This window comes from Tyto alba, unplaced genomic scaffold, assembly GCF_018691265.1.
Source record: "Tyto alba isolate M040663 unplaced genomic scaffold, T.alba_DEE_v4.0 Super-Scaffold_5, whole genome shotgun sequence".
NCBI classification, from domain to species: Eukaryota; Metazoa; Chordata; class Aves; order Strigiformes; family Tytonidae; genus Tyto; species Tyto alba.
In genome coordinates, this window is record NW_024881326.1 from 6,485,531 (window position 1) to 7,611,713 (window position 1,126,183).

Here is a 1,126,183-nt window from a genome sequence, read left to right on the forward strand (position 1 = left end):
TAATATACCTGGTATCTGGTGTACGGAACCCAAACAAGGGTGTGGACCACGTTGATAAGAGTTTGACCTATCAAATTCAGGTTTGACCTTCAAACTTCCATATTCTCTCACTGCACTAATACCCTTACCTCTCACAATAAACCAGCACAAGGTACCTATGGTGTTCAAACTTTTTTTTCCACATATGCTATTGGGTACGTGCCTGTGAACTTCAGTAACAGCCACGCCAATCAGCTCTGGCAAGCTGCAGTTACTGCCTACCCACCGATAAGTGGCGACTGTTGTTTGCAAACTTTGGCTTCCTTCCTGCATCACCAGCACCCAGCCAACCCTCTGCAGATGCTCCAGTCATCTGGAGCTTGTCTGGACACATCCCAGAGGAGAGGGCAGAAGCAAAAACTCTAAGCACACGTTGCAGATCTGCTCGGACAGCAGCAAGGGCTGCCCGGCTCTCCCGCCACTGGAGAGCCACTGCTATGCCAGACTCCATCTGCGTGACTGCCGGCTAATTATGGGCTGAAGTTAGCAATGTGATTTTGTCAGCAGAGTGCAGTAAATCAAATACCATTTTCTGTGGGATGTATGTAATCCAAGAGGTGTAATGATACAGGCCCATCCTGAAGAATATTCAACTATTAGACAAACGAGTGAGTGATGAGCTGTGAGTTCAGGAATACCTGCTTTACAAGTTGTACTCTGCCTTTCTGCATTAGTGGACTCAGGTAATGCTGCAAGACTCTAAATTGCATTGACAGTGATACTGTCACGGCTCCGCTTACAAAACATGCAAAATTCCTAGTTTTGTCCATATTCTCACTCTTTACATACTATTATCCTGAGATTCCAATAATTGACCTTGATATGGTACTTGCTAGGAAGGTGTATGTACTGGAAGACAAAATGTTTCTTAATTCGTTTATTAGTTTTAAGTTGTGCCTTCATTCTTCAGAGCAGGCAAACAGGTGTCATCCATGCAATGTTTCCATAATAGGCTGGGAGCAAAGCCCCTTAGAACAGCTCATCTCCATCCTTCAAACAAATCCCAGCAGTAATTGACTTGCCAATCCCCACTACTGCACTAACATTTTGCCATTTGCTGGGACTGTGATTGAAGAAACAATTATCTTTTTTCCTGTATTTGTGTATTTCTCCATTGTTCAAAGCCATTACTGACCCAGAGGTTTTGGGGGGTCTTTTTGGCTGTGTTCATGCTAGTCAGAAAAAAACAAACAGCACTCTTCCGAGCTATACGCTCTGATCAGAAAGAAATAGACACTGAAGTAGAGTGAAATATATTGTCAAGCAAATAACCGGTCTGCTGCCTACCAAACTCAGTTCCAATTGCATTGCTCCAGGCATTGCTCCCAGCACCATTTTCAACAAACAAAGCTTCTTCTTCACAGACATTATGTGGAGGAGCTTAATTAGTCTTTCTGCCTTACATTCTTCATCAGCAGGTGCATGAACATTCACAGAACCAACAAGTTCCAACACCTCGACCAGAAGACTTCCGAGCTAACAGGGTTTGGAAACCTACAGTTGGCTCTTGCCTGTGTTGGATAGTGGGTAAGAAACGCAAACAACAAACAAGTCTTGCTGAAACAACTCTGCTTTCTGTGAGCTGAAAACAAGCAAACCTTTCCCAAACAATGTATTCCTCCACATCCACTGATCTTAATTAAATCGGGTACATTTTATAGCTCAAGATGATGAAGTGACACTGAGTTTAGTTACAAAAAAAAACCCCAAAGGTGTAAGATCTGTTTGATGATCACTATTTGTGAATATTTTTCCTTTCAGTTGCCCAGCTGAATAGAAACAGCCGATACTAGCTAAAGTTTGGGAATCTTACTTGCCTAAACAGCATTTACCAAGTGGAAATCATTTGGAAAATGTGGGAACATGCATTCTTCATACATTTTTCTTCTGCATGAGAATTTAGGAAATGTCCCCAGAAAAAGAACAGGAACAATCTCCAAACAGTGACTGATTAAAAAAAAAAAAAATCAGGAATTTAGAGCAATTAATTCTTATATGGACATGATATAAAAGCCAAGTAATAAATGACATTTTAGTCCAAACAGTCATTCTTAAATGTCTATGCAAGGAAAGTAAAGCACTCAGTTTTCTACCCCTCAGAGCAGATAATAAAGTTGTGCCTTCTCACACAAATTCCTGGAGTGGGTTAATACAGAGGAAATGAACTGTTGGATGTTTTATTTCTTTTGCTTTTGTATATTTCCAGATCTCCTAACTGGTGTCTGTGGTATTTATTTAGAAAACCAAGTATAAATACATTTTTATAAGATTAAATTAACACTGACATTTTTTTCTAGCTATGGATTTGCTTGATAATATACTTCACTCTTGAAAACCTTGTATTTGCTGTTAAGCTAAGTAACTTCCTGCTGCTATCCAGCTGTTACCATAGTGCCCAACACAGGCATCTTCTTGAATGTAGTTGGGAGAAAACATTCAGATTGCTACTTCATTCAGGAAGGAAGCACAGTAGGTGACTTAAGACTGCAGTGTGACATATCATGCCTTTGTAGTCATCATCATTTTTCCTTTTCAAAATTTTATTTTATCCCAATATTTATAAAGGTAAATGCCAACCTCTAGAAATAACAGAAAGAAATAGAAAGCCATCCTAGCTTTTAACAAGGGTCTCTGACTCATTTATAGGAATCTTAGGATGCCCATGACACTTTTTCTAGCACACAAAAGCCTCATGAAAAGACGGAGAATAAAACCTTTATAGAACTAAACTATAGATCTTATTTTTTAAGATAGGAATTCCTCATGATTCAGCTATCATCAGGTAGTACTAAGAAAGATGTCCATCACATAAGCAAGGATAAGACAAAATTAAATATGATTTTATAGCCTAGAATTGAAGACTACTCTGTGTCAATAATATATTAGTCTGAAAAGGAACTAGTAGATACTTATTTTCAAAATATTTTGCTTTGCCTGCATTCACTTATTAAAATGTACAAGTTTCTATGTTTTAGAGGTTATATATCATGCAACTTTATTAAGTAGAGTGTATTTTATATAAATCCTATCACAAAATGCTTTCTAGAGTGCTATAGAAATACTGTGGAATCAGACTCTTCTGAGAGTAGACACAGGTTGCAGCAAGGAAAATTCCAGTCTGACTCAAGGAAAAAATGCTTTGGTGCTCCAACAGTGGGACAGTGAAATCACCTCCTTAAAAGTATTCACAGCTCTGTGAAATAAGGCACTGAGCAACCGGACTGAACGTTTTAGGCCCTGCTTCAGGCAGGGCTTTGGAGCACATGGCCACCAGAAGTCCCTTACAGCCTAGAAGTATTTTATGATTCCGTGACTGTAAAAGCCATTAAAAAATCTAAATGGCTGATATAAATATTTTTATATATAATAGCTAGTAGGAAATGTGTAATAGCTAAACTATGTGCAAGAAAACATGAAAGAAAGTAACTTGGAACAGAGAATTGTGATGTGTTGATAAAGCATAAATAATTCTGGGATACCAATCAATACATTTATATATGAAAAAAATGTAATGTATTAGGCCATGGCTTTGCAAATCTTTATATAAGGTGAAAAATTTACTCACATCTAGTCCATGCAAGTCTTGGCTGGTAAAATTACTCACCAGCATAAATGTTCATAAGAATAGGCTCTAAATGGATTGTAAAAAACTTTACAGAATATCTACTACAGAAAAGAATTGCAGCATATCAGTGCCCACAGCTAATGCATTTCATTTACTGTAAAACTTGTACCATTCACCACAATTTCACTATATCCTTTAGTTAGTATAAATTAAATGTATAGACAATGTAGAAAATGTAGTAATGCTGACTTAGTGAAATTGTTTGACAATAATTGCCTGTATTTTAATCCCAAACCTAATTATTCCATAATTATTTAAGTATATAATAAACTATTTAATTAATAACCCAACCCTTAAAATAACAAAATACTCTTTTATTGAGTCACTGTTGAATGGTGGATCTACAACACTCACAGGTTTTCTGAAATTCCTTTCAGTGACATTCACTTTGTGAAGCTTTAGAAACCATGAAACCACTGAAAACTCTCATCCTTTAAAAGCTCTATCACACTTTAATGATATTTTGAGTGTGCATATTCTAAGATTCAGATATCCAAATATATTTGTAGGTTTAAAGTTGCAGGCGAGTGCCTATGAGATAACATACTGCAACAGGGTAGATCTGAGACAGTTGCTGAAAGCCATGGGAACCAGGCACCTGACCTACTTTTGCAAAACCTTTTTACGGTCCCAACTGCATCTTTAACACTTTTGAAAATCTGCTCTTTTGTCATTAATTGTTGTGGTTGCTAACTAAAATGTGAATGTTGTAAAATACTACTTCTTTATTAGGGCTGTATGGTGCTCTACGTCACAGACCCTAGACCACAGGCATTTGCTACAAAAACCCACAGACTTCAAAACAATAAAAATTGTCATTGCACTGTATTGGCACAGTATGAAGTCAACATTTTAAAAAACCATACAAGATATTTAAAAAGAAGTTTGTAGCTCTGGCCAAGAGAGAAGGAAGACGGTATTTTTAGTGAAATAGCTCTAAACGATAGTTGAGGCATCTAAATATTTCCAGAAGCAGTCAATATTTTCCAGAAAGGTAAAACACTAAACATTTGTCTCTTTTCTACAACTAACTTGTCCACTTTAAAATAAAATTCAATTATGTAAACCCATATTTCAGTTTACAATACTTTGTCTTTTCTAGGTTGTTCCATTGTTGAATTATAAAATCCAAGTACAAGGGAAGTTGGAGTTTTGCAATTTACAGTTATGGCAACTGTCGTTGTGTTGTTCTCATTAGCATATGAGGATACAAACATCCCTGTGTTATAATGAAAAGAAACATGAAGTTGCTGTATTGGCCTGAAATTACTTTTCCCTGCCGTGCACTGGTTTGCTTAATGCTTTAATTTGCTTAATTAAAATATGCAGAACTTGAGTAACACATGAAATACCTTGAAGGACTAGCTGAGGGCCACATGAACTTCAAGTTCACGATGCCCTGGAAATCACACCATCTTCTTTATTTCTCTTAAATTCTTTTCTTTAATTTCTAATTTGGTGCGTTGGCTCTCCGTTGGCCTAACGCTGGCTCTGCCGCTTGCACGGCAGTCGCTCGCACATCCGTAGGAAGCTGCGCCGCCCTTGCATTTGGGTCACTGTGAATGAGAGGAAGAAGTTGCGTATGTGGGAAGGCGACATCCAACAAATTTACGTATTTTCAGCTTTGCTTTATTAGAGGGGTGGTGAGCCAACATGGGGTACGCACGTGCTGTCAGCTTGTGCTGTTAATTCTCACCCTTAGACAGAGTCACGGCTGCCAGCTTCACACCATGTTGTGGGGAACAGGGATCCAAAGCACCACATGGTTTTGGGAAGAAGCAGAGCTTTATTCCCATTACTGTTTTATTTTAGGAAAACCCCTCTTTTCAAATGGTGATGCTGCAACCTGAATTGTGAGCCCAAGATTTGAGAAGTAACGGGATGGCTACCAACTGTTCAGAACTGTCAATATTCTTCTATAGGATTGAAATATAATTCATCTTTCATTTGGCATGTGCCTTAACACATCTAACGTGAGCCTGAGATTCAAAAAGTAACAGTTACCAACTATTCATTAACTGTCAATATTCTTCTAATGGATTGAAATATAATTCACATTTCACATGTGCCTTAAACACATCTAACACGCTCAAGCTACCTCAGAGTGCCTCCTGAAGTATGACTTATATATATTTATAAAACCCTGGCTTGCAGCATTTTTGTAACTTTGGCGGAGCAAGCTGCGCGCCGACACCGCACCCAGCTCTACGCTCCATCCCCCGCGACGAGCTACGAGGAGGTTCCCCCCGCCCCCCGGGATCGTTAACCGCGGGCTGGGCTGACCCAACTCGGGGTGCGGCAGCCGGGGGTGGCGAGGGCCCGGCCGCGGGGGCCCGCGGAAGTTCCGCGGGGTGCGGAGGCTGCGGCCGCCGAGAGGAGGGCGGCGCCCCCGCGCAGGCGCGTTAGGAGCCGCGCGCGCCGTCTCCCAGGGCACGGCGCGCTCGCGTCCCGTCGTTCCTCGCGGGCCGTTGCGTCCCCTCTGACCCGGGCTCGTCGCTCCATCATCCGGGCTCTCGGCGCCACACGGGGAAGATGGCGGCGCTGCTCCCTGCCGAGTGGATAAAGAACTGGGAGAAAGGGGGCAAGAGCGAGTTGTGAGTGGGGGGCTGCGGCGTGTGAAGGCAATGTGGCGCTACAGGCCGCCGGCCTGCGAGAGGGAGGGGGGGGGGGGGGCGCCTGGATCTCGCCAGCCGAGGGAGGCTGGGGGGGGTGTGGGGGGGGCGGCGGAGAGGTGGGAGCGGGCGGGGAGGACGTCGCTCGGGGCCGCGTCCTTGCAGCTGGGGCTTAGGGGCGAAACGCCGGTCGGGCGGAAGGCCCCGGCCGCCTCCCGATGCGGCTCGGCCTCCTTTGTCGGTTGCTAACGCCCTCCGCCGAAACTCGCCCCCCGTGGCTGGGCCTGGCGCCGCTGCCCGCGCCCCGAGCGCCCCCTTTCTGCCTCCGGGTCAGGTTTATGGGGTGTCGGGCTCCTCTTCAGCCGGTCCCCCGGGGTACTCCGGAGCCTGAAGCGTTCTTGTTTCTCTGGTTCCACGATGTTGACCTTTCTGGTAGAGATCTCGGCCCCCGTTCCCACCTTTCTGTTTATTCTGAGGGGACTAGCGCTATATACGTTGATTCGGGCAAAGCAGGATCAGCTAGTCATTCCTATTTATCCTACAAGCCAATTTTTATGAGCTGAGGGCTCTGGTTGCAATTTACCGAATCAACCCAGGTGTGCTAGAAGCTCTTCTTTTCAGGGCCTTCTGTGTATCTGTTTTAAGTAATCTTAACTGGGCAGGTTCACTAACTGTGCTGTGTTACAAGAGTATATATGCACAGGGGGTTATTTACCAGTTTGTTGATTCCATGTTACAGTGTTAGCTTGGGCAAGGGTGTCCTCTGTACAAACTAGATGTTTTTAAATGCCTTTATTTTAATTCTCCCATGCACTGTTTTTTATTGTAACTAAACCCCCCTACAGTTTTAAATATGGGTGTTTGGGGAATCACTTTGAGAAGGGCTTCTTGATATTCACTCTTTTTGTTATTTTCTTTTATCTTTTTTGAAAGGTTGTGCAACTATGGTAATGATCTTCACTGTGCATGAAGAAAAAGGTAGTGGGGTAGAGAATAGAGGACATAGAGACTCCCTCCACAAAACACTGTTCTCCCCAGACCCTCCATTTTGTAGAGAAGGGGCCCCCTTTATAGCCATGTCATTTTTGACTTTGAGTTGTGCTAGAAGCGTTATCATGTTAGCATGTATCATTCACATCAAAACATGTTAAACTTAAAAGGCCAGTGAAAATCTGTTCTGTACCTGCATTTCCAGTAATAATAAAAGTCTTCATGAGACCCCAAACAATGCTGAGGTTTGCATTGCTTTTTTAATCTCCTGCTTAATATTTTATGGCAATAGCTGAATTTGCATCCAGCATGGCAATATTTATACAATAAGCCCAGAGACCTTTTTATTGAACTTCAGTGTTGAGAAACTTATGTATGAATAACAAAGAATAAAATGTATATACTGGTACCTTTCAAAAATACACAAATGGCTATAATAAAGCAGATTCCCTTTTTATACATAATATTATATATGTGTAGATGCACTTGCTAGCTCTTCTGTAATTGTCATTAAGTCATTTTTGCCTGATGTAGTCACATATGAGTGTGGGTTTTGTAACTTAACCTGTTAGGATCACTGAGATTGAAATTTCTGTCCTTGTACAAACTTGATACATAGTTGATCATATAATACCTTCTGCATTGTTTGCATTGAATTCTCAGAACTTTTGTCTAAGCGGCAAATTACCTTAGCGTTTGACCATGATAAAACCTTTTATGAATCTTCCCTCCTGCTAGAGCAGTACTTCTTAACCATGATGGGAAGGAAGTGTCAATTTGCTGTGGGACCAATGAAACAAAATGATAGGCTAAATTCCTGTATTTGTGGCATTTACCCTTCATTTGGAATACTGTTTAAATGGAGGTCTAGGCATGATTTAAACAGTAGTTTGCAAAAGATTCCATACATTTTAAAACAAATGTGATTTGTGTCTGGATAATGGTCAGTTTTTGCAGTGATAGTTTTATAAGCTTGTGGAATATGTATGAACTTACTTTCTAGAAGCAAAAGAATGTATCTGTAGCCCATATCTACAGAACTTTTTAGGAAGCTAACATTTTTTGGGGGAATCTTCAGAGTGTAACTTTGCGTTTCTTTTTCCAAAACTTCCTATTTCCTGTCTTACTGGATGAAAATAAAATTACAATGCTTTCCTTCCAAAATGAAACATACGAAATATTTTTAAACATTATTTAAAGTAAAGGGGAAATAAATGTAACGAAGCTTCTTACTTTTATTATCTAATACAAATATGCTCAGAAATATAAATTAGGTCTAGGCCTAAGTCAAGGCCACAGTTCTGGTCTTAGGTTTTGTAGTTCAAAATTAAGACAATGCATTATATCAAATTAGAAAAGTGGGAGGGGAAGGATACTGCAAAATGACAAACTGGACATTTCTAGCAAATACAAGATTTGCAGAAATTTTAGAAATTTTCTTTTTTAGTGTTCTGGTTTGGTTTGGGTTGATTTTTTGTTTGTTTGTTTGTTTACTCTATGAAAGCCTGGTCTAATAAAGCCCATGTATGAAGTCAGAGAACATTCACTCTTGTATGGAGGTGTTTGTTTTGTTTTTAAATGAACTGATGGGTTTATTCACAGGGAGACAAATACTAACTTTTCAACAAAGTGAGGATTATAGGTAAAAAACCCCTTATAATTAGCAGAAATAAAAGATGGCAAAAAATATTTGCTGGAGCATGAAATTACATGCATGATCTGACAATATCAGCCCGAGGTAGTATTTTGGCAGTTACTGTTTGCCTAAATGAAAACACAGAATTATGTTTTGGGGGAATATGAAACTGTATTGAGAGAAGTAAATTATTTGCTTTTATTTGTCATTTCAACTTCTAGTTTGATTAATAATGGATGCTTAAGATGATTGCTGTATGTTTTCTGTGTTTTCTTCCTGAGTAGTATGGTGGTGGTCTGCCTATGCTTGAAAATGTTCAGTATTTGTAATAATGCTGTAGTCTGTGGGAGATGCTGTTACTGGAGCAGAGGGGAAAAGGGGGGGGAAGAAAAAAAATTTTGATTGTTTTGTAAAGAAGTCAAAATATAGGGATGTTTAAAAGTAATCTAGTAATAAAATCAGTTTTAAACTGATCTTTTGCTGTGAAAAATAATGAACTTTATTTTTGCTGTTGAGATCAGTTTGTCATGTTGTAACAGTAATATCCAAAAATCAGAAGGTAAGGATTTTGTATGTGTCTTGGAGTGTCATAGTGTTAATTAGTAAGGCAGTATTGTAGAGCTAAGCTCTACAGTGACCGTTCACTTCCTAGAAATTGTTCAGAGACCTTGTTCAAAATGGTACATGCTTTGAATTCAATTAATCCAGCTACTGATGTTTAATAATATCTAATACAAATACATAAACGTATATCATGTGGTAGTTTCAGGTGTTCTTAGCTTCCAAAACTATAAATATGTGGTCAGGATGTGGTCATCTTATCTGTCATTTTCAATTTTGTTCAGACCCTTCTTTATCTAAATACTGTTTATTAAATTATGTGCATTTGTTTTGCTACTGCCAGATATTGTGTAGAGATTGAGTTGGAATCTATGACTGCTTATCATGCTGATCAGTCTAGACTCCTAGTAGACTTGTTTATGTGTACATACACTGTCCTTCATAGTGAAAGTGTTTTGTTTGGTATAGTGTCATCCACAATAAGATGCTGATTTATGACTGTAGTCCATATGGATGTTTATAATACACATACAGTGACAAGTATTTACTGTTAGACTGTTAGCTTACCTTGTTCTGTAATAGATTAAATACATTGGGGGATCTTTATTGGGGAAGTAGGGCTTTAATAATGTACTTGGGTGGCCGTTTATGCAATACGTTAAGTCTCAGGATAAACTGAAGAAGCTTAACATTCTGTGAATGTGAAATTTTGGGACTCAATCTTTCAAACTCTCCCAAAATGTTTGTTACTTTACTTACATGAGGAATGCAGTGGTGTTGAGTTAAAGGGCTGGGAATCAGGAAAACAGACTTCAGTTGTAGTTTTTCCATCCTGACTGCAAATGCAATTGATTGTACTTTATTTCAACTAGAGAACTACCCACTCCAGTTAATTTATGCATATACTTAAATGTTTGCGGGCATGTGCACTTTTTGATAATTACTGCCACGTACTCTGTGGGAGTGGACTCGAGCGTATAGGGTGTTGTGTATGAATTGGGAGGCTTAGGTTCAGTTGCTAGTTCTGCCATGCAAACTTGTTCAATAAGTGCTCAACACTGCTTCAGAATTTGTTGTTTAAGCAAATCTATCCCATTTTAGTCCAAAACAGATTTAATTTTAAACTTTAATTTTCAGAAGTGATTCTGTGATTTTTTTTTTTTTTTAATTATTTTTACTTTCTAGATTATCCTGTTTTTTAAATTGTATTTTAAATGTATTGCACAGTTTTGTCTTTGGGTGAAGGGATGTAGGTTTTAGTAGAGTAGGGAAGTTCTCCATCCTAAGATTGCAGCAATGACCTACAAGATTTGAGTAATAAAAGCTTCAGACAAACTCTTAACAGACAACAGACATTTTTGGTCAGTTGAACTGAAAAGTGGACCTGATCAACAATGCCCAGGTCAGTGGAAATTTAGATGGGGAAGTATTGTGGCTTTTTTCAGAGTTGATTAATTGTACTAATATTGACGTTTTTATTCTTGTGAACATGCAAGAATTTTGATTTTTAATTTATGCTGCACTCAGATGAGGCTGGATGAACTAATCTCACAGCTTGTTGGTACTGGAAGGGAGGGCTTCTGCTTTGTCTTTCTTTACCAGGGCTCTCAACTCTGGTGCTTATCTGACCTCCTGATAAGCTGCTTCAACTTGCAAAGTTGGCAGAACACTGTTTTTCTGACCAGTTTCTGCCAGGTTTGTCAGTTTATTTAACTGTTTTAACTGACGTGAGGGCTAGACTTGTATGGCCCAGAAGGGAAGAAGTATCAGTCAATGTGTCCATTTCTGTAGCAACAAGCCATTGAATCAGCTCAGCTGTAGTTCCTGACAGCACCTTCAGAAAAGGTCATCCTTTTGACATAGAGTACCTGTATGAAAGAAAATAAGCACAATTGTTAATTTAGATCCAAAGAGTAACACCAACATCTTTTATACTACCTTTTTCATGTAGAATACACAAAAATAGAATTTTTACCTTTTTTTTTTTCTTCCCGGTTTAATAATTGAGGAGTTTTTAATTACAAATACAAAACAAGTTGTTTTACAGACTGATCTTAAATAGGGCTTCTTGTTATACTGATGAAACAGATTTGTGTCTTAAAGTAATGTGAAGTTGATAGTACTATTTTGGTATTGCTGGAAGGGGATTGGAAGAGGTTAAAACTCTTATTTTGTGTTAAGATGTACTTAAGTGAACTCTTCAGTCCAAGCAAACAGGGCTGTTGCTCATGTAACCTGGTTGATGATACCACCTTATGACACAGGGGTCAAAGTGTACATCTCAGTAGGTAATTTTTTTGAATCAGATATTTTACTTCACTGTTACTTGTATACAGAGCTTAGAAATGAGCGCTTTAGGGTTACTTTTTTATGGAGGAGTAGTAAGTAAAATTTAAGAAAATCTGACATAGATCAAATTGAGACACTCTTTAGGGACAGCTGTGAAAAAAATCTATTGCCGCTTTAAGTAAAAGTGCACTTACCATTCATGAAAAATAAAATACATTACCTATTCTCCTATTTTGCTGTTTCTGTTCTGGTTATTTCCAAATATATTGCATTCTCTTCACTAGCATTTAGAACATCGCTTTTTACTGAGCTTGCGTGTTTCTGCTGATTACATTGTATGTGAAACCACCAGTTTTCAAGTTATCTTTAAAGGGTGCATATACCTTGTATTTACTAATTATACTTTGATTGCTGGAACAGCAATCCCACTAGAGAGGTAATAATCTGTATAGGATGCAAATAGAATGAGTAATGGATTGCTACAGAATCCTTTTTTACAGTTTATTTTTCATTATAAGTTTCTACAGTAAATGTACATACCTGCCTTTTTTGAGAGCATGCTTAAAAATCACTCCTGCAGGAAGTTGTAATCTTGTCATCATAGGTAGGAATATGATGTAGCTCTGATACTATTTTCAGTTTCTGCACATGGTAGACTTTTTGATGAAAAATATGTGAAACTTACAGTTGAAAATTTGCAAGTGTGAAGAAAACTCTTAAGATATTAATTGATGTCTGTTATAGGTAAATTACTATATATTTAAAAAATACTGTTGCTTTTAAATGGGAAACTGCTTTTGAAGCCTTGTGCTGGGGTGACAGTAGTGGTAGAGAGGGAGAATCCTTGTAGCTTGGAAGCATGTCCATTTCTAAGCTGTCAGTGTAGATGAGAAGCAATTATTTTACAACACAGAGAACTATTATTTCATGGTAGAGTCTGTACAGTATTTACTGTACGTTGTACATATGGCTAATTTGGTTAAGGGAGCATCAGGAGTGACTAAAGACAATGTAACATGACAGGTCTTCGTATCCCATAGTGGATTCTCTTAGTGACTAAAATAGGTAAAATTCTGTCTTACCATTGATAAAACACTGCACCAGGAAACCATGCACATAGTTTAATGTTAAAGAATTTTTACAGGCCCGAGTTTGAAAATGGCCATTGGTTAGCAACAGTAGGCTAATGCTAGCACTTCCACACTTCCTTTCACATACAAAAATTGTCTAGTCTTCTTGGTTTTCTGTGTGTAAGCATGTGTAATGTTAGGAAGAATATTTTTTTAAGTATATGGTATATTTATGAGGTCTTTTGGGAGTCTTGTATTTCTTTGCTGTGTAACTTCTGTGAATTAGTGTTTGCTTCATGAAAAGTAAGATGTAGTCAGCTATTTAAACTGCAAAAATTTAAAGTTACTTTAGCCAGAACAACAACAAAAGAGCTCCAAAACATTTGAGTGTGTAGGCTAATAATTATTTTTACGTTTTGATTTTTTTTTTGTACTTTTTATTTCAGCGTGCAACTATGTCGCACTCTCAGTGAAAACAAAAGCCATGATAATATGGGTTTCAGAGGTAAGTTGTGTGGGTTTTTTGGTTATTTTTAATTAAATAAAAAAAAAAGCCTGGAAACAGTTGATCACGGTACCTCTGCATGTATTTGCTTGGAATATTTATACATGGTGACTGTTAATGCATGCTAAAGGCGAATACTACAAACAGTAAAGCAATACAAACAGCCACATCTAAGTTTGTCTTCAGATGTCCAGGTGAGTGGTTTGTTAAAGTGGAGGCAGAGTGGTCCAATATTTGGTCTGTGCTGTAGAAAATGGAATTCCATTTTGCAAACTCAACGTAGAAGTAGATTTTATTCTAAAAGTTAAATATATGATCACTAGTGTATGCAATTGTAATCGGTGCTTTTTACAACAGTACGAGTTACAGACTTTTTCTCCTTTGTTAGTGAAGGACACTGCTGTGTAAGTTTTAAATTCGCACTTTAAGAAATCTTTGGTGATGAAAGAAAAATTAAATTTTTGTTTGTCTTGCAGAATCTGCTGGAAGAAAAGCTTCCATATTACTGAGAGTATGAATGTGTTACGCTGTTTAGATGATGTTCTAGGTTCTTGCTAAAATAGTTATAATGGGCAATTGTAACAGCAAAAAAGATAAACCAGAACATTTCATTTTAAGGTATAAGTAATATTATTAAGTAAGAATAATTTATTATTCAGCAGAGCAAAATCACTGTTTACAAAGTTCTGGAAGAAAGGCCACCAGATGTTCTCTGTTGTAGACAGTGGTTGGCAATTTCTTTGTGCTGTTTTCTTTTTTTTTCAGTCCTCCCTGTCAGAACCTAAAAGATCCAGTGGGATTGACTAGATAGATATATATGCAGTGACTATATTGGAGGAATTAATAGGCAGTAGAAATAGTTGAAGTCCTTCTGGTGATAGAAAAAATCCTGAAACTGTAGATAATCTGGAGTGAGGTGCAAAGATACTGACTGCTAAGAATTTGTTTGAGTCCATGTGACCTGGATCCAGTTCTGAAAACTCCACTGGCACTTGCATTTCTGCCTTTTAGTTCCAGAAAAACATTTATTGAAGTCCAATGTACCACAAGCTTATGGAGACAGGTCAGATTTGGTGGTGTATCTGTGTAACAAACTCTCCACAGTGTGGGAAGTCACTTGCAGAGGCATGTCTGAGGCTGTGCCTATGGCTGGCTTGGGTTCATTATAAATTATTAAACTGGGCACTACCCCAAACTGTCCTCTTGAATTGGCCTTCAGAGTAGTAGAGTTATGATATTAAAGGTATCTTTGTTAAACAAACCGCCAGTACTCGAATTACGTGCAGGACTGTAGTTTTTCATCCCATTTTACTGTTATTCCATAAACTCTCTAGGGAAAGTGGATCATCTCTTGCTATCTGCTTGTGTGAAGTCTTAAATATTGATGCTAAAATTTAATCTATCAGCAGTAATAAAGTAATCCCTGTCATTGGTAAGAGAAGCATATCCTCTTTACTTGCAGGGTATCTGAAGTCTACAGCATTATTGTAAACATTGCTTTAAAAGTTAGACCAAGGATTACCTAATATATTCCTTAATCTGTTTTCTTTCAACAGATATCCAACAGGCTTTGTATGAGCTTGCATACCATGTTGTCAGAGGAAACTTAAAGCATGATCAAGCTTCTAATGTTCTTGGTGATGTCATAGTAAGTATATATTTGTAATAATTGCACAGTTACTAAATTTTTAGCTTGTTATAAAAATCCAAATGAAAATCAAGCAGGTTAATATTCAACAGATTTGTTTTTCCATGTCTAAAAATTGTTCTTGTCAAATCATTTTTTTCATTTGTATGCACTTGAAATATATGCAGTCTGTCAGGTTTTTTTTTTTCCCCCTACTTTTTGTGGTGACAAAGAGATATATTCATTTTAGCATTAATTAAAATTGAAATACTAAAATTAAATTTAAAAATAATAAAATTTAAATAAATTTTAAAAGGACATATGAAAACTGAAATTTTTAATAAAAGCTAGAAATATATTTCAGTTGCTTATGCAACATGTCTAATGCCACCTACTGGTTTTTATAATTTCCATCTTTCTTACAGTGTAATAATGTGCGTGTCTGCAATTTTATTGTTGAGATATGAATCCCATGACTACCTTTAAAATAATTCAACAGACTTATTTTTTGTTTGGAAAACGTTTTTCTTAAAGTGCTTTGAATAAACAGAGAAGATAAGGAAAAGAGTATATTCCTCTAAACTTCTAAGGTTACCAGATGTTAGTGTTCCTGAAAAAATAATAAAAAATAAAAAATAACCCTTTAAAAATTATTTCTTATTCTTTATAATTTCTTAGATTGCTGTTTTGACATATATAGAGCATTAAGAAAAAATACATTTTGCAGTAATCTTCCAGGATAACCTTTTTAGGTTTTTAAACTTCTGTATTGGGTTTGAGAGATGTCAAGGCTGAGGTGCACCTTGCTGTTGGGATAGCATGTGATAATGTTTGATCTTCACTTATTGTAGGAAATTTCAATTTGTTTGGTGCCTGAGAAAGTATAGTTCACTGTACAGGCTTGTGCTGCTCTTCAGACAGGGAGTTCTATTGTGCTAAAGAAATGGAGGTAGTGACCAGAAGGTTTTGTCCCTGGCTGCTAGATGCTCTTTTCAATTATATTGAAATGCTATGTTTTTTCATTACATATCAATAATTAGGGCAGCACTTATGTTAGGTATCAGTCAATAATTGAGCCTCTTCATTATTAATATGAATTATTATTAATCTAATTAGTAATAACAATCTGCATTATTAATTAACACTTCATATAAAGTAAGTTCAGATTGTTTTATATAATGGAATAAAATTTTTCTAAGTGTACATATTGGAGTTTCTGTATTGACTAAGTGTGATCTTTTTCCTTTTTAGGAATTTCGGGAAGACATGCCTTCCATCCTAGCTGATGTATTCTGCATTTTAGGTAAGTTGGGTTGCCTTCTTTTCATCATTGCAACAGATTTGGAGAAACAAATGCCTTGTGTGTTTGCTTGTTGACTTCTTCAGGAAATTTCATTAAATCTGTAAAGCATGACTTCTCTTTACAAAATAAGTCTTGATTCTTCCTCAGTATATCTGTATCTTGGTTGTTAAAGTCTTTTCAATTCTGCTTTGTTCTGTTTTAATTTCCAGAAGTTTACCTATTAAAAGAAGTAGAAATTGATCTGCCAAGAATAGTTAGAGCTAGCTGTAAGAATGTTGGGTATTAGCTAATGGAATCAGTGACTTAGTGTTGTTATCATTCTTAAGTCTTTTAAGTAAAAATTGACTTATTGGTGGGTAGATCCTCTGTTCTCAGAATGTGTTCTGTAAATATTTTTATCTGTGCAGTCACTCGTAGTGAAATAGAGCTTGCATTAATTATCCAGAAGTCTGAAGGCAAACGACATCATTTGCCAAGTTACTATCTGCCAACTGAGCAGGCTTTAAAGACATGTACATCTTATTCTGGTAATAACGTCTGGATTAATGTTGATCCAAAGCTGTTTCTCTCCTGTTTTTAGAATTTTAATCCTGTATACTTTTCTCCAGATCATAGTTTTAACTGCATGCAGTTTCTATCTTGTTCTATGTTTCTCTGTTTTTTTCAACAAATTCCAGCAAATGCTTTTGACAGTCTGCTCATCACAGATCCCGATTTGTTCCGTATCCTTACGGAGCGTAGTGTCTTCTGTGCTGTGGCTGCCTGTGCAGAGAGACACCTAATTAAGTTTGCATATGCAGCCATGGTTCTGTAACATCCAAATGGTGAATTTTGACCTTGTTTTATTCATAAAGTTTCATTCTGTGTACTTGCATCATATTTTTGTAATAATTAGTTCTTATAATGCAGTATGACACTGATACCCTTTTGTTTTCTAAGCTGGGTTATAAAATTTAGTTAGTTGCTTCTTGAACTACTTGGATAACTGAAACTAGTGTGTCTGCCTTTTCTGATGTGTTTTTGCTTTTTATTTCTTCTTCCCTTCAACTCAGTATGTAGCCAAATGCTGCACCTCCACTAGTAGCAGAGAAATAGTATGGCTAAGGAGCTAGGTTTCAAACTGTGAGACAAAGGATATTTGACAATTTCTTGCTTGTTTTTAATGAGTTTCCTCTAACACTTTTTCCCTCTAACTAGTATTTGCTACTATCAGGATAATTTTTTTTTTCCTAATGTCATCATCTTACAATTAATGTGTTTCAGTATTGGAGAATTTTGATTTATCCAGTCATCCACATTCCCTAGACTAATTTTTTTCTGCAGATTGTTCTTTGGCTGAGAGGCTTGCCTGCTAGGGTCCAGACTGATCTGGCAAGTCTGTTGCCTCTACTGCCACGCTGCTACATCATCACTGTTTTTCAGTCTGTTTGGGGGCTTTTTTCTCAGATTTTTGTTGTTGATATTTTCTCTATGGGTCTAGTTTTCCTGTGGGTAAGTGTGGGGTCTTTTTTGGTGTGGATTTGTTTGGGGTTTTTTTGATAATGGTTACCTTGCATTTTTTTTATTGTTTTCCATTCCTTTTGCAGTTCCTAGCTTCCTGTAATGATGTGCTTTTTTTAAACTACTTTAGACAGATGTGTTTCCTTGGCCTTTGTTTTATGGCCTGTCTTCCCACAGGAGTGAATTTATGAATTGCACTTGTAGTTGATAATGCAAAAGAAAAGAATGGAAATACAGAATCGTACCTAGTGAAAGACTGCAGACCAAGCAGTAAATGGTAGTTAGACTGAAGACACAGGGAAAGATATGAGAACATTGCATTAAGGCTAGGATCATGCAGTTCTTTTCAGCAATTCGTATTTCTCTTTTTTTTTTGTGCTTATTATTGATTCTTAATGCTAGCCATAAACATTGCAAGAAAGAAGGGTAAGAAAAACTATTATGGCATTCCTCTGGTTTCTGTTTTACCTTTACATGAGATTTGTGGATGTGTGAGAATTGTTATGAAAATATTATGTGGATGAGGTAGATAAGTGACTGAAAAGTGGCAAGAAGCTAGCATGTTATAAACAAGTTGCTCTGCATTGTGTTATCATTAGCATTTATTGGAATATTTATAAAAAGAATACTGAAATTCCACAATAATGATTTCTTTTTTCCCCTTTTTTTTTTTTTTTTTCCATCTTCCTTTATATTAGATATTGAAACAAGCTGTTTGGAAGAAAAAAGTAAGAGGGATCATTTTACCCAACTGGTATTAGCCTGTTTGGTAAGTTGCACTTACAGAGTCTTTTGGTAAAAGTATATGCCAAAATCTGACAAGAAAAATCAGGCAGTTTTGAAGCTGCTTTTTTTTTTTTTTTTTTTTTTTTTCCCTGTTAATGAGGAAAAGACTATTAGAATGTTTTAACAAATCCCCAAGTAATTTAAAAACGCATCTTCGAAGTGTTATGGTAGAATAATATAATATAGTTGTCCCTTGAATTCTTTAAAGAGTTTTAAGAGAACTTAAGCTTTTCCCCTGTCAGTTCAATGGAAGTTTTGCTTATAAAGTGTGTTTTGAGTGGGACTGCTTCTTTGTACAACCTCCTCTGTCTTTAGAAGTGGCATGGAATAGCCAGTAGTGCTTTAGAAGAAGCATGGAATAAGCCTGATTTGTAAGAAAATTCAGGATATGAAAATAAGGCTTTTCTCCCAGAATATGAGAGGACAGGTATAAGCTTTGTAAATATGCAATTATTGGTAATAACATCCCTAGATATTATGCAGTGTATACTTTATAATGAGCAATTAGGATCTAGGGCTTGTTTCTTCAAGGTGTTCTTGTATATAAAATCTACCACTGTACAATTCAATTTCAGTTAAATATTGTCTCAGTTTTGTCTACTTCTGTGTTTGAAGAAGAATGCATTTAGTATCATAGTATATCATGATATTTGAACTTTTTTTTTGGAGTCAGAACTCATACCTAACCTGAAATAATAATCAGATGGTTTCTAGGTCTTTGTAATTAACAAATCTGATGTATGGTTTTGGTGTTTTTCAGTATCTTGTATCTGACACTGTCCTAAAGGAGCGCTTAGATCCAGAGACACTGGAGTCATTAGGACTTATCAAGCAGTCTCAACAGTTCAATCAGAAATCTGTTAAAATAAAGACAAAACTATTGTAAGTTTTGGGTCAAGAGTTGTTTGAGGAGTGGGTGGGGAGGGGTAGTGATAATTATTCAGTTTTCTAAGATCGTGACTAATGTTCTAAAAACATAAGTCATGGTGTTTTCTACCAATGTTCAATGTTTCTTTTAAGAAAATACTCCGTTTTCTTTAGGAAATGTGTTTTGTTGCACTTTAACTTATTGACAGAAGAACTTCTTTAGCCCTCTTAGTTTTCAAACTCTTGAGAAATGTATATTTCTTAACGTCACCTATTGCTATGGCTTTTGTTAGTGATTCCATACATGCAGATCAAATACTTAAGATTTAATTTTACTTGTGACAAATGTGAACTTACAGAGTAAAAGACAATTAATAATGGTTGTTGCATCATTTGAGCATAGGCATTTTTTTTCATAAATAAGCAAATATGTTAGTTTTAGCAACACAGGATATATTTCTGTGGGTGTATGTTTGGTTTTTGTCTCTGTATCCAATGTTTCAGTCTCAATCTCAAAGAACACCACTTGAAACTAGAAAAGCACAGACTGTTACAGAGCAGTTCTCCAGCATAGTGTTTAAGAGCAAGCTTTACTGTTAAGTATAAGCATAATCTTGTGTCGAGATGGTCTGCATTTGAAATAAAAGTAGAGCTGGATTTGTTTGGAGAATGCTCGCTACCTTGCAAGTATTCATTGTAATGCATAATATAATTTTTGCAATAGCTCAGGTAAATTACAAGTTCTTATAAATGTGTTCAAAATGATCATTTTGTATAACAAATTTAATACTGATAAGAGCAGAAATAAACTTCACTGTGGGCATGTGTTACACAATAGTATTTAATTTCTGTTTATTTGCAGTTATAAGCAACAGAAGTTTAATTTGTTAAGAGAGGAGAATGAAGGTTATGCAAAGCTCATTGCAGAACTGGGGCAAGACTTATCCGGAAATATCACTAGTGATTTAATCCTTGAAAATATCAAATCTTTAATAGGTAAGGAATTTGCTGAAGGAGTATGGGCACTGTTTTTCCAACATGGTCTTTATAACTACAGAAAGTGACTGCAGACTACAGTTTGAGATGATCTGTGGATCAAATAATACATCATACAGGCATGTAGTGTGATAGTAACACGTATTGGTAGATCATCTTGGATAGAATTACGACATTTGGAAGTTCCTGTTTCTGTGGCAAAATTAATTTGGGGAGTGTTGTGTAGTTAGGCTTAATTTAGATACTGAATTTATGGACATAATTTAGATACTGAATTTATGGTACAGCCTCAAATATGCATGCTGTGATTTTGATTTATTTCAGCAGTAATTTTTGAGGATGCACTTGTCATCTCTTAGGCAGATTGGAGCGTAGCAGAGTAATGGGTTTTGCTATTTTAAGGTACTCAGTTCAATACATGAATATTCTTTTAGTCCTAAAGAAGTTGAACAAGTGATACCTTATGAAGAGAAATGAGAAGGATTAAATGTTCTTTTATCTAGTTCTGATTAAGATTTGTTCATATTTCGAAGTTGAGTCTTGGCAAGAGCATCACAGTCAAAGTGCAAAATAGATTAAAATCAGGAAATATCTGTAATTCCCCATGCTTTACACTTCCTTTTTGAATAAAGTTTTATACAAAATATTAATGTTTGCACCAGTACCTGTTTCATATGGTGCCAGTGCAGTAATGGTGAAAAGGCTATGCTACTATTTTATAGAAGGTAATTTTTCATCTGTCATAGAATTTTGCCTGAGATTGTCAAATCCCTGTAATGATACTACTTGTTTTGAAAGAATGCTAGAGAAGAGGATGGTTTTGCTAGTTACTACAGTAAAAAAATACTCATTTTGAGGAATTTTGTAACAAAACTTTTTTCTGTCTTCTGGAATTTTAGGAATTATTTAGGCATTAGGAATTACCAATTGTCAATTCTTTTAAAATACTGACTTGCAGTAGGTCGTGGTATAATGGAAATGGCTTTTGGGAAGGAAAGACATGCAATTAGATATCTCCATAGTGGATGTGCCAGCATAAAACTTCTCATGGCACAATGAAGAAAATAGTCTAGGTGTGGATTCTTTTGATATAAGTAATATTTCTGTCTCGAGTGTGTCTCCTGGAGTTTTGGTGGAAGAGTTTATATAGTGAAATACAAGTATAATTACAACATTGGCTTAAACTGATCTATATCCTTGCTCTTGCTCCCCTCAAAATAAACAAACAGTTCTCCCTAATGCTAGCAATAATACTGAACTGGCACGACGGTACAACCAGGTGGATCAGGGTCTAGCTCAAACCAGAACCATTTTGGGGGTATGAAATAATTTCTAGCTGGCTGGTTAGTGTTACTGAATGAATATGTGTGCCAGCACAAGGGGAGAGGAAGCAGGCAATGCCTTCTGCTGGCACTGTGGTATTGGTGAGGTTGGGTTTTTACTTACTAAATATTCTCCTTGAGATGGTAATTTCTAGTTCTGTAATCTGAATTGGAAGTACTGTTTAGTATCTTTGCCTAGCTCAGTATTCAACGTAAGTCAAAATGATCAATCCTGTATTTACAGATGATACAGATTATTTTGCTGTAGATAAATTCAGGCTCAATTTTTAAGAGAATTAACTTTAAAAACAAATGCATTTGTGGTTTAGTAACAGAATGAAGATGAAAGATAGCGTTGCTAAGCTTTTCTACTCCGTTCTTCTCCACTAGGGTGTTTTAACCTTGATCCTAACAGAGTTTTGGATATTATTCTGGAAGTCTATGAGTGCAGACCTGAGTATGATGACTTCTTTGTACCACTGATAGAGTCTTACATGTATATGTGTGAACCTCAAACTCTATGCCATATCCTTGGGTTCAAATTCAAATTCTACCAGGTAGTGTATTTCCACTCTTAATTTTTGATTTTGGTGGTTGATTGTATTCAGTGTTAAACTGCAGTCAGTGATAACAGATTTTTACTGCAGACTTTTTTTATTTTCTTACATTGAAATTAATTTTGAAGTTGTAAAATTCCAGTATTAAAAGCAATTATTTAATGATTTGAATGTAAGAATGTATCTTAGAGGAAAATGGTTGGCTTTCTCCAAAACAGACAGACAAAAACAATGTTGATACCTTCCATTTGAACTTGTACAGTTATGTAAGGACTGGCATTAACAAAGAGGTTGTACTTCATAAATGAAAGCCTTGTCTTCAGGAGTGAAGCGCATGTTTGCAAGAGAGTTGTTGGTATTTTATCAAATATTGAAGTGGTTTTTTTAAATGTATGGTTAGGAATTTCATGCAGGCAACATAAGGAGTGAAGATAAATTAATGTTTTTGTTTCTGAAAGTTCTGAATTGTGTTTCGCAGTTAAGTCTAGTGGTTCCGGAGTAGTAGTTAAATAACATAACAAGGAGAACTGAGGGATTAATGTGCTTCATCTGAAGTTAGAGTAGTTTCTATTTCATGACCTTCAGTGAGCTGTTTGGTTTTTTTTTCTTAAATTTACAATCTTTTCCTTTTTAGGATCCAAGTGGTGAGACACCTTCCTCCTTATACAGAGTTGCTGCTGTCCTTTTGCAACATAATCTCATAGATTTGGAAGATCTTTATGTTCATGTAAGTGACAGTGCTACTCTGTCAAATGACAAAACTTAAAAAAAAATTTTAAAAGGAAGCCAGGTATTTTACTGTATTCCTAAAGCTTCAGATTCAGGACATACAGTGTAATACATTGTACATTTGTACATTGTACATATGTACATTTTTAATGTCTTTTAAAATTTCCAGCACTTTCTAATGCCACACATTCAAATAAATACACACTGAAATGTGAATGCTGATAGACTTTATTTGAATTATCTGTGTAGCATCCCTCAGATTGTTTAACTCCTGTCTGAATAGAAAGTAGGAGATAGATGCCTGAGTAACCTTCCTTAAGAACTAGACCCTTTGAGTGTTTTGCTTTACAAGATCAATTTTTGAAAAAAGTGACAGGACAATCAGATGTTCACATTCTCTGTTTCTCTTAGTAGTAGGATTTTTTGCCTGAACTCTTACATATTCCTGATTTAGGGCTCTCACTCCATCTACAAGAATTATGACCATTTGTTATACTGAAAGATGAAAATGGAGTTACATGTTCAGATTTAATTAGAGATACTTACTCTCTCCAGTCTGACAGTCTTATCAACCAACCAACATACCAGTTTGGCAGATGGTAGACAGAAAGTTCAGTTATCAAAATAATTTTACATTATACACCAATTTTTAATTTCAGAATATCCATAGATATTGTAAGACTCTTAACTCTATCACTGAAATCAAGTCAATGAGCTCTAATTACATCTATGGAAATTTTGGAATGTAGTCCTGCCATTAATTTGTGTGGTAGTTAATAGCATTAGTCACAATCTGACTTGTCAGTAACTGTCTCTGGCTTCATAGGAGTATTTTGGCTAAAAATGTGTTGGGTGGAGCAAGAGTAGGTGTGCATGTCTTGGATAATTGGTGTGGAGGGAGGAATGCATGATAATGCTAATTTGTTAAGGAATGTTTGTAAGCTTTCAAAACAAATGCTCGGATTCAGAATTACAGTGGCCTGTGCAATCTCAACTCAGACCTGTATAGGTATGGGCATGTTTTCTGACATTCTCACAGCTAAAATGGTCTCTGGATTCATTTATACTGTTCACCTTTGTCATGTTGATTCTCAGTCTCATTTTTAATCTACTTTAATTCCAGAATCTCTGTGCCAGTCTCTCTGTCTGAGTGTTTGGGAGGGTATTTTTTTCCTCTTTTCAGTTCAGGCTTAATTTAACTTGCTATGGGAGTTTCAAGAAAATAATTAGTGTGTAGGTGTTGAGTCTTAAGTTGTATGTATTGTGCAACTCCTATACAATAGCAGCTGTCAGATTTATCGTTCATATCAAGAATGTTCTCCCCACCTCTGCCCTCCCTTCCCCTTCCAAGACTGTAAGAACTGTTTTCTGTTTGTGTATATATACACACAGCTATATATAGTTGTCGTGGTTTGAGCTCGGAGGGCAACTGAACACCACACAGCCTCTCACTCTCCTTTTGTCCCCCAGCACTGAGAAGGAGAAAATAATCTCTTGGGATTAGAGATAGGGCAGGGAGGGATGAATCACCCATTACAGTCATGGGCACAATATGGACTCTTTAGGGGAAGGAAAAAATAACATGAATTTATTACAGACACTAACACCACCAACAGCACTCAACGGAGTAGGACAGTGAGAATCATTACCACATTTGAAAACAGCTCTTCCCATCCCTCCCTTCTTCCCAGGCTCAGCTTTGCTCCCAATATCTCTATTTCTTCCCCACCAGTGGTGCAGGAGGCAGGGAATGTCAGGTGCAGTCAGTGCTGCTGCTTCTTCCATATTTGCAGGGATGGAGGAAGTTTTGGAACTTCTTCCCCCTGTTCCAGTGTGGTCCTCCTCTCACAGGAGACAGTCCTCCACAACTTTTCTCCAACTTGAGTCCCTCTCACGGGCCACAGAATGTCTCTAGCTGCTCCAGCATGGGACACCCCCACATGCTGCAACCCTCCCAGCGCCGATCTACAACAGTGGCGGCTGCTTCTTCACACAGGATCCCGGCTGCCTTTGGGCTCAGTCACCTTAAATGGCTGTGGGGCCCACCACAGGCCATATATCAGTGTCTACTGACCATAGACCTTCATGGGTGGCGGGGGGGCACCCTGCCATCTCATCACAGGGTACAGGGGGGTCTCTGCTCTGGCACACCTCCCCCCCAGTTTCTTCCTCTGTTCCTCCACTGACCTTGGTGTTCGTGTAGATGTCGCAACTCCTCCTCCCAGGTCCCTGTTATCACAGAGGCGCAGCTGATTGGCTCGGCCGTAGTGCAGAGGTGGGTCTGACCTGGAGCTGGGAGAGCTTTGAGAAGCTTCTCACATTGGGCCACCACTGTAGCCCCCCTCCCCTGCTACCCAAAAATCCTACCACTCACTCAAATCCAGGACACGTATTGCATCCTAAAGATACAATTTACCCCTTGAAATTCCGCACTTAGGTATTTCTTGGTGAATTTTAGTAGATTACCTGTGTTTTCAAATGAGAAAAGTGTAGCTCTTTAAACCTTTTACATTTTCAAGTGGGTTTCTTTCTTCCTTAGATTTCAGTGAAATTGAGGACTTCTACTATATTTTCTCTGAAGGAGGTGATGTTTAGTCTTTCCTCCTTAAACTGTCAGTTTGGGAAGAGAAAAAACAGTGAAAATCTTCCCTTGTTAAAAACAATAGAAGAAAGGATTACTGTATCAGAGAGGTCATGACTCTGTAGTAAGTTTTGATTACATATTTGCAGTTAAAATTTGAGCATGATTTTAGGAATCAAATTGAAGTTTGACTTTGTCAAAAAAAGAGCTTGCTTTCTGTCTCGCAACTGGAACTTTTAATTTTTGAGTGTACGCTTACATTCCTCACCCTGATCATTCTCAAATACAAGACTAGGCTGAGGTTTTATCATACTCTGTATCTCTTAATGTAAGATGTTTTTTAAGGAACCCGTTACATGTGTTTAAGCCACACTGCTGATAAATAGGAAATTTGGTAAGCTTTAAATGGTATTCCTTTAAAATAAAGTACAATCAGAACGTGTTTAAGTAGGTTACCTCGTTTTCCTTGATGATGAAATTTTTTTTCCCTTTAGATGAGCAAGTGAAAATTTATGCTTCTGAATATTCACTTTGTTCTAAGGCACTGAATTTTGTAAATGTGATTGTCAAATATGTGCATAACTGTCCCCATATAGCTACAGCTGAATAGTAAATTGGAGAAGAGAGGGAGTTTATACAACTAATGGTTGTGAGGAAGTAGAACAGTAGTATTTCTCATGAGTCCTTGATTTCAGAATAGTCTATTAATAGTATACTTCCATGTTAGGATGATGGTAGCAAGGAAAAGAATCTCTGAAGGAGTAAGTTTACAGATTAGTAACAGAGAAGGACAAATTTCTGATTCAAGCTCAAGTGATCGAAAGTAGCAGTAGGTCACTTGAATTTTCATATATAATGCTTGTTCTCTGTTGGTTTTTTTTTTTTTGGTTTTTTTTTTTTTTTTTAGCTTCTTCCAGGGGATAATGCCATCATTGAGGAACACAAGCGAGAGATAGTGGAAGCTAAGCAAATTGTCAGAAAACTTACTATGGTTGTCTTATCCTCTGAAAAGACTGAAGAAAAGGAGAAGGAAAAAGAGAAAGAGGAGGAGAAAACTGAAAAGGTGTGTGTCTGTGAATAGTTTCCTTTACAAAAAGATAATTTTAAACTAAACATAAAAACGTTTTCATAACAATTATATTTATTTGAAACATACAGGTATGTACTTCTTGGAAGACTTGTGTCTGTCTTCTGATTGCACTTCCATTATATTGAATGTGCAAAAATGCATGGTTTGGGGTTTGTTCTGGATTTCTGTGCATTTAGTGTTCTTGGTTCAGTGTCTAATTTCTTCCCTCCCTTTTTACTTTATCAACTCCACTAAGTATGTCATTATATACAGCATTAATATACTTCACAGTCTTTAACAACTGTGTTTTCTAGGACCCATGACAGTATAAACCTAGTTGATTTCTTAAAGACATTTAGTAAGAGTTTATTCCTTATTTATCTCAATGAAGAATTGGGATGTAAAGAATTGCCAGACTTATTAATGCTAGTATAATTATCCTGCATTGTAGAAAAAGATTTTAACTGAACATTTTTAATTGTAACAGTTCACTGTGCTTTCCATTAGATCTGTACCTTTGTATGTGTAAATGTATTCTATTTATTTAAGGTGCTACTATATCATGTATTGTTCGTGTTGCCCTAGGTCTGATTTGTTTCAGTGTGTCCAAGCTTTACTTTAAAAACAAAATTATTTAATCTGTTAGCTGCCTTTCTGTTGTCATCTTCATTTGAGTGTCTAAGTACTGCTCAAACATCTTATTTAAAACAAAAAAAAGAAAAAACAAAAACCTTAATATTTGCCTTTTTTAAGTGGTGTACTGTAGAGGGGGGAAAGGTCCAGCAGTTTTGACAGTTTCTGTTCTTAATTTCCTGTATTTTCCTAGACTAATTATATCAATCTGTTTTGCCTACTTATTCGTATTTGTTCTGCCACACCTTGATTCTGTACATCTCTGACCTTCCTTCTTCCTTCCGTTTTTCTTGCTTAGCTTGAAAAATGTAATTCAGTTTTCTTCCCTCAGGCAGCTTGTATAGTCACTGCTCTGTGGCTCTCCACTGCAGTCACATTTGCTGCTTAACCTGATTCCTCTCACTAGCTTTACGTTTCTGACCTCCCTCCCACTCATTATTTCAATATTCCTTTTGATTATCGCACATTGCTTTGGTCCACCTCCTCTACAGTCTCATGAGGCTTCCTGGTATACTCGGAAGCATGCATGTCACCATGTTCTGTTGGAAAGCTAAACTCTTGATGGGACATGGGGAGTGTATATATTGCAAGTCATGTCAAAACAGTTAAGATGGTTTTCATCGCTAAGCTTTAGAAAAGAACTAGGGAATTCTAAGCTCAAGCAGAAACTGCAACATTTTTCTGAAGAATGACAATGACAAATAACAAAGCCTGAGCCTGTGTGATGGGAAAATGGAGACCTGTACGTAAAAACAATTTCTTTTACTCTACACAGTTATGCAATGCATGCTGTTTCTTGAAAAGCTTGTTGCCGAGTTAGTATTTTTGTATGTGATTAGCTGTGCAGTTCATAGCAATTAGTAACTACATGTGAAAGCTGTTGACAGTCTGAATTTAAGAACTTTGTATCCAGTATGCAGTTCTAATGTACAATTTTTGATACATCACCATGGAATAAATTCCTGGATAAGGAAAACTGTGTTTAACAATTACTGACTCCTTTTAAGTCCAGTAAGTGCTTATTTTATGTGGTTAAAATTTATTGTCTCATGACTCTAATGTGAATAATTTAGTATCAGCAAATGCATTATTTACTTTTGCCTCTTATGATGCATGACATAAACAAATAATAGGGAGATACTGGAGAGGCCACAGAACTCAGCAGTAAGACTGGATTTGACAGCAATTCCAGACTGCCTCTTCTCTGTGCCATGCATGCTTTCACTTTTGGAGATCGTGTTACAGAAGAGCTTGCTTACTTAAAGAGAGACCCAGTCAAACAGCGTGTGTGTGTGTGAGCAGTGATTTCTTTGGAAATGAGATAGCATACTAACACAGAAAGCCTAGAAAGACTGTGTGAGTAGAAACACAGATTCTAATATAGTTAGTAATCACTCAAAAAAACAAGTCACCAAAAATTTGATGTTTAGTATCGACCTTTAACTGGTATGTTCATACCAATTAAATAACTGTTTTATGATTTTTTTTGTAATAATATGACTTCTAATTTAAAAAGCCTATTGTATTGAACATGGATTTCAGCCTTCATATACAGCACAAGAAAAGTTTTTAAACACATCAGTAATATATTAGCATACCCTTTCATTAACATAGTATATATTGACGTTTAAAAGACAATCCTTGGCATCTAAGGAACTTGAAGTAGTTACTTGGTAAATAACAATTGTGTGTACATTTCTGATGGTACACGTTTTTAATCTTTCAGAGGCTCATCTTGTTCTGGTGTACAGATACTTTTTTTTTTCCCCAAAGGAAAGGCAAAAATTTCATTACTACATAAATTCAACGTGAATATAGAATAGATCTGTGCACTTCGTTTTGTTCTGAAACTTCCCTCTGCGTGTTACTGTGTGCTAGAGTGTTTGCTATTTTCAAAACTATCAGAAAAATAGTTGCCAGTGTTTATAAAGAAGCTTTAAAAGGGAAAAAAAATTAAAAATCCTTGCAAACTACAGAACCATAGAAGCACGTGCTTTGTAATTCACTTTTGTTCTTGTTAGTCTGTCTTGTCTGTGTAATTTAAATAAAACCAGTGTTTTGCCTTAAAATGCTTAAACATTTTGTCCTAGACTTGTAACCTTCCCTCCCTCGGTATAAACATCATTTTAGGCTTACATGCAGCTAGTTTGCAGTTACTATTCCTTACCATTAGTTGTTTACTGATAGACTTTTACCTTGGGGACTGGGGAAAACCAGTTTATAATAATAAAATATATCAATACCATGCCCATGTAAAAATGCTTAAAGGCATGATCTTAACTGTAAACTCCTATTTGCTCTTATGCCTATACTGCAAAATGCGGTATTTGGAAAACTTCCTGTAGACTTACACTTCAAACTAGACTCTCCTAGAGTAGATGCTAATGTGAAACTTAGGATACAAGTAAAATAAGAGACATGTAAAGATTTTGGTATTGATTTGGTGGTGGTTTTGGGGTTTAGATTTTTTTGGGGGGTTGTTGTTTTGTTTTTTTTTTTTTTTTCTTAATAATATGACTTTTTGGAAGAGAAATTCATGCTTTTAAATCCTGAACACAATGCAGAGGATTCTTAAATGCTTGCATTATTCTTAAAATGTCATGTAAAGAAATAAGCTGCAATAGATTGTGACATTTTGAAAAGTATATGATCACACATATGTTAGACAACTTTATAAACATCTGTTTTTAACTTTTTTTAAAAAATATCTATATATATGATTTTTATGTTATGTTCTTTGATCCAGATGTTAGATTCTATGTGGACTGGTTTATTACTGCTTTTGAAGTGTGCTTATTGTCTAAATGAGTAGCTGAATTTTACTTTACTTTTTTATTACATAGTTGAAATACTGGGCATTTTTTCTAGCTATGCATTTCAGGTGCATACAGCTTATGGAGAAATGTTAATTGACTATGAATACACTTTTTCATTAATTGTTTGTTATCTTGCAGCCTCCTGATAATCAAAAACTTGGTTTATTGGAAGCTTTATTAAAAATTGGGGATTGGCAGCATGCGCAAAGTATTATGGACCAGATGCCTCCATTTTATGCTACTTCACACAAGTCTATTGCAGTTGCTCTTTGCCAGCTTGTACACGTGACAATTGAACCTCTGTATCGCAGGTAAAGTGGAAAATAGAATTCTCTTGCTATCTAGGGGACAACTTAGAAGTGTGAATTCACTAAGAAGCCTAACTGTATTGCTACATTTCTGAAACTTCTGTTTCATGTGAAATACTACACATCTTATTTTTCAGAGTTGGTGTACCAAAGGGAGCTAAAGGGTCACCAATTTCTTCTTTGCCAAACAAGAGAGCACCAAAACAAGCAGACAACTTCGAGGACTTGAGAAAGGAAGTGTTTAACATGCTTTGTTACCTTGGTCCTCATCTCTCCCACGATCCCATTTTATTTGCGAAGGTGGTGCGCCTTGGAAAAGCATTTATGAAAGAGGTTGGTAGGACAGAACAACTTTTCAAAACCCTAAAAATACCAATTCCTCTTATGTCAAAAAATGCTCAAGTCTTACTAATTGTGTATATATTCAAATACTGAAACATGAAAAATTTCTTTGACTGAGGACAAATTTGGAGAATCAAATTTAATCCTTGATCATTTTTATGATCAGTAAACATAACAAACATTTTATTGAACAACTTAAGGTACTTCAGGTTTATAACCAGGAATATTTAGTGGTAACTAATTTCTCCATATGGTTTTCATCTTTTAAAACATTATCTGTGTATGGATATTTTTTTAAAAAAAGGACATGTGATATTAATTGAATTGAAACTTTTACCTTATTAGAGCAACAGTGTAGACAATGAGGAACAATAACCTAATACACGTTCAGTACTTAAAATAGTACTTTCTATTCCACCTCTTGGGTTACTTGGGAAGTAGGGAATGTTGCATCTTTTTAATTTTTAAATGTAATTAAAATTATAATTTTTAAAGTTATTGTTAAACACAAACACATACCCACCAACTTAACAAATCACTCTTTGTGTTACCTAGGTTTTTATTTTAACTTACAACTTAAAGTTGTAAAGGTTGGCTGATCTAAATGGTACTAGAGGGGAGATTTTCAGTTTTATAACCTTTTTTCTTAAAAGTATTTTTTCATTTCAACTACAACTACAACTAAAAATTTATGTACCACCTAAGGGGAAGCTTTCATGTTCAGCTCTACTTGGTGATGCAGATCTAAGAACACAGATAATTCTTGGGATTCAAGATCTTTTTGTCTAATTTAACATATTTTGGCCAGAGAGTTTGCTCTCATCAGGTTCCAAGAGGCTATGATAGGGTGGCAGAAGCTACACTAAGTTTGGATTCCAAGTAGTCTTTTTAATAAAATCACGGTAATGTCAAGCATTTCCATCTTCCCCTACTTCCATATCTTTGTAGGAGGTATAATTTCTCAGCATCTTCTCATCCAGAACGATAAGGTATCCCAATGGTTAATACTTTTGCTTTATAGCATGCTTATTTCTTGCTAGCCCATGAGAAGATTGATATTTGAGTGATATGCTATGTTGCACTGACAATGCAGTTAATTTGGAAATTATAATTTCAAGGGAGTAATTAATTTTACCACTGTCAGCTGACTATTAGGACTACTTTGTAATTAAGTTCAAGTGTTGAAGGTTTGTCAGAAAGCCCTTGTTTCTTTATGACTACGTACAGTAGAATGGAGATTACTTGGTTTATAGGAATCTCTCATGCACTTTTACTGTAAATATATAAATATAATAGTTTAATGTGTTTCTGACAAGAATGAGCAACATTTTAGCTATTTGCTCTAGGTTGGAACTATGAAGAAATTCGTCAGTGACAGAGTGGTTAAGGTAACATAGGGAAAGTTATTTTTAATGCACTATTGCCATCAGCATGTTCTAGTTATGAAATTACATTTAACACGTAGTAGAAATATGTATAACTGAAGGTGATCTGACTGTAAGTTAACCCCTACAGTAGTTTAAAAGTTAGACTACTAACATTGCACTGCAGCTTTCATGCTTAAGTGTACCTTTAAAATCATTGTGCACTTACTGGTGTGATAGCTTAATATGCTTTTCATGGCGAGTGGAACAAGAAGAGAGAAAAGAATGTAATTTAATAATAAAGACTAAAAGCTTAAGAGGGTATTATTGTAAGAGAAAGATGGGGAAAATAATCTGTGGCTGTTGATAATTGGGTTGAAAGTCATGGGGTTTTCGTAGATAGAAGGTCAATGTCTAGGGCATTTTTTTTCCTTTCTCCAGTAAGAAAATATATATAATACATATTATTTTATATATAATAGAAAGTTACCTTGATATTAGAGTTATTACCTTTTTTTGAACTAAAGTGTACAAAGCCCCTATATATGTAAGCAATACATTTCATCTAGGAATTTGAATTTCTTTTGAAAAATATTTTAACGCTGACAGGTCTGGAAAACTAAATATCTACTAGACATGTGGCCCTTCAGGTTTATGCTTTTGCTGAAGTAGCCTTGATCTGGAACGCTTAACTGTTGTGTTAATTATGCTACAATTAACATGATTGTCTTTGTTATAGTTTCAGTCTGATGGAGGCAAACAAGAAGATAAAGAGAAAATGGTGAGTTTAAAAGGTGCTTTTAGGTGAGATTGTAGTTGAGAACAAATGTTTGATAACTGTATAACTCTTCTTTCTCTGTAGAGTTTTATGTTTTAACAAATGTACGTTACAGACTTAAAGAATTTACTAGGGAAAAGCATAGAGAAAAAGAGAAATTAAGGTAGGGATGGTGTTTAATAGTACAATGGCTAATTTTTCTTTATTGGATAATTTATTTCTTTCTAAATTTTCAGGATTGGTCATGATGAAGCCCAAGTATCCAGTTGAGATACAACTTACAAAAACAAGTTGTTTTTGTTTGGTTGTTTGGGGTTTTTTTAAGTCAACAAGCAAGTTTTCATTATGAAGTTTGCAGTTTTCATTATTATTTTCATTATTACTTATTACTCCTGTTTGCCACTTGTCATGATTTCCTGACTGCCTGAATCACTGCAGGGAAAATTACTCATGTTTTTGTGGGGTTTTGTTTGTTTTGCTGCTGTGGTTATTCTAACATAGCTCAGTGGGAAAGAAATTTTTAAGAAGGGGGGAGGACAGGATACTGAAAACATGGAAATTGGTAGTGTGCTTTGGGAACGTGTATAATCACTTCAGGTTTTAATCTGGAAATTTGAAAATGGAAGTAGTGGCAAGGAATACCTTTAATACATTGAAAGCGGTGTTGAAAAACTATTTTTTCCTGTTTCACTTTGTGCAAGTGCACAGTATATCCATTTAAAAATTATTTGATTTGAAAATGAGTGATGCTTGCTGAAAACTTCGGCAGCTTTGCTCAAATATCTTATATAGGCAAATAAAATATTGACAGTATATATGGTCTATAAATTACCTGATAAAAGATTTATGATGAGAGATATTTTTAAGTCCATTTTAGATTTTTTTGGTTTCGTTTAGGATGTCTTAATGTTGTGCCAAACTTGTATCTTACCAGTCTACTAAGATGTGCAATTCATGCATATCTGCATAGCATGCATATCATTGCTTCCGATGTACCTTATTGATAATTACCTCAAGTTTTTTGTCTTTATCTCAGGACATACTATTTAGCTGTTTGTTGAGTATTACCGATCAAGTCTTACTGCCATCTCTTTCTTTAATGGACTGCAATGCATGCATGTCTGAAGAATTATGGGGAATGTTCAAAACTTTTCCATACCAGTACCGGTGAGTAGAATAATTTGGTTTAATTCTTTGGAAGTGCTCTCTTGAATTGTCAGTACTGAAAATAGTTTTCCTTTATAATCTTTCAAGGTACCGTCTTTATGGGCAATGGAAGAATGAAACATACAATAGTCACCCTCTTCTAGTGAAAGTTAAAGCTCAAACTATAGACCGAGCCAAATATATCATGAAGTAAGTTGTCTAATTCCATAAATAATTATCAACGGTGATTACAATGTATTGCATGTCAGCAACTGAAGAAAAAACCCCCAACTTGACAAATACATTCACTTTCTAATGAATCACTAATTTCACTGATACTCCTTGTTCATGAAGTATTTAATGTACTGCAATTAAAGACTGTCAAATAAGTAAGGATACAGACAAATCTATCACCAACAAGGGTATTTCATCTGTGAAAAATGTCCCATTATTTAAAACCTTTTCCATGGATATGCTGTTGTTTGATAAATTGCTTTGCTTATGGAAATGTCAGAGTGCAGCGTAATTTCTCCAGGTGTGGATACTCTTTAATCTGAAGAGTCTCAAAAACCTTGTCACGGTTCCTGTACATTTGAAAGCAGGGCAGTAAGTTGAATTGAATGGAATGATTCATTGTCACCTTCATGCAGGCTTACAACAATTTCAAATTTAACCTCAAATTTAACATCTCTGACATCACTGTCAGGGATTTGTGTTCTCCATCTGTTGTTGCCAAAAGCAAATGTTATGGTTTTATAGTGTGGATAATTAGAACCTTCTACACAGGCAAGACAGAATAATTGTCACTGGGTGAAATACTTCGGGCTTGCAGCTGTGAAAGCTAGAAACAATGGTTTTGATTCTATGCTGACCTGCTGCGTAGCTGGCACAGACAGTAAAACTTTACATCCCTTCTCTTGTACAGTGGATTTCAGTTGTGCAGATGAGCCACAGTGCTGTCAGTTTTTGAGGTTGCTATGTATACAATTTAGTTTTGTGTACCAACTTGAAGTTTCATGTTAAGCTCATATCTTCAGGTGGGAATGCTGTGGAAGTGTAACAATGAAATTAATATTGTTTTTCAATGAACAGTATGTAACAAATGCCTAATTACTGAGCTGTGGCTAAATTAAATTTGCAGGAGAGATTAACAGCATCACATGCATTTTTATATGTGGTGTAGGTCAACTGACAACTTCCAGATGCAAAGTGCTCTAAGTTGAGACTAGAATACAGTCTGTAGTAATATAGGGGCAACTGGTTGGTTTGTATCTCTGCATGTTACAGGATTATAAATCTCAGATTCTGCAAGGAGTAATATTTCTATGACTAAGACTTCTTAAAAATGCATCTACTAATGAGAATTTAATCTCTGTAACTAATAAAGATGTTTATTCACTGGAACTAACCTGTTGGTTTAGTATTCTTTTAGCTTGTCTGTTGCAATAAATGTTATCTTTTACAGGCGCCTAACTAAGGAAAATGTGAAACCCTCTGGAAGACAAATTGGGAAGCTCAGCCACAGCAATCCTACAATTTTATTTGATTATGTATGTAGTTACATATATTAGAATACTATTTAATCCTAAGAATATATATTAAAGTATAGGAAGGACCTGCTGTCTTGATGAGAGGGCAGTTCTAATTTCATTTTTTTACTTTTGATGCAAATTTTAAAATATAGTAATTTGCTAGTAGTGCACAGGTCTGAGATAGTAAATATGACAATAGCTCTTGAATAACCACAACTGCACAGAAAATTACATCCACTTATTTATAGGACTAAAGTATTTAATAGCTGAGGTAGGTCTCAGAGGTACAGGGATGTGCTGATCAGGTTATGCAGAATGCAAATTCAAGTTAGGTTCCTCTGGGCAGTTGTATATGTATGTGATGGAAGATACATCGTATAGTTTAGAAGAAAACATAAAGTTTTGAAGTCTGAAATATACCTACCAAGTTGGGAAGGATTTTTAAGATTACTTGGTGCTACAAAATACTTGAGAAGCGTAAAAGTATATTGATGGACCTTATTCACAAATGTGACTTATGATTTTTTGATATACCAGTTTTTAGATTTTTACTTGAAGAAATTAATACTGCATGTGTGTCATGTACCAGGGAGAACATTGTAAAATTTGGTTAATACAGTTTGCTTGTACTCTTTCATGACCGAGCTTAGGTTGTTTGTTTTTTTTTTTTTTTTAATAGTCTTTTATAAGTAGCAACAAAAAATCTTACGGCTAAGGCTTAGGATTCTTAAGAAATCCTTGAAAAAAATGAGTGAAATGTTTTTCACAATTCCATTTTCTGATAATTGAGAAGGAAAATAATTATACAGGATTGTTTTTACCTGTTAGAGACATATTTCACTGATATCTCTAAGGTACTAGATAAATCAATGAGATTACCTTTTACTTTGAAAGTGGTTTAGGACCTTCTGAAAAATTAATTTCAAAGCATGTTTTATGTAGGTTTTGAAGACAAGCATTGTTAAATGGTTTCGATATATTATGTGAAAGATAAGTAATACTGTTCCTGTTCAGCTGAATGTCTTTTGTAACTTTCAGATTTTATCACAAATACAAAAATATGATAACTTAATAACACCAGTGGTTGATTCACTGAAATACCTCACTTCACTGAACTACGATGTCTTGGCATGTATCCTTTTATTTAAATCAATACATCTAGTTACTGATAAAGTTGCAGTTGTAGCCAGATTAAATTTGTTGCCTGTGAGTAAACATTATCTTCTACTGTTTTCTCTTCTTGCTGCTTTTTCCTGGAAATTTTAATGAAGTTTGTAAATACCTTTGCACTCTTATTGGGTTACAGAATCCTCTCTATAGTTCTTTCCCACTATGAAAAGTATACTTTATTTTTAAGGGTTTTTTACTGCTTGGTCTCTGTTCTTGAAGGTGTAGTGATCCTGTTAATAGTGAGGTAGATACTGCTTTTTAAGTTACCATTTCTTTAATGATTTTTTTTTTTATACCATAGCTATGTTAGTAGATCCCCTATGTCATGCTTGATATATTTGCATATCATGTTCATATATTACAAATTGTGGAGCTTGAAAAACAGGTTAGTGTAACTTCTTTTTACAAATTGAGGAAAAATATTATCTTTAACTCCACTAAAGACTGTATCATTGAAGCTCTGGCAAACCCTGAGAAGGAGAGAATGAAGCATGATGACACTACAATCTCGAGCTGGTTGCAAAGTTAGTATTCTTGTTCTATTTATTACATTACTGTTTAAAATACTGTACTTTCCCTATGATCTACCGTACTGTTGATCATTATGATCAGTATTTCACTTTAGTTCTACCAACTAATTTTTTAAACAGAGATCTGAGAAGTTTAATGAATAGGAAAATACTTTTTCCTTCCTATTACAAAAATACATATATTTCTAACATTCCACATGTACTTTGTTAGTGCTTATTTAATGATTAGTATCTCATGAGGTGCAGTCACAGCTGTTTCTCCTTGCTTTAGGTCTGGCTAGCTTTTGCGGTGCAGTTTTCCGAAAATACCCAATTGAACTTGCTGGTCTACTTCAATATGTAGCCAACCAACTGAAGGCTGGGAAAAGGCAAGTCTTGCACAGCTGATCTTTATAAGCTCAATTTTTAAAGTGTATTATTTGGGTGTTTGCTGATACATGGGCACTCAATGTAGTAATTACTCTAGTAGTGGTGAAACTCCATTCATAATACCAGGAAGGTTAAGAAATTTAAATAGCAGAAAGAATAATATCCTCTTTAGTACATTATTTTTCCTCTAATTGTGTAGCTGTGACACGTTATTTTGAAATACCGATTTTTCATCTATAACTTATTTTAATACAGTTTTCTTACCAACTAACCAGACAGGGAAAAAACCCTGCTGGTCTGTAATGTTGTTATCATAGAAATTATTGTATGCTATTTAAAAAATAAATTACTGTGTTATAAAAGGGTGTGACTGTTACAGTTTTAGTTTTTTCTTTCTCATAATGTCTTCTCTGCAGGGATGGCTCTTTAACATTTTAATATTATTTTAAAATACTTTGCCCAATTTATTTAACGGCAGTTGAATTGCTTCTCGATACATCAGTGTTAATCATAACTCAAAAACATTTTTTTAAGCAAGGTTTGCAATTTGATTCTTCCTTTTCCCTTTGTCCTTCCATTGCCATCACTTAGTAGTATTATTTCATTTATTTATTTAATTTTAATGTGTTGTTTTTATCACACAGGTGAGTATCAACTTTTTTCCATTATGAATCCCCATACACTTACTGAAAGTTTACCAGTGGAGATAACTCAGCATGTTATTTTAGGGTATTTATGTTAAGAAATCTAGTTTTTTCCCTTCCTTGCAATGTAGACACTCAGTCTTATGTGCTCCCTTATCCCCAATTTGTTTTGTAATCTGATGATGGTACAATCACATTGAGCTACAGAGGAAGGGTAAGTAATATTTCTTGTATTTCCCCAGAATTAAGACCTAAAGTATTTTGGAGAAAAAAAAAATCAAATTATTTAGTAATTGAGATTGCAGAAATAAAATGGGTTTACTGCGATGACCATTCCATAGAACTGGAGTATTCAAGTACTTTATTTGGAATATATGTTGGTGTTGCATATTTCCTAGAGAGATAACACACTTATGGTTGGAAAAGCAAACAAAAATGTAAACAATGTAAATTATTTAAATATAAAACTTTGTTTTGGATGGCATGGGTCAACACTTTTTATAAGTAGGTCACAAATTCCGGAAGTTACTAGAAAATAGTGCTGATTTGAATGATAATGATACAATTTACTACAGTGCTGTTGAGGAAAAGTCATTACTCTTATAGAATTCAGAGCAGGAAGTAAAGTCTAGTCTTTGGACGGGATGATTATTGGCGTGTTTTGCATATTCTAAGTAAAAAATGTTTTCCTTGTTCCAAATAACCTCTCCAGACTAATTTTTCCAGTAAATCTCTAAAGCCATATACTATTCTAGAAATTTTTAATAAAATTTAAAATATTCCATGTTCATTTAGTAACTGTATAGATACAGTATGAAACATGTAAAATAACAAAAGGAGTGATAAACTTTGATTAATTTGTTAATACTTAAAAGTTAATAGCACCACACGCACTATTACTTTCAAAAACAATGAAATTGTTCTGAAGGGTTTCTGAAATCCAGCTGTTGAATGCCTGCATTGCTTTTAAGTACTGACTTTTTACTTGCAATAAAGAAATCCTTGTGTGCTCAGCACACTGGTTTCTTCTTCAAAAAAGAATGTTATTTTTTTTAATGTGCCTCATAATGTTGCTTTCTACTGTGTATTGAATGTCATAGCTTCCACTTCTTAAACAAATTTTCTTGTTTTTATTCCACTTTTTCTGTTTTCTGTGCAGCTTTGATTTGCTTATTTTAAAAGAGGTAGTACAGAAAATGGCAGGGATAGAAATTACAGAAGAAATGACAATGGAACAATTGGAAGCCATGACTGGTGGAGAACAACTGAAAGCTGAGGTGTGTTTGTGTTAAATTTAATTAATAATAGCAATTGCTTCTTAATGGTGTTTTTAAAGACTCTGATTCATGAACTCCAGTGACATAGCTGAAGAGGGTGTTCCTGTTTTCATCAGTGAGCTTCCCACTCCATTGAGCTTACAAGCCTTGCAGACAGGCAGCCCAGACAATGTATACATGACCCTTAATTGTACTTCACAGCATCTCATAGTAATGAAAGCAACCTTCCTTATCTGTTGTTCTATGACAGACCTGTGAATTACAGCAGCCAGTGAGCTTGTATGTGGTGCAGTCCTGCTGGTTTAGCCCTGCTCTGGGGGTAGCAGCTCCCTGTTGATTGGAGTAACACCTGAAACCACTTTTAACTGCTAAAACTTTTGCAGCCTTGGCATCAAATATCTAGTTGAGTCTAGTCTGACCTAGACTCAACTCTCTAGGGAGTTGAATAGATGTAATCAGAACAAAAATCTGAAATTCATGTACTGAACAGAGAAGAGACCTAGGTCTAAAATGCAATGTTGTGATAGCCGAGCTGAAATGTCACTCTTTATTTACTGTGTAAAAGACTAATTAATAGCATACAAGACTAGTTTCTGATTCTTACATACATACATTGCAGTACAGGCTTCAGAGAAAGAGTTTTCTTGATGGACAGGAAACTGTATTGATGTTAATTCATCAGTGTTTTTGCAGTCAGAAGCACACATGGTTTTCATTTGTGATGCACTATTTCCAGACTTGGGTTGCTTTTTCTGTATTACACAGGGTGGATATTTTGGCCAAATCAGGAATACAAAAAAATCTTCTCAGAGATTGAAAGATGCATTATTGGACCATGATCTTGCCCTTCCACTGTGCCTGCTTATGGCTCAACAGAGAAATGGTGTGATCTTTCAAGAAGGAGGGGAAAAACATCTGAAACTGGTGGGAAAACTGTATGATCAGGCAAGTAAAACCACTTGAATTTATAAGAACCTTCCTTTTATTTGTTACCTTCTAATGTCTCAACACAATATAGAATAATTCATCACATAAATACGAATATATAAGAATTTTCAAAATCAGTTGCAGTGATCCCATTATTAAAATATATGGATGTATTAAATATATATTGTATTGGCAAGTGACTTCTGAGTGAAAGATGAAAACATCCTTTGTCTGAAAAAAATATATTCTTATTTCTGAAGTTGGCTATGATGTTTTTCTGATCTTCTTTTGTTAGAGGAACTTTCTTATTAAAAAAAAAAAAAAGCAGCCGGAATTCTTTTGCTGCCTTAGGCAGTAGGAATTAGTTTTGTTTCATTCACGTAGAACAGAATGCTCTTACAGTTCTGCTGGCTTTGTATCGGTGTTTTTGGGTTTGTTTTTTTGGGGGGCTGGCTGAGGAGAAGGTGCTGATAGGATTGAGTCAGCATTGAGTGATAGAAGTATGTAGCATGGAAAATTTAGTGTCTCATCCCCCTTGAGAAAATTCTTGCTGTACTGTGTGGTGTTAACTTTTTAAAAAGAAGGTTGGAAAAAAAAAAAAAAGGCAAGCTTTCAAGCTCTCCCTAACTTCACTTTTGAAGAAAATCATACTGTTTGCTAACTTTTTGTATCTTTTACATTTAGTGTCATGACACCCTGGTACAGTTTGGTGGGTTTTTAGCATCCAATTTAAGCACAGAGGATTACATTAAGCGAGTGCCTTCTATTGATGTTCTCTGTAATGAGTTTCACACACCTCACGATGCTGCATTTTTCCTCTCAAGACCCATGTATGCACACCATATTTCAGTAAGTAGAACTCTTCTGTTTGCCTGCTGTTAGTGCTGCTACATTACTTGTTAACTGGAGTATGTGTTAGGTTCCTGCTAAGGCTTAAGTTTGCTAAATAAAACTTGCAGAAGCTTTATGAGTAGAGGTAGAAAGAGAAGCTGTGGGCTGGAACGGGTTATCATAGAAAATATGGTCAATGTGTCAGCTTTCACACAACTGACAAAAGTTGTAGCTTATGAAGCCATCTCTTCTGATAATTAGTGTGGTCAGTGGGACTTCTCCTCTGTTCCCCCAAATGTGTAAGTTCTTCCGCAGACCTTTCAGATGGATTTTTGCTGTGGAGGAAATGTTGCAGCTGCCAAAAGGTGTGGTATGTCAGGAAGTGTCAGAAATAAATTTGTCCCTGCATCTAAAATGTTAAATCAAGATCAATTTTTACTTGGTGTAGTATAGTGTATTACTAAAACAACAGGTAGCAGCATCAGTGAATAAACTTAATCCAAAATGAATGAATACTAAAAGTTCTGTGTGCTGTTCTTCAGTACTTTATGTACATAAATGACATTTCATATTCGTTATGTAGAAAGATTTTGGAGAAAAGTTAAATTATATTGTAAAAGTGAAATTATATTGATTGTGTACAGAGATTACTAATTTTTTTTCTTTTTTTTTTTTTTTTTTTTTTTTATCCACAGTCAAAGTATGATGAACTAAAAAAGGCTGAGAAGGGAAATAAACAGCAGCACAAAGTTCACAAATACATTACATCATGTGAGCTGGTGATGGCTCCTGTTCATGATGCTGTGATTTCTCTGCACCTTCCCAAGGTTTGGGATGACATCAGTCCTCAGTTTTATGCTACGTTCTGGTCTTTGACAATGTATGACCTTGCCGTCCCACATAGTAGCTATGACAGAGAAGTCAATAAACTTAAAGTCCAGATGAAAGCCATAGATGACAATCAGGAAATGGTATGTTTATATAATTTTATGGTCCAGTTTAAACTTTCTAACCTTGAAAGACTTTTTTGTGAGATCTTATATTAAGGTTATTTAAATCTAGGAAGTTTTTATTACCTGATTCATCTATTCTGTCACATTCACGTAATTTGGATTGACTCTTCATTATAATTCCTGCATTAAAAGCATCAGTGACTTCACTAAGTGAAAATTACTGGAAAATCTGTGTTTCAGAAAGCAATCTTTGACACCTGTATATGTGGTTTAGCTGTTCACTTTTGTTTTAACTCTAGTCAGCCAGCATTCATAAAATCAGTTGGTTACTAGAGCAGAAAGTTATTTAGTGAAATAGAAAACTTTTCAAGTATTCTTTAGCATTATTAGGAATCTAATTGCTCTATCTATAGCAAGTGTTAGTGTAATACTAAGTGAGTTGCATTGACATTTTGTAGCCTCCAAATAAAAAGAAAAAAGAAAAAGAACGTTGCACAGCTCTTCAGGACAAGCTCCTTGAAGAGGAGAAGAAGCAGTTGGAGCATGTGCAGAGGGTTCTACAGAGATTGAAACTAGAGAAGGATAACTGGCTTCTGGCAAGTAAGTGTGTATAGGGGGAAGTACTCTGGAAGTTTTTGTAATCATCGGTGTCTTCAGAACTGAAAATTCATCTTGCACTAATACTCTTAATGTTGATTTTAAAATTTGATCTCGTTACATTTTGAGGTAGATTAGCAAGGTAAACTTTTAATGAGAATGTAATGTGTCAGCTGCAAATGCCAAGTAGTTGGTTTTCAGGGAGATGTTTTGTTTCTTGCAATGTCAAGACCTTTTAAATATTGCACTAATTTAGAAAATAAATAAGAGATTGACCAATTCAGCGGGAAGTTGTATTTGCAAGATGGCTTGTGCTTATTTACTGCAGTTAGAATGCTGCTAAGTTAGGATAATTGCTACGTTGCAAGAACTAGGCATGTAAACACTCAGTGAGTGGTTTGAGTTAACTTACTTTGAGTCCTGTGATTAGGAGCAATGTGCCAGTATTTGGGCAGTAACATAAACCCTGTTCCAATGACAACATAAGTATTGTGCAAGCCTAACAGCACCACAAAATGAAACAGCATGCAAATAGTTCATATGGCAGATATGCAGGAGGCAGAACAAACTTTTTTTCTGACAAAGCCTCTGTAATGTTTCATACTGATTGTGAACTCTACTAGTATGGTTAATCTGAAATGTTTTTCTCTGGTCAGTTTTCTTCTCTGGAAGAACTTTCAGTTTGTAACTGGAAGTAGTTGTTCGTCTGTCCCAAGGAGCCTAGCATAATCCAGTGGAAAAGCGTTTTGTTGTCCGACTCATGTAAGATACACCCAACTGGAAGAAACGTTGACAGTTAAATCAAGACAGGTTATTCCCTATAAATATTTAATGTACTGGTACGGACAGCTAATTAGCCACATGAAATTACTGGTTGAAAAATTGCTACCTGACTGAAGCTTGGCCTAGAGCTGACTGATAAATTTGTCTGCTTAAGAATGGACCCAAAAGCATGTCAAAGTTCATGTAGATACGATCTGTATATAAACATGTACTCTTGATAATATGGGCATTTGTGGGGTACAGGGAATAGCTTACTGTTGGCTATTGAGAGCTCAGGCTTCAGCCTCAAGAAGTTTCCCATCATTGCATCCAGAAACAAACTTTTTCAGCAGTTTCCCCATTAAAATAAATTATCTGTAATTATGCTATATAAGGAAATTGAATAGCACACCCACTGTATTATTATTATTATTATTATTTTTTTTTTAAAGACCGTAGTCTTGTATAGATACTTAAAGTGGTTATTAAGAATAGGTAATTTTTGGCAGAATACATAGACTAGTAGTTTTAACAATTGGAAACTAGCTATTCTGACTGGCTGCTTACTTTACTTTTACATTTTTGAAGTAAAACTTACACTCTTGATACTCTTGATTGTTCTGTGAGCTGTGATTCTTTGTTTTGGTTGTGGGTTTTTTTTGGTTGTTTAATTAAAGTGTCAAAGGGTTGTTATAACCTTTGAGGGGTAGATAGTAAAATAAAATTAACACAAAATTTTTAGTTAAGTAAAAGCTGACTCCTTTCTTGAACAAGCTTTATTCCATGAGCATCACATAATCAAAACAAGTAAATCTTGGATCTTAGGACTTGTGCCCTGTAGCCTGTGCAAGAATCCAAGTGCAAAAACACCAGTTGCCCTTATGAGGGTCATAACTGTTCGTCCTCTGAAGGCATTTACTTGCGGTCTCCATTTCTGTTTTTTCATCCATGTGTTTATTTTCTTTCTACCTTTTCTGCTGTATATCCCCTCCCCAGCTTGTTTTTATGTTCCTTGTTAACTGGGCAAGAGCTGCCATGGGACTGGTTTGGGTTTGTGTTTGACACTTTTGTTGGCCAAGCAGTGGTTGGTCAAATGGAACAGGTAACTGTTAAACATACAGTGCAGTCTTTTACTCAGCGATAGAACGAAACTTTCACAAAATGTGTGTATTCTTGGGTGGTGGTTTGCTGAAGACTGTTCCTCTATTTAAACTCTTGAAATTGTTTGGTTGATTGGAAAAATGACTGTTAAGGGATTGTATATAGACATCATGCTCTTCTATTTCTAAGGAAACCAAGCTGAAAGTCAGACCCGTCTAGAAAGGAGAAAGCAGGTGTTCTAGAGAAATAGCAGATGGTGTTCCTTTCACTAATGTGCAGAATTTGAGCAGTTGGAGTTTACCAAAGTTTCTTCTGAGCCTGTTTTTTCCCCATTATGTAATAGAATAATTTTCCCAATAAGAAGTAAATATTTGCTACAACTACCCTCCTACCCTTTCCCCCCGCCCCATCCTCAAACAGTTAAGCTTATTTTTACTTTTTCTGAGCAGTGCCACAGATATGTCTGGAATACATGCGGCCTAATGTACAAACTCGAGAATATGGATGTGTGATACTGAACTTCTTGGGAAGAGTGTTGAGTGTTAACCAGTTAATTTACTTTCTTTTTTCCTTTTTTTTTTTTTTTTTTTTTCTTCTCTCAACTTGTTTGTTTTTGAAGAGTCTACCAAAAATGAGACGATCACAAAATTTTTGCAGTTATGTATATTTCCTCGATGCATTTTTTCGGCAATCGATGCAGTTTATTGTGCTCACTTTGTGGAACTGGTGCATCAGCAGAAAACACCCAACTTCTCCACGCTTCTCTGCTATGACAGAGTAAGTAGCTAGAACTGTGTGCGTATGTAGTTGGTTTTCATGCTCATAATAGTAATTTAGTATCCTCCCTGCCTCCCAAAAGAGGTAAACAAAATCATTACCTGTGTTTAATTCTAGAATCTGTGGCAATCTAAAGTTCCCTTTTGTACTTCAGATTCTACAAACCAAGTTTTCCTAGAGCTTCAGGGGTTTAATTTCAAGAAATTTTGATTTATGAGACTAGATTTTCAGAGCAAAGCCATTAACAGTGATAGAAGTTGCATTCTGGTTTTGCAGCTTTCCAGTGGTCTGCATTTCTATGGCCTCATCTAACTCTCCCATCTTAGCTGTTTATGCCCTACTGCTGTAGTATCAGCTTTCTTACACTTGCCACCCACAGGCGACGTCCTTAGGACCCTTCTGACCCTGGCGAATCATAGTACAGACAGTGGACTAATTTGTGTCAGTGCTGAGACATGGGTAAGGTCTCCCATGGTGACATGGGGAGTACTTTTAGATAGCAGTAGCAGCCTGACTTTCTGGGTTAGACAGGGCAGTTGGAGAAGGCGTTTGTTCAGGCTGTTCTCGCTGTGCATATAGCCATCTCTCTTCTCCTGTGGAGGAAGAAGGTGGAGAATGTAGATGGCAGAATCTTGCAGGATGCATTCAGCTCCACCAGTGCCAGCTGACTGTACTGTTCTGGAGTATCAGAACCATTCTGGCACTTACTTCTATATGAAGTCAAACTATTAAATCAGTGCATCATTTGCACAGTTATAACAGATTTGACTCTGAGCTTCGATTAAAAAGATATGTATGGGGCTGCACTTGAAATGAGACATTTGAAGTAGGCATATGCTTTGATTTCATGGGTCTGAAAGAGCATTCTTACTCAAATATTCAGTCCATGTTCTAGGTGACAGAAGTAGGCAACTGCATGAGCTCTATCTGATGAACCTGCACAGGCCAGGAAAAAAATCCTTTTGCATCAGCTTGACTAGATGTTTACTTCTACCTGCTCAAATAAATTATTAATTTGAAAACAAATCACTTACTTGATAATGAAGACACACTTTAACTATGGAAAACTGTGGGTCAGCAGTATCTATACACAGTGCTTAAATTTTGGGCTAAGTGTGAAGGACCAGCAGCTGGGTAATAAAGTCTTGAAAAGAAACTGAGAATATTTTCTGGGAGCTTCTTTATATTTAGAAACCAGCTTAACAGTGGTTTAGATGAGAAAAATTTGAAATTCTTGTTGGTTCTTGTTCCTTTTGTAATTCAATAAAGTAATTGTAACTTTTTATTACCACTATTCACAGGTTTTCTCTGATATTATATATACAGTTGCAAGTTGCACTGAAAATGAAGCTAGTAGGTATGGCAGGTTTTTATGCTGTATGCTGGAGACTGTGACCAGATGGCACAGTGACAGAGTCATATATGAAAAGGTATGTGAAGTTATAAAACAAGTTTGTTCATGAGAATATATAAAGGCCATTTGTGTAATTCAGCCCAATAAAAGTGGATTTAGTGAAATAAATTTAAAAACACTGTATGATTTGAATTTTTCTGGTGGCATCATCTTAGAACTGAGTTTCTGTAATTCATGTAGTTTTAATAGAAGTAATTTTTGTATAGTGTCAAAAAAATACAGTGGCTAAAAAAAAATCTTACATTTCTGATTTTCTCATAGCTTGTCTTTGAAGATAATCTAGGGAGCATTTGTAAACTCATAATGCTCCTTGCAAAAGCCAGTTAAATTATAAATAATCTGTTCTCACCCACAACTAAGATTTCAACATAAATAAGCTTTTAAAAAAAAGTATGTGTGTAAGTCTTGTAAAGTTTGTGTTTTACTCTTCAGCAGAATCAGTGAAAAAAATGCTTCCATTATCATACTAACTTCTGCAGAACAATTTTTTCATGCTTCCTGAAAAATATTTGTTTCCCTCTTTTTTTTTCATGTGCATGTAGGAATGTGGCAACTATCCAGGCTTCCTAACTATATTACGGGCAACTGGATTTGATGGCGGAAATAAAGCTGATCAATTGGATTATGAGAATTTTAGACATGTGGTACACAAATGGCACTATAAATTAACTAAGGTAAATAAAGATGCCAAAAAAATTCAGTTTTTGGAAGCTTTAATAAAAAAACCCAACTCATTAAGTTTAATTTGTGTTCTAGGCTTCTGTGCACTGCCTTGAAACGGGTGAATATACACATATCAGAAATATCCTGATTGTGCTGACCAAAATCCTTCCATGGTATCCAAAAGTGCTGAACCTGGGCCAAGCCTTGGAAAGAAGAGTACATAAGATATGTCAGGAAGAAAAAGAGAAGAGACCTGATCTATATGCATTGGCTATGGGGTAACAACACCTTACTTTAAGAAAGTGGTTAAAAGTGGATCATGAAAAGCTTCTAAAGACTTGGAACTGTTACAGTCCTAACATTTGATTTTTACCTTTATCACAGAAGATTTCTCTATCCTGCATCTCAGGGCTGGCAGTGTGAATGAAAACTTTTCATTTTGTGCTGGATGATCACTAATTTCCTTTACAAGACTCTAGTAAAACACTTTAAATAGTAAAGATTTCCACTCACGACAGCATAGCTTAATTTTAGAGAAGTAGTATAGCAGCAAGTAGATAGGAGGGAGAGTAATATGAAGAAAGCCAAGGGCTATTGATGCAAGACCACTTAGATTTTTGGAAGTTTATATGATTCTAAAATGCTTAGTTACGTTTTACATTTTTTGGATGAATGCAGAATCATCCGTGTATGCTTGCAGGGCAATTCTGGTTGCCCTAACAATTTTAAGTTTTGTAAGTAGACTGTTTCTTCTCTGTGTTTGGCTGGCGTGTGTGTGTGGTGTGGTGAAGAGGGTGTGGAGGTAGGGCTGCTTCTGTGTCTAGTGTTTTTTTTTTACTTTGGTTGTTTTTTTGTTTTGTTTTGTTTTTGTTTTGTTTGTTTCTTTGTTTTTTGTTTTTGCTTTTTTCCTTTTGAGCTTATCAATAAAGGGGAAAGAAACTGCATATCAGTTGGGAAAAGCTGTGAAATAAATAACAGATGAACTGTTAGATTAGATCCTCACTTAAAATTCAACCCATGTTTTGCTTTATTTTGTGCATATTTAACAATCTGTGCGACTTGCAGCTATTCTGGGCAGTTGAAAAGTAGGAAGCCTTTCATGATACCTGAAAATGAATTCCACCACAAAGACCCACCTGCCAGGAATGCTGTAGCTGCAACAGTTCAAAATGGGCCAGGTGGTGCTGGGATGCCTACATCTCTCACAATAAATACAGTTAGACTGGAAGAAGGCACTACTGAGGAGACTGGTAAACAAACTTATGTTTATTATTTATTTATATTTTTAGTAGAGTTCTGACATTACAGGCTACTCTCTCTATTTGGCTTATTAAACTGAAAAGAAAAAATTGAATGCAAGGCTAAATAGGGTCAGTGTGTGTTCTTTATTTGTAGTTGGTTTTGGGAGAGGGTGTTCTGCATTTAATTACTTTAATTGTTAGCTACACAAGATCTTACATGAATGTGCTTAGGTACTTGCTTTGTTTTAGCCTGTAGGATGTTTGTTAACTTGTTGAGACAAAGCTGTTCTCTTTCTTTTTAAACAGATAAACTAAAGGAGAAGTCTCAGGGTGTGGTGAAAGTTATTAATAAAGCTGTCAACGCTACACCGAAGGTGACAACAAGCAATGGAAACAGTGCTTCTAATAGGTGAGAAAAAGTACCCTTTGACATTCAGTATTTTCTTCCTTCCAAACCATAGAATTCTACTTAGAACTGACCTGCCTTTTCTTTTTGAATTTCATGTTCCATGTAAATTAGTTTCTTTGAAGCTTAATAAATTAGATTATTTCTTCCAAAATATACAGCTGTACTGATGTGACACTTGTTAAATACATTCCGTTTTAGCTAAATAAAGATAAAACAAATGAGACCATTTGCTTGTTGCTGTTGTGATAGAGACAGCAAATTTGAAATCTGACAGTGACTGCTTCAGGAGGTTCTATCAAACCATCAGAAATAAAAATTTTGTGATAAAACTAGAGCTGGTTCTGTACACATGCTAATTGGCCTTTTTATTTTTGGTGCAGCAAAATTATTAAAGAGAAAGATGATAAAGAAAAAAGTGGGAAGGAAAAAGATAAAGAAAAAAAAGACAAGACTCCAGCTGCCACTCCAGAGATGAAGGCACTTGGGAAGGATGGGAAAGATAAACCAAAGGAAGAACGGGCAAACAAAGATGATAAAGCAAGAGAGATCAAGGAGAAAACACCAAAATCTGACAAAGAGAAGGAAAAAGTGAAGAAAGAAGAAAAAGCTTCAAAAGAAGAAAAATCCAAGACAGTTGTTACCATCGTTGAGTCAAAGTCAACTGCAGAAAAGGAGAGAGAAAAGGAGCCATCCAGAGAAAGAGATGTAGCGAAGGAAATTAAATCCAAGGAAAATGCTAAAGGAGGAGAAAAGGTGCCAGTAGCTGGGTCCTTGAAGTCACCTGTTCCCCGATCAGAAACATCAGAATCTGAAAGGGGTAAGTCTGCATATTTAATTTCTTCAAACTTTCATAAAGAGGGTCAAGTCATGCTGGTAACTCTGGATATCTTAAGATAAACAAAATATACATAGTGGTAAAACTTGAATTCTATCTTAAATTATTTTGGTACTTCAGAAAGCCATATTATTAGATTATCCTTTTTTTTAAGTGTCTTTTAATAATGAGATGTTCTTTTCTTTCCTCAGAACAAAAACGCCGCAAAGTTGATACACATTCTTCTCCATCACATTCCTCAACAGTAAAGGTTAGTATAGCCTGAGGAAGGCAGCACCCATGTTAGGCTCACAAGTTTGGGATGCCAATGTTCGACTTCCTTCAAGTTTTGTGCCAAGTATACACTGGAACCACTGGAGGTTTTATGTTGCATTAGAAAATGCATTCCTTTTCTTTATTGGCGGACTGTCTTTTTTTTCTATAAAAATATTTTTAATTAACCAAAATAATGCTTCAAGGACCTAGCACAAATTTTGTAAATAGTATTTGGAAATTGCAAGAGAATTTTTACACAGAAGTGCCTCATTGTTTTAAGCAGTCAGTTTTTTTGGAGTGCAATGGTAGCTACAAGCAAATGAGTCTTTGCAGCAGAGTGGAGCATATTTTTCTGCACTTCTATTGAAGATTCTATAGCACTGAAGATTCCTGGATGATACGGGATGTACGATACCTCTGAATTCATCAGGCTTCTTGATGAGCATCATACCGATATGTGCCTTCTAAGGAGGAGTCTTGAAAGGAGTTCCATTTTAAAGTCTCCTTGGTGATCAGTTCTCCTGTAGTTGTGTATATTCAGTGCGCATGCAGCTTCTGTTGTACCTTCCCTTCGAGGTTTGTTTATTTCCAATGGGTTCCCACCATGTTGAGCCCTGCGTTACGATAAAACCAGATGTGGCAACCAAGCCTACTACCCAGCAAAGAGAAACCCCAGGCATTCAAGCGCAGCACAAAACCATGGGCGTAGCCTACTTGAAGACTCAGGGTAGCCATTCCTTGCTCCATATTTATTTTATTTCTAAACCATCTATGTTCATGGAATCTTTGAATTTGCAGTACGTTGAACATTTAAAACTGTAAGTTACTAATACTTCAAGAGCACTGTGATGGATTATGTGGGCCTTTAAACTTCACCATCTTACCAACTCTAGAACAAGCTTTTCTTTTTTTCTGTTTTTTCAAAGAGTACATCTTTTTCTACGTAAAATTTACTTGAAAGATTTAGGCTAATTTTGGAGAACTCAAATAGCTATTACTAGTATTGAGGAAGCAGGTGACAGTGATAACTACTCAAAATTACAAAGTTTTTCTTGCCTTTTTTTTGTAAATGGCATTGTAAAGTCATTCTAGAGTGACTTCTTCCACATTTAACTAAAAGTGGAGAAGATAGAGATTTAAAAACATTTTAAACCTTTCACCTGTGGTTCAGCCATATTTAGAGTTAAGACTATTTTTTTTTCTTTATATTTTGTCTTGGTGGGAGATTGTTTTTTCACTGTTGAAGAATTAGATATAAACAGATTTTGTAGCTTACTTAATAATTGGGTCTAGAGAATAGATATGACTGTCCCTTCTTTTTTGTTTTGTTTTTTTTCCTTCCTTCTTTCTTTTTAAAAAATACTTAAAATATTTCAGTTCCTAGATTTATTCAGTGTACAGTATTAACATAAGATTTATTCCAGAAGGAGTAGCTGTTCTTTGTTTCAAGGGTACGGCCATGCTTCCCAAAGTTCCTCTGGTTTCTGAAAACTATTCCAGCTTACGTGTCATCTCCATTCATTTTCTACAGGACAACCTCAACGAACTCAAGGACTCTTCAGCAAAGGTTTGAATCTTTTAGACACCACCAAATTTTACTTTCATGTTTTGTTGCAGAGAGAACTTAACTTTTGGTCTTGTTGCAAACACCATCAGAAAATTCAAATTACATTCCTTTAAATTCTAATGTAGTAACAGGAATTTCTTTGCTATATAGAATCTCTGTACAGGGTGGAGGGTTAGTTATGTGAAAGCAACATAATGAAAAATCCCCTGAAATTACCATTCTGTCAATATTTCTAAGAGATTTTATGGGTCGGTATCTTTTCCTTTCTGAAACTTGTACATTTATAGAAATGTCTTCATGATTAAGCACTTTGACTGAGGAAGTAATAGAATAGTTAAAATAGTTCTTACAATAGTTTGTTCTTTTTTTGATACGAATTAAAAAACAGTAGTTACTTAAAACCAAAAATATTTGAGACATATCAGTACTCTTTCCTCTTATATTGTTGTATTCATGTTTTAGTGCTATAGTACTATTTCTGAACATCACAGACAACATACTAAATTATCATCTTTGTGTGTTCGCTTCCTGTAAATGCACTTCAAATTCAGTATCTTATGTGACTGTATGTTAAAGAATGCTTTCAAGAGTTCATAGAATCATAGAATACCAAGTTGGAAGGGACCTCAAGGATCATCTGATCCAACCTTTCTTAACAAAAGCACAGTCTAGACAAGATGGCCCAGCCCCCTGTCCATCTGAATATTTAAAGTGTCCAACATTGGGGAATCCACTGCTTCCCTGGGGAGATTATTCCAATGCCTGATCATTATTGTGAACAGTTTTCCTCTTGTGTCCAGTCAGAATCTCCTCAGGAATAACTACAAGTTTGAGCTGTGACTTCCATGTGACTCCTTGTAAAAAGGGAGTCTCCATCTGCTCTCTAGCCACCCTTTAAATACTGGAACATGGTGGTAAGGTCTCCCCTAAGCCTTCTCTTCTCAAGGCTGAACAAACCCAGTTCTCTCAGCCTTTCCTCACATGCCAGGCTTCCCAGTCCCTTGATCATCTTTGTGGCCCTTCTCGGGATCCTCTCCAGCCTGGCTACAGCTTTTTAGTACAGTGGAGACCAAAACTGAACACAGTATTCCAGGTGTGGCCTGACAAGAACCAGGTAGACTGGGATATGAGTTGAATGGCACTTTGGAATATTGTATTTTAGACAGATACTGCAACTATTCAATTGCTTTTTTTAAATTCAACCACTTGCATAGTAACAGCCACTGTAAACTTGTTAATATGTTAGGGTGTGTGGCTAATAGGAAATGGATCAAATCTTCTAAAGTTGCTTTTAAGATTTTGATTATGCAGTCAGTAGCAATGTGTAACTAAGTAGCACAAATGTTTATCACTTGTAAAATGCTGACCATTTGGACTTTCTGGATAACTTATGGGTTTCTCTAGGATTACTTATATTTGCTTAATTTAAAAATGCATAATGGATTATAATTTCTTAGTCTATATTTAGACTTCTCTTTTACTTAGCTCTCTTTGAATAAACACATTTTTCAGAACACTTTATATGTTTTAATTCAGAATAGCTCCAATTTTATAATGGACGCTTGCCGGTGGGTTTGTTTTTCAACTGAATCTTTCACCAACCGTGCCTATTTATAGGGAGAGTGTATATAGGAAGCATCCTTTGATTCTTACAGCTGATGAAATTATAGTGTCTACAGATTGAATCCATATACTTCCAAAAAATCATTTATAAATCATTGTCATGTCTTGTATATTTAAGTTTTTTGAAGTTAGGAAACTACATTTGTCTTGAGCTCACATCTATCTGAAGTGTGATATATGGTAGTCTATATAATCTTGCTTTTCTCTCCCGTACTGTATTAGTCAGGGTTCAACTGCTTAATTGAAACTTCACTGATATTTTAGTTAAGCTAATTTTTTATTTAAAACTACTTGTTTTACTTATTAACGTATTGATGTGGTAATCAAGCAGCTAGTGGAGTTATTTGTAATTAAATGATCAACAGCTTTATTTTTCTAGGCAATTTGAAAAGTTAAAGTTTAGAATTAACTATAATGTGTTTGTACAGACTTAGCTGGAAGTGTTCTGCAGTTGTGTGACTTTTTAATTAATCTATTGTTTAAGTGCTTGGGGGGTGAGGGGGTGTCTGACCCTCTCCTTCCTCTTCTAAATGTTGTTTTCTATTCTTTTCTCACTTAATGAACTAATTTTCATTCTTCAGTGCCATTCTGAGGGACTTAAGGCACTTGACAGTGTTCCCTATACATGGTGTAAAACATGTTAAATGCTCTTCTTTACTGCCATGTACTTGTTTGGAGAAAGGCTGGGATATTCAGAAGCCTGTAAGTTTTATGAGTTCAGCTTCCACTGAAAGTTAGTGAAAGTCTAGTGCTGTTGTATGCTTACAGGCTTTCTATATTCCTGACTTTGCCCGATTTCTGGGGTCAGACCATTGAAATGTTGGTTTACATTGCAGGTTTTAAAATAAACAGTGCCAGACTTGAGTTAGGTTTGTGTTTATTCTTGCTTTGGCCTTTGCCCAATTTACACAACATACAACAGTGCCCAAAATCTGATGTGGTTTCAGTTAGCAGCATTTCTAGGAGCAAGTTGATAAAACCTGAAGAGCTAAATCCAGCCTTTTGTAGTAAAAGTGGGTGGGAGGGATGCAGTTATCCAAAACTCTCCACTGGGAGAAAGGCAGTGGAATCTGTTGTGGACAACCATGTGAACTTGAAATAGGAGAAAGCAGAGCTACGTTTGCTTTCTGACGTGAAGAGCATCTCTGGGAGACAACTGAATGGGGCTGTGTAGAAAAAAACATGTTTGCAAGTCACTGTTAAAAGTCGACATCAAAAAAGGGAGCAAGGATAAATTTACTTGTAGAAAAGCAACATAGGAAACGGAACAAGAAAAGAGGAGGGGGGGAAAAGAGCAGAAAGAAAAGTATCGAGTGAAAGGAGTACTGAAGGGTTCAGTCTCTGGCGTAGGAGGATAATAAAATTCCAGTTAAGTAATGACAGGAAGAGACCTAACTCTGTCAGTGTGACATTTAACATAGGACCAGTAACATCAAGTTTTGGTAAGTTAAACATTTACTGGAACTAGAGAAGGACAGGATTAATTTAATTAGAACAATAAAATTATTTGAAACAATATTTGGTTTGGTTCAAGTGATTTCTAGATTGTTCTAAAGTAATCTTCCACTTACCTCTTTGGTATATTACTTCTAAGTAAGGTGTCTCTATAAAAAGAAATACAGAGAACATTTTGATTAAGCATTTTTTTTTTTCCCCTCAAATAAAATTGGTACCTTATGGAACTGGGGAAGGATTAAAGTTTACTAATTTAAATCTGTGTGGTGCTGTAACTTAAGTATATAAAATACTGAGGAAAGGTGTATTTAATTTAAAATGTCCTCTTATGAAAAATAGTTCTTAGAAAGATCTATATATAATTGTATTTTAAAAGACAGAATTAGTTACTGTAATGCATCGATATTTATATAATGCATGTGCTACCTTATACACAGTAGCATTTAAACTTTGTCAAGTGTTACACTTGACATTACTGTGACTTATTTTCTATTCTCCTCCCTTGTGGCCCCACTATATATGAAAAATGTTCAGCTTTGTGAAAAAAGTAGTGTTTTACAGAGCTTATCAAAATTGGTTAGAAAAGAGAGTAGAATAACAATCTGGAACACATTACAGAGCAAAACAAATTCTGTGTTTGGTTGTTTTGGTCATTTGAAGTTTAGGCGTAAGTTGGAGTTATGTTTAGATGAAAAAACACATCATTCAGAGTATTGGTTTAAATACTTTGTGGATCGAAATTATTCTTTAAAAATTAAATTGAACCTGTTTAAGCAGCTAATTACATTAATGCTAGGCAAAATTGCAAGTGTTAAGTCAGTCCAAGAATCTGCTTATCCTGTTTCCATAGTACTGCTGTCTGATTTGTTTTGATGTATGAAACAATACTAGTGAACAACGTTTGTGTTTAATGTAAGTGTTTCAGTTAAGAGAAAGCATTCTTGAATTTCTTGTGTTGAGAAAACAAAGCTCTAGGTTAAATTATAATGACAAGTTTGAAATTGTCTTTTTTTGTTAGTAAACTATTAATGTTTTATTTTGCTCTTTGAATTAGGTCTGTTACGTTAGAGTAAGACTTTTTATTTACACATCTAAGAATACATACTAATATTTGGTGATATTGCCTTAATTTAACAGCACTACATTAACCACACCACTCCAACACTGTCCAAGAGTAAGGAGAGAGAAGTGGACAAGAAAGATTTGGACAAGTCAAGGGAAAGATCCAGAGAGAGAGAGAAGAAAGATGAAAAGGACAGGAAAGATCGAAAAAGGGTTGGTGAAATTTTTATGAACTAGTTTAGAAAGTTGGTATGTACTTGGAAAGCTTTATGTTCAGAATCTCTGCAGTAATACTGGTTGTACAGCCTATCCAAGAAGAAGTGATCCATATCAGGCTTTTTCTTTTGTTCTGTTACTTTTTCAAAGGTCGGTTTACAGTAATGTATTCAAAACCGATATCAAGAAATTTTACACACAATGTAATAACGCAGTTTATATTTTAAATATTCAAAAATTAGTTCTCCAAAATAACATTATAACCAAGTGCTACTTCAGGAGTATGTTTTAATCTGCTAACATCTGCGTAATTGTATTTGGTGCCAGGATCATTCAAACAGTGACCGAGAGGTACCACAGGATTCAACTAAACGACGCAAAGAGGAAAATGGGACAAGTATGTATTTTACTTTGTGTGTGTGTATTAGGCTTTTACTTGTTGTGAATTACAACTTTCTGTTGTGTTTTTAGCTGGTTCTTCAAAACATAGTAAAAGCGAAAGTCCTTCTGATTCCCCTCGCTTGAATGAAAAGGAGAAGGAGAAGAACAAATCAAAATCTTCAGGAAAAGAGAAAGGTGATTCAATTAAAGCAGAAAAGATGGAGAAGAGCTCCTCTGGTAGCAAAAAGGTAAAATAAATTATTCTTCTTTTGTTGGTTTTATTTTTATTTTTTGGTGGTTGTTGACAGAACAAGCTGATTCTTTTTTCTCAAATTTTATTGCTGCTTTATGGCCTAAATTAAAAAGATACACTGTGAATGTGTAGGAAAACACTTCTGGAAATTGTGGTAACTTGTGGCTCTAAATATTTCAGCAGTCACTCCTGGCAGGGTAAATTCCTCCAATAGCCAGGGAAATTCAGAACTTAAACTTTAGGTTTTGAATAATCTAGAATATTTGCAGACTGGTGTGGTGAGCAGGTATGTGAAAGCAGGGTTAATTTTACATATAAATTAGTCTGTATTCAAATTTTCAGTTGCTTGTGTCAGCACAGTGTTTTTGTTGTGAAAACAGGTTAAGTATGTTTGTAGTCATATTTGTAGAACACCAAATAATAGTTCCCAGTTGTAACTCTTTAGCGGTAACCGTTATCATTGAACTGTAAACCAAAGTTAGAATAATGTCAGAAATTGTAGAAGCTCCTTGCTGTCACTCTCAGTGGTGATTTTTTTAGCTGTGGCCAGTTATAACTTTAATTATGTATAATCTTTCTAATCAGACTGCACAATGTATACTATAAAAAACTATTTCCCATATGTGTATTTTTTAAAGGAATCAAGACATGATAAAGAAAAAACAGAAAAGAAAGAAAAACGAGACAGTACTGGAGGGAAAGAAGAAAAGAAACAATATCCTTTTACACATTAATCTTTCAGAAAAAAACAAAAAATGAGATTCCTTAATTATATATAGTAAAATATACCTTTTTTCCTTAACACTGATTCTACTCATAAATCTTCAGACAAGCACAGATAATGAAGATTGTTCCAGTTAAGGTAAAATTTTTTTTATCATTTACTCTGTTTGACTTGGTATCTCCTGTGACTCCTTTTGCCTGATAAAGGATACACAGACAAAACAGCCTGAGTGTGAAAGGGCTGAAATTACCCCGGGCAGGTTTTTGGGTGGGTTTTTTTGTTGTTTTGGGGGGTGGTTGGTTTTTTGTTTGTTTTGGTTGGTTGGTTTTGTTTTTATTTTGCTTCATTCTGTTTTTTTGTTTTGTTGTGTTGTTGTCGTTAATGTTGATTGGTTTTTGTTTGTTTCTTTGGTTTGCTTTTGGTTTGTGTGTTTTTTTAATTCTGTCCCAGGGGAAAGAACTTTCCCCATCATCAGCTTATTGTATAGGTGCTTAAATTTTTTTGGCCAAAAAAAATAAAATAAATAAAAGCATAGGTTGGGGATCTCAGCAGTGTTTGATGTAGTTGCATGTTTGGCACTTTTTCCAATAAAAGTTGCCATACAAAATCAGAGGTGAATCCATGTGATCCTGATAGTCATCAGTCTTGATAATCTGCCTGTTAATTAAGAACATCTTGCCTAGTATGTTGGAAACTCAAGTTTTGTCTTATTTTATCTTTAACAAAAACACTAGCTTTTAAACCGAATTGCTATATAGTGTAGTAAGTCAGTTCATTATCATTGCTTAATCTTTTATCTGATCAGATTTGAGGAGGAAGAAGCCAAAGGAAAACTTTCGCATGGAGGCATTGACTATTTGCAGAAAGAAAAGAAACTTCAGAATATATTGAGTAACCCATATTAAGACTGGAGCTTTTAGAAAAATAAATTATTCTTTGAAGCGTACAGTGTTCTGAATTTTTTTTTTCAGACCTATGCAAATATGTGGAGACTTAAATGTAATTTTAGGGGTACGGGGGTGGGTTTTTTCTCTTCTTTGCAGCTAGCCATTTTAAGAGTCTTGGAATGTTTAATTTTCAGTTATTTGGGAAGGAAAGGAAAGTGCCGTGGTGAACTTAAAATTAGTTCACCTGACCTATTGAACTTGAGTCACATCGCTACCAGTCTTTCTACAAAAAACAGTGGACAATTTTACATTTTTAAAAAATGTGTACGTATTGGCTGAACTTGAAAATAGCTGGTGGTATTCAACAAATATCAAAGAATACAGCTTCACTCTCTCTGTTCACAAATTGTCCAAGTGCTTTATAATTTTTATGTTTGTTCTCTATTTAGAATTGGTGAATTGTTTCTGTTAAAACTTTGTAGATTCTGTGAGCACTCAAAGTGAACACAAGCAGAAATGAAATAGAAACATTTTTTTTTATTCAGTCACACATTTTTCACTGATCTTACTTGCTTTCATAGAGCGATATTGTTCTGACTACTGAACAACATATAAAGCAGACGGTTTTCCTTTTTATCAGATAAACTGATACTGTTGCAGAGGGTGGGAACACCACATTTTTTTAAATGCACAAGTTCTTCATCTCAGATTTTGAAGAAGGATTAATGAGGCTGAAAATCTGTTTTCATGACTGTCTTGGCTGATCTAGAAAGTGATGCTGCCTTTCACAAACATGATTTGTTGTGAACTCCATTTAAAGATAGAAGGAGGGGGGAAATACCTTTTTACTGTCAAGGTGGACAAAAACTGTAAGTTTGCCTAGAGAGGTGGTGGAACTGCCATCCTTGGGGTATTCAGAACTTCACTTGTCAGGCCACAGCCCTGAGCAACCTGCTCTAGTTAATTCTGTTTTTTGAGCAAGAGAGTTGGACTGGACAATCTTCAGAGGTCCCCTCTAACCTCACTGTTTTTGAAATTCAATTATATCATGTTTGAGAATAGTTAAGGTGATATGATGTGGCAAAACTTACTGGCAAGATCTACCGGCTGTGGATACTCAAATTAACATCGCTCCTTGTAGTGGCTGTACTTGCTTTAGGTGTCAGAGAAAGACTGTAACATAGTTCCTAGTTCTCCTATTTGTCTCTAACTAAAACATCAGAGACAAAATCTGAAAGGTGTAAATGCCTTGCTGTTGGGAATTTTTTTCCAAGAGGCCTAAGGATTATAGGATGGCTTATATAACACTTAGACGAGTGTTTTAATGAGGGTCCAACAAAACAAACAAAAACCAAAAATTATTTCTGAAATCTTTGTATCATCTGGAAATTTTTTCTGAAAAAAGTCTCCACATGTGGATTACGTCCTCAAAGAGCAAAGGGGGCATTACTGGAAAACAGGTCTCGAGTTTCGTTTGGTAACGTTGCTTGTTTGGCCACTGAAGCTGAGAGCAAATGTGTGAAAGGGTTTTGGGTAACACAGCTAATGTTGATACCGTGTGCTCTTTAGGGGTGTTGGTAGAAAAAAGGATAGGAGTTCAGGTTATTGCTGATTTGTACTATTTCTTTTTGGTATATCTTCTTTAAATAATAGCTGCTATTCAAAGAAGCATTTCTAAACTGAAAATTATGAGCACTGCTTGGAAAGAATTTAATGGAATTTTTTGACTTTTTGTCCTTCATAGCCATTATTGTGTAATCACTGAGGATGGATTTCAGGGGTTTTTTTCCACATTTCTTTAAACGTTACTTTGGAAAAAAAAGGCAACCTTGGTAGATGAAGTTTACTACTGAGGACTTGCAGCTTCTTTAATAATAAAATGTGAAGTTTTATCTTGACCAGCAATTCAATGTAAAATGAGGATTGTCATCAATGAAATGAGCAGAACTGTGGTTTTATGGCTACATCATGATTTATGCAACAAGTGCTTAGGTAAATGTCAGTTGCACAGTAAAATCCACTTCCAGCTATGTAATGGGTTAAACTGGAGCATCTGGCCTAGAAAGAATACTCGCAGCATACCTCATCATTTGCATAGTGAAGTATGGAAAAACACTTTTTATAGCAACACTGTTGTGGTATCTAATCCTGTGCTCCTGTTTGTTAAATCTTTTATAACATTCTTCCTAATGTACAAAGTCTGATTGACTGCATTTATTTCTTGCCTAATATAGAGAGAGTAACATTTTTGAGGGGATTGTACTTCTAAAAGTTTTTACCTTCACAAGTGACTGCTTGTCTCTTATTTGTATCTTCAAATTAGTGTTTCGCTACTCACATTGCAGTGCTCGCATTAATATAGTTCTTGCTGCAGATTAAACTAGAGTTAGGGGATGAATGACTGATGAAAATAGCTTTATTTTCCCTCTCGTCCTTTGAATTGTGAATGGAATAAAATACTAAGTTGCAAGATCAGTATTCATTTGAACAACATCTAATTCCAATTATATATGCCTTTGTTGCAGGTGAGATTGAAATGGGAAGATACCCAGCTGTGACCAGAAATGTATTTTCCAGAGTATAGATTGCACAAAAATTTGTGAATGAAGAGGACCCATCTGCATCTCCTTAAATTATTCAGTTCTCTGCTTTATTTCCCCATGCTGAGGATTTAATTGTTGAGTTGTACATTACTGTATTTTAACTTGTTGCTTAGTTTCTTACACATTTATTTTCAGTACCTGGCTGAAAGTGTTACCTATTCCATATTTTAGCACAATGTGCTGCAAACAAACAGTTGCCATAGTGCAAATGAGGTTTCATGTGTACAGAGTTCCACTTTAGGTTGTCGAAAATACTGCCTGAGTTTAGTAATTCTTTCAATCTGAAATGCATTCTTTTAGATGTTTGAAAACCACGAATAAACAGTTATTGAACCTTTTTGGATTTACCTCATTTAAACTCAGTTTTTATTTATTACTTGGCCTGTTTTTAATATCAGTGACTAAAAAAAAAAAAAGTCAAGTGGGAGCACTGTTTTCATGCAATGCTTAGGGATTATTTGTATATTGTGTACAACGTTGACTTGTTGAAAGAAACAAAGAATGAACCCCGTCCCTTTTATCCCAACCTAAACCTGTGCTCAGCTGTCCCTTGCCACACCTTTTGTTTGTCATGTTGTTTTTAGATTGATTGGAAATGCTCTCTTCAAAACTGAAATAAATTAAGTTTCAATTACAGCTACAGGAGCTTTGTATTGCTGAACTTTAGTCTGAAAAGTTTCACAATGACATTTTTAAAAAAAAAAAAAAAAAGAATTTTTTTATCTGCTGAATTCTACCAGTGTAACCTTTTTTCTAAATAAACAATAGTTTTCTCAATGGGTCGTAAATCATTCTCTGTGTGGTCACTTTATTGCTTTATGTATTGTTATGAAAAATCGATATTAGTTGGAATTGTGGGGAGGGTGGGTGTTTTCTGTCTGCTGCTGAGCCCTCCATGCCTGCCTGCAGATCAGCTGCACAGGGTTACTTATGTAGTGCAGTGCCTACTGCAAAGTGGCAGATGGGTTAAGTGTCTCCAGTGGTTTTGAGAAGCTCAGGGTTTGCTTTCTGCATTCAGTCAAGTTTACATCTTGAGATGTTTGTCCTTCATCTGAACCTCCTTAAAATCTATGACAAACCCCCCCACACACCTCCCCCACCCCCATTTCCTAATTTAATCAAATTAAACTGATTTAGGGTGTCTTGAAAACGTCTTGTTTTAGTTTAATGCCTGACAAAAAAGAGACTGCCTTGGCTGCTGACATGGCATGGTAGATCACTTTGAAGCTGCCATCTTTGATGTTCATGAGTAAGAAATCTTCAGGTCTGGAAGTCCTGAAAGTCACATTCATGACTAATTTCTACTCCTGCTCCATCACAAGGTGTGCATTTTCTTCAGTAAAAATGATCACTAGTCTGTTTAAACTCGAAAATGTGCACTGTGAAAGAATACCTGTTTGTGTTTGAAGAAAAGGGGAGATTCCAATGTCTTATCTAGAGACTTTGTTCACTATTCAGTGATGGAAACTGTCTAAATGGAAGTTGAGCTTTTTTGACCTGGGTACAGCAGTTTAAATACCCAATGAATATGTATTCACTAAAAACCAGGAGCCGCTGTTACAGCTAGATTCTTGTTAAGTTTTGGAGATGGTGCATCTCTCATCCTCTTTCTCTACAGCTAATTCTCACTCCAGGGACTGCAGGACTGATTGAAACTTTGAGTATATTTGCTCCTTTGTCTGCCCAGAGCCCTGTGGGACAAACAGCTTTCTGCAGACCCCAGCTGAGTCCTCCTTTGTGTCTGTAGGTATGACAGAAGCAGCCACCTGGAGGGGGAGAGAAAACTTCCCCTTTTGGTGCCATTGATGTATCAGATCAGTTGCTGCAGTCTGATATTACAGTTCAAGTAGTTCCTCTTCAGCCTTTGTGTTTATTGTATCTTCTGTCTCCTTTTTAAATTGAAATTCTGCTCCTCATCCATTTGGTAAGGATCTGCTTGCTTTTCAAAATCAATGCAATAAAGCAGTGTGGAGGAGGAGATCTGATGCCGGTGGGAGGCATTTCACAATATTAAGACTGAAATACTAGCAGAACTGTAAAACCTTACAGCCTTGGTCCTCACGCAGCTTCAGAAGATCACAAGCAGAAGTAGTGAGAGCTGTCACAGCTGCTGCCCAAAGGCTGGCCGGAAGTTTTCCTCTATTTTTAAAAGGCACAGGAAATACAAAGCTAATCATAGTCCCTTTAACTTGAATAATTATTTTAAAAGATGAAGTCATGCATGTTAAGGACCATTTTATTGGAGGAGGTTTGGGATCTAAGTAGCTTGAAAGATTTAAGAGCTATAAAGTGATCCTGATAACCAAAACTGAGATCTTGTATGTACAACTTCTCCCAGGACTGTAATGTTTTCCATTCCCTATAATATTGGAATTATTACGTAATGGAGTGTGTTCTCATTTTTTACTACCATCGGTGCCATACTGGTCTCTCTTCCATGATTCTGCTTACTTCCACCCAGCACTGCAGCAACGATTCCCATAAATGTTTCCTGTTGGCTGTGTCTTCCCAGAAGGAGGTTCATTGATGATTATTAGTGAAAGTGGTACAAATCAACTTAAGTTTACGCAGGGGCATCAGTCTTTATCGAACAGGCTTGGGAAACAGGGTTTGCTCACAGTTGAAGTGTATAAAGTACAACTCTGTCAGAGCAAACTAATTTTTAATGATTTTTCTGAGAAACTTGCTTAATGGATTTAAATAGTCAATATTCTGTTTATGTGAATTTTTAAAGGCACACAAGGAAATAAGGGTGATATTAAAAACTTAAATCCTATTTTAAATGGTAAGTGAATTGCTGTATGCTGTGTTTAAACAACACTGGTTTGCTCTACCTAGAGTGTCACACCTGTATTGCTTTTTCCTGTCCTGCTATCCACCCTTGTCCAAAAAAAATTGTATGAGGAGCTTGAGTTTCTGAGGGTCATTTCTTTGTTGAGGAACTATCTTTGGTGACAGATCGGAGTCTGCTGGTACAACAGTAGCAGATCCAGCTGAGGCAGGCTGCGGTTTGGCTCGAGAGTTGGTGTTTCTGTGAAGCTTGATTGGTGTTTGTTCAGAATTTACCTATAATGACTATTTTAAAATAGTAAAATGTGTAAGGTACATTCTGTGCTGAACTGATAGTGTGTTTAAACAGTATTGAGCCTAATAAAACTTCATCATGAATTAGTCATTTTAACTGATGGTTCACAAAATTTGTGACAAACAGTGGGGAAACCATAATGCTGACAACATAAAGACCTTTTAAATAACTGCAATATAGTAATTTTTTTCTCCCTCGAGAATTTTTTCTGTTTACAAAAACGTTTAATGTGCCTTTGTCTGTGTCTGAAGAGATGAGCCTGCGTGTTTTCAGAGGTGATTGGGATCTCAGCTATTGCCATGCCTGAGTGTGTGTTACTGTTGACACTGAAGTAGGTGATGGGACTGAGAGGAGATGGAGCATGTGCCCACATAAAATTACGGCCTTGTAAGAAGTTGTAACTGGACAGATTTTTAATTGCAGAAGATGATCTTGGCCTACAGGTACTGTCCACAAAGTAAATTAATTTGTTTTATTCCCAGGAGTGTTTAGAAATTGCTTTCTTGCATGGGTTCAATATTAACAAAAACAAACCTATATATAATAGAATATTTGCTGACTACAATGATAAAAAACTAACCTTTTTCTATCAAGTATTAAGCTTGATACAAAAGGCTTGTCTTTTAAATACTGTGGGGTTTGGTTTCGTTTTTGTTTTGGTTTGTTTTGTTTTGTTTTTTAATATAATCCAGAGAAAGGAACTTGAAACAAAAAATTGAGCATCCCTGGTATTCTGTGAAGGTCAATTTGTGTCTTCAGTAATCTGGAATTTGGGACAGAGGAGCATTGTCTTGGTGGCTGTGTTTGAAAGTACTGAATATTAAGAAATTGTAGTGATTATAGACTCAATCAGTAAAACTCTTCTGATTAGCTTTGTCCTTATTAATTAGAGGTTATTTCTGAATGAATTGGAGAAGATTACAAACCCTTGTCCTGCAGTGTAAAACAGACAAAGACAAATTGAGAAGGGAATCAGGTAAGAGTTTACCCATCTAATTGGAAGTGAGGAAGAATTACTAAAAAGGAGAGTAACCAAGCTAAATACTCAGGCGCTTTTAATTAACTCATTAGGGCAGTCTAAAATGAAATACTTCCATCAAAGTCACTCTAGTCCTTGGGCTTTACTGGAGTGCAAATGAGCTTTGGCTGGTTGGCCGTGGGCATGGCAGCCAGCCGGGGCTGCAGCAGCCTCCCCGGCTGTCACACCGAGAGGCGCTTCATCTGGGCAAAGAAAAAGGTCACCCTGGGGTGCCTGAATATAGCATAATCTCCACACAAAACAGGAGAATATCTGTCAGCCCCAGACACTTCGAGGCGAGTAGAAACAATCATTTAAAATTCAGCTTTGAGGAGCTGCGCGCGTGCCCTGCCCGGAGGGTTCGGCCCTCGGCCGCGATGCCCGCTGACGGGGCAGAAGCATCCCTGCCAGGGGGGAGGGCACGTGGGCTGCTCACGCTGACCCTGTCGCTGGCGTGGCAAGCGCAGAGATACACCAGCAGCCAACTGCAGCAGCCCGAAGGGGATTACTGAACTTGGTGAGGGCGCATGCTGTAGCTCAGGTGTGCTCTGCAACGGCCTGGTTCCTGAGGGGGCCATAGGAACCGTCTCTCACCACGTTCACGCTTATGGGAGGGTTTTCTCCCCCAGGAGAACTTTCCAGATGAAAGCTGGTCCTTCTTCCCCGTGTCAGTCTCTGCAGGGACTCAGACGTGTGTGTGGGGACATCGGTGAGGGCTTAGGGGTGTTTGGCAGTGGGAGTTGTATGCAGAGTATAGATCATGCGGGGGGGGAGGCCAGAGACCCTGAGTGGAAATAGGGGGCTCGGTGAGGCCTGGGGAAAACATGGAAAGAAGGGGACTGTGTTTCCAGAGCTGGCCAGGTTGTGTGGCTGTGAGAGACGCTGGCACACTCATCAACTCTGTTGACTAAATTTGAGAGGGTTGTGTGGAAGGACAGACAGGGCTGGGTGGGCAAGCAGCCCCAGCAGTGCACCCTGCCTCTGTCCTGGCCCAGGGCCCTGGGGAAAACCTGGCACAAACTACCCATTAATTAAAATACCCATTAATTAAGCCCTATTTCTGGGGTGGCCTGTCTCATGTGATATTCTAATTGCTCTGTGTAATCTGAAGCATCTGTGATGGGTCACAGCTTCAGCTATTTTATAATCAGCTATTTTGCTAGAATATGGCAAACTTCCCTTGTTTAAAGGGCAGGGGAATATTAAATAAATACCATTTATATTTATTTGCCTCAGATCAAACTGTGGCTCTTACATTAATTTTGTAGGTTTTTGGTAATTAGCCTGCTCAGCCCATATTTGGAATTCAAATTCAATATTTGTTGAAAAGCTTCAAATGATATTAAAACCTGCTCCCTGAGCACACAGCAAACACCTCTCCCTCTCAGAAAATGTTGTCACAGCAGCATGGGTGGGAAAGAGTTGGTCGAATGGAGATGGGCTTAAACGGGTGCCAAACCAGGGTGCTGTTGAGCTAGAAGGGGGTGGGCTTGCCCCGACCACCTTTCCTCTGGGATCCTGCTGGGCTTGGGGCTCTTCTCGTGGGGGATGTGTGCTGGGGTCCAGCTGGGTGAGGTTGAGGGGCACTGGGCTGGCTGGGGAGAGCCCTCAGCTCCTCGCAGGACCCACACACGGGGTTAGGATGGGTGTTGGAAAGCGGCGCTTTCCCGCCTGGCCGACCGCTGCATGTCAGTGTTGCTCCGAACAACGGCAGCACGCAGAGGACCGCTTCCTGCAGCTAGAGCCTCCGAGCTTTACCGCAGCTTTTCTTGTGCTCTAAGCAGCTGGACAGCATTAAAACTGATTGCCACAGCCTCATGGATAAACGCGAACATGCTGCTGGGCTCTTAAGGGCCAAAAGGGTGGATTTTTACACCAGGGAAATGGGCTCCCAGATCCCTCCAGCCGCCTTGGCTTTCTGGCACGATCCCCTTCCCCTCACCCTCGTTGGCCACTGTGCCCCGCTCTGTCTCCGCAGTGGGGACCAAACCCTGGTCCCCCTCCTGCACTTGGGGCCTTGACCCACAACCCGCCGAGTGCAGGACACAAGCACACCTCCTGCTCTCCCTCACAGGCTGCAGCTCTGCTTTTATACTCCTTCAATCAGTTTCTTGCGTTATATCATACATTTCCCTACTCGTTACAGCATATCAAGCATCTGCCATGTGCTCATTAATTGGTCAATTACTTTATTTATATGCTAAACATTATCTAAAGCACCAGTCATTACCAGCGTCATGGCTGTGGTTGGGTTTGTGCATTTTTTTTATAGGCTTTATGTTCCTTACCTTCTCTTGCCAGCAAGGCCGGGGGTGCTTGTGTGGACCCCTGTTAACCCTTTGTGGCCCATTCATCAGCTCAGCCCTGTTCCTCTGCCCTGTAGTGTCTGGGCAGGTCCCTGCTCTTAGATAGCCATGCTGGAATCACCTGCCCTGTTTCCAGCCCTTCCTCAAAGCCATCTCCCTTTGGCTTTAGCTCATTTTCTGCTGCTCCCTTCAGCTCCTCACTATATCTTTCACACCACCTAAAACTAGAGTAAAGTAAGAAAGATCTGAAACTGCAAGAAAATAGATGAATCTATCTGATGAAAATAGAGAATCTCCTGTAACAGTCTGCTGGGGCAGGCCAAGTGCCACCGCTCATCCTGGTTTCGATCCTTGTCTGCTACAAATTGGCTCCGAGTTCACCTTTAGGTGTCAGTTCTGCCTGCTTTCTTGGAGATGTCAACAGCCTCTTCACCAGCTGGAAATGATGCGCTGCTGGAAAGCCTCTGCTCTTCCTCGGCTCGGCTCTCCCCCACCCCGTGCTCCATCACTCTCACGGTGGCTTCCTGCTCCTCCTGCTGCCTCCTGCTCTTCTGATTACAAGCTGCTGCAGAGTGGGATCTTGTCCTCTTGCTCTTCTGTAAGAAGTCCTGTCATCCTAAAATGCCATCGCCTTTATAAATAATTTAGAGATAACGCTGCGATGTTAGAAACTGCAATAAATAAATACTTGGTGTGTGCATGAAGGTTTCATTATCCTGCCCTTTGTGTCAGCCCGTGGAGGCATCAGCACCCAGCACATCAGTCTGGCAGTGCCACGGTGCCCAGCAAACTGGGTGATGCAGGTGCTGCCAGTGAGCTTTATTGGCTATGTTAGGCAGCAGCCAGGAGGGAAAAGCCTGGTAGCTGGGAAGGGGCAGAGGTTTTGCTGTTACTCTGGCTGTTAGGTGTATACAGCAGCTCCTTTGCTCTGACTCCTCACTGGGTACCGGCACGGTGCCTGGCTGCCCCTCGCCTGGAGGGGTGGATGCTGCCGAAGCCTGTGCCTGTACCCGGGGGAAGCTGGAAAGCATTTTTTCTTGATGTTGTTGCAGCGATGTTGCCACGTTGCATACCAGCCTCAGCAATTTCTCTATTGATGATGGATGAAATAAAGGCAAGAAAGCCAGAGCCAGAGCAGGACTGGGGTGTTGTTGGGCTGGGGTAGGGGCTTTAGCTAAGCCTGCCTCCCCATAGGGCACCACACAGGAGGGGGGTTCCACCGGGGCTGGGGGGCTCCTGGGCTGGGCTGCCCAGACCCTGCCAGTGTTGGCCCATGGCGTAATGCTGGGCCTTTCCTGCACCCCGGTGCCACAGGGGCACCGAGCGCAGCTCAGCAGCGTGTCAGGGTGTGGGCGATGCTGCTGCTGTGGGCACTGTCCTCCCTGATACCAATTTTAGATGTAGTGTATTCGAGTTAATATTACTTTGAAATTTATAATATCCATGGAAATATTATCTCTGTACTTAAATACTTTAGTTTAATTGAATAGAGCTATCATTATCCAGAGCTGTTTATGTATTGCTGCCTGCAAAATAGAGTCAAGTTTCTAGGCTGAAATGATGAATATGAGCACCAAAGACATTTTATAATTTAATTTTAATAACTATGACTTATTATTATTTTAATAACCATAAATAATAATAATTTATTTTTTAAAAAAATGTTGCAGCACTTTGCACAAAACCTTGGAAGAAAAACTATGCCATAATAATACAGTGGGGGATGCATTACAGCTTATTATTTTTTATTTTATTTTGTTGTTAGATGTGCTCTTTGCCATGAGGTGGACCTGCTATGAGTCTGGGTTTGGGTTTTTTTTTTAGGTCTGAATTTGAACAGTGTTGAGGTCCTTTTGCTCCCGCTGATGGTTCTAGAAACTGGATGAACTACTCTGACTCTTTCCTTGTATTAATTTCCCCCAAAAGTCTGGAGGCAAAGTCACTTTGGGGCATGTTAGAGCACTGCGATCCAGGCCCATTGCACTGGCCCTGCCGCCTTCACTGCAGCGTATGGCACGAAGTCCAGGTTTTGGCCCAACGTGCGCCGTCCCTGCAGCCCAGGGCGGTTTTGGGGCCCCACCAGCCCCAGATTGGCCCCGGGGATGGCAGGACCCACTCCTGCACCTCACCCTCGTGGCCATGGCCCCGTATGGGGCTGTCCCCCACCATGTCTTCATCCCGCCTGGCCAGGCTTTCCCAGCTCCCTGGGTACAGCTGCGCTGCTTCGCCCCAGCTCTAATTGCCTTGTTCAGCCTGATGAACATTTATTAGCAAAAGTTAACACCTGTTTTGCTAGGCTCTGGTGCTCAGTGTGACCTCGGCGGGGCGGCTGCTCATGCAGGGCCAGGCTTGGCTATCAGCCTGGCACTGATGTTTTGCTCACACCCTCCCAGCTCGGCACTGCGGCTCGGCAGGCAAATTAATCCCTGCTCACAGCTGCACATTTTGGCAGGTACGTGGGGAAGGGAGCATCACTCACCCCCATGATCGGCACAGGGCTGTGGGTCAAGACCGCTCTCTAGGAAAATGCAACCCTGCCCATGCTGGCCTGGATGTTGCATGTGAAATGACAGCTTAAGGACAGAACAATATTTTTTTTTTCATGCCTCCCTGCATTCATTGTGTGGGCGCTTTACATATAAATAGTCTAATTTCAGTGTGGGCCTCCCCAAGGCCAAGGTGAAGGAGGCGTGTGTCCCTGCTGCTCTGGCAGTGCTCCTCTCACCCCCAAAACAACCTGAAACCTTCAGCCTTGCAGGATGATTTGGGGCAAAATTTATTGCTCTTACTTAGCTCTTGCTTATTCCTGAGCTTATTTGGCTGTTGCTGAAGGCTTGGCTGAAGACACCCAGGTGGGTTCGGGCCCTGTGTCCCGTGGGGAGCAGGGCCCAGCACAGCAGGAGACGATGGTTACACCCCTGCCAGCTGAGTGAAGTCTTGTGCTGCTCCAGCTCAGCCCCCAGCCCACGCTGGGTGCTCCCAGGGGAGCGTCACCCATGGGTGCCCCAGAAGGAGCCTGGTGGGAGCTGGTTTCCGATGGGGACCAGAAGGCTGGTTGGGCCAGGGGTACCCCCAGAGGGGCTGACCCTGCTGGGGTGTCATTTGGGAGCGCACCGGCTGTTTAATACCAGGATTACTTCCTATGGTTCATAGTTTGTGGTGACTTGGAAAAAACAAACTGTCGATGAGGTAAACTCAGAAAATTAAGAGCCGGGATTAGCTGCAATATTGGGTGAAGGTTTTGTTTGTTTGTTTGTTTTAAAAAGCATTGCTGAAAATGTTGGAACTGCAGGAAAATACATCCGTATAGTCAACATTTGAGGAATTTATTTACCTACATCGCTGCCCACTCCAGGGGCAGGGCACAGCATCTCCCGCCTGGCCACAGCCCCAGGGACTCTCCCCACTCCTTCCCCGCCTCCCTCCAGGGCGCCCGTCAGATCTCACCAAAATCAACCAGCTTCACTCATCAAGAAAAAAAATAGTTTGTTTGCAGGGTACCAAACCAGAAACACACGTTTCCTCACAGCATCCTCACTTCAGTGTTGTGAGCGAAGCACCTGTGGCACCTCTGGGGCCTGAGGCACTGCTCAGCCCCAAACTAGATACCTGTGGGGCATCCCAAATAGAGGGAGACAGGCTTGCCCCAGGTAGTCCCCAGATAGGAACATTCTCTCCCATCAGTGAAAAGATCAGCAGGCTCTTTAATTTTTTTTTTTTCTTTACAGTTTTATTTACAAAATGTATTAAAACTCTTTGTACAACACCTCATTAAAATGAGGCTCAGTAATTGATGCCCACACATGCAGTTTATGCTTTTACAGCCATTAGTTTGCTTGGCAATTTTTCTGCTCACTGAAGTGCAGTTTCAACGACCAAAAATAGGAAATTAAATTACAAAAAGAAAAAAAAAAAAAAAAAAAAAAAAAAAGAAAAAGGAGGAAAGAAAAAAAAAGAAAAAGGAAGGAACCCCAAAATCCCCCAAAGCAAAACAAATAAAAAAAATATACCGAAACAAATTATTGTGAGACTACTGCCGAACTTCTGATAGCTTGAAGTTGGTAGCCGGAATTGGTAAGCACTCAACACGTTTTGTTTTAGCTTTACATGCAAGTTTAAAAAATATCGAACCATTTACCAAACTCCCTTCACTGGTGTGAAGCCTCCACTCTTAAAAATTGATCTCATAAACATACATCTTTTATACAGCTTTTAAGAAAAATGTTTGTTTTAAATACAACTCATAACCGCACAGCTTTAGCTTGTCCTTGCTGGGGACGTGATCGCGTTCAGAAGTTGAAAAAAAATCACAGTTTCATGAAAAGAAAATGGAAACAAAACAACGATTTTTTGTCAATATCTTGTTAAAAACTCGAACAATAAATTATTCTCCTATGAGCTTTTAAAATGATTTTATCTTACATTTTGTTGGAAATACTTATTTTTAACAAGACTTTCCCCATATAATCTTTTTCTTTTTTTTTTTTAAATCCTATTAAAAGTTCAAATCTATCATCAGCAAACTAAACGCCTAAGGGTCAGACTGGTTTAAATGAGTTTCTGTTTCATTGTATGTTACTGATGAAATAAAACTCTATAGTAAACTACAGAAAATACATATTGTCGATTAGAGGTAATTAGTATGCAGATATTCCATTGAACATTTCCCATGTGATTGACAATATGTTTAAAGGTGTTTTATTTATTTTTTTTTTGTCTTTTGCTTGTTTTTTCTTTTTTTTTTTTTTTTTTAAAGATGAAGTTAAGTAGTTTCCAGGCAGAGGTTCAAGGCTGAAACGCTGCTGCTGTCTAAGACGTTGGATGTGAGTACTACTGAGCTCCTACCTGTAGCAGCGTGGGCTGGAGCGCGGTGTCCTCTTTACAGAGAGGGCAAGGACAGGAGCATCCTCTCCCCAGTAGCCATGAAACAAGAGTTGGCAGGAGCTGATATAATATAACAGTACTAGCAGGAGTCATGTTAGATCGCTTAATATTACTCTGGAACTGGAGCTCTAATTTGAGTTACTATCCTCTTTCCTTCTGTTTTAAAATGACCATTACCAAGAAGCATTAGCTGAGCACAGTGCTAGTTGTGAGAGAACTGGGTTGAAGCGGCAACAGGCCTGGGAAAAACTAACCTGCACTTCTCTTGCTTCATTGCTTGATATTAAACACTGAATTAAAATGCAAATGCACAGCAAGAAAAGAGATATATGGTCTGAACCTAATCAGCAGGTAGCTTTTTTTTTTTTTTTTTTAAAAGCCACCCAATGTCATTTTAATAAAGCACCTGTAGGTATGCCTGATGATAGAAAAAAAAAAAAAAAAAAAAAAAAAAAGAATGCAATGTTTTCTGCCCACATTTTAGCTACCTTGTCAAGAAATTAATTTACTGATCTGGAAGCAAGACATGCAGTTCCACAAATTACTTTCTTTTGGATTTACAGATTCACAGTCATTGACCTTAACTGGTTTTAATGCACAGATACATTTCTTCAGGTGTTACACCTTTTACTGCTATACAGAACTGCTCAAATTAGCTGGAGAGTTTAAAGTGGCTCGGAAAAAAAAATAAATCACACCACTGGTAAGTAAATACTGAAACATCTTGACATCAGCTCATACAAGCAGTGACAGGCCAGTCCGTGTTCACACGCAGCAGATTTCTGAGGCTTTGTGTCAGGAGGAGTTTCATAATTTGATACGATTGGGGTGGCTGATGAAACCGGCTGCGGTTTGCTTTCAGTATACAAGTTCATTTGCTGTGCAGTGGTATCAAAGAATGGCTTTTGTTGCACTGATTTTTTACAAGAATTTTTTTTTCACGTTACCAGTCCTTTCCTTTTTTCTTTTCTCTTCTTTTCTTTCTTTTCTTTTCTTTTCTTTTCTTTTCTTTTCTTTTCTTTTCTTTTCTTTTCTTTTCTTTTCTTTTCTTTTCTTTTCTTTTCTTTTCTTTTCTTTTCTTTTCTTTTCTTTTCTTTTCTTTTCTTTTCTTTTCTTTTCTTTTCTTTTCTTTTCTTTTCTTTTCTTTTCTTTTCTTTTCTTTTCTTCTTTTCTTTTCTCTTTTCTTTTCTTTTCGTTTCTTTTCTTTTCGTTTCTTTTCTTCTTTTCTTTTTTCTTTTCTTTTCTTTTTTCTTTTCTTTTCCTCTTTTCTTTTCTTTTCTTTTCTTTTCTTTTTTCTTTTCTTTTCTTTTCTTTTTTCTTTTCTTTTCTTTTCTTTTCTTTTCTTTTCTTTTCTTTTCTTTTCTTTTCTTTCTTTTCTTTTCTTTTCTTTTCTTTTCTTTTCTTTTCTTTTCTTTTCTTTTCTTTTCTTTTCTTTTCTTTTCTTTTCTTTTCTTTTCTTTTCTTTTCTTTTCTTTCTTTTCTTTTCTTTTTTTCTTTTCTTTTCTTTTTTTCTTTTCTTTTTTCTTCTTTTATCTTTTCATTATACTTTACTTTTTAAAATTTTCTTTTCTTTTTCTTTTTTCTTCTTTTCTTTTTTCTTTTTTCTTTTTTCCTTTTCTCTCTACCTTTTCTTTTCTTTTCTTTTCTTTTCTTTTCTTTTCTTTTCTTTTCTTTTCTTTTCTTTTCTTTTCTTTTCTTTTCTTTTCTTTTCTTTTCTTTTCTTTTCTTTTCTTTTCTTTTCTTTTTTCTTTTTCTTTTTCTTTTTTCTTCTTTCAAGCAAAGCAAGAATATTTCAGTGATGGTTTGCATTGTTGTGAGTCTCAGTCTTCCATAAGGCACTGAAGGAAAAAATATCAGTTTTTCCTATTAAAAGTACATTGCACCATCATCAATGCGTGTCATGCCTGACACCTCAGAGAGAGTATGACTGGCTCAGGTGGTCCGAATCCATGAAGTAGCCACATTCTCTGCTGCTTCTCCTCTTGCATGCTGTCAGGGTGAGGATCTATAATAAAACCAGAAAGATTTCATCACTGCCCAGCAGCAAGGGCCAGGGAAACTCAGCCTGGGGAGAGGCACAGTCTGTGGGTGATGGGCTAACCAGGCTTTTCCAGAGCTGTTTTTCAGCAATTCAACTCTGCTTTTCACATTTTAGAAATCATGATTTCTAGTGTAGACTTTTTTGTCCTATTGTAGATTTTTTTGGAGACATCATAAAAGCACTTACCTGGCCTAATTATAGCTTAAAAAAGAAAGGAGAAAAGGTCACCATCAAGAGAGATGCGCATTCTCATTACACTAATTTTTAAAGTAATGAACAAAATACGTTTATGTGTACTGGACTAGCGCAATGCTGGAGAGAGGAATTACTCACTTCAGCATGAAGCCAGCTATCACTGTAATACAAGACAGTACCAAGCTTACGTCTGTTCAGGGAAGAAATTTAAATCACTTATACTCTGAGACTGTCACCAGGTGATGCTTCAAAAGCCCTTTTGGAGCAGGCCGCTGATGCACACAGCAAAATATCATACACAGCTTAAAAAAAAAAAAAAAAACAAAACAAAACAAACAAAAAAAAACAGAAAGAAAACCCAGAGGGTTTTAGTTCCCGGCCCATAGCCGTACCCCTAGATTTTCACACTTTCTGTGCCGTACACGTTGTAGCCTTCTCTGTACGTAGCGTAATTCTGGGTGTTGGTGGCGGGAGCAGGTTTGAAATTCTGCGTGTTCTTGGTGAGTTTCATTCGCTTGGACTCGGCCCGAGATTTGTAGCAGAACTCGATCAGCGCCACCATCATGGCCAGCCCGAGGCCTCCGACAAGGATGTAGAAAACCCCGGCAACATTGCTCAGGCTCAGAGCGCTCGTCTTGTCCTAAGAGAAACGAGCCACGCTGTTAGTTTTGCTGCAAGGAGCGGACAGACAGACAGACAACAGGCTATTTTGTCCTTAATCCTAGCTGGAATAGCTACGCTCACGGCGTTCAGTGTCCCACTCATGACTCAGTGCTCTCCCCCCGTCCCCGGCAGCCCGGGGCTGCGCAGCAGTGGCTGCTCTGTCTCCCACCCTTTGGCAGGTGAAACCCTGGCTGACTCCAAGGCAACGAGATTATTTTTTTTGGCCACTGACTTCCCCGGGGCTTTGGCATCCCAAAGCAAACCTGTTTACGGCCGAGCATCTCTGGTGGCAAAGGCACCTTGGGAAAGCTCTGACGGGGAAAGCAGTGGCTGTGTAAAACAGCAGGTTTTACAGAAGGCCATTGTAAAACTAGAAAAAGAAAAACCCAAACCACTGCACACTTGATTTTGGTGAATGTAGATAAAATTATTGAGATGCTGCTAAACTTATCTACCTTTTTTATCAACAGTTAGGAAAAAAAAAAGATACCCTAGGAAGATGGTCAGTTACTTTAAGGTCAAGCAGCAGAGCCCTAGGCTAAACTAGCACCTTTGGTGATGGAGGGAGAGATACGGAATAAAACCAGCCGTTGTAACACAAAAAATGCTGGCCAGGGTTTGCCTTCCTTCAATACATGTCAGATCGGGGAGAAGGCTTGCATTTTTAAAAAACAGGATTCTGTAATCAGATTAGACAGAGCTGCAACCCTTTTGCTGCTGCGTGGGCCGGCTGGCTGCGTGCAGGACTTGCCGCTGGCAGGCATGGCCCCTGGCTGGGTGGCCACACTAGCCAGCCCAGCGGGACGGGCAGATGCCAGAGCAGCCTGCAGCAAGGGGCTGTGCCAGGGGAAGACGCTGACAGAGCTCGGTTTGTGAGTATCTCCAGGGGCAGCAAAGCTTGCATATAGTCAGAATAATGTATGATGTACCTTTTAAGTGTCTGTGCGTTTCACAGGCATTTGGATAGATGCAGTTCTAGCAAACAGCCTGCCATTTAAACTGAAGATATTACTCATTTATACCTCTTTTCAATTACATTTTCCTTCTGCAGCTGCTGTGCATTCAAATGTCCCATGGTCCCAAATTTATCTCACATAACAGCTACAGGGTTGTGCCCTAAGCAACTTCCAGTCCAGCTGAAATCAATGAATTTTTATTATTGGCTTCAATGGAACTTGAAATTGTCCTCCGACACTGAGAGGGCGCTTCTAAATTATAGTTTTCTGTTTCAATGATTATAGAGAGCACTTCCAAAGGCACCAGGGGAGTTAGGCACTTGACTGCAACTGCTTTCAGCTGGAGCTGGATTTCTGCTCCTCTTGGTGACTTTGAAATGTCCTTTACTCCAACAAGCCCAGCACTCCTACAGTGTTTTTCTCCTCAGTGGCTCTGTAAGCATTAAAAAAAAAAAAAAGAAAATCTTCCATGTTTTAACTGTATGGTGTAAATAAATATTTCCTGCAATTTAAGTGGGCAGCTATGGGGTCAATAGACCTGTCACCTCAGGGGTGGGATCTCCATTGGGGTCTAGTGGTCCTGCACAAGGAGCTGCTGGAGGCTGGCTGGCCCTGCAGCATGGCTGGCGTGGACAGGGCAGTGCAGCAGCAAAATGGTTCAAAGCAGAATAAAAAAAGAATATGCAATATCGATGTAATGAGTTACCAATAGTATTTATGTTTTTGTTGTTTTTGTTGTTTGGTTGGTTGGTTCGTTTTTTTGTTTGTGGTTTTGTTTTTGTTTTTTTGTTATTTGTTTGTTGGTTTTTTTTTTTTTTTTTTTTTTTTTTTTTTAATTAAACCAATTTCAAACTGAACTAGGAAATAGGGCAGGAAGGGTGATTTTCCCTTATCATGGGTCTGTCTTGAAATTGTCCACCCTTAGCAAGCACGTGATGGTTTCCCAAACTGACATGTAGAGAATCTAAGTCACAATTTTGAAAGAAAAATGTGTTTTTTCAAGAAAACTAAAAATAAGAAAAGATGCTGGCCTGAATAATACACATTGACTGTGCTGAAACTTGCACATTTAAATGAAGATACCAGCTTGGGAGGCTTTGGGGGCTTCTCTTTCCATGTTTTTCTAGCAAAATACTCAAATAGTGAAACATACTTACAACTACAGCCTGTTACTGCATAAAAGAAAAATGCTGTCACGTTCAGAGACTTAATTATTTTTTCTATTCTTTTCTTTCAACCTTCAAAATGTAAATATCAACTTTTGAAAGTCATTCTTGGTATAAACAGACAGTGGGTCAAAATGTGATTGCTAATCAGTACAAAAAGACCTTCAGCGACTGACCTTACTTCCGGAGTCCTTGGCTCCACATTCACCCTTATCGTACCACCATTTGTTTTTCAGCTTGTCTAAGATGCCTTGTTCACTGAGTTTCAATACTGCAAGGTTTACAGGAGTTCTTCACGTGGGAAATAACATAAATAACATTATATTATGTTATTTTATGTTATTCAATCTTTAAACTACTTTAAAACTATACAAAGCGATAAAGCAGGGTTCCTGGCCACAAAGTATTTACACTGCAGGCAACTGGATCATCCCCTTAAGTTAACGCTAGAGCAACGCTATATTACCAGGTCCTGCCCATATCGCTTTGAGTAATCGGCACTCACTGTTAAATGAAGGTAGAAGAAACAAAGCAAGTCCAATTTCCCGGTTTGGTACAATCACAGGCGTTCACAGTAGCTTTACGGATTACGGTGGGTTTGATCTAGCAGGACCCCTCTTTTTGCACTAACAGACAGCAAGCCCCACAAACGAGCAGTTGTGGTTTCTTACAGTAAAACAGCGCTTGGGGCTCCAGGCCCCTGGGCAGCCCCCCCGCGCCCCGAGGCTGGGGGGGGTGGGTGCGTGTGCGCGCACATCTGAAAAGCAAAAAACCCCCTGGGTGGATGTCACGGAGGGAGATTTTGCCAGCCGTCACGGCTGTTTCCCCACGGCGCAGTTGCCGCTGCAGGGGCCGTGCTCGGAGGCACCGCGCGGGCGGCTGCTCTCCCCGGAGCTGCTGCATCCCCAAGGACACCAGTCCAAGGAACTGCAGCAGAAAATAAGCAAGTGCAGATCTTTATGAAAGAATTAACAAACACGGAAACACTGGCTGAATGTGCCCAGGCTGGGAAATGTTGTCAGGATGAAGGGAGGTGCTGACTCTGCTGCTGCTACGAGCCCGCAAACCCAGGGGGACCTGAGCTCACCTGTCCCTTCCCTGTGGGAAAGCGGTGCCTGAGGAGCCCTCCGTTGTGTTTTGTCATTTCCATTTCCTCCTTGCGTGATGTGTTGGGGTTTTTCCTGCCCATTTCCATGAGATAGGCTCCCTGAGTTAGCAACATCTTCAGTTCCTGTACTTGAACAATTTTGATGCCTGCTCCATGGCTGTGCAGGGCGGGCGGTGGGGAGGAAAGGGATGGATCCTTATTTTCAGAGATGCTGTGCCACTTTGCATGGGATAACACCAGGCAGAGGCGGGCACGGCTGCCCTGCAGCATGCCCTGCTGTCGGTCCACCCCTGCCTGCCATCAGTGGAAGAGATGCAGGAGCTCAGCCCACGTCTGCCCCAGCGCCAGCCTCACTTCTTGCTTTTGCTGCTCCTTCTCTCCCAGCCCTGCCCAAAGTTCATGACTCTCTGCAGAGCTGAAGAGACTCAGGAGAAAGAGCAGCACAACCTATACAAAACTACCTTAATTACAAGCTTAATTACATGGTGGCATTTAGGCAAATGTCCACGGGCTGGGAGGGCTCACAGCCCTCGAGTGGCTGAGCCCGGCCGTGCCTGGGGCAGGCGGCTACTGGAAGAAGCAGCTGGTGAAGAAAAGCCCCGTTCCCTCATCTGCCGAGACATCTGCGAGACCTGTTGGTGACCAGTGTTGAAAAGTGCTGCCCTCGGAGGTGCTCCATGAGCTTTGGGAGGAGAGTGGGCCCAAGGTGCCACCCTGGGGGGCAGCAGCCATGGAGGGGGTAGGACAGGCTGCGCTCAGCTGAGCCCAGGCAGGTCATGGGCTACCATCTGTAAAAAGGGGAATGTTCAAGAACTCCTGTGCTGAATGCCCCGCGGGCTGCACCAGCGTGACCCAGCATGGCGTTAGCGAGGCCAGCGTGGAGGGCAAAAGCAGGGAAAAGCCATCGAGGTGGGGAGAACCGCCGGTGCCTGGTCCCAGCAGCAGCGATGCCGGCACTGCCTGCACCAGCAGAGCTTCTCGGCTGGCCAGGCAGAGGCAGCACCACTCCTCCTTGGTCTTCTGGTTTGACACCAGCCAAGATTTTATTTTTGTAAAATGGCTATTTTTAAGCAGCAGCTGTAATCTAATTAAGTATCAATCAGGGAAGGCTGTATGCACTCAGCCGGACACAGCCGACGGGCGGCGGTGACAAGCCGCAGGAGACAGAACGTGTTTGCCGGCTCGGCTCTGGCAGCAGGCACGGATCCCCTCCGACAGGAGCCGGCGGCGGCATAAAAAGCCAGCTGTATTGCAGCTACGTTTGCATCCACCTATAGGTAAGGCTGTAAAATATCAACAGGATCAAAGCACGCTCCACAGACACTGCAAACGCCCTGGGTGCTGCGGGTTATGCACCTGCCCCGTTGGTTTATGCTGATGGGGACCAGCCAGGTCCTGGCCAAGGCAGCCCCACGGACCTTCCTGGGCAGCTGTGCTGTGACAGGGGCCCTGGTGACAACCAGGCAAATACGCTACAAGAAGCTGTGAATGATTGCAACGCAAGTCAGTGAAAGCTGAGTTCCTTTACCTACCCATTACAAGCCCCAGAAGAAAGAGTGGTGTGGATTATTGCTTAGAGAACAGTGCTCTCATTTTAAATTTAATTTAAAAACTATCCAATCTGGAGAGATTTTATGCAATACATCTCTACGCTTTGAAAAGCATTGTGCAGCTGAGAATACACGAACAATAGGAAGAAGGTTATAAACACCTTTCCTCCTATCTGCATATTTTATTGTGCAAATTTTCCCCTCCCCCCAGTCCTATTCCAAACACTATTTTTAATTTGCATGCCTTTATAAACCCCATATGGAGTACAGAGAATTTGCATAACATCCAATACATTATAGATTAGCTTTCACAACATTATACAGTATTGGGAAATGAGGAGGCTTAACATGCTAATTAGGGTGCTTTATTTTTTTTCAAAGCCAAGATTGCAGTTAATTGTGCACATGCAACTACCAAAAAGAAAAAAAAAAGTAATAGTAGTAAACTAAAATTATCTTAACTAAACAGATGGGAATTTGCCTAAACTGGGGTTTTCACCATAGTTTGTCATGGCCCTATTTGTCAGGTGAGCTACTGCAATACCTCAGCCTGGGTAGGAAAACAGTGATTTGCTCCATCCATCTGTCCCGATACGAGGAGCAGGGCGGGACAGGTGGACAAGCACCGAGCAGCCACTCCATGCCTCCGGCCACTGACCCTTTGCTGGCGGAGCAGCCTCCACGCCGGGGTGCTCGGGTGCTGGGGGGCTGTATGCCATCCCGCCTGGCCTGGGGCCAGCTGCAGGCGGCTGGTATGAGATGGGCAGGTCATGTAAGGAGGGACTGGGGAAGGAAAGTCTGCCACGAAGCAGTAGCTGGTGCTTGTCCTCACAGGTCTTAGCCTGCCCCGTTCCCCCCAGCATGCGGACAACCTGGAGGTTTGCCTGAGCGAGCTCCCGGCCCCCCTTGGCTCTGCTATTCTTGCTGGTCGGGGCACTGGGATGAACAGCACGTACCTGAGCGAAGCAGCCCTCTCAGTGTGCTAGAGGAGGCACTAATTTGTGGAGCACAAAATGCAGCTTGTTTGATCAAAATTCTAAGGAACAATTTTGTCTGCTTCCAGGAAATTAATACTGAGAACTCTTAATGCATGAGCTGCTCCCCTGTGCAGCAGGAGTTGAGCAACCTGATGGTGGGAGAAGGCGTGATGCCTCTGAAGCCCCCAGTCCAGCACTTCCCCCACCGGGATGCAATGTGAGAAGGTGCAGGATGGACTCCTCAGCTCCCAAACTCCTGAGTTAAGTAAATATATTGAAAAGCGAGCCTGGCTGCTGGTACATTTTCCAATTTCTCATCTCTGAGTATCTGTCTAGCCTTGTTCAAATTAATAGTCAGTCATGCATGGCTTTGGCCGAAATCCTGATGGAGGTGCAGAAGGGCATGTCTGTATCATTGTATTTTTTTTCAGCAGAGCACATGGAATGCGAATCCTCCATACTGTGCTTTGACTTGCAACTCAGCCCATCCCCAAAAAGGCCCCCAGTCAGCACCTGTTCACACTGACAGGTTGAAGGCTACCAACTTAGAAAGTGTTTGGTTTGCCATTACAGAGGGAAGCGTAGGGGTCTTCTGGGAGTCAGGGCTGGTGGCTGTAGGAAGAGGATTTTTCATAGCTTGCCCTGGCACTGTTTGTTTGAAGGGGGATTTTTAAAAATTGCCTTAGAGACAGAGGAACAGAGAGACTAAATGATTTGCCCGGCTCCCACAGGAAGGCTATGTCCCAGCCACCCGCCTGCCTCCCCGGCCAGCTGCGCCACCCCAAAAATGGCTCAGAGAATCATTTGCTCACTTTCTGGGTCTCTCTCTCAAAAGACTTCCATTTCCTCATCTTTTTCCTGGGATAATTTTGTGCTTTCCAGCTGCTTTTTTAATTAGGTTGCTGTTGTTGGGCTGTACAGGATATCCTATGAGGTCCTCGGCCCTTTCCCAGGTGGCTTCAGTTGTTTTTCCTCTGTCTTTAATTTATGACTAGATTCTTTTTCATCTCCCTCTGTGTGGTTTCCAGCCCAGCTCTCTAGTACTTTGGTTGCTTTTATCAAAGTGAAATGTTCAGAGGTTTGAGAGCTTGTGCTCTCTTGTTGCGCCCTGCATGCCCAAGAAAATAAGCTGAGGCAATTAGGTTTGGGATGTCACTGTTTCAGATGTTGTAAGATGGTATTCCTGGGCAGAAACTTGTAGTGTTTTTCTTCCTCACCACAATGGAAGGATTTTTTTTTTTTGCTTTCTTGTTCTTTTTATCCAGATGTAGTAGGTTTGGCTGATCCAGGCTTAACCATGTGAGGCTGGATCTGCTGGGCAGCTTTATCATACCTGGCTAAGTTTTTTTGCTGACATCTACAAATGATGAGAAGACTTGAATGTAGAGAAACGGTACCAGGAGCCTCATACTGAATAGTATTACCCCCAATGGCAAATTAAGCCATTTGCTATGGTTAATTCATTTAAGAGATGCACGACTTTAAGAAGATTGGTGCCCATCTATTCTCACAGGCTTCACTTTATCAGTCTGCTGCAAACATAATTTTACACCCAGGACAGAGGTAGGTTTGATTGGTCTTTCAGCAGTTTTGTTTCTCTGCTCCCATGTTAGGAGACCCTGTTGGGTGATGGCAGCATTACCTTCCTCTCCTCAGCCATCAGTTACTGCTAGAAAACAAGCTGTGCCTAGCTTCTTCCAAACGCAACATGACACCATCTGAAAGGGAACCTCCTCTTCCCTTTGCTGCGTGGCCCTGGGGCCTCCTCCCTGCTGCATTTCAGCCCCTCTTGGCTCAGGACACAAGCCCCAAAAGTCCTACTGCGCCCCTTGTTGCTGGTGGCCCCAGGTGACAAAATGATGCTGACGGAGTGAACTGATTTTTGAAAACCAATGTGCATTCACTCATTAAAATGCCACTGCTGAACTAGATCCCCAAATCTTCGGATTCAGTTTAAAAATCCTGGCCGTCTCTTCCTCCAAATTCAGGAATCGCTACAGCACTTCTTTGTCATGAAGGTTGATCTTGCATAAAATACAGTATCACTTCCAGGCTGAGTATGTTCACCATGCTGACACATGAGATCATCCCTCAGAAGAAAGATGATATATACTCTTTGTAGAGCATCGATTATGTTTCTATTTCCTTATTACTTATTATCCATCCATGCCGTTAATATGGAAAAGAGGGAACACAATGATGCAAAGGCCATCTGCTCTCTCTTCTTACTTCGAGACACCCTCACCCTGAGGGATTTCTTGCCCTGTCTCCTCTTGCCACAGCACCAGTTTCAGATTTGTTGCAGTAATTTTTATCTCCACTGATAAAACTGGTGGCATTATAATATTTCTTTCTGGCCAGAACAAGTTTGAAGTAGAAGAAAAGCAAATTAATCATCAAATAAATAGTTCTTTATCAGTCCCAAATGTGAGAGAGCATGACTTCTGCCCCTCTCAAATTATAAATCATAACAGGTTTTTAATTTGATTAACGACCGTTTGGGTTCATTTCCATGATTTCACTTGCAACTATACAAAGCAGGTAGCCCCAAACCAGGTATTTTACTTAGTGCCATCACTCGAGCTTCTACCAGGTTAAGAAAGAGACCCGGCAGGCTGAAGTCCCACACACAATGGCAAAAGCTGGCCAGGTTGCTCTTTTGGCAATCTGATTCCAGTCACTGGCCATCATGTTTATGTGCCAGTGCTGCAAACAGGACCCTTCCCTGAACAAACTTGGACTGCTAAGGTCTGAACAGCTTCTTGGGAAAGTGCTGTTAATTTAGGCAAAGAACATCCCAATCTTGCTAGGAAAGGGCCATTTTCCAGGAACAAGCAATGCGATGTACGGCTGCTAGCAGCTTTATAGCCAGTGTTTGGGTTAGTCCTCACAGGTCGCAGCAGGTGATACAGAGAAAGAGCTGGTGACCACTACAGGTGAGATTTAGGAGCAAAAGTCAATTCAGGACTCAAAAATCTTACCCAATAATCTGTAGACTTTTGTCAGCTGCATGTAACCGGTGTTTGAGTGGCATAAAGTCTCAGCAACACCGTAGTTATGTTTATTACTTGCAATCAATAAAGATTTAAGTGGTGATTGGAACAGCTTTGGATAATTCACATCAGATTCTATGCTCTAATGATGTAATAGAAATGTTATATCCAAAAATGATCATTGCCAAGGAGAGCAAATGAACATGGCAGACAGCACACCGTTCCCTCAAACCAGACAAACCATCACTCAGAATGAATTTAGAATTTCTAGACTCAATCTTTCAGAAAAGGGAGCTGCAAAGAAAAGGTGTAACAAGTAAAGGCTCTTTGAAGCACTCTCAAAGAGCTTCCTCGGAGTAGTGCAGGACAAGGTGGGCCGTACATGGGTAGCACTGAATCTCCCAGGCAGCTGAACTGCCCGAGAGCTGCCCTGTCACCTTTAACCACCTAGGTTTTACAAACTGCAGGTGTTCCTCCACCCATCATCAGTCAGTTTCTGATGTTCCATGGAATATTTGGTCTACAAGGTACAGTGCGGCATTTTCTCAGCATTATTGCTTGCAGCATCTTGAGAGTCCAAATGTAGCTTTTTGGGGTGGTAGAGGGTGAAGAAATCACCCATGAGCTTGAAGGAATACCAGAATAACATTAGCAGTGAGATCTCCTCTCTGGTCTTGAAAATGTTCTTTCTCCACTCGTGCCAAGGGCTGAGGCTCAGGATAGCAGAGAACAAGCTGCAGAAGAGCTGACTGGCATCCCAGCCCAGGGAGGGATGTCCAGCTGCCCGGCCAGCTCAGGAGGATGCCAACTGCTGGGCAAGAGCTCCAACCACCACAGCTCCACTGCTCTGATGAGTGGTCCCCACGCAGGAGGGCTTGGTGGCTTCTGCAGTGCTACACCAGCAGGACGTCTGCGTCCCCAGTGGCACTGGGGGGTGGGGGGGGGGGGAGGTGATGTGTGCCATCTCACCCAGAGACAGAGAGTTCACTCAGTGATGAAGCGAAGAAATTCAAGGCCAGTGGCAATGGAGATCCTTCTTACAAGGCAGAGAGATGCTGGCTCCGAATGTATGGTAAACATGGCCAACAGGAGCCTTGTCCATTACTAACAGGTCTGGCTGGAAGGCCAGAGACATGACTTCCCTATGGACTTAATATTGCATCTGCCACAACACAAACCCCTGCGTGGTCACTAACGTGCCCTTTTTCATTATTTCCCAGCAGCACAACATCAGATGCCAAATAACTGTTTGGAGAAGCGCTGTGGAAATGCAGACGCACATCACTAGGGATGTGGTATTTACAGCAAAGCTGTTTGTGTTTTAATGTACCCTGGCACTGGCCATTTGGGTACATCCAGGGAGGCAAAATCACAGCGCCAAAGGCACCCCTGGGCTCCGGCTGTGCCACACCGCACGGGTGCAGAACAGCTGTAAATCTGGTCTAATATCTGGCTAGGCCAAGTTTATTGCTGATTTGTGGGATCAGAGGAACAAAAAGCCACAGGAGGTTTCTGGCAAATCCGACCCTCTGAAGACTGCAAGATTAATGAAGCGTGATGTCTTCCCTCCGAGTCGGCGTGTGGCCCTTGCTGAGCTGTGCAGTCAGGCCAAGAGCTGCAGCCCCTGCAAAGGGCTCTTCGCCCTCCCATCCAAATCCCAGTGACGTGAAGGAGAAAGTCCATGGTGGTACCAGGTCTTGCTTAGTATGTTACAAAGTGGGTTTTGACTTGTTTTATTTTGAATCCCTGTTATTTTTACCTAATCCCTTTAATTTAGGAATCTGACATATTTAGAGCACTCTCACCTCTGCAGCAGGAATTGTTTTTCTCTTGTTTCTTATGACCAAAGCTGTCCTTGCTGGCTGGAGCATCCCCGGGATTGCTGACGTCAACACAACCCAACCAACAGCGTTGTAACATCAAAGAGTTTAGACATTAAGTGCTTAGGTTTCTAAAATCCCCTTCATAATGTCAGAGGAAAGGCAAGTGGACTAAGATGCAAACAAACGAGCATTTTCTTAATTCAAAATGCTTCCTAAAACCCTTCAGGGTAAAATTACTGAAAGCACTGAATTAATTGTTGCTTTTGGTATCACTGGCAAATCTCCACTAACTTCAGAGGAAGCAGAGTGGGAAGCTTGTTGAGGACATGTGGGAAGTGTCACCTTTACCATGCTCTAAGAGGTAAATATCTGAAGGGGACAGGCAGAATGACCTCAAATGACTGCACCATTGCTTCACACCACGATTTCAGCCCCACGCGTCCAGCACTGCAGAGAAACCCCTCAAAGCCACACACCCCCGAGCCGGCCCGTGCGGGCGCACAGCAGCACCGGGCACTGATAAATGCAGAAATCAAGCCTGGGCACTCTCCTTAATTTGACAGGATACCATAAAAATCTCACTAACAACCATCTTGGTATCATTAAAATGTAAAGATAGAAACAATCCAGGAAGAGATACCAAATCCAGCATTATTCTCTAGAGGGCATCGCTTGAGGTTAAAGACCCATCTAAATCAAATAAGGCACTTTATTCCCCCAAGCTCTATAAATCCCAGCCTGATCTGTAACTACTGAATGGACTTTTTGTCAGATCTTGTTACTGAAATAACTTCTGAGCAGATACAAAACCTGCAGGTGAATGCATTGTTCAAGTGCTCTGCTCCTTCTGAGATCAGATGTATCTGCCTGTCATAATTTAGCATTTTAGCAGTATCTCCATGCCACAACTTCATGTTTTGCTACACATCCACGTGTGAGGGATGGGGAAGGTTTCAGATGGCTATGGGCTCATTATTAAAACCCACTGTGTTTGTTTAAAGACGACAATTACCTGGTACTTCAAGCAGGAGTGAACAGAATATATGATCACTCACTGTTCCTATTTGTTACCTTTTGTCTCAAAAAGCGATCTTCTGTATTTCACACTGAACATTCAATATTCATGGAGAAAGCACCAGGCATTTCTTCTTTAAGAAATGAACACTTGGTTGCTCTTTGCTATCATTTCACACCTGCACCAGTTTTACCCTGCCCTGGGTTACCAGCAGTTGCACGTCTACAAGATTTAATATTTGCGAGATTGAAATGCTTTATGGGTGGGCAGAGTGTGGGATAAAAGCAGAAGCCATCTAGTTTGAAAAGACAAAGAGCTTTCAAAATTAGATTAAAAGTTGGTGCCTCGAGCCCCATATACCCCCAGCCACCTAAGAAATACACTGCATGCTGACGGCTGGGATAGTGTTTGGAGCCATTGGGCACAGCGATAAATCCCGCAGCAGCAGGACACTGATTTTCCCCAAGAGCAGAGCCAGAAAAAGTTCCCATTGCTGAAGGTGCCAAGGCCGCGGGTGCCAGTGACTGCAGCTCCCTGGGTGCCAGCTCTGGCCCTGGGCTCATCCGTGGCCATCACCAACGGCTAGGCTGGGACCCTCCTTCAGGAGGTCACTGCTCATTTTGACTCTTTTGCGCCTTTCAGTACTGCACGGTGTCCCGGGATGACAAAAATCTTATCTGTGAAATAGCAGACAAAGGAGTTTTAAAAATGTGTTTTTGCTGTGCCGTTGCCACCAGCAGAGCCAGCAGCTGTGGGCGGTGGAGACGGGCTCTGGCTTCTCCCGCCGTACTGACAGGGTGCGTCAGCCTGCCGGGGCTGCTTCTGCTCGGGGGGCATTAGTGACCCCGGCACCCACACACCGCCTGTCAGGTCTGCTCTGACGGGAAATGCCTCTACACAGGTGGCTCTGCAAAGGGTACTGAGCACAGGTTTTGCAATGGCCATTTCAACTCTATGCAAATGTTCAATCAGGGGATGCGTTTTTTAGTCACTGCTGAGTACTGAGTAGCTGCAATAGTTCTCCATAACAGAGAGTCTTCATTACTGTATTTCTCCATAAAGAGCGTTCTTTTGGTCAGTTCAAGGTTTCTTGCTTTTTTATTTTTAGAGCAAGGTTGGAGCAGCCACTGTATCCTTGTGGAATCTGTGGGGGTTTTCCTTGCAGTTACTAAGTATGCATTTTAAATTCAGGTGCTTTAACTGATGCTGTATTTGCTGCAATGTATAAGACATACACAGATGCGCAATGTCACTGTAACACCTACACTTTGAGTATACTTGCGTGGAGCCAGATGTGTTACCAGCCGAGACTGCAAGTTCCTCCACTCTTTGCAGAGAGTTTGCAGCCTGTGTTTGGCAGCAGCAACTGGCTCTAGGAAAGTGTATTTGCATGTTCCATAAATGTAGCTCAAACAAATTAAACTCTGTACTAACAGGATCATAATTTAATAGAAGTGCCAAGTGCTAATGCAATAATACATGCCTATTGGATTAGGAAATGCAAGCCATAACAAATCACTGTAGTTCATTCACAGTGGTGCCCGAGACTTGAGGTGCAGATGTGGCAAGGGGGTGGGAAGAAGAGCTACCCGAACAGGAAGGCAGAAATAGAGAGGACAGATGCTTAACGTCACGCTCAAACCTACAACATGGATCTTTCCTGTCACTGCCTGGGTCCTTTCTAACCTGGATGGATATGAGCAAGAGACTCAACTTACCTTGTGTGCGGGCTATCCCCTCACCTTCTCTTTCTCTTGTCTCTAGACACATCCATTTTTCCCCCCGTCTTCTATGATTTATTTTCCTCTTGGGATGGCTTCTTCTGTGACTCCTGCTCTCGGGCTCCTCAGCAGGCTGCAGGTAGGTGCTGCTTAGTCCAAAGGCTACACAAGACATTCAAAGAACAGCTACGTCGCTTGTATAACGCTAGAGGTGTCCGACCCATGATTACAGTGCCGGCGAGCACAGAGAAATCCACCAGAGCAGCACAAGTGCCTGTGTCCACATGAGCTCAATGCTGAAACATTAGAATGACTTTGAAGAAGAAGAAGAAAGGCATTTACTTTTCCCTTTGTATGTTAAGTGACAGCAGTTACCATTAAAGAGGAAACAGCCAAGCCCAGACCCCCAGGGAGATGTTCAATGGAAGGGCCCTGCTCCTGCTGCTGGGAGCTCCACTTCCAGCTGCTGGTTTTCCTTTTTCCTCTTTCAGTCCCAAGGAGCTCTGCCTCAGCTTTTCCCATACTGATGCTTACAATGCAGGATAAATGACTCATGCAAGCAATTTATGGAAATTAGCTGTTAAGCACCACAGGTATTATCAGAATGAGTGCATGAGTCACAAGTCTTTAAGACTTCTTGCGGCCATAAAGGCAGGATGGGCTGTCACCGCATGAGGCCGGGTTCTGCTGCATTAACACTGCACAAGGACGTTTCCTTGCACACTCAGGTCCAGCTTCATCAAGGCAGCAAAGCCAGTCCCCACAATGTTAAAGGTTATACAGGCAAAACAAAATAGTTCCCATTTCTTCGATGTCAGCCCTGACTCCACCAGCTCCTTCTCAGCCTGGGCAACCTGCTCATCCCGTATTCTCGTTCCGCATCTCCTAGTTACATCCCCAGGAAAATACCCTCAAACAATCTGCAAAAGAGCACAGACATTTCTGCAAACCCGAGCAGGTTCCCTGCCCTTCTTGGCAATGCTCTAAGCGAGATGCTCTGATGTACTCCTAGAGCATTAAGACTTCATTATTGGCACAAAACATACACAGTATTATTTCCTAATATGCTATAAAGCAATAGCTGTCAATTAAATAAATATTCTGATGTCTTCCTTTTAAAGTATTATTTTGCTTTGTCACTAATTTGCAAAATACAATAATTTCATATTACCTTCCTAGCTCTGAGCATGAAATAGCTCTGTGCTACTATCACTGGCTCTGACCAGCCATTTTATCTTTTTCCAGCTCATAACCCAGGCCTATAGAATGGGTGGCAAGTAAATTCATGATGATGAACATAATTTCAAACAAATTGCTCAAATAAATTGTGCTGCTTCTTTTTAAGATAGCCATTTCCCCAAATATTCTCTTTAAAGCACAACATGTTTGGCAATGGTGCTCTCTAGATGTCAGGTATCATCTAAAATAATGCATAACAGATTTCTTCTAAAAATATGCCACTTAAAAAAATTATACTGCAAATGCTAACGTCTGTGCTGAAAATGTATCAAAGCAAAATAGCACAGAGAAATGGGGGAACAAATCCCATCTGCTAATGGCCACGCTCACAGCTCAGAAGGGCTTGGGAATGTGATGCTTTATGGAGCATGGCTCTGAGGGCAGAACTCAACTAGCATGCTGGAAAAGTAATCCTACAATTAAAAAGAAACAACTGAAAAATGAGGTAGTATTACATTGCATGTCATTTCACAGATGTACTCCAAAAGAGATATCAGCCTAAAAAAGAATATATTAAATAAATCAAGTCAAATAATTAGCAAGGAATCTTGGCATGTAAAGTTGGCGAGATGTTGCATTCAAACATTCTCCTTCTGTGTTGGTTGTCCTTAAATGTTACCATGAAGGTATAAGAATACAAGAAATGTATCAACAGCAGAACTAGGGAAATTTATCTTAGCAGAAAATTGTTCCTATGCAACTGAATAATTAGTTGCACTTAAGTCACTCAGCCTGCTCCTGCCGTCTGCATCCCCTTTTGTCTACTTCTTGTTAAATTCCTATTCAGCCATCACTCAGCTCTGAGATGATAGGACTGTATAATAAACAAAATAATTAGTTTCTAAACTCGTAATACACTGTAACATATTTCCTGGAATATGGGTTTTTTATAACTGCTATTTTGCATTCTCTTGATTGAGAACTCAGCTCACATGTATAAGAGAATTTGAAGACGGTATAATTTTGCCATGAATCCAACAGATGAAACTAAATTCATGCTCATTTAGGAGAGCTAAGTGAACAAATTTTGATGCACGTACCAGAATGTCTGCACCAGCCAAGTCAACCCACACGTATTGACATGCATCACAGACAAATTACGTATGGATGGAGCACGCTCTCCTTCAGACTGCTTAAATAAGGACCACTACCAAAATGGGATAACTCCCTTCGCCAGGGCAGTACCACCAGCCAAGATACTGCAGGGCAGACTGGCACCCTCTGCTCCACACCAGCACTGGCATATACTGGTGTCACTGAAAATGAGACGTATGTCAGATGAGGCCTTTAAAACAATCTTGTTAAAACAGCACAATCTCTTTACTCTTAAATTACAAGTGGACCCCAGGAGCACGGGATACTCACAGGACTAACCTTACTGTCTGTGTAACCAAATAGATTAAAAAGCTTGCAGAAAGTTTTTTTTTTTTCCTGCTGTAAGACTCAAAATCCTGCTGAAATCTGAAGTCACTGTTTAATCTTCCAATGGCGATGAAGATACAATAACAAGAGGTGAGCTCATAACTCAGAATCATTCACCACCAAGCACAGGCGAACCGCATGCTAAACCGCAGGAAGGATGAGCATGGGAGGGCATTTTCTGGGTGACTGGGTCCTTTGCGGTACGGCGATGGGCACTGGCACAAGCAAACAGGCTGCATACTTACCTCCGGCTTTCAGCGCAAGCTAGAATGTCAGATCGCACAGAGGAATTCAGCTTAAGAAACCGGCACTATCAGCCTGCAAGGACTCACAGCTACACACAACTTGTTGGCAGTAGGTAGGAAGTGGCTGATTACAGACTTGGGGCAGCGATTTCCCAAGCCTGGGTCTCTACTGGCGAAGCTAAGAGAGGTGGTCTGTCAGCTTGGCCGGTAGAGAGAGCTGCCCCGAGTGAGTAACGGTCCCCGTGCCGCCTTCTGTGGTGGGGTGCAAGGTCTGCATCTCCACCTGAGGCACATTCACCACCCCGTCCTCTCTGATTCCCCCCGCGGCTACTACCTCCTTTAAGGGGAAAAAAAAGAACAGTTTTGAAGCGACTCCTCTGAAATGCTCAGTAAATGAAGCCGTGCTCATATAAACAATTAACCGGTGAGATGGGATGAGATGACGGGGGCAACTCAGGCTTCTGGTGGGAGGATGGAGAGGAGGAGAGAGAGGCCAGTGAGACTGTTGGGGCCGTAGCACCCGGCGGGCAGCCCCGGTGCTCGCCTGCCCCAGTGGGAGGGCAGTGGGGTCCGTGGGGCTGGGGCACAGCCTGGGCTCGGCGTTAGTGGCCGGTGACAGGGGTGGGTGCTGCCGGGAAGGCACCTGCCTGTCCGCCGCAACGCCGTGGCCTCGCAGCCCGCGGCGCTCGGGGCCTGCCAAATGCTACCTCGAAAGAAAAGCCACTCCGTAACAAATAATCCCTTTGATTTACAACATCTCTAGAAACAACGACTAGCCCTTTCCCCACCTCCCCCAGCTTAGTCTCCTGCAGGAGGCCTTCTCCACCCCACGTCCTCCTCTCTGGGGACTTCTGCCAGCTGAGCCGTGCCCCCAAGAGCCGACGTCTGTAGCTCAAAAAACAAAAAGTCCTTCATCACAGTGTGTTATGACAAACTGCAGAAAGACAGCACTTTGTGATTTACGGATTAGAACAGCAAAACACATGTCATTGTGTTTGCTCCCCTTCCCTCTTCACTGGACTCCTCTCCACGGCATCACAGCACACCCGACTCCACTCCTTCAACATTGACTGACCGGGGCCAAGGGCTTGCGAATAGATGGTACTGCTCCTTGTAAAAGGTCTTTCAGCACAAGTAAAAATAGAAGAATGGCCCTGCCCTAATTATGACCATTTAAAAAATCCTTTTTAGTTTCCTTAGGGCTGTAAGCATTAGTTGGCTGGGTTTAATTCAATGAACTTGAAGCAATGAAGTTCATTGAAGCTGGTTTGTACAAAGGGTTTTATTTCATGGAGGCAGCATTAGATGATGTGGTGCTGAATCCCAGGAGAATATTAAACATTTAATATACTGGCAAGTGTAACATTATATAAAAATGTTGCGTGAAGGATGAGCAGCAGAGCTAAAAAGCATAAAAAGGCTCATGCTCGTCTCCAGGCTGCTGCTGAGCACTGCAGACCTCCAGTTATTAAACAAACCTCAATTTAAGAGCTGTTCCTTCCTTTATTCACAGTGGCTTTTGCTAACATCAGAGGTGAGTAGCCGAGTAATTTTCTACGTAGCCAACTGTAAGCAACTCTTACTAATAGAATGCAGCAGTAATTTGCAGTAATTGTCTGAAACTGCAGTTTACTGAAAATACTGTTATTATTGATTTTGGACCAAAGCTGAAGCATTTTTATAAGAGAGATTAGGAGTTATTGTTCCTTAAGGAACTGGTTTTACTAGCTGTAGGAGAGTGTCACTATGAAAATTTATCTCAGTACTTTTCAGCATAAAAATGTATTTTAAATTAATTTTCTTGTTAATTCCTGTACCCAAGGTGACCAATAGTACCCAGCCTACTCTAGCTACAGCTTCTGCTCACCAGGTTAAAGACTGCAGAAATTGCTAGTTTTACAGGGTAGGGTTGGCAATATGAAAGCACAGTAGGTAACTTTTGCAACACACAAGCTCATTAAAGCAACTTTGAGAGTCTCGCCACCGTACAGGCTGCCTGAAAGACTGGGGGAAGCCTCAGATCAGCAGAAGGCAGTGACAGCTTTGCCACCGCTGTCACTGCAGCTAGGATTTAAATCCACATCTGTTTCAAAAGCACAGCAAACAGACACAGTGCTCCTGCACAGGTGTGTGCAGAGACTGCTCAGTGGCATACAAAAAGTGACATTTGGATATTCTAGGCAAAACTACAAAACCCTCTTTCCTTAAGATTCATCTCCAGTTTAGTGCATTAGTAGGCTTCCCTGCTGCAAGCAAGCTAACCCCTTGTTTCAGCTTCGCCTATTGCAAGCTCTAACTCCTTGTACATTACTGTTATTGCTATTATTTTACCATTAATGGGTGACTCTCATCTCTGCTTACCATTAAGACTTTGCTACGATCACTGCTTGGCTCATCTTCTGACCTCATGCTGCAATTAGATGAGCAACCACCCCTTCTCTCCCTGAGCTACAGACCCACCCAAGCACTCCTCCTCCTGAGACCAGGCTGCTCTGGGGCTCTGGTGGTACCAGTTCAGGCCAGCAAAGCAGCATGTGCTGGTACTGGTTTGCTTGACCCCTCCCCAAAAAAGCAAAGGAAGAGAAGGCAGCCCTCTCGCCTCCAGGCCTGTGCTGGCACAGCTGATCCTGGAGAGGAAAGCCTCTCAAAAACCTCTCTGGATCACAGCTAAATCGTGGCAAAGGACCGAAGCCTTGTCCTCAGGGGTTAGTAAGACAGCCAGATGTGATCACTGGTTTCTTGTACAGTTACAAGAACTGATTTGCTGTGTAGGTCCCACCAACACTGGACTTTCTATCTGTTAGTTAAATAAGGTTTCCAAGCTTGACCAAGCCTGATGATGATATTAAATAAAACCATTTTTTTGAAAGAGCTACTGGGCAAGCAAATGGCTTTTTTTTTTCCCCACCACAATTATTCAGATGGTTTTAATCTGCATTTTTTTTTTTCCTTGAGAAGTAAAATAACAGCCTTGCCGATTACTCTTTGCTAAGGTACCCGATTGTGGTGACATTGAGGCTGACCTTGGAGTCACCTCCCCCGCTGCCGCACTCTCCTTTGTCGTACCACCATTTGTTTTTCAATTTGTCCAAGAGGCCTTGCTCATTCAGTTTTAATACTGCCAGGTTAACAGCATTTCTTGAAACGATAAAACATAACTTGTAAGAAAAAATGCACAAATGCTTAGGAAATCGTAACGTATAAAAAAAGGAGCACAAGAGGACAAATTGGCTAAAATTTCACAGAACGTGGAGCTATCAAAATGTCTGTACAGCAAATACAGGGTTAAATATTGGAAGGTGGCATGGAGGATAACATTTGCTCAAAACTGAAGTGTGCGGGATGGGGAAATCGTCTTTGAGAAAAAAAGTAACAAGAACACCACATCATGCAGTTAACATTCGTCACATATGGCAGGTTAACTCGGCTTTTACCATTTAAATTGAAAAAGCCATTGAACTGTAAAATTAAAACAGCAACAAACAATCAGAAAGGACAACACGAAGAGAACACTAAAAAAATGGATGCATTAAATAAACGAAACCATAATTTACCGTCTTATTTAACTCCATGGAATATTGAAGATTTTAAACTTTAAAGTTACCTCAAAATCCACAAGAAAGAAAATGACAACACAATACATCAGGGTAGGTGGAATACTATAACAACATGGATATTGTTATATTATTCCACCCACCTTAATGCTGAGCCTTTGGGGGTTGCTACACCATAGCCCTTGGAATCCAGGTTGCCGCCAACTTTCATGGTGTCGCAGGGCTTGCGCTGCTCGATGTACTCGTTCATCGTCGACTCCAGCAGGAAGGCAAACTTCCCCTTCGACTTGCGCACCCTCGCCACCCCGTCTGCCGTTGTTTTGGTGAACACCGAGGGCTCGGCTGACTTCATGTACGACCACATTTTCTCGTAGACAGCTATTTTTGACCTCTGGGAGAGACGAAAGGAGGGAAATGAAGAGCCATGTTGGCAAGGGCACAAGACTGATCTCCTTGGGATTAGTTGGCTTAGAGGTATAATTAACACCCTATAACTGATTAAGGCTAACAAATAAAAAAGTCAAGGTAGCTTGGAGAGAGACATATTGCCCCCTGAACAATGACCAAACCATAAAATGGCTGGGGAGGGGGAAACGTATCGCAGACATTTATCCTACTAATTGCCATGTAATTGGCAGCCTGGCACTCAGAATGAGAAATGGTGCATGTCCGTCCCAGCACCTCAGTTCCTGCTCTGCGGTGGGTTTGTCTGCCTGCATGCTGATCTGCTGCTGAGCCAGAGGGAGGATGTTAACTCCTAGCTCATCCGTCACGGCCAACAGATGCAAGAGAAGCCTCTCCTATTCACACAAATCCTCAGCTTCGGTTTTTGTGCTAACTCACAGCTAGGAAACACCGACATTTGCTTATTGCAAGTTCCCAGCAGGGCAGGAGTCTGCTTTTCACAGCGGCAATGGCAGGTCTATGATACAGGAGACGAGGGCAGCTCTAGTGGCTTCTAATAGTGATGCTCATACAAGGGTTATAAATAGTAACTACAAAGCCCTTTATGAATGGTCAAACTTCCAAAATTCAGTTTCATATTGTCCTAAAAGATATCAAACACAAGTATTAGCAATAAGCTGGAAAAAATTGCTGGTTAGCTGCTTGTGTGTCATATAGATTTATTTTATTTCTCCTGTTTCCCTCGTTTTGAGATTGAGCCAATCCTAACAGCCTCTAGCTCAGCATACAGGTTTTGTAAACCTGGAAAAGCAGAGAAATGTGTTACTTCCCCTTCTCCCTCTTTCCCATCAGTAACATTTAAACCACCCTCAGATCTTAAAGCCACCTCCAGACTCTTAAGCATTCGTATCCTGAACTACTGGTTAAACTTTCCTGCTTGGTTGACAGAAGGCAGTAATGCCAACTGTATTTCGCTAAAGTCTAGAAATCCAAGGATTTATATAAGTCTTTTGGTCCAAGCTGTGGGCATCTTGAATTTATGCCTCCTACTCCTTGCCAGTTTCCTGTCCACAGCTTTCCTTACAGAATGGGAACGAGGCAGGCAGTAGCTAAATCTAGTTCAAATTTAACAAACTTGTGGCAGAAGACTGTTAATGTCCATCAGCTTGATGATCGAGACATGTTTCCTCCTCACTCAGGACAATTTAATGTCTTTTGAATAATGTAAGTCTGTCCTAACAACCGGCCTCCAAACATTTCACAGGGAGGAAGCCCTGCCTTCATTGTTCTTCAGATTAACATGCTCAGCTAGTGTCACTACGATGGATGGATGGAGGGGGGGCACAGAGGGCAAGATTTTATTTTAATTATCCTTCCTGATGATCTGAAAAACAACTGAAAATGCAAACTAATTAAAATCAGCCCAATCAACAATAGGAAATCAGAGAGACAACAATACAGTGCAGCTTGGTTAGGAGCTGACTGGGTGGTGGGGTGTGAAAAACAAGCAACAGGGATTTCAACCGAGAGCATGTCTTGGCTAAAGATGGGCCGTATGGCTTCATCTGTCCAGCTTCAAGAGTGAAGAAGCAGTAGGAGGAAGGGGATAGAAATAGGGCCTGAAATAGTCCTTACACAGGTAAAAGAAGGAATCAGGGGATTTGTCTGGCTTCCCCCTGCAACAGCAAATGCTGACTAACCTGAGATGAGGCCCGTGGCTCTGAAGCCGCGGTGGGGAGCACGGCAGCCCAGCTGCTGGGTCCTGCCCAAGGAGGGACAGCTCACTGGGGCTCCCGTCCGGCACCCGGGGGTCAGCAGCTAAAACACGCTGCCAGCTGCTCATCACTGACTACCCGAGGCGCCCTCCCCAAGCGTGCTGACCCGGGTCTCCCCCTTTTCCAACAACCCCCGTGACTCACGTGGGCATTTTTACATCTTCTTCCCTGCTGGGAGCTGCCCAGGGCACAGCCCTGCGCCCCGGCACCCGCTGGGGGGGCCAGGGGGACCCCGGGGCTACCGGAGGTGGCAGCTGCCACCGTCCTCGTGCCCTGTGGGCAGCAGGGCCCACGTGGCAGCTGCGTGCACCCGCGCGAGTGGCAGCGTGGGCATAGCAGAGTGGGCAGCGTGGGCAGAGCAGGCAGCGTGGGCAGCATGGGCAGGGTGGGCAGAGCATGCCACGGCCCAAGGCTCGGCGCTGCCCACGGCCAACCTGCCTGCTCTTCTTGCACAGCTCCCTCACGCAGGAAAGGAACAGAAACTGGCTGGCCAACGCAGAGACTGCGTGAGCAATGGCAGTTGTGGCGTGTCCTAGTTTCAAAGTGCTCATCCTCACAACCTTCAACTTCTTTTAACATAAATAATACAAATGCATCTGCCCATTTATGTTTGCAAATAGGCATCTAAGGGACAAAAGGAAGGTAAAAATACAGCTTTACTCTATCTTTCAGCAAGCGAAAGTGGTTAGCCTTCAAAAATTGTGCATGCACTACGTATGCTTTTGCTTGTTTTCCTCTGCAGAGTGTGCCTTTAATTACACAGATAAATCAGAAATTCTTTTTCTTTTCATCTTCTAACTCACACTGGAATATCTGTCTTTAATAAGTTCTTTCATAGTCTTTCCAGCTGGCCTGACTACCTAAAAGCAATTGCCAATACATCTGTGCATTGTTAATAATAACAGTTATCTGATGAGTGCCAACAGCATGCTCAGGGCTGCAAATGGTCCAAACAAAGCACGTTCCCTGCTCCAAGGGCAAAGGGTGAGTGTCATCATTCATGCTTCAAAAAGCCGAATTCCACAACTCAAAACTGGATCTCTGTTCAGCTTTAACAAATAGCCTAAGCTTTATATTTTGCTTCCTGTCATTTAACACTTTTGGATGAAGTGGTTAATAAAAATCAGTACATTTCTACATGATCATTGCCCACCTCTTCTTCTGCCAAGTGGGATATTCATAATATCTTGTTATTATCAAATTGAGTCTGATCTAGTAAAAGGAGACAAAAATGCAAGCTAGAAATGAACACAATAGGTATTGACTGGGAAAGGTTAAAATAAAATGCATTGACACGTGTTGGTTTTGGAGCGGCCAGAGCCTGGCTGGGGTCTGGGTGAGGACCCACGGATGTCCCGGGAGTGGGGACCAGGGAGGTGATGGGCTCTGGCCATTGCATCCTGATCGGCTAGCGCTGCTCTTTGCAGCCATTCCCCTAAATTCATAATGAGGCCAAAACAATGATTAATGATGAGGCTTTTTAGAGAAAGGAATGGTGCCACCAGAGGAGCCGGGAAACCTGCAAACCCGCTCAGAAGTGCTTGGGGGCGTTTTCTGCCCCAGAAGCCATATTTCACATCTGCTCAATGACAGGAAACAACCAGTTGACCAAAGCTGGTCAAAGACACAACGAGATGAAATGAAAAATAGTATTTTGAGTAAATATTATCCTTTTTCCAATTGCCTCAAAAAAACCCAGAAGCCCCTACAAGACTTTCAGAAAAGGAAAATTTCTTTCCTTTCTAACTATAAAGCTGCAAATCCTGTGCTGGAAGAACATTTTCACCCAGCTGTCCTCTGCAGCCCCTGACAGCACCTGCGTGCCACCCCCCGACACCTGGAACAGGGGCCAGACAGCAAGAACAACCCTAGAAAAAGGATTTACACTCCAAAATAAGGTACGGTCTGACAGATCTGCACTGCTGCTAGAGTTCAGCAGCAGTAAAACATTCTCCCTCTCATTAAAGTGTTACTTTTAAAGAGATATTTAGAAAAAAAGCTTAAAAGCAAAGATTTAAACCAATTCACAGCCCATAACTGCAGTAACTCCCTATGCTCTGCAACTCCTATTGCATTTCTTTGATATTGCTCTCAAGAAGTCCGTCACACACATTTCCTTGGGATTTCAAGGGGATATTATTATCATTTTTTTCTTAAAAGCAACATTTTCAGTGTTTCATCTAGGCCTTGGGACACATTAAAGCGTCTTTTCATTATTGCAGCCTTACTGCAGATATAAATAGAGCTGGCCTCTGCTTTGTCAATAATGCTGGCTTTTTTCTTTATTTGGAGATGTTTATGCAGAAGTATGAGCCACATGCACCCCAGCACAAGGGTGCAGGCATCTCCCTTTCATGTCAGCAGGGACAGCAGCTCTTGTGATGAGGAGTTACTTCACCTGGCCCATTACTAACTGATACCTAAATACACGTTGCTTCTGGGTAGCAATGAGTTCATTTTAAAAGAAGGTGTCAATCCAGTCAGTCCAGAATTTGAACACCATCTCTCATTCTAATTCTCCTAGTTTTGATGTGTGGTTGGCTCCAGTACTGAAAGAAGAAATCAAGCAAAGCCACAGTTTTTGATGCAGCACACAGCATCAAAAAGCGCAGCTGGCCGGGGCTGGGCGTGCGTTACCAGCAGCAGGAAGGAGGCAGGTTTACCTCTCAGTTGTGGTTATTTCTTAATCCATTCAACAACGACAAAAGCCCAGCACCCGCAAACCTGCCTCCAGCTGAGCAGGGCCAGATGCCTTGGTTTCACTTTTGCACATCCCAAACTGCCTAGAGATACACTGCAAAACCCAGTACATCTTGGACGATTCCTTGACATTGGTTAAATTTAGCTCTAAAATATCTTTGTGACTGAAGCCTTCTCCCATTGACCGAATTACCTTTCCCCTTCTGCAGACATCTGTCTCACGCTTCTGCTAGAAGTGACATTGTGTCACCTCCTCCACTACTGAGTAGTGGTGAAGCTATTATATTTGAAAGAAACAGCATTTTTCCTCTATAGTTAAAGTATGTTACAGGGATGCCCTTTGCCTGTTTTAGAACGTTGTGCCCTCTCTGCCACCTTCTCTGCAACCTGAAGGTCTTCTTCAAAATGTCCTTATGCATCCCATTGGGTTATTTTATTAAAATGACCAAAATGGTCCTTAGTTTCTTCTGACAGGCACCAGGAAATTACTTCCCAGCAGTTAAGCTCAAAATGTTCTCTTATAGGTGATTATTGTTGATCATCCAGTCACCCAAATCAAAATTCATCCTTTTCCAATTCTCCCCTTTTCACTCTGTATGTTTAACATTTTAGACTGTACAGATATTACTTTTTTTTACCTCTGTCTTCATAACTAAAAGAGTGATAAACAAGCTTAAAAAAAAAGAGGGAGGAGAGAAAGAGACAAGGTTCTCCCAGTAATTCAGGAGCTGGGCTACAAGAAAGAGCAGGAGAATGTTTCATGTTGGGCAATATCAGTGTATGAAATGGAATGGGCATACTGGAGCGTGAGAAGACCCAGAAGGAAGTCAGGGCTGGGTCCAGGTTACCTGAACTTTAATATACTTTGGAGTAGGCCAGCATACATTGCAATGTAGTAAATTCTACAGGGAAGTGCAGCAAATGGGAGTGAGACAAGTGCAAAGCAGATGGAGCATCCTGACCACAGCACGCATGCAGAGGTAGGCAGAGACATCGATAAATGACCTAAACCAGCAGAGTTAACACACTCATCTGCTACACCAGCCCTATGACCACTTTATAGCTCTTTAACAAGGGAAATTTATAGCCCTAAGTCAGACAGATGTTGCTGATACAAAACACAAAGGCCCATACTAAAACCAGTGCAGGTATTTAATCTGAATAATACATGCTGCCTTTATATAGGTGCACACCTCACTGATATGAACTTAGGTAGTTAAGTGTGAACCTTATCTTCATTATCATCACTCACTGCTTTTCTTCCACATGTGCAATTAGCTCTTCTACAGCAGCTAATGAATCCAGTAGCTTATGAACCATTAAAAAGCAAGTTACTAAACAGGAGTGAAAAAATGCCAGAAGACTGCCATGGTACCACTGCCGTCGCCTGGCTTGGGGATCACTTTGAGATCCACCAGTTTTAGGCAGTTGCTTTCTTGGACTTTCAATATGGCAAACTGCAACAGAGTGGCTACCACTGTCTTGGTCTTTTGGATGAGGCTTTGATTTGATGCCTTTCCACTCCATGGCAAACCTGACATCCAGTCACCCCTGCCACAGCTGCCTCTGGGAGGAGCGAGGGAGCCCCCAGCCCAATGCCAGCTCTGGAGCACATGGAGGCTGGCCTAATGATGCTACATTAATAACAGGAACATGATAAATATTATTTGTAAGGTCCCTCTGCCTGAGATTTCCAAGCTCTTTACTGAGAATGTAAAAATAAGTCTTATGAAGTCCAGAGGCACCATTAGTCCCCTTTCCCAAGTGTGGACATGAAAGCAGAGATGTCATTTACTGAAGGTCATAGGGTAAAGTCTAACAGATCAATGTCACAGCTTTTAGCCACAGATAACTTGTGATGCCAGCGATTTACTTACCTATATGGACAGAAAAATCAATCCCATCATTACATGAACCTCTTTTTTTTTATTACATTCTCAGCAGAAGAAAGTAGGTCAGATGCCATGAGCATGCACAGGGCATTTCTCTTTTAGCAAGATAACCCCCAGATTTACCAGACTCTACCCACGGTTTATGAATTTGTGGGACGCCACAGGTAAGCAAGGTTCAAGCATGTGCATGCAAACTAGCCTGTATATTTGTAGGAATACACACATCTTTGTTAACATATGCATAAATGTAAAAGAAAGGGTGAACTGGTGAATAATAATAATATCCTGGAGCAGGGATGGGAGTCCAGCCAGGAGCTCGTGGAGGAGGAGGTGGCGAGGAAGGAGGGTCAATGCCAGGCACCTAGGGAAGCAGCCTGAGAAGAAAGCCTCCAGGCTTCAGCAACACTACAGGTTTTCCACACCTGACATACATAGTGTCCTGATTACAAAGGAAACTTTATCTTATAAAAATAATACAACATTGTAGGAGTTTTCTTTTGAGATGTTCTTCCTGTGTGTCATGGTCAATTTGAAAATGTGAGCTTTGGCAGCAGGCAGGTAATGTGCTGCAGCTGCTTGAACAGGCATCTTTTCTGGAGTGAGCTCCGCTCATACAAACAGACAAGCAACGAATCACTCCGGCTGTAACGAGACGTCGCTGACATGTCAGTAACAGTCTGAGTAGCAGAATGTAAATCAAGAATTTAAGACATCCTTTCCTGGCACAACATTGAACTTTAGACTACGGTTACATTCATCTCCTCGCTTTATTGCTGCCATCCATTCCTCCCCGTTGCAATACTGATCGGGAAATTAAAATGAAAGTTTTTACCATGAGACAAGCTGCCTTTGTAAATCCTCCGTGATTCATGGCCGGAGCCGGCGCTGGGCCAGCGCTCAGCCCGAGGAAGCGCTGGGAGACCACAGGGGCTGGGCGGCAGCGCTGGGGAGCAGCACGGCCGTGCCCTGCAAGCGTGTCTGTCTGTCTGTCTGTCTGTCTGTCTGTCTGCTGGCCTGCCCGGGGAGCAGGAGGCTGCGCACACCCGAGCCTGCCGGAGGGAGGGATTACGTCAGCCTTCAGGCTAAGGGGCATTTTTCCAGCCGTGACATATTTAGCAGAGTAGGCTTGTCTGGGCAACTGAGCAGCACATCAGCCCCTGTGCTGGATTTGGCCTGTAATAAATTAACAGAAAACGGCATTTCCAGCACACGATCTGAACACTGTCAGGTCTAATGAGTTTTCAGCTCCAGACAGAACTGGCCAATATACAGGCAATGATGGAGAAATCCCAGTGGACTGCAAGAGGGGATGTTTCATATTCACATCATTATTTTCTAAACCTTCATGTATTTTCTAATTATGCAACAGTAACAGTAGCAGTGCTGTGAGTAATTTATCAGTACCCATGTATTTTAAATGAATCCCTAACAAGCATGTATTAATGTGACACAGCAGCATTACGTAAAGTAGGAGAGACTTGAAAAACCAGGGTCCTTGCTGTCTTGAGCAATGTCATTATCATTATCACAGAGCTGCTCTCCAAAAAGTAGAGCATTCAAACAGCAAGTGATTTTTCCCTGAGGGGCGCTCGGCTCGGGCTCTGTGGTGCAGACACCGTTCCGGAGTTAACCCATTGCTAGCTGCTGTGCCAGGGCTGCACCCCCCGCCCTGCCTCACCCGAGGAATCGGCTCACCGCTGCAGCGCAGCCGGCAGCGCTGCTCTTACAGGGGCCAACTAGTGAGCAGCATCGACACAGAGGTGAGCTGGGAAGCCTAAACCACAAACATGAGTAGAGCTGATAGATGAATGCCCTCTGTTATTGAAGATAAAGGAGAGATTCATTCAAATATATATTATTAAGTGTTGACTGAAAGCTTCGTTAAACTGATTGCTGAAATTAGTAGAATGGTTCAGCCACCTTAACCCCTGTACCATCCAAATATTTCCTTTCCAAGGAGTGGATGATAGATGAGCTGTTAATTTTAGTTCCCGTAAGGATAAATTTTCCTCTCCAATCTATAGGCTTAAAGACATCAGATCACTTCATGGGAAACCATTTATTTTGTAATTATGTCACATTTGATTTCCTACTGTCTTTAAAAATGCCTGTTAGCCATGTGGCAGAAAGGAGGCTCAACAGATTAGGAGAAAAAAAACGCCCACAAATAGACTATCTATCATTCATACAATGGAGAGGCTGTGATCTCCCTGCACGCATACATTCACCTTTTCATATTTGTGCACTCCCCCACCTATATCAAACAGGGAAGGGAGAGAGAATATATGGGTGAATAAGTTTTTCACACTTTCTGTGTTGAAAAACAGTTAAACCACAGTACTTTCTTTGATTAATCACTGTCACGTTGCCTATTAAAGATCTATTACAGCTCATATTTGAAGCTATCACTTTTCCTGTGATGTTCTTTAAAGTCCGTAAATACAATCACACTTCAATATTTTTGTCAGGCATTTGTTATGATGACTATGTTGTTTTGCTCGATGTCAAGAACACAGAAAACTTAAAACTGCTAATCATAGTTTTATCCAAAGGCAAAAGCAAAGCACATGTATGAACGCTGTGCTAGAAACAAGTCCTTCATCTTCACTAGCAAAGTAATTTTGAAATTAAAAATCAAAGCGTTTAACTACAGATGAAACCCTTAGCGCTGCATGCACAGAGTTCGCTACGGTGTTTTTAATAGGCTCTAATGATGATCTCAATATAGTTTGATTGCACAGAATGCACAAAAATCGCATGGCAGCTATTGGTTCATAATTCAAGGCTTTCCCTTCCCTAAACTGCTTGCCGGTAGAATTCATTCCCCTTACCTCTTGTCTGCATACAACCTTATCATCAGAGGAAAGCAATGAGCTCTTTATCTTATAACTGCGTGTAACACACTAGTGCTTCAGAACACATTACGGTGATTATTTCTCCCTCCCTGCCTCCCTCCCTTCCTCCCTCCCCCCCTCCCTCCCCCCTGCCCAGGATTGGGATGGTGCTGTGCCCCTGCCTGGCTGCCCGCCCGTGGCTGCCCGCCCTCACCCGGGGCCCCGGGAGGGACCGTAATGGGGGTCCCCCCCGCACACTGGGATCCAGCCGCCGTTTGCTCGCCGGGGCCGAGAGGGACCCCTCGGTGTCACCGGTGCCACTGCAGCCCCCCCCATACAGCCCGTTAGAAAGCACTGGCTGAATAGGAGTGGAGGTTTTAACTACCCCAAGTGCTTTTAGTGGAAGGTATTTCAATATGCTTTCGTTGGGTTTAAGGAACTTTTTTTAATTTCCAAGGAATCTGGGGTCAATCTGTTCATTTGTTCTTTCAATGTTTTTTTCTGATAAATGTTTATTTTCTGCTTTCGTGCTAATCTGTCTGGTGCTTTTTTCTTTTCTTTTGAACAAATTGTTTCCTATATCAGCTTTAGTTTTACCAGTTAAGCAAACTGCACTGAAGGTTCTTTCAAGAGATACCTCACCTTACCATATTTACATGCTTTTCCTGGTACCTGTTTCCATGTCAAAGCACACTTCCTCAGCAAGGAAACTAGAGCTGCAGATTGAAACACAAAGCCTCCTTCCAGGCCACCTTGTGCTTTTCTATCTGCTCTTGCTGAACTATTCAGACTTGATGAAACCAAGAAGAGAGAAAAAGGTGGACCATCTTAGGGTCCATCCTTAACATGACTTCCCGTGCCCTAAAAAATGTAGTTTTATATCATATTTTATGTATATATGAAGTCCAGAAAGGCCTCACAACTGAATCTGGTTTGGAAGGAACCACTTTTTGAGAAAACTGACGAAGAGGAATTTCAAGTGCTGAACGTGCCCACAAAGGCGTGAACAAACAGTATCGCCTTCTCACAAAACATTAATTAAGAGCAAAATATTACTGAAGTGTCTGGGCAGGCTATCCAAGTGCAACGAGGAGTGAAGCCTTCGCTTGGGAGGCACAAGGAAAGCATGTGCAGACTCCTCAGTCAGCTATCAGCTGTCACTCCCATGTGTCCTGAAGCAATGGAGACTTTAGCCTTAGCTGTGAATTTCATACCGTATTGCAAAAAATTCCTAAAACCAGTATATATGAAGTATCTAAGTTATGCTTGAAGGCTGTCAGCCTTTTTGACTCCTCCAGGCACTGAACCTAAAGTTTTAACTGACAGCAGAAGCAATGTCAGTGTCAAACTCTCTATCCAATACACATGAACATCAGAACCAGGTAGGAGTAACCAAATGTAAGAGCAGGAACCATCACGTCCAAAGGATCTTTGGCCTTTCTACTGAAAATTATAACAGGCCTGGCAATTAATGCTATTTCCAGGAATAAAAATTAGAAACTGACTTCAGAGCAGCAAGTCATTTCATCTGAGGCACAGGGGAGCCACTGGATATCAGAATCATTTTGTCAGGGACACCCTTGAAACTATTGCTGAGAAAAATACAGTGTTCTACAATAAAATATCAGTCCTTTGAGACCTCCTTTTTCCTTAGTTTTAGTTAAGAGTGATTAACTACATTGGTAATGGTGTGATATGAGCCACCTTCAATTTCCCACAGAAGGGTAAAGGGCCTCATGCAAGATCTTGCTGCATGTTACCTGCCTCAATATTTCAACCTCTAAAGCCTTGTCACATCAGATCAATGTCGAGGACACCTTCTGAAATGTCAGGTTTTCAGTAAAATGTACTAGTGGGTCAGCTGTGTTTATCAATGATCAAACACATACTTTGCAAGTTATTTTACAGAAGCCTCTTAACACAGATATCTGCTATCAATTGAAAGAAACCACTATAAATTCAAGAGCAATTTATATTTCTAAATGTCTAGAAACACATTCTGCTTCTACTGAAGTTTAAATACAGCCAAGTGTACATCAGAAATAATAACTGGTTGTAAAGGTCATGCCTTTTGAATATGTGCATATTGAAGGTGTGAAACCTATTAGACTATGGTATTATACTTAGGCCCGGTGCTGAATTTGGATTAAATGGTGTTATATTGATTTGATGAGCTGCTCAGATATGCTGAAGCTTTAATTGAATGTATTAGAAGATGTTAGTTCTAACAAATATACCCTTAAAAGTAGTAGCTTAGCAATTTGAAATTGCTTTCTAGTACAGGTCTTTGCCAGTTTTCAAGAAAGAGAAAGAGTTATTTTGGAGTCCTTAGACTGAGACGGTATGTTAATAGATATCCAAGGAGAGGTTCTTTCTTTTCTTTTTCAATATGGATGAGTGCCCTTTTAAAGCCAGAAGGGAATTGATGTAATCTATTGATTGCCATTTAAATGCCTTTATAAGCTAATTAGTGCAAAATGTAAAATGTTTCTAAGCAGAAGCAAGCAACAACCATGAAAATACAGGAAGGCTCATTTGGTTCTTAGATATACTGGAGGGATGCAGAGAGTCACCCACAAGTGAGGAGCATGAATAGTACCTGCTGTGAAACTGTTATAAAAAATGGGCTCTTGTGTTGTGAGAGCAATGTCATGCCGACAGCAGTCATCTTGCACGCTTGAAACAGCAATGGCATATCTAGCTTTGAAATACGTAGCTGGGATAGCATCTATCTGGGAGACAGTGTGATGTTTAGGGAAGCAGCCAAGACTATAAAATAGGTCACTAGCTGGAGTCTGCCCAGGTCTGAAGTGGCTGAAAGTCATTACCATCTGTTCATATGAAATGAGGTGCTGGTATCAGTCCAGTTCTTAGCAGATAGGCATCCACACTGTAGAAGAAACCTTCAAAAGTGATCCTAGTTGGAATTGGGGTTGGCAGAAAAGAGCCATGGACTGAAGGCTCTAAAGGAGCTCCTTCTAGCACATGCAGACAAGATGCTGAGTATCTGAAGCTCATTTATGTGTCATGCCTCTAGGATGACTCAGGAGGCAATTTTTCTTTGCTGTTGTCAGTCTGGCACATTTCACTGGCCAACAGCAGCCATTAAGATCAATATCTGACTAATATCTTTCTTTGAGAAACATTCCAGCTTTACAGCAGTAGGAAGAGATACACCCATACATGCTTCTTTATGGGATCTTGGTGAGATTGCCCTGTGCCTCCTGTGTGAAGTCATGGCCCAGCTACAAAGCCAAGTTACCATTCTTGGTGCCTCTACACATGTGCTGATCTGCTCACAGCCAGGTAACTCCTCCCGTCTCTAGGGAAGATTTAGCAACCTCTCATGTGCCACAGCCAGAGTGTGTGTACACACATGTGGACAACCAGTGCAAGTAAGGATTGCACTAACTTGCTCACGTAGTCATCCCCTCACTTAGAAGCTTCCTTTCTTACTGGGTAGATGATTCTGACTGACTCAGCCAACTGCTGCTTAAATTGGTTAAATGCTGGTGGGGAATGGGGGGAGGATGATATTCCCCTCACAGAGGGAATAAGCATCACACAGTACCCAGGAGGACTCACAGATTTTTCTGACTCAGACCACTATCACTCCCACTGATGCTCTAGTAGTTATGAGAAAAGAGCTTACCGGGAGAAAAGTATCCCAAACCACAGAGCAGGCATACTCTGTGAAGCAGGCATTCAGAAACCAAATGTCCTCTAAGAGTTATTTCAAGTTTCAGCTATCGTTATCATCTTATTAAGTAGCTAATAAAGACTGTACAAGGAAGTATTTATGCAAACATATGCATTTCATAGAATCATAGCATACCACGCTGGAAAGGGACCTCAAGGATCATCTGGTCCAACTTTCTTGGCAAAAGTATGGTCTAGACAAGATGGCCCGGCCCCCTGTCCAGCTGAATCTTAACAGTGTTTAGTGTTGGAAACTTAATCTAAGGCAAACTTTTGCCCTTCTCACATCAACTGAAGAAGACTCTAATTACAATGGTTTCATGGCTGCATCACTCTATTCAAATTAATTACTCTGCAAAAGTTAATACAACTGAAATTATGTTGCATGCCTTGAGAACGCCGAGGAGAGAGAAGCACCACTTCGGGCCCATTCTCCTTCCCACTTGGCCCATCCAGATCACCCAGGGCTGCCGTCACGCCCCGCTCCACCACTGCCGGGCTCTGCTCTCCTCCCTCCCGCCCGACTCCTCTCCCTGCCTGACAGATCATCCTCATTTACAGCCCTGCTTTCTCCAGCACCAGGAGGGAGTCACAGCTCATCTCAAGACTATTAACAGTGCAACAGAGTATTCATACATTTACTAGACCTTGTATCCTTTCACACGAAACACTCATTCCTTTGATCTCTGTGTGAGAAGGGATTTCCTTGTTATGTCAAACTATTACGGAAATGAAGAAACACCCCCATACAATCCCTCTTTCTGTATTAACTGTAACAAAGATTCAAAAGAAGATTTTTTTTCCGCCTAAGAACAGTATAGTGACTGTAAACAGCACCAAGATTTCTAATCAAGTTGTGCTACCTCTTCTGACAGGTCAACTCAACTAACTTTTGCTGTGCAGATAATACTGCCTGAGGCTGATAATTAAATGGAATACATATTTTTACACACTTATGTCACCCTTACAAGGTCAGTGTTTATCTTACAGGATTTTAATACAAACAGAAGCCTTTGTAACATACCAGCTACCACAGTTAATTAAGAACTACTAAGTATCTGATTTAATATAAAGACAATACATATACGTAAGGTGGAGTATGAAAGATTCATAATATCCCTTTGCATTTACTTCCAGCTTTACATCAGATTATACACAGATGTATCTGTGTGTGTGGTCATGTATTGAAATTTTAAGCAATACAAGGAGCTCTCAGTGTTTCAACAGTCTACAGCAGCAAGGTTTTTTTGTCTCCTTCCTCCCTCATATTTGCACATGACCAGTATGCGTGACAGGCAGCACTGACCACTTTTCTATACAAAAAAAAAAAGTTGGTTTGAATGGCATCTGATTGGCACTGCTGAGAGAGAACCAAGAGCTCCCTGAAAGGGCTGAGCATTTCAGTTCACCCTTGGAAAGGCCAGAAATAAGAGCTTTTAAGGTTGCAGCATTTTTAGATACAAAAAGTGGTCATATTTAGAGTTTTTAATGACCCTCACCAAACTGTCTGCAGTGCAGCCTGCGGCTTGGCAAGTGGAAAAAGAAAGGATGAACTTAAATAAAAGTGTATATTCCTCTCTACCCCCAAATATTGCAAACCCAGCATTTCCCTTGCCCAGGTGAATACACACCAGTGTTCTGGGGTACAAAAATTTCACCCCTGACTGCTTGATACAGCCACAGCCAGACGCTGGTGAGCAATGAAGACATAGCAACAACAGTTGCAGCAATCAATGCACCAGATAGAAACGAATGGCAACACATGCCTCCCATCCCCCTTCTCATTCTGGCAAGTGCACACCGATGTCGGATGGCATTAACGGCTGCCAGCTGGGCAAACAGAGCAAGTAGGTCAAGAGCATCACTCCTCCAAGAGTTTTCTTTGCTAAATATTGTGCTAATGAGTGCATTATTGCTCATCAGAACGAGGTTCTGAAACTGGTGGTAAAGAAACCCTTCTTGTGGTAGCAGAGGTCAGGTTTTCCATCTTGAGATGTTTCAGGTTGTGCAAAACCACCAATTTTTGATAAAATGCCTTTTCATATTAAAATCTGCACTCAGGCTTGTCCTGATTGCACAAAGCAGCTTTCACCAGAACAGCTATTACAGTTGGGTAAAAACAAATGGCTTAAACCATATATTAGGCACTTACAGTTTAGAAAAGCTCTAATGGAGATTGAACAGACTTACTCTAAAGAATTCTTTGGTTGAGCCTGAATCCAAAGTGCCATAGGCTATTTCGGTTTGTTTAGCCAGGTCCTCTGCGCTCTCTATGGGAGAAACCATTCTTTCCACCGTGAGGAAGGCAGCAAGATTAGCAGTGTAGGAAGAGATAATGATGAGAGTGAAGAACCACCAGACTCCTCCAACAATTCGCCCTGAGAGAGATCTATGGAAAAATACAAATCATCAAATTGCTTTGAAGACATTTCTTGGTTGTTTTTTGTTTGTTTGTTTGTTTGGGTTTGTTTGTTTGTTTGTTTGTTTTCATTGAAGAGAAAGTCACAGGCACAACCCTTTTGTCCAGATCCTCCAGGTATCTGTGAACAGGCAGACTGTGAGCCAGTTCCTGACATCCTTTCTCAAGAGAGCTAACTCAGCGTGTACCTGGTCTTACCTAGTTAAACTCTCTCGCCAGTCTTTCAGTGAAAACAGGGACAATCAGTTAAGAAGTAATTCAACTGAGCCAACCCCATCGGAGGCTTGGAGAAGAACAAGCTTTCCTGACTTCCACAGACCCTTTGCTGGAGAAGTCTTTTGCCAGAAGACTTTTGTCTTCTCTGCTTGCCCAGTCTTTCCCTGAGGCTGGATTTTCCTGTTGTCGTATGAGATCATTGTGTCTCTTTGGGGGCTGCCCACCTTGGAGGACAGGAATGTACCTTTTACTGCATGGACTCTCAAAATGTTAAGATGTAGTAAACTGCAGAAAGGAATCTGAGTAAACATGCAAAGGAATAAAACTACAATGATCCAGTATCCTTCTCTCATCACAACCTAGCAGGAATTACAGACTGAATCTGCATACTGAAGTGAGGAGAGAGTCTGGTTTGTTTTATGTTTTATGCTAATTAAAATTTGCATGTTGCATTGTTCCAAGTCAGGCATATTCCTGCTTTATAACCACCAGAGCAACAGAGAAGGAAGCAGAAAAAAATTGTGTTCTGGTTTTGTTGTGTTTTTTTTGTTTTTATAAAAAGATACCATAAGGACTAAAAAAAAAAAGCCTATTTATAAACATATAATAACTAAATGCTTAGTGGTCAGGAGGTCTAGATCCTGCCAGTAAGAGCTCTTAATGCTTTAAAGCAGTTGAATATCAGACTCAAAATATTTGTTTGGGGCTAAAGTGCCATGTCACTCAGCTGGGTGGGGAATTTCACTGCCATGTACAGTGCTCATTCTTCAAGCACAGCATGTTGACCAGGAATCATTTCAGGAGCTGACACAAAGCTATTTCATATGTTTTGCCTTAACTCTACTGATACCAGTGGAGGAAAAATTAATCCCAGATACATTAAAACCATGGAACCTGGATGCTGTAGTCCCCAGTTTGTGTGAAGTGAAGTAATAGAAAGCAAGAAAACTCTTACCTGGTTATTTGTTTCATTTAAGCCCCTCAGTGCCATCCCCAGACAGTGGGTACAAGTTGTCCTACCAACAGATGGAGACAGGAAAAAAGCAAAGGTCTTGTGACGTGCCCCCACCCCACCCACACAGGGAGCTTAGCTGGTAAACTGCCTAGTCTTAGCCAGAGCCTGAAATTGCCTGAGCCATTAAAAAAATCCCATTAAATTATTAAGAAAAAAAGAAAGAAAGACAAAAATCCATCCAACATTAAAGAACACACCAAAGAAAAATTGCCAACACAATAAAAACAGAGAGAGCAATCTGGAATAGGTGAGAGGAATGTGGAGAAACAAACTAAGAGGTGAAGCACTGCTCTTCTCCACTCTCCTCTGCCCAAGCAACCGAAGCAGCAGCTCCCACCGAGAGGGCAGATGCAGGCTGGTTTCTATGGATTACAGCACGCACTGCTTCACAGCACAGTTAGCACCCCAGGGGCCGCTGCATCAGGGTCTGTACCAATGTGCAAGGTCGTTCAGGTGGTTACAAGGCTTAGGGAGGCTCGTGGAGTGAAGCATCACCTCTTTGTCCATCAGGAAGCAATGACTTCTGAGGTGTGAGCTCTGAGAGACATCGCCATCGTCATGGCCTGCAGGCACATATTCACTGGATCACTGAGAAGAGGAGGAGGCTTCCCTGCCTTTCTTGAGGGCCTCCCAAGAGGACAAAAGACTTCCAAGTTTCAACCTGGGCTATGCTGCAGCTGCGCTAACTAACAGAAGGCTTCTGAGTAGCTGCAAAGGTAAGTTGTGGAAATATAAATCCCGAATAATGTAGTAAGTCAAAGAATCTCTCTACCTTGCTCTACATTCCTTGTAGGTATCAAGAGATTTTACAAATGGCTAAAGTCCTTTCTGGCCAGCTCCCTTACCAGTCAGGATTTTGGCTTTAGCTACTTTGTAAAACTCGATATCCTACACAGTGAATCAGCCTCTTACATGGGCTGATGTAATTTTAGTCAACTACAAAGCAGTGCCTGCTGAACTTCTCATGCAAGGCTCCCTTGGGGGCCAGCAGAGAGAAAGAGAGGAGACAGGTACCCTCAGAAAAAGATTTATCTCACTTGCTGTAGTGGGGGCTAAGTCTGAAGATGCCCACCTATCTCATGACTTTGGGGGGGAACGGAGATGCCTAACTAAAACACAGCCTATTGCTTTTAGATGGCTACGTCAGGTGAAATTCATCTCCCTTTTGTTCATTCCTTCACTGCATATTTTCCATCTTCAGAGATGACCTGGAGTTGAATTCTTCCTCCCTGCAGCGAGGTGGGCAGTTTCAGAGCCAGGCTGAGCAGAAGTCTGGCTAGCAGGAGCAGCGGATGAAACATCCACTTGCATACAGCAGAACTAGCTTCATCCAGGGTTTCCAGGTTCCCATGGCCCTCTTGCTTTTGAGTCGGTCTTGAAATAGGACAATGAAAAGAAAACTTGTCAGGGTGTTTAGATAAATTCAGTGGAACTATTGGGAACAAAATAGTATGTGTTCATTCTACCTGTAGTTTCTCATAGGAAATGTCTTCCTTGCATTGGTAACTGCCCCTTCTGTTAGCAGGACAGATGGGTTGCTGGGATGAAGATGTGCAGAAGACAAGCATTTTCCAAACCAGTGAAACCTCAAGCTCACACTGCTGTAACAACAAAAAGTCTGTGTAGAGCTGCATGCTTGTACAGCATATTACACACAGAGAAAGGTAAAAATATCTCGCCCCGGAGATCTTGTAACCTGCACAAACCAAGTCAGACAGATACAGGACAAGGAACTGAGAACAGTCGAGAGGCAGAGGAAGGTGGGCACGACAGGATCCCTTGACAAAGAGGCACTCCCTGAGGGTCCCCCATGCAAGAGAGGGCTCTTGCTAGATGAGGACCAGAGCTATTTTCAGAAGAGTTGAGGTCACTTGAAAGAAAACTGGATGTCCCTACAGAGTTGTTTGTCCCAGAGTCTTCCAGTGAGCATGAAAAGGAAGATTAAACAGCTGCTACTACAAAGCAGTCTGGGCTGACATAGCTGTAATTGGTGGTAGCACAGGATGGGGCAAAAGAAAAACAAAACAAACCACAAAGCTGACACTGAAGGAAAGGAAGACAGACAGAGAGAGTTGAAGAACAAGAACACGGACAAGCATGGCCTTGGCCTGGCAGCCTCTTTGTCCAAAGGACCCCAGTCACCCCCAGTCCATCTGCTGATATGAAGACTCCTTATACCCACTGCAGGGGCTGGTGTAGAGGGATGCAGGAGAAAAAGGGTTAGTACATAAACACCAGGCTGGTAGTTAGAGAATACTTGTATGTTTTATACTGTGAACCACAGAAATGTTTGCCTATTCCTCAGATAATAATTATAGAAATATCAATCACAGCTTATCACAGCTTTAATACCAGCACCAGTTTTTCCAATGAAGACATACCTGTTCAGGTGTGCAGTGTTGTAACTTAAAATAAAAGCAACAAATGTTTTATCCCAACACGTCTTTTTCCAAATTACCTCAATAAATAGATGCTTTGCATGACATTATTTTAAAGTGAATTAGTGTGTTAACAAATGAGAGGAGTAACAAAGATCTGGAACAACAGAATTATAACTCAATTATCAAAACAAGGTCAGATGGTGTTTTCAAAAGGAAGTAAACAAGAAGAATGCATACCTGGAGAGGAAATTTAAAAGGAAGCATGGAGTCAAACGAGAGCAAATTAGTAACAAGAGAAAAACAAAATAAATATCCAAATTCACATTCAGTTTACAGGAGAACAATACATTCAAACAAAACCTCATTTATTTATCAAAATAGCTTGAACTTTGTTTCTACTCATGGCCATAAACTGTACTTGGTTTCCTATAGTACACAGCAATAATACGCTTCTCACGCTACTCAATTTTTAATTGGGCTCTTATGATCGATACAAGATGGCTGTTCTATGGAAAAATACAGCTTTGGTGCAAATTCTCCTTGCCTAGAGCCCCTCCATATTCTGAGGACACGTTACCTGGTACCTGCTGAGCTGTGAGCTCAGTCCCTTGCTCACACACCCGGCCAGCCCTCCTCTACCTCACCTGCCAGCCTCGTGCAGCCCGGCAGCCCTCGCCTCAGCTACTGGGACAGAACACGATAAATAATAGCATCTGAAGTGCTGACTTGAGATGCTTCCATCATAGGAACTGGCAGTGGGAGTTTCAGAAATATCTAGTTAGCCAGCTCACTGCTATTTGAAAGTCCCACAAAGTCATTCCCATGGCCTTTAATAGGAGTCTCTTGAGCCTTCTGCTGTGAAAATAGGGATCTAGAAATATACCCTCTTAAATGACCAACCTCAAGAGATTAGTTTTAATGAACTCCCTGTCTTTTTCCATCAGCAATTAATTAATCTGGCCTCTTTGTTCCACATGAATAAAGAGCAAAATGAAAATACATTCTCTCATCGAGATTTCAAAGATACTTTCGCTCAGAACAGTGTTACAAATTTGACTGTTTTGTCCTGATTCCATTTGCTGTACACATCTTACATTAAAGTAAGTTTAATAATTTACTTTTCATCCATCAAAAGTGAATTTTCAATGCTTTAGCTCACTATGCAGGAAACACAGCAGCCTTTGATAGCAGAACAAAACTGCTGGAACAAATGTTGATTCCATCAAGGGATGCACTAACCCCCATTCTTTGGCTGCTATCTGATTCCATTTAGACGACTCCTATTAAATACAGAGAGGAGAGTATAGGGATATATCCTCTGGAATATCCACACAGCATACTCACCAAGGATAGATCTAACTAGTCATTAGATGTCACAGCTGTTCCACACAAAGGCAGCTGAAAGAGCCTTTATCAGCAAGTACAAAAGTGATCTCTCCAGACTGCTTGTCGGCATCTCTCTACAAGTGCTGTACGCTCTCATATAAGAAATTTATTCAGACAAAACTCACAATGGAAGAATGAAGCCCCTTTTAATGGCAATAAAATAGTATGAAACATTCATATAGTCAATGTACTGTGAATGGCATAACCTTACAAAGATATGTATTAAGAATTAAATACTTGGGAATAGTCCCTTCTGTGGAAAAGAAATTTGACATTTAATCAACTTAAATCAACATGTCGGTCAAAGGAACAGTGTTTCTGGAATTTAAACCAAGGTATTAAATTTCTCTTTTTTTTTTTCAGCAACAATGCATGTAACTGCCTGGAATCTGTTATCATGAAAGATAACAAAATAACTGGACAACGTCTTTAAATGAGGGCAGATATTAACACTGAGCTAATAGTTTCTGATGGGCAAATCATCAGATAAATAGGATTACTGCTGTCCCTTTCTTTTTCTATGTATTTCCAAGGCACTTATCATAGTAGTATTGAAAAAAAATAGAGTATGTTCCACTCGTTATATAAGGTAAATGGCTGAACATGTCAAAGAATCACATGAGAGCTTAACAAAAAACCTATGCACTTCTATTTAACTGTCAATAAACAGAACTAGCGTAAACAGCGCAATGCCTGCAGCTTTCCATGTGATGTCCCAGTGCTTATTTCCCGGTCCTTTATATTGGGCACACACATGGTCAACAGCAATTTAAATGTTATCACTACTCATCACCTTTAACAGAAGCAGAAAGGCAAAGTTTCAATACAGAATTTTAGGCATAAAGCAGGAACACAGAGTATAAACAGGAGGAGAAGGCTGACAGCTATAACCATACAGTGAGGAAGCACACCCGAACACTGATAACTGCGAAAACTAACGCATGGTCATATCCAGGCAAAAATGTGCACGTGTTTTACATAGAGTATATACGTGCATCTGTCAGTAGAGTATGAAATTTAATTGCTGCTGTCAAGACTTTTAACACATCTACATGACTTACATCAAATAGCAACAAGCATAGGCTTAATATCTTTGAAAGTCCTGGATTTCACTGTGATCATTAGATTTGAATGTGCAATGACTGTGAACTTAAAGGATCATTATTATATTGTAACAGGTAAAATCATGATCCTTTTCATTAAACTTCACAGAAGTTCTGTCACTTGCTTCAGTGAGGCTACTCAAGATCCCTACCACTATATGGACCAGGAAAACCTGGTAACTTTGCAATGATTCAGGTATTGAAAAAAGTGCACAAATATGGGGATCAACAAGGTGTATTTCAAATATAAGTACTTAGTTGAAGAAGATCTGTCTCTCTTGCTTTAATCAGCAACCTTGTTAAAGGGACAGACTGCATCCTGATCGTACTAAGCAGGTATTTTAAATAATTAAAATAGCTGTAAACTGGTTATTAAAACATTGTCATACAAAACATAACTAGTGCTCCATCACTAAGAAACTAGATAATTTTACTGCTTATCACAGGCACATCACCAAAGTATTTTACCAGTGTAAATGTAGAAACATTATACATATTATTCAAAAAATATCTATGGTATGCATTGTTCAATTAGAGAGAAATTCACCATTCTCAGGTGGTTTTCAAAATGTTTCTTTAAAAAAGAAACATAATTCTACAATAGTTAATATCAGTGCTCTCCATTAAATTGGAACTAATATCAAACATGCTGTACTACAGCCGTATTCAGAAAGACTCTATTCATGAATAAGAAAAATCTTTATAGAAACTGGCAATGCTTATTAGACCATATTGACTATGAACACAGGGATGACAGATTAGACTGGATTGAAATATCAATACACATACAGGGTAGTACGCAATAACTGTTAGAGGGGCACATACGGAGACCTGAACACGTGAAAGACGGTGGTAAGCAAATCCGAAACAGTTGAAAGGATCATTCAAGAAGGACAAAACTATAGAAATTAGACACAAAAGAAAGTAAAAAGACTAGCAGAAGCCATGATGGGAGTGGAGGTGTTTTAAAGTGCTGTTGCATGTGACTTTTTAAAATAATCAATTCTTATTTTGCAAAGCAAAATATGTTATATGCACCAAGCAGATGACCGTAAAATGAGATATGCAGCAAAAACACGGTAGCCCTCCAAGCATTGCTGAAAACAGAAAACCCTATGCATTTTACAGCCTCAACATGGTGTGTATAAGTTTGGCAGAAATGCATAAATGGCATTATAAGGCAATGCCACTCACACTGGAGGTGAATGTTAGCAAGCATGGTGGCTTGATGGTGATGCTTAGCATTGAATGGAATGTCAAAATTAAAAATTTGGAATTAAAAAGAAACTTGAAAAAGTAACATATATGCACCATGGCATCAGAAAATGACCATAAAATGCAAAAAGGTGATGGAGTGACATGGAACAAACCTTGGAGAAATATCGCATCCTTGCTGCATAAAGGCACCCAGGGAAAACCAAAGGCTGTTAAATATTCCAAACTCATTTGGAGGGTCGGGAGGATTCTGTGGGTCACGTGGTTCTTCACTGCTGTCTTCCAAGTGCCATTCATAAGGGCTGAATCTGCTGACTAGGAAAAGAACTACGCTGACGCCAATGTAAGCAAAGACTATACACATCCAAATTTCATAAGCCAAAGGATCCAGGAAAGAGAATACGCCCGGTTTAGATTTCTGAGGCTTCTTGATCATGATGGAGATGCCCAGGCTCATAAAGGGTTTAGAAAAGTCTATGACTTCTTCTCGCACCAATGTTATGGTGAGGGGCGCAACAGCTATATCTGCTCTCTGAAAAAGGAAAACAAACCCAAGTTAGTTACAAAACAGTTGCAACATAATCACAATCTAGAGTCTCAGGCTAATGAATCAGATGATAAATTATAAGAGTGGGTAGAAAATATTTTCCGTGCAGCCTATTTTGCAGTCACTGAAGTTAAGGACTACATGATGTTGACAGAAAATTATTAACAAGAAAAATTACAATCAAATCAGTTTAAGGCCCTCATGACAGAGGCAGATATGTACCAACGTGCATTTATGTTTCTGTTAAGTTAAAATGGATGAATAAACACCAGAGGACCTGGACAATGAGATGGCAACTAAAACGATGTCATTTTCTAGTAATGGTCTGCATCCATCCAACTGTCTTGAAGACTGGGCAAATTATGTGCTTGTTATATTTTAATTTTCTCTTTTCCATTCTTTCAGCAAGTTCTCTTGTCTTACTGATTAGTCCAGGATCTTTCAAAGGAGCCTAAGAGAAGTAATCAGTCACTGAATTTCAGCTGCATTTGGGCGCTACCACTTGTATACTCCTCTGAAATCCCACAGCAATAAGGGATAGAAGATGGTAAAATAGTGGGGTGACAGGAACCAGACAGCCCACCCTTTCTGTGGTCACTGAAGAACAATAATAAGATTTGTGTGTCCCTGAGAAGTAAATAGCCTGGGTTATCAGAGAATGATGCAAAGTAGTATTTTTCAGTATAATGTATTTACTTATATATATTTATTTAATTATATATTTAATTGTATCTGTATTTCTATGCTAGAAATATTCAAGTCATGTTGTTCAGACAGCCTAGCCTTGATTCAGCCAAGTACTCAAAAAGGTGTCAGCATTTGAAGCAGAGGGGACTACAATGTTAAAAAAAAAAGCCCTTTTCATTTAAAAAATATTGAGTGTCAACATACCCACATATAAATTTTTGTAATCTTCTATTTTAAACACTCTAACTGTTCATGTTATTGACACTTTTAAGGATGGCCTTTTGTTAGTAATTAAGAATTTCAGAAGGAAAAAATGATTGTTAGGGAAAGTTTAACTTATCAATACCTAAAATGCTGTGCACCTTTTAGATCTGACTTTTGTTTCCCACCAACAAGTACATATCTCTTTCTGGTGGAAACATAAAACTTGATTAAGTAGAAGTTTGAATACAAGTTAATAGGAAATTTTAATAAGTGACTAAAATCTGTGCCATAAAATAATCGAATATGCTTTTATGTAAATCTGATGGTGATGTGCATGACTTTCATTAATAACTGATTTGCTCTTCCTCCTAGATAATTGGTTTGCATTTTTGCATTTTTTTTTTTTTTAAAGTTTAATAAGCAGAAATTGCAAAGGCTTCTCATAAGGTTAATCTCTGTGTCACACGTTCTGTGCCAGCTGGTGCCTTGGTGGCACCCTGCAGCTGTGCCCAAGGCACTTTCTCAGTGTTTTAAGGCTGAGGCTAATGGCAGATCTGTCGGACGGAGGTCCAGCCCTCTATGGCCCTTCCCACAGCAAGCCTCCCTCCGTGAAGTACCCGTCTGCACATACAACCTCTAGATTTGCTCCGGCCACTCAGGCATATCTCTCAACAGTTTGCACTGGCACGTGCAACTACAAGGTATGTGTACAAGTTCACTGCTTGGAATAATCAGATAAACCGTTCCTGTGCACGTAAGGAAGCCAGCCTTTCTGAAATCACGGCCCTTGGTGTACCCTCTCACAGCCCTCCTCAACACCTTTAGGCATTCACACATACTAGGATATTGCCTTTCCCCTTGAGTGACCACCTTTCTTGAAGAGAAAACCCTCACATGATTTGTGGTCACTTACTGCAAAAATCTAGCTTAACATGGCCTGAATATAAAAACTGAAAATGCTGTCTGCCTTTGGATGCCTGGGTGTTTACTGGCTTTGCAGATGATTGTGTTCATCGCCTAAGTAGTAGAGACACTTGGGGGGACACAGGTAGATTATGGTAAAGGGACCAAATGATGCTGGAACTTGTTCACTGATGGAGTCCCCCAAAACATATATTTGTCTTGTAGCTTATGCTTGTTGAGCTACTGTTAAATATTTGATATCTGCTGTCCGTAGGTATGAGATGCACACAGAATAACAGTTTTAAACATAGTGAGAATCCACGGCTGGCTGGAAGACTAAGCACTTTGACCATGTCTACTGTATTTTGTGTTGAACTAATGAGGTACTTACAAATTAATCCTTATTAGAGCAAGCTTAATGGATCAGGACCCCTGCAGAGGCCTAGCAATAATTCCACATGAAGTGAAGCTTAGGTGGGAGGCAGGTGCCTTGCTGCTTGGCACTTCTGCACATGGACAGCCAGCATTAGAACAGCTCATCAAAGTAGGAAAAGGCTGGTTCAGCTATAAGAACATTTAGTTTCTGTAGCATTTTCCTGGACTTGGAGAAATTTAATTCTCCCAAAGCAATATTTTAATTGCCAAAGTAGACATGGTGGAGCTCTTCCAAAGTGCTGATGCAGCGTGCAATAAAGTCTGTATCTCCTTCATGAGCAGCTGAGCTCATGCAGGATATTCCTGTGGGGTCTTTGGGGGGATGAAGCTGATGCTGTGTTGAAGCACAGACAAATCAGTTTTTAAAGGCCTGATTGTTATCATGTCCTCATTCATATCATACAGTATGGATTTCTTTGTAAATGTTTTAAAATTGCATTTTAATATTACAAGGGATACAAATATTTATTTTTCTGATACATTTCTGTCTTCCTGCTTTCCTACCGTTCTTGGTAGGCATTCAATATATTGGAAACACCAACAAACACCTTCATGCCTTAAATGAATATGGCAACAATTCTTTTCTGCAGAGGGAACAAACACAGGTTCAGACACAGGGTCTCAGGAAACCATCGACAACCAGGGCACTGAGGAGGGACCAGCTACAATGCAGCACTTGAGCCTGGTTCCCCACCACTTTCCTGAATATTAGTTGCACTAGAGAGGTTAAAAACCAGACCACTATTTGATTATTTATTTAGAGATACAGTATTTGAAATTGAGAGCTTATGGAGAGCTCTAAGCACCCTAAAGGAACATTAATAACTACAGGACAGTTGTGAATTTCCCTCCCTGTTACGGCTGCAGATAAGCAGAACCCATAAAAATGGAGCTCGATTAAGAAGAACACAACCACAACCATGCTCTTCCCTGTGCAGAACTGGAGTGGGGTTTAAGAACCTCAACAACTAAGCTTTGCTAATCACTCATGACTAACGGCATTTCAAACATCATCTTCACTGCATTTGAGCCAGGCGAGAAATGTCATGGATTCCTCTGAGGCTTGTTCTGTCTTTGCCTACTAGTGTGGGAGGGATGGATTTAGAGAGGACATGCAGCACAGAGGCGCTACCCACTCTGTTCAAAGCTGACCCCAGGGGGGCTGAAAACCTCAAGACTCTTAAGAGGAGGGAGGAAAAAATAGCAAATTGAAATATCCCTCTAGATGGAGAAAGAAAAACACTAAGATGTTCCACCTCTGTAATCCAAAAGGAGGGATAGTATTCTGCTTACAGACCTAAAGATGAGTCTTCTTAACTTCAAAGCCATGCACTAGAAACAGCAAGAGATACCAGCTATGCTCCTGCCTGTATGTGCTTCTGGTCACTCATGATTGCAGAAATGAACAATTTCTTTGCTAGTGCATTGCTTTTCAAGAAGTGGGTCTGGGCTACAGCCTCTTTGCAAGACCTCTGTGTGTTGGGAAGCCAGCCGGAATTCAGACTATGTGCAGATCAGAGCAGAGGGACACTGCCCAATTTCCAGCAGGAGCCAAACTTCCAGGCATACCAGAAGTGCTGAAGGCAGGTACACAGTGGTGTCAGAAGAGACTGCGCTGGAATGATGACTGTCTCTGAGCATATTTTAGGAATTCTCAGTGCAGCCAGGGGTTTCCAGTTATCAGAAAAGGGTGTCAGACAGAGCAACACATTATCTGCTGGCAAAAACAACCTTGTAAAGAGTACCCAAGGTATCAGGGTGTGTTGAGAGGCCAAGTCATGGGGGCAATATGTTTTTAACACATTAGCTCACATTTGTTTAAAAACAACAGTTGATAGCTGACTAGCAACATGCTGCATGGAAGTCTTAATGTGTATTAGCTGAGAAGTGTAAAAAGGTATGAAGGTGTTAAAACTGCATTTGGCCTTGTCTGCCGTAGTTTATCAATGTTAAATCTGTGCATGCTTTATGTGGGTGCCCGCAGTTCCTTCTGAGACTTTACTACTGTAGGCAGATGGAGAAATTGAGAGTGCATCTGCTTTTTGAGCTGCGGGCATACGTTTGTTTCCTCTGTCCCTGCTCGGACGCAGGTCAGCCGAAGCCTGGGGCCCCGTCAGCGTGGCTCTGTGCCAGGGCTGTGGTCCTGTCCCCCCGACACGGCACGGTGCCACCACGGCTCAGCGGCTGCCGGGGCAGGGACCCCGCGTCTGTCCGTGCGCGGACAGGACGAGGGTCTGTCTGCGCCGCGGGGCAGCAGCATCGCGTGGCTGCCTCTGGCACTTGTACCTGGGCTTCCCTCCTGCAGAAACCAGGACCGAGGGAGGAAGGGTGAGCTTCTCCTGCTCCTCCTGCTCATGGCACAGTCAGGTTCTGCCACAGACTAAGAGCACCAGGGGACGTTTTGAGCAGAATTAAGAATCGAATTAGTCTTCCTCTCCGCTATGATTCAAAGGCTGTATATACCATCTGTAGTTTTTCTTCTGCTGCTGGGAAAGCCAGAGAGGCCAGCGCCACACGAGTCTGGTTAGTCTGTTAAAGGCAGGGAGATGTGTAGGTGGTCCCACTCTGACAGACTGCGGAGGCTGCCTGCATTCAGGGAACTGTCTGTCCTTTACATCTCCGCTTCATTCCTTTACGCTGTTTTACATATTGAAAGGTTTTTATAAAGACCTTCTTTTACCTGAGGAGAGTTTTAAAGGCTGCAAGGTCTGGCTGCTCTTTCCACTCCCAAAGCATTTGTAGTTACAATTAAGATCTGTGTTAAACCTACTGTCAATTAGCCTCAGTGGTGTGAAAAGCACCAAGCCCGCGGAGGGAAGGCTTTCCCTGGCTGAACAGTAAAGGAAGAACAGCAGCCTGCTTTAAAAAGGGAAAGAAGAAATAGAAGCCTACAGAAAGAGGCTTGCCCTACAGAAGAGAAAAGACGATTGTCTAGTGCTCAGCAGCTGGTGGGGACAAAGCCCTGAGCACCGGCCTCGTGGGGTGTGCGCCGTGGGAGATGCTGCTGCTCATCAGCCTGAGCAGGGGGCATGCCGTCAGCCGGGGGCTCACCGGAGGACAGCACTTGACTTGCTGGTTTGCTTTGCTGGTTAGATTTAAGTAGTGATTCAGTCTCCCAGACTGAGAATGATTTAGCTACTTCCCTCTTCTAAAACACCCAGGGAAAAAAACTTCACCTATTTGCTATTTTTATTCTGTCAAAAGTTTCCATTATGTTTCAGAAACGTAGTTTAAAAAATAATAGTGCTTGAATTGGTAGTTTTTTTTCTGGTAGGAAGAGTCTTATCCTGACACCATTAGAGTGAAAGAGAAAAATTAAGGTTTTCTTCAACCTTAAATGATGTTTTTTTGATTCATGAAAAATCAAATAAATTTCATTTTAATGTCAAATTTTATTATTATCATCACGATTATTATTAGTACTCCTAATACCACCACCATTTGAAAGTTGCTAACAAACCACAAGGCCCTGTTAGCTCCTCTCTAACAAGACTTCTGGGTTCTCCTGTCTGGGGCAAAGGAGTTTGGGAATGCCTGCTCAGATAGAACTCCCTGCTGCCAGGGCTGCCAGAGAGCAAGCCCTTCTCTGAGACCAGGTTCATTTGTGCAGCCCATTGCAAAGCCACAAGGAAAGGTCCAAGCGGGGCAGCCAAGACTGTCCTTGACTTTGGGAGGCCCTATGGCACAGTAGACTTTAATGCCCCCCAACAAGCCCTGATGTGATATGAGACGGGGGAGGGAGAATTTCTAACGGGAAGTATTTCAGTGTGTCTATCCCCAGGTAACGTGTAATTCTCAGGACTGTTGCAGTTTGCCTGGCTAACACGGACCTCTGGCTAGTGCTACCCTGGTGTCAGGGCTGTGCCAGTCAGCCTCAGGACCCGCAGCACTGTGACACAGCACCCCGGTTGTTTTGGGTACAGCTCAGTGCACGCTGAGCCCCCTCCCCTCCCATCCCTCCCCTCTCCTCGCCATTCGGAGCCCTCCGACGCACTGGTCTGGAGGCTGCAAGGACCTGGCTGCACTTCCTCTCCTGACTACACTGCATCCCGCAGGAAGGAAGAGCGACAGTAACAATGAACTGGCACAAGCTAAACATTAATTACAGTTAATTAGGGTTTTGGCATTAAAATGACAAGCCGTTCGCTTCCTATGACTGTCCTAAGAGCAATTTTAGAAAAGAGTTGTATTCATGGGGCTATGTAAAAAAGGGCACAGTATTCAAAAAGCCTGGTAAGACTTCCCAGCAGTGCCAGGTGGTGGTGAGAAGCTTGCTGGGTCAGGAATATGCTGTGTTTGACAAATGACTAGTCACTGTTTATCACTTGAGACAAATGCAATCTAAAAGATTGTGTTTTCTGCCACAGCTCAGTTCAGCTGCTGGATAACTGGTACCAAAACCAATCAGGTCCCTTTTATCCCCCCATGCCTGTCTTCCATAGATGCTAATAAAGGCATTTAAAATCTAATCTCCCTCTTGTCTTCCCAAAATGGAATCCAGAGGAGCCAAATATGACAGTCATTTTGCAGACATGGCTCACAGGGGCATTAGGGGTAACATACAGTTTTAGTTCCCTAATAGAGTTTTAAGCCTCTGAGAGATAAAGTCCGCACGTAAATGAGGCACTTGCTCCAAATAATTAGCACTTCTAGAGCACTTTTCATCTTCAAAGGCCCTGTGCACATCCTTGTGAGTGTGGTACACAGCCCCCTCTCAACAGATGGAGAAAGAGGCCAAGGATATTTCATGATGTTTGCAAACAGGGCTGGGAAAGGGTCTGGAGGGCCGGTGAGGTTTGTACTTAGAGTTCAGGGGCTGTTTTCCCTGCCTGCAGAAAGCCAGGTGGATTTCTGCACAGCTTGCCAGCTCAGAAGTTCAGCTCGGCAGGATGGGGAGCTAGCTCAGCAGCGCTGGGCTGCAAGCATTAACCTGGGTCTACAGTCAAACCTCAAGGGACGCATCTGACCTTTGAATAATTGAGCACTGCAGTGAAGAGGCTTCAGTAACTGAGCTTTCAGTGTGAGAAGAGGAGCTGTTGGGGGTCAGTGAGGGAAACATTCCTCAATTTTTCATTAGTGAGAACGCACAGATGAAAACTGTGCCTCAGAATACAGAGGAACAGACCTTTGGCAGGGGAAAATGACAACAGCGGTGTGGGTCTGGGGTTGTTTTAAGGTATGGTCTGAGGTGCCTGCAAGGCTGTTTTTTTGCTGGTGTGGAAAGGTCACAAGTATAGTTAGGTCAAGGGGAAGTGGCTAGGGGTCAGTTTGATGTGAAGGAGGCAGAGCTCTCTGAGCTAGGCTCGTCCCAAGGAGTTGTGGAAAAAAGGCAGCTGCAGCCAACCTGTTTATCACAGAATCATAGAATATTTTGGGTTGGAAGGGACCTTTAAAGGTCATCTAGTCCAACCCCCCCTGCCACGGGCAGGGACATCTTCAACTAGATTAGGTTGCTCAGAGCCCTGTCCAACCTGACCCTGAATGTTTCCAGGGATGGGGCATCTACCACCTCCCTGGGCAACCTGTGCCAATGTTTCACCACCCTCACTGTAAAAAATTTCTTCCTTATATCTAGTCTGAATCTACCCTCTTTTAGTTGAAAACCATTACCCCTTGTCCTGTTGCAATAGGCCCTGCTAAAAAGTTTGTCCCCATCTTTCTTATAAGCCCCCTTTATATACTGAAAGGCCACAATAAGGTCTCCCTGGAGCCTTCTCTTCTCCAGGCTGAGCAGCCCCAACTCTCAGACTGTCCTCATAGGAGAGGTGTTCCAGCCCTCTGATCATTTTTGTGGCCCTTTATCCAGATGGATCCTGCATCATACAGCAGCTGTACAGGCTAATCTTACTTGGCTCAAGCTCCAAAGGCAGTGGCCCATATCACACCTTTTCTCCTCTGGTGTAGATGGTCCCTGTGCTCTGGCTGTTAGCAGTAATTTCAGGTTCTCTTTTCTCATGCTTTTTGCATATGGTATGATTATTTTTTTAAGTGAATAAACCGTTTCATTGCTTGCCACTTGCAAATATATCAAAAGGACCCAATTACAGCTAATACTCTTGATATTTCTTGAACCACACACAGGGAAACTGGGGGTTTAGGTTTCTGTTGCAATGTAATTATGCTTGGAACTAAACTAAACCTTTGCTTCAGAGGTTCTTGATGTACTTGTATTCTCTAAGACAGGTAACACCAGCTTCCCAAATCACATAACTGAGGCACAGGGAGTTCAGAAGATTTGCATAATGTCAAACCTCAGTGCAACAGAGAAGTGAAGATATAACCCAGGGGTCCAGACCTATTTACTTTCTCTAATCAGTAGATTTCCTTCCCTCCCCTTAATACAATACTACAAAAGCATTGTTGCTTATATAAAATATTTTGAAGTTGAATAGGCTACCATGTATATAAAAATGCATCAGGACTGACTGCTCCAAAATAAGAAAACTTTTGCAAATCTAGCGATTGCTTTAAAAAGACTGATTCATTTGAAAAGAATTATCTCACCAAACATTTTGCAAGAATGACGATATGTTATCCCAAGGAAATTTTGAGGTGACTTTTAGAAATCACACTCAGTCATGGAACAAAAGGAGGCTGTGGAAATATTCGCTTCTGCTCAGATATTTTTAATAAAGGAAAGCTTGTTAAAAATAAACCGTAAAGAAGATATGGGCGGAATCACAAATCATCTCATTAGCATTTGGGGAAAAAAAAGCAAAGATGAAATATCAGCTTGTAAAGTCTTTTCTGCAAAGCCAATTTTCTCCCCCTTCCATCTGGTTTATCTGTATTCCAAAATTCTCATTTTCAAAGAAGTTTCTAAAATGGCAATTCCGGACTGTTTTTGTTCTTACTAAACAAAGCAATGTACACCCAATATAGAAATATAAAGAGGAATGCAATGAATTAGAATTTTTTTTTTTTTTTTTTTTTTGTCTGACAGTTGATTTTTAAAGACAAACTCAGGGTTTAAAAAGAAAAAAGACCGGGTGATTTCACACCTGAATTTCTTCTTACCCTGAAAAACAATGGTGGGGCTAACTGAGTCTTTAAGTCTCTGGTCAAATACAAACTGACATCAGTGATCCAACAAGGGCCAGCATTATAGGATCAGATCTTTAATGGGAGGGGCACCCTCCCAGCACTTATCAAGACTGATAGAGAAAAAGGAGACATGGCAAATGCAAAAGCAGTATATTAAGAGAAAACTGGAAATTCTGCTGTAGACAAGAATTTGAAATTTTCCCAGTGTCACTTCTCAACGTTTTGTGAATTCTGATTTGGAGAACAGCAGTAAAAAAGTGAAACCTTCCTGCAATGAAACAACTAGAAAAGTAGACTATAAAAATGTCACTACAAAGAAATATCTAGAATTTTAAAAGTGGTATTCAAACAAATGATCTTTATTTTGCAGTTTATTAACTTTGAGCATAACTTTTTATAAAGAACATTAAAATGAAGGTTAAGAGAAACTTACCCCATAGACCAGTTCACCCACCATGCCATTCCATATCTTAGTCTCAGGGTCCCTAGCTCCATATTTCCCATCTCCAACAATTGACAGTTTGTATTTTATTCCAACATGTTTTGCTATTTCAGAAGCTAAGTCTACACAATATCCTTCATATCTCTCATTCCCTTCTAGTTGTTCATGGTTTTTCTTATACATTACATATGGTGATTCCTTTGAAACAAAAGTAAAGATCAAAAGTCTATGAATGTAAAATACAGCTTTAAAACATACAAAATGAGAGCTGTTATTATCCTTTATATTACTGGCAAGTATTTACAGTATTTCCTGCTTTTATACAGAAATTAGAATGACAGACTTCTGCAGTTTAAAAATCCTTGGCTGATCCTACAGCCACACATACTATTGATTTTATTTCTAGTATGGACCCATTGAAGACAACAGGACTATTCCACTTTAATAAAGTTACACTTTTGTTTGCAAGATTAGGCCTGATTAGACAGTCAAATAGCATCACTGTAGTAATAATTCAGGTTTTAGTGTTTAAAGAACTGACATATCCAACACCCATACCATCAAAATAATTTCCTAAAGCCCCAGTGGCCTAGAATGGGGCTCTGATGGAGGTATTTTCAAAGCAGCCTAAGGGAAGCTAGGCTAAAATCCTCAGCAGCAATTTTTGTCAATAAATTCCCTTAGCCTTCTTGGAAAATTCTAGTTGAAATGCTGATTATATCTTGCTAAATCCATAGGAGTATAAAATACAGTGCTTCAGGAAATAGCATAAAATTGGCTCATGCTTAGTAGAATTGTAACAGGCATAAAAGTCACAAACAATACTGTACAGAGCACATCTGCCAGAGGCATTTGGACTAACACAGGTGCTGCTGTTTATGAGACACAGGAAGAGCTTTACTCCTCTGGAATTGCATGGGTATAGGTCGCTTTTCACCCAGTGCTAGAGCAGTTCCAGTTCTCTACGGGCTTCCTTGTGCCACCCTTACTCCGTCCACAGGGGTGGAGTTTACAGGAGCTGTACCTGAGCGAGGGGTGCAAGATTTGACCCTGCGGCAGGAAGGCCAGATCCTGCAGTCATTTACATACATGCACTTATGTGAGGCATTTGATTGAGTTCAAGTGTCTGAGAAGCAGCAAAGCGCAATGTTGAGCTGAGTGAGCTCCTCCTGTGAGTAAACTTACTGATACACACAGAAGTTTGCAGGGTCAAACCCTCAGGACATCTCTGGAAGATACTGAACTTTTCAGTCACTTGAAGTCACATAGTATTCAACATCAGCCTCCTGGCAAGGTGTCTGACACACCTCAGAAGGCGTGTGCCTTGTTTCCTAAACACAAACACACTAAGAACATAAAACTTACCAAGATGGTAGTGACTACTATAGTTCTGTTCTCCACAGATGAAGTGTCATTAGAGGGCAGCTGATCTAACGCTGGCACAAATCTTTCATATTCGTTCCAATAACCAGCCTATAAAAATGGAAATTGTTACCTCATTCCATATGTTTATGAGGACTTCAGTGCATGAACTTATAACAGGTACTGTCAAAACATACGGCTTTGTAACATTTATTCATGCAACATTTTTTCCATCAAAGGACTACATTAGCTTTAATTTAACTTCCTTAAAGAAAATGTTCTCAAGCCCACGTGCAAATAAATGCAAGACAAATCTAAGTGAAAATACATATTAAATTCTCTGTATCTAAATTCACATCATCATGGTGCCTGTGAAATAAATTCCCATTTATCCACAGCATAAGAATACACTACAAACAAGAAAATAAACTGCACATCACTCTGAGTAAAAGTCTTTGATTTTGTGATTTGTATCCATATTCTGCTGCAGTTCAGACAATGAATACAGTCCCTGCAGACATGCCTGAGCTAGCTTTAGAGTACATGCACAGACATCATTAGCAATGCACGCACAGTAGCATTATCTTCAGTACGGGATGCAAAACCCTCTGTGAGCACGGGGTGACTATTTGTCAGCTGGCTTGTGCTGACCTTCATGGTGCTGTGGCTACATTTCTGTGCTATTACACTAGCTTTTGTATTTCTGCACAACACAGGAGTAACGCTTTTATCTGCGCTGTAAACCTAGCTGAATGGCTGGGTCATGTCCAGAGGTATTTTGTTATCAAATATGTGCAGAAGAGTTTATGGAGTCTCAAGGGTGACTAAACAGGTAGGGTGCCTATCTCCAGGTGAAATCAGGGGGATTTACAGGTCTTGGGCACACAGACTCTTCTCTCAATACTCCTGAGACCCTCTCTACCTAATTATTTCTGAAAATCTGCCCTAAATTTCTTTTGTAACAGGGATCTAGGCAACTATCCCACTTAGGATCTATACTTTATTTAGAAGCCAAGAGATTGAGTAGCAAATCCTAATTAAAACCAAACTTATTCTTCTGTTAATTTCAGAAGGTTTCCAAAATGCACTGGCTCCAGCTTCTCTATGGTTCTCAGGCCTGTTATGGAGAGGAATGGAAAAACAGAGAGGAATTTAGGAGATAGGGCTGAGCATAGGACCGTGACAGCAGGTCTTATGCTTGCCAGTGGAAAAGCTTCAGAAGGGTTTTAAAGGAAAAACTGGGGTCTCAAGTTGACGTGGAAACCAATGAAAATATTAAGCAGGGCGAGTAGTTTGGCCCAGGAACAGAATAGAACAAGGTTCCTGGGATAGGGAAGACAGCAAGTAGGTGAGGTTTCCTCAGGGCCCTGTTGTTACAGTACCTGAGTGGTATTTGTGAGTTACATTCATTTGTTGGAATAAATATTTGTGAAGATGTGAAATATGGATGCATATCTTGAAACTCACCCTCCGTGATCCAGCAGCTTTCATTTCATACACATCAATTGTGTAATTTGTTCTCCGCCCATAGGTGTCAAACTGGATGTTCCCTGTCATTCCTTGAACTTGCACCTTAAGGGAATAAACAGAAAAAACATTTTAATAAAAGATTCACTTTATTTTTCCCTCCATTACATTTTGCAGGAACCTACTAGCTCTAGCATAATTTTTATCTATATAAGAGACTTGCAGTGCTTTTGACACAGCCAGCTATATTCTTCATAAAAAAACCAATCCCAATTCTCTCAGTTTCAGCTGTACATATTCTTTGTTTATTAGTACTCAGCTGGTGACTCACCACCACAGTGAGCTGCATTTAAGTATAAGTGAAATTAGCCCTGCATGTACATTAAATGTAAGAAAGACTGATTCTGCCATGCTTAGTCACGCTGCGTCCACTGATACAGCGTGGAGTATCAGTGAGGCACATACAACAATTCAGTGCCATTAAACCCCTCACAATATGGTACAGTGATCTGAGATATGGACCAGAATCCCACATCATTGCTTATTCCGAGAAGTGCCTTATTTTAAGATCAGTTCCAGTGTAAGAGGGAGGAATGAATGTCTTCTCTGAATGAGCACAGAAAATCGTCTCTACTGCTTATGGAGTTTTGGTCTCAATCTGGATGGATGGATGTATAGACAGTAAGTCATTATCATTACCTATTCACATGAATCATCTTAAGGGGAAGTATAAAGTACTTTGTTTCAAAGAAAAAATCTTTCTTATTTCCCTGTATGAAAGGGTGAGATATTTCCATCTATCACTTATCAACACTGACAAGCTGTCATCTCAGGCAGAAATCTGAAACTTCAGTAGGGGTAAATTAGCTTAATATTTAGCAAAATGCTGTAGAAGTTTCAGGAAGAGGTGATGGAAGATTAGTTAAAGGGAAACTGTTCAGGGCTGGTGACTGATCTGCTATTTATGGTTTAGAGAGGGTGCAATCAAACTTGTTATGGTAGACAAGGCTACATAAACCATCCAGAATTCCTTGGACCCCAGATTATCCAGTGAGCCAAATTCAGACTGGCATATAAGGAGTGTGATTTTTTTTTTTTTTTTATCAGTAAGTAGATTTGAACATTTCTTTAAATATCTTATATCATTTCAGGGGTCTGGAACAACACGCGAGTTATTCCTGTCTCCAGAAAGCTAGAGAGTTGAATAGGACTTTGAAAGCCAAATTTGCTACTACGAGATCTTATCAATTGTGGACTGAGCAAATGTATTTGTAGGGTAGTTGACATACAACTTGCAGCCAGATGTGAGTTGCTGTGTGTCCTTTTGGCACTTGCTGGAAGCTGTCTGGCTACCTTAGCACAGCAGTGCCTGCATGTCTCAGCAGAACTTGTTAGGCTGGCTTTATCCTGATGTATACCGAGACATGCGCATTGTGCACTTGATACCGTTTGACTTCAAATTTAATTTGCTTCTATCTTTGGTGGGAAAACTCAGCACCTTCAAAATCTGGCTGCACTGAGGCAGGAAGACTCACCAGGACTCAGAACACTTCTGGTAGCAGTGTGCAGAGGCGATTGCAAATGGAGTGGCTATTTATAACTGCCCAGATCTGTTCAGGTAAACTGTCTGCCCCTGATCTAGTGTCTTAGAATCAGCTTTAGAAATACAGACACACAGTTTTCAAGGCCGCAGGGCAGCAGACTCAGGTAATGCCTATTTCCCTCTTGCCAGCAGGACGACTATAGTGTGGCATTGAAAATTCTGCTGGCACAGGATTTTTCACGGATGTCTTGGAAAAAATATTCTTATCTGAGTTGTTGCTACAGAGTGGAGAGGAAACATTGTTAAATCAAAGTTTTTTTCACAAAGCAAATATTCAAGAACATTGTCTGAATAGAGGGAGAGAGTCAGATGGACAGGATGGGGTCTGGAAGGCAGGGTGAGATGATCTTGGGTAGCACTTGTTGAACGTATATATAAACCTCACTTAGATGACTTTGAATAGCTAAAATAATACAAGGCGATCAGATGAAAGTCAAACTTCTGCATTTTTTGCTAATTGTGAGGTTGGCTTTGTATATCTTATCAATTATGTTTTTAAAATAAATTCTCCCAAATAAGGGAGTGTCCTGTAGCAGTGTTGGTTTTCTTTATTGACATGAATACCTCCTATCTATCTCAAAGGAGTTTTATGTTTTGCTTGTAATTAAGTTCAAATGGACAGTACAAATTATTTAACTATTGTAAAGGTTGAATTTAATTAACTTTTCAAAAATGTGTAATGCTACATTAGTGAATATGCAGTTAGGGCATTTGTTAGGAAATGACATAATGTCATAAAAAGAACTCTGGCAATGTGAGACTGAACCATCTCTCTCAGTCTTAAGAGTGATATAATCTGATTATGACCTTCTATAACTCATTATAGCCTTCTGATATAATCCTTCCAATTTGGTAATTGAGAAAATGCAGTAATTAATCTAAGTCTATGGAGTCTGACCTAGGATTTGTTTATACCTAACATGGCCTTAATTCTGATCTCATTCACTCCAATTCTATGCCTGCATTAATATAATCAATTCTAACAGGTTTGTTTTAGAGTTTTTTTTCAGCCAGATTAAAAGCAGACCATATTCTTGTCTCTTATATCTATAAAAATGTTATCCAATTTTTCCTGTTGTCACTTTCTTTAACACACATAGCAGTCTAAAAAGAGTTAAAAATCAACAAAATTAGAGACAAAAGTGAGGTAGGATCCCATGCAGTAACTAGTATTAGGGATAAGAAATAGGCCATGCAGAAGGTAATCAGGCTGAGTGCAAAGTTATGCCAGGAATCAGAACTGGTTTGAGGCTAAACTGTGTGAAGGTTCAGGCTGATGCTGAAATCCAGCAGTATTGCTATGACTGGCAATGTTCTTTTCCTCCGCTATAAACCAGTCTGAGTTGACTTTTTACCAGCAAATTATCACAACATGTGCTTAAGTTCACAAATAATGTATCCCTGCAAGATTTACAACACGCATGCTGAGGACCCAGTCTAGTTCTGTTAATCAGATTTGCAGCCTCAGCCTGACTTTAGAAACCCCCAGTACATGTTTGTTTGCAAAATGGCTCATACTCACTCTCATGGGAAGCTTGAGTGTTACGGGGAATTAGATTGTAGGTGCTCTGGTGTGTAGAATCAGGCAGCTGCTGCACTGGTGCCAGAGGATGTGATTTTGGCCAAAGTTTTGAGAGCTAGTTTGTTATGCCTTGCCCTCTACTGAATGTATTTTAGCCATCCTTTCAAGTTTGTCATTAAGTTTGTTTTTTCTTTCTTTCATTTTTTTCCTGAGGAGCTGCCGCTGTTTGTGTGAGCACAGGAACTCTGTGTACATGGAGTAGGACGCAAGTTTGGTCCCAGTAGAATTACTGCTGTTGTGGAATACACACATTCATTAGCTGGTATGTTTGCCCTTACCATTTTCAGCGCTCTTTCTATATCAATTCCTTGGCTCCACGGTACTGCAGGATTAGCCAGGCAGTCTCCAGCACTACCTCTCCTGGAGACATCCACACGCTGTCTTCGGAGGTAACGGAAAGCCTCTGCTATGACTAGGACTGCATCATGGGTCAGTGCAGATGTATACTAAAAATGATGCAAATAAAATATGGTGACAAACTGCAGCCTTAGAATTGCCCCAAGTTTAACAGGTCTAGTCCTTCTCTTTGTTAAAATACTCTTAGAAGAATCATGCTTGCAAGTCTTTTTGCTTGCTCTTGCCACAGATGTTTTATGTAGTTTAACAATCCCATCTATTTCAATTAACAAATTAAAAATCATTTCATTTTGTATAGCACATAGCAGCAAAATAAAAAACAATAGTTCATAGTTGCATAAAGTTTAAATTTAATTGGAAGCTTGCCCATCTAAATGAGGTCACTACAAAAGTCTGCAATACCATGCTGTCCCATACTGCTACCAATAGCAAAGAAGAACCAATATTTGGGTTTTTTTTGCTTGGAGCATTCTTTTTCTTTTTAACAATATTGCCAAGACCGGCAGTCTTGAGCTGAAGTTGACATAAATCATTTCTGTTTGGACCACAATCCTGATTAGGTAGCATCTGTGGCAAGGAATATATCAGATGACTTTTCTTAGAAGACAGCTACACAAGCACGTAATCACAAAATACACTTTAGGCATTACATCTCTTTGGTAATTGCCCATCTGCCTTCTCTTACTCCACCGTAAATCTGAGGAGGGTGGTCAGCTTTGTGTAGCGGCAATTCTTCAAAAAAACCCCCAGACTCCTTAACTACTTGTTCATGTTCCCATCAACTTCATCCATTGCTTGTCACATGTAGTTGGTGACAACCCTCAATGCTATAAATGTAGTACCACCTATGAAATATCATGGAGCTGTTTTTTTCACTTTTCTTCCACATTTATGTGTCTGTCTGAAAGATCTTCTCTCCTAGAATTGCCCAGTCTTTGCATATGACATCACTGGTTTTCACCGGCATTACAGCATACCTGTAATTTAGGGGTCTGTACACAGGAGAGCATTTCAACACATACATACTGGAAGCAACGCCCAGAATGTGCTCAGTGTGTAAGATTGGATTTCAAACACCTTGTAACTGACCCTTCGTATTTCCAGAGTGTTTGTAAAAGAATGAAGGAAAAAAAATATGCAAGGAGTATCTGCATGTACTGGTGTCCCTGCCCTTCTTTGTCTGTCTGTGTGATACCACAGAGCTCCAGGCTCCTGATGAACCTTACACTGGGGTTAGTGCCAGAAGGCACGCTGCCCATGCGTGAATTAGAAAGGTGGAAATCCACGTTTCAACTGCACATGCAGCTACTCTCTTTGTGGATAAGACTTTATTAAATTCAAAAGAATTAATTCTACCCTGTAGGGCAGGATAGCACAATTGGCGGTCTGTATTTCCTAAAAATGTGTATTATCTTATTGCGAGCTCTTCAGCTTGATACAAAGCCTTAGGAAATCTGCACAGAATGAGGCGTGTCTGCATGTGCAGATCAAGAGACTCATATCTGATAAAAAAGAGTACAAAGGCAGGATTGTGAAGAAGGTAATACTTCAGCCATTCTTACTGAGTTTTAAATGACAGCAGGTTATAAACTCTTACTGAGTGTGTGTGAGGTGGTTCCTGCTCTGACTGCATCTAGGCACAGGTGCTCTTTTGATCCCGCCCATCTTTACTTCTTCCTGTGATGCATTGCAATGATCACCCTCTCCTCTTTCAGTAAGTTAACAGAAGTTATACGTCACATTCCACACAACAATATAGAATCAGATAGTAATTTTAAAGTATTTGTTCTTGTATTAAAAAAATCTTGTAATAGCTGTCCAATCTAGCACTACATAAAACTTACACACTGATAATTTTTTCAGCAGACTGCGTCAATTGTCAGTAACCTTAATGCAGTCCCTTCCAAGTCATGCCAAGAGAGCTATCTAATTTTCTACTTTATTTGAATTCTACTTATAAATGCATGAGCATGCAAAGAGAAAAAAGAGAGAGAGAAGGGAAAGGCTGATAAAATACAGAATAAATTAAACATCAGGGCTTTAATCTCTAGGCAATTTTATTTCCTAATCAAAAATATTGTACATCAATTTTTAAGTATGCTTTTTGTCTGATTGACAAATACTGTACACATTTCTATAATGAGCTGTACATTTGTGGAAAGGTAATGTAATCTTTGTGTTTGCATCATATACTTCAGATTCTTTTTTAAGGATAGAGAATAATTTTTCCCTCAAGGTAAATTGCTTTCAAGTGGAATAAAATCTTCCCAGGTTAACTTTATATATTTCAGAGCTTTTAAGATTAGTACGATACTTATCTTCACTTCTGCATTACTGCTAGGAAGCTTTAGAAAGCAGGCCTAGCTCCTAATCAACAGGGAACAATACACTAATCCGAGTTTTGTGGGCCTATGTTTGACTTTCTCTGCCTCCTCTGAAATGACAACAAGGCTGTGGGATGGTGTGGGATTAAGATAATTTTCTTTCCCTACAGAAATCACATGATCCCAGGGATGGAAAAGTATGCCTTCAAATGGCATTGGCCTTCTGGCACCAGAACCTCAGAACTGGTTCCTATTCTGTCTGTAGCCCAACACAGTGCTTCTACCTACCCTGGCATCCCCCCATGCATTGGAGTGGCCTGTATTTTTCTTTCCTGGCTAGTATTTTATGCTTCCTTGAATTTTGTCTTACTAATATCAAGACATTAATCCAGTTTATTGGAGTTATTTTGAAATCTAGGTCGGTTCATCAGTTTGCATGAGTCCCTCTCAAATCAGGCAGGAAAGACATGAAATGTTGCATCATGGCTGTGGTTCTTAGGGAGGTCTGGCTTCCCTGATACTGTCAGTACACATGATGGGGAGGACTGGACTCCCAGGAGTGACAGAATTTAAGGTCCCCTCATCCACCACCAGTCCCAGGTTTTGCTCACCTATGTGTATTGATGAAAACGAACTGGCCTCACCAAAAGAGGAAGAGAAAGAAGGAACACAACAGGAATATTAATAATGTGCAGTGGTCATAGAAGATTTTATGACTTCCATCAGTGGACAGAATATCCTTGATGCACTCCTCAAATGGACAGTGAATAGCATCCCCCTTGTAGTAGAGGTGCTGAGGCAAAAAAATTTCTGGGGGAGATACTAACAGATTGCAAGTGTTCTGATAACAGTAGCCTTTAGCTCACCCAATCTGTGACAGTTTTGGTGAACCTGGGACTTTCATTCAAAAAAATTTGGAAAATTTTATTTTTCCAGATATAATGTTCAGAGTGTTTAAGTGAAAGACAGTGGTGCAAAATACAGGGTTCAATTATGAGGGCAATGGTCAGCAGTGACCAGGAGGAGGCAGCGGCTCCTCAGTGAATCCAGAGCAACTTTGTTTTGCACATCAAATTCTCTATTACCATTAAATTGGACTAGTAACCCACTGTTTGCACCCAAAAACTAGCCTAAATAGTGCCCACATCCACCCTAAGAAGTTCAAGTTAAAAGTGCATTGTCCACTGCACAATGACAGGATTTGCAAGACCAAGTCTTTGCCTCTAAGGAACCCCCACCATGGTGGGCACTTGTGTCCAACCAACAGCCTCTGCCTCCTTCTCTCTTCTGGAAGGGCAGTGAATGCTGCAACGTATTCTAATCAGGGATCTGTATCATACACATGCGCTCACCTGGGGTTAAAAACCCCCAAATAATTGTTAAAAGCAACACACATAATCTCCATCACTGTTAGGGTAAAATAAATACCTTTAATGGTGAGTTTTTGGCTTCAGGGAATTCCCTTTCATCAAGCCTCACCCAGCGTTGTAGAAACTGTTGAACCATTGGGTTTTCATTATTAACAATCTGGAATCCAGTAACATTGGCACCTCCATGCATTACTCTCTCCAGAACAATGTCTGTGAAACCCTGGGAAGACACATGTAGAAAACAAGAATCACTGTCATCCAAAGTCCCTTTCCTTTGGCTCAGTTTTACCTGCTACAAGTGTAGCACAAAAGAAACAGATTAATTTCCTTCTTGTTAACTGAAAATATTCTACCAAGTAGACAATTACTATCACAGCTGGAATTGTGATAGCGGCACAGAACAGAATTTAGAATGTCTTCTTGTTCAGTCCTTCATGATAGAAAACTGCCCTGTTGTGTTGTGGCAATGTGGTACAAAATATTCACTGGTCAGAAAGAAAGCAGTGGGGAGACTTGAAGTTTTATTTCCTCTTTTCTCCTCATCATGGTAAAAACTGGTCAAGGACCTCTATCCTATTGGTACACCAAAGTGTGCACAAAGGTTCAGCGCTGGGAGCAGAAAACCACTTAACATCCATATTGTTCTGTGGAGGCAAAGTGCACAGATCTTGCTAGGCAGCTCTCTGTCACAGCATTATTTAACATTTCACTTGCAAACAGAATGGTAGGATTCTCTCCCACTCTGTTGTTATTTATACCTGAGGCAGTAAATTGGTGTCTTTTTGATTAGTATGACTTGATTGCAGTCATGTTTATCTGAATGTCAATGGTTACACATGCTAAAAGGTAACTCAGAATAAGAATCCCTGTATTTCTATGCACACGCTAATCAGTGAGATCATGACTGGTTCTTATAATGCAGAATGACACGTCTTAAAGTCATACAGTACTTCCACTAAGTAAGGGTATTTTGAAATTTGTCTTTCCTACTTTAGTCACACCAAAACATGGATATAGAGAATCTTCTACTAAGTGGTTTTGATAACTTGAAAGTGTGACTTTCGAAAAAACATTTTTCCACTCACAGTAGACATAGAACCCCAAAATTAGTCTTGCTGCAGGACCAATTACAATATAACACTTTTTCTAAGGAACTCTAGCAGATGGTGTTTCAAAGGTATCATAAACATCCCTGAAAGTCAGTTTTAGAATCCAGAAGAAGCTCTGACACAGATAAAAATGTACTGTCTTGTCCTGGTAGATCAACACATACACAGGCAGCATCCTACACTCTGAAATACAAAAGAACAGCTAAACACCCTGGCTGGTTTACTTGATGGAATTGTTCTAATTTGCATCTTTTTTACCACTTATTTTATACACAAATATACTACAATTATTTTTCCTGGAACACTTAAATTTCAAATATGTTACATGGAAGATTATGGTTATCAAGCTCTTATTTATGAGGGTACAAATTAGTGGAAAACATATAATTAAATTATTATTTTAAAATTAGTAGAAGATATGAGCCTCTTAGACAAAAAGACCATAATTAAGTACAAATTACTGTAACACAGCAGTTCTAGTATTTATTGAAGTAATTTCTCAAAATCCAAGGACTCATCCATGCATTTCCTCTTTTGCTGATTAAAGTTGCCACAATCTGAACAGAATATACTACCCTCTAAACCTTAGCTACGCTTGTAATGAAGAAAAGTTCTTACCAGGTTAGCTAACATGTAGTGATAGCCTCTAGAATGTTTGCCAAGGATTACAACCTGTGTGAAGAAAAAAATAAAGACTCTTAACTGGTAGGTAACACCAGAGAATGAACATTATGGCAATCCTCTAAATCCAATCCATGGGCAGCATGAGTATTACAGACCTGTGGCTTTACAGACATGATGTAGTCATTTGTGTTTTTAAAACACATGGGCAGAGTATAAAGAAGAGTAACTCAAAGGCTGAGAAGATTCCACTTGCAGAGTTGACCTTACGTGGCAAACTCACCCTTGTGATGACTGCATCTTCCCTGCTGGCCAGGTTAATTTTAGTTATCAGTTCAAGTATTTCTGCTCTGAAATGAGGTAACACTCTATCTGTTTGTTCCTTGGTTGTGGAGTGTATATGAGGCAGGTGACACAGCCCAGCCACTCACTGTGTTTATTAAACTGTACCAGCACAGGGGAACTTGGTAGGCTCCAAGTCATACAGGGGGTTTCCTGCCATGAGTACCCTGGCTAAGCTTTGTCATGTATGAATGCTTAAATTCCTAATGCTATAACAGTGACTTTCATTGCCTTTTGACAGCTTTCAAAAGGCCTGAAAACTTGCTGCTTCCAGTGCATCTAAACGGACATATCTGACCTTATGTGTTTAGCCAAAATTTATACTAAATGTGATGTCGCACATTCCACTAAACCAACATCTCCTGCCCTCCCTGAACCCACCTGGGCACCCCTCTGTACAAATGGAGTCATTAAATGGAATCACTAAGAGACAAAAAAGCGGAAGTATGAACTGAACAGCTGGATTCTGTAAGGGTAACGGGGGGGGAGTAGAGGCAGCACAGCCTGGCAAACCTGAATTCTGCCATCCTGTGTGCTCATCCACACTCCACTAATAAGGTGCTTTTGCAGAAAGGAGGAAAAAACTCAGTTCCTGTGTCTATGAGCTGGCTGCCGGCTCACCAGCAATACCCCCTTGCACAAGGTTATGCCACTGCATTTAGCACTATTCCCTTGCCTTCAGATTATAATCTCAGTAACATCCATCCAGTCCCACAGCCATCAGGTGGAACAATGTCCAGCAGTAAGAATTTAATAATTGTGCTGATTACGTGTGTTTCAGGACAGAATCAAACTTATCCAGACTTGTTGTGTTAAACTAATGAAAGTTAAAAATAGCAAACATAATGCTGGCAACAGACCACAACTGATTATACCCTATTGGCAGCTCAAGTAAACAGATGATGCTTTTTGATGGAGAATCATCTGAAAATCTATACATACCACACTAATGTACTTCTCCATGGTCACAGATAAATGCTTCAAATGCCATACTCTAAAGGACATTTTTTCAACATGAACATTATGTCTTTGCTAAAAACAGATGACATCTGAGTCATTGACTTTAGATATACTGCTGAGCCTGTTAAAGTTCTTGATTAAATTATTAAGTTCCCAATTGCCTCTTTGGGTTGTCTTGTCCTTAATAGATGCCATTTCTTTTAAATTTACATTTAATTCTGTAGGAATTTGCATACTTCTAGCAGTCTGAAAATAAATTGCTGTTCAGGTCCTCTTGAGAACTGTATGTACACTCTGTTGGTAGAAAGCATCTGCTTTCCTACACTCACATTTGTTTTCTATGGAAATGTGCAGGCTTCCTTCAGATCATCTGGTGTGCATACTATTTGCATACTGAATTCTCTGTATGTTTTAATTTCACCTTAAAGGCAGCGATTTACTTTTAAAAGGTTAGAAACAAAGAACGTCTTTAACAAAAATATCCTTTGTCATTTTAACCTTAATAACAAATAAGAAAGATTTTACATTTCTATCCAGAAATGGGTTTATTTAAGAGAAAAATACCACGACAGATGAAGTCAGAGGCTGTAAGAAAAACATACATGGAGCTGCTACAGGCATCAGAAGCAATACTGCAAATAGAAAATGTAGGATTCATTAGCATAGATCAGATTCAACTTTGATCTCATCTGTTGTCATGTCTCTAAAATGACCAGAAATAATTCTGTTTAGTGCCTTAGAGAGGTCCAACGTACTACAGTCAACACTTAATTCATAAAGCACCTTTCAGTAGTGACCTGCCAGTATTTCTACTCACATAATCAACCATGCTAGTTCATAATTATTCAGCTGGATTTTAACAATGTGTTCAAAATTCACTACACATGCAGTCCCATATCTTAACAAGCACAACTTTCCTCCTCCCTCACTTTCCACCCTCTATCAACTGTCCAGCATCTTGAATGGAGCTGCGGGATTAGTGAGCCCAGCAGAAACAATCACAAACATCAGTGTTACTCTTAGGGGAGCAAAGGGGTGGATAAAGCTTTTTTTATGAAGAACGAAAACAGGAGTATAACAAATAAATCTCATCAACTGCTCATACATTCTGAAGCTTATATACAAAGTGGGATATTGAATAGTGGTGGTGAATAGAAAGCCAGGATTACAGGACAAGGATTTCACAGAGCTACATGTCTTCAGTAAGGTTCACTTCCGAGACTTAATATTGCTTTCACCTTGACTGAAAGAAAAGCTTATAAGATTTTATACTGAATAAAGGAGGAGGGAAAAAAATGGCTGGAAACTATCATGAATAATTCAGACTTCTGATCCCACATAATTCTTGCCTTGTAGATAAAAAGATCATAATGTCAGGTTTGATATAGAATTAAATAAAGTTTGTATTTTTAATTAACTCTTTGGATATTTCCAATTAATTAAGAGAAAATCTAGAGGGAACACAATTTAAATCTATCTGGTTTTAAAATAAAAGTCAAATCTGCTGGCCAGCACCAGGCTTACGGGAAGTATGAGACCTATATGCCAGATTTGAAAAATTAAGTCAGCAATGCCAATTTTAGTTTTTCATTTGCCTGGGGAAGTTATTTTTTGAACGAAAGCATAAAGTCAACTTGGTTTCCACTGCATCAGTCATCATGACAATGAATAAGCAACTACAATTTTTGCCTTAGCTTTTACATTTTTCTTATAGTTTTGGAAGATAGCATTATAGATATTAACTGGCTATATTAAATTGGAGTGGAGTATCATGGTCTTTTTAAGGCAATAACGATGATTCTCTCATGATGTAGTTCAAAGGCTACACAACACCTAAGTGGAAGGACAGTGAAGAACAAGCAAAAGTAACTTTAATGCTAACCTCACAATTACTCCATTACCTTTTGACTTCTTCCCTACTCAAATTACAACCACAGCTAGTTCCCGGTCTAGAGTACGGATCTGGGTTTTTTGGCCATGCAAATTAAATGTTGGAGTTAAGGGTGAAGGGAACATTATGAGGAGACAGGTTAACTCTTAGATGAAAGTCAAGGCAGAGAAGCTGTTTTAAACAGTAGTGATGGAGACAGATCTGGGAGTTTCACTGGAATATTTCTCCAAGGACTCGACGAGGAACTAGAATGGTAAGAACAGAGTGTGTAGGTGAACAGTAGTAACAGACCAGAAGCAAGGAAAGAGTGACAAGACTCTATGGGCTCAAAAGAAATCAAGCGATGGAAGAATAGTGCAAGTTCGGTAGATGGGACTAAGCAGTCATGTTTTGTCCTTTAAAATTATCAGTGGCTTGTCTCTGACTCATAGAAGCAAAAGAAAATTTTCCTTTTATACATAGAGGAAATCACAGAACAGAAGAGGTTGTCAGAGGCTTCTAGATATTGTCTATTCCAATACCCTAGGCTCAAAGCCAGGGCAGCTAGAGCAGGCTGCTCAGGACCATGTCCAGTCAGGTTTTGAATATCCCTGAAGACAGAGATTCCACAAGCTCTTGGAGCAGCCTGTTTCAGTGTCTGACCACTTGCACAGCAAAAGTCATTTTTCTTATGCATTTCCTGCATTTCAGTTTGTGCCCTTGACTCTTGTCACTGGGCACTGCTGAGACTATGAAACTCAATGAGATTCTCCGAGAAGAGTCTGGCTCCATTTTCTTCATTCCTTCCCATCAGATATCTGCAGATATTATTAATATCCCCGAGCTTTCTGTTCTCCTGGCTATGCAACCCAAGTTCTCTCAGCTTTTCCTCGTACATCAGACACTCCAGTCCCTTAAGCATCATAAGGGCCCTTCACTGGACTTGCTCCAGGATGTCCATGTCTTTCCTATACTAGTGAGCCCAGAACTGTACATGACATTCCAGATGCAGCCTCACCAGTGCTGAGTAGAGGGGAAGGATCACTTCTATTGACCTGCTGACCATGCTACTCCTATGCAGCCCAGGATGCTGTTGGCCTTCTTTGCTGTGAGAGTGCAGTGCTGGCTTGTGCTCAACTTGTCTGCCAAAATCCTGAGATCCTTCTCTGCAGAACCACTTTCCAGCCAGGAAGCCTCTACCCAGTCTGTACCAGTGCATGTGGTTATTCTTCCCCAGGTGCAGGGCTTTGCATTTGCCTTCGTTTAACTTCACGAGGTTCCCCTGTGTCCACTTCACCAGCCTGTCAAATATTGCAGCACAACCACCTGGTGTATCCAATATTCCTCCTAATTTAGTGTCATCTGCAAACTTGCTGAGAGTGCACTCCATCCCATAACCTTCAGATCATTAATACAGAGGTTAAACAGTATTAGCCTCAAGTACCTTTAGGGTACTCCAAATAGTAAGTAGCCTCCAGCTGGCCTTTGTGTTGCTGATCACAACCATCTAAACCAAGCAGTTCAGTCACTTTTAAATCCACCTTACCAACTCTGTGGGCTTTGATTTTAAAGAGTCATTGAAAAACACAAGCTAAGAGGATATATCTGCACTTTTACCTAGAAAGGTAGCTATAACAATTTTGGCAGCAGTGAACAGAAAACTACCATGTCCAATTAATACCTGTTTGGAGCTTATCTTCCCGTCATTTGAATCCATTGTCATCTGGTCAGTTTAGTCTGTTTAATCAAAGTTATTTATCATCTTTTATTTACAAATGAAAAAATAAAGAAAAAAATTGGATCACAAAAGTACAGACTACCTCATCTACAGCTCACAACCCTGATATTTTATGAGTCTATTAGATCTTCCCATAACATAAAATACTGATGCTGACAGGCAGTATTTCCACAAAGAACGTCTAAGGATTTTTACTGTGCTTTTCATACCTGACAAGTGGCAAAAATATGCCACTTAAATGGAATGACAGGCAGAGATCTGACCTGCTGTAATGTGTTTTTGCATTTTGACTATATCTGGGAACAATGAGGCAGCTTAACTGTAGAACTTTTCTTTCTTAGGTTTTAAAAAGACAGCAAGAAAAATGAGATTTCCTATAAGCTCAGAGTAAAAAAGGATTTTCTTGTCTTCGCTGAGGATATTCATGCATTAATTTCAGTTCCAATTTTTGCAAAAAGCCCACACTTAACTTTAAGCATTTCTACTGATTTTTAAGTATACATGTAAGTTCCTGAGGACAGGAGATCTTAGCTACCTCCAGTTGAGCAGTAATGTGCCTTTATACCTTGCTATAGAAATACAGTTATGACACCTTTGCCTTCAAAGAAGCGTGTAAATGCCAGAAGTGATGGCACAATTCTTCCTCTTTGGCAGCAAACAAGCAAAACATATAAATGGACTCAGGTCTAAAAAAATTTCAACAGCATTGTCAGGATCAGCTATCAGCGTTGACTGCACTTCGTGGGAACTGCACAGATATCGATAACAGCAATGACTGTCTGGCAAGCCTAAACTGTTGTGGAGCACACCGTCTTCTCTTGTGGGTATCAGGTCAGGTATTTTCTAGTTTTATCCCTATTCATAGCATTTCTGTTCTGAGGATGGATTTACTTAAAGTTTATCTCAGATCTGAGCAGCTCCCACCTGATACTGGACTGAATGATTGAAAAGTTGTGCCCTGTGATGCAGAACCCTACTGGACCAGTGGCACTGGCTAATTTAGTCTTCAGGACACACTTAAGAAAGGAAAGGAACAGAGTGTCAGGGTGACAATCCAATTAGTTCAATAAAAGCTGAAGTCAACGCCCCAAAAGTTCCTGTCAGTATGTTAGCAAGGATGTTTAGCTTATCTTGAGAGGCATCTGCAACATGCTGCTTCTCAGCTCTGTTTCTACCATTCTGGAAAAGGAGAAACCAAAGAAGCCCTTCACCTGGAAAACAAAGTCCTCTCCCTGGCCTCCCTCCCACTCCTGCAGACCCTTGCTGCAGTGGGGGACCTGCCCATGGGGCTTGCAGCCCCTGCACTTCAGTTCTCTGGGGTCAGTGCACTGTAAACAGCAATGCAGTTGCCTTCGACAGCGTTACCATGTGTGCAAAGGTGCAACAGCATCTGACAGCCATACATAATCATTCCTCTCTATGTTTACTTTGCACCGGTCACCCTTTGTCATGTAAATTTTCCAGACAGGAATAGGATAAATAGGAGGAGAACAGAAAATAAAAGCTCTCCTGAAATGCAAACAGGATTTTCCTCATCTAACCAGATGCCACAGTAAATATAAAATCCCTTGTAAACTCAGTAGATCCATCTTACTGCAAGTTCACAGAGCCCACTCCCCTGTTTTCCAATATACACACATGCTCCTACAGAAAAAGTGAGTTCCTTTGAGGACTATAAACACTATACAAGGCTCGATCTTCCCTCAGTAAATTTATAAAAAACCAGCTTTTTTGGTGTCACAATTTTGTCTCTTTCTATCACACCATCACCAATATATGAGGTTCCAAAGGAACTGCAATTTTGCGGTGGCAAAAGATACGTCACTGCAAGTGGTGGTCTGTCACAGCCAAACAAGTGATACTTGTCCTGCCCTTAATTCCATGGAAATAAAGTCATTTCCACATTCAGTAGAAGTGGCTTCCCTCATACAAAGGGTCAAAACCTCATGATTGTAATTGTAGTGAAACCCAGGGAAGGCAATTTATTTCTCCACTTAGTATTAATGGGGTGGAAATTTGGCCACCAGGGATCGTGATGCTGCAAAATATGCAGCAAACAATGGTTTCATTTACATGAAGAATGAGTATGATATTAATTTGAGTTAAATATTAAATGAAGAATGTATTAAATATTAAGATGAAAATTCCATACATGTATTATTTGTTGTGGATAAAAATAACTAGAAACATGGTTGAGATTAATTCATTCACCATTTCAGAGGCTTCATGTCCTTTAGGGAATGTCACAAATCCATACACTGTCCCAATTGCTGGATTTTGTATTTTTGTGCAGTATATGGCCTAAGAATCTTACTTCCATGCAACTGCCACCTTATACGACTATATCTCATAACCAAAATCCTACTTTCCTCTATATCACAGTATCAAGATAATTTATAAAACATTCTTCAGACAGCTTTTGGCTCTTCTGCAATGTATCTCTCATGGGAGATAATCTTCTAGAGTATAGGAATATCCTAGAAGAAGGGGACAAAAATGTGCATGGTGGAAGTAGGGATCTGAGGTGCCTCTGAAGCATTTTATTAAAAGTTTTCTCTCACTGGCCCCCTTGTGCCCTTCTCTTCCTTGCCTCTCTCCTTGATGACAGTCATGTCAAAATTTTACTTTTAGGCTATCTCCAGATAGATGATGGTTGTGCATGTTGGTCCTTGGAGGGTAATTAAATGCAACATCTGAAAGCTGTATTGTACTTTCTTCTCCCTCCATATGGCTAAACTTTATTTTCCCATAACTAATCTGACATTTGCTGACTGAAGATTATGTAGTAGAATATGCATTCAATTTGTGCATAAAAGGTTACATTAGAAATTACTTCGGAAAAAAATTACAAACTGCAACATAGGTTCTGGGTGCACGATACTTTCTTGTAATATCTTTCAGTGTGATGACAAAGTTTTCTGTGAATTTTCTGTGCCCTGAAACAATTTTCTTAAATTCATTTTCCTTGGTGTGATTTAGCAATATTGTCAGATTAACTAATCTGTTGGCACAGTTATTGTTGAAAGACATATTCTACTGCAAAACATCAGACCCTGGAGGACATGGAGATGAAGAGTTTTATGATCCCTGGTAACTGACATTCATCATCACAATTATTTACTTTTTAAGCCAAAAAAAATTCATCAAATAAACTTTTCTTTATATATCAGAATGTTTGGACAGATGAGAACAGTGTTATATCTCTCAGGACTGCATCTCTCTTCACAAGTCATGTCCTTCAATACAGAGACCTTCATGTCAAAATCAATCAAAACTTAAGCTATCTTTCATCACTTGAAGCTATTTCACAATATCAGATATGGGGGGTGTGGGGTGTGCTACAATCACAACAAAAATTCTTCGTAGTGTATGAAAGGATACTCAAAATTGCCCCTCATTTTGCCAAGATATTCTCAAAAGGAGGTATTTGTTCCCAGAGAGCTTCCTTGAAGAGATGTGTTGTAGAAATTTTTCATTAGTGGATTCTTTAGCTTCCTCAGTGAGACTAATAAAGCAAAAGATGTGTTCTTATGGTTTAACCCCAGCCGGCAACTAAACCCCACACAGCTGCTTGCTCCCTCCCTCCCCGGTGAGATGGGGGAGAGAATTGGAAGGGTAAAAGTGAGAAAACTAGTGGGTTGAGATAGACAATTATTAGGTAAATAGGTAATTTGTTAATAGTAAAACAAAAGCTGTGCACAAGCAAAGCAGAACAAGGAATTAATTCCCCACTTCCCTTGGGCAAGCAGGGGCTCAGCCATCCCCAGGGAACCTGGGCACCATCACATGTAACAGTGACTAGGGAAGACAAATGCTAACACTCCAAACATCCCCCTCTTCCTCCTGCTTCCCCCAGTTTTACTGCTGAGCATGACACCACATCATCTGGGATACTCCTTGTGTCAGTTGGGGTCAGCTGTCCCAGCTGTGTCCCCTCCCAAATTCTTGTGCACTGTTTCATCTTCTAGATCTGCTGGTTCAGTGTTCTGTCTTCCTTCCTCTTCCTTGGCTACAACCCTTCTCAGGTCAGGTACTACCAGGTCACCAATACCATGACATCAAGGGATTTGAGTTAAATTCTCTGATCTGACAAAAATTTTTGGTATGATATCAAAAAATTACTTGGGTCTGAATCTTTTTTGAGGCACTTTTGTCATCAAAGCTTGAGTAACTTTTTTGAAGACAACTGATTTGGTAGTGTATTTGGGACTCTGAAACTTCTGTTTCTCTACATTAATCTTCCAAAGAGTCCAGGGAAACTGAAATTCATATTAGCTGATAGGAAGGTACACAGAGAAAGATCCTTGCTGTATTCTGTCTTCCTACTGCTTCTGATAAATTCTGAAATATTAATCTATCTTGCATCTCACCCTGTCAAGGTCCACTCTTGTGCATCAGTCAAGGCCCTGGGGAAATACATATTCTGCTGCTTAAGCCTCAGTTCACCACCTCTGAGTGAACTCTCTGAGAAGAGACATGAGGTTTTGCTAACCTGGGAGCAAATAGGTACCACTGCTATCTCTGCTCTGATACTCTAGAGAGCCCAAAAGAATAGGAATTTATGTTAACTGCTCAGATGGGTAAGCTTCTCAGTCACCATCACATTATTTTCACTAACACACAACCACCTTTTCAAAAGACACCAGTATTTTTCACTCAATTTTTCTTATCTGAGAAACGTGCACCTGGCTGTACTGCTAGAGTTGATTGCCTTTCCCAAGCAACATTCATGGTTAAATTTAATTCAATCTACAATGCAACCAGCTCCTATCCCATGTAACATGGGCAAATCACAATAACACCCTCATTTCCAACTTCACATACGCTCTCTTTACTTATGCTACCTCCTCACTTCTTGGCAGTTGTGTATGCTCCCATTGTAGACCTAAAAGTTCACATCAGGTATATCAAAATCAGTACTATCAAAACTGACTTCCAGACTAGCATCCTTCATTAGGTTTCACAACACCTAAAATCACTTTCAAAAATACTATTAATAATAGTAATTATTAGTTTTCCAAGCCTTCTGCAGGAATCACAAATGCTTCAGCACTGTTCATACAGTTTGAAGGCATATCCACATCATTAACAAGTTCTTTAGTGACCTTTGCATTGTGTGCCTAATCCCTGTGACACAGGAGATGGTCTCTGTTTCTTTTGGCTTTCAAAACTGTGAAACTGTATGTTGAACATCCTTAAGGGTACACTCTTACAATCACAGACAAACATAAACAGTGCTCATTTATTCTTCTCATATCCCATAGGGTAAATGACACTCCTTCAGTCTCAGCTGCTCAAAATATAAAAGGATACATATCCACTGGGGGAAGAGAGGAAGAAATCAGGTAAACTGAGGTACACTGTCTTCATTTAAAAAATATATAACTTTCCCATTTTCTCCACACCTCCCATCATCATGTCAGAGTAAAATCACAGTATTATTCCCTGGAAATGAACAAGAGTCCTTGGAAACAGTATTCTGCTTATATAATCCATTACTGCATGTCAAGATCACTTCAAAATATTATTTGGGTATAACCCAGAAGTGTCGCAGCAATTCAGTCCCAATGCTCACATGAGAATCTTTTGGAAGGGGTTTTGTACTGCAGAACACTGCCTTCAAGCAGACCAAAAAATATTGAATAGTAGCCATTCTTTTTTTTTTTTTTTTTCTTTTGAGCATTTCCTTTCCTTTCTAAATGCCCTATGAAATTAAGAAAAAAAAAAAAAATCAGTGCAACCTCCTCTAGGAAAAACAAGGTTACTTTTTCTTGTATTTTTTATTATAAATGGAATTTTACTGTGACTAGAATTGCATTCAATTTGCTCTTTTCAATGCTTTGAAGGAATTTGAAAGGTTTACTCTGTTTCACTCTAAACAGCACTCTTCAATATTCCCTGTATAACTTGGCACATAAACCACGAACTGAAAGATTAGGAAGAGTTAATTTATTCTTACTGGGCTTAGTCTATGCAGCAGGGGAGGCCGTTTTACTCTTATGAGGTAATAAAAGTTACAGCAATATTTTTCTCCTCTCAGTCTTTACATGTGATCTCCCAGGACAGAAGATACTCTGGGTATTTTTAAGGGTCTATGTATATTGTTGATAATTTTATTCACTACACATTTTGGGAGAATGAGCTTCCAGCAGTACATATAGCACTATACCTACATATGCACGCCCAAGGTGTGACACAAACAAATTTAATTTAGTAACACGGGCTTTTTTTTAAGCCTGGGAACATTAATTTCCTCTAAAACTGTGATGCTGTTTTCTATCTTACTGGTTGAATACTGTGGGATGAGTTTGTATTTGAGGTTTAGTTGATGACTTGTAGGGCCTGATTCTTTATAAATTTAGCCCGGGCTGCCCTTGGTAGCTTTAATCTGCTCCACAGAGGCTAGTGGAATTTCACTGGTATGAAGGTGGGATAAGAGATAGGAATCACGTCTGAATGTATAATTACAAGTAGCGAGTGATTTGCACTGGGATAGTACTTGGCCTGATCCAAACCCATCTGTAGCCCAGTGCAAATGGCACCATAGCTCTGGATCACACCTAGGGAACTCAGATTGAGGGACTTCCCCTGCAAGGCTGCAGCTATCAGTTGCGGGTGTCTTATATACTGCACCAACAGCATCTAGGCTAAAAAAGCCCAGTGGGGTGGTCTCCATTCTGAAAATGTTGTTATTTGAACTGTAGTGTAACAGTGCTCTACGAAATGCATGTGGGAACATCTTGGTGCATGAGGGGCTCTGAAAATCACCAGTGGTTCTCTTCTTTCCCCAGATATGTGATTCATATCACACTGAAGCCATTAATCCTGGTTTAGTCAGCTGTGAAAAAAAGACATACGTTCTTGTGCAGCTTTCTTTTACTGAGTTAGGACTTCTTCCCTTGTAAATGAACTTATGAGACACCAGAACTATCATGCTGTCTCTGGTGATGTACAATGCCTGTTTGCACAGTGGTATTGTGCTATTACTATTCATTTTGATAGTGTGTTTCCTTCCTCTCCCTGCAGTTGGTTCATCTGAATTGTTGCCAAGATGGTTGCCTTGGAAACTAATTAAGGAAAGCCTTTGGTTAGAAGCAGAGTTTCAAGCATTAAACTATTTGAGAGACAGATGCAGAAATTAAGGTAATGTCTGCTAAGATGAAAGGGTTTATCCTTTATATGGAGAAGAAAGAACCACATTAAATGCTAGGACTGTAACAAAGCAACCTCTATACAACACTGATTTTTAAAACCTGGAAGAGATGTGTGAGTGAGGGATTTTAAAATCAGCCAGGAGCTTAGAAGAGGTGACAAAGACCCCAGAGCTGTTAGGGATGGGGAGACGAACAAATACAGTGGGACAAAAAACTCAGCAGATCACACATTGAGTAAATTCTAGACAGCTATCATTTTCCCTCAAATACTCTGTATCTTTAAAAGACTTCTTGTGAATGGTGCTTTTGAAAAATACCAGTACAGCTAACGAAAGTCCAAATCCTCTCCCCACAGTCCAGAGAAGAGAAGTCTGTGCAGAGAAGCATCGGTGTGTACATTTGCTTCCAAAGTACGTAGCATGCAGGAGTGAAAGACTATTGCAAATGGCCCTCAGGCTCAACTTTTCTGAGACTGTCAACAAGGATAACAATTAGAGCCAGCTGCAGAAGCAGCTCCCATGAGGTGGACAGAGGCTAAGTAATGAGTGGGACCCTCAGAGGGCTTTCTAAGGGCAAATATACATACACAAATTCTGTGACCTGAAAAGCTGCAAAGAAAGGCGAATGATGTGGCAAATGGTGCTTTTACAGCTCCCTATTAACTGAAGTTCAAAGCAAATACAAGCTCTCCATGAGCACAATGGTATCAATTTAAATGTTGTCTCCAGGATAATGGTTGACTCTATACTTGCAGCAGCATAACTGAGAAAAGATTTTGGTTCTTTACACATTTAATGGCAATGCAGAGGTTGCCATATAAATATGCCTATAACTGCATAAAAGCATACTACAAATGTTGTGGTAAAAATATGCAAAATATCCAAAGCAGATGCATGTGTGTGCATTGGTGTGTGCATTTATATCCCAGGAATTATTATAAAACATAAAATGAGTAATTGCTGCTATCACAGAAAAATAAAAACTCTAATGGTGACTTCAGGTTCATACGCCTCTGGCATAAGAAACCAGAGCTGCTTGGCAGCGGTCTTCTATATACAGCAGCTTGCACATTTATGGTGAGACATTTTGTATTAATTATTATTATTACTAATCAGATATCTTTAAAACTGTGCTTTAATGTCTTTTGAACACTTTTAAGCTTTGTGTGCCATTACCTCAGTCATTCTGCAGGATGACTAATATTTTGTTAAATTCCTGTCATTTGGAACCTGCCTTGCTTTATGAAGTCTGGATGACGGCTTTGGAGAGACATTACTATTTACAAGCTAGAAATTCTCTCCTCAGGTATAAGTGGAATGTGCTATATGTGGGGTAGATTAATCCAAGATGTTACTTCTCTCTGCTTTAGCAATCCATCTCTGGCCCTTTATTATTTTTACAGCTGATAGGAGCAGGCCCTTTAAGGTAGATACAGCGGTCACTTTTGACATATGCCCATTTTTTACTTACCTTCTGCTAGCTACAGTCCTGAGGGTGACTGACCCAAGCAATTCCCCTTTCCTCCCCACATGCCCATATGGACCTGTGAGCTGCTGAAACTCTCTGGATGTGAAGGGAAAGAAGTGACCTTTCATTCTGCTTTAGATCCTGGTTTCAACAATACTCCTGGGCACCTAATGAAGAAACGTCCTGAATTTTGAGCTTCTAGTTCATTAGAAACGTGAAAATGATCTGTACCAGTTTCTGAGTGTCATTACACAACTCTGTACATACCAGATACTCAGACCCTCAGCTGAGCCCCCTCCTCTGCCCCACACAGCTCCACACAGAGGATGAATCTGGGCTGTGACATGGCCGTGGCACCAGGCCTGGCAAAGGTGGCAGGGACACCCGGCTCTGGAGGCTGTGCTCCATGCAGTGCCGTACCTTCAGAGGACATGGCATCACTGCGGTTCAGAAGCAAAGCAGAAACTGAAGCTACCCATAGCTCTGCTCCTCCTTCAAGTGTCCCACTGTGTTTACTGGCAGTTATTATATTTTTAATTGCTACAGAAAACACAGGCAAACCCACACCAGACTATCTGTTTATAATGTAACACAGAAACCAGGAAGCTTACATGAAAGTGGTGTTGATTTTTTAACTTACATTCTTCCTTGTTGTCTTTTAAAATTACTATTTATCAACAGAATACTTCAGTTTTGTATTCATTCTTATTCTTATGTGAAAGCTGTTGTGTAGTGAGCACACTCCTCTGACATCTGAACACCTCTGCAGAGGGATGCAGCTGTGGCTGTTCTGAAAACCTCCAGACCATCTCTTCCTAATCTCAAAATTTCAGATTCAAAGGCCAAGTCATAGTCAGTGCTTGCACTGGACAGAGTTCAGTCAATCAGATTACCCTTCTTAATCCTACGGACGCTTTACTTCAAGTCTTCTTTGACAGTTTGACTGTCATTGTAAAATTTTGAGGACTGCATTCTCTACTGTAATATTGCTTCTGCTTTGTGAGATGCCTTCACTCAGTACAGACATTGCTTTGGAGCCTAACCTTTATGACTATGTTTGGAGATAGTGTCCTTTTGATAAAAGCATGCAGTCTCTGGAATAAACAGGTCTTTTGTAAAGTTTCACCGTTTTGATCCTGAATGGAGTGTCTTCCTCCTTATTTTCCCTCAGGAGATTTTCTTCTAAATGGACATAAAGCCACTCTAGTCTGAAATACAGCTTGTTATCTTGGGAATAAGAAAAACTTATTTTTTAACTCAAAAACATGTCTCTAAATACATGGTTGAACAGGCTAAAGCTTCCTGTTCGTTCTCAGAAGAAAATGTTCTGTTTATGAGAACAAAATTTTATATCTATCTGTGAAGGAATACTGGAATATTTTAGCATCAAGGGACAAGAAGTGTGGGGAGCTTATGAATTTTGCATGACGTAAGTGTTGCTATCTGTATGCTTGAGAGGCCACTAGATGATTAAATTGGATATAGTTTTGTTGTGCAAGGAGGGATATGGATCTACATACTCAGTGGTTATAGAACTATAGGGCAAGTGAACAGATGGTAACTTACAGAATTACTATTAATCTCTCTGCTTTGCCTTACTCTGCAGCTGAAGACAGAGGGATAGAGGTGATTTGTGCAGGGTATCCACCTCTAGGACACAATATGGGGGCCATCACAAGATTCTCTGGAAGGGGAAAGAAACCAGATGCACTGCAGAGTGAAACCTGGCACAAAACAGGTTACCCAGGCAGAGTAGAAGCCGAGATGTCCTCTTTCCTCTACCTTACATTTATATACCAGGGGGAGACAGCTGGGAGAGATCCTTTCCTGGGTACCAGCCAGCCCTGAGAAGAGAAATACTTAATATGACAGGTTTCAGACCTTGGAAACATAGGGACATACAGATGTGCCAGATGCTAAAGGCATATGGAATACTCAAGGTCACTGACTCACATGTCTGTATGTTGCCGGAGGGAAGTACAGAACATTGCAGCAGAACATGAAGTCTATGAAGAAAATACTCAGATGCATGACTGTCTTTAGATAAGCCTACACTTTTGGAAGAGAGGTATATCCTGGTTTGAACTGGTTGAAAAAAGCATCAAGGGAAGAGAACAGCACACACTGACCAACCTGACACAGAAGAATAGGTCACTCTTATTTAATCCAAGCACTAAGACAAAGCCATGATACGTGGTTTCTGGAGCAGAGAACTGACAAGCTTGCTGAATGGCATGGCCAAGAGCCCAAAAGTCTGATAGCAAGCTCAGCACGTGTCTAGATTGTTTAGTGCTTTACAGTCTGTTTATTTCTGCAATGACTTTTGTTCTTGAATAAGTCCTTTTTAAGCTTCTGAAATCCAGGGTCACTAGCAAATGCTGCTGTTGTCCCTGAGAAAATGAAATGGCAGGTGCCACACATCCCCACAGTGACCACAGTAAACCCGCTCTCTGGAGGGAGGCACCTCTCCCAGAAGGTGATGAAAAGGTTGACCTTTGAAGATGTGCTCCCAAGGAGGCCAAAAAAGGGAGAGGGATGGAAAGGCAGCTGGGCTGAGACAGCCTATGCCAACCCGCTGTGGAACAGTTTGTCCATCCACTCTGCTGCAACAGGTAGAGTCTTGGTTTCCCTTTGCTGTCAGTGGGAAAAAGTTCTTTCAGAGCCACCTGCAGTTGTCCAGTCAGCATGCTGCTGACATGCTCTTAGCTGAACGGACTTTCTGGACTCCACATAAAGCACCAATTTGACTTTCTAAACTGCAATAAACCCCTAGATTTGAAATTTGCAAATACAGAGTTATGTTTCCCCTCAATGGTGTGCTACCAGCAAACACAGCTGGCTGAGAAGATAACTCACCACTCACTTGAACAAACTGGCTGGCTGGATTTAAGTACCACACCTATTGCCTAAAACCAATAATTGTTCAGCTATCAACCTGGGGTCCACCATTGCTGACTTTCTCTGAAGAAATTTAAGTCATTGCTTTTGAGTATCAGATAAAAAAACCTCTGTAAATTGTTGCCAGAATATACTTTTAGCATCAGACGCACCAGCTTGGGATCTGCCTGGGCAATTCTTTGTCAAGTGAATGGTCCTGGTAAAATAAGTGGGACGATACTCATAAAAAAGTGTTGTATAACCAGAGTTCTCTTGTTAGACTGCTAAAAAGACATGATCACTATTAGAGTATTTATCTCAGAAGGTATGTATAGTTTTGCTTTACTATCTAGCTTGGTTTCCTAAACAAAAAGTTCTACATCCATTTTTGATACTGCAAATTCAAACAATTTTGCTCATGAGTAGCTTCAATGAAATTAAGTAGAAATAGTGATATTACACCAATACGAAGATATATATGTCACAGTATTTCTGTGTGAAAATATCTGCAGGATTTGGTTGCAAAACAGTGGACTGATAGTGTTCAACTGGTTGGCTATAACTAGTTGATACAGTCCTAAAATCCAACTGCAAGAAAATGTTAAGAACTTTCAGAAATATTTGAAATAATTTAGGATAAAGATTTCATGGAGATGTCACAATTTTGTGTAAATAAAGTGCGAAAGATGGACAGTGGGCATAATACAGTAAAAGAGTCATTTAACAGTGCAGAGATAGGCTATAAACAATACAATAACAACAGAAAGGCTCTAATTATGCAAAAGCGTGAGTACTGTACAGTGTACTGTAGAGTTTAGGGAAATCTGGAGGCCTCAGTAGAAAATCTTTAGTTACACTGGTGCTAATCACATTGACGGAAAGCTGAATCAGACATTTAATAAAATTACAACTTCTCTAGGTTTGAATTTAGAATGCTTGCGGAAGAAAAGAGTTTGCCTGTTTTTTGCTATATGGTTTGCTTGGTATACAGCTTTCATTTTAGGCACTGGAATGGTTTGATTATTTTTCTTCTCTCACTTGCACAATATAAGAAAAAGTGGGAATGAAATGCAAATGGAGTTAGAAAGATCAAACAAAAGGCCTGTTCCCCAGCTGAGAGTGGGCCCAAAGAGCTATTCAAGCTTGGCTCAGGAGAGCTCTCCTGCATCATTTTCAGAAGAGTAGGATGTGGGTGTGGTGTTTTGCATATTTTGCAAGAACATGAGCAAATGAAAGGAAGAAAAAAGAAAAAAAAAGACATTTCTTACACTTTGGTGTTTGAATTTCTCTAAAGAGAGCACTCATATTGACTAAAAATACAGTGTAAAATGCAATGCTACGTATTAGTATCACAACCATAGTAGCTGTCAGAGGTATGGACCAGCATTGGCTTGTGCTATGTTTTGTTGAGCACCTTTCCTTCCTGCTGCCCTCTGTAACCAGCAGCTATGGACCTGGCTGTGACTACAGCAGTTCAGTCCCCACAGACTGGCCTTCAGTGATACACCTCAAGGCTTGACAGGAACTGAATATCTTGAGAAGGAACATAGTGAATATAGCTTTTGCATTTCCCAGAGTTTATGGCAGTGAGGTCAGTTTGCTACTAGTTTACAACACAACATTTCTAAGAGATATGCTAATGCTTCATGAAATTTAAATGTTACTTTTGATCTATTCCATACTGTAAACCCACAGTTAAAATTTATGAAGTGGCAATAATCAGAGAGTTTTTCAGTCTTAATGTAAGTGAATTCCCACATGCCTATGAACAAACAAGCAGCACGGATTTGGTTCTGTATCAACACCAGCTTTGCTGTGAGCCACGGCAGCAGGGAACTGTCCTGCTCCCACTCCCTGCAATGTGTACCTGTTACTACACCTCTTCAAGCACATTGCACAGCACAACTACTGGCACAGGCATTCTGGTAGCAGCCCGGGATGGCCAGAGGGTACAGACATTCCTCTGGGGCAAAGCAAACACTGAGAAGTCAAGCAACAGCAAAACAGTCAGCCCAAAAGTGCATCTTCCCCAGTGAAAGTGTTTAGACTCTATCACCTGCAATTTAAGCTCGTCAACAGAATCGGCTGTGCAGAGGGAAGGGTTTTATGTACCAAAACCTGCTAATGAGCCATGTGGGCTACCAGTTGAATTTTTCATTAGCAATATTTCCATGTGGGAATTCTTTAAAATGATTCAAAACTACTTCACTGGCTTTTTATTTAGTTTCATGTTCCACTTAATAAACTGTACCTGTCTTGCAATCCCTGCAAGTAGTCCTAATGCCAGTAATGTTACTGTGGCAGCTGAGGTTTTAGGTTCTATAACCTACTTAAAAATAATTCATTATTAACACTTGAGAAAAAATATCACGAAGACATTTCCTGGTAGGTTACATGTAAATGCTGCCACCAACTATGAGCATCACTGAGAGAGACATTTTAATTTTACTAGGTAGCTGGCCGGTTGTTGGGGCTCACATCTCCATGGATATTTAATTCATTTCTAGAAACGGACAGTTCCAGAAACATTAATGATGTCTGTCACAGAGAGATCACAATTTTTGAAAAGCATATACCTGTTCCAAAATGGTGTTGATTCTGTCTACTTCACAGTCAATTAAGTATCTTTTTTCTTGCCGCCTGTCCATCTCCTCTATAATTCTTCTGAACTCTTGAACATCTTTTATGTTTCCTACAGATCTGGCTGTCACTTGCCAGTTATTCTGTACTGCTGCTTCCATAATCGCCTGAAGAATGGAAAATCCTGTAGGGGGAAGAGACAATGCAACCATTTAAAAAAGAATAAAAAGTATTTTGAATGCTTGGCAAAGGGTTCACAAAAACTTGCATCATCTAGAGGGACACAGACTAGCTAACAGCCTGCAAAAGCTTCATCACTTGAGAAAGCAACAGTGTAGTGACCAGTTTCTTCTTTTAGCTATGCCACTGCTAAAGTCACTGACATCAGCAGAATTGCTTGGCAGTATATTACCATGAGGCGTATCAGAATCTGTGCAATATATCATATTATGATCCTCTGAGGGATGTTTATGGTCGTGCTGGGGTCCGTGCCAGCTGAGAATAGGAGCCTGCAGCCATTACTTGGGCAAAAGTCCATCAGCTTGAAGAGCCGGACAGAAGGGGTAATTTGCCTGTGCAGACTGCAGCAATGGGTCATTAACTGGCAAAGATCCAAGCACTGCACAAGAATGCCAATTAAGTCATTGTACTGGTTATTGGAGCCACGAACCACAGGAGAATATTTTACTGATACTCACTTTGATTTCAAAAAATGTTTTTAAATACGGAGTCTAGCAGCATTAACCACACTTTCAATGCTTTCATTAGGGTAATATCAACTCATTTGGCAGCCTCAGCAGAGGAGAGAAGCAGCAGAGAATGACCAAAGACTGCACAGTGGGAAATTATACTAGCAAACAACATTTAATTTCTTGTGAACAGCCGGGCCTCAGCAGCAGACAGAACTCAAGTCCCTAAGTGAAAGGTGGTGGAAATGGGAATGGTAATCTTCTTCAAGTCATGCTATGTAGGAGTCATCAGACATTGATTTGAATCCCTTTATTATAGTATGTATCTGGGGATTTGGTGAATTACATGTTTTGATTCGGGAAATTAGAATTTTTGCATAGTTCTAATTGTTTCAAATCTGGGCAGATGCCAATCAAAGACAGAGGTCATCCACTTCAAGCACACACAGTGGTTTCCAGTAGAGTTTCTTTGCACAGAAGCATCCATGTGAGTTGTGTTTCTGTCTAGATAATTTATTTGCAAAACTTTCAGTCCAATCATTTAGTTATACTTGCATTTCTTATCCACAGACAGAGTTGAGAAGCTGAAAATGTCTTCACACGCATAAATGTATAGGATCAACAATCAATTAATTGTGCTCTGTGATAACCAGTCCTCTATGCTTCTGAAACTGAAAGGAGTTTGAGCTATGGAGGAACAACATATTCACTGCTTCAAATTATACCAACGACTATTCTGAAGTCAGACATCATTGTAGAGTATACCGATAACAAAGAACTTGTGCTGCAGTCTGATCTTCCATAGCCAGCTGTAAATCTGTAGTGGCTGTCTGAACCCAGAGTAGCTGCATCATTACCTCATTACAGACACAAACAAGGAGAGAGTGTGATTTTCTAGATTGCAGTTAGATTATTATAATTTACCATGTGACTTCCTTAAGTCTCACTCAAATGCCCTCACTTTCTCTGTGCAGCCTCCTTGATTCTTAATGCTTTTCTTTGTATGAATGCACTTTACTATCCCATGAAAGGTAGTGACAATTAATATGTACGCTGGTTGGGAATTCTTTCTGGCATCTTCTTTCCCCTGAGACTACTGAAAGAGAGGCATTTACATATGTATAGTACAATGAACTCAGTCTTCCTTAACATCATATTTTACAAAAATGGCTGTGATGTCTGTGACAGCATTGTGATTCCATTACATGTAGGAGGAAGATCTAAGCCTAAGATACCTGGCTGGCTGCAAACGAGGCATTTTGATGTGGGAACATAAATGCCACTAATGGGAATTTACAAATGCTTTGTGTACAAAGATATGCTTTTTAAAAAATATGATTCCACTAAGTAATGAATATTTACAACTTTGTTTTATCATTCATATAATGTCTAAGTATGAACCTTGAGCTTGCTGTAAACAACAGAAAACAGTCCATAAGTCTATTTTTTTACTCCAAATTGAACAAAACGGTTCAACATACTATAAAAAAAAATGAGACTTTAAAAAAACCTGTAGCTCTACTTTTTGCTAGTAACACATACAAAACTTATGTATTGTTTCAAGAAAATGAAGTGAAAATGAAACATGCTGGAGAGCAGATGCCATTGGTTGACTGCCACGCACCCGGATTCAGTTAACACTGAGTCAGAGCTCGCTTTGTCAAAACTTGATTATCTCAGAAGCTGGGCAATTTTCCTAATTTTGTGCAATTGCATGTTTGTGTGTGTGTGTGTTTCTTCATACATCCATATTAGTCAGTGGTTAATATTTCAAGAAAGAGAAGAGCAAGGTTACCAGGCCTTTCTGCCATGCATGAAAATACAATTACAGTAATCTTTGTGCGAAAAAGTTCCAAAGCTTCATCATTTCTGTTTTCTCTACCTCTTGTTTCTCCTTGTCACACCAAGTCTTTATGGTCACAGTCCCCTCTACCCTTACCAGTTCTTGAAATCCTCCCTATGGCCACTGTCTGTGCTGTGCCAGCTCACCTCTCTTGGGCTGTCTCCCTCTCCTGTCCTCACTTTGAGACGTACCATTTTCCCTTCTTGCCATGGCTGGTTAGCCCAGTCCTCTGACAACCTTTACAAAAGCATGGTTCAAACCTCCTGCTTTCAGGAAGGCAGCAGACTTGCATCTTCACAAACATGTGTTTCTGTTCCCAACCTCCAATCTTTCTCCATGCCTATTGCCTTCAGCGCCATTTACTACATTTTACATTGTTATCCATTACGTGATATTTCTGTAAACAACATGTTCCAGGCTCCAGCTGTACTTTACCATTAAGAGAGCTGTTACATAAGCAGTGTGATTGTTTAAATAAAAGGACTATTTTATCTTCAAATGTGAACTTTTCTTTCTCCTTAGCATAACAATGCAAGCTGTGACAGTTTGGGGGTGCTGCCTAGGTAATGAATGGGGAAATTATTTTCCCTGTTCTATGTGTGTCAGCAACCAGACCTGTACAACAAGCTTTTCCATTCCATACCCTCCAGTAAACATGCTGTGTGAATGCTTCACAAGAGATGCTTGCCCCTGGGCACCCTAGAGGTGCTGAACTCTCATGAGAGTGCCTCACATCTCATTCACCCTAAGGGAAACCAGCCAGACACAGCAACTACCTCTACTTTGTAGTTTTTCTATGGTCTGCACCAGATCTATCCCAAAAAACTAAAGGACTGATAATTCACCACAGGTTTGTGAAGATGCCATGCAGGAAAGGCTTTCATTAATACTGTTGCTAGATCATACTACTTCAATCAATAAAGGCAAGAAGTATTAGATAAGACAAGAAAAACTGACATCCTCCTAGAAGATGACACCAATGAGATCATCTCAAAATAGGTTCATAATGCCATTACTAAAATTCAGAGGTTGTTCATTCTGTAGTCATTAATACAAATGCAGAAAACGAGAAAAATTAATTCAGACCCCAATCTGATCTTTCAACCTCTTTTTTCTTAGTCATACTTTGGATGTGAAAAAGCAGAAAGATGGAAGGCACACATTTTTCTGGAAACACTGCTTCTGAGGCTATCTCATCTGCCGGCACCACATCCCTTCACTGCACTACATTATTAACATGCTGGCATTACTAATTTACAAACATGTCTGGTCACACGATGGTGATGTCCACACTTGTCAGGCGTGTTGGATTTGTGTTTGGTGGGGGTTGCTGGTAGCAGGGGAGGGGGCTACAGAGGTGGCTTCTGTGAGAAATTTCTCCAGCTCCCCCAGCTCCAGGTCTGACCCATCTCTGGCCAAGGTTGAGCCAATTAGCAAGTGGCTGTGCCTCTGTGATAACATATTTAAGAAGGGAAACCTGAGAGGAGGAGGAGTTGTGAGGGAAATACCTCTGCAAACACTGAGGTCAGTTGAAGAAAGGAGGAGGAGGAGGAGGAGGGTGAGGTGTGCCAGAGCAGAGACTCCCTTCAGCCTGTGGTGAGAGGGTGGGCTGTCCCCCTGCAGCCCATGGAGCTCCACAGTGGAGCAGATGCCCACCTGCAGCCCGTGGAGGACCCCACGTTGGAGCAGGTGGCTGTGCTCAAAGATGGCCAGGACACTGAGGGAAGCCTGCACTGGATCAGTGTGTTCCTGAAGGACTGCAGCCCCCAGGAGTGACCCACGCTGGAGCAGTTCATGAAGAGCTGCAGCCTGTGGGAAGGACTCATGTTGGAGAAGCTTGTGGAGGACTCTCTCCCATGGGAGGGACCCCACGCTGAAGCAGGGGAAGAGTGTGAAGAGTTCTCCCCCTGAAAAGGAAGGAGCGGCAGAAACAATCACTGATAAACTGAATGCAACCCCCCATCCCCTGCGCCCTGTGGGAGAGGAGGGGGAGAAACCAGGAGCAAAGCTGAGCCCTGGAAGAAGGGAGGGGTGGGGGGGAGGTGCTTTTGAGATGTGATTGTAATTCTCACTATCCTACTCTGATTTGATTGGTAAATTAGCGGTGGTCGTGTTCGAATTTAAATTGATGTTCCTTCTTTTTCTGAAATTGAGTATGTCTTTTGTCTGTGACTGTAAGTGGTAAGTCATCCCTCCCTGTCCTTGTCTCAATCCCTGAGTCTTTTGTTATATTTTCTTTTCCCCATCCTCCTGGGGGGGAAGAGTGAGCGAGTGGCCACAAGGAGCTCAGTTGCCCACTGGGCTTAAACTACGACACCAGGTCATGTAACAGACCCATATTAGGTTTTGGTCCCTTTTAGCCAAGTATTGGTGAGGGGATGCTCCTGTAATCTTTGAATGCAACCTCAGAAATCAACCTGACCTGCACCTATTAAAAGCTTAGACAGTCCTGGCCTTAATATTCAAATGTGTAATTGCCTGGCTTATTCTTAAAATATTGATGATTTAAAAGAGCTAACCCTCATCTAAGCAGTCTGCAAAATTATTGGACTGGAGGTAGTTATAGTAATAAAACTAGAAGAAAACAAGTGCCCAGCTTACCTCTCAGTGAGATGAAACAAGTATTTTGAGTTTTGCTGAATGAAGCTTGCAAAGAGGGGAAAATATTCAATATAAATCTCCCTCAAAGCAGGGAAAATATTACTTGTTGCAATGCTATCTCTGTACTTTAAATAACCCAGACAGAATTACATTCTAGGTAGTCCTCCCTGCAGCTGAACTAAGACACAAATTCACCCAGTATGTTCATACTTCTGCCAGGGAAGCAAAGTCTGCACCTCAGTCTTTCAGATCACCCCTTTGATACAAGCATCTCTCAACAGACCCTACTAACACAGGTGAAGGGGACAGTCCACTCTCTTACATCTATGAAAGTTCATTAAACTTTTCCCACATCCACATATGCAAAATTCATCTGAGCAGTTTGTTCAGCCATAAGAAATTCTATATACTACATCACTGAACTTGCTCTTGTTTAAATAACAGCAATCATTAATGTGTCATGAGTAAACGACCACATTGGAACATCTGTAGCATCATGTGAGACCTTGCAGTTGGCACCAAAGTACTTACTGAGGAAAAATTACCACTTATGTAAATCACTCTTTTCCTGAATGTTCCTGATAATCTTGGATGTTAGCCTCCTATTAGAAATGAAAGAGCATTTGCTTGCAGTCCCTCTTTCTTTTGCCTTGCTGAATACCAAAAATCTTTGAGGGGTATATTTTCCTGGCATGCAGCATGCTTGTGCCAGCTGAATGAACACCAGCTCTGATCTGAATAGTTGTGTTTTGAACTATGTATTTGGGACATGATACAAAGAACTAAGCTTCTGGCCTATGAGTGAACTTCAAGGATTTAAATGTGGAGCTGTGTTTGACAAGGGCAACAATGAACTCGCCAAAAGGAGGCCATCAAGGCAAGTGCTTCCCCATGACAAATACAAATTCTGTGGTGCTAGCTTACATTTCAAGCGTACCAGAGGTCTGTAAATTGAGAAATACTTGGATATTCTGTGTGTTTAGCACTGAGCCTAGCACTAATTTAAAAGCAAACAGATCAACATGGTAGGCATGAGTAAAAAACAACTAGCCAACCCAAAACACTCCCCATCATTTAAAATCCTAACACGTCAGTTAGGCAATTATGCTTTGCATAACCCATGTCTGCTTAACAATTTTATAATAGGGGAAGAAGCTACTAAATTAGTCACCAGTAAGAGATGAAGCAAATGACTAGCACACTGGAGTGCCCTTTCAGTCTAACACATGTAAGTTCAAATTATTAAATAAAAGTAGAATAACTACATTCCATCTGTTTTTGACCTGATCACTTCTATCTGGAAACCAGCACATAAAGTGTTACACTCTGCTATTATGGTAGCAGACAACCTTCTAGACGAAGTAGCAAACACATTCTAACCTTATTTTTTTCTTCTGCTTTTTCTATTCAGTAAACCTCTAGTTTCCCCTGTACACATATTACATTATTGCAACCTGTCATCCATAAACAGAGAAATCTACACAAATAGATATGTCAGCTTGGTTGAGAGAATGTGAACTTGCCTGGCTCTAAAGGAGAATTTACAGGAACCATCTGGTCCACATTTGCTCGGGACGGGATACAGCTAAACATGCAGGAATTCAGATCTGCTGAATGGAAGACTTTTTTTTTTTTTTTTTTTTTTAATGGATTTTTCTGAATGCATTTCACCTTGATCTGTTCTTTCATAACATAACAGCCTTGCATCTAACTCACCCCTCATTTTACTCAAGTTTTAGGTCGGTGCAACTCCAGTGTTTTTGAATGAAGCTGTGCCAGTGTAAAATGAGAGTAATGTAGTAAGGGATAAAAGAGTACAATAACTAAGGGCAGACATAAAAATGCCATAAAAGCACTGATGTCACTTCCGTAAGGGGACTTATTCATATGACTCTCACAATGATGTGGGCAAGTTTCCTGGTGTAGGACAGATAAGTATACCTCAATACAACAATATGATCCAAAATTTCTCAAAAGAGCTGTGTTCTAGTTTTAGCTTTGCTACGCAAATCTTTATTTAAAGAATTTGCAAGGGAATAATAATTGAGTGATTATAGCTTCTGGATGCAGATGGGTAGCAAAACAGATGAGATGGGAACACTTTAAAAACAGGGTATGTTCTGCTTGAGGAAAATATAACAGGTAAACAATTGTACAAAGAAGGCAGAACTAGCACAGAAAACCAGAGAAAGGAATAACGTATTTTGAGAAGTGACAGAAGGTGAAGAGCATTGTGTTGTCCAGTGGGCATGGTCTGTAGGATATCCTCTATGTATTTATTACTAAGAACTCTTGATACTGATGCTATCAGAAAGCTGACAGAGGTAGTAGTGAGGGCATTCTGTCACCAGAGGATGTTGGGATCTGGGAGACATGGGCCTAGGATTAGTGGAGGACTCTCTCAAAGGGAAAACTTTTTACATGTAAATGACAAAACTGTAAAACTAAATTACCATTAAAAATAAGTAACCTCCAAGCTAAACAAGATCTGAATAAAAAAAAAAAAATCATTCAACTTAAGTACACTGCTTAAGTACAGAGAGATTTCATGTGCGAATCTCAACACTGAGTCCAGGGCTCTGTCTGTCTAGCAGAGCCCAAAACCTAAAACTATGCAGTAAGCACAGTACAGTTACGCATACAGCTGGATGCAAATCTAGTGAGTTTAATTCCAGGGAGATTCCTGTCCAACACCGATTTCCCTTAGTGCCCTGAATTCTCCACCAAGGACACACTCCAAGTGACATCAGCAAATTCAAAATAAACCATTTGCTGAGTACAGTCCTGCATTATAATGGTAATTGGGAAGCTAACACCATAACCTGAGTACAATATCATAGCCTTGCCTAGATGCAGCCTTATGTAGTGGCTTCTTTCCCTTCTGTTTTCCTTTGAGCACTTCTACCCCATGACCACACTGTTTTGCAGCCTCACTTACTGCCTCTTGTATGGAGTAAACTCGAATGAGTCCACACCAAGCCTTGCTGCTTGCAACAGGCCAGTCTTCAGCTGAAAAGCTTTGGAATGGTACAATCAGAACAGAAGTTTCTTTGGGTAAAAAAAGAAGAAACCAAGATACATGGATACTACCAATCACTTCCTTCAGATCACCAGAACTGGGTTTTTTCATTACTCTTGTGCATTGGTTACTGAAGAAAACAGATCTAGCCACCACGGATATAAAAAAATCTCATCCACAATCCTCCTGATGTCAGATGCCATAAAGTTGACCACAGTGAGGCCTAAGTGAGAACCTTTGGCCTTAGTCTGTCCTTAACTTCAGGCACATTTGGATGACAGTCTCTTAGGTTCTCATTATAGTCAAAAGAGGTGCTATGCAATTTTTCTGTGTTTGTAACGTGTGAAAATTGGTGGAAGAAAATACATAAAAGAATGAAGTTGTGTAAGGCATCATCATGTAAGTATCACTCAAAACCTTTACCTGCAATTGAGAAACTAAAAGAGAACAAAAATTCCAATATGTTGACTAGAACTCAACTGATGAGACTAATTACTGCACGTTAAAAATACATATCTAATTGTGTTTATATATTTATCTTAGCAAAAGATTCTAATTAGGAATCACAGAGTTAGCAATTATCAAGCTGGAAAAGAAAACTTGTCTGCAAAACAACTGTAGCACATTCCATGTGAAGCCAGTTCTCAAAAGGAAAGCTTAGAGCATGTGCAGATGTTGCAAGATGTGGAGAATTTAACTCATCTTTTGGTGACAATACTGACTTGGAGGAGATATATTTGGCCTATCATATGATTTGGAGAAAAATAGAAAATGAAAAGCCACCCAATAAATAATGGAACAGTGTGCTGCTTCTCAGTGATGAGCCAAGCTGTTGAACTACCTTTCTCAAGGCTTGACTGTGGCTGCTCTGAGCGAGGTGGTGCAATGAACACAGTCTTTATTTCAGAAACAAAAGGTCTGCTCCTGTACACAAAGCTAATGCTGGCCTTCCCACCAGCATTGATACGGCTATATGGATTTCCTTCTCTCTTCAATCAGCCTGTAAAACTCCTGATGTATCTCTGCCTTAGTGACACATTCTAGCCCAGCTTCATCGTTTCAGAAGTACATCATATGTGGGCCTGGATCTCCCACAGATTGGTCTACACTGAACACAAAGCAGTGCACTTCACACAAGATGGCTTTGCATCATTCAGCTTTCAGAAAATTCTTACAAAAACATTTATACTATTAGCAACAATGCTAAATAATGCTCAAAGCACTGCAAATTAACAGATTTTCTGTCAACATTCCCATATGTAATAAGGAAATAAAGAATCTGACACAGAATAAAAAAATTATTTCGCCTATCCCATACAGAGAATTAGAGCCAATTTTCAAATCTCCTGATTTATATCTAGATTTATTTTTATTTCAAGCTGTAACATAGTTGAACATATACTTTTAAGGATTCCTTACCGCCTACAAGCATGCTAGCCACTGAAATTATATATTAAAAACATCAGTATGGTATCTCAGAATACATTTTCCTTGTACCTTATTTTCTAGAGAAAATGAGTGGCTGCCTAACCCCCAGTGAACAGAGATACTGATGGAAAGTGATATTTATTATGCCAAATGTAGTCGCACAACTGTGATACAATTACAAATAGAGTTAAAAAGGAAGGTATTGCGTGGCATTATTAGCTGAGAAAGGAAATAAAAATTAATTATTTTTTAAGCTTAAATAACATTTTTGGCCAAAAGAGAATATTAGTGCATTTTTCTGTTATAGGCAACAAATGTTCTGGAAAAAGGAAACTTATCCACTTATCAACAGCAGAGGATTTTGAAAATAGCTAAAACTTGACCTCACATATCACTGCATTCATCTGAAGAGCTAAAAATGTAATTTCAATGTATGCTGCAAACTTAAAATTATTGATAACACAAGTTAATTCTTTGCCATGATATGCATAGGGTTTTTAGCATGAGCATGCAAGAGTATTGCTGACTGCCTTCTCTTAAAAACATGTCAGGAACTGCTGAGTATAAAAAATGATAAATATTATTCCTTTGAAGAAACAACTATAGGAGTTTATGGTAATCAGACTATGAAATGAAATACATATTCATCACCAAAAAAACCCACCTGGATTTACCTCAGATAAATGTCTTGGAAAAAAATTATGCTAGTTGAATTGTCCTCAAACATAGTAAAATTATTCTTTCTATCTGACCTTCAGTCAATCATGTTAGAAAAATATTTATTCCTCTCCCTAACCTTTATCTGCACTTTCTGTTTCTCAAACTACCTGAGCAAACAAATCTTTTGCCTCTGAGAATTTTCATTAACAGATGCTATCAGCCTTTCAAAGTCTCTCTTCATCATCATCTCACCCTTTGGTATCCAGCATTTTAATTGCCCTTGCAGCTGGAATGTGTCTCATGTCTCAACCCGTAAGTTAATTTCCTTTTATTTATTCTGAACACTAAAAAAAAAATAGAGCAATCAAAGGGTGAGTACCGATTTTAAAAATATTCTGAAATTTAAATGAGTTTTTATGATAATATAAATGATAATTTATGGATCCATAGTCACTGTCTGTACGTGTGTTTCCTTTTAGTCATTCAGCTATTTCTGTTCTTTTTTTAGCCAATGGTTAGTAACAAGGAGCTTTTATATAGCACTATTACCTATATTTTTTTTTCAGTAGAAGCATTTATCTTCATAACATCGATGTATTCATTAATTACAAGGCCTCATATTAATTCAAATCAGGTCTGTATACCTCCTAGGCTACTTGGCAATACAGATTTGGTCCAAATTGGGTATGACCATACAAGTGTAGTTTTACTGAATTGACCAGAGCACAGAATATATCATCTAACCTGCTTTATACTGATACTTCCTGTAGTGAGGCCACAGGACAACAATTTACAAAGTTAGCAGAGAATTAGCTTGACATCAATAGACACCACCTGACCCAGCATAAAGCTTCGGGGTAAGAAGCTACATTTCAAAGCATTTCACAAAGATGAGGTGGTAGAATGAGAATGTACTGGTTCAGTGCTCTGGATCAGTGGCCTAACACCATTACTTCTTGCAGTATTATGTTCTGTATATAGAAAAGACCTGGTTTATTCTGAAGAGTGGTGACACACAGCAGGCTCACAACCTACAGAATAGAGACTACCCATTGCCAGCCAGGGAATTCCTGGTTTTTACCTGCTATTGAAGAAAGAGACTAATGGGGAAACAACGTCTTGCTTTTATTACTCAACCTTATAATCCTATTTGAATATTAGAGGTATCTTTCATTGTATCAAAAACAGTTAAGAATTTTCTCATTAGCTATTCCTTCTCTGCTAACACACAGACTATTTTTTGGCTGTTGTTTTGTATTTTGCAACTTCTAAATACAGGGGTTGGAGCCAGTAACCTTAAAGGCATGAAAAAAAAAACAGATTTAAGCATCTGTGGTCAGTTACTAAATATGCTATTCCCAATTTAGCTCAGGAAGGCAGCTCAGATGAAATGTTAGGCTGGATTATATAGAAATGTGTGAACATTTCAGCATAAATATTTTCTAAGTAGAGACAGAAAAGTAATCCAAAAGTTTAGCTCTGGCTTCATCTCTCTAAGTTTTGATGTGCTCAGTTGGAGAAGGAAGGAGAGGGAGAACATTCTTAGAGTTGGCTCCACACTCAAAGGGTTGGGCTTCAGATTCAGACTTTTCTACAGCATCTAAGATCGTTTGTGACTACAGCATGCCCCCTTCCAGGACATTTTTCCCATAGATTGGATTTCCTGTCTTGCCCATGGTGCCATCCCATTCATTTTTATGGTCCACAAATGGAATTTGCACAGGAAGGCATAATGCAATTTTATCCTATCAAAAAAAAAAAAAAAAAAAAAAAAAAAGAGGTAGCATTACCTAAGCATGAGAAGAGTTTGTCTAATTTACTGCTCTGATAATTGATGGTTTAGAAATACCAGTATGAAGGGGTCCACAGAGAAACCAGACTCAGGAAATAATGTACATGACTTCAAAGGCAATTTCAGCAGAGGCTCAACCTTACCACACTTAACCACCTTGGACAAAACCTGGTACTGTATATAACAGACCTGCTGATAGGCAGGCACATACCCTCAAAATTTGTCCCCAAATTAGCATAATGGAAGTGTACACTGCTGGATCACCATGAACATGGAACAGTATCAATAAAAGGTTACACGTCTTTCAAGAACTAATGGCCACTAGATGTTCATTAACTGCTGCTGGACTATACACCCATACAATATCCATGATTATACAGCAAAAACACTGCACATGTGAAGCTATGTTTCTTAGTTTTATACTTGTTCTTGCATGTGCACATGGTAAATGGTAAAGACTCTGTTAAATGATCTAGAAATGGTCATAATCGGACTATTTGAAATAACTAATACTTTTGCCTGTGATCCTCTCAGAAACAGGCTCACTTCTCAGGGCAGCACAGGTAAAATTTTCACAAGTATCTGTCTTTCAGAAGTGACTTGGGTAGGATGGTGGGAGTAGGTTTTCAGAGGCAATTAAGATGCAGATGCTGAAGAATCTCAGCAGGTGGGGTACCTGCACTCCGCTGACTTAAATGGCAGCCAGGCACAGGTCTCATTGAAGTGCTTTTCACAATATGATTATGTGTATGTTGAAACCCTAACTACCTCTGAAAGACCTGTTCTGTGTGCCTTTGGGAATCACTTCTGAAAATAGGGTATGTACTTCTCAATATGTACTCTGTGGCCTGCTTAAAAAGTGGCACAGAATTCTCTACAGAATACATTGTTAATTAGTTATTTTACTGCAACATGTTCAACAAGTGCACAGATAAGGACTGCCCGACTAAACGGAATGTACACATATCTGAGATAGACTATCAATTATTAGCTTGAAGAAGAAAAGGGAGATAGAAAATTCCCCTCCAAGGTTGCAGAGTGGTAGAGTATCTATTACAAAAGAAAAGGGTTGTATGTAAGCTGCAAGCTCCCTGTTTTCATAGTTTCAAACCAAATTGTTCTTAATGTTTTCTCAGAGTTGTTTTGCAAAATTAGGAAGCTGTAACAAACACATCCTTGGGAGCAGCCAGCCTCAGTACTCCAATTATGTTGGGCTCTGCACCCAATTATGCTGCCTAGTGTTTACTATTATTTAAAATGTTTATATGCTATTTGAATATTCAATGTGATATTCAGTGAAACAAAAGAACTCTTCTATTCCATTTGTTTTGATATTATACTGATGCATGACTACCCTTCCATGACACCAAAGCATCAAAAATCTGATTGCATGGTTAGCAAACTACAATGATAAAATATGCAAAAAGCTCAGTATTATCTAATCCGAAGGAGAAAGTATACAGTGGATGGTGCACACTGCTAGAAGCACAAGCACTGATAGTTCTGATCATTCAGTTTACTGTTAGTGTAGTCATTCAGATAGGAAAAGATTTCACAGAACAAGGGAGGTCCCTGGTATGTAGTGCAGAAAGGTTGTAAGTGTTCTGTGCAAATCAATACTTTAAAACAAAAGGTTCTCATTCTACCACTGCTCTCCTTCAGTAGGATGGCACTTATTATTTAGTCTTATTTTTTCCCTCCAAGTAAATTAAATAAGATTTCTTTATTTTAACACTTTCTGCCACTGTCATAATCTTGTGCAGGTATGAAAAGCAAGGGAAAACCAGGTCAGTCGTGCCTGTGAGCAACTGGAGTTGACTTCAATAAAAAATTTCCATCTAACTTTACTAATTATTAATGTACAGATGTTCTAGGCTCAAAATATAATGCCTGTGATTACTCCAGGGAGCAGGTCCCCTCTGATTGTACTCAATACTAACTAACCCTCCCTGTGCAGTGAAATACCAAGACAACATCTTTCTTTTTACAGCAAAAAGTTCTATTATTTTTGCTTCTGGGAAAAAAAAAAAAAAAAAGCAAACATTTAAAAAAACACATATTATTTTAACACTGGATTATTATGACTGTGCTATATACCACAGCATATCAAAAGGTCATGAATCACATCCTAAAGGTACTGCTACACTTAACAGCTCTCACTGATGTCTTCCCTCTCAATGCCAGATTTTCTTGCTCACTGTTTGGAGCATGTCCCATCACTTTGCTGATTCCTAATTTTGTTTTTATGCAGTAAAAGTTTTGTCCCTGTTTTAAAAGGTCTACACTGTGCATCTCTGTTCTCATTCTTTGGATAGCCCTTTTGCCTCCACCTGTAATGAAAGTCCTGGTGTCTTCATTCCTATCTTTCAGAAATAGCACTGTTGTCTCCCCTGCCACACTTCACAGCTTCTACTCATTTACTTCCCACACTGTGATTCACCTCTGTCACTCTGGATGATGTGGAACTGAGGGAGGATTAAAAATAAAAGCATGCTGAAAGACACAGGGCTGAGACCATGGTCCTGCTACCACGTCTCATCTATACCTCCCCTATAGTTCCTCCTGGAACTATAACACCTTGGTAGTGAAGAAGGAAGAGAGCTAAATTAACTACGTATGTTCTGGATCAGCTCTTTTCCATTCCCTGCAAAGAGTTTTAAAACATCGGTCATCAACATTAGCCTAAATCTGCTTCACCTAAAGCCATGTGGAATTTTTGTGGGAATTCAGAGATCACTTGTGACTATTACAGCCACATTCCTGAAGAGGTTAGTATGTGTTATTCCTAAAGGAGTTCACAGAAAGACTGTGTTTAGACCTCAGAATATAAATCTGAATGACAGGAGGGACCCCAAGCCATTCAGAATTTAAAAGCCAACAATTTCTAATATTTTTCATAAAATTATTTGGCTCAGAAATCAGTCCATGGCCACAGAGCCTGTCAACACCTATAAGAAATTTTATTTACAGTCTAGACCTGCAAATGCTTCTTTTGAAGCCACATAATCATAAAAGTAGTTCACGTAATCCAAACCACTGCACACTTCTGCAACACCACAGAGTTGCAGGGAGTTTTGCAATTCACTGTGAAGGGAACAGCATCAGGTGCTGTATGAAACTGCTTACATGGTTAAACACATATCAGCAAGGTGATTCTGTGATTTTGCACTGCAAGCACTATAGTTTTTCCACTGCACTGGTGGCTTATTTCTGGTTGAGCATAGTAATATGGCTCATCTCTTAAAGTTAAAAATTAACTTGCACTGGCCAGCTGTAGTAAACTGTTAAAGATAAAGCAAAACAGTATTTTAGTTTGCTATACATAAAAAATTGGAAACCACATCTCTTCAGCTCTATTTGTCAGCTTTACACACTTCGATTTATCTTTCTTAGCTTTCTTCTGATGAATGTCTTCAACCACCAGGACTCTAATTCTTACCAGTAGCACTTACCAAAGTGGAAACCTACGTCTGTTGACAAGAAATGAATATGTAGCTCTCACAGCGTATCAGGAGTAACTTGAATCTTTTAAAAGAGCTGATTTTATAATGGCCAAAGAAGAGAGAAAGGGTAAATTTGAATCAAAATTATTATCTTTTAGGAAGTCACAGAGACCAATTCATGATCAAGAGACATGAGATTCAAGCAGTATAGAAAAGTTTAATATCCCAGACATACCTCCCATTGACTTCTCTAGGAATTCTGCATGAAGCTGAACACTTGGTGTGGCACAGGAAAGATCTTCCTTGCTATCAGACATTTTCTTGCTTGATTTTTCTCTTAAATAAGCATTCATTATTGACAGAGAGAAAAAGGTTTCACTCCCTACAGAAGCTGCAGCTCCTGTACCCTTCACATAGTTCCTCAGAACAACAATACTAAACACGACCTTCAAACACACACTGGATCTACCTTTAACACTCCAGTGCCATGGGATTGCCTTGCAATACTCAGTGAGCTTCTGCACCAGCAGCTGTCTGTCAAAGAATGAGTTAAATTTTCTTCTTGGCATCTGAAGGCCAAAATTGTGGCTTCTCTCACAAGTGTTGCAGAATGCCATTACTAGCACAAAGGCAGGTGGGAGATGAAGCCTCTGATGTGGCAGCACTCAGACTGCATTAAAGCAGTTGTTCCATACTCAGGTGGAATGTGGTGGAAGCCAGCTTTTCCTTACTTTGCTGGATATATAGACTGCATCCCTCTACAATGCATAGTAAATAAAACTGCAGCACCTGTATCTGACATACATATACTGACCTCAGTGAAGTATTGCTAAAAGGCTATTTCAAATATTCTTTCTCCCAAAAGTCATATGGATAATACACTTCATCTCTTTGGAAAGAATCCAAAGGAAAAAAAATGGAGAGATCTGAAGAGACAAAATATTGCTATGGTGCCCTTTTTTTTTTTTTTTTTTTTGGCCAGAAGCCATATAATTCTTTTCTGTCTGGCTTGTTCTGTCACAAACAGAATGACCTTTATTGAATGGTCAGCAAACATGATGGTTTTAACAGAGCTACTTTTGCTGTGAAACTGATGCACCATGATTGTACCCTTGCCCACAGAAGGTAGAGGCTCCACTGGGCATTGTCAAAGCAACTCAGAGCAGCTGAATGCAAGAATCCTATTACTGAAACAAGCACAGCTCATGCATGAAGTCACTTCCAGGCACCATTAGAAAACAAGACCCCAATGTATAAAGGCTTGCCTTTTAAACTACATGTTTCTATTAACTGCAGAAAAAAAAAGTTGGTATTACCTTGCAATCTGACTTTGTCTAGAAAGACCAGAGGTCTGGAAGGGGCCACTTATAACACTGTGGCAGAGCTGGTTGCTAGAATACAGTAGTATGCAGTGGTCCCTTATGATCAGAGCCACAGCTGATGGAAGAGACACCGACTTCTCGGTCTTCCACAAGGAGTACAAAAATCTTTCTTTCTTGGCGAGGTAATTTTCTGCTACCTTGCTTAATGGATTTTGGAGTCTTTATCCTGTTTCTTAGGTTTTTTTGCTTTGAAAACTGCATAGGGCAAAGGGAAAGCTCTCATCAGCTTTAATGGGATTTTTATCATGGTATTTGTAAGGACTAGTGTGAGAATGAATGACACATGCCACCAAGGCTGATAAGACAGTCTCAACATTAGATTTTGTCTAGGTTCATCTACTGCATCTGCAAAAATACTCTCTCCATGAGAAGATGGAACTATCTACCATGGCTTCATTTGGCTCCTGTGGTGCCACAGCACTTTTTGTCTTTGCATGAGATGACACAGAAATAACAGAGATTAGGCTGACTGTCTGGAAAGTACCATGAAAGAAATATGACAGCAAGCAAACCTGACTGCTTCTTGTCTGATGGTTCTTGTGTCTCAGTATAACCTACCCTCAATAGCCCTAGCTCTTAAATAGCTGCTTACAATATGCACGATTTAGACATCTGTTTCTGATAATCATTCCTAATGTAAATACAACTTAACATCTGGGGCAAAATGAAAACATCTCTCATTTACATGAATAAAATAGTATGTTATTATTCACTTTGCTAACTTGCTGGTTAAGTGAACAACATTTTAGAAGTCTACAAAGATTATGCATGATCAACACTATACAACATCATGCAAAAGTCAGGGACAAGACTACACTGAGCAGAAAATAAAACAAACATGAAGAACTTTACTCTGGACCTGAACAATTTTAATCAAAACCTGTTATATTTGTCTTCGCAAAATGTGTTAATATTTTCATACTTTTTTTTTAGGACATGTTTATAAATATCTATAAATGATAAATGAATGACAAATAATTTTATATAATGAGGCAGAAGGGCAATAAATCCATAGTTTAACGATTTAAAAATCCTCGCTAAATATCTGTTTTGCTTTTGACCAGATTTAACACAGAAACATATTTATAATATGTTTACAGTATCTTAACTGTGATTTATTATTTTTTAAATAGCTATTAATAGAATAAAATGAAGTGTGGAAGATAACAGTTGAAGGCAGGCATGCAAATAATTCTAGTCTCAGTAAAATTATATCCTCCTACAGAATAATATAATATTTAACTGACATGTGAAGACTGCTAGAATAATGTCCTGATACGTTTCTTTTTGGCAAAAAGCAGTGTGTTTATTGCTGGCTGGTTTTCTTCTGTAAAGTGTAGCCATTGGCCACCCCCAAATAAATTAAAAATGTTCTTTGATGCCCTGCATGAGTCACATATGGGCATGTAACTTCACCTACCATTTAGGGAAGTGTCCCATTAGCACTTACAGCTGAGTTAATTCAGTAATAGAGCTGGTGAATATTTTCAATTAATATTACATTTACTGGAAGAATAGACCTTTAGGAGAAGAGGGGACCACAGCTACAGGTTAATTTGGGTCAAGTTGAATTTATAACTCTGGCTGAAAAAAAAGAAGGAAAATATTTTTCAAAATGAAATTTAATGACTTTAAAAATCTGAACAAAAGTTAAAATAAAGGTTAGTCTTGAAATAATATAACTAGATTTTTTGCAGATAAATTAATATTTTTCAGCTTGGTCCAGAATTAATTTTGTAATTTCTGTTTCACTCGACATTTCCTTCTCAGGTTCCAATTGACTTTAACAAAATTTTCTTTCTAAGCTCTAATTCTGTCAAGGGGGAGAGAAAATATACGTTTGTTACTTATGTTGAAGAAACTAGTGCTATATTATCACAGAATAAAGTAGAAAGCCCTGGAAGGTAAATGAGAAGAGACTGTGAACAGTAACTTGAGAAGGTGGCACCACACCAAGAAATATTCTGTAAAGGACAGTCATTAAAAAAGACTAAAACTAGGGGAATACAACAGTTTCCATCTTTTCTTTAACAAGTATGTTCCTAAAAATCCCTGAAGGATCACACAGAAATCATTAGAACATCATTTTTATTAGTTTACAGAAACTAGTTTCCCTTGTGACACAGTGATTTCCTTTTTTATTGCTTCTAGACTCTGGTCTCTGTATGACAATTGAGGCTTCTGTTCATCATACTGTAACTCATATAAATATACTTCAAGTAATAAAACCGAAGCTAATTCTCAATTTTCTAGCAAAATGTCCACTGAAGCCTCTCCATTTCCCTTCATTCTAGTGTAATAATCAGCAATTATTTGTTTAAAGTAGTTCTCAAGAACCCCCATTGTGGTAAATGCTGTAGAAACAGAAGGCAAAAATGTATTCCCTCCCCACCTTCAGTAATGATTGAAGGTAAATACAACAATTAAGTGAATTTCTACCATCTGACCTCAAGAGTGGTATAAAACATGACAGTTAAAATACTACAAAGCAGTCCACAATAGAACTTCTCATTACTGACACAATGAACTCATTGTTCTTAAGCAAACATTTTCAGTAACATCCATTATTCACATGAAGTCCTAAAAATTGCTTATGTGGGATTTAGAACAAAGAACACATTTGAGTATCAAAATATGGGAGAATTTTCATCTTCTTTTATAATAATGATTTTGTACAAGCTTTTATCTCTGTCTTACAATTTTGTTGTTTCAGATGGACTCATCAAGAACTTATTTTTAAACACATAAGGTCAAATCTTCACCTGTGCAAATCTGTATTGCCTCACTTCAAAGAAATTCAATGAATGGCTTTTGCTATGTTCTAAGGCATATTCTGTTTTTTACATAAATGAATCAACTTGGTTACATTCAGTAGCAGTCTGAATTTGCTGCAGTAAACATTTTAATGTTAAAAACATTTTGACAAAATCCAGCTTTATAGTCAGAGGGAGGTCACTAAAGTCACAAAAACACTATCTGCAGAAAAATGCAAATGGATATCCCATAAACCAAGACCATATCTATGCAAAATGAATAGCACTTAAAACTTAAGAACAAATAACATCATTGCTCCCATTATCTTTTTATCCATAATTTTCATAGGAGACCCAATAAAGTGTTATGAGGATGCAGCTGGCATCTAAAATTCCCTACAAGACAGATGATGTTGTGTTTATATTGCCTGCTGTGGCCAGTTTTTGAAGGTCAATCCAGAGATTACTTAAATTAAACCTAAATTGTAATGGTCTACAGCTGCTTGCACTTAATATGTTTGGCTTCATATATATTATTAATGAAAACTCAGTGTAATGCTATAGACTTCAAACTTTTGAAGCCACTGTTCTTATTTATGCATTTCACAATAATTTTTAAACTAGGGGAAATCACTGCCATGAAATGGGAATTCATAATCAAACAGCCAAGCTGAATACTTCCTTGTAAGGAAATGGCGCTTTAATGCATAAATACTATTATGTGGCTCATGTCAAAAGGGAAGCATTGTTTGGTCTTACATGTTATGGATGCTGTGTGCAGCTAGACTTTCCTCTGATTTGTAGCATAAAGGAAACATGCAAACCAAAATGGTCATTATTAAATGTACGCCATTCACATCCATTTTGTTTCTTTCTTTGAGAAGTGTAGCTAAATGGTTCCAGAGAGGACAACTACAGTAATAACTACACTAACACAGTACAGTACAATGCATCACTTAAAGCCACAATTTTCACTTTCATCAACATACCTAAAAACAGAAAAATAAGCAATGAAACAACCCTGAAAAATCCCCCAGGGCACCCAAATTCATGTTAAAATGTGGAAAATAACTATTCTTTTTATATTACTCTTTTTTTTTTTTTTTTTTTTTTTCTTACTGAAACAGGACCAACTACCACACTGTGATGAAACACATGATGACGAAATGATGAAACACATCTGTTTCAAATGTTTGTGTTCAAACTGTCTCCATGATGTGGAATATCTCTAAACCCAACACATACACTACTGTAACAGAGGCAGTTACTTGGTACAGCTTTTTTAAAATAGCATAGCATGAAACTCAAACTGTCAGTGCATAAATTATGGCTGCCTTGAGGCTGCAATAACTTATGCATCCTTGTATTCACCCCCTCATATACTTCTCCCTTTCAAAGAAAAGCTCAGATCTCCCCTCCCACCCCCATCTCCCCACCTCTTTGTGGCACCCGTTACAATGTCATTAAAAATATGTAGGCTTGCCTATTGTCTGTGTAGGTGAGGGAAGGAGAGAACTGCGTAACAAAAGACAGAAAAAACAAACAGGAAGGTTTGGGGGGATATTTTCAAGAAATCTCTGCAAAAAATGTTGCTGTAACATGTGTACTCATGTAACTCATTACTATTTGTCTACAGCTAGGCATAATTTGATTTTATTTCTTTAATAAAAATTTGATCTAATTTGAGGTTATCATTATCAGTTCATGGACAAAACCAACTGATCGATAATGCTAGTACTATGAAGCAATAGGCAATTCTATCTACAGAGCAATTACTGACATGGGAGTAGCCAGCTGAAAGGTTTGATCTTGCTGAGCCAAACAATGTCAGAAGACTGGCTTCTTTATTTTTCATTTTCCTCTTTTATGCACTTTTTTTCCTACCCCCCCCTTAAAGTATAAAGCCTTATCTTGCTAATAAAAGATGTGCTAAACTACACAAACTGAAGACTAATATTTGCTCCTAAAATCATAACTTCCCCTTTTTTAAGCGGGGGGAAGGGGGGGAAAGCCAGTAAGAAACAGATTGCAGCAAATAGTACTGTTAGATATAGAAACACATTTACACCATCTTCAGTCTTAGGAGCAGATCGTGACACAATCCAGTCTAGACTGCAATGGTGTTATACGTATATAATGCTGGCAAAATAATTAAACTGCACTGAAAGGATTTTATACTGCAGTCCTGACTTAAACTCATCAAATTGAATTCTTCATGAATTAATGCACATAGATTGAGGTCAATGAAGTATAAGACTTTGACATTTCATAAAGATGAGTGACAATTACGGATTCTTTCATACATTTTAGATGGCTCAGCAGGACACAACGGCAACTGCAAATTATGTCCAATAGAGGAAGTACATTGTTTATACCATAACTTTATACAACATTTTATAGTTTACTTGATGTATTCACCCATTAGAACCACCCATACTTTGGTATTAACTAGACCACTTGTACTGAATTGAAAGGGACACAAGAGTTGTAATAAATGTTTTCTCATGTTAATTCTGAGACTACATCATTATTTTTATATCACCAAGAGGATCACAGTATAAATTCACAAGGCCATATATAGTCTTTGTTACAAAAACTACAATATGAGGCCCTAAGAGTGATCAGCATAAAACACTTTGCTAAGGAAGACACCTGAAAGTGTCTGCATTATTTTCAATATTTATCTGATGGCTTTAGAGTGTTTAAAATATTCTGAAGTACCCTGAGAAAATCTTTAATGACCACTGTCATACATCTTCTCTGGAAGAGTCTTCTTAACTATGACTGACATCTAGACAGCTTAAGAAAAGCTCAGGGACATTGTCTTTGAGACTGCTTTGTACACCATGCCATAAGGAGAACATGAAAGGAGTGAAAAGGCTTTCCACTGATCAGTGGCCACTTCATTAGCCTAAGTAGAATAGCCAGAAATGGCTTTTACTTAACAAAGAGGAAAGGAGCCTCAGTTAAATGCCCACAACATGTAAGTGCTGATTAAAAAAAGGCCACAACTGAGCAAAGCTATTTGGATCTGTTTTTGTCATTGGGCAGTATGGTTCAGTGCAGTGTATGGATTGGCCGCACTCTTTTATAAACCCATTCTCGAGTACAGTTAGGCAGACTATCAAAGTTTGAGTTATCAAAAATGAATTAGTGCTCTCCTGAACATGAATAGAGAGCAAAGAAATAACTTGTAACTTCATAAAAAGCAGAAGAAATGATGTAAAAATATTAGCACTTTATGCAAATAACAGTAGTCCTCTTATATCTGGTATGTGAAATTCACTGCATATTATTATTATCAGCATTGACAAACATATCTCCAAAGGAAACAATACCTCAGGAGCTCCTCAGAAACCTTAACAACCACTGCTTGGTATCTGTTACCTTTCCAGACTGATGCAGTTTTATCACGCCAGCATGGAACTGCGACGCTCATAGCTTACCAAGCATTCACAGCTCTAGCGCAGATCACTGCACTGTGCTGGGGCAGAGAGCAGAACTGGAGTTGTGTTTCCAGTAGTCACAGTTGTGGCTTCGGAAATTCTTCAGTTTCAGATATGATGCATTAGCTCACAATGCTCACTAAACTACTACTACCTTGGTAAAAGCATCTCACCTTACTCAGGCCCCAGTCTATTCACCTGGATGGAGTACAGATGTACTTCACATGCAAATCCAGATTCCGTGGCACACTCGCTTCGCAGAGTGGTGCCTGAGGAATCTGGCTCTAACAACTGACAGAGAAACACTTCAGCAATAAAGGGGATACTTCGCTGTTGTAAGAGATGACAAACCTGTGCTTAATCACTTCAAGAAACTTTAGAAGGGCCCTAACTAAATGCTGCTATGCGCTGTGCAAATCACTGACTGATGATTTGTTCCTTTGGATTGTTGACAACCAAGGTAAGTCAGAAATACTTTAAGTGCAAAGCAACAGGCTATGAACATGATGAGCTCAGGATCATGAGGAATAAAAGCTTAGGTCACCTTTCTCTCCCAGTGATTCTTTGCATCATGAATCAAAGCAAAAGAGATGGCCAGAAAAAGCTATGCATCTAGAGCTGAAGAAGTGAATAATTACTTGTTACTGAATATAAAATTCATGTCAGGAACTTTTCGCTTTTTTCTTCTTTAAAGATTAATACTTAATCACTTTATGGAGCTATTTTTTATTCCACTGTACTACAGTAGTACACTGTCATATACTTTCTGAAATGCATGCTTACAGTGCTGTCCTACTGTGAATTGCAAGAAGGAGAGTTTAAAAAAAGAAAAAAAAAAAAGAAAAAGGTGTGATTTTAAATGCCTCATGAGAAACCAGAGAAAAATCTATCTCCATAAGAGAAAGATCCTTTAAAAACTCCTTAACCTAAATACAATATGAGGTCATTTTACCTGCCAGCTGAGTGGGTTTGTCATAAATGCAGTCACATTTATTTTTCTTCTACAAAGCATTTGAGTCATCTTTATTCTTACTGAGATAGCTGTTATTTTCTGGGAAGAAAAAGGCACATGGTCAAACTAGATTGGTAAAGTCTCTGAAGCCTGAAAAAAGAAACTGCATCTAAAAGGGCCAAGTATCATAGATGAAGGAGGGTACTGAAGGTATAAACAGTGGATTCCCTCATATAAACTCCATGCCAAACACCATTTAATTAACTACCTTAAATGCAAAGCTTCTTTTATAGAGTAATCCATTATGAGTTTCTTCAAAGGCTCAAGTTTTCTTTCTAGCTGAGAAGGGAAACTCATGGTAAAATTCAAGAGAATTCTTGTGCAGGAATATGAAAAACTGTTTTTCATTAGTAACCATAGCCATTGACTTCCAGTATGACATTTTGCTCATCTCAAGTCAAAGCTCACTGTGCTTTCAAGTCAACAAAGGTCTTTCCCTATACATAAGTAGAAGAAGATCAGGTTGTTAACCTGCTGATCAGTACATCAAATCTTCGATCTGAAAAACAGGACTGAAAACCCTTGCATGCCCCATACAGATATTGTTGATCTTCATTCATTGTTGTTGAGACCATCAAATGAAAATCACATCAAAAGCACAAAGCCTTTAACAAAGCTAAATTCTTACACACCATTCACCCAGCATGCCATATATTCCTGTATCAAAAGAAATTCAAACTGCATGTGAAGCCACTCTTTTGGTAGTGAGAAAAGAACATACCATTGCTGAACTGAGAACCTGCTTTGGAGTATCTGAGGTCACTCTATGAAAGCAGCTTTGATTAACTAACCTGTTGAGATACTCCATTTTACTCACATATTCCTAAAGCATCGGAGAAATCTCCTTTGTGTTTGGTGGTTTTCATTACAGCCATTTCACAACAGCCTGTGCCTATTTCACAGAATTTCTTCACCTGGTAAACAGTTGTCTGGGCTGAAGATCATCATCTCACTATCCCATCATGCTCACAAAAGTGTGAGTTCTCTCGTAGCATATGTAGAGAATCTCCTCCCTCATTGTGAATAAGAAACAGCCATTGTTCCACAAAAAACCCCATGTGCCTCCAATAATAGCTGTCACTCAGGTTAAGAATGAATTATTTCTAGGTGAAGAAAGATGCACAGAAAGAACATACAGTCGAGATCCAGTGAAGAGTCATAAAACTTGCAAACTTATAAGAATACTAACATGCTAACTACTGCCATCTTAACCGCATTAAGGTATAGGCTGTCAAAATGTTCTTCCTTTGGAAAACACATGGTAACCAGAACCTGCTACTCCACTGAAATATGTAGTAAAGTTCACATACCAATGCAATGTTATAAATCTATCTTTGATACATACTTGAAAATTGCTTCACCTTGATTTCATTACTACACAGTTCTGCTTTCTTCAGTCCTGCTCAAAGTATCAACTCGCTTACACAGACTTTAAGTCAGTAAGACAGTTCACTTCCATGAACAGAATCAGCACAACTCCCCAGGCAAAGCTAGCCTGCCTTGCTCTGAGCATCCACATGACAAATTCACTAGAGGCTTCCACAGTCTTTAAAGCTATGCTTCATATACAGATGCAAAATAATAAACTCAAAGTACCTTTAAGTAAACAATTAGATCTGTTGTGCGAGATGGTTAAATAAATAGGTTTGATAAAAATTTACTCGCAGACCTTTGCATATAGGTATTCTTTTCTACAGCCTTTATTTCTAGTCTAAAATGTCCCATCTTTGTGCTGAGATCAACAAATTCCACCTTGTCTCCTCTAGTTCCAAGCAAAGCCTTTCCATCTCCTCTAAGGCTTGGCTTTGTGTCAAGTCCTTGCCCTTGTCTCAGAGCAAAAGGGCCAACAGCACCTCTCATGTATCTTTTCAGCCCTTCCCCGCCTCCACCTGCACTTGGAAACTGTCTTGAACTTTAGCTTTGTTTCAAGAGATCTGGAAAAGTGAGATTGTGACCATTTAAGCCTTGCTGATACACACAAAATCAACTGACAACAAAAGCTTCTGCTTCTTAATTTACTTGTGCTTACTATAAAAAAATTAAATGTTATGGCTATACCAAAAGTTGATAAACCATGCATATTTATGAAAAGCTAAATATTTAAATGCATGCATTTACACAAGTCAGTTTATAAATACAGTCGTTTGCAGACTTCACCTCCAAGGCATGGGTGAGTGGCAATGTTGCTAGTTCTCCTGTTTACTACTTAAGATATTCAGCACCTCAGCTTATGTTCCTGAGAGTTCCTTTTGCTTTCATTAGGACCACGAGTGTAGCACACACCCTGCTTTAGGCTTCCAGAAATTATTTATTGACCACTTTCCCATTCATACTCTGTACCCTGAATGTTCTGACTTGTTTTTACAATCTGATTTCACATAAAGCGAGGTCAGATTCTGATGCTCTCAGCCAAAACTGGATTCACACTCAGTGGGAGTGAGACTACAATAATATCCTATCACAACACCATTATGTGGTGATGGAAGAATGGATGATATCACATCATCTCTGCATGAGCAGTATTGAGGCTCTCTCATACCATGCTCTTGTTCTGGTGTTCCTGCTTTTCTTCATGAATGGGCTGACACACTTCCTTGTTCTCAGGGGCTCCATGAAACAAGACATGAATTTGTTGCACATATGCAGTTACTACACTTGTTATTGGAAAATACTGCTGACAGTAGTGTGTGTTTCAACAGCTTCAAGGGATGTTCAGGCATTTTGCCTGGGCATCTCGACACCAAACTGAACACACTGTGTATACACAAAACTTGTAAAGAAGCACAAAGCTGCAGTACAGAATACCACCATGAACTCTATGCTGTTGGTCTTCAGCTGCATCTTAGTCTTGCCAGTATGACACATCTCATGCTGGATGACTTTCAAAGTTGATTCACTCTTCTTGTTCATAAGCTAGAAAAACGGTTTAAGTGATTACCAGGGGCAAGCTAAACAAATAGCAACTAATGGGAAAGATCAGGATTAAAATACTTAAGGCTCCCAAGTTCACCCAAAAAACAGCCAAAATCCATTCTCTCAGACAGGGTCTCAGTGTTTGTTTGGGGAAGGATCAGTAAAAGGGCCGCCTTCTGTATCTGTGCACCACAGAGACCAAGATAAAAGGAGTCTGTATGAGACTTTAGAGACTTCAGGGGAAATAAATGGAGAGTGATTATCAAAAGCTAGATTTAACTGTTCAGGCTCAGATTATTCCCAAACACATTTAGGCAGTAAAATCAAACAGTAAAGCAATCCTGGAATATTTCAGTTAAGGTTCTGGCATGTTTCCTGAATAGTGCCTTAGTTCATACATTATACTGCTGAAAGCAACAAAGCAACGTGCCCTAAATAAGAATGCCAAGATTTGTCTCTTTGTCAGGGTAAATTACTTATATTTCATACAAACATTGCTAAGAAGTATCTGTGACTTTCCATTCTATATAAATACAAATTCTAAGCATTATAAAATGGTAAAATCCCTCATTTCCGAAAGGCTGATAGTGAAACAAACAGATCATTTTCTTATTGCACATAACTATATGAATTATGATTGTTCTTTACATCTAAGGAATGGATTTTCTAACATAAGGGGCTTTACACTGTGTGTGTTCTCTATTGTACCAGAGCTTGAAAACCTGAACCTACATCACATCCTTTCAAGCAAAGCCGTACAAAAGATGCCATATTTTGTGGCCATGCTGCAAGCTGCCTTTTGCTGACATCATGACCTAGAAGAAAATTTCTGGATGGCAGTTACTGGGCACATGATTCTTCAAATATACAGACCTGTGATATGGAGGCCGAGCCTCAGCTTGGGAAGTCTTGCCAAGATTTTATTCCCTGCCGTGCATTTCCCAGTATATAAAGAAGTGGGAAATGAGAATGAGACAGCTCATCTACATAGCTACCTAAATGCTAGCAATTGATATTGTCTACATGTCATCCCCATGATCCTGGGCTGCTGTCCAAAACACTCCTGCAAAAGAGCCAAAAAACTTGGAAGAATCAAGGTTTGCAGTCATTCTTCTCTGTTTTGCCACTTTTGGTATTTTATAGGCTTCCAATCATGCTCTGTATGTTCCATTATTCTTTACCACAGACTGATATTTAAAGAAGATAATGTCAAGATTTTAAATCCTTTCATACTTTTGAAAGTGTAAGCAAAATACATCTCATTAACCTTATAGGTGCAACTGAGAAGAATTAAACAGGTATAAACATAATTGCAAACAAGAATTATAATTTTAAAATGGAATAAGCTAGTGTTTAATTTTGAGAAAACTGTAAGCCAGCTTTAAATCCTTTTCCCTTTATGCAATGGATTCAGACCAGTTCTTCAGCTAGTGAAATTCTTCAGCCCCTGCTCTGAGAATAAACATGTTAATGAACAGCTCACCTATTGATTCTTTTGACATTTGACTGTTCAGCAGGTGTTGAATTCAGGTTTTACTAATGCTGGTGTAGCTGCTACCATCAGTTTCATTTTCCCCCCTTATTGAATAATGATCTTTATAAATGAAGATAAAAGTTCCTGACATGTAGAAAGACAACACAGAATTTAACAAATGAGCTATGTGGAAGGAAGATCTCCTTTGCACCTATCTGCTAATGGAAGGTGCTTATAAACAGGAGTCAGTCATTTTGTGTTGGATTATATTTTTCATCGTTGTTTTCAGCAGAGGCCTAGTCAAACCAAAACCTGACATTCCAAAATCCCTAGGAAACTACCAGGTACTAGAGCAGAGTCTTTTTGGATTCTACAAAAATTAATCTTACCCTAGATGTTTTGCAAAATCTGTTATGTTCTACATATCAGTAATTTTCAGTGGGAAAAAAAAAAAATCCATCAATTTAATTTTGTGGAAGATATAATGAGCCTGGTTCTACATACCACTTCTTTTATCAGCTCCAATCTCACATTCTCCAGGGAAAGCAGTACAGAAGTGTCTTGTCCTTTGATAGCAATAGATAACTAACCTCATTTTGTAAAAGCAGAACTAAACAGAAGAGTTATTCTTTGTCTTCAGCCGAAGCAGTGAATCAGACCTCATTGCCTTGTACTGAACCCAATTTAAGGCAATTCAATGTCTTATGCATAATCATCAAGAAGCTTACACTTGTACCTCTTTTTTTTTTTTTTTTTTTTTGGCTCTTTACCTGACATTTCTTTATGCAACAGGATAACAGAAGGTTTTATATTTAAAAGGAATAGGACAGGTCATATTTTCTGAGGCTGTATTTTCATGCTTTCTGCATCCTTACCCATCCGTTAAGTTCAGGTCAAATTTTTGTGTCTCTGTGACAGTAAGGATTAAAGATGTAATTGCTTTTAAAGCAGATATTTTCAACTCTTCTTAGTCACATAACCTGGGGCTTTAGACAAACACTTCCATGCCTCAGTCTTCATCTTGCCAGTGTTAACCAATGAAACAAAAACATAAAATGAGTCAACAATAACCCTATTTACCAAAGCTTTTTTTTTTTGCCCTCCTTGATTTTAGGTATCACTAGATACCTGCTGACAGACTACATCAAAACCAAATGACAGTAGAATTTCAGATTTAGAGAGGTATTTGCTTACTGACTGTGATCTATCTGCACCTCTGTTTAGAGTGAGTTCCCATTGTGTAGGTAGGCACTACACAAACAAAGCCACTTTCCTGTCCTGTGATGACTACTATGACCTGAAATAAGAGGAAGAAGACTTGATGCACAACACAGAAATCACTTGGTGTGATTCTGTTTAAATGATCTACATGACAGAAATCAATGTCTTTGTGCACAGTAGGTATGACAAATCAAAGTAACTCAGGACAAAATGCCTGTGTTGTACTGACAGATGGAAGGTGAACAACCTGTACAAAACAGTGTTTCTTAGGCAAAAATAAACTGAAATATTACTTAAGAAACATTATGGAAATTTGAATAAACAAAAGCTTCAGTATTACAATCTACCATACCATTTTTATAATTAAATGAGAAGTACTTCACACTTTCACACAACATTAAGATGATTATGAAAATCACAATCTTACCTCTCCACACATTCATACTCATGTTACCCCAGTCCACTGATTACAGTGGAATAACAGCCGATTTACAGTAAAAGTAAAGCAAGACGAGAAACAGACCTGAAGACTGGAAATAAACCTGAGGGTTTTGATGAAACATAATCCTCAGCATGAGATGCAAAAGATGACTTTCCTGAAAAGTGCTACCCAAACTCTTAATAGCTTTCTGTATGTAACCTCATCTCATTTCATCCTGACATAATCTTAATTAGTCTTAGTTCTACTGCAGAGAAGCCTACTGAGGCAGTTAGTACCATATAATTAATCAGATATTTTGCACGCATCACAGCAACCAACAGTGTCAACTTACTGATGTGAGTTAATACAAACAGAAATCAACCCTGCCTTTCCCTTTCACATGAACTAAAAGCATGTGCAATGAACATATGACTATTTCTTCTGTACACTGCTTAATGTCCTTTCTTCTTTAACAGCCATTTCCTAATGCATCATTACTCTCTGCAAAGTATAATTTATTTTTTCTGCTGGTACTAGGAGAAGAACATGCAATTTGATATTTCTCTTAAATTTCAGTTTCTTCACAGAGAATAAGTCCAGTAACTGAAATAAGCAACGATAAGACATATTTTTTGCTGCTGGAATTCATAAATCTCACATTTTATTTTTCTTTCTGTGTGCTTTAGCAGTTTTTAAGAAACTGAATTTTGCACCTGCACATAAATATACATTTGAAAGCACAATCTGCAACATTCATTCATCTCATAGCAACAGAAAAAAATGTACTTACAAATATAAACATACACAGCGTACACACTAACTCACTGGATTAAAACCTCCACAACCTATCTATGTAATTGTAGATCTTTATTCTATGGCTTAAGATTTATCTTTTGTCTTCATTGCAGGAGCCAAACATCACAGTATTGTGCCTAATGTCACCCAGGGGGAAAACCATATGATTATATGATTTGATGGCAACAAAGAAAAAAGTCACTGCTTAAGGAAAACAGTTTTATAAAGCTGATTCTCTATTCTCCTAAGCTTAAACTGAAATAGTTCAATAAGCAGTATAAAACCACAGTTTATTCAGTTTTGTATGGCATCTATAATATGGTGTTGTATTTATTAATAGTAAATGTAATATTTAATACATGGCAGTGTTTTGCTTCAGCAGAACACAGGAAAACTACTCGCAAGAACAACTTAGTCCATAACTAATATTCAGTGTAAGGAAGAGTAGTCTAATGTTTTGCGATTTCTCAGATTCTCAGAACAAACCAGTGAGATAATAATCTTCATAGAAAGGCAGTATTTAAATGATTGTTTATTTCAGAAAATGACAGTAAAATGCTTAACACCATCTCTCTACAGTGTTTGTGCCCCAAAGCAGTTAAGTATCTAAGACAGGAATTATTAAAAATTGTGACAGCTCTAGTGTTTTAATTTCCAAAGGTATCTCAGCATAGGAACATGTACAGCCTGTTCACCACCCGACACGAGGAGTCATTCACCATTATTATTGTTCAATCTTTTAGGATGATTTTTTGTATTTGAAGGCCTATCACAAGAAATTTGTCCAGTGAAGTTCCCACTGACTGGAAAAGGGGAAATATAACTCCCATTTTTAAAAAAGGAAGAAAGGAAAACCCGAGGAACTATGGGCCAGTCAGTATCACCTCTGTGCCTGGCAATATCATGGAGCAGATCCTCCAGGAAAATATGCTAAGGAACATGGAAAATAAGGAGGTGATTGATGACAGCCAACATGGCTTCACTAAGGGCAAATCCTGAAGGCCGAAGAGATGCGCCTGGGTGAACCTCATGAAGTTCAAGGCTAAGTGCAGGGTCCTGCACATGGGTCGGGGCAATCCCAAGCAAAAATCCAGGCTGGGCAAGGAGTGAATTGTGATCATCCATGTGGAGAAGGACTTCAGGATATTAGTGGATGGAAAACTGACTATGAGCCAGCAATGTGCGCTTACAGCCCAGAAAGCCACCTGTGTCCTGGGCTACATCAAGAGAAGTGTGGCCAGCAGGTCAAAAGAGGGGATTGTCCCCCTCTACTCCACTCTCATGAGACTCCACTTGTAGTGCTGTGTCCATCTCTGGGGCCCCCAACATCAGAAGGACACAGACCTGCTTGAGCGGGCCCAGAGGAGGCCACAGAGATGATCAGGGGCTGGAGCAGCTCCCCTGTGAGGACAGGCTGAGAGAGCTGATGTTGTTCAGCCTGGAGAAGAGAAGGCTCTGGGGAGATCTTATAGTGGCCTTCCAGTACTGAAAGGGGGCTACAGGAAAGATGGAGAGGGAACTCTTTATAAGAGATTGTAGGGATAGGTTGGAGGGGTAAGAGCATAACATGCACATGAGCCACAGTAGGTTCACATGATTTTGATTAGCAATTGTAAGACTGAGAGTAGGATGTGAATGGGAAGTCAAGATAAGGGGCAGAAGGCAACAGAGGTAAAGTCAGATTCCTGGGGCTAATTTTGCCAGCAAGAGCTCTGTTTTAACCTGTGATTAAAATCTTAATACGAATGAGGCAAAATGAAGCCTAGACACAACTTAAACTGTTCTAAAGGCATTAGTCATTATAATAAGCTCATGATTAGACTGTGTCTACCTAAAGACTGTACACACTGAGAACTGTGAAAAAATACAAGCCTGAATCTGCAAGTCTTCCCTCATGACTTCTGTTACTACCTCAGTTATTCTGACAGTCATATCATCTAGACAAATTCTAGTGAAACTCCCACTGTTAGATTTTTCCAGTCTGAAGTGCCAGATTTCTTATTAGACATGATCTTAGATGACTGATACATTACCTCTTTCCAAAACACTTTAATACTCTTAATCATAAGTTTCAACTGGAACATATGACATTTTACTTTATCATATGCTGTAAGTTCACTGCATTTGGTCACATTAAACCTTTCTTAGGCAAATGGCATATTCACAGGATCTCTCATTTAAGAGTGGACTAAGCCAGAAATATGTATGTTTGGGTAGTAATTTTAAAAGATTTTAAAACTAATGACATTCTCAACTTCTATGTACATTCCTACTTGATCTCATAGTTAGCATTTTTCAACTCTAGAAGTATTTAACACCTCCCAAATCACTCAGAAAATTCTGAACTCTTGGCATTCACCTAAAATCAGGCTAAAAATTACTTTATTTCAACATACAGTATGTCCTTAGTTGGGTGATGATATTCATCTTCATTGTGGAAAGCACAGCCACTGAATACTCGATCTTTATCAACATGAAGTAGCCTAGGGTATCAGAACTTTGTCATGGGAGCCAGGAATGGAATCTAAGCTTCTTTGGCTTTGTCCAGACACTGTGATCTGAAGAAGGTCTTAGAATTGTTAATCATGAAGCTGGTGAGAAGGGTAGCGGCACATCTATCTAATGCAAAAAATGCTACCCAGGTGAAATCTGTAACCAAGCAAATTCTGTGCACAGAAATAGCAAGATTCCTCACAGAAAATGGTCTCTGATTCTTAGATCTGGTTTTGACATGATTTTCTACCTTTGGTACTTCTTAGTAGTTAACAATTGGCTGAAGCATGAAAACACTGGTTTTTATATGTTTTCATTTAGGAAAATATATCTCTGGTCTCATGTATCTAGAGCATCTTTTCTCCAGCAGAGCCCTAAAGCACCTTATGCATTATGTTCTTAGATTGTTATTGATACCTAAACATCTCCAGAGTGTATCTTAGCACAGATTGTCTTTGTCCAGTAACAGGAGAAATGCACATTTATGTAAAGTGGTGTGGGATTTGCAATGTCACGCACAGTGGAAGGTCTTGCTTAACAGCCTACTTCGTAGTGCCGACTTTATTTATTTTGCAGGGACTCAAAAACCCTGGCAAGTGTTGAGTCTGCGGTTCCATGGAAACCAGCTATTCCAAATTGAATGCTTACACTGCTAACACTATCCTCCAGACAATCTCTTTACAAATTATCAGCAACATGAAGATGACTTCTTTTCATTTATCTATTCATTTTAGTTTCTTCAGAATAAACTTGTTTTCTAGGGTCTTCAGAATGTGCTACCTGCATCCAGAATAAAATTGGGATGGACTTCACATACTGATTCTGGTGATACTTATAGCAAATTATGAAATAGAAAAATCACTTAAAATGATGGTGCTTACCCCGTTCTGTGTCATAGAGGTACACAAACTTTTCCCACTTATAATGAGTCAAGAGACTCAAGATGGCTCCTTTTAATGCTGGCCGCATCTGGATGACAAACTGCACATCTGCATCTGTTGGGAAGCTGGGTGTGACGAAGGATGTGTGAAGGGCTCCACAAAATGATGTCAGTGTGTTCATTGACATCTGGTCATAGAATCCAAAGATGGCATAAACTCCTCTGGAAAACTGTGAACAGACTAACAAAGACAGACATAGGTGTTAAAATCTGACATATAATGAATGCAAACAAACTTTCACAGTATATTTGAAGCAAGCCTTCTAAGAAATCCTTAAATTATTCTGTATGATGCAGCAGATGGAATGAATTAATGAGATAATATATACTAATTTCAGTGTAGCTGTGACTTGTACCAACTTTGTCACCATTATACTGGCCTGAGGACATTTCTGATTGCAATTTGTCCTGCTATATTGTTATAATCCACCAATCTCTCCATATTCTTTAAAAGCAAACATGGGATTACACTGCTTGTCTGTAAAATACATTTCCTCCCTTGAGTAGCACCTTGAGAGCTTTGTTAACAGCTACATAACAAATGTCAGGTCTGCCTAAAAGTCAAGATGTTAAGATGTAGTTTCCCCTGTTATCCCACATTGATTCAGATCTGATTCAAAGAAGTCTGGATGTTTTATTCCTTTATAGTCCGCAACTCTGAAATCTCTCTATGAAATCTGGGTGTGGTCTTTTATAGTGAGAAATTATGGTGGCTTCTTAACTGAGTGTTAGGATCTCTCAGAAGAAATTTGGAAAGTGTATGGCTTATTAATAACATAAATGAGGAACACATATTGACTAAAAGCCTCCAGGTTAAGGGATATCATGCATTCTGGTGTCCTGAAGAAATAACCAAAATGCAGTCAAAGGTGCTTTGTTACGTGTGTACTTATCTGGTGAAACAATTTCCCATACTTTATAGAGATTGAACAATGACCATTTTGGATAAAAATGAAAGTATTTCAGTCTATAAATGTGGTCAACTTCATGGGAGTTGCAGGGAAAAGAGTTTCTTTGTTGGTCAACTCTGCAGGAACAGAGCAAACTTCCTGCAACCCTGGGTTCTTTTCATGGAGGGAGCCTGCATCAGAGATAGGAGGGAGCCTGGTATGTGAGATTCTAGGGCTCTGGTCCGTAATAAAGATTGTACAGCTGAAATACACTACAGCATACCAGCACTTCTAAAGCAAAACATTTCTGGACTGAGATGAGCAAGTCCCATTTGTAATGAAAATAAGTTTCCCAGAAAAATGTTCGTTCAACATTAACAATTTCCCTTGTCAAGAACTGGATTTAACAACAAATTTCATCTGGCCCCATTAACCACTTTTGCCAAAACGCTGCATATTTAGCTTTGCAAAAAGCACGGGAAAGTAATTACCGGTAAAGAAGACATGAATTCTACACGGAAATATACAGCATCGTTACTTCTGAAAGTACCATCATGAAATATTTCTTACCATAAATGCTACCATTCAGAATCACTAAACCCTGTTAAAGTAATTTTAAAAAGGATTCTCCACAATATCAGCTCATTGACACAGCATCATGGATAACACCTCAAATAGGCAGTCAGGTGTGAAAATTCGATTTTCTTCCTGGAGATCCAGATGCAAAAATAGAAATGCTATTAAGGAATTTCTTTAAGTATTTAAGCCACTGTAACAGGACATGACCAGTCATGGTTACCAGCAGCAAATAACAGCTGGTATAGACAGAAAAGAGATGCACATGAGGCACAGAGAGGGAAGAAGTAGTGATTTCTGAAGGAAAAGTTTGCAGAAGTTCTCAACCACAGTAAAGAAAAGATATAAAAGCAGTCATAATACAGCAAGAATTTATTCCCAGAAGCATGACTGAGGAATTAAATACACTATTTAAAAAGGCATTTTGTTAAACTATATACCAGCAGGATATAAAGTAGAAAAGCTACCATAAAAATTATCTGCTGAAGTAACAAATAAAAGACATTAGCTTACAGGTGAAAAAAAGGGGAAAATAATGACTACATTAGGAAGTCTGGCAGTCTCCAAATAATTTCGATGGCATGTAAACCCTCTAATTCCATGGGGATAATCACTGAACTGGGGCTAGAAGAGCTGGGTGTCCTCACATACACTGAGTCAGTACCTCATAGATCAGGCTTCTTTTACATATTTATTAATGGCCTAGTTTACTAGTTTTGTCACGTAGATTTGGTACTGCCGAGAAAGCAGAGAAGAACAAGTATTCCAGGAAACATCCCTTCTTGCAATGCAAACAGAGCACATTTTCCAATGTCTCCTAACTCTAAAAACCCAAAGTATTTCAAACAATCCTGGGTTCACCCGTTATTTATTATCAGGTTTAAGGTATGAGGCTCAAGAATACTTTTGAACTGTGACTCCACTGAAATCTCTGATTTACAGGGACACGATATGTAAAGAAAGAGTCACAAGGGGGCCCAGAAAGCCTACTGTGCTAGCCAAGCATAGGACTATAATGAAGAATACAGTTTAGCTCTTACTAGGACTGCTAGTTCCTACATCCCACAGGGTCAGTAGAGAGAATAGGTGCAACGCTAAGGGTGACCGACAGTGGCTGGCTCCAGCATAGACCAGTGCCTCCACATGCAGCTGAGAATTGGTCCAGTTTGTGCTCGTTCTTGTTCTTAGACATATGACACCTAGGCACTGTAGTCAACAGTTTGACAATAGTTCAAAGTCTTTGTCCTTTGGACAAAATTCTGTCTTGCATGGCTATTTTAAAACACTGAATTAAGGTATGTATATTTTCATACCAGATTGTGCTCATTTATGCAAAGAGTTCATTCTCAATTTGTGAGTAATGTGACAAAAAAAAAAAAAATCAGAGTCTGTGAACAACCTGACTGTAAGCAGGACCTTCTCCAAACAATACCTGATAACCAACATGGAGCTGCTGCCTGCATGGAGCAGCCCAGCACAGGTAAGCTTCTGATTTGGCCTTTCAGATATCTGCAACATTTTTCCTAAAACTTCTGGAGGATTAACAACAATATCCTCTAATAAGTGCACCTCCCAGACCAGTCTTATTTCCCCTGATTCAGGTTTTTATTAAACTGCAGATCTTTAAGATTTAACACTTCTATAGACTATCTGTCTTCTATCAGTTTTGAAAAATCTTAGTCTTTTAAACTCCTCTGCTTATTTCTTATAGCTTACTCTTCTTGACTATCTTCTGCATGCACTATAGGGAGCCAATTCAATTTTACTGGCCCATTTAAAAGGCAAATAAAACTTTGGTTTTATAAGGAGGAGCTAAAGGGCCAATTATTTTGGTCTTCAATATTCATTTGAATTTTTGAACTCACAATTTTGTTACAATTTTGTAGCACTAGGTCTTTAGTTTGTGACCTAATCTCCTGTGTGATCAGATGAGCCTACTGAACATCCATGAACCCACAGCCATATTGTTACTTGTTTTCCAAAAACCAAACATGTAATTATATTTTTAAATACATTATTATTCTAATACCGCTGAGACATAAGCAAAATTTTAGAAAGGCTAACAAAACCTTAGCTTTAAGCTCTTTTTACAAACTACTTTGTATTGACAATCGGAACAATCCTCATGTTCAAGTAAGAATTTTGGTATTTTTCCTTAATTAATCACAGTTGATTTATGTTTGGTTTTCCCTAATTGAAAAATGCAGATGGTCAAACACATACTTTGGCTGTTAGAGAAGTGATTTGGACAAATCCTGATGTAACTTCATTCCTCAAAAAAAAAAAAAAAAAAAAGGCAATTTTTTTCCCTGAGCTATGCCTTTATTAAACTGCTCTTAATTACAGTCATTAGTACTGTGGTTGCACATCTGTTTCCAAGGACAGCACATAACCAAGATGGTTTATAACCTGATCTGAAAAAGTTGAAACCTCCACAAACAAGGGACAGAGGTCCTGAGCAGCAGTTATCCAACAGGGGATAATAATAAGCTGTTATTTTGGCATTAGGTGCAAGGTGAGTATTTATTAATGGAGACTTAACTCTGGGCTTGTTCTCAAAGTTATCTGTCACATGTCATCATTTTTCAGGAGAAGAAGGGGTGGTGTGACAGAAGCCTGTGAATTCTCAAGCATGTCAAGAGAAGATAAGGAACTTTCAGGTCATGACAGACTGCTGTTTCCTGCCAAGGAAGGAAAATGCTCTGAGCCAGAGTAATCACAGTAGTAAGCAAAATTTGATTTAAAAACAAACAAACAAAAAAAGGCAAACAAAAATACCAACCCAATCCCAAATAAATAAAAATATTTGTTTCTGTACTGTACAGCAGCTGAGCCATCCTAAACATCAGTGTAACCCAATGAACCCCAGCCTTCTGTTTTACTAGCAGTTCCATCCTCTCTCCAGCGAAATCGGCCCCACCATAGAAACTTGCTGAGATTAACCAGTGTTAACCAAACCAGTCACCAGCCTGAGTGATTTTTTTTTTTTTTTAACTCAGACCCCAGGAGGGCTCCAGGCCAGAATCTCAAAAGATGCCCCATTTCACACAAGGTATTAGATGTTTGGGTGTCTTTTTTTTTTTTTTTTTTTTTTTTTTTGCTTTCTAATGGTATTTACTTCTTCTGCCTTTTAGTGACTGTGAGTATGCCTGACCCAGTAAGGTTGTCTCTGTAGGCTCTGACATTTCTACTATCTATTGCCTAGAAGCTAAAGTCAAAACTTCTCTGACACCTTTTTTTTTTTTTTTTTTTTCCACTTCTTACTATAAACAGCTGAAGCGTTACTAGGAACATTCACAAGTAGGTTTGGATTTTGTTTGTTTAAAGAAAATATGTATAAAGACAACAAAAGAAATGCGCTATTGGGTGAATCTTAATATACCACTTCCAGTAGATGATATCATTAATGACTGACTTGTAAAAGTCGGCAGGACCCTCCCAAGCGCAGCGTACAGCACACTTCTGCCAGGGATGTAACAGCCCCATAGTTTTGGAGTCAGGGGTTGGAGGTTACAATACCTCAGATGCTATTCCTTCTTCATTACTGTTTGTATGGACAAGTAATTTCCTCCTTGCTCATATTGATTTCTTACAAAGTAGGTCTGACAAAATTAACCTATGCCAAAGGGGCACTGTAAGACCTGCCTTACTGATAATCATACAGCTCTTTGGGATGAAAGGCACCGTAGGAGCACAATCACAACTGACATTATTGCGTGTTGCTTGTACCAGTTCCTTGGTTTTGAGTTTTGTGTTTCCCCTAGCTGTGAAATTATTTTATTCCCTCTACTTTCTTCTGCCAATTGTCTTGGATTCCAGACAATTCTCACTGCCAGCCTCTGCCAACAGACGAATGGGACTACTTTATAATGGAATAATATGCAACATATGTCAGAGCAGTTGCTATTTTCTATCTAAGGCTCCATCCTACGACTTCCTTGCTGTAATAATGCAAGGGTTATCATTAACGTCACTTCATACAGTAAGCATACAGGCTCTTAGAAAGACTGACAAAGCCTCTACTGCTTTCTTTCCCTTTCGTTTTAACACACTGAATGAAAAGGCACACTCTCTACCTTAAGCCCTAAGGAGATCAGCACAGCACTGCCCCTGAATGCAGCATGAGCTACTTTCAGGGGGCTCCAGGGATTCAGACTTGAGATCTTTCTTTACAGACAAACTCATCATATTAAAAATTAAAAATTAAGTGAATTGCATTTACCTATGGCAAATAAAACTAGTTTTTACATTTAAATTGTTAAGACACTGAATTCTGTCAAGGAAAAAATATTCCACTGAGTTATTTAGAATTCAGCTAAGAAGCATTTCTGAAAACATTCATTTCTGAAATAGTTAATAGTGAGTGTTCCTGGGGGTTGGAGGAAACCGAGGAAGTTACAACTTGGAATTAGATACAAATCCTCCTGAGATATTAGCTGTAACATCACTTCTCATCCTACCTGATAAAGGATGTGCCATTATAAACATAAAAATATCCTTCCCAAAAAAAACAAACCAAACAACAACAACAAAAAAAAACCAAACAAAAAAAAAAAAAAAAAAAAAAAAAAAACAAAACAAACCAAAAACACCAACCCAAAACCTCACAGCAGAGTGCAAAACAAAATTATGATTTACTCTTGTTACTTCATTTATGGCAACACTTTCTCAGTGATATAACTGTGGTTTGTTTTAGCTAGTTCTTTTTATAAAGAACTAGTCAGCTTGCTTTGTTCTATCTAGTGCCTTCTTCAAACATATACACTTCATTTTGCATTTCTTTTTAGAAAAGCCGATAAAGTAAAAACAGTACATTCAGGCACTGAGAGGGGGGTATTATTAAATTGCAAATGAAAGGCATAAGGATTAATCAATTCATATCTCATAAACCATTTACTGGAAAGCAATCCAAAACAAATGTCCAGATCCAAGCATCTTGACTCTCTGGTCAAGATCCTATTCAAGATAACTTTTGTCACCCTATCACAACTCCATTACAAAGGCATCAAGTGAGTCCTTATTTCTTATCTGCTTTTTAGGATGACTTTGGAACCCTGATGACAGTTACAGCTCCTGGCTGCTGGGTGCCATACAAATACATTACCACAACCTTGGTTTCCTTCAGTATGCCCAATTATTTATTATATACATGACTCAACTCATTAAACTTTACACATTTTGGCCTTTATATATACTGCTACAGTCAAATAAAACGCTAACAATGTACATGAATTTGCTGTGTGCTGGATCTTCTCTTCATACTGAAACATTTGTGTGAATTTTATGAGTGTATGAAAAACGCCAGCTTGCAACAATAAAAATAGGCCACTTAGGCTGTAACAGTGCTAGCAGGAACACCAGCAGCACAGTCTCATGCACACCATGATGCCAACAGGTGCCTGTCAAGACCTGCAATGACTGCTCGTGATAAAGAAGTGCATTATCTGGTCAGATCCTTTTAGACAGAAGGGCTGACAAAATGCGCCGTTTCAGAAAGCACTCAGAGAAAGGTAGCTGAAGTTCATTCAGGTCTGATGTACTTTGTCCATTAACGTAACTTTACTCAGATAAAGGTAAACCAGGATCAAAATCTCTCTGCCCTCAAACTGCCTATTTGGCGTACATGCAAATAAAAGCTTTGGTATTTAAAAAAACCTAGCTAATATATTTTAAAGCTTTGGTATTTTAAAAAAACTAGCTAATATATTTAAAATGTCAGTAACAAGAACATCCTTGAGCACCAAACTCTAAGACTGAGAGGAAGACAAGCTGATCATGACCTTGATAGTCTCAAGAAAGCCGTGCTTAGCTTTCTGAAAGGTGTTCGTCTAGTCAGAGAACATACTGCAGGTGGCCTGAGTGGCTTGGAACAGGCTATGCTACTTGGGTGGCTATTATCTACTCGCTTACCATTTAGCTCACAAGCCGCTTCCAAACCTAAGATTAGATAGAGCCTGACCTACCTCTGTTTTCAGGTTACTGGCCACATGGCTTTAAAAAAAAAACCAACATTGTTTAGAACCTTGATGAAACGCAAGTACAAAATTACTATTTTGTCCTGCAAACCTACCGAATTACAATATATGTTTCACTTTTCATTAAAAAAAGAAAAAAAAAAAATCACTTGCCATTCAGAATCTCCATATTTACAACACATTTCTGATAGTGGAAGAAACCCAGGAATCTATCCACCCAGTTTCCAGGAAAAGTATCAACCTCTTATCAGTAGGTCCAAATTATAAAAAGATTTTAACTGGGATCGCTATTACACACTGATTTTTTTAAAACACCACAGATTTGGGTTCTGTGAGAACATTCCTTTTGAAAGCATATGAATCAGATTATCATGGCTCAATTTGAAGCACAATCTATTGGAGTTTGAGGGAAGCAAAATAGGGGTTTAAAGCTTAAAATGGATTAAAGATGAGAGAAGATATATACGTGCCATACAAATCAACTGATTTTTTGGGTACGATGATTTAAAAAATATGTTATGTATTTGAGGACTATACTTAAGTATATGCTTATCAGAGTACTAGATTATCTTGTTTCTATCTTTACAAAATGGAGTTCAAGCTCTCAGATCAGGCACCACAAATTATAGGCAAGTTTTCTATTTTTAAACCCATCCTGGCAATCCATGATCTTCCACTGTTAACAGACCACCTTCCATCCTGATCCCACCACCACCCATAAGCTGTTCACAGGGAAGAATTCCTTTTAGTTTTCAATGGAATACATCCAATACATACCACACAATTTAAAACAAAAAGCTCTTAGAAAGATAACTTTGTAACACTGTTGCAGAACATGGGTTTAAATGCTGTGGATTCATGTTACTTTTGAGTTCTTCCACTGACTGCGTCTGCTGGTCCTGACCCCAAAGCAGATACTTGGAGGAGGAGCAGCAAGAGGCTTCTCTTTGTAGACAGTTAAACTCACTGCTGGAGAGAAATGGAAAGGCATCAGTATCTGCCTTTTGTGTTTTAATGAGGTGTTTCTGCTCAGCTTCTCCAGGATAATCAACACCTTGCCAACAACAGCAGTGTGTGCAATGCCAACACTCCACTCTTGACGGGCAACTCCATGATCCTGGATGCTTAAGAGTTCAGGCACTGGCCTCAAGTTTAGGGAGCATTAGAGACTTAACATGTGGACATAGAGCAATTCATTGAGCTTTTGCCCTTTGAAAAAAGGCTTAGTCTATCCTATACACATAACCACACAGTCCTTTCTCCCTGAAGCGTGGAAGATGAGCTAACACTTGTGTGAGGGAGCCAGAGGACCTGGCAAAGTTTTCCGCAGGGAAGTCTAAATATATTCACAGCAATGATCACTTGTATTCTTCACATCTGAGACTCCAACTCCTGTTTCATGACTAATCTCTGCAGAAACATGGACAGTGTTCATGCAACACAAATATGTAACACACACTTGAGTTAAATAACTTGTTTCCATCTGCTGCAGCATGTGAAATGCTTTTCATTTTAATCTACTATGTTATGCCAGCATGCTGTGATCACTTTGGATTGTAACTGTATCTCTTATTTTCTGAAGCAATTTTTCTAAAAATGTTGGTCAGAACAAAAATATGAAACCCCCTATTCTTTCAAAAGTTATTCAGTTATAAAACACAAATATATTTAGCTGCCATTTACTTACAGATAGCCAATATACTATATTAATATGCATATTCTAATAAACACATAGTAGCATGTAACATAAAACCATGAACATTTCTATAATTTTATTCAAAGTAATGTAAGTTCCATCAACCATTAAGCACTCTGCCTTGGAACAAAAAGACATGTTCAAAAAAGTGTTTTTAATGTGAATTTGACAAGATGTGGCAGACCAGGAAGTATTCAAGTAGGTATTGTTACCGTCTTCAGAGATGATCTATCTCACATTTTTAAACAACAGGCTAAGAGAAAAGCAAGCACTCTGTGGTATACAGAAAACATAAATTAGTCACACCCTTCAGAAAATGGCAGCATTTCGCAGTTGAGGATGTTAGTCAGAACACAGGGCTGAGCTGAGGCGCAGCAGTAAAAAGTAAAGCTGCGCCTCAGAGCTGCACAGCAGCAGCAGCTATCTCCAGCACGCCGATATTCTGAAGCGATTTCTTATTTCATTGGAACATCCCAGTATGGAGGAAGTAAAAAGGTGGAGGCATATTATTAAATGTATGCTTGTTCAGCAGATCCTTCCCTGAGTGATTTCAGTTGACTTCATTCTGGGCCACTGTGGTGAAAGGCAATAAATCAAACCAAGGCTTTGGCAGTGTGATGAAAGATGAGCTGAGTCTGCTGAGGTGGTGCCATTTATAGGCCTCAGGGGATGTATTACAGAGGATGAGATAGAAGAGGCAAAACGGCACACACACCTGGAATCACTGAACTGGGTAAAATTCACCATGAGGTGAAGGCCAGGATTAAGGCTGTCCAGGGAGAAAGGGGATGCGATCACCAAAACAGCAGCTGTGCAAGCAGCCTCCGGCTCTGGAGGGTTTCCAGTTGGCTCTGTGTACGCAGAGCATGGTGCTAGCTGACAGACAGCCCAGTTTACCCAAAGCAACAGTCCCTAACACTTTCCTGGAGGCTCTGCAATAGAGTTCCAGCAAGCGCTGTCACTGCGAGTACATCTTGGACCAGTGGCCTGGATTTCACACTGCCGTATCTCCTCCCGTTGTTTACTCAAGGTTCATGGGGCAAAGCAATTCTCACCTACTGCTTGTGTCCCACTGCTATCAACTTATCAGTCTGAGAGACCCCAGGTCAGTTAATGCAGAAGAGGAAACAGAATAGATGTGAAAACTTGGATTCAGTGGCCATGGAAATCATCTGAAAATGCTCCTTAGGAGTCCAATAAGGTACCCACCAACATCATTGGAGACGCTCCCATGGACTTCAGTGAGCTGGACTAGAACCGAGAGGCCTATTCAGTACACTGAAATAGCAAACTACAGAACTGCAAAACCAAAACCCCAACTCCCCTTACAAAAACAAAAGCACGCCCCTATCTAGTTTTATTCTTGGTATCATTTCTATCCACTTTACAGTCCAAAGAGTCCTTCTTTCAACCAGCCTCCTGGACCTTCACAATCACATCTGATGGTAATTCATAGACCAGTACCCTCAGCTAAGCCAGTGCCTTATTTACAGGGAACAAGAAGAATATTATTCTGTATAAATTATGCATAATCACTATTTATCAAGCTGGGTTAATTGGCACATAACAAAAGAGTTGTCTGATGCACAGCTGAATAATGTGGAAGCCAAAATTGATGGAAATGGTACAGGAAAAGCCTGACTGTGAAAGAGAAGTCACACTGCTACATGTTAATTCTTAACTGACTGCTGCCCTTACAGGGGAGGAGGAGGTGGTCAAGTGAGACAGGCCTAGTTTGAAATTATTTCTTAATCTCAGAGGGTTTGGACAGATTGTTGCAGCTTTAAATACTGGTTCAAAGTATGTTCTCAGCCAGCTGTATAGTGAAATGTTAACGTGGTGCAAATCCATTGCTTTTCTGTGCTCCACGAGACCCTGATACATTCATAAGTGGAGAACAAACTTGTTCATCATCAGCAACAGCATGAGACTGTGACCTGCAGGGATATGTGTGATGGGGATAGAGAAGAGTGACTCTGCCCACATCTTCTCTTGGCAGAGAAGAGCTAAATGCCTCATACCAAAGTCAGAATAGCAGCCCTCTGGTTCTACTCAAGAGGTCCTAGAAATCCTCATCAGAAACCTAGTGTGTCATGAGACAGTGGCAGTGTGGGGCAACACTTGAATTTCTCTAGAACCACACACACCTAAAGAACCACAGCTTGGTCAGCCTTATTCTACACACATAGAATCGCATCACTGACACCAGCAAGGTTTTAGTAAATGCCCCAGATCCCAAAGCTGCATGCACAAATGTAAGCACACATTTAGGTGTTCTGATGAACAGACACAGACTGAAGTATGTGCTCAAGCCACTGAACCAGAGCTGATGGTCAAATTACCAAGAGGTTCACTGTTAGGAGGTCCCTCTTCAGTGATGCATTACAATCTAGCTGTACTAGCGGTATTCAGATGATTTAGTCTGATTTACACCTTGGCACTTCCACACTTCCCCAGCCTCTTCTCTACCAACACCTACTAAAATGTCTCCTAGCAGGTAAACACCTGCAAATCAATTACTTCAAAGAACAGCCCTTTTCCCCATCTCTCTCTCTCTTTCAAACTTGCTAGTAGAGTTAACAGAAAATGTGAAGATTCATGTAACTTCCACTGTTATGAGTCAGAAGGTCTTTAATTCACAATCACTACCCAGGCCAGAGAATACTGCTGTGATCTCATCATGTTTGTGGTCTCATCAGAATAAATACAAATGAATGTAGAACCACAGTTATTTAAAAAAAATTCTGCTATGTTACCTCCTTTACAGCTCCTCCATATTGGAAACATGGTTAACAAACAGATTTCCTCTGAAAACAGTCTGACATTTACCAAAGTTGCCAAGCCACACACATTGTTCAGACCATGGCTTATCATCAGTAGGTTACAATCCATGCTTTGCATCCACATCCTCCTATCCAAGAGGCTCCTAAACCTGAATTCTTGGTGCCCCTTGAAAAGTCTAGAGTGACTCAAGGAAGATAAGTTTTATGTGCAAAAGCATCTTCATTGTGTCTTTTTAATTTTTTTAGTGTTTACTGCAAACATCTGAAGTTGTTGGCAGTTCTTTTGACTGAAGAAGTGGAATTTGATAGGTGAGACTGTGTGTGCTGTGTATCAAATACTCACAAAGGTTAGTATCAGTGACATTTGTTGTTTTTTGTTGTGATTTTTTTTTGTTTTTTACGTACAGTTAACACTGCAAACTTCTTAGTATTTTCACATGTGTTTCTGGTACATGATTGAATTTAATAATTTGTACTGTATTTCAAACATAGGCCCTTTTTAATGTAATGTTTCTTTGCATGTAAATAAAATATATATTTAAGCAACTTTGTTGCTATTGAAATCAATACTTTTTCAACCTAACCTACTTTTTAACCAGCTGTATCAGGCCCACTTTCCAACTCATTCCTTAGCCTCTTGGTTCACAGACGTGCTCCATCATTAGAGATGCATTAGCATCCTTAATCCAAATCCCTCTGTCATAGTAGCATTTATTAGAAGTATCTAAAAAATTCTCCTCTCTGCAAGAATCACTGAATCTGCTAACTCCTTGCTCATATATACCACCAAATTCCAAGCATCCTGCAAAAACACTGTAAAAGGAAGGGAGAGGAAAACTGAAGCAGGGGAAAGTCCAAAACAACAAAGGAACCACAACACTATCCAAGTCTCTTCTGGTTTGGGGAACAAAAACCCTAATCCTTATGGCAGAAAATAAGTATGAATTTCTAAAGAGGAATGCACTGTGGATCCTTCCTTTACTAAGTCACTTCAGCGACCCTTTCACAGCTCTCAATCAGTTCTTGTCATTTTAGGGGGAATTGTTCAGCCAAGGAACAAGCAGATGAGTCTCACCAGTGTCTCAAACACAACTGTGCAATACCCAGATCAGTACAAAGTTGGAGGAAAATGGTCTTAAAATTGCAGTGTGTATCTATATGACAGTAGTCCCTATCGCAAATCTACCAGCACCAATCACCTTAACTGTATCAGTATGGATGGTAGGTGGCAATAAATTTCTGTCTTAAGGCAAGTTCTCACATGGCTGCACTGTTGCTCTAGTTCTGCAGTAAGCCAGAGGATGAGCTCTCTCCAGAAGACCATCATCACCCTGAAGGCCTGTCCCCATTGCTGGTTATCCCGTGTTTGCGGCACCACCTCTTCGGGGAGGTCAACCACTGAACAAACCTGCGCTATGGAGAGGAAGGATCTTACTGAGAGATGACAAACTGGAGGGAAACACTGCCAGTTCTGGATGACATGACTAGGCTCTGCAGGTAGGGGAGCCCTTATTCACAGCAGGCACAGACGTAACCATGGGAGGAACCATTTCATTAATTCAATTAACTTGATTAATTTTTCAGCTCTCTTTCAAATAAGCTTTTAAAAACATCGGCTTGCTATGCACAACAGAAATTGATATGTGACTCCAGTTAGAGATTGTAAATAATGCCTTACTTTAAATTAAACATACCCGTGTCTTAACAAATACAAATGTATTAAATTTCTGTTTTACAAATTTCTTATAAATTAATTCACAGTATCTTCCAGGTTTTAAACATTAATGACTGAATTTTAACTTGCAAATGTCAGCACCAATTTCACTTGAAATTTACAATAAATATTTTTCTTTTTGTTAAAACCAGTGTAACAGTAATGCCATTCAGCGAAAAGCAGCTCATCACAAACTTATGTTCCAAAATAGGAAGCATCTCTCTCTACATACACACATACGTCTTATGTAATTCTATACCGCCTATCAAAACAGCAGACAACAGAAAGAAGTAGGATAATGTGCCTTTGTATTTGTTTAAACTAATATATCGTGTGTAGCTAATGCTAGGCTATTATTACTGAGTTTTCTTGTCCGATTGATTTTCAGACTCCCTGATAGTATCAAACTTTTCAAAAAGGCCCATCAACAGATTATTTTTGGACTTGAAAATTTTGTAGGCCTTGGAATAGATTTATCTGGTGAACTCAGGTAGTAAAGCTTTTTAGATAGATTAGTGGACTAAGTGAAGTGTCTTTCCAGACTATAATAGAAGGCTTAAGAGACCTTATTTTCCAAGAAATGTCAGTTATAGGCACAGAAGACTTCTTTGTACTCTGATTTTCTCCTTATATTTTCCATTTACATGAGCCAGTCCGAGCCCTCCTTCCCACTGGCAATGTTATCAGTGAGACAATACCTTTCTATAACAAAAATAGCATAGAAACTTGCATAAGAAAAATGAGTTTGATAACAATAGAATGACTTTCTCATAATAATTTAATAAATTGAAGACATGAAGATTTAAATCCTCCAGTAGAGCTGCATAAAAAGGACTGATGAATTCATCAGCTCTTCCAAGCTTCCCAAAGAAGCCCAGACAATATTTCCTACCTCCTGTTCTACAGAGATCACCTATAAAAGAAAAACAGGCATTCAAGTTCCTCTATTATGCCCTTCTTTGACTCTGGTGCTAAACTCACTGTTGAATCTGCAGTAAGTAAATGTGAAGCATTTAAAAATATTCTGATTTGTTTCTAATCTTTCTCATTTGAGTAATAGACTTGTAATACTCTTTCTGGTTAGGAGCATGGTAGTGAACCCTGAAGTTACTGTATGGCCATATAGCAAGCTACTGACATTTATGGTTTTCCACTAAACCAAGAAAAGTCTGAAAAAACATGCCAAAAATGAAAACACAGTTAGGCTGTCACTAGCTGTAGTTAAGCACTGTCAGTCTAATATTTCAAGAAGTCCCGAGACCTAAAGAAACCACATCAAACAAACCAAATTACAAACTCCATGAGGTGAAAATTCCCAGATTATTTTGTAACCATCAAAATAATTGAAAAACAAACAAAAACAGCCCTTCCTGGCTCTCAATTTTTCCAGAGCTTAGCACAACTAGTCCTAAATTAAATCCTATTGAAGCCATCCTATTAAGGAAAGCAACCAGGATTTGAGCTACTGTATTGGAACAATTTCTTTTTCTTTGTACAAGTAGTAAATTTGTGTTACGCCAGCTTCTTTTTCCCATCCTCTTCAATGTATTTGTTCCATCCTCAGCTGGATACAAAGTCAGTTTTTAAAGATCATTTTCAAAGCAGTTTCAGGCCTCACACTCAGCCCAGCTCTCTCAAAAATGTTAATGAATTTAATAGCACACTTTTAAATACAGTTCTTCCTCTTTTTCTTGTTACTGTATAAGAAATGAAGACAGAATGTGATGAGACTAATTGACACAGGGATGTGATCCTGCAACAAATCAGAAACTGCTGAGATTTACAAAAATAAAGGAGGAAAGAAGAACTGTTTTTTCCTCTCTAGTTTATTCCACTGACAGTCATGTTAGTGCTATGAGCAAGGACAACAGGAATGACAATTTTGCACAGAATCTATGTAATCCATAAATTCACAGTGTCTCTAAGCACAAAGCCTTTGGGATTTTATTCCGTTTTAATCTATATTTGATAAAAATCTTTCATCCCATCAAAATTTTCAGGTTATACATGGATTCAGATGGTGGACAGCTGATAGAAGTCTCCTCATTACTCTGGAGTAATCAAAATACTCTGAATCTGGCCTTTTTGTTGAGTGACTACGGGAACAGAAAAAGAGATTGACAGAAGCAGGATAATTCAGTAGCTGTGAATATATGGATACACACTACACGTTAGTTCCCAAAGAAGCAAGTATGATTTAATTCCTGTTCTTCAGAAAGAAAACTCTTCCATAAAACCTACCCATGATACAGTAATTGAAAATCTTTCAAAACAGCACCAGCAAACACACCAAGGTCGTGTCCTAGAAGGGAGCACTTTCAAACAATTTCACATCTTAGAAAGAAGCGCAATTTAACTCTCTTGGCTCTGGATCCTTTCCTAAGCTGTGGCTTCCCTTCACTTGGTTCTCTCCTTCCTCCCTCCCAGCCCCCAAAACTATTCTCAAATAAAAAATATCCTGCTATCACACAATTAACTTTGAATAAAAACATAACACGGAGTATATTACTAGGGAATAAAGAGAAACCATCAAACTACCACAATAAAAATATTTTCTTTTATCAGAAGAATGGTTCAAACAAATGTAAATAAATACAGTATATAGGATTTTCATGCCTCCAGCTAATCAGAATAAATGTCCTGGGTCAACCCAATAAGTGAAACTAATCATGCTGTACAGAACTGTAGTCCTCTGACAAGACGCATTCTGAAGTTTCTTTATAAAACTCTTGTATCTACAGAGTCCATTCAGACTTCCCAAATGAGGGACAGAATCCAAGGCACAGTCAGTTAATTAGAGCCAATGATGTGGGAAATGCAAGATAATTAAATTCTTGTCCTAAAAGATTTATTTCTGAATATCAGTTTTGGGAAACCAGAGGGAGCAAGTGAGAAATTCATCTTACTTCATAAAACTTAACTCACCTTCGTGAGACCCTTCTCAGAAATCAAGCAATAGTATTGTTGTGAAGCTTATTAAGAAACATTACTGATTACAGTAATATTACACAATGATGCTGCTGTACATATAACTTTAAAATTTACGCTCTTGATATAAGCAGATATTGTCTGCACAAACAGGAGATGTGCATTTAATCCATGATGCAATTGCAATGGAAAAGAATTAAAAAAACTCCAAGTTTCATTCAAAAGAAAAAAAAAATATTAAAAATCAACATTTTTAAAAATGAGGAAAATCAACCACGAGAGAAAACATGATTTAGAAGGTAAGGGTTCTTCCTCTAAAACAGTATAATCAGGGTTTCTGTGTTTAAAAAGTTAAATTATGCCTAAAGCTAGCAAAAGCTACTTGAATAGATGACCCTGGAAAGATTGTTCAGGTGAAGAACTTGCGCTTGTGATTAACCAGATCTGAAAAATAACCAGTTAAGCTAAGCAAGCCTACATGTTCTCTCTCTCTTGAGAGACAAAAAACCACCCAGAAGCAGAGATCTGACTGACATCTAATGGAAGATCATGGTGGAGACTACACACTGGCTCTTGCAATGGATATTGCTACTAATTAAGAACAAAGTAGAGGCCTGAATTAGGACATCCACCCAGCTTTTTCTACAGATTAGCAGACTGTTGAAAGGCAAGTTTGGACATTAGAGTGTCCAATTTCAACATCTGAGTTCTCCAACAAACTGTTAATGTATTTACAGAGAAGTGCACAGAATATTGAATAATATATATAAACACTTCTAGCTACAAGCCATATACAAGCATCCTCTCCAGTGACAATATTGACCTCCCCTATTTCCTCCTCTGCCATTTTCTTAAGAGTCCTGATAACCATCACACGTAATCCTTATTATCATAATTGATCTTGTATCTTTAAAAGACAAGCAGAACAGAATCGGTCATATTGCAGCTCCACAGAAGAATAAGAAAATACCCTCTAGGGAAGGCCATCTTTCCTTAGCATTCCCAGGAAGTTTTCCTCTTTACTCTGAGGTGAACAGTACAAAATATCAATTTTTCCATAATTAAAAAAAAAAAAAATAGAAAAAGAAAAAAAAGAGATTCACCACTGTACATTTTTTCTACCTTCAAGCTGTCCCTTCTGCCAAGGAAGCCGGAAAAGCAAAGGTATTGAGTATATCAAGCAAAAATACCTGCTCTTCAATGCCCAAGTTAGCTTTTTGAGTAACTCGATACTGCAGCTGAATAGTCAAACTTGTATCTATGCTTTAATTAGAGATATGGGGAGCACCTACTGTTTGCATTTACAGTATCTCTGGTTCATGAGCAGCAGGAGCAAGTTCAGCCATCACAACTCCTCAGCTTGTGCTGCTCTGATGCATCATTTCAGCAGGGGAGGCTGTGGTAACAATTAAGGAGAGCCATTCACAGCTGAGGAGACCCCTAAATTTCACCAAGTGCGGTAGCTAGTGTTTTATCCTTGCTACTGTATCTTGTCAGCCACTGCACAAATTATCAACAGAATCCATCTCTTTACACCGATGGCACGGAGGCGGGGGTGCCTGTTCTCCCATAAACACGTAGGATATTTATTCCGCTAACTCATCCACTTACATAGAGGATGAGCATGTAAAAATCCTGTCTCATAACAGGAGATTAATTTTTTAGAGAAAGAATTTAAAAATAAACCACCATCAATTAGTGTGGTTGTATTGAAACAGCTTCATTGCAGAGACTGATACAAAGGAAAAGAAAGGAGAAGTGTTGAGCAGAAGGAAGCAGACAGATAAAAAGTGGCTTGCTAAAACCTGAAAAACAAACAACAAGAGATGCTTAAATGAAGCTTTCTCGTGGTTACAAATGTATTACTTATTGATAAAGAAATATCTCAGGCTATGAAGAAAGAAACATGATAAAATATTTTCCTACTCAGGAAATTGATAATTTATGCCATGGGAAATGGAAATTATGATAAAAAATATTCCATTTCAAAGCTAATATAGGTAACTCAAGCTGAAGAATATGATTCTTTGGCAATGGAACAACACACAAATTTGTAAAGATTTCTATATACCAACAAGAACTGTTAAATACCATTTTAAGAATCATGGTGATATTAATCTGCCTCCTTACATCAGGCATCCTAAATCAATCTACTCCAGCTGTGACCTGGACTATGTATTTTATGAAACCCTAAATGCAGTAATTTAACAAATTTGCTAAAGTTGCAAATATATGTTAAAACATACCCAAGCATTCTACAGTTACATCTGTCACCACTGTGTACCACTGAAGTTATGTTCAGCATACCAATTAGTTCAGGTAAATATGGGGAAAGGTCAGGTCTCAGGGCAGCTACTGGAGACAGTGGTGCTATTTCAGATGCAAACAAGTAAGCATTAGTAAAACTTAAAAAAAAAATGCTCTCAGCACTTTAATCTATTTTTGATCACTCGTGACTACAGAGCAAGACAATAGAAATTTTCAAGCACAGTACTTAAAAATCTATTTAATCTTTATTTAATGATCATAGTTTTTCAAAATATGAATCCTTCAAATATACAGCAATGCATCAACAAAAGATCACATCCTCTAAAATTTGAGAGGGACTTTTATTTCAACTTTTGGGGTTTATTCTAACCCATTTTGAGTTAGAACAACAGATTGTTCCAGTGAAGGGACAGAAGCTGCAGCCAAAGGGCCATCTGCTGAGCTTCCCTCCAGTGAATCCCACAGCAAGAAGAGATGTGATGGAGCAACCCAGGCAACTGGGATGCAGACCATTAAGTAAGCGACAGAATGAAGGATGGAAAACTTTTGAGGGCAAGTGTAGATGAACATGATCACTGCATTTTTTTTTTAAATAAAAAAATCAGAAAGATTAAGGTATTTGCTATGGAGCCAGAAGACTACTACTGTATGCACTGCAAACAGGGCTTGCCTTAAGGTTTTCTTTGATTTAAAAAACCCCCTGTGGTAATAGAGTAGATTTAAATGGTCTCTTTTGTATTTGCCTCTTCTAAGAAATCCTTTACTCGTTTAATAAAATAAAATTTTCTCCACCTCCACAGCAGAAGATTGTTTAGACCACTTAGCACCCATTGGGGTTTCATTGTGTCAGCTCATTTCAACATAAATTTGTTAACTGGTTGTTTCTAACAAAGTTACTATAATACTCTTCAGTCTGATACTCCATGCTGTATTCCTCCAAGTAACTTTTAGTACTTTTGCATTAGGATTAAGAGAAGTCTATGTAAACACTGCCTATAAGGACATAAAATTCAGTGTATCATTTCATAACCCAGCTGTCAACAGAGACAGCATTTTTATAATACATGTATTGTATGCGTGCCAGTCTGAGATGAATAGTCCTGTAACTATAATCAATACCGTTCATTCAAACAACTAGCAGTAGCATTTCAGACAACTGGCAATTTCATCAGTTTCACTGGGCTGCCCAAAAATAAACAGCTTGAGAGGAATGAATGATCTCGGTGGTTATCTATAAATAATACTAATCTCCCTCATTTGTTTTAGGGGGTTCAGCACCAAGAGCTACAGAAGTCTCATATCAGTGCGAAAGGCATGGCAGGATTTAAGAAACTAAAGAAATGCAGAAAAATTATGCTGTTGGTTTTTCATTTATCCAGTTACTGTATTTACATACAGACTCCACAGAAAGCACCAGGATCCCTCCAGTGTTAAAGCAGTTCCAGCTCTGGAAGGAACTCACACGATTTCAAGGATTTGTAACCAACTCAAAAATCAAATGGGATTCAGAGACAGCTCCAGTGATCTGAGCAAACCCACCCTGGGAATAACTAATGTCACTTCTGAGGAAACATGAGCAAGTTTGGGATTTTTAACTACTTCAGTGTGAAACTTGCCCACTCTCAGAAGAATTTCTGAGTTTTTCTGAGAGTGAACTCTCAAATGAGTGAAAACTCAAATGAGTGAAAACTCAAATGAGTTTTTTGAGAGTGAAACAAACCTAACAGCTCAATGTGAATGAGACTAACGCTGAGTCTGATGGGTGCGAGGTGAACCCAGGCAGACAGGGAACAGAAGGTGCCATTCACAGGCCTGTTCGCTGTCTCTGGGAAGTGAAATAGCTCTTTTTTTTTCTTTTTTTTTTTTTTTTTTAAATTCTGGTCTATCTGCTTCTATCTGTCAAATCAAGGTAAGAACAGAGAACAGAGGAAAAGGAAAAAAGACAGCTGACTAAAGGGAAAAAACACATCTCTGTGGAGTACAGATCCCAAAGAAAACTTCCAAAGCCCTGAAGTGAAAACAGATCCGATTTCTGTGGTCGAAGTGACTGTCTCTCCCTGGCAGCCTTTCTGGGCTATGGGCTAGCACAGCAACACCACTGCTTCCCAGCCTGCAAGCCTCCAGATCCGTGGGTCACTGGCCCTGAGGCTCTGAACACAGGTCCTGCAGGAAAATCTCCTCACCATTGGGAATTATTATTAGGTTTTCTACCCTGTTTTACTGGTTAGGAATCACAAGATGCCTGGCCTGTGCTTTAGGGAAAACAGAGGAATGATCAGTTCTCCCAAGGGCCTAGAGGTTGGCACTCATCTGCTTCCAGGCTGGATTTGTGCTGCCATGAGACATCACTGCAGAGAGCTCAATACACCCCCGGACTGCAACAATTTCTTTCTTGCGGATACCAAGAATGGGAGCCAAAGCCATCACCTCAGCTCCATCACACAGAGTGTAATGCTCCTGAGAAACTCCATCAGATGAACTCTGCAGAAATGCTCAAGCCCTCTGAATAGACTACTGAGCAGGAAGCAACAGTGTATGTCCATACATCCAGGTAACCAAACTGCTGCTGGACCAAGTTTAAAAAGTCAGATTGTTCCATCTATAGCCATAAACTACCACTTTTCATTCCTAAAGCCTGTTGCTCAGAAAATTTATGTCCTGGCAATTAAAATAAACTTCAAGTTGTAGCATTATCCAATTTATAAGCTCATTGCTAGTGTAACATGAAGGACAAGCAGCACACTCAGCCGCACCAAGAAAGCATTTCACTGGGATGTTTCTACCATAATGACAAATAGTCAAAAGATTAATGGACCAACTTCTTCAGAAAGAGAACACTCACTTTCCAGTGGGCACACAGGGAAAGCTCACAACCCAGTCGGTGCCTCTACACTTCCGAGAAATGAGACAGGCTGCACTGGGGAAGTTGCATTTGCAAACAGAAAGTCAGTGGCTGTTTTAAAATGAAAGCCTTGATTATATTGTTAAAGTAAAACTGTCTGCAGGTCATTCATAGAGATAAGCCAGCTTTTAAGAATGGGTGAATTTATCAAGCTGTGGATCTTTATTGCTTTGATCATCAATATTTTAAAGTTACTACTTTTTATGCTATATTGACAATCAATCTCTACACACTTGAACTATAATCATCATAGCACAACATGATACACTTTTCTCAGAGATTTAAAGTTGGACTCGGTCACAAAAAAACACCCCAAACGAACTGGGTAGGAGGATGGCTAAACGGGTAAAATAAAGTCTCTCAGTTTCAGGTAAATTATTAGGTAGCAGCATACACCACTATTAACCTAAAGTCCATAATAAGAGCTTAAATGAACAGTTCTAAGTGGACTCAGGCCTTTGTAACGGAGCTGCACTCCTGCAGTTGGCACTAATTGACCCTTTTGCTGGAAGGCTCAGCAGAGAAGGCAGGCAGCAACGTCTGAACTGCAGGCCCCTCTCTGTCATGCAGAACAAAGCCACAGACCTGATTATCCAGGAGGTTTGATCTTAATGTGTTACACTTCTATAGCATCTTTCATCCAGGAATGAGGCAGGCAGGATAACAGGGTAGAATCTTAAACTGCTGAGGCCCTTCCCACACTCATTTTGCAGAAGGTCTCCTGGTTTTGGAGCTTTCCAATACTTCGTGCAAGTGTACTCCACATACACTGAACTACACAGCTGAATTTCTGAGAAACTGAAATGATAGATTCATCTTTCACAGACTGGTTCACCCAGGCTTCTTGAAAACACAATTAATAATCGATTTTGATTAAGTTATTTCCAAGAAGATTTTAATCCCCCTACAGAGAATGCTGCAATAGATTGAATTCAACCCAGCACACACAAGAAATACATAGGGCTAATATAAGCATTTTTAGTGACCGCATAGTAGAAAGGAGGAATCATATTAACCCTGCTTGAAATTTTGTCCAGAAAGATGCCATTTTTAAATTCATGTGAAGATCCTGATTAAGGCAGACTATTCCAGAGCAGTGGATTCTGGAATCAATTAACAAAACAATTCCTATTAACGCATGGAATCTCCAGACGTTACCAAGGAAGCATAGAATCTTTTCAGAAAAGTCCACAAGGAAAATATACTTTAATATCAAATTGTGTCCTCCAGCGTATGCAGAGATTGCCTCAAATCTCAAATGCATCTTATGTGAAACAGGGGCTAGCACTGCAGAACAACACAATAAGAATTTAAGACAGGAAGTGCAGATAATTTATCTGAATAAAGCTTCCAGAAGAATAACTGATTTACGTTGATAATGATCCAAGCTGGAACCTGACCAGGATGCAGGAGTTAGCAGCATCACTACCCACAATAGGTTCACTATTCATGAAAAATAACAGTGTTTTTACAGATTAAAATAGGTTAAAATGTTAGCTTTATGCTTCAGTCAAAAGACCCTGTTTTTCCAGAGATTGTTCTTGAATTACCTCTTGAGTGACTCAGAAAAAGGTGTCATGTTTTCAAGTTAGGGCTATCACTATTTATGCAAGCACATAAGAGACACAATGAGTTAAATTTCACAGAAGAGTCTATGGTCGTTAATGTTACACAGACTCTATTCATACAAGAACTGCAAATCCATAAACTGATGCAGAGAGAGAGAAAAGTACTGAAAGCCACAGCTACAAAAATACATATATGGGGGAAAGGGGGAAAAAAAAAAAAAGAAAATCTGTAAGTAGAGATGGTGTGACACCTGCTAAAAGCAAGGTCAGCAATTTCCACTGGAGACTATTTGATTTACACTATTTTGTTTCAACTGAAAAACAAAATCTTTCCTTGGCAGATTCTGCTCTACACAGTCTATTACAGATACTTCTGAGATACCCAGCATCTTTTATAAAGGGACACTTATTACTGTGGAACGTGAACATTTTGTTAAATTTTACAAAGGTCTAACAGGAAATATGTGCAAAGCTACACAAGGGTGTATTCAGTTAGCTGTTGAAGTCAAGAGCCTGGACAACCTGGGTAGTCCTGGAGGAGAGGTGAGCTGTTGACTAAGATGCTCTGAGCCTCCCTCAAAGAATCTGTTGGCTGTCCTGGACCCACATCCCCCACTTACCCAGAGGCTTAAAGCCAGGAATACCCCATGATGGATCACGCTGGTTTTACCCTTTACTGGCTTCACTCCTTCAAACTCCCCAAATTTACCCTGGTGTAAATCAGATCAGAGGATGACTCCATTATGTATCCTGGATGCCTCTATTTATCTAATGAGGTAAAAACCACTTTTTTCTTTCTGTTAGTGTAGAACAATGAAGCACTAAAGCATTTAGGTCCCAGTGGTCATTGCAGATATGCACAACTAAGTATCACTGCTTGCAATTTCTTTTTGTGTTATATAGCACAAAACAACTGGCAGTGAAGCACAACTGATGCATATGAATGCACGTCTTCGAAACAGGACATTATGGTTGTAGAAACCATCACTACATTTACGACGTTCTGTATGTAGTAAAGCTATACTGATACATGCTCTAAACAAGGCACCTTCTGCACTTGGAGAACCAACCTGGACTAGTGGAAAATTCAGGAAGTTTAACTGGTCTCATTTTGATCAATTTTGGGCTTATCTTGCTGCCTCGCCAGGTAATAAAGTAAATTGCCTGTAGATGGTGTGGAAAGACATGCTATACATACTTTAACTGACAAAAATTGTCTATCCATAAAATCCATCACAAGCAACTTGAACTATACACCCTGAAAAAAGCAGACACTTTCTTCCAAAACACACACAATTTTTTTTTCACATCCATCATCTATATGTCATTATAAAAATTGGACAGAACAGGTGCTTTTACATTGAAAAAGGCAGATCCATGTCTGCAGAGGTATCTTGCTAACTCAGATAGGCTTCACCAAATTGTTTCAGTCAAGAAAAAAAAAAAAACGTACAAAACCCAGAAATCATTATATCCAAAACAAAACATTTGGCTTCAACTGAAACCAAGTCAATTTTTTTGATTTCTGAAACTACTTTAAAAGCTTTTAATTCTCTAGTTTTCTAGTTGACCCCAATCTAATCTTTAAAACCTTTTTGGAACTACATCTGAAATGAAAGATTAGCAAGCTACACAGCTCCCATCACTTCCAATCATATGTGTTTCTGAAGTCATGCATCATGATGTTCTGGGATATACAATCCATTTCTGGGACGCCCAGAACAGCAGTGGGATAATGGTGCCATGGAGGAACTTGGTCTGTGCTGGCTTAGGCATTCAGTATAAATATATGAAAACTACCATTAGACATGAGAACCACTCAGCTGACATGGCTTAAATAGGAAACAGACAGGTTTAGTTGGCATAAGACAACCATGTACATTTTTTTCTCTTTATTATTATTTTATATTCATCAAGAAGTGAATAGGCACAAAAAGCACTGTTTCAAAAAGGAAATTCGAAGTAGGATAGCAGATACTATGCTGACTGCTCGCTCATTCAGCATTTCCTTAGGTCCAACTCCTTTTGACATACTCCACGACAGTAGTGAAGCCACTTCAGAGATGCTACCTGACCACTTCACAAACACCTTGGAGTAAGATGGTTGAGTACATTAAACTTGCTAGACAATTTATAATCCCTCTAACTGTTTCAATTCAATGCAGGGTTACACCCTGGGTCAGTCCTTTGCAAATCAATGGACACTAATTAGCCCTCATCTAACTGCTCATTAACTGGTGACACAAGTGGTAAAGCCCAAGACTAAAACAACCCTCGTAATCAGTAAAAGCCAATGTCTTACCATGTTCTCCTGTAGAGAGGCTATGGAAAATTCATCACCTGAAAAACTTATCAAATACTATTTCTCCCCAAGCCATCTCTCCCCCTGCACCTTCCCCTCAGAATGAAACCACAAACAAAAACAACAACCACCACCAAAGAATTTTAAGGAATTTAGCATACACAGCAGGGTACAAAGACCAGTCAGGATGTGTGTCATGATGCAGCAACCCTGTGATTCAGAAGACCTGATGCATGCTCACTAAATGGGCTGCAATACCTACCTCAGACTAAGTTCTCTGAAATGGAAAACAAAATCATGGAAGGCACCAACCCCTGAAATGCACTGCCACACATCTCTTGGAAAGGCTGGTAGCTGTGAGGTACCGATTACAGCACGTTCTGCAGAGCTCACAGGGAGAAATCAACAGGCAACACTGCTTCTAGCAAAGATGGTTCTTTCTCCCATCACTCAAATAAGCAGTCTGAGTGTAGGTCAGGTAGGCAAGAATTGGGCACATGCTCTGCTGTGGAAGTATGGGCCATACTTAAAACAAAGATCCAGGGTGTATAGGAGACAAAGAACTTTCCAGTATTAAACTTTCTTTCCAACAGCTTTGTTGTTTCAGGTAAAGAGCCAAAAACTTCCCCCTTGTCAAGTGATAGACCTGCTTGCTGTACAGCTGCGATGTGCTCTCCTAGGTCCATCAGTAGGAATGTACATCTTCTGGCAACGACAGCAAATTAGTAAATGCTAATTTCAGTTCATTTTACAGAAGCATGAAGAGTAAGCTGGGTTTTGGTGGGTCTTTTTTGCTTTTTGGGTTTTGGTTTGGGTATTTTTTTTTGGTTTGTTTGTTTAGGAAGGGAAGTGAAAGAAGTGATCAATACAATGAAAGTCACTGTTAGCCAAAGCTCTCCAGGTTTTCCACTGCAAACAGCCCTGCAATATCTGTCTGAAACAGATAAATTGTATTACCCTTGTATAAGAGAGAGCAAAACTGTGCTAACAAAAGTACAAATTGACTTACTCCATATCATGCTAAGAGCCATCATAAGACCGCACAATTTTCTCAAGTTCAGTCCCTTTACCACATAGGCTGGGCCCAAATGCTTGATGTTTGCATGTGACAGAACTACTGATAGTGAAGTCAGCACCATTACACACATCACTTTAGGAAAAAGAGGTGTGAAAATAATGAAGTATACATGGAATGAAGTAAGAATGAATGGACTATATAGCAACACAGAGTGGATATACCTTTCCGAGATACCTGCATATCATATTGATTTCAAACATCACATTTGAATAAACAACAACACAAGGGCAGGACCAAGCATCCAAAGGCAATTGTATAACTTACAAGTGGTCTGAAAGTGAACATATTATAAATTGTGTTTGAAAAAAACAAAAAAACAAAACCAACAAACAAACAAACAAAAACAAACCAAAACAACCCCCCCACACCTTTCAGCATGTCTGAAATATCCAAATACTCTAGCAAAATAATTACATACAAGTGATCAGATAGGTCGCTCCATTCCAACGGAGGAGTGCTCACATGGGCTATTATCCAATTCTAGGAGAGCAATTCACCCTTTTTACAAGTGCCTGGGCAAGTTATCCGCAGTGCAGTGTCCCTGCAGGTTGATCCTCATGCATAAGGGTTCTGTGCAGTGTATGTGTGAGGGCTGCACGTTGCCACTCGCTATTTTAGAAGCAGTTAAGATGATAGAACAGATTCAGTGCCTCAGACATCATGAGGAGGATATGCAGGAATGACTGCTAGGTAGATACACTGACATAACTTGTTCCTACATTCACTCTTCCTCTTTACAGAGAAACCTTATCACCCGTTTCTCTCCTGATCTGTGTATGTATGATAGTTTTACCCCTAATAATTACATCTTGGTGAGATCAACTAAAAAGGCATGCACTGCCTTTGAATTTTTCACATATATCTATGAGCTGATAAATGAACTCTGCATTTCTGGTGCTACAGAAATATCTCCAAACTCGCCGATACAGTCAGGCCAGAGTACGTACTGCGAAGCTCTGTGATAGTTATTAATGTCCACACCGCAACAACTACAAACAGCCAAACGTGAGTATCTACTTTGGAGTCTTCATCAGATGACTGCACATGAAAAACTCCAAGATGATTTCAAGTTTGGGGCTTCTAGGGCGTTTGATATTCTGAAGATCAACAGTAATATAAAGCAGATGATATAACGGAAGGAAGCATGCCTCTGCCTCTGATGGGAAACGCAACACATACACATTTAGAAGAAAAAGAATCCCCATGGATGAAATCTGGAAATTGCTTCACTGCAGTGATCATCACACAGTTTGACAGAATCTGATCAATCATTTTTATATTACTATTTTTAGATTGCCACATTGTTCTATTTGAGGTACAAGCCCCTGTACAGCAAACCTCATGACGATAGGTACAGAGTTTTTAGGCTGCCTTATGAGCTCCCTTAGAAAAGGGGCCATGGTCTTTCAGTAATCTACACCTTACAGCAGCATAAAAAGTACAGATCTTAGGCTGTAACTTAAATGCCAAATACAAATTCAACATAAACATCTCTCTCAAAATAAAAGAACGCGAGTTTTCAATTATATGGTTTGGCTTGGTTTGAAACTGAATTATGAAACCAAACTGTTGCTACTTTAAAAATAACATATTCTAAAACATTTTAAGGATGCCTAACTAAATCAAAATTAGCACTCCAAAACTGGTAATGACAAAATATGTACTTTAAATGGAAAAATGTTAAATCACTGGATTGTGACAACAAAGAACCATTGAAGATACATCAGCTCCCTCATTTCACACCTTCTTGCATAACAGTCCTACACTTGCAGTAGGACGGCCTCCCACCTCCCAGACACTGAACACAGTGAACCCAGAGGAAAGAAACCCACTGTTTTCTGTGGCTTTTGGACAAGCTCCCAAGTCAGCTTTCAACAAAACTGTGGTTTTTTTGTTGTTCTTAAAAGCTACTGTCACATGCTTGTTTCCCATCATGGCATCTCCATTTCCTCCCAGAGATAAACTACAGCTGTTACACATTCTATTGGAATGTGTAGTTAATCAGTAGCTCTCCAACCCATGCCAACAGTCTTATGGGTCCTCCACGCCCAGTGTTATATCTCTGCATCTGCACAAAAACTTTCCGAAACTGAACAAGTAAATGGCGCTCTTCATTGTGTTTTACTCTTCATTCATTTGGTGAATTCAGAGTTTCTCAAAAAAGTGTCCATTCATATAAGATTTTTTCTACATCTCTACAGTGTGAGTTAAATGCAACCCTAGTATCGAAACAGTATGTAAATGCTACGTATGCAGCAGAGGAGAGAAAGGACGGTCATCATATTTTAAAATTAATTTAAGAAATAATAAAATATACTTGAAAGCAGTATGGTTCCTTCTGCTAACACTGAGATCATATTCAGATTAATGACAAATCATCTGCTCTGTCATGAAGTGGAAACAAACTTTAGCTGGAACACACCTTTTACCTTTCTCCCTAGTCCAATATTGCAAAAGCTCTGACCCCTAAACCAAAGCCAGTTGATTTTTTTTGTGTGTCACACAGCAGTAACACACAACACTTGAGCACGTTCCACAGCATAAAAGGCACTTTCAGGGATCTGTAATGAGTAGAGTTGTGTAGAAATCACATTTCCAGGTGTTTTACCACAGAATGCTGGGAGAAACCACAGCGCATTTCTTATGAGGAGAGTGAGGCATCTACCCTGTGGTCTCTACTCACACAAAACCACCAGTACACAGCCCACACTTGGCAAGACTTTCAGCGAGACATGCTTATGCTTTTGGCAGAAGGGAGCTGACCACTTTCAGCATCAGTGTCCTTTGCCAGCTGGCCGAAGAGTACACAGATGCAAGGGAAGCAAATTATCTGCCCACTGGCAAAAAGAAATGCTGAGCAGCACCTAAGGAAAAAGTGTGTGTGTGTGCGCGCGTGGGTACGTGTGTGAATGAGTATGCATGTGAGCATATATACACGCACCTGTGCTTTGGGAAAGGGAGTAATACAGTTAAACAGGAAAAACTGTCTGCTACTAGCCCTGTGGTCTTGTTTTCTGCAACATTCTCACAACAACAAACAGACACTTTTTCCATTAAAATCTTCCAAGCTGAATTTTAAACATTAAACACATGGACTGCAAGGATGCTAAATAAAAATTTTCTAAGAAAGTCTGAAATCAGACCCTGTCAGGAAAGTGCCCATACAATCACTTACAGGATTTTAACAACTTAACGTAAGACTGTCATTGTATCTTCCCTCTATTTTTGGTCTCTTAAAAAATGAGTGCCTGTAGAAAAAACACTACACATCAACATTTGGTAAAATACAAAAAGCCTTCGCAGTTCAGAAGATATATGAGAAATGACTCAGAAAAAATAACGGGACAAGAATTTGCAGCTGATAGGCTAGGTTTAGCTGGGAGACAGAATCTGCCTGTAGATTAATTAGATTCTGCAATCACAGCCCCTTTTCACCCATACGCACCATACCACTATCATTACATGATCAACAGATTTTAATGAAAACTAATGCTTTCTTTTGAGAAATTCCATGGGGACTACGTATGAGGTTGAGTTTACTTTTCTAAATATTTCCTGAAAATTGTGCACAACGCAAGTGCACATTTGTTGGCTGTAAAGGTGTACAACAGCAATTTTTTGCAATGACAGTGCAGAGAGGGAATATGAGATCTGTGTGCTAATGAGCTGACACTGCAGAGGCTAGAGCAGTGTTAGTATAGTGCACTACAAGTGCAGAGCAGAAAGACATACGCGGGTTATTTCTAGGGAATATGATCTACAGAACTGTACGCATAATTCAACACTAATACTAACATCCTTCATCAGAGGTTATAAGAAAAGCATAAAAGATGCTTCAGTGATGAATTTATACATTTGAGTTGCTATATTCATATTATTCTAAAAAAGCCAGCTCACTCCCTACATGAGCATTTTTTGAAGAAAATATAACATGCATGTTTTACTTGATTTTATGCATTCACAGGTCAAGTTAACTTTTTTCCCTTCTATTTTTTCTGATGGCAAAAAGCTGCATATTTTAAAAGATGTAATAAATCTCCCCAGAGCCAAATGATAAACTTCAGTTTACCTTTAAATACACTGAAATTTTCATCTGTGTTTGCATTTACTCTCTGTTAAGATATCACACAGCTAAATAAATAGGTGGGCAGAAAAATACAGAGTGGATGAATACCATATGAATATGTGTAAATTAAATATACAGAGAGGGGCTTGGTGCTGGCAGTGAAGCAGGGAATACATGTACATCAATTGGATTACGCATCATTTAACTGAAAAAGTAATGAGAGGGAGGGGCTTAGGGCAGGAATTTTCTTTTGCTTCTGAACAAGTTTGTTCCCATGTTGGGATATTGCCAAATCAGCCCTACCAGAGTTGGGCTTTTTATCTCTGGCTCATGAGGATACTTCATAAGAGATTTTTTTTCTCCTGCCTCTGGAATGCACCAGATTGCACCAAGTGGGATGTGCAGCTCTACAGTAAGAACATAAGTCTCTCCTGAGCGGAGCCCACCACCTCAATTCCTGCACACATGGACACTTACTACAGTCACTATCATATAAATCAAAGCAAAGGAGAATGAAAAGTATTATGTTATGGATACTGACTAGTACAGGCACTAGGATCAAGCTATGCATGCTACTTCCTCTGATTTCCCTTCGGTTCCTTTACCTATCCCACCACAAAGTCAGTCACAGTCTCCCTCTCCAGCGAAGACAGTCAGAGTCACTGCAGGTTTCTCTCTTATGGATCCCTGCCAATTGCAAATATTGATCAAACGGCTGTGTGACAGCACTGGAGACAATTTATGCTTATCTCCAAGAGAAGTAAAAATGTTGTGGAGAGAATTCCTGCATAGATACGGCAGCACCCTGAAATTATCTGCCACGCCACTGGGAAGTGACGATGTGATTAAGGGTACTTAGGCCAGAATGTTTTACATGTTAGCCAGGTAGTGTGAGGAGCTATTAGTTCATCCTAACGCATCGATATGTATGAGCATTCTGGCTTTCATAGATAATTGCTTCCAGATCCAAAAAGAGCAACCATTCTTCTATTTTTTTTTTTTTTTTCACTTTGAGCTCCTGAGAGTTGGACTCACTGTATTCTTTTCCTACCAACAGTATTACCAGATGCTTGACATAGCTATGGACAAGGTCACCTTTTCATTTTCTTTCTTCTGTTTCTTTTTTCACATCTTCTATTTTTAAATAGGTTACTGTAGGTTGATATTCACTGGTCTATGGTTTTTCCAGAGATTTAAGTTTTCCCAGTTTTACTACACTGGTAATATGTGTGTTGGAACATGCAGCCCTATACTACAGAAAACCATCCCATCTTACTGAAATTGCCACAGCTTTCACTAAGCAATGACAAAACCCATTAGATGTCAGAAGACGAGAAGTACATTGACTAAATAATACATTGACTGCCTCTGAATGAGCGTCTGGTTCACCTGTGTTGGTGGGATCTGTGAAGAAGTGTTGGTAGAACTTCTAAAAAACAATTAATAATTAATCACCCAAGCAGTTTATTGTATTTAGTTTAAATCCATATAATTGATATTTGGGAAATTATGTTGGAGATACAGCCTTTTGAAGGGATTACACTGATTAAGGATTAATAGTCTGATGTTTGTTGTAAGAGCTGTTGAGTCTGAGTAGAAGTAGTAAAATAAGATACAAAGTACAGACATGCTTTTATTTACCATTTTTTCCCACTTTATCAAATATTTTTATTGGATATTGTATAATTAACCTCCCTGCAAAAGTTTTAAAGGTCCTAATCCAAAGACCTTTAAAAAGTGTAATGCTGCACTAGCATGAAGCAGTCACATGGGGGATATGTCAGAATATCAATCCAAAATTTGTCCAAATATTTCCTTATTGTATATTTTCTAGCCATCAACTTTCTCAGAAAATACCTGAAATCCTAGAAGAATAAAATACTACTTGTCCACACGTCCAATTATAGAGTGTGGGACAGGAAAATAAGAACTATTCTATCCTCAACAAACAAAAAATTTAAAAAAAATTATATTCAAAACACAAAATTTTTTTAAAGTAAGAGATGCTAGTTTTCTGTACTACGTTACTTCATTATTTTAGTACAATGCTTCCTCTTTGAACATTTTATACTCGGAGTATATGAACAGGATTCCTGTTCATAATACAAAGTTAGTACTCTGCATTCAGAGATTCTTTAGATCATGTACAGACATATTTCTGTATACTGCAAAGCGCATGCAACTACCTCACAAGAAGACTCCATTAATTTTCAAATGTTTACAATAAAAACTGTTTAAAACTGAATTTGGACACCTGAGTAAAAGAAATATTCAGGAACTACTATTGGTTAAGGAATGCTTTTTAAAATGCAGAACACGCACCAGTCTTTCAGAAACAGATTTCGCATTTTAACACCACATTAACACTACTCAAAGTTCTATTTTGCTTCTTCTGCTAATAAAGGCTCAAATGATACGTATGCACTGCTTGTGCAGAGCTATTTCTCATAACGCTAAGCATTCTGATTCCATTTTCTCCTCCTGCAGCTCTAACAGTATTTGTCAGTTTATAGTCTCCTCAGCTTTTAACAGGACTTTCACTGTAAGAAAACAACCCAGTATTTCAGGGCAGAGGAGGCAAGTAAGCCCCTCTAGCTTTGTCCCCTTATGGTCACTTGTAAACAGCTGTTTCTGTTTTATTCCTACATGGTATTATTTGCACATTATGCTGTTTCACATGACCATGTTGTAGCCTCAACAGAGAAGGGATGTTACTTCAGCGGCAACTCACTGGTCACAGCTACACAGTGCTGCTATATAACATGCTTGTTTTTCTGGAAAACAAAACTAAAGGGGTAAAAAGAACTGGTGAGAGAACTTTCCCTAAGGTACCATTCAACCATATAATGCTGGAAATCTACTAAACCTCATGTCAGTACACATGTTTGTTGCACGATATTGTATGAACAAGAAATCTAGGCTACCAGGAAGAAATTGAATGTAAGGATGGATAACATAGATATTTTTTAAAAAAGTACATATTTACTTACAAGCATTTGTCACTGAAAAACTGTTGGAAGAGTCCAAATGATCTACATGATAGTTCAAATGGAAGGGCTTTTCTGTGGTATTTTGGTTTGTGTTGTATAACTGCACAGCAAATCGAAATGCACTGTGCTCCTGAACAGTGTTCCTCATGAAAAGTCCACCTAGGATGAAAAAAAAAAAAAAAAAAAAAAAAAAGAGAGAGATAAAAAGGAAAAGGGTATTCGAGGATTAATTTTGAGGAGAAACAGTGGCAGTAAGTTACATTTGCATACTGCACGTCTCAGTGAAGAATGAACAGGAGCAGGCTGTGCCTGAGCACGTAATTCTGACAGAGTGTGTACATGAAATACATACTCTAAGTCCAAAGTTAGGCTTTTAAAAGCCACACATCACACCCAGGTGCCCCCCGAGCGATCCGGAGTCACTGGGAGCTGCAGGTGCACCCTGAAAACCAGGCCACTTACACACGGATGCCCACACACAGATTTCAAAGTCTAACTTGCGGGACTCTGGCTCCAAAATTATCTCCAGACTACCCGAATAACGTGGAGTTACTTGCTAAGGACGCGGGTGGCGTGCGGCGTGGCAAACGTGCGGTTCTAAACGGGCTGGTGGAGGAGACGCACAGCTGAGCGCTGCTCCAGGGGAAAAGCAGGGAAAAAACCCAAGTTTCACTCGCACGCCCTCAGCCTTACGGCTCCTGCGGCCCCAGGTTTCGGGCGCGTCGTTACTGCTTCCCGCCGGTGCTCCCTCCCGTTATCCGCCGCACGGGATGCGCTGCCTCGGGGCGCGATTCCGCAGGAGCCCGGACCGAAATCCGCGGCCGCGCCGCCCCCCCCCCCCCCAGCTTCCCCCCCCCACCCCGGCGCTGGGGCGAAGGGGCAGCGCAGCAGCCCGGCACCCCCCAGCACCCCCCGGCAGCGCGGCGGGAAGGAGCCGGAGCGGGGCCGGAGCCGAGCGAGCCCCCCGGGGCCGCCCCCCGCACAACTTCCCCGCGGCCGGCGGGGGAAGGAGCAGGTCGCGGTGCCGCTTACCTATACTGATGGTGTTGGGGAACCCTGCCAGAGCCTCCCCCAGCAGCCCCGCCAGCAGCAGCAGGAGGGTCCGGGGCGCGCTCTGCCCCATTTTCTTCAGCCCCTGCGGTTCAGTCCCTAAAACGAAACTGGCGGCACAGGCATGGGCGCAACTGGAGACTCGGAGCGGTGTCAATGGTGGTAGCGATGCTGGCGGAGGTAGTGGGGTTGATGGTCCCTCTCTTTTCTTCCCCCCTCCTTTTTTTTTTTTTTTTTTTTCCTTCTCCAAATCCCTCTCCTCTCGTCTTCACCCCAGCCTGGGAGGGCTCATTGGCTGCGAGGTTGCCTTTCTCCCCCCGTCTCCAGCAGCCCCCCCCCCCCCCCAGCGCAGGGACTTCCCCCAAAGATGGTGGGTAGCGGAGCCGGTGAGGCTGCTCCGCCCGGGCCGGGAGGGGGTTATCGATCAAACTTGGCGTGAGGCGGGCTGGCAGCCGCTCCGCTCCGCTCGGCTCGGCCCGCCCAGCCCCGGCGCTGGCGTCTCCCGGCGGCGGCGGCGGCGCTCGGGGCTGCGGTCGGCGGGCGCTCCCCGGCCTCGCGTGGGCCGGCCCCCGGGCTGCAGCTGGCCCCTTTAAAGCCGCATCGCCTCGGCGTGTGTGTGAGTGCGTGTGTGAGCGCGGTGCCTGCGCCTGTCTGCGGGCGGGGGAAGGGCGGGCAGCCGAGCCGGAGCCGGGAGAGGAGGAGGAGAAGGAGGAGGATGATGGGGGGGGGGGCGGGATGCGGCGGGGGTCCCTGCCGGGGAAGGGCGGGTGCTGACAGGCGCCTCCGCGCCGGGGGGCGAGAGGCCCCGTGAGGGCTGGGGCAGGCGGGAGCCGCCGGGCCTGCCCCTCGGCGGGCGGAGGTCGGCGGCTGAGGGGGACGAGGGCCCGCGCAGCGCCCGCGGCCCCGCCTGAGGGGAGAGGGGAGGCCGGAGCGTGGGGGCTGCCGCGGGGAGGGTGGGAAATGGCCACGGGGCAGCCGGCGAGGAGCGCGAAGGGCCGGTGCGCTTCCCCAGAGCGGCCCGAGTTCTCCCCCAGCCCTCCTCCGGTTCTTAACGCCTGAGGGGGGAGGCTCCGGCATGCATCCGCCCACAGTGCCGTGAAGTGAAGAAAGACAAGGACGAGTTTATCCCGCACCGGGGAATATTAGGTCCTTCCCAATCTCCTCTAAAGGAAGGAAATCCAATCAAGTCTCCCTGTTTCATCCCTTCTGCTGGAAAAAGAACACCTCTGTCGGATGCTGCGTTGCCCCAGCGCAGAGCACAAAGCGTGGCCTGGCCGCAGGGGAGCCGGATGGCGGGTGTTGGACACCCTGCGCGCCCGCTGCTACCCGCCCCGTGGCTGAGCACTGGGCTCGGTGCGCCCCTGGCCTGCACATCCATGGGGACCTACCGTGCTTCTGCTGGAACCTTGGTTCTCTGGGGATGATCTTGCACCCGTCTCCTTGACACCTGGCTACATGGATCCTGCAGCTCTTTTTGCTGCTTTGAGGCTCACAAAACTGTGCAAAATGGAGACAGAAAAGAGATATCAGGTCACATAGTCCATCTCAGAGGGAAGATTGTTCTTCACTTAACTGTTCCTGTCATTTCAGCAGGTCACTTTCCCTTGGTCATCCCCTGATTTCTTTTTCTTTCTGTATCTGACTCTCCTGTTCTTTGAGTCTACGTTCAGTTGAGTTAGGGGTAATATCAGAAGCAGTTGGCTTTGCATTTGCAAAATAGTGAACTGGTGCCACTGGATGTAGCTTCATGTAAGTAGTCAAGATGTAAGACAGTGGCAAAGTACTGCACACATGCTAATGAATAACATCAGAGATTCAAACCACTACTCTTGAAGGAATCCAAAGGCACAGGTTGTGCACAGGCACAAAGAATAGGGCATCATATTAATGATGCAGGAGCCTTTAACATTATATATGTGAGTCCTACTCACTCCTAGGTGCATGCATTAGTTGCTACATGTTGTGTGTTCCTTTATGAGAATCACGCCCAGAAGATGGGAGTCCATTCCAGGGATCAGGCTGCAGGGTGGCTGGTAATGTTCCCCATTTAATTGAGATGGCAGTTGTCACACTATCTCTCTATTTAAATAAATAGTTATCTGTATGGATAGGTGGGCTATAAAGTCCATCTTTATATGTGCTGGGTTTGTGTGTAGTAGGGAAGGGAGCTACAGCGGTGGCCCCCTGTGAGAAGCTTCTCAAAAGCTCCCCTGGCTCCAAGTTGGAGCTGCCTCTGGCCAAGGCTGAGCCAATTAGTGATGGTGGCTGCACCTCTGTGATAACACATTTAAGAAGGGGAACCTTAGGTGGGGGTACTTGTGAGGAGGAGTTATGAGGAGGACACTGAGGTCAGTGGAAAGAAGGAGAAGGAAACTGGGGAGGTATGCCAGAGCAGAGACCCCCCCTGGTATCCTGTGGTGAGACAGCAGGGCTGCCCCGCCTGCCACCACGGAGGTGCGCGGCACGGAGGCCGACCTGAAGCCTGTGGAGGAGCCCACACCGGAGCAGGCGTCTGCACTTACAGGAGGCCAGGACTCTGAGGGGAGAAGGAGCCCCTGCTGTTGCAGTTCGGTGCTGGGAGGACTGCAACACGCGGGGGTGACTCACGTTGGAGCCGCTCGGAAATGGCCGCAGCCCATGGGAATGACTGGAGAAAGTTCATGGAGGACTGTCTTCTGTGAGAGAGGAGCCATGTGGAGTAGAGGAAGAATGCAAGGAGTGCTCCCTGCCTTGAGGAGGAAGAAGAGTTGGACTGGCCGTAACCACTATTCCCTTCCTCCTGCACTGCTGGCGGGGAGGAGGTAGGGAAATCAGGAACAAAACTGAACTTGAGAAAAAGGGAGTGGTGGGGGGAGGTGTTTTTAAGATGCGGTTATACTTCTCACTGTCCTACTCTGTTTTTTAAGTGTTGTTGTTAGTGTTTGAATTAAAGTGATGTTCTTTTTTTCTTTCCCTAAGGAGTCTGTCTCTTGCCCATAACTGTAATGGGTGAGTCATCCCTCCCTGTCCTTATCTCGATTCCTGAGCCTTTTAATTTATATTTTTTTTTCCCATTCCTGAAGGGGAAGGGGGAGTAAATGGCATCATGGTGCTCAGTTGCCCTCTCAGCTTAAATTACAACTCTATAGCACTCCTCAAGCTCAAAGCACTCTGAAAATATTACATATGAGTTCCTGTAAACATCCCCATGAAGCATGATTGTATTCTTCTCTTACAGATATAAAAACTTAAAAATCAAGGAAAGCAACTGGCCCAACTCACCTAGGCAGAAAGTTTCAGACCCAGAATTAAGATCATGAGCCACCTTCACTGTAGAGCAGCACTGTCCTCTCAAATGTCCTTTGGTAAACGTAGCAGATCTGAAAGCTACAGACAGGTATGTGAAGTTTAGACATTCAAGGTAGTTGTGAAAAGCATGTTTGTATAGGCAAATAATTTCTCTTTCTGGTTGCAAACTACTTCTCCTTCCCCATTTTACCAACCTCCAGCCCATTTGTGACACATTCTCCACAAAGTCCTGCTGTCCTCTTTTTTTGGTGTCCTTTCCTAGTGGCCCTACATTCTTCCTGCTCACTTGCTTTCACAAAGTTCTCTCCATCCCTGCAGCTGTGTATTCCAGGCTGACTGCCACCTGCCAGCTGATGAGGTACCGAAAAAATTAGGAAAGAAATAAAGTTTAACAGTACAGATATTAAAACAAGAGAAGAGATAAAATAGCCATGGATGAAGATGGCATGTATCAGTATCTTGTTTTCATACACAGTCGGCAGGGTGGGTACCTCATCTCAAATAAAATGGTGCTTTACAGCCTCATCTCAAAATGGAGAGTCTTGTTATAATCCAAGATATAGCTGTGCTAAGACACATATAAATTTTCATTATCACCCACATTTTTCCTCCTGAAGCCCCTAATATACATGTTGTTGTTGTTGTTATTATTATTATTAGCATTTTCAATACACACTTTGTTTTTTTGCTTAGGTAATTAGTCTCATGGTACTATTTGCAGATACAAATTGTACTGCAGCTGTTCCATACAGATTTTGGAGACACCCAAAGAGACCACATCTCAGTTCATCTTTCTTACAGCGAACCCACCGTGTCCTAGGACAAAACGATAGGAGATTAGTTGGCTTTATGTGAATATTAATGCCATGCAAATAGTTTATGTATTTTGCTAGGGATGCTCAGTGACTTGAGTTAATGAGTTCCATGGTAACTGAGGTCATACCAGATGCTTTCCCAAATCATCCCTAACTAAATACAACCAAGATTATGCAGGATAATAAGAGCTTCGTGTTTAGATGATTTATAGTGTTCTGGGACACTAGGGGATTCTGAGTACTATCTACCTGAGCAGGAGGAGGTAATGATTTATAATTAGCTAATGTGTTCTCGTTGTAATGTCTAATAGTGGATTAGAAAAATGCAATGGAATTTGGGACACAGCATTCTCAACAAGCTTTCTGATGTTACTAGGCTAAACCCATAGTGTTAGCATAGTCATGGCAAAATCTACACCAAGATTCTGTGGCTCAAGCTTCATCCTAATTGCACTAAGCTGAATTTATCACTTCTGTTACTCCTATTTCTAATTGCAAGAGAGAAGCTCATGCAGCAAGTTTCTAGAAATCATTGTGCTTCTCCCGATACCAAACAAATGAGATTATAATTGCCAATAAGTGTATTACCAATTGTGTCTTACATCCTTTTTTTTTGTTTGTTTGTTTTAAACTAGTTATTTCTTCATAAAAACAAAGGACACACAATTAACTGAACTTTATCTTAATATCATCATTTTGATTAGCTAAACTGATTAATTATACAATAGACAGTTAACAGATAGAGTGATAGTAGGGACGCAGAGAAGCAAAGATGAAAAGGGATTCAGGGAGAAGATGAAACTACAGATAGAAGGAGTCAAGGGGAAAGTACAGTGTCAAAAGAGGGAAAATGAATACAGATGTTAAAGCTTCTTGCATTTTGGAAAACAGGTCAAAAGGACACCTATCTAATATTTGATTATATTATGAGGAGGCATAGAACAAACTATAGAAGGTCTCCTGTTTACCTTTCATTGCCATGCAATAACAGAGACATAAAATGAAATTAAAAGGCAGCAGACGAGACAGTTTAACAGAAATATTCTGCTACGCAGTTTATAGCTAATCTATAAAGCTGTCTTCTCTACAGTATTGCTGGCATCTTTAATTGTTTTTAAAAGTTTCAAATTTTAGAATAAATGCATGAGGCCAACTAATAAAAAGGTGTTGAGATTAATATTCAAAATTCATTGAAAACAGTATTTCCTGGATGCCTCAAAAAAGACCTATTCTTAAGCATAGTGAGAGTTTACAGTATGTCTAACATTGCCTGAAGTTTTTGTACTGGTCAGCATTAGAGACAGGATAGGAGACTACCTGAATCATTGATTTGTTGTTACTCATTTTTTCTAAGAACAGTTACCAGGTGAAATCCTGGAACCACAGAAATGTATGGTAGGTTTATTAGCCCTATCATCAGAGCTAGGATTTTACCCAATACATCCTGGCAGAATAATATGGTCTGGCACATAGGAATATGTTCTGGTACATGGAAGGATGATCAAGATTTGTATAGGAACGGGGTCAAAGAAGAAATCTGTTGATAAATAAAAGTCCATTACTCCATTACCGAAGTCTGATTCAACTTTAGGTAGCAGAAGCAAATTCATGCAGCAACTTTTATCAGAACTGAACGTGAACTGTTGCAGTAATAACCTATATATATTACAATTGCACAACTAAGACACAAATGTGGAAACAGTCAACATGTACAAATGTCTTAATTTTTCTTGGGTTTGTGGTATCTTCAAGATACATACTTCTAATTCTTCTAAGAGCTATGGGGCTGGTGGAAATGTAGTGTTATTATAGCCCCATAATGTCAGAGACAATTTATATAACCTTCTGCTTTCTGATTAACTGTACAGTAGGCACTGCTGGCATAACACAGCCCTGAAATTCTTATTTAAACCTGTACTTTTGCTGTGCTCATCTATATTTATTATTTAGAAAACAGTAAATCAAATTTTAAAGTTAATTGTAACCTCTGTATACTGTTAATAAAGTGAATTCTCGCTCTCTTTTTGTTTTATATCTATGAATACAGTTTTCAGGCAAACTTGGGAGTTATGTCCAGTTCATAACCACTTCAACTGTGCAAGATCTGACCACAGAATATTTAATTTCTCTATGTAATTACTGAAATATATTCTTCTTAAAGACAGTCTCTTTTAGCTCTAAGTAGTGAATAATCACTTCAGATGACTGCCAATCAAAAGTCTATTTTCCTCCCAATGTGTGTTTGTATATTACCATAACTCACCTTACTCAGTTCAAATCTGCAGTAGCGTCTTTTAATGAAAATTTCTTTGGAAAACAGCACATAGATTCTTAGAAATGGATGTTTAGACAAAAAGAATTTACATTTTTCACTGAAATTTTAAGGATTTCAGATTTGGTCTGTTCCACTTGATCAGACAGGGATTCCTACCCTCCCCTAAGCCAGCAGTCTGGTAGTTTTAAGACTTATGCAGAAAACTGACATTTTGTTCTCTGCTAATTTCGGAGAACCTGTTTTACTTCTGGAGTGAGCCTTTGCAGCACTAGGGTGTGGAATCAACTCTCTTTTTTATAGAATTCATTCAATTCATATAAATAAGGTATTAGTTAATATGGGAGGGACATTAGACAAAAAAGGAGCTTCAAGCTGTGTCTCCCCTAGTCCTGGGGAATATACTGTTTGTGAACTGTTGGTCTCTCTCTTGCTTTGTCACTACTCAAGAAACGTCACCTTGAATATGAAATGATTTCCCTGTGCAAATTCCCATGAAAAGAGAGCATTTCCTTTGAAGAAAGAGGCACATATAGCACACGTGGTAAGAATGAACAGCTCTGTTACTTTAAGACCTTTTTCTTCCTCTCACTTACAGACCTACCAAACCTAGCATCCAATTCCAACAGCATCTCAAGGTTTAACAAGACAATAAATGGAAGGAAAACACCAAGGATGCTAGCAAACTGTCAATATAGGGAATTTACAGAACAGTCCAGCATCTGAGAAGGCAATATAAAAAATCATAGGAAGAGAGAGATATTGCAACATACCAGTCTAACCCACAGGCTGGAGATTTTGATCCCTGTATACTAAAAGATCTAATACACAGTCTTTAAATCATATTTTGTCATATTGTGAAGGACTTGCATTGTCCATCTGCACAGGGATGAATTTTACCTAAAATGATTTGTTTTATTGATTTCAGTGGGATTAGCTGAGAGTACAAAGATGACTACAGTTGTACACTTACACTGATGTGAATAACAGTGTGGTTCTGATAATCTGCAGTGATTGGGAGACAAGCAAATCCTTCAGAAACCCAGTGGCTTGTTTGAAAAGATCTGATATTAACAATATAGCCAACATTAACAGAAGTGTTCTCATGCTTTATGAAATTTCCATTCCTAATTAAAAGTTATTTGGCTTTATAAGTCACACCTTGTAGCAATTGTGCTGGATCTTGATTATTGCAATATAAAACTGACTGCCCATTTGCTTGCTCTTTCAGCACAATAGAAGGAATAAGAACCTAAAAGACTATTACAGAAGGGTTTTGTAATAGCAATTCTCACCTTATATCAATTTGAAGAGTTGTAAGCATTTTCCAGTAGATCTGCAGTAAATCTATTGTCAGTCAACTTCAGTTTGCTATATAAGGACATACAGCAAAATTGACTTTGTCGACTGACTGTAGATTTACTCTTCTTAATTATCTTTTGCAGACTCTTCAGAAGTAGCCCATGAGCCCCAAGGAGTCCACAGACCTGATTTGCAGGAAAAGAGGTATTTATTTATTATCATCTGTTAAATGTTATTTTAGTATCAGCTTACCTTAAAACTGCTCTTGAACTTTTAAACTGCTGTAATCCTGTTTTGAGTATTGTTGTGTCCTCATAAGCACTCAAGCACTAACATGAAGGTAAGATCACTGCTGTCACTAAATGTCTAATTTTTGGGGACTTTGTCTAACCCATGATGTTGCTAGAGCATCTTACTTTTGATGACGAAGCTCTGTGTTGTATATACAACCATGACTTTCAGTAAGTTTGAAAGCAGACTTCACAGTGTAGCTGATTCAGGCACCCATCTATCTGGTGTTTGTAGTCCCACAGTTCTTAGTGTTGCTTTTCAAAATATACTGGATCAAATCCTCACCCAGTGTAAAGCACCTTAGATCAATGAAATAGATTATACTGTGTAGCATAAATGGACTCTATTTGACTTTTCTGCAATGTAAATGCAGTTATCATATTTTGCATGGCACAAAGGTTCTGATCAATGCTTGCACACTGGTGAATGATCTATATATTTGATTTCACTCTCTTCACCCTTGCATGTGTATTGTTTAAGAACTAGGTAGAAGACCCCACAATCCTTCTGGGCATCCCTTAAGACTGAAGTTTAGGCAGAAATTTCCTTTCATTTAAAAATGATTCTATAATTTTGAATTTTAAATTTGTTTTTACTATTTAGCTTAGCTGCATATGTATCCCCTGAAGAATCATGTTTCAGGAGTGCAAAATTAACTGCAAAAAGAAACTGTGATTTTTTTCTTGCTTCAAATTATGTAAAGAAATCCTGAAAGATTTTTTTACTTTTAAATTATTATTTTATCTTTTATATTGATTCTAAATATTAGGGATATTAAATGTGGTTGCTCTCCTTTTACCAGAGGTCCCTCTGGTACAACACAGAACTGTTTAAAACATCAAACCATAACTGGACGCTCAATCTCAGATAATAATTTGTGTATCTTAGCAAATGCAAAACAATAAATGTAAATCAAGTCAAATCCTTCCTTTCCATGAGTCAGATGCCATTTCCTCAGTACTTCTGATGCAGCAGCTTAGAGTTTAATCTAGAAACCATTACATTCATTAAGCATCATTCTATTGACTTAAATGGTCTTTGAATAAAACTAATAGCCTTTTTTGTTCCTACATATCCATAGTGTTGAGGTGGAAGGGAGGCTAGGGAATAACATGAAAGGCAGGACTAGCAGGTTTTTTTTTTTTAATTTTAAATATCTCATAAGCTATTTGTTCTTCATACATCAGAAAGTATAGAATAGAAGGACATGGATTTTTAAATTTTTTTTTGAAGAAGAAGGTGGCAGAGAGGTCACCATATAGTTCTACTTTGAAACCTGCTTACATAAAAATAACTCTTCTTCAGAAACTGTAGCTCTGCCACCTGTACCTGGGTTATGACACTGATTCTGAGCAGCATCCAACTCCACAATTACTTTCACAGTGATTAACCAGTTAATTAAATTTCTAAAAGCAAGCCAGTTCAGAATTGTCCTTAACACCTTCTTGTTAATCAGCTGTACACAGTTACCAGAAAGGTTAGCTAAGAAGTAGCCAGTCTTACACAAGATTTCTGTGGGGCTGTGATACTTTAAGTGTGATGTAGTGAGTAAAAGAGGAAATGAAAACACGTAATTTTAGACTTAACTTTGAAATTTCTCACTTTTGTGTTTCAAGGCAGACCTTACACATTACTTTGACATACTATTGTTATTTGCAATGTAATCTTGTATAATAATTAACTCCAACTGATCCACTGCAGTGCTTTAGCAAAGTATTGGAGCCTATTAAATTGGAGCATGAATACACAGTTGCTTTTCTTATTTCTAACATAATTATGCCATTGGGAAAAAAAAAATCCAGCAGATTAATGGAAAGGCATTGCTAAATAGAGCTCCTTGGTGCTGTAAATTTCTGGAGTGCTAATAACAGGTTTTGGAGTATTAAGTATATATGAAAAGCAACATGCTGGACGTCTTTTGGAAAGCACTTGTTTCTGTTATTCTTTAGGGAAACTTTCTGCTGTTAAAGGTGAAATCCAGTGACAGCAGCACCAAAGGGTATTTTTTCACTGCAAGCTTATTCGTAGCTTTAGGGCCATCCCATTCCACCCAGCATCACACAATCCCTTATGCCTAGATATACATGAACTTTGAACGTGGCTTTGCCGATGGAGCTGAATTCAACTTCTAAGTAGATCAGCAGTCCTAAAGTCTTCAGTGAGGAATTTGGCTTTAAGGCACACATGGAGTCATGCGTTTGCTATATACATCTGATTGGATTATGGATTCGGTTTGGAGGATAAATACCTCTTTTATGGACTTACAAATGTGTTGAGAGTGTGAAAAGCAAATAAAATATCTGTGGTAAGCAAGGAGACAGGGCATTATTCTAATTCTGTATGAATTGGACCATAATAACCACAGTTTTTCAAGATTTGCATCTCCTGGACCCTGTAGTTTCTGAATCAGTTGTCTCCTGCTTGGCTCTTGCTAGAAGCTACTTGCCAGTTTGTGTACTTCTACTCAGCACTCGACCCTTCGTTCCACATATTCTGTCTCTTTTTGCAGAAGAATGCTGAAAGATGTCACCTCAGCAAGCTGCATTGTTGTCAGTACACCAATGGTTAGCTGTAAAACATGGCTCAGGGTGCCAGGAGCCCTCTCGGCTCCTGTTCAGTCAGCAGTCAACAGCAAATCTGTGTGCACATAAATGATAATTACCAGTCCAATGATATTTCTCTATCAGGTCAGTTCACATATGATTTTTGGAGAGAGGACCTTGCCTGACTAGGAAAAAGGGGCTTGGAGATTACACTAATTCAGAGGATGAAACTAATTCAGAAAGGGCAAAAATTCTTATAGAACAATCCCTGGATCAATATATAAAGAAACTCAAGTCAGTGACAATTAGCAACCTGAAAAGTACCCCTGCAGACCTACTGTCAAACCCAAGTAAATGTCAGGCCATGATGGACATGTCTTCACACAGGCACAGAACTATGTGAGTCTGGTCATCTACTCCAGATATATTCTGCTGTTTTAGCTCAGGCCACAGCCTCGTCGACTGCAGCATGAGCTTTGCTCAAACTAGAACAGCTCTTTCACATTGGAGATGACATTGGGAACTTAATAAGTGCTGAGATTTGTGTTTAAAACAAGACCAGAATCCAGCTGTTTTACTTGTTCTCAGTGAATGCATTTTCCATACTTTGCACAATAATGAACTAAAAGTCATACCATTTCTGCATATTTTCAGGCAATATACGTACCAGCTTTTTCATAAGATATTATTCCTGTAGTTCTCATATTTACAGAGTCATTTGGTCAAATAGCAGAGTCCCTATGACTTTACCCTCACATATGCCTTGATTATGATACATTTCAAATAAGCTGATAGTGATCTTCTAAAATAGATACATGAAAATAATTTTCTCAGAACTATAGCTGTAAGCTAAAAACGCAAAGATCAGCTGACAACACTTCTCACATCCGTCAGCAACGTTCATTTTTGATGACAAAACATAACTAAAATTTCTAAAATTGGTTCGTCAGGGAAGTTCTACCCTCTCAATTTAGTTGGTGTTCATCAAAAGGCTTTTGCTGAATTAGTGAGGTTTTGGAACATACAAGACTGCTTAGGCTACTCAAGCCAAAGGGAAGTAGAATGTCAGCTCTTAGCAGCAACAGCTTTTTTCAGAGTTCACAGGTTGCCTCAAGGTCATCAGACCATTAAGCCTAGAAATATAAAGATGTAACCTTGAGTTAAATTTCTGGCCCCAGGCCCAGTGAATAAGAAACCCTCACTGACATCAGTGGACATCAGACTGGACTCCAAGTCATTAGATCACAAGTGCAATAAGAATGAGGAAATATTATTCTGATTTTATTTCAATTAAGCCATGATCACCACATCTTAAAACCATGCAGTATGTATATGTATACGTTCCCCATATCAGGAACTGTATTTCTGATTCAGAAGGTTGAATGCTTCCAACTGACCCAGAAATTCAATACTTCACAGCAACTTTGTAAAAAGATCATTGTGGAGTCTTGATTACTTGTACCAAACATACTCCTTTAAAGATTAAAAAATGCACTTGCAAGTTCTCAGTTCTGCAAACTCATTTGGGGCCCTGAGAGTCAAGTCATATCCTCTCCCTTCCCAGTCTCGAAATCAAGTAGTTTTTATAGGCTAAACAAGGCCTTCGGTGGTTTCTGTGTGGTACCACTGCCCTCTAATTGCACCTCCAGTGACGTCCTTGCAGCCTGAAGCCTGTCAGTGGGGTTTATCAACACCAAACTAAAACTTTCAATTCTGATGAAGCTGTTCATAAGAATCCAGCTTGCATGTGCAAGCCATGTTGGCTCTTTCAGAGGCAAGAGAACAGTGAAAGCCTATATTTGGCACAAAAGCCAACATAACTGGTTCTTAAAAATGTGAGCAGGACTGCTGAGTGAGAATGTGCAATGAACAGATTCCCCAACTCTGGGCAAAACTGCTCAGGTAGGGGTTATCATATTTTCCAGCTCTATGGCTTTTCCTTCTGTTCTGTAGAGTATGTGATTTCTACTGTAGCCCAAAAAATTGTTTGGAGACAAAAGGTAGTTTGATCACAAAAGCAGCTCCATTATTCAAAGAGCAGCATGGAAAGAAAGGGTGTTTCACACAAATATGATAATGCTCCCTAACTCTGGATTTAGATCATTAGAAAACTGTCTATATTCTCCCCAACCTTCACTCCCCTCCCCCCCTTGCCTAATGTTTTCCAGTGTTTCAAAGACATCGATAGGTATTCTCTAAATAGGCTGTTTTCTAAAAAAAAAAAAAAAAAGGAGATTGAGCCAAATAACCTTGCAAATACTTCCATCTTCAGTAGATTTTTCTGCCAAAGAAAGGATTACAGACCTCAGGATCTGGCCCTACAGTTTGTATGCAGAGTACTGAAATCATAACGTAACAATTTAGGAAGCCAAAAAGAATACAGACACAAGCAAAGATTAGTTAATATTTAAATTTTTTGGTTGTTCAGCTATAAATTCAGACACTAAGCACAGATTAGCTGTTTTTGGAGCTATAGAAATGACTGCAACACAGCAAGGTCAGGGCTGAATAAAAAGACTAGAAATCGATCAAATGTGTGGAGTACTATGGGGGAACAGGGCAGTTAATCGTTTCAAAACTTTACTCTGCAAAACATACTGTACATGATCAATGACAGAGGAGATAATAAAACAAGCAGACTATACCTCTGTTCCATACATAAATATTCTGGAATTGTGTTTGGTCAGATTAATTCAGCAAAATTTGGGTTGCTAATTAATGATGCTTTAATCTGAAGGTAGAAAGGTTACCTCTGGGAGCCTGGGGAGGGACTGTACATCTTTTAGACTTCTAAACACCTATATGGATATGAAGTCCATATGCTTTGGGTGCAAGAAATGCGAACTCCTTGGCATCCACTTATTGGCAGTGGGATATGCTTTTAAAAGCTCCTTTGCCTGCTAGCACCAAGGGATTAACAATGCACCAATTCTTTGAGCCTCAGGGCCTGATTCTGTATCACTGAAGTCAATAGAAGCTTTGTCATTGACCTCAATGGGCACAGGCTCAAACCCTCAAAGAACACATTATGTGACACACATTTTTTAAAAAAGGGCTTAGCAGTTTTGTGTTTGCTGAACCAGGGATGACTGACTGACAGATACAAAGAAACTGAAACAGAGAGGTGAAAAACAAACTCTGATTCCCCAGTTAGGTGACTGACTCTACATCCAAACACAGTTTAAAAGCAGACAGAATAACTGCACTGAGTAGCTGCATTTTACATTACATTTAAACTGTGAATAATACCTTCTGAAATCAAGTCTCTAATTTAGGTACTTGAAAACAATATAAATCAGTGAAAGCAGCAGAAACCTGGTCACTCTGTGGTGAAATATAGATGCAGAGGCCTATATGTAAGCAGGTCTAGATTAGGAAATTTTGACTATGTATACTCAGAGTAGCTCTTCTCATTTCTCTGACATTCCTTCATCTGCCTCCAGGAGCCCATCTCTTAAATTATGTGGTCACATAAACGTGAGAAACTTTGCTAAGAGCAACTGTTTACCACTATATTAAGAGATGTAAGCAAGTTAATGACTGCATGTAACAAAATAGATACTTTGTAACCACATATAGTCACTGGCTGCACTTTCCCCTTCTAGCTTCAGCATTAAAAAGAAACTCTTTAGGTTTTCCAAAACTTAATCTATAAAAGGAACAGCAGGGGCTGCATATACATATTCATGTGAAAAACCCTCCAGAGGAATTAAAAGCAATAGCACTGTTCATCTTCCTTACGTATTGAATGAATGAAGTACCGGCTCTCTAGGTTTTCTAAGTGTTATTGGTCAACCTCAGTCACATACCATTGTTTCTGACCCATATGTGGATGACGTGCAAACACATCACCTCTTTCAAAACAGCCTTGTGAATACTTCCAGTAAGAATGCTTATTTGCTCAAATCCTGGTGATATTTTATTTACCCAAAATACTCTTGGGGGAAAGAGAAATTATTCTGTCACTAGCGTATGTAAAAAGGGAAAGGAAGCCTTCACTAGCACTTCCAGACAAAAGCTGAGCACATCACCAAGTACACCGTTTAGAAGGGGGGGTGGGGGACTGCTGCAGAAGTCTCCTTATACTAGTAGGGGTTAGAGCATCAACTCCCAGACACAAAGACCTTTTGTAATACCAAACCCCAAAACATTTTCTCAAAAGTCAGTACGATTATCACATCCTAGTGGTGCAGAATTTTTAATGCTGAGCAGCTAGTACATTTTATGAATTCATCACTTTGCTGTTGAACACTGGCATGCACTGATAGCTAGGCACAAAAAGCTCCAGCGCTGTACAGAAGTGGCATTCAGCCTTTGACAAGCGAAGAGCTACTTTGTCATCAGAGGCTCACAAAACCATGAAAGAATGAACCGCATTTAAAATAGAGAAATGTGTGCAGGCAGTTTATGCGAGAGTTAATACACTGCTCCAAACAAGTCAGCAAAATCTACAGTCAGAACAGAGTTTTTCAGAGCACAGCCGAAGACCTAGACTCATTGGCTATCTGTCACCAGTCTCAGAAGACTGGTTCTGTATAAGTCAATACAGTCCATATGTGTGTGGGCGCACTCGCACCTCTATTTTTTGTTTCAAATTGCCTGGGGGCAGTTGCCATATCACCTTCAAGACACCATGTGATGTCTTAATCAAATGTTAGCAGGGAGCCTGAAGCAGTTTAGAAGCCACAAATGGGATACAAAATACTGGAGTGCTGAAATATGACATCACCAAGATAGCAATCATTAGCTTCATTTTTTTCTTGCCCTTTGCATGCTTTTCTTAGGTAGAATGCTCTCTTTATTGCTTATTTCTTCTGAACCCATATGAAAGAAAGAACAAAGTAGCTGTTAAGCAAAATTGTGTTTTTAATAGGAAAGTTTTGGTCTATTTTTTGTATCTTTATGATGTCCAGCTGCCTGGATTAGAATAGCAACTGAACAGAAACATGGGATTGCTGCATTCTAATCATCTCAAAAGCTTACAGCATAAGCTTTTGCCATTTTTCAAATATGGATTTTGGTTACAACCCAACCTTGTCATCCTTTCATATGCAAACTTCCCACTGTGATCGGTGGGACTTCTGAATATTTAAGGCATAGACGGGAACTTGTTATTTTTTCTGTTCGGTTTCTAAACTGCTAGTGGAAAATTGTGTCAACCAGGGAGCAAGAGAGGGAAGGAGGAGAATATGAGGGAGTGTGAACAGAGCTAGATAATGCTGTGCGCCAAACGCTTCCCAATCAGCCCCTTGGCATGCTGCTAGAATGTTGGAACTGCAGCCAGAAGCGTTACATTTGCAAGTGCAATATCTGCAGTCCCTTGTGAATAAGTTTTCAAAGACAAATCCCATTCACAAACACCATTACAAATAACAAATACTGTTGCAATATTTGAGCGTATTCACACAAACACCCAGAGAATTTTTCTTACTCTTCCTTCAAAAAATGGAATGAAGTACGTTCAGAATTCTCTTTACTGAAATATTTATACTCAGTCTGAAGGGGTGAAGGGCACATTTTTAGTACCCACAGCCTCTATAAGATAAACATGAAACTAGCACAGCTGGTGCTTGACAGTGGATGTATTTGTCTCTTGGAATTTTGTGTTAAGGAGATTCCTTCATTAGTAAAAGAACCTTTTTAGTATTCACTCTCAGATTGCTTTTACTACTTGGTTCAAGGCACTGCTTATTACTAAATATGTTGACATAACATAGTACGTTCCACAAAATCTTAATCATTAGCAGTGAAAACTATAAATATTTGTTTTCAGAATTAGTCAGAAAGTAACAATGCATTTATTAGTGTTCCTTTTAGGCAACTGAACATAGTGATTTAATATTTACTTTTTTTTTAACCCACATTCCACATTCACACATTTTTTTCTATTTCCTTCTGATGTTTAAATTACACTGTACTTCATCTCCAAAGCAATGAGGCTTTCAAACATCATGATTTCACCTTTTGAGCCTAGAATAGAATTTGTTCTGGAAAAGGGAAAGTATATACTAAAGGACTTTTAGAACTTGACTGGAACAGACTGATTTGTCTGCCTTAACATTATCATTATAGTTTCCACAAAACAGGATTTTTTTCCTAGCTAAAAATACATGATTTTGTTCTATAAGAAAGCTGTATATGCTGCCTGATCCAATACATGCAGTCTGATCCTTCTAGCTTCATGCCAAACATTGCCAATTTATTACCGTCCAAATGACACATGACAAGACAGAAGTGGAACTTAAAATACATTACAGAGAGTTCTCTAACTAGCTTTGAGATTTATTACTGTGTTGAGTGAGATCACATTTTTAGTGACAACACTGCAAAGGACTCTGAAAGATTTGAAAGAATAGTCAGTTTATGGAGGTGAAGCATGCACTACTGTGAGCATGGGAAAGAATAACTGAACTTGTATCATCAACCCATATTTTTAGAACCATTTCACAATGAGACAGAATGTAGGCTCTTTTGGTATTGAGATAAATAATTCAAATAGTCAAAAGGTTACTGGTCTCTACTACAGCGAAAAGTCTGTCAAGTTCTTCAAGACCTTTTTGTTATTGTAGCCATTAATTCATACAGAATCAAACACCCTTCAGGGCTTAAGTGATAACAGTTTTTTGTAGTACTGAAAGAATACAATTGGTACTCTCTTAGTATAGTAAGAGTAGCAAAATTTGAATTCAAACCAAGACTTAAAAATCCTCTGTGTGCAAAACTATACAGAATACAGAGTTAGGATTAGATCGGATGCAGCAAATACCCCTTCTTTATACATAGCTTTTGTCAAAAACTGTGAGAGTTCATTCTGAAGTAAAGGACCTTTGGTCATTCAGTGGTTGTTTAACAGTTAATTTTACCTGGTACCTTCTTTTTCTTTTTTTTATAGCCTGTTCCACTTCCACAGCCCAAAGCCAAACAAAACAACACTTACAGCCTGTCTGGTTTTGCATTGTCATTGATCACTTTGTGCGTTGTGCCTTTACTTTGTTCCAATTTGTCTTGTCTACTCACATATGTATCTCTGTGTTTTCATGAGACTAGCAAAAGAGGACCTTATTTCTAGTTGGTCCTGGAGGTCCTACCATACTTAACTAACAGTAATCTGGTGAGTCTGCCTTCTGTAGTCAGTGAAGGCTCGCAAACATTTTAGGATCACATTTAGGAACCAACTGAATCTCAATAATGTAGCCTCAGGTAAGAACATAAAATATATGGTACAAAAAGCATGTGATCAAACCTTCACTTTGCTGCAAGAACAACAAGTTGCTTTTACTCTTCAGGAACAAAGGGAAAGATGAGCATGCTTTCCTTCCTCTTTCAGTCAGATAAAGCATCATGCACCAGGAGCAGGAGTTGTTCTTTTTCATCTGTCCTGGCACTGGATTGTCCACCTACTCTGGCAGTATGGCTACAAGATCCAAGCAGCCGGGTGACAGCTTGCTGAAAGTGCTTCTGCTCAGTAACAAAGTGGAATCAGTCTTCCTGTGAAAAGCTGCTACAAACACACACACACCCCGCCACCGCCCCGAGTCCAGTCTAGATACGTTTCATTTTATTATGTCAGGACATAACAAAATTTTTACTTCTGTTAATTTAAGCTGGTTTATTTGCTGAGTCCTTTGGAATGGGTTCCTTTCTGCTTTTCTGAGCAAGCTCACGTGATTTATTCCTCAGGGTTTTTTGGTGTAGTGAGGTGAAGAGTTTTCTCAATATCATTCACACAAGGTAATGCACCACACTTGCATGGCTCAGACTGGTCTTAACTGAAATGTTTCATGAGATTCAAGCATGTAGAAGCTTAGGTCAGATGCTGATGGCAAGGTTGAAGACTGTGATGATAGTCTTGATGAATGATGCTGGAAGCTGGTTCACCTTTGGTAAAACTTTCTACAGTCAAGAATCTTTTTGAACTTGCCTATTACTGAACCCACAAGGAACTTCAGCAGTCCAGAACAGTTTCTGCATCTAGCAAGATATTTATGGCTTAGCCCTGTTATAGGTTGTACACTCAGTTTGTTTTAGAGGATTTTTTATGCTGCCTCTGCAAAACAATTTCTTGCTCCAGCAGCTCCCAAACTTAAAATTTTAGCCTACAGCACTCAGTCCACAAAGCACAGGACTAGCATGCAACTCTGAAGAAGATCAAAAAACCACCAATTTGGGATTCATTCACAATTATTTTAGGCTCTTAAAGGCAAGGGGACTTAATATTGGTTAAAAACTGTAAAAAATGGCTCTTGGGAGGACCATTTTAATACATCCCAGGTGTAACAGCATTGAAGTCAACAGTTATAACATTTTTGAACTGACTCCAGTATGTTTATTCTGTAGAGAAAGTTTCCTCACACTGTAAATCATTGTAAGATTAGTATTAATCTGACTGAAATGTCCTGAGCCATCCAATTCTCTGGTTAATTCTATTAGGCAGAATTTTCCACATGCTAGTTTGAAATGTTATCATATGATGACAAATGTAAGCTTTTTTATTGGATTTATGTAAATCCTTTCTTCACTGAAGCTGTTGGAAGGGTTCGCAGTTGCTTATAGGATACACACACTGAAAAGCATCACAAACACCTTGTAGGAGACTGGTTTTTCTTCAGAAAGTCCAAGCTTTAGAACAAGTGTTTTGGGCCCACTGCAGACTTCCAACCCTTTTTCCTGTTACAGCATCACATGAGATGGCAGAAAGCTTTCTACCTGAGCACCATCTTTAGCACTGTCTACTCTTAAGAAAGAATGTATTTGCAGAGAGAAACCAAAAGTGAGAAGAACAGGTTTAAATCCCTGCTTGTCTTAGTGCTCTCATTTGGTCATTTCATCTTTAGATTATACAAGCTTTAAGAGGTTCTCATCCAAATGGCTTTCATTTGTTATAGTTTCTATTTGAGAATTGGCAGATTAAAAACCTCAGTCCTTCCAGCTATACAGGTAAGCATGAGAGACAGAAGGAACAAAAAAATTCTATCTGAATGCCACTTTCATACCTGGAGACCAGAGCAATTAGATTCTTTGATCTCAGAAAGGTCTTAACAGAGAAAAAAAATATCCAACACTAAATTTGACAGCTTTTTAGCATAGTCCATTGTTTTGGGTTTAGTTCATTACACAGCAGGGCCATGCTCCAGCTTGACAACCCAAGGCTCAACTACAATACATATAATAAATAACTAGTGCTGCTTGCCATCAAACACAGGAGTAGACCCATTGGCTGCAGTGGGGCTACTCACAGTTAAAGTCAATCATATACTAAAGTGCTTTTCTGGACTGGGGCCTCCATATCTTAGATGAATAAGCTTTTCTTCAATGAATTTGCCAAGTCTCCTTCCTAAAGGTCAAAGAAAAACCTATTCTATTTCCTGCTGAACTTGGTGGACCTTTTAAAACACATTATATTCATTTTTAGTATATGTACTATAGGTCTTGAACATTAGTTGACCTTAGTCACAGGAAACACAAGAAAATAGTCCTAAGGAAGTATAAAAGCTAAGGGTTAATTACAACACCTTAGATACAGAAAAAATTGTAAAATTTCTTTGTTCTTATATATTTAGTTGTTTTTAATGCAAAAGCAATATTCTATTTGGATGTGGAGATTCAAGTAACACTTTCCAAAGTATGAAAGGCTAAATGCCACATTTACAATTGATTCTGAAAAGGGTTGACCTTTAATAAAGTTACTGAGTAAATACAATTCCGAAGGTTTTGTTTCTCTTGTAAATTAAATGGTGTGTTTGTAGATGGAAAGGTCAATTTTCAGTAAAGCTGAGCTTCAGAAAACATCACCTTTCTCAGCTAAATCAAAGGAGTTAATTAGTTTTACAGATGGAATACATAATATATAATTCTCTTATCTTTGCTTGAAAATCAATTGTTTATGGCATAAAGAGGATACACTTGTCATCATTAGGTGTAAATGTTTGTTTGCTGCAGCAGCAAATATAGACTTTGTCTACCACACACAGCTCCATAAATGTGGGACACTGAGGTCCTCTGAGAGGTTGTGTGTAGGGGAGTGTGTATTCAAATCCTACCTGATACCAGATTTCATGAATTTAGTAAATTTATTCCATCTTATATGAAACTATCATAGTTTCTGTTAACAAAAAATGCACTAGAAAAATATTACTAGGCATCAATACTGCAGTTTAATCCCTTTCCTCCTTCACTGTCCTTAATTCAAATCAGTTTTTTTTATTTAGCAATTTTTACAACAATTTTAACATGAGACCACAAGTGCACATTTATAAACATCATCTGAACCAGTTAAACACCTGGGTATGTTGACGAGAAGGAAACTGGAAGGCCTGGATTTTCCTGCCTATACTTGTGATAGGTCTCGTACCAGCATCTGGAGCCCTGTGGGAATTACTGAGCACCACAGTGTTGTCTTAGCTATTCGTTACAGATAATATTGTTCGCTGCTTTGGACAGAAAATTGTTGGACTGAGAGGCAGCACCTCCTGACTCTGTAACAATATTCAGCCTCCTTCTTTCTGTTGCTTTTCAAAATCAAGGGAGAGAAGGGAACAATATTTTCACTGTCACTAGCATCTGTTTAAACCAGCATGTTACAGAAAGCTGAACTTTCCAGCAAGTTTCATGGGTGTCGCCAGAAGGAAGACACTCGAAGTAAGATATGTAGAAGACGCTGGAAGAATTCAGGTCTTTGTAGAGATGTACCACCACAGCAGAGTGACTGCAAGTTGGGTTTCTTCTCCTATGTCTGCTGGGGTTGTCAAGAGATTTCTTATGGACCTTACTCTCCTTGATTTGGCTTGATCTTGTAATTTTTTCATACTGTGCTCTAAGTTAAGTGCTATCTAGGGACTGTTATTATTTACAGCTAGATATTATTTACAGCCTGTTTCTATAAATCTTATCTGATAAAATTCTCTATAGAATAGGTTCTTTAGGACAAATTCCACATACCCTTGCCTTGTCTGATATAGCAGGACTAGCTTTATTTAAAAGTCATTTAAGTATCATTATACTTCTCCGTACAAGCAGAAAGTATCTAATGTTGATATTTGTTCTCACAGAAGGGTGCTATACAGGAAAAAAAGAGAGACTATGATGAATTTGTCTGAAAAGACAAGTGAAAATAAAACAGCTTATGTCAAGCACTGAGGTTTGTAATAAGTGATGTGCCGACAACAGACACCTTCAGTAAGAGAAAGAGAAACCTAAAAGATAAACATCAGAAAAATTACAAGCAGATTTTCCAAGTTGCTTCACTTTTTATTTCTTTTAATGGAAGCTAGGTGACCCAATCCGTCACGGTGCTTTTGCCACACTTAAACTTTGCAGCTGTTACATATAATCTAACCTTTAATTTTGTACTGAACAATAGTAAACTAAACGAAAGTCTTCTTACCCTAGCAGAGAGCTGGGTCAAAGTGGTTAAACTGGTAAGTGTAGACTAGGTAATTTGTACTCTGGCACAGAGGTTCAATCAAGGCTTCAACAGCAATAGCAAATCCACATTACTACCTTGCAGGAGGCTCTTAGTGTGATTGCAGTACTACCACAGGAAACAAAATTGGGTTTTGTAAGAGTCAAATGATTTATTAACCATTTTTAATGTCTGGCTCTTCTGTTTGATTTTTTGCTGTGGATCATTCTCCATATCCAAGCAGTTTTGAGGCAAATAGTCAAAACTAATTATTGAGCTAATCTAGAATGAAAATAAAATGGCATATTCCATACTCTCAACAGATGCTCTCTGTTTAAAAACATCACCAGCTGTATGGAAGGTACATGACCAGTATGGTGTGAGGGTTTAGACATCACACATGGATTTTATCGAGAACTCTATAGAGGAGATACAGAGAAGTTGTAGGGAAGCTACAGGTACTGCGAGTTGAAGCAGGAGACATTAGATCATAATTTTTCTGATATTCTCAGTACTGCTGTTCCCAGTCTGCTCTTCTAACGCACAAGCAGCTTGCTCACTGCAGATTCACAGTGAGATTCTTAACTACAGCGTGCTCTCCTTGTGCCTCTCCACCAATCTACAGAGCAGCTCTATCGCAAACCTGTGCCCTCCAGCTTATTAAATGACTCATTTAAAAAGTACAGTCCCTCAGGTGATATTACAGATGTTGAAACAGATATAAGGGTTGTAAAGGATACTAGAATTTTGGGACTGCTGTGGGCATTCAGTGGAAGCAAATAATCAGTGGGCTCAAGTAACTATACTCTGCCAGTGCAGCCAATATATCATAGCAAAACACTGAGCTGTATGAATGCTGGGATCTTCAATCAGATATTGCTCATTTAAAAATGGAGCTGTGCAACAGTGGCCCTATCTCTTGTACTCATTTTTCTTGGAGCAGAAGTCTGACATTTCAAAAGATGAGAAGTACCTTTCAGCTTGAATAAACTCAGAAATCTATCTGTAAACACATTTGGCTTCATCTTGAGAAATGTCAGATTTCTGGAATGAACAGCATGGGTACAATATTTGTGTCAGTGTTTAGACAGCCACATGTAAGAGAGCAGGCATGGTTGCAACATTCTATACTGCACTGTTTTGCAAGTACAATAGCTATAGGAAGAAATGCACATTACACCCAACTTCTTTTTCCTACTGTACCAATGAAATAGTTGCAAAAATAAAGAAATGATTGGGTCAGTAGTGGGAAGGAAAACTTATTTCACCTCCTTCTCTGCCTCATTGTAATCAAGTCTCTTGCTGGTTTCTGTGGAGGAATCCTTGCTGGTACTAGATGACAATCACTGTGTTCATTCATTATTAATTGTTGGGGTTCCAGTATTGTCACCTGAAATCAAGTCCTTACTGTGTTGAGTGTTATACACAGAAAATGGCAGTTCCTGCCCTGGAAAGCTTGCAGTCCAGAGAGACAAAACAAATGTGAAGTGAACAGCCTACAAACAACATCAGTTCCACTGCTTGAATTGTGGGGGTGTTTACAACAGTGGTTTTCAGCCTACGGCTTGTGAGCCCCAAAGGGTAGTGGTCTATAAGGGATCCAAGAAAGGTAACTAAGGAAAAAAAAAAAAAAAGCTTAACTTCACCTCACACAAATCTCTTCTTCCTCTGGGAATTGTTTAGGGCCTCTATACTGAAAAAGCCTGAAAATTGTTGTATATGGGTTGCCACAATCAAGCCTGTCATTTGTAAAACCCTGAGACACATCAGCTTACATATCTGGTTACGGCTTCAGAGGCTCACACACGACGCTTGCCCCAGCCTGTTTCCACTCCAAGCAGTGGGGCACAGAGTAGAGAAGACCCAGCAGTGTGCTGTACCTCCAGGCTTGCCACACCATGAGATCCCGTGCTCAGAGAAGACTTGCACAGATTTCAGAGCAGCACACTCACAGTACAGCCCCTCAATCTGCCATTAACACCCTCATCTCCCTTGTCCTTGTTATGTAGGCTTTACACCTAGGAAGATAAACACCTGCACATGTTGAGTCTTCAAATGGAAAAGACTTAAGGTCTCCTTAGTACTTTCTTTCCTCCTTCCTCTGATGGAGGTACGAGGCAGGGAAATACCTGCCAGGGAATAGCAGTTTACCTAACAGTAGCTACCAAGTAAACCTGCTTGAAAAATTCTCAACTGCAAAAGAACCTATCTGTCTTAAGACTCCTGGGGACCATGAACTTCGGCAACGGGTCTGACAGCGTTACCTGAGATGGCATTCCCTGGCTGCTGCTACCAAGAGAGCCACCCCCACGCAGAGGAGGAGCACTTGGCTTCTGAACTCAAGTTGTTTAAAGCCAGGGAATCTCACTGGTTGTGGATTAGCCCTCCAAACTGCACATGGCACAATGCTGTATTTTTCATAAAGCAAGTCATTCTCTTACAGCCTTTCAGAGAATAAAATTTTCACTGACCCAATAAAATATGCTAAAATTGCTTATAATGGCACTGCTTAGGATTAGGTAGGAAGGCATTATATCATAGTTTACAGAGCTAATGGCCAGTATCGAGTGTGAATATTGTAAACTACAATGAAATGGGAAAAAATTACTTTCAGATGTATTTTCACTCTATATTTTGTAATAACAACAATATATCAACCTTTCTAATATTATTTTCTCATGATTGAATGGACCTATTTAGTTTGTTATTGTACACTTGTAAATCTTACAATATCATTTGGCAACTGTTATGTTCAAGCAGGAATGCTCTTACTTCTGATCTTTTTGCTTCCTCACTTAAAATATCACCTTGTTCTAAGGCTGAGGAGCAATAAAGATGACACACAAGAAATCTGCATCTGCGCTAAGAACATGAGAACATTTCTACTTCCTCAAAACACCTGCTTTGCCTTATGTCCAGGGTCGCAGAGCTATTTATTCTGTGAATATGTCCTGATGTGGGATGGAATTCTGATTCATTTTCCATTCCTCTTTCTATAATTTCTGATCATCCCCAGAATTCCACAATTTATTTTGGACACTGCTTCTGTCTCCCTCTCTTCTTTGTTCCTTTACTTTCTGAAGTACATATAAATATATATGTATATACACTCATATATTATTTTTTCCTGTGGAGCAGGTAAGAATGGAGAGCCGGTAAGGTCTTTGTTGTTGGTACAAATTAAAACTTGGCCTTACTCAAAAATATTCAGATCTAAGGAAGATCAGATACTAAAATAAACAGTATAATCCATCTGTATGAGTATGACAACAGATCAAAGCCCTGTGTATATGTATCTATAAATTGGAAATAGCTCACAGATAAACCACGTCCAACTTTTCTAACTGGGTACTATTTTTTCTGGAAGTACAACCTGAAGTCTTGATCAAATGCTTTTCATATTTCTTCTCTCATTTCACTTAAATGGAATTACCCCAATGAGAAAAGCAAACAATATGCAGAATGACAGGATTTCTTAAGGAAGGACTCAAAATACATCCTCTAGTATCAAGACAGACAGCAATACCTCAACACAATATGCTTAAAAAGCAGAAACATTCAGAAAAGTTTATCAAATGAAACAAACCAAAATGGGAAACCACATCTGTTAAATCTTCAAACCAGAAATGTTTTCATACCATACATACACAGATAGCTCCACCCCAGGAATCTTAAAGTGAATGAGCTCTCTCACAACCAGTAACACTAATTTTAATACACTTTGGCGATCTGAGAAAATATCAAACAGCTGGTGATTGCCATCATGATCCCAATATATTAGAAGGATGATGTAGAGAATAACATATTGGTTAGTCTAATATCAGTAGTGGCTGAAATAATAAACGGTTCATTCAGGACTGTGTCAGCAAAGCATCCAAACCTAAAAACGTAATGAATGCCAGTCAGCATTCCTAGAAGGAAGATCTTCTTACTTTGGCAGGAGTGTGTGCCTGGCTGATAATAGCAACTCTCTTGAGGTGGGTTACTGAGTTCTTCAAGCCATTTGACTTAGTACCACATCAAATTTTGATTTTTAAGTGCTTATAACAGCAACATAAAATGAGACATCATAGATGGATTACTGGCCCACTGACAGATCACAGAATATAGTTGTTACTGAGGGGATATCAACTTTCTTGTTTCTATTGGTAACACTTAAGGACAAATTTGTGTTCCAACAAACTCCAGTATTTTTATTAACACTAAAGTTGGCAGTAAGGAGAGGCTGCTGTTACAGTGCGATCTGAGTCACCTGATAAAACGATCAAAAGCCAACACAGTATTTTTTAATTTTATAAAAATATGAAGAAGTCTATCCAGAACATGGATGAAAGTGATACCTAAGGATTAAGAACTTAATTTCTGTCCACCTGATGCAGAGAAGCTCTTGAGTTACCTCAAATGAACTCTCACTGCAGTTCTGTAGCAGTACTGTCTAATATGATCCTTGGATTAATAAAAGGAGGAGGAATTACCAAATGATCTTATCCTTCTCAATGGCAATGGCAAGAACAGTATAAGAGTCTGGCATCTACATTTGAGAAAAGATACAGAAATGCTAAAACCACTTAGGAAAGTGAAGGGAAGCCATGGGAGTAGGACACACCTCCCCACCCCCTCTCTTATTACAGAGTTAATTAAATACTGGAACAGATTGTAGATTCACTATCTCTGGAGCTTTCAAAACAAGATTAGCTACTTCTTTAAGAATATGATTTATTCCAATAGCCTTTCCAAAGGTGCTACACTATATGCCAGTCTGCGGCTTGTCTAGGGTATGGAAACTTCAACATGTGTATGCAGAATGTTAGACCAGATAGTGTCAGACTGTTCAAAAAGTTTTTGAGTCTTCTCCTTCCTCCCTATCTTGTGAGGAGAATTGCTCTTTGTAAAGGTGGGTAAAATTGGATATGATGTGACCTGATGGGCCCAATACATCTGAAGGGACCAGGAAGGCCACGATCACCAATGCACTTTGCCAAGTGTGTGTTTAGCTTGTTTCCTTCTTCTGAACCATTCTGTGCCCTGCACATGGCAGGTCTTGGAAGCACACAAAAAAATTGTGGGAAAATCCAGGTCAGACCGAGGGCTGCCTGAATGGGACAGGCACAGGTGGTGCTCAGAGAGGTGAAGGAACTAAGTAGTATAGAGTAGCTACAGACATAGATTCTTCAGAGATTTTAATATCCCATGTAGTCCCTGTGGAATGTGAGAAACAGTGAGAATGACAGGAAGAAATCCCCAACCTGTAGGCCATCTCCCAGGGCAAGTTTTAAAGCTAGAATTTATCTCAGCTAGTGTTAGACATCTAAAAGCCTGGCATTAGTCAAAGCTAAATTATCTGATGCTCTGCTCTATACATTGCCAGGAGATAGGTACCACCAGAAAGCAATCCATATTGCTTGGAATTAAGAGTCCAAAAAAGATGAAATTAATGACTTTGTAATACCTCTTGGCCATATGGAAGCCTAGGTGAGTTTAGACTGCATATCTAGTTTCTGGATGGATAAATATCTTCTCCAAAGCATGGAATTAGTAGTGTTTCTCAATGAAATGGTCAAAAATATGTTTACATTAGAAAACTAATGCAAACATTTTCCTCTCCTGTTATGCTTCTCTGAAACACATTCATACTCTTTTAGAGGAAAGGTCCCAAAACCCCAACAGCCTGGAGGAGATACTCTTTACAATTTGGTTTTAGTTGGGTGTTTTTTTTTAAAAAAAACTTTTTTTTACACTCAATAATTTTAAATTGTCAAACCAAAGAACAGGAAAAATCTTCCAACAGAAAATGATACATCTAATACTGTATGTTCCATACACCTGAGAGGGGAGCAGGTCTCACCGAGAACTGCACACCGCGCTGCAGCCTTACCTAAAATAAAGCACTGCTGGGTGCAGCTGAGCACTGCAAGAGGGGAGAGCACCCACATACTCGGTGTGGGCTACACAAACGTGAGTGCTGACACTTCTCATGAATTCAATTAAATTCATCTTGGCTTGGAACTAAAGCAGCCTCTTGTGCATGTGCACTGAAAACCAAACTTTGTAGAGCACAGAGGTGGCGCTTGGATTTCATTTCAGTGAAGTGAATGCATTTTGACAGTGTTTACCTACCTCTAACATAATGCAATTTTTTTTTTAGCCTTTGGATACACTTCATTTTGAATCTAAGATTTCAGTCACCCTGATTTATTGGGCTTATTGGGTAATGGAACTTCTTTGATCCTTTAAACCAAAGTGAAATGGAAGACAGATTTGGAAAGTGCTACTCCAGATGAGATTTGGCAAAGAATCAATATTTTACAGTTTAAATATGTATTAATCCATGGCAGAACTAAACCATTTTAACTTTTTATACAGACAATATTTTACCCTTGTGAAAGTGTATAAAAAGTGTATAAAAAGTGCGTATTATGGAGTTATTTTGCTGAATGTTATTTATGATACACTTATCTCACTGGGGAAAAGCAAAACCTAGTGATATCTGTCCAGGGAAGAATTATTGGGTGGTAGTTTCAAAAGAGCTTGAAAGATTTAGACAGTCAATTCCCAGTGAATTGGGAGTTATGACAGGAGTTACGGCTCTAAATCATATAAGCAGTTTTGAGAATCCAGCTCCTCCTTCCCCCTTTATCTTTAATTGAGTTCATTTATCTTTCATTTGCTTATTGTGACATTCTCAGGCAATTTGAAGCTGCTTCAGAAATAATAACAGGCAAAATATATACATACCATCTTCTGCTGTTAGAGGTACTGCCTTGTGGACTAGAGTCGGGCTGATGGCTGCCTCTCTAATTTACTCCCTTGTTGAGCCCAGAGAGGAAGCAGCACTTTCATGTTGTGGGCCGTCGGGTGCAGAAGCGGAGGTAATTGAGAATGTCACCGACAGAAGCTGGAGTGTGGCAGCAGCACTAGCAACTATGGCAAGGCTGTCCCGAGCCCCCAGCCAGACAGCCCAGTGCGGCTCTGCATCTTCCACCCACAGAGGCTGCGGGTCCCGCAGAGTGTTCTGGTGACCACCAGCGGGGCTTTGGTCTTGCTCAGCTTTAGAACAAACCAGCTCCTTCCTAAACTGAGTTCTAAGCACTTGACTGATAAAAAATGATCAAAATGACTCTTAGTCTCTGAAGGGCTTTTGTAAATGACAAAAAGCCCAACCAGAAATACTAATGCCTGAAAGGCTTTTGTAACTGAGCCAATAAAAAAAGTAACCAAAAAAATTACAGTGGTACTTTCTCTGGTACCTCTTACTTTAACACTGCTTACAGTGTTGATAAAATGATAAATAACGTGATTATATCTTGAGGATAACTGAAACCAAACACAGATCTTTTCATTTAACCATTCTGCTTTGAACCAGCCATTTCAATTCCAATTTCCTCTTAGTAAAGAGCTCTAAAATCAGAAGTTTACAAATAACTGCAGTATATCCTTTTCTTTACTTCTTTTGGACAATCCAGAACAACAATCCATAATGCACTCCTAACACAGTAGAAAAAATAAAAGTTTTTTAATGAGAAAAACCAAGACTACACAACTGTGACATGGAGAAACAGCTGATATAATTTCAAATTAAGTCCTAGTTCAAATTAGAACCTAACAAAGTTGAAAATAACTAGAAGTTTTCAAGGCAAGGTGATAAACAGGCAAACCAGACACGAGAGAAATGCATAACATATAGACATATGTATAAGTTAATTTTATACACTGATTTTTCTGCAGTGCTGAAACATAAGCCTGGTTTATTGTATTTGTTTAATCTTTAACTTAGCCTCAGAAAACAACTTTCCTTTTTAGATATATTTTTTAAGGACTCATTTGCATACTGACTCTATACAATTATCAACATCATTATTTAACATTTATATAATCGCAGTATGGTTGTAGGAAAGATCTAGGAAAATGGATCTACAGTACATCCTGAAAGAAAAATACTTCACCAAAGAAGGTATCAAGGTTAATATCTCACTGTTTATAATATATATCAGGTTTTTTAAAAAGTCAGAGTCTCTGGATATGTGAGAGATGACCAGCTGAGACAAGCAAAGGTATAATCACTGCTATCCCCATTTTACAGGTGAAAAGCTGCAACTGAAAAATGGACTTGACCAAAATAACAGAGTAGGTGACAGGCTAGAGCTGATAGCTCACCTGGCTGAATCCTAATCCAAGACAGTCCTAAAATTAGGGTGAAGTATTTCTGTAGTAAATTGTAGCATTAATATATATAAGTCTGAAAAGATCTAAAGTTAGTTAAAAAATCACATGCAACAAATAGCAACTAATACATGAACTATCTCAATGAAAATGCCCTTTTCTCTCTCTTCCTGTTAACCCTAAATTACAATTTATGTTTACCAGAAAAAAGATTCCTTCCAATTCATGTGTACCATAAACAAATGTACTCTTTTGTTCTACTTAGGCTCAGTCTTTAGTGTTGGCAAGCAAAGTTCTGAATCACTGATCCCCTATTCTCCTTTACCTGACATGGGCTGTCTTTCTACTAAATATTCTCCTGTTCCTGTCTCCTTGCTAGGGCTGTTCTTCCGACTAGGGTGCAACCTTGTCTGGGGGTGTGACACAGCATGCACACAACCTGGCTGATTTTCTCAGGAGAGAGCTGTATAATATACTACCTACAAATGCTGTATAATAGGCAACCTCATCAACCCTACTGCAGAGGGGAATATGTCTGCATCAAATTATGAAGTCTGCTTTGTGTCTAAAATATCAATACAGTGGCTTCATTAGTTCTTACTTGCCCCAGGGCAGCCGGCTGTGCTATTATATTTTCTGATAAGCCTTATTAGATCTCTTGTTCTGAAATCTTAGGATTTAAACTAGATATATTTGGTAATATATCTAGAAGCAGCGACTGTCATCTGGGTATCATCAATAAACATAACTCCACTGAAATGACATGACTTCAAGAAAATAAGTCATGTAGAAATTATCTTAACATTGTTATATAGAATACCTGCCAAAGGTACAGCAGATAGGCGGGGTTCTGCATCCATCACATATGGTGATATTTTACATTTTAAGATGCAGTGCCTGAAATCTTGATCACATTATAGTGACTGGCAAAGCTCCCACCCATTTCAATGAGGTTAGGATTTCAGTCCATATGTGCACCAGCATGTAAAGCTAGTAATATTTATAACATCCATGTTAAACTATACTAGTTGTTTGTTCATCCTGGAATATGATATATTCCTTCAAATACTTTTGAAGGTTCTTGGTACAGAGTATTGCTGCTAGAAAGGGGAAAGTGGCATGAATCACCCTCTTGGTAAGATGGAAAATTGCATGACCATTGGTTCCTAATGTGAAAGCACTAGAACCTGCATGCAATTCTCTAATACGTGCCAAACAGAAACTAAGAGCCCCCGAGGACACAGCAGTGAATTTCTGTATGCGCTGTCTTGTGGAAAGATGGGGTCCAGTGTTATCCCCTCCTGATACAGGCAAGTGTACACAGAGAGAGAGACGGAGCCAGTGTCCATTTTAATCTCAGGTGAAGGGAGACCCGGCTGTGTGTAGGAGAGGTTTTAGGGCTGCTCTAACTTGGGATCAGTTGAGGGGCAGGACTACATGTGTACCTTGGCATGTTGTGCTCCTAGGAGTATGTCTACAGAGCAGCTTAGAGCTGCAGAAGTCAAGTTTTATCTTAATAGCACAGTATGAGGTCATTTGCTGTAGACAAGAGGGTGAATCCAGGCAACGGTTTGCGTGCGAGCTGGAGCTAAAGACCCACTGGACAGCCATGAATTGAGCTTCCTTTGCCTATGTGGAAATATATTTTGTCATGTTTTGTTTATGTGGTAGGTTATATTTAATTGTTTATTGTGTTTTGGCATATTTATAGAAATGACATTCATCTATATAATTTCAATATATTTTTATATTTAAATACATTTAAGAGATATTTATATTAATATAAATCTATATCTATTTTGTTAGTAATTTCTAATTACTGCTATATTTCTTATTCATCTATTATACTTACACATTGCAATGAAGCACAATACCAGACAGAAATACCAAATGAGCATCCTGCTCCTTGCTCAGAACAGGCTCCTTATAGCCTGTATCTGTGCCTGATGGCTCCAACTCTTTCCAGTCTCTGAAAGTCTGTGCCTGATGACTCCAACTCTTTCCAGTCTCTGAAAGCTGATGCATGCTTGTCCCTAGCAAATGCTGTTGTTTTTTTTCACTCGAAAGCATACTGAAAGCAACCAAATGCAACAGTGACTGCATTGAAAATTAGAAATTTGGTATAGTCCTATTTTCTTATCAGTTATTATGCTGATCTCTAAATGCTATATATAAAGTGAGCCATATCTAAGACAACTTGCAGGCCAACATATAATACCTTGGAAGGTAACTGTTGGTATTTTTTCTTAATACTTCCATGTTCTGTAACAGCAAAACAGCAGCTGTCTGAAATTTCATAGTGATTAATGACAAGCTTTCTCCCCTCCCCCCATTTAGCACTTATTTGAGCAGTGATGACTGACAGGGAGGACTTTCCCAGCAGTTAATTACCAGATAAGCTAAGCTTTGGCACACTTAGCTGAAAAGAAACAGCCTCTCCATCATTTATTATTGCTTAAATATAGCCCAAATTGGTGCATTTTCAATTCTTGGGTAACACCTGCAGGCAATATTCCTTTAAAATGTGCATATAATACGACGTTTATATATATAGAATAGCAGGTATATTTATGTGAATACTATCCCTCTGTGAAATCAGTTGAAGGATCTTGTGTGTATTGCCAATATAGGGAGGTAGAAGAGTGAAAAGAAAAAACACATGCTGATCCATCAAGGAGTTTTCCCAGAAGCCTTTTTGTTTGATGCAGTCTGGGGAAGATTGCTGCTTTCTACAGACTGAGAAGCTAATGTGGTAATGAAACAAGTAACCATGGGATGAAGATTAAGTATCAAAAACAGGCAATGACACGAGCTCTGGCTAATTTCTTTGAATCAATTTAAGAAAGTATTTTTCACAGTAGTCCACCCATAGTATTTTGCTGACAGCTAACATCCTCATAGTAATCAGCTGATGACGCACATGTTCCAGGACAGATCTGGCCAACCCAGTCCATTTCCACTTGTGTTAAGGTTAATCTAAGACACTTGGTTAGGCACTGGCAAGGCCAAGGCCCTGGCAGAAGATCCCTCTGTATTTTTCTAAGGAAGTGGTAACTTGTAGTGATGGCACACAAAAACCAACAGTAATTTTAACTGCTACAGCAATATGTGTCAGAGTTCTTTCATTATTCAGAGTGTACTTGAGTTTTGAAGATTGCAAAGTCAAGATCATTGCTATGAGAAAGGAACTTAGTTAGTCAAATAATTCACTATGAATCCCAGCCAGTCAGGAGCTTCAGCAAATACTATCTTATATGTTTATTTTTGTCTCGAGCTGAACACTGAAAGTTGAGGCACTAATTTGAACATCTTCCTCATTTGAACATCTTCTTCATTTTATATTAACTACAGCATCAAACTTGGGTAACTCAGTTTTTACTTAGGTCTTTGTTCTTAGTGCTCCTGTTTAATAGGATTGGAATTAAAGGTTTCAATCAGAACTAGGTCAAGGAAAAATCTTATGTTTCTATTTGCCATTTTTTTTTTTTTTTAACAGTTTTGCCTGGTGTTATTTCTCCATAAACTCAGATTTAAGCAGCACTATTAGAGATACTTTACTCTAGGACTCTTATAGTACTTTTAATATTTTATGCAGCTTCAGCAGTAAACCTAGGCAGAATCTGCTAAATTTCATGGCTTCTCCTTAAATTTTCCAGTCACTCTTGTCCTTGGCATGCCTTTTTTTTTTTAAGAATGAAAATGACAGTACCTACAAAGGCATTGAAATCTACTGCTTTCCCCTCCCCAACCTGCTCCCAAGTTTCTCTTACTTTACCAGGGAAATATCTAGCACATGTCACTTCCAGGATCCTTCTCCAGACAAAAAGCACAGCCAAAGCCATTTGTAGCACACAGTGAATGCCCAGCTGTGCGTTTGGATGATAAATACCAGTGACATTAGGCATTCTATGACTGGCTACCTGTTTGAAGTAAATTGTACTATTATAACATCTAAAGAAACTAATGTGGAACAAAAACTCTGCAATGATAGGTAGCCTGGCCTCTGTTAATCATCTGACATTAATATGTACAGGCAGTTTCTAGCAGTTTTATAAGAGCAGAAAATTTTTTTGCTTTCAAGTACAACTGATCAGAGTTAATGAAGAAAATTCTCCTTTGCTTGCAATAAGAAAAAAGTGCAAAACTAAATCAAGTCTTCTTACTGCCTAGAGATATTTGTCTGTCTGAGATAACACATGCACGTTTCCTTTGGTTGTATCAGAGCTGACAAACTAAGCAAGCACTGCCTGTCCTTTGATCTTCAACCATGTGGAGACCCTGGACTCACAGTCATTGCCCACAGGAATGGCATTGAAGATTTGGTAGCTGTCCCTCGTCCCTGAGTCACTGCTGTGCTGACAGACCAGGACCATGTGAGACAGGCTGCTGATACAGGTACTGTTACAACTAGCCTGCAAAGCTGGCATCATTACTTGTGAGAATAGTGGTACACTTATGCTCTGGAGAATAACTAGATCTATTAAAGGAAATTGGCTAAAAGTCTCTTACACATTCACTGGTTAATCTCTACACCAGCAAAGTTAGGCTGAATTATTTTCCCATAGCAAAAAAGCCCTTAGTATTCCAGAATAACCTCAAGCTGCTAAGAAAAGGACTGATACTCTATTCTTTTTGCTGCTAAAAGCCTTCTGAATGTTAAGAGATGTCAATTAACTTGCGTATCAGAGAGTTGTTTGTGGGCCTTTTTGTGCCAGACATCCTTGTCACAGATTCTTAAAATTTATATACTATCTCTGCTTTACGAGTGTGTACTTTTGAAGGGATCATCTCAGAAGAGTCAAAGATTTTTGAAGGACTGTCACTATATTGTGGCAGCCCACCTCATTATTAACTGCACCTCAGTTGTTTCTTGTGATCAATCTCATGAGGAAAACTCAGTTGAATTGCTTATTTTAAATATACAGGTTATAATCCCCAGTATATAACACTGACTGTTACTTCCAAACTGGCTGATAGATGTGGGGGAAGGACTACATAGATAATGACTGGTGGTAAAAATATTTTCTCTAGGCTCTTGAAAAGGATGCATTATAGACCTCTAGCTAGACACCAGTGCTGGCTGCCTGGTATGGGAAGAATCCAGTATATAATAGCCCATTTTCACTTGTATGTATTGTTTCTATTAGAAAATAAAAATTCCAACTTGTACTTTAGGACAAAGAAAGCACCAGAGCTATTCTTAAAAGCTGGCTGTCAATGAGCTTCTGATGCAAATGAATACATATAGTTTGTCTCTTCTTATCTCACACGAATTATTAAAGCAGATTTCAATTCTGTAAATGAAATTGGCATATTTGCATATCCTTTTGCTGTATTATTAAAAGGCTGCACGTAAATTATGCATTTATGCATATTATCAGTGTCTGAAGACTTGAGTCCTGACTGGCTTTCCTCATTGTAAAAAAAAAAAAATAGCTTGATGTCAGCAAGCCTTCTGGCTAACAGCTTTTAAATCAATAATAAAGAAATCTACAAGTAATAACATCTAATGACCTCTACAAATTTTACAGCTGTACCCTGCAGTATGTGAATATTGGATTAAAATTTACAGTGATCCTACTTTGTAGTATGTGTGAGTATTGAAATTTTCATTTAAAACAATGGATTTCATAACAAACAAGTATAGACCATAATACTGGAATTTATTTATTGCATTGATTTTCAGAGTTCCTTTCAAAGTGATGTGATCAGTTAAATTCAAGCACAAAATGAATGAACATGCTGAAACAAGTACCACTGAATTGCTGTTCATTCCTGAAATGCTGGCCACTGCTGCTGATCAAAATTTGCAAATTTAATTTGCATGCAACAGATCATCTTAAATTGGCAGAAGATGAAAATGGTAGATTTACAACTAGCTAGTAGTCAGTCAATGATCCAATGGTTAGCACAAGGCACTGGGGATATGGGAGCCCGGAGGGTGTTGCTACCTGGCTGCCATCCTAATTTGTCCTAACCAGCGCTGTTTGCGGGGCCAGAGCAGCATCTTCAGCCTTCCCTCTGGAGCAGGAGTTCTACCCACTACCCACTGACCTGAAAGAGTTAAACAAGAGAGACTTCAGACCTGGGAGATGAGGATATTCATCCAGACTGTGGGGCCAAGCCCCTTTCAAGGGATTTGAATCAGATCTTCCATATTCAGCTGAAATGTTGAAACTGGTGAATTACCAGATATAAGGGACAAGTGATTGGTAACTCCCATAATGCCTCATTTCCTTTGCTTGTCTCATAATGGCTTGATAAGGAATGAAACTTTCCAGGGCAAATTTTTTCGCTGAGCTTGGTGTGGCAAATACATTTTAAAATTCAGTTCTGATCCAAAAAATAGCCCCAAGTCTTCTCAAGTATTTTGGTCCAACTGAAATACAATTAATTCACTGGCAGTTGATATAAATTAATAAACCTATTCCATGTCACATATTTCGAACTCTAGAGGACCATGCAGACAGATGAGGCTAAGCAACAGGAAGAGCAGCTCCGATGCTTGTCATGTCCTGAGAGGGATTTCTAGCACTGCTATCTCAGTGCCATAGCACTGAACCTGAAGGTCCTCTGCTCTCAGCCTTCTCTCCTGGCAGTGGTCTTTGTAATCCCCTAGGGGAAGGGCTCCCATCCCTTAAAGGAGAGAGGAGGCTCCCCTCCTCTCTTGGTAAGGCGATCAGATGACGAAACCTGAAGGATCAGGCCTTTTGACTTACAGAGTATGCCTGGGATTTTATGACCAGTTGTTCACATCTTTTAAGATGGGGCCTTTGGGTACAAATATTTATCCATGCCTTTAAATCACTTTGCAGAAATTTCTCGTTACATATGGTGTATTAACTTTCCGAGATGTATGCATCTGCAAACAAAAGAGGAAGCTTTTGCAATTGGACACCTTGTTTTATCAAATTGACATGGCTTGTTAAAATATTTAAGCTTAAAAAAAATCTTTCCATTAAAACAGAACCAAGTCAATTTACTTACATTTTGAGGGATCAGATTTCAACAGAAATTAATTGTGCTTAGGCTAGGTTAGGTTTTAATTAGTAATCACTTAATTGATATTCATTGCTCACTACAGTTAAGCAATTTCAGGCTAACTGTGCAAACACTGAATTTAGCAAGGTCTTGTAAAAGCAGAATTGATCACAAATATGTAAGGTCTTTCTAATAACATGGAAGATATTTACTCTGTTATAGTTCATACTCAGGAAAACTACTTGCAAAACCTGATCATTTGGGAAGCAATTTTGCCAGCCTCGGCGTTGATATGCTTGAAAGTGCTGTGCTGTGTGAAGTGAGATAGAATGCAAAGGTCAGAAATCATGTTAGTAATGGAACTAATCCTGATTAAAACAAATTTTATCGAGGATAACAGTATTTATGGAGATATCCAGGAAAAATGGAGCTAAACCATGATTGCAGCTATTGGAGCTGAATACAGAAATTATTGTAACCTAGTTTATTTAATTTTATGTTGTATTCCATAAAGATCTACTATCCACCGCTGCTTTTCACATTTGATCAGAGATAAATCTGACTTGGCTCCTTTTTAGTCTATCTTTTCTTCTGGTATTACATATGCTATTAACTGTTCTTTTTCAGATTCCCAGGTCTTTTTCTATAAAAACAAGGTAAATGAGCTTCCCAAATCTCCAGTTCTTGTTAGCTACAGCTGTGCTGAATCCTTTATCAAATAAAGTTTTGTACTTTCATGTTCATGATCCTAGCAAATTTCAGTATTCAGTGATAATATATATAATTCAATGCTAGCTTTATTAAATATTATTACACCCACTGTAATGTGGCATAAACAGTTTATTTAGTGTCCCAGCGATAGTCTGATGTACACTGAGTAGGAAATTAGGAATTCTGGGTCTTGGATTCTTGGAAGTAGCTTCCCTAGAGACCTTGGCCAGTCTTCTCAGAGAAGAGATGCTAAAACAAGCCTAGAAAACACAGTCTGTGAGCAAAGAGAAAAAAAGAAATACAACAGAGAATGTGGGAAGGAGACATGAAACCAAGTTCAGAAACATGAAAGGGAATTGGAAGAAGGGAGTAATCATAGGACCACAGAATAGTTTGTGTTGGAAGGGACCTTTAAAAGTCATCTAATCCAACCCCTCCTGCCATGGGCAGGGACAATCTCTTCAGCATAATGAATGGGATGAAAAAATAATTAGTTTAGATAACAAGATTCATATATAATATTTTGCATCAACATGAGGTGGGCTGAGTGGGTATTGGGACTCAGAGCAACAGGAAAGGTTGATACTGACAGAGATAAGTACTTTCTGGACAAAACCCCAAGTAAGTGTAACGGTTCTTGACTCTCCAAAATGTCTGCCTGAAGGATAAATGAGCACATCTATTCTGGTCAGCAGACCTCATTGAATATTTATATGCAAGTTTTCATTTAAGTGAAAAATTTCAAGACATTTACTAGAACTGAAGAATATGGATCTTTGAGAATAATAGTCAAGAATTTACATATTCTGCAGCTAAGAAAAGCTTGTTTAAAAACCATAGACACAAACCCAATAATAATAATAAGTTTTTGAAACAGTGTAGTCTAATGGTTACGACAGTGTTGGGTAACTGGTATCTTTTCTTCCACTTGTCTCCGATACATGTATAGCATTGGCTATCTCTATTTCCCTGCCGGCTATGAGCCTGAGAATCTTTCAGAACATTTAGTCTGAAATTCTCAGTCCTCCTGTTCTGCAGAGAGATCTGCACACCCCGAAGATGGATGACAGGAGGAAGGATGGTCTTGTGGTTACAGTTATCACACAAGACATGGATTTGTTTCTGTGTAACCTTAGAGAAGCCCTATTCAGCCTGTCTATATTTGGTGATGCCATGTCCTGCAGAAACCCTAGAGCTGCTTCTGAACTCACTGGCTCTGAAAGACTTAACATTTCAGCCCTTCTACATGCACCCGAGCCTGTGCGGCTGTACTGTACCACAAAGATCTTGCAATTTCCTTGGAGCTCACTCCAGTATCTCATCACTGGTCTGCAACTTAAAGTTGTCTTTTTTCTTCCCATGACTTAGCCCTCCAAGTCTAAACTAGGAACAACAGCACTTCAAAGTGGTCTACTATGAATGTCTGCATGCATGGAGCAGAAAAGTTCTATAGCCTGTAAACACCTTAGAGACAAGAAATGTTTTCCCAAAACAAATAAACAAACAAAAAAGAGTAACAGGTAGCAGCAGATTCTTTGCTTAATTTGTTTAACATCTGAGAAACAGGCTTAGGAAGGGACAACTAGGCATGTAATTCTCCTCCTGTACTGGTAAAAATGTAACATTTACTAGGTAAATGTTTCTTATAAAACTTGCATCTGTAGAATATTTAATTAAAAACATGCGTAGTGATTCCACCAAATGTCTTAGCACATATTTTTGTTAAAATATTGGTATCAAACTTTTGTTGGAGTTCTGAGTATTTAAGAAAAAATCACAAGGCAGTCAAGATCCATTCCACACAGTGAAAAACAAAACAAAACAAAACAAAACTACTGGAGACTTTAGTTGCAGTAACAAACTAAAGGAATAAATTCTACAGGAAAACAAAACCTTGAAACTAAATTCTAAACTAAAAGTCTGGATAGAAATTCTGGATAGAATTATGAATTAGCTCCTCTAATAACCTGTTACTAGTTTGCCAGAGCAAATGAGACTAGTGTTTGGTTTTCATTTGAGCTGGAGAAAAGTATCTAAGATTGATGTTTATGAGACTTAAGATGTCAAATTTATGAAGTCTGGCTTCTAGTTTGAGTTCTTTTGATAATGACAAGGAGAGGGTGAACTTTGAATGGAGCCACAGGAGCATGCAAAAACCAGGCAGAAGGCAAGGTTCAAATTCAATTTGGTACAGACTTTGCTGACTGCAATTCAGGTTTGGCCTGAGGCAGAACACCTAAAAGACTGACCAGAAAGAAAGTTCTAAGGACTTCCTCATGTAGATTTAATTCAGTGGATAATCAGAGTGATACTAGGGCAACAGATAGGATAAACCCCCTAAAATGGAGACTGAGAGAACATCTGGTAATGGCCTTCAGGGGAGGAGCTAAGTGACTCCCTGGGACAGTATACCTTTACAGGTATGTAGTGGGCCAGGCAGCTGTAGGGAGGATGCAAGGTTTCTTATTTATGAGCAGAAGCAAGATCTATACCTATAAATCACTGTGCAAGACATGTAGCTCTAAAGTACATTTTAACAAGTACAATTAAGAAAAACTACCAAGAAGCACAGAACTCAATGCTATGTAATTTAACACAAAGCTCTGCTATGATTTAAGAGTTTCTGCCACTGTTGCCTTAATAATCCCTAAATCACATGCTGCCATAAAAAAGTCAGCTCCCACCCCCCAGTATATCGATCTCTGTTGAACACAAAGGTTATTTAACTGTTTTGTGCCAAGTGGAGCTTGTAAAGCCAACCAAGCAGCAACAGAGACTTAACAGGACTGTGAAGGACCAGTGCAATGGGGAAACCTCATCTTCTATCTCCTACTTTGACTCGCTGATTCCACACTATGTTCTTGTCCCAGCTGACCTTCTATTCTAGCTATTGACCTCATGAAATGTTGACAGACAGGAACATTTATGGTCAGAAAACATTTAAAATTGATAAGTACACCAGAAAAATTTAATTTCTCTCTCCTTTTTTTTTTTTTTTTCCTGGCCTATAGCCAATGAGCTCCTCATCAGATTATCCAAAATAGTGTTATGACATTTGCACAGTGTTAATGAAAAATTAGCAAAGACCTGAATCCTTGAATTCAGCTATTTGCATAGGAATGACTTTCAGCCACAAGTTTAAAAGTCTACATGAAAAGGAGTTGCCAGCAAGTAACCTTTATAGGAGAATAGCTTGGAAGCAAGTTAACATTAAATGGAAGAATAGATGAAGTGTCAAGAGAGCTATTACATATTACTGTCAAAGCACTAAACTCTAGTAACTAAAATAAATACAAAATATTTTCTTCAGTCTTTGTTACACAGTGGACCAATGAGCTGCACACTGATACAGGTGATCACTACATATCATTTATTGAAATAAATTAAAAAGTATCACAAACCATAGGTCACTTAATATTATACATTAAATTTTTTAAAAATACAGTTGAAAATATGCATTCAGCCCTGAGCCTTCAGTGATCTTTTACTGATTTCAGAGTTTGGCAATTCGAAGTGCTGAAGGACTTTTCTATAGCACACAAGTGGTTTGAGGTTCTTCCCAAAACACAAGAACCAACTGAAAGATATTACATCTGAGATACTCTGACACTGCTAGATTTTTAAGATAGATTTAACATGATAATGAAACATTCTGTAAATATCATGGCAGTTTCCTCATGGCTTCTCTTCTCCCTTCCTGTGTTAGCTAATCAAGAGTGATGTTAACAGAGCAAGTAGTGAAGCTATTCCTTTAGCCCAGATATTTGAAATCCAGGACTGAGTAGGCACTAAGGACCAGTGATGAACCTTACAAAAACACCTTCCTCTATTTTTCTTAATTTCACTCTAGCAGAAAGCAAGTAATTACATTCAGAGATATTTTTTCCCCACACATCTGGAACTAGCAGTCGGAGGGTGCAGCACAGGACACAAATACATACTTGCCTACGATGGCTTTAGAAAACAAGGAAGAAAATTTGTGAGAAGCTAAGCAGAAAGACTGTTCTTTGGGCCACAGCATCTCTACAATACATATAATCATGCTTCTGGATTAAGAAAATAAGAAGTAAATGTTGCATGCTTCAAATCAATTATGTTATAAGCCTTGCCCCTTAATTGTTAACTCTGAAAACTGTGACTCCTTAGCAAGTATCTTCAGTGAGTATCTTCAGGGACTAGGACCACATCTTTGGATAGCTAAGACGTAGTAAAAAATGAACATACTGTAATGGTGATTAAAAGTGCAGTGGAACTAAATTGCTGATATGAAGTGTTACTTATCTGGGTGTGCTAGGTCACATCCTAGGATGTCCAAAGATACACAAAAAATATAACACAAACAGAAGTCCTACATATACAGTCAAGATGTACTTACAAGATAAAAGACCAACATGGAAGCACTGACTGTGAAAAAGCTGGCTGATCTTGGTAGATAACCATCACAGTGTGATGCTGAGGCCAAATGGATTAATGAGATCTTTGAATATCTAAGTAGGGAAGTACTGATTAGGAGGAAATATTATTTCTCTATTTGATATTGGTGAACCTGTACTGGAAAATTGCAATTCAAAAGGCTTTTGCTAAATTGTATTAAGAGACACAGGAATGCTTAGAAGACTGGAGAATGTACAGGCAGCAGGAACTTTGTTTGGTTTACCAATGAGGAGACAAAGGGGAAAGAAGACAACTGTATATAAGGACCAATGTGGAGAACATAACTTTGATAATGGTATCTTCAGTCTGCAAACAAAGCTTTAACAAAGGCTTAGTGGTTAGATGTGGATGCCAGACACACTCAGGCTAAAAGTAGGATTCATGGTTTTAAGAGCAGGAGTTATTAAATCTTGCAGCAATTTAATCAAGGTTGTGAAGAATTCTATCAATGGCAATTTGAAAATCAAAAGTAGATGTTTTTCTTAGAACTCCAGTTCAAACAAGAATAAGTTCATAGATGTTTGACACAACTAGATAATAATAGCACAGAGGTTTCTCTTGTTCTAGTAGTCTATGACCTTATTAACTAGATGGCACATTAGTACTCAGGTGTCTCTGGGGAGGGGTGCAGATTACAGCTGTTTTGGCTGCAATGTTAACATCTCTCTTGTGCACTCATACAGAGGGATTATCCTTTATTTACTGCTCAAAGCAGCAAGGACTGCTGAGTCAGCTTTAGAGCATTCTTTGCCTTCCTATCATCATATGGCTGCTGAATTTTAGAGCACTAAGAGGATGATGAGGTGAAGATAAGGGAGACCTTCCACCAGCCATGACTTCTGTAAAGTATTGATCCACCCAACTGCAGAAAATGTTCTTCTGTTTATTTACGACCACATCGTTATATGCAGGTTGGGCTTGGGGATGTTCAGATGAGCAGATTAATTTCCATATTATGTTTCACTAACAGATACTTTCAGTTAATTTTCCTCTTTCACTATGCTTGACTTCATTTACACATACAGAGTTAGTACATGAAATAGCAGTATTGTAGCAAGACGCTTATTTTTCAGACTCCTGTACCTGTCCCAGAACACAGAAAAATCCCAATGAATTTTCTGTTACAAAGCAAGCTTTGTATTCATCAAAATGAATAGTTTCAAATAAAAAGCTTAACAAAAGCTCCCTCCTGGCCTGGCTCCCACATAATGAACTGGGGTCATCCTAAAGAAAAGAACAGAAATTCTGGGACTAATAGAGTGGAGTGTGAAGTGTTTTTAATATCATGGCAGATGTAATTATTGTGTATCTCTTTTTATTATTATTATTAAACATTGAGGTAACTAGGAGGGAAAATCAATACAGTGCACCATCTTCAAAACAGTGTTCATATGTACCTATAATTAAGGATTCACAGACCCTGTTTTATTGTGCTGGATATATGGGAATGGAAAAGTAAAGATCTGGTGGAAGGAGATGTATCTGACTGAAAATGGTCGACTGTTTTGTGCCTTACATTGTTGAAATGACTGGTAATAGCATTAGAATAGCTGTATTTTGCATTCCAGTTTGTGTACTGGGGGGGAACCTCTCTGGCCATTCTGGATCCAACATGTTGCTTTATTTCTTTGCTTGCTCTGCTAAATAATAGTTTGATCTCTACAGAAGAACTATTACAGGTAATAGCACACTTACACTACTAAGGGCAATAATGCACTTAAACTACTGTTTGTTTTCTTCAGCCTGCTTGGCATAGCTGTAACTTGTTTTGGTTCATTACTAACCTATTTGGAATTATAGCAAAATAAGGAGGTCTTCTCTCTAATTGCAAATAAAATATTTTCATTACAATGGTAGAAGTTCGATGACTTTGTTACCCTAACTCTTTACATATCATTGTGTACTTTATTGCTTATCCCATTTAACAGTGCAGCTACAAGTTTCCTGGCCTTTGATCTTTCTTTCTTTTTAATTTCTTTATTTATTTCAGAGGAGTATTATAAGCTTATTTAGGCTAACAAGGAGATCACAGGTCTAGTAAACATGCACAGCAAATAAAACTAAATACACCTTGATAATACAGACATACTTCAAACATCACTGAAATTCCACAGTGAAGAATATTGCGGTCAAAGGAAGGAGTCCTATTGATTTAATTGATTTTGAGTCCTGGCTTCTCCTGAAATCAGCAAGATGAGTAAAACCATGTCCTGGTTCATCACTAGGTTCTCCTCACTGCATTAGTTTAGGGCAAAACCTGTAGTTCAGCAAAACTGTAATTTTTTTAAGACAATCAAGTTACGGTTTGATAATTACTACATATCATACACCACTAATGGTCATTTCTAATGCTTTGTTTACAACAGGAAAAAAGCATCTTTACAAATTGATGTGGGATACCCACAATTGTGTAAAACCTTATGGCTGGCACATAAGCGCTTTTATATCAGCTCAGCTATCCAAGATGAAAATTTGTTGATACTCTTTAATGCAAATGCACACTGAGGCTTCTTTGCTGCGCATATTCCTAATGTTGTTTATCAGGGAAAAACTGATAAACCAGGATAGTAACCTGTGGATTTTATGCAAAATCTTTACGGTATAATCAGAGACTGCAATTATATTAGGAACCATTTAACACTGTTTAGTAAGTGCTCAGCTGTGCTAGCCAACAATTTGTTATATAGCAGGTAAAGCAAGATCTGATTTTAAAAACACAATGGCAAAATAGGCCACCCTTATGATGAGCAAAACACATCTTTTCTAAGTTTGCAGATATGTTTCCTACCTATCTCAAATATACAGTGTTTGCATAGCCAGCAATAGGATAATCCATCCTCCCGTTTTCACTGAAAAAATTAAAATAACTAGTTGTTACTGTCAATTTTTTTTCTTCTGTGCTGTTACTGTGCGCTGGCCCAACAGTATTTGCAAAGGTTTGCACCAGCACTTCTACAGTTGACAAGACAGCATTAGATGTGCTATAGTGAAAGCTGAAAATTCTTTCCTTCTTCAGGCTGATTCTCCAGGTGTTTGAAAATCTGCAATTTTAGTGAGTTTGCACTCAAATCCGATGAATTTCATGGGGCACAGGGAGGTGTCTGAGCTCCGTGCTGGACCTCCCTTGAGCAAGGGAGGAGGAAACACTTTGTTCCCCTGGCTCCTTCCGTGTCACAGGCTTCTTGAAGCTGATAGTGACTGACCTTCCCTCTTCATCCTTGTGTCAGGGATGGGGGGATCAAACCAGGGCCCCAGTCGCTTCCCAGATGGTCTCAGCGTACACACCAGCTGATGCCTGGCACCCTCTCTCCTCTTGAGGAAACGACATCTGTGATCCTTCTCACAAACCCTGTTTGCTACTCGCTACTCCAGGCTTTAGGGAGAGCCATCCTACTCCCCACTTAGTGTGCATGGGAAGAAGGAAGGAAAACTCAGGGATCACACGGAGTCTTTCACTTTGTCATATTCATGCTTGCTCTCCTTTAAAAATCTTTCAAAAGTACCTTTTTGTGAAAGCTCTGCAATTTTAATCTAACAATTACTGCAAAACCATTTCAAAACAACACTTGCAGTATTGTCCAAGTGTCAACTGATCATCAGATAATGAAGTCTTGGAAGAGTAAGGCTTGATACAGACATGAGAGCTGTACATTTATATTTGAGAAAAACTCATTTAGAGGGTTGTAGTCAAACGCCTCTTTTTAAAAAAAAAAAAATTGCAAAATTTACTGAGATTATTTTTTATTTGTATGAAGGAGATCAACTATAATGCAACAGTATTGCTAATATAATTACAATGACCTGTCTCCAGAGAAGGAGATAGGATGCAACATACTCTCTGCTGTATATATTCTCAGCACAGGTACCAAAAAGTAAATGAACAAAATCATTATTTCATCTGATGGGAGTTTTGACAGATTTATTCCTACTCTAAATTTCCTCCAGAGGAACAGAAAGGTGGAGAGGTCTTCCAATTATACCTGAGAGTAGTTAGATTTGGAAAAGAGGAAGAGAACACAGGACAGAGGAAAGATTTCTCAATTGATGCGTTGGTATAAAAGAATTTTTAAAACTAGAAATAAGATGACTTCACAGATATGTAAAGCACATAATCACACTTAAACTGCAATAACGAAAGAATTAACTCCACAGATCTGAGAATCTGTCCTCTAATTGAACAAAAAAAAAGCAGAAATTTCCCTTGTCATGAAGCTGATCTAGGTTCAGCTGTTGACCTCTTTTCATTCTCTCCTTGCTAGACTACTAAATACCAGGAAGTTATAACTACACAAAAAATGAAGTATTGGATCAAAATAATTTTTCCAAAGTACTTTTTCAAAAGTACTTTTTATAGTTGAGGAGGATATTTGATCATTTTGAGGAAATGTTCTATTTCCTTAGGTATTCAGCTTTTAAGAAAGGCCAGTAAAAAAGCACAGGGGTTACACGATGTTACAATGCTGGTGCTCATTCACAGTAATTGGAGATTTCTGAAAAGGAGAGATAATTTGTCTAAATATACAGACTCGGTACCATGCCTGAAATGTCAGCTAAGACCTGAGAGAGTCTCGAGAGAACTAACTAGTGTGTGCATGAATTCATGCCCAAGTGATTTCCAGTAATTTTATTAGCTCCTGTTTAAATCCTATCCCAAAAGGAAATTTTAAGTGTGATATGTTTTTAAATAAACATTCATATTTTTTTTAATTTAAAAAGTAGATACACAGAAATAGAAAACTGAAACAAAGTTCTTGAGTACAAAGTAAACTAGTATTTCTGGCTGCAATAAAAAGAGCATACATTTAAAAAATTAATCAAGTGAAACTAGACAGCCAAATTGGGTATACAGAAATTTTTAAAATCTATATTTGTATATAATCAGGCTAAAACTTTACAGTACCTTTGGTAACAGACTGAAGCAAGCTTGGGCTGTGGGTCACAGGTACACATACCCATTTCATCTGTATTCTAACATCTCATGCACTACCCCAGATTATCATATTTCATTAAGATAAACTGGTATTTGTTCTAGAGATTTTACTATAAGACAATAAATAAAAGAACAAAGAGAACCTTGTATTATTCAGCTTACTTACAGATGAGCCCTGAGTGGCTACTTTAGAATTTCACAGCCAATAGTGTTGCTTTAAAGTTTCAAAATAACACTTCCTTGAAGATGTGTTGGCAAAAGATAATTACAGAGTCCATACTCTGCTTTGTCAAATACCTTTGTAATGTTCATCTAGATTACAGCAGTGATCTCAAGTGAGATTGTAAGAGCACTGAAATGAAAAAGGGAAGCCCATAAATCTCTCAGTGTACCTTCAATTTACCTATCTCCTTGCTAATTTCAAGGTGACAGTTAATGCCTGGTGTAGAAGTACAAAGGTGTGTCAGTTTAACATATGTGGGCTTTTTCCAAGTTTTTTAACTTTAAAAAAGTGATTTCAAGTAAAGATGAGGTTTAGGGCTATTCAGAATGTGATTTTGGCATTGTGATGACAGAGACACTGTACAAAATCAGCACCATCATTTTTAAGCTACTGACCCTTCTGGGCCTCTTTTTTCTTTACTGCTGTGATTCAGACATTGATCCAAATAACTCAGGAAATGCTTAAGAAGAAGACTGAAAAACTTTAGAGGATTTGGGAATATGCATCTTTGGCTCCAATCTCCTAAGGAGGTCTAGTCTCCTGAAACGAGGGTGAGGTGGTGACTGTGCAGCTGCTTTTCCAGAAAGAGACTGAAATGCAAGAAGAAGTGCAAAGACAGAATCATGCTGGACATTTCAATTGTGAAAAAGACTAATGAAGCAAAATCTGTGGGATGACTAGAAAATTGAAGAAGCAGAAAATGTGTTTGGTGCTAAATGCATTAAAGTTAGAAGAATCCCCAGGGGAATGTGGTTCTAAGAACCAATACACTGCATCCTAATTAACTCCCAACTGACCTTTCTGGTTATTTGGTGCCCCGAATTAAATACAATATTACATTTCAACCTGCTTTGTCACATGATGTCTTTCCATATCCTGCCCCAAACTGTATTTGTCTTTCATGCTGCCATATCAATTACAAACACAAATCTAATTTGCTGCTTGCCTTCTCCAGGAGGTCTCTGCCAACATTACTACCTCCCAGGTCCTCACTGCTGCTTAATCTATTTATTATGGATGATTTTTTCTTCTGAATTTTTTAGGTTGATGATTCACAAACATCATTCAGAAGAGAGAGCTAATACAGAGATTCAAAAATAGAGAAGTTGGAAATTAAAACAGACTCCCTTATATTCCCAACAAGTTCAGAACAATTGTCCTGAATGAAGTTGTTAATTTGTTGTCTTCAGAGCAACTTCTTCTTTCTTTCTTTTTAAAAAGAGGAGTGCTAAGAATAACTGTGCACAGAGCAGAAAAATTGAGGAAAACTTTGGCTTTCGGTGCATCTCTGCTTTCCTCTGTGGGGCTACTTCAGCACCGGCTTTAACAGGAGACCTGTTCCTACACACACGCTCTGCTTCCAGTCAGAGGATGAGCTCCGCTGCTCTGGGAGCTGGCAAGCCTTGGGCTGGATCAGGCCAGAACTACCATTCTACACCACTGCATGTAGATAAAGGACCCAAATCATTCTCTGGCCACTTGTGCTTGTAGAAGTTTCCCTGTCAAGGAACCTACTTGGTTCATGCTGAAGAGGAGGCAGAGCATGAGCTGCCACGTATGCCCCGTGCAGTAAAAGCAGGTCCTCCCCAGACATACCTGCTTCAGGCACTCTGAATAACACATTCTCTGAATTTATGTTCTACTATTGTTTGCCTTCTTTATCTCCCTCACAGACCTTGTCTCCTTCATTTTACATCTCTAGGAATTTACTACGATATGATAAGGGCTTTGGATCAGAGGAAAGGTCATTATTGATCTCACTTTGATCAGTTTAGCAAAGGGAGACACTGACCTACATAAATATTTAATAGTTCTGAGGAATAGCCAAAGACACCTTTTCAAATGTTTTCTGGTCTAACAGAAGTTTCTGAGACCACTCTACTGCCTTTGCTACTTGTTTAAATGCAGTATCGACGCCTCTATGCCCCTGTATTATTAAGTTCAATGTACTCCACAGTTAATTTGGTATAGCCAATGCTTGCACCACAGGTTTTGTTAAAACATCAAATATTAAAAATATGTACGTTCACAAAAAAAAAAAAAAAAGACAAAACAACAAACAAACAGGCTCATTTTGTAGCTAAATAAGGAAAACAGAGGTTTACCAAAGCACATACATGGCTGAGATGATTTAAAGTTTCTTGTCTGTGCATTTCCATGACAATGAGGCTGCATAAATATATTCCAAACCGAATGGTTAGCAGTGAAAGAAGTGGGCAAAATATCAATACCATCTGCTCTCTTCTAATGCTCGAAAAGAGTATAAACCTAAAATTAACCAATGAAATGAGCTGCTAAATAACCTTTCTTCCCCTCCCAAATCTTAGGGGTCTGTACATATCAGCAAAGAATTTGACCTTTAGTTCTTCATTGTTCCATATTGTAATATTTATATTCCAAATGCTTCCTTAACTTCAACTCAAACTATTGTGCTAGCACAGTTAAAAGGACTGTAACTTAATAAAATCACAGTAAAATTCTGCTACTGTTAGTAGTCTCCAGTACTGAGACTGCTGTAACTGAGGAGACTAAACAACCTCGCTGTCAATATTTTCTCAAGATTTTTAGCCTGAATTTTGCATATCCACTTTCATTTTTTTCCTGTCTAAAATTAGCTGCTCTATGCTGAAAAGATTCCCAGCAGAGGAGCAGAAACAATGTATTTGTGTTACTTTAAAAATAATGTTTTTTCAAGTCCAGACTTTAAAACAAAAATTTGTTCTGATGCTAAAACTTGAATTTTCAATTATTTTTTTTTTTGTATTTTGAATCATGGATGTTGATTCCTTACTTTCAATCACCGAAAGGAAAAACCCAACCAAACAACCCCCAAGTCTTTAAGACTTGTCCAACAAGGAGATCTATGTAGATCTCAGTGCAATTTAGTTTTTTTGTGTACATTATACATTTTATGCTGCCTGAAATTGTGCCACAAAGTGCCAATTGGCACAAGCAGGTAATGCACTGAGACTACTTTTATTCAGAAAGGAATATATTACAGTGGCTTGGTTGGATTTCACATGGAGAATCCTGATACCAATAGTCAATAACCTTCTGTCACCAGTTCCTCCAATGCTGTTGCACCTACAAGCTATGGATATAGTTTGGATTTTAGTATCACCCCAAAAGCAGCTGATAACACTGAAGAAAAACATAAAACCCAAACTTATTAGAAATATTACAGTTGCTGGTATTTTTTTTTTGATACTGGCAGGGAGTGTTATGTCTTTCTACACATCCAGAGTGAAAAAACATCCCTGATTCTGAAACAGCTCACCATGACCCCATCCACTCTCAGTAAGGTTGCTTACAAATGACAAAATCTATCAGATACCTGCTCACCCAGATTCTCAGTACTTGAGAAAGGATTGTTCTGGGAAAATCAGGTCAGGAGAGTCCAGGCAGCTTTTGTGTCTTTTCACAGCAACAAAAAATGGAGATGATGTCAAAGAGCTAACTTCCAGTTTGCTGCTACTTAGACTCAGGGGATGGAGAGGGGCAAGGTTGAACCTCAGAAATTAAAAGACACAGGGACGTGGATGTAACACTTGGATCAAAGGTCAAACCAATCAAAAGAAAATGGTAAGAGTGAAATCAGAGATTTTGGAAAAAGCAACAAAGTTAGTCTATGACCAGAAACTAGAATTTCCTCTCATTTTTGCAGACGTGCTTAGGTGATTTTACACAGGAAGAGCCTGAAAACATACAGCTATGTGTGAATTTTATTTATATCAATTATCTCACTGATGGCCATGGAATTTTTCCTATGAGGAATATATGCTTAGTTCTAGAGTGTGAGCCATCCCGCAGTGAATAAATTTCTAGTTACTGGCTGAGCTAAACACTATAGCCCCCATTGTTCAGTATGACCCTGGTAAAGATACTTGTTACTGGGAGATCTATCCCATTCTTTTTTCAGTATATAAATCTAGCGCTAATGCTACTGATGGTAATCAAGTAGTACTGCTCTTACTGTTACATTTACAAAGTAAGAACAACAGATAATTATACCCCCAAAAATACTTTTATTTGAGAATTGTTAATAAATTTAATATGGAGAGAGATTTTGAAGCCTCAGGGAAAATGAAAAGCTAATACCATTAAATGGCTGAGGGTGATTATTTTTGCAAAGAATGTGGATTATGCTAGTTCTCAGTATAAAAATAAAGAGAATAAAACCATGGTTATAATTTCATGTTGGCAATATAAATAGGATAGACAGATGCTTGATATTGTACAGTAATTATAGATGGCTGAACTGAGAATAAACCTTCTCTGTAGATAATGGTTTCTGATTTTGAAGGCCATTTTAAAATCTATGGTTAGGGTTTTGTCTTCCTGCCAAGGACATGAGTTAAATATTTAGTATAAAGTATAGTGGTGGTTTCTGAGCTTGACTTTTAATTATAATATGCAAGCAGGCTGATAAGTCATGGGTCAAACAACATGACATTCACCAAATTGAAAGAGATAGGGCTACGGGGGTGTAATGAGATTATAAATTTATCCGATAATCACAATCGTGTAATGTAACTAAAAGGAAAAATGACTATGGCATCTTTGCAAGTATTCTGTGGCACAAAAGGACAAAAATGAAGGAAAAGACCTTTGACACATTCCTGAAACTCAAAGCTGTCTAGTATGGTACCTTTGTGAAGCTGTAGGCTCTGCAACTGATATGCCATAGCTCTCTTAACAGTTGCAAGAAAAAAGGAAATGTAGTACTACAGAAAAGTGGGAGGGAAGAGACAGAGTGGTATTGATGTGATCAGCTTTAAGGGCATTTCACCTGAAAGAACACCTGAGGCAACAGAAGCAGAAGGGGCAATAAATAATTCAGCAAGAAAATTACATTTCACAACAATGAGGTTGTCTTTCTTCTTCTCCACTTCCAAAGAACTTGCTGCAGAAACAGCTGCAGAAACTTCTGCTGAGAAACTCTCTCATCCAATTATATTTGGGTAAACAATGCAATCCTCCTCATGTAAAAAGCTGCCCACTGAAAGGACAGGAGTCTAGGATAAATCTAGTTTCATGAGGGCTTAAGGGGTCAGACACAACCCAGTGTTCTCAGGCTAGACCTCAGCTGGTAGAAGTTGCCATGAGTTGTCTGACTTGAGTGGAACTCTGAGCAGTTACACCAGGGAGTGGTTGTCCCTGGAGGACTGTGGAAAGTTTTGTTAAAGTCAAGTTAATGAAAATGTAAGTTCAGCACAGTGCAAACTGACGTGCAGGAGGAGAAGCATGTTTATCAGCTTGACTTGGCTGCACCGGGAGTGAAAAGCACAGCATTTTCAATCACTGGAGAATGTATGTAGCAGATAAGTCTGTTCTGTATGGAGAGCGGGAGAAAGTGTGTGGAGGATCTTAAATAGGACACAGAAAAACTTAATTTAAAAGACAAAAAAAAATTGAAGTTAAAAGAGGAATGGCTGGTTCCTTATCTGATTTAAACAGACTTTAGGATATGTCAGGTGAACAGGACAGCATAACTTTTGATTTAAAGCATTCAAGTTAGCCCATGGTAAGGTACATCTGCCCTTAATTAAGACTGAGGGTCCTAGTCACACTGCAGGGTGACATCCCTCCTAATCAAATGTGTTAAATGGGTAAATCCACTTGTATTTACTATAGCATGGGACATACCCTAAGTGGGTCCTGTGGGACAGCTCACAGACCTAACAGAAGGTCACACCTAACTTACTCAGCTGTTAACTGTCTTTGGACCCATGCCCTTAATCATGGTATCACAACATCGGGATTTCACCGGTAGCAAAGGCCAGCATTAGAAGGGTTTGGCCTCTCTTGGCCACTGCTGCTCACCACTGTCCTTTGCTGCTCCCCTTTGCTGGGCTGACACAACTACGGGTTAAGCTCTATGCAGGACTGTTTCAGCTTTCAGGGAACAAGCTATAAACTAGATCCCTGACCCAGACTATGAAAGAAACCAAAACCCAAATCCTGCAATATTTTCTTCTTAATCCTCATTTTTAAGTCCTACAGGCAAGGCCCTACAAACAGATGAATCATCACATCTGATGGGACAGTAACCTAGAGGAGGTAGAAAAGCAAGCAGCTTTGGAATAGAGGACAGAAGAGCATGAGAATTGTTTAATGTGGCTTTGTTGCCAGAGAAAGCATAGTAAAGGCCACCACTGCAGCCTTGGTGCTCAGCCTGCATGCTTTTATATCAAGTGTGAATTTACCAGGCTTTGGAAGGCAAAGGTCACAGTGGAACTGCAGATGGCTAGAGAGAAAAATAAAATAAAAGAAGATGGAGATAATCAGAGAAAAACATCAGATTACTGTTTCTAAAGTTAAGGCATGCTGAAGATTTTCTACTTTTGCTATGCACAGTCTGTTAGGAAAGGGGCAGCTCTTAACTATTTGAAAATGTCTTAAAATTGAACTATGCTTTCAAATTAATATTATGTATTTTTCAGGCACACATTCCAGCTCATACCTAGTGTGCTGCTTTCTTATATCTCATATGAACAAAGATTCCAAAGATCCTCTGAATTTCCCTGGGTAATTTTAAAGAAGGCATAAAAGAAGAGAAAAAAAAAAAAAAAACAGTAAACTTTTCAAGAAACAAATTCATGTAACTTGTTCCTGATAAAGTCCCCAAAAGAGGCAATGCCCAGGAGGTTTCCTAATGTTTCTCCTATCTTTAAGGAATACAGTATTCTGGCTTGAAGTGGAAGAAAATTTCCTGGCAAAATTCTCCTTTCTGGGGGGTATCTACTGATTTTTACACCACCATAATCCCAAGAAACTATAATGGGCTTCTGTCATCAACTAGGTCCTATCCATTGATAGGATTCTTCTCACCCTTATCTGGGGATTCGTTATCATTATGATGTATGAGGTGAACTGTATTTAATAGAGGAGATTACAGATAACAGTATGTCCTGGGTTAAGTGAGTGGTGGAGTTTTTTGGTGGCAGGGGAGGGGGCTATCGGGGCGGTTCCCTGTGAGAAGCTTCTCGAAGCTCCCCCAGCTCCAAGTCAGCTCCACTTCTGTTTGGGAAATTGAGCCAATCGGCTGCGCCTCTGCGATAACGTATTTAAGAAGGGACGTGGTGACGGGCAGTCGGACCTGGGAGGAGGAGTTGCTGCAGCTGCATGAACACCAAGGTCAGTGGAGGAACGGAGGAAGAAAGGAGGGGGGAGGTGTGCCGGAGCAGAGACCCCCCTGTATCCTGTGGGGAGACAGCAGGGCGGCCCCCCCCGCCACCCATGAAGATCTACGGTGGAGCAGACATTGATTTGTGGCCTGTTGCTCCTGCTCGGCTGATCAAGGTGCTGTGCCGGAAGAAGGCCGGGGTCTCGTGGGAAAAGGCAGCCCCACTGCTGTAATTCAGTGCTGGGAGGATTGCAGCATGCGGGGGTGTCCCACGCCTAAGCAGCTCGGGAAGGGCTGCAGCTGTGGGAGGGAATTCAGTCAGAGGAAGTTAGTGACTCACAGTGGAGCAGTGTGGGGAGCGCTGTGGCCTGTGGGAGGAACTCATGTCGGAGAAAGTTTGTGGAGGACTGTCTCCTGTGAGAGGGGGACCACGATGGAGCAGGGGGAAGAAGTTCTAGAAGCTCCCCCCGCTGAAGATGGAGAAAGTGGCAGCACTGACTGCACCCCCCATTCCCTGCCCCTGTGCCACTGGGGGAGGAGGTAGAGATATCGGGAGCAGAGCTGAGCCCGGGAAGAAGGGAGGGGTGGGGGGAAGGTGTTCTCAAGATGTGACAATGCTTCTCACTGTCCTACTCTGTTATGTGTTGCTAGTGTCTGTAATAAATGTATGGGTTTTTTTTCCTTCCCCTAACGAGTCTGCCTTTTGCTCGTGATCATAAAAGGGGGATTTTTCCCCATCCCAGTCCTATCTTGAACCCCAAGCCTGGCTCTCTGTCCCTTCTTATTGCCGGAGGGGAAGGGAGAGAGAGCTGTTGCCTTGTGGTTGGCTGCCAATCAAGCCAAAACCACGACACAGTACAAGGAAAAAGGAAGTAAAAGAGGATGAAACTTTTAAACCCTTGTAGAATTCCTACTGATGTCAATAGGAGTCTTTCCACAGATTTAGTGGAGTGTGAGCTATGCCCTTATTTATCTGACATTTTCTCTGAGCAGCAAAAATGCCTGTAGTTACAGATATTCACTAAAAGTCTGCCTACTAAGAACAAAGAGTGAATAAAGGATTATACAGATATATTTCCAAAAGAAGATAAATACTATTTTATGCATATTATTATAGTGGGAAATAAAATGAATTATTGATACTTGAAGAGGTTTGAATACAATGATTTACTGTTGAGGATAGGTACGCATGCCGTTGCTAGAACAACAGAGCTTTCCTACACTAAGTACTCTAAGCTCCTAAAAATAAACTCCAGCTCATTACAATTAATAGTTGAGACTTCATTTTATTCCATTTAGTGGAATCAAGTCAACATTGTTCACAAGATGAACAGAAGTTACATGTGACAGAGTTAAACACTGAAATCCACTGAACTGTGTCTTTGAATATGACACAGGAACAATTCTCTTGGATGACTAAAAGCCTCCTTTCCCTAAAAGCAAAGGAGGTGAGTTGTCCTGTTAGATGCCTGTAGTGAATATCTAATAAGAGAGCAAGCCTATCTGCTAACCTCACACTAAATCGTTCTTGAGTCAGCCAGGCTGTGTTTAGACTCCATGGAAGGGGCATTTTGTGGTGCACCCAATTGCCAGTGGCTGCCCAGTATTCCAGTTTACAGACTCAGCCCAATCCCCTGCTGTTGCATGAGTAAGGTGACAGCGAATGTGACCAGCCCAAATGTCACAGCAGTACGTTCATTCATGCTCAGGCTAGGAGCTGCTTTCAGCTCTTGGAAATTCTGTTTGTGGCTGGGAGGAGAATGCTAATTCCTCAACATCCTTTGAGTAGGTTTTGCCATTCTCATGACAACTGTGCTATGAAACACCAGGTGGTATTCACCTCCCACCCCATCTCTCGGTTCTGCCCACCACAGAATTGAAAACACTTGAATGGCACAGACTCCTTATGTGAAAACTAATGCTGTATAAAGCAGCTGGGCTAGTTCTAGGCTAGTTCCAACTTCAGTGAGTGCCTGCAGGGTATTGCAAAACAAGCAAGCAATTAAATACTAATATTCTCCACATATTGGTAAGGCTATTCTTTGTAAACTGATCCCCACATTTGCTCCCACTCTCATTGTAGTATTACACTCTCAAACAGTATTACTTGTTTCCAAGTTTAGCATCTTTCTACATACCTAGTCAAGGAAGAGAGAACAGACTCTCCAGACGGCAATCCTTTCCTTTCTTAGGTAGCTAACTGGGAGCGTTAGACAAACATCTCCCACAGAGACCTTTCTCCATGCACTTGAAGATCACTTGAATACACAAAGAGGTGAGCAGGACAATTTAAGAAATACTTTTTACATAGTTGCTTTTCAGAATGCAATGTATTTTTATTATTATTTAATGTTTGTTCTTTGGATGTGTTTACAATCCGTAAGGAAGGTACTGCCCTCTTGGCTAGGTATTGTACAAATACATAATAAATTACTCTCCTTAAAGCTCTACTTGTGTGAAAACCTAAGTGTCCTAGAAACCTAGAGTATGAACGCTTGATATAATAAATTCAGGAGCCAAAGAACTGAGTTAGAGTTAAGGTAAAATAATAGGAAGTGAACAAACACTTCTCAGATGGTCTAGAGTAGGGATTAACATAGCCAGTTGTTATAAGGTGATATGCTTCTTTACCAATCATGAAAATGGAGGCTGGCTTCTTTAAGAGGTGGAAATGAGACACAAGGTTTCCATCTGTTAAAAATAATAAAATCTGTAACAACTGAACAAAAAATTCTGTTTCACAGGTGAAATGAGTTTCCATATCCTTGTCCAACTGTACGCAAGAATCAGCAGTTCTTGCAGCTTGCTTTGCCTAAATTAGTATATTCCTTGATCATCTACCTTTACAGCAACAGGAAGAAAGGAAGACCATAAATATCACATTATATATCTATCTCCATCCTTAAGGATTTTAAAAACTTGAATGGACAAAGCCCTAAGTAACTGGATCTAACTTTGAAATTAACACTACTTTGAATAGAAGGTAGAAACAAACAATTTCCAGAGGTCCCTTTCAGCTTTATTTTCATGGTTCCTGTGGTCTATGAAGACATTTCACAATGAGCTATATAATTATGCAAAGTAAGTGCCTTAAACCCACAGTACAAGATACCAACACAACCCAAAAAAATAAGCATCCCTGTGTCAGGAAATTAAGCGAGTACCTTACAACCATAGAAGGTATAGTTCAAGATGGGAATTGTAACCTATTGCCAAGATGAGAAAAGGAACCTTATACAACCACTTTCCAAGTGGCGTATGTCACTGAAACAATAAAGTTTGGACATAAGCATAAAACAGAAAGAAAGAAAATTTAGACAGCGAGGAAATTGCTGCTACTGCACAAAGTACTGTGGAATCATGGAAAACAAGTTCTTATCATTTATGCCCCCTCCCTGGAAGGGTTCAAGGCCAGATTGGATGGGGCTTTGAGCAACCTGGTCTAGTGGAAGGTGTTCCAGCCCATGGCAGGGGGGTTGGAACTGGGTGATCTTTAAGGTCCCTTTCAACCCAAACCAGTGAATGGTTCTATGGCTGCTTTGCAACTCCATGCCAAAACCAAAAACTTTTTTGATACATCCACTCTGAAACCCGAAGAGGTGATTTGTAGTTCTAGTAGTGATTGAATACTTGCTTCCTGAACCCTAGCCAAACTTTATGCTAAGCACAGCGTAACTCCGCAGTTCTCAGTGCAGCACCATTACGTTAAGCCAGGGGGTAACACAGCCCAGGGTTAACGCAGTGGTTGGTCGGTCAGGCACCTGAGCTGTTTTTCCAGTAGTGAGCATAGGATCCTGCAAAATAGCTTCCAGATAAGGTTTTAAAAGGTTAGACAGCCTCAACCCTGAAAAGTTTGTATCAGGTGTCTTAATGCAGTGCACAGAATCACCACAGTATATATGCAGTGTATATTATCAATTTAGACTGGTGCCATCTAAGCAAGACATATTGCAGACTGCCAAACAAATTGCCCGTTGGCTTCGTGCTAGGAAGCTGAAGAGAGGAGGGCTATGGAAAAGTTACTGTTAAATGTGGTTTAAATGATTTCACTCCATTCTAAATGTCAGCCTGAAATTTTCTGGAGTTTTAATCTGCCAAGTGTATGCAGGCTGGTGATTTCAGCTGAATGATTCCCAAGCTTTATTGTCTCAACCTTATTTTAAAGCATGCACCTTGTTGGAACAGGCCAAGAACACCCACATGGATAAGGTGGGCTGGTGCTTCTCTTTTGATAGCTAAAAACTGACAAATAGGTTTTATTTCCTTTGATGCTCTACTTGTATTATTGAAAGTCCCTCTCAGCTCTGAGAAAAAAAAAAAAAAAAAAAAAAAAAAGAGACATAGCACAATTATACCTTCTTCTAAAAGAGTAGGGGATTTGCTAGGGAATTTTGTACAACTGTGGGAGGCCAAATACATCAAAATATTCTCTATGAGGCTGATAGATTGCTGTACTGAAAAGGTAATGCCTGGATGAATGTATCTGTAGGTAGCCATAAAAATGCTGTGAAGACAAGGGGGAGGAAATTAAAGGAGCTGAAATGTCACCTGGCAAACAGAAATGAGTCTGGAAACAAATGCTGACACTTGGGAACACAAATCCTTTGGGAGTGAGACTTTAAACACTATGGCATTTTGCAGGAGAACATGGAAGTTAGCATGAGTACCCCATGGCTGGGTCTTGAGTGACAGGCCTTCTTGCTTCATTCATACAATGAGAGAAATATTTATTTTATATATGTCATTTTTGGCAAGTTCAGGAAGGAGGAAATTCCAACACATCCGGAAAGGAGATTTCTCTCCACAGAGGGCAGTTTGTTGTTTGCCTTGTTTTCTTCTATGTGGGAATAATCACATTAAGTAGGGTAACTTTAAATAAAAGCTCTCGAGTACTGTGAGAGGGTGAACCTTTGGGGGACCTGTAAATCTATGTGGTGACATTCTGTGGCTATGTTTCTTTCTCAGCATCACTGCCTACTGTTCAAGATTCAATTGTTCCTTGGAGGCCTCATTGCTGGCTGGAAGGTACAGATACTTTAGGGAAGAATTGCTCCCTTTCCGAACTTCACTGAATACATATATCTAAAAACATAAATTAGGCTAGAAGCTGATTTTTTTTTTTTTCCCCGACGCCACTGCAGAGATTTTCCAGAATCAAAGCACAAGGTCTTGAAAACAAAAAAGAGGCCAACAGAGAGCTGTGTGAGTCAGAGAACTGGCAGCATGATGCGAGGCTGTTCAGTTCCAGCCCACAGGGACAAACCAAACTGAGAGTCCCTGAAGGTCATCTCTATCTGCTGGCTCTCAGCTGACCTACGTGAAATGGATCTTTGGTCTCAGGACATGGCTCAAGTGAAGAGGGCTATCCAGAAACAACTAACAGTTCTTGAACCTTGAAGTTTCCTGCATAAGGTATCTTTTCTGTGTCCTTTTTTATACAGACTCAGCTTCTCAGTATTATTTGTCTGTCACCTTCTCCTCATCCAAAGCTACAGCAGAGCAACAGCAATCTTCAGGAAGGGATATTCAAGGCTGGATCCAGCCCTGCTGGCACTGGGGTATGCCAAACAGTTAAACAATTTGTAAATTACTGTCTCTAACTTGTTCAGTTACTCTTTCTCCATCACTTCCCATTCCACCTCCTTAATTTATGCTCACTATTGTTACTTGTTATAGCAGGAAGTACGACATCCTGGCACACAGCTGCTGTCTCTCTTAGCTGGAACAGAGTCCGCTGCTTCTCCCAGTTCCTTGAATGTTTTTATAGACTGTCCCAGCCTTTGATGGAGTACAGCAGGCTCCCCTTGCTAGTGCAGACACATGCTGTTGATAAGCTGTGCCAGCACTGAATAAAACATCTTCTCTTTTCTTTATATACTCCCTAGTAGCTGTTAGCAATGGCCCTAAATTCATGTTAATATGGGTACTAAATTTTGCCTTATATTTTTTATGAGACTGGATTTCTTTCTATCATCAAGGAAATTAAATAAAGGTATCTGTTAACACTTAAACTAACAACATGAAAGCTGCAATTCTCTTCGTGCATTAGCTTACACTACCCTGAAATAATCAGCCCTGATAGTGAGATACAGTATTACTTGGGATGTCCTTTTTTGAAATTTCAAAGGGCAGAAGTGAGGATCCTCTTACAGTTTCATGTGTGCTGTGAAACACTCTCCTCTGAAGGCAATTTCCTGGCATCAGTACAAGTAACAGTAGCAAAATCTGCATGATGAAGTAAGGTCTGTGTCTTCCTGTGTATCTGTACTAAACCTGGCTACATCAGGCTCCAATCTTCAGCTGAATCTTTGGGTACTACCGAAAAATGATGGCAGTTCTTACTGGCCATGATGGAATGTATATTTTTGCCTTTAATTTAGGCCATAACCACTCAGTGAACTGTGAAAGTATTTATGTGATGGAACCAATGAGCAGGGTAAATACAATTCTGAAAAAAATCCCATGGACTACCGTTCTGCAATTCCTAATATGCTTTCACCCTCTAAACATGGAGACAAAAGAATATTTCACATATACTAGTTAGCATCTATAAGAGAAAGGAATTTAATAAAATAGTATAGAAAATTTACTACTGAACCTGAAGACCTCAGTATTTCATTAAACAAAGAGGGCAAGTGTCACTAACTGGCAGTAGAGAAATGGTATAGGAAAGCTCTCAATGACAGAACAGCACACACTATCATGACTGAGAGGAGGATAGTGTTCGATGTGGACTAAACTAGTCGTTTAAAAATATTGACATGAATACAACTTTCACTGGCAAAATCAGGGTTCTTCAACTACAGAATCTAGCAAGCAGTATTTGTAGATGGTACAGAATGAACTGGTAAAGTTTTTAAGTAAGGGCTAAATTTCCTAAAATTCCTTGGTCTACATTCCCCATTCTCAAGAACAAAGAACACTGCTTTGGGAAATTCTGAGTGCTCTTACATGTCTAGGAAATGAGCTCAGTAGTTTCCCAATTGAATCCATACTGAAGAGAACATCAAAGGAAAGATTCATATTTGCTCCTGATCACAAGCCTCAAGAAAAGTTAATGTTAGAGAAATTCAGATCCAGATGCTATTGTGCTTCATAAGGCAACCTCCACACCATTTCTCACACTTGCTTCTGTGGCTTGCAGAAGCCACCCAAGAAAAGTGATTTTTCATGATGCCCAGATTCAGAGAGAGAGGGTTCTCAAATAAGAATGAGTAAGTCTCATTTAGGGCACATTTAAAATAAAAGAAAGTTAATGCTAAAACACCTCTAAGAATCTGTTGTTCTTTTAAACTCAAGATTAATATTAAGGACAAAATTAATTCATTATAGAACTGAAAAATTTGCATGATCTTTTACATTGGTAGAGTGTTCTTATGATTTATTAAGTTAAATAACAGATTCTGTGCTATGTAAAATATAAAACAAGAAAAACAGTAGAAATAACTAAGATGCATACTGATCCTAACTTCCATAGCCTTGCATCTTGAGTTACAACCTAAGCCTGTGGAAAATGAGTTCACGTGCTGCTCCTAGCCAGCATCATTTTATGCCTCCTTTGCAAAACTGACATTCACCACATCATCTGATAATGACAAATTGGACTGAACATATTTGTCATAGGAATGTTTTCCATTAGCTCATCCTCCAAGAGACAAATACAATTACACATATTGCACATCACTGCTTTGAGGTCAACGCAATTTAGCAAGAGTAAAAACAAATCATCATTTCTCTGGTAGGGAAGTGGACACCCTGTCTTGCCAACTGCATGACTGTAGAAGTAAGCAGATGTGATTTGTCCTGTTGAGGCCAACTTTATCTGACATGTTACCACACACAATTCAGTCAAGCTAGATCAGCAATTAATTTGGCAATCTGGAATAATATAGGCCTAGTTTTTTCCAGTGCGTAGTTTGATGCCTCCAGGATTGTTGACTTGGGGTTTATACGGACTCTTCACATATCACCAGGTCCTCTGTGCCCAACAGAAGTGTGTACTGTTGATTAGCTGTGCAATTTTGCACCTTTCAGGTCAGAAAGAGAACCAATATTATTATTGAAACTCTATGTGTGATTTCAGTTACCAAGAATAAGGCGGTAATTTATCCATCATGATACTTTAACAAGCATACATTTAATGGATGATATGACTTATTATACACATTATAAACTCTTAATGGTATTTCACACATCCTCTGTCTGGAATTCTGTGATAATCTACCTTATAGCTATGATTAGAAAATGCTGCATCAGGAAGAGCCCTAGAAACGCAATTTATCATAAGCAGATCATTTATTCTCTTTAAAATTTTCACAAAAATGGATTCAACTTGCATAGTTTCTCTTTTTGTTATGCATTTTGATGTGAACAAGAAACCGGCAATATACTAAAGACTGAAATTCTGTGATGACTCATAACTGCTGCAAAGATTAAAAGAGAACAGAAAATAGAATAATTCTTATAACATTCTCATAACAATCTTTTAGCTGTGATACTAACGGAGTTTGAACAAAATGCTCATGATATGAATTGTAATGAACATCTGTAGATATTACAAAATTAACCTATTTCCACATCTCTGAGTGGTTTCAGTTTTTTCTCAACAGGCAGTGACAAACTAACTTTACAAAATTCTTGCCTTTTTGAATTACCTGCATTTTCTCTGCTAACTTGGTAAATCAGCAACTGTATATGACTCGTTGACTGTGTCATTAACATTTTAGTATAATAATTGGCACGGTGATTGAAGAAAGCAGAACTGCGTGGTGTGAAACTACGCATATCAATCACAAGTGGCAATCCCAGCTTTCTCAATGCTATAAAAATCCTTCTCATTAGTGTCAGTTTCCTTATTTTTATCACATTTAAATCATTTTATTACAAGCTAGTGAAAACTGCTTTGTACTTAGAAAACTATTATTGCAGACAGCAGAGCAGATGACTAAAGATTTGAGGATAATACAAAATGGCAGCGCTGTATCTATGCTAGTGAAAACTCTATCAGGTGATCATGAAAAGTTAAAAGTTGTTGAAGAATGAAGGAAGGAGCTCAGGTGGTGTGCTGAAAAGTAACGATTTTGGATATGAATGGACAGTTCTCAGAATCATCCTATGGAATAAAATTCTACTGTACGCAATGTTTTCCCCAAACTGGTCAGAATGTATCCTTGACAAACTGGAAAGTGAGTGTAATATGGGTTTGGATTAATCGGGAACCAAGGAGATGTGAATTGAAAAAAGATTTGGGGTCAAAACCCAAATGTGAGAACAGGGAAATGATAAATAAAGGTTAACTTATCTGAGCGGGTGATCTTTTTCATTCTGTCTGCTTCAATGGGGTTTCTTTCTCCCTGCACTGAGCATTGGAAGTTCAAAAGAAGTGAGCTGCAGGTAGCCGGCACAATATCACCACCACTACCATCTTCTCTGTTTCAGCTGGTTTAAATATTATGCTCCTTTCCCTGTGTGTTTGCAGCCAGTAGGTAGTTGCTTGCAATTCAAATCACCCTTGCTTGCTGAGGGAGCTCATCATCAATCAGCTTCTTCGACCATGGGCCAGCTTAAATCCATTCAGTGATGCATGTTACAGCTAAGAGATGGAGAACTGGTACCACACATGGTATATCTCATGAGTCAAAGCTAAAATAAATAAAAAAGTACACAGAGAAGTAGCAATACTGTTGCATCAGTGAAAAGTCACTTAACCAAAGTGATGTTCAGAGTCACAAAAAGACAGTCCAAAGATGACCCCAGGATAGTTCTGTTGTTTACTAAAAGAAACTGTTCAGAAGAGAAAAACAAAAAAACACAGCTTAGTCTACTGTAGACTCTGTAGGCAACTGAAAGTATCTCAGTAGGGGTTAAACATGGAAATAGAGATGTTAGGATGGGGAGTCTGCTGAAAATGCACTCCTTAGCTGTGGATGGGGGACTTACCAAGCAAAATAGAGAATGTTTTCAGCAGAGCTTTCACCTCTGTAGTCTAGACAACAATAAAGTCGTAATTTGGAAACTTAAGTAATAAATTAATTGCAGATTTACTGGTTATAGGCAAGAAAAAATTTCTGAAGAAAACTATAATTTCACTATGCAACTATGTCATTTAAAAGGGTAATTTCCTACCACAACTTGTATTATCTTTGTGTGCCTCAGCATGTATGCAACATTAAAAGACTCAAGTTTTCATCGGTGTATGACTAAGTGGACAGATCAGCAAGTCCTGGGAAACTTAACAGAATTCACATTACTACAATTTACTCTAAATTTGATTCAAAGCTTAAAACCACATCTTCTATGTGCTATGCTCAGGAGCCAAGTGGAAGAAAATGTGTGTATTGAATCACAAAATTAATGAAAGAGCCATTTGTTTTTCTGAATTGTACATGAGTGGGTAATTATCTCCAGCAAGCAATTTTTGTCTGCTTGTATACAGAACAATACTGCAACACTACAATACTTCTCCATCTCTAGTATCAATTTATGTACATAATAAGAAGCAGGAAAACAGTCATTGTGACTGGTGTCTTTTACAACAACAATTGGCTCATTAACCTTAAGTAGATCTTTCTGACCTTAGCATGAATCAAAAGAAGGCAAACAACTAGAGTGACAAGTTACACGTAGATCCTGTGCCAGGAAACACACAGGACTCTACTACCATCTCGCCATACCTCCCGTGCTCTACAGACTGCTCTGGAACAAGGTTGAGCAGCAAAACAGTTTAGCTGACACCACATACAGTCTAACTGGATGGAAACCACACCATGCCCACGACAGTTATGTGCCAAGCGTTACAGCAAATAGGCAAAAGCAAAGTGTTTTTCTGATAAACTCTCTACTACGATATTTCTTCAGACTCACAGCTATAATAGGAAATAAGTTGCTCACAGCCATGCCCTTACGTCCAGGTTAGGTATCAATCTCAAACAGTTGTAGTTGGTCACTCTGGTGCTGCTGTTGACTACTTAAATAGTGATGGAGAGGAAAGATTACTAGAGTTTATTACTGTGCCAGGAAGACAAGAACATTACAGTAGTGCAGTAAAAGCACTTGTTTCTGGAAAAATATCACAAGGCACTGCCTATACCTAGTAAGTAGCTCTGAGAAATGAGGATGGGACCAAATTTTTAAATCTCCTGCAGGTTAGGGAGAAAAGATTCTGAAATCGTCATCTCCATGGTCCTGATTTGAGCAACTTTTCTGAAAACACAAATATTTGGGGAAAACAAACAAACAAACAAACAAAAAAACAAAACCAAACAACCCAAAACAAAACACCAAAACCAAAAGAGGACCTGAATTATTTCAAAAAAGTTTGTGAAGCAAGAAAATGCAATGGGACACAAGCAAGAATCATTTCCTCAGAAATATCATTATACTGACTGGAAACAGAAATGGTAGAAAATCCTACTGAGATACGCACATTAGGGAAATGCTTAACAGTTCTCAGAGTTAATAAGAAGTAGCTACAGTGAGCTAATGCATAAATAGAAATAATGTGTAAGATGATCACTTTTACAGATAAGATTTTTCCTATGCTATTTTTGGGTGAATTGGTAAATTGCTTTTCCCTATGAGTAATAACTGCTCATGCCATATCATATCACAGATTAATTGTAGTGCAGCTTGATTAATCTTTTTTTCCTCTTTACCAACCAAGCAGCAACTAAAGCAGATGAAACTGAAATAATGACCTGCCTGAAACCTGTCCTCAAGTATGAAATGAACTGCCCTCAACACTAGCATTGTTTCATTTAGGAACGCGTAACGTTCAGTTATATGCATCTACTTCATTACATTTTTAAACGTCATTTCTCCTGGTTGAGGGCTCATTCAACCAAAACACTGAGCTGCTACACCTGAATGGCATGCACAAATGCACTGCTCTTGCAGCATCAAGGATTCCTTGCCCCGTCTCTCCCTTACTCCTTTGACTTCAATTTCATCAGCATCAAGACCCAAGGTTACTCGATGGATGCGTTAACTGGCAATTAGACAATAAGAAACAGGTTCTATGTAATTCTATGGAAATGACCTGCCAGCTAGGCTAGGGGGGACTACTGAAGAAAGCAACATTTGAGAAAAAGCCTTGCACAGTTACTAAGAATTTTGTTGTGAACTTTCGTATCTTACTTATCATATTAGAAAGTGTAAGGTTTAGATTTTGCTATGATTTGGATGATATTTGTAGGTACAGCTAAGTCATACAAATCTTTATATAACCTTTATGTATCCATGAGGAGGAGGAACTTTACATATTGTTCATAGTGTTAACATTATAACTCTGTCAATGCAGTATATATATATACACACTCATCTGCTGAAAATACTCAGGGCACTTGGCAGTTGCTGAAAGTATATAAGAACACAAGAAAATAAGTACTATCTCTGTAGGTTAAGTTTTCACTAGTTTGTTTGTACAAGCCTGTGCATCTCCAGCCTGAATATTTACATGCTGACGCACAGGGCACTAAGAATCATCTACTGCAAAACTGAAGATAAATGGCATCATTGTGACTGAATCTTAATTCATTCTGTGATTCAAAGTCATGAGCAAAATTATGCTTGCAATTCATTAATCTGAAGGCTGGCAAGTATTATTAAACAGAAATTTGCATACAAAAGGTGTTGCTTTTTAAATACTTGTGACAGAAAAAATAATGAGTATACAAATAACAAATCTTGCATGAATATGTATATGGCTTAATGGAACCACTACTTAATCTTTTTCCCAAATTTATCTAAGCCAAGGAGGCTTACAGGTGGCTCTCAGTAGGCTGTGGTGTCACCTAAATCAGCAAATTTAAATTTTGCTTTACAAAATTTGGGAAGTTTGATAGTCCACACTGAATTACTTGTTAACCAGTTTTTCTAAGAGAGAGCTCTGGAAAGTCTGACTATAGAGGGTCTGTCAGAGCACCATCAGGATTCCTCAGAATTGTGACTGCGCAGCTGAAAGACGACCCAGAGGGTGTGGACAAAGGGGCTCAAGGGCAGCTGCAACCCGAGTGCAGGTACCCCCAACTTCACGACAGACAAGCCCAGATGGGCACCTCGCAGGCAGTCACAGGGTACACGCCTTCTCTGACTACAAATTGTTGTCTTTATGCTAGAGGTTGATGAGTTTCCAGAAAAGCTGCACACCTATAGAAGAGTATAGGCTACAGTATGAAGACCAGAGATAACTTTTGAAACTGAATACCAAAGTGAAAAAGAAACAGAATTTTTCTCTAAATCAGTCAATAAGAGTATACAATCCCCTTTAAACTTGTTCTGCTTACTTACAGGATTTCTTCAGTAACTACCATAAAAATGGACTTGATCCTGCATAAAAAAATGACTGGGTGCCTGTGCATGACATGATCTCTAAGTCACATGACACTGAAGCCAACACATCCTGGCCTTTATTTTTGTCAGCTCTGCAGCACTATGTGTGTATGGAGAACATGTTAGTTTTAGCAGCTCCTATAATGTAGTTTACATAATGTGGCTGTTGAAAGTTTGGCTTGGGTGGTCTGTCTGCCATTTCCAAGAGGCAGATCTCCCCATATCAGTAAATAGGGCAACATCATTGTCATGAGATGGCAGGAAAATCCCATGAAATTCCTCTAACAGCAGGAGAATCATCTGGAGTAGTTATCATTTAGCTTGCAGTGCTCCTACAGGCTCTCCAAAGACAAATGGAAAAATACAGTGTCTGGCCTGAAGTGTTTTCAAGACACAGCTGCATGCACTAGAGCTAAAGAGAGGCTCAGTAAGGACATTTTAATCCTGACCTTGTACATGCATACTCTAGTACATCCTTAGGGATGGCTGTATTTTGATGGCCCAGAAAACTTACATAACTACCATTTTTTGTTTCCGCAAAAGCTATATCAAGAAGATAGGTTCCAAACTCCATCTCTTTACATTTGTATATTAATTATAAAATAGGTTTATTATGGCTTCCTTTTCATCAGGCCAGAATTATAGCAACAAAACATCCATGACATATATTATGTTACTGTGTTAACAGGATTTTCACGTGATTATGAGGCACTAATTAGGTGTTGGACTGTATTGTTAAACAAAATTGCATGCCAGAGATATTGATTTGTAAATTACTGGGATGAGAGAAGTATTTAAAAGCATATAAACAAACGTATTAGTTTAATCAAGTAGAGCTGATGGAAAAAGTACTTTAATCTAAAACCTTTACATTATTTACAAGGCTGTAATACAGCATTTTAAAAAACATGAATAACCATGAATGCAGAAACTGCAGTTACAGGTCGAATCCATTATGTGACAGATGCCAATGGGCCAGCAGAGCTTTCAGCACAAACTCTACATTCTTGGACACTACTGGAGAAGAGCTAGAACAGGCAAATGGAGTAGGGATGAAGGTAAATTTATTTTCACAAATTTAGCAGAATCCAGGGCTGAACCACAACATGGGGGGTGCCAAGAATATCTGGCATTAGAATAGTTAACATAAGCAAACCTTGCAAGGAATGTAAAAATCTCACACTTTAGGGATTAAACTGATATGAAAATAGCAGAGACCAAGATGAGAGCTTCACAAGGATATATTATCTTGTGCCTACAATAGAAGTTTTAACACATCTCTGACTGATGCCAAGTTTTAACACATTTCTTCACTTCGATGCCGGGCTAACTAGGCTGATACCTTCACCTGAACCTCAGACATTTTAAATTTCCTTCTTTCTCTGATACTTGGGCCATACAATAAAAAAAATTCTCAGTAAATCTTGTTTGCTGTGCAACAGAGGAGAGCAGTGGAGCTGAGACTGTGTCTGGGAGGCAGAGAGTTTCTTCTCACACTCCTGGAGAAGATTCACAATTCAGCACAGCGTTAGCTGCCAGGCTAGCTTGGCCCAAGGCCAGGCTGACTCTTGCATTTGCTGAATTCAGTGAAAAAAGTGCTTTTATTACATGAGATCTCTGATCATTTCTTCCTTGTGGCTACCAGGAATCAGTACCCTTGTACTTTGGGCTGCATTATTGAAGCCAGGAGAGAGACAGGTAGAGTCTGACCTTTTTACTGATGTATGTTTTGCTCCCCTGTGCTTTTTCAACTATATTATGCAGAATCTTTTGTTTCTCCATTAATATTTAAACAATATTTGAGGTATTCCAGCAAGGAACAAAATGAGTTGTACAGCCACTGGTAGAGTAATGAAAAGAGCACCCACAAGTCACATAGGCTGTGGCGGAATCTCAGTGAAAGGGCAAGAACAGAAGAAAAATCTCTCCAGGTAGAGCCTTAATTTATGAAGCTGCAGGTGCTGGTTCTGCCTGCATTGGCTGCAAAGCCTCTGAACCCTTGTGAGGAGAAGGGAAACAGCTATTTTGTCATGAGGTTTCTAAACTCTTTACAAGCCAAGTTTAACACTAGCTGTCCTAAACACACCCTGAATGCTCAGCAAACCAGCTTGGGGACTTGCGCTCCTGCACTCTAGGGCTGTGGGTAGTCTACTAGCTGTGGCCTGGGTAGATCAGAAAAAGTTACACTGAGTTACAGCAAGTGAGATTGAGAACTATTACCCTCATCATTCAACTGGGGATTGCCACAACACAACGAGGTTGAGGCTTTAATCAAAACAAACCAGCACACTCAGGTAGAGACAAATTCATGCTGGTCTTGGTTCTGCAAACAGAACTGTTTGCTTCCCAAGCCCATGTAAGCATCTTTCTGTCATTCACCTTCACCATTTCTATTTTATTAATTTCTTATAAGACTACTTATCAAGGAAGAAAAATTATTCCTATGTTTTATCAGTGGCAGAAGCATTACTTCCTGAACAAACTGCACAAAATCTGCAAAACATATAAAACCTCAATTAAAATATATACACATGAATACAACTTGTCAGCTTTGAATAGGGTTAATAACCTGAGCTCAGTCTGGAAGCTGCTTCATAGGCAAACAGAGAAGACCCTGGTTGTTTATGATGTTGACTTGTGGGCATCTGACAAAATAGTAGTCACATTCTGAAGAATATTAGGCTTCCCCTGTGACACAAAAGTAGAACTTTAGATAGTAAAGTGAAAACGATGGTAAAGTGTTAACTGTGGGTTTTATTCAGCACTCTTCACTTATCCTGGGCAGCAGAGGGAATTAACAACACAGGGGTTGGCTGTGAAGGATTCAGTAGGTTTATTCATGGAGGTAAGCACCGCTTAATGGGAGAAAGGGCTGTGAGTCAGACCATAAAGCAGTACAGAAAACATTTTGTCTTTCAGTTTGTTTGATTAATCAGTGAGTGACCAGACCAGGAAAGAGTATTTCCTAACTATATTGTTTCTTGCAGCTCAATCTCCAAATCCAAATATAAACCAAGGTGTTTTGTTTTGTTTGTTTTTTCCAAGAAAAGTCAAAGAAGTCTTTATAGCTGTGTGGGACTTCTGGGACAGTTTCTAAGGAATTATCCTGTTTTCTCCCACGTTCTCTTGGCTTTTATTTCTTCAGAATATATCTCTGTTGGTACCATAGTTTGATTCAGTTCTGGTTAAATTATTATACTATATACTATTTAGCAAAATTAATGTGACTAAACAAAAAGTCACCTTCTTTCTCTAAGGAGTTGCAGGTTTGGGTATATTATGATGTTGTCAGAAAATATTGGGGAAGATTTTAGGTCTTAATAGGAAATGCAGTGATTCTGATGATCTGAGTTCTAGTGAAGTACCACCTTCTTATCAGCACCACAATAACCTTTGTGTGGTTTTGAGTGTTTCTTGGTTACAGAAATGTATTCCCAAATTCAAAAGTCCCATAAGCTTTGGTCAACTATATTGTGTTACTGAAAACCAAAACTGTGAAATGATCAATGTAGATATTATTTAATAACTGGACCTAAATACTTTGTAATCTAAGTGATACAGAAAGACAAGGTACAGTAATGTTTAAGCACTTGAAATATGTGGCCTTTAATTTGTAGCTTTTATCTAATAATTGAAACATTTCAAAGGTAAGTATTGCTAGTATCATAACTGTGTCAAAGAAGAGGGAACTGTTAAAAAGTAACACCCTTTTGGCACGACTGTCTTATGATCTAGACATATGAAGTAAATCAATATAGAAATATATGTTGTATTTTTAAAATATCATTAAATAGAGAAACACTTTCTTTATATAAAAAACCTGCTTGTAGGGATCATTGATAGCAAGATTAAAATGCTATTCAACTAACACTGATCAACCTTGTGTTTAAATGAAGAGTGCATGTTGTTAGGTACAAAAGATGACAATCTTGTGTATGTCTAAGTTCACTCAGTGAGTGCAATGGCAGAGCTCAAAAAGTCATAGCACATCATTATTTTTTAATAACACACATCTGATTCAAGATGATTTTCCACTATGGGAGAAAAGACATGAGAAAAAATAAAGTATTGACTCTGGGACATATGTTGCCCTTAGTATTTGCACATAGCTTTCATTGACGTCAATGGGAAGTCTGTAAAAACTAAAGGCGGAACGTGCCCCAAAGAGGAAATTAGAGACAGTTATTTTGAGATGCCTGAAACACTCAGATGTGGGAATAGTGGCATAAGATAGCATGTGTGCTTGCAAGGAAAGAGGAATCAGAGTTAAAGAGTAAACTCTATACTCTTTGGGGATCATTTATGGTCTCTAAAGAGGTTAATGTGTGTCCCACAATCTGTTCTCATATGTAAGTTACTTTAGTCATGCCGAGAAATAAAAAAGAGTAGAGCAGATGGCCATGACAGATGAAGACAGCAGCCAACACTTCTCTTCAGGCAGAAGGGCCATTTAAACCTAAATGAACTAGTCACTTGAGTGATGTAGAGTGCTATCAGGTAGAAGATCTGGCCTCATTAGAAAGGGAAAACTATACAGTAGGCTGTCCTTGGCATAGAGGACTCGGGTGCTGCAGAGCCCAGACCCTGTTTTAGGCAGAAAATGATCTACAAGAGCCTACAAGAGTCACCTAATGCAGACAAATAGGGAATCCAGCCTCAGCTGAGGACAGGCCATGTGTCTTAAATCTGTATAGCCTGTTCCTCACTATAGCTTTAGCATTTCAATTCCAGTAAGATCCGTGTCCTAAATCCTTCCTTGAAGACAGGAGGTAAGATCTCCTTTTAAAAAATGAGCAGGATTAAGAGTTGCTAACTGTTTCTTGCCATTGAACCTGGCCCTTCAGAACTACTCTGCTGCCAGATAGTTCATTCCTCTTTGCCTTGTTTCCTAGCAGAAGCAGACTATGGGTGACGTTTTTTTCTTGCTCTGACATTCTATGTTTATTTACTTATTTATTTTTATCTTGGCTACTCTGATAACATGCAAGAAGAGTTGCTTCAGTTAACTGTGAAAGAAGTGAGAGTCTTTATTTAACTCTCTTTTTTGCTTATGTGCTTTCAAACCTATGCCTTTGAGTTTGAAAGAAAAAACCTCTCTTACAGGTTATAGATTATTCCAGGTGAGGGAATTTTTTTGTTTTAATTGAAAAGACCAATAAGTTGATGGTTATCACAGAATGCACTTTGGTCGTATTGGAGTGCATTGATTTATCTCACAAGATGCTTCGTATTTGCATCTCAGTTAAAAACTAGGCATTACTGAACACATATTATTTCATATTTACTGACATCATCTGCTGTGCTACAAAGCCTGATCTCTAGAATTTGTTGACTGAATTTTTGTCTTTGCTGCTTGGCCAGATGTAAATAAGACTGATTTACGCACAAGGAAGGGCAAGTATTTTCTATAATGCTGTAATCCCTTGCTAACAATAATTTCGCTAGGACAGAGAATTTTGCATTTAAAAGTAGTTGAGATTTGCTTTTCTGAATAATTACTGTGATTGCCTGAGGCTCCTTTGTTGAAATATCAGAGAGGAGATGGTTTCAGCAGCTTGATGATAAACTGGACAACTTCTGGCATTTTAATTCTGTTCCCAATCAATACTGACAAAGACTGACCTTGTGCAGAACTTATAAGTACACATTTGTGATGGAATCACTTCACACATTCACTAAGATCTTATGAACATTATATGTGAATCTCTCAAACCTATTTTTACCATTCCAGGATAAAATTACATGAGCTGAATACAAATAAGAGGAAAGATGAGTTTTCTTTGTTGATGTGACTCCATGATTTGTATTACAGAAAACATTTGAGTGATCAGAAAATGCATACTGACATTTCACCATATAAAACCAAAATTTTAAAAAGCACTATGTGATATAAATACACATATAAGAAAATGCAAAACCAACATGTGTTTCCTTTCAAAATTCAGAGAAGCTGAACGGCTTGGGCTACTTTGCTGTAACCAACACAGCTTTTCAGAATGCCAAAAGTCTTCTAGCTTTGCATTTTAAAAGGTGTACCCAGCCTGACATACAAAATCAACCAATCTCATAGCTCCTACTATTGCCTGGCTCAAAGGGAAGTTTGGCTATTGATATATTACCACCCCACCCTGGTAATACATTGGCGGTGTCATGATACATTAAGAAGTGCATAAACTCTGCTTCCAGTAATCACCAGGTGCCATTGCCACCTAAATAGAGCTATAATTTAACAATGGTTGGGGCTTCCTAGAAATAGCAAGGTATTTTTTAGAGGGTATTCCTGAGTAGAAAAAACACAGCATCATAAATAAATACACCAACTCCAATCTTGTGCTTACCCGGTGCAGGACAGAATTCCCTATTCATGTGGGAGCTCAGCTCCTGCTTAGAAATGGTCCTACCCAGACTGGAGGGCTCCAGTGAGTACTGAGAAGAAAACAGACTGTGATATATCAACCTATCACACCAATGCAACTGGGAAATCAGAAGGAATATGACATGCCTGAAGTCTATGGACCACTAAAATCCTGCCTGTCTGGGCTAGCTTCAGCCTGACTTATCCACTGGGAGGAACGTGCAAACACTTAGCCACAAGCTTAGAGAGGAACAACTGGGCAAACTGGGGTGACAGCACTGCTTCTGTTAACCACTGAAAAGGCAGAGAGAAAGGCTAAAGTTTCTCAGTCACAAACCTGGATGGACCTTGCAGAGCAAAGAGCATAGGGAACTGGACTCAGGCAGAACTCAGCTGAGCATTGACGGGCATTAACAACTAGTTTTACCAGTGTCATCCAGTTTAATTGTTAGGAAAGAAGGAATTCCCCGGATTCTCACACACTAGACACAGGCTCAGCGTTTCCTGGCATGGGAAGGCTCATTAGTCACTACCAATCAGGATTTCACTGTCTGGAAAACATGTTGCCTATCATGGCCTTTGTGCAGGTCTTTTGTCTCCCAGACTCTGAGCTTTTCTGTCAACACCCTCAGGAACCAGAGGGCTCACACCCACAGGCCTACCCAGCTGGGTGAGTGTGTCACACCAGCTGTGAAGTACAAGTTTCAAATGCTGTCTTGTGTTCAGGGAAACCTAAACCTGCTGAAGGCCTGGCACTGCCTTCTGAGATCCCATTTCATGGGTCAGGGCAGCTGGTTACACTGTGCTGGGAGGGACATAGGATGCCCCAGCTCTACAGCTCATCTGAGTTTTTTTACACTCTTGAAAGAGCTGAAAATGCTTTTCCTCAACCCACCATCCATGCAATTCTGTTGGGTTCTGTGCCCAGGGTATATTTAAGAGGAGACAGCGTTTATGCGCTTTCAACCTCTAGCACAGGGGGACTGAATCATTATTTACTCTCAGGAGCAGCACAATGACATATACAGAACTTACAAAGCAGACAAAGTAAAGAAAAAATACATTAAGAAAAATACTGCAGAAGATGGGGGAACTTCACTAGTTCTTTAAAATGGCTACTACTATTTTTGCATGCTTCATATACTATTTGTATCTTCCCCTCCGCTGAATCTTTTTAACTAATGCAAGGGCTCATCTAAGAGTTGGGCAGCACTGAGAGTCCCCGTTGAAGAGTGCTTGCCTAGCCTCAAGAGATCCTTGAAATCTCCTGAAAAACACTGTCCCAAACTCCCACTAATGTTAACTTGAGTTTTACTGCATCAGAATCACGTAACACTACATCATTGTGCCTTGACAATATTTCAGACTCCTTCTAGGTATCCACTGACATTCAGCTAGACTTCTGTGATTACTCCTCTTATATCCCAGACCATCACGGCCACACCACCATTAACATGTTCTGTAACGCAAGGAAAATGTCTGGCGTACAGGTCTGGAAATCAACACAAAGACCTAAATTTGTGGTTCAATTAATTTCTGAATAAACAGGATTTTGAAATATATATATGTCAAATAATGATGGCTGTCAATATCTTTGGAGATACTTCTGATGGCTCAGAAGATGTAAAGTTATTAAACTAATTTCAAATGTTCTTATAACTTATTTCACTTGATTCACGTTCACTATGTATTTCAATTACCTTATTTTCTAGACTGATAAATGAGAAGTAAAGATTAAATGAATAACTTGCAAAATTAAATTCAATTCTAATTGGTTTCTATCAAGCATGGCACCTCTCATACAAAGGTAAAAATGACCCAATGACAAGAATAAAGTTATCTTGTGATGCTTTCCCATTCAATTAAACTTTAACTGTTTCAAGAATTAATTGCATTACAGGAAAAGTTAGCATTTCATTTTCCAGTGCCCAGGTGTCAGCTATTTTTCTTATCTGGGTTATATTCATACATTTGACTATTGCTTGATGCTCTTATCATGCCGAGAATGCATTTACTAGGAAAGGATAATAGAGAATTCATTATTTTAATGCTTCTCAAGTTATTAAATGAAAAATCGTAATAGTTATGACTTACTTTGTGGCTACTGGTGACCTTTTATCTACACACTTAACCTTCAGCCATTTTCCAGACAGTTGAAGTCAACAAGAATCCTGAATGTAAGACCACCAGGGACAGTGCCCTCTTATTTAGAGAGGGAAACCCTATCTAAAGTGTGCAGATCTCAGTGGGAGTGAAGGATTCTTGAAGCATAAGTATTTGCCTGTCATTTATTTTTGATTACCCCAATCTTTTTTTTTCACTAGAAAAACCCCAAGCCCAGAATAATCTTTTTGTATTCATGCCCACTTTATGTTCACTTTCCACAAATAAATACATTAGTTAATATATTGGCAGGAAAATAAAGCGGCCATGAAACAAGTGAATCCATAAGTAGCCATATGAAGTAAAATTTGAATTCATACGGGATGATGATCACATCAAGAGTTCTGTTCATTCAGTTAAAGGCCCATGTGACTAATCCAAATAAAATTACACAGCTCTCATATTCATGAGCAAGTACTAGATGCAAACAGCTTGCAAATGATATAAAACCCAAGAACCATTGGTAAAGCAATTTGGCAAACAATTACAAATAATACGTATACTTAGAAAAGTCCAAGTGCTTTGAACAATTTACAAAGAAAAAATGTAGGCTAAGTTCATCAGATAAATTGTTAGAGCCAAGAAAATAATCTATCACAATTAGTTCCACTAGAGCACCTCTCAGTCATTAGGAATAAATAACTTTCTCATAAACACACACCAAGTAGATATCTAAATATTGTACTGATTAAAATGTACATTTTGCATTTTATGTCATTGGAGATTTGTTCTACTTATTTATTCATACGGTAAATCATTAGGAATATACATACGGCACTGAAGTGGAACATGGTGAGTAATTACACACTGGTGCAGAAAGACACAGACTGTTGTAAGGGGGTGAGGGTGTGCTGTGAGCTCGGCTGCGGGAAGTCCGTCTGCCTCTTTCAGAGGTCTGACTCACACCTATTACTGCTACATAAGTAGGTACCTAGCAAGACATACCTGCAGCGATTAAAGAAAGATCCATTGTCCTGATTGCAATAAAGGAATAAAATATCAGCCCAGCACAGAACTGTGGCTTCTATTAAGGGGAAGTTGCTATTGATCTGTTAATTGCAGCTCACATCATTGTGGGTGATTGGTTTCCTTCCACCGCATTGTAAACAAGGAAAGGACACAATTGCTTCTCTCGAGCTGGATGAAATGAAATTGAGCTATCAAGATGGATTTCTGATTAGGATTCTTTTTTTTTTTTTTTTTTCTTTGTAATCCAAGTGTGAATTTCTACTTGAACACTAAGCAGATTTTTCTTTTGTATCACACTAAAATTGAGCTATCTGGGCACATGCAGTGTCAGGTTTTGCAGTCCTTCAGAAATCACTCCATATGATGGAGATCTGAGCCTGTGTGTTAAAATGAGTTAAGTCAGTGTCCTCACTCTGCATTTGTCCTTACCGATGTCTTCACTGTCCCTCTAAATTTACTTCAAAAGCAAAATGGGAAGGAGGCAGCACAAGAACAACACAGGAGCAGAGCAGAGGAAAATTTAGAGAAAATAATTAAAAAAAAAAAAAAAAAAGGAGGGTAGGAGCTAAATTAAACTTTTGGGAGATCATGATCAAGTCAGTGGAGTTTCATCTCTGCCTCTTCAAGAAAGGAAGGGCTTCAAGATAACCTGGAATATGCAAACAATGGGGTTTTTTTCCTAAGAAAGGAAAAAGACAGGATTTTTTTTCTAACAACCAGAGTCATTTCATTCAACACAAAATAAAATGCATCACTTTGCTTTTGTTTTCCTTCCACAGGAAGCCCTTCCACATTGTTTATTACTTCTCTAAAAATAAAGAAACCCAGAAAGTCAAAACACTCGGAGAAACCAAAAGAAGGGAAGGATGGAGGGAGAGGCATTTTACTTTTGGTAACATAAAATTCCCTTTCCTTTGGAGCAAGTCCACTGCTGGGTCTGGTCTCTCAGACAAACAGCTCCAGAGAAGACTTTTTTTCTGTCCCCTCTCCACCATTGCTCTTGGTACCACTGTGTCCATAAGAGATGATGGCTAAAAAGTTTCCCTCCCATCGTGCTCTGATGCTAACTACAAATTATCAGTGGGTGCTCATGTCAAAATACATGACCGCTTCCATAAAGACCAGATATACACCATATCATATCACATATCAAGGGTCCTCAGTATGAAACCCCAGCTACTAAATTAATAAGACATTTAAATGAAATATTGCCCTGCTGAAATGGGTCATTATTTTTTCTCTTAGAGTAGGAGTCAGGATTTTAACCTCAGCGCTGCATATGTTCAAGAGAGGCAAGCAGACACCCTAACAAACCCCCATTGATTTGGGAGGGGGACATTTGTGTACTGGAGTCAAACCCCATGGGACTGACTGCCATTATCGATGCCCTTAAAATGTTGCCAATCTCCTTGTTCAGGCATTTTGCCACACATGCATGGATGGAATCTTTAATGTTCCAGCTTTTTCCCCATGCCCATGTTACTTTTAAACACAATAAAGACTTGAGTTAGCCAAAAAAAAAAAAAAAGAAAAAAGAAAAGAAGAAGGTTCACTGAATGATGTCTGTTTACTGGAAATGGAAAGTAAAGTTTTGGCCATAAAGGAGTGAAGTTCAGAACTCAAGTCATTAGTGTTTACTATTCCCATCAGCATTTTATTTACTGTTGCTGCTACAGCGAAATAGGTACAGCTAGAGCTTCAGGAAACCCATATGTCAGGCCATATCCTCCAGGCCTTCAGGCTAATATTGACAGCTGCTGAGTCTTATGTTAGACAAGATTGTCATTTCATTCATCCAATATATATACAATTTTTTTTCCCCAAAGGTGACCTACAAGCAAGAAGGGAAAAATGGGTTTGTGCCCATATTCTCCTGTTCATCCCAACAGAAAAGAACCTAAGGGATCTGCACTGTATTTATTGCTGTTAGTTTGTTCTCAGACTGGGAAGGAAGGTTTTCTGTACCTGCAGCAGGAGAACAAGAGTCTGCAGAGACAACAAGAGAAATCTGAGAAATGAAGGAACTGCAAGTAGATTCAAGGATTTGTCATTTCACAAAATGTAAAGGGTTGTGAATTAAGAGTTTGAGGAATAATTCACTATTGAAACAACACTAAATATAGGCAAAGCCATCATGTCCCAGAAGTAGCATCTCTTTTTTGAGAAAAAAAAAATTTGCTTGCCTTATCAAGATTTCTAAATATAGCACAAATAACTAATGAAGTAATTACAATTTATAAAACCATAACAGTATAGTCAAAATTGGGGGTTTTTAGAAAGAAGATGAAACATTTTCTGATAGAACACAGAAAACTATTAAAGATTGGGAAACAAGGCTAAGAGCAAATTGAAAATATGTTTTCTATATTATTTTATTCTTCAGAAGCACATTGTTCCTGATTGAGGGCTATTTCAAATAAAAGGAAACTTCAGAGTTTCCAGAATATTTTAGTCTGCATTTCTGCAGTACCCAGAAAGACAAAGCAATGTGCAATCTGATGTCACAGCTAACTGCAGTCACATGAACTCGAGAACCTGGCAGACTCAGTCGACAGGTGCCTGTCCCACTTTTTCCTTGCACTCTGAATAATGCCCCCTTCAACCCTCCTTTCTCTCTTCTTCCTTTTTGCATAATTTCTCACCTGTTTGACCTCATGGCAGAGGTCAAAGAACAGCATGTTTGCCTGTGAGAGGGAGAGACTAGAGCTAGGTTATTCAAATGCAACTAGAGGTTACTTTGTACATGCCGGGTTTATGAAATTCTGTGACAAAAAAAAAATACTGATCTGATCGATTATATGATCTAAGAAATGTGTTTATTTATGCCAGAGGATGCAATTTTATTAAGCCTAAATATTCTACACCTGAGCACGTTCACAGAGGATAACACATAAAATATCATATAGTACTGGATGAGTTCTATTAGTACTGGATGAATATATTACTTTTTAAGAAGACACTGTTAATTACACTAATGCATCTGTTGCACGTGTGAACACTACAACCGATTCTGTAGCAGGTTATCTGCCTTGGGAGAATCCAAGACAGCTCTTTGGTACTTCAATGAATTGTAACAAATACAGCTTCTGCCACAGCAGCATGTAACATGCAGCATTGCCTTTCACCAGCTGACTTGGTCTTCCTCGCTGAATAGAAAAATTGGGGGATGTAATATACCATAAATGTAAATGCTCATTATAAGTGGAATTCAGAATGCATTTAAGAAAATATAATTACTAACCACTCCCAAGAGGGACTAAGCGGCAAGGGCTGGACCAACAAAGCTAGAGGCATCACTGGTGATGGAAGAAATGCCATTCAGATACTGATGGCAGAGAAACAGACACAGAAATTGGGACTGCAATAGTGTGAGTGCATTAGGACCTGGAGAGAGTTGTAGGTCCATGTGCAGCACTGAAGGAAATGCTGGAAATGCCAGTGCCAAAGGAGATGAAGACCATTAAGTCCTCCAGAAAGAACAGGTCAGGCCTGTCTGACACCTGGGTCAGAGCACCAGCCCTGCAGCCCTCACCTTGCTTTCCTGAGCACTGCTGGAGCTTTGCGCCTGCTCTTCCAGCAAACCACTCCTGGTTGGTGACAAAAGGCCACCTTCTCCCCTCACTCCCCAATACAGCCTGGGTTGGATTCAGTGTACGGACAGAAGGCTGATCCCGGTCCCCAGCCACTGCTTTGCACAGCCACAGCTCAGTAATCTCTGCGGTGAAGCAATTAGAAGGGATAACAACTCTACCGTTTTAGCAAGGGGAAACATAACTTGAATACTGTAACTGAGAAAGGGCAGATGCGTGGCTGGTTTATAAGCGGTTTTAAATGGTTGTCTTACTGGGTTTCTTGCTCTCAGGATAGCATTCTGTTCTCAGTTTGGACTAAAGAGATTTCACAGGCTGTGAATGATAGGACAAAGTGTCATTTGTTTTCTCTACAGACATAACTGCTTCCTACTCAGCCTTTGCCTCAGAGGTATAATCATGGAAAGAGAGAGAACTTGAACATTTCTGCAGTTGCAGATTGACAACGTTGAAACATAGTCCTGGCCCTTTCAAATGCCATCTGTCTAATGAGAGCAAGGTCTTTTCTTCCCCTCACAAGAATTCAATATATTTTGTTGTGTAAGAGAGGAGAAATATAAAAATATGCAGGACTTTATTCAGAGAGAGTGGACATGACAGAAGAAAATAGTAAGATAAATATGGGGCTCCTATCTACCTTTTACTAAAACAAGAATAAGGGAACAATCAAGTGAAGTTGAAGTGCAATCAAGTTTAAAGAGAATAAATACTTTTTTTCCACATCACTTACAATTAACCTGTCAAGTCAGTACCGCAATAAGTCACTGAGACCAAGTACTTAGTATTCACAAAAAGATTAGACAAATATGGCCCAGTTCTTTTCTCCAAGGTGAACTTAGACACTGAGGGAGACACAGTGGTAACATGCAGCTCCCTTATTGATGCCAGCCTCCAAAGCAAGTTGGAAATGTGCCTGAACAGGTATAAGTTAAATCAATAGTGTGCTGTTTCTCCACTTGCTGCCACAAACTGCTTTAGGCCAGGAATAAACTTCTGCTACTGCAAATCATTCAGTGAGTACGTGCTAGAAAGCCTTGTGAAGTGTCCTGCCAGCACTGACATGTCTCTGAAGAGCTGGATTCTCTGTCCAGTGCAGCCTCTTGGCTGCCAGGTGATGTCCTAAATGTCACTTCAACTCCCTGTCCTATGTTTTTCCCATCTCCAACTAGAGGTAAAAATACTGATCTCTCCAACAAGGTTCCCTAAGATTTACTTGTGAAATGTGGTAGGTGTTATTGCTGTATCTTCCAAGACAGGGTACTGTGCTGATCACTTTCAGAAATGATTTATGGTTGAAAATTACTCATCTCCCTGAGTACGGCAATCCCCATGTACCTATGAAAAACAAGTGTTTTAACTCGTAAGCCATAACCTTTGTAAGCCATGTGGTTTGTACTTTTAAATGCTCTTTTAATTTCCTTTTTATCTACTCAAAACTCAAAAAATTTTGTTCCATATAACCTGCCCAAGTTCAGGTATATTCACAGTCAGGGGTTCAGGATTCGGTTTCAAACTATCAGATAATAGACAGAGCTACAAACTCCTCACAGACTTAAACAATACATTAAGAAAACCCATATACAGTTGATTTGAGAGGCCAAAAATCTCATCCCACTTTAATATTACCCAAATAATTAACTGTAGTAATGTGCCAAGTCTTTTTAATGACATGTAGAAATAACTTGTGCCCTTGAAATGTGTCTCAAGCAGAACTTAAATAGATCAATTATTTCAATGATTCATCTCAGAGATTTTTTTTTTCTGGTAAGGCTAAACACATTTCTGTGTTATGGTATCAGATGATTAAAGAAGGTCTTCTGAACTAGTCTAAATTAGGCTAAGTAGAAAAAATACCAGGGAATTACTTTTTATGATCTATCTTAGATTTATCTTTTCCTTGTTAAATATTTCCTGAAACTAGACTCTGTCAATGAAGGAAGCAAGTCGCTGGTAAACTTAACATGATCATTTGCTATCTATGTTTCCACCTGGAATTTAGCATCCTTTTAAGAGGAAACACAGTTCTTCAAAGGTAAGAAGGACTTACTGCAAACCTCTACATTGGCATGGGTTTCTGAAGCAAAGTGTGACAGATGGCAGCAGGACTAGCTGCTTGCTAGTTTAGAAGGACAAAGCGGAGTGCCTCTCCATTTGACTCTATTTTCTCTATGTTTTTCAAACTACTTTCTGTTGTCCCAGTAACCAATTCAACAAGTAATACATAAAACCTCAATAAACTGAAATAATGTTCAAGTTTTGTCATGTTGTTCTGCACTATACTAATCTATTTTATTTGTCTTTCAAGGTCCATGAGTTTAATGGAACTTGTCTCAGGTCACCGTTTTTTTAATTTTTCCCCATGAAGTCAGCTGTCCTTCATTACAGTTTTCAGAGCCAGAAGCTCTCACAGCAAATAATGTTTTGTGTGAGAACACCAGGATACAGAACAAGACAGGGCGTACCTTGGGGAAAAGCCTCTAATGTGGCAGGGTGGCCAGTGACGTGCAAGAACTGTTCTCAATCAGAGTGAACGTGATAGATGCACAAGTCACTTCCCTCACCTCTGACTTTCTATAGACACTTCTATTTGTTGCACAATTCTTCTACATACCTAAACTAGAAGGCCATATGCATGAAATAATATTCTTAGATATACTATATAGAGCGTAAAATTCTGCATTTTTCTTGCTTCAATTTCAACAGGTTATTAAAAAGACCATCTCTTTACCTGCCTTGCCTACCAGCCCCTCCACCTTCCTTAAACTTTCCCCTCTTTAGAGCATGATTAGAAGAACTATAACAAGGCAGTGTGACTACTTAGCAATGCTAAAACGGGCAGTGGTGGGAGAGGACAAATAATCTGTGTTCAAAGACTTCACATTCCCAATGTAATAAATTGGACAATACCTACTGATGTTTCAGCATGAAAAACACCATTAGACTAAATCTTGCAGCCTTGAGACACACAAGTAACATTGAGCCTAATCTAAATTCAATGAAATTATTTCAGCTGACTTACTGAGCCAGTCTACTGGCCACACATGGAGTTTAGCATGAGGAACAGCTTTCAGCTTCTGTATCAGCATTCTATGACAGTAAATTATCAAAATAAAGTCGCTATTGTCTAATTATTAAGATTGGGTTTACTGTTTTAGAGAAGCACCCAAAAGCCTCCACAGGTTGATAATATTCCGTTACTTGTATCAAATAGAGAAGCAGAACTGAGCTAAACAGCAAAAACATTTGACTAAGCAATATGAAACAAAATGTCTCCAATATTAAAAGTAAGCAAAGCTATATCCTGATAAACAGTGGCCTTGACTTTTAAATACAGCATAACACATCTGAGACTTGATTTCAGAAGGCAACAAATATTGAAGATATATGAGATTTGCAAATCCAAACATTACATTCAGTACACTTCTCCATGGTTTAAAAGGAAGAGAAACTATACTTATATCAGATGCTCTTCGGTTTTACGACAAATACAACTAATGCCCTGAAGATAAAAGAGGGCATTAGAGCATGGCATAGAAATATGCTCAGCATAGAAAGCTTTAGCACAGAAAAAAAGACAAAAGATCTGTAACATTTATCACCATATAGAATAATTCAAAACAGGTTCAAGACAAAAATAAGACACAATTAAGAATTTGAAGTGAAATAATACAAAAAAAATACACACAAGTATGAAAAATTAGCATATTACAGCTTTAGAATGTCATACAAACACTATTAACCCTTCCAACACCTCTGTGCTGTTATTTCAAGTAAGAAAAGAGTGACCATTCTGTGCCTACTGGACTTTCTGCATGGTTGAACAGACAAAATACCTCATTATTGTCTCATTATTAAGTGTTTTTAGATTTGTGTTGTATGAAACAGCAAGATATTACTGTTATTTCAGATGCAGGAATGGGGACAAAAAGATAACACTGAAGACAACAAAGTGCATCTGAGTTACAGCCTCAGTAACGTCTGAGCTATCTTCTACCATTCATGTTCACTATACTCTAAGGTAACCGCATTAACAGTGACCATTAAAAGCTCACTAAAACATTAAGCAGAGGAAGCTCTAATATCCTCTAGGCTAGGCCACAGATCCTACAGCAAGTCTACTGGAAGTGGAATTTTCAGCTATTATGATAAAATGCTTGTGTGGGAAGACAGGTTTGGTAGGCAGAGATTTGTGCTGAGTATCCCCTTCGTGTTAGAGTATATTTCAATTTACTTGTACTTTCAGCAACAGGAGAACATTTTCCTTTTTACCTACATGGTAGATATCATACCATAATACCTTCCACTGCATTTTCTGTTTGTTTCGTATCGTATTTCCATTAGATAACAAACTTGCCTGGGAAGAGGATACATCTTTCAGCAACTTGTGAATTGACTGTTCTCACACTATATTCTGTAAATAACGCTGATGCCCACGCTGGACGCCAGAAGCCTGCTTCACAAAGGGGCATAGAACATCTTATTAGGTAGGAAGCAAGTTTAGGGGATTAAGTAATAATTTTCCCTGATTGGGCTAAATAACCACACCAAAAAAGTACAACATGACTTAGACATGACTCACTCTCCTAGTAGAGCCGTCATTTGACACAAACTGGTTAGCTGCTTTGCTTCTACAACTTTTCTAGGAGATAGAAATGGAGCCAGAGGAGTGCCAGGATATCACCTGGCCATGTAAAAAAATCTGGCTGTAGTTTTTAGTTTTTGAATAAATAAACATCTATTTGAGGAGTTTCACAGTTGAGATTTAAAGGAACATTATGAATTTTTCTGCTCTATTCCATTCTGCATTGAACTTTATCTCAGCGTTTTCCTTTTAAGTGATTAGTTACTGCCACACATAGCAGGTAGGCTGAAATCCTTTTTCATCCCTGCTTAACATCTCCCCACAAGGCCTACCTCCAAAATGATTGAAGGCAAAAGTTCAGAAACAACAGACACTGGCAGCCTGCCAGTCACATGCACCCACACCGATGCAAAGTTAAAAATATATCAATTCACGCCTCATACAAGTGGGTACATAGGATAGAGAGGGCTGATAGAACAGATTGAGAGGGAGAAGTGTATATTCACAAAGGGCAGTACACATGTATCTGTCAAGCAAAAGGCAATGAGGAAAGAACGGGAGCTTCTGGTACTGCTGTGCCATGGACAGGATGCCTTAGTCAAAACCTTTATTTACTGGGGTCATTTGTGCTTAGAAATTTGTATTTGGACTGGGATTCTCATCCCTCCTTCCTTCTCTCTATTAAAGTCACAGGGCTTACTACCAATGAATACTATGGGCATACTATTGAGGGTATGACATAAATGGTGCTGGTAGAAGAGACTTTGGTTTCAACTGATCCTGTAAGGTTAGATTTGACTAAGGGATTGATGTGACACACTTGTTTTCTGTGATCACTTGTGTCTCTGCTGGGCTTAAACTAATAGATTTTTGCCTCTTTCACTGTGGCTGAGCTGTGCCTCCGAAGTGGCACATTCCTCCTACAGAATTCAAACTGAATTCAAGTCCTGGACAGGCTAAAAATAGTAAACTATTTTTACCAAAACTCCAAGGACTGTACCTTAATTTCAGAGAGTTTGTTTTTTTCTCATTTGTTTGGTTTTAGTTTGATGATTAACTTTTCCTCTAAATTCTCTAAACTGAGCAAATCAAATCTTTTCAGTACTAAACGGGAGGAAAGTTCTGCGTGAGCATTTGTCTCTCGTCTGAAAGGTGCTACTTCCCAAGGAGGACTGATGGCTCAGGTTCAGTCGATATCATACAGTGAGGAAAAGATCTCCCTGTTTTCTTAAGCCTCACAACTTTTCCTGGGACTTGTTCTAAGTCTCCTTTGAAAAGACTTTTATTCTAAAGAAACAAAGGGAGCTGCCCTTCTTAACAATTTAAAGTAGTGTAATGTCAAGAATTTTATCTATTCTAATAGAAATACTTTGAATTGTGTACTGAACCCATTATCAAAGATAGGCTATGGAAATTAGTTGCATTATTAATTGTGTCAAACCAGTGGTGCTTTCCTGAATACACCCTACTAAGCAGGGGTGAATCTTCTGCAAAAAGTTATTAGGATTTGCTAAACTGGGAGCTTCTCCCCAGACTCCAGGTCACCAAAGTTGACAGTGCACAGGTTGAACGCTCTCAGGGTAGCAAAGGTACAGGCAGCCACAGAAAGTGTGGGTTCAATTTTAGGCTGTCTTAGGAACTGTTTTTGTAATGATAAATTCAAGCTCCCGGGAAAAGTGTGAGGCTTTGGAGCAAGCAACTCAGAGGACTGGGCAGGGCTAAATTTAGCAGAAGGGTATGTTTATAACGCTAATAAACTAGATTCTGATTTCTAGCATGAAGGGGATAAATTACAAACTGATAAAGCTTCTCCACAAATGTGATTTCTATTAACATTAAAGCAGCCATGAGCATATACTGAGGGGAGAATCGGTCTCTAGAGTTTGCTATTTTAACCATCAGTCATATAGCACAATTTCTGGAAGAAAATAAATGATATAGCAACTCTAAAGGCAGATAGAAGACAGGAGAAGGAAAATATTAAATAAGAACAGTCACTATGGAAACAGTTGGATTTTTAGGATTTTAATACCTGGGTGACTCAGGGCATTGGCAATAAGACACGGAACCTTTTGCACTTGAAGGAGATAGCAGTTCAGATTTTGCCCAAGCTAGGGCCAAGTCAAAGATTGTCCTAATCACAGTTTATGTAAAATGACTTCACAGTCTCAATTCATTTTCAAGAGTTAGTATCTAGCTAGGAAATATCTCCACCATGCAAATATCCTAGTTAGAAGGCCCAGAAGAGGGCCTAAAAACCTGACTGGGTAGGCAGTGTTTTCTCACTGCTTTGACAACAAAGCTGGGACTTGATGAAGTTTGTTTTGCTGCTGCTGCTGCTAATGCAAGAGTATCAAGATTTCAGTCTTCAGGCCTTGCAACCTTCATGACCACCAAATTAAAAATTAAAGAAAAGCACGCACTATGTTTGCAAAATGGAGAAAGGATTAAGTTAATTGCAGGAGAGAAACAAGATCTGAAAATAAATCTAACATATTCCTAAAATTGGGAATTTTTCTAGATTAGTTTTTTCAAGTTACAATTCTCACCTATGCCATCTGGCGTAAATCCAGTATAGTTCAGGTAACTTAAATGCACCGGTGTCTGTAAAAGACAGAGACATTGCTGTAAGAATGACTGAAATGCATTTTCATTCACTGCTTGTATAATTTTGTTAAAGAGCTAAATTGCGTGAGATTTATTTAGTTTTTAATAGTGGAGATATATGATAAAGGACTACTTGAACAATTATCTAGAAAAATGTCTCTGATGTATTTTCAGTCACACACAAGTGAAATTCTTTCTAACGTTCTTTTAAGGTGCCCTACTTGCTTGTACAGAGATGAGAGGAAATGTAACACCCCTTCCTCCGTTTCTTTCCTTTAATGCCCACACACTAGACACAATGCAAATCTGGACTGCTGCCTTGGTAGTCTCACTACCAACTGCTACTGGATCCTGGAGAACATAAAGCAGATGGAGCACATTACCAACAACTTGTTTTGCCAGCTAGTCAATCAGTTGAAAACATCCATGATCTAGCCATATATTTTAGGAGAAAGTTGCACGGGACAACATTAAAACTTAATTAGTAGATCTAGCACAGGAAAGTACAGGTGAGAAAACCAGATAACCTCACCAGATTCCTGTTTCGCACAAGTGACATTCACAGAAAGGGACTCTATGTGCTTTTAAAAAGTCATTGCTAAAAATAAGCAGAAAACCAGTTCAACTTCACTTGTCTAAATTACCAGGTGTTCTTAATGATGATATGAATATTTTCAGGGCAATAACACTGATTTCTGTATCGTATCCATGAAGTACTATTATGATGACTGAAACTAATTCAAACAAAATAATAAAAAGACAGTAGAAGCTGTATGAGACAGTATGATAACTCCAATCTGATCAATAACTTTTCTGAGAACCGTATTGCAAACAAAAGCTAAATGGGGAGACCAAGATGCACTGAGACAGAAGCTGTGAATGCAGGACAACCCATATATCTGAGTTATGTATAGGCTACCAAAGCAAGGCTCATAAAATGGGCTATGCCTCCAAGGCCCTTCACAATTAGAAAATCACAGCATTAGGAAGAAATGCCTAAATTTTCACTCACTTATGAGTCTGTAAAAGAAGTTTCATTAACAGAAATAAAGATCTGGTTTATAAGAAGAAACTAGACATGAAGACCACACACTTGTTGGAAATCTGTTCCCCAATGAACCATAGGGAGAAGCACAGTAACCATCACGCATCATTAGCTTCAAAGGCAAAAGAGAGTTCCAGCACCAAATTGACTTATGGTTACAATCTAGTACAGATAATTTAGGTTCTTGTCTAGTCTTGGTCATAAATATTTATTTTCAATAGATGGAATAGAGAATCACATTTCATGTAATGATACTGCTGGATCTGATACATAAAAGCTCTACCAGTTGTTGCAACTGTCCTCAATTTTCCAAGACACACAGCAGTACTTGCTCACAATGGGAAGGCAGCTTCACACCCTTATGCTTTGATTAAATATCAATCATGTTATTTTGCTGTTTTGCTCGCCATGTATCATACACATCTGTTATTTCAAAGAAAATTTATGACTACACAAAGGCCCAAATAGGACTTGAAGGAGAAGGGGGGTATGGATGCAAGATTTTTAATCTCATCGCATTTTAATTTCTGGAAAGACAAAATTCCCTTTTCAGTTAAATAAATTTTGTTTAAAAGCACGTGCACAAACACAAAACCCAAACAGTATTTCAGCTTTTTTAAATGCATGCAATGAACCGAAATCAGAATAATTCTGGCATTTTAAAATTTGGCTTGTAATTAAGAATAAAGATCAATCAGCAGCAAAGCAAAGGGAAAGGAAAATTAGCATCTTCAAATTGTTCATTAGACCAGACTAGTAACAAATATTTTTGTGCTTACTGCATTGGCCTCCATTTTCTTTTAGGCTCAGAGCAAGTTTTACAAATGTGTTGTGATCAACAAAATGTATCTTTTTTTTTTTTTTGTAAAACCCAGACATTATTCAGATGCCAGGTTTCTTTCTTGAGGTTCTTTTAATCTGCTCTCTAGGTCCTTATTTATGCTCTCCTTAGATGTATGTGCCTCTTAGCAAAAAGCAAAATTTCCCATCATGTCCTGCCTGGGTCAGAAAATATTAAATTCATTCCTTATCACAAACCATGCATTAACTTAGGCATTTAAAATGTTTATGAAAAAGTGATGTGAATTCCTTCTTTTTGTGCATCAGTCAAACTCCAAACCCACTGCATTTCTGTGGGTGTACAAGCAATTTAAATTTCAGCAATTTTCGGTTAGTCAGTATTACCTTTTATTTCCAAGTAGCAGGGAACTCAACTAAAAATTATGATGGGCAAACTTCAAAGGCTTTGGAGCTTGAGTTTTTGTTTGGGTGTTTATTTATGTGCTGTTAAACACTGCTGCAGAAGTAATGTTCTCCATTGCATTAGACCATTTTTTCCTAAGCTTTTGATAACTGCAGAAACGTAAAACCTGTTGCAGTGTCCCTGCCCTTGTACATGGGTTTGTAGAAGGTCTGCAGAAGCCACAGGTGGTCTCCCTGCTGCATTCCTGAAGCCCAGCCAGTCTCATGGTAGCACAGAGGATAATATCTGGCCACTGCAGAATGCTACAGAAAATTCTGCTTCTGATTTCACATTTTGATACACACTTCTCTAAATGAGGCTGAAGTGATTGAGGGGTTTCTTTTCACTCCCCTCATTTGATTCACTTGGCCAAAGTACTGACACATGTGAAAATGTGGGTTTTTTAATCTATAGAGTGACTCCCACTTTACCTGATTAAGAATACCATAGCCCAGCAGGAGATTATCACCATTGCTATCTTTCAATGAGGAATAAATGTTGTAATCAGAAAATTTAGACCACTGTAAAATCTTAAAAAACCTGAAATACACTCCAGATTTGTGGTGATGTGTGTATAGAGATCTTACCAAGTTTGCAAAAGCCCTTTTAAACATGCTGAAATTGAGCAAGGTACCTACAGCTAGCCACTAACGAAAATATAATAAAGTGCCCATATAAACTACTGGATAATGAAATTAAGTATCAAATTGAAATGACAAGAAGGCTATAGCATAAAATTAATGACTTCTGTGATATCTCTGGTGAAGCATAACTATTTGTCAGATGCTATCTGAGGTGGTCATTATAAATGAGCTGGGGTAGGTCCACCACTTACAGTTAGCCCTACTCAAAAGGAATTCCCTTTTTGTGTAGCTTAATTTTCAGCTTTAGTGCAATATCAGATCATCAGTTCCAACTCCCTAGATACAATTTCTGGAAGGGGCAGACACACTCCACACCATGCTGCCACATAATTTTCTGCAAAGAAAGAAGATCTGGAGCCACCACATACTGTACGTGAATAAGGCATTTGTTAGATATATTGGTTCACTTAATTCAGACCTTGGTTTCGTTCAAAAGATGGAAATTAAAATAAATGAGCTCAGTGACAGAGAAGGTGAGCACAAGAGCAAGTTTGCCCACTAGAAACACTGTTAAGGTTACTCTTAACTATCACAAATGGAGAGACAGTGAAACAGCCCACATAAATCCCCTGCAGCTGAACAAATCAGGAATGCATGTTAGAGAATTAAAAGCTTTTCATTCCTTTTTCTTTCAGGAAATGCTACAGCCCTTGTTGTTAAACTTCAATGGATAGGAAAATCCCCAACCATCTCAAAGTTTAGAGAAGTAAGATTATATAAAAAACATTTTCAGTGAATTCACAGATTCCCAGGCTGTGCACATGCTGCAGAATACAAGAGCTCCTTACAGCCCCGTTAGCCTGGCATGCCTCAGTTTTCTGAAGAATTTTGATTTCGTTTACAAATTATGAAAGAGGATTCTCTGAACCAAAAACCAGAACAGAGAGAATCTGAAATAGCTCTGCTCTCTTAAAATGCATTAGAGGAAGCTTTTTAAACACTTCACACACTCATATGCACAAGCATCCTTATTTAGGAAAAATGTGGTGGAACAAACTACAGGGATAGAATTATGATCATGAAGAAATCAGTTGTAAAGAGAGATAAGCAGAAGGAGCAACACTCACCTTTTGGTGATTGACAGTGACTCTTAACAGTTTGAATCTTGACACAAGCACCTCAGCTAAATGCTTGTCGCTCATGATTCTTCAAAGGAATGACCTGTCATAACCAGAATAATGACCAGAATTTGAGAGAAAGGAAGATAAAACTTGCTTTTAGAGAAGTACTCTTTATTGATATAATGTTTGTATATTATCAGCTGAAGTCTGAAAATATGCTGGAGATCTGAATGTTGTCCTGGCTGAAGTGGAAATCTGAGTACACCAAGACAGCAGTCCAGAGCTTTCCATCAGGGTGCAACACTGGGGATATTTTCAAAGCTGACTTCATGTGAGTTCCTTTATTGTGGGAAGTGTTTCAAGGAGAAAACTTACTGTTTTACATATTGTGTCAGGCTTACTATGATCGGACCACTAGGATTAGATTGAGAACTAACATAAAAATGTCAGTAGAAGTCACTGTAAGGTAGGGCCCCTTATATAAGTACTGCACTGCCTTCTGGCTAAACAAGAAGGTAGAGGAAATTGTAATATACTGGGGTTTCATTCACTGTCACTAACATCACCTCTTAAGTGGCCAAACTCTTTTATGCTTGACATCAGAGATGGGCTAGGTGGTTGCTTTGATTATTCCATGTAGCAAGCCAAAGGCAAGTGGTCTTCTGGCTGCTTCCCACAGCAGCTTTATAATTTGTTACAGTTACTTTCTTCATCTTTCTGTTTTACTCAATTACATAATTATTTTCTCATTTCTAAATTAACTATTAATTTTAATTAAGCTCATCTACACTCATTAGTTTAGCTAATCTATCTTCACTTTTAAGCACACACCATGTACACCAGTCTTCATTCTGATGTAGCATTGGTGTGGAAAGTTTAATGCAGAGAGGCAGAAAACCCCACATATGTAATGAAATAAAAGGGCTTATAACTGCAGCTGGTTGGAGATTTTTTTAATTAAGCTTTTCCTATCTAAAAAAGCCAATTAGTTGGGATTGAGAGTTTTCAGAGACCTACATCCTGTTTAATAAAATTTTAATCTGAAGTTTTCTCTGGTGAAAAGTCAAGAATAATCACTAGTTAATACAAATCAAGCTTAGAGGTCAAATCTCATCTACAACAGAGGAGGTACTGAACATGCTGCATTTGATTATAAGAACAGCTCTGAATCCACAAATGCCAGTCTCAGAAGTCTCTCGCCATGGCGCTGCTCAAGTGATCTCATTTTCATAAGATACTCTGGATTTTATTCAGCACTAGGGCACAAATTTCAAATCTCTAAATTTTTTCATGTAGCTGAAGTCTTATTCTGAATCATCCCTCCATTTTCTCCCAGTAATGTTTTTATGGAGGACTAAGTGAGAGAAGAGATAAAATGCATTACAACTATTATTAGTAGTATTATTATTACTATTATTTTCTGAGCTCTCCTGCTCACAGATTTTAAGTGATGCTTCTATGTTTGAGTAGGCCATAAAGTTTAGCAAGGAAGTTCTAACCTTGTCTGCGTCCTGTATATAAAAACAGGTATTCTTGTTTAAGTAACAATGTGATCAATACCAATTAAACACTTCACAAGTTGCTGAATCAGAGAATATTTTCCATGGATTGCATCAGTCCATTGTTTACTCTTCTACTTTGCTACTTCAGCTTCTCCCCCAAGTCACAAGAATTATTTTATGCTTCTGTCACCCCTGTCAGACTCTTCTATTTACAATATTCTGTAGAGAAACAAGGAGTTTCCAAGGTGGACCATATTCACAGTATGTTATCATCCAATATCCTAACAGTTGCTGGTACCAGATGTTTTAGAAGATGATAAAAGACCCTACAGGAAGCAGATGTGAGACAATCTGCTCTGCCTAACTCACATGCAGAACTATATCCAGTCCACAAAGTTCATCTGTATTCTCAGAGCTTAAAAAGTTGAGGCATATTTCCAGTATCAGCACTTATTCATACATAGCCTCACCAGTCATATCCTGTAACTCTTTACATTTTTTTCCCTTTTCTCCCAGCTGTTTCTAATGTCCATCCCAGGAACTCACTCTACCTGCAAACATATTTTCAGATATTCAGAAGAATATGCAAGTACCAAAACAGGTTTAAAAAGCTTTAAGCATTCTGTTTAACTATGTACATAACTTTAGCAAAGATAAGAGATTACCTAAAATGAAAGTTACTGTGTTATTTAGTAAAACAAGGTAGAGGCAAATTGGTATGATTGTTTTCATTATTATAGGGAAGTAATGTCTGTAATCTTGGACTAACAGGTCATCTTCAGGTGATACTCTTCTGTGTGAGTGTCTGCATGAAATAGACATTTTCATAAACATTACTGTTTACGATGATTCCATGATTCACTTTCTCTGGCCTCCACTTAGTGTGAACATAAATTAATTCTCTAGGAATTGTGACAATTAGAATTCAGCACCACCTATTCTCTTTGAGGAGGGAGGAAATATATGGATTGCATCTGAATACCCTGAGGACTGTAGGACTCACATATACATCTCCAGAGGGTAATAAGACAAAATAGAATTTACTTATTTTTACAGCCTGTTCTAGGTCTTCTTTACTTTCAAGTTCACCACAGACTTTTTTTTTTCCCCTAACATAATTTGGAACAGACCCAAGACTGCTTGAATGTGAGTTGCAGCACAGACATTTGGTTGAGAGAAAATTTAGATGTGTTTTGGTGATACAGAAAATGCCCTTGTATTTGTGCATCTTTAAATTACGTTACAGATGTTAGTACAATAGTATCCCCAAGCTTTAAAATAATTACCTACTTACACAGACTCACAAACACAGAAAAAGAAAAATATGGCAGTCAGCCTACTCTGGCCCCCAAATCTATCTGTTGTAGATTTACATTTATGTGCAGAGACCCTCAGAACTGTCCAAGGAGGGAGGAGTGAGCAGGGGGTACATTATGAACACGGTGAGAAATGTCAGCATTTCAACCTAAGAGTATATTCTGTTGTCATGACAACATGATGTAAAGTGTTTTCTTAAAGATTGCAATGTAAATGGAAAAAAAAAACTCTGTTAATAGAGCAAATTCAGATGATGTGTTTTATGAGATTGTGACATGGATTAAAACACAACATCAATTACCATAAACAGATTTTTTTAAAAAATCCCATACAGAACAAACACTTGCTTCACACAAATGACATTCTATAAAAATCTCATTTATCATTAGAAATGATGTTTAGAAACTGCACTTTTTTAAAAAAAAAAAAAAAAAACATTTCAAATTAATTTCACATATTTTCTACCAGATATTCAGAAAACATATGATGGCTTGCTCCCTCATTTTCTATGCAAACTACTGATTTAGAGTAGCTTGATATTTTATGCAACACCATGGATCTGTTAAGTGCTATAGAAACACTTAATGTGCCACTGGCCTCCAACCCTATAATTGCAGCGGTCAAAGGATAGAGAGAGGGAATATCATTATCCCATTTCAAAGTAGGAGCAGAGGCACAGGGCAGGTGAAGCCAGAGGCCCAAAAATCACATGAAAAGCTTCCAACCATGTTGGGAATTACATCAAGATTGCTGTAGCCCAGTTATGTAGTTCACAATGTCATTCTTATCTGCTCACGCAAAGAGAGAAATTGGTGACTATTTTACTTCAAACATTTACTGAGGTTTACAGCTATTAAAGCTTTCATCATTTAGTCCTGCCTAAAATGTTAAAATTTTTGTCATTGCTTGGAAGTGTGACCCATGCCTCGGGGCATGCACTGGAACAGAACAACAGCGACAGAAATACTGAGGTGGCCCTTGCGGCCCTTGCTCACTGGCCATTAAAATGAATAGATTGCATCTCCCACAGTAGCAAGAGAGAATGTACTTTTATGTCAGTCTAAGTGACCTTGTATCACTTAGATGGAGCTGGAGAATTTCTCCGTGCACCCCACACCTCCACAATACAGACGGATACTGAAAAAAAAGCAAAAAATCTTGAAAAATATCTCAAACTGGCTTTCTTTTCTCCTTTGCCAATACACTCCACTGTTCACAAAAATCTAAAATATTTAAGAACTAATGAATTAGAAAACTTGGACTTGAAATTTTTCTTGACAGCTCCTAAACAGGATGGTTCTACAATGATAGAGAAATATGCCCCTATCCTTCCTGCTGCTTCTGCAGAAAAAGGTTTCAGCAACCAAAGATTCATCTGGCCTACAGCTGACCACTAGAAGTGTGTGCCCTGGCATTTGGTATTACAATGGTTTATTTGGTAGTTTCTGGGAGTCAGCAGAGAATGGGGTCCTACAAGGGTAGACAGCACCCAGGCACAGAGGAGGAGATGCCATCAGCCCCTTAGCACAAAGAGAGCAAGGCAGAGGAAAGCAGCAGGACATAAAAGCAGGTCTTGGCTTGCAGATGTCATACCAGTGTCGTTGTGTTACACAGTGGGATTTTGGTGGGATTTTGTTAGAAGAGAACCTGGAGAAGCAGAAACATCAGAGAGGGAAGGGGGAAACCAAAGAGATCATGTTCATGTTGGAAAGTGCAGAAGGCAGTTTGAGAGCATTGCTGTGTGACAAGTGCCAAGTTGTGGGACACACAGAACACCACTTGTTGACAATGACTTTACACTGGGATTTGAGGGGCTCCAGCATCCTACAGGATCAAACCTCAATGCTTTAAATAAGCTGCAGTGTTTAGACCTGAAAGTCCCTAGAGAAGGAGGGCTGAACTGAATTCTGTTTAAAATGGGTGATAAAAGTAATTTACTGGAAAGGTACGTTCTGAGTAGATACTATGGCAATTCTGATATAAAAGATTACTGGTCTTGTTAAAAGCTTACAAGCTATTTGTCATCTCAATGCTCTGCTCACTACAATGTCAGGTTCTGGTAAACCTGTGAGCTCCCAGGTAATGAAACAACTCTGTGCTAAGAGAAGCATCTTGTATGCAGAATTATGGCTCTACAGCCACTTCTAGAAGGTGGTGACAACAGTCTCCTTGCCTCTTTCAAAAATATGCCTGTGAGCTCTGTATTATCTGAGATATGAAAAAAGTAGGATATTGAGACTCCTCTGAGCCACCTTTCCGTTTGCAATGAAGGGAACTGCCAGCAAAGTACAGCAGGGTTGCTGCTCACCCTGGAGTCCTGAAAAGACATCATGAGCTTAGAAAAGCCTCCCAGATGTGCAGCACAGGAAATTTGCATTGAAGATTGAAGTTGCCAGTATGTCAGATATGGCTTGTTCTAGACTTGTCAATCCAGAAACCTTCCTGAATGATACCTTCAATGAAGGGTGAGAATAACACTGCATTAGCTCTGACACTGCTAAGACTTCTCTAATAGTTTTTAGCAGGAAGATTTCTGTGCACCATGGTCATCACAGGTCATTTTTTAATCTTCTGCTGTCACCTGTATGACCTTAACCCAGTTCAAATTTTGTCCTCCAATTCTCTTCCTGAGTGAAAAGACCCATATTTACTTTCTTCTACCCTTTTGTTACCATATGTTATGAGGATTATAACCTCCATCATGTGGAAATACTACTTGGTCCATGTTTGTGCAGCACCTAGCAGAAAGGTTCTCTTGAGAGCAGGTGGTGTCTCTAAGGGTTACTGGAATATAAAAATAAACATGTGAAGTGTGTCTCCCCACACACTACTGAGACTAACAAAATGATTTTAATAAATTCCAGAAAATTCTTAGTCATAGATACATCCCTCACATGAGTTCAGAGTCTTATCTGACATCTAGGATGTTTGAAAAGGAAGTTTTAATTCTACTTCCTCTTCTGAGTCTTTCAGAGATAACATACTTCAGGGAACATTGCTGGGGCCTACCCATGTTTTTTGACCAAGAAACAAAATTGAAGAATAAGAACCTGCTCCTCCATCCGGTGCATACACTAATAATCCTCCCCAAAAGAACAATTCAGTTAAGTGAACTGATCCCCATACCATTATCGCAATAGTGGGCCTCTACAGGTCACATCACATACAGCCTGGCTCTCATATGCAAGCATGAGATTAGATCAAACTGGCAGGTAGAAGAATACATCTTTGTATTTGTAAATTCAGCCAATTTGATCAGGATTTGCTGAAAAACAACTCCATGACACCACCATTTTAGAAAGAAAAATAGAAATAAAACACAGATTCACTGTTCTATTTACTAGAGATTTGAACTTTTAAAAGCATAACTGTGAGAAAAAGAAGAGAGAACACAAAATAGACTCAAAATTATCATCTTATCTCTATGGTCACACCTGTGGCTTTGTTGACACAAGGCTACATTACAAGAGATTACCAAAGTTGGAGCTAATCTTCATATCTTTGTAGCATCAAGTGAATGTCAAAAGCAGCATCACAGGCACAGAAGGCACATGCACAGGCACACTATTTGCTCTGTTAACTGCACCAATAACATCTTTTCAACATATGTCTCTGAAATACGGCTTGTGAGAAGGAAGATTGCTCATTGGAACAACAAGTAAAGAAGCACAGAGATACTCTGCTATAAATAGAGAACTTGAGTTATGCCATTGAAATCAATGGAAATTCAGAGGAAAACTTGAATAAAAAGTCTGTGATTTGACCCTAAATCAGCTTAGAAAATGTTCAACAAATTGAGTTTTTACAATGTGGTGGAAGCTCTAATTATGCTGTCACAAAAATCTCAGCACTGTTGAAATCTTATTTCTGAGGGCTCCCAAAGAGGCATCTAAAAAGGATTTCCTTTCCCATTTTGTTCTGATAATGGACAATATATGCAGTGTCAGATTAGAGAGAGCAATTATGGGACATGCCACCTCCATCACCTCTCTGACAAGGAAGCCAATAAACAACTGGCTGGCTTTTATTGTCGCATTAAGGACCAACATCTCAAATTCTGACTCTTCATTTAGACAAAGTTCCTACAGAAAAGAACAATTAAAGGATGTATTCCATACAATGGTAAAAAGACTCCGCTCTCCAAAGATGAAACATGGTTTTAAATGCCTTAACTCATGAGATGACATAAGTACGTGTCTAAAGGCAGCTGTCACAAACATCAGACTTTCTTCCATCTCATGTACCAGAAACACACAGAACTTCAGGAAAACAGTGCAGAAAATTTGAGGGAGGCAAAAAAAAATTTTCACTGGTACACTGAGAACAGATGTTTTATAGAAATAGTTCAGCTTTAGCAAACTTCTGCCAAAGCACTGGGAATTTCCATCAGAAACCCGCCAATCTCCTGGCAGCTCACTTGATGCCTTCTGGCAGAACTGGCCTTGCCAGGCCTGCTGCTGGGCACGGCCCACGCACACAGCCCGGACCCGAGGCACAAGGTCCAACCCACGGCCCCCAGCCGCCACGCGCTGGGTGGGCGCGCTGAGGTTCGCCCGCAGGGACTCGGGGTCCTGCAAGGAGGCCCAGAGGGCGAAATGGGGGATGCCCCCAGGAGTCAGGGCAGCTGGCTGCTCCGCTTTGATTAGGAGAGGATTGAAAAAGGATAAAAGTTATGTTTCCAGTTCAAACATTTCAAAGTGCTCAACCTTCCAGTGGAATGGAAACTGCCACCTGAACAGATCTCTTCAAAGCCTGCTGGAATAAAAACTCAGGTCTCTAACATTTAAACTATCAGGAAATCTTTATTACTAGTACTACCCACCGTGGCATCAAAAAGACTGCACGTTTAGAGCAACACAACATAAAGGTAAAAAACATACAGGAGAGTTAATACCTGATAGGTGTTGCCTGACCCCCCAGAAAACTGGTATTACAGATGTTGTCTTCAGCCAGGAAATAATTCCTTTCCAAGACTTGCTTTAGTTTGTGAAAAACATTAATATTCAAATGAAATATTTTCTTTTAGGATTTTTCTCACTTTTTTTTTTTTTTTTAAAAAAAAAAAGGAAAACGTATTCCTGACCTGATCTACCCAAGATATTCCTTTAAAATTAGAACCAAACAGACTTTCATTTCAGATGTGTTTTAATGAAATGATATTACAGAAGAATTGTCTGCTGTGGAGAAGGTAATCAGTATTCATTGCCAGCTGAAAGGTGTCGGCTAGGTTGACATGTTGACAATGCTATATTTCCACACGTCTAGTTTTAATTTAAAAGCACAGATAGGTAATGTAAAACCATATATTCTAAGGCTGCACTCTCACTCAAAACTGGCCATATTTGTTCAGACTAAATTTCTCGCTTGCCCAACATCTTCAGATGCCTAACAAAAAGCACAGGAATTTAACAAACCAAAGCTTTTTTGGTACATTCTTCCACCAGTGTGGTTTTCTGACCAGAGGCAGTAGCACAGAATGCTTTGTTGCAGCAGAGCCTGGGTGCAGAGTACACCTGTAATTTGGGTTTACATTGCTATTGCAAACATGAACTCTTCACACACAGCAGGAGCGGAGCCCGGCTGTTCGCCCTGAAGCTTACAATACATAGACAGGATTTGGTGAAACAAGCTTATATAAATAAGCACAAGAAGCCATCCATTCACTTTAACATTAAACATTTGCATAGTAGTCTCTGTATTTTGGCTTTTGCACAGTGGATAATCAAAGTACCACAACAGCAAAGTGGGGAACAGGCAGTATTTGGAAGTTTTTAAGGAAAAATTAAATGTTACATTTTGCTGTTGATGAAGATCTTCTATATATACCATTTATGTATTTGTATGAATATATTTTAAAGACAAATCACTGAGAGAAATAGTACCACATAGTCAGCCAAGAACCATGCACAGGATAAGCCTTACACCTTAAGTACATGGAGGAGAGGGCTAGGGGAGGAAGAGCTTACAGAGAGGAAAAATGAACAGAGAAAGAATAAGCAAGAAGGAAATTTTGAGGTTATGTTATATTATGGGGACTGCAGTGTTAAAACACAAAAGAAATCACAGAATGCCCCAACTCATCTGTAGTAATTGGCATGGTCTGCCTCAGCACTGTCTGCTCCCAGGCAAAGGGCGAGTGTCATCCCCCCGCCCCCAGTTACTCCCCAGCTGCATTCAGAACCACGGGGGCTGGAAATGTGCGGTGCCAACCATCCTGCCAGGCAGGACTGGGGTCTTTCCAAGGGCTACAGCCTCTCCCAGAAAGGAGAAGGGCTGGGCACTAGCTTCCTTCGCTATTGGTAACTCCGCCTCATCTGCCTTCCTCCTGAATAACCAAGCAGCCACTTGGGCATGCCACGTGCGTGTACTTGCACCTGATGATGTGCTCTCTAGAACAAAAATCCTGCTCATCTTTCAAGTGCTACCATTACGCAATGTGCCAACATACTTTATTTTTGGTAATAGCCCTTCACCTAACACAATAAGACAAGTGTACTCACTCAGTCCCTAGATACTATTTAAATAGCATTCTTAGCAACAAGCATCCTTTGCCAGGAATGCAAAGAAGCGCTACCTGCTCACCACACTCTTCCCTGTTTAGCTGACAGGCTCACGAGGGTGCTGTACACTGCACCAGCACCACGACAGGATGGGAGGCAGAAGCAGGAAAACCTCCTCTGCCATCTTGGTAAGCACTGAGGAGCAAAAGGCCAGAAGTTTTGGTAGGCCATCAGTGCAGCAGGCATTTCCCCTCCTCAATTAATACATGATCGTGATGTCTATTCAGCCCCTAACCACTATTTCCAGACTTCCTCCTTTCCCCTCAGGTGGTTTCTCTTGCCCATGTACTTGCTAACACAAGGTTTTGCCCTTTTTATTACAGTTCAGTTCAAAATAAACATGAAACTCCCCAGTATGTTTGACTCATGATCAGCAATTTGTTTCATGTGACAAGACTGCTGTTTCCAGGCAGTCTTATTATCTACAGGAGAGATCAATACAATATTCTACTTACCTGTGATAAGCTGCATCTTCAGGCCATAACAAAACCTATTTTATAAGGGATTTCTTGACGTTGTCTATATATCTAGCAGTTATAGACCTCTCATAAAATTAAAGTAACCTTTATACTTCAACAATAAACCAAATATACAGTTGTATACACATAATGCCATCAAAGATTTCATATCATTTATGGATTGCTCTTTCAGCTTTTTTTATTTTAGTCATGATAACATGCTCAGTTATGTGCTGTATTTGCCCAATGTATGTAGCTTTAGCTGCACCATCAGATCTAACATGGTTCAATTTTCACATCCTGTATGGATAAAACCTTATCAACCAAACTCTCATAGAAGCCCTGTCCTTTCTAGAAAACACCCTTAACTCCCAGTAGAGAGGAACTCATTGAAATTGTGAAACACAAGTCTCAGCACCTTTAGGAAATTATATGAAAAATAAAAACACTGCCTATAGAAACACTCTATAGGAAAACAAACATCTGTTGTCTAAATCGTGACGTTTTGCTGAAGTGCTCTCAGAACAGGTTTCCACAGTTAACGTACATTCTTCAGCATTCAGGAGTGGAGGTATTCAAAAGAAGGAAATTACACATTCTCTTTCCCTCCTTTTTATAGAAGCTTCTCCACTTCAAATGTTAAATTGCTCATTTTTTCAGTGAAAATGTCAGTGGAAAACTTCACATGCACTTGCACAGGTGGTCAGAGAAGGCGGGGGCCTGAGAGTTGGCCAAGTCTCCAAACTCTGTTAATTCTGGCAGATTCTAACCCGGGAGAAACTGGACTGAAACCCACAAACAGTTAAGTAGATGAGGACATCAAAAGAAAGGCTGAAATCAGGGAAGATTTAGCGCTGGGACCTCGCAGTGCTCTGTAACAGACAAAGTGGTGTCAGCACAGCCCATCAGCCGCAGTGGCGGGAATGTAATGGCTCCTTTCCGGGTGGTGGTGGGGAAAATCCCCAAACTACTCAGAGATGAAAAATTCACCAGTTAAATAAGCTAGGGCTTATTTATACATCTATACAGCAAAGCAGCTTGGAAAACATGTTGCTTTTGTCTGGTAATTAAGAAAAGCAGTTTTTACAACTCAAGCGGATTACCAGAGGATGTAAGGCCAGACCTTTTAAATGTCAGCATTGTTCTACCACCCCCCCACATTTTAACAAAGTCACAATGTAAAAAGGACTAATTAGTATGTTATGAAAAGGCACACATCCAAAGATGATATTTGATGCATTCCTGTACTGAAACCTGAAATTAATTACTTTGTGCTGAAGTTCAGATATGTGCATTGAAAAAAAAAAGACTTGATTAACCTGCCTGCTTGCAAGTTCTTTAGGGGTCACTAGTAATATTGCTTTGTTATTTTGATTGATATTTCACTTTTTCTTAAGTGCATTGTAATTTTGCTCTAAGGAAAAATTAACTGTATAGAATGTTTTATTTAAAATCTTCAAAGTATTTTCTATTCTTTTCGCTTCACAACATATCTCTTGTTCTGCAAGACTTTTAATAACAAGGAAATTAAAAACAGTAAAGATATAAGAGCATTCATAATGCATCATTTAGGTAATATATTTAATTAATGTGAACAAATTCATCATTTTATTCTGGTTATCAAGACAGTTTAAGCAACACAAGATTTTCATCTAGCACGAAATTGGTGGGATGGCCTACAGACCTCTGTTAGAAACTTATTTCGGATGCTTTTTTGCACCACAAGTTACCTTATATATTTATTTTCATGCATGTTTTCTGGTTTATACATACACTTATTAGAAGGATAAAGTTGTAACTGGTATCACAAGAGCATCTACATACTTCTCACATTAATTATTTGGACAGAAATGATAAATTGTGCTTTAAAAAGGAAAATAGCACTGCCAGAGCTTCTAATGAGAAGAAAGTAGAGTTAAATTGAACAATTTCCTATCTCATCCTGTCCCAATAACCAGTCCTGGTACTCTGAAATATTCATGAAAGAATAATTATTGCCATTTATGGTCAAAATAAAACGCTGTTAATGGCACATGATTTTATAGCAGTTCCTAATATTTTCCCTTAGCAATTGCCCATTTATTTGACTTGCACTTGGCTCCAGCTTATTATTGACCTCAGTGTTACCAGAAGGGCACATTTAAAGAGAAAAAATATGTCATTAGGATCAAGATTAATCATAAGAACGCTGATTTTTAGAATAAACAGGGAAAAACATTTCTGGTGGAAAATGCATTATCTAACCCTATGTCTGAACAGCCTGAGATCATGTTTATCCAAATCAGCATTGGATATGGAACCACATTTATCAAACAGATTTCACAGTGAGCTTATGACTATCCTGCCCTGATCTCTCCACAGCTGGATTCCCAAGTCACTGGCCAGCAGGGAAGTATCTTTTGTAGAGATTATCTGTCAGTAGCAAAATGATGTTTAACTCACAGCAAGACATTCAGATGTTACAGTGCACTGACTGTAGCAGACACCAAAGAATGAGAACTTCCCTCAACCCTTTGCCTTATAATTTTGTTCTTTTAATTTTACCACTTTAATGGTAGCCCTTACTAGGAAGAGGGACCAGTTACCCACCAAGGCTTTGATGAGGTATCTGGGGCCATCAGCTCAGATGCAATTGTAGAAACAGGACCAAATAAAAAGGAAAGTGAGGTAAACACACAGTGATATTCTCTCTGCTTTAAGCTTTTTTGTTTGAATTAAAAGTAAACACCTTCCCCTACCCATGAAAAAGTCTTATTTGAAATTTTAAAACCTTTGAGTGTTGCTGAGCTTGTCTGTACTGCAGTTCTCAATCCTTGAAATATTTTGAAGATTTCTTGGCATTATATATGAGAAAAATATTACATTAATAGAAACTTGACCTAGCTAAACTTTTCCAGTTACTTCTTCTAAGTGTGGTCTTAGTGCAAATGGGTTTTTTTGCTATTAAAAGAACAGGGAAATGTAAACTCCATGTATTTCCTCACAATAGCTTAATTATAGCATTTGTACACTAATTCCCAGAAAAATAATCTGCAGTTAAATGTGACTGTAAAAAAAAATAATCTTGTATTTGACACATTATTATAAACCAAAATATTAACATTCTCCTTTTGACTTTTTGCTCAGTGTTTCCTTCCATTAGAAACAGACAAAATTCAGGATGATCCTGATGTTCTGCATTAAAACCAGAGAGTATCCTCAAACTCTTCCCTGGTGTAAGGTTTGTAACCTACAGCTGACACAAATGCATGAAGGTTGCAGGGACTGTCATGAAATCCCACCCTGTGTCCTATATTCTCAGAAACAATGTTTGCCTATAGTTGGGTCACCCTCAAAATATACACAATTCCTCCTGTATAGGATAAGCTTAGAAGAGAGAACCTTTCTTGTTTAAACACGCAAGTCATATAGTAACACTATCACTCTTTCTTTTACTTCTCTTATAGAATGAACAATCAGACAAGAGTGGATTTTTTTTCAGGGTAATCTCCACAGCATGACTTTGCATATATGTATTTCTAAGAGTAATAGACACCCCTCACTCATGTGAGTGATTTCAGCAAGGTTCACTTCATTGTCATTGCCTGACAACTCAGTAAAACATCGCAAGTAACAAAACCCATCAATTTTCAGTATCATGCAGGTTCATTCCAGCATCCTTATCCACTCCAGCATCCCTAATTTTTAATGCACCCTACCCTTGAGCATAGCTATTTGTTATTACAGCTGAGGCTGCACAAGCATATGGTGAGTGGAGGCCCAGTGAGCTGGAACGTCCTGTTTCAGCTGATATTCTGCAGAACTGTTTGGCTATGGGAGCTCAGCAATATATTTTGATAGGCTTGACTATGCAGCTATAGATCTAGTTTGCTTCCCGCTCGGATATTGTTCATGCTTCAGTTATCATGCACAAAATTAGCGATAAGCAATATTAAGCAGAGCACTCTGTATTGCAGTTCTGCCCTAGAGGGCTGATAACAGATCCCAGACTCTTTATGCTTTTTTCCTTTAGAGGAAGCTGAGTGACTGCTTCCCTGGGAAGCAGAAGCACATAAGCATTCTGAGCTTTATGTTAATTCAATGTCTGTCACATCCTTCTTGCACCTTCACTGGGAGCTTTCAAAGTCTTGGTGGAAATACTAAAATGGAAGACCCTTCTGCTAGTACTTTTTCAATGAGGATGCTATGATGCAGAAATAAGTAGTAGGGATATTTTAGTAGCTTTCCATGCATAAAAAATGCATGATCTTCAGAACACAACCACTGATAGCAATTAGCATGTATTTATAACATATCTATGAGTAACTGCATTCTTACCTGGTTATTGCAAGATACGTAAATAACCTTTCAACTTGATATGCTACAAGCCCACAGGTTTCTTAATTTAATGCATGCTCTGTACATTAAGAAAAGTAAGAATCACATACAGCTATGCCATCTTTCATATCACATGGCTTAGAATACCACTTGGGAGCCTATATCCTGGCTTTTCTGCCCTTGTCCCGTTCTATCAGAAGCAGATTTTCCTTTAAAAGACTTAATAAGCTATCTCCCATACTGTTTGAATGTTATTTACAAGCTTGGTGTTCTTTCCCTTTGAAACTTAATTCATGTAGCCTGATAGTTTCTTTAAAATATCTAGAGCTTATACTTGTCCTCACATGGTCCACCATATGACCATTGCTACACAAGTCCTTTGCCTGTAAACAGGCCGCCTTTTTATTCCTTCCAGATGATTCAAGATCACATTAATAAAACTCTGAATCAAAACAGCATATCCAAAGAACTGTAACAAGACACGGATCCCTTGTCCCTTTGGCAATAAAAGTATACAAAATAATTCCGAAACTCCCCAGGAGCCACAGCAGGTGCCAAAGGTTTTCTTGAGTGTTGTCCTTCCACCTTGCATCTTTGACACTCTTGCATATTTTGCCTTTAGTGCCAATATTGCAAAGCTTCGTGTATTTTTTGCTGCCATTCCTTAGTATTTTACTCTCCAATTCCAGATTCACCGGGCCTAAAACTTTTTGGTTGGAAGGATTTGTTTTCAGCTCTAAAACTACAGGGCATTTCAGAGGGGAAAAATCAAATACACGTTCAGATAGGAGACTGAAGATAAGGAACCAAAGATGAGCAACCGCAGGTGAACAACACTATATGTATCATTATGGTTTTATAAAATCAAGGAGGATATGTGATAAAGATCAATAAGGCGAAAGGATCTTTATGTTACCTACACTTCAGCCTACAGCATGACCTGGGAAACCATTTATCACAGTGCCAAAGGACCTCATTTTCCAAACCCTTACCCTCATCAAAACAATAACATCAAATGGAAGCATTTCCAATAGTTGCTTTCCATTAGAGCACATCTGCCCCGTTACAAATGAGCATGGAACACCATTTGCTTTTGTGTGCACCTCTATCTATTCAGCAAATTACAAACTGTTAAATTCATTAGGGATGTAGAACAAGAGCCTCAGCAGATGCAGGTATGCTGACTTACCATAAATGAAGATCTAGTTCCTGCTAAGAAATAAAAACTATCTAAATCATTCAAGTGTACTCTCTAAGTCTCATAAAAATATTCTGAGTCATCAGCCTGATAAACTATGCTAATTAAGCCTGATTGTTCTATTTAATCTTAACGATTGCCTGGAAACCTCAGAGGATATTTTGTTTGGCATCAAGAGAAGAGCATACTCACATGAATGCCAGTTGCCTGTGTGGTTGATTGTCCTGTCTCAGAGCCTCAGAAACCCACGGCAGCAACACTGAACAATCCTGAATTCCTTGAATTCCTGTACAAGGAAAAATGAACAAAACATTCACATGTTGGACTTCAATTTTATTTTGCTTGACAGTCTCCTTAGTATTTTAGATAAGACAGTGTACTGGGTGGGCTACTAGAATAATATACTTTAAGAACCAGTAATTTAAAAAGAACTACCACTCTCAAATCTGTCACAACAGCTTAACAAAAAAAAAAAAAAAAAAAAATTGTTGGAAGGGTGACTATTATTTGTATATTTTCTTTACACTTTGGCCACCCTGTAAGCAAGCATCCTCTAAATTTCATATGGATTAGCACCTGTCCCCCAGTGAGAGAACTGCAGAGACACTTATCTGAAACCCATGCAAGAATGATGAGAAACTCAGGAGCATCAAGCTATGAGGACATGCAGTCTATTGTCTTGTAAAGGCCTCCAGGGTTTCCTAAAAAGATTTTAATGGGATCCAACAAGGGCAACTTTGATTATCCCATGCTGTTTCAAAGACGTAACAATCAAACCACGGAGACCATGAATTTGAAAGGCAGCTGACAAATCTAGAAGAGGAAGTAGAATTTACTAAGATTCAGAAGCAAGATTTATATGTCAGATGACTAACTATATTTCAGAATCTGTCATTTCTAGGAACATCAGTTGGAGATATTATTTATTACTATCTATATAGATCCCCACACATATTACAATGCGTGTGTAGACATTAAAGTCAGCAGCAAAAAAAAAAGACAGAAAGAAGGGAAATAGGAGGGAAGGGAGAGCCGTTCCATATATATAAACAAGGTGTTTTCTTAAGACTTGAGTACATATTGCCTTTGAAAGTTAGGGTTTACTTTTCTATCTCAGCTCACAAGTTCATTAATTTTACTCATGATTTTATATATACTATTCTTGGGAATATATTTAAATTTTTTTGGATAGGAGTCATGTTATCCTGAAGCAATTACTAACTAAATTTTTAGTAAACTTGTTACAAATAAATTCTGGAGTTGTTCTTGAGGGCCTTCCAGTAATCCTGCTATCCCAAATCCCCTTCTGTCAGTACAGCCTGTTGCTCAGAGCCTCTCAACACCCAAGGTTTCTTTCTTCCTCAGAGAAACATACATTATTGAATATGCCATAGCAGAAATATTACATTATTTTCTTACCACACTGCTTAATGACATTCAAATATAATTTTATAAACACATCATAAATATCAATCTTGAAAATACATTAAAAATCCAAAGAATACTAAATTACCCTATGTAGGTGATCTAAAGTGATTATAAATTAATAATGATGAAGAAAGTTGAAATTCAAAAGTTCTGAACAGGTAATTTAAACATGTGAAGACTTCTGTAAAACACTGGGATAACAGACACAGTGTCTAATGTCAACATTTTATCTCATCTTTGCTGAGTACTGGTACATGGCTTCATCCAAAAAATATATCCAGAAGATTTCAGAGATAATTACATCTCTGCAGGCCTAGCTTTGTTTCTCTAATCATTCAGCTCTTTTGTAAGCCGCCCTAACTCTGTAAAAATCACTCCTTTCTCAGTTTATACTGGACCACTAAAAACAAGAAAATGGTTTCCTCAGGCAGAGGAAAATGAAACTATTTAGCTTCTGTTTCCTCAGCAATTCCATGTGCTGGGGTTTGCTGCAGTTTTCATACTGTCTCAAGTCTTGAATATGCCAGTTTCAAGTAATCAAGCAATCAAAAAAAGGGACTGTCCCACTGGTGCCCATTGAGAAAGTTGCAGCTCGAAAGCAGTAACGGTGTCCTTTTCATTATGGGTTTGGGGTTTTTTATGCAAGTGGGTTTGAGGATGACACCTATGGCACCAGCCCCTCTTTCCTCCTCCTCCCACCTCCACCACAGACAGATCTGGTTTTCAGCTGATGACTCCTTTTGCAATTGAGGTGAGCAGGAAATTAAGCTATAGGCAAGAGCACAAGCAAAGAGCTTTGATTTTTATGTAGTTCTACACACAGAAAGGCAAACATGCAAACTGAATACAGTGGGACCTTTATCACATATATGTTGAGAAGCAGTGAATGTTATAATAAATAAATGACACAGACTGTTGGGTCCTAATAATGACTTTCCATTCATTGTGCCCTAAGATTCAAAACACACAACAAACTCCCAAGTGTTGGTCACAGGATTGTGCCCAGTGTTCCTTAGCGAGACTAGAGATTCATATCCATTTCTTTCATGGTGACTAAGACGCGTTTTTCTTACTATAACAGCTTTCAAATTTGGATACAATTTTGGCCAGTTTCTAGCAGAATGTCCTTGGGTGAACAACGTATTCACACTCAGATTTTAAATCATTGTAATGATTTAGCAGCATGCAATCCATTGATTTCAGCAGATGACAGGGTATTTGCTATCAATAGAACATTGACATATGCATAGAGGCACACACAGGTTTAGCAGTAGCACTGTTGTAGCTATATCAGTGTAAGATACAAGCAAGGCAAGGTTCAAAGGCAGAGATAATTATTGTTATTAGCCCAGGTGATATTACTGAGGGGAGAAAAAATGAAGTATAAGCTTTCAGGTACATAAGTTATTCTTTAGGTCTCTTCTTCAGAGACACTGATTCCAAGAAGTAAAAGAAGCTATGTGCAAACCTTATACCTAGCCATTACTGTTAGAAAAGTTAAATACATGGCCTTCTCTCAACAAACCCTGATTTGCAAGTTCCTTTCAGCTTTAAAAACGTGATCTCTCTCTTCTGCTGTGCCAAAATATTTAACACAGGGACAGATTATTAGTTTGTGTGCAGCCTAATAAATTATGCTAAACTAACTGGATTAATGAATTCTGGTAATATTCATTGGCCATGATGCCTTGTTATCCTGGAGCCTGTGTGCTGAAAACAGCAACCAAAGAATTACAATGTTGTAGAGCTACTACTCAGATGCTGTAAATATCTAACCAGTGCACGGGGCAGAAAACAACTGGGCAAGTAAAGGCAATCCAATTTGTCTTTATTTGACTCTGCAGTAATAGTAGTTATGATCAATGGTGATTACGAAGTATAAATAGAATGTAGATTTCTTACAAACAAATAAAAATCTGTACCTACTAAATTAACTAGTGCACCAATTTTGTTAGTCTTTGATAGTCATCACCAAAAAAGAAATCTCATCATTCCAAAAATCTAAAATCTGTGCATTTCCAGCTACATAATCATGCTTTGAAATATTTTTAATTGAAAGTAACTGATAGAATATAATGCAGCATTTATCTTGCTGCAGGTGACACAAGGCATATAGAGGAATGTTTTAACAAATGTTTTATTTAAAGACAGACTTGAAAAGTCTGTGGGAGTAATTGCCAGTTTGTCAGCTGAATCACTTTATCCTTTGGAAGAGCTTTTTGTCATTATATTAGATGATTCCCAATGGCAACGCAGGCCAATTTATAGGATAAATGCACCTCAGTGCCACTGCACTCCATTAATGAATATTAAAATATTATTTTGGGGCTTGATTTTACAAAATATCCTTCTTGTTTTGATGGGCATGCTATTAAATGACATGTATATTGAAAACCTGTGTTTCCATGATAAAAAGAACAAAGATCTCTTTTTCTGATTCTCCCTTCTTTTCCATAGTTTTTTTTTTTTTAAAAAAAAAAAAAAAGTCTGCTCATTAACTTCTTAATATGAGAAAATATTTTTGTATAATGTAGTGAAGTCTCAATCCTGCCTGAGAAATTTTGTTTATCTTAATGGGATTGTCTGAATGGAACAGCTGGCAGAACTGGACCCTTTGGGCTCAGTGCACAGTATTTACACGACAGATATTACAACAGTACGTTGCCAAAAACCAGGCTATATGAACAGCATTTCTAATCATTGTAAACCAATCCAGGACTCTGGTATTTTAAAGTGCTTACATTCCCTTGAAAGAGAAAGACATTCTGCTTACATTTAAGAGACTGACATACTAATCCTCAAAATGTGGTACGACACCATCCATTTTTGAACATGAGAATAAAATCATCTCAAAGATGTTTTTTGAATGTTTCGGTTTAACTGAGCAGAAACGTAAAAGATTTACTAGATCAATTAAAATACTATGAACTTTATTCTTTGTCAAATTATTTTAATCTGTATATCTCTGGATTATTCACCTATCTGTCTACAGGAAGAAAACGTGTGTGAGACTGACTTGCACAGATATCTGTAGGAGATTCTGCATCTTGTATTTTCTGTGGGAGGGAAGCAGTTGGAAGATGAGCAAGAAATATGTGAATCATCTTACGACTACAATCTATATATGACTTCCTGCTCACAGGAAATAAAGTTACCTGACAATTTAACCACTAGCGTGGGTTTCTGACAACTTTGCATAAAGTTTGTTTGAAGAACCCTCATATTTTTAAACCTCTGTAAGAAGATTTTTTCTAAATATTGATCTGAATAAAATTAAAACTGGTAAATTAAAAAATACAAAAAGTAAAAATTTGTCTTTGCAATGAGAGTTCTAGTTTGCAAATCAGAATAACAGTCTGAAACAAAACTTCAGCAAAGTTGCCATCTGGTTCTGATTTACAGGTTGGTCACTGTTTCTACAATCAGCACAGATTTCACTTTTACCCCCCTTCTCACCTTCCTGCTTTTAAATTCCTGTGGATCTGATTTTAAAGAATCCCTAAATGAATCCTTTCTTTCCCATACTCTTTGGGTGGTACCCACTAAACTGACGATTGAACAGCTTTTCCCTCCTTCACATTTTCAAACAATGATTAGGGAAACGTAACAGGCATTTTGGTAGAAGCTTTGCTTGGATTCTTACCCCGGTCCTTGGATTTCCATCCCAAGAGGTGCTGCCTTCCCCTCCGTCACAAGCGGTGGTGAAGCCAGCAGTAGCAGGCGGTTCCAGGGCACACTCAAGCACGTGTTTAGATTTGAGAATTAGGACAATGCTATTCCCCTTGTGGTTTGATCTCTACCCGTTAGGCTCTAATGACTATGTCAGTGCTCCCCATTTTATACATCATTAAGAGCTATGCTAGCTCAGGATCTTTCCAGGATGAAGTGAATTGCTTTACTAGGAAGAATTTAAATTCTTGCAAGTCACTATTGTTTTCAATACTGTACATTTATTTTAACTATATTTTTATTCTTGCTACATTCATTTTATGCAGTCTTCAATACATAAAGAAAAGATAAATTTTACAGAAAGAATAACTGGGCAAGCAATCCATTTCTGGTAGCAAAATGAATCAGTAGTTTGGCTCTGGATGCTAACAATAGAGTTACAGTCAGCCTCTCCCATATAGTTTATAATAGCTTCTGTCCAATGATTTTTAGATGTTTCCTTATTATCAGTGAATTAATTTCCCATGACTCAGTGCTTACATTAGACACAGAAATATTGTTTCTATCTTATAAAGTTGAATTTTTCAATCTGAACAAAAAAACCAAATCCTGCTTACAAATGTGCTAAAATCTTCTTCCAAAGAGTATTAAGCATTTTTGAAGACAGGTCTCCTCAGTTATAAATGTGTTTGCATTTAAAAGACAACAAAGCCTGAAAAATTTGACCTGAAGACCCCCAGAATTCTGATACATTCAGAAGAAGAGCAAGTCTTGATCAAAGACAGGAACTAAAGGAGTCCCTGGTTCTCTACCTTTAGGAAGAAAAATAAAAAGACAAAAGTAAAAAAAGCAGAGCAGCACAGACTCCCACCTTCACTGACTTGGAATACTTTATTGAAGAAAACAGGGGGAAAAAAAAGTTCAAAAGAATTATTCATCATGTGTAAGGCCCTCCTTGCAACTATTATATTTCACAAATGCTTTAACAACATCATATTTAAAAAAAAAAAAAAACACTTGAATCAAGGACTATGTAACCAAAGCTTCTGAACAAAAAACATTTTGATAATATTCCAATGCCCGCTTCTTCCTTGGGTTAACAGGAGTCATACTAACAAGCTTTTTCAACCATTCCTCAGAATTTGTTTGTCAGCTCAGTTCTGGACTTATGCTGACAACAGCAAAAATCATTATATCTCTGCCTAGTGTAGGTTCCAGTTGCAAACATCAAATGAATATTGATTTTCAGTTTACAACTGAGAAAGCTTTAACAGACATAACAATAGTAATTCCTGGTAGATAAACTTGGAGTTGTGACAAAGTGCTAATGTTATCACTGTTAGTACTGCAGGAAATGAGAACTGGAAAAGAGATGAAAAGGCAAGTGATTCACAGTACTCTTTTACCTGTGCACACATGGGTTGAAATCATCTGGGTGGCAACTAAAGCAAAAGCTTTTTTGGAGAGTTCTTTCACCTCAAAAATACTCCAAAATGATGCAAGACAGGTAGGAGCAAATGAGAACTGGAAGTAGACTGCATACCAGATGAAAGTCTTTGGTTTGACTGATTATCTCTATCCTAAAATAAATGAAATTACTCAAAAGAGACCTTTAACTGAGGGTTCAGAGCTTCTACATATTTTCCATACATCTTGTTTTCACTTGTTCCTGTGTCAGAGTGAAAACAAAGCAAAAAATTACATAGGATACTTTTAAGGTTCCAAAAATTCTGGTTATATCGGAATTTCAGCTTTCATTAAAAAAAAATTTTCATACCTCATGGTTGTGAAAGATTGTCTGAGCTCTCACATAACCTTATCTCAGTCTTGTATCTAAAGAAACTCCCCAAATACTTTGATTGGTTTTCAAGATAGATTAGAAAAAAACCCTTTAAGATAGTCTTACTCACTAGTCAACACTATCTCTGTGTTTTCTACTTAGTGAGGAAAACCAATTAAACTAAAGGTAACACCTCCGAGTCATTTTTAACACGGGTCTGTAATTAACCTATCACACAATACCAGACAAAGAGCACCTGATGATTCATGAAAGAACTACACAATTATAGGAATAAGAGAGCTGTCTTCCGCAGTCTTGCTAAGAGGAAAGGTAAGGGGTTTCTCCCAAGGCCAATGCATATGACTTTATATTCCAAAACCTCCCTTCTTTAGGCCTTTCTTCAGCCTCCTTTACTCATGCTTTCAAACACAGCTATTATTACTTGATGTGAAACTTTACAATTGAGGTCATTATTCTTAGACCATGGGAGAATCAACCTCTTCTCTAAGGAATAGTTCTGCTACTTAATCAAATAAGCCACAGGTAACTAGGAAGGTGTTTAGGTGGCTCATTTATCTTAAGTGTTGTCTAGTTAATCAGGACTCTTGGGGGTCTATTTCTAACTCAACTGCTGACATCGTAGATCATTTTGAACAAGTTTAAAATTAGTAATGACTGGGTGTCTTTACAGATGTTGCAAGCCTTTGTTAATTTAAACACATAAAAAATTGTGCTTACAATTTAGCAGAACTTTTCTCTATAGTCCTATAAGTCTTGTAATTCTAATAAATTTAAAGTAATAGATTAAACATTAATTGACTTATTTTTATTTTCAATAAAGGAGAAATCAATTTTCTCTGGAATTAGAAGATGTTATATAAATTATTTGAACTGAAAACACATTATTTCTACAAACTAAGAGGTTCATCAGGTTTAATTTCTTGACTGGCCCTAGTTGACAACCCTGTTGAGCCCACCAGGACATTTGTCTGATCTCTTTAAGATGTGCACTGAGTATTCTAAAAATCAAATTAAATAAACCACCAACTAGAAGCATCCCAAAACTTGTATTACCTCCCAGCCAAAGACACTGTTTAATCCAACGGCAGGAAGAGTTATGCAAATGTTGCAGGCAGTTTAGCTCCTCTGTGTACCAGGCCTCCACAGACTTTTTATGCAACTCCTTGGAGACGCATGTTCTTTTGTACCATCTGGCCCAGGCTCAGAGAGGAACTAAACAAGAACTGTTTGGTCCTGAGACTTATCTAGCTCCTTTAGGGAGCACATAAGAAGTAAAATCAGAAAGCTTATGCTGAGATTACAGGGGAAAAAGTGAAATATAGGTGGGTGGGGGAATAAGGATACATATGCTTGAAAATATTGTAGTTCTACTGATTTAAAAAGAAATCATAATTTTTGTTAATGACATCAACATGCTAGAACAAAGTCTGTGAAATGTCCCCTGATGTCATATAACCAAATTGATGTTTAGCCACCTAAGCAGCCCTATTTTCACAGTATCTGTGCAACTTCACTTCCAACTCATATCAGATTTACAGGTACTGAGGCATCCAATTAATTAAATTAAATACATAATAAATTTTTACTTATTATAAAGCTGTAGACTGATGTCTGAAGCTGAACAAAGAAAATAAAAGCAGCATATATACAAAATTCCACAAATTAGTCTCCCAGTACTTATCTAGAGCACTTCACAAATATTTTGAGATACCAGAATGGGAGACATACTTTTATTATTAAAATATTAGGATAAATAATAGTAAAAATGTGCTATGATCACTATGATAAAGTGATATCTCCATGACTGAAGCACTGTCCAGCACTGAAACAATATGGGAATTGTGCTGCACCACTGCATCAACCAGATATGGAGCATATGGCTGGCCCTTCTGCACAGATATATTTTACATTTAAAGATTACTGTCTTCTGACTTTATGGCACAAATCCCTACACCAGTGTAACTTACTGTTGTTTTAACAGTTTAACAGATCTCAAGCTTTTGTATTAGTTTATTGTTCATAAGCACAGCTTGGGGCTACATCAGCACTAAGTGAGTTTCTTTTAACATGGATGCAGTGTACCCATCTAAACAAACAGTGTTTGTGTTTTAAAGTTTATTTTACTTTAGTATGAGAGAGTGTGGGAAATACAAGGGAGGAAGAAAAAGCAAGGAAGCTCTTTCCTTATTTGTCTATCACTGATCCATACAACATGAGTGGATCAGTACACAAAGTACTAAATTCAGCCATATATATGTTTGCATTACATTTGTTACTCTGCCCATTCAAGTAAAGAATAGAATGCTATAGAGTGCTATGATAATAACAACATACTTGTCATCAAAATATCGTGGAGATTTCAATGGCTGCAAAGAACAGCCTCTATTACTGACTTCAGCACGAGCCAAAGATCTTCAGCAGAGCCAGGATGCAAGTTAGACCAAATTATAATATTCCGAACAACACAGTAATATTTTCCTAAGCAAAGTTATTTACCCATAAATTTACTCTTCTTCCTACTCACAGGACTAACCCGTGGGTTTCACTGAATTTAGTTTTCTGAGGACGTGATGATAAGACCAAGTCTTAGTGCTTTAGCAGGTCACTGCTTTTCTCCATCAGCAGCACTGATGAGAGCCCAGACCGCCAGCTGCAGGGCCAGCAAGTGGCTGGAGGTGAATGAGAAATCTTTACTGTCTACTGTCTGTTCCCTCCATACTGGCAAACAACTCAAACCCAGATGTTCCCCCCAAAAAAACTGTGGTTTGTGATTTAGCTGTTGCTGTCCCACGAAAGAGAAAAGTGTTCTAATATTAAGTCTCTGACAGTGGCAACACCTGAACACACAGACACTACTGCAAATTAATTGGAAAAAAATAATTATCTTTCTAGTAAAAAATTAAATTGCAAGTACTAGCCATTTTAATTTAAGGAACCAACTGTTCCTACTTGCAGAAAGTCTGCATTATTGTAATTTCAAAGTTACATTGGAAGGTCAGATGTGAGAATTTGAAGCATAATCTTGCAGATGCTCTCACAGATGTCAAAACAACCCTTCACTGTTCCGATTCTCTTGAAATCTAGAAACACCATCAGCTTCAGGTTCCATCCAGAATCCCAGAAACAACTATATCTTCTTTATGTTCCCACCATAAAGAAAACATCTCCTCTTAAAAGCACCAAAACCTGGTTAAGGGAAAATGAAACAAAATATACAAATGAAACCTGTCTTATTCTTTCCCAAGGTGTCAGTTCAGTAGCTGATGATCGCAAAGGGTTGCTTCACACTGCAGCTTCAAGCAGTAGACATTGGATAGAAAAAAAAATAGTTATTATATAGAATGACCTCCAAACACCTAGCAAACACTGACCAACAGTCACTCACAAAGTCTGAGTATTTGAAAATCCCGAAGTATGTGACACTAAAGACAAATAATATCTCTATATATTCAGGCAAGTTTTAGTACCACAGGAGGTGCCAGATATAATATCTAGTATGCAGGATTTCGAACAATGAAATTTATAGTCTGCAAGGAATTTCAAGATGCTAACTTTTGAGGGGTCCAAAAAGGACATAAGCAATGAAAAAAGTTCAAAAGTACCAGTCAGTAATGCTGAAACAAGTTATACAAATTTTGGTGAAAATGCTTCATTTTGAGCTGTTGACATTCTTAATTTCAAACTACTGAGTTTGAAACTGAACTGTTCACTTAGTATGCACCTATTGAAGAAATTGAAAGGTCAACACTAGAATGCTATTTTAATAATTTTGGCATTTTGTAAAAATCTAATTTCCTACTGGGTTTTTGTTTTCATTGACACTGTTCATGTACTTCAAATGTCTACTGCATATTCTAATATTTTCAAAGTTTATCTTTTGCACCTGTAATTTTGTGCATGACAATTGCATATTTTAGTAGTTTATTCCTTAGGACCGTGAAAAGAGAAGCTTGCAGTGCGGCATCCTAGTTGTGTAAAGCAGAACTATTTTGACAGCAGAGGATTCCCTCTCATTAACCTGGGGCAGGGCAGGGGGAAATACCCTCCAAGACTTGATCTAAAACCAGAATTCCACTTCCTTAGAACAAAAAGACCAAACAAAATACATCAGCTTCCGAGTGCAGGTGTCAGTCAGTCAGTCGGTCTGTTTACTTATCTATTTACCTATTGTTTCATTAATCTTCTACAGTCTCTGACATATTCTGAAAATGCCATTGCTTCACCCCATACTAATCCAGCTAGCACAAGTGACAACATACAACCAGCACACGCTGCAGTTACTGTTTAATTATAACGTTTTGAGTATGACTGAAACTTTATTCCCACTTGATAACTTTTTCTTATCATCTGCCAATAACTATCCCAGAGCCCTGGTCTGTACCCACTCGGAGGGAACGCGATTGGTATGCCTCTGCACTCTTACCTGTGAGTCTTCTGTGAACTGCATTATCATTAGCAACATTTTAATAAAAGTCATGTTAAAAAAAAATGAGAACTGATCATTTGAAGAACTGACTTTAGACTCTGAAGGCTGATCTAAAAGATCTTAAAGTTTAGGCAACAGTGCCCAAAGCCAAGGCAGAGAGGACAGAACTAGAGCAAGGCTACACTTATCTCCTTACAGGATATTTATTCATAGCTGCATTTCTTAGTCCTATAAATCCATACGATGTTGGTCATACTCCAGTCCAAGCTTGTCACTATTTCCTTGTCTCATGAATCCTTTAATTTGGATTTACGCTAAACATTGCTGCCAGCACAGAGGATATGAATGACGTAGTTAATGTATATGCAAAATTGAATTCAGGCAAAAGGAAGTTTTACTGGTGTGTCTGTTCCCAGTTTATCATATTATCAAGCTGTTAAAGGTTGCCCTAAGCAGTAGATACTCTAGTTCTAATTTAATCGGTAGAAGCACTATTGCTTGACTACTTTAGCTCCCATCACTTATGTAATAAAAATAAGCCAAAGTAAGTACAAATAAGGGGAAAAAATGTTTAACTATGTATAGGAGGGCCAACTAGGAGTTGCAAAGAGAATGAAGAGGAAGAAATTATGTAAGGGAATATAAATTTAGTAAAGGACATACGCAGCCACAACAAATGCTGGTAGCATGCCCTGAGGAAAAAGCAGCACAGGGTTTTCTTTGGGGCAAGATTGGAGTTCAAGAGAATCACAACTGAGTGAAGTCATTATTTCTAATGACTGAAGTTTTGGTCAGTCAAAAGTTGGTCAGACATGGTCAAAAAAAAAGGAAACAATATCTCTATGACAACAGTGAATGCTCCTAGTCTCAATGCTTAGCTTAAAGCATTGTCCTGGAGAGAGGAAACACTGTGATACCCGTATCTCTAGACTAATACTCAAAATTTGGAAGAAAGTATTTTAAATGCTTTGTAAGAAGAAAGCAATAAACTGATGCCACAGTCAGTTGAATCGTATGAAAATCACTAAGATGAGGAAACTGTAATCACTATAATTAAGTGAATGCTTAATTAGTGCATTTCATGAATAACAAGACGTGTGCAATGACAGCCTAAGGCAAAAGAGAACTCTTCACATGAGGGTGGCCACTGCTCACTGATGCATGGATGGCCGTATGGTATACGGGGTAAAGCCCACAGAAATGTCTTAGGTGACCAGCAGCTGCTCTCCCAACATTATTATTTGCCAGTCAGCAGCACTTCTGCAACCCTATTGAGGAGCAAGACTGCACTGCAATATGTCATCCAAAACTCTGAACAAAATGATACCACCTTCTCCATGAGTATTCAGCCCTGCCCTCACCTATATCCATACAGGACTGCTAACGTGTAGCAACACACTGTGGTCACATGTAAATTCAAGGGCCAAAATATAGCACACAAAGTGGAATATAAGATCATATATACACAGCATGTGCATTGTCTTCTGATACAACTCTCCCTATAACCTTTATTGCACTGATAAGGCACAGCATGCTACATGTGTTTCTGCAGGTGTTAAGAGACTAATTACATCAATATGCTACATTAGTATGGTTTATGATGGAAGGAGACTAATAGATGGGAAGTAGTGACGTGCACTTTGAGGAATCAATTGATGGGAATTAGACTCTTCAGTGTAGGAGCAATTTTATTTCATTTTGAGAAGATTTGGGGATTAATGATGGAAAATCAAAGACCTTTTCCTCCTTTGGTGAAAGGCAAAGGATGTACATTCCTAACCAGCAAAGTTGAAATGAGCTAAAGCATGGCTTGCTAGCCGATCAGCTGAAACAGACATGCAAACGGTTCTGGAATTTTGGTTGCAGAACTTTGACCCCCAAAACATATTATAAATCAATGACTGATTACAATATAACCAGGTCTCTTATTTCTCAGGAACTGTCAAACTTAGAATAGGATATTACCACGCTAGAAACTTTAAACCAGTTCTATGTCTCTCACAGCAGAAGTGTTCATTTGAGTTTTCAAATGATTTTCTAAAGACACATGAAAAACAACCACCGTAACAAAATCTACAGTCACAATTAGAACAAAACTTCCATTGTTTTCCTACCAACCAGAAATCTCCTAAACTTGATATCTTCACTAGCCCTTGATAATAGCATGATAGAAGAAATGGAACACCTGTGAGTAACTAACAGAAGCATAAAATTCATAAGTCTCATCTGACTGAAAATCAGATTCAGACCTAAATTTTGACTGTTCAGAGTTGCCTTCTCTTACATATCATGGCCATGGGAAAACTTTTATGACCACCTTAAAAGAATCAGTCACTGTATCACACATTTAAGCAGTTGAGAGTACAGGAAAATGACTGAAAAAGGGTCATATTCACAAAGTTCACCTACATGCTACTGATGTCATGCCTCAAACACTGATTCAACCTCATCCAGTGAAAGATTTCACAATTCCTGCCACTCAGTGCTACTTATTACCTAGCAATGGAATAAAACCACACACACTTTGGAAATGTTATGTTTAATATTTTGGTATATGCCTAACCAGTCAGAAATCATTAACTCATTTGCTTGTGAATACTTGTCTGCTCTGAGCTTTATTTTAAACTTGTCTGCATTAGGACATATTTTTAGTTCTGTTTTATTTCTGTGGAGAGTGTAAGAAGTAGAACATTTTATCTCCTGTTCATAAAGGAGATATAAATCATCCCATTCTAAAAAGGTGGAGCAATTTTAGCTCTAGTTCTTTTACAATCAATTCGATCTAGCTTAAAAAAGAGGCCTCGTCCTCTTCTTATCTAACATAGAGTATTGTAAGCGTTCAGCAATTTGCTTGCACTAAGAGAAATAAGGGGTTTTTGCTACTCAAATTATTGCTCTGCTGTAGAAAATGGGAGCATTAATACAAAAAGGCAGGAGCAGCAGTATGCTGGAATAACCCCCTTGCAAAGAGATCAGATGTACTCACTTATGATCCAGCTTGCTGCACCAGATCATTCGGGGCCCTCTTTGCCCAAGCCCTTATGCACATGCGCTACTGCAAGCACCCAAGTAACACCAGGAAATCACTCAGGATAGAAGTGCTTGCTGAATTTGGAGCTGAAGAATTTCAGTAATTATCAACCACGGTAGTTTCGCAAGAGAGTTTCATTCGCCATTCAGTGTGACTGGAATAACTAATCCAGCCTTCAAAAATGCAGAGTGCTTTCAAAATTAGGCTAGCCGATGCTCTGACTTATTGCCATCACCAAAAGAAAATCACCTTATGGCAGCTAGTGTCTACATCATAAATACATTCTGAAATTTACATTTGTTTTTATTGTGACACTGATTGCACGTAACCATGCTAATTATCAAAACTATGATTTTTTTTTTCACATAAAAGAAGACAAAGAGTATCAAGATTTGTGGGAAGAAAATACTTTAGAAAGAGCAATAACCATTTGATAGAATGCACAATTTAAAAAAAAAAAAAATAACTGGAGTAGAGGGCTCCCTTTATATAATTATAAAATTATTGTTGGTATGACTGATTTAATTTGAATAGTATTCCCTGGGGAAATATACTGTGCTATCAACATGAAATGATTATGATTATTTGGCCTTCAGCAGTAGTGGGATAAAGTCAGCAGCAGAGCTGGATGGCAGTATGCCCACGGCTACACCTAATGAAATGAAGCACATCTGTGGCTCTGACAGGAGGAAATACCAGGGAACGAGCTAATCTCAGAGCAGCTCATTCCATGCCTGATGCCAGCAGAATCTCCAAGCACCCACAGGCTATACCCCAAGGTCCTTACTCAGCTTTTACTCAGAATGGAGGGGATTTTGATCACAGACTGAAAACCAAGAGGGGCAGATGTTTTGTTAAAAAATATTAATATATAGGGGTGGATGACTCACTGCCTTGTTTGATTTGACAAGAGGTGCTGAGAGGGGGCTTCTGTGAGCCTGGACTGCAAGAGCATGAGGTGACCCTCAGTAAGTCATTTCTCCTTACAAACAGAGATGGTCAAATATGAAAACTGATATTTTTATAAGTTAAATGGAGTGGAACTTCATCAAGCTGGCAATAACTGCTTTATTTTAAGCTGCTCTCCTTAGATCAGCAGGCTAATTTCATACCCTGCAACATTTGTGTGGGAAGCCTTAGCAGTATCTTGCTCTGACATAAAATAGGGGAACAGCCCCACAGAGCTGGTTCACGGAGGGCTTCTGCTCCAGTGAACAAACTTTCAGTGGCAATTTAGAATATGGCTTTTAAAATTTCATTGACAGGTTGCACAATGCTTCTCTGCTGCTCTTGACTAACAATCTAGCAAGCAGAAAAAAAGGCAAACCTCCGCCTTTGTCAGATTTGCTGGCACTCTACTGTGGGAGATCAAAGACGGTGCTTAGAAGGAAAGAAAGGCAGTATGTAGCCAAACGGTGGTTCAAGACAAAGGAGCAGTCTGCTTGAGGTCATAGATGGAAGGAAAAAGCCTGATGTAACAAGGGAAAAAAGAATCCCTAAACATATGCTGTGCAGGAAGAACACAATTTGCCATCCTTCTCCATGGAGACTAAGCCAGACTTTGCTTTCACAATTCATCTGGCCTCCAAGAGTAAAGAGCTGTCTGTCCAAAGGCTCTGAACCATCTCTGCCCTTGATTTTGTCAGTAGTAGCAAACTGGAGGGCAGCATGGCTTCCCTGTTGACTGCCATCTCTATAAAATGCCAATTCCTCAGAGGAAAAAGTAATAATGCCAGAAAAAGTAAATGGCTTGTTTTCTATGTAATAGCATAATAGTGTTCTGACCACAGTAAACAGCTTTTCCTCCTTCCACACAGGGCTAAAGAGGTCTGTGCAAAAATAATCTTCTCTGTCACAGGATAAAAGGTATACATAGTCTAAGAATGACTTAAGCTTTCCTGGGGACTTTATCCTGGGACATAAAATGATGCATTCAACCTGTGCTGGACCTGTGCAGCAGCCAGTTTCCCTGGGGCTCTTAGGAAGCATCCAGGCCCAACACATTAGCTGCTTATTGTTCAGCTTTTTCATTTTCAGAAATCTGGTTCCCAGTTCCCCCCCCCTTAGAATAAGGTACCGTTAAGAGACACAATGCAAAACACAAAACATAATTGGGATGGGTAGAGCAATCCGATTAAAATGAGAAATCTGCCTGAAGCAGGGACAAAAGCCAAGAAATGAAGGAAATGATAAGAAAGTTAAAAACCTAAATATTTTTCCAAAAATCATTTTGATTTTCCTGTAATCCTCTGATTCCAATGGCACCAAAACAAGAAAAGCAGCTTTTGCATTATTCTTCTGGCTGGAGAGGAGGCAAAACTGATGTAATATTAATAATCACCATTTTGCTAACTTGACAGAGTCCCATAAATGTTTCTGAGAACACACAAAAACACCAGATAAAATATACCATCTGTCCTCAAGTTCTGCAGGAGCTGGTGCCAGCAGGATAAAAACAGAGCACCAGTTCAGGCAAAGGTGGGTGTACAGAACTCATTGGCAAGGAAACTACTGCAGGGAAGACTGAAAAAAGAATGTTTTATTGGAGGTAACGAGAATTATGAAGTAGCAAGTACTTCTTTTCCAGGAGAAGGGAATCATGAAAAAAGCTCTGAAGGCAGAAGTTGGTGAAGGATTAAATAGGCAGGATCAGAATTCCTACAGGAAAGTTATTGTCTCTAACTCATATAAACATGCATAAAATATCATTAAATCTGTTAAAGTAAAAACTACAGTACTGATGAATTCACCAAAGCATGACATTTTAAACCTCTGGGCCCCAGGCTGTCCGCTGTATGGATGCAGCTTAAGCACCAGCCTAAGGTTTCTGCATGCTCAGTGCAACACAGTGATGCCGAAATTCCTTTGCAGTCTCAAGGACATAAACGTTGTTCCCAGAAGGCCACAAAGTGCACTTTACAACACAAGCACAATGGCGTAGCATGACTTAGACTACTTCTGAAACAGTAAGAATGTCTTGAAATGTGGGGAAAAAAACAATGCCACTCTTTATTCTTCAGAAAAATGTTGCTGATGTATTTTCTTAACTAGCCAAATTGGTATGTTTTAACGGTGGCTGTTTGCAAAAATTCCACAGGCTAAAAAGATATAAAATAAGCTACTGGTTGTCTAAAACCCCCCTTCTGAACAGGGTATATCAACTGCACTCCTACATACACATAATGCTGCTACCCAGGATAACAACTCAGGTGAATTTGCCTGACCCAACATTCCTCTTTGCCATATGAATCAAAACTTTGAAGGATCTTTTGAGTACCTATCCTCTGCTACAGAGGCATTCTGGAATATTTTTGTAGAAACACTAGCTGCTCTTGCTTAGAGTTAAATCAGAACCTTTAATGTAATATTATACTGATTTAGGTATCTTTAGACTGATTTATTTATCCTGATGTAGCACCATTTCTTCTAGACCTTGTTTTCAAAAATTCTTCTCAAAGGAATTCTATTTTTTTTTTTAAGTTGTAATGTTGCTATGGAGAAAAAAATGTAGCTAACTTTTTATTATGAACTGTTTTCAACTGTAAATTTAAGGACATATTTGTAAAGGTTTACACACTTAGGAAGGCAAAAGCTTCACTAAAATATAAAATCCTTTTAAGCAGCTCAGCTTTCATAGCATGCTACAAATTCATGAAGAAAGGAATACAGGAGGATTGTAAAATTTCATGCCTGACACTTGCATGTTATCTTTTGGAATCCAGCTTGAATAGAACAGGCATAAAAGGAAAATATAAGCTTGCATATCTCCATTGTGGTATTATATTTCAGAAATTCTGCAATGAAGTAAACCAAGGTCAGTAAGACAGGTCTCTCAGCATTTGACATGTGTCCATCTAAATACAAGTTAATTATTTCAGATATTGTCTTGTATCCTGAAGGGTGTAATTTGGGATTAAAAATAAATTCAATAGTACATATATGCTGATCAGTAACATACATATGCATGGCTAGATACAGACATAGCAACTTGAAAGGATAATTAAGATTTATCATCTCTATTTATAGAACAAAAGTGAAGCAGATTCATTGTCTTTAAATGTGAAGGCTGGAGTGAGCACAGGGTGATATTAGTTGCTAGTGAAAGAAAATATAACTCATTACAAAGATGTGTTATTTTTCAGTATACAGTAATATGCAAGATACGAGAAAAATGAAATGATAAAATGAGAGGACAGAAGCTACAATGTAGGAAGTGAGGAACAAAAAATATGTTCTAAGGCACTGGGACATATTTTTGCTGAAAAAGTAAATGAAAAGAACTGAAGAAATAAAAAAAAATCTATAAAGACACAAGGCAAAATAGCAGGATTTTTGATAATACAAGTGTTTTCTCTTTAGATTAACTTCTTGCAATACAAATATGAACCAATTTTTCATTTCAAAACAATCCAATAGCTACCATTATTTTACAACTGTTAAATTAAGGAAGTTTGTAATGCTCAGGGAAGTCCACTTTTTACTGCTGATAATAAAGGATATTTAAATGAACACAGTTATTGAGAGAGTAACAGCTATTCTGATAGAGAGATGTAAAGAAATTTAATTCTCAATTTTCTTAAATCCCTTATTATAATGTTAATAATAATCAGATAAAGTAAAGTTAAATGATTCAATGACTCAATTTGCATTTCAAAACATTAAAATTGTAGAGCAGAGCTTTTTGGATCTGATATTAGGATTAGCTCTTGGCAACATCCCTGGAGAAAACTTGTAGGCAGTTTTTTGTTATTGTTAGTATGGTACCTTTCTATCCAGTTTTCTACAGAACAGTCAGGAAAAGATATAGCAAAAATTTTTCAAGGTATTTTAGAAGGGATAAATTAGACTGCTTTCTAGTTTTCTTTTAATTGATTCATAAAGAGCTGTAGAATGCCACTGAAAACTCCCTATTGCAACTTGTCCATAGCATCTCAACTGCACTGCACTACTCTGAGGGTTTTTTTTTTTTCAAGAAGAGGGATGCTGCTAGGCTTACAAAAAGTGTTAAGCACTCTCTGGCAATTCACAGCTTCTGTTCAGAGACGTTTCCTTCTCTTTGTCAAATATGAGTGGTTTTTGCATAGTGCAGAATTTCCATTTAGTTTTGTTGACTCTTGCTCAAAAACTTGATATGAGTATCAATGATCAGCAAGAATTAGTTAAAGTGCTGTTGAGATACTCATGTAGGGTTTTTTTTTATGTGGAGATGCTAATAATGATGCTTTTAATATGAACTTTCAGGTGGGGAAGGAAACATGTGCAGACCAAGCTATCACTGAATGTTTAATACTCGCTAACTGAGAAAAGTAGCCTTTAGGTTAGATGTAATTCAGAGAAGACACATTTGATGTGGCTATAAAGTGATGCATCAACAGCAATTTTGTCATTTAGATGCAAAATGCAAAAAAGAATTGAAATTCACTGTTAATATTCTTTGCTTTAGTGAACTGACCTTCTGCATATTGGTGATACAGTTCATACATGGAAAAAAGATGCATGGAAATTGAATCAGTCAACGGTGCTGGAATGATGGAGGTTTTGCTGACTCCAAACTACAGACACGGACAAGGAACAGCAATAGGAAATTTGTTCCAGCCTTTCATCTAACCATGAAGCAACTGTATTTAAGAACATTATGATAAGGTGAAAACAAAATAAGAGGCACTGTATAAAATGTAAATAAAACAGAAAAACAGAGATAGAAGGGATAAAAATATGCAAAATGTGACAGAATATTTTTTGAAGACTGCTTTTGGACATATCATATTGGTAGGGTACCTTGATCGTTCACATTTCTTTGATGGTTTTCCAGGCTAGCCACCAATCTACAGCATGTGAAGTTGTATCATCATAACACACTAACGCAAATGCTGTTCCTTCCTGTACAATGAGACTGCATTGCAGAATGAATGAAAACAGATCTTTTGTTTCTCTTCTTCCCCAGAATAAATATCAGAAAAACCTACAAGGCTAAATACAACAAGGTTGTCCTCTGCTCTTTCATTGAAACAGACCTGGTTCAGAAACTTCTTTTTAGGAACAATGAGCATCTGTGGGAAATTTCCATTGGTGTTTTGTGGCTCTGCATATTTAGCTGATAGTGTGATCCAGATTTTCCAAGCCCACACTACACAGGGACACTGGATATCTGTATACTGCCTGTGCCCTCACAGACTTAAAATAATTCTGAAAGTGCTTCTTCCTCCCCATCTCCACCGTTATTATTTACAATACTTTTTAGCCATGGCTTCCTGTACCACAGTTTTATTCAGTCTGTCTCTTAGCTCTTAACATCTTAGGCATCCTATTTGTGAAAAAGGGACAAATTGCAACTTTCATATAGCTCAGCCTTCCAAAGTGCTGTGATACATAGTGCAAATGCGATTTTAAGACTTCCATGGATAGCAAATTGGCAGTCAGCTCCTTTTGCAAACACAGAATTAAATAAACAAGAGTGCAAAACAATCCATGACTAGAAGTTAAATCCTTTGAGTTCAAGTAATTTGAGATACTGAACTGCTTGGAAGGAGGTCCCTTATTTAGCTTATTTTAGCACCTAAAATAACAATAATAATCACTATTAACAAAGATAGTTGTATGTGATACTTCCCAACTTCAAGTGACTCAAAACCCCCCATTCATTACAGTGATATCTTTTTTTTCTCATCCTAGCTACTGATGGCTACCTAAATTATCATGCAACAAGATACACTGGAACTGTATGGTTGATTCAAAAAGAGGAAGGATAATTAAGTTTTTATGTTGTGGCATCTATGTTGATATTTAATGTATAACCTGGTTTATTATGTGCTGAGGGTTATGAAACAAGACACTTAAGACATTTATGTGAAAATTTTAAGATAGTAATAGACCAAAAAGTGAGAATTCTTCCTTAGTGAAAGTAGAAAAGGTAAGCAGTGAGGAAGTAGAACAACATGAAGATCACAAGTGAGGAAATAAATAAGGATGGCTCCTTCTTATATGATTGAGCCCATCCTGTGGAGTGGAGCACATCTCCCATAGCTTGCTACCAGCCACTAGCAATTAGGTAATCACAGAACCCAAAATATGGATATTTCTACAAGCAAGAGTAACAATAAAACAGTTTTCAGAGCAAAAAATGCTGATACATAATATAGTCTGAAGGGAAAACAGGTATTTCACCTAGCTCTCACTAGCCCAAATAACAGGTTTTATCCACTGATACGTAAATAACCTAGAAGTATGTTGTGGTGGGTGGATAAGGAAGCTGGTGAACAGACTCATGAGGAGAAAAATGCAAACAAACATACAGGTGGATCACAGAAAACATTAGGAACTACTGCAAGTAAGAGACATGGATTAAACCCAGATGACAGAGCCCTGAACAGGAGATGCCTCAGAGACATCACTGAGTGATGACCCTCTCAAAATATAATTGGCACAGAACTGGACTACCCATTTCTGAGTAGAGACAGTATCTCCACTGTATTATTGAATCATAAAATTGCACAAATGTTGCCTCTATATGTAAATGGAGGTAGACGGTAAATGTAAAATTCAATTTATTTGAACAATATGAAAGCCTGAGAATATGAAGGTCTGCAAAATGAAGGCAGAATTATTCACAATGGTCATCATATCACAAGAAAGGACATCACAGAAATGCACATGGTATAGCTGCAGGCAACCTGAACAGGAATTTCAGGATTTTAGTGAACCAGAAAGGTTAGAGAAACTGAGAAATCAATGCTCCCACTGGCATAGCAGGGACTTATACATTTAATTTCTATTAATGCTAATGGGATTTATGTCCATCACTACCCCATACATCAACAGAAGAATTAGCATCTAGGTCTATCTTGTTTAGCAGAGGAGGGGAGTAGCTGTATGTTTCTGCCTCCCAGTACAAGACTTACAAACCTCACAATTTGGGAAACTATCTACCGTGCAGCAGCTATAAAGTATGGAGATTACTGCTTCAGAAACAGTCCATCAGGAGTTTCAAATGGCAAATGTCAATGTTAAAGGCCTGGGATCTCCATGGGAAGAATATACATTTCTAAGACAACAGGAGGATGAAATCCTCATTTCTCAGAAGAGCGAGGCTGTAACCAGTAGCCTGGTGTGTGACTGCGAGCTGCAGGCCCCACGCCGTGAAAAGTTCCACACGCTCACCCGGCCAGGCAAGCAGAGAGGGCACCTACCAGGCCACTAGCAAGAACTCAACAGTCTGGTGAAACACAGCTGTCAGTTCTATGTCAGCAGATGTTCAAAGCCTAATTAGTTCCCCTTTGGGCTGCTACACTAGTACAAAGGGGATTTAAAATTGCTTTGAATTCCCTCAGTGTGTAGGAAGTAGACTAGCTCAAGGAATAGGGTATTTGGGTGATGCAGGAACACATTCCTATTAGCAGTCCTAGACCTCCATAGCTTGCCATAGCCTTAAGGAACACTGCACTAAAAGTGCCTTAAAACAACCTTTGCTTCACAGAAAAAGAACGCGTTCTTGTCAATGAACCAGCACAGGACTCATCCTGAATAAAATGTGCACATTTAAGCTCTTTACATTAAGGCAGACACATCATTAAATACGGGATATCTCTGCTCCTCATACTTGCAAACGCTTAGTGAAACAGTGTTTTCTTGTCCCCTGAAAAAATGTTGCCTCTTTCATGCAAAACACAATTTAAACCAGTATCTGACATTTTCCAGGAAATAGTTTTTGCACTTTAGAAAAGTTCAAGGTAGGACATCATTCCAAACCCTGTAAGAGAAACACTTGCTCTGTTTTCACTTGGGTAGGGATACTGTAACTGCCAAAATTTGCACTTTCACCTAAATCTTTGGCCCAGCACCTAACTCGGCTAGGAAATAAGATCAGATGTAGACACCTGCTTCCAGTCCCACCGACAGGAGAACAACTATATTTCAGGCCAGAAATGTTTTATTTAACATGCTCTCAAATTGCTTACTGTTTGCATCAACTAACACAACAACGTGTTTTACCCACCTTTTCAGAAGGCATTGTTTACATTCTTGTGGTTACTGCTCTGCACAAATATAATTAAACTAAATTGAAATAAGCAGGCTCCTCTCATCAGTGTTCTTTCTGTGCTTTTACATCTTAGTATACATTAAGGGAATCCATATTAAGAGCTAGAGAAGAGCTATGAATTCATATCTCTGTTTACTATATAGCCGCTTCTCTATAAGGACCAAGATGCAAAGATGTTGTGTGGCTCCATCCCACATAAATGATCTCAGTGGCTTTATCTGAATCAGTCAGGTAGAAGGTGAAACATGTGTAAGGATGGCTCAATGATATAGGAAAAAACTTTCACTGGGTATCATCAAAATACTATTATTTGGGCTAGCTAAGTTTCTCAGATTGTTCAGAAAACAGGGGGCAAAAAGGATTGGGTGGCTAGAGTTTTACCATTTCTGTCAGCCTTGAATAAGAGCCAGAAAAGTGTGCCTTGTCTGGAATGGCTTCCATACTGGGGAAGAACCTCCATTCCTGTGAAAACTAGATCAAGGCATATCTTTGAATACTTTATGCAAGAATAAAAAGATCCAAATATGGAGGCCCATTCACAACTATCTCCAACTCACATCTGTACCAAATCCTCTCTTCTCTTTACATATCCAGGCACACGTACACTGGAGTGAAGAGGATAATTCAAGATCTGCAAATACAGAAACTAATATAGTCCTGCACTAACATTTTTACAGTTGTTCTTAATCTATCTGCAAATACAATATGTGCATCTATTAATGGTAACAACACAAGAGCAAAAGAAAAAAGATGTTGTTTCCAGATCCAAATACTTTTATCCCTTTCCAGCTTTCTGATATTTATACAGAGCTCCTGCTACATTTAAATATCCATGAACAAACTGCAAGCCACCCCTTCATGTTTTCTGAGCATAGTTAAGGAATATTAAAAACTGCTCTTTGTTGGCATTAGTGCGTGAAGTATAAAGAGAATGTATTTTAATAAATGGCTATCAATAAGACATGCATGCAAACTCTGCAAGTGTTTGAAATGCAAACTTCAGGTAAGAACTGGGTTTCAGAGAGTATATTTCAAACAGCTGGAACTAAGAGTCAACATTCAAAAGGCTGCTGAGCAACGAGCTGATGAGCGTCTGTATCCCAGCTCTGTAGCACAAACCACCTTGCAGTAACAAGGCAGCTACAGGCAAGTTAAAAAAAAAAATCTATTGTGCAATTTCCTGTTATTTTAATGTACATAGGTCATATTTAGCTAAATGACTTCACTGAAATCAATGGAGTTCCTCCAGCTCTGGTCTATTAACATCAGGAGTAGTTAGTATGTATTATTTGACTGGTAGTAGGGCTGGAATGCTGCCCATCCATCTAAATTCTAGAAACAGAAGTCTTTTATGCTTTTCTGAATCTCTAGAAATTAAAAATAGGTCATAGTATTCTGCAGTACACCAACTCTACAAGACACAAACAACTGCAAGAAATAACAGTTACTGATTTATCTTCAGCTCTTAACACTCCATTGTTAGAATAATGGTTGAGAACTCTAACAAATATTTTTTAATTTCAGTTTTAAGTATTAATAGTTATAAAACTTCCCAGAAACTGACACACCTCTCAAAGCAAATACATGTGAGCAGACAGCTCGTATAAATCAGTGTAGATCCTCCACTAACTACTGTAGAAGCCCTTGGCTTAACATCACCTTCAGGCTAAAACCAAATTCATTTCTATGGGTGTTTTTGCCACTCCTCCCCTCCCCTTTTTTTTTTTTTTCTTTTTTCCATTTTTGTTCATTCAGGGCAAGTATTAGTTTTTTGTGTCCAGCTGTGGCTATAGTCAACAAAGCAGCATATCTGTGTGCTCAAAAATCAAGGAACAAACAGGGCTTCTCAGAATGAACAACTCATGATTAAATGAAATTGTGTGCTATGGTTTTGCAGAAATGCAAGCCTAGATACATTAAAAAAAGGCAGGGTAGATCTGGAGTAAAGCACAAATGGAATATTTAAGTGAGTAGCATTAGCCATGGGAGATGCGTTAGCAGAATGAGTCTCAGCAACCACAAACATGTTTCATGGTTTGAAATCTGTATTAGGATCCCAATCTAAACTTATCTTCTTGCTTTAAAAGACATTAAGATTCCCCGCCTAACCCCAACCATTCCCCTAATCTCTGGCCTGACTTCCACTCAGTGGAGGTGGTGGAAAATCGGAAGCAACTTGGATAATATCTACTGAGCCTTTTGTCTCTCCATTTTCCTATAGTTCATGATGATAAATGTTTCACTTGTTTGTCATTTCTTTCCTTTTCTTAAAATCCTGCTACCTGAAAAACTCATTCCATAACTCTTTATTTCACTTTATCAACTGATCCCAAAACCAGGAAAATTTCTCTCCTCTGTCTTTCCTTCTCAGACAAATAGTGCTCAGTAGATGAAATTATAAAGAACCCTAAAGCACTTAGGTTCCTTCAAAAATTCAAACCTTGGCTCAGGTATTTTCCTACTGAAGCTGGTGTTCATGCCCCAAGATACAGTCAGTCCTATTTCTGGATTTGAGAAATCAGAATGTACTTTGGAATGTGCAGAAGGGAATTTTACCGTACACACCATTCTCATACATATTAGCAAACCAATACTTTATTATAGCAAGTTCATTTTTTAAAAGCTATATTTATTCCACAAATTTTCAAAACTTAAATTATATAATTTGGTGGACTTATCTCAAGCTTTTAAATAGCAACCTAAGTAGTTTAGCATAGATTTGGAAATCAGAACTTCAATTAATATTCACATTTTCAGGTCCTTAATTTCTGCTAAACTAACTGCATTACTTCAGTTAATAGCTTTTCCTTCCTGCAGTATACGGTTTACCATCCCTAAACATTTCTGTATCAATTACTAAATCTAAATTAAATGTTTATTGGAGTTATTTACTTTTCAGCTTTCCCAAGCATGGCTACGGTTCATGACTCACAAGCAAAGTTTTGAAGGTTTCTTATGGTACAATGACTATTAATTACACACAAAGGTTTGAAAATGAGTGAATAGTTTAAAAATAGTTTGCATACAACTTAATTTTACCTATCAGTATCAGAACAACTCTGATGAGGAAACGTGCACTGAAGATAAATTTTACTGATGTTGCTGTCAACTGAAAATGGCTAACATGAAGAAGGAAAATTATTCTAATGAATTTTTTTTTTTTCATTGATTGGTTTAGTTCAGGAAGTACCTACATACTTGATCCTCTGAAATTCTTTTTCCCTTGATGGGTTTACATGGGGATTTAAATCAATTTCCAGTAACTAAAAAGCCTCCCTCCCCATATGAGATGGCGAAGGGTTAACAGTGAGCTTCAGTGCAGTACAAGGTAAGAGGAAGGCAGCTGAGATTTTAGTTCCATTATTACACATAATGTTTTACAGAGATGCATATGGATCACAATAACATATGGTAAAGAACAAACACTTTTTACCTCATATGGACAAGTTGCATATAAATCACACCAAGATGTTCAAGTAATTCATAGTAAGTTTTACCACATTTAATATAAATTTTTACCAGTACAACCCTTTTTACCACTAGTTTGGATCTCACCCTGATAAGTGTTAATGCCTTCTGGAGTTTGTGGACCATAGGATTCTCACATTCCTCACCAGATTTTGGTAATGGAATCATAGTTTGAAGACAACAGCACTTATTATTTCATTTTTAACATCTCCTCCTGTGCATCATGCCCTACTTAATGTGACGATTGCTGGCATGATTGACACGAGCCACCAGTACCAACAGGGTGCAATACAGTGAACATATTAGTGGAAAAATGTCATTTTGCAAAGCTATAATTTTGAAGGCTAACCTCAAATTTCAGAAAAAATCTTCCAATAACAAAGCCATTACTGCAGGTTATACTGTTTATGAGCTGAAATTTCTACATTAAATTAAAGAATTGCCCATGACTGACAGCAATGTTTAGATTCATACTGACAGCATGTACAACTTATTTCCTGTATCTCAATGCTCTAAATTTCTGAACATGCTAATACTTTAATATCATCTCATGTGAATTTTCAAGGGTTTAAACACTGCAGTATTTGTTTTCCAGATGAAATATTGGCAAACGTACTGAAATATTTTTCAACCTGTGCCATTTGAGCACAGCACCAAGTCAATATCATTGCTTCCAGGTCTAGTGTAGTTTAACTTGCGTAGTACAGACAAGATACTTCTAGAGGTCGCTTAGCAAGTGCTACACGTACACTGCTGGTTGTAACTACAGAAACTCTGACCAGTGTGTGCTCTGTGAATTTAACACTGTGCTTCATCCAATGAAATGCGTGGTGCTTGGGACTATGTCAAGGGGCACTTGGCAGAAACCAGATTCATACAAGTGAACTCAGTAAGGACCAACAACGCACTTACAGTGGGACTAGAGCAAGAAGTCACTAGTGCAAAATGGGTAAACTGCAGTACCACTGGGTATCTAGACCTAAAAGTTTACTTTAAACATCCCTTTGCCACTGTTCCCATTAGAAGTCCTTTATATCGGCCCTAGAAACATCCAGCTTCAGCCCAGAGAATCTGCTGAATAACAGGGCCTGAGCTGAACCCATTTCTCAGCTCACCCCTTCGGGCAGCCCTCACACACATTTTCTATCTCCTGCCCTCCTGCATCCCACTGATGAAGGGACACAGCTTATTTATTTGATTTGTTCCTTCAGGTGACCACTCATCCCCTATTTTGTTGCAAGAGGTTGAGTCAATCACTCAAACCTTTGCAGAGCAACAAAAAGCAGAACAAATGTTAATTAAACTTTGTTATTTTCAGTATAGAATTCAGCTTGAAGTAACCTCGTTTTTTAAAGCAACTGAAAAGTTCAAAAAGCCTCTCTTGTTGCACTGTTAAAGACTGCATTGAATTGCACACTTAATCAAGGGATTGGGCTTTGACTTCCAAAACCTGAAAATAGCCCAGATCACTGCTTTTGTACTTGCAAGCTCAGTAAAGAAACAGCATGGGAGGAAGAAAGCTTCTGGAAAGGTTTTACTGGCTATGCCAACAGCAATGGCTTGTCAATTGTAAGCACCCATGTTACAAAGCTCAATACTGCAAAGCAAAGTGTAGGGCCTGGAAACATGGTAGCAGGACAATTGTTTGTGACAGGCTTATAAAATTTTTAAGGTAAAGGTCTTCCTAGAGTTTTCTGAAAATCTCCTCCAGATTTACCACACTGTTGAAGAAAACTGTATTCTCTTTGAAGCTTCACTGTACTGGGTTAATTGTATAGCTTGAGTTGAAGAGACTGTAGGAGGATGTGAGAAAGAGACAAAATTGAAAGGAAAATGAGATAAATTCCTTTAAGTTTCAGAGAAAGCTTGCATGAAAGCTTTAGGGGAGATCAGAAAGGGAAGAACTCCTCAAAGAGCCATGCAGACGTTTCCTGCAATGCGACACAGAGGCCACTGCATGAAGAACACAGAATTAGCAGGTGTATGGTAAAGACAACAGGAAAAGTTATTCTTCAAAAGGAATGGAGATCTGAGTGGTGGAAGGTGATGAGCTACTTTTACAGATGATTATTTAGTTTTCTAAGCTTTCTTATTGTTTCAGATCAGGTTCTGTATACCTGGTTCCAGACAATGACTGCGTGACTTCCTGTAACATTTTCAAAACCAAAATGGGAAATTAAAGTAATTCTAACAGTGTCTAAAAACAACTCTCTTGAAACTATTCTAGTGCTAAGAAACATGTAAATATAAACGATTAGAAGGATACCACTACATAAACAACCAGAGACCATTAGAAAATTATTTACAGTTATTCATATAGGTCTCCTGACTGTAAAAGAAAATGAAACAATGTTGTATTTCAAGATACACCCTGAAGTGATACAACTTTGATTAAAAGGCTTCTGTGGACACTGACTGTAAATAATCTTCTCTTTCAACTGAAAACAAGTAAGGATTTGATTGAAAATGGTATATTTTTCTATGTGGCCACTGATGCCAAAAACTGATCAAGATTTTGTAAATGTGCTCTGTTATTGATCTTCAGTGGTGTGTTGGGAAATTTTCCAGTCTTCTCTCTTCAAGTATCAGAAGAGTTTTATAATTTACATGAGAAAGAATTCTACCAAACACGTAGGAACATGCCCCAGGGTGTCCAGAAGATTTTTATACATCTACCCTGCATGAAGATTTCAATCTATTAGAAGTTACTCTTGTACTGTAAGCACATTTACCAAGTTGTAATTTTCAAAAGTATAAGAATGGTAAGAAGCAGATGACAGAAAATGCTTAAACCCTGGATGGTTGAGGATTGCTTGTGCATGTTTTCAGTGTGCTACTCAGAGTGTTGAAACATTTACAGTAGTTTCTTAAAACCAGAGAAATCTAATCTTACACAGAAGACACTTCTGCCATAAGACATTCATCACAGTCTTACTTAGAATAAGGATTTGAAGAACAATTTTTTGATCAGAAATGTAATTTTTATCTAAAAGTACATTATAGTAAAACAAACAAAAAAATGTATTTCATTCAAATATTGATTCTTAAATACCTGACTTGAGCAAACAAAGTTACTGTAACCTAACTCAGCTACTTTCTGTGGAGAAAAAACTCCACAATGTTGGCCTTTCAGGAAATTATAAGGATTATTTGAAGAGCTGAAATGTCAGATATGGACTGTTATATCAGTAGTATTCTGCTCTGAAAAACTCATTAGAATATGTGAGCTTACTTCAGAGGTTTTGCACTAGAAAATGGTCTAATGCTCTTGCTTCAGACTCTAGCTTGTTTGATTCCAAAAGACTTAGCAAGTTCCTACCTTAGTTTCAGCAGTGGAAGAATACGTCCCTCAAACAGACTTCTTCATACTGCAGAAACCTAGTAAATATCAAGTGTGCTAGAGGGGAGCTTCAAAATAAAGTTAAATAATCTCTACACATATGACTGAAATAATTTAAACTCATAGATTAAAATAGCTGAATCTTAAAACTGGTGTATATTTCAGGACAGTAATGTAAACCTGAGAGAGAAATAAGCAAAAATATTAAGGGAAATAGTGTTCTAAAATTTTCCTTATGACATTGTTCTGCATTTCTCATTTTTTTTTTGCCATTCAAGTAAGACAGTTTATTCCACATTCTTTCCCATAGTCTCATATTACTATGAAAACTTCACTCATAGAGGAGGTGCACTTGAAGATTTGGGCTTTGATATTGGGAACAAAATATACGACGGATGGTGAAGAACAGACCTTATGATTCAGGCAGACACCAAAGATTAAACCCAAAAGTCACTATAGATGCAGTCACAGATGAGAGAACAGCAGCATTCAGAACTAGTGAACAGAGATACTGATGTCTGTGCAAAAGTAACAGATTGGCCTCTAAATTCAGATGAACAAGATACACTCACTCTTGTAAGTAACAGATCATATTTTTCTGTTCAGGTACTGGATATTTGAGTTTTAGAAAAGAAGATTGGTGAAGATGATCAGCACAGAACTACAGCTCATGTCAAACAGAGCCAAAAAAAATGCCAGAGAGATACCTCTGGTTTAGACTGGCAATAGGATGCAATAAAGAATGTACTATCTAAAATTAGAGATATTCCAAATCTGCCAAGTTCTGCAAAGGTCCTGTTTGCTCCATCTACACTCCTACTGTGTTTGATCTATACGCTTGATGCGTGACCAGATACTGCCGCTAGGTACAAATACCAGCAGTTCTCATTTTAGTAAAGCACAGAATGTATGCCTCCTTTTGCCATCCTGGAGTATACATGAGATGCAGAGATTTAGTACAGTTATCAAAACTTAAAGAAAACCTGACAAGCTGTTCCTGTTTTGATAAAGTACATTAGGTCATTAGGTGCCTAAAATCAGATGGAGAACAACAGGAATGAGAGGAAAGAACAAGCAGCTGAAATGCTAAGCTTAGCTGACTCAGACAGGTTCCCTGGTAACAAAAGCAGTTACATTTATAAATATGCTGCAGCCTCCACAATATGGATTATTTCCCATTGTTTTTAAAAAATGGCTGCTTTAAAAATAAAGATTAAAAAAAAAGAATGAACTTTTGCCAAGATATACTAAGAATTATTTGCTGCCCCCTTTGCTCACACTGAATTATCCTAGGAATATTGACTCGGAGAAATGAATTGCTCACTGTGAGTATAAAGGGAGCAAAATATCCCTTAGAAATGAGATGCTACCATTAAAATGAAGATATCCAGCTTCCACTCTCACCTTTAGGTTCCTTTTAAATGAAGTATTTCTAATAAAAATATTCTGCTTATTTAGTGCAGTACATAAAAAGGCAATAAAGTGCAAGATTGTAGGTGTTTTTACATAATTTTAATTTATAATATAATAAAAATATACAATATGTAAAGTACTGCTAAAAATGAACTTTCTTCCTCTCTGGATTAAGAACCCTATTCACATTTGGATAATTCTGCATTTATTTTAACTTTGTTATAAAGTAGCTATCACCCTAAGCCATATCAAAATATTATTTGTACAAAAAACAATCTAATTTTGATACCACTATTCTTCCATATCTGAGTCATATTAATCACGACAGCTGTCTGCATAAAGCTGTAACTCACTCTTAAAGCCTCAAATGTATAGAAACTTTATTACACAGTGGTTTAGATCCATAGACTGGAACCCCAGCTTATAACAGATCTACATTTTAGAGAGTATCTTTTAGAATTAACAATCCAAGTACTAGTTATCTTCCAAAGTAATGACAGAAATTAAGGGAGCTCTTTTTAAAAACATCAATGATAGGTCTAGTTTGCAGAATTGCAACAAGGATTACCAAGCCTGGTGTTGAAACAAAACAACAACAGAAATACCCAAACCCAGAAGAACCCTGTAAGTCAAATTTCTCCTCCAACTCCTATCTCTTTCTAAAATTACGAGATTGGCAACAAAACATAAGAATCACCAAGTCAGCTTCAGGCACTTCATTCCCCACCTACACCATCTTTTCCTATGGAAAAGAGATGCATCTGTTCATTGCTTTCCCTCCCCACCTCTCCCCCCGACTTCCCTCACTGCATTTCTCCCCACTCTCTTCAATTCACTGAGCAAAGCAGCTCTGGTCCCTGCTGCAACAGCTCTCACTGATTACTCAATGCTGCAGATTTTTTGGCTTTTCCCAGTACCTCCAATTCAGTTAATTCTACTCCTTCTCCCAGCTCAAGTCCGACACCTGCCCATTCCCCAGCTCACCAGTCTGTACCATAAACATCTGGTTTGTCTTCATCCTTGCATATACTTATCCTGATGCTCCATGAACTTTGCAGTCTCTACTTCTTTCCTCTCCTAGCACTGGAAGGAGCTGCTGGGCTCCCCTTCCACTGCATCTTCCCCCTTCTATTCCAGTCAGACTGGCATCAGCCTGCCTCTTCCACAAATGTTTTACTATAAAGGTCTCTAGCTTTTAAAAGTTGGGTGCTTTCTGCTTCCCTTAGTGTCTCTGATCAGACATCCTCCCTGCACAGCATGATTGTGACAGCCAGGACTGAACAGAGAGCTGGAACTGAGTGAGCCAAGGAGGCATGGCAGGGTCTTTACTGCAGATCCTACTCGTAATTACTGTGTGATCATACCTTGTTTATCGTTGTTCTTCAGTACACTGTAAAATAATAAGTGGACTAAGCAACATGTAGGACACACCAAATTGGGATTAGGTAACTCCCAGGCACCCAGAGAGGTTCGATACCAGGAAGCTCACAGGGCTTCACCCAACTGGGGCTGGAGTGGAGCACACACCTGGTGAATGTAGCTAGAGACTGATAAGAAAACCCAGAACAGCCCAGTAACTTATTTATTAAAGAGGAGACTATCACAGTACATATCTTAGTTCAAATTTAAATATTACAACTCGAATCTGGGGATTTAAAGCTCCAAAATGGTTCTAAAATTTGTTATATAAAGTTACATAGAAGGAATTTGCATGTGAAAGTTCTAATCTTGTGCTCTGGAGCAAAAGACCACATTGCAGAAGGGAAGGCAATTAAAAAAGCAGGTCCCCAGAGCATTTTAAGAGTTCCCCTCTTGTTTGTGCACCTCCATTTTGAAGCTGAGCTATTTGGCAGCAGATGAAGGACACTCAGGGCCAGCAGCCCAGGCAGAGAGGGTCTGGGCAGAGCAGAGGGGGGAGCGTGCTCGGGGGAGGACAGCCCAGTGTGATGGGGGCAGAACTGAACACCCAGACGTGGATGCAGCCGAAGGAAGCCAGAGGCTTTCCCATCTTTGTGCTCAGAAACAGGAGAATTGCTTAGGCACAGGGCAAAGTGATCACGCACCCACATGAGAGACATAGTGAAAACCCAGTGCTGGGGGCAGCGGGGGAATAACCCAGCCTGCTGTGTCAAGCCTCACACGTGCAGAACCGTTCACTGTGGGGAAGCAGCATGCCCGCATGCTGCAGACAGCCCGCTCGCGCACCAGGTTCAGGAGCAATACACAGCAGGACTCATCTGGAAGAACAGCCCCAATTTTAAGGCTGAAATGCATTAGCACAGTGAGGGGGATGCCAGTGGCTGTTCCACCCCATCAGGAGACTTGTGCATCCTCATACTGAGGAAGCAAGGGCCCTGGCTGCAAGGACAAAACACATGGCAATGGAGGGAGACTGCAAATCAGCAGGTCATAAGGGAAGCTGAAATGCATCAGTAGCATCTGCTGCCACTGCAAAGCCAAATTTTGTATTGTCTACATTCATTCAATTTTTCTTTTCCCCTCCAAACACCGAACAGTGTATAGTGAGCTAACTGGTGGTGGTAAACATAGAAAAATTGTTACTTTGCACAGTAATTTGTCATAAACAGCTTGTAATTATTGCAGGAAGAACATGAAGATTGAGTGAGAACAGATTGAGTGAGAAAACACTATAGATGGCTCAAAAGAAGTACCTGAGAAAGTGACACAGAATATGACAAGCTGGGACAAACCGTCACGATTTCTAAATTCCACCCAGCTCATTAGTGATCAGAAGGGATCACAGGAATGGTCCTGGGATGATCAGAACCTTTCCCTCGGTCTTGATTTTGGTTTATTAAATATAAGACCAATATTTTAATAAAGTGTTACTGCTGTGAGACACCCTCTAACAAAAATATTACTCTACTCCTTGGAGAAACTAGAAAATTCTTGCAAAACATTAATTAAAAGTCATATTTCTGAGAAATCTCCCATTCCCACTGAGTTACTAAAGCTCTGTTGGTACAGAGCAGCAGCAAAGTTTTGCATTCTGATGTTTTTGCACTTTATAACTTGGTGCTTTCTTCAAGATTTCTTCATCTTTCTGGTTTGTGTATGAGACTGACAGGTTTTTTTTTTTATCCGTTTCATGTACTATTGAAGAAAGTTGAAAGAACTGAAAAATTAGAAGACCTTCCCTGGTAAAGGTTTTGCTAGTCTCCCCCTTTTCAGAAATATTCTAGCAAAAATGCTCACACTGTCAGGAAACAAAACACTTCAGGTGCAGGTTGTGAGCCCTCAGTACAGTCTTGCTGCAGCCTGTCTCTACTGTGGGTGAGGGAGGCACAGGTTAGCCCTCAAAATGTGGAGTTCTGAATAACTTTCCTTTAACGCATCTAATGGCAGCTAGTCAAAATGCAACATGCTCTTGTTCATCCAACACCACATTTCTAAACTGGAGATCTGCAACCCAAAGCCCGGTACTCGCTCCACACAACCCAGAGAGGGGACAGTGGAGGGTAAGTCCTACCCGTGTTTTCAGAGACCTGTGCAAGCTGGTGAATAGCTTCGCTGGTCCCTAACAACCCAGACACATGCTGTGGCTACTGTGGGAGGGGATGTGAGCCAGACTCTTACTCATTTCTATTTGCAAGCATGGGTGCATGAGAGTCCAAAATTGCTGCACAGCGAGCTATTTAGAAGAATGAGAAGGATGTTTAAGAAAAATGACATTTGAGAAAGTCACAATCTGTTTGCCAGTTTTTCCTCTTCCTCTGTCTATCAATTAGCAGCAAATGTCTTATTCACCACCCATTCTTCGCCTTTTTTGTCTCCTATGTGAGCTTTTCTTTTCCTTTCAGTCTTTAAAGTCCTTTAAAGGAGTCATTGATTTTGCTATATAATATATTAATCTTTAAATTGCTTTAATATCCACATCACTGTCAAAAGCAGAAGCTCCTTTGCTGAAGGCTGTGGTACTGCCAGAAAAACTTTAAATTTAGCTCAGTATATATACATATATTTTCCCTACTTCCCACACACATAAAAGCTGCACATTCCAGTTGGAACTTCCTTTAAACTCTTTAATTACACAGGTTATTTAGTCTAGCTCTTTCCTTTCCGATTACTTTTTAACTAAATTAAATGTCTGCCTCTTGCTGTCCTTTCTACATTAGCAGGCCCATTATTGATTTTTATTATCTTTCCAAAGAGAAGTTTTTGCAGCTGATTGCGATTTACACTGTAAGCAGTTCACTTATGCTGAGGATTCATGCTGCCACTGAGACTGCTAAAGATGGTTCTCTCGCAGCTCAGCTATGCCCAGCACTGAACCGGGTGTTAGTGTGAACATTACACAGCTTTGCAATGGGAAACGGAGATGAATACACAAACGCTTCTGTAGCATAAAGAGCACAATGATATTGCTCATTTATGAAGCACTCTTGTAGCAAAACAGCTCCTCATGAAAGTCTATCATTTACCAGCTAGCTCCCTAAAGAGCTCCCTATTTGCTCTCCAGTCTGCAGTGATGTTTGCAGAAGCAATCATCTTGCTTCTTTTTCCTCACTCACAATCAACGCAGGGAAAAAGCAGGTAAAAGAGAAGGGAGAGAATGAAGGAAACAAAAGTAGTGAGACTCTTTAGATAAAGTTTGGCCTTTTAGACAGCCCCAGAGATGGTAAAGAAGGGGCTGAAGAAGGATGCTTCAAGTTCAGAAGCGTCAGGATGGTTGGTCACCAATGCATGGGCTAGAATTATGGGCGAACAAGGAAAGAGTCAACCCTAAATAGCTACAGACCAGGTTCTCCTTTTCTTTGTTGGTTATATCTGAACAGCAAAGCTCTACACAGCAAGTTGCTTCAGTGATAGCTACTGTTTATGATACACTCCTACCTGAGTGCTTCAGAGACCAAATTTCTCATTGATTATGCCACTTTCCACTCCTAGCAGCAGCATCAGAACAAAGAAATCAGAGGCTGAACCAAGAACAAAAAAAGCCTGAAGTAGCAACACTGATTTGTTTTACCCTTACATTTCAAACGTATGTTGTTTTTTTTTTTTCTCAGCTATAGTTCTGAATTCCCAAAGCACTGCATAAATGGTCAAAACCAGATGAAAATGAAAACATAAATTGATGATTCAGAGACAAAGATGGAGAGGAGCACATTGCAAGCAATAGATGGTTTATAGTGGATTGAGAAAATAACAATTAAAATAAATACAAAGCCTCCTGACAAGCCTACTAAAAAACAGAGAATTCAAGACAGTATAGGAGATTATAAATCTAATGACTGAGAATATACATCTGCATTTGTCCCAGATATCTATAGAATTGGATAAAAACACATATCACCAAAGAATCAAATTGTTTTGCAATTTAGGCCTTCACAAGCTGTGGGATTTACATGATGGGATACAAACTTCTTTCTCTGTAAAATTGATCAGTATCCTCAAAGGCTGCAGACAAATCTGTTTGTGACTCTAAGACTGGAACCTCACTTTAATCAGGGTTGTGGGTACCATCATGACAGCCACAGAAATAATTACAGTTGAACATGAAGGTACTTGGTGTAGTTACAAACTGACCAGCCAGATAATGATTGTAGAACAAGTGCAATGACATTTGCCAAAACTCTGCTACAACTTTCATGGTGGCACCATGCTTCCCCTTGAGCAGCCCTCAGCCTTCTGCTAGAAATGGGCAATGTTCTGCAGCCCTACCAGTGCAAGTTCTGAACAAGTGCTGCCCACAAAATATGCAAATCACACTGATCACAATATAAACAGGAAACATAATTTTGCTTTTTCTGGAATATATGTGCAATATCAGTAAAGTCACTCTCTCAAACATATGGCCTGTGAGTACTGTTCTGAATCCCAAGAAGAAAAAAAAAAAAAAAAATACAACTAATATTTCTTCTCCTTCCTGCACAATTTCTAGAGTGAAAACAAATTTCAAAGCAATTTCTTTTCCTGTTCCCCGAGTCACACAGATCACCTTGTCTCACAGTGACTTTTTGCTTCACTGGCAACTCTACCTTCAGCTACATGGTGCATGGACTGTGCAATGTCCTGCACCCGTAGCAAGGACTGAGTACCTTTGGCTGAACCCATTTGTTACAGCACAACCATTCTGGAAGTGGTAAAATTAATGGTTTTATAGCATCACCAAAACATACCAGATTAGTGAGAGAAACATCGCAGTCTATCGCCTTTCCCTCTTTATTCCCTTCCAGTCCATTATTAGTGTTTCTCTCCATCATTTCCATCATCATTTTATTGGCATGCACATTGGACCATTTTCCTCTTTTCCTAGTAGCTGCAAATTAGAGTGCATCTAACTCAGTGGAGTTTTGCCACGTAACCCCAGATGGCAATTCATATATTTAAGTAACATAATGTCAAAATGTCAAAGGCATCACTCTTCACATACCAACCTCTATGTTACAGTTAATCTTATCTGACTGGGGGACTGGGACATACCCCCAGGTGATTTTGTGGCAGACCTTCCTTAACTCTCTCACCAGCCACTGCTCCCCCTTTCGAGGCAAGCTTGATGCCTCTATTCAGACCTGCACATTTTTCCCTGAAACCCTGCAAGCCCTGTGCAATGGTCAGGCCAGAGGGATAAAACCAAAAGGAAGCTACAGGTTTCAAGCATGGCCTTCAAAATGTGGCAGATATGTTTTAAAGTAATTTCTTTCACTTGGCATTTGAAATTAATGAGAACAAATTCATCTTCAAATTCTGAATCAGAAGCATTTTAATGCCTTCTGAACTACTACAAAGAAGTCATATTCCACAAGCAAGTTTTCCTCCTCTACAAGAAGAATTTTCAGTGTTGTAGGATAAAATTGTCTTCCATCTACCCCTACTATTTCATAGAATCTGATTCATAACACTCTGTTAGTAACCTTTATTAAAATTGCATCAGTCATTTCCCTTCAAAAAAGATGATGTATGCAGTTTTTCATGCTACAACAAACACTGGAAGAACAAGATAGAGACACACATCTGAATTTACATAAAGATTGCAAGCTGTTGTTCCAAAGTAATTCTGAAGTGGTGTGCCCTGTGTGTAGGCATTTGATCTGATTGCATTTCTGCATATTGAGCGTAACATATACAAAATCTATAATTGGAGTCTGTTTTTTGAAAAGAGATAAATGGCTTCCTTCTGTTAAAAAAGAAAATTATACTTTTCTGGACAGGGTCTTCCAGGCCATTTTTTCATGTAAATTGAGTCTTTTATTTTATCCAATAGATATTTAAAATTGATAACAATTTCACAATGAAATGCTTAAATACCTTTTCTACTTTAAAAAGGTTACCTTTTGTTAAATTTTTCTTCCCCGCCTCCCAATGCGTAAATGTTGTATTTTACTGCTTACTTAAGGGGCATTTATATGTTGGGATTGATTTGTTATTGCATACCTGCCTGCATCAATTTGCCACTTCTGGAAAAACACCCCTATTTCTGGGGAGTTATAGCTAAGTTCAGTTTTTCTTAGCACTAGCTTATACTTCTGTTAGTCTATGTACTTAAAAGACATTACCACATTTCAGATGGGAACATCATAAGAAAAAAATCCCTGTACAACACGGAGCCACCCAATCGATCAATTTCCAGTGTTCCCTAGCCTCCACAAGCACTGAAATTCCAGAGGAAAAGTAAAGAAAAATTGATGGATTTTGTTTGGGTTAAGTTTTAAATTTTAGTGTCAATTTTCTCTGCCTGAACAGATCATTTTTTCTTATGAATTGCTCATGTCCCCTCAGTCCACTTTATTCTAGAGCGTGTAGTTCACAACAAACAGCCCACTCAGAGCATTTCACCATTTCTTCTACTCCCAACAGCAAGTTGAAAATTTCCCAAGTTTGTTGCCTTTTCATGAAAACTACAGATTAATGAGAATCTAAAAGTAGACCTCATCTTCCCACTCTAAAAGTTCAGTTCATAAGTGCTGTACTTTTCCAAACTCTAAACCTAACAAACCCAAAATATAAGATTAACAGCCACAGCAATGCAATAACATACAAAACTACGGAATAACAAGAGCCTAATGTGCTAACCCTCTCCTGAAGTCTCTAGCAAGAAGGAAGTTGGCAGCAGTTTCTGTGACCCTTCCACCCCCAATGCAAAAAAAAAAAAAAAATAGGGAGAAATGGGCTAGAATAAGATGATGTCTAGATGAAACTGCTGTAGATGAAAGCCTATAACATTCAAAACGTAACAATAAGTAAACAAGGAAATTAAGGTAAGCTAGGTAAAAACAAGAGGGAGAAAGAAGCCAGCCATTAACCTCTTTCACTCTGAACTGAAAAAAGTCCAGCAAGCACCAAGACAGCTTCTTGCTCTGGAAGTAACGGACTCCTGCAGGCCACTAGCCTCAGCAGTCTCTGCTTTTCCCAGCACTAACTCTAGCCATGAATCACCGCAAACCCTATCACAGCAGAGGGCCCCACTCAGTGCATCCCCACATCTAACAGTGCCGGACTCTGGTATTCTCCTCCAAAATCTGCAGACGTTTACAGGCAGCCAAACTCTGCAGCTTCTCCTTTTCCTAACTGTGACCTGACTTAAAGCAAACCTAAACCTTCAGGTTATGATTGCACATACAGAAGCAGAAAGGAACCAGAGCCTAAGAAAATGCAGACTCCTAGCAGTCAGCCTTTACAGTTTTTTCTTTACTATCCCTATGCCTAATACTGACCCTCAGCATACTTATATAAGCAAGTGTCTACCATCTTCAGAAAACTCTTACCTTCTCAAAAAAAAAACCCAACTGAGGAGGTGATCCAAGGGCTGTTAACAACTACAGTCACAAAGAGAACAGGGACCGGGATCCCAGATCTCTGATGGTGTTCCACCAAGGACAACTGCTTTGTTCCTGTAAATCACAGTGCCCACACGGCACCTGCCCGCCTGCTCTTTTACGCCAGTGCAGGCAGTGAATTCCAGAAAAGAGCCACTGTCTGTTCCTTCTAATCTCTACAAACATCATCTTCATTTCTTTGTCTGTCCTTTGAAACTGATGTGGTAAGAACAGCACCCTCTCAGAAATTCAGGGATTTTATTGCATTTATTTTTCCAAGAGTAAAAAAATTCTCACTCTAAAAGATTCAGTGATCTGGCTGCTCCCCGTTGCACGTTTGTGTCATGGCCTATCTTTCAAATGGTTTGTTCTCACACCTTTTGGAGTTACAACACTGAATGACAAGATGTATAAAAGCAAACAGATGAGAGAGATAATCAGCCAGTTTTAAAAACTAGAAACATATAGAATCATACGTATGTATGTCTGTGTATTTTTAATACAGATATACATATACACTCATACACACACACAAAATGGTAAATAAAGTAACAGAACGCAGTTTATATTTCAAAGGCTCTATTGACAATTATCTACATTTGCCCTTAAACACTTGTCTTTTTCCACATACCTTTTTAAAAACCAAAGTATATATGTTAACAAAAGAAGCTGCTGAAAACCAGCAGTCCCCCTCTTATCTCTACAAGGTAATATGATGTAAAAAAAATTTGTATTTCCAAGATTTTTCCAGTCTGACAGTTCATCTAAAATATCCCAACCTTGTGCTCTGTCTCTTGGACAAAGCGAGAAGGAATTTCTTGCTGAAATAGGTTGAGCTAGAAGGCAAGACAGGCTTTAGCTCATCAGACTCACCGGACAAACAGCATGACACTTCCATCTGTGTGATCAGCTGCAGAAGAATACCCTTAAAACAGAATAAGTCTAAGCTGGTTGGTTTGCAGGGCCCAGAGGGGAAAAAAAAATAAAAATTATTATGCCTAATACGTGATTTACAGACAACAGAATTGTAACAGATCTAAGCTACTCTAACTAAGCAATTGCACTCAGGCACATCTTCAATAAAGAAATATTAAAAATTACTGAAAAAGCAATCTTTTACTGTGCTTCTCAATTAAGCTGGTATTTGAATATTGGCCTTTATTACATTTTGTTTCCATTATTTCTAAGAGTTAAGAAGGTCTTTGTTGGCACTGGGACTGTGATATATGAATCTTAGCTACTATTCACATTTGGTATCCTGTATATGCCATTCTAACTAATGGGAAAAGCATGAAAATCAATATGTCTCAACTAAGAACTAAAACTATCTAAATTGACCTATGACATGCAGCAAAATACACATTTCTCATCATTTTCTAAAATGGATTCTGCATTTTTCAGCTCCACAGTAGTTTGCACATTGAAAATATCTAAAATTTAGCTATTACATTTGTGGGGAATGGTAGAATGAATGAACTGTGTCCACTTTAGGACATTTTAATATCAGAAATAAATTTATGTTTTCCAGGAGAACTAAGCGATACAGCTACCAGCAACTTAATTATGGTTGTTTCATATGCTTTAAAAAATTCAGACCTCTGGGATCTCACATTTCATAGCCAAAACCTATGGGCCATCACACAAAGACAGCAGGCAATTTCAAAATTATAGGCTGTTAGTTATACATTGCCAAATTATATTTTAAAATATGATTTCTTTTCCATTCATGCAGTGGGACAGAGGTCTTTCTAGTATAATAACCTAATAATAACTGATACAACTGCTTTCTGCCTATCAGTCTTTCCATGGCTAAAATTAGTCCTTGGCTGCTGACATTCAGAAGGCTTGCATTGTCATGAATTTGGGAGTGGCTGCTGGGTTCATCAATCTCATTAAAACTGAAGTATTTTGATAGTTCATAACATATAAATTTGGCAGCTAGTAGCTACATGCTATTGCCAGAGCACTGCAATCCTGATATGTAAATACTGCCTTCCACCTCCTAACCCCACTAAAATCTTTATTTCCCTGAACATCGATTAAGACCGACCTGTGGCTTCTTGATGATGAATAATACATATTTCAATCTGTTTGCCAAGTAGATTCTACAAACTTCATACCTGTTTCTATTGCTTCATCTGGAGACTATGCCACACGACGTCTACAGAATGTTTTTGAGGGCTTAATAGAGAAGAAATATTAGCCTCTCATCAGGCTTTGGTGTGCGTTCCCTTGAATTCTAGGTTAAAGATTTTGTCAGCAATTTGCACGTTCAGTCAGACAACTACATGCATGTTGACACAGATTCATGAAGTTACATTTGTGTGCAACTGATTACAAGCTAGAGGACAACATCCAGAAAACATCTTCCCAGGAACAATTCTGGATTTTTTTTTTTTTTTTTTAATCTTACAAAAATATGTGTTCAAAAAAATTAGCAGGCCAAAATTAAGAAATCTTTCCTCTCATCCATTTCTTAGAGAAAAATTTTTGGTTGTTCACTAATTTTACAGAGACAACAACAAGCCAGAAGAGGAGTAAAGATGCCCAGAAATAAAATATTGCTGTACACACATAGGTAGAAGACAGTGTCCCACGTTCTACGTTTCTGCACAAAAGAACAAATGAAAACACCAACAATTTGCATGCCAAAAATGAGAAGCCATAATTATAGGATTGTAAAGTTGCTCATATCTATTAGAAGGCAGAAGAAAAAGGTAAATCTTCAGCTTGCTTAATATACTAGTTCTTCAATAAATGCACCTATTTAAAGAACATAATTGTTCTGTGTTACTGAAGAAAAGCGGTCAACTGCTTTCTATAATTACAACTAAAGAAAAATTTTGTACCCCATTTCAAAGCCAAAGATACATGAAGAGCAGTAAAACTTTGAAAGAAAGCTTCCCTGTGAGTTCTTTCAAGGGCATGGGCTAAAGATTAACATTTATCTGAAGTTACTTACACAAACAGGTGCCTTTGTCTGAGTATTACAGGTCAAATTCGTACTCATAAACATCCACTTGACACACTGTTCATCCTGTAATATTCCTTCCTGTCTAAACTTCAGCCCTCATTTTACATTTCTGTCAATTCATATAGACTGGAAGAAAATTGAAATCCTTTGCTTCATTCTTAAAATCTTCTTATTCAATATTTCAGCCAAAATTCTTTCTGCTATACGTACTTCTTCAAAAAAATGTTGCTCTTCCACACTTTACCTCACATCTCTGCCTCCTCCATTTGAGACAATCCCATGCTGGAACTAAATTAAGAACTTGAAACATGCAAATGAAGTAGGCAGAAAGTGATTTATTGCAGCACCAAGAATTTAAACCAATAGAACAATACAGCACTTTTTGATCAATCTACAATGCCCCACAGGCAGTTTTATTTAAATCAATATGCTATCTAAAATGAGATGAAGGAAAAAGTAATTCAAAAGTATATTCTAGAAATATTTTAAATTGGCTTTGTAGAGACACAAGGGTACTCACTTTCTGCTGCATTAATACTGATGGGCTGATAAGGTATCTGTAAAAGCCATGCAATTAGAGCACTATGGGATAGTGCTTGCAGGACTCATTGAACTGTAGCATAGTTGGAAAAAAAATATAAAATAGTCTTAGATAAGAGAAGTTTAAAGAGTCAGGATACTTTTATTCAGAATTACTGCTGACATTTGTCATCAAGGTTTCTAAAGACTTAAGTAGTAATTAGATGTTTTAAGTCTAAATAATTTAATACATGCTGCCACATTATTAAATTCTATTCCTAAAATAGAGAATTTATCAGATTCAATGAAACTTTATATTACATGACCTTTGGTGATACCTACAACCTGCTTAAACATGGGGGCTCCCAATACATCATTCAAATACAGTAAGCTAAAAAATCCCCTTCTGAACCACTATCACCCAGTCTAGAACACACCTGCATCTGCACCAACAGAAAGCAAAGTTTTCAGATCTTTGAGGACAATATTCAGTAGCTTTGTAACAACAAAATTTTCTTATTTGTATGATCTCTTTCCCCTAGAAGCATTATTTATTAGAGAAAAGGAAAAAAAAAAAAAAAGGCATTTCTACTCCAACTTTACTTCATCTCTAACTCCACAGTTACTCTGCACGCAGGTAAGAGGATAGTCCTAGTTTTAAACATGAAGACTCTTAATCCCTAAAGAGCAGATCCCCAGCAGTTACCTTGTCTTATTTACTGCTTCACTGAAATAAAACTCTCCCCCACAGATATACTGCATCAAGAGATAGAATTCACAGTGATGCTCAGAGAAATGAAATGTGAAAAACTAAGTACTTATTTCTGGGTGCACCACAGCTCTAAATATACCCAGTTTTGCCCAGGGCAAACAAGTATCCTGCCTCCTAAAGTTGTCTAGATTTGGGTACATCTCCCTATTTTGCTGTATCAGCTACGCCTTAACACAGCAAGGCCAGAGCAGAGCTGAATTCCTTCTCATCTTCCTGGGGGTTCAAGGGCCCACAGAAAGCAGCTATTAGCCAGCCAGCCCCTACGTCAAACAGGGGGCTGCAGAAGAAATATACTAGTGATCACATCCCTGTCCTCTGAGAAAAAACAGCCCAATCACATCATCAGGATATACTGGGGACAGTATTACTGTGCTCCCCTCAGTTTACTACAGACTTATTTAAGCTTCTGAACTAGAGCTGAGCCTTGCATTAAGACAACTCAAGGCTTTTCTCCAGCTTGTTTCACTCCTGGACCATCAGTGAATGTTAGGATTTCTATTAAGCACAGAGAGAGACAGATGCTGCCAAAGCCACGAATGATGCACCAGATGCTACCCCATTGGGTACCATGTGTAAGCCAAGGTAGAACAGAGGCTGAGATATTCTTGGTTTCTAAACAGGCTGTCATCAGACTCAGTGAACCTGTGTAAGGTAACATCCTTAGAAACACTTGTCCAACAGAGATACACAGCCAAGGAATTATAGCTAGGTCTGTTCTGTGTGGAAAGGATGAATTACAAGAACACTAGAAGCTCCATGGTGAAGATGGTGCTCCAACTTGTTCGCTTGCAAAATAAATAGTTCCTCTACAAAATGCATGTACTAATGTGGAAGTGGTGAAGGCTTGCTTACTTTCTCAGTTGCCCCAAACAGAAGACACACTTTCCAAAACCAACCAACCCAAAAAAAAAACCACCCCAAAAAAACCCCAAACTTTTTTTAAAGTCCAAATGTATATACTGTGTATACTTTATTCAGCAATACAGCCTGCTTCTTCTGGGAAGAATGTTTTTTAAGCCTCTACTTTTTTGCCAGATGCCTTAATATTGTCCAAAAGTAGCCAGAAATCAAAAGATATTTGGTCAGTAACTGTGATATCTTATTAATGCTGAAAGATGAAGAAAATAGCAAAAGAGGCATTTGACAAACTACATTTATACATACATTATCCTATTATTAGCACATTTTAGACCTTAAAACTCCCATGAAGAAACCTTAAATCGGGGCTGTAAATTTAAACACCTGCAGATACTAGTTCTGCAGTACAAATCTGCTCTTCACCTCTTCCTTACTCTGCTGAGTCATATGCAGAGACTCCCAGGGAAGGATGTAACTAACATCTTTTTCTCTCATCATTCCAAAAAATGCTACTCAAGTACAGGAAATCATTACCTGGAGCAGGATTTCAGGGAGTTGGATATCCCTCTTCCCAGAACTTTTTCTAAAGGTTCACTAAGGTAAAACCACTCAGCTAAGGACCTCCTACATAGCATGCTTTTGAATAACTACCCACACCATAGGGGAGCTAAATTCTAATGTGACAACAAAAATTAGAGGTGATAGAATTTTGCATAAGCTTATTGCCGAAGAGCTAAGTTCATCACCTTCTCCTTCTGGGGTAGGCAGAATTTTGTAGGAGGACTGATAGGGGCTGGTTAATGCCTCCATTTTTTATATAAGGGAAGCCCCATTATCCTGCTTCTTTAAAGAACTCTCTAATTGAACTTAGTTACAGTGGAACACAAATAAGCCACCCGAATTGGACAACATGGTTAAAAACATTTATACAAGACACGTAAGATAAAATGAAACAACCCATAGTGTGGAAGGGAGGTCCTCATCTTACCTACTGTGAGGTAACAGCATTGGGTTTCATCTCTCAATGACCCACGTCTGCCTAAGGAAATGCCTAAGAGAGGATTACTCAGGCCTCTGACTTAGGAAAGTCACCCGTAAGAGGTTTTCCCATGGAAAACAGCTCCAGAGGCCCTCCTTGGCCAAATCTTCAACCTCGGGACATTCAGAGCAACTCTACCTTGGTTGTGCCTTGGTAGGTTTAACATTATCTCAGAGAGACTCAGCTTCTCCTCACCTAAACTCATTTTGTGCTTCCCTTTTCCAAGGGGCACAGTCATCAGCTATCTTAAATACAGTAGTGGTCAGATTCCTCAACTACATGACTGACTGAGAATCACCTCACATACTTAAACAAGTAAGAAATCACCTCAGAGGTAAAAATCTCTCTCCTGCCCCAAGTGCCTTATAGTCATTCTTCAGTATGAAATGCCTTTGCTGGAGCTTACACTTGAAACTGCATCCAAACCACTGCGATACAAAAACCTGAGCAGGATAGCACACAACTGGATGCTGACAGACCAGAAGTGATGGGAGAGCAATGGGTTTGGAGTGAATGATCCTCAAACTCCCTTTCCAACACCTGATTAAATTATTCTTTAATCAAACTATTCTCTGTTGGATAACAGTAATGTGTCTGCTTATCAGCTATTGCATATCAATGATGTGCTATGAAGGTACTGTTGCTGCCACTTAGATATTGTTTCCCTAGAATGCAATGTCAGTTAAATATTTATAAATTACCTTTCTTAGAAATTTTGTTTATAACTGTAAAGGTATTCTTGAAAATAATTCAGCCACTTAGGGAATACAATTAATTGTGTCCTGGGATACAAGATGAATAACATACAAAAATCTCAAATTATGCGTTAAACTTTTACTTCTAGTAATAAATTAATTAGGACCATCTTTAGGTTAGACATTTCTAAAGTGATTTGATGACTCCATTGCTCTGAAACAAAGTAGTAGCTTTCAGTATCATTCTTCATGGACAAGAGTTTATATCACAAAATTTAGCATCCCACCCAGCATCACCTATGGAGATTGATCTGTAGAGGCACAAAGCCTGAAATATCTTTACTGTCTGGTAGAAGTAATTCTTCCTAAAATGCATTGGAGATTTTAGCAAGAAAACAGGGAAGTCTGACACTTCATGATACAGTTGTTCTGGTTTTCTTCCAAAAACACCATATTCACTGAAGAAGTAATATTTTCCAGATATCTGATAACACATTCTTCATGAAATCCTAAATTGTATTAAAAAACCCTTAAAACCTATTTCCCAAAACAGAAAACTTGTACAATAATTCAAAACAATGTCTTAGAGGAAAGAATAATGCAGCTTCAGAGGAAAAACTTGGAAATTTTTCTTTTCCTCTATCATTTCTAATAAAATATTTGCCCTTAAACTCAAAGCTCAAATATTCTTATGAAAAGAAATGCAGGTGATTCTTAAAACAAACATGTTAAACAAGAACTGCTGAGGAAATTTCTCTAGTAACATACAGTAAAAATTATTTAGCAAACTAGTTGAGTAGGTAGCACAAGTGCAAGCAAGCACTGCCTAAATTTATGCACTGGCCTTTCATAATTTTTTTTTTTTTTTCCTTGAGGATGCATAGTTTGCTCTTTTAAATATCCTCTGTTTTATCAGTTGTCTTCCCATAATCATAATTCTCTCTTAGGGCTGTGATGTCAGTAAGTTACCTAGATGCTGAAAGTCCAAGAAAACTTTGACATTTAGAAGCAAACCAATTATTTTGCTTTAGTAAATGCTATGAAAGGCTGCAGAAATTAGCATATTTTAGTACAAAGAAGTCAATGGTGTGGACAAGGAAAAGAAATATAATGCACTATAAAAGAAGGCAAATGTTTTACTTAGCAATTATTTTTTTGTAAATGAGTTATTTTAATACACCAATTATTTTTTAAAAATTGTCTCCTTTCTAATGGAATGATTTATTTTCAAAAATTGCTAAAACAGGAAAAGAAATATTCTATTCTTTTATTTTTACGGAAGACTTGTGGTCTAAGCACTGTTCTGATTCTATCATACGTAAACTTTTGACTCTTCTTGGTTCACAAAGAGATCTGGAGTCATTTCCCCAGGCAATTGTTCCATCTCGTGTTTCTTGTCACTGATTTATCCAACCCTGCTGCTTCATCTGACACCTTTCTTGTGCCTGTGCTGAAAGCAGCAGAATTTGGGACCTATGAAGGTCATCTTCGCACAGAACAATGACATGGAGTCGGAACAGACTATCCATAGCACACTCTCCATTCGTACCTAAATCAGCCCTGAAAAAAAGAGGTGCAACAATCTCTTCTTTCAGCATCCTAGGTCCATCAGTAATGCCTATTCTTAGGGATACCTCTCCTTCCAGAGTTATACTGACACAGACCTGCAGAGAGAACAAAACCTCCTCCTATTCACACAGATCAGTTCTGCCACTATGCAAACTTTAAAATACTTGTACTAAACAAAAGCTGCATTTTTTCTAACATTAAAACCTTATTCACACAAACAGCATAGGAAAAAACATGTTAGTTTCTGTACAGTAGCATCACTGTCCATTACATTGTATTAAATTATAGAGTTACCAGCCCAAGCTTGGGTGTTCTTGACAAATCAATGTAACAAACTAATTCCAACAATTAATTCAGTTCCACCAGCAAAATCACTGTCCAAATTCAGTTGTTTCTACATTGTGGAACAAGCTGCAGTTCTGACAATTTAATTGCCAAGGTATTTCATTTAACTAGGTCCACCAACCTAGTTATATGTTAAGAAATACTTCAGATGCAAACCTGTTTTGTTTAAAACGGTGGTAAATTGATATATCACTACAGCACATGAAAAAATTAACTTAGCAGAAGAAAGCAACCACAAGGTTTTTTCTGGACCAAACCCTTCAAAAACCATAAAAAGTAGTTCTCGTCATTTAAAAGTTTTGTGATTGTTACTGTTGAACGGATAAGCCTCTAAGTGAATACTGCAAAGCAGATTTGTAGTCACTAATGGAGTACAATGGTTCTAGTGTCAATTTTACTGGAGCAACACATCTCTGCCATGGAACAAGTTGACAGGTGTAGCACCTGTGTTCACCTGAGATGCATATTCAAGCAAAATGATGATATGCCAGACATAAGCATGTCTATCACAAACAAAACCCAAGATTTTAGTTTTCAGGGGCTCCTTTTGATTAGTTTTTGAATGGTTATGGGTGCTGAGGTTACATTCTACTGCAGAGAATGTAATTCAGCTGAGACTGTCAGAAGTTCACCAGGAAATGGTAGATGTCAGCCATCATTTTCTGCAGGCATTTCTGTGCTTCATGAAAGGGAAAACATTTCCAATAAATCTGCAAGATACTGTTACCAATGCACAAATGGACCAAGAAAAAAGAGTGGATTAAATAAATAACAAAGGAGGAATAAAGCAGCACAAGTATTCAGGCCAAAGCCTAATAAAGTACTCTACTGCATTTCCACATAACTACTGAATATGGCCATAAAGCAAATAAAATTTTAAACATTTTTTTTTTGCAGCTTCACATAACATATAGCTTAACTATGGCTTTGATAAATCATGACATATGTCACTATGTAAAGTACTTTCTAAACATTTTACAACCAAATCATCCCGTTGGTACATGATGAAAACACCAAAGGACAGGCCAGAGATTACTCAACTATTGTAAACATTAGGCTGGACCCAAATGATATCTGAACTTTTCTATTCCATGCTACACTCAAAATCCTGTAGCTTGGGCCCACCATGAAAAGTGCAATCACTCCAGTGGTGGCATCCACTGATTGCAGCAGAGATGCTAAACTTTGGGGGGGTTGGTTTGGATTGTTTTGGGGGATTTTCTTTGTTAGTTTTTTTAATGAAGGGCCATAGGCATATAGCTAACCACCTTCACACCAAAATCAACAAGAAAACACAATATGACAACTGAGGCAGCTGTTGATGGATATAAAAGTTATACAATTCCAACCCATTTCAGAATGCTGCATCTGATTGCAATACTATTATAAAATCACATTAGAACAAACTAAACTGATTTCATACATAGCGTATTAGCATGGGATTTTAAGATGATCCTTTCTTTGATTTTTATTTTCAAGTAGAAGTATTCCAAATGTAGTGAGATTGTTTCCAGAAAAGAAAAATTTACTCTCTCCTCAGTGTTAAAATTGATTTGAATCAGTCAGATTCTAGAAGTTTACATTTTATTTTTACAGTCTTGATGCTGCAATATGCATGCAAAGTGATTGATTCAGTGGATTTCTGTGCCTTAAAAATCTTACAAATTGCCGGATTAAGTCAATATTCATGTCAGCTACAGTAAGAACAAGTAAAATAAATATGAATTCTTTGAGCTATTGCTCAAGAAATGCTGAAATATAACAGAATAAATGGAGGAGACCGATTCAAATACCTCCTCACAGGGGCAATGATTGTCAAAACCTTGAAGAAAGAAAGAAATATCCTTGACTGTGACCTTATACAACATTTGCCAGAATTTTAATTACTGTCAACCTACAACAGAGCAATTGAATCATTACGCATCTTTTGTCTAATTTCCCTTTGTGGGTCAGCAGTCATCAGCCTCTATGTTTCATCTTTCAACTCAAGAGACTACTCTAAATAGAGAAAGTGAAAGCATTCCCAAATCATAACTGTGTCACAAATGCTCCGTTTCAGGAGAGACTCCATTCTAGATGTTTAAATTAAACATTAAAGTCCATCCGTGAAGATGGGCTTATTAGTATCATTTATAAACTCATATTTGTAGGACCCTGATTTTTGATTGTCTAAGCATGACAGACATTTAATATCACACAGATACATGCAAAGCAAACTGACCAGCAACAACTCCTTGGATCTGCAGACGTAAGTCACATGAGTAGTCCTAATTCTTGGTTGAGTGATTTGTATCAGTGAAGAAAAAAATAAAAATAATAAAATCACCCACAAAATTTTACTGGTAGTTGTTAGCGTCCAACCAGCAATCACTCTTACACGCTGCTGCCAGACTAAGGAATATAGTTGCTCTGTCTTTGCTATCATCAGAATAAGCATTCAAAGTTTGGTCAATGACAGTGCAAATCTAATCTACTGAACTAGAAGTTAGGCTGGTCATCCTCAGTCAATGGAGATAACCACTCAAGATGGATGCAATGAGTTACCCTTGAGCACACAGAAAGCCTGGACAGCTGGCTAGATGCTGAAATTTTATGGGAGAAGTCAGCAAGATACCACACACAGTAAGTACTAGAGGCAACTTGTACAACACGCTTAACTAGACCTCTTCTGGAAATGAAGGCATGACTGACCTTCAAGCTCACTTTCTGCTGCTATAATATAACCAGAACTCATCAGAGCCTATACACCCACTGCAAGTGAAAGCCTGCTAAGAAGTATTCTCAATTCAAGGGGAATGCATGTGAGAACTACTTAATCTACACTTAATTTAAGAATTGGTTCTTTGTGGTGAAACACTGTTGGTTGGAAGCATTTTAGGAAGCAATAGGGGCCAAGTAAAAAGGCACTGAGAATTCTCTAACTGACCTGGTTAGAGGGAAACATCTGAAGCAGAAGTATTTTGAAATGTATTTCCTACTGACTTCCCTCTCCAAACCTGAGACTTTAATCAAGATCACAGCAATTCACATAGAAAGAATGTAGATATTGCTTGTCTAACTTTTACCTTAGAAAAAAAAAAAAAAAAAGTTAAATAAAAATAATACTCTGAGCAACTGAGCTGACTTCTGACATCTGCATCCATTCAAGGACAAAGCTGCCTTTCTAAAGTTGTAATCATTGTATAAAGGTAAGGCTAAGATTTGTTGCCTTCACAGGGTATATTAAGCGGCAGATTTTATCTGGGCTGTAACAGCAATTTCTAGCTCTCACCTCACAATGCAGAAGATTCTTCCTGAAATAAATAGCCTGCTTTCCCCAAAAATGAGACCTTAGCCAACAAAGTTCATGAAGAGAAGAATATAATCAATGATATTCTATTTCTGCTTTGCCTCTTTAAGTGTTGGAATCTTTATTACAGTGTGCTTACAGTTAACCTTACTAAAATCAAACTCCAAATTCTCAGTATAACAACAGTGTTACAAAGCTGAAAATTCAGTGTCAAGTGAAGTAAAGAAAATGTCTAGTGTATACAAACATACAAGACCCTGTCTCCAGACATCTGCATGTGACTCTGTGTGAAGCTCACATATGCAGTCATTGTACCTGTGTGTACCTGTACCATCATGCTCAGGGTAAGATTTTCACATAGCAGCTCAGACAGAAAAAGATTTGGCCTTCAATAACTCTAATTAGATAATGGAAATTAAGCATAACATTCTGATATGGAAATGTCATGAATAGAGTTAAATTAGGTGTAAAGTAGAGAATTCTATTCTAGACTAAAAATCCAGAATGTTGATTGATAATCTAGAGGAAGGTTTTAGCAGTAGATGAGCACTCAGTCACCCTGGGGCATAGTTGTCTTTTCTTGAAATCCTTTGTTCTAGAATTCCAGTGGGAGATTTTTCCTGAGATGTGGCTTTTAGGTATGACAATCAGTGCTTTCTACTTTCACTTGAGTCAGAAAAGTCAATATGCAAATAGTCAGAAATTAAATCCAAATCATTGACAAATGACTGTTTCCGAGAGACCTGAAGTGAATTTAGTCTCCAGAAAATAAGCTGCTGAGTGCTAATCTAGTCCTTTAAAGACCAGCCTACCCACACAAAGTAGGAGGATGTCATTAATAAAGCACTAGCATTTTGATTTTTCTTTTAAAAAATGTGGTCAGAGCTACATAATGTGTCTTTAAATATCCAAAACAGCGGTGGGTCACAGAGTCCCACTCACCTGGAAACAGCACAATAGTTTGTTACTTTCTTGATTCAGAGCAGAAAGAAGCTAGAGGAGGACAGCATAACAGAACTGCAGAAATATCCCCAAAGCTTAGTCAATATAAAGGTACACAAGAGTAAAATGGAAAAAAAAAAAAAAAAAAAACAAAAACAAAAACAAACAACCAAACAAAACCAAAACAAACAAAAGATGGTTTATTCCACAGATGTTTGTTTAAGGTGCACTTAAGGAAATGCATTTCTAGGTGCTCATAAAAATAAATGCATTTAGGAAAACCTTTTCTGACACATATGAGAAACAAGCTGTAGACTAGGTCCAGCATAAGTGTTATATGGACATAACACTGCATTTGGCAAACCACTAAAAGCATGGCATCCAGGGCTACAGCTGTTATTACCCTCTAACTCTGTCTTCTGGATGTGCTCCACTGTGGTGTACAGGGTCTTTGACTCAGCCTCAAAAATGAAAAAGATGAAAACATCTTATTTGTTTGTCCTTAAGTTTGTAGTGAAAATGAGGGCTGAATGAAGAGTCACATTAAGGACTTTAGGAATTCAAATGGCAAGTGAAGAAATGCAGAAAAACTAAGCAAAACACATTCAAAGTTCATGTACAGAATGAGGGCTGTGGAGTTAAACATGCTCACTCAGAAATCAGGTCTGGAGGCTAAAATGAAAAATTACATTACGCAATTATATAATATTGTGTGCCATTCTGGTCTCATCTCACTCCTCCAATACCATTTCAGAAACTATATAAAAGATCTGGAAAATGTTCAGGAAAGCATGACAAGAATGGGCAAAGTGAGGAACAGCTGCTGAACTATCAGAGTGGAAGGGGCAAATGACAGAGCTCAGAAGTCTGTAAGTTCATCAGTGGTATAGAGGATGTATTGACTGTCCATCAAAAGAAGGAGTTAAGGAACTTTGGATGAAAATCACCAGAAAAAGCCAAACACGAAGTTCAGACATGTTTTGATTCTGCAAGCCCTTATTGCAGAAGATAAAGGTGCTGGAAAAGTACCTGGGCTCAAGGGAAAATGGGACAAGTTCATGGAAGGGCAGTCTTATAGGGATATTGAGTACAAGGGCACTACCTCTTGCTTAGAAAATTTTTCCCCTGAAGAGTGTTGGAAGTTGAGAAAGTATTTATAGAGCTATCACAATATGTCTGGTCTATCAAATATTTTTCTCCTAGTCATTCACTTTGGCTACTGCCAGAAACAGGACAAAGGGCAAGACAAACACCTGATAAAACCAAGCATAATCTTTGCCTTGCTTTAAATACAGCTGGTGAAAATTGTCGTAATGACATTATTTTATGGTAAATTTGGAGCACCTGATTCATTTGGGAGCTGATCCTAGTTTTTTTCAGCTCACAGCATTTGACATAAATTCATTGACTCCTTTCAGCCAGCACATTTTTGCTGTGAACTGGATTATTCTGCTTTAACCGAACTGTCGCCTGGTTGCTAAGTCATAATGTATTAAAATGACCGAAGATTTATTTAAAAAAAAAAAAAAAAAAATAGTCCTCTCCCAGCAATCTTCTAACAAAGTTGCTTTCAACAAGAGCTTTTCATAAAATTCGGGACTCAGCTGGCACTCAGTTAAGTATTTCCAGTGACCAAAAGCAGAAGTATTACCAGCAAAAGTATTTGTCGAGTGCTTTTTTATTTGACCAGGACTGGCTGTGAGTCAGGTAGAAAGACAGATACGAATACTGAACATTTTTCCACAAATGGCAACATGAAATTGCAAATTATATATAGTCTTCCCAAGAGCAGATGCTGCTATTCACACACACCAAGTACACTGAGTAATGGGCTATGTTACCACCTCTCAAGACTTCCATAAAACAAAACAATTAGTCGTAAGCAACAATTTAGGTAAAAATAAGCTATAAACTGTGAAGATAACTTTCAAAGTGTAAATAAGCAAAACACTGAAGTCCTCATGTAAGTGTACTCTCAGAACCCTAAATTTAAGTGATATCGTATGTATCAATATAATATACATGTGTAAGAAATGAAGACTACAGAGGCTGAATACATTTCCCCTTTTTTTTCAAAGCAAAGACACTGCCGAATAGTATTTATGTGTGCTTATCAGTTTACATTTCTAATACCTGCAAGATTACAGAAATAATTTCTGTATTATGTATGCAGTGGGCTAAAGTTCAGACAGGATCTGTATAAATATTCATAAATAAATAGTCTGCAGGAAAACGGGGGAGCTCTGAGACTTCAGTAAACTTGAATAATTTTTGCTGTCAGTCACGTTTGGGCTGCCTCTAGAGTGTCTTAGCACAGTATCATCTATCACTAGTTTTAAGTTATTTGTTGTTCCAGTGTTCCTGTTACAGAATACAATACTGATAAATATGAAGCAGCTGTATTTTAAACCTGTGCTCAACATATATAGCAGAAGAGTATGGAAGAACACTAATTCAGCGTTTTTATGATAAACTGAAGGAATCAAAAGAAAAGCAAATGTTCCCAGAGTATTCTGTGCAATTCTCCAGCTTTTTTAAATAGTGTCTATCATAGGGTTAAATACAACTTTCATGAGAGGCACTGAACCAGTATTTCTGCTGTTAGCACCTGGTCCTGAGGACTTTAAGAGACCTTGGAAACTCTCAGTGATTAAAGTGGGTTCGAAATTCAACAAAGTAAGCTTGCCTACCCCTCAAGTTTAAACAAAGCAGTCTGAAAAAGCCCTGCACTTCAGCAGAAAGTGGTTTTATGTTACAATGTACAACGCCACACTATGCTTAACATCTTGGCAATGTGTAAGGCTAGAAGTCATTAAAGGCTAGAAGGATTAAATGATACTGCTATTAGAAAACTACCTTTCAACTAAAACTAAAATGTTCTGCTGCAGCAGTTTTATTCAAGTAAATAGCTGCAAAAACTTCTTCTGGTTCAAATGTTTAGGCACAAAGAAGGCAGGAATAAACTGTTCCCCTATGTCACCAGCTAGGGCCTCTCCAGTTCCAGTTTGCTCTGCCTCACATATTCTAGTTCAGTACTAGGCACAAGGCTAGTAGACGTTTTAGGTTTAGCCTCCCACAATCTCTCCTCCTGGAAATGAAGCATTTGGAAAAATAATTGATGAGAGAAGAGAATCCAATCTGAGTCTCTTCTGTATTTGAGTGCACTAGACTATTGCGGGTTGTGGTTCACTCTTTTTTTTCTGGTCAAAAACCCCTCTGTCCCACCCAGAACTGTAATTGGTAGAGTCTATTCAACAGGGTGGGTGTCAGCCTGGGAGAGAGTTGTTTTTATAGGAAGTAAAAACCTGCAAAATACATCCAATGTTAAAAACAAAATCCATGACAAACCAGTCTGACACCTACATAAAGCTGAAACCCTGGCGCACAATTACTGAATGCTCCACTTGCAACACACAGAGAATTCTAACAAGAAAAGTAAGTTTCTGTGTGGGATGCAACTTAGAAAGGATCTTTCTCTGGCAGGTAAACCCTGTCAAGGCAAGATTGCTAGCAAATTTCCTTTTGTCTTGCTTCAGAGTTTGATGTATATATGTTAGTCAGTCTTTAATTTACCTAAGCAGCACAGTCGGCTAAGTGTGGGAGGCTTTTGCATACTTAAATACTAGAAAAAAAGAAAACTTTAATACTGCTGCTGCACAACAATAATAATAATAATTTATCATTTCTCCAAGGACACTTATGGCAGATACACAACTAATGTCATTGTCAAAAGCAATAAAATAACACCATAAGTAAGAAAACAAGTTTTCCTATACTTTCCAATTAATGTCAATTTATGAATCTCCAAATAACATAGCCAAACATATTTTGTTTAATTATTTTCATTTACATTCCAAGGAAGCTAAACTCAGCTTCTAGGTGCCCTGATATAACAATAAAAATCATAACCCTAAAACCAGCAGAATAGCCAAATAAATATAAACCTAACAGCTAACAACAACTCTGACCAAACAACCTTATTCGTTTTGACAGCTGCAGAACAAACCTCACCCTACGCATTCTGGGTCCATTTCAAAAAGCTAGATTCTGTGTTTCATTCTGAAGCCCAGTCTTGACAAGCTCAATTTGAGGGGTGAAGGACATCCCAAGCTATGAAGACACTCTCTTCCAAGCAGGGAGAAATTAGTGTAAGCATTTCTGGTAACTGCAACTGTAGCCATGCAAGAGGCCGTATTTCGGCACTTGTTTCAAGAAATAAACATCTTTTTACCAACTCCTTATCTTTCTGCCATCAAATATCTCATACCACCCCTGTAACATGCTTACAGAGAATAATTCTAAAAATTGAAGGGGTCACGCTGTTGTTTTAGTGTCTGTTTGAAGTGGGATTTTTGAGACACATTTCACAACACACACCACCTCTACCCTTAGGCAACAAAAATAAGGTCAGCAGTAATTAAATACAACAGGAAATTATTGCATCCTCTTGGGTGACATTGGTATGTGTCTATGCACAACCAGAACTAGAAGTGCTGTTCATTCATAGTTTCCCATCCTAGCTTTAAACTAGGAAACTCAACTACCAGCAGCAGCATAACCCTGGCAGCAAGAGGTGGAAATTCTTCCTGGGCACCAGGAAGATCTTCAGACCATCCTTTACCTTGTTCTGTCACCACTAACTCCAATCTGCAATACAGAGACCTGCCAGCCTGTACCTATATGAAATGGTATCTTTGTTGACAATGTAGATCTACCCAAACAAGAACATGAAAGAAAAAAATACAACTAGTCATTTGTTCTGTTTAAGAGCCTACAGCAAGCTGGGAACTAGCAGACATCCCATTTGCCAGCTGTGCTATTGCAGCTATCATTGGTTACTATTCAAATTTTCTGGCAGCTTCTTCAGCCCACCAGTTTAATTAGCAAAAGATTAGACTGCTGAAATGCATATCAGCTTTCCTTAGCACAACCTGACAAAGTCAGTGAGATTAATACCCCTAGCACAGGCGGCAAGAGGCAAATTAGCATCTTATCTCTCCATCTCCTTATTTCAATCCCTTGCATGTTTGTGGGCTAAGAACAGCAACAGTACTGGGACTCCAGAGCACTCCAGTCAGAGATTTGTTCCTGGGATCCCTGAGAAGCCACTTAACCACAGAAGAACACCAAAACCCCTCCCCAAACAAGGACATCTAAACATAGTCTGGTCCAGAGAACAGTAACTGGTAGATGGCCATTGATCAATGAGTGCTATAGCTGATGACAAAAGCTAATGGAAAAAAGAAAGGAAATCAGAAGCAAACTGAGAATCACCTTACCACAATTTCCTATTCTCCAACTAAACATGGAACATTAACCTCACAATAAATCAGTGCAAAGGCTGCCAGTACTGGAGAGGACATTTTAAAGCAGGAACTAAATGTTATGTCAGCGTGCACTTTTGCTTGACAAAGAAACTGGCAATTTCCTCCTGTGAATGACTCTTGGGATTTCTCCAGCCAAACCAGATGAGGCTCTAATAAGCAAGCCATGCCTCCACAAAGTAGGAGATGGCGTCTCTTATATCTGGAAACCAAAAATTGGGTGTAAACAGTGTCTGTTCCAGAGTATAGACAGATACGATCATTGTCCTTTTCCATGACAGGGGCACACATAGGCCTTTCAAAGACTCACACTTTATACTTGCATTATATAAGGAGGAAAGAAAATCTTATTTGTGCAGCAGTTTGGATAATCCTCTCTTCTTTTTGGATAAATCTGGACACAGTATTTTGGTGAGCTTTCAAACTCTTCCAAAAGATGTGGAAAGGTTTGGGAAAATGTCAAGTTTTTTATCCAGAGACCACTTAAAGGGTTTTTGAAAAAGTCTCCAGCAATGGTATCTGCGTGTCCGCACACACTGTGCACAAAGTTGTTGACTGACCTTCTAATATAAATGCCAGGTATTTTTAATCATTAAAAAAAAGCCAAAAGTAATTTTCTGGGTTAAGAATCATTAAGTTTTATTAAAATATTATCATAGCTAGCAGAGTCTCTCTTCCAAGTACTCAAAGGAGATGTCTACTTTGCTACATGAAAAAGTATTTTCAATACTAAAAAAAGTAAATAATGTTATGTTATGCAAGAGCATAATTTGAAAATTCTCTTCAGAAACAAAACTAAAACTTAGCATATAATGTTGAAGCTACCCATGAATGCTGCATTTTGTTAATTTCAGACACTAATGTTGAATGGTTTGAAAATTTTTAATGAGAACAGCCACCTCTGTAGATTGAAGACTTTGAAAATCAGAATTAAAAGCTGATATCTTGTTTAGCATTTGAAAAAGTGACTCTGCCTTTAAACATTCAAAAATTCTGATATAAACTTAATTTCTATTAATTTGGCTGCCGTGTACTACTGCATCCCTATAAGATGTCCTGTCTAAATTCAAGAAATGCAGTGCAGGCCATAAGGATTGATTTCCTTTATGGAACAAAAGATTTGTTAGACCCTTTAGAGATAGAGGAAAATAGATAGAGAAAAATATGCCTTAAATTTCAGACTGAAGGTAAAGCCCTTGGCTGCCATCAAATGCATCTTCCCTTGTGATCAACAGAACTAGAAACACTGACTGAAAATCAAGTTCTCATTATCAATTCTCAGGTAACTGCAAGGAATGCTCCTCCTATATTACCAAAAACTGCATGATTCCTACATTCCCGCACAGAAGAAATGCGTCATTAGAGAGGTCAAAGAGGGTGGTTAAGTGATAATAAAAGAGCCTTTAAATTTTATGGCGTGTCATATTTGAGCTGATTTCTCATGGCTAATTCCACACTTCTTGTGTTGCCAACAAGTCTGTAGGACATGAGCTGAATTCTCATGCAAGCATTAGTTTCTCCCACCATTAGCAGTGAAGGTCCCCTGTGAGATTTAGTGTATCATTGCCAGACTCTGAAAGAAATGGTACATACTGACCATCAAAAAAATCACACAATAGAGAAGACAGTGTATGTTCTTAAACAGATTTCTAAAAGTAGGAGTTTGGTTTTATTTTCATGCCTCTATTCCTAACAGAATATCAATATTGTAAAGTTGTAAATTGAAATCCCAGAGAGGTCCACATCTGAATGTACTCTGGCCTGAGTTATTTTCATTTCTTTATAATACAATTTTAAAACCTTAGAGAGTCATGAAAACAAAAATGACAATTTCTAAATGCATTCATAGAAGTTATAATAAAAACACACATTTCAACAGTTTAAGTGTCAGCCTGTCTTGTTACCTATAATCACCATGATTGAAGTTTCTGTATTTCAAAGGCAAAAATAGCAGTGATATAATAAGGAAAACCTATTGCAGATCATTAGTCATGGTGCATTAGAAGAAAGAGATTCTTCGGCAATCTTATGGCCATTTTAAAAATGGTGCCTTCCCAAAAGAGAAAGTCTTAAGAGATTCATATTTCACTTATTTTTTCAGAAGCTGGGCAAGCCACATATAGAAAAACAGTGAATTCAAGCAGGTCATGCAGAGCAAAGAAAGAAGTGATTGGGAGCTGCAGATCCCATACACAGATTCAGCATCTTGTTTATTTGTAGCGTCTGACCTACATCTGAGTACCCAAACACTTAGAGGAGGGGAGAGTTCAAAAACTTGATCCGCATTTGAAAGATGTGATACAGACTTCTGTGGAGAACAGTAAACAAGTAAAATAAGGGAAGAAAGCAGCAGATTTTTTTTTTCCCCAACAAAGCAATGTTACATCCTATAGAAAGCCCCTGCAACTTACACTGAAAATTTTACACCATAATGAAAATAGGGTCTATAGCCAAATTATTATTATGAATAAAATGATGAACCCCTCATTCTTAAACAAACCAGACAGAATCTTTGTGTAGTAAAATGTGATTAACCAGACTCTTATCTTTGTGATTTTCCTCAGTGAAATCACTGTGGAAAGAAGGAGACAAAGGGAGATTGTGAGGATGAGAGAGGATACTTCTCTGATGTGGACATCACTTAAATATCATTGGATATGTATCCAGTCATCAAGAAAATATGTTGATTACAGGCAAGTATGTTTGCTTGCGTGATATTCTTCATAGGTAGATTTTAGATTCATATGAAGTGATGTATGTAGTGGGGGAGAAGGGGAAGTGAGCTCAAACCTAATTTTCCATATAAAATTATCATCACTTAGGAACAAGTCCTTAGTGTTAGAAAAGATCATTTTATGAAAAAACAGCTCAGTTTGCAAAAGTAGCTTAAAAAAGAAAGCAAGCATTAGGAATTATTAGGACAGAAGTAAAAAGCAAAGCAGAACCACAATGCAGTTTTATGAATCTACAGTGTGACCATATCCTGAATGATCCAAACATTTCCCGTTGCCCTACTTTAAAATGACTGGAGCAGAAATAGGAAACATGAAAAGAAGGAAAGAGAAAATCATCAAAAACATGTTATAGTTTCAATATTGAATACTATTTAATCATCCTGCAAAAAGAAAAGAGTGGGGATATGACACAAACCTATAAAATCATGAACATCATAAACAGGGATAGGGAATGGCCATTGAGCATTGCTTCCAACAGAAGAATTAGCTAGACTACCTTTTGCTGACTTCAAAATACAACCACGAAAAAAAACCAACAATAATTTATTACATTCAATTTAAGCATTGCAACTAAATGAAGCATTAAAATTGAAAGGCTGAATAAACTGAGCTTGAAGACCAGTGAAAGTACATGCCTAGGGAGAATAATCAGGCTTTCTTAGTTTTTTTTTTCAACTGGTTTGTGATACAAGATAAAGTAAAATAATTCTCAGTAAGTTTTAAATTATGACTGATACAGTGAATTATTAATATTAAAGGTACATTAGCATTTACTCTTACCTTCTACCACTCTTCTCTGTTTAACTATTCTTTGGTAACACAGACAGCTTTATTGAAGGTAAGAAATAGCAGGCCCTTTTTAAACTGTAATTCAAAGTACAGAGCCTACACACAGACAACTAACCTGGGAGCCACTTCAGTCTTCAGTGAGGATTGTACATGATGACCAGCACTAGAACTAATGAAGGTTTCACCCAGAGTCAATGATTTAATGCCATTGTCCAGGATCTTTATAAGCTACAGTGAATCATACTGAAAGCAAAGGGAACATACAAATTAAGTGCTTAGTCTTGCAAACATCTGGCATCTGTGCTAAAACTACTTGTGTTTGACCTAAGATTACTGTTTCTCTTGAGGCAATGAAGTGGGCATGAGTGACATATTCACAATTTTCCACCTTCTCTCACAGGTTTAAAACTTTCAGCGATGGCTCTAAAGAAAACAACACCCTCTATGGTACCCACCTCCTGCTCTGCTGCAGGAAATAGCTTTCTTTTGTGTGTAAAAGCAGTTTGTATCAGGCTTTGGATTACTTGGGATATTTTCTCATGATGAAGAAATTCCAACTGGGGAAACTGTAATCTACAAGAATCTTCAGTGGGAGGGAACAGAAGAATTGGGAAATAAAAGGAATTGGGTGCTTCTTAACTTGCACACTTACATTATCACTAGCAACCATCTCAATATGAAGCATTTAATTTTGCCTGGTATATAAGTTCTTTCTGATACCAAACAGTTATTCAGAAGTAGAGAGCTAAGAAATCATGAACCATGAAGAATCCAGCCTCTTTTCACTAAAGTTAATCAAAGCTGTGTCATTAAAGTTAATGTGATCAGAATAAAATAAAATCTAGATATTTCTATTCCTCTATTATGGAAATTAACTGTGACATGCACAGCTATTACTTATTTCAACAACAGCAGGAAACCCAGGTAAGCCAACGTATTTTTCTTTTACAATTTACACTTCAAATTATATGATCACCCACAGCATGCTGCATTGCAAAATACTGCAGGCTGACAAAACAAAAGATGAGGATTTCATTGCTCGCAACAAGCATTTCAGCACTGGCAAGTAAAAGACTGGCAATGTTTTCAAATAAAAAATACTACCATAATGGTAAATAGTCATTGGGTTTTCTTCTTGGGCAAACCCTTAAAATGTCTCCAACACTTAGTAAAACATTTTTATATACATCATTATGAACTGCAGACAATCACCTACTCTGAAAAGTTTAGAGACACATTTAAGCTTTGTAATCAAACATGGAAATTAAATCACCTTGTGGCATTTATAGTCTTGACTAAATGAGACTGCTCTTTACTAGCAGTCACTTAAAACTACATCATAACATGTTTTCAGACTGTCTGTGAAGCTCTACTACCATTGCTCAGACTTTGCAGAGAGCACAGCCCACTCTTCCTTCAGTCTTCCCCCCATAGGCAGCTCCAACCTGAATGGACAGTATCACTGCAAAAAGTGCCTTACATTTCCCAGGACTTCCTTCTCTTGTCATATGGCAGAGGGAAAACAATAGCAGGAGGCTAGAAAAGACTTAAGTACTTGCACCTTTTTAAAGCTAAATTTGCTGGAAAGCCAGCTCTCTTTCCCCAAGGTGGTATAGCTATGAGTACATCCTTTTTCAGGTGGCCTTGGAATCTACTCAAGATATTCAAAGCAATGCTGAACCTCTTCACAACTGCTGCTGAAACATCCTTAGATTTAAACAAGCTAAGACTGCAACTTAAATACACGCACAACCAATTTCCTTTGTAGAAGAGAGAAGCGCTGGGACTTTTTGACCAGATACAACAGGATAACGTAATTTTTTCCAGCAAGTGCTAGGCCAGCATAGCTACTTCCACTGAAGTTGTTGAGAAATGCATCAGAACAGGCTAAAAGACTGGACTAAGGTGATCTCAACCTATAAATAGGTATCTAAATTGCTAACACCGGCCATAAGGAAAAACAGAAATTGAAACTGAGGGCATTCATTTTCATCCTGAAATGCACATTCAGCCCCTTCCCATTGCACATGCCCCTTCTGTTTCCTGAACTCATTACAGCACAAGCATGCATAGCACCATACCTTTGAGCAAGAGGAAAAGGGATTTCCTGTGAAGAGTACTGTAACAGAAAGAATTACAGTAAAAGATTATACATCTCTTATTGGCAATGTTTCAAGGTTTTTTGGTCAAAGAAAACTCAATCAAAACTAACAATGTTTCAGTAGGAGAATCCATTAGATCTGACCTAAAATTATTTACTTCCACTGCTTTCATCTACTGCTAATCCTGTCCCATACACAATATAGCCCATTTGGTCTAGGTGAACAGAAAATTATGGAGGTTTGCAGCAGTTTCCAGATAGAGAAAGAAAAATCTTAATTCAAGCTATAAAGGAGGGGATTTGGGAAGAGAGGGTTGCTTTTTCCTGAAAACTCCCTGTACTCAGTCACTGTTGTTGATCAAATACAGTTGTTTCATTCAGATTTTGAACATTTTATACAGAGGGGTTTTTGGTTCACTGGAGCTATTGAGGAAGCTCAATCATCAAAGAATGATAACCTGTTGCCTTGAATCCACATTTCCAGGAATAATATTTAATAACACAACAAAATAAGTCACATTACAAGTGACAGCTGGAGGTTTTGTGGTTTGGCCTCCTTCCCTCTGAAATGTGAAGTAATAATTTAGGAAACTTATCCTCCAACTTAATTAAGATCTCACTTCAGCAAAATAAAGCATCCATAGACCTATTTCACAGAACAAGCAGGGTCTAACTCTGACTTTGGCCTTGGACATTTCTGACTACAGCAAAGCCCTGACACTTTGAAATGTTTATTTATTGAACCTTGTCTGCTTCAATGTGAGTTCACAGAAAGGCTTAAGGGACAACTGTGTATGTTTCACATGCAACCAACCCTCCCTAGAGGATGAATTATTTTAAAATGCATAGCCAGACAAACTACTTATACTTGTAGACTAGGATTTTCTTTATGAAAACCAGCTTTTTAGGATTTTATTTCGGTCCTCTTTTCTAACATGTTGAAAACTTATTGCTATCACTACATCACTATAACAAGATACTCCCAATTCCCACAAAAATTTCTCAAATAACAAAGAACAGATTCTGCAAAGCTACTGCCTTTCAATATTTATAGATAATTTTAATTTTTAATTACTCTTTTGTTAATTATTATAGAACGGTCTGCGTTGGAAGGGATCTTAAATATCATCCAGTTCTAGTCCTCCTGCCATGGGCAGGGACACTTTTCATTAGACCAAGTTGCTCCCAGCCCCGTCCAACCTGTCCTTGAACCCTTCCAGGGAGGGGGCAGCCACAGCTGCTCTGGGCACCCTGGGCCAGCGCCTCACCACCTGCACAGGGAAGAATTTCTAATATCTAATCTAAATCTGCCCTCTTCAGTTTAAGACTGTTACCACTCAATCCTATCCCTATGCTCCCTGATAAAGAGTCCCTCCCCACCCTTCCTGTAGCCCCCTTTCAGTACTGGAAGGCCACTATAAGATCTCCCCAGAGCCTTTTCTTCTCCAGGATGAACCTCAGCGCTCTCAGCCTGTCCTCACAGAGGAGGTGCTCCAGCCCCCTGATCATCTTCATGGCCTCCTCTGGACCCATTCCAACAGGTCCATGTCCTTCTGATCTTGGAGGCCCCAATGATGAATACAGCACTGCAGGGGGGGTCTCATAAGAGTGGAGTAGAGGGGAAGAATCCCCTCCCTCAACCTGATGGCCACACTTCTCTTGAAGCCCAGGACACAGGTGGCTTTCTGGGCTGTGAGTGCATAGTGCCGGCTCGTAGTCAGTCTTCCATCCACTAATACCCCCAAGCCCTTCTCTGCAGGGCTGCTATCAATCCACTCCTCGCTCAGCTTGTATTTGTGCTTGGGATTGCCCCGACCCATGTGCAGGACCTTGCACTTGGCCTTGTTGAACTTCATGAAGTTTGCACAGGCCCACCTTTCAAGTTTTTCCAGGTCCCTCTGGATGGCATCCCTTCCCTCCAGCATGTCACCACACAGCTTAGTATCACCGGTAAATGTGCTGAGGGTGCACTTGATCCCACTGTCCGTGTTGCCAACAAAGATGTTAAACAGCCCCGGTCCCAACTCCAACCCCTGAGGAGTGCTGCTCATCACTGGTCTCCACCTGGACATCAAGCTGTTGACAGCAACTCTTTGAGTGTGACCATTGAGCCAATTCCTTATCCACCAAGCAGTCTATCCATCAAAGCCACGTCTCTCCAATGTAGAGACAAGGATGTCATGCTGGACAGTGTCAAAAGCTTTGCACAAGTCCAGGCAGATGACATCAACCACCTGTTATAGTTATCTGACATCAGTTATCATTTATAATTACTCTTATCATTTCACAGAGTTACTAACTTTGACTATTTCTATTCAAGGTTTGCAGTGTGTGTGTCACCTCTGGGAAACAATTAATGGTCTGTTGGTAACAGTGAGTGGTCATTTCTGAAGCCAGGAACCTCCCATTATTCTGCAACACTGATAGTGTCAGGTGTTAAAAATAAAATGGACAAAATTTTTATATTAATTAGTTGCTTTGCAAATAATCAAAGGCTGTCTTATACCTTTACCAAGACTCCTCTTTACATTTACAGATTCTAGGTCATCTGAAATTTTCTAGACATCTGAAACTGTATTCTCTTCCTAGCCACCAAGTACATGTGAGTCTTCAGAAACTGGTAATTTTTGATATCCTGAGAAGATGCGGCTTCAGAGTGATGTAACAGCAGCCTCCTGATCCCTACAAGGGGGCATCAGGGAGATGGAACCAAGCTCTTCACAGAGGTGACATGGTGGGAGAACAAGAGTAGAATAAATTGGAGGAAAAAAAAAAAAAAAAGGGGGGGGGGGAGGAGAAGGTCACAAAGGATTTAAGGAAAGTCTTTTTCCCTGTGAAGACAGTCGAGCAGTGGAACAGAGCCCAGTGAGGCTGTGCTGCCTCTGTCCTTGGCAGTTTTCTAGTCCCAGCTGGATAAAGCCCTGAGTAACCCTTTCTGATCTTATGGCTGACCCTGCCTTCAGCAGGAGGTTGGACCAGAGACCAACTATGTCACAATTCATCAAAAGTTCTGGAAGCTCTTCCTCCCCCTTCCCACAGATATGAAAAAAGCAACTGAATTTTATTAAGAATGAAAGCTTGGCAAATATTCTATCCCAAATTTCCCCTTCCCGATTTGTATCAGACAAAGCATTTCCCCATTGTCCTTCATTTTCAGATGATTTTCAGATGTGTAAGGAAATGATATCTAAGTAACATCCATATTGTATGTTACATTACATATTTGACAAGCATTGAAGTCAGCTGGCTTTACAGATAAAAGAAACTAGCTGACTATATAACCTTCCAGAAGGTAAAATGCACATATAAACATAAAATACGCACGATATTGGCAGTTAGGTGGAAAAAAAATCAAAAATAGAATATACATGTTACCAGATGATGATTTTTCAAGGATTTTCCTTTTATTTTCCACTGGTTTTAAGTTTTTGTGGATATTAGCTCTCGTAAAGAAGACGACATGACTGAATATGAACATAATGCTCTGCTCTGTTCAGCTGTATGCGACACCACCAAACAAATTCATCTGCCAGGACACAGAGACAAAGGAGGAATGTGATGAATGTGTAGTGCTCCTCTTAAGCCGCATAAGTTGATTGGAGATTTTATTTATAAAATAAGTTTCTGAATGTCTCAGGAAATCTCACTCAGACACTCTGGTTGGTAAAGAAAAGGTCACTTACTGAAGATGGAAAGCAAAGCTCTAGACTACTACAGATTAGTTTTCTTAACGATGTAGCAGACATTGACCACAGAGTGACTTCTGCATCTGTGCTATTCACATTTGGAATCTATTTATATTTCTTTCACAAAGCCAGTCTTGGTTCTTTTAACCTCATTACTGCTATCCCCTGCTTCCTCACTAGACAGCAATTTGGAAAAAAAAGTCAAACAGAAGTGATTCGTATGCACTGTGAATAGAGGCAAGTGCTTAAGATTTTTTGTTTTAGAAGTGTTCTTTTATTCCTGACAATGACACCTGCAGAACTAAATTTAGGCATTTATCTGCTTCTGGATATATCAGAGTACCTCAGAAAGACTTACTCCATAGATTTCATAGTACAGGCTGCTTCAAGTCAGAAAAGGAAAAGAAGAGCTCATTTATATACCAGGATCCATTACAATGGTACACAGTATGCTTTTACATCACAGAATTGATCTATCACAAAAATAAACAAGTTATAACTTTAAATAATTGAGGACATTTTCCTTTTTCTCCAACAGGGAAATTGAGAACAGGATTTTTTCAAGCAGCCATTTTACTGAAATGAGAAAATATTGTTGAAACACTCTTATAAATGCCTAGATCATCATCAGTATTGCCTTTGAAATACCATCCATGCATAGTTCTATTTTTAATGTTGGACTGTTCTTGAAAGCTGCTAAGAAAAACATTTATTCATAACACATAAGGCTATACCCTGTCTGTGCATTTTCCTCCATTTGGAAGAGTATCCAAAACCTTGGTAAAATTTTTGGAATTATTTTTAAAATTTTAAAAGAACCTAAGTCCTATATTTTAGTTTTCTTCCAAAACTAACATTCAAGGATCAGATTCTGTAAACTTTCTCTCACAAATAATTCATCAGAATGCAAATAAATCCCTTCAATTCTGCAAAGCAGACTCAATAAGTACATATCACTCTAGTAATTAAAAGTTACCCATTCAAACACCACACATATTATTTTAGCTTACAACTTTAACAATAACGCATATGAATCAGCCCTTTTCCTTAAGAAGCCTATTGTCAGGAAGGCAGCAAAGTCCTTTCGAGAAAATCTGGGTAAGTGTATTACTTATTTACACATTTAACAAAAATTGTATTAACTCTTAGAGGCAATATTATTGAGAATTGTGAGTCATCTGTTGCAGAATGCTTGTATCTGGTAATCCACCAGTTCCAAACCAAAACACTTACTGTGCTGCATTACAAGTCATCTAAGGCTACTATATCTTTGTTTTCCCAGATTATGCACACCTTTTTGTCTATAGGATGAAACTTAATAGAATTGTTTTTCTAAAAACAAATGGTGCTACAGCCTGGCACAGCCATAAAACTCTGCAACCAGTCTTTTAAGAAGATATTTTACCTATAGCATGGATCTTAATCAACATACAGAACCGTTGCTTGGAGAGCTGTGCCTGTTAAAAACAGCCAGTTGTGTGTTTCATTTAAGCAAAAACTTTGTTTTACTTTTTTTTCTCCAGTCAGACTCATTAAACACATTTTTGATTGTCCCTTTACGTACCCTGGTCTTATGCTGATTCCTGAAAGTTTGCTATTGTTTTAGTTATTAAACTTACATGATCAAAATACTGTAATTTGGGAACTCTGTACTAAGCTATACCCAAGAACAGCACTGAAAATCTGCTTCACTAACTCTGCCCCCCAGTTTCCACAAATACTGCTATAAAACATCAGCTCTGCAGTAACTTTCACAAAAGAACATCACACAAAAAAAATGAACCAAGCTCAAGAGCTTAAGTCTTGTGTCAGAAAAAAAATTTTCTGATAACTATCAACATCTTTAAGTTTAAAGAAAATGGTACTAAATTTTTTTCTTGACTGTTCACCTCTATATCATTACAAACCTGAGGTCACTGTGTATTTACCCTGAACTCTGTAGTGACTACACACTTGCGTGATGTATTATCATGTAGTGACTATTTGTTTCAGCTCTGTTCCAACGCTGAGAGAAAAACTTGGATTGGAGCTGACATGGCACCACAGCCAAATGGTTACAAGAAGTAATTGGGCAGCAAGCCTGAATGGTCTTTTCATCACTTTTATTTAAAATTATATTGGTGAGGGATTATTTCCCTCCTGTTTTAACTTGGTACACAATTTTACATGGCGCATCTCATCAGCACATAGTAACAAAATGCTGTGTTTCCAAGGGAACCAAAAGGGAGCATTCCCACGGGGCGTGAAGCAAGGTGAGCATGCTGGGGCTGCAGTCGCTAAGGGGCTGTTATTGTTGCAATGCTCTCTCAGCTCCAGAGACACAAGAGAAGAAAAAAAAAAAAAAAAAAAAAAAAAAAAAAAAGGAGTACCCTTACTGAAACCCTTCACCTTTGAGAACGCCCCACAGCAGGCAGCAGGTTGAGGTGCCCCAGGAGAAGCAGCCGGGACCCAGATTTCAGCCCATTTGATCTCTCTATGCACCACCCTCACTCCCAGCCTGCTCCCCCCCTCAGAAAAAGCACCTCACTTCCCAAGCCTCCCACACCAGGGGGGGTTGTGCATAGTTTAAATTTTTCCCTATGAGAGGAATAAACTTTGGGAGTTTTAGATAATACCTTGAAAAATAAGAGATTTGCTGGCCTGGCCTTTCCCTCTTCCCCCATCTATACATTGAAAATTGATACTTTTATATTATGGTCATCACTGCCAGTGGCTTTAGCACAAGTTTAAGTGTACTTTATCTATTTTTTGTAAATAGACTAGTAATCACCACTGTAAAGGTGAGAGGCAGCGAGTCATTAATTAGAAAAACTTGCCACTGTGATTTAAAAAAAAAAAAAAAAGTAGGAAAAGGAAATCAGTTTGAGCTGGATTTCTGTCAACTCAAAACCTCGCAGATTTCTAACAAAGGTCTGTGCCTTCCTGCTCGAAGAACCCATTTCTCCCAAGCTTCCCGACTCTTGCCTGTTTGAAAGGTTAAGTTTCACCATCAGTTTTATGTTCAAATGTAGTTTTCTACTACACTTGAACAAATGGACTGCATTGGTCTCTTGAATCCCAAATCTTATAAAATACACAGAATCAGGATATAATGACAATCCAGCTGGTAGGAGATACTGTCACTCAATAATATATGTACAAGAAAATTTCACTTGTATGAAGTAAAATGCATTTTATCGTTATCCTACTAAAGAAAATGAATGGAAGTCAGTGGAAGCAAGCTTATCAAATAAAATTGCATTAATGAGAATAGAAATAAAGCAAAAATAGAATCTGGATGACACTTTTGGTAGGTGGATCCCTAATTAAGCAGTTGTCTATGACACTGCCGGGTAAAAAAAAAAAAAAACATATCTTTTTCCCCCACAAAAAAGATGTATCTATTCATAAAACAGTTTCTCAACCAATTTAGTTCCTGTATATCCATTTCATTACCACATAGATACAGAAATCAAGCAAGTACCATATCAGCAAAGCATAAGCTTAACTTTAAACAGGTGGGTATCCATTTTAAATTCAATGCTTGATTGGTTTCCTTTAATAGAGCTCTACTTCATTGAAATCAATAGATTTACTGCAAACATACTGAAGGCTGAAAGCAGAGATTAACCAAAATATATGCATTATTTCTGAAGACCAAGTGTATATTTTGCACTTGCATAGATCAAATTACAGAATGGAAATCCTGAGCAAATGCTCTCCACTGGAAACAGGGCAAAGGGAAAGGCTGAATCTTTCCCAATTCTTACCTGCCTGTTGTCAGGTTCTTATCTCTTATCTGCCCATCCAGTTTCAAAGCAAGCCTACCAGAGCCTTGCTCCTAATTTATTATGGCAGTTTCCTTTGAGAAGTTGTACATGAAACCAGTTCTACACCACTTTCAAAGTGTGCATAATTCCCAATCCAAACCACCCAAAGTTTTGAAATTATCCTCACTCTCTGCTTCACAATTAAAAAAAAAAAAAAAACCCAAAAACAAAAACAAACAAAAAAAACACAGGAGAAGAAAAAAAAAAAAAAAGGCAGTATTGTTTTTAATGTTGTAAAAGTCACACCTTCTCTCCTAGCTTTGGTCACTCTTAATATGGAATTTAAGACTTTTTACAAGGGATGGTATTGTACTGAGTTCCAAGCACTGCACATAGATGCAGCCTTTGGGAACAACATGTCAAATAGGAAGTACATCTCAAATCCAAGTCTCAACCAAAGATGCCAACAGAACACCATTCCTGAACCCTTGCTTTGTAATCCTACCATTCTTACCTTCTCTATTGTATTCTAATCCTCCAAACCCTTCCATGCTTGTGGAAGCAAACCACTGCAAGGAACGACATTTATTTCAGGAGGATACTGTACTGGAACAAGCAGAAATGTCCAAGGATTCAGTTTCATCCACATGTTCCTTTCACAGTCTTTTTAGAATTACCCTGTATTAAATACTAGTATACCCTGTATGTATACATTCATGGAATGTTGTCTGAATAAAATTCAGTACAAGGATGTTAAAAGATATATACATGCAGACAGCACAAGCTGCAATTCCCAGCTTTTGTAGTTAAACTCATCTTTCTTCAGATCCCCACTCAAATTTCACTGTTATCATCAGGTATTCAGGACTTAAGAATTACTGATGAGAAGATCGGGGAACATAAATCTTTAGCAGTGACATACTTCACTGGTTTTGTAGAATCAACTCATGCAAATTACTGGTCTCTGGAATAACTGTTTTTCCCCACTCTCACCTTTTGTCTATCTTGGTTTTTTGGTACAAAGACTATGTCTTCCCCGCATGCATGGAAAGGAGCCCCAGAATTGAGCTCTCAACACCAGAGAAATTATAATAAATATGATAGCATAGGTAAAACTTTTCATTTATTGTAAAAACTGAATATCATTTATTTCTTGGAAACCTTTCAAAAGGAGATTTCTATGTTATGAGACCTTATATAGTGAAAAATATCTGAAAAAAGCACTACTATATTTTAATATGAGCTAAAGTTTTCTTGACAAATCATTTTAAAAAGCTAAATGTTTGTCCAAATGTATTAGTTGTAGAAAAACTTCTTTGGAAAAGTGTTTCCAGGTAAACAACACAATTTTTACCATTCACGCTAACCTGGAATACCAGGCAGTTTGGAAAGACAAGACTTCACCTGAGACAAAGATTTTGTCTCAAATCTCTTCTGTTTCTGATTTATAGCAGAGATGAAAATGCATTAGCCACGTTCCTGGCAAGCCCTTAAACACCAATTCATAAGCATTGCCAGAAGGGCACATTCTTCTATGAGTGGTTGTTGTTTCTTTTTCTTAAAGTCTCATTCATCCTGACATAGAAAGGGAAAAGTTTTAAATTCTTAAAAATTTTCCAAGATTTTTCCATCATCATCCACTTTGAATTATATCAGATCCTTGTGATTAATATTATTATTTTGGAAGTATATAGTTTGATTTTAAAATCAGAGTTTGCTGATGCATGCTACAATGTTAATTCTTTGTATAAATCAATCTGTGCTCAATGCAACCATATTTAAGTAATTCAGCATACTCTTAGCTTTTATTTCCTTTTTATTTGAAGTAGTTAAATTTGTGCTTATGAAGAAAATGGTATTGCCCCATCATTCAGTAACCTATAGGCTTGGCATTATGATAAACTGTTCAATCTGGAACGCTGTTACATTGTCAGAAATTTACCCAAAGGTCTTCTCTGTGAGCATAACAGTGGTTCACGTGGTAGCAAAACTGATAAGCATTTAGGGCATGGAAAATTATCTGCATTCAAAAACAATATAAAGTGTCAAATTCTGGCAGTTATTATGCAGAGATGTATAAGAAATAGTTTCATTCCCGAAGTTAGCTTGACCATACTGCACAGGATGATGTAATGACAATCTCTCCATGCCTGTTTTAATAGCCCAGACAGAATTTTTGTACTATATGAACAGTTATAGGTCTGATGAGGCTCACTGATGTTCGGGATGTATGAGTACATACTAAACAATTACCTCTGAGCAATGGTCCCAGCTTACCTTATTAAGCACACAACGCAAAGTTCTCGATTCTTGTGATCAGTCCTAAAATAATTTGGATTTTTCTTAACACACAGCATTGAGAGGAGCTTTATCATTTTCTAAAAAATAAAAATTGTAGTCCCTATCACTGCAGAGAAAAATACAGACCTGCTCAAGAAACAAGGTAAGGTAGTACATATATTTTTAATCTTTTGATTTTCAAGGTCTGATTCATGTTTTGTAATGTGTAAAATTAGTCACATCTCAACTGTACCATAGGCCTGAGCTGTTTAAGGCTGAATGGGTTGTTGATGCAATTTTCAAAAACCTCCACAAAAATTGCCTTATCTGAAAAATGCCTTCTAAGTGTTCATTTAACGCAGCTGACCTTATTTTGGCCAGCCAGATGAATTTAGATGCTAACATTACATGGTGTCCTTAGGATGCATGAGTATAAACTATCTTCTTTCATCATCACCAAGAAGGAAAACATAGCCCATGTAACTTCAGCATCTGCAATTTATGTTCTCAATAAAAACTGTGTAATCCCCGTGTAACCGATAAGTTTAATGTAGCACTTTACAGTAGCCTGAAACCCATTACTGGGAGCCCTGGAAGAGAAACTATTAGGTGGACCAGGTTTTCATACCCACTGTTTACTCACTTGAGTAATACGTATTCCGAGGAAATCTTAAATGCAGCCTATTTTTTCCAGGAGTGGTACCTCAAGCAGGTAGGAAGGAAGTAGATTGGGAGGAAGATTAACATCACTTAAAATTCCTCACGCTTTTGAATTTACTGCTTCTTCCACAAAGAAGTTGCAGTGGCTTCTGAGCTCCCCAGTGGAATGCAAGAGTTGAAGTTCAGTACAGAAAGGTCACCAGGAAGATCTAACTAGTCTAACTAAATAATACTGCTCAGTGCTCAAGTGCTGTTTTGATCGGTTCTTGTGATGAAGCTAAGCTCCATAAGCACAGTACCTGGTACATATTATTTCTTCTGATCAATTATACATTTAGATAACTGCAAAGAGAGGATTACTGTAAGTTCAGAATAACCAAAGGATAAAGAAACTTTATCCCCAAACCCACCACCTACAACTCACAGACGTGATTTGCAGTACTTTTCATGTTTTAACTGCTAGAAAACGTGTCTTTAACTGAACTGTGGGTATTTGACACTATCTTAAAATACTTGTAAGTATGTTAAGTGTCTTTGCTCCTCAAAGTTTTTCTCTCTGGGCTCTTTTTCTCAGAGCACAGAAGTCTACTTTTCCTTTTCTATTCCCATTTCCTACTACATGTTGTGGCATGTGTGTGCTCCCCCCTCCCAGCCCCAATCACAAAATGACATCACAGGACAAGCACAAAAATCAGATTTTTGTGCTTAGATTTTGATTAATGTTGCTTTAAGGACAAAGACACTCCATACCCAAACAAGGCAATAGCTATACCATTGGATCTATGACCTTTGTTATGAAGCAAGTACTGCAGAATTGCATTTTATTATCTAAAGGATAATGTTTAAATATGGGAAGAACCCAGGAATTACAATAGGAACCCTAATGTTCTGTCTTACAGCCAAGCCTGCTCAGTAATCTTCTAGGACTGCCTTTCCTAGAAGGAGAAAGACAAAGAGGTGACACTGCCCATAGAAATCTACTTATGAATGACTTAGAAATTGGAGAAGCTTTAATTTCATGCTTTGGAAAAAGAAGTACTTAAAGAATATGGTATACAGAAGTCTGTTTAACCTTTGAAGTACAAATGTTATATAGTGAGGTTAGTTTTAATTAGTATCTGACTTTCAGTACTACTGTAGCAGAGCAGTATCGATGGAGATTTCCGCAATGAGATTAGCCTATTAGGGGACCACAGAATTGAATACGCATCCACTTCACATGCATTTTAATGTGTAATTTACTGCATAACAGGCAAAGAAGAAGATTCATGAGAAATTTTCAATACTGACAAATTCTGAACACATCCAGGAAGAACTGAGATGATGGTTATATACATACCTCAGACCCCCAAAAGAAACTCTGTTAAGTTATAAATTTCAATAACCTAGATAATTTCAAATGTTTCCTGATAATTATTAAAAAAAAAAAAAAAAAAGACAAAAAAAAAGAAAAACACAACAAAAAAAAAAACAGAACAAAACAACAAAAAATCCCAACCTGTTTGGGTCTTTTTATTAATCCCAGCCTGATATATATAGAATCTGCATGGCAAGCTAGAGGCAGAAATTGGGAAGAATCTCCCCAAAATAAAAAAAGACTGACTTTCTGAGAAAACCACAATTACAATTTTAGCCATAAAAAAAAAAACTTTCTTCAAAATATTTTTTTTTATTATGCTACATTGCCTAAAAAAAAGAATAAATAACTGCTCCCTTGCTGAAGCTGGTGATTACCTTCTAAATATTTTGCATTTCACATAGATTAGAAACTAAAATCTCCTTGCCCAGGATAGACGGGCTAATATGCCTGAGACAGACAATGCTTTAGCCTGCCATAAATTAGCAAAATCCAATTAACAAATAGTATCCAACAATGCTATAAAACGTACCACACTGTTTAAAATTCAGAAATGCTTAAAAATCACATTCTGAAAGGAGTTGTGCAAGCAAAAACATCACCAGGGAGTTCACGGAGAGAGCACACATTAAGGATGCAAGCATGGTCAGAGAGAACTCCATTTAGATTTTACTATATATTAAAGGGAAGTGTGGATGGTTTCTGGGGGTGAAACAGTACCGTTCACCAGAAGACTGCATAACATCAACTTAATTTGAAAGCTCTCCTGGAACACTAATTTTTTTTCTCCACAGAGAGAACTGAACACACACTTCAAATAGAGTTTTGATGATTTAAGCTCTGGAAGTAAAAGATTAAGCTCTCAGCTCAAAAGAGGTGTAGGCTTATAAATACTAGTATATTCAAAGCAGCACAGGATGTCGGTCTCCATTTTCAAATAAACATTTTCTTTTGGCAGGAAATACTGATTCACTGCCACCCAACTACTTTTCTAGAACTCTTTTTTTTTTTCCTGGAAAAATACTCATATTCACCGGCAGTATTGGGAGACATTTTTCCAGTTCCGGTAAGGATTTCTACTCAAAATTGTTGAAAAGGAAGACAACGCAAATGTCCTACGGCCAGAACAGACAATGGCCCAAAAGTTAGGGTGGATATGACGAATGGGAAAGACCCAGCCATAAATCCCTTCTCTACCAATTCAGAAGCATTGCATCATTTGTCTTCCAGTGAAGAGAGGAGTTGTGTTTTACTTCTGCAACAAAAATGTTCTCCTGGCATGTTGACAGCAGAAGGAAAGTGAAGGGAGGATCTGACCTCAAGTCCTGTCTCTGTCCCTGGGCAGATATGTGGCCTGCAGCAAGCCAGGGGACTGGATGTTCCCTTTCCCCACAAAGGAACTGGGGCTGCTGAGCTGAGCTAACTTCCATAGGCAGCTGAAGATAAATGTTTGCACCAACACTGACTGCGTTCAGCACTATTAAAGTACTAAACATGATCTCAAGTCCCTTCAAGTTGATTAAAAACCATTGAGCAATTCTGATCAAATGAGTGCTTGCACAAGCTTGCTACATGGCAAATCTGACACCAATCCAAACTGTCCTTAAGTGATCCAGCACACTTGGACAACATGGCCCAAGAATCTTTCTAAGCTGCTTTCTGACCGTATTCCCACAGAAAGTAATATCACTCATGGAGAAAGTCATAATGTATAATTTTGTGCAATTGCAGCTTATAAAAGTTAATTATAAGAGGTCCTTCTATCCCTGGCACAATACATACCTTTTAATAAACTACACTGTAATTGAGTGCAACTGTCCACCACAAACCCATTCCATATACCCAGAGGCAATTATATTAATATCGGAAACACAGAAGGAACTATTATATAAATTAAGCATTAGGACAAAAATGCTTTGACAGACTAGCACTGCTACAAAATAGCAGTAAACATGCAGATTGTTTCTTTTAGAAGCTCAGCGTAAGTGTGATGAACTACTCACATTTAGAATTTCTGTAGTGTTTGCTGCTGCAAGTTCTCACACATTAAATAAAAACACCTTATGCACCATGGATGGGTTGGAGGCCATTTTATGAACATTAAATTGTTTTCTGCTTTTTTTTCCTCCATTCTAAATGGCAAACATCTCACTATATCATCTGTTATTATGAGACCAGAGGAGCACTAGGAAATACAGGTTCTTTGAGAACCAATATAAAGATCACATTCAGACACCACCCACTGTCACCAAGACAGAATTGCTTCTTATTTAACTACCAATCAAATATTATTTACATACTACAGAATCTCCACCCCAGCATTTCTCAACAGTTTTGAATGAAAACAGACAATCTGTATTGATAGTTAGAATGGCATCAAGCCAACTCAAATGCTTCCACTCCAGACAGCACTACATGCCTTCACCTCCAGCACGGTCACCTCAGCAAGCACACATAAAACCTCAAGTCTGTGGAGGAGGAAGTATAACGAATACATATCATAAGTACCCTCCTTACATGATATACAGAATAAATAGTATACGGGCCAGCTGAAAGTGATGACATGAGATTTTCTTTTTCTTTTTTTTTTTTGTTTTTTTTCAGCCTTAAGTGAGAAGAGCTTCATTTTACTGATGTTTGATGTTTTGAAAAAACTTCACATAAACAACATAATTGTTCAATATTACAGTTACAAAAGACAGAGAAAAAAGAGCTATGTACTCTTTTGGTTTCAAGTAAAGTGACTTGGAACACTATTCACAACTTCCCACCAGAAAATGAGTGAGGCATCATACACAGCAATCAGAACAAATGTGACACATATCAAGACCTTATCTCCACTGTAACTAACTAGAGGGTAGCTCAAGGGCATACATTTACAAATGAGAGATGGTCCATAGAATTTTGTTACTACTTCACAAGAATAAAATGAAGAAAAAAAACCAAAACAAAAACCAAAAACCTAAAACAACCAAAACCCACTGTCTCATATTATAGGGCTCTGAGGTCATTACAATAACGCTATTGTGACTGGCATTATTTTAATACCCCAGACTTACTCAAGCAAGTCTATAAATATAGCAGTTAAAAAAAAACAGAAACAAACTGATTTTCAATTTAATACATCACAGGCCCCTAACTTCAAAAACTGTAATCACTTGCAAGAATGTGCATGTCAAGAGGAATTTAAAACACCCAAAACTGTTGAACGCTCTTCTAATGGAGGCCTATAGACTGCAATATATTGCAATGTCAAGATATGACACAGCTAAACTAAGAAATTTTATTAGTTAAGGTAACATGCTTTGAAGAAAATCCAGGAAATCTGCATGACAATACCTGATCTGCAGAATTACAAGTACAATGTTTCATGTTTCCCCAGCCTCCCTTCAAAGCATTAATACATTTATACTATGCTGCTTTGACCTTTGCAGTATTTTATATTTTGAGTAAACGGGCATTCCATCCCTTTCCCAGAGGCTAGTCAGACTGTAAACAGGAAGAAACGAGGAATTGCAGCCAATCTAATTACAGAATATTGAAAAGGTCAAAGAAGTGCACCAAGCCAGTGTAATTGGCAAAATGAATGTTATGAAGAGCCCTGTGATGTGGGGGGGGGGGGGAAGTGATAGAAAAGTATGCAATTGGAATTGACCCAATTGCCCCGGGGGAAAAAGGGAAACCCACAAAACTTACCTACCAGGAACTGGAAATGTAAATCCATTTCAACATTGCAGAAAAAGATAGGTTTCAAAATGCCAAGCAATAAAATCTATCTACAAGTGGTTTTGCACTAACATCTGAGTACACTTAAGTCAGAATTTAATTGTACTAATACAATTTCACCAGTATTAATAGCAAATATCTGTGGTAGAACTACTGCAACACCATCACTGTATGACCACAATATGTCTGGTCAGAGTTGTTCCCACTGGGCCCCACACACACTCTACAAAACAGATACTAACCATGCACAGATATTGTATCCATAAAGCTGCTACGTCTAAGAAAGCTAGATATTTAGCAAACTACACAGCGGAGTTATTTTGACAAGGACACCAAAACCAGAGCAATAACTTCTGGGGTTCAGACAATCATGACAACACCCATAAAAAACATGCCATCAAATCTGGAGACAAGAGACTGTCACATAACGTGTAGCCAGGGTAGCTAAATCACCCAAATAGCCTCCTCTACTCCTACAATACTAGGTAGGTGGTCCCTGTTGCAGGTGAGCAGATGCAGGTGAGCACAGGGGTCTACCCCACCCTCATGAGACCCTCAAAGAGAAACCAATGGAGAAGAGCCCTGGGTTTGGGGGCAGTGGCAAGCCTTGACCTCACACCCCCATCAGCCTTCTCTGCTAGCATTCCCCTTGTTAAGAGCCCACCCTTCTGTCATCAACTAGCTCTCACCACACCTGGAATCACAAGTAAGCATCAAACAAGAAGCAACAAATCACTTCCACTAAGATTTCTCTTTAGCTTTCTCTAGTGTAGTCCAGTCCCCATAACTTTTTATTGTGTTATCAAGGTTTCCCCTTCATGCCTAATAGTCTCTTATCTACTTCCAAAGTGGCTTCACATTTTTTCCTCACATTTCTTAATTTCAGCTTTTAATGGTTTTGCACATTGATTGTCCTTGGACTTAATCCAGCCTGTTCATTCCTATAGCATCAGCCTTCAGGACAGTGATGTTTTCCTCTTCTAAAAACTTTCTGGGTAAGGCAAGTAACCATGGTTATTAATTTAATTATTGTCAGGCCTACAGTAAATCCCAAGAATATACATCTGGTGATGATATTCTGAATTAAAGTAGCAGCTCTTATAATATTTGGAGCATTATAAATACAAACAAAAGTGATCTAATGAGTGGTATTAGCTAGAGAGGAAATAAAAAGTCGTACAAAAGTCTCTAAATATTCCAGATTCTTCTGAGGGAAAAAAGAGTGATTATTGGCACCAAGAATAGCGCAAGGCTTGTTGCAACAAGAGGACAAAACTGAATCTACCACCAGACAAAATAAAATGTATTTGTGTTTACTGGGCCTTCCTTAGGGAAATTTCTTCCATCTGAATTGAAACTCTCAGATATTTCCTCAGTCCAACTTAACAGTGATTCGAAGTTAAAGTTAACTTTCTGGTGCCCTGAATTTTTGCTTTTTGAAAATCTCCTTTAAGCTGGTTGAAAACTCTTTTTAATGCAGGTCAATAAAAGTGTGGGGCAAGGGGATACTATGATTCCTGAAAGGTTTCCTCAGACTTTATATTACATCTTGAGTAAGAATTTGAGATGCTGCTTTGCAGTTTAACAGCCTCTCTTGGCCTTCTTTTTGCCTATGGAACATGGCTGTTGGAGCTCAGTGACTCCTCGAAGTAATGTAAATGACTTTTTCATTTCCACAGTGAGCCTTCTGCATTTGTTGCACGTTTAATCAGAGCTATTCCACCCATTCACAAAGGGCTCCAGTGTATAATTTATTATGAGCTATGGACAATAGTCTCCAGAAATTTATGTTGATATCTTGGGACCAATGCAACTGCTGCTGCTTTTGTTCGGTTTTGGTTGTTGTTTTTTGTTTGACTGCTTGTTTTGTTTTTTTTTTTTTTTTTTAATATTATATACCATTTTAAAGAAAATCAGATGGAAAGAGAATAATGAAAAGAATCTTAAACAATGAGGAAATAAGTAATGTTGAAGCAGCAGCAATCTCAAATTGTAAAGCATTCACAACAGAAAAAAAATAAATTCTTCAATGACATTTCATATCATACACTGTAGTATGCAACACATGGAACAAAAAGCCCTGTACTTCAGAACTAAAGTTCCCTCCTTACATAAATCTGATGACACAACTTGTTGCTTAAGTTAATGTTTTGGGGGTGGAGACAATTTGCTCTTGTGCTCTCTGACCAGGAGAGTCCCACCTGAAATACATTAAATGCTCTGTCAGAAGCGTAGTAGCCAGCATCAATTTCCAACATGCTGTCCGCAAAGATTAACCAGCACTAACTTAATGAAGAGGAAAAAATATATTTGGATCTTCTCTCCCAAGATTTTTATTAACATTTTCTTTTTATCACATCACAGAGATCATTACTGATGTTCTTTAAGAACTCTCTGTCATAAGGAACCATAGGGAAACTATTTACTGGTCACGTATGTAAGGAAACTGTATGATAATTGTGCCAGTGAAACTGCTTCCAAATAAATTAAATTGAAAGAAAAATAGGGCCACAATCAATTAAGTGTATGTGGACAAATGAAGCTTCATTAATTAATACCAATCTATAAAATTATGGTACACAAATATGTTACACATACATTTGTGCAATGTATTTAAACTAGTGAAAATAAAAAAATACAAGATATGAAAGGATGAGGTGTGAAGAGAAAGAGAGAAAAGAAAGTAAAAAAAAAAAAAAACCTTTATGTTTATTTTCAAAGAGAAGAGGACTGTTCTAGAAAGGTTCTGGAAAGGATAGACAAACACAAAAAGGTTTGGGGCAGACAGGCATGGCCTTGAAACATGGCAAGAGTTGACTTTACTGGCTAAAATAGCATCAAAGAAGGAAAAAGTGGAAGAAGAGACACGTGCCTGGGCTAGTGCAGGCTGTGCCGTTCAGCAGTTTTGGAGAAGGCAGCAGCAATGGTCCCTGCTACAGCAGGCATGTTCGCAGTGCAAGGCATTGGGGTACACATAACCCCACTAGCATTTTGCAAAACCCTGTACAGAGTGGTACATTGTAAGAAATGATCAGGCAATGCTAGAACATAACTTGCTAAATTTCTATGAAATAAAGAGATGCCAACTTCAAGGCTGTACGTACTTCACTCATTTTCATTCCTAGAAGCAGGATAGCTATTTAACAAATCAGGCTGTATTTAAACCAGAGCATCACAAGTAGGCAAAAGGAACCTTCAAGTCTCTGGCAGCAACAGGGGAAAGGCATGATAAAGGCCATCTAGACTCCAAAGCAAAACATTACTGACTCGTATGCCTCACCTCACTTGCTCACTGAGCAAGTGTCGTCGTTCAGTATGAGCGCAACAGGTTTAAATCACAGATAATTACAAAAATGTCAGATCTCACTCTGAGTATATCCAAACAATTGCAGGTGAGCCCAGGTTATTCCTACTACAGTCAGTGATGCTTTGCTGTTACTTGCAACAGGATGAATTCTTTAGCAAATGTCTAAGATCAGGATCAATCCATGTCACATATGAAAATTTCAGTGAAAATACACAAATTGCAAGTTATCACTGACTGCAGCTCTAACTTCTGCTATTTGTCAGTTCACAAAATATTTCTCATTCAGATCCCAATAGTCATAATGAAAAGACTCATCCATCTTTATTACTTCATTAAAGTGTCACTTAATTTTCAATACAAACTATGCATTTTCTGGTGGACTATTTACATGGAAACCATATCCAGAGCACACAGAAAATATGATTAATGTCCAATCAAATATAACAGAATTTCATCCTAACAAATATTTTGTTATCACCAGTCACTATGATTTATTGTGATCTATAAAGCTCGTGCTCTCTCTCTCTCAAAAAAAAAAAAAAAAAAAAAAAAAGTGGGGTGGGAGGGAAGGGGGTTGGAGAGAGAGAGAGTATCTTTATAAAATGAATTTGTGTGTTCCCTACAGGAAATTTCCATTTTTGACCATTTTCAAAATAGATGAAAATAGCATTATGAAATGTCACAAATCATGCCTTCCTAATAGAAATCCTGGTCTGTTGTGGGCTCTGATATAGCTTATGTGCAATGGCTTACAATTATGGTTCCCAATTATCTCCACTTTGTTGTTCAGCTCACTTATAAAGGAAAATTCCCCTCCAATTATAGATCCTGGGCCAGACCCTCAGGAGGTGCAAACCAGCACAGCTTGGTTAGCCAGCAGTTTCTCTCCCATAGCATTTCCCTGGGCAACGTTAAGGACATCGCACTGGGAGCAAGTTTTCACACAGCAGCTGCTGCCTGAGGACATGCGAGAAGCCTCCAGTGTCAGGCTCCTGTCTCTCCCTTAACAACAGCATCTAACAGGGTAACCCATGGAGTAAGAGGTCCCAGAAAAAAAGGGCAACAATAATAACATTTTCTGCCATCCAAATGTGTTATACATCTGAAAATCCTACCACTCACTCCTTTGCCCACTGTTTCCCAGGCAATGTTTAAGAATGGTCCCTGCCTCAAGCTAACTCACTAGAAACAGTTTGAGTGCAGCTTCTTATTTTGGCAGCTGTGAGTTTAGTAATATGGACACTGGCCACTACATACCAGATGGCTACAGGGCCGGGAATGGTCCTGTGCACATTCAAATACACATATAAGTTCTCTACCCTGGCAGTTAATCACTGTATTTTTCAGTTTTTCCATTTGCAAGGAAAGGAGGCAGAAATTTTTTTTTCTACTTTATTAAAATGGTTTGAGACCCTTAAGTGAAAATTGTTGTACAACTGTAAGGTATTATTAATAAAAAAACCCTACGACATTGTCTCAGTACATCATCAACAAATTTTGATTTCTAAAGTGACAGCTGACTATTGAATTATTGATTCAGATTCACCAGCTGATAAACCAGCATACATCTCCTCCAAACTCAATGAGAATGCATGGACCACTGGTTCTTCTCAAAAAAGGTAAAGTCTAATTTTACCGTCTTTCAGATTTATTTAAAAATGTAGCAAAAATAAAAGAGATATAACAGCTAGTAAATAGTGTTTCAAAACTAAGCACAAAGGAAAGCACAAATTTCAGTAGTCTGTCTCAGCACAATAAAAGCATATATTTTTTCTTTCTAGAACAAAAATTACTTCCAACAGTCATATTTTTAAATAAGAAATCTACTATACAGTGCCTACAAATTGTCCAAGGTAATGCAGTGCACACAATATTACAAGAAATTGCAACCATCCCAAAAACTTTATTTCTTGGCCTTAAAAATGCACTCTCTGCAAGAATATTAATTTATAAACAAAACTTTCCATAAATAAAAGGTCTTTACATTACCTGGCAAGAAGGGCAGGAGATTAAAAGGCCAAGACTGTATAAAATTAAAATTATGGTTAAGAACAAACTAAACATTTTCCATATGGCAAACGATACCAAAAGCTACTCCCATTAAAGGGATGCCAGCAATACCAAGTGCACCATATTTCTTTACTGTAGCATTTTTTAAAGGAAATGCAAACTTCTCAGAGCAGGCTGTGACACACATTCACCTACCAAACAGCAGTGGCGGCTCCAAGCGCTGCCAGGCTCCCTTCTGCCTGCTGCCAGCTCCCCGCCAGCGCTGCCAGCCCACACCGCTCCGGGTAGGGATACACCACGGCTCTCGACACACCAAGGGCAAAGTCGGTGCTCAGCTGCCACCCCTCAGGTGATGGGTAGAAGCCACCACACCCCAGTTTCCCCGGGAGCAAGGAGTGGGCACTTACTTTTTTCCCCTCACCCATTCCAAGGTAGCTTGGGAACTTCTGGCAAAGAGGTGGCACAGAAAGTCGGGGTAGCACAAGTTGGACTAACACATTAAGCCATCACAAGATGGGTGAGGGTGTATCTAAACGTTCACTTTTTAGCTATGCCATCTTAACTACGGTGATCTCCAATTTCCTCCCCAACAACTGATTCTACTTAAAAAGTCCAATAGCTGCTGTTTTGTTACAGGATTTGATCAGAATAGCCCGACACTGACAATCTGGAGGCACAGGTTTGCAGAACTAGCGTGAAAGGAAAAGAAGCAACTCTACTCCTACTTTTTGAAGCTTTTAGATTTTTCTACACACATCCTGAAATCTAGAATTAACACTCCACCTTAGTAAGCAGTATTTTTAAGAGTGGAGTTAAAATAAACATTTACTTAGTTACACGATTCCCAGGAAAAGATCTTCTACAGTGAATATCTCTAGGAATTAAGACCAAAAAAATAAAAGCTGTCATCAGTATAACTAAGGCCAGACTGAAAACCCTTTCCTTCCCAGCTGCTGTGGTGGCTCTTCAGGGAAGCCTGTCCCTTTGGCATCAGCGGAAATAAGCACATATACCAGTTCAGTTCCATGAGGCAGCTGGTATTCAAGTGAATGGAGATGTGCACAGTGGCAGAACACTTTTGCTTCTCAGGTAATTACAATTCTCTCATTTTAAAATCAAGATTTTCTCATAATACCATTTTTTAATACAAAAAAAAAAAAAACAGGTAGGTGTGATCACAAACCATTCACATAGCCTGCAAATCAATCACTGGCAGGGTCGTTGTGCCACCTTCCCTTTAGCTTCCCAGCACTGTGCCTGACCCAGCCATGCACTTCACTGCCTTCTGCTGGCATAGCTCCACAAAAGTCAGTGAAGAGATGATGAGTTAAGTCAGTTGAGAAACCAGTCACATGTACTAACTAAACTATGTAAGAGGAAAAAAAAAAAAAAGTCTTAAAGAAGAAAGTAAGGCAAAGTCAACACATCTGGAATGCCCCCATTCATCAGTCTATTTAAATACAGGCAGAAAGCTTATTTTAACTTGGGGTACAGGAAGAAAAAGGAGTCTGTTTTACTAGTAAACAACAAGAGACTGAGCAGAGGAAGTTGCTGTGCTGATACTCCACAGCTGCAGGACTGCTGGAGCCTTGCTGTCAGCATTGCAGCTCCACAGGCAAACACGACACTACTCTATTTTCTCTGAGATTTTTAAGCTGTGGTGCAAAACAGGCGCTATCAAGTCATTCATCAACTCAGAACTTGTCTTCAAAAAAAGGTATCTCGAAAGCCAAGGCTAATGCTAACTGCCCTGAAGGCACAGATGACAGCAACAATGAGCAATGATACAAAAGACACTGTGGTGCAAAAGGGTCTTTATAAACCTGCTGGTGTATGTTACCTGCTGCCTGACTTAACTTTCACATTAACATTGGCATATTCACCTATGACATTGGTAATGCTGTACACTAATTGTCCCCGGGGTCCCCAGTTCTCAGAGTACAGGTACCTTGCTGGTACTTAATCTGGCAGTAGACTAGTTTGTGGTTCTATGTCCTATTACAAGGGACAATTCGTCCTGGGATGGTGAGATTCTGTATTGGAAATGGGTTTCACTGAGTGTGTATTGCTAAACCCTAGTGATATTTCTAACCCCAGTATCTGCACATGTTGGCTTGAGTACAAAATCTACGTGGAATTTTTTGTTTGTTATGGTCAGAGATGAGGCGAGGCAGTCAGCCCTGCCTTCCCATGTTCTCATACAGGTAAAATAGGGAAGGGAGGAGATGTTAGTAGAAGATTCACTTTTTCCCCTACTTTGTCTCTAACAGAAGAGAAATGCCCATAGATGCATGCAACTATGTAGGTCTTCAATCAAAGAGCCTATTTCTAATCAACTTAAAACCTTATTACCTTTGTAGTTTCTATTTTATGACCTAGGCTTTTCAGGAAGCAGAGGTCCCATGGATGTTATCTGCGCTACTTTTATTTGCACAGGACAGATCTTAAATTATAAATGCATTACACAAATTATGCTCAAAGTGATTCACCTTCACCATAGTCTTCCTGGTTTCCTTCACTTTCAAAAGCAGTTATTTTGTTGACATAGTGTTAAATTTTATCTTAGGTGAAGAAATCATCTTGTCTACTGTAGTGTCTAATTCCTCCAATGCAAGTACAAAATGGCTGAGGTGAGAAGATCTGTAAAGCTAGTTATTTTGTGATTTCTATTCAATCATATGAAAGTGGGTTAGGTCAGAGTACCTTGAATGCTTAGTTAATGATCCATGTATGAGCAATATCATCCCCACCAACATTTCTGGACAGAGTGTACTACTGATTTAGAAACAAGCAATTTCTATTACAGAATGGTGTTTTTCATTCCAGACTGGCCAGTTATGATAAAATACAGAGACATCTTAAAAATCCTTTTCTGATAAAGAAAAGAAAAAATAGTGTTCTAAAGCCTGTTCCTCTCTCAAGAGAAACTATTATGTTACTGTGGAAGTGCCAAATGAAGAATCCAGTTCAGGCGCAATCAATGACTTGGCCAACATGACACAGCTTCCCCACTTGTAAAACAGTTTTCCCTAGTTCCTTTTTATCACTCATGTTTCTCTCGGCTTTTTAAATTTTTACTGAGTCTGCACTGCAGCTACTTCAGAAATGCTCTGATCTGTGCTGCACCTCCAAGCGCTATTCTATCACATATAAGATCATTGTGAAACAACTCTCCTGTAATTAAAGCATCTCTCTGAAGTACTTGTAAACCTTACAGCCAGGCAGCCATTTTAATTCACTGATGCTACAGTTGTGTTTACAGCTATACATTCTACTTCATTTAAGGTCACATAACTTATACAAGCTTCCTGTGGAAAAGATCGGTCTTATTCTACATAAAATTATACTACCGGAGATATACAGATCTTTAAAGATTACTTTATACACTAGGAAGATACATTCTGGCACAGTAAGCAAGGCTGAAGTATCATGTAACTAACACCAGCTCGCAAAGGTCAGTTATGAGAAAGATGTAATAAAGTGATATAACAGGTAAATTACTGTATCTCTGGAGATTTTCTACTGAGCAGAATGACAGTCATGCTACTAGTGATAACTGGATACTAAAAAGAATCTTTTCCATATATAAAATTGATTGAAAGATAATTTTTTTTTTAAGTACACTAAATTGTCATGTGATCCAGACCATTTCTAAGCCACTCTAAAAGAACTGAGCCCTGAAAGTAAATTGGTTATATTTCTGCTAAGACTATATTAAATAAGGCCAGATTCCTTTGTGACTGGCAATGTATCTTTCATGAGGCTCTATTCTGCTGAAATACACTGCTTTCTAGGCAATGAGCCGAGGAAGGTCAGAGCCTATAAGAGGGTCTACTCCAGAAGAATGTAACCCCAATCATTTACCCAGCAGCCCTGCCACCATACATATTGGAGTCACCCAGTAAGTGAAGAGCTCATACAAATAATCTTTGCTTTTCTATTGAACAACATGCATTTCCAGTTTCTCCTTCAGTATTCACAGCTGTGCAGCAAATGCAGGGCACTTCATTTATCAGATGACAGTGCTGACAGAGGTAGTACAAGCAGGCAGCCTCTTCCATCTGTTAAATATATGCCTCTCTTCCCTGTTAACTTTCTTCTTCCTTCTGCAGGGAGGAGGAGCACAAGTAGCTTTATACTAAATATTTTGGCCATGTATACAATTTTTGCCTTATTCTTCTCCAACTGACAAGTCAAATTCCCCATGTCAGACCAGCACAGTCATTTATGCCACTCATTGTTTGCTCACAAAAGTATCTATTGAGAATATAACACGGTATTGTCAGATCAGAATGACAGCTGATGATAATGCAAGTTCCTCTGTATTCTGGTTGCCAATATTATAGTCTAACACTTGTTGAGGCTTAATGCTCAAGGGAAAAAGAAAGCGAGGCTCTTACTTCAGACTGCAGCTAGATCCAGTTTAGGAAGAGCATAGCTCAATGACAGCACATTAAATATATTCAAAAAACCAAAGTTTGGAAGAAATTCTAAAACAAAGATATGTATGATACATTCTGAAGATCAATGACTGAAAGTCTCAATACACACAACCATCTTTCAATCTGCTTTATGATTTTACTGATACTGGTTCACAAGGAGAAAAACAAATCAGCTGTCAGTGCCATTTCAGAACCCTAATTCAGCCTACAAATGTAGCTCAAATTTGTGACTGGTGTCACCATAAGGTAATAAAGAATGAGATTTATCATTCAACATACAATAGATTCAGATCAGATTATGATCTCTTTTTCAAATAGTCGGAATTTTTTGTGCTGGACTAGAACCTTCCTTAGCTCTTGAATTTACTGCCAGTTGTTTTGTAGGAAAAAAAAGAAAAGCATAATAAGTAAAACCAAACCAAGACAGTCTGCCTCCACGGTGGCCCAGATGTCCCACAAGCTCTGCTCAAAGCTTCCTCTCCCTTTCTGTTCTTCGCAGCCTGCACTTACTCCTCTGACAACCACAACATAACCCAGTTCTTTTTAAAAATGAAAACATTTAAAGGGAACAAAGTTGGGAAGAGAGTAACAAGCATATGGCCAGACTACATACAGTTTTAAAAACAAACAAGAAGTGTCAACAGTTTCTCTTCCTATTTTCCTCTCCAATCTCTGATTATAGCTTTTCCTTTTGACTATCAATGTCCAAATGGATGAGGTCAGATTTTGGAAGGATGAACTTCGGAAAACCAAATCCATAAGAACATCTTCCTGGATATTAATTCTCTTCAATCCTTTAATAGCAGACAGAAACAATGTTTTTGAGAGAGATTACCAGCTCCAGATTAAGGGATTTGGGGAATCTTTACGATGAACCACAGAGAAAGAAATGTTGGGATCTGGAACAACACTCATAAAATGTGATATTAAGAATTAAGAATAATTAAGATATTAAGAACATCATCATTACATCATTTTGGTATGCTCTAAAAACTGAGGTATTTAGAAGAGGATCCATCTGCTGGTAAGCAAAACAAAACAAAAAGAAAATCAATTTAACTTTCTTGGGCCACATTCAGTAGTGTGTTTACTTATTCTATTTTTTCCATATGACATTTACATCTTTTATCTCCTAATGACACGACAAAGAGCAAGATTTATGAAACATAAGTCAAAGGTTTAAAGCATACAAAATTTTGTATCTCTCTGTCTTCTGTGGAAGGCTACTCAGGCGAGTCAGTCCTGGACACAAAGCTATTAACTCAGGTAAAGAGTATGGTTCTAATGGAAATTTTCTGGTTGTTTTGCACAGTTGGAGGAAAAAAGCTTACTCTAGGAAAATTCTTCAGAGGCCATCCTGCTTTACTGCAATTTTATGCTAGCGTTTCTCACTATCAGAAGAGATTCAACACCCACGGGATTAGTTCCCCTTCTCCATTAGCCCATCTTTAGAGATTTGAACAATAAATAAGCAATAAACCGTGGCATACTATAAACAAGCCTCTCCATCTCCTCGGTTCATTTTGGTCTTCTTCATTTCAGCTCCTGACAATGCAGTTACTTTCTGGCTGCAGGCCCTCTCTGCTGGGAAAGCAGTGGCTAGAAACAACCCCTGAGCTGCAGGTAAAGTGGACCCTGTGGTTTCCCAGCGCTCCTTCAGTATAATGCACACCACAGGTATGATCACAAAGGGAAAATATTGAGACTCGGTTTAGTGGAGGGTATTAGAAAAGGGTTGACTTTTGTAAGCAGCTATAAATCAGGAGATACTTTCTGAATACAAATTTATGGACTCTCTCTGATGGACAGAATGGGGATTAATTTTTCTCCTGTAGGAAAAAAAGAAAACATGGTAGACAGATCTTAGGTCTAACCCAGAACAATAATTTATGTTCATCAGCACATTTTAATTACCAGGAATACCACAAGACTGCAGTCATCCCTTCCTCAAGTTAGAGCTGTCAGAGCAGTACAATGCTTATGGGCATCCATGTAAGTTGGGTGTTCATCTTTAAATAAAGGAGTATAGACCAATAAATCTTATATTATGCAATACTCTTAAATATGCACACGCAATTTCTTTTTTGAAAATTAAATACTCCTAATTACATGTACAGTTTCACAGGTTACCCCAGAAGTCTGTTAACAGCACAGCTTCACGCAATGCTTTCCAATTGCTGCAGTAAAAGTCACAGACCATCACCAGGATATGATGCTCCCTGTTACATTTGTTTAGGGGTCCCAACTCATGTTTTGCTTCTAATCAAGTGGCAGGACTTCATGGATGTGGTACACTGTTACTTATAACGGACAAAGCCAGTGATTCTATCAGCATCATATGGCTTCAGCACTCTGTGTGCCCCAGTCAACTGTTGGGAAACATACTTAATATTTACTATGAAGTCACTGCAACTTCTTCAATGTTATTAGGGGAACTAACTGAAGTAAAGCAAGTACTGCAAGTTTACCTTCCTATTTAACTATTGATATGCTCTAAGCAGCTGACTGGGCACAGATTAGAACAGGTAGCCTATATGGAAGATGCAAATAATAATGTATAACAAAGTGAGTTCGTTATTTATACTTGCTTACCTTCCTGGTAAGATTGAAGAAAAAGAGGTGTGTCATTTTCCAAGCAAATTTCCCAGAGTAAGGCTGGACATGTTTTTGCTCTGGAAATGACAGTATTAATAATGTTCTCTAATATTACTATAAGCGTGACTAACATCAGGTTTTTGATAAGTTCCAAAGCACACACGTTGCAAAATAGCTGTCTGCAGAAATTCAAGCCAGGAATGACTGTGTGGTTAATGGAAAACTGATGTGTCTCAGTGAACCTTTAGTGAGAATCTAAATATAAGGAATCCAAAAATATGTTGCAAACAGTTTAATCAATACTTTTTTTTAGCACAAATATTACTTTGCCTTACTACATAATATTATTAACTTCCAACTGTGGCTAATTCTTATGCCCTAGGCAGCCAGCTTTAAGCAGTTCTTTCTGTGAATGGCTCAGCTTGACCAACTATAAAATAGGGGAAATGTGTATATGCAGGCCCAATTTAGCATACAATTAATTTCTTTTTCACTAATAGTTCTTAATTTCCCCCTTAAGATACATATACAGCAAGGTCTAGGGGAAAAAAGCAGATTTCAGAAACTGCCTTGTTTGTTTATTTTTTAAATAATTAAAAACCTGTGAGACAAAGCTAGTCATGCCCTCTCTCATCCATGAGCCCCTTCTCATCCACAGTTCTGCCAAGCTTAATGAGAGTTCATGTACACAAATATTGTAAGGAGATAAAGTTGCAGGTAGTTTTTTTCGCTATTGGATATATTCACACTCTCCCACCCCTCATCACCACCCCCACCATTTATGTCTCAGTCCATATTTTATGCCCTCTTGTAGCATGTCCAGTGACAGTCACCTGGTTGCATCCAGTTACTGTTGGTGGCTGCACAGATGCTCTCCCAGAGGTTTTCCAGAAACACAGGGGGAAGAGGAGCACAGGCCTCAACCTCCAATCTCCCAGCACCAGCCAGGCAAAACCAGTGTCCTGACCATCATGGCCCATCGCACTCATACATCATTTACTAGAATATAAACTATTTCCAGTTAATAGCAGTTCTTACATTTTTCATTCTACCACCTTACTGTCCAAGAAGATCAACATGCTAAAAATTTCCCCAAGTAGTTTTTCAGAAAATGGAAGTATTTATTGCCAACATGAACACAAATGGCCAAATGCATAGGGGTTTTTGTTAAATAGCTTTGACTGATGAAGTTTGACATGTCTTAGCATGTCCATTTACTTCAGTTTAGGGTAACCACTTGATTCTTCTCTGTCATACCCAGGAAGCTATTTTAAAGCATAAGATTTCTAGTGTACTCTGAAACTCACACAAAATTGATTTCAGTACATACAGCACTACTGGTGTCTGATCCTGATGAATTACCCTGCTAGTGAAACACAATTTCTACTAAATCAACAAATAGTTTGCTATAAAGGCCATAAGATTCACTCAGTTCCTACAACAAAAGCTCCCATTTCCTCTTCATTAATCCTTGTAAGTGAGATTCAATAGATAAGATTCCTGCTAGCTAGCCTTATGGTGTTCTGAAGCATTTTGAAGAAAAAAAATACTGACCAAACGAACAGAAGTTCATTTAAGCTGTGAGTGACCCAGAGGAGTCTGAGGACACTACTCAAAACTCTTGTCTTTTATGATTATGGAAAATTATACATTCGCCTACTAATCTCCCAACATGGATTACTGAAAAGTAATCTTTCAAACACTGAGAATGACACAGACAGAGTCCCCAAAAAACTCCTCCAGAACAAAAGAGAAGTATCCAATTTGAAGATAACACTGACTTTTAACTGAATTTTTAATAGTTTTTATATTCTATACTATTGTCACATATTTTAAAACCTATAATAGTCCAATTTTTAAACATTATTATTCTGTTTTCATTATGTTAAAAAAAAAAAAAAAAAAAAAGAAAGAAAAAGAAAAATACTAAGAAAAATAAGATTCAGGATGAGGAAACTCTTTTTGATGCAGCCATTTTGCTTTGGAGCGAAATGCACCAGGGAAAACCATTCCTGTGGCATTTCAGGCAACAAAAAGCAGTTCTGTATTCTCTTACCATCACTGCTAAGAAAATAGTCCTTCTCCCCAAAGGACAGATGAAATATTATTGCAAGTCTTAATTTATGGCTGTAATATAAAGCACAGAGAGATACTACACAGGACTTCTCAAAATAAATTTGCCGACAAATACAGTTTGGGATATTCTGCCAATTTACTCCTCCATCAATAAGCTTAAATTCTTTATCCGGTGTCATATTATACAAGACCAAATTTGGTGTAGTAGCAGCATGCCTAACTAGCATATTCTGTCTGAGTTTTATTCAGCTTCTCTCTAGCTCCACACTCATTCCCTGACACCAGCACATAAGAATTACTTGCCCAAAATGGAACAAGTCAGCTGTAGTGCAAGGGTGAGCACAACATGCACATGTGCATTTCACCAGGCTGAGCAAGTTGCTCGAAGCTTCAGCCTCCATACCTCAGGGCACACAGGAGTTGGAAATCCTATTTCCATGGATTGAAGCCCAGCTCAATTTATCCTAAAATCCCTACACTCACTTCATTAGTAGAGAATGTACCTACTGACATTTCAAGTCAAAAATCAGATGCTGCTTTTTACCCAGTTTAGACAATACCATCTCACAATCAAAATGCTCTCAGATCCCTATTAAGAGTATTCTCCTCTTTGCTGTATTTTCACTTATTACAGATGGCTTCATTCTCAACTGAGCGTCACTCTGGACAGAGTTTATTTAGGCTATGTCATCCAGAAACTTGCATCCATTTGCTTAGAATCTTTCTGTTCCTTTTAGTGATACAGACAGCAGGATCAAGCAATCTGGAAAACTACCTTCTCCTTTCAGTTTTTAATAATCTACTCAGTGAAATATTTCTTCCTCTAAATCCACAGACTGTAGTACTCGAATTGGTAAGAGTCGGCATTTAAGTCAATATGAATACAGTAGTACAAATAATATTAGAAACCTATTCTATTATCTATAAAAAAGTCAGAAGTCCACACGTACACAGAATGCTGATCAGTAGAAGCCAGTGAACTTCATGTTCACATTTGTAAATGCTGGATTGATAAAGTAATCTTCCAAATAGTAACAAAGATTAATCTATGTCATGTGAAGCGTCAAATTCCGGTCTATCAAAAAATAAGGACCCAAGCCCAAAGAACAAAAAAAAAAACAACCCTACTTTGACTTCTGCGTCTGATCAGTGTCTCTACCCACCGGAAAAAGCAAACCACCGCTCTGATTGTACGTTATCATCCATGCCTTCTTATGCACTAGAACCCAAAAAATTCAGCACATCTACCACATGCTACAGAGATATCACTGACTTTCAGAGACAATGTCATGTGGTGCTTCCTACATCACTCTTGTTTTTTTCTGTGAAGAACAAAGGTTATGTAAGTTTACTGAGTGCCATCTTTATAAAATAAAGAATGCAGTTGTTCAGGTCATGTAACTGGACCTGATTCTAGTTTCAGCCATGTTCACAACCCATTCTAAGAGCAAGGCCACAGAGAGTTTGCCTCCACCAAAAGCCATCAGCAGTCTCCAGCACTGTTCTCTCTGCATCTCAACTCATAGTTATGTAGATAAAATCAACAAGCAGACACAAGTGCTGTAAGCAGTATTATTAGACCTAGGCTCACATGACACAAAGCAATTCTAGTTTTTTAATTAACAAAGGGGCCTTGAAGCAGTCCCACCAAGTCCCTGAATAGGGTTAAACTTCTGGTCCCATGGACCAGGTCAAAGAGCCTCCAAAGAGCAGAGACATGTAAACTCTTCTCCCATACTATATTAGGCTGAAATAATTTATTCACAGAAGCTTTTGTTGTGGCTATTAGACTTGCAGAGATTCATTATCACTAAAGGAAAATGATAGCTACTAAACAAAATAGTGCAAATATTACCTGCTCCAGAGAAACCATAACCTAAATTCTTCAGTTTTAAGGTCAATAGAACTTCCCAGCTACTGCCTCGGTTTGCTATCAGCCTTTATGTCATTTCTCTTTGATCCCTTCTGTTGCTGCTGTTTCTTCAGCTGCTGTTAAATGGCTGCAGGTTTTTTTTTCTTAGAGGAGTAATTACTACATCATCACAAAATCTGCTCCCAAACAAGTATCTTCAAGGGTCAAGGTCCATTATGCACGAATAGTCTTTGGCCCCACTCACATTTGAACACATTCTGCTTCTTCTCTCTTACATGATCAAAATTTCACACTATCCTTAAGAGGAAACAGCTTTCATACAGTTTGATGCAAGTCAGTCTCAACAAGATACTGTAGTGGCAAAACTAATTTCTCACTCCAAACAGTATGAAGACAGCTCCCATGATTAACAGGATGCCCAATACCACCAGATAGAGAGTGCAGGGCTGACACAGAGCCTGCTGAGGTACCTTGCATTGCTGACATACACACACATAGCCACGCTGGAGCTTTACACAAAAGACATCCTGCTTATGTTAATAGAAGCCACTCGTGAATTAGGCAGGAAAAAAAGGCCAAGTGTCCCTCTGACTTGTGTCTAAAGACTAGAAATTGCCAGAGAAATTAGTTACTTTCACTAATCAACTTCGAAAACCTATTTGAAGCTATTAGTTTTAATTTTGTACTCCAAAATGTGTTTATTGCTCTCTACTAATCACAGACTAGGGTGGTCTTTGTCCTGAAATATCGATAGACTAAAAGATTTTTCACTACACCCAATTAAATGAATATTAGAGAGAAAAGCCTCCCACTTATCACTGAATCATTTCAGGGAAGTGTATGGTCTGTGTTATACAGAAGGACAGGCAAGATGATCACAAGGATCATCTAGCTTTGGAATTGATTCGTTAAAAGAAACAGGTGCACATTAAAGAGAGCCTGACATGCACAGTTGAACTGGTAAAGAATACATAGGACTTCAGCTGAGTGACAGAAACTGATAACAGTAATGGAGAGGGAATTAATGCAGTAACTGCAACATTCAAGCAAGAAAGGGAAGGTAGGAGTAGGCAATTGGTAGGCACTGTGACCTACAAGATCTTTAGAGGCATCCAGTCACAAGCATGTTGTAGTCTTAGACCAAGGGTCCTTCTACAGCTACCTTCTCTACACAGGTGGGCCCTTCAATCCTTAGGGCTCCACAGAAGTTTATAAAGCAGGATGCATTTAACTACTGGAGCACCCTGAACTACAGAGATCCTCATCCATTGCCTCTAATCAACACCTCTGCCAACCAAGCTCTTTGAGGTGAAACTCCTTCCAGCTCCCCCAACACTAAGAGGGGAGTTGAGCCTTTTTGTCTCTGACAAGGTCACTGGACCATGAGACATTTTTAACCAGGTTTCCCAAGGCAAAGAGGCTTAAAAGTCCTAAAGATAATTTTTGCAGAACTTGTAAGAATTAAATCAACTGGAGGGGAGAGACATCCAGGTTAATGCCACACCACTAACTGAAACAGTGTCTGAATTAAACTGTCACACACTCTCCCCAGCTGCCAGCACAGAGCTGCTCTTGCCAGCTTGGCTCTGTACTTCCCTGTGAGCACCAGCACCGAGCACTGTCAGGACCTGCAGTTAAATTTGGGAAAGGGAGAAAGCTATGGGACAGAAAAGAAAGCTTAAACACAAGAACAAAACCACAACCCAGTCAAAAAAAAAAAAAAAACAAATCCAAAACCCCACAGCTCAATTTAATTCTTAATTGAACATGCACTGCTAAAGCAGCCTCTGTTTCAGTGTATTCACATCAGATCAGAAAATTGTTGAAGTGGCAATTTTTTGCGATACAGAATTTCAGGCTCACGATCAGGACGTTTAAGTTCCTTTTAAAAATTAGGAGTATGCATATCCCTTAGAGAAGATAACACAAAGAAATACCAGATTTCCTTTACAGGATATATTTTAATTTACTCCTATGATGATTTAGATGAGGCAGAAGTGTCTTAAAATGCTTCTGAAACTCCATTTGCCAACCTCACAGAGTTCAAACCACTTTAATAAACTGGTTAATGCTCTTCTTTAAATGTCATTATATTTAACATTTCTGCTTTGTTTCCTGTAGCATTAATCTCAGTTATTGACAGTCAGCAGCCATACTCGAGATGAAAGAAATTTTGTTGCCATGATTTAATGTGTTTCACATCCTGATAATTCTTTCCTCATTCCTGCTGTTTTAAACAAAACTAGCTAGAAGCACCATTTCTGCCTTTTACTTATAACTACTGGCTGATAAAACAAAAAATATCCCAGGGGCAGTTTATTATGTTATCTGTCCTCAGTTATTTTTAAGACGATTAATGACTGTTCACCAGAGCTATATAATAACTACAAAAGTTCTTTGATATTCCTAAACAACAACAATCCCCCATTTTCTAAAAGCCCACTGAATAGACATGACTATGCAATCTGCTGTAAAATTGCTTACAGACAAATCCTTAATAAAGGGCTACCAAAGAACCACTGATTTATATTTTATCTTACTTGCACTTGGCTATACTATTTCTTATTTGTTTAAAGGATGCATTTTTAAATTATGGCTGCAACCCCTAAAGCACTGTTTAATGAATCCTAACTTTAACACATTCAAAGGCACGCAAGTAAAGAATTTGCTACTGTAGGCTGTTTGAGCCTCCAGTTTCTTTCCTTTGTTCCTTGTATCATCTCAGATCATGGTAAATCAGTAAGACAAAGAGCAGCATTTTATGAAGTATCTTAACATTTCTTAAAATACAGCTACATTTTCATATTTATAGTGCACAAGCTTCCCATCACTCCCCACTTCATGATTTGGCAGCAGTGCAGATTATACTCAAGAGGAGGGACCAGACCTCATTTTTGCCTACAAGTTCCACAGCCTCTGATCTTCTGTATCTTTGTTCACCTCCTCAGCAGTCCCTCTGCTTCAACCTCTGATTTTAAGCAAGTTGCAAGAGTTATTAGTATAAATGGATGGTCTGAGATGCAAATTATATACAGGAAAGCATGACAGTTATTTGCATTATCATATGCTACACATATGCTGCAGCATGCAGCCTACTGTTCAAGTACCTTGTTTGGATAGAGGAGATGGTGCAGCAGCGACCAGCAGAGGGTAACTTAACCTGCAGAGAAATTGTGCACCAGACAGCACTGCACCAAGCAAAAACAGAAAAACCAGTTCCTACACCAAACAGTTTATTTTTGTAACACAAGAGGTGGATACAAACAGATGGGAAAGGAGGAGGGAATGAGAAGACACTCCGATCAGATCATCAGCACCCAAAGTGCTGTCAAGACTTTGTGAGGCAACCTGCCAAAGACAAACTTTAATGAGATTTTTAAGGGGGTGGATGCTCATAAATTTTATGACAAAACATGTAAACATTAAAGGTTTACAAATCCAGTTCAGTGCAGTGAAGAAAATGCCATTCTACTGTCTAAGAGGAAGAGGATTGCCTGTCTGAAGTGGGCACCAAGCAACGGCTGTTGTCGTAACAGTGGGGAGGGTTATCACAACTGCGCAACCTGCAAACCCAATCCCCAGATGCATGTGCTGGTCTTCTCCTACCCCGATACCTCCTCAGCCTCACATCCAAGACTCATCTGGAAGGAAAACAAATACACAGGCCAGGAGGGGATTGCAGAGCTACTCTAGTTTCCCAAGTGTATCACAGACAGCTCCCCAATCCCCGTCTTTTTATTCCTGCTGCTGTTCTGCAGGCCAGTTCAAACAGCTCCAGGGAGGAAACTGTTCTCAGTCATATCATCTGGAGAGTCAAATGTTCCAGATATATCACTGCCTTGGGCATCAACTCCCAGTTTGAAAAGTGATGCTTACAAAGCTGATTCCTTTCAAAAGCTATAGAAATTATAAGTGCCTAGATCTCTTTTAGAAAAAGAGGTGTGGACTTCCTTTATTTATTTATTTATTTATTTTAAAGGAAAGGTTTCTACTAGGTTTTCAGAAGCTCAGGACTTTCTAGAATCTGAGGTCCTTCAAAAATCTGTTGTCTTACAATATGAATAAATGTTAAGATTGTTTTTTCAACTGCAATTTTCAAATATAATTAAGAGAATTCTTATTATAAATCTAAAGCAATAGCTAATTGTTTTTTTTCTGTCCAACACAAGGTCATCACTACCCACAAAGAAGCAAGATAGATTTGGGGCACTGTTTGCTTAAGGGCTAATTCTCATTCCAAATAATGATTAACAGGAGATCAAAAAAGGGTGATGTTGAATAGAGTAAAGCAATTAAATGATAAAATACAAATGGAAAATGAAAAACATTTATAGCTAAATGAACATACACCAAGTGACCAATAGTTTCAGGGGATTAGACTCTCATGGTAATAATTACATATTAATATAATCAGTAACAGCATATATTCATTATTCAGTTGAAATGAAATAGCAGCACACACAATTCTGCATCACAATGGACATTCAGTTTAGCTAAATTGAACTACACTGAAACTTGATACCAGTGTATGATCATTTGGAAGACTGGTTTTGTTACCTTTACTAGCGTGAACAGCATTTTTGAGCGCAAATGGGATCAAGCATTATTTGACCTGAGGATTTTGCAACTTGTAAAAAACTTGGAAAAATAGCTATTTGTTAGACTTAGACACACATACTCTTTTGTCATGCAAATTCATTTTTTTTCATGCATACAGGATACGCTCCAGTTTACACAGTACAGCTCAGAGTAAGCAGCTCAGTCTCAGGTTCCTAAGGCTTTCATTTTAAGATAACAGAAGTGCCCTGGGATTTGCTTTGGAAGCCTGTTCCACAGCAATACTAATCAGAACGTAGTGCGATTGTGAAACCATGGACTAACATGGTGTACTCTGTGGCTGACACTTTCAATTCTAGATTGACCACAGAGGGCTGTTTCCTTCCTTTAAACTAAAGATATACTGCATCCTCACCGTGCTATCCATTCATCCTCTTGACAGGTATGCTCTAGAAAGAAGTGCTGCTATCAGCTCAGCTGTATAAATTTCACTGGCAACTCCTCCAGGGAAACACCCCCACACACAGATCCAAGCTTCACTGGACCCCACAACCTAAATAAATTTGGATATTATATATTCAAGGAAATCAAAAATGCTCCAGAAAGTAGTAAAATAAGTGGTTCATTAGACAAATTCACTCTTCTCCTATCAGAGAAGAACAGGGGACATGTTTGCACTTGTCTTTGAGAGATCAAACTACACTGCCATGACTATGTGAGATTACCAATGACCACCAAAAATACTCCAATTCTACTTGGACAGAAGTCTGTGTTGAATAGGGCATTATTACATCCTGCTTAGAGCAGGAACTAGAATCAATGGTGCATACTTGGGATGAGATTTGAAATACATCAACATCAGAGACAAAATTGGATAGCTCAAAAATGCCGCTCAGTGCCTGAAGTTCCCACTTCCTGCTGATAGATGCTTCTTGATACAACTCCACCTCACATGCCTCCGGGGACTTCATGGTGCATAGCAAAGAATCAAATACTGCAGAGAACCCAGCCTATGACAAAATGAAAGCATCAGGCAGGTGCAAACTACAGCTCTTCTGAGCAGAGTTTCTGAGCTGCCATCTTATTTTTTTAATATATAATTCCTGTTCCTGTATAAAAAAAAAAAAAAAAAAAAAAAAAAAAAAAAGATGTTGTTAACCTAAAAGTCAAAGCTTTCTAACCAAAATGCTGCTTTCTTAGAAAGTTTTCAGTCACGTCTAGGGTGGGAGAAGAGATTAAGAGCCTAATCACAACATTATTTGCAATGTTGTGCCCTTCAGCCTGCGGTTATTGCCCCCTCAGTCAAGGCAAGCCATTTAATTAGACTGTATTGCAGCTATGCAGGAGAGTCCACAAAGCTATTAAATACTTCTTATCTGAGTGGAAGTAACATCCAAATGCTGACGAGATCACGGACTCAATTTGTGAGCAAACACTGAGAAGCTACAGATAGCTTGAGGTACAACAGAGTATGCAACTCAAAGCCAAATTGGACCAAAACTCCTATTCATTCATTATAGTAGAAAATAGAAAAAATATATAATAGTAGAAGGTAGAAACAGATGCAAGAACCCACTGCCACTATCTGTTGTCAAAAGCAGAAAGAGGCTGAAGTGAGAGCATAGCAATGAATGCTGGAGGCAGAAGAAATGGTGGTAGGGAAAAGGAAGCAGCAACTTCACTAGCAAACAACTGTTGTACAAGCAAGGCTCTTACTCAAATCTAAAATATTTCTCTTAGTTTTCATGCAAGAGCACCACCAAATATAAAACAAAAAAATGCATAATTTTCATTCTTCTTGCGTTCTATGACATCCTGCCCTGTTCCTGGCACTCGTTTGCATATGCCTCATCAGAGCAGACTGGGGCATGACATTCTGCTGCATCAATATAAAGGACAAAGTCTACTGAGTACAAAAATGTCACCAGCACAAGACATCTTCCCTCCTCTCTCTTCTTGATCAAATGACAGCAGAACTGGAGTTTTGTTTGTTTATCAAATAGGGCTAAGAGAAGGAAAATTGTAGAGACAATCCATTATGTCAGTAAAAGTTACTTTAAAACAACATAACATAACACAGGATGTATTACAAAACAGCGCAGTTTTGGGGAAAGATTGGGAAATGTAGTAGAGGAGTATAAGACAGATGCATGTGCCAGCAATGCAGGTAAGTGACCTGTGGTGCCATTTCCTCACACAGAATCTCATATCTCTCCCCTCCAGACTGGGTAGCATATCTGTCATCTCACCTCTTAGACTGCCCCTTCTCTTTGCTCCTCCCCACTCCTGTTGAGAGGTGCAGACTCCTGACTTCTGAGGTTGCTCACAGTGCTTGCTAATCCCACTGCAACTTCTATTTTCTATCCCTTTTTTACTATTGCCTTCCAGTTCCTTTCATATGTTTTTGGCCTTTTCTAGTCTCTCCTCTTCGAACATAAGCATGACTCAGTCATTCCCATTTTAAAGCGCCTGACCTTCAGCTATACTTTGGTCTTCTATTTCAACTCCTCTCTAATATACTTATTGCTTACTATTTCTATCCCTCACTTGGCATTTCTCTGAATTTGTTCTAAGACAAATGACTTCATCTTACTCAAGTCTCAGAAACACCACTCTGTTCCCACTGCCCTGTCCAATACTTCTATCATATGTGACCACGCTGATACTCTTGAAATGTCATCTTTTCTCAATCCTTCTTCTCCTCTCACTTTTTGGGGTAATTCTTTGACATTATCTTGGGTGGATTTCCTCACAGATTCTGGCATGGCTCCATAGACGTGATGACTTTGGCCTTCATTTTTCCCTCTCATAGCACTTTACCAGCTGCAAGCTCACAGTTTGTCAGCAGAGAGAGAGGGGAGCTGAGTCAGAGATTCACTCCTCCGCTCTTTGGTTCAACAAAAGAAATTTAATATGTATTCAGAAATCTTTGCCCAACTTTGACTCTCTTGTCTAAACACTCTGGCATAATTTCTTCAAATCACCACAGGGTGATTATATTCAGAAATACAAAACAAGGCTCTCAACTATAGATAGAAGGTATACTAGTAACTTTACAAGAATTACAAAAATACCAACAAAACATTGATGGAATAGGCAGTAGTGGGAATCAACACCTGACTGATAACAAATTTTCAAAAAAGATTTTGAGTGCTGCTTCCTGCTATGAATAACAGCTAGTAGGAGGGTGCAAGGAAGGACTATTCCCAATTAGTCAACTTCTCAAATCTAGTCTTAACAGTAGACAAAACGAAACAGTGTCTCAATGTACCACTTGCTGTGCATCATAATATGAAATCATTCAAGAAAGTCTTCCTTACCTTACTTTCACTTTAATAAAACAGACTACTTCAGAAAAAAAGTCATAATTTTTGCAGAAAACAAGGCAAGTTTTAAGATTATCAAACAGAAAAAACATCTTTCAGTGGCTTTAACTGAAAGAGCATAAAATCATCAGAACAGAGTTAAAACCTGTTCAGGCTATGAAATCTCCTACAATGAGTGTCTCATCCCCATCTAGAACAGAAGTCATCAGTTCCAGGGGATGAAGCCACAAACGTCTCATCCCTATCTGACAAGTATGGAGTAATGGAAAAATAATTTAAGACACAGCTTCTCTGACTCTGTAAAGAAGAGAAAGTTCTCTTCATTAGACTTGGATGAAAATACAGATAACTGTACTTTTGTTTAGCTCTCCTGTATCAAAAATGAAAAACATTTTCTGAAGCTATCAAGATCCACAGTGACAGAAAAACCTTGTAATCCATTTGCTGATCTTATCAGAGTGAACGGATTAGTGAAACTGCATCACTAAATGTTCTAGGAAGCACCAAGAACAACTACGAAGTCTGGAAGTGTAGGGTAGTATTCCCAATAAAGCAGGTTGTAGCTAAATTCATTTACAGCAATGTACTGGCCAGCTATTACTGAGAAAGTTGTTTTTCATAGGTCCTACTAGAGTTCAGCATATAGGACTAAAATAACACCAATCTCTTTCTTTTGTACAATGAAATGAAATAGTCATCCAATTCCTCCAACAGACAGAATGCAAGATGAGCACAGCACTGCAAAACATGCACCTTCAAACTCTGATCTAAGGGCAGATACTCCTTTGCAATTTTACTCGGCAATGCACTCTGTACTTTGGGGATGACACACTGTCAGAACAAGCCTCTTCAACAGACTTACCAGTACACCTCAAGTAGCTAAACACAAGTTCAGAGGGGCTGCACTTTAGCTACTTAACTGCTCACAATAAAAACAGGGCAATGATATATAAATTTGTTGATTTTTTCTTTTAACTTGCTAGTCCTACAAATGGCAGTCATTCCAAACTTGGAAAAATTCCTCACTGGAAATTAATTACAAATTCAGACCAACTTTATCACTGACATAAGAGAGCACTGCTTGCATTTAGGCCATCAAATTTAATGGACACTTCTCAACAGTGTAACAAAGAATGAGATCAAGGTCCCTTTTACAGAAGTTGACGACACCTTTCCAGATAGATGCTCAGTGGGGGAAAGGAAAGAAGGACTGATCTTTGCTGAGGCAGGAGCCTCACACTCATATGCAACAAAGTGCAGTTTAGGACTATATGTTGAGAACACAAAATTTAGCCAGACTAAATACAGCTTTGAGTTTGCAATACTTCTTCTACCTTGATGAACTTCAAAGGAGAAACAAGCTTTTGGCTCCCTTCCCATCTAACAAAGTAAGCAAGTGTGTCTTTCTGATTAACAGCACGTCTTCATTTTCCTCCAAGATCTACCCAAAATACTACATGTTTTCATGCCAATGTGTATATTATGAAAAATAAAAAGAACTTTGGCTCAGGTTCAACAATACTCCAGATAAGATAGGAACTTATGTGAGACAACTTAAAAACCAAACCACTGATTTAGTTCAGCAACAAAATATGTTGGTATCATTTACGACGCATGTAATTGTTACTCAGATTATATGAAGCCCTAAAGATATTTAAAGAAGTCACTGATTCATTCCATTTCTTTTAGATTCAATGCCTAAGAACATAAGAGGCTCGAAAGTGATGCTACCATCAAGATTTTAGGCTTCTTTGGGAATTTGTTTTGCTGGAAAGTTAAGAACTATGTAAGCCTATACATTCAATAGAAACTCCCGCAAGGAAAACTTGGATGCAGACTCAGAACATCATAGTTTAACAAAGCCTGAATGAAGTCTGGAGCTGTCACCCAGACTCTCATGCTCCCCTGAGCTGAACTGCATTCATTATTTCATGAGTATCATAGGCATGGTCTAAGAATTCATATAAAGAAGCTGCCTAAGGAATTTGTGTCAAACATTTCTTCTTTCCATTTCCAACACTAGGACACCAAGAGAGAGGACCTCCTCAGTGAAAGGACTTGAGAAATATCTGTGACACTTTTTCTGAGAGCTCATCTTGTTCTCATTTCAAGCATAAGGTGTTTGTAGCTGTCTTCATGGAAGCTGAGTTAGATCCACTCCACTCTTATTTTCCTCTCCATCCGGGTCTGCTTGCAACTCACTTTAACCTCTCAGAAGTCTCCAGCACACACTGCAGGTACAGGGGCAATGTTGCATTTCTGAGTGCAGGTCTCTCAACACAGAACTTCAACGTAAAAACTTCAACTGTAAAAAGCTGTGAAGAAGATGCTTCCTCATGAATTCCTTAAATTTCTCACTGCTGAGCTGCATGAACCATTAGGTCAAGTAACACAGACCCCTGACATTCCTTGAGATAGCTGTAAGCCTACCAAGGGTGTAATCATTAGTACTCTGCCTTGCAAATATTCCAGAGACAATACAGGAACAGCCCAAATAAAACATCTCCACAAGATGGAAATGCATTCTAGTGAATGCAAGAGTAATGCTCCATGCAAAAAACTCTGACAGCAATACTGCAGTACTGTTGCATACCCATACATGGGCTAGACACCAAAAAGAGCATCTTAGGAGGGTCAAATGAAAGGTTTCTTCATCTGTGCCACAATTCCCATCTTACCAGGAGCTCTGGAAACCTGACTACTTGTTAATGGATCACTCTTGTCACATATCACATGTGGCATCTTAAATTTTAGAATAGACTAGAATCAGCCATTTCATTTGGAATGGACCTAAAATGATCATCTAGTCCAACTGCCTCACCAATGCATGCCTGACAAAATGTTAAAGCATGTTATTAAGGGCATTGCCCAAATGCCTCAAACACTGACAGGCTTGGAGCATCAATCACCTCTCTATGAAGCCTGTGCCAGTGCCTGAGCACCCTCTTGGTAAAGAAATGCTTCCTAATGGTTCCTAATTTTGACTGAACTGTACAAACTTGGTACTGCCACAAAGATTTAAATGTTCTGATCTGTTTACACATCTGCTAGATTTAAAATGTATTTTCAAATATACACCTAAAAAAAAAATCCAAGAGAGATAAACAGATCATAGAAAATTCAAAAAAATATGAACACTGAAATGCCATGGGGCAGAACACATCCTTAGCTGCTTGTACTGAGCTTCCTAATAGCAAGAGAAAGGCAAGTCTAATGCTTCAGCACATGAAGAACTAAAACATGCCTCTCCCTCTCTGTACATAAACACACATGCATTAAACAAAGATGAAGGACTATTTAAACACCAAAGTTGGCTCAAATGCACAATGTTCTGAAAGTGATATGAGCCCTCTAGTGATGGAGAAAATTAGTAAACTGGACACTCTGCTCCTTTGAGTAAGAAAATGTTTCTCATTACACTTAAAGATGAAGTGATGATAGCACTTTGCTGACTCCTTAAGCAAGTTACATCCTTGCATTTTTCCATATACTAAAACCTAAATTAACAATACAGCTGAGCCATACATGAATAGTGTAGACTTAATTATTTTTTTCCCCTATTTTATTTTGACCCTAGATATCATTTTCTTTCTGGGAAGTGTTATGATCCTATTAATACACTAATTGTTTAAATCCACTAATTTTTTATGAATCTCTAGCTCTTTTCTGATGATATTGTATGTCTTCTCACATGACCAAACCAAAATTTTACAAAAGGAACAAACTAACCAAAGATGGCAGCTGGCCACAGAGACTTAAAAACGCTGTTAACACATAGATTAACAAATAGATATTTTCTTCTCCCTCTGTTTTGCAGCTCATATTATTGGCCTCATGTTTGTACTGCTGACCCTAGTCAAAATAAAGTAGATCAGCTCTCTTTTAAATGTTTTTGAGCAAAACAATCCTCCCCCTCCAAGCTTCTATCATTCTGCAACAATATACATCATCTCAGATAATATCAACATATGGTAAATCCTGGTCTGTAGGAAAGACTCTATTTTTAGGCTGGTTCAGCCAGCATCCACAGGCCCAAGGCAACCTTGGGAACCCAGAAACCCAGAGGGGCAGAGCCAGGCCCCCAGCCTGGCCGCCCCCAAGCCAGTGAGCTGTGCCCGCTGCACAGAGCCATCTATGCAGCATCCCACATCCCATTTACCTTTGCCAGTCTACAGAAGGGAGCTCCAAGATGATTTTCCAACACGCGCTAAGTGGTCTAATTTATTATGGTAATCACCACACAAGGCTTCTGAGAACTGCATTTAATCATTCATGTAAAAGTTAAGGCCATGATTTTTCCAAAGATAGGAGAATTCATTGTCTTTTAATGTAGAAAGTCCAGCTCATGAATATTCCCTTTAGAAAACCTGCTTCTTGAAAACAAGCTTTCAGCTATAACACACTAGTGAAAGTCCCCTGCTTCATGCCAGGGGAAAAGCGTGCTTTGGTCTACACTCAGGGCCCCCAAAGTGCCTCCAAGGTTAGGATTAGCTGAAGGTTTTTCAGCAACTCAGTATTGGAGTTAGGCACCTACTGCTGAAGTCTCACTTAAGCATTTCCTTTAACCCATCCCAAAGTGATTAGCAGTACACATTTGAATAGAAGTCAGTGGACTCCAGCTGCAGAGACTTCTGAAAATCCCCCCAAATTCCTTTTAGGAAATCTCTAATAAAGAGCCAAGATGTAAATATTTGAGATTATAGGGAAAAAAAAAACATTTCAACTCAGCAAACATTGCTCACAACAGCTCAACTCATACAGGAATAACAATTAAGATTAAATTTAGATAGATATATAGCTTCTAGTGATGTTTTTGAGTTAACTCACAAATACAAAGAAATTTAGTGTGCCCTCCAAATTTTTAAGAATACAAGGATACTGACCCTTTCAGTTACATTGTATTATTTGAATACTAACCTATGTAAAACAGGCTTTGGTTAGATACTGGAAAATATGTCGTTTTGCATTCCTTTTAGAGCACCCAAGAGACAACTTCACGTGTGTAAACAAACACTTACTCCTGGCTAGTCCTTGGTGATACTAATAGGAGCCCCCATTAACCACTGGAAAAAGAGAATGATTACCTGTTTAGACTAGACCTCATTAATTAGCAGCACTGCTAATATAAGCAGTTAAAAAAGGCAAACAAAAAGCAAACAAAAAGTAGAAAGGTGGCCAGCATGTGAGGTGGACTGTAAGCTGTGCCTGTTTCCACAAAGAATACTGCAACAAAATAGGACGTTAAATTAGTTTCAAGAGACTGCAGTGGTGCATGAAATTATTTCTTACGGCGTGCTGCATAGATCCATTCCCTGTGGGAATGCAAACCTCGAACAGAGATAGCCGCAGAAAAAGGACTGTTCCCAGGGATTGTTGGAATCAAGATGCCTGAAGACACAGGGCATGTGAATTTCGCTAACTGCTTTATTTCTGAAACACCAGTTTAAAATATCAATAATGGTGGGTTTAAGTTTAGATCAACTTCCACAAATAATTGTCTGGATTTCATTCCTGCAGCACCGACTGCATGGCTAGATATCCAATACATATTAGAACTTTAAATCATCTTCCATATTGCTACTGCCCTGATGGGTCAAGCAAAACTGTATTTTTTTCAGAGCCCTAAAGCAGCAGCAAAATGAAAGCCCATCAAGAAGAAGAGAACGTATTAAAACTACCTCCTAGCAAGCATTACGAATGGTTTTTAACATTGTCTTATTGAAGGAAAAACCTGCATACTTGCCTTGTTCTTGATGCAAGCTGCTATGACTGTGTAGGCAATCTACTTTAGGGAGAAGTGGGCAGCTGCTTACAGGAACATTCACTGGTGAGATCCATACAATGACCACCACCAATACCTCCCCACAGCAGCCCAACCACAATTTGAAACACCAGGAAAAGCTGTGAGTCCAAGGGGTGACTGCAGTGAGAGGCGGTGCAGAACGATTCAAGCCAGGGGACGTGGTGGTTCTGCTCCCCATCCTTCCACAACCTGCAGTCTCACCCACACCAACATAAGGTCTCTTCTTCACTAGTGTTTCTTTTTCTTTTTCTTTCTCTCTACTGTTAGGACTGCAACAAGCTCTCAAACACAAAGCTGGCAAAGGAGAGGCAGGGTTTATAGTGTGGTAGCACCCCACCACCTTAAAAATAACAGATCACAGCTGCGAATATGGTGGTAGACCTGTGCTGGTATCTTTGATAGCACTGGGCTATGCTTGAGTTTATGTTCCTCTTGATACCTACATGCCAACTTCGGCTGCCTGGTACAAATAAACCTTTGTCTCTCTCTACTGCTGCTCTGAATGTTTGCTGTGCCAATACTTCTCTCAACCTCTAGTGTTGTGATTGTCAGGCAGTAACTGACACCATTTTCCTTATTAAAGCCACTTTCAGCAACACCAGGTAGTGTCGTTTTTCACTGCCATTTCCAGATACGAACAAAACTTTTTCAGCACAGGTAAATATAGCATCCCAAATAACCAGATATGAATATTACTTCTAGGAACAGTTGTCACATTTAACAACAAACATGACTCCTCAGATGAAGGAGGGAGAGAGAGCTTAAGCTTTTCTCCTCACAGATTGGACTACGCTGGCAGATAACCCAAGATACCCTCCTTTTCTCTAATTTTCTAATTCAATGGAAGGTTAAAAGTGCCTGCAGGACAGTTGTTGATCAAATTTAAATCAAAGCAGGAAATGAGAGAGATGAAGGAGGACACAGCACAGGCCCATCACAGTGGGAGCTCATCAAACTTCAAATTCTTCCCTTGAGGCCTCACATAAATTCTGGCTGGTTGTTAACTACGTGTGGAGTAATGATCTCAGCTGTCCTGATGTCACATCCCTGTGTAGAAATTGTATTTTCTCAGTGAAGCTAAGGCCACTCCAAGGGAGAAAATATCCAAATGGGATCTATACAGGTAGAATAATTTAGATTGAGGGCAGCCCTAAGGCCAAGTGTAAATAGCAGGTGCTTTGATGCCCCGTGTTCTTGCATAACCATGTAAAAGTAGGTCACAGCAATAGCCTAGAGGTTGGGGAACTGATGGGGTTCAGTCCAGATGGTCCTTTGGGCAAGCAACTTGTTTTAACAAATTGGGAAACAAGCCAGAAGAGATTCACCACCCACTCCCGGTCAGTCAGAATTGTCCAACAGCAAATAGACCCCAGGGAAAAAGAGATCAGAAGTGAAATGAAACACAGGAAGAGCAGAAAGCTCCTTGCAGACCCACAGACACATGTGGAGTGCTCTGAAAGGTAATGTACCATTTAGGAACATATATTCAGTCTGATGAAGACTCAGGATTTGGGACATACAGCACTGTCTTTCTAAATCTACAAAAACTCAGCGAAAGGGTGGAATTCAGGATTAAATCCACCTGTTAATGCCGATAAAGCTGATGACTCAAACCATAAGATCATAAAGCAGTGAAATAAAGTCTCCAGTTATGCTAATCTTTTTACATCCTCTTATCTGTTTAGAATGATGTATGAAAACACAACAATCTCCAGCATGGCTAGACCTTGGGAGGCCCTTCACCATTACATTTAATTTAAAAGTTTTATAATGCTAATTAATAAACTCATTCACTTAATTACACTATATTATTATAAACGAGATAAACCTCTTGTTTGCAAAGGAAGGTCTAGGAAGATAACAGTATTAAGTGACAAGCATGAGAGATTAATTTCTAAAATATTCCTTAATGTCTGACAAACTTTTAGACATCAAGACTGGGTAGGCAGTAACTCAAATTGTACTCAACTTGGATATTTGCCAGGTAAAGGCTCCCTATTATCCAGCAGCCTATTTTCCAAATGTGAACTAGATGTGATTGGATTCTCCTTTCAATAAGCCACAGAAAACTTTTGCTGAGCACAGTTGATTAAATAAGCTTTTCAAAATAGTTTTGTATTCTGAATACTTTCCTCATGTGCACATGGCCAATAATTTACAGAAAATTAAGAACATGCTATCCTGCCAGAGATGTGGGAAAGAGTCAAGATGCAATAGGACCCAAATCTACCTGCATTTAAACCTATTACAAACCTTCCAATTCAGTTGAAAGGTTTAGGCTAATCAACATCATATTCACCATGAACACAGATGAACACAAAGGCTACTGGCACAAAATTGTTTGTATTTTGATACTGACTCCCCCCAGGAACTCGAAGCTGTTAATGCCAGATATCCTATAGCACACACAGACACAAACTTAGGCACTATAGCATAACAAAGCACACTAAATGACTCCACTAACGTGGAGTCTCACAAATTCTTTGGAAATTCAAGCCAGCTGTTGAAGTCACCTCATATAGATGTCATTCAGTGGACCTGACTATATTCCACTTCTGCTGTTGCTAAAGAGGAAACTTCTGAGCCTCTGATTGACATTGGAATGGAAAACAGAACATTATTAGTGTTACAACAGCATTTCACAAAAACTTCCTGATGGTATTCTGTGAGAAAAAGTGGGAAAGTAATTACTAACATATTTTTAAATGAAAATTTGACCACAATTATATAGAGCATATATTATTATGCAACATCAATTATTTTTTCATTATACCAAGTTGTTCTCCAAGTGGTTCAATTTACAGCATTTTTGACAGCACTGAGAGTGGGCCTAGTCCTCACTGCAGTCCACAGAAATGGTGCTGCTTATGTTGGAAGCAAATATCAAGTGCAGAAGTTGTTTGTTTTAAAATACTTGCCTAAAAAAGCTTACAAGGCACAAGCAAATCCTCTACATCTTACATTGCTCGTTGCAAGAACGGATGGCAATATCTCTTTCCATAAATGAGTTTGTGTAAGAGCTTAATCCTGGAAGGACTGACCTCACCTTCCAGGTTTTCACCCTGGAAAAAAACTCTGCATTTATTTATTTAAAACAAACAACCAAAAACTTGGAAACCAAAACAAGAAAGCCAGCAAAATGTGGTAGAATGAAAACCAATGGAAAAATACGTGTTTATACAATTCTGTAAAGAGAAGCAACTATTACTGTTATTCAGAAATATATGTTGAGACAGAGAGATGCTGAACAAGCTCATACAACAGGTAAGCATTAGGATTTGGATAATCAATAAATATCAGGCTCCATTCAAAAACTAGCATAGCTTTAGCAAAGACCAAGCAAAGCTTTTCATAATACTGCTCCACGGGATGTGTAAAGATGCATATCTCAAGAAATCACGGATCTTTGTTCTTCATTACAAGCTCTATGCTTCCAAGATGGGGGTGATAAATTAGTTAAAAGCTCAAAGCAGCCAGAGAACTGAAAGATGTAAGATTCTTCAAGAAGCTATGTTAGAGTTTATGCCAGCAGCTCTTGCCAAACACAAGCACAATTAAACAAAGTGAATCTGCAAAACTCCGCAGGGAAAATAAAAAGGGGAAGGGACTTAAGGAGATGGGAAAAGGCTTATCAGATGTCACATCTGAACTGAGACAGCACAAAATAGGATAGTCATGTAGCAAAGAGGAAAAAGCAAGATCATTGAACAAAACAGAACATGAGAAGAGAGGATAAATGGATACAGAAACATAGTAACAAAAAACAGGTTGGCGACTGTACAGGTCTTTTCAAAACCCTGAGGATGTATCACATAGAACATAAGAAAACAAGGCATCTGTGTGATAGCATACCCAAGAGGAAAGCAATGCTAAGAGATAACTGGTGATAGGACAATAGCAGATGTTCTCCCTTAAGGATAGTGATGACAGAGTTTTTGTGTTCACAGAAAACACTGTTGGGATGGCTCTGGTTTTGGGAGGTGGGGAGGGGTGTGGCAGGTTTACTTAGACCACCTTTAGTAATCATATCACAGAGCTAAATCCATGGTATCAAGAAAGAAAGGTGGGGCAGGCGGGGGGAAGTGTGGGGAGGAAGTGGGGGGAGACAGCTATCTCCATGTCCTTGAGATATTAGTGGAGAGAAGAGTTTGCAGATCTCAGTAATAATTACCTGGAATAGAGGGGAACAGAATCAGACAGCAGTATGAAAAAAAAAGTTAAAAAAAAAAAAAAAAAAAAAAAACGGAAAACAGAAACACAACACTAAACAGCCTTCCAGCTAGCATGCATGAATAAAAACTCTTGGAACTGCTGATTTCAGAGGTGGCAACTCCCAAACATGGGCTTAGGGAAATACATTAATAGAAAGAGTACCACTAACCTTCACCAGAAAAGCACAGCACAAAGTAGGAACAGAAGAAATAGAAGAGCAAGTTAAGTCATGCTATTCATTTCACTGAAAACAAGCAATTTCACAAACATGCAACAGTGTTGTTGCACTCACGGCCCTCCCCAGGAGACTGTCTCCTTTTCCTTCTGGGGCATAGCTTCCAAGCCAACACCTTCCCCAGCTCTTCCAAATGCACAAGAAACAAACACCACAAGGCAGGAAAACCCTCAGACTGCAGTTTGCCTTACAAAAGCCATGATATTTGTGCACAGTTTATCTCTAGGCAAGGAGGAAACTCCAGGCGCTTGAGGTCCCATGCCCCAAAACCAGTGCATGGTCTGCAGGAGCCCTAGGAGGGAGCAGCCTCAAACTAGGTGGCCCTCGTGTCTCCAACTGCTCTGGGACTCTGCTGCAACCAGTGAGGACACCTGGAGTTAGCTACTCCCAGAGGCCAGCTAAGCTCAGGGGCAATGCAGCAGGTCAGAGTGAGCTACACAGCCTGTGGCTAGCCACGTTTCCCCACATTTCTCAAACAAACCTTAGTTGGCGAAAGCCTGCTCCTACACAGAAGCAAAACAGGTTTGGCTTTTAATTTAAACAGCTGTCTGTGCTAAAAGCTCTGCCTCTTTGGTAATGATGCAAACAGTGAACCAGAGTGAAAGGGTTAAATTAGAAAAGCCAAATAAATACCAACTGTTTGTTCCTTCTTTGCTAAACTCCTTCTCACTTGTCTGCAGCAAGCAAAAGGACATGGACCAGGATTTCATGCTGCAAGCACATACACAGAATAACCTCCCATGTGTCAGTGCCATGGGCCAGAAGGGCACACGTCCCACAAATGGGCTGCTGCCTTTGTTTGTGTCAGGAAAAGAGTCCCAGAGGCACAGCACCTCTCATGCTGCCCCTACTCCTGAGCCTGCAGAGCCACCACAGGTCCATGTTCCAAACGCACAAGATGCCAGCGCTGTAGCAACAGAGTATGAGATGGAGGCCAAAACGTGAAAGGCTCATATTGACAGAGCCAGGTTCATCAGTCCAGAGAAGTAAGGCCTGGAAGCTTCTGAATCTCCGAGTCAGAGTGAGACTAAGACACAACATAACATCAAAAAACATTGGAAGACCCCAAGCTCATTTGTTCTGAATTTTATATGAAACAGCAGGTCCTGTGAACTTCCCTGTGAAGGATCAGGAGTCATTTTCTGCCTGCAAGAAGCATGACCTTGCCCCTCGTACATCTTGGAAAGCCAAGAAGAATGCCAGTAGTGTCTTCAGCCCAAACCCAGCAATAACATCAGCAATAAATAATTAATCTTACATGGAGAAGCAGACGTCAGAGGGAAAGACAGGAGCATCTGTGTGGACCTCCTCCTTCCCTTGTCTCCTTCATTTACAAAGGACAGTATTTTCAAAGCAGTGGTATTTTATAAGGCAACAGAAAATCTGCATTAATTGGATCATGTCTCTCCAGAGGTTTGCCAACACTGACATAGTGTTAGCATTCCTCTTAACCTTTTAATATCATAAAGGGAGTATAACCTACAGCTCTAAAAAGAGATAAGTGAAATATCCATGAAACTACTAGTTTCATTTAGTGCACCACAATGCACTACCAATACTGCAGTAAGTTTTCTCCTTTTTGGCAAAGGAATCACAACCAAAAATCAAGGGATTTACTGAGAAGCAGAACATAAGTGAAGCAGGTAAGGATGAGAGGGAAGGAGATGGTAGAGTAAATCTTACAGAGTGCTGCTGACTCCTCTACTCAGGATAGCATGCCCCCCCTTCAGCATCCCCTCAGCCAGATGAGTGTGCTCTGCAGACGGGTCACAGCATGCCTCTATCATCTACCACACAGCTGTGTGATCTTCTGTCATCCAGAGACAAAATTTTTGTTCTAATCAGCATTGCTTATTTTACAGACATAATGAGAGAGTATGGCACAGTTCATAACTAGACATAGTTCTGCAGTAGCTTAATCGGTCAATCTTATCTTCAGAGAGATCTTGCCCTATAAATCAGAGATAGATGTATAGACTGGGAAATTTTCCACTTTCATCAAAGAAAAAAAGACAAAACAGGGACTACTCAGCACTGACTGCTCTCAGAAGCCAGAACTATAAAAATGCTACCAGCAGCACTGAAGATGATTTGAGTATACTTTGTATAGTGAGCAACTGCAGTAGAGAACACTGTTGGTGTACTAGGGCCAGCCAACTTCTCAGTAACCAATAAATTTAAATGTCCTTTCTGACAGCCACTGCACAGATTTCTCAGCAGGGAAATGTTTGTTTGCTTAAACTGAATTTATTTCCTGGGTTCACTGGGGAAGGAGAAAACTTCTAACTTTAAATGTACTATATAGCATTCTGATAAATATATACTGACTGGTAGAAACGCATTATGGCCAGTGTTCCTCCACTGTTTGTTGCAGATGTCTTCAGATCTACAAACATTTTGTCACTTCTATCCCAGTGGTTCAGAAAAGCTGAATGTTATTCTAAACCACATTGCTCCATTAGATATAAGTAAGTCTTTCTAGTGCTCAAGTTAGCTTAGGAAATCCAATACTATCTGTGCCTGTATATTTCACAGGGATTTTTTAATGTTGGACAAATATGTTTAAAAAAAAAAAAAAAAAAAATCTGCCACTTTGTAATAAAGCTATTACTCATCATTTATGTGCTAGAACACTAAACAGCAAATTTTCTGAACAATACTACAAATAGGTCTCTGATTTTTCTTGAGTTTATACTTACAGAATTATCAGAATGCCTGAAGCAAACAAAAAATAATGCAGCAGCTAAGAAAGCTTTCCTTGATTTAGAAAGGGATCATGGGCCATGCAGTCACTACAGGGTTTCTTTTTGCAGGGTTCAGCAAAGGTGCACAATGAATGAGCAGACCAAAGATCCACAGAAGTGCCATCGCCCTGAGCACTACACAGACCCTCCAGTGAACAGGAGCTCCATCATGCAAAAAGATGTATTTCTGCTCACTGAAATAGACCTACAGTGCTTTCAGTAAAATACAAACAATAATAAGTCTTAATTTATTTTTCCATTTGATATTAGGGGAATCCTGCATATCAAATGATCAAAACATAAGATTACTCCATGGAAAGTCTACCTTCAGTCTACACTCTAGCCAAACTGTCAGTCTCTTTGGGCAGGATTCACCTAATTAATATTGCCATGTGGAAATTTGTTGTCTATGTATAATCTAGTCACCTTAGACTATCTTTATAATCAAGAGAAAGAGACTTCTTCAGAGGGAAATTCACCTTAGACATACCTAAGTTAAAAATTATATACAAACCTGATCTTTAGATATACAAGATTTCATGACTATATTTTTTCCACAAACTCACAATATATTCAACTAGTCAGAAACTGGTTATGGTCAGAAGTGAAAGCAAAGAGACATAACATTAGAAGGTAACAGTTTTTAAGAAGGTGATGATTTTGAGTGGAGTATCTCCTTGAAACTCATATAGCACTTGGGACAAAATGATTTAACAGCACTGCAAGAAGCTTAACCTTCTCAAGCAAAGAGGAGATAGGGAGTGACTCATCATTTAGCATCAGTTTTAATTAGATTATTCTACCCTAAACTATTAATTCCTTGCCTTCTGGAAAATAAACATATTCATGTTTGGAGGTCACCATCATATTCTGCATCCCTGTGAAACTTCACTAATAGCAATTCTAAAACAGTTTTTCCCTACATGACTGCAAATGGCTTTCATTGCACACTTAAATGATGTGAATTTTCCTTTCATGATGGTTCCTTCAGTTCTCATTCAGAATAAGTAGCATCTGGTGTGGTACTTAGTGGGGGACTGATGTCCTTTTTTAATGAGTACCAGAAGAGACAGATACACAAAGCATGAGGAAATAGTGATTAACTTTCTGCTACCCATAGTCTCCAAGAGCTTAGTTGTATGTCTTTTAATAGTTATACACTCAAAAAAACAGAACCGTATATTGTTTATGTGATGAGTTTGCCTGCTCTTAAACAAGAGAGGAGACACTTGAAGTTACTTTCCAACATAAAATGAGAGACAGAGAACTGATTAATCACTGGAAAGAGAATATTATTCAGGAAAAAAAGAAAGTGTTCAGTGACTCACTGTCACTTGCCATGCCTCACCAGGAAAAGTTGGCTGGAATAAAATAGCTACTAAAGAAGATGTAAAGCCAGATCAGCCTGAGCAAGTGCTGAAGAGGCATAACAACCACCCTGGCTTTTCAGACTTGGCAGAGGCAGCAGAGATGCTACTGGCCCTTGTGAAACTTGGGTCTGGTGAGAAGAGCATAAACTTTCCAGGAGAATTGCCCAAGCTTCAGACTCTGTTCACGCTTCACACTTTGGTAGCAAGGGCTGCATGCCCCACCACAGCAGCTCCACATACAACTCACACTCGAAATTCACTGTATGGATAAGGCTAGACCACCTCCCACTCACTGGACTATTATCAGGGTTATCTAAAGAAATCACACACCAGAAGAGACATACTCATAGTTTCAGTCTCATTCAATAAAGCCTGAGATCTCAGCCTCCCGGGGCTGCCTCTTAATGATTTCCAAAACATTAAGCCTCTCAAAGTCTTTCTTCTCTTCTTGCAGAGAGCAAAGAGCGCCTTTGCATCTTCATCAAGAGCAGAAAATGTTTACAGGAACAAATGAGCCCAGACTCCTCACTGTTTCATACTACAAGTAGTACCATAACTTACCAGGTAAGAGAAGCAGAGTATTAACATCAAAGACATACAACATTAAAAGCCAACACTTTCTGACTCAAAGAAATGACTGTAGCAAAATAACAATACTGCAATGATACCTTTTACCAGCAGCTAAGCTAACTCAAATATTTTTATGTCACAATGCTGTTGCTGGAGAGCAAAGGAAAACATTTAGAAAGGTGAGAACTAATGAGACCAAAGTTGCACCTGCTCATACTATACCATTTTATCTCAGCCTTCTGCAATTTCATCCAGCTGTAAAGAAAGAATAACTCAAAAATCATGGCTCATTGAATCTTTACATTCCGTTACAGAGGAAGGAGAATGAATGGACCCTTCCCCATTCAATCATGACTATTTGCAGAGGAAATTGTGCTGAAATAACGGTTTATCAGATACCTCCAGCTGTGTGAGACCCTGCTGCGCCTATCCACTAAAAAAGGCACCTACCAGCATGTAGCTGATCCAGAAAATCCTTTCCCTGATTCTCCGAACAGCATCTGCTCTCTTTGCCCTTTGATTTCTAGTCTCACTCTAATCTTTCTTGTTTCTAGCTGGCTTGGCATACCCACTGGGCAGCCTCCTCTGGAAGCAGCTGTACGTGGGGACAAGCCCCGGAGCTCCTCCTCACATCCATGTTCACCAGGCTGAAGGCTCCTGGCAGTGATGCTTTCTCCCACTGCAGCTCTTGTCATCCTTCAGGATCTCCTTTCACAATCTCTATCATGGTGATTAGCACAGAATATACTCTTTTGAGTGACTATTGTTGTTCCATCCACCTTCTCTATATTTAACACATCTCCAGAGCATTAGCTATTATATGTGCAGTTCAGAATTTGTGTAACTGCTTCCTTTCTCTCCCATTGATTTATTATTTGTTGTTGTCATCTTGTGAATTTCTGCTATAAACTTTCACTTTTACCCACAATTTAATTTTGATTTTAAATTAATGCAGTGTTCAGTTTATGATAGTCCTTTTTCAGTTACTTATGGCTTATGTTTACCAGAAAAACTTTAAATGTTTGCTAGTTGAACTCTCCTTAGTCAAGACTATCAAACATTTCATCCCTGACCTATCACGCTGGTTTAATAGCTGACATAAGATCAAGTGTCATCTCTCAAGACTCTATCAGTACAGTTCACCTACTAGGCTAACTTGGTTTTTTACCTGGTCATACAACCACAACCTGTGTTGAGCATAATTACATAGTGACTAAGAAGCAGCAAAGCACAAGTGGCTTAAATGTCATGACCCCCCCCCCCAAAAAAAGCTGATATCTAAAAGCTTTAAGAATGTCAGATGGTTAGCCAAGCACAAAATTAAAAAAAAAAAAAAAATAAGGTCTTTGAGTAATTTATAGCTTCGCAACAGGATCTCTGCCTTAAAAGAGATCTTCACCAACACACATGCCTTGACTTAGGAACCTGAGCTATCCTGGGCAAGGAAGACATTACACTTTGCTCATAATATTTCATTTTGTTTTCATTGTTAAATACATGCGCATGAGAAAAATGTAGATGCAGAACTGCATTTACATTGAATGCATCACTGGTTCCATATAACACCCTGACTTCAATGCTAAAGCATTTTTACTTCTTCATAAAAATAATTATTCAAAGAGAGGATGTCCTTACAGCTAATAGAGTACATCTTCACTTGAATTTGATCTGGAAAGAGCAAAATCATATTGACTGTAGCAAAGCAACTGACAATCATTTACTGTCGTGACTTCAATACAAGCCTCAATCCACGTCTTCCATTAGGAACAGAAGCAGAATAGTTTCCATTCACCTAAACGCCACTTGTTTCATCGCAACATGCAGCAGAAAAGCCACTAGGTATTATGACACATGTAAAAAACAGACAGATAATTGATGAAAATAGTCTGTTTAATAAATATTCTACTGCCAAGTGATATGACTATTTCAGTGTTGGGGACAAAAAAAAAAAAAACACAATCTGGAACACAGAAAAGTCAGTTCATACAAGGCCTAGAAAAATCTCTTGAAGTGATCCAATTTTATACTCCATACTTGGTTTTAGTTTTTGAAGTGCCCTGCTAGAAAGAAAAATTAATCATTCATGCCACCACATTACAGCAGCACAGAGAGGACAGCACAACACTGAACACGCTGAGGAGACAAGTTTACCAGATGCCAGTTCCTTTGCTGTAGCTGACCCAATTCCACCCTTGAACTCAAGTCAACCTAAAATAAAGCAAAGTACTAACAGAAGGGGCAGCCTTTCTCCAAGTCATTAAAAGTATGATTTCTTCAAATCCAGAAATCTACATTTTTAGAATTCTAAAAAATTATATTTTGTAATTAGAAAAGTTATGTCTATCTCCAGCCTCAATTAGAGAGCCTATCTTTAAAACAGAAACGTCCTATTTCATACTGGAAAAAAAATGTTGTTTACTTTCAAAAAACCCTAGGGGAACATGTGATTCATTGGTTGTTTACTTAAGCAAATTTTTAAGCTGCTAGAGATTCATCTATTGCTAATTTAAAGGTTGGCACAATTAATGCAAAATTTGTTTCAAAGTACTAGAGATTAATGGTAGGAAAGGGGAGGATGGGGGGAGAAAAATAATCAAAGGCTCATGAAGAGGCAAATATTTTCTGATAATCTAACAAACACTCAATTGTCCTTATTTTTAAAGTGTGCTTTGTGTAACTTTTGAAAGCTAACAAATCACTACCTTCTTGTAGGTTGCTGATTTAGGCAGAGGGATGTGAACCGGGAAGATTTTAGGGCAAGAGTAGAATTATATTTTTTTAATTTAGAAACAATTTTATATGTATACAATAGATTTCTCAATAGCCTCTCAATAGCAAATAGTACCATTCCTACGAACAAGGAGATAATCATGCATGGTTTTCAGTTTCAGCCTCTGTGAAGGGTAGGGTTTCATCACTGAGTTCAAAGGACCAGGCTTTCCTATTCATAAACATTTGCAAACCTTATCACTATCTTATTTTGCCTTATGACTTCCCCCCTCATAAAGATTCAATCATCATGACCACGTCTCCACAACTCTGCTGCTATGAGATACTGCCTGTTTTGCCTACAAGCAAGAATAATTCTGCTTCTGGGAGGGTTACAGCAAGGCCACTGGAAAGAGCCCATCAAACACGCTGTCATTGGGAAGGGCCCCCATAGCCCAGATCCCACCTCCAGCCCCAGGATCAAGCTGTGGCTCATCAGACAGACATGGCCAGGGTACAGCACTGGCCAAGCCCACCACAGCCAAGGCTCTTCAGCATAACACCAGCCACCTTCCCCAGTCAGCCACTGCGAGTTACATGGCTCTGCCACTTTTACTGCAAGGAAATAAATGCCAACTGCCAAAGAAATCCTTTTTTTTGTGTGGTGATGGTTATGGTGCCATTCGAGGGAGATACAGGGGAAGAACCATTCCTCCCAGACACCAGAAGTGACTGAGGTATTCTCAAGTTCAGATCTCCTACATAGGTCAGGGAATCAACCAGCCTATGTAGTCCTTTGTAATTTTTAAGGAAGTCTTCTTAAGCTTTTATGAAGACCTGCAAGTTCCAACCAAGTTTAAAATAAACATGCCATACAAAAAAGTGAATCAAGACAACAGAGAGCAGGAAGAAAGAGTTGACAAAAAAAGACACATGAATGAGGAAAGAATCTGAAATAAATTTGGAAGAAGTATAGCTGGCAGTGTTAGATATCAAGAAGCTTTTTCTCAGAGCAATGAAGGGGACTCAGCCAAGGATGAAGAAAGATCATTTCAAAAAGAAATGAGAAATACAGCCACAGAGGATGGTAAAGCAATTCAAGCATTAAATGAATACTTACATGTTTACAACAGAGATGCCTAAAAATCTGTCAGATGACACTGGCTATATATCTGCTATCATGAAAGAGTTCAGAAGCAGTTAAGAAGAAGCATTAAGCTAACTGGAGCAGTGGAAATGAAGGACAAGACCACTGGAGAGCCTCAGCGACGTGGCAGCCCAAGCACTCTCAGATTGAACTTGCCGGTTGCATTGGTGCGTACAACACATGCCGACTCAGCCTACTGACAGCACAGTGGCACTTAGGGACAGTGCTCAGCATTGCCACCAGTCACTGCCCACTGACGTCAGAGGAAAGGGAGGCCTGATCCCTGACCCCAACAAAAGTTGGTAACAAAGCTATATCAGATACTAAAGTCAACACTACCCTTTAAAAAAAAAAAAACAAAAAAAAAACAAAAACAAAAACAAAAACAAAACAAAACAAAAAAAAAAAACAAAAAACAAAAAGCAAAACAAAAACAACAAGCAAACAAAAAAAAACCCACCCACCACCACCTTCAGTTAGTTTGATCGTGTATACAAGCACTCAGGTATACAAGATTCACATTGATCAGAATAGTACAATTTTTAAAGGGAAAATTCCACACAATTCAGTTTCTTAACAGTTGCAGGGCATTGCATGTGTGTTCATGAAGACAGTGACGCTCCTTCAGAGGCTTAACTTTAAAGAAAGTCTCTTAACAGTCTTATTGCTTCCACATTTATTTCGACACTAATGACTCAACATGACCACAGTATGGAAAAGAAGACAGAGAAAGTTTAATAAAAACCAACAAAACTGATTTACAGCTACAACAGGCTCCAAGCTCAGAAGGAAAATTGAGCTAATATGTAGTGAATCATTTACTTAATGAATTTAGCCTCCTCCTGTTTGTGAATTGTCCAAGAACACTTGGCATTTTTTAACACACTCTTTATATGGAATTATTTTCAAAATATATTTTTCAAAAATAATTTTGAGATTCCAGATTGCTCACAAGCAGTTCATTGTGATTATGCAGGATTTAAAAAAAAAAAAAAAACAAAACAAAAAAAAAAAAAAAAAAAAAACAAAAAACAAACATCAAACCAACCCACCAAACTATCTGAGTCGCCTAAGTGTTGCACAGCACATTTTTCATTTCCCAGATTGGATAGCTGTTAGTCTCAGAACTGGAGAGGTCGGTGTTCACTGGCCAAAAGTTCAGTTTTCATGCGTTTCTCTATATGTTAATTTAAAATTTATATTTTTCCCCATACACTCTCCATAAAATTACTTATTAGAGGGCTGACAAAGAATGTATATACAAAAGTATTTTTAAAAATATTGAAAGTATGATTTCAGCTGTTTATATCTGTTCACGTTTTAGGTAAATCTATCTCAGACTGAACAGTTTCTCATAGCATAGCACCTTGAAGGTTGAGTACTGAAAGTACATGTGTTTAATTTTTTTTCCCCACCCAAGCAGACCACCACCCTTGAAGCCAAGTGGGAATGCAGCCACCTTGCCTATGGCTATTGCTGTATTGAAAATTACTGTATTAATAACATGGTAGTCTTCCAGTAACAGGTACTGATTTCAGTGGAACTTTCATATACAATAAATGTTATTTATATAAGTTCAGTATCAGAACAAAGACAAGAACCCATGTAGTTCACCTCCAAATGAAAGTTTCCACCCTAGAAAGCCTGCAAACATTTCAATATACTATATAAATTGAAACTGCAGAGTCTAAGAGAAGCCCATCAGAAAACAATCTAATGATGTAGACCCTTGATTCCCTGTAAGATGAGGGCTTCATCAGTCATACTGAAAGCTGCCCCTATCAACCTAACTTTGTAAAGAAATCCTGTTGAACAGATAACTCTTCTTTCCTCTTAGTTAGGTTACTAAGAATGAGATGCAAAAAAAAAAAAAAAAAAGACAGGAAAGGGTGGCCAGGAGGAAGGAAGAGGTGCACTAGAAGAATTCATCAAGAAAAAGAATTGTTAAACCATGCAGGATTCAACCTGAAGCATCCCCATGCGTTTCACAAAATTACTCCTGAAAAGATCTCCTAGTTTTTGTAGACAAGGATAAAGGTGTTTCATGTAATCCTCAGATTCACAGGGCAACTAAATATTTGTTTTTTCATTATAATCCAGTTACGTACACTGTAGGTCTAATCACTTTTACTGCAGTCTGTGGGAAAAGATACCTCGGAATTCCAGGCATGTCTGTCTAAACAGTATCTGTGGCAGCTCACCCCAATTCATACATTATTTTTATCCCTATGGTGCCCTCTCCTTAGTGCTAAGTTACATATGTTTCTTTTATTTTCTTTTTTTTTTTTTTTTTTTTTTTTTTTTTTTTAAGAATATTCCTCATCTGTAATTTCAGCCTTATTTCCAACAGAAAGGAGTCAGAAGTGTTCTGCACTGGCTGGGAATATAAGCCTCAAATTAAGCACTATTTCTCTAAATTACAATCTGCTTTGTCAAATATCTAGGCATCCTTGGCTGATCATGTTTTAAATAGGACTGGCTCCTTTTAAACAAATCACTCGAAAGCCTGGTTCAGAGTTATTTAAAGTGGTTGGTATTTTATGGCACCACGAATGCTGCACAATGCAACTGCTGAGCTTTAAAAACACAGAAACTAGAAAGTGGGTACAAGAAACTACCATCTGTCCCTCTAAACAATTATTGTCCTGCCATCTGTCTATACACTAGATAATGTTTTTGCTGACAGTAATATTTGATTGAAAAAGCTCTCTCTATGGATACCAAGAAGAGTAAACCGTTTTAAGGAAGAAAAAAAAAAAATATTGCTGATCATTCAAGTTTCTCTTTTCCAGAAGAAAAGCCTCCCATTGCACTGTTTTCTACTGTTTGACAATATGTGAAGGGTACATTGCAATTATATTAGATCCCTTAATAATGAAAGGTTTCCTCTCTAACATTATTCTATTATTTATAAAGTCCTCCCTATGTTTAATATAAAAAGCACATGAAAAGCCTAAAACCAAATTCAAAACTGGACAAAAGATGAGGAAAAGTTTCTCTGAAATTTGCTTTGTACTTTCTTCCCCACTTTTGTTTTGCTCCATCCCAGAGCAGTTACCCAGCAGTGACCAGTTTAAGCCCTTCAGTGAACCTGGCAGCTATAGCCTTGCATTGGCCAACCTTAGCAGGGACTTAGAGGGCCAGCAAAGCCCAACACAAGAGGGACAGAAAGCAAGGATTCCCTTGCAGATCCACAGACTACTGACACTACTGCTCCCTAGCATACTTCAGCTAGTCCGGAAGGGCAGTTACACAGACATAACTAGAAAACAGACTTTCACTTTCTGGTAATGCCTTTGGGAAAGATACCCTTGAGAAGTCTCTTGAGGGCATTAGTTGCTCCCAACACTCTAGGTTTTGCCCTGCATTTTGCAATCCTGGAGATGAAAGGCTGTGTAGAAATGTACTGCCAGGTATTACATTACACAACAAAGTCTCTAATATAATCTTGAATTTGAGCACATCTGTCTGAATGAGGTATTTGATTAGGTTATTATTATCTTTGTTGTAATTATGTACGGTTACAAGGCACACACCTTCAACTTGGATCACCCAAAATCTTTCACCAAGATTCAAAAGCATAATGAAGGGCTACATTTGTTTTCAGACTGTGACAACTCCTTCATATATGACTCCTGCAGAGCCAAATGAATGTAGCAGCAGACACAATAACCGAACCAGCATCTGTTTAGAGTCTACTGATAAAGAGATTTGTAAAATCTGCTGAATGTTTTATTAAATAAATCGGCCATATTTCTTGTTGGGGAGGAAGAAATGAAACAGGATTACAGGTTTCATGAAGAGGTTAATGCACTGTTTCTTCCCCTTCTATAATAATTAAATCTTTTAAATGTGAGGGGAAAAATAGTTTCATGATCTGATTCTAATCCTTTACGACATAAACAATTAACCAAAAGATTTCAGTCAAATTCGGCAATCTCTAATCAGTAAAGATCCAGTGGCAGACCAGAGGTATTTCAAGTCAAGGATACATGAAAGGCAGGGATAGCTTCTCCAGCCCCTAACTATACTGCAAGTCTTTTGAACATTGTGGGGGGAGGGAGGTATGGGGGGTTTACTTTTTACTTAAACTTAACTTTGGGAGATTATGGTTTTGGTTGAAGGTGGTAGCGTTTGTTTTAAGTGAGCATCATGTCTCATACAACATTTTAAGAGAATTAATGATATTTTAACAGATTAGAAAAAGATTTCCAAAATACACCAAAAGGTTCCCATCTGCTGCTAGTGCACCGACTATTATGGTGCAAGAGCACAAGCAGCTTATGTGAAATGTGCTCTGTAACCTGCAGCAAGCAAGTGCAGAAAATCCCTACTTAGAAAACACATAATTATTACTGAAAATCTGAATGAGAACCATTGTATTTCTTTCTGAATGTTCTCAGGTGTATCAGATATTTCCTGGAATCTTATGACTACATCACAAAACTTGTCCTAGCCTGGAAACACAGTAAACATTAATATAGACTTAACACTGGATAGGCATGGAGAAAAAGGACAGGATGCAGCATAAAAAGGGCACATACCAGATAGATTTCATGAGGCATGTATTTTATTCATGAGTGTAAGCTGGTGAATAATTCACATGTACATAGCAGAAGCCAGTTAAAGAACCCCACAGTGGTCATTCCAGGATTGGGCTTTGCCAGTTGTTGCACTGTGTTACTCCAACTTTGTCTTTTGCAAACATTTCTACTGTGGAACTGAAAGCTGACATCTCAGCTGTTTTATTCCAGATCTGCAAAGTGATGATGCTCTTTGAAAGAGTTTTGGGGAAAGAATAACTCAGTGTATTAAAGAAAGCTCTTTGTATAGTTTTCAACCAAATGCCTTGAAATAGCACAAACTCATTTTATTAGAAAGACATTCACCAGCAGGCTCCAACTGCTTTGCATTCATGCTGCTGAAAATTGACCAAGTAAGCCAATAAAGCTGCTGAAGCCAACCCATGTGCCTAACCATATGGATCTAATTGACTGGCTTAATCTGTACCCTAATTCTGAACTGACCTGGAGAAAACCACATACTTATCTGAAGCTGAGTGAATAGACTTAATCACTAGAGTTATTCATGAATCAATGCAAGAGAACATGAGTACCTTAACCAAGCCATTGCACAACAAGCTCCCCTCACCAAAGACGTGAAGGTCTATCACCCTATCAGAGAGCTCAGGAAAAGAGATGAACTCTCAGGTAAGAGCATCTGCGGTAAAACAAGCACCAACACCTAAATTTGCCTAACACTTTCAGGGCAAAGATTGGATTATAACACACAAACCATGTTGCATTGATATACTTAGCTTGCTTTACTCGTTTGGTGTTATAGGCCCAGACTAGGTTTGTTGGAGCACATCACAGCTCTTACACAGTTCCTGAACTTGGACTTTTTTTTCTATGGAAATTACACAAAGAGGACAGCAAATTGCTAGCCTATGCTCAGGCCTTGTATTGGGATTGCATGGCAAGGTTTTGGTAGTGGTGGGGCTATAGGGATGGCTTCTGTGAGAAGCTTCCAGAAGCTTCCCCCATGTTTGATAGAGCCAATGCCAGTCGGCTCCAAGATGGACCCGCCACTGGCCAAGGCTGAGCCCATCAGTGATGGTGGTAGCACCTCTGAGGGAACATATTTAAGAAGGGAGAAAAAAACCTGTGCAACTGCAGCCAAAGAGAGGAGTGAGAATATGTGAGAGAAGCAACTCTGCAGACACCAAGGTCAGTGAAAGAGGGGGAGGAGGTGCTCCAGATGCCAGAGCAGAGATTCCCCTGCAGCCTGTGGTGAAGACCATGGTGAGGCAGGCTGTGCCCCCACAGTCCACAGAGGTCCACAGTGAAGCAGGTATCCACCTGCAGCGCATGGAGGACCCCATGCTAGGAAAGGTGGATGCCTGAAGGAGGCTGGGACCCCACTGAAAGCCCACACTGGAGCAGGCTCCTGGCAGGACGTGTGGACCAGTGGAGAGAGGAGCCCACACTGGAGCAGGTTTGTTGGCAGGACCTGTGACCCTGTGGGGGACCTAAGCTGGAGCGGTCTGTGAAGAACTGCAGCGCAGGGGAAGGACTCACGTTTGAGAACTTCATGCAGTATTGTCTCCCATGGGAAGGACCCCACACTGGAGAGTGTGAGGAGTTCTCCCCCTGAAGAGAAAGGAACAGCAGAGACAACGGGTGATAAACTGGCCACAGGCCCCATTCTCTGTCCCTCTATGCCACCAGAGGGGAGGAGGAGGAGAAAATTGGGAGTAAAGTTAAACCTGGGAAGAAGGGAGGGGTACGGGGAAGGTGTTTTAAGATTAAATTTCTATTTCTCATTATCCTACTCTGATTTGATTGGTAATAAATTAATTTTTTCCAAGCCTAGTCTGTTATGCCCATGATGGTAATTGCTGAGTGATCTCCCTTTCCTTATCTTGATCCATGAACCTTTAGATATATTTTCTCTGTCCTGTCCAGCTGAGGAGGGGGAGTGATAGAGGGCTTTGGTGGGCACCTGGAATCCAGCCAGGGTCAACACACCACACTTGTGCTTCACATAGAGCATGAAGGTTCAAGGTTCAGGGAAGGGAAAGCACTCTTCCCCATCTCTCTTATAACATCTTGTTGGAGTCAGAAATTTTGCCCCAGTCCTTGACTCCCAAATTATGATGGGGACATCTGATCAAAGAAGGATTTTCCTAACAAGCATGCTCTGGAAAAGCTCAGCTTTATTGCTTTCAAGGGCAAAGACCTTCGGTTTGGACAAGGACTCATGAAAGATCACTTCAGAGTTTGCTTTCTTTTCTCAGATGTTGGAAAACAACAGCATTTATTATTCCTGTAAGAGTAGCCAGCATCCATACTCGCTGGCAAGGTGGTACTTAAATTCAGAGACCCCACAGAAACTCAAGATAAGAAGAGTCACACCCTGAAGTCTCAGAAGCCAGGAAAATGGAGAACACAGTTTTACAAACATGTATGCACAGAGCCCATACATGGCATCACTTTCCTGGAGCTTGTTAAACAACTATTTTCTAAGCAATGCTTGGAGAGGAAGTTCAGGAAAACAACCTCACCAGTTCTTCCATCCAATACTACAACAATCTGAGGAGTCTTTGTCTTATTAGATGATTCTGGCTACTTTTACAAAAACGCTGCATAAACCGATGAAAAGTTCCAGGATCACTGAAGCAGTCAGACCTCTATCACACAAATCCTAGGTTAGAAACAACTGAGAACTGCCAAATGTCAATGACTTAAACTGGAGTGTCTTGGAGTGACATTGCCCAAAACTTACAGATCCAACTCAGTTGCAGTCCCTGCATGGCAACCAGCTACTGCCCCAGAGCACGAGCATCAAGCGCATCAGGCAGACTGAGCAACTTGTTGAGGTCCCTGAAAGCAAAGTAATAACTATATACATGTGGAACACCTTCCAGCTCTGACTGGGATACTATACAATTAAAGTGTTAAAATGAAGATAAAAACCACTTGTAGATAGCCCAGTTTAAACTTTTTTCATCAGTAAATGCAAATTAATATTGGACTTTTTTTATAAGAACAGAAGATCATATCTAAGTAGTTCAACTGAAACACTTTCCCTACACTTTGAGCATTAATTCACTAGCTGATTTCCAATATTTAGCCTCTAGGCCACAACCTATCTACTTCTTACTTCTTCACTTAAACTACAAGGCAATAAAAAAAAAAAAAAAAAGCAGCATTTATGCAAATAAACCCTGTCCAAACTCATATCACAGCACAGTCCTCCAGGATCCAAATCCAAATTCTACACACCTTCCTCACACATGGCACTTATCTCACCACACCACAAGTAATCATGCAGTTTGGTAGATAAACTTTTATAAGAAGATTAAAAAAATCTTTACATTTAGTCTTAGTGAAAGCAACAGTGAAGTTTGCTGCAAGGGCCCCGTGAGCAGAGCACTCCTCCCCATCACTCTGGGACTGATGAGGAAGAGACAGACTTCCCAATTCCTTAACCATTCTCACAGCCCTCCATTTTTCTTCATACATATGCCTCTAATTCTTCTTGAATGGAAAACTAATCAAGGGGACAATCTGTGCACATAAGGGCAGCTTGATAACAGAAAGGAATTAGATCAAGCTGATAGCACAACCAGAGAGCAAGATAAAACCAGCCTCTCTGGTATGAAAACAGGAAGAAAAGAGGGATAAAGAAATTTTTTCACCTGATACTTGTTTTTTATTTTCAAAATCTCCGGGAAAGTAAATGAAACTTAGGGATAATGCCAGCAGCTGTAGGAACGCTGGTCTGTACAGCCTGAGACACCAGACCACATACCACAGCACTCCACATGTGACAGACGAGCTTGAAAGTCCCCATGCAGCACTAACAGAAAGATCTCCAAGGCCTTTATTTTGGCTTAGCACCACCACCCACAGGTGATTCACTCTGCCTATTCAGCTTCACCATAGCTCTCCTTGGCCAAGGAAATCAGCTCCCCGAATTCATGACTGCAAGAACAAAATTTGCTCCCAAGTTCTCAGTGTGGTTTGTGAGAGGCTCCAAAGAGGCTGTTTCAAGAATCTTATTTCACTGCTCAAGTACAATTAGCCAACACAATTGCCATTAGCTAATTATGGTTAGCTTTATGCTTCTCTTCAGCGTTTCACTGAGCAATGACACCTTTATTCCATGATTGTTTCCTACCATCACCTTTAAGGAGGCACCTCTGTTCAAGCCTCAGGTAGTTAGAGGTAGCATTACTGACTGCAGTGAGGTCTGCCATGTGCTACTGCCTCCCAGCTTTTCCTGGTAGCAGAAAAGCTGTGAAAGATGCGAGTCTAAAGCAAGGGACAGATGCAGTGTCAGACTCCTGTAGAGACTGGGCATCTCCATGGCCAGTCCATACAAATACTTTGGTATACGGTCATAAGTTCATAGGAGAGGCATGCATTAGCCACCATTTTTACATTTTAACAACCAAATGGCACAATGTATTAGGAGACTGCCAGAATGAAAGTAAAGTGAGGGTTAGCTTTGAAGCTGTCTCCTAGCCATAAATCCCCAGATACAGTCCTGAAACAGGGGCTAGGCTTTTTCCTCACTGACATTTCTGCTAGAAAATGTGAAGTATTGAGGAGATACATAACGTAGTAGTGGGACTCCTGTTTCCAATCTGTCCCTGCATAGACTGTCAGCCAGCAGCTTATAGGAAGCACTTGGTTTCCCAATAAAGGTCATTCATCTCTCCTGCCCAGCAATCAGTAGGGACAACCCACTAAGGTCTCCTGTGCATTTCTCTAGGTACAGGTTTCAGCAAGGCATCTGCTACAGGGCACCTTGTATCCACTACGTACCCATCCAGACTCGCAAAAGAGTCAACCTGTAAGTGCATCTGACTCACAAATGAAAGAGGACTAGGACAAGTAGTAGAAATTTTCCCCTCCCTCTCCTTTGTCACCCCATACTAATTATGCAATTCAGATAAGCAAAGGATTTATGATGTTGTAACAGAAGGGATTTAAAGTCCTAAGTTTTAAATTCCAGTCTCTCTCAGAAGTAGAAAATGAGAAATTAAAAAGCTAAAGTTATTTTAAGAAGTCAGAAGTTATTGCACTCTACTGCCCAATACAATGAACTATTCTCAGTTCATGTCAGTTGTTAATAAGACTTTAACATAATATAGCAACTCAGCATGATTAAAAATACACCACAAAGGACATTCACCTCTAAAAATAGTTATAAAAAAAATTGGACAAAGTCAATCTGAAAATAGATAGGGGGAAAGGAAGACAAGCAAAATAGATTAAGTAGGGCAAATCATATTGGATGCCAGGAATGAGTGCATTATTTCAAGTTCATAAAACATTTTTAATAAATGTATAACTAAAGTGTGCAATAGCATATTAATCCAGTCAGACTACCCCAGCCCCAATCACTTATTTTAAACCATAAATAGCAGACATTCCTGCTCTCTTCTTTATGATCCTCAATAGGTTCAGTCATGCAAGGTACTGAGAACTCTGGCATTAACAAATAAAGGCTCTCCATGTGCATTAAAGATATGAGTAGCCTGATTTTAGCCTCTAAACTTCGCAGGGAAAAAAAAAAAAAAAAAAAAAAGAAAGAAAAAAGGAGAAAAAAAAAAAACAAACAACAACAAAAACCACACCTCCCTGCTGCTTTACCATGATAGTTCAAACCAGATCTGAACTTGCACCACAAATGTTGATTTCATTAAAAAAAAATTCAAGCCCATTTTCCCTGAAGTTAAGCAGATCTTCAAATGCTCTGCTGGTGCAGTGCCAGAGCACCCACTACTTTGGATGTTCACACATAATATAAATGCACTATTCCACCTATCAATTCTGATTGCTATCATAGTACATACAGGTAAGTGCAGCGCAAGTATTTAATGCAAAGATTGACGGAAGAATGATGATACACCATTCAAGTCTAAATTTATCTCCTGGCTGACCCAAGAAACTAACACCTTGTTTGAGAGCACCAAATGTCAAAACCCGTTTTTAAGAAATTGATTCACCTTTTCTTCAAGGCAGACGTGCTGTAGATTTTAGCTGATGAGAGGAAATGCCTGCATTAACACCACTTAGACAGGATATTACCATATTTTCTCCAAATTCTACTAGTAATTGCAAACACAAATTGTGGTATTTCAATATTCAACTTGACCAAATCTATACTGGCCAAGGAATGCAAGTCTAGGTTCACTACATTCTTAGTATTCTATGAATACTATGACAATAGAATCCTATTATTCTATAGCGGAATATAAGGCATTATTTGTTGAAAATATCATAGGGAATAAAGCCATAAGACTTCTAGTAATCAGAAAAGAGGCAAGAGAAGGAATATTAATATAAGATGTGCTGATATACGGATACTTGATGAGATATGCTATTGAAAACAGTGATGAAGACCCAAAAAAACCAACAAACCTGGAGGCACATGCTGAGGGAATACCTAGAAGCACAGTGGTGATCACTGCAGAGCGCTTGTATGATTTTTCTCCACTCAGACTGTAACAGAGGTGGGTATTCTCTGCCCTGTCCAAAAGATGGAAGGTGTTCCCAATTTAAATATGTAACTAAAATAGACAACTAAAAAATATGCAAAACTAACTGAAAGGACTCCATGTCTAACGGCCAGAAAGTGATTCTGGGTTTGTCACTATTCTGTCCTAAGACTTCAGAGGGAATGCCAGGACACACACTTCTTCAGAAAACATCTGTACAAGTCCCAAAACTATTAAGAAAATTACTTCTTTTTTTTTTTTCTTCTTTGGAATTCATGTACCAAAAGATACGCTGAGTGTCTAAATCTATCTGGACTCATCCTGTCTTTAAAAAAACCTTATTCAACTTACAGCTGTGAATATTTCCATGAAATGTACATTTCTTTTATGGTTTCCTTCCTGAAACCAAGTCACTTGAATCTCAAGTTTAGAATGAGAATTGTTTGGTTCATAGGGATTAAAACCAGCAAGAACAGTGAATGTGTTTGAATGCCAAGTCTGTGCAATTTTCTTTCAAAATCCTTAGGTGTCCAAGTAGAGGGATTTAATTTTCACGGACGCTGAACAGCCACATAAAGACTTTCTCTGTGCCCTAGCACTAGGATAGCTTAGCTCTAGGGAGTGAGAGAGGAGCTGGGAGGAGGGGAGCTAAACTTCCTCCAGTGCAGATACTTCAACTCATATTCAGTGATTTCCTCCTACAAGCAACCTTCCCAGATATTTAACGAAATAAAAAACCCTATTTTGTTCAGTGACAGTCTAACCCATGCAACACAGGTAGTGTGAGACAACATGTACTCTGAAGTGCCAAGTGAATACTACAGTAACTTGTCTATCTAGAATATTTTAAAAATTTACTCTTATGAGGTACAGGAGCACATTTAATGAAACCTACAGACATACATTGGCTGTAATGGACAAAGTATGCAACAAAAAAGCAGCCCAAACAGCACGCACTTTCACGCCCAAGTATTTTAGCATCCAAAAGAAAGATTAAGCTTTGGAAAGATCTTATTGAATCTTGTAAATACTACTTCGCCTCAATAGCATAAAACTCATTTTCTCTTCTCTACTGATATGGATCTATTGAGTCTACTGAACGCATTGAAGTCCAGCCGTATAAAACGAGCAAACAGAATTGGTGGAGGTACCGATAGGTCCATCAAGATCTTGTGGCCTTCACAGAGTAAAATAGTCTGGACTTAGGTCAGTAAGTATGTTACTATTTGAGGAACTATCTTAAAAGGGCATATGCTAGTGGAAAATTGAACCGTCTCTAGCTCAGTGTATTTCTTGAATAAAATGACCTAGCTACAGTATTTATAATTTGTGCACTAGGACTTGATCCAAAGCCCATTCAAGTCATCGGAAAGGCTCTCATTGATCTGAGCAGACATCAGATCAGGTAATAATTGCTTTTATTCGGTTTGATTTTTCTCCCAGAGCAAAAAACAGCATCTTTATCCACCAAATATGCACCTCTACCATTACTCTAATCTTTGTTTTAAAACAGAATTTAACTGCTTCAGCATCAGAGGTTGGAAACAGATTTGTTCATTTGGCAAACATTTTCATCTTTGCAATTACTAGCTCACTGAAATGTCACAAAAATGGGGAGGTTAATTAAGATATTTTCATGTCAAAATTCTTCCATTTGGATCCTTGAGAAAACTTTTTTGGTTTATATTATGCATCTCAGGGTTTAGACATTAACAAAAGGGGTAGGTGAGCTGATTAATTAATTACTAAGGGTATCACAAAAAGAATGCCTATACGCTTGCAGATTAAACAATACCATATTTCCAACCACTACTTAAAGCACTTCGTCCTTCGGAAGATCTCTGATAAGGACACAGAGTTTACTAACTCAGATGAGATCAGTCCACCTTTAAGGCAGGTTGTATAGATTTTCTGGCCAACTGATGGTTCAATCGGCACAAGAAGGAACCCAGAAACGGCTTCTCTCTTGCCTCAGAAAGTCTCTGCACCCTCATGGATTAAGGCTACCACAGTATAAAGGGAAAAGCAGTTTAGTGTAGAAAGCAGAAGAGGACACAAGGGAAAAAGGAAAGGGAGAAAAATGCTTCCTGCTGTTACCTGTAGAGCAGTAGGCTTATCTACTACCCTCACCCGCACCTCCTACATAACACCAGACTATGTCAAAAGAAACACAATGCCAGTCAGCATGGTGTCAGAAAAAATTCCTAGAAAATCTTGTTCTGTAATCATCACTAAACAGTCAATCCCAAACTGCTGTAATTACAAGTCAATGTCTTTAGCAAGAGGGTTTTTCAATAAATTACTGGAACATCTCATTGAACTTGATAACAGTCCCCCAGACTGGGCCAAAAAGCCCCAACAGATGTAGACATTCTGACATGTTTGCTTACACAGGGATACAGCCTTTGCTCACAGGAGTGGTCATATGAGAGAAAAGTTAATGCACTCTTTCAGACCAATAAAGACATTGGACTGAGTAAATTCAAGTCGCTAGTATGAAAGGCAAAACCAAATAAGGTGAAAAACATTTAATTATGTGTATATGTTCTCCCCCGCTTTTATTTCATCACTTTTTTGGTAATATGGGACATTTTAGGAACATTTCCCTCAAAAGATAATTTGCATTTTCAGAAATATAAATATATATATATGTATATGTGCAGAAATTTATTATTCTTACCTCCTAGTAAAAAATAACTGATATAACAGCTATAAGAAAAACTGAGATCTTGGTTATTAGCATTATCACTCTAATCGAGAGTTTCAGATCCATCCCCCTCTCCCAATAACACAGCAGAAAAAAGTTTGTTTTTTTAATGCAGGCTTACATACCCTCTGGCTATTGGAACCACAAAAGCAGATGCAGTGTTAATTTAATTCTGTAGCAAGTTTTCACTGGTGCAGGAGCAACATCAAAGACAGTCTAAGAATATCAAATTAAAGCCATCCATCATGCTTGTTGCACGACATTGTCCAAATGGCTTAACCAATATCAATGAGGATTTAACTGTCACCAGGAAGTGGAAGCACTGGTATTGTAGGCCTAAAATTAGAATAGATTTGAGTAAATTGAATGATTATTAGAGGGGGGGACATTAACACAAGCTTCAGTCCAGCAAATTTAAAGCCTGTAATCAATCTTCACGAGGTAATCAACACCCATTTGTCACTGAAAATATTGATGCTTTGTTAGATTACAGGAGAATACAAAAAAGCTTCTAACTTTATTAACATGAAAGTACTAAGCAGATAAAGTCTAATTAAGGATAGCAGCTACCCTGGCTACATACTTGCTTTGTCATTTAACCTGCAAGCCTCTACATCCCTTAGTGCAGAACATATGATATATCCACCCTTTATGAAAAGTTTAAAGTGTCATAACTCAGAAACCTGCAATCAGTATTTTGAGTATTTCCATTTTTATAAATACATAGACAATTTTTTTACAGAAGTTTTATAGATAAGTAGATAATAAAGAGGACTTAACATCTCAAATATTCTAACATGCTAAAATACTTGAAGTCACTTAACGAAACCAGTATTGTCCTTTCTTTCACATAGCCCAAAACCTGCACTGAATTGCACACTCGTCATTACAACACTGGTGATACTCATGTTAGAGACTTAGCCTGTTAAAACACAGCATGTCATCTCCAGCATATAAGGAGGTACCTGAGTATCTTTACAAATCTCCTGCTAGTTTCACATCCTGAGAGTGAAAAAAGTTGAGACAGGGTTTATAGCACCCTATGTGACATCTGACCTGCGGTCGCAACGTGGAGGAGGACCTGGTACCAGGGGATAGCACTGGAAACAGAAGCCAGGTGCAGATCCACAGGGGAAAACAGAAGCAGATCCACAGGGGAAAACAAGGGGAACATTTTTTAAAAGAGGGGAGGGAAAAGAAAAAGAAGGAGCATCAACTATTGTCCTGAATGTCTGTGTCCCTGTGGCGGTGGGGCTGCAGGGGCCTCTGTGAGGAGAGCTGAGGGTCTGGCCCTCACCAGACATGGCCGGTTGCAGCTGAGCAGAGGCTGGTGGCACCGCAGGCAAAGTGTATTTAAGGAAGAGCAAATGCTGCCGGGCAGTGAGGGGAAAAACATGGGAAACAGCCCACAGTAACACCGAGGGCCAGGCAAGAGGAGGGAGGAGGCACTCCAGGCCCCAAGCAGAGACTGTGGAGAGGCCCCGGGGAGCTGGTTTCCCTGACAGGAGCTGCAGCCATGGAGGGCCCGTGCTGGAGCAGGGGAGCGTGTGAGGAGGATGGAGGGACCACAGCCCCCCATTGCCACCCCCTGTGCTTCTCAGGGTCGGGGGAGGTAGAGAAGTTGGGAATGAAGGAGTAAAGTCAAACCTGAGATGAACTGTGGAGGGAAGGTGCTCTATATTTTTTTGTCTTTGTTTTTACCATCCTACTCTAGTTTTAACTGGCAACAAATTAAATTAATTTCCTCCAAGCCTGTTTTGCCTGCAGCAGTAATTGATAAGCAATCTCCCTGCCTTTATCTCAACCTCTGGGATTTTTCACTTTATTTTGTCCCTCATTCTGTTGGAGAGGGGTGGGGGGTAAGACAGAGAGCAGCTGGGTGGGTGCCTGGCAGCTGGGCAAGGTCAACCCACCACAGCTACCTTGTCAAAATCCTGACGTATATTGTTTGAGGACAGAAAATCTGAAAGCAAGAACTGGAATGAAGGGAAGCACATGTTCTGATTATTACCCTCATCTAGAGAGGGACTTCTGAAACTCTTAAAAGGTTTGATAAAATGAAACTACTATTTCAGAAACAATGCAAAACCACTCACACATATACCCAAGCAACTAGAACCTTCTGTTTTTTTTTTTAAAAAAAAAAAAAAACAAACACCCCCACAACCCACACTGTATACAGACAACAGTCTGAGATTCATACTAAATTCTTCATCCTTTTCCACTGAAAAAAAAAAAAACAAAAAAAAAACAAAAAACCTAAACAAAATAACAAAAAAAAAACCACAAAACCAACCAACCAAACAAAAATGTTATGATGCCATGTATTTACCAAGCACTAAAATATCTGGAAAGTATTATCCCAATGCACATAAACAATGCAAAGTAAACAGCAATCACAATTTAAAGTTCAATTTAAATTTCACTTATATTTGGAGTTGGCTGAGTTATACCACAGCACAAATCTTAAATGTCATAGTGACTGCAAAAGTAACATTCCATCAGATAAGTCTACCATCTTCAAAAGGAAGAGGAATTACAAAAATCAATTTTCCACTCATTATAGAAAGCATAAAGATCACTAAAGATCGCTATAACTACCACAGTGCTTTCCGTAATTTATACAGTTTCTCAATTTTTCGTGTTGGACTGTCACATATAAGACAATGTGCAAATGAAGAACATAAAAATAATACGAGCAACACTTCTAAGAACAAAACTGTTGCAAAAAAAAAAATAAAATTCTTGGAAAGAAACGTGAAAATACAGACAAAAAGACATAGGTGGTTGCTACAGAAACAGCCAGAGTGTATCACAGGATCATCCACAGTTATTCATACAGATCACTTAACTAAGACGGCAAATTAAGCAGACCCCCTCTCACCAAGAGAGCAAAAATGATACATCACAGTAAGACAAAATCTTTGTGTATTGCCAACAATACATTAGTTACTCTTATACATGAGAAAACAATTATAGACTTGGCTGAGAAATAAACTTTTTTCCCTTCTGTGGCTACTCGTACTTCAAATCCTAGAAACATTGATCTGATTTTCATAAATGCTTGTCAGTAGACAGCTGAAAAACAGTAACGCTGATTTAGATATATATGAAATATAAAAATATAGCTAAATCAAATGCTTTAAACTTTTGAAAATATCATAGTTATAAGTGATAATTCCAACATCTTTTAGAGACATCCCTCTAACTGCACATAAACAGAAAATCAGTATAAACATTTCCTTTAAACTGCTCAGTTCATATTCTTGGTGGTATAATGAATTGTGGTACATATAAATCATTAATTTGGAATATGAAAAACATTTTCAATCACTTTTCCTCATCTACAGAAAGAATTTCACAATTAGAAAACATATTTCATGAGTCTTGAATATGTAAAAAGTTGAGGCATATCCCCAAAGGATGATTTTTTCTATATCCTACTATCCTATTATTTCTAAATCCTACCATAAAAAGCATTTTTCTGAGTGATAGGAATTATTTTTGATCAAACACTGCAAAGAATGAACTATGGACAGAATTTTTCTGTGATTATTTGTATTATTACAATATAGTATATTATTACATTATAGTATTATTTTTTCCTGTGATTATTAGTGATCACTTATTTTCTTTCATAATATCATTCAGTGACCTTTTTCTAATGAAATAAGAAGTGTTGACTTTTCAGAAATTGTAAGCACTCCAGAGGAGCTGCAACCTGCAACAGTCACGGAAGGATCATTTGCTTGAGGATTATTGCACAAAGCCATGAATGCATACCTGACATCTTACATGGGAAAATGGTCCAGTGCTCTACCTTCAAATTCCAGTTCTCAGCCTTCAGACATATAGAATTTATTTTAGTCTACCTTAAGCTATGCTTTTGCATGCAGATAGAATAATCTTCTGATGGGTTGATTCTTTAAGGAAGAAATTTGATCATAGTTCATTCCAGTTGTATCTACACAGAACTCTACAAATTGATTAAAAAGGCAAAGACAAAGCCATATGAAAACATACTGAATGTTAAGTGACTCTTTAAATAGTAAGTTTAAATATATTGTGGTTGAATAAAAGGTACACATGAGAAAAATATTTGATATACTAATAGGTATCAAATTTCCCTACAACGCTCCTCAAAATATGATCTTGTCCCTTACTTCTCATATGGTTGATCCTTCCTCCACCCCACCCAAGAAAAATGGTCAACTATTTCATGATAATACATAGCATTCAGGGAAATAAGATTTAAGCCCAATATAAACACAATATTGGTCGTCTTTGTGGTCTGCATTCATAAGATCATTAGTAACAAACCCATAAAAGGTTTCAGATTTATCAATGTCACATTAGAGCAAGGTCACAATCTGACACAGGACAGGAAAGAAGCCCTAGTGACAGTCTAACATATTTAAGCAGTACTAGGCACTGAATGCCTATTCTCTCTCTTACCCTGTCTCTCTCTCCATCAGAAAATTATGGTACTCTGCAAGGCTCAGACCTGAACAGAACAGAAGCAAAACCCCTTCCGTAGAGCTCATGTACCAAAGTATAAATTTAAGTGGATAAACCCTTGCAGCAGACAGATTCAGCAAGCTCTTAGAGCTACTTTAAACATGTAAGTTTAACTGAATGTAAGGGACTTCATTTGGCCCAAACCTTGACTAGAGTCCAAACTATTAACAGCCTCCAGCTGGAGGGTCTTCTTGTCCCAAATTAGAGCAGCCCTAAGCCTTATCAGGAGCTAAGCTGTCACCACCACAATCAGAGGGATGATGCAGAGCAGATGAGAACAGGTGTACTGGCATTTCATCTTTCTGCAGCAACGTATTTTCCTCAAGGACTCTCCTGTCGCTTTTGCCTTGGCAATCAGTCTCTGTGTTCACTTTTTCAGTTTTCCAGACCATCCCACCATCCTGTTCTGCCAGGCTAACAGTGCTTTACCAGGAACAGCAAGCACATAAAACCAGTATCTGTCCCCTGATTCTCTGAGCCAGCTGATACTGAGAAGGGGCAGTGGTAAAGGATGTTCAGAGCTTTATCGTAAAGGAGATAAGAGAACAGTATATGAAGAACAAAAAACAACTCACAAGGGAACTTTTACCACATGCTAATCATCCCTCTGAGATTTAACAGAGCAGAAACTGTAGCCAAGTTCCTTTAGTGTCTTCAAAGTGTGATTATCCTTGGGAAACACCATTACCTGAAATTGCTTAAAATATTTTTTCTTTCCCAAGACTCTAAGGAAAGTAATAATAATGCATTTGTACTAATAAGAGAGGAAAAAAAAAGTTGGCAATGTGGTCTGGAGAGATATATGACCAAACAACAGCCGGCAATGAACTGTGCAGTTCTGAAAGCAAATCCTATATTGAATACAGCTTATTTATTGGCCTCACTGTGTGTGAGCATTAATTATTTTTAAAGGTGAAGTGATGTCACATTTATGCACAGCAAGACTTTTCTCCCCAGAAGTAGCTAGTAGGTGATAACTGATATAAGAACTTTAAAGATTTGCTCAGAATTATGATTTCTGGCTCTGGGGATTAGCTAGTCCTATTCATCGGTATAGATAGATAATTCTACTGTTAAGACTGTATGATGTGGATTTGTGCTGAGGATTTACATTTTCATCTGAATGGAGTTAGTGCCTGGTTTCCCTGTTCTTCTGTTTATAATATTCTTGTCAGATTTAACACCAATGATCAATAAAAAAAAAATATTACTAAATATCTCACTGAAAAAAAAGCCAGTGATGTACAGTAATTACCATGAGCAAATTAAAGTTTTAACTACAACAAAGAAAAGCAGAACACTGACTGACCCAGCATTACCCTTCCTCACAATCACTAGGCAGTGACCCAGAATAAAATCATAGAAATTATATATGTTATCTGTTCAGTGTGGAGCAGACTGCACACAGAAAATCCTCCTTGAGATAAGCACACCCTTCCAGTGAGGGAGAGATTGAGTGATGTTAACCACTTCCGAGCTTTACGGTTCCCTCGCTGAGGAGGAGACATTTCACGTGTCTTTAGCAATGTGTAACTCAGAGATCAGATGTGGTTTTGAACAGTCAAGGTGTGGAAGAACAACACACTTTGTCTAACCTCCATCTTAGGGCAAGACCTAGATGTTCAATTCCTCCACCCCACCTGCAGGACCCCCAGTTTCCATGACAAGGGAACTTGAAGAGCACAGTTTGAAAGGGAGCTCAGATATGCTCCCTTCCATGTCCCCAAACTTGATGCTACAGAAACCATGGCTCCAGCTCACAAGTGGCAGACAACAGACATGGCACACGTACTCCTGACAACCATGCACGTTCACCTCTCACCAGAATAACAGTCTGCTCCAACACCCATCTCTCAAAATATCATCTTCCTTCTACATCCTGTTCCTCCACAATAGAAGTTAGCAGGTAAACAGAGTTTATCCCATATAAGTGAGCTGTACTCTAAACTCAGACAGCTGTCCCAGATGAAATGTCAGCCGTCCAGTAAGCAACATACAAGAAATTCCTTTCCCCTCATCTTGTTGCCCAAGTGTTTGGAGGAAAACATAGCAGCAACCTCTTTTACTAATCACCTATTAAGGGGTTTCAATTACATTAAAAAAAACCCAGAGTGCTTTAAAATTGTTTAACCCATTATAATCCCAGCAGGAAAAACTCAAAATCTAATAAAAGAAGTTATTTCAAAAGGCTTATGAAGAGCTGTCCCAGTATGGTTCCTACAGAAGTCTGCTCTTTTCATAAATCTTAAAGAACACCAACAAACATTTGATAGAAAACATTGTCTTTGACAGAGACCATTTGGAGCCACCTTCTGAGTAAAAAATTTATCTGTGAAGAAGGTTCTGAAACACCACACACATATACACTTAAAACACTTTGCACCCTTTGCCTTTTGAAGGTGACTTGCATGCACTTTTGGACTCTTGGGAACCCCCCCAAAAAAAAAAGATATAAGCAGAAGGGCTGAGGGTACAGCCAGAAATTGAGCAGTTACTGAGGTTTTGAGGAGGCTGCTCAGCACCACTACATCTCAGCTCTGCTCTAGCCCTGCCACCACCTCCCCAGCTACCTCCACTGCTAAAGGAGGGTGCAGAGAGGTCCTGCTGCAGAATCATGGGAGAAAGCCTTCTTCAGTCAAGTCAAGGGTTTCTAGTTACCTACTGAAATATATCTCATTGCATTTCAGAAGACAAATTCCTACCAAGTCAACAGTACTCTAACCTTCCCTGCTGCCACTACTAGCGCAGTCATTAATTTTGTCAGTGGTGCTGTTAGTTTTGCACAACTCAAAGAGGTTTCTGATTTTGCTGTTCATGGGGCAGACAGTGACATTTTGAAATAAACAGCTCTGCTCTATTTCTTTTCTGGCCACATACCGGAAAACTGCTTCTATCAAAGAAGACTCTTTCTTACCTCTTGCAAATTTGACTGTACCAGCAATAACTAAAACTCAGCTAGGTGAAAGAGGTGTTTTGCATTTGTGGCTAGATGAGAATCCCTCAGAGTGGTGTTAAAAATCAAAGCACTACCAAAATCTCCCCATCCTGGTGAGAAAAGAGATAGCCTTTACACTACAGAGGGACTTCAGTAGCAGATAAGGGACAGCTGGACATTTTTTCTTCCTGAAGGAGAAATACTATTTAGGTAAGCTGGAAAACACCTGGCTGTGAGAATTATGGGACAAGCCTATGAAGACTGTATCTGAGTCAAAGAGGCCTCACCTCAAAATCTCTGGATAGATGCCATGATGAATGTCCCACATCTAAGAGATAAGACACGTAAGGTTGACCATCCTGCCACCAGATGCTACCTACAGAAAAATTGGCTGTGCCAGGGAGCAGGTCAGGGTAAGTAGGACCATTTAGTTTCTCTGCTGCACAAGCACTTGCACAGTAAGTGAATTTCTCCACTTCTGAATGTGTGGGTACACAGAGAGGAGACAGCCCAAAACCCTGCTCCAAATATCAGAATGTTGCTACTGTTTTCTTTTTACATTCTCCTAACAGGTACAAAGTAAATGTAAAAGCACTTGACAAAGTAGCCAGAGCACACATCACATGGCATCCAAACTACTTTCTGAAAAATGAGATTCCTTGATACTCATTTATTTTACTACAAAAAACTTCATTGTCCTCCCCTGCCAGCAGCACACAGAAGGCTGATTGTAACAGGCTTCTAATATCATACACCGAGCCCTGTAAATCTTGGCAAGATGCAGCAGCTTTGTGCAAAGCATGACAGGCGCCCCACCGTGCAGCCCACTGCAACACAGCCCATTAGGATGTGCAGTCGGGAATCGGGATGCAACAGCACACTACAACTGGCAGATTATAATGACTTTTCACTGTCTGTTATAACAGGTGCATCTGCAATGTGCAAGTTAAACTGCGTGCAATATGTCAGCAGATGGAGATGGGAAGTTTAAAGAAAGCCCTGCCCAAGTTGCTTGGCTATTACTGGTTTTGAAGAGAGGATTCCCTGCAGGATTTTTCAAAGCATATAGCTAGACAAGCACAGGAGGTCCAGCAGGTCCACCCCCAAGACAGAAACATACACATAAACTTATGGGCCAGGGCCAGCTAAACCCCTGGCTATGTACTTATGCTGCATTAGCTAACGTGGATTTAATGAAGCATGTATTAAAAAAGCTACAAGGCTTAAATCAGGTGGATTTTTTAAAGAAGAACAGCACCATTAAAGGGTTTTGTGAGCACTTTTACCTAAGCTGTGTAACTACGACATTAAAAAGTCCACATCAGCCTTTTTCTTTGAAAATCTAACCCCTAATGTTTAGCTAATCTCAATGTATTTGAATCTTCGTTTATTTCATGTGGTGGCTGTTAACACTAGAAAAGCTTGCTTCAACAAGATAGAAAACTATTTCAAAAATAAATACACAGTCCCCAGCCAAGGAAGAATCTGGCTGCCCTTGCACCAGTTCAACTTACTCTGTCATCCACTGGGCTTCATTGGTAATCACTGCAACAGAAGAATTTGGTAAGAAACACTGGAGGATCCACAAATGCAGCTCAACAGTAGCTCAGCTTTATGTATGACAGGGAGAATAGCTGATGTTTGCCAGCCTGCCTGTTCATACATTCAAGGAATCAGACTCTTTTCCAGAGCTGTAGCATACAGATTTGCTCTCTATGATAACTCATCCTAGTCAGTATTTTGCACAGGTTAGAACAAGATAGCCAAGGCAGGAGTCCCTGCTTTCAAGGACACAACATTATGAACTCCACTATGCTTCCAGACACCAGCAGATTTTTTTGTAGACAACCTACTCCTACATCCTCAGAATACATCAATTCAGCTACAAACCAAACTCGCTATACAAGTCCTCCTCTTTCTGTCTCTCTCTACCCTTTTCCAAATTTCCATCAATGTAGTCCTACACAGAAATAGATTATTAACTCAGTTTAGGAATACAGAGCTGAAGAACCTTTTGGTTTTCATCAAAACATTCATTATGAAGCCTTCTTAACTGGGTTTATACTTGATTCCAAACAATGGAGAAAAGCCACGAACAAGACTTCTGCACAAATGTAGAATCACATGGTGTTTTACAATAGCACAATCTAAAGAGACCTCTCATCACCAACTTCACTCAGCAATACTAAACAAAAATTCACCAACCTCCCCCCACAAATAACCCACAGCAAAGTAAAAGAGCAACTTGAGAGAGACAAACTGGGCATTTACACTGATGAGAAAGAATGTGCATAAACGCCCAACTTTTGTTAGCAACTGTGACAGCATGTGACATATTATATAGTTTCATATCCTTGACGCACGCAAGAGAATCCTGTCAAACTGCTGTATTACTTCAGTAATGTCCAAAATGGGACCTTACAGATGGCATTGACACTATTTTTTTTTCTCCATTATATCTTTAACAAACTTTATTTAGCAATACGTTAACAAGACTGTCAGCTGCCCTATCAGTATGCCATCTTGGAAGTCCACCTAGTCATCACCATTTATGCTAGCTGAAAACATGGCATTTGCATTGCTATGGTTGGCAATTCTGTGCATTAGTAAGATTCCTTCTAATCCCATTATAAAAGTCTGTTTTTTCTTTCCCCCTAAGGTTAGCTAGGGGTGTGGGGATGATATTTTTTAAAATACTGAACATTTTTATAATGGGTCTTGACCTCTAGTTGATGTGAAGTACATATAAACTTTTACCCAAAATAATTCAGCTGTTCTAAACAGAATAAAATAGAAAGCACACGTGGATTTTCTTCCATGACCCTCAGTCAGAGCTTTGAGATCTGCCTAGATAGCTTTCTTTAGTATGAGCTCTCCCAAAATGATCAAAAGTTATATATTTTTATTAGAAAAATAGCAAAATACTGTCTATTGCACCATCAGCTTCTTAACAGCTAGTTTCTTTCCCAAGCCCTAGAGATGCTAAACATTTGCAATTCAACAGCCATGCATAGGGAGAGATATTCCCTATATTATCCCCACAGAAGTCTATCCAAATTGGCTAGACTGAGTTTTGAAGAACTATAAATGTAACACATTCAACAAAAGTATGTTATTGTAGTCTTTAAAATACCACATAATCTCATACTCACCAAATGTGCTCCATCTTTTCCTACACATAAACATGACACATGCAGCTGTACATAGCTACAACACACGTGCCAGCATTGAAGTTCATCTGAGAGAGTAGTGAAGAGGTCCATGCTAAATTAGACCCAAGAGAATAGGAAGAGAAAGGACAGTCTCATAACCAAGGCAAGTGAATGATGCTATCTGACAGACAATGGCAGGGATACAGACATAGTTACTCAGTTTACAGAAACTAATCTTAAACAGAGTGCAATATTAGCCCTAAAGAATCGGATGCTAAAGGTCTCAAATTGAGCACCCCAAGCTGGCAGAAGACTTTTGACCTTTATGTCTTTTGCTTCAGCTTCCCTGAGTTGCTGTCACCACTTCATCTCACAGGCTTGTTGTGAAGATAAAGTCATCATTAATACTTGTGAAGCTCTCAGACACTGCAGTGGCGACTGCTGTTAAAAAGCCCATGAGGAGATTTAGATTTCCTTTTCAGAGCAGAGTTTGAATAGTGTGCCATAAATAAAGCATGGGAACACATACTAAACAGTGGGGAAAACATAATACTGAATAGCTGCTCATTTAGTGAGTGCTATTCATCCTGCTCACTGAATGAAGCAGGAGGAAAAAAAAAGTATATGATCACGTAATTAAAGGCTGTATCATAATGCATATACACAAGGGGCCTGAATCAGGGTTGTACTGACAACCTTATGTTTGATTGCTTAATTTTGCAACCTTAAAGATGTTTCTTTAATGTAGTTTAACATTACACATGAATTCTTTCTATAAAAACTGTATTAGGCAGCATTTGTCAGTAAATGCAAGTAACCCAATGCATTATGCATATTTGGTTCCCTCCATGTCTTTCAGTATTCTATGAATTGTTGTCAAATAACATATTTAACAAGAATTTCCAAGAATTTTTCTGCAAAGTATTTTCCTTTTTAAATACTTTCTATGAATTAGTTGAAATATCTCCAAAACAAAGCTTTGAAGTGAAACAGCACTTCTATCATAACTATGCAATGTAATTTTATTCAACTTTCAACTCAGAAGCTTTTGCTTTGCCTCCCTACAAAAAAAAAGAACACTTCCTCTCTATCCTTGTAGGACTAACTCTATAAAATGAGAGTGAGAATTACTGGCAGTCTTTTAACAGGACAGTGTAGCCACTACTGTCTGAGGAAGAAGAGGGCTGGTGCAAAGCTAAGTCTCTTAAATAAGTGAAAATACTTTCATTGGTAATGTGACTTACTGAAATATTTCCTACATCAGCATTCCTGTACTTTCCTGTGGGCTAAAACTTGGGCAGCAATGGTACCCTGTATGACAGAGCTGTGCCAGCTCTGTGTTGCATTTGTGCCATTTCAAATGGGCCTGAATATTATTGACATGTACATATAGCCATGGGAACTCAAACTCCTATGTAATAATATTAAGGCTCCAGCTTTGTTTTTGAAATCCTGTTGTAAAAACTTATTGGTTTTAATTAATTTTAAGTGGGAAGCTAAATCACTTCTAACTAGCCAAATTCCCTGCATTTTTATTCTAGAAATGCGAAGAATTACTACACTCAGTCAAACCCTTTAGCTCTTCATTTCACTGAACAAAAGATTGTGAGACCAAAATGAGCGAGATGGCAGGTCTCAGATACAGGTACCCCCAGAAACAAAAGCAATTATTCATCCTACCATCGACTACACAGTGTTGCAGTTACCTTAATAAAACAGTTTGAATCCTAGAATATTATTTTGATTTTAGTTTAAAAGTATGATTTTGATTTAACATGAAGCTACAGTAGCTATAAGAATATAAAGTACACTGAGGCCCTTAGGATTAAGCAACTAGTATGCTGTGTGCCCTGAACACTATAGCAATCGTTATGGACTCTGAATTAACACAATAGGTACTGGTTATGGATCTTGACTTGAAACAATAGGTACCAGAGGAAAACTGGCTTGGTTGGGAAGATCGGCCAAGGGAGAGGTGAACATTAACCAAAGATGGAGTGAGCATGCGCAAGGATGGAGTTCAATCAGCCGACAGTGATGAAGACTGTCGATGACCAGCAGAGGACCCCCGTCCAGTATAACCACGCATGCGTTAGGGACATTTGCATATGATAATAATTTCCAGGAAATAACATGAATATGCTAATCATTGCCCTCCCCCCATTCTATTTAAATCAATCAGTAAAGATGACCAGTGATTTCTGTAAAATAGGAATATAGATAAGATGAGGTAACGGAAAGCCAATCATTATTAAGGTCAACTTAAACTTTATGAATTTTGTTGATCTTATGTAACCATGACTCTGCTGAAAAAGTGTATATGTTGTGCTTTGTACCTGCCGGTGAACACGTCTTTGCCAGAGTTATCCCCCGTGTTCCCCAGCGCTGGAATAAAGAAGTGCCTGCTTATCTGCTTTGTGTAGATAAGTTCTTTCACGATTGTGACCGCTAACAACAGGATAGTAGCATGATTTGCCTCTTTTGTTTGTTTTTGGTTTGGGCTACACTCATAAGGCACCTTCCTTTTGTCAGGAGACAGTATCATTTCCTGAAGGTAGAGCACCCACAGAACATGCCGAGGGGAAGCGTATGCCATGCTCTCCCACGCAAAACACATTTTCTTCTTTCTTGCCTTTCACCCTGCCCCTTCCACTCCCCTAGAATACAAGATTCTGGTATTTACAGCAAAACTACTTCCTCCCAATGAGTGTTTACATAAGGCAATGGAATGAACAAAGTACACCACCTCTTTTTGTACACACTAACCCCTCAAGTCATCTGCAATCTGCCAGCAAGCTAGTTCATATCCAAAATGTCTTCCCAAAGAAAACAATAACGACAAGAAGCAGATGGGAGCTACAGTTCTCAGTCAGAACTGATAAACACATTTAAAATCAAAATTAAAATAAAAAAAAAAAAATAGAGCATCTCCATACTACACTGATGGATGTCTGGATACACAGTCTGTTTGTAGACCAGCACACAAACAGCATGACAACTCATGGACTTCTCTTTTGAGGGCCAGACACAAGTTGTTGACATCCCTTCCCCTTCACAGAAAGCCCCTCTTACTTTTTAGCAATTCTAGCATATCTCTTAATTGATTTTTCTCCTTTTTAAGTCACATCTTTTATTACAGAATTCACAGATCATTAATCCTTAAGAGAGAGGGATTCCCCCCTCTTCCTTCACCCCTCCCCCTTTTGGGGGGGAGGGGGCATATACAGTAGAGCAAGGAAGAACCTTACATTAGGAGACTAGATGCCAGTGAAGTCATTAGGGCAGCCTGCCAAATTATTTTGGTTGGCTGGGAAAGTGTTTTGGTTTATACCTTTTGACACAAAAACACCATTTAACCAAAAAAAAAAAAAAAAAACAAAAAAAAAAAAAAACAAAAGAACCTGGATGAACGCTAGTTAGTAGATTTTTATCAGAGGCCACTCAATAAGTGATTATAAATAAAAGTTACTGACAGCAGAAACAGGCACACATATGTACAGTCCAACCCCTTTAAAAATCCATCTGCCCTGCCTTGTGGATTTTATTGAATACCAATAACTTTTTTAGTTTATTATGTAGCACATTGCCCAAACAATATGCACAGTCACTCTCTGATAGTCCCCGAAGTCTGAGTGGCATTTAGGTGTCAGGTATATTCAGAGCAGGTTTGCCACTGCAGAGTTGGAAAATACTAACAAATTCTTGCAATGCAGAGTTGCAGGTACCTCACACGTAGGTGGCAATCTGCACATGTAAAGCAGAAGCCATTTGAGCTCCAAACACAGAGACCAGGTGCTTCTTTTCTTAGATACTGTATAGACTGAGCACATGGTTTCTAGCCAAGACAGACCGCAGTCCTTGGGAAATATCTTTGCTCAGTTTTTCCCTAGTGAGAAACAGGGTATATTAGCTTCACATAGTGCTACATAAAGCCATACCACTTCCAGTGCTCCTAGAACTGCTCACTCAAGAGATTTCATAGTACCAGGCAAATGTATCATAAGCCCAAGTAAAGCACATCGACTAAAGAGGAGAGATCAGAGAAGCAATGGGCATCACCTGCTCACTGCCATGGATCTCTATGGTGTCAGAGGTGTCATGCATTGCATGTCACACACAGCTGCTCATCAGCTCCGATCTCCCTCTGCCCTCATTCCTGCAGACTTTCCCACAACCCATCAGCAGACATGGTCTCAGCACAGCTCCTCCAGCCCAGCAGCCTCTATGCAGGGGACTGATGGAGGAGCAAAACAACTCCAAAGCAAACTGAAGAGAGCATTTCAAGCACAAGGGACAATTCAAAAGCAGCAAGGGAACACATGTATCTTCAGAACATGTGAGTGCTGATAAATGAGATGGGACAAAAATCACATCTTCTCAGGTGTTAGATAGCTAAACAGCTTACAGCTGATGTGCTGAGTAAGGTGAGAGCTAAACAAAGTGAGGTGCAGGAGAGTTAAGATTCTTATGACCAGGAGTAGATGCAGAACTTTATCCAAAATGTGAAGACATGACCACTGCACAGGTGTAGGAGCACCACAACATACAGGATCATTGGCCAGTGCTAAAGCTATGAAGAGTTAATCAAATGCATATCATTTGATGCTGCACAGTGAAGGATGTTAAAGCATCTGGGCATCTCCTTTTAAGCATTAGCAGCTTGCAGAATAGACTCCAGATCAGGGGACAAGTGAGATGACCTATATCTTGGTAATTAGATAATGGGTAAAAAATGCTGTCCTCCTCACCCTGGCACAGGAGCTGCTCACTGTGCTGACTGGCTTTGAGACAACAGTGCTGTGAAGCAGCAGTGGAGATGGAGCAAGTGCTTTCTAACACACAGTTCCAAGGTTGTTGCTGCTGTGGGCAAGCTGGTGTTTTGAGGGAACCTCTGCATGCCAGTGCAGAACAGGCACTTGAATTCCTGCTTTTCTTTGTTTGTGGCTTGAATTTTCTGTTGTCATTCAAACCTGAATCATCTTCCAATAAACTCTTGCTTACAATTACTGCTTCCAGAACGACTACATATAATGCTTTCCTGACACACTGTTAGAGAGATATATATTATTATTATTTTCAAATCAATGCTCATGAATAATTTGTATGCACCAGTAAGCCTTAGTTGAAATCTAGCAACATGTCTAAAAACAACTGTTGTGCCATTGGGTAAATTCTGGCAAGTCATGAATCAAAAGGAGTGTGACAGAGACAACTGGAAGATGGAAATAAGCTGGGTTCTTTTCCCTTTTGTCTTCTTCATGAAAAGAAAATATTTTGCCAAACAAAAATTTTAAGTATTTTGTATAAGACACCTTTGGTTTTCCTTAATAATGAGCTGATTCCAACGCCCAAATCACAAGAATAAATGCATGACTTGTATGCATTTTTGGTTCACCTCTAGCTTTTTTTTTTTTTTCAATATAGTTTTTAGAGAGCCTGAAATATAAGACAGTGTCTTGAAGTTCCCTAAGAAAATTTGCACAACAGATGGTAAGATATTGTAGTTTCAGAGGTTTGATTAGAAAAGTCGGTGATATCTAGTGGGTTGAGTGCAGGCTTGAAAGCCAGCAGCTTTCAAATTTTAATCCCCACTTTACCACTTGCTCCCTTCCTAGCCCATGGCAAATCACACGGTATTCGCATTCTGCATTACTGCAAAATGCAAACATGGGTGATTCTCATAGGATTGCTTAGAAGGATTAGTTTAAGGTTTTACTTTGCTTAGAGGATCTTAAATGCTATCCAAGTGTTAAGAATTGCTGTACCATACTCCATAAGTGAGATGCTTTGTTACACCAAATCAAAATCTGCCCAAACCTAAAATAGTGCTTCTGAAAAAGTATGGTTCTAACACCTTCACTCTAAGCAGATCATCCAGAAAATAACTGGTAACCGACTTGAACAAAACATATCGAGATAATTTCAGTGTGAATTTTTTCATGTGGTACTACTACAAGTGTGCTGTTTTAGGGATTAAGTTTATAAACAGAATTCTGAACAATTCAGTAAACAGCAAAAAAAACCACTGTAAAACTTAAAGCAGAGATATAATTGGAAATAAGTGTATCTTCACTGGAAGGACTGTGTTCTATTAAGAGCTCATAAGATGCCTTAAAAACAAGTCTCCAGTCCTGATGGGGACCTGAAATACTTAATGCTTACAGTAAGTATTTGCTTTGGCAATATCTCCTCTCATACTTTCTTTCCCCTCCTAAGTTTAGAAGTGTAATCCAGATTTAATTATTTTTAAGACAAAAGCTAAAACAGCTTAATGAAAACTAGAAAAAAGTGATAACTGATTATAATTTTAATGAAGGCTATACCTAAAAAGTTTTTATACAATTGGTCCAGCACCTTTTGTTCCACCACCAGATGTGATAACATCTTAATTCAGCACAACTGAGGATTCCTTCAACATCATGCCAAGAGGTAAATTACATACATTAAGTGGCATAGCTTCTGGAGAAGACCACAGCTAGTAATCCATTGCAAAGGCCCAAATCCACCCACTATATGAAATTCCTAAACTTCTTTCTCATGTCGCTTAGAACCTATAGATCAATTATCAGTTAAAGATAATTCCCCCTGACCTTGTCATTTCTATTTGTATTTGACCTCCAGAACCCATTTTACATGGTTGAACTAGGAGGTATTTCCTATGGCCCTGTGCCAGCAGTACAACAGAGAGAAGCATACCTATCACCAAAGGCTTGGATCTTCACTTACCAGACTCCTCAGTTTGCCCTAATTGGTTTTATGCTAATCCAAAGCACTTGATGCACATCCTCTACATTCAGTTTGCAGTTAGACTGAATGACCCACAGGAAAAGCATGAAAGAACAAGCAGAACGTAAAGCCCAGCAATAACTAAGGACCCTGATGAACCACAGCTCTCTTGCTGGACTGGTCAATACATCAACTTAGTAATAAGCATTAAACACTGAGGAAAACAGCATAAAAATAAGTTGCATAGAGTCCAGCAGTCAAATACAACAGCTTGAAGCCATTAAATACAACCAGTCAAGCCCTACAAATTGTGTTTACAAAAAAACCTCCCCAAAAATTCATACACACACCACAGTGCTTTAACATTTTGTACTGCAGGGAAGGGAGCAGAGGGAGGGGGAAAGAGAAAAAAACACCCCACAAAAAAAAGTTCAGGCACTTTTCATAGGATGAAAGGTTCCTCCCACATCCATTCAGTAGTAGCTTGTTGCAGGTCTGTTATATTCCTTGGCTCACTATCGGCTATGTCATTGCTGACACAAGCCTACGCATTCCTCCAACGCACCATGGCAGCAAAGCCAGAGAGAAATAATTATGGCCATCCACAATGCTCATCTGTCCATACTATCTAGCCCTAGTGAAGTACAACATATATCACGCAGTGCAGAAGCCCAAGATTCAGATTGATGTTAGCAAAGATTATTTATTTACTCTGCTTTAATAAAAATTAAACTAAAATGTTTGATGCAGAAAATATTCAGTGCATTCTTATAGGAAAAAGTAAACAGATGGAAAGACACTAATCAGTTCGGGACAGTAATCTGTTAATTTACATATCCAGAGATGCACAGAATTCAAAGATGCAGATATACTATGTTCCACTTAAAATTTGTCTGCTGTCCCTTTTGTTATTGATGCTGTTTCAAAATCTTTTTACTTTGGGGAATGAAAAAATAAAATAAAATGAAGCAACCTGAAGAATCAACTCCCAGTGCTGTATTTGTCGGACGTATGAAAAAGTGCAGCCTTCCCCCGAACCAAGACTGAATTTAAATGCTGCTTTGACCTTATATCTCTTATGCACAATTGCATGTAAACTACGCTATTATTTCCAAGTACCTTATCATTCGTTCTGAGCTATATCTGTGTCCACAGAGATGAGCTGCATTTTGATTTTAAGTTTTGGAGCAAAAGGTCAACCTGCATCAGCAAGAGAGAATTACAAGAGGACTGAGATTGAATGGGATGCGGTTTGTTTAGAAAGTAAATACATAGCTATACAAGAACTGCCTTTTCATTTCATTTCTGTAAAGCAATAGCATGAAATGCAAGTCTGTTTCCCCATAATGAAATCATTTTGCTGATGCATTTTCTCATGCTTAGAATAATTCTTCATACTTTTTTATTCCATCTTTCAGATTAATTCAGGGAAATCAAGGGTACCTCTCTCATCGGTTTTGTGCAGTCATGTGGTTAAGGTTTGTTTCATATTTGCTTGCTGTTTAGTTAGGATCTACATCACCTTCACTCAAGAAGAACAATGTTGTATTTGCTCACAAGCCTAAGAAGACAAGAATTCAAATAACTACAATTACTTAAATAAAGTTCCTCTAGAGGAGGAAAATTCCTTCCTTCATGAGTTTCAGGATCCCACTAGCTATTCCAGATATTCTCAACTGTAGCATCAGTTGAGACTGTTTTACTAATTTCACAGAAAAAAAAAAAAATGTAGGCTTAGATGGAGACCAACAATTTTCATAGCAGAGCTCAGATATGAAAAATTACAAGTGTTCTGGATAAATCTGGCCAGCCTTTTACACTGAAGAAAAACAGAAGCAAAGCATTTCATCAGGGCAGCTCTGGATAGTGAAACCATTGCAAGGGATTTAGTTACTTCTACAGTACTGCACAGCTACATTTGCAGTTTTGGTCACCCACAACAGTTAATCTATAGCAATAACATGTAAATCCCCCACTTTTTCTAACAGCCTATCCTATTCATGTTTTCTTCAATTATCTGTGTGCAGAAATTAATGAGGGTATGAATTAATTCTATTCACATACATACTGGATACAATATTATTATTTTTTTTCAATTACAGGAAAGAATTTTGTCTTTCCTCCTGACAGCAATAAAAGGCTTACAACCAGATATCCTCAGGTACGTGATTACCTTCAAGAATGCCTTTCATTTTCCTACAGATAACCATCCATATATGTTTTAAAGATACTTCCGTGCTAAAAAAGGTTTCTGTCAAGAAGTGTCCTGTTAGAAAGTCAATGAAAACCAGAAACCATATATACAGTCAACAAGAGCAAGGATTTACACCAGCCAATTCTTGGGAAAGATAGCTCAGTGTTCTTGATTCTCCAAGCTGCTCTTGATTCACTCAAGAAAATCTTTGGGCATTAGTTCAGTATGTCTGTTTGAAGGCAAGTAGGAATGCTGCACTACTGAGCAATCCCTCAAAAAGATGAAGTTTACTGACTTCCATGATCATGCACTGGACTACGTTTTTCTCAAGACTCAGGAATTACCTAGATTCATTAAAATCTCTCTTAAGGAAGGGCTTTGTTAGGCAGTATCCTTTAGGGTAAATTACTATGGGCTTACCATTTTCCACAAACATTACCTTAACCAACGAAGTGGTAAAATCCCTCTCTCCTGTTCACCCAGCTTTTATTCTTGTCTGGCTCGATGCCGTGACTGCAAGGCTTGGAGAATTATGCTACAATTACTGAGGAGTGGATTATTTTTAACAGTTCCGTCCCTTTCATTTCCAAGGATACATTGCTTCCTATTACTTGACAGACATTTCCTAGTATAATTTATAAGAGTAATTGGGGGTAAAAAGGAGTGTTTCTTTTCTAACCAAAATAATAACAGTAATCTAGGACACTTCCAGACAGTTTGATGTAATGGGAGGGTGGAGAATGCAATTCTGTGGCACTGGAAGCGGAGAAATCAGTTCTCTGATATAAATTCTTCAGCTGCATCTTAGACAAGCCTGAAAATGTCATATGAAAGCTAATGCAGATGATCTCAAAGACAGAAAGATCCATGAAAGTCCTATAAACTTACATTGAATCGATGAGTAAGATCAGCAGCCTTTTCTATCATTCAGCTGGAAAACCAGATGCAATGTTAGACTCTTAAGCATTGAATATTTGTAACCTGCGGGGCAGTCAGCAATACTTTGCTTGTGTTCTAATTACAAGGAATTAGTTCTGGGGCAATTTATTGCATTTCCTTATACTGCAAAGTCCAACAGAACTTTGCATCAAAGTGTAGGTGTTAATTTGCTAATGCACTCTGACTCAAAGTGAAGTCCTCTTGCTGCTTAGATCATTCGCTCATCTGCAACCTCTGTTACTACTTCACGAAGTACGCTTAAAGAAGTAACTAAACATGAGCAAAACGTCTGTTTCCTACGGCTCTGGATCTACTGGTTCTGAGCTCATTTGCTGCCCAGATCCACATGTATCTTTTCATACCCTTTGAATATTTTTTTTTTTTTCTCCCTTAAAAACCTGGATTCTAAACCATCAAAATTTGGTATAATAACCTCCACTATGAGAACATGACATTGCACCTAGGTTTTGAACCCAGTGTGTGCAGCCTTGATACTAGCAGAATTTAATCAGTCTCACTGCCAAGCACAGGTTTCAGAAATCAAACTGATTGAGCCTCTAAGGGATTGGCTTAAAAGCAAAGTATGCAGGCCTTTTTATTTTAGTACGGCCGCAGGACCATGGGCAGTAATTGCAGCAGCACAGTATCAATATCAAAGGTTTCCAGACTCTCTTACAAACTGAATTAATGGTCACTGAGAAAGGCGTCAAGTTAAATTTAACTTTGAAAGATAAGTTGCAGAGAAGCTCGTAAAAGTAGCTGAAATACTGCACAAAGAGACAGTTCTAATTATTCTACACATATGCAGAAAAAATATAGTAGATCTTCTGCACTAATATGCAAAAAGAGAGAGAGAGAGATACAGCCCATCTTTGAATTTCCTACCCCCCCCTTGTTTACCCTTTCTTTTAAAGAGAAAGTTTTCACAGATATTACATCAATAAAACTAAGCTCTATAAACATTTTTGTTTGGTTGATATTTTGTTTTTTAAGGAAAAAGACTACTGTTTTTTTTTCCCATTGTCCCCATCTGTTAGTACCTGCTGAAATTCAGCTCACTGATAACTCACTGTGGCTTGTGTCTTCTCCTGATCTTCTGGAGATAAGGTGGGAGATTACTACTAGCAAAAACAAGGCAAGAAAAGTGACAACTTCAAAAAGTCAGCAGCAGTGCAACTGTAGTGATACAACTACACAGATGTACTTTCCCCACTTCCTAATAAAGGCTGGATTTAGATCTTTAAATATTAACCTTTGACTGAAAGCCAGGAAGAATCTATGCTTAATGCAAACTCATCAGTTGTGAGTCTGCTCATAGGAGTGAGACCACCACCTATGCAAAGTCCCATTTAAGATCTCCACTTGGAGCACACAACTCCTTCATAATGACTGTGTGTTTGTTAATGTAAAGACACCTTATTTTAATTCACTGCGTTTCAAAACTCTACTTCCAAAAAAAAAAAAAAAAAAAAAAAACTACATTCCAAAAAAGCACTGAACATATTTCATCCAAAAAGCCCACCAACCCAAAACCAAAAAGGCTTTTACAAAAAGACTGTACCAGCTCAGAGGTGACTGACCCTTATATTCACAAGTATTTTGACATCTAAAAGGTATAAGCTAAAAATCTGCTTTCCTCTGACAAGCCCTAACATCTAGTCAGGCTGAAGACCCAAGTCCTACTGATGGCTAGACAGACCTAGTCATTCTGCCTTTCCTATGCTTTGATAATCCTACTTGTCACCTATATGCCTAATCCCTGAATATTTTTAAAATTTGACCTAGTAAGGCTAAGTCAGAAGATAAAAAAAATCAGTGTGGAAGTAGTAGCTTGTAGTATCAGCTGTTAACATTCATGCGGAAAGAAAGTTACATTTCTCGCATTTCTTAAATTATCTTCTTGAACTTTTACCCTCTTGCTGAGCATTTTCAAGTTGAGATCAGCTCTTACAGGCACTTCTCTAATTTCCTTGTCATTGAGCTGAACCTTTGATTGAGGATGACAATTCTTCCAAGGACAATTTAAAACTGACACTTCCGGCCAGCAATTGCCAACCACCCCTTCACATGCACTAGTCATGCATTCTGCAGAGCTGTGGGGTTTTGACTTAACCTCATTTCACTTCTGACAATCTTTACAAAGGAATTATTTGCAGTTGCTACAAAGTGTGATGGGTTTGAACTTAGGTCAGGGAGATTGAATTAAAGCAGAGGGCATCCTCATGCTGAAATCATACAAACTTCTCCAAATAAAATGACTTACCCACACACACCAAAGGACTGAATAATGTAAGACGTGTCTTTTGTGATAGGGATTTTCTTCTCATGAAAACAGGTTATGCTTTAGTGTCAAAAATATCTAAAGGTCACGGGCATCACATCCTACAGCAATTCACTTCAATCTATGAAAAATGCTTTACAGTCTCCCCCCACTAAACTAATTTGGCAGCTTAAATTCAGCTGCTGTTTTTCCAGCTCATCTACTCACTTCATAGACTCTACATGTTTTGTGCTGCATCTCATGACATCACAACACTCAACCCCAGGTTCATTTGTGTACTCTTAGGTAGTGAATGCAAAGGTTAGGTGGCTACAAAGATGTGTGTTCTAAAGGTTTGCATTTAACATGCTGCTCCACTGGTACCATGTAGACACGGGAATACATCATTAGCATTACAGTAATGCTGTTTCTTCAGAAAGGGAAGTGACTGTCATAAAAAAAAAAAAACAAAAAAAAAAAACAACAACAAAACATCAAAACAAATGGCATACTATCAGATAAATTAAGACAATAAGGTTAGATTGGTTCAATCTCAGCAGGAATGCAGGATGTCATTGTCCATATCAGTGAAGGCAACAGTGACTGAACCTATAACTAGATACTGTCATCAGCACAGTCCTGACACCAAAAGTAACGCACCGTGGAAACCTCATTTAAGAGGGGCCAAGGCTCGGCACCACTGAACTCCAGACCTCTTCACTGCTTTGAGCTGATGATCATATTTGAAAGAGCACATCTGAATAGGCAAACTCCTGCTAAGCGCTGCTGCAGCTGAGATTGCTTCTTCTGCCTCCTGGACCTGCAGAAGACCACCTCTGGCACATGGCCACACTAGCAGCGCTGTGGGGCAGCTCCTCCAGAGGTGGCTGGGTACGGCTGCTTGACTACCCGAGCACAGCCTGTGCTGGTCTCCTCTGATACCTGTTCTTGACAAAAAAGTACAAGACACAGTAGCCCTGTGCAGAGCCCCAAAGGCCATAGAAACACTTGATCCTACAGTACTTTAAACACGCCATTTTTCGCCATTACATCTCTCTATCTTGTAAGGCCAAGCCATAGGTGTTTAACACAGAGATGCCAACCTAATGTGAAGCCGAATTAACAGAAATAATTCAAGTATTTTATTAAAAACAAACAACCGACTCACCCCACCCACAAGTACCACACTTTTACAACAGGCTATGAAGAAAACAAGATACTGGCTTAAATAACGTCACTTTGTTAACAACTACTGCAAGGCACAGGGCAGGGTCTAAACAAACAAAACAACCGTTATTGGATTTCTTCTCTAAAGTCACTATGTAGATTGTTTCTTTAAAACTCTAACACAAATTCCTAGAGCAGCAGAAAAAAACAATGCTGGAATCTCAAGTGTAGCAGAGGGAGTGACTTTAAAAGCTAATAATGTGCCTTATTGGAATAAGCTGTTCCATGTTACACCAAAATTATTCATTCCATAGCACTGTCACACACGAAGTGGTGCAGATTTCCACTTCCGATCCCATACAAAACAGAGCATCTGAGTATGAATATTTTGCCTTTAATTCACAGCCTGCAAGAAAGAATGTCATTGTCAATGTGACTATGAAAAAAAAAAAACCAAACCACATGCACTGCATTACTCAGATTTGTTCTCTTCATGCATTCAAAGTTAAACAAACATTTCTGCATTTCACTCCTGTTATCTCAAAGTCACAGGAGTGAAATCTGGATTCTTCTCTGGCTCCTCCATCAGCAACAGATGCGCAGCTCTTTATTGCACTTGCTTACCAATAAGAAACTTTACTATTCCAAATAATCTGGAAACAAGAGAGGCCCCAGCACACAGTTTGCCTGCTTGACATTTTTTATTTTCCAAAATGAATATATATAAGAAAACTTAGGTACAAACATAAGACAACTGTACAATGAAAAAATAGAAATATTAAGTTACAATTTCCACCTCATCCATGGTGCAAATAAGCATTCCAAATTGTAAAGATTCTACTTAATCTAATTAAGTATTAAAAGGGATTGTTCCACTTTAACTTGCAGAAACTACTAACTCACATATCCTGTTTAGTCTGCTTTCTTGTGAATACCAGAAATACTGCCTTACAAAGAACAGTACAAGCTCGTCGTCTGTAAAAGGCACAGTTTCTTCCTGGTGTAAAAATAAATCTGACAAAGGAATCCATCTTTTAAAAAAATATGTCACTAAAGGATTTATCACTTTGGCTCATTTTTTCCTCACAACTAGCACAGATTTTTCTTTCTCAAGGTTCATTGCTAGCATCCCGTGTAATTAAAGTCTGGGCATTGGGTTGTGTGTATGGGGTTTTTAAACACAAAAGCAGTTTCTTGTAGTAAGTAACATCAGCCTTGGGTGCAGACAAGAATTAATGAATCCTCAAATACTAATTTTAATGGAAATCAAACTAGATTGGTCTCATCTTTGGTAGGACTTGTCAACATTACACACAGAATGCCCACTGTCTGTGTTGTAAGTTCTCTTCCTCTGTCCACAAGGAAAGGTGTTTCTCTATCACCTGGAGAAGGAGAGCTCTGCCTGCCCAGGAAAAAATTTGCGGACAAGCTTTCAGACTCCTCTCATCAACAGCTGAAACATTGATGAGTGTTTTACCTGTCATTATCTAAAACTGTTAACACATGTTTCCATGCTACTTTTAAATGCAGATCTACATATACAGACTAAATTAACATAGTCTATAATAAGCCTCACTAATCCACCAGCTAAGAACAGATTGACATTTAAAACTGTCATGAAAACTCAATGCCTGAAAAGGATTTATCTGCAGAAGCCCAAACCTTTTCAGTTGCACAGGATCATAATAAAAGGCTATAAAAAGGAAACAAAGACTTGGGAAACCTTACTCAACTGAAGTTAATAAGAGAACTACAAAACCCTCAGAGGAGCCAGAATTTCATCCCTGGTCCTTAGGGCTGTGCCCTGAGCTAGTGTACACAGGAAGTTCACAATCCTTTGCTCTCTCCCCCTCCTTCCTCACAGCTTATTTTCCTGTTTCACAGTAGTGCAAGCCACATGCCTACATTTAGATATATAAATAGTCTTACTGACTTCCAGGACCCATTCACTTGTTTAACTGCAGCAGGTACATAAGTGTTTTGCTCACTTGAGGACTGCTGTCCCTTCCAGGCACACATCTTACTGTATACTCATAGTGTCCCACTGACACCATGAAAAGCCCAACAGGGCCAATAACAAATCACACACATAAAAAAATACCAATCTAGTTTCCCTTCTCTGGGAAGATCTTCAGTGCAAGGACTGCCTTTGAATTGTGTGTGCATAATACCCTGACTCAGGCTCTACATGATGCTACAATATAATAATTTAAAAATCCAGGCTGAGCTAATTAGACTGCATCCTGGGGGCAGGGCTTATAATGCTGTTACTCACAGCAGTTAGAGCTAACCTTGTGTGATCCAAGAATACTCCTGACTTCCGACGCTTCTTTCACATCTGGGATTTCTCCACCCTTCTCCTGCTCACCCACCCATCCCCTATCACTTAAACCAGATTTATTCCTGAAAAGCAGTTCTCTCCATACACAGATCATACACTAGAACTGACTTATAGAAGTTTGATTTCCAGGTTAACCCCACAGCACTCAAATAAGCTTTTGCTATTGTTTTCTGAAGTATTCAGTTGAGCTCCTTGGTACTACTATGCTGCATATAGCCTTAGATTAATATCTTTTCTACTTTTTCACTGATGAAGGAGTTGTCAAATAAACGTGCCCTTTAGCTAGCTGTCAGGGAAAAATAAATCCTCCTGTGGCATTCAGGAAAAATAGCACAGAGCAGAAAGCAGGATTTTGTATCCCAAAGTGGATAAATCTATATTAGCTGAAAGCTGACTTCTATTTGAAACAAAAAAAAGCAGCTCCCCACTGAAAAACTCAAATCTTTTGCAAACACATTGTTATTCACAGAAGGTCCCACTATCCAGCAGTACAAACCTTAACTTCTCTGCTCCCTCCAGATGCTTTATCATTTCTGTACACTCCACAAAGACACCGCACAGTCTCCAACAAAAAGCAGAAGATATTTTCATGCTGAGTAAGCCCACCGAAGCTGCCACAAGAAACAACGGGCTCCATAGTCCCTTCACCACTGAGAACAAAGCAGAAATGGCAGAGAGGGCAGAGCCAGCTCCTCAGCAGCTGAACCAGTTTGACTCCTCATCAGATACAATGAGCCCCAGGTGCTCACAGACCCAAGCACACCCCAGGTGCACAAGCCCCCAGTGATGACACACTCAGGACTGAGTTGTTCTACATTTATATTTCATACCAAAGAAAAGCAGCATAACTTATCTCTTGCTGCTCAATAAAGTTTAGGAGGAACCAGGAACCACAATACAGAGCTTACAGAGGAACTGCCTAAGGAAGAATGATGAATTTTGGAAAAGGGAGTTAAGAGCACAGAGGAGCACTCCCCCATGGGCACCCTGTTTCTTGATGCCTGAGGCCAGGGCTCCAACCACTGCAGAGCCATTTCTTTGAAAATGTCTATATCCTGTACCATCCATGTATTGTTAATATCTTCTCCTTCATCTTCCTCTGAAGATGAGAACAGCGGGAAAGTTGGGGACTTTGCACTTGCTAATGTAGCCTGGCCCACCACACTAGAGATCCCTAACACTGCAGAAACAGACTGTTCCCCAGGCAAAGTACAACTGCATGGGGAAGGGGAGAACAAGTGACAGACCCTCTGGGGGCTGCCATCAGGAAGTAGACTCAGACATTTCACACGGGTTCTCACATAAATAAAATTAGTTGAATATTTTTTTACAACTGCGTCAATATGAAACAATTTTGCCATTACCCAACTTGTACCATCTAGCCCTAATTAAAAAGCAATTCAGGTAACTACAATTGAGGGAGCAACATTTTTTTGGTAGTATATATTCCACAGTAAACATAAAAATTAGAAGATGTTTTCACAATACTAGTTATTTCTTTATCTATAGCACTACTTCATTGCTGCAGGACATTCAGAATCAATCTGTGCTTTTACCAGACGTCTGCAAAGTAGTACCTACTTCTTGATCCACTTGACTTCTTTAATGCCTCAGGATAGATTCAGCATACATTCGGTAAGAGGCATTTGTATTGGTTCTATGGTTTTATGCTGATCATCCTCCTGCTTGTTGTCATAAATAATAGGGTACTCTATAAGAGACATAGTTCTGGGTAACAGGACCAAGTAACTGGAAAAAATTCTCACTAGAATAGGTTTTCAGATTTAAACAGAGATATTGGTTAGTCTGTATGTATTTGCAAATCTATTTCTTTAGGCAAAGATTAGAAAGGCAAGGAGAATCATAAAGTCAATTTTAACTGTGAATAGGCACTTTAAAAGCACATTAAATTGTATCCTTGTCTGCAGCTCATGCATTTCTCCAGTGCCCTAGAACGAGCTCAACAAGAGTGAAATCTGGATGAATTATTTTAGAATTTGAAGGAAGATTTTAACTGTTGGCAGATTTCAGTAAAGTTGTTCTCATCTGCACTTGCACCACACGTGAACAAGAAGGAGGGATGGAGAGAGGTGGGCTGAAAGGACTGTGCCTTTAACTCTGTATCTTGAGCCCTGAGCAAAAATATATCCTAAACAGATTGCACAGATGGGACACTAAAGGCTTCTCCCCTGAACTCTGCTCATTTCAAATGCAAAAAATTCTTGAGAGCCTCAGTTAAAAGCACTGCTATGATAAAACAACATGAGGAAAAAAATGCAAATGGATTGAAATCTCCCAGGTTAACTAAACAATTGTCCGAGACTGAGAGCAGTCAAGGTGTTCTTTAGAAATCTGGAGGAAAAAAAAATAAAAAGCAGTTTTTGAATAACACTGGAAAAATCAGTCAGGCCACTTCACTCCTTTCCAGACTCAGAAGTTGAATGCAACATCTGATGACAGCTGTGAAACTCTGCCACAACCAGCATCTAGCCTTGAGGTCAGGTAGTGTGCCCAAGCTAGCAACCCTGGGGTACCGTGCACAAAGGAACTGGGCACGGGCAGCAAAGCACTTTGAGTTCAAAGGTTATAAAGCATATATGGATTCATGAAAAGCTTCATTTCACTGAATGCCCTGGGAGACATTCGTCCGTTGTTTCTTAACTCCCTTAGAGAAAGGAGAGGGTAAAACATCATCACGAAACCCAGAGGAAGGAATCAAAATAGCTCCTTGTGTGTCTAACTCATACATCAGCCTTTATTTTTATTTTCCAGAGTGCTGAGGAGGCCGGGAATGGAGGTGAGTACATTGAGAGGCCATTCCTTTGTGCAGCTGCATGTTCGAATTGATGGGACAGGCCTCAAAATGACAGATGGATGCCTGTAGCTATTTGATACATTCACTGAATGAATAATAAATAAAATGGCAATGCAATGGCATTTAAAGGGCCTCGGACTCTACCACCTCCCAGACAAACAGGCTACCCAGCTACAGACATTTCACAACAGAAAGCTTTAAAATTCTCAGGGCCTTGTTTTACTGTTAGGACTGGTCAGAAATTGATGAAGCAGAATTTCAGTTTCTGCTGTTTAGAAACGATCCATTTTTTTGCAAGGATATCCTCACCAGAGCTTTCACAGGCTTTATAAGCCTACCAGGAAATGGTGACACTCTGGCTGTAATTAACCCAGAATACATGTAAACGTCAGACTTGTGCAATAACGAAAAGCAGAAAAGACAATCCACAGCAGCTTCACCAAAACTATTCCACTGCAACCAGTGGAAGAATTTAAATTAGATCCTTAATACACACATGTATTATCAGAGATGATTTTCTTCCACATGGTGTAGGAGGATGGAGCAATGACCATAAATACAGGCATTAAATGGGCTCCTCTCTATTACTAGAGGGACAAAATTATATCAGCAAGTTGGGTCTATTTAATATACATCATACTGCCTGTAATAGAGCCTGGTAAATCCTAGCCAAATATGAGCTCATTGTTCTCCTCAACTTGCCATCCCCTTAATATCAGAGCAAATATCCTCCCAAAGATGCTGCAGCTGCTGCTTCTGAGGTGGTTCATAAAAACTCATAGCAGCCTCCAATTGTAAACACAAATATGCCACTTAGTTTTGCTACAGATTTACTCCACTTCCCTACCAAAAGACATTTGCTGTGATGACAAATGCCACTGTCTGATAGCAAAGTCATGGCACCTAACAAAACACAGATGTGACTTGCCAATTTCATTTAAAAAAAAAAAAAAAACAAAAACAAAATAAACCATATTGATGCTTGATTTCTTTTGAAGATGTTTAAATTAAATTTTACAAATGAGATCTTATTTAATCTATATTACTTCAATCACTAAATTGCTGCTAGCTACGCTTGAGGTAATAGCTGTGGTACACCACGATGTCCATGATGTTCCAGTTAAATGCAAATATTTTTTATACGAATTGAGTGGCACCTTGCAAACGAGACTAATTTAGAGGCAGAACATCATTGTTTGCCTTTGCAGAAGTTGGACACTGCCCGGTCCCTACCTGCTCTTCGTTCCATGACAGAGAACAAGACATACCAGCTGCTCCTCCAATTTGGATTACTCTCCCTTTGCTATGTTTTGCACATCAGGAGAAAGCTACTCTGAAGTGTGTCCTGCTTCTCTCTCCGGGGAAGGCCTGCACTGAGCACTGCTGCAGGAGGCAGTAGGACCCACGGGTGACAGCTCTCCATATCACCAGCAGGTTGTCTGTACCTCAGGGATGTGGACAGTTCATGAAGGAATCACAGGACACATATTACAGGAAAGTGGCAGCCCCAAGCAGTGATTTACAGAAGCTAAGCCTGATCTTATTCTCAGCAAAGTCAATTAAACAATTATTTTTGCCTTCCAAGGGAAGAGTGGATACAGCAGTCTACTTTGATTACACTGTCACAGTGAATAGATGGCATATTGGCAATACATGGAAATATGTCATGTTTCCTTTGCCAAAGCTGCTCTCAACAGGCATTTCCACCATCACCAAACAAAAATGTACTGGATATAGTATGTCTTCAAGAATTTAAAGATCCCCTAAGTTTCTGCCAGAAATAAATCACATGTTTATCTGAAAAGTAAAAGGTTACTGAGGCTCTAGAGCACCTCTGATAGACTTTCTCCCAAACACAAGGTAAACACAAGTCCATTAGGTTTATGACCCTGGACAGACAGCTAGGCAGGCATCTGCAGCCAAAACCAGATCTGTGGGTAGATATTATTCAGTGCACACAACCACAGATGTCATCCTACCCTGCATGCACTACTTTTCCTACCAAAATCTTTGAGACATGCAGTCCTTAGCACGCATAGTAACATACTTGTGTCCCCAGGAAACTTCCATTCTGGAGGCCAACAGATCTATAAGGCGTAAGGTCAGACATTATAAACCTTATTTGAAAGAGCCATACTCTCAAAGGCTTCAATGTATAACTCCACATGACTCAATTTTTCTACAGGGAGAGAGGGTTTTGCCCATGTATTTCTCTCCTTAGGAGACATTGCATACAAATCACTTTGCTTTTGGCATAAGTATATCTGCAAATTCATTTATTCTTTCTTGAGGAAGTCATCTTCTCCGATACAGAGAATATCAAGAAGTCAGACTAGCAGTAGTAACTTGGAAGGCAGCTAACTGGAAATGACCTAGAATCAGAGGAAAACCTGCAGCATAGAAGAACCCTCTCTGTTCCTCCTTAGCCTTCCAGAAACTGTAATCCTAACAGCTTGGCTCAGCTCCTCTCAAAACTCTTCCATCAACTCCCTTTCTATAAAACAAATAAAACTGCCTGTCCTGGCAATATTTAGTAAAATCTTTCCTAGACATTGCATCTTGAATGAGATTATACTATACAACTGTTTAGATAACAGAGTTCTGGCAGTGACTTAATGCCTTATTGGGCCCTCTGCCACGAGTTACTGTGGTTGCAAATGGGATCAAGGATTTCTGCCATAGCTTCCAGCACCAGAAACCTGAACAAACGCCATTAAACATGAAAAAGGAAATCAACATCCCCACTAGAAATTATTAGGACTGATCCAGCACTGAAGGAGACCTCTATGTGCATTCCTGGCTTGTCTCCTCTGAAAATTTTCCCATGCTTCACCTTTAGGTCTAACCAATTATTTATTTAACATAAATAAATTAAATAACTCTTTAACTAACCAGTTTGGGGTTTTTTGTTTTTGTTTTTGTTTTTTTTTTTTTTTTAATCCAGACTAACAGATCAAATGCAGGTGACAAATGTGCAGAAATTCCATAGAAAACTCAGACATGCACACTTATCCCAGTCCTGGTGACCAGCAGGCCTGGCCAGAAGTCTCTGCACATCGTGGGTGCTTGAAGCAGGCAGTGTCCAGCAGCCTCAGTGCAGCTCGTACAGTGGGACAAGGCCAGAGGCCATGCCAGCCCTGACACAGCCCCTGGGTGACAGCCGAGACCCGTCTGGTCACGGGACCAAGATCCCTGTGCCATCCACTCGTAGAACCCATTGAGCTCTGCCAACCCCTTCAAATTCACATTCAGAGTTGATATAAATAATCACACTTGCATATAGACACACCTAAAACTGGACTGTACATATGATGCATGTTTTGCACATTAATTTAATAATTATGTTACAAGTTTTCTATGGTTTGCTTCCTTTAATACAAAATCAGCCCCTAAGGAATTAAAGCCCCTATAACAAAAAATGTGCAGCAGTATCTTGGGAAGCATTGCAAAAATTGGTACTGATGGCTTCTTTAAAGGTCACTATATATGACACCAAAAACTCTGCTTTGGTAGAGTGTTTGCTGCTCATTTCACTGCTAAATTAATAATCATGTCCTACCTTGCTTCAGGGATACACCGCCATGAAGACCACACCAGCTTTTCACTGCTGGGGGATGTAACGCAGATCATTAATAGCCCAATACGCACTTGGACCTACCTGTCCAAGCCGTATCTCCAGGATCAACTGCAGCAAATCCCTGGCTGGGAATATGGATTGGTGACAAGCAATCTCAGCAGAGAGCCCTTAAATCAAGTCACTTTGCACCATGGTCTGAGACACATCCCAAAGCTGGTTCACCTTCAGGGCACAGCACAAAGCTCATCCATCTGCTCAGACTTCTGCTGAGGGAAGGTGAAGGGACTTATATATCTGTTTACAGCAGAATGTCAGTTTGGCTGTATTTGAGTTACTCCTAAAGGCACTGAACTAAGTGTAGTATTATTTTTTGTATTTAACAGAGTTGTTTCCAAAATTTAAAAAAAGACAATCACCTTGAATATAGACTCCATACCTGGAGTCTAGCAAATTTAAGCCTATTGACAACAGGCTTAATTTTCTGCCTACTATGAAATAAATAATACACTTAAAGTTCTCATTCCTATTGATTTCACTGATTTACTTATTTGTATGGATCTAAATGCCTAAAAAGGTCTGCAAATCAGGTCCTTTCATTAAAGTTATATAGTTGAAGATTTTGGAATCAACTATCAGCTAGCAGAAGCAGAATTTTTACATGAAATCACAGAAATTATCTGAATTATAACAGTTTTAATTTAAATATTTTTAAAAATTTCTATACAATAATTTAAATGGTTAAACACTCTACAATGTAAATTTTTCAATTCAGAAGGAAGTAGAGCTATTTGGAATTTCAGGTGACCCTGGAACTTCAATGGATTGTACTGAATGGCTGCTGCTATAGCCTTGTTTTCCACAGAAGAGTAATGCTTGTGACATCTAACCTCTAGCTATTTAGCCTTTATACCTTGGAATGCACAGTCATCTTTACCTACCATATTACCCATGCCAGGAAGTTTTAGTACTATACAAATAAGTTTCTCAGTACTCTTGCTAAAAGTCACCAAATGCGCGTCACAAATACCCTGGCTTCTTCTAGCTGTCATGCAAAGCAGCCAGGACGATCAGTGTTGTCACACCATGACCCCTTGCCCAAACAGCCCATTGGTCACAGAAGAAACAAGGGTCAGAACCTCTACCTCAGTCTGCTAAAGCCTTCAGAAAAGGATTGCAGTCTTTCAGCAACAAAGTAGATGTTCATTCAGGATTGCTGGTTTTAATTCTTGGCTACCATCAAAGCTTTGCAGGTCATAGTGACCAAAATGCTGAAAATACTGCATTTCATTTCACCTTACTTAAAATGAGATCAACATCTCTCTACATTACTGTCTTTCTACAATAAGCTCATTAGCTTTCTAACTTTATTTAATTAGAATTGTCAGGATTTTAGTCTCACCGTACCAAAACTCAACACTGATTATATTCAAAATCCTATTCAAACTGAGAAGCTGAAAATTTCTTGTGGAACAAAAATGTTCTGGTAGTACAAAAATACCTAACAGTTGGGGTTTTTTTAAGCAAGCATAGTAATATAAAAAAATTAAGTGTTTATAATTTTCACATCAGAACTGTTTACTGAAATTGGCATAGCTCCATGAAATGCACAATTAAGCAGAGAAACAGTTGGATAGAAAAATTTTCAACTACATCTGTGCACAACAGTGAGATAACTGAGTATCAGTTACATTCAGACGGATCAACATTCAGATGCTACTTCAGCTGAAGCCACTCTTAAGGAAAAATAGTCGGATGGTTTGTTTTGAAGCCATTCAGTAGTAGAGTTGAAAAGAGATCAGTTTCAGATCAAAACCAACCCAAAATTAAAAATTGAAAATCTTGTCAGAGAATCTGCAACATTTAGCAGAAATTAAGCTTTTGATGGAGAAAAAAAAATGTCTACTTTTGTAGAAACAATATTTTTTGAAGAAGTAGCATTTTCTTTCAGAAGAATTTCTCAGAGGAAGGGTCCCAGCCAACACTGCTTTCCTGACATCCAGCCGACGATGCTTCTGCAGCTGCAATAAGTATTAAAACTATGACTCCCAGGGACTAGCAAAGGTACTGCATCTTCTTGCTCTCATTACAAAATCAAAATAAAGAATAAGAAAAGGTGGTTTTAAATTCATAGCCACTTTAAAGGTCACAGAAAGTATTACACTATTACAAGATTAGCTAATTATATTATTTATGGAAAGCATTTGTTCTGGGAACAGAGATTAGACATAAGTACAACTGGACATGTCTGTGACAAATCTAGAAATTAAACAAACCTTCCCTAAAGTCAAAGCCAAGATTTTTTTTTTTTTTTTTTACCATAAAACCACTCTGCACATGCTGTCCTGGCAGAAAACCTCCTTTCCATTATGTATTACCCTGTGAACTGCTACCGGTAATGTTAATAGCTCTCAGCATCATATCTATAGCTGAGCAACTAGTGAATGCTAAGATTTCAGCTGAGTTGGTGTCCAGTGACAAATTCAGGCTCCGTGTATACAGAGTAGCTGCAACAAATAAATAATATTATTCCATTTGAGCTAATTTGATGGATGAAACCTCCCCTAAGAAGGCAGAAAGAACAGAGAGAAAAGTACCAGCTTAGGTTAGAGTTAGTAAGGAATTTGTAGCTCTTGTGTCCTGGCAAAGCCTCATGTATCCATAGGTCAGAAGTGGATTACACACTTTTATTTGAGCTGGTTGGTAGGAAAAGCTGTCACCTTTTCAGGTTTCTTCAGGTTTTTAACTGAACACTTCTCATTGTTGATATTTATGAAGTGAAGAAGTGTCCAGTTATATAAGCAATATGACACAAGATTCTGATTACCTATGGTTTGGTCACCAAAGCATTTAGATCTTTGGCAGAAAATCATCTTCTGCTAGATTTCCTCTCTTTACATAATTTAACTTCAAAGCATTTTAAAGGCCAAGCTTGTCAGAAGAGGTTGATTTTAGAGGTTGAGGGGGGAGAAATTGATTTTGCAACAAAAAAAATTACAGCTATAATTAGGCATTACACTAAGCCCATTCTTGCTCATGCTGACTGATAAAAAGTCATTACTGATTGCTGGAGGACAGAGTACTCCAAAGGGATCTAATGAAGGATCAACTGCATGTAATGGGGAGATAAGATTATATTAAACAGCCCAGAAAATTAGGGACAACTCAGAAAAAATCTTCCATACAAGGTCAAATATAAGAGTAACATGATGTGTCTAAACCTAGTTAGTCACTGAGCAGTACCTTCACTTCCTTGCAGTGCGTGCAGTCATTTACACTGGGCAGAAGGGATATGTCATAGCAACTGTTGTACCTATGTTTCATACTCTTTTTCACAGGCATTATCAACAAAGTAGAAGATAATGCAGAACCATATCCAAATCCAAATCTTCAGAACTTGACAGCTTAAAATTTAAAAAAAAAAAAAAATAAAATAAAATTTAAAAATCTTATAAAAAAAGAGCAAATAAAAGTATTCTTTAGCTTAATAAGAAACTGAGGAAGTAAAGTTATTGTGACTCTGCCCCATAGCATGCTCTGCTCAGCCTGCAACACTGTCCCAAAGAGGGAACAATTACCAACAATTGCTTTTCAGATCCCATTCTACAAGAAGCAGCATTCCAAAACAGATGTCACTTCCCTCCACATGCAGCAAGGCTAGTGTCACTCTTTAACCAATCTTTAGCTCTCCCCAGTAAAATTCAAGTTTAAAAATGACCCTGGAAAATCCTGGTCACCTTAAAAAAATTCATATGCAGCCTGGGGAAAATGAATAGTTGCGATGTGTTAATCACTCTGTCATAATCTTTGCCATGTCCTACTCCCTTTGTGCCATTCTAGTGGTCCATTACCCAGAGGGAAAACTTTTTTTTGGGTGGGAGACAGATGGACTCCAGCTGTCCCACAGGTGAGAGATGCTGCTGGGACCAAAGCTGTGCTAACCTAGAATTGGATGCAGAGCCGGGCCCAAAGAAACCAGCATCCTAACGTCTCTATTTCTCCCCAAACTCAATTTCAACACATATAACTGTAAAGCAGAAAATCTGGAAAATTAGGCCTGCTTGTAATATGCTTTCTTTACATTAATGAGATCTGTGTCACCTACCGCCTTCTCCCTTACAACACACACATTTTCTTCATTGTTTCCATTCTGAGACAAATCAGTTGAAGTCTGAGCGTGTTGCTTAGCAATACAGGAATGGAATAAGGTATGCTTAAAGTCCTCCTCCCCTTCTAGATGTCCTGTAGCGGCCATTACTAGAGAAAAATTGACTTTTCTATTATCTTCTTATTGTTTCCATAGCAGTTTCTCCCCTGTTCCCATGGCATTTGCTTTAGCTTTCCCACACCCCAATATTCTCACATTAACCTTTTCTTAGACACAGCATCTACTCTCACCCCTCTCATATACCTAATATATTTCTCAGCTGTAGGCTTTTTGACAGAAATTTTCCACCTCATTCTCAGATGAACTAAATTCATTATAGATCTAAGCAAACAAATCCTGAATGTTGCAGTACAATACCTGCAGGAGAAATAACCTCTGAGTAAGTGAAATGCTTCCTTTATCTCTTTTAGCCAATGTTCAGTTGACTTTGTGGTGAAAAGCTGCCAAACAAAAAGAAAAAGAAAAGGTGCCTGAATCCCATCTTTGCAGTTCAGAAACCAAAAAAGCTCTCTTTCTGATGCAAAATCCCCAACTGTTAATTTCAAAGGTGTACAAAAATGAAAGCTGTATTGTACTATCTCTCCATTTTGGTGCCTGATATTCAAATAAGGTTCACAACAAAATTAACAGTGCATGTAGGAGTCCCTTAGACTAATCTTTCCCATCCAGCATTAGCTTCCCGAGGCCTCTCTTTGAGGATCGTGGGTGAATCTTTCAGGCCCATTTCTTGAAGAAAGCCATGCTGTATGTCTGTCAAGATCTTGCCTTGTTCTCTCCGTGATAGGCAATGAGCATTTGTAAGACTGGCATTCTGAGGTTAGTTACCAAGTGTAGGTACAGAAACAAAGCTACGCCTTAGCTGTAGGTAAATCACATAAAACATTAGTATACTACTACTCACCCCATCGTCATAAAACAGACTGGAGAGTTTTATTTGTGCATTCAAGCTGCAAGCCTTCTGAAGTTTCTGTTGTGGCGCTTATTAGATTTCTGGTGTCAATAATCATGTTAGTGCAAATGGTTAAGGGACAGTTTCCTCAAGGAAGATCACTGCTCAGGAGGGAATTATCCGTATCTAATTACAGTTCATGCTGCAGCTGGACATTCCCCTTGCTCTGCTGTCTGTCCACTGTCAGCTTGCTTTAAAACACACTGACTATACTCTAAGCACTGGATCTTATATTTGAAAATAAAGGCAGCATTTCTAAGAGTGACAGCCTATGGTCAGTCACACATGTGCTGCAGACCATCCATGGAGATAGTGGGCAGTGAACACATCAGATCCTCTATCAGAAAGTTGGGAGCTGTAAGTGTCACCGGAGGGCTCTGTAAGAGCAGTCCTGTATCGTCCCTGCTGGAACAGGGTTCACCCCTGCGTTTCCTCCTGTGGTACCTCTCCCTTTCCTGGCTCTCTGTCCTGCCTTGTCCTGCCATGAATTGCAACCTGCTGGAAAACAGCCTGCACAGAGCCAGCCTCATTCCTAACACCTCGGATCTGCACGAAGGTAAAGTCTGTAGCAGGTCTTGGGCCATGCAGTCTCTGCAGCAAGGCTTTTACTGTCTGGATGTACACATAGGCACAGTGCCTAGCACAGTGCATTCTTTGCACAACGTGGGTGCCAGTGGAGTGTTAATGACAACTAATGAGTCCGTAGAACAGTCTGGGAATGCAGCAGAGTCTGCTTCAGCAGCACAGTGAATAATATAAGAGAGACTGGCAAAAAAATGCAGGTCCCTGCAACTATAGCCCCACTGAAAATCTGAACAACACAGTGTGCTATAGCAAGATCCTTCTGTGCAGACTCCCGCAGCAGCTTTAATTGCAATTGCTTTAAATTTGTAAAGAACCTGAAGGCTTGAGGTCTCACTCATTAACATTTTGGCAAAATCTCCCAGTCCTGGGCTATTCCAGAACACTCACATCTCTCACAGAATCAGGTTCTTAGCCTGTATTCACCCTGACTCTAACCAAAAAGATAATTATATAAGATTTATTTTTTCATACTGCAAGCATGACACTTATATCTAAACATTTTGCAGCTTGAGATATGTTTTCATAAATGCATCAATCATTCAAAGATTTTTGTCCAAGGAGTTTTCAGGAAATTACAATGAGCACCAAAGATCAGACTATTCAACAGGAATAATTTTAATATTAAAGTCTCATAAATTCTTCAATAAGTAGTGCTGCCTAGATTAAAATCAAACCCAGATGAAAAAAATGTATTTACTTATTTATTCCAGAAAACAGAATGTGGAGAGCTACCTCCTCCTGAAACCACTGGTTATCCAAGAACAAGCCTGTCTGGGCTTCAAGATCGCACAAAGCTACAACAGCCTGCAGCACCAGGGCTCAGCGCACTTGAGCCATCTACCTAAATGAAACGGTATCAACAGGCTGGGATTTCCCGCCTGTTCCCTCTGTAATCCCACCAGTTTCACTGCCTGATTTCTGAAGGGCACATTTATGAGGTGAGAGTCAGATCCCCATTTTTTTCTTCGACTTATTTTAAAAAAAATCTCCTTTTTCTTATTCCTTAAGATGCTTTCTTCTCCCTACAGCTCTTCACAGCTGTTGCAAATTTTACTTATCAACTCTTGATTTGCATTTTCCTTCCATCCATGAAATAACTTATATATCTCCAAATCAACATTAAAATTGTAGGGTCAGTGTTTCCGAGCAGAAAATATCAGTCAACAGGGGAGACGGCTTCACTATCAATAATACACATTCTGGCACCAATGTCATTTGTGCATCTGCTTAACCAAACAAGACAAACTTCCACATAGATGATGGGGAAGATTATAACAAAACAGTATTTTAATTAAGCTACAAAAAGCCTGCTGTCTGATCACTTTCTGTGAGGCCAGTATTAACATCCCTACTCAGTCAGATGTGGCTGAGGGACAGCACTGCTGCCTGTGTGATTGCAACTGCAAACACTGGAAATGGCAAGAGCAGGTAACAGCTGCCCCAGGGTCTAATGCTGCATTTTGCCTCATTTTAGGACTCTTTTTGCAGCTACATTGGAGTGTCACCATAATACAAATATAGAGGTAAATGCAGGGTCACAGCAAACTCAGTCTTCTGCTACCTAGAATTAACCTTAGATTTCAGATTTTTCTTTTTACTCAGAGTTTTGGGGTTTGGTTTGTGTGTGTGTGCTTCCTTGTTTTTTTTAAGGACAACAGAGACCATCTGAAGGTGAAATGAAAAGTTGGTGCAGAACTTCATCTAGCTGCGGGAAAAATTGAAGATTCAGATGTCTTCCCTGTATGTAAAAAAGGAAATACTGCTGAAACATTGATAATATTACTAGATCCAGAATGAAATCTTAAGTGTCCCTATGGTATTTCTGAGGAATAAAAGGATAAAATGAACAGTTTGCAAGCTAATTCTCCATATGTAACAAAGTATTTGTCCAGATTTAGACTATGATCTTCAGAGAGGCTAAGGAGAGATGGGTTCCCAAATCCCACTGAAAAGCAATGAAAATTCACCTTTTAAGGGAATTCAGATTCAGATTCAATTTTTTATTTCTACATTTCATCTTTTTAGTACCTAACACTCATAAAATTAGTGAAAATATCTAAAAATTTGTTTTAGTCAAACATCTAGAATTGCAATGTTGTATTCAAAAGAATTATATTATCACAAGTAGCATCCTGGTGAAAGGGAAAAAGGAAATTGACAATACAATCCGCACTTTCTAGTGCAAAGTGAAGGAAAACTAAACTAGCTATTAACATGTTACTAATTCTAAAACATTAGTGATAGATATTGGAAGTTAAAGCAATGAGTTATGTATGGCCAATATGTCAAATACAGTACAACAGAACTTGAAAACATAAGAGGAAAAGAGAGTTCTATAAGAGGGAAAAGTCCATCACCTGGAGCAGACTTTTTTTTTTTTTTTCAATCAATGTAGAAAAGCTGAGCAGATGTTTCTGGTTTGTATTGGATGGATAACATTGTGAATGAAAGGAAATAAAGAGGCATTTTCTGGAAGACATGACAGAGCCAGCCTAAGCTACTGCTGTCTCCAAATTAACAGGCTCAGATATTGAGCAGAGAGCTGAAGATCTCTGAACCACTGAGGTCTACTTTTAGCAAGTCTCAGAGAGGAGGAAAATTTTAAAGGGAGGTAGGACTCCTAGCTTAGCTAGTGTATTTAAAAGGGCAAAGGCAATGCTGAAAGGGCATTTTACAGATTAACAGATGGTATAAACCTGATATTTACTGCCAGTTAACTGCCATAAGTAAAATACATTTTAATACAGCACTATGCCATGTAATACATTTGGAGACAAGTTACGTTGTTCAATCAAAAACAGAGGTACAGAGAAAAGCATGGGGACCATTACAGTTACTTGCCTCAAGATTATTTACCAATAGTCTGCAGTGGCAGAAAGGACTAATATCATCCCTGTTTAGAAAGAAGAAAACTGAAAAACAAAGTCAGTATCACCTCTAAGCCCAACATTGGTAAAACTGTTATTAGGCTGTTGCTCCCAGACTAATTCAAGGAAGACGTGAAAAAGTGAAGAGCAGTTTAAAGGAGAGCCAAAGATGCCATTCGCTAGCTGAGAAACATGCCTTACAATGCAGGGCTTAAGGTATTAAATATATTTAGATCTCAAGAAAAGCTTCAGCTGTAGCTTGATCACTGTATACACAGGTGAAAGACATAGCTGTGGTGGCAGCTTTTCAAGGTTGTTGACAAAGGAAAAACAAGACTCAACAGATGGGAGTTGAAGTCATACAAATTCAATCTGGAATAAGAAATAATTTACCTTCACCAAGGCTAATTAAACACTGGAATAGTTTTTCACTGAAGGTGATAGACTTTTCCCAGTGTAAGCCTTTAAAAGGCGACTAAACACTTTTAAAAAGATGTTCTTTAAACCATACATCATTTGAAGTGCTGCACAAGATTCATCCTCAATAGCCTGGAGGAATTACATTGCCCCTGCACTGTCTTCAGTTTCTGCATATCACTTGGAGCTTTGCATGAGGATATCTTACCTATTCAAATATTATATCATAAGGTCAATGCAGACTCCTGTAAAGTTCAGGAATTATTTCTCTTCTTCCCCATTATGGTCCAACAAGACATTGGTCAGATTCTGGATATTTTTTAGTTTCCAAGTACTGAAATTTCAAAAATTTTCTACAGCTAGAGCAGAGACTGCACATGAAGTTACTCAGCACTCTAACACAGTGCTGAGAAGCACCAGTATTTCTGTTTCAAGATTAAAATGCCCAGCAAATATGAAGTCAGATATTTAACCCCAACAGATAAACATTTTACCTCATTCTTTTACCTCAGCAGCTGCTTTGGGTTTTTTTGCCTACTTTGCAGCTTTGGCTGCTAGAAATATTTAGGCAAATTTCCCCTAATCAAGTCCTTACTAGTTAACAGAGTTCGTGTTCTGGGGACAGCTCTCTCTAATTTCTTCTTTCAGTACATAAACTGAAAAACAAAAATGCTCAAATTAACCAAGTCATCAAGTTCAATCCAAGAATACTTTGGTGAAATGGAAGGAAATCATTACATTAAAAAAAGAAAAAAAGGGGGGGGGAAAAGATACATTGTTCCTTTCTGCTCTGAAACTCCAAAATGAGGACGCCCATACACAGCACTGAGGGTTTATACACACATATAAAAATGCATCTTTATGAGTAATAGGAAAAAAACAAATCTTTTGACCCAGCACCTCTGTGAGCCTTCCTGGAAATGCCATGAGAATGAGCATTCCATCAGCACCACCACTGAAATGCTCTAATTATACCCTTTCAGCATGTTACTGTGTTTTGACAAAATTTAAATTGATGGCACCAAGGACATTTCTACCATTCAAAACAGTTACTAAAATAATCTTGTGTAACACAAACCACTAGGAAATACAGTTCATGAACTGGCTTCTCAAACAAGGTTAGAATGATCTTTTACCCTCTCTTTTCACCAGATGAAAAAAAAAAAAAAAAAAAGAGAAGGCAGTGCAGTAGGCCACTGAAATGTGTGCAGCATTTGACAACCTGGGCCAAAATCTACTTCCATTTGTATGGCTAAATACGTGCAGTAGTCCTTACCCCAAATCTCAGATTACTCCCCTAAAGCCACTGCAATCTTAAAAACTAACAATTGGAAATGTATTTTCTTAACTCAAGCAGAAAAAAAAAAAAAAAAAAGAGGGAAACAAGGAATGTCAGAGGCAGGAACTGTATACACTTTATACATATTCAATAAATCCTATTTGCGAAAAACACTTCAACTGCTACTCTCTTTAAATATTCCATGACTGAAGAAAGTCAATACCTCTCTGCTTATCTCATTCTTATTTATAACATCTTATTACATTTTAATTTGTCCAACTATTCTATTGGATTTTCAGGCAAAATATGCTAAAAGCACATGTAAGCAATATGTATTTTATTAATTAATTGTGATCCACCATCATGGAAGAGAACATTTTATTTCTCCATTTTTGCCACGCTGATACCACACTATCCTTAGATTCTAGATAGTAGGTTTATTTCCAGATTTTCTGTGCTCAGTCACCTTTTCTGCTTATTAATAATAAATATTCTAAACTACCTGCACACATCATTAGAAATTGTGATTTTCCCCAGCGACCTCTTCCTCCAGTGACAGCCAATGCAACTAACTACAAATGAAAATCATGAAACGTAAAGAGAGAGGGAAAGCAGAACAAGCATAAGGAAATCAGAAGCATGAGCATCTTCAGATAATATGAATGAAGGAAAACTGTGTGCAAAACTATTGTAGGATCTAAGCTGAAGTACACCAAAATCAACAGAAGTCTTTCAACCTACTTCGAGGTCAGACGCTATCACACCAGTCCTGATCCAAGTCCAAGGATCAACAAAATTCCCAATTCAAACACACCTATATTATTTATGATAGTATATGGTACCCACCTGCCAATGCCCTGTGCACCTCTCATCTTTGAAGGTTCTGTTTCTTCATGACTGGTATTTCCAATATGAAAATAACCAAGGGTTGGAAACCAAATCATATGCCATGGAGCAAGAATCTTAACTCCTTAAATTTTCATACAAAAGGGGAAGTAAATACACTTTTCTAGTAAGAACATCAATATCAGGCTACAGCAAACTAAAGGGAAAATCCCATGACTAATGCACTGATGGTTCCCAAATACCTGTCTAAATAATCCAGTATCGTATGTTTGAAATAACCTGCAGAAGAACTCATTTGCAAGCCCATAACACAATTTGTTCAGCCTGTTGTCTGTTGTAGAGTTGTGATACAGTTAAAAACTACAACTCTATTCCTGATGGATAATCTGTTTTTTCATAATGTGCTTTACTACTAGCATCAGTTTACTTTATAAAAGCCACTGCTCTTCTTTTCCACTGCTGAACTTCCAAATATCCAGGATTATATCTATGTTTAGTGACATACCCCACAAACATGTTACTTAGCTTAAGTAAGTAATGCTTGTTCTGTGCTATATGAATTCTAAGCAGTAGTGTTAAGACTGGTGTGAGAGTTTGAATTTGCTGGATAATACCAAATTTCTGCAAGAGTTGTTATATATGCAAAAGACATTCTGCTCTCTACTCTGAGATCTGTGGTTGTCACAGTGATTAAAACTCCATGTTTCCTAAACAATTAACTAACATAGTCTATTAAATCTCATTTTATTACTTTGAAAGGATTGAGATGGTACAATAATCCAACTCGGAAGCAAGACAGAATTTACATATCTCTTTTAGAAAATGGATGAGACATAAAATGAACGACATGGTGGATAAAACCAAATCCTAGCATGTTCTCAGTCTGTTTTGCATTTGCTTTTCTCTGCTGTACTATAAACAAGTTTTAGCAGTGATAGACTCAGATTATATAGGAACCAAAGAGAGAGGAAGCTCTCAAGACTACCAGAATAATTCACTTCAAACAGAATGAACACATCACGTAGTATGTTTTGACAAATTTAAATGTGCTATCAGCTCAAATGTTTGTTTTCTTTGACTAGTACTGCTGGAGATAGTACTGCATGTTGTGTGTCCCATGCTGCAACTTAAATTCAATTTTGTGATTTGGAAAGTTTTTCTGTTACCTTTTCAAATGGAATATATGACCTGCAATTCATTTATATTTCCTATGTAATTAGTAGCTGGCAAGTAAAACAAATAAGGTACCTGATAAACACACACAATTATATTTTCAAAGGAGTTCTATTTATGCATGGAAGGAAGGACAGTTTTATGAATATGTAACCAAGGATGTAAAATTGGAAAGAAAACAAAATAGAGCATAGTTAATTTGGTGGTAGCGACAAATTAACACTATGCCAAGCCCCTTACACATGCACTGCCCTGATAAACTTGTAATTGGCAAAGGTTCACTCTAAGAAGAGCTTGGTAATCCTTCTTCTGTGTTTGCTCTTCTTTATTAGTCCTTTGAGAAAATATTGTTTATAAAATAAAGATCTGCACAAGCAAAGATAACAGAGTCCCCATTTCCTGCCTAACCTGTTTAATAGCTAACAAGCTGGGAATATATAGCTCTTTCTTTCTATTTCCTTTATATATTTGGCTACAGGTGTGTGCTGCACACCAGTGATTACCAAGCATTCATGAGCAGCTGTGCCTCCAAATGAAAGATGAAACTGAACTGAAAGTTTGTTTGAAATGGAAGTAAAACCTGGCAGATGGCAGCATCCAGAAATAGCACCACTGAAACAGAATTTTTTGTACAGCTTTTTGTGGAGCCACTGCTCCAGAGAACGGGTGAGAACATGAGGGGAGGACAACCCAGCAATGATCTACAGGGGTAAAAGGGGAAAAATAAAAAGTAAAGGCAGTTTTAGGGGGAAGGAAAACCACAGAGGAGGAGAAGAAAAGAGGAAAATTAGCTTCAGATGTCAACACCTAAAAGCACCCCAGAAAGTTAAAGAAAAATCTAGTAGCAAAAGGAAAGGATTATGAGCATCTGTGAGCTGGGCTTATTCCTACAGCAAAAGAAAAACTAGTCAAAGTCTATGGAAAAAAGAATAATTTAGTGAAAGAAGATGAAAACTGACCAGCTGTCAGGATCAAACAAAGAAGAATTTAAATCTTAGTATGCTTTTGATATATTGTGGAAAGTCACACTTTCTTTGATGTATTGTGGAAAGTCATTACGCTGAAACAGACATACATCTAAGCTTTCAAAGAGATATGGCGTTAAAGGCATATGCCAAAAGGAACATTCAATAGATTAATTTTAGGTATTTTGTGAGAGAAAACTGTGACCTTAATATTTTTATTTTTATTTTTTTTTAGCAAGCTAAGATTATCACTAATATGAGAACGAGGAGAGGAGGAATCCCAAACACAACATGCAACTTTGTTGGGCAACTCTCTGTGATTCATCAACCACAACAAACCACAACATCCAGGCAAAGATCTCCAGAAGTGCGTTTCCTCCTGGCAGTGGGCTGCAGGCACGCGGGGGGGGCTCGGGGCCTGAGGCTGCGCGGCCGCTGCCCCAGACACAGAGCGCACACTCATGGCCAGCAGATCCGCAGCACTCTCCGTGTGGTTTTCGCCAAGGTGGAGCATTGGGGGCTGCAGTGCCCCTAGCAGAACCTGTATTTCCCTGAAGCAATCTTGTTTATGGCTGACTACAACTCTGTGTAATTATCTGAGCCGAAATTTTCCAGAAATGGCCTACAGCTGAATTTGAGAAGAAATGTCGCCTAAAGCGATTCAGCCTTTGGCCATTCCACACTGAACTGACACTCCAGGATGGTAATACCTCTGAATATCACAGGGGTCTTGTAAGAGTAATTCATCTTTATCAGGGATACAGGCTTTTGCCTTTGACATATTTATGCATAGCTCCACTCTGGAAGGCCTATGTAATTCTCAACATGAAGGTTTGAAAGTGTCTAAATCACTTTTCACAGTGGGATTTTGCCCACAAGAGTCACAGAAATCTTCAGAAAAAAACACATAACCGATTCCAGTTTGATTGATTTGCATTAAATTAATCCTATCACTGCTTTCTAAGTAAGGAGGCCAGAAGAAATTAGTTGCTCTACATTCACTGTGCAACACACAAGATGGAAAAATATAATGTGACAGACTAATTAGAAACTGTAAATTAAGATCACATCTGGATGTAGGAATAACCTGAAACTTGAACGTTCCACTTTAGAAACATCTTTTTCATTTAATGTTGTCTTTTGGCTGCAACTAATATCAGACCATTCAGTAGTCTGAAACCACAAAAATCATAGGGCAGATTATTCTGATGACTTTAAGAGCTCTCTAGTCACACTGCTGCTATTCTGCATCTCGTTGTTTAGGGAAAACTGACAATCTTGCCTCCCTGACAAAAACCGTTACAGATGATTCAGACGAGTTGCTCGTGACAACCATCTTCTAATATGAGTCACTTTATGATGATTCATTTACTTTTTCATCATTTTAGAACAAACTTCCCTGTGCGAAAAAGTTTAAAGACCTCATTGAAGAGAATTTGCAATTGCAAAGGTCTATTTTTTATTAGAGGCAGAATTGCTGCTTTGCCAAAACAGAGCTCTTCTGAGCAATTTTCATCTATTTCTAGCCTTGTAAACCAAGCCCAATCTGAGAGCAATGTTGAAAACAGTGACATCAGATATTCTGCAGCATGGGTGGGTTACTAGGCGACACTGCAAAGTTCTGCTATGTTATCCAAAATCCCAAGCTTTCCCAAAACTGCAATCATTATATTGTATTCACCCATCAAATAGAAGTCTGGTGCAATGAAGTAAAAAACATGTTATCAATAGGTTTTCTTTAGAAGTTAATTCTACACATCTTAAATTGCAACTGAGGTTTCCTATACAATGAATATTTGTTATGCTAAGGAACTGCAGGGAAAAAGCTTTATGAAATTGGGAACTACTGAGATCTATTGGTTAAGGATTTCTATATTGGACTTGAGGTCTAAGGTATTCTGTATATATCTTCAGAAGACCAGAATTCTGACTAGTCTTTAACAGAGAGCTACACTGGAAGTAACACACATGTATAACTTATAAAACAAAAAAAAAAATACTGTCTTAATACATTTAACGAGTTGCAGTGACTGCGTGGAAAAGTTGGCGAATTTATAACCAAGGGAATCCCTCTAATACTGGGAAATTTCACTCACATTTCAACTCCCTGAGAGCCAACATTTATGATTCCCACAAGAATAGTCATACACAGGTTAGCAGAATTTTGTAAACCAAAACCAAAGAAAGTTGTCTTTTAGCTGCTATACTGATAGACTTCTGAGTCAATAGAATAGATTAACGGGCCTCTGCTAAATACAGAGAAGCTAAATAGACAGTCCTAGGTTGAGGGAGGAAATTAAATTACTCCTTACAGTCAATTAACAATAGGAGTGTGACAGGAACACCAAAACCAAGGGAATACAAAAGTCAGATTTGAAACTATGTCCTCATCAAATGCTGCTTTCCCAAAGGACACATGATTTTATGTACAGAAGATTTTACAAATTGGGTATGCTTTGTGCTGCAGTTGTTAAGTCTCTGGAGGGAACTGAAGATATTTTTTCAGGAACCCAGATTTTGCAAATCACATTTGTAGGTTAGAATTGTGATGCCCAGGTAGAGAACCCGAGGCTTTTGAAGAGGCCAAAAGAAACTTCAGGTATGCAAACATCATTCAGAAAAATATTGTTTTCTTTTATATGTTGTTAGCGTGAAACAAATAAATAACCCAATGTTGTGCAACATGCAAATCCGTACAACCAGTCATTCCAAATGAATGATCACACATACCAGAAAGGGCAAAATATCTCTCTTCCATTATACATAAATTAGTGTTTTTCATTTATCCAGTAAAACAAGACTGAATAATGTATTATTGTAATTAACTTGTTGGGAAGATTAGAAGCTCTGGAGTAAACGCTGTCCCCTATTATATTTGTGCCATTCTAGTGGTTTCACAGTATTTTCACAGTGTCCTCATTGGATTTCAGCTCTTTTGTAATAGTTTATTAAAAAACCACAGAGTTTTCTCCACATTCCCAGAGGGGCTGAACTCTGATCTTAAGTAAAACTATCTAATTCTCTCTCTACTAAGAATTAAGTTACACTTCCTCATTGTACCTATTTAGGAAAGAAATATACAGAAAACGCAGTACTTATGAGTGATGTGAAAGAAGAACATTAGCACATGGTTCTGGAGATCTTTCTGGCAAAACTGTTCAGCTATTCCATAATAGCTATTAAAGGCAAATACTGTTTTTCTTTTACCAAAAATATTACCAACTAGAGCTTGCTTCCCACCTTCAGCAGCTTTTTTCACCTGTTGATACAAAGTGCTGTCTGTGAATATGCTATTTTTCTTGGTATCTGCAATACCCATGCTAATGGCCTGAAGCAAAAGGAAGCAAAGATGATGAAGGTGTTTCAAAAATTCTCCCCAATGGTCAGGAAAATCAAGCAATGGAAGAATATAGCACTGCCTAATAAATGGGACATGGTAAACACCCAGGAACACAATGAGACACATAGGTAGCTTTATCTGGCCCACAAGTATGTGCTTCTATGCTAGCATTACTAGCTAAGCAATGCTAGCAATAATCAAAAGCAGAATTATATACCTCTTTAAGTTCATTTCTGATTTCACCTAAACCAAAAATATAGGCATTATTGTTGTTCATGCAATGCTTCTCCAAATCTTTTAACAAATTCAACCACAATCAGTTTCCTGTCAAAACCAAAAATATTTACCTCATGATTTTTTTCTATGTCTTCTCTTCTCACTCCCTAACCCATCAGTCTCCTGCCTCCCAGATGTGGCTGATGTAATATCTATAAGCTCCAGCCCTAGGTTATAGGGTAGCCATAAATTAGGTATTGTTCAAGAGCAGTTATGCTCTCATAACTTAACCTTAATGAAAGCCTCTGCAAACACTCTCCTTTATTTTGTGTCATGCATCTATTTATCAATAAAGAGATATCTAAAAAAAAAAAAAACACAGATAAGTCAAACATTCCAATTTTCTGTTTGCTTGGACATACTTTATTGGCCAAGTACTAAAAGTTCTAGGCAGAGCCTAAAAATTGCAATGGGAATCAACTCAGTGTACATTGATTGCTAATCTAAAAATACACATCTATTTTCACCCTGTACAAAAATTCTAAAAGACAATTTCAAAATACTGTATTTTATTACTATGCCCCTCTGTTCCTCACAATTTTATTCTTTAAGCATCTTCAGAGTCACATCTGGGCTGTCGAACCACCAGCATGTAGAATTCTAGCAGTCAAATGCACATTTGTTAAGATTTTTATCAACAGCCAAGGCTCACAGATTGTAGAGTACATGCTGAAATCAGCGTATACAACTGAAATGCACTGCTAATGTGCATGACTGCAATCCAGTGTATAAGCTGCGACAAGGCATGGCACCCTCAGACTTCCGAAACTCCCAAATTTAACTGAATTTTTAATTGCCCCTTCTGAGTATTGATAAATCAGTATCAGTTACAGCATCTGCTGACCTGCTGCACTATCCCAATTACCCACAGCTACTCCACACCTGATGGTAGCATTCTTATCTGCTGCTAACACAACACAGTAGTACATTAATTCCACCTCTAGACAATTAACCCCCATCTGAATCATATTTGCCAGATTGAAATTTCTCAGGGACTACAAAATATTTTATTAAAGGCTTCACAGGCTGAATGCTAACAGCCTTAATTCTCTTTTTTCTTGAGTTCCCCCAGGGAGGAATAAAAGAGTCAATTTAGCTGAATAGCCTTTGTTTTCAGAATCTGATGATATCAAAGAGGGCTGTAGATAGTGGATATAATCCTCCAATACAAGATTTTTTTGATGTTCAGCTCTAAGTGAAGAGGATGTCTAAGTTATTAGTGTATGTAATAGTTGCCCCTTGAATTAAACTATGTAATTAATACAGAAATATGAACTCACTAAGTTAAAAGTTAAATAGCAGCAGCATAAAGCTTGATATTAATGCTGCTTTCATTAAACATCAAGAGGAAGGAAAAAGATACAGAGGCCTTTTGATTCTCTTTAACTGCTATTATTCTCTTAGTGTCTTGCAGTAGAGTATTACTAACATAGATGATCTGGGACACACTGGATTTGCTATCCTTGTATTATATACTTTAGTATATTTCAATTAATATGATAAGCATCTGATTTACTTCACAGTAGCTTTATAAATAGCAATACTGTCTGATAGATCCAAAGAAGATCTGGTAGAAATTACCTCAAACTGCATGAATTATCTTGCAATATACAGGCAAAGCTTTGCCATATATGCAAATGTCTTGCAAATCCCATCTGAAACCACTCTGAAAATGGAAACTTATATTTTATTACAATGCTTTCGTAGTGTAATAAGTTCACTTGCCTAATTAATTAAAAAATGTCTTACCCAACATCTTGAAATTAGTGCCTTAGAGAATTTGAACAATCCATCGAGAGCCACAATGAAATTTTACTTGAACACCAAACTTTGCATCTTCAGTATTGGGAAAGGAAATAGATTCATGGATGAAAGATCATTTCTCGTGAAAAATGCCCTGAAAGAAGAATGAACCTTTTCTGAACATCATTCATTATTGTCTAAAATTGGGGTTGGCAGCACTAGCAGCCTAACTAGATTCACACCAGAAGCTGAAGTCATTGAGGCCTCTTCACAGAAAACTAGAGAGAAGCCAATGAGATGGGGATCAGGATCAGACTCTGTGCATTAAATTGCAGGACACGATACTCTAAAATCCATGAAAATAAAAGACAGCTGAGGTCGTGATCTGCCTCCCTCTTGCCACCAGGTCAGTATGGTGCAATGGGAGCATCTGCAAAGCATAAATGACTCACCTGGGCATCTTAAAAGCACAGCTCCCCAGAAGGAGATCACTGAAGACTAGTCTGGCAGAGTCAAAGACATTTTTTATTTCATCGGTATTGTCAAAGGTTTGTGACCGTTTTTAACAGAATCTTTGAAAACTCTGATGATAAAGCGAACAAATCTAATAATCTAGCATCAATATAAAATATTACACAACACCTATACGTAAATCTAATCACCATCAAACACGGTATCTAAAATATTACATGTAAGCAGTCACACGGTAACAGATTACAGCATTCTGGGTGAAAGCTCCCGTGAGTCAGCTCTTGGAGGTGGGCTGGAGGACTGGAAGGTAACAGGCTGATAGATTCACTTGGAAGAAGAATAGAGGAGGAAGAATCTGCCTCTAATACACCAGTTCAATGAAATCAGTACACTGAAGTTATTGTGCTATGACAGCTAAGTATTACTAACCGCAACCCAATGAGTTATGAGGCAAGCCTGGGTAAGAAGAATGATTGCAATTGAATCTTGCAGTGCTCTAGAGAAGCTTCTTTATTACATTTCTTCCAAATATCTTGTACTAAAGCAATTTTAGAAAATTTAACACAGTAAATAAAAATATTGCAACTTTTAAATGGATTATACTAAATGTCAAGTGCAATGACTGAGTTTAAATGCACAAATGCTTAATTAGACTTACCTTATTTCCTTCTTTTAAGGTAGCATCTGCTAGTCTCCATTGGCAGGCTCTGACAGAGAACAATATTTTGTCTGCTTGCAGGGAACTCAGTAAAATCCATTTCCTTATTTTTACAATATCTTGTGACATAGCAACATTACTCTGTATGTGTGAGTGTAAACACCGGGCATCTATATGCCTTACAATGGATTCCCTTCGGATGTAATTAGTCCTTTATTAGTAATTAGCAATTAGTTTCCTTGGTTATGGAGCGCTCATGTACTAAAGGAAACTAGGACTAGACCTACTTATTATATACTTTTACAGTATAGGATAATTAAAACATTAGACATGGAGTTTTCCTTTAGCTTAATCTATTTACTAATACTGTGAATGACAGAGAACTGAGAAAGCGCTTGCTTATTTCTACTGTGTGCAGGATGTTGTCATCCTGAAGTGCTGTAGTTAACACATTTCATAATACTTATCTCATGGGATGAAGCAGTTTCCTAAGATTAAAAAGGGAGGGGTGACTGTTTTAATTAACCTGCTGCTACTAAAAATCTAAGGATATTAATTCCATATCTCTAAATGGGTGCAAGATAATATTTTTTTTCTTGTTAGCAGAAGAATTCTTCCTGATTTCAATTTATAATACATAATTTTTGCCCACACAAAAACAGCTACAATCCTCCAATATAAGCAGACAGCTTTTCACAAAAACTCAGTCTCACAAATAAAACCAATGTGGCAAAACAAACAGAAACATTTAGACTATTGCTCTCCTTCAACTAAAATATGATGACAGCTGTAGCCACTGTGTAACAGAGAGAAGCAGAGGAAGAGGTAATACTTTGTCCATCTTGATATGACCAGGGAATTGAGGGAAGAGTGAAAAATGTAACGCACTGTGTTCATGTGCTGACATCACAGAGTGGTCACAGAACCAATTTCAACGTGAAAAATATCCCTGTGAAATTATTTTAATCTATTTATCTACATACCATCTCTAGAACATTCAGAAGTGATTCTGCACATTCTCAGTTATAGAAAACTCTCAAAATTTCAAAGAACATTTAGCACAGCAAAGTCACTCCTTGAGAATGGTTAGGAAAATCTTTTTTAAATAGTCTAGGAATTTCCACTAGGCAGTCTTTTAAAAGTCAAGTCCAGAACGAGTTGTCATGCTTGCACCTGTAAGCTTGCAAAACATCAGCCAATATTACACAGCTATAACCAATGCTATTAATCTTTCATTTTCAATAACACTAATTTAACAGAAAACTGCTTCATAAAAGGGAATTTAAACGATATACAATTCACCTCTCTTTTTAGCTTTCTACAAGGAGACCTTTAACTCACTCTTTATAACTAAAGCTAATAGCTATATACTATAACACTATATACTATAAGTTACTTACAGCTATATATAAGTAAATTCTAACTTCACCCATTCCCTAGTGGCAATTACTAGTGATGAATCCCAACATGGTATAGTCAATCAGAGCAAGACAGAAAAATTCGACATGTCAGAGCTGAGGGATGGAATCAACCAATTCAGTGACAAAGTGCAGCTGAAAAAGACATGTAAAATCAGGAACTACTTCTCACTGAAGCTGAAGGGCCATGCAGAGATAGAGGTGTGTACTAAATAGCCAATTCTTTACTTTCTAGCCTATTGTTTTCCTGTCACTCTTACCTTCCTTCTTGAAGTGTATTATAATGATGTATTTTTAACCTGGTTCTTCAAGAAATGGGGCATATGTGGTTGTGTTGCCTGGCCATCTGTCAATTTGCTATTTTCCCTCAAGCACATTTTGAACCTGTTGAACAATTTCAGCCAATTTGGCAGAAGGCTAAAGGTCTCAGACATACAAATTTCTGCATATTTCATCAAAAGCTATAACTAAAACAAAAGAAAGACCCAGCACATTGTTGCCTATATGTGGCCAGCCAGGCAGCTGGCACATCACACGACGTGCTATCACCCACCCACTCAGACAAGCAGGGGTATAACAGGGAGGCTGCAGACCCAGGAGGGGAGATGGAGATGAGCTCAAGTTACATGCAACTCCATCAGAAGCTGTGCTTCCTCAGCAGTGCTTTGCATTACCCAACGTAATTTTACTACCGTGGCATCTTCAGCCAAAAATCTGGCAACATTCACAGAAGGATATTTTGTTTGTTTGGGTTTGTTCTTTTTTTCCCCCTTCCAAATAGCTTACAATCCAAGACAAAAACAGAACAATGGGGTACATTAATTGTAGGAATGGAAAGAAGACCAGAGATGTTGTTAACCATTTCATATCCATGTACTGGAAATGAACACAGGTAACCCTGATGACCAGCGTTCTAGAATTCCCAGACACCACATTTTCCATCTAGCTCATATTATCTCTGGTTTAGATCCATAAACACTGGGGATTCTGAATTATTCATGGCACATAAAAATCTTAGAACCATCTTTGGTTACTGCATGCTAGTTTTCCAGGTGAGAACACTGGAACCTCTGTACTTGGTCTGAGCAAACATTAGTTTAGTCTTGAGTACAACTGACTCCAGCTGTGACCAGGAAAGGAGGAGTATATAACAAAAAGGAGTGATACTTCCACTGACGCATATACCCATAGCTCCCAGGTATCAACAATTTAGGTTTTCCTGAGCCTAATAGTGGCTGTATCCAAGCAATCATGTTTAACTGTCATCATTGTGTCTATTCTCTAGTAAGCTACCTAATTCTTTTTTACACATATTTACAGTTTTGTACTCAAAATCTTCCAGTAATAATGGATTTTGTAACTGAGTATGTACAAAAAAATATACCTTTTCATTTGATTAAATCTTCTAACAGATTAAGGAACTTCCATTTTTCTGTCATGGGAAACTAAATATTTGTTATCTACCTGCCATCTTCACATTATTTGTGGTTTTACAGATACACAGCATATTTTCACTCAATTATCTCCCTTATCTCCTCTCTGAGAAATCTTTTAGTGCTTTTGACCATCCGTGTTACCCTCCTCCATGCATTTCCAATGCTGGGTATATCCTCATTGAGAGGGCAGAGCCAGAACTGCAAATTCAACACATGGGCAAATGGGAGATATATGGCAGTGTAACAACTTTCTCATTTTTGTTCTCATTTCATTTACTAATAATGCTTCAAATTTGATTTTATTGCTAAGAAATGGTCTAATTCTTTAGAGAAATGTCCACAATAACTCCAAGATTTCTTCTCTGAACAATAATAGAGGATTTAGAGTCCACAGTTGTGTATCTGTAGTTCAGTTTATTTTTCCCATGTGCATTAATTTTTGAAACACTAAATTTAATGATTTTTCTTTCCGTCATTCAGTATTGTGTTTCTGTTATTATTTCTATCTTTCTCCCACTCCCCTATTTTTTGTTAACATCGCCAACATACTTTCTAAATCTGTTCTGTATTTCAAATTCAAAAAGCATATAACCTTATCTCTATATATTTGTGACTTGCACCTTCAAGTTCTACCAGGGACAATAAAGTAGATTACAGTAGTGAAACTAGTTTGACATGACTAAGGAAAATGTTAAATCAGCTGTAACAAGACATTTGAAGTCCAATGTATTGTGTTAATTTTCCTGTTTAACATTACAATAACATTGTCGGTGCTTTCATCTACATCCTTCTACAGCTTCTGGTCTTAGATTTTGTGTACCTCATAATATATATAGTGTCTATGTCTTTACATAATGGATATTTTGAAAATATTTCCTGAAGTCTGTTGCTCACTATCAGCACCATGTGGCATTATCAAGATTATTTGTAATGTGATTAGGAAGTCTTAAATACTGTTTTGTGCAATGAAGATACACTATGACAATATTTGAGTGGATACGATGAGTCATCCAGATTTTGATTTCATGAAAGCAGGACTGCATAACAAAGTATGAAGCAGCAGTCTCATTAACAGTACAGGCACATCCTGCCTCCCTCATTGAAAATACAGTCACATGCCATTATGCTACTTTTTATACAATATGATATCCACCTATTCTTAGCAAGCGTCATGTTGAATGCAAGTGGAATAAAGCGTGGCATGACTGTCCCTTTTGCTATTTTAGACAAATGCAGAGTGAAAGCCAAAGTGTTTTCACAGACAGTATGTTTAGGCAGAAGAGTATTACATTAGGATTCATAAGTACTCTACTTAACCTAGACTGCATGGTTACCTAACAACTGCAATAACTAGAGGTGTGCTGCTCAGTGGTGCACATTTTTACCAACAAATGGATAGGAAAAAAAATCTGGTTTTCTTCATTTCAGCTATTTTTAGTGTGTGAGCTTTTGCTTCTATGTTTTTCAAGACAGTTGACCATACTAATATGGTTGAAAGAATTCTGCCAAGTTGCATCACGTCATAGGAAATAATTTAACTAAAGACAGTATATTTTAAAGGGATGACAACATACTGTCATCACCAGTAAAATAAAAAATTATAACAAAAATGAGCCCACTATATTTCTTAAAAGCAAATACTGATTGCCTACTTTGCTGGAGTTACAACTGGCAATATTATAAGGCATTTGGGGAGAAGAGACCTCTATTTACTTCAATCCTAATAGCAATAAATAGTTAGCATACATCAGAATTCCTATCTCCCCAGCACTTCAACAGAATATCCACTACCTTTACCTCTGAGGAACTACAATCTCCAGCTACAGGGGAAAAAAAAAAAAAAAAAAAGGTATGGATCCAGTACTTTGGTAAGATTACAGAAGTTGCATCTGTTTACCCAGCTATCAGTTTAAAAGAAATGATCAGGCTAGAAGGGATGCTTGGAGGTCATAAAGTCCAGCTCCTTGCCTCAAAGCTGGTTCAAATGCCTCTATATCACTCCTGACAGATGTTTGTCTAGTACGTCCAGAGATTAATATGGCATTAACTCTCAAGGAAATTTATTTCAGTGCTGGCACTTAAAATGGTTCTACAAGAATATTTCTGAGTCAAAAAAAAAGGCAGAGAAAGCTGATAGGAGTAGAGCATACCACATAACATTTAGAATAACAGTTCTCCCTGGAGGAAAGTTAGAACAGCTCTGTATCCTCCAACAAATCATAGGACAAAAATCAACAAAATGCAAGTAGGAAGCTCAAATAAAAGTTGCGACAAAATCCTAAATTTGAGCCTAAAAATAAGCAACCACAGCAAATACATACAGGCTGTTTACTAAAGAAAGTTCAGAATGAAATTTGATAAATAAATAAAATATATCAACAAGGAACAGAATCACTATGCACTGCAATTCCAATCCTCAGTAACAAAAGTATAGTATTAAGTTCATAGTACTGATTTATCAGAAAGGTGACAAGGACTGTGAAGAGCATCTTTAAGGACAAAAAGCATAACAATAACAGAAGATTTCAAACACGCTCACATAAACTGGGTAGGTGTTAATGTAGGTGATACTGAGACAAAATTCTTAGGTAATATAAACATTTGCTTTTGGGAAAAGCTTGTTAGGGGCCAAAAGAAAAAAAAAAAACTAATTCCTGACTTCATACTGAATGGTGCCTGTGACCTTATTCAGGATATCGCTTTCAAAGATCTAATGTTAAAGAGGGATTCCATAATGTAGCCAGATTTAACATCTCATAGGAGAAACGAAAAATACTTTGTATCTGTGCTTAGCTTTAAAAAGGAAACTATATAAGAAGCAACAGCCAAAAAACTTGTATTTTTGAAAATCACAGATTGTATAATGACATCAGCTAAAACACACAACATATGAAAAAAATCTTTAATAGCTCAAAAAGACCACTATAGTTCAATAACAGAGGTTATCAGAAGCAGGAAGACATGCTTCAAACAGTGCAAATGTCTACAAGAAGGAAAACAGGAAAGAATATAATATCTAGGAAGCTATATGTAAAAATGTAAAAATTAAATAAAATATTTTGTTGAGAAACAACTTGAAGAAGACACTAAAACTAACAGTAAATCCTTAAAGCATAGCCAAAGCATGTAGGCTATCAGTCTTTCCGGAGGACCAAACGGCAACAGAGGTACAAAGGGAACATTCGAGGATAATGCTGTAGAAGAAAAGCTAATAAATTACTGTAGCTGGAATATGTGCAGCCACTTAGACTCAACAACCTTTGGGGATATATAAGAGGATCTATCTTAAACTGATATGTTAGGAGAAGAGGGCATTAAAAAAAAAAAAAAAAACAACTGGTAAGAGGAATAGTAACACATTATAGGACACAAAGGAGCATCACAAATCTTAAATATAAAATTTCTCAACTGCTATGTGGATTATTTAAAATATCATTTGCATCAGATGGGTGGAAGATGGTAAACATAAGCCAGCAGTTGCCCAGTTTTTTAAAATGAGTTTTTAGGTGATCTAGAGAATTACAGCAAGTATATCTGCACCCAACCAAATCATAGAATAATGATCAAAAGAAACAGTAGATACAGGAACAACCCTGTTATCATAAAAAAGAGTCAACACAGTTCTCATACAGGTAAGTCATGCCACTGAAACCTGTTAGAGTTCTCTGTAGGGTACAATCAAGGCAGTTTATATGATGTACTTGAATTTTCTAAAAGTTTTCAGCAGGATTTCTTAACCAAAGGTTCATAAAATACCATGGGAATGTCTTCTTATGGATTAATAACAGATTAAAAAGATAGGAAGCTAAAGTAGGAATAAATAGTAAGGCTTCACATGAAGCCTCTGCCCTGAGGTTTGTGCTATTTAGTATTTTCAGAAATGATCTCAAACAGGGGTGGCAGGGATAGCAACATTTTCTACTATTGACAAATTATTCAGGATAGTAAAAAGGCAAGCAAGCTGCAAAGACTCGCATAGGAATTTCATGTTACAGAATGATTAGGCAATAAATTTACAGACAAAATTCTGTGTAAATAAATGTAAAGTAACACACATGGAAAAGTAACCTTAACTATACATATTCAGTGACTGAGTTTAAATTAGTTATTAACTTTCAGGAAAGCTATCTCAGAGTTACAATAGATAGTACTACGAAAACATCAGCTTGGTACTCAGAAGCACTTAAGAAGGCCAATAAAGCATTAGGAACTGTTAGAAAGGAAGATAGAATGAAGGAGAAACACCATTATGCCATTTTATAACTCTATAGTGAGTCTGCTGCTGCATGAAATCTGATTTCCCCAGCTTGGAAAACACCAAACATCAGAGAAGGTACAGAGAACTGCAGCAACAGTGATCAAAACTCTTCAGGACACAGAGACAACAACAGAGAGAAAATTATGATATTTCAGGATTCCCATAAAGTAAAAATCTTAGGGTAGAGGAGAAATTCATTTTGGAAATGCCAGCATATGTTGACTCTGAAACACAATATGCTTCTTAGAACTCTGGCAGCTGTGACTGAAATTACAGTTAAACTGCCGAAGTTTCATGGATCAAACACTCTATGGACAGCCCTGTAACTCAGTGTACCTCAGTCCCCAAGGGCACTAATTACTTTAGTGTCCTTCATTCCTGGCCTGCATGGCAGCCCCAGCCCTGGCTACCCTGAACGGATGTGATCCGTCCTGCTACGGGAGTCCAAGCCTAAAAATCCCCACTGTAGACTTGAACCAAGGGTGTGGAGAGCTCCAGCTTGTACTAGGACTCCAACAGATCTCACACTCAGGGATCTGGATAGAAAAACTTACCGAGGATCACACGTAACATGCTTGGTGCAAATAAATGTCTTTGTCCTCATCCCCATCAAGCATGCAGCCTCCACTTGAAACTCAGACGCTCATTTGTCAAACAATTGTCATAAAAGAATTAAAGCTTGAAAATTATTTTTTCTGAGAGTCTCTGCATAGTCTAAAAGAAAAGACCACACAGAAACACCATACTAGGGTAGAAGAGCTCATATATACAAATAGATATGGAAAGATATAGAAAATAAATTGAAGAAAACTTCAAATCCTTTTTTTTTTACCATCTCAAAAGCATGTTTAAAGTAGGTCATTATGCTATCTTGCTTAAGGTCTGAAAAAACACCTTCAGTATTTTCGGCCGGCCTTCCAAAGTCAATGAACATGATGATAGTCAACTTCCCATCTACCAATATTCAATTTCTCAAATGTCTCTCCAAGGCAATTCAAAAGAAACTCTTAATCAAATAGACTCAAAGAAAAATAAAACTATTCTGTTCTACAGTAAAGTTTACAGTAATGATGTGATTAAAGAGGCACCTCAGTCTGGCAGGTAAAGACAAAATGAGTTCTAATGGCTAGAGATTGAGACTAGACAAAATCAGACCAGAAGCATTTTTCACAATGAGATTAGATAAACTTGGGAGCCATTCATCAATGGATATTTAATATCTTTATATCCCCATTTCCTAGAATACGTTTGACTGCAAACGGAAATTAATACTGTAACCCATGGTACACAGAAGGTCAGTCTGGACAATCGCAGTTCTCTCTTCTGCTTTTATAATCCGTGAAGCTGCAAACATATGTCACAGAAAGCATCTAATATTTTTTAAACTAGTTCACTGAAAAAAACCTTCTCCTGTAGAAGACGGGAATTCCCATGGCTAATACACCAGAACATAGCTCTGAAGGCTTATAGTCTTTCCATGATTGGTTTCATATTTTAAAAAATATATTAAATTTGTGACTGCAACCAATAGCTTAACAAGGAAGACCACAAAGACAAAGGTAATTTAATTTCAAAAAGCTTATGATTCATGTGTTGCAATTGTGAATTTTCTCATCTTCCTCACAAACATTTACTTCATTACTAATCCTTGGACCTAAGTTAAAGAATAATATGTATTTCCTACTTTTTCTTAGGAGGAATAGAAGATACTAGCTCTTGATTTACTTACCATGTCCCATTTCTTTCTCTCAAATATACCTGCGTCATACCCACGAGTATTCATACCTTTCCAAAACAATGTCAGTCCTTATCTTCTCACCACTTCTGTTACTAAAAAGAAAGCAAAACAACAGTAAGAACTGTTAGTAACAAGCAGCCATAGAAGCAATAGAATGTGATTTACTGGACAGAGATGTATTGGCTTGAAAACTTTTAGGCAAAATTTAATTTGGTATCAGCTGACAGCTGTTCTTTGTCAGTTAGAGTTTTAATGAATCTCAGATTGGAGGAGGAAATTCAGCTGAAACCATAAGTTGGTCTCATTTTGATCAAAGCCATTATGTATCTCGTGGTTTCTGACCAAAATCCCAAACAATCTTGGCTTCCTCAAATTGGTTTAAATTCCTTCTGTTACTTCTACCCTATTTTACTGAACTGAAATAGATCAGCCTCAAATTTCACAGATTTCATGACATTTTCACACAGCTTTAATACAAATAGTGGCCAAAATTGAAGCCCAGACTAACACAATAACTCTTCAGACTGATCTGTAGCCCACAATATAGTGTGGCCCCAGTTTGAAAACCTAGTATTTGTAGCTGATAAATAACTTACTGCAGTCGAAACTCCATACCATGAAGGCAATGAGAATGATGCCATAGGCTCAGTTTGGTCCAGATTTTCTTTGTTTCACTGGAAGTTTTATATTTGTCACAATAAAAAAACATTTTCCTTTATTTATTCTTTTTTTAATCCCAGTGTATATGTATTAAAAATATCCTATTAAACATTTAATGAATGCAAACTCAAAGGAACACCTTTATCATGGATATAGTAAGCCATCCTTTTATATATCATTTGTAGCTACATTACTCTAAGGTTCAGAACCCATCAATTAGTAATTATCATTGCCATGTAACAGTCATTGGAGGAACAGAGAAGCCCCAAAAGCAAAGCTGTTCTTCCTCTCACTTCATTTGATTCAGTCAGGGGCTTTCCAATTAATTTGGTGCAGTTGGGTCAGACTCTGCTCATTCAGTTACAGGTTTATACACTATATTTAAGAACAATATGTACAGGCATACAGAACATGAATAACCTGCCCCTTATTCATGGGAATAACAGCCTTTCTCTCAAGTGAGCCTGACATATGAAATAGACCTACTCAGTTCCCTCATTATCTCTCGATTTACAGAAATAATCTAAAATTTCATGGATTAATGATTGTAGATCCATCAATGACAAACTGTGATTAGCTACCTCATTAACATTAATGCACCACCTATCTGGAATGCTGTAGTGAGAAATAGTCAAAAATTAATTTTTACCAACAGACTTTTTCCTCTCTTTAGTATTATGGTAAATGTAATGACTTCATTGTTTCTGTTGCTGTTGATGGGCAAAATTCCACTGAGTCCTTAGATATCCTAGCTATTTGTATAAGCGTAAATTTAGAGAAGTAGATATTCTTTTATATTTCTTGAAAAAGAAGATAAAGAGAATTGTAGAAGAGTCTAGACAAACATGCAAACATGCCAGAATCATATGAGATATGTCATGACTTGAGATGTCATGTGTGTATCTAAAAGTATTATGATCACAATGAGTAATTTAAAGATGCATCACCAACAAAGATTCCTTAAGTAATTGATGCAGATGGGTTTAGATGCATGGCCATGGGGGTTGACAAATTTCATTGAGCCTAAGACATGTGCCTTGCCTATCTGCTGTTGCTGTGTTTGAGTGAACTTTCTTCTATGCCAGTGGTAATCCAGGCATATAATTACAACATCTTTGAGAAAACTCATCCAAGGAACAAATAAGCTTGCTCTAAAAAAAAAAAAATCTTCATATTGCCCTGACTCATAAATCTACGGTGCACTTAATTAAATTCAATAGGCAATTTTAGGGAGAGATAAACAAATTAAAGAACCTCTACTAAATGACAGAGAAAATTCCAAATAAACATAATCCATTTTGCATTTTAATTCCAATGTTTCTTGTCCTTGTAAGGGTTGATACTTGCCTTATTCATCCTTTTACTTCTTGAAAAGCATTCTCACATAAAGATATTAAAGAAACATACTACAAAATACTTTTTTTTTTTTTTTTTTTAATTAGGTAACCTAGCCCATCCTCTGTGGACACATAGAAGAAGGCTGGAAAAGACAATCACAATTTTTTATTATGCCACGGAGCTTTTCTTTAATGATTCTTTTCCTCCTAACCCCTCTAGAGAACAGCAATTAGCATGCTGCTTGTCCAGATTCATCAGGAATGGCAACATATAAAATTGTAAATATGCCATACATGTGTTAGATTTATTATGGTATCTTCTAGCCTGACAGATTTATATATTGTCTTTTTTTCTTGAAAAGGGGAGAACTGCTGTACAAAAGAAAGAAAAAAATTTGTAAGGTTCAGTCCTCAGCTGTGTGTAAGTGCCCGTATGAATCTATTCAGATTCTCATGCTATTCCCATCACCTTGAAACCCCCATTTCCTACACTCAGCCTCTCTCTCACCACCTCTAGAGAAGAAAGACCATTTCTTGCTCTTTCTGTTGTGTCTCACCATACGTGTTTGTCATTTTCCAAAATCCTGTTTAAGGTATCATCAGAGAATAGAAACCAGTTAAGGCACAGGTTCTGAATTCTGCTCAGGAGAAATCTTTTCCATCTAGGTGTCATGGAAAGTTTCCTCTGTGCATACTAAACCATCCCCCAAGTCTCTCAAGCCTGAGAAACAGTACACACTTCTTACCTCCCCTTTCTTTTCTCATGCCCACATGCTCCTTCACAGATTGTTCTCCCAAGCACCAAGAAAGCCAAGATTTCTGTCCCTCCTGTCCCTACTCCACTGCTGAGCACTGCACAGAGCAAGCATGGTCTGGAGGCAGACGGGGGCATTTCTGTGACCAGCAGCCAGGAAGTGTTACCCAGGGCCGTGCTGATTTACTGCAGCTGCTGGGGGAAAGGCTGGAGGCAGGCAGAGAGAGCCAGCAACAAATGACAGAAAACATTTGTCTTCAACAACTGAAAAAGTAAAGGCAAAAAATCTAGAGAAGCTGACAGGTGGTAAATCATGAAATGTTTCATATGGATTTTTAAAAAGATATAGGAAACCACCATGTGGTGCTCCCACGCACAGTTTTATAATATATGCGAGTCTATCGATGAAACAGGGAGCAAAGGAGATATGCGCACTGCAGAAATGTTGTATGAATGCTTTTCAGCTCCCTGTCATTGGGCTCCTTTCATTCCACCCACTAAACCTGGAATAGCCTCCCAGTTTCTCGAAGTCTGGCATCTTTTCTCTTCTCTCTCCTTTTTTCAGCTCACAGTCAACCACTCCATTTCTCAGCTCTCTCTCCTCTTCTTCTCCCTGGGCCTCTGCCTCCTGTATAGATGTGTGGTAGTTTAAGACCCAATTAAACCCTGCACCAAGTAATTCTTTCATACCACCTTTCACCTTTTTTTTCATTATCTTCCCAGTTTGTCTAAATTCTGCACAGATTAAGACCATTTCCTTGATGCCTCTAACAGAACATATCTGAAAAGAGAAAAGTTACAAATATTTATAAATAATAATTGTGTTGAATAAGGGTAGGGCCTGAAATCTTTAAGGGAAAGGTCTATTTCTTCTTTAGAATGTTCATTTTCCAAGGCCTTTAAAACTCTTAAATGTGGGACTACAAATTCTGTTGCTGGGTTCTGTATTTTGAACCTACTGGACAGATCATTTTAGTTTCCAAATGTAAAAATGCAGCCTCCTGACATGCATTATGAACAGGAAATTTGTATGGATATGGAAAAGCCTGAGGTTTTTTTCTTATAAGATCAAAAGAGAAAGTAATTTGGGGAGGGAAACAGTTATTCAGCCTTAAAAATATGAGAAATAGTGGCGGTATTTTGAGGATATTAACGTTTTCAGCCTGACCCCTGAGCCAGACAGGCAGTTTGAAGTAAATTCCACATGCAATTTTTATTCTTCCTCCTTTTTCTATAAACATTGAGTTAAAATACAAGGAAAAGGCAATACAAGTATTGCTTGGTATATTAGTAATATATTAAGGATTTATGTATTTAGAATATAATATTAAGGATAAACAAATGATTAATGGTCATAGAAAAAAAAATACTAGCACTTTGAGAGGTGTTGGCTCAGCTAAGTTGCTAGAGCTACTATGTATATCTTGATTAATACCTTGGAATTTGATTCTTTCTACATCACAAAGAGTTAATATGAAACTGGGTTGTGTTATTCAGTAGACAAGGTGTTGCACTGTCAAGCAACTGGAGCTTTTGCATGATCGGTTGAGCTACTGAAAATTCTCCTAGCTAGGATGCTGTGGTCATTTTTAAGATACTTCACGGTGAACGGGCATTTCACATACTTAGATGTCAGCACAGTTGTTTTTTCATCTAATAGGACCTCAGGCTCTGCTATTAGAAGGATCTTAGTAACTGTGAGATGTAAGGCTTAAATGTCAGACATATAATATTTATTAGAAGCAGCAGAAGAAAAGGTTGCAGCCACCCTATATAAAATTATTTCTGATTTGAATGGAAAGCACCACAGATTTCAGTGTTAGAAGAGTCAGCAGTTACATACTGTAAAATTATTAATAAAATCCTTAAAAATATAAGAAAGCCTTCCATTTTCTCCAGCCAAAACCTGAGGCTATGGCTGAGTGAAGTTCCAAAGGTCCAAAGAGAATGAATGACTGCAGGTTGTTGTCTGAGGTTCCAGACAAACAATGCAGTGTGCAGTACAGCAAAGCATCTGTAAGTGTGCCCTGAGATGATTCCCAGTGCTTCCTGTTTCCCAAACCAGGAATGTCAGATCTACAAGCTCTTTCACTGTATTCTGCACTAAAGGAAAACTGTAAGTCAGGGGAATCACAATTGTAAGTGAAAGTTAAATGGCAGTACAGAGTACTGGTATACCAACTCCAGAAAGTTGTTTCCTAACAACCTGCTTAACTATTATGAGAGGCCTGTTGTAATAACACAACTGGATTATGGCTGTGTAAAATGACCCAATACTACACAGCTGTTACAAGTTCTCTAGGCATATTTTGAAATCTTGAATATGCCTATGAGAAAGTGTTTTCTGATTTTTCCTGAAGAAGATAAAGCAGTGTCTGAATTAATGTTCACAGAAATTTTGCAAATTTTTTATCACAAGATATCTAGACCAGTAAAATGGATCCATTCTATTGTTTCTCATCCAGAGTCAAAATCTATACATGGAGTAGTGGTGTCTGATTCAGATATCCATAAGTCCAGATTTCACCCTGAAATATCAAAGGGTTAAGATTGAAAATTCCAGCTTGGTCCACCCCTGTTAACTACCAATACCTATTGTTCAGTGGAAAACTACTTTGAATCTTGCAGCTCTTTGCCTTCTGTTCCCTAGAATAATTTCTTCCATGTGATATTTGCTGCATGTGTGAAAAACAAATTTATCACTCAAATGCATATATTTCCAATGCTCTCAAAGAACACTGATTCAAACAGTGATTCAAATTTTCAGCAGCAGTAACACCACAGAGTTTGGGGAAAAACTCTCTAGAATTCTGCTTAAAGAAGAAATATATGGAACAATAGCTAAATGCAAACAATCCTTCCCATGTGAAGCATGCAGAAAACTATTAGTGATGGAGAGAAATTTGCAGTGCATTTAGACAGCTTAATTTATGAAGCTTGCCAAAATAACTAAAATAAATCCTACAAACTTTTCAACCCAAGTGGAATCTTTTCATTTAATGAGTTAAAGGAGTAACAAATGTCTTGACGAATGTGAATTTTAAGTCCCCAGACATGATAACTTATTAAGAATCTTGCCCACACACAGTCTCTCACATGTACCAGTATTGCCTAGTCCTTGCTCAAAGCAGGGACCTTCTTCTTGTGTGTGGTATCAAATTCAAAGTATCACATTGCCATCACCATGGTAACCAATGGACCACCAAAATTTCAGAGAGCAAACAAACTGCATACTCCTACTTGCCTCATTATGCACTGAGAAAGATAATTTTTTCTTCCTACATTATGATGGTATTGTGAGAAAGCTGATGTGAAACATGGTCACTACCATGTCCAAAATGCTAAATAAATTCAAGACATCAACTGACAGCAGTTATCCCTCAAAGCAAGCGTTGCACCAGTTGACAGTGGAGGTAGTATAATGTCTGGGAACACTGTAGCTGGGGCTGAGAGACTAATAGCTTCTAAGAGTAATTTTAGATGCATTTGGAGACTCGAACCGAGAGTCCAGAACAATCAAGAATCAACCCTGACTGATGAGGCTATGGCACGGGTTACTCGCTGGAGCTGTGCTGTTCACATAAGTTCTTCCTTTGGCCCTTCATAGTTGCAGGCAGCATCTTTCAGCAGGCAGTACAACATACATGCCAGAACTGCAGCTGGCAGCTGAGGAGGAAGTGGAAGGCAAAGTTACCATATGTGTACTGCAGCAAAAGGCTTTTCCTCTAAAGAGTCAACATTTATACAAAATATGATAAAAGTTAATATAATGCTTATGAATGCTCTCGAGGCAGCTGCCACTTGTGGGCCTTTGCCATCTCTCTGTAGGGCAGGATCAGACCTTTAAATCACTTCACTCCTGAGGACTTAGAAACACATCAGGGTTCGCTATATCAACAAGCATGTACATGTTTGCCCACTGTCCACAGCTAAAAGGAGATATTTGCCAGGTAACCTGCTCTGCCAAGATAGAGCCGTATCCCTGCCTGAAGACCAGCAATGATGCCCGAGTGTAGCAAACAGGGTAAAGCTCTTATCTACAGCTCTAAATCCATTTATAGTCTCACTTGCACATGACTTATGTTGGTTTCAGTGGGTGGCAATTCTACTTCTCTGACAGTATTTTATAATAAGAGATCTATCTAAAGTAAAGAGGGAAATACATTCCGATTCCAACAGAGCACTCAGGATGGGAACAGACTTCCAACTGAAGACATTCTTGTAGATGTATTTTATTGGTTTGATAGAGTATCAGCAGTAAAAAATGAATATGTGGAATTTATCAATTAACTGACATCAGCCTAAGACAAATCTTCAGCACCTCACGACAGTCTGCAGCGGCTGCTTCCAGCTGCAGTGCTGTTGGATGCAGTCTGCTAGCTATGCACTACCTCTTTTCAAGCAATTTTGGGGTTTTTGAATATAAATATTTTTATTCTCTATTCTTACATGCAAAGGCTTTTAAGTGAGAAAGAGAAAAAACATGCCAAGATATACTTGCATCATATTTCTCTTTTTATGGCTTTTCCTTGTAATGCCAAAGTGCCATGCATTTATTTGGTTTTTAAGTGAGAAAGAGAAAAAACATGCCAAGATGTACTTGCATCATATTTCTCTTTTTATGGCTTTTCCTTGTAATGCCAAAGTGCCATGCATTTATTTGGTTTGACCCAATTAAGTAATACATGAAAACGTCCTTCACTAAAGTTCACTGATGCCAGCCACTGCTGCAAATGACAAACACAAGGACCTAGTGGGTTACTGCTGCACATTGAAATGTAATCAAAGACTGAAATGTAAAAACATAGAATGAAAAATGCAGATGTCCTCCAAAAACAACTTACTACTGGTGAAGATTTACATTACATTCGTCTAGATACACACATAATATATTTACTGGAGAAATTGTAAAAGGTAATGAGCTAAGTTACATAGGAAAGATCAGTCCTTATACAATAAGGATACAGTACTCATGTACTGTTTACAAGTCTTGGAAAAGGTAACTTAAAATATTGACAGTCTAGTAGAAATTGGCAGAAACAATGAAACATAAAATACCAGGAGCTAAACACAACATGCTTACACCCAAAGTCTGATCACCAGCATCAATGAATGTCTAACTATATCAGTGAGAAAACTTGGTGCTTTGTAGTTAGGAACTCATTCTTGAAAAACCACTCCCTTTCCCAGCTCCTTTCCACCATTTCTTGCTAGTAGACTGGCAAATGGAAAAAACATTGATATCACTTAAATATCTTTCTGCATAATTCACAGGTGCCATAAGGCTTGTGCCCAATGAACAAATGCACCCGCATTTACCTGCAGTTGTAAAACTAAAGCCTCCATACAGTAAACTGCTTGCTTTCATGAAAACTACACTTCCTCTAGGTGTCCTCTCATGTGCTAACCCACACAAAGCTCCACACTCCTCTTTAATTTAGTTCTATCCCTCTACTCTAAGCTCCAAGGACTGTGGCAGGAGTGAATATGCTTGTTGACATGAGACACAGTGACTCTGTTACCACATAACATGCTGAACAGCACTAAAAATAAAATTAAAAAAAAAAAAAAAAAAGCAAATTTAGCTTTAAATAAACCAACTACGAGACAATCAGCCCAAATAGCAGCAACATATACTTTAGCCTTAGTTAAACTTGTGCTGGAGACAAGCACAAGCATCTCTTCTTAGCAGCAACAGAAAATTTCCTGCTCTGAACAGGGCGGCAGTAAGGGGAGGATGGGATGCTGAGCTGGAGTACCACCTCTTGTACTTCATCTCTCTGCTTGGCCTGTGTAAAGAATAGAGTCAAAAGATAAGGAACATCCCAGAGCCTGGGATGCTGGAAACAATGTGCAAGAGCTGTGGTGTGCCACAAAGAACTGCATCTACCTATATAGCAGCTATAGTTCTGGATGAGCTTTCATGTTTAAACACAGATTCACAGTCAGTCGCCAAAAGCAGCAAAAAAGTTATCCCCAAAAGAAATTAGATGGATACATTGCACCATTGCAGCAGAAACATGTTATTAAGAAGTCAAGCTTGCTATTCTTTCTCTTTAAAACACTTAATAGTAAACTGTTAAAATAAAACTTGGGTTCCTATCTCCCACTTTACTTGAAATTCTTTGTAGGAGGCATGAATCACACAAGATATGACAACCACCATATCTGGAGGAGTAGCTCTTGGCTTTCAGACTCTCAGCACAGAAAGTAATGACAAGAATACTGGCAAAGGCTACAAGAAGGCTTTGGGACTGTGGCTATCTATACTGGAAAGGGGATTAGTGCCTGTCTATTCTCCTCTCCTTTGTGTATATGTGGATTCATCACTTCTGAGACTGTTTCCCTTATCCAGCTGCTCCTGTTATTGATGACAGAGTAGAAGTCAGTCGAGAGAAATGTCTCAGAAGCCCTTCACAAATAAGTGGGGCTCTCCGAGGGGATACAACAGCATTATTGTTACAAAGCATCAGGGATGTGCGCAGTGCTTTCCTTTCCCCAAAGGACTTAGTCATACAGGAGGACTGTAGATAAGGAGAGCACAGAGCCAGTTTAGGACTGCTGAGCATGCCACTTTGCTAATTGTGATTCAATGAAGATGAAATAGATGCTATCTGTTTGTCAACAGCAATGTTGTGGCCAACACACCCAAGCACATATTGTGCATATGACCCAGCAGGTCACCGTTCTTTCCAAAGAGACCTCAGACACTCATGCTGGCTGCTGTTTCTTTCACTGGTCCTGGGGTTTTGCTGCTTTTCAAAGCAGCTCTAGAGAGTGCTGAAATGAGCCACTGCTCTTGGACAGCAGCGAGAGTAACCAAAAGCCCTAGCGAAAGCTCGCCACCCAAGGTAGCCACACTCCTGGGGTCCCAAGGAAGGATCCTGCCAGGATGTGTTCGGGTTGTGTGGCCCATGCAAATGTGTGGCCTTGCAGGGGGACTGGAGGGGAAGCATCTTGGTAAAATGACTCATTGTTGGACATACAGGAGAAAATTCTGGTTAGTTCGGAAGGGTTTAAGTATTAATGTCTATGGAATTTTATTTCTGAACCAAGTGTGGTCCAACTATGTTTTCATAGCTTTTCCTTGTAACGTCAAAGTACCAGGCATTTATTTGGCTTGTCTTAATTAAGAAATATATGAAAGCCTACTCGGGTCACTCTAATTTTGAGCTAGTAAGGAACTGCAAAGAGAGATTCCTGCATCTCTGAAATCATTTAAATCTTATATTGGATGTTGTCACCGAAGCAAAATTAGAATCTCAGTATTATCCATTCTTCCATTTTTACTTCTCTTTGAACTGGCATTCACAGTAGTAAATGCGCAATGATATTATACCCCTGTCTTCAGCTGATAATGAACAATCCACTAGATAGATATATAGCTGTCACTTTGCTTCTAGGATCCATGGCATATATTGAAAGGACATTATAAGGTTTCAGAATTGTGAGTCTGATATATGTAAATGTTTTTAAAGTTTTACTGACAATGGAAATACATCCTATGAGCTATACATCACTAGACTGATGTCAGAGAACATGATACTAACTTTCAGTCATTTTGGCATGCCATTCTCCTAGTGATGAAGCAAAGAACTTGGTAAGCATTCAAGCAACTTCTAATTTAATTTACAATAGATCCTTTGACACAACCGCAAACTGAACATATCCCAGTTAAAAATAGTGTATGGAAGTTCGTTTCCCAGTTACTTTGGTGACATACAGGAATACTAAAGAGCACATTTCCTGATTCTGCTCTGGAATGATGTATCAATAAACTTCGATAGAAACAATTTCTGGGAAGCAATTCAAACTCACATATCCTTGATCTACACTAAGGTTTGTTACAAATGTGAGTCCTCCTTTTATTAACCTTTACATCATAGCATACCTTGGTATCTTGGTATTCTTCTCTGGTGTAATCCTGTCAGCTGTGCAAATTTGAATGACTTTATCTTCAAGTGACAGTTATATCAAAATTCATTAATTTCATCATCAAAAATAAAAGTCAGTAATTTCAGTCAATCTTTGCATTGTTCAAAATCACACTGACCAATTACATAGCAGTGCTTTGTCTAGTGCTGATTATAACTTTGTGCCTCCATTATGCAAAGTGGATCATACCATAGACACCAGTCACAGACCTTCCAGCTCCCTAATTCGATCCTGAAGAGTGTTAGACAATTAATCTCCTATCACCCTTGCATTGTCTGACAGTAAAGCACAACTTTCACTAGGAAAAAATGATAAAAACATCATTGCCTAGACCAGATTCACAACTCTTGATAAATCCCCATGGAGACTGAATCCCTGTAAACTAGAAGTGGAGCTGCTCTTTCCAGCTCCCACAGTGCTGCAGGACAACAGCACTCACCACTCCCCGGCTTGAGGTGGATCAGTAAGAATAGAAGCTTTTCTCTCCTCAAGTACCATCAACCTCACGGGAAGAGCTTTAGCGACTGACATGCACAATGAAAACAGATCAGTTTTACACCAAGAAAACCCTAACATAAAATTAAAAGAAGCTTTAATAAGACAGGGATGTCTTATGTGTACTTTAAAATTACTGTTCGGGAAACCAAGCCCAATGCAAAATACAGTCTGAGTTTCAGTGAGATCTTTGGCAAAAATTCAGTAAACTTGAGCTAGGACCTAAACCCATTAGTGGTCTAGTTTCACACACACTTACATTTTAGGCTGTAAATGTCATGGAGCTCATGCAGTCATTAGTCATCCCTATGCACAATACATGCATACAGAGGCAAAATGAATGTGGTAGCTGACTTATAGCAGAGTTCTTTATGAACGCCTATCTTGAACATTAATATTGATAAAAGTATCATTAATAATATTGGATAGCAGAGTAAATTGGTTTCAATATATATAGGAACCTCTCAAACTTTTTTTCCTATAGCTGGGGTAGCACCTCTGCTGGCATTTATATAAATTCAATTTTTAAAAAAAAAAAAATCTTGGTGATTTTTCTTGCCTCTGTACTTGAAGAGTCCAGATAAACAGGGACTGAATGCTGAAATACTTTGAGAAAAACAATTCACTGAAGATTTCCAGACCCGGGTTGAAGAATGAAAAGGGCTGGACCACCAGATTAGCATCCAGGGGCTAATTCCTTGCCTGCATAGATGAACACAGCTCCACTGGGCAGAGAATTTGCCCCCCAGTCCTGTGACTGCTGATCCAAACTGAATCCACAGTCTACTGCAGAAATGCCCTGACAGTACTTTGCTGTTTCTTTTGCAGGCTCACAGCTAAAAGTGAGATAAAAGACCACACCAGAAGCCTTCACATTCCAGTTTATCTTCGCAGCCAAAACTGCACTGTTAGCTACTACCTCTGCCTGCCATGTCATGTCCTCTCCCACACTCCTTGCATATTAGCTGTCCTTTAAATGACTCATCCACTTCTCCATCTGGAGGGAACATCTCCTTCTTTGTATTCTTTTGAGGAGGGCTAATAAACCGACTGAGTCATCACCATTTTTCACATGGTTTGGTCTTAATGTTTCAATACTCCAGTTTAGACAATATCCACTTGGAGGAGTTCTTTGCTCATCAGCAGGAAAGAAAATAACTTGACTCCCTAATGAAAACCTCAAAAACATCCCAACTACTAAAGGGTAATGAGACATGGCCCTGATTGATTACCTAATAACCTTTATCTAGATACTAATGAATGTAATAAATTGTGGGATTTATGAGTAGCCCCTGTTCAGAGACCATCTTTTAAAGCACTCACTCGAAGAACACTAAGTTGTGACATGACTTCCAGCTTCAGCTTCACTGGAAAAAAAAGGCCTTTGTGATGTGTAGACTTGAACCAACAATCAATCAGCTGAGATGTTAGAAGTGAAACAGTCTAGGAGAATAAATTAGCATTAAGTAAAGCTCCTCTCAATAATGTTCAAAAAAGAACCCTGTATTTAAATGTTCAGGCATACTTTGGAGGTCACATGGGCCGCCTGAATAGTAATATGATTTTATTGTTATGGTTATTTATTACAATATTTAATAATGAATTAGTATCTTAAAATCAAGTTCCAGGTAGAAAATCTTTCTATCATGATGGTAACATTTGCAAAAAACCTCAAAGCAACTTGAGATACTAAGTCCCAGATCCAAAAGTTACAATTTTTTCAATCCAGATTTCCAAAGGTATTCACATATCTCTCATGTAAATCAGTGTTCTGACTATAAGACTTTATACCTGAAGTGCTTTCAAAACCACTTAGACTTCCCAGATTCGGAAAGTAGGACTCTCAGGCTCACTAATTTTTGCTTGCAATTTAAACTCTTACCACTTATACTTTCATTCTAAAAGTAGAAAAGTTAATAAGAGATCTGGGATAAAACCAGGGTAAAATATACATGAGCTTCTATTTGGATTACTAGTTCTCATAACGGAGGGCAGAAACTGAGCCCTTACCATTTTTTGTTACTTGGCATCTCCAGGTCTATTTTGTTGCTCCACTTCTTTACAGCAGGAATCTGTAGCCAGTTTTTAAGAGGCTTTTGTAGCTAGAGGACTCCTACATACAGCCTGATCTATGCATTCCTCCAGTTCAGGTAATACAGTCAAATCTCAGTGTCAAATTGCAGCTGATCATCACACATGTGCCAGAAACATGCAATGTGTTCTGGCCCTTTCCCTTCCAACTCAAGGACACTGGCCATGCCAGAGGAGCACCTGGCAGCAACCTCAGGCAATGGGCTCTGCTCCAGTCTCATTAAGAAAGCCAGTGGGTAGGATGAATCCAGCAGGATAAAATTGGGTCTAAAATGCTTGGGAGTAGCCTGATGGTGGCAGAGCATCTCACAGTGAGACAGAACACAGCCCATAGTTCTTGTCATGATATGCCAAGAGCAAACATTACCCCATGATTGCCGTGAATAGATTCTTTGTATTTGGGGAAGAGTTTTAACATTAGTTAATGTTAAAAATTAGTTACTTCCAAAAGAAACCAAATAATACTGTCAGAATGTTCATTGCAAAAACAATTTTTCCCTACTCTTTACAAACCTGAGAGAAGTCCTAAAAGCTCCCAGGAAACTGCAACATCTCATATGAAAGCAAGAACAGTAACATCAATAAAGCCTATTTACAGCAGCACTTCATCAATGCCTCATGCTCATTTTGATAGTGCTAATACTAATAGCCTTTTGTTTCTTTTTATGCTAGCATTGTTTGCCACCCAAAATCAATGTCAGTACAAATGAACAATGTACAAGAGAAAGTTTCCGATACTGTCTCCATTTTAAGGTTCCAATGTTGCTTTTCCAACTTTCAGAAAGATTCAATGTAAATCAGTAGTATCTTTGTGGCAGTATCAATGCCCATTATTATAAATATTCATAGAAACAGTAAGAGAAAGAGCTTTACTTTTCCAAAGACGATTCTCTTGTAGAAATTACTACTCTGTACTATAGACCATCTAGTTTTTATTCTTTGAGAGAGAACATTTAACTCTTATCAGGTGACAGTCTCTGCATGACTGCCTCTTCCCTGTGTTGGGAAGAACGGTGTTTCAGATGCTTTGTGTGGTATTAACAAACAGTGCCTGCTCAAGGCTGCAGAGAAATCCGCAATTGCTCTGTAACGATGATTTATGAGCAAAGTGCAGTCATGCAGTTTCACCAGAAAGCATCTCTCAGTGTGCAGCACTTGGTCTTCCAGAAACATCTCTGCTTGCACCGTGTTTTTCTTGGTCCCTAAAGAACCTAACCTATAACAAATCCTGGGTTCAAATGCTGCCACTGCAACGTTACAGTATCTGCTGCATGAAAATAACTGATGCACCTCCAAGACATGTCTCACAGGTGTAGCTGGGACTGGCAGTATGTGAGAAACCCCAAAGCTAGCTAGGATCAGCAAAGTTACAAAGGAGACCTTGCTGAGGAAGGCAAAACTCATTTATCACTTCTTTTAGCAAGCTGTATCCAAAGGTCCAATTTTTTCCAATTTCCTTTTTCTTTTGGAACCTTGAATAACAAATAATCTTTGCAAGCCCTGTAAAGTATGAAAATGTTTCCAAGAGGGAATCTCAGATACTGGTCTGAGTGAATAACGTTGTTAATATTATGATTTTTTAATCACATATTAACAGCTACTTACAGTTTGAAACCTCAGGGTTTTGATAGGTTTCTTTTCTGAAGGCATTCATTGTGTACAAATTAAATAAATATAAAATTATAGAATTCTTTTAGAGGTAAAAATAGAGCTAAGGTTCAATTAATCGTTAAGACACAGATACTGTCCTCTCCACACTATATAATTCCAAACTGTAAAAAGGTCTTGTTTATGTTTTCCTCACTATGCAGGGGGGGGGAAGAATAAGGAACAAATTTTGCATTTTATGGCATATAAACACATGCTCCTCCTTCTAAACACAGAGCATAAACATAAATGTACCACACACTACAATTTCAATTTTATTATAGCTCTGTCAAACAACAGAGCTTTAAAATAGTGACACTAACTACCAGAATATGCTCTAACTAAATCACCACATAATCCTACTAGCATAAATACTATCTCCTTCATCTTCACTTCACCCTGTTTGTTAATCTTGTCCATTATATTCAAACTAGACTCCACAATATCACTTTCTAAGCTGAGGACTTTGCATTTTGTTACTTTCTATAAATTCACTGACCAGGAAATTAAAATTATAATAGAAAACATAAAAAGGCATCATATTAACTAATTAGCTGTCCAATCAATTTTTACTAAAGTGCACAGTAAATTTATTTTTATGTTGTTGCTAAATTTCAGGCAAACAGAACCACTAAAATTCTCTGCATTTATATTAATTAATGTGCTCCGTTAGTGAAAGATGTTAAAGGAAGCTATCCTGGTTTATATATTAAGCTGAGGTTCAGTCTTCCTGCCTCATTATATCTAAGATGATTGATTTAACCTTAACAACAACCATTAAGTATTAGGAAAGTACTACAGCAACAAGGGAGATACTGTTGCTGAACTGGTGGCACCCACATGTATGTGCCCCGTATAAATATTAGACTCAGAGGTAGATTCATCAAAGGGAGAATGGGAAGATGTCTTGAAAGGGAGAGAGGGAAAATGAATTAGATGAATCATGTAAGTGGCAGCCTACATCTTGAGGCAACAGTTCTACATACTGTAATTATGAATGTGTAACATGCAGAGTTTCATCAGGAAATGCTGAATAGGAGAAAAGAGCTTAGAAACAGCATGTTGGTGGGCAGTCCACCTGGGTGATTGCAACTCAGGGCCCATGAACACTTCCGAACCAGGCTGGGATGGACCCCAGTGGGACTGAGAGTTCCACAGCCTCTTCTGCAAAGCACCATCTGGGAGAAAGAAAGAAATACAGGACTGCAGATGTGTTTTATAAGGGTGAATATCTTGCCACAAAGCTCATGTTGATCACAGATCAAGGCTGCAGCAGCCAGTCCCTCAGCCAGGCCAGTCCTTTGTATAACTGAGGGGAACTCTTTTGTAGCTTCTTTCCTACTCAAGTGCATAGGACAGTCAAGAATTTGCATTTATAGAATAAACCCCACTGAAATAATTTAGAAAACCTATGTCACGCAATATTTGTGGAAAATATGGTACTACGCCAGTTAATACTGATGCTGGCTGGATACATGTTCATCTCTTTTTTTCGCTTTCTTTCTTTTGAGGGCAGCAGGGGGTGGAGAAGAGCCACTGCTTACCATCCATCCCACAGGACTGATTCCTTCATCACCCAGACTAACTGCCAGAACCCAGCATCTCCCTCTCTTTTTCAGCAGGCCCAGGCTTCCTTCTAGTGTAAATGCACACAGGCAGCAAGTGGGGAGCACAGTCTCTGCGCTCACAGCCAGGTCCCATCTGGAGCAAGGATATAAAATTCACTCACAGATCCCCCCAATTTCAAAATATCCTGTGTCTATTCATATTGAGAAAGATATCTGGAAGCTGAAGAGCCACTGAAAGAGAAACAGATGCAATACTACCATATCTCTGATTGTGTCATACGAACAGTAAACTACACAGAGTGAATCCTCGCTACAGCTTTCATTGCTGATAATTTATAAGCAACGCACAGACTGAGTTGTAATTACATACCGCATTCATTGAATAATTTCAAATTAATGAATGTGTTCACAAGTGCTTAAAGCCCTTTCACAGATCATTTGTACACAAAAAGGGCTTCAGAAGCTCCACAAGAACTTTTGGGAAATAGGCTTTCACTGTGAGTGGAGTTTATAAGTTGAAATTCTCATTGATGCTTTGCTAAGATAAGAGAAAGAAATTTTCTCAGCCAGATTTAGATCATACACTAGGTTAGATTATCAGAGTGTCTAAATGATGCTGATGCTATTGAAATCAATAGACAAATACAATGTTAGATATGTTTGGCATCTAGCTCACTAATGTGTCAATCCTCTTTAGGCAGAGTCACAGCTCTAGGGGGAAAAGAGTTTACAACTTCCCTCCACAAAACCCTGCTTAAGCAGCAGCAACTATTTTAGGAAACTACATTCCATTTTGCCCTAACACTTTCAGACACTATAGCTGAAAATGAGTTGGGACAAAGCTGATTACCAATGAAGTCTAAATAGTATTGTAGGAACAGCCTTTGGCCTTGCAGCCATCTTAGATTCTTTATTGTGGTAGAAAATTAAATTAATGAGATATATCACAGCATTTTGTCACTACCAAGCCATTTCGTCCTGCTACTTGGCTGGGAGGCTATGCCCCATGTGGTTAGATAAGCACTTGGTCAAAGAAATTCAATAATATGTAGTTTCTAGAATTGATTATGGTGAAGTGTTACATGGAAAGCTAAACAAGAAAAACTAAAGAAGCTGCAACTGGTGCCAAGAGAGGAAATGGAAGCTCCTTTACCCTTATACTTCCTTCTCTCCTCCAGCTACCTATGGGAAAGTAAGAACAATTTAAGGTCTTAAAAGAACTCTGAAGTACTTTCAAAGCTCTTCCAGGTGTTTCCAGAGGCGACTTCTCCTTCAAATCGTGAAGCAGAGGTGGGGAGGATTAGAAAGGATCTCCTAGGTAATTAATTTTCTGACAAAGGAACAATTAAAGTGCATGCAAATTCACAAATCATAAGACATCAGCAAGTATTTTTTTAAAGATTCACAAGACAGGAAATGGGATGACCTACATTTTTATCTATCTTCTTCATATCCACCTCAGAAAATTCCCGTGTAATGAATTTTAAGTCTCTGCCCAGTTTTTAATTGCTGATAGTTCATGCCAGCCTGCCCTGTACACTTAAAAGTTCAACAGATCATAGAAATTTTCCACAGCAGTGGCTGTTGGAACCACAAGTGTAGTAGCTTTAATTGTAAACTGTATGTTTTTTCTTTTTAACTTAAACATCCTCTTTCAGTGCAAAATCGAAGAACTGTACAATATAGCTGGCCTAGTTTTTATTAAACTTTAGTGGAATGCCTATCCAGTCTGTGATGAGTTGACATTGATTTGAACTAAACAACATGTAAATTTATAGTATCTGGATTTAAAGGTGATTGTTTATTGTCACTGCCACACAGATGCCAATGGACTGCCAGAGGGAGAATACATAATCTATTAAACAACAAAACAGAAGACAACATTTTTCAAAAAACACAGAAGACAGTACTTAGGATATATTAGGGATATTTGGTAAACCTACTGCTGAGTAAAATGGGCAAACTTAACAGAATACAATTAAAAATTAAATATTTTGTCATCGTGTGTTCAACTGTCACCTAAAACTGATTTAGCCAATAACTCTAAATGAATCATTTCGCCCTTCTTTGCTTTCAATATAGTTTATACATAAGAACACATTGCCCCCGGTTTCATAGAAATCACAAGCTGATCCATTTCTATCCTGGATGTCTACAAAAGGCAGAAACATAATTCTTGATTCACATTGGAGTATATTGCTAGATCTGGCCTAAGTTTACAGTACAAGGAGATCCATGAGAACTGCAGTACAAATCAGTAATAGGAAAAGTAAATGGCAAAAGAAATTACATTTATCACCACTTCTAAAAATAATCATGACAGAAAAGCCCTGGGAGGATAATGAGCATTTTTACTTTCTTTCCTCAACTTTTCTTTTAAGCTGTTAACCCATCCCAGACTAGATGATGATATCCAAGCCCTCCAAAAAAACACACTAGGTGTACAAGATGACAACACTGTTCCAAATGAATGGGAATTTCTCCCTACAGAAGGTAAAGCAGGTTCAGCAGCACATCAGGCAGACCCGATGATGCAGATTAGGTGGCTGTTGCCTTCTTCCTGCCACATGACAGAACAGGCACCTATCTGGGAACACTAACAAGGTAAGGGAAGAGCATCCATACTTCCTTCAGAAATATGCTCCTGAGGCTCAAATGAAATGTTTCCAAGGCCTGATGAGACATAAATGTTAGAAAGCAGTTTGGATTTTTCCATAAATAACCACTGACCTGTGGGCTGGAGCACCAGGTGCTTTTAGAATGGGGTACATTTGTGCCCAAGTAGTATAAACACATAGAGTGCTGCCCATTGGTAACCTTTCAATATCACAGAAACAACTGAGAGGAAACAAGCAATCATCTTTTACACTGAAAGTTCTTCTGCAAGCTGTAATTTTGATATGAAAAAAATATGCATTTTTGGAAGCCAGGAAGAAGGCAGAATAAAACCTATTACATGGATGCCATGATAACTACTCTCCAGTCATTTGGTAAACACATTCTCAAGAACACTTGTCATCATCTTTTTCCTTTTCATTTTACTGATCTTACTGTGTGTAGTAAAAGAAACACCTGTGAAAACAAATGCAAGAGTGATTGCACATTCAGTCAGAGAAAGTTAAATTTTGCTATCCTGCAAAATCAATGATGAAAATTTAAAGCAGGAGGTCAACGAGTGTCAGACACTGCTGTTTGATTGGCAGAGCAGCAATCTGTGTCAAATCGCAGAGACACGCTACACCTCTCTGCCAAGAGGTGACCACATCCAACAAATTTACCATGTAATTTGGCAACTTTGATTATTTTCCTGACTTCACATCCCTTGAAAAGATGCCCTGAATCCACCTTCACATATTTCTCTGTGCAAGTTTACAGATCTGTGTAGCCTCCATCCTCTTCAAATCACATCTTAGGGACAATTTGTTGGTGATAGTGACAGGATGACTTCATAACATCTCTCAACCTTTGCATATGGATGGACACGTGGGTACAGTGACCAACTAGTCTTCAGTCCACACTCTTATGGAATGTCTTAATATATCAGTAATGAAGATCTGGGGAAAGAAAACTTGATACTTTTACCTTCATGTGGCACACCTCACCTCAGGAACTGAAAGCACTGTATCATACTGACAACATCCTACCCTAGACATGCAGAAACTAATCAAATAAAGTAATTTTGCAAAGGTCATATCTAATTCTATCATGTCTCCCTGGATTAAATTACAGCATTTGTGCAAACCCTGAATTTAAATCCTACCCTGTTCTTGCAGTAAATCATGACTACATGCACGACTTCATGTGTTTTGACAGGAAGACAAAGACAAAAGTTGAGTAGCATCTAAATGTTCTTTTAAGAAAGTCTGTGCATATACATTATGTCTGATCCTTCATCCTTATTTAATTTTTTACACCTATAAAGCAAGTCTTTTCCAAGTCTCTTTTTGGTTTGCATTAGCTGAGTTTAATTGTAAGTGCTAACTGAGAAGTCTCAGAGTCTCTCAGCTCATTAGTGAAACATGCACCAAAAGAGTTAAGTAGGCAACTGACATTTTATCATTTTGTACCTTTAAGCTTATTTTAATGAGAACAGATCTATTTTTTTAGTAAATTCATAAATAACTTTCCTCATAATGAATTGCCTCTCCATGAAATTTTAAGATGGATTTGAATTTGCCAGGAGAAGGATGATTTCCTTTGTAATTAACTAATGTATCAAAAGGGATCATTTATAATATCTGTGGTCAACGTCAGTCAGAACTGTTACAGGGCAGCACAGTAGGGCATGACTAATGAGCACATGATGGAATCAAAACTGACAGACAGAGAAGTCATAAATCTTTAATCTGCATCCTGAATTTCATATTTGAAATGGGCAGTTTGTATCAAAGCAATGTGATTTGTGGACAAGATACAAGCTTGATGTCAATGTCAAATCCGAAACGTGTGGCTAGCCATTCCTCTCTTCAGAAAGCGGCTAGAGAATTGAGCACTTATTCTCGTAGTCTCCTTAGGTACCCATGTGAACAGAAAGGTACCAGGACCTATTCCACTTCCATCAGCAGATTTTCTAAAATGTTATGTTTCTCATGAGTGCCCCTGAAAATGGAGGTATTGATTACATAATATACTAAAGTGATGGGTGCTCTATAAATACGTAAGATCGATAGCATTCTTATCCTGCTTATTCTGGACAACAACAGTCTGCATCTCCACTCTAAATATTGACTCTTCTCTCATCTTAGGTTCTCTGCCTAACCCAATTTGTTCCACCCCAGCAACCTTCTTACTCAGTCTTCCATATAAGCACTCTCAAAATAAGGCTGCTCAAGCATCTGTCACTTATTCTTATGAAAGTCCTAGCAACTTTTTTCAGTGTCTCCCAAGCCTTCTGTTATGAACAGATCGTGTTATCCTTTGGAAAAGGAACACTACAGTATTCACTCAATTCTCTTACTCTAGTCTGAGGAATTTTTATTTAAATCTGTGGTCACTGCTGTAGAGGAAGTCAGCCCAAAAGACCACATCTGCCTTCATGATGTTTCAATGTCAAACGGGCTTAACCATGTCATAGTGTGGATGGGATGACTGTGCAGTCATGGAGCTTCACCTATGTCACGTGTCCAGACAATGCTCAGAGGAGAAAAAGGGGCTGTAAATCTCATACTTTTCTCAAGTATCACTGTTTTTTAAAAAAGTAATGGCTATTAGGAAATGCATATATTCATTATCAAGCAGCATGGAATAATAGCAGTTCTATTGAGCAAAAAAAATGCCAGGGTCCTGATATTCACAATATGCATATTCCAGGGTGTTTCTTCCACTTGAGACTAGTTGCAGTCTGGTCCCATAGACCAAAGAAAGCCCATTTGCACTTGGAATACTTCAGCTGCACTCCCAGACTATGTCATCTAGTTTCATTTCACCCAGAAGCAATCCACTTCATGTGTTTTGAGACTGCTCTCCAATGCTAACCAAAGTATACATAGTCTTCACCAGAAAACTATGTTCAAAACATGCTCCTGATCCAAACTAAACCCACTAATGTTAACACACCACATATGCCTGACTCTTATCCAAAGATGCCATTCAAAGATGATGGGCCCAATCTCAAATTGAAAATCTCTCATTGGAAGATGGGCCCAATCTCAAATTGATAGACATCACATCACTGAACTCAGTGAATGCCAAAAGGTCCAAGAGCTGGCTTCAGTGTTAACATGCATGCCTGAACACAGTAAGCCATGCCACGTGCAGGACAATTCCTCTGTCAGACCAACAGAGGCTAAGAGGCAGGGCACAGTGCCGTGTTCATCCAGCAGTGTGCATCTCGCCAGTTGGGCACGGAGTCATGCTGTGTCCATTCCTGGCTGCACAAAGATCTGCAGACACAGCATTAGGGGAAGCATTTCGGTCATAAGAGGTGTGGTCACACATAATGGTAGGAAAAAAGGGTGACAAATATGGCCTTATGTTGAAATCAGACCAAATAACTTTTATAGGCTCAATTACTCATGTGAGTTAGGTACACCTGAGCAAGCTCTATGGCATTGATTTTGTTTCTAACACCACAGAAAAGGATTATAAATGAATACAGATATTGTAGAAAAGTCTCCACATCAATTTTTTTTTTAGTTTTCTTCTAATACTTCTTAACCCTTATCCAACCTGCCCACTCATTCCTGGTTTTTCAGTCTTGGCAGAACGCAACCTTATTATCACAGCCAATATTACTATTAATAACAAAGCGTGATACACCATGCAGATCTGAGTAATGTCTTTCTGGCATAAAAGTTGTTTCTAGGACCACACGGTGCTAGGCCTAGCCTACATGCAGCTATAGAGGCTGGGCAGAGATGTTTGGAGCTTTACACACCATATGGAGTGAGCAAAAATTAACCAGGAAGCACACAAAGGGACCAGAAACACTGCCAGTATTTAGAGAAGGCATTCCCTCGCCTTTGGGGCATGCAGCAAATAAAGGAGAAGGGCTTTCTGGATCAAGGCCTTTTGTATTATATAGCAAGGGCTCATTTTGGCTCTGCTTGCCTTGGAGGTAAAATTTTGGTTATCAGCTGCCACTTTATGTTTAAAAAGCAATTGTTCAAACACGATTTCTACACAAGGATAGCAAAGCTCGCCCTACATGAGAGTTAAATAAGGTCTGTGATGCAAGAATTCCACTTTGTCAATGTCAAGAGACTACCCTTAATATTATAGCAAGGATTTACTCCTAATGACAGCAGCTTGTGTACATGGCAACATGTCATATTTACGAAGCTCTTTTACAAATACCCTCAATGTCTCCAAGCTGGGAGCAACCTAATAGGAATGTATTCTACAATCTACATGCTAAATCACCCTTCTGAAGGTCATGTTTTTCCACCTCGTTGTGTTTCAGTCAGTTGCTGGTAGATGGCCATATTTCCTGACACACAGTGCCACAGAGAGTGAAATAAGGGGAACGGTTTGGCCTCTACTCAGAATACTTTTGCTTTCAGGGGTTTAAATGCTTTAACAGATGCTTGGAGTCTTGCATAGGGCAAGTAATAATGAGGCTTGTAAGGAGCACTCAAAAAAAAATAAAAATACAACCAGCTATATTTGCTGCATTATTCTTCAGTAGAAGACATTTTTCTTACCTACTGTTTTTGGTAATGTGAAAACTAGTTTATCACCAAAGAACTTAGCAACATTTTTGAGAGGAAGGATGTATTTCTGCTCTTTTTTATTTCATCTTTATGACCCTGATGAGAGATAAAGAGGAAGAAATGATTTTAAATTCCTGTACTTATTACAGGACACAGTACTTTAAAACATTCTGTACTTCAAAATCAAATATATATCAGCTTGGGTTTAAGATACCAGATTTTCATTTGCAATGTCTATATTTCCCACTGTAGATCTTTATAATCTATTTACCATTGTCTCCAAAAGTATGTTTTATATCATGTGGAAGACCAAAAAGACACACTGACTTTTTTTTTTTTCCATTTTTGTCTTTTCTGTTTAAGTAAAACAATGTTACATTAAGGCCAATTCAAAACCTCTGATAGTCAATAAATACTCTATAACTTGGATCAAATAAAACTACTTTCAAAACATACTGAATTAAATTAATTGTTTCTGCCTAAAACCAGATGTTTTCTGTTTTTTAAAGTAAAAATATTATTCCTAATGTTTTCAAAAGATAGTGTTTCTTTTATTGTGTGTCAGAATTAAGTCTACATTTAATTTTAGTGGGGTTTTTCTATTAACATTTTCTGTATTTCAATCATTTTGTAAACCAAAATGTCAGTTGCTCATACAGCTTAGGGTACATCTAATTCTACATAGACCCAAAAGAAAGATGTCATATTTTCCATAAGAGATAATGTCTCCTCACAGAACCATAACTACACGAGTATGACTGTTTGTGTAATCCCTAAATCTAATACAATCTGATTTAATCAATTCAGACAGTAATTAACGCCACTCACTTCCCTCTTCACTGAACAATTCTTCAGACTGTGTGTTGGAAAACGTGCTCTCAGAATCACAGAAATAATGGTTGGATGGGACTTCTGGAGGTCCACTCATCCATGTCAGGAATACCTGATACGCTTGCTCTCTTTAAATATATTTGAAAAATACACAACTACCTGTTGAATATCATTCCACATAACATGTAAGCTGTGACCAAAACTGGGCCCTAAGTAATTGTACTAAAAGGTCTTGGGCTAAATTTACTCAGAGACTTTTGTCTACAAAGTACCTAGAACTTTATTTGCCAAATACATCTCTCAACAGATTTGTCTACATATTTTTTAAATCCCTGCAATACTTCTAATCTTTGCAGTGCAACAGATAATTGTCACTGCATTAATTAACATACTACTGCCCTTTAACCCAGCACAGGAGAGGGGTATCTGAGAAATCCACCAGCACAAACAAAATGAGGGACTAAGTGACGTGACAGGCACTGTCCATCTCTAGGTCCCATGATTAGATCCTACCCCACCAGCAAACTGTGACCTCCACTGAACAGCAGACTGATCATCACAGTGAGGTGAAACACAGAGCCCAGCTGTTCCTGGTCTAAATTAGTGACAACAGCGAGTACATTGAAGGTAGGTTGCTACAGAAAGATAATAAAGAAACATTACAGTGAATGCAAATCTCAGGAGGAGCATTTATCTCATTACAGAATAGGTATTCTGAAGGTACTTTTATTTTTCTGTCCATTTTCCAGTTGTGATTGAGGTAACACCACAATGCGATATACCCAGTTCAGCATTAACATAGCTAGTTCAGGTAGCAGTGTTAGTGAGGATGTCACTATTAATGGATTTCAGTGCCAGGGTTTGTGTGATTCACACCAAAGCAAGATCTTTCCTGTTCTGGGGAACCCATGGCACCTACAGAGTAAGCAAACACACTTTGGTTTCACGATCCATTTCCCACAGATTTGTCAAAAGTTCTCCACTCAGTCACAGTCCAGCAGAAAGTCATGCAGGACTCAGACACAGTACACCATTCTAGCTGACCACAAGCTGTTGGCAAGATGCGGGAACCTACTAGGCCATGTTGTATGTAAGACCAGACTAGGTGAACAGCAGTCTCAGCAGACCTTCAAATCCACAAATCTATTACTTCAAGTATGTGATCAGTTAATAATAAACTCATAATTCTGATGCTTTTTGTTCAGTTCCAAAAGTTATTATCCCTTTGCTGTCTATGATTCATTTTGCCTCTTAATTCAATAATCTATTTTAAAAATCCAACAAAAAGCCCTGCAATCATGAGCACCACAGGTAGACTACATTTTGAGTGAAAGACTACAAGCTGTTATTGCTCTTAAATTTCCTAATTTTTCATTTCAAAAATTATCGTAAGAATTTTAGAGAAAAATGCCTCCCAAAATCCATAAACAAATAATGAGATTTTGCACTTATCTCCAAAGTAATTTTGCAAGTGTATTGCTAAGATCTTTAATTGTAATTGATTATGTCAATTTTTCCCTGAGAATTTAATCCTAGGATTCAGCTCAGTTACTCCATTCTGACTGACCTTGACTATATGAGATGCAACACTTGTTGCTGAAATTGAACAAAACTGGTTCCCTCTTTTCAATATTTTGAAAGAATAAGTGTGAAATTACAGATTGAATATCAACCTGACTAATACCAAGGTCACACAAGTCAAATCAGTTACATCTGAGCACTCAGGATGTAATCAGGGAGCGGACACATTAAAGGCTTTTACTGTGTTTTCTTTAATCCACAAAGCACTTGACTTCTCTGAAGAAATGGAGAACAGCACAGGAAAAGCAACACCAGCTCCATGAAGCCGTTAAGGAAGCTCACTAACTGCAAACTGTCAAATACCCATGCCATAGATGAAAAACTAGTTAAAGAAAGTTGACATCTAGTATGCCCAAACTGCCAGTTTCAATTCCTAAAAAAAAAAAAAAATCACTTCGCAACAGCAAGAGCCAAAACCTGCATTCCTGAGGCAAGCTGTATCTCTCATATGCAGGTAAGGAAATTACAGTGGGGCACAAGGAAACCAGGGCATTTAAGGGATTAACACATAGGGAAAAATAACCGTCACTGCAACACAACCATACCCAAGCAGCCTGTAAATTGACTAGTTGTGCCAGAGAAGCAATCTGACCAGAGCAGCACAGAGCTGAGTGCAGGCTGCTGTTTCACTCTGCCATGTCAGACTGTAAAAGCCAAAAGGACTCAGGACAGGAGGCAGATGGACAGTACATAATATAAGGAAGTTCTTACTGTTACATACCCTCTCTTGGATTTGGCCCTTTTGTTGGTCAAGCTTTTTCATAGTACAACTGGCACCGTATTGATCTCTGTTTTCTTGCATGTTGAGTAAATCAAGGCTAAGCCTGCCTGTGAATCCCTAACCTAGGCTGTGTACATCCTAAATCCTGTCCCCACTAGTCTGAGTTACCCAGATGTCTTTCAAGTCTCAACAACAAAACACAGAGGTACAAAATGAAGAATTCTTCAAGGTGCCACCTCTTTCATTCACCTTCTCTGAACATTAATTCCTTACCGCCTGCCTCCTTTGCAGGTTTTATGAGACTGCTGTCATGCTTTGTTTAAGGAAACTTTTTGAGAAGGATCCCTGTGCAGTGGGACTGGGGAGGCTTCTCAGTAGCCATGACAAGTTTACAAGCCACAACAATAGTCAGAGGAACGTGTGTCATCTTTGGAGAGAAATCTAACCAAGCTGCACCTCACCTTTTCTTTTCCCACAAAAAGAATTAGCATCTATTCATACATGGGGGTGAGGCTCCAAGGGCAGGCAGGGTCACCCCTCTCCTGCAGCTCTTGGCAGGATGATGGCTGCTCCATGTCCCCTGAGCTTTCTCTTTGCCTCCAGTAAGGCTTAGCTGAATCCCGCTGTGTCACTCTCCAAGCTAACAAATTCAAAATGCTAAACATTCAGACAATACACATAACACAATGCAGAGATGTGCTTTGATCTCAAATAAAGCTTCTGCATTTTCTGGATCAATAAAATCAATAATAAATAGCATAACCAATTTGTGTATTTCTCTACTTTTAAGTTTTATATTTTATATGTTTTACTCAGATCAAGAATTTCATACTAGGTTTGTTCTCGCTTCTGATATTTCCTTCTATCTCTCTCCCATCAAAACTATAATGTAAAGCTCTTTGACTACTAACCCTGATGCCAAAGAACATAAAGCTGGAAAAATCCTTGCTCTGAAATTAAAAACATTTGGTAAGGAATGGTCATTCTCTTAAAAGCAATCCCAATTGAGTGCAGCACTTTCAAATACTTCAAGTTTCTGCAGTTATTTCAGCAAAGTCTTCTCACATTTAATTTCCACTACAGAACTTCTTGTACCGCACAGTTCTGACAGCATACGTTCTGTCACTGGCAAACATCATTACTTTTTTGTAAATAAATCCTTAGATTCAGCCTCATGTCCTTAAAATGCTTCAGCTGAAGCAATCTTATTCTGGAAGTACAGTGTAGGATATACTTTCAAAAATCAAAGACCACCAATATCTGCAGATGATAAAACAATAAATGCCTGGTTTTGCATATCACGCAGCTGATAACTTAATACAAAGGGCTGTAATTCCCACCTGCTGGACACTGTCACTGGTAATTACATGGCTTTTGTCACCAGAGTTCCCGAGTTGCTCACTATCTTCATGTGTCTGTCCTCACAGCATCTGTGACAGTTAGCAATGAACTCTGGAGTCCTTGGGCCCTCATTCACATCAGTGCAACCTCATCGACTTAACTGAGCACCAACAGAAGAATTCAGCGCAAAATCCAGCACATATTAAGCTCAGCTGGGCTTTCAGTGCCAGGTAAACCTGTTAAAGTAGCACCAACAGTATCACTAAGACAAAAAAATATAGTTAAGAGTTAAAAAAAATTTCTGGTACATTTATTTTGCAGACCAGGAGCTTCCACAGATGAAGAGTGTAAAATCATTTACAGGAAGCCAGCATTTTCTTGAGGTATTTGGCTAACAAACGTGCTATTTCCTCTCAACCCTGGTAAAATCCCAGCAGAAACAGGATTATGAGCAACTCTTCCATAACAAACATTGTCCATTACAGACACTTCATATGCAGAAAGTGGACCAGGCTTTTTCATACTGCTATATTTCAATTAATGAGAAGAAAAATATGTATTCTCCAGGTAGATCAATTACTTAAAATACAAATAAATTGTAATATTGAAAATGTTTATTATATAATATATCATCTATAACCTACTGTGAAATCAAAAAAGCTTTAAAAATTGGTGTAAAACTTTGGTAATTCATATTTACTTGCATATGCACCCACACTTGGTTTTGCATAATAATGCTTTTTTTTTTTAATTCTTAAAACAAAATACAACATTTTTAAAAAGCAATATTTCTTCATCTTTATAAACTCCCAGTAGCACTTTCTTTATTGGAATATTCCTATGTTAGAGTTTACGAATTACTAGTAATTTCATTCTTGATCTCTTTAATTCAGCATGAGAAATATTCAATTTCTGTAAAGACATTTTGACTCCAATTTATGTAAAGTAGTTTCTGTATACTGATTGGCGGTTTTTATTTCATATCATTTATACTTTAATTAGATTTTCCTCCCCTTTTGAATAGGGTTTATGAATTCATTACAAGGACCACGGACAGTTGTGAAAACCCCCTTAAGATAGACATGGGTTAATTACCATTATGGATGGGTGAACAAGTATCAGCTAATTTTCTACCTACATCATGCTTGCTGAGAATTTAGATCTTACCAATTTGCCTTGTACCTATGAAGTATTAAGAGAAAACAAGCAGAAAGCTGGAAAGCTAAACATGAAAGAAAGCATTCATGAAAGAATAATAAACTACACACCGTGATCTGTTCTGCTTCTGGCTTCAGTAGCTTTTTGCAAGAATAAGTTGCTGACTTTATCCATAATTGGAGAAACTGCTCATGGGTAATCCACGCAGCAAACCAACTACTTGTATTGGTAGTCTGTGGATTTATCTTTTCCGGGCCCCCACCACCACCACCACCAAATAAAGAGTAAACCACTTTTAACTCTCTTTTCCTCCCTTCAGAGCACACCAGACTTTAGAAGTGCCATTTCCTTACTATTGTGTCATTTTCTGATATTTAACAAAAGGATCAATACATGCTACATATTCTCCAGAATTTCATCCTTTTAGCTTTAAGAAAAGAATCCCCACTAAAAAGCTTATACTGACAGATCACATACTGGACTTTCCTTCTCCCTAAAGACTAGCTTTTAACTTTAGCAAAGCTTAAATTCCAGAAGGAACATAGGATCTTTCTTTCTCAGGTTGCCTTATAGCAAAGAAACAAGAAACAGTAAAACTCATTCCACTGCAACCGACTGCCTGTTTGTTCTACATCACTGTGGTGTTTTAAATAAGTGAACTTCCATTAAGCTGGCATAATACGAATGTAACAGCTGAAATCAATGATATTAATTCCTGATTTCTATCAGGTAACAGCCAGAGGGAAATTAACCTCGTAGCTGAGAACTGGAATGTAAATCTGATTTCCTAAACTTGATATTTGATGGATTGCCTCGGGGGCAAAAATTAAGTGGGTAAATCTACAGTGTTTCCATTGCAAATTCCCATTGACTTTAGCCATACTACACACAAAACATATGCATAGAAATTAATCATGAATACAGATGTCATAAATTAAACTCCTTTGGAGATTTTATTAGAAAAAACAGTGAATGATTTTCCTAGTATTCTTCAAGAAGGCTGTAATTAGGAGTATATATTCCAAAAGTTTTTCAATGAAATGCCACATAATCTTACAGTGTGAACATTAGTTGCTCAAAAACATGGGAAGTACATTTTTTTTTTTCAGTAAAATCTTTTGCTAACTCCAAAAACTTTTTACCATTCAATATATTGCAGATTGGTTGTGTTGGTATGGATGACTAAAGAGAACTAGAAGGTAAGAAATCAGCAAGATCAGTGAAATCTTCACCCTGGTTTATGATCATTTAGTGAAAGGAACTGCTGCAATTCTCTTTTACTGGTTCTCACATTCATAGATTAGTATAGTAGTTTTTCATATAAAAGAAATGTTCTTTTATGAAAGAATGAATAAAAGGACCTTTCCCTTCATAGCTGGAAAAAAGAATTTGGAGGATTTGGAATACTGGAAGAAAGCATTTTCCCTGACTGTCATTTTTTTAAGTGGCCACCTCTTAGAAGGACAGTTGTTGCATTCAGTAGTGAAACAGGCACGCCATGATGAACTGTTCTACTCAATCTGCTAGAATTGGGTTGACAACTGTAATATGCTAGTAAACCAGCGACACTACTTGTTGTCATTATCTAGGAACATAAGTATATGCTAAAATACTTGGAAGAATGAAGTTTGTTCTTAAATGCTTTGTTAACTCAAGGCTTTAAAAGTAACTTGAAAAAGTAACTTTTAAAAGTAACTTAAAGATAACTTTTTCCCCTAGTCTGTACTATGTTGGACAGTTACACTATAAGCATTACTTTCTTCACATTTGGCATTGTAAATAAGAACAAACACAGATTAATTTACTAGTGCCTACCATAGGAAACAGTGGCAACTATTTTTATACTTCAACAAAAATATGCCATGCTAAAAAAAGATTAAAGGGATTTTAAACTCTTTTTTTTTTAAATAAACAGGGGTTAAAGAATTGCATCACTGAATGGCACAGATTAACATTGTATTGGCATTCAGTGCATTTACTCTTAATGGCATTAGACAATGACACTAACGTAACTGGGCATGGCAGGTTGATCTCACTTTGAAGACTGAAAAAATTGTAATTGGGAGTATAGATTTTCAGCAATACACGCTCTCAGTGTGAGAAGCCAACTGCATGCTCCATCACACTGACCTTTAGGAAAAGCGAGATTTGGAAGGCTTATGGGAATAGTCCTGAGTCTGGTATTTAACTCCTCTAAACACATTCTTGTTAAGCCATAACGACTTCAAATAAATTCATGGTGGGACTCCCTGGTTTACAGTAGTGCTTCTTCATTTGCCTCGTTTTCATCTCTGTTATCATTCAGTGCTCTACTCATCTGAATAATGATAGACCTCTCTGCTGAGACATGAGCAGGCAGTGACAGCAGCGGGGGAAGCCCAGTGTTTGTCACCTGCCTGCATGTTCATGCTGGTACTTCACACAGTGGTGGCGAGGCAAGATCACTGCCACTTGGGTGAGCACACAGCTCCACAGCACAGTCTGTCACCTAAGTATGGGACAAAGGAAGGGTGGAGAAAAGATAACTGCCTGTGTACATCCCCTCAGTCCACTCAAGAAGCATTATACTTATGATGAACTTCATGGACATAAATACTCCCAAGGAACACCTAAAAATTCCTGAGAGCATTAAAGAGCTGGGAAAAAACTCACAGGGGCTTCATGACTGGGATTGCACCCAACAGGATTATAAAGGCTCTAGAGCTCTGCAAAGTCTCACGGGTGTGCTAAGCGTAGGCTCTTGTCTTGGTGGTTTTGTGCTTATCACCATTTGAAACATTATCTCTACTTCGTTTCTTCCCTCATTCTACACTTTGAGATAAGGCAGCAGAAGAATCATTCCCTTCATCAGGCTGTTCCTTCCTGAAGCTTAAGAGCTTCAAGAAAGGCACATAACCAAAGAGATACTGTTGCTTTGCTTTTTCCTACCAGTCTTCTCTGATTTTTTCCTTTTTATGGATTTCAATAGCATAACCTTGAAGGGTCTCTTCATCTTTAAGCTGATTAAAAATATTTTTCACACCCAGTAAGCAAGATGGGACTCCATGCTATGTGTACTTAATGGAAGAAATATGCTTGACATGCTTCATTAAGTTATTTGTGAAATTGTATTAGTGCCATTCCATTAGTATACCTCTTTCAGCTACATCTGTGGCCTGGTTTTGACAGGCAAATTACCAGTTTCATAAGTCTATTTTGAGTTAGTAATGATCTTCTAATATGTTGAAAAATATCCATCTTAATAGCAATTGGAAAATAAAATAATAATGTATTTTTCAATATAATGGGAGCAAAATTATCTGCCATGGGGCAAAATAATTATCATTTTTCTTGAAACAAGAAATTATGGGTTATTTTGGATATTTCATTAAAATTACAGCCTTATGCAATACATGAACTTTAATCTTGAAATAAGATGTCATAGTGAAGTCAATATTGATTAGAAGAAGTAAAAGGAAAGTGTTTACTGCATTAAAATCTTTTAAGACACCTGGAAAAACATTAAAACTATAAAAAAGATGATACGGTTACTATGCACTAAATGGTGAGAAAATTTTAATACCATTTTACTCAGAACAGTAAGAATTCCTTTAAGAGAAGTGAAACATTACTGAACCTTATGTGGGCGCTAATAAAAAACTGAGATTTAACATAATAGTAATTATCTTTTACTTTCTAGCCACTGTTTCATACTGAGATCTTATTTAAAATCATACCAAGATAGATGTCTAAGGTGTGAGATGCTATTTTCCAACCTTCTTATAAGATTAATGATAACATACGGTTTGTGTTCAGTTAGCTCTTCACTTAAGATCAAGGTCTCATTGTTAAGCATCATAAATGTAAACACAAGAAATTATAACCTCTGGCCTGGAGAACTTACAGTCAAACAATTTGGAGCATACTCATCTACACTGTGTTCATCTGCTTTGCTGGTGCAGAAGTAACCATGCACAATACACATTTCAGAATTGTTATTAAATAGGCTCCACGTGGCCACAACCTGCCAGAGTGAATGGGAGAAAGAGGATAAGGGCAACTGGCATATTCGTTTCATGTTTCTTTTGATAGCTCTTTATCATCTGAAAGGATAGTTTTAAATGAAGAAACAAAAAATCTACATTTATCATTTCTCCAAGCAATTGACTATTCCTGTCCTTTTTTCTGCCTGTCTGCTGACCTTAAAAATGAATCAGGGACTTTATGGCAGCTTTTAATTCAGTTACATTAGGTGTGTTAAGATACTGAGTAGAAAGTAGCTGTTTCACTAGACTAACAAAGATTACCTGAAGGGGAAAAGAAACACTGAAATTAATAATCATTGGAATCAGTAGAGCTCGTGGTTGTATAATAATTCTATATGCCAAAAACCCAGCCTAGAAGCAGAAGCACTCATGTCTCGATTTCTTGAGTTTCTTCTGATGTTAAAGGAATATATATTGAGTGGAAAACATACTAGAGGTAAAAGTATCAATGACTGAAACAACATGAAGAATTACAGCATTACCCAAAGGCAGCTGTTTCCAAGTACTTCGATTTTGCCCTGAAATGAAAGACTCTTGGCAGGATTCTGTCAATGACAAAAATACACCAAATTGGATGGTTTGTTTAAAGCACTAAATAGCAAAGTAGGGAAATTAGCCACTCTACATTTGAAATAGAATAGTAAATAGTTCAGGCTTGTTTCACAGCTTTTCTGGACACATTAGTGCTGCCCTTCAGTGTCTAGAAGTATGTGAAGTTGAGAAGTCCTTCAAGTTGATCAGCTCACAACTCTGAGTCTTCACTTATTAAATCTTGTTGTTCGTCATAGAAGAGCATAAGATGTCTCACACTGATGAAGGACTATAAATAGTCTTGTTAAGCTGAGCATACAGTGTATTTGTATTTAAAAACATCTCATTCATTTTATCTCAAAATATGACAGATAAGACATCTGTATTTGGTATCATGGGGTTTCCAAACTCTGAAGCAAATCAGGCTGATCTTCAATCTTGCACCACTACCACAAGAAATTTCATCTTTTGATTGTCTTCCTTTGAGGTATGTGGTAAACAGATTGTTTGCGCATGACCCTGTAATACAAAAGCTCCATCCTTTACAATCCTTGCCGTTACCTGACACGTATTGTTCTTCAGCCTTTGCTAGGAGCACTGTACCCCAATCATGATGAGAAAAGCCCTATAGTAATGGTAGGAGTTCTGAATTACTGCCATTCTCTAGTTTTACACCTTAAACATTTTGTAACCTTTCAATACCTTGCTTACTCTGGACCGATTATCACTTACTTTTACTCACAAAATTAAAGACAGACATCTGAAATGGCATATATAAAAAGCCTCACTTATTTATAGGCATGAACCATATCCAAAGTTTCATGCAGGTTAAGCAGCTTTAAAGGGCTGCAGCTAAAATCAAGGGCAATGCCACTGAGAATTTTTTCACTTAAAGCCATATGTCAGGTTCATTAGTATATTTGCTTCTGCCATTTACAAGCACAACTGTAAATTGCACTCTTCCTACCCTCACAGATTTTAGAGAATATTGACACAGGAGAACATCTGGCCCCAATTACAGCTCACAGAAGTCAAAGCTACAAGACTCATAAACACCTAGGACAAATGAACCACAGTGAAAGAAAAGCACAATTCAAGAAAGCCTGGAAATAAGGACTATTAATAGCTACAGATCCATGGGACTATGAGAGCAGCACACATGGGTAGACAACAGTGCCCTACATTCACGAAAAGGTTACAGAGAGCACCAGCAGGACATGAATCACACTCACAGACGGAAGGGCTGCTCCACAAATAAGTGGTTTTGGTTTTTTTAACATCTTCATTATAAAAATGTTGGTTTTGCTCTTTCTTTATTGAACCCAAACACACAAAATATTGTCTCAGTAACACAAAGGCACAGGCTGAACTTGACTGCTTTCATATAGAATGTATAAAATTCAGTATTTAAATAAGACTCTGATTTACAGACTGCATAAAACCTTCATTCTCCTCTTGAATTCTACAGACACAGCAACTCCATGAAAATTGTTCATTTTTTATACAAAATAAGATGAAGATCCTGCCAGTACTGTTTATTCTTTTTGGTGGGGTACCTGACTAAGTCTATGTCTGTCTGTACAACGGGTTTACTATATAAAAGGCCCACTACTGCTGCTAACTCTTTATTCCACTTTCTAAAGAACACACAGATTAACCAAGCGTTGCTCAGATCACATCATGCTTAGGTCATTAACAGACAAAAAAAACAGATGAAGGTGGATGAAGAGCTAAGCCTTAGCTAGGCAACATGGTGGTGGCGCTGAACGATAGTGACTCTGCTCCTCACCTCCATCTTCTGCAACCCTGAATTACTTCTGATGTAACCACCATAAACAGACTTCTAAAAAGCCTGCCTAAGGACGTTATGATCTGAAACATGTTTTTTTGACAGTACTAAACCTTAAAATAGATTGGTTTTAAATTTTGTAGATTGTTTTTCCCCTTCAAAGACTGAAGCAGATGAGTGTCAGAGGAGCAGGAATTACTTAAACCACTGATAATGTACAGTATATTTTAATGTTCCAGATCCACTCAGGTACTAGAATAATTATGTGTATTTATAGAAGCACTTTTAGGGACCAGAGATTTGGATTTTGGCATATGTGATCAAAGTAATTCTATAAAGAGGTGTTAAGGCCAGAATTTCTTGACCTTTATATTTGTCAAAGTTGTTGGTTCAATAAAGGTCAAGATGTGTGACAAAATTCAAGCCTGTCTGAGCCAATTAATGACAAGTAACCAGACCATTAAAAATCTCATTTATGCTGATCAGTCAAGTGGGTTATGTGAGGGCAGTCTGTACCTTACATAGCCTACACACACAGTTACAGCCTTGCAATAGAATAATAAAGGACAGAAGGCAGCAGAATGAGAGAAAACTTAAAGTTTCAAGAGGAATAAGACAGTATTTCCAGCTTGATCAGCAGAGACAGAAACGCGTAAATATAAAAAAAAATATTAAACAGTAATATTTCTTTATTTCACTGTAACTATTGGTATTTCACAACAGAAAATGAGAAAAATTTTAAACATTAAGAGTTCACAAATATATTGTATTGCTAAAATGCAAGGGAATAAACTCTTCAATGCAGTTATATGCAGATCGCCAAGCATCAGTGATACGCAGCAAAAAGATATTAAAAAAATAGTTTGAAAGTACCAAACTGCTCAGGGATCTCTTTCAAAACTCTGGAGAACTGAACAAATAGAAGTATGAAAGTATGACACTAATCATGAGGAAAACTGGAAAAATAGAACCTGAACTATGCTGTTAATGTCTGGTAACTTTAATCTTAGTCCCCAACAAAACTTAGGCCAACAAGTTTTAATGGGAAAATAAAATGGTGATATTATGCCTTTCTATGTTTCAGGGTTCTGAACATTTGCATTTAACTAAGGTATTTTGAAACCAACAGACAAAAGAGCCAGCAGGTTTCTTTTATTCAGACACCTTGGATTTTACAGTAACAGCAAAAAGGTTTCACAGGTTCAGATTTCAGTTCCTCCTGATAGGAGCAGCAATCTTCAGTTCATAAAAATGTAAGAAATCCTACTTTGTTAGATACGGTGTGATGCTGGCGAAAGGAGTATGTCCAAAGATAAAAGCCAGCTTGTACATATTTTATGTTAAATAGGGACATATAAATTGTGGGGTTTATTTCAACTTTCACATTATTCTCTGTTAAAACCTACACTAAATATTGCAAGGTATCAGTTATATTTCTAGTAAAATTGTGTTACCAATAGGTACAATAAAAATTACACCTGCCACCATTTCTGCAGCTAAAACCCTGCACTGGGACTAACTGTGAAGAAGGGGAATGTGTGTTGTCACACTCACAACCTTTGAACAACACTGCCCAGGGAAGAACAGACTTGCTGACTCTGATGTCCATGCTGCCTGCACAGACATAGGACATGGACTTAAAGACAGGCAGTAGACAGCATCTGCCAGGGGTCTGAGATTCAGAACTGGAAAAACAGAAAAGACGTGCCCCAGTGCTGTGGGGAGGGAGTGAGACGGGGGACAGACCAGCACGGCTTGAGGCTGCAGAAACCTCAGCTCAAGGAACTGCAGCCCTAGGTCAGCCCCAGCCTGAGTGCCATAATGATATTGTAGATAACCTCATATTCATACAAGGAATGCATCTCCCCGCAGCAGCACGGCCCTCTGGAACAGAACGCTCCGGAACAGAAATGAGATGCCAGTTCTCCCTCACCCTCAAAGATACACAAAAAGAAACACATTTGAAGCATTTTTGCTTGAAGTTGCTTAAATTATTTGACAGTGCCCTTTCTTTTAACGGCTCATCATAACTTCCCTGAAGGCATTTAGTTAGCTTGGCAAATTCCAATTTGCAGTACGTTGTTTTTAAAGCAGCCTGACAGACACCTTCACATAAGGATAAGTAGCTTTCAATTTTTATACAGCAGAGAGGTTTTACTTTTGTAATCGAACACCATGAATCACATACACAGCGCCTCGGCTACCACAGGAGGCATGGTGGACAGGGCTGTGCCCAGGCCTGGCAGCCATCTTTAGACACAAAATGGATTCCAGTGCCAGACACAGGCCACTCGCATGATCTTACGCTTTGCACCCATTTAGTTTCTACTTCTCACACACATAAACTTTAGCACATATAAGTCTCTAATAATTCCATTATATGATGCTCAGTGCACCATATAAGCACCTACCGAGACAGGGTCCTAGAAGCCATGTCACAACATCCAGCTTTGGCACTTTCTGGAAAAGCCTTTAAGCAAAGTCACCTCCAATGGAAACAGATGCTTAGCTCACACTTACTTTCTCCCTGTCACCACAGGTGTCTTCAGAGCTACTAAAGCCCTAATTCAGCAACTCTTTTCCCTTCCCAGTGTGTTCACCCCAACATAAAATTTAGATTAATTTCTCTCCCACATCCCTGCAACCTTTTCTCAGCCCAGGCCAGCTCTTTCAGCCCATCTCCTCTCCCACTGCCTCCCTCTCCCTCCTCTCCCCTTTTTCCTCACATCTCTCCAGCATCTTCCCATTAACAAAATGTCGTGGTTTCAGCCTGGTCAGCAGCCAACCACCACGCAGCCACTGTCTCTCCCTTTTCTTCTGGCAATAAGAAGGGACAGAGAGCCAGGCTTGGGGTTCAGATAGGACTTGGATGGGAAAAAATCACCCTTTATGGGCACGAGCAAAAGGCAGACTCGTTACGGGAAGAAAAAAAAGAACATGCATTTATTACAGACACTAACAACACGTAACAGAGTAGGACAGTGAGAAACATTGGCATATCTTGAGAACACCTTCCCCCCACCCCTCCCTTCTTCCCGGGCTCAACTCTGCTCCCGATATCTCTACCTCCTCCCCCAGCAGCGCAGGGGCAAGGAATGGGGGGTGCAGTCAGTGCTGCCACTTTCTCCATCTTCAGCGGGGGGAGCTTCTAGAACTTCTTCCCCCTGCTCCATCGTGGTTCCCCTCTCACAGGAGACAGTCCTCCACAAACTTTCTCCGACATGAGTTCCTCCCACAGGCCACAGCGCTCCCCACACTGCTCCACTGTGAGTCACTAACTTTCTCCGACTGGATTCCCTCCCACAGCTGCAGCCCTTTCTGAGCTGCTCCGGTGTGGGACACCCCCATGTGCTGAAATCCTCCCAGCACTGAATTACAGCAGTGGGTCTACCTTTTCCCACAAGACCCCGGCCTTCTTCGGGCACAGCACCTTGATTAATCAGGCAGAAGCCACAGGCCATAAATCAGTGTCTGCTCCACCGTCAATCTTCATGGGTGGCGGGGGGGGCCGCCCTGCCGTCTCACCACAGGATACAGGGGAGTCTCTGCTCCGGCACACCTCCCCCCTCCTTTTTTTCCTCTGTTCCTCCACTGACCTTGGCGTACATGCGGCTGCCGCAACTCCTCCTCACAAGTCCCACTGCCCATCACCACGTCCCTTCTTAAATACATTATCGCAGAGGCGCAGCTGATGGGCTCAGTTTCCAAACAGAAGTGGAGCTGACGTGGAGCTGGGGGAGCTTCGAGAAGCTTCTCACAGGGGGCCGCCCCGATAGCCCCCTCCCCTGCCACCAAAAAAACTCCACCACTCACTCATCCCAGGACACAAAATAAGGGGGACTCCTCTTTCGCACTTTGCTACATCTGAATCAGTGGAATTTAATTCCTAGGCAAAATTTGAGTCCAATATTAATGAGATTTAAGGATTTAAAATAGTGCAAAATTTTTTATTTTATGATGGATACAATAATATTTTATTCTGTATTCCATCTGTGACAGCAAATCAAGACCTCACTAAGAAAAACACTTTGATACAAAATGTAGGAATGTGAAATAAACACATTAAATACTTGGTTCCTTTACAGCTGTTATTTTTATGAGTGTTGCCAGATATGAGATACACTTAAACAGAATAACTCTAGACTTCCACTAGACTTCATCTTTCCTTCAAATAAGACCCAGACAGGGATGTACATGTAAGTATACCCAAGAATAAGATGCCACTCTGGAGTATACTATTCTACTTCAGCCTTTACCGGGAAAACTCTGAGTAAATTATCAGCCTAAACTACTTATAGTGTTTCAGGTTGTTTTTTTTCTATTAACATGGCAGAAATTGCGCCCTGGAATTAGGAGGATCTGAAAGTTACATCTACGAAATCTCACATCTGCTTTGTCCAAGGCAAGATCACCCACAATGTTCATGAACTTTATGGCAATGAATTACTACTGGAGGAGAACATCTTAGAAAAATTAAAAGAAAAATAAAATGTTTTGAACATGCTCCAAATTCCCCACACAAGTCAACAGCTTCCTACTCACAACATGCAAAAAGTCTGCATTTTTAGGAATGAGACAGGAACAAATTTATAGTGTGGAAAAGCCCCTGATAATTTCAGACTCCAGATAGCAGAAATAAAACTCCATTTGCTTGGGTTTTTTTCTGATCTAAAGCATCTTAGAGACAATACAGCTATGCAATTTTGTTATTTTGAACACTGGAGAATCTGCAACATCCAAACCAGAAACTACAGAACACCAATCTATTCATATAGACTCGAATCACACATTCTCAGCACTTAGATTCCTCTGAATGGTGTAACTAAAGAAACTGAATACTCTCTATTAGTATTTCTGTAATGCAATTTAAAACATGACTCCTCTCTGCTTTTGCAGGGATTAGATAGTACAATCGCTTTTCACACTGCATGGAGTTGAAGCTCTAGCTTTACAAATAGGTACAAGCCTGAGCATTCCAAAAATGAAAGGCAATAATGTATTTGTATTTTTTTCCAAGCCTAATTCCCTTACTCATCTAACTTCAGCATGATTGAGGAACAAACAAGCTGCAGGTAAGCTGACAGGTTTTCAATTTAGTAGTGCATTGCAGTTTTTGTATTCTTCACCTTAGCCGGCATTTTATTTTGCTGACAGTATCCTCTAAACAGAATGCAGCTTAATTATACTCAGCATTACCTGATCAGCAGGACTTTACTTCTTTGAAACTTTTTTATTTTTGCCACTAAATGTATGAATTAGATCTGTCCCATAGCTACCTTTGCAATCTGCAATGCTTAATTTAACAGCCTATATTACATTTATACTCAAAAAGAAATGTAATCTCAAAATGATTCATAGATGGTCATCTCAGATGCCTACATAATGAGCATTCAAAAGACTAACAAAAATTGTTTGTGCCTTGGGAATCAGTGTACAACATATAAAGTCTCCTTAAAGTCTGACTCAGTCTGCAAACTCCATTTTGCTGGCATGGCTGATCCTTGCCATCCCTCATTCTGAACTACAGTTCAAAAGGGTGATGGGACAAGACCAACAACACAGAGGGGACAGCCTTAGGTGACTCTGTTTTAATAGACACACACCTGGATGTCTCTCATAATATGTAAATCAGTTTTCTGGTTTTCTGTTCCAAATTTGATTTCTATGTGGGTGGCAACTAAACCAAAAACCACCTGACCAAAGAACTTATGAGAAGAGACAATAGAAGACAATGCTACATGAACAACGAAATAAAGCATTATAAATCAAGGAGCCTCTTGGAACAAAGTTAAGCTGACTTGCAGCAAAACCAGCCAGGCAAGATTCCAGGTGTCTGAAGAAACTGCAAAGAAGAAAGGGCTGTCCTTGACATTTCAAGGGACTTTGTCTCCATCCCAAGTACTCACTGTAGAATCCCTTTTCAACTAGTTCTGCTTTAAAGCAGAACAATTATTCCCATAGTATGGATTTGACCAGAGTGTCAAATAGAGGCTAGCATTTTGCTACAGGAATGGCTTGAGTTCTTATCAACTCTCCCAGAGACTGGGTGGGTACAGGCTCACAAAAGGAGGCAGGGAGGGTCAGAGCCTCACTATTGCTCTTCCCAGGAACACAGCAGCCAGAGCACTTACCTAGGACAAGGTGAATTGTGTTCAGTTCCATCATCTCCTGATGACAACTCAGACGTGCGTTCCTCCCAGAAAGGACCTTCAATTGTAAGGTAGGACTTAAAGAAGACTTGAACTGTGCAGGCCGTCTTGCCATTTTGACCTTTGTCTTATGCTTTGAATAATGTCCCCATCAGCTTTATTTTGTAAGCACACCTTCCCACTGCGAGGCCATAGCATATGATGATGACATTTGCTTTCTGTTCCTTCTCTCAAAGTTGTTCTACTTTTTAGACTAGAAATTTTCACAGAGCCAGTCAGAGAGAACAGTATGAAGCACAGCTCTACAGGTTTATAGCACTAAGCACAGAGGGCTATAGTTTCTATGCCCTGCTCCAAGGTCACTTACAAATATCATACATTAAATAATATTTGGACAAAATAAATTTTTATCATATCTTAGAAAAAAATCTACATTATTGGCTACAGAACTTTACCGAGTCCTCCAGGTCCTGCTAGAATACAAATAATAATAATAATACCAATAGTGGCTTCACAACTTTCAGTTCAGCCAAACAACATACACTGTTCTGAGGATTTCAGCTCCAGTGTTCAGCTATTCAATGCTAAGGAGGATTGTGGTAGACGCTTAATCCCAGACTCTGTATTAATTAAATCAGGGCATCCTGTTTTACTCTTCTTGGGTACATCAAACTTACTGGGAGCAGGTGCATCCTGGCTGCATTAACACTCAATTTCTTCTCAAAGGACACATATACATAATACCACTGACTTCAACATGTTCATATTAAAACAGAGTAAAGTTTAGGCATCTACTTATGGCCCTGATTCAAGAAAGCTTTCCACCATATCTTTCATGATAAACACAGAATCAAGCCCTATTTCTGGTAATGCTTAAGTGCTGTCCTAAGAATGGGAGAGCTTAACTGCATCTTAGAGTACTGCTGTGTTCAGAGAGAATTTGTTTTCAGTCACTGTGTCCAGCAGTCCATACTCAGGATGATAGTCACAGGTATAATAGAAAACAGCCAACCTTTCCACAAGTTGCCTGTCTGTTCCATGTGCAGAAACTCAAAACTACCACATCTGCCTCACTCTGAGTATAATTGCTACAAATTGAAAATAACAGCATTTCCTTTTTACATTGTTTCAGCCTCAATAGCTGCACAGACACCCAAGATTGAAATCAAGAGTTGTAGATGAGAAATTTAGATATAATTGAGCGTGAAGTATCTCATTTCAGACAAATTGTTTCGCTTTAATACATACAAGTGTACTAGTAAAAGATGTTTTGAATTGCAAAATCCAATCAATGAAAGTGTAAAAGAAATTAGTTACATTTTGCAAAACACATAGAAAAAATGTTTTCTATTGAAATAAAAAGAACATTTCCTTTCTCATGAAAAAGAAGGTTTTTTAGTAACTGTTCTATGGTACATAAATCACATTCAGCCTAAAAGTACATGTATTAAAGAAAGAATTTCAGTAGCCAGTAGAGCTCGAGAAGTTCTTACCTTTGCTGAATAGCTAATTAGAGCAGTCATTTATCATTCAAAAAGGCTCAGAAAAGATAAAAAGGGAGGAAAACAAAAGAAACAATAAATACATGTGGTGGTGAGACAACTGAATAAGCTATGCCATCAGCTGAATTTAGTAAGTCTCAAAAATTTAATGCCAACAGAAACAGTGAAAATACCATCACAGGCAGATTCTGCAGCATGGATAAGGTGGTGCAGGGAGCCTCTAGGGAGCTCATAAGCAGCCACTGTGCAAAACCACAGTCATGTTACTGAGTTTTACATCTGCCATATTAGGACTAGCATGAATTTGTGGTAAACTGATGAAATTAATGGACTGTTTTACCTAGGGCTCATTTATTCTTAGACAACTATCCATTTAAATGAAGAGCTCTATGACTCTTAGTTTGTAACGGTGGGGTTTTATAGAACTTACAGAAAGGCATCTTCCTTTCTAATATTTTACTGAAGACTTAGAGAGCTGCTATCCGTAAAGTGCAACAACAGAGAAGAAAGTGTTTACTGTTTTGAACCGTCAATGTCTTCACTCTGACTTCTACTTTCTTCTGTGTAAGAAACACTGTCCAGCTTGTCTTTTGGGGCAGCTTGTTGTGCAAGCTTCTCCAATTTTGATACATAATAAAAATCACAGTCAGTTCATAAAAACCTATCTTTGAGATGCTCTAATCTCACATCCCTGTAAAAGTCTCTGTGCAGAAGAAAGGGGTCAGAAGAGGCAGCAGGGCAGGGGTCAATATATGAAGCACTGGAAAAATTTCAGAGTTGTGGAACAAGTAAGTGAAATGGAAACAAGATGAAAAACTGAGAAAGATTAGAAGTTCAGGTAGTTCACTAAAGATAGTGCCACATTTAATTTCTAACAAGTGCCAAAATCAGCCTGTCCTCATCCCCATTTCTAATAAACAGCTCTGGTGGTGACACTGATGGAGAGCACTGATTGAATCCACATGATTTGCATGGCAGCATGGTAAATTGTTCTCTGTAATGGAATCCATCATAAAAATATGGGCATCTAATCATAAAATTCTGGCTATGTCCAACAATTTCTTATAGGAAAAAATACTAATGAGAATTTTATTAACTAAAATCAATAGTGTACACAACTGCAAGTTGTTACAGCTACAAAACCTATTATAAGAAGTTGTGTGTTATCTGAGGTCATGTAAGCATCACAAATTATAGAAGTAAACCAGCCATTTGTATGGTATCAACATATTAACTCAAGGCTGCTCTTTAAAATCCTTATTATAAAAAGACTGATTTATCTGGTGTGCAAGTAACAAATCAATAGAATGGCAAGCATGGAACTAAAAATATGTTTTGCAAAATTTGCTGTATGTATAACATGATATAGTTTTTGAAACAAGTTTACCACACTGTGGCTCCAATGTAAAAATTATACAGTGATAGTTGATTTTGTGAGTGCAAAATCTTCTATGGCCTACCAGTTTTTACGTATTTTTTTTATTTAAAAAGACCATACAACTTGTTAGCTGGTCTCATCTCATGGGGGAAAAAGGCTCTTGCTTCATAAAACTTCTACTCATAATTTGACACCATTTAGCAATTCCTGCTTATCAAAGCTGAATTAATTCACAAAGTACTTGAATTACAACACTTGTTACTTGACCAGCAAATGTGCCCTCATAATCACTATGGAGGTCAATGAAGGGACACTAACAGTGCTTATGATTTATTAGTTTGTACAGAATAGTTTCCAGCTCAGGTTCTTCAAGCCCTTGAGCATAAGTATTTGAACATGGAAATAAAAAATAAACCTGAAATAAAATTATCAAGGTAAGGCGCTCTTAGCTTTTCAGAAGTGAAGACATGGTTTTGATTGAAAATAGAATTATTTTCTAATTGTCCACCCTAAGGGTGGACAATATTATTCAATACAGAAGTCTTGTTAAATTTTGGATGCACAAATACCCATGCCTTGTGTACAGAACATGTGTTCAAGCGCATGGCTCTAAACTATGACATTCTCTTGTCACCTACAAGTGGGTTATGCTTGGTTTCACTTCTCCATTTACCATCATCTCTGCAGCAGTGCCTGAAGCCACTCTTTTCTTGATACATAAACTGGTGATCCACTAGCATTTAGTCCTGTTTTCCACTATGGTTCTGACAAATACTAGATGGACTCCATGTGTCCATTTTGTTTCATGGCTGTTGAGCACAAACCTGAACGACCAATCAATACTACACTACAGAATTATAAATTCCTCATCTGTCTGAGCATCTGAAAACCTCTCTCAGCTGATATATCTACTCCTATTATCCCCTTAATAAACATGATTCTGAATCACAATATCCACAGAAAGACCATATTTTTGATGAAGGATGCTATCCTTCTGTATAATGATGGAATATGGCAGATAACAACAGCATCCATTTAGTAAATGCCACTTGAGCACAAATTCCCCTTTTTTTGTATATATATATATTTTTTTTTCTTCTAGAAACTTAGTGCAAGTGATATAACACTGCTTTTGGTTACTTCCAAATATTGTTTAAATACAGTATGAACTAATTGTCTGAACTTAACCTTCCCTCTATCAAGAAACTGCAATTTCTCTGTAGTTTAATTTTTCTTAGTTGCAGGTAACTGCTACATCAGTGAAAAATGCCATTGTGTACTGAAAATATTTTTGTTAGTTGATATAGACAATTCTTTTGTCCATAATATATTGTCTCTACAGGTATAGATTAACACCCACAGATATCAACATGCCAGACTGAAAGGGGAATGAGGAAAGGAGAATAATGGATACAGGTATATTGTCAGCTAAGAGACAATGCCACAAGAAGAGGGAGTAGAATGCTCTCTTCCCAAGTGAGGGTTGATGAAAGATCAATCTGCTTCTTATAGTACACTAAGGCCTTCTACACAAATGAAGAAACACCAACAGCACACGTCTTGGGAAAATTCCAGATAAAACCTCCCTACAGCATGGCAATGCTTAACACATACTCAGTTGAAACAACTGCTGCACCACGTCCCTGAGGCAGCACAAAGTCAGTGAAGATAAAACAATTCTTTTGTACACTGTATAGTTTTGCCATGGGCTTGAGGATCCATCTGCCTAGAAGGTGTTTGAGAAATGAAAGCTGTTACCTTGATTTTAATTGTTATGAACGTTTTTGATCAAACAGCAAGCCCTTATTCAACAAACATGGTTATTGCTCTGCAGTCCTGACCCACTAACGACTCCGTGTTTTTTGGAAGAAATTGAAAATAAATATTTAAAGCAAAGGAGGTGCAAGTTTCTCCACTTACCGCCAACCCCCTGATTTCAAATTCAAATGCATCATTTTGGCGCACCAGGCACAAACTAACCTTTCTTTAATGACAGCCTCAGCAGCAAAAGCATGAGAAGCACGTTCGAGTGTTATAACACACAACAGCAAGCAATGTGCCTTGGGCTGGTATTGTCAGGAGAGATCATGGACTGGGAAGAATATTTTTAAAAATCAATCCTCCAGGCAAGTTCAAGAAGAGTGTAAGGGAAGTAATATAAAAGCTTGAAAGTCTCCTAGACCTATAATCTTTGTGTAGTGAAGTGATAGGGCAGGAAGGTAGATTATTAGATACAGAAGAGGAATTATAATTGGCTAAGTACCACCAAAATACTCAGTATGAAAAATATTAAGAGCCTTGACCAAGGAGAAAAAAAGCAAGCCAGGTATCACTTAATTTTCAGAGTTTCCTCACACAGCGAAAGGGAAGCAAGCCACCAGCTAACAATAAAGCACAGTCATGAAAATGAGCATTAAAGTAATGTTAGCAATTTGATGGAAACTCGAAGATGCCACAATGAGGCTTCACCACTTTGTGCCCTACTGTTACTAGGTGTAGTAGTACTGTGATTCTCATGTCTTTCAGAAAGAGCTGTGCTATCAGACACTGAGGACAAAAGCATTGGTGCTTATGCTTTCATTTCCCTCAGAGGAGTTAAATTATGCTAGACTTTTTTGGGAGCAGTCCTTTCTGTTGGGTTGCTGGATGACTGAGGGTGCTTGTATCTGGAAAGATAACCCAAAGTGTTAAAATTAATATGAACATCATTAATTTCAGTTTTGTTTTGTATAGAACACACTCCCAGGCCTTGTGTTGTGCATCTCCATCTGGTTATGTTTCTTCCCCTATTTCAAATGGTGACAAAAGAGGGCATCTTAGAGCTGCTGCAAAGGCCCAGATGAGTATGGGGTTTGGGGGTTTTTATATATATATATATATATTATATATATATATATATATATATATAAAAAATATATTTATGTATATTATAAGTATTATATATAAAATATATATTTTTTTATATGTATACATATAAAATCTTTTTTGCAAAATCTTTCTGAGACTTAAGAAAAAAATACTTGGGGAGCCTTTACTGGTCTTGATGAAATTCTTGATTCACTACTTACTTGATTTATTTAAATAGAAGAACACTTACACGGTAAATTAAATTGTTTTCAGAATTGGCCATCATAGTTAGGCCATCAGACACAAACAGTCAATAGTGAAAGGCTTCCCCTCCATCTCTGATTCATCTTTTTTTTTTTAGTATTGACATAACTTGAATCAATGCACTATATCAGCTTACCTGATGACTATAGTCTCTACAACACACACGTACAACTGAGTAACTCAAAACCAGGGGAAAGTCTTGATACACTTCCACATTATTTCTCTTTTTTTAACCTTCTTCATCCCTTTAACCCCAAACTGAGATCTCTAATTTGAACGTTAAATTCAGAAGCACGTGGTTCACCCTGACTACTTAATAAACCTCAGCAAAGCCCTGTTGCTTTTGTGCTAAAAGATCTATACAGACTTCAAAGCATGTTTTTCTGAGCTTATTTAATGTCAGTGAGCCCACAGGAATGAGTTAGCCACAACAACTAATCTGCACTTCACCATCTTTCTGTAGGTTGTGTTTTACCCTCAGTTTTGAATCTGGAAATCCCCACCACACTGGGGGAAGGGATAGGAAAGTAGAGTTCCACTTAAAATATTAGAGGCAAATTGCCTTTAGTGCAGCACACCATTAGCAAGTTTTTAAGACACAAACACATTCTCCTTCTAAGCAAAGTGAGACCTCCAGCAAGAGCAGCAAGAGATTATGATCTTCATCTACATTTTGTGCCAGCCCTAAATATTAAAAAGAAAGGATTGCTCTGAGTATTCCATTCAATTTTTACCATTATCCTTCTCTCTCCTTTCAGGAAAGGCTTTCAGTGTGTTGATTACATTTCTGTGCTGAGTTTCTAGAAATATTTAATCTAAAGTGACAATTTGACTAAATACAGTAGCTGTCATTTTATATAGCCAGCAGGAGAGGTGAAAAAGTCAGTCTGCGGCTTCACTCTTTGTGAAATGGATAATATAGATCAGAGAATAGACGTATAACATTTTCTGCCCATCAGTCTAGTGCTTTCATTTTACAGTTTTATCTCCTATCTAAAAGCTACTTGTTTACCCAGTCACTCTTATCTTCCTTCTGTATGAAACTTCTTTGCAATAAATAAAATGCCTTGTGTTTGTCGTGCCTCCAGATCATTCTGATTTCAAACATACCCCAGATTTCATTTTGATTGCCCTTCCAAAAATGATATTTCATCTTATGCCATAGCATCAAAATGGACCGATATAGGATACTATTTCTGGGGGGTTTTTTTTGTTTGTTTGTTTGATAAACAAAACCAAATATATGTATCTTTTAAAAATTTGTCAGGGCATTTTCACTGAATTAAAACAAACCAGTATTAATGGAGCTGCAGAGGGTGGTTCCAAATTAAATAGAAAGATGAGCATAAACTAAGTTGACTACCAGTAACTTCCTATAAGAAAGAGAAATTATTGTACTGATTAATCTACTAGTGAGACAGGTCTTAGCAAGATTATTTTCACTGTTCATTGAACCTCATAAAATATTTAGATGATCTCAGAACTTCAGCTGACAAACATACTGATGGCAGTAAAAGGAGTTTTAGTCTGATACAATGATGCTAGAAATAAAAATGAAGAAGTTCTTCTATCGATAGTGTTAGGAATTAACTTCTTTGCGTGAACCGAGGAATATAATTTAGCTTTTTCTATTCACATGCAAATGTGCTGTTCCAAGTGCACAGAAAATATCCCAAGGAAGAAATTAAAACATTATAGATTCTAATACTAGGGTTATTACATGCCAACCAAGTTTTGTGCTATGCTTTGTTTCAGGTTCTGTGTGATATGACAGCTGTTTTTATTCAGATGATATTTTAAAGGAAACATTTTCTGTAATTTCGGCTGACTCATTCAAACTAGCAATACTCCATTTTAAAATATCAGTGAAAAAATGCAAAGTGTTTCTTCACTGAAGACAGCACTTACTGTTCTAATCTAATGCAAATGTTAGTTAGAATCAACAAGCCTGCACAAATGCCAGTATCGCTTGTCCCCCTTAAGATGATTTCACACCTAACACAGCAACAGACACAATTTGCCAGAAAACACATTAAAAATCAGTTTAAAATGTATCACTGTGTATTATCTCTATGGTAAATAACACAGTAGGTCCCAGATGGCTGTTCTAAACAAAGGAATAACAGAAAAACAATCCTGAAACATGACAAGGTCTGTGATACAAATTCAAGTGGGACTAATATTGCAGTCCCTAATAGGGACACCACCCTGATATGAATTAAAGTTTCTTTCTAGTAAGGGACAGACAACGGGTTGTCAAGTTAATGTATTTTTTTACTTCTGAAGACAGAAATGTTAATTTAAGTAGCAAAGCCACTTTATCCAGCTACTCTTGGACAAGTCCCATCCCATTTCACTAAGCAGAAGACAGATGTATGGACTGATAAAATTGAAGGGTTATTTATGTTAAGATGAAGCATATGTAGAAGTCTCAGGGAGGGACACAATGCCAAGATCATTTTGCCTTGTCAGAAGTCGCTCAGACCATATCCCCAAGCAGTGCAAACAGCCTGTGTCGGTGAGAACCCCAAGGTAGCAAAGCTTGCTGGCTAGGCAATACCAGAACAGTGTATGAAGCACAGAGGGGTGAGCCATATGGTAATAAGAAAACAGCAGCCATTTAGGTGGCCATAGGAGAATTGTTTGTTTGGTGAACAGTGACCAAAACTAAAATGGAAAAAGCAGGAAGCCTGGGGAAAGCACCTGGTGTTGCCAACTCGAACAGCTGATGCCATAAAACAAGTTGGTGATTATGCAGATGTAATCCTTCATAATTCTGTCCCAGCATATGGTGAACAGGAAAATGAAGATGGTCAAAGTACCAATGCATACTTCCTATCAGGGGCTGCTGAAGGTATCTGAGAGCTATAAGTATGACCAGACATGACTCTAAGACCGGTGAATGTGCCCTTAAGATGAGGATGATGAAGGCCAAAACTGTTGCTGTCAGCAAGGTACTGGCTTTAAGAAAGAAAAAAAAAAAAAAAAAGAGAAGGGTAAAAAAGAAGTACCAAAGCCAAACTGAGGATCTAAATCCATGTTAAAATGGGATCCTGAGCACTGATGGGATTGTTTCCAGCACTTTCACAGCCAGGATGACTGCTCTTGATGCACTGGGGATTTCTCACCCTTTGGACATGGCTGAGACCCATGAGCTAGAGTTGCACAAAGCAAATACTGACATATCAGAGCCCTGGCACTTGCATTTACCTAAGCTTCAGTACACCTCATCTCAGCACTTCCTGAGCCCTTTATTTTAACATGTCAACTCCTCTTTGCCCTTCCATCACTCCTGCCTACTTATGAGAACATGACCCCAGCTGCTAATCCTCAGCTTGGCATTGTGCACTGCTCCAATCTCTCCCTTGATGAAATCACACATAATTTATTCATCTGGAGGCTCAGGACAGGTGCTGCAGCAAGCATGGCAAACACATCTAGGTCAGCAGCAGGGAGAGTGAGTCACCAGCATGCCTGGGAAGCCATGTCCTGGCTAGCCCCAGCGTTACCTCTTGCTCCATCTAGCAGCATGGATATTGTGTCTCACAATGTGAAATACTGATCACGTTAATTAAACCAGCACACGCTGGCACATCAGTTAGTTACCAACCAGCACTTACATGGCACTGAACTGAAGATACTCCTTGGGAAATCTTGCCTGGATGAAGTTTTGACTTCATTGGCTTCTACTTATAATGTCTACCTAATATACTGTGCATAATTGTGCTGCCTGAGAGCATCAGGCTTTGTATTCTATCCTTTCAAGAATAAACAAAAAACAGTGTACCAAACAGGAAAAAAAAAAAAATCTACTGTAAATTTGACTTACATATCCCCCAATTTTCTGCACAGAGCAGATCATCATCAGTATGCACAGCAGGTCACATCCAGCAGGACACGGAGACACTCCCAAGACTGTGTCAAATCCATCAGTGGTTTTGCTAAGTGATAAAAGAATGTTTGAGGCTGGGAGCCAGTTCAGGTTCATGTCACATGCTGCTCCTAAACGGCACTGAAATTTCATGTTGATGCTGGAAGTAGCAACAACGCAGTTCTCCTCAAAGACCTGTTGCCATCTGTTGCCAAACTGCATCAGAAGGGGATGACAAGAGTCTTCAGTCCATCACCCTCTCATGTGCTAAGTGGAGAGACAGGAGGCAGCAGACACATTCACATGCTGTCAACAATTTCAGCAACAGATTAATTGTAACTGGCAGAAAGAAATTAGTTGATATGGACTGACTAGAGTGAAATTACTCGATATTTGGCTAACTCAAGTATATGCAGTTTTTATAGAATTTGTTGTAAGAACATTTCATTCAGCTTTAATTCTCACCAAATAGGTGAGATAGGTGGGGAAAGAGAGGCAGAGAGGTAAAGCTACACACACAACACAGGTGTCATGGTTTTCTGCAGATCCTAAAAACAGAACCCAGGATGTCAGTCCTGTGTCTCTTGCTTCAGACTGGGACACACAGATCCTCCCTCAAGTGAGCTCAGCACTCTAAGACATTTGACATTTCACAGGGAAACACAAATCCACCAAGGACTGTCTTGCCTTGAGAATGCAACCAATTTATTCCATAATCTCATCATATTTGCTTTCAGGTCAGTTGAATTTTTTTGTCGTATTTTCAGCTCCTATTAGAGCATAAAAGTTATAACTTAGCTCTAGTTTGATTTCTACACTATTATAAATATTTATATCAGGCAAATGAAACAAAGTAGCAAGAATTAAAAGAGGTAGTATTAAAATATAGGATAAATCACTATGTCAAAAAACTTGCAAAAAGAATCGAGTATTAAATTACTCTAGACATCTGTTTATCCTCTCTCACAACGGAGTATCTTGAGAGTCCTGCATTTATAACAGGTGCAAATTAAAGCGAGAAACACAAAGGCAATTTCTTCAACTGTAGAGGAAGAAATGTTTATAACTTCAGATTATGTCTGGCCAAAAGCGGACACACTCACTAGACTTTCAGTCACATGGCACTGAAAACTGATTACTAGAGCCATTACTGCACCGAACGGTCCCTGTTAAATTGAAAGCAAAAGCCAAAATGTAAAATCTTTATCCCATCTTATTAAATGGCTATTAAATAATAGAAATGCACCAGTAAGTATTTCAGAATGACATTTACAAGCAATAAAGCACAGAAGACAAGGCAGACAATTTTCTCCCTAGTGTATTACTGTAACACAGAGACAGTTTTTAGAAAGGAGCCGAGGGGCAAAAGCAGGTCACTCCAAGGATTATGGTTTTCTACCATTTCTTACAGCTCTGTTCTATGCGGTTACTCTTCATACATGTTGTCACTCCAGACAAGAGCAATCCAAGCCTAGGCATGGATAAGATCACAAATTTACAGCCAGCAAGGCAAAAGGTCACCAACCAGACTGCTTCTGTCATCACTAAATGACTGTCCCCATCTCCAGGACAGTGTCCAGAGGCAGACTGGGCATGTTGGCGCTCTGTCCTGCCCTCCTGCAGAAAGTGCAAAGAGCACAAAGCCCAGGGGATACTAAAGGGTTACGCCGGGTGAGCTGCACTGGGAAGCCCATTCCAGCACACCTCTGACATCTTTTCCCACATGCAGCTATTTTGAGGTCATATTTTGAGCCATAGCCTGGCTTGCACAGCCCATGCCAAGGGTAACCTCCTCTGACCCGCTTCCCACCCCACCACCAGTACCTCCCCATGGGAAAGAAGACGTGCACCAGCCCTGTTAGAAATAAGGACGGCTAAGAAAGAAAAGCAAGGAGGCAGAGGAGGGTAAAAAGCCTTCTGCACCAAAACAAGCCTAGGAGCAGAGACAACCGGGACAGAAAATCAGCAGCTTCAGCAGTCGAAGTTTTGTTCCCAGCACCTGTGATCTGTACAGAGCTAGCCACAGCAGCAAAGCAGACCTCAGGAAGCCACTCAATGTTACGTGTCTGAGAGGCACTGAGCATTGTCCCCCATCCGTTTATTCCAGGTGGATCACACTTACTGAAAACAGGGCAAATTCTCTCAGCTGGGAAAGACTCCTCTGAGCAATGAAACATAAATGCAGAAACTCTTCTAAACACCTCGGCCATACTGCTGTGGTGTTCCCTGCTGCCATGGATGAACCTGCAGCAATGTATTTCTGTGCTCTGCAGAGTGCCTGCCAGCTGAAAGGCTTTGTCATCAAGCTTGTAGTGAATGGCTCTTGTTAAAACAATGGGATATTTTCTTTTGTATTAGTAGCAGAACTGATACAAAGGAATGCAAGAAACAATAGAACAATACCAAAGCAAGAAAGGAAGCAAGCAGATGTGCCTCAGCACCACACAGGCTTCCTGGCCATTTGCAATTATTTTCATTTACATCATGTTTCCAGCTACAGCTGAGAGCCAGGAAAGCTCAAGGGTGTCATCACATTGTAAGCTAAACCAAGGCCCCTTTTCTTTTGCCCCAGATAAAACGCCTCCCAGCTTTGTTTAATTTCTCTGGAACTGCTCCCTCACTTGACGCCTCTCTAAAGACTGCGCTTTCTAAGTGAGTAGTACGTGTTGTTTACCTGAGCATTCACACAGGGCTGAACCACTTCTTAGTCCATCTTGTCACAGACACTGTTTGCACTAACCTTGTTGACATGAGGATTATCTGCAAAGGCTCTCTATGCACTGTCTTCCACACAGCTTTATCCAGTGCAGAAAAGCATTTCAGAGTGGTAGGTTCATCACTCCACAGATCAACTTTCTGCAGTAACACAATCCATTATTCTCACTGTTTCCTACTTCACATCTGTTTTCTGATTTCCTCCTCCTCCTTCCCTCCAGTGCAGCAGCACTGTGTTTGTACCACAGAGACACCAATATGCCCACCCTCTAACCTAACACACACTACTACCACAGCAGGCCATTACCTCCACAGCGACACCAGGACCAAATGCCAAATACATTTCTCTGTAACTCTTCCCCCAGGACCTGATCAGGCCCAGCCCTGTCCTGAAGAAGCTGTAGAAATTCATAATGAGAGGTGATCATACCAGACTGCTGGGGAAATACCCTGGACCATGTCAGACCACTGGTGCTGGGACTCCACAAAATAACACCTAGCCTCTGAGAAACAGCAGTATCTGACACCCAACGGAGACTAAACAGATACACACTTAGAGTGCCATGATGCCTTTCTTGGGCAAGTTACTTCCAAGATGCTTGGCACTTGGCTGATCTGTTTTCTTCACAGCTATGCAGCTCAGTTGTTTCATTTTTCTTATTGACTCTGATTCAATAAGATGCTCAAGCACATCAGGGCAGAGCTTGAAGTTATATGTGTGCTCATGGTACATGGCTCATGAAACTATGGCTGATGGTTCTAGCCCCATCAACTCTGTCTTTGTTGCTGAGAGCTGTATGACAAACTGGATGCAATAGAGAGGTCTGTTGTTTAAACAATTTAGCAATTAACAAACCAAAAGACACTGTCAGATGTGTTCTGTATATAGATGTTTTCCATAGATTTCTGTTGCTGTCTTGTCTTGGAAGAAATGTGGCACAAGATGAGCATTATTTCCTTTTTCACTGTGGCATAGACATGATTTGATATTTGTATGAGCAAGCAATGCAAATACTTCATAAAAGCCTTTAATAGTGTAATTCAGCTAACAGTGGCAACAGTAATCAGCAGCTTGCTTCAGACACTGAGCAATTTGACAGCTTTGTCTGATTGCATCTCAATATTTTGCTAAAAGCAGAGATTGCTGTAAATTGGTGGATTAAAAAAAAAAGAGAGAGAAAGTATGATTGAACAGGTGTGTGCAGGGGACAATCATGACCACTATGAAGTATTCATACTGTGCAAGAGAAAACAAATGGGAAAGGTGAAGAAAAATGGGCATCTTCAAATTTTGTCCATATTAAATGAATATCAATTATATCCACTTCAAATGAATTATAAGTTCTGCCACTGAGCAGATTTATGTACGCTTTGAGATGGTACTGAATAATCTTCTCATTAACAAAAATAGCTCAAACATGACAGATTTAAAAGAAATTTTGATTTAGGTGCCACTAACTATATTTTGGGAGTTCAGAGAATCATGTATGTATGCTGACTCTAAGACATGGATAATTCAAAAATCAAGTCAACAAAGTCAAGAGTAGCATTATTTATCCATTCCTACTTTTAAAAGGTGAAATGCCCCAAATGAGCAGTAAGTTGTTTCTCACTTAGTTATGCCTCCTCTGTATTTAGCAAGGCATAACCCTAAAATGTTTTCACAAAATATCTCCTGTGTTTTCCTAACCTAATGCTTTACCAGTTCTGTGACACCCCTTAACTGTAATTATACTTCCTCTGGAATTGCACCCTAAATAGAAATTGAACTATTCATGCTGCAAATTGAAATTCTTCAATGCGAAGCCATACAAATAACTTGCATTAGCATTAACCTCCTCCCAAAATTTGATAAGATCACTCCTGTTTCTCAGAAAGATGATACTAATTGCTGCTATTTTATCAAGTCCAGACAGACACATTCAAACCAACAAGTAAATGCCTGAATGACCCAGGAAAATTTCCCTTTACCCTCTGAAATATGTGGATGACCTCATGTGAAGACCCACTAACCAACCGTACAGCCACAGTCAGGGCTGCTGTCTGTGGATGGGAGCTAATGGTGTGACAGCAGGCGGCATTTCACCCATTAAAATCAGCAGTGTTGGCACTATGCACTTACACAACAAAACAAAAACTCTTTTGGCATTATATAGCAACTAAGGAAGAAGTGACACAAGACCACTGTTGCAAGCTTTGTTAGACCAAGGTCCAAAGCACTCACAGACTTCAGTGGTACTGAGTAGTAATGCTGCTACCTTGCTCCAGCCCTCTCTGAGCCCCTGACAGGAGCTCCCCAGCTGCACATAGGGCAGCTCCCCAGGAAGGACTCAACCCACACCCGCCCCAGCCTCTCCTGTAGCTTGGCCTTTATTAGATTAAACAATGCAGTTAATTACTATTATATCCCCACCATTTATCTGTTCCTTTCCACAGTCTCCTGTACCCTCCCTTCCACCTCCCTGCTACCTTGTGTCTCTGTAACTCATTAAGCCACCCCTTGGGTTAGGCTCAGACCTTCATCATCATCCCAGCCTTTGGGAGAGCCAAATCAAGCTGACAAGACAAGTCCTGAGAGTACATCTACAACTGACATCAGTAATAATAACTGGAGAAATAGTATATTCCTTTGTTCACCTAAAAATATGACTGGTAAATCTTAAGCAGTTATTTTTTTTTCCCTAATCACTGACATTGACAGCAGATCTCACTGGTCAGATGATTGACTTACTGTCATGGGTGTTAGGGCAGCAGGACACACAAAGACAGGACATTGCAATTCTGCACTTACATGCCTGCTTGAATTTCCACTGGGAAGATCTGATCCCCCATCCCACTGCATCTCTAAGCCAGAGTAAGGACAATTCACAATTCTTTGCTTGTCATGCTTGACATTAGAGTTATTTATGTGCTATATGAAATTGTCACTCAATGAAATCAAAAGCTCTTATTTCAGAAGTGCCAGGTTTTAAGGCACTGTGTACAATATCCAAAGGAAAGCTCTTCTGCACTAAGAAAATATAGCGTATATTCTAGAGGAACCAAGCCTGCAAGGGAAAGGGAAAGGAACTAGACTGTAGGAATAAGCAGTTTTCACCTCTAACTTCTACAACTCGGAAGGCACATCTAGCTTCTACGTTATGGAAGACTTTGGAATATTTTACTGGAGTAAATGCATTACTTGTATGAACCAGAAGAGCTAGAATTAAATTATTTCAACAGAAAAATTGTATTAACATTTGTTCTTGAAATGCAACATTATGATAACACACTTTACACTGGGAACATTTCTACAAACAACTTTTTTCTTTTTTTCTTTTTTTAAATAATAATGCCACTTCTCCTGCTGAACAAACTATAAATATCGTCAGGTGATGAATTAGTAAGAGAGTCCAACTAATTAATTACTGCAGGTCTAGTTATACACTGTTATATTTGTTAAAGGGACACAGTCATAATAACAGTCACTGACCAAATTCACAATATTCATCTACAGAAAGTGGTAGATTTACAACAGAACCAACTTTAGCATGAAAAAGAAAATTCAAGGAGACACTGACATGGCGTTATCTCAGGGATATATTTTACTGCCTAAGCTGGGAACAGAGCCATCCTTCCATTAAATGGCTGGAAATGCCTTTCCCGGTCCAGGAAGAAGACATAGTAACCCTATAACTCCTTTTGCATAGTTCTCAACCACAGAACTAGACAACTGTAGTTTATTTACATACCAACATAATCATATTAATTGTATATGTCCATGGTGTGCCTCAAAACCCAGCAACCCTTCTTCTAGACCATTCCCGGTGTGGAGTCAGGTCTTTCTTACTTTGTAAGGGACTCACTTGCAGAGTCCACAGGGGAAGGTGACTCCTGAAATCAGCCCCAGGCAGGCAAGTGAGTGAGGCAGCCGGCAGCTCTGTTGGTTGAGGAAAGATGATTCCTTTTGTGTTGCCTTCTGAGGGGGGTATTGTTGTTTGAATTAATAAACAGGGCCCTGAGGAAGAGCCTGAAAGTAATCTGAGCATGTTGTTTCATCCTTACCGCCTGCTTCCCTAGCAGTCTATGCTAATCATGCCCAGAACCATCTGAAAACTGAAATACACAGCTGCTTAGCTGCCTTCATTATATTTATTAGCTAACACAGCCACCTGCAAAAATACAGAAAGAAAAAACTTACATCTTAACATTACTGCAGATAAACCTAGGAACGAGAAGTATGCTGTACTTCTACAGACACTTTCAGGTTAGATTTGTGCTCTTTAATCAAGCAAAACAATAAGAACAAGAACAAAAGACAGTAGAAACAAGTTCCTGTGGAGGTCAGCTCACACTACCTTTCCTGCCAGTTGCAAAGCTGAATTTTAACAGCTCACCCTGCGATTCTCCTTGCTCCACTTTCAAAATCACATTACAGGCAAATACAGTGTAAGGTTAGCATCTTTGAGAGTCCTTTGCAACTTGTTTTTCTAGAAACAGCATCTGTGAATCTGATTGTTATCTGAATCCTTGTGTTACTTTATATCAGCTGTGAAACTGCTTATGCTAACAAGGGATAACAGAATATTTCCCTGTGGATTCGTGAGCCTAAACTCCACATGACATCTGTGGACATTTCACACCTGGTCTCCTTGGTGAGACATTTCTTATAGTCATGAGAGCAACAAGAAGATCCTAAAAAGAAATAAAAGTCTGCATAAATCCCTATGCAGAAACACTGAGAAACTTTGCTCATTGAAGTGCATTATTAACATAATTTGGAGAGAGAGAAAAATATCTGAAACATCCTTAACTGGGCTGAAGTATTCATGTGCTCAGATATGGGAGGTATGAAAAGAATAATTTTTGCCTATAATTATGCTACATGACTTAAGATTGTAATGGAAGCTCTGGGAAGATAACATCTCTAATATAAAAGAAATTTACAGAGAAGAATCACTTTCAGATCTTCAGGTAATTCACTTAAAAAACAACAACAACAAAAAAAAACCACCGCATTTTTATCACCTTTCGAATGCTTTTTTTCCTGGCTGTGGGCAGCAACACTTCATATCAGCCAGTATCCACCACTGCAGTGCTACCATCCTTCAGCAGCACAAAGATTTGCCACCTATGCAATGTTCTCCATCTCATCAAGATAATACACACTATCAAGAGAAGATGCTTCAATTTGAAAAGGCTGAAAACAGAGAACAGGGGAACAATCCAAAGAGACTGGGTACAAACATATAAAAAACACCCAGATATCAATAGTTGTGTGAAGTTGTGTGACTGGTGCTAAAAAACTTTTGGGGGGGGGGGGGGTAGGAGAGCAGAAGATGAGCATCTTCCCAGAAGCTGCCTGGGTTATGTCACTCCACAGCTAGTAGCAGCTGAGATGAAACTTTAATGGGGGACAGATTGTTCCCACCTACTTACTAAGGGCAGCTCCTGGCTAAACACAGTGGACAAGCACAGGTTGCTCCGGGGGCTGGAGAGCAGTCACAGCCTCCCTGCTCCCTCCAGCCACCCCAGGGAGCGTGAGTCAGCGACCTAGTTTTTCAGACCTCTCCTCACATCATTCCCTGTCCCACTTCTGCTTCCAGCCCTCAGGCTAAGGCAGGAAAACACGGTTTTGCCTGCTTTGCTGAGAAGCCTTGAACCAGTCTGAGAAACTCTGCAGAGATTTCCCAACTTCCACTGAAATTTCTGGGCTGTTTGGAAGCGTATGGGTAAAATGCGTGAGCAATGTTTTCCATCCACTAACACCCCCAAGTCCTTCTCCACAGGGCTGCTCTCGATGACTGATCCTAAGACCCAGCGTGACCCTGAGGAGAGCCCAGCAGGTCTCCAGACTCCCATTCCTGACCTACATCTAGTCCTCACCCATCCTCTGCATACACAGGACAGAAAACAGCCAGACAAGCTAAAGAGCAGAAACCACCAGGGACAAAATTTGCCACCTCAATTCACCAAGCAATTTTCTTCACGGTAAATTGTGGTTTAATACAAAAACAGCTCTCTGCCATATAATCCTAACACACATTTCAGCCAAAGTAATGACAGCCATGTCTCAAGAATAAAAAGAACTGTTATTATTGATCATAAAAAGAGTGGTTTATAATTGGGCTATAGCACTTACTAGTGTCTTTTAATGGTGTATTATACCATCTCATTTTTAATTTTTTATTAAAAGAAATAATTTTCATTGCTTGTGGGTTTATAAAAGGATAAACAGGAATTGATTATTCAATGTTTTCAGAGGATCCCTTCATTGACAACGACATGGCCTTCCAAAGAATCAACAAGAAAGTTGCAACTAGTGAATTCAAAGTCTTTTGCCTTTTTTCTTTGCCCAGCTTTCAAGCAGACAGTATTATGGCTTTTTTCTTCTCTTGGTTAATTATCATTGCAGCTAATCTGCTGGAGAAGGGGATAGTATAGATTTTACTGAAAGTGCGATTAGACTATTTAACACATATATTCTATGACAAGTAATAATTTAAATCCACTTGAAGGTTGGTCTTTTTATTTTTCAAATAAGTTAGTTCAACTGTGACAATAACATATGTAGAAATATGTTGCCAATGAACATTAACTACATTTTATGCCTCTATTATTTTGCATTTTACCAGGTTGTCAAGAAACAGATTTACAATAGAATATAAAATACGAACATTTCTGGTGTCCAAACATGTCTAGATGGTACATTAGCTGACATTAGTAAGAATTTTTTCATAATCTGCATTTATAAGGCTCAGTTCATAGCAACCAAGCCTATATATAAATTCATATGCATCAAAAATCCATTTTAGTATTTTCTATGAGAAGCACCATTTCTCTACTAACAATTCCTTGGTTTTAATGAGTCTTGCACTCCATAAAATGCATGTTCTGAGTTTCATGGGGAAATGCACCACAGAATATAAATGTATCAACCAGAATACTTCATTGTAAATTATTCTTAAAATCAAATAGTGCAACATTTTGGCTTCAGTCAGCAACAGCAAACAGGAAGAAGGATCCCTAGCAGCATACTTCACTCAGTACCACGTGTTTGATGCCTGGAGGCTGCCTGGTCACCCTGGGCCCTCAGACCAGTCAGCTCATTGCTGGATGTGCCACGTTTCCGTGTCACTGGGAAAATGTCGCGGTTAGACTCATTTTAATTTTTGTTGTATTTGTGTTGATATGCAGTGTTTCCTGTATGTGAACTCTTTGGCTTGTGCTCTGTTTAATTCCCATGAATGGTTTGCTAGTTTGATTACAAACCCATTCTTTTAAATAATTTATATTACTTAGGAAATAAACCCATTACCGGTCCTCAAACAAATATGATGGCACATGACAAAACAGAGAAAGACAGGGTATGACTTTATGATTTCATTCACTACCTCTTACCTTCTAGGAATTTGAGTAAAGTTTTGACCAAGTCACAGGTAAGAATCCATTTTTAACAAGGATTCTACTACTTTTGTCTGTATCACAAAATTACGACGACAACAATGATATATGTGCTTAAAAAAATAGAACTGGGATCAGGAAAGGATCAGGACTGAGCCTCTGGTCAAAGTAATACTATTCCATTTTATTTTACTGCCATGTAGAATAAAGTGTTTGTAGGGCAATAATTAGATATTAGTATTTGTTTTCATGAAGCATCTGGGAACAGGACCAACATTACATCCTCTTTGAAATATCTAATGAAGGGAAATACAACACAGCAGAAAATCATTTTTTCTTTAGATTATTAAGTGTGCAAACATATTTATTGGCTTTTGAGGCAAAATTAATGTGTACAGGGAAACACCAGCAGTCTATCATTACAGGGTTCCACTGAAAGAGCTACATATGGGTATTGTTCTGAAAACCTGAGACATACTGCATTAAAATAAGATGCTTGCCTGAAGTAACACTGGAATTTACAATATAGAGCAGAAGGATGATTTTAAAGCTCTCCTCAATGACTGCATAAACAGATGATCACATAGAACACCGGTCCAACGCTTCTTTTAGAAGGCCATAAACTCAAAATGAAGAACTGAAAATTAAGCTTGAGTATCGATTGCTGAACATGCAGATGAGATACTGGGAAATACACTGCACAAATACAAGAACAGTCCAAAAGTGCTTAAAGAGCCGATTTATAAACAACCTTTGCTGGTTCTCTATTACTTCATTCCACATAATAAATCACTACTGTGCATCCTAACACCTGTGTCCAGGATTCCTCAGAGAGCTCAGAAAAGCAAACAAGCACGGCAAGGACAGGTCTACCCATACCAGTGAGAAAACATTCAGGCGTCCAAAATGAACAGCTATATTACTTAATATATCTCTTTTGTCTACTTATTTAAAGTCCTACAGGATTTCATCACTGTGAACTATTTTCTGAGTCAATTCTTTCCCAGACACTTTCTCAATGTAACAAAATGAGCTCAAGACAGCAGGTGGGTATGGGGAGAACAGTTCAGGGCATTATGACCCATAATGTGCTCTGCAAGAAAGGAAATCAAAGTGTTTCACATAACACATCACAGCAGTCTTTCTGAAGGTCTGTTCTTCCCATGTGCTAAAAAATCTCACTTCCCAAAGCCTACAGGCAGGAGAACACTAATAACTTTATGTGCAGCCTTCAGCATTTAAAGAGCTGCAGGAAGGGAAAAATAAATCCAGCTCTTCTAAACAGGGTCTAAAAGAGTGAAAGGGGGAAGAGAAGGGCCATACCTCATATCAAACCACACCACAGTGAAGCAATAAATTCAAGCATCTGGTGTCAGGTATGCTGAGTAAGTGGATCAAAGATCCAGCACAGTGAGCTCTGACCAAGACCTGGAGAGTAGGTTGTATGGGGCACAGCGCAGGTGAGCCGAAGCTGGCCCAGAGGGTCTGAGGTTTGCTTCATCTTTCAGGGAAATGGGCATGGCCATCCCCACTTCAGTGATGGAGGAAGAGAGGGAGCACATTACTGCTGCTGAAAGCAGCTAGCCCTGGCACAGAAGAAATTGCAGAAAGAAAGAATAAAGCAACAGCAAACCTCCCAGTCTGCAGCTTCAGTCAGAGGTTCCTGCTAATGGTAAGACAGTTCTGCAAGTTTTCCCTTATCCCACTGAACTGGGTTATTTGAAAAATGTTTCTCTTTAGTTCTTTGCCTAGCAAAAAACTAACTACATTTGCTCTAACACAGGGCAACAAAATATTAACAAAATGTTACTAATCACTAGAGAAAAGCATCATCCAAAATTAGCTGTGCATAAACCAAAGCAAATTCTTGCTATGCATGAATAAAGCCTGGCTCTGAAAGAAATCTCTGCTACCTAAACAAGTAAGGCCATTCCTTGTTTCTTAAGGAACTGGAACATTTTTTCTTTCTGTTTTTCCTGAAAAGCCCCTTCCCTGCAAATAAGTGCCCATGAAAACTATTTAAGAACAGCTCTGCAGTAAAACCTTGCTGCCACTCCAGTTTTTCATAACTTTGGAGTGCCGCAGCAGTGCTGCAGCACACGCAGGTACCTCTCACAGTTATGGGTCCCTCTGGAAACGACTGTGCCAGGCAAACAAAGGGAAAAGGGACCAGGATTTATTACATAAACACACTGTCTGCTTCCCTTCTTTGACCTCCCCTTCAGTACGTGCTATTTTCCTCTGAAAGCTCTGGCCTCTGCAGCATACAAAGCCCAAACGTAACAGGACTATCACCTCCTGCAACCAAAGACAAATAGAATGGAGCAAGTCTTTCCCAAACCTGGTTTCTAGCATGCCCCCCCAGTGACCCCCAACTGCTGGGCTTCAATGAGGGGGGCTGTGACCCTCTGTGGCCTGTCAGCCCTTCAGCATCCCTCTGACCCCCATGCCCCAGCGAGAGACACCAGCAGCAGCACCGAGCTCATGCCTCAGGCATGAGCCAGGAGGTTGGTGGGCTTAAAGGTGAAAAAGGACATCTGAGAAGAGAGGATGAGGAAGGTGGCTTGGGGAAAGCAAGGTGAAATTACTTAAGTCAGAAATTCAAACTGCTGATTTCAGTGTTGACTCAAATCATAGTTCACATAAAAATAAATATCAGCTGTTCTTTCCTGGTTGTACTCTCAGAACTTATTTTTCTAAAGATAGATCAGTTCTTGCCACCTAGTAACCATCAAGGCATTTGATTAATAACTAAACATTCCCTTTACGTCCTCTTTGACCCATGTTTTTAAGCTACCATGAAAGTATGCTACATACACAGTAAAGCACTTATGCAGATTGACGCATGGACTTGCCGTTTTTACATTTCATTAGACAGCAGAAAACTTGGAACTGTATCAGAGAGATTTGAATGGAAACTGGAACCCAGTTTTTTTCTAATCCTTTCTCCAACTCCTTCTGTAAGGCCAACGTACACTTTTTAATAGAAACCACATGTCATGGTTTGAGTCTGGTCGACAGCCAACTACCACGCAGCTACTCTCTCTGCCTTCTCTTCTGGCAATGAGAAGGGACAGAGAGCCAGGCTTGGGGTTCAGATAGGACTGGGATGGGAAAAAATCACCCTTTATGGGCACGAGCAAAAGGCAGACTCGTTACGGGAAGAAAAAAAAGAACATGCATTTATTACAGACACTAACAACACGTAACAGAGTAGGACAGTGAGAAACATTGGCATATCTTGAGAACACCTTCCCCCCACCCCTCCCTTCTTCCCGGGCTCAACTCTGCTCCCGATATCTCTACCTCCTCCCCCAGCAGCGCAGGGGCAAGGAATGGGGGATGCAGTCAGTGCTGCCACTTTCTCCATCTTCAGCGGGGGGAGCTTCTAGAACTTCTTCCCCCTGCTCCATCGTGGTCCCCCTCTCACAGGAGACAGTCCTCCACAAACTTTCTCCGACATGAGTTCCTCCCACAGGCCACAGCGCTCCCCACACTGCTCCACTGTGAGTCACTAACTTTCTCCGACTGGATTCCCTCCCACAGCTGCAGCCCTTTCTGAGCTGCTCCGGTGTGGGACACCCCCATGTGCTGAAATCCTCCCAGCACTGAATTACAGCAGTGGGTCTACCTTTTCCCACAAGACCCCGGCCTTCTTCGGGCACAGCACCTTGATTAATCAGGCAGAAGCCACAGGCCATAAATCAGTGTCTGCTCCACCGTCAATCTCCATGGGTGGCGGGGGGGGCCGCCCTGCCGTCTCACCACAGGATACAGGGGAGTTTCTGCTCCAGCACACCTCCCCGCTCTTTTTTTCCTCTGTTCCTCCACTGACCTTGGTGTTCACACAGCTGCAGCAACTCCTCCTCACAAGTCCCACTGCCTGTCACCACGTCCCTTCTTAAATACGTTATCGCAGAGGCGCAGCTGATGGGCTCAGTTTCCAAACAGAAGTGGAGCTGACTTGGAGCTGGGGGAGCTTCGAGAAGCTTCTCACAGGGCGCCTCCCCTACAGCCCCCTCCCCTGCCACCAAACAAAAACTCCACCACTCACTCAACCCAGGACACCACAGAACAGGAAAAGGACATGAATGAAGATGAAAGGGGACCTGGTCCACTTTGGTGGGATGTAGTAGTAGAGCTGGTGGATTTTTTTCCTACCTTTACTTAAAGCCAGACCTGGCAATGACACACTTTCCAAGCTTGTTTAATACAGAGTACTTCTCAATGACAGTCATCTATCTCCAGGAACCCACAGATGAGACGTCCCAAACTCCACATGGATATTCTGAGCTAAACCACATGCAGAAACCACAAACTCTGCCACATCTTCTTGCTGCTAAAACAGCACTTTGTATAAAGTCTTCATTAATCTTTCTGTTTGGAGATTCGTACAGTCTCCCACAAATATTGTATAAGCGCCTTATATTTCTCAAGGCTGGTTGACACCTGAAGACTGGAATTCAGCTTTCAACTATTCTGTGTACAAAATCCCCCTGACACTGTTAGGTTTACATCTGCTCCACAACTTTTCTTCACTGTAGGTTTGGGGAGAAGTAAGACACAAAGAGCTCGCAGCATTTTGCCCAGTGTGCTCCGTGTGTTTTCTTGTGACATCTCATCAACTACTGCACACATTTTATTGTCAAAGGCAGATGGTCAAGCTGGAGACATGAAAAATCTCCCAACTGCAATTGCCTTAGAGTGTCCCTGAGCCACTGGGGACAACTGAAGTGAAATCTCAGATCAGACCGGGGAAACCTCTAAATTCACCCAACTGGAAACTGTTTACACAGGCCTCTATAAAAAGAGGCCAGTAATGCTTCCCAGCTTTGTTCAAAGTCACAGTGATGCCTCCAGGCCTGTTTTATCCTCCAACTACTCTTTAATATGCTGAGAATTTTTTCAGCTGATCCACTTTGTTCGTGCCCTCATTGGGCTTCAAGAGGAAAACTGCATTTGTTTCTCCTCAGGATGTGCAGAACTTGCGGGGAGGAGAGATGGGGAGGGTGGGGGGGAGAGGTGTTAAGGAAATCAGAGGACCAGCTGTATTTCACCTCTTTTGCCTCCTTAACAGATGGGAAGCTATTCTTCTAGTCATGAATCGCCTGTCTCGGCAAGGAAATATGAGCCAAAGCCCTGAGGTAAATGGGCTTGAGGTTTTTTCATGTTTTTTGGTGAGCTCAAGTGGAGGGAAAATAAATTTCTATCCCTATGCATTCACCCTGACTGCATTTAACCACAGTGTTTGATGCAAGTGCCCTGAAGTAATTTGGAAAGTAGATGCTAAAATGAATCTTCTTACACAGGGCACCAGCACAGGATTACTCCCTGCCTGGCACTGAGATGTGGATCTCTGGGATGGATGCCCCTCTCGCAGGAAGGCCCACCAGAGTCTATGCCGACAGTTCCATCCTGCTAATCCCTTATATTTTTTGATCTATATTTCCTCCCATTTCTCAGACCTGGGTTGCAGGACAAAGCAGAGGCCTCAATGAGCATTCAGGGAGAAATAAAAAGGACTCCTCTCCCTACGGCACCCATTCCCCTTCTCCCCCTTTCTGGGACAGAGATATCTCAGAGGAGTCCCATTTCCTTCCTGCAATATCTGGGGAAAAAAAAGCTTAGAAAGTCCTTTAGGCTGTAGGAACAGTCCTACTCGCAAGTTCAGCTTTCCATCTGCCAGGCTGGCTACAGGAACAGCCAGATGGGCAAAGAAATTAATTTATCACATTAAATCCTAACCATACATGTCTCTTCCACTTACATTTTGACTGTATAAAGACAGGCGCTAGGATCCTTATGCTAAGAAATTATAAAGAACAGCACTTCAATATAAAAAAAGGTAATTTTCCAACCAGTGCTATTGCAGTAAGTCAGGAGCTGTTGTTCAGGCAAGCGCACAGTTCCTACCATCAGTGCTGCTATTAGGGCTGAAGGGAACAAATGTTACCCTTCTTTCAGTAAGGTACAGGCCAAGGTCAAAGCTTGTGTCATCACAAACGCAAAACATGAGAAGCCTACACATTGCTTTCAGCAAGAGTTCATTTCGCTGACAAGCAGTTTTCTATTCATTTAGGACATTTCCATCTAAGATTAAAAGCCAGAGGGTACACTCTGTGCTGACCTTCCTCCAACAATTAAAAAGAACACAAAATCTTCAGGCTTCAGAGGGAAAAAATTGATGCCAATTTAGTCTTAGATAACGCAGCATCAATGAGCCCAATCAATATTGCACACAAGACAGTCAGCAATTTAGGCATCTTGTTACATTTCTTTTTTGGGGGTACGCATACTAGCAAAAGAAAAAAAAATGCTATAAGGATCAAAGCATAGCAGAGAAAAGCTGATAATTGACTACAATTGCAGTTCAGTATTATATTTCTGAAAAGATACTACCAGAGCAATTTGCAGCATTCTCTGAGACTCATTTCCTCCACCAAGATCTCAAACAAGTATTCTTCATTTTTAGTTAGCTATTAATTGTACTGGAAACTTACTTATCCTGAAGGATAGCAAAGCCAGCACAAAAGGAGTTTATTGAATATTTTCATCTAAATAAAAAGCATGGTTCTCTTTGAGAGCAGAGCTATGCTGGCTGCATTACATTATTCTCAAAACCAGGTTCAACCAATCAGTTTTCCAAGACTGCAAAAAATAAAAGGGATAGAAATTGGAAGTACATTTAAGACCCTATAAATCATGATACATAAGGCAAATGCACATGATTACCCTGTATTAGAGGCATTTTATTTTATTATGTTTCAATTTCAGTAGATGTAGATTTTTTTCTTTTCCTCTCCAGAAACAGAAGTTGTGATCCATCACAATTTATGTGACTATTCTGACTGTTGCTTTGTGGCTGCCTGACCCAGCTATGTTCAGCTGGAGGGTCAGCCCATTCCTAGAATTTGGCTCTTTTTCTCTTTTATGCAGAGGGTCTCCAGTGTCAAGAAAATTACATGTCAGACCAAAGAGGGAGCATCTGAAACAACTCTCCCCTTGTACCTCTGAACAACCTTTTGTTGGAAGATCTCTGGCTGGCCAAATTTTCAAATACTGGTTTGTCGGTTCTGAAAATGCTGGCCTCCAGCAAATTTCTTTCTAACTAACTGGAAGTTATCATTCCAGGCTCTGAGCTACACTTTATTTTAAAATAAAACTTTTAAGCAGAGGCCTTTCACTGCCAGACAGATGTGACAAACCTTTCTCAAAAGGACTGTAGTAGCTCTAATGAATGGCTCAAAATGACCTGTTTAACAGGCAGGATGCAGCAGCAATCCTAGTGCCCACAGCTGGAGATTGTCAGGAGGAGATCTAATGCAGAACACAGGCATCTAAAGTCAGGTACTCCAATGTTAACCATTTAGACTCTTAGTTCCCAGGATTGAAACTCAAGCTTAGAGGTAAGCCTCTAGGCAGGTGCTAATACTAGATAGTGTTGGAAATCTAAATGACTTCACACCCTCTGGATCCAGAGAAGATGATTTCCTGAGAACAGGCACCTATAAATTGTTTTTGAAATAAATGAGGTGTCTCCAAATGTGGCCACCAGTACACAAGATATTACCTGTCTCCAATATAATAGCAAATACCTCTACCTGTCAATGATCTGCATTGTACATGTCCTAGACCAACACCTCACTGCATTTCAGCCCTCTCTGAGATACGACATTATTTAAGTGGGCATATGCAGACCATTATTACCATAAGTTTCTGTTCCTGACAGCCCAGACAGGACAAGGAGGAATGTTTTAAAATCAGAGAAGCTACATCATTTCCCCAGGAAATGAGAGGCTTCACGTCTGAGCTGCTGCTTTGGTAAAGTTAGGTGAATAACAGGAAAGTGCAATCCCCCCAGAAATTAGATGTTGGCAAAACATAATGAATAGTGGCATAACTGGTGTACGTGTTCCCTGGTTGCACACCTCTGATGTTTAATAAGAATTCTGGTTGCATTACATACACGTGCAAGAATTGTTCATTTTTCAAACAGTCACTGCCAAGGAATTAAATTAAGAAAAGTTACTGATTAGGAGACACTGAGGTTGTCTAGTAGAATAAACTGACACTTTCTTTCTAGAAAGGTAATATCACAAACAAAAGCAAGCTTTCACTGAAGTGCAGACCATGGCATATTAAGGAGCTAATTAACACTGAGCAACACAGATGACCACCATTTAAAAAAAAAAAAAAAAAAAAAACCACAACAAAACAAAACAAAGAAAACCACCAAATACAAGACAAATATTTGTGATTGCCTACTTGAGAAACAATTGAGAACTGGATTGCTAACATCAGACTCCCTCCATGCGTTTCAAGTAAACATTGATTAGAAATGTCAAAGAATCAAAATCTCATTAACAGGAATTTGCCCTGCATTGATCTGACCCTCTGTCCAGTCAGCAGAAGTGTTGGGTTGTGTTTCTGCAGTGAAGAAATACCATGAATGGATGGTGAAGCAAAAGAGCAAAACATATTAAGTAGAGAGACAAACACGTTTTTACCCTCAGGCAATCCAACTGATCTATGATTATTTCATTACTAAAAGTTTTACTATCCAAGCAGGTTTAGGGTTTTTTTTCAAGCTAGGAAGATGATTTATTAATCCTGTTACACAGCTCCCATCACAAACTGAAGAGATATTGAGCCTGAGTCGGCTCCCACTCAGACAAGTCCCTGGAGTTGCCCTGGTATAAAACTGAGGTGAATATGAAGAGAATCAGGCTGTCAAATTACACCAGTCACATACGTTCTTCCAGTAGGAATACTATATATGGTACCTCACCAACAGGCAAGTAGTTCAGGAGGTTTAGAAGCACAGAGGCAGTCTTCAAACACTTCAAAAATAAAAAGCAGCTCATGCAAATCCACGTAACTCCCAATATCACAGACCCCAAAACACATGAAACAAATAATTTGCTGATATGAAAAGGAACTGAAGCATGGAGTTTCTCAACTCTCAGTTTAAGCACAGCCCCAGTACTAGATTTTGCAACCATGTGCCATGCCCTCCTCTGCTTTAAGAAGTAATGACTCTTGTTTTCTCCCTGACCCCCCACCCCATGTTCCCCAGCCAATGGACTGGATCATCTCCCAAGAGACCCATCTGCTTCTATTGGAAAGAGGCACCTGCACAGAAACTTGCTCCAAGGCTGCCTTTCTTGCAGCTTCCCTGCATGACTCCAGGCATTGCCTTTTCCCCACTGCACCACCAGCCCTCCCCAGCCCACCCCTTTTAGCACAGTTCACACTCTTCATCCTAGACCATCTCTCAAAAGCCTGCACAACCACATTTCCTGCTGACATTTTCTTATCCATTTCTCTGCTCCAGAGTATCTTTTCTTCTAGGTTATCTTCTCCATCTTGTAAAACTATATTACACAGCTTTTAGTGCACAGTGCTTGCCAGAGATGAAGCCATTCAGCTATTCTACTGGAATGCCACCCAGGTACCCCTACCCCCAAGCAACCTGACACTCATGAACTGCAACTGCTAAAGGCAAAATCATTATTCACTGCATTAGATAAGTCCATTTTTAAAGCACTTTCAGTAAAATTTTGCTGCTCTTGTTGCTAATGTACCTCCCCCATTTACTTTGAGAAACCATTTTATAGTCTTACATTTCCTGATTTTATCCCTCATTCCATTCTGAATAATTATTTGCTGCTTGATAATCATACCCTTAAAATAGTTGCCTGATTATGTCAGTCTAAGACCCTTCACTGTCACTTAGCTAAGTCATACGGCTCAGGTTCTTCTTCCTTCCTGATATGAACTGTATCCCCAAATGGGTTTTTTCCTTAGATTGTCACTGTCTAGGAATGATTCCTACAAAAAGTTTTAATTGCAGGCTATGGTAGTGTTTTCCACCAAAAACCATCTGACAATACTCCTAGCAGTTAAAAATGAGACAAGTAAAAAGCTTGGGGTTTTGTCCTCAAAGCAATGCAGGTGTCTAGTTAACATTCTGCAACCCAAATTCACGACTTGCACAAAGAGACAAAAATATTTGCATTTTCTCTACCTGCTGCTCTCTAGAATTCCTGTTCATGCTTGTGGTCAAGCACCAACTGACTGCTTTGCTGACCATTTCCTTGAATAGTCAGTGCCTCTTAATCCAGAAAGCTTGTAAAACATTCAAATGTATGTTAATATGTCAAAAATTTTACAGCAATATATCAGAATGCACACAGGGAATGAGGAGGTAAAAACCTGCATCCTCACCCTTACAAAAAGCAGTGAGGTCCCACCTTGCAGAAGACACTACAACAACATAACAAGATGTTCAGCAACTTGCCCAGTAACTTGACAACTTTGTCACAGAGTTCTTATGCAATCACAGACAGGTCCAAGAGACTTGTTGCAAATGAGTTTTCTAGTTATAAACAAAAGATAATAGAACTTCCCTCTTTTACAAGGGTGTTGTGAATTAACTACACTGATGACTACCAGGTGCTCAAAAAACTATTGCAGTGGGCCAATATAAAGTCTGAAAATAATGATACAATAAGGGGTAATGCATAACATATTCATTCTGAAAATGTGACCTTTTGTTGTCAATCCTCCTTAAGCTAGAAAGGGCAGATGTGGATTTTTCAATTTACAAGCCTGAAAATTGCAAATTGTAAAGAATTCACTTCTGTCCTATACTGTGAGATAGCTAAGTATGAGTGACAGGTAGACAAGCTCTAAATATAACAACTTTAATTTCTTTTGGAAGCCATTTGCAAAAATTCTCGTTCTCTCCAGTTCTCCCCCATAGCGAATCATTCTGAGGTAGAAGACAAGTTCTCAATAGTGATATGAAGGTGATGAGCAGACCTGTGTTTCCATCAAACACATTCTGAGAATATGGTATTTTGTAACAAAGGAATCATTTAGAGATTTTGCAAGTCAATGAGCCAAAACAGAATAATTAATGTCAATGGTAGATGATGAACCCTTAGCAGTAGTAGGAAACTAATTGCATTAACACAGAGTACCGCATCTAATGACTCTGGTTTCAAACAGCTCCTGTAAAGGAAGTGCACGATCACATGGAATTACTTGCATTCTCTACATGGCAAGAAACAACTGCTGACAAGACCTTTGTTCCAATGTATTTGATTTGTGGCAGAATTAATGCTGTGGAATTGATGGCCAGCTGTTCAGTTCCAAATACTGCTTTGTTTGATTTTAAAACTCACAAGCATTACTGCTTTTCAGGTTATGATTGAATACAGCTATATCTGAAATCTCAGGTTTAAATACTGTAGGAAATATCAGTCACATAACATTTTGTCTTTTAAAAAGTAGGATCCTATAGAACAATTCATATTTGCTCATAAATAATTGGAAATATTGTCTTGCCTTGGACTCTACCCTAATTAGTGTGATCTAAACCTAGCTATAAATCATACTTCAGTGTATAAACTGAGCTTTATTCAAAAGACATCCTTTGAAAACACTGAAACTGAAATTAACGTGTGAAGCTACAATCTCCCCACTCTTCCCCACTCCACTGCCTATCCCACATTATGTCTTCCAAAACCAGCTCCTTTTTCAGTATTCCTACCAAGTATTCAAGGTAGAGCATGTATGCACCCACAGATGCATTATCCTGCAATGAGATTCTACCTTCCTGTGGTCTGAAATGAGATAAAATAGAAACATCCTCCATGCTGACAACTAGGTATGGAAATTCCCGTGGGTTTAGATACTGTTTGTTTGTCTGCATATATGGTAAGTCATTCTTTATTACAAGACTCTACACAGCACTGTGCAGAGATACCCAAGTGAGCTATCAAAAGCCACATTAGATCCTAGAAGACATACATCTATGTCAGCTCAACACAGTGTTGAGTCAGGTACCATAAGAACTACCAGTATCTTCTTTCTCACACCACTGTAATCACATGTGGGTGTATATTCAGTGATGTGGAGCAAACCTACAGACCAGCCATTGTCAATGCAGCGAATTTCACTCAGCAGTCAAAGACCCTATGGTGAAAAATACATGGCAAGGTGACTGCAAAAGCCAGATTTGGTGCTGCTGACATCAGAGAAAACCAGCAAAGACAGGACTCTGTTTCCAAAGCACGGGGAAGAGAGAGTTTCCCGCTCATTCTTGGAAGGTGCAGGACACATCACACATGTTTGATCAGTTACAGGCATCAGGCAGAGTAAAAGTTCACATGCACACTAAACAGTACATCATGTTACATTTAATAATTCTAAGTGCTGATGTCTTTAACGTGCATGTTTCTGAAAAAAAAAATACTGCAGCTGTTTGACTATAATTAAATGCAGGACTTTCAGTAAATTGAAGAATGAGAATTGCAAGGGCAGAGAGAACAAATCTTCTGCAGGTCATTAGTAAGATCAAACACAAAACCGTCGGCATTTGCACACTGGGGGCTTGCAGTGAAAAATAACAGATTTTGGCAAATGGCAGCATTATCATTGTTAAGGACAATTTCTTAGAAAAGGACATCCTCACACGAAGCCAGAGCATTTCCCAGGTAAGTGCCACACAGACCAGATTAATACAGTTGCAGTAAGACAGATGCTCGCTGCTCCTCCACCCCCTTTCCACTCTTCACACCCAGGCTACCGTACAGGACAGGCAGGTCGCTCAATCTTTGCTGCAGGTAATTACTAGGACACCCCAACTGATACAAGACAGCAGATCACAGCTTGCACCCCCAGGTGTCCTAGGGCCATGCAAACTGAACACAAAGCTCATGTTCTGTTTCCTTCTCTCAGTTGAGTTACATGGGACCCAACAATAGCTCACACAAGTCCACAGAGGACACAGATCCTGAATTGACACAGTGCTACCCACCAGGACTCGGACCCAGCCAAGTGGCTGCCCCTCACAGCAGGAGGTGATCCAGGAGCCAAGAGTAGGGCAGCAACCTCCTCAACAATGGCACAGTCCCACACTGCCAAGCAAGAAGAGCAGAGCAGGTCTGTGATGGCAGCCACAGTCATCACCAGAGGCAGGTCAGCAAGTCAAGCCAAGAACTCAAGTCAGAAAGACGAGGCCAGGACCAGCGAGGTACCTGGTAGGGCACAGGCATACCTATAGCATAGCTCAGGCAAGAGCCAAAGGCAAGGTGTTTGAGCTTACAAACACCTCCTGAACCAAAAAGTTCCCAATGAGATTTCTGCCAGCTCTTTTCCCCACAGATCTTCTGGACAGTCAGAGGGTCAGAGCTGGCCTTGAGCAGAAAAACGCCAAGGCAAGGAGAAGACATGCAAAATCTGTTGATGTATTTGGGGCCCTGACTGCTCTCACCATTGCAAAAGGAATTTCTCGATCATTTTTATTCAAGTAGAATGGCCAGTCTTAGTGCCTACCTTCAATTCCACTGCAGTTGGACTCAGGAACCCCCCAGCCCTACAGATTATCTTACAGAGATCCTTAGCATCCAGTGCGTCATTCAGCAGCCACCAAGGCCCATACTTCTTTATGTCTGAAAGAATTCCTACTTTCCGTTTACCAGCCTCATGAGATGGCAGGAGTCAGTAGTAATGGAGCTGTGATCTCTAGGATAGGTGCACAGTGCTGTGGAAGTGCTCAAGGCAGCAGTGCCCAAGGGGAACCTCGGGTACTCCCCTTCATCTGCTTCTAATTTTGCAGTCTCACTGATCCCCGCACACACCTTTTAATCCTGAAAGTGTCTTGACACACCTCCACCCAAAACATTCTTATTTTAAATTCTTAATCTTTCCAAAGAACAAATACCTTTCTGATGCATTCTTGTTGCATTCAACTCATTAATCTCCCTGCTTGTCAAGGGCACTCAGAATTGGGCAATAGCACCAAAAACATCCATCCTTTTGTCATGAACCTCCCCCTGGGATCTGCATAAACACCCACTCATAGCAAGAGGCCAAATCAGTGTTCACAGAGAACAGACTTGTGCACTCACAACACACCTTCTACTTCTAACCTTTCTCTCAGACATACAACAGGGAATTTGGCATAAGACATGCCCTTTGTATATTCTACGCATTTGGGGAAAAACTGGCCTATTTTCCTGTCTCCATTCATCTCCTCCTGTTCTTTGAAGCCTATAGAGGCAGTTAATCTTTCTTCAGTGGGACTTGTAGCAGTGTCTTATTTTTATGCTATCGATCACTGCAATGTCTGTGTGAAACAGCTAATGTAACATAATTCAGTCATGAAAAGTATGAAGACTGTCGGTCAGGGAAGTCTCTAAATGTTTTGAGAGGAGCCTAGCCCCACAAAAATAAAAAGAAAACAGTAAAGAAAGAAAACCAAGAACGAAATACTAAGGATTTTCAGTATTTGTCCTAACTGCTTCCTAAAGACCTTGAAAAAGGCCAGGATAGGGGAAGCAATAAATAACACACAGGAAAAGCCTTGCTAACAAAATTGGCTCTTTATGACACTACTTTCAACAGCAAACATGGTAGTGGTCTGGGATTCAGGTGACAGAAGATTTGCTATCACTACTGATCTCCCAGGTGGTCCGAAGTAAGTCCCTATATCTCAGTTACTCCTCCCATCCTTGCCTGCTCTTTCAGTTGAAAATTAAAGTTTAAAAAAAAAAAAAAATAGCTTTGGGAGCAAAAACTTGTTCACTCCTGTTCCTGTACTGCACACCCAGTGGTAGCCCCACCAAGTTAACAGGACATGTTTACATAAAACATATGATACTGGAGGAAATGAAAAACGAAGCCATTATGACCACTGACATCTCTGTTGAGCTATAAAAGGAATACCTGTTGTTGCCTTGTCTCCATAAAGAGCTCAAGAGGAGGCCTGCCTGTCAAAGGGCAGGCCACCTCTCTCCTTCCTCACCAAACTCTATTCCTCACCTCCCTTGTGTGAGGCATCACCTCAGTTCTGTTTGGGGAAGCACTCCTGGCACGGAGGCACTGCACAGGGCAGAGCTGCTGCTAACACAAAAATGAGAGCAGTGTCTATGCTACCATCAGTGCTGCAGTGACAGCACCACGTATACAACTCCTCAGGCATCTCCACTTGTAGGTACACATCCAGCCTAGGAAAGCAGCCATGGCACCATGGGAGATGGTGTAGCTTTAGTTTCAGACTAGATTCTATACATTTGTTGTCAATAAAGGAAAAAAGAAACGGACTGTAAAAGTATAGGGATTTAGGGATTCTTTGAGGATTTTTTAAATTCTTTTTTCCTGCTTCCTGGGTTCAAGAATAGCCTAAGAAATATTCTTTAAAATTGTTTCAAGACTGATTAAACCTGATGAGACTTTAAGCAAAGGAAATCCTCCTAAACTCTTGGAGTTTATCAAAGTCTGCGTACATTGCATTTGAAATCAATAATCCTGCACCATCCACAGAAAAAGTGCCTACCTCCTCTCTCACAGCAACAAAATCACATTTGGGAGAATGCTGTCTAGATCTATCGAGCATAAGCAATAATAAAAGAACCATTAGGCACTTCCAGCTTTAGCATATGCTTGCAGAAGGAGTACGTACCATAACTATTAACAACTAATACTGAAACGCCACCAGTGCTGGTTGAACTGGGTGTCCCACTTAAGGCCAAGTTAACTCCAGAAAGAGCCCATATGCCTCTAACCATGCCTACAGAGCCATTCTTCTGCTTTCTTGCACTCCTGAAAATTTGTTGTTTTCCTCAGCACTTTTGACCACGAGACACATTTGAGGATGATACAAGGAGAACTATAAGGCTTTCTTGTCAGAAGACCTCCACTGCTTCAATCAGGGTAAACATCTCCAGATGGATTACTTTTGCTCAGTCAAGATGTGAAACTCTTTTTGGTCTTTTTCCTTAAGTGATCCCACTGAATTACATAGTCCCATATGAAATAGTTGGTGTAGCACTATAGGGCACTATATTATCAGTCCCAGCAATAATTTGATAGAGGTGAATTGAGTTCATTTAACTGAGTACCTCAGTTCACGTACCAGATGTTAAAATCTTTGGAACAAATAAAGTCCCACTACATAAATATTGGATATCCAGGAATATACACCAGGAAACAACTCCCACAGGTCTTTAGTTCAGTACCAGTGGGAATTAAAAATATTTTCTTGCCTCCTAATCAAACCATTTCTAGACACCTATTTCTGCACCAAGCATTAATACAACTGTTTGCTTGGATTTCTGCTACTTCTCCAACAGCTCCTTAAGCCCCAATTCTCCTTCCTATAGACCTGAGAATCTGATTTGTCTGTCTCAATGTTCCTTTCTTTGACAAATAAATGCTTTTAGAATGACTTGCTTGTTCAACATATTTAGTAGAAAAATGGAATTAATGGAAAAAGTTCTGCTAGTTTCCATGACAGTATCACTTCTCTCACAATAAAAGTCTGAGGTATATGAAAATCCATATATTCTTGATTTATTAGTACGGTAGTAAGAAAATGTTCTTTAAATCTAAAATGATACAAATGTGACCCAAACAAAGGTAAGTTTTTTGTGAGGTTTTTACCTCTCATTTGACTTGACTCTAGTAGCTTCTGATCAAAGTTTTTATCAGTTTTCATGGAAGCAAGAAGATACAGGCTAAGAAAGTCCCATCAGCTGAAATTTGCACTCACGTGTAGGCATATTCAATTTCCAACTTCAGAAATCAATGACAACAAATACTAAAATTTACCTGATAAGGAAAATACTATTAAACTGAGTAAGGCTAGCATGTCCTAAAATATTTTTCAAGTAAACCAATTTCAAGTTGAGATCAGTTCAGAATTAAGACAGCAAGTGAAGTGGCAACACAGAGCTGGACATTAGGTCAAAGGTAATGATGCTCGCTCTTTGGCTCCAAAACCATTTGAGAATATATTTGCATTACTACCAACAAGACGGCCTACCATTTATTTGTCATTAGTTTCACCAGGTCATGAAAGAAATGATTGTATTAACTGTAACACATATTATTTAGTAGAAGCCCTCATGCATTTCTCTCACAATAATTCATGCTTAAATTTATGGGAGGCATAAAATTCCAGTGGTAGAGTGCCTCTAAGAGAACTAATATATCTTGTATGACAATTATTGACAGCAGAAAGAACTCTTAACTTGCAATATGTCCTAGTTAATTGGTACCTTTGGTCTCAAAGACGACACATTAAATAAATGTTTTTTAGTCATTTCTCTTTGTTTGAAGTACACAGTGAATTTTACAGTGACCTCATTTGGACTTTATCATCAGCTTTTTATAACAGATTCCTTCAATCCCCACTTGGTAGATTAGATTGGACCTTGAGAACAGATTAACTTACAAAGTACCATCTTCAAGCTTCAAGAAAATGGGGTCATTCCAAAATTAAATTTCAGCAGGGTTGAAGGTGGCCTCTTTTCTACATCTGCATATGGGAACACAAAGCTATAGCAAAAATAAATAGGTTGGCAATAAGAATATTGCCTTAGTAAAGGAACCTGTAAGAACAAACACTGCTATGACTCATTATACTATCAATCTGAAGGGAAAAAGAGAGAATAACACTTTTCTCCACTGTTTTTTTGCAAGTCTTTTTATTCGTCAGTGCAAAGACTCACAAATGGAGGTCCTCAATGGAGTGTTACAAAGGTTTTTGCAATCTCCTGCCTATGTGCATGTATGCATTCAACTCTGCTTCCTGCAGCCAGGGAAGACACCCATAGGCAAGCACATAAAAATGTCTTTGCAGGATCTGGATTTGGGATGCTCAGTTTCAATAAGTGCAACAATGTTTCCCATATATATCTAGCATATCCCTTAAAATTTTAAGGAAGAATTAAGACAGAGAAGATGAAAGGAGGCAGAAACCAAGTGAAGGACAATGGCTGGAAGCTGGAGGTGCAACTTTAGTTTAGAATATGCAGTTTGATATCTACAGCCACAACTTTTGTTTCTGCAGAAGTTGAGGAACAGGTTGTTCAGGCATGGAAGTCAAGAATGAAGTGGAACTTGGAACAAGATTTGGAGAAGATGAATATCTGGCCAGGGAGAAAAGGCCTGTTTCCTTGCAAGAGGGAATGGCAGGAAAAGCATTTATCTGGAGGGCAGCAAAGGCTACAAATTCAGTCCTGGAAAACGCTGCCTCTGACCCATCAAAGTACATCCACCAAAGACTCCTTTTACTTCCCTAAAATGTTAATATACCTAAAAGTCACTTAGTGTTGACTTCATCAGGAATGGCACACACCTAACAAAGTCTCAGACGCAGTGAGCGCCTCAGCACGCTACAGCAGCCACAGGGCAGGACAATTGAGCACAGAGCTGAGAGTAAAGGCAAAGGGAGCCCCGAGAGACACCCAAGACGTTATGTTCTCAGTGCTTAGCTATGAGATCTAGAAAAACCAAACCACTCCAGCCAGCAACTATTTGGACAATATAGGTATAAAGCAGTTCAAGAGCTATGAGCTATCTGAGGAGGAAGACTTTCTTCTGATATAATTGTTCCTGTGAGCATGCACAACAATGTCATTGAGAGATGGGGTGAGAGCAACAGCCCCAACTGGCAAAGATACAACAGGAAAAACTGAATTTAAAAACCCCAAGCCTTAAAAGAGGACTGTGGACTCTAGTCCTTTCTTCATCTACTTCAACACAGGAGAGAAATTAAAGTGTAAAACAGAGAAGGCCCATGTCATAAGCTCAAATCCCATCCTGGACAAGGAGCAGACTGGACAAGGACTTGTAGCCTCCTTCCCCCCAGGTAGTTCCTGGAGGATTGGTGTGTCCTTCCCTTGATGCAGGGCCCAGGGCTTCCATGCCTCAGAGGAGAGAGGGCAGGTGACATCTCAAAGGGAACATTTTAAAACTGGAAACAGATGATGAAAGAGATGTTGATCTAATAAAGCCTCTCCCTCTGAGCTCGGTATCACAGGATCTCAGGTGGATGTTAGAGACCATGCAGTGTATCTGAAAAAGGACAAAATTTAAAATAGCATAGGCTGGTATTTCCTCCAAATACCAGAAAATTATACTGTTCTGAGTACAGAAAGACCTCTTGTTGAGGAAACATACCGTTATATTACTATAATACACATTACTATATACCATGTCCCATGGAAGGGTAAACAATATTTGATTTGACATAAAATTGGGACAGTGGAGAGATACAAAACTTGAACCTCCACAAAGCCCATCACTCTCAGCTAAACCACCGAAGCAGCTTGAATATGCCTGAAGTGACAAAGCCACTGTAAGTTAATGCTCTACACCACACATCTGTGGTGCTTCTCAAAGGGTTGCAAATAGCTGCAACATCAGAGAAGCTGGATTTATTGTATTACAAACCATACTATATTAAAAGGTTATATAATACATTGGTACCCAAGGTTTGCAACTAAATGGTTAACTCTTGCAGACTTTGGATTAATCTTTAGCTGAACTGAAAGTAGTAATGCCTCCAGGCCATCTCTGTTCATAAAATGGTAGCCACATGTTATTCACACCTGTCACTTCATGACAGTCACCCATGAGTCACTTTTTCCCTTCTTTGTACCATCTATACCATGTATCAGAACTCTTCCCTTCCTTTAACTCATGAATGCTCTACAAACAGGTTGCAATTTTCAAGAGCTCACTCATTACATGTGTAACTGTTTGATAGTCCTTTGTGCAAATGCAAAGAAGAAAAGAAAAAACAAAACAAAAAAAGAGACAAAACAAAAAAAAACCCCAACTTTTCAAAAGGACTAAGTCACTTCTAGTGGGAATACCTCAGAAATCTATGCAAGTATCTATGGTGCTTTGCCTTCTGTGTTTTGTTCCTGTGAATAAGAATTAGAGCAACCAGGTGTTTGCAAATAAGTGATTAAAATGGTATGCAGTATCAGCAAGTCAAATCAGCAGGTTTTATTCACAAGAACATTCGCAAATACTTTATTGCCATATTCACTCAACTTCAATCTGATCTTCTTTGGCTCTACTATTTTCTTCCAGCAGCCTTTCCTCCTCTTGATAGGTTTTAACAGATTTGTTGAAGTTTTATTCCTGCTGCCAGTCTATGTTACTCTTAGTATTAAATCTAGTTTTGTGTTAATTGCACATTTAACCGCACAGTAACATCTAGGGGAAGTTAGTCAGGGTTTTTTCCTTTTTCTATTTAGCTTCAATGGGAAGCGCTACCAAGGAGTAGAGAGGATTCACATCCTGAAAACAGCAAATAGAAAAACAGTACGCAAATATGAAACGAGAAAGAATTTCCAATAAAATCCCTTTACGCTTTAAGATTCAAGCACTCTTGACTTTCTGTAGCAGAAGACTGAAATTTTGATCATCCAGTTTTAATTCTTCTTTTCCCCAGTATATTTTTTGCAACAAACCTAACTTCAGAAATGGAGGGGGACACAACACTGTAGAAAACATTAGCCAAGATAAAACAGTAATGCCTTCATATCTGTATGAATCATCTAACAGAAGAAAACCAAGGACAGTGATTAGGCTTTTTGGGGTGGGAAGCAGGATGAATGGTCTGCAGGTTACAGCTAATGAGAATACAATTTCACAATAGTACCATTCTGAGTAATATAGGTCAAGTGCTCAATTCAGGGAAAGGGGTGTGGGGGGGAGGCTAACTCTCAGGATAATAATTCAATGTAACCACATAGGACAGCAACTGTGTAATACTGCAGTGCAGTATAGACAATGTCCCAAAATTCACTTTCTTACTTTATGTGACAAACAGCTCTCGTTTCTGTCCCTGAGGAGAAATGACTCACTGGCTTCTTAGCTCCCTGAAGAGAAATTTGTGCTCTGCTCTCCCCACCCTCTGTTACTACTTTGTTTTCTTCAGACTTTAACTGTTGTCCAATCTAAGCCTCCAGGAGTAACACAAGGTAGTAGTTTTTTGTTACTCCTTTAGCTTTTTTACATCCCTACTGCTCAAGGCATTTTTTGTTTGTTTCTAAGGAAACAACCACAACCATCCCTTCCAAGCCACAACAGAAGCAAAAGCAAAACAACAATAACGCTTTTGTAGTGCTAGTGGATTTTAGAGTACCAGATGTGATGCATTTTCTACAAGAACATACACCAAAGAAGAGTAGAAAGATGAGAAGACACAGGAAGGTGTGAGGGAAAAAAAATTCTCAGGTTATTTTCATCATACTACAGACCCCCAAAGTATCGATGGAGTTCTTTCAACCAGAATCCTGCTTGCAGCCTATTTGTAATAACAGCGTGTTGCAAGACCACAGGAACAGGTCTTAATGAATTAGATGCTTGCAAGGTGCTGCATCTCAAATGACATAACATGTCAAGGTCTCTTAAGTACTGTTTATTCTTTAAAAGGCAATTTCATAAAGATTTTGTTTGCAGTTTAAGGTTCAGAAACACTGGAAACTGATGATTTATAACCAAAATGAAATCCATGTCTCCTATTGATTTTGGTTAGTTACTTAGAAACAATATTGATTCCCAAGAGATGCATCTAAACATCAAGTCTGAGGCCTAAAGAATTTCCATACCATTGATTAATAGATGCTATCTATCACTTTCACTTTTAATGAGACATTTTCTCTTCCATGAGGTACTGTATTCTATCGAAAGGTCAAATGTGGATTCAGTGCAAGAGAGAAATATTAGCACATACAACCAGTCGCAGCTCCAGAACAGCTGATTCCTTTGCTTCGTTATTTAAACCATGAAGAATTGTTTTCCTTCTTGTCCCCAAAAAGATATTTTATTAACACGCTTTGTTCTTTTGATAGTCAGATCTGTTAACACTTAACCTATGCTTTGGTTGGAATTTCTTTAAAACTAAGACTGGTTTTGCCCTTTTGTGGTTTTATAGGACACAATAGAAACCTGATTCATGACCAGGTCAGTGCATTACAAATAATAATGATCCTCATTAAAGAAATCCCCATTACTCTTTAAGGCATCTTTCCTCTGGGCCAAATGCCATTATCTGTGCAATGCTCTTAAACAAAACCAGCAAAACTAGAAGTGACAGTCAATACAAAGCCATTCATAACAGAAGCTGATTTGCAACGATATTTGCCAACCCACTGGGAAATACATATCACTAGGAATTCAGTAAGTGATACAAGTGCTTATTATACATTCAGCTTAGTAAATGATGAGAAAATTTCCTCCAGGCCTCAAGGAAAATAGCTTTAAATAAATCCTTATGGATTAACAATACTTCCAGTAGTACTTGGCAGCATGCAGACAGAATACAAAGTTACCACAATAGGAAGGTTGAAAAATAGGGAATTTACATCCATAGAAGTTTAGGGTGACAGGGTAGCAGAGCCCAGCATCATCAGCCAGTTGTGATCCCACAGATAGGAGCAGCAGAGCCCTAATCCAAAACCACTGAAAGGAGAACTAGGCTGAAATAATAATTCAGGCTGAAATGGCCCCTGGGAGGTCTCTACTCCAAGCATCTGCTGCCTCTTGCCCTTCCATGGAGCACCTCCAAGAAGAGCCTGTCTCAAACTCCCCTTAGCCATCCCTTTGGGTGGCTGATTTTAGATCCTCCCTCTGCCCCAGTCCCCTGGGCTGCCAATGCCTCTCGGCAGATATTGCTCTGCCTGTACCCAACCGATGGCTATTCCCAGAGCACCTCCACAAAAAGCAATGACATCAGTAAACATCAGGTCTGCTGCACAGCAGAGCACTTGGGCATCCGCTTAATTTTATATGCATAATGCCCCTGTTCAGGAGAGCAGGACAATTTGATGCTCTGGAGCTGAACAAATCATGGCAGGAATTTGTTGATTTGATGACTGGAACTTACCAATTCAAGGAATTCACCCCCACTCCAAGAATTAATAAGAGAAGCTGGTTTTATTTCAAATGCTTAAAATCCAAAATATAATTTTTTCCTTATAAATAGCAATTTCAATATACTTTGAAAATATTAATCAATGCTTAGTTACTGGGCTTCCGCTGAAACAAAGTAAATTAACAAATTAAATGGTAATATTCAAGCACAATATGCTATTGACAAAGTTTATGAAAAAAAATGGGGTAAGGGAGTCACTGTCTAAGCATCTAAGCTGGAGGCTGGTGTGCAATAAACCCAGCCTTGATATTTTAGCTCTCTCTCCAACAGATTCCATGAACATATTCTCTTTATCTTCCCCCCCACCCCCCCACCATGGTCTAGTTCAGTTTAATATATAATTCTTTCCAAGTGAAAAAGCAGCTAGGATATGAAAATTCAGAAATTTCTTTCCTTTCTGTAATCCATTAATGAAAATTGACTTCAAGAATTCAAAAACTACAGAAAGATACTTTGAGCAGAAATCATCAGTTCAATTACCAAGTGCTGATAATACTGTCTTTAATAAATCAGCATGAGATGACATGTTAGAGGAAAATGGGAAATATTTTTATTATATTTTGCTTTATTATTTAGTAAAGTTAATTTGTTTTAAAGTATCAGTTTTCTGCATAAGTTTAATTCCAGTTTCTATTCAGAACCCAGATCAAACCTTAGCTAAAATTAATGTAGTAAATAAGTTATTCAGGCCTGTGTAGCAAAACCAGTTGTAAAATTAAGAAGCCAACCTAATGCACATTCAAGCTATGCATCTGTTCACGTGATATACTAGGTACATCATTAAACTCTAAAACAAAGCGACAAATTTCAGATAATGGCTTGACTTCAAAAATCCACATTCTAATGGTTGCTGGTTAATCAGAACAAGCCTCCCTTAGGAAAAAATCATCTTTAAAAGTATAAATAGGAAACAAGAATAATACTGATGGCAATACAGCAAAGTTTTTAATTTCTGTTTCAGATCACCCATTTCCACTGATGCTTCCCAGACCTACCTGACAAGCACCAAAATGCACTAGTATAACCTCTGCAAATCTGCACTCCCCTCCCCACCAGCTGCAACAAGTTCTGGATTAAACCCTTCCTACATGATTGTGCCCAGGGAGCAGCAAGGGAATATTATCCCTTGAGCAGACATGAGGCAGAGATGGAAGAGCCATGTGAAGTCTGTACAAAGGTCCCCACACATGCACAGCCCATCACCGTTCCCAGCAAAGCCAGCACTCATGTCCTCAGGCTGTACAAAGTCTGAGCTTTCACAAAACCCAGAGCAGAACTGCAGTGAGCTTTTCTGTCTCTCCACACTCCAGGCACAACAGCAGAATCAGCCAAAGTAGTTCCACCCATCACCTATATTAAATGCATCTGTAGCAAATGGCAGCCAACAGTAATTCTCTCAATCCATCCACTGGTATTTAGGAACTAGAGGATGAAATGCTGACCATATATAGCAGGCTGCACAGGATCTGTTTTATTGCTAAAAAATTTGGCACTTCCTTATCATGTCATAAATCAGCACTGTGAGAATAAGCACATATGTTTTCCAAACAGTATATTAAATCATTTGTCACCAAGAAAATAAAAAGCATGGTAGCAACATGAACAATAGAATCCTGCCTGGAAGACAGAGAATATAAGCAGTTTGTTTAATTGTATTTTGGCAGTTCCATTCACATTGATATAATCAGGTTGCATCAGCAATTCTATCATGATCTCTCTTTAGAGATTTACATACCACCTCAAGAAAGGCTTCCTAGGGCCAAAATTTGGTGTTTGAGGTCCATATTACCAACCTGAATGTTTACAGATTGAGCAGAAACATTGCATGTTCAAAAACCCACGCTCACCCCTTGCTAAAACATGACTGCACTTTTTTTTTTTTCCTTCCTGTGTGGTTCTTTTACAACACTACAAATGCAGGGAAATAGCTGGAAAGAGAAAATCATTAACTGGAACAGCGACAGCTAATCCATCTGCAAACGCCAGCTCCCCCCGCTCCAGCAGCCACAGGGAAGCAGGGCTGCACCACGCCAGCTGAGGCCCAATTACAAGCTCCTGGTCCCAGGTGTTTGTAGGGGAGCACTTCACTAACAGCAACCCAGACAAACCCAATTACTCCCAAACTCTTAGGATAGGAATGATCGCAAATATTTTTATAATGGTTATTAGCGTTTTAGGGTAACTGTTTATCTAAATAAGGTCCCACAGATCAAAACAAATGGTTTTCCAGGCACTTGTGTTAAAAAAATAAATGCTTTAATGAAATTTTCTTTGAAAGCAGTTTACCCTTAAAAGCTCATTCTTATAGCTCTCCCTCACTTATTCCACCTGCCCAAGTATCCCTGGGTTTCTACTGCCATTTCCTACAGTCTCAAGGTCCAGATCCACAAAATACAGGGCCAGGTCCAAAAAGCAACAGTTACAAGGTACTCACAAAAGTCAGCTGGACAAATACCAGCTCCCCCAAAAAAAAGAAGTTTCCCTGTTCCATACAGACGCATAAGACAAGTTGTCCTTAAAGAACAAAATGGTAATGACAAAATGCTAATGTTGGACTCCTTGACAGATGAAATGACTGAAATTAGCCAACCAAAAACTATCATGTGCTACTAGAAAGGTAATCAGAGCTGAAGTTCCATCTCGGTATTGCAGAAACCTGCAATTAAGGAAACCACCTGGAACTTGGGAACTGATCAGGAGCATTCCAGGCACATTTATTTGGACAAAAAAACTGAATAAACAAGGTAACTTAAAAAAAAAAAAATTATATGTTCTTACATACTGTTTCAAGACACGAATACTCAAAATCTACTACCCTTTTAAAGCACATACTTCAGGAGCAAAAATGTATAGAAAAGAAAACCTGTTTCAGAGCAGCAACTACCCAGTTTTAGATGAAGGTTGCTTTCAGGGGTGCTGAAAGAACATCAATGGCATGATCTTTAATTTTCCCACAAATCGAAAAACTCAAACAAAACTATATTACTGCTGTGCCAGTGTGTAATTGTTTCCATGGATATATTAATCCAGATTTATACATGACACAAACTGGTTAGTAGAGCAAGCTTAACACACTGACATTTCAGCATTCATATTCTGTAACGTACCTAGAGCTCCTAGTAGATTTTTCCCCCTTGCACTTAAAGGGAGGAAATAGGTGGCTTTGAGACATTTTCCTATTCAGATCACTAGGTCTGCCTCAGTTGGCAGAGCTTTTCTTATTGCCAGAGGTCATCAGGATGCTAGGATATCTGAAGAAAAACATAGATACAGTCTTTCAGGTTTGGTTACATATGTGGCCCTAATTTCAGTGGTTTAAATTAAGCTAAGTGCTTAAGGTGTTACCAACCTGAGTTTCACTTCAGAGTTTCCATTGCTAACCAGCTTCAACATCTTAAAAAAAAATCAGACTAGGTATGTATAAATGCATGGCATCGTGTTCTGTTACCTACCACACAGCTTGTATTTTGGCAAAAATAGTAAGTACATAAAGGACAGGAAACATTAGGTACCTACAAAGGTCATTAATAAACAGCCCCTAGCCTTAATGTTACCTGTCATTCTCATTTGTCACTAATTACAGAGGGATTTCCGGGTAGCTCACCAACCTTGTCCTTTTGTAGTGACACAGTAAGAAGTTTCAGTCTCAACCATTTAGAACTTTGGCAGAGTGAAGGAAGAAGAACTGACACAGTTAATGTCCAGTTAGCTTCCCCATACCATAGGTGCTATTATCAAGAAGAAAAAAAAAAAAGAATGTCAAGACGACAGTTGTAATTTCCCTTTTAAAAAGGGTGAGGTATCTATGACAGTCTTTTTCCTCATGTCTGGAAAGAGTACTTCATTTGCCATCGAATGGTACAAACAGCTTTCATTCACTTAAAGAATATTTGTTGAAGATAGACCTCCTCTTCCTCTCCCCATTTGATTTATTTATTCTGTGTATAGCTGTGAATCCCACATTTTCCAAAGTAAATCCTTGTGAGGCCTTGTTTATGCTTCTGCCCTTCCTTGGAAGCTGGTCATTAACAAAACACACATAGACATTAAATGTGAAGATTATCTCTAAAGGGTCTGCCAAAGCATGCTGGCAGCGCTATCCTCCTATCAGGTTTTTGTAAAGTGCACATCATAACAAAGTAAACTTTATGCATCTTTACTAGCATTTACAGCGTATTTCTCTTAGTGTTCAATATGCGAAGCCAAACTACTGTGTCTTAAATATTCAGAAAGACATAGAAAACAGCTACGGGCCTAAAGTCAAGAATGTCTTAACGAATGTATATACAAATTAAAAGCAGTCAGGAAATTTTGAAGAGCAGGGGAGTAAAGACGGACAGTACTGGAGAGCTGTGTTACACCCAGTCGCAGACACAAGGTGTGGATAAAGATTAAGAGAGAGGGAGGAGAGAGGTGGTTAGGGCAGTCCCAGCAGCCGCCATCACCAACATGGCCACCCACCTCTGGAGAAGGCGGCAGGGGATGCCAGCCCTTGCAAACTGAAGACAGTAGTTAACCACCCTTGGAAAATGAAATGCAGAGCAGGCGAAGGAGAGGCCTTCCTCTTTAGCACATTTAATAACAAAACTTATTATATTTACAGGTTTTTTTAATGTTTGTTCCACTAGAAGAATTTTGGTTTTGCAAGCAATGTTATCGCTGTATAGCCTGCCGCTTGTTAGTGTGTCCCAGGCCACTTGGTAATCCGTCAAACCAAGGTACAGGAACCGGTTTTCAGTAACCAGCTCCCAGATTGTCCACAGCACCCAGAGATGAGAGGGTGAACTTCTTAAACTTCATGCATTCATCTGAGAGCCATAAGGCACAACCTGAGAAGCAGAATTGTAGTTTCGGGGCTGGTGCCAGGCAAGGAATCACCTACAAATTGAAAGGAAGATGGATGCTTGGGCCAGGAGGTCCCTGAAAGCTTTGCAACTGCACCGTGCAGGCTGCTCTGTTCACAGTAGTCAATGAAGTCAGATGCAGCAGAAACCACTTAACCATTCCTACCATCCAGGCATTCGGGTCCAGCTTGCTGTGAACGCACCAAGTGTGTGGGGAGTGAGCACTGAACCACCAACACCTCTCCCCACCTCCACCCAAAGCCTCTGCTGGGCATGAGTTGTGCTGTGACACTGAACTGGGCCATGTTTGCTTGTGAGTGCAGCTCCCATCTAAAGAAATAAACCTTTCCAAGGAATATGAGGATATATGTAATGCTGTTTCTCTGCTAACAGAGAAAAAAAACATTAAAGATGCTCTGAAGAAAGGTGTTCAGACACAAGCTCTTCCTTCAAGCATTCTGCAGTGCCCATAGCTCTAATGCAAGACTGAAAAAGTCAGTAGTTTCCCACTGACTTTGATGAGATTTTGGTTTGGAGTTTGATGGAAAAAAAAAAAATCATACAGCCATAAGAGTTTTTAAGAGAGCTCCAGTAAATGCAGCTCTTGCTACATTACAGGACTAGTAAACAAAATCATTACCTGTAATTCATCCATCTCCAAGGGAGCTTCTGTTTAGGAACTACAGATCTGTGACAGAAAAAGAATATTATCATCCTTTTTATCCCAGAACATGGGAGAAGGAAATATGCCAGAAAAAGACAATAAAACATTGATTTCTACTGGAAGAATGAAAGACTAACTCATCAGATGACTTCTCTGAATAAAAAGTTCACATTCACAGTAAATGGGAGAAATCTTACCCTGGACTTAGGTGTTACACAGGGAGGAAAAAAAGACTTACAGAGATTGTTAAACTGATGAGATACACCAGAGAAATATGAAGTTCTCGTCAAAGATTTAAGTGAAAACAGATCTGGGAAAGGATTTCATGTTGTTTAAGGACTTTTGTTTGACTTTTAAACGCTTTCACATCTTTTAATACCCAAAGAACCCATGACTCTTGTCAAGATAAAACCTCCAAAATTTCCTTTTGCAGCAAAGCAATGTCCTTGAGGTGCTTGGCACTGCAATGTGATTTGAACACAGCACCTGTTTCCACCTGCAGGAAGCAGAGCTCTAGACAGACACTAAACAGCAATGGATTTCATAGAAATGAAGTATGAGAAAGGAGACATGTAAATATTGCTAGAATAACATCTCATCGTTTTTGTCTTCCTAAACAGTGCTCTGACATGATGGATGTGATGCTGACACCCAGTGTTATATTGGTTGCCACTTTTAAAGATCATGTTTTAAATCTAAAGTGCAGAAACAGCTACATTGTAGACACTAATAAATAAAGGGATTTTTGACAGCTATGGAAAGGGGAAAAGTTACACACATACCACCAAGTTAAATTAAACCCAAAATTCAGAGTTTTTAACAAGCATTAGCAAAATCTAAAACAATCAAGAAGTTTCCAGGATATTGTTTCTTTTCATTTTAATGAAATCAGTGAACAAGGAATTCTCTCAACATATAACTCCTGGATCTCTTGACCACCAAGGACATCAATAAAAGAGGTGCTGCACCAACAAGTCACTAACTTTTAGATACAGCTGGTATTGAGAACAGGCTGGGTATACCATGGTGTCTACCACAAACAGAATAAACCAAAGCTTCAAGATTTCCACAGAAGCACCCCATGTTCCTATCTCAACCACTGTGTACAGACATAATAGTGTCACCGCCCTGGACCAGACTCAAAAGCATTTTGCAGGTTCTGGGTTCCAAATGCCATAAATGCACCCCAATTCACACTGCATTTCTGCACTACAGTAATTTAACATCCATGCTCAAAAGTCAATTGAATGGAGTTTATAGGTTGGGAGAGGAAGAGTAAAAGAGGAGTAAGAACACCTGTAGTACTTCCTAGGGTTATACATTTATACCTAAAATTGAAAGGCATTGGAAAACACGTTCTGTTGAGCAATATTTTGTGATAGCACACATTTGACAGGAAAAACATTCAGATACTTATCTAGCAATAGTTGTGGGTTGTTTAGATGGATGGAAAATAAAAAGAGCATGAGTCAAGGTCATAAACCTTATGATTTATAAAGAGATGTCACTGTATTAGTAAAAAGGCGATTCAGTCAATATCCAGGAAGCTTTGAAGTAAATGTGACTTATAACTAAATAAGAACATGTTGTGAAATTTTATATACTCTGCCACTGAAAAGTCATACTACAAAGCATCCATTCTTATAAGTGATCTGAAAAATCACAATAATTTCTGAATGGTTATTTCAGAGATGCATTGCAAATGTATTTTACTAAATATTAGTATCTTTGCTTATTCTTCATGCAGTGAACATACATTTAATTTTTCTTCCTCAGAAACAATAACTCTGTCAGAACTGAGGAACAACACAGAGTGCTTGGTGCACACAGCTCGGGGAGAGCAGCAGTCAGGCTCACGGGATGGGTACAACAGAAGAATACAGAGACTCATAAACAAGGAAAGTAAACACTCTTATTGTGAGCAGAAGCTTTGTAAAGCTTTACAATTCGTGAAAGCACAGGGGGACCCCAGCGCATGTAGTTAAGCTAGAACAACATGATTTCACATAATTATCTGTCGTCATTAGAACCTTCCTGAATTCCTCGCAGGATGTGAGATTTCTCGATACCTTTTGATTAACCTACCTTTTCAATCTCCCTTCACTAGAGTAAAGAAGAATTGATGACACCAACACTTGCTTCCCCTACCCTCCCCTTTTATCTCTCCACATTCCCTGCCACACACGCTGCACAAGCTGCAGCAGACACCATCAGAGTGCCTTCCCAGGGCCTAACCCTGTCTCTGCTGTAATAGTGACATGTTGGGGCTGAAAGTGTAAACAAAGGCACATCTCCTGGAGCCCAGAGGCTCCCTGCACCACACCAGTACAGTGCAGCAGCCCGGGGCTGCACCATGCTGCATCCCCTTCCATGGGACTTCAAGCCTTGAGAGGGACCTGCAGCAACTGATACTGAGCATCACCACCAAGGCACGAGCCATAGCTACAACTGGAATTAATTCTTCTGGGATCTCATAGGTAACACAGCATTAGCCACAGATATTAATGTGATTCCCGCTTTTGGGGATCTCATCCTATTCCTCTGAGTTAACATACTTCTACTTTATAGAGCACTACATCAGCTTTTTGATCCATCTCCAAAAAACAGTTTTACAAATGTGCCTGTCACTCTCTTTTAGCAGGGCCAATCCATGACTTTGCAGCAAAAGATGATGTTGAAGATCCAGACAGACATCAACAGCTATGGAGCTGCTTGTAATTTGCGTTAAACAGAAGTTGCAGCAGTATGACATGACAGACAGATCCCAGAGGCAGCATAGGAGGCGCTGGTTCGGCTCCTACATCTGCCACTGGCCTGTTAGGTGACCTTACGCTAGTCCATTCACTTGAGCATCATGTCTATAAAGCTGAACCAATACCTCTGACCTCCCTCAAGATGAGCTTTAAGCTCTACCCTGAAAAGGTCTGTGCAAGAGCACGGTGTGTCACATTATTACTGCACAGATAGGTTAGATCAGTTCTGTAGAGATCAGTTTACAACATACACAGGCAGGGAAAAGCAGCTCAGGCTAGCTATAGCGAGGGGACACTTCCAGAACAGTTATAGAAAAAAAACGTCAGATCTCTGAAATGAGGAGTTCAGAGCACTGGGCAGGGTTTGAAAGGACTCAGAGTTTTAAGAAAATTCTTGGACAAACACTCACATACGGAAGAAACTTTATTAAAACTAGTGGGTTCTTCAAGACAAAGTGTATCTGGAATGGTAAATCAATTATTATTCTTAAGAGTATATCTTTCACTGTTCTGAGCTGGGAAAACCAAGGCCTATGACCTGCACGAGAATCCATCCTCAAAGATCAGTGACCACACAGATGGGTCCCAGCAACCAACAACAAACACATCCAAGAGACGATAGTCTGCCTTTCCCCCACCTCTTTCCAGGGCTAGTATATTGAAAGAGAAGATGATTGAGGACACTTCTCAAAACAGTCTTTGCAAGCCTCTGAAGTGTGACCTCATTCTAATCCATTAGTAGACATTTGAGGGATCAAACTAAGATTCTAGGAGTAATTAAAAAACTGGAAAGTTTCCTGAAAACACAAAGGGTATATGAGACAGTTGAAAACCCAGTAATGTAAAAAGAATGGTAGTGGGGAATTAAAATAAACAGAAGGAAAGTGATTTCAGGAGAAAGGATGACTACAACCTTTTGCCTGAAACTTGTAGCACAAGAAGGATAAGAATAAAGTGGATATTAAAGAGAACAGAAATTTTACCATGTTATGGCAAAGCACATTTTTAGCATTCATGTCAGATAAAGAAAACCTGCAATCAAATTATCAGTCTTTTAAGAGAATATAAACAAACAGCCCTCCCTTTTTTTTTTTTTTCCCCCTCATTTTAAAGTAAACCCCTCTTAATTCCTTAGGATTACATACTGTCACCAAAAACACTCTGGTCAAGGACCGTACTGCTCAGTTCTCTCACAACCAAGATCCTCACATGCAACCAATGCCTACAGATATTGTAAATCCTGCAAATACAGAGAGTAACAAAACCAGCAGCCATCAACAGCCTTCAGTTTTAGGCCTTATATGTGAGTTAAGATCAGCTGTATGCAAGAAAACCTGTTATTCTCCCACTAGCCAATTACTGCCTGATTAACTTGCACATCTGTGATGCCAGCAGCTCTCCTGAGAGCACAGGACTTAAACACAACTCAGGGCTGTAAATGGAAGTACCAGTTTGTACAGAGGAAAACTTCTCTTTTTGAGCTAAGGCCAACACAGCTCCAGCTGATGGCAGGAGGACTTCGCTTCCAAGGAGCTCCAGAATCCTGCAGATAATAGCTAAGGGAGTACCAAAGGCTACTACTTTTCTGTGTGTTTGCTTTTTTCCCCACTTTCAACTGATTCTCATGGGCAGCTTCTCTTACCTGACAGCAAACTGACATAGGTGACAATCTGCCAGAAGGTGAGAGCCAAGCCACAACTTTCCAAGGGGTTTTATAACATTCAGACAATGTTGGTATCTAGTCAGATGGTTTTTGCAGCTATTTTTACAATCAGTAATGAAAGTCACATTGTTGCTGCTTTTCAAGTGCATACATCCACTCGATTCCACAAATAATTGGGACAAATGCAAACCCAAATTTTTTTTTTTTTTTTTTCAGTCGGGTCCAGTTCAGAGGAAGAAAGAGATTACATAAACTATTGTTAAAGGTTTTTCTGTCATTGTACTCACGCACCAAATAAAAATTCTTTCAACTTTGAAAAATTCAACCCGTTACTCTCAAAATTTCCAGACATCTGATACAATAGTACCTGCTCTTCCTTGTTACATGCCTGAAAACCATTACATGGGAGTCCAATTACCAGTCTCTCACCAGTCACATGAATACAGAAAGCAGCTGTACCTCCCAAAATAGCAATAATTTAAAACCTTCTCAAATCAGCGTCCTTGAAGCGATGTCTTGCTGTTTTGGTCAGCTGATTAATGAAACCAGAAGCCCCTGAAACTCTGGCATACAGAAACCTTGATGAAGTTTTACCACTATCACCAGATATAGAACTACACTGTGCTCAGTCCTATATTCTTCCTATACCCAACGGGGAAAGCAAGCATTGAGGATAGCCAACCTGACCAGGCATTTCTAAAAGGAGTCCAAGAAAGCAGCAGAGAGGCCTCTACACCCACACGAGGCTTTTGCAGGACTCGCACTGGCCCAGGCCAAGGGGTTTCATGCATGGGAGTCCATTCACCACCCACCTGAAAGCTAAATCTGCCCTTGAAACTTGAAACCAATGAGTAAAGCCCTCCTAGGAATCTTCTTCCCTTGGGGGTACAAGAAAGGCTTGAAGAAAGCTTAACTTTGCAAAACTTTGTGGATTTCTCAGGTATTGGAAATTGTAATTTTGAAAAGGTATTGCACAGGAAAAAGAAAAGGGTAGTGGGCTGCAGACAGACTCAATACAAGTATCCTAGCTTAGGTGCAAATCCTACATAACACACACACACTCCCCACCCACCGTCTTAGGGAGTCCACAAGCCACAGACCACTGGAGGCTGGCAGCCCGACACAGGACAGGACGCCTGTGCCCTCCACTGTCGAACTCTGCTGCAATTACTCACTTGTAAGCACAGGCCAAGGCAGGATACTAGATCAGACAGCGCCTTGGTCTCACCCGATACCTTTGTTCTTGCAGCTCTACACTTCCTTCAGCCATGGAAAAGGTGTTCAAAGCAAGGTTTTATAAAAGAACTTCACAACAGCACGCCGCTCTTGAATGTGCAAAGAAACTTCCTGGTATATGAAGGGCTACATCCTTGGTCCCACCTCTCGTCTCCGAGAGCAATCATTATCCAGGGCAGGAGAGAATTTTCAGGAGGAAACTCACTCATGCCAGCAACTTTTCCTCCATTTGCAGCTGGTAACGTACCTGCAGCGGCAGCCTGGAGCATCGGCCTCCCACGCAGCACTGACCGTGCCAGAGGGGCTTTGCCTGGGAGAAGGGAGCTTAAGAAGAGCACATTACTAAAGCTCCCTGGCAAATAACTGCAGCATGCTTGAAAACAGGACACCCGCATGCCACTAAATTAATTTTTGGGTTTTTTATAAAAGATAAAATAATTTTCTGTTGAGAACTTTTTGTATTAAAACCTGCTCAGCAGATACAAAATTAATTCGATGTTGTAACCAACCGTTTTTACAAACTGTAGGAAGAGACAAGTGTGAAAATTACAGTTATTTATATTCAGACAAATAGCTGACAAGACTGCACAACAGCCCAGTAGCACAATAGCAATGGCTCAGAGTGAAACAAATTAGCCTGGCATTTTTAATTAAAAATTTTCTGCTTCCTGGAATGCACCGATTGTCGTCTCTTTCTCCATGTCACAGACTAACAGAGTATCCTTTAACTGCCTTTATGTAACAAACTACTCATTATATATAGAAAAAATTAAAATGAGTTAGTTTATCTTTAAAGGCTTTTCCTTCAGAAACATGCTGTAATTGAAATGTTGAGTGATGCATCCTACAAGAAATTGGAGGGTAGGGAAGCTAGAAGCTGCCTTTGACAGCTAAATTGGAGGGAGTTTGTTTCTTTTTTATCATTTTTAGAGTTCAAATAGTCTAGCTCACTCTGGATTTCAGATAATGTTACATTATTCCCTGACCAAAGACAATTAATTGTTTTGGTGCTGCATAATGAGATGCTTGCATGTCGTACAGTGCTGCTAACTTGGGGCCTCTATGTTTCTCTTCAAGCTCAAGCTCCTGAGAGATTCTCAAGTTTCAGTTCGTTTCAAGAATCTTTTCAGCTTTTGTGGCTTTAGAGAAAAGAGTTAACCATTAAGCAGTCCAAGAACGGAAAAAAATCTAAAAAACTTTAGCATTCCCTTAAAACATAAGCCAATGTTATGATTTTCTTGGTGCCCGATGCAGGACTTTGCAGTACTTTCACAAGTCCCAAAACATATGAGGGTCCGGTGACTTCCTAAGCTTATCACAAGTGCTTACATCTCACTGAAACTCAATAGGTTTAAGTGTAAACTTCTGCACTTGCCTCAATGATAGCCAGGGCAAAGAGAAGACTTCTCCAACTTTTTCTTAGGGAAACATACTTAAGTTCCTATTTACTATTCTATCTGCAAAATGGGATCAGATGACAACTGAAAAGCCACAGCAGAGGCCAAGAAGCAGGACAGAAAAGGTCAGGTGCTCTTCTGGTCTGGGCCTGGGCTGGGGACACCCTCTGGCGTGGTGGCAGCTTCTGATGGAGGCAGCAGCACCACCTCTTAGAGGTGCCCCCGGCAGAGTACCAGGTCTGCTTCCCGACAGATTCAGAGCACATGGGAGGAGGGAAGAAGAGGGATGAGGGTAATTTCTTTCTCCTGTCCTGTCCTCTTGAATAATGCAAATAATAAATACTAGAAAGTCTCATTCTCTGCAAAATTGTAATTGTCAAGTAGTCACCATTCCCCTGCCACAAATTAGGCAATTATTTCTCAGTTTAGGGAAATGTTCACCTGCCATTTCTGTCCACTTCTGTCTAAACACAGGCCTCAGGGGACTTAATAAATGGAAGCAGTTCACAATCATTGCCAGGATGCAAAATGTGTTTATTTTTCAGCACCACATGTTGGATTGGGCATGGAGAGGGAAACAAGACAGAATTGTGCAACAGCATAGTTCTGTGCTGGGAAGGCAGATAGGTTTTCTAGATCCAAATCAGCTTGTCCTGAAAAAACATTACAAATATGCTGGTATTTCTCATACCCTGCACAAAAACCACACAATCCAGGAAAACTGTTCATTATCTTCCTTCTTCCCTATTTTAACTGGGATCTGAAATTCTTGAGAATGAGAAGTATAGCACACATGTTGGGGAAGATAGTACTTATTTGCTCTGAGACTGTACAAGTAAAACTGTTAGTTAAATTAGTTTAATTATTCCAGTTTAATTGATTTAAAGAAATTAAATGTGTTGGCCTTTTTATATCCCAAATGAACAGCAGAGATTTCTAACCTTCCACATCATCAAAATTAATTAAAATATCATGCATATTATTTCTGAGTACAGAATTATACAGGACAGGACTGGAATTGACCTCAGAGAGTCTTTCAGTCCAGGACACACCTGAAGGACTGTATGACACAAGAAGCCTTTGCAAACATTAACAGGAAGCACCTATGCCTTCCTATGCTCATAAACAAGCACACAAAACAAGGTGATGGACAGAGGAGGCAAAATTAAACACAAAAAAATTAACAATCACAAAAACTATATTTTCTTGTATTCAGAACACAAATTCCTCACAGCAGCATTGCACAAAACAGTCCCAGGTGCATTTCAGGTCCTCACAAAAGCTAGCTAGTCATTTGAATAAGAGAAGTTGATCAAGTCTATCCTCCTGCAACCTGATGAAACTCATGAGGTTGCAATCATCCACACTAGCACTGACACAGCAAATGTGTTACTGTTGACTGGCTGTTCTTTTTGGGGCCAAATGTCACTGTCTGCTAAAGGATCAGAAGCTGCTTACTAGCTGAGGAATTGGGCACTGGAAGACTTTTGGCATACAGTACTAGCAAACCCATCTATGAAATGTTTTGATGTAGCTGCACCAATTGCCTGATCCACTTACTCACCCATTAATCCATCTGATTTTGATGTTACACATCAAAAAGTCATAAACACTGTTTCTTACTGAGGCTTAATGCATGAAATAGTCATGTACAAATGAAAGAAAACAGTACAAATATGCATGTAACACACACATTGAGCACTAACTCAAACCTATCTACACATGATTTTAAATGAATCATGCTCACTGCTCATGAATGTAGCAACTTGCCTTAAATCAAGCACTTTAATCCAAGAAGAGAGAAGGGATATAAAAAGGTCTTAATGTAATTTCATACCATAAATACTAATGAATTTTATTTTTGTTACCAAGCAGCATTGTTACTGTCACTGTTACTTGGGTCTCTAATATTGTATTTCCATGTTTTGAAGTATTAAGATTTCCTTTAACAGTAAATTATTAATTTTCTGATATGTAGTACTCATTTGGGGGATAACTAATATCCCCTGTTGTGATTTTTTTTCTCTTAAATGATTACAAGCATGTCAGTCTTAACTCAACCTCACCACAGGGATTTATCTAGCACTGTGAGCGAAAACATTCAGTGAAATTTTGTATTCAGATTTTTTTCTAGCAGGATTATTTTGATGAGGGTATTTGTTATTGGGTTTTGTAACTGAATAGGGAATTTTGTTGCATTGTCAATGCTGCACTTTCCTACTATAAAACAGGGGGTGAGAGGAGGGGGTGCAAGAAAGGGAACGTTTTTTTATAGATGACTAGGAAACCAGGCATCAGCTGGAAAGGTAACACATCTACAGGTTCAGAACACTAATGAATCCCAAATGTCCTGTGATGCCACTCTGCTTGTTAGTCTTATCATTAAACAGTCTTGCTGGAAAGCCTGCATATTTGCTTCCAGTTGCCAACATCATATGAAAAATATGCTCATGCCCCTTTTATTATCTTCCAAGACACTGCTTCTCCACCAGCATTCCCCCACAAGCTGGTGGATGGGGCAGACCCAAAGCAGAATACTGCTCATTGCCCAGACCAGAGCATGAAATAAAAAACATCACACCACATCTCACCCTTTGCAAACTGAATGCTTGTAGGAAACCTGGTCCTAAATCATTTGTAGATTACCTGATTCTGCAGCCCTTGCCCTGTGAGGAGTGGCTGAGGCATCTGGGCTTGTTCAGCCTAGAAAGCGTCCTCTTCCGGGGTCCTGTCAGCCACCCCATCCTTACATTGGGGTTTTTAAAGAGATGGAGTCAGGTTCTTCCAACACAATGTGCCTTTAGCAATACCTATGACTGCATCAGTGATTAACTTTATACAAAGTAATCAACTTCATAAAATAATATCAACTGAAAGCTGTGCTTATAAAGACCACAGATAACCAGACAAGAAAAACCACACATAGGCCATGCCTAACAAGTATACAAGGGACAAAAATAAGGGACAACAGTATTTGACTGCTGGGAATTCAGAGGCAGAGAATCATGACTTCACCAGGCTCACAGCAGTGACTAACCAGACTTGGATCACCACTAAGGCTCCTGGCATCCTCCTGGCGTACAGATGAGGTCACATTACTGGGCAGAGGAGAGGGAAGAGACAATGCGTGCTGCCCTGTGTCACTTGATCTTAGTGCTAGAGAGTGGCCCTCACCTGTTTTACACACCATCACACTTGCTTTACTTAGCACCCTAGATGCAGGTTCCCCATCAGCTCATTCAGCTGTTAAGTTCTCAGTACTCTTCCTTCTCTACCTTGTTTCTGGTAACAATTTTTTTCTGCAGTGATTAGATGACGAACGATTAAAAGAGACCTATAAATAAATTCAGTGAGCACATAAGATTGTAACACATCAATATTTGGTTTCCACCTTACTATGAAGTTGTATTGCTTGCTGCTAATCTTCTGCAAACCTTGCTTCCTGTCATCCAGTTAAATGCACATGTTCGCTAACTTTTGCTTATAAAGAATTTGCATTTACAAGAACTTTGCTATCATTCATATGGTGAAGTCTACATCATGATTTGCATGCAAGACTCATAGGAACAGCATAACATAGCTCTCGATGTCATTTTATCTCATGAATCCAGCCTTCAACCTAACTCATGTTAGATGAAAACAAATCTTAAAATATTCCATCCAGCGCCAGCACAGCATCTTTAAGCAGCACCACCTTTCTATCACACTTTATTTCTCTTTGCATTTAAGGCAGCACTGTCAGTAATCATTCAGCATTTTTCTTTATTCCAGCCCTTTCCTAAAAAACACAAACCCAGCAAATTAAATAGAAATGGAGTTTCCAGGAATGAAGCAAAACAGTGAATTTTCCAAATAAACCATTACATATTTAATCAAATGAAAACCACTTAACCAATTCTGATAGAACCTCCATGTTACATATGCTGTATCACATTATAGCAAATTAAAACCTCTATACAGCAATATTAATGGAGTTACATCTATGTTAAAGATCAAAGAAGTGACAGCTATAGAAATTAGAGACTGTTAAAGTAAAAAAAAAAATTGTACAGAGCTCTCCAAAATGCATCCATAGTACCCTGGGAGCAAAATGTCTTGTTGTTTCCAGTGCTGCTTCAATCCAAATAGTCTGAAAACAGCACCAGAATTTGGTTTTACACAGAGGTGGGCCCAGATGGAAAGCTTCCAGTTTGAATGTGGGTGTATTCGAATTCATAGCTTTGGCTTACGTTAATAAGCATTTTAACACTTATGCCTCCTGTCACAGGAGAAAAAAAAAATAACAGTACGCTGAGCTATTGCATGAGAAACAGGAGCAAAGAAGAAAGAACAGCAAATCTAAACCAATCTCATAGAACTTCGGGGACAGTCTCAGTTTAGCTACAGGCAGGGATGATAATTCTCAGTACCTCATACAGACTGTCTTCCTGTAGAGCTTAATGGTGTCTTTGCTAATTTGAGAAAGACCACCACTGAACTGGCTCAGACAAAAAACAGAGGGCAGCATCTTCATGAGCAGGTTGGGAGTTACCTGGCAGAAAAACATAACCTGGAAAAATATATTTTTAAGTTCTACATTTTGCAACAATAAATTAAAGACTTGAAATACTGGGAAGCATTACACATACACAGACACAATTGTATATCAAGGTGAAGAGGGGAGAAAAAAGGAGCTTATATTAACCTCCAAAATCAGATGAGGATTGATGACACCTTTGATTCTAACGAGGATTAGGAAAGGCAGTTGTACTCTGTTAAGAATGGCCTTAAACTGACTTTCCATGCAGACAAGTGACAGCAGCACAAGCAGTCAGGAACAAAGTGTCACAGTTTGATTAATATGCAATCTTTTAGATCTTCTTTAGCTTACATCCAAGGTTTCAGTTCACTCTGGGGTGGTTTCTATTAATTTATCTCCATTTGAAGCAAAACCAAATCATTTTTCATACACTGACACAACTTTGCCTTTGAAAATGATACCTTATTCAGCAAGAGGTACAAACAGATCTAAGTACTATCTGCACATTCAAAAAGTGTATTTCTGCTCAGTTCATTTCTCTGACAGAGTCCCAGTGCTTTATGCTGCTAATTACGGACTACTAAATCACAGAAACAGATGTGCATGCACACCGGTGAGAAGGATTTTAATGTACATATAATGAAAATATTGAACCCTGTCTCAGCTTCTCAGGAAGCCATGTTCACTATCAAAGCCTCCTTATTTCTCAAAGTTTTCATTCAACTCTCAAGCAAGTTTTGTTCCAGTAGAAAATTGGAGAAATATATGTATGTCCATCTCGCTGTCTTTGGTAGTTTCTTCTAGTTCACTTCCACAGCTTTCTCCTCATCTGAAGAGCACATGACATCTTTTTCCTTAGACAATTTCTCAATTCATTGTACTGGAACCTTCTTGCTAAAGCCTCTATAACTTGCAGTTTTGCCCTTAGCCACCATCCCAACAATCCTATCCATGGTCATCAACTATACAGAAAACCATTTTATACGACAACATATAGTCCTTAAGCAACATATGATCCTGAATTTTCAGCAACAGCAAGTTTCCAACTTTTTTGGAGGTTTTATACTCAATTTGTAATTGGTGTTAAGCACCTAACACTGGTAGTACCCTTTAAAATCTCTAGATGAGCTATCTTTCCCTCTTCTCCCCCATCCTCTCCTAAAATCCTTTTACCTGCATCTAGTGGCATTAACTGTACTCATCAAACACATGACAGCAGGGGAAAAAATATTTGATGGATCAAAGCATAGACTTAAGAAATTCCACATCACTGACAATCTTCAGTGTAAGAGTTAGGTTAAGGGTTTAACAAAAGGCTACAAATGCAGTACAAGACAAATAGCCATTTCTTATAAGCCTCTTTATTGTGCAAAGTTCCCATTATCATTCTCCAACAGTAATAAATTTCTGTGGGAATTAAACATCTCTCAAACTATCCCATCGATCAGTATAACACTGTCAGATGCTGCTAAGTACTGCCTCAAGGGAGGATGCTGTATTTTCAAAGTCCTGTTATCAACAGGAACTGGAAAAACCCTACACTTCCAAGCAAGAGTGAACTTTCAGCAGAGCCACTCTGCCTCAGCGCCATATTATTTTACACTATATTAAAACCAGCAACAGTAGTTGATCTTCTTTTCTCTCAGTGCCTTTTCCCCCTCTTCCTATGCTACTCATAACCTTGTGCACTTCACCACTATATTAAACATTATTGGACAATTAATAGCCTAAGAGAGGCTACTACCACTCAAACACCAGAAAATCCAAGCACAGTCTCTCAGTATGGCAACTTCTCTCATGTTTTAGTATAATGAATTCAATAACTGACTTAGGTCAGAGACCTCAGGGTTTTTCTCATCATCACCCTAAAAATCCCATCCCTCCTCTCAAAGGTCAGAGGGCGAAGCCTAGCGTGGGAATTTCTGCCACCCAAATTGCACTTCAGATTTTGCCACTTTAGAACATGAAGAAATGCTGGCAAACCCTTTCTGAACACAACTGGATTTTCTTCTCTGTTTTTGATTTAGTTTTTGAGAACAGCTGTAGTCAGATACTCTCATTTCAAAGATTAGTGCAGATAATTAAAGAAAGGGCTCATTTACTCCTAAGTAGCTTGCAGAAAACTTTCTTCCCAATATGTGGCCTTCCTCTCCTCCCCCTCCTTTCTTCCATAATCACTATTTGTAATTTATTATGTGCGCCTAATTAAACGTGGGATGCAACTGATCTTAAGTCTCAAATTTCAACTTATCTTGGTATTTGTACAAGATGCTCTCATTTTATAAATTAATTGACCTAAAGCATGGAGAAGATACTAAATCTTCTGATGGTTAGTGCAGATGAATATAACTATTGCCATATTCACTGTTGTGTAACAGTATTTTCAGTTCATAGCCATGTTTCCAACATATGCCAGCATGGGGAAACAAAGTGGAAGAAGAGGTGCCTCCCAAGAAGCCAGGTAAGCATAAAGTTAAAAGCATTAGAATGAAAAAGAATTGCTAGCAAAATCCATTGAGATGAGAAACAGTATATCCATGACCAACTACTCTGTATGTTAAATCTTGTCTGCAGAGTGAAGACAAGGCAAGAAAAATAGTATTCCTCCTGTCATCTTTCTCTTCTATACAACTTCCCTGTATCAGTTATTACACACCAAAAAGCTTCATATATAAAGGGCTGTTTTTCCAAAATGCAACATTTGGTTGAACAGAAAGGAAAAAGACAAATAAAGATATTTAGCAATAGCTAATGATTTAAGCCAAGGCTCTCTCCAGAAAACACTGGCCTATAAAAGACAAAAAAGGCAGAGGGGCTGTTTTCCCCTCAAGCGTTCACATCTAATTTTAAAGTTATCATTTCTTCCAATTTATTACTTTTCACTAAGCATGCCGGATACACAACATGAGATTTCTTGGGTGTGGTACCTTCAATAGCCAAACCTGAGGGGAGGTCTAGGCTCTGTTCTGGTTTTAAATAAGCAGGAAGCAGGGCTCACTCCTTGCAGGTGGGCGGCAGCCTCACGCTGCCCTGCCCAGAGCTGGCAGGCTCTGCTCCCACCCACACCACAGGGGGATCTCCAGAAAACAGGAGAGCTTTCCCACTCCTCGAAGGCACAAGATGTAGGGTCCGTGTGTGGGGACAGAGCTTCACCCAGAATCCCTGCTCCTGGGGAAGTGCTGTAACCAGCCAGGGAACAAGAGCGAGCGCTTCAAACTATCCCGCCTGAGCTGCTGAGCAACTGCCGCCACGGTGCCCCGTGCTGAGCTTACAAGGCACACCACAGCACGCTGGCAAGGCCCAGGCACCCGTATCTTGTGTGCACACCCCGGAGAGACATCCCCAGTTACTGAGGCTGAGACACCTAGCCTATACCTTCACCGCTGCAGACGTGCACAGTAATACAGCGCTGGGGCTCCAAAGCCACCTCCGGCAGGCAAAAAGCAGCTGCTGAAACACTGGAGCAATTAGGTGCTATTTTGTAGGCTGCTCTGTTAGACTTTGGCACCTATAGTTGGTCCAAAGGAAAAAGACAAACCCGAGTTTGTCTTTTTTAGGATCTGGCCTCCAGTTCTGGAGGCGAAATATCAAGCCTAAGGAGTATGTGGTATCTGCAGCAATGGCCTTGAAGTGTATCTCTTGGCAAGCACGAAGAAAGCATTTGTCATCCCACCAAAATGGTCGGTCAGCCTGGTGTCATGACAGACCCTTCAGGATACAGAGGCAGGAAAAACCAAGCCAGACAAGAAAGGAAAATAAACAAGTATAACGATACTCTCTCCGACTTGATGAGCTGGCTGGTGTAGGAAGGGCAGTAATTCACTGGCTGTTCCTGAACAGATCCTCAGAGAGTACACGTGGTCTGGTGTCTGGTTAGAGAGGAGAAAAAAAAATCCTCCATCCTGCAGTGTAAATGTCAGGGCTGCATGCCACCTGCCATTTAGTCACACGCTATTGCTTTATCAGATGCAAGGTTATTTCATCAGGGCCAAAGTGTACTCCTGGCAGTAGATGCAGCAGCCCAGAGCTTTTGCTGCACGTGCTGATAAATCCGTGAGAAGACTGTACCAGAGACTGGGAGCAGGGACCAGGTATAACATCACTGGGTCATTACCTATCCAGCAACAGCCTGGACTACACAAGGACTGGGAATATTAAATAATGGAATAACAACATCTTAAATCCATTAGCCATAAAGAGTATACTGCAATGAGTCAAATCAAATTAAAAATAGGTTTTTTCCCCAAACTTCAGACAAACAAATTATAATTTGGGAACCAACACACCTAACTTCTGAGTAATATGTGAATATTTATACATTCATTTGGTTTTTGTGTTTTGGTTTGTTGTTTGGTTTTTTTTTTTAACTTGATGCTGAAGGTCTCACAGGCTGCAATAATGGGTAAAAGGCTTGCAAACGCAAACAAGTAAAAGCTGTAATTGTTTCATACTTTAATAATATATTACAACATCAAAGACTACTCAGAAGCTTTAACTAATACACAAAGTGGCTGTCTACTTACTTAGTAGAGCCACAAGAATTATTACACTAATTCCCTGAAGTTTCCCCTACCTTACAATTTTCTTCTGAGTGCTATTCAGGAAGATAATTTTTATCTTTAAAATTCTATCTGATTTGGGAAGGTTCCTGGGGAACAGGAATGAATCTAATATACCCTGCTATAAAAGAATAATGTATTTAGAAATGCTATTAATCCTGCATCTTTCTGGCTTTATTTTGTTTCTTCTTACTTATTAAGTCAGGAGGCAACACTGGGTCTGTTTAGCCCCACAAGGACCTTGAAATTTCATTCACTTTCTCCCACACTGAAATCCAGCAGCTGAAGTTTAATTAAACTATAGGCAAGCTTTGAGTCTTGGTCTAAAGAAATTAAGAAAGGGAGAAAAATGCTACTGTGCATTCCTGTTCTAACTTTGTATTATTTCCTGTGTTAGCAGAAGGGAAATGCTATTTGCACTTTGAATTTACTAGCTTTTAACGGGCAGCCACTGGTTATCAGACATTAACATGAAGTTATTTTGGAGGGGAAGTTTACATAGCAGAACTATTCAGCACAGCTGAAACTAGAAGAGGAGCTGGTGAACACTGTTGATTAAACAGAATTTCAACAGAATCTCTTCACTGTTTGTAGCTGCCAAAAGTAATTTCTGTTTTCTAGTCTGACTTATTTCTTTGGAACGTACTTGATGTGGAGACTTAAAATGACCATTTTATTCATTACCCTCATGCCCTGACAGCACAGATTGAGCTGAGCTAGGACAGCAGCAGTGTTTCATGGAAATCAGGACTCTCTAGGGGAAAAAAAAAAGTGGTCAATTTTGGTTTCATCTTTCTATCATAATCTGTGAAGAAAGACAAGATATCTTTATGACTGAAATCTATTTTTCGCCTCTGAAAGTAATGCCATCAGTTTCATCTAGCAAGAAAAAACATATGCCTGTTAACAGATCTTATAAATTCTGGATCAAAGGAAAAATTCATCTCAATCTTAAATAATTGCCCCAACATAGCTCCACTAAAATGCAACCACCAAACAGTCCACTGGCAACTACTCAAAAAAAAAAAAAAAAAACCAAAAAACTTTTTTACTAGATGCTTCACCATTTGGATACTGCTTCTGTCTATATAATTTTTCTTCTCATTGTCCCACCTACAGTCTTCAGTATAAATCTGCAGTAGCTCTAGCATGAAGCTAGATCTAATAAAGCAAGTACCGTTACAGAGGGCATCAGGATTTGCCCTAAACCTTCTCCTTTCAGGACTGCTCCAAAATTCAGTTGCTGGGCAGAATATCGATTCCCAAACAAGAAAACATACAACACTGTAGCAACAAGCTACAAGAGGAAGCGTAAATAAGATCATCATATGTCAGTCTGAAGAAATATGACCTAAAGTTCTGTCAGATCATGGTAACTGAACAGATCACATCTTCACAGCTGCATGTAGGAAATGCAGCAGAACAATGACAACAAAGAAGCACCTGAAAAGAAGAAATTACATGTGTTCTGTTTGTCACTCCTCTAGTCTTTAAATGCAATTAATTTAAGCAGCTTTATATCTTAGTGCAAGATGCTAAAATTCTTAGTAATTAAAGGGTGCATTCAGTCAACTATTCCCCTTCTGGCACAAAAAAGACAAACATATTTTGATCTTGCTTTCCCAGACGTACAGTGAACACTGATGACAAGCACTATCCTCCAGCCTTGTTGCCCCCTCCCAGGATGCTGGTGCCCAGATCTTGCAGCAGGAATCCCAAACTGGGTTATCACTGACCCCAGTCAAAATGCACAGTGGGTAATGGAAAAATCTGGCGGGGGGGGGGGGGGAAGGAAAAAAAAAAAAAAAAAAAAAACAAACAAACAACAAAAAACACCTGAGCATGGTAATATGGATTCTGGCTTCTTATAGTAGGGATACTTGTTTGGGTTTGTTTGTTTGTTTTTAAATCAAGAGGGGAATTGATGCCATCCAACTGCCAGGCAGATGTCTTTTTGGTCCTAAACACTGATTCTCACAGGCTTTCCTCTGGCTGAGAAAAACAACCAATCTGGGCAGAACCAGGATGCACAGCTGATGTAATGCCACTATTTTCCTTTGCATATTTCAGTATGTTTGTTTGAGCAAGATTTAGTTAATTATTTCAGGCCTCTAAAATACAGCAAATCAATGGGAGACAGGAGAGATTAATATTAAAAACAGAAACCCCAAGTCTATTTAAAACTAAAAAATCAACTGTACAGTCTTATTCCTTTTCCTTTACATATAAATGTGAGATCTACTGTTAAGTTTCACAAGTTTTGACAAATTCCTGTCTTCCTCATCAGTCTTTAGGCATATTCTCCCTGCTTTACTACACTGGGAAAGAGTCCAGAAGTACTTTTTGTTTGGCACATTAAAAACTGAGCTATAAAGTATTAATTCAGTATTAATTTAAATGTAACTATGCAACTTTGTGGAAAAGACATTAAAAATTGGAACTGAAAAGAAAACGTAGGGAAGGAAGATCATCTGGGTCACTTGAGTTTAAAACCATTTCCTACTTCTACAGAAGAAATTTATCATTCCAGTGATTTAATTTATTAGGGTATGTCTCTATTTGTAGGCTTTTCCAAAAAGACACCGGAAACACTCACCTTAAAAAAAACTTTTTAGATTTCAGTGGTAACAGCATTCCCATAGCCTGAATCTACAATGAGTTTATTAATTATACATTGTTCTCAATGCATAATTATGTAAAGTGCAACAAATTTCGTTCAATTTAGTTTTCCCTTATGCGGCAACAGTACATTCATAATTAATAAGGCCACTGTAGCAAAAGTAAAAGTCTAAACTCCCTGCACTGTCCACAGTTATGAAGACAGTAAATTAGAGCTTCAACGTGGGTCCTTTGAGGGAAATGCAGCAATTAAAAAACTGTATCCAGAAATTAGTTTTTGTAGTGGGGGAATAAAAAACTAAACATCACACTCCAAGAGTTTTGCTACAAAGCCAGTGATCTTTTCAAATTCACATCAATGACATTTATTATATATAAGCTTTCAGATAAAACACTAAAAACATAATATTGGTTTAGTCTGCCAGCAATAGGCCATGTATTTTTTAAAGTACTCTACCCAATGTTTCCAAGCATTCTTTCTAACGGCATTTCAGCTCCCTTCTCCCTGGCATTTTAAACCACATCCAGATTTCTCCTAAACCTCTTTATTTAAACTCTCAATTTGTCAGTTCTATAGCCTTTAGTCACTGTTCTAGCTAGAAAATCCTGAAAACAGAAAAACACAGCAGTCTACAGGCAGCACAAAAAGGGCTGATGCAGAAATAAGATTGATGATAATAAATTCAAGATTATTATTATAGATTTGCAAAAGCACTTTTCCCCTGATGTGCGAATGGTTAAAAAAAAAAAAAAAAAAAGTAACAAAGCTTCTGGTCACTCTCTTGTGACAGGCAAGAGGGGATGAAACAAGAGGAAACACTCAAAATCATCAGCCAGATTCACTGCAGGCTGCATGGCTGAAGTGCAATTTATGGAAATGACGTAGTACAGACGAGAGACGAAGAACATCATTGATAAACCAGGTTAATTTGTGACACCTTAAAGGAGACCAACCCAGAGATGACAAGGAAACTGTTGTGTAGGAAGAAAGCCCAGCAGCACAGCAAGAAGTTTACATATGAAACGTGTGCCAGGAAGTCACAGCACAGATGTGTTGGAAGGTTGTGACAAGCTTAAATCTGAGGCAGTGGGGAAAAGAGAGGACTGCAACATGACCAAAATAAAGAGGGCAAAACCACGTGATAAATTTAAAAACCAAGACTTTTTTCGTCCCTTTAATGCTCAAATAAAACAACTCAGATTTCTGTCTCCAAAACCTCCCACTGCAGCTTGGGAGAAGAATTCCTTACCCACATTAGCCTTGTCAGGCTTTCTTCTGGAGCAATGTCAATGCATAGCTCATGCATCAAAAAAGTGCCAAAAAAAAACTACAAAAAAAAAAAAAAAAAAAGACAATAACAAGGTATGCATATTGTCACAGCAGATGGCAACCTGCACAGTCAAGTAAGTTTGAAAAACTTTCAGTTCCAGCACAAAAACCTTGACTGAATTTTCCTTAGGACATTAAAAGTAATTTCAGAATCTGAAAACTTCTGTGGTTCATCCTCCAAAAGGAACTCAAAAGCCTGAAATAGTCTATCCAGTCTAATACAGCCTTATCTTTGTTTTCTTAACAACTTTGCCAGCATCTCACAAGCCAGTTCTGAGAAAGTTCCTAACATTTGATACAGTCTTCCATGATATCCAGTTTCCACAGACACCCATTTTGCAAGAGGCCCAGAAGAAAAGCGGAACAGAGGAGGACTCTGATAGCTAATTTCCACTGGGCTCACTGACATCCAGCTCTCTGAGCAAAAGCTGGGGCTAAGTTCCCATGTGTGATATCCCTGTAAGACTTTGCTTTTTCTAGATCCTTTCCATCTTCTTCATATCCAATATCTTCATGGGAACAAGTTTAGCAATACCACACTGATGATAACATAAATCTATGCATTTCATTAAAGTCAGCCTCAGTACGTCAAACCAAACTCAAAAATAACTCAGTCTGCTTCTGGTAAATGTTGCTTTGAAGCCATTCTCCACCCATGCTTTTCTCTGCCTCTTTCCAAACTAGAAGTTTCTTCCACTACTGGAGGAAAAGTAAAATCCTCTGTAGATTTTCTTCCCTTAAGATACTCCTCATTTTAAGCACTGCTGACTGCATGAAATTTGGCACATGAAATATCAGAGTGCAAAACAGTCTTCAAAGCCCTCACCATAAAAAATCAAATCTAATATTTATATCTGGAAGAAAAACAAAAAAAGCCAAAGATGATGCATAAGGAAAACTCAGAATAAACCTGGAAGCATCTAAAAAATTAAATTAAAACCATTTATCTGAAGCAGAAGATAAGTTGAAGGAGTTTACAAAAGAAGGGAAAGCCGACAGTGATGAATGTAGCAATTTGGAAACTGAGAAAGAAAGAAAAGCATGAGGAGGAGAAGTTATGGAGGAGGAGAAGGAGGACTAATAAAAGGAGAGACTTTGGAGGGAGGAGGGGAAACTCTGGGTAGCTCTATATGCATCAAATTGTTTTCCATGGCAGTAAAACAGAAATAGTCAACCTCATCCCTCTTCTGACTTCAGTGACCTCAGTAGAGTAAAAGGATAAAACAGGCTGCAAAATATTAAGCTGAAGTCTCTGCACTAAAACTCTCTCAACCCATTGCATAAATAGCTCATCTCCCTCACAGGATTTTCAGTTCCATAATCTAAAGGCAGCTGACATATTTACAGCTTTGATACTGAGGAAGGCAACAATCTGGAACATTTAGGAAAACCAGGGGCTTTCCATGGACCTCCAGGTTGTGGTGGAGTTGGGGATTCCTTTCTCCTGCTCTCTCCCACTGCAGCATTTGACATACAGTATGTGAGACTTTTTGGTCTTTGTACTAAACAACTTCATTTTTTTTAATAGACATGGGAGCCATTTAATGATCTACTTGCAATGGCTCAGGAGACACGTAAGAAGAACGGATGTTTCTGTGAAATCGTCTCAATTCAACAACTGCTATATAGATGCTTGTGTCTGCAGCAGACTGGATTCAGCAACCCATGTGTTCCCCAGCTATCCTGTAGTTTCAATCATTTCTTTTCTGCTGCAAGGTAGCAAGATACAAAAAAATGTAATCCTGAGAGGGCACAATATTAGATGCACAAAGAAAAGCAAGCTACTGAATGAGATACACACAGCACACATTAAAGAATTTCTTCATACCCCAAGGTTCATTATCACCACAGGAAGCTTCACAAAATCAGAAATTAATTGCTTAACAATGACAATCACTGATAGAACAGATGTTAATGTTCATTATCATATTGAGAAACTGGCTAGATAAACAACTCTGAAGCCACATGAACACTACCCCCCAAAAGTAATTTTAATTCAGCTAAAATTTTCTTGAGCATTTGTGTTGTGTCTTTGGATTGCTGACAGCTATGTCCAGCCTCCAGCCCAACTAATCAATACATGTTTTCCTGCCGATCTGCAGATGAGTTGGCTATTTATCCCAGGATTTCTTAGCAAATGGCAAAAGCAAGGCACTGCTGGAAGTACTTAACTTTGCAAGAGGCTGAAGGGCACAAAAGTGCTTTGCAAATTATTCTATTCAAGTTGCTAGAGCTGCAGCTCTGGTTTTTTTAATGTCTTTGAATAGCACATTGCATTTGTTTCTTCATACAACAGCTTCTCTGTACTGCTTATCCCTCACACTTCCCACAAAGGCCACCCACCTTCTTTCATGCTGGCCCATACACACTGTGTGTCCTAGCCGAGCATGAAAAAAAATCCTTTTCAAGCCACCAGACTGGCCAAGAACACCTTCAAAAAAAAAAAAAAAAAAAAAAAAAAATACGTAATCCAAACAGGCTGCAAATCCTAACCAATAATGTTCTGGACCCATTGTTTTGCCAGCCACTGAAAAATCATTCAGCCTCAGCTGGAAACACAAGAACTGAGGCATATAACTTTAAGAGAATGCCACAGTTTTCTTTAGCTCTTTATTCATAAATGAAGCAAACTTTTTCCACCTCCCTCATTAGTTTTTTGGTTGGTTTGGTTTTTGTTTTTTTGTTGGGTTTTGGTTTGGTTTTTTTTGGGGGGGGGAGGGGAAGTATGTTTTTTTTTTTAGTTCCCATACCACCTACATTGTGCTCTCTTCATTTTGAGTGGTTCAATGCTTATCTTCCAACCCTCTCTTATGCACCTATTTTTCACCATTGAGGTTTAGAGAAAAAAGGACTATCAAAACATACATGAAATACAGTAGAAGTACAACAGGAACCCCTCACACACAAAGCCCAATGATTCCTTGCTTGTTTCTTGTGTTTGAAGTAAAAGCCTTTAAACAGCACTTATAGGAAAGGACCCAGAGGCCCGTCAGGATGGTAGATCGTCACAACACCCTGCAGAACCAGGCCACGGGGATCCCCCAGGATGCCTCCAGCACAAAGAGCAGAATGCTGTGCAGCGCCAAGCGCCCTGGCCATGACAAAGCCACCGGCGACACAGGGGATGAAAGGAGACCTGCTGCACAGCCAGCAGTGCTGGGTCCTCCCAGCTGCTCCCCAGCCATTTGCACTAAGCAATGGAGGGATGGGCTTCAGTCAAGGGGACATACTGGCAACCATCCTATCCATAAAGCTCTATTTGTTTGGCTTTTTTCCCCCCCAACAATACACTTGAGGTTTTGCTACCTGGCTGCTCATTGCCACAAGCAATAAATAGCTAAGACAAGTGAATCCCTACCATCAAACCAGCTCATGTCAGCAGTAGCCAAGAGGCATTCCCAGCTGCATCTGGAAAGTGGTGCTGTGAGACGAGCAGTCTCAGTCCAGGTCTTGGCAGACAAAATGTTCCTTTGCAACTGGCATGAACGAGTATCCCTGCCAGAAACTTTAGAAGATTTTAAGACATAGCACTGAATTCAGTCAATTCGTTGATTACATTCCTACACAAAACATGAGCACAATCAGAATTTTAACCCCATCCATCTTCTCACAGCCAAGCACAGACTGGCGGCACCTCTGTGTTTGAAGAGATAAACATATGAAACCTAAGAAACATTTTCCTACCTTTTGTACCAAGGGAATCATTATAATAACTTGGACTTCAAACACTCTCCTAACACACCAGACACTTAGACCACATGCTTAGACCTCACACTGCTTCCTTCAAACACCGCTGGCACGTTCTTCCCATTCCAGCCAAGTTAGTGCTGCATTTTGAATCCTTGGTGGAGCAAAGAGTTGACACAGCATCAACATGAAGATGCCAATTAGCACATTTTGCCATGACAGCCATTACATCTTTCAAAGGAACTAGGGACGTTTTTACATCCTCTCTGGGAATTGTGCACATTCCTTTCAAGAAAAGCCAGTTATTCTTCCACACCAGAGATATAAAAGGATGGAATCAGAAATGGGTGAAAAAGCTATTTTAATGGTGAGGTGGAACAAAAGTTAGGAGTGGCAAAACAGCAAATTAAGTCCTTGTTGGGAATAAACTTCTAAATGAAGAAATATGTGTAATTTGCTGTTTTGTTTTGGTTTTTTTTTAAGTATCCACAATATTCTTCCTGCAAACTATTTGTGATTGACAGTTACCTACCTATGATTTGCATCTTTATGAGGAGGAAAAACTGCAACAATCCACTAAACAGCAGAGGTAAGGGGTTACTCTTTCCAATAGCAAATACTCTACCAGGAATGCTGCAAAGAGTAGTCTTAAAGTAGAGTGATTGTTATCAGTCCTTTGAGCAACTTCTTTTCCAGGTCTCCAAGGTTTGTAAACCTCTAGGTCTAGAATGAAAGACAAAATCTGGGAAAACATAGGCATCCGTTTACATCTTCAGGATAAAGGTACAGCATGAGGCTGAATGGCTTAAGGGAAAATAAAACAGAAATTTCTCTCTAGAGTTTTCTCCGAACGACTGAAAACCTATTCTGAATTGGGGTGTCCAAGCTGAGACAAACAAAAGGGCAAGCACCCCTCTGTCTGCTTTGAACCTGAGGCAGACCCACCAGGAGTTCCTCTGCTAACTGAAGAGATGCAGGGCCTCGGCCCAGCTCACAGGCACTTTGGCAGTCTTGTGCTTTCCTTGGAGTAGCACAAAAATGCATTCCAACACTTTGAACATACATAAAACAGGAAGCACAAGGGTATGAAGGTGTTTTCACCAAATCGATCAGCATACTGACTTTTCCATAGTGCCTCCTGTAACTCATCTTCTAGAGTTCAACAGGATGTAGAGAAACACCTCAAGAACCTTACAGGCAGTAAGAGCTATCAACTATTGTTAAGCATCTATTAAACTCTATATTATTTTCCTTAAGAGATACACTGTTTTGAGCTGAGCAGCTTAAATTTCATTTCATCAGTGAGCTTGAGGCCAGGGGAGTGCAGGAGTGATCTCTCCATTTTCTGTCTTGAAGTCATTATAACAACCTTTGCTAATGTTTGAGGCAGTTTTATTTAATGGCAGCCATCTCAGCTCTGCATCACTTCACAGGTACTATCTCAGCACAGCACTCGGGCAGGATAACTGAACCATCAGATTCCAAAGGGCAGTGGTAACTTCAGCCCTGCAGCAGTGATTAGCACCAGAAAGGTCAAGGTTTAAAATGAGGTTTTGCTATTTCACTTCATATGAGCAATTTTGGACTAATAGCTGTCCCATCTCTTATTAGTGCTGAGTAGTAAGTCATACTATCAAAGGCCTGCAAGGCACACCTGACAATGATTTCATTTTCTACTGCTAATACCTACAGGCATTCTCCTTGAGCTGGCACGGGAATATTATTTACATTGTGGTTAGAAAGTAGATAGACACTGCATTTTGATTAGTTTCGTGTACTGTATTTCTAGGATTCACAATTTGCACTCAGCCAAGTGGTTGAATACCCATGAGACTCTTATTACTAAATACAGAGTGATCTAGACAAATGTTACTGTTCTAATCATTTGTACTTCTCAAAGGCAACAGCCATGCAGCCACAGATCAACAATTTCAAGGTAGATGTAAAAGACTGTTTTCATGCTTATCAATTTGCATGTTTGAAACAGTATTATTCTTCCTCATAGTTACAAATGAGATGCTCAATTTACTGCCAATGTTTTTAGAAGTTGACATTTGCAATTCACTGCATTCAAATCAAAATGTAAAGGATGGCCTTATGACTTTTAGCAGAGGGGTTTCCCGCACTACTGGCAGGAATATCTTTCCACCCTAAACAACCACTGCCACTTGCACCAGTAGGTTCAATTCTGACTTCATCCAGATGCGTGGGAGTTTATGCATGAGCTCCTGATTATGCCTAGCAAACAGACAATGTGTGCACCTTCATACCATCAGATAGTAGCAGTCTTTGTAATTATCTTGTCTACTTCGATTTTTTTTCTGAGACTTTCCAAAGATTATTCTCCCTCTCAGAAATTATTACACCCAGGAAGATGACATTCATTAAATATAGTGAGGCAATGCTAATATCAAGGACAAAGAAGGAAAAGGGGTTGAGCTTTTATCCTTTTCATTCAGAAAGCAGAATGAAATTATTTTCATTGTAATCCTGAAATGGGAAAAGATCAGTCTGCAGTTTTAAATTCTATAAATCTCCAAAGCACTATTTTTTCCACAGACCTTTCAAGTTTATCTTTAAGATTTTAAATTTCTTCACTGAATGAAAATTTATCTGCATCTTCCAAGAAAAAACACGATTCCTGGGCTAAACAAGTACCTGTGTGATACCCACTCAATGCATTCAAATATCCAGTGAGATAATTCCTACTTCACCCCTTTGCCATTTGCATTTAAATAGTCTGGTATTTCACTGGGGAGAAAATTATGTTTAAAAGGATATAACCTGTATTAGTTATACTTTTGTGAACAGAAAATTAGAATTACTAAAATAATTACACAAAAGCTCTTGAGAAGACAAGAGACACAAACGAAGGCCAAAGCTGAACTAACGCATCAAAGTTCTTTGACTCTCTAAGATCTACTCAATATTATCTGCAACTTTGGAAGTGATGTTATTCCTCTATAAGTCCAATAGCTGCATTAAACTGATAACACATGTCTATATATCTTAGGGAAAAGTAATAAACCCTGCTGTGAAACACTATTTCCGTAGTATCTTGGAGGAAAGATAACTTTTTACACAAACTCATTTTTCATTTCCACAGCATTGTCTTCTCTCTCAAACAGGATATAAGATGATTCCACAGACAACTTCAAAAATGAGTGTTTATCCAAGCTCACCCTTTACACAAAAGCTGCCCATCTCAAGAAACGAATAAAAATAGAAATGCATTATATTCCAGCAGAAAGTGAAAGACAACACTACATATCAGCAGAACTAAACTATTTCAAGTTCTTTTCAGGGCAGAGACATCACCTCCCATCAGTTAAAAGGACAGTCTAGTTGAGAAATAACATTCTTATGAGTTACTTTTATTCTCACTTTTCCTGTAGCAAAATAAGTACTTTGAAACTTCATTAGCTACATTATAACACCCTAGGAATGGTGATTTCCCACCCTTTCCTAAACCATTTGCCTTTTACTGCCATTCAGACATCACTTTCTTACTGTATTTTCTCTACCTCCTCTAGAAGCATTTAGAGAAAACCTTGTATAAGGGTTGCAATCGTGTAAAGCTACAGGCATCTGCTTCCATGTGGCAGGGAAATCTTCAGTGCAGACTAGACCCCCTCCAGCCCTGTTCATGCTGCAAGCATTATTGAGGTCCACAAGGACAATCGTTTACTGCACTTCTACAACTTCCTTCTAATTTAATTTCCCATTGAAGATGTCTTTGAAAGATTAGCACTACTGTAATGAGATAATATGTCATTATAATCCTATTGGAACAGAACAGCTCAGAATTTATTGCTGTCAGCAGTGCAACTGCAGACTTAATGCCACCCTTCTACTGCTGGGATGGGAGAGAAGCAGAAGTGCTCATCCCCACAGCCCACCCAAACCTCTGCTCCAGCACAGTGAGAGACACAGCAGACTTGCTTTGGGTTCCAACAGAAACAATAAACAAGGTCTCCTCTCTAGCCCAGCAATAGTCATCATCATCTGCTGAGCACCTGGAGTCCTCCCCAAAATCAGGGTCTGCTGTACTGCCTGCACATGGGGCACACATGTCCTTGGCTTCACTACAGATCCTTGTTAGTCCAGGGCATGCACCATCACCACATATCTGCATGCTCCTAGCAAGACATTAATTTCTCCAACTCCAGCTACTCCCTAACCATCCTTAGCAATACTGATGCAACTTTAATGCTGGCCAACCAGCAGGTATTCTACTGATTAGAATTTTAATTGTATCTTTAGGACTCCTTCCCTTCACAGTGCTATAAGACTCTGACCCTAATTTAACAAAACCGCTTTGAGTCGTACAAGAAACAACTTCTGCCATGGGGCTACTCACAGTCTGAGCTGTAAGAACATGCTTAAGGGCAATTCAACACTCTGCTGAGTTTAAGTTACTCATTAGCCAGTCACCCACTGACACCAAGCAAGGGAGGTTCCTGGCCCCTATTCTGCTTGGCAAACTCATCTCCCACTAACTTATGGCCACTGACTTGGAATCCCAAAATCTTGTGGAATTTTTAATCACTCTAAAGACATCTTTTAGAAACAAGATATAACTTCAAAACAAGACATGACACAACCAGGAAAGATCAGACTCATTCAGCCTGCTGAACGGCAGCCTGCTTCAAATGAATACCTCAGTGACTTGGACAGGGTGCACAGCTCCCCTAGGGCAGCTGATGGTGAGTAGGTATGCCCCAAGGAGTTTTAGATGGACATGATGAAAAATCAATACCTTTCAAGCCTTTATTATCCATAAATAAAAATACTTAAATTACAATTATTTAATATTTTTTTAAGTGATTGGTAAACCTGTGGTAGGAATCTTCACAAGAATACCCAGACATAGCATTAAAAAGATACTTTAACCCTCCCCAGAACCTGAAAAGAGGAAGAAGAAACATCACAAACTAATCCTGTTTTAAGGAGGGCTTGACAAGTAAATGTGGGGGGGGGTTGGTTGTTTTTTTGGTGGTTTTGTTTTCTTTTTGTTTTTTAACTAAAACAGAAATAAGCTTGAGGGTTTGGCTTGGGTTTTAGAATATGACAAAATCAATATTCACAGACAGGATTCACACACCAAGACTGACTATGGGAAAAAAGAAAAAAAAAAAAAGAAGCACACATAAAAAAAAAACTACAAATGGGCACAAATTTGTGAAATTTTTAGGTCAGTTTAAATCTGCCTTTTCCTCTTTTATTTTAGCAGGAGTGAGGGGTGAGCAAAGATCGCTAACATTTCTACCTTAACTACAACTTTGATAACAACCCTAAGTCACTGACCTCCTCTAAGCCTTATCTCCTTGCTGTGTCAAGCCCTACCATTAATCATCACTTGCATCTAGACCACTATTATTTTACACTGTTCTTTGTGTCCAGTTGGTAAAAACAACTCAGAAGTAAACAGGACAGGGGGAATGGCGCTGCTGCACGATAAGGTTGAATGATTATTTCTCTGTCCAAGAGGATTTCAAGTCAGGGGGATTTGTTCATTTCCCCCATACCAACCCCAGTAATCATCCAGCTCAAGTGAGTGCGCTTCTTTGGCTGAAATGACAGTGGACAGATCCCAAAGGTGTCGATTAAATCGCCAGAGCTACGCAGGCTGACTGCTGCATATTGAAGCAAAACAGCAAATAACCCCACCTGAGTGACTGCTATGGACTCGAGACTGGGAAAAGACGGGATCGTGTGTGCAGCACTGCTCTGCTCCATGGGCAGTCTGCTGCCACTGGATGCTGTGTTTGATCCAGCACAGCAGGAAACCAGAAGGTGCCCAGTAAGTCTCTCACCCAGCAGAGCCCTGTCATTGCTGCCAGTTTGGAGGCAGGGGGAACTGGGGAAGGTCAGCTAGGCAGCCTGTATCTGTCAGACCATCAGTGCAATCCCATGCAGTAAGTGAGGGAAAGGGGGAAGTGGAAAGATTTAAAAGAAATCTCCAGAGTGAAGACAGCAAGGTCCCAGATTATGCACTGAAATCACTCAGTTCTAGAGAAAAAAGAGACTAGTGACTGCATAAAGCCAAGACTTGACTCAGAAACTCCTTACACCTCATAAAACCCTTGGTTAAGTTTCTGTGGTGACTGGTTCAAGCCAGAGATTTGAACACAGGTCTCACACAATCCAGTAAGTGATATAATCCCTAGTTATCACTGCCTGGCAGGGACATGACTCCTTTAGAGTTGTGCTACTTTTATAAATAAATGTTTACTGCAGGCAAGATACGAAGATAAGTTATGACAAATAGCCACTATATGACAGACTACAAGGTTCAGTATCCTTCCCACAAAGTTTTAATTTACTTACACAAAGAACAGCTCCAGCTGCAGAGGTTAAGACCAAACCCCCAGAGAGCCCTGAAGCACAGTCACGATGTCCATTTGAGGGCTCCCCACTGCTGATGCAGGGTAGAAACTTCTCTTGCTTCAAAACTCCATCATCAGCTTGAGAACAGCATCCAAACCTTATTTCATTTATTTCCCAAATAAAACTGTCCCATGCTTGTGGAAGTTTTACTTGTCAAATCAGCGCTTTTGGGAGGGAAGAACATTTGCCACAACACTTGACCCCAGCTTGAGCTCAAGTTTCATGGCAGACCTGCTAGAGGACCTCTGCTTCTTCACACAGGAGATCACTTTCAAAAACAAACTGCACTGTAACTTTTTACTTTAATAAAATCATCTATGTTCATCTTCTTATCAGGTCTTTTCACCCACTACTTTGTAAGACACTGATGTGTGTCACCGGGCAGTCAGCAGAACTTGAGCCAATGGTTTAAGTTTAAAAACTATTAGAAATCAGGTTACAGTTATAGAATAGCCAGGGCAGATTAAGATGGGTATTAAAAAAAAAAAAAGTCCATTCCACAATTTGTTACTATGTAGAATAGAACTTGTTCATAATGTATAAAAAAATTATTTTCCTCATGACTCCTGCTAGTATGAAATTCTATTTGCTGTGCATTTAGTTTCCATTACCAACAACATAGGAAGCAGGCTGCAAGAATAGTTTCTCTAAGTATCATTTAAAGGGGAAAAAATTGCTTTGGAATACATCATGCTAGCAGATACACAAACTTTCAGCTGCAGCTAAAACATAATAAAACTCTACCAAACTAAGGGTAGAAGCACAAACTTTCTTGGTTACCAAAAAATACAGATCTAGGCAACAAAAAGTATTCTTCATCTTCCTTAAGTCTGGTTGCACATCAGAGAGACTATTTGCCCATCCTACTCCCATTTCAGTAACAGCACTCACACTTTTGGTATTTGCTTGCTGTGCTTGCAGTGCTGAGCTAAATTCTCCTAGTCAACTCTTATTTTTCCACCATTGCACCAAAATGCAAATCAGGCCAAGCTTATCAAAACCCTGCCCACCTCTTCAGGAATTTTGGAACCCCTGTACAAAGTCCAGGGCCATACTTGCAACATCAGGAAGTCCAATTCAGTCGTTAAAGAAAAGAGATGGAGAGTACATCCTCTCCTGTTTTGTTTAGTTTTCATGCCATCAGACACTTTCACTCCAGGTGAAGAAAATATTAATGCTGTTTCTAATTGTTGTTTTGTGTATTAAAAATATAATACTAAGTTGCACACAATCTAGAAGGATATAATGAAATGGAAATTCATTGGGTTGCTTTGTATTTATCTCAGTAGCATAAAGAATAAGCTGTATAAGTAGTGCAGAATTTCCAGAAAAAAAAAAAAAAAAAAGTAATATCAGTTATATAAAGATTATTAAAAAATAGCAGGAGGAACCAGACATGAGAAATTTATCATAGCAGCTACATATTCCTAATCATGAAGACAACAATCTATCTTTAACTTCCTGAACAAAAGAAGCTATGTAGGCCACCTGAAGTTAGGTAGACATACCAAAAAATTCAAAGTGTTCTGTTGCCATACTTCTGTTAAAGTAGTAAGAGGCAGCCCTTTAAAAGAACAGAATACAGCACAAGTATGGGAAGCAGTATTTTTCCCCCTCAAAGAATAAAAAAACAGAATTCCTCACTATAATTACAAATAGGTTGAACAAGCAGCAGGAATATGGTGTCAGTGAAGACTACAAAGGTCCTAGCAATAAATTATTTGTTATTTTCAACACTGGTTTTAAATGTTATTTCAAAATTATGTAATGGCAATCCTGAAACAACCATCAATAAGCATAGTTAAATCAGTTATTAAACAAGTCAGTAATGTCACATCAGTAGTAGTCCTCATGTCTTCGGCACAAGACCCAACTCATAGTGGACACTTTGATGTTGTTAAACTAATATTTCTTTACTAATTTGTTTTCTTCATGTCATTATGGATAAACTAGCATGTTTCATATATATTCCCTAAAAAAAAAAAAAAATCAGAGTTTAACATGGAAGAACTGTACCACAGAGCAACAGAGAAGAGGGACATTGTCTGAACTCATTTCAGAAACACACATCAACAAGTATGCACTGATGTATTCGCTTTCTTGTCACATGTGAAACAAATGAAAAACTGGGAGCACATACTGCCAGTCTGCTTTCACAGCAGGAACGTGGAGTCCATCTACAGGCCAAAACATCTTTATTTGTTTGAAAAAGCATATAACAAAAAATATGTTATGGTTTTATTTGAACATAAGTGAGCATCAGTGTGTTATTTACCTCCCAAACACAGCAATGCAGTAGCAAATCTTGAAGGAATGGTGAACTTGTTGCCAAACGTCTTAATCAACAAGGTGTCAGAGAAAAAAAAAAAAAAAAAATCTAAAGGAAAAAATGACAAAGAGCTCACATCATTCACAAAATACAAAAAGATAGCTAGTCTGCAGAGGGACAATATAAAGAGGAAGACAGTTTCCAAAATGCCCCCAAGATTTTAGGAAGTCAGATATGTTACATTGATTATCATTCTGAAAATTATTGTTGAAGTTCTTTAATTTAGATACTGCTTTCTCTGAAGGTACTGCTGAAATAGATATTCATGAGATGACATACTATGAAAATATACACACTTGCAAGCTACTCTATGCTCAAAACCTGAGTCAATCATGTAGAAGCAATATTCCTCTTTTACAGTATGTGAAATAGTTTTATGATTGTATCAGGGAATTTTCCTTTATTGGTTTACTTTCAAGGAGACAGTGAAACCCAGCTGGTTGGTTTTCTCTTATTGAAAAGTAGCACTGAGACAAATGGGAAGAGCTCTTAATACTGGAGATAAAAATTAAATTATGTTTTTCAGCCCATTTGCTAGATCCCATATAGGTACAGCTTGGGTCAGTTTCTTTTACACAGTCCCAAAAGTCTCAGCTGAGTATTATCCTTAACCAGGCACCACTGACCACACGCACGTCCAGCCAGGATGCAGACTCACCTGGGTGTAGCCACAGGTACCAGGGTGGTGTGGCCCACCCTACACACAACTTGAACACACATGGAAGGACCCATCACGGATATAAATGGAAGAGCCCCGTTTGGACAAGACATCCCACAAATATCAACATTGAGACTGAGGTGCAAAATGGCTCTTGATGCACTTGGGGATTTTGAACCATTTTCTGCCTTGGAGGCAAAATCCTCCCCTCAAATCTCTTGCCGTGGATAGAGATATATGTGCTACAGATTTCAGATATTCACACATGTAACCTGCATCTCAGATAATTCACCCTTTTACAAATACAGCTCCTGGAACAGAAGTCCTCAGGTATCAATTATAATTGGAGAAATAGCATTAATGTATATGGAACAATCTGTGACCAAAACCCATAAGATAAAATGTATGTGCGTGTTAGGGATTCTAGAAGTCTTGAGAGATAAGGGCACTGGAAATCTGTGAAACTTCCCAGTATTCTCTCTCACTTCTAATGGCCTCACTACCCATGTTGCAGGCTGCTCTTTGTTCCTCTTCAACCAGCTACTCACCGCAGAGTCTGCGTTGTAGGTAGTACTGTGTCATTACCAAGACACGAGCCTTCCTGCTGCCCACCTGAATCCCCACGTTTACTTTACACAAGCAAAATGGACATGCAGAAAAGGTTACATCCACCTCTGGTTTAATTTATATTCTTGTTTGACAGCTGAGTTCTAAGCTTCAGTTTCTGCCAAGACCTTTCTCACGCAGTCCAGAAAGGGAAAGCAATACAGCCACAAGACAGGAAATAATGTGTGCAAATGTGACCTGATGCAGATCAGTAACTGTGCAGTTCTGGGCAATTAATTTCTAGCTCTTGCCATATCTGAGTACTAAGCCTGCCTTAGTATTACTTATTTTCATATTAGCAGGACTGGCAACCAACTGTTCCAAATAATAGCTTATCAGATATGTATCTTTTACCCTCTAGGTTGATTTTGCTTATAAATAGACCACAAGAAGTGTTGTATGAAGGTAAACCTTCTGCATAAGGATAAAGCAGTCTGTTTCATTTTAAAGCATACCTTCATCTCTACCAACTGTAAAACAAAATTTAAAATAAATATATGCTATGAAATTAAAAAGAAGAGAAGTCTACCATGAAAAAAGGAGAATTTGACATAAGAGAGAAATATATATAAATGCGAGGCAAGAGGTCACGCTAACAAACAGCTTTGAGACAAGTTTGAAGTAGTCATTACAAAGTGATGATCCAGGACACAGCTGGTTCCATAGACTTGCATGTAGACCCATCTGTGTAAAGCTTTGGCAATCCCTCACTTCCTCGGTAACAAAGAATGCACACAATGCCTGCACATAGATAAGACAGTAGTTCACAAAGACTAGCACTAGGGAAGTTAACTCCAAGAAATCATCTGTGAAAACCTGTTGTACCAGCATGACAAACCCTAACATGGCTTCCTTCCAGAGGGCTGAAGAATATGACCCCATAAACTCACCCTCCACAGCTGTGGTGCACCCAAGGCAGAAACTTTACACTTTTTCTTTTCTCTGCTCTCCATGAAACTTAGCAAAACAATCAAAACCAACCATGCCCAGGCTGTTTGATTATGTCAAATGGGTAAAATATGTCCCACTAAAAAACACATCAGAGTGTGGTGGTGATTAAAAAAACAAACAAAAAAACCAAACAAAATCTCCAATAGGCTTACAGGTAAAATACCACAGTGAAAAACGTGGCTACTAACTCAACAGCCTCTGCTGGAAATATATGATGGTCGTAACACTTAGAATGGACAGAATTACACTGAAAAGGAGTGAAAAAAGCCAGTGGCTATTTCCAGTCTGCCTGAAAAGCACACAACACAACCCCCAGCTGTTTAAATTCAGCACCACATCGCTTGTGCTGCCTGATGCAATACCTTATGTAAAAACAGCACAGCTATACAATGAACAGCCCCGGGGCAGGGCAGACAGAAGGGATAAAATGCTGCATCAAACAGCACATGCCCCTCATTAGTGCTGCTGGGACTGCAGAGAATAGCCAGTGACAGCAGCCTCAATGCCTGCAACACACTAGAGAGGCATAATTATTTGGACAAACACCTTTTCCTCTCAGAGAAAATACCAGCCTAAAGCTTTTGGGAATAGGGAGAGGTTGGAGAGAAAAAAAGAGCAACTCCCTGGGGAAAAATAGAGACACCTTAGTGCCTTCTCCCTTTCTTGGAACAAAACAAAACAAAACAAAAAAAAAAAAAACACAAAAAAAAACACCCCTATTCGTTTTATTTGATAAGTATATATTCTGTGGTAACAAGGACAGCTCACCTCCATTATGGGCAGTCAGAACTTGCAGGACCAGTGTGGTCCATCACACATGATCTTTTCAGCTTTATGAGTTTTTGGTGTCCAGGCACACAGACTGGTAGAGAAAGATGCAGTATGAGCCCAGCTAACCCCAAGACACTTGGTGTCTAGGAGAAAATTGGGCCAACACTTCTGGAAAAGCCAAAACCAGGAGACATCTCCACCCAAGAAAGCAACACACACTGCCGCTCCTTCCCCTTCAAGGTGCACAGACAAATGGAAAGAAGGTCTGATGAAGCTGTTCAGCTCAGGGCGAGGAAACCAGATGGAGAAGCAGCCTGTCGTGAGGGAGAGGCTCAGGCTGCAGCTGATCATTGGCAGTACAACACCAACCAGCCAACAGGCTCCCACTTGTGAAATCTGTTGGCCCCATACACATAGCACCAAGAGGAAACACTGGGTACCCAGCTTTCCGAAGCACACAAGGCTTCAGCCTTCCACAGTTACACCTGAAATTACAAGATGAGAGCAGCCATATGGGGTTAGGTCAACTATTCATCCTTTCTGTGTCCTAACATTGGCCATAAGCAGAAGCCGGGGGAAGTTAGAACAGGATAAAAGTGGATTATATCCCTCCAGTTCTCCCTCAACCTCTCAGATCCTGACCCAGGCATTCAGTAATCCTCAGTGGCTTTTCTGTCTTTGCAAGTAGACATGACTGTCCAGTCCAGACCTGAGGGGCTGGTAAGAGTTTGATCATACCTAATGGCTACTACCAACAGAAGTTTCGGGTACTCTTAAGCAAGAACAAACCTCTACAGAAACAGAAGAGTTGAGAAACCTCACTGTTCCTTGCCACAGACAGCCACAAGTAAAAAGAAACTTCCCCTCTGTTTTATTTGCTCAGATGGAGAATTGCCTATCCAAGGACATACAGGGCATCTCTTTCCAGGTCACCCAAATCTTCTACACATTCCAGATCAGCCCTGTGAGAACAGGTAGGGATGGGGAGAGCAAACACCATCTGCAGAGGTCTGGAAGCAGCAGCCGATGGTGACAGACTGTGTCCCTGCACTTCAATGCAGCACTCCTCTCAGCCAGGCTCTGAACAGAACACACTCAGTGATTAAAAACTGTGCTGCTGCCTGTCGTCAGAGTTATAACCGCTATACTAAGAAGAGACCTCACTGAATGCCTCACTCATTTTTTTTTTTTGTGGATTAATTTCAGCAGTTTATAAAGTACAATCCAGGGGAGAAAGCAGTTAAACTGTAAAGCTAATTTGGCTGAGAACACAATACACTTGCTTTATCCTCACAGAAGGCAGCAAATACTTGCTTTGTTCAGTTTAATTGATAGTAGGTTCTACACGCTGCAGATATAAATGACTTTCACAGACTTGGCTTAACATCTAGAACAAAGAGACATCCGAAAGTAGAAAGCTACATTATTTGTGAAACAGTGTTGCATCCTGTATTTATAAACTGTATGTTATGTCCATACATCAACAAGAAGAGTTCATCAATAAGCAGCCTTAGCTCCAAGTTTCTGCAACTTCTGTTGTTTGGGGTTTTTTTTAATTCTTTACTTATGTTCACAATGGTCTCATAAGGATATAATTCCTTAGGATAAAACGTTAGGGTTTAGGAAGAAGGCCTAAAATAATTTTGGTATGTTTGTCTAACCTATACAACAGGCCTTCACTGTAACAACTGTCATCATCAGAGATTTTGCTGTCCTGTACCACTGCAAATATAGCAGGAGAGAATTCCACTCCTGCACAGTCTTCACTTTTCTAATAAATTAAACATGAAAGGCTATCCATGTACCATGCAGAGTGTTTCACCTGCATCAGCCTCCCACTGCTTGATCTGGAAAACCTGACATCCTAACCATAAACCTCCCACCTACAGTAGAGCAAGATGTAAAGGAAATGAGTCAAGAACTTTTCTCAGACTTAAGAACTTAAAGAGGAATTCACACATAGAGAAGAAACACCACTAAATTCTGTAGGACAAAACACTTAGTTAAGAGGGGAAAAAAAAAAAAAAAAAAAAAACAACACTATGAATTTCCATCCTTTCTCATAAAATGTGAAACTGACTTCTTACTTTCTAATTATTACATAGCTATAAAATAGCAGTTGTGTCATGAGTACAGTATCACTAAATACAAGAAAAATCTCTAATGACCAGTTTAGTCATCACCCCAGAAAAAAACAAGCAGGCTTAGAACTGAAGCAGAGGAAATTCAGATTATAGACTACAGAGTGAAAAAGACACAGTGAACATTGTGCCAAATTAATGAAAAATAAAACCAAAATAGAGGCTTTGTAAATGATCAGAGCACAAGTAGATTACTGCAAGGGCTGATCCAACAACTGTGTCACCCAGTCCATCGTGAAGCAGGAAGAGACCAGATGGACCAACAGAAGATGTTCAATCAGATGGTCCCAAACAATTATATAGTCCATGGTTTAAAACATACCAGAAGTGATAGAGATCATCTTGCTTCTATTCCCATCTGTCCCTGGCTCACTCAGACAAAGAAGCTTCAGAACCTCTTTCCAAAGGGATGTACTGCTGTTCCCAGGCATTCAGAAAGGTATTAAATCCTGCAAGCTTTGAGCTCACCTCCACAAAGTACTTTGAAATATGCCAGATTTCTTGAAATAGAAACTACAGATACAACACCAAAATCTTGTACAGTTCTAACAAAATTACAGCCAAAGCCAGCTATGGCCGGAATCCACATGCTCAAGGTAAGCATGCCTCTTACAGGACACTGAAGAGACATAGAAAATAAGTCACTAAAATTGGTTGTTGACAAACACTTTTTTTCCAAACAAAATCATGGCTACAGCTTTTAGTAGCCATAATGTGCTCCATTTGCATCTTCCACTGTGTATCAGACATAGCCAGCAGTACTCTTGCTACTAACTCAGCTAACCTGCACTACCTACACTACTGAGTCCGAAACTAACACCCATAAACACATCACAGCTCTAACACATACACAACATGGCTTGTTTCTTACTGCAGACCACATAACCTGTTTCTCAGCTTCTCCTCAGCATGCAACCTCCCTTCCACAGACTTTGCTGTTGACATTCCACACAGAACATAAAAGGTTACAGTCCTCTGCTCTAGGGAGCAAGTTGAAGGAAGGGAGATGCAAAAGGAAAGAGACCAGAAAAGAAGCATCAGGATCATCACCTTGTAAAGCTGTCTGCATCAACTCAAGCTAAACAGAGCAATCAGCTTTATGCAAATGGATTGCACGTGGACAGGGTGCACAAGAGAATGGTTACCCATATGGCAACAGGTACCTGTTCTCTTACATCTCCAAAGTTCCAGACCACTAGGCATGAGGCCTGTAATCCATTCCCATGCAAGTGGGATATTTTTTTCAACGAGCACGTTGGTATCATGAACAGGAATTCTATTTTGCTATTTTAAGGGAGACCATAATCTTTAAAGACAGGCCTTGTTCATTGTACAGACACCCAACAATACATCCAGTAAGGGTTTCCCCTTTCTAAAGGACTGCTGTTTCTCTTTCCCAACTCGTGTTCTGATTTCCCTTCTCTGCAGCAGTTACTATGACCAGGCTATTTGCAATTCTACATGATCCATTCCTCCAGCTTTACCGTCCTATTTCCTTGCAGACTGAGCTCCCTGACCTGTGACTGAGCCTTCCACTATGATCAGCTTCATTAGGGTTCCCACAGCCTCTCTGTCCAATGAGCATAGAAAAATCCTGAGCACCTTGTCATGGTTTCACTTTAACAGGTTATTTTTCCCTAACTGAGATGGGCAGGAGGCAGTAGCTCCAGAGATGCCCTTCAGATGCCGAGGCTTACCTGCAGACTTCAAAAGCAAGGTTGGGGTGGTTCCCCCCTCCCCTTCCATTTTTACTGTTCCCTTCGACATTTGGAGTTCAGAGGGATGAATGCACAGGCGATAGAAATAGATTTCTCACTTGGCCATCTGAAGGCACCTAAAGAGAACAACAAATTAACAGTAATGGGTTACAAGAAGTAAACTGGGTTTTGCTCATCTGCAGCCACGCTCTGCCCCCAAGGGACAATTTTTATAAATACAGTATTGTTGTTATTCAAATGTTTTCCCTCAAATCTAGACTCTCCTCTTTATCAGTGGTAGGTACTGTTATCAAAGTAAATGTAAATGAGCCATCACAACAATCCATGGAGCAAAGAGCAGACTGAAAGGCTCAAGACGGTCAAGCTATTTGCATTTCTGTTGTAAACGGCTTGCACTGCAGCTCCAAAGCAGGCCTTATGTAATCTATAAAATTCTTATTCATCTTCATAAAATTGTAATTTTACACAGCAATAGTGTAAAGTCAGTTAAACACATGAATGATTTTATAGGTTTCCAGAGAGCTGATGTCATTTGGGAACGGCGTACTCCATTTATATGTTATGTCTGAAAAAAACACAGTCGGATACAAATCACAAAGAAACATAGTGTGTGTTTTATAAGTTCATAAATCTAAGGCTATGGATATGCAGGGACCAAAATCTGAATCTTTAAGCACCATAATTTATAGATTAAAAAATAATCCATTTTAACTTCACAGTATTTAGAATATGAGCAAAACATGCTGCAGCAGAAACAAATATATGATGCACTAAAATAGCACTAAGTAAAAATATTTTATTATTGTTGCTCCATTACACAAGTTCAAAGGCAGTGGTCTAAGCATGTAACAGTGTACATCAGTAAGAGATGCTGTGAGAACAGACACACAGCACGTGCAGTGCCTAACATATGCTCTAGTTTGGCTGATCATTACATAGGTTTCCTTTTTTCTCCACCCTTTTTTTCTCCATCAAGAAGGATCAGGAAGAACTAATGCACAAGAAATGGTCTCGATTTCCAGCTGGTGAAATGCAGTGTTATATTCTTCATAACTGTACATTCCTCTGCTGCCTATTGACACGTGCTGCTCAAATGCATAATGGCAGAAGTTTAATCAGCATTTATCAACAGCCAGGAAGCATGCAAATACACAGAGCAGAAAAGCTAACATGCTTCCAAAAAATTAAAAAAAAAAAAAAAAAGGTACAACCTGGACACAATTTTAGGGGGGTTTTTTAATCCAAATTTTATCCCTGCTCCCCAGCTACATCTGTCTGTTCTGCAGCAAAGCATCTCTCTGCACCAGCAGCTGAAAGCTACGTCAGCCATGCTTCAGTGGGACAGAAAAGTACCTTCTGTTTAAAGAAATAGGAAATAAGAGTAATCTTCACAGGTAAAATTTAACACTACATTGCCCACCAGCTTCTGGGGTAACATATATGATTATGCACTTGGAAATGCGGTGAATTATGGTAAAGGTTTGGGTATTAGAGGCACCTGAGACATGGCCACATCACACTATTACACACACACATGTACCTGCATACCCATAAACACTGACAGAAGGAACCACCAGTGGTTTAGCATCAGTTTAGAGAATCACACTATGGCCAGAATACAGGGCCACTTCTGGCACAAATATGGTAGACCCCTGGACACAGCAAAAGTCCAGAGAAGTTGTGGCGGCCCCCTCCCTGGAAGGGCTCAAGGCCAGGCTGGACGGGGCTTTCAGCAACCACGTCTAGTGGAAGATGTCCCTGCCCATGGCAGGAGGGATGGAACTGGATGATCTTTAAGGTCGTCCAACCCAAACCATTCTATCCTTCTATGTAACAGCCATCAAAAGTTCTCAGTGCATCAGGTGGACGCTTAGTTGCTCTGCTGACTTCAGTTTAAACCCTAACCCAGTTTCAAATTTGAAGACACTGAGAACACAGAAGACATGTTCAAGGCCTCACCAGATGCTAGAGCAAGCAGTCAACCCTGTACATCTCCCACCTTGGTCTTTGCCCCAAGCCTGTTTTACTCTTTACAAATGCTAGTACTGTTTCATAAGCTTACTTTGAGGAGAGGTTAAAAATAAGTAATACATAATCACAGAATCCATTGATCAGAAGCCATCCTTACTCAGCTCTGCACTGCTTGCAGTCAGGAAGACCCTCTATTCAGGTATAGCTACAGGTCTTCTGGGTACAAACTGAGCTCCACCAAAACACATGGAAACATTCTTCCTAGAGATCAACATATTCAAGCACACGGTGTTCTGGCAAGCAGGTATTATATCCATTTTATAAATAAGCAAAGTGAGACGCAGATGAATTCACATCTCTCATCTCAGTGGTATCTCAGGTAGCACTTTTGGCCCTGACTTCCAGCTGCTTGCTCTGGTCTTCCAGTGTAATGAAGTACAAGCACAAAGACCGTTTCAAGTAAATCAAAACACAGGGTAGACACAAGGGTGTCCTTACCTTGGGCCAATTAGAAAAGGCCCACTAGCTCTGTAATGATCGGGGCTGCACCACAACTGGTAATCCTCCCTTTAAATAGAACATAGTTATGACCTGGATAGTCATTTCCCTCCTATTTTCCATCCTTCCATCTTTATCCCACAGACACCCACATGGCCACTATTTTTGCTCAGTTTTAAGAGCTCATTAACATTTTCCTTACTATCACTTTCATTGCAATGCCAAATTAACAATACTCAGATAGTAATAGTAGCTTTTATAGAAGAAAGCTTTCCATCAGTAGATCACCAAGCTCCAAATGGCAGCCTGCATTGTCCCCTGTTTAGAGATGAGGAAACAGATCCAGGAAAATTGACTCATGCACCATCCAGAAAACTAATAGCAAGACTAGCCATAGAAACTTGATATTCCCAGTGCCCCATATACTATGTTCTCAGGCTGCTCTCCCAGTAAAGTAGCAGCTTGCTTTCTGTTCTCACAAATCAGACTAACATCAGGATACAATAAAGAGCTTTCTCTACAATTCAAACCTGTTCCAGTCACTGCTGTCGTATGCTCTGGCCCAGATCTCCATTAAGTTTGAAAAAGCAATTCATAATAAGAAGCTTAAGAGCTAGTTTAGAACTGAAAACAAAGATTTAATATGGAACAAATGCTAAAATAAACTACAGTTGGTATCTTAAGTCTAAAAGAAAAAAATACACGCACAAGAAAATAAGTTTAAGGTAAAAGAAAACGTACCTATATATTACAAATACCAGTACATACAGTTATAAATACAATATATTTCAGCATTTGCTCAGTGAAGTAGGGCATCAAACATTAACAACGGCCCTTAGTATTTCAAGTGCAATCTCGCTTTCAGGAGCAACATGTTACAGAAGTTTTGTGCAGCACATTCATAACTACTGTAGGTAAAATAAATTACATGTTTGGATTCAATTATCAGACCCTGATGAGTCATAGCCTCCATTTGGCATTTATTTAGGAAAAAAAAAAAAAGAAAAAAATTGGAAGCCTCTAGTGCCACGAAGAAAATTCAAAGGGAGGGTGAATTCAAGCATTTGAAAAAAATGAGAGGTGCATTAATCAGCAGGTTCAACCTCCCAACGGCAGGAAAAAAATTTATTGCTTGTCTCAGGCATCCTTCAATCTGACCTGCAAAGCAAGCAAATTTAAAGTAACATCCAGTACCTTACTGAGGCTCAGAGGCTGTGAGCCAAAACAGCCTCCATTATTTGCATTTCCCACACACATATAGACAAGTGTCTTAACCACATCAAGGTCATTCAATATCAAGACCATTAAATTAAGTTTTCCTCTAAAATGAGGCCTCATTATCAAGACTAATTAAATGATGACAAAACCTTCTAAACGGTTCCAATCCTCAGCACAGGCTTATTCATGACTAGAGCATTATTTAGAAATGAAGTTGATTAAAACTATTAAAAATTATTTTAGTTTCTGTGTTAAAGGTCTCCTGACTATCAACACTAGAACTGTATAAAATTGCCACAACACATGATTCTTCTATTTGCACTTTCACCACATGCTTTTTATTGATCTTCTGGACTCACTAGCTTCCCATGTTTGGCAAGTATCTATCAATGTTTGTAAATCACAGTATATGGAAAAAATGCATGATGTAATGCTCCATTTTACCTCAGGAACATTGGTTCCACAGGGGCAGACTGTACCACCTACAGAAGCTTATTCCTGCCATCAGCATTTTAGACTTCTGGTTCAGATATGACATCAAAAACCTTTTGGGTGGTTCTCTGTGTTACAACACAAACAAACTAATTTCTTAGCGGCTCATACAGTTAGTGTTACCTGGACAGCACCAGGCACACAAGCAATGCTTTGGGAACTCATCCAGGACCTGAATCTCCATTCCAAAGTACCTGATAAAGTTAACAGAGGAGCACAGATAATGGGAAGAATACAAAAAGGCTTGCACTCCTTTCCAGAGAAACCTCTGGGAGTCTTTGACCTCAGCAGGAAGCTTCTGATAGCCTATTTGCAGTCTCTGTGTGGAACAGAAACTGTTCCTCTTCCAGCTCTTATCCATGGCTACGCATAAAGAAATGTCCCCATGAGCTTCCCCTTCTCCTCTGAATCTCCATTTCACCCGTAACACAATGCAGAGATTTGTGTTGTGTGTTTGAAATGACACTGAGAGTCCAATAGTGTAAAATCATTTTCAATATGCAAAGGGGTAAGAAACTGCAATACTTAGGTAAGCACTCAGGGTCTTATGACTTTCTCCCTTTTCAGAGCAAGAATGGATTATGTGAGTGAGAAGTTTCTTCTGGTGTCATTGCAATTAAAAAAGAACCTACAAAATCCCATTTGTCTGAACACTGCAAACGAGGATAACCAGATCCTTCCTACCTCAGTCACCTCTCCCAGTCTTTGCCACGAGCCCCGTACCCCAGACAAGCTCTCTATCTCTACCTCCTCCCAGGGCTGTGCTCACCACTCGGAGCTTCCTCATCATTAGCTTTACCCACACAAGTAGAACTCAAACCCCAGGTTGCTGCCATCAGTCTTCTCAGTCTAATTTAATTAGCCTTGCTGTAAATGTCCCCAGGCCTGACACAGCAACTTCCTACCATTTCCACCATCACACGTAGAGTGAAATGGCCTCATCCATTCAGGTTGAAGCAGAAAAGGCTATCATGTACATCTGCTTTAACCAGGTCTTTGAGAAGTGGCTACCATTAATGTCTTCTTCCTGCAAACCATATTTGTATTGCCAGCAGAACTATTGTTTATTGTTTCTCAGCAGAAAACACAGGTGAGACAACCACATGGCTCACTAGTGTGTTTCCACACTGTGCACATAAGGAAGCTGAAAGCAGCTGAAAAACTTGCAAAACAGCCAGTAATAAAAGATTTCATGCTGCATTTCTCAGACCCATGCCAAGGGGATGGATGTGGTCTGTCTTCCATAATTAGATGCTCCCATTGCCTGATCGAGAACCCAGGGATAAATCAATTAAATACTTGGAAATTACAAGTTTTGCAAGAAATTGCATCAACGGAATAATAGTAATGGGGTTCTTCAGTACTAAACCTGCCAGTGAGCCAGGAAAATGCTGGAGAAAGGAAGCTAATCCAAAGCAGCAGGCACAGGGATATTAAAGAACAGCATGCTCAGACCTCTGTCAGACACATGTACTGTGATGACTATTTGGGAAAAGGTGCAAAGCTTCTAAAAAGAGATTTTTTCACTAGTTAACCTTGAGGGGAGGTGGTTCCCGGAATGAAAAGAAACTTAAGGCTCTGGAGAATGTGGGAAAAACCTGTCTAACTCTGGACCACCTTCTAGCCTGTTGAAATTAGATAAATTTGCCACCCAGAATACTTATCACACAATTCATGTTGCTGGAACTGGCTCCTTTATCTCCTTTACTTCTGCTCTGCTGGATCTCTCCCAAACTCCCATCAACCTTTCTCTCTTCCTGTCCCTAGGATTTAATGCTTTTGCTGAACTTCTATCTCTCTGCCTAACACTGACCTGTCTTTCCCCCTTGGAGAAAAACATCCCATAGAGGTAAAATATAACAAAAAAAGAAAAGCTAGTAATGGTTTGTCGCTGTAAAATGTATTTACTCCATTCTCCATACTCTGCATCAAAAAGGCACTCAAAATCCAAGTCATGAATCATTTCTCCATTATTGCAAAATGTATTATAATCTACTTGTATGCTTTGGCAATTTTAAGATTAAAATTACACTGTCAAGACATTTTTATAGCTTTGCTTTTTTGCCTTTTTTTTTTTTTTCACTTGTGTTTTAATACCCTCTCACTAGGCTTGGAAAGAAAATGTCTTTCCCTATTGATTCTCTTCTTTCCCTTTGGCAAACATTGATTTCCATCCATCCCCCCCCTCCCCAGTTACAAATAAATCAAAAATTAACATGTCTGTTCTGTTCCACAGCAACAGTTTCTCAGTACCAATTGTGGCCTCCCTCTCAGCTCGCCAAAAATCTTCATCATTCATGACTCAACACTACAAAGGGTGACTAAGCATCCTTCAAAAGTTACTTTTGCTACAAAGACTGAAAATATAACCATCTTGGAGGGTACCATCAAATTATTACCTAATGTGCTTCAGTTAAAAATCTGATTGCCCAAAGGACAAAGAAGTCTCTTCGAAAACCTATGTAAGCTCCCAAGAAGTATCAATGTGACCCAGGAGAGCAGTACACCATCTGGTCTGCCAAGCCTTGAGACTGTTCCATAATGTTAAACATTAAGGTTGACCTTAATCATGTTCTTACACTTAAGCATACAGAAGCATCACACTGATTGATACATGTGGAACAGTAGGAATGCATTGAACACAAGTGTGTACATATTCATATACATACATAGTTATGCCAAAGTCAAGTCCCCACCTCTAAAGTGATTGCAGCCACCTAGTGCTGTGATCATCTTAATAAACCCCAGGACATTGCATGAAAACAGTCCCAACAACGCTTGTCCGTACTGTGGTTGTCCACCAGAAACAACAGATGACTTTGGACAAGAAGAAAGGGTCAAACTTAAAACCCCTAGAGCTCCTCTTCTGTCATCCACTAGTTTACCACCATTAATCTTCTACCTTTGTTAAGCAACTTGCTTTCTGGTTACATAAGGATCTGCAATACATTGTGGAGATAATATCTAACAAGTGAGGAAAGTGATTAAATTGTCCGGGTATTTCTGAAGACTGAAAAGGCAGCAGAAATTCCCTACAAAAAAAGTAAGTAAGGTGTTTTGTCATGAATTGCATGCAAAGTTTTAGATATCTGAGGAATCCAGGCAGATAAGACTTGGAAGAAAAGGAGTAAGCAAAGAAAGCAGACATTAATGATAAGCAAGAAAGGGTCTCTTCCAAAGTATCTCAGGGTTCTCTTTACCACACAAGACAACAATGAAGTTCCCTCAAAGAGGCTGGGGCTGCAGCTCTTCAAAAGAGTAATTATACCCTGGACATCTGAAGAGATCTTCATGGAAGTCAGAGTAGGAGAGGATCACAGCCAACTCACCACAGACTCACCTTGAGCAATCACCAGAGGTGGTCTCCTTTGGAAGCAGTCATAGAAGGAGGGGGGGGAAAAAAAAGGAAAATTAAGAATAAGATAACTGTTTCTGAAGAGGGAGTTCCTCTTGTTCCAAAGCAGATAGCTTACTGCAACTTAAGGCATCAGGTAACTGCTTAAAAATAAGTTGAGTGCAGGCACAGGCCAGTTCTGATGCCAATGCCAATATGACACACTCAGAGGTGCTAAAGCTGTCCCACTTTTCATGCAATAATTAGATACTCACTGGGACAATGAGAGTGAGCAGTGCTGCACAAGGTGCTGTATTAGCAAGTGAGGGAAAGACTCAGCTTTATACACAAGCTGGGCTGGGATCGACTGTCACAGATTAAGACGCAAGTTAGGTTCATAACTGTGCAGCGGTGTCAAGACCTCAGTAATTCTGGCCCTGCTAGTGGGAAAGCAGAAACCAAGAGCCAAAGGAATTTCTTTACCTGAGGAAACACTGTTACCTCCACTGTTAGGCAGGAGTTGGGCAGGGATTTTGAAGCACTAAATTCTAGAGTTGAGTACCTAATGCAGCACTTTTACGTCCAAATCTCTTCACAGTTTTAGGTATTTAGGGTAGACCAACTCCATCTACTTCCAGGTTAAAGTTAAAACCCGACAGGTTCACTCTATCTACTGTCTCTCGAACTGTCTGTGGCTTGGTTCAATATGGGAAACAGACCATGTCCATCTGTAACTATCTGTGTGTAAAAAGTATTTTTCTCACCTGGCTAAACACAAAGCAATGATAATTGGGGGGGGGGGGGGGGGGGAAGGGGGTAGAGAATCAAAAAAGAAGAGTGTTTTCAATGGTCACTGCATGAAACAATTTCTTTGTTTTGAATAAATATGGTGCCAAACTGCCAAAGCATGTCTTCCAGGGAGCCCAGAATCCTTTCAGAAGGTATTAGACAGGTGCTACAAGATGTTTATACAACACTTTACACTGTCTTGTGTTAAGAGACTCAAATCCAGTACGCTTTTCATATGATGAACATCAAAAAAACAAAACAGACAAACAAACAAACAAAAAAAAAAAAAAAAAAAAAAAAACAAAACAACACACACAAACACCACAAGTTGCTTGAGGGAATAAATACAGTGGCAGCATCACTGGTCACTGTGTTGCCTGCTGTTAAGGAAGACACACATTTTGTCCTGCACTTACATCTCCCTGTGATTTCAGAGCATTTCACTCCCTGGGGCAGCTAGGATTTTGAGATGTTTTATATCAGTATTTTCAGATTTTATTTTTTATTTCTTAGCTGCTCTTTCACCAAAACCAATACGCTTTTCATCATCCACAGCAGCTCAGCTAGCAAGTTCTTCACATAAGTAACCACTGACAGGTATCACTGAGAAGCCAAGGAAGAAAACAAAATTATGTGGAAAATGGGCTTGAAGTATGGAGTATTAGACAAATATACTAAACCCTAATGAAAAAAAGCCAACTAAACACTAATTTGTGGCCCTCACTTTAGACATGGAGCATAACCAGTGTTCAATTAATACCCCCCAGTATTATGTCAGCAAATCAAAGATGTTCCTCATAAGACAGTATGGCAAGTATTACACAGACTGCCAATCCACATGACAAAGTTTCACTTCTTTTAGACAAAAGTCTACCGCCTTTCCAACTACCTTTCAACTTCACAACAAGCATGTCATTAACTCTGAGTGGTTATGCTGTGAGTGAAAGTGCTGAAATGAAATGACTGTACAAGGAACAAGAACACTCAAACAGAAGTTTGGAAAGATGAGCAGAGCCGCCATGGCGAAAAGTAACAGCAAAGCCTGAGATGAGCTGGGTGTCAAGGCAGACTCTGATCTCAAGTCCCCTGACACATACATTCCCCAAGAAATGCCTGCTTTGGAATTGCTCTGCATTGACTGCAAAGTCCGCATAATCTTCTAAATTATGCCAGATTGGTTTGAAGCTTTATGTGAAAGCACAATTTTTCTGCATGTGTGTCTCTGTCTCTCTGGCACAATCACATGTAAACCTTTTTGTTGATGAAAATCCACTTGGACAAATGCCTTCAAGGTTACTAAATCCCTCAAATGTCATGAAAGATAGACAATCCGGTAGAGGAAAAAAGATGTTATGGTGAATAGAGAGGGTAATACATCAGTGTGAGCTCAGCCCTTATTAATCATCAAGAAACCTTCATGGGAAAGACTTGAGTGCCCTAATTGCAGAAAAAGCATCTCTCAAACTTTGCAGTTACTGGACATGAGAAATTATACGTCTTATTCACATCTTTTTATGTTACTATGAATCCTCCAGAGCTCACTCTTAGTTATAAACTCAGTTAAAGCTCTTCCCATGACCAAAATATTCTCTCTTCCCAACTCATTCCCACTTTTTGTGAATTCTCTGATGTCTTATAAAGCTCTACCTCACTACTGTAGCTTTAGAATAATTTAGTTAAAAAGCCAATCAACCATGAGACACAAAGCCATAGGAAACGAGTTTTCATTAGTTCTGCTAGTCACAAAAGTACTTGTTTATTATTACAGAAGCAGCTGGAATATATTTGGTTTCTGCACAATGTCTCTCAAATTTTACTCTCAAAACCAAGAACAGCTGGGACATAAGACTACTGACAGTTGCCTATAACATTATTAAAAAAAGGATAGCATCACAAGATAAAGCCCCAATCTGTCAAGTAAGAGCACACTAGGGTAACGCAAGAAGTCTGCCAAAAAGCAGGCTGTATTTTTGCAATCTTTACTGGCCATCTAGAAAAAGAAATAAAGACATGTTAATGAAAGCAGGCAGGTGATGAGAGCCAGGGGCATGCTGTCAACAACAGAAAAATCCAGAGGAATCTAACAGCAGAGCAAGGCAAATGCTGTGAGAAAGTGTCCCAAGTTATCACTCACATCTTAAAAGTGAACTCCCTTTAACCTGGTTCTCTACAATGTGGATGTTAAATGGTTGAGCTTTGCATGCAAGACTACCTGTCTACATTTTGCCATCTGTATCTGAAGCAGTCTGTTCTACAGTACAACATAATACGAGATAAAGTTTTCCAATCCCTTCCCATAAGCCTGATGCATCAGCCATTTAACGTTACCAGACATTTAAAAACTGGCTCTGCAAGAACAAGCAAAGTCAATATATAAAATAGCTCATCAACGGCCAGAGACAGCCTGCATGACTGAGTAGCCTCTTTAGAGAGGAGGGATGGTCCACTGCAAAGCCACCAGTTGGGACTTGCTTAATGCCCTGCTACAACACAGGTCTCTGCAAAGCACTGAACAAATCCTCTCTGCACATAGTCTTGTATTAGATACAGACATCTAACTCCCTTTCAAGTCAACTAAAATGAAGGAGTTGAGCATTTCAGAAGTTCTAGGGTCAGGTAATAAAGACTGCAGAAAGTACCGAGACATTCAGACTGACAGCAATAGATGGCTGGGGCTCAGTGTACACCTGGGGCTCTGAGGTTTGGTGGAAGGGCTTTCCCAGCTTCTCTAGCAACATAGAAACAAACCAGTGTGAGAACCTCTGAAGCAGATAAACTAAGAAAAGCAAGAGACGCCACTTAATACTGACATATATAAGCAACCTTGCAAGGAAAAAAGTGATTGTGCCTTTTCACTAGGAAAGACGTCTGAATTGAGAAATTCATGTCTGCCACATTCTGTCTTCAGGGAGATGATGCTTCTAGCAGTAGGAGCTGGCCATGTAAGAGGGATTATTACAGCTAAGACTTTTTTCCCAGGGATCTAAAGGTATGTCACAACCTGAGGTGGCTACAAAAGGCTAACTGAGAAAAGTCAAGTCTAAAGGGAACCACTTAGGAGTGATGAAACCTGTCAGGTAATATCATTGCTGTCATGTACAGTAATAACCAACATGATCTAAATATCCTGAGGACAAACTAGCTGACTGCTACTCAGCCAAATCTGAATTTCAGCAAGGACACTGCTAGCAAGGAAATCATGGAATCATAAAATCTCTCAAGTTAGAAGGGACCCATAAGGATCATCAAGTCCAAATCCCTGCGCCTCACAGGACTACCTAAACTAAACCATATGACTAAGATCATCATCCAGATGCTCCTTGAACTCTGACAGGCTTGGTGTCATGACCACTTCCCTGGGGAGCCTGTTCCAGTGACCAACAACCCCCACAGTGAAGCGCCTTTTCATAATGTTCAATCTGAATGCCCCCAGTGCAGCTTCATTCCATTTCCTCATGTCCTATCACTTGTCACCAGAGAGGTCATCAGCACCTTCCCCTCAGCTGCCCTCCTCAAAGAAGCTGTAGACTGTAATGAGGTGGCCCCTCAGCCTCCTCTTCTCCAAGGCGAACAAACCAAGGGACCTCAGCTGCTCCTGAGAAGTCTTGCCCTCAAGGCCTTTCATCACTTTATATTACATTTTGGTAGAATTGCCTGAATTTAGAAAACAGCCTAGGAAAAACGTTTATTCTTATTACAAGTGGGAAGTATAAGCTACTACTCATCTTCATCCAACAGAAGCTAATAGCCATGATGCTTAAGTAGGGGGGCTGATCTTCATACTGTTTTCTTCACTGAACAACAGTGTCGTCATTCTCTGCCAAAAGAGTAGACTAATGAATGATTTTTATGATTTTTTTTATGCCTTGGACGATAAACACCTACAGCTCTTCTAAAAACCTGGACAGCCTTGTGTCTGTACAGTCCCAACATCTCATACCTACAAATGAACTTTCTATTCCTATATTGCATGAGACAGGGGAAGCTATTGCTTCCCTTTTACAGATGAGAAATGAAGCAGTGACTTATTCCTAGAGGGACTGGTGAGAGCTCATACCTGAAATGCATTTTGCTGCAGGGCAGTCTGGCAGGACTATGAAGAGCAGAGAAAAAATAAAGCCATCACTTTGAAAAATCCTCTGAGCTCACAACAGTGGCATGGAATAACTCAGCAAGCCTGGAGACAGCAGGCAGAATGAGGCAGACCTGAAAAGAGAAGAACTAGGAGGGACAGCAGTTGGGACCCAGAGCAGCTAAAACTTACAGATCCAGATTTTTGGACTTTTGCAGAACAGTAGCACTGGCTTCGCACAAAACTTAAGGCATCTCCTGCTCTGTTTTCCACGATCTACAGAAAAAAAGGATTGGCCAAATACTCCTAACCACTGAGTCATTCCTTCCACCACTAGTCACAGGCCTTGTCTCACCAGGAGTTCAAGCATCAGAAATTAAGACTAGAAGCTTCTCATGCATTTAGCTCACCTTAAAGACGGGAAAAGGATTCTGGACAGTAAAACAGGGTTTCCTTTTACTATCAATAAACCATATACCCTCCATTTGGGCAATAATAAATACCTACAGTTACGACTGCCTGAAGTACTTTTGTAGGTTATGACCAGACATTTATCCTTAGTGAACATAAAACATGATACCTATATAGCCCCTCTAGTACAGTTAAAGCATGATAAATACAAGGGACAGGCTTGAGAAATAGAGAGTTTGCAAGTGGTGTGAGCAGCAGGAATCATGTGGGCCAAAGCATCAGGCCTTGAAGATAACTCAAGTGGCCTAAAATCACCAAAGCCTCATGGCTGCAGGCTGTGCTGTAACTGCCAGACCAGTTTGACTTCTTTGCTGTTGGGCAAGCTGTCTCATCCACAGCCGTCTCAGCTTCCAGATCCAAGTTACACAGAGGAAAGCAAAGTTACCAAATACAAAACAGTCTGTCAAAGTGTGCTGTCTCTGGTTTGGTTCAGTGTTCTGCCTGCTCCTCCTTCCCCTGTTTCAGAGAAGACCAACAAGACTGCAGTTGAATTCTGTGTCTTTCAGACAAAGAGGAAACTTAATTGCAGTCTTCAGGAGACTGAATTTCTATTGAATGAGATAATGAAGCATAACCAATTGCATTTCAGTGCCAGGGCTCAGAAGGCAATTTGCTAAGAAGCAGAGGTATGGAGCAATCTCCTCAGTGGAGTGATTCACTGAAACACAGCAACCGGCAGATAGAAACAATCAGCCCCAGATAGAAGAGTTTCACGGATGACAGTAAGAGGAGTTTGTAAAAGGCTCCAGCTCAGGTAAACTGGAAAAGACATATCGCCACTGAATGGTTAATTAATAAAAATTATTACTAGAACTAGGAATATACATGTATAGGACCTTCCCTATGCATGCTAAAGCAAAAATATTTACTTTTAACATAAAACCAGTGAATTAGTCATGCAGTTTCTAAATACCTCTCTGCTGTCAGTGGTGCCTTGATTCAACAAACCAAGATGCTGCTCAGGACAGAAATGTCCAACCCCAGTCCTGAATAAATGGATTCTTAAAATGCTTACTAAATCATTACACAATAACTAGTGCTATATCACAGGAATCCTCATTTTTTACTGCTAGAAAAGACCAGCTGAACAGCTTTATTTTTCAATGTATTTTTGGAATGTGCTTCTATGAGCTTAAATGATGGTGTTGAGCCATAAGCTCTCGGATTCATCTATTCAGCCCATGCTCAGGTATCTGGAATGCAAAAGGCTGGGAAAGAGAGATATGAGCTTTTGCTTCTTTACCATCTCAGTATGTCCTAAATTCCACCAAGTATTTCCCTCCTCCAAAAACAACTTACAGAATAGCTTAAGCAATCTATAGAGACACCTCTTTACCTTATGTATTGCTGCATAAACACCTGACATACTGGAAAAAACAAACTGAGCTCTGCAAAAATACCTGATCTCCCACAGGAAACCATTTCTTTTATCATTGGTGAAGGAAATACAGTTCTTCATTCAACAGTCAACTCCAAGTTGTGAGAATTCAGTGGCTCTGTCACTCAGGATCACATGCCCTCTTAAATACCAGATGAGCCAAATGTTTGGGAACAGAATCAACAACAGAACCAGCACTGACAAACTTAGACAAGTTTGTAAAGAACCAGTCAACCTACCACCTAAAAAAGATGGCTGTCACTTCAAGAATACCTACCACACTTACGTTCATCTGACATCCCATCCCCTCACCCCACACACACAACCCACCCTCCCAAGATGATGTTCCTTGGCTGAAAGTAGAATGGGCTCCAGTAAAAAGAATTCACATTCTTCTATACAACTGTAAATAGCACGGGCCACATACCATTCCCTTAAAACAGCAGAGTGGGGAAAAGGAACAGAAAGGAAGATCTGACTACATTTTCTGTCCTTCTCTGTACTGATTTTTTTCAGACGCTTGCTTGTACAAGACAATTTGACAGAGCAAAATCTCAGCCACAAACTCCTCAGACTGACATGATCTGGAGAAGATTTAAATTAGGAAAGAAATTGTACAGCCTTGGTGTCAGCTGTGAGACCTCAAAACATAATGTCCATCATTCAGTAAAGGCACTTATAAAACGGAATCTCGGTTAGTGAATGTCAGGAAGAAAGGGCTTGGGCTTTGTAGCAAAAGCCAATTAAACAGTTCCCATCTCAACTCTCTGAGCATCTGAGATTGCAGCCAAAGAATGTCTAACCACATCCCCTTAAGACAAAATGCATGAAATACTCTATTACTCTAACTTTGCAGTTCTAACAGGAAAGGGGACTCAAATCAACACTCCTAGATACTGGTAACTATGGATTAAGATGTATAAAAGTTCACAGTTCATTCCTAAGCAATTAAACAGCTAAATCAAGACTTTAAACCAAGAACTGCATATCTCAACACTCCTGGGTTCTAGGGAGGTTCTGTTATAGATCTTGGCTGTTTTAGCTGTACAGATTTAGTACAGAGTAGCTACACAGAACAAAAGATGGATAAAGGCCACACAGTGCTGTCATGAGCAAGTTCCCAAGCAATTCAGTTCCTCTGCTCTTTTTAGACAGTGCTGTTTTCAAGACAGAACAGTTTCTGGACCACATTATTTTATATGTTACAAAGCATTGGGGGTTTTTAAATGAGTTAGACAAACAGAACTTAGTCAGTAATGTTTTGCACACTACAAGGTGTAACTAACATCACAGATCATGCAATGCTATGTGCTTGAAGTAACATTTGTAGAGGATAGAAACGTGCCAAATTCCAGTGTCATGGGTGAAAAATGACATTAACAAGGATTGAGGGTTTGTATCTTTGCACCCATGCCTCATCCACAAACAAATAGTGCAAATACTTAACATGCTGCTGCCTCGGCACAAACACCTACCTTTGCCCTGCAAGTGGCCATGGGCCAAAATCAGCTTTCAAAGGCCCTCCAGCACTGACATAAGCATGCTTCCACTGAAATCAATGGGAATTTCCTCACAGAGCTAATGAGAGGAGACCCTGGCCAACACCAGTCCCATCTGTACCAAGCATAATCCATCATTCTAACAAAGTAGGAAATTCATCCATACACAAAACAAATGAATATTCAGCACAGCTATGCATAATACTGAGTCCAGTAGCATTATCAGCTATATAAGAGTCATGAGCAGAGAAAACAGCATTCTTGCAGGTCTATACTGAATATGAATAGGCAAATAGCACATTATTTATTACCAGTCTCTGAGCCACCCAGTCCCTTAACAGATACTTTAAGTTTTTTTGTTTCTCAAAGATCACAGCTATTGTTTATCTGTTATCTCCATCTACTAAAACACTAGTCCGACTCCCTCGGCTTTGACTAAGAATATGGCAATTTCTAATATCACTTTCTCTGAGCCCATTTTCTAATTGGATGGCTCACTCCCCAGCATAATCATTTTACGGGGAACTAAAGCATGATTTAATCTGTCAAATTCCTTAAAATACATTAAGGAATCTGCATTCCCAGAAGGTCAAAAATCTTAAATTGTTGATTGCTGAGAGTATTTGAAATAGGCAGAAGACTGGAGTATATTTGCTTTGTTCCATGTACTCTTTCCCTAGGCATCCTCTTCTGGCCACAGTCGGAGACTGACTGCTGTGCTAAATGGAAAATAAGACCTGTATGGAAGAATTTATGTTCTGCAATGGATCTGAAATGAAAGGCAACACGTACATGTTCACTCATATTACTAGTCTCCCAAAGTGACCAGGTGCATCCTCTACTTTATCCTTTCAATCTGTTTATAGATGCTGTATTTTCAATGCAAAGTAATCGAGACAGAATTGTCACATATTAATATAAACCTAAATGACAATTTAAGATTACACAAGGCAAACATCAGAAAATAGCATTAAAGCTATAAACCTGCCCAAACCAATTACTTGTTTCTCCTTCCAGTTAAATTAATATAGCATCAACAGTATTTAAAGAAAAAAAAAAAAAAAATAGCATGATTATTCCCTTTCTCTATTTTCAAGTTTTCTTTACCTAAACAGGTAGTGAAAAGCAAAGCCAAATCTGTCCAAAGATCTCTAGGAAATCTCCTCTACATGAGATGTCATGCAATACTTGTCAACTCTCACCGTTTCATAGCCAGTAACTGCTTCAGCTAGAAATTCTCAGTCATGCAACATCATTGTTTCATCCTGGCTGACTTCCCTTCACTTTCCTTATCTCCAACTGCTGAACCTGCTTCACCTTTTCAGAATCTATTCATATCAAATACCAGCAAGGTAGCAGGGATTGTCAGCTCTCACCTGAGTGGGACACAGCTCTGCATAGACAGAGAGGACATGATTTTAACAATATGAAAGGAAAATAGCTTTCTTCCAGAAGAAATAGCAACAAGAAAGCCTTTATATTAATGGGTAAACCAAAGCAAGGAATAGTTGTTTATACAAGGGAATGATACACCCAGGGAATACTTTTGCTAACAGCGATGCAAGGAAGCCTCAAGACGGTGAGTGTGCTGCAGCAAGCTTGCATATAGGCAGCACAGGGCCAGGCCAAACCAAGCCTTTTCAGTCCTCTCATCAGGGAAAATTGATGGAAGGATGAGCAATACACAAACTCAAAGCATATAGTTAAGGAAAAAAAAAAAATCCACTAAAAGGATTGTTTCATCCCAACATACTAAATGGGAAGCTGTGTTAATACTTTCAATAACCTGAAGGCCCAGGAGACAGCAGTACTCGCACAATCTCTCCCCTCAGTTTTGTGACAGGCCAATTTAGTTTCCATCAAAGCGTGCCCTGACTCTGTTTCTTTTCTGATGCTGCCTATTTGAGGAACATCAGGAAATCCTCCAAATGGACCAGAGCTCTAGCAGCTGCAGCCTGTCTCTTGCTCTGAACAGCGTAATCCCCACTAGTGTCTCTCCCCACACTGCAGCTTTGACAAGCTACTCCCCCTCTCATCCCACACTTCCCACCTTCAGGCTCCAGACACAGATGTGAGCCATCATCCACTTGGCTTTATCCAAACACGGTCCTACCCCTTCCCTAGGTCCTCGACCTGAGTTATGCCCCTTGCTGAAGTACTCCAGAAAATCACAGCAGGACCTCTTGCTATCTACTTGCACACTCGATGGTGTTCAGCTGCTCCAGCCAGGAGCCAGGGCAAGGACTGTGCCGCAGATGTGAGTGCTGATGGGGCCCATGTGCAGAGTGACCCCAACACACGGAGCAGGCTTTCCTCCTCTCCCTTTCACACACAAGACCTTGGCAGCACTTACAGATGAAGTGTGTCCATGCTGGTCCTGGACAACATCCTAGTCATCATGGAAATTAAACCATATTGTCAAAACCCTGCCAACCCAAACCATTCTATGATTCTACAAAAAAAGGACATGTCTTGAGCATACATGTAATACTAACCAATTCCAACTGTTGCTCCAGTCAGCAGCTATGCCAGCTTTCACTGAGAATATCCTGATGCCAGCCTAGTTGCACTGTCTTCTTCACAGTCAGCGGTTGGTTAAACCTATGCATCACTACCAAAAGTATACAATCATATGGACTGGTTACAACAGCAACCCATGTGGCCACAAGCTCCTCTTAAAATGATCTTGACCTCTTTTGTACATTTTATTCTTGAGAAAGGATATTTTATCCCTTTATTGTATCACCCAAATCCACGAGTCCCTCTTTCACAAAGCTGTTTTGCTATCATGGTTTAGGCCCAGACAGCAACAAATCACCACACGGCCACTCACTCACTCTTCCCCCACATGTCCGTCTCCCCCTGCCCCAGTGGGTTGGGGAGGAGAATCAGAAGAAAAAAGGTAAAACTTCATGGGCTGAGATAAGGACAGTTTAATAGGACAGCACAAGAACAGAAGAAAACGAGTCCAAAAATAACAATAAAAGAATATATAAAGCCAGTGATGCTCACCACCCAGTACCCACACTCAGCCCCTTTCCAAGCCAAGATGTCTCCCACCACCCCCAGCCAGCCCCTCCAGTTATACACTGAGCATTACATGAGCATGGTGTCACACATCCCCTTGCCTGGCTCAGGTCACCTGTCCAGCAGATTACAGCCCCATTGCTTCAACATGACATACAGACACATGAAGCACATTGCACTGCACAACTTGTCCCAGCAGCCAGTACAATGGTAACACTTCCTTCTCAATTGTATTATCCATTTACAAAACCGTTGCTTGATAAACCAGGTTAAACAAGAACTTAAAATGTACTTGTAGTACATATTTTTGGCCTGTGGTGTGAACTGAGATGATAAAAGGCATCTATTATGCCTAGTGATGGCTCCTTAGTAATGACATTCAAAAGAAGTTAAAAAGCAGTCTTACATAAGAATGTAAATACTGAAAAAAAAAATCTAATTCTGCTTTACAACAGCTTCACCTGGACAAAACCAAGTCTCACAATTATGAAGTTGACCCCAAAGCACCAGAGAACACATGTGCTTCTTGTGGTACCTTAGGAGTGTCCTTAATGGACATTCCTGTCTGCTGGCTTATGTACAGGTTATTCCCATAGCAGGAACACTCCTATGCGAAGAGCAGCAAGTCAAACCCTCTCAGGGAATGCAACGAATCACCATGTGGAACTTTTCAAAATCAGAGCAGACAAAGAACACAACCTAACGGATGCTGTGTTAGCAAGTGAAACACCCTGTACTGGCCAGCAAGCTTGTCCTCTCTAAATCACCCATCTGCAAAGCACGCTTTGTACCACTCAAGCCACACAATGCAATTTTGAAGTGGCTCGTGGCGAATCAACCTTTGGCCAAGCAACACCCTTGGTGAAAATCCATGGAGGAGACACACCCAGACCCTGGGCAGCAAGAAGTAACAGGTAGATGTGTGGTGGACAAAACAGTGTTTTGTTAATGCAGTAGTCACTGATGAACTCTAAATCAGCAAAAGAAACTGCCTCTGACAGCTTTACTATATGGCATGGACCAGGAAAACCACTCTCCATCCGTGCATACACTCCCTCACCTTGCAGATCCGGCACTATCAGCAGCAGGAGCTCAGCTCTCTTCCAGCACACTGCAGCTCCATTACTCTACATCTGAGCTAGGTATTCAAGAATATTTAAACTGCTCTTGGATCCAGTGCAAACATGATGTCAGGAATCTCTATCAGGAAAGAGTTCTGAACTGTGGTCTGCTCAGTCATCAGGGGATTCCAAGGGGGTTTTTGCTACTTAAACCAAACAGTAGCAGTTTAATCTTCAAATTCAAAACCAAGCAGCTTTACCTCCCAAGGAGGAAGGTAGAAAAGACCTCACTAAGGACATCATTCCTTAGTGAATGATTCAAGACATGTAATAATATATTTCCTTCTCCTTCCCTACTGTCCCACATCTCTGCTGCCCAGTTTTAGTAGGAGTTATTGCTACATTGATTTTCCATTCCTTTTTGTTTGTCTTCATGGGCTGCAGTGTTAACAGTAACAAAAATAAGCAGATGATCTGCCTATTCCACCTGTATTCTACTAAAATCCATCAGAGTTTATGATTTTGTGAGCTGTAATTGGCTACAAAAACATAGGGAAAAAACAGTGATATGCAACATTAATTTTTCTTGTCCTAGAATACAGTAACCACACTGTGAGTAAGCACACAATTCTAGGGAAATATCTCCTGCATTAACAAGAAAGATTCACTACCTTATTACTAAAAATCTGAAAACATAATTCGTGTTCATGTTCACATATCTGCCAAGAACATTCAGTTATTCTTTAATAAAAAAAGTCAGTCAACTGCTCCTGCTTTTCTCCTTAATTATGAAAAATATGGTCCTTCTAATTTTGAATTATAATAAAATCACCGCCCAGGGCTGTTCAAATTCTTCTCTCTCTACACATGAATTGTCCTTGAACAAATGCAAAGTAGCTTATGCATCAATTTGTGAAAAAGCTTCACAGGTAAATACCTAGAGAACACATCTGCATGTGTCCTTGAGGCATACCATAACATCGTATTCCAATTAGAAATCTGTATTTGCAAACTTTGTTGATGAGGCAGTATAATGCATTTTAGTACATATTCTGCCCTAGTCACTCCCCCTTAATATCAACAGGAAACACTACAGATATTCTACTAATATTTCACACATTCTAAAGCATTTAACTTTTCCATACATACTGAAGTATGTTAGGGAAGCTTCCAAAGACTGTAGTCAGTCTTATCACAGCCTGCTGTTGGAAAAGCTCTCTTTATACTAAGTGACTTATAAAGCACAGACAGCTTCACATTGCTGCTGCTTTGCACTCGGCAGAGCTTCACATTTGGTGTTTATCCATACCACCACAAACCACAGCACTGGCCTGAAACATTGATGAGTTTTACATCCATGACTGAATATCATGGTCTTTTCTCCATCAAAAGCTAAAAGTACGTTTTACAGGCAATTACTTCAAGGGGACTGAAGTTTACTCTAAATTCCATCTAATTGCACTTCACAGCACTTTCATTCAGTGAATCTGAAGGCTTCTTGAAAGTCTTGGGCCTGATACTCAAGTCGTCTGCATAAAGAGCCTCTACTAGCACGGACAGTACAAAGCAGACAACACGCGCTTGAAGTGATCATCCAGCAGGTCACCCCAGCCACCAATGAAATGCAACTGTATTGGGGACAGAGGGGATGAAGAAGAGAAAGACATGCATGGCACACAATTGCCAACACAAAGGAAAAAAATTAAAAAGGAAAAAAAAAAAAGTATTTGTATTTAATTGCACAGAGAAGTAATTTCACTATACACCAAGGATAAAGTATCTGTTCTTGTAAGACCTACTGTGCCAGTTTAATAAACCACAAGTGGGCAAAACCTATTGCCACATGGCTGTTGCATCATCCTCTGCTGCCTTGCAATGGTAGGAAAACTATTCCAGGGAAACGCTCACCCCAACCCAATATGCCAGAGCCCAGGAAAATATCCAGGGGATGTCCACTTGATACAGCAAAGGTCCAAGAGATCCAAAACATATACAATCACATTCATGCATTGCTGAATCCAAGTTCTCTAGATTCTTGCCAAAAAATATTTGTTCAGCTTCTTGCCAGCATTTGTCAGTGCAGCTTCAGCACGGTACCTGCCACAGCCATATGACCTCTGTTGGCACAAAGCCCAGAGGAGCTCCCATCCACCACAGGTTTCTCCCTCACAGTACATTTATCAACACAGTTTACACATCATAAAAAAAATTTCTAAGTTCTCATTGCTTTAACTTCACCTCATATTTCAGTGACCCAGATATGCTCTGCTAAGTTGGAGAGGTGAGTCTCATCTTCCTCTGCTTCATTCCTTCCACAAAGATTTTTCCCTCTGCAAGGTGGCTGTGATATTCACCTCTTGCAGTCACAGGAAGCCTCTCACTTCACCTACAGAAAAGTCTCCAGGCAGACTGTCAAGAAGAACGTGTCATTTAGCTTCAGTGATATCATCTGAGGAAAAAGAGGTACCTGAAGATCATCCCCTTCTGCAACAAGGTACTTATTTCTACAGGGGCTCAATACAGGTCCCCACAACTGGGATAAACCTGCCTCTTTTGCCATATCACAGCCTAGGACAGTATAGCTTTAGGCACTTGGAGGGATCTGGACTTTTGCTTGTGTTTGATTTTGGGTCATTTCTGATATGGGTTCCTGCTCCCAGAAGCAGGTAATTTCAAAAGTCCTACGAGATAGTAAGTAAATACATTATGGTTCTGCATGAAGGAACTGTAATATATACTGAAAATCAATGCCTGCATAATTCTGAGGGCAAGAACTTCAGGATGTAATTTTACTTCAATATCTTACGTACTTACATGATCTCGCTGGGTACTAATAAAAGCTTAACAGCATTCAGTTTGAATACAGCTCTGCTATGGGTATGTACATTTGACAAAAAGTGTACTATTAAAGCAGCTTTGATCTATTCACTGCATGGCCTATCCCTATTTTCTATTTAGGGAACAAAGACTGAAGTCATAATCATAGAAAAATATGGTCAACAGATTTCAAAATACAACCAACTATGGGATACTGGGCAAGAAGCCTGTGGCTGGCACAGGAAAGCAGTAGCTCTGAAAAGCCACTGGATTTTCCCCTTCCTGTTTTATCTTGACAGGGTATCTAGTCCCCATGATAGTTTTGGCTTGTTGGACCACAGCAAGGACTCTTGAAAGGGGCCCCCTGAGTTAAACAGTAGAGAAGAAAAAGATCAAGTCAAGCAAATGCAGAAGGGCAGAGAAGCACAGCAGGGTCCTGAGAAATGCTTCGGTGTGACACAGGAGCACACAGACCTTGCTGCCCAGCAGCTCTACGAGATCAAAACCCAGGGACAGCACTACAGACAGCCAAGCAGCAGCCAGCTCAAACAGCCCTCTGTGCCCCTACAGACATCTCTCTGGGTGTGAGGTGTATTACAACCCACTTCGCTATTATGCAGTTTGACTGTACACGTTCCAAAACAGGGAATGCAAAGCTCAGTTTCCCTGACTAGGGTTATATGCAAGCAGCTGAGGTTAGTCATTTTTCCCAGGAAGCATTTGCTTCATATATCTTTTATTTCAAATCAGATTTAAAAGCTTTGTCTTCAGCTTCAAAGACATTAAACAAGCAGCGTAAGATTACATACACAGCTTATACAGTTTACAAGAGACTATGTACTTGTCAGCCATCATTCACAGAGGATGTTAGTTTAGATGCAGTAGTTAAAATACCTCTGTGAAGGCTGAAGGAATGAAAAGCAATCTCTGCAGTCACATATTGCACGCAAATCAATGCGTCAGTCAGACTTAGGGAGAGACACATCTCCCATAATGAAAGGTGGTCCAATTTTGATATTCACAGGCTTCGAAATTAAGCCCACCTGATGAAATATCACCAGCAGGGCTATTAACCAGGAAATCTGAGTTTTGTGTTTGTTTCTTTGGATTTGGGGGAATGTTTTTTGGTTTCTGTTTTGCTTTTAAGACTGGAAATTTCTGATGGGTTTTACTGTGATGAACTGAAGACTGATACCAAATCTCATGTTTTCACTTCAGCTGATGCAAGAACCATAGCACACTACTGGGTTACAGCCCAGTTTTGCACAAAAACATGTAATATCTAGAATGTGCTGTGAATTATCCCAGAGAATATTGCACAGATTTTGTCCATAAAACCCTGAAATAAAAGAATTTTCATTAAAAAAAAAAATTAACAAGTTGATACTTTTTAGAAGCTTTGGTTAAAAACACATCACTTCCTTTAAAATGACAAGCTGTGACCACATCTCACATTCTTCTAACAGAAAGCGACTGCTGCCACATCATAAGTTTTGCACATAAGCCTCTGAAATCTCTGTGTGGCATCCTCTGAACACCAGGCAATTTTAAATATCTCATCAACTAGGAAATACAGGTGGCAAAAGAGGGTTGATTGAGAACTGAGATTGAACTGTAACTCTGAATGGTTTTCTCCTGTGAAGGAGACAGGAGAACAAATTGCAATACAGTTCACACGAGTGAAGCTGTATAATAGCAAAACGCAATCTCTCTCCATGGATGAGAACAAACTTTCCCTATCAATATTTATAAGCTTGGTATTTCAGAATCTCATTAGAACATGTCTGATATCTCACAGGTTGTATAGAAAATAAAAAATACTGGCATATTTGCCATGGCTTCTGACAAACGCCAGCTTCTTTTTAAACAAACACCATCCTGCATCCACTATCCTGTGCTCACTGAATGCTCCATCTGATGTTCTGCTTTAGGGAGTGTTTGTTGCTGTGTGTAGCAGAGCATGTCACAGTGAAGTTTATGCTTGGAAAAAGTCAAGCCGGCCTAACATATGTTGCTCTCCAACCTAGTAGAAATAAATATTTTAGTTACTTCCCCTCTTCTACAGTCAGGCTGATGTTTTTCTTTTGCTTCTAGCCACAGCCTTTTCCTTTGGGCCTCTCTCTCATTTACACAATTGGATAAAAAGAAAAAAAAAAAAAAAAAAAAAAAGCTAGACTCTCTCAAATAATTTTGCTCTGGATGCAGTGCTTGGTTAGCAGGCATGGGCGGAAAGCACCAACATTCTTCAAGTCCATAGTAGTTTCAGCAGCAGATGACAGATAACAGATTCATGCATGAGAAGTGTACGCAAGTGTATGTATGTCTTTGCACATACAAATCAACAGTGCAGGACCAAAATACAAACACCTGCCTTACATACATGTATTAATTCAAGTGCAAATATAATGATCCAGTAACATGAACAAGCAACATTGTTGCACAAGCAATAGGTCTTTACCCTCTATTTATTCTCTTCATAACAAAACCATTTTTAAAGCTCACTATGAGCCATAAGAGTGGCACCAACAGAGACTAGGCTACAGACACTAAAAATCTGGAAATCCTGCATTATTAAGGTAGATATATCAACACAAACAGCACCCAATGATACATATCTGTATTGTATCACTCTTCCTTGACCAGATCAGAATGAAAGTGAGCATTGAACATCATTCAACATAAGGATATGGCCCAGCATGTTAAAACCTGGGCAGGAACTGTAATGAGAGTAAAAAAGTCTTTACAAAATCTTCCCTTTGAACTACTCCACTGTTAAAACATAAATCTTGATAAATCTTGACACAGCTTTACATTTTCAAGTTCATTCTAAAACCTGATCCCAGCTCTGCTAAACACCAGGAGCTGCCACTTGGATCTCCAGGATTATTCAACAGAAAACATACTCCTCTTCCAACTTTAAACAACAAATATATTATTTTGACCACTATATTATACATATTTATATTCTTCCAGTATCTCAGAGTACTCAGCAAATATGTATAAAAGGAACAACAGCCTATGTGAAGGCTGAAAATTATATATCCCCACCTCTTTGCAGCAGAAAGCAGACACATTCCCAAGCTGGGAACAGGCAGAAAATACTGAGCTTCCCACTGCCAAGAGCTCTGTTCTTGTTCCATGCCACCAAAACAAAATCGCTAAGGTAAAACTGTCTCTCCTCTTCCAAAAAAAAAAAAAAAAAAAAAAAAAAAAAAAAAAAAAAAAAAAAACCAACCAAAAACACCCCCAAAAATGAAAATTCCATTTTAATTTCAGTTTTTAGAGACAGCTTTTTTAACCTCTTGCGTTTTCAATTTTTTTTAAGTCAGTTTTAAACATTTTCTGCACCAAGTTAAAAAAATACAATACCTTTGTGTTTCTTACCCATAGGAAGTAAGACTAAACGTTAAACTGCAGGAGTTGTCAACACAACTTTAAAAGAACTTGCCATATAGGAACAAGACACTTTTGTGGAGCACACCATGTAGGTACCCTGAACTCACAGAATAGAAATGCTGCAGAGGACAACTGGCTATTGACAGCAAGAGTTCCCATGAATGTAGGAGTGCAAAAGTAAGTGCAAGCCAGATGCCTCACTGGGTAGAAGATTGTTGCTTCTCTGGGTTGCTTAAAGTTGGGTTAAGTACCCTGGTGTGAAGTTGTAACAGTGCTGGTATTTAGTGACCAAAGAAAATCTATATAGTACATAGAAATAAAGTCATACAAAGGCATGCCCATAACATCACTTCAACCTGGACAACGCTGCTGTTCATGACTCTATACAACACAGATGTTCTAATTTTCCATTTAACACTCTTTTGGGAGTGCTAAGGGCAGAGTGGACTGCAGGGAGGTAATACAAGGGGCACACAGCATCAGCCCAGAAACTATTAGCAGGAAAGGGACCTCGCTTAATTCACAGCCCTAAACCCACTCACGCTCAAGATGCCACATGATTACAAAAGCACACAAATACAGGGACTAGATGGAGATACTTAATATATTTCTGATAACATCCTGGTGCAAATTAAAGTCCCAGCTGCTGAGGATCTCTGCACAAAAACTACAATAGCCAATCACTCTGCGGTAGCCCACCTGTGATAGTTGCCAGCGCTGCCACAGGAGTAAGCAATAATACTTATCTTCCCCACAGGGGTGTTGGCAGGATTAATTACAGCTACTGTTTGTACAAAACTGTGAACATGCATAGTGCAATTTAAGTGCAAAGTACTATCATCTCTATGTCATATTGAGGGAGTTTGTATCTCCACAGATGGGCCCACTTTGAGAGCACAGTCACGGCCACACCAGCTTTGCCCACCCTGTACTTTCTGCCTTAATGCCTGTTGCTTTATGTGCATTGTCATTTCAATTGCAGATTTAATTGTTTGCGGTTAATAAGAGTTATGTACACATTTAATGCTTCCCATATTGCTCATTTTATGAGAGAATTCTTCTCCTTGGACACATTAACCCCAAAAGGGTTGTCAAGCATTGGAATGGGCTGCCCAGGGAAGTGGTTGAGTCACCATCCCTGGAGGTATTTCAAAGATGTGTAGATATGGCACCTGGGGACATGGTTTAGTGGTGGACTCGGCAGTGCTAGGTTTATGGTTAAGCTCTATGATCTTAAAGGTCTTTTCCAATCTAAATGATTCTATGATTACCCTGAAAACATATACTGGGATTCATCAGACTAATCCTTCACTGCCAGGCCTGAAAACAGAGACTGGGATCTTCAGTCCACGGCGGGAGCTCCAACTACAATCTTTCCTAAACCACATGACAAGTCTGCAAGCCTGAAAGTATTAGTCTACATTTAATCAAAAATGCCTCCGTCAGGAGGTTTCCATTTCATACCGTCTATATGACAATCTGGCAAGGGCGAGCCCATAACCTGTATCTGGAAATAACGGTTGTGCTCATGGATGCAAAACAGAGGTTATCAATACTCGTGCATTTGCATAAAAACCCGTAACGGGGACAGGATTGAGACCTTCCCAGTGCTGCCCAGCACATTTACTGAAGAAGCACGAGAATCTCTCACCTCATCGGGAACAGAGAGCTGGCTGAGGCAGCACAGAGCACTCCCCGAGCACATTCTCCATCCCCTTGGCCAAGAGGGAATACATGAGCTCCCGACCGGTGCGCAGTCGTGGGGAGCAGCGCCGCGAGGGTGCGAGGGGCTCCGCGCAGAGCCAGCACCAGGCAAACCGCTCTGCTGACCCACGCGAGAGCCAACCCACGCCAGGTCACCCGGTGTCAAAGCGAAACGCTGCCTACAGCAGGGACGCGGATGCAATCCGAGAATCGCACCGTGCCCTCTTGCAGGCTGCCAAAAGCGCCACGAAGGGACCCTGGAGCAGGTCGCAGGTTCGCTTCAGCGCATGGCCGGGAGAAAGACTACAGCAGGGAGCTGAAGAGCGGCACAAATATCTACAGCCTCTGATTAGCCTGGAACATGCCACCTGTGTCAAACGGATTAGCCCTAAATGGAGACTATGGCACTTACTCCCCACAAATATATGGCTGCTTTCAAACATACGGCTTCTATTTTTTTTTTTTTAAATCAGAAATAGTTCTTCCAAAATAAAACTTGAGCCCTCATCCTGCCAGCACCTCAGTGGACACGATGACTTCTCATGATTTGGTACAGCTAGCGGACATTAAACAAGGACTCTGCTATTTTTAACACCATAAATAATGATATAGCTATTTGGAGATCTCTGTCCCCTTGGATCTTCAGGATATTTAAGTACAGTTGATAGTCAACTACTACTGAAGAAACAAGAAGTTAAGGATGAGATCCCTCTAAGAGCAAATAGCACTACTCACCAACACGGAGCACAGAGGACCACACCAGTGTATTTGTAATGCACTGCCAGAAATATTTCACATCCCCTGATATGGGAATAACAGCATACAACAATAACATGCTCTTTTGCTCTAACACAAGTGCTTACATTTAAAAATCTGTAAAAGGCATGACAGAAATTGAAAGCAATTCAAGAACAGGAAAAATAAAAGTAAATATGAAAATAAACTGTCATTTTAGCATGATCGTTCCTAATTAGGAGTAAACAATTAAATGTTATATAAAGAGGACTATATTCTCCTTCTGTTAGTTTCACAGAAATCAAGCTACAACAGGAACATTTCCGTAACATGCCAGCTCCTCTCTGTCCTGTCTTGAGTTGCTCCAGGCAGTAATTAATGCTACCATAGGGATGTAGTCACTCTCCTTCACCAGTGAAGTCTCATCAGCCATCCTCATTTGGAGCGTCAGCAATCCACAGCAATCAGAGGTCAAAATCTCCCCACCTGAAGTGAAACATGGCTATATTCTAAGGAATAGGTGGCTTTTCTACATTCACCTCCAGAAAAAGATTAAAGCAACACTGTAATCACAGCCAAAAGCTTTCTACCACTTTTAATATCAAAATGATCACAGAATAAACCCTTTCAGAAAGAAAAAACAAATTATACATATATATATATATATATATATATATATGTTTCCCCACGATTACAGTCAGGAAATTTAAAAGACAAAGAGTTTACTCAGTCAGGAAAACAGCGTATTAAGATGTTGTTAAGCTATTACACTACTTAATATTTATTATAGACAAAAAAACATCCCTTAGAAGACACATGTGTTTTAGGAACATATGTCGACACTAAGAGACATTCACCTGTTTTACTACTTTGATTCTCTGAACCTAGATCAAATGAATCTCCATTATTAAAGAGTCAAGAAGAGTTCAGAAACATACTTACAATACCATGTTTCCTTCATAAAATAGCACTGTCTCATGTTAAGAACTATGCATTTTCAACATTCCCCGTTCCAACAGCCAACAACAGTATGTTTGCACCCTCCTGTACATCACAAAGGCCTGAGGGACAATGCAAGATAGAACAGTTCCAAAAATACACTCATAACTTGCCATCTCTCCCAACAGGAAGGAAGAGGTAGTCAAGTCCCTGAGGCTTGGAGAAGAGACTAATCAAAGAAAGCACTTTCTGAAAATTACTTAAAGATACTTTCTCTTTCAGAAATTTTCCAGACAATTACTGAGGTCAGCAGTGACCAAGGAATAATTAAACACCAGCAGTGCTGTGAAAGCTGGATTTGGAGGCACAGCAAGGAAGAAAAGATGCGCAGTTTGGGCACTAACCTACTGGAAGCCCTAGATTTAAATCCTTATTTCACCAAGGTCTGCTGGTGTCAGAGCAGACCAAGTTCCTTCATGCAGCACCAGCCTGTGCCTGGCACATCAGCAGCACCGCCCCTCACAGATAAATACATTGGACACCCTGAAGAAATTCAGTACTGTGTCAACGGGTCACAGTAACCATGCATGAGGATGGACACTGGAACAAGTCTGGAGGCAGTGTTTCGTGAGGTAGCCTTTCATCCTGAAGGCCAGACCTCAAAAGAGGGCTGAAGCCACAGTTCACTGCATTTAACCCTTTTAACCTTTTCATTAGGCACACACTGAGCCATCCCCACAGAGTCTTCTCAGCAGGCAGAGAAGAGTTTGTCCCAAAGGTTTAGCAAAGTACAGGACAACAAAAAAGCTAGTTCATTGCAAGCTGTATTTCTGCTCTAAAATAAGTATGCAGTCCTTGGGTGCTAAAAAGGGAAGTTAGCACTGGTTTTGCAGGTATGCAACAAGAGGCACAGAATGAAGCTCTTGAAGCACAGCTCTTGGAGCCAGGCTCCCCCATGGCTTCTGGGTGACCACATTTCTCAAAGCCCAGTAATAGTTGTAATTTCCAAACCAAAAGATTGCTAGGCACTGTCCACCCATCTTGAACAGTCTCTGTGAAAAGAAACTCTGTTGAGGTGGTTGTATTTGAAGAACTGACATTTTTGTCTCCAATTTTGCTTCCCAAAATTCAGATAGCACTACCATGAGCAGTGCATAGAAATCAAGGTATTGCAAACATTTTAGAGACAAAAACATTTAATGAGTGCATGTATGCAAAGCAGAACCAGCATTTATTGAACCCTCTGAAAACTTGCTGAAGTTATTTTGCATGAAACTGAATAACCCATCAATTCAAATGGGTGGGATTAAAAACAAAGATGCAATCTCGCAAGTCTTCTGATTATTTAATTTGTTTAAAGAATTAGTTTTTGACAGGTCCTAATAACATAGGTCCTAACCTATGCTGAACTTTCCCCATTTCCATTTACTATTACAAAGAAAAAAGCATGCAATTCACAGACTTAGGCCCTACATAATGTATCTCCTGCTGTACCATTCTACCTGTCAAGCTGTGCTTGTACTATTAGGCACCCCACACTATCTACCTCAATCCTTGCAGTGCCTTTTGATAAGGTGCTTCCTTTCCCACCATGCAAAATTTAATTTCACCAAGAGCCTTTGCAGTTACCTGTATAGATGACTTCCTTGAAGTGATGGAGAAATGCACAAATTGGGCACAGGAGAATACTCTACAGGTCCCTAAAACATGCAAAGATATAAAACTATGATCCCTCTGATGTCCAGTTTTAAAAAAAACAGTAGAGAAAGACTGAGGTTAAGAGCAAAGTACTGTTGAAAGGAAGAGATTTTACAGTAAGTACTTGTACAAAAAAAATGCAACCAGTGAAGCAGTAAGAGTTACACATTATTCTTTCTCAGTGTTTTTAACAGATGTATCCTCTTTAAGAGGGAAAGTAAAAATGACCAGACTGCCTATGACACCTATGACCTGAGGTCTGAGGATTGTTTCCAAGGACTAGGGATGGTGCAGAAAGTTATGTGACTTAATGATTTCTCTTTCCTGCAACTTCATGGTAAAATCCTAGATTCAAATCCCACCTGTCAGCAAGAACAAACGTGTCAAAACATTTAAACTCTTAAAAAAAAAAAATCTCAAAAACTGAAGGGACAATCCATTAGAGGGAAAGTAGTTCAGGATTTTCACTTTGGCAGGGAACAAGGCTTTCTCAACTCAGGACAGTGAAATAATTCTATGCTTCTGTTCAGCCTCCAGAACAGCAGTTATGCATAGTGCTTTTGCTAGAGACTGTGCTGCTGCAGGCTGTCTCTTTCAAGGTCACGCCTCCAAGAAACCATATTCCTCATGCTCTTCTGCCCGCCACTATACTTTGTTAAAGCCCCCCTCCCCAGAAGAGCCACTGGAAATCAAGTAGCCCAAGTTCTGGAGAAGGTGCATATTGATCTAGGTACCTCCATCTAGTCTGATACAAAAAATGTAGGAATCTATATATTTTCTTTCAAGTACTAGACATGAAGTAACACTGCAAACCTGCTTTTCAAGTTTGATTAACGAAGTTTTCCAAACAAAACTCTTCAAGAAAGGCTCTTGTGCAGCAATTTTCTATCATCTTTTTCATACATATATATTACTAGATTACATTATCAGAAATTTTGAGGAAAAATATAAAGTAGCAAACTTCTAGAGAGAATTACTGTGACAGTAACCTGGTGAGTTGATAACTGTTGCCCCTGCATACCATGTTTTTCCATCACAGTCATTGCTGCTACAGTATTATTGGCCAATGACCAGCAACAAGCTCAGAAGCATGTGAACGCATTCAAATGATTAACAGTTCAGTCATGCCTAAACTGGACTTCTCTGCATGCACATCATCCTGTGCCCTGATTATATCAGCATTTGTTCTCAGTCCACAGCAGTCATTAGAATATTAATAGTTTCTGACACATAACACATCTATTGACAGCTATAATCATAGAGAAAAACAGGTATCTTGTATCACTCTTTGGAACTCAGTGGCTGGTGAGATGACATTTGCAATGCCTGAGCAAAAAGCTTTCCTGTATAGAACTTCTCATTTTCTAGCATTCCAAATATGTCTATATAACAGAAGGTGCAAATCTCAATCTGTTTTAATTAACAGCTACAGGTTTTTATACTGGGTGTACCATATTTGGAATGACTATCCTTCAAAAAAGCACTTTAGTAGGAAAGTGCTATTGATCTCACAGAAAGACAGATGACACACCCCTAAGGATTACTGCAAGTCTAATAATATTATATCAAATATGTCCAATGTATAAAAAAAAAGTCTAAGGTAACTAGGAGCAAGCCACATGAAATTGCTAAGTTTGTCTATAGGCTCAAATCAACATATTATTTCTGTAATTAGCAGTTCTTTTTATGGAAATCAGAATCGTGTCTCTGAAGTTATCCACTAGCTTAACTTTTTGTGTCGTTCTTCCAGTTCTTTAGAAAGCTGGGAAGATTGTATGTGAATATTTCAAGAATACTGTCCAGGCTTAGCTGAGACAACAATGTTATGTGAAGTCAAGTCAACACTGCTTTGCATCATACTGTCCTGCTTACCAGAGAGTTGACCCAGCAACATAATAAGCCTGGTTAAGGCTGTATTTCAGGCCTGTCCCTATCACTTGGAAAGGACAAATTATCCTTGGGATTCAGCCAGAACAATTCCAGAAGCAAGATCATATCCCACTAGCAAGATCTGCAGGGTGAGGATAACCCAAACAAGGGCACAACTTCTTTACTGCAGATAAACAACCTGAAAACAAACATCTATTGAGGCACTCAGATGGCAGAGGGACCTGGAAGAGGATGGTTTAAACAGACGGCCTGCATGCCACTGCAGCTGTCACCTGCTCAGGATGAAGTCTTTCACTGCAGAAGCAGCTACGCTCTGGCACAATATGTGCTGAGACTTTTGAGCATACTTGTTGCAGCAGACAGTACCTGAGCACCAAAAGAAAAGAGGACGATGAGTTCAGAGGCTCTTCTGCCTGCCTTTGGGACTGATTATACTCCAGCAGATGACTGGAAAACTCAAAATGCATTTAACAAGAACTGCTTGCAGGCACTCCACTACTGTCAGTCACGGAGATTTTCATTCAGTGTGCTGCCATCCAAACTGCAAAAGGTTGAAGCCATTCTGAGGATACGTATTGTACTCCGACTGCCTTTTGCCCAAGGATCTTTTGTGGAAGAGAACCTGACAATCATTAAGCTTCCCAATGCCCCTACGAGGCAAGCCTACTGCTACCAGAGAATACAGCAGCAAAGCTATAAAGCTCTGAAAAGTTCTCAAACTAAAAACTCCCTCCTAGAAATTAACATCAGGCAACTCACTTGCAGACAGACCATCACCTTTTGCCATGTAACATGGAGCATCAAATTTAGCCCTGATTTTAAGTAGGTGAATAGCCACAAGGGAGCATGTGAAGCTTAAAAAGGGATTCTATCAGCTCTTCACAACAAATAAGCTGAAAAGACCACTACAGTTTTCCTTGATTTAATTCTTACAAAAATGTCTTATCTCCCTCTATGGCTTGTACACTGGTTACCCCTTTAAACCTTCTTCACTTTCCTAGATTGTAACGTGTCCACTGCTTCCCAGACAGGTACTCAGAGGCTTGTCTTGAACTTTCTGTAAAAGAACTAACTAGATATTAGATAGATAATAATTACACTATTCTGTGAAAGCTTTTATTTTCACTTACACTGCAGAATCATCCAGAAGTGCAAACCATGAGCAAATTCTCCCTCAACTGGAACCCACAAAACAACAGCAAATTCTCACCAGAATAGTACCCTGTGCTGACGTTGAAAGCACAAAAGGTAGGAATAGAAACAGCTCAAGGTCATGTGGATGTTCATATTAATATAAGGTCTGCAACTAGATCTTACAATTTTCACTTGGGTGGTACCCAGTAAGCTAGAGTGTTGCATTCTGCTGAGTGTCCTATTGCCATCCTTTACTACTCCTGAGGATTAGCTACGTTATTTTTACGTGCTCTGAATACTTACTTCAAACACTGAGAAACCTTTTCTAAGAAGCCCTGAAAAAGTCCCATGTGACCAAGCCTTCCACAGAGAGGTCTCAAAGTTGACATATTTAAAACAATGGAACCACAGAGCCTACTGTTCTGCAACAGCTCCCACTGCTGACTCTATATATACCCAAAGGTATGGGACTAAGCTACAGCATGAAATGAATTGCCTTGGTCTAAATACACGAGTTCATTCTGCTAGAAGTATCATATTATGCAACCTCTGTGATTCAGATCTCAGTACTACATGTAAAGGCTAATGTAAACTATTCCAGTTAATGAAAATTAGGCTGTTCTTACAAGCCTGCTGGATGCAAGTTAGGGTGTCTAAGGCTGTAGCATGATGTGAACTCAGAATCTGTCTCTTAAGCTATGTGCTATGCAGCATGAAAGCCTGTGATGTCTCAGTAATAGCCACAACAAGTAATTGAGTTTTCATATTCTGAACTAACCCTGACTGAATATTTTAATACTCTGCAATTACACAATCCCACCTCTTCTCCCCAAACCCTAGGGATTTGACATGATTTAAATCAATTTAAAGGAAATACTCTGCCCAGAATAACCCTGAGCCCCAAATAAACTGACAGGAATCACAATTCAGACCTTGCCACAAACACATGCAGTGAATCACAACATTTCCCCCTTCATACCCATTGCCAGAGTATGAGATACTATTTCATTTAACAGCACAGTGCAAAGCCTCAAATCAGTATGTCACCGATTTCTGCTGTCCCCAGGAACATTCTGCTTTGCTATAAAAAAGTAAAATGAACAAAATATCTAAACCTGGAAAGGTGGACAGTACGTTTGGGGGAAAATATTCAAGTCTGTAGGCAACATATGCAGACCTGGGCAAAGGCTTAATTTTCCCTGCAACACAACCTTGTGTCAGACAAAGGCTGACAGATACATGAGCCTTGTTCAGTGGAATCCAGAGGAATTTTGACACTAACTTCACGAGGAATGCAATCCTACCTGAAGACCTGTATGTCAGCAGAAAAGAAGCACCCGTCTACCGAGTGCTTCAGCACGATTGCATTTCCATTTCATTAGAGATGTCTGTGTCTGCCTTTCACTGAGAATCTCACCAGTTAAAGTGTCTAGCTTCCCAAGACAACTTTTTGTACTGTTTGTATTGGGACGGCTCCAATATCAGGTTAGGTTTGTTGAAGTGTTTGTTTTTCAAAGTTAGGCATTAAAGTGCTACCTTGAGTTACAGGCAGTGAAGCAGCGTAACTTATGTCAGTAGTATCAAGTTATATCCAAGTCTTAACTGTGAGTCATAGAGTTATAAAGAATGGCTGTCTACTGACAATCTTCATATATTCCATAGGATTATCTTCTTGACACTGAATGAATTCCTGGCTCAGAGAGGTTCTTTGCCATCAGCTCTGTAGGGCTCAGGTTATATGTCTCCTCTGACAAGTAGCACAGCACAGTGGGAGCAGATCTATGGAGTAAAATAGGTGGTGCTAAGAACCCAATATTTGCATTATACACATTTCTGAGAGATCCCCCTTCAGACCGAATCGAGTCAGTCCCACAGACTAATATGCCTTTGATCACTGGACCATATGAGATGCAATCCTAGATTGTATTCTGCAGTTTGGTTTCATCCAAAACAAATTCAGTTTATACACTCCAAAACAGTTCCATGACACAAAGGTACTCTAAGTGAGGACAGTTTGGAGATAAATTTCAAAAAACACACTGTTAATCCAAGCTAAAATGGTAATGTAGAGAGCCCATTTGCTCTCCCTGCTGCAAATGCTTACAAAATATGCAGCCAACCTGAACTTTGGATACCAAATCTTGGAAGAGGCAAGTACCGAGCTAATGGGGTTCCTGAGCCTCCACGTTCTCCTGGGAGGCACAGGTTTTGACTTTCCTAACAAATTTCCTCTGGGTTACAGTAACTCTCAGATCCCAGCAGCGGAGATCCTGTTTCATCTAAGTGACAGCCATGGAAATTAAGCAAATGGAGACTTGACCAGGTTTGATTGTAGGAGGTGCTGAATCACAACCATCTCTCACAGATGATTCACAAATGCAGAACAAATTCTTCAGTGCAAACAGGATGCAGTTAGTGTTTTGGGATCAAGATATATCTTCCAGCAATACAGTTATCTCAATATCTTTACAAAGCAAAAAGATCATTCCACCAAGTGCTAAAGTACACAGGACCCCCAAGCTAAGGCTAAAATTCAATCTGAATCCAACATGGAAAATTGAACACATGCTTTCTACAGGGAACAGGATCTACAGTGGTCCAAAGCTTGGGTATAAGCCAGAAAATCTTCTCAGAAGGAAGCCTTTTCTCTTTATTGTTCTCTTTGCTGTGAAGCATTTCCCCTGGGAACAGCTCTGTACAAAGCTCTAAGTCAGCTTTCAATTTAAAAGAGCTCCTAGTGACCAAACCCTAGTGCAGGCAGAGTTCAGTGTCTGTGTGCAAACAGTCCTCTCACAGGGTAAAGCCACTCCAGTTAAATTACTGGCAATTAGTAGCATGCAAAAAGAGAACAGAACAGCCACTGCACGGTGTTAAAACCACGTGTCTTCCATAGTCCATTTTGTAAGACATGAATCTCTTCTATAAATCCTTGAGCTGCCACACTTAGACAGCAAGATTGGGCCCTACAAGTTTATTCTTTCATGGCTAAGTATTTACATAAAGGTGTATAAATGATGACAAATCTCTTCTGTTAGCAGATTTAGTTATGTGTTTTATATTAATAAAGCCTTGGGCTTTTACTGATATAAGTGGCATTTCCTAGCATGCATCTGAATGTAAAAGTACAAAAAGAATATAAATTAATCTTTGAAGTTAACTAAATGTCCAGCAGAAGTTCCCGTTTCCAACAGCATTCTGTAAAGCTGCTGAAGAGTTATGACATACAGCTTTTTATGTCCAACTACTACAGTGACATTTGAACTGACTTTAAAGGACCTCAGTGACCAGCTAATCCAACAAAGCCACCGACAACTGCCTTCTCCTCCAAGTAAACACACGCAACTTTGCATGATATGGAAACAGTCTGCACCTCACATTAATGAAGATGGATGTGGTAGCCTAAGAGCCTTCAATAACCGCCTGGACTCTAGGAAAATCCAGCTGCACAGCTCCCAGAGCACACACTGTTCTCAGGTCTTGCCACTAACACACTTTCATAAGAGACCCTGGTTAGGACATCACTTTTTCCAACATAGGCTTATATATACATTTCCTAAAAAAAAAATGTTGTGACTGATTAGGAGAGAGGACAAAACAGAACTCCGCCTGGACTAAACATGCCCACCCAAAGATACGAGATGCCAAGTTAAAATTCTCAAGTGCAATTCAGGCTGACCAAGAGTTGAACTTGTAGTATGCTACATCAGTGCCTATTGTAATTTCCAGCTTCATCCCAAAGCTTTTCCATATTCCAGAAAACTCACCAAGTTTAAATTTAATTAGAAATATCAGGATGCCATGAAGCAAACCATGAAAAAAATCTTCCTGTTAAAAGGTTCTGAGCAAGTTTTAGTCTGACATCTACAGGGATAAACACTTCTGCCTGTGGCAAGCTGTGTTGAAGCCCACGAATATCAACAGAAATGCAAGTGCAGGATCAAGTCAAAAGATTCCCATTTGTCTGAGACAGAAAGGTCCTTGTGCATCATAACCAGCCTGGCCAAAGTGCTGGTCTGCTCCCTTTCCCTGAAACCTGCTCTAAGGGATCACAGAACCCTTCATTTGTTAATCTTTTGATGACTGATCACCACCTTCAACACTGTGGTTCGTCTCCCACCACTCAACAGCGGCACTAGCATCTTCACTTTCATGGCCAGCAAGAGAATAAATGTTTTATAGCCCCTTATCCTCATGCCAGCAACAGCCTTTACTAGGAACTAAGCCTTAGCTGGCCTCCAGCTGGAGCCTTCTCCCTGCCTGATATTTATCTCCTTGATATATTTATAGGCAAACATATCCCCTCTTGGCCTTCGTTATACTATGCTATGCAAGCAAGCCAACCTCTTCTAGTCTCCTCTCATAAAGTAAGCTCTCTATTTTCCTTATCACACTAGCAAGCTTTCTTTGCACCAGTTTATTTTCCTTGGACACGGGTCATCAGAACTGTACACAATACTCCAGAAGAGATCAATTCAGGTCCTTGTTAAGTAGCATTTATGCTCTCCACTGGAAGCAGCTCTCACTGATACATTCTAATTCTCTCCACTTCTAACCCTCAGTCTCCTGCAGGCTCCCCTTTCCCCTTTTCTTCACTCCTATCACCCCTGTCCCCCCAAATGCAAAGCCATCAGCCATCACTGCCATATCCAAGACACAGGTCTCTGGAGAGCAAAGAGATGTTCCCAGGGGAGGCAATACCCAGCTCACATTCCTCATCCTGCAATAGCCAGGGACATTGGACAGGGTACAGGTGGTAAAGTCTTGTCCCAGCTGGAATTTTGCAGTGTTTGAGCACAGTCTGGCCAAATCTGGGCCAATTTTCCTCAGCTAGGAATCTAGACACAAAAACAACCAGATTAATTTTTTTTTTTTTAATCTTCCCCCCACCAAGTATAGAAATACCAAGACAGCTTAAAGGACTGCCCTACCTATCCCACCTATAACATTTCTAGAGTTTCTCACCCAGAAGACAACTATCTCTTTGCTTTCACAAGAAAACTTCCCTTTATTTTTTTACTGGAATTCCTCATCTCTTTCAATTACAACTGGAACTAATGTTATCCACCTGTTTAAACTAGAATGCTGAAACAGCACTCTAAAATGAGTACATTGCAGCAAGCACTCTGCAGGCTTCTGGTACTGGACAGTCAGAGCATGTTGAATTCAAGTCTTATTTACATGTCATTCTATTAGCTGAAAGATTTCACTGGGTAGTGATACATACAGTTGTCTGAAAGCCCATTATAATATGCCATGGCTGTTATCCTGAAAACAATGCACATGCCTAATTTAGAAACAATATATACTTGTTATATTTGTTTTAACTAGTAGCCTTCACATAACACAAAATTCAATTCCACAGTTCAGCAGATGCTCCAAAATTTGGTAATTTTACCCCACCGTCATGTTCAAAAGGTATTTTGGGTTTAGCAAAACGGAATCTAATTAAAATGCTCAGTGTCCTTGAAATCAGACTTTAAAAAAATATCAGGACTTAATAATATTATACAATTAAAGATGCTAAAAAACTGCATATATTGTACAAAAATTGCCATGTTCTACAGTTATATTCTTCTGCTGTCAGTGGGAACCTTCACTATGCTTCAGTTGTTCCATTAACATATATTAATTGAACTATACAAGTTCCTGGTAAAAATAGTTGTTTACAAACTCAGGAAATACTGAAAAGCACGCAGAACTATTCTATGCTTCTCATGAATATCATTTGGCAGTACTGTATGACATCCTGTCACATAAAAAAAAAAAAAAAAAACAAACAAACCAGAGCTTCAAATCAACAGCACATATTTAAGAGTCTGTAATTCAGATTTTTTTTTTTTTTGGTGGGAAGATGCAAGGTCACAGAGAGAATTTCATTATGAATGAGGAAAAAAAAGACTTTTAAATCAAGCACTATTTCATTGAAGGAGACCGCTCTTTTCAGATACTGAGTCCCAGTTTGGAAAGCACATTTTTCCCATTGCAGTGAAAAGCCAGAATCAAATGTTGTCTTAAATTAATGCAGCAGGGCAGTCAGTAACACTGTGCTAGTTAAACACTGACATCTACAGTCGTGTCTTGGGAAAAAGATTGTCTGCAGAGTAGGATCCAACAGAGTCACCAGCACCCTTTGGAACACACTGCCCCATACTCACACTCAATAGGTGTGTCCCATTCATAACTACCTGGTGCAAAACTCACTGTGCAGATTAAGGATTAAGACATGACATCAGACCTGCCAGAATTACTATTTGTTATTAACAACTGAAGGCTAGAGACATGCCAAACAACACTGCTATCGGGAGGCAGGAAATAAACACAGGAACTCAAAATAAGGCCCATGGCTTGATTTTTCAATGCCACTTGAAGATCTGTAATTTCAATTGAAGTTTGCTCTGTGCTGGCACTGACAAGAGGAGGAAACACCTTGCAGTTTCTACTGCTCCCAATGGGTAGTGGGGTTTTTAATTATACTATTAATTAGACCACTAATTGCAACTGAAAGGAAAAAAGTTAATTTGATAACTTATATAGTAACTCAGTCACATACTGCCAACAAACAAAACTGGATGACAGCTATAAGTTTAACAACATTTCATGCTAAAAAAGAAAAAATAATAACATTTACATCCAGAGCGCATATTTAAAATAGATGATTAACACTCGCTTGGCCTTGAATTTTCTTTAGGTGGAACCAGGTGCTTGGATCTGCACAAATCCTTTCCAGCTGCATGTCTTTTGTTCTAATTGCTACAGAACAAGCTCTCAATTTTTTAAAATATCCAGGAAAAATAAAGCTCTATGAAGCCTAGGGCAACAGCTACTCAAAGGCTCTGTGTATCCATCCCATGCAGTATCTTCACTGTCAGACCACTGGCTGCTGTGCCCACAGCCCTCGCCTTGTTGCTTCAGCACACTGCTGAAAGGATCATGCATCTCCAAAATTCACTCCTGCTAAACTCCAGTAGCTGACAGTGTACCGCTGCTTATCCATGGTCCACATGCACTCAAGCCATCTCTTCATCCATGCATTGTAAGATTGATTTTATTAGTCAATGCCCACTCACATTGAAGGGACCAGCCGCAGCAAGGATAATTTTAAACCTTCAAAGATCCACTTCCTTCAAAGCGACCTGAGCTCACTTTATTATGCTCTCTTCAATGCTCCCCTGAAGAGAAATCCCAGCACACACAGCAGGGAGGAACAGTTAAGATATCCCCACTGTATACAGAGGGATACACTCACAAAATTACAGTTATTAGCTGGGAAAAGGAACAAAAACCACCCTATATATTAGAGTCTGCATTTCCTACCTGAAAGTAACAACACAAGATAGAAGAGATCATAAAATAAGCATGAAGGCCAGGAGAGAAGAAAAATGCATGGATGGATGGATGACGAGAATCATGTACGCTGTTGTTACAAGTGGCCTCTTACCATGAAGAGTTTAAGCCCTTAAATTCTGCTGAATTGGAGGGCACTCATCTATTCTCAGGTACTATCCACCTCAATTAGGGAAGGTTCTAGTAAAAATGGAGCTCTCAGAACCTCAGCTTTATTGGTTTTCTCTTGCATGCTAGTCAGAGGCAGTTTTATTGCCTTAATTTCCTCTCAGTTGGTGGACTGGATTTTCCTACCTAAAACAGTCAGGAAATCCTCTTTTACCAGCCTCTTTTCATGCATGTAATCCCAGGCTACCCTATAATGATGCTATTGCACATTGCCCTTATGATCACTGATTAGATGCAGGACAACTACTGCTCTCTTGGCAATTTGCACTCTTCTTAATAGAGCAAGTCACAGTAGGGTCAACCAGCATCAAAAATACCTAGGTGTTTCTGTTTAGAGCCAGCTATTCCCTTTCTCAGAAGTGCTTAAACTTGCAAACTCTGTCAAGGTTCACCTTCATTTATCCAGTTATCCTGCTTTTATTACCTGATGATAGATCTGGGTTCATAAACATTTTGCCTGAAAACTTGCAAGATGAAGTTAAGTGATTTTTCCACTCATAGTTTTTGCTCTTACAACCAAGGGTCTTCCCAGCTGTCACCCAAGATGATTATATCTTGTCCACCCACATACCCCAACATTGTTAATTCAGTTAGCATCCACTGTGCTCTGCACAGGGTTTTGTCCTGTATACCAGTCACTAACATCTGGGTTAGATTATGGGCAGCAGTTCTCGGATGGCAAGAAATGGATTAGCAGGCATGTCAGGAAGGCTCCCGGGTAAATGGCTGCAGAGTCCTGGGTTCACAAAGCAAGCAGAGTTAAGAAGTGATCTGCAGAAGGTTGTAAAATCACTAAAATACAAAACTGTGTATTCTCCTGTTCTGTTGTAAGTACATGAGTAACATTTCTGTGACCTTTACTACACAGCTCCTGCTGTTCAGGGGTGCAATCCTAAACCTTGCTTTGCCATTGGTCCCATCTTGTGTCCAATCCCCAGAACAAATCAGGTCCTCAGAGATCAGTAAGAGGCAGACCAGGCTGTTTGTGCCATATTTCAGGATTAATTCAAGACAGGAATGCAGAATAGAGCTCAAGTTTTAGTCTACTTTCAAGTCTTTGCCTCACAAAATAATTAACTAATTTTCTTCATGTCTTACCCAGAATATCACAGACTGGAAAGGTAAGAAGAGAGCAAAGAGAAACCAAATTTTAAAATGGCATCTCTTCATTTCTTTGGAATACATTATGGCTTCTCACCCCAACTGCCAACCTTGATCCCCTTACTACCCAGTCTCTATGCACGAATCCTCTCCCCCTAAAAGAAACCCTTAAATGGAACAGTCATTTTGCAAAGTCCTCGAGAAGCTGCAGTTCCTTAGTCTCCCAATCCTTTCACCCTCAAACAGAAGGAGCCAAGCATACCTTTGGATTACACCTGAAAATGAAGGATGATGCAAATAGTTGCTGGTAAAATCCAATGATGGTAGCATTGAAAAGGTTTTATGCAAGTAAAGCAGATGCCTGTTTTTAAACTACCAGCGTTGGAGTACTTTGGATAAAAAACAACCATCTGTTTTGTTTATTTATTTAAATTTTAAGTATTGAAATACTAGTTCTTTAAAGATTTGTGCTGGTTTCAGTTTATTAAAGAAGTTATGCAATTCACTAGAACAGTAGCTGAACAGCAAGTTTCTTTTCAGTATTAATACCAAACCATATCCTGTCGCAGAGAAAGCTATTTTTCAGAGTTTCTCCTTGAAAACAAAAACTGTCAGCTAAGGCCAGGAGATAGGGAGTGCAATCAAAGAATGAGAGGAGGAAAACTCTTAACTGCAAATCCCTGGACTACCTCTATCATCACTCAGAGAAACAAAACATGTATCTCAGTGTTTATATATCACTGTAATTTATTCAGAGGGGTGGCAGGTTTTACACTTTTATAGTCATAATTATACAATGCTGTATTGCTCTTTGGCAAAAGTACACACACAAAGTAAGTTTCAAGAGACCATTATAGAGCTCAAATCTGCTCACACCTAGTGAGCTCAAGCCTGTTATTATACCCCTTCCCATTTTTTCCAACATATCAAGTCACACATAAAAACACTTGTTCCCATTAATGGAAACAAGGAAAACATTAATGGAAACAAGGAAAACTAATACGATGCAGTGTTTTACCTTGCAAAAGAATTCTGACACTAGCCCCTATCCTCCCCAAAAAAAGCAGTTTTCCAACTTACTAGTAAAAGACATTTCAGCTTTTATTGCAAAACATTTTCAGGTAGTTTATAAAAGACAAAAGGCCGTATACTACTTGTATTTTACAATATCTCAAGTTTAACTGGCTGTTCAATCATATACAGCTTCCAAAAACTGACTGTTTCAAGATATATTAGTTTTTAATCAGAAATTAACATAAGATCATGAGAGATTTTTAGAAACTGAATTTTCCTGATATTTCCATAACTAATTGTTTAATCATCTCTAAAAGCGAGTAAATCACCTTAGGTGAAGGACTGTTATTTATATTGCCTTATTATGTTATGTTGAAGGCCTTGTTATTTAGAGAAAGTAAAATTCTCAAGCTGCCTCAGAATGCCTTGAAGCTATCACCACTCTCACTTGAATTTTGGGCAGAATTTGGGGGTCCATGAGGAAGAAAAGGGTTAATGGATTTTTTTTTTTGTGGGGACATTTGTAGTTTGACCAAAGTTATCCATACATTTGTCCTTCAAGTCTTATATCACAGCTAAATTTTCCCTCTCGATTTTTTTCTAGCTGTTTTTATTGTTTCTTAATTTCTAACACTAACAAGGTTTCCTCCTGTCTCTGAGTTTTTCATCTGCCCAGCACTGGGCACCTCCACAGGCACCCCCCATACATAGCACTTCAAAAATTAATCAAAGGAGCAGGAAACACATGTCCTTTCAGAAATCATATAAATGAGGTGCAACGTTACTGGTAAAAATCCTAACAATTCATTCCGTTCCATTTGCAAGACTTGAACTACCAAGTATCTCAGCATGTGCTGAACAAGCTATTTGCTCACAAGGTTGGGGTCTCACTCTCAGGCAGACAGAAGCAATGATGCTCAGCTAACTGGACCAGACCCAATACTGTAGCAATTCTGGAGGCAATACCTGGACCCCAGAGAAAACTGTGCTATCCTCTGAAGGGAGGAATGCTACTGAAAGCAGAAGGGTGAGGAGGGTGACAGGATGTTAAGACAGATTTTTGAAATAGCACATTGGTTAATAAAGATGACTTAGCAACAAAAAAAATGGAAGGGGGAGAAAAAAAAGACCACCACAACCCTGAGCTGGAGGGTGGAATCTAGAAAAAGGTCCCTGGGGTACTTACTGCAAGAGCACAGATTGCTCACATGTGGATAGGGCACATTTGTAAAGATTCACCCCTGCTACATATATAGCAGTTCTCATTATTTGGCCCAGATACATGTATCTTCTATGATTTGTCAGAGAATGATTGATATAGCAGCTGTACTAGTCTCCCCATATTGCTTCCACAAGCACGCTCTTGGGGGTTACATTGTCTATCAGAGCACATACAAACACAACACATAGAAAAGCTATTATCACTGGGAGTACTTTGGGGGGAAACATGTTAAAACTTAGTCCCAAAAATAAGTCCTAAGAAGGGTTACCAGGTAGGGTCTCGCTCAGGGTATCTGTCTGAGAAACCCTCTCTGCCTGCACCCAAGTTTAGAAGCACATCAGTCTAGCCCAAGGGTCTGATCAGCAGTCAGGGCACCATCCCAGAAAGCAACATCACCCATGACTGTGTAGCCAAACTTGTAACAGATGTGGCAAAAACCATCCCAGCCACCATATTAACACACCACTATGATCTGCCAGCAGATGGATAACCCTTCTATTACAACTCAACGGGATATTTCACATCCCACTGTTATTCTAATAGTGTTTATTAAATATGGAGCTCAACAGCAATGAGAAAAAAAAAAATAAAAATCCAGCTTTGCCTGCATGCTATAGGATAGTTTTTTAAATTGTTTTAAACCCAAATGTATCTGTTGCTGCTTTTCTGAAACTCTGGAAGAGACAAACGCTGACCTGACTGGAGCTCTGAAGATGCCCAATCCCTTCCTGCTCTCCCCAGGGAGCTGCTCAGCACAGCCCCCCCAGTTCTGACCAGCTGTGCCCAACAGGCACAACTGCTAAAGTTCACCTCACTAAAGGCAACAGTAATCTCCAAAATTTTGCTGATATTGGAGTCCTAACTTGGCCTAGTACAAAAAAAAAAAAAAAAAAAAAAAAAAAAAAAAAAGCAATTATTTTTTAGCAGGGCCATAAAAAGCCTATTCTTTTAATACATTCACATGGATCATTAATAGCTTCTTTATCTCAATCAAACATTTAGTTTCAGTAAACTGATGGCATGATAATGGAAACTCATCTGCTAGTTCTTATGCGTATTTAAAAGACAATGGCAGGCACATTTGGCAATAATAGTCCCTATTACTATTATCACCATGACTGCTACATATAGTCAAAAGACATCTTTGAAGCTGCATCAATTTTTAGAGTTTCCATCAACTGCAAGCATGAGAGGTTAATCCTGGAACACAGGCAATCTGCCAGGCAGGATTGTAACATCTTCCTTGGATGAAGCCACAAGCCCTTCCTCACTACCTCAGAATCCATTTTGACCTTCCATGTGTATCTCCTCTTCGCTGGCTTCCCTTTGCATACCAGAGGTTTTCGTTTTCCTCTCTCCCTGTCTGCTGAGAAAGGCCACTGCCATTTTCCCTGGTTTCTCCTCATACTAGTATTTTATATAAATAAAACCCTTTTCAGAACATGTCTCATACTAAAGCAAAAGTGATAAAGTTTTACTGTATAGATACAGCAAATCCAACCAAACTTCATACAGTGATAATATTTTACAGGGATTATTTTCTTAAGTGTGATTTTGAAATTTGTTATGAGCAATCAGATTTGCATCCCTGAATTTACCAAATGTTCCTGGAATATGTAATGATTCAGACATTCATTTTGGCATCCATTTGAAAGATGAGGTCTCCATCCCTGGTATTTGAGCATGTTCTTTAATTTACTAATGGCAATACAGAGATTTCTTAGACATTATACACTGAAGAAACCCCACCTTTCTTCAGTGCAGAGGACTGACTGTATCAAAACCCCAGACAATGACACCTGAATGCTACAGTTTATAAATTACAGGTCAGAAACATGGAGACCCCTGACTGCTCCTCAAGCCCTACCCATTAATATTTATTTTTCTCAATATATTATCTAGTCCTACTAATCTTTACTGAAAACGAAAGGACTGCGAAAGTATTACCTAATTCTATTGTTATTTGTAATTTTATGATTCTACTTAGATTTTGAGCTATAATCAGGTCATAAGTGTGTTGAGCTGTAGCCATATCATCCAAAACCTATGCAATACTGTAACCAATTTTTGAGTATTTAATATTCAATATAGCAATATAACAGGGCTCAGCAGTAAAGAGACTGTACTATGTTATTTAAAATGCCTATATTCCACAATACTACCAATTAAGTTCTACGACTTAAGTTCCATTGACTGATCTTCTCCATTTCACCACTTTGAGACCTTTAATCGATAATTTTTTTCCTTGGACAATATATTGAACAAATTGCCACAATCAGGAAACAAAACTTGAAGAGGGTCCCAATACGGAGAGTGGCCCGAGTAACGACAATCACACCGATGCAGCTACATGTCGTCCCCCTTTATTGCCCGAATCGCTTGGTTATATACTTTGCACAGCAAGCACCCACTGTTCACGCGCTCCATACCCCTTGATTATTGGTCGTAAGCAACTTATCACGCACCCAAAGTGAAACTGTGATAGGCAAGCATCTTGCGGTTTGCTGCATACTTGTGCTTAGCTTAGCCAGATACATAGCTGAGAAAATTCCTCATTAACAGATACAGTTCCTCACAACACAGCCCTTCAAGGTCATCCTCATAACACAGGTGTTGTTAGCAGTCTGATCTCAGGCCTGGATTGTCCAAACCTTGCAACAAAATATCATGGCCATTCTCTGTCAGAAATTCTACTACAAAAACTTAAGATAAAAAGAGAATTAAGAGATTAGAAATCCACTTGCAGATCTCATAAGATAAAGAAGAGGGAAGACTGAACTCTCAGCTTCAATAACCAAATAAGACACACATTCCCACTCTCCCCTAGCAGAAATACAGCTGTGTTTATAACCTGCCAAATCAATTATCTATTAAAAAAAAATGCAGAAGTTCCACTGCTTTGAGTCATAGCAACAAACTTGATAAATGCCAACTTCAGTGTCCACTGGCTACCATATCACAAGATTGGAATCACTCTTGAAAAACTTTGTCCTTTACCATTATTAATCAATTCATAAGAAGTATTTTACATGCAGAGACCATCCCCATTTTATTCATTACTCCTACAGCCCCAGTGCTAGAGTAGAGGATAGGAACATAGGGAACTCCTTATAACTCACAATCATTCGTTCTTTTGTTTGTTTTTTTTTACATAATTCAGTCTTTTGGGTCAGAAATTAACGTTCCCTCAACAATACAATGTTGGCTTCCCTCATTTTTTCTGTCGTTACATTTTATAATCATCAAGAGCCTCAAGCATCCCTTTCAAAACTGAATTTACTACATTACTCATGCTGTCCATCCATCACAAGCCATCACCTATTCCCTATGGACGTTGGCATGATATCTGTCAAGGTGCGCTGGTACACATGGGCATGGTTGGAGCCCAGGGCTGGTGGTACAAGGGCAGCCTGCGGAGAGGTGCAGCCTGAGGAGGCAGTTTCTGATCTGAAGCTCAGTGGCCAGTACTCTAAGATCAAAATGGGAAATCCTGATACACTACAAGAGAAACAACAGATTCATAAGGTGAATTGCTTGGACATTAAAGTTACTGTTCCATGGAACATGACACACACTGTTGTGCTCCCAACAGAGCATGTAAAAGAAATTAACTTTTTTTTTTTTTTTTGCAAAGGCAATATTTCCAAAGGAGAAACAAGCTTGCACGCACAAAGGAAGATGTATGGTCCACATATAGCATGATGCCAAGATCCAGAGGCTTATGAAAGCACTCGGAAAATTAGGATGGTCAACGGGCTGGAAGGAAAAAAGCAGACAGTAATTAAGCTACCATCTTAAGATGCCAAGTCTTTTTCCTTCCCATCCAAGTAAATGCATCCATGTCAGCAGTCTCACTCTACTGAAATAGTGGCTTTTCCAGGAAGTCCTAAGCATTGTAGCTTCTCCAGGTGGGCCATCCTTTTTTGCGCCCTCCTCTAGCCAGTTTCTACTGCCTCTTTCTTCTCACTTCCTTCCACTAACAGCAAAGCAGTAGCTCTGGGCTTTTCAGAGGTACATCATTCACTATTGACTGTGATCCATACACTAGAGAAGTGAGAAATGCAGAAAAAAAGCAAAACACCCTCAAAATAGATTTGAAGGGATAAGAAAAACTGCTATCATAAATAATGTAGGATCCAGGGGAGTCAGCCTTAGAAACCACTACACTCTGAGCAAGTTCCCAGATGTACAAGGAGGCCAGGCAATTATGTTCAATTCTTGACTGATTTAATTGGTATGCACAGCAAACCCACAAGACAAACTACAGGCAAAGTTATAATTGCCCTGATTACATAGCTCTACAAGCCGCTTTCAACAAAATAGCATGCAGCAGTTTTCCTTTATTTATATCTGACACTGAAGAACATCATGGACAATCCATTTTTAAAACCTCCTCTAAAGCAGCTATTATCAGAAGCAAAGAATAATAAAAACAGGAGGTGGAAAAACAGTGATCTAGTCAGTACCTTGAAGTATACCCCGTCTGCTTTAATGTCTCTATTTTGTTTCGTTTATGAAGGCTTAGGTTTAAAAAAAAATGCCCAACAGTTTTAATGACAAAAACAGCAATTTATGATGTAATTTCCTGATGCTATAATGTAGCAGTGAAGATCATCTTTGTTTTTCGGGAGATAAAAAAAAAATGTTTTCTCTCACTAAATAGGCTCGCAGAGCAGGGCTTGCAGCACAAACATTACCCTCTGACTTGAGCTGAATTTCTTCCACTACTGCTGACATAAATGTCAAGTTAATCAATAGGTTATACTCAACTGCCAAAGTCTTTCCTACACTTATATTTTATTTTGCTCTTCAATAGTTAGAGAGGAAGGAAATATGAGCTACCTAAACCAACATGAAGCCAAACACTGCAAAAACACTTTCTCCTGCAGCCTGAAAAAATGAGCCCCTCTCTCAGCTGTTCCTCATTCTGGTGTGCAAAGGACAGGTGCGCTTGCACCCCAATGCCACATGCTTCCAGCAAAGGCAGGAGACAATGTTATTCCTTGCAGTTCTGCACTAAGGAAACCCTTTCTCTACTATTGGCAAAAGCCTGTTTCATCTCTGGCTCAAGAACTCTGTCTGCATTAAATAATTCATATGTGCATATGGACCAGCACAGGTACATAGAAAGCAGCACTGACATCTTAAAACTTTCAAAACTATTACCAATCTTTACTGACATGTTCCCCATTTGCTAAGTATCCTACACCTAGAATGGAGATGTAATATGCTATCAGACTTCTCCTGCCGCTTTGGGAGGTTACCAACACAAGTGCTGACCACTCTTCTTACCGGTAACATTGAGTAGATTCCTACTTCTTTTGGAGATTTGTGATCATCATATTGAATTATGTATCTTAATTGCTAACTGCATTGTCTGGCCTATTTCATCAGTCTTCATTAAACACCACCACTTTTACCATTTCAACAAACTGACCAGTGAAATACAGCCTGGTACACGCTGATCGTTTTGAAGTAAATAAAAGTCTAAACGAGACCTGGATCAATATGCAAATTCTGACCCCATATCAGCAAAGCAGAGCTGCACAGTCTAGCCTCCAAATGGAGGAAGGCACCAGCTGGGACATGGAAATCTAGGTGAAAATTCCTGCTCCATCCCAGCTTCTGTGTGATGTGGAAAATCACATTCCGCCCATGGGTGATTTTCCCAAATGGTACGTAGGTATTTTACTGGCTCTTTCAGGCAGGCCCAAGCAGGTTGCTCATTCACAAACCCAGTGGCAAGAAAACACATAACCTCATTAGACATTTGTAAATTCACCTGGGCATTGATCTGCATAACTAAATATCTGAATATAACTAGTCCTTGGTTTCTCTCTATTTTGACTGTCTCTCATTGAAATGAAAAAAAGCTCAATATATATATTGAGAGTCACAGACTGAACCAGAAGCTCTACTGGCATAAGTCTGGCACACGTTTATTTGGCATAAATCTGGTCCAGCAGATTTGTTGCCTCAAAGCTTAAAATAAACTAAAAACAAAGCTGCAGATTCAAAGCTTCACACTTCATCCTTGGAAGCCTGGGGTAGTTCTGGAGAATAGCTGTGAAAGCTACAAATGGCAATAATACATTTTTAATAAAATTGCTGGTTTAAATCATTTGCTTTTAACATCTATTTTGCAAGTCTCACAGGAAACCAAAAGTCATTTTGTGGTAGCTTCCTCATTTTTATATATTATGAAGAATATCAAAGACGAATCCAGCTATAAATACATGTTATGAATGGAGTTTGGTATGGAGGACAACAGTTGTAAAATAATGCCTGGGGGAATGAAAAATTTACAGAGGCTTTGATATAACACTGACAGGCAGAGACTGAGTGCATTATTTCAGCATCAAGGTAACTTTTCTATCCCAAGGACAATATTTTACACACTGATTGCTTGAAAAAACAACCAATATTTCTTTTATTACACTTGTCTGTATTTTTTCCCACACCCTCATATTGAAATTGCTATAAATCCTATTTGCTTGGGGCAACATTACCCATTCCATTTATTTGGGTGACACGCTTCTGAGCACTTGCTATTTTTTCCACACTATTTCCCAATTTTCCAGAAAACTGTGCATATTAGGTTGTTTTAGATAGTTAAGGGAGAGGGGGAAGAAGTCAGGAGCTCTTGGCACAGCTGTTATGATCCTGACCCCCAAAGAAATGAAGAGCAGTACAGTACACAAAATCAATACACCCCTCAACTGCAGTCACAAATTCTGCATGTGATGTAGGTTCTCTTGCAGCAAATTGCCAGCTGCAAACAGACAGGTTGATATGCAGCACACACACAAGACATAAGCAGGAATTCCTGTCTTTCAAGAGACACTGAGGGAGGGAGAAAAAAAAAAAGGAAAAAAAAAAAAAAAAAGACACAAACAAACCACACACACTCTTTTAGCACACCACGTCATCAGTGCTGTGATTCCCCACAACGTCAGGGCATTGCACCACTAAAAGCAGTTTGCTTTGTGCCCCAGCAGGAAACACTTCAGACACATGCACAGATCTCCAGACTGGCCATCCCTGTGAAGCAGTACATGGAACAGCTGCGGCAGCAAGCGCTTTTAGACAATTTTCCAAATGCAAGAGCCATTAAGGGAAGCTTGGTCAGCAGGGCAGTACTGCCAGGAAAGCAGAGAGCACTCTGGTACACAGCTCCAACTGGACACTAGCAGCACCCTGCACACTCCAGCTGCACAGCAGGAGGCTTCTGGCCTCAACCTAATTCTCCTCTCACCCCTTCTCAGTCCAGGAGCTGCAGAAAACCTTGGAAAACTTTCCTCCTGGGGCATTTCCATACATGAAGGCTTTTCCTAGCTTTGAGCCTTTAGCCAACTATAAACCCATTTTCTCCATTTCCCTTGTGCTAATGCTGAAGCACACAGAAGGGAAGGACACATAGCAGGTCTAAGGGGCACTTTCAGAAGCTACAGGTTTCTCTGAAAAATGGCTGACAGGCTAGCTGGGAAAATATGAAGCTGCACAAGCAACGACAAGCCAATTGCTGCAGTTCAGAACCAGCTGCAGCATGTTACTGTGTTGGCAGGGAGCAGGAGCACTAGAGAGTTTGTATTTGCCAAGGTTTGCTATAATTCTGACTGTATTCCAACCAGGGAGAACAAGCTCCCTTGACTAGGTTTTGCAAAGTTGCTGCATCTTGAATTTCAGTCACTAGTTTGTTATGCTGTTAGTTTTCAGCCAGAACAATTCCTATTAGTCCTGGAGAAGTGCAGCTCCTTCAGACAACTCAGAAGAGCCCCTTTGCTTAAGAAAAGTGCTATTACTGTGGCATCTAGAGCTTGAGTCAGAGACCAGAGACTGGCATATAAAATGCCCAGAGAAGAGAAAGGGGCATAAAGAGCCTAAATGGGCAAGCCCAACAAAAAGGAGGCTGAGCCACGGTATTGTTACAGCTACCTTAGCATCCTCATGGCAACTTTGGAACAACATGTCACTTTTCCTCCTGACACACTGCAGTGTTGCATTTCTGTCATCTGTGTGTCTTTTCTGTTTTCATCACCTGCACCGTAATGCCTGTCTGCTTAGGCAGAAATGACAGCAACCCTTGTAACTGTCACCAAAACATTCCTGCTTCAATCCAGGATGAAGATCCCACACTGTGTGCTGTTGCTTGCAATGGCGCGATAGCCAATAAAACAAATTGGGCCAAAGAAGATTGATTGCTTCGTTTGATCAAATTACAAAAAACAATAGCTGAAGGGAATATGGGAGATGCAATATCTCAACTTTCATCAACGATCCACTACAGTGCCTCACAAAAATCACTAGAATGTTTGAATCAAAATGGTTTAGACAGAAGCACTGTCAGATGGTTTGAAAGTTAACTGGAAATCATAAGCAGAGAACAATGTTGGGCAGCAGTGTTTTGAACAAGAAAGGCATTTTTAAGTGTGATTCCACAGGGATTAATATTGGACTTCATTTTATAGAACACTTCTACTGAAGCATCTGGAAGAGCAAATAAGTAGCACGTTAAATGTGTGAACAGTAATTTCATAGAACAAAGAAGAACCAGTTGGAATTTAAAGTATGATCACAAAACCACTTGCAACACAACAAACCCAGAGTATTTTTAGCCAGTATGAAAATGGCAAGAAAAATAGTGGGAAAGCAGTAAAAGCAAAAGAGGTGCCTTGCCATTCGGCCAGCAGAGTAGAATCATGACTTAAGGCCATCCATTTTCCAAACAAGTTGCCATTCTCCTGAGCAGAGTAGATAAGATCACGGGGGACATGACAGCTATTTATAAAATGTACCAATATTTGCTAAGAGCTGGCCATCTAAAGAGTAGACAGATCTCAGTAAAGCCAAAAAGATTTAAAGAAAGGTCCCTATATTTATTACATCCTGGGAGGTTTCCCTTGTTAATTAGCAAGTGATTTTCTCTAGCAGCAAGGAAGATGGAATACAATAAAAGCTGACACTTCCAAATGCTATCAAGAAACAGATGGTCCTGCTCTCAGGCAGGTAGACAAGGCTATGGATCTGAGTCTCTTGATCTGTAAATATTATCCCCTTTCTTTTGCATTACATTAATCTGGAAATAAGGTTCTCATAATATAATATAGTCTAGACATCACACTCAGGCTGACTTTAACTGCTTTCTAATTCACCTTCTGTCAAGTCTGTAGATGAAATACACAAATTTTCCTTTCATTTTTGTCTGCTGTCAATGCACCTCAGGTCTTACACATATCTTAGATATCTTCATCAACAGCCTATGATCTGTTTTGCACAGCCAGTCCCACAGCTGATTAAGTTGCTATATAAAACACATTAGATTTCAGGTCCTAATTCCCTTTATCAGCTATAAGAAAACACTCCACACTATAAGGTAACACGCCTTACTGTTAATCTTCAGTAGCACCTACAAGGTATCCTATGCACAAATTAAAGAGATTCATATCTCCTGCTGTAATATAAGGTTCCAAGTGCATCAAGATGCTCTGCAACCTCTCCCTGGCAGGGTTTGGCTGCTCAAGGCTGGCTCTGACCTGGCATCCAACTGCTGGGAAGAGCCACAGCAGGGAAAGATACAGGAGAGGTCTTGGCTGGGGCCTGTCGTCCATGTTCAGGAGGTGTCTGTAAGTTCAGGGACATCACTGCTGTGCCTGGCTCAGCATTGCCCTTAGCTTCCAGCACACCTGCCCTTGCTGCTCCCTGACACCTAACTTATTTACTCACCATCAGGGTAGGGCACCTGGTATTCAAAGTTATGCTTCACATTAACAGGAGATCAGCAACCTCCACTTGTTTGTGATTAAAGTACACTATTGCTAATACAGATGATTTGCAAACCCTGCTCTATATCCAATGGTGGCCCTAGGGCCACCAGTAGTAGCTGAACTCAGGCAGGAGACAGTCAAGGCAATGTGCCAAAACAGGGAGAGCTATGGTGGGTATTACTGCCGGTATTCTGGGCATGCTTCTGCCCCACACATCTGTCCAACACTCACCCTGACCCACTGGTGCTCTACACACAAGCATCAGCCTAGTGACACTTCACTCCCAAACCCATGAAAGCTGGAAGTGCTGAGGATCTGCTGCTCCTGAAGCACAAGCCACACAACGCACAGGATGACACGTTCTCATGGGTGCTCTGCAAAAGAGGAAAAAAATGAAAAGGGCCCTTCAGGCCAATACTACTGAACTCCAGAGGCTGCTCTCTGAGATACATCAACATCAGATACGATTGTGTGGCTCATAAGTGCCACACTATTCACAACACTTTTGCTTTTCTTTTTTAAACAGGGTAGAAATGGGGGATGCTAGCCAACAAGGAAGTACATCCAGGCACGCTATGTGCAACACAGCAAAATGTATGTCATCAGCTACTATCCTAATCCTGTAAACACAGCGTGACTTAAGTGAAAAACACTAATCTTGTGATCAACAGCACCAAGTCAAACTGCTGCAACTAGTAACATCCCTCAGAGACAGATAATAGAGTCAGTGCTATTTAAAGTATTTTTTTTAAATGACCTAGACAACATTCTCAGCAAGTTTGCAGATAACACCAAAGTGAGACCAGTGCTTGAAATTATTATTATATATTTGCATGGGACTTTGGGGTGTTTTTTTTCCACCATGCAGGTGATCAAACACCAGAAGAGGGGCCAGGTAAGTGGGGAAGCTTTATCCTTGGAGATAGTTAAAAGAACTCAACAAAACTCTGAGCTGTCTGATCCAAACTGGCCCTGCTTCAAGCCAGCTGGTGGCTCTGAACAGATGACTCCCAGAGGTCCCACCCAACCCAAGTTATTTTACAACAGCGTTAGTTAATGTTTCAACAGCGGGGTCTGTGTTTTTGTATACCCTCTATGCAATATTACTACAATGGGTTATGGAAACTTGAACATCCTGAATAACACCCTATCTTCAGGTTTCTTTTTTGTTAAAGTACCTAGCTTCTGATGCAAACTAAATTAGATTTTACTCAGTACTAAGCTGCAATGAACAGACTGCTTAATGAGTACAGAACCTTCCACAAGCCACATTGCCTCTCCTTGATGGCAATTGTTACCAGTGACACATTTTGAGCTCAGTAGCCACTTTCAAGGCCAATTATGCAAACTATACAGGTTCTCCTCAGAATTAGGTACAAACCTTAGGTCAGCTATTTTACAGATTAAAAGAAAAATAATGCACAATAAAACTCCTAATGGCCAGTGTGAGTAATCATTTATCTAACTAAAAGCACATTTTCCCCCGTGTCCTGAATGCTCTAGAGATTGTCCATGGTTTTTGTAGGCAGACTAATTCCCAGCCTGCCATTCTTTGTCTACACTAGTTCATTCTGCTGTGATAAATTGTTGCCTGCACATGCACTGAATCCGCAGGAATAAAAAAAGGAACCTCTCCTTATGGTAATACTGCTAGAAAAAAAAAAAAAAAAAAAAAAAAAAAAAGTAAAACACAAAACCATTCATTTTAACCATAGTGCAATGAGTAATGAAGGAATAAATAAATTATAACTGGTTAAATTTTTGATGTCTATCATTTAGGAATCTTCTTGTTCAGCAGCTGATGTTTTCTTCCCTTAGCTATTTACAATGTGCAGGTGGAGCAGAGATAGATGATACATTTGCAGCCGTATTTGGATAGAATAGTTTTGCAAGTATTCAATATTCTATTGAGATCTAAAAGTTGTTGACCCTACCAGAAAATAGCAATCACAAGTCCAGTAGGATCTGACTGTCCTAAAGCCTTGCTTTAAGGAAGCCTTCAGCTTATTAACATGATACCAGCTTTCAAAATAAGTGCTGAAGGATCACCTGTCTTATAAAGTCTGTAGCAGCGTTAGACATATGAACAGCCCAAGACCTGCAGACCATTTTTCTGGTTAGTTGGCTTTTTTTTTTTTTTAAATATGTAATTGTGGTACGAATTACTCTATTAAAGCAAGTAAGTACTTGAAAAACATTCAGGAAATTTATTCTATGTAATGGACCATTTCTCCTTAAGGATGAGGTTCTATGGAAATATGGACCATAAACCTTTTTGATAGAAAAATACCATGCTTTTCATGATATTAAAGTTCAAGTAGTTATCAGAAAAAATAGGGCTCAACTAATTACAATCCTGTGTTCTTCTAACACAGTACTGAAGTGCACCAACTTGAAAGAAATGAAGGCTGCAGCCACAAAACGTCTCAGCAGAGTTTTGTAGCTCCCCATGTTTTAGTGTTGTTTTGCCTTGTGAAGGAGTGCGTGGCATCTGAATTTCACCCCCAGGGTCCCTGTGCACGGCACAAACAGCGCGGTGCACTGCAGAAGGGGAACCACAAAGGCCCATTCACTTGATGCACAGCCCTTTATAAGGCTTCAGCTGAAACATAACCCAAGTGTTGTAATGCACACTATCCTAGTGACACTATCCAGTGTCACTACTCATTATGGAGCCTGGTAGAAAAATACACCCACCATTCCCTCCCACGTTCTTCCCTCTGAAGTTTATTAGTTGTCCGTGGTGTTCAGGGCTCTCTATTGTTACAAGCCTGACTCCAGTGGTAATTAATAGGAATTCCCAAGAACACAACCAGAGCCTCTTCAGGTTGTCAGCAGGAAGTGCTGAGAGCACAGAAAGCCCATTTCTCCAAAGTGCTTTCTCTTTCAGCTGCAGAGATGCACCTCCCTATACAACTTGAAAAGTCTCCTGAACTTTCTGAACAAAAAAGTCTCTTTGAATAACTGCCTCTGCCTTTTTCTTTTTCCCTGCTCTGTGCTAACCAATATCTTTCTCCCAGCTATTGTTGCTATGTGCAATATGTTTTCTACTGACACACAAAAGCAGTTTACCTGGCCAGCAAACAGCAGTTACAGATTCACTGGGAACGTGCTATCTTTAAGCTCTGCTATAAAGAAGCCTATCTAACATCAGGATCAAGTACACAGAAAGTCAAAGGTTCAGATCCCTCCTCGCCAAAGGAAACCCAAGCACACTGCTCCAAGGAGGATGCTCTAGCATCAAGCTACTTTGGGACAAAGGAGAAGAAACAATGCTTGCACTCATACAAACTAAGGCAGATCTACTCGACGTTGATTAGTTACACAATCACTGACCAGAGAGGAGCATAGTACACAAGGTATACTACCAGAGGAAAACAATCTGGATTGCAGTCCTTTCCCTCTCCCCCAAATTATTACTATTTTATATAACTTCAGATTCCCAGGTCCCCTCTCTCCCCATGTCCCCACCTCCCAAAGCGAAAACTTCATGCTTACTCTTTCTTCTCTCAGCAGCCAGCTGCTCCCCTCTCCAAAGGGCATGTAGCCTAGGAGTCAGAGCACTCACCTGGAAGACAAGTCAAATCTTCCTAAATAATGGAAGGAAACAACATTACTCCTCCCATAATACCACTTTTCCCTTTTACAAGGCAACAGAGAGCCTACTCTCCTACATAGACCCTAAGAAATACCTATTAGATCAGTGACCACAATCGAGACAAGCACAGAGAAACCTCCTTTTAAGAAGCACATGGAGACTACAGCCCCAGCTAAAGACAGGGACACCCAGCACAGGTGTGATTTACCTCTCTCTGAGCCAATCAACAGAATTTAAGGCACCTGTGGCACTTCAGTAACAAAAACCAGATACACCTGAAGGCATGGGCTCCTCTGGGGTTAATACAATTGTAAGGATTTGAACTTTGGACTTGCAGGTCCTGAAAGTAGCAGCTTGCCCCAGATCTGCCTTCTTGAGGATCTAAGCCCCAGTGAATTCAGAAAGAAGGGAATAAGCCTTTGCTAGGCACCACTGGCTCCTTTCATTTTTTAAGTATTATTCATTTAGGGCTTAGTGTAAATGTGGGTGAAAGTCCAGCCCCTCAAGGAATAACCACTATCAGCCTTGTCCTATATGCAGTGACCTTGACAACTTTACACCACCAATTTTCAATCATGGATGATGGATTAATCAAGGCTGATTTGAACCAGCTGCACTCTGTCAGAGTCTTTGCTCTGATCTTCATGCTGTAATAACTTTCCATTTTAACTGATTCCGCCAGGGGTGAGGCTGTTAAGACAGCAAAGTACACTTTGCCTCCCTTCTGTGACCAAAAAAAACCAAAAAAAACAAAAAAAAAACAAAAACAAAACAAAAAAAAAAAAACACCACAGCAATTTTCACTAATACTACTAAGGTAATTTTTTACAATAGTGAAAAGACTGGCATGACCCAATTTCTGTCAAAAGCTTGCATGTGCACACATCCTCATTAGTTGAAACTTCAGGAACTGACCTAAAATTTTAGGGTCAGCAGACCAGGCAACAGGATGAGAGGCTTTTGCCACAAACTCACATCCATAGAAGATTATTCGTAATTTTCCCAGCATTTTCTGTGCAATGTAGAACTTGCTGCCTTTCAAGAAAAAAATTTAGTACTGTCCCCAGTCTTTATCACATCCTATAACAGTTGCCATATAAATGCATCTAGTTGCCATATAAATGCATCTCACTGCTTATACATCACAAAAAGAACATTTTGTGGAGGCTTGTACGTCCCCAAAGCCTAAATCAAAAGCCAGTGTTGAATTGTTTACTCTCCAGTTCCCAGCATGCACAGACACATAAGCACAGGCACATGCTTGCCTGTTAATACCATTTTTAAATGAACAGTACTGTTCCAAGTACAGTTTCATGCAAAAGCTACTGGACTTTGTGAGGAAGGGCAGTGGAGTAGTGTGCAGCCACCTGGAAACCCAAGATCCAGGATGGATGAAGTTGGCGTGGCAGCCACTGGGCCACAGGCTCTGATCACTACCTGCACTCCCATCCTGAGACAAGGAACTGCAGAGCACTACCCCAATGACCCAGACAGCTCCATTCCCCAATCTCAGCTACTTTACTATTAACTCTGACAAATGCTGCTCATTTTCCCCTTGTCTGGGTAACAGAAATCCTTCACAAAGCATCAGGAATGATCTCAGTTTCAAATTTTGGTTGCAGGGACCCTGCTGACAGCACAGGGGCCAACAGCACCAGATGAAAGAGACCATCTACTGTCACTCCTTGTCCTGCTGCAGGCCATCCAGCATTAGACACACTCCTGTTGCTGCTTGCTGACATGCTGGTTCTTTTACGCATGCTTTCATTTCTCACACCAGGCTTATCGCACAACAGATCATTCTGCATTACAATACAGCCTCTCATTCAACTGATTGCTTCTGTCCACTCAAAAATATCTGAGATCACAAGTACCTCTCTGCCGCTAGAGCCCCAAGTTACTAGGTACAGCAACACTGCCAGTGAACTGAGAGTTAACAGTAATTTCACTGGCACAGGTGCTTAAAGAATTAGATCCTGGAAGGATCACTGGAATCAGGAGTACTTACCAGCCACTAAATTAAACTGTTTATTGGCCTCCTTGCACAGGCTCTAATTTACACCATTCTCTGCAGGGTAACATATAAAGGCGTATCAGCTCTGAAGCTGGCTGGGACTCAGAACTGGTAAAGCAGCTGCAGCACCACTGATTCCAAGAGAGTGGCTTTGTTTCACCCAGTGGATGATCTCAGCAGCTTTCCTGAACTGAACATGGACCTAGCCAACAGATCCCTGTACATATTCCCATCCCCACATGACAAGGCTGCCTGACCAGATTCACTGACTGTATTTCAGTTTAAATATTAAAGTGCATGAGTATAACAAGAAAGGGCCTGGGCCATCCATAGCCAACTCTTTCCAACTTCCCTGCTTTCTCCAGAGAAGCTTAAAAATTCTGAAGAACATACAGACAAATATTACTATAATATTATAGAAGTAAAACTACAATAGCTACTAAAACAACTTCAGTAAAAAATAATCATCAGTATACAATAAAACAGAATATACTAAGGGGGCTCCTTTTAAATGCTGCAGTAGAAGCAGCTAGTCTGAAGCATGCAATCCTGACAATGCCAGAGCTATGAAGGAACATCAGAAGGCTCATCAGAAAAAAATATCACTAAATGATGGCCTCCGCGAGATGAATTTGAACGGTGGGGCACTGCTGATCAGCTCTAAGGGACAGCTCCTCCCTTTGTGACCCAGGCAAGGATCAGAGTGGAAAGAAAGGGGGATTTGCATACAACCCAACATCCCTGCCCTCTGATGCGGAAGATGCAATGTGTACAGACTCTTCTAGCACATTAATGAACCCACCCTGCTCCATTCTTGTCTCATTTGACTGGAAGAAAAATAGTTCATTGTCATCATCCGAGTCTTCATGACAAATTTGTGAACTAACTCATCACAGGAGAAATGCCTGCAGTCCATTTCTCTCTAATATTTATTATTTCAGGCTGACTGCAGGAATAAGGCATTGATTACATGCAGTTCATGTTTTGAATATTAACTTCCCAACCATAAAGAGTGGAGACGTTTTAGTTTAAATAAGAGTTTAGCTTTTAGGACACAAAATAGCAGTTTCCAGAAGAAAAAAAAAAATACCACTTTACCACACCTGTACTGTATCCCAGTTAGGCCCTTGGGTCTAGTGCTGAAATCCAACACCTGAGCAAATGCTGGAATCCCAGCAGCCATATGAATCCAGACAAGTCAATCATGCTGTGCCTCCATCTTCTCATAGGAATAATGCACAGCTACTTCACTGGGGTAATGCAAAGCTGATTTCATTAGCACGCACAAACTGCTTTCTGCCCAGCAGAGAAAAGTATTGGGGAAATGCTAAGAATCTCTACTGCTGGGCTTCTCTTCTAAACTAGCTCTTTTCATAAGTTATGTCCTACCAAGCATACAAAAATTTCTTAGAACCTTCTTAATCAAGAAAGCAAACATATCCTCATTTGCCAAACATAGGCTTGTAATTATGTGGGAATATGGCAGAAAAAGCACATATATGCATTAACATTGGCATGATCAAGAGATAACAGCATCATTAATATATCCTCTTGGAAATGACAGTTTGCAACTAGACAAACAGTTGGAAAATCACAAGGGGGGCTCATTAAACATTTTCTTTTGCAAGATGAATTTAACAAAGAGCAGCATTAAAGAATGTTGCAATAACTCAAAGGAGACAGTGGACAGTGGTGCTTAAGTGTGCTAAATATATTCTAAACTATCCATCCAAATGGACCTATGGACCTCAGGTACCCAGAGCAGACAAGTAATGGACGGCTAGACAGCTATAAATAACCAGCTGACCTTGTATGAGCACCTTCACCTGCTTCAGGCAGAAAAAATCTTGGTCAGTAAAGATAAAAAAAGCACATGCTCCTCAGTAATTGATGCTAGCACCCAGAAATGGTATAGGATCAGGAAGGTGAACAGCAGAACTGGGCAAAGGAACAGAGCAGTCCATAAAACACTTGCCATTACAACATAGGTTACCTGAAGGAAAGCACTTGGGAAACACCTGGATCTGTGTTGGAATCCAGTGTAAAGCCAGGGTAAAATCTATTTCACTGTCAACCTGTAAAATAGAAGTTGTTCTTGCTCTTACTATATCATTGACCCATAAACAACTTCATATGCTGCCATATCCTGAATTAGTTTTTTTCTTTTTTTTTTAAAGTAGAACAGGTTTATCTTTCCAGTTATCATTTTTCAGCACCACAAGTCAGCATTCTAATTCCCATTAATTTCAACTGTGTTGACACTGGGAAATAGAGAAACCATCCCATGGTTGTTTCTTTACTTCCAGACTCCATGAAAGACAGCCTGACACATCCTGACCCAGGTGCAAATGATTTTTTACTATCCATACTGTCAAATTAAATGCCTTCAAGTCATTTCAGCTGCTACAGACAGTCAAGAGATTATATTAGTATTGCTAGAGATAATAAACATTAGTTCAAGAGTTAAAGGCCCAGTTCCAGCCTCAAAAATCATGTTTTCATAGAATAATTTGAGTTGGAAGGGTCCTCATGAGGTCTTGCTCAGAGCAGGGTCAATTAGAGCAGGGACCCATCCAGCTGAGGCTTGAACACCTACAAGGACAGAGAACCCACAACCTCTCTAGGTACCACTGTATTAAAAGAAGATTTTCCTTATAATTAACCAGAATTTCCTATGTTCCAACTTGCACCCATTGCCTCTCAGTCCGTCCCTGTGCATCTATGAGAAGAGTTTGGTTCTGTCCCCTCCATGTTCTCCAATCAGGCAGTTGCAGACAGAAATAAGGTCTCCCCTGAACCTTTTCTTCCTACAGATATCTTAGCTAGTGAATAGTTATGAGACTTCCACTGCTTTTTAAACTACATGAACCTATATGAAAGAGAGGGGTCTCACCGTTGGTTTGGTTATTATTTTAAACACAAGTGACCATTCTCTTCTAAAAGCTACGTATTTGGTAGATCTTTCTCTGTGTGACATGCAAGACAGAGTCCTTTCATTTTAGCAATGGTTACGATTGGATTAGGTTAAACAAATGCAAAGCACTTGGATCTTTTTCTAAAACAAATTAAGGATCCAATATACTTTATTAGATCTGGGAAATACAAGATATTTCTCTAGACTAAAAGCTATATTGCTTCTGTTCTGTGTTACTGCTACAGCTCAGGTGCTCAGAATTTGTATCAGCACCTTCCAATATCTTTAATGTTCCAACATGTTGTAAAGTAAATCTTTAATTATCTTCTTGTCATTTTACCATTGTTGATCTGCTACCCATATTGCTGTATTAAGTCACAGTACAGAGAAGTGACATGGGCAAATACTACTGACAGGGAGTTCTGGCAAAAAAAAATCACCTTGCTTACATTAATAAGCCTTCCCCGTAAGGCAAACTCAGCTCAAGCTGCTGCAGTCCTAATTTCTAATTTGTTTGGAATCAGTTTTGATTTTCTGTCTCCTGTTAAATATAATTCTTTTCTGGGCTCTGTTTTATGCATTGATTTTTGCAATTGCATCCATATTACATTGGGACCCAAATCCACAGTTCTATAATTCAGGTTACACAGAAAAGTTTAGACAAATAATCCAGATTTTTTTTTTTTAATTAGAGAAATACTTTGCCTCTTTGAATAAGGATGGGACTCAGACTAGTTACAGCACCATTTGTTCCCACAGTCAAAGATACATAAATCAGGAAAGGATGGACTGTTGACTTTTTAAGAGTATACTAAAAAAAATTTCTCTCTGGACTATACTTTGTATTGGAGAAACTTACAGTTTAATGAAGTCATCAAACTATTACTTGAAATAGCTATGCTCCAGAGTAGCCATCAGTGCTGCATTGAGAGAGAATAGAGAGAATCTCCTAAAACTCTGTTCCACATAGGCCTCGTCTCTAATGCAGCACATGATGACTTTTTCCTCTTAAATAATCACAAGTGGGTTTGACATTTTTATTTCAAGCAGGGTAATTTTTACTGATTTTTATGGCTACTAGATTAGTTTTAGCATGTATTCATCTCAAAAATACACACAGAGCGCAGAAAGATCATTACCACTGCACAGACCTGGTTTCTATTCCTGGCAAGTCATTTAGGGCTTTCTGGAAAATGCAGGTGCAGACAGAGGCAAAGTCTCCTACCCCTGCTCTCAGCTCAGTGACTCCACTGCTGAAGGCTGTACCCACGTCAGCACAGCACCATACCCAACCTAATCCAGTTGTATCCTCTCTTACAAGAAGCTTCTTCAGCTACCCTTGTCTTCAACTGGAATGTAAGAACGCAACAACTTTGAGGAGTACAATTCAAAATTAACTGGGCTTGAGACCATCCTATTTGTAAGGAGTAAATATTATTAACTACTTTTTGGTGTTTTGCCAGCTGAAGTTACTTGGAGCTTGTAGAAGTACTTGATAAGTGGGAGATAGAGGATGATACACAAACGTTGAAAACCATTAAATTCATAGAGATTTTTTTTTTGTCTGTTTTATGTAAGTAAATAATTCTGGCTAGCTAGCAGCTTACAATTTCTGCTGCTATGGGAAATACTGTTCCAAAGGCAATTAAATCTTTGTACCTGAACACCCTTCCTTCACCCCCTTTATTCACAGGGTATGATACAATAGTTTTAATCCTCTTGCATTCAGTTCAAAAAATTATTTTCAATCACAAACTTCTTTTACATAAACAACTAGAATATTGTCAAGGACGAGAGTCTCCTTCCTGTTTCTTCTCTCCCCCACCTTTCTTCCTACAATGAGTATGCCACAAAATAGAGATGCCCATGGTGCTATTCCACCAATATTAAGAGATTTGGTTTCCATCCTCTTAGAATCTAAACCAGCCTATTAGAGCTAGATGTATGCTAGACTGCTTGCTTTCAAAATAGCCGAGAAAGAGCCCGACAGGTTTTTGGGGCTTGGTTTTGGTGTGGGTTTCTGGGGGCATAAGCAAGGGCTCCCTTCTCACTCCTCTTCAATCAGAGCATAATCTGTATCTTTTCGTTATCCACTGCTCATTGTCTAAGTTTGATCATGTTGATCAAGGAGTCTGGTGTAGTTTAAGTTACCCTCGCTGTGTTCTCGTTTTCATTTCAGAGAAAGCAGAGCAGTCACTGTGGTGTGCTACCCTCCCATTGCGCTGACCAATCACACAGGAAAAGGCACTCTGTACATTTTTGAAGAAGATGGGAGTTTTCAGTTGCTCCACCACAGTGATTATTTTTGTGTCTCATTATTTCAGACCCTTTCCGCTTCATTATAAAAAACACCATTTGCTAGAGCTAAGGTAACTAGCACAATAGCATTTCAAGGCAGCGTGAATTAATCAATACAGCCTCTACAGCTGAGAAGCATAATGTCACTCTCACTGGGAAGGTGTAGGTCTCATTTCAAGATGCTCTCCACCCTCCTAATTAAACACTTTATAACTCATCTTGTACAAAAAGCCTCAGCCCCCAGGTATAAAAGCAAACATCTCTGTTGAGAAACAGATGTGAATAGAACTGGAGTCAAAACAAAATAACCCATCTGTAGGAGAAACAAAGAGGAGGAGAGAAGGAAAGAAAGAAACTAAGTCAAACACAATGGTCCCTACTCCATCTAGAATAGTTAGGCTCAACCCATACACACCTGCTGTTTTCTGCACAGTGTTCCCAAGACTCAGGGTCACCTGTTTGGTCTGGCAAGAAGAAAGGAAAGAAGGGCCAAGAGAAGTTTCCTACCCATTCTTTTCACTGCCTAACAGCCCATCCTGTTGCCAAAGAGCACTTGTTCTGGTACTGGGGTGCTGTGAGAGCACACAGCATGCAGCCTGGCACTCACTAGAACTCAAAAAGACAGATTTTTATTTCCAGGGCCGCTATTGAACCAGGAAGCTCTTAAGGGCTAAGGCTCATTATGTTATTTCAGCTTCAGAGTGACCTGTGTGGGCTCTACATCAAACATTCAGTCCATTAGCTGTACTTATGAAAATTTTACTTTTGTTTTTAAAATAGAATACTGTGTTCCACTGTGTCTTGTGAATGGAGAAAATTTCCACACATCCCTCCCAGCCCACCCAGAGCAAACCAGACCAGTGGAAGCCAGCAGAGCCCTGGGTTAATTGCTGTAGAAGCTTCTTGACAAACTCACGTACAGCCCCACCAATACAGTCATCCTTTGTCACTCACAGCCCATCTATCCATGCAACTTGCAACTCAGCTTCTAGAGTTAAGTGTCTTACAGCAAGAAAACCAGCCATGGCCCTTTCCACTTCCAAGACATCGTTTCACGATGTAGAAGAGGCCAGGCTCAGGGACTGTAATCCAATACTAGCTCTTTCTAATTGCATGATTAGGAAGTGGGAGGAGTAACACCAGTCCTTCTGAGCAGCAGAGTTCTTCCCTTCCTGCACTAGAGCAGTATAGCCATCATCTTCCTCAGAAGGGACAGAAGCTCTAACTAGGAGTTAGCACTTACCTGTTTGTGCCTCACCATGCTGAAGGGGGGATCTGGCATTCACTTTGGCCTCTGCTGATCATACAGGGGAAATCAGACAAATGGGAAAACATATTTTCTCCTTTTACTCTCAAAGCTTTTATCTATTCTGCTGTCAAGCAGTAAACCAAAGGCTTAACACAGCCAGTGTTGTCTTTAACAAGAGGTCTCCCCCTAGTTGCTTTTGTTCAGCTACACCATGTACAGATCTGGTTTGGGGACTTTTTAAAAGTGCTGCAGAGCTGACAGAGGTAGAATGAATGCTTTGAATAGAGACATTTTGTGCATTTTTTTAAATTTGTTTTGTGTGAATCCTTCTCACAGACCAAGACTAATATTGTGCCAAGAGCCATATGCATACATCACTGTCTGTATTGTGCTGCTAGTTTTCCAGTGTAATTTAATGCATGGGATTTTATCACCAGTCTTTCAACAGCAGGTATCAAGCAGTCAGAATTAAATGGCTTACAAGATCTCTTACTGGCAAAAGTTTAGATGTGTGTTTGAAGGGCAACTGGAGTTAAAATATGACAGGCAGTATACTAACCCATACCTTAACAAAGGATGAAGCTTTCAGGCAGTTCTTTCTCTCCAAAAACAGAGTCAGCTCCTCTGGGGTCTGCTTTGCCTGTATGTTGTAAATGTTTGTAACAGTGTTAAGAATCCATCCCTTGGGGCTGGCTCAGATTAAGAGATGGTGTTGACTGTAAGCTTGTGAAAGAGCAGCATGCTTTTTACTGAGGTGAAGCTGGCTGGCTGTTATTTTATACTTTACCCCTTCAGAAAGATATTTGCTTAAAAACAAATGCAATCAAAACACCAGTCTACTGACCACTCTGTCAGATGAAAAGCAACTCAGCTTTAGCAAGAAATCTCCCAGCACATTAGCTTTTCCACTTTGATTTGAGGAAAGTTTCATTTTCTTCAGTTTCTAAACCTATATAAAAGCAGGTCCAGTAGCAAATCTTCCACATATCTACTTTATCATCCAGTGGAGAGAATCAGAAGCAAATAGCTCTCAGAATCAGCTACAGCCAATGCAGAGAACTGCCAGCCTTTGGATGAATGGTACCAAGGATGGTACATGGAATAGCCACACGAATACACTCTTTGGCCAGACTGGTTTCTACCATACTTTTCTATGTTTCAGTACTATAGTGACCACCTTCAAGACAAGGAACTTCTGTTCCTTAAGTTCTGCCAGCTGCGGTGAACACATGTAGTCTGCTTTGAGATGCTTTCCGGTAGCGATACTGCTACCTCTTCTGCAACTGTTCTGCAGCCTCATCTAGGTTTTTTCCTACCAGGATGAAGTGCAACTACCAAACGATCTGAGCTTTTACTTACTCTTATCCAGTATTCCAGCAGTAATAAACAAGGGCTGGAGCTAATCCCGAAGGAAGGATCTATTTCATCAGATTGGAAACAGTCCCCAGCTCTGTTTTCTCCAACAGCTGCCTGTTAAACAGCTGCAGTAGGCTCCAGATTTTTATACCAGGCCTTAATTTCCTAGTGCAGACACTTATGTATCCTTGCCTCTCCAGCACCCTTTTCAGAACAGATCTGCAAAACATATTGACTCCCTCCCCCTTAAAAATGGAGATTGACTAATTGTGGAAGCCACCACTTCTTTTGGCATTGCCTAGATTAGTGTTGCATTACTGCATCTGCTTATCTCAAGTATTTTTGTTGCTTCTCTCATTTTAGCACCGACAGTACTGCAACTGAGCAATAATCCCTCGTACCTGGCAGACTACTTATCAACCCAGTGTGAGCACAACATGCCAGAGCAATGTAAACAGAGGCAACAGAGCCCAGCATGCAAAGCCCCCTTGCAAGACTGCTCCACCTTTCAGCATGGACACAGCTAGACTGTCTCTGGTTAGCTGAGTCACTTCCCCAGTTACAGCTTGAGGAGGGCCAGAGACCACGGCAACATCTCCTCCCATCATGCTGGGCTGACTGTACATACACACAGCCCTGACACCTCCTAAGCAAACGTGCTTTGCCCTGCATGTGCATAAGAGTAGCTTCTTCAGCTGAGGAAAACGTGCTGGGCTTACTGCAGAGCTGAAGTAGTGCAGACAGGCGCAAATTCGGTGGCTGCCTGCCAGCACGCAGAACGGCAACTGCAAATGCACAGCACTGTCCTCCCACAGCCGAGATGGCAGTTACACAGCAAAGGCAGAGAGCAGGAGTGGGCTGGTACTGGCACAATTCATGTGGTCTGAGAACAGCCCACAGAAGGACAGTCGCAGCCACAACAGGCGTTCAAGCTGCAGTCTAAGCAAGCCTGCCCTAAAAATGGAAGGCATCTATGTAGCACATTAATACTCAAGGACACACAGGCACACACGGGCCAAGATATCTATCCTGCTAGCAACACACTTCCTGATGCTAGATGACATGAGAGCTACTAAGCTGAAATCCAATTTTAATCCCCTTGTTGAGCGAGTTCACGTGAGTTCAAAAGGGAGCTCTCTATCATTGTAATAGATCTCATCTCCTGAGACAAGGTGAGGCAAGTAAATCAACAGAAGTACCGTTACTAAACCACAGGAGAAATGGGTGTATTGGGGTTGAGTTGCTTTTCTAACTACACCTTTGATTCACCTATTTTTCTCAAGCCTGTCTCATCTGTCAAGCTTTCCGAACCGGTACCATTTCAATGCCTAGCTGAGCTATAAAGCTTCCACTATTCCTCATTCAATTTAATGTAGCACTAAAGCCTCAATGCTAAAAACTGTGGCACCACATGGAGAGAAGAGATACATTTAAGTTTAATGGTCACTATAGCTAACAGTCATTTATGTTAATAGACACTTTTGTTTCTTAGAATTAATCTTCCTCTGGGATGTTTTTGGTGGCATAAATCAGGACGGATTATTTCCCTTACAATTTAGAATACCCTTCTTTCTTAGATATTAAGAGCAGAGAAAGACAATCACAAGCAATCAAATTACCATATCCTAATGAACTACCATTTGTTAGCTGAGCCAGAGTGACTGTTTCCTTGAATGTAGCAGGTAAACATCAGAAAGGCTTGAGGAAGGTGATTAAAGCCAGTGTGTTTAATTCTGCATTTGGAGTAGGCTGAGAGAGCACCGTCAACCACTTACAGCCACGTGCCTTCAAATCTCCATCAGCTGCAATCTCCTATTCTTACTCCACATTTCCATTTCAGCCTTTTCCAACTCTCTCATCACTGGCTACTCCGGCCAGTTCCTGCTGACTTTCACACTGACCTCTGAGTGCTGGAGAGAGATTTATTCCTGAGCAATACAGGTTTCTGAACCACCAGCACAGGGAAGTGAAGAAGCTTGCCTGGTGTCCTAGGAAGCCAGAGGGCAGCTGAAGGGTCCACAGAAGGGCCACAAAGATGACCAAAGGACTGGGAAGCCTGGCATGTGAGGAAAGGCTGAGAGAACTGGGTTTGTTCAGCCTTGAGAAGAGAAGGCTTAGGGGAGACCTTATCACCATGTTCCAGTATTTAAAAGGTGGCTACAAAGAAGGTGGAGACTCCCTTTTTACAAAGAGTCACATAGAAAAGATTAAGGGTGATGGGTACAAGTTACTCCTGGGGAGATTCCAATTGGATGCAAGAGGAGAATTTTTCACAAGAACAATCAGCCATTGGAATAATTTCCCCAGGGAAGTGGTGGATTCCCCAATATTGGACACTGTCGAGATTCAGCTGGACAGGGGGCTGGGCCATCTTGTTGAGACCGTGCTTTTGCCAAGAAACATTGGACCAGATGTTCCTTGAGGTCCCTTCCAACCTGGTGTTCTATGATTCTCTATTCTCAGCTCTGTAAGAGACATTTTGACACTCCTCATGCCTCCATTTCCTCACATCTGAAGTAAGAATAACTTTGCAAAACATCCTGAGATCCTTGGTGAGAGAATAAGATATATAACACTCCAGGAGAAGGAGATGCCCAAATGTGACTTCTTGAATGACTGCAGCATATATACATTTGAAACCTCAAATGTATGTATTTGAGGTTTCTAAAAGAAAAAAAAAAAAATCCTCCTATCCAATAAAGGGTTAAGGGTTCAAAATAAATAGTTTTAGCAATTCTGGGTGCAATATTAGTTCTGATACATGAGTTGAATCCGTATGGCATATTAACAATTCCCAGCAAGGAAACAATTTCAGGAGCTATTCATTTAAGCAATAGCTTTCATTCTATCTAAATACTGGAAGCAATAAAGGCTCCTACGCACCCAGTAAAATAGATGAGGAAATGGCATAGTATGAAAATCAGAGAATAGGAGACAGATGTCAGAGTTCCATGGAATAGAAAGTTGTTTTTTTTTTTCCTATTCCAGCTTTGTGTGTATGAAGGGGCTTTGTTGAAAACCCTGCTTTGGTTTTCAACACAGTATACAAAGATAGGAGCTTGTATTACCCCCCAGGAGCATACAAGGTGAAAGAGGTGGGTGTTTCCAACAGAGGTGGTGATTCAGAGGACCAAAAGATTATGTCCCTAAAACAGGGAAGGGGTGAATAATGCACTCACTTGGAAAGCACCTGGACTTGACTCAGGACTAGCCCTTGAGATACTCTGCTACTGTTCTGAGACTCCATAACAAAAATAAGAGAAAGCCTAGTACAAGCAAACTCCCCTGTGTGCAGCATGGGAAGAGCAGTGCATGGTTAGCCCCAGTCTGTCATCACACACTGGTAATGCCTTGCACCAATGTCACATCCAGGGGTCCATGTATCCCTTGTTACAAAGGCCTGATCTCACAGGCAGCAGGGGACTACAAGGTGGATCAAGCAGCCTTTGGCTAGTCCGCACAAGAAATATGTTAGGGCTGTGTAGCATATGTCACAGAACGTATATTTCTTCAGGCATTGAATTTTTCCTAATGAATGGTGATCATCTGCTCTTGCTCTGTGAAGACAATGAACAAGTAGCACCACACACTTCAGCAACACCAAGGATCTGATCTTTATAGAAATATATAGTACAATAGGAAAGTTTGTGGGTGATTTTGCATCATATTAATTGGAACTGGATCAAATGCAGCATGAAGAACAGCATTCCCTACTGAGACAAAGGGCAACAGTGACCTGGAGCCCTTTCATCTCATTACCATCAGACCATCCCACAAGTTATATTAGCTCTGCATAGAGACTAAGGTCATCCAGCATTTCAGTAGACTTAAATACTGCAGTATTATTTCCAAAAAAGAATAGGCCGTCACAGGCAGGAATAAGCACTTCTCTCTCTCCAGGAGGATGTATGCAGATTGCTGGGTAGTCATAAAGGAAATGCATCCCAGAACTACAGCAAACTCAGTGAAATGCTTTATTTTATTCAACTTCCTGTTGAACCATTCTATTTGGCCACATATGGAGGCAGATACTATGCTACTGCTCTTTAAAGAATTTATATCTACCATCTTTCTTCAAAAGGAACAGTAAAAAACTACTATCCAAAACCTCTGAGCCATTCAAGTCTACAGTGCATCTAACACTGCTTTCTGAATGCAGCATTCCTAGTGCTCTACCATGTCCTCAACCCTTACCTATCATATATGTTGGGTGTACTCACCTGAGCTGTGCTCTGAATACCAGCTACTTCTGGAATCACCTTAGATATTTGTCTTGTTCGAAAAACTCTGCAGCAATGCTTCCCTCAACAGTATTTCAGCCTTGCTGCCACCTAATCAGACTAAAGAGATCAGCACCCAGTTTCCCTGAAGTTTGTAGAAATGGCGCTTGTTCTAAGAGAATCATCGAGTGGTTTGGGTTGGAAGGGACCTTAAAGCTCATCTAGTCCCACCCCGCCTGCCCCAGGCAGGGACACCTTCCACCAGACCAGGTTGCTCAAAGCCCCGTCCAACCTGGCCTTGAACCCTTCCAGGGAGGGGGCAGCCACAGCTTCTTTGGGCACCCTGTGCCAGCGCCTCACCACCCTCACAGGGAAGAATTTCTTCCTTATATCTAATCTAAATCTATCCTCTTTCATTTTAAAGCCATTACCCCTCATCCTGTCTCTGCACACCCTTGTAAAAATCCCCTCTCCACCTTTCTTGTAGCCCCCCTTTAAGTACTGGCAGGCCACTGTAAGGTCTCCCCAGAGCCTTCTCTTCTCCAGGCTGAACATCCCCAACTCTCTCAGCCTGTCCTCATAGGAGCTGAGGGCTTCTGATAAGAGCTAAAGCCTCCTCTGTCATCGACTTCAGGAGGGATTAAAACCACTGAGCAACTTGCAGAGAAATCTGTCTACATTCAGCCACCAAGTTCCAGGGTAGGATGAGCACATCATAAAGAAGAGTTAATAATTCACTTGCAGTGTCTTTAATGCTATCGTTGCAGGGGGGAAAGAACATTTTATCAGAGCAACAGGAGTCTCTTTTTTAGCAATGCCTGAAAACTGACAAAAAACCTTACCCACAGCCACTGAAAAGGCTTTCCTTCAGGAGCTGCAAGGGCCTTTCACTATTTTAAAGCTAAAAGAGCTTTCTGCAGTGTCACTTTCATGTCCTATTTTTCACCATCTCTACCCTGCCCACTCCTCCTTGGGGTCCTGCTTCCCTTCACCAGCTCTGGGTCCTCTTTCAACAGCCTTTCTGTTCTAGCCATTGAGAGAGGAAAAGCACACTCCTCTCTCCTTATCTTTTGCCCTTCCCCACCAGCAGTGCTTCCCTCTCTGCGCAGCAAATTGCCAGTGTGGAGCTGCCCAGTGTGTTGGGGGAAGAGCTGCTCTGTATAACACATCCTGTACCAAGGGTAGGTGGGAGAGACAGCAGGAGTACCAGCGCGCCCTTGGGCTGCTGCACACACCTACCTCTAGCACAAGGCGTGTCTCCAAGAACATGTCCTGACACCTGCAAAAGCACAGCATCGGGGGCTGGATGCAGCTAGGAGGGAAAGTCCTGACACCCTGTCTGAAAGGTTGAAAAATATCATCACTGCTAGTGAGATGGTGCTGCTTTTGTGGGAAGTTCACCTGACATTCATCACCTGTCACCATGAAGGGAATGGGTAGCTCAAATGTACACATATTTGTTGCTCTACAGGTACTGTTTGCATTTCTGCAGAGTACAAAACCCAGGAAGAATAAGCAAGCAAGGGAATTTAAGATTGACCTCCCTTGGTGACTTCATAACGGTATTGTCAACATTATGGCTCTGCTCCAGGTCTTGTAAATTTGGCTACATAAAAGGCATGCTCCATCATGCTGACATTTGACATATGGGCCTAGCAAACAGACTCTCCAAGGGAAAGGCTACCTATACTGCAGTGCTGACTTCTGTAAACTGCAATTTCCTGTCCTTAGTTGACAGTTACAGGAATGTTGTCAGTATATTCATGCCAAGAAGTCCAACCATGAAAGCAAAAAACAAAAGGAAAAGGACACTGCCAAAGAAAATCTGACCCTTCCTGAGTCTCTGCCATATCATGAGTACTGTAGACGCTGGAAGGTTCTGCTAAATACTCCTGAAGTCAGCTATTAAATATTGTACAATAAATCCAGTTTAGACTCACTGCCCCACACGGAAAGTTTTGCCTAAGCTTTAGATATCCTACAAAGGTCATAGCGGAGAGAAGTGAGGCTACGCATCCTACAGAGAAGCAGTTCTATTAATCAGAATTATGGGGCCATCATTGACAAATACAGCAAACCTCTTAGCAGAGAGTTAGGTGACCTTGAGGGGAACATCACCTTCTAAGAAACTTGTAACCATAAGACTCAAAATTAGTGGGGTTAAAAGGCCTCACAGGCGTTTGTGTCCTTGGCCGCTTACTTTGAGCCAAATCATGCATGGTGATGAAGCACTGATCACCTTAAATTCCATGTAACTCACTGTCCTGACTGTATTTCTTCCTGATCTGAGCAATTTCTTAGAATCATTATTTTTTAGTGACTATAATCTTGCAGGAACCCTGGGCATACAGCTGAAGGGACCTCATGGATCACCGAATCCAGCCTCCTCTTCTTGAAATTCTGCCGTATAATCCCATTCACAAGACTTGCAAATTCAGGCTTAAAACTAGCAAGGTAGCTTGTTCCCAGTGCTCTACAGATATAGCTTTTCAACATAGTGCCCTAATGCTTAACTGTTTCTGCTGTGTTTTAAGCAAGTTTTATATAATACTTACTCTCTTTACAGCTCTACCTGCAAAGTACTTCAAAAGATTCTCTGTTAAGACTACCACAGTAAACCTGCTGACTCCATAATACAAATTCAAAGTAATTCCAGGTCAAACCTTTAATCAGAGAGACCTCTCTAAGCTTCTTCTCACCCTTATTAAAGAGATTTACAAAACCGTGAAGGAGGTTGGAGAGTTAATGATGTGCCATTTAAAAAGGCTCCATTAAAATTTGGGTATTTTTATCTTTTAGAAAAAAAGCATTTGCAGATTATAACTCTAAGGAGACAATTATAAGAGCATTCTGAGAGTCTTTTCACTTGATCTATAAGGGGGAGAAATAGTACAGCAGTGTATAGGGAAGAAAATACACTGCCTAAGCCTTTTTCTTGAATAGGATCCTAACTAGCCACGTTGCAGCTGCAGTGAAGTATCTTATGTTCCTGTGATTTATTACCATAAGGGCCACATCATCTGCCAAAGTGTGCTTGTAAGAAATTAAATGGTTTCCAAAGGAAACATTAGAATAAGACAGATTTTAGATTTGCATTTTTACCCTGATTAGTGTCTGTGAAGCTCCTTTGAAAACTTTTGTAGCAAACACAAATACAAAATTAGTGCCAAATGCAGATTGAATTTGGGAAGGTTTCAGGAAGGAAGCCCAGTTACCCACAGAAAGGGATGAAGAAACTGTTTACAAGAGTGAGAATGCAGAACAGTACTGAAAGAGAAAAGGAAGTGGCAATCTTCCAATATGCTGCGCCTTGGACCGAATTGCTTTCTGTCTAACACGATGAACTGTTCACAGGCCTGAGTTATTCCGTTACCCTTTTAGCTTGACCTTGGACACTAAGCTTCAAATCAAATGTAAGTAACAAATTAAGGGCTTGATCCTGCACTCCAACTTCCCTTTCACTTCAAATTGAGTAGCAGAAGCAGTATTAAGACCTATATGAATGTTGATCATGGTGGTATTCCTGATGGACTTCCAACCAGAAAAATCACCAGAGAATAAAACTGCCACAATTAACCTAGATACTGCTGACAGACAATTTGGGATCATAGCGGAAAATGAAGCAGCAATATTTCCATTGATCCCAATAGCATCCGTGAACCTCAGAGCCAGCCTTTCAAGGTGTTCATTTGCATATGAGCATTTCTGCCAACTTGTATTGATTTGTCAATTTCAAAGCGAAAGAAATTCAGCCTCAAATTATTTGTTCATAGTTGCAAGACTCTGCTCTGTTGTCCTGCCATAAGTCAGGAAAACTGAGTACAACTGTAAAGAAGTCTCAATACTTCCATCAGAAAGACCTTGGGAACATACTATATGAGTCTACTACACTGTTTTATTTGTCATTAAAGCATGGAAAGAGGCAAAGCAAAATACCAATGCATGGAAAAGGAAAAATATTTAATAATCTAAACAGATTGGCAAACTGTAGCACTGGGTATTCTGTCATGAATTTCCAGAAGTTTACTACTCCTAACAGGCCAGACAGGCCTCTTGGTCAGTATCAGTTTGACTCATGTTGTATAAAACACCAAAACACTAGCAGTAAGAAAGGACTGATATGTTGCTGCCCTAAAGAGGCAACTTGATTTTCAGACGTGTCAGAAAGTTGCTCCTGGAAAATTACTGTTGTCCCAGATAAAATGCATTCTGTAGGACAATTGCTAACTTCAGTTTTCTAGGATAGGAATCAAAAAGCACAAATAGTTGCCTTGAGACACTAGGAACAAAGCAACTTTGTTAGTTAACAACACAGAGGAAAATTCTCCCCTGAGTTTATATAGTCTTCAGAGGGGATGTGAAAAATCCCAGGGAATAATCAGATGCATGAATAGCTCCAAATATGTGGCTAATCATGAAAAGAGAAGGGTTTTTTGAACTGGTTCTTCCCACCTTTAGCTGTATGCCTCCTAGAAAAGTTATGCAGAGCTTCTACAAGGAATTATTCTAATTTTGAATTTGCAGTAGCAGTTGTAACCAATAGCACCTCCCTATGTGTATGAGTATCTCCATCCACATGCAAAGAGCACGAGTTACATTACCTCAATCCATTTGCTTTAGCACCAGCCTATAAAAGGATGATCCATAACTGTTCAGTCTTCTACCTGCTTCCTTTTCTCATTTCATGGTCAAAACAAGCACTTCACCAACACTACTGCAAATTTCCTTGAGGAGACAGGATCACATTATGATGAAGTCCATCAGATTTAGTTAGAACTATAAAATGTCAGGATCAGCCCGTAAGAATCCTTCCAATTGTATGGCATAGTTCTCTTCCTATACATTGTTTCTACAATCCCATTCCAATTGCCATGTATCAAAGCCTTTTCCTCATGTAGATAAGCCAGGTAACACATGAGAACCCACAGAAAACATTTCTGACAGTTTCTTTGACAGGTGTTCAAGACATTCATTTGACAGTATATTTTTTAACTGCTTAGGATTAATAATTAAAGCTGATTCAGCACAGAGAATCTTCTAACTTTGTTCTGATCATGAAAAATCATGTTCAACTATGAGATGACTAGTATCATTAAAATTTTATTTCAGAGAACTGCTGTTAAGTGGTAATTTTGCTCTTCAAATTAGAAGAGAGGATTAATAATTGAATCCAAAGACCTCGTTATATATTTTGGTGGGTTTGTTTCCTAATAGGAAGAATGACTTGAGCAGAAATCCATTAAAATTTTTAGTATTCCCATGCTAGTCTGATTCTAAGCTTTTCCATTAAGTAGCACAGTCATAATGGCATTAAACCACTTAAGCAGCAAAAACAGCACATAATTATCACTCTTAATTCAATCTTTTAGAGTGTGAATAGATACTGTACATCACTGACGATTCACACTCCTATAGAGATTTTTCTATTCCTTCATAGCAGCTTCACAGCCTCTTGTACTGATATAACTGACCCAAACATGTAAAACTTTTTTCTCAAGAAAAATTCCTCAGAATAATGAGATAGCAAAATTAATCCCAGATGAAAGAAGGTGTTACAATCAGCTATACTGCTTTATTCTTACCTCAACGTAGATGTTTAGATATGAGTGGGAACTAAGGCACCATTATCCATGTGTCAGTATATCAACATTTGAAATGACAGAATGTACTCTCATAATTATGAGCATGTTAGATATTGCTTATATTAATTAAAAAAAAAAAAAAGTTCCACATAGAGAGTGTAAAGTACAGGGAAGCTCTGTAGAAATGAGTGGAGAACAGAGAAGATTATGCAGCACACAGCATTCCTTCCCTTGCTCCTCAACAGACCCCACTGTATTTACTGCCTAGGATCTCTTTCGCTTGGGAATTAGGAAGCATGACATCTTATCTGTACCTGCCACCCCAAGCAGCAGTGACAATGGCTTGCTCCTGGCCATGAGAGGACTGCTGGGAGGTGCAGCTGGTGCAAACAGGACCAATATTCACTGCGCACTGCTGCCATCCTCCATGCCAGCACTGCAGGGAGCCAGGAGCAACACTGAGCATTGTAGGGTCTGCAATCCCCCAGGTGCCTTTCTCCTGGTGCCCCCACCCATAAGTTTAAGCCTCTGGCACACTGCAGATACTACCACAGTGCTAAGGAGCAGTGGCACCTTGGCGTTTTTGTGTAAGTTAAAGGGATCCATAAAGGCCAATAAAAGGCCGAGCGCAGGAGCGCTGTGGTTTAGGTGTCGACAGCAGTGCCCCTGCTGAAGGCTACAGTGCAGTAGCTGCAGTAGCTGTAAGAGTCAGGAATCTAAACACAGCCCACTATGTACAAACCAAACTGAACAAAACCAGATAGCATGGCCAAGCTGAGTCCCTGTGAGACAATACAACACTGTCAACATCTGTTTGAAAGAGGCTAAAATCTGACACCACAATCAATCGCAAATGCAACAATCTCAGACCCTGTGTGCTCTCCTCTCTTGCCTGCAGTCTATGCTACTCCCTGCTCACACACACAGGCTATTAGCCCTGGTTACATCCCTGCTTCACCAGAAAGCATAAAGCTTCTACATCCGATCGCAGTGCCGGAGCAACAGCATGCCCTCCTACACAGAACAAACTCTCTCTTTCCTGGGTCGTCAGCTAGCAGGTAAAGATGAAACAGTTCTTCCCCCATCCCAGGACCAGGCATATCATGTTCATGGTACATCTCCTCCGTGCTGAATCACAGATTTACAGTTGCAGTACAGGGCTCTGATTTTCTGCTCTAACATTGTTAATAATTCCAGTTTATTGCAAACACCTATCTAGCAGACATTTTTGTTTTGCCACTGCACATACAGCTCAGGAGTCTCCTATTTCAACATCAGTGTAGGAAAGCAAACGTCTGCTTGGAGACTGATACTTCAAAACCTCAATTTCTTTGGCGAAATGAAGGGATGTCAACATTTGGTACAAGAAGGCATTTCATAGAAGCTACTGACACTCAGGCCTGTCAAATGCTCTGCTATTTCCATCCTTCCTCTTTCTCCTCTTCTATTAGTGAGTGAATGTCAACAGAACTTCACAGATCTTTCCATCTAGCAACAATAACTATTTACTCACCATAACCCCTTTTACAATAAACACCATGCCAGAAGCTTTTGTGTATCTCCAGGTTGCAGGTAACCAAGCTGAGGCAATGTTTAGAGCATAATTTCTCAGACATTGGACCAGAACTCCTGTAAACCAAAACACAAACCTAGTCCTGTGCTCAGGCTCCACAAACTGTCCGTAAATCATGGTCAAGGCCACTCCCAAAGAGCAAGGTTCCCCTTCTGGCTTCTCTGTGTGCTACAGGGTTGTCCTTGTCACTGCTGCTCGCAATAGTGCTTCCTACCTATGCAATCTGAGCCTGAAAAGCTATAATTTGAGACCATAATTTTCTGCAGAGACCTTTTTCCAAATAACCTCAGACTGACAAAAGCAAGCTCCTTAAAGATGCAGCAAAATCACTTCATCACTGTTTCATGCATTTTATTTTAAAGGACTATTAAGAACCCATTCTTTCTGATAGAACTCTATTTTCATCTCCACTTTTTTTTTTTCCTCTGGGAGCTTGAAAAATAAGATTTTTCTATCTATGCTTTTTTTTTTTTCCCCCCTGACTGTTTCTATTTGATCAATGATGATTTTTTTTTCCCCTGTGCTTCTGATAGAGCTGACATTAAAATGTCTAGTTCATATTCTCTTTCTGTTGTATTTGTGCATCAGAGCCATTCACAATGATGTCAGCTCAGCTCTGGGCATTGTCTCTGCTAGTTCAATTCCAGCTGAGTTGCTGGAGCTAGCAGGACATTAGCATTCACTTGATTGATTTAGCATACCCAGAGAATAAGATGGATTTTGCATTCAGCTACACACATTAAAAACTGAAGAAATTATAAAGCAGTCCAAAGTTGTTAAGTTCTTCTGGAGTCACACATCTTTTGCTTCTCATGTATCTTCCTGTTCTTGAGGGCACCATTTAAATAATGGCTATTTCAATGGCAAGCCCTTCCTTGACAGTGCTCATGGATGAAAGGGGAGAGAAAAGTGACTTACAACTACTGTTTAACATAATTAATCAATTTAACAGATTTCAAGGCTAAAATATCATATTATGCATTATCTCCTATAAAATGTGGGCTATACAATTTCATCCTGTAATTCCAGCATTTTGTCCAACAACTGGAGAAAAGACTTTTTCAGACGTAAATACTTTAAATTAAGATTTGAAATTAGTATTAAAAAAATATAACACTATCTCGTGTTCGCTTTAAATTTTTTCTTCCTTTGTCCAGTGCCTACCCCTGTGACAAGGTCTTGGCATCACATATGACTGTGCACTTGCTCAAGATGCACATGACCTACAAAGAGTCCATGTTTTTCCCGATTCCAGATTTTAAGTATGAAACTAAAGCCCAGAAGAGGATGCAGGGCAAAATTTTCAGAAGGGGCCAATTTTGGCTCCAGAATCCATCTTCCTCCAAACAAAAGGCTGAGCTGAGCAGCTCCCCATGAAGTGAAGAAATCTGGCTTTACATACCTGTAAACTAGAATCTCCACCTCACTATTTTATGACTTTAGAACAGGGATTCCCAAACTTTTTCCAACAATAGGATTGAGGACCTCAGCAGACATGTTTGTTCAATTATGCACTTCACAGGCTGAATAAAACAATGGAAGTACCAGGCATGTAACAGAACAGTAAGATTGACCTCTTCATAAAAGCCCTTTTCCTGCACTGTCTCTGTTGGCTTCAATGGGAGTTCAGCTATTCAAGAGGAGAGTTTGCCACCTTCAGACCATAACCACACTGGACTCCCTCTTCTGACAGTCAGATGGGCAGGTAGAACTTGTGTGTTTTCCAGTAGCTTCAGTATTATAAATATATGGGGGATGTGACAACGAAGTGAGGTGTCCTAGTTCAACCATACCTCTGCATTTCCAGTAACTGCAACAGTATCTTCTGATTGCGGGTTCTTTCTGTATGGCCTATAGCTCAACTGGTGTTTTAACTGCTCAGAAACATCTGCAGTAGCTCACCTCTACCTTCGGTTACCCATTCTGAATATTACTGCACTGCTCTAGCCCAGCCTCTCTGCTGCACACTTACATATCAGAGAGACAGATTAGTCTGTTTCCAAGAGTGGACAGTCATTTGTGATCATTAACAAGCTGTCACTGCAAAAGATGACAACTCATGTGTCAGCTGAAACATTTTGCATTAATTGGAACAAAGTTCCTATCAAATATGTTTTGATACTAGCCAATCTCTCATAGACACTTTGGACCACACAATGAGAACATAATGTTTGATGTCTTTCCTTGGAGGCAAGAAAGAGCATCAGGAGGCAAAGGCAGCTGCAGCCAGCAAGGAAAGACAAACAGAAAGCAGCAGGGGATCAGCTGTGTGTCGAGACAAGCAACAAGCTGTGGAGCTCTTCAGCTCTGTCAGCAGTTTAGATCCTGGCACAGGTCTGTAGGTTTCAAAAGCTGCTATTGTTTGCGAGTGTGGTAGAGATACTATGAAGAATCAGTAGAAATTAAGGTCTGAAGCTGCAGCTAACAAACTTCTCAATGGAGAGCAAGTCAGTATTCAAAGCTGAAATCTGGCCGATGTTCTGTGTACATACATGGCTGCATGTTTTAATACAAAACTAATGCACTACCATTTGAGGTGATCTTAGAGGAGTCAGCTCTGGTTCATTTCTACCATGTGACTGAGCATCTCCTTTGACTTTCCTCCCTTAACCTCCATCTTAGGGCTGGTCTAAATTGGCTTATGACATTGGATTGGTTGTCAGCCCATGGCACAATGACTTCAAACACTTATTTCCTGCAGTTCTTAAAAACAGTTTCTTGTAGTAATTTGAAATGGCTAGTTTACTCGAGTACATGTGTGTCTAAAATGAACTCTAATACAGCTCCAGAATACTTAAAAATAGCTGTTGTGAGGTCTTATGCATTACTACACCGTTTTAATCCTTTTAACACCAAGCAACAATTTCAAGCCAGAAGTCTCTTCAGGTTTATAACATGCTTTACATAACGCTTAAACTTTCTCTTCACTGATCTGCTGCTGGAAAAAAGCAGTGTTGAAAATATATTAAAGCAACAGTCAAGATCTGTAGCTACATTAGTCATTCTGTCAGAGCCTTGGAAAGAACCTCACTGAAGTCAAGCAGGAAAACAATTTGTTGAAGCATCAGCTGAAGCAGTCAGTTGCAACGCATTCGAATCTCTCTAAAATACATGATCAAGTAACTGCTGAAGCCCTGAAAGCCACAATTGATTCTGCAAACAGGAGATACGTAAACCAAACTTTGAACTGATCTCCAATCAGAGGTATGTGGTAACAACCCGAGTGTCCACCTATTTATACCTTAAAAACAGTCAGGTGGGAAAAGATAGGATGAATGATGCTCCCTTAGTGTAGTAACAGAACTACCCAACTGACAGTATTTTCCTATCACAGTGTGTAACTGGGGTTTAGTTCCACTGAATGGAGCCATTTTAGACATAGTGATCCAACCAAAACCATAATTTTGTATAATTTTTACCTGAACCACAAGCAATGGTTCCCCAGGCCCAGATGAGTCAAGCAATCAATGTTCTTACAGATCTTTTTGCCAGAGATAACATCGTCGTTAAGCTTTGATGTTACAGTACAGCCACGAGCCTAAAAAAAAAAAAAAATTTACCTGAATAACTGAGGCATCTGGGGAACCCAGCCAGATGCCAGAGAATGCAGGGCAGCTCAGTTGTAAATTGACTTGAATCCACTAAGTTCGTCCAACCAGGGCATACCTCACAATATAGGGAACACCTATATAGGATTTTATCCTAAATACTATTTTGGCCTAAGGGTATACTACAATCAGTTAATAAAGACTAAACATATAAAACCTTTTTTTTTTTTTTTTCTCCCCAAGAGGCCAGTGGGAAAAGGGAGCAGACTGTTGAATGATGCTCCTTCAAATCAGGTGTCAGTTCCAAGTTCTTGAGAGATGCTGTGTAGAAAGTGATTCTGACATACTTCTTTCCATCTGGAGCTCAGGAATAATTATCACTAAAGGAAAGGAAAAGTCATGTTAGTAGATAAATGTTTTGGCTTTACTCTTTGAATATTAACTAATCTTGTGTGTGTGTTGTTCTCTATGCTGAGGGAAAGAGAAAGAACTGAAATGCACTGTGCTTCCAGCACAGTTTATTGCACTGGTTTGGAAATTTAGGGCAGTATATGCAATCTGCAACAGCAGATTTTTTTTCCTAAATATGGTTTAAGTCTGGTTCTGCCTTTCCTTCTCCATTCTGTCCCCGGTCGTACACCTCCCAATTTAGAAGCAGCGAGTTTGTGCTAGAAATTTAAGCTGCTTTCCCCATTAGTCACGTAAATACATTCACAGATTCGGATGCAGACAGCACGCGAGGGGCTACCCAGCCTCTGCAGGCGTCTCTGCCTCAGCCCGGGGCGGACCCAGCCGTCCCGGGGCTTCGCCGGCGAGAAGCCGCCAGCCGCCCTTCCCCGCAAGATGGCGGGGCCGCCCCGCCACGCGGGCTCGGCAGCCGCCCGGCCGGAAAACCCATCGCGTCTCTGCCTGAAGGCGAACCGGCGTCGGGCCGCACCGCTCCCGCCAACCGCGCAAGGGCGCTGAGGCAGCCTCGGCCTTGCCGCAACCCCCGTCCTCCCCGCTCCGCGCCCGCCTGCCCTGAGGGGCCGCCCGCGCGCCCGCGGGGAGCGGCCGCGGTGAGAGGGGCGGGGGGGATGGACGCTGTGAGGGGAGGGCGGGGCGCGGGCGGCAGCATCAGGACGGCGAGATAGCATCCGCGCCGACAGGGGGCGCCTACATACCCAGCGAGCGGGCGGTGCCTAGAAGGGCCCCGTGCGCCGCTTCCGGCGGGGACAAGGAAGGGGCGGGGCGGGTGCCGGTGTCCTGCGCGCGGGCGGCCCCGGTAAGCGGCGGCGGGGGGGAGGGGGGGATGCGGATCCCGCCGTGCTCCCGGGCACGGCCCCGGCCCCGCGGCGGACGCCGCGCCGCCGGCAGTGGGGTGGCGGGCAGGGTCCCGAACGGCGGCCCCCGGGAGGGGAGGAAATGCCGCCGCGGCGGCGTCTCGGCGCTGCGGCCGTGCGGTCACGTCGGTAGAGCAGCTCCGGGGGTCGGTCGTGACCTGAACGGTAGCGAGACCCGCGGTTGGAGATCTTCCTTTTGACGCCGCTCAGCCCCGGGCTCTGTCGTGGTGCACGATGTGAGAGAACCGCAGCTGGGCTGAGCAAGCGAAGAGCGTGTTAAACCAGATGGAAACTTATTCCTGTGAGCTCTTACCGTGTGTCTCCTTTCTAGGAAAAATGATTTCTGAAACCAGCTCTTTCGTGAAGGGCGTGGTGCTAGGAGGAGCCTTCTGCATGTTGGTTACACTCCTTGGACACATTAAAGTGGGCCACGGGACTAAAGCACATCACCACGAGCATCATCACATCCAGGCTCCCAACAAAGAAGATGTCTTAAACCTTTCAGAAGGTGAACGCATGGAGCTTAGTAAAAGTATCCGTGTTTACTGTATCATCCTTGTGAAGCCCAAAGATCTGGGGCAGTGGGCTGCAGTTAAGGAGACATGGAGCAAGCACTGCGACAAGGCAGAATTCTACAGCTCTGAGAACGTCAAGGTGTTTGATTCTGTAGCCCTCAACACAAATGATCTGTGGGTGATGATGAGAAAAGCTTACAAGATAACATACGAACGCTATAAAGATGAATTCAGCTGGTTCTTCCTTGCCTATCCAACAACATTTGCTATTATTGAAAATCTTAAGTATTTTTTACTGAAAAAAGACCCCTCACAGCCTTTTTATATAGGACATACTGTGAAATCTGGTGACCTTGAGTACGTACATGGTGAGGGAGGAATAGTCTTAAGCATTGAATCACTGAGACGATTCTCCCGTGTTCTTGAAGACTCTGACAGGTGTCCGGAGCAGGGAGGTATGATTTGGAAACTCGCTGAGGATAAACAGCTAGCGATCTGCCTCAAGTATACCGGAGTGTTTGCTGAAAACGCAGAAGATTCTGAAGGAAGAGACGTCTTTAACACGAAATCGGTTGGTGCTCTCATTAAGGAAGCAATGTCTACTCACCCTCAGCAGGTGGTGGACGGCTGCTGCTCTGACACGGCCATCACCTTCAGTGGCCTGGCCCCCAACCACATGCACGTGATGATGTACGGCGTTTACCGGCTGAGACCCTACGGCCACACGTACAACGATGCGCTTGTCTTCTTGCCACCTCCAGGCTCAGACAATGACTGACTCTTCAGAGGACACCTGGAATGGTGGAGGCAGCTCTTCTCGTAACACGCATTTGTACTGACAGATTCAATTTTTGTATCGGGTGGTACTGGTGTACGATTTTTTTTTTTTTTTTGCACATTGAGGTTTGGTAAAGCTCTTCATTTTAAAAGGGGAAGGAGAACTTTTTTCTAAATATTTTATACAGAAATGCTTCTGGTTTTTGGCAGTGCTGGAATAAAATGATAAGTTGCTAATGTTTATGATAAAAGGAAATTAAGTTTATAGGGGGGGTTTGTACATGTAAATATTTATTAATGAAAACTCAAATGAACTTAATCTACTGTTACAAATATATTTTTGCAAGACTTTGATTCTTCCAATTCCCCCAGGCATTTCTAAAATGTCTTTATATCTTTCTAAGATGTACCAATAAAACTGACTACAGATTCAGTCTCAAAGACTAACTTTAAGCTATTTCCTTTACACTAAACTACACAACAGCTTTAACTATGGTGTTGATGTAGCACCTATCGCTTTATGTACAGCCTTCTAGCCCAGTAAGGAACGGGCAGGAAGCAAGCTGGCAAGAGATGTTAGAAAGTTGCATCAGAATAATCTAAGTGACCTTTGGACTGCTGTTTTTAAGCAGACAAAAGAAAGAGATAACTATATTTGAGTAAGTATTAACACTGCCAGGTAGCCCTTTAGCAAAAGAATAATTGCTCATTTAAAGTTTCTCTTTATATATACAGAATATTACAGCAAAGGTTCAGTATTATTTTTCACTCATGTTAGTGGTGCTAATAGTATTTACAAGGAAGAAATTGGTTAACTGTCACAATTGTAGCTTAGATAAATTTACAGCTATTTTTAACACCAGGAAGAACAATATGTACTTCTACTCTCAACCTTTCTTTGAATAGTCTGCAAAACCAGTTATGTGCACAACAGAGCAATACATAGAGCTCCCCAATACTGGGTTTGGGGGGTAGTCTTGTTTGGTTTTGGGGTTTTGTTTGTTTGGTTTGGATTTTTTTTTTTTTTTACTACTGAGTACACTTGAAATTCATTTTATACAAGTTACCAGGTCACATTCCCAGTGACAGCATGTGGAGTAAACAGCACTTCAATATTGACTCCATTTAGAATTCACTGACCTGACATGGATGTTTCACAACTTAAGAAAGGTACTTCATCTATTTGCTCGACCTAGGCCTATCACAGGCTTTGTTGGTAATACCTTATCTAGAAAAGACCTGAGAAAATAGTATGTTACCTTACCTTTAACAGACCATTTGTAATATCTCATCCTATGCAGAGCTGCAAGGGGGCAGGTGAGCGAAGTGAAACAGCTGCTTCAGCGCTGAGAGTATCCACATCTTTCATTTTAAGTATCAGGTCCTTCATTTTTTAGAAGAATGATAAGACAACTGCTCAGACCCCCAAGCAAGCTACCAGAGAAGGTGCACCTTGTCTCAGCTGTTGCACATTTGCCTCCACTCCAGTCAGAGCTCAGCTGACATAGCAAGACAAACACATACATGATTGGTGTCAAAACCTAGATAAAACTTAAGTTAGTGGTGTTTTGGTATTTTGCTAAACTGGTATACAAATTAATTTAAGCATGACTTAACTTTTATCTTCTTACAAAGCCATTTTTAAAATGTTAGAGTCACAGTTGGGAATACTTTGACAAAGCCAGATGATGAAAGTAAAATTTTGATTCCAGTGGTGGTTCTGATATTAAAGACAGTTCTGACCCCAGAGCAGAAACAGCAGTCACATGGCAAGTCAAGGAAAATGAATGGGAGTTAACAATTCAAACCAGAATGTATCGCATTTATCAGATGTGAGAGGTACTGTGACACAGGAGACACCAAGATGGAAGGGGAAAAAGCAAGCCATAGAACTCAAGATTAGCTCCTTTTATGCAAAAAAAAAGAACCACTGAAGCACAAACTAATTCCCCATAGCACTAACAAGGAATTAGTACATTTATAGCAGAGTCTTTAAGACACATAAAAATGTTGATTAGCATCCTGAACGGAAGGTCTGAGGTTTTACCACTTTCTTCCGTAACACTGCTGTAATCATCACCTTAATTTCTGTCTTTCTCCATTAAAAAATAGTTTCAGATTTCCCTGTCATTTTCGAAAGTATGATCCTGTAAATAATTTTACAGGAGAAATGTAAAAGTAGCACATATTGGGTAAGACATTCCATTTCCCATGTCTTAATTTGACTTGAGAATCAGATGGAGAACACCTGCCACTATCTCCTGTAAAGGTCCCAGGGTGGAGAAACCAAACATGCAGAACAGCACCAAGATGAGGCACTTGCATACAAAATTACATTCTGCCATTATAATACACAAGTGTTAGAACAGAGACTTGAAATATTAATAAATGCTTCCAGAGACAGAGTTATGAGTGGTAGACCTTAAAGTTTCCTTAGTTTATTAAATGATTCCATGGCACAGGCTGTTTTCCACAGGCATAGCTTTGGGTATGCAGCCGCTGAACAGAGAGTTGGATTATCCAGACAAATACACAGTGCTCTTTAACCCATTCTGCAGATGTACATACATGTGGCAGTGTGCACAAGCTGAGATCTCTTTTGAAGTTCCACCTGAAGAAGTTGCTCCTGGCTACACTGATAGGCACATTTTGCTATCATGCCTTTGATAAACAGTGATTTTGTTTCTGCTCCTAAAATAAGGCGGCAAATAGGGTATAGAGCATCAGGCACCAAGTTGGCACACACTCCATTTGGAGTATGCCCACCACTACTATGAACTCCACTGCAAGGAGAATGATATCAAACAGTGTTGACAGGTAGAAATTTGAACATATATATATATATTTTTTTTTTTTCTTCAGATATGAACTAGCATAAAAGAATTTCTAGTCTGCATACCAGTCTAAATTCATAAATCCTATACAAATAAATGCATCTTAAAAAGAGAAAATCCTTAAGTAAAATACTGAAGTTAATGCTGTTAATAAATTAAGTTAAAAAATAAACGTCAAAAAACCTGATTTCTGCACATTCAAGAAACAGGTAGACTAACAAGATGTTAATCAGAAGAAAAAATCTGAACTGTTTCAGAGGTTTTATAAACCATATTAATTATATTTCACATACGCTTTATATTACTTTTTTTAGAAGAGCATAAAATGTAAACATTTCTTGGCTTTTTCCTCCTTTTTTTTTTTTTTTGCAATAGTCTACTCACAGTCCATGCAGGATGCTTCCATCAGATCTCTTCGGTCACTGCAGACTTGTGTTTAAGTAAAAACAAAAGAACTATAATAAAAAGAAATCTAGAAAACTATTGTAGCCTAACAGTACTTTCGCATTCACTTGATTTATTTAGCATAGCCACAGAACAAAATAATTTGTACATTCAGTCACATTAAAAACAAGGAATTACAAAGCAGTCCACATTTAATCTAAGTGCATTCCTTTGGGGTAACACAGTTCCTTTTGTTTCACTTGTATGTCTTCATATGCCAAAGGCCATCATTTAAATAGTGGATATTTTCGATACCAATCCCTTTGTTGACCTTCTCACTGTAGAAGGAGGAAAAAGGTACAGACGTATTAGCTACATTAAATATTGGAGCAGTACAAAATACAATATTTAAAGTTGAAAATGCAACATTCATCAACTGGAAGGCGAGAAGCTATCATCCACAAAGTCATAATCTTCAACAGCAGGTGGACAAGAAAGAGTATTTGTTATTACATGTACCCACACTGCTGAATGGTAAGAGGACAATATTTGCCTTCCACATTTTGTCAACCACCTTCCACAATATTTTTAACTACTTCTGTGTGGGAAGCAGCTCTTCAGACAACACTTCTGCTACTTTTCTTAATTTTAGCACTTCTCCATCAAAGTAGCACAGCAATTGTAAGTGACTCTCCCCCCCAGCACAGGAGGTGGTATAACATGGCTGGAATGTGGAATTATACAAGTTTTGGTTCCAAGTGTGCCACTGACAATCAAATGCAGGTGAGCTGCTTCGCAGCTAGTTGCAGGACATCTACCCACATAATAAAGAATTATAAATGCTAAATTTATGTGCCAAGGACTTGCAGCATGTTACAGACATACTATCCTTCAGTATTTTTGAATCATGTCATCTTTTAAAAAGTATTGCTTTGTGTGTCTGCATTGGATTTGTATTCATCTTTTTTCCAGTACATTATTCCATGGAAAAATCTAGTTTTGTCCCAATAAACAAGATGAATCTCATTATTCAAAGACTGAGAACAAGCTTCATTCCCCTGGAGAATATAACTTACTGTATTTACACTAAGAGTTCCATTATTTATACAACTTGTCCAGAACTAATCAGGAAGGAAAATACTGCTATGTTAGTTGCATTAACACATCATGTATCATAATCACACCAAATGACTGAAATCATACTGTTTCAGTTTCCTGGTTTAAACAATATCACACGTAAAAGCATGTTAATGGACTGCACAAACCAGTATCACTTCATGTTGCTTCTCACAAGAACAGGATATTCAGCTGCAAGGCTGCTGAATTTGAAGTTAGGATTAGGAATACTGATAATCTTGGTTTGCAGTAATCACAGCCAGATGTAGGACTGGGACAAGGGTAGCTATTCTTTCCACCTACTCTTGGAGTCTTTTGAAGGCACTACAAAAAATCCTGAGGAACGTAACTCCTCAACAGCTATAGCAGGTCCAAATCCAGGTTGCTGCAGTCCCCTTTTATACCGCTTCCCCGATAACACGCTCCCACCTCTCTCCCTTGTGCTACCATTACAACTTAAAACCCAGTACAGAAGATGATCCTGCTGAGAATCATCCCCACAAGAAAGAGTGACCTTTTCTCATCAAAATCAGCTTCTTTACCCACAGAAGTGCTAGACAGGGCGGGAACCAACATAACCCAAACCTGCTGGTTGCATCTTACATCCTGTTGCAAGACATTCTAGAACTTAAAATGACAAAGCAGTTTAGCTACTTATAATTTAGCACTATCTGAATGCCAAGAACACCTAACATCCATTTTCTGTCTCTTTTCCTTCTCAAATAGTTTTCAGTTGATGTTTATCACCTGAACAGACCTCTATGTTTCAGAAGCAGATCAGTTAAGCTAGTAAACACATCAAGCAGGAATGCTGCATGTGGATACAAGGTAAAGAAAGAGAGAAGGCCACAGAGCAAAGCCCAACTGAACAACCAAGTACCAGCAGGACTTTAGTCTCCGCAGACAAAAATTACTTCAATGTTTTCAACCCCCTCAAATACAAATTACATCTCTTGCCCTGCCCAGGTAGTAAGTACTCTATACAAATATATCTTTGTTCAGCAAGATCTTTGAGAAAGTATTATCAGAGAACAAAAAATACTGATATTCAGCAGTAGCACTAATGTTGTGCATATATAATGTTGTCCATATTCACATGAAAATAACTACTGTGATTCCATGTTGTAAACTACTAAGTAGGGAAGATACTCTTTGCCTCCTCTTCCTTCCCTGACTATTCATCAACAAAATGACATCTTAAAAAAATACTGCACTTGAATGACATATGCTGCAAGAGCGATGCAGGAACCTTGACAGTGGTGCTTATATTCCAAAATAACATAGGAATAACGACATGGGACCAGTTATATTCCAAGTCTTAACACACTTACATGTCCTCAGCTGACATCTTCATTACTCCCACACATAATGCATGTTGTTTTCCCTCTGCCATTATTGCCTACAAATTACTGCTAAGGAAAACAGATTTTTTTAAAAAAAACTATTTCAGAAAAGGTAAAGCAATATGAAGAAACAACTTTCCAAAAAGTTTCAAAATCCCATGTTGAACTTTGACCCTTTCAATAATTCTATGGTTTTAGCTCTTAAAGATAAGCAAAACAATGCACTGCATTTAACAATTGAATCACAGTGTGTAGAACAAAGCATGTATTTATGAACTTTGAACAGCAATTACAGAAAAAGATCTTCCATCACTACACTCTATTTCTTCCTTTGTGCCTAACACAGAGATGGCAATCTCACCCTCTCTGGAATAAAACTGCACATGTTTGTGGGGCCATTTCAGAATCCAAGGTACAGAAGAATTGAGACACAAACCTAAAAACCTTTAAGTACTAAAATCAGACATGTCCTTTTCAAAGCTTAGCAACACATGATGCTAGCTGATCTTTTCCTACAGCATCTAACCAACAACAAAAGCAGCACAGCTTGGTATTATTAATGCTGAATTTGCTCAGGCTTCCTTTCTCAGTAATATAATGAGGAGTTAATTAGCTTACTTTCCTCATTTCACACATGCTAATTTCATCAGACACACAGACCAAGTCCTGACTACATCCTTCCAAACTCCCTAGGAACAGGAGCAAATTCTTCTGTAATTGAAGGAGATAGAAGATCGATTGAGAAGGCAGGGGACAAATTGCACTGTATCTCATCTATTTTTACAGCTCTGCATAAAATCACAAAAGACCTCCACTTATCAATTAGATTAATGAAACAGCATCCCACCCAACAGCACAGCAGGAAGAGTTATTTGATTTGGAACACCACAGTAGGTTAAAAAAAAAAGTTAAGAACAATTTTAAGCTTGTCAAATAACAGCTGAACCTCTGCAGCTCTTTTCAAATTACTAGTTACTCCATGAAATACCATGAAAACCCAAAGTAATTCAGATTAAGATCAGCTGAGAACACAAGAACAGAAATTTAACTCATCTCACAGCAAGTAGTAATTCTCAGTTAAAGAAGGATACAACAACAGTATCAACGGCAGCAGGGTAAAGTTTTGCTCCAGGAGATGTCAGGCCAGGGCACATTATATTAGCTCCACTTAGTACAAATTTAATGGCGCCTTTATCAACCTGCTGATGTGGTAGAATAAATGGGTCTAGGAGGGGAAAGAGACAGCATTACAATTAATATGATAAGATGACAACATAACTCATTACTAAGTCAGTTTTGATGGGGCAATTAGATAGAGAGTGTGCTGTGAGGGTAGGAAGTTTGAGAAACAATTACCAAAGCTCCTGCTGGGCTGTACTGTCCTGAAAGGACACAAGTACTGTTCTCCCAGACCACATCTTTTATCTGAGAACCAAAGGGTAACCCAACACTAGGCCTATGCCTCCTGCATACTCATGTACCAAGTAACAATTTTAACAAGTTCCCCCACTGAAAACAATCACACAAGTGCCCACATACTAAGAGTTCTTCAAACCAAGGCGTCTTAAATCCCTCAAATTACATGTATAACCTCTTACATGAAAAAGAAACAGTTTAATGTTAACAGGACAATAAAGGCAAAGATGTACACAATTCATGAAGACTGTCAGCACTCCAAGCCATCCTTCAAGTGCACACACCTTCTTGAAGTATTTCAAACTGAGATTTGATTGAATAACATTTTTAGGGACACATGCACCTATCCAAATCAGAGTAACACAATCAAGCAGAAGAGTGAGAACAGCAAGAAAAATAATGAGAGAGTAAAAAGCACGCAGCATAAATTCTTACAGGAGACAAGTATACATTGCATCATACAATTCATGATTAAAGAATATTTTTCTAGTAAGAACCTAGAAGTATTTGGAAAGAAGAAAATAAGGCTTTAAAGGAAGACCTGAAAGAACAAGATAGAGACTAACAACATGAAATTTAGATCTCTCTGCTAGGGAAACTTCTCTCATTATTTTTTGCAGATTTGCATAGTTTAATTCTTACAAATCAAAATTCAGATTACTTAATATATAGCATTACAATAAATATGGGAGAAGCAACTCATATAGGCATCTGAAATAGCAAAGCAATAAATTACATTTCAGAATGTACAGTGTATCTTCAAAATCTACTCTGGAATATATATACACACACACACATATATATATATATATATATATATATATGTGTGTGTGTATTAAGTTCTTCCTAATTCGGTTCCAGAGAAGTCCTAGGGAATTACATGCTCACCTCTCCCCCCACCACTACCATCCTCAGGAAACTTACATTTGTGAAGCAACCTTAGTGTTGGGTAAAAAATCCCTTCTCTTTGTCTGAAGAACAGCAACTCCCCATTCACAGTGAGGATTTCTATATGTTCATGACTGCAAGATTAAAGAAAAAATATTTCAATAGCTACTTAACCCTTTTATAGTTTAATTTAATCACTGTATTTCAGAGTCCAGTCTGTGTTGGCATCTGAGAATTAAGACAGGCAATTAGCAGGAAAATTTAAAACTAAAAATACTATCTTTTTTAATAACTTGCTATTCAACACTAGCCTCCTGCACACTTCCTTCCCCTTTAAAAATAAGAAAGAAAAAAAGAAAAAAAACTACAGATAAACATCCAGCTGTACAAAGTGTACTACTACTTTGCGGGTTTTTTAAATGCAATACAAAAGGGTAGACAAGGAGAATCGGCAAAAATATACTACCCTCTATTTTAAAAAATAAAATAAAATAATACAGATAATATATGGAAGCCCAAAAACAGTAAAATACTACTGGAAGTTTTGTGAACAAGTTTGAACTTCCCTATCTCTACAGCTGAATGCTTCCCTTCAACAACAGCCTGATCTCTGCACAGTCCCCAAATATTTTGCACATTCAGTACAAGGCAGGGCTTTTGTTTTCCTCAAACTTCCTACCAGCAAGCCTTGAAGAGCGTGGTGAGCACATGCAAACTTTCTAGTTTGGCCAAAACAGACTATTAAGAAATGACAGATGCTTTTCAAAAACACTAGGTTCAGCTACTATACAAAATAAACACACAGAGGAAGCAATCCTAGCACCTTGGAAGCAAAGTTTAAGAGAAAAAAAAAAACTTACCATCTTACTATTTTGACTGGGTCTTTCTTTGGCATAATTTGGTTTAGCCATGGTTCAATAACAGGAAACTGGTCTATCAGTTGATTCTTAATACCTTTAATAACTGAAGTCTTCAGCTGGATGCAGTTTGATACATTCTCTTTTTCATCAAATCTGTCGAGTGAGTGAAAGCGTTTCAGAAATGCACAATTTGCTGCCCAAAAGGTTATGTATCTCAGCAGCATTTTTCAGAAATGTTTATAAATTAGCTGTAAACCCTCAGCGCTACCACATCTGTCCAACTTTCAGATCTAGGATTTCATAAGACTTAAATCTGTCCCCTGGGAACACTGGGTTGAGTGAAGGCAATAGTAGGCTGTCTTGGTCCCTAAGTCTTATGTACATCCATGAAATGTGTTTTTAGGCTCACAGACGCACCTTGGCACACAAGGACGTTTCATTCAACTCGTAGAGCAGACTTTGCTGGTAACACTAACACCTATAGCCTTGTTCTGATGTACTTATAAGTCCTTCCCCTTTACCACAGAGGCATGAACCGCGCTTTGTACCACCCCAAGGTTCAGGCAAGTTAAGGACTGAGCTCCCTTTTTGGTTCTTTTTCTTTTAACCAGCAAGTGCCCAAGCCCCCCAGGCCAGCGCGACAACCGGCAGAGCTGATGGCTGCGGGCTCGGCCCCGCGCCCCAAGGAGGCCGCGGCGGCCAGCGGGGAGCGGGACCGGCGGCTCCCGCCCTGCCCCGGCCCCCGAACAGGGCCCGCCGGGCGAGCGGGGAGCCCGGGCCGGCAGGGCCGAGCCCCGGGGCGGAGGGGACGCGGGGCCCGCCCCGCTCCCCCTTCCCCCAACCCCTTCACCCCCTCGCCCCCCGGGGGCGGCGGGGCCCGGCCACACTCACTTCTTGAACATCCTGGGGGCGGTGGGTGCCGGGTGGACGGGTGGCTGCGGGCGGGCGCGGGGCCGGCGGCGCGGGCACCCACGGCCTCCGCTCTCCCTCACACGAGGCTCCCAGGGCCTCCCCTCGGCGCCAGCCGGAAGCACCGCGCGCTTTACGGCCCCGTCGCGCTGCTCCGTGACACCGGAACGCGCGGAACGTCACCGGGGGCGGGGCGGGGCCGTCCCGGGAGCCACCGCCCCCCCGGGGCCGTCCCGCCGCGTGTCGAACCCGGGCATCCCCCCATCCCCGGGGGAGCGCGTGCCCCGTTCCGCCCAGCCCGGGCCCTCCGCCGGAGCGCCGGCACCGGCCTCTCCCGCCAACCGGGCGCTCGTTACTCGCTAAAATACATCTTTTAAAAGAAAATCAAAGTACCGGTAAGTGCTGACAGCGGTTAAACACAAAGTACTTCTAACAGGAGGGAAGGAAACAAACTCAGCCGCCGTCAAATCAGCGAAGCAAGAAGCTGCACTCCCCTCCCTCCCCCCCGGTTCCAGAACAGGGCACAAAACCCTTTCGACAGCATCCGGAGATATAATAATAATAATTAAAAAATACTTTTCTTGTCAAACAGCAGATACCGGAGCGGGCCGGGGAGTGGGTTGGAGGTGCCGGATCCTTCGAGCAGCAGAAGACGCCTGGCCTGCAGCAACGACCCCAGCGGCCAGAGACGCGCGCTGGGGAAGGCAATTACGCTACATGGTGTTCGTTAGAATCAAACTAGGTTTTGCTTGGTGATGGCTGCAGTAATTGTGAATATTAATAGAAAAGCGTAGATCAAGGGAATTTACCGTACTGCTTTTTGCCTCCCTGAGGAGCAGACATGCATGTTGCTGTTCTCCAGGCAGGCAGCTGCTCTAAGCACCCGTACAGGCAGCCGCACGGTTTGTTTTTAGAGTAGTGGCAAAGTCACCACTGACATAAAGGGGAGACAGCAGAGGATATAAAAGCCCAGGTCATCACTTATGGTAACTACCAAGTTCTTTTTTCCATACCAAACAAATTATTCACCTTTCACACTATAACAACTAATTACAACCTAATACTTGGGAGTTACATCAGTCATACAAAGTCAAATCAAGTCTTTATACATGGTATCATTTATTTACATAGTGAAATACACAGTCAGGAACACATGCACAACTTTTAAAAAGAAGAGAAATGAACTATGGCATTCTATAAATAATCAGGCATTTAACTCATGAATGCCACCTCCACCTACTTTGTAGGATCACTAAAAATACTGAGCTATAATCAAGAATTCAGTTTTAACCGAAACACAGTGACATTGCTCATGCTCAGATTAGAAAGCGAGAACAGGAGTTTTTCACGCTGACAAACTATTCCATACATTTTTTTGTGCTCCTCGGAATCACTTTTATTAAATAATATTTTGTCAAATAAATAATCCTTGCAGGTGTGTTCACATTTTTTAAAAACTGTACTGAAAAATTCATCATAGTCCCACCTCAAGTGTTAGAAACGAGGTACTTTTACCCCCAATGACCCCCAATAAATAGGGCACATCTCACTGAAACCACGTGAACTGCTGGCTTCGTGCCAGCCTAAACCAACAGGATTAATTATAAATTTTCAAAAATGGCTTTTGTCAACAAGCTCTAATCGCCATTCTTCTGCTACCTTAAAGCACCTGGACCACTGGCTGAGCCAACCTTGACTGTGGTCTCAACATCTCCATCTTCTCTTCCAAATGCTTTTTGTTGGTGCAGCTGCAAGGACTTCAAGGCCAGCTCACTGCTTGTGTACAGCAGATTTTTGAAGAAGGCTCTGAGTGCCCAGACTGGAATATCATAATACAGCTCTCATTATTACTGTTCAGCCTCACCACCAAAAAGCTGGAGATGTTTGCTCTGGTTACAGTGTCACTTTTAAGCAACAGAATTTTAAATGCCTCGTGCCTGGATGAAGCTGCCAAAGCAAGAGGCAAATCCAGCAAATGGCTTTACAACCCCTCCAGCTTCGACAGAACCCTCAGGATCATAAACTAAATAGAATTAGAATCTCTCCCCCTATATGTTTCAGGGGGAAAAGGGCAAAATCCATTGCACTTGGCTTCCTCCTGGGTCCCCAGGGCTTTACCTTGCCTTCCCCCCCTCTCCCACCTATCCCAGACCATGACTGGTCAGGAGCTGTGTATTCCAACTGACAGGATAGAGCCACTGACTTCTGTATAGGAATGACTGCATGGACAGGATAACCCTGCTTCTCCAGGAAAAGGGACACTTAACTCATGCTTCCTCTTTTATAAATCCAGTCATTTTCACGAACCAAGAATCTGTAGAAATTGAAGATCTCTTACATCTCTACACCTTTTACCTAATTTGGCTTGAGTGATCACGACAGTTGCTGGGAACAGAGGAAAACTTGACAGCATAATCATGTAAGTTTTATTTATTTAGCAAACATGTTTATTTCTGTTACATCTGACTTGGAATGTAACTCATTAGTGCTTGGGAACTATACAACCTGTTCAAAAGCCAGTCAAAACCAGACTGAAGCTTTTTTTTTTTTTTTTTAATCTGGGAAAAGTACTTTTCTACACATCACCAGCATTACATTTCAGGCCTCAGGAGCTGTCTGCTGGTTACTCAGAAATCATGTTCCAGAAAAACCTCAGTAATATTACACTCACATCTATATGAACCGCAGTTTCTGTCAAGACAAGTTAGCATATCTTTTTCTATCAAACACAGAACTGCCAACAGCCTTCCCCCAAGGAGCTCTGCTGTCAGGAAGGCACGTGTAAGCTCTCGGATGAAGTCCTTGGAGAATCTTTTCTGGAACAAAACCTCGTTGCTTGTTTTCTTACTTTTTTCGCAGCTATTTCTCAACAGTGACTGAATCATAACAACACTCCTGGAGAGTTCACATTTCCTTTGGTAACAGATACAACAGCATCAAAAAAGAGCCACTAAAGGGCCATGATTTCTATTTTGAAAAACAAAAAAAAAACAAAACAACAACAACAAAACCAAAACAAAACAACAACAAAAAAAAACACAAAAAAACCCAACAACCCTAGGCTTTGGGCCAATTCAAGTCCAGATATGTTAAAATCATATCAAAAAGTTGACACTAAATGTTTAGATGTAAGAAAAACAATTTCGAAAGTAAGCTAACAGGCTGAAGCACTCAACTTGACCGCAGGCTCAGAGCAGAGGGCCCGAGCTCTACCTAAACCCAATTTGGTCCCACATTTACCTCAGCCGAAGTCCCCACGGCAAGCGAAAAGCCGGGCTTCGGCCTCCTACGCGCCCCTGCGAGGTCTGCCCCAGCGCACGGGCACCGACCTGCGCCGGCAGCCGGGGCCGGAGGGGCGGGTGAGGGTCCGGGCAGCCGCCGGCGGCTGCTGAGGGCGAGTGCGGTGGCGGAGCCGCGCCCGCCCGCGGGGGCTGAGGAGGCCGGCACGCACGCGCCGCCCCCGAGCACGGGGCACGAGGAGGAACAAACCCCGCCCCGCTCCGCGCTCCCGCCACGCGGAGGGCGGCGGCTACGCCCCCTTGCCCGCAGGGCGCGCTCGGGGAAGTGTGTGGGGGGGGGGTGTAAGGAGCGCGCCCGTTCCGAGCGGCCGGGCAGCCATGATTACTTCCGGTGGGTCAGAGGGCAGCGGAAGAGAGCGGGGGGCGCCGGCGGGAGCGGGGGTGCCGTGCCGGAGGTTGGGCCCGCCGCCTCCCCGTGCCGCCCGGCCGCGCTTCCGGGCGGCCGCGCCCCAGCATGCACGGCGACCGGATGTGCCGCCATCTTTAGGCTCCCTCTCTGCCGTGTATTGACAATAACAAGCCCCGGGCCGGGCTGTCCCCCCTCAGGAAGCGCGAGCAGGAGGCAGAGAGGGGGGCGGCGGGAGCCCCAGGAGAGCGGGCCGCGGGAGGAGAGCGGGCCTGGTGGCGGCGAGGGAGCGGGAGGCGTGTAGGGCCAGGGGCTGGAGCCGAGGCGTGAGGGAGCCGCACTCAGCCCTCCCCACTGCTGCTCGGCGGAGACGAGGCGGTCGGAGCAGGAGGGGAGCGGAAGGAGAAGCTGGGGGAGCGGGCAGCTGTGGGGAGCTACTGGTGTTGGAGAGAAGAATTGAAAGAGACTGGTGGGTGGCAAGAGGCAGGAACGGAGACACTCTCCTGAGAAAGAAGTAAAAGCAGAGACAAACTACGGCAAGAAACAAAGTAGTAAAGGAAACGGGAAAAGAGGAGAGAAAGTGATTCCTCCGAGAAAGAAGAAAGCGAAGGAGAGGGGATACGGAAGGACTCCACTGATGAGAGAGAGGAGTTGAAAGACACTCCCCCGAGAGCCACTAAAACAGAGACTGACTCTCAAACTCTCTCTCTCTCTGTCACACCACAAGGATTTGATGCCCCTCAGCCTGTTCACTTCTGTGTGTTCATGTTTCCCACAGGTTTCTCTTCCCCCAACCCCCCAGCAGCAGCCCAGGAGGTCAGACCTGCCACTGATGGTAATACCAGCAGCAGCTCCTCCTGCAAGAAGAGAAAGTTAAATAACAGCAGCAACAGCAACTCTGAAAGAGAAGAATTTGATTCCATTTCTTCCTGCGCCTCTTCTCCTTCCAAAAACACCTCTTCATCATCTTCCTCCGTCATCACTGCCTCCTCGTGCTCCTCCTCAGGGGTTGCCTCCTCTAACCATCATCTCCAGAAGAAACTGCGCTTTGAGGACTCCGTGGATTTTATTGGACTCGATGTGAAGATGGCTGAAGAGTCGTCTTCCTCCTCCTCTCCAGCTGCCTCTTCTCAACAGCAGCACCAACAACAGCTCAAAAATAAAAGCCTTTTAATTTCGTCAGTGGCTGTGGGGCACCATGCAAATGGCCTGACCAAAGCTGCCTCCTCTACTGTTTCCAGTTTTGCCAACAGTAAACCTGGCTCCGCTAAGAAATTAGTGATCAAGAACTTTAAAGGTAACAGGCCATAATTTGTCACAACCTATGGGGCGCTGGCGCTCAACTTCGTGTTTTGTTTTCAACATGAAAACCGGTTAGCTCTCAAATAGCTCCAAGTTTTACAGGAAATGCTTTTCTGTGGTGAACGTTTCTATACTTATGAAAGGGGGAATAGTGTTTTATGATGCATACTTGCCCAGTCATGTACACATCCTGAGCTACACTTTGCTGCTTGGGATTATTTTCCCGACTCCTTTCACTCTGTCTCCTTGAAAGAAGGCCGTCAGTTGTATGTTAGACAAAAGGTTTTACTACAGAAGTGTGTAAATTGCCTTTCTTCAAACTTTTAACGTTTGATACCTTTTTTCTAGTAATTCTGATTCAGGTCATAGTATATGTGCTAGCCCAGTTTATGATAAATCTATGCACAGAATGCATTTTTTTAAGTTGGGCCTGAGTCTGTATGTCTTGCCTGCATCTGCATTGTCTGTTTATAGGTTAATCTGCTTGTGCTTAGTTTTAAATGCTGAAACTAAGGTGATTATCAGGCTATTACGGCAGATTTCCTTTCTGGTTTCCCCACTTCCCTTTGAAGTAGGTAGTTCAGATTTTTGCTGAGTGATTTCTTTGCAATATCCTTACTGTAATTTTTATTATTTAACTCTTTAATGTCTTTTCTCTGTCTTAACATACTCTCACTTTACAAGCTTATATTACTTCATAAATTCTCTCAGAAGGTGTGTTTGAGATTCTCGCGTGTTGTTACTAGAGACCAACTGAAGCAGAGAAATTGCTGCTGTGATGCTGCTTAATTTTCTAGTAAGCAAAAATACAAATAGGCGTAGACAGAAAGCTTAGCTAAAATTCTGTCTGTCTTTTTTTCCCCCTATGAAGACTGGGAAATCAGCTTTTCTTACTTTGTGCCTCGTCTTCTAAAATAGTCCCATACCTTGCTTTCTTGGGTTGTTTTTCTTTTTCCCCACATGTTTGGGGGTGTGGGGAGAGGAGAAGATAGCACTGATGTTAAAGTTAATTTCTAAATACATAATTGATATAGATGTTCTGTAGAAATACCGTGGAAGGTAAGGATTAGGATTGTTTTACAGAAATTTATGATCACAGTGTAACTTTTTGCTTTAGGGTGCTCCTAATGCTTAAATATGTTCTCCGCCCATCAGGTCATCATCATTTACTTTGACATATTATTTTAAAATGTATACTTTCAGTGCATGATAGTGAGAAATAAATTCCAATCTTCTGTTGCTTGTACACTGTTATCTTTAAAGGAAGTCAACTTTTCATGTTTAAAATATTTGTTGAATGTCATGGATTGCATGGTGCTGTGATCATCATTACTTACAAATTGGTATTTGAGTCACTTGCTTAAAATGGATGTGTCTAGAATCTGTCAGCTTTGCTTTTTATTTAATCTCAGATGCTAAACTGAGAGTAAGTTTAAGATTGTCTTTCTCTTGGTATGATAACAATAACGTCCTTTACAACTTAAGTAACTTCCTAAAATCCAGAATCTTGTTATTTACTGCTGAGTAGCATACTCATTAGTTGCTAGCGAAAATAGGCAAGTCTTACTTCTAGTTAGTTGTCTCTCTAGATTCTTATGATACAGCTAATGTTGGGATATTGCCAGTATTGTAGGGAAGTGCTTGGGAGGACAAAAAAAAATTAGTTCTTTCTGTGTGTTATTTCTAGAGGAAGTGTAAAGATTCACGATTTGTTTTTTACCTTTAGGTATGTAAAAGTCAATTTTAATAGAGTATAAACTCTGGGCCAATTTCACCTGTTGGTGGCACAGATGTGCATGTGCCTTCCTCTGAATTTTCTCCTCCTTCCTTCTCTATTTGGTAATGTGTTTATTGGAACAAAAATGGTCATGTTAGTTATGAGAACACAATCTTAAAATAGTCTTGGTATTCAGAGGAATTGACTCCGGGAATCTCTTTTAGCCTGTTGTAAATGCTTTAGTCTTGTTGAAGATGCTGCACAGCAGGGGCATCTTTAGAAAAGAAGCTGAAAAAAATAATGGGAAGAGTAAAATCTGCAAAGCTTGAGCTATTTGAACATTAAAGGAGCGCTTAGCTCTAACAAATACCCACTGGCCAAACCCAAGAGAGATGTAAATGGATTACTTTAAAATAGGAAGGTTTGCCTTGTGACCATAAAGCTTGTATTATAATTATGGTATTTCCATGCATGTTTCTTGAGGCTTTCTTTCCCACTGTTAATACAGATTAGAATTAATGAGCAGTAAATTTAAAAAGTAAGCTATACACAATTCTGTATCTTTTAATCCATCATTTTTGGCTTTTAATGTTCACTTTTTCAGCTCTGCTGTCCTCGTAGTGAAAAAGAGTGTAGTGAAGGTGTAGATCATTCATGCCAGTTTTTAGCCTTTATCCCTTCTTGAGTTACTCAGACAGGGTATTGTGATTTTTATAAATTGCACATACTGTTTGGATCCTATGATGTGTATGTGAAGAGCAATGCCCAATTCTTACAATGTGTTACTATTTAAAATGTAAATAAGATACTGCTTTTACACGAATGCTTTCTTTTCATATAAGTATAAATTAAAATCTAGAGCATCAGCCCATACCTCTTTCTACTCGAAGCTACGTTTTTAATGTCTTCTTTTTCTAAATGCTTTCTCACTCTAAATAATTTCTTTTAAAGATAAACCCAAATTGCCTGAAAACTACACAGATGAAACCTGGCAAAAACTGAAAGAAGCTGTAGAAGCTATCCAGAACAGTACTTCAATTAAGTACAATTTAGAGGAGCTCTATCAGGTAAGTGCTTTAAGTAAAAGCAATGGGATAGGGCTTTTTGTTTTGTTGGGGTTTTTTGCTTAAAACACTTGATAAGGTGGTAAGAATATGACATTTTGCTTGATGGCTGCTTTTGTCATCGAAGAACTTTTCATCTAATAGTTTCTCAAATTTTAAAATCATCAGTAAAAATTTCACAAGACCTACATTAAAATCAGAAATTTTTTACTTGCCACAACATAATCCAAAGTATGGTTCCTCTTGCAGCAGCTGACAAAAATAACGCAAGAAGCTGTATTCACTTTACTGTTTTGGGGTTTATGCTGTGTGGCTGCTAAAGGAGAAATGTGAAATCCTAGAATGTTGGTGGTTAGGTGAGAAAAAGAGGATTTATATTAAAATATATTTTTTTTCTGAAGGCAGTATCTGCTTATGATTGAGGATCATAAATAATTTAAATCTGAAACTTTTTATTTGACTTCTTAAAAGTAAATAGAATACTGGTTTTCTTCATGAACTGTATTCTTTTGGTTTGATTGTAATTTTTTTATCATTCAGCATTCTGTCTATTCTAACAACTGAGAATCAAAATTTATTCCCAGCAACAGCTCTGATTGTTTTAGGAAGTGATCAGACTTGAACTGCATTTCCGAACTTTTTTTTATAAGCTCCACTTCTGCTTTTTCAGCTGAATGTGTTGGGGAGACTTCTCCCCCCTCCTCACCTTTTCCCTGCTAACACGTTGGTACGTGCAGTTTTAGCAGCCTAGCAACAGTGCTGCTTTAGCTTGGTATTAAGAAGCGCTTACACTTTTTACTCTTAAAGCCTTTTTTACCTGGTTAGTTGTTTGATTTGTTCCTCTGTGTGTATATAGCCTTCTTTCGGTCTGTTTTTAGTGTCTTTTCTTCCTCTGCCCTCCCCTTTTTAATAAAAGTTGCATTTGGATATGACTGATTCCTGTGAAAAGTTTTGGGGAAAACGTCATCTTTGCATAAGGTTTAGTAACAGATTTAAGGAAGGATTACTTGCCATTCCTCATGGAACCAAGAACTTTATGGACCAAGTTCCTCAGTCCAGTGCATTTTTAAGCTTGTTATAATCTTTTATAATGTTCAATTAATTTAAAAATTGCTTTTTTAACAGTTTATCAGGATAATACATAGTATTGTTAAAGTAGCAATAGCATTGTTACTTTTGCAAAACTTGGCAAAACTATTAACAAATTACAACTCACTGTATTGGCTGATAATTACTTACTCTAGGCTGAACAACAGAGCAAATAGCTGTTAATAAAATACTTGAAGGATATCCAAAATTGTTTAAAAATACAAAGTTCTATTGAAAGCCTTGCTTCTGCTTCACAGTTACCGCTTAAGTTTCTGCTCATTTTTACCACAGGCTTAATTTAATATTGCTTATGCTCAGAAAACAAAAAAATCCTCTTTTTTTCCTTTTAAATCTCAATTTCAACCTTGTAATAACTTAAATACTTTTCCAGTAAAGAGAGTGTGATCAAGTATGAAACTTTTCTCTTTTTTTTTACAAATTAAAAATAAATGTCTTGATTTAAAAATAGTAATAGGAGTCACTAGTGTTTTTAAATGCAAAAAAAACTAATGTCATTTCTGAACAGCTGCTTGGTAAATGGATCTGATGCCAAATATGCTTTGGCAGACACCATTATCCAAGCATAGAGGGGAATTGCAAAAGTCTGCAAAAGTTCTGATGCATACCTCAAAACAAGATGATACTTTTTTGTAATGGAGTTAAATTTTTGAGCTTGGTTTAACTCTTGTCTGTGTTGGAAAATTCCATGGAGCAAATACTTTTGAGGCTTTATTTTTTTCAGTAGGACACTAGCTTTGTACTTGCTTTGTTCCTTCTCAGCAAGAGAAATTATACACATCTTTGAGTAGCTGGTGCTACAGAATTGAAAGCTTCTTTAGTAGAATAATTTTCCTTAGATTAGTACCAGAAAATAGAGATCTGGATCTTTGGTACCAGATCCCTAGTTTGTTGGTTTTTTTTTTTTTTTTTTTTTTAATCAATCAGAGTTAAATACTTCTGCGAAGTTCTGATTTTCTCTCATCAGAGCTGTGTTCGGTTCTTTTTCCAACTTTTCCCCAGCACACAATCCCAGGTGTAGATGCTACAATTAAAAAAAAAAAAAAACAGACAAAGTCCCAAACTACAAAAACCCAACAGAGTATATGTTACACAAAGGAAATATGATGCTTTGCCTTTGGATGTTCTGACCATCTTCAGGGCACAGATTCCCTGATTAGAAAGCTTTATTCAGCTAATCCAGAACAAGATAATTTTGTGAACTAGAACCCCTGAAGTTGTTGGGAATTTTTGATACATTGTAATTATTGTTGCATATCACCAGTAGTTAGATTTGCAAAGCATAATATTGCAGTGGTGGTGTTATGCTCCGCAGAAGAAATCTTATTAAAAGGTTTTGTATTTGTATGCTTAGAAAGTTTAATCTCTTAAATTAAAAAAAAAAAGCCAGTTGAAATTAAAATATTTCTATGGATGTTATCAATGAAGATGCAAAAGTTTGCACTTGGGGGTCAAACACTCAATACTAGCAGATGTGTTTAACACTTTGGAATTTCTTATACAAAAATGTGAAAGCACAGCTTTGTGTGAGCACTACGTACAAGTGTATATACATGTTAACTTATTTCACTAAACGTTGATGGTATGCGTTTGTTCATCTACAGTGCAGAGGCTAATTCTTTTAAGGATTTGGAGCAGCAGGGTAAAATATTACATGTTTTGATAGACAGCATTTATGGAAATGTTGGTAGCTGAGATGGATGAACTGACCAGAGTATGGCAAAATGGCTGCTGGTGTCCTAGGCTGGTAGGTAGAAGTGAGACTAACTGTGGTTATGCAGGTGACTAGCAAGTTCTATCCAAAGCATACATCTTCCCAGCTCTCAGTCGGCTTCTCCAAAGTAAGTGGGAGAAAATTGCACTTGCTGAAGGTCTAATTGGGCTCTTCAAGCTTAGTGTTTTCTATCCTCTTTTTCTTCTGAAATCAAAGTAGTGGCTATTTCCTGTTCTGCTGCTGTTTCAATTAGAACCTGATCCTGTGGGTGCAATAGCAGAATAGAGTTGAGCAGTGTCCATAACCTGTTCTGAACAGTGAACTGCAGCATGTTTTTTTTGTCACATCATTGTATTTGTTTGGGCTTTCTTAAATGTTAAGAGTTGAATTTGTTGCAATTTCCAAATATTAAGGTATGTACACTTCAGTGATAATGCTGGCTTTCCTAGTAATTGTCTTTCAGACCTGTTTTAGTCCTAATTGGCACATTCACTCTCTTGCTATACCTGTTTGTTTCTGACAGAAAGCTTATGCAGGTTTGGGGTTTTTTTATTATTGTTGTGTGGGATGGTTTTGTTGTGGGGTTTTGTTTTTTGTGGAGGTTTTTTTTTTGGTTGGTTGTTTTTAACTCCTCTATGTCCTAAAGCCAGTATTAGCTGTAGTGTACTTGTTCTAGAGAGTTGTTTACTGTTGATGCTGGCAATGATTACTGTTGATATCCTAGGATAAACTGAGGAACTTCTTGTTTAGCTGTTTCAATTGTTGCTGTACTTTTAGTGGTGGCTGCTTACTGTTTGCTGGTGGCTTCTGTTTGAACTGCTGGGAAATATTCTGGGGGACTTCAGTGTAATGGAGTAGATCTGTTCCATATACTTCTGAACTATGCTGGCCCTGCATGGTTGTGTATGGTTGCTGGGGAATAAACTTGATCTTCCAGTGCTTTTTTTCCTATGAGTTGGTTGTATTGGCAACTGAAGTATTTTCCTATAAAATTAAGTGGCATTAGTTGAAAATCTTAAATACGTCTCCTCCTAGCTTCTACAGATGTTTTACAGAATAATCATATGTTTTGGCTTTCACCTATCCACAAAGAGTTAAAGTTGCTCAGTTGCTTTCCAAATCTGGGCAATTGGTATAAATTTTGGAGAAGTCTGGACTTAAGAATGCTTATTTGCTTGATCAATCTCGAAGACATGTCCCCCTTAAACTATTTGCTTTTCTCTATGAAGAACAGTGATAATTCTTCTAATACTTGATTATGATCTAGAAATCTGAGATTTGTCACTGTAATCATCTGGAATGTAGTCATACTACTAAAAATTGTTCAGGATTATAACTAAAATTATTCAGGCAAGGGGTTGATGGGTGAAGTTACATAAATAAATAAAATATGCATATGTGTGTACTTTTGGGGATGAGAGAAGCTTAATCTAGGAGAGGACTGCAAAAGTAACCCTGGCAAAGCACAGCAGTTAATAAAATTAAGACCTTAAGTGTCCTCTTTGAAGTATGAAACCCAGCAAGCTGCTAAAACGTAGTAAACTAACATCCTTGTTCTTAGAGATGCAAGTCCTGCAGTTCTTTATGAGATACTTGTACTCCAGCTGAAATTAATAAAATGTAAGCTGTTCAGGGCATGGCCTTCCTTTGTCTTTTATTACCTTTACTACCATAGTGCCATGTCTCTCTGACGTTTTGCATGCAGCTGTTAACTATGTTACAATTAAAAGCTGGTAGGTTTTTGAGTGAGAATCAAAACAATTCCATGGTTGGTTGAGTTGATTTTTTTCTCCTTTCCTTGTAAAGCCATGTATAAGAATATAGATTTCTCAGTATCTGTTTCTCTTTATTTCAGGCTGTTGAAAATCTCTGCTCCTACAAGATTTCTGCAAACTTATACAAACAATTGAGACAGATCTGTGAAGACCACATTAAAGCACAAATTCACCAATTCAGAGAATATCCTTTTTTTATCTGTTGACAAGCCAAAATGTTTTTACCTGCTAGTATGTGGTGATGGATTTCTTCGACTGGTTCATGATGCTAGGCCATGGTAATCTGAATTCCTAGTTTTTGCATAATTGGGTCTGTTTTCATATTTTGTGGAACCTCAGAGAATGCTACTAGTTCCTTTATGTCTGTAACCATATGAGAAGTTTGTGAGAAAGTTTAATTGGTATTTATGAAACACTTTAACGCCTTACAAAAGCTCATACTAGACTTACAGCAAGGCTTAAAAAGGCTGTATTGGTTGTATTGCTTCAGGCTTTTTATATGCAGAGCTTGCCATGATCAGGTAAACAAAAAAGTCTTCCAACAAGTAGTTCTTGTTTTCTTTTTGAAAAGTGCTAGTGATCTGGCAGCATACAATGTTAGTGGTTCTGAGGGTCAAAAGGGTTTATTGTCAAAAGTTTTGAGTTGCATCGGATCAAGATCCTGTTAAGTGGATATTAATTGGTACCAGAAGTACATAGTGAGCTGAATACGAGTTAAATTTCAAGGACAAAATTTATTTCTTAAGGTTATCTCTTAACACGAACTAAAAATACATTATTTGTGTAGTGGTGGGCTCTTAGGTGTATTGAGAATTGTTGGGTTTTGAGGTGTGGGGATATGTATGTTTGTTCCATTCCTCAGGGATGGGGGATTAGGCAAAACATTCAAAAGCATTTAGATACTTTTTTTAAACAGTTCAAAACATTTTGATTTCTCATTATTAACACAAAGACATTCATTAAAAATAAACATGTTGCAGGAAGTTAACTGGTTCTTTGGGGAAGCAGGTGAGTTTGTTGTGCTAAGTCTTTAGAAAAAAAAAATAATGTTGGTTCATTTAATTGCAAACACTACCTATTAATCGTAATTTTCTTAATGATTTCTTCATGGATTCATTGGATAGTGTCCTTTTTCTAAAGAAAATAGACAAATGTTGGCAAGATCACTGCAGACAAATGGTAAGCTTTTTATCTTTTTGAAGAAAACTAGTTGCCTTGTTAGCCTGTGTTTTGCTTAACTTTGTTCCTTTGCAAATATACTATGTGTCTGAAATGTATTAAATTTATATAAGGCTTCTTTGTGAAATGCAACTGTATCTAGTTTACTAGAAATTGAGCCTTGAAAATACTTGTCTGTAGTGTGTTTCTTGACACATTGGTCTGATCTTGGACACACACCACCCCAACTCTTAACTGTTGTTTCTGTGTAAACCTTTCTTTTATACAGAAAGATGCTAAATGTTGCATTGATCATCTTGCTGAGATCGGCAGAATTTTTTAAATAAATCAACAGTGTCTAAGGAAGCACTGCCTGAAACTTGTCAGTGGAGTTTTTTTGTTGTTGTTGAGTATAACTCATGTTGCTCTTCAATTTCAAGAGTAAAATGATTGTGGCTTTTTTATTCCTTCTCATAACAGATTATGATTAGAAGTATCTTTTTGTTCTTGGATCGAACTTATGTACTTCAGAATTCAATGCTGCCATCTATTTGGTAAGGGCACAAAAAAATAACATATTGAGGGGTATATTTAAATTATCACATATATCTTGCTGATTTTCAGGTGTTTTTTTTTAATACAAACTTTATAGTGACCTGTAAATTAGGTGGTGAATGCATACATGCTTGTTGCAAAGGGAGATTTCACTTTTAATCTATTTGCAATGAATTACAGGATCCTTCTAAAATAGCTGTGATAGCAAATTTCAGTTAAGTAGATATCAAGCTCCAGTTTGCACAGCTAAAGGAAAGAGCCTGTTCAATTGAAGTGTGAGGGCTTGGGTTGCCCTGTTACTGGCTTTAGCATGCATAGTGTTCAAAGTTCTGTAAGTAGTTTTGAAGGAAAAAGTTACCTAAAATAAAAGCAAGTTACTGTCTTTTGGACTTCAACCTCTGTACCCTCCCCCCTTCCCAATATTTTAATAATTATCAAATGTCGTACAGTGCCTTTGGCATTACCTGAATTACTTTGCCAGAGATGGAAGGTGCGGTGGAAGGAGGGCCTGGCTTTTTCTAAAAGTGTCCAGACCCACAGTTTCAGATTCATGGGAGGTTTTAACTGGGGTGCCCAAATCAGAGATCCTTGTCTTCCACATCATTGAGTTCTTCTAAGCTCTAAGAGTTGGAGGTTAGAAAGTAATGGACAAAAAAATAATACTGTCCAGCAGCTTAACCATGGAATTGGGACCCACGATGACATTATCCTTTTCTTACGAAGGCTGCTGTTCATTTGGTTTCCATCATCCTGCCAACGAAGTGAAAAATAAAGATGCTGCAAAGTTAGGTCATTATTTAGGAAAAAATACATTCTTTTATCTTTAAAATCTGTAGCTTACTGTTAATGCTTTGTCATGGTTTATTTTAGTGTTTGTGTTTCCTCTTTTTGAGTGATTTTGGGGCAGAGGAATGAGTAACTTGAACACTAGTATTTATTGGCCTCTATTTGATCTAGATAAAATTATTTGAGAATATTTAGGATTGATTCTTATGCAATTTATTGAACAGTATTTTCTTTTTAGGGATATGGGGCTAGAATTGTTCAGAACTCATATAATCAGTGATCAGAAGGTTCAGAACAAAACTATTGATGGCATTCTTCTGCTGATTGAGAGAGAAAGAAATGGTGAGGCTATTGATAGGAGTTTACTGCGAAGCCTTCTAAGCATGCTTTCTGACTTGCAGGTGAGTAAACTTGTTTCACCTTTAAACCAATAAACAGCTCAGATTGTTATTTAGTGCTCAGTAAGCTTTACCCTGGATTGCTATCATGTTGTTTCCCTAGATTTATCAAGACTCTTTCGAACATAGATTCTTGGAAGAGACTAACCGCCTGTATGCAGCAGAGGGACAGAGGCTTATGCAGGAACGAGAGGTATTTTGAATGTTTAACAATTACTTGTTATGACTAAGGATGAAACGTTTCTTGGGGAGAGGAATTAATCTGCTGCTTTAGCCAGCATACAGGGCAATAATGTGACCTTTATGTTTTATAGTACTCTGAAAAAGGATATTCACATGCAGTTGTCTTCAGTCACAGGGCTAATGATTTCTGCTTAAAACTAGCTGCTGCTGCTGTCAGAGCAGTACTGTCTTTCTTTTTTTAATTTCCCCCCCAGAAGTCTTAATTTTTTTAAAAATACACAAAACTACTCTGGAATTTTCAGGTTCCAGAATATCTTCATCATGTCAACAAGCGCTTAGAAGAAGAAGCAGACAGGATAATCACTTACTTGGATCAGAGCACACAGTAAGTGCAATCTCACTTTGCCTGGTATTGTTAGCTGTTTGGCTCTTCTGTTGAGTGCCTTCTAATAGCTATAACTTATCTCAGTTATTGACTGACCATCGAAGGCTGCTCGCTTCCCACAGTTCCATATTTACAGTGAAGTACTGTCTTGACTCACACAGCTAATATCCTTTTCTTCTAAGCCACCAGTTTTAACATAAACATTATTGGGCATTTGGTTGGAGAAAAATAGGCTGCTACCACCAGTCCAAATGTCTCTTTCTTGCTGAAATGCAATTAATCAGCTGCCATCCTGCCTGAAAAAGATAGCACCTGGGATAGAGAACTGTCAGGCTAAAGGCTCTGAATATTTATATAAAAATATTTGCATATTCTTTATGGAGTCTGGGAAATTATTGATTAATGTCAGTCTTCAATCTTTTCTACATAGAGGCAGGATTTCCTCTAATACCATCAAGTGGATATCATGACTGGTAGGACAGGAGAAATGTTCTCCTAACATAAAGCCACAACTGTCATGTCTGAGAGAAAATGTAGGTCACTAATACAACAAAACTCTTCGAGTAAGTGGTAGCAACTTCTTAAAGAGCAGGTACAGATGATCTCTCCAAGAGGAAGGTGTTTCATTGCTACCGTCATACATTTTTATTTCCTTCCTCCTTCAACTGTTAAAAATATTTAGCTTGTTTAGTGGCTTCCTTCTTCCACACCATTATTAGTGGCCAACTCCCTGGTTTGTTTTAATACCTCTTGACTCGTAAGGTGCGTTTTTTCTTTTCCTTGGTTTGTCTCCCAACACATGAATCTCCTCCCACAAAACAGGAGAAGATAAATTCTTTGACAAACTTTTGCCCAGTTTCTTCACTGTTAAATCATTGTCCAGCTGCCTAGAGGTCATGTACAACAGACTTATTGTATGAATTAAATCCTTAGTCAGCAAACAGGAAGAAAAGATTGCTTACTGGGGAGGAAAAAGGATAAATATGTATATAATCATTTTAGGTCCTTGGCCACAGATAATTAGCGCACTCCCAATGACAAGTGTAGGTAACAATCTCAGAGGATTGGATTTAAAACTGTCAATAATGGAAAAAGGAAATTTAATTCTAAACATTTTTTCTATAGGAAGCCACTAATTGCTACTGTAGAAAAGCAACTTCTAGGTGAACATTTAACAGCCATTCTTCAGAAAGGTAATCTTTCTTCTTTATAGAAATGTTTCTAATTACTGCTTCGGGGCTTTCAATTCCTGTGCTGAAAAAGAAAGTGACAGATTCAGGTGCTGGGGGAGGACGCACACTACATCTTTCTTTAAGGTCCTCTGCTACTCAGTTCATGAAATAGCATTGACCATTTTGCAAGAGGGCAAGTACCATTCTCCTTGTTGGAGGTAAGGAGTTTCAATGCTGTCTTCAGATACACAGCAAAGCAGAAGGAAAACTAGAGTAGGAAATTTGAGTTCAGTGTGCTAAATAGCATTTTGAAGACTCAGAGGTAAAGGAGTAGCCTTCAAGTTATGTCTGTACAAGAAAGGGGAAACATTGATTAATTGCTGCTCACAAAAAGCAGCTTGTTTTAAAAATTTAGTACAATTTGAGCAATGAAGTACATTGCTTCAGTTCTGCAATAGTCTCTGTGGAGTCAGGTGACCCTCTGTTGCTCTGAGGGATAGTCTGGAAATAGATATGGGTGCAGCAAGAGTTGAATGATAAAAAAAAATTATCAAGTCCTTACTAGCCACATTCGGGATGAAACAGGTATGTGAGCATCTTCCTGCACATCTGTAACAGACTCTTTATTGAGAGGAGTATCAAGTTTGCAATATTTACCCATCTACTTTCTTAGAACCTTGCTGTGGAGCATCAGGCCTTCTCTGCCAAAAAGTTAAAAAGTGAAAGGTGAAGATATTTCTTGAAGCTGCTTGCCTTCAAACAGCTGTAAAATTTATTTTACAGCCAGAATTATGACTGAGATCTGTCTTCCCAAGGAACCTTTCCTGCAGATCAGTAGAACATAAACTTTTCAAATCTTGAGGGAATAGTAAAGCAGAAGTAAGAAAAGGTGTTGTGATAAGTATGTTATGTAAAGTACACGTAGCCTAAGATGTTCAGTGCAATAACAAGGTTTTTAATGTTTGAGCCAGTTCAGGCAGCCATTCTGTGTTTCGCTGTTAAATTAGGTAGCAAAAAAAAAAAAATACCCCACTAATTCCTTGATAAAAAAATACTAGCTTTGAAGAGGTCCCTTTTTGTAAAAGTATGCTGTGCTTCCTTTGGATTAATCTGATTTTAATTTCTGTTGAAATCCTCTGATTTGCAGGTTTAAACCACCTTCTTGATGAAAACCGAATTCAAGACCTATCTCTTCTGTATCAGTTGTTCAGTCGTGTGAGAGGTGGAGTACAGGTTCTCTTGCAACACTGGATTGAGTACATAAAGGTACTGTTGCTAGACCTCTGGAACAGATATCACTGTTATATCACTGGGTTTTATACACAGATATTTGAGTAATCTCTATAAACTATTGCATTTTTCTGAGAAAATAAGACTGCTTGCTCATAAGCATATATTTAATAGGCAACTTTTGAAACCGTACTAGGAAAAAGTACAGTAACTGTTCTAACTCATATCAAAATATTGAATGTTCAGTTGAATTACTGAACTCCAAATAAGTTTGGAATTTTTATCTTGCTTATAGTTAGTTGTGGGGGACCTCTATATTTCTCCAATAGACATTTTGGTAATGGCAGAACATTTCTGTCTTCTCCCTGCTAAAACTTCTTGTCAGAATGAGTGGCAGCTTAAGTTACCAGCCAATGGAAGTTCAAAAAGCACTTAAATATCACTTAAGATGTTTCATTTCCTTACTCAGTGAAAATGTTGTCACAGAAAGTACGGTGGTTGTGAAGGAACGCTCTGTAATGGCATAGCAGTACTATTAAATAAAATTGAGTTTGGTGGGAGCTTTACTTGTATAAAACCTGAGCATATAGATGTTTAAAAAGGGTGTGTTAATCTTGTCATACTTTATTACTTCAGAGAAAAGTTCTGAATGTTCACTTATTCATAGATTGGTTTGAATCAACATACAGGGACTGGGAATGATTATATAGTAAATACTTCATAATGCTATTACTTCTGTTGTGTTACTGGAACTAATATGAATACCAGAAACAAGACATTTAGGAAGATAAGTTAAGCTTTTAGAAGTATTGTCACTTAAATTATTCAGGCTAATGGAAAGATATGTTTTATTTTGCAGGCATTTGGTAGCACCATAGTAATTAATCCAGAAAAAGACAAAACCATGGTTCAAGAATTACTTGATTTTAAAGACAAAGTTGACCATATTATTGATGTTTGCTTTCTCAAGAATGAGAAGTTTGTGAATGCTATGAAAGAAGCCTTTGAAACATTCATTAACAAAAGACCAAATAAGCCAGCTGAACTCATAGGTATTTTTCTTCAGTTTCTTCCCATGTGAGAGTTTGGGTGGGGGGGATAAGAGGGAGTTGCTGATGCAGCTTACAGGTGAGATACCATGGAACTGTGTGAAAAGACATTATGCACAATGCATTGCAAAACTAGGAATCTACTGTGCCTTATTATCCAAGCGAAATATTTGATAGGTTAGCATTAAACATTAAGAACAAGCTATATTCATCAGTTCACTGGCTATACTGTAGAGAAGTGAATAACATTAGAACTTAGGCATTCTAGCAATTGACTGGTGTCCAAATGTGAGAATGCTGCTAATAATTTGACTTTTTCTGAAGTTTAAATAACTCTGCCATCAACACATGTGCTCAGAGCTATTAGGAGCTCTACATAGATACCTATGTTTTAATACAGACAAGTGGAGGATGCACTGTACCTCCCGCGTTATGGCAACAACCTCTGTAGTTTGCAAAGAACGTTGTTTACAGATTTGTGCATTACAAGCCTGGCTCTCTGCACTTTTGAATAACTTAATCATTTCCCCACACAGTGAATAATACCTGCTTTGCAATCTGTTGTGCTGCTAGGCTTGTGGAGTAATGCTTTCTGCCCTCCTTTTTTAAAATTAATTCACTAACTCTAATGGCTTACCAAACCATTTGAAATTAAAACAAACAGTAATCTGTTAGAGAAATTCAGCAGTATCGTCAACACATTTAAATAACTGGTTTACATTTTTTTTCTTCTGATCTTTTTGTTTCTATTAGAGCCATGTCAGTCTGTAGCAATAGTGACTTTTTACTTCAAGATCATAATTTGGACCAGGAATTTTACATCCACAAAATCTTTCTTAACCTTATCTTTGCTAATAAGATGCAGTAATTGCTTATCTGAAAAGAGACTAGGCTATAATGGTTTTTATACCTTTTATAGCATCTATGAAAATGTCAAGCTAGCTGTGGTGAAACTGATTTGAAGGTGATTTCAGGATCCTTTACATTTCCAAAAGATTTCACAATATTAGATTATTTTAATTAAAAAAAATATTATTGTTTCATTGTGATACTAAGCATATGCTAAACTTTCTATTCCTCAACACAATTTTAGCTAAATACGTAGATTCAAAGCTTCGTGCAGGCAACAAAGAAGCTACTGACGAAGAACTTGAAAAAATGCTGGATAAAATTATGATAATATTTAGATTCATATATGGTAAGTATTGGGGTTTTTGTGGGCATACAGTTGTTTAATCAGTAACATAAAGGTACTTTGAAATAATTTTTTGCAGTCTGTCTGCATTTTCAGGTGTTCATTCTCTGTAGATGCAATTTGCTGGTGTAGTGCTGTTTAACTAGTTTGCATGTTAAAATGCTGATGACAAGCCCTGACTCAAAATCTGTGGAAATCTTAATATGAAGGTCCTTATTAGCTTTACTGACCTTTGAGTTCAACCTCTTGTAGGTAATGTTTGTTTTAAAACAATGATCTGTGATCACTGTCAAATCTCATCTCTTACAGGAAAAGATGTCTTTGAGGCCTTTTATAAAAAAGATCTAGCAAAGAGACTATTAGTTGGGAAGAGTGCATCAGTAGATGCTGAAAAATCTATGCTTTCCAAACTCAAACATGGTAAATATCTACCTGTCTATGTATCAGGATGCTTTATTTTTAAAATAGTTGTTTTAACAGGCCTTCCCAGGAGTGCTGTTGGTATTTCCCCTTTACATGAGGGCAAAAACCTGCTGTGCAGTTCTTGAATGACTAGTGCATTTTGAGGACACTCCTTTGCTTTTAGTTTTGTAATTATAGCAGCAAAAAAAAACAAAACACGGGAGCCTAAAGTGCGTGGTGTATCTTGGCCTGTGGGATAGAGTTGAGGTTCCCTGCTGAATAAATCAGTGATGTGCTTGGAGAACTTGAGGATGACTTGCACTTATTATTCACTCTGTATAAGGTCTGAAACATGAAGCTGCTGGCTAGCAGTCTTCTAGTTTGGTCCTCACTGTTTTGTAGGATAGAGTCTTTGGGTGGTAAAAGTAAGGTTTTTGTTTTTTGGTTTTTTTTTTTTTTTAAAAAAAAAATGGATCTTGTCCTATCATCAAGAGACAGTTTGGCAGGCAGCTGATAGGGATTAGAATTGTTGTCTGAGTGACAGGTAGCCAGTGGAGTCCTAGAATGAACAGTCATGTCCAAGTGGAAAAACAACTGGGTTGCAAAATAGCTGCCACATTAAAACATTTTCCCTCTTGTTTATAACCTTATTCTGTATCTTAATTAGAATCCAGGTCTTTATGTGAGAACATATGCTTAAATAGGTCATCTTGCTTCAGAATACATTCTGATATGTAGAATAACTACTCTGGTGTTGAAAATAAGAATAATTTTTAATATTTACGTTTTCTTTTTTATAGAATGTGGAGCTGCTTTTACCAGCAAACTTGAAGGAATGTTTAAAGATATGGAACTTTCAAAAGATATAATGATACAATTTAAACAGGTACTGTGGGAAAGCCTGTCATGGCTCATTCATTTACTTGCTTTTTGAATGAGTTATTCTCAGAAAGCCTAAAGAGGGTGCAGGGTGTCTTCGGTTGTGAACACTTCTATTGTAATTGAGTTAAACTCCTCTTGAATTATTCTGGTTGTCTGTGATGTTCTTTCACTACAGAGAGAAGGACTTTGTAGGTGACTACTTTCAAAAGGAGCAGACAAAAGCCCAACTGGGAAAATAGTCTCTACTGAAAATCAGTCAGAAGCTACTTCTTAATTTTGTGCTGTCTGTGCTTTTGAAATTTTTACTGAATTAATTGTTTTCTAGAACAACAAAGCAAAAAAGCTGAAACAAGAGGCTGCTTTAAAAAAAAAAATCACAAAAAAACAAACAAAAAAAACTACCACCCATAGTAACAAAAGAAGAATTGCAAGCTTATAAAACATTTTAACACCACTGTATTCTGAGAGACTGGCTTGCTAATTTTTGCCAATTAGTACTAGCTGTTCTATTATGTTTTGACTACAAGCAAGTTTTAGTAGTCTTTTCTCCATTCACACATAATTAGGTATATCTTCCCATCAGCCTGCTAGAACACTTATGTTTTCTTCCTGTATGGAAGTGCCTTTTAGAACTTGAGAAGTGCTTTTTCTTATCCTAATTTTCTTGTATGTAACTCACAGTTTATATAGTGAAGACATCATTAAGGTCACTTGTCTTCTGTGCTCTTGTAATGCCCATTCTAACTTTTCGGTGCTACCTGAAATATGTTTAATAAACACAGCTTTATTTCAGTTTATTTTGTTTCTTTCTGCAGTATATGCAAAATCAGAATGTACCTGGGAACATTGAACTAACAGTGAATATTCTGACCATGGGTTACTGGCCAACCTACGTGCCTATGGAGGTCCATTTGCCCCCAGAGGTAATTAATATAGAGGTATCATATCAAGTATCAGCCTGTCGGTAATGCATCTTGATACCAACTGCAACTTGGGTTTAAATATGTGTACAATCCTAGAAAGAAATGCAGAACTGTCTCTCTTATATCAAGTTCTCTATTCTTGCAATTCCCTTTATCTTTCCAAGCCTTTATTTAAGGGTTATTTGACTGTGGAAGAGGGAAGGATGCTTTTAACGTAGCAATTCTGTTTTAATGTTTTGGTTTCTTTCTTTTTTTTAGATGGTAAAACTGCAGGAGATTTTCAAGACCTTTTATTTAGGAAAACATAGTGGTAGGAAACTTCAGTGGCAGTCAACACTAGGACACTGTGTACTAAAAGCAGAATTTAAAGAGGTGAGTGTACTGTTTCTCTTATTTCTGTTGCTTTGCCAATTCCAAGTTTGAGATGTACCTTAGGGATATATCTGGAACCTTTCTTCTGCTGTGATGGAAAACTTAGCACTGTTTTTCGCAATTACTTTTAACCTTTGACCTCTTGCTGTCATTTCCAGATTTGATAATTTCTGAAATAGATGTATTAAGGTATAAGAAGGTGAATCGGACTTTTGCATTGGTGGGAAAAAAACAGTTGTTGGTTACTGCTTGGGGAAAATATCCAGTGGGTTTAGTTCCATATTAAAAATGGCAATAAATTTTATACTGGGGAGGAAAAATAAGGTGGCTGTGTTCCCTAGTTTACCTTATTTCATCTGACAGCATGAAGCATCTTCACTGTAAACGTTTCATTACTGAAATAAATAAAAGTTTTGGAGTGTAGAAGAGTACAACTGTTTTTAAAGGACTTACACTTACTCTCCTTCAGCATTTCTTCATGGACACAAATATATTTCAAGAAAATTTCTCTTGGAATAGGAATTCTTACTAGTTAAGTTTTTCAGAAAAATGGTAATGGTAAAACAAGTATTACCAAACTTGGTTATTTCAAAGATCCTTTGGTTCCTAATACTGTGCTTCTTAAGCTAATGTTTGTGATACACCTTGACTTAAAGGTCTTTCAAATTATAATTTTAAGCACTCAGTGCTTTGAGATTTGTCTCGAGTAAGTTGATGCATATCTTGGGTAAGTTTTGTCACTGGATATAATATTCTAACCTTCTGACCTCTAGTTTATTCTGCATTTTCCTAGTAAACACAGGGTGACCAGTAACTTTTATCCTTTCGTATTCCTATATGAATAAAATAACAATCACATCCTTTAAGTGAAATAATTGACATACAAGAGTGACTTGTTTGTCACATACACACACACAAACACACCCAACAGAAAAAACAGCCTAGTGATGTCTGTTAATTTCCCTTGTGACAGGGCAAAAAAGAACTTCAGGTCTCCTTGTTCCAGACACTGGTGCTGCTCATGTTTAATGAAGGAGAGGAGTTCAGTTTAGAGGAGATAAAGCAAGCCACTGGGATAGGTTGGTATTGAAAACAGCTGACTGCTTCCAACTGTTTTTACTAAAAAAAAAAACTAAAAAACTTTTTTCTGCTTTAGAGGACGGAGAGCTGAGAAGGACACTTCAATCTCTGGCTTGTGGCAAAGCCAGAGTACTGACTAAAAGCCCCAAAGGCAAAGATGTGGAAGATGGTGATAAATTCACATGTAATGATGATTTCAGACATAAGCTCTTCAGGATAAAGATCAACCAAATTCAGATGAAAGAAACGGTATATTCTTTTTAACGCTCTGTGATTTAGACCCTTGGGTTATGTATCTTGTTGCCTGCTAGTTGCTGGTTTACAAGCTTTTTTCCTCTCAATTGGAATGTACATACCGATACCTTTGTAAATGATAACACATACCTAACAGTGCTGATTTAAATGTGTGTTTCCGTGCTAACTATGACACCAGTGATGCTAGATGTCTCTGAATAAGGTTGTTTAAGAGAAGTTCCAATTAATTAATGTTCTTTTCACCCTTGATCATTCCCTGGAGCTTTACTGAATGGTTTGTGAACACAGGAACAAGATCACAGTAATTTTCCCTGACAGCCATCCAATGTAAAATCTGTGCAAAGATTTTAATTCCTTGTACAAGTGGGTTTTTAGTAGACTGTAAGTCTTCATATTTGTAAAGGAATGGTGTCAAATATTTGACTTTTACTGTCTTATACTGAGAATTGTCTTAGAGATACAAAGAATTGTTTTGACAGTTCTAGTATTCTCTTTAAAACTCTTCTAAATGGATCCTTCAGGTGGAGGAACAGGCAAGCACTACAGAGAGAGTATTCCAGGACCGGCAATACCAGATTGACGCTGCAATTGTACGAATCATGAAGATGCGCAAGACACTGAGTCATAACCTGCTTGTGTCAGAGGTCTACAACCAGCTTAAATTCCCAGTAAAGGTGTAGTACTGACTTTTCTTCTAAAACTTTATTATTTATTTTTATATTCCCTGGCCTGTCTTCAGTTAAACTGTACTTCTGTCTAAAACATGCATCTTTTCACTATTAGGAAGGACAAATACTCACTTTCAGAAATTTTTGAAGTGCCAACTGCATTCATTTATCTGAATATTACCTCAGGCTTTTAGTAAGTTGTTAAAACCTGTTGCCAAAGGCTTTCAGACCCAGAGTCTGTTAGCAGTAACTGTGAAGCTAGCTTTCCTTGTATGCTGCTGTTCTTGCATTTAAGTGTTCTGGCAATGCGTTCTTGGGGACGAGGAGAAAATTATTCAGATATGTAATGCAGAGTTGGTTTTAATTCTTAACTTGGTTGATACTTTTTAATAAATTAGTAACTGATAAAGGTACAGTATTTCTTCCAGACAGATTATATTGGTTAATATATACACCACACATATATATATACATATAAATATATATGGAATGAAAATTAGTTATTGGTGAATGTCTCAAAGCTAAAGAAGCCCACAGTTGCAATATAAAATGAATAACTTACTGTGTACAAATGGAAATGGATTTTCAAATAGACAGTGATGCATCTGAGTTTAAATACACAGTGCTATCAATGGAAATGTAAAATGAAAGGAACCGCTGTGTCATTCTGTTTTGTTACCATGTTAAGTTCCTGCAGGCCCGTAAGTATTGCATAAACTGTAATTGGGCTTTGCAGGGTTTTAACAGATGATTTAAATGCTTTTTTTCACTCTTTATCATGAGGCATTTTTATAAAGTCCTCCACCCAACAAAATCATAGGACACCCAAACTGTTGCAAAACTCACTCGCATCAAAATAAAATGGAACTTGTACCATCTTTTACCAGGTAAAATTCAGAAATAAAAACACTGTGGTACACAATGCATGAATTGCAGTTCTTTAGAGTTGAGTTCAGTTTAAACAGCAGCAAATATCTTCCCCTGCTGTAAAACATCTATGCTTAGCTGCAGGTGACAAGCTAATTTTAACTTTCACTTCAGTTATACATTACAGGCTTTAGAAGTTTTGATGCTTTAAGGGTGGGGTTTTTTTAAAATGTGATTTTCTGTTTCCTCAGCTATCTTAAATAGTACAGATATTTGGCTTAAGTAGAAAGAAAGAACTGAGAAACATTGACTACAACATAATAATGCTGACATCTGCTTTATTTTACAGCCTGCTGACCTTAAGAAGAGAATAGAATCCTTAATTGACAGGGACTACATGGAAAGAGATAAAGAAAACCCGAATCAGTACAACTATATTGCATAAACATATGTTGGCCTTTGTTTTACTGCACACTTGGTGTCATACACAGTTGCCAGTGGATAAACTAGCCTGTTGATCCCGTTAATTGACTTTTTATACTACCGATGATTGAATGAAAGCAGTGTAATGGAAAAGTATAGTAGAGTGGACTTCTTTCAGTGGTTAACATGCCCATTTAAAGAGTACTATTTACATTTTAAGAAGAATGCTGTTGAACTCTTTGCATGTTATTTAGTAAGATGTGCAGAAAGCTGAAAGGAAGTACCTGGTCTTTGTGATTCCATTTGTCTCTGGGTCTGAAGAGGAGTCCCTTGATACATGACAGATGTCTTTCACACCTTTAAATGGAAACAGAAGGTTAATTAATATAAGAAAATAGCCTTTAAAATGCTTAAACTGCATGCAAACTTTTAATTTACTGTACAGAATACATTTCAGTTAGTAACATACCATTGGTTTGGTTGATGCCCACACTTGGATTTTTCCCTTGAGGGAGGGAAAATAGGGAATAAGCCAAGCTATGCTTATTGCTGATCTAATGGAAAATGTTCTTGGTCACAAATAAGACGAAGTGGTACCAATATAAAATGATGTATCAAGTTTGCAGTGTGGGCATATATACTGTATATACAAGCACCATTCTTAAGTAACTGCTACAACAAAAGAAGTTCAGATTAGACTTATATGGCTTGCCTATAAGACTTAGTGTTCACCTTTGGGAATTTTAAGCATAAAACAGCCATAATGGAAAAAGTGACAGTTTTTACTAGTCATGGGTAGGAGGCCTTCACCTCTTGGCAGCAATACTCTAGAAAAGAGAATCTATTTACAGATATCTATGGAAAGCCACACTGTTCTTGTGGTAAAGCTGTAAGAACAAACATTAAAATGGATTTTAATACTTGTTTTGCTTTGCAACATTCTAAACTTGAACTAACCTCAAGGTTTAGACAGGGCAATTCTAAGACTGCCCTGCTTTGGATTGCTTTAACTTAAAGCTTTAAGAACTCAGCCCTAGATGTGGCAGGCCTCCTAGAACCCAGAAGCCTACCTCTCATATAGAAAGTTAAGTATTGCTACAAGGCATCTAAAATATATTTTCTTAGATGACCAGAGAGCATTCTTTGCATCTTTATAAGACATGGGAGAATAAGTCACTTGAATGTAGAGCTTTGTTTCAACAAAATGCATTTTTTTATTGCTATAGCAGTATGTGCCAGGAATATATGGGAAAAAAAAGTGTCAGCAGAAAGGGTAACTCCTCCACGTAACAGTTCTTCCTTACCCAGCCAGGCTTTAGACCTACGATCAGCTGTGTTGCAGAGCACAATGAAAAACCTCATTCTCTTTCAGGCACTGATAGTCCTGGGGAATACCAGATATTTCGTGAAAGCAAGATGTTACTTTTGTTTAATGACAGTGTAACTTAGCTCTCTATGATCTATAACTTTTATCACTGTGATCCTGCATTCAGGGGTGTGCGTGTGTGAGAGGGAGAGTGTGAGTATGTGTGTGTATTTTGTATCTGACACATCCCATCCCTATTGCTTTTTTGATCTACTGTTTAATTCCGTATTTTCTCCAGTTGTGTTTTCTCTCAAGCTCTTTTATATGCAGTCTTTAGCTGACAGATGAAGCAGATGGGGTTTTTTTCTTCTACTAAGTTATTTGCTGTCAACCTCTACTAACTGTCACTGTCATACAGCTCTATGTGATCTGCAGAAAATCTACCTTATGCTTTGACACTGTTGCAGTGTAACCACTGGTAGACATCCAGGACCACCCTTGCCTCTGTAAGAAAAATACTAACAGTCGAGTTATCTGGTAAGAAACTTGAAGACTGCTTCTGTAGATCTTTAAGTATTAATTTGAAAGAGAGATCCACTGGGGAGGAAAGAATGCCCCTGCAAAAATCCTTCTGTATTTTACATTCAGTGTTCCTTTTTCTTGTATGTGTTTTGTATCTTTAGCCAATAAAAGATTCCTTTGAAAAAGGTGTTTTGGAGAAGGAGCATAAAACTTAACTCTTTGGGAGATAGGAGATGGTGAATATCAGTATTGAACTGGTTCCATTCAGTCTGTTGTAGCATATAAATTGAACACCTCTATGTGTTTAAAATACTTACTCTAGTAAAATCCTCCCTCATTAAACAAGTGTGTTGCATTCAGTCAAACTAACCAGAAAGGTCTGAAAGTTTATTTAATTTTTATCCCATCCATTTCAGTAACTTAAATGCAGAAAATATTAGATAGAAAATGTCCTTAAATCTCATCAGACTTCCGTGATCTGAGGCAGACCCTAAGCGGCAATCTAGTTAAAGCAACCCAAAGAATGGACTTTGAGAACCCTGGCTAGGCCGAGAGAGGAGGTGAGAGAGGGGAGGGGAGAATGCTTTTCCATCTTGTATCTTCATGGGTTTTCCCCAAGAACTTGTTCATCTCTTCTGCTAAGGTCTTGCTTATTCCTGGTTAATGACAGAGCTGCAGCCAAGATTTATCGTCCAGCCGTACAACTCTGCAACTTCTTGCTGGGATCATGTGCCTGCCTATTGAGCCATATATATCTCTGTAAGAAAAAAATTAAAGTGGGCTTGGACCACAACTCATCTGGCTATAACACAGCTTGTCTGTTTGGCCACACATTTTTAATCTTGACTCTTGCATGCAGTTTATAGCACCTTGTTCATAAGAAATTGCAGTTTATTCTTAGAAATATATATTTTAGGTTTTTTAATCTTTATACCCATAAATGGACTATTTTTTTGTCTTGGCTGGTTTAAAAAGTGACCATTTTGTTTAAATGCTGTAATTGCAAATGTGTTGTAAACGTTGTTTTGTTCTATAGTTTACACAAAGGTGCCAAAGTAAATAGTTAATAAAATTAAAAAAAAAGAAAAAAAAAAAAAAAAACACAAAAAACAACAAAACCCTAGCAAATCGTTAAGTAAGTTGCTTTAGCTGTTTTTCATATTTTGGTCTCTGCTCTCATTTTTTTTTTTTCGGTCAGCCTTTCATTTTTCCTAGACATATCATTTGCCCTAATGCTTTCTTTTAAAAAAGTGCATCTAAAGAAATGTTCAAATACCACTTTTTTTAGTGATTTCATATAGTAGGAAGAATATTTTCTTTGAAACGTTACACTAAAATTGTAAGAGTACAGCAGCATTCAAAAATGTAATATACTTTTTGTATAACAGTTCTTCGGAGTATGTCTGGAGTGGGGGAAAAAACTAACCCTGTTAATTTTCAGAAGCTTCTTCCCTCAGCTACCAGAATATGAAATCGTGCTTTTTCACTGCATCAAAAAGTTATAGTTTATGCAGACTTGCAAACAGGGCATGTATCACCGTTGCATCCTTCGATGCAAAAAGCAGCAAAACCTTTTTTATGTTTCATAAGTCTGATATGGGTACAGAGAGTCTTTCTTAAGTTGGTAAATAATGTAAATACATGTCCTTTCAGAGAGTGAGTCTGTTATCTAGGTATTTTGTGTCATTTAATAAATATTAAACAGTTTTGTGTTGATAAACTCCTGTGTGTAAAATGCCTTCTTACTCAAAGTTCTGTATGTTGGGCTTACTAATGTTTGTGGCTTCTTCAAATTCTTTAGCTTGTGCTTTGATAGCAAAATACTTGTTTGCTACTTAAATATAATAATAAGTAGTTCCTTCTTCATTCAGTCATTAAAATCCCTTGAGTTTTCTAAGTGGCTTCCATTCCTGAATCATTTTTTTTTAAGTCTTCTACAAGGTTATTGGAGGGGAAGGAAATAAGCATCCTAGCAAACTTTGAATTGGGATTAGAATTCGTAGAAGTGCCAGAAATTAAACAAAAATACCGAGGTGGTGGCTTGTTGCTAGCAGAGGAGGCTACTCTCCTGCTGTATGATTATTCCTTGTCTTCCAGTACAGTTAGTAATTTTTCTAATGGCTTTGATACCATTATTGAAGTACAAAGGACATGGCTGGACAGGGAACTTGCCTCTGTTATTGATGATGGCTGACTGGGCCATCTTGTAATTTTTTTTCAGCCATCTGGAATCGCTAGACTAAATCTGAGCAGGGTTTGTCAGGAATATCTTCAGCCTGGCCTTTCCTGGTGCAGGCACTCAGAGGACCTAGTCATTTTACTTTTTGAGCTCTGGAGGAGGGGTGGTTTGGAAACAGACAGCTGCAGCAAAGCAAGTACTGATCCTCCACACTGATTTCTGCTGAAGGCTTGCATGTGCTGCAGGGCGGCTGACTTTGCACAGCACTGCTGTCATCACAAAATGATCCTACTGCATGGTAGTTTTAAATATGTATGGTAAAGGTCTTCCACTAATATTGCTCAGGTGCTTGTTTTCTGTGTTACAGCTTGGAGGCATCTAAATGCATGGGATGGCTTTTCCACTAACAGTTTTTCCTTAAAGAGTGTTTCCTACTTCCTGTGTTCTGCACAATCCTACAGAATTCTGTTGTAAAAAAAAACCAAAACAAAACAAAACAAAAAAAAAAAAAAAAAAAACACCACCACCCTACTACAGAAGCAGGTGGGTATTTGGAGATTAGATCTTCTCTCAGAAAAATACCAGAGAGCATTAAATACTTTTAATTTCTGTCATGGTATGAAGTGCAATATATGTTACTGTACTTTCTCCTGATTTTGAGAGAAAGTAGTGCCAAATCAAATTTAAGAGAGTAGTTTTGGATTTAGCTCCCCCCTCCCCGCTTAAAGAGACAAGGGCTTGTGGTATTTAGGAGATGAACACCTCAAAATTTAATTGAGTGTTTGAGAGATGTTGGATTTTGTGCAGAGAGTATCTTGTAAAATATGTAGTTAACTAGGAAGAGGAGCTAATGGATGTTGATCAGCCTACAGTGGAGCAGGTTTTTCTTCTGGTTTAAGTAACTGCTTCCTGATACAAAGTCATCTTTAAAATGACTCTTAAAACTTGTCTTGCTGGTGTTTATGAGAAATAAGCATTAGGATATAATCAAGAAGAAAAGTAACTTTGAAAGTTAATTTTCTAAAATCAGTAAGACATTGCAGCACTGTAGATAAACCCCTTCTCTTATGCTTAGGAAAAGTAGTTCACATCCAGCAAATACTAAATTTTTAATGATTTTTATGGATTTATGCATGCCAGCTACCATACTAGCGTCTGACCTTAGGATCCGGCTGAGAATGCCAAGTCCAAGTGAAGGTTTACAATTAGTCTTTTATTAGTCCTCTGGTTACAGGTGGAGCTGGGTGCCTCTGGAGAGGGACCCCTACCCCAATTCATGCCTCTGTTATACCTGTACCACCCATCACCCGATCCCCAAATCCAATCACTCGATGGTCTCTGTTTTCACTGTCTCTGGGCTGACTTTCTTCTGAAGTTACTTCATACTCTTGGAATTGTCTCCTTGGTCCTTATCTTCTTCATTCCACTCATATCTGCTGAATTCAGCAAGTTCTTTGTTAGCAGTGCTAGTTTTATCAAAAGTTTATGCTTGGTCAGCTCTTGCAGCCTAAGGCCTCAGCTACTTTAGCTGCTAATGCTAAGCCACTAATGCCAAATGAGACTATTCAGAGAGAATACAGTTAAATCAAATTTCTTCTATAACATTGATGATTGATAGTTCTTTAGCTTATTCCTTAAAACAGTTGTCAGCTTGAAACACCTGTATTTTAGAGCTGGAGGAAAATAGGGACGTCACTAGGTACTTCAGTGATAAAATGCCCAAGTAATCTTCACTTGCTTTTGCTGCGTAATTTTGTCTTTTCAAAAAAGTGTAAGTGTAGAGGCTTCTGCTCTATTTAATGATATTTTCAGTAATAAGGAAGTTGCAGTAGCTGCTTTTTCAGTAGATCCAACATTTAGATGCTTTATGTAATTAAGGCACTCAGGGTGTCAGGCATCAGACTCTTGATAATGCCCAGGCCATTGCAGGGCCTAAGGGTTGCAGTGCTTCTTTGCAAAGCTTAGACACTATGACTTTGCAAATACAGAGTAGCTAGTATGCAAGTAAATTGCATCTAAGATTATATGGGATGGATTTCTTTTTACCATTTGAAGTGGTAAGTAGTTTTAATACAGTATGAAATATCAGTGCTGGATTATTAGCAAGATGTTCGCTTAATACATAGCTTTTTTCCCCCTCCCAGATCAAACCTCATATGATATTGTCACAATGCATGTTCTATTTGACCCTTGTGTAGTCTCTGAAGCTTGAAGTACATCTGAGAACAGTTTGTTACTATGGTCAAAACCGGGTACCTTTTTCAAAAGCAATCCCTTAATGATATCAAGAGAACCTTTCAGCTGGTGCTAGCCTGAGGCTCAAATCAAGGCTGCTCCACTAATTTTCACTAAAGTCTGGGAAAGACACCACGCAGACTAAGTTCTGCCAGGTGTGCTCTGGGGAGGTAGAGCATTTGAGCATGAGATGGGAACAAAGATTACAAAATACAGCCTCTGCAGAGGTGAGCTGGAACCTTCTCACCATGCAGGTAAAGCTTGCTTGTAGGCTGCGGCCAGGGAGTAGGTCAGACTCACTCCTCCAGCAAACTGGTTCTGCAACTGAAGGAAGGGGTGTGCTTCTGCTGCTTGCAGAGCTGGCACCCTGTGTATCCTTTCACTGTCTTCCTGTTTATTCCTATGGCAGTAGCAGCTGCTTCAAATCCTAGCTCCAAAAGCAAGAAGCAGACTCACAACCTCAAACTGGAGAGAGATCATTCCCTAGACGAGTTTTGTTGCTCAAAACAAGGCAGTGAACAGGCATTAGCTCCAAGTTTGCCAAACCTAGTTTCCTACCTCTGTCAGAGCTGGAAACTGTAGACTAATTACATACATCGTTATTACATATATCATCTGTCCTGATGTGCTCTCTGTGAAAGGGTTTTAATGTTATTCTAGGGCCCAAGGGATCCTGTGGCAGTGAAGTCCTGCAGTTAAAATATCCAGATATGAAAATGACTATATAGTGAGTGTCCCTTCCAACCCTGTATTTTAGATACAGCTTCCCTTCCTGCTGCAATTTCCCAGGAAAAGTTACAGCCAACATCTCTTTCATAAGAGTTGGAAGTGGGAGGTGCCTCGTGGGCAGAGCCATTTCCACAAAACAATTTCTGCTCTAAAGTTGACAGATGTATTTCCAGCAAGTTAGCAACGTATGTTGATAAAAACACAAGGTTGAGAGCACTGACATTTTTCTACCTTGCTGTTACAAGCCCAAAGAATAGGCTGAGTTGTCAGTCAAACAAGTTTTTTCTCACATTAAACAGATCTAGATTTAGTAGTAGTTTGGTGTGGAACAAAATCCATAAATCTCATCTGCTGCCACATGTTAACCTGGCTGCTGAGTGCTCTAGTACACATCGTATCTAGCAGCAGCTGGAAATGCTTCTGAGCACAGCTGGGTACCCCAGTCCCCCGGGGAACCATCTCGCCCTGCATCCTGCAGCATCGAGGGTGCCCGGTTGTGAAGGAGCAGCTGTTGTACCAGCACCACGTCGCGGCCCAGCTCCTGCCACATTCTCGCCTCCCCAGGCAGTCAGCATATGATTAAACCAAGTTGCACATATGAGAGTTGTGCTTGTGTAACAGGCCTGTGATGAAACACCGCCGCCTGTGCCTTTGCTTTTTCCTGCGAAGCTGGGAATGTGTTTTTCCAGCTGTGTCTCAACATGGCAGTTCAGAGCACTTTTGCAGGAAGTTTTGCAGCTGTCTGCTGCAACCTGCTCTCTGCTTTCTTCACCTCCCCACCACGGTTTCTTTTTCTGGCATTTCACGTGATTGTCCCAGTCTTGACTCAGCAGTTTCCTGCAGCAGCATTTAATGGTTTGGTTTCCTACCACCACCTCCTCCAGAAACCCGGCAGCTCAGAAACACTGCCATCTGCTCAGAGCAATAGTGAACCGCAGCTTTCGCTGGTTCAGAGAATAAGCGATTTTCAGAGCCAGCACAGCAGAGCTAGCGGGAGTCATCTCTTTCCTACCACTGAGCAGGCTAACACACGCAGCTGAAGCACCACAGATGTCACACTGTGCTGGCCAAAGTATGGTTTTATGGTCTCTGGATAACAGCAAATCCTTATTCCACAGGCTACAAAATGGGGCTGCATGAGAAGGAAAACGTTGGTGAAAAGCTGGAACTCTCACAGTTGTTGGCACAGTCCCAAGCGGGTCCACCCCCTCTGCCAGGTGAACCTGTGATCTCTGTCCAGCATTAATCTCTTCCTCTCTCCATCCCTCCCATGTGAAATGGTACCAAATCCTTTCTCTGACTCCTGGAAAGGAAGAATTGGATCTGCCATAATCTTGTCCCTGATAAAAAAAAATACAGAAAATTCCCTGTTGTTTAAAGAGACATCTAAAAGAATGAATCAAAATACATTACAATAAAGTAGTGATTACTGCATGTCCTAGGTATTAGCTCTTTCTTCTTTTCATCGCAAGCCGTCTTCTGCACCAGAGATCAGAAACATTAAGTTTCTCAATGCTTCATTAAACACTTAACACTTTGCTTCTGACCACACACATTCATCAATTTTTGCAAGTCCCAGGGTTAAAAAAAGTTTGATTAAAGATATAATATCTAACCAGCTGAAACCGCTAGAGGATTTGCAAAGGATTAAGCATATGCTGGACATCAAGAATATGATGTGAATGAAAGTCACAGAACAGTCTATGCATTTGAAATTAGGCATTAATTTATATTCCTTGATGAACCAAAGCTTAAAAAAAAAATCGTTTTGCATATGTGTTCTCACTACATGTCAATACCTTCTTAAAGCTACTGACATGAGACTAAGTATAACATGCAGTAAAAATGTAGTGCCATACAGAAACATTAACGTCCACATTTTCACATCTAGCAACAAACATAAGGAATGTCTAAGAAAACTAGGATCAGCTTACCATCCATCAGCAGCTCCAAAAATCATGCCAAATGCAAAATCTTTTATCTCTATTAAGCAAAAGGGTAAGGCATTTTCTCTGCATTATGGTAACAATCATTTACACTTCTGTCATTAAAGGAAAACAGCTGATCATACGAGTTTGATCTTACATTACTGAAGTCCAACTATCACATAAATTTTACCATACTTTGAGACTGCCACAATCTACAAAGAAATTACTTATGACAAATATGATGCAGTGGATATTTGTTAGAGGTTGAACCCTACAAGTAGTGACTACAATAACTTTCCATGGAATTTAAGAGGAATTAGACAACATCTGACCCCAACCATTAAATCTTTTTTCTAAGGAAAGCTGGAGGATTTGTCAGATGAGGGAGGAACGGAGTTTCATTTTGCTCCTTCCAGAGCTACAAACAGGAGATAGGCTTTGGCAACTGCATCAAAATTCTCTATTTAGGGAGAATTGTGCCAAAACCAAGCTTCTGTCAGTTGGCTGGGCAAGAGGAGACCATCACTGTGCTAATGCAAGAGTACATGGTTTTTAATAACCTTTTAATGCATTCAGATGGCTGGTGCATGTGGGCTTTGCTGGGCAAACTTCATCCTGTACGTGAATGCAAGATGCCTGTACCAACTCCCTGCACGTGGAATTTCATCCTTTGGTCTCCCCACTGATGCCACGCAAGGGCTGAAACCCTTTGGGCAGCCTTTGTGGCTGCCTCATCACTTCCCGCATTGTGGCTAGACTCAGCCTTGACGTATACACACCACAGGCACGTCAGTCTATCCTGTGATATTCTGTGACAATGAAAATAAACGACCAGTTCACAGTCTCTGAATTCGTACTTCATCTTTCTATTAAGCTACTCCTATAGCCAGTTCGTCATTGTCTTAACCGAAAGCAGGATGAGCCTATACATTGTTTTTCCATAGCTCCAAGGCAGGAACTGTCCTCTCATTTATCTTGATTGATACAGCAAGCAAGAAGTAAACCTCTGAATAAAAAGCACACCTGCTAAGATTACGGTAAAATGATGTAATAGCACAGTGTGTCAGTGGAAGGCAGTTATATAGCAGGTATGAAGATACGGAGAGGGCAAAGAAACCAGGTGCAAAGAAAGAGAATAATCTGTGTTCTGACATTAATGATTATATTTCTGGTGCAAAACAATGTAATTTTTATTAGGCTAAATTATATAAACTATACTGTTCTTTTAATTCCACACCAGATGCCACTTTTATTCTGTGTTATTAAACAGAAACGGATTTGCTTGTTATGATAACTACCATTTGATTTCATTTCGAGCTTCACTAAATTGGCGTACAGGAAACAAAGTAATCACTCTTCCTTTTATGTCTGCAGAACATCTAGCCATTTTACAGCCTATTTCCTACGTGCAAGGAAGAGATCAAAATATTCAGGGTTCTTCACTCAGAACAAGGGGGTGTTTGAACATACCAATGTTTATACATAAAGCTACATATCCTGAAGTAAATGTCCAGCTGATACAAAAGGTGACATTCCACCACAAAAACTGCCTGGAACATACCAATCATTTTCTACTCCTCCAATTAATTAAAGTCTAATTCAATGGCTCTCTCCTAATAGTCAAATCCTCTTAATGTAATTGCTCCTAACTCCCTGAGAGATCACTTTTTCAAAACTGAACTTTGCAATAAAACAGTGAAGCCTGAGGAAATGTAAAAGCCCCAGCAGCAGGACTCTCCCTAGCCTCTGAAATGCCCCATTCTTTGCGGTGGAGCTGAGACAGACGAAAGACTTGCTGCTTTCAGAATTTGTGGTTTCATCTACGCTGCTGTTACTGGATGCTCCCCCACAGCCTACAGCAAGTGCTGGCTCAGTTATTAAATATAAAGTTTATTTGTTCATATAGGTTTTCAGTAAATTAAGCCCAAAGGCTAAATAAAAAATTACTCCAAGTATTTTGAAATGACATGAATTTTGATATCCACATGTGTCCTGGTTTCAGCTGGGACAGAGTTAATTTTCTTCTTAGTAGCTGGTACAGTGCTGTGTTTTGGACTTAGTGTGAGAATAATGTTGATAACACACTGATGTTTAAGTTTTACTAAGGTGCACTTATCCTAAATCAAGGACTTTTCAGTTTCTCATGCTCTGTTAGTGGGCAGGTGCACAAGGAGCTGGGAGGGAGCACAGCCAGGAGAGCTGATCCAAACTAGCCAAAGGGATATTCCAGACCATAGAACATCACGCTCAATATACAATGGGGGGGAGCTGGCTAGGGGGTGGGTTGCTGCTCAGGCATCGGTCAGCAGGCAGTAAGCAATTGGATCATACATTTTTTGTCTTTTCTTGAGTTTTATTTCTCTCTTTTTTATTATATTTTCACTATTTTAATTATTATTATTGTTGCTGTTGTTAGATTTATTTTATTTTAGTTTTTAAACCATTTTCATCTCAACTCACAAGTTTTACTTTTTTTGATTCTCTTCCCCAGGGGTAGGAGTGAGCAAGAGGCTGAGTGGTGCTTAGTTGCTGTCTGGGGTCAAACCACGACAACATGCAACAATACTGATGCAGATGCATGTGCAGGTATGTAATACTCATGATAAGCCAGTTCTAGGTTCAGTTATTAAGCACAAAAAGAAATGCAAAGAAGCAATGAATGTGTCTGACCACACAAGCATTTGTGCGTGGAATCCCCATTTGTACGGTGTGCTGGTGGCAGTGGTGATCCTGACTTGACAGGTTTGGTTTTGTGATACTCTTTGGCAAAGTACACTATTGCAAGCATACAACTGAGAGTATTTAACTGACATTTAATCAGAAATTGCATTATTTCAACTTCCTCAAGGCTTCCTGCTTTCCTGTGAGCACCATCTACGCTCCCACTGTCTCACTGTATCAGGTCAATGTGTTTTATTGTCTTCTTCAAGAGCTTTCATTTTCTTCCCCCATGACTGGACATGTCTCTCAGTGCCTGATGATTCAAAATACTATTTGCAGTTCTCCCACAGCATCAGAAACAGGAGTACGCTATTCCAGGAGGGTCCTTCCCCGCCGAGTCTAGAGCTCCCATCTCCTCAGGCAGCTGAGCATCTGCCCGCCATTTTCCTTGCTGTCTCCCAGCCTCAATCTCTTCCCCATCTCCCCTTTCTTTGCCAAGCCAGCCTTTCTTCCCTTCCCTCCCCAATCAGTATTCTCTGGGATGTAATCCAATGTCCATCACATTTTATACCTCCATCCAATCTCAACTCCACCAGGTTTTTTGTCAACTACTGTCTTTAACTCCCCTCCACCCCGCTGGCTCTTTTCTCCCCCATTTGCCCAGGCCAGATGCTTTCTCCCACCTTCTTTCTGCCCCGCGGTTTGCACTTCAGCATCCGCGAAAACGCGGCAAAGCCTCCGCGCTGGTGCCAGCCCCCTCCCCGCTTTACAGAGGCCATCACTGGGATGGCTTCTGCCCAGTCACCGCGGAGGTACAGTCCTCCAGAGAGCCAGCGTCCCTCCCTCGTTAACCCCGGGCGATGTGGGAGGATGGAAACACCGGCAGCGCACCGACAGCCGCCCCGGCCCTCAAGCAGGGCCGCTTCCCCGGGACAGGCCCGCCCGGCGCCGCTGGCCCCACATCGCAACCTGCAGCAGGCCACCGCTTCACCGGGCAGGGGCACCGGGCACAGGCCTCTGCCCGGTGCCGCTCGAGTCGGCGGGGCAGGACCCGCCCCGAGCCGCCCGCCCGCGGCGCTGCGAGCCTAGCGTCCCGTCCGCGAGCCATCGAATCGAGCCCCGGCGCGGCGATTGGCGGCGGGCGGGCGGCACCGCCCCTCCCCTCACATGACCGATGGCGAGGTTTTTATCGCGCCCGCTCGCCCCTGCCGCTCGCCCCTCGTTCTCGCCCGGTGCCCCCGCCGCCCCCGGGGCTATGGGACCGCGCTGCTCGTCCTCGCGTCTTCTCTTTCTCCTCCTCCTGCTGCTGGGCTCCTCCGGTGAGCGGGGCGGCGACCGTCTCCAGCCCCGCGGGTGGCGGGGCCTGCGGGGTTGGGGGTGGGGGGGGGAGGACAGGTGTCCCCGCGGGCGCGCCTGCTGCTCCAACGCCCCCCCTGCTGCGCCGCGCACGTGACGCGGAGTCGGGCACGCGCGCGTGGGGGGCGGGGGGCGTAGCTGCCCGCTGCGAGGCCCTGACGGGCCCGGGGCGGCCTCGGCCCAGCGGCGCCTTCCCCGGGGGCGGAGCCGGTGCCGGGCCGTGTCCCCGCCGCGCTGTCACCCGTAGAAGGGGAGTGAGGGGGGTGGGGGGGGACACCCTGTTGGTGGTGTCGCCGCCGGGATGTGGTTGCGGGGCCGGCCCGGCGCCCTCCCCCGGGCCCGGGTGCGAGCCGGGCGGCCCACGCGTGTGTTTCACCCGCGGGCCGGGGCGGACAGCCTGCCGCTGACCCACCCGAGCGGCGCGTCCGGGCGGCTGGTTGCCCGGGCGTGGGGTTCTTGTGAGCCCTCCCTGTAGGCGGGCGGCGCGGAGCGGTGGGGGCCGACGGCCACAACGGCGCACGTCAAAACTGGCGGTGCCTCTGCTGAGATTCACGGGGTGAAAAATCCGACAACTGTCAAAAGTTATCTGGAAATGCAAAGGGAATCTGAACATCCCTGTCTTTTGAGCCAGAAATTGTGGAAACACAGTGAATGCACCTTGCTCTCATCTCTTAGAGGTCAAATTGAGTCATACCCCTGATGAAACAGATAAAGGGGTAGGAAGTCCCTGGCCTACAAGCAGTATTTGGTTAAGTGCTGTGTTCATATGCTTTAGTTTACTCAGTTTGTAACCAGAAAACTCATTTAGATTATTAGTCTTTGTCAGGTAAATGGACTAGAAAACATTCTCCATTTTTATCTAACTTTGATAACATTATGGTGTGCTTCCTAGTTTTAATAATTTTTAGGACTCTAGCTGTTCTTTCAGTGTCAGGCACATCAAATCCACACCTGAAATAATTTACTGTTTTGTAATGGCCTGTCCTTTTAGGTGGTTCTAGAAATTGAAGTAAAACCAGTATCTTAATAGCTAATAATCATATCTTACAGGTATTTTCCAGTCCTATGCAGTAGAAGTAGATGTGAAGGATGCCTCTAATGCTACATGCTTGTATGCAAAATGGATGATGAGATTCTTGATAAAATACGAAACAAACAGTAGTGATTATGTAAGTATTTGCAGGTAATGTTTGTAGAGAACTATTTTGTCCTGGGTAAAAGTTTTAGGTACACCCTTTTACCTAGTGCATTTGGTTATTTGCTTTTTTTTTTTTTTTTCCTTTTACTAAGTTGGTTGTTAAGAGTATTCCTAAATATTAATTTCAAAAGAAAGCACATGTTCTCAGTTAATAATACAAATAACTGGAAGTGCCCTCTTACACTTACTTAATTGTCATAGTGGTCACACTTCTTGGTTTTTGTGTATCAGTGTTGTAATGGTCTTAGTCCAAACAGAAAATGTAAATTGCAGCTCAGCACAGTCCAGATTTACAGCCAAGTTAGACTTGTGCTTCTGTACTTGAATCTGATACGGCTCCTTTTGAAGTCAGATGTCAGGGTGCCTTTTTCATAATTTTGTAAAATAACCTAAAATAATCTCACTAATTTTGTGTACAATTTATAATGTTGTCTTGGGGAAGAACTGCTATCTGTGAAAATATTTAAAACTACCCTTTTCTTCTAGAAAAACACAACCTTGAATTTGTCACCCAGTGTGACACACAATGGAAGCATCTGTGGCGATGACACACAGGCTGCACTTCTGGCAGTGCAGTTTGGAGAAGGCCACTCTTGGAGCGTTAACTTTACAAAAAACAACGAAACTTACCAGGGGGACTTCATCACCTTTACCTACAATACCAATGATACTGCTGTATTTCCTGATGCTAAAAGAAAAGGTAATGTTTGGCACAGAATCCTACTTGCGAAACAATCCCAGCCCCAAGTATCAGATCCCATGTGCCTGACCTTGGTTGGCTATTTCAAAGTCAGAAAGACTAATAATGTATCTAATGACTTCTATGCCATATACTCCCTAACTGTTGTTCATCATACCTGCCTCCTGGATAAAAATACAGCCTGGTTAGCTTCACTGAATGTATAATTCCTTTAAGTGGAATGGAAGAGGAAGGTTAGCTGTTTGAACTGCCTTGGTGCTGCTAGTAGACAACAGGCATATGGAAGATTCATTTTAGTATGTGCTACTTGACCTTCCAACTAGCAAAGCAATTACAGTGTTAGGCTTTCCGTCTCCTAATACCTACTAATAATAGAATTTTTTTCCCTTAAATTAAAGCTTAAGACTTCACCTTTCTAATGGGTTATCTAGTTTTGGAAGCTTGATTACTTCTCTGCATTACTTAGCATTTCAGGTCAGGACACACAGGTAAATCATTCAAGAGAGGTTAGGATTGTTAAACATAATTATCTCTTACTCTTTGTCCTATGGAATTACATCAAACATAACACTATCTACGAATGTTTTTGTAGTTCATAAGGCATTAAAATACTTCTGCTTATTTGTAGGACCAATTACTATTGTTGTAAAGGATACTATGCGTCCAGTTCAACTGAATAATGTCTTCGTGTGTCAGAATACCGACTCTTTTGAAGCAGAAAATGTAACACAGATTTTCTGGAATGTTACTGTGCAGGCTTTTGTTGAGAATGGCACAATTGGTAAAAAAGGTGAGCATTTCAATTTGTGAATGAGCTTTTTTCTATCGCTCCTTAGTGCAGGGAGCAAAGTCCCATAATAAAAAATCCACCAGTTCTAAGATTTGCTGTGTTCAATAATATTAATCTAAATATTCTCTAGTACTTCTTTCCTTGTTTCTGCAAAAATAGATTAGTAGGATAGATTTAGTAGTATATAGTAAAGTAGATTGTTCCCATGCCAAGGTGGTAGTCTAATAAAGTGTTTATTCTACTAATTGGGGTATTAAAAATAAGCACTTCAGAACTACTGTTGCTGACTAGATCATTTGAGCTTCAAGGTTGTTAACTGACTGCTTTCCGTTTTCAGTAGTAGCCTCTGCTGTTTCATTTAAATAGTCCAGAGCCTGTTCTCTCATCTCATAGCTCAGCTACTCAAAAGAGTACATACAGCTTAGTAGGGTTGCTTACTTTGTCTGCAGCAGATACATATCACACTTTCATAACCACTTAACTATCTTTGTCTGTGTGTTTTACTTCCGCCTATCGGAGTTAAGTCATACTGCATATGCTACGTGGGCATTACAGAATTTCTCAGAACAAATGCTAGCTAAATTGTTTGGAATACTGTGCCACAGTGCTGAGTTTGAGTGTTCTGACTTGGTGCATATCAGACTCCCAATAAGCCTAGATTTCAATAGAAAAATCGGTGTCTGTATTGAATTGATCTCTAAGTCATAAGACTTTAATAAAACTTCAGCTCTGAAACGATGGTTGAAATTTCTTTTCAGAGTCTAGATGTCGTGCTGATACACCTACTTCTGCACCTACTGTTCCACCTACTATTGCCAATATAACTACTGCATCTACCACCACTTCATCACCTGCTCCAACCACTGCTCCCAAACCTGTGGAGAATCCAGACACAGGAAACTATTCTCTTAAAAGTGGAAATAAAACTTGTTTTCTGGCAACTGTGGGGCTGCAGCTGAATGTTTCCCAAGACAAGGTGCTTCTCTTCTATTTTAGAAGAGTAGAAAGGTTGCTGTAATTATTTGGTATGAAATGTGAGCACAGGGTATTTGCTTTGTGCACTGCTGGGTGTCCAGAACTGCTTCTGAGTACTTTATATAGCACCTCTCTGCAGAATGGTTTTGTGGCATAATTTCTAGCTTTAAAATCTTACGTGGATTCAACATAACTTGTTACTGGGAGTACCTCTGATGTTAAAAGCCTGGAACTTTCTTGGCTTTTAAGGCTCTTGGTCCCTGCAGATACTGTCTTTCCCCACAGAGGGAGCCAAAGCTAACTGGTTGTATTAAGCTGATAAAAAAGTAAGACTTCAGTGGGCAGTTTGTTTGCTTCAGTATTGCCAGCATGTAAACATAACTGAAGTAGCCTTGGTTTGATAGTAGCCAGGCTCAATCTTCCTGCTGTCATCTTCATGACAAGCTCTTCTAGCCTAAGACCACTAGTGACTGAAACAATGGATTCCTAATGGCAGCTGAATGTCTTTGGTATGTTTGTATTTCAGCCTCTTCTCATCAACGTCAATCCAAAGACAACTAGTGCAGATGGTGCATGTGGCAACACAACAGCTACTCTGAAACTGAATGATGGAAATAGCACATTGATTAGTTTCACATTTGTTGTTGTAAGTAACTTCTTTTATCTTAAACTAAGTTTCCACTTTAACAGCATTGCATGATAATCACTCGTAGTAAAATCCTTCTGTCGCTTGCTGGTGGTAGGCTGTTCCCGGGTAGGAAGTGGAACTGGCTAGCTGACTGCCTCAAGGCAAATGGAGAACTGGATTAGTTGTAGAAAATGTAAGACTGTGGTAAATGTGTTAGTCTTTGTAAAGGATGTATTCTTGAAGTTAAAAATGTTGAATTACACACTGACAGTTGGTTCTTGCTTCTTAAACAGAAAAATTCAAGCGCAAGTGTACAAAAATTTTATCTGAAAGAGGTGAATGTTACACTGCTCAACCGTCTGAATGGTTCTGGTAAGAGATAGTATCTGCCTTAAAGCAAGTGTAAGCTTTTATTCAATGTCTGTATCTATCAAATACTTCTGAAATTTTTTTCCGATGCTGTTAATGCTTATTGTTACTTCCTACTTTAAGTCTTTAAATTGTTAGGAACACAAGTAATAAACAGAAATAGCTATAAGAGTTACTTTAACAGTGTGGGATCATTCTCTTTTTTTCCTGAAACTTCTGCTAATGGGGTCTCTCTGTCATAAACATATATAAATTAAGAAGGCTTCTTTATAACTGTTTTCAGTAACAATTTTTTGAGTTGTGGCATACAGTTGTAGCAACTCTGAGGCTTTTTGGTTTTCCTAAACCAGCTGTTGTCCTCTTTGAAAATGCTGCTGTATCTTCCAACCACTTCTACTTAACTCTCACTGGGAAGAGATACCAGTCCTTCAAAAACTAAAGCATACTTTTTTCCAAATCAAAAGTACGTTTTTTTTGAAAGTTGCTTGTCACAGCTACTGCAGTTAAAAAGGCACTAAAGTTAAAATGCTTACAAGTCTGCAATGTTAGGATGAGTGGAGGTACAAGGAAAGCCTAATGCCATGTCTGTATGGAGGACAGGTTACTGCTAAGTACTGTAATAACTTCAGTGCCTGACTTCTTTTGGTTAAGGAGATCAATCACACTTCAGACTAACTTGTTTTTCAGAGTAGTCAGTGTTGAAAATTTGGCCCCTCTAGGTTCAGCTCGTTAGTCTTATGATTGTATTAGCAACTCTCTTGCATTTAAAGTGGGCATGCAAATTTCCTTTTTTTTTCCCCCCCTTTAGTCATTTCACATGCAGATAACAACAATTTCAGCAAGTGGGATGCTTTCCTTGGTAGTTCTTATATGTGCCGAAAAGAACAAACTCTTGAGATTAATGAACATCTTCAATTACATACTTTTAATCTATGGATTCAGCCATTCCTTGTGAAGGCAAATAAGTTTTCCACAGGTAAGAGTTCTTTTTTTTGTTAATTCTTGCAATGCTTGCAAAATTCTTATTTGCTAAAAAGCATCAGTGTTGGGTACAAGCACTTTATTTTTGAAGTTCTTATTCCATTGTTCAGTTTGGTTTGGGTTTTTTTACACATGAAGTGAAGTTCTGAGACTCTCATTCAAGGAAAGCTTTGTTCTCATTTTAAAAATGTCTGCTAGGTATGTTAGTTCTTCTTCATAAAACTTGAAGGAGCTAGAGACACTGAAGAGGAACTTAAGCATTGTCTTGCAGAATAGGTTAGAAGTTATCTAACATCATCATGACGTGGAGCTTTTTGTAGCTGGAATGTATAAGAAAATGGGACAGAACTTCAGCAGAAGTGAACTTTGGTAATACTATTAGGTGTTTTGTTTCTTTTTACCTGTCAGTCTAAGGAACAGGAGTGCTGAGGGATAAAAATGAACTGACGGAGCTTCTTTCAGAAGCAGTCTCAGATGCCCAGAACTAAAGAAGGATTTCAAAATGTTTGTTTGGTGCACTACTCTGGTGTTGTCTGGGGAAAACTGGAATGGCTTAAATCCCCTCTTTCTTAATCTTTAGTGTAATCTGGTCTCTGTACTTAATGATAATACTTGCAGCACAGTCTTACCAGACTAATGTATAGACAAATAGATTGGGTGCAGATTTTTGAACTTCTGTTTTTAGGCAGAGGTAAGATAACTCCCCAAATGTATGCAGCGTAAACAGTATTTGCCGTAATATGTTCTAAAGAGTTAGAGTCCCATTTCATTCTGCAGTTCAAATTGCAGACATCTTCCTTCTCCTAATCATAGTTACTTAATTTCACTGTAACATGTCTCCATTCTGGATAGGTTCTTGATACCAAATCTATATCACTTTATTCTTAATGAGTAAAAGCACCAGAGTCACCTTAAGCATGAAATAGATGAGCCTGGTTCTGTCTTAAAAGTAGAGGAATAGCTGCTCCCTCATCTAGTACAGATTTGTGCACATGAAAACTTGTACACCGTTAGCTGACTGTAGTTTATCAGGTGTTCACAGTGGTTATAATGCTTAACATATGCTAGATGTACCCGTGAGACCTCTACAGTTCTTTCTCTCTTAGTTTAAAGATGTAATAATACTTGATATATATTTAACACCTACATATTAAGGAAAATAGATTTTTATACCGAACTTGGCAAGTATTCTGTCTTTATTTATTCCTTGTTGCAACCTTTTTCTCATCTACAGCCCAGGAGTGTTCGCTGGATGATGACAGCATTCTAGTCCCAATTGTAGTTGGTGCTGCACTTGCTGGCTTGATTGCCATTATAGTGGTTGCTTACATAATTGGCAGAAGAAAAAGCTATGCTGGATATCAAACTTTATGAATCTAAATGTGATTCCTGTTCTGATTTCACTCTAAACAAAGCAAGTGCAAGTTCTGAAGTCCAAAAAAGACCCAAAATCTATGAGTAATTACTAGCCACAGCTAACTGGAGTTGAGAAACAGAGAGAACGTTTATCTCAGATGAAGCAGAACTACGTTTTTAGTTTTCCTGCTCAAAGACGACGACGTGGGTTTCATAGCTGTTTTGAAGATGTCAAATATTGGATGAATTGCTAGGCTAAGGATTTTATCTTGTGAAAACCATAAAGTGTTTAGGATTTATTTCTGCTTTTTACAAATTGTAGCCTGAAACAAGAACACATTCTAAACTGATGTACATTGGGCAACTCCCAGAATAGCATAGAATTTGTACTTGCTTCTCTCCTCTGTGTTCCTTAGTTGTTGTCACAGTTGTGGGTTAAGCTGGCAGCATTAGTCACTATGACTCGTATAGTATTTAACAAGGATTGTTTGATGCCCAGTAACAACTTTGTTTTTCATAGAATTGAACTTCAGGCTGGTGATTAAGTGATCTTTTGAAGTGGCAGCAGTAACTTACTTGTTTTTGACAGAATTTGAGTATTTACTCCTGCCTTGGTGTAGTTTCAGGAATCATTCCTATACTCTGGCTGTACAAACAAAATGGGTAACCTACACTTGCCAAGTGGTGGATATATAGGAAGACTTCAGTGCTGTTTCCAAATGCTTTCAAAAAAAAAAAAAAAAATGTTACTGTTAGGCACTGAATTCTTCATGGCTTATTATACCTTGGCAATCGTCTAAAATACTCAACTAAGGCAGAGTTCTGCTAAATTAATGCAAGCTTTTTTGCTGGCATCAGTTTAAAGGGAATAACCTTTCTAAATATTCCAGAACTTTAAAGTGCACTTAACTTTATATCATACTCCGCACAGAACTGGTCTGTCTTGTTGCTTTGAATGACCATTGTTTAAAGATGCTTCCATTTAATGAGCCAGTACCTGTTGTTACAGCTTGAGCTGTCTTTAAAGCTTCATCTTGAATGGTTCTCTGCCAATCAAAATTCACATTATAACTGCCCGCCATTGGCATTCTGAATGTTTAATGTACTTTGTGTTTGATTGCTGTGTAGCATTTATTAATGTTAAGAATGCAAAAGCCAAACAAGTCTGAGATGGACCCACAACACCTGTTTTTCCTTGCTGTATGGAAAGGATAATTAGCTTAAAAAAAATACAGTGCAACTGGACTGTTCTTAAACTGCAGCTCTGTAGACACTAACCCTTGCTGCACAACTTTCCTCTGGCCTCCTTGTGCTGTAATACATACTTTTTACTGCATGGAAAAAAAGTCTTCTAGACTTATAGGTAAGTGTGGTTTTTTTGCATATGTCATAACATGAGCTGCCTAAACTAGTTATTTAATGAACATAACATTGTCTCCCCCTTTAGAATGAGTTTAGCCTGCATCAAAGCTGGTTTAGTGTTTTATTAATGTTTTCTAGGGTTGTAGAGATGTCTGTGGCATGTCTGTATACAAATCATAACATACACTTCTTTCAGTAATTTTTTTTTTTGTTAAAAACAGTTTACTCATGACACTAGCCAAGGAAGCAAGCATGGGTGGATAATGCTTACTGTAGCTTGAATTTTGCATCAGTTACTGAAATTCATTTTAATGAAAGTGGGGAACTACTATAAATTTAATCCTGAAACAGGCTTCAAGACTTACCATTTTAATAAAAAAAAAAAGTGGATGTAATGACTTTCATATTAATATACCCTCAGATGCAGAAGTTCATATAGATTTTTAGCATTTTTGTGACTGATGTTCAGTGGCACCAGTTACACATGCATTTCTGTTAAGGAGTAGTTACCAGACTGTATTCATCTGACCATGCAAACTTTTGAGCTGTGCATGGTTTTGAAGTGACAATACAGAAGATTAGTGCAAACTGCTCCCCAAATTTAACAATACTAGAAGTATGTTTTGCAAAAACCTGTAACTCTATTTGCAAGTTGATTGGCTCAGAGATTAAAGTACTCCTAGACTGATGTGCAGATAACTGGTTCAAAAAACATTTAAGTTTCACCTGACTGCCTGTTGTTATAAAACCACTAGTTTTCCTGTATGTATTGCTCCGTAGGGAACTGTCAACCTGTTCAACATGTGCTCTAAATAATAAAGATCGTTCTATTTCTTAAGGAAACTTGTTAATATTTTTTAAGCGATTTGAAAACAGACCTCTTGTACTGTCTTTTCTTAAAATAAGTGAGTAAGGTCAACTTCAGTCAGTCCATATCTGAGGTTCTGATATCTAGCTGGTGAAGGTGCTCCTCGCAGAGTTCTAATGCTTTGTTCTGCAGCACGTTCTGAAGTGTGCTTGGGTACAATCTGCTAGCAGAAGACATCTTGGGAACTAATGAGACACAGCACACCTGCTTCATCATTAGGAATTTGCTTGTAAACTTCTTTGTCAATTGTAGCTCCATCCAGACAAGATGTTTTCATGATTGATTTTGCTAGCCATCTTAAATGGGTGTACAGCTGTGAACAGTTCAGTTTCTTCTTGCAGTCATCCTGGAAAAGGAAATCGGTCTCTGCGTTCAGAAAAAGTGGGAAGGTATTAGGGAGCCTTCTGGGAATTGGTTAGTAGCTTCATCCTCAATAGTAGAAGCTGTGTTGATTGTGGCTGTACTGCCCATTCTTCTGGTAACAGTACTACTGCATACTTTTTTCTGCATTGAGAGATATTAATCTTCCCTTTGCTGTATATCTTTCTGGCCTAGCTGAACTCTGTGATCATATGACGAGGAAAGTGTAGTCTACTGTATCCTTCCTTCTTGATTCTAGGCGGTACTGCTTATGTATTCATCATATTAAAGCTACCTTTTTATCTGCTACACAAAGTCAAAATAACATTTGCACCTTCCTGAAGTGTCAGCTGAAGCTTTTTTAGTGTGAAGAAAACCACAAATAATTTAATAGGCTTTTGTTAAGGAGCTTAACAGTGATGTTCCTAATGATCAAAGTGAATTTAAGCTACAGTGGGACTGCGAGCATCAGATTTCCATCAAATTATCCGTACCAGTCAGTCTGCAAGAGTCAATGACAAAACTTGGAACAAGCAGGTGTTACTCCTGTCCTGCAATAAGGGTAAAGACTTTTTTGATTTTTTTGGTCAAAGTATTACTGGTTTTACTGTAATTCTATCTCCAGTCATGTTGACTCTCCTGGAGACTTGCAGCGAGTATCTAGACACTGGAAAACTGGACTTTGTGGTGTATAGTAATGATAAATCTACAGTAAAATGTAAATATATGCTTTTCAGGAAAGTATTCTACAGAATTAGGAGTCTGTTTTTCATTTTTGGGAAGGAGAACTATTGCTATTGTATTTTGGGGAGGGGGAGGAGGTTAGGGTTCTCTGGATGACTGTCTGATGTCCTGTTGGCAAAAGGCATAACTGTTTTAAATAGAGGGAGATTATAGTGTTAAATACTTCTATTTAAATACATCTCTTTTCCAAACTTGCTGTTTTTCTATTTAGCTGAAGACCGCAGCCCAGAGGTAGGCAACTTTGTTGTACCCATAGCGGTAGGAGCGGTTTTGGGGGGATTGGTTGTCCTAGTACTTACCGGCTGGCTTTGTTGGTTACAAGAAACAATGTAATGCAGGGTGTGAGTAGTTTTAAAATGGGAAAGTTTAACTTCATTTAAAAAAAAAAAAAAAAAATCAAATCTGAGCTCAAAAGACCGCTTGCTTGCCAGGTCAGGCAAACGGTTTGTTAAAAACAAGCCTGGCTAAGAAATGATGCAGAATATATTGTCGTGGTTTCTGCTTGAACCTAACGACTCAGAGAGAATATGTTCTAGTTCATAACCAATTGATGAATTGATTTCAGTTCTTCTAAAATACTACACTTGTAATTTCAGAATATTACAGACATGCAGTGGCAGTATGTGAATAAAAATAGATTTGTTCTAGTCTATGGAAACACTATTTAACTTGTGTGCTTGTGGATGTTGAATATTAATGGGTATAATCTATCATAGACTATGGTTTGTTTTGATTGCTACTGACTGTGCCTTATATACAGTTTACTAAATATTAAAATTGTGCTCTAAGATACCAAGATTTCTGATCTTTTAGCTTAACAATGCCGTGCTAGTAGTCCTCAAAAGAAGCTTTTCCAGCCTATTTATGCCTTCTTTTTTTTTTTTTTTTATTTGCCACACTGTTCTCTATTGTATAGCATATACAAATAAAAACAAAATTTTGGGCTATCAGTTGCATCTCATGATTGAAATTAAAAGGCAAGATAGATTTTATCCTGGGGCTAAAAATTTTGGGAGCCAAAATTTCTGATTATTTTGAATGGAGACACATACAGCCAAATATGCCGAAAGATCTGTTCTCCTGGCCAGGATGTGGACTCTGCTTGTTGTGCTGTGCATTTACCAGGTTCTGCATTTGAAGACACTTCTCTGAAGCTTCTAAATGTTGTACAGTAACAATATGTGGATAGATGTGTGCCCACAACAGTGGCAGACTGGAGAGAGGTAAAAGATGGAATGTTCCTGGTACAAAACTTTAAACCCTTTTCATCCTGGGAATTCATTGTAACAGTGCTATAGCGGGGTGCGTATTGCAGCGATCCCCTTCTTTTAAGGAAGAGAGAAAGGGAATTTCTGTCACTGCCTGCTGGGTACCTTTCACCCTTAGCAAATTCACTCGTATTTAGTATTAATGACACATTATCCATGGTGGAGTAGCTAAATTGTGTACGCTGATCTTCAGAGAAGAAAGATGACTAAACGTCAAATGCAGTTCTCTTGTTAAGATGCTTAAATGCTTTCTCAGTTGTCAGAATGTTTTGAATTAGCTCACTCTATAAGGTACGTATTTCCTCTTTTTTCCCTTTCAAGGGGTGTTCTACTTGGCAGTAGGTACCTTCAGATTGTCCAAGTTTAGTATTTTCAGGTGCTGAACTTCCGTGTGTTGTTTTCTCTTCTCTTAGCCAAAGGCTTTGTGTAGCCTTTTGTGAAGAATCAAGACAGTAACTTGCCCATAACCAAGGCTGATTCAGTTAGAGGCTCAAATGGTTTAAATATTCACTTAAATCAATAGCTAACTGTTGATAAAGCATTGGATGTGTGCATGACACTTACTCTGCTCTAATCTAAACTCAAGCAAAAAAGTTCTATAAGGAGCTCGGCTTTATTAAAAGCGTGTAAGTCAAGCACCCTTGCTGTGTTGAGGCAGTACACAGATGCTGTGTTGTATCTTACTAAACATCCCATCTCGGCACCACGCAGATGGAGCTCGGCTCTTTGCAGATGGGAAGGATGCCAAGCCCTGCCTCCGTGTCTAAGGTGTATCCCTGAATTTGAAATCAGTTCCCAGAGCTTTTTGCTAATCCTTGAATGAGTGTTTGTATCAGCAAAGAGTTGTTCACATATTTTACAACCTGTATATTAAAAACCACTGTAGCATTACAGCTGTCTCTTCTTTTTTTTTTTTTTTCTGTGTTGATTTTGGTAAGGGCTGCATATAACCTTTTTATTGTATTTGGATTGAAAATAAATAAAGTTACCAACCCAAAGAGAGTCTTTCAGTGTTTTCCGTTCAGTGCTTTCAGCATTTGTATCTTGACTGTCTCTTACAGTTTTCAGTAAGTTTCTACTTTGCTATGTGGTTTGCTGTCTGTTAGTTCTCTTCATGTCTAGAACCTAGAGAAGTGCTGGTGACTTGAGGGTTTGGGAAGTCACTTGGACAAGGCAGTGATATACCAGTCTGTCTCTTTTTTTGTTGCTATATTGCTGTTAACTCTGAGGTGTGATCAGCTAGTGCATGCTCAGAGTGCTGTTTTGTCCTCACATTTCTAATCTGAGTCAACTGTTAGAGGAAGATGAAATCAAACATCAAATGGGAAGTAGTATGTTACCAATACAAATTATGTGTGTAGTATAGATGCTTAAAGAAGTCAATCTTTCTATCAATTCTTTACTCAATACTGATTTTACTTTAAATTGTATAATTGTATTTATAACAGTGTAAGTTCTCAAAAAGTCTGTTTGCTCCTTGCTTTCTTTGGTTTCTAATGCTTGATTTCCTTTACTAATTTATTCTCATTTGCTTTTTTTGTTTTTCTTCTTTCTGCAGCTGAAGAATGCTTTGCTGATTCTGACCTGAACTTTCTTATTCCCATCGCAGTGGGCATGGCACTTGGCTTCCTTATAATTCTTGTCTTTATATCTTATATCATTGGAAGAAGAAAAAGTCGCACTGGCTATCAATCTGTATAATCTCTTAATTCCATCTCAGTTGCCCCCTTCCTTGCTCTTTTCTTTTTCCCAGACTCCCTGATCTGCCCCTTTAAAAAGAAGAAAAACAGATGAATTCATAGCTTCTCTATTTAAAAAAATAAAAAACACACTTCACAATAGAGTAACATGCCAAGAGTCTGAAGATGAGTTGCAGACTTACTTGAAGCTACTGTGTGATTTTGGAGAAAGTGAATGTTCTGAGGACCATAGAATTGAGTAGGGTTGATGTGTCCACGTGAGAAATGCGATTATTTTGAGTAAAGGAGAAATCCACGAATCTTTATTTCTGCTGTTTAATCTTTTTATACAAGAAGATTTCTAGTTGCATACAGCATATCTTGGATGATGCTAAAGCTAAAACCATAATTAAAGGTGTGAATGCTATAATGAAAATGAATACTAAGCTCTTAACAGACTTCCATTGGGAACTTGGCATATGGCTCTCTTCTTTTTTCATTAGCAGCTTGTTCTTGTGAATCAATCTGAATTTCCTGTTCCTTATGAATGTAAAGGTAGTACTTGATCTCACTAATAAACTAACATAAGAAGAACATCAGATTCTTCTAGTAAATTAATTTGTTTAACACCAGTATGGAGAAGTTGACTGCTAATGAATGTTAAATAGCTTTGCACTAGCATGATGTCTTTAATGTCTTTATTCACTAAGATAAGGCTCAGTCCTGGAGAACTTTCACTAAGAAAAGCCAATTCCGGCTAAAGGATATGTGTCCTGTGCTATTCTGTTTGACTGTGTTTTCTCTTTTGTTCTGAGCTCAATTGTGAAACGAGGGTGGGAGGCTGGAATTTCACTGGCTGTAGTTTGTCTCAGCTTTGATTCTGTGCACATAAAAGAAACTACACAGCACTGGTCCCTGTGAGGCTTAAAAGTATTTTGAGAGCTCTCAAAGACTAAGATGACAGATTGTTCAGAGATTCCTGCAGTTCCCTGGGACAGCTTTCATGGGTTAACAGGGGATCACTGAAAAGCTGTGATCTAGGAATGCACGTGAAGATATAAAACCAGTCTGGTTTGATAGGATTAATCTGCTTTTAACCTCCTAATTATTGCTCTCTCAAACAGTTGAATAGCATAAGAGCACAAATTTCTAGTATGAGGAATGCTGATCATAAAGCAGAAACTAATATATATTTAGTGAAGAAAGTGACTTCCAGCGGAATAAGAGCATCGGACTTGTTTGAAGATGCTTTCTTTGTTGTTAATGCCATACCTTTTGCAATTCCGTTTTATATCTAAACTGTACCAAAATAGAAGCTAGTCAGCTGTGATCGTGTTCTGCTTCATTCCCGTCAGGATCATGTAGATAGGATGAAAGAAGCCTCTTGCTCTTTCAGCCTCTTTGGTCCATCTTGGTAAAAGCCTTTTGCAGCTGGTGAACTCTGATCTTCAACTGTGGGACAGCTCAAGAGCTGCCAGGTCTGCAGAGAGCTACTGACAGCACACAAGTCTGTCCTCCGCAGCAAGGGTTTGCTAAAGCTGCTGTAACATTTAATCTCTTTGTGCATTGAGTCTGCATCTATGTTGTAGGGAAAGCACCTTCAGTAATTCACATGCACAAAGGAGCTGATCAACACTGATGTTACTAAGTAACTCACAATAGCTATGTATTCAGGGAAGGGAGATTTCTAAAGATTTAATTTTGATGTTTGAGAAATACTTGTATGTTCAATTATTCTTGTCCTCACTGTGACCAAAGATAAATTTTACCTGAATCTGAAAAAAATGATTTTTGTACCACAAATGGGCTCTTGAACCAAGTTGTGTTTTTTTTTCAGAGTGTAATTTAATGCTGCTGAGTTGGACTGTGTGCTTTGGTTTTGGTTGTCTTGGTCTTTTGTGTTGTACCTTTGTTCTTGCAATACTTGATTTCCCTGCCAGAGTGGTAAATGGTGAATTATTGTGAGACTGGCAATTTCCAAGTAACACCTGCTTGTCGGAGTGTGTTGCTTCTCTGCCGCCAGCAGATGGATTCCATCCATGGTTTCATGCTCGAATTGCAGATCTAAGTATCTTGCATCACTTTTGCTAAGTTATTTTAGTAAAATGTGGCAGTTTCCTAGATGCACTTACATATATATTTTATATATACATATAAAGTATTATTTTGGGCTTCAACAGAAGTCAAAAATTGAGCCAGCACTTTAAGGTTGTTGTAGCATGAAGAGGGGTGTATATAATTCTCCAGATCTTGAAATGACTGTACAAATATGCTGAGAGCAAAATGCGTGTATGAAAAATAAAGTTAACTATGGTGTTTGTAAAGCTTCGTTTTAGTCTAAGTAGACACACATGCCATTTCTGAGAGCTTTTCCAGCGGGATTGTCAGCGTGTCTGGATCTGGATGTTGGTGGGCAAACAGAAGCTTTGACTTCTAATCTGTTCATGCATTTACATCCCAATTAGTTGCTCTTTGTTGATTTGATCAAAGCATGTGTCCAGCATCTGCTAAAGAACCAGGTGCTTCATAAAACCTTCCAATAGGCAGGTAGTGACTAGATATCAAGTTTTGTCCTGTGGCTAGCTGGAGAGCTGTTAATTTCATGACCTGAAGCACAGGGAGTTTGGTTTCCTTTCAGGATCCTAAACAAATATAGATGTTTTAAAAGAGCTAAAGCAATTGGCAAGCAGGGAAACATTTATGAGTTTAACTTATTTCTGATGTCAAAGGAAGAGCCGCTACCACAGCAGCATCTTCCTTGGCAGAATCAAGTTTCTGTTGATCAGAACGTGCCCTTGTGGATGAGTTGTGCAGGCAGAATGATCGGGTTGCCCTAGTTCTATCAGTGTTGTATGAATAACCATATCTGAGCAAAATTAGTTCCTACACTACCTCTGGTTCAGGTTTTTAACAGTTCTTAATAAATGGGGTTTGCCCAGTGGTTGTTTGTGATACTTAGCGTATAGTGAGTCTTGCTGTACTGGGCTTCTGAAGTCTTTGACCCTAGAAGGTTAATCAAGTGCTCTAAATTCAAGGATCACATTACGTGCTGCTTTGACATTCAGCCCCTAATTGGCCAGCACAGGGGGCTACAGTGACAAACAGCATCTCTTACAGTAGTGTTTTAAGAATGGTACCATAGAGTTAATTTTACTGAAGTAGCTTTATTTTTAATAAAAAAAAATATGACTTCTTGGAGACTTATATAGATCAGGAAATGATGGCAGATTAAGTGCCTGAACTAGGATGTAGGACAAACATACCATAATGCTCTTGTTCAGTCAGTAATTTTAGTAAGTGTGCTTTCCAACTAGTACATTATCCTAAGGTGTCCTGTCCTGCTGTGTTCTCATAGCTCGTAACATGCAGAGTGTAGTTCATCTCTGTCAGATACGAAGGCTCTGTGCTCACGGGCCGGGGAGGGTCAGGCTGCCCATGCAGCTGAGGTTGCTCAGGTTAGCAGCACTCGGCTCTGACAAGGGCAAGTGTGCTTCACAGGTCTTTGAGGGTGATAAATTGGTGATTAATACCAGCATTGACCCCTTAACAATGAAGCGACTAAGCCTTTGCCTGTGGTTTTCTGCAGCATTATATCTGTGACATCTCTAGCACAGGGAAGAACAGGCCTGAAATATTTTGGGGGGGGTCTAACATGTTTCACTGGCACTTCAGTGCCTGAACAGGGGAAGGAGAAGCCGTCAACCTGTGATCTGTGACAGGGTGAGAAGAGCTCTTTTCACTTGTCACTGCCTAATAGACTTAATGAGGATTCCTGGGGCAGAGAGAAGTGCTGGAGTGAGGAGGAAGAGGGAGAAATGCATTAATCTTCCAACTTCAGAAAGAAACAGTTGGAAAGGTTCAAGGGCAAATGATTTTTTGCATGGCCTTTGCTCCAACGCCTTGAGTGTGCTGAACAATGCTGTGTAAAATGCTGCAGTCAAGATGCTTCTGGTGCTGAAGATCCTAGGAGGCATTTTGAGATCTGCCGTTTTCACTTTTTAGCTGTATCATTGCAGGCATAATTCAGAATTTTTGCTATTTATTATTTTAACAAGAACAGTGCTAATAAACTACCCTCTTGTTAGCTTTTGCCTGAGAAATGCACATAAAACTATGGAAAAGATGAAAATTTAAAGCCAGGAAAAATGCATTCCACGGGGGTCACTTGTAAAAGACCTTATGAAAATAGTGTTCAGATACCAGAGGTTTTTTTAATCAAAACTGAAATGCTTATGCAGGTTCTCTGCCCAGGAGATAACTTTTAATTTTTACTAATAATGATTTACATCAGATGATGAAAAAGGTGGTTCCACGCTCCATTGTATCTCATTTGTTTCCCAACTATGAACAAAAATAAATTAACAAAAATCTCCATGTGCCTGTTTTTCCTAGCAGAAAAAATGCTGGCTTTATGCTTTAAAAAGGAAAAAGCCTCTGATTGATTGACTTAAACTAAGTGCCCAGTGTTTGCAGTGGCTACTTTCCAATGCTGAGTGTGAAGATGATTCGGCCCAGGAAGCGGTCACTGTTAAGGTTGTTGATAATACCTTTCCCATGCAGACTGCACTGAATAGGGACCAAATAATCCTTCTTCACATCTGTAAAGTGCATAGCCACCAGTGGGGATGTATAGTTGACCTGAAAAGAAGGGAGATTTAAGTGTAATTTTTAAGGGAGCGGAAAAGCAGGCAGTGCTTTCATGTTCAGTAAATATCATTAGTAATTGGTTCTCAGTTCCCAGGCATCTGCGTGTGTTTGCGTGATGTCCATCATGGTCCCTCGGGGTGCTGAAGCTGAGCCTTTCTGTGCCCATGCCTCAGAGGGACGGGATCACATCAGAGTTTTGCACTGCACAGCGCCTCTTGGGTTGATTAGCCGGGACAAGCAACACTGGATAATGGGACTCTCAGATACGTTCCACTGTTCTAAAAGACAACCTATGACTTTTATTAAGAAATCTATGGTGTTCCTTGGATCTGTGTGCTGAAAGGACATGCAGACCTGGCATGTGGGGCTGTTACTCATTCTCAGCCAGCAGCAGCAAGACAATAGAGTCTAGTGCCTGCTTCATCTTCCATTTCAGCTTTTGTTGTGAAGGTACCTTACCTCCTAATACTGTACAGCCCAGTCAGTGCACACCAAAGCAGTGCTGGCCAGCATGGTCCGCAATAGCCACTGATGTTGGACTGCTCTGTTTCGAGCCATTGAAGTGGCTCTGTCATAGGTTTGATAGTAAGCCCCATCCTTTTCCTCTTGTGCCCCTACACACCTGGGAAAATGCTGGTGTTAAGACCCTCCCTGAGAGTTAACAAAGCCAGTCTTAGTTTCCAGATGATATACATAATCATTCCCACTGCTGGCAAGGGGGAAACCAGAGTCCCCAAGGATTTCCCACAGTTTGTCAGAGACAGAAATAGAGTGCTGTAATCCCAGTGCCCATGGCCTCTCTCTTGCCTGCATCTGCCCAAAATAGCCAGAAAACACATCTGTACTCTGTGCAGCAGCTCCTACTCTCTCCTTCCCAAGGAGACATAACAAAGTTACCAGAGTCCTTACTTACGTGCGTGAACTTGCCATAGTAGGGATAATACATGAGATCAAACGTCCCATTTCCAGGGTAGAAGTCCACTGATCTGAGATTGCTCTCATTGCCTTTCTGTGATTGGAAAAAAAATAAAGGTACACACATCGCTCATGGGACACAAAATACAGCTCCCTTCAGACTAAAGTGATGGAGCTTTAATACAGACATATCTTGCAAATCCACGTCAGGGCTGAGCTGCGCCTGCCTGCACACAGAGTGTTTGCTGGGAGAGCCGGCTGCTGCTGCAGCGAGCCAGAGTGTGATGCTGCTATGAAGGCACGGGCGAGGGTTACGGAATTTGCTGCCTGTTGGTCATTCCCTGCTCTTGCCTACTGCTTTATTGCTCTCTAAGGGTATGATCCAGCTGCTACCCGGGCAGCGGGAGCCCTTCCTTCACCCTATTGCTGTTGGCTCACAGGGTGCTCCCCAGGACCGAGGGTCCTGCAGAGCATGTGGGGATGGATGTGAGCAGCCCCTGCCTCTTCCCCCCGCAGCTCCAGGCTCTTGCTGGCACGGTGGCACCCAGCCCTGCGGGCCTGTCCTTGGGGGCTGAGCAGAGGCTGTCAGGAGCTGGCAGCACTCAGGGGGCGAGGGCCAGGGTGGCCTCTGTCCTTCTCAGAGCGGTCCTCACTTGCGCCTAGAAGCATTGGCAGTGCTGGGCCCTGCGATTGTTTGGGGTTAAAACAAAGACAGACATCAGTGGGGTCCTTCAGAGGAAGAGATTTGACCTTCTGCACAACTGTGCTGCCGAGCACAAATGAACGCAGTACCTGCACTTTGCAGTCCACACTCACAGGGACTCCGGCACCAGGGCGATAGCCTATGATCTGCAAAAACAAAAGACATCCATGCTTGTATGAAGTGCAGTGTCAAGCACGTGCTGCCTCCCTTTGCAATGGCTTAAGCTCTTCTATGTGCCCGTCACATTACTCGGGACAGGAGTTATGTGCCCCAGAAGCAACTTGCCCATGCCTGAGTGCAGGATTGGTGCCTGAGCATGGAGGCAGAGCAGAGCATCCAGAGAGCCCAGACTCCCTGGAGTAACACAGTCACTTCCCCACACAGTTCACATCCCCCAGCATTTATTTTCCCAGCAGCATGTACCGAGCCACCATGCTATTTGAAGATTTCAAATAAACTTGATTCCATGAAAATTTCCATTATAAAGAGTCTGGGATCTGGGCCCTAAAGCTTAGTTCCTCCCACACAGGGGCCTGGCACAAGACCCTCCAAGCACTCAGGTATCAGCAAACCAAATCGAGCAAGTTTTGTAGTGTTTTTTTTTTTTTTTTTAATGTTTTCTAGTGGGCATGATCCAGCAGGTTTTGGGATTCTAGTTCCCTTTTTCCCCTGGGCCTGAGAAGTGGAGGAATTTCTGTCCCTGCATGGTCTTTATCACACCAGGATGCACTGAAGGAGAGAATTCAGACGACCAGCTTTCTCTGTACCCGGTTCATCTTCAGCAGGATGCAGGGCTGGCCTTTAGAGTAGCCAAACGTTGGGTCCTCAATGCCAGAGCAGTTCTGCAGCAGCGAGCGCTTGAACTGGCAGGCTTTCTTCTCCTCGCTTTCATTGTCCCCTTGGATGAAGTACTGTCCCGAGACACACTCGATATTCTTCTCTTCTTGAACTTTGTCATCATAAGCTGGTGGGGACCAAGAGACTTGTTAATGTTTCTCGAGACCTGCACAGACCCACACTCTCAGAGTACATCTGCGTGTCAAGGGAGTGAGAAAGTTCCACCTGGAAAGGCAAGGGTCCCTCCCACAGAAGCTCCCGTGACCACCTCATGAGCCTCCCTTTCTAGATGGGGTCATGAGATGCCGAGAGCTGATCTGTGCCTCAGGAGGAGACCCCTGCACCGTGTGCATGTGGGCATGGATGCAAACAACTTGTTGACATAACTCCTGGGATGCCAAAGAGCCTACCTGCTAGGAAGTGGTGCATGTTGTCCACGTAGGGTTGCCACGTGCTGGGCTGAGAGACATTGAAGGCAATGGTGAACCCATTCAAGTATGGTCTGATCATTACTCCTGAAGAAGGAAACGGACCCTGTTAGAGCAGACATGGGGGGACTGGCCACAGGCTTGGGGCTCGTGTTGCAAGGGCTGGTTGCACTGCCACTGGGCTTGGGGCTGGGCACAGGCATGAGAGCGGCAGCACCAGCTCACAAATAAACTCTCTCCTCAGCCTGCTGATCTCTCACTTCCATTTCACACCCAGAGAACACCAAGGACATCAAAATATCCTGGGAAACATGGAGGACCTGTAGGGTCTCAGCAAGGAAAGAAATGGGCTTGGGGCTGCACATGAAGGCTGAGGGGTCCCCCATGCTCTCAGCCACGCAGCCAGCTCCGGGCAGGGAGCAGGGTGAGGTGGCATTGTGTTCCCCACTGACAGAAAAACACAAGCAAAAAGCTGCTTCTGTCATAGGGAAAGGAGTTTTTGAACATTATCTTGCCAGACTCCCACAAATAATAATGCATAAAAGCTACTCTTGATTTGCATTTTATTTTGAAGATATGGGGTATAAAGGGGCAGCGACAGAAATGAATGGGCATCACCTATGAAATGCCTAAACTTGCTCATTTACCTTGAGAATAATTAGCCTAATAATTAGCATAATTAGAATAACAATTGGTATAATTAGAATGAATGCTTCACGTGGGGCTATTTAAGATACCTGATCCTCTGCAGAGAACCTGCAGCACTGTCAGTTCTGTGGGGTATGTGATAACACCCTGTGTTACGGCGGGCTGGCTGAGTGTACAGCTCCATCAAGGCTTTACCTGGGGTCCCTGCCACACCATTTTGGTACCACTTTGCTGGGAAAGTGCCAGCAGAGGTGGCCGAGGCCAGGCTGGCTGGGGTACATACCTGGTGGGGACACACGGTCCCGGTGCCTGGGTGTGTAGGGGCTCAGCGTGAGCAGCATCACATATAAGCAAAAAGCAAACATTCCTGCCAGGCATGTGTAGAAAATGAAGTAAAACAGGAAGATCAAGCCTGCAAAAGAGAGAAGGCATGTTCCTGTTAACGCAACCAGAGCACGTCCCATGGGCTGTGTCCCGCAGGGATGCACAGCCATGCTCAGCACGGCGTCCTCTGCAGCTCTGAGTCCATCGTGGAGGTGGGAGCTCACTGCCTGCCTCTGCACACAGACCCTGGCATTTTGGGGTGCAGGACTCTCAGCCAGACGCCCTCCCTACCCAGCCCCGGGGCCAGGGCAGCTGCTGTTTGTCTCCGTACACATTTTGTTGCGTGGCCCTTCCCAGAGCTGGGTCAGTACCAGGGCTGTGTGCCCACCTGCCTCAGCTCTCTCTGACAGACAGACCTGACCTTGGCTCTGCCCTTCCCACCCCCTCTTGGCATGGTAACACACACAGGTACCCAGTAGCTCCAGCACATCTGAATTCCTGATGGGGGCTGTGGGCTGATGCTTCTGCCCTGACTCCTGTCACCCACACAGCAGGGACCCCAGTGTGGGGACTGAAGCGAACGGCATCGCTTAGGGGCTGGGGTACCGCTGGCTGTTTCATAGCCCTGATGACCAGGGAATGGGTTTGTTTTTCCTCTGAACCAGGCTGATGATGTCTCAAGAGGCCACGGCCTATGAATAAAACCCAGCAGCTCAGAAAGCAAAGTGAAGCCCTAACGCAAACATTTCCCAGGAGAAACGTGCTGGCCGCTCGGAGGGAGCCCTGGGAACACAGATGTGCGCTCCTGCCGTGCTTCTGCCGAGGCCGCGGTGCTGGGAACCACTGCAGGGCCCTGTCCTGCTGCGGGCTGAGCCGGGGCGGATGGGACCATCACTGCTGCTGGTGGCACAGCAGGGACAATGTCCAGCCCGGCCACAATGATGCTGGGACAGTGCCTTTGCACCAGCCTGGGGGGGCTGGAGCTGCCTCCGGGGTGCCGAGCCAACGCTTGTTGGGACATGGTGCTGCTATCCTTCTCGTTCTTATGCTTCTTGCAATGTAGCAGGAAGGGTTGTCACCGGCAGGGATGAGGATGCAGCCTTTCCCAGGGGCTGGGGCCTCCACTGTTGGCCAGCTGGCTCCCTGCGTTTTGTCAGCTCAAGTCCCCTGAGCCCCACATCCCTGGGTCCCACCTCCAGGTCCAGGGGTAGGAAGCAGCCCCAGGATGGACAAACTCCCTCCTCCTCACCTGTGAGATGAGAGTGGGAATGTTCAGCTCCATTCACCTCCAAATGCTCTCATTTTAAAAGAAAATTTGATTTTCAGCTTCAATGCCTCTCTCCTACCCGCCTGTACAGGCATATGATCACACATGTGTGTGCAGCCAGGGGTATGTGCGTCCATAGGGCAGTGGGGCCATACAGCACACTGTGATGCTCCCAGGGCGCAGGAGGACACTGCACCCTTCCTGAGGCTATAAACAAATAATTTCCAGCAGTAGCCAGCCAGGGCCACCTCCACACCAGCCCTAGCAAGTCCCCTCACAGGGCTTTTTCCCAGCACCCAGCAGAGCCTCCAGAAACCCAAACCCACATTCCTGAGGACTGTCACCCCTGTACTGCTGCCACACTCCATTCTGCACCTTCCTATCCATCAAAGGAGCAGCAAAACCAGGCTGCTTCCATGACCAGCAAAGGGCACGGTGGGGCAAATGTAGATTTTGAGGCCTGTCCCAGACATGCTTGCAGGTTTTCAGACTCCTCCGGTGCTCATGGGAGGTTTGCTTTGTCTTTCCCCACTGTCCCCACAGGCTTTGCAGGAGACCCAGAGAACTTGGCGGGGGCACGGGCAGGCTGTAGGGCTTGCAAGCACATTGCCAGTGCCAGCTGCTGAGGGCTGCAAATGCTGAGCAGCGGCCCCCAGTAATTCGTGGCCTTACACTGGTGCGGATGTGCACATGTTACTGGGCTAAGGCTGGGGATTTTCACACCCCTATGGGGGCTATGTGCTGTCAGGAGAACAGAGCTGCAAAGCTGGATGTCATTGCGTGTGCTGTGACACCTTAGTCTCGGACTGAGACTGCAGCAGTGCCCACCCCACAGCCATGGGCTGCTCTTAACCACCCGGGTTATCTCCAGGCTCAGCAATAATTTTTGAAGGCCACGTGGATACAAATAAAATAGACAGGGTGCTCAAAACCCTCACTGGCACATCCCAGCCCACCAACCCCAGTAGCACATGCAGGCTCTGCTGTGAGCACCATGTCATGGCCCGGGAAGCTGCGGGTGACGGCGGTGACCAGCCCTTCCCACCCCAGAACCAGGGTGCACACAGGCAAGCAGGGCTGCTCAGCCCCGCAGTGTGCACCCTCCCCAAACGCCTGCCCCACGGCTCGGGTGCTCTTCCCCCACCAACACTGACAACCCCAAAGCCCCCTCCCCATGGGCTCCTGACTTATACAGGCAGGAGCCGGATTGCTGGTGGCAGCAGGGGTACGTGGCTGCAGCAGACCCACCAACAGCCCCCGCACCTGCTCGGGCTCTTAATTTCTTCCCAGTACACAGTCTGGGCAGCCTGAAATCTTTACTTTCACATTCTCAGTAAACATTAACATCCAAACCAAGTGTAACTTTCCCAAGGTTTTCTGATCGTCCTCCTCATTATTCCTTTATTGCGCTGCTTAGAAACATCTATCCTGAAAATGCGGGATGGGGGTGGTCAGGCCAAGCTATCAAAGATATTCGCAGGCAAATGCATCTGTCGTGCAGCAGAAAAGGCAATGATCCCCAAAAGCAGGGCTCGAGCAAGGACCTACCCCAGCTCTTGGCTGTTCTCCCCAGGCATGTTCTCTCCTCCGGGTTCCACAGGAATATCTTCATCTCCGCAGCCAGGTCTGCCCAGGTTTTGCTCCCCATCTCTGCCTTGGTCTCGTCCTCCCCTCTGTCGGGATCCTGGACCTTCTCCTCATGCTTATTTTCCTGGAAGAGTTACAGAACACAACCCCCACACACAAGCTGAACATCTCATTGGCCAAAAATAAATGCAAAAGCACTTAATAGCTGGAAATGTTTCAAATTTCCATTTTCCCATCATCACTCTTGAGTTAAAGAGAGGCAGCTTTGGCTGTTCTGACTTAAGATTGCTTAGATCCCAGCCTCCATTTTTCCATGACATGTACGTCACTGTCGTCACACGGGGTACTGTCTCCTTGTTCTGGCATTTACAGAAACTCATCTTTTACCACCTGCCTGAACATAACCAAAGAAAACCTGTGAGCTGCAAGGGCTGGGGTTGTTCCCACGCTTCTGCAACATCTCTGAGCTCAAGTGCATGTTTTCTGTGCTACCACAGATGACAGCAGGTGGCATTATTTAAGAGGTTTGTTTTTCTTGGCATGTGAGCAAGTGTTTAGTCTTTGGAGAAATCCCTGTGTTGTTATCTTTTAATTATACTAAGATCCAGGGAAAAGCATCTCCCCAGGTGGGGAGAGTTTGCTTTTTGCCTTGATGGTGAAAACTCATTTGTCTGGACCTCAGGAGCATAAATCTCTGTACCTGACCAGAGTTGCTTGAGAAAAGACATGGTAGCCTTCCTTAACTCTCCTTGGACCCGGGCATGGTCTAATGTCTCCAAAAGCAGGCAGCGAGGTGGGAGAGGGTGCAGACCTTGCTTTGAGCTTGGTGCAGGGCTGAGCCAGGTACCACTGGGGAGAAGGGGTGATGCTGGGATTTGGATGGGTTCATTGCCACCCCGTGTTTTAATACAAACTCTGCTTCAGGACTCAGCCACTCCTGGCTGGGTCAGGGCCATGCTTGCCCACCCCGGCCACGTCCCCCCACGGCCACCGTGTCTGCTGCAAATGTTGCATCACCGGCATGATTGTCCTGTGTCTGCGCTGAGGGCCATGGAAACCTGCCGGCCATGGGCACCTGTTGGAGCCAGGGCCAACAAGAAAGAAATATTTACACCCCACAGGTCACCCTGGAGGAGCCAGGAAGCAGCTGATAGCTTGGCAAAAAGTCTGGCTTGGAAACACCTTCAAATCAGGGGGGATTAAACTCTGCTCAGACACACAAATACTGGAAAACAGTGAGAAAGGGGGGAGAGTATCCACTCCAAAGCCCAAATTCATGCCTTTGAGAGCCTGGGCCAGACCCAGGGGGGCTGTAAACCATCACCATCCTACTGATAGCCCTGATTGGACCCAGTTAAAGCCCCGGTGGGACTGTTTTGTGAGCACGCCTTCATCAGAGCGCTGCTGCCGGCAAAATGCCTGTGGCTGCCCATATAGTGAAGGCAGTGTTTGGCCCAGGTCCCGGACCCTGGGCTGAAACCCTTCCTGAGCCAGCTCCTGCATGGCCACAGCCCTGTACCAGGCAGGGCTGATAAAACCAGAGGATTTTGGAGCGGGGAAGCAGCAACTCCAGACTGAGTCGCCAATGGGGACATGGGAGAGGAGGTGTGGGGGCTGCTGGCTGTCAGGGCACCCACACAGGAGCAAGTGATGGAAGAAGAGGAGGAGGAGAAGGAGTTCTCCTTCCTCTCTCTCTCCTTCCCATTAAACAGAAGACTTGCAAGCAGCTGTTCTGGAAACATTTTCTCAGACTGCCAGAGTAGCAGGGACTGCTTGAAGGGACTCTGCACCGACGCTTAGAGCTGCTTTGGGAAAAGCCCTTTGGATTTCACACCAGCTGCGGCTGGGAGGCAGTGAAGGCAGCACATGGGCTCCATGCAGAGCCTTCGCCCAGAAGCTGCTACCAATGCTTAGAGCTGTGGGGGTACAGGGGGATGGCCCCCCCTGGGCTCTCACTCAGGGAAACCCACAGCCCTGCCCTTCAGAAGGCTTTTTAAAGGAGGGAAAAATTTCCAGCTCTCATGGCTCCATACTGTGTATCCAGCACTCAGTGAAGGGTCCCATTCTGCCATCTGGGAGAGGCCATGGGGGCTCCGTGGCAGTGTGGGAAGGCTGAGGGGGGCCCGGGCTCTCCCCACAGGCAGGGAGGTCTGTGTGGGGCAGCTGGATGGGAAGGAATGGCCCCACTGCCAGGTCCCTGGCAGAGGTCCTTGAGCTAGGGAGCTAGGTTAGGTCTGGATTGCAACACCTCCCAGGTGTTTTATCTTTGTATCTCAGGACCAGAGATGGTCTCGAAATAGTCCCTTGCACCTGGACAAGGGGCAGGAGGAGCCACAAGAGCCAGGGTAGGAGTGTGCTGGGGCAGGGAGGGGTCACAGTCACGGTGGGACCTGTCGGGACACTGGGCAGCCCCAGGCTGCTGCCTGCCGCAGCAGCTAGGGTGACTCTGGGTGGTGAAGCAAAGCTGGGGTTCATCCCTGGTGGGATCATGATGTCCTGATGGTCATGGGTACCCTGAGGGCGATCAGGGGCTTTCCCCCATCCTTATCCCAGACCAGGTCTGCTCTCAACAGCATGTTCCTCCTGCTGAAAGCCAGGCATGCAGAGGCTGGCCCGTGCCCAGGTGTCCCCATCCCTCCTAGCCCCACTCGCTTCTCAGGACCACCAGCCAGACCCCCCCACTGCCCCCTCACCTCTCAGTACCAAATGCTTAAGCTTTGCCTAAGGGACGAAGCAGCATTTCCTAGAGCAAAGTAGCTATATTTATCAGCCGGTCTTTACAAAGCAGGTCCTTGGCAACAGCCCCTGCCTTGCCTCTCGGAGGGTGGCCAGCAGTCCCCAAAAGACTCACCGCCTTCCAGTGGGAGCTCCTGTGGTGGCTCTCCGTGCCCCCGGCGCTGGCGTTCCCCTCCATCCCTGGGTGGGAAACACAGAGAAACATGAGCATTATCATTGCAGGAGCCCGGGGCTGAGCCCAGCAGCACCAGCCCCATAATAAGTGTCACATCACGCCAGATCTCAGGGACCTGCAGGCACAGCCCCCTCCTCAGCACAGCTACCCATCCCTGCAGCACCCCCCGAAAAAGGCTGAGTGAGTGTGGCTGCGCCAAGACCTTTGCCTGTCTGCGGGGAACCACTCTGCTTTCCCTCCCTACCTTGCAGGACTTCAGAGTTTGGGAATGGATCAAAAAATAACTTGCTTTCCTAAGAGGGGTGAGCTCAATGCAACAGGATCCCGTCCCAAGCCCCCTGGTGCCCTTTGCAGCACCCTTGCAACATCCTGCCCCGCGCCCCAGTCCCCATCAATGCCAGCCAGCGCCCTACATGGGGAAGCCGGGCTGTCTGCCGCAGGAAGATCGTGTAGCTGTTAATAAACATTAGCAAATTGCTAGGGCTTTCGATGGCCACATGTATCTGTCAATATGTGCTTGTCAGTCATGGCAGGGCCATGGTTAATGCTTGCAAAACCTCTTTTGCAGTGAAGGGGTAGCTCGAGGGGCAGATCTATATTTATCCCTTCAAATTGAGACAGCAGCGAGGAGCGTGCAGCGTCAGCTTCCCTGACCCAGCTGTAAGAGCCGGCCACCACCACCGAGACGAAGTCCAGAGGGACACCTTGCTGTGACACCCCGCAGACCGGGGCTGGGGAGTATCAGATTTTCTCCCATTAGTGAATTATGGGCACAAGATGGTGCATTAGGGGCACAGCAGGTACATCTTGGTGTCCTGCTGCTGAGAGGGGCCGACATGGTGGGAGCGCTGGGGTGCAGCGGGGGGACAGAGAGCTGGTGTCGGACCAGCCTCACCAAAGCTGCCTGCCACCACACGTGCAGCAGTGGCTGGAATGGCTCTGGGGGTGTGATGGCAGCATGCGAGGGCTGCCTGTCCCTGTCTGTGCCCCACGCAGCTCTGGGGGAACAGTGGGGCTTGTCTTACACCATCTGTCCCAGCAGGAGCTCAGCACCATCCACCAGTTCATTCCCTTGGCACATTTCCAATGGGGCCAGCAACCCTTCCCTTCGTGGGAGAGCCAAGCTCTGTTCAACAGCGGGGAAAGGCTGTTTTGCCCGGAGGAATGGGGACATTGGTCCAGGGCTCCAGCAGGGCTGCATCACGCTGTCTAAGCAAGCAAAACACCATTTCTCCCTTTCATCTCCTGAGCATGGCTGAAAGCCGCTCACTGGCTGTGCTAATAAATGGGCTCAGCGGGAAAGAAAGAGGTCTGGCATCTGCCTCGGTCTGCGCCGAGCTGGCCGGGTACGCAGGCAGGGCTGGCTCGGTCCCGGTGCCTGCCCGCGGGCGGGAGGTGCAGGTAGCCATGCCCAGACCTGGCTCTCCCTGGCCGGGCTGGGGCCTCAGGGCTGGAGAGTGGGTGGCCCGGAGCTCTGGAGCTGGGATGGAGCACAGGGATTTAGCACAGTCTGGGCCACCAGCAGCTCCCCAGGGGCACATGCGCCCAGTTGCAGCGGTTGTGCTGCCACCCAGCCTGGTCCTGGAACGGAGCGGAGGAGGCAGCCGAGACCCATCCCCTCCATCACTGGCACAGAGTGGGGAGGACTGAGCAGGAGGGGCCAGTGTCGGCCCCACTGCCCAGCAGGGCACAAACAGTGAGCACAGGGCTCCTCTAGTTCATCCAAGGTAAATAGCCGCTGATTTCTCTGAAGGTGATGCATTTTTTGCCATTAATTGATCTGGGCATTTGTAACTTGCCTCTTAGACCACTGTCAGTATACACTTTCTCTTTTCTCCCAGGAGAAGCTGGTAATTGGGCTCTTATCCAATAAAAGTGTGGGGTTTTTTGAAGCAAAGATTGGATTAGTTTCTTTTAACTTGATGAAATATGCTTTGGCCTGAAATAATTACATGATTTGCACTTAGCACCTCTCAGCCCAGGGCATTAAAGTGATTTACAAGCAATTATGAAGCCTGCTGGGAAGATGCTTTTATCCCCATTTTACAGACATGATAATATGGAAAACAGAGGTAGAGGGCCTGTTCCAGCTCCTTGTCCAGGGATGTGGGGAGCTTGTGGGGTCTCCTTGGAGGGCTGCTTCTGCGGGACGGGGCACAGGCAGCAACAGGCATCGCCACTGGAGCAGAGATCTCAGAGCACTGAGAAGTCAAAAACCAGGCCGGTGGCCGCAGCGGGGTGGCTGCCTGGGAGTGCCACCAGCACCGCTCTGGGGCTCAGCGCTGCGGGGAGGGGGGAGATGGGGAGGACGGTGGGAGACAGAGAGGGGCCAGGGAGGTGTTTGGTGAAGGCCCGGAGCAGCGGAGCTGGTGGCAGGGCGGGAGCAGCTGGGGGAAGATGGGGAGAGGGCAGGGGAGACCCAACACCAGGGAGGAGCTGAGCCCCTCCGGCCGGGCTGCGGGGGTGTCCAACGCCGGGAACCTCCTGGAGCTGGGGCAGGACCTTTGTCCTCCCCCGAAAAAGAAACCCTTCAGGGCGCGATCGCTCCGCTGCTTCCAGCGGAGCGGTACCCGCGGCGCGGGGCGGCCCCAGGCCTCCGCGGGGGCAGGCAGCGATTGCGGCCCGTAAGCGGAGCCCTTCCCGCCGGAGGCTCCGCCGCGGGCCCCGGGCGGGGGCAGCGGGCGGTGCGGAGAAGGGCGGGGGGGGGGGGGGGGCGCGTCCCGGCCCCGCCGCTCCCGCCCCGGCGCGCAGGCGCGGCGGAGCCGCTGCCGGGGCTCTGTCCGCCGCCGTGGCCCGGCGGGGGCTGCGGCGGGGAGCGGCGGCAGCATGCGGCAGTCCCTGACTCAGCAGCGCCCGGGCGGCGTCGCTTTGCCCGACTCCGTGGGTAAGTGTGTGTGTGTGGGGGGGCGGGGGGGGGTGAGGCCCCGCCGGCCCGGGGGGGGAATGTGCCGCGGTGCGCGGGGGCGCGCGGCCATTTTGGGCGGTGGGCTCCCGCGGCCGCCGCCTCAGCCGCACCGGACCCCCCCACACACACACACACACTCCCGGCCGCGGCCGGGGCCTCGCCCGCCGCCTCCCCCCAGACCCCGCTCAGGCGCGGTCTCAGCCGCGAAGGGACGGTCCGTCCCCTCCCGCCCCGCAGCCCACGGGGCTGCTGCAGAGCCCCCCGTGGGGGGCGGCTCGCTGCCCCGGGCGGAGGCAGCCGCCAGCCCCACGCAGCACCCGCTTCCCCCCACGCCCCCGGTCGCGCAGCATCCTTTGGGCACGGGCCCCTCGCTCCCCGCTGAGGGAGGGCAGAGGGTCCCTCGCACCGGCTGCTGGTGGCCCTTTCCCCACCCTTGCACCCAGCCAAGCCGGAGAGGAGCCACCCAGACGCCTGCAGACCCCCCTGCCGTGGGCCAGCCAGCGGGGCCCTTCGGTCGCGTGTGGGTTGGGTGGCAGCTCGCCCACTAACGCTTGTTTAGCAGGGAAGGGGTCGGCTCGGTGCCCCCTGCCCCCGGTTCTCCTGGGGTAAAAGTTAAAGCTGGGACTGTTTTGCGCTTATTCTCCGCTTGTGGCTTTCTCCCCTCCAAAGAACAAGATGGAGAAGTCAGTGCTGTTTCTGTGCCATCTTGTCTATTTTCTTCTGATAATCAGAAAAAAAAAAAAAAAAAAGTAAATCAGGGGCAGTACAAAGATAAGTATTATTGCAAACTTTTAAAGTAATGTTGCAAAACCCTCTAACACCTTGTTTTTAGAGTGTGCTGACATGTGCCAGCTATAAGAGGATGCTTCTGAGGCTTAAAATAAAAATCTTTCTGAAGCCTGTCCACATTTTGAGTGCCATTTTAGCAAAAGCAATAGCCAGACTATAGATAGCGTTATTTTCTTTACATCTTACTCACAGAGTTAAGCACAGTGTTTCAAGCCACCTTGTATACTCATGTTGAGGTAAGCATTGCAAGTTTGGATGTATCTAATTTGGATAAATAACAGAGAAAAGGCTGTTACTGTCTCTTAAAAGCAGAGATAGCAAACTGTCATAGCTCCACTTCTGTGTGTAAAGCTGTACCAAGCTCAGCAGCAAAGTGGAAGATGATCTAGAGGGGAATCCTTTCAGCAAAATTTCACGTTGAGAGAGGATTTTGTCAGGGCAGCCCTTCAGCAGCTCTTAGTGGAGATACTGAGTCCATGTATGCCGAGGCAGCGGAAGGCATCCTTACAGAACTAAAAAACCACTTTCTTAATATGCATATAACAAAACGTGTTTTCAGAGAAAGAAAAAAAAATAAATTAGTGTCCCAGTACAGAGCTGAAGTGGAGGTAATCACATTATCTCTTAAATTTCACATCTTTCTCCAATATCGAGGTAAAGGATTGTGGTTGGTTTTGTTAGGAATTGGAATAAAAGCATTTTGGTTATTTGTTTGTTTTGGTGGGTTTGGTTTGGGGTTTTTAGGTTGTTGCTGTTTTTGTGGGTTTCTTTGTTTTGTTTTTTTAATCTTATGATGACTGTTGAAAAGCGTTCAGAAGTTTTCCAATTGGAAACCTTTTGTTACACTTCTATATTGCATTTTGGGGTGTGGCAGTTTGGGCTGGGAAACAATGTAGAAATATGAGTGGAAAACATGGTGGTTCTGAAACAAGTTCAGAATCCATAAACATTGTTTCAAGCTGCTTCTTTTTAGAGTGTTTTCCTGCAGAAACGCTATTACAAAATACTCTGGTTTTGAGGAAAAGAGCACTTTTTGCAGGTTTTTTGATTGGAACTTTCTGAAGCACCTCTGGAAATGCAGGAATACCGTTTGTGTGTGTAAATGCTGTGCTTGTGTACCCACGACCCAGATGTGCTCTGCAGGGTGGTGTTGTGTGGCACAAACATCTGCACACCCACACAGCCTGACTGTAAAGAGTTTAAGCTGTGTAAGGAACATATGGCTGGTTTTACTTCTGTCATCTGCCAGCCAAACTGTAGCAGTAATCAAATTTTGGTAATCTATCATGTGTGTAAGCAAGACAGGTTCATCCTTTCTCTCCTTTCAGAGCTAATCTATGCAAGAAGTAGCAATTTTTTTCCCCAGTTTCCAAAGTTTTGTTCAGCTAAACCTCTGGTCCCAGTGCTTTGGAATTTTAAGGTGTTTATATAACACTTGCATTTAAATGATTACATTGGAACTGGAGCTTGACACAAGCTATAGTATTTGGGAGGCAATACATACAGAATGGCCTATCTTGATGAATTTTGCATGCTTTAGAAGTCTATATTTTGTATTAGTAATTTATTTGGCAGATTTAGGAGAATAAAAAGATTACTTCAAATGCAATCTGCAGCAAACAGCTGGATACTTTATCTCCATCCTGTAAAAAACGGCATGAGAAACTATGGATCACTGTGGAAAGATCCAGCCCGGATCTTAGGGCTCTCTAGCAGTTATTTAATTTCATTTTGTTTGAAATTAGTAACTGTCTAGTTATTCATTCCAGCTAAGGACTAACTAGTTGTCAGGCTCCTTGTCCTTAGACCTAGTGTTGTCCCAGTGGTGCGGTCACAGCTGTGCTCTGGGACACGAGCAGAAGGTTTGAGCGGAAAGCTTCCCTTCCAGAGGCAGTGGTCAGTCAAAAAGGTTGTTGCTTTACTTTATGAACTCCTCTTGCCCTTCATCTCCTTGCACTGGGCTTTTCAGCCCCAAGTTTAGGACTCATCTGTGATTTCAAGTCCATCTGATTGGTGTGGGTGAAACGATCCAGCCCTGTGCCCACGGCAGCCACGCCAGCCCAGAGCAGGGACCGGGATGGAGAGGGAGCACTCCCGCCAGCAGCACGGCTGGTGGCCCAGGTTGGAGTGGGTGTGGGGGAGCACTGGGGAGCTGCTGCACTTTTCCTTGGGGAGAACTGTCCCTGCAGAGGAAGGGGGTTAATTTTTACTGGTGTGTGTCCATATGGCTGCATCGATATAGCCGTTAGGGTGAAAAGATCTCTCCAGCTGTGCTGCAGATCTGCACAGACCCTAAAGAAGGGCCTGTGGGCACTTGGAGTGTACATCTTCAAAACAGAAAGCTGCCCAGCAAGGCCTGGTATGCTTCTCTCTCAAGAATTTGGACAAGGAGGTTGTGCTTGGGTTGGCTGACTCTTTCCTCCCGGCCTTTCTGCAGGTGTTTTATCTTGCTATGTACAGGCTGTCAGGGAGCCCCTGAACACCTCAGATCGGGGTTCCCAACATGGTTGGCCTCAGGGAATACGCTCAGCAGTGCTGGAAGTAGCTCATTGTTCTTGTCCCTGCCCTTCTCTGCTATCAGCACGTCTTAGAGTGTTTCATGCACATCACTTGGGAGCCTCTGGGGTGGGAAATATCTTTGCCTGCTCCTGGGGTGCATTGGAGAGCCCCAGGCTCTGGGGATGGGATCCAGGGTGGCCCCAGCAGCCTGCAGGGAGCACAGTAGGGGACCGTTATAGTCCATTATCCTACCATCCACTCTCGCAGGTGCTGGGTTATGTCTATATAAGGTATGAAATATAATAAAAAAGATTGTTCTGTGATATAAAGATGGCAGAGCACACACTGAACAAACATGCCTAAAGATGTTGCTCAGTGTAACATTGCAGCCAGCTTTCCTCCTGGCTGATGGAATCACTATTTTATATTTATGCTCATTTGGGAGATCTATAAATATATAAAAGAAGGAAAAAAAAAAAAAAGCAACCACATAATCAGGCAGATGTAGATGAGTTTTACTAATGCACAAATTCATTATTCAAGCATCTAAAAATACCTGGTCCTTGCTGAAAGTAGAGGATGATACTACAGGAGGAGGAGAAGTGGCTGTTACTGGTGATGTCTCATTTACATGGAAAATTGTGGATGCTTTATGATATGATTACAGCCAAGATTTCCCTCCTCAAAACAAGTGGCATACAGCATGGTTATTTAGCTTGATGTAAGTAGACAGATCAGAGAATATATAAATGTCCAATGGTAATATTGCTCATTAGCTCAACTGCCCCAGGCCAGAGGGACTGGAAGGTTCCCATGTATCCAAATGAGCTTTGAAAAGTTATGGGTCTTAAGGCTCTTTTCATCTGCGTCAGAGCAATGATAAAGTAAATGTGAATTCACATGCCCTAGTAACGCTTGATAAAGCATGTTAGTGAAGGTGAAAAATGACAGCCGAATCCAAAAATATTCTCGAGTTAGAAGAAAGAAAATTCACCACTATGTGATTGGTGGTGGGAGGAGAAATTTGTGGTACCGTGACTGTCCCCATATGGAATCAGCAAATTCTGTTGTGTATGTGTGTTTTTAGGGTCGTTCAATAGAAGAAAAAGAAATTCCCTCTACGTAACTGTGACTCTCCTCATTGTGTCAGTATTAATTCTAACGGTGGGCCTAGCTGCTACAACAAGAACCCAAAATGTGACTGTTGGAGGTTATTACCCAGGGGTTATTGTAAGTATAGAACTCCTAGGTAGGTCTAGAAAACTTATTGCCTACAAGTCCCTTGTAATGCTGCAAATGTTAAAAAGGGTAATCTTGTCCTGAATATTACGCTCGAGCTACTTCATTGCCATTTGATTTATTTGTTTTATTATTATTTTGCACCTGCTGCTCATTCCCATGCAAAAATCCCATCCAAGTGGCAGCTTCCTCTGAGCTGAGGTAATAACATGCTTTTGAGCTAACGGCGAGACAGATAAATAGGTCTTATGTCAGTCAAAGCAACCTTAGAACTCCTTTGTTTGCATACATCACATCAACCCCAGGCTGAAGTAAGGCAAAGAAGGACCATTGGTGGCAAGAACAGTTGAGAGACCAGGTCTTGAAATACTGTTCACGTGAACTTGTGGTCATAAAGTTCACTTGCAGAAGTGTTTAACGATTTGGAATCCCTGAATGAGAAGCACGTTAGCAATAGCTGTGGCAGCTTGCCAGGGAAGCACTGCACATCAAAGCAGCTAGCACATCCATTTCTTCTTTTTTTGTTATTAACAGATGAAAATGGGAAAGGACAATCATGTAGCTTCAAATGGCTTAATTTAGAGAAGACCACTAGTGTCCAGCCATCTTGCCAGTAGATATGTAGCCTCCTGCAGAAGCATAAGGGGCAAGTACCTCATGCCCTTCCCAGCATGAGCAGAGGTCTAACATGAGCTGGAAAGCAAGTCCTGGTCTGTTCCTGTGTGTATCTGAGACATGCTTAAAAAGAAGCACAAAAAAGACTAAGCTGCCGCCGAATTAGGTGTCTTAGCAGGTCGAGTGTAACTGCAGCCCCCCAGCTAGAGGCTCCTGGTATAACAGCTGTGGAGGGCTGTGCATTTAGGTTTGGAGCCTGCAAATTGGAGGCCTAAAGCCAGTCCAGATAACTAGGTGGAGATTTGTTCTTGCCTTATTGCAGTTTGATTTATTTGTCACACATTGCTGGTCTCACAGTGGTGTATACTTCTCTATGGACAAGCTCTTCTGTGACTGAAGAAAGCCCCTTTACAGCCGTCAGTGTGGAACATTGGGTGTCTTTGGATTAGGACTGGTTTTCTGGCTTGTCCCAGTAACTTCTGCATTTAGGCCTGATCTTTTTTAAAGAGAATTATAGAAGGAAGGTGTTGAGAAAGGTGACAGGCTGGCTTCAAACTCTCTGCACTTAGCCTACGCTCTGTCAGACTGAGTTGAACCTCATGCTTCAGAGCAGGTCCCGCAGGCTGATGCAGATGGCTAGAGCCTGTTGTTCACATCCCCTTGACATCTCCCGTGCTATTTATGCTCTGGGAACGTCAGCATCACTTACGCTTTTGTAAGACTCACTCTACTCAAGGAATGAATTAATTCCTGGACTTGGAAATGGCACTGAGTTGCTTTATTCACAGGCACCCTGACGGTTTGTGTTTGTCACCAAATTCCCCCTCCCAGTTCATTAATCTGCTGTGTGGAAATGTGCGACAACCTTGCCTTTCTCTCTGCACAGGAAAACATTTCTGTGTGCTGCTCGATGCTTCAGCAGATGCTTAAAATAGCTGATGTTTCGTAACAAGCCGGGATTTCTCCCTTTACTGTGGAAAAAGGGCTTGCTGTGGTGTATGAGTACTTAGTGAGTTGTCCCTGATCAGGTGGCTCCCACAGTCACAAAGAAGCAGCTCCTTGCAGGTCTTGTCATCCAGAACTTCACATGAATGTTAGGCCTGGGTGCATCTCCACTGGGGGTTTCTGTGTGCCCTTAGCAGTGCACCACCTTTAGTCAGACCCTGAGTCTCCTGCATTGGTAAGGAAAAGACAGAATCAGAAGTCTCTTCACATGCTAGGTGACTTCTCCATGTGTGGACCAGATTCATGGATGGGATTATCTCATGGGACATCAGATGTCTCATCACTGCCATGCCTAATGCACCGTTCTTTTGTCTTTTAACTTGTGTGTCTTGGGCAAACACCTCTTATGCAAGGAGGAAACATGCAAAGAAATGGCTGTCTGATGTAGGGGATTATCTTCCCAGGCCTCTGCTCCTGAGGAAGGACAGAACCAGGTATTGGATACCTTCTATACACCAGTGAGATTTTGTTTGGTTGGGGTCCTGGGGGATTTTGGTGTGTTTTTGGGTTTTTTTTGTCTGTTTTTTTTTTTTTTTTCCCAGAGAGTGCAGTTCCTCATTGACACAACTGGAGGAGCTGAAGCAGAGGGTGCAATGACATGTCCTGTAGCCAGGCTGCCTTCACCCTCCTCCATGACCACCGACACTTTCACAACTATATCTGTGAACACCCCGGCTGTGCCCCTGTGGGAGATATCCTCACCTCTGCTGGATGCCCGAGCTGGGCCTGGGAAGCCCAGAGTGTAACAGTGATGCTCAGCAGACAAGAGTAATGATCAGGTGCAGAGGGCAAGCGCCATTATGGATGTGATGCTCAGTGTGTTTTCTCCAAGTCATACCAGCTTCCAGCATCTGTGTAAATGACTGACCTTTCTTAGGCTTTGACTGGCAAACCTCTTCTGTAATGGTTCCTTGTAAAGCACATTGGCCTGGGGCTTTACTCTGGAAAACCACATTCATTTTGTGTCCTATCCTCTTTTCAGACAGATATCCCAGGGGATCATAGCCACCGACAAATAAGTGATACAATTGATGCAGATTACTAAGATCTCTTTGTCCTATCTGTAGAAGAATGAGTGGTTTTCCCATTAATGCAATGAGAATTCCCATTACTTAATGAGACTCCACTGATTTATTTGGTCTTCGCCTGTTGGATGTACAGACTTGCACTGATTTATTCTTTTTGAATTATCTTAGGTATTTCACCTTTTGGTTTGAGGCTGCTCTGAAACACCAGGCGAACATTTCTCTTAAATATGTTGGATCAAGCTCAAAGGGCACAAAACATTTTTCTTCAGCATTCTCCTTAGGTGTGTGTTGCCACACAATTTCCTTGCTGCTAAACATCACCAGACTGAAAATAATGCCTGGATCAATGTTGCTGTTAGTGCCTGGACCTTCCAGGTTTTGGGCTTGAAAGTGAGCTGTAAAACTCCTGTTACTTGGAGAAGGTGGAGGTTGTTGCTTGCCCAAGTTGAGCCAAACAATAAGCCCAGAAGCACTGGCAGATCAGTTTGGGGCAGTTCAGCAGTGCTCTGGGCGCTCTGCCCTGCCTGCCTGCCACCCCAGTGTTAAGCAGCCCTTGGCTTCGTTGTTGTGCTTCCTGTCGTGGTATTTTGTCCCTGATGTGGGGACAACAGTCTCTGAGAGCTCAGAGTACAAGATGGGCAGCCAGGAAGCAGCAGCCTGATCGGCTGCTCCACTTTAATCCCTGCTGTTTGAGCCAGCAGCCCTTGCTGCCCACGGTGCTGCACAAAATGTTGCTGGTCTTAAGCAGAGAGGGGGAATAATTACGCCCAACTTTTCATCATGTTATCTGCTAATCTCTGCATGTGCCTCTGCTTGTTAGTATCGGATTTATTAAACCTTTGTTTTCGATCTTAAAATATCGATTCCAGGTTAGTTGACTCATTCTTGAATCACTGCAGCTTGTCTCGTGCCTTATTCTGCTTCCTGAGGAGCTGGCCAGTTATTTGTCATTCTCACCTGGATCTTCACTGCCCCGCTAGTCTATTGACTAGATTTGTACCTGCTTAATATGACCAGTCCAACTGTAGGACTTCTCTGGCATTTCTCATTTTGCTAACACATAGAAGTGGAGTTGGACATGCTCTACACTGATCAAAAACCTTTCTTGGTGTGACACAGAAATACATCTGCATCTCCCCCTGTAATGTGTGGTTCCTGGTTGAACTCCCTGTTTCTGGTCTGGCTGGGGTGTGCTCTGTCCTAGAAACTCTTATTCAGTGTAGCTAAATAGCTTAAGGCTATGGAGAAAGAAGGTGGGAAATCGCATTCCTAGCTGGCTTCACTGAGCTTAAATAAGAACAGTGTTGTCAGTTATGGCAGCAAGAAAAGATGCTTTTGCTGGAGTATCTTATTCTGTCGGCTGAGCTGGTGTGAGCTCTTCTGGTAGAAGACCCTGGTTGATGCATCCTCAGCCCTGGAAATGAGGGACAAGAAGAAGGAGGCAGAAGAACTGCTACATCTTCCTGAGTATAATTCTCCCTCACTTCATACTTCACATCAAGAAACTCTCTGAGTTGAAAACTTAGGTGATCGCTCACACCCTTGGTGATGTTACAGAAGCCTAGTCCTGCAGATGTTAGTGATGTGGTCCTGCTAGGTTTGCATCTGGAGGCTCCTGAGTGTTCATAGGGTTGTGCCAAGACAGCAGTGCATATCTTCATCCACCAGCCATTTCTCAGCATCACTGGGGAGGGGATGGAATTCAGAACTCATCCTTTTGGTTTCTACACACGCTTTTAGTGTCACATAAGGGATACACTCGATAGTTCCTGCTAGTGAGAGACTCTACTGATTCCTTGCTGAAGGAAGAGTGCTCACACATCCACAGTATGTTCTTTTGCTGCTTCTGGATTTAATTGTGATCTGTCTGTATGTAAAATATGTTGGATATCATCCTGATATAAATGCTAACAATGTGTTGTTTTTCAGCTTGGTTTTGGGTCGTTTCTTGGAATAATTGGATCAAACTTGATAGAAAACAAAAGGCAAATGGTAAGTTCATTATAAAAACTTTTTTTAAAAAATGATAGGAACTTAAATTTTGTATGTAAAGAGTATTATTAGTTTTCCTAACTCCTCCAGGGTCATGCTGCATACGTCTTGAGGACTAGAGATAGTTTCTGGCAGTCCAGGAGAACAAGACTGTTTAGATTAAAAAAAAAAAAGAAAATGCTCAAGGAAGCACAGAGTGACTATATGCAGTCTCATTGAACTCAGTGGGATTTTTATAAAGGGCTTGAGATTGAGTGTTTGGAGTTTTCAGGATAGTCAGTGCTTCATAGACTCATTCCCAGTGCTTACAAAATATGGCAATTAACATAAATGCAATACATTTATTTTAAATCTTTTAAAATAAATTCTTAGAGGCTTGGGGCTCGGTAGAAATTGCTTTTGGCCACTTTCTATTCTAAGCAAAGGACAGAGAAGAAGATCAAGCAGGTGGTGCACTGGAGGTGCAAGCCCTTAGAGGGCCCAGCAGAAAGTCCTTCCTGAGGACAGGAACGCTCAGAGCTCTCTGCTCTAGATATGTCTAGAGAATAAGTCATTGAAGATATCGACATAGTGAAAAGCATGAAGACTGGTGTAATTGAAAAGCAACCAACTTCTCCAGTGTTGCTGATTAACATGCGTGTTGCTGGTCCTTGTTTCCAAACACCTCTTCAAGTAGGAAGGAAAACCAAGAAACTTTACATGCTGTAAAGCAGCAGTTGGGGCCCTGAGGAGCACAGAAGATGCTGACTAGACCAGACATATGGACCACAGTGCTCCCTGGTTACCTCCTCACGTTGCAAGGAGGCTGTTGTGTGCTGGGGCTGGGCAGCCACTGGTTAGGTGGGTCTCTGGTGGCCCATCCTGTGGGATCAACATTCAGAAGAAAGCAGGTGGGCAGTGAACATGCAGATAGCACAAACCAGATGAGACCAACGCTGCTGGTACGGTACAATTGCAACTATGCTTGTGCTGGGATGGGAGGGGGGTCTCTCTGCAGTGGGGACAGAGCTGTCCCAGGTTACCCCTGTTGGCAAGCACAGGAGACTTGTGTGGTCTTCGCTGGGTCTCTGGTGGCCCCTAAACATGTCCTGCAGATGCTGTTTCACAAACCTCTCATCTTCCTGCCTGTGCTTGAAGGTAGAGGCTGTAGCACTTGGAGGTGTTAGTAACAGGGTTTAGGGTAGGGAGGAGGTGTCTTTTGGGAGAATTTAGCAAAAGGTGCAGGTAGAGAAAGATCAAAAGAAGTTGGTACCTGATGCAGTCCTGGCAGGCTGTTGAGCTCAATCTTTCCTAGCCTGCTTTCTCTGCTTGCTACATGAGGCTGGCTAGAGGTGGCATGTTGAGGGGGTACAGTCCAGCTCCCGGAGCACCCTTGGGCATTCTTGCCTCCTGCCTCCTCTTGGCTCTCCTAGAAGAGCTACTTCAATCCCCCTCCTCAGTGGTTGCCCCATGCTCTGGCAGCGAGATCCCTTCAGCCTTTCTCATATGAGGTTGCACAGGGCCAAGGGGGGATTTTGCTGTCCCTGCAGCCTGTCCCACTGGCCCAGCACTGCTGCCTGCTTTTGCAGGGATGGAGCTGCCTCTGTGGAGGGCTCAGGAATCGGATTAGCAGGGTGTGCTGCTGACCAAGGCTAAGGAATGTTTTCCAAGCTGGAGAGGGAGTTGGGAGAAATTCCTGCCTGTGCTAATCCAGAGGCTGGGCTGCCTTGCCCTTTGCTTTGCAAGTAGGGTGCTCCCTGCAGAGCAGGAGGGAGAGTGTGAGGCAGACCCTGTAGGAAAGGAAAACTGCCTTTCCCACAGTCAGACAACATGCAAGGGAGGTGGGTTTCCCAGTGGATATTTTTTGTTGTTTTCATCCTGGCTCTGCAAGAGCAACATGTCCTGTTCTTTCTGTCCTAGCAGGGTTTCCAAGCCTCTTGCTCATCGTGTATTAGCAGCACGTCAGGGTCTGGTTGAGCAATCGCCACGTTATGCCAGTCCTGCACTCTTCACAGGAGTGCCCATGAATGACAGCGTGGCTCTGACTTGACTTGTTTCTTCTGAAGAGCCCTGGGTAGCCCGTGTTTATTTGTTTCATCTCTTGATAGTTTCGTGTCCTAAAAAGCATGCATGACCCAGCTTTGCAGGGATTGCGTCACCGCTGCCTCGGTTGGCAGCTAGCGTGTCTCTGGTCTGACCGCAGAGAGGACAGGCAGGAGTTGTCACTTATTGTCCCCATGCTTTAGTCACATCTCCTCTTTGCCCAGGAGCACTTTACAGTGGCAGCTTTGTCCATTACATGTTTCTATAAAGCCACCGGCAGTGCAGGATTTTTTTTTTTTATCTTCTGTGAACTTTCCCAGTGTCCTAGTTTGCTAAAAGGCAGTCTTGGTGTTGCTTATACGGTTGCTCCTCAGTGATAGCAGGAAGAGACAAAAGCAACTTCTGCTGCTGTGTTCTTGTGCATGTTTCTGCCCATAAACTGGTTGGGGAGCATAAGGAGTTGAGCAAGCCAGTGTTGCTGACGGGGAGAGCTGACCTGAAGCATCACGCCTTGCTTCTCTCCAGCCTGACGACAGGAATAAACCTCCCTTGTTTTTCCCACCCGAGTGTATTGGTTTTCATGCTGCACATCTGCACTTCCCACTTGTCAAAGTAAGGGAGAGCTTTCGTCCCCCAGGGAGGGCCAGGGCACTGCCTGCCAGCACTGCCAGCCTGGCAGTGCTGCAGGCAGCTCCGACTTACACCCGAGCTGCCCACTCAGCAGTTTTCAAATGAGGAGTCGTCAGCATTTTGCGTGCCTTTGTGACACTCATCCGTGCCATGAAGAAGTAATAACCAACAGCTTCACAGCCCATGTGTTGTTGGGATACCAACAACACTAAAGGGAACCTCAGCCCAGGACACTCCTGCTTCACGGTTCCTGCACTATCCGAACATGGTTTGTCTTTTCTTGTCCAAATGCTGCTTAGTGTGGCTGGCTTTGGCAGGAGTTAGATGTGAAGACCAATCACAAATATCACACAGCTCTTGAGGGGCACTTCTGCTCACTACAGTAACAGTACTGTCACCCTCAAATCAAAAATCTTGTTGGCAAATCATGAGATCTGTTGAAAGCCGTGGGATTTTAAAAATTAATTTGTATATTTTTATTTGCTGTTTGATTATTGTAAATTTTTAGTGTTTGGTTTTCAGGCTTTTCTTCCTTCAGCTGAGAGAGAGGAAACTGTGTAAATAAAGTGAGCAAATCCATTTCTAACACCAGATCCTTATATCCTACTAGGGCTGTTATGAAAGTATCATTGTTAAGTTTGTATTATTTTAAATAACCATATTAGCAGCTTTTATCTACAAGCAGGGGCGACCGACAAATACCCTAATTGTCTATATTTAGTGTTTGGCTCACTTCCCATCTCCAAGGGTCATGCTATCCAGGGAGAATATCCTCTTTCATCTAAGTATGAGGCAAAGGACGGTACAGATAGAAACTAAAGGCAAAGGACAGTACAGAGAGAAACTAAACTTCCTACAAATTAACCTAAGCCATAAGCCCTGTTTCTTCCACTGAGACTGTAAGAGGCTGTGCTTTCTCCCCTTGTGTGGTTTCACTGGTTGTGGTAGTGAAACAGCGTGATTGCTGTAATGGATAGTGCCAGTTGTGATGCAGATGTGGAGATGGTATGGGTCTGAGCGGGGAGGAAATGCTGGTGTTTACAGCTGACAGAAACAGGGTCCCAGCCTAGGACCTGATCCTGGAAAGCTTGTCACCTGCTGCCATCTGCAAGTACTTCGTGGCACAGCATCTAATATTCCAGTAACAGCTTATTACCAATGACTGTGACTTGTGTGTATGGTTACTGAGTTAATTTTGCAGTCTGCTCTATCTACTGCTGCAGTTCTTATTTGTGGTAGGGCAGTGTATATCTTGAATACTTTCCTCATCTAGAAAACCATTTTATTTTCTCTCATTCTGAAGCTAACTGAAGTAAGCAATTGTACAGGGATCATTTCCATGGTCCCAAGTGAGCCCTCCTGCATCTACAGTCATTACTCAAACTGACCTGGTCTGCACGTGGATGTTGCTGGAGGGAGGCCTGTTTTCACTGAGGGAGGTTTAGGTGAAAACAGTCTGATTAACCTAAAAATCCTGAGATACTTTAAAAATACCTATAGGATCCTTCTGGCTTGTGTTTGTCAAGGGGCGTGGCTTGACTTTCTGAGAACTGGATCCTCGTGCAGTGGCAGGAACCAAGGTTTTTGAGCAAACTTAGCACCTGGAGCTTTAAAAAAAACATCCCTGCGCTAGGAGACCCCAGATATCTGTCAGTGCTGGCCAAGTTAACTGTTATTTCTGTATTTGTGTTATTAGTGGTTTTTACTATTGCTCAAAGCTCCTGATGACCGGAGTCACATTTACACTTGTGGAGAAGCAGTTTTTAACAGCTGTCAGCGACTGACACTTGAAGGCTGTGATCCCTGGAGTGGAAAACCACAAGGGAAAAACCCACTAAAGCTTTCAGTTCTTTAAATGGATATACTGCTGTTCTTCAAGCTACGTCTTTGTGAACCTGTCTGTTTGAATGCTGCGCTTGCCCTCTCTTCACAGCCCTGTCATTATCCCTGATGTGCCTTGGCGAGGGGGATTGGGATTGGTACCGGGAGCTCTGTGTGTGATGAGCTGGTCTGGAGCCCACTGGCAGCGGCTGAGCTGCTGCTCCGGAGCAAGGAGAGGGGTCGTGTCAAAACTCATGCATATTTCCCCCAGCTGAGCACTGGCACTTCGGCAGAGGTGGTGTTTAAAGTGGCATAGTGGGAGTAGAAACTGTCGCTCATGCCTGGGTTGGGGTTTGAGTATTTCTGGTTTACCTTCTGAATGCTTTCACCCCAGTATTAAGAATGGGCAGGATGGGGCCAGTGAAAGAGGATCAGACCTGTCTGACTCTTCCCTCCTTGAGCTGAAGGTGGAGATCTCTCTCCTTGCAGCTCCCTCAAGGCAGGGGGAGGCCCCAGGGGCTGTGCTAGCCACAACCTGGCACCGAGGAGCCCAGCCAGGCTGCTGTGAAGGTGTACAACACCCATGGCCTAGGCTGGTCACCTGTCTTCTGGTCTCATGGCTCTGTGCTTACACCTGCATGAGAGTGTTGTTTCCTGAAGGCACAGTCTCACCAGAGAGGTTCGCATACAGCAGTCTCCTGTGTCCTTACAGCCTGGGAAGTGTTCACAGCAGCAGCTCCCCACAGCGCTCCAGGATGGGGAGAGAAGAAATCCCGTCCTTTTGCTCCAAGGAATAGTTAAGGACAACAGCAGCCAGAAGAAGAGGTGTATCCTCAGCCTAAGTTTAGCGCTTTGGAGTCATGGAAAAACTTGCATTACAATATCAAGTCCCCAGAGAACTGGTCTGGCACAACGCTGCTACTCCTGCTGCCTTGCAGGAGCAGAGTGATGCACATCCCATTGCCTTCAATGAGACCTGTCTGTGCAGCCTGGGCAAACATTTGGGTCATTGATTGCTTGACGGCTTATTGACTATGGTTTAGGTATCCTTGTGGGGAGGGCACTAAACGCTTGGTTGTGGAGAGGCAGATGATACTTTGCTTTGTTTTCCTTTCTCAGCTGGTTGCATCGATTGTCTTCATCAGCTTTGGTGTCATTGCTGCATTCTGCTGTGCCATAGTAGACGGTGTCTTTGCTGCCAGACACATAGTAAGTGCTTCCAGGAAAACACAGGTCCCGCAAGGCTTTTACTCTAGGAAAACAAGTGATGGTGACTATAATCCCACATGAGGCCTCATCAAAACCTGTAAATATATGTCATGTGCTGAATGCTGTTTTAAATCAAACCTTAGGTAAATGTATCAGTTTTTTAAAAATATTTTTAAATTAGCAGCAAGCATTAAGATCTTAAAACTTCACTTTAGTTTTTTTGTGTATCCTTTATGCATTTACTGAGTCTCAAAACTATAAGATGTAATGTGAATTACAGCTATTGCTAAGGGACAATATATGATACGTAACATCTATTGTATTTTAAAAGTTAGCAGGAGTAGTTCTTAATGCTGATTGAACGGCTGGATGTTGTAGTAGAATGAAGCAATTTGATACGAAGCTCATTAAAGTGTTACAGTACAAACAGGAAGTTCTTGCAGTAGGTTCTCAGTTTCCATTTGATGACTTAAAAAAATTCAAGCTACTGCTGTCATGACTGATCGCTAGTACGGTGGGATATGCAAAAGCTTCAGTTATTAGTATAGAAATGAAAAAACACAATTTCATTTCAACTTTCTGATTGAAATTTATAACTGCAAATGGATTTTTTTCCTGCAAATCTGCAGTTTGATTACTTTTTTTAAAATTTTGGGCAAAATGAGATTTAAAAAAAAAAAAAAAAAAAAAAACCAACAGATTTGGGGTTTATTTGTGATCAGAATGGAAAGGAATTTCAGAAGGTCAGAATTACCCATGAAGTGGAAACTCCCTGCATCATCTGGCTTGTTAGTCTTGTGGTAAAGCCGGCTCCCCTTTCCTGCCTCTGAGCGTTCCAAAGGTAGAACGACGGCTGGATGGCAGGATCTGCTGGCAGAGCAAAAGGCAGCTCTCCTCAGCTGCGTGATAGGTCTCTGTCTGTCTGGATGCAACCAGCAAGTCTTGGCCATCTCTGACCCCCCTTGCGAGGGCATGTGAAGCATTAGCTTTGATAAAAAGGTGAAGCCCCTTCGACTCCTGATCCTGGCCGTGTGGGTCTGAGCCTTGTAGACTTGCTCCGGGATTTTTAGATGCTGACTTCATGGATTGGGTGATGGCATGAGCTGGCACCTCCTCCTGTCTGGCCCTGGGGATGTCTGCTTATCTGAGGCAGCCAGAGCTGAGCAGTTGGGATAGTGAGGGCTCTGGTTTCTGCCTCTTGATCAACGGACACGCTTTTGGCCTTGCTTTACCCCCTAACAGTCCAAAAATGTCACCATCTTGCTGGAGACGTGCTCCTGCCACTGTAGCACATAGCGTTCCCCCTGTCGCCAGCTGCTGCCCTGCCACCCCGAGTTTTGAATCAGAGAGCAAGTCCAGCTGCTCCTGGGAAAGGCTCAGTGATGTGGACACACATACAGCATTGCTCTGAGGTTTTGCCCCGGGGACGAGGCTGTCCCAAAGTGAGGCATTAATGCATGTTTGCAGGCTGAGCCTTTGGTAATCCTCCAGAGTTTTCCCACAAGTCACTCAAGAGCCCCAAAAGACAAATTTGCCAACAATTTAATGAGAAATTGTTATGATTCAGAATGAAGAACCCTTGGAAATACGTCAGGCAACCCTGGAATGTGTCTGTGGGGATGAAGAATGAACCATTCACTTCAGGGTGGCTGCCCTCACCCAAACAAACCTGGCTTAAGAGCCTGTTCTTCCTGTGCTAGCTGCAACAAATACGTGCCTCCCAGCACCAGGGTTAAACATCATGAGGGGCTGCTGTGGGTGGGGGTGTTGCAGAACAGTTACTGTGTTGAGGTGCTGATGTGAGAGCAAGGCCTCCCTAAGGCCTGGCCCCCTTCCCCAGACCAGCTAGCTGATTTTGATTTCGCTGCAGTGCTAAGCCCCGTGCTTTTTTGTCGGCAGGATCTGAGGCCACTGTACGCCGGGCGATGTCAGTACTACTCCAAGAGTACGACCCCACCAGAGGTGAGAGCAGGTTCAGCTGTGCTGTCTCCATGAAGGGGCTGGCTTCATGGTGCAGGTGGAGAAACCTGCTGCCAAGCTGCTGCTCCAGTGTCCTGGAGGTCTGCGAAGCAAGGAGAGGGTGGGAGGCTGTGCCTGGGGTGGGAGTGGGATGCCGGGAGGACTTGGGGACTGGATTCCTCCATGCTTGGTACTGCCACATGAGTGAAGGAACAGGTGGAGAGGACAGGATGGGGGGATAGGAAAATACACCAGTTTTTCTAATCTCCTGTAATGAATGTGCAGCTGAAGCAGGGTGGTGGGTTAAGAGTTCAGACAGCAGTAATTTCTGTGGATACAAGAAACACATGCCAGCCTCTGCACCTGTGCTGTCTATTGTCTTCTCCAAAGAGAAGCCTGTTGGGGAAACATATTCCTACCACATCCTGATAGTATGTGTGGACATATTTGGCTGCCTTTCCTGTGCACTGAGAGTCTCTCTGAGATTTCCTCACAAGTTCCCAAGTAGTTTTGAATAACCACTCTGTTCCAAATTAAAATGCCTGCTTGAGGTGCAAAGTACTACCCAGTGGCATTGTGGGGGTCCATTCTCTTTTCAGCCCAAAGACTGTCCATGTGAGATTGGGTGTTACTACCCACAGGTAGACAATTAACCACTTTAGTCAGTTATTCGTCAATACGGGAATCTTGCTCTATTTTTCTCATCCTATTGACTACTCTTTGCTCTGAGTTGCTGTGTGGTGAGAAGTGTTAGTTCAGCAAGATCTTGTCTCCTTGTAAGAGTTGCACAACCCCCTTCCTATGCAAGCATATGCTTATCTCTGACTTCCCCATGGTGAAAGGAAACACTGGTTTGTTCTAATCTAGTGTGTCTTCATTCCAGTATAACTGTGTATTTTTTAGGAGCTGTGCTGCAAGATAAGGAAAGAAAAATCTTCCTGGGGCTAATCTGGAGATCAGTGCAAAATCTACATGTAGAGCAGGCCAAATAGCAGCAGAAACAGTGTTTAGTGATTATGTCCTTATGCATTTTTTCTGTATTCACACAGGCAATCTGTCACCCACAGCGCCGTGCACCCTGCACGCCAAAAATAAAAACCAACACCTGCTTCTGTTGTGACCTGTACAACTGTGGAAAGTGAGTAAGCTAAAAATACCATTCCTGGCTGTGAGAAAGGCGAGCAGTGGTCATGCTGGTTTGCAGGTGTCTGAAGGGCCAGGATAGGGCAGGAGCAAAATATTGGTTCATGACAGCTGTTGTGGGAAGGGAACTTAAGCTGTGGTTGTTAGCCATAAGGACTCCCAGGTAAAAGATAACCAAGTAAAGGTGTGTATGAAGTACACTGAAGCCATCCTAGCTATGGCTGAGTGTGCTCTGGGCCAGCCCAGCTGGAAAAATGAAGAGGGTGGGAGTTTCCATTACTTCCATGCTTGGTGCCTTCCCCAGTTTTTCTGCTGTTGAGTGTGCCTTGTCCTAACACCTTCCTTCTCTGTTGGCACTGCTTTTTTGTGGGGGTTTATTTTGTTTTAGAAGACTGAAGATGTAAAAACTGGGACACTGCTCTTCCTCACCTTGTCACTGTTTCATTCCCCACCCTGCTAACAGGGAGGAAAGTTTGCAAGCTGGTGCCACCTGAGTGTTCATAAATCAGTATCCTCTCTGCACAGTGGATATCTTTCATGGTCAGAAGAGGTTGGAAAGTGTACCAGCACTGTGCAAAGATGAGTCAGAAGGGTGGTTACCAATCAAGAACCACTGCATAGTGATCACACCATCATTAGATCTGGCTCCTGTGCCTAAGACAACTTAATTTACAGCATGTGCTGCTTATATCACTTGGAGTGTCTAATGTGTGCAAGCAAGCAATTAATAAATTGATTTTTTTAGTGCTGGCTCAAGCCTAGGGCTTGGCATTTCTCACAGTACTTAGTTGGGCTGGCCCCCACTTAAACCATTGATTGTGGTAGAGGAAGATCAAAAGCTGCTGTTGGGAGAGGGTGGTTCTGCATGCTGGGAAGAGTAATCCCTGGTCTCTGTAGGACTTTGTTTCTGTGGAAGCCACTGCAGAAGGGTGAAGCTCACACTTTCCTTTGACAGTTTACAGAACATAATCCCTCAGCGATACACAGAGAGTGGAACAAAAAAACTTGCAACTTTTCAGGGTTGGTTGTTTTTTTTTTGTTTGTTGGGTTTTTTTGTTTGTTTGTTTTGGTTTGTTTTTTTGTTGTTTGTTTGGGTTTTTTTCCCAGTCAGGCTGCCTCTGACCCATTTTCACCTCTCTGACATAAGGTATCAATTGTTACCATCTCAGTCTTGCTTAGTACCATACAGGTGTGCTGCACTGAGGAGGTGCTGGTTCTTATGAGATCTCGGTAAGAAAGGCATGGACGCTTAAGGCTGGTTAGCTCACATATTATGTAAAGGATGGAAAATATAGAAAAAGTGAGAGCAATCTTGCATCCCTCTTGATGCTGGGAACCGTGGCTGTGGCAGCACTGGACAAGCCCTTTCCCATTTATATGTTCTCGGTGGTACACCAAAGCTCGCTGAGAGCTTTATACTCTCACACATCTCCATAGGAACGAGCTCTTGCAAACAGCACATACAGGTTGTATTGTTAAAGGCAGTCACGGTATGTGCTCAGGTTATACAGAGGTCATGCAGGCTAACACACAGGTTTTTACAACCAGTGTTTTTGCTCTGCCTCAATTCTGTTTGAAATCCCTGTCTCCTAGTTGCAATGTCTCCTGCAGTGGCCCGTTACAACGAGATACGGAAAAAAGAAGAAACTGAAATTGAGTAATGAGGGAAGGAGGGTGGCTCTTGTGAAAGGGACAGGTTTCTGCAGGCCTTGCAGAATCTTCTGGGGAGCTGAGCCCGGATCTCCTGTTTCTTGGCATTAAACGTGAGCCTGTTCTTCCCCATTTCCTCAAAGCCCTTGTGCAGTTTGAGCCATATGTGATCTGGAAGATATGTCAATCCTAAGCCCTTAGTATTTTTTGTCCCCAATAAATATGTTTTCTGAAAGGGGATTTGCTGTAGCCCACTATATCTGGTAAGCTACACCAAAGGCCAGCCTGTTCCCCCAAGCAGCAGCCAGAGAGAAGTCATTACTGAGGAATCCTACTTGCAAGACTCCAGCCTACATGTTGCAGGAGCTGCTCTTTCCTTTCCAAAATAATGACCTAAGTGGATTTGACTGAGTTTTCTCCATCTTTTCTGCATGTGGAAAACCTTAAAAATGTGAGCAGAAGGACCTCTCTCTGCCAGGGTCTGAGGGGTCATGCAAGCCATATAGAGCTGCCAAGGGCAGGCAGCTGGAGCAGAGCCACTGCGTTGGACGTGCTTTGTGGCCAAGCACTGGGGTGCCAGGAGGCCAGCTGTGCTGCCCTGTGCCCACCCAGCTGCTCGTGGGTCTGTGAGGAGCAGCCAGCGCTGCACTGAGGAGCGGCAGCTGCCCCTCAGGGCACAGACTGATTTCCCTGGGTAATTCCAAGACCGGTTTGTCCTTGGCAAGCCTCCAGCATCCCTATGGAGATTTCAGATAATAGAAATAAGAGGCAGATTCAGACTCAAGGTCATTTGAGTATTTGCAGGCCTTGCAGGACTTGTTTCTTACACAACAGATCAAGCCATCTCCTGCCTTTGTCATGTGGGGAGATTTCAGATGCCACAAGCTTTATCTCCATTCCCTTGGTAGTTAGGTTTAGTCTATCATTAAATTGCAGATGGCATTTTACTGTCCAGCAGAAGTGCTTATGTTTTTTGATGCATGGTGCACTTTTTTATCATTATTGTTGCTTTTCTAATCTAGCAGAGTAGAGATTTCTGGAGGCTACTATGAATACATTGATGTCAGCAGCTGCCAGGACATCATCCACCTTTACCACTTGCTTTGGTCGGCAACGATTCTGAACATAGTGGGGCTATTCCTAGGGATCATTACAGCAGCGATACTTGGAGGCTTTAAAGACATGGTAAGATGGTGCCAATTTTTTATGTGCATTAAATCAAACAAATCAGGCAAATTACCTTTTAAAAATAATCATGGAAACAGCTATTTCAAATCAAATTATCTATGCATCACTGCAGTCAGGCTGGAAAGAATGACATGAAATAACTGTAAGGAGAAAGTGGAAATTACTCACTTTTCTGATCTGGTGTCACCACCTGAACACAATTAGAAAAGACGAACAGAATTGTGAAACTGTATTTTCAAAAGAAACCTTCTCAGAGGTATTGGCAATACCGGGATGAATAAAAATAAGATCTTTCTTAAAAATTGATCTTCCTTTCCATAGCATTGACCTTCTACAAGGAAATGTGTGGTGGTTGCTCATGAATTGTTGATTTTATAGCAGTAGTAGGGTTCTGAGCTTTATAGACTGTTTAAGCAGCCATGTTAGGCTTAAACTCCCCATCTAGTTTCTTCATGGTGCAGAATCTGAGGGTGAACTGGGGACAAAAATCAGGTGAGAGATTGCAAGCTTCAGATAATGAAAAAAATGCTGTTCTGACAATGTAAGTTTTGAAATACCCTCACTTAATCAGGCTGCCTGTTACCTTCCATACAGTTTTGTTCTGCAGAGGACAAATCAATGAGGAGAACTGAACATTCAACAGATAAATTTGGGTTTTTTTTCAGTCTCTTGTGACTCATTTGGAATAATACAAAATGAGACACCCAGCAAAGAGCATTTGTTGTCCTGGTAATACAGTTTTACAAACAAATCTTGGGCCCTCCATTAAGGGTGCCTTATTTCAGAACTCTGAACTTTCCTGCACTCTTTTCAGACTCACAAAGGTCTTCCCAAACAAAACAGGAGACACCTTCCAAGCTGTGCATCATGGTCTTTTGAGATTTGATCCACACCAGACTGCCTGTAGAAGTGTCTGTGAAGAGCAGTACAAGAGGAGTTGAAATACGCTGATCTCAAAATGCACTGAATAACAGAGTAATCAAAATTAATGGATTCTTTCTCCTACTTGTGAAGATGTAATCTGAACAGTTGTTTTGTTTGAGTACTGGTGCACTGGGCTATTGCTAGCTTGTTCTGTGGAATCTGAGAGGAAATAATATGTGCCTAAGGAATTAAATGGCCTCAGGATTTACCTGCAGCCTAAGAGGGAACCAGATTGCCAGTTGCTAATTTGAGAGAGTTGAGCTCTAAAGACACACAGTGCTCCTTTAAATCATTTCTGCTTTCATTCATCAGCTTTCTGTGACTTGGTTAGTAGCCTGAGATTCTCTTCTTTTTGTTTTAACAGACTCCTTCCCTCCCTACGCTGAACTGTACAGTTGAAAATGCACACCCTTCAGTGTCCTACTACTCAAGGCCACAGGTGACATCTTACAACACCTACTACCACAGCACTCCTCACCTGCCTCCCTATTCCGCATATGACTTTCAGGTAGGGAACGTTACAGGATGTTTTCTTGTTTAGCAGCAAGGTTAAATCCAGACAGTCTGCAGGACTCTGGAGGTCTGTCTTGCCATCATTCACACAGTTTAATTTTCCTGTTGCTGCAGAGAATACCAAATCTTTCCTACTAGGTATTGGTCCTTGGCAGTGCTCTCTTATTAAGGCAGCATTTTCCTGAAAGCTGTCCTTGAAGAGAAGGCAACAGAACCTGCTGCCTGCCTCCCCTGTCATTCACTGGTAGAGGCCACATTAGAAATAGGCATTGCCTCTGGCATCTGCAATTCTCTGAGGATAGAGGCAAAGCAAGGTATTCTGGTGCTAGTTTTTATCAGGCCAACTGCTGTGCCTGAGAGAAACCGATGAGCTTTTGGAAACAAGCTATTTGAGCTCCTGAAGACACATACTGACTGAAAAGCTATTGTTATGGGTTTTTTTCCACACACTTCAGCTGGTCTAAGAATGGTCCCTGCAAACATCACCTCTGATGTAATGCATCCTTTCCTCTTCTGAGCTATGGAGCTGTGCCATTGGAAATGGTGGTTTCATGTGAACTTTGCAGTCAACATCAGCTTTCACTTGTTGAAGCAGATGAGGACATTTCCTCCTCAGCTATTCTGCCAGGTGGATTTTACCACAGTGGTGATGTTAACATATCATACGTTTTCTTTACAACCATCAAGGCTGGAGACCTTTTTTAATTAACAAGATTAAGGTCTTGGACATCAACTAAGAGGTGTGGTCTGTGACAGCCACCATCTCCCTCATCAGAGCCGTGCATTAGAGATAACATGAATCTAAACCTTTCTGGTTTTACGGCTACTGCCACTAGACAACACTGTTGTCAGATCTTCCTAGAAATATTTGTACATTTACATCAGAATTTCTAGGATTTATTTATACAGATTTGTGACTCATTTTTGAGATTAACACAATGTAAAGCAGTCACTAGTGTTGTGTAGCTTTTTACAGTTACAAAAATGCCAACCTCAGCGCATACCAAACCAAGCTGAGCTGTGAAGTCCTCTTCTCAGCCGCTTGGCTGATACTAAGTGCTGTTTACTCAGGGTTTGTCTGTACTGCAACCACAGTACCAGCGGAGCACTCAGCATGGGTGGATTTGCCCTGCTTTTCAACTAGAAGTACTGCTGGGGCTCTGCTAACGCTTACCGCTCAGCTGGACAGGTGAAAGTCTCTGTGTCTCACTGGTGTTAGCACAGATTAGGAGTCAGCACAAAAGCTGGGCATAAAATGAGATAATCTAAATTTAAAATAGCCAGGTCTGTGTTTCAAATGCAATTCCAAGTCTGAGCCTTGCTTATCTTCCAGGGAACTTGAGGGCCTGCATGAAAGCATTAGCTGAGGCCTCTGGCTGTGGAGCCTCTCTCTTGCATTAAGCCCTACTCTGACACAAGCAGTGTCCCTACCACCCTGACACCTTCTCCCTGGCCATCCTACAGCACACAGAGCAAGCCCAGCCTCACCTCTTAAATTCCTTTTGAAGGCTGCACTCCCTCTGGTGCAAGAGTTGGCCAAGTCAGTGCTTCCCGACTCATCCCACACATCTTTCACAGGAAAAAAAACCCCAACTCTCCAGAATCTCTAAGGAAGCCTATGCCCCTGCAAGAGCCTGGCTTTCATGCACAACTCTAAAATGGCAGACTGGCTTTCTGTTTTTTGGAGGAGCACAAGCCGATGGGTGTTGCAGCGGCCACCACTTGTGCCATGGCTAATGACAGTCCACCCAGCTGGTCGTGGTGAGGAAGGCAGCAGGACTTTGCAGGGGGCCATGGCAGGAAAATGGGCAGGAGGAAAGGGCCCTGGGTGGAAGTAGTACCGGTACCTTACTCCTCACTCTGTGTGCTTGGTTGGGGGCAATCGGATGAGAAAGTCTCAGTCTTACAGCGTTTTGACTTCTGCAGGCCCTGAGCCACATTTGGCTCTGACAAGAGAACGCAGGCGAGCAGTGGCCTTCTCTGCCTTTCACCCCCAGTCAAAAGAGGAATTGGTGCCACCTTCCCAGCCGCCATCAGTCGGTGCGAGCCAGGCGTGCTTGCAGCCATGGCAGCTCTCCTCCAGGACTCACGGCTGCGGCAGCTGGGTGCAGGCACTTTGCAACGGTGAAACCCAAGGCTGTGTTTGCTAACGAGCTCCGGGGCCATGTCGCTGCAGCAGCACCCTTCCAAATGTCTTTGCAGCTCAGGGGCTCCCACCCGTTGGGCTTTAGGTGAACTGGGGAATGATGGAAGAGCTGTTGTGTTGTTCGAAACAGGAATGGTTTGTATGGCTTTCTGTGAGGTCCTCAGTGAGCAGGCTGGGCTTTCATGGCCCATATATCAGCTTAATAAACTGTCACAGGTTGGTGTTAGGGAAGTGACGCAAAAAAGATGCTGTTTGAAAACAACTTGCTATTACTGCAGAGTCCATCATCCCTCCACCCACCGAGGTAAAACCACAGGGTTACCTCCGACCTTGTACGTGGTCACCGCTGCGTACAGCTTGGCCTCACTGCTCCTGGCACGGGGCCCTCGGCACACACCCCCGTGCCGCTTGCAGCACAGTGCAGATCCCCCTCACGCTCCTGTCTCTTCCAGGGCCTTAAGCCGGGCATGTTTGGGGTTTGCAGTTCGTGCCCACAGCTGAGGGGTGGCAAAGGGGTGCGTGGTGCCTGCGTGCCAGAGCAGAAAGGCGCTCTGCTCCGGCGTGCCGGCGGTGTGGCCGGGCACCGTCCAACACTGCTCGATCTGCAGGGGCTTGTTCAGGTGGGCCGGATGGCCGACAGCAGCGCGGGGCCAGCGTGACTGTCAGGGGATAAACCCACGGTGCATTAGTGGCCAGAGGAGCAAATGCAAGTGACTATTTCATTGCTTATTCATCTGGCCTGTTTCTGGACGGAACACAGCCTGTGCACAGGTCTCTGTCGCGCCATATGACTTAAGGCTTTAGACCTAAGGTATTTTTGATAATTAAGGTAATTTGGAAAGCAGAAATTAATCTTCAGGCACCCACAAATTTTGTTGCTCTACCTGTTGTGGTCTAATCCCAGCCTGCAGCTAAGCAACACGCAGCCGCTTACTCACTCCTTCCCCCCTCCCAGGGGGATGGGGAGGAGAATTAAAAAAAACAAACAAGCAAACAAAAAAAAAAAAGTTAAAGCTCCTGGTTTGAGATAAGAATGATTTAATAATTAAAATAACAGCAACAATAATAAAGTATAATAATAATGAAATATAATAATAATAATGACAAGGAATATAATAAAAAAGAGAGAGAGAAATAAAACCCAAGAAAAGACAAGCGAAGCACACTGCGATTGCTCACCACCCACTGAGTGATGACCAAGTAGCAATCCACTGCCAGCCAGTTCCCTCCAGTTTATATACTGAATGTGACGTTCTGTGGTCCGGAATGTCCCTTTGGCTAGTTCGGGTCAGCTCTCCTGGCCATCGTCCCTCACAGCTTCTTGTGCACCTGCTCGCTGGCGGAGCATGAGAAACTGAAAAATCCTTAATTTAGGATAAACCCTACTTAGCAACAACTAAAACGTCAGCGTGTTATTAACGTTATTCTCACACTAAATCCAAAACACAGCACTGTACCAGCTACTAGGAAGAACATGAACTCTAGCCCAGCCAAAACCAGGACACCACCTTTTCAAGCTTTTTACTTACTGAAGGAATAAATTATTTTGTTACCATTAATTTCGGGGGGGGAGGGGGGGTGTTATATTTGTGTTGAAGTGAAAAAGTAGTGTAAAAAGGAACTATCTGTTTGTTGTTGCTACTGTCTGATATGTGAAACCCAAGATTTGAGAGGAACTCACCAGTTTTCAGTTGTCCAGCATCTCTGAAATGCAGCAGGTACACAGAAGTGATGAGAAATAATGATTTTTTAATTATTTCCTTCTTTAGTCTTAGGTCTAAGGAATCTCATTATGCAAAACTGCTACAGGCTGTGCTTACCTTGAATGCAACAAGTTATTTGAATACTTATTTGTATGTACATATGCTCTGCAGAAGTGAACCTTGAAATGTTAATTTTGCACTGCTCAGTAATGAAGTATTGCTTTGCCAGAGTTCTTTAAGAAGTAGTTACATTACAGCCTTTTTGCTGTCTCCCTACAGCATTCCAACGTGTTTCCAGCCTCCACTCCTTCTGGCCTATCCGATGACCCCCAGTCAGTGTCACCATCTCCCAGCTATATGTGGTCCTCTAATGCGCCGCCTCGTTACTCACCACCGTATTTTCCACCTTTTGAAAAGCCACCACCTTATACACCATAAAGAATGTGGGAAAGAAGAAGAAAATATTCGCCATTGAAATAATTGTGAACATTTTGTATTTATATTTTAATGCAGGAGGGAGCAAGAGGATAGGTACAGAATATAATTGCAAATACAAATATTAGATTGGACTATTCTTTCTTGCGAGACTTATTTTAGAGGTTTAACAACGGAGTATGAGGAAGGGGACATACTGCTGATGTTTTGCAGTGTCAGTGAATAGCAGGTGACCTAAATTCCAGCCTCCTTGTTTTACTACAAGGTTCATGTAGTCCTTGATTTTTAATAAAGCGATACAACACAGATGATAGATTCTGTTCTGCCTTACTCCATCTTGTGCTAAGCTGAAGTAAGGGTAGCCGAGATCGATAGTTGACAGAGAGTATCAATCTGTTCAAGGGGAGGGTGCTTACAGACAGTTCGACCTGTTGCTTGTTTTATTTGGCCTTGGGGGTCCAGTTGCTGAGATTTTTTGGGGCCGCAGAACCTAGCTCATGTCACTTGCTGGTTACAGCCTACACGCTGGAAAAATCTTGAGGGGAACCACAGCAGTGTCTCAAACTTTAATGCTAATGAGAAGTGATAATGTCATAGGATATTTTCATATATGTTGAGCAAAACAATTGGAATGTTGCTTTTTTTGAGGGGAAAAGCTTTAATAGGCAAGCTTGTTTTATTTCAGGATGCTTAAGACAGAAGGTGAAATGGAAATGTGTCTCTGAATTGTGTAAGTAATGCTGAAGACAAACACTTTGAGTGGTTGCACTGCCTAAATCTTCCTTGCATTCCTACAAAGACCATCAGGAACTGTCCACAAGTCACTGAAACAGTGCAGTGAAAACATTATTATTACTTTTTTTTCCTCTCTGTTTGGTTGGGAATTTTTTTTTAAGCTTGTACTTTTAACTTTTTTAATGGACTGAATCAGCACCCTGAGTAAGCACTGTTTTAGTAGCTGTATTATGGGCTGCACGTAAGGAATATCCACTACTAGTTCTCCAAGATGTAAGTCTCACATGGGTAAAATTCAACACCCTGTAATATAGGATGAAACTGATAAGAATTTGCAATTATTGTTGTGACTTTCATTTAATCTTCAACTGATGACTGTGCTGATTGATCTAGATTCCAACAGATTTTGCATGCATCCTGCATAACAAAAGAAGGTCAGCTTTGTTATGTGACACTGTCCTGTAAAGTGTGGTTCTACTCCAGGAAGTGATTTCAGATGACAGCATTCAGATCTGAGCTGCTCAACCTGAGCATTCTCAACTGCTTACTTCAGGGATAAAAGTAAGGTATCGACATTTTATTCCTTATTTCCTAAAGATTTAATTTCCTTGGCATCAGATTGTTGACCCTAATCCTCAATTGTCTACCTTTTACCTTCAACTGATGCAGGCAAAAAGGTACCTAAAAGCTAAATCTGGCTTTCAGAATCTAAAAGTGGAATACATGCTAGGAGGAAAAGAAAATAAAAAAAAAAGAGACAATCCAGTTGGATTTTCAACAGTGGCATCTCTTTACTTTTAATCTAAAAAAAAAAAAAAAAAGATTAAATACTGTCAACATGGAAAACAAACACTGAAGTCTCTGATCTCACTTTTCAAAGTACACCCACACTTTATAATGCTGTTTTTAATCCTATGCATTTGCAAAGCCTTTAGGCTAGGCTATGTGTTAACCTTATCATGTCCACTGTCAAATACTAATCAGTATATTAATAAGCTAAAGGATAACACTTTATCCAGAAGCATGTGTAACTTTTCTCCAGTAACAAAGAAAAATAAATGGCTGGAGAAAAGCATACAACTCATGGGATTTAAAGCAGTAGTGTATGCAGAACATATTTTCGTGACATTTTGTTTTACTACAGATTGTTGAAGTGCAGCTCCTACACATTTGCATACTGGAAATAAATTTGTATACTAGGGCATCATCCATTTTATATTACGTTTTCCTGAATTAAATATAGATAGAGAGATCATGGGCAATTTCAAAATAGACAGTACTTCTGAAAAAACTCCCCACAAATCAGAAGGGCACATTAGTATCAGAAAAAAATGTATCACTGCATCTTTCAAATAAAAGCTAATAGTCCTGTCCCACTTCTGACAAACATACTCTACCATTTGTGCCTGTCAACTAATAGGGCTAGAAGGTCTAGGGAACACCACAGGACAGGACTACAGAACTCATGAGGGGAACATAACTTAGTGGCAGAGAAACAATTAGTAAATGATCATGTCATTGGTTTTGAGTTGACAAATACTAAACCTAGGAAATTATCCAAAATCTCATTTTTTTTTCCTAAGGAACATTTAAGCAAAAATTACATTGCTGCTTTAAATTCACCATAAAAGGACAAGTCCATTTTCACATTTAAAAATTACCGGTGGGATTTTCTATTGAACTACCCATTTCCTTCTGCTTGAGTAAAACTAAGCGTTTAATGTAAATGCAACATTCTGCACTGTATTCATCATTTCTTATGAGAATGTCAAGATTGTGACTCATATGTACCCTTTTATTACTTTACCAAAGTTAAATAAAATTGTGTGACTTTTGTAAACATTTATAAATTGCATTTGATATTTTAGCAACTTTCCTGTTTTACAAACATCATTAATGTTACCTGAGGAATTTTTGTATAATAGCATCGTATATTAAAAAAACCACAATAAAACAAAAACAAACCCCCAAAACCTATATTTGCTATATTGGAAACTAGTGTTTCTACCACGATTAGCTGGAGGCACCATTTCTTAAGTTCTGTTTTTAAACGCCCCCGATGCCCCCACACTTCGTAATTCTGCAGTTCTACCCACGTAACAGGGTGCCCTGGCTTCAATCACTGTGAAGCTGTGAAGTCATTCCTGATGATTTTTTGCTTAACACCGAAGCAAATAATCCAGTCAGTGCAGTGTCAGTGCCTCCTTTACTTAATTTCACGTTTACTATATTACTTTGGGCCTTATTTTGTCCTGATGATGTCAGCTGCTCTTTGATGTTAGCAGAAGTAGGTGGAAGCCCTATGCCAAGGAGATAAAACCACCATTTGATATGTTACTCGTTAAACTGCATTCCTCACCTGTAGTAAGTCTACATAAAGTAATTTTCTCCTTGCTAGCCACAGTTCACCAACAAACTAACTCTTCCAAATCATAACTAGTTAGCAACCTGGTAAGAAGAGGAGGCCTAACCATGCTAGCTGAAATGCACTGCACTGGTCACTAAGTATGGTTTTTGTGATTTCTAGCCATTTGCAATGACAGTAGTAGTTGGACAGACTGTTCCACAACAGCTCTTGCCTGTTCTGAGAGTGTGTTATCACAACATTCGGCTCACAATACACAGTGGAGTTTTTCAGCTAAATTTGCTTTCTGGGAAAGTGCTCAACCAAAAAAAAACTCCAACAAACAAACAAAAACAGCCACCAAAAAACCTAAGCCCTAAATAAAAACACCTCACACCCCCTCATCCAGGGGCTTCCCTGCTATTCCCAAAGACCTAGAAAAGGAAGCTACAGGCTGTTGGCAATCTCACGTTAGGCTGTAGAAGTTGAGTTGTCATTAAAAAGAAACGTGCTACACCCATCTTCAGAATTAAACTTTTTTTTATTTTTGCCATAGAAAGCTCTACGAACTAATATCAAGTATTGATTAATGAAAAGTAGAACACAACTTTAAAAAGTATGTTAAGGAAAGACTGTACAACTATATACATTACAGATCCAGCAAAAATCATAAATGTTGCACATGAACAGTTCCTAGGCAATAGCTGTAGAATTCAATGTTCAGTGTATATAGTCATCAGCTTCTGCATCGTTTTATAAGCTGCATGCCTTAACAGTACAAAATAAATAAGCAGTCAATTGTTATCTCAACATTTGTTTAATTCACATACTGGAATGTTATGGTATGAATCCCCAAAGAAACCATACAGTGAGGATGCAGCCACCATTATAGTATTTTGCAGCAGATCCATTAATGTTTTTATAAGCATACAAATGACTGTGAGGTTTGTTACCATACTCTGTTGCAATTTTAAATTTTTATAGAAATGCTTTTTCTGAGTCAATCTATTTCTTCCATTACCCCAAAGCCAATTTCTTAATATTTACATAAGGTTTTTCATTAAGTTAAACTGGAAGCTAAGTGTTTACAAAAACAAACAAAACCACAAATATAAGTGCAATAGCCAGAAATCTAAATATAAAAGCCCATGGCCCCATAAAAAGTTTTAAAAGAATGGATTTACTATGTTTCCAAACCAATAAATAGTGGAAGTGAAATTAAAAAATGCTTTACATGACCTCTGGACTTTGGATATCAAAAATCACTTCCAAGGAAAACTGAAGACCCTGAGACACATGCAAGCACGAGTCTTCTAGCAAAAAGTTACAAAGCCCTAATTTTCCAGTTTTCCTCCAAAAAAAGAGACCTTTAGTAGGCACAGTTTAATTTAAGGTTTTAAATATATCAGCAGCAAATATTGATAGCCATTATGTTTATTACTGAATGTACACTTTGCTATGTACGCTTAATTCCAGATGTGTCATGTCAATAAAAAATAACATTGTATTTTTCTTGTCAAAAAGTTCAAGAAGTCTCAATGGAGTACGCAGCCAGCTACGTCAGAGCTACCTGTGCTAATACAGGCAATCACTACTTATGTCTTGTGAGGATTATGTTTGACTGCTGAAATGCCACCTCAGATAACATCCAACCTGTAACATCTGAAAGCACACCCCCTTATATTCAAAGGGGTCTGCAGTATGATCTGGAAATAATCATGTACATCATGTTCTTGGCCTACAAAACCGAAGTGCTGAGCATTACATGCATAAGGTAAACAAATCCTCCTCTTTCTCCCATAATTACTCATACAGATTTCTGGTACCCTTTTTTATAGCTCAAGTTGCATTTGAACCATTTACCATTTAAATGTCTTTCTGTCTAGAGTACTACACGTCTAAAACCTTAACCTTGAAGGTCATAGGATCAAGATGCTTACTTAAAACATGAAAAAAAAAAAAAAAGAAAAACCTTTAACTGTAATTTAAGCAATGAAAAGTTACAATAACTACCTAGTACTATGCACGACAATCTTTTTCAGTCATCTCTAGAACTTGAGCAGTTTTCATGTTACCATTTACAAAAATTTAACAAGTCACTAAATCTGAAATGCTAAACTATGACTCCAGTAAACAGCTGTTTGTTTTTCTCAGATCTACTGTTTCCTGTTCAAACTGGACATGTAATTTATCTTCTAAGTGCCTAAACAAATACCAATTGCAAGGAGAAAAAAAGGATAATATAATAAACCCAAAACTGAAAACAGATGACAACTGGACAATTGCAGAGAAATTATACTTTGGATTACAGTGGATGGAGGGTATTTTTTGATTGTTGGTTTAGTCCTCATGCTTCCACACCCTATAAATGGGGGGGAAAAAAAAAATCCAAACCCTGTTTCACTTAAAGATCTAGCCAAACAGGCACACAAGCTCCTCAGCAGTCTCAGTGCTAAATTGATACAGCACTTACATTATTTCATAGTTTTGAAAAGTAAATTTCACAGCCTACACCTAAAAAAAAAAAATTTTATTTGAAGTATGACTTTTTTTTAATACCAGACTGAAGGCCTCATCCTTGAAGAGCAAAAAAAGGAATAGCACTTTATTCCAAACTAACTACTGACATCTTTTCCAGTAGTAAGAAAAACTAACATTATTCCTCAAGCTTTGAAAAGGCAAAATTATTTCCTACCTAAGTGTTCTAAGCTTATTCACTATTGAGCTTTACAGGTTTGTTTTTTTCTTTCCCATTGCAAGAGTTAAATATAATGGTCCAGACACTGAATCCTCACCACACTGCCAAGCATAGTTTGTTACAGCTAGCCCTAACCAAATATCTCTTCTTGGCAAAACTATTTGCCTGAAGACAGATGATTCATAGCACTTATAAAAGCAGAACTAAGATGATAGTTCAAAAATACATTACTCCAAACTACTGGATCAGTTATTTTGGACCCTTGCAGTAATGCATTGCTTGCAAAAATAAATGAGTTGTCAGATTTTTATTTTTTTTAAATGATTCCATATGCAAGAGACTACAATTAAAAATCTTACTGTTTCCTTGGCTGTCTAAACAGAACTCAGCATTAAAGTGCTAACATGAAAGAAAGGGTTTACATAGTAATCATGGGTACAGAAAATACCTCAATTATTTTAGAAGAAAGATCTCTAGCTCTTTAGAAGAAATTGTACCTTTCCAAGCTACAAATGCCCACATTTTGATCAAAATTAACATACCAGAAAACACTGCCAGCTCCTTGGAAATGTTTTATTCTCTATTCCAGTAAACTTTCAGATGTTTCGCTTCCACAAATCTTGCAGCCACTAACGATCCACCTAAGTGCTACCATTTGATGACTTGGTAGAACAAGTTAACTTGTTTTTCCTTTAACATTTGATTTTACAGCAATTTTAACAGTTCATTTAAAACAGCTGCAATATTTCTCCACTTAATCCTTTTTCCAGTATTTAATGCATTTTAGTAAGATTCCGGTATTACAAACTCAAATTCAGTACTTCCCTCTGATGGATTTTGTTTAAAAATTGTTTCGTTTCCCTGTGGAATGAAAATGTCATCCCAGGTAATTTGTTTGGCCGGAGGGTTAGATGTTGTTCCTTCAGTGCCATCCTTCCCTGTGCCAACACGATAAACAATTCCACCCTCGTTTATTACTGGTATACTGCTTGAGCGATCAGTAATGTACGCATACTGTCTGATCTGCAAAGATCTGCAAGGATGCAGTCGATAAAGCTTGGTATCTCCAGAAGGGTCTTGGCTATGAACTGATCTTATGTGGGAGGCTGTAATTTGGTAGTTGATAAAAGATTTCCCACACGTCAAGCACTGGTACCTTCGCTCACCAGTGTGGTGGATTTCATGCTTGGTACGGTATTCTGCAAGAGGAAAAACTTTGTCACAGTATCGACACGGATACTTCTTCTCCCAGGAATGGACATTAAAATGTCTCCGTAAACTTGTCAGACATGCATATGACCTCTTACACACAATACAAATGTAATAGACTCTTCCATCCACTATGAGCTCATAATGGTCATCGTGCTTTACTTTCATGCGTTTCCTGTTTGGAGAATTGCCACCAGATGTTCTAGGAGTTTCCTCAAGCTTGGCTTCGCCTTCCTCAGAATCACCCTTTACGGGAATGACTATGTCATATGTATCCTCACCGATATTTGCATAAACCTTACAGCCTGTGGATAAGCCTTCTATTTCAGTTGCTGTATCCAATGTTATGATTTTCTGCCCTTCTGCCATATGCTTTGGTGCTATACCTGAACTGAATTCCTTGTTGTTTCCAGTAAGGACATCCGAGATTTTTATTTTAAATTCTCCAGGTTTAGAAAATGGCTCTTGTGAAAATGTAACCACCTGTTTTTTCTGTACACCTGATCCTTCAGTGGTTGCTGCCTTGGGTACAGAAGGTTGCTGAACCAAAGAGCTACTGCTGACAGAACCAGGACTGGAGGAGCTAATGACATCGACATCATCTTCAACAACCTCTTCATCATCAATAGCAGTTGTTTCCACTTCAGTTAAGGAGCCATTATTAGATGGCTGCTGGTTCTCCTTGAGTAAATTAATTGTAGGGGTCACATGTGTTTGATGCGAGGAGCTGGCACTGAGTGATGAGTTGAGTAGAGGCTTGTTTAGCACAATGATATTAGGAGTCAAATGCTGTGGTGTTGCAGAGACAAGTGATTCGGCACTTGATTGTGTTTGTTTTGGGCTTAGCTGACTGGCAGATGAAGTGAGTTTTTGAGCTGCTGTGGTGCTCGTCAAATGGGGAGAGCCACCACTGCCACACGATTTTTGGTCAGAAACTCCAGCTGAACTTGGGCAAGGCTGGTTTTGGGTTGCAGCATTTGTATCTTTAGTACATTCTTTTGGAGGAACAATCTCGGAGCAAAAAATTACATCATCATCCTCATCATCTGAATCACTCACTGTAATTTTTGTAGTCTCATATTCTATGCCATGTAAGGAGAATGACTGTGTTATAACCGGCATGCCATCCGTTACCTCGTGACTCTCTGGCCTTATTACAGGTACTTGCGTTTCAGCATCCTTTTGACCTGGACTAGAAGTTGAAGTTTCTGAAGCACCATCTTTGACTTCAGTTGGCATGTTTTTTTCTTCAGATGGAGGAACACCCAGATCAGCTATGAATTTAACGCCCAGTTGCTGCCCTGATTTAATCAGTTCATCAAGTAAATCGGATCGAATGCTGATTATTTTGGAACTATAAATATAGTTAAGAATTTCTGCAAAAATTTCTGCTCTTACAAAGCTCAGTTCAACCACTTGCCCAGCCACTGAGAAAAGCTGGTGAAAATACGTGCTTGAGGCTGAAAGGATGTTCCTGTGAGCTCGAAATTTCCTGTCCTCAACAATGACAGTAACATCACAAAATAGTCCGTGGCCACGCTGTTCGTTCAAAGACTGAAGGAGCACACTAGAATACTGTGTGTCTGTTGCAGAAATCAGTTTTTTCCCCTCCATTCCTGCAAAGAGAAAGTAAAAGGCATCAAATTAATAAAAATACAGATTTATGGTTTTAATGGCATGACAGTGTTCCCACATTTACTGTTTATTCGTTCTTTTGGAAAAACAAATTTGAGATATTATTCATAAGCTTACATGCTATAACACTCTGTAAATCTGCTTCCTATTGTTATTTGTCCCTTCACCTTCTACACAAGGTATGTGCAATTCTGAGTATATTCTCTATTCTTGCAAGGTGAGGAACTGCTTATCTGATTCAACAGCAAATAAGGTAAATTTGAAAACCAGGAAGATACAAGATTAGGGTCCCTCAAAAGGCTTCAAACATTATTAGAGATTTCTTTTTAATTGTGAAAATATTCTGTAAATTGTTATGAGAAAGCCCAATTAATATCCATGTTTTTTATGGGCCAGACAACAAAATCTGTGCATCTGTACATTACCGGTCAGCTGAGGTTAATGAAAATGCTATTTCACTTCCTTGCACAGAAAAATAAACTTCTTGGGTTTTTTTTACACCTCCTCATGTATCTGCAAGGTTGCTTTGTGTTTGAAACCGAGATACTGAGGCAGCACAGGAACGAAAAATATCTGAAGTCAAACTAATCCATGTGTCGGCACTTCCTATTCGATGTCCCCCACCAAGACGCAAAAAAAAACCATCGAAATATACGAACAGCGAGTTGAAGGCCGTAAGCCCTCCCTTTTACTCCTCAAACTTTCCTTCCAGACGCCTGGAAGGGCAGGACGAGACGAAGAGGCCGAGAGCCCCGGCCGCGCACCGGCCGCGGCGGCCAAAGCCCGCCCCGCTCCCCTCCGAGGCGGCCGCCCGGCTCTCCGCGCCCCCCCGGTGAAGTTTACCATGAAAACGGGCGTTCCGAGCCGCCGCCGCGGGGAGGGCACCGCCGAGGGAGGGAGCGGGCGGCCGCTGGGCCCCGCGGGCCGCCTCAGCGAGCCGGAGCGGCGGCGGCACCGACGGGGAGCGGCTCCTCCGCGCGGCTAGGCCGTGCCCGCCGCCACCACTTCCTGCTCGAGGCGAGGCGAGGCGAGGCGAGCAGAACCGGTCCCCCCCGCCGCCGGCGACAGGAGGGGGGAGGCAGCCCGCGGGGCGGAGGAGGAAGGCGAGGGGCCGCGTTACCTGCGCTCCCGCCGCCCGTCCCCGCACAACGGGCACCGGCCGCCGCCGCCGCTGGGCTCGGGCTGGGGCTCGGGCGCGGCCCCCGCTGCGCGGCCGCCAGGGGGCGCTGCACGGCACTGCCCTTCCCCTGGCGGACTCGGCCGCGCTCCGCCCGAGCGCGCTCGTCACCCTTCGGCTGCGCGACCCGAACGGCCTCGGGAACCTTCGGGCGCGCTCGGGGCCGGAGGGCCGGGGCGGGGCGGTCCTGCTGCCGCGCTAAGCGGGGGCGGCGGGCCGTGCCGGGCCGTGCCGGGCCGTGCCTGCCATCGGCCCGGCCCCGCCGCTGCCGGGAGCCCCTCGGCCGCGGTAGCTCTGTGCCGGGCTGAGCTGTTTGGCCGCTCCCAGGAGCCCCCGTTCGCCGCCTGGGGCTGCACCGCCGGGGTCGCCGCACCCCACCCCACCCCCGCAAGAAGGCGCCGGGAGCTGGTTACAGACCCCGAGTAGCCACTGGCGGAGGCGGGGGGGGGGGGGGGGGGGAACCCACACCTCGCCGGTCCCCGGCCCTGCTGCACCGGAGAGCTCGGGCAGCCGAGAGCCGAGCACACGGGCCTCGCTTCGGCCTTGAGGCGCCCCGCCACCCCGCTCTCCTTGCCCACGGCGAAGCCCGCTGTGAGCCCCACGCCTGACCTTGTTGGATAAGGCTGTGGCGACGTGATGGCAGCAGATGATTTCCCGCTGCGGCTCGTTTCCCTCCCGGGGACAGAGACCCGGCTGGCGCCGCTCTGCCAACCGCTGAGGCAGCCGGCACCCCCCCAGCAGCCAGGCAATCTCCTGTCACCTAAACCCGAACACCCACGCTCGCACCGCAGGATCATTTATTTTGTATTCTGTGCACCACGGTGGCACGTGTTAGACCCTGCCAGGAGCTCGACAAACGCGAGTCCTTTGACAAAATGCAGCTCTCGGCACATTCGACATGTGGTCATCAAAGTGACATAGCCACGATGTGGTCTCCTGGAAACTGTCACTGTTCAGGAATGCTCAAAGCACACCAAGATCATAAAAGATGTTTTTCATCTTCAGTTACGGATCTGTTCTTTTTTTTTTTTTTCTCCTATGGATTTTGCGGACTTGAGCCACCGAGGTTCTTGATTTTTTTCTTAAAATTCAAAAACTTTGCCAAGAACTAATGTCCTCCTATCAAGTTCAACCAAAAACATTCACAGGTCACAGTCAGTGGCACAAACGACTGCAATCCCTCACTGCATGTAACAGCAATGAATTGGTCCTGCCTAGGTTCATAAGCCCTTCTAGCAACAAAATCACCTGCCATGCTCCCTGTATTTGTATCACCAGTAGCGGAAGTGCCTTTTTGATGTGAGCCTTCAGATCTGAAACACTGCAAAGACAGTTTCTGTTTATATATAGGGTTCTTTTCAGAGAGCTGAGTGAAGAAGGATAAATAGAAGAGAATAATCAGGGGAAAAGGTAGGCTTTTCTTCCTCATATAACTCTTTAATTAAGTTTTCTCCTTTGATATAGGTTCTTCATCCACAGGAGGTTATGTTAAATTAAATTATTCTATAACTGTTTTAATTCTTAATGTATAATCTAGTGTTCTTTTTTCTCCTTCAAAAAATGTCTGATGGTCCAAGTTAAAACATTTCTTAGCCTTTCATCCTTCGGCTGCAAGGAGTTTTCTTCTCATTGCCTATCATTTCTAAATAATTAACAGGAAAAATTACAGATAAAGATGAGCACTGATTTGGAAGGAGCTGTGAAAAATCAGGTCTGAACTGAACCCTTAGGCACAGAAATGATGGCTAATTTAAAGATGCTAGTCTAGAAGTAAGAGTTGCACCATCTCCTTGACTTTTACTTTTTTTGCAGGATCTTCCCTCTGTGGCAACTTCTTCTATCAGATACAAAATCTGAATCCCACTGTCACCTTGCCATAGCCAGGGCAGAGCTAATGCTCTGACCCGTGTAAAAAATTTTACTGAAGCTGCCACTCAGTCCTCCTGCACTTGAATGCAGAACTTCAATGTGAATATGTTTTTGTCTAGCATGCACCTCTTAGTATTGGGGACTTTTTTCCTCTTTTTTTTTTAGATAAGCCTATAAAGTGTTTGGTGATTTGAGTCACATAAAAACTTATATAGTGACAAATTAAAAGAAACATTTTATCTAAGATATTGACAAACATCTAGAACATAGAACTACATGTGGTGTTCTTGGAACTGAAAAAAATAGATAAGAAACACAATACCAATGTTTATTTTGATGCATAGAAGTGATCCAAAAAAACTCCAGGATGGAGGCTCTGAAAATACTAAGTACAAATTTAAAGAAGTGATGTGTAGGCTTTTGTGAGAAGACAAAAAAACACGCAATTCAGTGACACGTTTGCAGTTAAGCAATTTGAAGAGTTCTCTTCTTTTTTTAAAAATACAGATTGTGGGAACAGAAAATTCTTTTGAAGACTTGACAAATCTGAGAGACAAAGAAGCACTCTCTGTCATGAAAAAATGTATTTTACATTAAAATAAATTAAATTCGATAAACATGATGGTGAATGTCCCCTTAGGGCCTTCAGAATTTGATAAACATGATGGTGAATGTCACCTTAGGGCCTTCAGTAAAATCAAAATTCAACAGCTATCCTAGCTAAGGCTACTTTCAGGGACAGAAATATTATTCCATTGTGGAATTTCAAATAAAGCACCACTGCTTCTGAAGGACTCTAAAATATTAATTTGCACCATTTGTGCTTCAAGGAATTTTCAGAGTATTTTTTATATCAATCTCATTACATAAAGCCTCCTATAACTGAATTTAAAGTCCAGTGATACTTTTTATTAACATTAGCAGTTGTAGACGCTGTTACATACTGTATGTATGTGCATTATATCACCTGTGTATAAAAATACTCCAATCGCTTTACAGTATTAAGTAACAGAGGTGCAGAGTGCTCCTGAGGGGTAGATGTTTTAGTCACCCTTTTGCCAAGACAGACCCCCAGGCACAGAGTGAGTGGCCTCATTGTGCGAGGTGCCTGGTGCCTCTGAATCGCCCCAGCTGCCCGCCGCCCTGCCAGCCCCCCTCAGCACACGGTGAACCCAGGCTCCAGTGTCACCGGACGTGTTTCAAGATCTTCCACCCCTTTTCTGGGGCAGCCCTGAGCCCTGGCTATAGGGGATCCTTAGGGAGAAGCTAGAGAAGGCCACGTGCCCTCATGAAGGCCTCAGGGGTACACTGACTTGCCACATGGACAGGTCCCTATGTTACGTGTCTGGCCCAACAGCTTCCATCCCTCTCATGGGCTGGTGGCATGATCTCCTGTAACCAGTGCTGGGAGTACATAGTGGACTGGACTTCTTCCTGGGGGCATCTGACTTCACATACCACAGAGGTAAACGAATACAGGCAGCCTGTGAGGAGAGTGTGGATACGGGCTCCTAAGTCTCAGGATCTCTCTAGGTTTCAGGTTCTTCCTGAGACGGGAAGCTCAGAGAGACAAAGTCACTGAGCTTTAATGGATGCAGTACGGATTCAGCTGGCAAAACCAGAGCCACTGCAGACTTCCAGCTGTATCATTCAAATGACCCTACCACCAAACAAAACAACAGCCTTTTAAAGGATCGCTTTCTCTAGTTTAATTAAGCAAGCAGTAGTCCCTGATACTCAAAAAATTCGCAAAGCCGCACAGCAGGGAGATACCAGGCAGTCCTCGGACAGACACAGGATACGGTAACACCGTACACGTATGCAAACCTCTGGTAATATCTTTTCCATCCCCCTTCTGCATGTGGTTACATGCACGCCAGATAATACTCAATTTAAATAGGGTTCCTCCTTCTTACAGATTTTTTTATGCTGCTTATGACTGGCTTGGGAACTGAAATAGTGTTTCATTTGTGAAAGAGGCTGACATGCTCAGACATCTTTTCCAGACAGTATAAACCAGCACGGGCTTTCCGGGATGGAGCAGCCATCCGAAACGCCTCGCTTACACCCAGCTTTCAGGAGCCCAGCAGCATTACACCGCACTTCCCAGGGCAGAGCAGAAACTATTTTTTTTTTTTTTTTTTTTTTTTGGTCAGAATGCATCGCTGCGAGGTGCTCAAACCCGGCACCCCGAGTCAGAAGGACACTCACAGAAGGACAGTGAGCATTTGATCTTAATACCTCATTTGATTTTCTCCCCAAACGCCGCTGTTGCTCCTTAGGTGGGGCCACCCAGGCCCACGACAGGCCAGTCTGGGAGGTGCCGTATTTTTTAATTTTCACCAATCGGCCGGGAGGGTGCCGGGGGGGCGCTGAGCCACGGCGCCCGGGGAAGGGGCACCCCCGGCGGCCGCCGCCCCGCGGGGACCGGCGGAGAGGCCGGGCCGGGCCGTGAGCTGTCCGCCGGGCAGTGCTGCTCCCGGGCCGGCCTGGACAGCTCCCGCCGGTGTTCGCGGAGTGCGGCGGGGCCGGGCCTGCGCCTCCACCGCCGCCATCCGCCGCCGCCCGCCCCCGCCTTACCTGGCACCGCCGCTGCCCGCACGTCCATGCTGCCGGGCGGCCGCTGGCGGGGACCCGACCGGGCCGCCGCGGGGGCTGGCCCGCCGCCGGCAGCACAAAGGGAGCCGCCGCCGCGGCGCCGTGTTGTCGCCCGGGCGGGTGGGGCGGTGCGCCCCGCGGGCGGAGCCGCCCCGCTCCCGCCCCGCCGCTCCCGCCCCGCTCCCGCCCCGCTCCCGCCCCGCCGCTTCCGCCCCGCCGGAGCGGGCGGGCCCCGGAAGCCGCCGCCGCCCGGAAGTGGCTTCCCGGCCGCGGCTTCCCCGCCGCCATGGCGCCGGCGTCGCGTTCTCGCAGCCCGCCGGCCGCCAGCCCCGAGCGCCGTGGCCGTCGCTCCCGTTCCCGCTCCCGTTCCCGCTCCCGTTCCCGTGAACGCAACGGCCTGAAGCGCCCGAGCCACCGGCGGAGCCGCAGCTGGTCCCGCTCCCGGGAGCGCACCCCCGGCGGGCCGCGCTCCGCCGCGCACCACGGCCACCACCACGGCAAGGCCTGGCCCGAGTACTACGAGAAGGAGAAGGAGGAGATCCTGCGGCAGAGGCGAGCGCCGGCCCCGGGGCTCCCCGCAGGGCCCGTCGCGCCGGGTCGTCCCCCCCGCTCGGAGCAACCGGCGCTCCCGGGGAGGGGGCGGCTGGGCCCGGTCCCGTACGGGCCTTTCACGGCCCGGCGGCCTTCCCTCGCCGTTGTGCCGGGCCGGGGCTGGGCTGGCCGGGTGCGCACACCCCTCACCTGCCGGCCCTCCGCTGCCTGTGGCGATTTGCTTCCCACCGGTTGTTTCTCCTCGTTTCTGCCGCCGCTTTAGGCGATTAGAAGCGGTAACGGGTGTCGGGCTTAAAATGTTCCCGTGCTGAGTGTAGCACCGGGTGTCAGTGGCGGTGTCTTCCATTCCAGGAGGCTCAATGAGAGGGAGAGAATTGGCGAACTGGGGGCACCTGAAGTCTGGGGACTGTCACCAAAAGTTCCTGACCCTGAGTAAGGCATATTCTTCTTTCCTTCTGTTTTTTATAATAGTGATAATATGTCAGTTTATTTACAAAAAAAAAAATGCCTTATCTCTGTGGTAGTGCCTTTGCCAAAATTCATGCTGCACAAGTCATTCTGAATGTGATGAAATTATTACTTTACTTTTTTCCCTACCACCCCACCCCAAATAATTCCAATATACCAATTATGCAAGTTATGATTTATTGTAGATCGGGTGACTTTTGTGTTATGGTTCTGAAAGCAGTTTCCATGCTGAAAATTAGCTGTTTAATAGTTTATTGCAAGTATTGACTCAAAATCAGCAAGCGTTTGGTCATACGTGTACCTTTATTTTTGAATACTACAAAATAGTTTTTAAATACCACACTTTTATTTTTATTCAGTTCTGATGAGCACACACCGGTAGAAGATGAAGAGGCGAAATCTAAGAGTAGTTCTTCAGATTCCAGCTCTGAAGGTATTTCGTTTTGCTTACACAGTTTGTTTTGAAAATGGGAAGCTACTGAAGCCTTGAATCTGCTGTTGTTGCTGGCAAGAAGTTCACTGACTTTGGCAGGTGGAAGCGAGTGTGGTGGGCTCCAGTTCAAAGGAGAGTGTTGCTTTGGGAAGTACATATAGAGCTACATGAGACTTGTCTGTTCTCTAATGTTATCTTTTAAAAATGTTCTAGAGGAAAAAAAGAGAAAGAAGAAGAAAAGAAAGAAGAAAAAGCGGAAGGCATCCAAAAGAAAACGCAGAAAACATTCTGAGGACAGCGACAGCGAGTCGGAGTCTGAGCAGAACTCCAGTGGTAAGAAAAGAGGGTTTTGGCTAATGTGAGCGGTGCGAAAGCTCTCCCTTTGCTCCTCTGAATGCAAAGCAACACTTCTGGCTTTTGTTGCACACCTGCAGTGTTCTGAAATTACAGAGCTGCAGCATCAATTGGTATTCTTTTATTTCACCATCTTGCTGGGTTTGCAGTGCCTTTTCCTTGAGTGCTCGTGGTCTGGCCTCAGGAAATAGGATTTTTGAATATAGCATCCGTTGGGCATCTCATGCCAGAGATGTTTTTGATATATTCTGACATCAAACAGTACTGCAGGTAGCGTTCTGCAAATACTTTCTCAGTATTATTTGGTACCTAAACAAATAATATCTGAGAAGCTGTGTACTTAGGCATTCTGGTGGAGGAAGTGAGTTATTCACAGTGTAGTAAACTACTTAGTTATAGCTAATCATTTCTTTGATAATAGATATACTTTCTTTTTTCAGATGAAGATAAAAAGAAAACCAAGAAGAAGAAAAAGAAGACTAGAAAGTAAGTTTCCAGGTTGCTGTATGCAATTCTACCTGCTTTTAAGCAGAGGGCAGCACCACTTTCTTAGCAGGCCATGAGGAAGCCTGAGCACTCTTGTAATTAGGGCTATAAATGCTGTGAAATAATCTTAATTTGATGGATTTGCTTTAAATCTACAGAACCACGCAGCATAAAGGACTGTGAACATAGGGAGCTTGAGTATGAACCCAAGCACTTTCTTTCATCTTAAATTTTGGTAAATAGCATGTCTGTGACCTTATTGCAGGAAGAAGTATAAGAAAAAGAAAAATAAGAAGAGCAGGAAGGAATCCAGTGATTCAAGTAGTGAAGATTCTGATGACGAAACATTTCAAGGGGAAGATCTTTGGATTGAGAGATCAAGTAGGTTCCCCTGACTTTAAACTTGGATTGAAACTTCTTGGTGTCCTTTTCGTGAATTCTTTGTTAGTTGTTACTGACTTGTGTAACCGATCTGATAACAAAGAACAATGGGCACAATATTAATCTTCCTCACTGTTTGATTGCTGCAGAAAATACAGAAGCTGATAGCTTGATTGGACCAGAAGCTCCCAAAACTCATGCATCTCAGGATGATAGGCCTTTGAAGTGAGTAGCCAGCTCTAACGGTACTTTCATCAAATCAAGTAAATCAAGCCTCAAAGTTACTGTTCAAAAGGGCTGTTACAACATTATGGCCTGCATCAGGGAGAAATGCTGTGCTAGGGGCCCAGACAGACGTGGTAGTGGTGCTAGCCTTTACCCTGGACTGAATTTAGGTAGAAGAGTCTAGTTTATGCTATTTACCCTTGATTCCTAGAAAATCAGTTGTAAGATGCCTTTATTCTAATGCTCTGCAGTATTGTGACTTTATAGTGTCTTCATTACTGTTTAATCAGAATGGATTTAACTGGTAATTTAAGATGTTGCTGATGTTAGCCATAAGGAAGAAACAGACCAATATGTGAGAAAGAATAAGAAAGTCATTAAAAATGCAGCTGTAGCAAGTAGTGAACAGGGAAGCTGGATGTTTAGCTCAGGCTCTCTCTATTTGAGACTGATACAAATCACTGCTTTTTTTATTTTATTAAGCTATGGACATGCCCTCTTGCCTGGTGAAGGTGCAGCAATGGCAGAGTATGTAAAAGCAGGAAAGCGCATACCCCGGAGAGGTGAAATTGGCTTGACCAGTGAAGAGATCGCATCATTTGAGAGCTCTGGTTATGTCATGAGTGGCAGCAGGTATGGGTTTGATGGTAGTAATGGTTCAGTGAAATTTTCAAGAGCTGCTTCCTCTGTTGGCTGGTTGGAAGACAGCTTCCAGGCTCTAGTTGAAAGCATGGAAGAGAGGGTGCTCTGTGTGCCTGCAATAAACTACACTAAACTCCCTGTTGCTATAGATAGGTGGTGAGTTTTTTAAGGACACTTTCTCCTCAAGAGTAAAAATTCTTTCCAGGTAATATGCTTCTAATGATACTGTACTTCAAATGAGGAGATGCTTGTGTCAGGTGGCTCAGAGGTGGTGCGTTTAGACAGCAGTGGTGATGGGCTGGCTCTTCTGGAGGAGACAAATCAAAGTGTAAGAGGTTGGATGCACTTTTTTCTCTGAGACCAACAGGAATTTCACTTAACTTTTGGTGAGCCAGCATCTGACACCCTGGGGGCAGGTGGGGCTTCTGGCTGACTGCCTGAGAGCAGACACCCCAGGAGTCAGTTTCTTGCTCTACCATGCTCCTTCCTGGGAAGGTACATGTGCAGTTTGGATTCTCCAGTGTAGATATCTTTCTTTATAAGCCCCTCAAAACATGCAGGCCAGCTGATGATAGGAAGCTGTGGCGGGGCATTGCATCCCTCTGCCTGTGCTGATGTGCACACTGTTGTCCTCCACAGACATCGGCGAATGGAAGCTGTGCGTCTGCGTAAAGAGAACCAGATCTACAGTGCAGATGAAAAGAGAGCTCTGGCATCCTTCAACCAGGAGGAGAGGAGGAAACGAGAGAATAAGATCCTTGCAAGCTTTCGAGAGATGGTCTACAGAAAGACTAAGGGCAAAGAGGAAAAATAATTCTTTCTTTGAACTGTATGCCATAGATTCTACCAAGCAGCAGCTAACCCATTCCAGACATGATTTGAAAAAAGCTGCAAGTGTTGCTGTGCCTTTCACCCAACAGGGCAGAGCCTCAGGAGTGGATTACTTGTATCAAGGAAACAATTACTTTTGTCAGATTTTTTTTCCATGATTTGTTGACCATCTACAAGGAATCCCTGTAAAGTGAAAGGCTACAAGTCAGAGAAGGCAGGAACAGGCGTGGAAGATTAGAGGTGGCAAAGTTCTGCACTTGCTTTGAATCAGACAAGCAGGATGATTCCATGGGAGGGCTTTGTTACCTGATGCTGATAAGTGCGATTTTTCATTTATTTTGATTAATGAGAGTAGACTGGCCATCAGAAGCAAGCTACTAGTAACAGTAGCAAAAATGAAAGAACTCTTAACTTCTTGTTTAAGATCTAAGACTGTCCACTTAGGTATTTTTTCATAAGTCTTTTAGATTTATTTTTGTCTCAAAACAATTGAGTTTGGTTTGTGGTTCAAACTAGACTTGTAACTAGAAGTGAGTTTGTAATTTAGCACAGATGGGCTTCAGTTATTTCAAAGCAGACAGATCACAACTGGGGTATAAAGTAATAGTAATAGGAGGGTCTGATCTTCAATCCACCAAAGCCCATGGTGAAGAATTAAGTTGCTTGCTTCTTTTTCTCCTATGTTATACATAGGTATCAGGGCAGTGGGGTGCAGTGACTGGAACCCCTGGATGTACATAGGTGGTAACAAGGATGTATCTTTCAATTTATTTTAATTTTTTTTTGTCTATGGAAGTGTTCTAGATTAAGATCTTATTTTAACTCCTATGTTGTTTTAATTTGGCCTGTTTCAGCGTATTACGTGGCTCTCTTCAAACTCTGTACTCAGAGGCCTACTTGGGGTAGTGCTTCCGTGGTGGTGATCTTTGATTCAGCTGCACATTTTCAAACAGCTCCCGTAGCCTTCTTTTTCTCAAATGCTTTGAAAACCAAAATGTTTTCTGGAGGGTCTTTTTGTTCCCCTAAATCTCTGTGTTGAAGTTTTGGCAGCAGAGATGTCTTGTATGTTTGTATAAAGAAAATAAAAGTCCTGTAACATTTGCTCTGACGTTCTGCAGACCTGGTGTTCACAAACAGCAAGTCCAGCCCAGCAAGTCCAACCCACCCCTACCTGCAAGGGACTGTCTTATAAAGCCAGCTGCCAGGTCAGGTTGTAGTTGATTTTGCAGAGATTTAATGCTTTTTATGTATCCACAAAGTAGAAATGCTGACAAGGAAGAGCCATTCTTTCTTCATTGTGTTTGATTCTCCACAGAATACCAACAGGTCATTGGACATGGTGAGTTGGAGCTGTTTGTTAGAAAGTAAGTCTTTCCGTGAGGATTATTTTATTTTCAGTTATATCCTTAAGCCACTTTTTTCTAAACTGACACTATTCTGGCCTTGAGGATGGAACAAAAAGAAGGTAAACAGTAGGAATAATATTGAGTCAAATTCACAGGGCAAACCTATCTGCTGGAAAAAAAAGAACACCATGTAGAATGGTGTGAACCCAGGACAAATTCATTATGGGGAAGACAGATGCTCATGGGGTGGCTCTCGGTGCTTGTGGTGGAGTGAAGCTAATGTGATAAGCAGGGTCATTTCATTTAGCATAGCAAGATTTTGACAGCTTCCTCCAAGTCTCTGCTAACACTGAAAACTTATTTACATCAAGTTCACTGTTTGTTTTTGGCATGGAAAAGCTTTCTAGAACCTCCTGAGTTGTGTCAGTAATAACATTTGCCCGTGGATCAGCCTGCTGGACTCCAGAGTGAAGAATACCTCCACAGGCAAGGTCTGCAAGAGAGGGGAGACAGGGCAGAGCTCACATACAGGACCTCAAAAAGCAGACATTTTAATTAGATGAAAGCTACTGTCTGCTTCTTCTAAAACAATCTGTGTATTTGTCAACATTTCTGATGTGGATTAGAATAGTTTTGGTTTAAAGCCTCTGTGAGTATTCTCTTGTGAAGGCAAAGACCCGTGTGTTACAATTTTAAGCTTGTGCTAGGATATAAAATTTCTGGCCTGTGGTTACGAGCTGTTGTGCTGGTTTTGTCTGGGGTAGAGTTCATTTTCTATGTAGTAGCTGCTACAGGGCTGTAGTTTGGGTTTGTGCTGATAACACAGGGGTGTTTTCGTTACTGCTGAACAGTTGTTACGCAGAGCCAAGGCCTTTTCTGCTCCTCACCCCACCCCACCAGCGAGTGGCTGGGAGGGCACAAGAAATTGGGAGGGGGCTCAGCTGGGATAGCTGACCCCAACTGACCCCAGGGATATCCCAGACCATATGGCATCATGCTCAGCAATAACACTAGAGGTAAGGTTGGCAGAGGGGGGCTGCTGCTCAGGGACTGGCTGGGTATTGGTCAGTTGGTGGTGAGAAATTGTTTTCATTTATAACACTTGTCTGTCTTAGTTTTTATTTTTCTCTCTTCTGGTTATTTTTCCCTTTTATTATTTCTTTTTAAAAATTACTACATTTTTTATCTCAACCAATGAGTTTTCTCATTTTTTACACTTCCAGTTCTCTCCCCCATTCCACTGGGGTGGAGGGGTGTGGAGTCAGAGTGAGTGACCAGCTGTGTGGTGCTTAGTTGCCAGCTGGGGTTAAACCATGACATCTGTGCACTGCTACTTGGGGATCCATAGCCAGTAGGTAGAAAAGATAACGTTTGGTATGACTAAGCGTAGGTTCTGGAGATCTTTAAATGTAAGCGCTTGCGTCAAAGGAAAAGAGCATGTTATTGTTGTATGCTGTTGTTTCCATATCAGGGGATGTGAAATATTTCTGGCAGTGCATTACAAATACACTGGCGTGGTCCTCTGTGCTCCGTGCTGGTGAGTAGTGCTATTTGCTCTTAGAGGGATCTCATCCTCAACTTCTTGTTTCTTCAGTAGTGGTTGACTATCAACTGTACTTAAATATCCTGAAGATCCAAGGGGACAGAGATCCCCAAATAGCTATATCATTATTTATGGTGTTAAAAATAGCAGAGTCCTTGTTTAATGTCCGCTAGCTGTACCAAATCATGAGAAGTCATCGTGTTCACTGAGGTGCTGGCAGGATGAGGGCTCAAGTTTTATTTTGGAAGAACTATTTCTGATTTAAAAAAAAAAAAAAAATAGAAGCCGTATGTTTGAAAGAAGCCATATATTTGTGGGGAGTAAGTGCCATAGTCTCCATTTAGGGCTAATCCGTTTGACACAGGTGGCATGTTCCAGGCTAATCAGAGGCTGTAGATATTTGTGCCGCTCTTCAGCTCCCTGCTGTAGTCTTTCTCCCGGCGATGTGCTGAAGCGAACCTGCGACCTGCTCCAGGGTCCCTTCGTGGCGCTTTTGGCAGCCTGCAAGAGGGCACGGTGCGATTCTCGGGTTGCATCCGCGTCCCTGCTGTAGGCAGCGTTTCGCTTTGACACCGGGTGACCTGGCGTGGGTTGGCTCTCGCGTGGGTCAGCAGAGCGGTTTGCCTGGTGCTGGCTCTGCGCGGAGCCCCTCGCACCCTCGCGGCGCTGCTCCCCACGACTGCGCACCGGTCGGGAGCTCATGTATTCCCTCTTGGCCAAGGGGATGGAGAATGTGCTCAGGGAGTGCTCTGTGCTGCCTCAGCCAGCTCTCTGTTCCCGATGAGGTGAGAGATTCTCGTGCTTCTTCAGTAAATGTGCTGGGCAGCACTGGGAAGGTTTCAGTCCTGCCCCTGTTACGGGTTTTTATGCAAATGCACGAGTATTGATAACCTCTGTTTTGCATCCATGAGCACAACCGTTATTTCCAGATACAGGTTATGGGCTTGCCCTTGCCAGGTTGTCATATAGACAGTATAAAATGGAAACCTCCCGACGGAGGCATTTTTGATTAAATGTAGACTAATACTTTCAGGCTTGCAGACTTGTCATGTGGTTTAGGAAAGATTGTAGTTGGAGCTCCTGCCGTGGACTGAAGATCCCAGTCTCTGTTTTCAGGCCTGGCAGTGAAGGATTAGTCTGAATCCCAGTATATGTTTTCAGGGTAATCATAGAATCATTTAGATTGGAAAAGACCTTTAAGATCATAGAGTTTAACCATAAACCTAGCACTGCTGAGTCCACCACTAAACCATGTCCCCAGGTGCCATATCTACATATCTTTGAAATACCTCCAGGGATGGTGACTCAACCACTTCCCTATGTCAAGACTGTGTTTGCCTCAACGGACATCTGTCTCAACATTGTTGGAACATTACACCTCAGCAACTGTCCGACCACACAACCACACTTTTCCTGATAATGGAACAGAAATTCCCTCACCCTTGCACACCCTTCCAGCAACAGGCTGGAAGCTCCCTTAGTGACAGTGTTGGGCATGCGCACCACCATGGAGTGGTGGGTGAGGTTAAAAAACAGTTCTTAGAATATGCTAATCAATTTTCAGGAAGAGCAACGACACCTCAATAAAAGAACAGTGACGACCAGCATCAAATGGAATTCCCCACCTGATGTGAAGTCGGTTCAGACTGACAGGATACCGCAGCTCCATGGTGGTAACTATTGCACCCTTACTTTCCTTTTTTTCCTTCTCTCTTTCTTGCATCTATGCAAATGTTTATGTAACTATTAAACTTGTTTTCTCTATTCTATCTGACTTCATTTATTTCTTAATCTCACTCTGTGAATACCAACAGATCTCCCCAGACCAGACCTTTTCTGGTCGAGACACCTGGGCAGCCTGTTCCAATGTTTGCCAACCCTTTTGGGCTTAATGTGTCCAAGGAGAATTCTCTCATAAAATGAGTGATATGTGAAGCATTAAATGTGTACATAAAATTAAATCTGCAACTGAAATGACAATGTGCATAAAGCAACAGGCATTAAGGCAGAAAGTACAGGATGAGAAACACTGGTGTATTGGGTTTGCATGGCGAGGTTTTGGTCGTGGGGGCTATAGGCATGGCTTCTGTGTGGGGGAGGAAGCCACGCTGGAGCAGGTGTCTGCATCCAAAGGAGGCTGTGACCCTGTGGGAAGCCCACGCTGGAGCAGGCTCCTGGCAGGACCTGCGGTCACGTGGAGAAAGGAGCCCACTCTGGAGCAGTCTGCACCTGAAGGATGCATCCTGTGGGAGGGACCCACGCCAGGGCAGTCTGTGAAGAGCTGCAGCCCTTGGGAAGGACACACACTGGAGAAATTCATGGATGACTGTCTCCGGTGGGAGGGCCCCCATGCTGGAGCAGGGGAAGAGTGTGTGGAGTCCTCCCCTGAGGAGGAAGGAGCAGCAGAGACATCTGATGAACTGACCACAACCCCCATTCCCCGCCCCCCCTGTGGGGATGGAGGTAGAGAAATCAGGAGTGAAGTTGAGCCTGGGAAGAAGGGAGAGGTGTGGGAAGGTGTGTTAAGATTTAGTTTTTATTGCTCATTATCCTACTCTGATTTGATTGGCAATACATTAATTTCCCAGAGTCAGGCCTGTTTTGCCTGTGATGCTAATTGCTGAACGACCTCTCCCTGTCATTCTCTCAGCCCACAAGCTTTTTGTTATATTTTCTCTCTCCTGTAGGCAACTGATTGTGTGGCTTGGTAAGCACCTCACCTCCAGGCAGGATCAATCCAACACAGATACAAGGGTTGAATACATGCATATCTTTATTAATGAGTTAAATCATTTTATGTAGATATGTGCATTCTTCAAAATGCCACCACCTTAGTCTATGTTCTCCAGACCCTGAAAAAGAAAAAGTAACAGCTGTATCTGTGCTATTTTTGTTATTAACTTGCAAGAGGGCATAGCTGAAAATGCAAGGAGGAGCCCACGCTGGAGCAGGTTTGCTGGCAGGACTTGTGACCCCACAGGGGACCCACACTGGAGCAGTCTGCACCTGCAGGATGCACCCTGTGCGAGTGACCCATGCTGGAGCAGCTTGTGTAGAACTACAGCCCAGGAGAAGGACACACACTGGAGAAATTCATAGTTTTCAAACTATGCTTAAATAGCCAAGTCCTAACTAAAACAAACAAACAAACAAACACAACAAAAACAAACAAACGCAACAAAAACGCAACAAAAACAAACAAACAAAAAGAACAACATCATGAAACACACATCCCCACAGGCAGGCCAGCTGCAGGTAGCAAGAGAGCTCCACCAGCCCCAAGAGTGACCAGTGGCCGCCCCAAAGGCTGTGGGAACCCCTAGCCCAGAGTTTGGGGCTGAGGGGAGCAGCGCCTGGCTCCCGCTTCCCTCCCAGCACTACCTGCCCCCTGGCCCGGGCACCTGCCTTGGAAACGTAGTACTTGTTGACACCCGACAGCCGCCTGTCTCTCTCCATCAGAGTCCACTGGTAGGGGTAGCGGGCGATCCTCTTCTCCTGCGGGCACGCACGGCGCTGCCTGTTACGGTCCCCGGGGCACGGATCCCCGGGGGAAGGGGAGGAAAGGGGGGTCCCGGGGGTGTGGGTGGGCGCAGGCAGCCCGGTGGCCCCGCCCCGCGCTGACCTTGCCGCCGTTGCTCCAGCGGTGCATGTACAAGGTGGAGAAGCCGGGGATGCTGAGGCAGATGCCCATGATGGCCATGCCGGGCAGGATCTCGTACCACATCTCGCCGGTGCCGCGCTGCGCCGCCCCGCACCGCCGCCCCGGGGATCCCTGCGGGCACTCCCGGCCTCCCCCGCGCGCCCTCCCGGCCTGCCCCGCGCCGCCGGTACCGAGGCGTGGCCCGGGAGGGGAGAGGGGCGGCAGGGACAACGCTGCTGAGCCACCGCGCCTCGGTAGTACCGGGGGAAGGACATGAAGCCGTCGGCCGCACCCCGGCCTGCCCAGCTGCGGCCTCAGCCCCGGCGGCTGGCCGTGCCGGGATCGCCGGAGCCCCGCCCGGGGCATGCCGGGATCCGTAGTCCGGAGGGGCCCGGGGCATGCCGGGAGCCGTAGTCCAGAGGGGCCGCGGCGCGGAGGCCTCGGCCGAGGGCGCGGCTCGTGGCCCTTTAAGGCGCAGTCGCGCGAGAGTGCACGGCGGCGCGCGGCGCTGCCCCCCGGCCCCGGGATGAAGGAGGACAAGGAGAACGCCAGGCCCAAGGAGCGGCGCGGGGCCGCCGCCGCACCCGGGGCTCCGCTGGGGACGGGGCCGGCCCCCGCCACCGGCGGCGGCACGGACGGTAGGGCCGAGCTCGACCGCCTGGAGCGGCCCAAGGACAAGAAGGAGACGCTCAGCAAGGTGGGGCCTGCGCGCTGCGGGGCGCCGGCCCCTCCCACCCGCGGTAACGGGCCCGAGGCTGTTGCGGGGGGAGCTGGGGCCGCACCGGGGCGGCTGGGGGGCGGGCGGGCGGCAGGGGTGGCTTCTCCCCCTGGGCCGCCCTGAGCGCCGTCGCCCCGCTGCAGGTGGTGATCCGAAGGCTGCCGCCCAGCCTGACGAAGGAGCAGCTGGAGGAGCACCTCCAGCCCCTGCCCGAGCACGACTACTTCGAGTTCTTCGCCAACGACTCCAGGTAGGGCCGCCGGCCCCTTCCCCGGGAGCCTACCCAGAGCGGCCGCAGTCGCCGGCCGGGCCCCGGCAGGCGCTGCCGCCTCCTCAGCCTTCCCCTCCGGGTCCTGTGTTTCCGCAGCTTGTACCCTCACATGTTCTCGAGAGCCTACATCAACTTTAAAAACCAGGAAGACATAGTCCTCTTCAGGGATCGCTTTGACGGCTATGTTTTTGTTGATCACAAAGGCAAGTGGCACATGATGGTACGGTTGCATCTTTTCTGGGGCGCGTGGAGGGTGCTAGCTGAGTTTTAGAGGGATGGGTGTGAGCCGCCTGATGTACCACTTCTGATTGATTTGGTTTTATTGCCTTAAATAAGTGTCAGGCAGTCTTTCAAAGAGCAGAGGACATGTATTATGCTTTGTGGAAACCAATCTAAATTCATTTTGTGTATTTCTAAATTTATCTTGTTTGTTATGTGTAAAACCCGGTTAAGTGTACATCAAGGTAATAGTGGTATGAATATAAAACTAGTTGCTGTGTTGCTGAGGTTAGGACTTGCATTGTCATACGTGAGTATAAAGCCCAGAAAGTGGAAGTGGGTAGATGGTGTCGCTGTCCAAACAAAAAGAATCTCAGTTACTGATGCCACCCTCTGCTACTCCCCTCATCCATTCTGTACGCTTCTAACAGTGTGACTTATTTTTTGGTCAGTTTTATTTCAGATTATTACTTGTTCTAACTTACAACTGAGTGAGCCATCTTGGTTCAGTAAAAGGAACAGCTTGTTCCTTGTCTAAGTTAAGAAAGTGACTGCTCTCTGGAGACATTAATCTGTAGGAAACAAACATCCAAGTATTTAGTCACCGCTTATCTCTTCTAAATACATATTAGGTATTCAGTGCATCTCATGTTTTCAAACTTTGCATTTCAAAACTGTTTACATTGCGTAGCACTAAAAGTTGCTAGTCTCTCATGGATAGACCTTAAATTTACATATTTACAAAAAGCTTTAACAAGAGCCTTCCTGTTGGTTTCAGTAGGCTAAAGATTTCTCCTTGAACTTTGTTTTAAATACACAGACTTTACATTTTGTCCAGCCAGGTGTTTTATGTGACATAAAGCTCTGTCCACAGCATTCTTTCTTATTTAGGAGGGTTGCATGACAAGGTTCTAATAACACCTAGATCTTTTAAATATGCCAGTTTGTAGTGTAACGGCATGCTGTATTTGCCATACCCAACTGCAGTATTGGATTTATGCTGCCATAAATGTAGCATTCTTGTCAGAAGGTAAAACTTTAAAGCCTGCCTGTCGTGTTGCATTCTGTTGTATTTTGCCAAAAACTGAGATTTGCCTCAGCTGTATTAACTTAAAATATTATCTTCGACTTGCACTATGAATACATAGTCTGTAGGATGAGGATATTGTGTGGTGCGGTGGCTGAACTGACGGTTACGGGCAGTCTTAAACCTAATATTTCCTTCTTGTTGCGAGTTTGTGAATTTGCTGTTGTGTTAACATAGTGAGAGTGTTTAGTTCATTAATTCTGTCGTGTCTAAAATGTTTGGGGTTTTTTTTTTAATTAAATGAATTTAAAAATAAAATATTTTTTTGTGCTGTCCAAGTTGTCTCTTCTAGTACTTCATATGTCTTGTGAGGCTTATCTTCCTGCTTTAGACATGGACAATATTTTATATGTGTTTCATTTTTATTATAATTTTATATGTGTTTCACTTCTGTTTTATTGAGTTTTTTCTTCTCCTCTTAACAGGTCAGGAATATGCTGCCATAGTTGAGTTTGCACCTTTCCAAAAAGCTGCAAAAAAGAAGAGTAAGAAAAAGGATGCCAAAACTGGAACTATTGAAGATGGTATAACAGTTAGCTAGTTTGTTTTGCATGTGTGGACTTGAAAGTCCTAGCAGTAATTTGAATATGTTTCTACCGTGACACTGTAGTTTATCAACAGAATGTTGGCTTAGTTATATGTGAAGCTTATTAGCACTGCTTTGCCAGCTGCAAATCTATTAAATATGATTGTCCTAGATAAACAGTGCAGCAGCTCATTTGAGAGCTGCCAGCTTATGAAAAGGTGACACATAAACAACACAATTTATGCAAATCTAACCCAGACTTCTAGCAGTGCTCAATGCAAATTCTTTCCATGCCACACTATATTTTTTTCATTTTTTTTTTCATTTTTTTCCCCCCTTCCCCTCCCATGTAGATCCAGAATACAAGAAGTTTTTGGAAAGTTACAGTGCAGATGATGAAAAATTAACCTCCACTCCTGAAACTTTGTTGGAGGAAATAGAGGCAAGAAACAAAGAGTTAATAGGTATGGAAATCCATGTACTATAGTTACATTTTCCTAAAGCACAAAGAAATGTATGTGGTATAATTTGAAGCTCTGATTTGTCAACCTTGAGGGGATTGAATTCTTTTGTGTGCTTGCTTGGTATTTGTTAAACCTTTAGGCTAATATTATTCAGTATATTTTATTTTGTTCCCATGCTCTAAATTATTCTCTAGGTTTAAGTTTTGTAAGATAACCTTCCTTCCTATTTTAAGCTGCTCGTCAGATGTTTGTTAGCCAGACTAGGCTAGGGAGTGGCTGCATTTCTGTGAGATGCAGTGATGTTTAATGCAGAATGCTGTGAGCGGTGATGTTCCGTGCAGGCACAAGTTAAGAGATATTGTTGTTGGGTAGAATGCCACAAAAATGACCAGAATGCTCTTTTTAAGCATGTTACAGATATCTCTTTCAAAGCAAGAAAATCTGGGAAAAGCCTAATGCAGACTATATATACCTTTACAGATAGGTGTACTGAATATCATGTTAGCACCCTAAAGAAGTTTATGGAATCCTAATAGTTGTCACTGTTCAGGGATAAGATTGAAATACTTCTTTCACTGCTGTATTGCTGTGTGTGAGGGGAGATGGGCTGGATATCCATAACACTTCTTCATTTCATATAGGGGTTTGTTGTAGGTATTGTGGCATTGGTTAAGGCAAATTGTTTACATTTGTTTCATATATTCCCTAGCTAAAAAGACTACTCCTTTATTGAACTTCTTGAAAAATAAACAGGTAAGACTTACCTCCAGAATCTTCTTGTTCCTTGCAAGTACAATTTGCTTCATTTAAAGCCTGGGTGTGTATATTGCAATGTATATAGTGATAAGTTTTCACCCTTCCTTTTGAAGAAGCTTTTGACTCAACTTCCTTGTTAACATCTGGTTCATGTATTTTAAACTACTAGAACGCTGGCTGTTGTAGGAATGTTGGTGGTTTGTGTGCATTCTAGTCATAGCTGAACAACTCCTGTGGCACTGCCGAACCAGACTTCACTTTAATGTTTTAATTTTTAATGCAGTTACAGCTGAGGTTGTTGTAGGTGATCTTTCTGTGAGCGCATCATCTCATTTTAACTTTTAGCAATGGAGAAAATCACACATGGGGCAGATTTAGTTAAAATTAGAATGATAAATGCTGAGACTAGTATTGTGCTTCTTTTTTTAAGACACTACTGTAACATGTTCAGGTTCACAACAGAACAACAGAGATGACAGGACGTTTTTTGGGGTTTTTTTTCCTTCTATAGTAGGGGCAGTTCTGAAGTGAGTTATTTGGTGAAGAAAAACTTTATCACTGTGTGGTAGGGTATCTTGTTAGGCTTAAAGGGATGTTTTATAGTGTGGAAATACGCTACTTCTCTTTGCTTTTACACACACAGAGACTGAGAGAAGAAAAAAGAGAGGAGAGGAGGAGGAGAGAATTGGAAAGAAAAAGACAAAGAGAAGAAGAAAGAAGAAAATGGAAAGAGGAGGAGAGAAGGAAGAGAAAAGAAGCAGAAAAACTGAAGAAAGTAGACAGATGCCCAGAAAAAGAAAGAGACAGATCAAAAGAAGAACCAAAGATTAAGGTCTAGAACAGTTCTTTATTATAAACTGTTACACTCCCTTTCCCCTATTATCTGTATATCAGTCTCTCCAAATGTGCTTTGAGTATTGTGTGAAGAATCACATGAGTTTGGTGTTAGTAAATGACCACTTTTTTGTAATATTCAATATTAGGCATTGTAAAGGTTTACATGCTGTAATGCTTCATAGTAATATTTAAAGCTTTTGTCATGTGACTGTTGTACATGCTGTGGTAAACAGAATTGTGAATTCACTATGGAATGGAGACTATTTTTAAGCTTTCTAAAATGGCCTGTTTTAGGAGAAAAATCCTAGTCTGCTGTGTGGATTATGCTTACTCATACACTCCAGCTTTCAGAAATACTACAATTTGCAGTAATATCACTTTAATTTTTATTTCTTACTGGACTATGGTTCCTTTGATGCAATTTCGGTGTTGTGCCAGACAATATGTATTAGAGTGAGCTTTTTAGTTGAGACTTCTGTTTTCTTTGTAGCTACTTAAGAAGCCTGAAAAAGATGAAAAAGACTTGGAGAAAAAAGAAAAATCCAAGAAACTGGAAAAAGAGACTCTGAGGGAGGAAAAAAATGCGAGTAGTGCATCTGCCAAACGATCTGATGGGGAGACAAAAGAAGAGAAGGCAAAAAAGTATTCTAGTACTTGCTATAAATATATATATGTATATATAACTTGTTTCCTGATCGTCCTGAGGCTTAGACTGCTCTGCCATGACCATGTTTTGAAATTCTTTTCAAATTATTTTTCTGATATAAAGCATGGGATGTGTTCTCAGTGGCAGTGCATATCCCTGTGATTACAGAAGGCTGTGTGAATTACCTGACAGTTCTTCACTAGTGGACAAATTTTAATGTTTTTGCAACTCACTGTAGGAACTCTGCAAAAGAAGCCCAGGTGTAGGCGACCGGCAGCAGGCTGTGAGCACTGTCCTTGCAATGAGATAATTACAACCATGACAAGAGGAGAGGTGTACTTCAGTTACTAGTCCCTTTCAGTCTTGTAAAAGGTCAAAGTGGAAAATACAATTCTCAACTGGTCTGTGATTGTTCAAGGTTCAGTTCTGCCATGTGAGAAATAGCAATGAGACAGAGAAATTCGGGTGTTTTCCAAAGCCAGAGGAGGCTCAGCCAGCTATGGCAGTAGAAGGCCACAAAATGCTAGTAGTCAGTGTCATTTCTGGTTATCATGCATGACTCAGGTTATTACAGCTCCCCAAAAGCTCCCTAGAACCTACCAGTGTGTCGTCTTCATATTGCAAATTTACACCAGTATTACATTGATCTCCCAGCTCTGTTTGATGAATCTTTTGAGCTTAATTTTCAGTTTTGTTTTCATACAGATCAGAAGATGAGTATGTAAAGGACTACAGGGACCGAGATAGAGATTTTGAAAGAGACAGAGAATATGAGAGAGCACAGAGGGAGAAACTGAGACGCCAAGAAGAGGAGCGTCGGAGGCAGAAAGAGCGCTTTGAGAAAGAGAAGGTTTTTAGAAGAAAAGAGGAAGAGGTGAAAAAGGAGAGAGACTTACTCAGAGAAAAGGGAAAGAAAAGTGATCTTACAGACTTTACCAGCAGCATGGACAAATCTGAGAAAGTAACCAAAGATGATAAAAAAGATGATACAACTAAGAGGGATCGTATCAGAAACAAGGTGCTGGATTTCTTTAAATTCATATGTTGATTTATAGGGACCAGTTTTGTGGGGTTTAGGACAAAAAGCACTTCAAGGGAAGAACCATGTGGTTTCTCTGTTGAAACTGCCATTGCTATAAAGGTTGCCTGTTTGTCCACTAAACTTTGCTAAACTGTTTTTGATATTTCTTGTCACTGTTTAGGAATTAAGCCAAAATACCATGGGCTAAATTGTAAAGACAGTGATCACTTTTCATTTGCTAATTTATGTGATAGGCTCTGTCTTTAAGGTGTTGGTAGAGCATCAGCAATCTACCTGTATCTCTGCTGATGCTGTACGTGCCTGAAAGTACATCTCAAAGTGGGAGTGTGATTGAACAGATTCCTCTAAAACGGGGACAAGACTGCTACGTGCAGAATATGACAGAAGGTCTCCTGTAGACTCAAGAGATAATGTCTTGAGTTTAGTTCTATATACTCTGCAAATCTGATTTTGCAGCATCAGTACGCAAGTTTTCTATGTCACTTAAGGCATTATTGGGTACAAATGAAAGTCAGGGTTTTGAAGAAACTTTGAAGTTGGCCTCTATTCTGAGAGAGGGTGAGCTGAACTCATCTCAAGAGGAAACTTTACAAATAACTTCAGCTACTTGCAGAGTTCTTTGGCTTGAACAGGGATGTTGCCTTACAACAGAGACAACCTTTATTTGAGATAGCTGAAGTTACATTGACACCATGGTGGCAATGTTTAACTTAGAACACCTTGAGTTTTGGTTTTTTTTTTTGAGCCATTTCTACTGTCACTGATGCCATAATAACCATGATAGCGTGGGGCTGTGAAAGAGACTAAATAGTTTTGGTTTATTTCAGGATCGTCCAGCAATGCAGCTGTACCAGCCAGGAGCTCGAAGCCGAAGCAGATTGTGTCAGTATGAAGACAGTGCTGCAAAGCCCACAGATCAGGGGGTGGATAAGAAACAAGAGTGTGAGACCAGTAATATGAAGGAAGAGGAGTGACTAGCATGCAAGCCTTATGTGTTCTGACTGTCTGTGCAGCCAAAGAGCATGTACTACGCAATCCAGAAGTGCCTTCGAAGCGAAGAAGGAACAAAGGAAGAAAAGGGGGCATTGTGCTGTTGGATGTTTCTGGTTAAAGAACCTCAGTTGTAGATTCGGAATTTGAAATGTTTTCTCATTGTATTTTCAGTTATTTGAATTTATTTTCCCAACATCTAACTACAACAGAGAAGAGAATCTTTGCAAAGTAGAAAGACTTTATGGCCTTAAGTATGATAATAAATGAGTCGTGTGGTCAGGAGGAGACGACACCTGGATCTAAAGCCAGAGCTTTACTGAAAAGCGATTGGAGCCACTGTTTGATGCACTTAAGCAGAGCAAACTTGAAGTTGCCCGGAGTTCACGTAGGTGTTGCTGTGTTGTGGGGTGCTCTTACCCGAGGCAGTGATAGCTAAATTATGTCAGTATAGCACTGAGACAGGCACACAGGCTGGGGCTGTTGAGGTACCAGTGAACAGGAGCCCTCTGGCACATAAAGAGGAGAACACCTGGCATTGCAGGAACAATGGTGGGGAGGGAGAGACCTTCCTCTTCAGTGGTTCTCTGGATAAAGTAACTAAGTTGGAGTGTATGAATAAGCTGGCTTAATAGTGGAATACTTCTTGACAAATTCTCATGTAAAATCTACTTGTATTGAAATGCTTGTTTTTAATCAAGTGTAGCTGGTTTGAGCATCCTGTTCTTTTCCAGCATTCTCCCTTCTTTAGTCTGAAATGTTCCCAAACTCCTGCCCTCGGCACTGCTTCATCTTCCCTCATCACTTGAAGTGTTGTTTTACAACCCAGAAAGAGACTTCACCAGTAGCAGCTCCTCCTAAGCTAGCGAATTTTAGCCATAGCTCTTTTGTACTGAAACCAATAAACTCGCAGAAACTCGCGCCGCCGCCGCCGTCCCTCACTGAGCTGCGCCTGCGCCGCGCCGGGGCCGCCGGGCCGCCAGGGGGCGCTGTGGCCGCGGAGCCAGCGCCGCCGCCGCCGCCTTTCTCGCCGCCTCCCCCCCCGCCCCTTCGGCCTCTTCCGCCGCCGCCATCGCCGGGACGCCGGGCAGCGCTGCGCCATGGTGAGACAATCGGCCGCCATCCGCGGCCGTGCCGCGGAACCCCGAGCTCTCTCGCCACCGCCGGCTGTCTTGGGGCTCCTGGCAGGCCGGCCGCGCGGCGGGGCTCCTGGTACAGCTTTCCCTTCCCTGTCCCCGGCTCGCTGAAGCCTGGCGGGGCCTCCCGCCGGCCCGGGCCTGGGGGAGCTGCCCCCCGCCGGCTGCGAGCTGGGGGCTGTCGTGTGGGACTAACGGCTGCTCTCTCTTCCAGTCGTCTCACAAGACCTTCAAGATCAAACGCTTCCTTGCTAAGAAACAGAAGCAGAACCGGCCTATCCCGCAGTGGATTCGCATGAAAACGGGCAATAAGATCAGGTAATGAGATCGGCTGTTGCTTTCCGAGGAGCTGCAGCCCCACAGGCTCTAAATCGGGCTGCTGCTGCGATATGGGCTGCAGTCAGGAGCTGATTGCGTAAAAGCGTGTATGCAAGCAAAAGTGCAATTTAGCGGCCGTGAGAACCTGCACACTGGTGCAGGGACCAAATTCCACCGCATCCTGGCGGCCCGTTGGGGTTTTTTGAGGCACTGTAAGGCTTCCAGGCCATTTCCTTCTGTAGCAGTTCCGTTCATTCCAATGCCCTGCAAGTATCCACAGATGCTGGGTGATGGCACGTTGAAACTGAAAGAGTGAAATGTACGTGTGGATAACTTACTCCAGAATTTTTACCCTCTCTGATTTGACGTTCCCCTTCCCAACACCTTTCCTCTCAGCTGTCCCTCTGGGTTCCTAAGTTTTTAAGGAACAGCACCTTACTGAGCGTGGGTGTTATGAGATACTGAAGATTTTGCATAAGGGAGCAGAGGGCTCTTTGGGTGTACGTGAGATAAACTGGACAGTGTAAGATTCTTGGCACGTGACTGCAGAATTAATTTGCAGCAGTTCCTTTTTCTTTGCTTATAGTGTTTATTTTCAAGCACTGGATTTAGGAAAATGCAATGACACTCCTGCAGAATACTGGGCAGGTGTGAGGGCTGCAGAAGATGGTGCATATCTGAGCACTGTGGTTTAAAAGCTTCAACCAGTATAGTTCAATCACTGGTGCCGTGCAGCTAGCTTTTTATCTCATATGCTCCCCAGCCCCAGCTTTTTTAAGGGAGCAGGATTCTTCCTCCCAGATTGGTTTTTGTCCTAAGTAGTGAGGAAAGTAACAGTAGCAGTGGCTGGCTCAGGCAGTAAAATGGTCCTGTTCATTCTAACTTGTCTGTTTTTAGGAAAAGTCAGTGTTGTGTGCCCCAGACTGTAATCTTGTCTTCCAAATACTGACTTACAGAGGGGTTCTGGTTTAGTTAAATTGCAGTACTTTGGAATATTTTATCATTAGGCAACATCATGAATTTTTGTCCTGTGGAACTTCAGCACTTGGGTGATCAGTTTTATCCAAACTGTGTGCTAAAGCAGGCTGCAATTACAGTGCTTCATTCTGTGGGAGTACTGCCATTTTCCTGCTGAGAGTAACTCTGTTAACACTGTCTTCGGTTTTGCCTATGTGGTGGTGGAACCATTTGGTCTTAACATATACAAGTACATACACGTAAAAGAATATACTTTCCTGGAAGAGGCTCTGTTCTATATGCTGCTCTATTTCCAAATTTTGAACAAAAATTACACTTTCTGTGTTAGACTATGAACTACATTCAGTAGGTAGTTTTCATTATCATTGGGCAATCAGTAAAAGAGCCCAGGTGCTACCAAAAGAGGAGGTAGGGTATTCACAGGTCAATGCTAATGCATCTCTGCAGGCATCTTTATCTCTCTGAGCCTTAGATTCTGTTACAGTAATGTGCTAGTTGGTTAGTGAATGAAGAAAATAAAACGGATGGAAATTTTTAAAAAGTGCACAGCTGATTATTGTTAGCAGCTTGCCACTATAACAGGTAAGAAAGATTTCAGTCCTTTACTGTTGAGCTAATTCAAGGCGGTTTCAGTCTGCCTGGATCCTCAAATGTGTGTGCATGCTTTGCTAATGTACACTGCTTCTGTCTTAGGTACAACTCCAAAAGGAGACACTGGAGAAGGACCAAACTGGGCTTGTAAGAGAGACACTCTCCTGGGAACTCTAATAACACTTGTCTTTCTGCGTCAGATTGATCCACCCCATATGCTGTTCGACGACTCCCAAGTTATTCCTTCTGTGGTGTTGGACTGCAATCCCCAGTGTTGGGGGGGGGTTTAATAAGCTAGTTTGGGTCATTATTGTTATCTGGGAAAATCTTGAAGTAATTTGCATCTGAAACATGAAGACTGTGTTCTATTAGTGTTCTTTTTTTCAGGCATTATGATGAGTATTGACAGTGTACAGGCTTACTAATAAATATGGACCTGAATGACGTGGTTGAAATTATTTCATACGTAGATACAGATATATATATTTATATGGTGAGATAGTAACAGAGAACAAAAACTAACCTTACTGTGACTATAATCTCACTTAGTGTGAGAAACCTTGTCAGCTCTTTTCAGATAGAGTAGGCTGTGTCTTCCTTTTCACTTGTAAACATCTGAGAGCAAAGCATACTGCCTTTTAAATAAAAGGGGGGAAAATCAGAACTGATTGTAGAGGAGTTAATTGGAAGAAAATCTTTTATTAGACAAACTGAAATAGCTTAAAAAAAGTCTTTTAGAGGCAGGTTTGAAAAAGGCAGACTTCAACTTAGGATCCATGGCTACAGTATGTTTTGAGTGTCAGCCTCTTATTACTTAACCCCAGGGTCATTACTTAACCAAAACTACCGTTTTGGTAGATTTAATAAATATTACCAAGAAAAATAAGCGGCATTGTTAGAATTGGATAAAGATGTATCTGTTTAGCTGCTGTGAGCATTCTGTAGGGCTGGAAAGCAAAGCACACTGAAAATGCTCCTCTGGGGTTAGGTGGCTTCCAGATGAAGATGTGCTGCAGTAGGTGAGGGGGTTCCAAACTAACAAAACCGTTCACTAAACCAAGTCATTCTCCAGTTTTCACCCTCTCTTACATTATGCTTACACATTGGATGCTTGTATGTTCCCTATGGCTGGCTTCTGTCACAGCTGCAGGTTCTCTACTCCACCATTATTCCCCACATGACCCTTTTGAACATCCAGAGTGGACCATGCAGTACAGTGTAGCTAGGCCTGAGGGTCGGTCAGATAACTTTTATGAGTGGACAAGCACGTCTGAACTGCAAGCGTTGAACAGCGTGAACAATGGCACTACAGCACTGGGCAAATGCTGAAACGTTACATGCCAAGAAGCACTATAAAAATACTTGTCTAGGGAGCGAGAATGCAGAGCTGAGAATAATCAGTGATACTTGAACACCAAGACTGCCTGAGCAGCTAACCAGCAAGGGTGCCCTGAACACCCACCTGTGTTAGCTGCGGGTGGCTCCCCCTGAGCCTCCTGCCCATGGTCAGCTCCGGGGGGCAGCTTCTGGCCCCTGTGCCTGCAGCATCAGGAGCTGCTCTCAGGTAGGACATGGGGCAGGGCAGCCCCTGGAGCCTGAGGTTAAGATCCTGGCTGGGGAGTGGTGGAATAATAGGATGAAAGAAAGTTTCATGTTAGGAGGGAGGAAAGGGAAGAATACAGCATGGGCACTGGGTAGATTTATCATCTACAAAATGCAATACTCTGTAGTACATGATGTCTGCATGTTTCCTAGAACATGTAATAACCTTCTGAGCTTTGGAGCTCTCTCGGCTTCACCAGGTTGATCTTGATGCCAGCCTCAGGTGCAGCTTAATTTGAAACATTCTCGCAGAAGGGCGGTAACTCAAGATTTTGCCCAGAGGACAAGTTAGCAGCTATTTAAAAAAAGGGAGAGGAAAGAAGGGATTAAACTGCTCAGAGTAGTCAGCATTCCAGGTCCCAGATGCTGGCATTCTCCACTGGGGCCTGGGAAACATCACCTATTTATTGCAGGGAAGTGGAGGAGGCAGCTGTGGCTCAGCACCAAGTCTTGCAGCTGCTGCTCCTTTCCCTTCTGCAGTGCAGACCTGGGATGGTGCTCTTGTTCAGCGGGAAAGAACTGAAGGTGTGAGCCTGTTCTTGGATGTGGCTGTGGCAAAGCCCAGCCTGACACTGAAAGTTGCAAAGTGCTTTGGGTGATGTTTTCTGGGTTCAGCCTGCAGTGGTGGCTCAGGTCCTGGGTGGCAGCTTCCTGAGGAAGCTTCAGGCCGCCACACTTGTGTTGCTGCTTTTCATCTTGAAAGTAAATAGATTTATCTCCTTCCCATTACAGTTTGTGGTAGAAAATGCTGGGCAGCAGCATATGTCAAGCATGTGTAAATGCATAACTATTGGGTTTGCATGGCAAGGTTTCAATAGTGGGGGATCTACAGGGGTGGCTTCTGTGAGAAGATGCCAGAAGCTTCCCCCGTGTCTGATAGAGCCAACGCCAGCCGGCTCCAAGATGGACCCACTGCTGGCCAAGGCTGAGCCCACCAGTGACGGTGGTAGCCCCTCTGTGATAACATATTTAAGAAAGGGGAAAAAAGAAAAAAAAAGCAGTGGGAGAGCAATTGCAGCCAGACAGAGCAGCGAGAATATGTGAGAAGCAACTCTGCAGACACCAAGGTCAGTGGAGAAGGAGGAGAAGGAGGTGCTGCAGGTGCTGGAGCAGAGCCTCCCCACAGCCCGTGGTGAGGGGGCAGGCTGTGCCCCTGCAGCCCGGGGAGGTTAACGGTGGAGCAGATGCCCACCTGCAGCCCTTGGGGGACCCCAAATCAGAACGGGTGTACCCTGACAGAGGCCGGGACCTCATGGGCAGCCTCCCTCAGAGCTCATGACAGTCTGTCCCTCCTAAGGTGTGTTAGAGGTTTCTATGAGCACAGGAGAGCAAGGCTGGTATTTTTACCAACTTCAGGATACTTCAGAGGTATCTTCTAGCTTCTTTTCCTATCTGGTAAGAGTCTGGTTTCTACTTCGTTATCAGAGGGAAGCAGTAAGTTACTGCAACAGGAAAGCAGCAAACAGCATTGCCAGAGATGTTCAGTAGAGGCGCATGTGCAGCAAACATTTTTACCCCAATGGTTTTTGAATCTCTTCTGTGCTCTTCTCTGTCAAGCAAGTGTTTAAGAAATAACAGCGCTGCTGAGGGTCGAAAATCAGCCTTGGAGCCCTATGAACCACTCCCTGCCTCTCCCCATCACCACTGCTGGCAGGCAAAGTGGCTCACTGAGTTCCTCTGATTGTGTCTATGAGGACCTGGCTGAGGAGGAAAAAAAGTAATTTTATGGACTTGAGAATGGAAAGAGACAGTTTCCTCCATGGCATTTGTGGAAAAGCTTTCCTGAGCAATAGATTGAACTATTTATTAATATGTATTAGATAGTCTCCCTATTACTATCATTACTGTGCTATTTTTATTAGATGGAAGCAGCTTCTACCAAGCAGCTGCTTTGGAAAATAACCCCTTGTATTATTTTTTCCCCATTTGATTTAATCTGCTTTTCAAATTGGACATTAAGGGATAGCACAAAGTAAACTTAGAACAAATTAAAATTGGGTGAAAATCAATGTTCTGCAGAACCTTAATCAACACAAGTACCTCTGAGTTTGAATGATTTGTGTTATTCCTGTGGCAGCTCTCTTTGCCCTCTCCTTCCGTGTGAGAGTTGCAGGAGTGATCAGGGATCTCTGCAGAGCTGGGCTAACACACAGTAACCAAGCCATCAACAGAAGCATTAAAGAAAAATATCTAAATAATTTGCATATTCTAGTCCATTAATTTTGGTGGATATGCTTTTGTTTCCTGAGAAGCAAAGTTAGAGCTGACTGTATACTTGAGGAATATTTTTTAAATGTGTCTGTATTTCCAAACCAACTGCCTCTCTGTAGGTATGAAAATGAACGGTGCAAGACAGAGGGGTGGGTCACTGGAACTGGCATGGTGCTTGGGGCAAACACTGTGTACAGCAACAGAAAGGGTACTGCAATTTGAAGAATCCTTTTTTGCTCTGTGGAGAGGAACCCTTGCAGGGCAGGCAAGGAAGGGGGTGGTGTTGATGAGTGTGTTGTAACACCACCCTGAGAATCGGGGCTCTGGTCTTGCTCCTTCAGAAGTGCCTACCTAATTTGCCTCAGGGCAGAATATAGCTTCAAACCCATGACCAGAAGATGGGGGGAAAAGCTGCTTTTAGGGGGTTTTGGTTAGCTGCCAAGGGGAAGAAAGTACTAAAAATCATTTCATCATATTTAAGTGTAGCATTTGGCAGTGAAATTTTACTTTCAAATGGAACACTGAAGTCCAGGTTTCCTGGTGGAGCATGACTAAGCTGCAGGTACAAATGCCAAGGAAACAGCTCCTTCAAGGAAATTCTCGCTAATTCTACTGTTTACTTTGCTTTACTCAGAGGAGGATGTAAGAGCAGCCCCACGTCCTCGCCCTGACAGCATGCTGCTGCAAAAGGGTGATGGAGGACTAACAGGTCAAAAAATATTTTGTCAGACATGCACCCACCTGCCTTATCAAGAGCATTTTGGTTACCAGAACAAAGGTCGCACGTGTTTTGACATCGGTGCTTTTCATGGCGTTTGTGCTGGTGTGACCAGACTCATTGGAAGCCAACCTGCTGCCCCGTGGCATGGATGTGGCCAGAGAAGTTCTGGAAGGGGCTATGTTGCCATAGTCTTCAGTGTATTAGACTTAAAGCATTACAAAATCAGTGTAGATCAGGCATTAAATCCATTCCCAGTGTTTTGTGTCTCTCCTGCTGACCTCAGTGATTAAAAAGATGTCCAGACACATCTATGTGTCCACCCAGTTACCTGGACTGGATACCATCCAGTCACTGGATCACTATCCACTCATCTGGAGCCTGTTCTTCCATGTATCGTCTACTGCAGACTGGGTTATTCTGGTGTCTGAGTAGCATTTCAGAGCACCATCTGAATATAAACGGGGTTTGCTCAGGGTCTGTGAAACCCATGGGCTCAAGTTCTCCCAAAGGAGTTACCCATGTATCTTTCTGCATCAAGATGCAAATTCACCCATGCAGCCAGGCCAGAGATCATCTTGAGTCCTTTGGTCACCTCTGCAGAGCCCCCGAAAGGCAACTGGAAAGAAACCATGACCCCTCAGAAGCAAGGTGTCTCTGCAAGGGCTGCTGCTCTGCGATGTGGAACAGAAACTCCCCAGTTGCTGTCTGAGTGTCACTTCTCAAATGGGATTGCTATTTAAGGTGGTAGAAGTGGTCTCATGCTGATGAGAAAGAGGAAGGAACAGTTGTTTTTCTGAAGATATTTTGAAGCAGCCCTGTCCTTCAAGAATGTGAAATGCAAGTTGAAATTGGCTGGGCAGAGCTCCATTTGGAGAACAAAACACAAACAGGTGACCAGAGTCTTTGTTCTTTTAATGCAGTTACTGGTACATACACATGGGGTTACGCTGCTGAAGGGATGTTTCTCAAGAGTTTCATTTTTGAGTTTGACCTCAATAGCAACAAAGATAATCTCACAGCCTTCGTACCTTTTCCATGGTTTTGAGCAATGAATTATCTTTCCAGGGCTGCTCTTGGACTCCAGTCTCCATGGGAGCCACCACATGCCACCCCACTGGGTGTCCGTCCTGCCTCCACTCCAGCCCTCATTCCCAGTGGGGCTGAGCATCTTGGGCTCCCCTGGACAGGGGTCCCCATGAAAGAGCTGCCAGGGGGGCTTGTCTTGTACTTTGAAAGACTTCTCTGGGCCCGGCCTCCACTGGCAAACTGGGCACTCCAGCTCTCGCTTTACTGAGAAATGGCTATATCTGTCAAATAAACAGCAGCCCAGAGGAGGCACATGTGGCAGAGATCTGGGGATCTCAGAAGCAGCTGGAAAGTGTTTGCAGCTTGGTGACATGGTCTGCTTGTCTGTACCTGCTCTCCTTGCCAGCAGAGAAGCGTACATCAAAAAGTGGTTGGGGGGGAGTTGTGTTTCTGAAGCCATAGTTGCTTCTCTATCATTAGCCCAGGGCCAGGCCTCTGGCATCTCAGAGTATGGTTGCAAAATATTTAATTATATTCTGCCAGTGTCTCCGTTCAGGCACCAGAGGCACCATGACCAGTCTAACCTCACAGTGTCGCTGGGAGCCAGGGCAGTGCCGACACCCTCATTTTACAGGTGGGAGGACCAAGTCACGGAGTTGCTGCATGACCCACCGACAGTCACACGCAAAGTGTGCCGGCAGACTGGGATGGGCAGCCCAAACGTTCACCCCCATCCCTCAGCATGGGACACCCCCTCTCATGGTGGGTCAGCACCCCGCCATGGGCATGCAGGGTGTTGGAGAAGCAGCACCCCACAGCAGGGCCAGCACATGAGCCCCCCACCATTGGGCTCTGCTGGGCTGCATCAAGGAGTGCCCATCAGCAGGGGCAGGGGGTAAAACCCACCCTGGGGACAGGTGGTTTTTTGGAAGCACTGTCCCCAGGCATTGCTCCTGATGGCGGAGGTTGTCCCACACGCGCTCACACCAGCACAGCACCAAAAGACCACGCGAGACCCAGAGTGGCTGCAGTACCCCCGTGCAGGGAGTTAATCTCTGCTTGGCTGGGATTTCGAGTGCTGTTCCCTTGCCAAGTTCCCAGTCCCCTGTAGGCTCTTCTGGCTGCCATTCAGCACAGGTTTGCAAGCGAATGGGCCAAGGGAGCTTCAGCGCTCTTGAAAGAAAGTAAATGCCTGTCTGACAAAGGCCCGGAGTGTTGACAGCCTCCAGGAGCTCCAAGCTTTCCCCTCGGCCCCAGAGTCCACACAGTCCCGCCCTGCCCAGGCCTCTCTGGATGACTTACAGTTATTGTTGGTGTTGTGAGAGCATAGCTGGACCAAGTCTTCCTCCAAAGCCCCTGCCAGCTCCTTCAGCTCCCTGGAGGTGTCTGCCCGCAGGTACTGCCAAGCCTTGCGCCCGTTGTGGTCCCTGCGGCTGGTGTCTGCCCCATAAGCACCCACCAGCACTTTGATGAGCAGCTCGTGTCCCTGCAGGGCAGCCAGGTGCAAGGGGGTGAACCCGCCACTGGTTGTGGGGATGTTCACGTTGACAGCATAGCCCTTCTTCTGAGCATGGGAGATAACCCGGATGAAGCTCTCATAGTGGCCGTGCTTGGCAAGCCAGTGGAGAGCGGTGAAGCCTGTCACAAAGTCTTTCCTGGTCAGCAGGCTGGGATCCAGGTCCAGCAGCCTGACAATGTTGTCCGCATCGCCCTGGGCCACCGTCAGCAGCCACTCGTGCTCCAGGGGATCCAGGGCAAGAGACAGCACCTCGGGGCTCTGCTCAGGCTTCTGCTCTTGGTGTGGCCCCGCAAGGAGACTGCTGCCGTTGGATGTCTTCTGAGTGGTGGCAAACCGCATGGTGCTGCTGGGGCTATTGCTCTGCAGGAGGATTTCCTTCAGCTCCTTCCTCCGGGTACTGCTGGGGCCGACGGAGAGCCTGCCCGCAGTCCTACCCCAGCTCCCCAGGCTCTGATTGCCCTGGCCGACGCTCTTGCTGGTGTCCATCTTCTGCAGTGGATGGAAACGCTCTCTGCTCCCCGTGGCAGCTGGCCAGAGATGGGAGCTGCGGGCTAGGCTCCCTGTTTGGGGCTGGGCTGCTTCCAGGGAGGCGAACGTCCGGACGATGCCAGCTACCCTCTGCTTCACCGAACCCTGCTCCCGTTCGCGCTCCCGCCGGGCCATGGCGGTGCCTCCCACGGGCCTGGCCGGCAGCCCGCTCCCCGGCAGGGCACAGCTTGCGCTCCCCAGCTCTCACCCCACGCTTCCTGCCCCGGCTTAGGCAAAGGAGGAACCGACTCTGCAGGGTGGGAGGGCACACCGGGCACGGCGGCGGATCTACAGCACTGTCGCACTGCCGGGGCGGTGCAGGTGACCTTTGGTCACGCTGCGTCCACGGCTGCTGATGGTGCCGGGCACGGCCACAGCTACGGGCCCCCCGCCCCCCTGGCCCCCCTCAGCTGCAGCAGGATGGAGGGGGATCGGGCGGGCGTGAGGGGGCCCCCGGGAGCATGTGGCACCGCTGGGGCAGGCAGAGGTGGGGGGCCCTGGGCAGCCTGATACTGGTGTTATAGAAGAAATTTGATTAATGTTATTCCTCTCTGAATAGCCTCATTTAGCACTAGTGGCTTAGCATTAGCAGCTAAAGGAGCTGACGCCTTAGGCTGCAAGAGCCGACCAAGCGTAAACTTTTGGTAAAACTAATGCTGCTAACAAAGAACTCACTGAATTTAGCAGATATGAGCAGAAAGAAGGATAAGGACCAAGGAGACAATTCCAAGAGTATGAAGTAACTTCAGAAGAAAGTCAGCCCAGAGACAGTGGAAAGTAGTAAGAAATCAAGAGACCACCAACCAGAATTAAGTGATTGAACTTGGGGATCGGGTGATGGGTGGTATGGGTATAATTGAGAAGCATGAATTGGGGTACGGGTCCTTCTCCAGAGGCACCCAGCTCCACCTGTAACCAAAGCACTAACAAAAGACTGATTGGAAACCTTCACTTGAACTTGGCATTCTCAGCAGGATCCTAGGGTTGGACCCTATTACAGTGGCTGGCGTACATAAATCTGTAACAGTGGTCCTGGGGACACTTCCTCTGGCACTGGTGGCAGCCCAAAGCCCTGGGTGCCTTGCTGAGGCATCTGCCTTACAGCCCCCTCTCCAAATTGCCCACCCCCCCCATTGTAGTGCTTCTCCTTTGTGTTGTGCTCAGGAAGGCCAAGGTTACTGGCCCAAGGGGCCCCTCTCCCAGTGACCAGTGGGTCTCCATGCTGTATGGGAGACCCAGCCCAGGGCAGTGTTTTGGGTCCCTTGACACCTGATGTTTCAGCCCAGCGTTATTTTGGCCTTCCTCTCGTGCTGTATTTCAATTCCCAGCCAGGCCCCATGCCCAGCTGCAGCTGCAGTCATCAGCAGTTTGTACCCTAATTTTGTTAGGAAATGGGACAAATTCCTCTACCCTGAAAGCCCCCAGTCCTGTTTCTCCCAAGGCCTTTCTTATCCATGACTCCTCAGACACCCATAGCATGGCTGAACTCTCACCAGGTAGTTTTACAGCTGGTCAGGTGGCTAAGAGCCATGCCAGCTCTTTCAACCCTTTTGCCTTCTCTAAGCTTTAGCCCTGCTCTGACCTGCCCTCGAGGGACCTTTGCCTTTCTCCAACCACTTGGACCAGTTTCTCTGGGATGTGTAGGGAGCCAGCATCATTCCATAAAGCCCAAATGACTGGTGGTAAAAACATAATTGTCCCTTTGCTCCCTTTCTGGTGCTGCCTGGTTTTGTCACTGGCTGTTGGTGGCTTCTGCAGGCTCAGGGAGGCAAGAAAACTTGACCCACACAGCCGTGGGATCCTGGGGAGTGGTTTAAAGCACTTGTTGGGGGGCAGCTGGGGAAAACAAGGAGGGAAATGAGGTGCTGCTTTGGGGGGATGAGGGCACTGATGGTGCAAAGCCCATTTAGGGCCACATTAGTGCCTGCATTAGGGACAGATTGTGCTAGTGAGCTCCGAACCAGAGTGCCAACCTCGGGGGCTTTACTCTGGGGTCCCAGGGGCTGGGAAAGTTAATTTACTTTGGGTAAGGACTGAGTTTCCTCTCTCTCAGCCATTGTTTGATGCTTGTGCTTGCATCAAGTAAAGGGAAACCCGAAGTGGCACCAGCTGCACCCTCAGAGCAGCAGATGGGTTTATCCAGCCCCTGCTCGCCAGGCCAGGGAGCCGAGGCTGCACCAAAAGGCCGAGAGGGGCTGGGAAGGGGCTGTACTGGCACTGAAGAGGTACCGGCGCAGCCACCATCAATCGGCTTCCTCAGCGAGCGTAGACCATCTCCACAGACCTCAGGGAAAGCGTGCAAAGTGCGCAGGCGTTTTATTTTAAATAGCAAGTGACTTACTGAGGCTGGAGGACCTCAAACCCTTAGACCCAAACGATAAACCCCCGTCCGGCCTCAGCGCGGCGTGGCTCTGCCCCAGCCCTGGCCAGGTGCGTGGCCGGCATTACCGGAGGGGCCGCGGGGCAGCCGGGCAGGGTCCCCCCAGGCCTGCCCTGAGAGGGCAGTTCGGGGGAATGCATCACTGGGCTGGGAGCGGGCAGGGCGCGGCCGGGCTGCAGGCAGCGTCCCTCCGGACAGCCCGCGGGCCTGGCAGGGCTGCCTGGGGGCTGCGGGGCCGCCGCCCGGGGCCCCGCCGCCCGCCATCCCCCTCGGCCCGCCGTGCCCCGCCACACTGCGGCCGCGGCCCCGCCCGCCGCCCGGGCTGTACCATCGCGGGCGGCCGCGGAGGGGGGTGGAACGCAGACTCGCAGCCTCGCTCCTCCCGGAACGGGTCGCCGCCAGCGGGACCGGCGGGACCGAGCCCGGCGGGAGGGGCGCGGGGCTGGGCGGGGCCGGGGGAGCGGCGGGTCTGCCGTGTGTCCGCCCCCCCCTCCCTCCCCGCGCGGCGTCGCGGTGGGCGCGCCCGGAGCCGCCCGCCCGGCCGGGGCGGGCACTGTGGCGGGCTCGCAGCGATGGCGGCGGCCGAGGTGGCGCGGCAGGTGAGGGGCGGGCGTGGGGCGCCGGGCACGGCCGGGGCGGCAGCCGGGAGCGGTAGGCACGGCCGGGCCGGCGGGCCGGGGAGGGTAGGGCTGGGCCGGGCTGGGTCAGGGGGTGCCGGGCGGGGCGCGGGCTGCGGGGTCGCCGGCCTAGGGGCTCCGGGGCTCGGCCCAGGGCGGCGGCGGCTTCCTGAGGGGGTCGGGGTTTGGGGGCCGCTCTGAGGGGAGCCGGAGTTACCTGGGGGGGGAGGTTTGGGTCCACCCCGCTGGCTGCGGGGCAGCAGAGGGACCCGCAGCGCAGCCCAGCGCTGGCTGCACTGCCGTGCTGGGGAGGCCTCATCCTACACCTTTACCCGGGGCTGAGGGCCCCTTGCCGGGCCAGGGCGCAGTGGCGGGCGAAGGGCTCCTTGTCATCCCCGTCTCTCCAGGGATGCTCTCCTCCTCCCAAGGAAGGTGTCATCCCGTGCTCGTTAGTGCATGATGCAGGGAAGGTCTTCAGTCCGGCCGCAGAAGCCCATGCCGAACATCATCACCCCATCCCCGCTGCGCGTTGTCCCTGAGGAGCAACCCGCGGTGTCGTCCCTACTGCCCGTGGGCAGACCTATCACTGATGCTCGCCTGCCTTCGTAGCTTGGCTCAAAGCTCTCTGTGTGCCTGCAGAGAATTATCCAGAAGAGGAGCCACCTCTGCGTTTGTTAGAGAAATGCTAAGCAGGCATCTGTAACGTGTTTGCATGCGGAAGTGTTTTGTCTGTGTTTTGATGGGCTTCCAACTTTCTTGTCCAGGCATTAGTACAGAAATAATACTTGAGATGAGTGCTTGCCATCTCATCTTCAAAGCAGTAGGTTTTAGTATGGACCCAATCTTGTTGAACGGGTAGATGTAGCCAGTGTGTGATGTTATTTCCTCCTGGACATACCCATTGCCTTGTATGTGACTGCCAAGGTATGTAAAGTGACTCACTTGCTCCCATGTCTTTTAAAGAAATTGAGCGTTAGGCTTTCCTAAGATAATGTACGGGAGTTTCAGACATCTGCTAGTGGCCTGGAATGAATTATGTTATAGCACAGTGTCTCTTTGGAGCCAGAAAGGAAAGCTAGCTGTGAGACGGGCATGAAATCAGTGTGCTGCAAATTGAAAATGCCTTTGTTCAGACAGATGACTTGTCAGCCTGGGTCTTGGGCATCCGGTCGTGGCTGTGGTTTGTGAAGCGGTCAGCCGTAACATCCTGGTGATGCAAAGGTCTGCTCTGTTGTGTGCTGATAGGGTTAAACACATGCCAGAACTGGGGTAGGGTACGTGGAGGAGTTGGGGTCACCACCATGCCTCTGTCCCAGCAAACCCTTGATCTAAACCCGCATTTATTGTGGAGATAGACAGTGAAACCCCCTCCTCCCTGGGTGGGCAGGGCAGCCTTGTCACTGCAGAGCCGATGCCCCTCTCCTGTCCTCTGCTGGCACAGAGGCTGCAGGATTTAAACACCAAGACCCACATGGGATTTGTCCACCCTGTGGGTGGAGGATGCGTGCAGAGGACTAGCCTACTGGGCACTGTCTGACTCCCAATCTCCATAGTACAGATCAGAAAAATCCTTAAGACTGCTGAAATAGATAAGTATTTTTTAATTGCTGGAAGAGACTTCTTCTGGGAACGTATCCAAAAAAAAGTGGCATTTCTGCAGCCCTTTGGCAGGGGCGTACAGAAATGAAATCTTAAGAGCTGTTACAATTTGAAATTTTCAGAAGGACTTGACCGTTTATGAATATTGAATGGCTGAATGATGCAATATGCCTGAAGAGGGTGGTCAATGGTCAGGAGCTTTGGTGAGATGCTTATACAGAGCTATTTCTCTACCACTTCTCTATTGTTTTTTTTTTTTATACGTGTCCTGATGATTTCTTGTCAGCTGAGCAAGGAAAAGAAATACAAAGTCTTCATCTACACTTTACATTTCTGCTTTGCATTTATCTTGTGGATGATGTTTATACTGTCTGCTGGATAATTCTGTCATTGCATAAGAGAATTACACACTTGTACAACTGAGAAGTAATTGGTTGAAGTGTTGCTCTAATTTGCTGTTTAATCAGAGCCAAATGCAGTCTGGGGAAGTGGATGCCATAACGTCGAGGTCATGAGAAGGGATCTGATGATGTTTTGGCATAAAAATGATGTGAAAAACTGTGGTGTGGAAACCTGAATTCAGGTTCTGCCTTGCTTTGCAATTTGATGTTTGACTTCTTGTGCAAGAGTTGTCTCAGGTATAGGGGGTTAACCTCCCCAGGTGTCAGCTTTATGGGATGGCAGAAGGGCAGGGGACCTGCTGTGAGCATTGGCAGTGGTGATGGAACTCTGTGAGTGTTGCTTGATTTGTTTTTATTGAGGGATGGTGCTATTGTGTTTGTTTTGGCCGTTTGGAAATCCTCTGAAGGGAGTCTCCAGGGCCTCAGTGTTAGAAGTGATTCTCATCTGGGGAGAGGTTGGAAATTGTGTCAGAAGTAGTGAATGGCAGCTGTCAGTGTCCTAAACAGAAACACTCTTTTCAATTAGATGCAGAAGAAATACTGTACCACAGTCTTTGGGAGTGTTTTCTTGATGTGCAAGCCTGGATTGGATACTGTGTCCCTTAGCTTCAGAGCTCTAGCCTTCTTTATTTGCTGTGTTCTGCCTAAATATCGCCAAGTGGAGGCTTTTGCTTTGCCATGGTGTCTTTTTGCATTGTTCCTTTAGTCCAGGCCACCAGAAATTGTCCTGACTGTGGAGTGCTGACCTGTGCAGTGAGCAGCACCATTGCGTGGGCTCAGTGAGGATGCTTTGCTTTATCTCTGCAAAACGGTAATAGCCTCTCGAGGCTCCAGGGATGTCAGGAGGTGACAGGGGTGTACCTACTTATCAACTAAAGCAGATCAAGGCAGAGATGCACATTCAGCAAGGTTTTCCTGTAATCGTTTTTTTTGTCCCAAGGACCCTGATGAAGTGATTCAAACACCTGGAGTCTGAATCAGACCCATTTTCTTTAAACTAATATTTAACATGCAGTGCTTTCAGGCTTGGGGTCATTTATTATAGCATCTTTATATTTTTCGTATATTTCTGATAGTTTTTTTTAAGAATTAGAGTAGGCAGCGGTGGTTTCTGTGGCATGGAGAAGCCCTAGCAAAAGCGGTGTAAATCTTTCGAAGACAGGGAAGAAACAGAAAAATCCTCTCCAAGTGGCTACTTTTTACTTTCACTCTGCAATGGCCCTGCCTGGTAATGCAGCAAGAGAGCGTATTGCTCTTTTTGTTTTTTTACTCTTGTTTGTTGCAAACATGCTTTGCTTCCTCCCAAGCAACAACAGCCCATTCTATCTTGGGGGGATCACTCTGTGTATATGGGGGCGGGGTGGGGGGAAAGGCATCTGGTATCTTGGTGTGGTGCCAGCATTCACACTGGCTTCCCAGAGATCCTGTCTTTGTTTTTGTTCCAAGAAGATGCTAACTTCAAAATAGAGAGTACAGAAGGACTCTCGACCATCCAGTGCTCACTGATGCTTGTGGAAAATGCCTTCATACAGTCAATAGTTAAACCTTGCTTATCTTGTTGGTATCTCTTTATATGTTTTAAATTTGCCCTGAAAGGTTGTTTTTGAAGATACATAATGGAAGATAGCACTTGGACACTTTTTCAGCAAAAAGTTTATAAGCTTAACATATCCTCCTTCAGTTTTGAGCAAGGTAATGCAAATCTACATTTAATGTACAGGCAGGATGACTAATCGCTGTGTTCATATGTTGTTTATGATGATGCTGTTTATATATAGTTGCATTCTGGATACAGAGACACCACTTGGTGTGTGAAGACTGGTGACTTGCACTGTTTCTTGGTGGATCAGATAGAAGATGTTTCTTTTCTCTCCACAGGTTTGCTAACTGCTGACAACTTTTTGACATGTGTCAAAACCAGTCTGACCTTAAAAATTTATTTATTTTTTTTTTCCCCCCCACATCTGATCTCTCAATGCCTTGTCCAAGCAGGCTTTGGATTTTTAGACAGAGTAGCACAGTATACCTCATGGCTGCATGCTTAACATGAAGGCTCAGCTGCTATGACTGGAAATCAGATTTTGCAGTACTTGTTTCCTGGCCTGTAGCAGATGTGAAGTGTGGTTTAACTGCATTATAAAACCACAGGTGACTAGAAAAAGAGGCTACAGGAAATGACTTGCAGGCTGAATACTGCATGATGGTAAATGCCTCCTCTCAGCCGAGAGTGGCTTAACTTCTACCGTTTATTTTGTTCCATCTGGATCACGCTTATATTTAGGGATGAGGAGAAGATTTGTTCTTAATGAGAGCCTACACTCCTGCCCACGCTTCCTGGGGAGAGTAGTGTTCAGTCTTCCAATGGTGCAGTTTTAAGGCTATTAAAAATACACTTGATATTTCTCCTTCCCCAGGAGGAGTCTGTCTGCAGTTCTGTCATGCCTTTGCAGACTGTGTCCACCCATCTGTTCTTCATCGAGGCCATGGTCCTTTCCATGCAGATCAAACACTGCCATGAGATACCCCAGTGATGGGTTTTTGTTTTGGTGAAAGTAGTTTAAGAGAGTCTAGGTGTGTCCTCACAAAATCTGCATGCCTGATGGTTTCCCTTTCTTCTACTTTAACTGTTTGTTTCTGAATTGCTGGGCCAAGGAGCTGCATCCTCAGAAGGTGAAAACAATCTGCTGGGGAACTGAAATGCCTTCCTGATGAACATGTCATTTGGAGACAAGGTGCTCAGGGATTAATAAAGCGCCATATTTGGTGAACATCTTGGCAGGAAGAGTCACTAATACACAAAATATGGCTAAGGGGAAACATATTTACACATCACAGGGTGATAAATATGATTAACGGCTGAAGTGTATTTGGAGCCTCATATTTGGAAAAAAACCCCACACTGGCAAAACAGTAACAAGGCAAATAATTGTACTCTGACAGGCTACTGTAGTGAATGCAGTCCTTGGGGATGTGCTCCTAGCCTAAAATACCAGTGCCATTAACAGAAGAGGGAAAACCAGTATGCTTGTACATACAAACAGGCTTTCAAGATACGTGAAAACATAATTCTGAAAGAGTAAGTTAAAAATTACACCCTATACATGTTTTGGCTGCAGTATTTCTTGCGAACTAATAATATTCTCGAAAGGCCAGAGGGCAGTTTTCTGTATTTGACACAAAAATACATTGTTTGGAAAAGTCTTTACTCCAGGGAGGGAAACACCTTTTGGGGGTGATGCAGAAGGGGAACTTCCCAGTACACACAAGTGTGCAGGGTTAGCACCGACTCTCTGGTTTTCGTGATGCCGTTTCTGAGGCTGAGCCTCTGCATATAGTTTATACTGTCTGCTGTGCAGGTTTGGAACCCGGAGTGCCTTGGCATACATAGGCCCTTGGGCAATGGCCAGGTGAAAATTTCTGTCCCCGCTGCACAAGCAAGCGGCTGTGCTGGGTGTGGAGCACAGCGTGAGCAGGAGCTGGAGCTTGGCCCTTCCCCTTCCCGGGGCAGAAAGGGGACGCCTGGCCCCGGAGACTGGGTTAGTGGTGTCAGACAGAAGAGAGAGCAGGGTGTGGGAGCAGCTTCTCATGAAGTCAGCTGGGTGGCTGGGCAGGAGCAGCCTGTGCCCCCCAGCCAGAATGTTCAGGTGCCTCCGCTCCCAAATCCCCGTGCAGGCTGCCTTCTGCAGTCTGTGTGGTTACAAGCAGCTCAGTTCTGGACACTTTTTCTCAGCTGTTTTTATCCTGTTCAGTTCCTAGATTTGAAATATGTGCTCTGAAGCTCGGATAGCAACACTGAGAGCTGGAGAAGACCTGCTACCTTGCATGGTCTGGCCATCTGCCCATGCGAGCATCTTCCTTGCAGCTTCCTTCAGTGATCCCTGATTTTCTGGTGCTAATGGCCATTTTATAGATTTGGTCTGAGATTTTCATCTTCATAACAATATGGAAGATATTGCTGTGTTTGGTAGCTTGAAGACTGTATTCTCTGCTGTTTCTGTGCTACAACGCTTGAACTTTGCAGAGGCAGTGTGTTTGGGTTGTTCAATTACTAGATGTAGGTACAGTTTTCCTAACCATTTCTAGTTAGTTTCTATAATTGCAGCTGTGAATGTGAATTACACATGAGTTACAATGCATGTTAAGTGAATTGTAATAGTCTTATGGGAGGAGGCATCATTAATATATTCCTTTGCATAGGGGATTCTTCTTGTTTGCAGTATAAGGTGAGACTTGAGTGTCTACATAATTTCTCAAGAAACACATGTTTCACTGCCTCTATTTCAGCAGCTGTATTTGGGTATGTGTTTTGCACAGTTTAATATTTTTCTGACAGGGCTACCTTCTAATGTGCAGCAAATGAAATGTTCTATTTGCGCTGTCTGGATTTGTTTTGGAGAAGAGGAAAGCCCGCTGACACAATTTACAGTATATATGCAAATGTCTGCTTGGACTGTACAGTTGATTCCACTTGGGAGGTCTTGAGGCTTTATACAGATAAGTGTATTTTGCATGAGAATGATACAACTATTTCATTGTATTTCAGGGTGAAGGCTGTCGTACTGTCCCACTTTCTGGACACGTAGGATTTGACAGTTTGCCTGACCAGCTGGTTAATAAGTCAGTTAATCATGGGTTTTGTTTCAACATCCTGTGTGTGGGTGAGTATTTCCATTTTGGGAAGTTCTCTTGCTTAAAAGGGCTTCTCTGCAGCTGCATGTAGCTTGTAGGTGACAGCATTAAAAAGGTAGCTTTGATTTAAATTTCCTCAACTGTTCTGTCTATTTTCAGTAACAAGATTTAATGGTGCTCTCGGAAATCCCTGCTGGGGTTATGCAGTATGGCTTTCTACCAGGCAGTGAACCATAGAAATAAAATGCCTAAAATCCCAGGCTTTTATTACTATCTTTATTTTCCTAGTATGTTCAAATTTAATGTTTTTAAAAGAAAATACGTACTCATGCCAGAGAACTTCTTTCTGAGGTCTTGTTTGGCTAGGTATTGAATTATTATTATAATTATTTTAATAAAATACTAGACATGCTCCTCTTAAATTAAAGCTTTTTTTATCTTTCCTTCTGTGCATACTTGAATTAAAATAGTGTCTGGCCAAGCCTTAGCTGGTCAGATGATTTTCTAAGCTGCCAGTTGGTATGGATCTCAGCTGGGGCCTGGTGCTGTAGTAGGACTTGGTGTCTGTCCCTGCAGCGTCTGCCTGTCTTACAGGTCTTGCCCAGGGTTAGGATCCCAAATGGTCCCTCCTCAGAGGTGCTCCCAGGTAACAGAAGTAAATCCTGTATGGCTTTGGTACAGTAGTTTGATAAGGTGGATAAGGGAATTAATTATTTGAGAGGACAATTAGTTTGGTTTACTGATGCGGCGCCCTGCCTCTGAGAGCAGGAGGTTGTTGTGTGGCCGTGGCTGCTCGGTGTAAGTTCTGTCTGCAGATGCCCGCAGCAGTGCCTGGCGTGAGGAAGAGGAGAGCTGCAGCTGTGGACACCTCCTGGGGACTCATGTTAGCTGGTGGTCGGCTCTGCACCCGCACAAAGGTTGTCTGGCCCCTCCTGTGAGAGATCCAGCTCATACTATGGACCTGGGTGTTTGCCCAGGACAGGGTTAAGTCTGAGACAGCGGAGTAGAGTGAGGAGAGGGGAGCTCCCTCCCTGTTAATTGGAGCTGAGAAGAAAACTTTCCCTGACAATGGCATTCCTGTGAGATGATAAACTTTGCTGACAAGTAGAGGTCACTGGCAGGCTGAGTCGCTAGGTGATTTCCACAGTACGTGAATGTGATGTGACCTAGTGGAACTCTTGTCCTAAGGATTGAAGTCTTAAAGTATTTCCTTTTGCACTTACCGAGCTGCTGTGTGTTTTTTCTACAAGTTATAGGTGTAGCAGTGGATGCCTCCTGTGGTTATATGTTCACTTTGATGTGTGGAGAGGAGTTGAATGCCTCTGCTTTACTCTTTGCAGGACAGAAATGGAATACATTAATTGCTTGTTGATCTGAATGACAAGGACTTGCCAAGATCAATGCACATTAGTTATTAATGTCAGTCTTTTATGAATACTAATAACACAGACATGGTCAATCTTGAAATACAGAAACTTTTCTATAAAGTTTAATAAGCTTCATTAGAAAAGATCTACAAAACTTGAGTTGAGGAGGTCAGGCTTTAAAATGTCTTTTAAAAGTTGCCTGGTGCCCTGTTAACTTGTGGTAACAAAGTTAAACTGTTAAACATCCTGGAGGAAGAAAACAGAAGGTCCCAGAGTCCATCTGTCATTTATTCTGTTGGGTCTCACTTGTACATCAGAAGTTTGGGGTGAAAAATTGAAAGAACAGGGAGCGAATGAGGATTGGAGGAAACAAAACAACAAACAGATGAACTGATCCCATAGTCAGGCCACTAAGCATGAGAGAAAGGCACTTCATTGCCCCCCATTTTTCAGCTGTGTGTGCATCTGTTGGAGAAAAAATCCAGTGACAATTTTGCTCTGTGCCATACTGGATCGGAGCCACCAGTTTCCACAGCTCCTGGTGGAGGAGCCAAGGAAGGCTTCAGAAATGCCTCTCCACAGCATGTCCAGAGTGGAGCAATTTTTAGCTCTTCTCATGCTGAAAGCTGTCTCCCCTTTGAGACTAGAGCCGAAGATAGAATAAATGAGCAAACCTCTCATAAGAAGTCAGGGGTTGCGGATGGTTTCTCTGATTTTGTTCCTCAGCACAACTGTTCTTTTCCTAAAGCTTCCATGTTAAAATGTTAGTTGCCTCAGTTCAGTGCAAAGGCTGGAGAAGTATTTACTGGCTGAGACCTTCTGTGCTGACTATTTTTCAGTGAGATGGGGAAGAAAGAGGAAGAACAGACTGACATTTTTCAATGTAAACTTTCTCAATTTTGGCAAGGGTAGATTGTAAGTTGCATTAGACTAGTATCCCATTATAAGCAGGAGTTTCCCCCTTCCTCTCTTCCAGGATGTGCAGGGGATTTTTTCTAACCTGCCTATTCTGTGCAATAAGAAATGGCTATTTTGTGGCAGAAATACCTTCTCTTTTTTCAGGGACTGTACCACAATTGCTTGAGGTCTCTCACTGTAAACGAGTGAGCCACTTGGGATGCGGGAGCTCTCACCGGCTGGCGACGGGGGGGATGTGCACAGTTTTCCTTGTGCAGAGCTGCTGTCTGCTCTCCAGCAGGCAGCTTTCAATGGGGTGATGAGCTGTGCAGCCTGGAAGTTGCCCAGTGGTTGGTTTTGTGATCACTGGTGCAACCAGCTGAGGAGAGAACAGGGTTTCTCCAACTGCAAAGCCATCAGTCTCGTCAGCCCTCTCCTGCCCCCTCACTGCTGGTCCCCTGGGGCAGACTGGTGGCTGGGAGCCAGATAATCCTCTGAGGCTTTTCAGCATCTTTTGTGAGCCCATGTTGTTCCTCTTGTCCCCGCAATTTGCCTTGCGATGGGTGAATCGTGTAGTGTCTCCATATGCCTGTCAGATGGAAAGAACTATTTTTTCTGCTCTCTGTGAGAGAAGGCCTTATCAGGCTGAGCTGCCTCAGGGCTTGTCTCAACAAACCTGCTACATTGGGTTAGCTCCCATTTCTTCACGTGAAAGGGCTGTGCATGTGTGTACATTTTCTTTAAGATTGTAATATCTGATATCTGGAGCCACAGTTGTTAATCTCATGAAGGACAGGTGTTGCTCTTTCATGAAAGGGCGCTCTCGTGAAAGCTGCTCCGTGCCTTTGAACAGGGAAATACTCCAAAGGCTCCTCTTTCCTTCCACAGAGTCGATTTAGGATGATATGACTGGGGCCTCTTAAATCCTGAGTGATGTGGAGAAGGGAGCCAGTGAGCAGCTGTTTGTTGTTTCACGTAACATGTACTAGGGAAAAGCAAATTAAATCACTAGGTACAAAAAAGGAGGTACAGCTTTTATGGTGTATAATTCATCGTACTGCTGCGGGGTGCTTAGGTTGCCAAAATTTCTGTACAAGGAAGAAGCCATGAAGGTGCATTCAGCACAAAGATACCTCTTTTGGTTTGGGAAGCTTCCAGCTTCCCAAAGGAAGAAGCATTTGTGGTGGGCACAGCTTGTTCTGTTCCTCCACTCTAGCTGCTGGCCAGTGTCAGATACAGATATGGTAGCACCTCACCTCCACCTCTCACCTCATCTCCATCTCACCCAGAGCAGCTGGTGGTGGGTAGCCCTCATGCTGCTTGCCTGCACAACATGACGTGTCGCTTCGCAGTACCGATGGCCAGATCACTTACTCCCTGCAGCACGGGTGCTTGCTGTCTTTTGACAGGAGCTCTGCCTGGCCACCAGCTGGAGAGCCCCAAAGAGTGAGAGCGAAGTCCTGACCTGGTATCCCAGGGAGGGCAGTCTGGTCCCAGAGCAGGGGATCTCTCTGGAGTAGCTGAAGGGAGGAGAGTGGCACCTGTCCCACCTGTGTTTTTGCAAGTGGTGCCACTGCTCTGCCAATGACGAATTCGATGAACCGTTTCTGTAGAGCACTGAAGACGCCATGTGCATGTGCAGTTGGAGCAGCAAATGTGCCTCAGAAGACCGAGAGAAGGTGTGTGGAGCCCAGCACAGTGTCTCTAGCCTGGCAGGCTGTCAGGTGTTAAAAGTGTGTGATGCCTTCTGGGCACTGCTGTACGGATGCTGTGTGTCCAGAGCCTGACTGGTGCAGTGTCTCTTGCCATTTTTTTTTTTTTTTCGCATCTCTGAAAATTGTCAGGCTTAATAGTAGAAATAAATCTGATGATGAAAGGCAGGATGCTACAGCTTTTCATTAGCTGTCAGAGCTTCCTGGTGCAGAACTCTGACAGTAAAAGTTACCCTCCCTGCCCTGTCCTCCTCACAGCGCTTTATCAGCCCTGCTTCAGGAGAGCAGGCCACTGCCGAATTGCATAATCCTAAGTACATTTTTGGAGATCAAATCACATGTGTGCCTATAAGCCTGACATCAGGAAATAATCTCCCTGCCAAGGACGCCTCTCACTTGGTTCGCATACACCGCTGCTTTTTCCACGGTGCCTCCCTTAATCCCCATTCATCGTTTCTGCTTTTTGGAGAAGATTCCAGTGCTGTCAGCTGGAACAAGTACAGACTACTTGTCCTTTTCATCAGACCATCTGTTTCATCTGGACTTCTGTCCTTACAAGAAGCAGTTGGCACCATTTACATCTTCTAGCCAGCGGAAAGTTGTCTCTGTGTGAGGCAGAAACTCCCAGGAGATTCAGCAATCCTCCTTTCTGTCCTTTTGCCCTTCAAAGTAGCACTGCTCCCTAGCTCTGGTCATATTAAACACAGCAAAGCACTTTAAAATCATCAATCTTTTACTATCTCATGTCACTCCGTCAGTGTTAATGTCATGTTTCTTTTAGCTGAGACAATCTTTCCTCTCTCCTCCGTCCTCCTCTTCTCTGGCAGGCGTTAGTGCTGTGCCCTGTCAGTGGGGTTACGCAGTGCTGGGAAGGGTGTATCTGCTGGTTGACTGTAATTTCTGCTGTGCAGACCTCACATTTGAGATGCCATGTTAGAGGCTGGGTGTTTTGTGTTTTGAACACAAAGTTGTAGGTGTTTGGATGGGCAACTTGCACCTATGGAAAAATGCTTTACCAGTTCAGATCTTCCCCTTCCAAAAGGAAAACCTCAGTGTGTGAATTCAAAGTTGCCTTTGCTGGCTCTGTGTGGCTGGTGTGAGAAGGAGTAGAAAAGCATGTCCTGTCTCTAAAAATTTGCCTGCATCTCTAATGCACTTCTGTCCCCTCTGACAGTTAAAGTCACTTCTGCTGGAAACGACACATTAGATTCATTTAAAGTAGGTGATGATTAGCAGGTTCAGGATGCATTTAAACAATAGTCTTGGCCTCATGTGAACATCTTTTGCCGTAGAGAAGAGAGGCAGAAATGAGAGGTGGCTTACAGGGTGTTTTGTCTGCCTGGAAGCCAGCGTGATTTACACGTGACCTTGTGTATCCGCTGCAGAGGGCAGCTCCCTGCCCTGGTTGCCACTGCTGCTCCCCTGTCACAGTGTCCTGCAGCCCTGTAGGCTCGGGGCACAGACTGCTGGATCTGACCCTGCTCCGGGGCTCACCAGGCCGTGGGATAGAGAACGTGGGGCAGCGTCACAGGAGGAGGCTTTGCAGGCTGGTGTGTGGGAGGTGCTCCCAAACCCCAGGGCTGATGAGCTCCCCTGTCCTGAGACACCCCACCAGGGATCCTGGCATTCACAGGCAAGCTGCCAACCCTCTGGTCTGTCCCACCCATCCCTTGGCAGTGGCCCTGGAAATGCTGCAGCCTTCTCAGGCTGTTTAGATTTTTTTTTTATGCTGCTGTTTTCCTGGAATCCCTGAGAAAGGCCTGGCAGGTCGTCCAGGCAGTCTGCTGTTAACTCTCAAAATCCCTGTCCAAACCATGTCTGCTGTGCTTTGTGCACCTGCTCCCCGTTTGGGGCAAATGGTACCCCAAAAGCCCAGACTGTGAGATGCCAAGTCAATGAAGGGCTTGCCACGTGATCAGCCGTGAGTCTTCTGGATGGTCCAGCTCATTCTTCTAGTGACAGAGATAACCTTGTGCTTTGCTGGGTCCCACTCCCTTTCTCATGCCGGTGCACTCCAGTTGGCAGTGTTGTAGGTATGGCTGATGCATTGACATAGCACAAGGGATTGCAGGAACACCAAGTCCCGGTGCTGTCTCCCTTTTCTCCCCTTTGGATTGCAAATGAGATTGGTGTGAAGAGCAACTGGATTTGAAGCTGTTCTGGCCGTAGCTGGCATCATCGGTGATGGAGCACAAACACTTAGCTGGCTCCCAGGCAGCTCTGCAGCTCAAGGTGTACATTGACTTTCAAACGTTAATGAATCTTGCTGCTTCTGGAAAGATACTTGATACATGATCCTGGCAATCTGAGACTGCTTAGTTCCCAGAGCAGGGGATGTTAGCCCTGCCCTGCTTGTCATATACTTCAGCCCTGAGTGAGAGATGTCCCTTCTGAGGCCAAGAGAGTGGAATTTGCCTGCTTTGTAGGCGTGAGGCTCAGAGATTTGGACGGTGGAGGATGAGAAGGATTTACCTCTTGTTGAATTGGGCATTTCATGCAAGTTTGGGTCTGTTGCAGAGCTCTAAACCTGCAAAAATAAGAAGCTCTTTTCTTTGGAGCAGAGTAGGAAGATGATGAAGTTGTCTTGTTTGGGAGCTGAGGGCTCAGGGCGGGGGGGAAGGCTGCTTCAGCCAGACACAGTCTCCCTGGGGTCTCACAGCGGGCTGGAAGAGAAGCCCTCGCAGTGGGTGGGGTTCAGCCGGATCCTGATGTTTCAGCAAAAGCCAGCTGGGCAGCTCAGAAATCGCCATTTCTCCAAAACACAACAGCCCTCACAGGGCAGCAAACCAGATTGCTTATGGGTTTAGCACAGAGTCAGATTCTTTGAGCTCGGACAGCTGGCTCTATTGTCAGAGCATGGTAAGGGAGGCTGCCCTGTGGAATGAGTGCACAGAGGGATTTGGTTTGTTCTTCCTGGGTTGTATCTAATACAAATTTAAGACTGGTCTCTGGGATTTGTCTCTTCCTTCAAGACAAGGAAATAGTTCCCCGTTAATAGATGAAATCCAAATAGCAGTTCAATGCTGCAAAACTTCTGAAAGCAGATTTTGGAGTATCGTATAGCTTGTGTAGCCCTTAAGGTATGGAAACCAGATATTACAGAAAATCTCCCCTCTCAGTCTAGAAGGCTGATCCCCCAACTTAATCTGTTGTGGGTACAAGAAACCAACTGCACAACTTGCTGTAGAACTGGAACCAACTCTCAAGTGTTTATGCATAGAAGGAGACTGCATCAGTGGCTGCTTATTAGAGGCATATTGATCTGGAGCATCTTTTTTTTGGATATGGCAATGAGCCCTGTTCCCTCTCCCAGTTTTCAATGGATACAGCATCTTCTGTAGTGTAGTTGTGGGTTTATGGACGATCTGAACGATGTTTTCCCCTCTGCCTTTTCACCTCTTTCTTTTCATCTCTATTTTCTAATGATATTAATGGCCATTAGACTGTGAAATGTAATTTGCCCAGAGTACAGGCCTTCCATTGTACATGGCTTTCTGCTTGCCAGACAATCTGCTTGGAGCATGAGATCTGCTTTCATCTGCTACAATTTCATCCCTGTTAACATTTGGAAGCTGAAAGGCCATGCCATATTAATATTCCACAGAACATTTCAACTGTCTTTTTCTCCAACAGGAGAAACTGGCCTTGGTAAGTCCACCCTCATGGACACACTTTTCAACACCAAGTTTGAAGGTGACCCAGCATCTCACTCACAGCCTGGGGTCCAGCTGAAATCCAATACCTATGACCTGCAGGAAAGCAACGTCAACCTCAAACTGACTATTGTGAGCACCGTCGGTTTTGGAGATCAGATCAACAAAGAGGACAGGTGAGTGAAGGGGGAGAGAGCCTGTATCATGACCTGGTTTTTTCATTCAGGGTCTCTCCCTGTGCCCTAGTTGGGCCAGACTGTGCTGTAAAGTTTTCTTCCTTCCTTCTTAGAGGTTGTCCTTGTCACCTCTTTGGGATGGGACAGGTAGAAGAGAGGACAGAGGCTGTGGTGTGTCAGCACTGATCCAACTATCTAAGCAGTTTTTCTCATGCTGTCAGAGTAATATCTGCCCTGCTGGCAGCCTTCTGCCCAAATTCATCTGGTGGGGAGCTCCAGGGCATCTGTGCTTGCTTCCTTGAGCTGTGCTGACCATGAGCTGCCAACCAAACCACTAGCATGGTCTAGTGACCACTTGGCTTAACAGCTACTTCTGGCAGGGCCCTTCCATGTTGCCAAAGAAAGCACAATAAATGTACAGTGAGATACCCTGGGGAAGTATCTCTGGCAGCTCACGTTCCATCGTGGCTGGAGCATCACAGTTGAGGGGTTTGTGATTCCACCAGACCATCTCCAAGGTGCATCTTCACAAAGGCATTGCAGATGGGAATTGTTTTGTTGTGGGTCTGTTAGATTTTCTTTTAGTTTTATTTAAGATTCAATAATGTTCTTTACATTGTGAGTCTGACAGGCTCTGTATTTCAGATTGCATTGCGAAGGAGTTGCAGGGATTTCCTGCCCCAGAGCACTGGGCAAAGGTAGTACTGAATGGAGACGTGTCTTCTGCCTGCAGGACTCGGGGTTGTGAGAGCAGCAAGCCATTTGCTCCCTGAGTGCAAGCAGGGGTTACACACTGATGTGAATGAATCTCCATTAATTTCCTTTTAAAAGTTGCACCTTCACCTTTTGAAGTATGAGAGTCCACTTTCCTTGGAGAGGATGGTGTGTCTCCTGTTCTCTGCTGAATCTCCAGTACTGTGTTTTGTCAAACAGGCTGCTAGAGTCTGATGTAGTGCAACTTTAAGATTTCTTATGTCTGGGGAGGAAGGGAGACTGAGAGAACTGGTCTCAGGAAGTGAAATCTAACCAGCAGCTTACTTCTTAAAAGCAAGCAAAGGAGCACTGTCTGTTTACCTCTCTGACTGTGAGATGTTTAACTTTTTTTTTTTCGATCAAAGCTATAAGCCCATCGTTGAGTTCATTGATGCTCAGTTTGAAGCTTACTTGCAAGAAGAACTGAAGATAAAAAGGGTCTTGCACAACTACCATGACACCCGGATCCATGCTTGCTTGTACTTCATTGCTCCAACAGGCCACTCTCTAAAATCTCTGGACTTGGTAACAATGAAGAAGCTTGACAGCAAGGTAGGCACGTTTAACCCTTACTGGGCAGGTTCAAGGTGTGCGTGGTGGAAAGGCTGCTGCTTTTCCAGAGCACGGCAACTCACTTTGAATAGCCCTTATGCTGGTGGAGATGACTGGGGTGGCAGATAAATCCTGCAGGTTTACTGAGCACTTTTAAGTTTTTGTAAGTTGTATTGCAGACTTGGAAAAACTCCCTGGAGCAAAGCTGAGGGCTTCTTACCACTCTTTTCCTTTCTAGGTGAACATCATTCCCATCATTGCCAAATCTGATGCCATTTCCAAGAGTGAGCTGACCAAGTTTAAAATTAAAATCACAAGCGAACTGGTCAGTAACGGGGTTCAGATCTACCAGTTCCCAACAGACGATGAATCGGTGGCAGAGATAAATGGGACAATGAATGTAAGTGGCTTGGTGCTTCTTCCTCTCCAGAACAGCACTGTCACTGTAGGGATTGGTGGCCCATATTGGGATGCTTCTTAAATCCACTTCCCCTTTTATTTTGTGTCTTTAAAACCAGAGGATTTCACAGGGATCCCATCCTTGTAGTGTCATCCCAGGCTAGCAGGGCCTTGTGGTAGGTTACTGCTTCTCTGGTGGGCTTTTCTAGTCAGAACATGGACTGTCTTTTAACCCTTTCCTTGTCCTAATGCATAGCTGTTGAGGGACATGTAGGAAATAGGACAGATGGTGAGGCCTGGCTGTGCAGGGCAAAGACAGTCCTGGGTTATGAATTAGCCAGATGGGTATTACCTGTATGATGTAAGGGACAGGCTGTCTACAGCCATGTACCTCTCTGTTCCTCATCCTGTGTTTTTCACACCAAATAGTTTTGCTTTCCTGGGCTGGTGTTTCCTGCAAAGCCCTGCCTCCATCGGTGTCTCCTTTTGCCTGTGGCTGTCCTTACAGCAGAGCCCCTTCACCTGGCTGGCTCTAGGACCCCTGTCTGCACTGAATTACTGTTTTATTATTGATCCAGTTACTTAGCTAGGTCCTTGGTCTGGTTTGCCTTTTGGCTCTGGTGCTGTTGGCCAGAATGGATGGACAGGGGGATACAAAGCTGGTTAGAGCAGTTGTTTCCCTTGAACTACATCTAAGTGCTGACGTGAGAAGTAAAACACAAGGATGGGACCAGTGGCCCTCCTCTTCCCTAAACATCTGCTTTTGGTCACTTTTGGAGTACATAAGAAAGGGAATGTGTACAATGCTTCACTTCCTCCACATACCTCCCCGGCATCTAACCCTGTTCAGCTCAAGGGTTATTCTAGTTTTCTGTCCCTCGCATCACCTGATGCCTCCCCACCAGTGAACTTCCAGGATCCTATGGCAAGGAGTTACACAGCTTGACCAGCAATATGTGAAAAACAGTACATAACTCAGGCTAAACACATCTCGAGGTGTCTGCAGGTGCTTGTTCTGGCTCTGGTGTTCCCAGCATTGTGGGTGCCTGTCTGTGGCTCCCTGAAGACAGAACAAGTGTCCCTTGACCCCTCGCACCGCATCCTGACCACACTCCCATTTTCTAGAAGGCTTTTTGCAGGAAATCAAGTAGGGGAAGTTGCTTGTTTAACTACTGTTGATGAAGTACTGACGTGCTTTTGTGTTGTCTCTTGATCTGATGTTAGTAGTGTAATGTTTTGGAGAGGTCTGAAAGAAAAGAAACAGAAGGTTTGTCCTAACGTAAAAGCTGCCAGTAGTGGTTTCCTAGTCAGAGTAGTTTTGTGATGGCATCTTTCTGAATGCTTAGTGCTCTCACTATGTAGGAATACAGTTACTCCTGGAAGTGAAGATGCAACATCACTCCATCCTCCAGGAGCCAGAGGTGTGATGACAAAGGGAGAAGTCCTCTCCCCTTGGCCCTTCTGAGGGTGGAGGTAAACCTCTGCTCATCTTTCCTTTCAGCCATTTACATGTCTCCTGGGAGGGAATTGCTGTTTGGGGTTATAGACGTGTTCTGGGCTGTGTCAGCTGCTGCACAAGAGAGATCAACACTTTAAAACCCCCATTAAACTGATATAAATCATCATTACCAGGTTTATGGGGACTAAGCAGGCCAGAATCTGATCAAGGCAGTTTTGCAGTCCTGGAAAACTTGTATCCAAATACTGATTTTTTTTTTTAGCAACATAAGACAAATTTGCTCATGCTTCAGGTCAGGAGATGAGCTTGTGGAGAGATTGAGACCAGTAGAAGAGCCAGGATGGGTTGATGTAGGTTTGTGACTTAAATTACCAATTTTAGTCATGTTTAAAATTGAGGAATGGGAACCTTTGATTTAAATCAGATGCCTTAACCTTTGTGTTTGTACTTCTCTACAGAAAGCTTCATTGTCTTTGCCTGTTACAGATCAACGTCTGTGAAAGGTTATAAACGTAGTCTTCATGCTTAAAAAGTGCTTCTTGCTGACTGGCAACTTCTCTGGATCAGTTACTTATTTTTCTTGCTTTTTAATTACAGAGAAAATTGAGACTGGTCTTTTGATTACTTAATGTTTTGCTTATAACCTGCATTAGTTGTCTTTTGCATGAAAAGTAAAATTAGGCTTTAAAATATGCAAACTCACTATTTCATATGCACTTTACTTTATTATGTCCACTTGTGCTGGATGCAGTAGGAATTTTTTTCCAGAGTATTTTGCATTCCAAATTGGCTTACTAAACAGATAAAATATTGCTTTATCTGAGAGGAATTGATTGACTGAAGGATTTAAAATTGTGACATCATAATCAGAAACACAAGTATTTAGCCCTGAACAAAGGCATCAAGTGAAGTATTTATAAAATAATCAGATTAAACAAATCTTCAGAACAAGATGCCTGACTTTCCTTAAAACTGATCTGGTCTTTCTGAGAATCCCACCAAGCATAGATTTACAAGTTCAGAGAAAACACTGTTCAAAATTCTTTAGGTCTCTTCCCATCTGGATTTTATTCTTAAATAAGAAAAACAAGCTGTCCTATTCTTTCAACTCCCTATTGGCTTTTCCATTTTGAATGAATTAGTCTAATTACTGAAGAAAATATTCTCCCTGCACCTGCTAGTTAAATGAAGCCACATGCAGCTACATGAGCTGTCCCACATGGTGGGAGCTGGAACTTCCTTGCTGATGGAAGAAGGAAATCACCAGTACTTTTTCTGTGGCAGAGACAGCACAGCTGAACAGTTGTTACCAGTGGAGGAAGTGACTCTGCTGTTGAGGGTAACCGGGCCCATGGATGGCCAAGGTTCAGGCTGTGTCTGTGTGGCCATAGCATGGTGTTTCTGCCACTGTCTCAGGTTGCTCATCTTGCTCCCATTGCTCACTTTGTCCCTTGGAAATCCCTTTACTTCACTCTCCCAGAGACCTGGATACGAAGCAAATAAAAAGCATTAACGTCTGTGGGAGAAGCTGACCATGGGATGCTCCTCATGGACAGTCTGATGAAGCGAACAGGGAAGTCTGGAAGCTCTCACCCAGAAGTGGCAAGATGGGAAGAGAAGTGGGCAGCTTCCATGGGCTGTGGAGGAAAGGGCCACCAGTGAGGAGCACATTGCCACTAGCAAACATTCGCCTGATCCTGTGTCCTGGAGGGGAAATGGCTGGCTTTGAAACCTCAGGCACCACAGAATTGCGGTGGCTTTTCCTCTGGAAACAGCACTGTGTGTAGTCCTGAAGAGGAGACTGTAGCCTTTGTGGGTTTTAGTACTTGGGGCATTTCAGAGTTTCCAGCAGTTGGACACAGGTACAGACCAGTTCCAGTGCACCCCATAGTGAGGAGCCTGACTTGCAGTAGGTAAAGAGCCCACCCAGTGCCTGGCAGCAGCCAGCGTGTCCCTGCGGTGTGATGTCTCCAGTTCTACCCAGAGCAGGCGAAGGTGGCATGTGGCCCTTGCTCAGCCCTGGGGGTCTCTGCTTGCCCCCTGCCCGGTCAGGCCGCCCGACAGCGGCTGCACAGCGGGACGCCGCGGGACACAGAAGGCCTGTTTGCAGCCGGTGGAGAGGTAGTGAGCTGCTCCGCAGAGACCGCTGGCAATTCTTGACCACATGTGCAGAAGTGTTTGTAGATAGTGCTGCTGCTTGAATGTGGCCTGTCTTGAAAGACAGGAAAAACTACAGCTGGTAGAAAGGAGGCAGCAAATTATTCCTTTGAAAGCCGGCTAGGGGAGTTTCCCTCATGTTGTGGTATGGAGGCTGTTCAGTTGAGACACCTTTGTTTCCTTCCCCTCCAGTGTTTTGTATCCATCCCCTGTCCTTTGCAATTAGGCAGCCTTCTGCTGAAAAATCAGATTCCTTCAGCATGGGAGACCACTTTCCCTTTTCTGTTGCTTGGCCTCTCCTGAAGGGAACTTACCCCACACAGAGCAGGCATGGCTCCATGCTGGCTTGTGTCCCTCTGGGCGCTGGCATGGCGGCGCGACTGCAAATGTGACTCTGGAGGCCCCAGTGCACAGAGCCTCTGCATGGCTCAGGATGGCCCCCTCAGACTGACCACCAGCCTCACTTAGTCTGCATGTGTCCCCTGCAAGAGCTGGGAGGCCAAGGAATAAAAGCTGAAGAGCCCATCTTTGTGAGTGCTTGCAGGCGGTTTTGCAGTATTTGCAGTTTGAGTGCATGAGCCACACTCTGAAAGCAGAAAACATAATATCTGAAATCTTTCACTTGTGCCGGCTGTCATGAATTTGTCCAAGTTTTCAAATAACCTGTGGAATTAAAAACTTCATTAGCTGCTCTTGAGAGCAATCCAAGTTCGCTGATCTTCCATATAGTTGTTTTCCTGGGGCCCCTTTAATTGCCCAGAACTCAGTGCACATCAAAAGCTCTAGCTAACAAATGTCACTGCACAAAACTCAGCAGAAGGGGTGGGTGCAGGGAGCTGGCAACTTTATTTTTAAGTGCTGAAACCTTGCACTTGACTTCTTTGCAGCTTGACAGAGTGCAATATAGTTCCCAGGAGCAAGCGGAGGTGGGGAAAGATCTCACTTATTGCACAACAGATAAATGCAGCAAAGTACAGTAGTAGTGTCTGGGAGGTTTTCTTGCCTACCAGAGTTTGGGGAATGAGGGGTGTATAAGTTGAGGTCTTCTGAGCCTAGAGAGGTGTTGGGAGTGTTTCTGTTCCAACTCTGCTGAGCTTGCACTTGGTGAGTCTCTTAGACTCTCTGCGGCAGGCAAAAAATACCTTCTTTACTAAGAAGTGACTGGGTTTTATTTCTGAGTTTTTGACAAGCAAATCCCTCTTGTTCTTAGTCAGCCTTCAGGTACTTGTAACAACTACTCTGTAGAGTGTGTGTCTCGGCTTGAAGAGTGTAACAAGGTACAGCTGAGCTAGCAGTACAGCTTTGCTCTGCCGTCTCTAGGCTCCCTCTTCACGTGTGTGGTCCCTGGATTTGGCCTCCTTTGTCCTCTAGCTATGCAGCCATCTAGCAGCAGCTGCGTGTAGCATCACAGTCATGAGGATTCTATAAAGCCGTTGGCACTCCTTTGGGTTTTTCAGAACCAGTTTTGATAAAGGAGTGCTGCAGGACTTGGGAGAGGGGGGTGCTGAGGGTGAGCCCCAACACAGCTGCAGGAAGTGTGAGGCACTATGGAGCATTAGCACGGAGCAGGCTCAGCACAGCCCCAGGAAGTGCAGAGTCCTCCCCAGCTCAGCCTGGGGCAGACCTCGGGGCACACACGGACAGGGAGGCTGACCCAACGAAGGGACACGAAGGGACACGTTCAGCCCTTCCTCACCAGGCGTGAAGCAGGCAGGGAGGAAAGAGCTGTTACTCTGCGAGTGAAGGAAGGACTTTGGTCTCATGATTCAATAGAGCGAGTTGTCTTGTGCTCCAGTGTGAGCTGAGGAAGTGTGTGTGTGTGTGGGATAAAATCAAGAAGGCTCCAAGACCTCTTATTGCTTCTGTGCTTGTGCAGATGTTCTCCTCAGCCACGGCAAGCCCCCGGGACAGCACCGCAGTCAGAGCCGCGCAGCACGTTGTTCAAGCTGTCATTCTGATGCTAGTCTTGCACTGGCTCACCTCACCTGAGACCCTGTGGCTGGGAGGATCAGTCAGGTAGAGGATATAGAGTGGTAGCACTAACAAGGTTTCCAAAAAGGACCCTCCCTTCTCCCTCCTTGTCTTGGGCTAGTGGCCAGTGACTAGACTCCCTGAGATTAGCGTGTGCGTAATGACTGTCTTGCTCAGTGGCTATGCTAATCTCTGTGTGCTGGCAAGTCAGCCAGAGTTGAGAGGGACTAACGTGGGTGTCATTAAATGTGTTCCAGGCCCACTTGCCATTTGCAGTGATCGGGAGCACGGAGGAGCTGAAAATAGGAAACAAAATGATGAAAGCTCGTCAGTACCCCTGGGGCACAGTGCAGGGTGAGTTGAGCCCTGGGATTTTCATGGAGTGAGTGGTGGCACTTCTGCCACGAGGCAGTGGACTCTCATAAGAGGAGTAAGGGCCTGCTGGACGTTAGTATCTCACTGGGAATTATCATTTGTTAAATCCTTGTGTCATCAGGCCTACAGTGACAGTTTTCTCTGCTCGGAAGGTCTGTTAAGCCTGCTGGAGGACTAGACAGGTGGGGAATGTGGGAAGAGACCTTTGTTTCTGCCCTCATCTTACTCCTTATCATGTCTTCTTACAGTGGAGAATGAAGCTCACTGTGACTTTGTGAAGCTGCGGGAGATGTTGATCCGTGTGAACATGGAAGACCTTCGCGAACAGACCCACACGCGCCACTATGAGCTGTACCGGCGATGTAAACTGGAAGAGATGGGTTTCAAGGACACTGATCCAGACAGCAAACCCTTCAGGTGGGATCCCTGGAGGAGACAGGAAGGCTCAAGGGAGGCATTGTTGGATGCACTGCACGCGTGTGTGTATGTGTGTGTCCTCAAGAGAGCATGTAAAGAACCAATGCAGCAAGAAAACCCGCCAGGTTAGATAAATCCAGACTTCAGCAAAGGTGCTGGCTGAGTGAGAGAAGGTAAAAACACAGACAGTGTGTGCAGGATTGACTGTGAAACTGCAAGTATAGGAGTAGAAATGTTTGTGCTGCAGAGATGCAGCAGTGTCGCTGTGAAATAGTGTGTGTTGCCGGTTGGCCTCTTTGAATTGCCCAACACTCAACATACAGAAAAGTGCAATAGCTTACAGACCCCAAAAACGGTTGGATAAAGAAGACCCTGGGCACGTGTGGGTGGGTAAGTAGCAAATGTGCTGCCGGCAAGCAGTATTCATGGTGAGGGCCTGATTTCGGAGGTTCAAGGGAAGCAGAGTTTATTTCAAGTCAAATCACTGGACTTTCCTTTCTTTTTAGCTTACAAGAAACTTATGAAGCAAAAAGAAATGAGTTTCTAGGGGAATTGCAGAAAAAAGAAGAGGCCATGAGGCAAATGTTTGTCCAGAGGGTCAAGGAAAAAGAAGCGGAGCTGAAGGAGGCTGAAAAAGAGGTGAAGACTGCGGTACTTGTCTCTTCATGGTTGTGAGTGATAGATCCACTCCTGAGTAGGTAGCTGCTGCCAAAGCACTTTCTGCAGAGTGTGGTTTAGGACTTTCTTATCAAGAAGTCTAAATTTTACTTGAGGTCCTGGGGACATTAAGGTGTTCATCCTGTAGGACAAAACTAGATCACAGTGCCTGTAGTATACAACTTACTGCACCATGAAAGTGCCATAGTCTTGATTCTGATGAAGGGTTGCAGTGTGGCAAAATTCAAGAGGAGAAATAGCCCCTGATATAAGCTTTTTTATATAAAAAATATACCCCTACAACTCCCTTAGCATTGTGAAAAATCCATTAATATACTGACCTTTAAAGAGGAATAAGGCAGAGACCCCTGGAAGTGGATTAAAATTTTTTTATGATTATACTTTCCCAATCCTCTATTGTTAATCTGTGCAATAGTGCATCACTAGAACACTGCCTGGTTTGTAAGCTCCTGTGGAAGGAGATTGTTCCCTGCACTCGTCTACGCAGTGTCAGCTCAGGGGTCTGGAAGTGATGTAGAAACCAACAGAAACTTGCAGGCTCAGATCTCATGGGATGCTTCCATCTTTCTCTTTTCCTGTGAACAGAATATCTGGTAGTGCTGGGTCCTGCTCACCTTTCTCCTTTCCCTCTAGCTGCATGAAAAGTTTGATCGCTTAAAGAAGTTACATCAGGATGAAAAAAAGAAGCTAGAGGATAAGAAGAAGTCTCTGGATGATGAAGTAAATGCATTTAAACAAAGGAAGACAGCAGCTGAACTGCTCCAGTCTCAGGCTCAGCAGGCTGGAGGATCGCAAACTCTTAAAAGAGATAAGGAAAGAAAAAAGTAAGTTGCTAACCCAGTGGTATTTGCTTTTTGGTAATGGTTCTCCTTTACTGTTTTTCTGGGTGTTCATATCTCTCTTTCAACCTAGCCAGTCCTTATCAAGGGAAGGTTTTCAGCCAGTTTTAATCCCTAGTAAGGCTGAGCAGTATCTGGAAGCATTTTACCTTTAGCTGTCATCCTGAAGAGCAGGTAGTGGTGCTAACCTCCCTCATTGCTTCCTGACAGCATGGGAGAGGATGAACTTTTTTTTATTCACCAAGATTCTGTGCTCCTCCCTTGGTTTGTCAGTACTTGTAATGAAGCAGAACAGTATTGGCTGCCAAGGCTAGGGTGTGGGTAGCAGGCATGTCTCAGTACCCCCAGAGAGAAGCGTGTCCTGTCACAGGGTCTTAAGTGTTTGGGTTGGCAAAGAGCTTATACTGTGGAAATAATTCAGGGAGACTAATAGTTTTGAATTCTGGAACCTGCAAAATGTAAGGCTGCAAAATGAGAGGACAGGTCATAGCTCCTTGTTAGTGCTAGTACTTCTCTCCAGGCCTAGATCAGCTTTTTGCCTTCCACAAGAACAGTGAGAGATACTCCATGGCTTCAGCAGGAGTCCCCCATCCCAGGGACTGGTGTGACAGGATCCAGCCCCTCCTCAGGGTCCTGTGATCTGTGCCATCTGCCAGGCTCCTAATGCTCTGCAGTTGCTCAAGAGGATCCATATGTACAGCTGAAACAGTCCTTCCTGTTCACCTAGCAATGAGCAGTTCCTTCTCTTCTCAGTGTGGTACATTTCCCAAAACAGAGTGCTGTGCCACCTTAGCCTATGTACAAAGTGTGGTGCACAGATAAAGAAGGGTCTGGTTTCTATACCACTGCCATAATCCCCTCTCTGCACATCCCTGGGGCAAATCCAGAGTAAATCTTGCCTGCACTATACAGTCTTAAATACATGGAAAAGTGGTGTTAATATAAACAATATGGTATGTGCCCAAAGAGCTGACAGGAGAGTTTGTCAGAGAAAATAGCCCTTGACTGTTAAGCTCAGAGTCAAATGAGACAGGAGAGGAAAAACCCAATAAGTAGAACAAGATCCTGATTTAGTCTTTTTAGTGTTGAGCTGGAGCTGCTTCAATGTCAACATTCTTTTGCGATGAGCAACTAGTGCTGCCCTTTCCTCACTTGTCCGTTCCTTTTTCCACTGCATATTTTTATTTGCTCTTTTGAATTACCTTCAGTGGGTTTTAATATATTTACATACTGAAGAGACAGACTGACTAGGGACAGACTTCTCTCCCCAGCCTGGACTGTGAGGAATACACAGCTGAGTTCTTTCATGCGTAGAGCCCTCAGACATCTGCACATTGAGGACTGCAGACTTCAGCCCTGAGATCAATCGGGGTCAAGAATGCAGAAAAGGGGGACAACATGCTCTGTAGTGTGAGCAATTAGTTGCTGTGGCCCAAGTCACACTCTTGTTTCTAGAAGCAGTTCTGACTTCAAAAGAGCTCCTTGACACCAAGCACATTCATGTGGAAAAGCATTGGTACTGTCTTTGACAGTTAAGGACACAGAAAGGCACAGGAAACACCATGAAAGAAATAGGTCAGTGCTTGAGTAAGGCTTGGGAAGGTGTTAGGAGGCCTCTCTCTCCTCCAGGAAAATAGCTGTGTTAGAAATGGTGCTGCTTTCTTTACTCTGTAACTTCTCCAATTGTCATTAATAATTAATTTCCATATTTAGATCATAAATATCTCTAACAATCCATGAATTTCACAAGCTGTAGCTTAATTGTATCGTGTTTAGTAGTGGCTGACAGTACACTAGCCTTTTTCTTTCACAGGTGACTCTCTTAAACACGAGCTTTGTAATTTGCACTAATCATGACTTGGTTTCTGTTGTGTTTTTTTTTTCTTTTTTTTTTTTTTTTTTGTTACCTCATTGTCATCATTATTAGCTCTTAAATGTATGCTGTTTTACAGTTAGCTGCTGTTTGGCTGCATGGTGCATGAGGCATATTGTCCTGGTAAGCGTCCTTAACTAATACAGACCTCACAGTGGGATCAGTTACAGTTTCTAAAAAAGCAGACCCTGTGCAAGTCCAGAAGCCTCTAAGTATTATCGCTGTCTTCCTCTGCTTTCACACTTGCTATACATCCTCTACCAGTCTCTCTCTACATATGCAGATGTAGAAAAAGGATGCAATTAAGTTTGTGTTTAAAGATTCTGCGAAGTAAAATGCAGAGAGACTTGGTATTAGGACATGACATGTAGAGAAATAAGGATTAGGTCTTGTTCCTTTTAAACCTTCCCAGCACTTTGTTGGCTCCGTTTTCTTTATTCCATCTCCCTTAGAAATACATTTTTTAACCATGTGGGCCATGTTGATACTATGGCAACAATTGCTATGGAGATGTGGTGCTGATGATGGAACCCAGCTAGCCATGAAAATGTCTTTTCCCTTTCTCTTCCTTTCCTCCCACCCCTCCAAGTTGTAGTGTTAACTTGTGGTTACAGTGCAGGTGAAGATGGATGCAAGACTAGTTTCTATCCTCCCCTTCACATACTAACAGATGGTAAAATCTGCCAAACCTAGAGCTTTCCTTTGTCCCAAAGCACCAGAGAATCACCAGACTGTTCATGTGTACGAGTGTGTGTGTATGTATGAGGGGGCATTAGAGAAGCTACTGCTGAGTAACCAAACCAATATTCACCTGCTGATTGATGATGGTGGATTGTCCAAAACCACAAGAGATAACGGGCTGAGCATTTAGCAGATAATGAAGGCTCTGAAGATAGACTGAGAGACTTTATGACATTTTAAAAATTCAGATGTGTCACCCATGGATTGGGTGTTCAGCTGTAGCAGAGAGACAGACATCCACGCTTCTGGGAGCCGTGCCAAGTGTGCCCACGGTAAGGGTGAGGCTAGTGGTAGAAGAGGACTGTATTCAAGATGTGTCCAGAAAGCCTGCCAGAGCACTTTACCCCTGAATAACGCCAGCATCTGAGTTTCCAAGGAGTTTTGCCAAGGTGTGGAGTTTCCCACTGGAGCAGAGCCCCATCAGTGATGTTATGCTCTGAGTCTGCTCTGCTCCTGTTGCCGTGACTCTGTCCAGAGTGCCTCTGCCTTCATGTGAACAGGGATGTAAGGTGGCCACATAGTCATGGGCAGGCTTGTGGAACAGATAAAGTTGCCTGAAAGAGTTAACAAACGCGGCCATAATCAAGTGTCTGCAGTGTGAAGTGCCAGCATCTATTGTAAAATGAAGGCTTGTTTAAACAAAGCTGTGTAAGAAATGCACCTGCCTGGCCAGAGAGCAGCATCCTCATTAAGGTTATTATTTAAACTCCTAATGACAGTGGTCTATTCATAGCTAGGTTGAGTGTGTTTAATTGAGCCTTTTTAATTTGCTGTTGATTCTCTGGTGAGAGAAAAAAGCAAGCTCTCACAGGAATGTCTTGTTTCTTGACAGAGCAGCAATACTTATTATCCAAGGCAAGTGTGACAGCACCCCAGGCTGAGGTGCACAGGCCTCTCAGAGAATGGACCTGTCAGAACAGTACCACCTAACTATAAATCACCCTAAAAACTCAGCCTCAAGTCCACCCTTCCCTGCAGACAAAACTAGGATTTACATTCTCTCCAGGATACAGTCCAAACTAACTTACGGTCTGCCCTTAAATAGGGAACAGTTGATTCCAGGATTCCTTCCCTCTTAGCTCCACCAAGGGAAATGGAAAAGCAAGTAAACGTTATGCTGCCAGTGAAAGGCATTTGAATTTAATTTCAATGGGATGTTCCACTTAACAGAAGAGCTTCAGAAGGGTCTTGCACTGACTCGAACTGCAGCTTGCAGTGGTCTTGAGCAGTCCAGTTGAATGAATATCTCTGCTGCCAGTGGTAACTGTAAAACAATGACAAGAACAATTCTCTGCTTATCAGGCTCTGAATGTGGAAAAATAAGCTCAAAGAATAACAGTGTTCATTCTGGTGCTGAGTACGAAGGCACGGCTAAAGTGCAGTTAGAGTGAGCATTACTGATTTTTGTTGGTTTTGGATTGCTTTTGGCAGTCCTCATAACTGTACACTGTTGTGTGCTGGGCTTTGAATCAAATGAAGTTCTTTGTTCCCACTATACAAATGCAGACAGTGCCTTTTTCAATGGGCATTTGTCCTTGCTAAATTAAATATGTATATATGGTACTTTTCCAGAATTCAGAAGAATACTCTCCATATTGATCCATAAAGTATTGCAGGGCTCTACTGTTTTGCAAGGATACAAACAAGTCACAGTTGGCGAGCTCTGTAGCTTGCAAAACTGTGAAAGGATTGTTGTAGAAAATAAATTTGGTTCATCCCACTGCTGAGTGTGTGTGTGTATGCATGTGTGTGTCTGCATAAAGCATGTTTTGTAATCAAATTAAACCTTATTAACACTTAGCAACATTTTGTGTGTGTGTGTGTGTGTGTGTTAGGAAACATTTATATTCTTATTTTGGTTTTTTGTCATTAATCCATAAAACCATTAATCTGCCTTTTTCTTTCATTTTCAGTTCGGGTTTCCTGTAGAACCTTTCCCTTCACACCAGAAGCGAATGCCCCCACATTCGGTTAACACGCAGCTATGCCATTGTGCCTGTTTGCTCACCTTTACTCATTGCTCCCTTCCTGCGCTCACCGTTTTGTTTTAAGCAAGAGTCCGCACCCCTGGCTGTTCTGGGTTATGGTTGTTCTTGTGAAGAACTCAGCAATAGCCTACGTGGAACTGGCAAGAGATGCTCATTGCCGATACCTCTTCCCCTTTGGGCAGTAGCAGGCTGCCGAGCGCTCGCCGGGCTAGCGTCCCCTCTTCTCGGTTGCTCATCTTTTTGTCTCTCCCTCCATTTTGTGCGAGGGCTGCATGGTCAGAGCGTGCAGCTGCTTGGTGTTGTGCATTTAGCCCCTGTCGTGGGACCGCTGTGAATGCAACCCGATGCTGCTGGGGGGTGGGACGTGCTGTGTCAAGAGACTGGCTGCCCTCTCCCCTTTTTAATTTGCTGTATCTAACCCCTCGTTACCCGCCGCCCCTGTGCTGCCGTGTGTGACTCAAATAAGTTTAAAGGACTTTTTGCAAAACTTGGCATCCTCACAAGCGTGGGCCTGAGTCCAGACCTCTAGTCCCCAGGCTCAGGGGATTCTCAAACTTGGATCCACGGTTTGCAACTAAGTATTCTCTGAATGCTGCAGGGGTCACGAAGGATCTCTTGCCTTGTCTCCCTCTCAGTGTGCTGGCCTGGATGCACATCCTGGATCCAATCTCAGGGAAAGCTGGTCACCTTGCTGTACATATCAGTGTTTGTGAAGAAAGATGATGATGTTTCTTTGACTTTCTTCTCAGTGATTCCAACGATTTTTGGTTTTAATGCAAAAAGTATTACCTTTATTTTTTTTTATTTGGCATCTGTTTAGAAGTCTACAGATGCTGGCAGGTTGCTTCTTATATTTTCTATTCAGCAAAAGCCTTGTTTTACAGCAAGATTTGCACTAAAAAGGAGGGTGTTTTGCTCACTGGGGCCAGGAGTTCACTCTGGCCAAGTGCAACTGTGGTTTGCCCACAGGTGTCTTCTCTGTGTATTTCTGGATGAGTTTTGTTTTTAAATAAAGACTTCATCAGACAGTGAATTCTGGTTAACATTTACTTCGTTTTTTGTTTTCTTTGCCCTTCTTTTACAGTAACCCATGGCTCTGTACTGAGTAATTACCCCTGAATACAGTGGGCTGGAATGGACCTTCATTTACTTGTTAAATCGGAGGGTCTAAAAAAACGTGACAGCATTTCAGCTGTGACCTTTCCATGGTTTTACCCTTGCTCTCTCCTATATCCTAATTGTGATTCTGTCTTTACTATGTACTGGTGGTTATTGCTTTTATTAAACAATGTAAAATTAGTCCTGACAAGGTTTTGGATGCTGCAACTTTAAATCCTACAATCTTTCTTTTTTTTTTTTTTTCTTTTTTTTTTTCTTTTTTTTTTCTTTTTTTTTTTCTTTTTTTTTTTCTTTTTTTTTCCCCACACAATTAATGGATTCCCCTTTCTCCTGGTCCCTCTCCACCCAGATAAATAAGGGATGTGGAAATAAGTTCTGTGAGTTATTTTTGCTGGCAAAATAACAATGCAGTTTAAATGTATTTATTGGTGACGTTAAAATGACACCACCACCTTAGTTTAATTATCACACAGTTGAGAGTTAAAAAAGCTCTTTTCTCTTTATACTTGGTGTCATTTTCATGACATCATCTATCTTTTTTTGTTTGCTTTTATTTTTTCTTTTGCTAATTCATGCTACCTGAAAACTAGCATGCAATGCTCATTTCCATTTTGGCCTTGCTTGTTGTGACGCTGGTCCTTCAGTCGCCCTGTGTGCACACTGAGGTCTCTGTATGTGGGTGAATCCACACGTCCTGACCCTGCTGAAAGATCAGGATGCATGCTGACAAATAGTTTCAACAAAAACCCTTCAAATTGTGGATTTTTGGAAGATAAGCACACCTCGGACCCTAGCTGTGATAGCTAATGCTGTTTTTTTAGTGCAAGCTGCTGCTGAGAATTTTACCCGAAAGGTAGTCTGGATGATGCTAAAGCCTCACAAAGAGTTTCTGCATAAAACGTTAGTCTGGCCAGCTGCTCACGGCAGCAGCAAACCTTATGCAGTAACCCAGATCAGATGACTGTCTGGCCTGTTTCCAGCAGTCAAGGCAGTTAAAACTCTTGATTGCAATGTATTTTCTCAGGTATATTTGTTTCTTCATAAATACAATTTTATTTCCCATAAAAGTCTTTGATTTCTGGTTGGTTTTCTTTTTCTTTTTAAAGCAAGTTAAAATATTTTGAGTATTTACTTCCTCCTCTACTGTCGAATGTCGGCCTGCTCCCAAAACCAGTCAACATCAGTCTGTCAATGATTTCTAGATTATCAGCTAAAAGAGCCATTTAATGTGGCTTTTTTTTTTTTTTTACCATACAGCAGGTCACTGGCTGTTCTTCCTGACCATTTGCCTTATTAGAATGTTATTTAAAGTTATGCAAACTTTTTATTTAAAGACTTTAAAGAAAAAACATTGTTACTTGTGTCATTTCCTTGAAGTACTTGAGGTACCACAAGGTTCCATCTCTTCTCTGTTGGCTGTTTTCATGTTGCATCTCTTTTTCCTGCTTTTTGAATGTCTTTCTCTTTTTTGCTAATCTTCTGGTTTTTATCTCTTTTTTCCCTTTTCTCTCTCTGTAGCTTTTTTTAATCTGTCTTCGCCAGCTGCACTGGGTCTGAGGAGAAGACTGCCACTTCTAGAAGAGTTTAAGGGTCTTATGTCTGGGGAGGGGGGGAACAAATCTTCAGTGTTAGTGTCTGGGAAAGAAGCTCTTTTACTGACTTGCATGGTATCTAAAATTGAAGTGTCTTGTAATTTGTGTGACAAGACAGGGTAATGCGGGCAAACTGTTTACTTGGAATTTTGAAGAGCAACAGAAATGTGGTGTTTGGACTAATGATGTAGCGAATACATTTTCAAACATTGTTATGGGCATATTTTTTTTCTAATTTTGTCTTTATTAATATAAATGTCACGGGCTTCCATGGGGTGTGAAGCCTAAGGAATATTTTCAATAAGCTGTTGTCTGGGTTTGGAAACTGTGCAGAGTAAAAGGAAACATAAACATGGTGCAATTTGCTCTGTTGGCAGCCACAAAATATTTAACAAAGAAATAAAGTAAGAAGAACTGTGTGTTTTCATTGGTGTCCTCCTGTGTCTCCCCACCTTATTAAATAAGCTCCAGTGGCTGGTAGACGTGGGTCGAGTGGTACTGTTTTTTTTTTTTCTTCCCTACCTAAACCTCATCTTGTTCTTTAAAGTTAGAAAAAAATTAGCAGTATTAGAAGGGAGAGGCGATGCTGACAGCTGGTATAATAATAGCGATCCATCCCAGTGCCCCGTGAGCAGGGGGCCGTGTCCCCAGGGCGTGTTGGAGCCAGCCCTCACACTTCCCACTCCTCCCTCCTGCCCTGGGTTGCTCACCGCATGCTTTTCCGAGCTGCGATCTTCTCTTCCCCCTCCTGGTTTTGTTTCCTTTTTACAAGTGCAAGCGCGCGAGAACCGCACCGAGTTATATATATATATTTACACGAGACACACTGAAGAACCAGCACTGTTTAGGCTGATACCTTTCTAACTTTAATGTAAATTTTAAATAAAAAATACGAAAGCCTGCGTGCGTGCTGTCGTGCTTGCTGCTCCTGCGTCCGGCCCGCGGCCGAAGGAGCCGGTGCAACGGGGCGAGCTCTGCTCCGGTCAGCCGGGGGCTGGGGCTGCTGTGTCGAAGGGCTTCGGATGGTCACTGGAAATAAAAACAACCCGCGCGTTCAGGGCGGGTGCGCGGTTCTGATGGCGATTTCCCGCCCTCTGGGGCTAAAGCGTCCCCTCCCGGCGCTACCACCACCCGCCGAGAGCCCCCGCCCCGGTAACCGCGGCTCGGCACCGGGCGCTACGCTGCCTCTTTCCCGCCAGCGTCCGGGGGGGGGCTCGGCCTGGGGCGAGCCCCGCGGGGAGACCCCTTGGTGAGGCGGGGGAAAGGCCTCGGCCGCCTCCAACCCAGCGTCGGGCGGGGAGGAGCTGCGGGGGCCGCACCTAGCGCCGGGCTCAGGGCAGGCCGGGGGTCGGCCGTCCCCGCCGCCGTCCCCGGAGGCCACGGCCGCGGCTCCGGCACCGCCGCCGCCCGGCGGGCTGCGCCCCAGCCCCCGCCCCGCCCCGCCCCGCCCCGCTCAAGCCCCGCCCCGCCTCAGGCCGCGCCCCGGGCCCCGCCCATGGCCGCCGCCAGGGGGCGCGAGGGAGCCGAGGCAGCTGGCCGGCCGCTTCTCGCGGCGTCTCGCGCGCTCGTGACGAGAGGCCACGTGACGCGGCGCCGGCCGGGGCGCTCCGCGCGACTGAGGGGAGAGCTCGCGCTGCACCGGCACCGGCGGGAGCACGGCGGGTCGGGTCCGGGGCCGGGACCGGGGCCGGGTCGGGGAGCGGGGCTGAGGCCGGGCCGGGCCGGGCCGTGCCGGCGCTCCCCGGCGGCCCACAGCGAGCCGCGGCCTGGTCCGCACGTGGGGCCTGGTCCCCTCCGGTACACCCGGGCCGCTTCCGCCGCCGTGCGCGCCTGTGCCCGGCGGCTCAGCCCCCACCGGCCGGGACGGCCCCTGGGCGTCGCAGGATTGCCCGTCGCCCGCCATGCCGCCGCCGGAGCCGGAGCGGGTGCCCGAGTCGGTGCTGGAGCAGTGGCGGCAGTACAACGAGACCGAGCGGCAATGGGGGCTGCGCCGCCGCTTCATCCTCCGCCACCTCCACGGCTACCCCGGCGCCGCCATCGACCAGCTCCTCTCGCTCTCCGTCCTCTGGACCAACCACGTCTTCATGGGCTGCAGGTGAGGCCCGGCAGGACACCCGCAGCACCGGGCAGCCGTGCTGGGGCGGGGAAGGCCCCGCCGCGGGCCCCGGGCACTCGGCCCCGCTGGCTGCCGGAGCCCGGCGCTGGCTGCCGGGCGAGGGCCGCGGCCTGTCAGCCGGGTGCAGGAGGAGAAAGTCGCTCCGGCTCCCTCCGGCCGCTCCTCCCGGCCGCCCCGTTCCCTGGGGCTCCCGGCCCGGTGCCGCTCGGCTGAGCCTCGGCCGCGACTACCTTTTAAAAAGTAACCCCAAAAGATCCGGAATGGAAGGGACCAGTGCGAGAGAACTTCGGTCCCTGGGCGGGTTTTTTTGATCGAATGTGCAGGTATGCGGAGGGGAGCAAGGAACTGGAAAAGTATATATGTGTTTTGAAAGTAGTTTTTGATGTACCACCCCCGAGGACTTGTTAAGCCTGTGTCATTGTGCTTTGTAATTTAACTGAGAAGTATTCCTCTAAGGATAAACCAGCCCATGCAATCTCCTTAAAGCTCCGTTTTTCAGAAAGAAGTAGGCCTGGTGAGTGGAAGAGGTTTCCCTTCATCAGGATTACTGTTAATATGCAGAAACCACTGTACTGTAATTAGTAAGGTTGTGGAGAACTGTGGAAACGTCTCACCCACGTCCTGACTGACACTTCTGATGTTGTGATTATTTTTAACTGGACGCAAGGCTTTAAAGACAGAAGCAACTGCTTAACGACTAACTTCAGCAAATTGTGCAGTGACAGAGGAGCTTGTAAACACCAAGTGGCATATAGTTAGACTTCTATTAATGTTACTATCCCAAAGCCTTGTTGGGGAATATTTTGTGTCATTTGTACAGCATCAAGTCAACATCTTTAAATGTAGATCTGCATTGTTTCTTATTTCTTTCTGGTCCAAGTACTAAACTGTTCTCTGCAAGTACCAGCATTGAACATAGTTTTAAAACAGCTTCAAATTCCAAGCTTGAGAAACATGTTAAAATTGAGCATATCTTTTTAAGATAGAATCTTTTTAGTCCATTAGCTCATCTTAATGTGTTTATGTGCTGTCTTAATGGAGGGCCTTCTTTGTGATAGTGCTTTTGGGAATCAATGCAACAATACGGGGTGCTGATAACAGAAGTGAAAAACTATGTGGCAAGATCTCAAATCGTAAAAAATTACGCAGTTTAAGCCTGTTAATGCACATACTTTCCCTGTTGAACATCTCTACCTGCAACATTCAGGGAAGACATGAGCAATAGATTTAGGCATGATGCTGTGCGGAGCCATTATCACTGAGGATGTTTCCCTAAAGCTTGTGTTGTGCACGGACATGAAGACACTGCAGGGGCACGGTGAACACGCTGCGCTGATGAAGAGCATTTGGCACCTTTACTTGGAGTTGTCTGGGGAAGGGAGGGGATCCATAGCTTTCTCTGGAACTGCCTTTTGCTGCTTGGGAAGAGCTGTTGTTGCTGTATCAAGTGAATAACTTCAAAGTTTAGGGGATTTTTGTTTTTTTCTCTAAAGTTTGTTGGTTGGATTCAGGTTGGGGTTTTTTGTTTGGCTGGTTTTTTGGGGGGTTGGTTTTGTTTTGTTTTTTTAACATCGATCACTTGCTAGCTGAAGACAACCTGTTAGTCAGAGTAATTACAAATCCCAGTCTTTGCTGATGAAATCCGAGGGAGTGTTCTGCTGGGGGACGATCTGGAAAATGTCCAGAAGGCTTAGAAAACATGGTCTGTGAGGAAGCGGTTAAGCAACAGGGTTCATTTAGTCTAGAGGTGGATAAGAGAAGATGCATGTGTTCTCAGATATGTTAAAGATGGCTGCAAAATGGAGGACGGGGGGGAAGCGTTATGCTCCAGAGCTACTGGGGTCAGGATAAGAGGTAATGTATTTGTCATGCCAGAGAGTCTTTGGTTAGGTCTTGGAGGCCTGGGATTCCTCTGCCTCCATATATAGTCTTCACAACTTGAGATTTCTAAGGCCAGGTTTGACAAACACGTTGGGACTGGCTGGTCTTCTCCTGGGCAGAAATATGAGCCCCAAACATCTCCATCCTTTGTGAAGAAGAGTGATGCGCACGTGTCAAATCTAACACTGTTTTTGCACCCTGCTGTAAAAGGGCATTGTCCATGTTGCCATCACAGAGAGCGTATTCTCCCTGTAAGAGAGGTGTGTGGGGGTGTGTTTTTGGTAGATCTAACTTCTGCCTGGCCCTCTGCATCAGGACCAGGAAAGGCATTTCTTGAGTGGAGAGTGAGTAGATTTCCAGAGCCCTCAGAACAGTAGTATTTAAAAGCTGGTGCAAATTACTGGGATGGCCGTGGACTCTGTCCATGGGCAGTGACCTGATGCTTTTTGACCTTTGCAGGTGAGGACACCATGGAACAGGTGCAAGACTGCCTTTTCTCCTTTCTGAACCACAGTGCAAAGCTGTCAGAGTCTAATTTCAGGCCATGTTTGTAGGTTCTCCTTGGTTAGAAAGGTTTGGGATTTTTTTCTTGTTCAGCTTCAGCGTACAGATGGCTTTAAAACATGTGACAGATCCCCAGAGCAATGGAAAACTTAGCTGGTCAGGGATCTGAAGCCAAGAGGAATGGGGTTGTACAGTGCGTGTGGAACTGCGAGCGTGCTGCAGCAGGGTCAGGGTTTGCACAGAGCTGGTTGCAGCCACGTCACTGCTGTCGTGGCTCAGGGATTCAAATTGTTTCAGTTACAGCTACCAAGCTAGAAATTAGTATGGCTTTTTACAGAGCGGTCGATAAGGGCTGAGCAGTGCCTTTGTCATCTGACAGCCCCAATTTCAGTATTGGTGACGTGCAGTCTGTGGCTGCTGACCCAGACAAGACTTCAGTGCCAGTCAGTTGCTCCTGTGCCTAGGTCGCTGAAGCTGTGATGCCCACGGGGACTCGTCCTTCTCCACACCCCTGGGTTCCTTAGTGTTCCTAGTAGCTCTGCCAGATGTTATATTTAGACAGATCATGTATTTACATTTAAGTTTAAGGCACTGTCCATTTGGTGGCTGCACAGTTTGTTATTCACAAGTAGGTTCACTTAGCCAGGTGTTAGCACTGAGCTAGCTACGGCACGGGGCTGCTGGTAAGGTCCTGTGTTAATACTCCAGCAAAATCAGGGGGAGCGTCTCCTGTGCACCAGGTACTATGTCTTAGGCTGCTTTAGTTCTGGTTTTGCTTAATAAAAGCTTGTGTGTGCATGTGTGTGTGTTGCCCCTGTGGTACCAATTCTAAAGGGGTTTGCTGTTGAACCCACACAGATACGGCTTGCAGGTCATGGAGAAGGTACTCAAGATGGCTGAAGGCATCGATATCGGTGAAATGAGGACGTACGAGTTGGTCCCTAGCAGGAAGCTAAAAAGATACCACTCTCCATGTGACAGTGAGTATATCTGCCCGTGTGCCAAAGGACGTGCCCTTCCCTGTCACTGTTGGGTGGGCATTAGTGGGTGCGTGGGGAGAGCAGCGTGCCTCGGGGCCGCGTCCGAGAGCCAGCACAGCAAACTGAAGAGAAACGACCATGATGTACTCTGCCAGACTGCAGCGTTTCCCCTCCTCTGCCATATTGTGGGGTGTACATAATTCATGCAGAGTTCTCTTTTTGATTAAGAAAATACCATTTTTCATTGAAATTACCAGACAGTTGATTTTTCCCTAGTGGTAGTGTTAGGGAATTGAATCCATGTAATGAAATATTTGTCTGCCCTTCTTCACTGTGGTGAGGGGTGATGTTCTGACCTGAGAAGGGATTGTATATGTGCATGGAGATGTGGTGTCCAGCTTGTTGATTTTGGGTTACAGCCTGCCTGGAGCATTGGGGGGTGGTGGTGGTGTTAACTGTCTTTCTTCCCTACTGGGCCTGGAAGAGTCCTGCGTACGTCAGTCCCATGGTCTCAGGGGTCCGTGTTCCAGCTGTAGCTTTTTCCCGTGGAGGAAATGCAGCAGGCAGAGAGGGCTTGGCAGTTCAGTGGCTCCATCCACGGGCTCCTCTCCAGCACCTTCAGAGCTCCCTGCACTCTCTCCGGAGCGAGGGCCGGGGGAATCGTTCATGGGTGCAGGTGGTGGATGCGAGCAGGCAGGCCCTTGCTTTGTGAGACAGGGTCAGTCAGTGGTTTGGCTGTTTAAAGCACTAATGGTCAAACAGCAGAGGACTCCTGGGCTTGGGTGTAATCCCTAGCTCTGCCAGAGTTTATTCCTTTGCTTTGACACTCAGCAATCTTTCTGTGCTTCCGTGGGCCAGCTACAAAACTGAGAAAAATACTACTTTTCTCCCATGTTTTGTCTGTCTCTCAGGCAGCAGCTCTGAGGGGAAGGGGTCTCTATTGCATGTTGCACAGACGGCACGAAGAGCTGTTTTGCTGGTGAGAGCCTTTAGATGCTGCTGCAGTGCAATCGTCAAACACCGAGCGAAAAATTTAAACCTTGCCATAATTCATCAAAACTGACAACTGAAGGATTTAACGCATGTGTGAGAGCTTTGTTACTTGATTTAAATATGAAGGCCTGATTATGCTGTATGTGAAGTGTTTTTTTCATCTGCAGTGAACTAGGCTATGATAAATACACTCTGGTGGTGTGATGCCTAGACAGATGTGTTGCCTGACCTATATTACGATCACACACATTGGCATTGGATTAGGCAGCTCATTCCAAGGTGCTGAGGTGGCTTTTTGCTCCTCTGATGAAATTACACACGTGTACCACTTTAGCGTGTGGGGGCTAAATTCACAGGAGAAGTCTTGTATAACCATCTTTTAGGTGTAACGTACTTGCTTATCAGTTGTTTGATTCTCATTTTCTACAGTAGCTCTGCATATCAGGATATTCTTCCTCATTTGCATTTCTCTGGTTAAGAAACAAGAGGTCTAACAGTGACGTGTAATGGGTCCCCCCCAGCTACTGCAGCTGTTGCCTGAAGCTCGGGCAGATTCCTCCATGTTTGGTGTCTTTTAGCCAAGGGTACTTATATTTACAGAAAATAGGCTATTAACGCAGTTATTAAGAGCCCTGCGTGTTTTGGAAAGGAGGATGGCTCAGTATCACTGTGCCTCCATCAGATGAGAAGACCTGAAGATAAAGTAGTTTATCTGAGATCATCCTGCAACCTTGCGGCAGAGTCAGAGCTGAGGCTCTAGTCCTGCCCTGGTGTTCTGCCTTGCTGGCCGAAGTTTTTACTTGTTTTAGTAGCTTTGAATGGATTAACTTCAGAAATGACAGAATAGGTTCAGTGGGCAATGGTGGGGAGTAGAGCAAGTGATTTGGACCTAAAAATCCATGTAACTAAATATGTAGAGATTTCTGTATGGTAGTTGTGGAGCTGGAAATACCACTGGAGTGACCTGCACAAGAATGAATGGTCTTACTTATCAGTTGTGAATGGAAAACTTTTGGTTTGTGGCTAAGGAGTGGGAATCCTGTGTTCAGAGCCTGCAGGCTTCTCCTGGAGATCACTGTGAAAATATTGCCTCCCTGTCATAGTACGTATTGGTAATCTTGTCATTTTCTTCCACCCCCTAGGTCCAGAGCTGGAAGGGGTTTCTGAGCCGCCCAAGAAGATGGTCCCCAGGTTCCGGGTGAGACCACGTTTTGAACCCATACACTTTGTCACCAGTGCTGAGAAGGGCGACAAGAAGGAAGATTCTCTGGATAACCAAATGCAGGAGGTGAACCAGGAGGCAAATAGCAACAGCATAGTGCAGCCACCTGAAAACTGTACAAATTCTTTTGTGAGTGTACAGGAGGTGGATCCCCAGTTCTCCGACTCAGCTGGGTTTGGCTTTGCAGGCCAGGCAGCAGCAGCCAAGAAGGCTGTGAATAGCGTGGACTCTGCCACAAGCAGTGTGTTGCAGGTTTCTGTTTCTCCTTCAGCTGTGCAGTCTGCATCAGAGACTTTCCCTCCGTCAGCTATAATGCTGAAGCAGAGTTTTATTGAGAAACTGTCAGCAGCCATCTGGAAAAATCTTGCTAACCCAGATGCAAACACTGGGACTGATAAAATTAACTTTACGTATCTTTTGACGCGTTCAATTCAGGCATGCAAGACAAATCCTGAATATATTTATGTTCCTCTGAAAGAAATCGCCCCTGCTGACCTCCCCAAGAGCAAGAAGCTTCTAACAGATGGCTTTGCTTGTGAAGTGCGATGTCAGAATGTCTACCTGGCCACCGGTTACGCTGGCAGCAAGAACGGATCCAGAGATCGAGCCGCGGAGCTGGCAGTCAAGCTGCTGAAGAAGTCTGTGGAAGTCAGAGTTGTTCAGCGGAAGTTCAGGCACACTTATCACGAAGACTTGGTGGTGTGCGAGGCAGGGGTGAGTCGCCCAGATTTCCCTCCTGCTCTCAAACCTCATGAGGAGTTTGTAGTTGCCAACAGGGACTGTGTCCCGATGCAGCCTGGTACTGAATCTGTGAAAGGTTCCACTAATACCAACAAACACTGGACTAGTTTTGTCCTGACGGAGAATGCCAGCGATGCAATAGGAATACTTAACAATTCTGCCTCATATAACAAAATGTCTGTTGAATATAAATACGAATTAATGCCCAACCGCTCGTGGCGCTGTCAAGTGTATCTACAAGATCACTGCCTGGCTGAGGGATTTGGCACTAAAAAGACCAGCAAGCACGCAGCGGCTGAGGAGGCACTGAAAATTCTGCAGAAGATGCAGTCAAATATAACTGCCATCAAAGTGACGCAGGTTCAGAAGGTGGGCTGCTCGTCGCGGGGCTCCGGGAGGAAGAAGGACCTGAAGGACCTCGTGGTTTATGAGAACTCCAGTAACCCAGTGTGTACGCTGAACGACACTGCCCAGTTCAACAAGATGACAGTGGAGTATGTCTTTGAGAGGATGACTGGTATGCGGTGGAAGTGCAAGGTGATGCTTGAAGATGAATTCATCGCAGAAGCAGTTGGATTGAAGAAATCTGTCAAGCATGAGGCAGCAGAGGAAGCCGTGAAAATCCTCAAAAAGACTCAGCCAACTGTTGTTAATAACCTGAAGAAAGGCACTGTTGAAGATGTCATCTCCAGAAATGAGATTCGGGGTCGATCGGCAGAAGAGGCTTTCAAACAGAAGATCAAAGAAGACAACATTGGGAATCAAATTTTAAGAAAGATGGGCTGGACAGGTGGTGGCCTAGGGAAAGATGGTGAAGGAATTAGAGAGCCTATTTCAGTAAAGGAGCAGTTTAAAAGGGAAGGACTTGGGCTTGATGTGGAAAGGGTGAACAAAATCGCAAAAAGAGATATTGAAGAGATCATTCGAAACTATGCACGCTCAGAAAGTCACATTGACTTGACTTTCTCTAGAGAACTGACCATGGAAGAGCGGAAGCAGATACATCAGATCGCCCAAAAATACGGGCTCAAAAGTAAATCTCATGGGCAGGGGCACAACAGATACTTGGTGGTAAGCAGGAAGCGGCGCAAGGAGGATCTGCTGGACCAGCTGAAGCAGGAGGGGCAGGTCGGGCATTACGAGCTTATTATGCCTCAGGCAAACTGAGGTCGGGTGTCCCACTGCACCAGAGACTGAGCTTCCCAGATACCCGATTAAAGAAAGAGATGCTGCATTTTTCTTGTTGTGGGTTATATTAACGCTCAAGTCTTTTACTTCGTTAATATAATTTCTAAAATGTTGTTAGGCGTTTAGAACTGACCAAGTTCTGTTCAAGTATATTAGCACAACCCAAAAGCAGTAGTGCTGTTACTGTATGTGTCTTTGATATTACTTGTTCCTTCACATTTTAATAGTTTTGTAATAGCAAAAACACGTCCAATGAGAAGGAATTTGACATCATTTAAAATTATAGTTCCCTTATTCTTCTTGACCAAGGAAGGAAAAAAAAAAATGCCTTTTTTTAAAAAAAAAAAAAATAATAAAAAGCAAAGGAAATGCAGTCTGGAGGAAAAAACCTGTATGTAAAGTTGGTATTAATGACAAAATAAAACTTTATTTCTGGAAAAAAACAGGATTTGTCACACTTTGTATTAAAGAAATAATGTGTGAAAACTGCATTTATTCTTGAGACATAGAGAGGTCTTGTCTCTGCTGTGTATGTATGTAAAAGGATGTCCTTAAGCTGTTTAACAATACAGTTTTATTCACAGATTTCTGTTGAGTTGCCCATACTGAGAGTTACTGAAAGCACCTTAATCGTCAGTGTGTCGGACTGGGATAATGCCAGTGCATTTTTACCTTGGAGCTCTGCTTGACATGTGCAAATACCATGGTGAAGTGTGAAATAGAAAAACTGGAGGTGAACGCAGAGCCCACGCTCAAAGATGCTCGTGTAGCTTGTGGGGACTGTTATATAACTTATTTTTTTACTTGTAATATAAGGTCTTTCATCCTGAGCAAAATCAACTCTGTGCCTAATTATTTCTGTGCTCCATTACTGTACCCGTGCTTGTCTATGTCGGGGCGATTCACAAGTAAACGTTGTGGTGTTGCTGTGGCCTGTGGTGTGAGTGCGGCGTCTCTCCGGGCGGGGGGAGCAGCTCCGAGCCCCCGGCGGGGCCCTGGCAGGACCCAGGAGGGCAGAGCGCCGTGGAGGAACGCTCGCTTCGGCCTTGGAAAACGTAGAGGTTGGGAGTTGACCCTGGAGGAGCCAAGAGATGTGCCTAGAGACGCGGGGTTTTTCTGTTGCCGGTGCAGCCTGCCGGTGATTCTTTAGCGCAAAGCCAGACCTAATGAAATATTTTTTTTGTCTGTTCTGTCGCCTTGCATCTCGGCTATCACTTTTGTTTTTTCTGCTGCCTGTATTTGCCTCTCCATCTTTTTACATCATCCTCTAGCTTTTTTTCCCCACCTCCTGTGTTTTCTTTTTAAATACTCTCAGTGCTGAGGAGAGGGTGACTGACCGCTACGGATGAAGCAGAATACCCTGGTGATGTGCAGTTAGAGGTGTTTTCATCCCCACAATGTGAAAAGGAAGAGGCTGCCCTGGCAGGTAAGACTGGATCAGGAAGAGAGCGAGTGTTGATCCTCTCTTTGCCTGGATGGCTGCAGCCCAGCTTCTAGCTTGGACTTCTGAAATCAAAACATGCTGTTGCTGTCTTTGTAGAAAAATAATCTAGCCGTTAATTCTGAAAGTACATTGGGCTGTTTTGGGGTTTGTGTGTTTTTTTTTTTTTTTTTGTGTGTGTGCATTATTCCCTCTTTCTACTTCTAGTTATGCTCTTGAGAAGGCTGGGCTCTAGCAGATGGTGATGTAGGAGTGGAAGCAGCCTGGTATTTTCTAGGCAGATATTCCTGCAAGCAGGAATGCAGCTTCCCCTCCCTGCCTTGGCTGTGCAGCAGCTCTTCAAAGCCTGCTGGTGCCTCCACCGGGGCTGCTGCCTCCCGGTTCTGGCAGTGGCTGGTACCTGTTGGAGCTAAAGACATTCCAGCCTCTCTGTGGCCGATGTGTTTCTAGTGCTGTCACCTTGCTGGAGAGCTGAGGCGTGGTTTAAAATTCAGTTAGTGCATCAGAAGGCCTTACCTAAGAGGGGTGTAAAGGTGAGATTATTTTTTTTCCCCCCCATAGCTCCATGCTGCTCCTGTTTCTGGCTGCCTTAAGAGTCCACTCCATTTATTTTTTATTTAGTGACTAGCAAGACAAATACAAATTGGAGGGACTGATGCAGTGGCTTCTGTGCTGTTAGAATGACCTGGCTGGTTCACAAGGGGTCCTGCTTGCAACAGCTTGTAGGAATTGTTACAGCTGGGGCAGGGGTTAAGGGACTCTTGGTTGGTGTCAGTGTTTTCCAGTGCTTTTTTTTTTTTCCACTAACAGTGGGTAGGAATAAGGTGGGTGTTGCTTGACTGGCTCTGACAGGAATGCTTGAGAAAAACTCGCTGTCCTGCCCTCTCCCTCCATGCCTGCGGGGCCGGCAGCTCTAGCCCTTGGCAGGGCCCAGGTAAGACTCTGCCCTTAGGGAAACCGAGCAAGTACAACGTTGGTAGGATTCCAGTGGTAAAAGGCTGTGCTATGTAAGCAGAAAGGTCTGTTCAGGGGTGTAAGCTGTTGTCACAGCCTGGCACCTTCTGTCTTAATTGCAGAGCAAAGCAGCAGTTATTGGTCAGTCATTTTAATCCTGTTCTCCCCCTCCTAAGACAGGACAAAAATAAATTATTCCTTTATCAATTCATTACTGAGCCCACAACTTTGCTGTAACTAACTCAGAGGCTGTTTTTTTGTCAACAGTTCACCCATAGGCAGGACCTAGTGCTGAGCTTCCTACAAGTGCTTTTTTTTGCGCCAAGAACTGGGGTCTCTGCCAGTTGATCCTGGCCTCTGTTTCCTCCTTTCTGCCTCCTGCTGCCTGCAGGGCTGAGGGGCACCCGCCCTGCCCCAGCACAACAGGTACAGCCGAGGGCAGGCAGCACCTCACACTCCTGCTGGGAGGGTCAACAGCAGCCTCCTCCTGGCCCAGTGAAAATAACCACAGTTATACACCTCTTGCCTATTTATACAATAAGCACTAAGGTTACACTTTATTTACAGGTTTTGAAAAATGTACAGTTTCTTACATGGGTTACTTGTGCAAAGTTAAACTTCTCAACTAACAGACCAATGTGCACACAAAAGACACTGGAACAGTGGACAACACAATTGTAGGTCTCATCCCACACTGCTGCTTAAGGTACTGTATCCAAATGTACAAACTTAGCCTTACAAAAAAAGTGAGTCTGGACTTACAAATGTTTTTTTCAGAGTTGAAAAAATACTTTCATAAAACTGAAGGGAAACTAACTCAAGCATGCAGCAGTAGCTCACACAAACCACACAGTAATCTACAAAGAGCAGAAACTGCAGCGACTCAAGTGCCTACCCCAGCTTTCATTCAAACTTTCCACGAGGCAAAGTTGGATCCCAAAGAACTTATCTTTCTCAACTAAAGATAAGGGGCAGGAGAAAGACACTGAAGAATAGTAATTCCACCGCTGGAATACTTCAGGTTTTACCTTTTCCTTAAAGTGGAAGCTCTTTGCTCAGAGTACCACAGCTCTACCTGGTTTTGTCTAAGTAATGCCTCAGTGACAGGACTAGAGAAACACATTGAAGCAGTCTCTGTAGGCATGTCCTTTAAAATAAAAAAAGGGGGGAGAGTTGTTTCTCAGCCTAAGCAAAGATCAGAGTACCACAACTGGAGTGATTTATGTATATCCGTACATAAATCTTACATGTGAAGTGTAGCAGTAACTAGCATTCCACGATCTTACTAAATATTTGAATTGGAACCAATTTAAGAGTTGGTTTTTCTCCATGAGTAAGGAGGTGCTAAACCAATACAAAAGGAAATCAAGAAGTTATTTCTTCACTCGGTACTTACAAATGCAGTGGAGTCTAAACCAATAGTAGAGGTAAATGACCAGCCTGGACACATCAGCACTTTAGTTAATATCAGTTAAAAAAATGTGTATGTATATAAACATCCCTTTTATCAAGCTACACATAAGCATCACTGTGTATAACACAATTACAATTAAAAGCTTAGTGTACACTACAGAAATGCACAATACTGCCCTAAGACTGGAGAGGGACCACAGAAAATGAATTCAGCATCAGTAACTCTTTTGCAAGTAACCCAAGTACAGAACATCTGACTTCAAAGTGGGTGCTTTCTGATGTCCAAGGAGAAGAAGCTTCAGCAAGGGAGGGTGGCAACAGCACAACAGCTATTCTGCTTTCAAAGTAAATGCTAGGAGGAAAAAGATGACTCAGACACTTTGTTTATTTCCTCATCAACAGAGTGTTCATTTGCATCATCCTGGGTCAACAGTCACGCCAGCTCTGTTCTACTATTGCAGAAACCCGTTTTTCATATTCCCGCTTATTCTCTTGGTATAGCTGAGCTGCCTGGCTGTTTGCTGGACTGTTAGGGTTTGGCTCATCCAATAGGGACTGTGCAAAGAAAAAAAGATTCTTAGGCACTTGAAAGCATGCATTGTTTCCCAACATACTCCTTAAACTAGCCATACTAATAAGAGTGCAGCAGTCACTCTAGGCACAGGGCATGATTCCAGCTGTAAATCACCAGAAGCTTTTGCCATCAGTCTTACTCTGAGCAGCGCAGGTGGCTGCTGAACCCGCAGCCACACAGCGATGCCCAAGCAGCGCAATCGCTGGACAGGTCCCTCCCGTGAGCACCTGCTGCCACTGCCCAGTCAGTTCACAGCTGGGCAGTATTCATACTTCAGCAAATATCAAGGTATTGCTGCCATACTGGCTATCAGGAGGTAAAAAAAAAAAAAGTGTTTCCTAAGCTGGTTTTGTCAAAGCATCCTAATTTCATTTTGCCTTTTCACGCAGAGCCCTTTTTACCTGTATGGATGTTAAGATGGAGGAGACATCGTAAGTAGGACTCCAACGATTCTGAAGAATATCCAGACATATACTACCGTCTGCATAGACTAGAAAAAGTTCAAGAAGAATGGCTTAAAACAGAAGTTGTACAGCTACTCAGTTGTTTCCTACTATTGCCTGATCCTCAAAACTAACAAACACTCCAGAAGTCAATATGACAGACTCAAATCCAGCAAACACGCCTGTAGGTAGGAAGAGGTGAAGCTTGGCACCCACAGCTGCCTGAGGTACTTAAATTCAACCTCTGCTTATTCTTCAACATCAAGCTTCTCTACAACATTGCACAACTACTGCTGTGGAAAACCATGAATAGATTTTAAGGCAAACAAATTTAAGTTACCACAAGTGAAGCAAATAAAGAACACAAGCAAAAAGCTGTTTACACTTAAGGTTCCCCAGAAAGTACCTACAACAGTCAGTGTCTGGTCACCTTTCCAACAGCAGCTTTAGAAGAACCTTCCCTCAGTGCACTTTACCCACACGTGGTTGCTTACTACATTTGAGAGTTTCCAGTATTTCTTCACAAAGCCAGTAGGCAAGGCATACATCTCCAGACTTTAATTACCGATAAAGGGATTAATTAAACAATCTTACTATCAGTGGCTCTAGCTGGAGACTAGCACTACATTTCTAGGGGTATCATTCTTACAGGCATTTTTGGGAAGTAAAGTGATGAAAGACAACTGCATTCAGCAGCGTTATGGTGTATGCGACACGTATAGACAAAAGCCCAAGACACTGCTATTTAAGTACAAAATATTCTTCTGTAAGGTTTAACAACAGGCAGTTGAGAGAGAAGAGCATCTCATCAATACCTTTCAGGTGTTATGGCACAGTAAGAGGCTCCTTTTATTGCCCCTTTCATTTCAAGCCTGAGCACCGCTCACCCATTCAGCCCTACCAAAACTACATAAAACCACACTAGAATTCTGGAAGCTTATTAGACAGTAGAAACTTTTATAATAAATAGACCTTCTTCTACAGCACTATAGCAAGATGTAACTAAGAGAAAAAAAAGAGAAGCCTTGTGTAAGTACTTACCATTTGGATGAAACATTTTAGAGACAAATCTAACAGTAGGCGGCTTATTCGGATATTCTTCTGTGAATTCTATTGTAAGTTTGAAAGTTCCTGGATTTGAAAGAGAGATAAGTAACCTTTATTCAGAATAAATTTACACAAGGGACAAATAACTAGCATCCCGCCACAAGCACAAACTGATACTACTGTGTTCATACATGCATGTTGGTTATGGAACACATTGCTCAGTCCTGCAGTGATTCTTCTGCTCTCTTTGGAGTTAATCATTAACTCTCAAGTCCCAGACAGTCAGTACTGGTACAAGAGTATCTCCTGTGACTTTTATTGCCAAAACCACCACCCCAGTCAAAAGGTTTGTGTAGGGAAATAAATCTGCCCTTGAGGTTTTCTTCCACAAAGCCTAATCCCAGTGCACTGTAAAAACACCACAAGTTGGTTTATAACCAGCTGTTTAACAGGCCATGATTTAATAAGTCCTGGAGACTGGGATATGCTATCATGACAAGGACCTTCTTATTTCCGATTTAAATTTCAAGAAAATACATTTTTATCAACAACTGTAAGTAATCGGGTCTTATTGTAGAAAAATAGTATTGAAAGCAGCATCCAAATCGTGCACGTTAAAATAAAAATCTGATCATTTACTTCAAACTAACTAGTCCTCCTTTGAGAAAAAATGATTAAGCAGAAACATAAAACTGTGTAGTTAAGTCTCAACCCAATCTTTTTAACAGCCCGCACCAACATGTTATTTTAGCCCTTCTCCTCAGGCTACGACAATCTGAGATTAAGAAGTCTGTCAACTAAGATGCATAAATATGGGTCCAGGGGACTAAACACTGCTAGAAATTCAGATCAGTAACTGAGAAACTCAACATACCCCACTTAAAACCTGCAAACTTCTCTTCACCATGCCATCACCTCAGACCCGCCAGGCCGGGAGGCAGTTTATGAAGTTTGTGAGTATGCCCAGAAATATCTGAAGCACCTTCATATAAATATACAGCTCTCCTGTAAAAGGAATGTCCCTTACAATAACAGCTGTAACAACCTGCCAGCACAAACACATCAGCTTTTTTTTGAAAAGGCATTCTTACATATCAGTAACAGGTTTTCTCCCCCCTGCAACACTCAGTGCCCAAATGAAAATGCAAGGCCTCAGATATAAAGCTCATTCCTGCTTCCTACTGTGAGAGGGAGTTTTCCAGCACTGATATAATTAAATTATTCCTCTGTTTGCCAGCCAAGCATGTGCCAACAACTGGTAGCCAGAGAACAGATTTTTCAACCCCCTTTTCTTTCACATCAACAAGGACCTGTGGTATTTCCCAGGGACTCCTTGCTTAATAAGGAAATAAACTATACTGTTGAGTTGCAAGAAATGAAGGTCGTTGCTGTGACGTCCCAGTTGGCACATGAAGACACGGTACAGATGCTTCAGAGCTTTCTGAACAGCAGTGGGAAGCCTCAACATCCTAAAAATAAGGTTTTGTGTGTTTGATTTTTATTAGCAGCGTAATAACACATGAACAGAGAGCCAACAGCATGTCACCTTACTGTAAAGTGAAAGGAATAAAGTAGTATAATTAACATTGTTCAAATTAGCAGAAGTCTGCAGTGGGGCTTTCAAGCTTTACCCCAGCTAATCCAGAGGCACAGAGGTGGATGTGAGATGGGTTTGAAAGTCAGCACTGGAAAGTTAGTAACAACTTCTACCTGCTGCTGCAACCATTAGCTCAGGGCTACCCTTCCTTCCCTACACAGTGACAATCCCAAGCAGTATCAGCCCTTTAGACGTAAAGGCTTAAAGATTTGATTCCAAGTCTTAGAAATTCCCAGCTCTCCCTGCCCCAGTTCTGATTCTCAGTAGCCTCCTTATGAGGTAGGAAAGCAGGCGCTTTCTCCAGTGCAAGAGTGACTAAGCAAGCAGTAGGCTGAAAACTGAGCACAAACCATCAAACAGTAGAGTTCAACAAGCATACTTGTGAAAATGAATGCTATTCCAGAACACTGACTGAAGCGGGAGCACAGGGGACAGATCAGATGGTCAGAAAGTAGTAACACGGGCAGTTTTGGTCTTAGAATTCATTTAAAACTACTGAACGAAAGGGAAGCTATCAGTCCCACCAGGGACAGGACAGCATTACTTTTAACACAAATCTGAGCGAGTGGTTAGACAGCTTCCAGCTGGAGTATCTACCTACTCAAATTTCCAAGTCAAGACCCAGAGTGGCAACGGCTCTTTGAAAGAACTCCACGATACGCAACACCTTGTTGAGCTTTATTAAAGGACAAATCCACCGATCCAGTGAACCAAAGTCCGAGGGTCACTCACACTGGAAGCCCATGCAGGTGAAACAGGTATCACAACACACACTGCCCAGGATGAGGCCTTCAGTGTCCAGTCCCTTCTATCACTAATTTTAAAGCTTTCAACTGGTATTCCTTGCAATTTACCCTGGACAGCCAATTTTAAAACATGAATTATCATATTCACTGTCATTATTGATACTAGGATCATCACTGATCTTAGGAGATCATTCTCTTTTTCTCTCTTGTACTAACTTACCTTCTTGATCTGTTTCTCCCATCTCAAGATGTGAGACTATGGCTAAGAGGGAAGCTTCTCCACGACCTGCACACTGGCCTGAGTAACCCCCATGTTCCTGCTGGGCCCTTCCCACTGCAAGGAGAAAGGGCAGCCCCCCTCTATTCCACTGTCCATAAAGCAGGGACGAGCTCTTCCTCTCCCACCTGAGGATAAAGAATCCATGCTCTGTAAGCAAGGAACAAACCATACAGAAGGCAAATGCCTTGCTTGCTCTGTTCAAGCCTCCTGCTCAATCACAGCAAAGCAGGGTACTACAGCAGCTGTGTTACTGAACTCTCTCCAAGCCAGCAATCCTGCACTAGCAATATCATCATCCAGTTTCAGAGAAGCAGGTCTGAAGGACTGGGAGAGCCTGGGTTTCCATCACTATGGCAGCACTACCACTTTAGATGTCACACACAAATAGATTCTTAGAAATACAGCGAAGGGCAGGATAAATATCCCTGGGGTCCTACTGCAGACACCTGCAATCGAACCCTCTTGAACCAGAAGATGGAAGTTATGCTGCTGATCTAAATTAGTAGTTGCTCCTAGGCCAAGTCAGCCTGCAGAGTTGTGAAAACACTCTCTAAAGTCTGGGGGCGGAGGGGAGGGAGGGTTGTTAGCTGCATTATGCTGCACAGCAAGTAAACAAACATGTTTGAACTTAAGGTTTGCAGTTCAGATAAAGTCAAGGAACCTCGGAAGCTGAGACTGGAGAAGGGCCTCACCAGATTGAGGATATACAACAGTAATTCTCACAATGTTGAAATTATTACACCTCTAGTTCAACCAAAAAACAAATTTCACAGGCTACTTTCACAAGAACTATGGTATCTTAAGTCTTACAGTATCATCAAGAAGTGACAGAGCCTAAAGACAAAAATACAAAGACACTTCTGAATAACACTGCCCTGCAAGGGCTTCATGAAAAGGATTACAGAGCTCCAGCATACCTTTGAGTCGTAAGGCCCTGCACAGTTAGAAAACAAACGCAAACTAACAGTTCAATACTCTTAAATAAGAATTCCCTCTTACCAACACTGCACTAAACTGCATCTGAACTGTGCTACTCTACTCACTTAACAGAAAGGCACAGCTGAGGCGCCAATACACCCATATCTCTACGCACCACTTAGTATTTTGTTATCTAGCACAATGTAAGATAGGTCCCAGAGAAAAGGAGATAAGCATATCCTACAACACAAGACATATCTGTTTTCCTGAGCACATACTGTGAAAACACACACTTTGCTATGAAAAGAGCAATCCATCACACACCAAGATTATATTATTAGATCAACCAAAGCTGTAAGACAGCAGTAGCAGTCTCAAGCATCTGTTTGAACTTCAAACTGCTGTGAGTGCAACATGTCCTAAGCATTTGAGATAAAGACACAATGCTGCCACAGTGGAAAGCACAGAGGAAATCAATATGTCAGGGCTCTCAAAAGCAGTCTGCAACTAAAGGGAAATATATGGAAAAAAGCCCTTACAGCATCTGTTAACCCCACAGTGAGCTGGAAGAGCCTGAACATGGAAACAACCTGCGTTTTAGTACACTGCAAGGGGACAGCTTTCTGCTCCAAACAGTGAATTGCTCTATTAGTGGTGGTGCACCAAGAACCTAAGCAGCTCTAGCAACCCTCACGGAAGTTTAAGAGAGACTTTTCCAAGGTTTACAAGACAAGGAAACAGAATAGATTTAGTCTACTTCTTCTATTACGCAATGTTATAGCATACTCAAGTTCTAAACATTAGACTTCTGAAGCAGCTACTATAGCAAGTTTCTGAACGAATCAAATACATTCAAAAAAAGGTAACTGGAGTCTTTGGAGTTTTATTAGGTTTGAAATATGTAAAATCTTCACAGAAAAAAAAAAAAAAAATCTTCAATTTACAGGCATGCCCACAGGTGTTACCTCCAAGGATAAACAGAGACAAAGGAGTTAGCCAAGAACAACATAAGAGTTAAGGAATTTTTCCTACGCTTCTGTCATGAGTCACTGAGACCCAGGATTAATTATAGCCTACACTGAAAGTATCTTGAAAAAAAAAAAAAAAGGCATCACTGATTTCAGTTAGACAGTATTTCATGTCTAACAAGTTCTCACAAAGATGCTGAAGTATTCATGCAGCATCAGTAAAGCTATAAAAGACAACAGGGCCAGATGTAAACTACCAGGACACAAGTATGTTACAGGGATCTATTTAGTCAGCTTTTAAAGTTAAAAAGTCATTTTAATCTTTAACCGTGAGTGATACTGATTGTAGCGGAGTGAAGTAGATGCCAATAAAGAAAACCAAAAAGAAAAATCTATTCTGAACTTGCTCAAACATTCAGCCCATTCCCTACTTCAGCTGACTCACATTGGGACTTACTCACAAAATGCTTCCAGCATCAGAAAAAGCAGAACTCAAAACAAATGGCAACGGTTTTATACCAGGTTTTTGACAGTTTTCCAACTATGAGCGTCCCTAAAAGTGTGATCCAGGGTTCAAGAAAAAAGCTTGGAGATCCTTAAAATGGTACGTTAAATTATGCTTCGGATAGTCAGATTTAGCACTTACAAGCAAGCCCCAACAAGCTAATTTATATGTTTCTGTAAATTAACATAGCAATCTAAGTCCACAACACTTTCTTGGAGTACAATTAAAAACAAACAAAAAAATTAATTTACCTAAATCCAGCATACGGATGTGTGGTCAGGTGAGTATGCACCCACATCCCTTCTCCATCCCCAAGCCCACACCTGTTGCAAACTCCACAGCGGTGACACACCAAGGCCATGTCAAACTGCAGCCGTTTACCCCGAGAACGCCAAACCCCAGGCCCGCACACAGCCACACTTACCGTCCTCGAAAGGGGTCCCCTCGGGCCTGCAGGAGGGAAGAAGCAGAGCACAGCGTTACCCCGCGTGAAGCCCAGCTCTGAACCCCCCCACACCCCCCGCCGCCCCCGGCCGACTCACCCGAAGATTACGGCGTTCCACACCATGATGTTGTTCTCGGAGGGGGCTCCGCTCACGCCGGCCGGGGGATCCTCCTGCAGCCTGCGGGGCACGGGGAGGGCTGAGGCGCCGGCCCCTCCACCGGCCGCCCCTGCGCACTTCGCGTAACCCAGGCAGGTAGCTACACGCCCCTGCGCAAACAGCGTAACCCGCAAAGGCAGCCAGCGTCGACCGGCTCTACGCAATCAGCGGAGCGCGCCCTACCCCGCCGCCATGTTGTGCTGCCCCCCTCCTCCCCCGGTAGAACCGGGCCCTTCCGCCTCCTCCTGCCCGCCGCCCCCTCCTCCCCCTCAGCCGGCGGCCTCGGTACCTCTTGAAGTCCCGCATGAGGCGCCTACGGGCCGGAGTGGACATGGCGGGCTCAGGGTTATAGATCACTCATACACTGTCAGAGGGAGAACGGGGCGCCTAGAGACGGCGACGGCGGCAGCAGCGAGCTCCAATGGAGGCAACGGCAACGCTGACGAAGAGGAGCGATCGCGGCCTCTACCACTGAGGCGACGGAAGGGGGGAGCCCTGGATTCCACCGACTCCTGCGCCTGCTGCCGGGCGATCCCGGGATGTACCAACGGCCCAGGGAGAGGGGGCGGAGCCGGATGTGGCGGAGCCCCCAGCCTCTACCACCGCGGCGCGGGGGCGGTGCCCAAGGCAGGGGGGCTGTACCAACGGCTGCGGCGGGCGGGGGTGGAACGTGGCCTGTGGCGTCATGGAGGGAGGGGCGGTGGGGCTGGGCGGGGCTGAGCGGCTGGCCCCGCCCCCCCGGGGCGGTGGGCGGGACCGGGGGCGGGAGTGCGGCTCTCGGTACCGACAGTTTCCCGCCCCTTCAGCCGTGTCCTGGTTGAAACCACGGTGGGGTGGGGGAGGGAATCGGAAGGGTAAAAGTGAGAAAAATCATGGGTTGAGGTAAAGGCAGTTCGGTAACAAAAGCGAAAGCCGCGCGCGCAAGCAAAGCGAACCCACTCCCCGTGGGCAGGCAGGGGATCAGCCGTCCCTCGGGCCCCGCAACACGGTCTTGGGGAGAGACAAACGCCATCGATCCAAAAGTCCCCAGCTTTAGATGTTGAGCATGACGTCATATGGCGTGGGATGGCCCTGGGGTCAGTTGGGGTCAGCTGTCCCAGCTGTGCCCCCCAGCCACTCGCGGGTGGGGTGGGGTGAGAGGCAGAAAAGGCCTTGGCTCTGTGGAAGTGCTGCTCAGCAGGAATGAAAACACCCGTGTGCGATCGGCACCGTGTTCAGCACATATCCACGGCACAGCCCCCTACCAGCTACTGTAGAGAAAATTAACTCTACCCCTGCCAAAACCAGCACAACCTGCTATGCTACACTTTCTGCCTCCACAGAGAGCTTTTTCCAAGGGAAAATAGTATCTTTTCTACTTTTTTTTAGTAGCCTTTGGGAGTGAAGAATTTCTGCTGTGGCTAGACTGTATAGGCCCCAGTTTTCAGCATATCCTCACTTGTAACTTCATGTCACATAGCTGTGCGGGGACGTGGCTTCAGAAAAAGACACAGAAGACCCACTGCCTTTTGCAGAAGTCGAAAGCAAATAATAAAAATATTGCTGTCACGGCTGCACTGAAAATCTCCTGTTGTTGACCATCCCTGCTCTTCCCCAGCCTATGCAGCTCCCGGTGCCCGTTGCAGAGCCCGAGCTCAGAGCCCTTTCGGGGCACGGGCCATCCCGCTGCCAGCCGTGACGGGGCACAGGCCGAGTTGGACGCTGCTCCCGTGAAGGGGAACGGTGCCACTGCCGCCCGGTTCCTCTCGGTTTGGAGCACCTCGGAGCCCAGTCCGGCCCAGTTTGTTTGTGAAATGCTTCGAGGCCTGAATTATGGCTGTCGGCCTTTGCGTGCAACGCGCAATCGTGCCACCCGGGGCTCGGGAGCCTTTAGTCCCTCGGGTGCTCACCGACAGCCCTCCCGCTTCCCCTCCGAGGAGGAACGACCGCCTCCGCAGACCGTGCACAAAAAACCGGCGGCGGAAGCGGAGACAACCACCGACCGGCGGGCGGCCCTCGCCGAGAGCTCCGGCGGGGCGGGCGGAGCCGCGGCGACGGGGAGGCCGGGCCTGCGGGGGGGCCGGGCCCCGGCGCCGCCATGCCGAAGGTGGTGTCTCGCTCCGTCGTGTGCTCCGACACCCGCGACCGCGAGGAGTACGACGACGGGGAGAAGCCGCTTCATGTCTACTACTGCCTGTGCGGGCAGATGGTGCTGGTGCTGGGTGAGCGGGGCGGGGAGGAGCGGGCGGCGGGGGCAGGCCGCGGGCCCGGGAAGCGGCGGGGGCCCGGGAGGCGGCGGGGGCCCGGCCCGGCCCGGCCCCGTCGCCAGCCCGGTCCCGCCGCCCCGCAGACTGCCAGCTGGAGAAACTGCCGATGCGGCCGCGGGACCGCGCCCGGGTGATGGACGCCGCCAAGCACGCCCACAAGTTCTGCAACGCGGAGGAGGAGGAGAGCGTCTTCCTGCGCAGGTGGGCCGCGGCCGCGCCACGGCCTCCGCTCCCCGTTCCCCCCCGAGAGCCGCCCCCGCCGCCCGGGGAAGGGGCTGCCCGGCTCCGGCCTCGCCTCCCCGCTCGGCTGGGGCCCACCCGCCGGGCACCCGTGCCCGCTGTCTGCACGCTTCTCTCAAGCTCTCCCTCTCTTCCCCCCCAGACCAGAAGGCATAGAGCGGCAGTTCAGGAAGAAGTGTGGCAAGTGAGTGACCGCAGCGGCTCTTCAGTAACTTTAAGATAACCCTAGGAAGCCAGAATCTGGCGTTCCTCACAGCTACATATATTTCTGCTTCCAGGTGTGGGTTGCTGCTCTTCTATCAACACCAACAGAAAAACGCTCCTGTGACGTTCATTGTTGACGGTGCTGTAGTCAAGTTTGGTCAGGGTTTTGGGAAAACAAACATATATACTCAGAAACAAGAGCCTCCCAAAAAGGTAATTGGCTTTAGACAAGTAAAAAGGCTATCTCTGCTTTTCAGAAGGGTGCGGCGAGTAAAATCACTTAATGGCAGGGGCAGAGGGGAGAAGAATGAAGGAAAAGGACCTCTAAACAATAACTCACTTTGGTATTGTCTCCCTGCCTGCCTTAAGGTTTCCTTTACAGAAGTCACTGCTGCTTGGAGTCCTACCACTAAAGGAAATCAAAGTAAATTTGGAATTCTCAACTGTGCCTGATTTTAGGCTCAGTTACCAGCAAGTTTCCATTTTTAAGTAGGTGATATTGGTAGTCTGCACAGTGATTCTCAAAATCTGGCTCATTTATTATGTATCAGTGAGCTTGCTTCTGAGTTACAGCTCTAAATCCCAAAATCACTGGGGATCCACCCATGGAGTTCAGGTAATCTTAATGACTTGCATGGGAAGCCTTAAAAGCTTTGGAGAGGGAAGTGGCCCCTAGAAGCACAACTATGGCCAAGGTTTAAAAAAATAATCTGCTTCTCACCCAGGTGATGATGACCAAACGGACCAAAGACATGGGCAAGTTCAGTTCCGTCACAGTCTCCACAATTGATGAAGAGGAGGAGGAGATTGAAGCCGTGAGTTTTGTCTGCCCTTAGTGGCAAAGACATCAGTTGTCTCAGACACTGATCAGAGCCAGTGATCATCTCAGCCTTTGGATGAAGTGTTGTCACTTTGGGGTTTGCTGCTGCAAAGTGACATTGTATGTGTTTCAGAGGGAGATTGCAGACTCCTATGCACAGAATGCAAAAGTGATTGAGAAACAGCTGGAACGCAAAGGCATGAGCAAAAGAAGGCTCCAGGAGTTGGTGAGTGTTTTCTTTGGTGTTGAACACGAATCCCTGAGGTCTGTTGGCTTTGTACACAAAAGCTATCTTGCAGATCGGACTACAGGTATAGAGAGGTCCTGGTACAGTCGTAAGTGCAGCTTTGTAAGGATGACTTTTCCTTTACAGGTTTTATGGAGATACTCTAGTCCTCCTGAACTTAAAATCATATGCAATTACTTATCCAGCTAAATGACAAGCAGCCAGCAGAGCTTTTGCAGGGAGATTTTCCATGACCTCTTGGACAAGGAAAAAGGAAAGGGGAAACCAGGCCATGGCTTTGCCAGCCAGACCACCCCTAATGCTGTGCTCTCAAGCCTGCATGGCCAAGCAGGTCTTTGCCATGAGGTGCCAGGGGCAAGCCAAGGCCCCTGTGGAGGATCTGCCAGCTCAGCCGCTACCGGAAGGGCCATTTCAAGAATTAAGGGCAAGAACATCACAGCTAACCTTACCTGGTGTGACAGAAGAGTAGTTAATGGGAAGGGGGAAAAATGTGCAGCTTCCACCTGAGGATAAATGTATAAAATTGTCTTCTGTGCTGTTAGTCTTGGGATTTTTAAGATTTTAAAGGTGGTCCTCATTTTGTACATCAGAGGAGGAGGGAGTCAGCAAAGAGTTAGAGCTACTCTTGCTCCTGGTGTGAAAAGCTTGCAGTGATCAGGCAAGATGACCAAACCCCATTGGAGCACCGAAGGGAAACGTATCCAGATATTTCATTCTGTCTTTATTTTCTTATTCAGGCTGAGTTGGAAGCCAAGAAAGCCAAGATGAAAGGAACCCTGATTGATAATCAGTTTAAATAAAATGCTGCATGTCTGCTGGGTATTCAGAGACAGGAGAAAGCTATCGCAGATCTGTCGACAAAGCAGAAATAACAGACAACATTCAAGGGCAACATGCTGCAACCAGCTTGAAGGATGAGTACCCCTCTGTCATAAGTGATAGTCCGATACCAATTTTAATAACTCCAGTGGTACTGGAGACTTGGCTGAAACTGCAGTTCTCTACAAACCCAGTGTTAGGAGCAAGCTGTTCCAGCCAGAATATTTACTTCTGGGAAAAATTTTTGCTGGGTGCCTTCCTGAATTCAGTGCACCTTTAGATAGTTGTCTTTTTATCTTGGTAGTTTTCTGTAAGATCTCCATAAATGTATTGCAACAATAGGTCAACTCTACAACAGATATTTTTATGAAACTAAGCTCTGTGCCTGTTATTCATTTTGTTGTCTTGAATGTGTCCAAAATGTAAATGTGCAGCAGCCTGAGAGACATGCCCTTCCGACATGGCCTGGAATGACGTGGGAGCAAGGCTTGGGAATCATGCTGCTGCTCACACTGACCAGCAGACACACTGGCAAAGGTTGCCAGCACAGGCTGGGCTGCAGCTCTAAGTCTCAGCTCCTAGTGAACATAAGAAAGCTGCAGTCATACAGAATTACACTGTCCCAACAGCTACTGCCCAATACAAGAACATGAAATCCAACCCTGTTTTAAACTACTGAAAAATTGCCTGTGTGTTATACCACTAATGAGTACAAAAATATAACTGGAAGCTACTGACACGATTCATGATCATTTAAAGTAGAATACAACTGCCTGTGTGAACTAACCTGTTCTGCAAAACAGCATTAGTGTTCGAAGTTGTAAAATGTGAACAAGGAAAAATTGTTTTGAATGCACTGACCACTAAGAACCTGGATAAAGACAGCATTAAGAACTGGTGCGTGAATTACCTTGTTTGGGACATAACATTTTATGTCTCCTGTGTGATGTCACAACAGTGCTGTATAGCCCATGTCTTGGGATTAAATACCACGTTACGGATTTGAACTAAAATACTTCCCTAGGTTGTTCTTACTCTACCAAGTATCGTAAAATAACATGAACAATGAACAAGATGCTTGCTTCATCTCCCACAATTACTGTGGAAGACTTCCTATAATCAATAAAGGTTTTCCATCTGGCTTTATAACCCTGACTGGGAAAACTCAGGTCTGCTTAGGCTAAGATTAAGCTTCCTTTCTTTGGGAAAATAAGGTGTAATGGAGGGAATGAACTCTGCCCAAGAGCTGGCAGGCTGGGACATGTCTGTTGGTTATGTGACAATTTGATGCCAGGCTGGGTATGCACACGTTCAGGTTAACTCAAGCAGCACTGATCTTGTTCACTGCTAATCTGAAGCCTATTTTCAGAAGCCTATGTCCAGTTAAGCAAATACAAGGTGGGAAGAATAAGTGGGTATAGCTCTGGTTACGCAGACCCCTTTTCCCAGTGTGGTACCACAGTCCAGCCAGGTGAGGGCCTCAGGGTTCTTCTGGGAGCAACCCAAGTCCCAAATAACCACAGGTTGGCCTCTACAAAAATTCTGAATTTTTTTCCAAGCAGGAGTCAAAGACTTTGAAATTTGAAAACAAAGTTTGAACCAGGTGAGGTCTGCTGGGATGCAGGCTTCTTAGTCTTCAGCTGTCATAAAGGATGAAGTACAGTCCTGCTTAAAGTGATACCCAGAACAAAAGCTGACTCAGGGATAGTGTGATTTACAGTTAGGGTTAAGGTCAGGAGTGACAAAATGTGGGCTTGAGCTGACGTGGGGCTAGGACCATCTTTGCAATTTGGTGAGGCATGAAGAAAATTTGGTGAGTGCACAGCTCAGCACAAGTTGTCCAAAGTAGCAGTTACCAACTGCCATCAACTTCCTTGGTTGCACACCTTGAGCCTTGAGGCAGTGTTCACAGCACGAGCACTCCTCCTTTCTGTCATTTAGAAGACCAGCCCGTGTTCAGTCAGTGGTTTTCATTCTTGTCATTAGAGATCTGTCTACTTCAGCTCGGGACTTGCTCATGGACCCTGTCAGGAAGGGGAGTATGGTTTGTCATGCTAGCAATCCCCAAAGTACTTTTAATACACTCTAGTTATGCAGTCAGTAGCCAAAACAACTCCAACACAGAGATTCAGATCCAATACATTATTAAGTATGTAATTCACAACAACTTAAGTTGAGTTTTTAACTTCTAGATCTAAATGAATTAAAAGATGTTAGCTGACTAACAACAGGAAGCAGGAGCACCTAGTTCAAATGCTTGATTAAATGTCCTATTATAATAGATAAAACCAGCTGTTCTGCAGTTTCCCACACCCTGGTAGCAACTGGGTAATCTGCAGCAGTGTTTAGACCAAAGAAAAGTCAGATTTTGTGTTACTGTAAAAGCTAACTTTAGTTTTTATAAATCTGTAAATAAAGGTAGGTGATAATTAGTTTTTTTTTACCTGAGCCTTACTGTACAGAAGAACTTGTCCAGATGCAGAAGTATTGCAAAGCAAAGTAGTGTGTGAAGTAAAAGTGAAGGAGGGGATCTATTCCAAAAAAAATGCCACACATGGCCAGACTTACCTTAGTGTGATTCATGGCTTAGTCCAGTCCAGTTTACAAGAACCTAGTCTGAATAATCATGTCAGAATAGCTGCGTGTGTGGCAATGCTGCCTCGTTCATCATAACCTGTAAAAAAACCCCATGCAGTTTATAAACACTGAAGAGAAGCATTAATGGTGCACCCAACCTCATGGGTGCCAGTCGCAGCTGTACCCGGGGAACAATGCGGGGTCCTCCCTGCACACAGCTGGTGCCATCACAGAGCCTCCGCAGGGGCTGGATAACGTTAAGGCTTGTTCAGAAACTTGTATACAGCTTTATTGGCATTTATCTGCCTGGGCTCCAGGCAGGTTAATAGCTCCGAGGGAGCCAGGCCCTGGGAGCCCGGAAGGGATGTCTCCCGGGCTGGGCTGCAGGGTGTTTTGGGGAGCCCTGCAGAGTTGCCCGGCTTTGCAATCCTGGCCCTGTAACCCTGCACATGGCATGAGGAGGATGTTCCCACTCAGCTTGGCTGCACAGGGCAGAAAGTTGCCTTAAAGGGAGCAAGTACCGATGGTTCCCTTGCTTTGCACCTACGGCAGGTGCCTCATGCCCTGGATGTGCTGCGGGGAGCCGTGCGGGGCACTGCGCCCACCACCCCACAGCGAGGGTCTGCCCTAGCTCGGACGCTTTCAGCTCCCCAGTTCCACATGAATCCCCACGGGGCCATGGCACCGACAGCAGACTGATCAGATTAAATCAAACTAGACTCAGCTTTTGCTGGTGTTATCCTAAAGAGCCTCAAAGGTCCATGGGGTACTGCCACACCCAGGCATTTAAAAATATAAAATAAAAATTATGGGCTTGTTTAAAAGGCTCCAGGGCTGGGCTCCGAGGGTTGGGGCAGGAAGGCTTGTAGCTCTCCACTGGGGAGACCTTACAAACCTAGTGGACCACAGCATGCTGTTTTTTGGGGTGAATTTCAAGGCACAAGTGGCCAATCTCTCCTTGCTTGTCAGCCAGAAAAACACTGCCCCATCACTGCGGTCAGGTAACTCCTGTCAACCTCAGCAGGATCAGACAGCGACAACCAGCAACCCCCTGGTGAGACGACACCTACCAGAACCACCCTAATGCTGCACGTCTTGGTGTGGGTCTTGGCAGCTCCTGAGGGCTCAGTGTTCCTGAAACCGCTCCCCCCACAGCAGCTCGGTATGGCAGCAGGGCATGCAGAAACAGGGCTGTGTCCCTGCCAGCTTTAGCTCCTGCCCCGCAGCCTGACCCATGTGCTTGGGGCAACTGACAGGGACACCTCACATGGTTGGGCAGGATCGGTCCTGCAGGTGGTTTCAATACACCCACCCCACTGGGAACAACTGATTTGACCCTGCACAACACAAAGCATTGCATCTTCCCCTGCCCCTCTGCACCAGCCACTGCCGGGGGGGCAAGGGCAGATCCATCCCACAGCCCCCTGGCACCATGGCCAGCCCAGCCCGGCGGGGCTGGTATACACCGAGCCATTACAAACATCCAGCACTGCTCGCCACCTGCCCCAGCCACTAACAAGTATTTCATATGATCCTGGGCACAGCTGTGCCACGTCAACAGCTCCTAAGGCTGGGATTTATGGCTGCTGGGCAAGGGGCCGAGATGAAAGCAGCGTTACAGGCGCTTGCCCACCCCTTCCCGCCAGGAAAGGGGCCGAGATGTCGGGCCAGGCATGGCTCCCGTGGAGGAAATCATGACGTACGAGGTGTTCAGTACTCCCCACAAGAGAATTGTGTTTAAAAGGAAAATCTGCCCCTAGCCCTGCCATCCTTGGGGCAGCACAGCCTGGCAGACAGAACACTTGTGTTGGAGGGAGTGCACTCAGCTCGCTGCCTTGCCACGGGCTGGCCCCAGTCCATTTTCTGTGCCTCAGTCTACCCGCAAGAACAAAGACCTTAATCCCTCTGTAACGTGCTCCTGTGGCAGGCAAAAGCTGCAGCTGAACCCCACAACCTGCTTCCCTAGATAAAGCTGCTCCCAGGGGAGCTCTCAGGAGGGGGAGGTTAAATCCCCAGAGGGCCCCAGGCCAGAGGGGGCTGCCAGCCTGTGCTCCCCGGCTGCAGAGCGCAGGGAAAACCCATTGTGGGCTCTGCCCTGCATCTGCCATGCACCAGAGCTAAAAAAAGCTGTGAAGCACCTTCTTGGTTCCCAAGTCCCAAAGGCAGGAATTACCGTGGGTAGCTACAACCCATTTCATCCAGTGCCAGACCTGCACCCCAAGCCCAGCACAAAACATTGTAGGTCTAAGGACTTAGGGGTCCCCCAGCTCAGCTCCTCTGTAGCCTGGAACAACAGCCCAGCGCCTCAGTCACCCACCACTGCTGCCTGCTCCTCCCAGCACACTGCCCAGCATCGTGGCATCGCTCTGCATCTCACAGGGAAACGTTCAGCCCATGTTGTTTCCATAGCAGGCAGCAGGGGATCTCACACCACAGGAGCCCAGGGGCAGTTGAAAAGCACCAGCAAAGGCTCTTGGCTCAGCGGCATGGCATGAGACCATCTCCCACCATGAATGCAGACATCACAGGGACCTAAGCATGCTGACACCATCTGCAGCGAGGCGGTGCTGCACTCTCATGCCCAGCTGCCCTGCTTAGATTTCAGCAATAAAAACAACTACCGCCGTTTGCAACACAAGGCTGTGTTGACATTAGCTGCATCGGACAGTGGTTGAGATTGGTTTCAGTGATTTGAGATCAACAGCTTCGAACAGGCCTGGGCAGCCAGAATGGACCAAAGGCACGAGGGCAGTGAGGAAAGGCTCATTTATCTGAAGGGCAGAGGACCAGAAGAGCATCCACTCACCACCCCAGCTCCCTAGGCAGGAACCTGGCAGCTTCACTGGGTCTGCTCACAGACACACAGATATGTCTGGGTAAAGGCCAAGCCACGCACATTGCCCAGACTTGCAGTGTTTTCCCCAAATTACCCCAGCAGCATGAAAGAATTTCCCCCTTCCCCCAGAATTTGGGGCTGGGGCAAGCTTAATTTCTAGGGGTAAAGGATGAGCCTGGGGCTGCATCTCCCTGCCTGGCAAGCACAGCCCTGGCAAAGGAGCTGTCTGTCTCTGCTCAGCTACTACATCTCCACAGCACACCACCTGTGCAAGGGCAAGGCCAGCCAGGGGCTCTATAGAAGAGCAGCAATTACCTGCAATTGGGTTCTCTGGCTTAGTTTTAACATGCCTAGGTAGCTCAGTTTCTAAGCCACAGTATGCAATGTCAGCTCTCCTCCTCCGGAGAACAACAAGTACCCCTTAGACATTTCTCCAGCCTCCCAGGCATTCAGCACCATGGGGAGGGCTGTGATTTGCACAACCTTTAGGCACATGGCACTTTCAAAACAAAGCTTCATCAGCTCTGTGGAGCACACAGGCCAGAGGCTGGACTGGTGGCCCACAGCCAGCGGATCATCTCTGGTTACTGGGGTCTCAGGGGAGATCAGCTGGAACAGAGCTGCCAGTCCCCATTCCAGCCCACACCACTGGTCTCCACTGGGGAGGAAACACTACACAGCTTCCTCAGCAGCCTGCACTGTGTTTACCTGCCAGAGGCCACTGGTAGTTAGCAGGTAGAGAGGTGTTCAGGATGGAGGTGGTTTGTCTTCCTCCTTCTCTACAGTCACTACAGAGACCCACACCTTGCTGCGGCTGCTGCAAGAACAAACATGAGATGAGGAAAGCTGGTTTCAGATTTTTATTTCTTTGTACTCTTTCAGCAGGAGTGACTGAAATAGAAACCAAGGAGAGTCCTGTCAAGGGGGAATAACTTGGTAAAGACAGGGCAGCCAGTTGCACCTGCCTCATGCCAATCTGTATAAACATCAGCCGTCACTGTTTAGTAACTATATAGTTTTCAAACAAGTCCATGAACGGTCATAGACTACATATAACAACATGCCAGTTCACAAAAGGAAACAACTTATGTGTACTTCTTGATTTCGTCATACAGGACTAAGACAAAAGCACCACCCATTCCTCGGAGTACATTCGACCATGCACCTTTGAAAAATGCCTTGGAGCCCTCGTCCCGGGCAATCTTCCGCCAGCAGTCAATAGTGCCAGTGTACATTATGTCAGCTGCGGGAGACAGACAGCATTAGGAATCGGATACCCATGACCCCAAACATCCAGGTCAGAAACAGCCTAATGTATCTGCCAGCTTCATAACTTCAAGTGCATCCCATTTCTTAACTTTCTCCAGTATTAGCGCATCAGAGGACAAGATCACCCAGGAGATACACTGCTGCTGCATTACCTAGGAGACACTGGAAGGACCGGTTTGAGCAGAAGACAGCTACTGTTTGCTTTGACACTAACACTCCCACATCCAAAAGCTATTGCACAGCCAGCCAGGCCCTGGCTGAAACCAGGGATGTCTCTTCTTGGACCAGAGACACTAGTTTGCAACACCCTTGGGCAGTTCTGCTGTTCTTACCTACTGAAAGATACTGGAATCATTCACTCCCCCTTACAGGCATGCTGTGGAGACTGACCCATCCATGTCCCGCACCTGACATCTGCTTCTGCAACCCCTCTCACACCCTGCTGTTTACAAGAGATGAGGATATCTACATGGCTTGGTGAAAGCCAAGCCACGCTGCCTTCACCTCAGCTCCACCACCAACTGTGGACTCAGGGATGCCCAATATTTCCTACACAAGGAGGTAGCAACTTACTTCCTTTACGGCCAGACTGCATCATCATGCGACGACGAACCGTATCAAAAGGGTAGGAGGTCAAACCAGCGACAGCAGTGACGGTCTGAGCGATCATCCAGCTGACAACGATATGGGTGTTCTTTGGGTCTGGAAGCATGCCTGCGGGAGAGAGGTTTTCATGAGAACGTCAGGTGAGCCACCAGCATCTGCCGAAACGCACAACGGGCCCGCCACAGCCCAGCATCTCCCTTTCAGCACCATTTTTGTCAACCTACCCTTCGCGGTGTCGTAGATGCCGAAGTAGGCGGCTCTGTAGATGATGATGCCCTGGACAGAGACATTGAAGCCCTGGTACAGGCCCCTGAGGCCATCCGACCGGAAGATTTTGACCAGGCAGTCACCAAGCCCACTGAACTCCCTGTCAGCCCCGGCTTTACCCACATCCGCTGCCAGGCGGGTTCGGGCAAAGTCAAGGGGGTAGACGAAGCACAGGGAGGTGGCGCCGGCAGCACCCCCGGATGCCAGGTTACCGGCAAAGTACCGCCAGAACTGGGTTCGCTTGTCCACGCCGCCCAGGAAGATCTGCTTGTACTTGTCCTTGAAGGCGAAGTTGAGGGCCTGGGTGGGGAAGTACCGGATCACATTGGCCAGGTTGCCGCGCCAGAAGGAGAGGACGCCCTGCTCCCGTGGGATGCGCACCACGCAGTCGATGATGCCCTTGTACTGCTTGTCGGCGGCGATCTGCTTGCTGGCGTGCTGCACCTGCGGGGGGCCGAGGCGCCGCCGTTAGCGCCGCTCCCTCACGAACCCCCTTGCCCCACCGCCACCCCCCGCCCCTCCTTGAGGCGACCTTGGGGCGGCCCCCGGCGCTCACCTGCAGCAGCAGCTTGACCCTCTCGATGGGGGCGACGGCGGTCTTGGAGATGGCGGCCGCCACCCCGCCGGCGAGGAAATCCTTGGCGAAGGACACGGCCGCATCGGTCATGGCGGGAGGCAGCGGGCGACGCGAGGCCGGGCGCGGGGAGGCGGGAAGCGGCGCTTGGGGGGGGGGGGCGGAGAAGGGGCCCGCTGAAATGGCCGCCTTATATAGGGGCGGGGCGGGCACGTGGGCGGGGGCGCGCCGCGCCGCCGCGTTCCGCTCGCCCATTGGCTGCGGGAGGGGGGGCGTGGCCGCCGCAAGAGGGCGTGGCCGCCGCGGCAGGGGACACATGGCCGGCGGGCCCGGCACCCCCGGGAGGGGCACACACCGGGCACCCCCCCCCTCTCCCCGGGCAGCCCCCGTGGCGGTGGCGGGGCCCCGTCCGCGGCCGCGTCCCCGCAGCCCCTCTGCGCCACCCGTGAGGCAATACAGCCGGGCAGCCAGCAGGACCGCGGGTTAGGCAGGCACGGGGCGGGGAAGCGCCGAGTCTGTTTAATCTTCAGAGAGGGGCAGGATCAAGCCTGAGCCTCAGCTGAGACCCGCCCTCCCAGAGCTCCAATGGGTATGGATTCCCAGCATCAGGCACACGCCGAGCTCCGCTGTGATGAGATGCTCAGACTGACACACACCCCCTCACCTCCCACCGATGCTGCAGGGCTGCATCCAAATGCCACTCGAGTGACAGCTCACCTACCTAAGAGTTGTCTCTGCGGTTGAGCCTTGCTAGTAACTAGTTCTTCATGATCACACACCATTTTACATGTTAGTGATCCACTGCTGCAGCACTTCATTTCGGTGCCGTCTTAAATACTTAACTGTTACTTTAGGGGGGATTTCTCATGCATAGACATCACTGAACAAACTAGAGGCTTGGTTGATAAAAGGTTAGTTAAGTGATTTATAGGTCGTAGGAATACATTATAATACAAAGTTGTTATTAGCATATCAGAAACAAGTTAGAAGTAACTTTTTGACTCACTTGACTCTTACCAGGTTTGAAGAGCTGATCAGACATTCATATGCACCCATCACTCAATCTTTAAAATTTAGAAATACAGCATTAGTAAAAAACATACAGGTATGCTTGGACAAGGTAAGGGCACTCTTTAGACATCTGTTCCTCTCCAACGCACTCACAGGTCACATCTCCTTATTCATACATCTCAAATAAGTCTCAGTATCATTACCTGCAGTGTGCAGATGGGGAAACTGAGGCACAAAAAAACATGTTCACTAGGCAGGTTGACTAGAGAGCCAAAGGAACTTAGAGCCCCAGTGTGATGCACAATCCACCAGCTCTGCTCTGTATCATCTTAATTTTTGCTATCAGTGTTTGCATTTCTTCTCTGAGAAGAAATCCAAAATGAAGCACCACTGCAGCAGAACCGAGCAAGCCCATTAAGAGAGATACTGCAAGACCTCCGCTGTAGGATACATCAATGTTGAGTTCTAGGTGCAAGGCAGACCTTACAACTATCCCAAATCTTTCTGCAAATCTCTCCATAGTCACAGACTATTCCTGCATCAATCTGCCATTGCCTCATCCCGCTGTGACCTGGCCTAACCAAGCAGTTTCTGAGATTTACTTGGTTCCACTCAGCAGGTACGTTACCAGTACAAAAACACACAGAGAAAGCTGTATAAACCCTCAGACAAATCCTGAGCAGAGCCCAGGCTACTGCAGCCCAGGCAGGAGCGTGACTGGTGGGCACACACCTTACTGAGCTGCTGTGATTCACGCGCTGCCACAGCCCGAGGCTGGTGGGACATGCTGCAGAGGGCAGAGCCACCTTCCCACGTGGACACGGGGTTTAAGGTTTTCTATCAGAAGGCAGTAGGATGGGGCTGTTCCATAGCTGTACTTCTACAAAGGAACCAAAGCAATACAGCAGGTCCTCAGGTATAATACCAAGATGATCTTTCACTGTCCAAAAGCTCCCTAGACTGGTCAGAGGCCTATCACTTGTGTCAGCACTGGCAATAACCTAGAGGTCTTGCAGAGAGGTTCCTATCTACAGAAACTATTTGTGGCTGCTAGATCACAACAGTTAAAGTGGAAAAATCACAGGTTGTGTGCATGGTGCTATTCTGCTGGCAAGCTCAAAGCAGTACAGTAGGCCTGGGTCTGTGCGCAGGAACTAAAAAGCAGTTAAATATAAAAATAGAGCTTTAAGAATACCAAAACAACACGACAAGGCTGGTGGCTCCAAAATATCTAACACATTTAAGAACTGCATTTTTCAGGAAATATTTCAGTTAGAGAACTTCAGGAAAACTATTTTTCAAAGCCTGAAATAATTCACGTACATGCAGTAGCAACATAGGAGAAAGAGGGAAAGATTTTCTAGTATGCACTTAAGTTTGCAAGATTGTCATTCCAGTGTATTACAGTTCGTTGTACACATTACAGTTCTCTCTTAGCAAAAGCACAGTTGCAGCAGCATATTTTCAACTCTATGCCAAAGATTCATACGAAATTATTATTCTCAAGTAAGTCTTAAACACTGAAGAGTGGTTTCTGGAGTGTGACTGAACTGACACTAATTCTGCATCCACAGAATGCCATGTCCACACATTATCACTTAAAAAAGAGATTTCAGTAGAAATTCATGCATGTTGTATTCAATTCTGTTTATCATTTTTGGCTGATGATAGATTACTTAAAAAAAAATCTGAATTTTCTTAATATTTTTGAAGACACAGTTTATATTCTCATCTCAGTTCTCTTGCCTTTCTGCAAGTGGTTTTACCTCAAAATGGCTATTCAGTATTGAAAAGCACCTAGAATAATGTAATTTCAAGTTCCAATAGCATAGTGTTTTCAAACTAGTTGCTTCTCTCCTCTTCAGTATATGCTTGCTATTCATATTGTTTATATCCATTCAGCAAATGAGATACAAGATTTAGTCATTCCTGGCACTGGTGCCTCAGTACTAAAACCATGCAATCTGCTGAGACGCTGGTACCTGTAGTTCAGTGTATCTTTCTTGCAAAGTTCTTTAAGAAAGGTAGCGTGTGTATCTGCAATGGACACTCTGATGTCAGTTTTCAAGAGCTGATTTCCTTGGCTCAAAATTTTCCCTTCGGAGAAGTTTTAATTCTCTCAGTTCTTGTGGCTGTAAACTCTGGTCCACACCAGGAGTTAGCTTGTAATTTAAAGGAGATTCAATATAACCATTTCTGTACAGACAGACTCGCTTGCAGAATTCAAAGGTGCTAAACATAACACCGAAGTATGGGACAATCTGAGAAAATAAATTAAAAAAAAAAAAAAAGCAACATAATACAGAAAAGCAGTATTAGACTCTCTAGTATCATTCTTAGCTGAGATGTTTTAAAAAAGGAAACTTCTAGGACTTCAAATCTGACTTGATCTGCTAATGGAGCTGTGCTTATTTATATAAAATCAGAGTCTCACCTCAAACTAGGCTGGCACCTGAAGCATGCTAAAAGTAGGAGTTCATTATTGGTACATAACTAATTATAACAATATTGTGAGGGACAAGGTCTGTGCTAGCCTGTAGATTATCACAATTTGTCAAATACCTAAGCAAATCCTAAGCAACCTCAACAAATCATGATAGGAAATGTGGGATTTATTATACCTTAAGCAGAGTGACTAAATAGTTTTCTTCTTTTGCCCCATGCAGCATCAGCAGCTCAGGTGCCATGTGGCTTTACACCAGCCAAGGTAGGCCCAGGCACAGGCAGGCCATCACAATCAATCACGTTGTCACTCAATTACCACTCATTAGCTGACCTGCAGTTCTCCATGTAGGTAATCCTCACTGCAGCACTATAAAATGTATTTATGTAAACTAAGTTACCTTCTGTTTAAGCTACTGTGCTTTACTTCTTGCTTTCAACTCAGCAAGGGCTGTAGTAGCTGATATGCATGAGTTAAATAGCTGGTTTAAAGTACTACTTTTGACTTCTGGGGAAGTGGTTTATACAAGTGCAATTTTCTTTACAGCTTGGTACGTCTGATCACTGGAGCTCAGCTGAGAAGTAGAACTTGTTTAGCTGTCATAATTGGATGACTTGCAAGACCCCATCCATACCCTACCTTGTGTGTTAGCAGCACTCCCTTCTCTAAGGACATTCAGATGAACTTGAAAGTAGTGACATCCAGAAGCCAAGCTTACATTAAGAGAAATATGACCAAACCAAGTTCCAAAGCTGGTTTATAACCTGCCTGAGGTTATACTTGCTCCGTCACAGACTCTGACATCTATAAGCTGCTAATAAGTACGGAGGCATGTCATAAGCTTTATAACTCCAACTGTCCAAAAGTGTGTCTTGATTACTTCAGGGTAGTCTTTGACTGGGATGAAAGCAAAACCTCACCTTGAGCAGACTGGGTGTGAGTCCACTCCAAAGTCCAAGCACACCCTTGTTCTTCACAGTTTGCCGGAAACAGTCAGCCATGCCAGTAAAATGGACATCAACTGCTCCATAGTGGGGAAGCCAAGGACTCTGGGCCTGTTCAAGAGACACCCAGGCAGATGTAAAACAAGCAAAGGAAAACCGAAGTAATTAAAGATAAGTATTTTCTCCATTCTGATATTTTCTCCATTCTGGTACATAAGGAACATTTAATACAGGTTTCAACGGACTGATGCTGATTTTTCCATCAACCCAAAAGAATTGGCTATTTTGTCTTGAAATACAAACTAAAAAGGGAGGAAATTCACTCTCTGATAGGTACGAAAGAGAACTGTAATTTCACACAGCACTTCCTTTTGTGTCATGTTGCTACTAGAAATAAATCCCACCCTTGTGAAGACACCTGAACCAGATCCGTGTAAGGCATCAGCCCCACATCTGCCAGCTGCTCAGGTCTGGGGAGAGGAATTTCACATCGCTGGCAGGGGAGCACCTGTGAGAGGGAAGCTGGGGGCTGGCCCCAGATGCCACAGTGCCTTCCTGCAACTCCGATCAAAACAGAAGAGCACACTGACTTGACTCTGGCTGCTGAGGCTGTGTCCACACTGCAGTGAGAAGGGCAAACCACACTATGCGTTGAGCAGCAACAGCACAGCAGAAACAGAAGACCAGAGGTTTCAGCCCAGGCTGTACAAGCCCACCAAGAGCTGTAGGTGAGTAGCTGGTGCCTGTACTCTCTTATCTTTGCTACATGGTCAGTTGATCCAGACTGCTTAAAGTTTGCTTGGGAGCATCCTGCAGGACTGCAGCTACATTTCCAACTGCGGCACAGACAGTGTCTGTCACATGAAAGAAACTTAGTGGGTCATTTTTAACAGCAAAATCCTTCCTTTATTAATCTCCTACTGCGTTAGCACAGACAGGATAACCTGACCTTGAATAATCCCATCATCATCCATCTGTGCACATGCAGCCATGGGTTTATTTTGCCTTGGCAAATCAGGGTTTCACTCAAACACATGGCAAGTGCCACTTCTCAGTCAGAAGTGTGTGGGGACCCCAGGACACAGGTTGATGACTTGTGTGTGTAAGCTGATCACCACAGGGCAGAATGTTCATAAAAATGGGACTTGTACACTTAACTGATTGGTAAATATGGGTATCATTATCTCCTCCTTGATCTGAAACACCGTGTGGTGTAGCATTTTTTCCCTCCTTGGCCAGACTAACCTACAGCTTCTCAGAGCTGCTAAGCCTGTGACAAGCCTCTCATAAACTGACAAGTGGTGATGACATTTTCTAGATGCCTCAGCTATAGCATTTCAAATACTTGGCAACTTAGATGCTGGGAATGGAAACACATCAAAATTCATACCCCAGGTATACAAGAGAAGTTACAAATCAAATAATTTTAATGCTGTTACATCTCCTTGCATTACTGTCAAGTCTACTGCTAAAAGTTAGAAGCTGACAAAAAAACCCTAATCATGCCACACACTAACTGCACAGGCTTCTATATCTACAAAAAAATCACATATCAGGGGTTTTTTCCTCATTTTTTTTGTGCATGATTGAAATGCACATGAAATACTTCTGATGGCAGGTAACAGGTAAAACCAGAGTTTCATTTTGACAGGGCTTTGGGAGGTGATTTTGGAAAAGCAGTTGTCCACACTGAGAAAGAAGGAATAGGCTTCCACCACATGCTGATTTGTTATCTTCTGGATCCCCTTTATCACGTCCCGGCTCTTTTACCCCAGACAAGAGTAGGACTGAGTATTTAATCCATGGTCTTCTACACTTCCAGGAGATAACAGAAGCATTTACTTCTCTCTGAACTTTCCCAACAGTGTGCCTAATTTTGTTAGAGAAGGATTACATTTGTAGGGGAGAAAGTATTTCAACAGTTCTAATTGCTTGTCCCCTTTGTCTACATTGGCCTTGCTAACTCCATGGGGCTACAGCTGTTTCCATAATTCCTAACTGGGTGCAAGCTCCCACAGCTTCCTGTTTTAGTACTCAGAGAGGCAGACACGATGAGACTTAACTGCTGTGATTTTACAGTATTACCAGCCCTGCCTTTGCAGGTAGTTCAAGGTAATGGAGCTAGTCTGGTAGCCAAGGGTGATGCACATGTTCACTTATGCTCATTTGCTACGAGGAAGCTCAGCTGTCTGCTTGGCTCTGATACTTAGGGGGTGTAAGGGTTTGAAACAAAAAGGGGCCCAAACAATAGGCCTCAAACCAAAGTTGACTTCTGAGTGAATTCCCCGACCAGCAATCAGCATCTTATCAGCAGACTGAAGCAACCAGTATCTTATCAGCATGAAAATGTAACCCTGGGGACAATCCCTGGGAACTATAAGTAAACAATAGGAAGTAACTATAAATCCCAAATGTAAAGAAAAACAAACTCCTCAGACATGCCCGGATCCTGGCCAGATCCGGACATGCCTGAGTGAGGCATATCAATCTACCAGATATCTCCTGTGCGTTTTGTTTAGACTTGTTTGTTAAACTGTATAAAAGCTGGACCCTCTCACAGCAAAGACGGAGACCTCACCTACGAGTGGACGCACTGCGTAGGACTTCCCAATTGCCGGGAAAGGCTCTGCGACCCTTTGCTGTGACGGGGCTCCCCAGCTGATGCACGGGTCTGGATGATGGTAAAGTATGAGGGCAATTGGTGATGTATCTTTCTTAATCACTATAGCTACCTTTTAATAGTAATGTCTAGGTGCATTACCTTGCTTATTCTTTCTGCTATTTCTACTATAGTAAAATTTCTATTTCTACTAAAGTAAAATAAGCCTATTTCTTTAGCTTGGTGTCTGTGTCCTTTGTGTTAACCCCGTCAATTGGCAAAACAGGGTTTAAAAACAATAGCTAGCTCCAACAGTGAGAAAGAGAGAAATAATTTTTCAAGCCTTAATCCACAGTACTTGAGAAACTCCCACACAAAGACTCTCATGACTACTGTGGAAGATGCTGAGTGCTACAACTGAGACCTCAGGGACCAGTTCCACTAATGGTGATATTAGCACCAGGGGTGCTAAGAAGAGCACTCAGATGATGTAAGTAACCTTAAAAAGCATTATATCATTGTTTCTAAATTGGAGAGACATATATTTGATGGTTGGACCACTCGGTGGATAAGGAGTTGGCTGGATGGTCACACTCGGAGAGTTGCAGTCAATGGCTCAATGTCCAAGTGGAGAGCAGTGACGAGCGGCGTTCCTCAGGGGCTGGTGTTGTGACCAGTGCTGTTTAACATCTTTGTTGGCAACACAGACAGTGGGATTGAGTGCATCCTCAGCAAGTCTGCCAACAACACCAAGCTGTGTGGTGCAGTTGACACACTGGAGGGAAGGGATGCCATCCAGAGGGGCCTGGACAGGCTGGAGAGGTGGGCCCATGTGAACGTCATCAAGTTCAACAAGGTGGTGAGACACTGGCCCAGGGTGCCCAGAGAAGCTGTGGCTGCCCCCTCCCTGGAAGGGTTCAAGGCCACGTTGGACAGGGTTTTGAGTAACCTGGTCTGGTGGAAGGCATCCCTGCACATGGCAGCGGGGTTGGAATTAGATGATCTTTAAGATCCCTTCCAAACCAACCCAGTCTATGATTATGATAATGAAAAATGTAACAGCAGTCATAGGAGAGCTGGATTCAAAACCCTGTTCTGCTTTCTGGACTGTCAACCAGTTTCCACAAGCTTTTTTGGTAAAGGAAGTTATAGGTAGCCAAGCAGTGAAATGGGACAGATTTCTAAAATGCTTCAGGAAAGCAGGAATGCTGTTAACATGTGATTCCTTACCCTTTTAAGTCCCTTTGTGGTAGGCAGGACATGACCTGCCAGAATTAACTGCATGAGTTCAATTTAATGCCCTTTATTACTGTATACATTGAAAGGGCACATGAGAAATGGTTTTGATTACAGTACTCCTGCCTACAACACCAAGACAGGCGACAAGCACACGGCAGGTTTCAGTAAGGTTCTGCATTCAGTAAACACCTCCAGAAGACAGTTAAGTCAAACCCCACGATTTCTAATTTGCCCATAGACACTGACCTCTTCAGAGATTTACTGAAATATTGTTTATAGTGACATTGACCACGGTTAGAGTTGTTTTCAGGATTTCAGTCTGTGGGGTGAAGTGTGCTTTGCCAGTATTTCTGCTTTACAAGAGCAGTATGTTTGGACCCAACATACAGTGTTTAAGTAACAATTGTCCACAGAATCTCAGAATCACCTATTGCAAAAGGAAAACGAAAAACTGTGTTAGTGTGTGTTGCTAAAACTTCAGTATTTTGGAACACAGCCAAACAAAGTTAAATGTATTAATAAAAGAAAAAATTAGGAAGGTGTTTCATTTGGCACTGTTTTTAATGAAAAAAATAGCTGTGGGTTTTGGGTGTTTCTGCATCGTCGAAACATGTCTACAACAATGCAATCCTCACAACCACCCTATGGCACCAAAGCCAGAAAATGGAAGTAACAAAGTAGATCAAAGTAGTTTCTCTACCTTTTTTTCAGAAACCTACTATGACATGTACATCAAACAGCCAATCTCATACCAAAAAGATCAGGTTTATGACAGAGACGTTTCACGCCACGAACCTCAAAGAAGCATGATTTCCTTTCTTTTGACACCCCTTGACACAAGGGGCCTTTGCACGGAAACCTGTTTGTTATGAACATTTTTAAAGACTTCCTTCCTCGCCCAGTTAAGGCTGTCTCACACTGCAGAAGGGTGGAGATATAGTACAACTCACTGCGCTGGTAACAGAGTGCCAAGTTGTGAGTCATAGTAGTAGCGGGGCAAAGTTGCTAATCTTTTTACCTCTGATGGACAATGGGTTCTCTAAATGGTTAAAGCACATCTAATGCAGAACTGGCTCCATCTGCTCTCTCACAGTCTTTTACTATCTAGAAGCCACCAAGCCTACTAAGTCACTGTGATGCAACCCCAAAGTTAGCACTGTTCTATTTTGACAACCTAAACCCAGGAGAGACATGTATTTAAAAACCCCACCAAACAACTACCTGCACACACATTTTTAAATATAAACAAAATAGTTAAATAAGGGTGAAGCATCATGACAAAACTCAAGTTAATCGTTACCTGAGGACTCTTCATACACCATCTCTCCCATTGTCTGAATCATGAGGTGACTACTAGAACATAGTCCCATTTTGGGAACTAATCTCACAGACCCTTATAAAGATTTACCCTTCAATGACATTCACCCCCCAACCTTTCTCCTCCTCCTCCCTTCCTCTTAGGATTGAAGGACAGATGTAGTTTACCACAGCTGCAGTGGGAACCATGCCCATCAAAAGGTCAATCGCCTGAACCTTTCCAAGGCTCACAGTAGCCACACAGGGACCAAGCAGGGACCACCAGGTCAGGAAATGGCAGACGTGGTGGCTAGGCCACTTGATCCTGAGCCCAGAGCTTTGCAGATAAAAAATTCCCACTTGCACCCTAGAACATTTTGGTTGGCAACCGTCCAAACGTACATGTATCAGAGACTATTTGGAAATACTTCCCTCTCAATGTACTTTTTCCCACTCTTCCCCGTTCACAAAGCTTATTGGTACAAAGGTTTGCTTTTTTTTTTTTTTTTTTTTTTTTTTGAGTACACAGTACTGTTGGCACAGAGTATGAAAGCTCGACTAACAGTGAATAGCTGCCATAAGTGGTATGCTACCCTGATGGTAAACATAGTAAAATTGCTTGTTGTTTATATATTTTCAACAGATTCAGGTGTCCTACACTTCTGATCAATTAAAAATTACAGGAACGCACTTTACAACACAGCTCAAGAGTTCACATTCTTAATCTGGAAGCTAAAATAGGAAATCTTTGCAGTCTGGATTAATAAGGACACATGCAACAGGCAAGCATAACTGTAGTTCAAAAGAAACAGAAGAACAAAGATTGCAGTTTTCATTCAAGCTAATGCCACTACAGTCAACAGAAATTTCACTCAAGCAAAGGTTGAATGCTTGAAAGAACATTTAATTCTACTCAGATAAGAAAGAATTAAAATGTAAGTAAGTATTAATATTGGGAGGAAAAAACATGCATTCCCTTGGGCTATTCAATCCTTTCTCCTGGACAGCCTCATTTGGTAGTCATTGTCTTTTCTGTGTCAGTGGTTTGGTAATGCTGACTTACCCCTGGCTAAAGTCCCCCAAAGGTATTCAGGCATGTAGGAAGGTAAATGATGACCAGCTATCAGGAGGCAGTGGGTTGCAGAGCAGCACAGGAAAGCAGCTGACCTCCAGCTTCCTGCACCCTAGGAAGATGTCATTTTCGTGGTAACCTGAACTGGGGCCAAATCATCTCTCCTTTTTAAGATCAACAGCACCCAACGAGCAAAACAGTTTACTGCTTGCTCAAAAGTGCAACTCTTAGCTCTAAATACATTATCACCAGGCATGTTGTACCCTGAGGCTTCACAGTTTGTTTCAGAATCCTTCCTTTGCTACTGAACCTAAGCCTTTCCTGCTTTTAACACCTGCAGTATGAAGAAATATTTGATATGGAATATAGAGGTCTTTTTCCTCAAGGCAGTGCAAATCTCTTGCATGGACACCTCTGGGTGGTTTCTGAATACCTTGTGATGTTTCAGCTCAATCCTGACAAATGGGTGCACCATTTTCATGAACATTATCCCTAGTTAATTTAATGATGCAAACCTTTAGACAGACTAGCTTGGTCCCACACTTCACACAGTGAATAGGAACGCTAGTTCTGGCATCTCTTGCTGTCTGTGTAGGAACTGAAGAGAAAATTAACATTTTACAGGTTTGGGGTTTTACAGAGGACATATTTCCATTGGCCTTATGTGGATGAGGTAAGGAATTACACCAAATCAAAATAAATCAAAGAGAGTGTCCATAAGGTTTTAGCTCCTGTTTACAGAGTATTCTGCATAATTAATCACCTTACATGTCACAGGCACATAATTCTAAGAACAGACAAATACAAACAAGGCCCTCCTGTATAACTGATGCAAAAGTACTTATGTTAGGGGTAACAATGGTAGCTGTCACTCTGGAGACATTACTGTCACCCTGCTGAAAATTATGGCTATAATAGCTGTGTGCACACAGCAGCGTATCCTGACCCATGTCAGGCCACATCACCTGGGTGAGCTTACTGACTTTAAAAGGGTGGGGTGAGTTACCCTGTCTGATTTGCCCCAAAGCAGATTAAAGAGCTCTTGCTCATACCACACTGATCACAGCGCTGCTGAGACTGTAAGAGGCCAGTGGCCATGCTCATCTGGCACTACCAAGCCTAGGACTGGGAGCATGCCGGCCACTTCAGTGTCTGGGAACACCAATTGGAGAGAACTGCATTCTCCCCTCCCTCAGACCTCTTGCATTTCAAATGGGTGCAGTGTGTTTTCCTGCTTTTCTTCAGCAGACCACTGTGCAGTGCTAAGGTCCTGCTGTAATCCACCTCAGAGTGAGTAATACATACTTATCACACCACAGCTCCTTGGTTAAAGGCCACTAGATGTAGAACGAGCTGCCACAAGGCAGACCTGACTGTTAGATCAGCCCAGGCCTGCTTCCAGTTCTTAATTTATGATTTTTTCCTCTTACCTGCTTTTTCTGCTAGCACTGTTCAGTGTTTCCACTTCACAGGCAGGCAGACTTCACAATTCTCTCCTGTGGAAGTCTGGGCATCTAAGAGAAATGCTTCTGAGGTTTGTTCAGATGCACAAAAGCTGATATAGGCTGTTACAGAAGGCAAAGCCTATGTGACGCTCAGTAGCTTTTTTCAGGCATTGTCTCAACCATTTACTGGTCCAAGTACTTCCCAAAACAGTAGGGCACTGTTCTGCAACAGCCTCAGAGCAAGTGGTATACAATACCTTTATAGCAACATCAACAAACCAGTAAAAAATACTGGTAGCTCAAAGCATTTAGACATGGGGAAAAAGAACAGGAAGGAAGGGATTTCACCAAAACCAGCATCTGATGTCTATTACCTATTTGTTAATAATCAGAGGAGCCAGGCTGGTACCAAGTTCAAGTATCAGCCGGGGCATGGGGTCCTGGCTGATGACTGAACCCCAACAGCAAGGAGAAGGGGAGCATGAGATCACAGGGAGCAGTAAGAAAAGTAAGAGCTCACACTGCAGCGTCCACCCTCAGGTGAAATATTTTTGGAATTTTGTCCCTATCTGTGCACTTGTTTTCACAAAACTTGAAGAAGTTCTATCTCTGAAACCTCCACTCCTCTGTCAAGTTTAGTTGAAGTTGGACAGCAGTTATTGGGAGCAAGGACAGACAGCTAGCAACCATATATGCCTTACTTCCAGAGAAAATCACACTAAAAGTAGTAATATTACTCCTTATTTGCTTCCACACTATTGAATTTGCCACTCTGTGTGGTCAAACGGCTCCATCTCTGAAAATTTTCAAGGCTCAGACTCCCATGTTCTTCACTATTAAGGGGTCTCCCTGAACAAAGTCTCAGAGCACATATGCTTTTGAGATGTCGTGTGAACCACATGACCCAAAAAAGGATTTCTTATTTTTAAACCAGGTCATGACTCCAATAACTTTCATATTCCCAGCTGACAAGAACACAAATCTCACAAACAGCAGGGACACCACAGCTTGAGAGCTTTCAGAGGCTGCCATGCCAGCACCAGTGACCGTCTCCAGTGACAGAGCTCTCTTTGCAAGTTACTCATGTTTAAGCAATGTAGAAGCACTGTCTCGTGGTTTCAGCAGAGAGAAGGTGCTTTTTTAGAGAACATTTATAATTTTACTTTTCAAAGATTTGTTTACAACCCAGCCACTGCACTCTTGCTAGACTGACTTTTACCATTCAAGGAACATAATTAGGGGACTATTTTAAAATAAATACTTAAATAACAGTACTACTTTTAAAGAGACACTTTAGCATCTCCTTTAACTGACTTCAGACTAGAAATGTGACAACAGGGCACAGGACTGCATTTACCATAAACAGGCTACCTCACAAAGGGAATGACTGCTTAGTCTTCTTCAGGTTACTAAGAACTCATAGCATTCACATACTTTACAGCAGATTTCACACTTGCAGAGCATCTTGTGTTTCGAAGAACCAAAAAAAAAAAAAAACCCAACAAAAATCCCCAAAACACATTTCAGATTTTTAAGTAGCTGAGGCCTAACTGATTTACTTTGTCACTGAAAAGAGGCTACTTTTTGGGTGATGCATGGCAACAGTTTACACTAATAAAGAACAGTGAGCTTGTTTGTTTATGGCAGTGGAGGGAACTCAAAGGCTGGATTTTAAAACAAAAAGATCACTACTAAACAATACTTTGCCCAGAGAGGTATCTTCACAACTTCAGGATGCTGCAGTCAACACCAAAAATGTGCTGAATCCTGCCATATACTAAGAGTGTGCTTATTCTGTATTACAAGGGTTTGATGGGAAAGCTACATCTGAGTAGCATGTACTGGCAAATGATAGTTTCAGACAAGTTTTAGTCACAGAAATTAAAATAATAAATTATACCATCAAAATATGAGGATAGGATGAGCTTCTGCAAAGTTTGTTCATTTAAGCAGGTGAGGAGTAACTGTGAAACTTTAGGGTCATCTTTGTGCATTTGCCTAACAAAGCTACCAAAGCCATGGGTCAATCTGGAATGAAGGCTGAGACGCGCCAGCCAGGGGTATCTGAGCCTACCTCTGAGGGTCATGTGCACAGAGGGAAATGCCAAACTTGGGTATTAGATTTGTGCTGACCCTTTGCATGTTTGTAGACTTTCAGTTCTACACATAGCCTGGGATCGGTGTCATTCTAATAATAATCTCCTGTATGACATATAACAGCTCTAAATTCATCTTCCCTTACTGAAATGCCAGAGCTCAGTCCAGTAAGCAGTTATGAAGGTCATCATAGGCAAAAAGATGATGTAGGGAAGTGGAAACATTACCAGTGCTTCCCTTAGACACAGACTCATTCATAGGAAGGTATTTCCCTGCTTAAGGCAAAAAAAAAAAAAAGTTCTTGTAATACAAGTCTGCAAGGTAAAAGTGCGGTACTTCAACATTGCTTAGATACTGGACTTAACAAAGAACATGATATTATGAGGTAAGGAAGGAAAGCCAAGAATAATTCAGAAGGATATAAAGATCAGTAAGTTTTTGTTCAGAAACTGATACAGCGTAAGAGTGAGTCAGGAAAGCATTTGATATAGAACATCCCTTTGAATAACCCTCTCTTTCACTAATCCCCTTCTACAGATGCACAACAAAAGCCATATTTCCATGCTGAAACATGCATACAGTACCTCTTAATTCTCTAACATGCCAATCAGGAGCAAAGTGAAAAAAGGAAGACAAAGGAATAAAATTAGGATAAGCACAACATAGAGGCCTCACATATTCAGTAAGACTCACTGACATTAAATAACATTTCTTTTAAGAAAAATATTCAAGTATATTTAGCGAACACAGCATCTTTGTAAAAAAAAAGGTAAACATGATAAAGATAATTCTAATAGCAGAGGGGGGAGGAAGCCATGGTTACAGAACAAATCTGACATCATAAATCATCACCAAAACACAGAGGAAGAATTGTTCACTGACACTCAGCTCCTACTCCCACAGATGTCAGTGACAGAAGCTGCTGACGTCAGAAGTGTAGGATTCAGATATGTAAAATGAGAAAAGATGAAACAAAATTATTACCACTGAGATTAAAAATAGCACCTTATCCTTCCTCCCATAGCAGAGTCATTTTCTAGTCAGTGCAAACAATTCAAGTGTTGTCTAGATAAGATGGATGCAGTGAACTCCTCCAAGACTGCCTGGCGTATCAGGTAGATCGGAACTGGATGTTCTGGTCTCAGGCTTGTGCTCAATCTCAGAGTCAAAGAAGACAGCCTTGTGTCCTATTTCTCAGCTTTTGAAGTTCCTGAGACTGCCTTACAACACCCTGGTTCCCCATCACCAAGTTCAATGGAAAAGTCTTCTTTGGCAATACACTACCTCCATCTGTCAGATCAGTGGGACAGAAGGGAAGGACTGATATGGACCTCCACAATGAGCTGGGTTCCTCTTTGTACACAAAACAAGTGTTCATTGCTTCAGAACAAAGACAGCATTTCCCTACGTGCATGGCAGAGCACTCACACCACTCCTGGGGGTTGCTGAAGGCTTTGGTACACCCCTCACTATCAGCCAGAAAGGTGAATCACTGAATGGAGGCTGATCAGAATACAATACCTGAGAAAAGCTGCAATCGGAAGTATCTGCTCCCCTGTTTTCTACAGAACACTGAAATGTCTTGAAGCATTTTTTCCCCCCTGCTTTATTCTCCCCCTTTCTAGGTCCCTTTGTATGATACCTTTTCTGGTAACCTTTCCTAGACCTTTCTCTTTTCTGACCATCACCTTGCAAACTGAACAGGCCAGCAAGTAAGCACAAAGCAGAGCTGATCCCCGCAAAGTTGGCACATGCCCTGGTGCTAACTGTGAAAAAGAAACTTCTTGGATGACCTTACATGAATTCCAGTGAGCTCTTAGTATCAGCTTGGGTGTGCTTTTCAACAGGTCACTCTGCTGCACAAGCCTCTGTGACTTAGGTAATTTCCAGTATCAAATGAATTATGGGCTTTTGCACCTAGGCAGCTAGTTCTTCTGAAACACCTTTGCCTTCTCCCATGACTTCAGAATAAATCACTGAACAGGAAGTGTTTCTCTAACCTTGGAAAATCACTACTCAGTTGCTGCAATGCATCTATGAGGAAAAAACCCTTTTGTTGTCAAGCCCTTTTTCTGTCCAAAGTATTTTTAACATTATCCACTTCCTACCTACTTAGGCAATAAATCCACTTCCCTTATGTCTATAAGTGCCAGTCAGATGTTTTAAGCATCCCGTTGGTGAAAGAGTACAGCCTAGTGGCAGGAAAATGAAAGATGGGCCTGTTCTCTATTTGCCTGTCAGGACAAAGCTTGACACAGAACTAACATCACATCAGTTACAACCGTAAGTTACCTTCAAACTGATTACAAAAACTAAATGTTCAAGTAACTGAGGTATCAACAGAAAACATTAAAAGCGGAACAGCACAGTAAATGCTTTTCTTTATTCTTTAGGGCAACACAGGAAACTGTACTGTTGTGAGTCTAAGGATATAAAGAAAAAGACAACTTGTAAGGAATAATTGTTTTTCTTAGACCCACTGATACAACTGAAAAAAATGATCAAGTTTTCACGCTCAGAATTTTTTTCTCACCTGAGACATTTTATGAGATACCTGATGAAAGGGCTCAACTTAAAGCTTGACTTCTGGACACATCAGCTACATGAGCTGGTCTAATAAAAGACCTGCTGAGGTCCTCTGTTACAAGACAGAGAGGACAACAAAGGCTTTTGTGCCACTGGATCTGAGCCCTGTCTGAAAAAGGGAACCTGGGGAGCTGGACAGGGGAATTCACAGTTTCGCTGACCTTTTGCTAGCTTGTGACTTACCAACCAGCATACTGCTTGATGAAGGAGGCAGGGATCTATATAATGTCACCACGATAAATGACTGCTTTTTTAGTAAGATCACAAAAGCTTCCCATAAATCTGCCGTGCCATGAACTAGGCTGAAAGAGCAAACTCATATGCCCCAGCCCACGAGCCACCAGACAACAACTACTATTCACTGTCACTCTGCTGACGAAGTTGTAATGAAAAGTCAACATCATAAAATTAATTATGTCAGTGAGATGGAAGCTGCGCCATAGTGGCTGTTTTGTGGTTTGGTGGGGGTGTTTTTAGATCATTATTACTAAATTTTCAAGAGAAAGGATCAGCAGGATTATATAAAATGATATAGTAACTTGATATAGTAACTCTTGTGTTGTTGATGCTCCAGGAAAGCAGCCACAACAGCAACTGCAAAGTCACTTGCTAACCAGAGGAGTCAGAAATAAGAATGGGGATAGTTCTGACCCTTCAGACTTAATACCTGCTGTGAAAGTTTCCTGTGGTTTCCAGTACATAGGTCAGGCATGAATCGCAGATATACAGGCTCCGAAAATTATATAGATCTTATTCATCCTGTCTACCACCAAGGACACTGAATGCCTGCATTTGACTGAAGGTTTGCAAATTCTGAACTGTGAAAATTTGATGGAACTGCTATGAAAAAGAAAAGAAAGAAAGCTAAAGACAGAGTCTGAGAGTATACATATATCCCATGATAGCACTTGAACCTACCTTAAAAGTGTAACAACACACTTGTAACCATAATTTTCAGAGTTTAAAAAAACTAAAAACAAACCAAACCAAACCAGACCAAAAAACAACCAAACTAAAATGAAGTCTCTGTAGCCTACTGATAAAAGAAATAAAGTGGTGCTCATCATCATTTGGTTAGTCTTGTCCTAAGCTCCTGCAATAAGCATCTATAACAAAGTACTAGTAACGTGAATGCTCTGTACCTGCATCTTCCTCTTGACAGTCTCAAAGGGGAAAGAAAGTGTCTGTGCCACACTAGCTGCTACACAGCCATTTATGAAGTTCTGAAGAGGAGTGAAATGAACTATGGGTTCTTGCCAGATTTTGTCCAGATTGATGTAAACAAAGAATGAGCCCGCAGAAAATGGGACAGCACCTAGAAAGCAAAACGTTTATATTAACACAGTGCACACTAAGAAAACAGCTGCTCATCACACAACCTAAAAAGATGGGCTGAGCCACTGCCAGTTCACGCCTCGCGTTTCTCAAACCTGATCAATATTTTGAAGAACTTTACTTTTTAGTCACTGGTTTACCACCAAACACCCATATTGTAGCATCTAGATGTGCTGATAGGGGCATATATTTACATATTAAAATGTGCATGTTGTCAGAATTATTAACTGCTGTAGTCTCATGACAGGTCAGCTCTTTCTCCAGGTTATCTCTTTTGTGAAAAGCTCTTACTCCAGTCCAACCCAACCCTAGCAGATATACAGGTAAAGAGAGTTGCCTCTTCAGTCAAGCTGATGAGGGATACTTCTGTCCTCCCTTGCTTGTTTCATGCTCTCATTCATTTTATAGTGGGATCACACATTATTATTACGATGATGCATTTTTTATAATGTGATATTGTGAAAAAGTGGACTCAAAGTTAAATGACATTTTTAAAGGCTATGGAAAGTAAATAAGTAATTAAAAAGTCATTTAATGCAAAGAGAGAATATCACTAATCTTCACTTTTCACATCAGTTACACATGACTGCTCATACTAGTTTCACTGAGCAGCTAGGGAGACACTCACACCTAGATAGGAATTAGCAACACTGTGGATTTTTTTAAGAGTTAAATGGTGGAAATTTTGCATCCTAGCACAACGAGATCATCTATAAAAGGAAAAGAGTATTTTGTTGAACACTTAACCATACATAAAATGCAATGCATTTGGTCATAATTTGAAGCAATAAAGCTGCAGCAGAGGTAATCTGTATTGTCATGCCTTGTAAATCTACATACCTTCTACAGAAGAACACTATTATTGCCTTTTGAAATCAAGTGAGCAAATGAACACACTACATAGCTGCAATAAACAACGTGCAATGAAGTGATTTTCCCCCAGTATTATTTTACCTAATATAGCTGGTGAAACACCACGGTAGAGTGCAAGAAGTCCTTCTTGATGATAAATTTTGTAAAAAGCATGAAGAATTCCTTCATAAGATGGCTCCAGTCGGTTCTGCACAATGAGACGTGTTTTAATTACGTCAGTGGGGTAAGTCACGATGGTTGCAACCATGCCAGCCAGACTTCCTGCCATGATGGCTCTCCAGTGAGAAATATGACCCAACTCATCCGTGAAAAGTATAACAAGGCTAGAGTAAACACATAAAAGAGGTACCATTAATGACAGCATGAACAAAACGCATGAAAAATTAAGGCAGATCAATCTTAATGTCACTGTTCTTCTGCCCATAAGCCTCTTCAGCAGCAGGAGTTAAATTTTAACATGTATTTCATCCAAGACCTTACTATATATTACACCACACAAGCATCAGAACTTCTGTGAAACGCATGTGAACTGGCAAACATGAGGAGAGTCCAAAAAACACACCTAAGAGCCCGAAGAAATTTTGGGCAAATCCATGCTGCACAGAAGTGCAGAAATGCAAAGGTTATATTTAACAACCAAGTCAGGGGATGGAATATATAACACTGCAAATGCAATTTGCTTTGGTTTTAGTGTTACTGAGCTAAAATACTTCCAGTACCTGAAAGGGTTTTTTTAGAGGTAGCTTGTATAGTTCTACCTGCACCACAGTTCCCAGCATGGACTAAACTCAAATGCTTGAGTTGTGGTACGGTGCTGGAGGTCCAGAGCACCAGTTCAACAATGAAAAAAAAAAATCTTCAGTGATACAGGGACTAATTGTTCACAGGAGTTACTTGTTTGCTTTGCAAGAGACTTTTAAAGTAATTTTTGACCACAGAATCCTCATCTATATTTCCATCTACAGGATGAAAATTACCATGACTCAACATACGTCTGCAAGAACTTCTCTGATCATCAGTCATCAGTTAGAGAAATTGGTCCAATCTGCCAAAGTTATCATATAAAAAGAAATACATAGATAACGTCATCACAGGCTTTCTGCGAACAACTGAAACTTCCTCTGTTGTATATGTTGGGACAGAAAAATCCAGAGGGATACTTGTCTAGAGAAGATTTTTGTCCAGGCACTATTATGCTCAAGAGTTTAAGTCTGTATTTGAAATTTTTAAATTGAAGCACAAAGTTTCAAAGGCTAACCTACAACTCATGCATTATTACTCTATTTTGGAAGCATTAACTAAACCGCCTAAACAGCAGACTTACATTTAAACTACACAGTGCTACTATGTCCAGACGAAAATAATTTGCAGAAATTTACAAGTCACTACTTGCTCAGTTGATGTTTTTTCACACGAGCATGTGCTTTCTACTACATGACAGATCCCTGCATCTACTTGCCTTGTGCCCTCGAGAGAGCTCAGAGCAGAGAGACTAGCCAAGCAGAAGCAATAAGGCATAAACTTTTTTTCCTACGTGTCTTATACAGTCCCTAAAGCAACACAGCCTGATTTTCCTGTGTGTGCACAAATGCGTGGGAAGGGTGGTGGGGTGTCTCTAGGCGCTACCCAGATAACATTTAAAACTGGCACGGAAAGACGGAGTCTGTGCGCAGTAACCACAGACGGAATGCCATGCCAGCTAAACACCCCTTCCCCAGCCAGCTCCCCCCGCACCGCCGTCCGGGGGCTGCCGACTGTGCTCAGCCCAGGTCCTTCTGCAGTTGGCAATACTATTTACTTAAGTTACCATGTAACATTTCTCTTTTTGTGTCTCTCACCTTTATATACACTATTTTCCCATTAAAAAATACATTTAAAAATCCCCAAATAATGTACCAAGAAATATGTTTTATTTATTTTATTTAATAAATTTAGCTTTTATTTAATTTCCTGGTAGCTTACTTCCACCTGTAATTCCCCGCACAAACTAGAGACAAACTATAGCCTTGCAAAGGGAAAATACACTGTTTCAAGCTGAACAATGAAGTTAGCTATTTCGCTCAAAATCAACTGGTTTATACCACTTCAACACACTGACTCTTCTGAGAACTTTAAATGACATTTAAATCACTGTTTCTGCCTTCCCACTGCCATTATCCCTCCCCTTGTTTGACCACGGTGTGCATTACAAGCAGGACACAACAAAGCTGCCCTGTTGCAGGGCTGCTTCATCCATCACGTCCTGAAAGGCACAGGCAGAGAGGGGAGGATGACTCTTGCTCAGCCAGATGAAGGACAAACCGCAGCAGGCAGCGCAGCGTCAGCCCGGGCGAGAGCGGCAGCGGGCTGGATTGGCCAGCGCCGGCTGAGCCCATGCTTCTCCCCACCCCGCACGAACTGGAACAACCCATCGCCCAGCTGGGCGGAAATGTCAAGCGCATATCATGCACACAGCTGATCTTAATTTTTTTTTTAAAAAAAAAAAAAAAAAAAAAAAAAGAAACCCAGCCCTCGAAGTGGCAAACATGCTGGAGTGTGCAAACAGTCAGACACTCCTTTGAAAGGCCAAAAGATACTAAAAGGCAGCAAAAGGGAACGGTAAGAAACCGTGTGGGTTGGCAGTACTCAGCCAGCACTGCTCTATGTTGATCCTGCTGCAGTCCTTCCAGTGCTTACCTTAATTTAATGCCTGTGTATTACTGAAAACAAGATCTTAAAACAATGATGTCACATATCGACTTCAAAACTGATCAAATTTGCATAATAACTGCTGCAAAACAGAGTAAAAGACTGGTATCATGATTTTGTTATTTTATTTGATACAAACAATATAAATACTTGAAAGCATATAAACGAATAAAATAAATTGGTTGCAAAGAACAGACATTGCAGTCACATTTGTAGGTAACACTGTAACTGAATTTCTAAAGGAATCTGGCTGAGCAGAAGACATTTAACAGGCTATCAACCCTTCAGCATTTGAAGAACGCCTATAACTTTATAAGCAGTTGCTGGCATATCACCAGACCCTAAGAGCTGCTATGCGCTGAATTAACTAAATAAATGAAGTTAGTAGCCAGGGTACGCGCCTCTGGGGAGAGGGGACACACAACCAGCTAGCCATCCAGCTGAGACAGAGACATTAAAGCGCCCCTACGGACTCAGCTCTCCACTTCCACCCCCTTCTCTTTTGCAAAGGACAAGACAGGCCGGAGCCAGAGCGCAGCCCGCCCCACGGAGCCCTGTCCCGGCCGGCCCGGGGGGCCGGGGCCGGCGGCTTACCGGCGGGAGGCGGCGAGCTGCAGGGCGCTGTAGGGGAAGAGGCGCAGGCAGGCGATGAGGTTCCCCTTCCAGAGGGCCCGCACGCCCTCGGCGCGGCAGAGGCTCTGCCCGGCGCCGCGCAGCCCCCGCCGGCAGTGCCAGGTGCCCACCTGCGCCAGCACCGTCAGCAACTCCAGCGGCGCCGTTAGGCTGAGGCTCAGCGCGCCCGCCAGCCCGGCGCAGCCCAGCCGCTGCAGGGCGGTCACCCGGCCGTCCCGTCGCCAGGTGGCCATGGCCCGGCGGAGCGGAACCGATCGGGACGGGACAGAGCGGAGGGGCCGGGCCCGGCCCGGCCCGGCTCGGCCCGGCGGGGCGCGGCCAGCGCGGGGGGCGGTGGCGCCAGCCTCAGCCGCCGGAGGGCGCTGTAAGGCGGGGCGCCGCACGCCCCGCCCCATTCACCGCCCACTCCCAGCTCTCGCCCCGCCCACGCCCCGCCCTCGCCCCGCCCACGCCCCGCCCTCTCCCCGCCCACGCCCCGCCCCACGCCGGGCAGCCCGGTGGGCGGGAGCACGGGCCGCCCGCTGCTCCTGCTTGTCGTTAAATTCGCATCCTATTGCATTATTTGCATTTATGTAGCATTAAGAGAACCAAAAAACCCTCACAGCGGTGACCTCGGTGCATTCGGGACGCTTCCTTTTTGTCTTTAAAATTAAACATACTTCTACCGCGACCAAATGCATCCGCTGGTTGCTGCTTCGCTTCCTGCGCTCCTAGCCAAACATCCTGCGGAATTCCTAACTAGTGAGTTCTGCTGCTGAAGCCCTGCGCGTTGATGCTGGAAGTGAGTGAACATCATTAAATAGATTTAGGAGGTCAATTAGTTCAGGCTTCGTTGATGTGCTACCAGAAAAAAGGGGGAAAAGGCATGGGGAGGGGAGAGTAGAAAGTGTAAAGGAGATCCAGGGAGCAACCAGGAACTATGGAGTGAGGAGGTGACTGCTAGTAAGAAGAAGTAGCAGTGATCTGCTCCAAAACAGGATGTCTGCTCTGTTTCTTGTAATATTAAAAAAACAAAACCAAAAACAAAACAAACAACCCAAAACAAAACAAAAAAACAACAAAAACAAAACAAAAGCAAACAAAACAACAAACCCCCCAAAACAACAAACAACACCAAAACCAAACAAAAAACCCCAAATTGAAACCTTTATTAGTCTACATTCGTTACCTTTTACAGTGCATCCAATAAAGCAGTGTAAGAAGATGCCCTTTAGCCCACCTTTGGCGAGAATGCTCTGCTGGTGCTGGTCCAACAGAGTATTCCCAAATCAATAAAAGAGGTAAAAGACATCTCTAGTTGCCAGGAGCTCAACTATTGATGGCATTTTATTTCCTTGGTGGGAAGAAAGTGGTTAATCACCAGGGAGGGGGAAAAGCTCAACTATTTAAAGGAAAAATTCTAAACAAGAATAAATGGGTATAAACTTGCTATACATTAATACTGCTGGGAAACAAAGACTTCTAACCATGAAAGGGTGATATTTCTTATAGGGGTTTGCCTTTCTTGCTTGTCTGCACAAGATAAACTTCAGATTAAGGTTCTTCCTGAGCAGTTTTCTTCTATCCGCTCTTCCCATTTCCATTACACATTTTTGGTCATTTTTACGTACTTGTTCTGGCTGATAAAATGAATCAGCAGATGACTTCAGCCTTCCACAGCACAATCTAATCCATGGAGAAGTTCAACAAGGACAAGTGTAAGGTCTTGCATCTGGGAAATCATAATCCAGGAATGCAGCACAGACTGGGATCTGCCTGGCTGGGGATCAGCTCTGTGGAAAGGGACCTGAGGTCCTGGTGGACAATAAGCTCAATATGACTGATCAGTGTGCTGCTGTGGCAAAGGAAGCCAACGGGGTGCTGGGCTGCATCAAGGGCATCACCAGCAGGGACAAATAAGTGATTATCCTACTCTACTTGGCACTTGTCAGGCCACAGCTGGAATACTGTGTTCAGTTTTGGTCTCCGCTGTACTAAAAAGTGTGGCCACGCTGGAGAGGATCCCAAGAAGGGCCACAAAGATGATCAAGGGACTGGGAAGCCTGGCATGTGAGGAAAGGCTGAGAGAACTGGGTTTGTTCAGCCTTGAGAAGAGAAGGCTTAGGGGAGACCTTACCACCATGTTCCAGTATTTAAAAGGTGGCTACAAAGCAGATGGAGACTTTTTACAAGGAGTCACATGGAAAAGGTGAGGGGTGATGGGTACAAGTTAGTCCTGGGGAGATTCCGATTGGGCACAAGAGGAAAATTTTTCACAATGAGAACACTCAGCCATTGGAATAATCTCCCCAGGGAAGTGGTGGGTTCCTCAACACCAGACACTGTTAAGATTCAGCTGGACAGGGAGCTGGGCCATCTTGTCCGTCAAGACTGTGCTTTTGCCAAGAAAGGTTGGACCAGATGATCCTTGAGGTCCCTTCCAACCTGGTGTTCTATGATTCTATGATGATAGTGGTTGGTGTGAGTTTGTCTGTTGTTATTTTTTCTCCTGGGTAAAGAGATCTGCCAAAATAAACCCATTTTTCTGTCCATGCCATCCCCACATATGAGTTAGAAAAGCTCTAAATTTAGCATTGCTCTGAGGTGTTCAGTTGCCACTGCTTTCCATGACATTTGCTGTAGTCTCTAAGAGCACAACATGCTTTTGGTCCATTTCTTCACTGGTGGTGGGAGGACAAGCCACTCCAGCAAGCAGTTGGGTTGTCCATATGACCAATAGTGAAAATTAGTAGATTTGCCTATGATAACCCAGGACGTCTGTGACCGAGCCAGAAATAGAAGCTCGCACTCCCACTCCTGTGACTTAATCACAAGCCTGTCTTTCTATACTAAGAGCGATTCACAGTGCCAGCTGGCTTTGTCAGTTGTAAAGCAGACTTTAGAAAAAGGAAGCAACCAAGAAAGTTCTTCAATCTCTGTGTCTATAACAAAAAGCTCACACTAGAATTAGTGCCATTGATATGTATACTAAGCATAGCTCAGAAATGTTATAAAACAGAATTATATTAATAAGGATTGTGTATTCTGGACTTTCTGTATAAATTATTGTATTTCCTCTGGCTGGATATCTTATGTTCTGGAAAACTAATTCTCCTTACAGCCCCAAAACTCACCTGTTGGACTAAGAACTTTTTTTTTTTTTTTTTTTCTTAAATAGCCTCTAAGCAAATCACCCACTTACATACAAATTATTTCTGAGGTAACCTTATTGTAGACTAAACCCATCATCATACAGGCTGATTAGAAAGTCCTGACATGGAAGTTAAACATATTAAAAAAAAAAAAAAACAAACAAAAAAACCCCCATCACCAGGTAATTTTTAATACTACTTTAAAGAAATGTAATTCAACAAGTTCTCTGTGCAGCCAGCCAGTGGATGGCAGTATTCAACCCACTGTTGTTTCTGGCTAGAAAGTGGTTGAGTAGGTGAGGTTCTTTTTCCTCAGTAACTCATCACATCAGTATCTAGGGAAAAAATATTTCAGCACTCCGCAAATTAGTTTCATAGTTTCATGAGTCAAATCTGCAATGACAGCCATCTGCAGTAAGTAAGTATCATTGTTATTTCTGAAACAAAACTGCAAGTTTCCTATTGTCCCTTGGAACAGGTCTTAGTGTTCTATTTCAAGATTAAATACAAGATGGGGGTTTGACTTTTCCTATAGATTGTACAACCTAAAGGTAGAGAGATACATAGTGGTATGGAGTTTCAATATGGAAAGTTATCTTAGCTTTCAAATTACTTGAGCAGTATGTAACATCCAGACATAATTCCTGGAATGACATTACGAAACCACAAGCAGAACCATAGCCAAGATTCTTACTTGCACATACTTAAACATGCTTTGTGCCCAAGCTTCTCCCAATCGTTTTCTGCCCCAGCCTGTTTCTGAAGGTCGCAGAGAAAGTTTGTCTACATGCACCAGTTGCCAGGCTTTAAATCAAACACATTTGAAATGTAGTACGTCATGATGTTGCTATTTCTATGTGAATCCTCCTGTGCATTAAAGTTGATTTACTTCAAATCCTCTTTAGCTAAATGAGAATAAACCCAAAATAAACAAAAGAGCTGGCTCTACACAGGCCTTTGCACCAGTTTTGTCTAAACTGATTTTCAAAGTCATCACATGACTTATGCAGATGGGGTTTCACCTTTCCTTGCTGCCCAGTTTTAAGAAGAAAGTTTTTGTAAGAGTAGAGCAAATCTGGGATCTGCACAATCTAGGTAGGTAACAGGTGGGATAGAGCCTAGAAAACTGCAGGTTGCAGAGAAAAGGGTAACTATTCAGCAAGAGGGAGATGTGGGGTAATTATGCCACTCAATCTCTTTCTAATGCCTCAGACGTATCTTTTGCATAAAACGAGAGGGCTAATACTGGCTTAAAATCATATCTGCAAAACAACTCCATTTTATTGTTGCCTCTAAAAACATCAAATCCACTTCTGAAGCAAGGTGCTCAGTCTCCCATATTTTTTGTAGCAATGATTTCCGTAATTTTATTATTCACTGTGTAAAAGTGAATCAGTTCCTTTATCCACCATCTAAAAGTGAATCATCCTTTTCTCAGTTTTGGATGTGGCACTTTTAATTAACAGGACATAGCACTTCTCAACATGAGAACATTGCCAGAGTATTTTCCTTAACATCAGTTTTCCCTGTCTCCTTTGCCAGAGGAAATACAATTATTGTTCATTCACAGAGTAACTCACCATACCGCTCCAGCAATATGTATGATCCTAGTAGGCAGGATATTCCGCAACTGCAAAAAAACAGTTTCCAGTAGTTTGCTCCCTGAAATGCAGAATATAAAGCAGATTGTATTTACATATAATTTGCTTAATTACAAGTTAGGAACTGGGTTTTTTTCTGAAACCAGGAGACATAGCATGATTTTTTTACTTATTCATGTCAGTTAGTACCCATGGTAGCAGAGGTGCTAAGATGTGACAATGTTGGGTTGTAATGCATTGTACTGAAAAAGGAAGACAGCATTCTTATGCCAGTCAGAAGCCTAAGAAAATGAGACCAAAAGCCTCAAAACCATTGTGCTGGTGACAAGATAATTATAAATATTGGTGGCAGAGTTTAACAGAGTTTAATATAAAAGAAAATTTAAATTCTATTCATTGCAATTCCATTATTACAAAATAATTATGAATAAAATTAGAAAATGGAAATATACTTTTTGTATAACTCCTCTCATAATAGGAAAACCAAAATATTAACAGCATTGTCTTATAAATTAGTAGGTGTGCATCTTCCTATCTTGTTTCTGTTATATGTTATATATATATCTTATTTCTGTTCTCTCAGATCTTTAAAGAAATAGCTTTGTATAGCTACATTAAACTTTTTATTTATGAATTAGAACACTAAAGTTTCTCAACTTACAGCATCTTTTGAAAAACAGCAGGTACGGAGTAGATTAATATAATGACCCTGCTGCTGTAAACTCATCTCAAATTTCAGTTTGCCTGTTTGGAAAAATACACATAGAATGGGAAAAAATCACGTAACTCAGAGACAGTATTTTTGAAGTTTAACCTTTTGTACCATCAGAACACAATTTTATCTTTTAAGATAAAAATGGAAACAAATGTCAGCATATAATAGACTCCTAGAAAACCTTCCTAATGCGAGGAGAACCAACAACTGTGGAGAAGGCAAGTAGACCCAACAAACAGTTGTAAGCAAAGGTAACATCTTTATCCTATCAACTTGTATAGTGAGTAAATGAATACATGCTTTTTGGCATACAAAGTTGCAACAGGAATAGACTGACACACCAAATGTACCCATAACAATTGTTCTCGGGTTGTAACTGCATACATAGCAATTATACCATCTGAGAGGAGTGCTCGATACACACCTCCGCCTGCAGCCCTAGGCGTGTGAGCATCCCGCGATCATCAACCATCGTAGTTACAACTGTACTACCACAAGGGAACAAATAAGACCTGTTTTTAAGAAAGAGGACAAAGGATATAAAATGTACCATGTTTTGTAGCTGTGTTTGGAAGATTGCAAGAGACAAAAAATCACTTAAAACTAAGGGAGTATTTGAGTGAATGACTGCCCTGAATTGAATTCCCTTCAGGACCTCAAAGTAAGAACAATCGAGTGCCGGAAAGCTTGGACAGTACCTTCAGCAGCGTGCTGGCAAGGCGCCGACACCCCTGGGAGCTGCTCTGCTGTGGGGAGCTGACTGCCATACAGTACTGAGGGACACAGGCACTGCGTTTCCACTGGTTGAACACATGTATGCTAGCACTGCAACAGGGAGAAGCCGATACTAATCCTCACACACACTCAGACGAAGCAGTGGTGGATGAGCTACCTTTGTTAAAGGACAGGAAACAACATGGTATTGCAATGGACCCCTGTGACTAGGCCTTTGCACTGCCTAAGCAACTGCCAAGGAAGTAACTTTTTCTCTTTGAGGATTTTTTAATACAACACACGTACACGATGACCACAGGCCGAATACACCAGGCACCAGCCGAGCAGGATGGCCAGTGGTCCCTGCTGTGTGGGCCCTCAAGGGTGAAACCCAGGGCGGGAAGCCACAGCCCAGAGAGCCGCCGTCACCTCCTGGTGCTCGGCCCTGCCCCGCTTTGCGAATCGTTTCTCAAAACACGCGTGAAATCCCCAAACGCCACACAGCCGCGCCACCCCGAGCCGCTCTCCCCCCACGGCCTGGCCGAGACAAAATGGCCCCCGCGGGCGCAGCACCGCCCCGCTCCAGGGTCCAGGCGCGCAGCCGGGCTCGGCCGCCGGGTCCAGCCCAGCTGCGGGAGGCGGGCGGAGCGGAGCGGAGCGGGCGGTGCCGGGCCACGCCGCGCCGCGCCCCAGGGGCGGGTCTTCCCGCCGCTGCCCAGCCTGAGGGGCGGAGGGAAGGGCGGCCGGCGGCGGGAAGCTGCAGCGGCGGCCGTAGGGGTAAGGGGAGTCGGCGCGTTGCGGCCTGCGGGAGTGGGGAGCTGCCGGCGGAGGGCGTCCGGCGCTGCGGGAGGCGCTCCCGGGGCGGGACGGGCGGGGCGGGCGGCTGGGCTCGGTGCCCCGCTCCTTTGGGGGCAGGCAGCCGCGGCTGCTGGGCGCCACGCTGGCGGGGGCTGCAGCTCTCCTCCGGGCCTGTCCCGTGCCCGCCGGGCACCCAGGCGGGTGGAGCGGTTCCCCTCAGCTCCGGTGGGGCTGCCCGGAGCCCGCGGCCCTGCCGAGACGGGCCGGCGGGTGTCGGACTCGGCTGGGGCGGCGGCTGTACCCCGGGCTCAGGCGAGCCGGCCGTCCCCTCCGGTTGCCGGGGCGACGGTGGGCGCTGCGGTTCGCCGGGCCCGGGGCGTTCCCGGCCCCGGCTGAGGGGCGGCCGCAGGGCGCGGGGGTGTTAGGGGGCGGCTGCTCCGCGCCCTCACCGCGACTCGCGGCGCTGCCGGCGCAGGAGGGCGGGTCGGGCCCTGCTGCTGCCTCCGTCCCGCCGTTCCCGCCGACAGCGCCTCGGGCCCTGGCTGAGGGGCGGCCACCGGGCCCGGGCCGCGGTGCCGGCTCCTCCCGCCGGAGCTGGGGCACCTCCCCGCTGAGCGGCGGCACCGCGGCCTTGCGGCAGTTGAGCCCGTTGAGCTGGGCTTGGCCTATGGTTTTCCTTATCCCCACCTCAAAATACGCAGCATGAAGTAGTGACTCTCGTTCGCTTCAAAAGGCCCTTTTATTGCGGTATTTGTGTGAGCAGCGGCGCTTCCGATCATCTCTGCTCTTCACTTAATTTTGTGCAGAGCAAGCTGAATAAACTAGTCCTGTCTGTTGAAAATCAGTTTAAACCTCTCCAAGTGACTTGTAAATGCTTTTTCCTGTGTGATAAACTCTTTGTACTGCTGTGGATCAATACATACTCTTGCTACATTGCCATTTGCTCGCAGGTGCTCTTGCCTACCAACCTCTGCAGAATTAAGATATTTCTTCTACCCTGAGCTATCACTCGGCTCTGCTGGTGGATCTCAGGGCTGCGCTGTGCACAAGGGCAGGGAAACCAACTGTTGGAAAAGTAACCTGGCAAAATACGATTTTTACGTTTTGTTTTGTTTTGTTTTCCCAAGCTACATCTATTTCCAGACCCGGTTGCTGGTATGGTCTCAGAAACAGTTGTGATGGCCCAGGGCCTGGCATGAGTCACCAGCTGGGAAACTGGGGATGGTAAGAGCTGTTTGAGCTAGCAGTACTGTGAGGAAATGTGAGGGGCACCTTTGGGTCAAATTATTCTCACTATTTGCCTTTTGCTCATATGGACTATGTGGGTGTTTCAGGTTAGATACTGCTAGGCTGATAACGTTTGCCTAAAGTCTAATTTTGTTTTAAAGTATGAACTTGGCTGACACATTTTAGAGTGTTCTAAGATAACTTAGTCAATGTAAAAAGAATCATGCAGGTATTCAGAAAAATAATTTCAGAGTTACTGATTTATCTTAATTTTCTAAAAGGCTGTGAAAGGGTTATTGTAGTACATTAGTAACAACTTGGGTTTCCACTGCAGTGTTGTGGGGAGTATGTTTAAGTGGTGACGGAAAGTAGGCTTAAAGGAGTCAAGTTGCTGTTTATGGCGCTGACCAAATTAATACTGAGTGCGGGTTTGGGATTCATATGTTTTACATTGGAGAGTGTTAGAATATTGCAACAAAAATTACTTGAGGGCTGGAGAAAGCGTCTCACAATGAGGGACTGTGAAAGAGCCTTCTAAGAGCTCAAGCTATGTATTTTGTATAAAAAAGATGACTGAGACACAGCTGGATTCTAGCATGTAAGAGGAAAGAAAACCCGCCCCCCAAACCTACCACAGAACCACCTAGATGCTAAAAGTATGTGAATCTAGTAGAGGAAGGCTTATGAAAAATCAGTATCTGGAAGTGGCTTTCATTTCGAATGGCGAATGAGTAAGGAATGGAACAAACTGCCTGTGGGAAGTTTTCATGTTGTTTTGTTTTCAAACCAGAGCCAGGTGCCTTCCTGGAAGAGATGCTTCAGCACAGTATGGTGCCAAGTTCTATACTGTGTTGCTGGGGTAAAACTAAGGTGGAACACAGCATAGGTCAGAGTAAGTGATCTGATGGCTGTTGTGGTCCTGATCAGTTTGAATCTGTTCTAAAGTACTGTATTATTTTAGGCCCCTGAGACATAAGAAGTTACTGGGTGTCACAGGAATTCCTGAGTAGAGCTCGGAATTGATCACAGAGCTGTAGAGGCCCAGGTCAGTATCTTGGTTCCTTTTTATACATTTAAGTAACGCCTTTTGTTTTGAGTATATATTAGTGTTGCCAGAACACATGATCACAGAAGAAAGGTGTGCAGGTTACAAAGGACAGTTCAGCCTGTAGTTACTATAGTGAACCCTAGAGAAAGGGCAGACATGTTCCTGATGTTATCATGACAGAATGGCTAAAAGGAAATAATAGTTTGGTAAGGGGATCAAATGTCAGATTCCTTGTGATTTACCAGTTTGAACAGTTAAAACCTAAAGTTAACAGCTTATTAATATGTCAGGGTTGATTCCAAAAGGCCAGTAAATAATTCTGTGCTTTGTACAGAGTTATGTGATGAGAAATACGTTTCTGATGCCCGAAGAGCTCCTGGCTTTGAAGAAGAGTGGGGAAGAGGAAGGGTAATGGTCTGCGCTGGCAAACCACTATAGCTTCCTCAGCTCTATGGAGAGACTTCTGGGCTTACTTTTAGGTGATTTGTTGCAGTAGTAGGAATATGTTGTGGCCACGATGGTGTAAAGATAAAAGTGAAAAAAGATTTGCAAGGGCAGGATAATATCAGTTGGTTTAATAGAAGATGGACTTCTGAGACGGAACAAGCTTTTGGGTAACAGCCCTTTTTCAGGCTTGACTTTCATGTCTCTTCAGGTTTCAACAGCAGCATCCTGGATGTTTTAACCTTCTGCACCTCAAATCCTAGTGTGATGGAAAAGATGTAATTGATACTAACATTATAGATAGCTTTAGGAAGCTCTTAATGCATCATGGGCAGAAAGCGTTCTAGAGACTACTCACTTTTTCAGTTTTGTAGTAAGTACTTTGGGTGCATCTACTTTGTTTATATGAGATGTTGAAGGTGCATATGCACATGTGGCTGTATTCGAGATTAATCCTGAGATATCCAGTCTTGCCTGATAAAGTTGTGGTTAATGCTGAGTGCATTTGGCAGCAGCTCCTTAACAGGAGCAATTCAGTGCTGCAGTCTGTGCTGTAGCTGCTGCTTCCAGAGATTCTTGGTTATTTTTTTTAATTACACTAGCTTTTCCTTCAGTACATATGTGGGGTTTTTCTATTTCATCATTCTGAATAAAGTGTAGTCACCCTCCTTTACCAGAGAGCTTTTTCACTGTACTTGTCTCCCCGTAGACTCCTATATTGAAGGCAAACAGGTATTTTCCACATAATGGCAGTATAGTTTTTAACCTGTGACAACCATCTTACAGACTTTTTTTTCATGTTGCTTCAGTGGAAGCTTTTATGTGGCACTCCTCAGTTCTCTGTATATGCATCTTTTTTCCCCTTTGGTTTAGTCTGTATTTATGTTAAAGTGGTGGCTAAAAAGAAAGAAAACTGTAGCATATGGACACCATTAAAATATACTAACCTTTATTTGTTACTAGCTGCTGAGATTTTGTGGAAGAAACAGGTGTATATGGTGGTTTGCTACCTGCTGCTCTTTTTTCATTGAAGTTAGGGCTGAGAAGTTCTTACTAACCAGTGGAAGCCCCTCTGTAAACTTTTTGGACACTTAAGCATGTGAGCGGGAAAAAGCCTTATGAGTATCCTGTTTGTACTGGGGATAGAGATACTGATATATGAAGTTCATGTATCTGAACTTAAGTAATTTAATAAAAAAACCCCAGCATTTTACTGTTTTGATTTCCTGAAAAATCGATGTGAGTAGGGTAAAAAATGTAAATATTTTCAGTGTGGTTGGCACTGAAATTGGGAGAAGAGCTCAGAGGCTGGTGAGACTCTTTGAAAGATACTTGGTTTCTTATTGTTAAGCTGCAGCAGCTGCCCTAATTCAGGTGGTTCTTGCCTAGTAAAGGGTACCCATTCTCTTCTCTTCTTCTCTCTACCTGTTACTTAAGGATGTTGAGGGATGAATCTGTTGAAGTGCTATGCTTAGTGTGGCATTATAAAAGAAGGCTTGCAATCTGTAAGCTTAATTTCAGCAGCCTAATAGCTTACATCCGTAAGTACTTATTAGGGTGTACCCTGTTTTGATATTTTTTCCCATGAGGTAATTTATAAAATGTGACCTTGAAATATACCTCTATGCTGGAAATAACACTTCATATTACTTATTTTTTCAGTATAGATAGACCTTGATGCAATTTGCTTAAGTGTTTTCTTTAAATGTGCTCACATGTGGGTATTTGAAGCTGATTGAATGCAGCACACATCAACAGAATTCATCAATTTTTAAGCAAGCAGGCAAGCATTTGATCCAAAAGATGTTGCTCTAAGAGTCGGTGAACTCTAGTTTTGGCAGAACTGCACGAATCCTGCAACTAGGAATGCTTTGCTGAACATACTGAACTTTGAGTCCCCAGAAGAGCATGCCAGGAACAGGTTTGGTCAAAGGTATGATGTCAGGTTGTAAGCCCCTGATATCACAGCAGGAGGAGATGTCTGGGAGTGGGGTGTTTGAGCTTGACTGACAACCCAGTGTGAACTTCAGAATAGATGTTCTAGTATGCCAGGGTAGAGACAGTCAGTCTCATGAGTGTGGTATTATTTTGGTAGTTACCCGGGAATTCTCATTTGCTCAGCAGGTTGTCTGGATTTGTATAAATACATGGCAAACTAGACTGCTAAGTCTGATTCTGCTTCTTCTGTGACAGGTGACTTTTGATACAACCAGACATTTTAGTGAACGGGCCATAAAGAAAGAGAAGCCTGGAAAGACTAAAGCTGCAAGAACAGGAGCACGTTCGAAAAAGAGGGGAAAAAAAAAAAAGAGGGGTTGAAAGGTGAGAGATAGAGAATGTCCCATTTTCTTGAGATTTGTTACACTATCTCATACCAAGTAAAATCCAGGAAGAGTGGCTACTGTAAAAATTCAGGCTTTGAGGAAACAGGAGTTGGAGAACTTGAAGCAATACTGTAGTTTTTCATTTATGTGTTACTGTCAAAAAGAAATGCATCATGATAGTTATGTGTTTAAGGCATCAGGTGGATGGGTCTGGGTTATGAGAAAGGTTGGACTACAGGCATCCTGTGGTCTCTTTGAGATTGGTTGATTCTGTGGGCTCGGAGTGAAATCGCAGAGCTGTTGCTCTCAGACTGCTCTGAGAGTCAACTACTTAAGATTCTGCATGTGGGCTTTTTATATTGCTCTATACTGCAACATCACAAATTAATGTCTTTATGCCCTGAAGTAAAATTAATGTGACATACATTTCTAGGTGTCTCCCTGTTGGCTGGAAGGTCCAAAGCTAGATATAAACACTTTTCCATCTTTCTCTCTACCCCTTTTAACGTGTTATTTTTTTCATTGTTGTTATCTTTAGGGCAGTGTTCTTAAATTTTGTATATGAGTAATAGTAGTATATTGAAGTTTTAATTCCGTAGATAATGTGTTTGGATGGCATCCTAAACTGTCACTAGGAATTAATCAAGTTACATACCTTTATATCTTAAAAAACCCCCAGCACTTAGAATGCGGAGCATAGCAACTCTAATGCTCGGTCTCTGAAAACATTGCTATGCTTCCATTGTTAATACCTTCTTATTCAAATACTTAAAAAAAAATATTTTTAAATGCTTATTTGTGTGAATGCTTTGTCCCTTGAATTTTCTGGAGTTTTCTGTGATGTGTTGTTGGTTGTTTAGTAGATCTGCTTTCTACAGGATAAGGTTTCCAAAAAGTACTGACAGCTTGTCGTGTTTTAACCCCAGCTGGCAACCAAGTCCTACACAGCCTCTTGCTCCTTCCCTCCCCGGTGGGATGATGGAGAGAATCAGAAGGGTAAAAGTGAGAAAACTTGTGGGTTGAGATAAAAACAGTTTAGTAGGTAAAGCAAAATCTGCACATACAAGCAAAATAGAACAAGGAATTCATTCCCCACTTCCCCTCGTCAGGCAGGGGCTCAGCCATCCCCAGAGAAGCCAGGTTCCGTCATGTGTAACGGTGACTTCGGAAGACAAACACCATCACTCTGAACACCCCCTCCTTCCTCCTTCTTCCCCCAGTTTTATATGCCGAGCATGACATCATATGGTCTGGGATATCCCTGGGGTCAGTTGGGGTCAGCTCTCCCAGCTGAGTCCCCTCCCAACTCCTTGTGTCCCCCAGCCACTCGCTGGTGGAGTGAGGAGCAGAAAAGGCCTTGACTCTCTGCAGGTGCTGCTCAGCAATAACAAAAACATTCCTGTGTTATCAGCACTGTTTTCAGCACAAATCCAAACCATAGCCCCATACCACCTACGGTGAAGAAAATTTATTCTACCCCAGCCAAAACCAGCACATATTTCAACTGTAATTTTCAGAACAGTGGAAATAGTCCTGTAATATTTCTTAAATGGGACCCTCACACTAATCTCTAGGGGAGATTTGTTAATTTAAGAATTAGATTCAAACAATTAGTCTCTATTTGTGTCCTTGGAAACAAAAGGTGATGCGATTCTGTTGTCTTGGCAGTGCTTAGGAGGAAAATCCTAGAATACAAACCATTTGAAGAGACAAAGAACTTTCTAAATGTGTGCATCAGTTGGATGCATGTCATCTATGTGCCATGTTTTTTTTAAAAACATATAGTTCTAATAAAAAAGATTCCCTGTTAGCCACATGTGGATTCTTGGCTACTGGTTGATTTTTAATAGCACTTCAAAAGCTTGCATCCAATTCCCAGGACTCAAAATGTAAAACAAGTGTCATCTAAATTGTCCCATATTGATAATTACCTAGAAAAAGACGTGGTGATGAAGAGAAGTTCAAGGAAGAAAAAAGAAAGCTAAGCTCGAAAGGAGAGAAGAGAGGCAGATAGATGGAGATGAGAAACATCCCCCAAAGCAGCAGAAGGTACCAGCTGAAGAACATCAGTGGCCAGAGAATATGCCTGAATGGGAGGAAAGGAAATCCCTGCTAGCTCAGAGAAGAGTGGAGTCTGTCAGACTGCTTACAGTGCTGTTAAACCGTGTGAAAGTAAGACTATTTTAAAACATTTAAAATTTTGAAGGGTATTAATTAGAGCTTGAATAATTCACTAGACATTTGATGTCTTAATGCTATTCAGAAGAATGCCTTGGGACTGACCAAACACTGAGAAGGCCTGAGGTCTAAGTCTTGTGACAATCTGCTCTGAGAGCAAAGGTAGTGCATTTCCTCCCAGAAACTTTGCCTCTGATGCTTGTTCGAGACTTTGTAATTGCTGAGTAAAAATAGGGCTGGAGGGGCTGTATCAGCTCTATTAGACTTGATCCAGCATTGCAAACAAGGAGTTTCGGGGCAGGGCTGTGAATGATGCAATCTCAGCTTGTTTTGGTCTCAGGTCTGAGAGTGACAGAATCAAATTGGCATGGATTGTCCCAGTTGCATTTCTAGTAGCCTCTCTTTTGTGGCCATCAGTAAGCTATCAGTTTTATCTCAGTTTGATTCAGCTGCTGTCTTGGGAAAGTCAGCAGAGGAGCGATAAAAATTTGAGTGTTTTGCACACAGATTAATGTTTGGGGATTTGTTTTAGTGCTTTGGGCTAAAAAAAAAAAATGTTTAAAATGAAAACAGGGGTTTTCATTTCTCAGGGGTGCTAACATGGTTTTGTTTTCACTATTTGCCAAGTAAAAATTTGCTTGCAGCTTTTAACAAGTATATGTTTCTTCCAATCCTTAATGTTAAATATTTCTAAATGACCGTAATTTTGTAAGAGTTGAAGTCAGAGGCTACACTTGGCATTCTGCTTGACTTTTAGGGCCCCATAACATGACATTGGCCACCTTAGTTATGAAGGTGATGTATTAAAGAAAATTCTAGTTTCTTGGTTTCAGCACTTGAAAAGCTTAAGGCTGGTTGTATCTGGACCCATTTAAAACAATGCATAACAAAGCAATTTATTCTAAATAAAATATTTGATCTACAAAAATGTAGTAGTTTTACTATTGCATGCAGTACTAGTTGTGATGCTGTGATCAAACAAAATAAAACATATTTCTTATGCAGTTTCAGTGAGATGAATTGGTTGAAAGGACCACTTTCATATTTGAGAATGCAGCTTTTTGCGATGATAAAATGTCTGTAGTTCTCACTTAGGAATAGTGAGATTGTATGATCGAACTCTGAACTAAACCAAATTTATCACTCACTCATGTAATTCTTTTGACTGTGGGACTGCTTGCTTATGAGTTCGCAGTTTATCACTCTTTATAGTGCCCAATAAACAAAAATAATAATTTTCCTGATTTTTTTATTTGAAGGATTTTGCGCAGTTGGCAAGTCAAAAAGCGGATCCTTCATTGGGCATAAGGAAGGAGGATTCCTTTTCTGAAACAGCATTAAAAGGCTTACATCAGGAACTGATTAACTCCCATTATACGCACAAAGAGTTAAAACATAAGGAAGAGTTTAAGTGCCTGTTAACCCAAGAAGGTGGCAGCTTATGTAGTAAGGAAGGAGATGAGAGTAACTTCCATGTATCTACTTGTCACATAGTCAGGACGATTTTAAATGATCCCTGTACAGCCCTGAGTTCTGATGGACTGCCTGGCAGAGACGCCTACAACTCCTCTGGCTGTGGATCTTTACTGATTACAGTTACACAAGACTGCAGGGTCATCGAATCCCTTGATGGAAGGGACTACCCAACATTGAATGTAGTTCACACACAGACAGTATCTGATGAAGATGGTTGCAAAAAGCAAAAGGTTTATGAGACTGATGAATTCATTGATTATTTACTAAACTACTATCAGACACCACGCTATGCACGTGTTTGCTTAGAGCCAAAAAACACTGCAAACAAGTCCTGGTGGAAGAGAGTGGTGTCTGATGATAGTGGTTTTGATGTCAGCTTGAGTAACAAACATGGTCAACACTTCAGAGAAGTGAGTCCTGTACAAAACCTCAACGAGACTAATTGTAGTAGCGATGATAACTGTAGACTAGTGATAACTGTTGGGGAACTTGAGTCAACAGACACAGTGTTAGAAAACAAAGCCTATGGATGTAGGCTTGCAAAAAAGTTAGAAGTGCAGAGGAATGACTCACTTGCTGTTGATAGTTTACCACATGCTGAATGGAATCATTCTTTGGATTGCTCTGCTGTTACTCATGATAAGGAATTCAAACAAGAAGATGGTAGTGGTGAAGGTACCATATCGCACAAAACACGTAGGTCTGCTTGCGGGTTAAAGGATTTGTTGGAAGAGATTGGTGATTCTGAGTACTTCAGAGAGGCACATAGCGGCTCAATGAAGAGAACAGGAAGAAGGTATGAAGACATTTACAGCAATTGTAATAAAGGGTGCTTGCCTGCAAGAGCTAAGGAAAGAAAATTACTGGTTTTCCTTAAAAATGTAACTCTGGAAGGTCAAGAGAAGGAAAGCAGCAAATGTAGCTTCTGTTCTAATTCTGTCTGTGAGGGCTTGGCAAGACAGTGCGAACATAAGCTTAAAAAGTCATGCAAGAGGTCTAGTAGTAAATTAAGACATGAAGGGCAGAAAAGTGAGAGACAATCCAGGGAAGAGGAGAGAAATGCTCGCAAAATGAAGAAAAGGCGAAAAAAGCTTTCTTCTAATCTTTTATCCGACGAGTGTGGCTTTTCAGAGATGGACAGTTACATGCAGCTGGAGTCGCTCAGAAAGATACAAAGAAAATGTAAGAAAATGTTCCACAAAAAAGTGAAATTCAACACACTTTACACTGCCATGGCAGCACCAGATGTTACCCCTCGTGATGGCTCACCACTTCAGGAGACCCTCCAGAGGGCAGGTGAGACAGGACACCAGAACTAAGGTGACTGAATTTGACAGGTCTCTAGTAGGTGGGGTTAGTTGCCACGGTTCTTACAGTGGTGAATGGGAAGTGTTTTTAAAGAAGAGTTTTAAAAAGTATATACATGGCATAAAAAGAGTGTGACTTCTCTGCATTTAAAGGTTTGTTCAGTTTAGCTCAGAAACACTACACAGAGCTGCAGTTGAAGAGTAGTATTTACCTACTTAATTGGATAGCAAAGTATCTGTCATGGGCATGAGCAGATAGGTGGTTATTCTGTAAATAACATGCATGCTGATAACTTAGGCATTGTTGGGCAACTCAGTATGTGGTATATTTGGGGCGGAAGAACTGTCTGAAGTTAGCGAATTTATGCATAGGTTGTCATATGATCTCCATACAGGATTGCTACATTTCTGGCTATTGTTACAACCCTTTCACAATTTACTATGCTTTCAGTTTGTTGGTGGATACCTTAGAGCTACCTCCCTGTGCCCTTCCCCTCCTCGCCCTGCCGACAAACTAATTTCAAGTAATTTTTTCATATACTTATCTACAGGAGATGAGAGAAAATTAATGTTGAGAAGAGAGATGGATGCAGATGTCAGAGGATGCCCTCTATTTCCTCTTGAGATAATTCAGACAAACCCCTGCTCAGATACTTTCTGTGGAGCAGAGCCCAGAAGAGGATGCTGAACAGCTACTATATAACAGCTCTTAAGGTTTTGTATAGAAGTGGAAGAAGAAAGCCTTTTGACTGTTAAGAGGTATATGAAACACTTGGGGGTTCTTTTGTTTAGGTAATTTCTTCAGTTAGAATATCTAACTGGTGTAGTGAGCCACAAAACTAGAATCTGTGTTTGCCTTGAGGATAACAGAGGACCAAAACTTTTGCCAGGGCCAGACAAATTTTCATGGACCAGTTGCTAAGAATTTGAAAGGATGCAGATCAAGATTGTGGAATGTTATGTTCTGATTAAATGTGGGGAACCATGTAAATGTCAAAGTTACAGCATTTAGTAATAACAAGTCATTGGAAAAAATCATAGCTATGTAAATCCTAGAGCAAGCATATGAAGTGCCTCCTCAATCAGATTGTTAAAATGGTGGGATTGGAAGGTGTGTGTGGGGGACATTCATACTCAATTGTGGGAAGTAATAGATTTCCAGATATGAAAAAAAAAGTCTTATGTAAAACCCACACTGGAAAAATGTGTGTTTTCTATTCACCGTTCTAGAGGCATTTCTGAAAACTTGCTGGTCTTTGGGAGAAAGGCTTTTGCTGAACTTGTGCTAGATGTAGTACTTCTAGGAATCTGAATGATTGCCTAAGCAAAGCTCTGAATGCTAGATAGTGAAAGGGCAATGCTTGTCAGCATGGTGACAGTCCCCATATATATGCAGGTTGAAAATTTGTTCACAAGATTTTGAAGGCACGTGTAGTGAGGTAGCTATTTAGTATGAGTTTGCTTACAAATAATTTTGAGAGGAATTGTGAAATGTTGTCAGACTTGTGCTGCGTGTAGATAAAAATGTGAAAACACAGTCTAGGAGCTTGAGTTATAGCCATATTTATTCAGCTGGCTGTATTTTAGAAGGCAGCCACAATTGCTTTTGGACAAAGTCCCCTAGCAAGATATAGAGGACCAGTTCTACTAAGTTCAATACACTGATTATTTCAGTTGTTGTTTTAGTAAGCTTTATTTATTACATGTCAATATACAAAGTTAATGTGATAATGTTGCCTTCATTACATATAATCTTATCCATGTTTGTAACTTCTGCTCCAATAAATAGTAAATATAGAAAAAAAAAAAGTAATTGTTCATGGTAGATAGGTTTTCCCCCAGTGTTCAATACTGGCAATTCCTGTAGGCTTCTAAGCCAGGTTTTACCAGTCTTCTGTTCACGTGTTCAGATGTTGAGTGCCTTTTCAGGGTCATGACTGACAAGCAGTTGCTACTCAAAGTACTGTTAATCTTTTACTTTTAACTAAAAAGATCTTATTTTCTTGACAAATATTTTCTGACTATTTTGGAGAACATTTATGCCCCTTTTAAGTCTCCTTTTTAGTATTTTATACAGTTGTAATGAAGATCAGCTATTGTATTTGTTGACCATGTAAAATGTTTCAGTTGCACTGATACGACATACCAAGGGTGGATTTTCTCTATGCAATATTTGCAGATTAAAGATGACAAAACTTCCCTCTCTGTCAATCTAGAGACAGTTCTGTGTTCATGAGTACCCATTTCCCATGAGACAGGCCTTTCGATTACAGGTGAGGAAGTATTTCTTTTTGTTAATCTGGGGGAGCAGGAACTAAAGATTTCCTTTGGTGTAAATTTCCAGTGTTTTATCAGCATGTTGTCACAATATCCAATAACAAATAAAGACACCAGTTCTGTATTTGTTCCTTGCATTCACCTATATTGATTGAAACTGATAAAGCAAATCCTCTATCTCCAAGTCCTCATTCCATGTAAAACATAGTGAATAAAACATAGTGAATAAAGTACATGTGCACTTTAATATGTGAGACACCATTGTAATCTTCATACTGAAAAAGAACTTCGTGTTTCCTATTTGCTTACAGGTGGTGTTACTTAGAACATTTTTTTCAGGTGTTCTAATATTAATTCCTTATTTTTCCTATCAACACACTTAATTTGAGCCCCATCCTTTCATAAACTGGACTGGTCACTGTAATTTTATTATCCTGGATGCTAATCTTTAAAGATACATATAACAGTTTACTTTAAAACTTTTAAAATATGTAGCTTTATAGATTAAATTTCAATAGTTACAGGAATAAATGTCACATTTTAAGTGTGAAAGTTACAGAATGTTTAGAAAATTGGAATATTAGGTGAAAAGATGCATTAAAAGCAGCATTTGTATAGTTCAGCAACATAAATTTGCAACACCGCTGGTGTAATTTCACAGTTTTCCTGGTATGTGCTGTTGTACTCAGCTGGCATGTCAAGAGGTGGTGTTTTTTATGGAAACAGTTTACTCTGACATGTGTGAAGTAGGGCCCTGAGACTGCTGATCTTGCAATCAAATCTGACCTTCTATGCAGACATAATGAAAATGCCTCCTAATAGAGCTAGTGAGAACAGAAGTCTTCTCGAGGGAGCTGTCGGAGGTAAGCTTTGTTACTGGAAATACATGGCCTGTTGGTGCTGAATGCTGAAGTCAGAATCCTACAAGCTGTTTTTAAAGCAGAAATACACAGTGCCCATTATTACATCAGTCCATCTGCTTGAAATACAAGAACACAGCAATTAAGATACAAAGCCCTTTCTTCTTAATCCAGAGATTCCAGGCACTGCATAGACACACCTCACCTTTTGTAAAACCCCTTACATAACTCTCGACATAAGCATTCATGACTGAACTTTTTTTGTTGAAAGAGCATAAAGAGCTAATAAAGATGATTATGAGCATGATTAGAGTCCAGATAAGAGTATTTGAATTTTAGAAAGCAGTTGATAGTATGCCAGTACTGGTTGGAAATTAGATGCTATTCAGTTGCTTTGATTTGTCCTCAAGCTCCTCAAGTGTGCCTTCGTGACACACAAGTAATGGGTCTTTGGATGCTTCATAGGAGGGAGGTTGCTGACAGTCTCTGTTCTTAGCTGGTCATCGTGCCCTGCTCAGTTAATGGGCAGGCTGATAAGCTACCTGGCACAGTTGTTCTTGCTTAGTCATTGCAGCCAGTCACTGTTGGAGGAAGGGATCAAGTTGCACTGAACAGAGAGTAAAAAAAGCTAAACCCCATCCATTTTTTCCAGCACTTTAGAAGAAAATAAAATCTGTGCCTGCTGCTTCATTAAACCACTACTTTTGCGACTCATTTCTTCCCCTTTCCCAATAAATTGTTTTCTCTGAAAAAGTAGTGGTCTTACTAAAGTGTAATACTTTCTTCCCAAGAGGCACAGAAACTTAACATTCAGCTTTGTCTTGGGTTACTGCCAGTTTTCTGTGTAGTTTTTATTGATTATTATTGTTCTTTGGGATTCATTATGCTCTAATGTACAGATTAATACTTAGAACAGTGTTCAGTTCCTCAGGATGTTACGAATTACTTGAGTTAGATGGTTGGGTCTACTGAAGGGTAAGTTACAGCCTAGCCCACTACATGACAGCCTTATAAAGCTCCAGCTTTTGCACAGTTAACAATTACTTGGGCCTTTTTATGCTGAACTCTGGATTTGTAACAGCAAAGCATATTATACATCATGAACATGTTCTATATTTAATATTTTTATACTACAGAACTGCACTTACAGCCATTCTGTTAGAACATATTCAGTCTATGTGTTGGGTAATGTAAGACATTGGAGAAAGACAAAATAGAACTTGAAACATTGGGGGAGGATTCAGTATCACGTTTAGTTGCAGTAAATAAAACCAAACACCACCGTTATGCAGGAGTAATTTATTTTCTACCTTAAATAAAAGCACATTTCCGATTTGAGGTAAACCATTAGCAGTATTCTGCAAAGAGTATAAATGTCTCTAAAAATAAAAGAGCAACACAAAGGTCATGACAAGCTTTATGTTTGTCTCTAGATCTTCGTTAGGTTGTTCATATAGTACCACTTTATGCAAGCTATCTGGCTCAAACAACCGCACTCTTCATTTGAGGGCCCAACGTAACCGAAAGAAAATGTCATGCCAGTGTTAGGACTGAGGGAAAGTCATTCACTCTCACCACAGATGCTCTCAGGCACTTTAACGTGTCAACTCATTATGAAAACTGCTTGTGTGCAATGCATTCTACTTCCGAATGATTTTGCCTAGTTTACACCTTCCCACTCAGGACTCGGTTCAAACTATCATTTTGGTTGTGTTGCCAAAGTGAAACAACTTGGCGAGACAGCTGAACCAGAGAAGCTAAATCAGGGGAACTCTACCAGACAGGCACCCAAGCAGAATCACCTGGATAAGAAACATGCTTATGAGCAATCGGCAAATCATTAGTTACCTCCATGGAATTTCTGAGAAAGTTTTGCAGAAGTATTTTGGATGCTGAAGGAGCATATCTACATTTTTCCTTGGTCAAATCCATTTACTCAGCCCCCTCTGGAAGGAGACTAGTCAGAACAAACCTAGTAATTAAGCATAGATGTGAGTGAAAAGAGTAAATAAGTAAAAAGCAATTTAAAGGTCAGGTCCCTGGGGTGTAGCATTGCTGGTTATGCATGACATTGTGCCGTTTCTTTTAATGGCAATGTTCCAAAGCAACAAAGGCCTCAACACAGAAACGGCTTACACCATGTTATTTTATTTCATACAGGAAACTTGGATAAGTTACATCGACCAGTAACATTTTTCTGCTAGTTAAAGCTGCATGTACAAAAGCGCTTGTTAATCATGCCATACCAGCAAGTTTTCTTTTTTAGGCTTAGGAATCAATAGCAGGTGATCTTCCCTGTTTAACATAATTATTAAAATTCACGGGAGAGTTTTACTAAGAGGAAAAGTGAATGAACCGTAGTCCAGTCAAGTCACACTTCAAGGTATACATAGTTTTTAGGGATGCCTGGTTACACTCAGTATCTAAACTTTTGTAGCACTTCAGATGTGCTTTAAAAGGTAAACAAAGAATATTAATCCATGCATAATTATGCATGACTGACTACATCAAGTATTCATAAGTCTTTATTAATTTTGTAAGTATCTAAAAGTGATTTATCCTCTCAAAAATTCTTGTATTTTTTTAAAGCAGTTAGTGTTTCATCTGTAAGCCATTACGTAACTCCTTAGAAGCCAAATTATCTTATATAATATTGAATTACACTGCACCACAAATGAGTATGATGCCTCATGGACATGTAAAATATAGTCCCTTTTCTAAAGGAATTACAACCCAAGGCCCAGATTCTGCAGAAGCTAACGTGAAACAAGATTTAGTGGAATTTGTGTTGCATATGTGAAGCTACTCATGTGCTTATGTCCACAGTGCTAGGTGGTTAATGAAAAACTGGATTTCAACCTATTCTGCACTAAATTGTGATAAAAGAAAAACAGTAAGTCCTTTATTGCCAAAACTGCAGTTTACTTTTGCACAGACATTTTTCCTGCATACTTCAGATTATGCAGGTTTAAAGGAAGACAGATCTTAGACCTTTAGTAGTTTACCACTGACCTTGAAAAGGAAACCTTTGAAAAGAAACAATTCACTGCAACTCTGGACCTTTAGTAAGCATTGCTGCTGTTGCACCTTGTAAAATAGAAGTGGAATGTTACAAATGATCCTTTATGATTCGAAAATAGATTGTTCCTCACTGCACTCTCTAGTCTTTCTTTGCATCCTGGGCATCTTTTTCTTCATCAGAGTATACAGTGGGTTCCTCCCCTTCCTTCAGCAGCTTACCAACATGGTGATACTTAACTGGGGGAAAAAAAAAGAATCCAAGTCATTATTCTGCCCTGAAGATGTACCTTTTTAAACTCCTATGTCTGTTTCCTGAATTAACAAAATGCCCATACTATATTAAAACAGCTCCCATTGACTTCTTCCAAACACTGGGGGAAAGGAGAAAAGCCAAAATCAACTACTTGAACTGTTAATGTTGTAGGAAGTGTAAGAAACATGCACAGTGAGTGTAACTACAATTTTCCTTCTATTGCATAAGCCAAAAGATGAATGAATGTAAAGATGCCTGTAAACTGAGGGACTCATCCAGCTAAAGAAACAGAATCCAGGATTAGATTATTTCTCTTGCCAATGTCAAAGCTAGTTTTTCAACCAGTGGTGCTGGAATATTTACATTAGGTATTACACACACATGCATATACATATGTGCACACATACACACAATTTTAAAGGGTTTTTATTTTTTGTAATGTATGTTGAAAATATCCAATAAGGCAGAGAGATCCTTTCTCCCAAAGATAAAGATGGATCTGTTATCCGATTATGCAGCTAATCCTCCGCCTTATATCTCCTTTTGAACATGTGAAAATGCAAGATCATATATGTGTAAGAATCGAGAGCTATGCTATGCTGCCCATCTGTCAACTTCAACAAAGGAAAAGATGCCTCCAACTACAGGTATTTCAGATTAGCATTGTTGTTATAATAAAAATTTAAAGCAAGTAATTGCCAAATTTACTAGAAACATGGTAATAAAAAGAGTGCAGTTCACTGTCAGTCCTGATGCCCAACTCTTGAAAAGGTAGATTTACACACTGGTTTAGGTCAGATACTTGGTAGCATAGTTCTGTTTTCTGCGACAAACTTTTTAGCATAATAAAACAGCCATTCAGTGTGGCATGATTGACAGTCTTGACTAAAACAGGAAGAATGCCAAAATAGTAGGGGCACATCAGGTCAGAACTGAGATGTTCTAATGACATTATGTGGAGGAAAGCTCCGTTCTAGCTAGTGATAGTAATTCATTAGTACCAAACACTAGATTTAAAAACAGAAAACATTTTATTTCCACTATACTACTTTTTTGTATATGCATTTTCCATCATATATATATATATATATTAAAAAATCATCAAGACAAACAACTGATACATTTATTTTTTGCCTTATCTGAGTAGAAATAATTGCTGTGGTGTTCACTTGCCTAAAAGGCATCATGAGATATGAAAGAATTATTTTTCATCAACAAGATACATAACAGGAAAAAAAAAACAACCTGTATCAGTGGGCATGCCTTTGTACAAGGTCAACATAGCAATTTCCATAAAAGTGTAGTGTGAAGTTCTCCTTTTTAAGCAGCAAATTGAGGCACATGACACAAAACAGCTGGAATTGCCTTTTTTAAACTTTTAATACTAATTACATAAAAACAAGGCAACTATGCAAGTGACTTCCTTCTGTTAATTTTAGAACAAACATCTCAAGTGTGCAAGTTGCCTTTTTTCCTCTGCTACTCTGGCCATCACTGGCATGGTAATGACCAGGCTGCTTTGCAAGCACAGAGGTGGCATTTCCCCATTCCTGATCACCTTCTGGGGGAGAAAGTCAGCTGGATGCAGTTGTCAGTGAATCTGATAAAGCCACCAGCAAGGCCATGCAGAATAATTTTATTTAGAGTAAAAAGAGTTATGTCAAGAGCTCCAAGGGCTAAAGGCCTAGTTTAAACAGTCTTCAAAACTCAAAAAACACAAGAAGTAATAATTCAAATGTTACTAATTTCTGAGAAGCTGAACGGGACATCAGCTTCATTTTTCAGAGCACTAAAATCTAATTGTCTCTACAGATGGGGTCTTAACTGTACCAAAACCATGCTCTTAATTTCCAATTCCAGTCAACTTTTTGGTTGCTCTTCTAGATCTTAACTATGACAAGGCTACTTCTGTCTTTCCTACTGTTCTGTATGGAGCAGAGGGAAGGAGAATGCCATAGGAAAACCTGATATTTCTCTTAATTCTTTATCAGTAATTCTAGTAATAGTAAACTGAGGTATTAATTCAAAGTAAGTTTTCAGACTGATGATTCCAGCTGGTAACAGCCTTTTAACCGTTGCTTCCCTTATTACACACTAGTTAGCTACTTCTTTGTAAAAAGGTTTAAAATTGCTTACAAGTGAATTGTGACTCCCAGTCTCTCAAGGTCTCTTGCTGTGTAGCGTTGAGATCAGAGAGGTCATCATAGTCATCCCTCAGAGCCTCCTTATCCAGGCAGAAAGTGGCAAGACCTCGGGATGCATCTCTTCCAGCAAAAATCCCATACGGGCCCTCTTTAAAATAAAAACATAAGCAGCATTATTACAGAGGTAATGGATGCTGTATGATCTTCATGGATCAGAGTCCCCAAACTGAAACAGATGATGAGCTCCTACCCTGACCTGTGGGTCAGAGGTGCCTCAAACTTCTGAAATGTTAGGTTTTATTCTACTTGGTAATAAGGGAAAGCAGATGAAAAGGACAAGAAACAAAACCATGGGAAGAGATAGAGAGTTTGCTGAAACAGCAGGACAATGAACCACACAACAGTATGGAACATACAAAGAGGGTAAGAAAAAGCATACAAATTGGGCGGCACATCCCTAGAAAGAGAAATAGAGGAAGGATTTGTAAATCTGAGGTGAAATGGAAGTTTTCTAAGAGGTGCTCCTGACTTAAAGAGCTGAAAGGACGGCTTGACAGAAAATGTGGTGGAAATACTAGAAATTACTAACTTGGGAGAAACATCTATTAAAACTTTCAAAATGCAACATGAACTCAAATGATCAACTCACAGTAGATCAGAGATATCTTATCAAAACAGATTGTTGCTAAACTTCATTAATGATTAGCTTGCTTGCATGACAAGCTGAAAATTGAGATATTGCATGTTGCAACTACACACTGAAAGTTCTTCTAAGGGAGCTTAAAGAAGTTCGATGTGAAATCAAGTTACAGCAGAGAGTACACCATCTTCCACACCTCACAGAGTGAGCTGCTTCTTAAATTCACTGAAAGAATCTTACTTTTCCATTAAAATGAAAACCAAACTAGCCAGACACTGTGATGAATCATACAGCAATTACAAAATTAGATACAATGGGCGGATTTCACCGTTTTCAAGGAAGGTAGCAGCTAAAGCATGGTCCTTAAGTCAAGTGGGTTTTAGTATGCACAAATACAAAACTGCACACCTTACTCAGCTGTACATACCACCCTGACTGCTGCAGAATGAAAAGCTGCAGTCCAGCATCATACAGCAACAGTCTCCTGTTCACATTTGAACCAAAGTATATTATCTCATCATGCTTTCAAATACATAGTGTCTCCTGCACTACTCTCCTCTTCTCTGAGTAGCACTGGCAGCTCACTACTGCAGCTACAAGCTGTCTGGACAGCTCAAGAGTGGTTATGCCAGAGAGATCTTTGTAAAAATCTGCAAGCCTCAGTGAGGCTTTTTAACAGGAGGCCTCTGCTAAATATAAACCCCCATGCCCTAGTGGTGATTCAACTCTTACACCTGGGTGCACGTATTCCCACCCACCTCTGCAGTTTATTCAATCTCTGCATGTTTGAACTGCCTACACTCCTGATAGGAAGCTGGTTTAATCTAAATTACTAAGTATTTAGTATAAATATTATGTAACAGAGTGATGCCCACTAAAAGTTGGGAATTGAATGTAAACACTGAGAGAACACTGCTTCTGCTGCCTGGCATCAGGCAAAGGCACCCAGGTCCAACGAGCAACCCAACAGTGGCACAACCCCTGAAGGTACGTGTAACCTGCCCTAGGAAAATAAAGAGAATAATGAAACAACGTAGGCCGGCAAAGCCGGAGTTTTTACAACATCGAGGCCCGACTCTGGAGCCCAAGCAACAGCGGTGAATCTGCCCTGCGCCTCACCCGGGGAGGCAGGTCTGCCAGCGCTTGCTGGTTGCACGATCTTGTCCCAGGACGAGCTGTGCACGCCCTTCCCTAAGGATTTAGGGAATCATTAGGTCATGAATCAAGTCCTAAAGATTCTAAGAGCCGAATCCTTTCCAAATATCCGGATTGTGAGCGCGGGCGAGAGGCACGGGCAGCTTAGCCGAGGCCGGGAGGCGGGTTAGGCATTAACGCGGAGCACGCCGATCCCCGCGCCGCAGGGAGCGAACTCCCCCGCCAGCCCCGGCCCCGCGGCGGCCAAGCCACCCAGGAGCCCCGCGGTCCCTCCGGCCAGCGGCCCCGGCCACATCCCAGGCACAAAGAGCCGGGGGGGTTGCAGGGCCCGCCCCGCCCCGCCGCGCCGCCGGCCCTCACCGGGCCCGTAGAACTTCCTGCCGCGGGTCACGTCGAAGACTTTGCCGTTGATGGCCATGAGGATGCGGGGGTCGCGCACCCCGTCGTAGGGCCGCAGCTGCGCCAGCGTGAAGTCGCGGCGCTTCATCTTGGGCAGCGGCGGCGGGTCCGCCTCGCCCGCCGGCGCCGCGGGCCGCTCGCCCCGCAGGATCTGGTAGAGCAGGAAGAGGCAGAGGCCCAGCAGGCTCAGGTTGAGCGGGGAGCCCACGATCTCCAGCAGCAGCCCACCGCCCCCTTCGGCCGCCGCCGCCGCCTCCTCGCCGGCCACTGCCGCGTCCTCGCGGGCCATCGGTCTCGGCTGCGCTGGGGCGCGACGCGGCGATGGGGCGAGGAGGCTCCGGCCCGCCTCAGCGCGCTGAGGGGGCGGCCCGGCCGTGTGGGGCCGGGAGGGAAGGCGGGGCTGGGGGCGGGAGGGAGCGCGGTTGCCGCCCTGGGCTTGCGGCTCTTCGCCCGCCTCTGGCGGGAGGTGGCGGTGTGAGGCAGGGGGAGGCGAAGCCCGCGGCCCGGCTGAGGCGGGGGCGGCTCCGCCGGCCGCCATTGCCCGCCGAGGCGGCAGCAGCAGCTCTGTGGCACGCGGTTCCGCAGAGATTTTGGCAAAATTAACCTCGGAGTTGAGTTAGACCCGTGTCCAAGCTGCTGCGCCGGCCTGCTGGGAGCCAGCCGGTCCCTTCCCTGCACTCGCTCCTGCTGTGTGAGGGCGCATCTTCACTTTCCTGACCGAGCGGCCTTCTTGTCGAAGTACTTACTAGTGATCGTGCCAAACTCAAAGCAGGAGAAAAGGGAGGAAATTGCCAGACCTCTGTTTTTTTCCCCATTCAAGTAACATCCCCCGGTCCCCAAAAATCACAGAAGGAGCAACTGCAAGGTACTATTAGAACATGAATAAGTCTTCAGTCATGGGCTTCTTCATTCAGACTTCTTTTCAGTGGAAATTTTGGTGAAGTAAAACTTAAGATGAAGGAAGTACTAACTTGGTGCATCTACTTGGTACAGTGTTCACATGGAGCAACTGGAGCCCTGAACACAGCTGAGTACTATTGGTGTCATCTGCTCCTTGGTATCAGGTGTGAGAAAGCAGAAGTCATGTTTTGGGTCTGAGTTGTCTCTGCAAATTGTCTCCTCAACATCCTTCAAAAAGAATGCAAACCAATGCCTGGTCAGAATATCATCATTCTGTCTACACAAGTAAGTAATATCGCTCAGGGTGCACATGGAGAAGAAAGGCAGTGTGCTAACCTCGATCTTGCATTGCAGCTTGGCAGGTGCTTCATATCATTGCTTCAGTGAATGAAGGCCATTTTACTGAAGGTATCATTGAGACATTTAGTTAAATAAAATCGAAACCAGTGCATTTAATTTACTTTCTAATTCTCAGTGTTAGGAATATTTTAACCCTGTGGGCCACCAGGGCTACTGATAAGGAGTTTTGCTTTTTGGAATACATTCAAGACCTCTCAGTACGAGGGTGTTTAAGCATGTTGGCTCTTGCAAGGTCGGGTGTTTGGTTCCACCTGCTGTCTGATTTGGGAAGCTCCCTTGGACCTTGGTCTGTCCTTTTGTGGTATACGTTGACTTTTGCTTCCACCTGCTGTGTAACTTGAAAAAAAATCATTGTTTCATTGATCTGATGACTGGGATTTGTATTTGGTAATCATGTGGGTGTGCGTTTTGAACCTATTTAGGATACTAGATAAATCTCTGAAACTTTAGAATTATTCAAATTAGGAGCTGTATTGCCTAGATGACAGTTAAATCTTTTCAGTGTAGATATGACACTATCATACTTCATTGTGTTGATATTACATGTTAGAGGAATAGATGTAGAAAAAACCGAGAAATTTGGAGGGAGATTTTTCTTTAATTTTTTACAATATGTTTTGCTCAAGAGAGAGGAGAAACCCCACACCCTGAAACAATCCCAACCCTGAATTTGACCATGAACCAGACGCTGAAGGGAGAGAAAAAGCAGCTCTGTTTATGCCTGGTGCCCTAGAGAAACCATCCAAGAACAGTTCATTCTTAGATAAAGAGAGGACAGGAACATTGCCAAGATTGATAGAATCTCAAGTTATCTGCCATACAAGCACTGGTACTGCAAGTTACAGTTGCCCAACTTCAAGCTCTTTTTTTACCTTGCAGTAATATTTTGATATTTTTGAATATCAACAAATATTCATATGCCTCAGAATGCAACTTAAGAAAAAAATAAGAAGAAATATTTAGAAATAAATGGACATAAAGAAAATTATGATACATCTACATTAATGAGCCCGTTGTCATACATTTCTCACTAGCAAGCTTACTTGGCAATTCTTTTAAATGGAACTGAGGTTCTAGCCAGAACAGAGTTGGCCCCAGCTCCAGTTAAATACCACAGGCATTAGCTATGCTCCCACACAGGTTTTCTTCTCCATTCTATAGACAACAATAGTTTCCTCCTTGAAACTATTCTGTTAACAACATCTATGAGATGGGTTGATACAGCAATTCTAATATACTGTTCTCTTCTTATTAACTGAAGAAAACATTAGAACTCAGATAACTTTCATATCCTTGGAAATCAGAGTAGTTAAGACAGCTTTAAAATATTCCTACTTGGTTTTTTGATAACCAGCATGAATCTGTTGGAGATGAAGCAAAATTAGCTCTACTACACCTCAGCATTCTTCTTATTGCTCTATTTCCACTTTGGAACTTGTCTGGTAGATTTAATGAATCTTTTAGAGCATATTTAATGCTTCTAAGCAAAGTGTGTCTTCCCTAGGTTTCCCATAATACGTCTTACTTTGGCCAAGTACATGGGGACCACTGTTGCCAAGCTGGTTTTGGTCCTCACATTCTCTCTCTCATTGTTCCTTTGGAAGCCCTCCACAGGAATTCTTTTCCCTAACTTACCTGATTGACAATTTTAATTCAAACTATGACTGCAAGAAAGTTTTCAGAAGTTTACAAAGATACTGATGCCTAATTTGACTTGTGAGCAGATTCCCAGAGCTGCTGGACACCTGGAACTATTGCTGGCTTTCATTTGACCTGCAAGGACCCAGTGTTTCTGAAGTAGAGATGAGGTATCTTAGTCTTTGGGCTTACTGAGAACTGGTAATAAATAAAACCACTGGCACCTGAGAATTTAAGAGACTTCAGTAACGTACCATAGAATAGCTTTACAAAAAGCTTGTAACATCAAGTAGCAGCCACGGAGAGAAGTCTTTGCTTTGTGGTCCAATGGTCTCTTGCAATCTGTAGACTTCTCTAAGTAAAGAAACTAAAAAGCAAGATTAAATGTGCCTTACAAGGACACAAAGAATTCAAGCTGACTAAAGAGAGACAACATATTATCTGAGACCATCTAATACATTTATGTAGGCAAGCCCTATCACACCTGCCTGTTTCTCACAGCTGGTGTAATATAGTAATATGGGTATTCTCCCTCTTTTTTTTTTTTTTTTTTTTTTTTCCCTCCTGGTAATAATTTAATTTACTAGCAAAGAAAAAGAAAGGAATGATGAGATGCTGTAATCTCACTCTTCTTTTACTGACTAGTGCCTATCTATGCCAAGAAAACGGAACCCCTCCCTAAAATGCAGAGGTCCAGTGAGTCAAATGTACTCCTAAGGCTAGCAGCAGGCATTATGCTAATCTGTTGTTACGGTGGATCTGTTCCAGGTGCAGAGCAGGCACCTGACCTAGGACTAATCCGAATTACAACTAGTCCTCAGATCCAAAGCATAGACCATCTTTCTGCTGGACCTCTTTTTTTTCAGCTTTTATTTCCATCTCCATCACATTTCTGTTTATTTTTTAATTGCACCTTCTGACTTTCCAGCTAAGTTCAAGAACCTTGCCATGTGAAGATGACACTATGCTAAAGGGTATCAAGATCCAGTCATTCCTGGAGATATATGTGTAAACATCTGCAGCATAAAATGGCTCCAGATGGGAATTTTTATCAAGTTTTAGAAAATGTGTCAGAGAGGGGGGTTGGAAAGGCAGAGCTTGCTCATGCTGGATAATTGCTTTCCTCAGAAACATACCGATATGAGCTTGTGACTAAAATCTTCCCCCCCTCACCCCCCAGCCTCATCTTCCCCCTTGCTTGCTTGTCTTTTAGGCTGCCAGGACTGTGGTTTTCAATTCAGTCATGCCAACACAGGGCTGACAGTCCCTGTGACAAGAAAGCTTGCTTGGTCAGTATGTACAGCAGCTACACTAGGAAGTTTTGGAGATGTCTTTTAACTATAGATGAAAATCCGTGTGTGAATTCTCAGTATGGGCTCCTTTTTTGAAAGGCAGCAGATGTCAAAAACAATCTGGACAAGCTGTAGATACTTCTGGAAGAGACAAGGGGAAAAAAAAAACAACACGTAAGTCTGCATGTAATTCTTGCAATGTAACACTCTCAGTATCCCTAGAAAGCACACTGATTGACACTGAGAGTAAATCAAATCCCTGACTTCCTGACAATAACTTCTTGGATTTGCTTACAGGTCTGATGAGCCAGGAGAGTTTTATATATCAAAAATAAGTGGATGACATGAAGGAAACTTGGTGCATTCACAGATTAAGTTAAATCAGTAGTGCTGTTAGTGGGAGTAGGAGATGTTATCTCTGCTCTGTTAGTGTCAAGTAGGGAAATGGTATCTATTGCATGTACATGTGTTCTTCACAAGGACCAGTTTTTACTTACATACACTGGAGACATTCACTTTGCATTTTGGAATGCATGAGCTGTCTTCACTTGTGTCTCTATATCGCTGAAGTAGGGCCTGATATTTTTCTGCCACTATGATGGAGTGCTATGTCTGCTACAGAGCAGGTCAGTGCTTCGGTGTGAATTGACAACCAACTTCAGTGTTGATAGATTTAAAGGTTAAAAGCAAGGCGGTATCAATAAACTAGGATGGTAGAGTTTTGTAGCTGTAGCCTTGCAACACTTAATTTGCAGAAATGCAACAAGATAGGCATGGATTCTCATCTCAGTTTGTTTAGCTGAAATCTGCTTCTAACACCCTAGCTGATAACAAAGAGGGCTTTTGCTGTCGTTCTTTGGTCTGCATTAGTTAGGTGGTCAAATCCAAAGCAGCACAGACAAGATGGGGGTGACTGAGTAAAAAGAAAGCCGCAGTAGGAAGACAGACATGTAGAAGGAGTATCACTTGTTTTTTCTTCCAAAATTATCTAGGTGTCTAGTCAGATTAGACACACTTCCAGGTGTGAGCCAAATTTCTGTCTGTTCCACAAATGGTTCCTTTTATCTTTGGATTTCTGATTTTATTGAACAGTTGAAACCAGTTCAGTCATGCTTGTTTTGACACAAACTTAGATTGCGAAGTAGTGATCCAGTAGAATCCAGTTTTCAACATGCTAATGAAGCACTCCGTTAATTTCCCAGCCTGACACATTTCCAGCTGTTCTCGTTATGTAGCCAGTGGGAAAATCATTCAGACCCTCAGAGTCACCCGGCAGCCCGAGATGTTATGCAAACTGAGGATGCTGAGAAGTTGCCCCGCACCGTGCCCCAAGCCCTCTAGGCAATGTGCTGAATGCAGACATCTTGGGTCAAGCAGAACTTTTTTTCCCACGCATCTCAGGAGCCAGGCCACAGACCCGCCGCTACCTCCACGCCACCGGCTCGCCCGACACCGCCGAACCATTTCAGGTCTCCCCGGCCCCAGTCCGGTAGCTGCCCCGGACACCGAACCGGCGGGGAAGCCCAGGAGGTAGCTCAGGCTCCGCCACCCCGCCCAGGCGAGAGAAAGAGCCACAACTCCTCCAGTGACAACCCCCTCCATCTTAGCTAACCCTGCCCCGGCCCTTCGCGCTTGTCTGTGCCGTGCTCCCACGAGGGACAACTCCCCGCCCCCCCCCCCCCCCCCAGCCACACCCGGCGCTGACACGGTGCACGAGACCCGGTGCCCGGGGGCGCGCGCTGGGTGCCGTTGGGCGGGGCGCGCGGCGGGAGCGGAGCGGCGCGAGGGCGCTCGGGCAGCGGCCGGTGAGTGGCGGTGGCCGGGGGGGAGCGGAACGGGGAACGGGACGGGGTCAGGCGGTAACCGGGAGGGGGAACGGCCCCGGCCCGGCGCGGGGAGCGCTCCCGCCCGCCCTCCCTGCCCCGCCGCAGCGGCGGAGCGGGGCCGTGCCGTGCCGTGCCGTGCCGGTGAGCGCCGCTCGGGCCGCTCTTCGCACACGCGAAACCCGCCGGCGTGGGGTGACGCTGAGGGGCGTTCGGCGGCGTGAGCTCGCCGCGGCGCACCCTTTGTTCGAGTGCATTATGCACCGGCTGCTGCCTGCCGGCTGCCTACTGCGAGCGTGGGGTCCGGCGGGCTGGGCTGGCATCCTCATCCCTCACTTGCAGACTCGCAGTCTTTCAGTGCCACTGCTCTACGTTTTATGCCCTAAAACCGCTTTTTTAACCTACGTTAGTTAGCTGGAGTAGTCACGGTTATTAATACGAGCTGGACTTTATTTTGTCTCTTGCACTTAGTGGAATTGCTGGCTGTCTCCCAGGTGTGAAGGCTGAACAGGGGTGCTGGGGACTGGGAGAACCCGTGCGATCTCAGAGCGAGTATGCAGCGGTGGCGTGAGAGAAGTAGTAGGGTCTTGGAAAGGGAGCAGATCAGATCCATAACCTGTAGTAGAATGGAAAGACACCCTCTGTGTCATTTCTGTCATTATTTTGCTGATACATTCCATAGCTTAAAACCTGGATCTCACAAACAACTGTATGCAGGAGTAAAGCCTTAACCACATAATGACTGATGGATTTCCAGTGATAACTATCCTTATGCAAGTAGGATTGGCTCATGCAAAGGCAAGTGCTTTCATCAAGGTATCAAGCTGCAGTCAGGGCATGAGCACGTAGTATCCGAGAATCCCAGTGAACCACCTCTGATCTTTTCCATAGTCTAGTCCAACTGCTTTCTTGGAAATGTCATTCGAAATGTCCCTTTCCCCTTCCAGCTGTTGTGCTGTGTCCTTGCACCACATCCTACGGAGATCTCTGTGAGTGGACTCCTCTGCCTAGACCCACACAATCGTCAGAGCTTGTCTGATGCAGATTTGGATGGGATTTTATTCATTTCAGACCGGGTGTAGCAGATTGGCGAGCTGGAAGGAGGTAGCCTAGTACACGTATTCTGAGCTGCTTGGGATCTCAGTCACTTTTACACATTGAGTTATTCTTCTGATACTTGGTGGAAACTAAAGGAAATTACAGGTAACTTGAAGTATACTGCTAGAAACCTTTAAAACAGAAAGAGAGGTTTGGTGGCATTATCTTTTATTTGCAGCTTCATTAATTTGAGTTTCCTATTTCTTTTTCTTTCACACAATATAATAAATGATAATTAGGACTCTAGTACCTTTGCAGATGTATTATAAGGTGAGAAATGCAAATATATATTTGTCTTGCTGTTATAAAACAAATACAATGAAAAATTAATCCACTGATTTCATGGGCATGGAATCACTTTTTCACTGTTTGATTGGTGTTTATAGTTCTAGCTATGTAATGTACAGACCAGTACATTGCTAGTGCTTCAAGTCAATTCCTGAAGAATATTGTGCCTGAAAAATTACATTGACTTAGTGAAATTGTTCATCTGTTTCTAAAGAATGTCAGTAGAAGATTTATCACAATATCAACACAGTTACAGTTCTGCAGACTGAGCTCCTACATAGTCATAAAAAAATGCAGCCTGGTTGCACAGGTGGGCTGTGAGGTTTGCAGGGATTGCAGAACTGTTCAGCCCAACAGAGAATTTGGGTCCATATCGGCAAAATTCAAAGTTGACTCAGATCTTACTCACTATAGTATAAGAAAGTGCAAAGCACTTTTTCTTACCTTGGACTTTACGAATGACTCAAGTTTAGTATATATATAGATTTATGTTATTATGTATGTATACAAATGCTTCTTCTACTATGCAAAACCAAGTTACTTAGATGTTTTGTGAACCAAAAGTAAACTCCTCTGTTTTTTTAGATCATTGTGAGTTGGAAGACTTTTCCACTTAAATTGTTTGCTTGTGTTTCCATGAAAGATTTGATGGAAGTTTTCTGAAAATGTCACAGATTCCGGTGACCACAAGGATGGAGATGTACCCAGTGCAGTTTTGATGACTCGAAACTGTTTGTCGTTTGGAACCCACAGCACAGATTTTTGGCTGTATTCAGACGTTTGGGAAGCATATCCCCTTTTAGACTTCTTTTTAGTCTTCCCGGAGCCAGTAAGTGCAGACTTAACCAGCAAAAGTTAAGATTTAAGACTTAAGAAGTTTTGCTGGCATTGGTTTCTGTTTCAAAATTAATATTTGTCTCCACTTGAAATGTGTCTTAATTTACCAGTCAGAGAATTTGCTGCAGACAAATGCACAGCTAGGTTTTCTTTTACCAGATGAAGTTGTATGACAGTCAAAGAAGAAATTGTACGTGGTCCAAAGACCTGTTTAGTACAGGCCTATTTATTTAGATTCTAAATAAATTTATTTAGAGATCAGTGGCTACTTAGACTATTTCACAAGAAGGCACTAGCTGCAAGTGCAAATTCTGGGATCATGCTTAAGCATTAAGAGAAGGGCTAAGATGTTATTCAGTTTTGAACAGATGTGAAAATGGGCACTCTGTGAACAATACATTGTGTAGGTGGGAGAGAGTCTGTTTAATACCAACAAACAAATCTTTAATTGTTACTGCTTAATCTCTGCTAAAATCCACTACAACTTTGACCAGAATGCTTGCTGTATCTGATACTGTTGAAGTGTGTTACAGATTCTTATTTATTTATTTATATGAACTCTATATAAATGAAAAGAAGGTACACGTTGGTTTAGCAAACTGGGGAGTTGATTTTATTTATTTTTTACTGAGGATTTTCAGTAATCCTTATGTTTGTACTGTGGACAGTATACATGGTGTGGTTGGTCTCAATATCTTTAGTTATGTAACATAAACATCAAGCTGTGCAGTAGGTCAAATGGGGGACAAAGCAGCGTGACTGTAGTCGCTGTTGTACATCAGGCTGCAAGCCTAGGTTGTTATAGGAAGAGTTGAGTTCAGTGGAATGACTGTCATTGATTTTAATGAACTCTGGATATGGCTCAAACTCCAGAATTGGTGGCTTGACTTTATTGGAATGCCACCAGTGTCATGTTGAGTCATGCATACACAGATACATATACATCCTCTTAAAGTTTAAAATAGCTTTCAAAAGGAATGCCAATGCCACAAGCATAAATGCTGTTTGAATGTCATCATTTTTTTCTAAATGAATGCAAACACATTGCATGAGGTTTTGTTACTTGACATTGGTTTTAGTGGAAACGCAGTCCTGTACCCTCATTGTTCCCTCAGATGAATTTCTATGCCAGTTCTTCTGTCTGTTTGAGGTCAATCTACTTTGTAGTTTAAGCATAAAGCCAAATAGATTTTTCTCCATCTGGAGATGTTTATCTCCATATCTTTGGTTGACAGCTTTTATGTGCAATGGAAGGAGTGCTACAGGTTAGAACTTGAAATCACCTCTTTGGCGAGCAGCAGACACAGATTTGCAGCTGATGTTATTAACGAGGATCATTTTAACTACTATCCTCCCTCACTCCTGCTGACTATTGCAGTTCTCCCCCATAAATCTCATGAGATCTCATCAGGTCATAGCTTGCACAGCCAAGCAATCATGCAAGAGACTGAACATTCTTCTGACCAACCAAAACCAGGCAAAACTGCCAAAATACATACTTGGCCACAAAGCTTGCAAGCAGAATCTTTAATGATTCAGAGACTGAAAATGAAGAACGCACCAAATACTATTTCCAATACACCTGCTTGTTTAAGCCATTTCATAGTTTCGATGAATTTGGGGTGGCTGCACTACTCTAGGCTCTTAGTAGGAAATAATAAGGATCTTATTTCACAGCTTCATTTTAAATTACTACTTAAAAGCCTGTGGGAGCAAACGGAGGTTAGTGCTAACCTCAGCAAAATGGTATGTCAAGGAGTAACACAGTCTATCCTGCTGTCACTGCCATTCTTTGGCTTCTCATCTGCTGTTCCAGCCCTTTCTTCTTTCTGCTGAATATGCATTTCTTAAATTTAACTGATATTTACTACTAAGAAGAGGCTGCCATCATTCATAGAAGTCTATTAAATATTATTGCTAAAATTTGCCAGAAAATATTACGGTAGTTTGCAGTCAGGTGTGTTCTCTTCTTTCTTCCAGTTTATACTTTACGAGACCATTTTTGTATTCCATTAGTATACACACAGGAAGGACACATGCCAGCACATAGGGGGTTAATGCTGCTGTAATTTGGCTGGTTCTTTGACAGTCTTTGCCCTTTTGAGTGCCAAGACATACATTTATTTATTTAAGATTCCTAGCTTAGGAGAGTTGGAGCCGCAGCCCTTGCCATGCGATCTGGGGACATTTGTCTTTCTCTGGATCATGGTATCTGGCAAACCAGCATCTTCTCTCAGGCCTGTTGCTGACTTGCACATGGCTGCAGCCAGATAACGCGGGTCTAAGGCTCTGCCTTGCAGTGTTGGGTTAAATTTTATACCTATGGTTCAAGAAACTATTTGTATATTCCTAAGCAGTGGTAATGACAGGAGGGGCAAGGTTTAGAGAAGGCACATTCTCTCATCCTATTTTTTTCCAAAGCAGTGTCAGGATTTCTGAGTTCTCCTGAATTTACCTTTTTTTTTATGAGATACTTTTCATTATCGTGGTAGGAAGAAGTGAAAGGGTGAGGGGAAGAAAGCAGGGGAGGCGGGCTATATGGATAACTTGACATTTGAGAAATGGTCCAAGGTTTTATCTATAAATTAAACTGTAGACCTGTAGTATAATTACCCAGGAACTTGCTACGAGCAACCAGGGAGTGTGTATGAATGGTGCTTTCTTGATTTTGTTGCTTTTTCAACTATATGTTATATTCGAGTCTGCCAGCAAATGATTTAACACCTCATTGGGAGCATATGGATTTGTATAATTGATTCTTTAAGTCTTAGTTTAAAAAAAGGGAGATGTCAACACAATGTTATAGAGAATGGGGCACAGAAAACCTCATGTGCATTAGGAGAGTAAACTCAGCTGGAGATGCCATTTCAGAATTGCCCTGTGTACAATACTAATGAAAGTTCTTTGAAAAATGCTTTGTTCTTTCTTTGCAGATATATTAAGAAAGACCTTATTTACAGATGTGTGAAGCTTTAGATTTTTAAAGATTTTTGTCCTTTGAAAGAGATGTAGCGTGCAGCTATTCCACATTAAATTTCAAAACCACAATGCAACATGTTTGTGTGTTCTTAAGAGTTCAAGAGCTATACAGTGAGCAGAAGAACATTAGGCTGTTTATATACCTTTTGTTAACTACCAGTGTGTACTACTTCAAGCATTTATTTTTTTAATCCTTATTTTCTTTTTTTTTTGATCTGTCTTTCATATATTATCACTCTGTTTCTACTGTGCTGACTGAAGAGTGGGTTTAATGAGAGTTAAACTCCTAAAGCTGTGCGTTCTGCAATAATTAAAAATGGCATCTTATTGTACAAGAAAATACATTAAAATATTAAGGTTCTTACAATAATTCAGCTTAAAGCAAGACATCTGAGTCAAGGAAAGGCTATCGTTTATCTCAGAAATTTTTGCTTTAGTTGTCAAGCTTCTAGGCTATGCAAAAGGTTTTATATTATCTTTTTAATGAAAAGCAGTGTAAAAGCAGAGGAAAGAGGAAAAAACCCGAGCAAACCAGCCATTATTATTGTGAAGAGTATGAAGAAACTATGTTATAAACAATACCACCACAACTTTTGTGGATTGGATTAGAGGAAAAAAAGGAATACAAGCAATTTACATGCTCTCATTCCGGTGATCACATTTCTTCTGCTCTGCTGGTCCTCAAATTATGGCCATTGCTACTGCTCTTCATTCTGCAGTTACAAGAGGGATAAAAACAGTCATAGGATGTAACTTAGATTTTATTCTTCTGTACATTACACAGCATTAGCACAATCCTGCACCCTCATTCCTCCAAAGGAAAAATATTTCAGGTTTTGAACAGGTTTTCACTTCGGTTGAAGTAGTGTGTATGGGACATATGGAGTGTGTGTGGGACTCTTCAGAGATAACATATTTGCTGGTTTTGTAACTGGTTCTGATGAAAATAATAGCTTAATCATATCACCACTAATACCATTTTTACTGATGACCAGTGCTTATGAATTCATGGTGAGAAAACTTTGCTCAAACTAGGAAGAAGATCCAGAAGCCTTATTAGCATTTAGCATTTCCACTTGGTTGCAGTTGCCTTTGTGAAATACTAAATGTAATTCACAGTGAGAAAATATTACAATATATAGGTATTGAGTAATCAAGAAGGCAGTGCAAATCCATCTTGTAACTTAGCTCATCAACCCTCAGTTGTTTTTAAATGTTCTCTAGGCTTACACACATTTTGTATAAATACTCCTCAGTAGATGGAGGGCTTGCTTAGTATTTTCATGACCAAAGGGAGCTCTCTGAGTGCAGAACAAGCATAGCTATTCTTTAGACTTCACACCAGCTTATCTCCAGGCAATATATCGAGTCCTTTGAGGACTCAATTAGTACCATTCCAGATAGTTATATTAGCTTCTATGTAATATCCAAAGGAGCTGTTTCATGAGAGGATCCGAGTTCGTGTTCTTGTACAGGTGCTAATAAAACCTGTAGAAAGGGTAGGTGACTTTTTCAGCTGCATGGTGGCAACTGCTCCCCTTCCTGTTCAGACCTGCAGCGTTGGCTGGTATTTCACTGTATGGAAGCTACCTAGATGGAAGGAACAGCTTAGTAGCAAAGATTCAATATCTGAAGCCAGTACCAGTGGATCTCAAGTCTGTTCTGTTTAAAGGTTAGCAATAGGGGCTGGAGTGGTGAGGCTGAAAGTGGCATTTATCCTAGGAAAGCTGTAGCTACCTCCTGATCTCCATGGTAAAGCAAAAAGACAGTAAGCAATGGGTTTCAGGTATCTTTTTCAGATACCTCTGATCCTGGGATGATAGAATCATCAGCTCAGTGCATTTCTTAAGTGTATGCCCAGCTCTGTGGTTGGACTGTTTGAAATGGGAAGGACCAAGCAGAGATCACTTTAAGCATGTGATTATGTGACTTACTGACACAGAACTGTAGTTTATTCAACAATTTTAGGTAAAATTCTTGTGCAATTAGCTTATTTCCTGCCTCTTGATATTTATTAGATATTTTCCCTTCCCATTACGGTGGGAACAGCTCCAGCATATTTAAGAGACAACTGGGAACACACTGGGATATTTAAAGATTCCCAGAACTTGAATCTGAGTAATGGGTTAGGCTGCTGTGTAAGGACTCTGCTGTGCTGTGGTTCTGTTCTGGTGAAATTGGCTCAGTATAAGGTATTTTTTATTATGTGATGATTCTAAAATTATGGACAGGCTAGGCCAAATCATGGAGTGCAGTCATTGATTTCTAGTTTAACTCAGCATTTTGATGCCAGTGATCCTGTAAGAGTTCCCACGGCTGAAGGCTGGCTAGTGAATTTAAAGTTATCTTGGGTATTTATAGCATGCTTATTCTTGTAGGGTCTTTCTGGCTGTCCTTATTGAGCAAAGGAGGATGAGAAAATACTCTAAAATGCAGTTCCAGGCACCAGGAACTCTGGCTTCAGTTACAGTTTATGGATTCTGAAACAGTCGCTGATTCACTCTGCCTCAGTTCTCCCAGCAGTATCTCCAGTATGGAGTAATACTATATTCTGTGCAGAGGGACACGGGTCTAGTGTTTGTGATTAATCTTGCAGATATCTAGTAGGAGGAGTAAATTTCTTATTACTCAATACTTTCTACTTATTTTGCAGTTTGTAGAATGAACCAGGTAATGTATTTGTGCCTTTGTACAGAGAAAAGCTAACAAAGAGAGTGCAGTGGTACCACTGCCTCCTAATTTGAGTTAAATGTCAAGAGTATGCAGTTTTGACTTTTATTTTTCTGTTCATTTCCCCTTGGAGCAATAAAGCCTGCAGGCAGGACATTCTGGGACCTCACTGCCCTTCTCTGAAGGTTAATGGTCACTTTATCTTTAGTCTTGTGTTTGCAGGCACTGGAGTCAGACAGCCTTTTCCCCAGAGCTTAGCTTCTGTGATTTCCCGTATTATTACTTCAGTCAACAGCCAGTGAGATGGTATCAGAAATGACCTTCACTTTTGAATTTTTATTTCAGTCACAGTTGAAATTCAGGATGTTGATGGTGTTAGGAATATTATTCCAGATGTGTGAGTCTCTGGTTCTCCTCTTGCTTATACCTGTACAAACAAATCAGGAGTAATTCTGTTGAAGGGGTAGGCCTACATTAGTGCAAAACTAATATACATGGGAAGTCATTAAAATTGTTTGCTATTCACAGCACAAGCATTAGTGGCAATGTCAGTCTGATCTGTCTCCAAGGGAGCTTGGCGAGTGTTGCAAGGACATTGACTGGATCTATCCCTAGGGGGAATTTGGGAAGAATGGGGTGTAGAAAACTCAGTTCATTATTCACATCGTCTCAGGATATTTGTTTAGACTCAGTAACTGTTACCTCTGATGTTCAACATCTAGACTAGGCACTGGTCCATGTTCCTGTACCTACATACTGTGTTCTTACATTTCTTTCCAGATGGTCTTGTATATGGGTGTCTGCCTGGACACTGAGAAGGAAAACTTCTCAGTGTTGTTGGAACTTAATATTTTTTAACATGGTATTTGCTTAAGTCAGAATGTGTAGAAATAGAGCTCCTTTCTTCAGCGTCTGCTCTACCCCCCCTTAGACAAAAGAACCACAGTTTCCCAGTATATAAAATATTGACCGTGCTAGTATTTACACAGGAAATACCAAGCTCTTCCACTGTGTCAAAAAGAATCTGCTTTTCATTCAGACTCATTAAAATCTTAGATTTTAGATTTATGATCTTAGGTGAAAAAAGCAGGTACGTGAGAGCCATCACATCCTGGCTATATTGCCCATGTATGCAGGGATGCTATTACTTTCTGTATAAATAAATGGCATTTTTATATGCAAATCAATCATTGTAGATTTGTAAAATGTCGAACAAACACTTCTGTCTCTTTATCTGCATTATTTGTTTGGCAGTTGATATTTTCTGACACTGAAGTCTGAGGTTGCATCTGTGATCCTGTTGCAAATCTAGGGGAAATTACCTTTTCAATGACATGTTACCTGACCTTCATCTCCAGGTAATCCAGGAAGAGTTCACATTTGTCTGTTGGGACACAAAGGACATATTTAGCATATCAATATCTTTTTGAACCTATTTTAGAATTCAGTAATGGACTGTGTACCCCATACCAAAGTTTATCTTCACTCCTTCCTCAGAGGTGAAGACAGTGTGTCTCTGATAAACTACAAGAAACAATTCAGACTCAGAATTACCAAACACTGGAATCAAATAGATTATATGTATTGCTGCTTTCTTTGAAATATTCTTTTTATTGAAGGAGCTTGCAGGAAGTCCTCTAACAGGGAATAATAACAAGAAAAATCCTCCAAATCCCACACATTGTACACAGAGTGTAAAAATAGGCATAATAAGAGCAACATACAGTAATTAGACTCCAGAGTAAGTATCATGGCAAATTCTTCAGGCTTATATGCATAAAAACCAAGATGATACAGTGCATAGTAAGAGGCTCCTGACTGTACTCTCTATTTCCAGTTGCAGAGATAGGCTTTGACCCTCATTTTCCTCCTGATGCTAATTGCAGATGGATGTATACACTCTGCAGAAAACAAAGAAGTGGAGACGAGGATTTCTGTCTTGCAAAGTACAGTGTTTGATTCCAACCTTGTTTGTTTAAAGTTCTGATATTGTAGCTTTTAACAGTGATGCATATTCGTTTCTTTACTATTGAAGAGTTTTCACTGAAAATTTGTGAGCCAGGGCCATTTTCCAGCCTGGGAAATCTGCCTTGCAATAAAATTAAATCAATTTCTGCTTCAGGAAAGTGTTTCCTGAGAGTCACATTTCTGTTAGCACACAGGTAAACAATCCACGTGCCAAATGCAAAGAGAATTGTGGTACAGGAAGAGTGACTTGCAGTGTTATGGTTAGATTTCTGTGCAGGGTTTATTCCAGGTTGCAATGGAAGGAGTGTTTCACATACAGTTCATCTGGAACAGCACATTTTGTAAATACTTGGGCAAGATCAAGTGTAGCATAAAATCTAGTTTGAAAGATCTCAATTAACCAAGGTTTCATTGCTCAGTGATAAAGGCACGAGAACTGGAAGCTAGACTTGAATTCTGCTGGATTTGCCCCAAATACCTTATTTGATGTCCAGACACTGACAGGATTACTTTTTCAGAGTTAAACCAGTGAATAGACAATGCCAGTTGTTTGAGGGTATGCAGTCCTGCCCTAAAAGAAGGGGAGGGTCAGTGCAGCTGCATGGCTTCAACTGCAACATGGGATGCAGGAAGGCACGTGGTGCTCAGGCTGACAGTAGCTGGGAAAGGTGGAGAGAGGCAAAATAATTGAAAAGTGCAGGATGTTGCTAGGGGTACAAATGCAACTTACATGTGAAAAATACACAGAATCTTCATTATATAAAATCCAAGTGCATGTAGATCGGTATATGACTGCTCACCCCATTGCAGTTGTGATAGGGGGAGCTGCAAACCTTCTTCAGTGAATTCTTACATGATAGACACTGTGTTTTTCACAACAGCAAAATTTACCAGAGGAATGCAGTCAAACGTGACTTTGTTACAGTGTCTATGAGAGAGGGGAGTAGACTGGATTTTAGTAGAGGCTGAAGGCTGAAAATGAGAGACCAAAGTCTGCCTTGTTAACAAGAAGTCAGTTCAGAGACACCAGAATATATGGGAAATCTGAAATGCTATGGTCTATCAGTTTGCTGTAGGATTTTTACTCCAACCCCTACATTTGTTTGGTGAAAAATTCACATGAAACTTTTGTCCTTTTCTGAAAATAAATTAAAAAAATATAAATCAAACACCCATGTTTAAACACAGTTTGTGAATCATGGCATTTCCTAACTGTGTGACATCTGGTCCATTCCTGCTACTTTGCACTGTGTATGTGTCCTGATTGCATGCAAGCCAGCTTTGAATGGGCATTTTGTGAAGTGTCCATCTCTATTGGAGGTCCAGGAAGGCAAGGACATCATTAGCCCCTGGAGATCTAGTTGCAAGTGGCTGCAAGAAAAGCAGTAGATCTGTTGGACACAAAACATATTTTGAGTTGCTGGTGTTGTGTGTAGCTCCTAACACCTCTGCTGTCTGGCTGCTGGCATGTACCCTGTGTACGCGTGTAAGTGTAGGAAGTGACTGTGGAAACATGCCAGTGTTTTTTAGCTCACTTGAGTTTCCCCCATTGGATTACTAGTTGCTGTTGGTTGCTTACGTTGAAGAGGCCTTTTTTTGCAATGACACAGGTGAAAGTGCCTGTGAAACAAGCAGCATGCTGATTTTAGAAGCTATATTTTCTTGCAAGCATTTCTCAATGGTTGGATTGCTGGGCCTTGCTCAGACTTGCCTCCCTCATTCCCTTTGGAGAAATTAAGAAACTTGTTGGGAATTTACCAGGTGCCAGGAGCTCTGCAGCTACCTCTTCATCGTTGCCGGTGCCACTGCGGGAGGGCAGCTTGCCACAGGGACTGCTTGTTCAGCCCGCAGATTCAGAAGATGAAGTGAGACAGATTTGGATGTGCAGTGATCACAGGGGAGTGGTGCAGTGTTGGGCTGGTAAGGGAAAGCAGTGACAGTGAATTTGAAGAAGTCAGTGGTGAAGGCCATAATTTTAAAATGAAAGTGCACCTAGACTGGGCTATTTCAATCAAGCCAAGCCACAAACTTTAGAGGAAATCCAGATCTGATTCAACTTCCAGGTGTTTAAACTTGCTTCATTACTTTGCCAGAGTCTGTATTCTGTGGTTATTTGGTGTTTCCAAGCTGAAAACAGCTTTAATAGATTAACTGGCAGTAGAGCAGCCCATTCGCTTTAGCATTTGACAAATGAAGAGCTAATGTCAGCACAGCAACTGCTTGGCTGTCTGACCTGGGGTACAGTACATAACTGCTTACTTGCACTGATTTACTTGTGGACATAGAGCCATGATGTTTATCAACATCTAAGATTTCAGATCTGTACTCAAAAAGCTCAGTGTGTAGCCATTTGGGCTGTGCTAGTGATAAAGAGGCAGAGCAGTGAATAATAAATGCTACCATGAAGTGGCTTGGAGACTGATATGAAGATAGAGAATCAAAAAGGATTAAATATTGAGGTGGGGTAATTATTTTTAATTACTGTTTACTAGTCTGTTCTTCCTGGAAAGTAAGGGGGTTTCTAAATGGTGCAATCTGTGTTGCCAAACTGCCAGTTCCTGGGAACAGGACTATGTTTGACCTAAATGAAACCCAACAGATGAAGATTTGCATGTTCAAGTAAGTAACTTCAAGACAAAAATACATGAAAGAAAAAAGAATAATGAAAGGAAACATATTCTGAAGACAAACCATCTAAGGAGGCTAGGAATCTGCTTCATGTTAGCAAAAAATCTATCTTTTGAAGCTTGTGGGCCATATTCTACACCAGTTAAAGTGATGAAATTCTCCCAAAGCCATCAGGATTACACCCTTCCACTGGCTTTAGGGATTGGGCCTTCCCACTGGAGGGCCGTTTGATCTTTCTTGATTTTAAATACAAATGTGACTTTCTCATGAGGTCTCCTTAATTTCTTACTATAAATGTTTCCATTGGCAGCATTTTCTGAAATAAATGCCAGGCAAATTTCAGATGCAGTCCTATGTCCAAGGCTTTGTACATTAAGCCAGTCAGAAAGTTTCTCCAGTAATCTCCAAGAATTCCTTCTTGGTGGTTGTTACCCAATAACCAGAGCTTTCATTTTGACTTTTTTTTTCCTGTGGGCTTTCTCTGACGGGTGTAGACTAATGCTTTCTATCTGGCCTTTTTCTGTTAGGATTAGGAGTTCAATGCAAAGTCATCACGACAAATGTAGTAATTCAGAACAACAGTGAAACTCATTTGGGTAAAACTCCAAATACCGTTACTGTATTTTTGCTTCTTTGTCTTTTTCTGAGAGAGAAAGTATATCTGCTTGAGGTCGGGTTTGATTTGCAGTTCTTCTGTGGATGACATTGAAGATGGCTGCCTGTAGAGGCTTTCTCTTTCCTGGTAAGTGGGAAACAAGACTAGAATATGCTTTGGTTCCTGTTTGTGATGGCCCTTGTAACTGCTGTCATTTATTATTTGTCATGGCTTTCCTTTGTGTAGGGGGCTTTATAAAAAGTGGAGAAATGGAGTTATCCGTTCATAGATTTTGAAGTTCTTCACTGTTATGAAGCTGCTGTAGCTGAGTCTGTTATGGGACTCCTCACCAGAGGTGTGTTTCTCAAACTTCATGTCTCTCTTATGGGAAAGGTGTTAAAGTATTTTTTTTCCTAGTATTCCAGAAGAACTGCTCCACCTTAGATCTGGTCTTGGTACTCAACGCCTTTAGGAAGAACTCATATAGAAATATTCATATAATACTCCTTCTTACTGGCTTGTCAGACCCAAGTATTCAAATATTATATACTAGCTGAGAAAGACAAATACATGTGGTTTTCTTCTGATCTTTTAGGAATGAGTGTAAATCTTTACTTTGAAATTATTAGAGTTATGAACTTACTACATTTAAATATGCACACATTTTTTTTTTAATTAAGAGCTGAGATTCTTACCAAGGCATGCAACTCCAGGAATAGGCTACTATTGTTTGTTGCTGGCTGGTGATACTCCCTAGTTGTGTGCAGGTGGCACAGGTAATGTCTTGCCTCATGTCTCTGCTTTTACCTCAGCAGAGGTCACTAACAGCCATGATGCAGATTAATTTCCATATGAATTTAATGCAATGTAAAGTCAGAAATGTGTGCAGCTATGTTGTCCCCAGGGCTTGGGTCACCCTTGTGAATGAAGCTGCTTGAGGTTTATGTTCCCCAGCATTAAACCGTATCTATTTTTCTCCTTCTACACCCAGTGAGGGCCTCCTTAGTTGTGGTAGTGAGTAACAAGTGTTTGTGTGTTGTCAGAGGGCATCACCAGGCAGTATTTTTCTTATATGGGTGTGCTGGTTACTTTAAACTCCAGAGCTTTTTGCCTGACCTTGCAATATTGCAGGGATGTTTGTGTGTTTTTTTTTTTTTTTTTTTTTTTTTTTGTTTTGTTTTTGTTTTTTTTTTTTTTTTCCTGTTAATGTGCAGAATAGCTTATTAGAATAGATTGTGATTTACAGTGAAATGGGATAATGCCAGTTCTAGAAGGTCCTGTACACCCCTTATGTGCTGGAGAATGGCTACAATTTTTGGTGGTTATTTCAAAGATGTTGCAAATATTTTCTGTAGTCTTTCTCTGTCTAAAACATAACAATAACAATTAATCTCCTCAGGGCTTCTTCACATCCTAATTACAGCCAAGCCTCTCATTAGTCCCACAGGGAGACAGAATCAAATGCCATATGGTATTTTACACTTAGGATGCTGTGCTTACCAAGAGCTGGAAGGAGACAGGAAAAGGGGGAGTTAACAATTCATAACCATTTATGGAACAGGCACAGCCCTCCTTGGACCCAGTTCAGCAGAGTCTGAGGGCCTCAGATCAGGAACTTTATCTGGCTAGTAATTGCATCAGCATGCTGGCTTTCTTGTGTGCGTGTGTGGGCATTTGGTGAGCAGGATACGAAGCTGCAGAATCTTTGTGCTGGCATCCACACACAAGGATGAATTAAATGCACACACGCCTCCCGGGAAGGACCATGGCTGGATTCTACGGTTGCCTGAAAAGTAAAAAGTAAGTGCCATGCTGAGCCTTCCCCTCCACCTTTCCAAAGTGAGCTGAGTCTAGTGGGTACTTCGAAATTCTGTCTTTGTTGTATTTCAACAGCAGCACTGAACAAAATGCTCATGCCTTGAGACTGAAGTACCATTCTGAATACAAAAGTGCAAAAAATCAATCCTGGCAGAAATACCAAATCAGTGAAAATGGGTAATGTTTTTTTCCTTCAGAGGTATAACCATGAAATATTGAAAAAGGAATTAAGAACCTTTTCCTGTCAAATTATAGCAAGAGGAAAAATGTCCTCTTCCTTATTGATTAGCTATATTGTTTATATATTAACACATAAAAATGAGAAATACAGAAATGCACATTGGCTTTTAAAAAACGTTCAGCTGGAAATCTGGCAGTAAATGCTCTTTGAGAGCTTAATGTGCTCAGTTTTTGTATAAGCAACCTGAGCTTTGTTTCTGTAATCACTCCCTGTTGAGAGATTTGGTTGCATTTAAAATAAATAATTTCTTATTGCTTCACTGACATACTCTGTTGGAATGGACTATAAAAGGAGAAGAGAATGGGACAGTGCATGTTAGTATTTGTGCTTTAAACCACCATGAAGATGCATTCTGTTTTTCCTTTTACATTCTCCCTTCTAAGGAGTGGAACCAAATTTTCTACTGCAAAAACTGAGCAGTGGTTTTTGATAATGTTTTGCATCAGCGGACTGTAGAGGGCTCTATTCATGCATATGGTATAGGATTAGAGAAAGTGAAAATGCACAGTGAAAGGCAAGCAAAGTTCTATCTTGAGCCTTAAGATGTGAATGCTGATAGTTAAATGTATGGGTAAGTCCTGGTTAGCAGAAAGGAAAGAAAAACAGCAATTCACTCTTTCTCCTTTTCTCTCTCCTAAAAGGTATATCCCTCATACCAAGACTTTATCTCACATTACTCTGGTGGAAACATGCATTTGGAAAGGCACACAATTTCTATTGGATTTCCCTTACCATTTCCATCCCATATTGACTTACTTGGAAAGTAAGTCTGCTTTAGGTAAAGGGGAAGAAAGCAATGAGAACTAGCAAAAGGGCTAAGAGACCTGATGAAGGTAGGAGAAGTGGCACTTGAGTTGACAAAAAAAAATCAGTTAGCGTTGTTTGATTTGTACTAAGGTTTTTTTCCTCCAAATCTTCCAGCATTTAATGCAGTTAAAACATACTTGGACGTCTGAGAGAGGCTGTAAAGGCTGAGGAGATGAAGCTTCTTTCAGGTGGCATACAATCTCTTCTTTCCTGGTGGATCGCCACCTGATTTATGAGAAACAGGGTTTTTCTTCAACAAATTCTTCTTTCTTGTTACTCTTTGATTAGGTCTCTGCACTTGATATATATAGACTGTATTCCTCAACCTATTATTTCATCCCTGTGATATGTTCCCAAGTGGATTAGTGCAACTGTTAATATTTCGCAGTGTTTACAAATTTTACATGCTGCTTTGGCTGTGATTATTGGCAGTTAAAATGAGTCTAAGACACCAGTTACAGTAACAGTGATGCTTGCTTGAGATTAATTTTGGATTAAATTTGTTTGGAGTTTGACATGAAGTGTTTGTCTTTCTGGACAAATGAATGGGTCATTGGAATGGCTTCCCCAAATCCTCACAAGGTCATGCAACTTGTAGGAGTTAGTTTGCTTTCTGAATGAAAGCTATTTTGTAACGAAATGACTTTTATGTTTTAAACAGTTGGCTTGGTTGCCAATAGGGCTTTAGCCAAAGCGGCATGGAGCTCAGTGCAGATCAGAAAACCTGCTGCTCACACTGGGAAAGGGGTCCCGCCAGGGCTTGGAGCTGCTGGATCCAGCTAAAGCACCTGGGCTGTTTTAAAAATGGCTTTGGGTAGTGCTGTCCTGTGCTGCTGTCACATTTACCTTCTCTCCCCTACATTTTGCAAGGGGAAGTGAAGGCTGTACCTTGGTACACTGCAATAATGTATGGTTGAATCCGATCTTTGTGCAGAGTCCTGTCCCTGTGCTTTTTAAATGTTATTTTATGAGATGTCACATAAACAAAAAAGTCCAAAGCCTAATATAAGTAGTTCTTCATCACAGCCCCAGTCTTGGCTGCTATTTCACTGAAATAGAAGTTGTAGATTGCAGGTGCTGGTTAAAGAGAACTATGAAGGCAACCCGAATAGTCTTAAATTGTTCTTTCAGTAAGCTTATAGCTCATCAACCTTCTTGCAAAGTTTTTTTTGTGCTTGGTCCTAGTATGGTGTCAGAAAAAAATTTTAGACCTGGACAGATATGATGAAGTTTTCTAAAGCCTGTGAAGGAATCTTTTCTTACATCTCTCAGTTTTTGGTACTGGCCAAATACATAGTTATGAGCTGAAAATGTGGTTGTTTGAATAGTAAGGTTCACTGATGGTCGATGCAAACTGCCAATTTCCAAAGACAAATATAGCGTGTTAGAAGCTATATAAAATATTTGGCTGAAGGCTTTACATGCCAACTCAGAACTGGTTTCTGTAACAGAATATAGGGAAATGCATTTAGCTGGTCTGTACTTAATGTGGTCACTCGGGATTTCATGGTGCCTTTCACAAGCAATCCCAGAATTATGGACATACTTCAGTTTGAATGTCTTCTGCTGTGCCAAGATCTGTACTTCCATTGGGATATTGTATTCTTTTCTTACAGTCCGAAATTGTCAAAAAAATGCTGATGTGCACTTTTATCCTGCAAAGAAGCTCAGCATTTGGGTAAAGTAAGTTGATCAAGGGATGTATCAGTATAATTTTCAATGTATTTTTGGATTGTTTGAGATGAAAGTCATTGCAAATGTGAAATGATGTTATGACCATGAAATAGAGTAAAATGTGTTTTCTGGATTAGGTGCTGTTGCTCTGTTGCTGGAGCTTGTGTTGTTGCCTATTCAGATGAGTGTCAGGAAGAAGTTTTGGTGTTTACTGGGATTACTGCAAAGATGGTATGGTACTGTCCACCATCCTTGCAATAATCAACTAAGCCGAGATGCCTGTTCACTACCTCCCACACCTTCACCACAAGGAGAGGAGAGGCTTATGGGGGACAGTGGAAGGGCTGCCAGAAGTCCCGTCATCCTTGGTGCGTAATATATTTTTTACAGCTCTTATATTTGTGGGCTCCTTGGAGCCTTTGGTTCCTCATCCACAGCAAGCAGCTGCTGTTTTAGCTTGGACACTAGCAAGTGAATTGGAAGTGGCTTAAAGCTCCACCAACTGCTACTGAAGTAGCAACTTGGCACTGTGGGGAACGGGGCAGTTTAAAACTGTTGGCTCTTCTCTGTCAGCAGCTCATTCGCCTCCTGTGGCCGCTCTCACTTTTTAGAAGCATATAATCGCTGCAGGGTCTGAGTAGCTGTGTTTACTGACTGTCCACAGTACGTGACACTTTGCTTTTCAGCACAATTTGAGACATGGAGCATCTCTCCAGGACTCACAGGCTGTTTAAAGTGAGACACTGAGTTCTCTGGCCATCCCTGCCAGTGGTATCCCCCAGCATACCTGGGCTCGGCTCGGCTGAGCAGCAGTCTGTAGGCACAGCGGGGCTGGCAGCTCTCGGGAGGCTGTGTGGCCTTGATGTGTGCTTCCTGGGAGCTGTGGCAGAACTAGTGCCATGGTCCCGTGGTGATCTGGGGGGGTCTCGTCTGTGTGCTGAAATGCTTCCCATGAACACTTTGGTATCCTGAAATATGTTCATTTACCTGTCTTTATTGTACACCACTTTAACACTGTATTTCCCAACGAGGGCAAAAATAACTCATTAACAGTTTTCCAGTGGTTTTTTTTTTTGAGATGAAACCATCTGAAGATGAAAGTTGGTTCCTGACCAGCAAAGCAAGTTCACCAGTGCAGAGGCAATCCCTGGATCCACACTGGGGTGACAATACTGGGTTTCAAGAAACAGTGTACAGAGGGTGCAAGAGGCAAAGCACTGAACAGATGAAGGGATGTGCTTTTGTGGAAAGTGGAGAGCTCTCCCAGCTGGCACCAAGTCAGAGAGGGCGAACGCAGGTGAAAGGACTCTTTGGGCATTGTGAGTCTCTCAGGGGAATCTTTCAATACACAACCTACGAGCGTGTTCTTGTACATGGCAGTTATACAGAGTATTTGGACATTTGTGAGCATTTTGTCTTCAGCCCATAGGGATCGTTCAGTGTTATGCCTGGTATTAAATGTGTGGAGTCTTAAGTCCTGTTTTCCTACTCAAGGATAGTAGAGAGGGTGAAAAAAAACTGTCAGGAGGTGGCAGAGCCATGGCACTGCAGGCAGTTGAGCACAGTTAGTACAACGGTCTTGCATTATTAACAAAAAGATAAACTATTTCTGTGTTGATTCATTCCATTTGACTCATCTCTGCGCAAGGAGTTCAGTTCTGCATTAATGTACCAGTGAGTCACTCCACGTCTCCCAGTCCTCCTCATTCTGTTCGTGCTTCTTTCTGGATGGTGTTTGTTTTAGCAGCCACAGTGATGCGGTGCGTTTGCTGGCTGTAGGCAGAGGAATTCCAAGCAGGCATGACAGTTTGTTTGGTTTCAGCAGAACAGCCCTTTCCCTATCACGAAGGTGCTGAGTATTTGACAGATGTGCACCTCTGATGCTGCCTGTCCTATTTCTCTTGCACTGGAGAAGAAGCTTCTTGGTTTGGGACAATCTGTTGAATGTGATTCTCATTCTTCTGCACCATTTGGCTGTCAGGATTTTTGTCTACATTATTTTGCCAGACTGAGCCATGAAAATATCTTGTCATAATTTTGCTTTGTGTTCTCTTCTTCTACAGAAACTTCTGCTGCTCAGAGTGTCTAGCTTTGTATCCTTACAGCCAGCTGGAGAGATTAATTTGTCATTTCCTCCTTGTACAGAGATGTAGAAAGCTTGATAGCTGTGATGTGAAGGCCTAGAATTGGCTTTAGAAGCTGAAATCTGTCTATAGATATGTGGGACAAAAATGTAGTAGGTCCAAGCTGTACTTCCAGTAGATAACCCACCTGAGCTGGTGTAGGGCGACTAGAGCTGATGACCAGCCAAACTTGGGAAAATCTGAGATAAGTCTGTCTGTGGGGAAACAGGAGAAAAACTCCAAGGTAATTCTGAGGTTGATTCTCCCCCCACCCCGCCCCCGCCAATTTCTCCTAAGGATTGCTGCTGTAAGAACACAGTTGAACACAAAGTGCTCTGCTTTAAGGTGATCCAAGCTTACAGTTCTGCATTAAATCTGTTGTAGTTTTGAGGTTGCTAAAACTTTTATGGATCCAAGGAGTTTTAATCATTATTTTGAATACAGCAAATACTAACTTCAGACTTTTTTTTTTTTTATCTTGTTGTTATATTATTCATGATTATTTGTATCAAGATAGCACGTGGCCCTCCAAGGCTCCATTGTGGGAATAGGTTTAAAAAACAAGAAAAAAATCTGTCAGTTGATATCCTGTCTGATTTTGCTTGCAGATGCTGAGCTGTCACTGTTCATCACTGCGTTAACAGTCAGGGTTGTGCTAACAGATTGTTTCCAACATGATGTATATGAAAAAGCTGAGACTTGGGCCACACACATCATAATTAATTTTTTAAATGTATCATGAGTCCGGTGGGTGCTGCTGCATTCTGTATAGGTGTACAGGTGCCAAGGTATTCTGTTGTCTATTGTATCCTGTCACCATGCCATAGCACATTGGTATCTTTGTGGCTGTTCGAGGGAATGGTAGCACTCTCAGTCAGAGCAGGGTAACTTGGCTGTGCAAAGCCGCCTGATTTTGCTTTTTAACCATCTAGCCAGAGCTAAGGCGGCATTCCAGCTTCAAATTTTTGTGGTGGTTGTTTCTTTTGGCCTCTGAGTTTCAAGGACCTGGTGCTAATTAGTGAACTAAATGTTTGACTTACATTCATGATGAATTCATTTATGCTTATTCATTCTCAGAAATATGTAACTCTTTGCTTTTGCCAGGGCTTGTAAGTATCACTCATCTAACAGTGCAGTTCTGATCCACACAGTAGTTCAGATGCAAATGGGATGTATTTGAGTGCTCTAGCTCAGAATTATGATGCAGAGATCGTGTTAATCATCAAGCTATCTGTGTTTGTGGGAAAATACAGATCTGACAGAGGTGCAAAGGAATTGTTTGCTGGTTCACTCTAGCAGTCAAACTGCTTTTCATCATCTCAGTGTAGTTAAAAGAATGTTCCAGAAGTTGAAATTTTATTACTTTCCTTCAGAAAATGCAAATCGTCTTGTTGCTTTCTTTCTTGTAGCCTCGTCTTGTGAAGACCTTACAGAATGTCTATCCCCCTCTGATTCCCTACCTGCTCCCCGCCACTGCGGGTCAGTACCCCCTCTTGCAGTTCCTTGTCTTTTGTGTCACACCCCTGGGTTTTTCTACTGTCATGTAGCCCCTCTGCTCCCTGATGCTACCATACCACTTTCTTCACAGTTGAATACAGCTTGATACTCCATTGGTGCAAAACAGCATTAGCTCAGATAACTTTATTTTAGATGATTCTTTTTCAAAGAGGTATTTGTGTCTGGAATTCCAGAGAAGTAGGATCCCTTTTTAGTGGTTTTAGGTTAGTAGATGCTCTTGGGACAGAAATGCCCTTGGGACAGGGACTACTTTAGGCACATGTATGATCTCTCCTGGCTCTAACAGTTCTCCATGTACTTCAGGACCAAGTGTTCTTCAGAAACTGCCTAACTTGAGGCTGCAGAGAGAGCAGCCAGGAGAGGAGAGCAGGGACAGCAGGAGATTTCCTTTAGAGCAAAAGAAAAGAGACCCTCAAACTTTGCACACAGCTCCAGAAGAGCTCCTTCTGCAGGCATGTAAGTGCTCCCAGGCCTTGCTTGATCAGGAGCCAAAATGGGGTCTGAATTCCAGAAGTACCCACAGGCAGTGGGAGCTCAGGAGGTTTAGTGAGCCAGGCACAGTATGTTTCAACATAGGAAGAAGCTGGCCTTGTTTTTATTTTTGTGTGTACAGGCAGTAGAAACTGCCCCAACTAGACTTTGGGACTTCACATGCAGAGAGATTTCGTGAGCTTCCTGCCAAAGGCGGCTTCTGAGACCACAAAGCCTGCATTTTATTTTCTCTCTTATAGCCAAAGATGGATGACTGTTTTTATGACAGTTTGATCTTCAGAGTGAAAATTTGTGACAATTTGCTCTGGAAATTTCTGTTAGGCTCTCCTTTTTGTCAGTGGGCTTTGGATTCTTGGGCATTAAATACCTATATTATCTCCTCTTGGAAGAAATGTGTCCTGGGAAGTTTGATCTATCTGAAGATTTTAAGAATTTTTTTCCCATCCTCAAGCTGCTCTTTAACCCACAAATAGAGGGATAAGTGACTGTTTTGGAAAAATCTTAAGAAAAAGAAAGCTTTAGACATAGCCTAAAGTCGCATGTTTCAGTTCTGGCATTCAGTTCACTATTGTTTCAGCTTCATTTCCCCTGCAACAGACAGCTTAATTTGGTAAAAATGTCTCCAGACTTTTTCTTTCAGGCCCAGGATGTAATGATTCTTCACATGTTGTGAGAATAGGATCTTGGAAATCAGTGTGAGACTCAAATACAGGGCATGGCAGATATACAGGCTACTCTTGCGAAATTTTATGGTTTTTATTATTTATCTTTTGTGTAGTGGTAGCACTTGATTGCAGTGTCAATTGGTACAATTCCAGCATGCTGCTCTCCCATAGCGGAGGAAGCACTTAGCTCCTCCATAGGGCTTGTTAAGCTTTCCAGGTGTTCAGTGTGACCATTGCGATTCCACAGGTAAAGAAACTGAAGGATGAGCAATAAATAATGAAGCTACTGCCAGCAATCCATTAATTTGCCCTGTTATCCAGTTGTAGAGCCAGGAAAATCAGCCAATTCTCCTAAGTCCCAGCCCAGTAGTTTCCGTCTGCCTAGGATATGTTTAAAAGATGAGCTCTGTCTCAAAGATTTTACTGTCTAAACTAATAATTGTCACCTTCACAGTTTGCAGATATTGGCAATTTCCATGGAGTTTTCTCAGACATGCAGTTTTTCAAGCCCCTGTAGAGCATGTTGAAGCCAGCTGACAGTAAACTTTCCTTAGCTACCTTTTGCTGTTCCCCACCAAGCGGCCCATGGACTCCTGGGGCTCTGCACACCACAGGTCAGATATCAGTCATCTAACTTTATGCTGGGAGGCCACAGGCGGAACAAAATTAATTAGGAGTTTGGAGAGGGGGTAAAAAGCACACACACAAGCTAGAAAACAGTTGATAAATATGCCTACAACCCAGGTGTGGGATGGAAGATTACGCATATTTGTTGAATTCACCGCATGGGGAGGCAGAGACAGTAAACTTGACTTTTATTCCCATACTTGACTCTGACATCTTGACTCTGCTAGCATGAGGCGTGTCTGCTGTTTAGTGATAGTGGCTTGACATTTCCTGTTGCTTTGCTCATGAAACTGTTTTCAAAGGCAGTAATGCTTACTGGGTGTAGCTCCCTAACTGGCAAAGGCAGCCTTTGGTTACATCCTTCTTGATTTTTAAATGCATGTTCCCCCTCCTTTCCAACTACTCCAAATGTATCCATGTCAAGTAGATCTGAGAGTGTCTCCTAGTGCTGGCAATGTACTCACTCCTTAGCACAGTTGCTGGATGACTCTGCTGCTTCTTTTACTCCTTTATAGGAAGAGTGGAAGAAGATCCTCATTCCAGCTGTTTCCTGAAATTCCCCCACTGTAGTAGTGTGAAGAAAAAGAATTACTACACGAGAGAAGCACTGACTTATTTCTATACTAATGCCAAGTGGTGCAATTCAACTGAGTCATTTAATGTACATTCCTTTAAAGTGGAGGCAGTCTGGGCCCAAAATATTGGCCAAGCTCTTGTGTGTGCATAGATCACGGCTATGTTAGTAACAGTCTTGATTTGAGCAAAGTTCTGTCACTTTTCTGATTGGTGCAGATCCAAAAATGCACTGGAAAAACGATGTGATAAATTACTGTCAGGGATGGGCCATTCAGAAATATTTTGCTTAGCTTTTGACAAACAGGTAGATACTTGCTCTGTTGTCTCAGCAGATAGAAACTTGCAGTGGGGATCCTCTCACTGACAGCAGCTACCCAAGTTCACGATAATAAGCACTGCAGAGTAATTAGGTGTATGAGGGCCGTTTGAAGTGGCATGTCCAAAACAGGTTAATCTGTTTGGCATGGGTGCCAGGTGTTGCAAAGCTACGGTAGCTTGGACTTCAGTTTGGCCTCTCGAGCTGAGTGCAAACGAACAGCTGCTCTGCTACTGGTACCTGCTTCAGGTTTAAGGTAACACAGGTCTGTGTATGTATGCTGCAGTTGTGTCCCCACGTGCAGGGAGACGGTTCTGCAGTGATTTAGCAAATGGCATGACTGCTGAGAGGGAGTGAGTCTGTGGAGACAGGACAGCATGCAGGGGACAGAGGCATTTACTCTCTCAGTTCCTGGACTGGTAACAGAGTGCATTTCCACTGTTTTCTGTAGTAGCTTATGAATGTTTTTGTCTCATTTACCCTTCCCCCTTCTTATCCTTCTGGCTTCTCACACAATTACAGACTGAGCCTGTGTGACTCTATGAAAGGCATTTCCTCCTGTTACTTTTTTTTTAAGTTGGCTTCAGCCCACCAGCTGCTTTCCATTAGTGTTACACACATACTCACTAGGAGGGCAGCACATAATGCTTCAGGCACTGCTGAATAGCAGAAATCCTTCAGAATCACTGTCAGACAGAGGCTTCTCAAAGCAGATTGTAGGTAAAAAGAGTTCAGCACATTGGGGACCTGTCTTCTGGCAAGCTTTCTTGGAGAAACCAAGGTGTGGGGACAGAGGGAGGTGAGGGGGTGTTGTCTGAATGCAAAGTGTGAAAGCTGTGAATAGATTTTTGTATGTGAACAGGTGTTTGCTCTGGATATCTCGTCAAGGGTAGGAGCTGTGTGTTGTCTGTTGCTATGGGGAATTATGACCCCCTACTTGAACCTGGGAGAGTATTTTATTGATACTAAGTATTATCTAGTTGTTTATCCAGACTTCCTGATGGCTACTATTGCTATGTTATTTGTGATCATTGGAAAAGGACCATAAACTTTTTTAAACTCTTCCTCCTTCAAGAGTAATTTACAAGATTAAAAAATATTCATTAACTTTATAAACTCCTCCCCTCACTGTTATCAGTGGAGGCAGTAACAAGACTTCTAATGTAAACTGCTATTTGTGCTATTCTCTTATGCCTACCTAAACCAGTCATGGTCTGGCTAGGGACATACCAGCTAGGGCCTGGCCAAAAAACCTGGGAAGTTCATCCTGGAAGCACTACACTCTAGAAGAGTACAATGGGATCAGCTGTGTAGGGTCAGATCCCAGTTCCTGCAGTCATATTGGGTTGTCCCCTGTTTCAGCAAAGTTGTTTGTGGGATCCCACACTATTCAGCATGTTCCCTGAATGTGGACATTGAAGTGCAGTTCGCTCAGCGCATTGCATGGAGAGCAAAGGGAGCTTTGTTTGTTGAATCTCTGATATGCTCAAGGGACGTGAAAATTGAGTAGAAATCTTGCTGGCTCTGTTATTGCTTTATGATTGACTCTGAAATCCAGTTCTGTGGAGTTGCAGAGGGTAAACTTTTCTTCACCTAACTGTCATTGGATTAATGAGGTCATTGATAGTTAGCTCATAGTGTTCCCAGAGAGGAAAGAAATCAACCACATTTTGTCAGAACAAAGTCCTCTAATATGCTTTAATAAGACAAAGTAAAGATTTAACCTGTCGGTCACTTTTTGGTGCAGAATGTAATCTGAATACTAAACCATCCTGCAATTTGTGTTTTTTTGAAACTTGGTGCTCAGGAGAAATACAGAGGCTTTCTCAGAGGTCCTGCAGTAGCTTGAGGTGAGTTCTGGGGGGAGGCTGACTCCAGAGTGGTAGCCTAGAGAACCAAAGTGGCCATGTATTTCCTTATGCTGATCCATCTTGCTGTGCAAAGTGGATGTCCTGAAAACTGGAACATAAGCTTGATTTCAAATAATTTTTGTAGCACGGAGGAAATTGGTCTTTAAAAGCTCTAGGCAAAAATTTCACCTCTTTCTCTTGGCTGTTTGCCAAGGCTGTCTTCTGTAGGCTTTGAAGATGCTAACTGAATGCAGTGCCTCGTATTCTTCAGTCTTTGTTTCCTCAAGCATTTATTTGATACGAAAGAGGCTGTTCAGCATTCAGCATTTCCTTTGATCTCTCTGTCATAAGGCCTTCAGGAATGCTTATGACTGAAGCATGGGACTGAAGCTGAAGAAGCAGTAAAGGTGGGGTAGGCGCTTGCTTGCTGTGCAGTCTCCAAGTCTTCTGCTCCACTGGAGAGACAGCAAGGAGGCTGTGTCCCTTTTCTGTGGCTGAGCAGAAAGTGTTTCTGTTTGTCTTGGGCCTTTGTTAAATGCAGGAAACTTGAGTCCTGTACAATGTTAGCTTCCCAGGAGTCCTTAAATACACAAACCGAGCAGTGAAAGGGAATTGTCTTTTCTTTGCTTTAGCATTCTGCCCCCTCTGGGACTGTATTTCTTTTGCCTTATCACTGCCCTTGCATACAGCACTCCAAATATCTGTCCAGTTGCCCCAGTTTGTAAAAGGGACATAAGGATATTTCTCCTGTTCCTGGAGATTTCTTTTTTTCTCTTAAGACTCATTAGTTCCTTTAATGAGTTGAAGAGCTCCAAGTGAATGTAACACAGTAGGGTTATTAATGGAGGTTTTGTATGGGATAGCAGGGAATCTAGATCTAAACCATCAAACCTGGTGAGGGTAGTGATGAATGTGAACTAGGTCCCCTTTCCTGCTTTGGAAGTAAGGCAAGCTGTGCAACTTTGTAGGAGTTTTGTTGCTTTAAAATACACCCTGGCAATGCAAATAGGGTCTGGTAATGTCAGGTAGATTGTTATGATTGCACCTGAATAGGAAGCCACTTAACTGTTTGCAAGTAATTAATTAATTCCTAGGTGTAATAATCCAGCCCATCACCCTGTGCAAGGAGAGGTGAACACCATGTAGTCAATCCTTGCTGCTTTCAGTAAGCTTTCAGCCTCTTCCATGGCCTCACACTGGAATTGCTGCAGCGAATTTACTGGGTAGGGCGAGGCCTGGCTTTGAAGGTGCCTGGCAGAGACTCAGCATCCTGTTTGTACTGTACCTCTGCAGCAGGAGGCCTGTGCATATACAGGGATTGAAGATGATGTTTGAGAGAGAACATGATTGGAATGTTGCAGACTGGGGAAATGTGCCCACTGTTCCAGTGGGAAGAAAACAGTAGCTGGGACTTAACAACTCTACTGCCTTGGCCAGCAGCTATCAATCTGTCGCTTCTCTGCCTTGACTGCTCCCACACTGAGGAGACAGTCGCCTTCATCCCTCTGCCAGCTCCTTCTCCCAGCTCTCCTCTAGGATCTCCTAGCCTGAAGAGTATCAGAAATACTGCTTTCAAAGGCCATTTATTTAACCTGATATTTTTATCACTAAAAATCAATACACATAGAGTATTTGTTTAAAGCTTTTTGTCTCTAATGGTGTAACGCTCTGGGAAAGTTCATGGAGTGCACATGGTTAGTACACCTGATTGAACTGAATGTACATGGTATTGATGCATCCCGACACTGCGTCTGTCAGCTGTCATTAAGGCCTGGAAGTGATGAATGTCTGAAGGTTCGATCAGTTAATGCCTGTGCACTCACATGTGTTTATATTGATTGGGTATTTGTCCTCTTTTTCTCCATTATGTTGATCCTCAGGCCAGGGTTTGTCGCTCAGAACATTTGCTAGCTCTTCTTTGTGAAATACAACTCACTGCCACCAGAATTTAAAGTCTGAGTGTTGTCTAATTGCTAACTTCCCTTTAAATATGTCATTAAGCTTATAATGATGGAACTTACACTTTTCTGTAAATATATATATATTTTTCTTTTAGTAATTTAAATAGTTGCTAACTTAAACCTTGGAAAAATCTGTGATGGTTTCTCTGACCTCAAGTCACCGTTCAATTCACCAGAAAAAGATGGTACTATGATGAGGTATACAAAGTCACCAAACCATTAGGTCCTAAATGGGGCACATTTGCAAACAAGGGATCCACCCTGGCAATTGACACTTGACCTCCATATGGCCCAGAGAACTCAGCTATAAAATCGAGTTAATGCTGGAGCTGATTTGACTGTGAAGATACAGCCTTGGGGCTGAACTGCTTTGTAATTATAGTTCTACTTGTATAGAAGATATACCAATTGGAAATAAATGCTTGATAATAAACACAGCAGTCAAAATATCTCCAAAGGCTGGAAGGATTCTGAGTGAGCAGCTGAGATGTTAGAATAATTTAAATAAATTTAGAGCTAGTGAAAACAAAGCTGGATCTGGAAGCAGCATTTTTTTCTTGCTTTGATTTTTTTGAAGGTGGGTAAAGCAGAAATTAGAGGTCTAAATGAGCCAGGTGTCAGGCCTGCTCACAATCTGTGGAAATATGCTCAAGTTTGGGGACTTGCCAGTTTGTCCTTGTAAATTTGTTGAGTTGCTTTATGTTTTATTTCAAATGCATTTCCCTCAAGAAAAAATCTAACATAATCAATATGCATGGTGTATAAAGTTGAGGGGGAAAATTGGAACCAAATTTCTTTTTAATACAGAGAAAGAGTCTATGAGAGAGTCTACTGATGACCACTTTAATCAAAATACGCAGGAAATGCAGACATTCTCATGGATAATTGATGAGACATGGGGAATAAAGGGAGAAGAGTTGAATGGTTATGATTATCCAAAAGGGAAAAATCTTAAAAGTCTTATTTTTTTTGTTGCTTCTCAATATTGTCTAACAGTTGTTTCAAAAACATCCTCAGTGCATCTTATTTAAAAAAGGTATAATAAATCCTGATTGATGCAATGACTTTTTCATTAATTTTAGCAAGTTGAGATGAGGTTATTTAGAACAGTGTGTAAATGCACTCCTGTGTTCACTGCTCACAGATGATCTGTTAGACTGCAGTTTTCTTCTGTTTCAGATCTCCTCCATTTCTACCTACAGGTCAGCAGCATGACAGTTTGCATATCTGTGCTGCTAGTACAGGGAAAGCTTGCTCCACAGTCTGTTTTTTTTTTCAGGAGCCCTGCCTCTTTTACCTCCATGGTCTGCTCCCTGTTTGGTTGTTTTGGTTTTGGTGTGGGTTTGTTTTTTTTTTTGGCTGTCCCATCACCCCTGCCTCTGATTTTGTGCACCTTATCTCTGAAGGTTATCTGAGGATGTGGACTCATAGGAAGGTCCCAGCATTTTTGAGCATGACAGATTATAGAATGTGTGGGTAATACAGAAGAAATAGAATAGTTTACTGCTTGACCAAATTAGTATAGAATCATAATCTTGTTTGCTGTTGAGATACTTAACTTGACAGTATTGTTACACCACTTCGAGATGGAAAATTGTTAGATGAGGTCTATGTGGAAAAGGGAGCGGGACTTGTTTCTGGGTATTTTAATTTGTTTATAAAGATTTTTTACTCTTTAAGTCCTGACACAGCATACTGGAACTGCTAACTATGTAAATGTATCACCTAGATATCTTCTATAACAAAGGACAGTATTTATGAGCTGCCCTGCTAAACTGTCACATTTCCATTGTTGTTTGACATTTGTACTGTAACTCCTATGGTCTGCTTAATTCCTTTGTCTCTAACAGACACCCATTTAAAAGTCTTGGAAAATACAAAGTGGAGCCAGTTAACATTGAATGATCTTAAAACTAGGCTGAACTTTTGTTTTCATCAGGGAGGAAGATGATGCCATCAGCTAATTTGGTTGATCAATAGCCCAGCTTGCGATAAGGTTTCAAAGCTTGTGGCTAAAGGCTGATTGCACTGCATCCAAAATAAATTTGATCTATTGGTTTCCACAAATGTAGCATAGCCCAGGATGATGCTTCAGTGCTGATGCTTAACTAATTTTAATAACGCTGACAGACTAGCCTGGTGCCTGCTGTAAGGACACTGTAATACACGAACCCTCAGCAGCAGAGTACTTAAGATGTTTTCTAGAGTGGACTGGATCTGTCACTCTCTAGCAGAGAGCAATCATAAAGGTTCATTATTCTGAGACCGGGAAGCATTACAGTCTTTGCCTAACGAGTTTAATAATATCTTTCATTAATGCAAACTTTGATCCTGGCTTCCTAAAAAGAGAGAGGTACTGGCAAGAAATTAGGCTGGTTTGTTAGTTTTGGCTGGAGAAATATGTGTTACTGAAAAATGAGGAAAAGTTCTGTGACTGAAGTGCAAAAAAGTGTGCAAGCCATGTTTGTGATAAACATTTGGGTGTGCAGTTTCAGAAAGGATCTAGCCATGTTCTTTATTCATGCTGGGTGGGACAATATTCTGCTGGGAAGATGGACTAAAATTTAACTGATGCTATCATCTCTCTTTCAGTGACTATATCATGGCCACGGGGCCAACGGAGGTCACACAGTCACCTGAAACAGGAGAAACAGTTGAAGAGTGCACAGGTAAGCAGTTGTTCTTCGAATGTATAGCTGATTTGGAAGATTAATTTTCTTCAGGTCAGGGGGTCTGTAGCAACTTGTTTTGCAGTGTTGTTTCATTTTTTGTAGCATAAAGAAAGTAATTGTGTGTGGCTTTATCAGCTGGCAATATTATGGGAGGGATCTTTTAATGTGCAGTACTGGAGGGTCGTAGCCTGGTGGAGGATATTCTTTTTGATTCTGGCTTGGATTTTCAAATCCAGGACGTTAGAGCTTGGAGGGATGATTGTTGTGCCTGCTTTGGTGGATCCTACAGAGGTGGAAGCTGAACTTGCTATCCAGCCTCTGTCTGTGGGATCTGTATCAGTACCCCCACTAGAGCCTCATTCTCTGCTTCTGGCCACAGACAACCATTTGTTACTTATTGTTTAATCTAGTGGCATGGGCTGATGCAAACAGCCATGAGGGAATGGAATAATAGGCAAGAAAGGAAGATATCTTACAGCAAATAGTTATCTTAATTAAAGGAAATCCTCTTTGCCAGTGTTTATTCCTGAGGAGATAGGTGAATATGAAGAATAGTCATGGCTGAGGCATTTCAGGAGAAGTGGCTGTCATATCACCCGATTTTTTGTTTTGTTTTCTTTGACTAATGTCTTACAATAGTCTTAAATATTTGTGTTTCAAATGTCATCTTGCTTTATCCTTTAAAAATACATTTGCCACCATCAGAATATTGGTGGAAGAGAGAAGCAAATGACAAAGTGACTGTTGAACTCTGCATGGCAGATAGATGGGGGTGAAGAAAGTGTAATGATGGATGCTCATCAGTGACTGGTTTCTGAAATTTGTAATTTAGTTTGTTACATAGTACAGTGATATCAGTGGCACACTGGTGAACTTGTGTGAAACCGTACATGAAAATTTTATACTTGGGTTCACTAGAAGATTCTGAAAATTGATCCAATTCTGACCTGGGTGACAGGGAAGGCAGGAGATGGCTTGCTGTCTTAAGTGTTGGCTCTAAAACCGCCAGGAATATTTCTGTCTCTAACTGAACCACAATTTTAAAAAGTTAAAGGCTGCTGCACTGTTGCTGAAATATCCAAGAGACATTTGACTGGACCTGGATAAAGACATTTTAAGATCTTTTTTTTCCTTTCCATGTAATGTTGGATTGCCTCACCTCGTCCTCTTCATAGCTTTAATTGACTTGTTATGTAAAGGCTCTAGGAGGCTAAAATTTTCAGCCTTCACAGTCTATTCAATGAGATTTTGGGGTTTACCTTATTGTATGAGTAGTAGTAGAGGGCTTCCAGTGCATGCTTCTCCTTCTTGATGGCAGTAACCAGGTCACTGTCCAAAAACTGTCAGTACCCAGTGTTAGCCTTAATGAATTCCATGACTTAATTGCCTTTCTGGCAATATTAGGTATTTTTTTATGAATCTAGAATTATGGTATTTTCTGAGAATCTTGCCCGTGGTGTTTTTTTATCACATGTTTTTATTGGTGAAAGTATCTAGTCCTCAGATTTGAGAAAAAAATGAAAAATGTGTCCTGAATGCACCTTAGGAAGTCAAAGAGCATAGAAGATCCTGAAATTAACTGTTTAATTTAAATATGATAATTGACCTCCCAGATCAGATATTCCCTATGCTTTTTACAGTCTCAGTTTGGCACTGGAAAAAGCATCTTTTTCTCTTCTGTCTTGTTATTGGGAAGAACCATGCAAAGAGCAGAAAGACATGCATTAATTCTCTCTGTGCACAGGAGAAACAATGAAATCGGCAGTACACAAACAGTAAAAAATACAGAATAAACAAACTTTACAGAGAAAGCAAAACTCTTACTCCTGCTTCTTTTCTGTGTTGGTAGGCTAATTCATAGTTAGCATAAGCAACTAATTTTTGGGAAGGCTTTTGCTTTTTAGGGCAGTAGCCTTGAAATTTAATCTTTTATTTTTAATGCCATAAAATTGAAGATTAGTAACCATAAGGATTCAAAAATTGTGAGTCATTAGTCATTAGTGGGTGAAGGGGAAATAGGCATAGTTGTGCAAGTTTGGATCTTCTTGCTTGGATTGGATTTTTGTTACGCAATGAATCTTTTCCATTTTAAGTGAAAAGATCCTATTGTATGTTACTAGTTTAAGTATCACAGAGCCCTCTACTAATTTAGTGATGTGTTGGGCTACTTCACAGTGCACTCATATGTAGGCACCTTTAAATTAGATGTGGCATCCTTTTAACAGTGTGTGTAACCAGCGCACAACTGTTTGCAGCAGGAAACTAATATTAACACTGTTTTTCTGAACCATGTCTTTGTTGCCAAATGCTCTCATGTAGAGCAGCTCTGCAGTTTTCATCTGCATGCAGCACATGTCTAGTAGTGATTTTATTTCTTTTTGCATAATAATATGGCAAGTGCCTATCTTCTGGAACTGCAGGGAAACTTACTGTTTTCTCATTCATCTGAAATAGCTGCAGGCGTACAGCTGAGCAGAGTATGGCTGAAGAGGAATTATTGCTGGAGGGGGTGTGCCCTGCACATCAGTAATAAATTAGAGCCTAGGGAAGGCACTGAAGTAGCTGATGTGTCTGCATCAGCTCTGTTGCACAACCCAAGTGTTTTCCCATGCCAGCTGAGGTTTACTCACTGGCAGTGTTTGCAGATTCTTTCCATGGCCTCCATTCTAAAGTTAGAACTACTTCTGATCTAAACAAGTATTTGGAGTATTACCTTGTCAGTTTATCCTTTGTGGTAGGACTTATGTCTATTTCTCTTAAATGACTTTAGGATCACTTCTTTTTTTGTTGTTATTGTGTTGTAGGTTTGGTTGGTTGGTTGGTTTTTTTTTTAAACATTCCCCTGGTTCTCTGGAAATACCAGCATCTAATTAAGCTCATCTGTAATACTTGCACAAGAATCAAACTTGCTTGCTGTCCATACCACTGTCAGCTGACCAGTCTACAAGACAATGTCCTTGTTTTTCATTTAGACTGCCTTTAAGTTGCAGAGCTCTCTGCATGTAGCAAAGTCTGCCATTTTGTTCTTGGAGTCCTTGGACTGTGTTAGCAGACATTGCTGAATAGATAATTTTGGGGCGCTGCTTTCATTAAACTTTTTAATATTTTGTTTTACTCATCTGAAATAAACCAATTCATCTTTGACAGGTTTCCTGGGAGAATACCACATATGTTGTCTACTTGCTGATATGAGTGGCAGTAACGGCAGGGAGACATTTCTGAAGACTCTAAGAGGGACTCTCAACATGCTTGTTTTGTTTGAGAGGCAGTGTGGTCTTCTGGTTGCTTTTGTGACCAGTCTTCTCTTACCAGTTATTGCTATGGGTGCAGCATGAAACTCATTGAGCCCTGTGAGACTCTTAAATCCAAAAGCCTTGGGGTCAGCTCTGTAGCCTGGGGCAGGCAATATAACCTGTATGTTTTCTGTGACTATCTCATTCACTTACTGCCCCTGTAGAAGCATCTGTAGAAGAGAAAAAGGCCTTCTGCTGATAAACCCTCATAGGAGTGCCACATTCCATTACTATTCTGATGAGTGGGACTCCATTGATAGTTTTGCTCTACATGATTTGAAAGATAATTTGGTCTCAGTGACAGCCCAAGTCACTTGAAAAGCAATGTGCAAAGTCTTCCTCAGTTGCTGCTGCTCTGCAGGGAGGTGGCCATTTCATCAGTCTGTGCTGGACAGTGTAGCAGCATCCTTGTGTGTCCTGATGCATGGTGCTGGCACTGGTCTTGAGAGCAGGGAGGAGACAGAGTGAGTAGATCTCAGTATCATTGTTTGTTTCTCAAAGTGGCTACTGTCCGATGCAGCTGTGCGGTGGAACAGTTTCAGCCCAGATAAGGCCCATTGGCAGAGATCCCTACACGTACAGGGCACACGTTGAGACAGAGCATTGTGGACTAAATCACTGCTGGGAGAAGACAATAATTGTGTGGAAATAATGCCTTGCTTATGAAGGAATCCTCCAGCTGTGGGAATTTATTATGCCAACTGCTGTGAAGTATTAATTGAACAAAGAATTTGGCTTAGATATGCAGTGATGTTATTGCTCTGCATATGTATTTAAGTCAATCACAGGGGTCTTAGTACAATAGTTTGGCCTAAACCACTCCAAACTGACACGTCAATGTAAGGGTCAGTGATGAAATGCAGCACTTGTGTGCTGAAAGAAAATATAAATATGAATGTTAAAGTATCTTAGGTTATTAAAAATGAAGGAAGTCAGTGGTGTTTCGTATGGTTTATTTTGTTCTTTTTGTATTTTCATTTGGACAATGGAAAATCTGAATTCAGATTAACAGTTTTCTAATTGCGTTCTTAGGGCTTCTGTGTTTGAGGGTTTCATGTCCTGCAGGGCAGTGTCTTAATTTAAGTTTGCTTCATTGTCCTTGGAGGAGTCGTTGATTTTATTTTGGGGCAGTGGTTTAATGTGGAAAAAGATGTTTTGGGTTTAGAGTTCATAAATTCTTTTGCCAGTTTCAGTCTTTTTGCCAAATGTTGGATATCCTTCAGGTGTTGTCTCCTTACAGCACTGAGTACAGAGAAAGTAGAACTAAACTCAGCTAAGGAAAGAACAATAAGAAGTAAAGACATTGCTATAAATTTATAAACTGAAAATATATCAAGTATAATTGGTATGATCACTGCTCAGCTGTAGGTAGATACATTCTCTATATAAGGTATAATTTTCATAAACTGGAACCTAAGTAGGCACCGCTATTGTCAGCTTAATGCCAGCGTGGCTTTATAGGCAGCAAATGTAAGAACTGCAGCTTCACCTTTCACTGGACTAGGACACTGAATTATTTACAAAGGAGCTGACTAAAACTGAATGGGCTGCTCTGGCTTTGAGGCTTCCTCCACAATTTGATAACATTCTCCAAGCTAAGCAACACCTCCATCTTCCATAAATTTTCATTTTTCTCATGTTGCAGGAAAGAAAAAATCCAAATTTCAGACTTTCAAGAACTTCTTTGCCAAGAAGAAAAGGAAAGAGCCTCCACCTCCCAGGGGGGAAAGTAATTTAAAACCTAGCCAGTCCAGCAGCGATGTCAGCATCTGTGTGCTCGACACTACTGCACTTCATTCACCGAAGGAGGCTGGGTAAGCTGGTGGGGAATGAAAATAAATAAATAAAAGCAGACCTCTCACAGCAGTAGGATGAAAGCATGAGTTGGCCCCTTAGCAGCAACCTCTGTCCAAGTTTGTGCAAAACAAGCCCTAATGCTGATGTAGGAATTTCAGGAATTTCCTCTTTCTTTGCTAATGCTTCAAAAGCCAGCTTGGAGAGGAGGGGGAGGGCAGCCAGGGGCAGAGGTAATCCAGTCTCTTAGTCTAAAATTGCAGATAGCCCAGATTGTTTTGATTGGTTTTAGTGTTTGAAATCTGTCCTGGAAGGTCTGATCAGCAGCAACCTTACAAGAGGATGATGACTGAGTAGTGCTAGTACAGAGAATACGTGTGAAGTTGAGTTGCTGTTTTTTAGCATCAGTGGTGCCCTCCATCGTGGCTGAGGTAAAGAAGTATTTTTGGTGTATTATCAGTACAAGATTGCTGCTTTAACTTTCTTATGTAGCCATTTAGGTACAGATAACAACTGAAGGCCTCTGGTTTTGTCAGCTACCCCCAAAGTGCTGTGCCTTCAGTGTGAGTGAGATTTGCAAGTCTTGGTGTGTGTCCAGAGAAATTCTCAGATCCCTGATGTTAGTTCAAAAACTTGTCCTTTTTTCAGTTAGTGTAATACAAGCTATTAGCTTGTACTGCTGACACTGCTTCACTGATAACCTTAGACTATCAAGCTACATAACACTTCCATTGCATGTCTCTGAATCTGGCATGGGACAACCCTCTGAACATGGTTATGTCTCTTGCCAGGGGTGTCATGGATCAATATCTGTCAATCTATAATGTGGCTGTTTTCCAATTCCCCACCCTTCTCATATTCCCCTGTTAGCTACTCAGACAGGCCTCTCTTTGGAATACCCAAGGCCTTGGGTCATGGAGCTGCAGACTAACAAAGCACCAGCCTCATCCTGTGGTTTGCAGTGTTTTGTTGGAAGGGACAGTGGACAGGCATGACACTGGCAGAGGGCATGAATAGGTGACTTGTGTGGGACATGCTGAAATCAGCATTGCTGCCAAATGATTTGTATCATCAGATAAGGCATTTGGTGGAGCTGAACACTGCGTTTTTTCTGGTGGAACAGCTTATAGATACTACTTTCTCATGGGTACTCGTCCTTCCTTACCTCACCTTTCCACACTCTCTCTGCTGTGTTTGTGAAACTGCATCACGGAAATTATCTGGGAATGAAACAACAATCTTTTTATTTTTGTTTGTTAGCATAACAGCAACAGAGTAAGTGACCACACAACCAGTCCCCTGGGGTAAGGGGAATTAGAGTGACTCAGCTAACCCAGTCCAAAAAGTTTAGGAACAGCTGAGGTTACCCCATCAGCCCCAAAGAGATCTGGCTTAAAATCAGCTGTCTGCTCCGGATGCAGTGTGGGTGCAAACTCCTTCTCTTGCCCTTAACCAAGTACTTCAAGTCCAATTGCTGTTTACTTCAGTGCTGTCCTCCAGTGATTATGAACTGTTTTGTAAGATCAGAGATCAGGAATTAAGTAGAACCCTTAGAGATAGGATTGGATGGACTTTCTAAAAAAATTAGAGGATATGTTTGTGCTACTTGAAAACCCTATCATGTCCAGACTCTGCATGGCATAACCACACTTTGTAAGTACCTAGAGAGACTGAACTACATAATCCTTGAGACAACCTGATCCTGAAAGCCAGTGGAAGCACAGTTTGTGAAGGATTCATAGCAGGACCCTGAGCTTTGCAATTTCTGGCATGCAGAATATCAAAACCAATCCCAAAACAGTGCTGCTGTTGATTTGTTCTTGAGGCAGAAGCACTGGGTTTTATTCCTTCTTTTATTTAAGAAAACCACGACATGTAATCTTTTAAAAATTTAAGTTTTCTGAATACTAACAAGAAACCAAACCCCTAGATGTGCCAAATGCTTCTTGTAACAATCAAAGAGATGTGCCCAGATGTCAAGATACTGTAGGGAATCATTGGGATTGGGCATTTGCAAAGAGGAAGGGAACATTATGTGCCACTGCCTCTTTTACCTTCCAAGAGGCATGAGTTTTGAATGGAAATGGAAAAACCTTGATGGCAAAGTTAAAGCATGTGCCATGGATAACTTCCTTCTGTACCATTAAAAGGATAAAAGACCTTACAGAGAGAAAAATTGGGTCCCAAATAGTATTATTTCAGTTAAAAAGCTTTGAGCAGGAAAAACTGCTCATACATGTATAAAATTGTCCTGGTATTTTTAATGAACACTTAATCCTTTGGCAGGCTGCCATTGGTTTTGAGAGAGTGGCTGCCTGAAGGAATTGTCACCTTTCTTCCCCCTACCTCAAACATTAATAAAAGGAGTGGGGTTGCAGAAGTAAGAAGTGGAAGATAGCACAGGCCATGATGAGTTTAGGAGTGACTTTATTGCTGGCTCTGGAGTCCCATTATTTCCTCAGTCGTGGCAGCTCAAGTGTTGATACACATGAACGAATTGAGCATTTGTATAGGAAAGTCAGTGTGGAGATACAGTGGCTAAACCATCTGGGGGTTTAGCTAATAGTGCATTTTTAGCTTCAGTGCAAGTATATACACTGCCTGGAATTACACATGAATGTATATTTGCACATAAAAGATTCAGCTGTATTAAAGCTGCAGTTAATTCTATATTTAATCCAATGCTCTTTTTGTGACTGCCAGAAGAAAATACAGTAATTCTCTTGCAAACACATATGATACATATGCAGAAAGAGAAAGAAACAGATCCTGTACTGGCAGTCTCAAGAACAAGGAAACCTCAGCTCTTACTGCTGAAGACTTTCAGGTAAAGGAAGTGAGGAAATCCCCCCCAAAAAGGGCAATGCATCCTAATGCACATGCATTCTTTGCAGTAAATAAAATATGACAACTAATAACAAATATACATTACAGCAAATAAAAGTTGCATGATGCTGTCTTTCTGAATGAAGTAAAATTATATCTTGCCCACATGCTGAAAAGGACTCTAAAATCAAGCACAAAAAAAGATGGGATGGATTCATTCACTCTAATGATGAAACAAGGCAAGCCTTACTTGTGTGTAGAACTGCTGTCCTATGAACTAGCATGGACATTAACTATTACATATAATGGGAGGAAGCATGAACTGTGACCTGTGCTGTGAGAGAAAGAGCTCAGATTGTCTTCAACACAGCATAAACATAGACCAAAATTATTTTGCCCTACTGTGAGACTCAGCATGACTGTGTACCAATTGGCTACACTTTTGGGGCAACATGAGGGTTAGTCAGCAGACAAAGGAGATGTTGTCACCAGAGATGTAAAGAAGGGAGATGCAGGAGGAAAAAGAGTCATTTGTTTGGGGTTTTATTTCCTTTAGGAAAGTTCACAGTCTTTCAGGGCTTTTGTCTAAATAAAGAGAGAGATTTTGGGGTTAGGCAAATAGCAGAGACCTCTTCTATTTGATTTCATTGCAGAAGAGTGTTAGACTTACTGGATTTTCCTTGTCAGAGCTTTGTTCCTGACCATCCCCTGTTACCCAGAGTCAAACTTTCAGAGGCAATTAGCATTGCCTGCATGGCAGCAGAGTCAAGGAGTCCTTGTAACTTGTGGGTTACAAGGCTGGCAGCCAACAACATGAGAGTGTTCTCTGTTGTTTTCCAGTTAAACGCTAGAGTGCAGTCCTGGTAGAGGCCATCCTTGTGGTCTTTTGGACAAAGTTATGTAGGCAGTGCTTGCCTATGCTGGTGGAACTTGGTGAGTAAAAGATTTGGAGCCTTCCTTGTTGTGCCACCCAAGAGCAAAATTTGCCCTGCACAACCTAATAGACCAACCTCAATCAATCTCAGTTGATTACAACTCGGTTAACGGCTGTTGTGGGAACTCATCAGTGCTTCACTGGGCTGAACACTCAGTGAGCACAGAAGCAGAGCAATATCTTACCTGCGTACTTTAACTTAGCCGTGGATAGGTATGTAACTGGGGCCATGGACACTTGTCCACATGTCCCATCTACATTTTTTAATATGCTTGGGATCTGGCAGTGTTCATGATACAGGTGAACAGAACTATTTTTATTGCTGGACGTGAGAGGATTTGATTCAGGTTTGTTAATGTAGTGGAATTACACTTTCTGCCCTCATTTTCAAGAAGGGATAAAATAATCCACAACCTTTGGCAGGTATGACACGCCTAGGCTGAAAAGGTTGTATCCTGAATGTTTCATGCTAGGCACATTCCCACTAAAAGAGGGCAGGGGACTCCTGTCACCCCGCTCTGCACTGTAGACGTCTCTCAACTAAATCCCAGCATCTGACCTAATCGCTTTGGACTCCCTGTCTAGTTCACAGAGACTGGCCTGTGTGTTCAATGCGGATGCTGAGTACATCTGAAAAGAGACACCTGCATTTGTTCAGCATCCTAAAAATTGTTTCCTCCTCCCTTCTGAGTATTAAAGGAGCTAACAGTGACTACTTTAGACAGCTAACATGTACAAATCTGAAGTTAAGTGAGATGCATCCCACTCTGGCCTCTTTGAGATGCATCCCACTTCTGCCCTGGTCAGGTAGCGCAGGCGAATATTGGAGGGCTGTACCCAGTGCACTTACAACTCTTCCTTCCTTCCCAGGCCCAAAGGAAGTATGGGAAACAAAGCCCTGTCCCATGACAGTGTCTTCATTTTTGAGACTGCACCAGGAAATGCGGCAGGTGACATGTTGTCTCAGGAAAACATACCTGGAAGAGTGAAAACTTTGCAGGTGAGAACATCATCCCCTCATTCATGGTGCTGCTTTGTATTACCTGTCTCCTATCTCCTAAGAAACTATGTTGCTTGATTCCTCTGCTCTGTGCTTTAAGATTTTGTTGATTAAAGTGTCCAAAGCCAGATTTACGACTTTTGGATCTATTCTGCCTCTTAGAAGCTGCATCTTTGAGCAGTCCTGGTGCTTTCAGCCTTACTCAGGTCTCACAGTGTGTGAGTGACATGAATCCAGTTCATGGACTCTTGGAAACTTTCCTTAATGAGCATGTCCTCTTCCAGTGAGATTTCCATTCTTTACTTCATAGCTACTGCTTTTGGGTTAAAGCCATTTATTTATACCGTAGTATGTCCCTTGCACTGTTATTCTTCATATGTTCAATTATATAACATTTATATGTTATATAACATATATGTTCTTCCTTTTGGCAATTCTGGCTATGATGTTTTCACTGTACATGCTAGCACCAGCGGTTGTGTAAGTGTGTGGGATGATAGATATGGCAGGGCACTCTTAGTGACAGCTTTATTTATATCATTATTCTTCCGATCTCTGCCAGCAAAGGATACTGTATTCTGCTAGGACATTTCCTTCTTCCAAAGCACATACTGAACCCTCCTTGACAGCTCCCTTATCAACTGTTGGTTATATTAATTGCATTTAAATAACTGCCCAGCTCAGAGCACTGAGATAAGAATTTAAGTTTTTTTTCCAGAGACTGAAAACAAACCATTGATAGAGCAGCCAAAGGCCATTGAAATTCTTCCGTTGCTCAGTGTGAGCTTCGTGTTGCAAAACACAATTGCATCACATGTTAAGTAATAGAAGATGCACAGAGGGACTTGTGCCTCCATAAGACTGCAAAACAGGCTAAGCTTCAATTCACGTTATTTTTTGTATAGCAATAAGAGTAGCAGGAGAAATCCTGTTTTTTATATGGCAGAAATTTGTTGGGGGACAAATGCTCTTTTCATGCTATCTCCAGTCCACTGTGCCCTCTCTTCATTCATCCATTATCCTGCATGGTAATGTAATACTGCCAACACTTTTTATTGCCATAAAGGACAGCCTTTTTCTGTGAGATTGGCTCTTGTCAGAATAAAAGCCAAGCACTAATAAAAGCTGTTATTTTCTTAGTAGTGTAAATTAACTTTTACCAGTAGAAGACAGACTGTAAATTCACAGTTTCCCACACAACACTACTGTCTACATGTAATAAATTCAATAAGCCAAAGATGGGAAGTTGTGAAAAGAGGGAAAAGCAAAACTGACTTTATGTATTTTCCTTCTCATGAAGTGCACAGGTATGTTGTATGTCTTGTTTTGCCCATATATAGCAATCCTTCTGCAGTTTGTCATCTGTCCTGCTTTTACAGATCGTGTTGGTGATACTTCTTTGATTGTTGTGGGTAAGAGGGCAAGAAGGCTGTTCAAACTGGGAGACTGGTGGATTAAAGGGTGACATGCTACCCTGTGTGGCTGTTAGATCTGTCAGAATTACATTGCAAGTGAATCTTGCTGAGTAAGAATGACAGCTATTTAGATCTATTTTACAGAGCTATAAATGAATTCATAGCTTGCAGAAGAGCATAGAATTAGGTGTAGAATTTCACAATCTGGTTTAATAAGCAAAGGAACAGAAAAAACAGGTCTCCATATTTATCTTGGGAATATTCAGTTGAGATGTTTTTAGTTGAAGGACAGAGTTTCTGTTCAGACCTTGTTTCTATTCCAGCTTTGACATAGCTGACAGACATAAGCCAAGAATTTTAGTAATGGTGTTTCCTGAGATCTGAACCTTTTTAGTGTAAGAGAACATCTGGCTGCTTGCGAGGTTGCAGACTTTGTTTTATTTTTCTAGGGTCAGGGCCTGCCAGAACATTCTTTTGTGCAATCTTGGAAAAGAATCCCCATACCTCTTTACAAACAAAGTTGTTCCTGTCTGCTGTTATCATTCTTGCTGTAGACAAGGACCAGGATGTGATGCTGGGGAAAATTAACAAGAAGTTAGGGTGGACCATAAATTGAATTAAGTTGTCTTTGTGTAAAAACTGGGACTCAGCTACCTGTGCAGGAGGGAATAGTGACAAGCCTCTCAATAGTTGGAAGGGCTTTGTGAAGGAAAGCTGACCACATAAACTTGGGATTGGGAACTTGTCACGTCCCACTCGGTGGGTTACGAGGGGGGTGAATCTTTTGAATTCCCCAAGGGCCTGTGTACTGGGGAACAATCTAGCACAGGGGAACAATCCGGTCTCTGCTCGGCAGAGCTGCAGGGCAGGGTCAAGTAACAACGATGACTCAGAGGAAGAATTTGGCTGTTACCTTTATTAACTGACCGTTTTAATGAGTGAGTGGAGATGATTTGGCAACGATCAACTGGTAACTTTTATGGAAGGAATAAAGGCACTTTGGTGAAGAGACTGTTTTCCTAACAACCCGTCGCAATTCATACAAAACTTATATACCTGAATGTATGTAAGAAGAAGGAGAGAGAAAGAGGAAAGAGAAAATAGGAGGGAATTGGAAGAGAGGAATCACCACCCTTTGGATCCCACATTGTTGTAGAGTAGTAAGCTTGATCTGTAGGTGGTGGGTCAACAAAAACACAGGCAGGGGTGTTGTCTTTATATAATATTTTTTACCGCTGAGCAATAGGGTGTTCCAGAAGGTTCTAATTTTCTTTGGCTTGCCCCAATGCAGCTGGACAAGTTCTGTCTCTGGGCAGCAATGGGAGGGAGAGAGACCCACTGCTGCAGAGGTTACTCCCCTTCTCCCCGCACCCCACCAGGGCATCCCACTTGAGTTGTTTGAGACATCCTCTTTACAGTTTATGACAGAACTGCTGACTTACAATACTTTATGTGACTATTTGGGACATCTGGATACATGTAATTATTAAAGAATACTTCTAGAATTTTAAAAGTTTTAAATTTAAACTGCGTTAAACTACTCTAAATTTTCTGGAACGGTGAAATTTCTGTCTTTGGTAGCTTACTGAATAAAACTGGTTTTGATTTAATTTCATACCAAAGCCAGTTCTAATGATGGGTCCTTGATGAATCTTAAGTAAATAAAATTTAATTAATGGCTATTTTCTGTAAATGGTCTGTTTTTTCATGTATTCCTGTTAACTAAGAGATTCTGCATGCCTAATGGGAGCAACTGGGTTAGAAGTGTCCAAAATGTCCCATATGAATAGAGCTACTGAAAGTCTATATTAAAAATTTCTTTTCAACCGCAGCTTCAGTTGCAGCAGAACATCAGGCTTGGGTCGCCTCCTCTTGTTATAACTGGAAAGAAACTGGAAGATACAGGTGCTGTTTCTGAAGACGATGGTTTACCTAGAAGCCCTCCTGAAATTTCAACCCTTCATGAAGTTCTGACAGATTCACCAAGCAAGGTATAATTGTTATGTCACTTTAGTGACCACCTCTACAAAAAAACTAAAATCTGCTTGGAGAAGGGGAAGACCTCTTTGCTTGCTTGTGGTAAAATCTGATGGTACAGACCAGTCAGAACTAGAAGAGATTACCTATGTGGATTGTGGAGTTGTCACTGTGAGGGATACCTAGAATGTAACCTTACAAATACCCCTCCTGAGTACAATTTTCTGTGCTTTTATGTAGACCAGTGCTGGGGCAGTTGTAACCTGTATCATTAGGGAAAGAGGAGAGATATTCAGTTGATGTGACATCTCTCAGTGCCTTTGGACAAGGCAGTCTCTCCTGGCAGGTCTATATGGCAGAAAGCATAAAACCTCAGTTATTCACAGGTGAGTGTAGTGTTACTGTGACTGTTCTACGTCCAGTCCAAGAACAAGCTGAGGTACTCACACTGTACAAATGAACTTCTCATGTCTTCCAGCTTTAAAGAACTGGAGAGATTGGCAGTTCTCTGCTTCTATGAACAGGGAAGACTTTTTGGGTGTTTTAAAGGTAGTGAAGAAAACAAAAATAATGGGTACTGAAAGAGAATCTTAAACAATTATTGGTTTTGGAATGAAATAGCTCAAAACCAGGGCAATATTAGTTGAATTGACAGGAAAGTGACAATCCTATGAGTCTGAGGAGAACAAGTCATAATGGGACTCAAAGGGATTTGAGTTACCTTCTTTCTTAGGAATTGCCTTCTCACAGCAGATGCATGATTTTGGACTTGAGTGAGCATGTAAGCATTTGTAAATTTGAAGATCTTAAACCAGTAAGCCAAAATAACTATTAAATTTATTGCTTCATGTGGTCAGTCTTCATGTCATATCTCATAGCAGGATAAAGCTCCCCTACTTCATGTTTGATCCCCAGTGAACAAATGAAACCTACTCTGTGAGGCAGGGACTTGGTGACCCTTCCTTTATTTTTCCTCTTGTGTTCGCTCATAGTTAGCACTGAATATCCAGTCCCAGATAATTCAGTGTGATACTTCCCTCGACTTACCCTCTTCCTTATTTTATCCCACAGTCCTCCAACCCTGTTCAGCGTCATAGCTCTTTGAGTTTAGGCGGGACAGACAGTGAAGATGAACAGGTAAATAGCTACTTTTCCTGCTAATAAACTTCCCTGAGACAAGCATGTGTGGTGTCTGCATGGAGCCAGTACAATAATTTTTTTTTATTAAATCTATTCTGGGTACCGTGTATCCTAGCAAACAATTCATAAACAGTCCAGAATGATGTAAATGGTACTGAAAATGTACCTCTCACAGAGTTCTGAATAAGAACCGAAAAAAGAGAAGCAGAAATCTACTGGTAAGTGGTTTGTGGGAACAGCACGATCAGGTCTGTGATACAGTATGAATCTGAAGTTACACAGCAGAAAATTGGACAAGGCAAAGCACTTCAAGTCCACTTCCATGTCCCAGGGCCCCAGAACCCAACAGCATTAATATCTTAATAACAACTGCTCGTCAACAGTGGCTTGTGAACAATGTCTTACATCTCTCATCATGGGAAATAATTACAGGATCAGACCTTTCTGACACCAGGTATTCCACAGGAAAAGCTCTGTGTTAATTTGCAGGTTTCTTTGGATGGTAAGTGACCATCAGAAGCAGCAGGTTCTGCTGTCAGACCAGCAAAGTCTATTCCTTGACCAGTTTGGAAAAATTTAGAGAGGTCATATTTTTGTAGAGGAACCTAGGGGACCTTCACCTTCACTGTCCCTGCTACTTGAAGCTGAGTTGAGTTCCTGCCCATCTCACACTTTAAAGGCAAGCCTGCAAGGTTGCAAGTGTCATTATTTTTAGTAACTTCTTGTATATATTTTATCATTACTTCAATGTATATTTTATTAACTCATCTACCGTTTTGCATTTTGACTAAATTGCTCCATTTTGTAAACCTGCATACTGTTTTTTCCTTACAATGCAAAAGGCCCTTTCTATCCATTTCTGAAGTCTTTGAGCTCTTTTGGTCTTGCAACCTCATCTTCTATGAGACAGACAGAACAAGAGAAATTTTTTTCTCTCTTCTATATTGCACAGAATTCCCCACTTAAAGGCTCTTCCTTTTTCTCCCCAACTCACTAGGAATCTGGCTAGCTTCTCTACAATACTGTGTATGTTCCTTTACTCAAATATTTTTCTTAGTCAGCACTTTGGCTTAGCAGAAATCTTGCCAATATGTTTATCTAAAATAAAAAAACTTTTCCTGAATAATCATATTTTTTTCATTACCTTTTGAAGCTATTTATGTAATACCAGGATTTGAGCTAGCAGAACACAAGTTGTTAAACTGAATGGCCTCATCCCAAAGGTGAAGAAAATGTTGAAAAGCACCAGGAAATACATACTAGTTATTCCGTTTAACAGTGTTGTATATTTAGTAAAGGAAAAAGAGGATTTGAGCTTAAGCCATCTGAAGTTACACACAGTATAGTGGTTTACATTTTACTACTGTATTGATCTTGATGCAGATGATAGTTACTTCATTTCTTTGCCCTGTGCTGCTTCACTGGGATTTTCAAGGGCTTCAGGCTGCTGTCACCTCTGTGTGAAACTCTGATGTGTTACCCATGTAACTTCTCAGTGCCTTCCACATTTATAAATGCTCACTTTCTGACTAATCTAAAGCTAAATGTGAGGCTATCACTCAAAGCAAGCAGCAAGTGACTTCACAGAGACATTAGCCAGCATTACCCTGCTTTTGCCAGATAGCCTTTACGGAAATCTAACTTCCTTGTTGGCATCTTCAGTGCAGACTGATTAAAAGCAAAACAGGGTCTCAGCTTGTGGGGCCGAGGACAGTGTTTTGGCACAAACACTCTTTAGGAAATGGGCCTCCTAGCAGCAGCATTCTCCTTGTGCAGGCTCCTGCATGTGCCCAGTAACTAACAAACATGGAATTTATTTTACACTTAAACACTGATGTGGAAGTCTTGTGTCTGCTCCACTGTCTTTGAGAGAAGATACCAACTGTCAGTGCTCAGAGAAAGAAAAAGAAATCCTGAATCCTTGGTGGAGTAGGGAATTTGCCATTTATATACAGGAGTAGCTCAGATACTAGCTTCAGGTTTTTTTATATTAAATAAGCACAACTGTAATTTTATAACTGAAATGCAGAAAACTCATGTAGAAACAAGTAACAATGTTACTATTCTTGTAAGTTCTAGTGATCCTTAGAGATTTATCATTAATTTTGTAGAATTATAACAATAACTAGCTTATTTACTACCTGTGTTCTTCTTTCTCTCTTTCACAGTGTATAAATTTTTCATGAGAAGAGTCTGTATCTGTTATAATACATTCTGTTGTGGTTTATTTCACATTTAGGAACTTCAAAAATTCAATGGAGAATAAGGAAATTAATTTTAGCTACCTTAAACACAAAGCAGTTTATCTAGACAATGTTTGTAGATCAGATGGGAAGATATTTTCATTATCTTTGAAATGACATCAGCATACATGTTTTAAATGCTGTGTTATATCCTTAAATAAAACTAAAATCTAAATGCCAAGCACGGCTGTGTTTCACCTAGCTTCGTGGCCAAAGCCAAAATAGCAGGTATGTTACACTGAATGAAGCTTATTTGGCACGTCTGAAATTTAGCAGATGTTCTAGAAAGTCTGGTCTACATTTCAAAACGGTAACAAAACCAGCCAAACTGCATGTTAGGGGTTTCTCTACAAACACTTCTGTAAACCGTTTACTTTGATAGCATAATCTAAGGTTACTGCTGTTTAGTTCCCTAGAGCAGCATTGCTGCGAGCGTGAGATCCACATCACTGTCTAGAAGATGGTTCTGTTCTACTTGTTGGAGAGAAGCATTTGATTTTTCTGGGAGAGTGAATTTTAAAAGAGCAAAGCAGTTATGGTAACTTTCTTAGCAATAATGAGAAGCAAACACCCATGCTACTCTTGTGGCTCTTTAATAACATATTCCTCCAATGTGTCACATTATTGGGATGAAAAGGCAGCTATAAAAACTGCACCAGTGTCTCCTGCTGGTGCATACCTATATTGCAAATGGTTTTTCAGATAAGAACTGTAAAGGGGACAAACCGAGGCTCTTACTGTGCAAGAGGGAGAGACCGGTATTTCTCACTTCTGTGTAACACACATAATTAATTAATCTCTATGTAGAGATGACATTAGGCCTGCATTTTAAAGTTAGCATTTATGTCCAAAAATACAGCCATTTCAGGCTTCTGAAATGGAATGAGCTAGCAAAGGAATTGTTTCAGACATGTGGGGAAGCCAAGCAAAACATATAGTAATGTTTGTGTTTTACAGATACCTTCTGGAGCTCCCTCCAGGCCCATCAGTCCTTCATCCTCTGCCACTCTGGGGGCCTCCAGCTCACGAGGCAGTGGCATCCTTCCCATTGACTTCACCATCCCTGCCAGTCCCCTCGGCTGCCTGGACACCTCAGCAGCCAGGCACAGGATTGCCATAAACCCCCGGAAACAGAAAGGCTTTACCAACAAGAATCAGCAAACCCCCCAGGTAAGTGTTTTCTGGAAAAGAATCACTGTGCAGAAGAAAATGGATGTGAATTTGTAATCATATTTTTAAATATTTAAAAAATTTTTTTCTTTCCTATCTGCATTCCTTTACTTTTTTGTTCTTCCATTGGAAGAAGGGAAGCCGCCTATTTTCCACCAACCAACCAAAAAAGACTCAGAAAACTTCAGTATCATGGGAGCTGAAGAAAAGTGCAACTTTGTTTTTTCATTATTTAGCCAAAAAAGTTGTGGATTACACTTCACTTGTAAAAACATTTCTGTTGTTTGAAAAGCTAGTTTTCTGTTTAAGAAGACCAAGTATATTTCTACGAACAATTTTACATTAGCATTAAGTTAATTCTTTGTATATCAAAGGAAAGACTGAAGGACTTTGGGAAGTAATGTGGCTCTGCATGTGGGAAATTAGGATGAGATGCTTCTCATCTTGGCTTCTAGGAAGCACGTGCTGAAGATGAAGTTCACCAGATAGAAAAGGTGGCTGAGCTGGAGTATGACAGAAATAAGGAGTAATGCTTCTCTGCTGCCTGTTCCTCTCTCCATCAGAGAACCATGCATGAAAGTTAGAAGTGCCCTGAGCTGAGAAAGAGATGATGGGTTGAGAAATTCAGGATGAGTGTAACACAGAATGATGTTTTCTTGGAACCTTGGGCCCTACAGCATCTTTGCTGGGTATTCTTTGTGCAGCAGCTGCTACAACTACAGTGCTGAAAGAGAAAATCTAGTTAGTTGTTGAGTGCCAATCAGAGACACCAAAAGTGATGATAATGTCTCTGGCTTGGTCCGTTCTGTGCCACCAGGTAGCTTGGGTGATGTATTAAAAACATACTAATTCACTCAGAATACATCAATCCCAGAATGTTTCAGATTCAAGGGAGATCAGTGGGCTGCCTTTGGCAATTTAAATGTGAATGATTTCTAGGCTCTTAACTGGAATAGTACATTACCCACAGTGTTGGTAAATTACAGGATGGGAGTTTTGTGTCTGTGATTTGAGTATTCATAAACATCAGTGTTTATAAAATACAATTTTTGTGCATTATTCTTCAATTAAGAGATCTTTCTTCCTGAACCTCCTTAGGTGGAACAGCTGGAAAATGAAGCTTGTCTTCCGGCAGCTCCAGAAGAGAAGGGAAATTCTATGGAATTACTTGAGAGTGACCAGCATAAAAGTGATTGGGAAGGTAATGAAGACTTATGTATTGCTACTTTGGGTGTTTGAACTCTTCTACATAAGGTTGACAGGACCTATTTGAATTGTAAGTCCTTCCAAGCTAGGTATCTTTTGGTTTTATATCATAAAATCATTCCTGGCTGCTAAAGTGTTATGATGGAAAAAGTAATGTACTACACTCAGTACAGTGGTGCTGTAATGGTGAATTTTGAGGGCAGTGTTAAAAAATACGCGAGGTGAAAGTACCATGTTCAGAAGTACCTGTGATACAGAGTTGGCTAGACCTCATTGACTGGGCATCCGAGTTCTCTGAAACTCAGAAAAACCTTAAACTCAGCTTTATATCTGTTATGTGTGTAAGGTGACTGTAATTGTCTTGTGTTTGCTAGATCTTCCTATGTCACCTCCACCCTTATCATTTAAATAATAGCTAATTGCCAGTGGTGACAACTGTAATTGTAAAAACAGATGAAATTTCTCCAAAACATCACCGAAGACCTTTCTCTTTAGCACTGCCTTACAAATGCACTGGCTGATGGTAACGCTATAATGTAGTGGGAATGTTGGCACTTTGTTGTCAGGGCAGACTCAAGACCTGATGCTGTCATACATCAGAGTTACTGTGTGTGCAGACACATCTAAGCTATCCTGCTGGAGCTGCAGGAGGCAGAGATACCTGATGCTGAGATGTTCTGTTTAAATGCAGAAAATCCTCCAAATCATTCTAGACAGCCTTTCTAGGCATTCACACAAAGAAATGTCTAGGGAAATCTGGCTAGTAGTCTTACAACTAGGAATATGTACAGAAAAGAACAAACAGCAACTGATTGGTACACCTTAAGCAGACAACAACTTTCAGTCATTCCTGAGATTAGGTATGTTCAAACTAAAAACTTTGTTAGTCTCCTCACTTGGACAGCCCATTTCTAAATACAGTTTTTAACAGCATTATTTATCAGACAATGGTGCTCAGACATGAGGAACTCGTGCTAAATGTCTGCACTATCTGGAATGAATTATTGATATAGATGGTGCTTGAATTGTAACCCTTAAATGCACGCTTTTCTCCTCTGTAATATAGGATTATCAGCCCAGGTGGGATATTGTGCAAAGGGAGGTGGTTCTAAGGAGACACCAGGTGTAAAAAGTCCCACTGTTGCTGCCTGTGACTCTCATGATTACACACTTGTGGCGGAAGACTTGTGTGTTTTGCTGCAAGAGGATGCATGCCTTCCCAATATGGACCATCACTATAAAGCAGCTGCACCCCTTCTGGGACCTGAGCCTTCTCCAGTGAACTTGGAGGAACACCACAGCCCAAAAGTGTCATGCAGTTCAGATGAGTCTGCTGATGAATTGAAATTACATCAGCAAAATACCAATACTGAAGTATCTGCACTTCCAGAATTGCAACAAATTGAAGGAGAAGCTGTTGTGTTTCCAGACATACTAGCAGCTGACTTGTTTAGCAGTGGTGTGGAAACAGAGAGCATAGATATATTGGCAGATGTTGCACAAATGTCTTCAGTAAATTCTGTGGACCAAAACATCAAAGACCAGGAGAAGGGGGACCCACTGTTTATTGGCAAAGTAGAATCCTGCTTGGATACTATTGAGAATCATTCCAACCACACTGTCTCAGATGCTGCATCGAGCACTTCACAAGTTGCGGTAGCCGATTCAGAGTCATCTTCTGACATCAACGCAGTGGCTGATTTGAAGCCTGTAAACAGCTCAGTAACAAGAAATGACAAAGAAACTTGTGAAATAATCAAATCTCAGTCATCCAAAGGCAATGCAGAAAAAATATACACTGCTGCATCTGTCTTGGAAGCAGGTTGCATGCTACCTCCCAATAAATTGGAAGTATGTTTTAAAGCAGAAACTGTTTCTGTTTTGGAGGGTGACCAGGGCAGTCCACAGGCCAAAACATCACATGTTTCTGAAAAACTTTCCACTGGATGTCTTGCCTCTTCAGGTTACACTGGCTTGAAAAGTAATATCTCTTCCAATGATGACAGTAAAGACTACCCAATAAGCAGTACAGCTTCTCACAGAAAAACTGTGGAAGGCAGTCGATCTTCAGATGAAAATGGAAAAAGTCCACTGAAGATTGCTTCTGCTAAACCAGTCAGATTTACCATTGCACCAGCATGGCAAAGATCTCTCTCAGGGGGTTCAAATTCAAAGGAAGATTCCTATACCAGAAGTTCCCCAACATCCCCTATAAGACCAGAGTTATTTGAAGGAATGACAAAAGAGCACACACATTTTGATGCAGTTATCCAGGAATCAGCAAAAAACAACTCAGATAGGCTTGATCGGGATTGTAAGGACAATGATTTGCATTTGAAATTTTCTATGGAGTGGGCTGACCATGAAGCACAAAATGTTGAAAACCCATTTGGGGTCAGACTAAGGAGAACATCTTCTTTACTAAAATACCAGAGTGAAATCCGTGTTGAGTCTCCGAAGCTGATCCCCTCGGTTGTTCCCGCTGCTGCTTCTGCTTCAGTCAAGGAGGAACAGAAATCGGGGGGGACTGGGAAGCCACCCCTGGGCCTTCCTGTCAGCATGAAATCATTTGTTAAAAGAACAGATCTCCTAGAAGACAAAAATCCTCCCAAGACAAGATCAGAAGAAGTGGCAAAGAAGCAAAATAGTCATAAACCTTCAGGTATTTATGCTGTATTTTTATCCAAACATTGTAGAAAGAAGTGGTCATGTAAGAACCTTGGCAGAGTAGCAAACAAAAGATAAAAATCCTCTTGACAAGGACCAAATTCAGGCTTGAGTTCATCAGCACTATAATTTATTTGGCTTCATGATATGGGCAGTTAAGAGAATTCTTGGTTTATCTTAATGAGGGGTGTGTTCCATCAAGAAAAACAACAGAGTAATAGCTTAAAGGTCTCTGAAATATTTCTGGTACATCCTAGTTGGATTTTTAACACAGCTTTTAAAAACTTGCTGCTGTCTTGTAGTTAATTTTCCAGACTGCAGCAGCTCAAACCTTAACTAGGAGTTGCATTAAGTGTGATTATTTTTTCTTCTACAATCACTTTGTTCAAAATATTTAAAATGTGAAAAGGCAGACTGTATTTTACTGCCTACATGAAAAAATAATGGTTATCATACTAATTTAATCTGCAACTTAAGAATGATGTTTCAAAGGCAAAATCCGGTTCACAGTGATCTCAGTGGGAGTTCTGCCATTTGCTTAGACGGAAGCAGCGTCAGGTCACAAACTCCAGAATAAACAGAAAAACAGTTATTGCCAAGGACAAAATCATCAGGGAAGGTAGTTTTATCTCCACAGTGTTCAAAGGGTATTACAGATGCTGAAGGACTTAAAATTCAAGACATTTGCTTTAGACTGACTTGACCTAAATCCCTTCTTTACTTCAAAAATGCTTCTTTTGTAGAAAAAGTCTCCTCTCCACATTTGGAAACTGCTTCCTCTGAACCAGCTTGGGTCTCCATGGCAAAACTAAAACAGAAGGGTTTCCAGGACCACCCTCTTGCCAAAGAACATAAAGCTGAAGACAAAGCTTTGACCAAAGTGGATCAAGAGGAGGTAGAGTACCAAGTGATGTTGCATGGGTGTCAGTCCTGCGCCAGTGCCTGGGTACTGTTGCACACTGTTCAATATCATCTCCATGAGAGACACATTGTGAGCACTGCTCAAAGAGAGATTTGCAGGTCTGGTCTCTAAAAGGTATTGAGGCAGACAACTGATGCAAGTGAGCACACAGATGCGTGACTGCACTGTCACAGTGATTAGTTTCAGAGCTGGATCCTCCTATATGTTCCTCTACATTATTCAAACCTGAACCTTTTCAGAGCTTTCCTATTGCCCAGAATGTATTTATGTAGCCCAAGAGCTGCTTTGAGTTGGTCTAGCTTACTCACTGTTAGTGACCTACAGACTGACTGCATTCACTGCTCTGCTCTGGAGGCTGCCTACTGAAAGTTTGGCTTTTCCACTGACTTGCACAAATTTCTTGAGTAGCTTGGGCAAATTCTTCAGTTTCCCATCTGTAAGAGAGGATAACTTGCCTGCATGTGATGTAACCCTGTATTTGTAGCAGCTATCTTCCTTCTTGCCTTCTCTCTCCTTCCCACAGGATGTCCCCGGCTGTCCTTGTGTGGCTTTTGCTGTATTTCCACAGTGAGGTTTAGAGATGTTGCCAGGGTGAGCTTTATGAGTGCCAGTGGCTAGCGGGTTCCTCAGTTGCATTCTTTTCTTCTCTCCTCCTTTTGTAGCAAGGGATCTGTGCTAGTGAGAACATACTGAAGAATATGCCTTCCAGCTTGAGCTCTCAGGACAAGAAAACACAACTGAATACCGGTGTGTCTGCCGCAGCAGGTATTCTCTTTCTTTACATCTTTACATAGTGGCTACAGTTTATACCAGTAAGTGGTGTGGGTGGCAGGTAACAGGGGGAGATAGCTACCTTTTGATAATCAGCACACTTTATATAAGGCCTGTTCAGACTATAGTTTGCGTAGAAGTCAATGTATTGTCTTGCTCAGTCAGCAGAGAAAGCAGGTGAGGAACTTTTGTCTCCACTGCCAGTTCATGGAATGGCATATAAACAGTATGGTGATTTATTACTGGCTAAGGTCAGAACTGAAGAATAGCAGTTGAAGTTGGAGAGTGTCCAGAAGAGAACAGCAAAAAAGGTCAGGTTTTCTAGACCTCCAGTCAGCCAGGAAATACTGATGGGAGTGGAGTTGTTTAGTCTAGAGGAGACAACTTAATTTGCTGCAGCGGACAAGACTAGTCTTTATGCACTGTGTGAGCTTAAAATGCACCAGAGGAGGTTTAGCTTAGACATTAGGAAATACTTTCTAACAATAAGAGTGGTGTAGTGTGGGATAGCATAGGTTGTTTACCGAGTGTGTGCAGTTTCCATTGCTGAATGTGTTTAATAGATGAACATGTATTAAAATAATGTAGGTAGAGTCTGGTCCACCTTCAGGTGAACACAGGGGCTTGATGGCCCCTCTCCTGCCCTGTTAGCTGTGATTCTCTGTAAGAAAAATGCAGGGGAAGAGCGTGACTCAGACATCGTGACTCACATACCTCTTCCAAGGTTACTGCTGGGCTGCAGCTTATCCCTCCCTGCTTACTCAGTGTGGTGCCATACCTCGGAGACACACTCCAGTTAGATATAGATAAGCCAGTTCTTCAGCTGTGAAAGCATATTGTGCTAGCTAAAAGCTATTGATTTCAGACAGTGCCTAAGAAGATAAGAAGTGCCTCACTGTGTCAGAGCAGTGGCTTTTCCGTTCCAGGTTCCTGTTGCTGACACTGTTAGTAAGAGATGCTGTCTAGAGCGAGCACGTGAATCTGTCCACTTCCCATTTATAATACACCAGCATACAGAATTGTTGTATTAGAGATATTAGGGGGTACCTCTGTGCCTGCTTCCTGTAGTAGTTGTTTCTAGAGCTGTTACCTGTTTTTGAATCTACAGGTTCTACAAAATAAGCTTTTTCCTTTACTACAGGTAGCTGATCAGCTGAGGATGTGCACCAACACAGAGGCTCTGATGTCGGTTGCCAGCCTAGCTGCGTGTGTGTGTTTAAAATACAATTGTTTTTTAAAAGGATCCTGTTACAGGCCGGCTTTGTCTTATGGTTTTAGGTGCAAAGTGAGAGATGAAACATAAACAGGCCAAGATTTTTGCTCAGATTAGAAGGTCTTCCTTTGAAAGGCTGGCACAAACAGACTGGATTTCTGTGTGTTGACTCATCTAAATCTTGGAAACCCATCAGTCTTCAGGCAAAATTCAAAACTCCACAAAGTACTCTGCTACTCCTTTACTAGAACTTAGACAATTTGTGGTCCTTACGGCAGAATTACAAGTTTTTTTGCATCACCTCTTCCCAAGAATTGGCCTAGTTTCCTGACATGCAATGACTGTTCCCTCTCCTCCAGATATAGCATTTATAGGCATATTTTAGTCTCCACTCCTTGAGTATCACAAAGAGCTCTGACCAGTGCTGATGTTTAAGGAAAACACTACTCTTCTACTGCTTAGAAAACCATGCCCTATTGTTTAGGAAATGTTTGGCACTGTCAGCACATGAGTAGGAAATTGGGAATCCCAAATGTAAACTCTTTTCTGATTTTGTTCCCATTAGCACAGCCAGCAATTTGTCTAGTTGAAGGTGCTGGTGGTGGAAAGGATGTAGATTTAATATCCAGAGTCATCATTAATTTGGATCATGCTTAATATCCAGAGTCATTGTTAATTTGGATCATGCTTTTTGGCTGAAACTATTTAGCAGTTTTCTTGATGGATGGTTGAGGTTTTCTGTGCAACGGATATACATCCTGCATACAACAGCAAGAGCCAGGACAACTCAAGGTCAGCTAAGTTTGGAAGAGAATTTCAAGAAATCAGATTTACTGAGTGTGACTGTTTCGTTACTGCTGCATGGCAGCCCATGTCATAAGCAAGGGAAAATTACTTTGCTGGCCTCTTCTGTCTCCCACTTCAGCCTAAGCATGGTGAGGTTTGTCCAAAAGCCTATCTTCCCTCAAATAGATGTGAGTCACCATTTCTGGGGTTTGTTTCATGTTGAGCTGTTGAGAGCATGCAAAGGGCGTTAGACTTGCTTTTGCTTAGTGCACAGAAGGAAGTCTCCCAAAATATGGAAATTAATTTCCAAAATCCAAATTTAAGTAACACTTAAATTGTTACATCACCTTAGATACTTCTGAAAAATTGGCTGTGTATGTAGAGCTGCAGCCTGTTTTTAATGCATAGTATACTTTTTCCAATATTCCTGCAATTTTGTATTGCCTCCTTTAAGAACTAGGATTTTTAAAAGACTGGAGATCTGAGTGGAGATAGGGAACTTCTTTGGCTTTGCTCAGGAGTGTGACTGGTGGAGCTGATGGGCATTTTCCATTGATTTGGGTGCAGGCAAGATCAAGCTTCTTGTACTTAACATTGCATAAGTCCCCATGTGGCCTCTGTTCTTGTGCTGGAGCACAGCAGCCTTATCATGTCTGCCACATTCCATTCACTGAGTAATCAAGTGTGAGGAAAAATTTGAATTTCCTCAGTTTGACTTACAGAAATGAAGTACTGCCTGGGTCAAAATGGATGGAGAGAGCATGATGTTGAAAGACTTGTGAACCACATGACGAGAAATGAGAGCTGCATCTGTTCAGAGCTGCATTCTGTGAAGCCCAAATCCCGCCTGTCTATCTGAAGACATTAATCTTGAAAATTTTCAAACAAGATGGATGGAGGCCTTTTCTAAATAGTAACTCAAAGCCATACAAGGACCGTTATCTGTATTCCTCCATCCTTTGTGAGGATGACAGGCTTGTGTTAGGCTGCGTGAAGAGAAACATCTAGCCACACCAGAATCCCACCTTCTTGGCTTACAAGTCCAAGAACATAAAGCACTGGTTTGATCCCTACCTAGTATTTAATAATATTGCTGGAGCAACAGTTGTGCCAGCAGTGAAGACTGAAGAAAAATCTTTAAGACTTCTCAGTGTTGAAAACATTACTTTTAACCCCACAGCAAGCCTGGGGTGATCCTTGCACTGCAGATACTTTATTTCCATTTCTCTACATACTCAGAAGTCTTACTCCTAGATTTTCTTGTACTCACAGAGCAGAATACGAATTATAAAAATACATGGGACTATAGTCTCCACATGCTTGAAGAATTTTGAAGAACTTCTTCATTTATCAGGGCTTAGACACTTGCTGTTGGGACTGAGGAGAAGGTTCTCTTATTATCAATTTTTCCATTACAGTAGCTAGTCCTTGCCATTGTTGTAGCTGGACCAGATAATGCTAGCAATACCCAGTTTAACAATTCTTCTGACTTATTTTTGAGTCACAAACATTCTGGGCTGTAAAACAGTTGCTTTAGAGAGAAGGAAATACTACTGGCAGAAATTGAGTTTGTAACTCTCTAGCCTTCTGATGAGTGATGAATATCTTGTTGTTGGCAGGTAAAGTTGGACCTATTGCTCAGGAAGCATCTGTGATTCCTGCTGTTGAAAAGGAAGCAAGATACTCCTCTAACCTGCCAATGACACCATGCAGCCCTGCTGAGCCACCGTGGCTATCCCTGGCCAAGAAGAAAGCCAAAGCATGGAGTGAAATGCCCCAGATTGTACAATAGCAAATGACATGAGCATCCTTCTTTGTATTGCCAATAGCTGCATTAACTCCATTTAATCGCTTCTTTACTGTGACCATTTTTTGAGAAATAAGAGCCTTAAAACTTCTGATCAGACTGTTGTGTGTCAATATGCAATGAAGAAATGCCATCTCAGGCTTAATTTGAAGTATTGGGAAGCTGAGCATTTCCTATTACCAAGTACTAGGAAAACTTGATCAATTTGTTATATCCTTACACATCTGACAGTGATGTTCTAAGAAGACTTGCTTCAGGCTTTTGAAATGTTTCGCTTGCAAAATATTTTTTTTAAGTTTCCACAGACCATACAGTATTTTGTGCAATGTGGCTTTGGCTAACAAATTAATGTATGCTATAAAATAGATATAATGCTGGGCACTGACACATCATGACTCATGGGCATTGATGTCTTCACACTTTTTTCTCTAATGGTCTGGGATGAGCAGACTGACTTTGCTTCTGATTGTTAATGGATCTGTTTTGTGATAGCTGTAAGATCTAAACAGTGTTGTGAGTTGAAGTAATTCTGGCTTTTGGGTGGTTTGAAGTCACAACGCTGTGGGTCTTGTGTTTTGCTCATTGATGTCCGCTGGAATGGCCCAGGGCCACAGACCTGTTCTCTCCCATGCACTGGAAAACCACCGCACTCTAACGTATACTTTGCTTTTGGGTACAGCTTTGGAAATCTGGGATAGTTTGGTCATTCTACCAAAAAAAAGTCCTTTAATTATGGAAAATAGTGATTTATTTTTTGTGAGATTCCTCAGCCAATTGTCTCTCCTAAAGAGTGTGTTGGGGTTGGGAACTATTTGCTACCTAGAAGGTGGCATCTTGTTTCCAGCAAATGTCACTCTACTCTCCATATTCATGTGGATGTGTATTTAGTCAGTTGTATTTAATACTAGTGATAAAAGGGGCATCTGCTTTCCTCCTTGCCTGATCAGTCTTTGACCAGTAACTCAACATCAGTCTAAGAATGTGCAGCTGGGAAAGGATTATTCTCTCAGGGCCTGGCCTTGCAGTCGCTTAAGTTGACAAGTTTTGCTATTGAAGGAGGCAGACATTTGAAAAAGAAGATTTGTAAAATGATGTTAGCGGCTTAAGTGGCAGCGACACTTACCAGTCCTTTTCAATTTTTACAGCATTTATGTAGTTTTTGTTTACAGTCAGTGCAAAATTCAAAGGCTGACTTGGCTGGTGGACAGCTTTTAGATAGAAAGTCGGTAGGTATTTTTAAGGAAAATATTATCTAGTGATAGGATTAACTGCAAAGCAAAAAATTTGGTTTCAGGTCAGCTCAAGCAAGACTTTAATCTTCTAGTCTTGGCCTGCATTTAATATGTAGCTCTTGCAATTTGTAAACAGTATTAATTAGGAGCTAGACTGTGATTTTTTTTCTTTATATAGATGAAAACTTACTCACCCAAGTAGGCTTACTGAAGCTATAGATACTGTTTATTTTGTACTAATGCCAGAAAGAGTAAGAGTTTCACGTTGGCTTGGTAATCCATGCCTATTTTACTACTTCTTTTTCTCTATTTTAGGAAGCATATCTTCTCTTACAAAGAACTGAAACATTTGTATTTCTCTGAAACTTTTGAGTGTCATGTAAATGAACATACTCATCTTTGATTCCTGAAGTTTTGTACAGCTGCCATTCCGTCACAAGCTTACTGACCCTGTGTAAAATACGCGTATTTCTATATTCAGCAAACCCTCTTCTCTTTTTATTAGTGTGGATTGTGATCCTTCACCCACAGTACCGCAAAGGATACTCTAATCTCTCTTTCCATGTGTTTGCTTTTGATCTTAATGTTGTTTCTGTCTTTTATGTTTCATATGTATATATGTTTTTGTAATCCTTGTCTTGAAGGAACCCCTTTTGTATTCCACTCCTGTATTTGGTTTATGATTAAATGCTGTTGCCAGTGATGATGATACAATTCCTTGGAAAAAGAGTGATAGATGCCCCTCATTCATTAAGGAAAAAATAAAAGGAGGTCTTCGGTCAATATAGACTCTATATGTGGATATACTGCATAGATCTTGCTTTGAAATTGTTTTGTGTGGCCTAGCACTGATCAACAATGCTAGTCAGACTAATGAATTTTTCTAAATCTAGCTATTTAAAACATCACCAGAGAGCTGATGGCTCCCCTTTTTTTCTGGAGCTATTGCTACTTTAGTACAAGGTTCACTTGAAGGCTCGCACTTGTGGTCACAGGAAGCCTTGTAAGTACTCGTTTGAATGTGTTTTGGTATTGCTAGCCAGCTGCTGTAAGACATTTTGGCATTGCTTTAAAAAAGAAGAAAAACACATGAGGATCATGTGATGTTACATTTGAAATTCACTTGCCTTCTGGATTTCTGAAATTAATGTTTTCAAGTTTCTTTCTGCGACCAAGAGAACAAAAAGCATCTAGAGAAGAAATCAAAACTGAGTCTTATGTAATCACAACAGTTCAGAAGATGGAGTTTTAAGATACACATTGAAATATCAGTGATTTATTGATGCATTTTTAGAATCTGGTAACTATTAGCATGGCTTTGGTTTCCTGTTGTCCTAGTATCGTTTCTAGGTGTTCAATCAGTGCAAATATCTAATATAATAAGATAATTTGGGGTGATTATTTCTAGACACGGTCACTGTATTTGAAAATAGCCTGTCTTGAAGTGGGGAGTTCATTGCAGAATGTCACTGTGAGGTTTTATGGCTCAGGATCTTTAGTGGAGGATGTAGAAAGCTGTCCCTGAAATTTTGTGTGCACAGTACGGCAACTGGGGTTTCAGCTGACTTTGGTGCTGCTGTGTGACAGCAGAGGGTGCTGGTGCCGTCCCCGAGGAGCACAGAAGGGTTCTCGGTGTTGCAGAAAGCAGATTTCAGTATGCATTTATATGTGCTCTATTACAGTAAGAAGACCCGAGGCTTTCATTAATGCAGAGAATTATGCATTATTCCATTAATGCAGAGAGGTCTGAAAGAGAGGTGTATTTCTGTTTGTGATTTGATGGAGGTTTTGGAGCGATAAAGTGTTGGAAAAAAACCTTTACCTTGTTATAAGAAGCCCCTGAGAATTGGTGCTGATGATGGGGGTAGATTACATGGTGAATTCAGTCCTACAGTGAGGCCACGCAGGAAGATACATGAACATGTCCAAAAAGAGCATTGCAGTTTGGCATTTTAACTCTGCTGCTTAGAACAACTGCTGCCTGGCTAGAGGTTGATCTTCATCCCAGCTAGGTGTAGAACCCAGTGATTTTACAGAAGGGATTAGAGAGACAAATAGCAACTTGGTGTGTGCCGAGCTGTAGATTACAGAGATTCTTTTTGCTGTAACAGTGAGCTGTAAAGACTTGGGCAAAAAGAAAATCTGTTATGATATCATCTAGCTGTGAATCTACTTGTAATTAAGTGGGTTTGTGGACAAGAGGGAACGAGTAAGTTTAAATGAGCGCAAAAGACTCCAAAATTTCCACAGCTACACACTTCTGCTCTTGCACAACTCTGACAACACTTTTATTATGAGAATTTTGTGTACACATCTCCTTAGGTGGACCCAAAGAATAAATTCTAGATTTCAGATATAACTGAGGAGCCAATACTCATTTCAATTACCATACTTAAAAGAAAACCTTAGAATAGTGAGGAAAGTCTAACCATACTGAAAACACTAAACACTAACCCTTTCCATGTTACAAAGTATAGATAGAGAGCCCTTCCCCCCCCCCCCCCCCCCCCCGCAACTAGTATTACATTATGTTTCTTTAAGTGCTGTAGTCTCAAATATTATATGTAATTTGTTTTGAAGTATTACAGTGGAAGTTCTCAACTTAGAAAAGCTGTAATTCCTGAGTTTGTGCCACATGCTCTGTTAAGTGCTTTTGAGATCAATACAGGAAAGACATTAGGCTATGAAGATGCTTTGTCCTTTAGAGCTACTACTGGAAGGTGACACATCTGAAGGATACTGGTAAGGAGAGATGCGATTAGCAGCCTAATAAATAAGGCAAACATCTCTCTTTGTCTTTTCCTCTAGAGTGTGTTAGCCTACCTATGTTTTTGTTAGAGATTTATTCTGGTTATAAGATTTGACAAACTCATCTCACCAACCGTCACCAAAATGTTAGTAATGATGATGTGGAACTTCTCATATTTGAGGAATCTGAGCATCTGTTTAGGATTCTGACCTTGATTTCTCGTTTGTTGCATTCTGTCTCTTCTATGTTGTCAGGAAGTATTGCATCCAAAGCATCAATATTACAGGCTATTGTTTCTACCGTCTGGGTTAGTTCTTGGTTCAAAGGTTGACTGAAGCCTCTGTTTTTCATTGAATTTTTTTAAAATTTCTTTTATGGAAGTAGGCAGATGAAGTAAACTGTAAATTCTGAACAAAAAGGTTGCTCAGGTAGTTCCAGCTGGATGGATGAAGGAGCATAGCTGGCTGAAGGTGAATGACTAAGGAAGAATGACAGTTCAAGTTGAGAAACAAAAGGCTTAAAGAGGGAAGCTACAATTCAAATTACTCTTCCATAGCAGGATGTGGCTAAGCCCAGGGAAAGGTATTGAAAGGGGGCTTTAAGTAGCAAAGCTCTTCATGCATCTCTTCTCTTCTCTTCTGAGGAAGCAGAACTTTATATGTTCTTGTAAATGAATGGAAGTACATCAGAGATGCCCACTGCCATCTGCAGTTCTTTTTTTCTTTTTTTTTTTTTTTTTTCCCATTTGATGCAGCCCATACACTTTCAATTTATTTGGTCAAGGAGAGGTAACGCTTTGTTACCAGACCTCATTCCTTATTCTGAACCACATTAAGTAGGTGCGCACCTTGACTGCACTGCAGATCAAAGCATGTTGTGACCTGCTGGTCAAGTCCACAGCAGTGCAGTGCCTCAAATGGAACTGCTGTGTGATCTGTGTGTTAAAAGTGCAGCTTCTCAGAAGTGAGCTAAGACAAAGTTTAGTAGCTTCCCCTGACTTGAGGGGCAGATTATTGACTATGGGAAATGGGAGATGCTATTATTATTCTTACTGTGCTAGGAGAGATTTAAAAATAAGCTATTTTAATAGCTGTTTATTTTTTGGAGGCAGTTAAAAGAAAAATCTAGAGGCAGGTTATCTAAACAGGATTATTAACTGCCAGTTTTTAGACTGATCTATAAACCAAGTTAATCACTGAACAAGAAACAGGTATGAAAATGGCTGAGGTGTGGAGTATTTCATTGATATAATTTTGCATGATGTAGAAATGAAAATGCAGCAAGAAAGGATTGATTGACATAAATGACCTAAATGGAAAAGGTTATTTGGTACCTGAAACTCATTCCAGCCTTTCTTCTGTCTGCCTTAGACTAATTCTGTTAAGAGAAACATAGCTTCTCTCTCTGATCATTCTTCATTTTCATTTGTGGGATCAAAACCACTTTTTACTTAACCTGTTTTGTAGTCAGCCATGTTTTACAGAAATCTGATGAAAACCTGACAAATCCAAGATCACATACATATTGATACTGACAACACTGCCTTGTTCAAAGTTCACCCTAACCTACTTTGTTAAACTAATACTTCATTACATTTTCCCTGTTAGACCATTCTGGCTCCAAATCAGTTTTGATTTGCAGGTATTTTTCCAACACAGAAGGGTGAGGTTGACTGCCTTAAAATTAGAAGCTTTCCACATTGCTGGGGAATATGTTTCTGTGGCATTGAGGTAACTTTTTCCAAGTTACACAATAAGTTCATTGTAGCAACTGCAGCAATGTATGGGAAAGGGTCGAAGTCCTGGTGCTATGTTGTGTTTCCATAGAGTTTAAATTACATGCAGCAGCCTTCCCTAATGATGTCATCGGCACCGCTGAGAGCTAACAGAGCAGGAGGAGATGTTGCTGGCAGGCTCCTAGTGAGTGTGTTGTTCCTGCTGTGCTAAATACCTACGTCACTGGTGATGTGGGGAAGTGGAGAAAAGTGACAGTCATTGAGAAGCAATGGAGGGGTGATGTGCCCCCCAAAGGTGCAGATTTTATCAGTTGTGCATGTAGGATGAAATAACTTCACTGGACTTTGTGAGCTGTGGAAGTATATTTTATTCATACAGGAGTAAATAAAGTGACTCTTCTGTCACAGCTAGATGTACAAATTAGGGTATATCTAAATTAAACTAGAGCTGTGTTTTAAAGACAAGACGCACTTACTCATTTTGGATCATACATATTTCAAAGAGGAGGAATATATATCTGTTTTAGTAAAGCATTTAATTGGTAAAGGGAGTTCTAACCAAAAATGAGTGACCTGATCTGTACGTGCATGAAAGGAAATCAGAACAGAGCCTCATTTTATGTTTTTTTTTTTTTGTGTGTTTCGTTTTTTTTTTTCCTCCTTATTGACAGAACAGTTTGTTACATAAGCATTCTTAGCATTATGAACCCCTGTACAAATAACTGTCTCCTTACTTTACACTGTTTATAAAATAAGGGCTTTGGCTGTGAGAAGTACTACATATTGTGGTAGAATACTAACTGGGAGTATGTACGTTGCATGTAAAATGCCAAAAGACTCAACATCACTTTTTACTTGCTATTTATTTAATAGTTTCAGAGCATGACTTGCTACTGAAGACCAAATTCTGCAAAGTACTCTAGTAAGGATCAGTATCGGCTGGGGCTTGGACTGACCACGTGTGGGCTGTTGAAAGGTAGACTGCAGGTCTAGCCCTGTTCTTGACTGGCCACAGTGGAAATTGAATTTGGTCCATTTTAAGATATGTTCAAACAAAATGGAACAAAATCTTTCAGAAAAGTGAGTTATTTTTTTGATAGTCAATCGTTTAATGCAAATTCAAGCAATATAACTTGGGGGTTAAAATGGTATGGGCTGTTGAGACAAAGTGTAATGTTACAATCTCGAGTCCGACCACCCTTGGATGGGGGGAAGGTTGGGTGCTGCCACTCAATCCTGAGAATCTAGGTCTTGTAACCGGGCCAGGGTGGCGCTGGGGCTGTGATCAGTCTAACACCTCTAGGAGATATGTTTGGCTTAGACTTGCTGGGTATGAAGGTCTTCACTGAGTCCTAGGTAATGCACCCCCAGATGGTGTTATCTGAAGGATCTTATGAGATCAGTCAGAAGTTCCAAGCAAATGCATCTTCCCTAGAGCCAAGTTTAATAAGTCACTTCTGAGAGTCTTTTAAATCCAAATGAAGAGTAGCTGCTCCACACAGCGTGATTGCATCTGTGCCAACAGGCACCCTGCTCTCCAGTACCTTTTACTTTCAGATGGAAGCTCGCTACTGTGATACAGCAAAAGAAATGTTTGTGCAGCTTAAGTTTAGGGACTGTCATGAGTGAGCTGCTGTCAGTCATTGTCCAGACCTGATCTCTGGTGTCTTTCATATTAAGTTAATTAATTTTGTTCAGTGGGTTTCCTACAGCACAGGTGGCCTTATGATTGCATGCCACTGATTTGGCCCAATATGTTCAATTCACATGTAGTGACAGTCTCATTTGCAACTTCACTGAAGTCACTGGAATTGACTGGAGTCGGGTGGGAATGTAACTTGTTAATGCTGGTTTATATTTTATTCTATCCTTTTCCTTACGGATTTCTCCTTTGAAGGCAATGGCTCAAAAGTAAGATGATACAGACATACTGCCATGACTAATTCATTTTTAGAGCATGCCACTCCTTTAGAAAGACAGTTTGTATCCCTGGAAAGCTAATGGCATAGCACAGGGAGCTGGGATGGAGCAGTGGGATGCCTGCACCACTCAGTGGAGACTTCAGGTGTGCCAGCCAGCCGTGCTGAAACCGGGCTTGGGTGCAATGGGGTGAAGCAGGGGGTTGGCACGTCCAGCCCCAGCCCTGCGCTGGGGGCTGCTGTGGATACCGGAGTCTCACGGTCTGAGCCAGCCTTGAGCTCTGCTGCTGCGGGAGGGTGGCAGTGCCTGTGCTGACTGGGAGCTGCTCGTGCTCTCCGCGGCCAAGATCAGTGGCTCGGCTTCCTGCAGGCACTCTGTAGGCAGCTGCTGTCTCACAGGCGCAGAGCCTTGACATTTATTTATTCTCTCCTAGTGTTTCCCTTGCTGTGCTGATGTAACTAAGGCCGTTGCAGAATAACCTGGTCTTCAAAATGAATTTCTCATAGCTTTTAGAATGTGAAAAAGATTGAGCTAGCAATGCTGGTGGTGTCCAGAGCCAGAGCTTCTGGAACATGTGATTTCTTTGCCTTGGACAGGCAGCCTATCAGTCTTCTCACTCTGTTTAATAATGTGAATTTTAGAAGCATGCGCACACACTTTTATATTGACTGAGCAGATAAAACCAACAATTTTCGAGACAGAACTGGTACTTTTGCATTTGTTTTTATTAACAGTATGGGTCTGTAACCACAGTACTGCATCAAAGATTGACTTAAACAACAACAGATTTTATGCAGTTTTCCAAAGAAATGTAAAATAACAAAGATTTCGGCACTAAGTGGCACTTTGGGCTTTCTTTCAGATCTCAGGAACAGCTCTGTCAGTCAGGAACAAATCTACTAAAGCCAATTGAATTAATTTGATCTAAATAAGATTATAATTGGGCCTTTTTTTTTCTTCATTGCTCAGAAATAAATCTCAGTGAATAACTTAGGGTCAAGTCTCCCCCTAGCTATGCCAGAGCTATGCTGAAGCTGGGGGAAATTGCCCCAAATTCACACTGTCTGATAGTCTATAGTGAAAGAATGGTTGAATAAGTATCTGTTTCCCACGTAGCCCTTTCAGAACTTGACTTGTAATTAATAGTTGTTTCTTACTAAAAATACTACTTTATTGGCTTCTTTGAGTTCCTTGATGTCACTGCAGACATTTCTTCTACTGAACTTTCACAAAGTGGGAAATTTAATTAGGGCCTCTCCTCCCCAGAAAGTGGCAGGATCAGTAGTCCAACTGAATTGCATCTACATCAATGCATGCAGCATGGGCAACAAGCGGGAGGAGCTGGAAGCCGTTGTACAGCAGGAGAACCGGCTGTTTTCTTTGTACAGCAGGATGACATAGCTGCCATAACGGAAACGTGGTGGGATGACTCGCACAACCGGAGTGCTGCAATGGATGGCTATAAACTCTTCAGAAGGGATAGGCAAGGAAGGCGAGGGGGTGAGGTAGCCCTGTATGTTAGGGAGTGTTTTGGTTGTCTGGAGCTTAATGATGATGATGATGATGGGTTGAGTGTTGATGGGTAAGAGTCAGCGGGAAGGCCAACAAGGCAGATATTGTGGTTGGAGTCTGTTATAGACCAACTAACCAGGACAAAGAGGCAGACAAAATATTCTCTATGCAGCTGGGAGAATTTCTAGCCCTTGTTCTTGTGGGGGACTTCAACTTACCAGATGTCTGGAGAAATACAATACAGCAGAGAGGAAGCAGTCCAGGAGATTACTGTGATGTGTGGAAGATAACTTCCTGACAGATCTGGTGAGTGAGCCAACTAGGGAATGTGCCCCACTGGACCTGTTGTTTGTGAACAGTGAAGGACTTGTGGTTGATATGATGGTTGGAGGCCACCTTGGGCACAGCAATCATAAAACAGTAAGTTTTCGATTCTTGGAGAGGTAAGGAGCGGGGTCAGCAGAACTGTTACTTCAGACTTCCAGAGGGCAGACTTTGGTCTGTTTAGGAGACTGGTTGACACAGTCCCTTGGGAGGCAGTCCTGAAGAGCAAAGGAGTCCAGGAAGGGTGGACATTCTTCAAGAAGGAAATCTTAAAGGCACAGGAGCAGGCTGTCCCCATATGCTGAAAGACGAGCTGATGTGGAAGAAGACTGGCCTGGCTGAACAGAGAGCTTTGGCTGGAACTCAGGAAAAAAAGGAGAGTTTATGACCTTTGGAAGAAGGGGCAGGCAACTCAAGAGGACTACAAGGATGTCATGAGGTTATGCAGGGAGAAAATTAGAAGGGCCAAAGCCCAACTAGAACTTAATCTGGCTGCTGCTGTAAAAGACAACAAAAAATGTTTCTGTAAATACATTAGCAGCAAAAGGAGGGCCAGGGAGACTCTCCATCCATAATTGGATGTGAGGGGAATCATAGTGACAAAGGATGAGGAAGAGGCTGAAGTACTTAATGCCTTCTTTGCCTCAGTCTTTAATAGTAAGACCGGTTTTTCTTGGGGTACCCAGCTCCTTGAGGTGAAAGACAGGGATGGGGAGCAGAATGAAACTCCCATAATCCAAGGGGCAATGGTTAGCAACCTGCTACAGCACTTAGTCACACACAGGCCTATGGGCTGGATGGGAACCACCCAAGGGTACTGAGGGAGCTGGCAGAAGTGGTCACCAAGCTGCTTTCAATCACTTATCAGCAGTCCTGGCTAACCAGGGAGGTCCCAGCTGACTGGTGGTTAGCAAATGTGATGCCCATCTACAAGGAGGGCTGGAAGGAGGATGCATATAACTACAGGCCTGTCAGTCTGACCTCCATGCTGGGGAGGGTTATGGAGTGGATAACCTTTGAGTGCCATCACAGGGCACATACAAGACAACCAGGTGATCAAGCCCAGTCAGCACGGGTTTGTGAAAGGCAGGTCCTGCTTGGCCAACCTGATCTCCTTCTATGACAAGGTGATTCGCTTAGTGGATGAGGGAAAGGCTGTGGATGTTGTCTACCTAGACTTTAGTAAAGACCATTTCCTACAACCTTATCCTGGAGAAACTGGTTGCTTATGGCTTGTACGGGTGTACTCTTCATTTGGTAAAAAAATGGCTGGATGGCTGAGTTCAAAGAGTGGTGGTGAATGGAGTTAAATCGAGTTGGCGGCTGGACACAAGTGGTGATCCCCAGGGGTCAGTATTGGGGCCAGTTCCCTTTAATATATTTATTAATGATCTGGATGAGGGGGTTGAGTGCACTCTCAGAAAGTTTGCACATGACACCAAGTTGGGTGGGAGTGTTGATCTGCTTGAGGGCAGGAAGTCTTCAGAGGGATCTGGCCAGGCTGGATCGATGGGCTGAGGCCAATTGTATGAGGTTCAGCAAGGCTCCTGCTGGGTCCTGCACTTGGGTCACAACCCCACAAAACGCTACAGGCTTGGGGAAGGGTGGCTGGAAAGGTGCCTGGGGGAAAAGGACCTGGGGGTGTTCGCTGACAGGTGGCTGAATATGAGCCAGCAGAGTGCCCAGGTGGCCAAGAAGGCCAATAGCATCCTGGCTTGTATCAGAAATAGTGTGGCCAGCAGGACTAGGAAAGGGATCGTCCCCCTGTACTCGGCCCTGATGAGGCTGCACCTCAAATCCTGTGTTCAGTTTTGGGCCCCTCACTACAGGAAAGACATTGAGGTGCTGGAGCGTGTCCAAAGAAGGGAAGAGAAGCCGGTGAAGGGTCTAGAGCACAAGTCTTAAGGGGAGTGGCTGAGGGAATTGGGGTTGTTTAGCCTGGAGAAAAGGAGGGTCAGGGGAGACCTTATCGCTCTCTACAACTGCCTGAAAGGAGGCTGTAGGGAGGTGGGGGTCAGTCTCCTCCCAAGTAACAAGCAATAAGGTGAGAGGAAATGCCCTCAAATTGTGCCAGGGGAGGTTTAGATTGGATATTAGGGAAAATGTCTTCACCGAAAGGGTTGTCAAGCACTGGAACAGGCTGCCCAGGGAAGTGTTTGAATCACCATCCCTGGAGGTATTTAAAAGACACGTAGATGCGGTGCTTAGGGACGTGGCTTAGTGGTGGACTTGGCAGTGCTAGGTTAACAGTTGGACTCAATCATCGTAAAGATCTTTTCCAACCTAAATGATTCTATGATTCTATTTCACAGGCCAACCACAGCTAACTCGGCTCGTGTTCAAAGCTGTGGAGATGTGAGTTGGCACTAGATTGGGTGCCACCACATGTCACCTGCTGTACAGCATTACTGATGTAACACAGTGCCTGTGGCGTAAGGGCTTTTAAGTTAGAACTGCCTGACGTCCGCCTGACTGAGAGAAAGCAGAGCAAGCTCGCAACTCCCTGCAAAACACAGCGTAGGCATTTCCACAATCATTCACAACATGTTCTTCGTTTATGTTTACATTGATGGTGGAACCAAGATAGAAAGCTACGTTTTGAGCTAGATATAAATTTCTCCAGAGTTCAACAAGTATATGAATTAAGATTTTGGTTCTGTGTGTTGTGGAACTGTAATTCAGATGCATTGCTCTGGTCCAGGTCTGGATCTGAACTCCCTCAAATCTTGGGGATATTGAAGGATTGTTTTTGTTTTTAAACCTGTGCAATTTTTTGGCTCTTATAAACTGTGTTCATTTTGGGCTCAGTCTGTTAATATACGGCCTAGTATCAGAATAGCTTCTACTATCAACACATAACCTAAAATATTTCTACTAATAGCCCAAGCCTGACATTCTGACTTTAATTAATCTGATTATGTTTAATAATAAATTGTAGTAACGCTTTGGACGTATTTTTTAACTGGTGAAGCTCCTAACCAGTTTTTCGAAACTGGCATTCAGTGGGCTAGGGATTTACCTTGCTTGAAGGCAAAAATAATCTCTGGCTAAAAAGATGACTATATTTCTGGGATCATCAAACTAATTTTTTTTTTTTTTTTTTTTTTTTTTGTAGTGCAGTGAAGTATACCATTATTGGTTTGGAAGAAATTGATTTATGGGAAATGGTTCATCTACTACATGAAAAATAGTTTTGAGGTAGGTCTTAATTTATTTTGGCTTTCTGAAGTCTTTGAATTGATCACTTAACAGCTCTATGCTTAAAGCACAGACATGATAGCTAAACTGATGAACCTGTGACCATTTATTGTAGCAGAAGTAGCAAAGTGCCTGTGTGTCTGAAGCTGGCAGGAGAATTTTGTCTAGCTAGGAAGGGCTGAAAATAGGAAGCTGGTTTCCATTCCAGTTACCCTGAGGAGTATGTGTCTTTTGGCTCCAAAGGAGGCAGGGAATAGGCATAGAGCTTTTGCTTTGTTTGTAGATGTCCTACTTTGCCCTTACCTCATACCTTGGGAAACTTGCCCAAGGATATTTCCTGGGACATAAAAGGGCTGCAAATTTGCCTCCTAGCACTGGTTTTCTGTAGAAGCTTGTCCAGCATATTTTCTACTCTTGAGACAAGACTTTGTGAGACATGTAGGCCCCTGCAGGACTTGTGGATGTTTAACACTGACCAATGTGAAATGGTGGTTTGACATTCAGTGCCTTTGGTAAACTATCACTGATGAAACCTGTCTCCACAAAACAAGCCCAACGTAAACTTTTCTTAAAGGATTGAAGAAAAAAGTTGGTCTCTGGCAGTGAAATGCTGTTTTTATTTTAGGCATCTCAATGTATGAGTGAGCAAAGTAATCTGATTAGCACATTTGCTAGAGAAATGAACCAATGGGAAGGTGAAAATATTAATAAAAGATAGAGTTGATTTATACTCAAACTGGCCTTTAAATTTGCAGTATATGCTGTAAGAACATGCTTACATAACCTCTATTTCTATTCATAAAGGTTTATGTGGGTCTATAGTGAATTATGCATTTAAAATTAATCCACTGAGGCAGCCCACTGAGATGCCACTTCTCATTTAGTAACTGCATTAAGGACTTTGTGCTTCATTTAGAAACTGTGAGAAGCTTGCTTTATGCTGTGGAGAGGAACTGGCCTGCCAGCTTCAGACTGGCTATTATGGGGGTTTTAAAACAACCCTCTCTCTGTCTCTCTCTTTCTAAGTTACCAGTAAAACTCTATTCTTGACTTGTGTGACCTGACTCATGCAGCTTGGCTGAACCTGACAAACCCAACTGACTTGTGTCAGATTCTTAGGAGAGATTAATGAAGATTTTCTCCAGGGGTTGGGAACAGCTGATTCTGCCTTTGAGAGGCTGTGGGGAATGAACAGACACAGACATTAGGTTTTTATACTAGCAGCTGTGATTCAAGTTTTTAAAGTGTCTTGTTTGTGTAGTTTTCCAATTCCTTAGATGTTGCAAAAGGGTCAAGAGCTCTTCTAGATGTTTACATGGATTTTGTTCTAAGAAATCTTAGGCTCTTAGCTCTTCTTATCTCATTCTCCAAAGTGCAATTCTGCTTCTAAAATGGCTGCAAAATGGTATTGTGAAGCTCTGTGTTGTGTCTGAATTAAATTTCTTTAGCTTAAAAATAAAAGCATACCAGTTCTGGCATATTCACACTGTGATGTAAAATACCAATGGAGATATCTACATGGCCGATCTCATTTATCATGAAAAATGACTTATTTTGGGAATCACTGCCTTTATTGACTCTGGGCAAATCTGTTGTCTTCCCATTCTGCTTTTGGTTGTTACTGTTTTTACTATTAAGATAGTGCTTTGTGGCCTTAGTTTTTTTTTTTTTTAAAAAAAAAGCTAAATACCTAGTAAGCCTTTCAGTTTGTTTTTCTCATTCTGTGCTCCGACTGCCAAAGTATCCAAGTGTCTCCTGAATATTTAAGAAGTTAATTTTGTGAATGCTGAAACTGAAGAAACTTGCTCTCATACAGAGTTGTGTGCCTTCCCTTCCGTATTTCCCACTGCATCTGTTCCCCCATCCCTTGTGTCATCCACTCCCCATTGCAGCTAGTCCAGAGCCACCTAGAAGCTCACTGCTGCCTCTGTGTGTGTGTGCATGCATGTTGGGTGGCTGGCTGGTGATTTCAAATCTGAAAGTTGGTGGTAGAAATGTCATAAACATTGGTTAAAAATCAGCCACCTGGTTCAAAACTTACCAGAGATGATGGACAGGCAGTATCATATTGTAAGTGAAGCTTCCATAGAAAACCAGGCTAAAAGTATAAATAGTTGTAAGAAGAACATTCTCTCATTTTTGCATTCTGTCTCCATTTACAGTCAGCAAACAGAACAAGTTGTTTGGTTTGCTGCTTTATTTTTGTGTGAGAGAATTAATATATGTGACTCACTAGAGGGAAGTGAAGTTGAAGAAAATAATTTTTATGTAGGTACAGAAAGTGCTTAGTCCCCTGATCATTTTTTTATCTGCTAAGGGATTAAACTCCATAGTCTAGATTCAGCTTCTATAAAAATGTTGTCTCTTGCATGTATGACTTGTGCTGTGTTAGATGAGATTTCACTGCTGCAGGGTGTCATGCAGCCAGTCCCAGAGAGGACTTTGACTATCGGGATAGCCACTTTAAATGAGATTCAGTAGGTAAGGTAAATAACATATATATATAATGACCTTACCTTAAAACAGTCCTGACTTTTCCAGATCTATGACAAAATTAAGGCTGATATCCTCAAAGTTATTTAGGTGTCCCATTAATGCAGTGGAGAACTGGATGTCTGAGTATTTGGGCATCTGAAGTTAAATTAGGAAACATCTTGAGGAAAATGTTATCAATGATTAAAATAGATCAGAAACATCTCTCTTTAAATCTCACCATTTTAAGGACCCCTTACAGGTTTATTTGTGTTGAGATTAAGGCTAAATAAGAACATAAAATTAAATGTTCATTTTAATATGTGAAAAGCAACTGGTTGCATAACTGTCGAGTTATGAAACCTATATTTTTGTCCTCTGCATCCTGAACATCTGTGGCCTATATTTAATTGCAGTTTTCATCTTCAATTTGAAGAAACAATGTTTAGCCTGAAGACAAAAGTGATCTGTGTATTGAAATCAGCTAAATAGTGTGGTCGAGTCTCACTTGCTAACAGAAAAGGCATTTTTATACATGTTCTGACTTAGAAATGGTGTTCTTTTAATAGTTTAAATACAGTTAAGAATACTCTGATGTTCTAATCAATGTGAATAATGGAAGTATTAAGACATAGGGGCATTGTAACTCAAGAGGAACAGGTGCATAAGAATGGAAATGTGGGGCCATATTGCAGTATCAATTTTTAAGCAGAAATCCATACTGATTCCAGTAGGGAGTCATTCTGATGAAATATTGATGACATGATATGATATGGCCCATGGGCAGGAAATAACTAAATGTGGAAAGTAAAGCAAGCCAGTACAAGTAGGGAAAAGAATATGAAATGCATAACCAAAGGCAATGAGTAAACTCAGAAGTCATACTCCTGAAAAAAAATGGAGAATGATGTAGAAAGAAGGTTATACATAGAGTGGCAATGTGATAATCTCATCACCTTTCACACCGCAGTGCATATTGCCAGATAGCTTCAGCCCAGATTTGCAGCTGCAGTCTATATTTTGCAGTTGGTCCATATAATGGACCGGATGAGATTTCTGTTTCAGGCAACCTCCGGTTTCTGACTTGTAATTCAAATCCAAATGCTAATCTGCATTTGTGACTCAGAAATCTCTAAGTGGCATCCTTATCATAGAGGAAAAAGATGAAGCCTTCATGTAGAAATAGAAAGGTGAGATTTGAAGGATATTCATTACAGTTTTTAAAAATGCCGATAGTCAAAAACTTCTGAAATGTTTGCATTCGGTTTACTTCCACTTCATTGTAACTGTTAAATTCAAGGTCTCAGTAGGCTTCTTAGTCCATGTCTGAGTTAGAAATCAAGATGTCTGCAAGTGTACACTGATGAAAAAAAGTCAAGTTATGCAGTTTTAGTTTTAAAACAATTTCTGTTGCTGAAGTAAATCTCACATGGGCTTCCCAGGTACAATCATGATGAGATATCTCATGATAAAACTAGTTTGCTCCAAATACAATATGATTTATTTCCACAGAGGTAAGGAATTCTAAACCTCCAGTTTCTGCCTGCACATTTCATGAAATAGATAAGTGGTCTGTCTGTGTTAGGATAGGATGTTCTTTAATGAAGGCTTGTTCATAGCCATGGCATTAAAGAGCCTCATCAACTAGGTATCCCAGTTAACTGAAGGCAGAAATATTTCTATCTACTAGTAAAACACAGCTTCTACTAGTTTTCTGCCAGAGACATATTAAGTATTTTATTTTGAGAGTTTTCTAACACACTGCCATTCATTTCCCCATATTGGATGTTGTAGATTAAAAAGAACACCAAGAAGTGTTCTTTTATATGTTTATGCAGCCAGAAGTTCCTTTATTTAAAGAGAATGCTCTCAGAATTAAATTTCATAATTTTCTGAAATAGCAAGGACATTTGAAGAGCATCTGTGGATTAGTCTAAGTTTGTTCTGTAAATTGCTTGAAAAGAAAACAGACTCTTCCTAGGTATTGCAACAAATTGTTCCCAGCACTTCAGCTTCATACACTAAAGGAAAATTCAGAGGAAGCAACACAATATCAGATGAACCTGTTTCAGAACATTGGCTCAGGCCACAAAGCAAGTAATTAACAAGCTGAATGAAGCATTTAAGCCCACGCCTTATCATTTATGTAACTAACCTTTGAGTTTTGGACGCACTGGTATGCTGCAGTGAAGCCTACACAGTGTTTCTTTTATGTGTGTGTATTGAGCAAATGGGAAATGCATACCCTGCCATTTGTTTTTCACATTTTCAGCACTTACCAGAGTTCTCTGGCTGAGTGATCTTATATTGCAAAAATGTACGCCTCTTGGTCCTTTTTTCTGTAGTGCAGTATAAATCTAGATGAGTCTCAGCCTTGTTATGTGTGTGGGGAGATGTATTCTACTTTTAAGGGTGCTTTTGAGCTTGTTTAAAGCATCATTAGTAGCACTAGAAAAGAATTAATTGAATGCCGCTTTTCACCAAAGTGAGCAACAAAAAGAGTGGCAGGGGATTCTGCAAACTCCTTGTTTATGGAGGCAGCCTTCAGAAACAGCTTTGAAGCCAAAACAGGAATGCTGTGAACTGATGAGGTCTGAAAAGACATAGTTTCCATCCTTGTAACACATCTGTTTTTCCCATCCTGATAAATGTTGGGCATGTTAGGAATACTAACTGCTGGTGACAACATTAGCTTCCTATGGAGCAACCGAGATTTAAGTGGAGTACAACATCACCTCTGCACTTGGGGAATGAGTCATTTTGCTTATCAGTTCTCTCACTTTCGTCTTTCCCTCCTGTTCTTTCCCCATCACTTTATAACCAGACTTATTTGGAACTCTTGTAAGACAAACACCATTTCTCCTTGGCAGGAGGGAAATAAAATAGCATACTTAACACGGTTATATAACACACTGCCACGCATGCCTAAAATGAGGTCATTTTGATTAATATATTTATCTGGTGTGCAGCTGTAACAGGAGATGTAATTGTGATTAAAAGAGCACCATTTCATTTAGTGTCTTTGCAGTAGTGCGCAGATTTGTAACTAATATCCCAACTTGATGGGAGTTATTTGCTAGTTAATGTCATAATTTGTGCCCCTGAGCTATGGTGCTAGCCCTCCAAACCTTGGAAAATCTCTATAGTGTGGAAACACAACTTCTTTTCTCTCTTCTTTCCTCTGTCGCAAGTTAGGTAAGAATTCTACAATAATTATATTTATTAGAAGTAATCCAGTAACTTATATATAGAAGCAGGAAAGAGAACAGAGGCAAACTCTGAAATTCCTTAAAGCTGGATGATGAAGTAAAAAGGCAAGAGATGAGTGATAAAGCCAGTTACAGTGGGCCGGGAGAAAAAGCGGAGCAGCAAGCTGCAAATGGCTCTAGTATCATCATCTATGGGAATGAGAGAACCGGTAGGATCTGCTTTTGGAATACAAGCAGATGTATTTTTCTTTTGGGATGTTGCACTACCATTCTTCAAAGTTCTGACGCATCCGGTTCTATTTCGGTTTGATGACTCCCAACTAGACACGTTAGGCGGCTGCTGCTCAGAAGCCAGCATTTAAAAACACTGTGTTTTTCTGTTCTACTCTTTCTGGCAAAAAGCTTGTTATTCAAGTGCTTGCTCTAACCTTTAGTTACCCTGGTTGCATAACTGGAAAGCAGCATCCCACCATGCACTTCTGTGACCCAGTTGTGCCTTTCCAGTAGTGACTTTATGAGTTATGAAAGGTGTGTCTGCCAAATTGCTACAGAAACATTTACTCTACTGACCCTGATTTCCTAAATATTATATAGTCATCATTCACTAAGGAGTAAAAAAACAATGTAAAAGCATGTGAAAAAAACCCTCAGTTCCACTATGCTGAAAATCCTTGTGTATGCTCTTTAGCCTTGATAGTGCTTGTGCTTCTCATTGATAAAAAATACTTGTAGGAACCACTTTTAAATCATTAATGCTTCAGTAATCTTTCAAAATTAATTTTAGATGGTATATTCAGTACTAACAGTCACAGTACAAATCATTGACTCATCCAAGGAAGAGCCTGAATAACAATTGCTTTGTTGAACTAACTTACAGTCTAAATTGTGATGTTCAGCATTCACATTTTCTAGACTGTCTGCAGACTTGCTAAAATCCTTCCACACTCTCGTGTCATCTATTACCATGTATTCTAGTCATGATAAAACCTCCATGTGTATGAGACTGAATTTTTAATATGTCAGAGAAAACTATTTATTACTAACATTACTTTTACAAAATCTTTCTGTAGCTTATAGAAAACAAAAAAAGGCATGTGCTTGGTTTTCTTTTCGATCACATAATACAGCATAAGTCGGTTATATAAATAAAGTCACTTACATAAATAGCTTAATTCTCCTTTCATTTATGGCATTACAAATCATGAACACATCTACTGAAACAAAAGATGTTACACTGGCATAAAACTGGTGTTGACAGCACGTGCAGGCTTTCATTATACAGATTATTTCAGCCAGTAATTTTTCTGCTTTAACAACTTGAAGCCTCCTATCATAGGATGTAAACTGTTCAGTATGTGGCAGCTGAAGGCTAGTCTTCATAGCAAATCTTGCTCTTTGTGTCAGTGCTGTGTTTTTCAAGGGGGGTCTGTATATTAATTTTTGGTATCAGCATACATTTTATCTGGTTTGTTAAAAACATAACATTTCTGGTAAAGAAGACATGATGACATTACTGTTTACTAGTAAGCATGACTTAAATCTTTTCTTCTGTTGGTAAATTATTGGAGAACTTGGTATTTGTGACTGCTGATAAAAATCTGTTTGAAAACTAGAACTAAATTTAAAGAAAATCAAGCCCAGCCCTGCAATAGTTTGGCAATGCAGTTTCTATTCTTCCATCTGTACATGTGGCCAAGAGGATAATAGATAGCATACCTTACACTGGTTTTGATTGTGAATAGTATGGAGTAAAGACCAGTCAACCCATGACTGCTGTAGTAAAGGCTAACTGTTAAAATAAGAAGTCAGCTACATCTTTTGAAGACAGAAATATTGCTGTACCTTTCCCTCAATCACACAGAACACCACAGCACATTAAGAGATGTTCCACGATTTTGAGGCATCTCATTCACAGAATAAAAAGTATATTACAGCTGAACGACAAAATTTTCAAAGCTGTGGCAGGTAGCAGCCAGGAGCTATGGTGTGGCATGCCCTTCCCTTTGCTCAGCATGGCACACAGTCATGATCCAAGTCCCAGTGAAGCCAGTGCAGGTTCTTGTGTCAGGGAACTATAATAGGAAGCAAAGGCTGACTGGAATAAGTAGTTTGCCGTGAACTGCTTTACATGATAGAGATCGGTTTTGCATGATCATTTTAATATGAAGCATTATGTAAGTGTAGTTGACTTCAGAATATTTCAAACACAATTTGAATAAATCTGTGTAGGTACACTGTTATAAAATGAGAACACAGTGAGTGAGTAGTTGGGAAATAATTTGCTATCATATATTTGGTTTAAATTTTCTCTGCTTTTTACTGCATCTAAACACCACTTTTTAAATATCCGTTCTTAAAGCATTCAAAACTAAAATAATGACTTAAAAGGAATAGTTTAAATCAACACGTTCCCAGGCAAAGCTTCAGTTTTGACTATTTACTATTTCCTGATGGAAAAGCACTTCAACCAAAACACTTTCTCTACTCAGATGCAAATACATTTTGTTATAGAAAACAGCAGTCTCGACATAATTAGTTGTTGACTTACCATATACAGTCTTAGCCTGTGCCCTGGATTCTAAAATAAACACAAGGCCTGAACAAGCTTACATAAGAGACCAGCAAGCCAATCTCTGATACCAGAGATGGTTGGGACTTAGGCAGCAAGTCACAAGCATGCCACATCTTGCTTAAATGACAAGGCAAAATGAACAGCCCATACATATGTAACTTATAAAAATTTTGGCAACTCATACACATTTTTAGTAGAATAAGATATGGAGTCAATCCTCTCAATGTTAGGTTTATGAATAAAACTATTCTTTACCTTCTTCTATCAAGTTAAGGACTTTGAAAATCCTATGGAACTTCTTGCTAAGGGGTCTTAACTGCAAATAGCCCTTTCATCGCCTCACAGATGCAGCTTAAATGCTGCTAGGATTCATTCTTGCCTGAGACTGTAAATGGAAAGGTATCCTGGTTAGAGTTTTGCATCACAGAAATGCATGAGAGGTACCAAAATCCAGATAAATGAATGGTAGTGCTGTAAAGCCAGGCCCTCTTCAGTTCCCATTATTCTTACTTTACTACAACAGAGAGAAAAAAAGCACTTGATGTCCTTTATGAATTATGAGGTTTGGACAACTTCATTTCTACGGTTTGGTTCCTTCATATCAAGTGGTTTGTGACTGCAGGATTTGTTCTTTGTTCATTTATCTAAAACACCTAAAAAAGCAGCTTCTATGTAATAAGTGTTCACCTCTGTAGTTCTTTGTTATGCAAGCCAAAGAGTAAAGAACACAAAATTTTTAATTAGCAAACAACTCTCCACACAGACTTTGTTGGTACAACATCGTTATAAGTACATCTACAAACACATACAGGTTCTTTGGACTATGATTTTTTTAAAATATACTTTATATGACAATGTGAACAAAGCTGGAAAAAACAAATTACTTCAACCTTACGTAGAGGTAGCTGAACAGTATGCTGTTCAGTGATATGAGAGTATAACTTAAGTTTCATTTCAAGTTCATTACAGTGCACAAAAGGATGTGTTACAAACAAATGGAATATACAAGTCCACAAAACTTTTTTATTTAAAATGGCTTGATAGATATATTTCTGGCACTCTTGTAACACCATAGCTTGATGGAATTAAACTGGACAAGTATACGGTGCCAAATTAAGACATCTTACACAGATAGTCTTTTGCTCCTCATTTTTTAACTTCTCCTGTTCCTCACCAGAGAATTACAGAAGCTATTACATTGTTTTTGCTACACTTCTGCTCTGTAAACCTTTGTTCTGCAAATTGAATGTAAAGATTTAAAGGTGCATATGTTTATAAAAGATATGGCTATGACTCTATTAAAAAGCTCAAGAATGGCAATAACAGAATACAGGCACTTCTATGTGAGGGTTACTTAGACCTTATGAAACTCCAACATTAGTAAGCACTTCACATGATACCTGGATGAGTAAGTCAATGTAATAGTTCAGGTTTTTATTATCCACCATTTTAATCCTGTCTAAGCAGATTAGTTTCTTGTACCCAGACAATATTTATTTAGCAAAGTGTTTCAAAATAGCGACTTTGCTGAAACTACCATTTTTCCATAGCTATAAGACTTTCAGTGATTTACGGGGCTTTGGAATAAACCCCAGATCCTAAACTATGTGCTGCATCAATTACAAGTTAGGTTGTGAAGCTGACATATTAAATGGGAATTTAGCTGGGGGTGAAAGCAGGTGTTGAGTTCATCTGATGTAGGATTCAGGGAAATGGGGAGCACTAGCCTAGGTGCATATAGTTCCATTGGGTTTTAATGCACAAAACCCTTGTAGTTACTTTACACTTTTTTAAAAATAAGAGTTTGTGAACACGTTCTCCATTCCTGAACACTGCATTTAAATATAACTCCTGTCTGACATTAAATTAAACACTAGTAAAACTTCAGCACCAAGTAGAAATCATTAAGAGGAAAATTTTTCTCAATGAGAACAATCAGCCATTGGAATAATCTCCCCAGGGAAGTGATGGATTCCTCAACACTGGACACTTTTAAGATTCAGCCAGACAGGGGGCTGGGCTATCTTGTCTAGACTGTACTTTTGCCAAGAAAGGTTGGACCAGATGATCCTTGCGATCCCTTTCAACCTGGTATGCTGTGATTCTATGAAAAGACCATCTAAACCAAAATTTTATAAAGCTCTTTCTCTACAGCATAGCTTAAATCAGACCTGCTACATCTAAATCCACATGATTTTTTGTTTAGATTAAAATAATCTTTGGATTAAGAAATCCATGCTTCAAGTGTTCTGTTAGTAAGTGGACATAAAGGACAGAAGGATAGGCCAAGCACTAGGTCAGCCATTCAGTATGACAGCTGGTATCTCTTATTGCTACAAGGTAATGGAAGATAAGGTATCAGCACTTAAAATAATAAAGTAAGAGGAACTTTTGCAACTAACATCAGAATGTCATTTAAGACTTAGCATGATAATGACCTATCACACAATTTTATTATTCTGTTATTAAAACTACTGAACTGCTTTCCACAGCTGTGTCTGAGTTCACTGTCAGGTTTCATGATTTTTCCCCAATTGATCCAGTCCTGTCTCAGGTTTACTTTCAAACAAGTTATGCTAGCCAAAATAACAGCTCTTCTTATGGAAGCATATCCCCTTAAGTTATTGCTAGACAAAGGAGCATATAGAACAAAGCAAAGTTATTTTGAGTATCGTAAGTCTGTCTATAAATAGGAATGAAAAATTAGTATTACTGCCTGCAGAAAACTTCGACTGTTTTTAATTAGAAACTATATAATGTAGATGTACAGATACTTGGAAAGGCAACACAGCCAGTCTTTGTTATTTTATGTATTTTGTTAAATACTTCATTTACAGAAAAGCAAAGAGATTGCAAATTAGCAAAATCATATCTTACAAGTGCAAGTTTAAAACTTTAAAGAAGTCTCTGGGAGATGTTTAGGTGATATGGCCCAGGAGACTGGCACTTACTCAGTTTTAGTTTGATCTATTCTTGGTTCCCTCTCTGCCCCATTACAGAAGACTTGCCTTTTTTATTACCACCCCTCACCCCTTTTTTTTTTTTTAAAAAGGGGGACTGATGGTATTTCCTTGGAAATAAAAAAAAAATTATATTGATTTTAGTAATGTTAACTCAGTGATCTAGGGTCAGCGGAAACTGGCTTCTTAGATGAACTAGTAAGAATCCTATGCATTAGTTATGCCCTCACAACAAAGATTAATCACTGCTTCTGGCCACGCAGGAAATGCAAGTTTGAGTCATGATTTTTTTTTTTTAAGCAGATGAACAAGACTTTTCTAGACACCAAGTCTAGAACCAAAGTAAGAAGCTTAAATAAAATACTCCCCCAATTAGTATTTTATCTGATCAATGCTGCTTCTATAATTAAAGTGAAGGTATTTTTAAATTTGTTCAGCTGTTTATTCATGCCTGTAATAAATGTTGCATTTACATCTTTATACTGATTAATACAAGTGGAAAAAAAAAATCAGCAATGCTGTGGCATAACTAGAAGATTTTTTGGCTTTTGAACCTCATTACTGAAAATTTACCATCTCAAATCACTGAAGGCTAAGGCTACTACTTGTCCAGCTTTTTCTGGACAGGTTTACGTTCTCTAGCAAATCTGTTTCTCAGTATTTTTTTATTTCTGATGGAATTGGCAGACCTTAACCATTGATCTAGGATGTGTGACCACAGAGCAGTCACAGACAGGATGCTACTGTACATGTACAGATGAACTTTCTTGATGTGTTTGATGTGTTGTGCATATGCAGATCAACTGTATTAATTACGTGCAGTAGGTCCAGTGTTTCCAGGTTGCAAAAAATGCACTGGGCATTCATGATATAGGGCATGTACACGAGTTTCTGCTTAGAAAATTCTGGCAGTTTTATGCAAGGCTAATAGAAAAGACAATATTCACTTTTAAAATCAAGGATTCTTTCCATGCCTATTTCTAAATCAACAAAATAGAATATGAGTATGTAGAAGACACAGCATGCAGGAAAAAAAGAACAACGATGTCAGCGAGAACACAGTTAAAAATAGATATTTAAGGTCCTTCTCTCACAGTTAAGAGTAACAAAGTGACAGCTTTTTCTATGGGAGCAATATAGGCCCCTTACGTTATGCAATAATACATGATGGATTAAGTAAGAATTGCATTTAATGCAGCTTCACTTCCAAACAAGTAGAAATCACTTTGTTATTGACTTATGAAGACAAATGCCACAGCAGGTGTCAGCCACCATACACTTGTTATTGTTCAGAACATGTATGTATTTCTATACATCGTTTACAGAGAAGCATGTAAAGTACCACCTATGGAAGAAGTGCAGCAATCTAGCAGTATGGAAATAAGTTGTAGCATTCCTAGAGTAGCTCAGTGCAAACACTGGATACATATTCCATTTTCATCACAAGGTTGAAACATGTTTGTCTTCCATTCATTTCTTTGGTACCCTTATGGAAAAGTTCTATAGAATTTAACAAGAGGGGGAACAAAGGTAGTTTTATGGAAACTTAACAGTATGGAAATTACTTTTAACTAATAAATATTTCTGATGAGATGATGATGGAAAAACACACAGAAAATTGACATTAAATTGTATTGTGTTTTTCATAAAGGCATGGAATGGCAAAGAGTGGTATCCTGGGTAAAAATAACAAAAAAATTTGTAGCATTCCATAATATTCTCAATTCAATCTATTTTTTTGCCACTGAAGAGGAAAACAGTAGCTTAGAATAAAAGGCCCAGTTCTGCTCACACTGAAATCAGTGAAAGTCAAAGTCAGATGGAGGCAAGATCAGTCCCAAAAAGTGGTACACAAAGCAATAAAAGCAGCAAAACAAGTATATGAACTGTTGATTTAAAAAAAAAAAAAAAAAAACCAAACAAAAACCACAAGATACTTCCTATTCTCATTTCTGCCCTATTTTTACCTGCTTTATATCTAGAAGTAATCACGCTAAAAGTCACTTGTTTTCCTTGGGAGTTAACTAGTATTAGCAACACTACCCAATCTCTTAAGAGAAATGCAATGGCTGGGTAGAGGTTTGAAGCTAACAGAAACCTGAAGATTGGGGTGAAATAAATAGCATTTATTACAACATATTCCTTCTCATGTGACACAAACTGCCCTCCGAGTCCTACAGTTCAAAATAACTCCCCCTCCCCCCCCACATACACACACTCCAAAGCCAAATCCCACCAAACAATGAAAAGAAATAAAACTGATCTTAACAGCAACAAGAGTTGATGTAAAAAACCCCAAACAACTATGCAGTAACCTACAATGAAATGATACCAGTACTTCCAGTTTTCTTTAGAAGCCACTTTCCATATACTGTGGCTCTTTCTTCGCAGTTGTTTGTAGCTATTATCCATTCTTGCAAGAAAGATTTCAGATCTAAATTCAACTCCAAGTTATTCTCTGTTCTGTGAAAAATTAGGGGATAGATCCTTCTGTCACCTATGGCCAATTCCCACTGACATCAACGGATCAAATACTTGAATTTACCCAAGCATTTAAACACTCATGCTTCAGGTTAAGCGTGTGCTTAACTGTTCTGTGATATCAGGAACCTGGTTGCAAGCACAGGATCAAGCTCTAACAACTGTGCTTGAATTCTCAGATAAAATCTGTGTATTCAAAGACTTCATGGCAGGCTGTTTCGGGGGAAAAAAATTCCTTCTTAGGCTACAGTAGAACTGGGGATAAGTAGAAAAACATTGAAAGTATTTGAACACAAATATCTGAAAAATTATCAAAGTAGTTGTTTGTGCACTGCTAGAATCATCATTTTACCCCCAGTCATAAATACAGGGTAAAAACATTATAAATAAATAGAGCATCTCACTTTCCTCTAGAGAATGAACACGTAAATAATATACATTTTGAAACAAAAAAATCATAGTGCAAAAATAAATTATCAAACGGAAGTTGTGAACATTATTTTACACAATGCTATATAAAACCTGAACCATTTGGAATAAAAGACTTTGCAGTTCACTGAAATAATGCATTAACATTATTATTTCTGCTTCACATTAAACTGCACAGTTTATCCTTTATCCACTAAAAAAAATAAAAATAAATTAAAAAACCCCTTAAGCTTTTTAAAAGGTTTATGGCAAACAAGATCACTTTTTGTTCTATCACATTTGTTATTAATTTAGCAGTGCAGTGATTGAGTAATCATCTCAGAGTTCCAGATGGAAACTACTGAAGTATCCATAAACATCCCTTGCTCTTTATAACTCATTTTCTTTGAAATTCAGGCTTGAAACGTCCTGACACTCAAATCTGTAAGACATTATTGCAGTTAGATGAAGTTACAAGAGACAGTCTACAGTCAAGTACTGTGGGAGACTTCACAGCTCTCCTCCTCACCATCACCGTGATCTTGTACGAGACATAAATGTAAGGACACGTCTGATGCCATTCAAGCGGTCTTTGAGGGATTTCATGGCAAGGAAAGGGAGCTGAGCTCTGTTCTCAAGCGGAAGGACAGCTAGAACCCACCAGCACCAGGCTGGCCCGTTAGGGTTAGCCTGCAGTAAGGGGGAAAAAAACCAGATGTTAGGATACATGTATCTTGGGTAAGGTCTTGTTTTTGAAGACTTAACTTTGAAAGCAGTATTATGATAGCAGTCTAGCAAGCAGGTCATTTCATTGCCAACCTAATGGCTTGTGATTAGAGGTTGGTTTGAAACAAGTTACAACCAAGTTGCACCTTTCCTAAAAATAGGATGTTGAAAGCAGAAGCAAGATGCATTTCTATTTCTAGCAGCAGTTTATAGGTTGAGCCTTCTAGATTTTTTCTTTCCGTACTTTGTTCCCATGTTATTATTGACCCAGTTCTTTGGGATTCCTGCCTCCCTTCTTCATACTATAGGACACTACTTCATATTTGGTTTCTGTTGTGATATTCTGTTATTTTAGGATCCCTACCATTTGCAGTCCTTGAACAAGAGTACCAAGTTTCCTCTTGCCTATTTTCTCTCAGTCATTTAACTGGGGACGTAGAGGCAAAAAGGCACTTAAGTCTCCTGGGATTAATACAGTCAGTTAAGTAGTCTCAGGAAGTTACCAATTTGAGCTTTTTATTCACAACTGTGCTATCACTGCTGTATGGCAAAATAACTTAGATACTTAGCTTATGCAGGATAAATGAAGAGTATTCATACTTTCATCTTAAAACACAATCCCTCCCAGCTTATCTAATATCCCTTCTCTTTCTGTCTCAAAGTTACATAAGCCACTGATTCTGGATACCTGTGGGTCAGGATCCTTAGCTGGCATTGGACCAAAATGACTGAGAATTCGACTTTTGAGTGCTTGCTTGAGGGAGTTAAACCACATATATGCCTGATCATAGACAGAATCATGGAGAACAAGTAATGCAGCATACTCTTGTCCTTGCACCTGAAATGAGTAAAGAGAGGGAGAAGGCTACTGTTAGTTCAGTCTGCATGTTGGGGAAGACAAAACATTAATTTTTAGGATTTTCTGGGGTGGGTAAGGGAAGGGAAAAGAAAAGAATGCTAAGAGAGTTCTGGGATAAATCCTGAAAGCTAGTTTGGTGTCCCACATTCTGCTCCCCCTGCCCAGTCTATCAAATCCTTCACTTTTTTACCCTATATTCTAAACCAAAGATACCTGTTTGCAGAACAAGCCCTTTCTGGATTGATATATGAAAAAAACCTTTACATAAACATCACACAACACAGAAGAAAAGATTATGCAAAGATTTTTTTTTTTTTTTTTAAATTAGCAGCCCTTCAGAGTAGACGTTTTATCTTCCCATTGTATATCAAAAGCTTGTATGTAACTTGGAACACTTTGACTGCCTACATACATATTTTCTTTAAAAAGAATTAATGTACATAATTTTGAAGGTGTAGTGAACCCAATCCTGCTCCTTACTTGAATGGGAGTTTTCCAATTGGCTTCCATGAAAATGGAACCAGGTTCCCCCCCCACCCCCTTATAAACTGCAGTTGTCCTGTCTAGAAGAGTGGTAACATCTCATCCTGGATTCATTTACTTTTGTCTTCTGCTAAAAACCTCTAGAAAAAACACTCTTCAGTATAGGGACAGTGTGTGTGCATGCTTGTGGTAACTATTATGTTTCCCATTTTTAACCATGAGCAGTTAGTATGTATCACAAATTTGTTTTACTAGAAACTGTTCTACAAAAAAAGAACTCACTGAAAACGGATGTGCTTAGAATTTCACATGTGATACAGTTTAAGTATTTCTCAATTTACCTTTTGATCCTCAATGTACTCAATATCTGCTGTATTATAGCCATCGCGCTGGCTGTGCTGTATCACCTTAAATCTCCTCTTGCCGATGCTGTCTACAACAGAGCGACCATCAGCAAAGAATTCAACGTTTCTTATCTCCAGAATGCAGCCATAATCTGCAAACCTATTGAAATCAGAACAAAAGCAAGTAAACAAGTCTTACTCTCTCCACCCTTAGTTCCACAGAACTGCCATACAGCCAGTCCCTACCACAAAGGTATTTACCAGTGTCAGCTCATTTCTATTGTTCATAGTACTGACCTGCTATAGTTCAAATTATTCCACAATTGTTTTCAAAACTATCAGGAAGATTCAGGCTGTCTAATCTGATTAAGCACTAACTGCATGTGCTGGAATACAGGGAACATCTTATGAAATTGAAAGTTATACAGCTCAGAAGCATGCTTTCTCCATAATACTAATATGTTCAGTCAATTGGTATGGAAGAACAAGTGCAATTCAGAATATTAGAATTATGGAAGAAATACAAAATCTATAAAGAAAAGAAGTTTTCCCACAATTTCAGCAGATTTTACTTCAGATGTTGTGTACATCATACATTTTATGGTATATACCTATCCTGGAGGAATACACTGTAAAAAAAAGGGAGGAAAGCTAAATACAGGATAGACATTAAGGTCAAATTACCTAAGACTGGCTGTAAATGGCTCGATGTAAGTGCTCAGCCAGTCCTTACGAAGGTCCTGTTGTACCTCTGCAGCCTCCACTATATTCAGAACAGTGAAGATACAAATGTATCCCAATAGCTTAACTATTCTTTTCGTAATTTAAAAAACTAAACCTGCCACACCTTACTGCCATTTCCATTTGATTTCTTGTGCCAAAGCATTCAACAGATTTCAAAACAGTAGAAAATACACTTTCTTTTTATGTATTACAAGAGGTCTATAGCTCAGCTTCGTAAAATACACACTAGCTGTGTTGCAAGAAAAATGGGCAGTCATATTAGTCAGAATTTAAGAGCTCAGGAGAGAAAGCTTCAGTTTTTGTCTTTAACCAGCATGATTAGGAAGAAACTGTCTCTACCAAAACACAATCACAGATATTACAGCCATGGACCTTTCTGCACTTCTCCAAAGAGACTTGCTCCGGACTAAGTGGGGTACGTCACATGGTCCAAACACGCTGCTCACTCACCCCTTTACAGGGTCACTGATGCACATCCCAAATTGTTTGGTGCCAGTCTCCATGCACCTTCGAATCATCAGGCGGTAACATGGCTCAAAGATGTGCAGAGGACATGGGACTGTAGGATAAGCCATTGTACAGACAAATATAGGAACATTCTTATTTAGGCTGTAAGAAAAAAAAACGACAAATCAGATATGATATTTTAGCAAACTACTGACAAGGTATAAAATACATCTTATACAGTAACACGTTCTTTAAAATTATGATATCTTTAAATAGAAACTGTAACATCTTTAGAATAAAATTCTTAATAGAGTAAGTTAAAACTAAAATTATTTTTCCCCCAAATTAACTAAACACTATAGGAAGAGATATACCACTTAGTAGCAGAAGAAATTTTAGTTATGCCTTCTGTTTTTTGTAGTGAGAACATTAATGCATCTCTATTATTGCTTTTATTTACTTTAATCCCATTTCTTCCTTACCCAGTACATTCCAGCCCCCAGCCTGTGAGACTACTTCCACCTATTGTCTTACTCTGTGGGGATTTCATGGAGGGCCACTGAAAGTAACCATATTAGTTTATACTTTGTTTGCAAAGCAACCTTCTGGATTTCTTCTACTTCTGCTTATTGTTTAACACAGTATCCAGTTTTTATGCTAACTCAAAGCACAATTTCACCTGGCCCCTGCTCTCTTTGAAATCACAAGATACTGAGAAAGAAGCTCCTTTGTCAGCATCTTAGCTCATGTTCCACAGCAGCAGGAATCACTCAGCAGCTAACGGCAGTAGTATTAAAGGTTGGATTTTACATAAACAGATTACGTACTTGGAAAGCTCTGCTATTTCCTCTTCATAAATCTTTCTTCTTTCAGTGAGTTCCTCTGGAAGATATCTAGCTATTAACTCCTCCATTAGTACTGTTTTACAGTATTTCCTCATAGCCAAGCACTGTAGTAAAAACACACACAGTTATAGATAGCATCTAGCATTTCAAAGTGTATGGTGCCTATGCACAAGTTCGACATCTGTTAGCTCCATGTTCTTACATCTCTAGCAAATCAAAATGTTCTTTTAAGCTTGCATTGTCACTGAACAGTTGTTTATTGAATTATTCCCTAGGTTACAGGCATTATCTTGGGAAATCTGGGAAGTAAACTCACCTACAGATTTTCTAAGTACAGGTCACCCTAAAGTTTGAACAGAGGAGACTATCCATGCTTTGGAAAGTCACAGGAGCGTTGTAAAAATCACATTAAGTTAGGTAATATTTCTTTTCAGTTGGGAAATATCAAAGGTTTCTGAAGGTGCTGCTAGATCCTATCTTGTGCCCTTGAATTTATGCTGAGAAAATCCAAGCATCATTACCTCTGAGAGTCCTTCCTTGCAGAGGGGACATTTTGGGTTGTGATCCAGGCACCTCTCGAGACATTTGAGACAGAAGGTGTGTCCACAAGGTGTAGTGACAGGTTCATAGAAGAGCCTGGATTGGAAAATCCAAAACCAAAAAGACAACAATATCGTGTACCAAAATAAAAGAAAAAGCTGCTACTAAGCAAAAGCTATATTTATTCACTAATTTCACTACTGACTACTCCAGGGATAAAGTTGTTTCTTGCTGCTCATTTCTTCAATCAACTTTTGTATTTATTAAGCGTACAGACTTCTGTATTGTCACCTAACATGAAAGCCAGCCCATGAACTCTGATTTCAGTGAATGCGAGAGAGAATATTGTCATAAAGTTCCAACAAACCAGGATTTAATTTTCTTCTATGTGAGCAACAAGTAGAAGTTGGACCATCTGACTTTTTCTAATGAAACTGAGCAATACTTGCACAACTATTACTGTGCAAATCATGTAACTACTCGTATGTGTAGAGGTAAGCACAAAATAGCTATCTGCAGTAATAGCCCGCATAAGTGATTGCAATGAACTATTATTGCCAACTCTAATGTGGACACAGAAAGCAGTTTTGTTGGAATAGACAGTTTTTAGCCTTTAAATGACTGCTTCTCTGGAAAATTAGTAACATTAGGTTCATATTTCACCTAGAAAAATATTTAAATATATAAAGCCAGATATTCAAACTATCATGGTATCTAGTCTTTACCCATTTCAAGTACCTCTGTGACACTTATTCTCAGGTTAGGATTTTTTACTTATTATGATATTGCAAAGTGGTATTTCCTTGCCAATAAGTACCTTAAGGAGATGTAAATAATAGGGAAGTGGGTTTTGGTGTTTGGTTTTTTTTTTAAATAGAAAACATTTGAAACTAGAAATTGTTTGGCATATACTACTATATTTTACAACATACTGTCTAAGCATTTTAAGGTCTCAAATGCAAGTCTAAATATAATTTAAGTGAATAATTAAGTTTACTTTAAAATACTGCAATTTATCAAAACAATACACTGAGTTCTATTATACGTGTGAAAATTATAAATATGTAAACTCATATTTATTAGCATATTTAATAAGATGAGTGTATTTAAGAACATAATTGGCTCTTAACACGATTGCCATAGCCAGTTTATTGAATATCATTAATTACTATAAATATTGACATTTAAGCAAAGGAACATATGAAGAAGTATCTAAAATACCACACTGATCTTATTGCACCTTGACTGTAAAATTGAAACTCTTGTTAATTGTTTCATGAACAGAAACCTCACTGCACCAAGGCTAACTTATGGCTTTAAAGTGTGTAAAGTACTGAGAGTTCTACAATATGTTTCAGTAAGCACTGGTTTGTATATGTAATTATTTAGTAGTGACTTACTTGATCTGAAATGTTAGCATAAAGACAAGGAATTCCTGTTAAAATGCATAATTCTGCCCTAGCTCTGACAAAAGCCAGCAGTAGCTTTTTCCTAACAACTCTAAGGGGACCTGGACCAAGCCTCATGACTTGCAGAAAGAAACACTATACACAAAGATTACTCATGACATCATTTTAAGCTATTGTAACAGCAGAAACTAAATATTCACTCCTGCTGAGTAATGCTCCTTCATTTCTCACCAGTATGTTGCTTTGACTATTTTTATTTTCTGCTTGCTGCTGGAGCTAATGTAGATCAATAACATTTCGGCCACTCCGTCAGACAAAGAGGTTAATAACAGCTCCTGCAGTTAATTGTGAACAGGTCAGTAGGTTACTAGGTAATTAGTCCAAAGTATCTCAGGATCCAAATCCCTAAACTACTTCTGAAGAACATGGCAGGAAATAATTATCATCAATATGCATTCATAGCAAGAAAGGGATCTCGTCACACCGTCCCTTAGCCTTCATTGTTGCAGTGAAGTTACAAAGATAACATTCTTCTAGATGCAAGGCCTGTATTTGTGATTGCAATTACAAGATCAGCATCACCATCCTTTATACAGTAAGGGAATCAGCAATTCTTGAGCTAATTCCTTTACAAACGTATTGTAGTCTGGCTGTTTCTGATTTAACATAAAGGATGAGGAAGTAGGGCTAGTTAATTTCATTAAGAACATGTGAAAAATGCTTTGTGGACATAATGATCATAAACATGCAGACTCATTAAAACCAGCTAAGACTAATTGTGTGGCTTTGTTAGAGGGAAGTTTTGGTCTTAGCAGTATCAAGCATTTTGACAGCTGTATAAACTTTTGGAGCATATTTCAGCTGTAGGCAGATGGAGGGAGAGAGGGCAGATCTGATTTATTCCAAGCAGAAGTGAATCAAACAACACAGCAGTTGTTTCTCTAAAGGTTTCAGTTTATCTGAAATAAATTGGAGCCCGTCCCCCCTGGCCCTCCCTGCATACAAACAACAAAACAAAGCAAATCCAGATTTCTCAAAGCATAGGCCTTCAGAAATAAATCCATAAAGAGGCGATCTGCTATTTAAGAATTTAAAATATAGTGTAAAACCAGCCCCAACATGCATTATTGATAAATCTGGGTAAAGACAAACCTAAGCAACACCCACTGCAGGGGTCAAGACCCCTGCGAAACATCTTCCCAATATTTCCATCTAAGTCAGTAACAAAACCCCACGTGTGTATTTGCCAAAGTTGAAGTGGTTTTTTTACAAAGCAAGTAGTAAAATAGATATAGTTGGCAATTACTGCTGGTTTTATCAAGTCATTGCTGTCCCCAAGAACAACTATTGTTTAACTGGGAGAAGAAATCATCAAGCAACTGGAGTGATGGCTTGAGTAAACTAAGGAACATCTCAAGCAATAGAGGAAATACATGGTCTTGTTTGCTTGCAGGATCCTCCTATTGCAATAGCAGCAACACTGTATTTTTTTATCTGCAAACTTGGAATATTCACTGGATGTGGTGTCTTAAGCTATTTTGTGCATTACATAACATGGCTCTACAAATTCCAAAGGACAAACTATGGTTTTGTGCATGATGTGTGTCAGTGGGTGAGTGTGTGTAAGTGGTGAGAGGAAATCTTTCTGACACTTTCACTAACATGCTTAACCCTCACATGACCTTACATGCCCTTTCCCAAGCAACCACTAGCCTAGAGCAGATCAAAGAGTTTCTATTCATCAACAGTGCTCAGAACCAAAGGTCTAAAAATGCATCAATGGAGTAAATTATAAATTATAATAAAAACTAATTTCAAGCTAGAGGGAAAAATAAGTACTAAGCAAGCTAGAAAATCTCTAGGTCATAAAAAGGAAAGAGATAAAGCTTAAAAGCTGAAGACATCCATGAGAAAACAAGGGATACCTCATACACAGGGAGCAGTCCAAATCTGATGGATCCACAAATTCAAATGGAATATGTTGTCCAGTACTATTTCCCTTAGTATCAACTGTATCTATCAATAACAAAAAACGTATTTAAATATAATTGAACAGAACTATATAAACACAATGGCATTCCACATATCTACAAGCAGCATCTGATATTTAAATGTGTATTGTATATACTTGTAAGTTACTGAACCATTAAGCATCATTACAGTAATTTCTATGCAAAGGAACAAATTCAGCCTTGGCACAAATCAGCATACCTCCCCTTAATTCTGGTGACATTATACCCACTTAGAGGGTTGAATTCAGCCTTGCATTAACAATTAATGTAAAAACATTTTTTATTAGTGTTGGAAGTCTAAAGTGAGACAGATTCTTCTGTCATACAATTGTAAATACATCCCACAGCATGAAGACAAGGCCAGATATCGTGAACAAACAGAATTTGTTCCTTTAAACAATTTTTTTTTAATTGATCCAGAAAGTGCTAAGACTATGCGTGACACTGACGTTAGTTAGAAGATTCAGGGCTCTGCTGATTAACAAGCACTTGACCCAAACTTCTTAGCCCCCTTTTTAGAGTAACTTTTGATTTATTCATTTTATAACACAAAAGAAAGATTCCACATCATGCCCTGATTAGGCTAAAGAGAAAATAAAAAGCTAAAGTGTAACATGGACCCTAAAAGCAAAATTTCCACTGATCGCATGCTATGGAACTTAATCCTGTGCATAATTAAACATACCTTTCTTCATCAGTTTGCAGGGTACCTCAGAATTTCGCATTTCCTCCGAGCAGCACTTCCTTTTCAGGAGGCTGCACTTCTCAGAAATGAGAAAGGTAGACTCTGGCATAGAGGTGAGTTTGTTCTCCTCCTCTGAGCAGTCTTTTTTGCTCTCTGTAATTTGTATAGATTTCCTCAAACTACCAGAAGTAGTTACATTTGGTTCCTCTTGAATGGAAAAACCCTTTTTCTGTTCCACATTTACCTGTGTGAAGAAAGGATTGACATTAGACCAATCTTCCAACAACTTGGTAAGGAAAAAACCCCAAACCTGTCACAAGTCTTTAATACTATTGATCACCAGGAAGGACTTTGTAGGTCAAAAGCAACAGTTTAAGAATTTCTGTGTCAGGGCCTGATTGTAATGAAAATAAAAAAAAAAAAGGGGCAAACTATTTCCCCCTCCCCACCCCCCCAGCACTGAATATTTTCAGCCCTTATGTGTGGCTCTCTAGCTTGGTCATGAAATTTATTTCAGGCAGAAATGTGGCTAGATCTCAGGTTAAATATATTATTATCACTTAACCTATGGAAAAATGCATATTGTTTATCTCATAATGATGGTATCAACCATCAAAACAACCAAAACAATACAAGTTTATTTCAAGGAAGCAGCAGAAACACACAAAATTTGTAACAGAGGAAATGCACAGAGCTTCCTTTACTGAGACAGATTTCTTTTGCAAAGGATAAATAAGTCTTTATCTCATTATGGCTACAGAACCACCTGTGAGCAGCCATCGCACAGGACATCACCTATCAGCTTGTCATATCAACTCCCCAGATGAACCTGAAAGCAGATACTGTGGACTGTGATCAGGAGCTGTGGTGATGTGTAACATGAAGAAAGGTGAGCGTATTGTCCCTCAAATGACTTCATGAAAGGGCCATACAAAGGGATTTGTCAGAATATCCTAATAGCCTTTCCAGAAGGCAGTGTCATTGATTGTTCTTATCAGTCTCAACAAGGCTGCTTAAAACCTACCGGTTTTGTTTGGAAGGACCAGTGAAGCTTTTTCCTACATAGACAGTATATGCAAAACTCATCCCCAGAGTTCATGTTTCAGTGAAGCAAAATTGGTCCTTACAAACCCATGAACGTAAACCTCTACAGCCATTCACACAACTATGGCTGTGAAACCAAACTTACAGAGTAGATAATATATCTTATGTGGTTCTACAATAACCTCTAAGCAGTATACAGAATCTGAATGCAGGATTATTTTGTCACTGACATCATCAGTTACAGTTCAGGCTGAAACCCTGGATTTTGCCATTTCACAGCTTTTGAAACTATCTCAATCCTATCTTCAGAGGCCCTTTCCCACTACCAACTACTCGAAAGAGGTAAAGACAGTTACAGGAATAGAACCTACTCAACTGTGGCATAAAATTTATCAAAACAACAGAAGGACTCCTATTAAGGAAAGTCAGATAAGGAGAGTTCAGTAAGTCAACATTGTTTTGTATCTTCTGAAACTCAGTAAAAATCTGAGAAAACGCATCCTCCTATCTCCCAGAGGTGAAAAGAAGAGAAGGCTTCCCAACGTGAACATAAAACACACAACAAATTAAGAACCACACATCAGATTTGATCTTTACCTTGAGCAACCTTTGTAGGTTATGGCTGGTGCCTCCAGATCCCACTGAATTTAGGAGATTCCCCTTTAATCTAGAGTGATGTGACAACAGCTGCAGGATATCGGGTAAGTGTTCCTGAGCATTTCCCGGGATGAGTGAAAACAAACTAAGTAGAAGCTGTGGTATAAAACAGAATACTTCACTGCTTAGTTCCTTCCTTGCAACCTCTAAACGAAAAAGCAAGTAAGGGAATAGCTGAAAGAAGCATCCTTGATTTTGTTAAAACCATTTAAAGATCCCTTTAAACTTGGGTAAGAACAGAAAGCGCAAGAGCTAGTGCAATATAGGCCAAACAGACAGCAAGAGACATTTTCAGAGTTAAAAGCCCATAAAGTTATTAGCCATTGTCTGTGATGTGACACACACATGCCTTTGTCCTCTTTGTCCTGCAGTTCAGCACTCAGCAGAAATTACTAACATCTTAAATATTCTTTTGCTGCACGTCAGCTTTCACTGGAGTTTACTAGTACAGATCTCACAGTCTTAATCCAAGCTCAGTTAAGTAAATGTCTCTGATATTGTAAACTGTAGCTATTTTTAATTCACTTATGTGAGAATACAAAAAATGTAGGCAGTAGAAAAATGCTATTTCTTCATTTGGTATCAGAAAATAAGTAGCCACTTGTATAAAAATGCTTATCAGATGATTATTTAAGGAAAGAAACAGAGCTGAGTGGAAGAGTCACACTTCAAAAACTGATTTCAACATACTGCTGAGGTGATCCTGCTGATGCCTGAGGAAGCCATGTGACAGCTAGGATTTCTTTTTAAAGTCAAAAAGGATTCCACAGGATCACACTATGTCAAAACTTACATGGATAGACAGTAGAAGCAGAACATCACAGCTGTACCCGAAGAATTTGGTAAAATGTAGTATGTCATTGTTATGCAAACAGCCTTGGAAATGACCCAGTAGAATATTGCATCATGGATGAACTCTGTGTCTGATGAGTGCACAAGTAACTCTTCCAGTCATAAGAAGCCTAGTTTTTCTCAGAACCCCACTGCTCAGAAATTAGGTGTCTTGGATAAGGCTATTCAGAGTCAGAATTTAGAAACATATCTGTTTGTTCCTGCTCCTTTTGCTGTAGTGCACAGGAAGTCTCTCAGCACGACTATGTGAACAAATCATGACCCAATGACAGTGAAAGACTGCATGGAACCCACTGAGGAAAAAACAACCAACCAAAACTGCCAAATACCAGTGACAAAAAAACCTCACAGGAGATGGAAATCTCAACCACGTAGAGAGATAAAAATTTGATTGCATGACAGCCATCCAGGTTATACTCTCTCAATTACCTTCATCAGCAGTGCTTTACTGTAAGAATTCTATTGTGCTTTTAGAAAGCTTTATGTATTACCGCACACAGAAACCCCAAGTTCCCATCCCACCAGTGATGGAGAAAAGTGAATGCACTGCCATAAAAGAAAACGCAGTACAAAGAAAATAGAACCATTACATTTTTATTACCATAAACTATCGCTGTGATGCTGAGCCATTTAGCTACAACAACAACAACAAAAAAATGATCAAATGTTAAAACCCTGATCCATGGGAAATCAGAGATTTGAAGGGTGTGGAAAACGGGGCACTCCTCACAAAAGCCATTTAAAGAATCCACACACCACATCTTAGGCTGCTACTGAAAAAAACCTCACTGCAGATCCATTGTGTTGCTTATTTAGCATTAATTATTGGCAACCTTTAAAAACTATTTTAAAACAGCTCTTCTGTTGACTGCTTCCTTTCACGCCTCCTTCACACAGCGATACTCGACGCAGCACAGCTGGTGGTAGGAAGAGAGCTGCTGCTCCCAAGTGGACTTTGCAGGGTGCTGCATGTTGCATTCTGCCAGTTAATGGCCAGATCCAACATTCAGTAGCAACTCCCCCCTCTCCTGCACTCTGTCTTTGGTAATACATTGCCAAGCCAGGAAACAGATTAGAAATTTGACTACAGAGAATCACAATAGTCTGCGCGTGGCAATTATTAACAATTAGGTTTTACTTCAGATTTGCTGACACTAACACCCTAACTGTTTCCACATAATGCCTGCTGAGTATGTTTTCTTGATACCTCCCTATCTTCAGGTAAACAATACACGTAACTCAAATTTGAACAGCAGTCTGGATATGTGTCTCCATCCAGCACTTTTCAGTAACGAGAGAGGGGAAGAGAGAAGAAAAGTTCTTATCCTCCTTTACGAAAGGCTGGTGAAAACAATAATGCAGTTCCAGATGATTTAGGGCTCACCTTTTGTGCCTCAGACTTGGCTGTCTTGTTCCCCATGTCTAGAGCAAGGCAGAATAGAAACTCTCTTAAAGCTTCTTCTGTTTTCCCCAGATTAGCTAATGCTTGTCCTTTCCTTAGGTGACCCTGCAATAAAACACACCACCCATAGCTGCAGCTTTTGTTCTTTTGTCATGAGAATATGCAATCAAGATGAAATTACAAAAGATCTTTCCGGAGAAGAAAAAATCAGGCAGGAAGAACTACTATAACAGTCTCTTATACCTAGACATCACCAGTATCTGGGTTTTTAACCACATTGGTCCTAAAAACTCCTACGAGGCAGAAATGTGATGTCCTGTAACCCAAGCAAGTATGAATCTCCCAGACCCTGAGCCCAACTGATCTTGGAGAAAGAAAATCTTCCTCTATGCTAATCTAAAATAATCATAACATCCTTATAGAACGATAGAAGCACAGCATTCAATTTCTAGAGAGTTCCTGCACTTGAGATCCATCCAGGTCAATGACAATAGTGTTAGCTCATCCTCCAGGATTATCAGTCTCTTCCTTCACCCCATGAAGCTCAAGAACATAATGGTTAAATGTCAAAGTCACAGGAGTCCAAGCAGTTACAGGACTTAAAGCCTCTCTCAGATTCAGCTGTCTGACCATTCTAAAGGTGTTCTATCAAAGTAGTGTCAAGATTTTAAAACAAACTACAACCAGAGTCAAAACTTACTTTCAACCAGTATGGCTGGAGTCTGCATGCTGTTTCTGCATCATGCAACGCATCTTCACAAGCTTTCAAGGTAGAGTTAATCTGGGACCGGTTGCTGTATAGTAAGTGGTCGTTTGGAGCTGTAGGAAATAGAAGAATCGGCTGACTGAAGTAAATTCCAAATTAGTTACATAAGCTTTATTCCTTATTTATTTATTTAAAAAACCCCCCACATGTTGGTGCTTCCAAGTTTTACAAACCCACAAAATATCCAGTTTTTAAATAACTATGTACTGAATGAAATCTGGAAACCTTTTTGGGCAACTCCAGGCAAAATGTCAGCTATGTATTATATAACTGCAGGGAACATTGCATAAATAAATGCTGAGACGCTCACACAATAAATTACCAGCTCTGAGGCTCAGATGGTCGATAGAAACGTACAGGAAACATTTAAGGCGACAATAAGAAAGCTGTCACACCGCAGGGTGGAGTTTCAAAATTTTTAGCGTCAAAGTTTTCAAATGATACATAAGAATCTTTTCATGCCACGGCTCAACATAGGAAAACAAGTGACAACTACAAGAATCCGACAGCGCTACGGCAATGCCGATAACGTGATCGCCTGTTTGCACACACTGCGTGTTGTAGCATCACGACATAACGTGTACTGGATTAAGGCTGGGCGCTTCTGTCTGGAATACTCTCCCTCGTTTAAATGAAACTCTTACCCGTAATACCTCGCCTTTAAGCTCCACGCACTGCGCGGAGCTTTAGTCGCTTTTCCTCAAACTAGACGGCAACGACCGCATCCAAAGTTTGCCGGGCACAACCCCTGCGGGCGCGCAGAGCCGCCCGCCCGCCGCTTCCCTCTCCCTCGGCTGCCGAGCGGCTGCCCCGCTCCCGGCGCCGGTCGCCGGGGTCAGGCTGCGCCCCGCGGGCCGAGAGCCCCGACCGGGGAGCGGCGGGACGCCCCGGCCGAGGCGGCCCGGTCCCCCCGGGCTCCGCCGGTTACACAACGGCGCCGGCCGGGGGGGAGCCCCGCCGGACCGTCGGCTCCGGCTTACGCAACCGCTGCTCTCCTGACCCAGTTTCACCGCGGGCCGAAGAGCCCCCACCCCTCCCGGGGGCTCCCCCGCCACCCACCCGCGACCCGGCCCACCGCGGGGAGCCGGCGGGAGCACGGCCCCGGCACACCCCCGGCTGCGGGGGCAGCTCCCCGGCGAGCCCCGGCCGGTGGAAACTTGTCTGCCCGGCGCAGGCGGAGCGGCGGCCGGCGGGGAGCGCGTCCCCCTGGTGCTCAGGAGCCGTTACCTAGGCTGACCGCTTCGTTGTACTTCTGCAGGGCGGCTTGTAGCTTCTTCTCCTTGTACAAGAGGTTCCCTTCGTGCCTGAGCTGCGAAGCCTTCACTTGGCAGGGGAACCACTTGGCCAGCAGGTTGCTGAGGATGACATTGACCCGCAGGAGCTGCCCGGCCGCCACGCTGCCCTCCTCCTTGCACAGGACGCAGCGGGCCTCGGCCGCCCGGTCCCTCTCCAGGCACTTTTTGCAGAACGTGTGTCCGCAAGGCAAGGAAACGGGCTCGAAGAGGAAGCCCTGACATTTGCGGCACCCGAAGACGTCCCACTCGCGGGGCTGCGGGGGACCGCTCCCGGCGGCGGGCAGCCCCTCTTTGATCCGGACGCTCTGAGCCAGGCACTCCACCAGCTTCTCCAGCTGCTCCGCCCGCAGCTGCTGGTGCCGGGACGCCAGCTGGTAGAGCGGCAGGGCTTCGTGCAGCCGCCCGCCGAAAGCCAGCGCGTCGGCCCGCCGGAGCAGCACCTGCCACTCGGGCCCCAGGCCGCCGCCCGACAGCTCCAAGTTCTGCGCCTGCAGAGCCCCGGCCGCCAGCTGCAGCACCAGCTGGGGCTCCGGGCGCGGCGGCGGCTGCTGCTGCTGCGGCGGCAGGTGGGAGCCCATGGCGGCGGCGGCGGGGCGGGCAGCGCCTCAGCGGTGCGGGGCGCCGGGGCGCGGAGGCAGAGGGGGCGCGGGCGCGGCGCCGTCCCGCCGACCCATGCTGCTGCCGCCCCGCGCCGGGAGCGCCCCGCGCCGCCGCCGCTTATATAAAGGGGCGGGCACGTGACGCCGGACGGCGGCGCTCATTGGGCAGCGCCCGCAGGTTGTTACAAAACCAGGCGGTTTTGTAACGCGCCGACAGCGGCCCCCGGCCCGCCGAGGGGGGCCCGCGCGCCCCCTCAGCCCCAGCCGCGGCTGAGGCGCCGCCAGGCGGGGTGGGGGGAGAAGAGCTGGCGCTGCCCTCCGCGGGTGGGTGGCCGCGGGGTCCCGGCCCGGGGAGGGGTGCCCTGTCAGCGGCGGGCAGGCCGCGCCGCGTCGGTGTGGGATCCCCGCCTGGCGCGGAAGCAGCTCCGCCTCGGCGCCGCCCGCTCCCGCAGGTGTCACGCACGGCCCCGGCCGGCGCCCGCCATCCTCCCTCAGAGCCTGGCCCGGGCCGCGCTCCTCGGCGGGCGCTGTGGGGTCGGGCAGAGCCGTGCTCCGAGGGAAGGCATCCCGCCGGGAACCCGGTTACACCGCGCTTAAAAGTTACGTTTGACTCGCTGGTCTACAGTGACACCACGGTGAGAAACCGAATTCGCTCCTGGGTGTGGTGTTTTGGTACCTACGGTTCTAATACAAAAGAAATAGCAGTTCAAAGAGATTTTGAAAAACAAGAATGCCATTTCCTGCTAGAACTGGAATTTTAAAGGCTGTAGTTACACAGTTAATCACTCTCTTTAAGCAAATTACATAGTAGGGAAGCTATTTTAATGTCAAGTAATCATGCTTTTAGGACAAGTAAGCAGAACATTAGAAGGAAAATGCCGTGTTTATTTGGTTATGTAGGGTGGCATATTTCATAGATATACCTGTCCACACCAGGTTCTGGATAAAAACCCACATGCCTTACGATGTGTATTTGTTTATTTAAGACCAGCTGTGTTGACCACTTCAATATGCACAGTCCCACCAATTTTTGTTATAAGGATCACACTAGTTGTGTAACTGTGCTAAATGTAGGCTATGAAGAAAATAACCTGTGCTGCCACAGAATAGAAGCAGTTGTTTTAAAAGCTGTCTTATTTTTTTGTTTTGCTTTGTTTGCAGTTTTACGCAGATCTACAGTTAGTTTCTAGAAATGTTCATGATATATGTACATATGTTTGAAAATACTCTAAAAATATAGGGCACTTTTCATACAGTCTTACAATCCGCTGTAGAATTTGAAATTTCTGAAGATATCCTATTACTGATACTATTGGCCTCCTCACAGAGCTCAAGAGAGGGGATGAAGGAATTAATTTCCCATTTCTTATGTAATTGTCTGGACTGCCCAGCTTAGACTGTAAACTAAGCCAGTACTAAGGGACAAGCCCTGCCTATAGGGTTTGAATGCACATGCACAGGACAAAAGATGGAAGAGAGAAGAAGTAACATGACTTTTATAAGACCTTGTTTAGAGAGGATACCTGAGACAGTTCAGACGAACTTAGATTTAAAGTGAAAAACTAATTTAAAGCCGCTTAAATTTTGGATCATAACTCTTAATAATATACACTTTGTATTAATAATGAGGGCTAATTTTGTGATGTTTACATGTCCATGTATGGGCAATCCTTAAGCTTATACAGAATGTCAGATATATACCTGGAAACAGAAGCCAGCCATCAGTCCCTTCATTGTATTTGATTCCTATGATGCAAAAATGTTTTGAACCTGCCAAAATTTTGGCCCCTGTCTCTAGGGCTCTTGAATAATTTTTTAAAAAAAAAAAAAAAAAAAAAGGAAAAGTTCAACATCTAAGCGTTGTTGCCAGGCAAGTCCTTTAATTAGAAAAAGAAAAAGGCTAATTGAATAACCTCTGGTTTCAGTAATTTTTTCTGCCATCACTTAAGTCAGACAATAATTCAACAGCCTGCCATCAAATAACTCAAAGAAATGTAGGACAACTGAAGCGCTTAGATTTTCAGTTAAGCAATCTTCAGAACAGTTATAAAGAATTAGCGTTTGTGCTCGGAAGTATGGGGTTTTCCCACTAGATTCGAGCTTGCTAACGTAGACTTCTTGTTTTCCAAACTTCCATAAAAGAAAAACTCATAGTATAAAGAACAAAACCCTTGACAAAAAAAAAAAGGAAAAGCAAAAAAGAGAAGAAAAATGCTTTCTTGTAGCCTTGAGGTCGACAGTTGTCTCTATTGCAAAACTATAGTCTCGGCAACCCCTCAGTGTGTTATTTTATAACCATTGTCCTGAAAACCACTATGAGTCAAAGCCTATTCAAGCGAGGGAAAGTGACATAACCACTGGTTACCAGTAGCAATGCAATGACAATCTCTCTATCAGGGATACACCACCAGTATTTACATAGTTACATACCAGACACTTAAAGAGATAAATCATGGTATAAAGGGAGGGTTTCTAGCAGCACATGAATTCAAGATAGGGAATGGAAATAGATTTTCATAGAAAACGTAATCAGCATTTGTGCTCTGAAAGGAACTTCCACAGTTTCTATTTACAATGTATGAATGCATCCGCAGGGCTAGCTGACAGTCTGATCACTCAGGACTGAAACGAGTCTCAAAAAAGCACTGTGAACTGTACTTCTGGGAATTCTTACACCAGCAGGGACGTGGCTGAAACATTTCAAGAGAAGAGGGCAGCTGTGCTTATGAACTACTCCTGTGGTGGAAGCCGTATGCCTAGGAGGGTTCAGAACACAGACCTTTAGCCAAAGCCAGAAAACAGTTAAGGCCTTATCGTGAATGGCCTATGGGCAACAACTCTGTGACTTCATAGGGGAGAACCCAGCTGGCTCTGCCTCTGCTAGTTCCTGGTATTTGTGGTGTTTGGTAAATGTTAGTACTTTGTGGGGTGTGACAGGTACAGAGTGAGCTGTGCAGTAACTAACAGCAAAATATTTTAAAGCCAAGATACTAATTGACTGTTCACTACAATCAAACAACTACAAAATATTTGATTCTGACATCAGGCCCAGCTCTGCAAAGGCTGTTTTAGCAAAAACAGCTGTGTAAATTGAATGTACGTACTCAATCTAGATATGCTGGGGTGTTTTTATATAACACAGCCTGAAAGCATGGCATTTTCATACATTCATACATATATTCATGGATTTGGAGCAGCAGTGGGTCATGAGGTGTACTTGATTAGAGAGCAAAAAAAAAAAAAAAAGGCAAAAAGCAAAAAAACCCAGAAAGCAGCCCCCCTACCTACCTGCATTGTTCATGAGATCAAGAACAGATTTATCCTTCACTTAAACAGAAGAAGTTAAAGCTAAGAGGTGACTCACTCTGCAAAAGCACAGCTTCCTTGTATGATTTTTCTACAAAGAGAGGTTTAATTTCTTCCTTTCAGTGACAATGAGCACAATACTGATCTTCTTCCAGCAGTTAATGGCTGGCATGTCAGGCAATATTAGAGCATGGCTACATTCTTCAGCCTTCTTCTGGAGCTATAATCTGTATCACATTTTGAGACCACAAAAACAACCAACAAACCTGTTTCTTTCCCCTCTCAAACACAACTAACCCAAGTGTGAAACTCCTACCTGATAGTCAGGCTGATGAAGCTCCTTCTTTGCTGGAAGTAGGGATGTGAAGTCATATCACAAATACAGCCACAGATGGCTTTTTATTTTTAAGTGCTCTGCACACACTGTAATAGTCCAGAGGCAAGAACAGATTTGGATTGATGGCCCTCGGAGTTGGGCCAATTGAAAAAAGAAAAAAAAAGAAAAAAAAAGAAAAAAAAAGGTAGGTCTGGCCATTATGTCAGGAAGATGTGCTAACTTATGGTTAGTGAACAGGAAGTGAAAACATGTGAGCTCTTCTATTGTTTCCCACCGAATCTCTGAATGACTTCTGGCAACTATCTTTTGCATTCTGCCTACTGTGACTACTCCTGCACGCACCGGGCATCTCTTCTATTATACACACATGATTTACACTGAAAAACAATCAAGTTCAAGTTCTATTTTAAATAAGTTTTGACACACTAATCTTGAAAGAAAAGGCATAATGTTCCATATACTATCAAGGAAATGAAAGAACAGGTGTATGGGAGAAATTTACGTTCATATGCCGCGGTTAGAGAATTGCTAGAATTAAGACATTCACAAATCTATTATCTAGTTTAAATAAATGCATGGCACCATCAAAGAGAGAAAGCAACCGGATCACTGTTTTTTTTTTTCAGGGAAAACTACCAGTAGAACCTGTGAAAGGTCCTTGTTG

General features: G+C 40.7%; 24 protein-coding genes, 6 long non-coding RNA genes and 1 other non-coding gene across 65 annotated transcripts; 16 read left to right on the plus strand and 15 right to left on the minus strand.

The window, feature by feature from the left end:
- Positions 1-6,111: 6,111 nt before the first annotated feature.
- THOC2 (THO complex 2) lies at positions 6,112-61,897 on the plus strand. Of its 2 annotated transcripts, XM_042807136.1 has the most exons (40): positions 6,112-6,258; positions 13,269-13,327; positions 14,884-14,975; positions 16,206-16,257; positions 18,456-18,526; positions 19,304-19,425; positions 20,273-20,406; positions 22,119-22,285; positions 22,920-23,012; positions 26,503-26,658; positions 30,252-30,424; positions 30,559-30,754; positions 32,110-32,151; positions 32,867-32,908; positions 33,942-34,072; positions 34,160-34,261; positions 35,517-35,601; positions 36,622-36,715; positions 37,197-37,277; positions 37,555-37,651; positions 39,456-39,573; positions 40,339-40,518; positions 41,185-41,349; positions 42,027-42,302; positions 42,743-42,884; positions 45,364-45,521; positions 46,823-46,951; positions 47,478-47,609; positions 47,692-47,876; positions 48,664-48,848; positions 49,146-49,248; positions 49,629-50,065; positions 50,275-50,333; positions 51,870-51,905; positions 56,121-56,258; positions 56,589-56,658; positions 56,733-56,890; positions 57,534-57,610; positions 57,710-57,757; positions 61,032-61,897. In XM_042807136.1, the coding sequence occupies exons 1-39, from the start codon at positions 6,197-6,199 to the stop codon at positions 57,735-57,737; spliced, it is 4,827 nt and encodes a 1,608-aa protein (XP_042663070.1). In that variant the 5' UTR covers positions 6,112-6,196; the 3' UTR covers positions 57,738-57,757; positions 61,032-61,897. The 2 variants fall into 2 exon arrangements, with proteins under 2 accessions (XP_042663070.1, XP_042663071.1); XM_042807137.1 differs by lacking the exon at positions 32,110-32,151.
- Positions 61,898-74,123: 12,226 nt separating this feature from the next.
- GRIA3 (glutamate ionotropic receptor AMPA type subunit 3) lies at positions 74,124-228,568 on the minus strand. 4 transcript variants are annotated; one of them, XM_032996078.2, is made up of 16 exons: positions 228,249-228,567; positions 227,217-227,375; positions 193,422-193,661; positions 159,152-159,339; positions 140,165-140,218; positions 138,496-138,657; positions 134,665-134,832; positions 131,202-131,306; positions 129,738-129,845; positions 128,364-128,570; positions 118,266-118,642; positions 110,566-110,764; positions 95,214-95,461; positions 77,600-77,714; positions 75,031-75,278; positions 74,124-74,407 (listed from the first exon to the last, which is right to left on the minus strand). In XM_032996078.2, the coding sequence occupies exons 1-15, from the start codon at positions 228,337-228,339 to the stop codon at positions 75,033-75,035; spliced, it is 2,667 nt and encodes an 888-aa protein (XP_032851969.2). In that variant the 5' UTR covers positions 228,340-228,567; the 3' UTR covers positions 74,124-74,407; positions 75,031-75,032. The 4 variants fall into 4 exon arrangements, 3 of the variants coding, with proteins under 3 accessions (XP_032851969.2, XP_042662986.1, XP_032851968.2); XM_042807052.1 differs by lacking the exon at positions 77,600-77,714 and adding an exon at positions 94,540-94,654 and having other exon boundaries at positions 228,249-228,566; XR_006166917.1 differs by lacking the exon at positions 74,124-74,407 and adding an exon at positions 94,540-94,654 and having other exon boundaries at positions 75,184-75,278.
- Positions 228,569-228,804: 236 nt separating this feature from the next.
- LOC122154827 lies at positions 228,805-236,148 on the plus strand. The gene is made up of 3 exons (XR_006166918.1): positions 228,805-228,882; positions 231,484-231,642; positions 236,087-236,148. It is a non-coding gene; the product is annotated as an uncharacterized LOC122154827 (long non-coding RNA).
- On the minus strand, positions 229,033-745,762 carry LOC116962416. The gene is made up of 6 exons (XR_004407583.2): positions 745,653-745,762; positions 662,673-662,809; positions 533,379-533,479; positions 335,876-335,960; positions 231,528-231,632; positions 229,033-229,763 (listed from the first exon to the last, which is right to left on the minus strand). It is a non-coding gene; the product is annotated as an uncharacterized LOC116962416 (long non-coding RNA).
- A 1,122-nt stretch (positions 745,763-746,884) lies between these two features.
- Positions 746,885-748,836, plus strand: C1GALT1C1 (C1GALT1 specific chaperone 1). The gene is made up of 2 exons (XM_042807531.1): positions 746,885-747,045; positions 747,435-748,836. Exon 2 carries the CDS (start codon positions 747,440-747,442, stop codon positions 748,394-748,396), a length of 957 nt encoding a protein of 318 aa, XP_042663465.1. The 5' UTR covers positions 746,885-747,045; positions 747,435-747,439; the 3' UTR covers positions 748,397-748,836.
- Positions 748,837-750,801: 1,965 nt separating this feature from the next.
- On the minus strand, positions 750,802-758,307 carry MCTS1 (MCTS1 re-initiation and release factor). Of its 2 annotated transcripts, XM_042807191.1 has the most exons (6): positions 758,128-758,307; positions 757,237-757,389; positions 756,413-756,510; positions 755,164-755,297; positions 754,061-754,128; positions 750,802-751,951 (listed from the first exon to the last, which is right to left on the minus strand). In XM_042807191.1, exons 1-6 carry the CDS (start codon positions 758,136-758,138, stop codon positions 751,870-751,872), a joined length of 546 nt encoding a protein of 181 aa, XP_042663125.1. In that variant the 5' UTR covers positions 758,139-758,307; the 3' UTR covers positions 750,802-751,869. The 2 variants fall into 2 exon arrangements, with proteins under 2 accessions (XP_042663125.1, XP_009969993.2); XM_009971691.3 differs by lacking the exon at positions 758,128-758,307 and having other exon boundaries at positions 757,237-757,460.
- Positions 758,308-758,734: 427 nt separating this feature from the next.
- Positions 758,735-761,708, minus strand: LOC116962405. Its single transcript, XR_004407572.2, has 2 exons — positions 761,386-761,708; positions 758,735-761,058 (listed from the first exon to the last, which is right to left on the minus strand). It is a non-coding gene; the product is annotated as an uncharacterized LOC116962405 (long non-coding RNA).
- Positions 761,709-761,935: 227 nt separating this feature from the next.
- Positions 761,936-788,000, plus strand: CUL4B (cullin 4B). The gene is made up of 20 exons (XM_009970175.3): positions 761,936-763,087; positions 765,761-765,876; positions 770,550-770,653; positions 771,579-771,648; positions 772,108-772,181; positions 773,207-773,369; positions 773,470-773,559; positions 773,852-773,934; positions 775,060-775,127; positions 776,254-776,372; positions 777,196-777,388; positions 778,479-778,583; positions 778,890-779,000; positions 779,783-779,868; positions 780,680-780,787; positions 781,046-781,159; positions 782,133-782,238; positions 782,316-782,488; positions 783,016-783,168; positions 784,379-788,000. The coding sequence occupies exons 1-20, from the start codon at positions 762,556-762,558 to the stop codon at positions 784,472-784,474; spliced, it is 2,664 nt and encodes an 887-aa protein (XP_009968477.1). The 5' UTR covers positions 761,936-762,555; the 3' UTR covers positions 784,475-788,000.
- Positions 788,001-796,872: 8,872 nt separating this feature from the next.
- On the plus strand, positions 796,873-812,970 carry LAMP2 (lysosomal associated membrane protein 2). Of its 2 annotated transcripts, none has more exons than XM_042807188.1 (9): positions 796,873-797,331; positions 798,419-798,537; positions 799,053-799,266; positions 799,895-800,056; positions 800,815-801,032; positions 801,558-801,677; positions 801,953-802,031; positions 802,837-803,004; positions 810,526-812,970. In XM_042807188.1, exons 1-9 carry the CDS (start codon positions 797,187-797,189, stop codon positions 810,666-810,668), a joined length of 1,368 nt encoding a protein of 455 aa, XP_042663122.1. In that variant the 5' UTR covers positions 796,873-797,186; the 3' UTR covers positions 810,669-812,970. The 2 variants fall into 2 exon arrangements, with proteins under 2 accessions (XP_042663122.1, XP_042663124.1); XM_042807190.1 differs by lacking the exon at positions 810,526-812,970 and adding an exon at positions 804,244-806,570 and having other exon boundaries at positions 797,113-797,331.
- A 952-nt stretch (positions 812,971-813,922) lies between these two features.
- ATP1B4 (ATPase Na+/K+ transporting family member beta 4) lies at positions 813,923-822,149 on the minus strand. Its single transcript, XM_032995911.2, has 7 exons — positions 821,964-822,149; positions 819,108-819,236; positions 818,159-818,263; positions 817,679-817,875; positions 817,001-817,057; positions 816,207-816,302; positions 813,923-815,284 (listed from the first exon to the last, which is right to left on the minus strand). Exons 1-7 carry the CDS (start codon positions 822,061-822,063, stop codon positions 815,123-815,125), a joined length of 846 nt encoding a protein of 281 aa, XP_032851802.1. The 5' UTR covers positions 822,064-822,149; the 3' UTR covers positions 813,923-815,122.
- Positions 822,150-827,636: 5,487 nt separating this feature from the next.
- Positions 827,637-859,935, plus strand: TMEM255A (transmembrane protein 255A). 3 transcript variants are annotated; one of them, XM_042807425.1, is made up of 9 exons: positions 827,637-827,797; positions 832,194-832,336; positions 836,923-836,985; positions 842,578-842,667; positions 844,567-844,629; positions 845,676-845,764; positions 848,445-848,604; positions 849,896-850,039; positions 854,173-859,935. In XM_042807425.1, exons 1-9 carry the CDS (start codon positions 827,740-827,742, stop codon positions 854,329-854,331), a joined length of 969 nt encoding a protein of 322 aa, XP_042663359.1. In that variant the 5' UTR covers positions 827,637-827,739; the 3' UTR covers positions 854,332-859,935. The 3 variants fall into 3 exon arrangements, with proteins under 3 accessions (XP_042663359.1, XP_042663358.1, XP_042663360.1); XM_042807424.1 differs by having other exon boundaries at positions 827,638-827,797; positions 848,442-848,604; XM_042807426.1 differs by lacking the exon at positions 842,578-842,667 and having other exon boundaries at positions 827,638-827,797; positions 848,442-848,604.
- ZBTB33 (zinc finger and BTB domain containing 33) lies at positions 855,859-868,744 on the minus strand. Of its 3 annotated transcripts, none has more exons than XM_042807420.1 (2): positions 868,576-868,744; positions 855,859-862,930 (listed from the first exon to the last, which is right to left on the minus strand). In XM_042807420.1, exons 1-2 carry the CDS (start codon positions 868,601-868,603, stop codon positions 860,889-860,891), a joined length of 2,070 nt encoding a protein of 689 aa, XP_042663354.1. In that variant the 5' UTR covers positions 868,604-868,744; the 3' UTR covers positions 855,859-860,888. The 3 variants fall into 3 exon arrangements, with proteins under 3 accessions (XP_042663354.1, XP_042663356.1, XP_042663355.1); XM_042807422.1 differs by lacking the exon at positions 868,576-868,744 and adding an exon at positions 864,070-864,177; XM_042807421.1 differs by lacking the exon at positions 868,576-868,744 and adding an exon at positions 863,793-864,055.
- An 84-nt stretch (positions 868,745-868,828) lies between these two features.
- On the plus strand, positions 868,829-874,073 carry LOC104355975 (NFKB activating protein). The gene is made up of 9 exons (XM_042807423.1): positions 868,829-869,145; positions 869,497-869,577; positions 869,973-870,046; positions 870,260-870,379; positions 870,841-870,886; positions 871,152-871,267; positions 871,417-871,492; positions 871,976-872,125; positions 872,774-874,073. Exons 1-9 carry the CDS (start codon positions 868,880-868,882, stop codon positions 872,946-872,948), a joined length of 1,104 nt encoding a protein of 367 aa, XP_042663357.1. The 5' UTR covers positions 868,829-868,879; the 3' UTR covers positions 872,949-874,073.
- Positions 874,074-875,464: 1,391 nt separating this feature from the next.
- LOC116962409 lies at positions 875,465-877,623 on the plus strand. Its single transcript, XR_004407573.1, has 2 exons — positions 875,465-875,848; positions 877,419-877,623. It is a non-coding gene; the product is annotated as an uncharacterized LOC116962409 (long non-coding RNA).
- A 986-nt stretch (positions 877,624-878,609) lies between these two features.
- Positions 878,610-879,876, minus strand: NDUFA1 (NADH:ubiquinone oxidoreductase subunit A1). The gene is made up of 3 exons (XM_032996027.2): positions 879,477-879,876; positions 879,260-879,349; positions 878,610-878,706 (listed from the first exon to the last, which is right to left on the minus strand). Exons 1-3 carry the CDS (start codon positions 879,858-879,860, stop codon positions 878,686-878,688), a joined length of 495 nt encoding a protein of 164 aa, XP_032851918.1. The 5' UTR covers positions 879,861-879,876; the 3' UTR covers positions 878,610-878,685.
- A 46-nt stretch (positions 879,877-879,922) lies between these two features.
- On the plus strand, positions 879,923-887,971 carry UPF3B (UPF3B regulator of nonsense mediated mRNA decay). The gene is made up of 10 exons (XM_042807229.1): positions 879,923-880,191; positions 880,356-880,462; positions 880,580-880,686; positions 882,215-882,313; positions 882,669-882,779; positions 883,489-883,532; positions 884,179-884,367; positions 884,863-885,014; positions 885,724-886,036; positions 886,888-887,971. The coding sequence occupies exons 1-10, from the start codon at positions 880,021-880,023 to the stop codon at positions 887,032-887,034; spliced, it is 1,440 nt and encodes a 479-aa protein (XP_042663163.1). The 5' UTR covers positions 879,923-880,020; the 3' UTR covers positions 887,035-887,971.
- Positions 887,972-888,048: 77 nt separating this feature from the next.
- On the plus strand, positions 888,049-890,514 carry RPL39 (ribosomal protein L39). The gene is made up of 3 exons (XM_032996028.2): positions 888,049-888,153; positions 888,401-888,504; positions 890,176-890,514. Exons 1-3 carry the CDS (start codon positions 888,151-888,153, stop codon positions 890,222-890,224), a joined length of 156 nt encoding a protein of 51 aa, XP_032851919.1. The 5' UTR covers positions 888,049-888,150; the 3' UTR covers positions 890,225-890,514.
- Positions 889,582-889,711, plus strand: LOC116962434. Its single transcript, XR_004407601.1, has one exon. It is a non-coding gene; the product is annotated as a small nucleolar RNA SNORA69 (small nucleolar RNA).
- Positions 890,515-895,498: 4,984 nt separating the features above from the next.
- SOWAHD (sosondowah ankyrin repeat domain family member D) lies at positions 895,499-897,957 on the minus strand. Its single transcript, XM_032996054.2, has one exon. The coding sequence runs from the start codon at positions 897,813-897,815 to the stop codon at positions 896,799-896,801; it is 1,017 nt and encodes a 338-aa protein (XP_032851945.1). The 5' UTR covers positions 897,816-897,957; the 3' UTR covers positions 895,499-896,798.
- Positions 897,958-900,540: 2,583 nt separating this feature from the next.
- Positions 900,541-932,924, plus strand: SEPTIN6 (septin 6). 7 transcript variants are annotated; one of them, XR_006166921.1, is made up of 11 exons: positions 900,541-900,659; positions 907,221-907,335; positions 914,916-915,111; positions 916,230-916,416; positions 916,655-916,816; positions 922,660-922,756; positions 923,026-923,194; positions 923,701-923,833; positions 924,506-924,696; positions 930,398-930,809; positions 931,951-932,924. XR_006166921.1 is itself a non-coding variant. In XM_042807114.1 (11 exons), the coding sequence occupies exons 1-10, from the start codon at positions 900,633-900,635 to the stop codon at positions 930,783-930,785; spliced, it is 1,281 nt and encodes a 426-aa protein (XP_042663048.1). In that variant the 5' UTR covers positions 900,541-900,632; the 3' UTR covers positions 930,786-930,809; positions 931,951-932,924. The 7 variants fall into 7 exon arrangements, 6 of the variants coding, with proteins under 6 accessions (XP_042663048.1, XP_042663045.1, XP_042663044.1 ...); XM_042807114.1 differs by having other exon boundaries at positions 930,782-930,809; XM_042807111.1 differs by lacking the exons at positions 930,398-930,809; positions 931,951-932,924 and adding exons at positions 926,664-926,707; positions 929,239-930,346.
- On the minus strand, positions 930,104-931,400 carry LOC122154828. Its single transcript, XR_006166922.1, has 2 exons — positions 931,368-931,400; positions 930,104-931,214 (listed from the first exon to the last, which is right to left on the minus strand). It is a non-coding gene; the product is annotated as an uncharacterized LOC122154828 (long non-coding RNA).
- A 667-nt stretch (positions 932,925-933,591) lies between the features above and the next one.
- On the plus strand, positions 933,592-942,234 carry NKRF (NFKB repressing factor). 2 transcript variants are annotated; one of them, XM_042807107.1, is made up of 4 exons: positions 934,103-934,119; positions 936,481-936,594; positions 937,384-937,505; positions 939,641-942,234. In XM_042807107.1, the coding sequence occupies exons 2-4, from the start codon at positions 936,566-936,568 to the stop codon at positions 941,626-941,628; spliced, it is 2,139 nt and encodes a 712-aa protein (XP_042663041.1). In that variant the 5' UTR covers positions 934,103-934,119; positions 936,481-936,565; the 3' UTR covers positions 941,629-942,234. The 2 variants fall into 2 exon arrangements, with proteins under 2 accessions (XP_032852020.2, XP_042663041.1); XM_032996129.2 differs by lacking the exon at positions 936,481-936,594 and having other exon boundaries at positions 933,592-934,119.
- Positions 942,235-944,566: 2,332 nt separating this feature from the next.
- Positions 944,567-953,772, minus strand: UBE2A (ubiquitin conjugating enzyme E2 A). Its single transcript, XM_032995928.2, has 6 exons — positions 953,427-953,772; positions 953,078-953,158; positions 952,960-952,985; positions 947,516-947,605; positions 946,433-946,521; positions 944,567-946,012 (listed from the first exon to the last, which is right to left on the minus strand). The coding sequence occupies exons 1-6, from the start codon at positions 953,468-953,470 to the stop codon at positions 945,884-945,886; spliced, it is 459 nt and encodes a 152-aa protein (XP_032851819.1). The 5' UTR covers positions 953,471-953,772; the 3' UTR covers positions 944,567-945,883.
- A 1,387-nt stretch (positions 953,773-955,159) lies between these two features.
- On the plus strand, positions 955,160-958,089 carry STEEP1 (STING1 ER exit protein 1). Of its 2 annotated transcripts, none has more exons than XM_042807122.1 (7): positions 955,160-955,338; positions 955,467-955,584; positions 955,766-955,807; positions 955,902-956,040; positions 956,553-956,642; positions 956,781-956,873; positions 957,632-958,089. In XM_042807122.1, exons 1-7 carry the CDS (start codon positions 955,215-955,217, stop codon positions 957,692-957,694), a joined length of 669 nt encoding a protein of 222 aa, XP_042663056.1. In that variant the 5' UTR covers positions 955,160-955,214; the 3' UTR covers positions 957,695-958,089. The 2 variants fall into 2 exon arrangements, with proteins under 2 accessions (XP_042663056.1, XP_042663057.1); XM_042807123.1 differs by having other exon boundaries at positions 955,192-955,312.
- On the minus strand, positions 957,831-960,695 carry LOC122154829. Its single transcript, XR_006166925.1, has 2 exons — positions 960,282-960,695; positions 957,831-959,737 (listed from the first exon to the last, which is right to left on the minus strand). It is a non-coding gene; the product is annotated as an uncharacterized LOC122154829 (long non-coding RNA).
- A 3,276-nt stretch (positions 960,696-963,971) lies between these two features.
- SLC25A5 (solute carrier family 25 member 5) lies at positions 963,972-966,030 on the minus strand. Its single transcript, XM_032995915.2, has 4 exons — positions 965,825-966,030; positions 965,226-965,712; positions 964,969-965,109; positions 963,972-964,369 (listed from the first exon to the last, which is right to left on the minus strand). Exons 1-4 carry the CDS (start codon positions 965,933-965,935, stop codon positions 964,212-964,214), a joined length of 897 nt encoding a protein of 298 aa, XP_032851806.1. The 5' UTR covers positions 965,936-966,030; the 3' UTR covers positions 963,972-964,211.
- Positions 966,031-966,743: 713 nt separating this feature from the next.
- On the minus strand, positions 966,744-988,442 carry SLC25A43 (solute carrier family 25 member 43). Its single transcript, XM_042807121.1, has 5 exons — positions 988,065-988,442; positions 984,864-985,105; positions 983,717-983,889; positions 970,217-970,351; positions 966,744-969,114 (listed from the first exon to the last, which is right to left on the minus strand). The coding sequence occupies exons 1-5, from the start codon at positions 988,334-988,336 to the stop codon at positions 968,911-968,913; spliced, it is 1,026 nt and encodes a 341-aa protein (XP_042663055.1). The 5' UTR covers positions 988,337-988,442; the 3' UTR covers positions 966,744-968,910.
- Positions 988,443-994,961: 6,519 nt separating this feature from the next.
- On the plus strand, positions 994,962-1,007,590 carry LOC104356801 (A-kinase anchor protein 17B). 8 transcript variants are annotated; one of them, XM_032995981.2, is made up of 8 exons: positions 994,964-995,041; positions 996,190-996,286; positions 997,080-997,181; positions 997,251-997,334; positions 999,975-1,000,103; positions 1,002,041-1,002,277; positions 1,003,543-1,005,055; positions 1,005,618-1,007,590. In XM_032995981.2, exons 6-8 carry the CDS (start codon positions 1,002,188-1,002,190, stop codon positions 1,005,752-1,005,754), a joined length of 1,740 nt encoding a protein of 579 aa, XP_032851872.1. In that variant the 5' UTR covers positions 994,964-995,041; positions 996,190-996,286; positions 997,080-997,181; positions 997,251-997,334; positions 999,975-1,000,103; positions 1,002,041-1,002,187; the 3' UTR covers positions 1,005,755-1,007,590. The 8 variants fall into 8 exon arrangements, 6 of the variants coding, with proteins under 6 accessions (XP_032851873.1, XP_032851872.1, XP_032851871.1 ...); XM_032995980.2 differs by lacking the exon at positions 997,080-997,181; XM_042807071.1 differs by lacking the exons at positions 996,190-996,286; positions 997,080-997,181 and adding an exon at positions 996,013-996,137 and having other exon boundaries at positions 995,026-995,041.
- Positions 1,007,591-1,009,487: 1,897 nt separating this feature from the next.
- On the minus strand, positions 1,009,488-1,016,223 carry PGRMC1 (progesterone receptor membrane component 1). Its single transcript, XM_042807072.1, has 3 exons — positions 1,015,777-1,016,223; positions 1,013,614-1,013,769; positions 1,009,488-1,011,461 (listed from the first exon to the last, which is right to left on the minus strand). The coding sequence occupies exons 1-3, from the start codon at positions 1,016,102-1,016,104 to the stop codon at positions 1,011,364-1,011,366; spliced, it is 582 nt and encodes a 193-aa protein (XP_042663006.1). The 5' UTR covers positions 1,016,105-1,016,223; the 3' UTR covers positions 1,009,488-1,011,363.
- A 210-nt stretch (positions 1,016,224-1,016,433) lies between these two features.
- Positions 1,016,434-1,081,410, plus strand: KIAA1210 (KIAA1210 ortholog). Of its 8 annotated transcripts, none has more exons than XM_032996106.2 (13): positions 1,016,434-1,016,680; positions 1,016,809-1,017,000; positions 1,052,152-1,052,228; positions 1,057,170-1,057,338; positions 1,061,949-1,062,078; positions 1,065,326-1,065,484; positions 1,066,542-1,066,607; positions 1,069,811-1,070,023; positions 1,071,122-1,071,224; positions 1,072,296-1,073,891; positions 1,074,640-1,074,791; positions 1,075,481-1,075,583; positions 1,079,208-1,081,410. In XM_032996106.2, exons 3-13 carry the CDS (start codon positions 1,052,162-1,052,164, stop codon positions 1,079,378-1,079,380), a joined length of 2,931 nt encoding a protein of 976 aa, XP_032851997.2. In that variant the 5' UTR covers positions 1,016,434-1,016,680; positions 1,016,809-1,017,000; positions 1,052,152-1,052,161; the 3' UTR covers positions 1,079,381-1,081,410. The 8 variants fall into 8 exon arrangements, with proteins under 8 accessions (XP_032851997.2, XP_032851996.2, XP_042663004.1 ...); XM_042807070.1 differs by lacking the exons at positions 1,016,434-1,016,680; positions 1,016,809-1,017,000 and adding exons at positions 1,021,791-1,021,810; positions 1,022,776-1,023,031; XM_032996105.2 differs by having other exon boundaries at positions 1,016,434-1,017,000.
- Positions 1,081,411-1,101,037: 19,627 nt separating this feature from the next.
- On the minus strand, positions 1,101,038-1,121,925 carry LONRF3 (LON peptidase N-terminal domain and ring finger 3). Of its 3 annotated transcripts, XM_042807177.1 has the most exons (13): positions 1,121,210-1,121,922; positions 1,119,917-1,120,035; positions 1,119,199-1,119,321; positions 1,116,903-1,117,058; positions 1,115,262-1,115,505; positions 1,114,490-1,114,580; positions 1,111,137-1,111,251; positions 1,110,598-1,110,719; positions 1,109,774-1,109,932; positions 1,108,577-1,108,739; positions 1,107,582-1,107,731; positions 1,106,697-1,106,857; positions 1,101,038-1,105,972 (listed from the first exon to the last, which is right to left on the minus strand). In XM_042807177.1, the coding sequence occupies exons 1-12, from the start codon at positions 1,121,853-1,121,855 to the stop codon at positions 1,106,699-1,106,701; spliced, it is 2,247 nt and encodes a 748-aa protein (XP_042663111.1). In that variant the 5' UTR covers positions 1,121,856-1,121,922; the 3' UTR covers positions 1,101,038-1,105,972; positions 1,106,697-1,106,698. The 3 variants fall into 3 exon arrangements, with proteins under 3 accessions (XP_042663111.1, XP_032852018.2, XP_042663112.1); XM_032996127.2 differs by having other exon boundaries at positions 1,101,038-1,106,857; positions 1,121,210-1,121,921; XM_042807178.1 differs by lacking the exon at positions 1,116,903-1,117,058 and having other exon boundaries at positions 1,101,038-1,106,857; positions 1,121,210-1,121,925.
- Between the last annotated feature and the right edge of the window lie 4,258 nt (positions 1,121,926-1,126,183).

Excerpts from the sequence above, each read along its gene's own strand:
- C1GALT1C1 (XM_042807531.1), top strand. The coding sequence starts at position 747,440 with ATGATTTCTGAAACCAGCTCTTTCGTGAAGGGCGTGGTGCTAGGAGGA.
- PGRMC1 (XM_042807072.1), bottom strand. The coding sequence starts at position 1,016,104 with ATGGCCCGCGAGGACGCGGCAGTGGCCGGCGAGGAGGCGGCGGCGGCG. Across the intron at positions 1,013,770-1,015,776 it reads CAGGAAGTTCTACGGGCCCG|AGGGCCCGTATGGGATTTTT; the intron begins GTGAGGGCCGGC and ends TTTATTTTAAAG. Across the intron at positions 1,011,462-1,013,613 it reads CTGGGAGTCACAATTCACTT|TTAAGTATCACCATGTTGGT; the intron begins GTAAGCAATTTT and ends TTTTTCCCCCAG.
- CUL4B (XM_009970175.3), top strand. The coding sequence starts at position 762,556 with ATGTTTCCCACAGGTTTCTCTTCCCCCAACCCCCCAGCAGCAGCCCAG. Across the intron at positions 763,088-765,760 it reads AGTGATCAAGAACTTTAAAG|ATAAACCCAAATTGCCTGAA; the intron begins GTAACAGGCCAT and ends TTTCTTTTAAAG. Across the intron at positions 778,584-778,889 it reads AATATTTAGATTCATATATG|GAAAAGATGTCTTTGAGGCC; the intron begins GTAAGTATTGGG and ends CATCTCTTACAG.
- NDUFA1 (XM_032996027.2), bottom strand. The coding sequence starts at position 879,860 with ATGCCCCGGGCGGGGCTCCGGCGATCCCGGCACGGCCAGCCGCCGGGG. Across the intron at positions 879,350-879,476 it reads GCTGGAGCAACGGCGGCAAG|GAGAAGAGGATCGCCCGCTA; the intron begins GTCAGCGCGGGG and ends GCGTGCCCGCAG. Across the intron at positions 878,707-879,259 it reads ACAAGTACTACGTTTCCAAG|GGTCTGGAGAACATAGACTA; the intron begins GCAGGTGCCCGG and ends TTTCTTTTTCAG.
- SEPTIN6 (XM_042807108.1), top strand. The coding sequence starts at position 900,633 with ATGGCGGCGGCCGAGGTGGCGCGGCAG. Across the intron at positions 900,660-907,220 it reads CGGCCGAGGTGGCGCGGCAG|GGTGAAGGCTGTCGTACTGT; the intron begins GTGAGGGGCGGG and ends ATTGTATTTCAG. Across the intron at positions 916,817-922,659 it reads AGATAAATGGGACAATGAAT|GCCCACTTGCCATTTGCAGT; the intron begins GTAAGTGGCTTG and ends AATGTGTTCCAG.
- ATP1B4 (XM_032995911.2), bottom strand. The coding sequence starts at position 822,063 with ATGGGGAGCAAAACCTGGGCAGACCTGGCTGCGGAGATGAAGATATTC. Across the intron at positions 817,876-818,158 it reads CATGCACCACTTCCTAGCAG|CTTATGATGACAAAGTTCAA; the intron begins GTAGGCTCTTTG and ends GGTCCCCACCAG. Across the intron at positions 815,285-816,206 it reads ACTATGGCAAGTTCACGCAC|GTCAACTATACATCCCCACT; the intron begins GTAAGTAAGGAC and ends CCTTCTTTTCAG.
- STEEP1 (XM_042807122.1), top strand. The coding sequence starts at position 955,215 with ATGCCGAAGGTGGTGTCTCGCTCCGTCGTGTGCTCCGACACCCGCGAC. Across the intron at positions 955,808-955,901 it reads TTCAGGAAGAAGTGTGGCAA|GTGTGGGTTGCTGCTCTTCT; the intron begins GTGAGTGACCGC and ends TTCTGCTTCCAG. Across the intron at positions 956,874-957,631 it reads AAAGAAGGCTCCAGGAGTTG|GCTGAGTTGGAAGCCAAGAA; the intron begins GTGAGTGTTTTC and ends TTTCTTATTCAG.
- SLC25A43 (XM_042807121.1), bottom strand. The coding sequence starts at position 988,336 with ATGGCCACCTGGCGACGGGACGGCCGGGTGACCGCCCTGCAGCGGCTG. Across the intron at positions 983,890-984,863 it reads TGTTTCACCAGCTATATTAG|GTGCTGTCCCATTTTCTGCG; the intron begins GTAAAATAATAC and ends TTTGCTTTCTAG. Across the intron at positions 969,115-970,216 it reads TCACACCCAGTCTGCTCAAG|ATTGTCCCATACTTCGGTGT; the intron begins GTGAGGTTTTGC and ends TTATTTTCTCAG.
- MCTS1 (XM_009971691.3), bottom strand. The coding sequence starts at position 757,460 with ATGCTGCTGAGATACATAACCTTTTGGGCAGCAAATTGTGCATTTCTG. Across the intron at positions 755,298-756,412 it reads ACTAAGGTTGCTTCACAAAT|ACCCATTTATTCTACCACAT; the intron begins GTAAGTTTCCTG and ends TTCCCCTCCTAG. Across the intron at positions 754,129-755,163 it reads CTGCCGTTGATACTGTTGTT|GCAATAATGGCAGAGGGAAA; the intron begins GTATCCTTCTTT and ends AGTAATTTGTAG.
- SOWAHD (XM_032996054.2), bottom strand. The coding sequence starts at position 897,815 with ATGGCCCGGCGGGAGCGCGAACGGGAGCAGGGTTCGGTGAAGCAGAGG.
- RPL39 (XM_032996028.2), top strand. Across the intron at positions 888,505-890,175 it reads AAAACGGGCAATAAGATCAG|GTACAACTCCAAAAGGAGAC; the intron begins GTAATGAGATCG and ends CTTCTGTCTTAG.
- LAMP2 (XM_042807188.1), top strand. The coding sequence starts at position 797,187 with ATGGCGAGGTTTTTATCGCGCCCGCTCGCCCCTGCCGCTCGCCCCTCG. Across the intron at positions 802,032-802,836 it reads CAACCGTCTGAATGGTTCTG|TCATTTCACATGCAGATAAC; the intron begins GTAAGAGATAGT and ends CCCCCCCTTTAG. Across the intron at positions 803,005-810,525 it reads GGCAAATAAGTTTTCCACAG|CTGAAGAATGCTTTGCTGAT; the intron begins GTAAGAGTTCTT and ends TTCTTTCTGCAG.
- LOC104355975 (XM_042807423.1), top strand. The coding sequence starts at position 868,880 with ATGGCGCCGGCGTCGCGTTCTCGCAGCCCGCCGGCCGCCAGCCCCGAG. Across the intron at positions 869,578-869,972 it reads CCAAAAGTTCCTGACCCTGA|TTCTGATGAGCACACACCGG; the intron begins GTAAGGCATATT and ends ATTTTTATTCAG. Across the intron at positions 872,126-872,773 it reads TATGTCATGAGTGGCAGCAG|ACATCGGCGAATGGAAGCTG; the intron begins GTATGGGTTTGA and ends TGTCCTCCACAG.
- NKRF (XM_032996129.2), top strand. The coding sequence starts at position 933,926 with ATGCCGCCGCCGGAGCCGGAGCGGGTGCCCGAGTCGGTGCTGGAGCAG. Across the intron at positions 934,120-937,383 it reads CACGTCTTCATGGGCTGCAG|ATACGGCTTGCAGGTCATGG; the intron begins GTGAGGCCCGGC and ends GAACCCACACAG. Across the intron at positions 937,506-939,640 it reads ATACCACTCTCCATGTGACA|GTCCAGAGCTGGAAGGGGTT; the intron begins GTGAGTATATCT and ends TCCACCCCCTAG.
- ZBTB33 (XM_042807420.1), bottom strand. The coding sequence starts at position 868,603 with ATGGACGTGCGGGCAGCGGCGGTGCCAG. Across the intron at positions 862,931-868,575 it reads GCGGGCAGCGGCGGTGCCAG|GAATGGAGGGGAAAAAACTG; the intron begins GTAAGGCGGGGG and ends TTCTCTTTGCAG.
- UBE2A (XM_032995928.2), bottom strand. The coding sequence starts at position 953,470 with ATGTCCACTCCGGCCCGTAGGCGCCTCATGCGGGACTTCAAGAG. Across the intron at positions 953,159-953,426 it reads CTCATGCGGGACTTCAAGAG|GCTGCAGGAGGATCCCCCGG; the intron begins GTACCGAGGCCG and ends CGTGCCCCGCAG. Across the intron at positions 946,522-947,515 it reads TAAAATGTTTCATCCAAATG|TCTATGCAGACGGTAGTATA; the intron begins GTAAGTACTTAC and ends AACTTTTTCTAG.
- UPF3B (XM_042807229.1), top strand. The coding sequence starts at position 880,021 with ATGAAGGAGGACAAGGAGAACGCCAGGCCCAAGGAGCGGCGCGGGGCC. Across the intron at positions 880,687-882,214 it reads TGTTTTTGTTGATCACAAAG|GTCAGGAATATGCTGCCATA; the intron begins GCAAGTGGCACA and ends TCCTCTTAACAG. Across the intron at positions 886,037-886,887 it reads GGGATCGTATCAGAAACAAG|GATCGTCCAGCAATGCAGCT; the intron begins GTGCTGGATTTC and ends GGTTTATTTCAG.
- LOC104356801 (XM_032995982.2), top strand. The coding sequence starts at position 1,002,188 with ATGCCTGAATGGGAGGAAAGGAAATCCCTGCTAGCTCAGAGAAGAGTG. Across the intron at positions 1,002,278-1,003,542 it reads TGCTGTTAAACCGTGTGAAA|GATTTTGCGCAGTTGGCAAG; the intron begins GTAAGACTATTT and ends TTTTATTTGAAG. Across the intron at positions 1,005,056-1,005,617 it reads GGAGACCCTCCAGAGGGCAG|GAGATGAGAGAAAATTAATG; the intron begins GTGAGACAGGAC and ends ACTTATCTACAG.
- GRIA3 (XM_032996078.2), bottom strand. The coding sequence starts at position 228,339 with ATGGGGCAGAGCGCGCCCCGGACCCTCCTGCTGCTGCTGGCGGGGCTG. Across the intron at positions 131,307-134,664 it reads TAGAAAGAGCGCTGAAAATG|GTGCAAGTTCAAGGAATGAC; the intron begins GTAAGGGCAAAC and ends TATTCCCTTAAG. Across the intron at positions 129,846-131,201 it reads AAGCTGCTGGATCACGGAGG|GCTGGTTATTGGAACGAATA; the intron begins GTGAGTTTCAAG and ends CCATTTTTATAG.
- KIAA1210 (XM_032996103.2), top strand. The coding sequence starts at position 1,036,630 with ATGCACACACGCCTCCCGGGAAGGACCATGGCTGGATTCTACGGTTGC. Across the intron at positions 1,066,608-1,069,810 it reads CAGACAGTGAAGATGAACAG|ATACCTTCTGGAGCTCCCTC; the intron begins GTAAATAGCTAC and ends TGTGTTTTACAG. Across the intron at positions 1,073,892-1,074,639 it reads AAATAGTCATAAACCTTCAG|AAAAAGTCTCCTCTCCACAT; the intron begins GTATTTATGCTG and ends CTTCTTTTGTAG.
- SLC25A5 (XM_032995915.2), bottom strand. The coding sequence starts at position 965,935 with ATGACCGATGCGGCCGTGTCCTTCGCCAAGGATTTCCTCGCCGGCGGG. Across the intron at positions 965,713-965,824 it reads GGGTCAAGCTGCTGCTGCAG|GTGCAGCACGCCAGCAAGCA; the intron begins GTGAGCGCCGGG and ends GGCCCCCCGCAG. Across the intron at positions 964,370-964,968 it reads GCAGTCTGGCCGTAAAGGAA|CTGACATAATGTACACTGGC; the intron begins GTAAGTTGCTAC and ends TGTCTCCCGCAG.
- THOC2 (XM_042807136.1), top strand. The coding sequence starts at position 6,197 with ATGGCGGCGCTGCTCCCTGCCGAGTGGATAAAGAACTGGGAGAAAGGG. Across the intron at positions 23,013-26,502 it reads TGGAAGATCTTTATGTTCAT|CTTCTTCCAGGGGATAATGC; the intron begins GTAAGTGACAGT and ends TTTTTTTTTTAG. Across the intron at positions 51,906-56,120 it reads TCAAGGACTCTTCAGCAAAG|CACTACATTAACCACACCAC; the intron begins GTTTGAATCTTT and ends TTAATTTAACAG.
- TMEM255A (XM_042807424.1), top strand. The coding sequence starts at position 827,740 with ATGCGGCAGTCCCTGACTCAGCAGCGCCCGGGCGGCGTCGCTTTGCCC. Across the intron at positions 836,986-842,577 it reads TAGAAAACAAAAGGCAAATG|CTGGTTGCATCGATTGTCTT; the intron begins GTAAGTTCATTA and ends TTCCTTTCTCAG. Across the intron at positions 842,668-844,566 it reads TCTTTGCTGCCAGACACATA|GATCTGAGGCCACTGTACGC; the intron begins GTAAGTGCTTCC and ends TTTTGTCGGCAG.
- LONRF3 (XM_042807177.1), bottom strand. The coding sequence starts at position 1,121,855 with ATGGGCTCCCACCTGCCGCCGCAGCAGCAGCAGCCGCCGCCGCGCCCG. Across the intron at positions 1,114,581-1,115,261 it reads CTGCAAACTGATGAAGAAAG|ATACAGTTGATACTAAGGGA; the intron begins GTATGTTTAATT and ends TGTTATTGATAG. Across the intron at positions 1,108,740-1,109,773 it reads ATCAGTGACCCTGTAAAGGG|GTTTGCAGATTATGGCTGCA; the intron begins GTGAGTGAGCAG and ends TGATTTCAATAG.